This window comes from Salvelinus fontinalis, chromosome 19, assembly GCF_029448725.1.
Source record: "Salvelinus fontinalis isolate EN_2023a chromosome 19, ASM2944872v1, whole genome shotgun sequence".
NCBI lineage: Eukaryota > Metazoa > Chordata > Actinopteri > Salmoniformes > Salmonidae > Salvelinus > Salvelinus fontinalis.
In genome coordinates, this window is record NC_074683.1 from 8,871,468 (window position 1) to 10,002,170 (window position 1,130,703).

At 42.9% G+C, this 1,130,703-nt stretch overlaps 20 protein-coding genes, 1 long non-coding RNA gene, 2 other non-coding genes and 2 pseudogenes across 71 annotated transcripts; 14 read left to right on the forward strand and 11 right to left on the reverse strand.

Annotated features, from left to right (window-relative positions):
* The first annotated feature begins 63,492 nt into the window (after nucleotides 1-63,492).
* LOC129816319 (potassium voltage-gated channel subfamily H member 7-like) lies at nucleotides 63,493-112,839 on the forward strand. Of its 3 annotated transcripts, XM_055870646.1 has the most exons (16): nucleotides 63,496-63,932; nucleotides 64,391-64,621; nucleotides 74,473-74,628; nucleotides 78,079-78,534; nucleotides 78,749-78,769; nucleotides 79,298-79,512; nucleotides 82,968-83,393; nucleotides 96,382-96,781; nucleotides 96,917-97,117; nucleotides 98,154-98,408; nucleotides 104,963-105,168; nucleotides 107,121-107,217; nucleotides 107,368-107,592; nucleotides 109,012-109,168; nucleotides 110,777-110,960; nucleotides 111,163-112,839. In XM_055870646.1, the coding sequence occupies exons 1-16, from the start codon at nucleotides 63,857-63,859 to the stop codon at nucleotides 111,418-111,420; spliced, it is 3,564 nt and encodes a 1,187-aa protein (XP_055726621.1). In that variant the 5' UTR covers nucleotides 63,496-63,856; the 3' UTR covers nucleotides 111,421-112,839. The 3 variants fall into 3 exon arrangements, with proteins under 3 accessions (XP_055726619.1, XP_055726620.1, XP_055726621.1); XM_055870644.1 differs by having other exon boundaries at nucleotides 63,493-63,932; nucleotides 107,121-107,592; XM_055870645.1 differs by lacking the exon at nucleotides 78,749-78,769 and having other exon boundaries at nucleotides 63,493-63,932; nucleotides 107,121-107,592.
* An 8,636-nt stretch (nucleotides 112,840-121,475) lies between these two features.
* On the forward strand, nucleotides 121,476-141,637 carry LOC129816320 (interferon-induced helicase C domain-containing protein 1-like). Of its 3 annotated transcripts, none has more exons than XM_055870647.1 (16): nucleotides 121,476-122,102; nucleotides 127,834-128,008; nucleotides 128,168-128,344; nucleotides 129,754-129,825; nucleotides 132,232-132,452; nucleotides 133,264-133,474; nucleotides 134,565-134,782; nucleotides 136,124-136,225; nucleotides 136,365-136,488; nucleotides 137,831-138,046; nucleotides 138,153-138,409; nucleotides 138,651-138,800; nucleotides 139,052-139,213; nucleotides 139,356-139,549; nucleotides 139,797-139,890; nucleotides 140,456-141,637. In XM_055870647.1, the coding sequence occupies exons 1-16, from the start codon at nucleotides 121,662-121,664 to the stop codon at nucleotides 140,648-140,650; spliced, it is 3,009 nt and encodes a 1,002-aa protein (XP_055726622.1). In that variant the 5' UTR covers nucleotides 121,476-121,661; the 3' UTR covers nucleotides 140,651-141,637. The 3 variants fall into 3 exon arrangements, with proteins under 3 accessions (XP_055726622.1, XP_055726624.1, XP_055726625.1); XM_055870650.1 differs by lacking the exon at nucleotides 121,476-122,102 and adding an exon at nucleotides 124,108-124,155; XM_055870649.1 differs by lacking the exon at nucleotides 129,754-129,825.
* A 15,872-nt stretch (nucleotides 141,638-157,509) lies between these two features.
* Nucleotides 157,510-162,429, forward strand: LOC129817006 (dipeptidyl peptidase 4-like; annotated as a pseudogene).
* A 3,781-nt stretch (nucleotides 162,430-166,210) lies between these two features.
* Nucleotides 166,211-171,902, forward strand: LOC129816321 (glucagon-1-like). The gene is made up of 4 exons (XM_055870651.1): nucleotides 166,211-170,272; nucleotides 170,443-170,548; nucleotides 170,876-171,031; nucleotides 171,428-171,902. Exons 2-4 carry the CDS (start codon nucleotides 170,454-170,456, stop codon nucleotides 171,546-171,548), a joined length of 372 nt encoding a protein of 123 aa, XP_055726626.1. The 5' UTR covers nucleotides 166,211-170,272; nucleotides 170,443-170,453; the 3' UTR covers nucleotides 171,549-171,902.
* Nucleotides 171,903-176,096: 4,194 nt separating this feature from the next.
* Nucleotides 176,097-233,053, reverse strand: LOC129816322 (sodium-driven chloride bicarbonate exchanger-like). Of its 3 annotated transcripts, XR_008753537.1 has the most exons (28): nucleotides 232,264-233,053; nucleotides 214,152-214,178; nucleotides 206,088-206,169; nucleotides 202,237-202,380; nucleotides 201,851-201,989; nucleotides 200,821-200,981; nucleotides 200,162-200,344; nucleotides 197,317-197,405; nucleotides 194,637-194,794; nucleotides 194,247-194,334; nucleotides 194,004-194,150; nucleotides 193,795-193,889; nucleotides 192,607-192,781; nucleotides 191,284-191,417; nucleotides 190,133-190,378; nucleotides 189,244-189,349; nucleotides 184,913-185,074; nucleotides 184,379-184,492; nucleotides 184,097-184,258; nucleotides 183,380-183,631; nucleotides 181,756-181,824; nucleotides 181,373-181,546; nucleotides 180,365-180,487; nucleotides 179,399-179,466; nucleotides 179,182-179,268; nucleotides 178,653-178,670; nucleotides 178,080-178,209; nucleotides 177,638-177,724 (listed from the first exon to the last, which is right to left on the reverse strand). XR_008753537.1 is itself a non-coding variant. In XM_055870654.1 (27 exons), coding segments are annotated over exons 1-26 (3,234 nt in total). In that variant the 5' UTR covers nucleotides 232,312-233,053; the 3' UTR covers nucleotides 177,637-177,724; nucleotides 178,653-178,669. The 3 variants fall into 3 exon arrangements, 2 of the variants coding, with proteins under 2 accessions (XP_055726627.1, XP_055726629.1); XM_055870654.1 differs by lacking the exon at nucleotides 178,080-178,209 and having other exon boundaries at nucleotides 177,637-177,724; XM_055870652.1 differs by lacking the exons at nucleotides 178,080-178,209; nucleotides 178,653-178,670 and having other exon boundaries at nucleotides 176,097-177,724.
* Nucleotides 233,054-246,346: 13,293 nt separating this feature from the next.
* On the reverse strand, nucleotides 246,347-251,606 carry LOC129816323 (T-box brain protein 1-like). The gene is made up of 6 exons (XM_055870655.1): nucleotides 250,101-251,606; nucleotides 249,638-249,792; nucleotides 249,215-249,336; nucleotides 248,732-248,890; nucleotides 248,507-248,568; nucleotides 246,347-247,899 (listed from the first exon to the last, which is right to left on the reverse strand). The coding sequence occupies exons 1-6, from the start codon at nucleotides 250,793-250,795 to the stop codon at nucleotides 247,062-247,064; spliced, it is 2,031 nt and encodes a 676-aa protein (XP_055726630.1). The 5' UTR covers nucleotides 250,796-251,606; the 3' UTR covers nucleotides 246,347-247,061.
* A 21,131-nt stretch (nucleotides 251,607-272,737) lies between these two features.
* LOC129816324 (TRAF family member-associated NF-kappa-B activator-like) lies at nucleotides 272,738-279,237 on the reverse strand. The gene is made up of 8 exons (XM_055870656.1): nucleotides 279,063-279,237; nucleotides 277,695-277,836; nucleotides 277,241-277,352; nucleotides 276,862-276,971; nucleotides 275,692-275,765; nucleotides 275,492-275,610; nucleotides 274,637-274,929; nucleotides 272,738-273,213 (listed from the first exon to the last, which is right to left on the reverse strand). Exons 2-8 carry the CDS (start codon nucleotides 277,791-277,793, stop codon nucleotides 273,022-273,024), a joined length of 999 nt encoding a protein of 332 aa, XP_055726631.1. The 5' UTR covers nucleotides 277,794-277,836; nucleotides 279,063-279,237; the 3' UTR covers nucleotides 272,738-273,021.
* Nucleotides 279,238-297,373: 18,136 nt separating this feature from the next.
* Nucleotides 297,374-371,620, forward strand: LOC129816325 (RNA-binding motif, single-stranded-interacting protein 1-like). 5 transcript variants are annotated; one of them, XM_055870660.1, is made up of 14 exons: nucleotides 297,374-297,640; nucleotides 325,948-326,126; nucleotides 339,608-339,666; nucleotides 342,353-342,450; nucleotides 353,053-353,210; nucleotides 354,258-354,337; nucleotides 354,930-355,045; nucleotides 355,329-355,378; nucleotides 355,460-355,547; nucleotides 356,328-356,378; nucleotides 357,655-357,720; nucleotides 358,019-358,096; nucleotides 358,286-358,364; nucleotides 368,782-371,620. In XM_055870660.1, the coding sequence occupies exons 1-13, from the start codon at nucleotides 297,569-297,571 to the stop codon at nucleotides 358,355-358,357; spliced, it is 1,167 nt and encodes a 388-aa protein (XP_055726635.1). In that variant the 5' UTR covers nucleotides 297,374-297,568; the 3' UTR covers nucleotides 358,358-358,364; nucleotides 368,782-371,620. The 5 variants fall into 5 exon arrangements, with proteins under 5 accessions (XP_055726635.1, XP_055726636.1, XP_055726632.1 ...); XM_055870661.1 differs by having other exon boundaries at nucleotides 297,379-297,640; nucleotides 342,353-342,444; XM_055870657.1 differs by having other exon boundaries at nucleotides 297,380-297,640; nucleotides 357,610-357,720.
* trnaa-ugc (transfer RNA alanine (anticodon UGC)) lies at nucleotides 341,441-341,516 on the reverse strand. Its single transcript has one exon. It is a non-coding gene; the product is annotated as a tRNA-Ala (tRNA).
* A 1,944-nt stretch (nucleotides 371,621-373,564) lies between the features above and the next one.
* On the forward strand, nucleotides 373,565-374,927 carry LOC129816985 (uncharacterized). Its single transcript, XR_008753644.1, has 2 exons — nucleotides 373,565-373,802; nucleotides 374,085-374,927. It is a non-coding gene; the product is annotated as an uncharacterized LOC129816985 (long non-coding RNA).
* Nucleotides 374,928-377,569: 2,642 nt separating this feature from the next.
* Nucleotides 377,570-383,325, forward strand: cd302 (CD302 molecule). The gene is made up of 6 exons (XM_055870663.1): nucleotides 377,570-377,982; nucleotides 380,206-380,331; nucleotides 380,498-380,608; nucleotides 381,176-381,358; nucleotides 381,716-381,736; nucleotides 381,848-383,325. The coding sequence occupies exons 1-6, from the start codon at nucleotides 377,892-377,894 to the stop codon at nucleotides 382,045-382,047; spliced, it is 732 nt and encodes a 243-aa protein (XP_055726638.1). The 5' UTR covers nucleotides 377,570-377,891; the 3' UTR covers nucleotides 382,048-383,325.
* An 8,669-nt stretch (nucleotides 383,326-391,994) lies between these two features.
* Nucleotides 391,995-477,528, forward strand: LOC129816327 (bromodomain adjacent to zinc finger domain protein 2B-like). 19 transcript variants are annotated; one of them, XM_055870664.1, is made up of 38 exons: nucleotides 391,995-392,204; nucleotides 405,363-405,406; nucleotides 439,915-440,100; nucleotides 442,965-443,153; nucleotides 444,352-444,513; nucleotides 444,993-445,174; nucleotides 445,459-445,644; nucleotides 446,986-447,660; nucleotides 448,517-449,117; nucleotides 449,429-449,725; nucleotides 456,510-456,570; nucleotides 458,972-459,080; nucleotides 459,396-459,497; nucleotides 459,994-460,207; nucleotides 460,304-460,396; nucleotides 460,558-460,619; nucleotides 460,915-460,980; nucleotides 461,987-462,052; nucleotides 462,518-462,562; nucleotides 462,841-462,873; nucleotides 463,989-464,054; nucleotides 464,341-464,481; nucleotides 465,435-465,689; nucleotides 466,353-466,588; nucleotides 467,164-467,238; nucleotides 467,510-467,744; nucleotides 467,959-468,021; nucleotides 468,144-468,288; nucleotides 468,504-469,183; nucleotides 469,416-469,704; nucleotides 469,979-470,134; nucleotides 472,012-472,172; nucleotides 472,360-472,679; nucleotides 473,172-473,307; nucleotides 474,446-474,592; nucleotides 474,923-475,236; nucleotides 475,510-475,653; nucleotides 475,856-477,528. In XM_055870664.1, the coding sequence occupies exons 3-38, from the start codon at nucleotides 439,917-439,919 to the stop codon at nucleotides 476,010-476,012; spliced, it is 7,047 nt and encodes a 2,348-aa protein (XP_055726639.1). In that variant the 5' UTR covers nucleotides 391,995-392,204; nucleotides 405,363-405,406; nucleotides 439,915-439,916; the 3' UTR covers nucleotides 476,013-477,528. The 19 variants fall into 19 exon arrangements, with proteins under 19 accessions (XP_055726639.1, XP_055726640.1, XP_055726651.1 ...); XM_055870665.1 differs by having other exon boundaries at nucleotides 469,419-469,704; XM_055870676.1 differs by having other exon boundaries at nucleotides 469,419-469,704; nucleotides 472,360-472,571.
* A 1,314-nt stretch (nucleotides 477,529-478,842) lies between these two features.
* On the forward strand, nucleotides 478,843-498,056 carry LOC129817007 (WD repeat, SAM and U-box domain-containing protein 1-like; annotated as a pseudogene).
* Nucleotides 497,734-497,809, reverse strand: trnaa-ugc (transfer RNA alanine (anticodon UGC)). Its single transcript has one exon. It is a non-coding gene; the product is annotated as a tRNA-Ala (tRNA).
* A 1,876-nt stretch (nucleotides 498,057-499,932) lies between the features above and the next one.
* LOC129816329 (protein TANC1-like) lies at nucleotides 499,933-700,290 on the reverse strand. 11 transcript variants are annotated; one of them, XM_055870685.1, is made up of 27 exons: nucleotides 700,162-700,282; nucleotides 665,888-665,980; nucleotides 628,926-629,135; nucleotides 617,130-617,237; nucleotides 583,925-584,058; nucleotides 581,246-581,468; nucleotides 576,878-577,192; nucleotides 551,109-551,231; nucleotides 548,946-549,230; nucleotides 547,966-548,123; nucleotides 542,494-542,725; nucleotides 539,363-539,529; nucleotides 530,293-530,900; nucleotides 526,987-527,095; nucleotides 526,490-526,612; nucleotides 524,412-524,648; nucleotides 523,557-523,742; nucleotides 522,630-522,708; nucleotides 512,447-512,580; nucleotides 512,192-512,321; nucleotides 511,709-511,884; nucleotides 511,289-511,421; nucleotides 509,180-509,215; nucleotides 508,983-509,074; nucleotides 504,327-504,473; nucleotides 503,569-503,669; nucleotides 499,933-503,381 (listed from the first exon to the last, which is right to left on the reverse strand). In XM_055870685.1, the coding sequence occupies exons 2-27, from the start codon at nucleotides 665,946-665,948 to the stop codon at nucleotides 501,707-501,709; spliced, it is 5,982 nt and encodes a 1,993-aa protein (XP_055726660.1). In that variant the 5' UTR covers nucleotides 665,949-665,980; nucleotides 700,162-700,282; the 3' UTR covers nucleotides 499,933-501,706. The 11 variants fall into 11 exon arrangements, 10 of the variants coding, with proteins under 10 accessions (XP_055726660.1, XP_055726662.1, XP_055726659.1 ...); XM_055870687.1 differs by having other exon boundaries at nucleotides 509,193-509,222; XM_055870684.1 differs by having other exon boundaries at nucleotides 583,925-584,061.
* Nucleotides 700,291-706,512: 6,222 nt separating this feature from the next.
* Nucleotides 706,513-711,164, reverse strand: LOC129816330 (death-associated protein-like 1-A). Its single transcript, XM_055870694.1, has 4 exons — nucleotides 711,005-711,164; nucleotides 707,538-707,637; nucleotides 707,286-707,349; nucleotides 706,513-707,061 (listed from the first exon to the last, which is right to left on the reverse strand). Exons 1-4 carry the CDS (start codon nucleotides 711,069-711,071, stop codon nucleotides 706,936-706,938), a joined length of 357 nt encoding a protein of 118 aa, XP_055726669.1. The 5' UTR covers nucleotides 711,072-711,164; the 3' UTR covers nucleotides 706,513-706,935.
* Nucleotides 711,165-712,014: 850 nt separating this feature from the next.
* LOC129816331 (plakophilin-4-like) lies at nucleotides 712,015-856,923 on the reverse strand. 4 transcript variants are annotated; one of them, XM_055870696.1, is made up of 23 exons: nucleotides 856,739-856,923; nucleotides 827,473-827,612; nucleotides 795,720-795,832; nucleotides 774,354-774,388; nucleotides 771,222-771,347; nucleotides 770,624-770,826; nucleotides 769,677-770,226; nucleotides 765,603-765,629; nucleotides 755,052-755,246; nucleotides 741,405-741,615; nucleotides 739,208-739,340; nucleotides 735,539-735,752; nucleotides 725,492-725,675; nucleotides 724,316-724,433; nucleotides 723,001-723,189; nucleotides 721,657-721,830; nucleotides 720,988-721,138; nucleotides 717,512-717,704; nucleotides 717,046-717,130; nucleotides 716,642-716,759; nucleotides 715,922-716,053; nucleotides 714,856-714,929; nucleotides 712,015-713,111 (listed from the first exon to the last, which is right to left on the reverse strand). In XM_055870696.1, the coding sequence occupies exons 1-23, from the start codon at nucleotides 856,791-856,793 to the stop codon at nucleotides 712,860-712,862; spliced, it is 3,672 nt and encodes a 1,223-aa protein (XP_055726671.1). In that variant the 5' UTR covers nucleotides 856,794-856,923; the 3' UTR covers nucleotides 712,015-712,859. The 4 variants fall into 4 exon arrangements, with proteins under 4 accessions (XP_055726671.1, XP_055726670.1, XP_055726672.1 ...); XM_055870695.1 differs by having other exon boundaries at nucleotides 712,160-713,114; XM_055870697.1 differs by lacking the exon at nucleotides 765,603-765,629 and having other exon boundaries at nucleotides 712,160-713,114.
* On the forward strand, nucleotides 826,346-907,124 carry LOC129816333 (coiled-coil domain-containing protein 148-like). Of its 2 annotated transcripts, none has more exons than XM_055870700.1 (15): nucleotides 826,346-826,696; nucleotides 859,439-859,503; nucleotides 860,031-860,152; nucleotides 863,048-863,151; nucleotides 864,596-864,690; nucleotides 864,835-864,992; nucleotides 866,883-866,978; nucleotides 867,230-867,411; nucleotides 868,646-868,784; nucleotides 876,955-877,161; nucleotides 903,851-903,991; nucleotides 904,789-904,907; nucleotides 905,472-905,589; nucleotides 905,816-905,959; nucleotides 906,774-907,124. In XM_055870700.1, exons 2-15 carry the CDS (start codon nucleotides 859,449-859,451, stop codon nucleotides 906,933-906,935), a joined length of 1,842 nt encoding a protein of 613 aa, XP_055726675.1. In that variant the 5' UTR covers nucleotides 826,346-826,696; nucleotides 859,439-859,448; the 3' UTR covers nucleotides 906,936-907,124. The 2 variants fall into 2 exon arrangements, with proteins under 2 accessions (XP_055726675.1, XP_055726674.1); XM_055870699.1 differs by lacking the exon at nucleotides 826,346-826,696 and adding an exon at nucleotides 857,009-857,110.
* Nucleotides 907,125-913,797: 6,673 nt separating this feature from the next.
* LOC129816334 (uridine phosphorylase 2-like) lies at nucleotides 913,798-923,717 on the reverse strand. Its single transcript, XM_055870702.1, has 7 exons — nucleotides 923,378-923,717; nucleotides 923,116-923,251; nucleotides 922,859-923,017; nucleotides 917,810-917,924; nucleotides 917,484-917,693; nucleotides 917,151-917,297; nucleotides 913,798-917,006 (listed from the first exon to the last, which is right to left on the reverse strand). The coding sequence occupies exons 1-7, from the start codon at nucleotides 923,434-923,436 to the stop codon at nucleotides 916,864-916,866; spliced, it is 969 nt and encodes a 322-aa protein (XP_055726677.1). The 5' UTR covers nucleotides 923,437-923,717; the 3' UTR covers nucleotides 913,798-916,863.
* A 625-nt stretch (nucleotides 923,718-924,342) lies between these two features.
* LOC129816335 (uncharacterized protein C7orf57-like) lies at nucleotides 924,343-936,347 on the reverse strand. Of its 2 annotated transcripts, XM_055870703.1 has the most exons (9): nucleotides 936,208-936,346; nucleotides 935,926-935,978; nucleotides 935,521-935,691; nucleotides 935,186-935,291; nucleotides 934,531-934,627; nucleotides 933,858-933,937; nucleotides 926,838-926,876; nucleotides 925,228-925,319; nucleotides 924,343-924,839 (listed from the first exon to the last, which is right to left on the reverse strand). In XM_055870703.1, exons 2-9 carry the CDS (start codon nucleotides 935,960-935,962, stop codon nucleotides 924,826-924,828), a joined length of 636 nt encoding a protein of 211 aa, XP_055726678.1. In that variant the 5' UTR covers nucleotides 935,963-935,978; nucleotides 936,208-936,346; the 3' UTR covers nucleotides 924,343-924,825. The 2 variants fall into 2 exon arrangements, with proteins under 2 accessions (XP_055726678.1, XP_055726679.1); XM_055870704.1 differs by lacking the exon at nucleotides 926,838-926,876 and having other exon boundaries at nucleotides 936,208-936,347.
* Nucleotides 936,348-938,426: 2,079 nt separating this feature from the next.
* On the forward strand, nucleotides 938,427-974,097 carry LOC129816336 (activin receptor type-1-like). Of its 5 annotated transcripts, none has more exons than XM_055870706.1 (12): nucleotides 938,427-938,451; nucleotides 953,153-953,226; nucleotides 954,449-954,703; nucleotides 955,016-955,279; nucleotides 956,437-956,697; nucleotides 966,217-966,422; nucleotides 968,153-968,252; nucleotides 969,578-969,724; nucleotides 969,965-970,240; nucleotides 970,998-971,195; nucleotides 972,330-972,460; nucleotides 972,950-974,097. In XM_055870706.1, coding segments are annotated over exons 1-12 (2,049 nt in total). In that variant the 5' UTR covers nucleotides 938,427-938,449; the 3' UTR covers nucleotides 973,085-974,097. The 5 variants fall into 5 exon arrangements, with proteins under 5 accessions (XP_055726681.1, XP_055726684.1, XP_055726682.1 ...); XM_055870709.1 differs by lacking the exon at nucleotides 938,427-938,451 and adding an exon at nucleotides 938,647-938,966; XM_055870707.1 differs by lacking the exon at nucleotides 938,427-938,451 and adding an exon at nucleotides 938,648-938,984.
* Nucleotides 974,098-988,941: 14,844 nt separating this feature from the next.
* LOC129816337 (activin receptor type-1C-like) lies at nucleotides 988,942-1,024,917 on the forward strand. Its single transcript, XM_055870711.1, has 9 exons — nucleotides 988,942-989,412; nucleotides 993,083-993,313; nucleotides 1,015,493-1,015,735; nucleotides 1,016,054-1,016,282; nucleotides 1,016,577-1,016,746; nucleotides 1,019,819-1,019,975; nucleotides 1,021,414-1,021,538; nucleotides 1,021,975-1,022,105; nucleotides 1,022,570-1,024,917. The coding sequence occupies exons 1-9, from the start codon at nucleotides 989,343-989,345 to the stop codon at nucleotides 1,022,693-1,022,695; spliced, it is 1,482 nt and encodes a 493-aa protein (XP_055726686.1). The 5' UTR covers nucleotides 988,942-989,342; the 3' UTR covers nucleotides 1,022,696-1,024,917.
* A 5,509-nt stretch (nucleotides 1,024,918-1,030,426) lies between these two features.
* Nucleotides 1,030,427-1,035,314, forward strand: LOC129816338 (cytohesin-interacting protein-like). The gene is made up of 8 exons (XM_055870712.1): nucleotides 1,030,427-1,030,914; nucleotides 1,031,385-1,031,434; nucleotides 1,031,549-1,031,603; nucleotides 1,031,733-1,031,835; nucleotides 1,032,214-1,032,307; nucleotides 1,032,550-1,032,616; nucleotides 1,033,074-1,033,140; nucleotides 1,033,372-1,035,314. Exons 1-8 carry the CDS (start codon nucleotides 1,030,720-1,030,722, stop codon nucleotides 1,033,815-1,033,817), a joined length of 1,077 nt encoding a protein of 358 aa, XP_055726687.1. The 5' UTR covers nucleotides 1,030,427-1,030,719; the 3' UTR covers nucleotides 1,033,818-1,035,314.
* Nucleotides 1,035,315-1,036,146: 832 nt separating this feature from the next.
* Nucleotides 1,036,147-1,038,234, forward strand: LOC129816340 (radixin-like). Of its 2 annotated transcripts, none has more exons than XM_055870715.1 (2): nucleotides 1,036,147-1,036,803; nucleotides 1,037,171-1,038,234. In XM_055870715.1, exons 1-2 carry the CDS (start codon nucleotides 1,036,437-1,036,439, stop codon nucleotides 1,037,533-1,037,535), a joined length of 732 nt encoding a protein of 243 aa, XP_055726690.1. In that variant the 5' UTR covers nucleotides 1,036,147-1,036,436; the 3' UTR covers nucleotides 1,037,536-1,038,234. The 2 variants fall into 2 exon arrangements, with proteins under 2 accessions (XP_055726690.1, XP_055726689.1); XM_055870714.1 differs by having other exon boundaries at nucleotides 1,036,150-1,036,950.
* A 33-nt stretch (nucleotides 1,038,235-1,038,267) lies between these two features.
* Nucleotides 1,038,268-1,051,978, reverse strand: LOC129816339 (polypeptide N-acetylgalactosaminyltransferase 5-like). Its single transcript, XM_055870713.1, has 10 exons — nucleotides 1,050,027-1,051,978; nucleotides 1,049,739-1,049,905; nucleotides 1,047,042-1,047,161; nucleotides 1,046,742-1,046,877; nucleotides 1,045,710-1,045,829; nucleotides 1,045,095-1,045,212; nucleotides 1,044,179-1,044,508; nucleotides 1,043,503-1,043,583; nucleotides 1,043,035-1,043,187; nucleotides 1,038,268-1,042,683 (listed from the first exon to the last, which is right to left on the reverse strand). Exons 1-10 carry the CDS (start codon nucleotides 1,051,217-1,051,219, stop codon nucleotides 1,042,543-1,042,545), a joined length of 2,559 nt encoding a protein of 852 aa, XP_055726688.1. The 5' UTR covers nucleotides 1,051,220-1,051,978; the 3' UTR covers nucleotides 1,038,268-1,042,542.
* Between the last annotated feature and the right edge of the window lie 78,725 nt (nucleotides 1,051,979-1,130,703).

Sequence of the window (1,130,703 nt, forward strand, 5' to 3'; positions counted from 1 at the left end):
AAAAACCTATAAGATCTCCTAAGCCTGTGTCAACCTCAGACCTTATTTTCTGTGTTTATCCCAAAACCCTATTCATTCCCCATTCATTTCCCCAATAGGAATGGTTGAACGAACCAGAGGTAACTAATTTCTGTTTTTTTAGGACTACAAGCTGACGACTTAGTTACTTCATACATTATCATGATGCATTACTCATGTTGTCCCCCAAAACGACTTCCTTCCCAACATACAGCTGTATCCAAAGATGAGGGAGCAGCTGCACACATTCAAGTAGAGCAGATGTTTCTGTGAGAAACCTTAAAAGGACATTCTGCCACTTTTCAACCTCATATTCATCATCTCCATTACCAAACCAGTGTCCACATATATGAAAACAGGGTGTTTCTATGATCTGTTGTTAAAAAGATAAGGTCCTAAGAAAATGCTTCTCTGTGACATCACAGGGTAGGATTAAAAGTAAAAAACAGGGATTTTCAAAACCTGCAACGAGTTTCTAGCCCAAGGGAGGGTATTTTCTTGCACCCCATGTCACCGCGAATCTCATAGTGTTTGAAAATCACTGTTTTTGAAACATTTGAACTTTTGATGAGGTCATCGGGTAGAACTTTAAAAAAATACAAAATTGTAGAAATGTGCCGTTCTCACATATGTTGACAATAGTATTGTGCTGAAAATGATGAAAGCGAGGTTTAAAAGTGGTGGAGTTGCCCTTTAACATAAAAATGGGAACCAAACCGTGCATTTTAAATTCTACCTGATAGGAACTCCTATACAACCTTAACCAGACCAAGGACACATTAACGCATACTCTGTAACAACATAACAAGCACACATACAAACTTTGCTACATATCTTTCTTCTGAGTAATTTAATGTTTGCATTTTGACAAAACAGAACATCAACACTGTTTTGTTTGGAGTGTGGCATAGTTTATACATGTCTAAATGAGTTATTTATTTAGAGCTAATCATACAGCACTTAGAGTGTATTTGAAAAGTATTCAGACCCCTTGACTTTTTCCACATTTGCCCCTCATCAATCTACACAAAATACCCAATAATGACAAAGCAAAAACAGGTTTTTAGAAATCCGCATTATCTACCAAGAGAATTCTCTTTGATTATAATCACAGCCGTGTATACCCCCCCCCTCCCCCACCCCCCCAAACAGACACCTCGGCGGCCCTGAAAGAACTTCATTGGACGCCATATAAACTTGAAACCACATATCCTGATGCTGCATTTATTGTAGCTGGGGATTTTAACAAAGCTAATCTGAATACAAGGCTTCCTACATTTTATCAGCATATCGAATGAATTCTGGCTGGCAGCATTCTGGATCATTGCTAATCTAACTTCCATGACGCATACAAAGCCCTCCCTTGCCCTCCTTTCGGCAAATCTGACCACGACTCCATTTTGTTGCTCCCAGCCTATAGACAGAAACTAAAACAGGAAACGCCCGTGCTCAGGTCTGCTCAATGCTGGTTCGACCAATCTGATTCCACGCTTCAAGATTGCTTCAATCACGTGGACTGAGATATGTTCCGGGTAGTCTCAGACAACAGCATTCACGTAAAACTGAAAGCGCAAACCACTGCTTTAAATCATGGCAAGGCGACCGGAAACATGACCGAATACAAACAGTGTAGCTATTCCCTCCACAAGGCAATCAAACAAGCTAAGCGTCAGTATTGAAACAAAGTAGAGTCGCAATTCAATGGCTCACACATGAGACGTATGTGGCAGGGTCTACAGTCAATCACGGATTTCAAAAAGAAAACCAGCCCCGTCACGGACACCGACGTCTTGCTCCCAGACAAACTTAACAACTTCTTTGCTCGCTTTGGGGACAATACAGTGCCACTGACACAGTCTGCCACCAAAACCTGCGGCCCCCTTCACCGCAGCCAACGTGAGTAAAACATTTAAACGTGTTAACCCTCGCAAGGCTGCCGGCCCAGACGGCAGCCTCAGAGCATGCGCAGAGCATGCGCAGACCAGCTTTCTGGTGTGTTTACGGACATATTCAATCAATCGCTACCCTAGTCTGCTGTTCTCACATGCTTCAAGAGGGCCACCATTGTTCCTGTTCCCAAGAAAGCTAAGGTAACTGAGCTAAACGACTATCGCCCCGTAGCACCCACTTCTGTCATCATGAAGTGCTTTGAGAGACTAGTCAAGGATCATATCACCTCCACTCTACCTGACACCCTAGACCCACTCCAATTTGCTTACTGCCCCAATAGGTCCACAGACGACGCAATCCCAATCACACTGCACACTGCCCTAACTCATTTGGACAAGAGGAATACCTATGTAAGAATGCTGTTCATCGATTACAGCTCAGCATTTAACACCATAGTACCCTCCAAACTCTTCATTAAGCTCGAGACCCTGGGTCTTGAACCCGCCCTGTGCAACTGGGTCCTGGACTTTCTGACGGGCCGCCCTCAGGTGGTGAGTGTAGGAAACAACATCTCCACCCTGCTGATCCTCAACACTGGGGCCCCACAAGGGTGCGTTCTCAGCCCTCTCCTGTACTCCCTGTTCACCCATGACTGTGTGGCCATGCACGCCTCCAACTCAATCATCAAGTTTGCAGACGACACTACAGTGGTAGGCTTGATTACCAACAACGACGAGATGGCCAACAAGGAGGAGGTGAGGGCCCTCGGAGTGTGGTGTCAGGAAAATAACCTCACACTCAACGTCAACAAAACAAAAGAGATGATCGTGGACTTCAGGAAACAGCAGAGGGAGCACCCCCCTATCCACATCGACGGGACAGTGGTGGAGAAGGTGCAAAGTTTTAAGTTCCTCTGCCTACACATCACCGACAAACTGAAATGGTCCACCCACACAGACAGCGTGGTGAAGAAGGCGCAGCAGCGCCTCTTCAACCTCAGGAGGCCGAAGAAATTAGGCTTGTAACCGAAAACACTCCGAAACATTTACAGGATGCACAATCGAGAGCATTATGTCGGGCTTTATCACCCCCTGGTACGGCAACTGCTCCGCCCACAACCGTAAGGCTCTCCAGAGGGTAGTGAGGTCTGCACAACGCATCACCGGGGGCAAACTACCTGCCCTCCAGGACACCTACACCACCCGATGTCACAGGACAGCCAAATAGATCATCAATGACAACAACCACCCGAGCCAATGCCTGTTCACCCCGCTATCATCCAGAAGGCGAGGTCAGTAAAGGTGCATCAAAGCTGGGACCGAGAGACTGAAAAACAGCTTCTATCTCAAGGCCATCAAACTGTTAAACAGCCATCACTAACAGTAAGTGGCTGCTGCCAACATACCAACTAAAATCTCTAGCCCCTTTAATAATTAATAATTGGATGTAATAAATGTATCACTAGTCACTTAAACAATGCCACTTTATATAATGTTTACATACCCTACATTACTCATCTCATATGTATGTATATACTGTACTCTATACCATCTACTGCATATTGCCTATACCGCAAGGCCATCGCTCATCCATATATTTATATGTACATTTTCTTATTCATCCCTTTACACTTGTGTGTATTAGGTAGTTGTTGTGAAATTGTTAGATTACTTGTTAGATATTACTGCACGGTCGGAACTAGAAGCACAAGCATTTTTCTACACTCGCATTAACATCTGCTAACCATGTGTATGTGACCAATAAAATGTTATTTTATTTTATTTTATTCCTACTGCTCTATACATTTCTACACTGAAACATGCCATTATAGAGTTTAGCTCAACATCACTCTATAACACTATTAATATGAATGTTTACGTTAATGAACATTGTTCACTTATTCATATTAGATTAATTAATGTAATGAATGCAAGAAATGATCAGATAATATGTTCTTGTGTTCTTGATATGCAATGAGGGCTATTAAACAGACTGTAGGGGAAGATGGGTATTTTTAAGCTGCATTCATCGCCACCAGTATTTGTGTAAGTTAAAAAACGGACTAAGAAAAGATTGCTGAGAACCTACAATGTTATAGATTAAACAAAACAGAGAGCGAAATGGAGTTCATTTGCATCAACCTCCTCCTTTGACAAGAGCTCAGCTGCTTACCATTATTCAAAGATATCGTTTAAATGAGGCCCAAATACGAGGGTGAAACCAATTTAACAAGTGGCCACCAAAGACGTTTGTTAAATGATCTATATTGAGATTTTGACTGCATAAGCCTCTTATCATGGCTGCTACAAAACACACATCATTCTCTTTCACCACTGAATTTCAGAGATATAGAAATACAATAAATGTTACATTTGAAAGCTTGGCTTACTTGTTAATTATAGAATTATTTCAAATGTAACTTCGGGAAGTTAATAACTGCATATTTGGGTAGAGGAATGTGCTTAGCTTTGAAAAGGGAAAGTACCTTTTTAGCTAGTTTTTTTCACAAAAGATTGTCTAAAAGCTATAGAATTGTAGGTCATTTTATTTAACTTCTTAACTTCTAATCAAGTTGTATTCCAGGTGTGTTCCTTCTTGGGTGATGTACAACCTTCACATTACATCGTTTTGTGTATAGCATGAAAATATGCTATGTTCGTAGAATTTTGTATAACATGCCTCATTTTGCATTAAAGGCTGTTTTGTAAATTGAACAAGCGACAGTCATGAAATTACATTTGCATCAAGCAGGGGGAAATGAGGACAATATCACCCAAGCGAAAGACAATTATTTCAAGAGATTATCTAATTAATGAACGTTCTTTAATTGTCTACTCATAATCAATATCAGTGTAAAAAGAATTGCACAAACAAAAGTAGGGTGCAGCACTGCATATGATTCAGTATATACAGTATACAGTTACAGTATACATATATGTATGTATACTGTATGCTGTACATATATACTGTATACAGTATCATATGTAGTGCTGCACCCTACTTCTGTTTGTGCAATTCTTTGGCCCATATATATATATATATAGTTGAAGTTGGAAGATTACATACACTTAGGTTGGAGTCATTAAAACTCGTTTTTCAACCACTCCACAACTTTCTTGTTAACAAACTATAGTTTTGGCAAGTCAGTTAGGACATCTACTTTGTGCATTTTTCCAACAATTGTTTACAAATAGATTATTTCACTTATAATTCACTGTATCACAATTCCAGTGGGTCAAAAGTTTACATACACTAAGTTGACTGTGCCTTTAAACAGCTTGGATAATTTCAGAAAATTATGTCATGGCTTTAGAAGCTTCTGATAGGCTAATTAACATAATTTGAGTCAATTGAAGGTGTACCTGTGGCTGTATTTCAAGGCCTACCTTCAAACTCTTTGCTTGACATCATGGGAAAATCAAAAGAAATCAGCCAAGACCTCAGAAAAAAAATTGTAAACCTCCACAAGTCTGGCTCATCCTTGGTAGCAATTTCCAAACGCCTGAAGGTACCATGTTCATCTGTACAAACAGTAGCACGCAAGTATAAACACCATGGGACCACGCAGCCGTCATACCGCTCAGGAAGGAGACGCGTTCTGTCTCCTAGAGATGAATGTACTTTGGTGCGAAAAGTGCAAATCTATCCCAGAACAACAGCAAAGGACCTTGAGAAAATGCTGGAGGAAACAGGTACAAAAGTATCTATATCCACAGTAAAAGGAGTCCTGTATCGACATAACCTGAAAGGCCGCTCAGCAAGGAAGAAGCCACTGCTCCAAAACCGCCATAAAAAAAAGCCAGACTATGGTTTGATACTGTACATGGGGACAAAGATCGTACTTTTTGAGAAATGTCCTCTGGTCTGATTAAACAAAAATATAACATTTTGGCCATAATGACCATTATTATGTTTGGAAGAAAAAGGAGGAGGCTTGCAAGCCGAAGAACATCATCCCTACCGTGTAGCACGGGGGTGGCAGCATCATGTTGTGGGGTTGCTTTGTTGCAGGAGATACTGGTGCACTTCACAAAATAGATGGCGTCATGACAAAGGAAAATTATGTGGATATATTGAAGCAACATCTCAAGACATCAGTCAGGAAGTTAAAGCTTGGTCGCAAATGGGTCTTCCAAATGGAAAATGACCCCAAGCATACTTCCAAAGTTGTGGAAAAATGGCTTAAGAATAACACTTTAAGGTATTGGAGTGGCCATCACAAAGCCCTGACCTCAAACTACAGATTTTTTTTTTTGGCAGAACTGAAAAAACGTCTGCGAGCAAGGAGGCCTACAAACCTGACTCAGTTACACCAGCTCTGTCAGGAGATATGGGGCAAAATTCACCTAACTTATTGTGGGAAGCTTATGGAAAGCTACCTGAAACGTTTGATCCGAATTAAACAATTTAAAGGCAATGCTACCAAATACTAATTGAGTGTATGTAAACTTCTGACCCACTGGGAATGTGATGAAAGAAATAAAAGCTGAAATAAATAATTCTCTCTACTATTTTTCTGACATTTCACATTCTTAAAATAAAGTGGTGACCCTAACTGACCTAGGACAGGGAATATTTACTAGGATTAAATGACAGGAATTGTGAAAAACTGTGTTTGGCTAAGGTGTATGTAAACTTCCGACTTGAACTGTATATGTACAGTATATATATATACAGTATATATGTCTGTTAAAGCACTGTAATTTGTAACATGATTCATTAAACTGAAATACACTGCATATACAGTATATGTACAGTAAGTGTATATAATGTAACATACAGTATCTATACAGTCCTATGTTCCATACTTACAGTCCTATGTTCCATATGTAGTTATCCTTTCTCAATTTACAGTTAAGGTTCTAATGCTTTGTTTTCAGCAATAGCCGACAGCTCTGTGAACACTGAGCCATCACTCCCAGTCAGAGGTCTATCACTGTCATTTGCTTTGCCACATACAGTACCAGTCAAACGTTTGGACGCACCTACTCATTCCAGGGTTTTTCTTTATTTTACTATTTTCTACATTGTAGAATAAAAGTGAAGATGTCAAAACTATGAAACAACACATATGGAATTATGTAGTAACCAAAACAGTATTAAACAAATCAAAACATATTTTATATTTGAGATTCTTCAAAGTAGCCACCCTTTGCCTTGATGACAGCTTTGTACACTCTTGGTATATTGGCATATAACCAATTTTTTTTTTTTTTTTTTTTACATCAGTTAAGCATAATGATTATGGCTCTAGATTGCAGAAAAGAGCTGTTTCAAGTGTTTGAAAAATTCAAAATTCTCCAACTTCCGGAGCCTGGCCTAACTTGAACACCCCCACCCAGCCATACTTCACACATACTTTGAGCCCCCTTGTGGGGACAAACTTAACCTTGCTTAAGTCATCTTTCTTGTAAATGTTCTTGAATACCTGTTAGCAGTTTGTACAATACACATCGACTTTGTGTATGCATTAGATGAAGTACAGTAGTACATACTCCCAAAACGAAGAGGATGAATTTACAGTTATTTTCTGTCAGTCATCGTAAACTTCTGTGTTGCATCCAACTGGGTGCTGGACGGCAAGCAATTTACGCCAGAATGCTGCACACGCATCATAATACTGATGGACAAACAAACAAATACTGTAGAGATCAGTGCTACAAAGGAGATACACAGGGATTGGAATAGTAGTGACTCATGGTAAGACTGATAAGTCAGATGTAGTATGAGCTCTTCAGTCATAGCAGCCACATTTATTTAGAAGAACAGGGTAGCCAGGTTGGTAGCCAGTTTGAGAGAGAGAACTGCGGACCACCACTAGTACACCTGACAGTGATGAAGAACATAGGTACGTACTGGCAGATTCATCGTGAGCCACAGTAAAGAGGTGAGTGGAAAGGAACTCAGAGGAGAGAACAGCCAGTGGCTGCACACTGAGATTTACCTATGAAAACACTCCTTAAAGCTCTTTCTTTGAGCCATCACAACGACAGCACACTGCTGTGTACTCTTTGTATAGCAAAGATAGAGTATAACATAAAGTCGGTCTGTAGGAGTAAGAAGGAAACAAAAGAGGTACTGAAATATAATACATGTAGATAATTCAACTGATGTTGTAGTCGTTGAATCTGTCATTATAGCGTTCCTTTCATTCGACCACTTCTTCCAGTCTTTGTGTTCTGTGATGTTGTGATACAGTTGATGTTGATCACACTCTGTGCTCTCTATGGTATGGCCGTCTGTCTGTCTGTCTGTCTGTCTGTCTGTCTGTCTGTCTGTCTGTCTGTCTGTCAGAGCGGAGAGGAGTGGAGTGAGGAACAGCTGAGCCCAGGGATGTAAAGGAGGGCATGCCTTTCAGATGATTGGGAAATGCTACACTGGGTATTTATACATTCAAGCTGCCCTCTGCTGTTCACAGACTCAATGACAAGACAAAGGGAAGGGAACAATGGGGAATTACGGACCTGTTTTCGTGGCACGTTTCATACTAGGCAGTGCCAATGAAATGCCTCTCTTATACCAAGGCTTGTTTCTTTACACATTAAAGATATGTGGAGGAAACTATTTTTTTTCCAATTGTAAAAGCATTGAATGCCAGCGTGTCTCTGTCAAGCACCTCAAGGATGATAGAGACCTCAGGATGAAAGGGTTGTTACTTATGTTGCTGATTGTAAATCTGTGGATAAGGCTCTCAGTTGGTGATGTAGACAGCTTAGCTTCAGGCTAGCTATGTCCGCAGAATACAAATTTCATAGCAGACACACAGACACTTCTGGAGATTTACTTCCCATCAAACCAAAATGGGTTCTGTGAAAGTTTCCTGAACATTTGTTAGGTTGCCGCAACTGTTCTCAATACAGAAACTGTCCTGTCGTGCTGATGATTATAGAATGTTTGCATAAAACATTTTCCTGATGTTGGGGGGGGGGGGGGGGCAGGTAGCCTAGTGGTTAGAGTGTTAGAGTGTTGGACTTGCAACCGAAATGTTGCAAAATCGAATCCCTGAGCTGTCAAGGTAAAAATCTGTTGTTCTGCCCTTGAACAAGGTAGTTATCCCCCTGTTTCTTGGTAGGCTCTCATTGTAAATAAGAATTTGTTATTAACTCACTTGCCTAGTTAAATAAAGGTTAAAAAAATCAATGTTGAAATGCCAGTTCTAGAACACATCTGATCTGTTCTTTAAAAGGTTCCCAGAATGTTTCATTAGTTTGGTGGGGACATCACAAAAGATTTGTTCCCAAAACACAGAAACTGCCCAGTTGTGTGAATGAGTCTACGTTTCTTTTAGGGTGCAAAAAGCATTCACCTGATGTTGCAAGAACGTTCCTAGAACAAATGTAATCTGTTCTTTAAAGGTTCCCAGAATGTTTCATTAAGTTGTGTAACAGTCTGTTAAGAACATTGTGTGGACCTCACAAAATATATGTTCCTAAAACTGTTGTGCTGACATTCAGATAATTTTCGTACCAGGACATACAAAACGTTCCTTTGATGTTTCTACAATGTTTACAGATCAGCCTTTCTGTGTTCTTTAAAGGTTCCCAGACCATTTAATTAGGTTGTGGGAACAGTGTGGGTACATTACAAGAGATAGGTTCCCCCCAAAAAATATGCTCTATTGTGATGACAATCATACAATGTTTAAGTTAGGTTGCAAAGAACATTCCTACAATGTTGTAAGAATGTTGACAGAACACCTGGTCTAAGTTCTTTAAAGTCATGGGAGGTGTCTGAGATTTTGCAGGAATTTTCACGTGATATTCACATAGGTTGCACAGAACATTCCCAAAATGTTGCACAATGTTCCAAATAAGTATGTTTTTATGACGGTAATAGCATATTTCTTTTAATGACGTTAATAGCATATTTGTTTTAGGTTTAACATAACATTGATGTTCATGCAATATACATTTTAGCTTGTCTCAGAGGTCCACAGAATATCTAACCACACTACTCTCAGCATGCATATTTGAATACAGCCACAGTAAGTTTTTTGTATTTGAAGGTGATTACAGGCACATGGCAATTCTTTCATAAGACATCTACACAGCATTCAATCATCCATACACCACCATACTTTTCACACTTCTTAAATTGACAGTCTGCAGATGTGGAGTTTGAACCTGCAATGTTTGTTTCCCAAGCCAGTTCTTCTATCCTCTGCACCACCAGGAAAGCTTCATTGAACCTTCTTTTTTCAGTATATAGCCATGGCAGTATGGTCAGTCAGGAATCCCATGCTTCCTTTTTAGACATCTTAGAAATAACTAACTAAAAATACTGGTAACTGGGTAATTCACTATCACTTCTCCCATCCTCTTTATATGCTGGGTACTTCTGGGCCCATATTTACAAGATGTCCAAGACTATGAGTGTGGGTGTCTATGGGTGTCTTTTGGTAAGTCATTTTTACACAATGTTACATGTTTAACTGTTAGTCTAAATTCTGCATTTTTGACTGTTTATACATCTGGATGAAATAAAGACATCCTTTCTGTTAGCAGATTATATCGGAGCATCAATTTCCTATTTTCTTCAGCTCCACAGTCAGATCATTAACCCGCTGCCCCACCAGGAGATAACTGTTGTGTTCTGGGGGTTTTCAATCTAATATGGTAAATCAGGACACGGAACACAATTTAAGAGTTATTAAAATGTTCCCATCCTCTCAATATGCTGTGTACTTGTAACACTGTATTTTATGATTTTCTTTATCAAGTGTTTAAATTCTTATGAAGTGTGATTTTAGTTGGATTGAGCTTCCTTTAAATAACTTGCATTCTTGTGTATTCATATGCTTCTTAAATACAGTCTCAGAACCTTCAAACTAAATAAGAAAACAATTGTACCTTTTCTCAATATCATTCAAATGCATGCAATACCCATTCTGAAAAATTCTGATACATAATAAATATACAAAACAAATTTAAAGGTCCAAAGCTGCCATTTTTATCTCCATATCAAATCATTTCGGAGTAACAATTAAGTACCTTAAAAACACAATAGCAAAGAGCAAAATGATAAAATAAAGTGTTACAAGTACACAGCATTTAGCATATAAAAAGGATGGGAACGTTTAAATAACTCAGAAATTGTGTTCTGAATGGCCATATTAGACAACAAAAAAGTGCACAAGGATACAGCTAGGATACAGCTAGGATACAGCTAGGATACAGCTAGGATACAGCTAGGATACAGCTAGGATACAGCTAGGATACCGCTAGGATACAGCTAGGATACAGCTAGGATACCGCTAGGATACAGCTAGGATACAGCTAGGATACAGCTAGGATACCGCTAGGATACAGCTAGGATACAGCTAGGATACAGCTAGGATACCGCTAGGATACAGCTAGGATACAGTGGAGCGGAGGGTTGATGATCTGGCTGAAGATCTGAAGATAGCAGGTTGAGCCTACCTTTTTATTGTTGTTTGTTCATTAGGACTGTAAAGTTCATAAATGTACAAGGACTCCTGTGGTATTTAGCTACTTATTTGCAGAAATCCATTCAAGTGTATTTTGTGGCTTTTGCCGAACATCGCGCTGTTGCAACTGCCTGTAAACACACAGTCCAGTTCAAAGTGAATGATGGCAAGCTCTTGTGGTAAATGGATAGGCCTACTGTATCTCTGATTGGTTATGGTGCACCGGTCGGCGTAGACTGCAGTGGCTCTTAATTGTCCAAACGCACGGCCGCTTTCCACTCTATATTGGTATAGAATTTTCACAAATGCCTTAGTATACGTAATTACCAAACATTCACATTCTAAGAATTTATGAAAATTACCATATCTAAGTGCTCACTTGTCAGAAAACAATTTTAAAAAGTGTCATATCCATATTCATGTTATTTTAATAAGATTTCATGTTGCGAAAATACTGTCAGTTCCACTTTAAGGAGCTACAAATGTGCACGCTGAGAATGTTGTGGTAATATTAGTTCAAACTTTAAATATGGAATGTTCTAAATGTTCTTGAAATGTTCCGAGAACCTCCAAGACAAAGTAAAAGAATATTCTTGCAACATTAAGGGAATGTCCTGTGCAACCTAACTTAAACATTGTGTGAATGTCATCATACCTGGGCATATTTTGTTTTGTGGGAACCAATCTCATGTAATATATCTACACTGTTCCCACAACCTAATTAAACGTTCTGGGAACCTTTAAGGAACACAGAAAGGCTGTTCTGTCAACATTCTTGCATCATAAAAGGAATCTTTTTTGCACCCTGAAAATCATTATCTGAATGTCAGCAAAACTGGACAGTTTTAGTGTTTTCAATCAAATCAAATTGCATTTGTCACATGCGCCGAATACAGCAGGTGTAGACTTTACCGTGAAATGCTTACTTAGAAGCCCTTAACCAGCAATGCAGTTTTAAGAAATAGAGTTAAGAAAATATTTACTGAATAAATTAAAGCTAAAAAAAAGGAGGTACCAATACCAAGTCAATGTGCAGGGGTACAAGTTAGTTGAGGTAATTTGTAGTCTTATGGCTTGGGGGTAGAAGCTGTTAAGGAGCCTTTTGGACCTAGACTTGGCACTCCGGTACCGCTTGCCGTGAGATAGCAGAGAGAAGACTATATGACTTGAGTGACTGGAGTCTTTGACAATTTTTTGGGCCTTCCTCTGACACCGCCTAGTTTATAGGTCGTGGATGGCAGGAAGCTTGGCACCAGTGATGTACTGGGCCGTATGCACAACTGTCTACAGCGCCTTACGGTGGGATGCCGAGCGGTTGCCATACCAGGCGGTGATGCAATCGGTCAGGAAGCTCTCGATGGTGCAGCTGTATAACGTTTTGAGGACCTAGCGACCCATGACAAATCTTTTCAGTCTCCTGAAATGGGAAAAGGTGTTGTCGTGCACTCTTTATGACTGTCTTGGTGTGTTTGGACCATGATAGTTTGTTAGTGATGTTGACACAATCAAACTTGAAACTCTCGACCGGCTCCACTACAGCCCCATCGATGTGAATGGGACATGTCCTGCCCTTCTTTTCTGCAGTCCATGTCTTGCTCACGATGAAGGAGAGGTTGCTGTCCTGGTACCAAACTGCCACGTCTCTGATCTCCCTATAGGCTGTCTCATCGTTGCCGGTGATCAGGCCTACCACCGTTGTGTTGTCAGCAAACTTAATTATGGTGTTGGAGTTGTGCTTGGCCACGCAGTCATGGGTGAACAGAGAGTACAGGAGGGGACTAAGCACGCACCCCTGAGGGGCCCCCGTGTTGAGAATCAACATGGCAGATGTGTTGTTGCCTGCCCTTACCACCTCGAGGTGGTCCGTCAGGAAATCCAGGATCCAGTTTCAGAGGGAGGTGTTTAGTCCCAGTGTCCTTAGCTTATTGATGAGCTTTGTGGGCACCATGGTGTTGAATGCTGAGCTGTAGTCAATGAACAGCATTCTCACATATTGTAGGTGTTCCTTTTGTCCAGGTGGGAAAGGGCAGTGTAGAGTGCGATTGTGATTGCGTCATCTGTGGATCTGTTGGGGCAGTACGCGAATTGGAGTGTGTCTAGGGTTTCCAGGATGATGGTATTGATGTGAGCCATGACCAGACTTTTAAAGCACTTCATGGATACCGACGTGAGTGCTAAGGGGCAGTAGTTACTTAGGCAGGTTACCTTTGCTTTCTTAGGCACAGGAACTATGGTGATCTGCTTGATGCATGTAGATATTACAGACTCGGTCAGGGAGAGATTGAAAATGCCAGTGAAGACACTTGCCAGTTGGCTCTGAGTACACATCCTGATAATCCGTCTGGCCCCACAGCCTTGTGAATGTTGACCTCTTTAAAGGTCTTGCTCACATCGGCTATGGAGAGCGTGATCACACTGTCGTCCAGAACAGATGGTGCGCTCATGCATGCTTCATTGTTTCTTGCCTCGAAGCAAGCATAAAAGGCATTTAGCCCGTCTGGTAGGCTCGCGTCACTGGACAGCTCACGGCTGGGTTTCCCCTTGTAGTCCATAATAGTTTGCAAGCCCTGCCACATCCGGCCAACATCAGAGCCAGTGTAGTAAGATTCAATCTTAATCCTGTATTGGATCTTTGCCCGTTTGATGTTTCTTGTGAGGCCATAGTGGGATTTTTGGGAACCCATTTCTTTTATCAGAGTGGGGGAACCCATATCGAACCCATATATATATATATAAAAAAACATTCTGGGAACCTTAAAAGAACAAACCACATGTGTTCTGGGAACATTCTTGTAACGCCAGGTGAATGTGTTTTACACCCTGAAAGAAACATTGTAGAATCATCCACACGACTGGACAGTTTTTGTTATGTTTTAGGAACATATCTTTTGTGATGTCCCCACAATGTTCCCAGCAGACTGTTCCCACAACCTAATGAAACATACTGGGAACCTTTAAAGAAAAGAGTAAATGTGTTCTGGGAACGTTCATGCAACATCAGGCGAATGTTTGATACAAACATTGTATAACCAGCGCAACTGGGCAGTTTTTGTGTTATGAGAACATTTGCTGCAACCTAACAAATGTTCTGGAAACTTTAATTTAACCAATTTTGGTTTGCTGGGAAAACACTACTGATACATTCTGTTATTACCTAGAAACCTAATGAGAACTTTTGGAGAATGTTCTGTGGTGGTTGCTAGAGATGTTGTGCACAACGTTTTATTGAATATTAGAACATTCCAAGGATATTTAATTTAAAACATATATATATATATACTTATTATATATATTACTTGTTATCAAAAACATCCCAATGTTAGATAAAATCTTAACTACGTAGAATTTAATTGGAATCTTAGCTAATGTTCTGGGAATGTTTCTGGTTTGATGGGTTGATACTGTATTGCAAAATAGGTTCCATGGATTTAGCACCAGGATATTCAGGACCCAACTTCCTGTTTATACAGCATTATCATGTCTTTAAAAATCTTAACATTAGTTTATTACAAAGTCTAACCTGTCTGAGTCAAAGAATACTTAACAATTTACATGAGCTTACTTTGAGAATATAAACCCTTTATCTTGGTTGAGATCATTTTGTATTCTTTAACAAACTATCTTTTACCTTGTACAATTATGCAAACATATTTTTCTACCTGACAATTAGATTAATATTGTGCTGTTAGGAAGATGTGCAAGCGGAATGATAATAAGCATCAGGAATGCAATTGGTCCATATGCTAACAAGGGTAACATATTTCCCTTTCACATTAACATATCATCTGAATTCAGTTACTTGACAATTGCAGAGATCAACACCGTTTATGTGTCAGCTACATGTATGTGTTGCCTTAGAAAATCTGCTGCACTCAAAGTCAAGAGGATGTTAATGCCGTACAGACCTGTCAGTCTGATTTACTTCACAAAGAGGGAGCATATTTGTGCAATGGCTCCTCTTTCCTCACTTTAAAAGAGGAAATTGTGGAGTTTAACCTCCAAATATTATCTTTTCCCTTTTCTCTTTGTGCGGGAAACGGCCGTACATCCGCCAGGAATTTGGCACAGTCCATACAGTCAAGACGCTGATAATCCCAACTCTTTAAGTACTGATAAGACAACCAATTTAACATAATTATAAACTGGCTAGTGGGAATGGTTGGGATCTTCAGACATTTAATATACATAGGTAGATAGGTAATTTAAATAATCTTAGCATTTTGCTTGCAATTACCACACGTGATAACAGTTTAACTAAATTCTGCTCCGAATGTGGCATTATAAATATAATTGGCTATCGCAGTCAAAGCTACTGATGCATTTATAAAATCACACACCGTGAATAGGGATGTGCGCTGGGCTTCATTAGAGAGACAAGGCAGACAAATCCTTTTCTAAAACAAATGCTGTTGACCAACACTATTATTACCTCAGCACTTAATTACTTTTTGGGGTTTTTGGTTTAATTGCTTCAATAAAAAATAATCTATAATGCATTTTTAATTACACTTTCCAAGTGACCTATGTAAAGAGAGTTTTATTATGCAGGCATAATAATTAGCCTGTCACAATTCAGTTAGGGGCTATTGTCTAGTTATCCCTTTCATTGCTATTCCTGGCATGGCCAACACTCCAAAGTACTTATTTATTGCTCTCATAACTTTTTGAATAGTAATACAATATATTCAGCACAAGCACATTTAGGCTGTCTAATTTGTCCATTCAGAGTCATGGGGAGGACAAACTCTGGGGAGAATCCTTAACAATAGAACTCATATCTAGAACTTCACTGACAGTTAATCTAAAGTTACTGTTTTCGCTGCTTGCTGAAACATGGTAAAATATAGATAAGTCAATAATCTGTGTGTGTGTGTCCTGTGATTTCAAAGAGTGTGTGCTTGTGTCAGTGCCTGTGTGTGTGTGTGCCTCAACCCTTAAAAGTATTGATTGAAGTGGTTACTGAATATTTTTGAGATATCAAAAAGACTAGTCTAATCTGAAGTTTCCTCCTTGGAATGGATATTTACTCCCATTGGAGAATTCATTTTTGTCCTTCCATCTTAACAGGGATTTTTTCCCCCATACTAGACTTGAAATTGTGACGCAAGAATTGAGGATCTGTCAACTACTAACCATGAGACTGCTCATTATTGGAAAGACAGGGATATTAAAATGTACAAGATCAACGCATGGTAGTTATGTGGCTAGATAAATGACATTCTGCATGACATATATCACTAATATACTGTATGTAGATAGATTAATTGTTAAGAAAATAAAGATTGGTCATTTTAATGTCTAAAATGTCAATGCCAACTAATTTATAATTACTTTTAGTTCTGATTGGTTGATCATGACATTAGAAAGCATCACAATTTACAATAATTAATCCCTGAAAGTGATTTCATGAGCTTGTTTTGTAATTGTGCCCTAAATCCATGACGTCATTGAAACTCATGAATTAAGTCCTTGCTTGGAGTTAACCCAGTTTAAAAACCAACCAACAGAGAAGATACAACACACATAAAAGGTACAGTATGTGCAACTGTAGAATATGTGTATATTTTATGACATAACTTCTGATCCAGAATCAGTGTGAAAACCGATGAATAAACAAGCCTAGTGAACATGCATGAGGTGTTGTATGGCTGCTCTTGGTCTGTGTTAGTGGTTGAAACAGAATGTGTTGTACATCTGTTGTACAATAAAATGGACAAGTTATTGGGAAGACTAAACTACCAACGGGACATTAAAAACTGTAATATCTGTGACTCTGTACCCGCACCCCCTGTATGTATGTTATTTTTTTACTGCTTTAATTACTTGTTACTTTTATCTCTTATTCTTATCCATATTTTTTTATACTGCACTGTCGGTTAGGGGCTCGTAAGTGAGCATTTCACTGTAAGGTCTACACTTGCTGTATTCGGCGCATGTGACTAATAAAATTTGATTTGATTTGATCTGTAACTACTCATTGCAGTTGTCTCTCCTCATCCTTCCAACAATCTGGGATGATTTAGCACAGCCACATCAGTCCTTACATTTACATTACATTTAAGTCATTTAGCAGACGCTCTTATCCAGAGCGACTTACAAATTGGTGCATTCACCTAATGACATCCAGTGGAGCAGCCACTTTACAATAGTGCATCTAAATCTTTTAAGGGGGGGGGGGGGGCAGAAGGATTGCTTTATCCTATCCTAGGTATTCCTTGAAGAGGTGGGGTTTCAGGTGTCTCCGGAAGGTGGTGATTGACTCCGCTGTCCTGGCGTCGTGAGGGAGTTTGTTCCACCATTGGGGTGCCAGAGCAGCGAACAGTTTTGACTGGGCTGAGCGGGAACTGTACTTCCTCAGTGGTAGGGAGGCGAGCAGGCCAGAGGTGGATGATTACCTGTAACAGCAGCCAGATACTGTAGAAACAAAAATGCAATTCCTACATGCTTCGTCAAAGTTCTCTTTGACTCTCACAGGGAGAAATATGGAGTGATTTCGAAGAGCTGAACATATCAAAGGTACTTATTGTCATTGCAGTGGTGTGTTGTGAATGAATATGTGCTCTCCCCTCCCCCACTGGATGGCTTTGTGCTGCCTCTTCCTTCGTTTTTTGGGTGGCCTTGTCAGTCCTCATCAGCTCCCAGTAGCCTCCCCACTGTCTCCCCGAGCTCCTCAGGCTCCGCACAGTCTATTTTCACTACAGCCTCTCACTGGAGCCTTTGAAGAACTGGAGCCCTACAAGTCACAGAAATATCTACAAAAAAGTCAGTCAGAATATAGTGTAGGATTTTATGTGGGTATTGTTTATGTAATCAATTCTACAAATCTAGGGACTCATCTGCCCAACTGGTATAGTAATTACAAAATGCTTGTCATTTAATGTAAATGTTATGACTGAGGCTCAGAATGTAGGATTGTACAATATTGCATATTGATAGTATTTTATTCACTGAGAAGTGTGTGGATGGTATAAACTTGATAACGCCTGTGAAGATGGTATAACCATGTCAGACGGAGATGGCATTGTCAGTCAGCCATATTGACTGCAGAACTGCAGAAATATTCTCAGCATTTCCAGATGGAAATGCAACAGTCAGTATGTTAGAAGCTCAAACCAAACTCTGTCTTCAGACTCCCTGTGTAGGGGCTGAGTGGGGAGCAGCGGGACAGCCCTGGGACTGGAGCAGGCTCTGTTCATGCTGGGCTAAAGGAGAGGCGCCCAAAGCATGAACAATTAGAGGGGTCCCCAGTGCCTCTTTGCTCTCTGTGCTTGGTGGGCTGTGCTGTGAGGCACTGTGAGGCACAGGGGGGGGGGGGGGGGGGGGGCTGGGGGCTGGCTGAGGCACTGAGCTAGAGGAGGCTTGCTCTCAATAATCCACCTGCTCCAAGAGGATGTCATAGCACTCATGCAGCTGGGGGTTACATGGAAATGGACTGAGGGCTTCTGGAGGTTTTGACTGTTAAAGGAGTTCATCTTGAGAGACTCACCATGAAGAATACCTTGTTTCAAATACTGCGCCCGGGATCTATTAAGTCATTATCTACACCAATGTGTGCCAATTCATTTGATCGGAGGTTTAATATGGTACAGTATATCAAGGTCTCTACAACACAATATCTACTTTCCTCTTGTTGCAAAAGTCATGGATTCATTAGATTAACTATGTGACATCTTAAACAAAACAAAAAATAGCACATGCAGCATCATCTATAGCAGGGGTAGGCAACAACCCTGGTCATTTAGTGCAGCAGACACGTCATTGTTTTGATTTAACAGACCTGGAAGGCCATGTGTTGAATGTAGGCAATCACTGAACTGATCAATTAGCTCAGTTGGTCTGGTGTGGTGCCTGGTTGGAACAAAATCCTCAAGGAACTCAAGGAACAGAGTTGCCTACCCCTGATCTAGAGAATATTATGCCCTATGAAATTGTAAGGTAGAAATAAAATGAGCAATAAGCTACAGTTGAAGTCGGAAGTTTACATACACGTAGGTTGGAGTCATTAAAACTCGTTTTTCAACCACTCCACACATTTCTTGTTAACAAACTATACTTTGGAAAGTCGGTTAGGACATCTACTTTGTGCGTGATGCAAGTAATTTTTACAACAATTGTTTACAGACAGATTATTTCACTTATAATTCACTGTATCACAATTCCAGTGGGTCAGAAGTTTACATACACTAAGTTGACTGTGCCTTTAAACAGCTTGGAAAATTCCAGAAAATTATGTCATGGCTTTAGAAGCTTCTGATAGGCTAACTGACATAATTTGAGTCAATTGGAGGTGTACCTGTGGATGTATTTCAAGGCCTACCTTAAAACTCAGTGCCTCTTTGCTTGACATCATGGGAAAATCAAAAGAAATCAGCCAAGACCTCAGAAAAAACATTGTAGACCTCCACAAGTCTGGTTCATCCTTGGAAGCAATTTCTAAACGCCTGAAGGTACCACGTTCATCTGTACAAACAATAGTATGCAAGTATTAACACCATGGGACCACGCAGCCGTCATACCGCTCAGGAAGGAGACGCGTTCTGTCTCCTAGAGATGAACGTACTTTGGTGCGAAAAGTGCAAATCAATCCCAGAACAACAGCAGAGGACCATGTGAAGATGCTGGAGGAAACAGGTACAAAAGTATTTATATCCACAGTAAAAGGACTCCTGTATCAATATAACCTGAAAGGCCGTTCAGCAAGGAAGAAGCCATTGCTCCAAAACCGCCATAAAAAAGCAAGACTACAGGTGGCAACTGCACTTGGGGACAAATATCATACTTTTTGGAGAAATGTCCTCTGGTCTGATGAAACAAAAATAGATCTGTTTGGCCATAATGACCATCGTTATTTTTGGAGGAAAAAGGAGGAAGCTTGCAAGCTGAAGAACACCATGTGGCAAAATGGCTTAAGGACAATAAAGTCAAGGTATTGGAGTGGCCATCGCAAAGCCCTGACCTCAATCCTATAGAAAATGTGTGGGGAGAACTGAAAAAGCGTGTGCGAGCAAGGAGGCCTACAAACCTGACTCAGTTACACCAGCTCTATCAGGAGGAATGGGCCAGAATTCACCCAACTTATTGTGGGAAGCTTGCGGAAGGCTTCCCGAAATGTTTGACCCAATGCTACCAAATACTAATTGAGTGCATGTAAACTTCTGACCCACTGGGAATGTGATGAAAGAAATAAAAGCTGAAATAAATCATTCTCTCTACTAATATTCTGACATTTCACATTCTTAAAATAAAATGGTGATCCTAACTGACCTAAGACAGGGAATTTTTACTAGGATTAAATGTCAGGAATTGTGAAAGACTGAGTTTAAATGTATTTGGCTGAGGTTTATGTAAACTTCGGACTTCAACTGTATTTCCAGACAGTCTTTTTATGCTTTGATTAACCTAGAATTTCTACTTGAAATTCCCCCAGACCCCTGGCATAATCTATTGGCCCAGCACAATATATGTAATGAAGCGTCACCTTGTTGTACAACTTAAAGTGAGTTGTCCCATGTGAATATGACCACAGTCAAAACCATTGCCCCTAATTAGGGCTACATGCCCAAGAATGTAAGGAGAAACTTAGTGGAAATGGAGAAAGGTCTTTCAGTCTACTGCCACTGGCTGTCTCAGTCCCTTAATGTATTACCACCTGCAACCGCAATCACTGCTGGAAAATGTAAATGATGGTGATTCAGAAGAGACCCAGTACCAAACTGCAGAGAAACACAGGCGAGGTGATTTAAAACATTGGCTGTAATGAAGCTGACCGTTGGCAGCTCTGATCTGAATGTGATGGGAGAAATTAGGGGCGGGAACAAGGTCAGGGATGGAGACGGAAAAGGGCAGAGCGGCAAATGAAACGCAGAGAAGAGGAATTCTGCCGCCAACTGTCGACGGGGCTGTTGTTTACTTCTTGTCATACGAACAGCGGCTAGAGGGTTTTGTCGTCTCGGTAAAGATGAGATTATCAATGATCTGTGGATGTTTTTCAGCAGCTAAGAGACTACAGACAGCCCTGTTCCCCTCAGGAGAGAGGTGGAGGTAGGATTGGCTCTGACTGTTCACTTTTCCAAGCTAAGGTTTCTTGTTTCTTCACTCTGGCCTATTTTGACAACCAGTTTTCCCCACAGAATTTCCCTATCTCTATACATACCACAAAGGATCATAAAACACTATTCATGCTATACTGGCATAACATTCTCAACTCAATACAGTATTATGAGATACATAATGGGGAGGGAGGGGGGGCAGAGGGTTAATGGGACTCCTCCTGGTTACCTATATGAATTACTTTTTTTATATATATATACAGTATATAAAGAAATCCCACAAAATGATACAAAGTCGGAACCAGACACATTTACAATAGAATTAGTCTACTATGTTTACAACCCTTTGTGGCATTCCTCCTTCCTCTATACCATCAAAAGACATAAGACATCCAGCACCAGACCAGAGCTTGAGACTGATGTCTGCCAACAGATCCCTGAGATTGTGATGGACAGCCACTGACCACCACTCAACTGGCCCTGGCTTCTCCACACTGCTGAGCAGCACAGCAGGTAGTGTGAAGGCTCGCTGAGATTCCCAATAAAATGGACATTACAGGGCTAAACAACAGGAAGCCTAGCAGAGGTGAATGTTAGACACGTAACACTCTTCCATCACACAGTGTACTGGGTTTCACAGACTTTGTTCTGTTTCACAATTGCAGCATAGACCGACACTGAGGTAGATCTTATTGAAAAACCAACAGCTTAAATGACCACCAGTTCACTCATGGTGTACTCCTGTAGAACAAAGAGCTCATATATGTAGTAGATTTGTAATAGATTATTGATCAATTGTATTTGTCTGGCTTTCCAAGGCATACTATGCTGATTTGAATGGGTATTGACACAGAAAACCACTCTACATCCATCCTCACTGTTGATGAGTCGTGTCTGATAAGGATGCATTAGAAGATTTTGGTGTTTGTCTATTTGTCTATAATAGAGCATACCTAAAATCGTATTCAGACACGTTCCAAAAACAGCTTGTATAATGCAGGTTACATAAGTGTCATCTTTATCTGGTAAACATTCCCACGAGCGTTGAAAAGAAAGGCTCTTGATCATTTACATGGCTAATTTTCACATCCATTAAAGAGATGAATGTGTTGATACTACTGCAATGTTTATCGGCGTTCCCAGGGGATTCATTAAACTGAACACTCCCTTCAAAACATAATCTATTGCTTAATTAAACTTCCCAAATATGAAGTCTGAACCCACATATCAGGAGAGAAGTTAACGCTTTGTTGTTCCCTCATTTGCACAATATTTTAATGAACATGTTGCGAAGATACATTACCATTTGCATGTAAATAAAGCTTTTCCTTAAGCACTTATGCCTTTGATTTGTGCTGCCATGGATCATAAAGTCATCTTTTTTTATGCCAAACGAATCTCCCAATTAAAAAAATTCAGACTCATTGACTGCTTAGTAAATTTCACAGCTTCTAGCTCTGAAGTACATCATTACAATGTGTGAAATTTTAATCAGAGATGTTGTGAAGCAACAACGATCGACTGACGTCCATAATTAATGTCCTCTGTCATAGAGATTATGATGGCAAATTTGAATGTGCAAGTGTTTTAAAGAGCAAGGGGAAATGCATTAGCTGAATTACATAGCATGAAGGGGGGAGAACTAGCCATCATGGTTTTCTGTCACTTTATGTATCCACTGATTTTCTTTGTTGTATGGGATGCCATTACTTTTCCTTTAATTGAACAACATTTTGTTAGGCACACCGAACTTCTCATTTGCCACGCGTACATTTCATGCATGGATTGTTGATACGTGTCACAATCAAAGCGGATTGGTCAAATGTAGCATGCGACAATGTTGAAATAATGTGGCATGTCTTTAATTACTGTCGGTCATATACAGTAGGCTATATAGAATGAATATTGTACAAGCAAAATCAAATGAATCTTTATCAAGTCCTTCATGAATGAATGGAGTCCTTCATGAATGAGTACATAGCACATATTTATGCTATTATTTCACATTATTACTACAAATAGAAGTTAAATGTATCCTTATGAAAATTCTATTATATTACAAAAAGCTCCAGTCTACTGTTTTTTAAGTGAGTGGGTTGTGTTTCTGGGATCATTTGTTTAATAATCCTCACGAGCTCATTAAATGCAATTTGTGCTTTATACTTTTATTTTCCAGCACATTAATTCACACTCTTTACCCAGTCATCAACTTTAGTCAACTCCCAATAAAGAGAGATTGATACTTAGAGGAGTTGCTGCTTAGAACACATACACACTTGATGTGCTCACTGATCACTGATGGCAAACTGACATCTGCTTCAACAGTCTTCATTTGACCTAGTGAGAGAATGTTCCCATTGATCCTATTTGTCAGTTTAAGTCATCTTTCAGCTACAATTTCCCCTCAAAGCTAAGATTTTATACAGTATTGGGAGCTGTACACTTAAATTATTCTTAGTATATCATCATGATGGGTAAACTAAACATTAATAGAAATGAAATCACTTTGAAGGCATGCATTTATAGGGAATTCAAGTAATGGCTACAAACAATATCTATAACTAGTAGACATTTATTACAGTAATTCCATTCAGGTTGAGATGATAATGATCCTAAGCATCCCACCGGTCCTACAGTGGCTGTCATCACATCAGTGAGTGTAACTTGTGCTGCAGACTGCAGAGAGGAGGGGGGCTGATGGGAGTCTGTAGGCCTGGCCTGGCAATGTGCCCAACTGTTACCAGGACCGTTGCTCTCTCCTCTGTCACAAGCGTTTGTTTCACAAGCCTCCTAATCAATTGGAATGTGGCCCTCGGATTGGAACTTGGCACTGAGCTCTGTCCTCCCATTGTGGCTCCTGCTCAATGCTCAGAGAATACCACACGTCAGTCATGTTGCTTTCCAATTTTCCTCCACACTAAGCGGGGAGGAAATTAAACAAATTGTACATTATTGTATTGCACTGTGCCGCCCGCTTGTGAGAGCAGTGTTCCTTTTTTTGGGTAATCTACAGTGCAGTGTGTGTGCATGTGTCCGTTTGCTTGAGTGCTTTGCCAGGTGTGTGCCCTATTGTGTTTGGCTGACAAGCAGTGTTAATGAAATCACAGGCGACAGGCCGGTGAATAAAGGGGACCTGTGAGATCCTGTGAAAACACTCCCCATGTGGATGAGCTCTGGGAACTGCACTTATTCGAATTACTTCAGACAGCGTTGAGTGGGATCACGGCGAAGCCACACTATCATTAGTCCTCTTGATACACTGTCTGGCTGGAGGATGCAAATTGCTGATTCTTCTCACAATGGCAGACAGCGACAAACATGAGATAAAGGACCCGGCTGGAACTAGAAGACTGATGGGCCATCGCCTCGACAACAAGCGAGTGCATCAGCCTCTGTCTGCGTGTTGGCATGTATTCCCAAACAAATTAAGGGCAGCTTGCCTCTCACCGTCTCTGTTTTAGCCTACCAACAGATTCATCACAGCCTGGGTTAAACAGGGATAAAAACTATTAGTGTCATGTTAGGCTGATAAAGAGTGCTGCCTCAATTGCCCGTCCACAATGGTCAAAGTCTGGCCGGGGTATTGATTTGTGTTACATAAATCTTGTTTTCTGTCTTTAGTAGTGAATCAGGGATGACCCCAGGGGTTAACAAACACTGTAGAGCCTTTCAGCTGGCGTGTGAGCCAACAGCGGCCGTGCATTGCAATAGCCATGTCCCATCTTGTCACTTCTTTGCCTCCATAGCTTTACTAATTGCTGGCAATCGACAGACAATGCGAAGGGGCTGAAGGACAGGAGTGGGCTCCTCCAGTTATGGCACTAACAAGGACTTTGAGCTCCTGTAGCCAAAAACAATCAACAATGGATGTGAATAAGTCGGCAGGAGTCTCTCCCAGTTACAACCTGGATTAATTGGCATGAAAGTTTCCAACATAGTCAGCGCCAGATCACATTAAGATGATGTTGATTTGACTCGGTACATTTCTACGACAGAAATCCCTCCTTTACCCACTGAATGATACCATAGCACATAACTGTAAATTAGCCACTTATTTGGCCATTACTCTCCCATACAGAGTACATTTAACTCTTATTTAATTGTGTCAGAATATTAATTGAACAAAAACAATTTTGTGGCGTACTATCACTAGCGGAGAGCCTATGCAGTGCATTAAGAGTTGAGGAGGATGTGGAAATGTAGCAGTGCTAAACTTGATCCAATGTGTTTGGATGGTTAGGGACCTCCCCTATGGTCACGTAATGTTTAACAATCATTGAAAAACAATAAATGTGATTTAAATTGTTTAATCTTTTTGCAGGATATCTAATACATTTGTTTGTGGATTGGGAGATTACAATGGCAACAGTAATGACAATATCTGCAGGTGTCATTCATCATTTATCTTTATGACATTCTGTCTCACTAAATGCCACAGGATTCCTTTGAGAGCAATGCTTGATTATACACTGAACAAAAATATGAACGCAACATGTAAAGTGTTGGTCCCATGTTTCATGAGCAGAAGTAAAAGATCCCCTTAATGTTTCATACACACAAAAAAGCTTTTTTCTCTCATATTTTGTGCACAAATGTGTTTACATCCCTGTTAGTGAGCATTTCTCATTTGCCAAGATAATCAATCCACCTGACAGGTGTGGTATATTAAGAAGGTGATTAAACAGCATGATCATTACACAGGTGCACCTTTTGCTGGGGACAATATAAGGCTCCTCCAAAATACACAATACCACAGATGTCTCAAGTTTTGAGGGAGCATGCAATTGGGACGCTGACTGCAGGAATGTCCACCAGAGCTGTTGCCAGAGAATTCAATGTTAATTTCTCTACCGTAAGCCGCTTCCCATGTTGTTTTAGAGAATTTGGCAGTACACCCAACCGGCCTCACAACCACAGACCATGTGTAACCACGCCAGCCCAGGACCTCCACATATGGCTTCTTCACCTGCGGGATCCTCTGAGACCAGCCACCTGGACAGCTGATGAAACTGTCTGTTTGCACAACGGACAAATTTCTGGACAAACTGTCAGAAACCGTCTCAGGGAAGCTCATCTGCATGCTCGTCGTCCGCGCCAGGGTCTTGATCTGACTGCAGTATGCCGTCATAACCGACTTCAGTGGACAAATGCTCACCTTCAATGGTCACTGGCACGCTGGAGAAGTGTGCTCTCCACGGATGAATCCCGGTTTCAACTGTACCAGGCAGATGACAGACAGCGTGTATGGCGTCCTGTTGGCGAGCGGTTTGCTGACGTCAACACTGTGAACAGAGTGCCCCATGGTGGCGGTGTGGTTAAGAAGGCATAAGCTACGGACAATGAACACATTTGCATTTTATCGATGGGTTTTTGAATGCACAGGGATACAGTGACGAAATCCTGAGGCCGATTGTCGTGCCATTCGTCTGCCGCCATCACCTCATGTTTCAGCATGATAATGCAAGGCCCCATCTCACCCATTGAGCACGTTTGGGATGCTCTAGATCGACATGTACGACAGTGTGTTCCAGTTCCCGCCAATATCCAGAAACTTTGCACAGCCACAATCAACAGCCTGATCAACTCAATCAACAGCCTGATCAAGGAGATTTGTTGCACTGTATGAGGCAAATGGTGGTCACATCAGATACTGAATGGTTTTCTGATCACACCCCTACTTGTTTAAAGGTATCTATGACCAACAAATGCATATCGGTATTCCCAGTCCTGTGAAATCTATAGATTAGGGCCTAATGTTTTATTTCAATGTATTGATTTCCTTATATGAACTGTAACTCAGTAAAATCTTAGAAAATGTTGCATGTTGCCTTTATATTTTTGTTCACTGTATTTAGATGTTAAGATTTTGAAACTGCTGGTATGCCATATTCATATGACTGAACAAAATGATACCAATTCTAAAAGAAGCAGATGCTGTTCAGATTCTGCAGCTGAAAGTTATACACGGCATATAATGATGCTACAGTATGTGCTACCATTGAGAATATTGTTTGGGCATATTGAGATAAACGGCATTGTAAAACTCTCCAAGTGACTTGAGGGAGATATCTAGGCCTACTATTATTTTGACATAGAAATTATGGCCATTTAAATGCACTGCAGAAATAAAAACATATGTTGATCAGTCTTACTGGACCAACCTGTACATAATGCCTCAAAATAAATGAACAAATCAATTCCATAGCTGCGGGTGTTGCTGCAGTATACAAATGGGCACCTATTATTAGTGCTTTGGAAGCCCTAAAAGTTCATGAGTAAAAGTGATTAACAGTTATCAGCTGACCTGCTGAGAGGTGTGTTTATGTGTGTGAACGTGTTTGCATTTTTGCGCTCTCTAGTGGGGACCACAATCGAAAAGCCAAATGTGTAAATAAATTATGGTTATTGTTGTTATTTGCATTACATCCAGTTCTGGGATTATACTTTAGATTTTCCTACAAGCATGTATTCATGTAAGACAGTGATTTGGGCAACATGAAAAGGAAACAAAAAATAGTTATTAATACTGTATGCAATATTTCTATGGCATATGATACATTTCATCACAATTACAGTTGTCTGTAAGAGTTCAAGATACTGAGTATGAGGCAATCCTGATATTTTATCATGAACAGCTGATTCTCTAGAGTGCGTATAGATGGGTTAGCTGGCAACGTCATGAAAACGATGTGGCGCTTCCCATGGGGCAGAAGTCAGCGTGCGGTTGTGATTCTGGACGGACAGTTTTCGAGCAAGAATGGTAAGAAGCTGCCATGGTGGTGAATCGTAAATGGCTCGTTTCGGCTCGTTTCATCTTGTTCTTGATACCATGTCTTATTTTGAGGTGTTTTGACTGATTTCATGTCAATGCTAATAGGGCTCAAATTCACTAGCTGACAACAACAGTAACAATGTATTTGAGAGACAACAAGTACCCATTGTGCAAATTCATGAATAATTTCAATAAACATTGTAGACTAAATAATTATAGATTACATGTTGTCAGCAATCTAAGCCAAACCATCTTTTCTCCCCCATAGTTGCTCACACCTCAGTTTTGTCAGTAAACAACCAACCCTGTTGTATTTTTGTTTCCGTCCGTTCGTGTGCGTGTGTGTCTGTAAGAGATAGATTAAAAGATAGCTAGCGAGAGAGAGAGAGATAGCGAGCGAGAGTTAAAGTGCTAGATATAGAAAAGGGAGGATGGAGGGCCTCTGGAGGCCCCTGGACCAGCGTTCACCCTGCAGCCAGGCACGCTATACACACCAGAGACCTTATTTACCCAGCAGCCCTGGAGAGGACTGGACCTGAGATCTTATTTACTCAGAGCCTGGCCAGCCATCAGGTGCTGAGGGGATCTGACCAGCAGCTAAAGCAAATACCCCAGATCAAAACCAACCGCAGAGGAAGAGAGGAACGCACAGCCACGGTCCTTGTCAAGCGCTAATGTTTACTCTTTGGTTTGGAAGGCTTTTGGATGGACTACATTTGAAGAGCTCCCTTCAAATCGCTTATAGCTCTTCCACTGCTAGCTAGCTACCACTGCTAGCCACTCTTTATTCCTCATCTGCCTGCAGTCATGTGGACCTCGCCTGTCTTTTAAACCTGCCGCTGCCACTGGTCTCCGGGATCAGACATGGTGTCGGGGAGAGAGATGAAGACGGGGAAAAAATGCTCAGCTAATGACTAGCTCTTATGCATCAGTGCACTTACTAATGAGCTTCCAGGGAGAGGCTGAAGGAGCCGGGAACGAAGGCTGAGTCGGGATGTGAGAGGCCTGGGCCATCACTTTCCCGCTGTGATCCCTGCCTTCCCACTCACAGGGAGCCCGAGCTCCCAGCCACTAATGAGTGTTAGAGGGAAAGTCCAAGCCAGGCGTCCACCTGCCAGCCTTGAGAGCCCAGCCCGGTGCAAGACAGTGGGGGTCAGACGCATTCCTGAGCTCTTAATAATTCACATCATATTGATTTCCTTACTGTTAGACAGTCTCACCTGCATGGGCTCACTCTTTCACAAAGAAGCACATTCCTACCAGAGAGAGGAATTATAACGATATTAAAGAAACCGTGTTTCTCTGCCCAGGTTCCAAGCAAGTTAAATGTAACTTTCAATTTAACCATCTTTGCTCTAGTCAGACTACGGTGCTCTTTACATGTCAACTAGGGGGCTGTAGACATGTAGGCACACAGTTGATGTCTTTCTGCTCATCTAAGGCTCTTAAAGCTATTAAATGTACCAATAACAGTGGTTCAATTGGTAAGTTTAATATGATTGAGTGGTAGAGGAGTGAGTACTCCTTTACCTTCTCTGTAATGTAAAACACAGACATCACCTATGTGCTCTCTCATTTGCATGCAGCATCTTGCCATACATACATTTTTCAGGGAAAATTCTTATTTTTTTATAGGAAATAAAAAAACAGAGAAGTTATTCAACCAAAAAAAGCCCAATCAAAAGGTAGGATAATGCAAAAACCAAACTAAATTATGCAGTTGGCATTCTGTTTAACCTCTCATCAGAAACAGAGGGAGGAAATTAGTATTCTCCCATTGTCAATATGCTGATCTGTATACTCAACCCATTAAATATGCATCAACTTAGAACACAGACTTCTCCTCACTCTGATTTATAATTCAAATTATATGAATGTTACATAGGTACAGTACGGTGGCATTTCGGCCCTCAATAGAGCCGCTTCCATTACACTATTATAATAGCCAGGCTTTTGAATAACGCTCTCCATCTTCCTGCTTCATGGGAGGGAAAAGAGAACTTCAAAGTTTATTCCGTCTGTCTCTCGGTTTCGAAAACTTCCCAGTGAGCACACAGCCATTTGTCAACTGTAAACAGCCATACAACCATGGTGTCAACTGTAAACAGCCATACAGCCATTGGGGCCATAATGTGTTGGGGGAGGGATGCTCTCATCTCCTCAACCATCCCTGGCTCAACTACAGGAGCCCATATGGTGGGTTTTTAGCCCAGCTCTGCTCGTCTGACTACATACAGTATGGTATTCTGACACCGTCACGCATGGCCGGAGCACCACTTCTTCATATCACCAGTCACACACACACACGTCTGTCTTCTGTCCCACAGAGGTCACTATGGGAGCATCTGTCTGAAAAAAATCAGTTGTTTTCCTCTGTTTGAGAAAGGATAATTAGCACAGGTTGGGATGAACGTTGCTGCACACGTGTCGTCTGTAACATATCAAGTGGATTTCATTTTGTGTTCAAATTGGGAGGCAACCGCACATTTAACGCAAAGAACGAGGCCCTCCATTCGCTGGATTCTAACCCTAACCCAAATGTTTAGTGATGAATTCAAAGAGCTTGCCCATAGTTCTTGAACATCGTTATTTTTACTTCAAGTACCTGTACGTACAACGACTGCTGCTTTTTACTGGCCATTGATGCTATGAGAAATTACATTCATGTGACCATTACAAACCAACCCTAATAATTACAGTGTACATTTTTCATATTTTGGATCACCAGCAATTATGTACATTTCTCTTTGGAGAGTAATATAATATTGTGTTGGGCTTTATAGCTATAATGGTCAATCCTGCACTCTGCTGGTAAGAAAAGGTATCACTATCATAGTCAGTTCTAAATCAAATTAAATTGTATTGGTCACATACACATGTTTAGCAGATGTTATTATGGGTGTAGTGAAATGGTTGTGTTTCCAGCTCCAACAGTGCAGTAATATCTAACAATTTCACAACAACACACACAATACACGCAAATCTAAGGTAAAGGAATGGAATTGAAGTTATACAAATATTTGGATGAGCAATGTCGGAGCGGCATTGAATAAAATACAGTAGAACAGAATACAATACAATATATACATATGAGAAATAAGTAAACGTTATTAAAGTGACTAGTGTTCCATTATTAAAGTGTCCAGTGGTTTCAAGTCTATGTATTTAGGGCAGCAGCTTCGAAGGTGCAAGTGATGGCTATTTAACAGTCTGATGGCCTTGAGATAGAAGCTGTTTTTCAGTCTCTCGGTCCCAGCTTTGAAGCACCTGTACTGACCTTGCCTTCAAATCAAATCAAATCACATTTTATTTGTCACATGCGCCGAATACAACACATGTAGACCTTACAGTGAAATGCTCACTTACAAACTTAACCAACAATGCAGTTTTAAGAAAATCCCTAAAAAAGTAAGAGATAAGAACAACAAATAATTAAAGAGCAGTAGTAAATAACAATAGCGGGGCTATATAAAGGGGGTACCGGTCCAGAATCAATGTGTCAATGTGTGGGGGGCACCTGTGTCGAAGAAATTGAGGTAATTATGTACGTGTAGGTTGAGTTATTAAAGTGACTATGCATAGATAATAACAGAGAGTAGACATTTGATTAGCTGTTCAGGAGTCATATGGCTTGGGGGTAGAAACTGTTTAGAAGCCTCTTGGACCTAGACTTGGCGCTCCAGTACAGCTTGCCGTGCGGTAGCAGAGAGAACAGTCTATGACTAGGGTGGCTGGAGTCTTTGACAATTTTTAGGGCTTTCCTCTGTCACCGCCTGGTATAGAGGTCCTGGATGGCATGAAGCTTGGCCCGGTGATGTACTGTGCCATACGCACTACCCTCTGTAATGCCTCGCGCTTCGAGGCTGAGATGCAACCGGTCAGGATGCTCTCGATGGTGCAGCTGTAAAACCTTTTGAGGATCTGAGGACCCATGGCAAATCTTTTCAGTCTCCTGAGGGGGAATATGTTTTTTCGTGCCCTCTTCACGACTGTCTTGGTGTGCTTGGACCATGTTAGTTTGTTGGTGATGTGGATGCCAAGGAAATTGAAGCTCTCAATCTGCTCCACTACAGCCCCGACGATGAGAATGGGGGCGTTCTTGGTCCTCCTTTTCCTGTAGTCCACAATAATCTCCTTTATCTTGATCACGTTGAGGGAGACATTGTTGTCCTTGCACCACAGGGTCAGGTCTCTGACCTCCTCCCTATAGGCTGCCTCATTGTTGTCGGTGATCAGGCCAATCGCTGTTGTGTCATCAGCAAATTTAATGATGGTGTTGGATTTGTGCTAGCCATGCAGTCATGAGTGAACAGGGAGTACAGGAGGGGACTGAGCACGCACCCCTGATGGGCCTCATTTGTTGAGGATCAGCGTGGTGGATGGGTTGTTACCTACCCTTACCACCTGGGAGCGGCCCGTCAGGAAGTCCAGGATCCAGTTGCAGAGGGAGGTGTTTAGTCCCAGGGTCCTTAGCTTAGTGATGAGCTTTGAAGGCAATATGATGTTGAACACTGAGCTGTAGTCAATGAATAGCATTCTCATCCTTTTGTCCAGGTGGGGCAGGGTGGAGTGCAATAGAGATTGCATTATCTTTGGATTTGTTGGTGCTTCTGGATGATAGCGGGGTGAACAGGCGGTGGCTCGGGTGGTTGTTGTCTTTAATTATCTTTTTGGCCTTCCTGTGACATCGGGGTCTGTAGGTGTCCAGAAGGGCAGGTAGTTTTCCCCGGTGATGCGTTGGGCAGACTGCACCACCCTCTGGAGAGCCCTGCGTTTGCGTGCAGTGCAATTGCCATACCAGGCGGTGATACAGCCCGACAGGATGCTCTCAATAGTGCATCTGTAAAAGTTTGTGAGGGTTTTAGGTGCCAAGCCAAATTTCTTCAGCCTCCTGAGGTTAGGAGTGTGCTGCCAGGTAAATCTTCACCACACTGTCTGTGTTATGCTATGCTATCTCTCTGGCCTACTGGCACAGGTTAAAGAGCACGGATATAACGCTATTGTGAATATAGGGGTGCAGTTATACAAAATTGTGTACAAGGATATACAAATATAGTATGCTATACTTCTTTATTATCCCAAACAGATGATAAACAGTTCTCCAGCTACTGCAGCATCTTAAAGTCGGAGTGAAATTGAACAAAACACCATTAACTGGTGTGGATGGTTATTAAGAACATTAGACAAATTACCATTAGGAAAAGCAACACTGAGAAACTAACTGTAAGGGCATATAAGGCTTCCACTCTTCCCACTATAAGATTTCAAGTGTCTTTGACCTACCTAAAATAAGTATTTGATGTAGGTCAATGTTGGTCAATTGTTCCATTGCTGTTAAGCAATCTAATCAAATCTAAAAGTCAATCTAACTTCAAAATAATGATCTATGTATTTATCAACATGTTGATCTCAAACATAAGCCTGATAAAGAATGTCTTAAGTGATGTGAAGCATTTATTAGGAGTGTGATGCTTACCATCCACAAATATGAACCCATCTTCAAACCGGAGTGTTTCCAGACTGCTTTTACCCGATAGCCAAAACCTCCCTGTGCTGAAAAAAATACTTTGGATCTGCTTTCTGCATAGTTGGGTCTCAGTATTTATTTTAGATGTCCTTAAAACAACCTGGTAAATTGCCCAGCCATGACCGTAATTGTTTATGAGACTAAATTGCTTTCCAGTGGCTGAAACTTAATAGCCGTTGCACATGGAAATTCATCCTATGGGCAATTTTCCTTACAACTAGAATGTTTTCAATTTTAATGTGAACTAGTTTTATTTCCTATTCCTCCACAGAGGTAATGTAGCCTCTTTCTATGCAGTTCCCATACAGTCTGTCTGCCTATAGGAAACTGGATCCGATAGGCTTTAGAAGTGGGGAAAAGACATTCTAGTAACTGTTTGAAACCCATATGGATTGTGTTCACTTCACAAGTCAGCGAGTAAATCAATAGTGTGAAGGGCTTTGCTTACATTTCTGCAAAGTCACACTTCCCAAAATAACATTGTTTTCGAACAATGAGTACAATGTCCCACTTTTCCTGATACCCCAAGTCATTGCTCAGATAGCAAGTTAGTGAAGCCATGTCGGAAGTATAAATCTAAGACCCATATGAACTCTAAACTTGATATAATTCTGAACTCTGACCTACTCAATCTTGTGTGTCTTTGTTAGAAAAATGGTCAGCTGATCAATTTCCTAAGGACTAACATATCAATCACAAGCATTGATGTACAGTACCAGTCAAAAGTTTGGACTCACCTACTCATTCCAGCGTTTTTCTTTATTTTGATTATCTTCTACACTGTAGAATAAAAGTGAAGACATCAAAACTATGAAATAACACATGGAATCATGTAGTAAGCAAAACATTGTTAAACCGATCAAAATATATTTTAGATTTTAGATTCTTCAAAGTAGCCACCCTTTGCCTTGATAACAGCTTTGCACACTATTGGCATTCTCTCAACCAGCTTCATGAGGAATGCTTTTCCAATGGTCTTGAAGGAGTTCCCACATATGCTGAACACTTGTTAGCTGCTTTTCCTTCACTCTGCGATCCAACTCATCCCAAACCATCTCAATTGGGTTGAGGTCGGGTGATTGTGGAGGCCAGGTCATCTGATGCAGCACTCCATAACTCTCCTTGGTTAAATAGCCCTTACACAGCCTGGAGGTGTGTTCTGGGTCATTGTCCTTTTGAAAAACAAATGATAGTCCCACTAAGCGCAAACCAGGCGGGATGGCCTATTGCTGCAGAATGCTGTGGTAACCATGCTGATTCAAGTGTGCCTTGAATTCTAAATAAATCACAGAGTGTCACCAGCAAAGCACCCCCACACCTCCTCCATGTGTCACGGTGGGAACCACACATGCGGAGATAATCCGTTCACCTACTCTACTCCAACCGACACGGCGGTTGGATCCCAAAATCTAACATTTGGACTTCAGACCAAAGGACAGATTTCCACCGGTCTAATGTCCATTGCTCGTGTTTCTTGGCCCAAGCAAGTCTCTTCTCATTGGTGTCTTTTAGTGGTTTCTTCACAGCAAATCGACCATGAAGGCCTGATTCACGCAGTCTTCTCTGAACAGTTGGTGTTGAGATGTGTTTGTTACTTGAACTCTGTGAAACATTTATTTGGGCTGCAATCTGATCTGCAGTTAACTCTAATGAACTTTCCTCTGCAGCAGAGGTAATTCTGGGTCTTCCTTTCATGTGGTGGTCCTCATGAAAGCCAGTTTCATCATAGCGCTTGATGGTTTTTGCGACAGAACTTGAATAAACTTTCAAAGTTCTTGACATTTTCCAGATTGACTGACCTTCATGTCTTAAAGTAATGATGGACTGTTGTTTCTCTTTGCTTATTTGAGCTGTTTTTGCCATAATGTGGACTTGGTCTTTACAAAATAGGGCTGTCTTCTGTATTCCACCCTTACCTTGTCACAACACAACTGATTGACTCAAACGCATTAAGAACGGAAGAAATTTCACAAATTAACTTTTAACAAGGCACACCTGTTAATTGAAATGCATTCCAGGTGACTACTTCATGAAGCTGGTTGAGAAAATGCCAAGAGTGTGCAAAGCTGTCATCAAGGCAAAGGGTGGCTACTTTGAAGAATCTCAAATATAACATTTATTTTGATTTGTTTAACACTTTTTTGGTTACTACATGATTCCATATGTGTTATTTTGTAGTTTTGATGTCTTCACTATTATTCTGTAATGAAGAAAATAGTAAAAATAAAGAAAAACTCTGGAATGAGTAGGTGTGTCAAAACTTTTGACTGGTACTGTAAGGATCGTCCTGGGAAGAAGGTGACCAAAACGCAGCGTGGTAAGTGTTCATGTTGTAAATTTTATCAAAACTGAACACTAAACAAAATAACAACAAGGAAGAACAAAAACTAAACAGTTCTGTCAGGTAATACACACAAAACAGAAAACAACTACTCACCAACACAGGTGGGAAAAGGCTACCTAAGTATGATAGGCAGCTGCCTCTGATTGAGAACCACACCCGGCCAAACACATAGAACTAGACAAAATAGAACACAACATAGAATGCCCACCCCAACTCACGCCCTGACCAACCAAAATAGAGACATAAAAGGGATCTCTAATGTCAGGGCGTGACAGGTACGGTATATCGATACACCATTTAGTCATAAAATAGAACATATTGTCAAACATATTGTCGTATTGTCAACTTGAAACATACTGTACATATTGTTATCAAGACATGATACAATAAAAAAATTACATAATAATTTTATTTAAATGTCCAATGCAGCAGTTTTTATCCCAATAACAAATAATTTCTGGGTAAGAATTAAGTACCTTACTGTGATTGTTTTAAATTAAAACGGTTCAAAAAGAAACAAAAATGGCTTCTTAGCAAAGAGCAATTTCTCAAGCAAGAATTTTGCCAGGACTGTCTGGGAGTGGTCTGAGGGGGAGGGGAAAACTGAAAACTTGCTGTTAATGGCAAAGAGGTTTGAAACGGTCTTTCTTATTGGTCTATTAAGTAATTTAGAACCTGGTGATGTCACAATTTCACAGTATAATTTCAACCTCATAGTGCGGAAATATATATAAAACACAGGAAATCCCGTTTTTGACTGAACTGGCCCTCCAACCACATCTTTTTGAAACGGTAACTGAACCAAAAAAAAAGCTACTTCTCTTTTTGAAAATGGACTATGTGGCATCGATATGAGTCAGAAACATTTATTCTAGGGTTCAAAATGTACTACAAAGTGTAAATAGGATAATTTTGGTCATAAAGATAGTCTTGTGCAGAATTGAGATCTGCGAGATGATTAGGAAAAAATGATATGTCACGAGTGAAGGGTACGCCGCCAAAGTTTTCCTGGGGGCTTGGAAAATGGATTACTTATGTGCCCACTTTTGCCAACGATGCCCAATTGCTGAGAGAAAACATGGTGTGCTAACATCCCATGGCCATGTGGATCATGTTGTCAAGTCTACGGTAGCAGCATCCAAAAATGCATTCTGATAGGGCACATAGTCATACAAAGTTACAAGGTATCTTCATTACCTTGTTTAGGATGCTCATTGGATCCCAGGACGGGGTCAAATCTACTCGCGCATAAGGCACAGATGTGAGACTTGAGGTCACAGGCTTATTGAAAGCAGTGACAGAGCTGAGCTTTAAGTTTATTGCTAACATGACTCACAAAATCCTGGGGCTCCTTGACCATCCTAACAATTTAGTACAGTCTGAAGCTACTGATCTGCACACCAGTGTCAAAGTTGTCTGCAGTATGTATTGGTTTGTTGAAAAACTGTTATGTGATGCTGAATTCGAAAAGCTTTGGGAGGCATGTCAGGAGCTAGGCCACGAGCACACCAGCCCAAATGCAAGAGTATGTAGCCTAGTTGAAAGCACAGTGGTTCAGCATGATGGTGGACACGAGAGGGAGTGTAAACAAGTTTTTCAGCACTTTGGATGCGAGGCTGGGGAAATGTCATCACAATTTAGCGAAGGAAATAATAAACTGGTGGAAGCTCTGTGTGCCATGGATCCCGAGAGCCCAAACGTTTTGGATGTGAACAAGGTTAAGCCATTGTTGGATCTCCCCAAAACGTAACCAGGGGAAGCAGGAGTTCATTGTGGCTTGCAAACTGAATCGCAACCCCAGCAAGCAACAACAAATGGACCCCACTCATTGTTCTTCGATGGTTACGGTGTGTGCTGTTTTAATGACCTTGGCCTTCTTCATGGAGCTTCTCTTCAACATTGTGTGCTTTCTTGTGCATAAAATTACAGTTGTGTATATGACTGCATTTCAAATTGGCCTATATTTTTGTACATTCTGTATGTCGCAGTAGTATAGGACCAATACAATGTGTAGCCTACTAAAAGAAGTAGGCAAATGTTCACTCTTATCATTCATTTGCAGTCACACACAGTCATAATGTGATGTCAATACTATGAAAATGACACATAGCCTATTTTTTGGGCCCCTCCCTGCTCTCTTGCTAGTGTGTGTGTGTGTGTGTGTGTGTGTGTGTGTGTGTGTGTGTGTGTGTGTGTGTGTGTGTGTGTGTGTGTGTGTGTGTGTGTGTGTGTGTGTGTGTGTGTGTGTGTTGTTTTTTAAAATATTTGCACATTTATATTAAAAAAACACTGAAATGTCACATTTACCTAAGTATTCAGACCCTTGAAGCACCTTTAGCACCTTTTGGGTATGACACTACAAGCTTGGCACACCTGTATTTGGGGAGTTTCTCCCATTCTTCTCTGCAGTTCCTCTCAAGCTCTGTCAGGTTGGATGGGGAGAGTCGCTGCAAAGCTATTTTCAGGTTTCCCCGGAGATGTTCTATCGGGTTCAAGTCCGGGCTCTGGCTGGGAACTCAAGGACATTCAGAGACTTGTCCCAAAGCCACTCCTGCGTTGTCTTGGCTGTGTGCTTAGGGTCGCTGTCCTGTTGGAAGGTGAACCGCTCTGGAGCAGGTTTTCATCAAGGATCTCTCTGTACTTTGCGCTGTTCATCTTTCCCTCTATCTTGACTAGTCTTCCAGTCCCTGCTGCTGAAAAACATCCCCGCAGCATGATGATGCCACCACCATGCTTCAACGTAGGGATGGTGCCAAGTTTCTTCCAGACGTAACGCTTGGCATTCAGGCCAAATAGTTCAATCTAGGTTTCATCATACCAGGTAACCTTGTTTCACATGGTCCGAGAGTCTTTAGGTGCCTTTTGGAAAACTCCAAGTGGGCTGTCATGTGCCTTTTACTGAGGCGTGGCTTCCGTCTGGCCACTCTAACATAGAGGCCTGATTGGTGGAGTGCTGAAGAGATGGTTGTCCTTCTGGAAGGTTCTCACATCTCCACAGAAGAACTCTGGAGCTCTGTCAGAAAAATACTTTAATCAATTTTAGAATAAACCTGTAACATAACAACATTTGGAAAAAGTCAAGGCGTCTGAATACTTTCTGAATGCACTGTAGAGAGACAGAGGGGCACTGTTTTGCTCGCTTGGATGCTTTCTCCTGTGTGTTATTGTACATTCAGCCACTTTTAAATTGAAGGAAAATAATGAAAGACTGAGAGATGATAGATACCTTATTTTATGTATTTTTATTTTTATTGGTCAATGTTTTGGGGAAGCCTGGCGTCCCTTGGTATCCATGAATACACGTCGCTGATAGTTCCCGTTACTTAAGTTCAATCTCTGAAGTATGTAAGAATCTTTGATAGCCTGGAGGTGCTCATTCTGTCGAGCTGATCTGTGAATGTTGGTAGGCGCAAATGATGTGTAGGCCTACGGCAGCTACGGCTACATTTCAGCCACACTTCTATGTCTCGTGGTGCACACATCTATCTTGTGTTATTATACACTACATGATCAAAAGTATGTGGACACCTGCTCATTAATATGGAATTGGTCCCCCCTTTGCTGCTAACAGCCTCCACTCTTCTGGGAAGGCTTTCCACTAGATGTTGGAACATTGCTGCGGGGACTTGCTTCCATTCAGCCACAAGTGCCTTAGTGAGGTCGGCACGGAATTTAGGCAATTAGGCCTGGCTCGCAGTCAGCGTTCCAATTCATCCCAAAGGTGTTTGATGGGGTTGCCTGTCACCTATGAACATTTTGAACATCTTGGCATAGTTCTGTTATAATCTCCACCCGGCACAGCCAGAAGAGGACTGGCCACCCCTCATAGCCTGGTTCCTCTCTAGGTTTCTTCCTAGGTTTTGGCCTTTCTAGGGAGTTTTTCCTAGCCACCGTGCTTCTACACCTGCATTGCTTGCTGTTTGGGGTTTTAGGCTGGGTTTCTGTACAGCACTTCAAGATATTAACTGATGTACGAAGGGCTATATAAAATAAACTTGATTTGATTTGATTTGAACATTATGTTTTCAAATGACATCCCCAAGAGGTAAAATATATAGTGAAAACAATAGTGGTCCTGAAACGGAACCTTGAGGAACACCGAAATGTACAGTTGATTTGTCAGAGGAGAAACCATTTACAGAGACAAACTGATATCTTTCCGACAGATAAGATCTAAACCAGGCCAGAACTGGTCCGTGTAGACCAATTTGGGTTTCCAATCTCTCCAAAAGAATGTGGTGATCGATGGTATCAAAAGCAGTACTAAGGTCTAGGAGCACGAGGACAGATGCAGAGCCTCAGTCTGACGCCATTAAAATGCAATTTACCACCTTCACAAGTGCAGTCTCAGTGCTATGATGGGGTCTAAAACCAGACTGAAGCATTTCGTATACATTGTTTGTCTTCAGGAAGGCAGTGAGTTGCTGTGCAACAGCTTTAAAAAAAAAAATTGAGAGGAATGGGAGATTTGATATTGGCCGATAGTTTTTATATTTTCTGTGTCAAGGTTTGGCTTTTTCAAGAGAGGCTTTATTACTGCCACTTTTAGTGAGTTTGGTACACATCCGGTGGATAGAGAGCCGTTTATTACGTTCAACATAGGAGGGCCAAGCACAGGAAGCAGCTCTTTCAGTAGTTTAGTTGGAATAGGGTCCAGTATGCAGCTTGAAGGTTTAGAGGCCATGATTATTTTCATCATCGTGTCAAGAGATATAGTACTAAAACACTTGAGTGTCTCCCTTGATCCTAGGTCCTGGCAGAGTTGTGCAGACTCAGGACAACTGATCTTTGGAGGAATGCGCATATTTAAAGAGCAGTCCGTAATTAGCTTTCTAATGATCATGATCTTTTCCTCAAAGAAGTTCATGAATTTATCACTGCTGAAGTGAAAGCCATCCTCTCTTGGGGAATGCTGCTTTTTAGTTAGCTTTGCGACAGTATCAAAAAATACATTTTGAATTGTTCTTATTTTCCTCAATTAAGTTGGAAAAATAGGATGATCGAGCAGCAGTGAGGGCTCTTCGATACTGCACGGTACTGTCTTTCCAAGCTAGTCGGAAGACGTCCAGTTTGGTGTGACGCCATTTCCGTTCCAATTTTCTGGAAGCTTGCTTCAGAGCTTGGGTATTTTCTGTATACCAGGGAGCTAGTTTCTTATGACAAATGTTTTTAGTTTTTAGGGGTGCAACTGCATCTAGGGTATTGCGCAAGGTTAAATTGAGTTCCTCAGTTAGGTGGTTAACTGATTTTTGTCCTCTGACGTCCTTGGGTAGGCAGAGGGAATCTGGAAGGGCATCAAGGAATCTTTGGTTTGTCTGAGAATTTATAGCACGACTTTTGATGCTCCTTGGTTGGGGTCTGAGCAGAATATTTGTTGCGATTGCAAACGTAATAAAATGGCGGTCCGATAGTCCAGGATTATGAGGAAAAACATTAAGATCCACAACATTTATTCCATGGGACAAAACTAGGTCCAGAGTATGACTGTGGCAGTGAGTAGGTCTGGAGACTTGTTGGACAAAACCCACTGAGTCGATGATGGCTCCGAAAGCCTTTTGGAGTGGGTCTGTGGACTTTTCCATGTGAATATTAAAGTCACCAAAAATTTGAATATTATCTGCTGTGACTACAAGGTCATAGGAATTCGGGGAACTCAGTGAGGAACACTGTATATGGCCAAGGAGGCCTGTAAACAGTAGTTATAAAAAGTGATTGAGTAGGCTGCATAGATTTCATGACTAGAAGCTCAAAAGACGAAAATGTCTGTTTGTTTTTTTGTAAATTGAAATTTGCTATAGTAAATGTTAGCAACACCTCTGCCTTTGCGGGATATGTGGGGGATATGGTCACTAGTGTAACCAGGAGGTGAGGCCTCATTTAACACAGTAAATTCATCAGGCTTAAGCCATGTTTCAATCAGGCCAATCACAGCAAGATTATGATCAGTGATTAGTTCATTGACTATAACTGCCTTTGAAGTGAGGAATCTAACATTAAGTAGCCCTATTTTGAGATGTGGTATCACGATCTCTTTCAATAATGGCAGGAATGGAGGAGGTCTTCATTCTAGTGAGATTGGTAAGGCGAACACCGCCATGTTAAGTTTTACCCAACCTAGGTCGAGGCACAGACACGGTCTCAATGGGGATAGCTGAGCTGACTACACTGACTATGCTAGTGGCAGACTCCACTAACCTGGCCTGCACCCTATTTTATTGTGGAGCTATTGCAGTTAGAACCCTGTCTATGTTCGTAGATAAGATGAGAGCACCCCTCCAGCTAGGATGGAGTCCGTCACTCCTCAACAGGCCAGGCTTGATCCTGTTTGTGGGTGAGTCCCAGAAAGAGGGACAATTATCTACAAATTCTATCTTTTGGGAGGGGCAGAAAACAGTTTTCAACCAGCGATTGAGTTGTGAGACTGCTGTAGAGCTCATCACTCCCCCTAACTGGGAGGGGGCCAGAGACGATTACTCGATGCCAACACATCTTTCTGGCTGATTTACACGCTGAAGCTATGTTGCGCTTGGTGACCTCTGACTGTTTCATCCTAACATCGTTGGTGCCGACGTGGATAACAATATCCATATACTCTCTACACTCACCAGTTTTAGCTTTAGCCAGCACCATCTTCAGATTAGCCTTAACGTCAGTAGCCCTGCCCCCTTGTAAACAGTGTATGATCGCTGGATGATTCGTTTTAAGTCTAATACTGCGGGTAATGGAGTCGCCAATGACTAGGGTTTTCAATTTGTCAGAGCTAATGGTGGGAGGCTTCGGCGACACAGACCCCGTAACGGGAGGAGTAGAGACCAGAGAAGGCTCGGCCTCTGACTCACTGCTTAATGGGGAGAACTGGCTGAATGAGTGACACCGGTTGAGCATTCCTACTGCATTTCCCTCCAGAAGCCATGAGAAAGTTGTCCGGCTGTGGGGACTGTGCGAGGGGATTTATACTACTACCTGTACTTACTGGTGGTACAGACGCTGTTTCATCCTTTCCTACACTGAAATTACCCTTACCTAACGATTGCGTCTGAAGCTGGGCTTGCAGCACAGCTATCGCAGTAAGGCGATCGTCCTCCTGTATATTATGAGTACAGTGACTGCAATTAGAAGGCATCATGTTAATGTTACTAATTAGCTTCGGCTGGTGGAGGTCCTGACGAACCATGTCCAGATAAAGTTGAATGAAAAAAAGTTAAGTGAGGGAAAAATATAAAAAAATATAAACGTAATTAAAAAGTAAAAACTGTAAAGTTGTCAGGTAGCAAAGTAAGGTTAGCAACAAAACGCACAGCAGCACGTAAACAAGTCTACTGCAGAATGCTGCAGAATGCTTTGGTAGCCATGCTGGTTAAGTGTACCTTGAACTCTAAATAAATCACAGACAGTGTCACCAGCAAAGCACCACCACACCTCCTCCTCCATGATTCACCGTGGGAACCACACATGCAGAAATCATCCGTTCACCTACTCTGTCTCACAAAGATACGGTGGTTGGAACCAAACATCTCAAATTTGGACTCATCAGACCAAAGGACAGATTTCCACTGGTCTAATGTCCCTTGCTCGTGTTTCTTGGCCCAAGCAAGTCTCTTCTTATTATTGGTGTCCTTTAGTAGTGGTTTCTTTGCAGCAATTCGACCATGAAGGCCTGATTCATGCAGTCTCCTCTGAATAGTTGATGTTGAGATGTGTCTGTTACTTGTGAACTCTGTGAAGCATTTATTTGAGCTGCAATTTCTGAGGCTGGTAACTCTACAGCAGAGGTACCTCTGGGTCTTCCTTTCCTGTAGCAATCCTCATGAGAGCCAGTGTCATCATAGAGCTTAATGGTTTTTGCGACTGAAATGTTCCGCATGGACTTGGTCTTTTACCAAATAGGTCTATCTTCTGTATACCACCCCTACCTTTTCACAACACAACTGATTTGCTCAAACGCATTAAGAAGGAAAGATATTCCACAAATTAACTTTTAACAAGGCACACTTGTTAACCGAAATGCACTCCAGGTGACTACCTCATGAACCTGGCTGAGAGAATGCCAAGAGGGTGCAAAGCTGTCATCAAGGGAAAGGGTGGCTACTTTGGCTACTTTCAAATATGTTTTTTTAAACACTTTTTCGGTTTCTACATGATTCCATATTTGTTATTTCATATTTTTGATGTCTTCACTCTTATTCTACAATGTAGAAAAAAGTAAAAAATAAAGAAAAACCCTGGAATGAGTAGGTGTGTCCAAACCTTTGACTGGTACTGTATATTGTATAAAACAACGGTTGTTTATGTGTACGGCTACATTTCAGATAAGCTTTTTGTACATTTGAATGGCAGTACGACCAATCAACATGTTTTTATTAGGGCTTTAAAGCAATAGCCTACTAGTTGCTCCCCTGTTACATGATACATTTTAAACTTTGTCTGGCAAGTGGTTCTGAAAGTTCATGAGATTACCTTTCAAATTATATATCATTTTACCAACTTTGAAAGCAACAGCTAAAACTATTGATTAAAAATAGACATATTGTGCCATTGACATTAGAATGTGGGAAGCTTAGCCATAGAACTCCATGTAATGGTAAGTATAAAGATCCAGTACATTCAAACTGGAGGCCTATTACACCGCAATGGTGTGATGTGAAAATCCATGCGAAATACATAGCACATAGAATTAAAAAGGTTTTACCAGATATTATTCATCCTGATTAGACAGGCTTTTTACAAGGACAACATATTGGAGATAATATACGACAATTACTTGAAACAATAAAACATTATGAAACATCCAAGATACCAGCCCTGGTCTTCATAGCAGACTTTGAAAAGGCTTTTGATAAAGTATGAATAGAATTTATATATAAAATCCTGGACTATTTGAATTTTGGAGTATCTTTTATACAATGGGTTGAAGTTAGAGTATTGCCACTCCAAGTGTAAAATAGTCAAAAATGGTTACTTCTCCGAAAGTGTTGAGCTGTCAAGAGGAGTTAAACAAGGCTGTCATTTGTCTTCATATCTATTTATTGTGGCCATAGAAAGACTAGCTATTAAAATGAGATCCAACAAGAACATCAAGGGGTTAGAAATCCAGTGGTTAAAAACAAAAGTGTCATTGTATGCCAATGACTGAAGTTTCTTCTTAAGTCCGAAATCTGGATCCCTGCATGGTCTCATTGAAGATCACTGCCTCTCTGGACCATATTACATATTGGATAGTTAAAAGACACAAAGTTTACACGACCTTGTAGTTTACCAATAAAATGGGCTGATGGTGAAGGAGACATACTTGGTATTCATATCTCTAAAAATATAAATGAGCTTACCACAACCAATTTCAATCGAAAGTTAGCAAAAATAGACAAGATTCTGCAACAATGGAAAGGTAAATACTTGTCTATTTATGGAAAAATCACATTGATTAACTCTTTGGTCCTATCACAGTTAACTGACTTATTAATGGCGCTGCATACTCCAGATGACTCGTCAGACAAAATTAAACATGCCTATTTATATAATGATATGAGTTCAGGGGCTGAAATAATTTAGTATTAAGGCAGTAAACCTCTCATTAAAAGCTTCACTCATATATAAGTTATATGTAAACCTGAACTGGTTCTCCAGTAGATTATTAAGAGAGGCTCATCCTTTGTTCCAATTTTTTAATTTTGCCTTTATACAGATTACAACTTCTAATTTTCACCTAATTGAAAATTCAACTTTGTTCAAAGTATCACATACAAAGAGGGTTACAATTTCAATTTTATCCTCCAGAAAACACAGAACAAATATTACAACAAATATTATGGTTAAACTCAAAACACTGACTGAAAAAAAAACATTCCTTAGGAACAAATATATATTGTGGTGGAATGGTGGAGTTATGTCACATATGCAGCTGTCGAAAATATATAGGAATGTTTGCTCAATCCAAAGTTACAACCAACTGATTGCAGCATTACCACAGTTATGGAGAAGGCAATTTGAAGAGGGCAAAGGTCGGTAACTTGTTTGTCTGCCATATATTTGTCACGCCCTGGCCTTAGTATTCTTTGTTTTCTTTATTATTTTAGTTAGGTCAGGGTGTGACATGGGGAATGTTTGTGTTTTGTTGGTTTTGGGTGTTTTTATGGTAAAGGGGTTGTTGGGTATAGTATATGGGTTTGTGTGGAGTACATGTGTCTAGTGTTGTCTATGTATGTTTAGTTGTCTAGGAGAGTCTATGGTTACCTGAATGAGTTCCCAATTAGAGACAGCTGATTTCGGTTGTCTCTGATTGGGAGCCTTATTTAGGGTAGCCATAGGCTCTCATTGGTTGTGAGTAGTTGTCTATGTAGAACGTTTGTAGCCTGTATGTATGTGCACAACGTTTGTAGCTTCACTGTTGTTTTGTTCGTTTTGTTAAAGTGTTTCGTGTTTATTTTTGTCATCTTTTAAAATAAAAGAAGATGGCTTATTTTCCAACTGCTGCATTTTGGTCCGTCAATCCGCCAAACGATCGTGACAATATTAAAGATACAAATTGGCTGAAAGGGATTGGCATAAATAGTTTAATTTGAGGACAAAAATGTTGACAGCTGTGCCATACAGGTTGCAAAATAGCTGAGAAGAGATTTTCAATGTACCGATTCCATGGCACATGGTTTATGAAACTAGACAAAAAACAACACTTGATTCAACACTTCCAGATCTTCAATTTAAATGAATATAAAAAATTATTTCCACCAACAGAATGCTGTATAGATAGGGCATACAAACAACTCAGGTCATCAGATTTTGCCACGAGGAGACAGAATAACTAAATAATCTATTCTGGTAAGCCCCTATGCAGCTTGTTTCTGGTCACAGGTTAAGGAATGGTTAAAGAAAAATCACAACATTCTTTTAAAATTAAACCTCCAAATAACAGTTTAGGGTGATTTGGAAAGCCATGATCAATCAATCAACAATATAATAAAACTCGTAGGAAAGGTTTTCATCTTCAGTTCACAGTCTGTGGATACTATGTGACTAGAAAGATTCAAAAAACATCACAGCATAGTTGAAAAATATATGGCACATGGAAACCAATTGAGGGTGGTCTACGGTGATAGGTGGGATGGGCTGAGAGTAGCTGAGGGGTGGGATTCAGGAGCTTATGATCGGTAATGTTTGTCAAGGGAATGCTGTATATTAAAGTACCATGTCTGTAAAATGTAACAACAAAGCTGTAAAAACGTAAAAAGTTATTTTTTTCCTACGCAGAGGGATGGGTTAATAAAAAATAAATAAAAATGGGGCAGCAATGTTTTTGGATTGTCACCAAATGACACACACACAGCTAGAACAGGGTTTAAAAAATATTTGTAGATACAAGGCCATCACAGAATTCATGTATGAAACGCACAGAAGCCTTTTTCCAATATAGCCGCCAAACAGCTCAATGCGGACTTATTGGACAATTACACTTTGCCATAACTGTATGAAATTGTCACGCCTGCGTCCGCCCCCCTCCCTGGAGCTCGAGGGTGACAGGCTGCCCATCATCACGCACACCGGTCACCTTTGTTACGCACAGCAGTGCTTCATTGGACTCACCTGTACTCCTTCAAGTTTTGATTGACTTCCCTAAATCTGTCTGTTCCTCTGTTTCTTCCCCATGTCAGCATTAATCAATCAATCAATCAATCAATTTTATTTTATATAGCCCTTCGTACATCAGATAATTTCTCGAAGTGCTGTACAGAAACCCAGCCTAAAACCCCAAACAGCTAGAATGTAGGTGTAGAAGCACGGTGGCTAGGAAAAACTCCCTAGAAAGGCCAAAACCTAGGAAGAAACCTAGAGAGGAACCAGGCTATGAGGGGTGGCCAGTCCTCTTCTGGCTGTGCCGGGTGGAGATTATAACAGAACTAGGCCAAGATGTTCAAAAATGTTCATAAGTGACAAGCATGGTCAAATAATAATCATGAATAATTTTCAGTTGGCTTTTCATAGCTGATCATTGAGAGTTGAAAAACAACAGGTCTGGGACAGGTGGCGGTTCCATAACCGCGGGCAGAACAGCTGAAACTGGAATAGGAGCAAGGCCAGGCGGACTGGGGACAGCAAGGAGTCACCACGGGCGGCAGTCCCGACGCATGGTCCTAGGGCCCAGGTCCTCCGAGAGAAAGAAAGAGAGAAGGAGAAAATTAGAGAGAGCCAAGATTTTCAAAATGTTCATAAATGACAAGCATGGTCAAATAATAATCAGGAATAAATCTCAGTTGGCTTTCATAGCCGATCATTAAGAGTTGAAAACAGCAGGTCTGGGACAGGTAGGGGTTCCATAACCGCAGGCAGAAGAGTTGAAACTGGAATAGCAGCAAGGCCAGGCGGACTGGGGGCAGCAAGGAGTCACCACGGCCGGTAGTCCCGACGTATGGTCCTAGGGCTCAGGTCCTCCGAGAGAAAGAGAGAAGGAGAAAATTAGAGAGAGCCAAGATTTTCAAAATGTTCATAAATGACAAGCATGGTCAAATAATAATCAGGAATAAATCTCAGTTGGCTTTTCATAGCCGATCATTAAGAGTTGAAAACAGCAGGTCTGGGACAGGTAGGGGTTTCGTAACCGCAGGCAGAAACAGTTGAAACTGGAATAGCAGCAAGGCCGGGCGGACTGGGGACAGCAAGGTGTCAGCATGCCCGGTAGTCCTGACGTATGGTCCTAGGGCTCAGGTTCTCAGAGAGAAAGAGAGAACGAGAGAATTAGAGAGAGCATACTTAAATTCACACAGGACACTGGATAAGACAGGAGAAGTACTCCAGGTATAACCAACTGACCCTAGCCCCCCGACACATAAACTACTGCAGCATAAATACTGGAGGCTGAGACAGGAGCGGTCAGGAGACACTGTGGCCCCATCCGAAGAAACCCCCGGACAGGGCCAAACAGGAAGGATATAACCCCACCCACTCTGCCAAAGCACAGCCCCCACACCACTAGAGGGAATGTCGTTATGTTTTTCATGTCCATACGCTGTCCTGTCCTGTTTCATGTATGTTTATTAATTAAATGTTCACTCCCTGTACTTGCTTCTCGTCTCCAAGAATCTGTCCTTAAAACTTCTTTTGGATCAAATCCCGTTAGCGGGATCGATTTGACAACATCGGGTGAAATGGCAGAGCGCGAAATTCAAAATAATTATTAGAAATATTTAACTTTCATACATTCACAAGTGCAATACACCAAATTAAAGCTTAACTTCTTGTTAATCTAGCCACCGTGTCAGATTTCAAAAAGGCTTTACTGCGAAAGCAAACCATGTGAATATCTGAGGACAGCACCCCATCAAACAAACACATAACAATCATATTTCAACTCGCCAGGCGCGACACAAAACTCAGAAATAACGATATAGTTCATGCCTTACCTTTGAAGAGCTTCTTCTGTTGGCACTCCAATATGTCCCATAAACATCACAAATGTTCCTTTTGTTCGATTAATTCTGCCGTTATATCCCCAAAATGTCCATTTATTTGGCGCGTTTGATTCAGAAAAACACCGGTTCCAACTCGCACAACATGACTACACATTATCTAATAAGTTACCTGTAATCTTGGTCCAAACATTTCAAACAACTTTCCTAAAACAACTTTAGGTATTTTATACCGTAGATAATCGATCAAATTTAAAACGGAATAAACCGTGTTCAATAGCGGATAAAATTAAAGTGGCGCGAGCGCTAGGTCGTGCACCCCAAACACAACAGTACACTAGACTCGACCCTCGTTCTGAACAGCCCTACTTCTTCATTACTCAAAAGAAAAACATCAACCAATTTCTAAAGACTGTTGACATCTGGTGGAAGCCATAGGAACGACAAGCATATTTCTATTAAAACGGGCTTGCCATAGGAAACAAATGGAAAACAGATTGACCTCAAAATAAAAATTCCCTGGATGGATTGTGCTCGGGGTTTCGCCTGCTAAATCAGTTTGTTATACTCACAGACAGTATTCAAACAGTTTTAGAAACTTCAGAGTGTTTTCTATCCAAATCTACTAATAATATGCATATCCTAGCTTCTGGGCCTGAGTAGCAGGCAGTTTACTTTGGGCACGCTTTTCATCCGGCCGTGAAAATACAGCCCCCTATCCCAGAGAGGTTTTAAAGAATGCTGACACCACAATTTGAAGAGTCGAGGAGTTTTAGTTTTTGGTGGTGACGTCGGGTCCGGGTGCCGCTGCCGATGGAACAAGGGGTGCCTCAGCTAGCTCGTTGGGCTTCCACGCCTTAGCTGGCTCAAGAGGTTTTCTTGTCTTTGTTGGCTCGGCAGGATCCCATCCCACGTCATGCCTCAGCCGGCTCGTCAGGCTCCCACACCTCAGCCGGCTCATCAGGCTCTCACACCTCAGCCGGATCGTCAGGCTCCCATGCCTCAGCCAACTCATCAGGCTTCTAAGCCTTAGCCGGCTCGTCAGGCTCCCACACCTCAGCGGGATCATCAGGTGCCAGGCTGCCCATCATTACACACACCTGTCACATTCATTACGCGCATCAGCGCTTAATTGGACTGACTTGTACTGCTTCACGTTTTGATTACCTTCCCTATATCTGTCTGTTCCCCTGTTTCTTCTCCGTGTCAGCATTAATGTTGTTGTGTTTTTTATGTCCAGACACGGTCCTGTCCTATTTCATGTCTGTTTATTAATTAAATGTTCACTCCATGTACTTGCTTCTCGTCTCCAAGCGTCTGTCCTTACAGAAATGTTCATAGTGACGTACAGTCAGTGGCAACCTGTCATTCAGGGTTGGTGGGGCAGTAATGTGTTGGATTTGTCACAAACATAACATTTGTATTCAGGACAGAAAGTTAATTTCTTTGACAGATTTTTTGCAGTATTACTTTAGTGCCATGTTGCCAGCAGGATGCATGTTTGTAATATTTTTATTCTGTACAGGCTTCCTACTTTTCGCTCTGTCAATTAAGTTAGTATTGTGGAGTAACTACACTGTTGTTGATCCATCCTCAGTTTTCTCCTTTCACAGCCATTAAACTCTGAAACTGTTTTAAAGTCACCATTGGCCTCATGGTGAAATCCCTGAGCAGTTCACTTCCTCTCCAGCAACTGAGTTAGGAAGAATGCCTGTATCTTTGTAGTGACTCGATTTGTTGATACACCAACTAAAGTGTAATTAATAACTTCACCAGACTCGAAGGGATATTCAATGGCTTTAAAAAATAAAAAAATACAGATCTACCAATAGGTGACCTTCTTTTCGAGGTGTTGGAAAACCTATCTCGTCTTTGTAGTTGAATACAATTATTTGTAAGGTCCCTTGACTGAGGGACCTTACAGATAATTGTACGTGTGGGGTAGAGAGATGAGGTAGTCATTAAGAAATCATGTTAAACACTACGATTGCACACAGAGTGAGTCCATGCAACTTACAGTATTATGTGACTTGTTAAGCACATGTTTACTCCTGAACTTATTTAGGCTTGCCATAACAAAGGGGTTGAATACTTATTGACTCAAGACATTTCAGCTTTTCATTTTTAATGAATTTGTAAACATTTCAAAAAACATAATTCCACTTTGACATTATTGGGTAGGTCAGTGATAAAAAAAAAATTCAATTGAATCCAAATTTCAATTCAGACTCTACCACAAAATGCAGAAAAAGTAAAGGGGTGTGAATACTTTCTCAAGGCACTAGAATACACAACCAAAGAAGCCAGGTGTGCCAGATACATAAAGAGGAGAATTCTTGTAAGAATGTGCCCAAAACGCTGTCCAAATTGCTAATTTCTGAAGATGTTATGATCAATAATTGTGACATTTCATCTTTAAACATGTCAAATGTACATGCACAGTGTATACTCGTGGATATGAGCTGACTAAAAATCTATACAAAGACGTTCAGCCCACCTTTAATGTAGGATACGACGGATCCCTTTGAGTAAAGTTATATTCTATAAATCAGTTAGTTCTTTCAGTTCAGTCTTGATTTTTAAATCATTGTTGCCGTGATGTGAATATGTCCTTGAACAGAATACCTGATCTTAATAATTCTAAATGTATATGCTCATATTATCCACAAGAGGGCAGCATACAGCTTTTCATAAATCAGGACGTTCAATATTGATAGTCTACTCTACACTCCAAAAGAATATTACATGTTGCATTACAAAAAGTTAACATTTGAAAGAGCGCCTTCATCCAATCTAACGTTACTGTTCAGACATGCCAAACGGTAAGATTGTCATAGATGAATATTGTTGAATCAAAAAACCCAACTAAATATTATAAAACCCAACTAAATAGGTAAAAATTATGCCTTATAAATTAAACAGAATCACACAAAAACAAGTCCCTGTGACAGAGGGTGTACTTGAACATCAAGCTGCCTCAATTAAGTAGGTTGAGAATGTTGGAGTGTGAGGTAACATTCTTTTACAGATAGCAATAATAAATTGTTCTCTGAAGCAATGTTCATTTTTTTATAACGAAATCAGGTTGAATTACAATTTCATCACTGTGCTGGGAGTGATAGAATATGAGGCAGCTCAAATTAAAACAATAACGGAGCTTCCAGTGGGTTGTTCCAACAACTGATGTCTGAATAGGGGCTGTGCACATTTAACAAACTGATCTTTTGTCTGGTCTTGGAATATGAGTTATTAAGTAATTACGCAGCTCATTTCCATTCAATAAAGGTACCTAGTGAATTAGATTGCATCAAATGAGAGTTCCTCATCATTCCTGGAACACCTTAAATTATGCAGCATGAATTTCCAATTAGTATGGATGACCTTTCTGTAACTAATGCCATGCTGAGGTCTGATATACAGTATCTCAGGGGACAATTTACAGTAGAGGAAAACTCCAAGTGAATCCAGGGTGTTGATTAAAGACGCTTACTGTAGGCTAGCCATATTACTGAATAATTACAATATTTTTCCCTTGCAAAGGAATGGCCCTCGCCAGGATATATTTGACTATAAATGTTCAATTACTGTTATTTGAGGTGTAGCAGTTTCCCCTCTGTACATACAGTGTACTGTAGCTGTAAACTGATGTCTTTTCTCCTCAACATATTCTACTCAAGTACAAGATAATGTCAGTTAAAAGATGGGTTTCACATAATCACATTTTTTGGTGAATGTGAATGTGGAAAGATAGCTTAAGGAAAGAGACTGACATAAATGTGGCTGCTTAATTGAAGCATAACATAATTTGAGAGGGTAGAGAAGGGCTTTATGTGTTGGCAGTCCTCCAGAGAACCTCTGCTGTGCAGACAGACAACCCACAAAGAGAGACCCCGGTGTGGGCTGTGTCAAGCAGACAGAGCTGGAGGAGAGGGGCTTGTCTGTGCCTGCCGAATACAGAGTAATGCACTTACATGGTAAAGACACAAAGAGAGCTGTATGATGTAAGGGGATACGCTTTCACATGGTTGATGCTTTCTATTGTATCAAACTGCAATAACAAGCTACATTTCAATGCTGCCAGCAGCTGAGTTTCCCACAGTTCAAATGACTGGAAAATAGTTACAGTTGTTTCATTCTGATCCCAAGCCTCCATATTTGCAGGACAGATGTGAAGTCTGGCCAATGTGTTATGAAGAGATGCCTTAGAACTATGGGAAGTCAATTTACATTGAAAAAAAGGCAGGCAGGGATCCATTGGGGTACAGCAGTTTCCATGGAAACGTCTGATCAAGCAGACCGGATGGATCTAGCAGCAATGAGGTAATCACTCCATTGAGGCCTGCCAACAGTTTGACAACAGTGGTAATGAACTGGTTCCCTTCTAAACTTCCCAAAAGGATGCTAATAGTTTTGAGCTATTCCATATCCTGTGACAGCCGTATCAAGACATCTCCCAAAGAGAAAAAGACAGAAAACTAACAGTTGCTTTCATCCACAATTAATATGTCCAGCTGGTTTTATAATGGCTGGTTTAGTGAGTGGCAGGATGAAATAATACTCCTAACCTGTCTGTGTAATATCATACCTGTTCTATCAGCTGTGTTATAATGCTACTGCAGATAAATAAAATGCATGTGCTTTTATAGGTGGTGCCTTTATAAGTGGTTTCATGTGAATATAGTTTAAATTTTATATTCAGAATATTTTCCATATAAAATACTTCCGGCTCCACTTTCTCTCTGATCATATACCCTTTTGTCTTCTCTTTGTCTCCTACCGTAATGGTTTTGAGGCAAGATTTTCATTGTGAAGTGCAAAACAAATTAATTATTTATGATGGAAAATTGGTACTTTGGAAAACAGCTCAAGGATGGTACCTTTAGCATTCCATTGAAAATGGCAGAGCTATGCCCCTGGGTAAATGATCAACAATCTGGTGTTATTAGAGGCCTGGAAAGCCATTTCCATCCGATAAATAGGGGCACTTATAGCTGGATCAGCTCAGTGCAAAACTATTACAAGACCATTTGGAAATGATAAAATGTTATAAAGTGAATTCTCAAACTAGAAGGATTCATATCTGTTCCCTGACTATTTGATTGAGTCCAATTAAGCCAGTAATGCAGACAGAAACGAGACGTGCCTTTTGTTTCATCATGATACTGTTTTGTTAATATTACATTCTTAATTTGCTGAATGGTCATCCATCTGAATCATGTAAACAATAATCTAAAGACCAAAATATTGTTCAAACTGAATTAAATTGGCTGTCACCAAGCATTTAAGTTCCTGCTTATGTTTTCTAAGTGCTGTGTATTTCTAGGGTGTGAGTCCTGGATGGGTGCCACCAGCCAACTAATACTATTACATAGTGTTACACTGGCGATAATAGAAGGATGTGTAGCTTAGAGAGATGAGCCTGCGGTCCCAGCTTGGACAGTGACAGTAGACAACGCCAGCGGTTCACCGTAGGACATTGCCCTATTTGTTGGTGACATCAGGGTGAATTATCACTCCTGGCCTACAGTGTACCCTGCCTGCCTGCGTGCTGCTCTATTCTCACGGGACTCAGCAGCAGTTTCCTACAGATAGAGGCACTAGGGACACATGGTGCCACATTTATCACCCTGCAAATTAATGGAAAATAGGAAGTGAGGCGAGGTCTCAACGCAAGCTGTGGACTGAGCAGGATAATTGGGAGGTTTTCACCGCAGCATGCGTTCTCATTATGCCTTAGTGATGCATCATCTACTACTGTACCACCTCAATCTAACTCAATTAGGACTTGACAATCAATGAATGAGCTCATCGTTTTCTTTGTGAAAGCAGATATGTCCTTAAAACTCAGTTCACACACTATATAACTTTAAAATGTTGCCGAAGATGTTTCTAACAGGGTAGATATTCCCTGTTACTGGTAGAGCTCTTCAGTGTTTTCTCTTGTGTTGAATGTGCTCTGGGGTTGATTGTGTTTGTCTGCTTGCTTCAGGTAATGAGCTGATTGAGCACACCTGTGCCCCTCCCTATAATTGAGGAGCATAATGGTGCGCTTTGGGCGTAAGTCAAGACATTTCAAGTTGCAATGCCAGTTGCTGTAGAGTTGCTGTAGAGTTGAGTTGATGGCCAAAGCTATAATATATAACTTTTGAGTTACCTGACCAAATTCACATAGAAATGTGTGTTAGATCTGCGGTAGATCTGTTCTATTTGAGTTATGTCTATGCTTCCCGTTCTTAAGTATCCTGTTTGGGTCTTTTACTTTCAGTTTTGTATAACAGCTGAAAATACAATATTTTTCATTATGGAAAATATATTTCACAGCAGTTCAGATGGTACAATGATTCTCTACGCTATACTCGTTTTGTCACAAACTGAAATTAAGCAAACTATTAGAATAGAGTGATTTCTGCATAGTGGATCTTTAAAGTAAAGTGATTGGTTGTATCTTGGTGTGGCAGCTTTGAGCCCAACAAGGTAAAGTCAACCTACTGAATTGTTTGTATTCTGATATGTACACTCTTAAAGGGGAAGGGTAACATTTTGTATTTAATGTAGCTTTGCGTCACTAACTATTGCAGCCTTGTGTGGCTTCTCACTGTGTTCTGTTTGCTTTGTTATTCACCTGTAAGCATTGTGTGGCTTCTGAACCATTGCTGTGCCTTACCGAAGAACTTAGTGTGTAACTCAATATTAGGAAGGTGTTCCTTCCTTGGTATACTCAGTATATTAAGTGTTTGATATCCTTTTAACTATACAAAAATATAAACGCAACATTTAAATGAGCCATGTTTCATGAGCTGATATAAAAGATCCCTGAAAATTTCCCTGAAAACTTATTTCTCTCAAACGTTGTGCACAAATGTGTTTACATCCCTGTTAGTGAGCATTTCTCCTTTGCCAAGATAATCCATCCACCTGACAGGTGTGGCATATTAAACAGCAAGCTCATTATACAGGTGCACCTTGTGCTGCGGGAAATAAAAGGCAGTCTTGTCACAGTACAATGCCACAGATGTCTCAAGTTTTGAGGGAGTGTGCAATTGGCATTCTGACTGCAGGAATTTCCCCCAGAGCTGTTGCCAAAGAACTTAATGTATATGTCTCTACCATAAACCACCTCCATTGTCATTTTAGAGAATTTGGCTGTACGTCCAACCTGCCTCAGAACCGCAGACTGCAGGGTGAGCGGTTTGCTGATGTCAACGTTTTCAACAGGGTGGGGTTATTGTATAGGCAGGCATAAGCTACAAACAACAAACACAATTTGAATGCACAGAGATACCGTGATGAGATCCTGAGGTCTATTGTTGTGTCATTCATCCGCCGCTATCACCTCATGTTTCAGCATGATAATGCACGGCCCCATGTCGCAAAGATCTGTACACAATTCCTGGAAGCTGAAAATGGCCCAGTTCTGCCATGGCCTGCATACACACCAGATATGTCACCCATTGAGCATGTTTGGGATGCTCTGGATTGACGTGTATGAAAGCGTGTTCCAGTTCCCACCAATATCCAACAACTTCGCACAGCGATGTCGCGCTGCATGAGGCAAATGGTGGTCACGTCAGATTCTGACTGGTTTTCTGATCCACGTCCATACCTTTTTTTTAAAGGTATCTGTGACCAACAGATGCATAGCTGTATTCCCAGTCATGTGAAATCCACACATAAGGGACCAATGAATGTATTTCAATTTACTGATTTCCTTATAACTGTAACTCAGTAAAATCGTCAATTGTTGCATGTTGCGTTTTATATTTTTGTTCAGCATAGATTGGTGTGTGAGGACTGGCAACACATCCTCCCCACCGACTATTAACACAGCCCTATGCTGTACTCCCTGTTCTCCCACGACTGTGTGGCTTTGCACGACACCAACTCAAGGTTTGCTGACGACACCACGGTTCTTGGCCTGATAACTAACAACGACGAGTCAGCCTATAGGGAGGAGGTAGATGTACTGTCATTGTGGTGCCAGGACAACATCTCCCTCAATGTCAGCAAACAAATTCTTGATTTCAGGAAGCAGAGGAGGGAACATGCCCGATCCACATCAACGGGACTGCAATTAGAGAGAGTCAGCAGTTTTAAATTCCTCTACGTCCACATCAGAGGACTTGACATGGAACAACACCACCACACTCTTCTCAAGAGGGCTCAACAGGGTCACTACTTCCTAAGGCGTCTGAAGAAATTTGGCATACCACCCCGTGTCCTCTCCAAAAACCTACCGCTGCACCATGGAGAGCATCCTGACCGCTTGCATCATGGCCTGGTACGGGAACTGCTGCATCCACGACTGCAATGCCATTCAGCAGGTAGTGACGACCGAGTACATCACTGTGCTCCCACCCATCCAAGACATCTACTGGAAACGGTGCCTGGTGAAGGCCCGCAGCATCATCAAGGACCCCACACACCCCAGCCACAAGCTATTCTCTCCCTTACTGACGGGCAGACGTATCGGAGCATGAGGTCTGGCACCAACAGCCTCGGAGGCTGTTTCTATCTACAAGCCATCAGACTGTTGAACACCTGAACTGGACTGACCACCTGCTCTGATTCTCTGCACCTTAGAACACATGCACTCACTCACGTACACACCCACGTATACATCACAACTGCTGCTGCCAGACTCTTATCATGATTGCTAAATACTGCACAATTTACGGTAAAATGTTTATTCTATTCTACTATGACATTTACTACGTTCCTATTCTTTTTTTCTTATTGTTGCGTTGTCAAAGAAACCTGCAAGTAAGCATTTCGTTGGACTTTTCAGCCCTATTTACATGTATATCCTACTACTAGTCACGTTTTGTGTATAAGCACACCTCAACCGCTCATGTACCCCTGCACATTGAATGAGGTACTGGCACTGACCTGTATATACAGTTGAAGTCGGAAGTTTACGTACACTTAGGTTGGAGTCATTAAAACATATTTTCATCCACTTCACAAATTTCTTGTAATTTAACAAACTATAGTTTTGGCAAGTCGGTTAGGACATCTACTTTGTGCATGACACAAGTAACTTTTCCAACAATTGTTTACAGACGGATTATTTCATCATAATTCACTGTATCACAATTCCAGTGGGTCAGAAGTTTACATACACTAAGTTGACTGTGCCTTTAAACAGCTTGGAAAATTCCAGAAAATTATGTCATGGCTTTAGAAGCTTCGAGGTGTACCTGTGGATGTATTTCAAGGCCTACCTTCAAGCTCAGTGCCTCTTTGCTTGACATCATTGGAAAATCAAAAGAAATCAGCCAAGACCTCAGAATTGTTTTTGTAGACCTCCACAAGTCTGGTTCATCCTTGGGGGCAAATTCCAAATGCCTGAAAGTGCCGTGTTCATCTGTACAAACAATAGTACGCAAATATAAACACCATGGGACCACGCAGCCGTCATACCGCTCAGGAAGGTGACGCGTTATGTCTCCTAGAGATGAACGTACTTTGGTGCGAGAAATGCAAATCAATCCCAGAACAACAGCAAAGGACCTTGTGAAGTTGCTGGAGGAAACAGGTACAATTTTATTTTAAGAATGTGATGAAATAAATTAAAGCTGAAAGAAATCATTCTCTCTACTATTATTTTGACATTTCACATTCTTAAAATAAAGTGGTGATTCTAACTGACCTAAGACAGGGAATTTTTACTCTGATCAAATGTCAGGAATTGTGAAAAACTAAATTTAAATGTATTTGGCTAAGATGTATGTAAACGTCCGACTTCAAATGTACTTACATTCTCATGTTTCTAACTCGCATCATAGTTCTTCGATTTTTATTTTATTCTATTATCTTTGTTGTAATTATCACTGCATTGCTGGGAAAGAGCTCTCAAGGTAAGAATTTCACTGTACTGTTTTATACCTGTTGTATCCTGTGCAGGTGGCTAAACTTTGAAACTTGTATAATACAACTTGAAACTCTCAGCAAGATTCTTGTGCAACAGGCAACAATTTGCGGTACGGCCTTCAACACCTACCCTGGGATTGAGTCATTGAAACTGTAATTACTTATTTATAACATTGTAATAAACTATATATTTTTAACTCTGTTTAGTGTGATCTGTTTCCATGGCCTTGTATCCAGGGGTAGTCCTGGTTGACTCTGCCCTTTCCGACAAAATCCGTTGTTACAACTGGCATAGTATCAACTACAGGAATAGTATTTTATGTAAACCCTGCACGTTACAAGCTAAACCTCAACCTCTAGGAGATTAGAGGATGTTTTTTGTCACATGAAATGGCCACAGGTGTGAGTCAGCTCTTGTTGTTCATTCTGTTTTTCTTTTTATCTCATTCATTGCAGATGGTTTTGGCTGCTTGCAGGATGTAGGGTATAAGCACAGCACTCTATTTTGTGTTTTGCGCCGGTGGATTATTCTCCAAGATGGGACAGTAATGGTTTATATGGACAATGAGTAAGCCCTCTGCTGTGCTGTGTTACCAGGGTCGCCCTAATCAGTGGAGATTGTGTGTGTGTGTGTGTGTGCGTGTGTGTGCGTGCGTGTGTGTGTGTGCGTGCGTGCGTGCGTGCGTGCGTGTGTGTGTGAGAGAGAGAGAGACAGGAGAGCAGCAGGGGCGGGCACTGCAGGGGACAGAGATGCAGTCCCTGCATGCCTCCCTGCCTGCCGTGAGAGCTGGATTAGGCACTGGCTGCTGTTTTCAAATTGCTCTAAATTCTCTGAGATTAAGGGAAAAATGAATGAACAGTGACAGTCTGTCATGGGGGAAAATGCTTAATATCAAAACAGCCACGCAATATCCAGAACACATCCATAAAAACCAATATACAGTATACATGGGATCCTGTTTGAAGATCTACTGTTGAAGATATATTATCCATTAAGCTCACTGTATACCGGTCTTAAAAGTCATACAAATATAAATACAACAAGCATGAACAGTGCTGGGTACAGTCACAGTCTTTACTTTATTATCAGGAGGTTTACATTGCTTTGCTCACTTTCAAGGTTTAAAGAGCACCCTTTGGGCTGATGATCAATGTCCTTAGCTGTATGATGCTAACCATATTCCTATGCAGCCTTCCACTACAGGCTGTTAGTGGGGCTTTTAATGCCAGTCTTAATGTCAGACTACTCCAGACTGCATAGTGAACCACATGGGAACAATAGATCAGAGTAACCACTCCCTGCAATGTCATAGACGAGAACCTAGGGATGTGTGTGCAGCATCACACAAGGGAGAATAGTCATGTAATTTCGCTTACTGGCAGTATCTGTTTGTCAATGTTAAAAGCCCCAATACCTCTACTCCCGTAGTACTGTTAGTCTCTGACATCTCTCAAGCAGCATAGACAGTACAGATAGGACATTTTCTTCTGCAATGCATCATATGCGTCATATCCTTTTAATGACAGTTACTTAGTTAATGGGGCAATCTGGGATTTAAAAAACATGCATGTACCAATCCCAGATTACACCGTTTATATACGACTAATTAGGACTTCAGTAACCAGCAGCAATTAGAGGCATCAAACTACCACTGGTATGTAGGTACTCTTACCATGTCATGGTTTGCAATCAAAGTGAGCGCAAGCCGTCATAGGCACTGCTGGAGCTATTTCCAGTCTTTCACACTCAGGATGTTGACTGCTGAGAGATGAGGGACCAGATTGGAGGATCTGTAATGTGCATACTCAAGGGCACTAGGGCCTCGGTGGGAGACTGCTTACCTTGTGTGGAACACTCAAACGAGATCAGTAAATATCACCCCTCACCCACCCGTCGGTTCTCCTCTGCCGTGAACACTCAGCATATTTGATCATATAAATCAAACACACCCGTGACTAAGATATGTGCATTAGTCATAGTCTGGCACCATCTCTAGAGTAAATACAAATTATTTTGTAGTGTCTTGCACTGTTCTAAGAATTAATCCGTTTCAACATAACAAATTCAGCTTTAATTGTACAACAGTACGGATGACATCAAAACACATGCCTTGGTTATTTTTTATTATTTTATAACTCATAACTTGATTGTGGGTGAATGATGACCAGGCCTGGTACATATCTGCAGGGTCCCAGAGTAACTGTAGAATGAGTAATGGGTGAGGCCTCGCGATTCCCTTAATGCAACTGTGATTGAATAAAAGCCCACAGATACAGCTTTAAAGCCAGAGGAAGGCTGTGTTTTCCTGTAAGCCACACCAACAGCTCTGCTTAGCCCCAGCGGAACCACCACGCCTTGCAGAGATCACAACACATCAGGTCAAAGCAAAGATACACATACATTCATTCTGGGTCTATAAATATGTTTTGCCAGAAGCCAAAATATGGCTTAATTGAGACTTGTAAAGAACTGTCACGGATTAAATAAATAAAAATGCCTGAGAAACTAAGTTTCACAAAGAAGCTGTGCCTTTTACTGGTCTTGGGAAAAAAAGGAGTGCTCAGCTGTTAACGTGACCAATGGCATTACAATAAGTAATAGTGTACGCAGCTGCATATCGTTTACAGGATAATATATAGGTAACAGATAAAATAAAGGAAACACCAACATAAAGTGGCTTAAATAGGGCGTTGGGCTACCACGAGCCAGAACAGCTTCAATGCACCTTGGCATAGATTCTACAAGTGTCTGGAACTCTATTGGAGGGATGCAATGCCATTCTTCCACGAGAAATTCCATCATTTGGTGTTTTGTTGATGGTGGTGGAAAACTCTGTCTCAAGCACCGCTCCAGAATCTGTTCAATTGGGTTGACTGGTTACTGAGACGGACATGGCATTTGGTTTACATTATGTTAATGCTCATCAAACCATTCAGTGACCACTCGTGCCCTGTGGATGGGGGCATTGTCATCCTATAGGGGGCATAGCCATGCTAGCCAAAAACATTGCCTACCCAGCAGTTTTATACATGACCCTAAGCATGATGGGATGTTAATTGCTTCATTAACGCAGGATCAACACCTGTGTGGAAGCAAGTGTTGACATGATTTTGTCAGCTACTTGTAGGTGTCTTGCATGTGCTATATTGTGCATTTGCATGCAGTTCAAAGACTCTGATATACATGCCAGAATGAGATTAAAATAGCCCTCTAAAAAGAACGCTGGAAGACAAAATATGATGCAAGATTTTACACCCCACAAGTAAACGCTTATAATGAAAGGAGGCATACAAAAAGAAGGGTACAGTGCAGTACACATGCCATCTATTGGATATGTTGTTTTATTGGAGAAGATGGGTGGTGCGCTCCTACTGAAATATATGGACAGATGTTGCCGGACAGTAAGAAGGGCTTTTCATTCTGCACACATTTGCATTTGTTTACACAGAGATTAGCAGAGCTGCCGATTGGTCATTTAGGGATTTCATGAGTTCAAATATAACACTCATTGAGTACATTTGAATTGTTTTGCTACACAATAAGACATAACAATGCAAATAAAATAAAACGCCCAAAACAGTGTGAGATAGTATTTTATATAAGGAAATGTAGCGTCTGAAACTTCAGCACCATGGACAAGTCATAGCGTGCTATAACAGCATAGGCTTCTCACGAGCTGTTACAGAACGCTTGCATGTTGTCATTTCGAAATGGTAAAGCTCAAGCTGCCCAGTAATGGCATAACAAATACTGTGGATAAAGTCCATCTTTCATTTCTCGTTGTGGCTTCATTATTTTTGTACTTATGAACTCACCGAGCAAAGCCATTTTCATGAATATATAGCCTATACTGTCCATGGATGATATAACATATATAGTCTACGTAAATAAAAACAACGTGGCTCAAAGATGCCAAGGTTAGCGCTATCAGGGGTCTTTAGGACGTTCTTACCCTAAACCCTACTCTTACCCTAACCCTAACCCTAATCCTAACCGTAACCATTTTACATTTCAACTTCAAAATTGGCAGGGACGACGTCCCAAGGATCACAGCTAGCAAGGACAAAATATGTAACTCATAGCGCACATATTACCTACGCACTGAACAGACATACTGTATGTACAGGTCGAGATTGTTTGACTGTAGTTTCTCAGCACTGCAAATTAACCTTACCCGGGGTGGCAGCGCTGTGCACTAAACCCTTAGGGGGGTAACGTCACTCCCCCTGGCATATCAGCCCCTGTCCTCTATTCTTGTCCACCACATCGCCACAGAGAACGTCAACATCGCATCCATCTTCAACTAGAAATGGTTTACAAACTATATCTGACCAAAGCAGAAATCCTCCCCGATTCCGTACGTATCGGCAAGGAGTCATTAAAATGCTCTGGTATGCATGCTGGCTGAAGTATATTCTAGTGAATTTGGGAAAGGTCATTTAAAGTGCAAGGTGAGTGCGCCGAGAATGATTTGTGACAAAGGAAATATCGGCAAGAGGCAACAACAGTAACTTCAGGGTCTCATCGCGAAAGCGCCTTTACACAAGAGCACGGAATAATCATGCCTGTACGAAGAGGTCATGTTGCGCCACAAAATACATTTCTTGGGATAATAATACGGAAATTCGAGGGACAGAGTAAGTATAACATCCCTGGTATCCTCGTGCTAATCTAAAGAGTTGTTATTGGCGTCGTGGCGCGTGTGTTTTATTAGTCTGTTTGTAAAAGTGGGTATAGAGTGGGCATAAAGTTAGGTTTTAAAAGCTGTTGGATCGTATGAAATAACGTTCATATTTCTCCAATTAAGAATGGGTTTGTTCATTTAAAGAATACGTTAGAGGAACACATCAAGCAGTGTCAAGAATGTATTCTGTTATGCTCTAGTCAAAGTCAATAGATGTTTTCAGAAATCAAGTGCTATTTGACAACTTCTCGACAGTTATTTCAAATTATACCACATTTGTATTAATGATATCAAATACTGGACTGTCTTCAATTTACAAATACTCTTAAAATGTTCATAAACCTCAAATCTAGACACTACAAACAAATTGGTTTGAAAGCATTGTGGTTTTTTGTTTCCTTTTTCTTGCAGATAGGAAATTTGTCATAGCCAATGCCCGGGTGCAGAACTGTGCAATCATCTACTGTAACGATGGCTTCTGTGAGATGACTGGCTACTCCAGACCGGACGTCATGCAGAAGCCGTGCACCTGTGAATTCCTCCATGGCGAGCACACTGACACACATGCCATCAGCCAGGTGGACCAGGCTCTGATGGGCTCAGAGGAGCGCAAGGTGGAAATCACATATCATCGCAAAGATGGTGAGTCAGTCAACCGGGCCAGCAACAGAGAGGTGGCCTTATATACTAGGTGTGATGTGCTGTCTCTGAGAAACCATAAGCTACAGTCCCACCGCAAGACATCCACCTCAAGTCGAGTCCCAAATGGCACTCTATTATCTTAATAGTGCACTACTCTTGACTAGAGCCCTTTGGGTTCTAGTGCACTATAAAGGGAATATGGTGCCATTTGAGATGCAGACCTTGTTTTGATTATATGTGCTGATATCCTACTTGAGAGAATCGGTGAACACAGTAGAGATGAGGTTATACAGTTTTGACAGTGCACTTGACAATGAGAAGTAATGAGAGCTTTTCCTTCAATTAAGAAAGTGTCTCCATTGACCTGTGCAATAAATGTCGCTATTCATGTGGATGGAGCAAACAACATTTATAGGCAATTAACATGTATAGGAAAGGACTATCAATATCCATATTTCCTGTCTATGTAGAATGTGGATCTTCCTTTGCATTTACTGAACAATGCTACTTATGGAAAATATTCTATTTAACTACCAACAATAACAATTTAGGTCTAAAAAACATTATGGATATCATTGTTTTGATGAGGTATGATGTGGGAGTTTCAGTAAATGTTATTATATTCTAAGCGAGGAAGCAAGATAACCTTTTGACAATGATATCTGGCTTGATTTTTTTTTTAAATTGCCATTGCATAATGGAGGTGTAATCAGTGGCTTGGCAGACAATGCCAGAAGGCTGAACATTCCAATTTATTGAAGACCTTGGCATTGGAGAGGTATTATGTGATATACAGCATCTAGGAGCATGAACCAGCATATTATAAATTTCCAATTGTATGTATAGTAGAGACTGTCAGTGGCAATATGGTAGTTTGTACCTTCTCTTGGTCCTAGTTGTCACTAAGACACATGCTGCAGAGAGAGTGGATCTTGACTCTGACAAGGTCAATGGGGCTTGGTCAGCTGCCATGGCACAGTAGGGAGTAGTGTGTTGTCTGTGACTGACAGAGGAAAGGAAAGTGCTGTCTCAGTTCACTCTGGTCTAGAGCACAATATGCTGCGACTCACCTGCCTTCCTCCAAGGCTGTTCCAGACGATTGTAATGACGATACAAATAGCTAACAGCGAATCAATGTAGTCTTGTTTCACAATGACAATAAATCAATGAATGACTGCAGTATTTGCATGCCATCCTGTCAAATCTCTCAACAGTGGCGAGATGGGCCATGCCCAGTCACAACCCTTATAGAGAAATCTATGAGAGTCTTAACAAAACAATTCATCCAGTAATCAATGTACCATCATCAGACTGGAACCAGGGCTGAATCCCAAATAGTACCCTATTCCCTACATACTGCACTACTTTGGACCAGAGCCTTATGGGAATAGGATGCCATTTGGGATGCCGCACCAGCTTCAAAAGGTGGGCTTTTCTGTTTTCCTCTCAGTTAGATTTAACTGTCGGGTTCTGAGTTTTTCCCCATAGAGATCCTGTTCTAATTCCTAATTCTATGGCTTTTCCTGAGCACATGAACAGCAAGAAAAGGATATGTGAGTTAATGTATTGAGCTTCATCCCTGTGAGGGGTGACACCAGGTTTCATTCTAACTGTACTGTGCATTATGTCTATGAGGCATTGTTATTCCAGCATATGTTCAAGGTCCTTGACTCCTCTAGATGTAATCCAAAAAGAAGATGTGGTTATTATCTCGTCTATCCTTGTTTGACTGTTCTCATGAGGACCTTCAGTCCTCTTTGGGTTCCATTTTCTTGGGCCACTATCTCCACATGGGTTTAGTTCTTTTTTAGCTTGACTCTAGACATGATATGAACCATGTTCAGTGCAGGCAGCAGTTCTGTGAAGTCGCAGTGAATTAAAAGGAAGTTGCTGCTCAATGACATACATCTAAAAATGTAATTCCACCTCCTGCCATTGTCAGGCAGTGCGCTTTTTGGTCAGTATAATTCACCCCTCAAAGTCATTGCAGTGTCGCTCCTCTTTACAAGGGATAGTATATGATGACAGGAAGGCAGGTCGTATTTTTTTGTTCCCCCGGCTCACGGCAATAAAGAACGTTTAACCCAACTTACATAGTGAAAAACTTACATAGTGAAAAATGACAGTAGATTCACCGGAAAATCCAAATAGTTCATTTTTTTTTCTTCCAACAACAGCAGCAGTCATCAGCCTAGACATATTTCTGCTAATCACGTGGGAATCAGAGCCAGATGCTCCTCGAGTAAGTCGAATAGATTGTTTTAGAATCCTGGAGAACGACAATAACACAAAGTACCCTAGGGAGCCATTGGTGAGGAGTACCTCTATGAAGAGCAGGGTTTTAAAGTCACTTTAGTCTCCGTGTAGTTCTGTATAAACTCAATGTGTCAATCATGGTTAATAAGGAATGGGAGCAGAGTAAACGCCATACGACACATTCAAACTTAATCATTACACTCGCTCTCCCGCCCTCCCTCCTGGGCCTCGAGACAGGACTCTTAATACTCCTCAGAGGAGTCTAGAGTGAGGCGCAGAGCTCATGAATAAAGATGTCAAGGATGACACTGCGGTGACTGGGAGTGAGCAGCTTACCGCGTAAATGCATTACAGGGCTATGGAACGGCACAATCCACAGGCTCCCGTAGATGGGAACACAAATGCAAGATTCATGACATCCTTGAGAGCAATGGGCCTATCGACGCGAGTTGTTTGTCGACCCCATTTTGCTAAAGCATTTAGCTAAACCTATCACATTTCACAGAGTGGAAATGACATTAGACACAATAGGGCTGAACCAGTGTTGAGAACATAGAGAAATAGTTGAGCATAAGGACGAATAGGCGATAGTGTCACGGCAGAGGAAATAGAGGAAGTGTGTCTGGCCAATATTAAATCATGACTCACAACTCGATGGTGTTAGACCTCAGGTGCTCCCTCTTGCTTGCTCACTCACGGTCTACAGGAGCGCGATACTATCAAATGAATCATAGTCATGCAGACATGTTAGTATAAAACTGCAGATGGGAATAGTCATGCTTAATATAAGCATCTCTAATTTGGTTTTCATACTGTGTCATGTTCCCACTGTGGGGGGGGGTCTTGAAATGCCCGGTGACGACATCATCAGCAACACATCTCTAGCTCTTCAGCAAAAAGCTGAAAAGTGAAGCTGTTCATGCGTATGCTTCGAAAAGGACAATCAAGACCACAGTGAGATACACATCCAAAACCGTCGCCACAGGCACATTATCGTTCATCTCGGTGTTGAACAGTAAATAGTTGTGAGAGGAGAGAAATCCAAAATCACAACGTCTTCCCTCTCAAAGAAGATTCATAATCAATGAGATAAATATCTTCCTTTGCCTGGTTTTGTAAAACGATCCTATTCCGAGGGGTGTAATAGTACCTTGGAACTGAATGAGTGAGTACAAAGGGAAGCTGACACTGAGCAGAAGGCTGAAGTTAAATACATAAGTCCCAGCATAGCTAGCCATGCTGCTGAAGTATGCGTGGGTGCAGGGTTTCAAAGGTGACTCCCCTTTGAGGAGCTGGAGAGCCGTCTTCCCCCCCGCTGCAGGGTGATGGGGGGGGGTGAGGGCGACAGGGGGGGGACACAGGGCACTCACAGTTGGCTGCTTCGGGAGACCTGGATGGCTGCGCTCAAAAAGAGGTGCATGCATTTTTTATTGATCTTAGCCTCTTTGGTTACTCCCAATATGTTGCAAAACACATTTAGTGTTTGCCAAGGTCAGACGTTTATTAGAAAGAAGCCATCCTATCAGAATAAAGATCGGATTAAATTAAAACATATCAGGTTTGAAATAGATTAGTTGATTTTGCAGAAGTCTTCAATAAAATGGGCCTGATATAAATGCTGTTCTAGACAGGCTCTCTGTAATTATCATCTGACAAAAAGCTAATTAACACTGAGTACAGTAGGAGGCAGATGGAGTATTGAACATCACGAACACACGCCTTGGCCAGTCGCCCTACATATCCACATATGAGTTCATATCTCCATTTCATGGGGGACACTCTTGAATCCAATCCAACGGCCACCAAACCATCTGTTTTACTTCCAATTAGCTTTTGCCAGCAATTAGCTATTTCAGCCCATTGGATGAAAAATATCAGCTAGCTGGCTAGCTAGCAAAACACATACAGTAAGATGCACTTGAAATTGGTGTTCATCTTGATGACTTAGAGGACACTGATTAAAGATGAAAGTAGGCCATGATGACTAGCTTAGGGCAGTCTTAACGGAGGCGAGATATGGCCACATGGCCAACAGACTCCAAACAAAGGGTTAGTATGCCTTCCCTCCCCTTACATATTCCCCTCTTGATTGGCTATGCCCCGGTGCGGTTGTGTATGGCCTCCGCAACACAGCCCTGCAACAACCATGTCACATTGTATTAGCACGATAACCGCGGAGAGTGTCATGACTCATGTACAGCCTGCTCCATCTGGAACTGCTGTTTTTCTCTCTAAATGTTGGGATTCATAGCGAACCGAAAACAATGAAGAAATGTTTTTAACATGGGAATGTTTCTCCCCTCGTTGCACTAGCCTTTAACCTTAAGACGCGTCTGCTGAACAAAATAACAACAACGTGTGCCTATATCATTTTTTTTTTCTCATTAATGTCACGTGCCCATAAAGATCCTAAATAGTGTGGGGGAGTGCTGAAGGTCCTATGTTTAAAAAAAAAGAGGTGGGAAGTACTACTCATAACTAACTGTCCTAGCCCCACCCTTATAGAAGTACTTTTAGACTTCTCTTTCTCGTCAGAATGCTTCTGTACAGAGAAGTATTCCAAGACGAAGAGATCACACAGCTGTAGACCTTCAGCAATCAATATTGGCTCGATGTGCAGCCATCGTTTCAATTATTGATGGTGGAAATAGAATCTAATGAAATTTCCATCATCTTGAAATGGGAACTGATATCAATACAGCACTGGATCTATGTATTCATACAGACCCAATACTTCTACATGACTGGCACCTTGTGCATTCATTGGTAAGGAATGATATCTATTTTTATCCATACTTGAAAAACATTGAAAGGAACATTATAGTTTGCAATGCCACGGTGATGTACGGTCATCATGTGTGTAGTATGCAAAGTAACACGAATTCAGATATATCTGATCTGTAACAATTTAGACTTCACTTACTATTGTCAACACATCGAATATATAGTTAATTAAGAATCAATTTCCCTTATCAGTTATGTCTCTGCAGACTTTTGGAAAAATTAGAAATTCTAAGACTATCAAATCTTTCAGTTACAACATTATTTTCCTAAACCTCATATCTGTGCATCTTAGGAATCACACAATTGCTTTGCGCGCTGAGCTTATGCATTCATAGTCAGCTTGATAAAAGCTTTTTTCCATGACAGGTGTATTATCCTTAAAGGCCACAATATCAGTATGATCTGCATTTCTCTGTGGCCTGGAATCTGACATTCAATGGGACCAGGGTAAAAGCGCTGGAAATCTCATTTGACCTTCTGCCAGTCTGAAAACAGTGATCATGCTTGGGGGCTGAGGCAATTCCGTAGGGGCTGAAGGGGCTGCTAGATTGACACTTGAAGGGAAACTTGAACCCACCGACTGAAATTAATGATAGACATCCAATCACTCGAAGAGACACTAATGTACACTATTAGACCTTTGTATTCTCCTGAACCTGCCACTTTCAATTATCCCAACCTGCCTGCAAATGATCTACAACTCACACAGGGAGGAGGTGGTAACTGGGTCGTATTCATTAGTGCACACTATATTTCGTATTGGACAAGTTCAGTTAGTCCCTCCTTGTTTCAGTCCGTTGTTTGCCATTTGGTGCCTAGTGAATACAACCCGGTACGCAACTAATAACGCAATTGTTTAGGATATGTATAGCACTGAATAACACGTCTTAAACCATAGGTCAAATGCACCACTAAATGCTCTTATTGCACATTTCCCAGTGCTTCTCAGTGTGATTTACCACCAACCTGAGAGGTGCACATAGTGTACGCAACACTGTTTATCCTGGCAGCTTTCCACAATCATGCACGTGGTCTGATGTGATCCGTGTACTGGCAGAGGGAATGAACTGGGGACTTCTCTATTCAATCAACACACCAGAGTCTGTCTGCCATAACAATCCTTCCTAATGACAATGAAAGGTGTGAATAGTCTCCTGGCCACATGAAACCAGGACTAGGAAATGATTGGCCTGTTTTACTCCAAGTTCTATTTGCTTGTAACTTATTTATAGAGTAAGCATGTGTGTGTGCATTTCTGTGTATGTTAACATTATATTATAACGTTAAACCATCTTGTATTGGGATAGAATAATCTTGAGATCACATGACTAGGCCGGTCATCAGAAGTATCTAACATGATGATTCGGATTCTGCCATTCATCACCCCGGTGGAGGTAAAAAAAAGAGGATGTTGGCTATTATACACCTGAGTAGGTGACTTTCAGCAGGAGACAGGATGAGGAGGCACCCAAATAGCTCAGCCTTTTAGCGGGGTATTGTTTTCCCATCTGGTAAGTTGAATCAATTCCCAAACATGCTGCCACAGAATCATTCTGGGTCTCCTCTTTCTTGCAGCATTTTCTTTACTCTCCTCACACAGTAGCTAGTTTCCACAGATCTAAAACGTGACGCAGTGTGAAACATTAATGTATGCCAACTAACAGATACAAGATCCGTGTATACACAGAATCATTTATTGCTGAGATAGATGTCTAAGGAGATGAATAGGGGTAATTTCCGTCATGTAATTGTGGGGAATCCTAAATGCAGTTAACTAAAATCGATGAATGATTAATGAGCAATGACAATGAGCAGTATTGATACCGGAGGAGATGAGTGAGGAGTTTCATACAACGGACATTATAACCCATACCAGATGAAGGCGCTTCCCTTATTACCAGTTCACCACAGTTATAATAATTGTGGTTACGTGGTTGTCTTACCGAGCTACTGTAAGTCGAATGCACAGACTTTAAGTCGCTCTGGATAAGAGTGTCTGCTAAATGTACAAAATACAAATCCAATAGAAATGGAAATGTTTTTCACAGTTTTGGACATAAAATATTGTTGCGAAGAACGGCCATTCCATGGGGGCTCCTATTAAAGTCTGACATGTAAATGCAGTCCAACAGAGGATTGTTATGTTTAATCAGACAGACAGCCTACTGCTGATGAATGTGACTGGCAGTGTGGATGTGAGATCCAGCTCTGAGGAGATTACTGTGAACAATGGTAATGTGTCCTCTGCTGGCCCGGCTGGTAGACGGTGAGAGACACATTTGCATAGGGACGGATGGGCATCTTTTGATCTTCTTTGCGTATTGCTTATTATTGCACATTGGGTGTTCTTCCTGGAAGGGCAGCAGATGTGTGGATTGTTTTATTAGGGCAGTGAGACTCTGGGAGAAATGGAGTCCCACTGATGAAAGGATTTATTTCTCTCTGGCATTGATGCTTCTACTCTGCATGACTCTGTATTAGTCTGAACCTGCTTTTTACAATTCAATGATAATGCTGATGGCATTATAATGCAGTGGGAGATATAGGGTTATGGAGATATAGGGTTATGGAGATGTAGGGTTATGGAGGCTGCGCTAAGAGATTAGGGCTGGAAAATCATCAGTTGATCTAATGACAGATTTAGCCACCAGATAAATCGGCATCATCAGTACCAAGGCTATATTAATTTGTAAACCGTGTATAGGCAACAGGAGACCACCCTCAACCTCCTGGCCCTCCATTTGCTGACGACAATGTGCGCTTATGAAATGATTTTGTTTACGATAAGGACTGCGGTGGTCCATGTTTGCTGTGATCTAGTGTACTATAAAATAGACGGCTCTCCTATTCTTACCACCTTGCCCAGTCATATTCAAGGTGTCTAGGGGTTCTGATGGGTCTAACCTTGATTTGCATTTTGATAACATACAGTATCTACAGTATTTCACTTTTTAATGTGATATAGTATTGCTTACTAGGTGATGTCCAATGAATTCTGCAACCACTCCCTCTTCAAATCAGGGTTGATTTAGAAAAAGCTGTTCAAAAAGAGGACATTGCGTTATCATATCTTTGTACTACCTGACGAAGGCCATGCAGCCGAAACACGTCAGCGGTTTTAAATCTTTGTTTCTATTGAACATGCCATACAAAGAAAGGCATTTTAATTCATTATATGAAGAGTGCCTTGGTCCTCCTTTCATTTTGAAGGAATGCCTCCTATTCAAATGATATAGTTTCTACTTGTTTATATGGAAGGACCCTTAACATTTCAGTATGTATTTCTGTTTACGATGCTTTCTGAGAAGCTTGTTTGGTATCCTTTGAAATAAGCGAGCAACACAATTTTCCTGACATTGATGCCCTACCGAGGCCTCAGGGAAGCTGGCCTAACATATTGCACCGGCTCTAAATAGATTGGAGGACCCTAAGGAACCAAAACCCATTTTTTCCTGTATCATCATTTTTGTTGGTAATTAGGTAGTAGTGCAGATTTAGCATATGTGTTTTAACTAATTGACACAGAATTCAGCCGAGTTGAGGTAACTGGAAGAGAACAGTCAATCTCACTTAAAAAGGTGCTGATGGCGTTGTCAACTTTTTCTTACTATATTATTACAGCATGGCTCAGCTATAGCATGACAAGCATTCAGGCTGGCAGATTGCTGTTGTTTTGATGTAGTGTCTCCAGCAGTGCTGAAATCATTTGCAATCTGTTAAAACTCTCTTGACCCTATTAAGTTCTGGTGTGGATATTCTAATCGTTTTTAGGGGTTTGCGTGATAATTCAAGTACAACATATTTAGTAATACTATTACCTAACATAATACTGATTTGGTGATGAGATTATTAAGCTTAGAAGTGCCTTCCAATTGCATTCAATGTTTTGCATATACTATGTTGTAGCCTAAATGCTTCCGTAGAACACCTATTCACTGGGTGGGGGTCGGTGATTTTTCTTGCTCCATTCTGCCTGGAGAAATTCAACCCAAGGTACTGATCCTTCTATAATCCAGTCAGTGCATTCCAGATATTGCTATTTTATGGGCACAAGAAAGGGACTTTGTCTCAAATGGCGGCCTATTTCCTAGTGCGCTACTTCTGACCGGGGGACGCAGCCAAGAACTTGATATTTTTACTCCTCTTGAGGAGGCAGCTCAGCGGTAGTGGGTCTGGTATGACCCAGTAGAAACCCTGGGAGTTGACTCTGTTCCATTGTAAATTATACCATTTTCGCTGTATACAGTAGTGCACTGCTTTTGACCAGAGCCCAATGAATCCTAGTCAAAAGTAGTGCACTATAAAGGGTCTAGGGTGCCATTTGGGAACGTTGTATGTGCAATGTGAAGCTCTGGCCTGTGTGCTGTATCCAGGATAAAGCATGCTACTTATAAGGTGCCCTCTTGACCAGTCTGTGTGCATGTTGAATCAGCAAACTGCCTTAATATCATAAAGTTAGGGAATTCATGATGAACACTTAACACTAAGAGAGGTGCTAGCAACATGGCATTACGATATCAATATTGCTACAGAAAAAATAACAATTGGAATAATAATCATCTCTCTAAGTATTGCCATCTAGGGGTCTAAATTCTTTTTTGCAGGGCACGATTTCCCTCTCCGCTCAGAGAGCGGACGATTCCATGGGTTCCAACACTATATTATTATTAAATTGGAGCATTCTCAGGTAGAGTAGCAGGCATCCATCTTAGAATGGATTATAAGTTATACTGTAGTGGAGCTCAACTGTGGAGAAGGAGAAGACGAGGAGCATTAGCTTTTAGACATGACAGGTTTATTATTTCTTACAGGGACGGACTTCCAGTGCTACACTCACATAATCCCGGTGAAGAACGAGGAAGGCGTAGTGATGTTGTTCATTCTAAACTTTGATTACGTCCTTGAGGAGGGAAGCAGCGACTCGACAGAGAAGCTGAATCACTCATCCCTGGAAAGAGCTGATTCCAGTGAGTATCCGGATTCTTGCCCTGTGTATGTCTACTGGCAATGTGGATATGCAGTAGTACCTTTTTGTTTGTAATGACATGTCATGTTTCACCCAAAACGGAACCATATTTCCTATAGAATGCACTACTTTTGACCCTGGTCGAAAGTAGTGCACTGTATAGGGAATAGCGTGCCATTTAGAACACGGCCCGTGTAATGATGTAAGACCGCAGCTAGATCAGGGGGAGCTCATCACATAGGAAGTCCGAACTGACTTTGCAGTCCACTAATAGAAGTGTCTTCCTTCCAGTTCCCAAAGATGCACTCCTCTTCTATAGAAGGGCAATTACACATATGGATACTACTAATTGCAATTATTCATGCTCATCCTCATCTACATCTGCAAGAGGCTAATTAGGCAAGTTGTAGAAATTCAACCCAGGTTCCTGGAATACATGTAGCTTAAAGTAAATGTCCAGTGTTTCCAGATTTATTTGACAAGTTTGAGGTGGGGTTTTTAAGTGTTTTTTTCACCAATTTATGCTTTGGCCGCGAGTATGAATATAGGACGAGGCATTTCCATTATTTGGGTATGAGTTAGCAGAATATGAACTTTTAAAAGTGATATTTACTGGACAGTTACTTTATCATCTGGAAGACAGCACACTATATTGTGTTTCTCTTCACAAGTAAACTAAATAGATTTTTATTTCACAATTTATTTGGCCTCTGTCATTGTGGAATTTTGTCATCTCTTTATTTTGCTTCGTCTGTGCTTATTTTTAGATAGGGAACAAAGCAGTGGTATTTGAACTGGGGGCTGTGTCTCTTTACCATCTCCTCCACTGCTGTGTGTCAGAGGGTGTAAATGTCAACAAGACATCTCTGCTTGCTCCTGATTTTGGAGGTGCCGAGCATCTCCTCACTGAGCAAGGCAGAGCCATCCGCACGGTTCAGTAGGAATCCTGAACACTGCACTGCACCCAAGGCGGTGGGGGGTGCACGTGTCCTCTGTGTGTGTCGTGTGCGTGTTGTGTGTGTCATCTGTGTGTGCATTATCTGTGTGTGTGTGTGTGTGTGTGTGTGTGTGTGTGTGTGTGTGTGTGTGTGTGTGTGTGTGTGTGTGTGTGTGTGTGTGTGTGTGTGTGTGTGTGTGTGTGTGTGTGTGTGTGTGTGTGTGTGTGTGTGTGTGTTCGTAACACCACTGACCAGAGCTGATTGCTTGATTTTCATACTAAAGGTCTTTACTGAGGGGAACAAACGCCACCGAAAGAAGGAAAAGATAAGCATGTTGTGTGATCGATCAGCAGCTTCCTCACCACAGGCATCGGCTTGCTGTTATTGGCCTCATACAAATATGCTTTCCTTGCAAAGTGATTTTGGGGGCAATGGGGGACTAATTATGAACCCGTGCATACTGTCTCCAGGTATCATAGCAACTAGCACAATAGTATGAGCAAAGGAGAGAATAATCCCTTCTTCACAGTCTGCACACAGAACCCCCTTCTCAGCAAAAAGAAGTGCAAAATTACAGAGAAAAGAGATGCATTGGACCGTATGAAAATGAATCTTTCCTCTATGCTATTTATAGGGAAATGACGGTGGTATAGATTCACATAAACTACAATACATTATTTGAATTCAGAACTTCATTGTCAGCTAAATTCACTGGGTGCAACCAATAGCTTTTCTGCCTCTCTGAACCATTTCATTCTAATTTCATACTGAGTTATTGCGACGGATTAATAGCTGCTGTATGGAATGGAAAATGAATGTGTTTAGAGTAAATGACGCCTAGAAGGCTTAACGGTATAAAAGAGAAAGACCTCCACATGCTCTCTCTTTCTTCCCAATGGAAATACTCTACAGTAGTGGGGATGAAACGAAAAAGCATATTCTAAATTGAATTCCCTCTCTTCTTGCTTCTGTATTGCTTCTATATTCTGTTCCTTTGACATTTCTACAAAACACACAGGAACTGTGTTCTACATAAGTACATTTTGACATAAGCAGGAGTAAAACACTAAAACAGCCATTATTAATTCAGAAGGCTCAGTGAGGATCAAGTGCTCTCTGCCCTACCATTCATAAATCAACAGCTTCTACCTGCATTCATACCAAGCCATTGCAGGGGAATGAAAACATAGCATGTGTCAGCTGGTGAAGGAGGCCATGTCTGGTGATGCTGGGTTTACAGATTGATGTCATTTATATACAGATTAAATAAGTGAGAGGAGAAAAGCAGTCATAAATCCAGTAGGCTACTACCAAAAAACTGTACGTATGCTTGCCAAATTCTGGTCACTTTCGCACATTTTTTCCCCAATATCCTGGTTGGAGTTTACGGATTTCCTTCTAATTTCCTTCTGATTCCGGGAATCTTCCATCTGGGATTTCCTGAAGACCTGAGAATTTTGGAAAAGCTACCAGAGTTTTGCAACCCTAACTCTATACTACTGGAACTTGGAGTTCACCTGAAATATGCAGCCCTCTACTTTCCTCTGGCATCTCATATGATTGTAAATCAAAGACACCTAAAGTAGAGATGCTGAGGCATGTATTCCTATGTCCATTAAAAAAAACAGGTCTAAATTGCAGACTTCCTGCCATTAGGGGCTATTTCAGAGGCCTGTCCAGGGGCCCTGTTGAGTGTGATGGCTTTATTGTGTATAAGGGTTGTAACAGAAGTACATGTGGTTGGGGAATGGAAACAGATGGCAGTGACATGATGCAAGGAGGGTGCTGAACGATGGCTGCCTCATATTTATGAGTGAGCCTGGAGCTCACTTTCACCACTTCTATTGTTAATGAACCCAAACTACAGTTCCCTCACTGGTTTTTATGTGCCTGTGTGTCACTCTGAAGACGTTACTGCACAGTGGACACACATGAGGCACACATGAGATACTGGACATACCATCTCTGTTAAATTAAGGAAGGAGATGAATTTTCCGCTAAGTGTTTTCACTTATGGTCTTGAACGCGGTATGATACATTATGATATCCTGCGGTGTACGCCAATACATAGTGTCCATTTATCAACAGTTTTAATTCATTAATCATCAAATAAGAAAGAACACTATGACAGGCATTACAGCAGTATACACACTATGCACTATGGGTAAAGGGCCGATCAAGGTTATTCAGTCACGTACCATTGAATGCCATTGGATTAGAGGTTGATTCTCCGGCTTTCTGCTTCCTCTGTTTGATCATGAACACATAAGGTAATCCAATTATAGAATTACACACAATCAGATAAATGAAAGTGCACCTTCCAGCTCAAAGAACAGTAATGAGATTGGCATTCATTGAAAATGTGACTCAATTGACTAAATAATTGTTGCTATTGCTTATGCTTTAGATCTTTTACATGTTATGTTATACAGTCAAAATCATACTTTCTCATCATTTAATAATTTGATTGTTTGGAGCAGGAATAAACAGGTCCAACATTTTCTGTTGTTTAGGAAAGGGACGATTCTTCCGATTCCGCCAGGCTGCCTTTAGTCTGGTCTCCAACAAACAGTCTCTTCCACAAGAGGACCCAGATGCCGTCATGGTGGACTCCCCCTCCCCCAAACAGAACGAGGACTCTGAGGCTCTGACCAACTTCCAGTCGCCCCCGACCGAAGACAACTGCAGCCCCACCGATGCCAATGACACACGGGCCCTCATCAGCTCCAGCCACCACTCCTCCCAGGCCAGTGTGCATGGACCCGGACCCCTGGACCACTCCTCTCCCAAGCAGCACCCGTGGGACAGGCTGTACCAGACGGAGGCGCACCAGTCCACCACCTGCCTCGCACACACCATCTCCAGAGGCAGCATCAGCGGGAGCAGCATGAGGCGAGCCTCCTCCGTCCACGACATAGAAGGCTTCAGCAACTCCAAGAGCATGTTCAGGAACCGACACGCGAGTGAAGGTAAAGTAAGACGATGAAATGTCTAACGAAAGCTTTGTGGTCCCAAGATTTCGAATGGGAACAGAGCTATTGTCATCATTGTGTCTTGTGAGTACTCCTTGCTCAGGAATTGTGTATTACAGTATACTATTACGGATCCATGCCAACAATATCTGCATCCACAGTACTATTTCTATCTTCTCTCTTCCTCTCGCCACTATGATGCTGCTTTTAGACAATGGTCGCTATATCAGAGGTAACGATGTGTTCCCTAACCATGCTTGTCGTGCATTGGACTGTTTGAAGCATGTATCCTAATCAAGCCAATTGACCACGAGTGATGATGATTTCTCCCTGAAATTCTACCCTCAACGAAGCGCTGCACTTGAGAATGTGTTGTGACTTAGACAGTTGAGTGTTTTTGTCCTGTCAGCTATTTTAAATGTATTTGGATGATTGATCAACACCCCCTGAATGAAAGCCTGCTGCCTCCACTGACTGCTAATATTGCCATCCCCACCCAACCTAACACCTGCATGAAAGACAGCTATTTTGCTTTCTGGGGGGGGGGGGGGGGGGGGGATCAGTGGTCACTATGCTCTGTCTGCTTCCTATCAGTTTCCCTGATCACCAACGCCAACCATCATCAAATGTGTGATGTTTGGCTCACTGCTACAGTTTTGACCTCTGTCCAGGTACTACTCAATGTCCTTTACTAGAGCTGTGCTGTACTGTATTACCATCTCTCTACAGTCAATTTCTTTGGGTTGTCTTTACCTTCCAGGTCCGTTCAATCATCTCAAGTCCAGTTTGCTTGGCTCCACCTCTGAATCCAACATCAACAAGTACAGCACCATCAACAAGATCCCGCTGATTGCGCTCAACTTCACGGAGCGGAATAACGAAAATAAGGCACACTCTCCCCCATCGTCAGAAAACACTATCATAGCACCCAAGGTTAAGGACAGAACGCACAACGTCACTGAGAAAGTCACACAGGTGAGACAATTGGCTGTCTGGAAAGCACATTTCACTCTTTTTTTCGTACAGCTTTCATGTTACATTATGCGTACGAGCCACAAAACAAGACATTTACCAAATGAATGCTAGACACATTGCTGCCTATATTATTCATTATGTTTGCACTAATGGCTGCTTTTGAATCATATATTTCCACACTGTTTGACATTGGTACTAATGCAATGAATTGGAGAAACAATCTCATCAATGAATAGTCGGTGTGACATTTGCTCTGTGTAAAAACAAGTCCAGCAGTGTAATACAGTATGCAGTAGAATCTCTCCTGCTTGTTCCTACAACAACTAAGCGATGTATAGTGACTGTCCTCTCATTAACGTCAGTGTCAAACCTCAGCACAGGCTGTAGGGTAGAAGACCAAGCTTTCCAGTACAACCAGACCTTTTTTGACAGGCGAAAACAGAGCACTCCTCCTGACAATGACATTCTATAGAAGAGACAAGCCATTCTCATAAGTACAGCCATCATCTGACTGAACTCTCTGAATTTTCTGGGTTGCACTACCTTGAATTGGCCATTCGGTGGGTGGGTTTTTCACATTAGATACGGTAGATGTCGAGATGCATGGGAGAATCCATAATTCATCTTGTAGATGTACTGAGGCAACATAAAACAAAGCCCTCTGTCCTCATCATTTCTCCAGCAGTATCATCAGATAGAAGGTCTCTCTTTGCAGCCTGTCAGAGCTCATTAAGATCCGAAAGAGAGGAAAGCCACATACTAACTGGCCATTATAAACTGGGTGGTTTGAGCCCTGAATGCTGATTGACTGACAGCCATGGTATATCAGACTGTATCAAATCAAATCAAACTTTATTTGTCACACGCGCCAAATACAACAAGTGTAGACCTTACTGTGAAATGCTGACTTACAAGCCCTTAACCAACAGTGCAATTCAAGAAGAGTTAAGAAAATATTTACCAAATAAACTAAAGTAAAAAATAGTGGGGTACCGGTACCGAGTCAGTGTGCGGGGGTACAGGTTAGAGGTAATTTGTACATGTAGGTAGGGGTGAAGTGACTATGCATAGATAATGAACAGCGAGTAGCAGCAGTGTACAAAACAAATGGGGGGGGGGGGGGGGGGGGGGGGGGGGGTTCAATGTAATAGTCTGGTGGCCATTTGATTAATTGTTCAGCAGTCTTATGGCTTGGGGGTAGAAGCTGTTAAGGAGCCTTTTGGTCCTAGACTTGGCGCTCCGGTACCGCTTGCCGTGCGATAGCAGAGAAAACAGTCTATGACTTGGGTGACTGGAGTCTAAAAATGTTATGGGCTTTCCTAGATGGCAGGAAAATAGGCCCCAGTGATGTACTGGGCCGTATGCACTACCCTCTGTAGCGCCTTACGGTCACATGCCGAGCAGTTGCCATACCAGGCGGGGATGCAATCGGTCAGGATGCTCTCGATAGTGCAGCTGTAGTACTTTTTGAGGATCTGGGCACCCATGCCAAATCGTTTCAGTCTCCCGAGGGGGAAAATGTTTTGTTGTGCGCTCTTCACAACTGTCTTGGTGTGTTTGGACCATGATAGTTATTTGGTGATGTGGAAACTCGCTCCACTACAGCACCGTTGATGTTAATGTTCATCTTTTCCTCTGGTCCTCGATCAGCTCCTTTGTCTTGCTCACATTGAGTGAGAGGTTATGGTCCTGGCACCACACTGCCAGTTCTCTGACCTCCTCCCTATAGGCTGTCTCATCATTGTCGGTGATCAGGCCTATCACTGTTGAGTCGTCAGCAAACTTAATGATGGTGTTGGAGTCGTGTTTGGCCACGCAGTCGTGGGTGAACAGGGAGTACAGGAGGGGACTAAGTACACACCCCTGAGGGGCCCCAGTGTTGAGAATCAACAAGGCAGACATGTTGTTGCCTACCCTTACCACCTGGAGGTGGCCCGTCAGGATGTCCAGGATCCAGTTGCAGAGGGAGGTGTTTAGTCCTGGGGTCCTTAGCTTATTGATGAGCTTCGTGTGCACTATGGTGTTGAATGCTGAGCTGTAGTCAATGAACAGCATTCTCACATAGGTGTTCCTTTTGTCCAGGTGGGAAAGGGCAGTGTGGAGTGCGATTTAAGATTGCGTCATCTGTGGATCTGTTGGGGCGGTATGCGAATTGGAGTGGGTCTAGGGTACCCGGGAGGATGCCGTTGATGTGAGCCATGGCCAGCCTTTCAAAGCACTTCATGTGGCTACCGACGTAGGTTCTACAGGGCGGTAATCATTTAGGCAGTTTACCTTCACGCCCTTGGGCACAGGGACTATGGTGGTCTGCTTGAAACATGTAGGTATTACAGACTCAGTCAGGGAGAAGTTGAAAATGTCGGTGAAGAACCTTGCCAGTTGGTCTGCGTATGCTTTGAGTACACGTCCTGGTATTCCATCTGGCCCCGCGGCTTTGTGAATGTTGACCTGTTTAAAGGTCTTGCTCAAATCGGCTACGGAGAGCGTTATCAAACAGTCATCACAGTATACCACGGAAATGACAAAATATGTATTTTTACTGCTCTAATTATGTTGGTAACCAGTTTATATTATCAATAAGGCACCTCGGGGGGTTGTGGTATATGGCCAATATATCTCAGCTAAGGGCTGTGCCCAAGTACTCCGCGTTGCGTCGTGTTTAAGAACAGCCCTTAGCCGTAGTATATTGGCCGTATACCACACCCCCCCGGGCATTATTGCTTAATTAGATTACAACATTGCTTAGATAGCCATAATAAGCCCCAGAGTCAGAGTCCAACCATGGAGAGAAGCTAACAGAGCACTGCAATTGTACAGAACCTTTGTTCAAGGTACTATTTGCAAAAGATATATTGCTAGGATATGTAACCTGATTATCCTCCTTCAATTCTATCATTAAATCAAATTGCATTTTCAAAATGATCTACCCCCAAAAAATCTAGACGTGAATTTACTACCGGAATGTTAGACGGTAAGGCAGTGATTCTGGAGCCTGGTTGCCGTCTCTGTTCAGCAATTACAATCCACTCCTTGAAATTTGCCAAAGACAGGAGTGGAATGTCAGCTAAAAAGACTGTTACCCAGACTTGTGATCCTGTGGAAGACATTTGATATTGGAAATCATATTATTCACATCCCAAGACGGTGGCAATCGTCCTGTCTGTCAAATGAGAGGAGAGGACTTGTCCTAATAGAGTTGGACTGTGCCTCACTTACTCTCAGGTTAGCTGAATCATAGAGGCTGTCAAGTCCTTGAGCCAGGTACATTACCTCAATTGTTCCGGCAATAGCCAGCTACTGAGATAATGGAGTTAAAAACTACCATGGATAGATTATTATATTGCCACTTAGAGAAATGTTTGACACTCAAATCTACAGAGTAAAACTTTTTGCCCGAATTTGTTTAAATTAGTGCTCTTGGTGATTGCTGTCCCCTCTTCTCTCTGCTACTACAGGTACTGTCACTGGGTGCTGATGTCCTTCCAGAATACAAGCTCCAGACTCCACGCATGGACAGATTCACCATCCTCCACTACAGCCCATTCAAAGCTATGTGGGACTGGCTCATCCTGCTGCTGGTCATCTATACAGCCATCCTGACACCCTACTCTGCTGCTTTCCTACTCAATGACCGCGAGGAGCAAATGAGGCGCGAGTGTGGATACTCCTGCAATCCCCTGAATGTGGTTGATTTCATGGTGGACATCATGTTCATCGTTGACATCGTTATCAACTTCCGGACCACATACGTGAATCTGAACGAGGAAGTGGTCAGCCAACCAGGGAAGATCGCCATTCACTATTTCAAAGGCTGGTTCCTTATAGACATGGTGGCTGCGATCCCCTTTGACCTGCTTATCTTCGGTTCAGGATCAGATGAAGTAAGTCATCCCTAATGCATGTCTTTCCCTGTGTTTTTCTTTCTGGGAGGTTTATTGCATATCACTTCAGCAGTGCTTCCACTCTTTTCCCATTTATTAAGCTCAGACTTATGCCCGTGGGCTACTTCTTAAAGGCAGAATTTTTCTGTCTCGGCTCTGAAAGGATTACTGTATTAAATTGCATGTTGTTGTTGTTGTTTTTTTTGAATGGCCGTCGTTTCAAAATCCATTTACGTGGATTAATGGCTTCAATGATGCATTTAAATGAGGAGCGAGCCAGCAGAACCCAGCAGTGCTGTGTGCACAGCTGACATACAGATGTGAAAGGCCCACAGGATTAAGAAATCATAGGCCCCAGGGCTTTGGATTTTTATGCCCCCCCCCCCCCCCCCCCGACACACCCTAATTTTCTGTAAACAAATCTGCGCACAAAGTTGCGTGGTAAATTTACGGTTGAAGATAAAGCCCCTTTATAATAAAGCCGTAACATTTGCGATGTGGCATATAGGCTACTGTTGAGCATAGGCGTTTTTAGGATTTCTAGACATGGGGGAAAATTTGTAGGAGGGTTGGGATTTTTTTGGTGGCTTTTTATAAATGCATTTCATTTACATGGCAGAAGACATTAGTAGAATACTTTTTTTTATACCACACAAATGAATGAAATGAGTGGCTACTCTGACACTGACAAACTGAGATCAATAAAAACGATCTGGTCTTGAATTAAAACAATAGCCCAGGCCAATGAAGGGACACAGATTTGACAGTATTAGGAGGAAATAAATGAATTAATATATATAAAGGTAGGGATGTGGAAAGCAAAAAAAAGGTAGGGACGTGGATCAGAAAACCACTCAGTATCTGGTGTGACCACCATTTTCCTCATGCAGCACAACATCTCCTTCGCATTGATCAGGTTATTGATTGATCAGGCTATTGATTGATCAGGCTATTGATTGTGGCCTGTGGGATCTTTTCCCAGTCCTTTTCAATGGCTGTGTGAAGTTGCTGGATATTGGCGGGAACTGGAACACGCTGTCGTACACATCGATCCAGAGCATCACAAACATGCTCAATGGGTGACATGTCTGGTGAGTATGCAGGCCATGGAAGAACTGGGACCTTTTCAGCTTCCAGGAATTGTGTACAGATTCTTCCGACATGGGGCCGTGCATTACCATGCTGAAACATGAGATGATGGCGGCAGATGAATGGCACGACAATGGGCATCAGGATCTCGTCACGGTATCTCTGTGCATTCAAATTGCCATCGATAAAATGCAATTGTGTTTATTGTCCGTAGCTTATGCCTGCCCAACCCATAACCCCACCATGGGGCACTCTGTTCACAACGTTGACGTCAACAAGCCGCTCGCCCACACGACGTCATACATGCTGTGTGCCATCTGCGTGGTAGAGTTGAAACTGGGATTCATCCGTGAAGAGCACACTTCTTCAGGATGCCACTGGCCAACGAAGGTGAGCATTTGCCCACTGAAGTCAGTTACGACGGCGAACTGCAGTCAGGCCAAGACCCTGGTAAGGACAACAAGCAAGCAGATGAGCTTCCTTGAGACGGTTGCTGAAAGTTTGTGCAGAAATTCTTCGGTTGTGCAAACCCACAGTTTCATTAGCTGTCCGAGTGGCTGGTCTCAGATGATACTGCAGGTGAAGAAGCCGGATGTGAAGGTCCTGGGTTGGCATGATTACACGTGGTCTGCGGTTGTGAAGCCAGTTGGATGTATTGCCAAATTCTCTAAAACGACATTGCAGGCAGCTTATGGTAGAGAAATGAACTCGCCAATTGCATGCTCTCTCAAAACTTCAGACATCTGTGGCATTGGGTTGTGAGACAAAATGGCACATTTTAGAGTGGCCTTTTATTGTCCCCAGCACAAGATGCACCTGTGTAATGATCATGCTGTTTAATCAGCTTCTTGATATGCTACATCTGTCAGGTGGATGGATTATCTTGGCAAAGGAGAAATGCTCACTAACAGGGATGTAAACATATTTGTGCATAATATTTTAGAGAAACAAGGTATTTGTGCGTATGGAACATTTCTGGAATCTTATTTCAGCTCATGAAACAGAGGACCAGCACTTTACATGTTGCACTTATATTTTTGTTCAGTATATATACAGTGCATCGGAAAGTATTCAGACCCCTTCCCTTTTTCCACATTTTGTTACGTTACAGCCTTATTGTAAAATGGATACAGTCAATGTTTTCCTACACCCAATACCCCATAATGACAAAGTGAAAACAGGTTTTTAGACATTTGGAGGCACAGATTTGGGGAAGGGTACCAAAAGTGTTTTCAGTATTGAAGGTCCCCAAGAACACAGTGGCATCCTTCCTTCTTAAATGGAAGAAGTTTGGAACCACCAAGACTCTTCCTAGAGCTGGCTGCCCAACCAAACTGGGCAATCGGGGAGAAGGGCCTTGGTCAGGAAGGTGACCAAGAACCCGATGGTCATACCATGAGAAACAAGATTCTCTGGTCTGATGAAACCAAGATTTAACTTTATGGCCTGAATGCCAACCGTCACATCTGGAGAAAACCTGGCACCATCCCTACGGTGAAGCATGGTGGTGACAGCATCATGCTGCGGGGAAATTTTTCAGCGGCAGGGACTGGGAGACTAGTCAGGATCAAGGGAAAGATGAATGGATGCAAGTACAGAGAGATCCTTGATGAAAACCTGCTACAGAGTGCTCAGGACCTCAGACTGGAGCGAAAGTTGACCTTCCAACAGGACAACGACCCTAAACACACAACCAAGACAACGCAGGAGTGGCTTTGGGACAAGTCTCTGAAAGTCCTTGAGTGGCCCAGTTAGAGCCCAGACATGAACCCGATCAATATCTCTGGAGAGACCTGAAAATAGCTGTGCAGCGATGCTCCCCATCCGACCTGACAGAGCATGGGAGGATCTGCAGAGAAGAATGGGAGAAACTACCTAAATACAGGTGTGCCAAGCTTGTAGCATCATACCCAAGAAGACTCGAAGCTGTCATTGCTGCCAAAGGTGCGTCAACAAAGTACTGAGTAAAGGGTTTGAATACTAATGTAAATGTGATATTTCAGTCTCTCTTTTTTAATAAATGTGCAAACCTGTTTTTGCTTTGTCATTATGGTGTATTGCGTTTAGGAGGGGGGGGGAAATGTTTAATACATTTTAGAATAAGGCTGTAACGTAACAAAATGTGGAAAAGGTCAAGGGGTCTGAATAGTTTCCGAATGCACTGTATATACATACTACAGTAGGCTACTAAATAAACTTTGCTTTACAAACTGTACTTTTTTCTCGTGATTGTAGCCTAGAGGTTAAGAGTGTTGGGCCAATAACCAAAAGGTCGTTGGATCGAATTGCTGAGTCGAATTTAGTCCATAGATAGCAGTTCCCATTCAAGTCAGGAATGGCATCCATGGCCACTGTAGTGTACCCATGAGTTTAACAGTCAAAATGCTAGGGTAAGAAGTTCCAAAACCCTTCTATGGATTATATGTCTATGGCCACAACGCAACAAGCTGTTCTATATTTGGCTGGCATTCTGCCCAAATTGCTGCCTTACTGATGGTAGGCATACTGGTAACTGCCAAAATAAAATAAATAAGTAAATGAGGGATACAAAGTATATGTTATGGTGTGGGGTGCATTTTCCCGCCATGGTTTAGGTCCACTTGTAGAGTCTATGCTTAGGCACACTGAATCTGTTCTGGCAGCTCGTAGTGGCCCAACACCCTATTAAAACACATTATGTTGGTGTTTCCTTTATCTTAGCAGTTACATGTATGTGATTGTGATAAAACTTCATTCACAGTTGTTTTTTGAAACTATTGATTCTCTGTGGCTAAATTATGCTTTCTGGTGTATTTTGAACATTGAGAGTGGGCTCCTGTGGGCTTTGGTCCAGGGGCTTCCCTGCAAGCCCCTGCATTAATCCAGCCCTGGGCAGGCCGGCATGTTTGCTTGTTTGTTAATGAGGGAATGTCATTTCAGTGCTTTATCATGCTCTGTTGGCACACCCATAGAAATAAGATTGAATAGAACAGGCGTTCCCATTCAAGTCAATGATGGCATAATGGGGGGATTGGTGGCCATGTGAGTCTACCCATTGGAGCAAAGCAGAAAGTAAAAGCAGGAAGTGTACCCATCAATCTGTGTTGTGATTTGTTGAATCCTAGGTTGAAGATTACAATGTTAAGACAACGAGACAACGAGGTTCCAATTTCCCCTAACCCTTTGCAATTCATGAGACCAGCGTTGCTAGTTAGTTATTTTCTAACGCTTGCGCATGGAATTATTATATTGTCTTAACCTTGTTTTTTTAACATAGGTTGAATCAACTCAAATGATATTACAAAAAAATGCATTCCATTGCATGAGCTACATCACTTAACATAATTTGAATGAACATTCTACATTACCATCGAGTGGTGCAGCGATCTAAGGCACTGCATTTCAATGCTAGAGGTGTCACTACAGATCCTGGTTCGATTCCAGGCTGTATCACAACCGGCCGGGATTGGGAGTCCCATAGGGCGGTGCACAATTGGCCCAGCTTCGTCTGGGTTAGGTTTTGGCCGGGGTAGGCTGTCATTGTAAATAAGAATTTGTTCTTAACTGACTTGCCTATTTATATAAAGGTTAAGTATATATATATTTTTAAAGTCAGTCAGTGAATATTGACAACAAATCAAAATAAAAAACGGTGCCGAGTCATTGTTTAATTTCAGCATGTCACAATTTAATTGAATACAAAATCGTTCAATGTTCAATTTAGCCCCATTGTCTTCTATGCTACCAAGGTTTGTCTCACTTTTTCCTTTCAAAATGTACTTTCTTTTTTACAGATGTTTTCATGTACTGTATGTGTTGAATGAAACTGCACCATGCCTATGAAACAGGTTGTTCAGTAGACCTACAGCCTGTGCTTAGGGGTAATTGGTGACCATTTTTATCAGTTTGCTTTATTGAGCTATTTTATCACAACCTGCAAGTGTTAATGGATTCACATCTTTGCCCTTTCTAAGCACAGTTGGTGTCTAATAGAATGATCAGGGAGCTTCATAACCAAGCCAGCAGGCTCCCGCGCTGTTTTTAGGGTCTCTCTCATGCTTTAGCTGCTTAAGCGTAAATCATAGTCCACAGCTGAGATGCAGTAGTCCAGCGTCCCATTGTGACATAGCTATTCTACACATTTTGTCATCGTAGAGTAAATGTAACAATTTTATAACAAATATAATGCAATTCTATTCATTTTGCCATGGGGCAGAGAGAAAAAAGTTGCAGTTTTACAGATAATTCTATCCATTTTGGCATGAGGTGGATTTTTTTTTTGTTGCTTTTTTAAAGCGAATTTCCTGCTTTTATACACATTTTGCCATAACTTATACTATGTCAATATGCAGTGGTGGAAAACATACCCAATTGTCATACTTTAGATACCTTTCATAGAAAGTTATTCAAGTAAAAGTTTAAGTCACCCAGTAAAATACTACTTGAGTGAAAGTATTTGGTTTTAAATATACTTTAAGTAAATGTAATTGCTAAAATATACTTAACTATCAAAAGTAAAAGTATAAATAATTTCAGATTTCTTATATTAAGCAAAGCAGACAGCAACATTTTCTTGTTTCAAAAATGTATGGAAAGCCAAGGGCACACTCCAACACTCAGACATTATTTACAAAAGATGCATTTGTGTTTAGTGAGTCCGTCAGAACATAAGCAGTAGGGATGACCACATGTTCTCTTGATGAAGTGCGTGAATTTGACTATTTTCCTGTTCTGCTAAGCATTCAAAATGTAACGAGTACTTTGGGTTGTCAGGGGAAATGTATGGAGTAAAAAGTACAAGATTTGCTTTTGGTATGTAGTAAAAGTAAAAGTAGTCAAACATAAAATAGTAAAGTAAAGTACAGATACCCCCAAAAACTAGTACCCGCAAAACACCAGTGTCAATGTCAACAGTAAAGAGGCGACTGTGGGATGCTGGCATTCTAGGCAGAGTTGCAAAGAAAAAGCCATATCTCAGACTGGCCAATAAAAAGAAAATATTAAGATGGGCAAAATAACACAGGCACTGGATAGAGGAACTCTCATCCCGGAGTCGCCTCTTCACTGTTGACGTTGAGACTGGTGTTTTGCAGGTACTATTTAATGAAGCTGACAGTTGAGATCTTATGAGGCGTCTGTTTCTCAAACTAGACGCTCTAATGTACTTGTCCTCTTGCTCTGTTGTGCATCGGGGCCTCCCATTTCTCTTTCTATTCTGGTTAGAGCCAGTTTGCGCTGTTCTGTGAAGGGAGTAGGACACAGCGTTGTACCAGATCTTCAGTTTCTTGGCAATTTCTCACATGGAATAGCCTTCATTTCTCAGAACAAGAATAGACTGATGAGTTTCAGAAGAAAGCTCTTTGTTTCTGGCCATTAAAGGCCTGTAATCAAACCCACAAATTCTGATGCTCCAGATACTCAACTAGTCTAAAGAAGGCCAGTTGTATTGCTTCTTTAATCAGGACAACAGTTTTCAGCTGTGCTAACATAATTGCAAAAGGGTTTTCTAATGATCAATTAGCCTTTTAAAATTATAAACTTGGATTAGCTAACACAACGTTCCATTGGAACACAGAGTGATGGTTTCTGATAATGGGCCTCTGGACGCCTATGTAGATATTCCATAAAAAATCTGCCATTTCCAGCTACAATAGTCATTTACAACATTAACAATGTCTACACTTTATTTCTGATCAATTTTAATGGACCAAAAATGTGCTTTTCTTTCAAAAACAAGGACATTTCTAAGTGACCCCAAACTTTTGAAGGGTAGTGTATATATATCCACACACCGTGCATTTGGAAAGTATTCAGAGCCCTTCACTAATTCCACATTTTGTTACGTTCCAGTCTTATTCTAAAATTGATTAAATAAATAAATCTACACGCAATACCCCATAATGACAAAGTTAAAACAGGTTTTTAGAATGTTTTGCAAATGTATTAAAGATAATGTCCCTTTAGAGAATTTGGCAGTACGTCCAAATGGCTTCACAAAGCAGACCACGTTTAACCACACCAGCCCAGGACCTCCACAATCCAGCTTCTTCACCTGCGGGATCGTCTGAGACCAGCCACCTAGACAGCTGATGAAACTGTGGAGTATTTCTCTCTGTAATAAAGCCCTTTTGTGGGGAAAACCTAATTCTGATTGGCTGGGCATGGCTCCCCAGTGGGTGGGCCGATGCCCTCCCAGGCCCACCCATGGCTGCGCCCCTGCCCGGTCGTGAAATCCATATACTAGGACCTAATTTATTTATTGGAATTTACTGATTTCCTCATATGAACTGTAACTCAGTAAAATATTTGATATTGTTGCATGTTGCATTGTGTGTTTTGGCCTGACTTGCACTCCTTGAAAATTGAGCTTTAGAGGGCATGTTAATATGGAGTCTATTTTATGTTGGTAAAGGACTTGTTGTGCTATTATATCAGAGTGGTCTCATAGATTAGACGTAACATAGTACACTTAAATCCAGGATACTCAAATTAATATTATATGTTATGTTTGGTATGGTTACATAAGATAGAAGGTTACTAAAGGCAAAAGGAGGGTGGTTGGTCAGGGTGGATGGATTGGTCTGAAGCAAACCAAACTTTGCACGTTCGAATCTCATCACAGACAATTTTAGCATTTGAACAACTTTGCAACTCGGCTACTTACTACTTAAATAGCTACTTTGCAACTACTTATAATGTTAGCTATCTTTTCCCCTAACCCGAGGCCCTTTCCCTAACCCTTCCCCCTAACCCTAACTTGAACCCTTTAACCTAACTCCTTAAACCTAACCTTACCCTCTAGTGCTAGCTAACGTTAACGTTACCTCAGACCACGTTGTTTATATAAGCCCTATGTGGAGCTAGATCAGGGATGGGCAACTGGCGGCCTGCGGGCCGCACCCCTTTTGAATCCCCCCACCCCAAAAAAAACTTGTTGCAAGTGCATCAGCAGTTTTTCCTCTTTATGTCAGTAATTGATAGCCATGAAATTAGCCCATTTCAGATCTTTTTTTTTTAGATTGGTAAGTTAGTCTAGCGGCCAAAAAGCTTTCAGTGTAAAAACCACATATAAAGTATCTAGAAAAGATAATGGACCAATATCATTTTAAAAAAAATAATCAGCTAGACAGTGAGTGGAACTGAAAATTCCCAAAACATTTTGGTATTAAGTTTCAGCAAAAGAACATGGCAAAATGCATAGAATTGGAGGCAATTATCAATGTTTTCAATTGTACCTGTTTCACATATTGCCCTGCAGCCATGTCTCACTGCAGCTTCAACTCTGAAATCTAAGGCCATTCAGCAAACATACTCCATCAGCCACACCACGGGCTCAGCCACACATAGAGCACTAGTCAAACATTTGGACACACCTACTCATTCAAGGGATTTTCTTTATTTTTACTATTTTCTACATCATAGAATAATAGTGAAGACATCGAAACTATGAAATAACACATATGTAATCATGTAGTAACCAAAAATGTATTAATTATATTTTACATTCTTCAAAGTAGCCACCCTTTACCTTGATGACAGCTTTGCACACTCTTGGTATTCTCTCAACCAGCTTCACCTGGAATGCTTTTCCAACAGTCTTGAAAGAGTTCCCACATATGCTGAGCAATTGTTGGATGCCTTTCCATCACTCTGGGGTCCAACTCATCCCTAACCATCTCAATTGGGTTGAGGTCAGGTGATTGTGGAGGCCATGTCATCTGATGCAGCACTCCATCACTCTCCTTCTTGGTCAAATAGCCCTTACACAGCATGGAGATGGTGGGTCATTGTCCTGTTGAAAAACAAATGATAGTCACATTAAGCGCAAACCAGATGGGATGGCGTATCACTGCAGAATGTTGTGGTAGCCTTGCTGATTAAGTGTGCCTTAAATTTTAAATAAATCACAGACAGAAAAGCACCCAGAAAAGCACCCCACACAATCACACACCTCCTCCTCCATGTGTCACGGTGGGAACCACACATGCGGAGATCATCCGTTCACCTACTCTGCGTCTAGCAAAGACACAGCGGTTGGAACCAAAAATCTTGAATTTGGAATCATGAGACCAAAGAACAGATTTCCTTTGGTCTAATGTCCATTGCTCATATTTCTTGGCCCAAGTAAATCTCTTCTTATTATTGGTATCCTTTAGTAGTGGTTTCTTTGCAGCAAATCGACCACGAAGGCCTGATTCACATAGTCTCCTCTGGACAGTTGATGTTGAGATGTCTGTTACTTGAACTCTGTGAAGCATTTATTTGGGCTGCAATTTCTGAGGCTGGTAACTCTAATGAACTTATCTTCTGCAGCAGAGGTAACTCTTGGTCTTCCGTTCCTGTTGCAGTCCTCATGAAAGGCAGTTTCATCATAGCGCTTGGTGGTTTTTGCGACAGCACTTGAAGAAATGTTAAAAGTTCTTGAAATTTTCCAGATTGACTGACCTTCATGTCTTAAAGTAATGATGGACTGTCGTTTCTCTTTGCTTATTTGAGCTGTTCTGGCCATCTTACGGACTTGGTCTTTTACCAAATAGGGCTATCTTCTGTATACCACTCCTACCTTGTCACAACACAACTGATTGGCTCAAACGCATTAAGAAGGGAATAAATTTCACAAATTAACTTTTAACAAGGCACACCTGTTAATTGAAATGCATTCCAGGTGACTACCTCATGAAGCTGTTTGAGAGAATGCCAAGAGTGTGCAAAGCTGTCATCAAGGCAAAGGGTGGCTACTTTGAAGAATCTCAAATATCTTTTGATTTCTTTAACACTTTTTTTGGTTTCTACATGGTTCTATACAGTTGAAGTCGGAAGTTTACATACACCTTAGCCAAATATATTTAAACTCGGTTTTTCACAATTCCTGACATTTAATCCTAGTAAAAACTCCCTAGAAAGGCCAGAACCTAGGAAGAAACCTAGAGAGGAACAAGGCTATGATGGATGGCCAGTCCTCTGCTGACTTCGCAGGATGGAGATTATAACAGAACATGGCCAAGATGTTCAAATGTTCATAGATGACCAAAAGGGTCAAATAATAATAATCACAGTGGTTGTCGAGGGTGCAACAGGTCAACACCTCAGGAGTAATTGTCAGTTGGCTTTTCATAGCCGATCATTCAGAGCATCTCTACTGCTCCTGCTGTCTCTAGAGAGTTGAAAACAGCAGATCTGGGACAGGTAGCACGTCCGGTGAACAGGTCAGGGTTCCATATCCACAGGTAGAACAGTTGAAACTGGAGCAGCAGCACGGCCAGGTGGACTGGGGACAGCAAGGAGTCATCAGGCCAGGTAGTACTGAGGCATGGTCCTAGGGCTCAGGTCCTCCGAGAAAGAAAGAATTAGAGAGAGCATACTTAAATTCACACAGGACACCGGATAAGACAGGAGAAATACTCCAGATATAACAGACTGACCCTAGCTCCCCGACACAAACTACTGCAGCATAAATACTGGAGGCTGAGACAGGAGAGGTCGGGAGACACTGTGGTCCTGTCCGACGATACCACCGGACAGGGCCAAACAGGCATGATATAACCCCACCCACTTTGCCAAAACACAGCCCCCACACCACTAGAGGGATAACTTCAACCACCAACTTACCATCTTGAGACAAGGCCGAGTATAGCCCACAAAGATCTCCGCCACGGCACAACCCAAGGGGGGGCACCAACCCAAATCACCACTTTATTTTAAGAATGTGAAATGTCAGAATAATAGTAGAGAGAATGATTTATTTCAGCTTTTATTTCTTTCATCACATTCCCAGTGGGTCAGAAGTTTACATACACTCAATTAGTATTTGGTAGCATTGCCTTTAAATTGTTTAACTTGGGTTAAACGTTTTGGATAGCCTTCTACAAACTTCCCACAATAAGTTGGGTGAATTTTGTCCCATTCCTCCTGACAGAACTGGTGTAACTGAGTCAGGTTTGTAGGCCTCCTTGCTCGCACAATCTTTTTCAGTTCTACCCACAAGTTTTCTATAGGATTGAGGTCAGGGCTTTGTGATGGCCACGCCAATACCTTGACTTTGTTGTCCTTAAACCATTTTGCCACAACTTTGGAAGTATGCTTGGGGGCATTGTCCATTTGCGACCAAGCTTTAACTTCCTGACTGATGTCTTGAGATGTTGCTTCAATATATCCACATAATTTTACTTCCTGCCTCATGATGCCATCAATTTTGTGAAGTGCACCAGTCCCTCCTGCAGCAAAGCACCCCCACAACATGATGCTGCCACCCCTGTGCTTCACGGTTGGGATGGTGTTCTTCGACTTGCAGGCCTCCCCCATTTTCTTCCAAACATAACGATGGCCATTATGGCCAAACGGTTCTATTTTTGTTTCATCAGACCAGAGGGCATTTCTCCAAAAAGTACGATCTTTGTTCCCATGTGCAGTTGCAAACCATAGTTTGGCTTTTTATGGCGGTTTTGGAGCAGTGGCTTCTTCCTTGCTGAGCGGCCTTTCAAGTTATGTTGATATAGGACTCATTTTACTGTGGATATAGATACTTTTGTACCTGTTTCCTCTAGCATCTTCACAAGGTCCTTTGCTGTTGTTCTGGGATTGATTTGTACTTTTCGCACCAAAGTTGGTTCATCTCTAGGAGACAGAACACATCTCCTTCTTAAGAGGTATGCCGGCTGCGTGGTCCCACTTGCGTACTATTGTTTGTACAGATGAACGTGGTACCTTAAAGATGTTTGGAAATTGCTCCCAAGGATGAACCAGACTTGTCGAGGTCTACAATTTTTTCTCTGAGGTCTTGGCTGATTTCTTTTGATTTTCCCATGATGTCAAGCAAAGAGGCACTGAGGTTGAAGGTAGGCCTTGAAATACATCAAACAGGTACACCTCGAATTGACTCAAATGATGTCAATTAGCCTATCAGAAGCGTCTAAAGCCATGACATAATTTTCTGGAATTGTTCAAGCTGTTTAAAGGCACAGTCAACTTAGTGTTTGTAAACTTCTGACCCACTGGAATTGTGATACAGTGAATTATAAGTGAAATAATCAGTCTGTAAACAATTGTTGGAAAAATTACTTGTTTCATGCACAAAGTAGATGTCCTAACCGACTTGCCAAAACTATAGTTTGTTAACAAGAAATGTGTTGAAGTGGTTGAAAAACGAGTTTTAATGCCTCTAACCTAAGTATGCAAACTTCCGACTTCAACTGTATGTGTTATTTAATAGTTTATGTTTTCACTATAATTCTACAATGTAGAACATAGCAAAAATTAAGAAAAACCCTTGAATGAGTAGGTGTGTCCACCCTTTTGACTGGTACTGTGCATAAGAATCACTGTCAGTTTTATCTGTTAAAGAGCCTCTGAAAATAACCAAACGCAGCTACTAGCCTCACTTTCCAGGGCCATATTATAATTGTCAGGTAAATAAATGATCTCCTTGGAGGTGACAATTGTATAAATGTTGCTAGAGCCATTGTTGATGAGACAGAGCGAGCAGCAACCTCCCTGGAACTCGTTCATTGTGTTACTTTCCTCCTGCCCAGACATCAATAAAGCAGATTTTATCTGCGTGCTCTTTGTTTCACAGTTCCGTGTTAGTTTGACATTGACCAGAGCCATTACATAGAAAGTCACCAAGATTAAGAATCTTTGAATTGTACTGTTGAGTGGAGTCTAGAGAAAACTCATTACTAATGTTGATGAAGTGACGTTGACTCTTTTTTGGTAAAACATCTGTTGGTAATGGCTGAGCTCTGAAATATATTTCCAATGCATCTTTGTGATGTCAAATACAGTAAATCAGTACCAACTTTGCATAAAATGTATTATTCACATTTGGTAAAAGGTGAATGCAAGGAACATGTTTCACAAGGTCTGATTATGTCTCTTATTACCGGAGACCTTGCTAATTATGTACCATGTCTTGTCTCTTTAGACCACCACTCTGATTGGCCTATTGAAGACAGCCCGACTTCTGCGATTGGTGCGTGTTGCCCGGAAACTGGACCGTTACTCTGAGTACGGAGCGGCTGTACTCATACTACTTATGTGCATCTTTGCACTCATCGCTCACTGGCTAGCTTGCATATGGTACGCCATTGGCAATGTGGAGAAGCCTTACCTGGAGCACAACATTGGTTGGCTCGACAATCTTGGGGTATCCATTGGCAAGAGGTATAACTTCAGTGACCCTAACTCTGGGCCCTCCATCAAAGACAAATACGTCACAGCACTTTACTTCACGTTCAGCAGTCTAACCAGCGTGGGCTTTGGGAATGTCTCCCCAAATACCAACTCAGAAAAGATCTTCTCCATCTGTGTCATGCTGATCGGCTGTGAGTCTGATACTTCCTATTTCCTTTTACTTAGCTGCTCGGAATGTTAGAATGAACTAACATTCACAAGATTCATTGTGCTAATAGATAGCACAAAGGACTGGTGACTGTTACTTTTGTCTGTGTGTTGTGCAGCCCTCATGTATGCCAGCATCTTCGGTAACGTGTCAGCTATCATCCAGCGGCTGTACTCGGGCACGGCCAGATACCACACCCAGATGCTCCGGGTTCGAGAGTTCATCCGCTTCCACCAGATCCCCAACCCGCTAAAGCAGAGACTGGAGGAGTATTTCCAACACTCCTGGACCTACACCAACGGCATCGACATGAACACGGTAAACAACAGAACCTCAAATCAGCATACCAACATAGTTCAATCATCTTTCTTGCCAATGTGATCTTCATGCAAAATGTTTTAAAAAAATGTTTTTTTCATTTCTGCTTTTCAAATGGAATAACATCTACGCGGGTAAGAGCAGGAGGTACATATGTGAAAGTATGAATTGTAACCATTTCCATGTTAAGCTTAATTGCTTTACATTTTTGTTTGGCTTTTAAAATCATAATATTTTGCTCGCAAAATATATCATACTAGCCCATGTGTAGACAGTAGACAACCAGCAACACCATAATCCATCATCATCACTTTTCTATTCAGTTTTTGAGTGAGGTGTTTGAGTTTCCATACCATCTCCTGTGTGCCAACAGCTCAACGCTGAGCTTCCACATGCATGCCAGATTACAATTACCCGAGTGCTTTGAGCTGAGGCCAAGGGCATATGTCACAGATTGGCTTTATTTGTGTCCCCATTAGCTTTTACAGAAGCAACAGCTACTCATCCTGGGGTCCACAAAAAACACAAAACATGACAAGAAACAAAACACTGATCGACAAGGACAGTCACACAAATACAACGATATACAGACAAAATCATTTTTTTTAAATACTAAAAGTGTGCATGTGGATGCATGAGCTTGCTTGAAGGATACAGTAGTGCTTTTTCCTTTTCAAGTACAGTATACTGTAGAAGAACTTCTGACAACTCTTTCATTGTGAAAAAGGTCCTAACGGCCTCTGTTTTATAGTTATGTGCATTTGCATCACTGAAAGACTGTTGTGGGGCAACAGGGGAATTCTTTAGCCCAGAATCATTTGCATGTATTGTAGAGGTAAGTATATTCTGTTATTGTTTTTGTCACAACCGGTAGCCTATTTTAAATTCCAGGAGATAAAAACATATTGAAATACTAATCATTTGAGAAGGGTGATAATAACAATGACAACATACATGTGAAACACTGTTTCCTTACTCCTGAGGTGAATCCCTGGTGGTTGCATTCTATAATTGTTTAATTTTTCTACAAATACTGTAGGTGTTAAAAGGCTTCCCTGAGTGTCTGCAGGCAGATATCTGCCTCCACCTCAACCAGGCTCTGTTGGAGAGCTGCAAGGCCTTCCACGGAGCCACCAAGGGCTGCCTGAGAGCCCTGGCCATGCGCTTCCAGACCACCCACGCCCCCCCAGGGGACACCCTGGTCCACAGCGGAGACGTCCTAACAGCACTTTACTTCCTGTCTCGGGGCTCCATAGAGATCCTGAAAGATGACATTGTGGTAGCCATTCTGGGTAAATGCATGTGAACTATAGAAACTGGTGTTTTTTTCCTGGTCATGTGGTCAGGAAAAATTAAATCATATGCTATTATTAGGCAAAGCTCCAGACTGCGACCATTTAGTCGCATTTTGCAACCCTTTGACTTGGCTGTGAGAGTACAATTCTTAATTGGTTGCATTGGTGCGAGCTGCAAATTCTATCTGCTCACGCCAAATATTCTGTTTTTTGGATTTTTAACCGTTGAAGTGAGGAGGGCCTCAGCTTTCTGTATCACAACCGGCCGTGATTGGGAGTCCCATAGGGAGGTGCACAATTGGTCCACCGTCGTCCGGGTTTGGCTGGTGTAGGCCGTCATTGTAAATAAGAATTTGTTCTTAACCGGTCTGGCTCTGGCGTTCCTCCAGCGGAACTCCTCCCACATTCCACAGAAAAGGCAGAGCGCGAAATTCAAAATATATTTTTTAGAAATATTTAACTTTCACACATTAACAAGTCCAATACAGCAAATGAAAGGTACACGTCTTGTGAATCCAGCCAACATGTCAGATTTTAAAAATGTTTTACAGCGAAAACAGCACGTATATTTATGTTAGCTCACCACCAAATACAAAAAAGGACAGACATTTTTCACAGCACAGGTAGCATGCACAAAGCCAACCTAACTAACCAAGAACCAACCAAACTAACCAACAAACAACTTCATCAGATGACAGTCTTATATCATGTTATTCAATAAATCTATGTTTTGTTCGAAAAATGTGCATATTTCAGGTATAAATCCTAGTTTACATTGCAGCTACAATCAGAAATTGCAACGAAAGCAGACAGAATAATTACAGACACCAACGTCAAATACCTAAATACTCATCATAAAACATTTCTGAAAAATACATAGTGTACAGCAAATGAAAGACAGGCATCTTGTGATTCCAGACAATATTTCCGATTTCTTAAGTGTTTTACAGCGAAAACACAATATAGCGTTATATTAGCTTACCACAATAGCCAGAAACACAAGCCATTTCCCAGTAGCAAAAGTTAGCAATCGTAACAAACCAGCAAAAGATATATCATTTTTGACTAACCTTGATAAGCTTCATCAGATGACAGTCCTATAACATCAGGTTATACATACACTTATGTTTAGTTCGAAAATGTGCTTATTTAGAGCTGAAATCAGTGGTTAGACATTGTGCTAACGTAGCTTCTTTTTCCCACAACGTCCGGATATTTTTCTGACACTTTTTCTGACTCACATATTCTGACCAAATAGCTATTCATAAACATAACAAAAAATACATGTTGTATAGGAAATGATAGATACACTAGTTCTTAATGCAATCGCCGTGTTAGAATTCTAAAAATAACTTCATTACGACATCCAGCTTAGGTATAGCGAGAGAGTACACAAAAGCTGGGCGCAAACGACTAGCACAACATGTTCGACAGATATATGAAATAGCATCATAAAATGGGTCCTACTTTTGCTGATCTTTCATCAGAATGTTGTACAAGGGGTCCTTTGTCCAGAACAATCGTTGTTTGGATTTAGAACGGCCTTTTTCCCTCTCGATTTAGCAAGCACACTTGCCAAGTGGCGCGAATCTCTCCATGTCAACAAACGGAAGAGAACGGAACACGGCAAAACTCCCAAAATTTCAATAATCTGATTAAAATATATTGAAAAAACATACTTTACAATGATATTGTCACATGTATCAAATAAAATCAAAGCCGGAGATATTAGTCGTGCATAACGGCAGCTTATCAGAAGGCAAATCCAGGTCCCTGCTCGCGCTCTCCAGAAAACAGGAAACTGGTGACACGTCATGCCAAGAGCTATAATTAGAGCCCAGATCAAGTTACACACTTAATTTCTTCTCTCACTGCTTGTCGACATCTAGTGGAAGACGTATGAAGTGCATCTAAACTAATAAATATCAAGGACTTTAATAGGCAGCCCCTAGAAGAGTTTATCGATTTCAGATTTTCCACTTCCTGTCAGGAAGTTTGCTGCAAAAGGAGTTCTGTTTTACTCACAGATATAATTCAAACGGTTTTAGAAACTAGAGTGTGTTTTCTATCCAATAGTAATAATAATATGCATATTGTACGAGCAAGAATTGAGTACGAGGCCATTTAAATTGGGCAGGATTTTCCCCCAAAGTGAAAACAGCGCCCTCTGTCCTCAACAGGTTTTAACTGACTTGCCTAGTTAAATAAAGGTTAAATAAAAAATGTACATTTGAAACAAAGCAGCTTCATTTAAGGACCAGCAAATTGAAAGCTGTGCCATTTAGATTGCAAAATAGATTTTTGATGTACTTGATTCTATGGCACGTTGTTTATGAACTGTTATGCAAGACGACGCCGGATTCAAAACTTTGCATTTTTCAATTTAAATTATTATACAAAACTCTTCCAACCAATGTAATGTTTTATATATATATATATATATATATATATATATATATATATATATATATATATATATATATATATATATATATATATATATACACTACCGTTCAAAAGTTTGGGGATTTGGGCAACAAAATACATGGGGGATTGGAAGTGATGCAGACAATTACATTGATGGAAGCTACAATCTATCTGCAATATTAAAGCAGATCTACCGCCTAAAATCTTAATTTAAATAAATAATAAATCATTGGGTAGTAGCCTATTCGACTACCCATTCAAGTTAACTTTTTTTATTTCGTTTTTTTACCCCTTTTTCTCCCCAATTTCGTGGTATCTAATTGGTAGTTACAGTCTTGTCCCATCGTTGCAACTCCTTTACGGACTCGGGAGAGGCGAAGCTTGAGAGCCTTGCGTCCTCCGAAACACAACCCAGCCCAGCCAAGCCGCACTGCTTCTTGACACAATGTCCGCTTAGCCCGGAATCCAGCCACACCAACGTGTTGGAGGAAACACCGTACACCTGGCGACCGTGTCAATGTGCATTGTCAGCGCGCCTGGTCCGCCACAGGAGCCGCTAGTGCGCGAGGGAACAAGAACGTCTCTGCTGGCCAAACCCTCCCCTAACCCGGACGGCGCTGGGCCAATTGTGCGCTGCCCCATGATCGCGGCCGGCTGCGACAGACCACTGCGCCACCCATTCAATTTACTGTTAGATTAATCAATTACACGGCTAACGAGGAGCATATTATATTTAGCGATCTAGTTAATGAGTTGGGTTTCCACTTCCTCAGATGGTGAATTTTCCCCAAATAATTAGCCTACGTGATGTGAGTACACAAAAAAAGATATAAGCAAATGAATCTGCTGAACAAAGGAGTCAATTTCTGGAGACCTATTTTGATATGGCAACAGTGGCCTAATTGTCATCCCCCAAATTCATGAAAATCACTGGTTGCTCATCAAAATAATGTAGTCATAGTGGAGGAAGGACGCGAACACACATCGCTGGCATGACAGGTAAACACCCTACACATCACGCCAATAGGGTCAACTCACTTGGTGGGAATTGTACGGTGGCATATATAGCAAGAATCACTACACTGCCCCCTCCAAACAGGAAGGCAAGTTCTCCTGCTTTGAATACTCAACCCCCTCACACGTCCGGGCTGTGCCTTCCTATGACTCATGCCCACCATTTCACTTCTTACACCAATGCAGCAAAAGGTGGGTTCGGAAAAGCAAACCCAGATCGCTGGCATGAAAGGCAAACACCCTACGCATCGCACCGATAGGGTTAACCCACGAAGTGGGAATCGTAACGTGGCTCATATAGCGAGGGATCAATACAATATCTTGAATGAAGCATTCCTGCTGCTTGGACATGTTAGATCACAGGTGTCAAATGCATTTTATGGAGGGCCGAGTGTCTCCTGGTTTTTGTTATTTGCTTTCAATATGTGTCCAATTAAGACCCAGACAACCAGGTGAGGGGAGTTCCTAACTAATCAGTGAACTTGAATTGATCCATCAAGCACAAGGGGGGAGTGAAAACCCGCAGCACATGGCCCTCCCTGGATTGAGTTTGACACCTGTGTGTTAGATGAAACAACTTATTTCTTGAATCAAACTATTTAAGTGTCACTGTGAATGATTTTATCGTGGTCTGGTGCCACCAGGGAAAAGATTAGTTAGGAGCCCTGTTAGGGCCACGGGGGTTTCTGACCATGTGATCTGAGCAGGAAAAACTCCAGGCTCTATACATGCTGATCGGAAGACAGCTAATGCTGATTGGTAGCTTTTTAAGCATGTTTTGGCATCTTTGCTGGATGGGTTGATTTGAATTATAGATTTGAATATTCCGTCCTAGCCAGTGTAGAGTTTCGTGCTCATATGATATTTGGCAATGTGTAGAGCTAGATGTCAACTCAGGCAGAGATACACAGTGTCACCTCCCAGAGGAAAGATGCCTGGCTATTTAAACACCGATCCACTGCAGCAGACCTGCAGTGGGAGTTCTCTTGTCCAAATCTGACAACTGACTGCAACAATGTGTTCTGTCTAATCTACCCGGACTCGTAAGCGTGAACACCTGAATGTATTTTATACCAGCTGCCTTATCTTATTCTCTTATTATTGTTAAACAATAATAGTGACTAGAGAAGTAAACCTCCATTCCTAAGGTCTTGTTTTTTTATTTGATTTGATTGAACCTTTTATTTTAACAGGGAAGACAGATTGAGACCTTGGTCTCTTTTACACATGTGCTCTGTCTATGTAGGTACAGTGTTATTGCATTAGAATTGTTCATCTGACAGAATGGAGGCTCTGACATTTATATTAAGTGGCTCCGCGTGAGACTGTTTGGCAACTTCAAAGAGCAAAGTGAAACAGCTGTCATTGCATAGCACCACTGCTCTTTTAATAGCTGCAAAAGGGAAGGGGCACAGCAGAGGCATAAGAAACAATAGAAGGAGGAGATGTTATCTTCTGTTATCTGATTGTCGAACAGTTCTTAGCAGTATTGTCTTATAGGTATAGTGTTTCACCTATATACATTTGGCAGCAGCACACCGCCACTGCTAAATCGTGGCCACAACTTAAAAGGAAAAATAAAATATTACAAAATTGTGATGGTAAAACGTTTGTGTTAACCTAACCGACTATAACCAGATATGAAGTATTTACAAAATATAATGGAGCAAAATCATTTTAAATAAGACCATCTTTGAGAACCAACAATCACCAAAATCAAAACTAAACAGTCAGAGAGAATCTAAATTTACAAAAAATTGTCATGGCATGGGGCCCCCATCGATTTTGTTATAATGTTTGAGTCACTCAGATAGCATAAGAACACGGCATAAGCCATGGCACAATTGGAAATTAGCTTCCATTGCTAAAAAAAATCTTAGGGGGAAGCCCTGAGGTAATATTGGTTAGTAGTTATTAAAATGGCCTACACATGAGAGTAGTAAGGAATTGTTTTCCATACAGTAATATCACACTTGAAACCCACTGACTACCAGGTTTTGCAGGCTAAGCCTAGATTAAATTGAGCGTCTTTCATCACATGAAAGACCTGACATAATAAGGTCAGAACCAGGCCAAAGCTGCTGTGTAATACAAAACCAATAATATGAATTACACTGGAAGATGCATATCTCAAAGATCCACATATTTGGAAACAATTCATTGATATATCACAGCAACCTTCCAAAAGCCAATTTAATGAATTCTGCCACTAGAGCCTATCTGCCCAGGGAACACTTTTAAGAAAGTAAAACGGCAATGAGTCATATGGAAATCATTTTGTATGTATAATGTATGCTTTTGAGAACCAAAACCCTCCAAAATGACGATTGTTTGTATGCTAATATTCCATTGAATACTATTGTTCTATTGTAACCCTGGTACAAAGCCCTGGTGTGAGAGCTATGTGTAGGCTTCCATGTTGGAGGTGTCTGGTCCCTGCTGAGTTGGAACACTAAGGCTAGAGACCACTCCTCATAAGTCACTTAAAGCCACACAGCAGTCCAACCTATTGCATCTCATTCACACAATGCTGCACAGGGGTTGACATTTATTAAGAATTGACACCACTGAAAGGTCTCTTAAGATGCCCTTTAAGGCCAGGCACCACACCCTAATAGGCCTAAATATTTTTGGTTTAATTCTGTTAAGACACTCCAGGACCAGACTTACACATGTAACTACATATAGTCCAGTTTTTAACATTCTCTATGAAATGGGCTTTGAAATGATACGTGATTCAATGTAAGGAGCTTTGAAATTATGGATGTGTGTCCATTTAAAAGTGTTTACATTATGACATTTGGTGAAGGTAGATACACTAACACAAATATACAACAGACGGTTGGACAGACAGAATAGGCACTCTACTTTTCGTATCCTCAAAAGGCAAAGACAGGACGTCCTTCTCTTACACCAGTCCAATCCATTAGTCTACACACAGACAGACACTGAGCAATTCTCCTAATCTTCTGAGATTATATGACCATCCTTTAGTCGCTGAGACTCCAACCAGCTCTCCTGATGTCTGGTGTATTCTCCTGATAATTCTTTCTAAGAAGAACCTAACCTCATCTACAATCTCTCTCTCTCTCTCTCTCTCTACTCACCAGGAAAGAATGACATCTTTGGAGAAATGATCCATCTGTACGCCAAACCTGGAAAGTCCAATGCGGACGTCAGAGCCCTGAGTTACTGTGACCTGCATACCATACAGAGAGATGATCTCTTAGAGGTGCTTGACATGTACCCTGAGTTTGCCGATTTCTTCCTGACAAATCTGGAGCTGACGTTTAACCTCCGAGATGAGAATGGCAAGGTATAGCGACGCTGAACAAAAACATAAACGCAACATGCAACAATTTCAAAGATTTTACTGAGTAACCGTTCATATAAGGAAATCAGTCAATTTAAATGAATTATTTAGGCCCTAATCTATGGATTTCAAATGACTGAGAACACAGATATGCATGTGTTGGTCACAGATACCTTTAAAAAAGGTAGGAGCGTGGATCAGAAAACCAGTCAGTACCTGGTGTGCCCACCATGGTGTGCCCACTGCCTCATGCAGCGTGAAATCTCCTTCACATAGAGTTGATCAGGCTGTTGATTGTGGCCTGAAGGAATGTTGTCCCACTCCTCTTCAATGGCTGTGCGAAGTTGCTGGATATTGGAGGGAACTGGAACACGTTGTCGATCCAGAGCATCCCAAACATGCTCAATGGGTGACATGTCTGGTGTGTATGCAGGCCATGGAAGAACTGGTACATTTTCAGCTTCAAGGAACTGTGTACAGGCCGTGCATTATCATGCTGAAACATGAGGTGATGGTGGTGGATGAATGGCACTACAAGGGGCCTCAGGATCTCATCACGGTATCTCTGTGCATTCAAATTGCCATCGATAAAATTCAATTGTGTTAGTTGTCGGTAGTTTATGCCTGCCCATACCATAATCCCACCGCCAACATGGGGCACCCTGTTCCCAACGTTGACATCAGTAAACCGCTCGCCCACACGACACCATACACGTTGTCTGCCACCTGCCCGGTACAGTTGAAACCAGGATTCATTCACGAAGAGCACACTTCTCCAGCGTGCCAGTGGCCATCGAAAGTGAACATTTTCCCATTGACGCCAAACTGCAGTCAGGTCAAGACCCTGGTGAGGACAACGAGCCCTCAGATGAGCTTCCCTGTGACAGTTTCTGACAGTGTGTGCAGAAATTCTTCGGTTGTGCAAAAACCCACAGTTTCATCAGCTGTCCGGGTGGCTCTGCAGGTGAAGAAGCCGGATGTGGAGGTCCTAGGCTTGCATGGTTACACTTGGTCTGCAGTTGTGAGGCATGCTGGACGTACTGCCAAATTCTCTAAAACAATGTTGAGGCAGCTTATGGTAGAGAAATAAACATACAATTATCTGGCACCAGCTGTGGTGGACATTCCTGCAGTCAGCATGCCAATTGCACGCTCCTTCAAAACTTGAGACATCTGTTGCATTGTGTTGTGTGAGAAAACTGCACATTTTAGAGTGGCCTTTTATTGTCCCCAGCACAAGGGACACCTGTGTAATGATCATACTGTTTAATCAGCTTCCTGATATGCCACATCTGTTAGGTGGATTATCTTGGCAAGGGAGAAATGCTCGCTAACAGGGATGTAAACAAATTTGTGCACACATTTTGAGAGAAATAAGCTTTTTGTGCGTATAGAAAATCGTTTATTTCAGCTCATGAAACATGGGACCAACACTTTACATGTTGCGCTTATGTTTTTGTATGTCAGACAGTGCACATGGTCATAACACTAGCCTGTTGGGTCCTCTGTCGAAACTGTATGGTCAATAAACATACAGTATTCTGTAGCATATTCTGACAATGAAATAGGCCTGACTATAACAAAAAAATATAAGATTTACCATATGAGATTGTGTAAAACAAAACGTTATATAATCTGTAAAAATATTTTAAAAGCTCACTCCCTGTATTCTTAAGTATTTCTTAACTATATGTTCGGAAAGGTCATTGCATGACGATGACAATTATGCGTTATGGCGTTATGTTAATGTATATGTTGAGGGTATGTGACTACATTGACATAACTTTGTATTCATTTACTATGCTCACGGCCATCGCTATTAAATAGAGATGTTACATTGTGGCTTTAATTAGATGTTGCTGTAGCAAATTATGTCATATTTTTTGTATGATATTACATTAGCGAGGTGGGCCTAGTTTCAGTGATTGTATGTTCAGATGTTTCCATCGTTGCAGGCCGCGTATTCTCACGCTAGTGACTCAGATCCAGAGGAAGACGTTAAGAGCACAAAGATCACAAGAAGGATCTCCTTCACACCACATCCAACTAAAGGCGAGTTCTGTATCCATACTTTGCACGAGCACTTCCTCTTGTCATTTTTCACTGAGCAGCTCTCTCAGTCCCAGAGGAGTTCAGTGCTTTCTCTCTGTAATACTAGAGCACGGTGTGTTCCACTGCCTCGTCTTGATTACAATTCCACAGGGGGAAGCAACAAGGAAACAGAAAATTACTCCGGGAGGGAGAGGGAGTCCTACTTGTGCCTAAAGAGAACTTCAGTTGACCTGAAACACTCAGGGAAGGAGGAGCAGATGTCCATGGGGTCGGCCATCCAGGGGTGTCCCTCAGTGAAAGACCTTGCACTGGGGCTCGACTCCAATCCCCCTGGAGACATCATGGAGAGAACTCCCTCTTATGACGATAACATTGGTGAGCAGCAATACAATCGTATCTCTTTCTGTGCGCACACATTAACACCCGAGTCTATTGTTGGAGCACGGGAACTAAATGTCCCCACATTAATCGTCAGATTTGTCTACTCATACTACTTTCTAGAATGATCTGCAGTTCATTAGCGGATTTCAAATGAGCTGTACGGTACGGCCTGTACGGTCCCTGGCCCACGTGCTGTTGAGGTCATTGATTGGGCCCCTGAGTTCTAAGAGGGATGACTTCATATCAGTTGGGAGATGGCCACCGCTGTAAAACATCCCTTTTAAGAGGATCATAGAACATAATCCACTTATCCCCCCCCCCCATCAGTGTCTTGTCACAGGCATACTGTTAAGATAGGGCTCTGATTTGGTCATTGCCTCAGGTACATGGTGACGAAAAGTACCACGTACTGTACAGCCAAAAACACCCCACCATGTCAGTGGGCGGGTCCAAGACGAAGTATCCAGAAACAGTGAGACAGTAAATGCACCTGTGTAGGAGGCTAAGAGCGAAGACACAAAGACAATATAGGCCTATCAATCAAATCCCACCCCACTGTAAATCCCTGAGTAGAGCCATGTACATGGAGCTGAAATGTGTACCAAAACGAGTCTCAGTGGAGCAGTTTCTTTCACCAGCTTAAGTCACAGGCATCCTTTTTTAGAGACTTTAGGAAAAGCTCCTGCACTGCTGTCGCACAGATGCTCGCCCTCCAAATGTGCACGGTACGTCCTAGTTAGTTCTCATCCCGGAAGGTTAATACCTTATAAGAAATAGGCCTACAGCATTACCTGAGGTGACTGTAGATGACTGTCTGTAGGAGAACAGCAATTGATTTCCATGCTCGGATGGAGAAAATCAATGTTACCCACACATCTTTACAACACACAAAACAGTGTGTCACTAACTAAGTCATACGTAGAATTCGCGATGATGACTATTCCAATTGGCTCACATTGTTCTATGAATGGCCTAATGTTTACAATAGAGACCACAGAAAGAGGAGTGTGTATTTCAGTCTGGGCATCCCAAAGGCTCCTGCTACAACAGATAAACGTGATTAAAGTTCATTATCAGCCTGTCAGTTGTTTCAAATCATAAAAAAAGGCTGCTCTTACCCACACCAGAATTAATCAGTGTATACAGCACGTATTAGCAGTGTGTTTAACAGAGATAACACCAGAGTTAGCCCGAATGCCCCACCACGACATAGAAAACCATTGTCTCCTGAAACACTAGCTAGGCTAATAAATTACAAGCACAAGGAACAACACACAGAAGCTTTTTCACCCAAAGATGAATAGAATAATGTTGTTCTATTTTCAATGGTTGGATGGTTTAGTGATTACCAGGCACCTGTGCTCTGACCCACATGTGAGCTTATAAAGGATGTGTATTTCCCTCCCTTGCCAGATCTGTGCAATGACAAATGGGTCTGCGAGAAGCCCCGAGACTACCTGGATGAGTCAGCACAATTGCAGGACCTGAGGGGCGAGGACGGCGATGCCAGTGAAATCACATACGGAGAGGTGGAGCAACGCTTAGATCAGCTCGAAGAGCACTTGAACAGGTAGGCCTACTGTACTGCACTCCTTTGGCCATCTCTGACATCTACAATGTAATGTCAAACATTCATGAACATCTAACTTCACTCCAGCTATAAAGACCAATAAAAATATGTGAGAGCCAGAAGGGAGGCAAAAAATGACAACACACACTCTAGCAAATACAAATTCAATTTGATAACATCCAGTGATGGAATTTAAAGGAAAATACTACTCAAAAACTATCTTTTACTATTTGTAAAATGCATCATACTGTGACACTTTCTGTATTTTGAAAGTTCTATATCTTGAAAACTTGATTGTTGACATGCAAAACATATTGAGGCTGTATCAACAGTGGACTAATGAAACAAATACCAAAATATAGTTTGAGTATAATTTTCCTATAAGTATTTTAGGCACTAGTAGACCGCATTTTCTAGTAGCCTGGTCTGAAAAGTAGCCTGGTCTGAAATCTGCTATGTGATAATGGAAAAGACAACATTTCATCTGGATCTCGGGCTAGTTTGGCACATTTTCTACTAGCCTGGTCTGAAAAGTACTAGCCTCGAGCTAGCGAGCTAGCTTAATTTCCATCCAAGTCAACATTACATGTAAATGGACTACTTGTTCCATATGCATTAGTACAGTACATTTGAACCCCCTTTATTTCCTGAGGCAGACAAACAGGTTGAGTGGAGAGATAACACACCTGCAGCCAGCAGGCTGCCAAGAGTAGACAGTCAAACAGCAGGTGGTACAGTATTTTTAGCAGGAATTATCACAGAATAGGAGACAACGCATTGGAGGGCTCCTGCATCCGGGTGGAACATTTTTCTGTCTCCAAAAAGACTCACATTATCCAGTGCACTCATTCTGACCCTGGGTTTTACCCAACCATTAGCAGCTACCGTTTGTGTGGTTTTAGCAACATGTCTCCACCATTCAGGCTCTATTTCAGCGGTAGCCTAATGACCATCGTTCAAAGGGGGGAGCAGCGCTAAAATAATTGCTAATTGCTGGTCTCCTCAACACAGCCCTTATATTACACTAAACGAAACAAGGTTGTCTGTTATTTGAATGGCAGAGAATCCGTCTTCCCGTATGTGTCAAGAGTGACGGCCTGCTGAACAAATTATGAAGGCATTTTACTAAGCATGTGCATAATGGCACTATTTCTGATTGACGGATGGCTGCTAAGGGCAATTAAAGTGATTAATCAGCATTACCACAGATAATGCTCTATATATAGCAGCAGGAGGATATGCATCCATTATGACTACCGGTAATGTGTGAATGTGAGTTAGCCAGACATTGCTACCCCACCCTTACTGAATATTCATTATGACTCCTAGAGAGTGAATCAGTAGGACTATTACACATAGAGAGCCGATAAAACATGTTCCCAAGCCTTTTGATTTAATTGACAACCATGATGATCCTGTAATGTCAACATAGATCACAAGCGCCCCCTAGTGCTAGAATTTGACACATACCAGAACTGTACAATAAAAACAAAACAACGATAGCCTAGAGACAGTATGGTTATTGATTGGTGTTGAACTTGTCTTCCATTATCCTCCAGTCCCTATAACCAAGAGTAGCCGTTCATTTTCTGCATTCTGTGTTTGCAGGCTGGAGTCCCAGATGACATCAGATATTCAGACCATCCTGCAGCTCCTGCAGAGGCAGTCCACACTGGGACCTCCTGCCTACAGCACTGTGACTGCTAGTCCAGACTATCAAAGGCCAGCTGTTAGGGTCCAGCCAATTGCTGCTTTGACCAGCAGCCATTGCTTCAGCCATTCGTCATCACAAGTACGTACTGAACTGTTGATTTCCACAGAACAAACAGACAATGGAAATCAAGGACTAAGACTTTTTAAACACGGAATGGATATCATTTTTGAAAAGTGATGACCAGCTCCAAGGGTTCTGAGGCACTTTCTAATGGTCAAAGCACACACTTACGTTGAAATGTGTGTGTGTGTGTTTGCTGTTATTTCTTTTACATTATCAGAGTCCTGAACTCAACTTGGAGAGGAGTCATCAGGAATCCAAAGACTCGCTGTCAGGCTTGGCTTACATGGATGATTCACCCATAGAGGACAGCCTTACAGTACTGCTTGTACAAAGACACACACAGAACAAACCTGCAGGGCATCAGCATTCCAAATCTCTCTTTCTTCCTATTGAGGACTCCTCTCCACTATCAGACTCATCTCCCAACACAGGACTCCATAGGCCAGTCTCAGACCCAGGACCCCCAAGGCCATAGAGCAAGATCTCTTATTTTCATTTTGCCTGTCTTCTCTGAAGTGTGACTCAGGGTTTAATTCTCTCTTAATTGCATTGCAATATGTGAAGTATCTTGTAGTTTTCCTCCTGAAATGATTTGCATGACAGATTGTTTTCGTTGCATGGTAGCTTTGATTCAGACCTCTGACAGACAAGTGTGATTTTGGTAGGTTTACAAGGCAGAACACTTATTTTCACCGTAGTATGTTTCTTTTTTTTGCACTGCTTATTTGAACCACAAGTAGCTGTATGATAAAGGCATTGTCCATATACTTCAGACTTTGTTTTAGATTGCAGTTTATTTTACTAAATGATTATGCATACATAGTATTACATGTTATGTAGCACATGGAGCGATATAATGTTAGCTTATCAATAGGCACTGGAAATATAGATGATATTGTGCCTATAACTAAATCCAAAAATCAAATCAGTAGCTTTATGTAGCCTCACTCTGCTCATTCTCAACATAAAATCAATCACATTGTTTTCCAATGTATTCTGCTCTCATAGTAAATGCACATGAAAAAAATCTTATAGGAAAGACATGTACAAATATGTAAATGTATTTTTATTTATTAAGGAATACATTAAAGGATGGGGTGCAATTGAAATGTTCGTGGTAGCATATGTTTGTCCTGAAGCTATGGGAGCAATAAAATGAAACTAAAGCATTTACTTTTGAAGAACTTCCAATTGGTTGACCTTTTTTCTAAAGATTTGGTCCACCATATCTTTTCGTGGGGGAAATGTATTTTGCACTAAAAGTTGCTTGAATATTCAGCAATGCAATTATTTTGTCTCATGCATGCATTTAGCATCCATTATCAGTGGTGTACTGTAGTATTAACAGCATGGGATAGCAAATGCCCTTGCTCTCTCTTCAATATAAATGAATGAAGACAAGACAGTATACTTGCATGTCCAAAGCACTAAAACGTTCAAGCGGCGGAAGGATTTAGGTTCCATGATTACTGTATTATAATTATAGAATGAGTGTGTCACATTAGTCCATTTCCAAACAAGAACACATATAACAGAGTAGCAGACAGTAAACATAAAATCACAATATTCCAACTAATGAATGTGTATTTTTACATTTCCTGAAATGAGTAGCCTAGGTATTGCATGGAAAGTAAATACGTGGTAAAGTCCTTAGTAAGCTTTTGCATACATTTTGCCTGATTCTCACAAACTAGGGGGATAGAGAAACAATTAGTTGGTCTATTTTTTTTATTATGTTTTTGATGCATTTTCAACGTGTCATGCTTTTTACACTCCACTACAATTAATTGGAATGTTTCTGTTCTGAAGTGACTACAGACACAATGTATAGAGTACAATTGATTTAGCTAATTACCTTGCCTATTTCAAGAAATAAAAAGTATATTTAATACAATGTCAAGTGTACCAAGTCTTTTATATTATCATTTTTCCATGGATGGTCGTCATCAATGCACATCAACCATCCTGTGTAAAGCATTAACTCTTCATATTGATGGCGCTAATGCACAGGAATTCAGAACATAATGCAATGTTTTTCAAGGAACTCACAGGTAGGCCCTACTTGGCAAAACAACAACCAAAAGGCATGCAATATAAAAGCCATGGAACTGTTTATTGGCCAGGACAGATGTTTTAACACAGTCAATGGACTGGAGACTGAAGTCACTCAGTGCACTTCAGAGGTTTATAATCAAAAGGACCAAGATATCAAAAGTTTAGGATATTTTCAGAACAGACAGGTAAAAACAAACCCGAAAGATAAAGGTTTAAAATGCTAAAAACTTGTCTACCAAAGATGGACAGCATTCATACCTTCCTCTTCAAACACATTATTCCCCAGTCTGAACTTGCAAGCTCCAGGAGTTCAAACAATCAAGAACAGGTGTATGGCCAATCAACTAAAAATACCTGCAAAATTCTTCTTCGTGTGAATTTCCGGCAGACTAGACGTTTTTTGGCGAATTGCTGCCTTTCTCAGTTTGGAATGTACATTCCACATTGTGACAAAACAAAAAAGAAAAATAACGGGAAGAAGAAATAAAATTGCACCACTGCAACTATAAAACCAAAACTGCTAAACACCTCCCTTATCCCATTACTTTGCCCTAACCGTTCCTTCCCCTGGCCACCAGCCTGGGGGGACGGGACTCGTTCCTTCAACATCTCCTGTAACTCTTCTGCCTTAAAATCTTTCACTCCCAATAACTTTTCTGCTGCTGCTGCTACTACTTTTAGCTTCTGCGACTTCCTTTCCACACTTTGCAGTACACTTAATTACCATAGCAATGAATGCCAAGAAACCAACCTTGATAAAACACAAACTGTTCGGGTCATTCAGTCCTGGCCTACTACTTAGTGGTATCCTCTCATGATCCCTCACCCTTTGCCCATCATCCTCTACTTTCCTCACTGCCTCAGCATATGACACTTTCTGCCATGCTCGAACCCTGGCAGCCTCAACCTGTCTCACTCACACAGGACATTTCTGATCCCCAGCAACATGGGCTCCTCCCACAATTGAAATACTACTTTTTCCTCCAAAACTACACACTCCTTTGTCCGATGCACTCCTGCGCACTTTTCACACCTCAGCATCTTCATCCTACACACTGCTGCTCCATGACCATAGCCGTGGCACCTGAAACATCGTAGTGGATTTGGAACAAACGCTCTCAATGGATAACTCCATATATCATAGCATGACTTTATCAGGCACTCAATATCAAAACTCTAAAGGATAGACGTGGTCTCCTCAGTTTTGCGCTTGCCACCAGGTCTGCGTCTCACCAAACCGCATGCATCACAGACTCCATGGATCCTCAACTTCAGTTGATCCATCTTCACACTCAAAGCCACCCCGGAAATCATTCCTTTCAGTGGTACTCTGCTCCTGAGAGCAAAGCAATATACAGCTCTTGTCCTGGGGGGCGCGAGGCAGAGCGCCCGCTCCTTCTGGGTGGAAGACATACAGAATATCCACTTCTGGATACTTTGTGTGTTAACAACAGCCAACTGCTTTTCCAGTCCGCCAGATGCCACAAATGGGTCGGCCAAAAGACATGACTCCACTTTCTCCACAAAATGCACTCCCACTGGGCCAGAGTCATCTCAGGCATTTTCTTGATCATTGGAGTGAGGCTCAGAAGCCTTCTCCACACCTGTCAACGCAGGTTCTTCCTCTTCACTTTTGTCAGATTCGATCTCTGAACTCCCACTATCCGCCTCCATCTCATGGTTTGCAAGGTTCTCAAGCGATAAAGTCGATTCGTAAGCAATCCCAATTTGCTTGTATTCCGGGGAAGTAGGTTTATACTTAACACTATTGTTTCGCCTCCGTGTCATAGCACTTCCTCAGACAGTCCCACTGCACAATGAGCGCAATATCGATTCCATGCCTGCACTTCAACGCGCTTTATCTCGTGCCCCATACTCTATGAGCTTGACTGACTAGAGTGGAAATGGCAAATAAAAGCTGTTTTTACTTAATGGGATCTTTTAATGTTGGCTGTACTGTACTATACTGACTGAATATCTATTAGAGGTCAGAACATAGAGATATCTGGGTGTCCTCTTGGACAATAAGCTTCAGTGGAGTAAATGTACAAACCGGATCTACAAAAAGGGTCAGCAGAGACTGTACTTTCTCAAAAAGCTGGGATCTTTTAATGTTGACTGTACTATACTGACTCTGTTTTAGAAATCTTTCAATGAGAGAATTTTTACTTTTTGTATTGTTTGTTGGTATGGCAATGCCACTGTCAGCCAGAGAAATATGCTAAGAAGGATTATCACCACAGCAAGCAAGCTACTTGGAGTCAAACAGACAGGCCTGGATGAGATCTTTAACGTCAGGGCCCTCATCAGGCTCACAAAATCCTTTTAGACCTAAGCCACCCCCTGTACCTGGACTTTGAACTACTCCCCTTTGGGTGCAGGTATAGGGCACCCCTCAGCAGGAAAAACAGAACTAGACAATAACGTGCCAGGTGTGATATCCCTCCTTAACAGCTCAGGTTAATGTTTCTATCCACCCAGTAAGGCCAGCAGGCTGGTCTTCTTTCATCGGTGTATACTGTATCTATCTACTGTAACTGTTATTCATTTTGTATTGTCAATTTGTTGTCTACTGTATTTAAACACCACTTTAAACGTGTACATGATACTGCAGCAACATTTCCCAACGGGGGCAGTAAAGTCAGTAAAGTAAAGTGGAAATGACAATTGAGAGCTGTTTTTACTGAATGGATGTGATGAATAGATAAGTGTGCTCAGATAAATAGAATACACAAAATTACAGTTATAACAGTTTGTTGATTCAAAATAGTGTCCAATAAGGACGTTATCCTCACAGAAACATAGGTAAAGTAATGGCCAAAGCTTAAAGGAAAAATTCAACCAAAATCTATACACTGTTTGATTCAGTCCCAAAAGTGTCACTTGCCACATCGATTAAGTGTCACTTGTCGATGACGTTGATTAAGGCAGACCCACTCACCACTCTGATTCAGAGGGGTTGGGGTAAATGCAGAAGACACATTTCAATTGAATGCAGCTAATTTTGCTTATTGGGACTATTCTGTTACGCCTGCTCCCGCTCTCCCTCTCTGGTGCTCGAGGGCGCCAGGTTTCCTTTCATTACGCACACTTGTCACCATCATTACGCACATCAGCGCTCATTGGACTCACCTGGACTCCTTCACGTTTTTGATTGCCTTCCCTATATCTGTCTGCTTCCTCTGTTTCATCACTGTGTCAGCATTATTGTTGTTTCCGTTTCCCCTTTCCAGATGCTGTCCGTATTCTGTTCCTGTCCATGGTTATTAAATGTTCAGTCCCTGTACCTGCTTCTCGTCTCCTGCGGCAATCTTTACAGAATGCTGACACCACTATATGAAGCATCAGCAGGTTTTTGTTTTGTTGGTGACGTCGGGTCCGGGTGCCGCCGCCGATGGAACCGGGGGTGACTCAGCGGGCTCGTCAGGCTTTCAAGCCTTAGCTGGCTCAAGAGTTTTCCTTTCCCCGGTTGGGTCGGCAGGCTCCTAAACCACGCCATGCCTCAGCTAGCTCGTACGCCTCCTACGCCTCAGCAGGCTCATCGGGCTCCCATCCCACTTCATGCCTCAGCCGGCCCATCGGGCTCCCACACCTCAGCCGGCTCGTCGGGCTCCCCCGCCTCAGCGTCAGGCTTTCACGCCGCAACCGGATTGTCAGGCTTTCACGCCTCAGCCGGATTGTCAGGCTTTCACACTTCAGCCGGCTCGCCAGGCTCCCACACCTCTGCCAGCTCGTTGGGCTTCTATGCCCCAGCCGGCTTGTCCAGCGCCCATGTCTTGGCCGTCCCTTCAGGCTCGCCCAAGTGGGTTGCCGGGTGGCGCCCCTAGAGGGGGGGTATTTATTTTGTCTCGTCTAGGGAAAGAGAATGGCCAGGACTGGGCCTGCTTGGAGGACTGTAAACGTTTATAGAAATGCTTATTTTTTCGCCTTAGCCGCATCCATCATGGTTTTACAGATGGGAATTGGCAGATTCAATTATGCTGAGCCCCGGGGCACCGGACTATGGCCCGTCACGTGAACTAGGTTTTCCCTTCCCTCAACCATGGACTAATCAGAGATGGGACCAAGTCCTAACTTCAGTGTCTCAAGTCAAGTCCTCAAGTTTTTGAATCATCATTACTCATACAAATGCCATCCAAATTATGATTTACAGCTAGTGTTGATAATCAGCTACTGTTCGACTGACATTGTGAAATATCCCGTTAGAATCAAGTGTTTTCTCCGCGCCCACTACATGCACGTTGCGAGGTCTGTGGTGAACTGAGAATAAACACTCACATAAACTCTTGCTCAGAGCGCATATTTCACGTGACAAGCATTGAGTGAGAGTGCTCTATTTTTCCCCTTGCGTTTCCGCACCTGCCGGCACTGTGGCGCTAAGAACATAATTTAATGATAATTTCCCATTTGCGATTCTCCACTTTGAGCAACGGAATTGTTTACGGTGTAATAATAATAACATCTTTTGGGAGGGGGAAGCCCAAGTCTCTCTAGTCTCTTGAGTGTTACAGCTCAACTAAAATTTCAGTCCTGAGTCATAAGTCGAAGTCGAGGTCGACTTAAGTATTTTTATTTTTGCCATGTTAAGTCTCAAGTTGCAAAATTAGCGACTCAGGACCAAGTCACGTGACTCGAGTCCACATCTCTGGGATTAATTAAAAAAATACCAAAATAATGTTTTTGAGTGGAGCTTGGAGGGTACTATGGTGTTGAATGCTGAGCTATAGTCAATAAACAGAATTCTGACATAGGTATTCCTCTTGTCCAGATGGGAGAGGGCAGTGTGCAAAGTGATGGCGATTGCATCATCTGTGGATTTATTGGAGCAGTAAGCTAATTGAAATGGGTCTAGGGTGGCAGGTAAGGTAGAGTTGATTATGATCCTTGACTAGTTTCTCAAAGCACTTTACGATGACAGAGGTGAGTGCTACGGGGCGATAGTCATTAAGTTCAGTTACCTTTGCCTTCTTGGGTACAGGAATAATGGTGGCCATCTTGAAACATGTGGGGACAGCAGACTGGGATATGGAGAGACTGAATATGCCTGTAACCACACCAGCCACCTGGTCTGCGCATGCTCTGAGGATGTGGCTGGGGATGCCATCTGGACCGGAAGCCTTGTGAGGGTTAACACGTTTAAAAGTTTTACTCATGTTAGCCATGGAGAAGGAGAGCCCACAGTCCTTGGTAGCGGGCCGCGTCGGTGGCCCTGTGTTATCCTCAAAGCTTGCAAAGAATGTATTTAGCCAGTCCAGAAGCAAGACGTCAGTCTCGGCGACGTGACTGGTTTTCCTTTTGTAGTCTGTGATTGTCTGAGGCCCTGCCACATACGTCTTGTGTCTAAGCCGTTGATTTCCGACTCACTTTATCTCTATACTGACGTTTAGCTTGTTTGATTGCCTTGAGGAGTGAATAACTACACTGTTTATTTTCTGCCATATTACCAGTCACCTTGCCATTGTTAAATGCGGTGGTTCATGCTTTCAGTTTCGCGTGAATGCTACCATCTATCCACGGTTTCTGGTTAGGGTAGGTTTTAATAGTCACAGTGGGTACTACATCTCCTATACACTTCCTTATGAACTCAGTCACCGTATCCGTGTATGCATCTAGATTAATTTTGCACGCTACCCGGAACATATCCCAGTCCACGTGATCAAAACAATTCTGAAGCGTGGATTCTGATCGGTCAGACCAGCGTTGAAAAGTACAAAGCACAAGCACTTCCTGTTTGAGTTTCTGCCTATAGGATGGGAGGAGCAAGATGGAGTCGTGGTCAGGTTTGCCGAAAGGAGGGCGGGGGAGGGCCTTGTAAGCATCCCGGAAGTTTGAATAACAATGGTCGAGAGTCTTAGTAGCGCGAGTAGAACAGTCAATATCGTGATAGAATTTTGGCAGCCTAGTCCTCAGATTTGCGTTGTTAAAATACCCAGCTATAATAAATGCAGCCTCAGGGTATGTGGTTACCGGTTTGCATAAAGTCCAGGGAAGTTCTTTGAGGGCCGTCGAGGTTTCGGCTTGAGGTGGGATGTAAACGGCCGTGGCGAGATGACGGAGGAGAATTCTCTTGGGAGATAATATGGTCGGCATTTAATTGTGAGGTATTCTAGGTCGGGTGAACAAAATGACTTGAGTTCCTGTTTGTTCCTAGAATTATACCATCTTGAAACACCTCCCCCCCTGCCCTTCTGCTTCCCAGAGAGGTATTTATTCCTGTCTGTGCGATGTACTGAGAATCCTGCTGGCTTTACTGACTCCGACAGAGTATCCCGAGAGAGACATGCTTCTGTGAAACAAAGTATGTTACAGGCCTCGATGTCTCCCTGGAAAGAAATCCTTGCTCTAAGGTAATCAGCTTTCTTATCCAAAGAATGAACATTAGCGAGTAATATACTCGGAAGCGGTGGGTGGTGTGCGCGCCTCCTAATTCGAACGAGTGCCTCTCCTCCACCGGTGATGTTTGGGGTCGGCCTCCTGAATAATTTCAATTGCTCTGGGGAGAGTGAACAAAGGATCTGCTCCAGGGAAGTCGTATTCCTGGTCATAATGCTGGTAGTCCTGGTGAGTTACCGCCGCTCTAATATCCGCTTCGATCGCAGCATCCTCAGGACTGGCAGGACTTGGCAGTCTGGTTGCAGAAGAAATCCCAGGCTAAGCGCATATTAAGCAGAGCCGCAGCCCTCTGTCAATGTGATATGCCTAAGCCATTCAAGAAAGACCACCATGCCTTCACAAGACAGAAGGCGAAATCTGCTTAAATCCTTTTCAACGCAAGTGGAGATCTAAACCCCAAGGAGCCTGCTCAATCCAAGGAGAAATCCAAACCCAAGCCATACTGTCCCCACTGTGACAATAAAGAACCCTTTCTCAACTCATGTAAAGAGTTCAAGAAGCGTAACACAGGACAGATTGTCAAGTGGATAAAGGACGGAGAAAAAAAAGCTGGACGATCCCACAAAGCTAATGCTTGCACCCTCAGACAACCTTGCAAGACATGTAAAGAGCAGCACCTAACGATCTTTCATGACACCATACAGGAAAACCAGAAAAGCAGGCTCATGGTGAGTGTCCCTAAGACCAAGGTATACTTGGACAGACCCAACCGATCATAGAAAGTAATGCTAAAGGTCATGAAGGTCTTACTTCACAATGGAGACCGAGCCCTGGAGACATACTCTGTGCTCGACGATGTTCATCACCCATTTAGTTAGTTAGTTAGTACGTTAGTTAGCTCGCTAACATTAGCTAGGCTAGGGGTTAGGCTTAAGTTTAGGAGTTAAGTTAAAGAGTTAAGGTTAGGGGAAAGGTTGGCTAAAAGGGTTAAGGTTAGAGTTAGCTAACATGCTAAGTAGGCACAAAGTAGCTAAAAAGTAGTAAGTAATTGAATTAGCTAAAATTCTAAAGATGTCCATGATGAGAATTTAACTCACAACCTTTGGGTTGCTAGATGTTTGCGATATACACCCACCCATCTTTTTAACTTAACCATACCAAACATTATATCATACTAAATCGAGTGTCTCAGAATTTATGAATAGAATAATACGAAATGCTCTGAGACCAGGCTGGTTTGTTTTGTATTTTGATTGGTCCCTGAATCCATAGGTGGCTGTTTTGAAATATATAAAAGCCATCTTCACTTTTCTATCTGTAAAGTCTTGATGAAATTTATGAAACCGAAATGGGTTGTTTTTTTACTATAATAATGAAGCACTTTATCAAGTGTTGCTGAATTTCCTATTCACTTCAGTTTGCTCCTGTATTCATGCGCCTTGGTTGGAGGCGTTCCCTTCCCTTTGCTAAAAATCACACTGGTGTTCCTCAATCGTTCCATTTATTGGAAGTTTAGTAGTCAACAGCTCGTTTTTTTATCAATACATTGCTCTAGTGGTAGGCAATTATACGGCAGTGCTTCCTCGAGACTGCAGTGTCGTCACTAGTTCCCACAGCCACAAAGTAATAAACCTCGCCTATGGAGAGATGTACTGCTTGGAATCTTACCTACGATAGAAATAAGCTGAAACATTTTTATGTAATTAATTTCATTATTCTTTTGGCCAAATTTCCTATTCACAAATGTAAATTTTCTTACCTTACAAAAATAAATTGAACTGTATTTTAAGACAATTAAATGCTATTCTAACAAAAAAGCTGTTAGAATTATCAGTGTATGTATGTCCCTTAAGGGCCTTGTGTAATGTGATATTGTACCCGCTAGCCCCGCCCCTAGCCCAATTGTCAATTGTATATTATTCATATATACTTGTGTTCCCACATGTACTTCCTGTATTGATTTGTTGTTAATAAAAATAAATAAATAAACCTCGCCTATTTCTACAATGTATCTTCTTAAAATGTTATTTTAAACCTAACCACACTGCTTAACTTATGCCTAACTCTAACCTTAAAATAAGACTAAATAGCAAATTTTAGTTGTCGTTAATATTTTGACTTTGTGGCTGTGGTAACTGGTGGAAACCAGACTGCAGAGGGAGAAACGAAACTGAAAGTGTTTGCATTGACGGGAATAGAATCTCGATTGGCGCATGTTGATTTAACTATTTGCACTGCAGTTAGCCTACTCCTCCGTGTGCTTGTCTACGTGACTCGGGACTTCGATGTGACCAGGCATTTCGTGTATATCTCTGATCAACCTGATCGATGGCCGCTGACAAAGATAACACCGCCAACATCAGTCTGATTGAGGACTTCAGACCTAGGCTGCGGAAACTCATTGAAGTCGAGTTTGTACTGGATCACCTGAACTTCTTAGACAATGACAACAAGGACTTGATCCGAACTAAGGCGAGAAAAGAGAGCAATCTAAAGGCAGCGGATCTACTTATTGATACAATCATCAGGATCCGGCCACTTCCGAACGGTTGGTTCAGGGAGTTTGTGGATGCACTGTCAGCTGGGGGTTGTAAACATGCGGCCACCTACGTGGAGGATAGCCCTCCATGTCCTGCTCTGGAGGCAGAGAATGACAACTGCGTCAGACTAATTGAACTTCTGTCGCCAAGTCTTTTGGGGATGAAGACTACTGATGTTTGCTCGGACTGTTTTGCTAAAGGTATTCTCACCATAGAGGACCGTGAAATTGTAAGTAGTTGTATGTGAGTCGTCCGGGGTTTGGCCGTGGTAGGCCGTCATTGTAAATAAGAATGTGTTCATAACTGACTTGCCTGGTTAAATAAATCAATAAAAAATGTTTTAACTCTTATTAAATCAGATTATTAATGATGACCTAAATGTACAATTTCGGCTCGCAATCAGGGCATTCCTGCATGGCAATATTCTGGATTTCCCCTGGTTGTCTGTGCGATTTAAAATGTGGGTCAAACAGGAAATAACAGTATTATCTGAGTTTTTAACTAGCTACCCATTCAGGTCGTTCAAGATTGACGTCGAAATTGGACGTTTATCGATGTCCTGAGGATGTTGGGAAATTACTTCAAAACCTGACCCTAGGGGCAACAGTGAGCACAATTACCATCAAGTAGGCTTAGGTTTTGCTAGAGTTGAAAGAGAGCGATCCGGCTCTATGTATTTTACTGTTTTGTGAGTCACTGACACCCCTTGGTTAGAGGGGAATAAATCAGACTAAAAGTTACCTTACATGAACTTTACTCACACACAGGAGAAGATAAACATGGGTATGTAAATGTGTTTATACATGGGTATGGTTCTGTAATGGACAAAAACTGATATAATAAATATGCTATACAGGAGATAAATACACAGACCCGAATAGATATTTGTAAAGTATGATTTGCAAAGCCAATCCGGGCCTAGAGAGACTGCATGGCTAGAGCGTGTGTAACAGTATAACTTTACACCGTCCCCTCGCCCCGACACGGGCGCGAACCAGGGACCCTCTGCACACATCAACAGTCACCCATGAAGCGTCGTTACCCATCGCTCCACAAAAGCCGCGGCCCTTGCAGAGCAAGACTACTTAAGTCTCAGAGCAAGTGACGTAACTGATTGAAATGCTACTAGCGCGTACCCGCTAACTAGCTAGCCATTTCACATCCGTTACACTCACCCCCCTTTCAACCTCCTCCTTTTCCGCAGCAACCAGTGATCCGGGTCAACAGCATCAATGTAACAGTATAACTTTACGTCGTCCCCTCGCCCCGACACGGGTGCGAACCAGGGACCTTCTGCACACATCAACAACGGTTGCCCACGAAGCATCGCTACCCATCGCTCCACAAAGGCCGCGGCCCTTGCAGAGCAAGGGGCAACCCTACTTAAAGTCTCAGAGCAAGTGACGTAACTGATTGAAATGCTACTAGCGCATACCCGCTAACTAGCTAGCCATTTCACATCCGTTACACGTGCACAGGGGTGCGACATATGGCTATTGTTCGGATTGGCTGAAGCCATGAGCTGGAGGTGATATTGATCTCATGTGAAGGCAAGAAAGGGTGAGGTTTGGTGAGAGTCAGTCAGCGCAGCTCCAGCCACACATGAACAACAACAAAACACGCTGGAAATTAGTCCCACAGTGCCCTCGGCAGGGGGATTTCTGTAACAAGAGTGTTGTGGGTGGTGGATGGACATAATCCCATTGCTCTGGTCCAAAAGGTTGTTCTAACTACACAGCAGGTGGGATAGGTAGCTTTCTAGCTAATGATAGATAGGACACCGGCAGTGTGCCTGTTGGCACTGTTTTCCCGCAGTTCTATTAACGTCGGCGAGGGCAGGTGTTCGGCAGGTGGAAGCGAAGGACACTGTTAGCTAGCTAGCTAGTTATCTCTAGAAGGATTCCGGTACACAGCAGGAGTGTAGCGGGGGTGACACCGGTAGCTCAACAAGGTCTCACTGCAGAATTAGACATTCATTCACGTTCTCCAAAAGTGAAATTTAAAAGTGTTTTTGTTGCTCCTGCTGCTCTGTATCATTTAATTTCTCCAAAGGTCAAATAGAAGAAAAGAAAAAAATCCAAAACCCTAATATAAAAATTAAAACCAGTGTCCACGACTGGGATCGAACACGAAACCTTCTGATCCAGTCATGGGATTGTTGCTCCTGCTGCACTCTATCGTTCCATTTCTCAAAATGTCAAATTTTAAGGGTTAAGTTGAGGCACTAATTCCGAATGGTTAAGAATGGTTAAGGTATTCTCACCATAGAGGACCGTGAAATTGTAAGTAGTTGTATGTGAGTCGTCCGGGGTTTGGCCGTGGTAGGCCGTCATTGTAAATAAGAATGTGTTCATAACTGACTTGCCTGGTTAAATAAATCAATAAAAAATGTTTTAACTCTTATTAAATCAGATTATTAATGATGACCTAAATGTACAATTTCGGCTCGCAATCAGGGCATTCCTGCATGGCAATATTCTGGATTTCCCCTGGTTGTCTGTGCGATTTAAAATGTGGGTCAAACAGGAAATAACAGTATTATCTGAGTTTTTAACTAGCTACCCATTCAGGTCGTTCAAGATTGACGTCGAAATTGGACGTTTATCGATGTCCTGAGGATGTTGGGAAATTACTTCAAAACCTGACCCTAGGGGCAACAGTGAGCACAATTACCATCAAGTAGGCTTAGGTTTTGCTAGAGTTGAAAGAGAGCGATCCGGCTCTATGTATTTTACTGTTTTGTGAGTCACTGACACCCCTTGGTTAGAGGGGAATAAATCAGACTAAAAGTTACCTTACATGAACTTTACTCACACACAGGAGAAGATAAACATGGGTATGTAAATGTGTTTATACATGGATATGGTTCTGTAATGGACAAAAACTGATATAATAAATATGCTATACAGGAGATAAATACACAGACCCGAATAGATATTTGTAAAGTATGATTTGCAAAGCCAATCCGGGCCTAGAGAGACTGCATGGCTAGAGCGTGTGTAACAGTATAACTTTACACCGTCCCCTCGCCCCGACACGGGCGCGAACCAGGGACCCTCTGCACACATCAACAGTCACCCATGAAGCGTCGTTACCCATCGCTCCACAAAAGCCGCAGCCCTTGCAGAGCAAGACTACTTAAGTCTCAGAGCAAGTGACGTAACTGATTGAAATGCTACTAGCGCGTACCCGCTAACTAGCTAGCCATTTCACATCCGTTACACTCACCCCCCTTTCAACCTCCTCCTTTTCCGCAGCAACCAGTGATCCGGGTCAACAGCATCAATGTAACAGTATAACTTTACGTCGTCCCCTCGCCCCGACACGGGCGCGAACCAGGGACCTTCTGCACACATCAACAACGGTTGCCCACGAAGCATCGCTACCCATCGCTCCACAAAGGCCGCGGCCCTTGCAGAGCAAGGGGCAACCCTACTTAAAGTCTCAGAGCAAGTGACGTAACTGATTGAAATGCTACTAGCGCATACCCGCTAACTAGCTAGCCATTTCACATCCGTTACACGTGCACAGGGGTGCGACATATGGCTATTGTTCGGATTGGCTGAAGCCATGAGCTGGAGGTGATATTGATCTCATGTGAAGGCAAGAAAGGGTGAGGTTTGGTGAGAGTCAGTCAGCGCAGCTCCAGCCACACATGAACAACAACAAAACACGCTGGAAATTAGTCCCACAGTGCCCTCGGCAGGGGGATTTCTGTAACAAGAGTGTTGTGGGTGGTGGATGGACATAATCCCATTGCTCTGGTCCAAAAGGTTGTTCTAACTACACAGCAGGTGGGATAGGTAGCTTTCTAGCTAATGATAGATAGGACACCGGCAGTGTGCCTGTTGGCACTGTTTTCCCGCAGTTCTATTAACGTCGGCGAGGGCAGGTGTTCGGCAGGTGGAAGCGAAGGACACTGTTAGCTAGCTAGCTAGTTATCTCTAGAAGGATTCCGGTACACAGCAGGAGTGTAGCGGGGGTGACACCGGTAGCTCAACAAGGTCTCACTGCAGAATTAGACATTCATTCACGTTCTCCAAAAGTGAAATTTAAAAGTGTTTTTGTTGCTCCTGCTGCTCTGTATCATTTAATTTCTCCAAAGGTCAAATAGAAGAAAAGAAAAAAATCCAAAACCCTAATATAAAAATTAAAACCAGTGTCCACGACTGGGATCGAACACAAAACCTTCTGATCCAGTCATGGGATTGTTGCTCCTGCTGCACTCTATCGTTCCATTTCTCAAAATTTCAAATTATAAGGGTTAAGTTGAGGCACTAATTCCGAATGGTTAAGATATGGGTTTGGGATAGGGTTAAAACATTCCGTTTCGGCACTCATTCCAAATGTTTAAGATATGGGTTTGGGATAGGGTTTTTAGCTACCTATCACCCAGTGTCTTTCGCTAATGCCTGCCGAACACATGCCGTCGTTAACAGTACTGCAGGAAAACACTGTCTACCGTTGTACTAGCTAGTAGCTAAAAAATAATCCACATATTATTGTGTGTAGATCAGTGGCACCAAGTCTCAGTTTAATCAATTTTAAATGCAGGCTGTAACAGTTTTTTTTGGGGGGGGGGGGGGAGTCAAGGGGTGTGAATTCTTTCTGAGGGCACTGTATGTATGGATGGATGTTTTCGTTCAACTCAAAAGGGGTGCTGTAAAAAAGTGATTGATTTCAAATGGATTTATCCCACATGCAGCAACGCAATTGCACTCTTCTCGGTACACAGGTGGGAGGCGGGGGCGCTCCAGTACATTAATGCACCAGTATGGTAATGCTCTGTAACGTTGGATGCCAACCGCCGATATATTCCACAGAAGAAAAGCCGGGGCGACAACGCCGGTAGCTAACTCCAGTACACAGCAGGCGGGAGAGGTAGCTAGCTAGCGATAGCTAGGACACCGGTAGACAGTGTCCTTCGTCCCCCGCCTGTCAAGCACTGTTTTCCCACAATTCTGTTAAGAACGCTGAGGGCAGGTGTTCAGCAGACGGGAACAAAGGACACTGTGCCAGCTAGTGAGAACTACGGTGCACAGCAGGCGGGATAGGTAGCTAGCAAGCTAACGATAGCTGGACACGGACATTGTCCTTCGCCCCCACCTGTCAGGCACTGTTCTGCTAACAAGGGAAGTTGGGAGAGAAGGACACTGTGTGTTAGCTAGCTAGGAGGACACCGGTACACAGCTAGCTAGGACACTGGTAGACCGTGTCCTTGGCCTCCCAAAAACTCAGAATTTATTATTTGTTTCCCTTTTCACCCACATTTTAATAGCATAGACAATCAGAAAATCATTTTTGAGTGTGGTATAATCGTCAGCGCCAGAAGGAGAATGGCAAAAATCGTCAAGATGACATGCGGGCCCCAAACAGGCAAATAATGGTGCAGTGTATAGAACGGCATCTCTGAATGCACAACACGTCGGTCCTTGTCATGGATGGGCTATTGCAGCAGACAACCACACCGGAATCCACTCCTATCAAATAAAAACAAGAAGAAGCGGCTCCCGTGGGCAGCTATCACCAACACTGGACAGTTGAGGAGTGGAAAAAGATTGCCTGGTCCAAGGAATCCTGGTTCCTGTTGCGTCATGTGGATGGCAGAGTCAGGATTTGGCGTAAACAGCTTGAGTCCATGGCCCCATCCTGCCTGGTGTCAATGGTACAGGCTGGTGGCGTAATGGTGTGGGGAATGTTTTGCTAGCACACGTTACGTCTCTTGAGAACAATTCAGCAATGTTTTACTGTCCCGAAGAATTCAAGCTGTTCTGGGGCAAAGGGGGATACATCCCGGTACTAGATGGGTGTACCTAATACACTGTCCGCTTAGTGTATTTATGTAATATATCTCTGGACCAGATGAGGGCAGACTAATGCCACTAACTGCACTGCAGCTTTGATGTGAGTACATAACTCTTACATTAGCCTATATTTAACCCATTCTACTTCTGTTTTAGATTTTAGCTGAATGTCAAAACCGAGGAAATATGGGTGGTGCTCGTGAACTACTCAGGAGAATCGTGAGATTCCCGCCCGGATGGTTCTCCATCTTCTTGAAGTCCTTACAGGTCACTGAACACAAGTACCTGTTTAAAGAATTGACAGGGGAGTCAACTGGTGATAACTTGATAGGTAAGAATTTATAGATTGCCCATATATTGTCCTTCATCCTAGCCTAAACCATGCTCCTTTGAACTTGAATAGTAGCTTTGAATAAGTTGTAAATATTGACTAGCCTATCCCTGTCTTTTTCTCATCATGATATAATTTATAACATGATCAATACACCAGATGAGCCAGGTGTCCTGATGGCTGTGAATGAAGCTCCAGGGAATGTGGATCACATGGTGGAGGAGGGTCCTGTAGAAGCAGCGGGGAACTCTTTTCTCCCAGAGCAGGAGACATTGGAAAGCAGTGTGACCAGCATGCATCTGGATGAACCTTCAGAGGCTGACTCAGAAACTGCAGGTGCAATATAACACAGTCATACCCTTTTACTGACCTTAACAGCATTGATCATGATAGTCAAGGTTGTAGTGCTGGGCCTTTTGTCCATAAAGCGTCTCATAGTAGGAGTGCTGATCTGGGGTCAGTTTTGCATTTTAGATTATAATGAATGGACACTGGGGGGGGCTGTTCATAGGTCAGCACTCCTCTGAGACGCTTTATGAATACGGCCCCGGTTGGATATTCAACCTTTAAGGATAAATAAGTAGAGTGCTAGAGGAAGGTGCATTGGAGACACATTTTTTAAACACTGAAGCAGTACTAGTTCAAAGCAGTAAATTCAGTTGAAGTCGGAAGTTTACATACACTTAGGTTGACGTCATTAAAACTCGTTTTTCAACCACTCCGCAAATTTCTTGTTTTACAAACTACTATTATTCTGACATTTCACATTCTTAAACTAAAGTGGTGATCCTAACTGACCTAAAACAGGGAATTTTTACTTGGATTAAGTGTCAGGAATTGTGAAAAACTGAGTTTAAATGTATTTGGCTAAGGTGTATGTAAACTTTCGACTTCAACTGTACAGTATTTATACTGAACAAAAATATAAACGCAACATGCAACAATTTTACTGAGTTATAGTTCATATAAGGAAATCAGTCAATTGAAATAAATAAATAATGCCCTAATCTATGGATTTCACATGACTGGGCTGGGGTGCAGCCATGGGTGGACCTGCAAGGGCATAGGCCCACCCACTTGGGAGCCAGGCCCAGCCAATCAGAATGAGTGTTTCCCCACAAAAGGGCTTTATTACAGACAGAAATACTTCTCAGTTTCATCAGCTGTCCAGGTGGCTGGTCTCAGACGATACCGCAGGTGAAGAAGCCGGATGTGGCGGTCCTGGGCTGGCATGGTTACACGTGGTTGTGAGGCCGGTTGGACATACTGCCAAATTCTCTAAAATGGTGTTTAGGCGGCTTATGGTAGAGAAATTAACATAAGGTTCTCTGGCAACATCTCTGGTGGACATTCCTGCAGTCAGCATGCTCCCTCAACTTAAGACATCTGTGTCATTGTGTTGTGTGACAAAACTGCACATTTTAGAGTGGCCTTTTATTGTTCCCAGCACAAGGTGCACCTGTGTAATGATCATGCTGTTTAATCAGCTTCTTGATATGCCGCATCTGTCAGGTGGATGGATGATCTTTTTTTGCACATGGAAAATATCTGTGATCTTTTATTTCAGCTCATGAAACATGCGACCAACACTTTACATGTTGCATTTATATTTTGTGCAGTATAACATCTGTGTAAGCAAATTTTAACACATTAAGCTGAAATTATCACATTGAGATGGATGACTTTAACTTTTGAAAATTATTAGCACGTCAGTTGTGTAAATAATTATTGTTTGATATTTTTAGACCTATATAGTGGTACAGAAGAACCCATGGAAAATGGGAAACCAGAAAATAGTTTGGATCTCTCAATGCCAGGTAATATTTAATTCAACTTCTCCTGTTCTGTTCTGTTTCATATGCAGCAATTTTTGGAAAATAGCTCAACCCCTAATCATTCTTTGAACAAAAGTTATAAACTGTATCTGACATTACCTTAGAAAATAATGCAGTTGGATTACATGTTAGATTCATAGCAGAGGCTCTTTTTAAAACAGTTTGAAGTGTTGCGAGTCATCAGTCAATCACAAATATAGTCCTACTCAACTCCTCCACCATGTACAAAATGGGGAACCATCAAAGTCACACTTGAAGGGGAGTTCTAATCATCCCTCACTCTAGTCTACAGTCTGCAGTTTTGGATTAAGTTAGCAGCACTTGCACTGTGTCTGTTAGCATTCATCTTGAAACGATAATGGTGGAATCAGTTTAACACTTTTGGGAATGAGTGATTGAATGATCAAACTATGTAGGAGAAGGAGAGGGAGCTTGCAAAGCTTGCTCAAATGAAGGCCAAATGTGCAATGAAATCCAGTCTGCTATTCCTTTCATACGTTTACCTCAAGTTGCTCACTCAGTCAAATTTCCTGAAAAGTTATTGTTGTTTCTTCTCAACCTGCTGTGATGTTAGTCTTATATTGCATCATGTCCTCATTACATTCTTTGAAAGCTCTCTTCATTGTTTTATGCATTTTAAACATTCCATAACATCTGTCAGGACCTCGATCAATCGAATATCAAAACCAGGTGTTGCGCTGATGAATAATTCAGATCCCTGAAAATCATTAGATGAATTTGTAATTATAGTAAAGTTATAATAAGCATTGTTGCTTGTACTTTAGTTAACATTTTGAATATGATAGAATGAAAGGAACGTTCAATTGTTTTTTCCGTTTGGAGGAGAATCCATAGTTTGGGTGAGAGAGAAATGGAATGAGAGACAAGTTTGAATGGAAGAGTTCCTAGAACCTGTCCTATTTGGCTCAGAGAATATGTTCCATGTGTATCATGACAAGCCTCACACAGGTTAAAGAGGACGGAGCATAGCCAAAGCTCCCAATTGCAAACGCATGCTATTTAGAGTCCATATAGGGACTAAAGGAAGAGTTGGATGTTGTTACATGGTTATGATTCAGTAATATGCCAAGAATGTGCAAAGCTTTCATCAAGGCAAAGGGTGGCTTCTATGAAGAATCTAAAATGTTAAATCTATTTTGATTTATTTAACACTTTTTTTGGTTACTACATGATTCCATATTTATTTCATAGTTGTGATGTCTTCACTACTATCCTACAATGTAAGAAATAGTCAAATAAAGAAAAACCCTGGAATGAGTAGGTACTGGTACTGTATGTTAGACAGTGATGCCTTGGGTTCCACATGTTTCACACGCTTGACATCAATTTAAGTATGAAGGAATTTGCCCTTTTAGAGGCAAAACTTTTAGTTGTCTCACCTCACATAAAAAAATGTGACTGATTAGTTCACTTTAATAGGCTTTTTATAAATCAGCCAATTGATATTTATGCCATGAATCCGCCACAAGGGGTCTGTGACATCATGATGATGATGCGGAGTGATGAGTCATTGGACGTCAATGTTACGGGCCAGATGAGCCAGCAGGAGGCCTCGGGCCAGGTGAAGCCTAACACACCGACGCGGACAGCTCCTGTCACTCAAACCAGCCTCTGATGACACCACTGTGTGTCTGTTTGTATCGCCTTTATTTTGAGTTACTCTCAATCTTGCTTACATTACTCTGCTATCAAGACCGTGAGTCACCATATTCAGCCACATGTTGGGGATTTTTTATTTATTTAGCTACTCTGAACGTTGGGCAGAATGCCTGATGTGAGCAGATCCAATACATATGGGGTTATGGTGCGTTTCCATAAACCAGTGGCATGTGTGCTCCGCGGCTTAAAGAAGACATTGGGAGTACTTCATTAAAATACAGTATATTGCATTCTGCTTCCTCCATCAGGCGGAAAAACATTCTGTGGGATTCATATCTTATTGACATGGCATTAACCATAGTGGAATCTCCTCTCTAATAAGTCTGGGATTTGCTGATAAAAGACCAGGAGAGCACAAAGTTCACTTTTTTTTTCCTATTGAGTTTAGGACACCATAACTCTCCGTTGGTTTGTGTTGCAGGAGTCCAATTTAATCATGTTACTTCAGACGAGAGACCTCTAACATACAATGTATGCGTAGGGAGATTAAAATGTTTTCCTTGTAGTTATACATGTAAGCACACCTGCTTTTTCCATGGCATAGACTGACCAGGTAAATCCAGGTGAAAGCTATGATCCCTTATATGTCACTTGTTAAATCCACTTCAGTCAATGTTGGTGAAGGGGAGTAGGTGGGATAAAGAAGGATTTTCAGGGTGCTGATGTGGACAACAGTTTTGATCTGAACCTCTCTCCTCTCCTCTACAGGCTGCATTGCCGCTGCTGCTGAAAGCTCCCCAAAAGCTGTCATTGTTCTTCGAGATTATCAGATGGACGTGGCCAGGCCCGCCTTGGAGGGAAAAAACATCATCATATGCCTCCCAACAGGAAGTGGTAAAACCAGAGTTGCTGTCTATATTACCAAAGAACATCTGGACAGCAGGAGGAAAGAGGGCCGACCAGGGAAAGTGGTTGTCTTGGTTAACAAGGTACTCCAGTTTCCCATACAATGTCCCGTGCACACAACCGTGTCTGTACTGTATGTATGTGTTTATTATCACATACTGTCGCTAGGCCTATAGAGATCACAAAGAAAGCTGCTAGCACAGTACAGTACTGGGCATGACACAGTTAGTCTCTACTCGACACAAATCATTTCTTTAAGAGTAATAAAATACACCACTTAACAACAATCAGTTTGGCAGTCATTCCCATGCTATTTTTCTATATTGGAAAAACCATTGTCATATCACATCTAGCACGGTTCACATGTAGGGTATGCTGGTACTCATTTTGGGTGCCGGTACTGTTTATATTTAAGTGCAGGAGCTTCACAATACTTTTGAGCTAATATTATATGAGGTGCAGGAAGTCCAGCAGTAGAAAAATGTAGGTGGCCGTACTCAGCTCCAGTGAGCTCCTGCCCAAGTCAAGCACTGCATATAAAAGATGCACACCCCTACACGTATGACTGTGTTATGAAGTTACTTAGTGTTCTTTTTCCCGATCCAATTTGAGAAATGTATTCAATAAAACACACAACATGATATGCATCTTCATTGAAGTAGAAATAACTTGAGTACCTCCCCAAACTAAAAAACATGAAATATGTCATCTTGTTACACGTATTATTGTAACACACATCCAATTTGTCAGTCTAAACAAAAAAATGTATTACCTCTGTTCATAAATAGTTGTACTTTCAAACAGAAACTGTACATATGCACCAGCTAAGTGCATACTGACATATTGAATGTGAATAACCTCTAGTCTTTCTAATAATGATATGTTCTCCTTCAGGTGCCCCTGGTAGAGCAACATTACTCCACAGAGTTCTGGAAGTTCCTTAAAAACAAATACAAAGTTGAGAGGGTCAGTGGGGACTCCCAGCTCAAAATCTCCTTCACAGACATTGTCCAGAAAAACGATATCGTCATCTGTACAGCCCAGATTCTGGAGAACTACTTGGAAAGGGCTCACAGTGGAGATGACGATGGGATTAAACTTTCAGGTTTGACATCATTTTCTTGAACTGAGTTTCCTAATGACTAAATCTGGGATGGGAGTAATGTTAATGGGAAACATATCTACAGTAAGCTAGGCATGTTTATGTAAAACTTTGACCATGGGTTTTATCTCCGCCTTAGTCCAAAGTCAGTTTGCTGGCCACAGCTATGGACGTTAGCGGGGTTTGGAATTGGAATGGAAAGTAAACAGGACGTGTTCCCTCTGAGAATTAATTTGACAGGTTCTTGTCAGTCAGTTGCTTCCGGCTCTCCTGCTTGCTCTTGCTGGCACTCGCCAGTCCAAGGTGGAATATCCCTCAGTGTAACATATGCTGTTTGTTGAAACGCCTGAGAGGGTTAGGTTTTTTCTGCTGCTTTCCAGGCCACACGTCTGTTCAAGCCATCAGTGTGTGGCTGATCAAATTCACATGAGAGCCTCTGTCACTGCATCAGACTGAATGTTCCACTCCAGACTCTTATGCCCTCTGGGGAAGGGAATTATAGCACTTCTGTTTAAAGTTGCATTTGTGGATGTTCATACCTCATCACACGTCTCTCAGTGCTGTGAAATTCACATTTAAACCTTTCTGAGAAATGGACTCTAGCGACACAGCAGTCATGCAGTGTGGTGGAAAATTGATCGTAGACTTCCTAGAAATGTAGTGGTTAATGTAGGAGGGCCTCAGACATAGAGCCAGACCAGGGAGGGTGAAATTTGTGGGTGTCAATAAGCCACTTAAGTATATTTACAGCACTAGCATTATGGGAGATAAAACAAAGGGAATGTTGAATACAGGTAGTAAGGCTAGAGCCAACTATTGTTCCTAGGAGCCCTACAGCAATATAACCAGACCCATGGCACAATGTAATGGGAAAATCGGACTTTAGAGGAGACAAAGTGATCAGCAGACCAATCTGGCCTGGGCGGAAGTTTTAGATTGTTGAACGAGTAACCGCAGGAATGTTTCATTTGAAATGTACACCAGCTGTCTCCTATATCCATTATATGACACGTTCTTACGTTAAACCAATATGTTTCATTTTGTCTTCCAACAATCGCATTGAGTGTATTTGCTCCTTGTTTCTGCCATGTAGATTTGTCACTGATTGTGATCGATGAGTGCCACCACACACAGAAGGGAGGAGTCTATAACCACATCATGATCCGCTACCTTAAGCAGAAGCACAAGAACGCCAAGTTAAAGAAAGAGCAGAAGGATACAGTGGCCATCCCACAGATCCTAGGCTTGACCGCCTCACCCGGCGTCGGGGGAGCCAAGAAAATTGATAAAGCAGAGGAGCACATTCTACGAGTAAATAACATACACTACTAGGCTACATCTCTTTTTTTCTCTCTCCTTCTTTTTCATTCTCTCTCTAGACACACACCCTTGTCATTCTCATTCTTGCCCTTCCTCTTTTCATTAAGCACTTTCCTCCCTCCCTGTCAAGCCCCACCCGCCCTTTGTCCCTCCCTCATTCAGTTACTACTCTGCTCAGTGCTCAGCCAAGCTGTTTCCAATGTTCCACATGGCCTCCGCACTCCAGGCAGCCGTAAACCTCACCATGCCTTTTTTAACCATGCCTACGTTGGGCTCCTGAGTGGTGCAGCAGTCTAAGGCACTGCATCTCAGTGCTAGAGGCGTCACTACAGACACCCTGGTTCAAATCCAGGCTGTATCACAACCAGACGTGATTGGGAGTCCCATAGGGCGGTGCACAATTGGCCCAGCGTCGTCCGGGTTTGGTCGGTGTAGGCCATCATTGTAAATAAGAATTTGCTCTTAACTGACTTGCCTACTTAAATAAAACCTTTTTTTCACCACACAGGAAAATATTGGAAACAGCTTTTGGTTTTAACTCTCAACGGGTCACACTGAAGTGGTGATGCAAAATAGATGTTATTGTTATTTTATTTTAATATACTCAGTGGTGTAAAGTACTTAAGTAAAAAATACTTTAAAGTACTACTTAAGTCGATTTTTGGGGGTGTCTGGACTTTACTATTTATATTTTTGACAACTTTTACTCCATTCCTGTACTTTTTACTCCATACATTTTCCCTGGCAGCCAAAAGTACTCTTTACATTTTGAATGCTTAGCAGGACAGGAAAATGGTCCAATTCATGCACTTATTAAGAGACCATCCCCGGTCATCCCTACTGCCTCTTATCTGGTGGACTCACTAAACACAAGTGCTTCGTTTGTAAATGGTGTCTGAGTGTTGGAGTGTGCCCCTGGCTATCTGTAAATACATTATTATTTTTTAATCAAATAGTGACGTCTGGTTTGCTTAATAAAAGGAATGTGAAATTATTTATACATTTACTTTTGATACTTAAGTATATTTAAAACCAAATACTTTTAGATTTCTAATCAAGTAGTATTTTACAGGCTGACTTTCACTTTTACTTGAGTCCTTTTCCACTAAGGTATCTTTACTTTTACTCAAGTATGGTAATTGGGTACTTTTTCCACCAATGAATATACTGTGTGATTGATTAATAGAACACTTCTTTGGAAGTACAGTATTGCATTGCTAAGCATTGTGACTGATCTTTATTACAGAGGCAGGTGGTTTCTAATAAACCTCGTATTTGTATTTGTTTTGATGTTTTTGCTCATTGGTTCAATTCATGTTCTGTCTTTTGTAGATCTGCGCAAACTTGGACGCATACAAAATAATGACGGGGAACCTTGGGGAAAACAAAAAAGAACCGCACAAAAAAATTGCCACTGCCGAAGAGAGAAAAGAGGTACTCTTTTTTTTTACATTTTTATTCCCAGTAGAAAGAGATGTGGATTTTCATGAAATAATATATATACATTATCCTGAGTTTTTGAAGTTTGTAAATGTATTTATGTTCTTACATCTGTTTAATTCTCTCTTGTCAGGATCCCTTTGGCGATGTTATCAAAGGAATCATGAATGCCATTCACATCCATGCTGAACTGAACCCTACCTGCGACCTAGGCACCCAGAACTATGAGCAGTGGGTGGTCCAGAAAGAACAAAATGGTGAGGGAACACATTTATTTTCATGTTCTTTTGTACTGGAGGGCTACTAATAAGAGGCGTAATCTAAATATATTTCATCCATTCTCTATACCAAGTTTCATAACTGAATAATAGACACCCTGTTATACCCCAAAAGTATACTGAACAAAAATATAAATGCAGCATGTAAAGTGTTGGTCCCATGTTTCATGAGCTGAAATAAAAGATCCCAGAAACTTTCCAGATGCACAAAAAGCGTATTTCTCTCAAATTTTGTGCACAAATTTGTTTACATCCCTGTTAGTGAGCATTTCTCCGATGCTAAGATAATCCATCCACCTGACAGGTGTGGCATATCAATAAGCGGATTAAACAGCATGATCATTACACAGGTGCACCTTGTGCTGTGGACAATAAAAGGTCACTTAAAATTAGCATTTTTGTCACACAACACAATGCCACAGATATCTCAAGTTTTGAGGGAGCATACAATTGGCATGCTTACTGCAGGAAGGTCCACCAGAGCTGTTGCCAGAGAATTCAATGTTAATTTCTCTACCATAAAACGTTCAACCGATCTCACAACCGCCGACCACGTGTAACTACGCCAGTCCAGGACCTCCACAGCCGGCTTCTTTACCTGCGTCTGAAACCAGCCACCCGGACAGCTGATGAAACTGTGAGTTTGTACAACCAGAGAATTTCTGCACAAACTGTCAGAAACCATCTCAGGGAAGCTCATCTGCTGGCTCATCGTCCTCACCAGGGTCTTGACCTGACTGCAGTTCTGTGTCGTAACGAGATCCTGAGGCCCATTGTCGTGCCATTCATCCACCGCCATTAACTCATGTTTCAGCATGATAATGGACATCTCATGTTGCAAGGACACAATTCCTGGAAGTGGAAATGTTGTAGTTCTTCCATTCCCAGCATACTCACAAGACATGTCACCCATTGAGCAAGCTTGGGATGCTCTGGATCGACGTGTACGACAGTGTGTTCCAGTTCCCAGAATATCCAGCAACTTCGCACAGCCATTGAAGAGGAGTGGGACAACATTCCACAGGCCACAATCAACAGCCTGATCAACTCTATGCAAAAGGAGATGTGTCACGCTGCATGAGGCAAAGGGTGGTCACACTAGATACTGACTGGTTTTCTGATCCACAACCTTTTTTAAGGTATCTGTGACCAACAGATACATATCTGTATTCCCAATTGTGAAATCTATAGATTAGGGCCTCATTTATTTATTTGAACTGACTGATTTGCTTATATGATCTGTAAGTCAGTAAAGTATTTGAAATTGTTGCATTTATATTTTTGTTCAGTGTACAAGCATTGTATCGATGTTTTCCTACAGCTGCAAAAGAGGAGAATCAAAAAGTGCGAGTTTGTGCTGAGCATCTACGGCAGTACAACGAGGCCCTGTACCTAGGCAAAACCATCCGCATGTGGGATGCCTTCAGCTTCCTGGACAAATACTTTGACGAGGAGCTGAAGAAGAAAGTGGCCCCAGAGGACGAGGAGGCCATCATTAAGACCGACACAGAAAGATTCCTTTACACACTCTTTAAAGGTAGCTTACTGTACATCTAATGTTTTTAGTACATTGTAATGTAGCCCTACATAGATACCTGGGAGTTTATTATTCACGTCTTTCTTCAAAATCTACTTTCTTGCAGATAGCAAAGTGAAACTGCAGGAGTTGGCTAAGCTTCCCCAGTATGAAAATAATAGCCTAGCTAAGCTGAGAACCAAAATCCTGCATGAGTTTACATCTAGAGAAAAGGCTAGAGGGATCATTTTCACAAAGACCCGTCGCAGTGCCATCGCATTAGCTCAATGGGTTCAGGAGAACTCCAAGTTCGAGGAAGTCGGAGTAAAAGCTTGCCATGTGATTGGAGGAGGAGGCCAGAGTGTTGTGAAACCAATGACCGCTGTGAGTGCACTGTTTCACATTTTACAAAGGCTGGCTGTCAGCCAAGTCTGCTTTTTTACTTATAGATTACTTTGAAAACATTCACTGTGAAAATGTACTTAAGTGGATGACAGTAGTATTACATCAAATTGGTTCATCTTTGTTTGATTAATGCACATTGTCATACATCTTCTGCTGTGTAAAGTTGTGCTTAATTACATTGTATTGAATAATATATTTTCCCCACGTTTGTGTTTTTCAGGCAGAACAAAGGGATGTTTTGAACAAGTTTCAGAATGCGGAGATCAACTTACTGATTGCAACGACAGTGGCTGAAGAGGGTCTGGACATAGCAGCATGTAACTTTGTGATACGATATGAGCTTGTGACCAATGAGATCGCTATGATTCAGGTCAGTGATTTCAAGGTTAACTGGCTTTGTCAAAAACATGTCATTATTAGTCAATATCCACATTATTAACTAAGAACTATGAACTTAGATTCTGTATCGTCTGCTAACTCGCCAAATAAATAGTATTCACTGGTTAGCAGACAATGTATTCACTGTATAACTCAATCCGCATTATCATGCTGTTCACATGACTTCAATCGCTCACTGCCATGGTTTAATGAGAACATGTTTACTGTGTTTGTGTCTTGTAGGCCCGAGGCAGAGGCAGAGCTGAGGACAGTAGTTATACCTTAGTGGCGGGGGAGGGTTCTGGGGTCGCTGAACGAGAGAGTGTCAACGAGTACCGTGAGAAGATGATGAGCAAAGCTATCGATAAAGTCAAGAAATTAGATCAAGAGGAATATGAAAAGAGGGTAAGTCTCCTCTCAACTCTTAACTGCCAGCTTGATACTAAATGAAATATATTTTAAGATTTGATTTCTTAAACCTAGTTGAGTAACGTCAACAACACACAAAAAAAGATATACTAATTGCGTTTTAATTGTTTGTTGCAAGATTGAAGAATTCCAGATTCAGGCGATCATGGAGGAAAGAGTGCGAACAACCAAGAAGAAGCAGAAAGGAATGAAAAAGGAGAGCCCGTCCAAAGTGAAGTTCAGTTGTAGAAGCTGCAACAAACCAGTCTGCTCTGGGGAAGATGTTGAAATCATTGAAAATATGCACAGAGTCAACGTCACACCCCAATTTAAGTATGTTCTGCTGCAAACAGCTGTCCTCTTGTCAAAGTAACCCAACCTGTGCAAGTTTGTAGCCTAATATACAGTACACGGTTGTTGGTAAAGATGTGTTGTACACACGTTCTAGCATTAGAAAACTAAAAGATATACCCCAAACCCCTATATTCACATTTTAAAATGCTTGCCTTGAGTCTACATACAGCCCCTCAACCACAGATGTAAGTTATTATTGAAACAATGTCTGTTCTCTCTTTTGCAGGGAACTTTTCATTCAAAGAGAAAACACCTCACTTGTTAAGAGGCTACTGGACTACGAGACCAATGGTTTCATAGCATGCAAAGACTGTGGACAGGTAGGCCTATGCCCTGTCCTAATTCTGTAGAGAGAAAGATGTTGGTGTTGACCTATAATAGACAACAATTTACGTTAAAGTTTGAAAGGCACTTGCCAATCTAGCAAGTAAGGAGTGTTTTCTTTTGGTTGCCTGAAGATTTGCCTAAAAATGTACATTTGCTTTTTACATGCAGGAGAGCCATATATGACCTACTTTACACCTAGACATATGGGAGGAATCAGAAAGATCGGTAGTGGAATGATTGTATTTTGGTTGTTATCAGTAAAAGATTCTCAGAGCAGGCTCAACTTGCCCGACTGCCATAAATGCCAAAAAAGTGTCTGTCTTTCACTTAAACAATTGGGAGAAACCCAAGTGATCAGTTTTAGGCTACTAGAATTCTTTCTGTTTGGTTGTTTTCAGAGCAGGCTCAACTTGCGTGACTGCTTAGTTCATTTGCCCAAGGCAATAGGGCAACCCTTAATGTCAATCCCTGAATAGATATTCAAACATTTCAATCTATATCTACTGTAAGTGCATGTTACAAAGCCAACTGTTCACTCACATCGATTTCTTCCCGCAGAGATGGGGTTCAATGATGCTCTACCGTGGAATCGAGTGTCCTTGTCTTCACGTCAAGAACTTCCTGGTGACGTATGATGAAAAGAGGAAGAACGTCAACAAGTGGAGCGAGCTGGGTATCCAGTTACCTGCCTTTGACTATGCTGAACACGCTCGATCTGTGGCCGAAAGTTCAGAGGATGAAGATTCGATGTAATAATATGGTAACTACAAGAATTGGTTTGCGAAAAGAATCAAAACAAATGCATGCAGCTCCATGTATCTGTGGTAGTTGTATTGAATAAATCAGCCTTACATTTTCATTTGAAGTTACACATGTGCAAGCTTTTACAATGTGACTTTGCTCATATCTTTTTAATTGTGAAAGCTATCATTGATGCAGAATGATATGGGGGCTTCAGGTGTCTTATTTTTAACAAGTTGCTGCTTTTAATTGTCATTAATTAATCATTGTATTATTCAATTTATTGACAATGACTATCAGTAAAATGTTGAATCAAATGAATAATGTGCTTTTATGATTGAAAAAAAGATAATGGAGAAAATATGACATTACTATGTGCCATAGATATCTCCATGCTTAATCACTGATTTGTGACAACTGGTTCAGCAGGAAGAGAGATTACTAGTTGAATATGCTGTGCAAACAAACATTTTATTTTTCTCCATTTCTTTTTTCTTTAAAAACATTTCTAATCTGTGCTCCTAGATGAGCTGTTGTTGTGACAGACACTGCATACATCATGAATGGATCAAACTAAAGATGAAATTGAACTTCTTGACACACCTCCTCTCCCTCGGGATCCTCTGGTGTTTTCCCAGACCCTTTGGTACTTTCTAAACTACAGTGCACCTGTCAGCACACATGTTTATGTTTAGATCTAACACACTAGACAGGTGTTTTTTTGTGTGTGTGCATTGTCAGTAAATTCACTTATCACTTTGCCAATGTCACAGGTGTGACCTGTCCAGGGGTATGGTGATGTGTTGCCCTGGCTACTGTGATTTGATAGTTCAGGGAGTAATAAAAGGAAAGAATATGGGTGCCCTGTCTTTACTTTTTTTTCTTCATTGTTTTGTTTAATCCTAAATTCATAGCTTTCTAAATATTTCCAAAATACAAATGTCTGCCATGTGTAAAGTGTATGAGGAGACAATAAATTGACCAGGAAATTTGCCTCAATCTGTGTTTGCTTTCAAACCTTTCTGTCTCTTGGCACAATCATGCATGGAATAAACTGTATATACTTAGCAGACATACAAATTAATGTTTATTTATTCACAAAATGCCTAGAACTCCACAACTTGCGAATGTATTCTATATAATTCCAATTGTTACCCATGTTCACTGATAATAACTGGACTACTTGTAATATGTGGTGAATAGAAAAGCCACTTCCTAAATCTTAACAAATTCAGCGCCCTCTGAAAGTTATTTGGGCTGCTGACTTCGAGGAGGCATCCCTGTGACTAGTAAGCATTTCCAAACATTTCCTTACGGTTGTATCCTGGAGTTTAATAAGGGAAGCCAAGTGCAACTTTAATTGGAAGGAGTAAAAAAAAAATTGGTGTGCTTAAGTTTCGTTTTTTCTGCGTTATGTTAATTATTTGGCATCCAGAGAGTGTGCGGAGTTGACTTGTCATTCCACTAGCGGATGAATGCCTATACAGAATCGGTGCTACTATGGTCAGTAAAACTAATGCACATTAGAAATACATACAAATTGTGTTTTTAAATTAATTTAACGAGAAGCCTCATCAAAATGATATTTGCATGAAAAATACCTCACAAATGTTTTGTTGCTAATATATATAAAGAAATCCTGTGTTTCGGCATTGTGAAGCATCATGTTGCCTTGTCTCGTTTTATGCAGGTATTCGTTATCTATAGGAGAATAAGACAGAAATGTTACTTTTTGAGACACATGAGCAAAACGGGGTCACTTCAAAAACAAAACTGACAATGACATTTTTTATTTTAAATGTTTTGATTTTAAATGTCACTGCAGTGAATCAACAAACTAATTTGACATTTAAAATCACATTACTGTTGATTATTTATTATGGCTGACTAAAGTGAACGTGGTGAAGTTGAATAATCATCCATTTGAAGGGTCCTTGGTCAGAAAGGAAGCATAATAAGCTACTCGGTGAACACCATAGTTACAGTGAAAGAAAACCAGTTCTCCTATAATTAAATGTTGAAATCATCCATGAATGATAAGATAAAGCAATTTACTATTTAGATATATTGCCATGGGGACAGTTACTAACGTGATGACAACAGTACCGCCCAAAGCACCTTGCTGCAGCAATGTTATTAAAGGTGAGGGTGAAACAATGTTGCAAAAAGCTCTGTGTGAATTATAAAGTAGCCTATAATATAATCTTGGAGAACTCACTGACATGCTATCAATATATCTTGGTAAGTTTGTATCTTGCCTTATTACAGTTTTTTTGGATTGCTTACACACTAAAATTAAAAGTAGTACACTATTAGCAAAACCTTACACTCAAGAAGCAAAACATCAGCCCATATTTGCCCAACTATAAGCACATTGTCAACCTCACACTTGTTGCAAAACTCTACACACAGTGATTTGCAAAACACTAAACACACTTAACATACATTACACACAAAAATCTATCATGAAGTCACGTCCTTGCAATACCAAAGCACTGACTGTCAAATTACCACACCGTCCAACCAATTGGTTCAACACAGTCATCAGGTGTGCAAACACTCGTTTGCTTAATTGTAGACACACCAATCAGGTGTATAAGCACTATAAAAAGCAGCAGGTGAATTCATCGGTCTTCAAGCACAATGGAAAGAGTCAGAGAAAGAGTAAGACGACGGGGAAGGGGAAGAAGAGGAAGAGGAAGAGGAAGAGGAAGAGGAAGACAAGAAGGTGCTCAAAGAGGACCGAATCTGACAAATGAGATCCGCGCAACACTGGTTGACCACGTTGTCAACCACGGCCTGACGCTGAGGGAGGCTGGACTGCGAGTACAGCCAAATCTAAGCCGATATACAGTGGCAAGTGTGATGAGAACATTACGACTGGAAAATAGGTATTGTAAAAATATCATAATATCAAAAACATCTGCACGGTTTCAGTAACTGCTTACAGTACTATATTCTATGCACTATCAGCACTTCTGTTACCTTTTCCTGTGAAATTACTGTACTATTGTATACTGGGTTTTTTTCTACATAGGATTGAGGGTCAGGGACGACAAGGGGGAAGACCTCCTATGTTCACAGAACAGCAAGAGGGAGATAGCATTGTTGGCCAAAACCATGTTTACTATAACACTCAAGCAGCTCCAAGCTAACATTGTCAATAACCACGCCATTTTCAACGATATCCATCAGGTCTCAACATCAACACTGGCACGCATCCTAAAAAAAAAAAAAAACATATTCAAATGAAGCAAATTTATCTAGTGCCTTTCGAGCGCAATTCCCGAAAGGGTGAAACGACTGCGGCATGATTATGCAGAGGTATGTATTCACTTTAGCAGTGTGATCTTGCATACTGTCTCATAATCGTTTACTGTAATGTATACTAGATCTACACTGAACTACACAATTTTGCCTGACACTGTTTTTCAGAGTTTTACGAATGGATGGAGAAGAGATCCATTTACGTAGATGAGGCTGGGTTCAACCTGACGAGAACACGAAGGAGGGGAAGAAACATCATTGGCCACAGGGCTATAGTCAATGTCCCAGGGCAACTTGGGGGTAATATAACACTCTGTGCAGCCATTACACAGAATGGGGTCCTCCACCGCCATGCCCATATGGGCCCTTACAACACAGCACTCATACTTACATTCTTGGACCAATTGCACAACATAACAGCATCAAATCGATCATATGCAATACATTGTTGTCTGGGACAATGTGTCTTTCCACCGCTCTGCTCTGGTTCAGAACTGGTTTCAGCAACATCCACATTTCACCGTCCTATATCTTCCACCATACTCTCCATTCCTCAACCCTATAGAAGAGTTTTTCTCGGCATGGCGGTGGAAGGTATATGATCTCCGTCTCCAGGCTGAGGTACCCCTCATCCAAGCCATGGAGGAGGCCTGTGACCAGATGGAGGTAGCAGCAATGCAAGGATGGATTCGTCATTCGAGACGTTTCTTTCCAAGGTGTCTTGCTAATGACAACATGCGATGTTGATGAAATTCTCTGGCCAGATCCAGCTAGGCGAAAAGACAATGTCTAGTTTTTTTGTTTTTTTTGAACTTACAATACGTAAAGTGACGTTTGGTTACAGTATTATGAATCGCCATGTCAACATTTTGGGCGTGTTGAGAAATAAATGAGTTTCTTCAGTCTGCAACATTGGTCTTGTGTAGTGTTTGGAGAATTTACATTAAATTTGTACTTTGTTGATAGTAGCCTACTCTAATCATAGGGAAGTAGAAGTGCTAAAAGTGTTTTAGGTTTATCACAGCAGAGTTTAACTCGTGCAAACAGAGTATAGTAATGTGAAACATGTGTGTTTCATATGGTAACAAAGTGTGGTTTTTAAAAAGAAGTGTATAGTTTTTACAAAAGTGTTTAATTTTGCTAAGGATCTGTAGTGTTTTGCTAATTGGGTGTGTGGTTGTGCTAATTGTGTGTAGTGTTTTGAAAACACGGGCCCTGTTTTGAAAATCGTGCTTAAGCAATCAAAAAAAAATGTAAATATGACTAGGCCTACATATTAAGGCTAAGTTCATCTTTAGAACTTTCGTAGGAGCATCAAATCTCAGAGCTGTTTTCCAAAACGATCGTTATTAAAGTTGCACTTAAACGCTTGTTATTTACCGACTGCCTCAGACCACTCATAGAACAAGCTAAGTGAGTCGGTAGATGCTTTTTTTGCCCTTCCGCGTCACTTTAGATCTCCGCTTAACATTGAATGAATAAGTTTATCTGTCTCACTGTGGCCGCCGATAAGTTGACTACAAATACAAAGTTGCCAAAGGCTTTGCAATTGTTACAAACAAGTGAAGGAAAAAATGATTCAAATTAAAGCCTAGATGAATGCATTAAAATAAATAGGCTGGAGTGGTGTAAAGCTCACCGCCATTGGACTCTGGAGCAGTGGAAACGCATTCTCTGGAGTGATGAATCACAGTTTACCATCTGGCAATCCGGCGGATGAATCTGGGTTTGGCAGATGCCAGGAGAACGCTACCTGCCCAATGCATAGTGCCAACTGGAAAGTTTGGTGGAGGATAAATAATGGTCTAGGGTTGTTTTTCAGGGTTTGGGCTAGTCCCTTTAGTTCCAGTTAGGGGAAATCTTAACGCAACAGCCTACAATTACATTCTAGACGATTCTGTGCTTCCAACTTTGTGGCATCAGTTTGGGGAAGACCCTTTCCTGTTTCAGCATGACAATGCCCCCCTGCACAAAGTGAGGTGCATACAGAAATGTTTTTTTGAGATGGAAGAACTTGTGTGGTAGAATTTGACTGGCCTGCACAGAGCCCTGCCCAGAGGCCTGCCCTCAATCCCGTCGAACACCTTTGGGATGAATTGGAACGTGGACTGAGAGCCAGGCTGAATCGCCAAACATCAGTGCCCGACCTCAGTAATGCTCTTAGTAGCTGAATAGAAGCAAGTCCCCCGCAGCAATGTTCCAACATCTAGTGAAAAGCCTTCACAGAATATTGGAGGCTGTTATAGCATCAAAGGGGGTACCAACTCCATATTAATGCCCATGATTTTGGAATGAGATGTTTGACTAGCAGGTGTCCACATACTTTTGGTTAGGAACGATGCATCGTTAACACTCGTAAACATAAATTCCATCGCTATCAGGAAACCGGGCCCAGGGCTTTTCCAAAGGCATATTGAGGCTAAATTCATCGTTATAACCTTCGTAGGAGCATTGTTAAATCTCAGAGTTGTTTCACAAAACCATAATTACTCAAATATTACTTGAAAACACTCACTATTTACCGACTGGCTTCAGACCACTCGTAGAACAGCTAAGTACATCTTTAGATTCGTTTTTTTCCCTAACGTGTCACTTTATGCACAGAGGTTCTCCACTAAACATATAATCAATATGTTAACCTGTTTATATGAGAAAGCTGATCCGAGAGCAGCACTGCATTTCTCTCGATCCTATCAGTATCGACGCATGCCTCAACAACGCACTTTGCGAACGTTCTATCTGCTTGGTGTTTTGGGAAACACATGTTACATCTTCGGAAGTTTTATTCTGATTTATCAGGGGTGTGTATTATTCATATGTGTAAACATACTGAATTGTAATTGGATGCATTTTACCACCATATCATACTGTGCTATGATTGGTTAAGACCACCCAAATGGTTAGGTCATGGTCAGTTTGATCCTGGTTGGCGATATGTGAACATGCCAGTTATAGCTAGCTAATAAAGAGCTACGTTAAGAAATATCCTGTAGTACTGCATTTTATTATTTTGTACAAAGCGTGCAAAACAAGACAGGGTGCTGCAGCACTCTCAGCACCCCTACTTCCCACGGCTATGGATCATACCAGTTGCATTTTTATTTATGAGCCAACTTTTTAAGACTGTTTCCCAAACAAGCACGTAGAGAGAATTTTCGCTAAATGCGTCGTTAGACCGTAGGTCGATACTTATAGGATCACATTAAAAGCAATGCCGCTCTCAGATCAGCCTTCTGCGCTCAAATCTTACCTTAAACCGTCTAGAGTCTAAGCCCCGTCTAAACTGGGGGAGGGTTCTAAGCTAACATATGGAATTTTTTAAGATGGTCATAGCAAGGATTATTTAGCTATTTGATTTAGAATTTTTGGATTGCATCATTGAATTTAGCATTACTGCTAATAGCCAATAGAAAAGCATTGAATAACAGATTCACTACATGGAAAAACAGATAGTCCCCCAAAAAAATCGAAAAGAAGTTTGTACTGAAGAGTCTAACATATAGTACCAGTCAAAAGCTTGGACAAACCTACTCATTCAAGGGTTTTTCTTTATTTTTTTTAAACTATTTTCTAAATTGTATAATAATAGTAAATTGTATAATAATAGAAGACATCAAAACTATGAAATGACACATATGGAATCATGTTGAAACCAAAAAAGTGTTAAACAAATCAAAATATATTTTAGATTCTTCAAAGTAGCCTTGATGACAGCTTTGCACATTCTTGGCATTCTCTCAACCAATTTCACCTGGAAAGCTTATCCAACAGTCTTGAAGTAGTTTCCACATATGCTGAGCACTTGTTGGCTTCTTTTCCTTCCCTCTGCGGTCCAACTCATCCCAAAATATCTCAATTGGATTGAGGTTGTGTGATTGTGGAGACCAGGTCATCTGATGCAGCACTTCATCACTCTACTTCTTGGTTAAATAGCCCTTACACAGTTACACAGTCATTGTCCTGTTGAAAAACAAATGATAATCCCACTAAGTTCAAACCAGATGAGGTGGCGTATCGCTGCATGCTGTATCGAATGCTGTGGTAGCCATGCTGGTTAAGTGTGCCTTGAATTCTAAATAAATCACAGACAGTGTCACCAGCAAAGCATCCCCAACCCATCACACCTCCTCCTCCATGCTTCACGGTGGGAACCACACATGCGGAGATCATCTGTTCACCTACTCTGCGTCTCACAAAGACGGTTGGTTTTAACCAAAAATCTCATATTTGAACTCATCAGACCAAAGGACATATTTCCATCGGTCTAATGTCCATTGCTTGTGTTTGTTAGCCCAAACATGTGTCTTCTTATAGTTGTTTTTCTTTAGTAGGGGTTTCTTTTCAGCAATTCTACCATGAAGGCCTGATTCACACAGTTTCCTCTGAACAGCTAATGTTAAGATGTGTCTGTTACTTGAACCCTGTGAAGCATTTATTTGGGTTGCAATCTGAGGCTGGTAACTCTAATGAACTTATCCTCTGCAGCAGAGGTAACTCTGGGTCTTCCTTTCCTGTGGCGGTCCTCAGGAGAGCTGGTTTCATCATAGCACTTGATGGTTTTTGCGGCTGCACTTGAAGAAACTTTAAAAGTTCTTGAAATGTTCCGTATTGACTGACCTTCATGACTGTTATTTCTCTTTGCATATTTGAGCTGTTTTTGGCATAATATGGACATGGTCTTTTACCAAATGTATTTATTTATTTTTATTTAACCTTTATTTAACTAATGTCACGTTCTGACCCTAGTTCTTGTGTTATTTCTTTGTTTTAGTTGGTCAGGACGTGAGTTGGGTGGGTTATCTATGTTTTGTGTTTCTATGTTGGGTTTTTCGTTTGGCCTGATATGGTTCTCAATCAGAGGCAGGTGTTAGTCATTGTCTCTGATTGGGAACCATATTTAGGTAGCCTGTTTTCTGTTGTGTTTTGTGGGTGGTTGTCTTCCGTGTCTGTGTGTTCCACACGGAACTGTTTCGGTTTAGTTCGCTCTCTTTATTGTTTTGTATTTTCAGTGTTCAGTTTTGTTCTATTAAAATTCATCATCAACACTTACCACGCTGCGCATTGGTTCTCCGATCCTTGTTACTCTTCATCCTCAGAGGAGGAAGAGGAAAGCCGTTACAACTAGGCAAGTCAGTTAAGAACAAATTCTTATTTACAATGATGGCCTACCAAAAGGCAAAAGGCCTCCTGCGGGGACGGGGGCAAAAAGAAAAATATATATATATAAGTATAGGACAAGACACACATCCCGACAAGAGAGACAACCACAACACTACATAAAGAGAGACCTATGACAACAACATAGCAAGGCAGCAACACATGACAACACTGCATGTGTAACCGTTTAACTTTAGTTCGTCCCCTCGAGCGAACCAAGGACCCTCTGCACACGTCAATAACAGTCACCAACGAAGCATCGTTACCCATCGCTCCACGAAAGCCGCGGCCCTTGCAGAGCAAGGAGAACCACTACTTCAAGGTCTCAGAGCAAGTGACGTCACCGATTGAAAGTCTACTAGCCACCGCTAACTAGATAGCCATTTCACATCGGTTACACTCACCCCCCTTTCAACCTCCTCCTTTTCCGCAGCAACCAGTGATCCGGGTCAACAGCATCAATGTAACAGTTTAACTTTACGTCCGTCCCCTCGCCCCGACCCGGGCGCGAACCAGGGACCCTCTGCACACATCAACAACAGTCACCCACGAAGCATCATTACCCATCGCTCCACAAAAGCCGCGGCCCTTGCAGAGCAAGGGGAACCACTACTTCAAGGTCTCAGAGCAAGTGACGTCACCGATTGAAAGTCTACTAGCGCGCACCACCGCTAACTAGAAAGCCATTTCACATCGGTTACACATGGTAGCAACACAACATGACAACAACATGGTAGCAACACAACATGGTAGCAGCACAAAACATGGTACAAACATTATTGGGCACAGACAACAGTACAAACTGCAAGAAGGTAGAGAAAAACAATACAAAATTCAAAAGGCACTCGCACATCTGAGCAATCTTATTTGCAGGTGCATTGCAACAATTGAACAAGATGAAGGAAAAAGGAAACCGCACACTGCTCTTGATAGTATCACCGATATTTAATAGGCTTACGTATCGGCCACACGGCCTTCGTCAGAGCTCTGACAGAGCTCTGCCGTGTGGCCGATACGTAAGCTTATTAAATATCGGTGATACTATTAAGAGCAGAGATAAACAATACATCACGCAAAGCAGCCACAACTGTCAGTAAGAGTGTCCATGATTGATTCTTTGAATGAAAAGATTGAGATACAACTGTCCAGTTTGAGTGTTGCAGCTCGTTCCAGTCGCTAGCTGCAGCGAACTCCTAACTTGTCACAACGCAACACAACTGATTGGCTCAAACATGTTAAACGCATCAAACAAATTAACCTCTCTTGGGTAGGGGGCAGTATTTTCACATCCGGATGAAAAGCGTGCCCAGAGTAAACTGCCTGCTACTCAGCCCCAGATCCTAGGATATGCATATCATTAGTATATTTGGATAGAAAACACTCTGAAGTTTCTAAAACTGTTTGAATGATGTCTGTGAGTATAACAGAACTCATATGGAGGCAAAAACCTGAGAAAAAAATCCAGCCAGGAAGTGGGAAATCTGAGGTTTGTAATTTTTCAACTCTTTGCTTATCCAAGATACAGTGGAAATGGGGTCATGTTGCACTTCCTAAGGCTTCCACTAGATGTCAACAGTCTTTAGAACCTTGTTTGAGTCTTCTACCGTGAAGTGGGGGCGAATGAGAGGGGATTGAGTAAGGTCTCTCCCAGAGTGCCACGAGCTGACCATGCGCGTTCACGTGAGAGAGTTAGCTTGCGTTCCATTGCATTTCTGAAGACAAAGGAATTCTCCGGTTGGAACATTATTGAAGATTTACGTTAAAAACATCCGAAAGATTGATTCTATACATCGTGTGACATGTTTCTACGGACTGTAACGGAGCTTTTTGACTTTGTCTGCACCTAGTGATCGCACGTCATGAATTTTGATTACTGGGCTAAACGCGCTAACAAAAAGGAATTATTTGGACATAAATTATGGACTTCATCGAACAAAACAAACATTTATTGTGGAACTGGGATTCCTGGGAGTGCATTCTGATGAAGATCATCAAAGGTAAGTGAATATTTATAATGCTATTCTGACATCTGTTGACTACACAACATGGCGGATATCTCTTTGGGTTTTGTTGGTCTCTGAGCACTGTACTCAGATTATAGCATGGTGTGCTTTTTCCGTAATTGTTTTTTGAAATCTGACACAGCGGTTGCATTCAGGAGAAGTGGATCTAAAATTCCATGCATAACAGTTGTATCTTTTAGCAATGTTTATTATGAGTATATCTATAAATTGATGTGGCTCTCTGTAAAATCACCAGATGTTTTGGAACTACTGAACATAACGCGCCAATGTAAACTCAGATGTTTGGATATAAATATGAACTTTACCGAACAAAACATACATGTATTGTGTAACATTAAGTCCTATGGGTGTCATCTGATGAAGATCATCAAAGGTTAGTGATTAATTCTATCTCTATTTCTGCTTTTTGTGACTTTTTGTGACTCTCTTTGGTTGGAAAAATGGCTGTGTTTTTCTGTGACTTGGCTCTGACCTAACATAATTGTTTGGTGTGCTTTCGTCGTAAAGCCTTTTTGAAATCGGACACTGTGGCTGGATTTACAACAAGTGTGTCTTTAAAATGGTGTAAAATACTTGTATGTTTGAGGAATTTTAATTATGGGATATCTGTTGTTTTGAATTTGTCGCCCTGCAGTTTCACTGGCTGTTGACGAGGTGAGACGCTACCGTCCCACATACCCTATTAAGAAGGAAAGGCACACCTTTTAACAAGGCACACCTGTTAATTGAAATGCATTCCAGGTGACTACCTCATGAAGCTGGTTGAGAGAATGCCAAGAGTGTGCAAAGCTGTCATCAAGGCAAAGGGTGGCTACTTTGAAGAATCTCAAATATAAAATATATTTTGATTTGTCTAACACTTTTTTGGTTACTACATGATTCCATATGTGTAATTTCATAGTGTTGATGTCTTCACTATTATTCTAGAATAGAAAATAATAAAAAATAAAGAAAAACCTTGAATGAGTAGGAGTGTCCAAACTTTTGACTGGTACTGTATATCTGAGAGCTATAAGAAAGATCAGGAAACTATTTAAAAATGTTTTTGCATGTATTTATCCCCTTATTTTAGGCGCTAAACTATCTCCATATATACTGGCACCGAGACCTTAAGCAAAACGGAGAACATCATCCTGTTAGTGAGTGTCTCATCTTTCAATAGAGTGGTCATAATAGTTTGTAGGCCAAACCGTTCGGACACAACAGACGTTTTTGTGAGACGATTTTCAGGATGTCTCATGATCTGACAAACACTGCTCTAGCTCTGCAACCTTTCAGGGCGACGTCAGCAGATGTAGTGGATTGAGACGTAGCCCATGCAACAAAAAAAACAATAACATATCTCTAGTTTCAACAGACGGATTTTGATGGGAATTTTTGTGTGATGTTAGTTATTCTTATTTTTTTAGGGGGTAGATCAGCTTTAATATTGCAGATAGATTGTAGCTTCCATCAATGTAATTGTCTGCATCACTTTCAATCCCCCATATATTTTTGGGCAAATATATATATAGTGAACAACAACGCTTAGGCCTCTACTTTCAGCTTATATATACTATATACATTTTATGGACACAGTCTGTTTTACAATAGTTATATTTTGTTTGTTTTTACTCCTGTCCTTCCTCTACCCTCAACCTCCCCCATCTATTTCTGATGTCCATCCGGTTTGATTTCTATTTGCCATATATTTCAAACTGTGCTCTTTCACAAAAGTTCTTAACCCATATACGCTCTGTTGTTGTTTGTAACAATTGCAAAACGCTTTGGGAACGTTGTATTTGTAGTCAACTTCGTTCTGATTCTGCGGTCACAGTCAAACAGATACTTAGCCTAAACATCTCTATTCTATGTTTAGCAGAGATCTTCTGTGAATAAAGTAGTTAAAAAAGGGCAAAAAAACATCTAACAATGTCCTTTGGCTGCTCTATGAGTAGTCTGGATCACTCTTAGATGTGGGAAGGTGTTTAAGAGCAAAGTTACTCACAAAGGCTCTGGGAAACGAGGCCCTGGTGTTAACATCTTCTGTTCCCCCAGAACATTTATCAATCCTGTGAACATTCCACAAGTTGTGCAATACTTTTCCTGGGCTCCAACAGGAAACAAACTGGTGAGTAATTAAAAAAAAGTCTGATACAGTATCTATTTTGGTGTCCCAAATGGCACCCTATTCACCATTTAGTACACTCATTTTAACCAGGGCCCATAGGGAAGTAGTGCACTGTGTAGGGAATGGGGTGCCGTTTGGGACGTAATTATTCAAGTCATGTGTATACACCTTAAAATACAAAGTCAAGTCTATCCATGGACAATATCAAACAACAACAGAACATATTTCGTTTTTTTTTATTACCATTAGCTACAGCCAAAGCTGCATCTACTTTTCCCGGGAGCGACACAAAACACAAAATACATCATATTAATAGTAAATTACAGCTGAAGGACAGAAGTACATAAAATTACATAATACATAACATTAATAGACAGGTACAGAACTACATACTGTACATTTAAAATAAGAATAACACACTTTCATATTCTTATGCCTTAGCAATCCATACAACATGTACTCATAATAACAGCTACACTGCAGCCATCCATTTACTAACATTTACTTACTGTTAAACTTGTAGGTCCTGATCCTAATCTCTCAGAACCAGTTGTTCTGTAAACACTAGGATGACTTTCACAACATTAAGAGCCACCTGTGTCCTTGGTTCTCCCATTTGACGTCAAGACTATTAATAATAATGTGATTCATAGATGTTATGGAATGCAAGTGCAACGAAAACAATGGAAATGCAACAATTCCTCCAGCTAAGGCTTCAACCACAGTTTTCACCCTAGCAACTGTGCTATTCCGTTCATAAATGAGCTACAGATGGAGTTTTCTCCCCGTTAACGGCTTCAATTTAATCCCTGACCTCAGCAACCGGGTTAAAGTTTCCTCCAGATAAAGTTTGAATCTAATCCTTCGCTTTAGCTACATACATGGACTTTTTAGAGATCCATCACTCCATTCTGTTAAATAAATTGAACAAAATCATAAATTATCATCAGATGGACTTCACTTACGTCTTTTGCTCTATCTAGTGCATAGAAATGTAGAACTTAACCCAACATTTACCGTGTTACAGTCTACCACCCATTAAGGCTTAGCTAAGGTATAGTGTAATGTGTTACAGTCTACCACCCATAAAGGGTTAGCTAAGGTATAGTGTAATGTGTTACAGTCTACCACCCATAAAGGGTTAGCTAAGGTATAGTGTAATGTGTTACAACCTACCACCCATAAAGGGTTAGCTAAGGTATAGTGTAATGTGTTACAGTCTACCACCCGTAAAGGGTTAGCTAAGATATAGTGTAATGTGTTACAACCTACCACCCGTAAAGGGTTAGCTAAGATATAGTGTAATGTGTTACAACCTACCACCCGTAAAGGGTTAGCTAAGATATAGTGTAATGTGTTACAGTCTACCACCCATAAAGGGTTAGCTAAGATATAGTGTAATGTGTTACAGTCTACCACCCGTAAAGGGTTAGCTAAGATATAGTGTAATGTGTTACAGTCTACCACCCGTAAAGGGTTAGCTAAGATATAGTGTAATGTGTTACAGTCTACCACCCGTAAAGGGTTAGCTAAGTTAAAGTGTAATGTGTTACAGTCTACCACCCGTAAAGGGTTAGCTAAGATATAGTGTAATGTGTTACAGTCTACCACCCGTAAAGGGTTAGCTAAGATATAGTGTAATGTGTTACAGTCTACCACCCGTAAAGGGTTAGCTAAGATATAGTGTAATGTGTTACAGTCTACCACCCGTAAAGGGTTAGCTAAGATATAGTGTAATGTGTTACAGTCTACCACCCGTAAAGGGTTAGCTAAGGTATAGTGCGTGTCCTTTGGACTTGTTCATAAAAGGAATAAATTCCCCTTGATATGGAGTTTCCTCCGGTTATCTTATGGAGGTTTGCATTTCCATTTTCATTCCTCGCACCACACTCACACCCAGCAGCATCCACCAATCAAACACAAAATAAGAATACACTTTCATACACTTAAATAAAACTTTGCTCTACTGACTAACATCAGTATGCTGACCAGACTATGACATCATATGGAGCAGCACGTCCTTACTCTACTGAGGCTTTGCTTACAATCGCTTTCTCTCAGCAGGCCCTGATATCCTGATGCCAAAGGTGCATCTTATCTTGAACTTTCACCCAAACACCAGATGTGCTCTCTCTCCCATGTCAAGTATGGGCAATGGCCCTGAGCGATAAACATGCAAAAGCACAGAGGGTTTAGCTGCTGCACCAACCAAAATCATCTGGAGTAGGATTCCAGGGCATTAAAACCACTGTAGATGAAGTTCCAGTAGGCTGTCTCTAGTGTAAACTAAAGAGAATGGAATGCTGACATTAACTTGACTATCGGTCTCTCTGCCAGGCTTTACGTCTGGAATTACAACATTTATTCGAAACCCAAAGCCACTGCTGAAGCATGCAAGTCGCCCATAATGGAACTGATCATCAGATCCTTAACGGTGCCCCTGACTGGGCATATGAGGGTGAGTACTGAGTAGCATTGATACATTTTAGAGGGAAGGGACAAGGTGGGTTTCATCACACACAAGGCTTTAGAGTAACGGGATTTCTTCCACTTTTTCCAGAAGAGGTTTTCTCATCCAATGAGGCAATATGGTGGTCACCAACTGGAAAGTATCTGATGTTGAGTTTAATGACACGATCAATATCTTTTTGTATGGATATGGACAATACCCCAGAACGGTGGTTGTCCCATACCCTAAGGTGGGATGTTGTAATATGTGCCCTTTTTAAAGCATGGTATGAATGTCATAAGAATGATATATATACCACAGATAGCAGGTAATAGGTCAAACATACAGTATACCATGATCACACATTATGTGTGTGTTGTACATTGTACTGAGTAAATACAGTATTTGTGTTGTTTTCCTCCCAGTGATCACTATTTGAGATCAGTCACATGGGGTGACGGATGAGCACGTCGCCGTTCAGTGCACCAGGAGGAAGCAGAACCATGTCCTTTTACAGATCTATGACCTTGTAAACAACTGGAATGAGAACCAAGTAGTTGTCACCTCACCTAACTCTGTGGGTGGGCTCCTTGGTTAGACAACAGCATTCAGAGAACAGAGAATCATGTGTTTTCCAACATTAACACCAGGAATGTTGCTGTTTGAATCATACTGGAACTGTATTGGCTAATAGGACATTTTGTCTTGATAAATGTATTAAAATACATTTCTTTTTTTATTTTAGAAATGTGAACAAGTAAGCAAGACAGGTTGGGTTGGCCAGGTAAGTTCACATACTGTATAATGAAAGAACCTGTCACGCCCTGACCATAGTTTGCTTTGTATGTTTCTATGTTTTGTTTGGTCCGGGTGTGATCTGAGTGGGCATTCTATATTGTATGTCTAGTTTGTCTGTTTCTGTGTTTGGCCTGATATGGTTCTCAATCAGAGGCAGGTGTTAGTCGTTGTCTCTGATTGGGAACCATATTTAGGTAGCCTGTTTTGTCATTGTGGGTTGTGGGTGATTGTCTATGTGTAGTGTTTTGTGTCAGCACTATTTTTCTATAGCTTCACGCTCGTTGTTTGTTATTTTTGTATAGTTCGTTCAGTGTTCTCTTTTTAAATAAATATCAAGATGAACACTTACCATGCTGCATATTGGTCCTCCGATCCTTCCAACTACTCCTCCTCAGATGAGGAGGACGACAAGCGTGACAGAACCATGAGAACTAAATGTAGCTTTTTATGAATGCTTATTCAAAATCAAATCAAAGTTTTTTTGCCATATGCACAGGATAATAAAATGCAGACTTGCAAGCTATTCAAGGGAAAGAGGGATACCTAGTTAGTTGTACAACTGAATGCCTTCCGCATTTATCCAACCCCTCTGAATCAGAGAGGTGTGGGGGGGGCTGCCTTAATCGACATCCAAAAGTGGGTTAAATGCCTTGCTCAGGGACAGAACAACAGATTTTTACCTTGTCAGCTCGGGGATTCGATCCAGCAACCTTTTGGATACTGGCCCAACGCTCTAACCACTAGGCTACCTGCCAGGGGTGGTATTTGTTCAAATATGTAGATTTGATTGATTGATTCCAGTCTACTGTAAATGTTAGCAATATCAGAAATCAACTCCTACAGTATGAACGTGTATATCATTCCAAAGGGCAAGGCAACACCCATTACCTCATTTCAAAACTCACTCAAGGCGCTATGTAAGTACAGATGCAAATCCATTTCACTTAATTAGATAACAAAATAGAGTAAACCTACTATTTATCTATCACTTTGACCACATTGTCTTTAATGTGTTTCTCATAAACCCCCATGGACATTTCATTTCAAGTGGTTTCTCTAAATTCATGATCCTGAATACCAAATAAACCATGAAAGTATGTTCAATTGTTCATCGTTCAGACAGAGATGTTAACTCGTATGAACCTGTGGTTTGTTTGTTTGTGAGGGTTATGATCGGAAGGAGCCACTCTGCTCCCCCAGTGCCTCACCTGTGGCCTGTATAAGGACAGGTGTCAGTACAACTCAGTCTACTTCAGCTACGATGCCTCTTACTACCGCATGGACTGCTATGGTCAGTTACCCTATTCCCCATTCACACCCTGAGCACTAACCCATCCGTGATCAATGCACAAAAATAACTGTGCTGCGCAATATCAATGAGTAACACAATAAGTGTCCCAGATAACACCCTATTCCCTATGCAGTGCACTACTTTTGACCAGGGCCCATAGGCCACAGTCTCAGTTCTGACTTCTGACCTCCAGGTCAGTTAGTAGAGGTTATGTGGTGAACAATTAGCCTACGTGATGTTTTAGTGTATTGTGTGGGCTGATTGTTTCTTAACAGGACCTGGAACACCTTTGTTCACACTCAGGGACGATAGATGCTCAGGTGAAGGTATGCAAAAAGTACCACTATTATGGAAATACTCTTTGTAACTGACCAATACTCAGGTTCATGAATCTTCACCATAAACGGGCCAACTTCTGATTTTACTTTTAATTGATAAATAACTTTTGTTTTAAGAGCTCCTGGTTCTTCGTGACAACAAAGATCTTGAAGACATGATAAAATAATTCCAAATGCCGACCATGCAGTGTGGGACCCTGAGGGTAGCAGAATTTGGTGAGACTGAAGTTTTACAGACTGGCAGATCAAATCATACCATGCTGAATCAAATGTATATCTATTGGCATCATGTTTCACTACCTTTTGCCAACAGATCGCTGGTATCAAATGATCTTATGCCCTAATTTCCCCCCAAAAATAAAAGTACCCTCTTCTAATTGATATGTAAGTACACAGGCCTAAGCATCTTACAGGATTTGCAGAGAATTGATTACCCCATCCATTTCACTTCACTTTACTGCCTCCAGATCCAGTACATTATATTACAATAATTGTAATTGGTCAAGTTGTGTCAAGTTATATACTGATTTCCCTTGCAGATATGGAGGCCCCTGTAGTCAGAAGGCAGATTATCGCTACAGACTGAACTGGGGTTCGTACCTCTCCAGTACGGAGGGGATCATAGTGGCCAGTTTCGATGGACGGGGAAGCAGTTACCAAAGGGACAAAATAATGCACTCCATCTACCAACGTCTTGGAACGTTGAAGGTGGATGATTAAATAACGGCCGTGGGGTAAGATGCCATTGAACTACAGAGACCTCAGTGTGTCAAGTATAACATCTGTTTAACAATATGTAAAAACAATTTACAAGTAAGGCAATGTATTAATTTCTGATAATTAATACAAATTGGAATACCCTAAAGTAGGCTATCTGTTGCTCTTGAAAAAGGTCTCATTAATGTAATCTGCTCTCATCAGTTTTTGATTCTGATAAGATCAACACTTGAATGACATAATACTGTAGCTAGAGCAGATCAAATAAAGACGTTTCGTTTTTTCTGTTACTAGAAAATTAATTGATATGGGCTTTATAGACCATGAACGAATAGCCATATTGGGTTGCGTAAATTGGCTATTCTCTTAGATTTTGTATATATTTCTTACAAATATGTTGTTGTAAATATTTGTTCAGTTAAACTAACTGATGTGGTTTGAAATAATCTGTTTTCAGTCATATGGTGGCTTTGTCACGTGGATGGCTTTGGGTGTGTCACGTCTACTTCTGCTCCACCCCTCCTGCGTTCGACGTCGCCAGTTTACTAACCACCGGTCCTGGGATCCATCATTACTCACACCTGGTATCAATCATTACCTTACTTATTACCCCACCTATATTTGGCACTCCCTTAGGTTCTTTCCCCAGTCAGTATTGTTTATGTGTTTCATGTCTATACGCTACTCGTGTTTGTTATATTGTTCGATGTTCCGTTTATTATTAAACTCACCACCTGAACTTGCTTTCGGACTCCCAGCGTATACACCCAGATCCCACGATCTCCTTTGTGGTGGAGGTGGACGCGGGGGCAGTTCTGTCTCAACGACAGGGTAATGCACAGAATTTGTATCCGTGTGCATATAACTCTAAGAAACTGTCCCCTGCAGAGAGGAATTACGACGTCAGTGAGCGAGAGCTCCTGGCTGTGAAGTTGGCGTTAGAGGAGTGGAGACACTGGCTGGATGGCGCCAAGGAACCATTCGGCATCCTTACCGACCATCGGAACCTGGAGCACATACGGACAGCGAGGAGGCTGAATCCGCGCCAAGCAAGGTGGGCCCTTTTCTTCACAAGGTTTGTCTTCACGCTGACCTATCGCCCAGGTTTTTAAAAAAACACCAAGTCCGATGCCCTGTTCCGTCTCTATGATTCGGGAGAGGGTCCTGTCCAGAATGCACCTATAATCCCATCCTCCCGAGTCGTAGCTCCTGTGGTCTGGGACGTAGATGTAGACATTCGCAAAACTCTGGAGAGGGAGCCCACACCCACTAACTGTCCTCTCGAGCACATCTACGTTCCCACGGGGATAAGGGATCGGCTGCTGACCTCGGCACACACAGCTGTTGTCGCTGGACATCCAGGTATTTCTCGCACTACCCAATCCATCTCTGAGAAGTACTGGTGGCCCACCTTGGCACAGGACGTCACTCGTTACGTCAACTCCTGTTCCATATGTGCCCAAAACAAATACTCCCAGAACACTCCAGCAGAGAAACTCCTTCCCATGCTTCAGCATCCCTGGTCCCATCTATTCATTGTCTTTGTTACTGATCTCCCCACCTCTGATGGTTTCACCACCATTTTGGTGGTTGTGGATAGATTTTCAAAATCCTGTCGTTAAATCCCTCTTTCTGGTCTCCCTACTGCTATTCCAGCAGGTCTCCCGGCATTATGGCCTTCCCGGAAGACATCGTCTCAAACCATGGCCCCCAATTCACATCAGGGGTATGGAGAGCCTTTATGGAGAAGCTCGGGGTCACTGTCAGCCTCACTTCCAGGTATAGGCCTCAGTCCAACGGGCAGGTGGAGAGGATGAACCAGGAGCTGGAAAGGTTCCTGAGGAGTCACTGTCAGGACCAGCAGGGAGAGTGGGCTCAATTCCTTCCATGGGCGGAGTATGCCCAGAACTCGCTACATCCTCCACTGGGTTGACCCCCTTCCAGTGTGTTCTGGATTTTGGAGCGTCTCTCACGTGAGACTCCAGCATGCCATCCACCGTCAAAAGGAGTAGGCAGACCGCCACCGCAGTTAGACCCCCGTGTACCACCCTGGGGACCGTGTCTGGCTTCCTACCAGGAACCTCCCACTTCGCCTGCCCTGCAAGAAGCTGACCGGAGGGTCAACATGGTAATGTATAGGTTTCAGCTTCCCAGTGACTTTTGTATCTCCCCTTCTTGGTTCCATAGCTTGATGCTGTCCCCCATGACACCCCTCCACCCATCCTGGACATCGAGGGTGGTCCGGACTAAGCCGCCAGATCTTTACTAAACTCCCAACGTCGTGGGGGTCGGCTCCAGTATCTGGTGGACTGGGAGGTGTATGGCCCGGATTTCGGTGAAGGACATTCTGGATCTCAACATCATCCGTGATGTCCACCTTCGCCACCCGGACCGGCCCTCTCCTTGTCCTCGGGGCCGCTCCGCTGGTCGGTGTCGTCCTGCGTCTGGAGCCGTGGGGGGGGGGGGGGGGGGGGAACACTGTCACATCTACTCCCACTCCTCCCCGCGTTCAATGTCACCGGTATACTAACCACCGGTCCTGGGATCCATCATTACGAACTCTTGGCATCAATCATTACATGCACCTGCACGTCATCAGGCACACCTGGACTCCATTACCTCACTTATTACCACTCCTATATCTGGCACGCCCTTAGGTTCTTTCCCCAGTCAGTATTATTTATGTGTTTCATGTCTATACCTGCTCGTGTTTGTTACATTGTTAGATGTTCCGTTTATTATTAAACTCACCACCTGAACTTGCTTTCTGACTCCCAGCGTATACGTTACAGGGTGCTGGAGTTTTCAAGTGTCGAATAGCAGTTGCCCCAGTAGCTAAGTGGGTATATTATGGTATGTATCAGGGCGTATAACCGTACAACAGGTCTAATACTATAAAAACATGCATTTAGTAATGCAAAAAGTTCAAAAGGCAATGTTTGTTTCACCTTATATGAGTACAGTCACTAGCTGGATATTCCTTTTCCAGACTTGTGTATACTGAATGCTATATTAGTAAACCGGAGAAAAATGCTGAAGGTAAAGACATCAGAAACATCACAACATCCTTCTTAGTCATCAAATAATCTATTGTATGTCAACTGTAACTGTCTACATAAAAATATACAGTATATTATATTCAACAGAATTCCATAGTAACAACTAGAGCACAGAATTTCAAATCAGTGAACTATCTCCTGGTTCATGGGACAGCTGATGGTATGTGTCTTTGTTTCAGTTAAATATTTTACATGCTACTCAATCACGCACTCACACACAATGCTGTATTTTTAATGTATAATGTATAGAATATAGTACTCAGTATAGCCATTAACAGGTGAATGCTCCTGATCTTATTCAAAACTGGTTTTAATGGTATTTGACAGACGCATATATTTCCTTGTTCAATAAGGTATTACAAACAGTTTGTTTTTCTTGTAGACAATGTTCACTTCCAGCAATCTGAACACATCTCTAAAGCCCTGGTTGAGCAGCACGTTGACTTTGAGGCCATGGTAAATATTGGTTTGGGGAGGACAACCTGAGGAAGGAGGTGGGGATGATGAGTTGCACTTGGAGTCCGCGTGAGGAGTGTAAAATATTCTTCATTGGTTCTGATCTACAGAATGCCAATGTTTGACAGTCCTAGAGCTAACTACAGTACTTGTAATAATATTTTGGGGAGTTACTATATGTTACATGCAAAATATATGTTACAACTTTCATTACACACATTTGACAGTTTATAAGACATTTTGCATACCCTTCACTGAGTGGTTTGAATATGACCTAACTGTATCTATGATATAATGATATGAACTACACTGAGTGTACAAAACATTAAGAACACCTGCTCTTTCATTGACATAGACTGACCAGGTGAATCCAGGAGAAAGTGAATCCAGATGAAAGCTATGATCCCTTATTGATGTCACGTGTTACATTCACTTCAATCAGTGTGTATGAAGGTGTGGAGACAGGTTAAAGAAGGATTTTTAAGCCTTGAGACAATGAGGCATGGATTGCGTATGTGTGCTATTCAGAGGGTGAAAGGACAAGGCAAAAAATGTAAGTGCCTTTGAGTGGTTTATGGTAGTAGGTGCCAGGCGCACCTGTTTGTGTCAAGAACTGCAACGCTGCTGGGTTTTTCACGCTCAACAGATTCCCCTGTATCAAGAATGGTTCACCAGCAGTGGTGACCCGTCATTCAGGTTAGGTGGTGCAGAGCTCCACCTGTTTTGAGCCCCACCTGTTTAGCAAAAAAAAATCATATACAGTGCCTTCGTAAACTATTCAGACCCCTTGACTTTTTCCACATATTGTTAGGTTACAGACTTATTCTAAAATTGATTCAATCGTTTTTTCCCCTCATCAATCTACACATAATACCCCATAATGACAACGCAAAAGCAGGTTTTTTGAAATGTTTGCAAACTTATGAAAATGTAAAACAGAAATACCTTATTTACATAAGTATTCAGACCCTTTGCTATGAGACTCGAAATGTCTGAGATGCATCCTGTTTCCATTGATCATCCTTGAGATGTTTCTACAACTTGATTGGAGTCCACCTGTGGTAAATGCAATTGACTGAACATGATTTGGAAAGGCCCACACCTGTCTATATAAGGTCCCACAGTTGACAGTGCATGTCAGAGCAAAAACCAAGCCATGAGGTCGAAGGAATTTTACGTAGAGCTCTGAGACAGGATTGAGTTGAGGCACAGATCTGGGGAAGGGTACCAAAACGTCTGCAGCACTGAAGGTCCCCAAGAACACAGTTGCCTACATAATTCTTAAATTGAATAAGTTTGGAGCAACCAAGACTCTTCCTAGAGCTGGCTGCCTGGCCAAATTGAGCAATTGGGGGAGAAGGGCGTTGGTCAGGGAGGTTACCAAGAACCCGATGGTCACTCTGACAGAGCTCTAGAGTTCTGCGGCACTCCACCAATCAGGCCTTCATGGTAGATTGGCCATACGGAAGCCACTCCTCAGTAAAAGGCACATGACAGCCTGCTTGGAGTTTTCCTAAAGGCACCTAAAGACTCTCAGACCATGAAAAACAAGATTATCTGGTATGAATAAACCAGGATTGAACTCTTTGGTCTGAATGCCAAGCGTCACGTCTGAAAGAAACCTGGCACCATCCCTACAGTGAAGCATGGTGGTGGCACCATCATGCTGTGGGATATTTTTCAACAGCAGGGATTGGGAGACTAGTTAGGATTGAGGCATAGATGAACAGGGTAAAGTACAGAGAAATCCTTGATGAAAACCTGCTCAGGAACTCAGACTGGGACGAAGTTTGACCTTCCAACAGGACAACGACCCCAAGCACACAGCCAAGACAACGCAGGAGTGGCTTTGGGACAAGTCTCTGAATGTCGTTGAGTGGCCCAACCAGAGCCCGGACATGAACCTGATTGAACATCTCTGGAGAGACCTGAAAATAGCTGTGCACCGACGCTCCCCATCCAACCTGACAGCGCTTGAGAGGATCTGCAGAGAAGAATAGGATAAACTCCCCAAATACAGTTGTGCCAAGCTTGTAGCGTCATACCCAAGAAGACTTGAGGCTGTAATCGCTGCCGAAGGTCCTTCAACAAAGTATGTATTAAAGGGTCTAAATACTTTCAGTTGAAGTCGGAAGTTTACATACACCTTAGCCAAAGACATTTAAACTCAGTTTTTCACAATTCCTGACATTTAATCCTAGTTAAAATCCCCTGTCTTAGGTCAGTTAGGATCACCACTTTATTTTAAGAATGTGAAATGTCAGAATAATAGTAGAGAGAATGATTTATTTCAGCTTATATTTCTTTCATCACATTCCCAGTGGGTCAGAAGTTTACATACACTCAATTAGTATTTGGTAGCATTGCCTTTAAATTGTTTAACTTGTGTCAAACGTTTCGGGTAGCCTTCCACAAGCTTCCCACAATAAGTTGGATGAATTTCAGCCCATTCCTCCTGACAGAGCTTGTGTAACTGAGTCAGGTTTGTAGACCTTCTTTATCGCACACGCTTTTTCAGTTCTGCTCGCAAATTTTCTATAGGATTGAGGTCAGGGCTTTGTGATGGCCACTCCAATACCTTGACTTGGTTGTCCTTAAGCCATTTTGCCACAACTTTGGAAGTATGCTTGGGGTCATTGTCCATTTGGAAGACTAATTTGTGACCAAGCTTTAACTTCCTGACTGATGTCTTGAGATGTTGCTTCAATATATCCACATAATTTTACTCCCTCATGATGCCATCTATTTTGTGAAGTGCACCAGGCCCTCCTGCAGCAAAGCAACCCCACAACATGATGTTGCCAAACAGTTCTATTTTTGTTTCATCAAACCAGAGGACATTTCTCCAAAAAGTACAATCTTTGTCCCCAATGCAGTTGCAAACAGTAGTCTGGCTTTTTTATGACCGTTTTGGAGCAGTGGCTTCTTCCTTGCTGAGCAGCCTTTCAGGTTATGTCGATATAGGACTTGTTTTACTGTGGATATAGATACTTTTGTACCTGTTCCCTCCAGCATCTTCACAAAGTCCTTTGCTGTTGTTCTGGGATTGATTTGCACTTTTTGCACCAAAGTCCATTCATTTCTAAGAGACAGAACGCGTCTCCTTCCTGTGCGGAATGATCCCATGGTGTTAATACTTGCATACTATTGTTTGTACAGATGAATGTGGTGCCTTAAAGATGTTTGGAAATTGTTCCCAAGGATGAAGCAGACTTGTGGAGGTCTACAATTTTTTTCTGAGGTCTTGGGCTGATTTCTTTTGATTTTCCCATGATGTCAAGCAAAGAGGCACTGAGTTAGAAGGTAGGTCTTGAAATACATCCACAGCTCCAATTGACTCAAGGGAATTAGCCTATCAGAAGCTAATGACATAATTTTCTGGAATTATCCAAGCTGTTTAAAGACATAGTCAACTTAGTGTATGTAAACTTCTGACCCACTGGAATTGAGATACAGTTAATTATCAGTGAAATAATCTGTCTGTAAACAATTGTTGGAAAAATTACTTGTGTCATGCACAAAGTAGATGTCCTAATCGACTTGTCAAAACTAGAGTTTGTTAACAAGAAATGTGTGTAGTGGTTGAAAAACGAGTTTTAATGACTCCAACCTTTGTATGTAAACTTCCAACTTCAACTGTATGTAAATGTGATATTTCAGTTTTTGTCACGACTTCCACCGAAGGTGGCTCCTCTCCCTGTTCGGGCAGTGCTCGGCGGTCGTCGTCGCCGGCCTACTATCTGCCACCGATCCATTTTTGTTTTTCATTTGTGTCTGTCTGTTTTTTCTTTACACCTGTGTCCTATTAGTTCATTTCGGTGGGTTTATTAACCTCCGCTGCCTGCTATTCTTTGTGCGGGATTATTTGATGTTGTTGGTATGTTAGGGGTGCATGTTTGCGCCACGGGGTTTTCTTTTCTCACGGTCGTTGTACCATTTTGGACTGTAATTAGGAGAAGAGGGTTCTCCTCCATGTGTTGCGTTTATTTCCCTGTGTGTGGCGACTTCATTTGGGCGTGTCCCTCCACCTGTTGTTGTTGAGTTGGGACTTCTAATAAACGATTGTGCTACTGGGACTTCCTTGCTCTCCTGCTCCTGACTCCTGCACATCCCTCCTCTTAGGAGGCACGTAACAGTTTTTATATTTTTTATACATTTGCAAAAAATCTAGAAACCTGTTTTTGCTTCGTCATTACACTTTTTGTGTTGTGTTGAGGGAAAAAACTATCTAATACATTTTAGAATAAGGCTGTAGCATAACAACATGTCGTACAAGCCAAGGGGTCTGAATACTTTCCAAATGCACTGTAAATAGTATATTGCTACAATAAAATGTTTGACCGCTTTTCTTTAATTATGTTCTTTTTGATATTCTGAAGTGAGGATTCAATGTGGTTAAAGGCTTTTTTTTTTCTTTTTTTTTACAATGTATATGCTGTAATTAACATTGTGTTGCTTGAATTGACTTTTGATCAACAAAATAATTTTATATCAAATACAAAGAAAAATGTGAACATTTGTGGCGAACAGAATTCGCCACAATGTACTGAAAGCCAATGCATGTTTGTATTGTATAGTATTTTCATATAAATGATTTCAGTGGTATTGGTTAGACTTTTTATTGCACTGAATTAGTTGTGTAATGTTAATTTTGTTTTAAATTGTATGAGAAATGTAATTCAACTGTATTGTAATTTAAACATTGGTATGAGAATAATATACCATGTTCACATGGTACAGTGTCTTTAGAAAGTATTCACAACCCTTTACTCTTTCCACAATTTGTTTTGTTATAGTCTGAATTTAAAATGGATTACATTTTGATTTTATGTCACTGGCCTACACACATTACCCCATAATGTCAAAGTGGAATTATGTTTTTAGAAATTACAAATGAAAAGCTGAAATGTTTTGATTCAATAATTATTCAAACTCAAATAAGTTCAGGAGTAAGAATTTGCCTAACAAGTCACATAATAATTTGCACGGGCTCACTCTATGTGCAAAAATAGTGTTTAACCTTACTTTTGAATGACTACCTCATCTCTTTACCCCACATACAATTATCTGTAAGGTCCCTCAGTCAAGCAGTGAATCTCAAACACAGATTCAATCACAAAGACCAGGGAGGTTTTCCAATGCCTCGCAAAAAAAGGGCACCTATTGGTAGATGGGCGAGAAAATTAAAGCAGACATTGGATACCCCTTTGAGCATGGTGAAGTTATTAATTACACTTTGGGTGGTGTATCAATGCACCCAGTCCCTACAAAGATACAGAAGTCCTTCCTAACTCAGTTGCCGGAGGGTAAGGAAACTGCTCAGGGATTTCACAATGAGGCCAATAGTGACTTTAAAACAGTTACACAGTTTAAGGCTGTGATAGGAGAAAACTGAGGCTGGAACAACAACATTGTAGTTACTCCACAATACTAACCTAACTGAAAAGAAGGAAGCTTGTACAGAATAAAAATATTCCAAGACATTCATCCTGTTTGTAACAAGGCACTAAAGTAATACTGCAAAAATAATTTGCAAAGCAATTATCTTTTTGTCCTGAATACAAAGTGTTATGTTTGGAGCAAATCCAAAACAACACATTACTGAGTACCACTCTCCATATTTTCAAGCATAGTGGTGGCTGCATCATGTTATGGGACTGAGGAGTTTTTCAGGATAAAAAAGAAATGGAATGGAGCTAAGCACAGGCAAAATACTAGAGGAAAACCTGGTTCAGTCTGCTTTCCACCACACTGGGAGATGAATTCACCTTTCAGCAGAACAATATCCTTAAACACAAGGCCAAATCTACACTGGAGTTGCTTACCAAGAAGACAGTGACTGTTTCTGAGTGGCCTAGTTACAGTTTGGACTTAAATTGACTTGGAAATCTATGGTAAGACTTGAAAATAGCTGTCTATCAGCAAACAATTAGACAGAGCTTGGAGAATGTTGAAAAGAATAACGGGCAAATGTTGCACAATCCAGGTGTGGAAAGCTCTTAGAGACTTACCCAGAAAGACTGACAGCTGTAATCACTAACAAAGGTGATTCTAACATGCATTGACTCAGGAGGTTGAATATTTGTCTAATCAATATACATTAGTCTTTTATTTTTCATTAATTTTTTTACAAATGTTAGCATTTTTCTTCCACTTGACAAAAAATAACAATTAAATAAATTTGAATTCCTCATTTTGTGGAAAAGGTCAAGGGGTGTGAATACTTTCTGAAGGCACTTTATATGATTGCTCACATGGTATATGATTGTTCACATGGTACGCTACATTGCCAAAAGTATGTGGACGCCTGCTCGTCAAACATCTCATTCCAAAATCATGGGCATTAATATGGGAAGGCTTCTGGGAAGGCTTTACACTAGATGTTAGAACATTGCTGCAGGGACTTGCTTCCATTCAGCCACAAGAGCGTTAGTGAGATCGGGCACTGATGTTGGGTGATTAGGCCTGGCTCGCAGTCGGCGTTCCAATTCATCCCAAATGTGTTCCATCAGGTTGAGGTCAGGGATCTTTGCAGGTCAGACACATTCTTCCACACCGATCTCAACAATTAATTTCTATATGGACCTCGCTTTGTGCACAGGGTTATTGTCATGCTGAAACAGGAAAGGGTCTTCCCCAAACTGCCCCAAATTGGAAGCACAGAATCGTCTAGAATGTCAATGTATGCTGTAGCGTTAAGATTTCCCTTCACTGAAACTAAGGGGCCTAACCCAAACCATGAAAAACAGAATTATTCCTCCACCACCAAATTTACAGTTGGCACTATGTATTGGGGCAGGTAGTGGTCTCCTGGTATCTGCCAAACCCAGATTCGCCAGATGGTGAAGTGTGAATCATCACTCCAGAGAACGCATTTTCCATTGCGCATAGTGATTTTAGGCTTGTGTGTTGCAGCTTGGCCATGGAAACCGATTTCATGAAGCTCCCGACGACGAGTTCATGTGCTGACGTTGCTTCCAGAGGCAGTTTGGAACTCGGGAAGTGAGTGTTGCAACCGAAGACAGACGATTTTTACACGCTACGCGCTTCATTATTCTAGCAGGGCAGAAATTTGACGAACTGACTTATTGGAAAGGTATCATCCTATGATGGTGACACATTAAAAGTCACTGAGCTCTTCAGTACGGGCCATTATACTGCCAACATTTGTCTATGGAAAATTAATGGCTGTGTGCTCGATTTTATAGACCTGTCAGCAACGGGTGGAGCTGAAATAGCTGATCCACTGATTTTAAGGAGTGTCCACATACTTTTGGCCATGTAGTGTATATGCATATATATCAAGTTCACATGGTATATGATTCTTCAGTCTGTACACATTATTGATACAGACTGTGTGTTTTGCATATGATGAAATTAGTATTGAACAAATAAACAAATTAATATAATACTGAATTACATTGTTTTCGTGCCTTGATCACCTAAATATCTGATCATTTTCTAAATTCCACTCAGGGATAAAATGCTGAGGAGGAAGGAGGAGGTTTTCCAATGTTTGCTTAACTCCATATTCTTACGTTCCACAAACACTGAACCTGCAGTGCAAACCAGGCTACCTGAAAACAGATGGTAGACTGTTATATAAGTATTTGGATTTGTTGGACAGGATGAAATCATGTTTGATTTTGACACCTAAGTGACAGCTTTTACCTCTGGACATTTCCACATTTAAACAAAGATGGACTGCAAATGTATCTAGTGTGTTGAGTCGAGTTCTGACTAATGGATTGAGAGTAACGAATGTGCTTGTGCGTCTGTGAGGAGGGTGCCACCTGAGCAGACAGTCACCCAGCTCAACTATATAAAGGCTGGCCAGACCAAGAAGGGGCCAAGAAGCAGCTCCAGGGAGCCAAAGAGAGAAGAAACCAGCAGAGATCTACCTACGCACAGCAGGCAGCAAGGCACAGACTCCCCCTTTCTCACTGACACTCAACAGAGGGAACACAGGTGAGCAGCACCAAACCCCTAAAACTCATTTTCAACTGCTGATACCTCACATCAGGAAGTTTCTCTGAATTATATTAAATTCAGAATGAGATTCTCTTCTATGTGATGCTGTTTGGCTGAAGTTGCAGATTTTTTAAAAACAATCTCCTATTTCCACTGCTAATATCTAGGAGGTCAAAAGATGAAAGGCACCCACTCTTTCGCTGGACTTCTGCTCTTGATCATTGTTCAGAGCAGCTTGCAAATCCCGCAGGAGGACACAGAGGACAACTCCAGGTAAGAGCCTCAAACTCGGAGCAACTTCTGAACTCTGCACCATTCAGGTTGAAGCTCTCTCTCTCTCTGTCTCTCTCTCTCTCCTCTCTCTCTCCCCTCTCTCTCTCTCCCCTCTCTCTCTCTCTCTCTCCTCTCTCTCTCTCTCTCTCTCTCTCTCTCTCTCTCTCTCTCTCTCTCTCTCTCTCTCTCTCTCTCTCTCTCTCCTCTCTCTCTCCCTCTCTCTCTCTCTCTCTCTCTCTCTCTCTCTCTCTCTCTCTCTCCTCTCTCTCTCTCCTCTCTCTCTCTCCTCTCAGCATCCTGTAACTACTGACTTGTCTGTTTCTGCAGCCTATTGACAGAGGACTCTATGTTCAGCGAGCCAAGGGAGCTTTCAAACACGAAGAGACATTCAGAGGGAACATTCTCTAACGACTACAGTAAATATCTCGAGTCGAGACGAGTGCAAGACTTTGTCCAGTGGCTAATGAACTCCAAGAGAAGTGGGTGAGTGTTTCTTTCTTTTTTCTCCTGCTGGTGTGTCTGTTTTCCTCATTCCATTTCAAAAAGCAGTTGATCATCTTCCAATACATTCCAGCTTAACCTGAAACTGTATGAACGCAGAACTTAAGATATATGATGATGGAAATGTCAAATGTTTTTGCTGAGCTATAAACAAAGATAAACATGCCCTACATTTTTATGACATACTGTACATATTTACTACATGTTGGTGATTTTCATGGTTTTATATGGTTTTAAGTTACAGCTCAGTAAAATCTTACTATAGCAGCTTAATAATGCACAGTGAATCAATATGTTTAACAACTGCTTATTTCTCATATATTATTAACTTTAAATAGTTACTATCAACACTATTAAATCTCTCCATATTCTTTTCAGGGGTCCCATCAAACGACATGCAGAGGGTACCTACACCAGCGACGTGAGCTCCTACCTGCAGGACCAGGCAGCCAAGGAGTTTGTGTCCTGGCTGAAGAATGGCCGAGGCAGACGAGAATAGGGCTCCTCTACTCAGCCCCAGAGTCCTAGTGTCTTATTACTCAGTCACAGAGTCCCAGTGTCTTATTACTCAGCCACAGAGTCCCAGTGTCTTATTACTCAGCCACGGAGTCCCAGTGTCTTATTACTCAGTCACAGAGTCCCAGTGTCTTATTACTCAGCCACAGAGTCCCAGTGTCTTATTACTCAGTCACAGAGTCCCAGTGTCTTATTACTCAGTCACAGAGTCCCAGTGTCTTATGTCTTATGAGCCCCCAGTCAAGAGAGAATGCAACTCATCCAGAATGACCCCCCTGTTCCATTTCCTGTTTTATAACCTGTATCCTCCTTCCTCTGGTCATGCTAATAAATCCCATAACAAGAAATTGTGTTGCCTGTCGATTGCTTTTGTTTGTTAACATAAAATGGTGACATACTGTATTAACTAAATGCTTCACTTTGTACTTCAAGGGCAATATTTTCAGTGTTAAAAAAGGAGGGGAACAAGAACGAATGGTTAAACAATAGCCTAATTAAAAGTTTGATTAAAAAACACTCTCCTTCTATAATTAACAGCTTCAAAACTTTGGTAAAACTGGCCCAAAATCTGTAGTCTGTACCTTGCTAATTTTGTGGGAAAAATGTTAATAAACCATTATTCTTGCCATACAAAATGTATTCAAATATCCAAAGAAGCATTCAAAAGTATGTGGACGCCCCTTCAAATTAGTGGATTTGGCTATTTTAGCCACACCCGTTGCTGACAGGTGTATAAAATTGAGCAAGCAGCCATACAATCTCAGTGCTCCATGACTTTCAACGTGGCACCGCCATAGGATGCCACGTTTCCAGTAAGTCACTTTCATCAAACTTCTGCCCTGCTAGTGCTGCCCCGGTCAACTGTAAGTGCTGTTATTGTGAAGTGGAAACGTCTAGGAGCAACGGCTCAGCCGTGAAGTGGTAGGCCACACAAGCTCACAGAGCGGGAACACTGAGAAATGGGTTTATATGGCCAAGCAGCCGCACACAAGCCTAAGATCACCATGCTCAATGCCAAGTGTCGGCTGGAGTGGTGGCCTGCACAGAGCCCTGGCCTGAACCCCATTGAACACCTTTGGGATGAATTAGAACGCCGTCTTCGAGCCAGGGCTAATCGCCCAACATCAGTGCCCGACCTCACTAATGCTCTTGTGGCTGAATGGAAGCAAGTCCCCGCAGCAATGTTACAATATCTAGTGGAAAGCCTTCACAGAAGAGTGGAGGCTGTTATAGCAGCAAAGGGCGGACCAACTCCATATAATGCTAATGATTTTGAAATGAGTGTCCACATAATTTTGACCATGTAGTGTATCTAAACACTAACCAGAGAGATACCTTATCATATGAACCCATAAACACACATTTTGTGGAAATACTGTATTCAGTTCAAATATAATCCTTACTTTTATAATAAATGTAATTGTATTATATATAATTATAGAACCTGTGTCAATCGATGAGTAACATTTCAAGATCATGTTCAAGTAGAGAACCAGTGTTCACGGAGGTGGAACCCAAATCAATCAGCCTTGAGGACAGCCATATCACCAAGGGGAAAACACACCCAGGGATTTCAATCAAGTAATGGAATGACGTGATGTGAATCAACAGCCTGGCAGGGATCAGTGATCAGGGAGCACTTCCTAGGTGTTACTGGCATGGAAATAAACTAGTCACATGAGCCAGATATATGTCATGCTTTGGGATGTGATACCTCTCTAAGCTGTCAGCTAGTGAATTGAAAACCATCTGTTGATTTGTTTTTAAACGCCTGCCCACACAATTCTATTTATATTCCAAATCTCTAAGGGTCAGACTGGGCATTTGTCGTAATAGAATTTGGGTCTCTTTTGTTGTTGAATAAAAAATTATATGTAATTCACTTCTGTGGATGAGGCTGTCATTGTTTTGTACAAATGTTCAAGTGAAGTCACAGTGTATAATCCATCGTATTATTATAATCCTCCAGGCAAATTGAGGTCCTGCAATGAATGCCTTCAGCAATTGTACTTCCTCTTTATCCAACCTTATGCTCACAAAGATGTGGCTGTGAGTGAAGTGGAAGACTCAGTTCAGTTGAGGGGATTTCTGTCAAACACTTTCATCCACAGTGTAATGTGACCTGACCTAGGTCAGTGTAACGTGTGTAATGTGTGTAATGTAATTACAGTGTAATGTGACCTGACCTTTGACCAATCACATCAGATTTTTTCCAGAGCTGATCTGATTGGTCAAAAAAACAATTAGTGAAAAAATTATTCTGAATTGGACTGCCTGTCTAAATGCTGCCCGAGTGTATAAGGTTGACTGGTCAACTTGATCTCAAAGTTGACCCTCCCTGCCTTTATTCACTGGAACTTGCATACTCCTTGGCCTTCTCATAGGTCAAAGCACACAGAGTGAATCTAAAAACTCTCACAAATTTAGAATTAGGGTTCTATTTTGGACATTTGTTTTAGGTGTCAAGACCATTTCAGATCACTAGTTGACTTACTCCAAATCAGACATTCCAAACAGCATGAAGTAATACTGATGGGGGAAAGAAACATGTTCAAATAAATGTATTAAGTTTGAGTCATTAAAACTGTTTTTCAACCACTCTACAAATTTCTTGTTAACAAACTATAGTTTTTCTACTTTGTGCATGACGCAAGTCATTTTTCCAACAATTGTTTACTGACAGATTATTTCACTTATAATTCACTGTATCACAATTCCAGTGGGTCAGAAATGTACATACACTAAGTTGACTGTGCCTTTAAACAGCTTGGAAAATTCCAGAAAATGATGTCATGGCTTTAGAAGCTTCTGATAGGCTAATTGACATCATTTGAGTCAATTGGAGGTGTACCTGTGGATGTATTTCAAGGCCTACCTTCAAACTCAGTGCATCTTTGCTTGACATCATGGGAAAATCAAAAGAAATCAACCAAATCCTCAAATTGGAGACCTCCACATGTCTGGTTCATCCTTGGGAGCAATTTCCAAATGCCTGAAGATACCACGTTCATCTGTACAAACAATAGTACGCAAGTATAAACACCATGGGACCACTTAACCATCATACCGCTCAGGAAGGAGACACGTTTTGTGTCCTAGAGATGAACGTACTTTGGTGCGAAATGTGCAAATCAATCCCAGAAGAACAACAAAGGACCTTGTGAAGATGCTGGAGGAAACAGGTACAAAAGTATATATATCCACAGAAAAAAAGAGTCCTATATCGACATAACCTGAAAGGCCGTCAGCAAGGAAGAAGCCACTGCTCCAAAACCGTCATAAAAAAGCCAGACTACGGTTTGCAACTGCACATGGGGACAAAGATTGTACTTTTTAGAGAAATGTCCTCTGGTCTGATGAAACAAAAATAGAACTGTTTGGCCATAATGACCATTATTATGTTTGGAGGAAAAAGGGGGAGACTTGCAAGCTGAAGAACACCATCCCAATCGTGCAGCACGGGGGTGGCAGCATCATGTTGTGGGGTGCTTTGCTACAGGAGGGACTGGTGCACTTAACAAAATAGATGGCATCATGAGGATGTAAAATTATGTGGATATATTGACACAACATCTCAAGACATCAGTCAGGAAGTTAAAGCTTGGTCGCAAATGGGTCTTCCAAATGGACAATGACCCCAAGCATACTTCCAAAGTTGTGGCAAAATGGCTTAAGGACAACAAAGTCAAGGTATTGGAGTGGCCATCACAAAGCTCTGACCTCAATCCCATAGAAAATGTGTGGGTGTAACAGTATAACTTTAGACCGTCCCCTCGGCCCGACACGGGCACGAACCAGGGACCTTCTGCACACATCAACAACTGACACCGACGAAGCGCCGTTACCCATCGCTCCACAAAAGCCGCGGCCCTTGCAGAGCAAGGGGAACCATTACTTCAAGGTCTCAGAGCAAGTGACGTCACCGATTGAAAGGCTATTAGCGCGCACCACCGCTAACGAGCTAGCCATTTCACATCCGTTACATGGGCAGAACTGAAAAAAGCGTGTGTGAGCAATGAGGCCTACAAACCTGACTCAGTTACACCAGGTCTGTCAGGAGGAATAGGCCGAAATTCACCCAACTTATTGCGGGAAGCTTGTGGAAGGCTACCCGAAACGTTTGACCCAAGTTAAACAATTTAAATGCAATGCTACCAAATACTAATTGAGTGTATGTAAACTTCTGGCCCACTGGGAATGTGATGAAAGAAATAAAAGCTGAAACAAATCATTCTCTACTATTATTCTGACATTTCACATTCTTAAAGTGGTGATCCTAACTGACCTAAGACAGGGAATTTTTACTAGGATTAAATGTCAGGAATTGTGAAAAACTGAGTTTAAATGTATTTGGCTAAGGTGTCTGTAAATTTCAGACTTCAACTGTATATAAGATACATTAAAAAACAGTAATACTTCATCTCTAAAGACCAGTAACAATAGCAGAACATAAAAAAAATAAAAATGTTTTGCAGTGCCATGTTTCCTTACACTGCTTCACGGATTTCTGCCACAAACAAAACTGATTGAGTGACTTTTCAAACACATTTATTCAGAGCTAAGTACAATTAGCAACACGAGTAGTAGTAGTAGTAGTAGAGTAGAAATGTTCAACAAGAGATTTCAAAATATTTTGCAGATACTGATCATTTAAAATGAAGGTATTATAGATAAATAGGCTTAGAAAATTAGACGTGAACAAATTAATTGTTGGTATTGTACAAAGGAAATATAGTTTAATAATCTTTATAACAATAAATATAGCTCCCATAAATGTTCCCCTTCTAGAAAAAGTGCTATTGCAATTGTTTCTATAGCCATGTATGTTGCCCTTTAGCAGACACCTTCAAGTATCAGTTAAGATTCATCTTTAGTTATTGAGTGGACAATCATTCCTGGGCACACACAATGCCCCCATGACAAACAACTCAAATAAAATGACACACAAGCATTAACTTTGCAGCTTGAAAATATTGATATACTGCAACAACTGCAACTATTTCAACTTTGGCAACAAATATGATGATTTAAAATAAAGCCAGGATTATATTTTCTTCTTGAACATTGTTTCAATACTATCTATTGATATGCATAACAGTATTCTACAACGTAAGTCAGGCGTTTTACTAATCAAATGCTCAGTGCAATGTTTGCTCTTTGTACAAGAATAAATTGCCAACAATAAATAATATAAAAATGCTATTTTCAGCTAATCTCTTTACTGGTAGTAACACAATTGGAAAATATTCTAAGCTTAAAGACTATTGCAAATAGCTAAAATCATAATGCAATACATTGAATTAGTAGCCCTTTCCTGCAGTCAAATGACCTAGTGGCCCCATGGGTGAAATGTTTTTTACGCCGGGATGCAAACTTAAAAGGTAATAAAAAATGTTTTAACCCATAACCATCTGTGTGAGGTGTATACTTTTGTTTCAAAGTAGATTTGTTTAAGACTACCAAGAATCACTCTGTGTGACCCTGATTTAGCCCACTGCAGTAAAAGGTTAATCAGATGCTGTATATTTCATAAAAGTGAATTAATTAAAGCTGCATGCATACAGTACATTTTGACTTTGCCTATATTGTAGATATATGAACTCATCAATTGTATATACTGATGCACAGTACATAGTCTTTAACTGCAGTATTGTACAAACGTTTTAATCGATTGTTTATCTGGTTGGATAACTTCTAAATTTCAAAACAACTGTAATATTATGATATTGAAAAAATACAAAAACATACAAAATACATTCAATAAATTCAAAAACAAACATAAGTTGAAAATAGTTTCTTAATCTGACAGATACATCCTCCACAGAAACATTCCGTTGCTTTCACATACAGTCAAACTAACCTCTCATATATCATGCTGGTATTACTTGACATTTAAAAACACAAAAACAAATAAAAAGCTTACATTTCTTTAGATTGCCTCACAAAGAAGCAGCTTCTGACACATAAACTAAAAACACTAACGCTTTTGAACACACAAAGATTTGCAAGACAAATGTAAAGGAATGGTAAACTGTGGCACACAATTTTGATTTGTTTTAAACACAGTGAAGGGGGAAACATAGACTTGTCTCCCTGGCGAAGCAGCCCTTCTGCATCTTTCTCCTCTTCTTTTGTTTCCTTCCACTCTTCTTGGATAAGCTGTGGGTATAAACACTGGCTGTTAGTGCTTTCAAGTATACAATTTCAGAACGTAGCTTATAACTATCAGCTGTCCGGCTCCAACAATGGAGATTCTCCATTATGAATAATTTTTTGTCCAGGATTAGGCTTAATCTGTGTCCCCAAATGTATCATTAACTGATGTTTTAGTTGGGAGGGGCTTTACGTGAACATTAACACCATATTGATGTGCTTTAGCAAATCACATTGTAATCCCCTCCCATACAGAATTGCACTGTATGTCCAGGCAGCTGAGAAGTATAATGGGATCAGAATCTCAGACAATGTTCATGAAAGAGCAGTTTTCACAAGAGAGATGTACTAATATAATTACATTCTCCAGCTGTTGCATAATGGGAGCCTGCAGCTCGTACGCTGTAGTGCTCCTTGCCGAACTGCCCGTCACGGCCATTGGCTGAGGCATAGTAGATTGGGTAGAGGGATGATTGTCATGCTAGCAGAGCCTGATTGGGACAGCAGCATCATGTTGTCAGAGATGGCTCCTACATGCACTTTACATCCTTGCTTTCTCAGTCATGTCACTTTAGACTGAGCACATTCATTCGTCACTGCTTGTAATACGCTGGGTTTATATTCCAAGCAGTGAACAGGTAATGGACTTCGCATCCATAATATTTATCTTTGCCTAACATTAGCAGTCATCAAAGAGTTTCAAAGAGCTGTGCTCTCCCAGTGTTCATGAATTCGAAAATACATAACATGACAATTTGAACGATGCAAAATAAGCAGCATCTAATTTCAACCTAATGGTAAATCGAGGAATTAGACATTGTACAATTCTGCCTCATATCATGCAAAGATAAACAGAATAATTTTTTCCCCAAAAAGTGATGGTCACCAAATGGAGTAAGGATGATCAAACGGGCACGGGGAATCAGACTCTTACCTTTGAGGGGTTCAGCATCTAAGAGGACATAAGGGAGTTTATGACAGAGATGGAATGGGAAAATACAGTCAAGAAACTCATCAGTTCTAAAAATGGAGAGACAACTCCTTTCTAAGTAGCATCTAGTTTCAACCGAATGGTGAATCTGTCATTTCGTTCATATACAATAGCAATGACATATCAATATTCTGAAAATTCTTTATATGAGCATGGAACTTGGTCAATATGAGGCATTTTATGAATTCAATTGTACATTGTCATCAGTTTCCAATTTAATGGTTATAACACAATATCTATTCAGTATAGGAGGAATCCTAACTTGAGATATTCTCAACAAAGTCCATATTTTCACAAGGATTGATGCCATGGGGAAATGTGCAAGAAAGTTTGAGTTACATGCACATATCTTAAATTAAGACACATTTTTATACAAACTGACAGAAGAAAAACAAAGATACATTTTAAATGGAAAAATGTATCAACTCCAATGTGCTGATTTTGGGTATACATGTTTGAGGCAATGCAATACCATTTTGAGTTGTCGGAGTTGACATTCCACGTGTTTCCAAAAGAGCCTTTGGACATTTCATCTGTGATGTTGAGTACGGATTCACTCCTAAAAAACAAGAAATAATCATGCATAATAATACACAACAAACAGTCAACTATTTTAATACCAATGAAGCTTGAAGTCTTTTTACAGTATAAAAAGGGAGATATAATGTTATCATAATGGCCTGACTTACTTTTGATATCCTTCTAATGGTAATTGCACTACTCCCTCTTCCTCTCCCAACATGCTTTGCTCCTCCTCCTGAAGAATATGATAATCAACAGGAAGTTGTTAAACTATAGTGATAGTACTGTATATAATTAATTGGTTAAAACACATAGAGTGATAAATCATTACAATAAAAGTTACATATCTATAATAAAAATAAACATTATTTTGAGTTATTGACATAGCCTTGTTCTGTTCAATGGTCTCGAACTATATATAGGTTCGTGCCGTGAAAAGATCTTCGTGGGCTATACTCGGCCTTGTCTCAGGGTAGTAAGTTGGTGGTTGAAGATATCCCTTTAGTGGTGTGGGGGCTGTGCTTTGGCAAAGTGGGTGGGGTTATATCCTGCCTGGTTGGCCCTGTCCGGGGGTATAGTCGGACAGGGCCACAGTGTCTCCCGACCCCTCTTGTCTCAGCCTCCAGTAATTATACTGCAATATTTTGTGTCGGGGGGCTAGGGTCAGTCTGTTATATCTGGAGTATTTCTCCTGTCTTATCCGGTATCCGGTGTCCTGTGTGAATTTAAGTATGCTCTTTCTCTTTCTCTCTCTCTCTCGCTCTTCTCTCAGAGGACCTGAGCCCTAGGGAGGAGGACCTGAGCCCTCCTGCCTTTCTAGGGAGCTTTTCCTAGCCACCGTGCTTCTACATCTGCATTGCTTGCTGTTTGGGGTTTTAGGCTGGGTTTCTGTATAGCACTTTGTGACATTGGCTGATGTAAAACAGGCTTTATAAATACATTTGCTTTGATTTGATACTCTAAATAACAAAATTCATGTTGTTACGTTCAAAAGAATACAATATAAAAATCGCTGGCACCATTCAAACCAATGAGGGTTTGGAACTTTAAAGCCAATTATCTCAGAATCATCTTTTTGCAGATAGAACCTTATAACAAGCTCTCGCTTTGTTATGTAGATGCTATTTTCATACCTCTTCTTCAGCGTCGTTCAATTTCTTCTTCTTACTCTCTGGCATGAGATCATCCAGCCAGCTCATCTCTCTCTTGGTGAAGAAGCAATCCATCAACTTCCTAATGAACACCAGAGCCAACACCTGCAAGGAACACAAACACACTTACTACTTAACTTACTATTCACGGATTGTATGTTTCGTCAAAATGTAGTTTTGAACGTTCGTTTTGGACGGATGCCTGACTGAGCATTCTACTCAATGCATCAAGGAGCGCTGATGAACATTTAATCAAAAGTGCATTACGGTGGCTTGGAAATACAATGACATTCAAACGGGGGAAATTATTAGTAGGAAAACCTTTTGTCATCATTTTGATGTCACCAAATTTACTTTAGATGCAGTATAACATTAGCTAGCTAGCTAAAATTGGGGGGGGGGGGGGGGGGGGGGCACCGGGTTTTAGCTAGCTAACGTTATCATTGCTAGCTATTTTTGCTAGCTAATGACAACATTGCCATCTGTCTAAAGTTAATTTGACAACATGATAATGCTGGCAAAGTTGTTTCCTACAAAATATTTCACTACTTTATCAATGTCATCACATTTCCATAGTGTAATTTCGACGAAACAGTAGTTATCCTCCATCCAGAATGGCTGAGTTTGTCACCACTTTAGGGCACCACTATGGTGCCGCCGATAGAGGGGGGCTTGAGAACGTTCAAAACAATGGCATGACGTGACCGAGTGATACTCAGACAAAATGATCTACGTAAATAAACCTTGTCCCAGCAAGACCGGCCCATAGGGCAGGAGCCTATCTCCTGTTTCTGGTGTGCATCTATGCAGCTTGTTGTACAAGTAACGTTACACCCACTGGACAGAACGGATTCTAATGTATAACTTAAGTCAATGGCTATACTGTACATCTCATAGTGGTGCTAATTGTGTTAAACTACAATGTGGCCAAATAAATCTACATGTAACCTATGACCCAGGGAGAAAGCTAGGAGAAAGACATTTGCGAACCATCATGGGGAAGACGATGGCATAATTGGAGGTCTTGATGACCCAGAGCATGACCAGGCAGCTGAGCTGGATGATGGTGAAGAGGTGGACCTTCCTCAGGGGAACGTATCTCAGGTAGATGAAGTCTGGCTGGTGCTTGGCTGGCATGCCAAACAGCTTCAGACGGTCAAAGAACTGATGAGCAATAGAACAAAGGCTTATATGACAACCTCAGGAGAATTAAATTCAGGCCAACTGTGTTGTGATAAGTCTGCATTTTCTCAGCTGGTCTTTTTGAACTTAGCTTTAGATGTTAGCCAAGTGTGTTAGAACTTAGCCTTACAAGCCTATTTTGACTGAGAGTGTATATTAACTGTATCTGAGTGTGCTTAGTGACATCTTACCTGTATTCCTCTGAGCGAAGATGCTCCCATGTACAGGAATACTCCATACAAGACAGGCATGGGAATATACTGAAGGGATGAGAGCAATCATATTATGATTCAGCATCAGTAAAGACAGGAAACAGTCAAAAATGTGGGATTGAACCAAAAAAACATAATGGTATAAATTATCTGTTCACTTTCAGGCACTGCAGACTAATACTCTAGGTGCAAAATAAATACAACTTGAGCAAGACAGAGACACTTATATTGCATTCGGAAAGTATTCAGACCCACTGACTTTTTCCACATTTTAATACGTTATAGCCTTATTCAAAAATTAATAAATGTTGTTTTTCTCGTCAATCTACACACAATACCCTATAACGACAAAGTGAAAAGAGGTTTTTAGAAATGTTTGCAAATGATTAAAAATAAAAAACAGAAATACCTTATTTACATAAGTATTCAGACCCTTTGATATGAGACTCGAAATTGAGCTCAGGTGCATCCTGTTTCCATTGATCATCCTTGAGATGTTTCCACAACTTGATTGGAGTCCAGCTGTGGTAAATTCAATTGATTGGACATGATTTGGAAAAGCACACACCTGTCTATATAAGGTCCCACAGTTGACAGTGTATGTCAAAGCAAAAACCAAGCCATGAGGTCAAAGGAATTGTCTGTAGAGCTCTGAGACAGGATGGTGTCGAGACACAAATCTGGGGAAAGGTATCAACAAATTTCTGCAGCATTGAATGTCCCCAAGAAAATAGTGGAACCCCCAAGACTCTTCCTAGGGCTCGCGCCCAGTCAAACTGAGCAATTAGGGGAGAAGGGCCTTGGTCACTCTAACAGAGCTCCAGAGTTCCTCTGTGAAGATGGGAGAACCTTCCAGAAGGACAACCATCTCTGCAGCACTCCACCAATCAGGCCTTTATGGTAGAATGACCAGACGGAAGCCACTCCTCAGTAAAAGGCACATGACAGCCCGCTTGGAGTTTGCCAAAAGGCACTTAAAGGACTCTCAGACCATGAGAAACAAGATTCTCTGGTCTGATGAAACCAAGATTTAAGTCTTTGGCATGAATGCCAAGCGTCACGTCCGGAGGAAACCTGGCACCATCCCTACGGTGAAGCATGGTGGTGTCAGCATCATGCTGTGGGTATGTTTTTCAGAGGCAGGGACTGGGAAACTAGTCAGGATCGAGGGAAAGCTGAACGGAGCAAAGTACAGAGAGATCCTTGATGAAAACCTGCTCAAGAGTGCTCAGGACCTCAGACTGGGGCGAAGGTTCACCTTCCAACAGGACAACGACCCTAAGCCTACAGCCAAGACAACGCAGGAGTGGCTTCAGGACAAGTTTCTGAATGTCCTTTGAGTGACCCAGCCAGAGCCTGGACTTGAACCTAATCTCTGGAGAGACCTGAAAATAGCTGTGCAGCGACGCTCCCCATCCATAGATTGATGAGGGGGGAAAGCGATTTAATCAATATTAGAATAAGTCTGTAACATAAAATGTGGAAACGTGAAGGGGTCTGAATATTTTACGAATGCACTGTATATTACACTGTGATAGGAAAAGCCTTTGGACAGTCCGGAGACTAGGGCCAACACAATATGAGCTCAGAGAAGCTATCTGACCTTGAGCACAGAGGTCATGAAGACGGAGCAGCCCATGAGCAGGAAGATCATGAGGCCGGTGAAGCGCTGCTCCCGGATGCCCAGGAATTTGGGCTGTTCCCCGGGGGCCGAGCACTCCGACTCCAGCTTCAGACTGTTGACGTGGGAGATGGAGAGCACGGTGGCAGCCACGAACCAGGGCAGCCCCATGATGGAGCACACTCCCAGCATGATGCCCACCACGAACAGATCCAGATGGTACCCACAGCCTTTCTGTGGGAATTGATAGACAATACAGCACAACTGAGAATGCACTACTCAATATTTAGGAACGGCACCATTTTAAAATACAATGTTTCAAGAAATGATGTTGACAGAAGTGCTCCACTGTCAAAATGTTGACTACTCTGCAAAGATAAACTTAATCCATATCAACAACCCGTACCAAACACTTTACAACATTTCATAATAAACTACACATGCACCAAACCAAAGCCTTCTAAACAAGTAACAGTCAGGCTATGGTGTACAAAGCCTCCCAGATGATCGGAGCCTCCCCATTCCAGTAGCCTACTGCAGGGTTTCCCAAACTCGGTCCTGGGGTGCACCTTTTGGTTTTTGGCCTAGCGCTACACAGCTGATTCAAATAATCAAAGCTTGATAATGAGTTTGGTTATTTGAATCAGCTGTGTGGTGCTAGGGAAAGGACCGACTTTGGGAAACACTGGTCTAAAGTACCTTTAGTTTGTGCTCCTTCCTGTTGATGATGACTGCGGTGATCTGTTGGTCCATGAAGATGAGGATAGTGCAGAGCAGAGCAGGGATCACTGTTACTAAGGTGGTCCACCAAGGGTTGCCGCCTAACGGGCTGATCAACCAACCACGGTCATCTCTGGTCGGCTGCAAGAATTTAGGTTATTGGTAAATATTGCATCTACATAGCATGGCGATTGTCCATAGTGTAGAGTATCTTGAGTAAAAATGTATAATCACATTGTAATATCTTGTTATCTACCTCACCTTAAACACACTGGGGACTTTTAGTTTTGGAGATGGGACCCCTAAGACATAGTCCACCAGGACCATGGTAAAGATGGTGATGAACACAGCAAAGTCACTGATGACAGCTCTCAACTGTGCAAGAGAGGGGTGCATGTCAACTGTCTGGTCTTATCACAGGAAACATCTACATTATTGTTTAATATCAAACTACTATGTCAATCACAGCTTTCACAGGTAAATCAAACACAGAGCACCTTGGTTGTTGATTCAATTCTCACATGGGCCACACATTTTGCTTGAAGAAAAAAGTGGGGTTCTGTGCTCAGACAACGGGAGAAAAAGTACTGCCATAAACCATAATAGAATCCAAAGAAAGTGGTGGAGGCGGACACTTGTCCATTAGAAACTCTGACAGTACTCACATATGACCACTAGAGTGCTCCACTGCACCATAAAACTCAGGAGCATGACAGAAACCCTGTCTGCAGTCTACAAACACATAACAGATACAAATGAGTGGGATTACAATAGGAACTGGGTCTGCTGCCTTACCTTGGTGGGGAAGTAACGGCTGAACTTGAACTCTTTGAGGAAAGCCGACATCAAGACAGTGGAGAAGAAGAGAACGACAGACCAGAAGAGAACATCTGGAATGTAGGGTCCATGAGGGCCACAGGCGGTGCCCACAAACTCCCCTCGCCTCTTTATGCAGTCCTGCAACAACAGGTGGTCATTCAAAACATCCTGTGTTACAGGGTTGGCGTCAAATCCATTTCAAATCAGTCAATTTACATGGACAACGTGACTGAGTGTATAGGGGATGTTGTTCCAAATGTGACTATTAAAACCTACCCAAAACAGAAACCATGGATAGATGGCAGCATTCCCGCAAAAAACTGAAAGTGTGAACCATCGCATGAAACCATCGCATTTAGGTGACTGGGAATATGGTTGAATACAAACAGTGTAGTTATTCCCTCCGATAGGCAATCAAACAGGCAAAACATCAGTACAGAGACAAACTGGAGTCACAATTCAATGGCTCAGACACGAGACATATGTGGCAGGGTCTACAGACAATCACTGATTACAAAGGGAAAACCAGCCAAGTCGCGGACACCAACGTCTTGCTCCCAGACAAGCTAACCACCTTCTTTGCCCGCTTTGAGGATAACACAGTGTCACCGACGCAGATCGCTCCCAAGGACTGTGGGCTCTCGTTCTCCGTGGCCAAACCAGCTGGCTGGAGTGTTTATGGACATATTCAACATATCACCGGGGGCACAAAAAGATCATCAAGGACACCAACAACCCGAACCGCGGCCTGTTCACCCCGCTATTATCCAGAAGGCGAGGTCAGTACAGGTGCATCAAAGCTGGGACCGAGAGAGTGAAAAACAGCTTCTATCTCAAGGCCATCAGACTGGTAAATAGCCATCACTAGCCGGCTACCACCCGGCTACTCAACCCTGCACCATAGAGGCTGCTGCCCTATATACAGTTGAAATCGGAAGTTTACATACACTTAGGTTAGAGTCATTAAAACTCATTTTTCAACCACTCAACAAATTTCTTATAAACAATCTATAGTTTTGGCAAGTCGGTTAGGACATCTACTTTATGCATGACACAAGTAATTTTTCCAACAATTGTTTACAGACAGATTATTTAACTTATAATTCACTGTATCACAATTCCAGTGGGTCAGAAGTTTACGTACACTAAGTTTACTGTGCCTTTAAACAGCTTGGAAAATTCCAGAAAATTATGTCATAGCTTTAGAAGCTTCTGATAGGCTAATTGACATCATTTGAGTCAATTGGAGGTGTACCTGTGGATGTATTTTAAGGCCTTCCTTCAAACTCAGTGCCTCTTTGCTTGGCATCATGGGAAAATCAAAAGAAATCAGCCAATACCAAAGAAAAATAAATGTAGACCTCCACAAGTCTGGTTCATCCTTGGGAGCAATTTCCAAATGCCTGAAGGTACCACATTCATCTGTACAAACAATAGTATGCAAGTATAAACACTATGGGACCACGCAGCCGTCATACCGCTCAGGAAGAAGATGCGTTCTGTCTCCTAGAGATGAACGTACTTTGCTACAAAATGTGTAAATCAATCCCAGAATAACAGCAAAGGACCTTCTGAAGATGCTGGAGGAAACAGGTACAAAAGTATCTATATCCACAGTAAAACGAGTCCTATATCGACATAACCTGAAAAGCCGCTCAGCAAGGAAGAAGCCACTGCTTCAAAACCGCCATAAAAAAGCCAGACCACGGTTTGCAACTGCACATGGGGACAAAGATTGTACTTTTTGGAGAAATGTCCTCTGGTCTGATGAAACAAAAATAGAACTCTTTGGCCATAATGACCATTGTTATGATTGGAGGAAAAGGGGGGAGACTTGCAAGCCGAAGAACACCATCCCAACCGTGAAGCACGGGGGTGGCAGCATCATGTTGTGGGGGTGCTTTGCTGCAGGAGGGGCTGGTGCACTTCACAAAATAGATGGCATCATGAGGAAGTAAAATTATGTGGATATATTAAAGCCACATCTCAAGACATCAGTCAGGAAGTTAAAGCTTTGTCGCAAATGGGTCTTCCAAATGGACAATGACCCCAAGCATACTTCCAAAGTTGTGGCAAATGGCTTAAGGACAACAAAGTCAAGCTATTGGAGTGGCCATCACAAAGCCCTGACCTCAATCCTATAAACAATTTGTGGGCAAAACTGAAAAAGCATGTGTGAGCAATGAGACCTACAAACCTGACTCAGTTACACCAGCTCTGTCAGGAGGAATGTGCCAAAATTCACCCAATTTATTGTGGGAAGCTTGTGGAAGGCTACCCGAAACGTTTGACCCATGTTAAACCATTTAAAGGCAATGCTACCAAATACTAATTGAGTGTATGTAAACTTCTGACCCACTGGGAATGTGATGAAAGAAATAAAAGCTGAAATAAATCATTCTCTCTACTATTATTCTGACATTTCACATTCTTAAAATAAAGTGGTGATCCCAACTGACCTAAAACAGGGAATATTTACTAATATTAAATGACAGGAATTGTGAAAAACTGAGTTTAAATGTATTTGGCTAAGGAGTATGTAAACTTCCGACTTCAACTGTACATAGACATGGAATAACTTGCCACTTTAATAATGGAACACTAGTCACTTTAATAATGTTTAAATAATGTTTACATACTGCTTTACTCATCTTATATGTATATACTGTATTCTATTCTACTGTATTTTAGTCAATGCCACTCCGACATTACTCATCCTAATATTTACACTACCGTTCAAAAGTTTGCGGTCACTAAGAAATGTCCTTGTTTTTGAAAGAAGGTTTTTAAAAAGTCCATTAAAATAACATGAAATTGATCAGAAATACAGTGTAAACATTGTTAATGTTGTAAATTACTATTGTAGCTGGAAACGGCAGATTCTTTATGGAATATCTACATAGGCGTACAGAGGCCCATTATCAGCAACCATCACTCCTGCGTTCCAATGGCACGTTGTGTTAGCTAATCAAAGTTTATCATTTTAAAAGGCTAATTGATGATTAGACAACCCTTTTGCAATTATGTTAGCACAGCTGAAAACTGTTGTCCTGATTAAAGAAGCAATAAAACTGGCCTTTAGACTTTAGAGTATCTGGAGCATCAGCATTTGTGGGTTAGATTATGGGCTCAAAATGGCTCAAAATAACTTTCTTCTGAAACTCATCAGTTTATTCTTGTTCTGAGAAATGAAGGCTATTCCATGCGAGAAATTGCCAAGAAACTGAAGATCTCGTACAACGCTGTGTACTACCCCTTCACAGAACAGCACAAACTAGCTCTAACCAGAATAGAAAGAGGAGTGGGAGGCCCTGGTGCACAACTGAGCAAGAGGACAAGTACATTAGAGAGTCTAGTTTGAGAAACAGATGGCTCAACTGGCAGCATCATTAAATAGCACCCGCAAATTAACACCAGTCTCAACGTCAACAGTGAAGAGGCGACACCGGGATGCTGGCCTTCTAGGCAGTTACAAAGAAAAAGCCATATTTTGGACTGGTCAATAAAAATAAAAGATTAAGATAGGCAAAAGAACAGACACTGGACAGAGGAACTCTGCCTAGAAGGCCAGCATCCCGGAGTCGCCTCTTCACTGTTGACATTGAGACTGGTGTTTTGCAGGTACTATTTAATGAAGCTGCCGTAGAGGACTTGTGAGGCGTCTGTTTCTCAAACTAGACACCCTAATGTACTTGTCCTCTTGCTCAGTTGTGCACCAGGGAGCACTGTTGGAGCTAGGAACACAAGCATTTCGCTACATCCGCAATAACATCTGCTAAATATGTGTATGTGACCAATACAATTTGATTTGATTTGAATTAACTGAAATTACAATTTGAAAGAATTCTCAGAGCATTTAAGGAAATTGGAATTGGAGCATCCTGCATTTAAATGGAATTGACCCCAGGGTCCTGCTGGGATAAGAGCATCCTTGTCCACAAAAAGTTAAATTAATACTAAAAATGTGTTTTTATGATTTGTCATGGGGTAATCCAGAGTAATCCAGCCCACATGTCCTTAATCTCCTGCACTGGGCCAGCTCCATCTGGGAGAGCCTGCCACTTTGTGTGGAACAACCTAAATGTGCGCTTTTTTGGTCTCTACCATCATGCTGGGGGTGTGCTGCTTAATCAAAAAATACAATTCAACATTTCCTTTTGTGTGTAGGGTAAAACATTTATCCTCAACATGTGACAAAACCTGGAAAAACCACGGGACTAACCATGGGTTCTATTTACAGTATGCATCATCTTCCTAATTTTGCCTGATCCTATCAACAAATTATGCCACACCCTCTCATACACTACCTTGACCTCAAGTGCCTCCCAATAGATCTCCGAAGCAGTGATGTTGTTCTGCTCCCAGTACCGTAGGGTGGCATTACTGGGATCCGGAGGTTCAACACATGAACACCTATGGAAACAACAGAACACTTCACCATCAAATCCCTTACCGATCACGATCATCTCAAATGCCATGCTGGACTTCTTTCAAACACAAGTTAAGATTTTGCTGTCATTCTGAACTCTAAGGGGCGGTTTGCTTGACACAGATTATGCCTAGTTCTGGATTAAGATGCACTTTAAGAGGCCAAGAAGATGATCAAGGACCTCAGCGACCCGAGACGATCTGTTCACTCTACCTTCTAGCAGAAAGAGACGGTACAGGTGCATCAAAGAGAGACTGAAAAACAGCTTCTATCTTCAGGCCATCCCTAGCCACCTGGGAATCTGCCCTGCAGTTTGAGACTAATGTGCCGTGTACTGTATATAGAGAGTCACTGAATGCTGGTCACCTAATATTCTGTTTATATACTGTTGTTTACTCACTGTGTATTTATACTGTATTCTTGACATAGCCCATCCTAATATACCTACTACTGTACATACCAATTTATATCCAAATGATATACTGTCTATACACACCACCTATTTATATTCTGGTTCTGACACATGCTCACTCCAATATACAGTATCTTCTCAGGATTATTAATTGGACCCGTTCTGTCAATTTTTTATTTCATTTTTAGATTTTTTTATTTGTGTTTTTTTAAATTGTACTTGCGAGACATTCTATTGCACTGTTGGAGTTAGCACCACAAGCATTTCGCTGCACCTGCTATAACACCTGCAAATCTGTGTACGTGATCAATAAATGTTGATTTGATTTGATTCAATGGAGTGAGTGCACACTTACGAGTATCGTGTGAGTTTGTCCAGGTTGTTGTTCATGTTGATGGGGTAGTGTTCGCCCAGGTGGATGAGCTTCTCCAAGGCCTCGTAGATGAAGATGATGCAGATGAGCGAGGCGAAGGCCTCCTCTGTGAATCGTGTGATGTAACAGACCAGGGAGCTGGCATCTGTGGCTACCAGGAGCAGACAGAGGAATGCTGTCCACAGCCCTATACAGGTTCTCAGTGAGAGGTAGGATAATCCATACTCCCTGAGGACAGAGTGCAAAACATCACTTTTATTTTATATTTTTAAATGTAATCTATATTTATTCAGGAAAAGGGCAGCTCAATTAAAAAATACATAGATCCTTCACAGTACAGTGCATACACAGCACCGGAAGAAAAATCACTGACACTGCAGCACTAACATTTCGTATATTATATGACAACATCTGTGAGGTGTTTACCTCCTATCTGATCTATCTGCAGGATATGGGATCTGAGGTTGTCATTATCACAATGGTATTTTAATATTACTTAAAGCAGTATAGAACATTAAAACAAATGATCAATGTACTATGGCAGTACTGTATATGACATCCGGTCATCCTACATCAGTATGTGACCTTAACTATTGTTATAGGGATGGATGATCATCATGCAATCAAATCACACGTTATCAGATGTGGTGGCAGAATTTGGGGTGAGCTGTTGTAACTTCTCAAGGGATATGTTCTGTGTTGGACTGTGATGTTATGCCTTTCACAAACTCCTGGTATGTCTGCACCCTAACACAAGGCCATTGTGTTCCAGAACTGTTGCTTGTATTGAAAGAACTGTTGTGTTACAATATGATTGTATTATCACCTCCCACTATATAAGGGACAATTAACCATTTATTATTTGAGTTATTCCCTGTGAAATCAGAGGTGGATCTCCCCTCCAGCTCCTTGTATGAAAGAATGTTCTATTATATCATTATATTTTATTATATCTCTGCCTTAATCTTTGGATCAAATTTTCCACAACACAGAGATGCGAGTACAGAAATGTCCTGAGTGCTATTGACAATACATAGAGATTATTAATCATGTGGGCCCATAGCGTTATACTACTGTATATATAATTATAACTATATATAACAATACAACTATACTGTTGTAAACAAACTTACTTGCAGAATTTGTACAATATCTTCTCAAACACCAGCACAGGCCCTGTGCTGCCCAATATGGTGAGTGGCTGGCCAGCAAAGAGGGAATAAGCTATTCCTGTCATTGAGGCGCCAAACAGTGATTCAATTGCACTCTGCGGGACACAAAGAAACATACACTGTAAACCCCAAGGCATTTTTAACTCAAATACTTCTAGTAAGTTGTACTCAAACTCAATGAAGTCATTATTACTTAAAATGTTAATGTGGTACTGACTCAAATCTACATGAGAAGTCACACCAACCACATTTTTTTTAACGTATGATATCACATTTTTTTTAAATCCCAGCATGCTCTTTTGCAGGTTGATTTTATGCAATTGTTTTTAACATCTGCATTTTTGAATGTACCTACACAAATATTTTTTATAAACTTATCCAGTCATTGAATTTTTGCATCCGTTACTGAAATGGTTGTTCCAGTTTAAATGGCTTAAGGTAGTTTCCTACCACTGTTCTTAACCCTGGCAGTCATTATGAATGTAAACTGTTGGATAGCCTAACGCTGGCTAGGTTCCAATAGGAATTACACATCACTTTGCAAGCGTGATGTGATTTATGTGATTTACCGTTAGAGTTGCAAAATTCTGGGAAATGTCCCAGGGTTTTCCAGAAATCCTGGTTGGAAGATACCTGAAAAAATATTTGGGAAAGCTTGTGGAATTTTGCAACCCTACTTGCAGGACTGATGCGGCCTAACTATGAGTTTCAGGCCACTGTATAAGGCCTCACGATATGTAATGGTTCAATGATAATATTCACCTAGGAACTCACTTGGTTTAGGCCACAGGACTGAAAATAAACAAATTCAACAACCATGTCTCTGTCACTAACAAATACAGTCATCGATGGCAACTCTACAATTCAATCGAAAAGGCAAGGCACACTGGGAAATGATTGGAGGCGTGCCTATGTGGGGGCGTTAAATTTAAGTGTACCTTACAACAACAAAAACATTTTATTTGTGTTACTTATATGGAGGTAGTACTGCTCACTTCAGCTATTTAATCTTCTTAACTAAATTTTTTTTAGGTAATTGGTTTCCTCAAAATGTTTGAGCAGCCAGAATTGGTTTTACAGTGTAGATAATATTTATGAGCAAGAAAAATCTCTCAATAAATGTCTAAGCAGTTTATTATTCTATTACTGTGTATTTGATCAGGATGGGTTGTATCCTAAATGGAATGCTATTCCCTATATAGTGCATTACTTTGACCAGGTCACAAAAGTAGTGCACTATGTAAGGAATAGGGAGCTATTTGGGATGAAACCATGGTGTCTTACTATGCGTCCTTCTGTTGCCTCTCCCAGTAAACCGCCGAACGTGATGACAGGTGACATGCAAGCACAGTACAGGAAGAGGAAGGAGGCCAAGCACTGCAGGCTGAGACCGTCTGTGTAGTCGGACAGGTAGTGGGGCGCCTTGCGTTTGATGTCCAACAAGAGACCACCAAATAATCTGTAAACATGAGAATAATATAAGCCATTTAGCAGACACTTTTATCCAAAATGACTAATATTATTGTGTGCATACAAGTTTAGGTGGCTCCAGCAGGAATCGAACCCACAATCCTGGCTTTGCAAGCTCCATGCTCTATCAACTAAGACACAGAACACCTACTGTATATCTAATACCAGCACAGATAAAAATTATTTTATTTTATATAATGGTCATTCATTTAATCTCTTGTGACGCTCACATTGAAACTAACCTCCTAACAACTGGCTGCATTTCAAATCCATATCCAACCGCATAGGTAATCTGCTGTCTCGTGGTGAAGTGTGGATTTTGCAGTTGGAGCCTTTTTTAAAATATTTTTTTCACACTACTTAATGAGCATGAAATACTGTAGAGAGAGTAATGAGGATGACTTCGCATGAGCTCATGCGGAAGAATATAGACCAGGCATTTGGGAACCCATCAATACTACACTCTGAGAAGAAAAGGTTGCACATTGTACTTAAAATTGGTACAAACGCTTGTCACTATAGTTGTACACTATAAGGTACATCAATTGTACTATTAGTTATAGGTACATAATTGTACCCTTATAGGCCATGCTCAAACTTGAATTAACAGACTATAGAGAAATTTTCCCCTCACGGGTGGCAAAAATAACTAACTGAAAGCCACTCCCCCACTAAGCCACACCTCCAATAATTATACCTTTCTATTCAAAATGTTGTGTACACAAATGTACCATTATACTAGATTGTCTGCACATATACTCTATTGTACCCTAATCGTACCATTATTCTGAGAGCGTATGGCAACCATTGCATGACTTTCGTTCACACCTAAAATGAACTGCATGCAATGGCATCTTGGCCTCTGTCCAAGGTTCCATGGATGTTTTTCAAAAAAATAGGTGAAAAACCTGGTTACTTTTAATCTATTGTCATTTCTTAATACACAACCACGACCACATACACTCACACTCTCTGAGCACCAGGCTGCCCCACCTCACCTACCGTCCTGTACGCTGCAGCTCCGGACCACCATGTCCCTCGTGCTCCTCTTCGTCACCTAGGTCTGTGCCGGTCTGTGCTGCAATCTTCCTCTTCTCCTGTTATTCAAAGAACACTTATCTGTTATTTCTTTCATTTTTTTGAATGAAAGACAATGCTGTGATTTGTATGTCTGCTGATGACAGACTTGTTAAAGAAAAGGCTAAACTCACCTGAGACGGCACATTTTTTGGTGGCTCTATTCGTATAGAAGGATCCCACTCCCCTGGTGGCAGGACAGTAACTTGGTCCAGGAACTCATCGATTCCAGCAATCAGATCATTGCGGTCCTTCGCTTTGTAGGCAACATCATGGAAAACCTTGGAACGAAGAACAAGAATAAATTCAGTCATGAATTGACATGTTAATTCAGTCATGCCCAACAGCTATGTTCATTATTGGAGAGGCTGTCTTACCTCGTCTGTCATTAGTGTTGCGATGGATCGGCCAATCTCATGGTACTGTGGCCCTTTCCCAAGAGGCCCTAGTAGAATGAACAAGAACCTAAAAAGACAGAGCGGTGTAGAGACAGTTGAGGGTCAGCCCAAAAAGGACTAAGGAGGGCATAGTGTTAGTCATAGACAGGAGACCATAGTTACAGACTTATAGAAGGTAGGGTTGTGAAATTCCTGTAATTAAAAAAAAAAATCCCAGGCTTCCAGAAATCCAGGTTGGAAGATTCCCAGATGTCCTGCTTAATTTCTCCTGATTCCAGGAATATTCCATCTGAGATTTCAAGAAATCCTGGGAATTTTGGGAGAGTTGGGAATACTGCAACACTAATTGGGGGTCATAGTGTTACTAACCTGGTAACGATGGGGACCTCAGCCAGCCCGTTGAGCATGACTGCAGGTGAGAGACGTACAAACGCCACCACAGGCTTGTCTAGGAACTCCGCCTCACCCACCAACACATTGGACGCTTCCGCTCCCGGTGGAATCTTCTTCATGAAATGGAGGTCTATCTAGATGGACACAGGATAGAATGTGCCATTTTTAGTGGAGCATTTTTCGACTGAAGTCTTAATATAGCATTCTACTGTATTAATATCTCAACTCCTCAATTCAAACGAAGAGTATTCATGGATTGCACGTTTCGTCACAATATTGTTTTGTATATTTGTTTTAAGACTGATGCCAACTGAGAATTCTACTCAATGCATTGTCAGTGGGCGCTGTCTAAATTGCATTACTGTGGCTTGGAAACACGATGACATTTCAAAAGTAGGCAAATAATTAGTAGGAAAACTTTTGTTATCATTGTGATGTCGCCAGATTGACTTTAGATGCATTATAACTTTAGTGAGCTAGCTAAGATTGAGGGGACAGCACCGAATTCTAGCTAGTTGACATTACCATTGCTAGCTATTTTTGACAAACTTTGATAGCTAATGGCAACATTGCCATCTCTCTAAAGTAAATTTGGCCACATCATAATCATGTCAAAGTTGTTTCCTACTAATTATTTGCTTACTTTAGCAATGTCATCGTATATCGAGGCCACTATAGTGTAATTTTAACTAAACAGTCATTAGTCCCCATTATGTGTGGGCACCAGTCGCCTTAATGGCGCAGGTGTTGTAAGAATGCTCATAACAATGGCATGACGTAACCGAGTGATGAAGGTGCAACCCATAAATAGGAAAAGACAAGCAGAAAATCTGAAATACATTCTCAAAACAAAAATAGCCCTAACTAAAAATGTGTGACTAGGGTTACAAAATTCTGGTAACTTTCCTAAAATTCCCTGGTTTTCTGGATTGCCTGCTAGTCTTCTCCTGACTCCGGGAAACGTCCAACTAGGATTTCTGTCAAATCTAGGAATTTTGGGATACTTACCAGAATTGGCGACAGCGTAGCCTAGTGGTTAGAGCGTTGGACTAGTAACGCTCTAAAGGTCACAAGATCGAATCCCCGAACTGACAAGGTACACATCTGTCATTCTGCCCCTGAACAAGGCAGTTAACCCACTGTTCCTAGGCCATCATTGAAAATAAAAATTTGTTCTTAACTGACTGGCCTAGTTAAATTAAATAATAATAATTATGCAACCCTTGTGATAATAGTGCATTTCCTGTTAATAGCTAGATATAGATTGGCCAACTGGACCATATTTCATAACATAACATGAACATGTGTTATAATAAACTATTACAGAAGATTCCCATAAATCAGTCTAAAGTGGTATCTTCATTTACATAACATTTCCAGAGGTTATCATCTCCTTGTTGTTACACTGTGTCTGCCCCTGCAGTGACACATCCATCCAGACCTGAGCCTGCCTGGCTGCCTGCAAACTGATCCTCCTGTCTCTGTTCTGCTGTGATCCTGTCTGGCTGCTATGGAGCCGCACTGCGTCAAATGGAAGTGAGGTAACTTTAAGAAGAGGCAGTAGGGGCATCGGAGTCCCAGCTATAAACTCCATGCTCACTGCTAACAGAATAAGGAGGCCTCAAACTATATTGTAGCGAAGTGGAACAGAAAAGCTCAGCCTACAGAATGTGTAGCAAATTGAAGTAACTTAGCAATTGCCTTTTTTATAATATTATAGGACAATAAATGTGTAACATGAGCTTCTGCCTCCTGACAGAAGAGGATGGATATGAACGAGCAGCAGTTACTGAGGTTAAATATATTATTATTTGTACTTTTTATTGATAGATACAGTGAAGATGTGATTGAGAAGAGGGGGATAGAGAGGGACATAGAATGGAAAGTGACACAGTCAGGGTTTGAACCCTATACTTCAGCGGCAATGTGTGGTCTGTGAGCAGCAGTACCACCACCAGATCTACCCCTGGCACAATACTGAGGTTAATGGAGGTGCTATTGTTAAAGTTTACCGTTCAAATACAGGCCTAAGTATGTTAAATAGGCATGTTAAATCCAGGACATCCGTAGAACACTCTCTATTAAGCTTCTTTGTCCCAAAAATATTTGGTTGCATTTTATTTATGGTTTTATTCAACCACATTAGACAGTCTTAAATACATTCTCAGAACAAGAACAAACGGCTCTGATACTTTGGTATCAGGTCACAGACAAATGGTTACTACAAAAGGTTAGGATTTAGAGGTAAGTGAGACTGCTGTTGTCCCAGTCTAATCTACAGTGCTAACGGCAGTGTTGCTGAGATGACTGTTTTGATCTAGAGTGGTTATAATGGTTTAAATCCTAATCCACATAAAGAGGACTTTTGTGGATCAAAAAAGCAACAAGTACAAACAAATGAAAATGGAACAGATTATTTTTAACGTTCATACACCCGTCAACTGCAACAGCTGGTATGTTAAGTGCAGTATGTGGCAGTGTTGTATGTTAGTGAGTTCAAGGCCTATATTCATAAAGTGTCTCAGAGTTGGAGTGCTGATCTAGGATCAGTTTGGCCTTTTAAATCATAATGAATGAGGGGGAGGGACCTGATCCTAGATCAGCACTCTTACTCTGAGATTCTTTGAGAATACGGGCCCAGAATGTCTTACTGTACCTTACTGAAGTCCACAGCACTGTTCTCTCTGCTGACTTCAGCTTTGCCATCATTGGGGATGGGTAGAGAGGTCTGGGGAATCACCTGACCTGGAACAAAAAGAGAGGAAGGAGTCCAATAAGTTAACTACTGAACCCTCTATATCAGACCAACATCAAGGTTTCACAGCAGTGCAGGTGCCAATGGTAATAAAGCACAGCGTCTCACAGAGAGAGAGAGAGAAAGAGAGAGCGCACTCTTGGGATACCAAAATGACCAACATTGCTTTAGATATCTATAGATTTGCACTGTAATGGTGATGTAATCTGGGATTTATCAGACATTGGCAAAGTACCCTTATTTAGTGCAGATCCCAAGAGAGGACTGAAGATAAAGCCTAAGAGTGGCTGCATGGGGGAGGATGGGAGTCATGGATGGCCTTGGTGAGGATGAGTGGGCAAAGCTTGTCCATTAGGATTTCAGCATGATCATTTTAGCATTATCATTGTGTCAAGGAGACTGACTGATGCAAACAGGAAATTAGCCCACAGCTGTCAGAGTAGAGCAAAAGGATTTAAATTGGAAGGATTACTTTTTATTTGTGAGAGGGCACAGATTAATACTAATTTCAATGTTTGATCCATTCACAAGCCAGTAGAAACTATCAGTGACTTACGGATGCATAACAAATCGAAATAATCAGAAATAAAAGCATGCCTTGCAATGATTCATTTTGACTCATATATCCACATGAACTCAATGAGAGAAGCGCCAAGCAATTTACCAAGCTAGCTGCCCATGAAGAAACACCACAGCCTCTTTAGCTTTAAATGACATTACTTGCAATGAGTAGGAGGGTGCCCTCACTAACATGGCCCTGGTTTTGTTAATTAGTCCCACACTCGCTGTTTGCCCTCTTTAATTTAGCTTTTGGATAAACACTCTACTTAAATGAACGTGCCTGTGTCACACCACTCTGAATTAAATTACAGCAGAGAGTGACTCGCTAAAAGGGTTTTGGGTGGTCTTCATGTATCAAAATTGCCATGTGGAATGCTGGCAAACTTGCTTCCCGAAACATAATTCCTGTAAAAGGTGATGGACATTCTCAATAAGGTATCATTCTGTATTATCAGTGAACCCTGCTGCTCGGGGTCCTTTCTCTTCTGAATGTTTCCCTGTCCACATCTTCTACACCGATCACACCGTATCTCTATGTTTTCAATTCTGATATTAAAAACATATAACTCCATGTATAGTCGATGTTAATGTTCACGATAAGAGTACAGCGACTTGATAAATATGCCTAATAACTGTCGCTGATGTCTCATTGTGATCAATGGCATGCACTTACAATGTACGGCTCATATGATATGAGTTATTGTCGACACTATACACTAACTGACTCTTGGTTAAATGAGCTGAAGCACAAAGCACAACCTCTAACTGTTATTGACAGAAACAACTTTGAAATGAGCAACCTTCACAAGTTATGTTTTAAGGTGTGCTAGCAGTAGAGAAAGGTTCTATCAAGGTTTAAGAGTGGCCTTGGTTTGGGTCATCCTCCTTGTCCACGGGCTGGATATCAGAATGGGGTCTGGGGCCTTTTTCTGTGGTCTAGGGCCTGGGGCCTGTGTGTGGAGTGGCTGGAAGGTGGCGGGTGGTGGATGAGGTCAGGAGTGGAGAGGAGATGGAGGAGGAGACACACTGGGGACAACACAGTGGCCGTGGGGTGCAGGATGAGACCTGCCTTTCACTGCAAGACCCCGCTGCCATAAATGAGCACCAGAAGGAGGATTTAAGGGTAGAACAGAGTGATGGACCACCTGCCAGACACACATACACACATTCATCCACATATACAGACACACAAAAGCACACACACACACAAGGAAACAAGAGAAGAGAGACACACTGAACACTGAACAGAAGGTAAAATATGGACAATGTAATGTAGAATGAGAAAGTTATCCACATGGGATGATTGAAACCACTACTTACAAGATTATTTCCAATTTTAAAGTTGCTGTGACCAGAGGTAAAAAGTGAGGAGAACTGAAACACTTCTGAATGCACCAGGGCCCAGGTTTCACCAAACATTTTTGAAGAAGAAATCTAGGATTTTTCTTAAAAGAAAAATAAGAAGTTCATAAGATAGTTCTTAGGTGCAATTCCTAAGAACTATTCTTAAATCCCATACTATCTTCTGCAATATTTTAGTGATTCCATACCCTCTTAAACATTATGTGTTTGAGCTAAAGACTTCTGTAGATCATTGTTGCCATCAGATGTGTCTATTTCTCCTGCATCCACTGATGCCAACCATTAGTCTGTGCGATTGACGGGTGCTGAACAAGAGCTTTGCGAGACTCGAAAACGCTTCATATTCAATTATTGCATTGCGATCTTGCCTCATGTTTTCTCAAGCATCTCTCAGATGTATTTCAGACACTCATCTTGTGGACATTAACGTTTATTTCACTAATTTCAAGTTCAAGTACAAATTCTGCCCAGGACATAGATTATATAATATTGTAATAACCTCACATCTCCGAACTCCACACAGTTGTAACTGACTGGTTGGATATTAATTTCCAATTTCTTTCAGGTTTTTGCTTGACAGACCTTTTTTATTGACATTTGTCAATAAAACTCAAGAATGCAACTGTTTATGTCAATTTTGTGTTCTATAAAACACTTCAATGTGAGGCTAAATATGAGGACATAAAAGATAAGATCAAATGAAAATAGTGAATTTTCAGGTTTTAGATCCAGGGACTGGCTGGATTAAATTAGATCAGAACTTTTCAAATATCTTAAAATGATTGTTGCTACTTACTTGAGCAGAGAGCTGCCTGTTACTCACCGTTCTTGTCCATGGACTGGGGCTCGGACTGCTTCTTGTCAGCGAAGGAGCGTACAATGGGGATGCGGTTAGCCAGCTTCTTCTGGTTCTGGTGGTGGTGCTGTTTGAGGAGGGACTCTCTCACCTTCCTCCTCACCTCGTCCCCCAGTGGACCCACGGTCTCCTGCTGGTCCAACACCATGTCTGACAAACAGGACCACACAGTCAACAGTTCGACAGCAATTAGGAAACCATCTATTACATTCGGATTACAATGCTTACAATTAAAGATTGAAATTAAGATCATAGAACAGGGTAATTTTCACTAGGAACAAAACGTTATGTTGCAAAACGTTTCTCTACGGTATGCACTAATGAATACAACACAGGCGTATGGGGTAGTTCCAGATGCCACTCTGCTCCACAGCAGTGATTTTCAACCTGTGGTCCGCGGACATTACTTTTCACAAAGCAAATTGTTTAACAAACATCCATCTGTAATAATCTGCCTTTAATCTGTTACATTCCCTGATCAAATTGACTCTACATTTTACTGCTAAGACATTTTGTGTTAAGACATTCCGTGACTCAGTTAATGGTGGTCATCAAGAAATGTTGACTGTGATTTGATGGTCCCCTGAAAGGAAAAGGTTGGGAGTCACTGCTCTATTGTACAATACCTGCTACTTCCTCCACGGTGCTGGCCCTCATGTCGAGCAGCACGATGCCTGTGAGGATGCAGCTGCGCAACTCGAACAGGCTGTGCAGGGACAGCGTGGCAACGTAGGGCTTACTCCAGCGCTCTCCTCCATCCTCCACGTCCTCTTCGAACTTCAGCCACCTGTATGAGGGACAGAGGCCCAGTTTCATGTCAAACTGTTCCAGGGGACTAGGGGATAGATGACAGACAGCTGTCCAGCCATCTGGAAGCCCTGTACTGATAGCGCTCAGCTTACACAGACGGGGACACCAAGAACGTACTGATGCTGTGCCGGAGTCTGGTCGAGCGGTAATGCACTCGACTCCGGACCATGCCCCTCAGTGATGGGGTTCGAACCTTGGTCCGGCTGCTGCAGTCTGTGCCCTGCCTACCAGTCATTCCTCCTTAATTGTCTGGCCCCTGTCCTGTCTAAAAACCAATATGAAAAGATATTTGGATCTCCGATTTGCTTTAAAAACAAAAAAAGGAATATATCTATGCTATGGTAGAGACTGACTGACTGACAATCCATTTAAAGGTGTATCAGTCAATATCAATGTGACAGAAAGTATTGTAGTGTAGTATGCACAACATGATATTTATCTAGTCCAGACCTTATGCTTGTTTATTATAAGTAGAGGTACAGAAAAGTTTACTACAAGTAGACAAGGGTTAGTTTCCCTTTAAATCTGGGCTCCCAGATCTCATGCACCAGACTTTATGCACCAGACTTTATAATTAGAGCTTTACTTAGCCCATCCGTCCCCAAGTCTTACAATCCCTCTTTATGTAACGTTAACTCTTTCAGGTAACAGTTTTGGGCATTAGGATATTATCACAGAGAATAAAATGATAAATAAATAAATCATATCATATATACAGTATATCGATTTTATAACTTTGCATGATTAAAAATCAACCTATGGATGAACATGGAATCCCTAGGATGTGTCATTGGAATTGATTGAATGCTTTCAGTAATGACAGGGGTGTGTCATGTGACTCCCTACCTGGCGGTTTCCCTCCACTCGGCGTCCTCTCCGTCTTTCAGGCAGATCTCATCCAGCTCAGTGAAGAGGTCATGGGGGATGTGCTCCTCGTCGTCATCCTCTGTGCCCAGCAGGAACTGCACTCTCTGGGATGGTGTGTCTGGAGCGCAGGGTCAGGTAAGGGCATCACTTACAGTACTGTCTGCCATACAGAATCCCTGATTAAGGAGCTCTGCAGCAGGTTATGCCCATACACGGGCACTGTGCAGTGTGTAGACAGCATCCCCTCTTTTGAAATGCACTATGTAACCATATAGACATAACATATCCTATAGCTCATAAAACAGTAGAAATATAATCCAGCTGCTACTTTTTACATGGGCCAGCCAGGCAGTGGCAATACTTACAGTATGTGGGAGACTCTCTTCCATTGTCCACTCCAGAGTCCAGCTCCCTGCTTCTCTTCCTGTGTTTGTGTCCGTGATGTCGATGTCTCCGGTGGCTCTTCTTCCCAATGGGGACATGTACCCCAATGTAGAGTGTCCTGTGACCTAGATGCAGCCACAGGGATATAAATATGATAAGATAAGATGATAACATAAGATAATAGGTTGAGAGGTGTCACGTGGTATAAAGGATTGGAGACAGGCGCAGGAATACATAATAGGGGGTTTTAATACTCCACCCAAAAATACAACCTGCCATGAATAACCGACCCTAAATCTAGATAGCGGGAATGACTTGTCCGACACCGCCGCAACTTCTGCAGCTGCAACTGGCCCGTCCGGCGCCGCAACTTCGGCAGCTGCAACTGGTCCGTCCGGCGCCGCAACTTCGGCAGCTGCAACTGGCCGATTGACCCACACCGCGGGCCTGTGGTTATCCTCGAGGCCGGTGTCATCCCGCTGCTGGTGGAGCGCATCAGGGGAGGGGTACTGTGCAGAGAAGTGGTGCTGGGTTCCTGCGGTGGACATCCTGGATGCTTCACTGACCAGGGATTTTCACCATCGGCACCCTGACCTACCCGCACTACGTCCCTGTGGTCGTCCCTCAGGCCGGTGTCGTTCCGCTGCTGGTGCAGCACATCGGGATGGGGTACTGTCACGGATTCCCCTGTACCGCTGCACTTCCGTGCACCAGCTCCGCAGGTCTACGTCACCGGCCTCTAGGCGTCACTGAACTGTCTCATTACGCACACCTGATTCCAATTCCCTTGATTAGTAATTGTATATATGTGCCCTTTGTTCACCATTGTCTTGTCGGTTATTGTTCCCATGTCCGTTGGTCTATGAGTACCTGTGCTTTGTTATTTCGGCTTTTGTGCTGCATGTATTGTGCACTTGTTATTATGGGTCTCGTCCCATGTATTTATTAGAGGTTTTACCTCGCTCTTTTGTTTAGGTTACATCCCGGTGTTTTTGTATACGTGTTCGTTTTGGGCTTCGTCCCCGTGCCTTTCATGGCAAGTTGTATTTTTGAGTGGAGTATTAAAACCCCTTGTTAAGTATTCCTGCGCCTGTCTCCAAATCATTTATACAACGTGACAAGAGATAGAGAAATAATTTTATTCAAAGAGGTCACTGATTAAGGCTGCCGTTTCTGTTTGTATTTACGGGTCAATATCAACAGAGATATGCCCACAACAAAGACAAACATTCTGGTTTACACTTTACTTTCTAACCAGCTATAAGTAAATACCAGCTTACATACCGGCTATAAAATAAAGCTAGACACAAATTGCATATATATATCTTAGAATAATCTGGATTTCTACTTCTAAGGTCATGCCACTGATTTTTCATTGAGCGATACAATAACCTACCACAAATCTCTCTGACATTAAACAACTGTAGACCACCCTTTTACTGACATCATTATTTTGTATCAGGGGAGGTCTAAAAATAGATCTCTAGGAATGTGTTATCTTGCAATAGAAGTACTATACAGGCCTCTTAAAATGCCTCTAGTGCATCATCTGGTACGATGAATAAAAAAGACGTCACCTTTGATTACATGAATTGCAGTAAAAAGACCATGAGAGTTTGAAGCATATAGCTGTGTCTGTTAGAATAACATGCAATATTGAGTCAAGCGCAATATATTGCAAATTATCTATCATTTACCGTATTGTACAGATGAATATTATGAAATTGATGAGTAATTCACCCTAGTCTCATATAGAAACTAAACAATTTGCAGTTGACCGGGATCTGTGCAACCAGACAACTGCAGAATGGGGAGGATGATGAGACAGCAAGGAGTTTAGATGGGATATGCAGCAGGGGTGGACCGTCACCTTGCTGATATCAGTGAGACTAAATTGATGTGCTGCTGTGACAGTGTAAGGGTAATCCACCCTGACTCCACGCTCGCTCTCGTCTCGGGGAGAAATACAGCTTTGTGACTGCTCCTTTAGGCCTGGGGCTTTAAGAAGGCAGCTAGCAGCCTCTGCTGTTCAAACCAATTCCAGTTATCCCACAAACACTAGCGTTCAGACCTATCAGAACTCTTGCAACCTATCAGAACTCTTGCAGCATGAACTGACATATCCTCCATCAAAGGATCAGAGAATGAGTCTAGGACCAAAAGCATAAACTACAGCTAGCTAGCACTGCAGTGTATACAGTGTTGTGAGTAGTTGACTTAAAAAGAGAGAAAGACAATAGTTGAACAGTTTTAAACAAACTAATTTCTTCAAAGATGAAGGAAAAGCAAGAGAGAGAGAGCGAGAGGGATAGAGAGAGAGATAGCTATATTTTGTTGTAGTTTCTTCACTTACTTATCTAGCGAATCGAGCTAGCTAGTTTAGCCTACACAAACACCCGGCTCAAACAGAGAGGGATGCTATGTTAGCTAGCTGGCTATGGCTATGGCTATCCAACACTGGAACTCTTTCAAGTCAAGGTAAGCTTTTGTTTTTATTAATTTATTGCCACCGGGGCCCGCCGGTGTAACTGCTAAACTGCTTGCTGACTGTAGACTGTACTGCATGATTGCAGTGGGTTGTCTAACGCTTTAGTTCTAGTAGCTATGTTGACTATGACGTTAGGTAATATGGTGACAACAATGTAGGCTGTGTGTAGCGGTTAGCAGTTATGATATGTTTTTTTCGACTAGTCCGAGACAGCTGTTTTGTGTTGTGCACTGAAGTCCACAAGCGAAGGGAAAAGGTGAGAGGAGAGTACGTAGATGCGAGAAGGAATTATTCAACGAGCAAAGTGATCATGCTGTTTGTATGTGGGTGCTATGAAAGTGTTTGCAGGTGATCAGGGGTGTATTCATTCCGCCGATTCTTTTGAAAAATGTTTCTTAAACGGAAGCAAAGGGAATGAAACGGTGATATACATACCGGAATTTGTTCAATAGAAACTCTAGTTTGCAACTGTTGCACTAATGTTTACACCCTAGATCAGCTAGATGCAGGCAGAAGTGTGCAAGGGTGTATTGAATGTCTCACTGTCTGTCACCTTGATTGCACACATTTTTCTCTCAGCCTGTGCACCCACGTTGTAAACTTTCATTAATAGCCCAGGTTATAGCAACCTCATGATAGGTATAGGGAATATGTGAGTATCATGTAGTAGCCTAAACCTATCAATATTACATTGAACTGGGTGAATGGAATATGAATGACAGTCAACCAACATGCTGTACTAGAAATAAGGCCATGCTCAGAAAATGTATATTTGTCCTCCCTCATCTTAAACGGCACTGACCGCTACTGGTGTGTACTCAGACTGTGTTGTTCAGGTACTGTGATTCTGGCCTAGGGGCTTGTGCGTGACTTCACACGGAAGAGACCTGAGCACACACTGTTGGCGTGAGCTGAATCCTAGTCACAACACACAACATAGAGTCACCAGCCACTATGCATTAGAGCAACTTAAGAACCAGGCAAATCAAACTTCACAATGTGTTACTATGTGCTAAAATGAGCAGGTCTTCTCTTTGGTCGTCAGGTTTGTACAATTCAGATGCAAAGATAGATGATTTTCAGCGATCTACACACTATTGATATCATGAGTCACGACTAACCGACCAATCAGAGTATTTCCCTGTCCTCCTGAAGTGCACTGCAGCTCAAGCAGCTCTCGTTACCATCCTCTCTAGTCTCACGGGTACGGTGTCCATATTAGGACAGCCTCAGTCTTGAAAACAACAGCCTTCTCTCAAGTGGCCCTGTGGGTTGCCTTCTAACCTTCTTTTCAGGCTTCCACACAATTAACTTAAGGTATTGTACTATATAATGTCAATGTACCTTCGAGTTCCTCCTTCTCAAAATTGGTTTTCAGCATGGACCGGTATCCACCTCTGTCCACCACAGCCTCTTCATCATTTCTCTGTGAAGGAGAGACAAAAACTGAAATGATTGAAGATAATTGGAACAATTGCAATGTTGAATCCATATAGTCATTATGTACATGTAGTCATTATCTTCGCCAAGAGAATATTATTGCTTTAAAAAAGCCTGGATAACAGCCAGGAGTCTCTTTTGGCATGGTTGCTTTGAGGTGCACTGAATCACACTGATCACACTTAGCTAGCAGATTGTAACGGGCTAATGTGACGCGCCATTAACCAATACAGGTTAGGTACTGTTTGGCGTAGCACAGATAGTTTTTTCGCCAACCTTAACTTGGCGATACTTCCTCAATTCCCGACTTGGAAGACAACCAATGTCCGTTATTAAATAAAATAAATATTTTGCTCCATGAAGTAATCCAACGATGTGTACGACGCCATCTTGTCTCTTTCAAATCGTCTCTCATTGACTGAGACAGGTGGGTGTCCACCCCAAATGGCTGAGAGAAGATTTGAAATAGCCAAGATGGCAGTACATATCTAATAACCCCTATCAACCAGCTGGAACAGAGTAATGGTCGGACTAGGGAATATTTTTAATAGCTATATCACACTTTTGTTCATCAAAATAGCACGTTATGCTTGTTGTCTTAGCTGCATGCTCATGGTAGCCAGGTCACCTAAGCATTTCAATGTTCCAGCTCAAACAATAATCTACTCGAGGGTCAACAAAAAAGTACTCAAAGTACAGTTTATTACTGACAAATAACGTTGACAGACTTACACATTATCAAGAATTATAAACTGGCCCGTTAGCTACAATAAGCATTGGGGGCTATAGAAGTGAGTGAGGTTATAACATCGAAACAGAAAGGGTATATAAGACCTTTGTGAGAAGTAAGTTCACCTCAGAAAACGTCATTAAATGGTGACAGAAAGACAGTGTATAGTGGATAGTGTAGATTTACACACTGTGTTTCCTGTTTGGCAAAGCCCCAGTCTGATTAAAAGAGCCTCTTCTAAAAACCCTTATCAGAACGAACAACCACTCAGTCCTATTGCGAATGAACTGGGATGCAGTTACTAAACACATTTTAACACATTTGGCACCTTACACCACACAATCATTGTGCAACGAATCCTCTGCTCTCCAAAACAATAGACGGAGGAAGAAGTGTCTAAATGAAGTGTGAACGTGTCAGATGTGTGGTGCTGATGAGAGGGAGACGTGGGGGGATTAGTGGTGAGTGCTGCTGATTTGATGACCTCACATGTCCACCTATGTAAGGCGGCAGGGATGATGATGAGAGAGAGAGAAACAGTGTGTGAGAGCGAGAGAGGGAGAGAGAGCGAGAGATAGCGAGTGAGAGAGAGAGAGAAGGGACAGATGTGTGTCACGACACAGCAAGATGCTCACAAATCTAATTGAAAGGGATTTCCCCTTCGAAACCCTAGGAATTACAACCTCCAACTGAGCAGTCTTGGTCCTGAGCAGTCTTTGTCCGGATGTGATGTGTTATCAATGTAGATTACAATCGCACAATTATGCTTTGTCATTGTTATGACTTGGGCTATGGTCTCAGGGTGGCTGTTATATTTCGAAGACCAAATGTTATGTTGCTGCTGCAAAAAAATAAGAATTTACAAATAACAGAGATGGCACGGAAATCCAACAACCCAACAACTTCAAGATGTCTTACCTCTGCTTCAGTTGAACACAAACCCTACATGGTGTGCTGTCTAAATGCAAGTACTTCTGCTAGTACTGCTATTCTGTTAGCAGATATTGGCCAGCTCTATCACGACCTGCTGTTTCCCCAGGCACACAGCTAGCCGGACAAGGGCACTGAATCATAATCACAACTCTCTTCAAGCCTTCGCAGTAGTTCACAGCTCTATATTTTAACATGCCCTATTGAGAGCCTTCGCAGTAGTTCACAGCTCTATATTTTAACATGCCCTATTGAGAGCCTTCGCAGTAGTTCACAGCTCTATATTTTAACATGCCCTATTGAGAGCCTTCGCAGTAGTTCACAGCTCTATATTTTAACATGCCCTATTGAGAGCCTTCGCATTAGTTCACAGCTCTATATTTTAACATGCCCTATTGAGAGCCTTCGCAGTAGTTCACAGCTCTATATTTTAACATGCCCTATTGAGAGCCTTCGCAGTAGTTCACAGCTCTATATTTTAACATGCCCTATTGAGAGCCTTCGCAGTAGTTCACAGCTCTATATTTTAACATGCCCTATTGAGAGCCTTCGCAGTAGTTCACAGCTCTATATTTTAACATGCCCTATTGAGAGCCTTCGCAGTAGTTCACAGCTCTATATTTTAACATGCTATATTGAATGCCTTCCATTCGCTTAATATGCTAATGCATGCTAATGCTAATGTGTGCAGGTGGCAGCTCGGAGGTCAGATGACCAGAACTCCCAGGAGATGGGGGGGGGGGGGGGGCAGAAGCGTGCACGTCACCAGCCCACTCAGTGATTTCTGCAAGAGGTACATACACTGCCTGTGAGGGAGCCTTTGAGGAGACATAAGAGAGAGAGCGGCACACAGCAGAGAGAGAAGCATGGCCAGATGAAGATATACTCCCTCTAACACCTTGGCCTTTCTACACAGGGGCATGGAGTAGCAGGCAGAGCAAGTGAATTGTGGGAAGGCTCTAATAAGCTAAGTGCAGCACTTCAATGATACTGCCCCCAACAAAGTGCCATTGGATGTTTTTGTCAATCCTGCTCAACAGATCTACTCTTTGATTGGTTTATCAGTGTGGACTGTCATTGGATAGGCCTGCATACATTAACCGGAACGTTGCTAACGTCCTTCCGGGTTTGATGAATGCGCGGAAATATATGTGAAAGATCCGGTAGTTTGTTGTACCATGTGCTCTATATAGGAGTTGCTCTCTGTATGAGTCACCACACACAGAGACACACACACAGACACACACGCATACATAGGCTCACAGACATGAGAGCACTTAATTCAAAAAGAAAAGCATTTCATGTCCTAAAAAATGTGTGACATTTAATTTGTATAAGACATGATCCAGATGCCTCTTCTCCTGACATAAATACTGTCATTACAATGTCAGCCTGTCTATGGAAATGTGTGACCCAAATAGCTGTCTTCTCCCTAACCACAGAGGCCCAAGGAGTGTTCCGGAGAACTAGCAGTAATAACCTCATTACTGACAACGAGTTAGGTGTCGAAAGCGTTCCACAGGGATGCTGGCCCATGTTGACTCCAATGCTTCCCACAGTTGTGTCAAGTTGGCTGGATGTCCTTTGAGTGGCGGACCATTCTTGATGCACATGGGAAACTTTGTGAAAAGTGTGTGAAAAACCTATCACTCTTGCAGTTCTTGACTGGCACCTACTACCATACCTCGTTCAAAGGCACTTAAATCTTTTGTCTTGCCCATTCACCCCATGAATGGCAGACATACACAAACAATGTCTCAATTGTCTCAAGGCTTCAAAATCCTTCTTTAACCGGTCTCCTCACCTTCATCTACACTGATTGAAGTGGATTTAACAAGTGACATCACTAAGGGATCATAGTTTTCACCTGGATTCACCTGACTGATCAGTCTATGTCATGGAAAGAGCAGGTGTTCATAATGTTTTGTACACTCAGTGTGTATCAGTATCATAGCACCAACGCTGCAGTAAATCAATAAGAAGGTCTGGCCTGTCAATAGTGCTATGTATACAATTAGCACACCCTGAACACAATCAATAAACAAACGGGATCCCATATCTCACTGCTTCACTGTAGCAACATGGACAGGGCATCATGACATGGATATCACACAACATTTTCCCACGGGTACTAGTTACTAGCCGTTACGAGTGAACTGAAGCCAATTGAACAAGTTCTACTATATTCTTCAAACACAGTTAGTGCACCATGTTCATACCAAGCACAAGAAATGTGAAACATTGGCAAAGTCGGTATGTTGTACATCTGTGTACACTAAGAATGACAGAATCAGCTTTGTTTGGATGGGTTCTCTAAGATGGTCAGAAACGGACAAATGAAATCCACTTAGTAACCAAAAGAAGTCGATTTTTTTTTTTTACCAAAAGCTTCTAAAGTGTAAACCAAACAAAGTGCGTGAAAACCATGCTGGATGTGGCAAAAAAAAGCAAAATTAAACTTTGAAGACAACACTTTGGACATCTCTGATTCTTCAGCCAGGACTATGGCCTCTCACACAAAACGCGCTCTAGTAGGAGGATGTCATGTGTGTGAACAGGTTGTATGGGTGGGGGGGGGGGGGGGGGGGGGGGATTCAGAAAGCATCAAAACAGAGACATTAAAAGACAAAGTTCAGAGGTCAAAGATCAAGTTTTCGAAAGCATCGATGATGTCTCTCAAGTCCATGGCCGCGTCTCGGAAGTCACCCTATTCCCTATACGGCGTACTACTTTTGACCAGTGCAATTGGGACGCAATTGGGATGCAACCAATCTATTGTTGAATAATGTACTAATGGTCTGGTCTCATCAAGTGCAGTAAGTACATCCAAGCTGTAATTACAGTGCAGCAGCATTTCTGTGTAGAGCAAACATCTGGACTTGGGAGCATTACAGTACACATCCCACACTACTGTAGTGCTTCAATGACGCAGCAGCACGCTCTGTTATCAGACCTGTCACTCCCACAACACAGACACAAGCATAGAGGTTTATCTACAAATTACATCTACAGTACAATTGAAGTATGGGTGACGTGTGTTATCACTGATTACATGTGCTGTATAGATCTAGCATGTCAGGTTTGCCTTGGCTCATGCTTCCCTGAAACCTGTCTTGGACATCAAATCAAAATCAAATCAAATAAAACGGTATTGGTCGCATACACTTATTTAGCAGATGTTATTGCGGGTACAGCGAAATACTTGTGTTCCTAGTTCCAACAGAGGCTCTGGCCCTGGACCAGCGCTAGGACATAAGGGCCCATTTGGATTCCGAAGGACACTGCTGTCCTTCCACAGCTGCTGTGGCACATGGGTCAGGCTCCGTGGCCAGGACCCAGGTTGTTAATCTGAATGCTAATACACAGGAGGGATCAAAGTCTGTACAGTGCTTCAGGATTAAAGTACACACCGCACATTTTGTTCAGCGATATATTAACAGAACATTTACTTACTTAGTCCTCTTTGTCCCGGCTGTGTAACACATTATCTTACATTAAAATGTGTTCTTATTGTATTCAGTTTTGTCTGTGTGCATCCGGAAGTGTTTCTGTTTGTTGTGTATAGCGTTCTACGCTGTCTGTACAATAAAGCACGCCAAGGCGTGTATTGTTGTGCGTGTAAAGTGTTAATGTAGTGTGTTTTAGGAAGCAATGGCTTGTGACCTATTTTACCTCAACTACAACACCTCTCTATGTGGAGTTTCGGGCTAACCTGGTGTGACATCCAACACGACATCCAACAGAAACCCAGCCTAAAACCCCCAAAACAGCAAGCAATGCAGGTGTAGAAGCACACATGCTTCTACACCTGCATTGCTTGCTGTTTTGGGGGTTTTAGGCTGGGTTTCTGTACAGCACTTTGAGATATCAGCTGATGTAAGAAGGGCTTTATAAATGCTTTATAAACTTTATAAATTTGATCTACATCCAACACTCCCAATGAGAATGACATCGAGCATACAGTAGCAGGGTGACATACTGTAGGAATGAATGACAAGAGAGAAAAAAGATGACCAGAGATCAGTAGGCTACAATACATGAACAACGGTGTTGAAAATAGAAAGGGTGGTGATGTGGAATAGTGTTGGCCTAACTTGCACTGTATGAGCACTGTGCACTCAAAGGCAAAAGGCATATTTAAGAGCAGAGGACTGTGGGGCATTAGTGGGGGCAGCCCAAGTGATTTAATTGGATGAGGCAGACATAATTTGGGGTCTGATCCGTGCAGATGGCAATGTTCACTCCGGCAGCAATAGCACCAGCAGCCTCATAATGACAAAAACACCGTGCTCAGATGGCTCCGGGGTGAAGTTTTCCATAGGTACAGATCTAGCTTCAGCTTCCCTTCCCCCAATCCTAACCTTAACCATTAGTGGGGGGGAAATGCTAAACTGACCCAAGATCAGCGTCTACTGCTCAGATGAGCTCAGCTTTGCATAGAACACAAAGTACATAATACAAAGAATACAGTCCATCAACCTCCATTCACTTTTCCCGCAACAAAGTTGGCACCTCTCTAAGAATCACGAAGGACATCCAAAAGCATATCATCCCTACAGGCTCTGTAATACCAAATGGCAAGCAGGCTTCGCCTTTGCTGGTGCAGAATTAATATGGGTGCACTCATCTCCTCTCCTGTAACCCAGGGATCAATGGCTGACATCAGCAGGACATCTCTCCCACCTCAGCCCCCTGGCTGCCCTCTATCTCTCCTCTATCTTCTCCTATCTCTGAGAGGTGTACTTACTGTACTCTTCGATACAGTGTTCACTCCGCTATTAACTTTACACCGTTCAAATAGTATACTTCGTTGCGTTAACTTTGCCCTGGTGTCATTAAAGAACAGGATACTGCAAGCATGATAAAGTGAAGCTGTTTGACACCGAGTTGTACAGATATTTCTAAAAGGCTTTTAGCATTAACAGGAAACATCAGCATCACACACACACACACACACCCTTTAACCTTAGATAGCCTTAAGAACATCTGGCGAAGAACATCCTCCCAAACACAGAGCAGAACAGATAGCAGACCATAGTCACACCATTACAGAGTAAACAGAGCATAGTTATACCTTTAAAGAATAAAAACGACTTTTAGGACCCAAGCCTCCAGCAGAATGCATGAACATATCCTTAAGGTGTCCTCTTGTACTTAGGAGTGCTGCTGAGCCGAGGTCAGGAGGCTGAGCTGAGCTCCGTAGTACCTGTGTGCTTCTGCTCCCGGGACAGTCACACACTCTGCAAAGCAGTCTACCTTCTCACGATGACAGGAACAGCCTTACAAATGCACACTCACTCCCTCTGTTGATTTTAACAACTGAGCAACCATTTATCCACCAATCCTACATGAGATTACAACAATGACATCACTGGTGTCCAGACTCTTCTCTAAGAGGGAGATAGCTGGTGCTAAGCCACTGTGTTTCCCTCTTTTGTATGGCTTTCAGAGTAAAGCCCCTGTTGGAGCAGCTTGCCATCGCTGCACCACTCCGCTCTGCACCGCCTTGACCCGTCAGCCTAGCCACTCTGGCCTGACCTTGTTCTCTCTCTCTATCTCTGCAGACTGGAGCTCAGGTAAACCATGAGGCAATACAAAAGATGGGGAGCTATCACCCCAATGTAGCCAACTAAAACCCTTCTATACAGTGTAATAAGTTCATTATTTTAAAGGCCCAGTGCAGTCAAAAATGTGTGTTTTATATTTCTACACTATGAGGTTGGAATAATATGATAATGCCTTTTTAGTGTAAGAGCTGTTTGAAAAGGCCACCTGAAATTTCCGCCTATTTTGGTGGGAAGGAGTTGTGTTCCAAACCTCTGCCAATAACAGCAAATGTTCCGTTTTTCTCCTCCCACTCAAACAACTCCCAGACAGCCGTTTTTCTCCTCCCACTCAAACAACTCCCAGACAGCCCTAGCTAAATTCTTGCTTGAGAAATTGCTCTTTGCTAAGAAGCTATTTTTGTTTCTTTTTGACCATTTAAATTGAAAACAATCATAGTAAGCTACTTAATTGTTACCCAGAAATAATTTGATATTGAGATAAAAATGGCTGCATTGCACATTTACATGATGCATTGCGTACCAGTACGAGCATTTACATATTGAACAATGTTCGTTTGTGTATCAATGCCAGTTTGAACAAACACAACAATGTCACTGACACTGAGATAATTCAATTGTTTAGCATTGATTTTATGAATCTATTTTAGAGACACATAAGGATGTACTTTGACAGAGAGACCAATAAACAGAAATAAAATGTTTTTTCATGCACATAAAATATACATCTGAGAACTAACTTACCACACTTCTGTGTCCAGGAGTTGACACCTGAATAAACAGAATTGTCATTATAAGCATTTTTTAGGCGAGCAAGTCCATGGCAGTTCATGAAATATAACAACTACAAAAGCAGAATTGGTAACCTGTGTTGGGCAGAACTTGTGCTGCTCACAAGTATTATTATTATTTTTTATTTATTTAACCTTTATTTAACCTGGCAAGTGAGTTAAGAACAAATTCTCATTTACAATGACGGCCTACCAAAAGGCAAAAGGCCTCCTGCGGGGACGGGGGCTGGGATTAAAAACACAAATACATTTAAAAAAAATATAGGACAAAACACACATCGCAACAAGAGAGACAACACAACACTACATAAAGAGAGACCTAAGACAACAACATAGCATGGCAGCAACACATGACAACACAGCATGGTAGCAACACAACATGGCACCAGCACAACGTGGTAGCAGCACAAAACAGGGAAAAAACAATATTGGGCAGAGACAACATCACAAAGGGCAAGAAGGTAGAGATAACAATACATCACACAAAGCAGCCACAACTGTCAGTAAGAGTGTCCATGATTGAGTCTTTGAATGAAGAGATGGAGATAAAACTGTCCAGCTTGAGTGTTTGTTGCAGCTCGTTCCAGTCGCTAGCTGCAGCGAACTGAAAAGACAAGCGACCCAGGGATGTGTTTGCTTTGGGAACCTTTAACAGAATGTGACTGGCAGAACGGGTGTTGAAAGAGGGTTTTATAAATAAGCATCAACCAGTGCGTCTTGCGACGGATATACAGAGATGACCAGTTTACAGAGTAGTATAGAGTGCAGTGATGTGTCCTATAAGGAGCATTGGTGGCAAATCTGATGGCCGAATGGTAAAGAACCATTAGTAGTCTTGAAACTGTGTCCAAAATGCACCCTATTCTATAATCTCTACATAATACACTACTTTTGATCAAAGCCCTGGTCAAAGGTAGTATAAAGGGAATTGGGTGCTATTTGGGACACAGGGCTGAGTGAGCCTTTTGGAGAGCAAAGGCCTCCACATGTCTAGTGGGGCACATTACTGGCATGATACTGTTCTATGCCATATGGTTCATGAGCCACCAATACTTCTCAACAGGGTTGAGATGACAGTTATGGATTTTAGGCCAAATACTTCCCAGGGGGAAGCCAATATATACATTGCATTAGGAAAGTATTGAGAGCCTTTAACTTATTCCACATTTTGTTAAGTTACAGCTTTATTCTAAAATTGATTTTTTTTTAAATTTCCCTCATCAATCTACACACAATATTTTTTTATTTTTTTATTTCACCTTTATTTAACCAGGTAGGCCAGTTGAGAACAAGTTCTCATTTACAACTGCGACCTGGCCAAGATAAAGCAAAGCAGTGCGACAAAATCAAGCAACACAGAGTTACACATAAACAAACGTACAGTCAATAACACAACAGAAAAATCGATGTACAGTGTGTGCAAACGTAGAAGAGTAGGGAGGTAGGCAATAAATAGGCCATAGATGCGAAATAATTACAATTTAGCATTAACACTAGAGTGATGGATGTGCAGATGATGATGTGCAAGTAGAGATACTGGGGTGCAAAAGAGCAAGAGGGTAAATAATAATATGGGGGTGAGGTAGTTGGGTGTGCGATTTACAGATTGGCTATGCACAGGTAAGCTGCTCTGACAGCTATTGCTTAAAGTTAGAGAGGGAGATATAAGACTCCGCCTTCAGTGATTTTTGCAGTTTGTTCCAGTCATTGGCAGCAGAGAACTGGAAGGGAAGGAGGCCAAAGGAAGTGTTGGCTTTGGGGATGACCAGTGAAATATACCTGCTGGAGCGTGTGCTACGGGTGGGTGTTGCTATGGTGACCAGTGAGCTGAGATAAGGCGGGGCATTACCTAGCATAAACTTATAGATAACCTGGAGCCAGTGGGTTTGGCGACGAATATGCAGTGAGGGCCAGCCAACGAGAGTGTACATGTCGCAGTGGTGGGTAGTATAAGGTGCTTTAGTAACAAAACAGATGGCACTGTGATAGACTGCATCCAATTTGCTGAGTAGAGTGCTGGAGGCTATTTTGTAAATGACATCGCCGAAGTCAAGGATCGGTAGGAAGGTCAGTTTTACGAGGATAAAAAAAAAGTTGCTTTTCGATGCTAATGCAGAACGCCACAGGCTGTCACGCCCTGGCCTTAGTATTATTTGTTTTATTTATTATTTTAGTTAGGTCAGGGTGTGACATGGGGTATGTGTGTATTTTGGGGTATTATATGGTAGAGGGGGTGTTTGGTGTAGTTTATGGTTTGGTGTTGAGTGTATGTGTCTAGCTGTGTCTATGTTGGGTGTCGTTCTAGGAAAGTCTATGGTGGCCGGAATGGGTTCTCAATTAGAGACAGCTGATTTCGGTTGTCTCTAATTGGGAGCCATATTTAAGGCTGCCATGGGCTTTAGCTGTTTGTGGGTCATTGTTTGTGTATATGTATAGTTCGACGTAAGTAGTTTGTGTGTGCACTTACGTTTGAAGTTTTCACGATCGTTTGTTGTTTTCGTTAGTGTTGTATAAGTGTGTAGTGTTCATCTTCGTCGTTGCTATTAAAAAAGAAGATGTATTCAAATCATGTTGCGCCTTGGTCCGTCAATCCACCACACGATCGTGACAGAATGACCCACCTGTATACGACCAAGCAACATGACCAGCGGCAACAGGAGCAATGCAAGGATTCATGGACATGGGAGGAAATTTTAGACCGGGAGGTACCAGGAGGATATAACCGCCCCAAAGCTGAGCTGGAGGCAGCGAAAGCAGAGAGGCGGCGATATGAGGAACTAGCTAGGAGGCAGGAAAAGGAACCTACAAAGGATCTGGGCTACACTACGTGGGAGGAGATCGACAGGTGGGCGATCAACCCAGGGAGAGTGCCGGAGCCCGCCTGGGATTCTCTGGCGCAGTGCGAGGAGGGATACCGGCGAATGGAGGCAGCACGACGAAGCGGTAGGAAGCCTGTGGGAAAACCCCAAAAATTTCTTGGGAAGGGGCTTAAAGGGAGAGTGGCGAAGTCAGGTAGGAAACCTGCGCCTACTCCCTGTAATTACCGTGGAGAGCGAGAGTACGGGCAGACACCGTGTTACGCAGTAGAGCGCACGGTGTCTCCTGTACGTGTGCATAGCCCGGTGCGGGTTATTCCACCTCCCCGCACTGGCAGGGCTAGATTGAGTATTGAGCCGGATGTCATGAAGCCGGCCCTACATATCTGGCCACCAGTGCGTCTCCTCGGGCCGGTTTACATGGCACCAGCCTTACGCATGGTGTCCCCGGTTCGCCTACATAGCCCGGTGCGGGTTATTCCACCTCCCTGCACTGGTCGGGCAACGGGGAGCATTCAACCAGGTAAGGTTGGTCAGGCTCAATGCTCAAGGGAGCCAATACGCCTGCACGGTCCGGTATTTCCGGCGCCACCTCCCCGCCCCAGTTCAGTTCCACCAGTGCCTACACCACGTAACAGGCTTCCAGTGTGTCTCCAGAGCCCTGTTCCTCCTCCACGCACTCGTCCTATGGTGCGTGTCTCCAGCCCGGTACCACCAATTCCGGCACCACGCACTAAGCCTCTTGTGCGTTTCCAGAGTCCTGTGCATCCTGTTGCTGCTCCCCGCATTAGCCCTGAGATGCGTGTCCCCAGTCCGGTACCACCAGTTCCGGCCCCACGCACTAGGCCTAATGTGCGTCCCCAGGGTCCAGTATGCCCTGTTCCTTCTCCCCGCACTAGCCTGAAAGTGCGGGCCTTTAGCCCGGTGCCACCAGTCCCGGCACCACGCACCAGGCCTACAGTGCGCCTCAGCCGGCAGGAATCTGCCGTCTGCACAGCGATGCCTGAACTGCCCGTCTGCCAAGCGTCATCTGAGCCATCCTTCTCCCCAGCGCCATCTGAGCCATCCGTCTCCCCAGCGCCATCTGAGCCATCCGTCTCCCCAGCGCCATCTGAGCCATCCGTCTGCAATGAGCCTGCAAAGCCGCCCGTCTGCCATGAGCCTACTGAGCCGTCCGCCAGACAGGAGCCGCTAGAGCCGCCAGCCAGACAGGAGCCGCTAGAGCCGTACGTCAGACAGGATCTGCCAGAGCCGCCAACCAGACAGGATCTGCCAGAGCCGCCAACCAGACAGGATCTGCCAGAGCCGCCAACCAGACAGGATCTGCCAGAGCCGCCAACCAGACAGGATCTGCCAGAGCCGCCAACCAGACAGGATCTGCCAGAGCCGCCAACCAGACAGGATCTGCCAGAGCCGCCAACCAGACAGGATCTGCCAGATCAGTCAGCCAGCCATGAGCAGCCAGATCCGTCAGCTAGCCATGAGCAGCCAGATCCGTCAGCTAGCCATGAGCAGCCAGATCCGTCAGCTAGCCATGAGCAGCCAGATCCGTCAGCCAGCCATGAGCAGCCAGATCCGTCAGCCAGCCATGAGCAGCCAGATCCGTCAGCCAGCCATGAGCAGCCAGGCCCGTCAGCCAGCCATGAGCAGCCAGGCCCGTCAGCCAGCCATGAGCAGCCAGATCCGTCAACTAGCCATGAGCAGCCAGATCCGTCAGCTAGCCATGAGCAGCCAGATCCGTCAGCTAGCCATGAGCAGCCAGATCCGTCAGCCAGCCATGAGCAGCCAGATCCGTCAGCCAGCCATGAGCAGCCAGATCCGTCAGCCAGCCATGAGCAGCCAGATCCGTCAGCCAGCCATGAGCAGCCAGGCCCGTCAGCCAGCCATGAGCAGCCAGATCCGTCAGCCAGCCATGAGCAGCCAGATCCGTCAGCCAGCCATGAGCAGCCAGATCTGTCAGCCAGCCATGAGCCGTCCAGCCAGGATCTGCCCATTATCCTGGTGTTGCCCCTTATCCTGGTGCTGCCCCTTATCCTGGTGCTGCCCCTTATCCTGGTGCTGCCCCTTATCCTGGTGCTGCCCCTTATCCCGGTGCTACCCCTTATCCCGGTGCTGGCCCTTATCCCGGTGCTGCCCTTTATCCCGGTGCTGCCCCTTATGACTATGGTGGGGTGGGGACCACGACCAGTGCCGGAGCCGCCGCCGTGGAAGGAAGCCCACCCAGACCCTCCCCTAGACTATGTGTTGGTGCGTCCGGAGTTCGCGCCTTAAGGGGGGGGTTATGTCACGCCCTGGCCTTAGTATTATTTGTTTTATTTATTATTTTAGTTAGGTCAGGGTGTGACATGGGGTATGTGTGTATTTTGGGGTATTATATGGTAGAGGGGGTGTTTGGTGTAGTTTATGGTTTGGTGTTGAGTGTATGTGTCTAGCTGTGTCTATGTTGGGTGTCGTTCTAGGAAAGTCTATGGTGGCCGGAATGGGTTCTCAATTAGAGACAGCTGATTTCGGTTGTCTCTAATTGGGAGCCATATTTAAGGCTGCCATGGGCTTTAGCTGTTTGTGGGTCATTGTTTGTGTATATGTATAGTTCGACGTAAGTAGTTTGTGTGTGCACTTACGTTTGAAGTTTTCACGATCGTTTGTTGTTTTCGTTAGTGTTGTATAAGTGTGTAGTGTTCATCTTCGTCGTTGCTATTAAAAAAGAAGATGTATTCAAATCATGTTGCGCCTTGGTCCGTCAATCCACCACACGATCGTGACACAGGCAGTCAAGTCTGGGGTGAACCAAGGGCTATATCTGTTCTTAGTTCTACATTTTTTGAATGGGGCATGCTTATTTAGATGGAGAATAAATCCCTTTTAAAGAGCAACCAGGCATCCTCTACTGACGGGATGAGGTCAATATCCTTCCAGGATACCTGGGCCAGGTAGATTAGAAATTCCTGCTTGTGTTTTAGGGAGCGTTTGACAGTGATGAGGGGTGGTCGTTTGACCGCGGACCCATTACGCACGCAGGCAATGAGGCAATGATCGCTGAGATCCAGGTTGAAGACAGCAGAGGTGTATTTAGAGGGCAAGTTGGTCGGGATGATATCTAAGAGAGTGCCCACGGTTATGGATTTAGGGTTGTACCTGGTAGGTTCCTTGATAATTTGTGAGAGATTGAGGGTATCTAGTTTAGATTGTAGGATGGCCGGGGTGTTAAGCATGTCCCAGTAGATTGCAACTCCGCCCCCTTTGGCAGTTCTATCTTGTCGGAAAATGTTATAGTTAGGGATGGAGATTTCAGCATTTTTGGTGAACTTCCTAAGCCAGGACTCAGACATGGCTAGGACATCCGGGTTGGCAGAGTGTGCTAAAGCAGTGAATAAAACAAACGTAGGGAGGAGCCTTCTAATGTTAACATGCATAAATCCAAGGCTTTTACGGTTACAGAAGTCAACAAATGAGAGCGCCTGGGGAATGGGAGTGGAGCTACCATCATACCCTTTAATGACAAAGCAAAAGCAGGCTAATAAACATTTTTTCTATTTATTGAAAAGAAAAAACTGATATACTACATTTACATATATAAGTATTCAGATGCTTTGCTCAGTACTTTGTTGAAGCACTTTTGGCAGCAATTACAGCATCGACTTTGCTTCGGTATTACTCTACAAGCTTGGTACACCTGTATTTGGGGAGTTTATCCCATTCTTCTATTTTCAGGTCTCTCCAGAGATGTTGGATCGTGTTTAATTCCGGGCTCTGGCTGGGCCACTCAAGGACATTCAGAGACTTTACCCTTAAAAGCCACTCCTGCGTTGTCTTGGCTGTGTGCTTAGGGTCATTGTCCTGTTGGAAGGTGACCCTTCTCCCCAGTCTGAGGTCCAGAGTGCTCTGGAGCAGGTTTCCATCAAGGATCTCTCTGTACTTTGCTCTGTTCATCTATGCCTCGATCCTGACTAGTCTCCCAGTCCCTGCTGCTGAAAAACATCCCCACAGCATGATGCTGCCACCACCCTGCTTCACCGTAGGGATGGAGCCAGGTTTCCTCCAGATGTGATGCTTGGCATTCAGGCCAAAGAGTTCAATCTTGGTTTCATCAGACAAAAGAATCTTGTTTGTAATGGTCTGAGATGCTTTATGTGCCTTTTGGCAAACGCCAAGCAGGCTGTCATGTGCCTTTTACTGAGGAGTGGCTTCTGTCTGGCCACTCTACCATAGAGGCCTGATTGGTGGAGTGCTGCAGAGATGGTTGTCCTTCTGGAAGTTTCTCCTATCTACACTGAGGAATTCTAGAGTTGTCAGGGTGACCATTGGGTTCTTGGTCACCTCCCTGACCAAGGTCCTTCTCTCCCAATTGCTCAGTTTGGCTGGGTGGCCAGTTCTAGGAAGAGTCTTGGTGGTTCCAAACTTCTTCCATTTAAGAATGATGGAGGCCACTCTGTTCTTGGGGACCTTCAATGCTGCAGAAATGTTTTGGTACCCTTCCCCAGAACTGTGCCTCTACACAATCCTGTCTCTGAGCTCTACGGACAATTCCTTCGACTTCATGGCTTGGTTTTTGCTCTGACATGAACTGTCAACTGTGGGACCTTGTATAGACAGGTTTGTGCCTTTCCAAATCATGTCCAATCAATTGAATTTCCAACAGGTAGACTCCAATCAAGTTGTAGAAACATCTTAAGGATGATTAATGGAAACAGGATGCACCTGAGCTGAATTTCGAGTTCCATAGCAAAGGGTCTGAATACTTATGTAAATAACATATTTCTGTTTTTTATTTTTAATACATTTGCAAAAAAAAAAAAAAAACGATTGAATCCATTTTAGAATGAGGCTGTAACATAACAAAATGTGGAAAAAATCAAGGGGCCTGAATACTTTCCGAAGGCACTGTATACTATATAGCTTTCAGCAACTACTGGACTAGAATATAATGAAAGTATATCCAATATTTATGATGATGATGCTTCGGAATATGAGTCTGATATATGAATGCAGTGCGTACAGTAAAGCCATGTGGGCAATACATGAAGACATATCCCTCTGGGCAGAAACTGGTTGAATCAACGTTGTTTCTACGACATTTCAACAAGAAAATTCAATGTGATGACGTTGAATCAATGTGGAAAACTGATTGGATTTGCAAAAAGTCATCAACGTAAGGGAATTTAGACTTTTTTTCCACCCGACTTTTAACCTAAATCCAATGGCATGTTGAAAGGTTTAGTTGATTTCACGTTGAATTCACCCTAGTTGACAACTCAACCAAATGTAAATCAAAACTAGACATTGAACTGACATCTGTGCCTAGTGGGATGTCACATAAAATAAGTTGTCATCTTCATGAATTCTTTGTATGTATCTTTCAAATCTTTATATCTCATCTTTTTGTTGTGGATTTTTAACACAGGGCATTTTCTGTACGTAAATGACATTTCTGTAAACAACAGACAAGGAAGTAAATCCGATCTAAATCAAATTGCTGATGAAGTGTGAGGTCTGATTGGATAATGAGCACATCAACATTTTCTGCACAGAGAATAGAGTCAGGAATACAGTATAGAGCTGTAAGCAGAGATTACTGTACTCATCATTCCACATGGCTCAAAACAACCTAAAGAGCATTCAAATGTTGGACCCTGACCTAAACCTCCATCTGCATGTTAAGAAGGTTGTCCAGTCCTGCTTTTATCATCTAAAAAATATAGCTAAAGTCAAGTATTTTATTTCAGTCACTGATCTGGAGAAAGTTACACATGATTTTATTTCCCCACACCTAAATGACTGTGAAATTGGTATGTGACAGCATTCAGCACAGGAACAGAACAGAACAGCCTCATCCACCAGTCATCCTCCTGTCAGTCATCACACCAGTCAATGCAGTCTATGAAGAGGATTGTATTTTGGGGGTTATATAAAAAGCTGCTTTACTGTCAACAGGAAACGGATAATGAAAACAAATCTCTTCGGAAGTGATTAGAGCAGCTGAGATGCCGGAAGTGCATAAAAATTATATTTTTAATTTCATCTGGACTAGTTTGATTTTTTTTAAATTGCATCCTTCCTTCCACAAGCACTCAGAGACATGCAAACTGAGGTTGACATCAGCGGCCTGTGCAGTTGCTGGATATGCTCTTAGGAAGGAAGCCCATCATCCAGTGCCGTTTCGAGGTATAAGCGACATAAGCAGCTTAAGGCCCTGCGACCACTAGGAAGTCAGTCGGGGTCTAAACTTACTGTTAGTTTGGATAGTAGAATAGGCTACACAACGTGCAATTTCGAAATTTGGTAGTGCATGAGCAGCTTTCCTTTTGTTATGCCAGTCACTGAACGTCATTTAATTAACCCATGTCAGCTAACATTTAATAGATTACTAGGTAAGTTAGTCTAGCCAGCTATCTAAAACTTGTAGTAATCATGGCCGAATTGGGGCCCTGACCTCTAGAAGGCCCCAATTGATTTTGTTAGTCACTGTCACTCAGATATCATATGTACATGGCATGAGTCATAGCAAAATGTGTTGAACTGCAGGAAATCTGCTTTAAAACGGCAACATTTCAAATCAAATTAAAATCAAATCAAATTGTATTGGTGACATACACATATTTAGCAGATGTTATTGCGGGTGTAGAGAAATGCTTGTGTTCCTAGCCACCAACAGTGCAGTAGTATCTTAAAAAGATTCACAACAATACAAACAAATCTAAAAGTAAAAGAATGGAATTAAGAAACATATAAATATTAGATTGAGCAATGTCGGAGTGGCATTGACTAAAATACAGTAGAATAGAATACACTATATACATATGAGATGAGTAAAGCAGTATGTAAACATTATTTAAACATTATTAAAGTGACTAGTGTTCCATTATTAAGGTGGCCAGTGATTCGATGTCCATGTATATAGGTCAGCAGCCTTTAAGGTGCAGGGTTGCGTAACCGGGTTAGTGATGGCTATTTAACAGTCTGATGGCCTTAAGATAGAAACTGTTTTTCAGTCTCTCTGTACCAGCTTTGATGCACCTGTACTGACCTCCTGGATGTTAACGGTGTGAGCAGGCTGTGGCTCGGGTGGTTTTCTGTACGCCTGAAGGCCAAAATGTGTAGAACTGCAGGATATTATATTTAAAGCTGTAAAAGTTTCTCTCCACTCCTCTAAAATGTTTTGCCCGTGAGGTGGCGGGGATCCCCAACCAAATCTCACTGAGGGCCCCCAAAAAGCTAGAAATGGCCCTTCCATCACCCACCAATGCAGCCAACCAAAATACTTTATCAGTTATGTGCAGTGCAAGATACGTTAACTTTGTCCACAGTCAAATGTCGAATATAGTTTTATTCCTGGTTACAGACACCCTTGGCCTAAAGTGCACTTGAAGGGATGGATGACTGTCTATAACCACTGGAAACAAACTGGTTGAATCAACGTTGTTTCAGTGTACATTTGTCGACGTATTGTGACGTGTAATCTACATGGAAAATATACTGTCATCAAAAAGTCATCAAACATTTTTTGAAAAAACCTGTTTGAAAAACGTCATCAACAAAAACTTTTGTTTTGAGGGTGGAATTTCAACCACAGGATTATGTCATCATTGTAACTTCTTTTCAACATAGACTAACCCGGTATAAAATATGTTGAATTTGTACCTTTTAAACTAAGTCAGATTTTCAACCTTATACCCACTATCAGAAAAAATATATATAGGCTGGGCAGCACCTCCTATGGAGTGTTGCTCTATCTACAGCTATTCATTTGTTCTCCCACCAAAGGTTTCAACCAAGCCCTGCTTAGCTTTTATATGTGTCACTGTGTACGGTTACAGGCACACAATAAGGAGATTATTGTGGATAGTCAGATTAATGTAATATTTAGATTAAAATGCTTACATGCTTTGCAAGAAGAACGATGTCCCTAATAATCCTGTTTAAACGGACACATCTGAAATCAGGCTACCTGATGGCAAGCCGATAAATGCAGAAAATTGCTAATCAGAATAAACTCTCTGCTACACCACTATTTTTGGGAAACATATTTGATTCTGAGTTCAGACATACAAGTTTATATGTAAAAACTGCTTATAAGACACATAGATTCAGTTGCTCCCGAAGTCACTTCACTTGCGCTAAAGAGGGAGGCTTGCTCGGCTGGTGCTAGCACATCCGCAGATCAAATACACCGCTGGAACGCCAATCAGGTGTTTACATGTCCTAATAATTTGAGATTTCGCAGAAAACCAGATGTTTTAAGGTGTTTACATGACTATTGTGTAATCTGCCTACTGCCAAAATCAGTATAATATCTCAATATTACTGTGCATGTAAACGTACTCACTGACTACTACCAATGTGTTATCTTGAGAATGATTATTGCGAGATGTCTTAAGACCTAAATGTATTCACTGTTGCTATCGAAGTCATTCCAAAGGGTAGGTATAACAGAACAAATTAAATGTAACCATGCTTTATAAGTCAAATTTCACCAATGAGACCATTTAGGCCTATATAGTATAGCATTTACAAAGTCATCAACAGCTTTCATTTCAATTCAACCCAGGGTTCAACTAAAAATAGACAATACATAAATGTATAAGCCTAAGGTTAAGCTTTGGTTGAATTAAAATGTTAGTCATTAATATGTTGGATTCAAGTCTCCATCTCAACCAAAAATCTAAGTTAAAGAATAGAACTAAATCAAATCAAAGTGCAATTCATTTGATTTGATTAGATTTAGTCCTATTCTTTACTTAATGTAGATGTTTGGTTGAGATGGAGACATGAATCCAACATGTAAATGAATCATTTGTAAACACGCATGACTTGACCTTCGCCTCTCCGGAGCACAATGAGGAGTTGTAGTGAGATGAGCCAAGAGACCTAATTCAGGGAGAAAACTGAGTAAAATAAGATGCTTGTTGCCATACCTCCCTGAACACGTCTGTTCAGGGTCGGGCCGGGTATTAGCAGGATGGGAGACCACCTAGGAACACCAGGTGCTGTAATATCCAAACTGGATATTGAATTGTGTTTGGTTGTCAACGCAGTTCCATTTGTGCCACTGACTTTAGTCTGGCTTTAATTCCAGTTTGTCTACAAATTAATAAATGATATGTTGGATGTACGTCTCCATCTCAACAAACAATCAAAGTAAAGAATAGGACTAAATAAAATAAAATCAAACATTAAATGCACTTTACATAAAGGTTGATTTGATTTAGTCATATTCTTTACTTTGATAACATGGTTTAGATGGAGGCATGAATCCAACATATAAATTATTAATTTGTAGACAAACTGGAATTAAAGCCAAAGATACATCTCCTTCAAATGTTGATATTTGGTTGCATTGACAACCAAACACAACTCAATATCCCTTTGGCAATACAGTAAATAGCATATTAACTTGTTAACATAATGTGTTAACTTGTCAACAAGTTAATAGGCTATTTACTGTATTGAAAAAGTGGCCATGGATGTGTTACAAAAGTAATATTGAATTGTGTTGGTTTGACAATGCAATCAATTAACAACATTTAAAAGATATTTAATTATATGTTGGATTCCAACTAAACCAAATATAAAAGTGAAAGAATAGGATTAAGCCAGTGGCTCAGATGAAACCTTCCAAGCATTAGATATCCTTTAAATGTTGATATTTTGTTAAGCTGTCAACCAAACACAATTCAATATTATTTTTGAAATACAGTAAATAGCCTATCTTACAAACTAATGTAACCATATTTATTCAACCTTAAAATAAATAACACATCCATGGCCACATTTTGAGGTTAGCCTACAGTAACTATAAATGTTTTCTTCTGTAATCATAGAAAGTGGGCATGTTCAAGATAGCATGTTGACAAAACAAAGGAGCTGATCGTGGACTTCAGGAAACAGCAGAGGGAGCACGCTCCTATCCACATGGACGGGACCGCTGTGGAGAAGGTGGAAAGCTTCAAGTTCCTTGGCGTCCACATCACTGACAATCTAAAATGGTCCACCCACACCGACAGTGTGGAGAAGAAGGCGTAAAAGCGCCTCTTCAACCTCAGGAGGCTGAAGAAAATTGGCTTGGCACCTAAAACCCTCACAAACTTTTACAGATGCTCAATTGAGAGCATCCTGTCAGGCTGTATCACCGCCTGGTACTGCATCTGCACTGCCCGCAACCGCGGAGCTCTCCAGAGGGTGGTGCGGTCTGCCAAATGCATCACCGGGGACAAACTACCTGCCCTCCAAGACAGCTACAGCACCCAATGTCACAGGAAGGCCAAAAGATCATCAAGGACATCAACCACCTGAGCCACTGCCTGTTCACCCCGCTATCATCCAGAAGGCGAGGTCAGTACAGGTGCATCAAAGCTGGGACCGAGAGACTGAAAAACAGCTTCTGTCTCAAGGCCGTCAGACTGTTAAATAGCCATCACTAGACGGCTTACACCAGTTACGTAATCCTGTACCTTGGAGGCTGCTGCCCCATATACATAGACTTGAAATCACTGGCCACTTTAATAATGGAACACTAGTTACTCTAATAATGTTTACATGTTTTTGCTTTACTCATCTCACATGTATATAATGTATTCTATTCTATTGCATTTTAGTCTATGCCACTTATATATATATATATATATATATATATATATATATATATATATATATATATATATATATATATATATATATATACCTTAATTCCATTATTTAACTTTTAGGTTGTGTATATTTTTGTGAATTTTTAGATATTACTGCACTGTTGGAGCTAGAAACACAACCATTTCGCTACACCCGCAATAACATCTGTTTAACATGTGTAAACATGTGTATGTGACAAATACAATTTGGTTTGATTTGATTCTATGCAAAGGCTGCAGGTCTGAGGAGATATTCACAATTGCTATAATAATCTGCACAGAATCTTGTACAGCATTGATCACTTGCACTATGTCCTTATAATGTAATCTCAACTGCAATCCCGGTCATTTGGTTGTGCTATTAGAGAATCACAGTGATAACACATTAAGTTGTATAAATACAAAATATCTGACATTGTATTCCCATTTGAACTGTGTTGCTATATAAATGGTTGAAAGCACAGTGATAACACATTTAGATGACAACTAAACCAAAAATCTGACTTTGTTTTTCCATTGGAATTTGGTTGAGCTTTCATATGGTTGAAAGCATTGTGATAACACACTGGGAAATCAAAAAACTTCTGTCTGTCTTTTTGAGTTGGTGAATTAAGGTTGAAATCTCATTGATCAACGTCTCAACCAAATATTACCCACATTTCCACGTTGAAATGACATGGTTTGCCCAATGGGTTGTCTCTATAGGTGGGACAACATATTTGTTACAAATGGCAGCCTATTCCGTAGTGCACTACTTTTGACGGGAGCCCTATGAGCCCTGGTCAAAAGTAGTGTACTGAAAGGAATAGGCTGCCATTGGAACACATACAACTTGTCTGATCACTTATCTCATTTGTATTAAGAAGGCTCTCTCTGATCTTTAGCAGGGCACTTGGCAGGCACCCTGAGACTATCCCCTAGCATCAGGCTTATGAGTTCATAGGTTGCACTCATGAGTCTGTGATTCAGTGAATGTCAGTGTAAACATACTGCACAATCTATTTCCCTGGGTTCATATACTGTATAATCTCGGCGCATGGGGTCACCACTGGTTTTACCAAATGTAAAATTAAATGGCATCTGCCATAGGAGAAGCAATTAACACTCTGTGTACAGGCCTGCAATGCTAAGCTACACTCTTCACTGAAAATGGTAGCCTGTTGTTGAAAGTCAGCTTTTTCTACAGATTCACAAATGTATTCATTAGCAATATGTTTCTATTAATATTTCAGAACCCGGTGGTATAATTTGTCCTTGTGCAAGGAATTTCCTCTTAGAAGAAAATAAAGAACTCTATTATATTCTAGATGACATGAGTTTGGAAGCTCGTTCCTGCCACCCAATAAAATCTATGAGATAGTAAGTAAATTATGAGATGATAAATCATAACTTTATTTGGTAAACAGCTGATGAATGTGACAGGATTAATGTAACCACTCTCAAATACATAGATGAAAATACTCTCCTATACAGTACATTCGGAAAGTATTCAGACCCCTTTTCTTTTTCCACATTGTATTACATTACAGTCTTATTCTAAGATTGATTAAATACAAATGTTTCCTCATCAATCTACACACAATGCCCCATAATGACAAAGCGAAAACAGAAATACCTTATCTACATAAGTATTCAGACCATTTGCTATGAGACTCGAAATTGAGTTCAGGTGCATCCTGTTTCCATTGATCATAACTGAGGTGTTTCTATACTTAATTGGAGTCCACCTGTGGTAAATTTAATTGATTGGACATGATTTGGCAAGGCATATACAGCTCTTTGGTCTTGGCGATAGTGGAGTTTGGAGTGTGACTGTTTGAGGTTGTCAGGTGGTGTCTTTTATACTGATAACAAGTTCAAACAGGTGCCATTAATACAGGTAACAAGTGGAGGACAGAGGAGCCTCTCAAAGAAGAAGTTACGGGTCTGTGAGAGCCAGAAATCTTGCTTGTTTGTAGGTGACCAAATACTTATTTTCCACCATAATTTGCAAATAAATTCATTAAAAATCCTACAATGTGATTTTCTGGATTTTATTTTCTCATTTTGTCTGTCATAGTTGAAGTGTACCTATGATGAAAATTACAGGCCTCTTTCATATTTTTAAGTGGGAGAACTTGCACAATTGGTGGCTGACTAAATACTTTTTTGCCCCACTGTACGTGTCTATATAAGGTCCCACAGTTGACAGTGCATGTCCAAGCAAAAACCAAGCCATGAGGTCAAAGGAATTGTCTGTAGAGCTCCAAAACAGGATTGTGTAAAGCAACAGATCTGGGGAAGGGTACCAAAAAATTGAAGGTCCCCAAGAACAAAGTGGCCTCCATCATTCTTAAATGGAAGAAGTTTGGAACCACCAAGACACTTCCTAGAGCTGGCCACCAATGGTCACTCTGACAGAGCTCCAAAGATCCTCTGTGAAGATGGGAGAACCTTCCAGAAGGTCAACCATAACTGTAGCACTCCACCAATCAGGACAGAAGCCACTCATCAGTAAAATGCACATAACAGCCCGCTTGGAGTTTGACAAAAAGCACATAAAGGACTCTCAGACCATGAGAAACAAGATTCTCTGGTCCGATCAAACTAAGACTGAAATCTTTGGCCTGAATGCCAAGCGTCACGTCTGGAGGAAACGAGGCACCACTCATCACCTGGCCAATACCATCCCTACGGTGAAGAATGGTGGTGGCAGCATCATGCTATGGGGCTGTTTTTCAGTGGCAGTGACTGGGAGACTAGTCAGGATCGAGGGAAAGATGAACAGAGAAAAGTACAGAGAAATCCTTGATGAAAACCTGCTCCAGACTGGGGTAAAGGTTCATCTTCCAAAAGGACAACGACGCTTAGCACCCAGCCAAGACAATGCATGAGTGGCTTCGGGACAAGTCTCTGAATGTCCTTGAGTGGCGCAGCCAGAGACCGGGCTTGAACCCGATCTAACATCTCTGGAGAGACCTAGCTGTGCAGTGATGCTCCCCATCCAACCTGACAGAGCTTGAGAGGGTCTGCAGAAACGAATGGGAGAAACTCCCCAAATACAGGTGTGCCAAGAAAATTCTAGGTTGTAATCGCTGCCAAAGGTGCATCAACAAAATACTGAGTAAAGAGTCTGAATATCTTTAGAAATGTGATATTTCAGGTTTTATTTTTAATACATTTACAAAAAAATAGAAAAACCTGTTTTTGCTTTGTCACTGTGGGGTATTGTGTGTAGATTGATGAGGAATTTATTTTTCATCCATTCTAGAATAAGGCCATAACGTAACAAAATGTGGAAAAAGTCAAGGGGTCTGAATAGTATGAATACTTTCCGAATGCCCTGTATGGATGCATGGACTGACCATTCATGAGATCAAAATGATAGTTTTAACCATGTTTTGAAGATATTCAGTGTTTGTTTATAATTACATTGTTTACAAACAATGTAGTTAAACAAGCTTATATTTTGGGTTCTGATGGGGTTAGACTGTTGCTCATGAGGCATTTCTAAGTTATATTCTTCAATAATAATTTAAAAGTCCAAAACTGGATGTACCAGTTCCTGATTTTCAAACAGGCACCAACTCACACCAACAAAACTCTCCAACCCCATAATATAGAACAATATCACCACAAACTAACTCTCTCTCTATCTATCTCTCACACACATGCACCCTATCTTACTACTTACTAGTACTTACATACGACTAACTTACTTAGTACACATTTACAATTTACTATAATATTATGACTTACATATCTCAAAATAATGACTTGTTATCTCAAAATAATGGCATACTATCTCATAATTATGACGTACACTCTCATAATAAAAACGTACTATCTCCTAATTATTACTTACTATATCATTATAATGACATATCTCATAATTATGACCAACTCTCTCATAATAACGACTTACTATCTCATAATAATGACTTAAAAATCTCATAACAATGACTTACTATCTCATAATAATGACTTACTATCTCACAATAATGTCTTACTCTCATAATTATGAATTACGATGTCATAATTTGTAGTCAGATTAGTTTTTTGCGTGGCAGGAACGAGCATCCATACATGAGTCTATATAGCCTATTGAGGAGAAGAGAAATATATCGAATTTCACTGATATTATCATTTTAAATGTATGAGAAGCCTATAATAGAATGGCTGCATAATGGAACATCATTCAAAGCTGTCAAAAATAAATGTAATTGCATTTCACATGAAAATACTAAAGTAATTCATGAATAGGTTGAAACTGTCTGATGTGTGAAAAGAATATGACATATGTTATGCTAGGTACTGCCGTCATTGTAAATAAGATTTTGTTCTTAACTGACTTGCCTAGTTAAATAAAGGTTAAATAAAAATAAAACAAAATATTTAAAAAAAACTGCAGGTGGTTGATCATAGCGGATATAACAAGTATACCCGCTTCCCTGTTGATCTAATAAGTTCGATATCGCTGATTTTGATATCGTCTAGAATATGATACTGTAGTACATTTAACACGATACTTGTCAAATATCTAAACTACTTTCACCCTCAAATATTTGGATATTAAAGATGAGTGCCACATAAAGAAGATAACGTCCGCCTAATCAGTGTATTGCAATGGGAAAGAGTAGCTTCTTACCGTTGGCAGTAGCGCCTCCATTTGAGCGCCTTGGTCCTTAATGTCCATGTTCGATAGTCTAATTCCCGGAGTATGGAATGGTGGTGTTATTTTTACTATTCCCAGTGTTAGGTCTGAAAAGTGCCGTACGGAAAACCACGAACTGGCACGCTAAGGTCACATGTTTAGCAGTAGTCGTGAAGCCTTGGCAGATATCATTATTCCTCACATGAGCGCAGTTTATATTTGATCAATGCACACAAACCATAAGCATCCTTCTTGTTTTGTGACGCCGCAGAATAGATAGTTGGGAGCACATTTATTATTGAGGGGGTTTCTCATAAATGTAGAATTTTGGTAGGCTACCGTATCTCGCTGATAATTAATTACGACAAAATTACAATTCTAAAAGACACCTAAGACAAACTTTACAAACTTTACTGACTCAAACTGCATTAGAACTGAGAGCATATACATGAACGTAACTACATATAAGCACACCTATAAACATATATGTATATTATAATAAAAATATATATTTAGTACACAATAAATAAAATAAATGACGGGTCAATAACTATAACTATATTATAACTATATTATAACTATATTATAATAAAAATATATATTTAGTACACAATAAATAAAATAAATGACGGGTCAATAACTAAATATTGCCCCTTGAGTTGATCAAAGCTCAGAACGCTTATTATATTATTGGTCTGACCATACTAATCGCACCTGCCTTTTTGCGAACGAGTGGAATAATCAACAGTGGTTGTTCGTTATGTTCTCCTGCATCCCCAGGATTTTACTTCCGGGTGTGCCCTTTTACCAGCACATTCACCACTCACTCTTAAACGGCCAACCCGCCTTCTCGCGGCACAGACCGAGGGCCTGAGACGTGAAACGAACCAGCCTACCCCAGCTCGAAGTCGGCTCAAGAAGGCAAATAAAGACGCTGCTGGCGGTGTTTGCGAGATGCCGGACAAAATGCCTTTTAAAACCACCCTGCGATTCCTGCCGCGTCTACAGACATCCCTCAAACAACCAAAAACCTACTCTCGCAGAATGAATGCACAAATGGTAAATAGTCGCTTTTTTGTTATAGCTCTATATATATATATATATATATATATATATATATATATATATCATGGAAAGGTGGCTGCTGGCAGACTTATATTGCAGTAACGTTGAAGGTCTGTGGCTAGCCTACTTAGCCAGCTAGAAGAATGAAGTAAGGAGCTAACGTTAAACGGAGCCCACCTTTACATGAGCAAAAAATAGGCTACTAAGTTCTCATAATAACTGCTTTACAGAGAGTAGGCTACTGAGACAGACAGTGATGTGGCGCTCAGTGAGGCTGAGGCAGGCTGCAATGCATGCAATTGAGCAGAGGAGACCGAGAGGTTAGTTAGTACAGTCAGTAGTGGAGGCTGCTGAGGGGAGGACTGCTTATAATAATGGCTGGAACGGAGTCAATGCAATGGCATCAAACATATGGAAACCATGTGTTTGATGTATTTGATACCATTCCACTGATTCCACTCCAGCCATTACCAAGAGCCCGTCCTCCCCAATTAAGGTACCACCAACCTCCTGTGGTACAGTGGTTCCCAAACTTGCTGTCGGAGCCTCATGTGGGGTCCCTGAGAAAATCTGTAGTAATCTTATCAAACAAGTTAGATATTTTTTATTAGATAAAGATATGTTTCACTATGAACATCTCCACATGGCTTATCTTCCATATAGGCCTACATTAAATTGCAAACAATAGTTGTACAAATGTCATACATTCTCGTTTATATCGGTGGTTGTTTGTCTTATCTCGATCGCCCACTGGAGTTTATAGTTTTCCCATTACCCACCTTTTTCTTACCACTTACGTCCCTGATATTAATACAGAATCATAAGTAATAGTCGAATAATTCATGTGAATGTGATAATACGATCCTCTGTGTGCTCTATTGATGTATTTTTGTGCAGCGCTTGATTAGTAATGCCTAGGAATACAAAATGTGAACACTATGTAATTTTAGAAAAGAGACATCTATGTGAAGAGTTGATGATTTTATGCAATTCATCATTACAACGGACTGAAGAGTCGCTGAGGCTACATGTCAGTGTGAATCATTCAGCTTTCAGGGGTATAACATTACATTTGTATGGCTAATAGGCTATGTGTTTTTACATCGACTGAGGTGAATGAAACTACAGCAGCCAAGGCAATAATGGCTGGGTTCATTTTTGGTTGCTTTTGCTGTTCACGAAATAGTATTTTTATTTTTTTTAATTGTATAGAAATGCAGTAAATTAGCTTCAACTTTACCAAAAAATACTATGAGAAACAGGGGGAATGTTTAGTCATTTATTATCATCATTGATTAAGATTACATGGACAGAGGGAATCTGATCCTAGATCAGCACTCCTACTCCGAGACCCCCTTTATGAAGACAGGCCCTGAAGGTTACCAAGCCCGGACATCACACGACTCAGACTGGTCACACCCTCTCACTACTGGGCCATGCTCCCTCAATCCAAATTCAGTGTCCAACTTGGCCATTGTTCAAAAGCCATGGCAGCAGCTCTCCCTTGGCTCTCAGCATCAAAGAGCATCAAATGGGAAGCCCACATTGCCCTCCCTTAGGTTTCACTGTGCTCCCACTCTACGCAACACGTCCCTTATGCTCTGTACCAATCCCATGTCCTCCTCAGAAAGAGCTCACCATCCACCACAAATAACATCACTCCTTGCTTGACATCATATAACATATATCAATACAATCATTCAGTCAACTTGTGAAGTTGATGCTGTTTTGACTGATACACCTCAACTATTGCTAATTCTCATATTTGGGAAAGTACTTGCTGCCCTCTGGTGTATATGAATGGAACAGCATAAATAAGATACACTGATATATTGTTGCAGAATTTAGAGCAGAATATTGGTCAATAGTCATTGTGAAAAGTGACACTGTATTTAAGAATGCCTCGCATAGCTAAATAGTCCTCATATAACTCAATTATGACTTGTGTTTGTATTGGGTTGGCGCCCCCCCTTGGGTTGTGCCGTGGCGGAGATCTTTGTGGGCTATACTCGGTCTTGTCTCAGGATGGTAAGTTGGTGGTTGAAGATATCCCTCTAGTGGTGTGGGAGCTGTGCTTTGGCAAAGTGGGTTGGGTTATATCCTGCCTGTTTGGCCCTGTCCGGGGGTATCATCGGATGGGGCCACAGTGTCTCCTGACCCCTCCTGTCTCAGCCGCCAGTATTTATGCTGCAGTAGTTTATGTGTCTGGGGACTAGGGCCAGTCTGTTATATCTGGAGTACTTCTCCTGTCTTATCCGGAGTCCTGTGTGAATTTAAGTATGCTCTCTCTAATTCTCTCTTTCTCTCTTTCTTTCTCTCTCTCGGAGGACCTGAGCCCTATGACCATTCCTCAGGACTACCTGGCATGATGACTCCTTGCTGTCCCCAGTCCACCTGGCTGTGCTGCTGCTCCAGTTTCAACTGTTCTGCCTGTGGCTATGGAACCCTGACCTGTTCACCGGACGTGCTACCTGTCCCAGACCTGCTGTTTTCAACTCTCTAGAGACAGCAGGAGCGGTAGAGATACTCTTAATGATCGGCTATGAAAAGCCAACTGACATTTACTCCTGAGGTGCTGACTTGTTGCACCCTCGACAACTACTGTGATTATTATTATTTGACCATGCTGGTCATTTATGAACATTTGAACATCTTGGCCATGTTCTGTTATAATCTCCACCCGGCACAGCCAGAAGAGGACTGGCCACCCCTCATAGCCTGGTTCCTCTCTAGGTTACTTCCTAGGTTTTGGCCTTTCTAGGGAGTTTTTCCTAGCCACCGTGCTTCTACACCTGCATTGCTTGCTGTTTGGGGTTTTAGGCTGGGTTTCTGTACAGCACTTTGAGATATCAGCTGATGTAATAAGGGCTATATAAATACATTTTATTTAAATTTGATTTGATATTGTCTACCTAAAAGATACTGAATAAATACACGATTCAACATGCAATGCATTGTGATAGCCACAAGATGACAGTGGTGCAGATGCAGTATGCAGGCCTACATGTCCTGAGTAACAGAGACGGTTTGTATTGTCCCTGTGTAACCGATGTGAAATGGCTAGCTAGTTAGCGGTGCTGCACGCTAATAGCATTTCAATCGGCGACGTCACTCGCTCTGAGACCTGAGACCTTGAAGTAGTTGTTCCCCTTGCTCTGCAAGGGCCACTGCTTTTGTGTAGCGATGGATAACGATGCTTCGTGGGTGGCTGTTGTTGATGTGTGCAGAGGGTCCCTGGTTCGAGCCCAGGTAGGGGCGACGAGAGGGACGGAAACTGTTATACCTGCATTATTTTTGATGTAAGCGTATTAATATAACGGACTATTTTACATCAAAACCTGTATCCAAAGGTTTACCAAAGTTTTCCAGGGTAATACAATTGTGGATGTGCTTTGGATGTGCGCTGTTTACTGTGGAGATAAAGCATGCTTTCTCCAAGTGATGAAAAGGGGTTATTAGCCTTTTCTGTGAACACCTGAATGGGGCTCTTGAATGGTGCCCTTGGCCCAACTCACCATCAGTGACTTAAAATAATGCTTGCCTAGCCCCATAATAACCTTCATGATCTGTGAGTGTAACTTATTCTCTCTCTCTCTCACTCTGTCTGTCTGTCTGTCTGTCTGTCTGTCTGTCTGTCTGTCTGTCTGTCTGTCTGTCTGTCTGTCTGTCTGTCTGTCTGTCTGTCTGTCTGTCTGTCTGTCTGTCTGTCTGTCTGTCTGTCTGTCTGTCTGTCTGTCTGTCTGTCTGTCTGTCTGTCTGTCTGTCTGTCTGTCTGTCTGTCTGTCTGTCTGTCTGTCTGTCTGTCTGTCTGTCTGTCTCTCTCTCTCTCTCTCTCTCTCTCTCTCTCTCTCTCTCTCTCTCTCTCTCTCTCTCTCTCTCTCTCTCTCTCTCTCTCTCTCTCTCTCTCTCTCTCTCTCTCTCTCTCTCTCTCTCTCTCTCTCTCTCTCTCTCTCTCTCTCTCTCTCTCTCTCTCTCTCTCTCTCTCTCTCTCTCTCTCTCTCTCTCTCTCTCTCTTTCTCTCTCTCTCTAATAGACATATACATTTTGTAATAATATAATCTTTGAGAACTAACAGTCACCAAACAAAAAGCTAGACCATCAGGGAGAATTGAAAATTCCAAAAACAATGAATTTAGCAGTATTGATTTTGTTATCATGTTAGAGCAGGGATGGAATTTAAGATTTTTTGGCACTGGCCAGCATGGTTAGTAGACTGCAATGTTTTCTTAGCACTGGTCCAAAATCTGTAACATGCAATATTTGAAATTACAAAGGATTTTGGGCACAGGCCAGCCGGGCTAGTAGACTGCAATTTTTACGCTAGCGGGCTTAATTTCTAACCCTGTGTTTGAGCATAAGAAATCAGCATTAGCCATGGAATGGTGAGACTCCCATGAACATGTACATGTCACTTGTTTTGTTCTAGGATGCCCACAAGCCTCACAAGTCTCGTCTGAAGATAGCCTGGTACCAGTTGAAAGAATGTATGGAAGTATACAGTGCCTTCAGAAAGGTAAGAAGAAGGGTGGGGGTGTTTGCCTTATGACTAACGAGTCAGGGTGTGATCATAACAACATACAGGAACTCAAGTTCTTTTGTTCACCTGACCTAGAATTCCTTACAATCAAATGCCGACCCCATTATCTACCAGGAGAATTCTCTTCGATTATAATCCCAGCCGTGTATGTCCCCACAAGCAGACACCTCGACAGCCCTGAAAAAACTTCATTGGACTCTATGTAAACTGGAAACCACATTTCCTGAGGCTGCATTTATTGTAGCTGGGGATTTTAACAAGGCTAATCTGAACACAAGGCTCCCTAAATTATATCAGCATATCGAATGCGCGACCCGGGCAGGGAAAATTCTGCATCATTGCTACTCTAACTTCCACGACTCATACAAAGACCTCCCTCAACCTCCTTTCGGCAAATCTGACCACGACTCCATTTTGTTGCTCCCAGCCTATAGACAGAAACTAAAACAGGAAACGCCCATGCTCAGGTCTGTTCAACGCTGGTCCGACCAATATGATTCCACGCTTCAAGATTTCTTTGATCACGTGGACTGGGATATGTTCCGGATAGCATAAGACAACAACATTGATGTATAAGCTGATTCGGTGAGCGAGTTTATTAGCAAGTGCATCGATGATGATGTACCAACGGTGACTATTAAAACCTTCCCCAACCAGAAACAGCGCAAACCACTGCTTTTAATCATGGCAAGGCGACCGGAAACATGACCGAATACAAACAGTGTAGCTATTCCCTCCGCAAGGCAATCAAACAAGCTAAGTGTCAGTATAGAGACAAAGTAGAGTCGCAATTCAACGGCTCAGACACGAGACGTATGTGGCAGGGTCTACAGTCAATCACGGATTACAAAAAAAAACCAGCCCCATCGTGGACACCTGCGTCTTGCTCCCAGACAAACTTAACAACTTATTTGCTCGCTTTGAGGACAATACAGTGCCACTGACACGGCCCGCTACCAAAACCTGCAGGCTCTCCTTCACCGCAGCCAGCGTGAGTAAAACATTTAAACGTGTTAACCCTCGCAAGTCTGCCGGCCCAGACAGCATCCCTAGCCACGTCCTCAGACCAGCTGGCAGCATCCCCAGCCAGACCAGCTGGCTGGTGTGTTTACGGACATATTCAATCAATCCCTATCCCAGTCTGCTGTTCCCACATGCTTCAAGACGGCCACCATTGTTCCTGTTCCCAAGAAAGCTAAGGTAACTGAGGTAAACGACTATCGCCCCATAGCACTCACTTCCGTCATCATGAAGTGCTTTGAGAGACTAGTCAAGGATCATATCACCTCCACCCTACCTGACACCCTAGACCCACTCCAATTTGCTTACCGCCCCAATAGGTCCACAGACGACGCAATCGCAATCACACTGAACACTGCCCTAACCCATCTTGACAAGAGGAATACCTATGTAAGAATGCTGTTCATCGATTACAGCTCAGCATTTAACACCACCCCTATCCACATCGATGGGACAGTAGTGGAGAAGGTGGGAAGTTTTAAGTTCCTCGGTGTACACATCACGGACAAACTGAAATGGTCCACCCACACAGCCAGCGTGGTGAAGAAGGCGCAACAGGGCCTCTTCAACCTCAGGAGGCTGAAGAAATTTAGCTTGCCACCGAAAACACTCACAAACTTTTACAGATGCACAATCGAGAGCATCCTGTCAGGCTGTATCACCGCCTGGTACGGAAACTGCTCTGCCCACAACCGTAAGGCTCTCCAGAGGGTAGTGAGGTCTGCCCAACGCATCACCGGGGGCAAACTACCTTCCCTCCAGGACACCTACACCACCTGATGTCACAGGAAGGCCAACAAGTTTATCAAGGACAACAACCACCAGAGCCACTGCCTGTTCACCCTGCTATCATCCAGAAGGCGAGGATAGTACATGTGCATCAAACCTGGGAACGAGAGACTGAAAAACAGCTTCTATCTCAAGGCCATCAGACTGTTAAACAGCCATCACTAACATTGAGTGGCTGCCGCCAACATACTGACTCAAATCTCTAGCCACTTTAATAATAAAAAATTAGATATAATAAATGTATCACTAGTCACTTTAAACAATGCCACTTTATATAATGTCTACATACCCTACATTACTCATCTCATATGTATATACTGTACTCTATACCATCTACTGCATCTTGCGTATGCCGTTCGGCCATCGCTCAGTCATATTTTTATATGTACATATTCTTATTAATTCCTATACACTTGTGTGTGTATAAGGTAGTTGTGAAATTGTTAGATTACTTGTTAGATATTACTGCATGGTCGGAACTAGAAGCACAAGCATTTCGCTACACTCGCATTAACATCTGCTAACCATGTGTATGTGACCAATATGATTTGATTTGATTTGATTTGAGAAGGGCCTTGGTCAAATCAAATGTTATTTGTCACATGCGACGTATACAACAGGTGTATCACCTTACCGTGATATGCTTACTTACAAGCCCTTAATCAACAATGCAGTTCAAGAAATAGAGTTAATAAAATATTTACTAAATAAACTAAAGTTCAATCACTCACAAGTTAACACAAGAAATGTACATAACAATAACAAGGCTATATACAGGGGGTACCAGTACCGAGTCAATGTGAGGGGGCACAGGTTAATCAAGGTCATTTGTAAGGTGACTATGCATAGATCATAAACAGCTAGCAGCAGCAGTGTAAAAACAAAAGTAAATTGTAAATAGTCTCGGTGGCTTGATTAGTTTAGTTGTTCAGCAGTCTTACGGCTTGGGGGTAGAAGCTGTTAAGTAGCATTTTGGTCCTAGACTTGGCGCTCCAGTACCGCTTGCTGTGCGGTAGCAGAGAGAACAGTCTATGACTGGAGTCTTTGAAAATGTTTTGGGTCTTCCTCTGACGCCGTCTAGTATATGGGTCCTGGATGTCAGGAAGCTTGGCCCCAGTGATGTACTGGGCCGTATGCACTACCCTCTGTAGTGCCTAACAGTCAGATGCTGAGCAGTTGCCATACCAGGCGGTTATGCAACCGGTTAGGAAGCTCTCAATGATGCAGCTGTAGAACCTTTTGAGGATCTGGGGACCCATGCCATGAGCTTTTCAGTCTCCTAAGGGGGAAAATGTGTTATTGTGTCCTCTTCACAACTGTCTTGGTGTGTTTGGACCATGATAGTTTGTTAGTGATTTGGACACCAAGGAACTTGAAACCCTCACCCGGCTCCACTTCAGTCCTGTCGATGTTAATGGGGGCCTGTTCGGCCCTCCTTTTTCTATAGTCCACGATCAACTCCTTTGTCTTGCTCACATTGAGGGAGAGGTTGTTGACCTGGAACCACACTGCCAGCTCTCTGACCTCCTCCCTGTAGGCTGTCTCATCATTGTCGGTGGTCAGGTCTACCACTGTTGTGTCGTCAGCAAACTTAAAGATGGTGTTGGAGTCGTGCTTGGCCACGCAGTCATGGGAGAAGAGGGAGTTCAGGAGGGGACTAAGCATGCACCCCTGAGTGGCCCCAGTGTTGAGGATCAGAGTCGCAGATGTGTTGTCGCCTACCCTTACCTCCTGGGTGCGGCCCGTCAGGAAGTCCAGGATCCAGTTGCAGAGGGAGGTGTTTAGTCCCAGGGTCCTTAGCTTAGTGATGAGCTTTGTGGGCAACTATGGTGTTGAATGCTGAGCTGTAGTCAATGAACAGCATTCTCACATAGGTGTTCCTTTTGTCCAGATGGGAAAGGGCAGTGTGGAGTGCGATTGAGATTGCGTCATCTGTGGATCTGTTGGGGTGGTATGTGAATTGGAGTGAGTCTAGGATTTCTGGCATGATGGTGTTGATGTGAGCCATGACCTTTCAAAGCCTTTCAAAGCACTTCATGTGGCTACCGACATGAGTGCTATGGCGGTAATCATTTAGGCAGGTTACCTTCGCTTCCTTGGGCACAGGGACTACGGTATTCTGTTTGTAACATGTAGTTATTACAGACTCTGCCAGGGAGAAGTTGAAAATGTCTGTGAAGACATTTGCCAGTTGGTCCACTCATGCTTTGAGTACATGTCCTGGTAATCCGTCTGGCCTCGCGGCTTTGTGAATGTTGACCTGTTTAAAGGTCTTGCTCACATCGTCTACGGAGAACTTGATCACACAGTCGTACGGAACAGCTGGCGCTCTCATGCATGCTATAGTGTTTTTTGCCTCAAAGCGAGCATAAAAGACATTTATCTCGTCTGGTAAGCTTGCGTCACTGCGCAGCTCGCAGCTGAGTTTCCCTTTGTAGTCCGTAATACTTTTCGAGCCCTGTCACATCCGACGAGCGTCAGAGCCGGTGTAGTAGGATTCAAGGAGGTGACCAATTATCTGATGGTCACTCTGACATAGCTCCAGAGTTCCGCTATAGAGATGGAAGAACCTTCCAGAAGGACAACCATCTCTGCAGCACTCCACCAATCAGGCCTTTATGGTAGAGTGGCCGGACAGAAGCCACTCCTCAGTGAAAGGGACACGACAGCCCGCTTGGCATTTGCCAAAAGGCACCTAAAGGACTCTCAGACCATTACAAACAAGATTATCTGGTCTGATGAAACCAAGATTGCATTCTTTGGCCTGAATACCAAGCACCACATCTGGAGGAAACCTGGCACCAACCCACGGTGAAGCATGGTGGTGGCAGCATCATGCTGTGGGAATGTTTTACAGAGGCAGAGATTGAAAGACTAGTCAGGATCTAGGTAAATATGAACGGAGCAAAGTAAAGAAGATACTTGATGAAACCTACTCCAGAGCATTCAGGACCTCAGACTGTGGCGAAGGTTCACCTTCCAACAGGACAATGACCCTAAACACACAGCCAAGACAACGCAGGAGTGGCTACAGGACAAGTCTCTGAATGTCCTTGAGTGGCCCATCCAGAGCCCGGATCGAACATTTCTGGAGAGACCTGTAAATAGCTGTGCAACAATGCTCCCCGTCCAACCTGACAAAGCTTGAGAGGATCTGCAGAGAAGAATGGGAGAAACTCCTCAAATACAGATGTGTCATGCTTGTAGCATCATACCCAAGAAGACTCGAGGCTGTAATCGCTGCAAAAGGGGCTTCAACAAAGTACTGAGTAAAGGGTCTGAATACTTATGGAAATGTAATATTTCAGTAGTTGTTTTTTTGCCTTGTCATTGTGGGATATTGTGTGTAGATTGATTAAGGGAAAAAAATATTTAATCTATGTTTAAATAAGGCTGTAACATAACAAAATGTGTAAAAAATCATGTGGTCTGAATGCTTTCCGAATACATTGTATATATAAAGTTGAAGTCGGAAGTTTACATACACCTTAGCCAAAATACATTTAAACTCAGTTTTTCACAAATCCTGACATTTTATCCTAGTAAAAATTCCCTGTCTTAGGTCAGTTAGGATCACCACTTTATTTTAAGAATGTGAAATGTCAGAATAATGGTGGAGACAATTATTTATTTCAGCTTTTTATTTCTATCATCACATTCCCAATGGGTCAGAAGTTTACATACACTCAATTAGTATTTGGTAGCATTCGCTTTAAATTGTTTAACTTGGGTCAAACTTTTCAGGTAGCCTTCCACAAGCTTCCCACAATAAATTGGGTGAATTTTGGCCCATTCCTCCAGACAGAGCTGGTGTAACTGAGTCAGGCTTGTAGGCCTTCTTGCTCGCACACGCTTTTTCAGTTCTGCCCACAAATTTTCTAATGGATTGAGGTCAGGGCTTTGTGATGGCCACTCCAATACCTTGACTTTGTTGTCCTTAAGCCATTTTGCCTAATTTGACTAATTTGACTAATTTGCGACCAAGCTTTAACTTTCTGACTGATGTCTTGAGATGTTGCTTCAATATATCCACATAATTTTACTTCCTCATGATGCCATTAATTTTGAGAAGTGCACCAGTCCCTCCTGCAGCAAAGCACCCCCACAACATGATGCTGCCACCCCCGTGCTTCACAGTTGGGATGGTGTTCTTCGGCTTGCAAGGCTCCTCCTTTTTCCTCCGAACATAACAATGGTCATTATGGCCAAACAGTTCTATTTTCGTTTCAGCAGACCACAGGACATTTCTCCAAAAAGTAAAACTTTTGTCCCCATGTGCAGTGGCAAACCGTAGTCTGGCTTTTTTATGATGGTTTTGGAGCAGTTGCTTCTTCCTTGCTGAGCGGCCTTTCAGGTTATGTCGATATAAGACTCGTTTTACTGTGGATATAGATACTTTTGTATCTGTTTCCTCCAGCATCTTCACAAGGTCCTTTGCTGTTGTTCTGGGATTGATGTGTACTTTTCGCACCAAAGTAAGTTTATCTATAGGAGACAGAACGCGTCTCCTTCCTGAGTGGTATGACGGCTGCGTGGTCCCATGGTGTTTATACTTGCGTACTATTGTTTGTACAGATGAACGTGGTACCTTCAGGCGTTTGGAAATTGCTCCCAAGGATGAACCAGACTTGTGGACGTCCACAATTTTTCTTCTGAGGTCTTGGCTGATTTCTTTTGATTTTCCCATGATGTCAAGCAAAGAGGCACTGAGTTTGAAGGTAGGCCTTGAAATACATCCACAGGTACACCTCCAATTGACTCAAATTATGTCAATTAGCCTATCAGAAGCTTCTAAAGCCATGACATCATTTTCTATATTTTTCCAAGCTGTTTAAAGGCACAGTCAACTTAGTGTATGTAAACGCCTGACCCACAGGAATTGTGATAAAGTGAATTATCAGTGAAATAATCTGTCTGTTAACAATTGTTGGAAAAATTACTTACTTGCCAAAACTTTAGTTTGTTAACAAGAAAGTTGTGGAGTGGTTGAAAAGCTTTTTACTTTTGTTTTTCAAGGGTTTTTCTTTATTTGTACCATTTTCTACATTGTAGTATTATAGCGAAGACATCAAAACTATGAAATAACACATGGAAACATGTAGTAACCAAAAGTGTTAAGCAAATCAAAATAGATTTTAGATTCTTCAAAGTAGCCACACTTTGCCTTGATTACAGCATTGCACACTCTTGGTATTCACTAAACCAACTTCACCTGGAATGCTTTTCCAACAGTCTTGACGGAGTTCCCACATATGCTGAGCACTTTTCCTTCACTCTGCGGTCCAACTCATTCCAATTCATCTCAATTGGGTTGAAGTTGGGTGATTGTTGAGGCCAGATCATCTGATGCAGCACTCCATCACTCTTCTTCTTGGTCAAATAGCTCGTACAGAGCCTGAAGGCGTGTTGGGTCATTGTCCTGTTGAAAAACAAATGATAGTCCCACTAAGCGCAAACTCCTCTGAACAGTTGATGATGAGATGTGTCTGTTACTTGAACTCTGTGAAGTATTTATTTGTGCTGCAATTTCTGAGGTGTAGTTAACTCTAATTAACTTTTCCTCTGCAGCAAGGTAACTCTGGGTCTTCCTTTCCTGTGGCGGTCCTCATGGGAGCCAGTTTCATCATTGTGCTTGATGGTTTTTGCAACTGCACTTGAAGAAACTTTCAAAGTTCTTGACATTTTCCGGATTGACTGATCTTCATGTCTTAAAGTAATTATGGACTGTCGTTTCTCTTTGCTTATTTGCGCTGTTCTTGCTATAATATGGACTTGGTCTTTTAGCAAATAGGGCTATCTTCTGTATACCACCCCTACCTTGTCACAACACAAGTGATTGGCTCAAACGCATTAAAAAGGAAAGAAATTACACAAATTAACTTTTGACAAGGCACACCTGTTAATTGAAATGCATTCCAGGTGACTACCTCATGAAGCTGGTTGATAGAATGCCAAGAGTGTGCAAAGCTGTCATCAAGGCAAAAGGTGGCTACTTTGAAGAATCTCAAATTTAAATTATATTTTGATTTGTTTCACACTTTTTTGGTTACTTCATGATTCCATGTGTTATTTCATAGCTTTGATGTCTTCATTATTATTTTACAATTTAGAAAATATTTAAAATAAAGAAAAACCCTGGAATGAGTAGGTATCCCAAATTTTTACTGGTACTATATATATATACACACATCTATCTCTCTCCATCAATAGGCTATACATTTGAGTTAAAAATACAATGAATACATAACATAGATCACATATAGCCTCTATCTATGTATATTACCTTATATTACCTTGCATTTCCGCATAATTTTGCACCTTTTGGGAAAGTGGTCCAGCATCTCCACACCCCTCTGTACGAACCTGGTTAGGCTATGGTCCCTGCTGTTTTATACCGGTGACCTGCAGGCCAATCAATATGAACTTGAGCCACAGAAATTCATTATTTCATCATTGGTACATGCATAGGCTAGTTTGGATTTAGAAGGATGATAGCTTCTTGCTCCAGGTAATTAGCTTTTATATCGTTTATTGCAATGAAGCACATTACAGCAGATACAGAAGCTTCCACATAAAACACAATCTATAAAAAAGTATGGATGGTCAGAGAAAGACTTGAAAATTACATGTTTTTTCTCTTATTAATGTAGTAAAAAGGACACTATATTAACACGTATAACGTTTATTACCACACCTATAATGAATGTCTGTCTTATTTTGAGTTTGATCAAATGGCTGTGTCCTCAAATGTCTAGCATCTGAATGTTTTCTACTGACACTGTGATTGAACATTATGGGCATAGAGTACTACAATGGGAACATAAATAATTAGGCTACGTGTACTCAGATCTCACTCTGTTACACAACGAAATAGCCATCATAGACCTCTCTCAATCGTTTTTTTTTTTATCACATTGTATGAGATCGCTTGACTATATCATAGGCCTACGATGTGCGTTTTTAAAACACAACTAACAACTATTTCTATCCTTCAAATTCTTACAAATCAATTCAATAGTTTACAATCATTTCACAATATGACAAAATGGTTAAATAGCTTATTATGTACATCATTTTCATAATTACAATAGACAATAGCTGTTGATTAAAACTAGTTTAAATGAAATAGGTTACTGTATGTAGGCCTTCAGCTATTAGATAGCAAACTTATAATGTTAACTGTAAATGTCGCCTAAATTTCCCCAGTAGGCCTATGCGCTACAAGCCGACATTTTCTAATCGTTCGTCAATATTGGTCCAATATTGGTCCAATATTGGTCCATTACAACTGATCGGCCTATCAGTTGGATATTATCAGTTGCATATGAAGATAGATTAATCTAAATAGAACACCCCCCCCCCCCCCCTGTTTTGTGGTTGTCTAACTGTGTGGATAGAAACTATAGTAACCAATGTCCTTGACGCAATTTTTCTCACACTCTCTTGGAGGCAAGATCTCAGATTTCAACGGGGACACTGTTTCCGAAACCGGTGTGGCAGACGGTGAAATTCTTCTCCGTTTAGCTTGCTCAAAGATACCAGAATCACTTGAATCAATCGACTTGATTGAAGACGGCGTCTCTATCCAGCTGGATTCGGATAAGTCTTTTGGTTTTGCCTCGTTAGACCCTCCGATGGGTGACCTTTCTGTTGGGATGGTGTCCGCGTTATCAACCAGGTAGTTGGACGTGCCTGTTCTGCTAACAGAATTTGTTGGCCAGCAAGAGAGCACAGAGCTAGACTTACTGCAGTACTGGGGTGGTGTGTGTGTGCCCCAGCCGGAAGGGTCGGCATAGTAACCTAGAGGTCTGTTTGAGCACCCTGTAGTGGGCAGTGGAAGTGTCTTTACTCCAGCTGCTGCGTAGGACAGCAGGGTGGCCGCGTTACCGGCAAAATCAGCAGCCGCGGCAGCATCGTATGGCGAGGCGGCAAAGTCCAGTCGGTTATTGGCAGGGTTGACAAACCATCGCTGCGGGGATGCAACTGTGGGCTCTTCGGTTTGTTGCGGGGATAGCAAGCTGTTACTAAGTGGGACGCTGCGGTCCGTGCCAGGTCCAGTCCCTACGCCAGGGTGAAAGCGAGATTTGGCATAACTGCTGACAAATTGGTCCTGTAGGAAAGAACCAGCCATGGCATATCTCGCACCAGGCATGATCTGAGAGCGAGGCGAGTCACCCGGTGATGGTGTTAACCGGTCAATGTCGCAACCTGTGTAGACACTGAAAAGACGAGGAAGAAACAGACAAACAAATTATGAATCACCATGGGCTAAGGTTGTCACTGCCAATGTGATGTGCAAGAATGGAACAAACTTTGTTCATGACTCATTTGATAAAAATGCTGAATAAACTATGTTTTGGGGGAGGGGACATCAGCAAATAAATGTCGTGATAAAATTGTCACCATTTTATAATGTGGTAATTATATTGGATTGTACAAAGGCCTACTCCAAAATATAATGCTTACCCACTGGGTACAGACGTCAATTAAACTTCTAGTCCACGTTGGTTCAACATAATTTCGTTGAAATACATGGACACAACGTTGATTGAACGAGTGTGTGCCTAGTGGGTATGATCAAATGTGTCCCCATTGATATTCAAGAACATTTACATTTTGATCAACGAGGACACAAAATAAATTTTTCCTGACAGTTACATTTCTTTACATTTCAATTGAACATGAGCAAAATCATTACGAGGTAGCCTATGCTACACTTCATTTACATAAACTCTATAATTTGTATTGCCCGAGAGAATAAGAACCAAACGAAACAAACTGTTTCATAATGAGAAGGGATCAAGAACAAATGGCAAATAGTCTTACGTGTCATAGTTGTCCCGAAATCCTTTAGCAAATGGATTGTGGTCGATTTTTAGCTGGGTAATCTGCACACAAAAACAAGTAAGCAGATGTTAGGAATAGGTGCACGTAGTTGTGTATTCCTAATTACGTTGCAAATCCGAATATGCCAAACGAAATGTGTCTTTCGAAAGGCAACAATACTAGAATACTTAACGAATGGAATTATCATCAATCCGATTTTCTTACATCGGTATTCTGGTAAGCTGTGACTGCGATGAACTGTGTTTCTGGGAAAGTGAACGTCTGTACTCTTCCAGGTTGGCTGGAGTCCTCGGTTCCGTCTTCGTTGACTTCCACCACATGGAGCCTGGGCTGGTACTTGTGAAGCGATTGTAGAACCACCATCTGGAGGTATACAATTAAGGAAGAGATTCCATGACCACTGTCAATTTCGACCTACATTTGGAGCCAATAAGCCATGATGTAGGCTAAATGACCCAAACTGAAGACAGGGTAAGGCTTTCGTTTTTATGACATTTTATGAAAACTGTTATTTGACCTTTTGATGGTGATGTATCATTGGAGAAAGACCTAATAAATATTGTGTAATAACTGCATACGGTGTGCGCAACAAACTCTATCCATGCACACCGCTCAATAGTTAATTCAGGGTCTTTGAATGTCTCTGATCATAATATTTGACGTTTTTAAAACAAGGTCGTAGCTGACCTGTCCGGTGTTGTTTGAGCCTCCTTTATTGTTCGTTAATTTCAGCTTTCCAAATGAGATTTCTTGGCGCATCCAGTGCGCACCGGTGTTTGGAGAGTCCGGGTGCATGTACACCCTGTTTCCTGTATAAAAAAAAGCAAAGAAATTACATAGCCTACATTGAAATGCGTTGTTTTTACAAAATATCATACACATCACAATATTGATTTTCAATTACATTAATTCGATGATATCATTTTTTGATTGTATTAGCCTAATGTTGCGTGTTAGCTTGGTTTGGCAGAATCAATTGAAGATGATTCTTCTTGGAACGGCAGAATCAATTGAAGATGATTCTTCTTTTTATAATATAAACTACTCTTAATTATCAACCATTATCATCACTGTATTGTTCACAGAGATGTAGAGGAACGTAAGGCCTACCTGTCACATTGGTGTCCGCTTTGCCACATGGTACCCACTTGCCACCTTGGAATCGCCAGTGATTTGGATCAGCAAGAATAACATCCACAAATATGTTGTAGTGCGCCGTCGGATCCAGACCAGAAATGTTGAAACTCAAAAAGGGGAACATTCGTCTGCGGGTAATAATTAAAAATATGTAAATAATATTTGGTCAAGATCGGTGTAAATGTCCTGCATAATAGACCCTGTCCAACATTTGGTGATTTACCCAATTTGAAAGTATTTGAAAGTATTACTGAAACAATTGAAGAAAAACATAGTCAGTTCAAATGTTTTAATTGTAATTTATAATAAAGGCAATATATTAAACGAATTACAATTGCAATGCCCTTCCTTATTTAAAACAAATCGGACTCATGCGTATTACTTCACAAGCTATACCAAACTTGTGATTAAAATTAATGTAGCTGAGGAAACCTACCGTCCTTGTTTGGTGATTATCATCTCTGTTTGATGTCTGTGAAACTTCAGCCACAGGGCCCTGTTGCACAGATACACCTGCGCTTTCCCAGGCAGCAGCCCAGCTTGCGCCGAGGAAAACTGGTAGAACGCCCCTCCTTGATAAGTGTGTCCATACTGTTGTGCGTATGGGTAACCCGCGGTTGGGTAGCCTTGCGGAGAGCTGTTGGTCAGAAGACTATTGTACGCTCCATTAGTGATGACTGGATGGTGGGCCAAATAATGACTCGGGCTCCCGATAGAAAAAGCCGGGTGCGTTGGTCCATGTTGACTCGGATAGGGGAACATAGTACTTGGAGTTGCTGAGACTGACTGTGGTTGGCTAGATTGCGAAAGGGTATACCTTTCTCCTGGAGATCCATCGAAATTATGACGAATTTCAGAGACTCCGTGAGGATCAGGAGAGAGTTTGCCTCTCTGGACGTCCCCTGATGCGTCCTTGGAGTCGGGGAAATTGTCTGCCTCTGACTGGTTCGTCATCCCCCTGGAATTTTTTTTCGGAGTTGAACTTCTCTCCAGGTTGTCATTAGCAGATATAATAGGATGGTCCTGCAAGGAGAGCTCAGATCCATCGGAGCTTGGGTAGCCACTGCCCACATTCAGACATTTCTTGGAGAGCCCACTAGTGCAATTCTCGAGCTGCATAGCTCTCAACATTAACGCAACATATATGGAATCGCAAGCTTTTGTCCACTCCAAACTCTATATAACACACGCAAAAAAATCGCCTTCCTATGTTTTCAGTCACCTTGAGTAAGAGCAAATGAGCCAATTGACACTATCCTGCAATCAGGAAGGATTTGCTATTCATCACTCATCATGCATTGCTAATGAAACAACTATTGCTATTGGTTAGCTCAAGACAATAATTTAATTAGACAGCACTTAATTAGGATAATCATGAGGGCTTTGCCCATAAACCCTATTTGCTTGCAGAGACAATCAGCCAGTCCTTATTTGATAACATTTTACTTTATGTGATATATTTGTGTAGATATCACACCAATGTTAATTGTTTATTATCTTAATGATGCATTGCCACATGCTCATACAAATATCAACAAAAATAGGCCGGAATCATAGTTACGTTTTTCCCCTGTAGATTTCGACATTGTTATGGGAAATATACGTTATTTACCTATTCATCTGGTAAGAGTGGCAAAGTATGTCTACCGGAGAAACACAAATATATTATGAACATACCAAAAGTGACAGGCAATGACAGGCAGTGCACTTCATGCTTTAAAATGTTTGTGATAGCGTGAAATCATGCCGTTCCTCTGAAATGTGTTTATGAGTCTCAAGGCAGGTAAATATTTCATTATACTGGTCCAAAGTTATGAATCAGAGCACTCATAACAGTGAGTGCAATGACAAATAAAATAAAAACACCGTCAAAATCAGCAAGAACGGGGAATAAACACCAAGAAAATAACGTTATGAAAGTCATTTTGAAATTTCAGAATTTTAACAAATGTATAAAATCTTTTTGTTCAATGATGTTATAGCATAGCACTGCTATTATTAAACGAGTGGACTCTTGAGTTTCATTGTTTGATCAGCAGTTATAGGCCTAATTAATAATACACAGGGAAAAAGGGAAAATCTGATATTCCTCTAAAAATATTTCTGCATTAAAGGTCGATTTCATCTCATCATTTTGACTGTTTATCCGTATGAGAGCTTCATTGATGTGCATGGGCAGTGTGACAGCGTCATTGGACAAAATCCAACCTGAACGTTGTGGTCCAGACTGAGCCAAGACGATGCTGTGTCTTGCTTTACAAGGCTGGCAAAACTCCAACTATTTACTTATTGACTGAAATACATTATAGGTTATCCAAATGTGAGATGTAGACCAATAATTTGTATTTAAATGCCTCTTTGGAAACTCAGGCGATTAATAATGTATTGAAGGGGATAAATAAATAAAAAACGTTAAAGCTCCATATCAACACTGATATTTGTTTGCTGTTTGGCTGACATCATTTCCTTCTCAACAGCTAGATTTAGAGTGTTCACAGTTGTGTATTAATCTTAAACATTAAGTTATCTATTTAGGAGATTTTGAGCGGTTCTGGACGGGTTCCGACTGACATTTTTGTGTACAGAGCACTCTGTGAGTGACGCAACATCAATTGCCGTGTACTCGGTGAAAGCTCTGGTTGTCCCGCTTCGCATGACGCTCTCTGCTCTCGTCTGAGATACAGTATGTGAAATCTCACACCATGATAAATATTTGCATAGAGAGCGACATGTCACATTTTCTGGCCTATCCAGACAAAGGATCGACTTCCTCTGGCGGTGACCCTTGCAGCTCCGTTTACAATAAGGCATATGAGGCATTTGAAATAGAGAGCCTAGCAATTGCAGCAATAGCAGCATCATCTAGCTTGGATGTACTCAGTTGGATTTAGAGCTCTATATATGAGAAAATACAACATAATTTTGTAGAATTGAAACAATTCCACTTTCTCTTCGTCACAGAGGGATGAAATCACATAGTGCTTAAAGCTGAAGTTATAATGGGTTGGCACGCATTTGAATGCTGGAGCGGCAGGTAGCTTAGTGGTTAGAGCGTTGGGCTAGTAACTGAAAGGTTGCTGGATCATAATTCCCGAGATAACGAGGCAAACAAAACCTGTCGTTCTTCCCTTGAACAAGGCAGTTAACCGACTGTTCCCCGGTAGGCCGTCATTGTAAATAAGAATTTGTTCTTAACTGACTTGCCTAGCTAGTTACATTTTTATTTAAAAAAATGGCGTCTGGGGATGCTGGACAGAACATTTTATGTCATCAATTAAATTAAATGGGGACACTTTTGTACAGTCACTAAGTATGATCATGTTTATTTTACTGTTATAAGAAAGATGAAATAAGTAGTTTATAATTTGATTGTTACTATATTTTGAAACCACTTCATTCATTTCAAGACCACTTTTGTTGAAAAGGGAAAAAATTATATGTGTTTTCATATTTTCATCATATTTTTTATACAGTGTATTTAAGCTTGTGTCCTCAAAAGTGAGCAATTTAACTATTTTTACTAGAAAGGTGCGATTTTAATATTTCTGGCAGTATAAGCATTACATTTAAGTCATTTAGCAGACACTCTTATCCATGGCAACTTACAGGAGCTTTGCTCAAGGGCACATCAACAGATTTACAGTTGAAGTCGGAAGTTTACATACACCTTAGCCAAATACATTTAAACTCAGGTTTTTACAATTCCTGACATTTAATCCTAGTTAATCCCAGGGTCAGAAGTTGACATACACTCAATTAGTATTTGGTAGCATTGCCTTTAAATTGTTTAACTTTTTGGGTAGCCTTCCACAAGCTTCCCACTATAAGTTAGGTAAATTTTGGCCCAATCCTCCTGACAGAGCTGATGTAACTGAGTCAGGTTTCTAGGCCTCCTTGCTCGCACATGCTTTTTCTGTTCTGCCCACAAATTTTCTATGGGATTGAGGTCAGGGCTTTGTGATGGCCACTCCAATACCTTGACTTTGTTGTCCTTAAGCCATTTCGCCACAACTTTGGAAGTATGCTTAGGGTCATTGTCCATTTGGAAGACCCATTTGCGACCAAGCTTTAACTTCCTGACTGATGTCTTGAGATGTTGCTTTAATATATCCACATAATTTTCCTCCCTCATGATGCCATCTATTTTGTGAAGTGCACCAGTCCCTCCTGCAGCAAAGCACCCAAACAACATGATGCTGCCACTCCCGTGCTTCACGGTTGGGATGGTGTTCTTCGGCTTGCAAGCCTCCCCCTTTTTCCTCCTAACATAACGATGGTCATTATGGCCAAACAGTTCTTTTTTATGATGGTTTTGGAGCAGTGGCTTCTTCCTTGCTGAGCGGCCTTTCAGGTTATGTCGATATAGGACTTGTTTTACTGTGGATATAGATACTTTTCTACCCGTTTCCTTCAGCATCTTCACAAGGTTCTTTGCTGTTGTTCTGGGATTGATTTGCATTTCTCATTTCTCCACAGGTACACCTCCAATTGACTCAAAGGATGTCAATTAGCCTATCAGAAGCTTCTAAAGCCATGACAGTATTTTCTGTAATTTTCCAAACTGTTTAAAGGCACAGTCAACTTAGTGTATGTAAACTTCTGAGGTCTTGGCTAATTTCTTTTGATTTTCCCATGATGTCAAGCAAAGAGACACTGAGTTACAATGTAGGCCTTAAAATACATCCACAGGTACACATCCAATTGACTCAAATGATGTCATTAGCCTATCAGAAGCTTCTAAAGCCATGACATAATTTTCTGGAATTTTACAAGCTGTTTAAAGGCACAGTCAACCTAGAGTATGTAAACTTCTGACCCACTGGAATTATGATAGTGAATTATAAGTGAAATAATCCGTCTGTAAACAATTGTTGGAAAATGACTTGTGTCATGCACAAAATAGATGTCCTAACCGACTTGCCAAAACTATAATTTGTTAACAAGAAATTTCTGAAGTGGTTGAAAAACGAGTTTTAATGACTCCAACCTAAGTGTATGTAAACTTCCGACTTCAACTGTATCACCTAGTCGGCTCAGCTACGGGCCCAACGTTCCCAACCTCTTGGCTACCTGCCCATAACTAGGTATTGTTTATGGCTCATGATAAATAATTACTTTTGGGTATGTCTATTTAGGTGGAAATTTACATTTTGACATTACATTTAACTCAAAGGGATCAGCACAACCAACTGATAACATTTTTTTTGTGCTGGGTAATCCCAGCATCTCTATCACAATGGTACAGTGTAGCTTTTGGTAGGTCCTTGGTAGTCTTGCAAGTTCTAGCAAGTTCAGCAAATGCATTTCTCTTCTCTCTTACATGATAGGTGGGGAAACACAATGTGAACAATCAGAAGGAGTGCTGTGGAGCTGCATGGTTCAATACCATTGCTACAAGCCAAGGCAGTTGACTAGTGAAAGTGAGAGGATGTGCTACTAATAACTGAAATGGCGTATTGGCGGCAATCAATAAAGTTTGACTGAAGTAAATTAAACAGAATACTTTTGATGTATACATCTTCCCTGTTTTCTTGAGTCATCGACATTGTATTTCAGGGGGGAAACAGCCAAGCTTCAAATAAATCAGAAAGCATTAGTATACTGAACATACATAAATGTTGCATTCTGTTTCAATGAAGTTGCATAAAGTGTGTGTTAGAACCTTAAACAAGCCAAATTGAATGGTGCAGCACAAGCCCCCATCTCTGATAGTGGGGTTTCCAGTAGAGGCTAAAGGCTTTGTATTCTAATGCAGAGCTGTGCATCTACGAGGCTAACAAGAGAGGTCATTACAGCAATAGGGTCCAGGATCCTATTCCTGTGAAACATACAAGCATGGGCTTGCCTGTGCCTCTAACCAGGAACTGGCGCAGGTATTCTCTTCCTCATTACTTGATTATGGTTAACTTCCATCACTGATCTTTAAAGGACAATTCCACCCCAAAATATTTTGGTATTTGTTTTATTCATCCGTTGTTGACAAAGTCACAAAATGTTTTGCTTGTCAACAATCAAGTTTTCAAGATATGTAACTTTAAAAATATAGAAATCACCCCTGATGCAAAATGCAACATTATATGATCCAAAATGCATCATAAGGGGATGCATAGAGAAAAATGGTGCCGGAGGAGATGGCTGCCGTTTTACGGGCTCCTAACCAATTGTGCTATTTTGTGTTTTTTTGCGTTTGTAACTTATTTTGTACATAATGGTTCTGCCACCGTCTCTTATGACCGAAAAGAGCGTCTGGATATCAGAACAGCGATTATTCACCTCGAACTGGACAAAGATTTTTTTTAACAAGTGTCACGCCCTGGCCTTAGTATTCTTTGTTTTCTTTATTATTTTAGTTAGGTCAGGGTGTGACATGGGGAATGTTTGTGTTTTGTTGGTTTTGGGTGATTCTATGGTAAAGGGGTTGTTGGCTGTAGTATATGGGTTTGTGTTGAGTACATGTGTCTAGCGTTGTCTATGTATGTTTAGTTGTCTAGGAGAGTCTATGGTTACCTGAATGAGTTCCCAATTAGAGACAGCTGATTTCGGTTGTCTCTGATTGGGAGCCTTATTTAGGGTAGCCATAGGCTTTCATTTGTTGTGAGTAGTTGTCTATGTGATACGTTTGTAGCCAGTGTGTGCACATCGTTGTTTAGCTTCACGATCGTTTTCTTGTTTTGTTTAGTTCGTAAGTGTGTTTGTTTCGTGTGCCTTCTTCGTCAATAAAAAGGAGATGGCTTATTTTCCTAAAGCTGCGTATTGGTCCGTCAATCCTCCACACGATCGTGACAACAAGTTGGACACAAAGGATTTACTCCATATACCCGACCTGGCCCAAATCCCCGCCATTCACATGAAGAGAAGACGCCGATACAGGAATTCGTTGGCGTGTGGGTAACCCGTCTCTAACATTCGTCCTATTAGCCAATGTGCAATCATTGGAGAATAAACTGGATGAGCTCCATTAAAGACTATCCTACCAACAGAGCATTAGAAACTGTAATATCTTATGTTTCACCGAGTAGTGGCATGAATGATGATATGGATAATAAACAGTTGGCTATTTTTTCCATGCATCGGCAAGACAGAACAGCTGCATCTGGTAAGACAAAGGGTGGAGGTCTATGTCTATTTGTCAATAACAGCTGGTGTGCAAAATCAAATATTAAGGAAGTCTTGAAGTTGCGCTCGCCTGAGGTAGAGTATCTCATGATAAGCTGTAAACCACACTATTTACCAAGATAGTTTTCATCTATATTTTTCGTAGCTGTCTATTTACCCACCACAAACCGATGCTGGCACTAAGACCGCACTCAACGAGCTGTATAAAGCCATAAGCAAACAAGAAAATGCGCATCCAGAGGTGGCGCTCCTAGTGGCCGGGGACTTTAATGCAGGGAAACTTACATTTGTTTTACCTAATTTTACCATCATGTTACATGTGCAACAAGAGGGAAAACAATTCTAGACCACCTTTACTCCACACACAGAGACACATACAAAGCTCTCCCTCGCCCTCCATTTGGAAAATCTGACATAAATTTTATCCTCCTGATTCCTGTTTACAAGCAAAAACTAAAGCAGGAAGTACCAGTGACTCGCTCAATACAGAAGTTGTCAGATGACGCAGATGCTGAGCTGTCAGTCACCGGCTTCAGCAATAAGTGCATCAATGACGTTGTCCCCACAGTGACCGTACGTACATACCCCAACCAGAAGCCATGGATTACAGGCAGCATCCACACTGATCTAAAGGGTAGAGCTGCCGCTTTCAAGGAGCGAGACTCTAACCGGGATGCTTATAAGAAATCCCGCTGTGCCCTCAGACAAACCATCAAACAGGCAAAGCGTAAATACAGGACTAAGATTAAATCCTACTACACCGGCTCTGACGCTCATCGGATGTGGCAGGGCTTGCAAACTATTACGAACTACAAAGGGAAGCCCAGCTGCGTGTTTCCCAGTGTCACAAGCCTACCAGACGTGCTAAATGACTTCTATGCATGCTTTAAGGCAAGCAACACTGAAGAATGCATGAGATTACCAGCTATTCTGGACGACTGTGTGATCACGCTTGCCGTAGCCAATGTGAATAAGACCTTTAAACAGTTGTCAGAACAGAAATTACAAGATTATGTTATAATACTATTATTGCATCGAATGGTTGTTTTAAGCAACAGAATAGAGGGTTCTTATAACTCTATTGTGTCTGTGTGAACTGTAAGTGGGCCTCTAGGAGATGTAACACTGACTGTGGATTTACGATGGATTGGTGATAAAGACAACATTCCATAGCATGTGTTTGTGCCTGACTGAAAGATACCAGGGAGAGATGGCTCAGGGCCAGACCCTAGTTTCTACACAATGAGAAGTCTTTACAGCAGATGCTTTTTGCTGTGAATTATTAGTATCTTCCATACGAATCTTAACCTTGTGACCCATTCCATACATCTGTTGTTTGTCATGAACATCCAGGAAGATGAACTTTGCTATAAAATGCTGTGGCTCAAATCCGCGTGTTGGGCTTCTCAACGAATCACCTACGGGTGGGTTGTCGACAAGCTTCATTATTTCAATAATTAATCAATGTTATTAATACGTTTTTAATAAAGTAATATCCTGATTGGTGATTGACCTTGTTTCTCCTCATTATTGATTAGAATTTCCATGACACAGGTCAACATTCACAAGGCCGCAGGGCCAGACGGATTACCAGGACGTGTACTCCGAGCATGCACTAACCAACTGGCAAGTGTCTCAACTGACATTTTCAACCTGTCCCTGGCCGAGTCTGTAATACCTACATGTTTTAAGCAGACCACCATAGGCCCTGTGCCGAAGAACACCAAGCCCCCAGGTGGTAAGGGCAGGCAACAACACATCTGCCACGCTGATCCTCAACACGGGAGCCCCTCAGGGGTGCGTGTTTAGTCCCCTACTGTATTCCCTGTTCACCCATGTCTGTGTAGTCAAGCACGACTCCAACATCACCATTAAGTTTGCCGACGACACAATGATGGTAGGCCTGATCACCGACAATGATGTGACAGCCCATAGGGAGGAGATCAGATACCTGGAAGTGTGGTGCCAGGACAACAACCTCTCTCTCAACGTGATCAAGACAAAGGAGATGATCGTGGACTACAGGAAAAGGAGGGCCGAGCACGCCCCCATTCTATTCGACAGGGCTGTAGTGGAGCAGGTTGAGAGCTTCAAGTTCCTTGGTGTCCACATCACCAACAAACTATCATGGTCCAAACACAGCAAGACAGTCGTGAAGAGGGCACGACAATGCCTATTCCCCCTCAGGAGACTGAAAATATTTGACATGGGTCCCCAGCTCCTCAAAAAGAAATACAGCTGCACCTTCGACAGCATCCTGACTGGTTGCATCACCGCTTAGTATGGCAACTACTAGGCCTCCAACCGCAAGGCACTACAGATGGTAGTGCGTACGGCCCAGTACATCACTGGGGCCAAGCTTCCTGCCATCCAGGACCTCTATACCAGGTGGTGTCAGAGGAAGGCCCTAAAAATTGAGAAAGACTCCAGCCACCCTAGTCATAGACTGTTCTCTCTGCTACCACACGGCAAGCGGTATCGGAGCGCTAAGTCTAGGTCCAAAAGGCTTCTTAACAGCTTCTAGCCCCAAGCTATAAGACTCCTGAGCAGCTAATCAAATGACAACCCCCTTTTTTTACGCTGCTGTGACTCTCTGTTTATTATCCATTATTTATGCATAGTCACTTTACCCCTACCTACATGTACCTATTACCTCAATTACCTGGACTAACCTGTACCACTGACTCGGTACCGGTACTCCCTGTATATAGCCTCGTTATTGTTATTTTATTGTTGCTCTTTTATTTTTTACTTTAGTTTATTTAGTAAATATTTTTTTTAACTAAAATTGCATTGTTGGTTAAGGGCTTGTAAGTAAGCATTTCACTGTAAGGTCTACTACACCTGTTGTATTCGGCGCATGATTTGATACGATTTCTGTATTTTGAAAGATAGTATTTGGGTGGAGTTTTCCTTTAATAAGCAAACTGGGCTTGCTTTTTTAGATTCAGACAATTGTTGAGTCATCCATGATGCAGCAGCACCGTACTTTGTTTTCTCCCCATGCTCTATTCCCATTTGTTTGTTATTAGCCTCAGTACTTTGCTCTTATTAGCCCAGCTAGTGGCCATAACCACAGAGAGACCAGGCTGATTATCCATACCACGGCCAGACAGTCCCTCAGGAGGTCATTGTGCAGGTTTGGGAGGGACTATACCTTATGCTTGGCACACACCAGCCACTGACCAGACTATATGAAAACAATATGAAATAATATGACATGATGAAAATGTAATCCATTATAACCATAAGCATTCTTGAAATGGATTATAATGGCAGATATAAAATAACAATAGTGCCTATTTGATAAATTTTTTTAAAAATATTTTGTAAGAAACTTTACCTGTCGGCATATGGACAGCTCATTCAACTATGGTTCATGTCCGAAAAACATCATGTTGACATCAATGTAAGGAGAAAAACAAACAAAATGTTATTTACAGTCAGAGTCCACCGCACCAACAGATCTGCTAATGGCTGGTAGTCAGGTTTCTTTTTAAATGGTCTCATTCAAACAATTATAAAGATTCAAATACATAATGCTAACATCTTTCTAACATTTTACTCTGAATGTTTAGTCAAAGGTATAATTTCTTTAAGAAAGGTATCATCCTCCTTTTCCATGTTGTCCCAAGGAACAATGTTTGCCACCTGGGTCTAATCTAATCAATGTGGATGACAAGGAGAGAAAAAGCCTGAAAGTGAGCACCAGCTCAGGGACTTTACCTAATGCCCGGCACTGTCACATCAATGATGTGATCATAGCACACAAAATGACAAAAAAAATGATAGCCAGCAAGGATATGGGGACAGAGTGTGCTGCCCCAGTCAGATACAATTGCTTTTTGTGACTATGAAATGGCATCTCTCTTGTCGGATGGGTAAACATTTCCCTGTCAGGCCAATAATAAGGAATGAAGCTCACTGAGCTGAACTAAGAAGATAGAGCCAAGGTTATTTGTGATTCATGACAGGTAGTGGCTTATATTACAGTGGCACTAAACATTTTATGGGAATGCATTTAAGATGCCCTTTAAGTTATTTATATGTTGTTTGCCAGACTTCACATTGGAATTTCCATCAATAAATCAAGTTAAAATATGTATATTTTTCTCTTCCATTTTAATAAAAAAGAGGAAGCAAATAAATTCCCCCTTAACTTTAATTAGTCTGACTAATTTGTCTTAAGCCTTTGTTTGTTTGATGCTAACATAACTGTTGGCCCCTGTGGTCTCCTGCAACCACAGATCTCCCACTGTCAGAAAGAATCAGGGTGCACTTTAGGAAAAAGACAGCAGGTGGTCTGCTAAGGGGCCAGGTGGACAGTTGTGGCTTTTAAACCCTTATTAGCCATCCTCCCTCTCCTCCCTCTCCTCCCTCTCCCAGAGACACAGTGAGACACTCGGCCATGTCATCCCCAGAAGTGCACTCCTATAGCCATCATTATAGATGTCCTTTTAGGTTCTCGAGTCAGAGATCCCTCCGATTCTTGACCACAAACCTTAACCTGGCTGTCAGTGAGTTTGATAAAAGGGTAGATGAAATAAGGTGTCTCTTTGAATACTTTGGACTCCAAACTAAAATGAAACCCTGGACACCAAGCTGTTATTACAAGCTTGCAAACCCTTGCATCTGGAATCTTGAAACTAATAAGAGACTTAACGTTTTCAGTGCATTGTCAAAGGCAAAGTTAGTATGAGATCATCCTTTTACACTGTCTTATTTATGTGGCACTGAAAAAGACAGAGGTCAAGTGGAATTAAGTCCAGTTGTTTGTTTCTATAACCCTCTCAAATATGTTGAGACCTTGACTGCATTACAGTTACCACCTTTGAACACTTCTGCATCATATCCTTATGTTGTGATCAGCATGTAAAGCTGTGCATGTGTGCAAAAATGTTAAATTCATATTTTTAACCGTGGAAAATGAATAGAGTATTAATGAATAAAGCTGTGGAATTTTTCCTTTCGGTTGTGGAAAATAAACAGGCGCTGATCTCCAGATGTCCCCGTGTTCGAACTCAAGCTCTAGGACTGGAGCACAAATTAACAGCTGTGGAATTACTGACACATATGAACTCGGGAAAATCAGCAATGTTGTAAAAAAAAAAAAAGAGATGCATTTACCAAAGAGCACTATAGTAAGCTAGTACGATATTCATTTCAACGCTATAGGATTTTCTACATGTGCTTTGCCAAGCTAAATCACTAATGTGTATTATAAAGGATTATCGGGCTAGGAGTGTAGTGTAGAAAAGGGCTAATGTTCCAACTAAAATGTATTTTATCACCTGCTAGTGACATGTTATCAACTGTTCAGTTTGTTGCTAGTCTCTTAAAAAAATGTACTGAACTGTGTTATTTCTGCAGCCATGCACGGTCAGACGTCTACAAGTGAAGAACATTGGCTACTGTCCCTAGTGGCATAAAACATTCAGGCTAACTCTACTTTTTAAGCCATTTCTGATGAAAAGCATAAGGAAATTAAACTGACTCATGCCAAATGAATATCACTGAATCGCTGAGATTGTGGGGCTGATGTTTGTAACGTTGAAATTATTTATAAAACATCAATTTCATTTTAAGAGTACCCATGCCATGAAGTGTGCAAATTTCCCTTCAGCCTCCCCAGAGAGTTTCTATGCACTGGGCCTAAATCAAATGATGAAGAAAAACCTCCAGTATCCTCAGCATTGTCCTTCTAATAGATCAAAACAAGCATGTAAGTAGAAGCGACAATGCTAAAATACCAATATCTGCAAAGAGGCTGTGGATAACACATAGCTCAAATTGTAATAACATTTGCTTTGTGATAGTGAAACCAGTAGTATATAGTGAAACAATCATTTTTCTATTTTTCTACTGAATGTTGGGATTTCTTTTTCTCCTGAGAATGACAATCATATTTATATATTTTGTGACCAAAACAATCATATTCACAGCAAATGAGTGGATATTGCGTAACACCGAGATATATATTACGTGTACAATCAGAAAATACACAATTCTCAGGCAAAGTGCCGAAGAGATGATATTTTTGAAAATGGGAGCAAACAGCCGATTGTCATCTTAATTAAAGTAGCAAGCAACAACAGCTGGCCAACACACGGCTCATTGGGAATGCAGTGTGAAAAGAGAGGCCCACAGATTATCGCTTTAACTCATGTTGAATATATCCTGGAGCAATACAGTCCGGGTCCCTCTCTGTCAAAGAAATAGTGACTGATAAAAGCTGGAATCCAACCCCAAAAAGCATAGCCAGAAATAACACAGCCACACAGTCACTGCACAAAATGGTTGAGTGAACGCTCAAGAGTGAAAGCATTAGAGACATCTTTAATATGTTTAGCACAGCTTCACAGCAGCGCAATATCATCGGTTTATGGCCATTAATACTTCAGGACCCCATCTCTAAGTGAAGTTAACAACGAGGTGTTCACGCAACAACCAAACATGATTTGCTTAACCCTTGGAGTAATTCCAAACTTCAGGAAGAATATCTGCGCCGGCACTTTAGGCCTACACACAATACATTTGATAATAGTAAAAAAAGAAGCAAAGCAATAGAAGCAGACAAACAGTGTCCTTGCCATTCAACTGTGAGAGGTAGCCCTCAGCCAATTTCTGTGTGCTGTATAGTGCATCTCACTCTTTCCTCCTCCCCATGGCAAAGTGAAATGGAATTGCCTCTCACATTCACAGACAGCTCTGTGAAGGTGACAATAGAGCTATACTCCCTGCTGTCTGCAGACAGGAAACAGGAAAGTGGCATATGGGGCCAGGAACCAAGTAGAAAGGAGAGGCAACCAGGCGAGGGAGGAAACCAAAGGAAAGGTTAATGATCATTTCTGAATTGTACAGGGAGAAACTACGCTCTAAGTTGAGAGGAAAGAAATGTGACATGATTGGCAGACTGACGCACGTATCTTCCCTATGACAAACAACCACAGGTGAAAAAAACAGTAATATCTTCATCTTCTTCGGGTGCCGGTTTAAAAACCAAACTATGACAGTAACGTAGGCTGATGAAATGTCAAATTGTTTTGACATTGAATCAACTAGATGTCCTGAAACTGAAGGATCAACATAGCATTGGATTTCTCTCAAGTAAAAATCACTATGTTTAAGTTACATGTTACAAATGAACCATTGCATAGAGTAAATAATACAGAATTAGACCGTGTCACATTGCCTCTCATGTGGACATGAGAGGTCAAAGGGCGAAGGTGAGGAATAGAAGCATACCTGGTAGATATACACTCTGGAAGGGCTCCGCCATCACCATGGCACCACCGGCATGCTCCGACAAGAACCTCTGCTAGCTGTTAGTATGGTCTCCAGACAGTCTGCAGTTACAACCACAATGGCTTTGATAGCCAGTCTCCAGCACCATCTCAGGCCTGCAGCACAAGAAGGACTTACGAGGAGCTGTGCCAATCCGTAAATGACCGGGCACCTGCAGCAATATTTTATAAATTGAGCAGGTGGGTATGATGAAAAATGTAGGGTGGGGGAAAAAAACTAACAAAGGACATTTAGAGATGTTTTTTACAACATGTCTGATGGAAAACATGAGAATGAGCGCTGCGAGTGGATTACAGAAGGTGTGCTTACATTAAGCAGGATGTACATTAGCAGTGGAAGAACTTGCTTTCAATTTTTCACACTGTTACCACACCATGACTGAGACAGTTTGTAGCCTTTCAGCACCCGAGACTGGATATCCACCCTTTAAGGATCAATTAAATCAGCAGTGGGACTAAGGAATCCATCATCAAGCAATTTGCACTGTGTTGCTCTGCTGCTGCCTTTGTTCACATTCATTTTTTATTTTCTTTTTTTCTTTCTACATCAAGGTATTCGAAGAAGTGGATAACAACTGTTGAAGGGAGCAGAATGGACAATTATTGTAACTGAAATAGATTGAGCTAATCCTCATAAGATGTGCTTTCTATCCTTCTCTAAAACATGACAATACAATGCAATAAAATACAATGCAATACAACGCAACGCAATACACAGATACAGACAAAAACACACTTATTATACCTATTCACAATTATACAAAACTAAGCTGATGTATACTATTCTATAATGATGCACTGCAGTAACAGATGACAACAGATGTCTCCGTGACGTCCTGAATCTGACAGGGAGATCATTGGAACCTGACAAGATAACACTTAAACACGGAGGTGACATGACAGTGTCTTCTGAGCCAGATGGATCGATGCTTAGCTTAGCTCAGCGAGCATCTGAGCAGTTATACGGCAACGTTTATCCGCTTCAATATCAAGTCCTACCTGATTCGGCAGCTCTACATTTTTTTTTAAATTTGAGTAACAATGATGAGGTTCCTTAATCTTCAAACTATAGAATGCCTAGTAAAGGTTCCCTCTCAGAAATGCTTATGGTCTTTTCAAATGTTGACCTCTCAATTACTGCAAGTGAGGTGATGTGACTTGCGTGGCAGTGTTCCTCAGTGGGGCATATGTAGGAAGACTTACACAAATGAGTGTGAGATAGCCAGAACTATAGAAAACCAAAAACATCTGTAAAGCTGCACATTCCTGAGAAATGTAACGATGTCACTGAACAGCATTCGATGTCCCAAAGGGTGAATAATAACATCTTACTGTATTGTCTCTGGTAGCCTAGAGTCAAACCCCGTTTTTTATACATCTAAATCTATGTCCTTAAATCAAGAATCCAATATTTCCTTCAAATATTCAACAGTCGCTTTTTCCCTCTGAGAACTAGGGAGTGTGGTTTAATACTGCAGCTACACAGGGATCTACCAGTGCAGGTCTCTACAGACATGGCAGAGTAGCTCTGGTCTGTTGTGGAGCTATAATGTTTCTGGACAAGATCATCACACACACAGGGACATTGAGATCGTCCCATAGATCAGGGAGTAGTATCAAAACTTGAAATTGCTCCAAATCCAAGCAGTTCTATGCTACACATATTTAGATCAATCTATTGGCCATCTGTTGATCTAAAATCATGGTTCGACTGCCAGTTCTATATGGAACATGATCAGCATGCTTGTATTGTGTAAAACAGTAGCTAGCATATTTGTTTGAAGAAGGCTGGCCTATAAGACACCCACATATTGTTCGATCTTATGTAATCCTATGGGTTGTGTAAATGCAAAAACCACAGAGACGAACAACGAGAGAAGAAGAAAACAAAAACACATCTCTTCTCGATGCAATGACAGCGCAGGGTCCCTAACTTACAGATCGGGGCACTGGGAGCACTTTGCAGGTTGTTGTCTCAGGTATGACGGGAGATAATTGCACTTGCTCTCCCCAGATAGAGAAAGGTGTGAAAAAAATATGCAGCCAATTTGTCTTGCGCTGATTTAAAATAGAGGAAAATATAACCTGCATATATTCCTGATCATCTAAAACGGTAAAGACATAGATTGGCTATGACTCAAATTCCAACTACTACTAAACATAAGATCAACCAGGAAAGAGATAAAAAGCAAGAAATATATAAATATCCATGATGTTCAATCTAATCACACAGACAAAGAGAGAGTGTGAACATTGGCACAAGATCCACTGATCCATGGGGAATTGGCAGGGATAACAGCAAGCAGGAGCATTACATATGGGTTGCCATTTTCACAACTTTGACAAAGAGAACGCAAAAAGTGCTATCTCTCACTATCCAACACTGTTAAAACAATAAGCAAGATTACCATCGTAACAAAGACTCCAGGTGAATTAACTAAGCACACTTTGTCAAAAACAAAGAGTGAAGTGAGAGATGGATGTTCCACAGGGATGCAATAATGTTCAGACCAGTCTGAGTGGCAGAGAAAAGAGACTGGGCATTAATGAAGCCATCATCCTCCCACTAATTCAATGAGGTGTCAGTAAGGGAGGTAGCCTGCCAGAATGACTCAGTTCTACCAAAGCCAGATGGTTTCTTAACACCGAATAAATAAATGGATTCGTGTGTAGACCTCTATTGCAGGGTTCGTGTACTTAAAATCAGGACAACAGGATGGTCATCAGAAGGAGAAGAACGTCCTGATCTGATAACCTGGTTAGCATGTGTTCCCAAGGAAAGGTTTCTGCTGCTATTGAAGTTGATTCATGTGTTCACGGCGTTTAAAGCTGTTATGTTGACAAAGTGTTAAGACAGGCCTTTGTCAACGTAACTGTACACAGCTCGCACCTAAAAGTGCTCTCCACCAAGTCCTTCTCCACCTCACTTTGTTAACATCATTACATAGATCCCTCCACCTTTCCTTATGGTGTGAATTGGCATCAGTTATTTAGCTGTCTTTTAATTATTACATATTGTTAAAATACCTGCTAATGAATTGTGAAACCAAGTGTTATGGTGTGATTGTGGCGGCTCAACTAGAAGGATTCACTACATTTACAGCGGTATGCAAGCACCTTTTTCAATTACAGTCCATCTTTAGGGGTTTTCATTCATTAGGCCAGTAGCTGGTGTGAGGATGTCCACCTTACACATAGACAAAGGTGTTTCTGTGTTTTTTATTTGCCGCCATCATTACAGGCTGAAAGCAGAGGGCCCTCTACCTGCAGAGGGACTCAGAGGAAAACAAAGGAGTGCCCACTGTGATTTTCACCAGGGGCTTGGAAATTCACACCTATACGAGTGTTGTTTGTAAGGCTGATAAACGTGTGAAACGTAAGGGGTGGAGTAGAATGGATACTTCATCCAAAAGAAGAGTCTGGATTTTATGACATAGAAATCAAGAGAATGGTGAGACTCAGATGGTTATTTCTTTATCTCTATGTAAAACAAAAAAATAATAAATAATTACAGAGCAGCAGTGTATCTGATACCAAAGTGGTTGTTCTAACTGGAGCTGAACATGGCCATATGGACAAGTGCGAAAATAGAATGTCCAGGAAGTGCATAAGGATTCATATGGCACATGAAAAAAGACAGCATTTCCAATATTACCAGTCTGATAGTCAATTCCTGAAGATCTCATCAACGAATGGCAGGTTCGTCATGACAGTTAATACAAAGATACCTTGGCGGCAAGATTCTACAAAAGATTCTACAAAAGAAGGATAATTGGTGTTGGCAAATGATTATTCGTTATTACATGCCGGATTTCTAGTCCCTAAAAATAACAAGATCAAAAGGATGAAAACAAAGTGCATGTGAGTTGCTCCTCCTCCCAGCATTGGTGATGTTCAGAGGCAGCCTGTTATTGAAGGTGTTAATTGGCAAATTCAGTAAAAGTCAAGAGCATGTTCCCTGTCGTCCTCGCCCAGCGAGGCTAGGTCATTAAACCGAGAATGGATTCTTTCATGCTGCCTTAACCCTTGAAATGCAAGTTTTTTCCACTACCCCCCCCCCCCCCCCCCAAGCTCCAACCCGCCCCCATGTGTTATAGTGAAAAACAATCTACATTGATGCAACCGAGGGCCATCGAAAGATGAGGAAAATACTTGTAGGCTACGGCTTTCAATCTCACAACCATAACGCAAGCCAAGAAATGGCTATCTACCAACAATTCTGCAATTAGGCTCATGATAATCCTTCTAAAACACAGCCATGAGATGTTACTGTACGAGGCCCACAACACCATGTCAGTAAGGGTCATATTTTTTGGAACTGTTAATAGGTTTGAAAAATGTATCAGACAATGATATTATCAAACTCACATTGACCACTATCTCTGCGAACCGTGTACATATCCAGCCTCCAGGTCCCCTGAAACGGGAGGCTCCTTTGGGGTTCTGGGTGCGATCTCACCACTGCCTCTTGTCATCACTTGCTGTGACTGCCAAATCTGTTCTCCAGAAATCAGGGCTCTCAAATCAGCACCCGAAACAAACACATCACGGAGAGAGGGGCCGTTCTGAGACTTTCCAAAGGCAACAATGGCTTCAACACATGTCATCTGACACGGGTAACTTAGAAACAAGGAGCAAGATGCAGCTCAGCCCATGGCATGAAAACTGCGAGGTGATACTTTGAGTTCACTATGCCAGGAGATTTGGCAGTCCAAAGTGACATTGTGACCAGCCCGCAGATAACTGAATATGGTTCTTTCATGAGTTGTTAATTGTTTGCATGACGTTGATGTTGCGACACTGTTCTGGCCAGGTGGTCTTATTACACTGGCTGGGCATGTGTAAACAGGCATCTAGACTGTAGGCTTTTTTGTTGTTGTTGCAAACAGCACACAAGATTTAAAAATGGGGAAAGGTAAACACATCTAGAAGAAAATGGATAAGAGATTATACAAAGAATCAAACAAATTAATCCAAAACTAGCAGGCAAGGCCTTTGAAGATCACATTATGTGTTAACTGTGGAATATCGTAGAATAATCTTCAGTACGAAGAAGGTTTACTTTTTACCTTGCACTAAAAGCAGTAGGAACACATTTGCACCTGTCTGAGTCATAGCATTTCCAACCTGGTGGGTCTGTCTATGTCTGTAAATAAGAAAAGCCAGAGAAAGAAGCCATTGTAAACAATGCAGCAGTCTACTAGTTCAACTTCTCAAATGTTGGTGGTGAGTAAAAGGGTTGATCAAACGTCCTGTTAATTAACACTACATACAAATTCTAGAATCTGTCTTTCTTTTCTAACAAACATTTTCTTTTCTTTTTTCTTCAGATGTTCTGGTAAGCAGTACGGTACAGTAGTACTCTTCAGTGATTGTGATGTGTTAAATCTATTAAGAGATTGACAAGTGTTCTCGCTAGGGCCATGTTGTCTTTGCTTCAAGCTTGGTGTACATTCCACCCCAATATAGCAGGCGTGATAGCCCTTGAGTAATGTCATGACAGTGTATTGCATATAGTATACCTTACTCTAAACACTATGTACTGTAAGTCTGCCACTAGAGCAATTCCTTTAGTAATTATGAAAATGTCAATGATTATAGAATTGTATTTGGAGTCAAGATATATCATACAATCTAAAAGAACACGCGCACTAGCAGTTCCATTTCAATAGCAGCTATTGTCAAAGGAAACGAATAATTTACAACAACAAAAATGAACCGCAGATGCTACAATGATCACTGTGATCATAGAAATCCCTCGTTCAAGTTATATTAGTTTGATAGTTGAATGATAAAAATAAAAACTTCAGATGTACAATCTGCAGATTCCTTTTCTAAGTCGGTTAGAATACAGGGATGTGGTAATACAGGCCACTTGCTGTCTAGGACCTTTTGGCTTATTCATTGGCTGGCAGAACTGGTGCCAGAACAAATATGTCCCCCCCCCCCTCCTTCTCTCCTCCAGTTGGAATTGACTGAAGTCCCCTGAAGCTGGTGACTTCCTATTTATCCCTGAACTCTGTACAGCTCAGAATGGCGGTGCAGCAGCACTCCTGATTAGCATGCAGTAATGATTGTGAGCTGGGCTCCATTGTTCTAACACCTCCCCTCTCCTCCGCACCAATCTGTCACCGTTCAGCGGGCTAGCGCTGCCTCAAATGCTGCTCTCCACAAATGAGATGGATAATTAGTTGCCCCTCACGAATGCTGCACTCTTCTCACCCCTGATTGCTTTCACCTTTTTGCTCCTGGCAATTTTGACACCTCGTAATCAGCCTGCTGCTTCTCCCTCTCGATCCATATCCATCTTCCTCCTCCTCCTCTTCAATTTTTTTTATATTTCCTCCTATGTTCCCTCCAAACATACCTGCCACAGCCGTCACAGCTCACATGGAACAACAAGCTGGCCCAGGTTAGGTACACAAGCTGTTCCCCTCAAGGTGGGCATACAATGGGCTCCCAAGAGCTAAAGTCAGCGTCCTTAGCTCGCTGTCCACATTGCTTTATTAACAAGTGAGTAAACATATCAAATAAAAAAAAATCATAGACCTAGCTGTCAGTGCAGCTTCCCTCTTCCAAATAACAAGCAGTGACAACATAATTATGTGCAAGCATCTGTCGATGATTCCAGAGAGAGAACCATACAGTCTGCACTGTGTTCAACTCTTCACAGATTTACAAGGCAGCATCATTAGGGAGATGGGTTATTTGTATTTGCTACATTTTTTCTGAATAAATTCTCTCTATCCTTCACTGTCCATAATTTGATGTGAAAATTCTGCAATTTATGTTCATCCAAGTTAGACATAGCACATTATGCTTGGCACATTGTACATGACCAAAATGTAATATTCAGCTTTGTAAATACAGCACAAGGACATGTTGTTTCAGCTATTTCACCCTCTAAGATAATGTATTGTTGTTGTATTTGTGTGGTACTAATGTCTTCCTCTTCCCTTGTCCACGTGAACAGCAACAAATTATTATAACAATCTATTAGCATATGTCAAAGAGGATGAATAGGCTCTGCTCTTTCTTTTGATATCAACGCCTGCTCACTTTTGGTTTCTCCTTCATCACGGAAGATTTGAACATAACCATGAAGATTGGTGAAGTTATATATAAATCAGGCAATAATGTCAGTGATAAAGCAAAGGCCATATTCTGTGATTATCAAATCCTTAAGACTCGACTCAATATGATTAAAAATAATGTATGATATTCAAAATAATGTAAAATATATTAAAATAGCTATGAAGTATCCACCGGTGTCAAGTAAAGCATGTAAAATGGGATTAATAACAGACCCTGTTTGCAGTCTTCACACCAGCTCATCTAGACAGCACAAGTGTTACTAGCCCATATCCGAATGGCTGCAAGGTCGTTACTGCACACAAATGTTTTAATACACGTATTTCCCCTACTTCACTAAGACATCATCACACAATATAGTAAAAATGACTACAATTGTTTGCAAAGCTGTGAATAAATATTGCCGAAGTCAAAAGCTATTTGTACACTCTTAGAAAAAATGGTGCTAGCTAGAACCTAAAAGGGTTCTTCAGCTGTCCCCATAGGAGAACCCTTTGAAGAACCCCTTTTGATTCCAGGTAGAACCCTTTTGGGTTCTACGTGGGACCTTTTCCAGAGGGTTCTACGTGGAACCTGAAAGGGTTCTACCTGGAACAAAAAATGGGTTCTCCCTGGAACCAAAAATGATTATCCTATGGGGACAGCTGAAGAAACCCTTTGGGAACCCTTTTTTCTAAGCATGTAGGCAAGAGGCTAGGTCTCATCATGAAAATCGACTGTGTTGCTAACACCTTGTGTATTGGTATACCGTTACTAGCTGGTCAGATATAATTAAAGACTATGAAATTAAAGACTATCAAATGTGAAATGTATTAATGTAAACCAACCCATAAAAGGGGAGCGGGGGAGTGCAAAATCATGTTCAAGCGTCTATTCATCTGTTAATAAAGTACCACCTATCATCTGAAGATGTATAAGACTAATATTGTCAAGGATAAAAACATTGATCTACAAATTGCAAGATAATTTGTCATGTAATTGAAGAACTGAACCGGTACCTGATATTATGTGGAGTAACACATAGTTTAATTAACCTGTTTACCTGCACAAATCTGCTTTCAATGACCATATGGTGTTATAAATTATAACATTGTTTTAATTAAATGGAATTATTTCATATTCTGCACTAAGCATACCATGCAGCTGCTACCAATTACAAAAGCTAATTTAGCCAATTAGTATTTATGTATAGCCTACTTTTAATAAAAACGCCTGTGACCAGTATTTCATAAACCAACATGTGCACAGCATAATCATTTAGACAGAAATCATCACTATAAATTGATAAGCAAAACATTATGCTGGCATATGTATTTTGGATTGAAATATTACTATATGCCATAAAATAACCGCACATTTATCTATACTTGTAATTTGCATGACTCGCACATTTCCGATCCACTTGGAGAATAAAAGTGGATGCATCTTCAAAGAGCTCAGTGAATGTTCCCCTGAAAATACAGTATCAATGTATTACTGCTTTGGGGGACAAATGTAGACACCATGCATGCCATTAAAATCGTTGTGTATAATCAAAAAACATTAGATAATGTGTGAAAAATCATGATTAAATGTTTGCTTTAATACACTCAGACCGATACTGTACAATATCATTTCATAGGTCGACGTACAATTTCCAAGTAATATTTTAAGACAAAACTGTAAAATGTACCATTAACCTCTTACAAATTAAATAAATGATTGAGAGTGGATTCAAGTCCAAAAACGCCAGTGTCATGTGACATCCAGCAGAGTGCGTGTAATTCATGGCGTGGCAAAAAACACATGAATTTACCATGAATCAACCCTAGAGTTGTTGTATTGGGCAGCCACTGTCTGCTAGTGTCAATTGCTGGCTTCACTCTCCCTCTGGCAATGAGTATAAAGGTGGCTGTGCATGTGCTCTTCGGGAACTACCGCGTTGCAGTAGGTACATATATCAGGGCTGTTGTTGTTCATCTGTTGTTGCTGTTCCGCACTCACGGCCTGCGCTGCTGTTGCTGTAGTAGCGTCGCAAAGCTCAGGGCGCCTTGGGGGCTACATGGAAGGACAAACACACCACTTTATACTCTAGAAGTCATACACTTAGCATTGCTTACACTCACCCACTTACAGCATGGTAGGTCATGTGCTTGGGTCTTTCACTGAGGAAAGATCTGTTGCTCTGGGGGAATACAAGCAAAGCATTGTCCAACTTGAACTTGCTTTCTCAACATCCATAGTTCCTGCCCACGACTTGTACTATTGTAATGCTGTATATTTGCTACAGTAGGATTGAATAGTTATTCGTTTCTGGCATTCGTGATAAGTTAGAAACTGAGAAACCAACCAATGACATGATCTAATAGCAAAATAAAATCTACCATCAGTGTGGGTGTTCTACCACTATTTACCATACCACAGACACACGTCTCAACAAAGGTGTATTTCTTCTGTGTATTTTCTTTTTTGTTGTTGTTATTTTTATTAATTAAATTTATTAGATATTTTTTAATCTCTTAATTATTTTTTTCTCCACAATTTTGTGGTATCCAATTGGTGGTTACAGTCTTGTCTCATCATGTTATCCAGGTGTACGGAGGAAACACCGTACACCTGGCGACCGTGTCAGCGTGCACTGCTCCCGGCTCGCCACAGAAGTTGCGAGTGCGCGATGGCAAGGACATCCCTGCCGGCCAAACCCTCCCCTAACTCGCACGACCAATTGTGCGCCGCCCCATGGGTCTACCGGTCGTGGCCGGCTGCGACAGAGCCTGGACTTGAACCCAGACTTCCTAGTGGCACAGACCACTGCGCCCCTCAGGAGGTCCTTCGGTGTATTTTCTAACAAAAAGCATGGTCTTATATAATACTCAAAAAAGGTCAGATGACCTTCCGAAAATTCTAAAGAATACTACGTGACAGGTAAGATCAATTTGACGTATACTGAAAAAATAAATAAAATCAATACTGCCTCTATCATTCTGCATTCACGACCTCACAGGTGTGAACAGTTGTACTGATACTGGTAATCATAAAATATACATTCCTTTGGTTCTGAGATCAACATGGACTTGTATAACCAACTACAAAATCAATGACATGAAAGCATTATCATCTAAAACAATTGGTGTGTTTTATGATCATTTGTAATAACTATGTAACAAGCATTGTTGTACACATAGGCCTATCATAGCTTATTGGGATTAACAACTTTCAGAGACTTGCCACACTTGTGTCGATGTGTGAAGTTGCCTTGTACTATTCATACGCTTTCTATCTCCCATTCCTTTGCCAGAAAAAAAATCAGTAGTTGAGAGTTTCCTAATTTTACCTGTAAATAAAGGAATGAGCATTTCCTGTGAACCTCACCTGCTGGTGTCCACGCACACTCTTGTGTGAGAGCGACATGGAGGGGGAGGGAGGGTGAGAGACAGAGGTAGTATACAGGAATGGGATGGCCAGCTCTATAGACGGTTACCTCTATGACGGCAGGGAAAGTGCTGACTCCTGCCCTTGGCATGGACAGGTCAATGCGTTTTTCCGGAGCGCTGTTCAGGAACTCGTATTCACTGTCTGTGGAGGGGGGGAACTTGATGCTGAGTGTGGTGAGGGAGTCCACTTGGTTCGTGTCCTCTGGGCTTGCACCGCGGGATGCCAGGGATATGGGCGGGTGCTGGAGGTCGACCCCTGGCCTCAAGGCTGAGGGGAAGGGCCTCTCCGCTTGCTCCACGGCCACGTCTGTACACTGAATGGGCATGGAGAACTGCTGCTCTGTCGAATGTCATACACAATGCTTTCATCATACTGTTTCTGTAACATATCGACATTCACTTACAACATTTAGATATTACGTTTTCCCATTGAGTCGCAATTAGTTCAAGTAATAATGAATAATGTAAAGAATATTTTCACTTTTATTTTCAATAAGTATAAATACACACGGTAAGTATAATATGATTGTAGTTTTTTTCATTCCCATCATTATATAACTAACCAGCGCTACATCACAGCATGTGTCTGTGGAATAATTCAACATATTTATCTGCTCATTCTTTTCCACACAGGTGGAGGGCCATGATTAAATAGGCCAACAAGGCATTAATGTACGGTTCTGCTTAAGGTGTTGATATCTCATTGTGTATAGGAACAAAGCTAAAGCTGACATATATAATTACTAATATCGTGTTATGACATATCCAAAGCAATTGTAGCTCAACATATTTTCTCTATTGTAATTAAATTAGAGTACATCAGTTCAGGCCTTGGGTTCCTTTCAACAGTGCTGGAATAATAAGCAAATTCCAAATTACTATTGTGCAGACTTTAATATTACCATTTGCCATGTCATTTCCTCTGTAGATTTTTTTCAGGTGATCTTTTTGTCTCTGGGTTAATGTACGTATCTGCTGGAATTTCCCCCGAAGAGCTTGAAACACTTCAAGAACATCTTTACTGAGAGACAAAGAAATGCAAGTAAAATAACTGCTTTTCATCAAAAAAATGAAGAAAAGACGCACATACTAATGCACATACTTCTCAAAACTGCTGGCTACTGGTGCTGTGTGTGGTGAAGATGACACAATCACAGCAGTTTCCATATTTTCCTTCTGAAAAACAGACACACATGGCATGAAGGACTTACACTGCAGGAAATATCAACCTTACTATTATTATACACTATCCAAATTGAATACTAAAATTACTATTTTTCTGCATAATGTGATCATTTCATAAATCAACATTTTTATGTCATAAAAGTCATATACTGTAACAATAATTATGACAATTATACATTCTAACAAAAAAAATCATGGGTGATGCCTTGTGATCTAAGATATTAGGGAATTACTTCTCAACAATAAAGCTGGCGGTTCTATAAAGCTGATGACTATGGTGCGGCAGGCAGCCTAGTGTTTAGAGCGTTGGACTAGTATCCGTAAAGGTTGCAAGATCGAATCCCCGAGCTGACAAGGTACAAATCTGAACAAGGCAGTTAACTGTCCCTAGGCCGTCATTGAAAATAAGAATTTGTTCTTAACTGACTTTCCTATTTAAATAAAGGTAAAATAAAAAGAAATGGCCTCAGACCCTGAGGGTTGGTGATGCTATCCTCTAGCGCCACCTGTTGATGAAAGATAGTATGTGTGTGTTCATTCTATTAAAATGATCCCCAATGAGGAGTTTTGATTATATTACAATATTACGAATCAATCATTTTTGAAAACATTAATGTTATCCAGCTATAAATGTATTACAGAAAAGCAACAAGATGAATGATGGCCTATGTCACACGAAGTGGATCTATTGTATTGTGCATTGAGCTCTGATACAGCTATCAGGGCTTGAAGATACAGAACAGTATCTACAAGCAAATGTATGATTTATGAACAATAATGTCTGTGTGTGTGTGTGTGTGTGTGTGTGTGTGTGTGTGTGTGTGTGTGTGTGTGTGTGTGTGTGTGTGTGTGTGTGTGTGTGTGTGTGTGTGTGTGTGTGTGTGTGCGTGTGCGTGTGTATGTGTGAGAGAAGATATTGAGCTTTTTTGAGAGATTTGAGAGAAAACAAATGTTACGAGGCAGCCAATGGGGATGTCATGTTTGCACCCCAAAACGTCCTTGCATCTACATCCTATTTGTAAACATAAATAAACAAGATCTAACTCTAATCTCGTGTGGATTGTTTGATTGTGTTAAACATATCTACCAAGTAATGAATCTTCCTCAAGGAGCTTCCTGGGTTGTCAAAGAGAGGGTTGGAAGGAGACAAGGTTTCTTCTTCCTGTTTTCTAGGAGCAGCCTCACCTTTGACCTCTCCTAAGAATCAAATAAGAGAGGAAATATAATGTAACCTAACTACTTAGTCAACACATAAAATCTAATTTGCAATGTCCTGAAACAACAATAATATTTTTTACAGCACAATTTATCTCCCGGGGAATAGACAATGCAACGGTATTCCTGGATGTTCCCAATGTAGGCATCTCGTTTCTTTCACTGGAGATGAACTGTGAGGTATAGAATATGTCAGAAAATGTCATCATGCAAACAATTCTATTAAGAAAACAGCTATGCTTGTCACTTACCTGAGGGTTGCTTAGTTGCTGATATCAACTGAGCTTTGAGTTTCGAAATCAACTGCTGCTGGTCTTCTATCTGTTCCTGAAGTTTCTGAGTGTGCCGTTCATAATTTACATTCTGCAAATGTAAAACTTCCGTTACATATGAAACGTGAACGGCATCACTTACTAGTAGCTAGCCTTTTGTGTCCTTTATAGTTTGTTACTACGTAATGATAATGTATTTCATTATATCGAAGCACTGTATGGAAAGCTATACCACATCTCACTGGACGGAGTTCAAGTCTCATAAGTGAATTAGAAGAGTTGGGGCCGGATTCCCAGACCCAGATTAAGTCTAGTCCTGGAATAAAATGTACATTCAGTGGAGACTATCCATTAAAATACATTTATAGTCCAGGACTAGGCTTTCTGGGAAACTGACCATTTGTTTTTGATCACTGTGCATAAGGTGTAATACCATCTGCTGTAGTTCCTTTTTGGCGCTGTCTCTCTCGATAGAGGCCTGGCGGTAAGCTTCATAGGCCTTGTTGAGTTGATCTCCAATATTCCTCTCCATGCTGTGTGCTCCACGATCATCACTGACACAGCAGTCATGAGGCCTGGCGCAAAATATCACACAACCAAAGTTTAGGGGCACAATACAGCATTAAAGCACATCATCACATCATTTGCTGTAAGAGATATTAATCACCGAACTTGGACAAACACTTGAATAAAACTGAAAACCCCCAAGTCATCCTCTCTCATCATGACACTGGGGCCAGTGCGTACTTCTCTTTTACACCTGTCCTTGCTAATTTGAGAAATTGAAAAGATCAACATTTCTGGTTGATTATACAGGTGTCCTAAGTAAAAACAGCTTCTTAATTAAAACAAACAAACATCCAAAATATGTACAGAAAAAAAAGTTAGGAATAAAAAATATAAACTGATTAAATCAATTGACATTTATGTGAAATTGAATATTAGTAATTTTTTTAAACAAGTACAGTGCTGTGTACCAATACATGAATTTACATTATTGAATGCCATGGTTTGTTACTAGTCAATTCATCTTTGGTCATACGTGAGAAATGCCTGCAATCACTGTAATAAACAAATGTGTGGAAAATATGAGATATTCACAATCATTTTGTGCACTGAGAAGATGTTAATAGATTGAATCAATTATAATGGCATATATTTTGGGTAAACACACCTCAATGTGGTTGCCCATTATTAATGATAGCTAATGAACAATAACAAATAGCCTATCTCTTCTTTCAAAAAAGTTGTATTATGCCATGATCAATACATTAAGCTACTAATATGATAAAGTCAACAGCCAATGACCAAAATGGGAAGCTATGACAGATCTAATACTTTTAAAAGCAATTGGGGGTTTGTTTTTCTGGGTGTCCTGAATATATTTTTTTCAGACTTCTGATAGTGAACTGAGCATGGTACTACTCTGATATGATTGGTTACTTCGTTTGAACACACAGCTAATCCAATTCTCCATCTAGTCATTTATTTGAATAAACACCCGTTTAAGACAGTACAATAGTAGTCACTGTATGTCACTGATTGCATACCAAAGTGCATGATACTATGAAGACACATACTAGCCTGAAGCAACCTAATAGTTATACATTGTAGCACGAACTGGCTACATCATATAACGTCGACCTTCATTGGCGAATGTACAAAATCGTTCCGGTACAGTTCCTTTTTTTGTATCGAGCAGTGTCAATAGTTGAATAGTTGAGTAAATTTGATACCCAACCAGACACTCGTTGAGCTCGCCTCGACTTTCGTATCTGACTGTATAATTGCAGTATCTTACCTTCATTCGAATATGTCCAAATTATTGTTTTGATACTGCGAAAAGTTCTTATTCTTCAGGTGGCCTACATTTACTACGTGCGGGAGTGGTGTATTTCATTCAAATGTTCATTGTACATGCATTATAACGCTTGGGGAACTTCCCTCGGGGAATCCCCGAGCCTAGTAGACTTCCGCCTTGCTGGACTGACCAATCATCTTTGAGGTAGTGAGTTCTTGCTGGGTGCTTAGCAAGTTGAGGGTTCTTCTTGCTGCCTACACGTCTGCAACGTTGTGCACGTAAAAAGTAATCAGATAAAACAAAGTGTCAGAAATGAATAAGTGTCAGAAATGTATGTGTTGATTTTATTGTCAGCTTCTCTGATGAGTGTTTTCTCACACTGTTGAACTTAGCTAAATTCAGCAGAAAACAACATTTCAGCCTCATTAGTGTAAAAGTTTTTTTGCTTAAATTGTGACCACTAGGTCTCTGATATATAACGTGTATAGTAAAATATTAAAATAGACATGTTGCTCTTTGCAAAAAAGAAGTATCACTAGCTGAGATATTCATATGACCATATCACTAAGCACTATTAATTTAGTAAACATTATAGTTATTTTTAATGATTCAGACAGAAAGGTGGGGGCATGTCACTGTGTACTGCTGCCTACAGCAAATAATCTGCTTTCATTGCATAACGTAGTACATAAATATATCAGCATCCAGCTGTAGGCCAAGTTGGAAGATCTACTCTTTTTTTCCCACAATATGCAATTACACATTTATTAAATGTATTAATGCAATCATAACTCATGAGTATTTTGCTGTTTCACACATTCATTGAATAAGTTCATTTGTGCAGAACTGCAAAAGGAAAATGGGACAGTGCCAAGTCCAATAGTGACCAACAGAGGGCAGGTAGTTTTTTTTTATTTATTTTTTTATTTAACCTTTATTTAACCAGGTAGGCAAATTGAGAACACGTTCTCATTTACAATTGCGACCTGGCCAAGATAAAGCAAAGCAGTTCGACACATACAACAACACATAGTTACACATGGAGTAAAAACAAACATATAGTCAATAATACAGTGAAAAAAATAAGTCTACAGTATATACAATGTGAGCAAGTGAGGTGAGATAAGGGGGGTGAAGGCAAACAGATATATGTATAAATAAATAAAAATATAAAAAGGCCATGGAGGCGAAGTGAGTACAACACAGCAAGTAAAATAAAAACTAAAAAAAACACTGGAATGGTTGGTTTGCATTGGAAGAAAGTGCAAAGTAGAGACAGAAATAATGGGGTGCGAAGGAGCAAAATAAATTAATAAATAAATACAGTAGGTAAAGAGGTAGTTGTTTGGGCTAAATTGTAGATGGGTTATGTACAGGTGCAGTAATCTATGAGCTGCTCTGACAGCTGGTGCTTAAAGCTAGTGAGGGAGATAGGTGTTTCCAGTTTCAGAGATTTTTGTAGTTCGTTCCAGTCATTGGCAGCAGAGAACTGGAAGGAGAGGCGTCCAAAGGAAGAATTGGTTTTGGGGGTGACTAGAGAGATATACCTGCTGGAGCGCGTGCTACGGGTAGGTGCTGCTATGGTGACCAGCGAGCTACAATACTGTAAATACTGTAAATACTGTAAATACTGTAAATACATTCTGTATTGAAGAATAATATATCTTACCATGGTCAACATTATTAAGGGGTTTCCTTAAGGCACTGTCAAAACAGTAAAAAAAAAAGTCCCTCTGTGAGACAGTCCAATGGCCAAGAGAGATCGAAGGAAGGCGCTGAACAACAGTCTTTCAGGTGAAGTCGTGTTTTATTTACAGCAATGGGTAGACGTAGGCAGTCAACTTGATATTAATGGATCCAGAAAAATAATACAAGCTCAAATATAAAACTGTCTAACAAACTCTATTCACAGTTATAACTACAGCTATTTACTATAGGCTAATGACTCTCATTACAGCCATCTCGTAGGCTAGTGACGGACAGGCAGGTATCCTAACAATCAGCAGTCTACCCCATTCCTCCAGGCCCGAAATTCTTAGACAGACTGGCGTAAATACCAGTTGGCAACCAACCTTTCTTCCGTGATTGGGTTATTCCAACTCCCTTCCCTGGCTCCCTGGGTATAAATGGACACCCTCGTTCATCTTTTACTGTTATGTTATTACCGTATGTTACCTCAGGATCTCACGGTTTGACTTCAGTGTTGAAGTTTGCCCAGGGAGGGGATAACCGTCAAGTTAAGTTTAGGCATTAAATCTGAATGGTTAAGGTAAGGGTTAAGGTTAAGGTTTGGGATAGAGTAAAAAAAACACACAAAAAAACAAGTGCCTAGCACTGGGATTGAACACGTGACCCTTGGAGCCAGAGCTCGCGGCATACTTGATGGTAATAGCCTACTTGATGGTAATAGCGCTTACCGTTGCCCATAGTGGGTTGTTTTGAAGGCATCTCCCAACATCCTGGGACCTGGATGAATGTCAAATATCGCATTGGATCTCAAGTGACCTGGTTGGTATTTTGATGCATTTGAATTATGCATTTGACATTTGTCCTTACAGCTCAATTCTCATAGGATCTTAAAGATGCACTCACAAACTTTCATACAGTATAATTTCAGCCAGTAGTTTTGAAAGTGGTGCTCACGAGCCAAAACGGGTCGCCAATTTTTGTGTACTACGTCATTCAATTGTGTACTATGTCATGCATTTCATGTGATATATTACGAATTTTGCAATTTTAAGGATATCATACTAATTTTGCAATTCGTGTTATATGTTATAAATCCAATTCATGCAATATGTTACAAATTTGTTGTGCTTAAGATCCCGTAGTGCATATTTAAGGTCACAACTGTAGCAAATGGGGTACTCTAGCAAACACATTACTCAAAACATTTCAGAGTCACTCCTTCTCAAATCAAGAGTAGGCCTACACATATGCCTGTTGGCAGGGGAAGAAGAGAAACCTAATAAATTCAGCTAAGGCACTTTGACAAAGATACCAAAAAATATATTAAAGTGTGAACTTCCTTAGGGTTGAATGGCTTGTGTCCCACTGAGTATAAACAGTGTGTGTGGGGAAATTTTTTGTCTCAGATACTCATATTAAAGGAAGGAATGTGCTATGCCAAAAATTATATATAATAACTTTTCTTGAAAAAAATGAAGTGCAGGAGCATAATGCACATTGTCACTAGAGGTCAGTTACAACAGTGCTTGCTCTACATGCTTCAACCTTAGCCACATGGATGTTTGGAGATATCTCTTTGAATACTTGGCATTCTTGTCAGCCTTGTCTGAGTGAGCCTCACACCTCTGTTTGCTGCCATAGCATTAATGGCCAGAGGGGGAAGATGCTGTGGCTCTGATTGACACATTCATTTCACCCCTGTGAAAAGAGGGGTGGGGCCTACTCATTTTGTTTGCACTCTAACAATTAAAGCACGTGTTTGGCTATACAATAGGGGACTTGTACAATGAGTGGAAACATAACCTACACTCTAAAAATTAGGGTCTCAAATCAAATCAAATTTTTCGAATCAAATCAAATGTTATTTGTCACACACAGAATACAACAGGTATTCTGTAAGGTAGACATTACAGTGAAATGCTTACTTACAAGCCCTTAACCAACAATTGACGTAATATCTAGATGTAGGTAGAGGTAAAGTGACTATGCATGGATAATACACAGAGAGTAGCAGCAGCGTAAAAATGGGTGGTGGGGTGGGGACAGTGCAAATAGTCCGGGTAGCCATTTGATTAACTGTTCAAGGGTCTTATGGCTTGGGGGTAGAATCTGTTAATAGGGATAACCCCCTTTTTTCAATTTTCGCCTAAATGACATACCCAAATCTAACTGCCTGTAGCTCAGGCCCCGAAGCAAGCGTTTGCATATTCTTGGTACCACTTGAAAGGAAACACTTTGAAGTTTGTGGAAATGTGAATTGAATGTAAGAGAATATAACACAATAGATCTGGTAGAAGAAAATACAAAGACAAAACCAACCAGTGTTTTTTTACCACCATCTTTGAAAGGCAAGAGAAAGATCACTGTTATAGCAATCACTCTGGTTGTAATTCGAATAATGTCCACAAGATGACAGCAGTGTATGTGCAAAGTTTAAGATTGATAACTTGAAGTATGACTGAACCTCATGACTTGTAGTGTGAAGTCCCCAGGCACATTTGGCCAAATCGTGAATGAGACATTCACATTCATATTCCATTTTTCTGCAAGAATATCGTCAAATCTGTATACTTGGACTTTGATTTAGCTTTCCAAGTATTAGTAGCCATATTATAAGTTCAACATTTGCAAAACAACCAGTTTTCATAACTCTGAATATCTTTATAATTTTTGTCCAAAATGAAAAGGCATGCTGTCGTACAAGGTTAGAAGCTACATTTTACGACATATACATACCGGATACTCCCGTAAAGCCCAGCTCATTGGCTATCTAGCTAGCTTTGTTTGACCTAGCTAGCTTTGTTTGTGTTTCTTGGGCCTTCCTCTGACACCGCCTGGTATAGAGGTCCTGGATGGCAGGAAGCTTGGCCCGGTGATGTACTGAGCCATACGCACTACCCTCTGTAGTTCCTTGCGGTCGGAGGCCATGCAGTTGCCATACCTGTCTTGATCCTGTTGAGCGAGAGGTTGTTATCCTGGCACCACACTGCCAGATCTCTGATCTCCTCCCTATAGGCTGTGTCATCGTTGTCAGTGATCAGGCCCACCACTGTTGTGTCGTTGGCAAACTTAATGGTGGTGTTGGATTCATTCTTAGCCATGCAGTCATGGGTGAACAGGGAGTACAGGAGGGGACTGAGCACACACCCCAGAGGGGCCCATGTGTTGAGGATCAGCGTGGCAGATGTGTTGTTACCTACCCTTACCACCTGGTGGCGGCCCGTCATGAAGTCCAACTGGATAGTTGCAGAGGGAGGTGTTTAGTCCCAGGGTCCTTAGCTTAGTGATGAGCTTTGAGGGCACTATGGTGTTGAACGCTAAGCTGTAGTCAATGAATAGCATTGTCACGTAGGTGTTCCTTTTGTCCAGGTGGGAAAGGGCAGCATGGAGTGCAACAGAGATTGCATCATCTGTGGATCTGTTGCGGCAGTATGCAAATTGGAGTGGGTCTAGGGTTTCTGGTATAATGGTGTTGATGTGAACCATGACCAGCCTTTCACAGCACTTCATGGCTACAGATGTGAGTGCTACGGGTGGATAGTCATTTAAGCAGGTTACCTTAGTGTTCTTGGGCACAAGGGACTATGGTGGTCTGCTTGAAACATGTTGGTATTACAGACTCGGTCAGGGACAGGCTGAAAATTTCAGTGAAGACACTTGCCAGTTGGTCAGCGCATGCTTGGAGTACACGTCCTGGTAATCCATCAGGCGCTGAGGCCTTACAAATGTTGACCTGTTTAAAAGTCTTACTCACATCGGCTACGGAGAGCGTAATCACACAGTCATCTGGAACAGCTGATGCTCTCATGCATGCTTCAGTGTTGCTTGCCTCGAAGCGAGCATAGACGTGTCACTGGGCAGCTCACGCCTGTGCTTCCCTTTGTAGTCCGTAACAGTTTGCAAGCCCTGCCACATCTGACGAGCGTTGGAGGCGGTGTAGTACAATTCAGTCTTAGACCTGTATTGAAGCTTTGCCTTTTTGATGGGTCGTCGGAGGGCACAGCAGAATTTCGTGTCAGCATCCAGGTTAGAGCCCTGCATTAAAGTCCCCGGCCACTAGGAGCACCGCCTCTGGATGAGCATTTTCCTGTTTGCTTATGACCCTATACAGCTCATTGAGTGCCGTCTTAGTGCCAGCATCGGTTTGTGGTGGTAAATAGACAGCTACGAAAAATATAGATGAAAACTCTCTTGGTAAATAGTGTGGTCTACAGCTTATCATGAGATACTCTACCTCAGGTGAGCAAAACCTTGAGACTTCCTTAATATTAGATTTCATGCACCCGCTATTATTTACAAATAGACACAGACCACCACCCCTTGTCGTACAGGAGGAAGCTTTTCTATCTTGCAGACGGACCGAAAACCCTCCCAGTTTTATGTTATCCATTTCGTCATTCAGCCACGACTCGGTGAAACATAAGATATTACAGTTTTTAATGTCCCGTTGGAAGGATATCCTAGATCGGAGCTCATCCATTTTGTTATCCAATGATTGCACATTGGCTAATAGGACTGATTGTAGAGGGGGTTTACTCACTCGCCTACAAATTCTCAGAAGGCACCCCAACCTCCTCCCCCTTTTTCTCTGTCTTTTCTTCGCGTAAATGACGGAGATTTGGGCTCGTTCGCGAGAAAGCAGTATATCCTTTGCGTTGGACTCGTTAAAGAAAGATTGCATAGTGGAGAAGGTACGGTGGGATTCGAAATGGTCGATGATCTGTTTGTTAACTTGGCTTTCGAAGACTTTAGAAAGACAGGGTAGGATAGATATAGGTCTGTAACAGTTTGGGTCTAGAATGTCTCCCCCTTTGAAGAGGGGGATGACCGTGGCAGCTTTCCAATCTATAGGGATCTCAGACTATACAAATGAGAGGTTGAACAGGCCAGCAATAGGGGTTGCAACAATTTTGGCAGATAATTTTGGAAAGAGAGGGTCCAGATTGTCTAGACCAGCTGATTTGTAGGGGTGCAGAGCTGTTGACCGGGGTAGTGGTAGCCAGGTGGAAAGAATGGCCAGCCGTAGAAAAATGCTTATTGAAATTCTCGATTATCGTAGATTTATCGGTGGTGATACTGTTTCCTTGCCTCAGTGCAGTGGGCAGCTGGGAGGAGGTGCTCTTATTCTCCATGGACTTTACAGTGTCCCAGAACTTTTGGGGTTTGTGCTACAGGATGCAGATTTCTTTTTGAAAAAGCTAGCCTTTGCTTTCCTAACTGCCTGTGTATATTGGTTCCTAACTTCCCTGAAAAGTTGCATATCGCGGGGGCTATTCGATGCTAATGGAGTACGCCACAGGATGTTTTTGTGCTGGTCAAGGAGAGTCAAGTCTGGAGTGAACCAAGGGCGATATCTGTTCTTAGTTCTACATTTTTAAAATGGGGCATGCTTATTTAAGATGGTGAGGAAAGCACTTTTAAAGAATAACCAGGCATCCTCTACAGACGGAATAAGGTCAATATCCTTCCAGGATACTTGGGCCAGATCGATTAGAAAGGCCTGCTCACTGAAGTGTTTTAGGGAACGTTTGACAGCGATGAGGGGTTGTCGTTTGACCGCGGACCCATTATGGACCAGGCAATGAGGCAGTGATCGCTGAGACCCTGGTTGAAGACAGGAGAGGTATATTTAGAGGGCAGGTTGGTCAGGATGATATCTATGAGGGTGCCCGTGTTTACGGATTTAGGGTTGTACCTGGTAGGTTCCTTGATAATTTGTGTGAGATTGAGGGTATCTAGCTTAGATTGTAGGACGGCCGGGGTGTTAAGCATATCCCAGGTTAGGTCACCTAACAGTACAAACTCTGAAGATAAATGGGGTGCAAATAATTCACTTATGGTGTCCAGGGCACAGCTGGGGGCTGAGGGGGGTCTATAACAAGTGGCAACAGTGAGAGACTTATTTCTGGAAAGGTGGATTTTTAAAAGTAGAAGCTCGAACTGTTTGGGCACAGACCTTGATAGTATGACAGAACTCTGCAGGCTATCTCTGCAGTAGATTGCAACTCCACCCCCTTTGGCAGCTATATATTTGCGGAAAATGTTGTAGTTAGGGATGGAAATTTCAGAATTTTTGGTGGCCTTCCTAAGCCAGGATTCAGACACGGCTAGGACATCAGGGTTAAAAAATAAAACAAACTTAGGGAGGAGGCTTCTGGTGTTGACATGCATGAAACCAAGGCTTTTACGGTTACAGAAGTCAACAAAAGATAGCTCCTGGGGAATAGGAGTGGAACTGGGGGCTACAGGGACTGGGTTAACCACTACATCACCAGTGGAACAGAGGAGGAGTAGGATAAGGGTACGGCTAAAGGCTATAAGAACTGGTCGTCTAGTGCGTTGGGGACAGAGAATGAAAGGAGCAAATTTCTGGCCGTGGTAGAATAGATTCAGGGCATAATGTTCAGACAAAGGTATGGTAGGATGTGAGTACAGTGGAGGTAAACCTAGGCGTTGAGAAACGATGAGAGAGGTTTGGTCTCTGGAGGCACCAGTTAAGCTAGGTGAGTCCTCCGCATGTGTGTTGGATGGGACAAAAGAGCTATCTAAGGCATTTTGAGTGGGACTGAGGGCTCTACAGTGAAATAAAACAGTAAGAACTAGCCAAGACAGCAGTAGACAAGGCATTTGACATTAGAGAGAGGCATAAAGCAAACACAGGTGTTGATCAGGAGAGCTAAGACAACAATGGGTAAATGGCGATGAATGGGCAGAGCGGGTTAGTTAGGTACATACAGGACCTGAGTTTGAGGCTGAGGCCGACAGGTAAACAAAATGATGTACCGTGTTATTGAAACAGTCCAGGGGGCATCAGCTGTGTAGCCGAGTGATCATAGGGTCAAAAGAGCAGCAATAGGTGAGTCAGGGTGCCATTCAGTAGTCACTACTACGCTAGGCGAGCAGGGGACACAGCTATCAGAAAAGTTAGCTGGCCGGGGCTAGTAAATGGTTCTTCAGAGACATCGTGACAGAATAGCCTGTTGAAACACCCTCGGACGGTTACGTCGGTAGACCCGTCGGGATGGATCAGCGGGGCTCCGTGTCGGCAGCAAAACGTTCCAGGCCAATTGGCAAAATAGGTATTGTAGCCCAAGAATTGGCCGAAGGACATCTTTGGCTAGCTGGGAGATGTGCCATGCTCGAGGCTAGCTCCAGGCTAACTGGTGCTTGCTTCAAGACAGAGACGTTAGCCAGGAGTAGCCACTCGGATAGCAGCTAGCTAGCTGTGATGATCTGGTGTAAAGGTTCAAAGCTTGCGGTAGGAATCCGGGGATGTGGTAGACAAAAAGCAGTCCGATATGCTCGCGCTGTGCAGACTGGCAGGAATTGACCGGCCTGAGGCTGGCTGATGTCTGAGTTAACGGTGATGACCGCTAGCAGTGGCTAACTGACTACTAGCTAGCAGCTAGTTAGCTGGCTAGCTCTGATGGGGGTTCTGGTTCTAAAGTGTAAAAAATAGCAGATCCGTACCACATTGGGTGAGGCGGGTTGGAGGAGAGTATGTTCAGTCCGTAGATGGAAATTGAGATAAAAAATATAGAAAATGTATATGAAATATATACGAAGAAAACAATGTATACAGTGGGACGGGACAGGACAAGACAAATAGACGTCCGACTGCTATGCCATCTTGGAAAGTTGTTTATGATGATACCATCTATCTTTTCATACTTGTGAAAATCTTTCTAAAGCAGAAAATGGACACAATTCAATGGATATCAATCAACAAAGAGGTAAGAATATGTAGGCTATAAGAATATGTTGAAGGCTAGCTGTATTTGGTGCAGATGACTGAACTGCTCACTTTTGTGTCTATGTCTGCAGGTATACAGACAAGGAGGTATACAAAGGTATGTCAATTGGTATTGGTATGTTGTGCAGAGCACATTTACCATCCTCCTCCCTTGCTGAACCTCTTCAATTAATATCCCATAGTCCTCTACATTATGGACACGATACTATCATATGTGTATGATAACCACAGTTTTTTTCATTCACATTTACAACAAACCAAGTTATGAATACTGTCGTGTGCATGTTTTGTTAATCATCTGTATAGTTGCAATTTTTTGGATTCACAGACTTCACCCTCCCTACACCTCTGATGAATATAACAGAAAATCTGTTCGATCACCATGCACTGCAAAATCATTCAGGCTATGGATACGGAGAACATCAACACATTAACATCAACACGCCAGAGAATATACACATTGGACTGAGATTTACCTCATATTTAGATTGATTTATTCTGCTTTGCCACTAAAATCATAATAAACACTGGCAACTAAAATATTGTGATATTGTTATGCATATTATTATAGTTCAAAAATGTACCCCAAAAGGTTCTTCAAACAGTTCTTCAAGTAACCAGTAAAAGGGGTTCTTAAAAGGGGATCTTTGAAGAACTTATAGCGGTTCCCCCATAGTTTAATTTTAAAGAACCCCTAAAGGATACTCCAGGAGCCTTTTCTTTTTAGAGTGTATAGTTTATTTCTATTACATTTGTAAGACCTACAGAGGAGAATGGAATATGTGGATTAGAAGTTCCTGTATTTAAACATGTCACGTTCCTGACCTTATTTCCTTTGTTAAGCCTTGTTTAGTTGGTCAGGACGTGAGCTGGGTGGGCATTCTATGTTATGTGTTTCTATGTTGGGTTCATTGTTTGGCCTAATATGGTTCTCAATCAGAGGCAGGTGTTTGTCATTGTCTCTGATTGGGAATCATATTAAGGTTGCCTGTTTTCACTGTTTGTTTGTGGGTTATTGTTGCTGTGTCTGTGTTTGTTTCACCACACGGTACTGTTTCGTTTCGTTCGGTCGTTTGTTCCTACCTGTTCGTGCGTTCATGTTTTATGTTCTCAAGTTCAGGTCTGTTCACGTCGTTTTGTTATTTTGTATTTTGTCAGTGTTCTGTTTGTTGGATATCTTTCAAATTCGACATCATGAACATTCACCACGCTGCGCCTTGGTCCTCCTCTCTTCCACCTAAAGACGAGCGTTACAAAACAATTGTATATAAATTACATTTAACCTTGATTTAACTAGGCAAGTCAGTTAAAAACAAATTATCATTTACAATGACGGCCTACCCCGGCTAAACCCGGACGATGCTGGGCCAATTGTCATCTATAAGTCTTTGCTAGGTAAAGCCTCGCCTTATCTCAGCTCACTGGTCACCGTAGCAGCACCCACCCGTAGCACGCGCTCCAGCAGGTATATTTCACTGGCCATCCCCAAAGCCAACACTTCCTTTGGCCGCCTTTCTTTCCAATTCTCTGCTGCCAATGACTGGAACGAATTGAAAAAATCACTGAAGCTGGAGTCTTATATCTCCCTCTCTAACTTTAAGCATCAGCTGTCAGAGCAGCTTACCGATCACTGTACCTGTACACAGCCCATCTGTAAATAGGACAACCAACTACCTCATCCCCATATTGTTATTTTTGTTGTTGTTGCTCTTTTGCACCCCAGTATCGCTACTTGCACATCATCATCTGCACATCTATCACTCCAGTGTTAATGCTAAATTGTAATTATTTCGCCACTATGGCCTATTTATTGCCTTAGCTCCATAATCTTACTACGTCTTACAACATTTGCATACACTGTACATAGATTTTTATATTGTGTTATTGACTGTACATTTGTTTATCCCATGTGTAACTCTGTGTTGTTGTTTTTGTCGCACTGCTTTTCTTTATCTTGGCCAGGTCGCAGTTGTAAATGAGAACTTGTTCTCAACTGGCCTACCTGGTTAAATAAAGGTGAAATAAAATAAATAAATACAAAAAATAAAGAAATTGTACGCCGCCCTATGGGACTCCCAATCACGGCCGTATCTGATACAGCCTGGATTCAAACCAGGGACTCTAGTAACGCCTCTTGCACCCTTGACCACTACGCCACTCGGAAGCCTGAATGTCTATATCCTCAGTCTGTGGTGAAGCTCAGCATGTATCTGCTGCTGGTCTTTGTGGCCCCCAGCCTGGCACAGTGACTCTTTCTCAGCGGACTGTATCCAGGGATCACCCTCTTGGGAGCCCTGCTTTGTAGTTGTCATCCATGACCCTCTGAGACATTCCAACCCCGACCTCTTCACCTGGTGTGGATGATTTACACATCCAGATAGGCCACAACAACCAGAATTAAGATTACACCTCTGATGTTTCCTGTCTTGAGGGGACTATACGGCACTAGGGTTGTGACTCTCCTCCACAACTCACAATATGAGTTTTAGTGGGTGCTTTGACCATAAGGCACTACAGAGGGTAGTGCGTACGGTCCAGTACATCACTGGGGCCAAGCTTCCTGCCATCCAGGACCTCTATACCAGGAGGTGTCAGAGGAAGGCCCTAAAAATTGTCAAAGACTCCAGCCACCCTAGTCATAGACTGTTCTCTCTGCTACCACATGGCAAGCGGTACCGGAGCGCCAAGTCTAGGTCCAAAAGGTTTCTTAACAGCTTCTACCCCCAAACCATAAAACTCCTGAACAGCTAATCAAATAGCTACCCAGACTATTCGCATTGCCCACCCCCGCTTTTACGCTGCTGCTACTCGCTGTTTATTATCTATGCATAGTCACTTTAACTCTACCTACATGTACAGATTACCTCAATTACCTCGACTAACCTGTGCCCCCGCATATTGACTCTGCACCGAGTTCCCTCTGTATATAGCCTCGCTACTGTTATTTTACTGCTGCTCTTTAATTAAATTTTTTACTTATCTATTTTTTACTTAACACTTATTTTTCTCAAAACTGCATTGTTGGTTAAGGGCTTGTAAGTAAGCATTTCACTGTAAGGTTGTACCTGTTGTATTCGGTGCATGTGACAAATAACATTTTATTTGATTTTGAATGCTAGACTTGAAAGAAGTATAGGTAGACCTATCATCAATATTCCTTCTGGTTTCTGTATGCATACAGAATTTCTTTATACTCCCAAGTTAACTAGATGTAAATCAATTCTGACAGATGCCATGTGCTGCCCCTCCCCCCAGCATATTTGTGTCAACTTGACACCTCCAAAAAGCCAATTTTCCATTTAAATGTCTATGCTATCATAAACCAAGCATGTTCTGTAACACAAACCGTGTCACCTTTTTCTAGATAGATCCGACCCACTTGGTTAGGTCTGAACACAGTCAGGGGAAGCAGGAATCTGATTTGCTGCTTTCCTTTTTGCATTTGCACACATTTTTATGAGATCAAAGGAAAACTGACAGTCATTGGCTTCAAGTCGGCGCCGTCCACATTTCCACATAATCTCAATGACTATTCAAACTCAAAGTAATTAAAGGTGTCATACATACTATGCTCAAGACATATTGGAAGTGTTCACTAAATGTTCACTAAAAAGCTCATTGACCCAGCAAAATGCATCATAAAGTGTGCAGAGAAGAAATGCAATGCAGTCAAAAGAATAATTTCTAAAGCTGCTTGTCTTGTACCGCCCTGCCATGAAGCCTTCAGTGATATAGAAAGAAGGACCTCATACATTTTTGTGTAAAAATCTACAGGGAAAAGGAGGTCTCTAAAGGGACCTCTAAAGGGGTTCTCGAAAATAGTCACTAAAGGGGTGGTCTCTAAATAGGGTCTCTAAAGGGGGTCTCTAAAGGAGGTCTCTAAATAGGGTCTCTAAAGGGGTCTCTAAAGAGGGTCTCTAAAGGAGGTCTCTAAATAGGGTCTCTAAAGGGGTCTCTAAACTCAATCATAAGACGTCATCTGGTGAGGTCAAATAAGGTTCGTAATTGCCCTCGTTCTCCTGGCCATTAGGTCATGCGGTATCCTGTGACAGGATTATAGTATATTTGTCAAATGTTCAACGTTGGCAATATCCTTTGACTTGAATTAAAGGGCACTGAGTGTATGCCACAGTAGATTCCCCAACTGTCTTCTTAGCAAAATGAATCCTCTGAAACATTTAAATGGCTGGGCCCCATCTGAATTAAAACACTGATGGCACAATCCGTCAATTGAATTTCTGCTACAGATGTAATGGCACTTATAAACATTTTATTGATTGTTTGTAACAGGTTGTAGTATAGAGGCTATTCATTCAATCTCCATTGCCAGTCCTTAAATGAATGCAAGCAAGGCGTGGATGTCTTCTTCTGGTTTGACAATTCCAGACAAGGAACTCCAGATATTTTTATTGCACGATGTTCTTTACATGAGTGAGTCTTGAATGACATCCCTGAAAGGGACACTCCACTTCTAGTCGAGATGGGGTCTGTCCTGTTGGATGCACAGCCCTCTGGAGCCGGACCTAAGCACGCCAGTAAATCTTGGCCCATTTGATGGTTTACCCCATGTCTTCGAAGCTAGCAAAATAAACAACCTGCGGTAGGTCTGCAGAAACGGGAGATCAGGCGGAGGGCAGAGTAGAGAGAGAAAAAGCTCAAGCATGCCGGGGGGAGGGAAGAGGAATGCTGAGAGAAATCTCACAGATCAAATTTCAGGAAGCTGGCGAACAAGAAACTAAGAAGCAATCCTGAAATGAAACTCTAAAGTCAAATGAAATCCACAAGGGTTTGGAGGTCGCAGAAAATATTATACTACATTTGGGCTTTTTAGTCAATTATTTGTGTAAAAATGGAAAATTATGGAAAACAGACCCCCAACTCAAATATGTTTTGGTTGGTCCAACAGTAGAGTGATTACGTTATAAGTCGGTATCCATCGTGTGGGAGATAATGTGAGTGGAGTATGGGGCTATTTTTCACCTGTACACATTTTGCCCTGGCCCCTGTAGTGAATTATTCAGTTTGATAAATGAGCATGTCATCTATGTACATCTGGAAGTGAGTAGCAGGACACATAGACAGCAGATAATAAATTGACAAGGAAGGGAGCACCAAGACAACCAGTGACCCGTAACAGACCCTTCTGAGCCTTTAAAATGTAACGGATAAACCAAGTCCATGGTCATGCCATTACCTACAGAGCTCTGGTTAGATGGCAATAGTGAAGGACAATGAACATGGATAATTGTTTGGAACAAACGTGCCGTGTGCTAGTTATTTCCCCATCTTGGATTGAAGCACAGTGCAAATCTTCTGATGGTTGATTTTCAGGAGGACTACTTTTTGTACTTGACAGAAAAGAGTCATAACCACTACTACAATATACTGTAGTAGTGTTATGTAGTAGTGGCCCAAAACAGTCACTGCCGCAAACCTGTGGAAGGTTAATTTGGCTCCACGTGGCTCTAGCTTGCACTAATTACTACAGGATCAAAGGAGAGAAGAAGCTCTTCGTCCTCATTAATGGATTCAAACAACATTTGCAACAGACAGCAATAAGACCATGTGCAGACATCATCACACCATCAGCTGGTTGCCTGCACTTTAATGAAGATTAATATTATTACTCCTCCTGTGTTTGGATATTTTTGGGAGGAATTTTTAATAAAGTTTTATTCAAATGAAGCTGATGTGTCCTCTGTCTTTAAATCAGCGGCGTCATGCAGAAATAGACCAAGCCTTTCCTGGCTGGGCGATGGGAGTTTCCTGTTTCTGCTCTCACTGGTCCCTGACCGTTACCACATAGGACTGGGGTTGAACTTCGGAAAAGCTCCCCACAGTTCTAAACAATTGAGAACCAAATGTCAGGGCTTCATATTCCTGAGAAGGAAAAAGTGGTGATTATAATATAGAATGTATCTCCCTTTATATGAGTTGTGGTATTGCAGAGGAATGCGGATCATACTGTACAGTATATCCTGTTGACTGCCAGTAACCTCTCTGAGCATCCTTAGTGATACTGTGGCTTTGTGTCCTGAACTCTGTTCTACAAAAGCACAATACAGTTCCTCATTCTATATTCTCATCAGCAGCCCTTCTTAGTTGGTACTACCCAATAAGAAATGCACAATGTGTGGCTGTGTATGTGTCCTTACTATTTGAACAATTTGTTGATAACAAATTCATGCAATAGCACTTCAATAGGACTTTCATAATTCAAAGAACATCCCTGGAGCCAAATCTGGCGACCATTGTAGGCCTATTTCCTGTTGTGACCTTTCACATAAATGTGTTTCATTGACAAAAACCCGACATAATATGCTCCCTTCCCTTGCAGTTTCCATGACTAATATGTGAGGATATGATGGTGATTTAAAGAAAAGCTATCGAAGTAGAATCATGGTACTTGTTCTTGGCTTGGCAGATATTTATTGGTATACAACTGTGATAGATTGGTTTGATTAAATGTGCATAATGTGATCTGTGCATTGTGATGATATCAGGCTTAGTTTTTAGTTAATGACTTTAAATGTTCTTGTTTTGATGCCATGAAAGGTAGTGTACTGTGTAGTGTAACATCACTCATTGAACCAATATGAGTGCTTCATTACAGTCAATCACTTAGGGAGTGAACGCTATATACGGATTACATGGAGAAAATAGGACTACACTGAAATGAAAATATCGGACCTCTCCTTTCAGAAAATATATTTTAACTAAACCCTCCCTGAATGCTTAAAAAACGAACAATTGACCCTCCCCTACACCCAAAATAATAATTCAAACAAAATGAATTGCAGAGAATATGTCTACCGTTTAGCCTCACTTCTTGGCCAGACCAGAGCCTTAAATATGCAGTTTTAGAAACTGTTCTTCATCCAATCACGGCTTGATGTGATACAGCCTGGAATCGAACCAGGGACTGCAGTGACACCGCTTGCACTGAGATGCAGTGCCTTAGACCGCTGCGCCACTCAGAAGCCCCAACATATTACCTCAATTACCGTGACTAACCGGTGCCCCCGCGCATTGACTCTGTACTGGAACCCCCTGTACATAGCCTCGCTACTGTTATTTTATTGTTGCTCTTTAATTATTTGTTATATTTCAACAACAAAAATTATTATTCAAACTGCATTGTTGGTTAAGGGCTTGTAAGTAAGCACTTCACTGTCTACACCTGTTATACTCGGCGCATGTGACAAATACAATTTGATTTGGAAAAGGTAGGCCTATGGTATAGCCTCTCATTTTGAGTCTTTTTTAATGATTTTTTGGTGCAATTTATAGCCTATAGGCCATGGATTGCGTGACCCAGCGGAGAATCAGAGATGAGGGGTGGCATCGGTCACACATCCATATATAGCCTAATAAGCAACTAATTCTAAAACACTGAGAAATATTGAAATTGCATCAATAACAAATTACATGACCCTCCCCTGGACTGGACTTTAAAAATATAATAAAATGGGTGGATCTAATCCTAGATGCTGATTGGTTAAAACCGCATTCCAGCCGGCTATTATTAAACTGTTTACCAACTTAATTAGAGCAGTAAAAATAACTGTTTTGTCATACCCGTGATATAAGGTCTGAAATTCCACAGCTGTCAGCCAATCAGCATTCAGGGCTTGAACCATACAGTTTAAAATCCTAATATTAGCACCGGCTAAATCTATGACGTTGAAATGCTTATTTACTCTGTTCTATATCACTCTGGCATCATTTTTTATGGATATATACAAAGAAATGTCAACAGAAAACTGGTAAAACAAAATGAAATGCGGACAGTTTGCAGTCTTCGCACCTTCAGTTTGAAGTGATTGTGTTAGCTGTGTTGACTAGCTCCTATGACAAAGTGTCCTGATCAGAGAGCACATTTTCTATGCCAGGTGAAATCGCGCATCATTAGCTCATTGTTAAAATCAAAGCAAATGTTATTGGTCACATACACATGGTTAACATATGTTATTGCGAGTGTAGCAAAATGCTTATGGGTTTATCCAAAGAAAACAGCTCAAACATACGCAAATGCAGCTACTTTGCTGTTATTCTGGCTGCACTGTTTGACGTGACTAAATTTGCAGGAGTTGGCTGGCTAGCTAGCAAGCAGGGGATAAGAACGTTGCCAGCCAGTATGGCCATGGAACATTTAGTAGGAACAACATTTAGGGTCGCATACATAGATAAAGAACAAAAATACTTAATGACTGGGTAGGGTCTCTGGCAACCTGGTAACCGATAGAACAAACGACCAGTTGGGTAGCAAACTTAGATTTCTGTCGGGACTATATCTTGTGGAAGAATGAAATAGTATGAATAAATACATCAAAATATTTTTTATTATTAAAATATGTCAATCATTATTTGAATATGTTGGTAACCCATTGTATAAAAGTGATAATGCCCTCGAAGCCGGTGTTTGGAGGATATATTGGCACGGTTTGCCGGCCCGAGATGAACACCCGTGCCAATATATCTTCAAAACACCGGCTTCTCTGGCATTATCACTTAACTAAACCCTCCCCTTGACTGAAATTGAAAAAGCATTTCAATTTCCTCAAAGTAACCATTCTGTACATTTTGATCCTTCACTTAATGATGTCACATGGAAATGTTTGGATTGCTGGTGAAAAGGTGAGCGAGTACCTGTCCAACATCGGAGACCGATGTTATTACAGGCCTATGGAATTCCAATTCATCATTGACTGAAACTTCGTTATTGTATCTTCAACTACAAATTGTATTATCTAAATGCATAAAACTGTTGTCTTTAAACTATTCTGAATGTTTCATGCATAGCCAACTGGTCAGCATTTGCGGTGACCACTTTAGCTCTAGTCAGAATGTACACACACCAGAGAAAGCCCATTACCCGAATCAGGTCTAACTCCCACGCAGAAACGCAGTTCATTTGCACGCAGGCTGGCTGACATTGGGACATTCCACTGTTTCGCTGTTTGGTTCCAGGGTGAGGTCTCCCGCCCCAACGAGAGAATTGACTTTGGAAAAACGGAATAGACGGAAATACTGAAGTAACCGACTAGTTCATATTTCTATATTCATGGGAAAAGCGTGGCAACAACAGATGTACCCCCAGTACTCATATTACTACCCCCAATACCTGCAAGCGAAGGTAAAGTAAAACCGTGTTCTATGTACTTGAAAAGTAGCTACATTGTAAAATTATCAATGCGCGGTTAGATTCGACATTTGATAAGAAAATGTTCTTCATCATCTGCCCCGATTATTGTACTCTACTTTGTCTGTAAGATTTCTTGTTCGTTAGGGTTATGTTTATTTGAAACGCATATTATCGCCTATTCAGGAAAATATGGTGAGATGACTTTATTTAGTGCATCTCCACACCTGTCAAACTCTTCTGACATACATATTTGTTGTTACTATTGACTTGGATCATTTAGATTCACATTGGCCAGATTGTGGCTCTCCAGGGTTAGCTAATAGAAAGGACATTCAATTTATAGTATTACTGTTATTACCAAATCCCTTAACCACTGCAATGTATAATTAAAGGTCCAGTGCAGTCAACAACGTGATTTTCTTGTGTTTTATATATATTTCCACACTATGAGGAATAATACTGTGAAACTGAAAATTGTGATATGCCCTTTTAGTGTAAGAGCCAGTTTTTATGAGATGGTTTTGGCCTGCCTGGTGACCAATAAGAAAGCGAGTTCCAAACCTCACTGCCAATAACATCTAGTTTTCAGTTTTCCCCTCCCCACTCCAAGACAGTCCTAGCAAAATCCTTGCTTAAGAAATGAGTCTTTGCTAAGAATCTATTTTTTGTTTCTTTTTGACCATTTTAATTTAAAACAATCACAGTAAGGTACTTAATTGTTACCCAGAAATGATTTGATATTGAGATGAAAACGGCTGCATTGGACCTTTAAGTATTAGATCAAGATACACCCAATTTATTAAACTATTATGAATTGTTTATGCAGTATTTGATATTCTATTTTGTATTGATTCATGGTCATAAGAGCGCAAGTCAGGTTTCATAGAATTCTTTAGAGCATCCTTAATACATTTTGTGTTGAAAATCAGAGGGCATATGGGGTCAACTGACAGTCCTTAGTTGAATTACAGGCATCTCCTATGATCATCAAGAGGCTCCTACAGAATACTTTGCATCACTTAGGCTCCATACATGTTTAATCAGCTTGGCTGCCTATATGACAAGGTCCTAGAGCTCCAGCCCTGTAGGCTACTTAGTATGCGACTGTAAAATGAGGATATGTTTTCAAACAGGGATAGACATCTGAGTGTGTCGATCCAATGAAAAGGACATTAAACAGGATTTTAGAATTACATTGTGTTAGCAACACAGCCTATTATAGCTGTGTTATGAATGCATGGGCTGTTTATTTACCATTTGGATATAATTTGAAGAGATTCAATAAAAATAAGTGATACTAGCAAGAGCAGGTTATGGGTTTCTCTTTTCTTTGAAGATATCATTTGAAGAGAAACTATTAGCTTATTTGCCAAAGTTAGTCAACATATCACCTGCATTCACAGCTGCTGGTCATTTAGTCATAAAATGCTGCCTTAACTCATCTTCCTACTGATGAGCAATATTCCTCAGTGTTTTTTCCTTCTAATCCCATTCTTCCATTGACTAAAGACTCATTCTTTGAATTAGATTCAAGAATAGGGCCATTCATTTGATTTCCGCATGGAAAGGGATGTGGCCCCATTCACTTTGTTTTATGACACACCAGATATGTGTGGGGTGGCCTTAATACAGAAATGGCTTGTCCACTTCAAACAGGGCCCTGCTTTGTGGATAACTAACATGGTGGTTTACATTATCCCTGTCCTGCTGTGTCCTGCTTTCCTCTTTGCCGGGATCCAAATTAAATTACTCTGTTATTGTCTTATTGCGGGGGCCTGGCACAGATTTCTCTCCATGGCTGTAAACATGCCGTCTATTTAGGTGTGTATCTGATGTTTGACGCATTTAACATTTAGTGATATTCTATGGTCTTTTTTTGTGATATTAATTTTGTATAGAAGAGCTGTATCACATTCAGTCAGTGCATAAATATTGCATTATTCATTGTTCAGGTTCTTGTTTTTGTCAATTTGTTATGAGATACTGTCACAGGAATGAAAAGCATTGACAAAGCACAGAAAATTGGAGCATGTTTTTGAAGCAACTTTCTGTCTCGGCAGGAGACCAGCTACTGTACTGGGATTGAGGAATTCAAGTGGCACAGAACAGGCAGCTTTTAGGTTAATAACCGAGTACTTGAACACAGGTGTCAGTGCAAGTGATATCTATCTATGTGAGTGATCCAGTATTGGATTGAACAGCTAGACTAGGGGGTCACAGATTTGCAGTTGAACAACTGATGGTCCTTACTGCTGAAAAAGTGTTTACATTGACTTAAATAAGCTTTTACAAGTTCTATCACTGTTAAAATCCTCACAGCTCCCAGTCCTGAAATAAATAAAAATCTATGGTATTTGTTGTCAACACAAGCCTTTAATCAATGAAAAGTGAACACATGAACTGCCATCAGACGTTACATACAGAGACTGTGAACAATGGCATTATGCTGAGCCTGAAAAAGCCCTATACAATGTTTACAATAAAGTTTGGAGAGTTGCCTGGCAGCGGAATGTATACAATTGAACAACACAGAGGTGGTGCTCTTTATGTTGGCGCAGGGCTGAAAGAGCACCCATTGTGCTCCTATGATTCTCATTCTTGGCGACTTTTGACATGAGCAAAATGATGGCCTACCCAGTGCACAGTAAAACCCACCCTGCTGTTGAGTCTCTCTCTGCCAAGAGGCTCTCATAAAAAGAGAGAATACATTGAAAAGCCTCATCAGGGTTAGAAAGCTTTCAAATGGTGACACGTGGGCCATAAAGGTAATCATGTCTTATTCATTGCTTCTTGTGTAAATAATGTAAATGAGTATGCAATTAAATAAAGCAACAACAGTTATAATATCAATCGTAATGTAGCAGGAATATTGCAATCTATGTTGTTGATTTTTACTTTGCAAAGACAATTATTATGGAGGCAGAGCGTAGTCAGGGTTGAACAAACTTACATTCTCACTTCTCATCAAGACCCTTATTATCTTTTTTCATTAGAACATATCTTATTTATGAGGAAAACCAATAAACATCTCGCATCAGGCTATTTCATTGATAAATAATTCACGAAAGGGGAAATTGATTATGAAAAACGGGGAATAGGAAAGATTATTGAAAATGAGTGCATGTCAATCATGTATTTTCTAGCAATACGGATATGAATTATTTCTGCTTATAATCAACTGAATATCAGATCATAGATGTGGGTTAGTCAATGTTCACTATTTGCTTTCAAAGTAAAACAATAAATAAGAAAGGTCTAATTTGTGGCCACGATAGTATGAAATGAAAATATATATTTTTTCCCCATTTGGAATAAATTGCATGCTCTACATTTAGTCATTGCTAAGTTTTGGGCACTAGATGAAACGTCCTTAGAATTCTTACACACATTCTTCAAATATGAATGTGTCTTTCACCATTAAGACATAAAAAAAACGTGACAAGTGAGTTTGCAATGTTCTATTACAACCCCTCTCAACTGACCAACAATTAAGCCAAAGCTCTCTGATTGAGCAATGTGCTGTTGACAGCAAAACATCAGTGTTTGATATTCTATCCCTCTGTGCTGTAAGTCAAACATAGATCACTTGCCACATGATCACATCCCTTTGGTGCTGACATCACATGACCAGTGAGTGCTGGAGACAGATGGGCAGAGTGCTGTCTGTCATGGGGATCTACAGTGCAGCATGTTAACTCTGTCCTGTCCAAGCTCCTCTCTGTTTATTGTTGAAAAACTGTCTGCAGAGCAGACTTCTGGCAAAACTAAGACTGATTTACATTTTTATTATGAGGAATTTGTGTAGTTTTAGTGCTGTCTTTCTAAAGTAAAAGTTTGTGTTACAAGACGAACATTATCACGAGTGTAGCGTCCACTCTAAAAGCTTTTATTGAATTGTCTCTGCAATTTGATACACCTGATGGCCTGCAGAGTCTCCTTTAAGACTATGTAATACATTGATCATGTTTTGTGTGAGATTTTCCTAACTGACTTATCATATTATTATTTTCATTTGATGAATTTGGAAGTATGGAAAGACTTTCCATTCATCTACTCTCAATCTTGGATAATGAGAACTTTAGGTTGAGCTTTCCTACCCCACCCCCATGCCTTTATCGTTTGTCTTCCTGTGTGTGACTTACACACGTTTGTCTTTGTGGTTTACTTGTTTCCACCCTAACGCGCTGGGAGTCGTCGAAAATGATTCTGTCGCTGCCTCAGTGGGGCTTTGGCCCCCTAACTCACCCCTTCCATCCAGGCAGGAAGGTAAATATACAGAGCTGTTTGTAAAGACTTCCTGGTACTGCTGGGACTCTCTTTCCTCCACTTGAATTGCAGGGTTCCGTGGTATTGCTGGATCTCATTCTGAGCGAGCTAACGGAGAGGAAGGAAATGGATGGGAGAGAGATGTCAGCCTTTCAGAGGAAGTATTGTTGTGCTAAACCTTATAGCTGCTCTTAGTCTCGAGAAAAACGGAGGGCAGTCTTATGATTCTATGTGCTGTGAGCGCCTGATTCCTTTTAACTGACGAAGTAGCTGATTTCCTTACCATCAAAGGGTGTTGCAGGTTTATGTATACCGTTCCCATAAATGTGCATGTACACTGTAATGGTGTGTATAGTTGTCATCTATTAGTCAAGCTGCTAGATTCTGTGTAAGAGCCCTTAGGTCTGTAGGGTTTGATCTGGCATAGAGCCAGAACGAAATTGAAAGGTATGCACTGCGTGGGAGGGGCCTGCTTCCTGATCATTTGTTTGTTCTGTCGATTCAGCAGAGACAGCTGTATCATGTCAAAACAGCATGCTTAAAAGAACTGATTTGTGGCCGTGTGAGATCGGATCTCACCGCAGGCTTTTCTGTGATTGTAGGTTCACTCATAGGTGAGATGTTTGTCATACGTCATGAAAACAGAAAGTGTTGCTTTAAGTCCGTAGAGGAGCAGCTCAAATCTTTAGTTTTATTTCATTGTCAGTATCAATTCCTAAAGAAAATAATAAATTAAGTTTCAGGTAAATAAATGTATTCACAAGAAATAACAGTTACAGTTGGCTATATGTTTTATGTAATAACTTTGAAAGCAGTAGACCAGTGGAGGCTCCTCAGAGGAGGAAGGGGAGGACCATCTTCCTCAGTGAATTTCATAAAAATAAAAGTTAAACATTTCAACAGTTATCCTTTTAAGATAAAACTATACAAAAGATATTCAGGTGACCAAATAATGTATTGAAACACACTGTTTTGCAATTAAGGTCTACAGTAGCCTCAACAGCGCTCTGTAGCGTAGCACCATGGTGTAGCCAGAGGACAGCTAGCTTGCGTCCTCTTCTGGGTACATTGACTTCAATACAAAACCTAGGAGGGTCATGGTTCACACCCCCTTCCATAGACTTACACAGTAATTATGACAACTTCTGGAAGACATCATCAAACCTATCAGAGCTCTTGCAGCATGAACTAACATGTTGTCCACCCAATCAAAGGATCAGATAACAAATCTAGTACTGAAATCATAAGCTACAGTTAGCTAGCACTGCAGTGCATGAAATGTGGAGAATAGTAGACTCAAAGAGAGAGAAAGACAATAGTTTTGAACAAATTAATTTCTTCAAAAATAAAGGAGACGCAAGAGATAGAGATAGAGAAAGATCTTTCATTTTTTTTCACTTTCACTTACTTAGCTAGCTAGCAAACGCAGCTAGCTAGTTTAGCCTTCTCAAACACCTGGCTCAAATAGAGGGATGTTAGCTAGCTGGATATCCAACACTGGAACTCTTCCAAGTCAAAGTAAGCTTTTGGTTATACTAATTTATTGCCACCGGTGTACCTGCTAAACTGTGTACTACACTGTACTGCATGATTGTAGCGGGTTTACTAACGCGTTAGTTATATTAGCTATGTTGACTATGACGTTACTTTAGCTAATATGGTGAGCTAGCTGCGGTTATGATACACTATATATACAAAACCGTGTGGACACCACTTCAAATTTGTGAATTCGGCTATTTCAGCCACACCCGTTGCTGATAAAGGTGTATAAAATCAAGCACAAAGATGTACAATCTCCATAGACAAACATTATCAGTAGAATGGTCTTACTGAAGAGCTCAGTGACTTTCTACATGGCACCTTCATAGGAGTCCAACTTTCCAACAAGTCAGTTTGTTGAATTTCTTCCCTGCTAGAGCTGCCCCGGTCAACTGTAAGTGCTGTTATTGTAAAGTGGAAAAGTATAGGAGGAACAACGGCTCAGCCGCAAAGTGGTAGGCCACACAAGCTCACAGAACAGGACCGCCGAGTGCTGAAGCGCGTAGCGTGTAAAAATCATCTGTCATCGGTTGCAACACTCCCTACCGAGTTCCAAACTGCCTGTTGAAGCAACGTCAGCACAAGAACTGTTCGTCGGGAGCTTCATGAAATGGGTTTCCATGGCCGAGCTGCAATGCCAAGCGTCAGGTGGAGTGGTGCCGGGTGGACTCAGGAGCACTGGAAAAGCGTTCTCTGGAATGATGAATCACGCTTCACCATCAGGCAGTCCGATGGACGAATCTGGGTTTGGTGGATGCCAGGGGAACGCTACAGTTGAAGTCGGAAGTTTGCATACACCTTAGCCAAATACATTTAAACTCAGTTTTTCACAATTCCTGACATTTAATCCTAGTAAAAATTCCCTGTCTTTGGCCAGTTAGGATCACCACTTTATTTTAAGAATGTGAAATGTCGGAATAATAGTAGAGAGAATTATTTATTTCAGCTTTTATTTCTACATACACTCACTTAGTATTTGGTGGCATTGCCTTTCAATTGTTTAACTTGGGTCAAACATTTTGGGTAGCCTTCCACAGGCTTCCCACAAAAAGTTGGGTGAATTTTGGCCCATTCCTCCTTACAGAGCTGGTGTAACTGAGTCAGTTTTGTAGTCCTCCTTGCTCGCACACACTTTTTCAGTTCTGCCCACACATTGTCTATAGGATTGAGTTCAGGACTTTGTGATGGCAACTCCAATACCTTGACTTTGTTGTCCTTACGCCATTTTACCACAACTTTGGAAGTATGCTTGGGGCCATTGTCCATTTGGAAGACCCATTTGCAACCAAGCTTTAACTTCCTGACTGATGTCTTGATTAGTTGCTTCAATATATCCACATAATTTTCCTGTCTCATGATGCCATCAATTTTGTGAAGTGCACCAGTCCCTCCTGCAGCAAAGCACCCCATAACATGATGCTGCCACCCCCGTGCTTCACGTTTGGGATGGTGTTCTTCGGCTTGCAAGCCTCCCCCTTTTTCCTCCAAACATAACAATGGTCATTACGGCTAAACAGTTCTATTTTGGTTTCATCAGACCAGAGGACATTTCTCCAAAAGTACGATCTTTGTCCCCATGTGCAGTTATAAACCGTAGTCTGGCTTTTTTATGGTGGGTTTTGAGCAGTGGCTTCTTCCTTGCTGAGCGGTCTTTCAGGTTATGTCGATATAGGACTAGTTTTACTGTGGATATAGATACTTTTGTACCTGTTTCCTCCAGGATCTTCACAAGGTTCTTTGCTGTTGTTCTGGGATTGATTTGCACTTTTCGCACCAAAGTGCGTTCATATCTAGGAGACAGAACGCGTCTCCTTCCTGAGCGGTATGACGGCTGCGTGGTCCCATGGTGTTTATACTTGCGTACTATTGTTTGTACAGATGAACGTGGTACCTTCAGGCGTTTAGAAATTGCTCCCAAGGATGAACCAGACTTGTGGAGGTCTACACATTTTCTTCTGAGGTCTTGGCTGATTTCTTTTGATTTTCCCATGATGTCAAGCAAAGAGGCACTGAGTTTGAAGGTAGGACTTGAAATACACCCACAGGTACACCTCCAATTGACTCACACAATGTCAATTAGCCTATCAGAAGCTTCTAAAGCCATGACATAATTTTCTGGAATTTTCCAAGCTGTTTAAAGGCGCAGTCAACTTAGTGTATGTAAACTTCTGACCCACTGGAATTGTGAAACAGTGAAATATAAGCGAAATAATCTGTCTGTAAACAATTGTTGGACAAATGACTTATGTCATGTACACGTAGATGCCGTAACCGACTTGCCAAAACTATAGTTTTTTAACAAGAAATTTGTGGAGTGGTTGAAAAACAAGTTTTAATGACTCCAACCTAAGTGTATGTAAACTTCCGACTTCAACTGTACCTGCCTCAATGCATAGTGCCAACTGTAAAGTTTGGTGGAGGAGAAAGATTGGTCTGGAGCTGTTTTCCATGGTTCGGGCCCCTTAGTTCCAGTGAAGGAAAATCTTAACTCTAAAGCATACAATGACATTCTAGATGATTCTGTGCTTCCAACTTTGTGGCAACAGTTTGGGGAAGGCCCTTTCCTGTTTCAGCATGACAATGCCCCGGGGCACAAAGTGAGGTCTATACAGAAATGGTTTGTCGAGATCGGTGTGGAAGAACTTGACTGGCCTGCACAGAGCCCTGACCTCAATCCCATCGAATACCTTTGGGATAAATTTCAATTTCAAAATTTCATATATAGAGACCATTTTAGTATCATGTAGTAGCCTAAACCTGTCAATGTTAAACTTGGTGAATGGATTATGAATGACAGTCATCCACTATGCTGTAATAGAAATAAGGCAATGCTCATTAAAAAAATGTGTCCTCACTAATCTTAAACGGCAGCGACCGCTACTGCAGTAGACATACAGTACCAGTCAAAAGATTGGACACCAACTCATGCCAGGGTTTACATTTATTTTTTACTCTTTTCTACATTGTAGTTAGTTGTCACAACTATGAAATAACACATATGCAATCATGTAGTAACCAAAAAAGTGTTAAAAAAATCAAAATATATTTTATATTTGAGATTGTACAATGTAGAAAATAGTAAAAATCAAGAAAAACCCTTGAAGGAGTAGGTGTGTCCAAACTTTTGACAGGTTTACATATGTACCTTTGACTCCTATATAAAGGGATAGTTCCACTGACGATCACGCTCCCCACCCTGGTCCCCTTTCACTCAGTGACCTCCACTGAGTGCTGATTCAGGTCTTTCACTTCCCTTTAACTGTGACCTATTTGCATCTAATGGTGGCTGAAATGGCCTCCCAATATGCTCTATATACACTGCTCAAAAAAATAAAGGGAACACTTAAACAACACAATGTAACTCCAAGTCAATCACACTTTTGTGAAATCAAACTGTCCACTTAGGAAGCAACACTGATTGACAATAAATTGCACATGCTGTTGTGCAAATGGAATAGACAAAAGGTGGAAATTATAGGCAATTAGCAAGACACCCCCAATAAAGGAGTGATTCTGCAGGTGGTGACCACTGACCACTTCTCAGTTCCTATGCTTCCTGGCTGATGTTTTGGTCACTTTTGAATGCTGGCGGAGCTCTCACTCTAGTGGTAGCATGAGACGGAGTCTACAACCCACACAAGTGGCTCAGGTAGTGCAGCTCATCCAGGGTGGCACATCAATGCGAGCTGTGGCAAGAAGGTTTGCTGTGTCTGTCAGCGTAGTGTCCAGAGCATGGAGGCGCTACCAGGAGACAGGCCAGTACATCAGGAGACGTGGAGGAGGCCGTATGAGGGCAACAACCCAGCAGCAGGACCGCTACCTCCGCCTTTGTGCAAGGAGTAGCACTGCCAGAGCCCTGCAAAATGACCTCCAGCAGGCCACAAATGTGCATGTGTCAGCATATGGTCTCACAAGGGCTCTGAGGATCTCATCTCGGTACCTAATGGCAGTCAGGCTACCTCTGGCGAGCACATGGAGGGCTGTGCGGCCCCACAAAGAAATGCCACCCCACACCATGACTGACCCACCGCCAAACCGGTCATGCTGGAGGATGTTGCAGGCAGCAGAATGTTCTCCACGGCGTCTCCAGACTCTGTCACGTCTGTCACATGTGCTCATGTGCTCAGTGTGAACCTGCTTTCATCTGTGAAGAGCACAGGGCGCCAGTGGCGAATTTGCCAATATTGGTGTTCTCTGGCAAATGCCAAACGTCCTGCACGGTGTTGGGCTGTAAGCACAAACCCCACCTGTGGACGTCGGACCCTCATACCTCCCTCATGGAGACTGTTTCTGACCGTTTGACCAGACACATGCACAGTTGTGGCCTGCTGGGGGTCATTTTGCAGGGCTCTGGCAGTGCTACTCCTTGCACAAAGGCGGAGGTAGCGGTCCTGCTGCTGGGTTGTTGCCCTCCTACGGCCTCCTCCACGTCTCCTGATGTACTGGCCTGTCTCCTGGTAGCGCCTCCATGCTCTGGACACTACGCTGACAGACACAGCAAACCTTCTTGCCACAGCTCGCATTGATGTGCCATCCTGGATGAGCTGCACTACCTGAGCCACTTGTGTGGGTTGTAGACTCCGTCTCATGCTACCACTAGAGTGAGAGCTCCGCCAGCATTCAAAAGTGACCAAAACATCAGCCAGGAAGCATAGGAACTGAGAAGTGGTCAGTGGTCACCACCTGCAGAATCACTCCTTTATTGAGGGTGTCTTGCTAATTGCCTATAATTTCCACCTTTTGTCTATTCCATTTGCACAACAGCATGTGCAATTTATTGTCAATAAGTGTTGCTTCCTAAGTGGACAGTTTGATTTCACAGAAGTGTGATTGACTTGGAGTTACATTGTGTTGTTTAAGTGTTCCCTTTATTTTTTTGAGCAGTGTATATGTAACAGTATAACTTTAAACCGTCCCCTCGCCCCGACACGGGCGCGAACCAGGGACCCTCTGCACACATCAACAACAGTTGCCCACGAAGCACGGTCGTTACCCATCGCTCCACAAAAGCCACGGCCCTTGCAAAGCAAGGGGCAACACTACTTAAGTCTCAGAGCAAGTGACGTAACTGATTGAAATGCTACTAGCGCGTACCCGCTAACTAGCTAGCCATTTCACATCCGTTACACTCACCCCCCTTTCAACCTCCTCCTTTTCCGCAGCAACCAGTGATCCGGGTCACGGCACCAATGTAACAGTATAACTTTAAACCGTCCCCTCGCCCCGACACGGGCGCGAACCAGGGACCCTCTGCACACATCAACAACAGTTGCCCACGAAGCACGGTCGTTACCCATCGCTCCACAAAAGCCACGGCCCTTGCAAAGCAAGGGGCAACACTACTTAAGTCTCAGAGCAAGTGACGTAACTGATTGAAATGCTACTAGCGCGTACCCGCTAACTAGCTAGCCATTTCACATCCGTTACATATATATGACTCTATCTGTAGTGTATTTTAGGACAACATTTTAGGAAACCATTTGACAACCTCAAAAAATGCAACTAGGAAAAAACAGGAAGGAAAGATTCATTGGAGCTTTTAGTAAATCACCTCTATTGTTCAGGTTTAAAGTGAGCCCATGCTGAAACCAAAAGGAAACATTTTACTGGGATTGGCTATTTTTTTTTTTTTTGGCTGATTTGGTTTTAGACCAATTTTGACATTGCTCTGTTTGCAGTGGTCAAAAGACCAGATGTTGCATAATCTCATTAGCAGTTGGTTCAACGCCCCTGACAGAAAATGCATGATGAGGGTGAGCTCTGACACTATGCCCAGTGGGTAAATAACTACCACTCTACCCCCCATGGAATTACATTGAGAGTTGCTGATGCTATGATGACCAATAGATTTAGTTAAAGACAGGAAATGCAGCTTGGAGAAGGAGGATGTAATCTGTAAAGGATGACAACACGCTAGGTGAAAGAAAGAGCATGGCGGAACAAGAAATAGGTAAAAAATGTAACCACAAAGGCAACGACCACTGAAGGTCAACATGACTTCACCACCACTGTTGGTTTTCCAATCAGAGACTGAGACTGGCAGGTGATTGGGTTTTGATTTATAGCGTTAGTGCTGCCTCTGAGTGTATGTTTTGCTATAATAAAAACCTGGGTCACCCTTTCACTTACAATTTCGGATCTCTGCTGAAGAGTGGCTCGGTCCTTCCTGTTGCTTGCAGTCTCTTTGCACATTTACTCCACGTCCGTTGCATCCCCAGACTGTGTAACGATTACTGGATTACAACTGTGAAAATTTAAAACATTTTCAATTGGTTATATATATTTTAAATTTCATTTTCCCAGGTGTATTTTTATCTGTGTTTGCTCTTTTTGTCTGCTTTCATCAATCTGATTCATATTTATTTCGAGGAGTTAATATGTATTATTATTGTGTTATAAATGTCCTATGGATTTAACCCTCAATTGCCTTTTTGTTTCAGTGATGTTTATCTACATATCAATTCAATAATTTTAGTTTAATGTACTATGGTGTGGCCTTCAAATTAAAATGGTAATAACATATGTGTCCTGCATCGGTCAAAATATCGTCCTGCTCCTTTAACTATCTAATGGCCGCACTGTGTGGTCCTTGCTATCAGGGATCCTTGGGACGTCCCTACCCCATTGAAGTTGAAGTTGAAAAATGTTAAGGCTAGGGTTAAGGTTAGGGTTAGGTAATGGTTAAGGTTAGGATAAGGATAGGGTTAATTTAAGGTTAGAGTTTAGGGTAGGGACGTCCCAATGAACTCCGATAGCTAACCCTGTGGAATGTTTGGTATGCATTCCAGACTAGACGAAGAGAAGTGAAAGGGGAAAGAAACATTGTAACAATGTCTCTTGTATAGACCTATTATTCAAGTATACCAGCTAATGGTACATACACCTTCCATAGGCTGTATTGTAGTAGATTATATTCTTGAAAATTGCAGAAAAAAATATGATATAGTGTTGTTTTCATGTAATCCAGTGAAGTCATCCTCCCTATACGGGATAGAGGAATGGTTTCTTCCACCAGGCAGGGTCTGTTCTGCGGGGTTTCCACTAGTTACCACAGCCACAAAGTAAGGCTCTATCGTAAAGAAGAGAAAACATGAAATAGAAAAATGCGCTATTTGGCTTTAATTTAATGTTAGGCATAAGATTAGTAGTGTGGTTAAGGTTTGGGTTGAGGTTAGGTTTAAAATCACATTTTAAAAAGAGAAATTGTAGAAATAGGCGGGGTCTATGACTTTGTGGCTGTGGTAACTAACGAAGAGCGTTATGCGGGGGACTCAATGCAAATCAATGAACTCAAGAAACGGGGTTGGGAAATCGAAGTTCGGACTAATTCGCGCATACGTTGACATCGCTATATTTTATGGTAGTATATGATACTATATGGCAAATAAGGTATACTATATAGGCCTGCAGTAGCCTATAGTAAGCCTAGTAGTATTTACTTTAGTATAGCAAAGAGACGATTTTTTACAAACACATCTATGTAGCTAGACAAATTTACAACTTCACCTAAACAGCCATTGGATACAAATAGTTCGAAATAAATTAGTAAAACAATCGATCTTGGGTCTTTGGAAACCGATTATGATTTTTGCGAATTCTTGCAACCCATTGAGGACTCCGTACCGTAAGCAGGTAAATAGCCTATTTGACTATACAAAATGTATGTAATAGGCATTCATCATCCTCATCATCAAGCTGACTCATTGAAGTCGCAAAACATGTATTTTTTGATCAGCCTATGGGGAGAAATAGCCTATTCCCAGAGAGAATTGAGGAACAGAAAGTTAAGTTTTAATTAGTCAACAGAATTTCACTAGGCATTTTAAAACATATTTCTACTCGTATAGTATTAGTGGGTTACTCTGAAAGTGCTGTGTTCTCGTTGTATTCTTTCAGTAAACTAGTAGGCTATTGCTACTGTTTTTAATTCAATGATTTTGTTAGAATATCCATAGTTGTTCCTGATGTCAGTGTATTTAGCCCTTTAATAGTGCATTAAATCTAGCTACTCATCAACCTTTTCTTTGACCTGGTTTTTAATCAACAATTAATTTCGTTTATGGTTTATATGTATAGTTTATGTTATCAAATTCATTTAATTTGATATGTTGTGGTAGAGAAGTGAAGGCATTCTCAAGAGACTTTCTGAAATCCCCTTTACCTTTAAACTTTGGAGATTCAAGAGCTTGTCCTCACTACTGTGTGTTCCAATGTAGAACTAGTTCACTAGAAGAGCCTTACCAATGTTGATAGTCGGCCACTTTATATTGACATTTTAGCCATTTAGGAGCGACTTACAGGAGCAATTAAGGGTAAGTGCCTTGCTCAAGAGCACATCGGCAGATTTTTCACCTAGTCGGCTCGGGATTTGAACCAGCGACCCTTTGGTTACTGTCCCAACACTCTGAACCGCCAGGCTGTAAGGATTCTATATAAACCACCCTATATCCCATATTTTTCAAACGATAACAATGTAATAACCCACCCAGATAACATTGAGGCCATGGAGAAATGTATTGGAATGACCTTGTGATAATTGAATGAGAGCTTTGAAAATATGATGTGCCTTTGTAGATTGCTGTTTCACATGTAAAATGTATGCAAAGCGGCGGAATGTAATTCAATCATGCGTCCAATTTTCCCAATTTAGATATGGATTAACATTTTTGACATGAAACTGTTGATGGTGTTGAAGACTTATTCATATTCAGGATTATTCAAGTCTGCTGTCATAATAAGAGGCTAGTTTTAGCTGAGGGCTTGGATAGTTCTGTGAGGGTGAGGCCTGTGTTACTGGAAGCCTAGTGTATTTCCAGCTCGGATATGATGGGCTCTGCTGGTCTGGAGCATGCTGATAAGACACTGGGCTCTCCCCATCACACTCCCTCAGACTCCTGGTGCTCAATAGGCAGGCAGATGTATGAAAACAAACTGGCTTTCAGTCCTGTGGAAAAGGGAGTTTCTCTCCTTGGGTGTGTGGATTTAGCTGGGACTGAAAACCAAGGGCACTGCTGGCATTCTCCTCAAAGATTGTCTTTGTTCACAAATAGCTTGAGCTGGTGGCACATTTCCTAGTTGGGAGCCTGATGATGATGATGATATCAGATGATTATTTCATGAGCTACAGTATAACAGACACTAAATGTTCTCTCTCTCTTCAATATTACAACAGAATGAAAGTCATGTATAGAAAGTTAAAACAAAAACAAACCCTTGAAGACAAAATGATAATTATGTGTTAGAAATGTTCATAAAGCACAAATATCCAACAACATCATCATTGACTATTATGAGAAATATCAACATGGCTCTCAACCTATACCCAATGCTCTCAATGCTAAGGCTTTTCAGTACCACGTGCCCTCTCTAGCAGATGCATCTGTTATGGGTTCAAAAGGTGACTGTGATTGAAGGACCTTCACAGTTTACAGAAAACACATGAGAGTTGACTGTTTTGTAAAGCGAAGTGACCTGTCTCAACATGACACTCTTTGACAGATAGCCTGGAGATTACATGTGATCCTTCCTCTTGCATGCTACCTGAATACATGGTATTTTTGGGACATGTTTCAAAAATGCATAGAATGATTCTCAATCAGGTTCTAATGTTAGTGTCAACTATGAGAACAGATGTCAGCATTGACCTTTTATCTCCTTTTTCTCATGTCTTTAAGGCTATGGTTGTCTATTGAGTTATCAATTCAATAGGAGATTGGTCAATGTCACCATCGTGTCCAGACTTTCAATGTAATCATTTTTTAATGCTTTAGTATTGCAACATTGTTGTCCACAAAATGAGACGTGTTGCTGAATGATTAATCACATGGATGCAACAATATTCTAAGTGTTAGAATTTGCGATGTTCATGGGTAGTGAAATGCTGTGAACGGAAGAATGTGATGTCAAATGGAAATTGCTGTTCCCTATAGTATTGTAACATTGTTGTCCACAAAATGAGACGTGTTGCTGAATGCTTAATCACATGGATGCAACAATATTCTAAGTGTTAGAATTTGCGATGTTCATGGGTAGTGAAATGCTGTGAACGGAAGAATGTGATGTCAAATGGAAATTGCTGTTCCCTATAGATCCCAACATGAGATTTATGCCTGAAACCCAAACATCCAGAGAGTGCAGGATAAACATGGAATACTGGAGTGTTGGGTTTCACCATGAGAGAGCCATATTTCCAACTTATACAGTACCAGTCAAAAGTTTGGACACACCTAGTCATGCCAGGATTTTTCTTTATTTTTTTACTAATTTCTAGAATAATAGTGAAGACATCACAACTATAAAATAACACCTATGGAATCATGTAGTGACCAAAAAAGTGTTAAACAAATCAAAATATATTTTATATTTGAGATTCTTCAAAGTAGCCACCCTTTGCCTTGATGACAGCTTTGCACACTCTTGGCATTCTCTCAACCAGCTTCACGAGGTAGTCACCTGGAATGCATTGCAATTAACAGGTGTGCCTTGTTAAAAGTTAATTTGTGGTATTTCTTTCCTTCTTAATGTGTTTGAGCCAAATAGGTGTGTTGTGACAATGTAGGGGTGGTATGCAGAAGTTAGCCCTATTTGGTAAAAGCCCAAGTCCATATTATGGCAAGAACAGTTCAATTTAGCAAAGAGAAACAACAGTCCATCATTACTTTAAGGCATGAAGGTCAGTCAATCCGTAAAATTGTGCAGTCGCAGCAACCATCAAGCGCTATGATGAAACTGGCTCTCATGAGGACCGCCACAAGAATGGAAGACCCAGAGTTACCTTTGCTGCGGAGGATAAGTTCATTAGAGTTACCAGCCTCAGAAATTGCAGCCCAAATAACTGTTTCACAGAGTTCAAGTAACAGACACATCTCAACATCAACTGTTCAGAAGAGACTGTGTGAATCAGGCCTTCATGGTCAATTGCTGCAAAGAAACCACTACTAAAGGAAATCAATTAGAAGAAGTGACTTGCTTGGGCCAAGAAACACGAGCAATGGACATTAGACCTGTGGAAATCTGTCCTTTGGTCTGATGAGTCCAAATTTGATATTTTTTGTTCCAACCAAGTGTCTTTGTGAAAATGCAGAGTAGATGAACCGATGATCTCTGCATGTGTGGTTCCCACCGTGAAGCATTGAGGAGGAGGTGTGATGGGTTGGGGTCCATTGCTGGTGACACTGTCAGTGATTTATTTAGAATTCAAGGCACACTTAACCAGCATGGCTACCACAGCATTCTGCAGCAATAAGCCATCCCATCTGGTTTGTGCTTAGTGGGACTATCATTTCTTTTTCAACAGAACAATGACTCAACACACCTCCAGGATGTGTAAGAGCTATTTGACCAAGAAGGAGAGTGATGGAATGCTGCATCAGATGACCTGGCCTCCACAATCACCCAAGCTCAACCTAATTGAGATGGTTTGGGTTGAGTTGGACCGCAGAGTAAAGGAAAAGCAGCCAACAACTGAATATGTTGGAACTCCTTCAAGACTGTTAGAAAAGCATTCCAGGTGAAGCTTGTTGAGAGAATGCCAAGTGTGTGCAAACCTGTCATCAAGGCAAAGGGTGGCTACTTTGAAGAATCTCAAATCTTAAATATATTTTGATTTCTTTAACACTGTTTTGGTTACTACATGATTCCATATGTGTTATTTCATAGTTTAATGTCTTCACTATTATTCTACAATGTAGAAAATAGTAAAAATCAAGAAAAACCCTTGAATGAGTAGGTGTGTCCAAACTTTTGACTGGTATTGTACGTCTTATATATTTCCCTAGTAATTGCAAATATGCATATAAACTCAACAAAAAAAGAAACGTCCTCTCGCTGTCAACTGCGTTTATTTTCAGCAAACTTAACATGTGTAAATATTTGTATGAAACTAACAAGATTCAACAACTGAGACATAAACTGAACAAGTTCCACAGACATGTGACTAACAGAAATTGAATAATGTGTCCCTGAACAAAGGGGGTCAAAATCAAAAGTAAACAGTCAGTATCTGGTGTTGCTACCAGCTGCATTAAGTACTGCAGTGCATCTCCTCCTCATGGACTGCACCAGATTTGCCAGTTCTTGCTTTGAGATGTTACCCCACTCTTCCACCAAGGCACCTGCAACTTCCCAGACATTTCTGGGGGGAATAGCCCTAGCTCTCACCCTCCGATCCAACAGGTCCCAGACATGCTCAGTGGGATTGAGATCCGGGCTCTTCACTTCCCATGGCAGAACACTGACATTCCTGTCTTGCAGGATATCACGCACAGAATGAGCAGTATGGCTGGTGGCATTGTCATGCTGGAGGGTCATGTCAGGATGAGCCTGCAGGAAGAGTACCACATGAGGGAGGAGGATGTCTTCCCTGTAACGCACAGCGTTGAGATTGCCTGCAATGACAACATGACAACAAGCTTAGTCCGATGATGCTGTAACATACCGCCCCAGACCATGATGGACCCTCCACCTCCAAATCGATCCCGCTCCAGAGTACAGGCCTCGGTGTAACGCTCATTCCTTCGACGATAAACGCAAATCCGCCATCACCCCTGGTGAGACAAAACCATGACTCGTCAGTGAAGAGCACCTTTTGCCAGTCCTGTCTGGTCCAGCGACGGTGGGTTTGTGCCAGTAGGTGACGTTGTTGCCGGTGATGTCTGGTGAGGACCTGCCTTACAACGGGCCTACAAGCCCCCAGTCCTGCCTCTTAGCCTATTGCAGACAGTCTGAGCACTGATGGCGGGATTGTGCGTTCCTGGTGTAACTCGGGCAGTTGTTGTTGCCATCCTGTACCTGTCCCGCGGGTGTGATGTTCAAATGTACCAATCCTGTGCAGGTGATGTTACACGTGGTCTGCCACTGCGAGGACGATCAGCTGTCCGTCCTGTCTCCCTGTAGCTATGTCTTAGGCGTCTCACAGTACGGACTTTGCAATTTATTGCCCTGGCCACATCTGCAGTCCTCATTCCTCCTTGCAGCATGCCTAAGGCATGTTCACGCAGATGAGCAGGGACCCTGGGCATCTTTCTTTTGGTGTTTTTCGGAGTCAGTAGAAAGGCCTCTTTAGTGTCCTAGGTTTTCATAACTGTGACCTTATTTGCCTACCTTCTGTAAGCTGTTAGTGTCTGCAACCGTTCCACAGGTGCATGTTCATTGAACAAGCATGGAAAACATTGTTTAAACCCTTTACAATGAAGATCTGTGAAGTTATTGGATTTTTACAAATGATCTTTGAAAGACAGGGTCCTGAAAAAGGGCCGTTTCTTTTTTTGCTGAGTTTATGCATATATACTGAACAAAAATATAAACGCAACATGCAACAATTTCAACAATTTCAAGGATTTTACTGAGTTACAGTTCATAAAAGAAAATCTGTAATTTTAAATATATTAATTAGACCGTAATCTATGGATTTCACCTGACTGGGCAGGGATGCAGCCAGTGGTTGGCCTGGGAGTGCATAGGCCCACCCACTTAGGAACCAGGTACACCCACTGGGGAGCCAGGTCCAGCTTATAAGATTTAGTTTTTCCCCACAAAAGGGCTTTATTACAGACAGAAATACTCCTCAGTTTCATCAGCTGTCCGGATGGCTTGTCTCAGACAATCCCGGAAGGTGAAGAAGACGGATGTGGAGGTCCTGGTTTGGCGTGGTTACACTGGCACTATGTTCACATTGACATCAGAAAAACGCTCACCCACACAACACCATACACAGTTACATGTGTAACTCTGTGTTGTTGTATGTGTCGAACTGCTTTGCTTTATCTTGGCCAGGTCGCAATTGTAAATGAGAACGTGTTCTCAACTTGCCTACCTGGTTAAATAAAGGTGAAATAAATAAATAAAATAAAATACACATGACGTACTGCCAAATTCTCTAAAACGATGTTGGAGGCAGTTTATGGTAGAGAAATTAACATTAAATTATCTGGCAACATCTCTGGTGGACAATCATTCCAATCACAATCCAAGATGGCGTAGCAGTCAGATGTCCTTTGTCCTCGTCTTGTCCCGTGTATATATATTTTATATATTTTTCTTCGCATATCTTTTTATATATATATTATTTTCTTCTTAAAAACTCAACTTCAAAACACTCTCCTGCAACCCACCTCACCAAATGTGGTGCGGATCTGTTTTTTTTTTCTTCCTCAAAAGTATTATTCACCTCGTATCCGAAATCTACAACAGAAGCTAACCAGAAGTTAGCCAGCTCACAAGCTACCGTTAGTAGTTCAGCTAACCACAGCTAGCGCTCATCAGCTATCCTTTAGCTCGGAAAACTATTGCCAGTTTTGTACAACGCGACTCAGACCAGAGCATACCAGACCTATTTTCAATCCATATCCCCGGATTTTTACCTCAAGCTCTGGACATTTACACCTGGATCTTGCAGCTAACTAGCTGCTATCCGAGTGACTATCGGCTAACATCAATTCCGGAGCAAACACCAATTATCCCGGAGCTAGCCAGCTGAAGAGTTCCATCAGCCACTCCTGGGCTACAATCACCTATCCGGACCCGTTTTACTGCCGATGCGGAGCCCCACCGGGCCTTCACGACTGGGATACCGACGTTATCTGCCCGAGGGAGTATTTCAACCGGCCCCTCCATCGCGACGTAACCTGAACGTCCATATACTAACTGCGGCCCGCTAATCGTTAGCTGTCTTGAGCATATCGGCTGCTATCTGAACAGGTCTATCGAACAATCTTCTTAGGCCACTATAACTATTTTGACAATTGGATTGGTCCCCTCTACCACACGGAACCCCACTAATCTACCGACGGAATTGCACGGCGTGGCTAAAAACAGACCTCCATCTTCTGCTAGCTTGCTACCCATGACTAGCTGTCTGAATCACGAAGCTAGCACCAGTTAGCAAACACAATTCTACAACTCACAACCTCTCTTTCGCCACCGCCATCCGGCTTGGATTCTCTGTCGACACGACCACGTCTGGTCTGCAGACAAATACCCCATACGCTGTGCCCTCAACCGGCGTCCGTCTGAGCAGACCACCCCCTCGGGCTACTAACTTTAAACGCCGCGGGCTAGCTTAGTGGAGGCCTCACTACTCCATCTACGGCTGCCCCCTGGACACTATGATCACTTGGCTACATAGCTGATGCCTGCTTGACTGTCCATTAATTCACGGTACTCCATTCTGTTTATTTGTGTTTTATCTGTCGGCTCTGTGCCTTAACTCAGGATCTGTGTGTAGTTAATCCGACCCTCTCTGCCCAGTCGTCGCCATTTTTACCTTCTGTTGCTGTGTTAGCTGACTAGCTGCTGTTATCTCACCTGCTGTTTTAGCTAGCTCTCCCAATCATGACCTGCAATCACTTTATGCCTTATTGTATGTCTCTCTCAAATATCAATATGCCTTGCATACTGTTGTTCAGGCTAGTTATCATTGTTTTGGTTTGCAATGGACCCCGTAGTTCCACTCTCCGTACCTCTGATACCTCCTTTGTCCCACCCCCCACACATGCGGTGACCTCACCCATTGAGACCAGCATGTCCAGAGATACAACCTCTCTCATCATCACCCAGTGCCTGGGCTTGCCTCCGCTGTACCCGTGCCCCACCATACCCTGGTCTGCACATTATGCCCAGAATCTATTCTACCACGCCCATAAATCTGCTCCTTTTATTCCTTGTCCCCAACGCTCTAGGCGACCAGTTTTGATAGCCTTTAGCCGCACCCTCATCCTACTACTCCTCTGTTCCTCGGGTGATGTGGAGGTAAACCCAGGCACTGCATGTCCCCAGTCACCCTCATTTGTTAACTTCTGTGATCGAAAAAGCCTTGGCCTCATGCATGTCAACATCAGAAGCCTCCTCCCTAAGTTTGCCTTACTCACCGCTTTAGCACACTCTGCCAACCCTGATGTCCTTGCCGTGTCTGAATCCTGGCTTAGGAAGGCCACCAAAAACTCTGAGATTTCCATACCCAACTATAACACTTTCCGTCAAGATAGAACTGCCAAAGGGGGAGGAGTTGCAATCTACTGCAGAGATAGCCTGCAAAGTTCTGTCATACTTTCCAAGTCTATGCCCAAACAGTTCGAACTTCTAATTTTAAAAATTAATCTCTCCAGAAATAAGTCTCTCACTGTTGCCGCCTGCTACCGACCCCCCTCAGCTCCCAGCTGTGCCCTGGACACCATCTGTGAATTGATCGCTCCCCACCTAGCTTCAGAGTTTGTTCTGTTAGGTGACCTAAACTGGGATATGCTTAACACCCCGGCAGTCCTACAATCTAAGCTTGATGCCCTCAATCTCACACAAATCATCAAGGAACCCACCAGGTACAACCCTAAATCCGTAAACATGGGCACCCTAATAGACATTATCCTGACCAACTTGCCCTCCAAATACACCTCTGCTGTCTTCAATCAAGATCTCAGCGATCACTGCCTCATTGCCTGTATCCGCCACGGGTCCACGGTCAAACGACCACCCCTCATCACTGTCAAACGCTCCCTGAAACACTTCTGCGTGCAGGCCTTTCTAATCGACCTGGCCCGGGTACCCTGGAAGGATATTGACCTCATCCCGTCAGTTGAGGATGCCTGGTCATTCTTTAAAAGTTACTTCCTCACCATATTAGACAAGCATGCTCCGTTCAAAAAATGCAGAACCAAGAACAGATATAGCCCTTGGTTCACTCCAGACCTGACTGCCCTCGACCAGCACAAAAACATCCTGTGGCGAACTGCAATAGCATCGAAGAGCCCCCGTGATATGCAACTGTTCAGGGAAGTCAGGAACCAATACACGCAGTCAGTCAGGAAAGCAAAGGCCAGCTTTTTCAAGCAGAAATTTGCATCCTGTAGCTCTAACTCCAAAAAGTTCTGGGATACTGTAAAGTCCATGGAAAACAAGAGCACCTCCTCCCAGCTGCCCACTGCACTGAGGCTAGATAACACGGTCACCACTGATAAGTCCGTGATAATCGAAAACTTCAACAAACATTTCTCAATGGCTGGCCATGCCTTCCACCTGGCGACTCCAACCTTGGCCAACAGCCCCGCCCCCCCCGCTGCTACTCGCCCAAGCCTCCCCAGCTTCTCCTTTACCCATATCCAGATAGCAGATGTTCTGAAAGAGCTGGAAAACCTGGACCCATACAAATCAGCTGGGCTTGACAATCTGGACCCCCTATTTCTGAAACTGTCCGCCGCCATTGTCGCACCCCCTATTACCAGCCTGTTCAACCTCTCCTTCGTATCATCTGAGATCCCCAAGGATTGGAAAGCTGCCGCTGTCATCCCCCTCTTCAAAGGGGGAGACACCCTGGACCCAAACTGTTACAGACCTATATCCATCCTGCCCTGCCTAGCTAAGGTCTTCGAAAGCCAAGTCAACAAACAGATCACTGACCATCTCGAATCCCACCGTACCTTCTCCGCTGTGCAATCCGGTTTCCGAGCCGGTCACGGGTGCACCTCAGCCACGCTCAAGGTACTAAACGATATCATAACCGCCATCGATAAAAGACATTACTGTGCAGCCGTCTTCATCGACCTGGCCAAGGCTTTCGACTCTGTCAATCACCATATTCTTATCGGCAGACTCAATAGCCTCGGTTTTTCTAATGACTGCCTTGCCTGGTTCACCAACTACTTTGCAGACAGAGTTCAGTGTGTCAAATCGGAGGGCATGTTGTCCGGTCCTCTGGCAGTCTCTATGGGGGTACCACAGGGTTCAATTCTCGGGCCGACTCTTTTCTCTGTATACATCAATGATGTTGCTCTTGCTGCGGGCGATTCCCTGATCCACCTCTACGCAGACGACACCATTCTGTATACTTCCGGCCCTTCCCTGGACACTGTGCTATCTAACCTCCAAACGAGCTTCAATGCCATACACCACTCCTTCCGTGGCCTCCAACTGCTCTTAAATGCTAGTAAAACCAAATGCATGCTTTTCAACCGTTCGCTGCCTGCACCCGCACGCCCGACTAGCATCACCACCCTGGACGGTTCCGACCTAGAATATGTGGACATCTATAAGTACCTAGGTGTCTGGCTAGACTGCAAACTCTCCTTCCAGACTCATATCAAACATCTCCAATCCAAAATCAAATCTAGAGTCGGCTTTCTATTCCGGAACAAAGCCTCCTTCACTCACGCCGCCAAACTTACCCTAGTAAAACTGACTATCCTACCGATCCTCGACTTCGGCGATGTCATCTACAAAATAGCTTCCAATACTCTACTCAGCAAACTGGATGCAGTTTATCACAGTGCCATCCGTTTTGTTACTAAAGCACCTTATACGACCCACCACTGCGACCTGTATGCCCTAGTCGGCTGGCCCTCGCTACATGTTCGTCGTCAGACCCACTGGCTCCAGGTCATCTACAAGGCTATGGTAGGTAAAGTGCCGCCTTATCTCAGTTCACTGGTCACGATGGCTACACCCACCCGTAGCACGCGCTCCAGCAGGTGTATCTCACTGATCATCCCTAAAGCCAAAACCTCATTTGGACGCCTTTCCTTCCAGTTCTCTGCTGCCTGCGACTGGAACGAATTGCAAAAATCTCTGAAGTTGGAGACTTTTATCTCCCTCAACAACTTTAAAATCTGCTATCCGAGCAGCTAACCGATCGCTGCAGCTGTACATAGTCCATCTGTAAACTACCCACCCAATTTACCTACCTCACCCCATACTGCTTTTATTTATTTACTTTTCTGCTCTTTTGCACACCAGTATCTCTTCTTGCACATGATCATCTGATGATTTATCACTCCAGTGTTAATCTGCTAAATTGTAATTATTCGATTTATTGCCTACCTCATGCCTTTTGCACACATTGTATATAGATTCTCTTTTTCCTACCATGTTATTGACTTGTTTATTGTTTACTCCATAACTCTGTGTTGTTGTCTGTTCACACTGCTATGCTTTATCTTGGCCAGGTCGCAGTTGCAAATGAGAACTTGTTCTCAACTAGCCTAGCTGGTTAAATAAAGGTGAGAAAAAAGAAAAAAGAAAAAAGAAAAAAAAAATCCTGCATTTAGCATGCCAATTGCATGCTCACTCAAAACTTGAGACATCTGTGGCATTGTGTTGTGTGACAAAAACGCACATTTTAGAGTGGCCTTTTATTGTCCCCAGCACAAGGTGCACCTGTGTAATGATCATGCTGTTTAATCAGCTTCTTGATATGTCACACCTGTCAGGTGGATGGATTCTCTTGGCAAAGGAGAAACGCTCACAAACAGGGATGTAAACAAATTTGTGCACAACATTTTAGAGAAATACGCTTTTTGTGCGTATGGAACATTTCTGGGATCATGAAACATGGGACCAACACTTTACATATTGCGTTTATATTATGTTTTTTAAATATTTTTTTACAGTGACAAAGGCCAGGGTTATTTGGGCAGATTGGGATAAGAAAGTTGCATTTATGTTAGTTGCATTCTTTGTCTCGATGTTGGAAACAGTGTCTAGCCCGTCTGTCAGATTTGATGTTAGATAACATGAGAATGGTTTATTAAGATAGATTGTATCTTTCCTCAAAACCCCTAGCCAACATAGTATGACCTCAAGCATGCACTGCATGGTGATTAATGTCTTAATCTGTCCTCCCACCATTTAGAGGGAAAATACAGGGGAAATCTCAAGGGATCCTTCAAACGCCAACAGTCCCGTTAGAGTACATTTCTTGAGGACGGTCCTCAGAGATAACTGTAGAGTCATTGCAGAAGCCTTTGTGAAAAGGTCATTTCATTTGAGGAGTTACGTTCACAGCATACATAAAAATTCCCTGGCAAAGAGCTGTATGTGACAGGAAGGAAAATAATGAATGAATCCAACAGCAGGTCAAGTTGGTTTCCGTAGTAAAGGCATGTGGACCGGAGAAGAAGAAGATCTCTTGCTTGGGACGAGTCCAGGTTGACGATTGCTCAATTCTGTCACCACGTATTGCTTGGGATTCCATCAGCTTCCTCTCTTGTGATTCCTCGGAGGGGGAGGGGTGATAAACCGTGTCAGACTCACAGAACAGTCTTAGAAAGAGGGCGAGCTTTTCAGATCCAAACATCTGTGGCCCTACAAACATGAAGCATGCTATATTGGCTTATTGCTCAATCACACAAGGGCTCTCCTCTGAGATGTGGAGGTACTCTTGACACGGCCCATATGATTCACAGATGTTGATTGAATGAGATCAGGGGCGTCAATTGGGTAGGGCAGTCACCATACCCTAGCTCCACACCACCAATTTAAAATAGACTACTAAAATCATTCCAATCCTGATTAAATGGCAAATGAAGTTTAGCGGTAGTAGACAGCTGACTTTAGGACCTTGCGGACACCTAGGAAAGCTGTTTGTATGGCTGCCTAGCTTTATGAAGAGGAGAGATCTGTATTTTTGTTTAACTAGGCAAGTCCGTTAAGAACAAATTCTTATTTACAATGACCACCAAACCCAGACGACGCTGGGCCAATTGTTCGCCACCCTATGGGACTCCCAATCACTGCCGGATGTGATTCAGTCTGGATTCAAACCAGGGACTGTAGTGACACCTCTTGCACAGAGATGCAGTGCCTTAGACCACTGCACTACTCGGGAGCCTGTATAATAATGACGAGATGATCATGTCTCCGCCCTAACAATGGGAGTCGTTGTCCCAAAGGCGGGAAGACAGGCGACAAGTTTAGGTCCAAAATAAGCCCATAGAAACACATTGGGCTTATTTTCGACAGATTTTGTCTAGTTAAACCTCTCGCTTTGCCTCTTCCTTTCTGTGGAGAGTGCATTGACACAGCTGCAGGGAACAGCAAGACTTTTTCTCAACAGATTGCAGAGGTAAAGATGGCTGTAGTGGATGGGTTTGGCTAGGTAACTGCTGTTTGACTTGACATGGCAGCTAATTATTGTATGGCATGTGTTTGTAGAATGTTAAGTCCCCTGTTGACTGATGTGAATGATGCTACAGCAACATGGTGATAATGGCTGTAGTCAAGGCCGTTCTCCAAACTGCATTTTAGAGTTTTTTTAATTGTGTAGAAATGCAGTAAATGACATTACCCATACCCTCGGTTTAGCTGGAATGAAGCGCCTGAATGAGACCAAATATATCTGAAATTCAATGCTGGAAGAACTGGTCGACACATTTTCCGTGCACATTACAGAACTCATCTCTTTCCAATCGATTTTTTTTCTTCACCTTTATTTAACCAGGTAGGCAAATTGAGAACACGTTCTCATTTACAATTGCGACCTGGCCAAGATAAAGCAAAGCAGTTCGACACATACAACAACACATAGTTACACATGGAGTAGAACAAACATACAGTCAATAATACAGTGAAAAATAAGTCTATATACAATGTGAGCAAGTGAGGTGAGATAAGGGAGGTGAAGGCAAATAAAATATATTAATAAATAAAAATATAAAAAGGCCATGGTGGCGAAGTAAATACAATATAGCAAGTAAAAAATAAAAAAAATAAAAAAAACTGGAATGGTTGGTTTGCAGTGGAAGAAGGTGCAAAGGGTATATTTTTTTGTATTCTGCAAGTTGCAGAAATCAGGCGGCATATCATTGTTCCAAACACGCTGATCCTCAATGTTCAAAAGAACTGGTGTTGAGGTTGAGTTACATTCTCCACCATGCCTCTAACTGGAACCTAATGCAATTAAGCCTGTGTGTAAGTGTAGGGGTGGCAGTGGGATGGTAAAGAAGGCTATGCTGGAAATGTAGTCGTTGACATGTCTAATTGGGAAGTCAGTCAGTCACCAGGGGATTGGTGGGAAGGGCTCTTGAATTCACGCACAACCTTCCACTGTCACGTCAGTATCAGAGCAGATCTGCACGCCCCTCGCTACCCAGTTTGTGCTGACTTCCTGACTTCTGATGGCGATTGCTCAGCAGATATGTATCACTGCTCTGTTCAATATTAATCTTCACACAGGGCACCCATTCGATAGTGCTAAATTATGAAGTAGCAGGACAGTTAATTTGTAGCATGCACCAATATGGAAGATTTAGCTGGGCCACAACGATATGCTTGTAGTGAAGACCGATGGTTTTCTGGTCCAGCGCACTAAAATACTGTTATGGTTACAGCGGGAGTCAGATCAAGAATCTCTCTGTGTAACTCATGGAGGAGACAAGATTCGTAGACAAAGCTGAGTTAAGGGTTGGAATAAAATCCAAGCACGTTTTCTTAACCCACTAATGAAATGCAAACGTGTATTGTTTCATGATTACTCCCTGACATGCACTAGCTCTGCTCGACGTCAATCAACATTGAACACGTATTTATTTGCGCAATTAAATGTCCACGTGACCGCGCATCCACGTGGCAAGGCAATGTAGTCTGTTTCATTCCGAGTAGTCTATTTCTCTGTGTCTGTCTCTCTCTCTTTCTCCCTTTTGTTTAGCAGGGAACACCAGTATGTTTGCACTTCGCACCGACATGTCGTTTTGTCTTGGACTGACACCATTCTGTGTGTTTTCCTTCGGCAGCCAGCTGCAGCCTTTTCCTCACACCCCATGGCTCCGCCAATCCCCAGCACCAACAGCAGCACCAACAACAGCAGTAGCTCCAGCACTGCAGGGTGGGAGCAGCTCAGTAAAACCAACCTGTACATCCGAGGCCTTCCCCCAGCCACGACCGACCATGATCTGGTCAAGCTCTGCCAGCCGTGAGTACACTTCCTTCCTCTTATGATTATAACTATTGATCGGTTTTTGACTTGTCGGCAGTGGTCACCACCACCGTGACTGTGGTAGAGTTCAAAGCAACAGTTACTTATTTGACTTGAGAGAGTAATAATAACAGCCTGTTCAATGTAATTCCGAAGTCTTCATAATATGTTATTGTTTGTCGGATCTCTGCAAGCATCATTTATTTTGATCTAATTTATACTCAGAAACGTATATTGAGAATCTCCTGTAAATGCATCCATTTCGGGATATGTTTGGTGACGTCACATTACTAGATGACGAATATGACCTCAGTTACCAGTGGACCATCTCGCTGTGCATTCAGTAGATACCAAAAAGGTTAGATGACGCACTGGTAATAAAGCTTATTTTCACTGCCACGTTTTAAGTAGAACCATGACTAACTGGGACAGGTCACATCACTTGACCACAGAGAGAGATGGAGAGAGGGAGAGCTGTGAGTTAGGGGGAAGGGACAGAGATATTTGAGAAGATGATGGCCAACACTGCAGGGGGAGAACTGACAGGGGCATTACATCTGAATTTAAAATGAAAAATGATATTGGAAGACTACAAGGGCAAACCCAGAGAGCTTTAGCAGCTGATAGTATCTGAAGCGATACAGTGGGTAGTTCATATAGTTAATGCAGGGGATAAAGGGGCAATCTTGGCCCGCTCTCGTCCACAGCCACATTGTTATTGTGTACCTCACGTCTGTGGAAAAAGACCACCGAGGTGACTTTGAAATCTAATTTTCTTTTCCCAGACCCCCCTCTTTCCCCTCCCCCCTCCTCCACAATACGATGTTGACTTTGCGGCACATTCAACCCCTCGATCTCCTGAACGGCTGGCATAGATCCTCTATCCCGTGTTCAGAAAGAGAGATACAGAGCGACAGCTGCGATTTAGATACCTACAACACCATCTCTTTGTTAACTTTTCATTTAAAAAAAAAAAAACGACTAAATGGGGAAGAAGAGGGAATTCATTGAATGAAGAAAGCAAACGGGTATTGTATGTTAGAGTCCTGCACGGGTCGCTTTTTTGGAGCCGCATCCACCCCGTGCCGGCCATCCACCCCGTGCCGGCCATCCACCCCGTGCCGGCCATCCACCCCGTGCCGGCCATCCACCCCGTGCCGGCCATCCACCCCGTGCCGGCCATCCACCCCGTGCCGGCCATCCACCCCGTGCCGGCCATCCACCCCGTGCCGGCCATCCACCCCGTGCCGGCCATCCACCCCGTGCCGGCCACATCAATTCCAAGCCCCACCCGATACCCAACGTCAAGACAGATTTTTCTCTGCAGCCCGACCCACCACATAGTTGTTCTGGGAGCCAATCCGTGACCCGACAAATAACATCAATTTATTGAACTGTTTTTATGACTCCAGAGTAGGCTATTAGGCTATACTAGGCTATTAGGCTATACTAGGCTATTAGGCTATACTAGGCTATTAGGCTATACCCCTTCTCTGCATGAATTAATTTGTCTGCATATCTATTACATTTGGATGAAGGGAAACTATGACATTAATTAATATCCTCTTATTTTCACAATGCAAAGCGGCACATTGACAATTCACATCGCTTTGAAGAAGAGCCTTCTAATTAGCCTCCTTACCTAATGAAAGCCTATAACCGACTTAACAAAACAAGACCTTTACGTTCAATATTGTTTAGATAATCAAATAGTTTAATTGAAACTCAAACAAACAATTCCCAGAATCAAATAGGCTATATGCTTCAGAAATAGCATACATTTATTTAGTAGGCTATTGCCTGCTCAAACTTTTACCAACTTTATATGGCCTGCGTATAGTCTAAATGAACTAAAGCCTGAATTAACATAATAATCAACTGATAATTAACTGAATTACCTCAAACAAATACACGCTTGCACTTTCTGCAGGCTCTGTATCCATCAACCGGGATGTTGACCTCCTTGTCCACAATGACTCCAAAATACTTCCAAATCTGGGATTTCACTCGCGCAGCACCTGTTTCCACGATGGTGTATTCCACCACTATAACCTTACTTTTTATTTCCACAGTTAAGCTATGTTAGCCATTTTTGCATAAACTAGGCTAACCAGGGAAATTAAACTTGGCAATGTAGTCACGCGTGGGGGAGGGAATATTAGCTCTGCACTTAAACAAATTAGGAATGTTTCAGCAACACACAACAGTTCACTGTTCCACTGCGTGCATGGCTGGCTGGAATCCTAGGCCTATAGTCTAGCCTACTATGTCTGTTTTATGTTTTATCTTGGTTTAAAACGTTTCCGATCCGCAATATAATTGTTCCGAACCGTGAGCCAACCCTCGAAATAATGAAATAATGTTTTCATTCCACCCGCCAGCTGTGTGTTTTTTTCGTGTCATCCACAGGGAATCGTGGGTATTCGACCCGATGCAGGTCTTTATTGTGTGCACAGTGAAAGGCAGTTAGATTCATACTGATAACATCATGTACATAAGATAGCCATATCCTGACCATCTCTTGCACTGTTGATGGTTTGCCAGAGAGCAGCCGCTGGCTGTTGCCATTTAAGATTTGGGATTAGAGCTCAGCGTAGAGATTCAGAGTCAAGGGTTCGTGCTCTTTTACCTTGTGTTGTGTTCAGCTTAATCCTCCCCCTGACTGAAATGTTCTCAGCATATCAACTCACTCTAATCAACACTATATCAACGTTGCTTTTCATTGAATAGCAGCCTAAATACTGGCAACAGTTCCGCCACGCTCTCCCAAAATCAATTCTTAAGAAAGTTACACAAAGAGCGTTGTGTTCAACAGCCAATCAGCATCCCCGCTTGAAATGGGAACGCATGTTAATGTTGAGATTGCAGGGGCCAGTCTGTTTGGCGTTACCATGAATGGACACAAACAGAAGTTGGCTAACGCACAGACTGGACCACCAGGCTACTCAGTCAGTAGGTCAGAGGTAATGCAAGCCAGATAGTTGTTGGACAATCTAAAGAGGTTGGAATAGGTCCCTGTGTTTTTCTAATGATTCCCATCTTTCTCTCATAGTTTTGTGTCTGACCTGAGCTGATCCACCACACAACCCCAAAATATCCCGAAAGACAATCCCAATTAAACTTCTGTTTAAAATGTTGAGGCAACGGTTAAGGACTCAAGAAGGACAGGGTATAATCAGTTCTTGTTGGTAGCAAGACGAGGCTGTTCCTTCAGGCTGTTCTTTCAGGCCATAACTCAATCCTGCCATTTTCAGAGCAGACAGAAGAGTATCCCTTAGCGGTGTCTCCAGAAATCAATAAGCATGCAGCGAATAGTAACCGGAGACCTTTTAACCAATGTAATGGGATAAAGGCAGGAGATGAAAGGCAGGTGGAAGGGGAGTGCATTGTTCTCCTAGCTGCTGCTGCTGCCTCTCTCTCAGAGACGACGTTCTACCTGATTCAAGCAGCTCTCTGTCTGACAGCACCAAGCAGCACTGTGATAGATGGTTAGTGAAAGCTAATGGAACAGGGGGGAGTCTAATGGCTAAGGTTAAAAAACACATTTTCCTGGACGCTGTGTTTTACAGTGCCTTCAGAAAGTATTCATACCTCTTGACTTATTCCACATTTTGTTGTGTTATAGCCTGAATTTAAAATGGATTAAATATATTATTTTTCTCACCCATCTATACACAATAAACTAGAGGTCGACCGATTAATCGGAATGGCCGATTAATTACGGCCGATTTCAAGTTTTCATAACATTCGGTAATCGTCATTTTTGGACACCGATTACGGGCAATTACATTGCACTCCACGAGGAGACTGCGTGGCAGGCTGACTACCTGTTATGCAAGTGCAGCAAGGAGCCAAGGTAAGGTGCTAGCTAGCATTAAACTTATCTTATGAAAAACAGTCAATCTTAACATAATCACTAGTTAACTACACATGGTTGATAATATTACTAGTTTATCTAGCGTGTCCTCTGTTGCATATAATCGATGTGGTGCCTGTTAATTTCTCATTGAATCACAGCCTACTTCGCCAAACGGGTGATTTAACAAGCGCATTCGCAAAAAAAGCACTGTCGTTGCACCAATGTGTACCTAACCATAAACATCAATGCCTTTCTTAAAATCAATACACAAGTATATATTTTTAAACCTGCATATTTAGTTAATATTGCCCGCTAATATGAATTTCATTTTAACTAGGGAAATTGTGTCACTTCTCTTGCGTTCTGGGCAAGCAGAGTCAGGGTATATGCAGCAGTTTGGGCCGCCTGGCTCGTTGCGAACTGTGTGAAGACCATTTCTTCCTAACAAAGACCGTTATTAATTTGCCAGAATTGTACATAATTATGACATAACATTGAAGGTTGTGCAATGTAACAGCATTATTTAGACTTAGGGATGCCACCCGTTAGATAAAATATGGAACGGTTCCGTATTTCACTGAAAGAATAAACTTTTTGTTTTCGAAATGATAGTTTCCGGATTTGACCATATTAATGACCTAAGGCTCGTATTTCTGTGTGTTTTATTATATTATAATTAAGTCTATAATTTGATAGAGCAGTCTGGACTGAGCGGTGGTAGGCAGCAGCAGGCTCTTAAGCATTCATTCAAACAACACGTTCCTGCATTTGCCAGCAGCTCTTTGCTGTGCTTCAAGCATTGCGCTGTTTATGACTTCAAGCCTATCAACTCCTGAGATTAGGCTGGCAATACTAAAGTACCTATTAGAACATCCAATAGTCAAAGGTATATGAAATACAAATGGTATAGAGAGAAATAGTCCTATAATAACTACAACCTAAAACTTGTTACCTGGGAATATTGAAGACTCATGTTAAAAGGAACCACCAGCTTTCATATGTTCTCATGTTCTGAGCAAGGAACTTAAACGTTAGCTTTTTTACATGGCACATATTGCACTTTTACTTTCTTCTCCGACACTTTGTTTTTTCATTATTTAAATCAAATTGAACATGTTTCATTATTTATTTGAGGCTAAATAGATAGTATTGTTGTAATTGTCATTATTACAAATATATATATAAAAATCGTCCGATTAATCGGTATCAGCTTTTTTTGGTCCTCCAATAATCGGTATGGTTATAGGCGTTGAAAAATCATAATTGATCGACCTCTACAATACACCATAATGACAGTGAAAACATGTTTTCAGACATTTTTGCAGTTTTATTGAAAATGAATTACAGAAATATCTAATTTACATAAGTATTCACACCTCTGAGTCAATACTTTGTAGAAGCACCTTTGGAAGCGATTAAAGTGGTGAGTCTTTCAGGGTACGTATCTAAGAGCTTTCCACATCTGGATTGTGGAACATTTGCCCATTTATTCTTTTCAAAATTCTTTAAGCTCTGTCAAATTGGTTATTGATCATTGCTAGACAACCATTTTCAGGTCTTGCTATATACAGTATTTTCAAGTAGATTTAAGTCAAAATTGTAACTAGTCCACTCAGGAATTGCAAAACCTCCCTGGTCTTTGTGGTTGAAATGTACTGCTCGACTGAGGGACCTTACAGATCACCCCTGAACTTACTTAGGCTTGCCATAACATCTTTTCATTTGTAAACATTTTGAAAAAACATCATTCCACTTTGACATTATGGCTTATTGTGTGTAGGCCAGTGACAAAAAAAAATCTAAATTGAATCCATTTTAAATTCAGGCTGTAACACAACAAAATGTGGGGGGAAATCAAGCGGTGTGAATACTTTCTGAGCTCACTGCCCGCACACACACACACACACACACACACACACACACACACACACACACACACACACACACACACACACACACACACACACACACACACACACACACACACACACACACACACACACACACACACACACACACACACACACACACGCGAGCACGCGTACACATACACGCAGCTTCAGCAGTTGTCTTACCCTTAACGACTGTGCTGGTTTCATATGCTTTCGATGCTAATCCATTGGTTTTTTGTGGAGAGTTAAACTGTGTCCTCTCAGTCACCCCACAGTGGGCCAGATCAGGAAGCTTTTTTTTTTAACCTCTTTCTTTCAAGCTTTCGATTTTTGTGTCCCTTCATCGTGAGCTGCTCTAGGGGGGAGGGGGCTTGCCGTTGACGCTGTGGTGATTCCTGTGATTGATTAATTTGGAGTCAATTAGTGGAAACCCTTCATCCTCAGGGCTCTTTACCCAGTAGAACGCAGGGTAAGGTCACGCCGGCCCGCAGAGACTAACAAAGCACTAGTGCTGAGCGATTAAAGCTTCTTGAGGTCAGTTCGGTTTCGGTTAGATTATTAAAAAAATTATCACGTTTTTTTATTTCAATATAAAAAAATGTACATGAAGTGCACTATGCATAATGTGGGTTGAATACTCTAACACGGAATAAAACAATTAATAAAAGTCCCATGATGGTGGTGACTGCCCATTACTGATTATTACTTATTAACCATCATTTATTCATATTACTTTAATAAAATATTTCAGTTGTTGTATATATTACATTGGTTTTATTTGATGACTTTATTATTTCCTTCCAAGTCATCATCTCATCTCTATAGAGCTGACAGACAAAATCACTATTTTAGTAGTTCTTCAAAGTAAATAAGGCATACTTTTATGACTGCTGAATACCAACTATCAATTACCTAGATCCTGTATTTTCAGTGGTGTAAAGTACTTAGGTAAAAATACTTTAAAGTACTACTTAAGTAGTTTTGTTGGGCTATCTCTACTTTACTATACTAATATACTATACTACTTTACTAAGTACATTTGAGCTATTCCATTTACTTTTGATATTTAAGTATATTTTAAACCAAATACTTTTAGACTTTTACTCAAGTAGTATTTTACTAGGTGACATTCACTTTTACTTGAGTCATTTTAATACTTTTTCCATCACTGTGTATTTTCAGGTAGAGATACCTTGCAAAGCAACTGCTCTCTATCCCTCTCGATCTCGTATTCGTCTCTCTTTTCTCTCTCTGTGTCTGTCCCTAACTAACCTCATGTAGCATGTGTAAAAAAGAAACACACAGACTGGAGAGTAGGCACGCAATGGATTATGGTCATTGTAGTTAATTATCACGTTTTCTGTGTTAATCTATGTAGAATATTGGCCTGTTGGAAACTACAACTCCCTACTATATTGCACAGTTCAGGCTTGATCTGATTAATCTATAGAAAAACTGTGCAATGTGCGCATTGAGCTCACAGAAAAAAGAAAAAAAATGCAATTCAAATAATTGAACTAACATTCTGTCAATTAGTTGTTTAAAAACTTAAAAATAACCGCTATTTTGGTTAATTGCTCAGTCAGGCTCTGCAATTGGATAAAAAAATGATGGACTTATTTGCTTATTATTAAGCCACTGCTGATCAGCGATCATTATGGCGAAGGCACTACATCAGTGTTTTCCATTAGCACCGGCGGTTGGCTAATCAGCCAGTTACAAACTGATTTTCAGCAGGTTAAATTTCATTTATAAGTTTCAATTAGTTAGACCATCGAGCCCTATCCCGCGAGAATGAACGATATGCATCTTTTAGCGATCTATTGATAGCACCTCCTCCCAGCTGCCCACTGCACTGAAGCTAGGGAAACACAGCTGCCACGGTCATCCCCCTCTTCAAAGGGGAGACACTCTAGACCCAAACTGCTACAGACCTATATCTATCCTACCCTGCCTTTCTAAGGTCTTCGAAAGCCACGTTAACAAACAGATTACCGACCATTTCGAATCCCACCGTACCTTCTCCGCTATGCAATCTGGTTTCAGAGCTGGTCATGGGTGCACCTCAGCCACGCTCAAGGTCCTAAATGATATCATAACCGCCATCGATAAGAGACATTACTGTGCAGCCGTATTCATCGACCTGGCCAAGGCTTTCGACTCAGTCAATCACCACATTCTTAATCGGCAGACTCAACAGCCTTGGTTTCTCAAATGATTGCCTCACCTGATTCACCAACTACTTCTCTGATAGAGTTCAGTGTGTCAAATCGGAGGGCCTGTTGTCCAGACCTCTGGCAGTCTCTATGGGGGTGCCACAGGGTTCAATTCTCGGGCCGACTCTCTTCTCTGTATACATCAATGATGTCGCTCTTGCTACTTGGTGATTCTCTGGTCCACCTCTACGCAGACGACACCATTCTCTATACCTCTGGCCCTTCTTTGGACACTGTGTTAACTAACCTCCAGACGAGCTTCAATGCCATACAACTCTCCTTCCGTGGCCTCCAACTGCTCTTAAATGCAAGTAATACTAAATGCATGCTCTTCAACCGATCGCTGCCCGCACCTGCACGCCTGTCCAGCATCACTACTCTGGACGGTTCTGACTTAGAATATGTGGACAACTACAAAAACCTAGACTGTAAACTCTCTTTCCAGACTCACATTAAGCATCGCCAATCCAAAATTATATCTAGAATCGGCTTCCTATTTCGCAAACAAAGCCTCCTTCACTCATGCTGCCAAATATACCCTCGGAAAACTGACCATCCTTCCGATCCTCGACTTCGGCGATGTCATTTAGAAAATAGCCTCCAAACATCTACTCAACAAATTGGATGCAGTCTATCACAGTGCCATCCGTTTTATCACCAAAGCCCCATATACTACCCACCACTGCGACCTGTACGCCCTCGTTGGCTGGCCCTCGCTTCATAATCGTCGCCAAACCCACTGGCTCCAGGTCATCTACAAGTCTCTGCTAGGTAACGCCCCGCCTTATCTCAGCTCACTGGTCACAATAGCAGCGCCCACCCGTAGCACGCTTTCCAGCAGGTATATCTCACTGGTCACCCCCAAAGCCAATTCTTCCTTTGGCCGCCTTTCCTTCCAGTTCTCTGCTGCCAATGACTGTAACGAACTGCAAAAATCACTGAAGCTGGAGACTCATATCTCCCTCACTAGCTTTAAGCACCAGCTGTCAGAGCAGCTCACAGATCACTGCACCTGTACGTAGGCCTGTAAATAGCCCATCCAACTACCTCATCCACATACTGTCTTTATTTATTTATTTTGCTCCTTTGCACCCCAGTATCTCTACTTGCACATTCATCTTCTGCACATCTACCATTCCAGTGTTCAATTGTTATATTGTAATTGCTTCGCCACCATGGCCTATTTATTGCCTTACCTCCCTTATCCTACCTCATTTGCACACACTGTATATATACTTTTTCTACTTTATTATTGACTGTATGTTAGTTTATTCCATGTGTAACTCTGTGTTGTTGTATGTGTCGAACTGCTTTGCTTTATCTTGGCCAGGTCGCAGTTGTAAATGAGAACTTGTTCTCAACTAGCCTACTTGGTTAAATAAAGGTGAAAATTAAAAAATTAAAAATAGGACAGGCGCCTGTCAGTCACAAAGCGAGCAAAGACAATAACTGAGAGGAAGAGGCGAAGCGAGAGGTTTCACTCTCACCAAAATCTGTCCAAAATAAGCCCAATGCCTTTGGGACAACGACTCCCGAGCATCTCGTCATTATACACAGATGTTATGGTTGCAGTCAAACTTATTTACACGGAGGAGGAATAGAGCATGATGCTTGTGAATTTGCACGTCCCATGTAATGTACTGTATGTGGTAACGATGAGTCAAAATCCACAACTAAGCCTAATTATTGTTTTCTGACACGTTCATTTATTTTATTTTGTGTGTTTCACATAGCCAGCCACGCGGAGTTGTGGCGCATAGTAGGCTATTTACTGCGCATTGATTGACAACTGAACAGCAAGTTTTGACTAGCTTATAAAGGGTGTCGAACTGACTGAATAAAGTTGATCTCCTATACATCTCTTTGCCATTCATAAATCATGCAACATGGTTAGGCTATACACTGAGCGTACAAAACATTAGGAACACCTGCTCTTTCAATGACAGACTGACCAGGTGAATCCAGGTGAAAGGATTCCCTTATTGATGTCACTTGTTAAATCCATTTCAGTCAGTGTAGATGAAGGGGGGGACACAGGTTAAAGAATGTTTTTTAAGTCTTGAGACAATTGAGACATGGATTAGGTATGCATGTGTGCCATTCAGAGGGTGAATGGGCAAGACAAAATGTTTAAGTGCCTTTGAACGGGGTATGGTAGTAGGTGCCAGGCGCACCAGTTTGCGTGTGTCAAGAAGTGCAACGCTCCTGGATTTTTCACTTTTCTCGCTCAACTATTTCCTGTGTGTATCAAGAATGGTCCACCACCCACAGGACATCTAGCCAACTTGACACAATTGTGGGAACCATTGGTGTCAACAGGGCCAGCGTCCCTGTGGAACGCTTTCGGCACCTTGCAGTAGCGGTGCGTTGGTAAAATCACTGTGGAAGCCAGAAAAGGAAGCTGCATTACAACCTATGTGTTGTGATAATTGTGTTGTTTGCTCTACAACCTGTTAGTTCATATGCCTTGACATAGTGATATACAGGCCTAAGGCCAAGACAATAAGAAGACACAGTGGTAGAATAAATTCAACCACACGTTTGTTTCATCACAAAACCAGAGCGCAACATCTGTCTGGTGAAGTTCACAAAACATATTGCATGTAACAGACAGTTACATGGCCTACAGCACGGTTAAGCAAGTTAAATGTTTCCCACATTTTCAGACCACTGAACAACGATTGATTTAGAACCACGGAGAGTTACCGCAAGTCACAAAGAAAACAGGAGCTGCCTACTATTCCAGCACCATTTCAACTTCAACATCATCAAATAACCTCTGCTTAGTCTAATACAGTGACAACAAAAAGATACCAAAAACTATTTAGTCCAATCAACATAAGCTAAATATGATTTGGCTGTCCATGTTTCTGATTTCTCTGTGTGTGTGTGTGTGTGTGTGTGTGTGTGTGTGTGTGTGTGTGTATGTGTGTATGTGTGTGTGTGTGTGTGTGTGTGTGTGTGTGTGTGTGTGTGTGTGTGTGTGTGTGTGTGTGTGTGTGTGTGTGTGTGTGTGTGTGTGTGTGTGTGTGTGTGTGTACTCGTTCGTGCAAGTAGAAAAACATGTTGATTCACCCATCTTGTAGAGAAATGCCAATGCCATCCTCCTCTCTTTCATGTTGGCCAAACGGTCTATCACATATTGGACTTCCATCCTCTCAGGCCAGGGGCACAACAATGTATGAATGAATGGTTGGATCAGAATCGCCGTTATGATCATTGGTCAGTACAAGTCCAAATTCCTATCTCCATCCATGGCTAATTTAGGAAAGGGCTATCTAGCTAGCTAGCCACCGGAGGACAACGACACAACGAGATACAGCAACTCAAGTTGTTTCTGTCAATGATGTACAGTATGCTCTTGGTGCGATATTGATAGGAGTGACGCAAAATCCAAACAACCTTCCCGTGACACGTTTTTTTGGTGGGCCAGGATCATTCCTAGTGGAGCTCACTCAGTTTAGCTCTGATTGGATATTATTTTATATATTTTTTAATCAAGGGAGGCCAAATGCTCGCTGGCTTCCCTTGCATTCAATGCTACGGGTGGCAACAATGTCATACTCTTTTGGACTAGACAGCAGAGGGGTGTTGTTTCACTCGCTCGCATGCTTTCTCCGGTGAGATACATTCAGCCTTTTGCAAATTGAAGGAACATTCTGAAACACAGAGAGACAAAAGAAATGTTGGTAAATGTTTTGGGGAAGCCTGGGTTCCTTTGGCATCTATGAATACACGCCACTCACACCTTGTATAGTCCATGCCTTGACTAATTTAGGCTGTTCTGAGGGCAAAAGGGGGTGTAACACAATAGTAGGAAGGTGTTCTTAATGTTTTGTACACTCAATGTATGTCCAAAAGATTTCCTACGTTTCCTTTCCTAGGATGTCGGGGCTTGCCAAACAGTGATGCTAAAGTGAGTTACACTCATCTTGTCAGTCAGTGTTATCTACTGAATTGCATCGGTGAGAGAGCTGTCCACTTGGCTCCCTAATTTGCATAAGCTACTGGAAGGCCTAGGCTTTTTGGCGATTATCTGCAAATAAGTTACTAAAAGCTGTCAAAGGGAAAGGGTGGCTACTTTGAAGAATCTCAAATAAAAAATATATTTTGATTTGTCTAACACTTTTTTGGTTCCTACATGATTCCATATGTGTTATTTCATCGTTTTGATGTTTTCACTATTATTCTACAATGTAGAAAATAGTAAAAAATGAAGAAAAACCCTTGAATGACTAGGTGTGTCCAAACTTTTGACTGGTACTCTATATTGCAGTAAACTGTAAATAATCTCAGGAAAAGACAGGTTAAATGTTACAAGGTTGAATGTTATTTTATAGTCCTGAGCATGTGCAGTAGGCTTAGACCTAGACAATATCCAAACAAAACGATAATACATTGAATTAATACATTTTCAGTCATTTAAATAGTAAAGTCATGTCTTGCTACACAATACCACAACAAGTATTAAGTCATTTCGCTGTGTATTTCATATGGAATAAAGGCATTAGACTGTACCAGAGGCCACCAAAATAGAGCTAAATTCTCAGCAGTGGACACCTGGCTGCCTACCTTTTCTATTTGGCTGGCTACTCTATGTACTTGTGGAAAACACTGCTATAGGTGACATTTCCCTTTGTGGCAAACATAAAACCATGCCACACAACCAGATCTGTCACAATCTGTTCTATCTACGACTTGGGGTCGAGATGGAGGACTCATTTTCATAAAGCCACCACCTGCCCACCTCCCAGCTCAGGTCAAAGCTCACACTTCCTCCTCCATCTAGAGAGCCAATCCCCTCATCAATCATTTGTCTGCCGCGCTGATTACTACCAGGGAGGTTAATTTACTACTACGTCCTGATGTCTGTGTGTTCTTATTTGTTGCATTCATCATTATACAGAGAGAAAGTCGTCATATGTAATTGTTGTGTTCTTTGCATTGATTTTCTATTCGTTCTGAATAGAGTGCACGAGCTTAGAGCTGAAAAGAAATGCAGTGAAGCCGGGGTTTAGGGGTCACCGCAAAGTTCATTTGTCAGAGCTGGCAGCAGCAGCAGTAACACAGTGCACCAAATAACTGTTAAAGGACAGGATGTAGCTGTGGAATGCCACTCGGTCCGCTCTGTCCCGACGTTGTCAAGAAGTCATAAATCCACAGTGTGTTATGTTACATTTTATACAAGTCTTTCACTGAAGACTTACACAAAGTGTTTTTAGATGTTCTGTATGTTTACTAAAGAAGCATCTCAGTCATTTTCACTTGTTTTGAATCCCTTTGGATAGAGGATAGTTCATCCGGCATAATATTGCAACCTTTGCTCTAGCGCCGCTGAGATTCTTAAATCCACATGGAAATGACGTCCTGTTTCTCGTGCTTCTTTGGTGATGTCATGAATTCTTGTGCAAGCCAGGCCTCACTCTTTGTGTTTTTTTTTAATGAGAGGCTGTCTGTCTGGTACGTAACACAGCACAACTAACAATAGCACTCTTTCTCTTCCTCTCGCAGGTATGGCAAAATTGTGTCAACAAAGGCCATCCTGGATAAGACGACAAACAAATGTAAAGGTGTGTATGGCTTCAACAAGTCGTGACGTAGTGGAGACATTCTGTAAAAAGATCTAGACTTTTCCCCCCCACAAAAATATACGCACAAATCAAGAAGTCATGCTCATATAACAACCGTCAGACTTAAAGCAATAAAAACTCATCACATGCATCATTGAGAGGATACTGGATGTATGTATCACAATGACTCGTTGTAATCCAGGATAGCAGTGCAAAGGCTTTGGAGCTTCCAGTCTGTGATATGATGACACAGAGGACTTTTACCATAATCCTCCTAATGCTATTAGACTAAAGACAATGCCCATGCTAAGGAATGGATGAAGAGCCTTGCTTAAGGCCCTCTTGACTCGTGCAGTGGGTTTGGCGGCCCAGTACTGTCAGAGGGCACTGGCCCGGCCTTGTTGAAGTCTTTCAGTCATTCAACAGCTATGTGGCTCATAGGGGCTGGGCTAGTCAGGAAACAGGCAGCCAGACAGGCAAAAGGCTGCCACCACTTTGTGTTATTTTAGTCCTGGCCCTTTACTGATGGTCTGTCTGTTACCATGCGTTGCGCTAGCGGCGGATCCCCACACGAAGTGACAGCTCGTGCCCCTCCCTCTGGAGCGTGACACAAAGTCTTGGCTCCGGCTGCAGCCCTTGGCCCAACACCCTGTCCTGACTACTGAGGAGCACACTGACACGCTGCCCAGCCCAGCCAGCACGCACCACAGATGGGCTGAGAAGAAAAGAGCTTGGTCACTGTCCTGCTGGGGATTACGATACGCTAACTAATCACAGGTGGCGACTGAGAAACATCCTGTCGTCTTCCATTACGATTTTTACTTCAACTCGCAGCTTGCTTGAAGATACCTAAAAAAAACTCCCAAAATCCCAACTTGAAAGGAAAATAAACATTTGCCATTTATCTGAATGTCCTTAATAAAAACAAATATCTGAATGTTCAGATTCATTATATACTTTGGGCTGTTTATCTTGAAGATCAAACTAGGATCTGTAATTAGATTCCACAGTGAGCAGCAGAGAGGTTGCTGTTTGCCTGTGAGGTTGTTTGATGGTTAAATATAGCAACACAGAGTAGGGAGCAGGGAGGAACTGGACTGCAGGTCTGACTCTAGACTGGCCTGGCTTGCATGTAGCCCCAGGGGACAATGAGCAGACCTGAGCACTGGGCATCATCATTGCAATCTGCAGCCTCAGCACTGTGCTCTGCTCCCCCGGGCCTACTACACTGTCTAACCACCAGTCACTGACTGACCACCGTTATGGGCCACAGATACAGTAGGTGGGGGTCAACCACACTACAGAACATGGTGGCCTCTGGCCTGGCCTCACTGTGGTGGGTGTCAAACACAGCCTGCCACTTACTGCCGTAGATGTCAAGTTAGACCTGAGATTTAGTCTCCCTCCCAAATGGCACCCTATTCCCTATATTCTCATGGTACAAAGTAGTGCACTATGTAGGGAATACGGTGCCATTTGGGGGGCAGACTAAGTCAAGATTTCACCACGGATACACATTTGTATGCCCGTTATTGTTATACTGTTAAAGACTTCCTCCAGCGATTTCAGAACTTTTACAGTTGAAAAGCGATATCCCAAATATAAATACAGTAAAATACACACACTAAAGTTTTTTTATATTTTTTTACTTCTGAGCAAAACATTTATTAAACTTCAAGGAGTAGGAGTTCTACATTTACATTTAAGTCATTTAGCAGACGCTCTTATCCAGAGCGACTTACAAGTACATACATTCATATTTTTTTTTTTGTACTGGCCCCCCGTGGGAATTGAACCCACAACCCTGGCGTTGCAAGCGCCATGCTCTACCAACTGAGCTACACGGGGCCCAGCCAGTTCTTATGGGAATCCGTGATGTCATCGGCCTCCCCCTTGCTTGAAGAACAATAGAGGAGCAGTAGAGAACAGAAGAGGAAAGACCAACCCCATACATGTGCCATGTCATGACTTACCTAGCCACCTATTGAGATGTTCCTTTTGTTAAGTAAATCAGGTGTTAAATGGTGTAAAAAGGAGACTGGAGTGCCACTTTAGGGATATTCTCTGGTACTTTTGTATACCTTTTAGCCAGTAGTTCTGAAAGTAGGGCTCACAAACCAAAAGTGGTCCCCAAATATGTCGTAGTAAGTCACATATGTGCAGATATGTACACCACGTCATTGCTCTCCCTCTCTCTGCTGCGTCCAGGGAGTCGTTGGGCCCGCCCTGCAACCTCAGCTAGCAAGAGGGCAGGCCTCTTGCTAGCTGTCACTCAAATGGCAAGGGCCTGAACCTCACTGGCTAGAACTCGAATTGCTAGGGGGCTGACCCACGTGGTCCAAGCTTGCAGTACTCTAAATGATTCACATAGCTTACAGAAAACAGTCACTTTCAAACTAGGGATTTCGTGGCTAATTGAGGTAAGACAGTAATTCTGCTCATATATTATGCATGTATGAACTACACATACTGTAGATACATCCAGCCCAAAGAGGTTTAATAAATACTTACTGAGTCGCCAACGCCAAAGTACCGGAGCACGTTTTTAGCGGTGTTAACAATAGAAAATACCTATGACATAGCTGCATGATGAATTAGGATGGTTGTTTATGGTGGTCTTTCCAGGTAGACTGTGTAACACATACAGTAGGAAGTGTCTTGACTGGTGTGGTGTTCTGTCCCTCAGGTTACGGCTTTGTGGACTTTGACAGCCCTGCTGCAGCTCAGAAAGCCGTCACTGCCCTGAAGACCAGCGGGGTCCAAGCCCAGATGGCTAAGGTGAGGGTATGCTTCCAGTCTATTCCTATTCTCACACAAAAACACCTGACAATACACAGCCTTCAATGGATTTAGGTAGTCCATTTATAGGCAGCAACAACCTGACCCCCCCAGCATTACGTAGAGGGATAGGAATCTCCATGCCAGGGGTGCATGTGTACCTCTCGAGTTGGTTTGCAGCCCCCCCGTGACTCTGTGGTCACTGTGCACTAACATTAGCACATAGGCAGTATGTGTGTGTGTGGGTGTGTTTGTTTGTTCATGCGCGTGTGTGTGTGCTCTTACGTTTGTGTACTTGCATATACGCTATACAGTGTATTCAGAAAGTAGTCAGACCCCTTCACCTTTTACACATTTTGTTTTGTTACAACTTTATTTTAAAATGAATTACATGTAATTTTTTTCTCATGCACACACACAAAAAACAACGGAAATATGACATTTACATAAGTATTCAGACCATTCCCCAGTACTTTGTTGAAGCACCTTTGGTGGCGATTACAACCTTGAGTCTTCTTGGGTATGACGCTACAAGCTTGACACACCTGTATTTGGGGAGTTTCTCCCATTCTTCTCTGTAGATCCTCTCAAGCTCTGTCAGGTTGGATGGGGAGCGTTGCTGCACAGCTATTTTCAGGTCTCTCCAGGAATGTTAGATCGGGTTCACGTCCAGGCTCCAGTTGAGCCACTCAAGGACATTCTGAGACTTGTCCCGAAGCCACTCCTGCGTTGTGTTGGCTGTGTGCTTAGGGTCGTTGTCCTGTTGGAAGGTGAAACTTCACCCCAGTCTGAGGTGCTGAGCACTCTGGAACAAGTTTTCATCAAGGATCTCTCTGTACTTTGCTCCGTTCATTTTTCCCTCGATCCTGACTGGGGATGTTTTTCAGTAGCAGGGCAGTCCCTGCCACTGAAAAACAGGTCAGGGCAGTCCCTGCCACTGAAAAACATCCCCACAGCATGATGCTGCCACCACCATGCTTCACCGTAGGGATGGTGCCAGCTTTCCTCCAGACGTTTTCTCAGACCAGAGAATCTTGTTTCTCCTGGTCTGGGAGTCCTTTAGGTGCCTTTTGGCAAACTCCAAGCAGGCTATCATGTGCCTTTTACTGAGGAGTGGCTTCCGTCTGGCCACTCAACCATAAAGGCCTGATTGGTGAAGTGCTGCAGAGATGCTTGACCTTCTGGAAGGTTCTCCCATCTCCACAGAGGAACTCACCTCCCTGACCAAGGCCCTTCTCCCCTGATTTCTCTGTTTGGCCGGGCGGCCAGCTTTAGAAAGAGTCTTGGTGGTTCCAAACTTCTTCCATTTAAGAATGATGGAGGCCACTGTATTCTTGGGGACCTTCAATGCTGCAGAAATGTTTTGATACCCTTCCCCAGATCTGTACCTCGACACAATTCTGTCTCGGGGCTCTACTGACAATTCCACACCGTTGCTGACAAGGGGCTAAAAATCAAGGACACAGCCATGCAACCTCCATAGACAAACATTGGCAGTAGAATTGCCTTACTGTTCAGTGACTTTCAACGTGGCACCGTCATAGGATGCCACCTTTCCAACAAGTCAGTTCGTCAAATTTCTGCCCTGCTACAGCTGCCCCAGTCAACTGTAAGTGCTGTTATTGTGAAATGGAAACGTCTAGAAGCAACAATGGCTTAGCCGCTAAGTGATAGGCCATACAAGCTCACAGAACGGGACTGTTGAGTGCTGAAGCATGTAGTGCATAAAAATCGTCTGTCCTCAGTTGCAACACTCACTACCGAGTTCCAAACTACCAATTGGAGCAATGTCAGAACAATAACTGTTTGTTCAATGGCCGAGGAGCCGCACATAAGCCTAAGATCACCATGCGCAATGCCAAGCGTCGGCTGGAGTGGTGTAAAGCTTGTCACCATTGCACTCTAGAGTGATGAATCACGCTTCACCATCTGCCAGTCCGAAGAACAAATCTGGGTTTACCGGATGCCAGTAGAACGCTACCTTTCCAAATGCATAGTGCCAACTGTAAAGTTTTGTGGAGAAGGAATAACTGTCTTGGGCTGTTTTTAATGGTTGGGGCTAGGCCCCTTAGTTCCAGTGAAAATAAATCTTAACGCTACAGCATACAATGACATTCTAGACGATTCTGCGCTTCCAACTTTGTGGCAACAGTTTGTGGAAGGCTCTTTCCTGTTTCAGCATGACAATGCTCCCGTGCACAAAGCGAGGTCCATACAGAAATGGTTTGTCGAGATCGGTGTGTAAGAACTAGCCTGCACAGATCACAGACCTCAACCCCATCGAACACTTTTTGGGATGAATTGCGAGCCGACTGCGAGTCACGCCTAAATTCCCAACATCAGTGCCCGACCTCACTTAGGCTCTTGTGGCTGAATGGAAGCAAGTCCCCGCAGCAATGTTCCAACATCTAGTGGAAAGCCTTCCCAGGAGAGTGGAGGCTGTTATAGCAGCAAGGGGGGGGGACCAACTCCATATTAATGCCCGTGATTTTGGAATGAGATGTTTGACGAGCAGGTGTCCACATTCTTTTGGTCATGTAATGTGTGTGTGTGTATGCCTAATGTCATCCTGCCAGCTGAGTGCTCACCCGCTTTGGAGGGGCTCCAGGAGTGAGTGGCGCCGAACCGTGAGGTGGAGAGGACAGGCTGATGATACGCTGCGATGACAACAGGGTGACGTGCTGAAGAAGGAATCCTCTCTGGGGACGTGTGTCTAAGCCTCAGTAGGAGCAGAGAGGACTCAGTGTCCCCTTTCTAAAGGAGGCTCATCGGGCAGTCAGTGGCTGCGTCCCAAAATGGATTCCCATTCCCTATTTAGTGTAGCGCACAAGATAGGGAATAGGGTGCCATTTGAGACGCAGCCAGTGTGTATTTTCTAAAGAAGGCTCATCTCGTCTGCTCAAAGGGCTTATTTACGCTAGCCTTTCCAAAGCCGGCTCCGGCCAACCGGACTTTCAGGCACAACCAAACAAGGCACAAATTGTTGGGAAATATACTTTCCCCTGTCCTCTCTCTACATCCAAAGATGATAGATGTAAATGTAAGTCAACGGGGTTCCAGGTTTAGAAAGTCTTAAATGGGTTCAAGTACAGCCTGGCACTGAGACAAGTTTGATCGCCTTGGCTTTAGGCAAGACAGGTGAAGGCTGGGCTGCTTTTTGTCACAGTGCCGAATATTCATGTCTCACAGACTTTTCCGTAATTACTGGAAAATCATGTGCTTGCATAAACATATTTTCCAGTTTATAGTGTGAAGAAGTAAAGTGTATACATTAAATGAGCCATTCGTTTCTCTTTCAAGCTTCTGGAAGCATTGCTGTGGAAATTTGGAAGGAAAAAAGGGTAAAAGTAACGTGAAACTATGAATAAGACAAGGTGGTGAGATGGATCTTAGTTTGAGAAGCATGACTCATGGGCCTTGCATTTTGTGTGTAACCGATCTAGCTTGGTGCAGCAGTACTCCCTGAAGTCACACCAGTTTGTGCCACTTTAAAAAGGCCCGACTAACTAGACTGCCTGTAATGAAAGGGCTATGATCAGGGTACGTGTAGCTAGTTTGCCCTGTTATAGAATGTCCTTTGAAAGTCTTATGTGTCAGTTGGACTGAGCTCAGTAAGGCTGCCACAGTTTTGAGGCCAGTTTCTGGTGGGAGTCAATTGGGCAGAGATTTCACATTGTTGATCTTCAAAGGGGCAGCAGGCCCTGTAATAACTTTGAACAATGTAGTTTATGTTCTTCGACAGAAGAAAGGGAAGTAAATAATTGGAGGTTGTCATGGCAACTCCGACAGTTAAATTTGTGGAAATCAGGCCTGAAAAGTCTGAACAAGAATCCTATAAATGATATTCCCCCGTGAATCTCTGCGGCTTCTTGACATCCCTCCGTGCACCTATTTAACTTTTTATTAAAATAAAGCTGTTTTGTAGGGCATACCTAAGTTTAATATAGGCATTGTTCAAGGTAAAGGCCATTAAAAAGTCCGAGCCTTTTCAGTTAAATGTTTTCTCATTATTACAAGGGCTTGCTTGGACTTAATGGACACTCCAAACAAATGTCCTTTTTCCTGAAAGTGTTTTTTTCTCTGCCTGGGCACCATTCAAAAGGCATTCACTCATTATTATTTCAAAGGCAGGTGGGTGGAAAGTCAGCATAAGGGTTTCCTGTTGAAAATGTTCTCCTAATGTTATTCCCATGTATGAATCACGCTTAGATTGGCTCCTTATCCTAGATGCATACTTATATTCTCACATGGCGTCGGAGAAGAAGAAGGAAGATGTTTTACGTGTCCCCAACCGATTGTGTTTTTTTGTTTGTTTATTTGCGTTGTTTGTAACTTATCTTTTTACTTATTTTGTACATAATGTTGCCGCTACCGTCTCTTATGACCGAAAATAACTTCTGGACATCAGGACTGCGATTACTCACCACTTTTTTTCCTTTAACGAGTCTGACGAGGCGAACGATATACTGCTTTCTCGGGAACTGGCCCAGATCCCTGTGATTTACGTGAAGAGGAGGTTGGAGGAAAAGGGGCCAGAGGGCGGGCTTCCTTCTGAGAATTCATAAACGATCAAATAAACCCCCACTTCCTTCCATTCTGCTAGCAAATGTGCAATCTTTGAGAATAAAATAGATGACCTACGCAACAAATTAAACTACCAACAGGACATTGAAAACTGTGATATCTTATGCTTCACGGAGTCGTGGCTGAACGACGACACTATTAACATACAGCTGGCTGGTATACGCTGCACCGGCAGGACTGAACAGCAGCGTCTGGTAAGACAAGGGGCGGTGGACTATGTATTTTTGTAAATAACAGCTGTTGCACGATATCTAAGGAAGTCTCGAGCTATTGCTCGCCTGAGGTAGAGTATTTCATGATCAGCTGTAGACCAATTATCTACCGAGAGAGTTTTCATCTGTATTTTTCTTAGCTGTTTACATACCACCAGCATTGAATGAGCTGTTTTCCGCCATAAGCAAACAAGAAAACGCTCACCCAGAGGTAGCGCTCAGAGTAGCCGGGGACTTTAATGCAGGGAAACTTAAATACGTTTTACCAAATTTCTATCAGTATGTTAAAATGGGCAACCAGAGGGGGAAAAAAACTTAGGACCACCTTTATTCCACACACAGAGACGCATACAAAGCTCTCCCTCGCCCTCCATTTGGCAAATCTGACCATAATTCTATCCGCCTGATTCCTGCTTACAAGCAAAAATTAAAGCAGGAAGCACCAGTGACGAGATCAATAAAAAAGTGCTCAGATAACGCAGATGCTAAGCTACAGGACTGTTTTGCTAGCACAGACTAGAATATGTTCCGGGATTCCTCCGATGGCATTGAGGAGTACACCACATCAGTCATTGGCTTCATCAATAAGTGCATTGATGATGTCATCCCCACAGTGACCGTATGTACATACCCAAACCAGAAGCCATGGATTAAAGGCAACATCCGCACTGAGCTAAAGGCTAGAGCTGCTGCTTTCAAAGAGCGGGACTCTAACCCGGAAGCTTATAAGAAATCCCGCTATGCCCTCTGACGAACCATCAAACAGGCAAAGTGTCAATACAGGACTAAGATCAAATCGTACTACACCGCCTCTGACACTCGTCGGATGTGGCAGGGCTTGCAAACCATTGCAGACTACAAAGGGAAGCACAGCCGAGAGCTGCCCAGTGACACAAGCCTACAACAACCTTTAAACAGGTGTCTTCACTGACATTTTCAACCTGTCTGAGTCTGTAATACCAACATGTTTTAAGCAGACCACCATAGTGCCTGTGTCCAAGAACACTAAATTAACTTGCCTAAATGACTACCGACCCGTAGCACTCACGTCTGTAGCCATGAAGTGCTTTGAAAGGCTGGTCATGGCTCACATCAACACCATTATCCCAGAAACCCTAGAACCACTCCAATTTGCATACCGCCCCAACAGATCCACAGATGATGCAATCTCTATTGCACTCCACACTGCCCTTTCCCACCTGGACAAAAGAATGAGAATGCTATTAATTGACTACAACTCAGCATTCAACACCATAGTGCCCTCAAAGATCATCAATAAACTAAGGACACTGGGACTAAACACCTCCCTCTGCAACTGGATCCTGGACTTCCTGATGGGCCACCCCCAGGTGGTAAGGGTAGGTGACAACACATCCCCCACACTGATCCTCAACACAGGGGCCTCTCAGTTGTGCCTGCTCAGTCCCCTCCTGTACTCCATGTTCACTCATGACTGCATGGTCAGGCACGACTCCAACACCATCATTAAGTTTGCCGATGGCGAGACAGCCTATAGGGAGGTCAGAGACCTGGCTGTGTGGTGCCAGGACAACAACCACTCCCTCAACGTGATCAAGACAAAGGAGATGATTGTGGACTACAGGAAAAAGAGGACCAAGCACGCCCCCATTCTCATCTACGGGGCTGCAGTGGAGCAGGTTGAGAGCTTCAAGTTCCTTGGTGTCTCATCACCAACAAACTAACATGGTCCAAGCACACCAAGACAATTGTGAACAGGGCATAACAAAACCTATTCCCCCTCAGGAGACTGAAAAGATTTGGCATGGGTCCTCAGATCCTCAAAAGGTTCTACAGCTGCACCATCGAGAGCATCCTGACTGGTTGCATCACTGCCCCTCCTCTTTTACACCACTGCTACTCTCTGTTGTTATCATCTATGTATATTCACTTTAATAACTCTACCTACATGTACATACTACCTCAACTAACCAGTGCCCCCGCACATTGACTCTATATCGGTACCACCCTGTATATAGTCTCGCTATTGTTATTTTACTGCTGCTCTTGAATTACTTGTTACTTTTATTTCTTATTCTTATCCATATTTTTTTTTAAACTACATTGTTGGTTAGGGGCTCGTAAGTAAGCATTTCACTGTAAGATCTACACCTGTTGTATTCGGCGCATGTGACTAATACAATTTGATTTGATTTGACATTCTAACATGTTGCAGAAGGGTATACCATATATCAATAGCATTGGATGATACAAATAACATCCTTAATAATGTGTGCATAAACTTGTTTTGGATTGACTAGTAAACATCCTCTAGTGTTGACGGATGAGGAAGATCTACTTCACTACTTATTTTGGACAGAAACAGATGACCGTAGTAATAACCCTGTGCCCTAAGCACACCATTTGGAGGGACTCCCTCTCAGGCTAGACAAGCAAACACTCCCCTCCACCCCACCCCACCCCCATCCACTCCCATCAGCCCGCCACTGGCCCTCGGTGAGCACGCCTCGGTCACATGACTGCTAATGACTGACTGTTTTGCTGTTGACCCCATTCACTGCTGCACAAACAGATGTCTTATCTCGCTGCCAAATTTTGGTCCCTGCATTTTAAGAGCCGCTCCACACGCACAGGAAGGCTTTCTTCTCTCTAATTTCTCTCAGATGATGACGGAGTTAGGAGTTAGCCGGGGCTTATACTAAGAGAACTCCTATTCGGGATGACTCACGGGTAAACCATGTGGAAATTATCCGACACTCAACCCCTTCCTTTGATCCATTGACTATATTACTAGTCAAATTCCCTGTGGAATACAGGTTGCGTGTTGACTATTCCCTACTTCCTATGTTTTAACACATAATGTAGGCAGCCTGCTATCTGAATGGATCTACGTGGCCTATTCGATATTACATCTCTAAAGCCCATTTAATTGGATGAACGCTTCACCATTACCATTTAGATAAGGCAGTCTTTTTGCGCTTGAATATAACTAGTGTGGGTGTGTGTTGTTTGGTTTTGATTATCCTTGTGGGTACCAGAAGTCCTCACAAAGATAGCAAAACAAGGAAAATTTGGACAAGTGGGGACATTTCGCCGGGTCCCTACAAGGAAAAAGGTTTTTCTTTAGGCTTAGGGGTTAGGTTTAGGGTTAGAATTAGGGTTAGGGGTTATGTTTAGGGTTAGGTTTAGTTTTAGGATTAGGGTTAGGGTTTTAGGCTTAAGGTAGGTTTAGGGTTAAGGGTTAAGGAAATTAGGATTTTGAATGGGACATTTTTGGGGGGTCCCCACAAGGATAGTAAAACAAAGGTGTGTTTGTGTGGTGAACAGGGAGGAGTGTTGCTGACCCATCTTTCCATTCCAGAGAGCTCTTTAGAGTTATTAGAGCAGCACACACACACACACACTCTGAGCCGTGGTGCTACTGAGTGCTGAAACACACTCCTCTCTTCGCCTAGCCATCGATCTCACCCTTACCTCCTCACCAACCCCTCTGATTCAACACATGTCCTGGGTGCGGCTATGCTCTGCTGTTCTTTTCTGTGTGGGGCCAATTCATTGTTCCTAATAGTTGGACGTTGTTTTTTCTGTCAGCGTATTACTTTAGTGTCAGGCTGGCTCTGAATACAGCAGGACGCTGATGAATATTAATGGTGAGCGGCTGCTCCCCGGGTACCCGTAACTGTGTCTTATGTTTCTGCTGATGCTATTGAAATACAGGAAGAAATCAGCTGATGTGGGTCTCATCCAACCGTGGGGTGCATGCAAATCACTACTCATCACTATTCATGGTGACCCTTTATTAGCTAAAAACCCACGCAGACAAAGACAGCAAAGCGGGAGAAAGACATCATGGCCAGGGTTAACCCAATCACGGTAGTCAGATGGATCTCAGAGGGTGTATTCAAAATGGCACCCTATTCCCTAGCTTCTTTTAGATACACCAGTAAATACACCAGCGTTGCAAAAAAAAAAAAACGGAACAGTCCACGGGAAGCCAGAAGTTAAATCAAATTCAATTTCAACTTACTGTGCCAGTGGGTTGGACTGCTGGTCCTTAACACAGGGGGAATTTAAGAAAAACTATCTCAAGGAGTGGTCACCAATGCAATCTCCAAGACATTCCTCATCGAACACCAAACATTTCTGTAAAGAACTCAACGATAAAGCCTTTCGCGCTGTCGGAGGTATGTGCACTTGATTCTGCAGCCATAGATAAGACAAAAGTGTTCCCATTTTGAACCATTTCATATGTCTGAAGGTAGAACTCCACTTACAAGGCAGGCCCAGAGAGCAAATCACGTGCAACTATATAAAGGCCTGCCGCTGGCCAATCAGATAGCTCAGATCACCGTGTCTGCACAGTTTCCTCGAGCCATAGACTGTAAAAAGAAACGTTGAACGCACAACGGAGTTGATGCTGTAAGACTTCCAAACTTGTAAAACCACGACTACAGAGAGACAACTAATACAGAAAAGAGCTGCTGTTTTTATGAGTAAGTGCACGTTTAAATTGTTATTCAGCACTGCCCAAACTTTGTTCAACATTTTTATAAGCCATAAAATGCCTTCTCCCTACTTCCATTTACGCTATAACCAGCACTGCAGCTGCAATGAATAAGTACAGCAGAGTGTTCTGATAAGCTTGCATTGTTATTATTAGCGGATTGTGTCTTTTAATATTGAGGCATATTTTACTTTTTCTGGTCATAAGAGTAACAACATGAATTGGTGCATGATGCAAAGATTATGCTGTTCGACTTGAGTTTCACCATCACCTGGAAGACTGTGTCCCCGTTTCTCAGCGGAGGGAGGGAGAGCGGAGGGACGGTGAGTCGGATGAGAGACAGCCTCGCCGCTGCTCCCTCCCTACCCTCAGACTGACCTTCAGATGCAGGCTATCAGTCCAGTAAAAAAAAATCGAATCACTATGCTCAGTCAGCTATGCCTCACAAGTAATCCAACAAATGATCAATTACCAGTGTGATTATATACCACATTTAAAAAATATATATAATTTCAAAATGGTCTGAGAACAACAACATTGGCAGGGAAATTCAAGCATATGCAGTGATAATGTATTGGGCCTACAGCCTACTGCACAACCCTCATTGCTACAGAACTGTTTTTAATTGGTTAATGTTGCATAGGCTTAATACGTTTTTAAAAAAGTCATGTTTAAAAAAATAAAATCTGAGCGATTGATCTCGGCATGCACTTTGAGTCAGAAAGTGATCTTGACTCAGAAAAGGTTGGTGACCACTGCTCTAAAGGAAAGTATTATTAAACAGACTTTCTAAATGTGGGTCTGTTGTAGACCCACTTCCTCTCTGCTTACCATGTCAAAAATAAGTCACCCACAAGTTATTCCTTGTTTGTGCACATACAGTATGGCACACGTACAGGATTGAGGTAAGCAGAGAGAAATGGAACGTCTATTTATGAATAATAATAATAACTTCTGGCTTCCCACAATAGCGTGCAAGGCTAGTGTAAATACACCAGCGTTGCTAAAAGCAGCTACCTATTTCCTCTACAGCGCACTACTTTTTGAGCCCTGTGGGCCCTGGTCAAAAGTAGTGCGCTAAAAGCAATAGGGTGCAATTTGGGACTCAGACAGGGAGAAGGAATTATTCATGGGATATGACTGTGTAAGCAGTTCTGGTGATCTCTGGATAAACTACGTTGAAACAGAATCCAATACCTGCCGTGCCTGAAACTGAAATGAATGCCAATAAAGAGATTGAGTTGGAATGTTGAGATGTTGGTGTTTTTCCAGGTGTGTCATGGTGGTCATTAACACCTTTAATGTTTCCTGTCTTTTATCACCGCGCAGCAACAAGAACAAGACCCCACCAACCTGTATATCTCCAACCTGCCGCTGTCGATGGACGAGCAGGAGCTGGAAAACATGCTGAAACCATTTGGCCAAGTCATCTCTACCCGGATACTGAGGGACTCCAATGGAGCCAGTAGAGGAGTGGGCTTTGCAAGGTCAGCCTCTGGCATACTGTGCTCAAAACTAACTTTTTCTATTCTATTCTAAATGACAACATACTGTAGTTGTAAAATTAACAGGAGTCACAACCCAACATTCCTGAATAACTTTTTTTATCCACATTACAGAAATTGATAGCGTGAGTTTGTGCTATTATGCCAACTCCTTGTCACTCCTTGTTATGCAAATGTATGTTGGGCTTGGCAAGGCCAGCAAGGGAGTTTACAAGTGCACAAACAGATCTGAGATCAGGCTTAACATTTATATCACAACATCAAAATTCCCAACAATACATGGCTTCCCACTGGGCATAGACGTCAATTCAATTTATATTCTACGTTGGTTTGATGTAATTTCATTGAAATGACGTGGAAACACGTTGATTCAACCAGTGTGTGCCCATTGGGTTGATTATAGCGGCAGCACATTCGTTTGCAATAAAGTGTTATTGTATTTCCACTTATTTTAATTCAGTTTTTCACAAGAGAGATTGAGTGAACACAGTGCGGTTAGCTGTTGATCCTAGGGGACGACAAAGGTTTAATGCAAGGGCTCCGGTGGCGCGCGCGAGAGAGAGAGAACACGAGAGAAAGAGAGAAAGGGAGAGAGCATGCATTCTGTTGAAAAGGGCGTAATTATAGTGTAAATGGGTGCCTCCTTCTTTCAAGCTCGCATAACAGGAGACAAGACTTATCTAAAAGGGTTTGATTCACAAATTAGCAACACTATTTATGGATCATAGGAATGTCTGTCTATGAGAGGCCGTGTTGTCAAGGCCCTGCCTACATGCATGTTCCCCCAGATCCAGACCAAATATATCTTTACTATATCAAATATATGAATATATATTAACCTCAAGTGCACTCTGAGACCTGCCAACCAAGATAAAAGTCCAGTATATTGAGCGTTAAAATAAACCAAATTTTAGTGAAAGCCTGCATTTGTATTCACTCTTAAACATAAAGCACTCTAGGATGCCACCATGTGATTCTGCAGTATTTATCATGGATTTGATTTAACTTCATTTAACCTGCATATTTCAGGATGGAGTCGACAGATAAATGTGATGCAGTTATCGCTCACTTCAACGGGAAGTTTATTAAGACACCACCTGGAGTTCCTGGTAAGAGACCGATTTCTACAAATCGGTTATTTTCGCTCTTTGAGCAGCAGCACTGCACTCAAGGGTTCGCTCTTTCATTAAATAGCTTCAAATTACAGTAAATGATGGATTGCCTGTTGGTTCATTGGGGTGAGAACCAATACATTGAGTGGTCAGGCAGCGAGGGGTCAAGCAACTGATAATACTGGGTATGTGTGTGGTGATGGCCCCCATAGACCCAACATTATAAGGCCCCCATAGACCCAGCACTAAGAGGCAGAGTGCAGAGCTGCCTTGTGTGGCCAGAGAGCTGCCTGCCTTCTTTCCCACTCTAAGCTATTTAATTGGATTATTTGACTCAAATAGTGTCCTCTGGCCCTGCTGCCTTTAGGAGAGGACGGGGATTACAGGGCCACAGCTGCCAAATGTGATGTCTGTGTTTCCCCAGCCAGGCGTCTTAAAGCCCACTCCCAAGCTCAGCAAGAGCTGGCCGCCTGATTGACAGTACAGTAAGCAATGCAGACAGCACCGTGCATACTACGGTAGCGTTTGTGAAGCCCCTCTCTCTCTCCCTTTGTTCCCTTTCTCTCTCTCTTTCTCGCTCGCTCTCCAGCGCCACCGGAGCCCTTGCTGTGCAAGTTTGCTGACGGCGGGCAGAAAAAGAGGCAAAGCCAGAATAAATTTGTGCAAAACAGCCGCGCGTGGGCTAGAGACGGCGATGCTAGACTGGTGAGTGCTGCTGCCCTTTCCTTTCAGCGTGCATTTTGGATGGAGTGTGAATTACTGTACATGGAGGAGCACATCTATCGCGGGCATTCTGGCTCCAGTTTTAATGAACATGCGTGAAGGTTAAATCTTATACCAAAAACGTACAGATTTAAATACAGTAGTTAGTCCACAGGTGTCAAGGGGAGATGTGGTTGTGTGTGTAGGTTGCCTCAGGGTATGGGTTAGCTCCTCTCATTAGGTTAGCTCGTCTCATTTTAGCTCTTGTTATTTTGTATGTCCCCAGGCTGGAATGACCCTCACATACGACCCCACCACAGCTGCTATGCAAAATGGGTAAGAAGAGCCACTGCAACAAATTCATAGTGTTCCTATTATCTTGTAGGACTTTATAAACAGTTGAATTTCCTTCTACAGATTTTATGTGTCGCCGTACAGCATCGGAAACAGGATGATCGCTCAAACGTCCATGTCTCCATATATCTCACCTCTCTCCACGTACCAGGTTGGCATCTACCTCATTCAATTTCAATGGATAGATGGGTTTGCATGACTTTGAATAGCGTTACTATTATATACACCCATAATACACATTTTCTGTAACTGACCAGGTATTTATGAACCTTTTATGCCACTTATCTTGGGAGTGTTCTCCTTGGAGGATTGTGGTTCGGGATGTGAGGTCACTATGGCCTTTCTCAGAGCTATGTTTTTGTGTGTGTGTGTGTGTGTGTGTGTGTGTGTGTGTGTGTGTGTGTGTGTGTGTGTGTGTGTGTGTGTGTGTGTGTGTGTGTGTGTGTGTGTGTGTGTGTGTGTGTGTGTGTGTGTGTGTGTGTGTGTGAGGTCAGTGCAAGGGAGCCCGTGCAAATAGTCCAGGTAGCCATTTGATTAACTGTTGAGCAGTCTTATGGCTTGGGGGTAGAAGCTGTTCAGGAGCCTTTTGGTCCCATACTTGACGCTCCGGCACTGCTTGCCGTGCTGTAGCAGAGAGAAAGGTCTATGGCTTGGGTGGCTAGGGTCTTTAGACAATTTTCCGGGCCTTTCTCTGACACGGCCTAGTATAGAGCACTGCGTCCCAAATGGCACCCTGTGCTCTATATAGTGCACTATTTTGGACTCAGGGCTCTGGTCAAACTTAGTGCGCCACATTGGGAATAGGGTGCCATTTGGGACGCATTCCTGTAGTGCTGAGCCAAACACAGAGGCGTGTGAGCTCCTGAAATAGCTCTCTCCCAGTGCCTGCCCTGTGCTAGTATATTTACAGAGTGTATGTGTGATGTTCCAGGTACAGAATCCCTCCTGGGTTACTCACCAGCCCTACATCATGCAGCACCCAGTAAGACCAAATACACTACCTTTCACTCGCCATCCTTTACTCTACTGCCTCTTTCCTCACATCATCTCCAGTCCTTTTCTTTCCTCCCTCACTTTGGAATGTCATGTTTCTCCTCTCCTTTTTTCCTTTCCATCTTATCTCTTCTGTTCTTTCTTACTCTGGTCAGATGCATAAATCAGCTGTTCCCTTCGCTTTGTGTTGTTTCGATAAGAGGAGAAACAGGGATGTGAAAAGGGACATGGGGGGTGATGATGCCACACATACAGTACAGTGTGTGACTGGGCTCTCTGGGATTTACTGGCACTACAGTGTTGACAAAAATACTAGCACCAGGATGCCTGGCTCCCTTGGTGTTGCTCACCACACGACAAGTTGGAAACACTTCAAACAACTTGTGTTTGATGACTGATTCCATTTGTATTTCCTAACAGATGGTTGGGAGCTGAGTAAGTATTGCTCTGTAATAAAGTATTTCTCGTTTTTACAAGGAAATAGCGGTTCCCAATGGATGTTTTTACAAATACTCCTCCCCATGTGCCTCTAGCCTTTTCAGTGTTAATCAGCCAGGATTGTCAGTGTCTGTGTTCCATTTGGCACCCAATTCCTTATAAAGTGCCCTACTTTTGACCAGAGGAATATGGGCCCTGGTCAAATGTAGTCCACTGTACATGGAATAAGTTGCCATTTGCGATGCATCCAGTGACTTCTAAAGCCAGTATGGCCAGCTACCTTGTAATGTGGATACAGGATATGAAGTCCGACACACTGAGCTCAGTTGATCTCCCTCTTGGTCTGAAACCCAACACAGGGCAAGCCCTGGTGGAACGATAAATTATTCATGAAGGAACGGGATTTCATCTAGGTATTACTGCAACGCTCTCCAGCCTCCACCTGTTTGCCCTGACTAGTGCCAATAGACTGAACAGGATCCCAAATGGCACCCTGTTCCCTTTATAGTGTACTACTTTTGACCAGGTTCCCTTCGGGCTCGTCAAAAGTAGTGCACTACATAGGAAATGGGGTGCCATTTAGGACACAGTCAATCTGTCCTTCTTTCTCTCTTCCCCTTTCTCTTACTCCTGTTTCTATCATTTAGATATTTTGGGTAGTAACCGTGGGTTTGTATTGCATTTACTTGTTATAAGTACAAATAAATATAGGATCTATGGATGTCTGTATGCCTCTGCTACCCTCTGCTGCTCTGCTCTCATCCTCACACTCTCTGTCCCAGGGAGCGGTGATATCGCCCTCTATGGACCATACTATGTCACTACAGCCTACATCCATGATGAGCCCTCTCACTCAGCAGATGAGTCACCTCTCCATGGGCAGCACAGGAACGGTAAGAGGGGAGTGGTCAAGGGGTCAAATAGGTCAACACTGGGTTCATGTGTTACATAATTAGAGCAAGGGCCATACCGTATGTATCTCAGAGTAGGTGTGCTGATTTAGGATTAGTTTGGGATAATAGATCAGGAATAAGAATACATGGACCTGATCCTAGACCAGTGCTCCTATTCTCAGACACTTGATAGATAAGGCCCCAGAAGTACATTTGATGTTGGGATCTGTATTTTTTATCGTCTTGAAGTAGAATTATAGATGTATTTATAGTTACACTGTTCTTTCCTTCTTTGCAGTATATGGCTGCAAACTCTATGCAAGGAGCCTATATTCCCCAGTATGCACACATGCAGACGGCAAATGTTCCAGTGGAGGTTTGTGATTAACTTACTATTTATAAAGTACCTGAGGTATAAGATTATAGCTATAAGATTTTAGCTCTACGTACTACTTGGGTGTTAAAAGACACTAGGTAAGAGAGGTCATTCACATAGATAACTATTGATGTATTTATAGATGATAAACTGCTGCTGAGCTTTATCCAGTCTTAATTTTCCTTCCAGGACAACAGTCAGCAACAACAGATGGAGTCATCCGGTGATCATTCTCCTTATACCTACCAACAAACCAAGTAACACGGAGGTACAGTCGGTGTCTTATATTGTGAATGGGCTGCGATACAAATGGCACCTTATTCGCTATATATAGTGCCCTAATGCACATAGTCCTCTGGTCAGAATTCTACAGAAGTGGTGCAAATTGCAGTTCCACCCCTCAAAAATCAATTTTTTAAAAACAGTTAGGTCTTCAAACTTAAGACATTTATTTATGATGATATGATGATATGTTCATGATATGTTCTAATTCAATCCAAGGCAATAACAAACATATTTTTTCAATGAATGTAGTACCAAGTCATTGTTTATACCACTATTTATATTAAGAGGTGGCTGTCCCAAACCCTGACTATAAAGTAATTTAGGATTTTCTTATATTTTTCACACTATTATTTGAATAGAACCTATTGAGTTGTTCTATTATTACATTGAAAGATGCTGATCTAATTAGTCGTTTTGTTTATTTTTAAACATATATGTCCCACCTTTTAATGTCACTACCAAAACACACACATTCAAATACTGTGGAATGAATGTGCCTTAAGCCACACCCCTACAAATATCAACAAGTGATGGGATTGCACATCATGGCCACATGATGAGTAGTCTGTCTGCAAAGATTATGGAGAAAATGTGTGAGCAAGTTGGTAAATCTGCATGTATTTTTAAGAATTGTCACTACCGAATATCTAATATATCAAGTATGGTTTTGGTTTGCTGGGATGTACATCTGTCCAAATGAAAGATAGCCAGCCATATGTTACCTATGGGGATTCTTTAAAGTCCAAAGTCAGCCAAACCAAAATGGTCACAACCAAAACATTTAAGTCACACAAAACAATTGACACTATAGAGATATATAGAGGTCTCATCTTTGTATCTGTGCCATTTATGTGACAGCACGGGCAGCGCCATTGAGGTTATCTCCATGTATAGTTGCATGTGCCATGCCCTACCAACTGAGCTGAGGACTACCATATGGGTAGTGGACAAGTGCACACTTCAGGAAAAAGTATAGAGTGTTGAGAGGCATAGTCAGCAGTGGGCTCCAACTCTCCAAGAGCCCAAACATTGATATCTATTTGGCCAAGACATAGACTTCTCTAATGTGCTATACTGTACCGTACAGTGTTCCCCCAGGATTTTTTTCAGCAGCGGTGGCAAAGTTAGCGTAGGGACCCTCATAGAGGAGTTTTAAAGTAACTACTCAGTGTTTCCAGATTTCTATCAAGTACTACCTATAATATCAAGTATGACCTATAACTAGTTTTCCTTACAGAAAAGTGTAATTACGTTTGTTAAAAGGCCTAGTGTTGTCACGATACCAGAATTTTGACTTTGATACCGATACCAGGTTAAGTATCACGATACTCGATACCATCATAATACAATACATCTTTTGAGTTCAACGTCATGACATATGGAATTTCTTACATCAACATTTTTCAGAGACATCCATGTATGTATTAATGCATCAATTATACAATGATACAGTCAATTTGACTTTGTTTTTACCAATCTAACTACACAACAACATAATGGTAATCGTTTATTTGAATGGTAAACCTCTATTGATAAACTGGGTAAATCAAGATGTAGCTTAGGCCTGTTTACAATACAGATGCTTGCATGTTCAATAGGAGTGTGTGCATGCGTTGAGTTATTGAGCCTGTTTGCATGGGGCTACAGATTAAAAACAATCTGTTTCCCTTCCATGTGGGATTTGTTGTATTGTACTGATCAATAACATTGGCATAGAAGTAGTAGGTTTTTTAATATTATTATTAATTTTATTAAAGTGTGCACTGTTTCTTTAACCACTAATGACATCATACACAAGGCAAGAGGATGGGAGGTCCGTCGGTTCGATGAGGCAATAGATCATCTTTGGGAGAGGTGAGAGAGAGACTGATTAAAGTTTTGGTGGCAATCAGCTTTAAAATCAACATATTTTGCGTTATGGTTTGCATATTATCACAAACAAAGTAAGTTACTAGGGTAGTGAATTGATGTTAGCTTCAGCTGTAAGCTAGCGATGAAAGTTAGACTAGAGAGCCCACGCCTAACGATCCCCCGCCCACTTCACTTCCCTCCATTGAAAATAAATGGAGCTCGGTTGTTTCATCGCTCCAACGTGTCATGTGGACTGCACTGTAGGTGGACCAGGCAAGGTGCGGTATAAGGGGAACATCGGCTGCGCTGATAGATAGACTTAATCCGTGAGACACTGACAGAAGTACCGAAAGTAACAACAATTCTAGTAACGGACCGTTTTTCATGTTCTAGTATTGAAAAAGTCCCAAGGTTTCGGTATACCATGCAACACTAATAAACATAAATTACGCCAACAACAGAGTGGTGTTGGCATATATATGGGATCAATATCACGCCAAATGTATTTACAAATGTAAATCACCAATCCACAAATGTAAATCCCTATCCACAAACGAACACCTTTTGATTTGTATTTGTAAATCGATATATTGCATTAGAATTGTTTTATAACTGCATATATGCAGGTAATTTCTAAGGGCTTTAAGTAAAATGACTGCCATAAAGATTTGCGCATAGGAAAGATATGAGCAAACATGACAGATATGGCAAACCTGCAACTCCATATTTGGAAGCTCAAAGGTAACCTGATTTTTGCCAGTGATTTGACAACAAGAAAAATATAAAGTTCTCACGCATAGAAAACAAGATTTTGTATACGTAGAAAAAAAGTTATCACGCTAGAAATACATTTCTCACTCGTAGAAAGCGATTTATATTAATAGAAAAAAGGTTTGTACCCATAGAAAGCGATTTCTATAAATCGCTGGCAGCATTTAGTTCGGCCATGCCTGCCTTTCAAGGCTGCAGAAATTATAGTATGGTAACCATAATATGTTAACCATGTGTAACCATAGTATGTCCAACGTAAATAATTGAAACCCTAGCCCTACATTACACAACCCGTGCATCACCCAAATAGTTGAATTAGCTGGCCAGTGTGATAGCACCACTAAATGTGAAGGATATGTCATACATTGTAAGTGATTATAATCCATCTGCTGTCTCATGTTGCACAGACGATGAACATTAGGGAGACATAAGTATTCCTGAGGCCTCTAACCGTTTCCCCAGGAGAAGCAGGTAGAAGGGAGGTGTAGGATATGGGATCAGACTTGGTAACAGAATTGCTTCTGTCCCTCTCCTCGCACCAACATGGGCTTGAAATAGGGACCCTCTGCACTCATCGACAACATCGACACTCCTCGAAGCATCGTTACCAGTCGCTCCACAACTACTTCCAAGTTCTCAGAGCGAGTGACGTCACCGAGGGAAACGCTATTAGCGTGCACGGTCAACTAGCTAGCCATTTCACACCGGTTACACTCACCCTCTTTGACCTCCTTCTTTTCCGCAGCAACCGATGATCCGGGTCAACAGCATCAATCAACTTTTACGATCAACTTTTTTTCTACGACTACAAATCGCTTTCTTCGCGTGATAACTTTTTGTCTTTATGGCAGTCATTTTACTTAAGGCTCTTGGAAATGACCTGCATATCTGCAGTTGTAAAAAAAATATATAATGCAATATATCGATGTACAAATACAAATCAATAGGTGTATGTTTGTGGATAGAGATTTACATTTGTGGAAAGTGATTTACATTTGTAAATTGGTGATTTCAATTGGTGGATTGGTGATTTACATTTGTGGAAAGTGTTTTACATTTGTAGAAAGTGACATTTTGTGAATTGGTGATTTACATTTGTGAATACATTTGGCATGATATTGATCCCATACATATACCAGTCATTAAAAATATTAACGCAAGTACATTGCTGATTGGCCAGCTCATCCTCCTCCAGACCGCTGATTGGCCAGCTCATCCTTCTGAGGAGTATCAGATCATACTCTGAGGAAATAGCAAGCAATTTTTAAAGTTTGAGGTGGGGTTTTTGAAGTGTTTTTTTTCTTTCTACAATTTATGCTTTGGCCTCAAATACAAGTATTGGACAAGTCAACAACATTGTTATGAGTTAACACAATATAAACTTTTAAAAGTGAGATTTTCACTGGGCAGTTACATTAAAGCTAATTTCCTGTAATTCTACACATTTATAGAGTTTTTAAAAACTACTCATACTCAAAACCATGAAAATGAATAACCCATGGAGGCCAAGATGCAAATACTAGTACAATTAATTTAATCCATGCGCAAAAGAATACAAAAAGTGACAGTGCAGGATGCTAATAAAACATTGTAATTCGCAGTTATAAAGCTTCTTTCCTGCAGTTCTACACATTTTGCCATGGCTTATGTCGTGTTCTTATGCTATCAAATATTAGAACAAAATCAGTGTGGGCCCCATGCCATGACATTTCTGGAATTAAATAGATTTTCTTCTCTCACCCATCTACACACAATACCCCATAATGACAAAGTGAAAACGTGTTTTTAGACATTTTTGCAAATTTATTGAAAATGAAATACAGAAATATATAATTTACAGTTGAAGTCAGACGTTTATATACACCTTAGCCAAATACATTTAAACTCAGGTTTTTTTGTACAATTCCTGACATTTAATCCTAGTAAAAATTCCCAGTCTTAGGTCAGTTAGGATCAGCACTTTATTTTAAGAATGTGAAATATCAGAATAATAGTAGAGAGAATGATTTATTTCACCTTTTATTTCTTTCATCACATTCCCAGTGGGTCAGAAGTTTACATACACTGAATTAGTATTTGATAGCGTTGCCTTTAAATTGTTTAACTTGGGTAAAATGTCTCGGGAAGCCTTCCACAAGCTTCCCACAAAAAGTTTGGTGAATTTTGGCCCATTCCTTCTGACAGAGCAGGTTTGTAGGCCTCCTTGCTCGCATACACTTTTTCAGTTCTGCCCACAAATTTTCAATGGGATTGAGGTCAGGGCTTTGTGATGGCCACTCCAATACCTTGACTTTGTTGTCCTTAAGCCATTTTGCCACAACTTTGGAAATATGCTTGGGGTCATTGTCCATTTGGAAACCCATTTGCGACCAAGCTTTAACTTTCTCGCTGATGTCTTGAGATGTTGCTTCAATATATCCACATAATTTTCTTCCCTCATGATGCCTTCTATTTTGTGAAGTGCACCAGTCCCTCCTCCAGCAAAGCACCCCCACAACATGATGCTGCCACCCCCGTGCTTCACGGTTGGGATGGTGTTCTTCGGCTTGCAAGCCTCCCCCTTTTTCCTCCAAAAAAGGTCATTATGGCCAAACAGTTCTATTTTTGTTTCTTCAGACCAGAGGACATTTCTCCAAAAACCACAATCTTTGCCCTCATGTGCAGTTGCAAACCATAGTCTGGCTTTTTTATGGCGGTTTTGGAGCAGTGGCTTCTTCCTTGCTGAGCGGCATTTCAGGTTATGCCGATATAGGACTTGTTTTACTGTGGATATAGATACTTTTGTACCTGTTTCTTCCAACATCTTCGCAAGGTCATTTGCTGTTCTGGGATTGATTTGTACTTTTCTCACCAAAGTGAGTTCATCTCTAGGAGACAGAACGTGTCTCCTTCCTGAGCGGTATGACGGCTGCGTGGTCCCATGGTGTTTATACTTGCGTACTATTGTTTGTACAGATGAACGTGGTACCTTCAGGCTTTGGAAATTGCTCCCAAGGATGAACCACCATTTTTTTCCTGAGGTCTTGGCTAATTTGTTTGGATTTTCCCATGATGTCAAGAGTTTGAAGGTAGGCCTTGAAATACATCCACAGGTACACCTCCAATTGACTCAAATGATGTCAATCAGAAGCTTCTAAAGCCATGACATAATTTTCGAGAATTTTCCAAGCTGTTTAACGGCACAGTCAACTTAGTGTATGTAAACTTCTGACATCATTCTTTTTAAAATTCTTTAAGCTGTGTCAAGTTGGTTGTTGATCTTTGCCAGACAGCCATTTTCAAGTCTTGCAATAGATTTTCAAGCTGATTTAAGTCAACTGTAACTACTGTAGTCCACTTGGGAACATTCATTGTCGTCTTGGTAAGTAAATCCAGTGTATATTTGGCCTTGTGTTTTAGGTTATTGTCCTGCTGAAAGGTGAATTTGTCTCCCAGTGTCTGGTGGAAAGCAGACTAAACCAGGTTTTCCTCTAGTATTTTGCCTGTGCTTAGCTCTATTCCGTTTCCTTTTATCCTAAAAAAAGCCCTAGTCATTGCTGTTGACAAGCATACCGATAACATGATGCAGCAACCACCATGCTTGAAAATATGAAGAGTGGTACTCAGTGATATGTTGTGTTGGATTTGCCCCAAACATTACGCTTTGTATTTAGGACACAATGTCAATTGCTTTGACACATTTTTTGTAGTTTTACTTTATTGCCTTATTGCAAACAAGATGCATGTTTTGGAATATTTTTTTTCTGTACAGGCTTCCTTCTATTCACTCCGTCATTTAGGTTAGTATTGTGGAGTAACTAAAATGTTGTTGATGCATCCTCAGTTTTCTCCTATCACAGCCGTTAAACTCTTTAACTGTTTTAAAGTCACCATTGGCCTCATTGTGAAATCCCTGAGCGGTTTCCTTCTACTCCGGCAACTGAGTAGGAAGGACGCCTGTATCTTTGTAGTGACTGGGGGTATTGTTACACCGTCCAAAGTTGAATTAATAACTTCTCCATGCTCAAAGGGATATTCAATGTCTGCTTTTTTATTTGTACCCATTTACCAATAGGTGCCGTCCTTTGTGAGGCATTGGAAAACCTCCCTGGTCCTGTGGGTGAATTTGTGTTTAAAATTCACTGCTCAACTAAGGGAACTTACAGATAAGTGTATGCGTGGGGTACAGAGACGAGGTAGTCATTCAAAAAGCATGTTAAACACTATTATTGCAAACAGAGTCCATGCAATTTATTATGTGACTTGTTAAGCAAATACATGTTTACTCCTGAACTTATTTAGGCTTGCCATAACAAATGGGTTGAATAATTATTTTCTCAAGACATTTCAGCTTTTCATTTTTAATAATTTAACAATTTAACAATTGTAACAATTTCTAAAAACATAATTCTAATTTGGCATCACGGGGTATTGTGTGTAGGCCAGTGACACAAAATCTCAATTGAATCAATTTTAAATTCAGGCTGTAACACAACATAATGTGGAAAAAGTCAAGGGATGTGAATACTTTCTGAATGCACTTTACTGGCACAATAGACATAATAGTAATAATGGTAGAGAGGGTTACTGTAAATAAACACTTGCACTTACGTTTTTTTTTTTAAACAAAGTCATTCCGTCTATCCTTCCGGGTAAAGACATCAGTGACTGAGCTGTAAAACTCTTCCCTGTTGGCCATCAGTTTTAGAAGTCTAAATGGAGATGATGGCAAGGGTTGAGAGTCGTCCTGGATCGGTCCGGTTTCCACTCTGTCTTTATCCGTTTCAGCGCAGAAAATTACTTTTGTGGCTGGTATAGTGAGGACCAGTTGCAGTAACTTTGTCGCCTTTGTCCAGGTGATTTGTCTACCATTTGTGGACTGTACAATCCAACAAAATCAGCCTTAAATCTAACAAAATTAAGTTCACCAAAGTGGTCAAACCTGGCTCTCATCTGAACATTGATATTGTCCAGTGTGTTGTTGTAGATTCGCCCCCTCTCTACTCTGATTGGCAGTTTACTATGAGTTTCGCTTTTTGCCAGACACAGTTCATTGCATTTCTGTTTGAATTTCTCATAGAAACGATCAAAGTCTTGTCGCTGGCGTTCCGGTGCTTTCATTGTGTCGCTGATGAGGGTACGGCAGAAACCCATATCCATCACTTTGTTCTGCAGAACATGGAAAAGCGCGTCAGTTTCATTGAAAATTCCATCATAGGCCATGAGCAAAAAGGAAAACTGTGGCTCCTGAGTGGTGCAGCGGTCTAAGGCACTGCATCTCAGTGCTAGAGGTGTCACTACAGACCTTGGTTTGATTCCAGGCTGTATCACAACCGGCTGTGATTGGGAGTCCCATAGGGCGGAGCACAATTGGCCCAACGTCGTCTGGTTTAGAATTTGGCCGGAGTAGGCCATCATTGTAAATACACATTTGTTCTTAACTGACTTGCCTAGTTAAATAAAAAAAATAGGGTTGCTAACGGTTCGATTTTTCCCAGCAAAGGGTTAAGGCATGTAATATTTCCACATAGTTGCCCCTGGTCCTGTTTGATGAGCTGGCATTCTCATCATTACCACAAAATGCCAACTCGGCAGCATGTAACATTAATTAGCTAAATCTTTCAAAATCTCCTTCAGCTTTGCATTGTGCATGCTGATGTTCAATCTCTGTTGTTCATTGCCAGATCTATCCGTGAGCTGCCAAATGTCTTAAAAGCTATCTGGCTTTGGATATGAGACACAGATTTCTCGTGCTTCTTGAGTGCTGTAGACAAGTTGTTCTAGTCGCAGTATCCGGCTCTTGTCCACACGCTGTCACTGGTGGAGAACAGCAAGCGGGGGAAGCGGAGTCCACTGCTAGCAGCGCAGCCACAGAGCCAGTCTTTCCGGGCCTTGATACCACTCAGATTGAAATAATCGTGTTATTTTCTGTCCCTTCCTTTGATGTAGGTTTCTAAACCCAGGTGTTGTTCTTCCCTCCCTTATCACACCCTGTTTTGCTAGAAAACTGTTTCAGAGGCAATATGTTAGCCATCCTGATCAGCTTACTTTAGCTAGCAGTAAAACGAACGTAACCGCCAAAAGGCGGCAGATGACATGTGACGTCCATAGGCAGGAGCGAGCTCTTCCTATCCTCCTGCCTATCCTCCAGCCCGTCCTCCTGCCTATCCTCCAGCCCATCCTCCTGCCTATCCTCCAGCCCGTCCTCCTGCCCATCCTCCTGCCTATCCTCCTGCCTATCCTCCTGCCTATCCTCCTGCCCATCCTCCTGCCCATCCTCCAGCCTATCCTCCAGCCTATCCTCCTGCCTATCCTCCAGCCTATCCCATTACATTTTTCACTCCAGTACGTATGCACATTTATTATTTGAGTGCAATGAAAATGAATGGGAGATATTGACACATGGAAGGCAGCAAAGCGCTCTGCCTGCTTTTCGGTGTCCGTTAGCTGGGAGTATAAGGTAGAAACACGCACGGTATGTCAATGCCTTGCATTGAGTTTGGAGTTTGAAGGGCGGGAGAAAGGCACAAGGCAAGGCTGCTTTTCCTCTGGCCACCTTGCACATTTTGTAGTAGATCACCGCAAATTTGGGAGGTACTAGTTCAGAAATCCATTTTATCGTGAAGAAAAAACATGAAGAGAACAAAATTATTACTGATAATATTTATATTAATTCATTTTTCATGACAGTTGTTTTTTAATTCGTTTTCACAAGGTAGGCACTGCCTACCCTCCCAACCCTGACCGCACGTCACTACTCTACTATACTGTACCCTACTCTACTGTACCGCACTGTACTCGAGTTTACTCTACTTGAGTCTCTTATAATTGATGAAAGGGCCCATGGACTCTCAGATCTAGTGGTCTTGAGACCATTAAAGACAACATAAATTCGGTCTTTAACTTGTCATGGACTCAGCTCACTAGGTCTGTGTCTGGACCTTCGGACCAGTGTCCTGGTATAAATCTTGGTCGTGGCTCCTGGATATTACCTTAGTCTTTGGTTTACAAACCATACGATCACCCAGTTGACTACTTTTAAATGGTGGAAACAGTCCATGGCAATGTCTATACTAAAACGAGTCTTCCATTTATTTTTATGATTGAAACTTGACACTGAAATGCCAGTTATCTTGCCAAAATAAAGATAGGTAAAGTGATAATTTAAACATCTAACGATATCATTGATTAGATATACAAGTAATAAAGTCATTCAATTAATCAGCAAGTTTCAGATTCATACAATCAACATTGAACATTTTACAGAGAATAATAGAGATTATATTTCTCTAAATTCAATGTAAAGGTTTAGAAAATCAGGTAAAAAAATCAGGTTTTTACTATTTTTGTTAATTTGTTATGCAAGTTCAATCTCTAAAATGTATCTGTAATTGAAGGTTAATCAAAATTATCACTACTGTGCATGGTTTTCCCTTTATTGAAACTTTGTCACTATGGTTCGGTAGTGACAAATGTAATGGGGTGGTAAGGAACTCAGGTAAAATATTATATATTATTATTTAAATATGTGAGGAGTATATATTTCTACCTGGCATATGTTGTAAGACATCTGTGCTGAAAGTTTGGGAAAAATAGCATACAAACGCGATTTTTTTTCCCAAACCCCAATTTGCACCACTTCTATAGAATGACCCATGTATATGGTTCCATTTTGGACAGAGCCATAGAAGGAGCCAATGCCCCCAGCCTGTATGGTTGTGGGTAGATGTTTCATATGATAGAAAGACACTTGTTACCGGAGTTTAACTCATCTGATTGTCTTGGTTGTGTCCTCTCAGGTGTGGTAGGAGCCCAGAAGAAAGAGTTGTAATGACAGCTGAAACAATCATGGCTTCCTCTGATGATGGATTGTGCGTTAAGGATTTATCCCAATTTTGCACAGGTTCCGCAATGATTTCCTTTTGTTTGTGATAAGAAAAACAAGTGAGACTGTTTTGTTATAAGTTCCATGAGGTGCAAATAAGTGATTAATTTCATCAAAGGATACTATAATTCTCAAAAAAAGAATTTAAAAAAAATAGTTGTATTTTACTAAAGAAAGAATGTTTATTTTCTACCAAGGATTGTCACATGGATGCAAGAACCTGTAGCGGATCATGTGACTTGTTGTTTAAGGTGCATGATAGTAAAGATGTCGTTTGTTAATATTGTTTATGATTTAAATTTTTGTCTTTCTCTTATTTTGTACTGAAATAGATTTTTCTGAAGATTTATTAGCCAGACACCTTGAAAATGATGTTTTGTGCTTGCTGTGTGAGTGTTGCTATGGTGAAGTGTTCAGTGTTTTTTCTTGTAAAGTGATTTATCTTAGTGGTCTAGATTGATCTTTCTGTCTCATACAATTTGCCTTAAAAATTTCCGTACAGTAGCTGTATAGGCAACCTCCGAGGCTAGAAATGAGCAAGAAATGTTAAGAGCTATTGCCTTGTAAATCAGCTAAATAGGGCTTTTCCTTTGAGTATAGCTTATAAAATCTGCTGTGTTTAGAAATGTAGGATCTTAATTTGATCACCCTGTTGCCAGAGAACTTTCCTGCAATGCAGGACATTTTAAACTTGTGGCGTATTTGAGGTTTCAAAAGGCTTCTGAAGTGTGTAATTTCCATTTTGTAATTTCCCTTATGAAAATTATATTAACCACTACAAAAATGGCCATTCATTATAATCCACATAATAATTCACATTTCCTATTGCTGCTGGATTATTTTCCTGCTGTAGCAAACTGGCTCAAATAAAGATCCTACATCTGTATGTGTTTTGCTTTTCCCCTCTAAAAATGAATCTAAAGTAGAAGTATTTGAAAGAAATGTTTAGAGTGAAACAACCCTCTGAATCTGATGATGATTTTGAATAGGATGTCATGTTTGTATTATCTGAGGGCCTTAAAGGTCTTTGGTTGTTGAATGTGGTAGATATCCTGCTGAATGATCACATTTTGAATTTTGCCTTTCAATTACTTGGTGTTGTAGATTAGCCTGAAATGAACTTATTGGGGTGGGGATGGAATAAGGGAGGGCGTGGTTGTGTCTTTTTTGGGAGATGTTGTCAGCTTGGCAGGATGTTTCTTTTTCACTTTCAGTTGAAATGCAAACAGGCAAACTTGGATATATTATTGTGCAAAAAAACGATCAAAGCTTTCACGTACATGGAGTTTGAGTTGGGGAAAAATGGAGATTAAAATGTCGATTTTATTGTACCTAGCTCTTTGATAGGAAACAAACAAGCTTGGCACTTCCAATTATAGTTTACTTCACCAAAGAACTGAGCTAGTAAATTGAGGAAAGTGTCATTTCTCTCTCACAAGGATGTAATTGACTTTTTGCCAGACTAGATTGCAGTTTGGAAAATGTGCCTTTTTTTGTACATTTACTTTCAGTTTTCATACGTTTTATGAAAGTATGGACACAAACAAGCTTGAAGGACGATTTGGATCCAACAAATGCCACACGCTGATTTCATCACTACAGAAAAATGGAAAATGCGGTGTTAGAAATACAAAGAAGGCAGTTTGAAACTATGAAATTACAAAAAAAATCTTACAATAATCTGTTTTGATATTGTGCAACAGATAATGTTATTGCTAAAAGTTTGATTATTTTTTATCACAGTAGATTTGAACAGGCTTTATGATTGAGTTGTCTTCCAGAAGCCCGTGTTCTGGCCTGATGGTCGGACAGACTGACCAGTTATCTACCTCAGAGTTTCGTTTCTCCTCTGTATTGGGCCGGGTTAGCAGGTCCAGCCTGCCCTTCCAGACCAAATGCCATGCTCAGGAGCTGGCCATATACACTTGTTTTCTTTCAGGTTTTTTTTAATACTTTTTGATTTTCTTCACAAAAAAATAAGAAAAATGATGATATATTATTATAATCATTTTGAGGACAATTGTGCGTTGAGCGTATTTTAGTTGTGTTCGGACATTAAGTTTCATAGTTTCAAAAGTAGAACTGCTGCTTTCATCACAAGACATACCAGAGGCTAATAAAAGTGGTTGAAGACAAACAAAAGCTAAAGCTGAAAGTGGTATTTCCTGGATCTGTGACATCTCCTGAGAACATCATTGTTGCTTTGTCAGTCCAGACAGACTTGCAGCAGCATTTCCTCTGCAGTCAGCTTGAGTTGAGTTACTAAAGTAAAGGGCCACTGTGACTATACTTGAGATTTCTGTGTAATGCCTGAGAGTGATAACTAATTCTGTCGAGTGCTTGTGAGGGTTATGCTGCTAGTAATGTCTGAACCAAGTGCCATACTGCGTCTGAGTCAAGGGTTTGGAAAGGTTCATAAAGAAAGAAAAATGCTAATTTAATCAACCATCATGTTAAAAAGTCATTAAGTTATATTGAAAAGTAATAATTTATGAAGAAAGAAGTTTTGTACAGATCGTTTGAAGAAATAAAAGATTTTCATAGAGATATCTATATGAGAGTTAATTTTTTATTTTGTTTTACATGTGCCACACATTTCCCCGTGGTAACATATGTCCAGTTTAAGGAAACCATCCTCTGTGTTTTTGTTTTATATTGTTTGTTAAAGCCAAAAATATTTTCAGTAGATTGTTACTTAAGCTTTATTTCTGTTCATTTCTTTTAATTTTTTTTAAATAAAAACTTAAATTGGACTTGTTCTGTGTTCTGTTGGTGTGGGAGGGAAGAGATCTCATTATATTGATATCTGGCTGTAAACAAACCCTCAGAGCTGAGCCAGTTGCAGATGAAGAGCTTGTTCATTTCCATCCCAGCAACATGACAAAAAATAATCGTAGTTACAAGTTAGCATTATCTAAGTTATAGGATCTCTATGCCTAAAACTATACAGGCCAAATCCCCCAAGGTAAATGGGCGCGTTTGACATTGCAGCCTACTTGAAAGGCGAGTTGAGACTGACTGATCTACAAATCACCTTGCGTCATAAATAACTACTCAATATGATTTGTAGACCAGCCAGTCACAATTTACCCACGATACAAACCGGCTTTGATGATCTCAAACACGGCCAATGGGGGAGTTTGATTAGACTGAACCTGTGTAAACCGGGCTACGGCCCGTTACGTCACCGGGTAAAAGTGGTGAAGGAGGAGTGCCCACCTCAAGTCGAGCATGCCCTGGCCATAATGTCCACAAAACAGCATGATGAATTGTTCAGAAACATAAAACATATATTTTCTATTAAATATATAGTAGTTTTCCTTGGGAAGGCAGGTAAAGCAATATGAGTTTTATATAAAGAGCAAACACTTTTGCATGTGGAAACACTGAATCCTAACTCATTACTCCACGTGCTTGACATGCATTACTTCGACTTTGCCGTCGAATTTGACGGGGGCACCTGGCTCACCCCCGGAAGGCAGCCCGGTTTTAAAACGAGTGCAATCAATGCTAACCCAGTTCGCCCCGTGGCATTAATCAAATCCCCTCAATGTTTTTAGCTATAAAGTTTTGTTACACAGTCTTTGCCTCCTCCCTCCTTATTGCTGATCATTACCCCTTAATCATTAAACATACATTTCTGAGTAAAAATGTTCAGTAACAATCAGAAGTAACAACTGGAAGACAAATTACTTTGAAGATTAAAAAATATATTAGTAGCTTATGATTTTATTTTTCCATACTGTGAAATGTGTCAAGACCAGAAAAATTGGAAACATATCAGAAATTCAGCATATCTTTGAAAGTGTATTATATTTTAACCTTTCTTTGAGTCTCCTTTTGTAAGTAAATGATACTGGTAATCTCTGTTTCCACAGATAAGGTGCTGAATGAAAACAATTTCAGTAGTTACCGATAACATTGCCTTTGCAGTGATTTTCTTATGGATCTTCCTCACAAAACCAAAAGCTTTCAGGAATGATTGGAGCGACAGCACAGCATGGCCTGTAAAGGCCTATCTCCTTACCAGAGACTGGCTCACCAAGGCCCGGAGGTGAGACTAGTCCTACAGTACCAATTTCCTCATAGTACATGAGAATTCCAGTCATTTGCCTCAACACACTGACACTGACCTTACCTCACACAGAGTTGAGATTGACACCGCTGTCGCATATAATGAAGACATGACACATGTCCTCTTGCGACAGAGGGGAAACTTATCTATGTGGTCCGTTACAGCAGCAAATGACATGTACAGAAGCCTCAGGAAAAGGAAATTGGATAAATGGCGTAGAATCATGTCAATCCAGCCGAGTAATATAACTCTGACAATGCATCTTATCATTAACCTTTCGTCTGTTTTATTTCTCATCTTGTGCACAGTTTTGTAAATCAGCTATGGAGGCAATCTAATCAATATACCAGGACTCACTTCGCTAAACAGGCCTTACTGTTGATAAGACATTCTGTTGAGTTGGACTTACAGTGTGTTTGGCATTAGCACATTCACAGCCCTGAGGGTGAGGGCAGTGAAGAGATTATCAACACCATGTCCTGGCCATGGTGTTAACATGCATGTCCCAATCTCAGCCAGTGTGAGTGGTGACAGGAGGGAGGCTACAGGGATGGGGGCTAGGAGAGGGCTGTGACCAGGCCTGGGTGGGTAGTGGATGGGAGGGAGGATAAATGGACGGGGGCTTGGAGAGGGCCATGGTGGCCAAGCCCTGGACTGGCAGATGGGTCTTCCTGGTCTCCTGCAGGGTGTGGTGCCACCCGACGGGAAACCGTGAGCAGCAGACAGACGAGGAGCCAGATCCATGCTGCAGCTGTCTGTGGCCTGCAGCCACCTGCGTCTAGCTGTTACAAGACGGACACGCCTCTGCATCTACAACAGCTACGGCATACTACCCATTCTGCCCCTTTGTCTGTCTGCAGGTAATATGAGCGATCTCAACAAAGGTGTAATGATTGTGTGGTGATGTATCGTCTTTGAAATAACCATGTCTTCGGCTCCATCGAAAAACGTGGCCTTTACACGGGGAGAGTACAAAGGGCTCTTTATCTTTTTGGGTTCTGGCAAGGTCTATCTCAGTGGAGAGTGAAATACGAGTGTTCTCTTTCTATGTGACCATTATTTATGATTTATTACATTCAACAGTCTGATGACTTTGAATGGATGGGTGTCTATGATTGCTCTTTCTGTCTTCCCTCACACAGGGTTCGATCTAAAATGGCTGCTTGGTCTCGGGTCCTGGAGGGCTCCTGAAGATAATAACAGGATATTCATGTTTTTTGTTATTTTTAGATGAGATGTCTATTGGACATATTTGCTAAGTGGGTTCATGTGAGTTACCAATCAGTCTTGTCCATTGCTACAGTAACTTGTGTTCACTTGAATACAAAATATTTGTACAAGTTTAAACCATTCAGGCTGGCTGTTAAACCGCCAAAGAATCTCTGGCATTGCTGAAGAATTTCTGCAGTGGATATGCAGCAGACATCGTGTCTATGTTCCCTGTTGATTTTGTCTTGTTTATTAATGTAGTGTCTCTAGTCTTCTTTTGTCTAGAGCTGTGGCTTTCATATACCCCACTGAGCTCTCTGCCATTCCAGCTCTCACCAACATTCTTCTCACTTCTTAATGTCTTGCGCCTTGTTTATTTTTCACTGGGATCTTTGGATTAATTAATGAGACAATAATGTTATTCAACATTTGAGTCGTGGTAGGCCTACAAGTAATGATTTGGCTATACAACCTAAGAATGAGTGGAATTTACTGTGCTTCTTATTTACATCCAATTGGTTAGTAATTTCAGTTGAATATATATATAAAATATGTTCCTGTGTGACTGTGACATATTTATACTGTAATTTTTAAAATATAAAGAGGCACTCTGCAAACTTTCAGGCAGCATGTTATCCTACTGGGTTGTAACCACCGAAATCTGTACAACTGATGTACTTATGGCACCATCTAGAGGACTTAATGGGTTATTCTGTAAATCAATGTCCTCCTGGGGCCCAACTCCTTTATCAAAATAAAACATAACAATAAAACCACTTCTCCCTTATTAAACATGTTGCTGTTTCCTTCTCCACAATCTATAATACAATTATATCGAATTAAATGCATGTACAATGATATTCTTCAACTTCCCAAGAAGTTTAGCTGGTGCATTAAAAATGTAAAAGGGAGTTGCTGCATAATCATTTGTTTTGACAAGCTTCCAACATACACTGAACTTTGCAAGCCTACTTTTTGAGGGAACATGTAAATTCAGGCACTGGCAGTGGTGGATTTACCATTAGGCATCTAAGGCAATTGCCTGGGGCCTCACATCATCAGTGTTCCTCGTGAACTTGGCATACTTACAATAGTTTAATACATTATTTATATTATCTTCCTCCTATGCTTGAGGCCATCTTCTGCTCGTGAGTAATCTCCAATGTGCACTTTTAAGCAAATGGATCATTTTTTCCCCCTCCGAATCTGGCTCTAGCTTTTGAACGTTTGGGGATATTAGCTATTACGACCCCATAACTGAAAGCTAATAACTGGAGTGGATATGCATAAGACATCATGTCTATGTTCCCTGTTGATTTTGTCTTGTTATTTCCCTCTACGATGCTCACAAGCAGGGCAAGACACGTTAGAAGGGACTGTGACAAAATCGCATCTTTCGGAGATGCATAAAGATGGCAGCCCCCATGCACTTTCCACAATTTCCTTGTTTGCTAAGATCGCCGTATTGTACATTGCTCTCTGTTACTCTATTTTTGTTTTGTCATTAGCACGGTATACATCAGGGCCGGCTCAAGACATAAGCGACATAAGCTGAACTCAGTCAGGGTCTCAACTTACTGTTGAGGGTTAGAATAGTAGAATACACAAGTGCAAGTTCGAAATTTGGCTATGGATCAGCAGTTTTTCTCTTGTTTTGTCAGTCACTGACAGTCACTCAATTAGCCTTTTCAGCAAACAATTTAGCTGACAGATATCATTAACATGGCATAAGGCATGCTAATACCTGATGATCTTCTCTGTGTAATGCAAATAAGAAATGTTACACCTTTCCCATTTTCAAGTCAATTGACTTGAAAATTAGCCTTATGAACATAGAAACTTGGTTGCAGTTTGTATCTGTGCTATAATGGTTCAAAAGTACATAAAATTAACTAATATATATGCATTGGTTGATATTGCAAAGAAAATATCAGATATAGGTATTGGCCCAGAATTTACACATCATGAAGCCCTAAATTGAAAGGGAAAAATATTCTACCAACTTTGCACAACTCTTAGGGCAACAGGTATCCATGATCTTTGTCAAGATTGCTCACGTTCAGTAAATTTGGTTGGGAATCATTGATGGACAGCAATATTCAAACCTTGTCTCTGATTTTTCAAACTAATCTAAGTCAGGACTGACACTGGACCACTTAGGAACACTCAACATCTCTTGGAAAGGCCTTCTGGTGTGTCTTAAAATGTTTGTTAGATTAGAGTTCGGGTTAGATTTTCAGAAGACTGAGGGTTTTCTCTAACTTTTTACCTGGGCTTTGCTTCTTTCACATTTGTTTTTTTATCCTGACAAACTCCCCAGTCCATGCCAGTGACAAGCATACCCATAACACTGCAATAGTAGATTTAATTTTAAGGCAGCAAAATTTGAAGACTGTGCAAGGGGTGTGTAGACTTTCAGAAGCAACTGCTCTTCTTTTGGCCCGCAAATTGCTTTTGACGAACAAATCGGTCTGGGAAAAAATATATGTGGCCCGTAGATTTTTTTTTTATCCCAGTGTGGCCCTCAAACCAAAATTATTGCCCACCCCTATTCTATGTGGTGATGCAAAGACCTTTACTAATGGAGGGCATTTCAAGTCTTTCCAATTAGCATTTTCATTCTGCTTTGTTCACCTTGCAATAGCTGGCTCCAAATAGCTCTTTGTTCAGCAGCCTTAGTCCTCTTCCTGGGGCCTCCAAATCCACCCCTGGGGCGAGTATTTAGCTCTATTTAAAGTTAGTGGGGTGGGATTTAATTTCAATGTGAGATGCTGCAACGTGGTCTCAGGGCAATTTGTATTATTCTGTACGTGAAGCTCCATTTAGTATGATATGTTACACTATTAGGTTACAATATGATTGGCACAGCGGTCGTACATACATCCCCCATGTGACTCGAACACGCAACCTTTGCATTGCTAGAAGGTCATGGATTACGCCTGCCCATCAGTGGTGGTTCTAGACCATTTCAACTGGGGGGGCCAAGCTGGGGCCAGTTGTACTGTTAGAGGGGCCAGTTACATTAGACGTTATTGTTGTCATCGTATTCTTCACTGCATTGCAGGCATTAGCAGGCAAAAGACCATGTTCATAATCATCATCGTTGCCACTGTCTAATAATGGATGTAAAAAAAAAGAATGATAGCAAAAATTAGTTATATCAACAAAAAAAATCATACTCCACATTTAGGGGGGCCACAAGGGGGTCCAAAATTGTTGTCACAGGGACACTGGCCCCCCAGAACCGCTAGTGCTGCCCATATAGTCACATGCTATATCTCAGACAGCACTGACACGATTTTGACAAAACATGGGTGAATGATGTGTCTTGCCACAGAAATTACACTGATTGGCCCAAGGTGGGAGAGCTATAGTAATTAACTGAAATGTGTTAGTCACATGTGACATCTCAATTGGCCCAAGAGGGGGGCGCGCTGCATCATTCGTGGGGGACGACATGTTTTCTGTTGCCTTGCTTTTTGTTTAGTTTTGTATGTTGTTTGCGCAAGTTAGAGGGTGTTAAACGTTTTGGATTTCCCCCTTCTGTTTTCTGAGTACAGTAGTGGGCGGCAACAGAGATACTTTTGAGGAAATAGGAAACTCCAGTGGAATCATCCTAAAGTACGTTTCCCGTTCGTAATATCTCTGGCGGCAACACAACTATTTTCAGGATGTAGTCCGTTCTAATACCACACCGAAGAAGAATAACATTTTGGAGCCATGTTTTGGAGCTTGCGAACATGGAGTCACTGAAGAAATGTCGTCTTTGCCCCATATATTTATGGAATTTCCTTTTTGTTGTTGTTTGTTGGCAATATACTCTAGCTGGTGGTAAGTCGAGATAGTATATTTATTTTAATCAGAATTGTATTGGTTAAAACCGGATGCGAAATGCTCTTTACTCATCGGTATTGTTCGAGAACTGGAAGTTGTTGTGGTTTCATTTTAAACTTGGACGAGAACCTTTCCATACAGTTTCCTGCTGAACAACTGTGTAACATTTTACTGTTGCGTTGCGCACAATAATATTTCCTGCTTTATAGGGCTTCATATTTTTTGTCTGATTACATGCCAAATTTGCTAGTTTCTATTAGAAATGCAGAAGGCTGCCCTTCTGCATTGTGACTTGGCTTGTAACCAAGTTCGGACATCACGAGGTATAAGGTTTAAACAAACAATAATGTGACCCTAATTTCCAAAGGAAGCAGGAAGTGTGTAGTCTAAAAACCATACTCAGTTAAATGTGCTTAGACTATTCTCAAAGTGGGTCCACATACAAAATGTAAACTAACAATTAATTACATGGGGTTAGTGCCAGTACCAAATTTACAATTGCAGGGATATTGGAGTATTTGATGTAGAAATTTACATTTAGGCGGGGATTAGGAGAAAGTGACTAGCAGGATAAATAATAGTAAACAGTATGGAAGCAGCATAAGTGGTGGTGTGGGTGGTGAGTGTGAGCGCAAGAATGTCAGTGTAAGCGTGATAGGTGAATGGATATACATGTAAACAGGGCTGAAAAGTGACTAGTTGCAGGAATATATAAATAATTATGGTAATATACTAATGGTAATATATACATGTAAACAGGAGTAATAGTGATCACATTGCACTTGATTTCTATGACAATTTAATAAGTGTGCCTGTTGATTTTCATGACACTATTAATTTGGGAACAGGTCGAAACATTTATGGAAATTTTGCTAATTTGCTGTTGGTAGGTAATTTATCCTGGGAGATAAACACTGGGTTGTTTTTTTTACCTGAAATGCACATGGTCCTTTTTTTTGCTGGATCTTTGTAGAATTGAGTCACACCAAATTGTATGTTCTCTACTCTGACAGTTAATCTACAGATAAAAAGGGAAACTCAGTTAGTTTTTAGTTTTATTTGATTAATCTCTCGTCGTTCACTCTTCTGTGGATTTTATATGACGGTTGGCAACCAACTTTAAGATGCATTACCGCCACCAACTGGATCAGATTTTAGCGCCTGGCTACACAGACGCCTGCGAGCAGTTTGGATGAAATTATTGAATAACATGTATGTGTACATTTATTTTGCAGCGCACGCAACACAGGCGGTTTAGTCAGTATGTAACCCTGCATCTCAGTGCTAGAGATGTCACTGCAGACACCCTGGTTCGAATCCAGGCTGTATCACAACCGGCCGTGATTGGGAGTCCCATAAGTCGGCGCACAATTGGCCCAGCGTCATCCGGGTTTGGCCGGTGTAGGCCGTCATTGTAAATAAGAATTTGTTCTTAACTGTCTTGATTAGTTAAATAAAATAAAAATCCATTGCATTGCATTGAGCCATTGGATGTCCCATTTAGCCTTGTTAGGCAAATGCCCCGACGCTGTCCAAAAGCTCCGTCTAGACGCAAATACGCCTCGCAGTTTTGGAAACATTTGGAACGTAACTTTTAAATAAGTGAGAAATAAATAAATACAAAATATGCACTTTATGTACGCAGTTTAGGAAAGTTGCACCCAGATGTATTTTGAGAAACGCATGCGATCCAGTTAAATGGAAATGCGAGCACAAGGTGAGAGGATGTGTCATAGCTGAGGCAGTGTGCGACAACAACCAGGGGCAACTTTGCTAAACTGCGAACAGTTGGTGTGTCTTTTGCATTTGAAAGATTCTTTCTTGCTTATATTAAAGTTAAGTTCCAAGGATTTGCTAAACCGTATCACTAGCAAGGATTAATCCAGTTTCTAAACGTTAAAACAGAGCGACGGGATTGTAGTTCACATGGAGCCAGCTGTCCTCTATACCATCAGGTGAGAACCCCAAGATGGGGACCGGCTATAAGCCACCATGGGTTCTCGAGATGAAATGGCTGTGGCACTGAAGTCTCTCTTGCTTAACAAAGTCAAACATACATCCTTGTTTGTCATTCACATCCCTACTGATAAAACGGTCACTTGCTTGACTAGTTTGTGCAGGTTGTTGGAAATGTAAGTTGGACCAGGGACGCCTAACTTCGTTTGAAAGTGGATGTAGAAAGCTATAGTGGTTTTGTCTCATGATTGACTCTCTGCACAGACTGTCCTGCAGATGGGCGCACCTGGGTGCCTTTCAGACAAAGATGCTACCACTTCGTCCATGGAGAAGAAGACGTGGCTAAAAGCTATACGATTGACGCTGCGAAAACCATCTGCTCAGGATATGGTACTCCGACGTCCCCGATATGAAGTTGTCTTTTTATTCCATAATGTTACACCTTTCTTTATTATTATGTATTAGATGAAAGGCTATAATTGAATTGAACTATTTCAAACTACTCTCAATGTTTGTTTTCAATTGCCACAGATTGTCCTATGTTGTCTCTTTTTAGAACTGGTGAGTGTCCAAAGTGCAGAGGAGAATAATTTCATCATCAAGTACAGTCCGCAGGTGTGGAAAGGCAACATACATGTGTGGTTGGGCATGTATTATGACAGTGATGGTAAGCACTTTTAGATGTACTAGAAAATATGACACCTCCGTATTATGAATGCTACTTTGCCATATCACTTGGTTGTACAGTATAATGCCGTTACTTTACCCATTGCCACAATCCATATTAAACTATGCCTTGGGATCAGTGCCGTTTGTAATATTTGTAACACAATGAGTATTATGAGTACATTTCTTTGCTAATAAGGTCCATCAGGTCTTGTAGTGCCAAAACTGCCTGGAAAGAGTTTTGGTTTTGTCAAGCATGGATAATGCAGCTGTCCCATTTTTGAACTGCACAATGTCAGGAAATCCTGTTTTTATGAAGCTCTGTGTTACAGCAGGATAAAAAAAGAAACTCAAAGAAACTGTGATCCACACCCAGATATTAACGGCTTTCATGTGGAAAAAACGCAGACGCCACTGATTTTATTTGAACAGGGTTGTTTTGACTATGTGTATAACTTCTCTATGACAATATCTTTTTGGGTTTATGAAAGAAAGGTGAAATTAAGAGAGAATAAGTGGTCATTGCTATTTTTCTAAATTTGATGTCTTGGTTTATTTGTCTGATAAGATGAGGACTTTAAGTGGCAAGATGAAACCGGTCTGAGCTTTAATAACTGGGGGAATAGCTCCAGTGAGTCTGAATTGATTCCCATGGACACCTGTGTGGCCATGCACAGCAGCACAGGGGAGTGGAAGAAAGTCAGCTGTGTTGAAAACCCAGAGAATGGCGTGGTCTGTGAAACTGCTGAAAGTAAGCCCCTATTTTTAGCAGCATTTGTGAACCATAACCTTTCTACTCTTATTAAGAGACGGGACACACCATACCGAACGTCGCCCGTGCGCAGTGGGCGGCCATCAAATAGCCTTTGACCACCGAATATTGGCCGCCATTTTCTTTTAATTTCCCAACAATTACACATTTTGAATCGCAGGTGATCTTCGTTATCGTGTGTCCTGCTTCTAATAGCCCAGTTGACATAAATCCACTGCAGCAATATGTTGTTTTGTCAGTTTGATTAACAAGTGGTTGCAGATTTATGTTCATTTTCATTTCTGAGTTATTTTTAGTCATGTTTCACTGATATGTTCTTTCTTTCTTCTTCAAAAGCAAAGAAAGACGGCAAACGTGGTAAGTGAAGTGAAGCCATTTTCCTTTACCGGCCCGTTCTATTCATTATATTTTTATAAATACAGTAAGCTCAATGGTGACCTATCCCTGCATTGTTTTTTGTGTGCTCAGCTCCCAGTCCACTGCTTTCAGCTCTGGTAATTCTCAGTGTGATCGGCATCATGGGGATCTCTGCAGTCTTTTGGTTCCTGCACCAGAAGCACCGTCACGGTACCGTCCTCACGTCATTCGAGTACCACCCCCCGTTCAGGTCTCCCACCTCTGACGAGGCCTGCCTAGTGGAGACAGAGGAGACTGATGACATGGCTTAGTGGAAGTCCTCTTAGATTATGCTGTGTGCAGTCACTCTTGGAGGAGAGGACTAGGAGAGAAAAATGTGACCTTAATTGAGACCGGTTCCATTGTCCAGAAGAGATGATTTGACAGATAATATAACATACTACGGAATGACACGTGGCAACTTTTACCACCAACTAGAGCCACCGTCTGCTTAGGTCCTTTACACTATTGCCTGTCTGAATGGGCTCCCTTATGGATATTGGGTCCGTCTGCTTTTTTGAAGATGTATTATTTTAATTATGGATGTTTGTGTTTGCCGAACAGTATCCTAATGAAAGTGTGTTTTCAGAAAACTTTCCTTCAGAAAATCTGGTTTCATAGTTCAGGGTGCCCTAAAGTCCATTGCTGTGAATGTAGACTATCATTTGCTTGCTTTTTACAATTAATTCAATATTGAATTGTGAGAATCGCTGTTTTCAATCTTCAAAGACATTCGGTCTCCTGTTGTTTTGTCTGCATCTGCATACAATTTGTGATCTTTGTAATGCATGGCGAGTTAAATTGAGATAAGTTATCATTATCAAACATCTTCATGTTCTATTGCCCTTGTAAGTGTCCATACTTTTCAATGATTTCATCTCTTCCTCTAGTGTCCAGGCTTCAAATGTCTTAGTTCTCGATTTAAGAGATAAATACAAGTAATTGAAATTACAGAGGGATAATCCATCATTTATATCTCAAACAAACAGATTAAGGCTTGTCAAAGAGCCAGATTCAACCAGTGTGCATTTTCTCAAAAAACGGAATCTCGGCGGATCTGTGTCCAGTTGTTTGCATGCTGCTGTAACTTAGTTCAAAGCATTCTTTGTGGCGATTGTCAATGTACTGACGAGCTTTTACAGATGATTACATTTATAATAGATATGATTTTTTGGGGGCGGCGTTATTCTGTAGTGACATGCATAAATGTCTATTCATGGGAGAAAACATTTTAGTGAGGATTGTTTGTCTTTGACCTGAACCATCTCCTTGTTCCAACTTCCTAAATAATCATTTATTTTTTACAAAGCTATTAATCCAAATTGTAATTGACTAATTTTGATATGGTCAGTGCTTTTACTAATGCATTAGTAATACAGTATGTTACAGTTTGTGGAGTGTGCCAAAAATGTGTATTGACAGAACTACACTCTCATAAGGTCTTTGAATGTCTGTGAATGCTTTCTGCTAATTACTGTGCAATACTCATTTAATTTGGCTTTAGCTAAGCCCTATTTGTACTCAAAATAAAGTTTGGAAATCACCTGTGAGTTATGGGCCTGCCTGTTCTTTTTTTTAATTGACTTGTGTGAGCGTCTCATCTTGTGGACAAACATGGTTATCCTGTGCTTGTTTTGAGATTTCATAATAGATATAATTGCAGTCAAAGTAGTTGTGTTCATGTTGCTTCTTTGACAAGTCTTGACAATTTGCAGTTGTCATACTGACACGGTTCAAGTGTCATCAACAAGTCGACATGGTTAACAATGTTACATAGTTCATTATTGGAATCTTAAAGTAATCCCTCATCTAGCTGTGTTTACACAAGCAGCCCATTTCAGATTTTTTTCTCACTAATTGGTATTTTGATCAATCGGATTGGCTGTGAAAAGATCTGTGATTGGTCAAAAGACCAATTAGTGGAAGAAAATATCAGAATTAGTTATATTGGTTCCCCCCCAGATTTTGCCACCCTAACTAACCCCAAAGTGCAACACTTGCAAAGCCTGAAGCAAACAATTGATGCCAACCATATCCATATCAGCACTATTCTGTCCATTCCTGCGATCGTTATAGAACATTACAGCTAAATATACACCTGTCAATGCATAATTAAAAAGGACCTGATGAATTGGGACACCGGATTGAGGACAGTCTAATTACTCCTTAAAGGCATATAGATTATAAGTCACTGTCATCTGTCAAGCAAACACCCACCCTCCCACTGACTACATGTCCTCGCTCTGCTATAGCACTAGAGGGTTGTATTCATTAGGCAACAAACAGGGAGAGCTCTATCTCAGTTTGTCCAATAAGAAACGTTTGCTCTCCTTTTCTGTTGCAAAGCGTTTTGGCATGTTTTGATACAGTGTGCACTAATCAATTACAGTTTTCCCTGTTCCTTAGGGTTAGGCTATATTTTTCTCTCAGAAAATACAACTTCCATCTGGAAAATATGTAAATGTTGGTCATTCAGCCCTCCAGTAAGGATACATTAGTGATGTACACAGTTATATATTCATAACATCTGAAATCTCACAAGGTAAAGTCATCTTTCTGTTCATTATTTTGGTCATGTAGTGTATGCTCGTCGAACATCTCATTCCTAAATCATGGGCATTAATATGGAGTTGGTACCCCTTTACTGCTATAACAGCCTCCACTCTTCTGGGAAGGCTTTCCACTAGATGTTGGAGCGTTGCTGCGGGGACTTGCTTCCATTCAGCCACGAACATTAGTGAGTTCGGGCACTGACGTTGGGTGATTAGGCCTGCTCGCAGTCGGCGTTCCAATTAATTCCAAAGGTGTTCGATGGGGTTGAGGTCAGGGCTCTGTGCAGGCCAGTCAAGTTATTCCACACCGATCTCAACAAACCATTTCTGTATGGACCTCGCTTTTGTGCACGTGGGCATTGTCATGCTGAAACAGGAAAGGGCCTTCCCCAAATTGTTGCCACAAAGTTGGAAGCACAGAATCATCTTGAATGTCATTGTATTATTTCTCCTCCACCAAACTTTACAGTTGACACTATGCATTTGGGCAGGTAGCGCTCTCCTGGTATCCGCCAAACCCAGATTTGTCCGTCAGACTGACAAATGGCGAAGCGTGACTAATTACTCCAGAGAACGTGTTTCTCCTGCTCCAGAGTCCAAAAGCGGCAAGCTTTACACCACTCCAGCCGACGCTGGCATTGCGCATGGTGATCTTAGGCTTGTGTGCGGCTGCTCGGCCATGGAAACCCATTTCATGAAGCTGCCGACAAACCGTTCTTGTGCTGATGTTGCTTCCAGAGGCAGTTTGGAAATCGGTAATGAGTGTTACAAATGAGGACAGAAGACTTTTTACACGTTGCGTTCTTCAGCACTCGGTGGCCCCATTCTGTAAGCTTGTGTAACCTACTACATCGCGGCTGAGCCATTGTTGCTCCTAGACATTTCCGCTTCACAATAACAGCACGTACAGTTGACCGTGGCAGCTCTAGCAGGGCATACATTTGACAAACTGACTTGTTGGAAAGGTGGCATACTATGACGGTGCCACATTGAAAGTCACTGAGCTCTTCAGTAAAGCCATTTTACTGACAATGTTTGTCTGTGGAGATTGCATGGCTGTGTGCTAGATTGTATATACCTGTCAGCAACGGGTGTGGCTGAAATAGCCTAATCCATTCATTTTGGCCATGTAGTGAATGTAACTCCTAATATGAAAGGAGACATCACCCCGTGATGTAGGGGGTTGGCCACTAGGCGGAACAGTAGAGCACATTTCCAGCCTGTACTTTCCAGGAACAGCAACAGAAACAGATTGCATGAACTCCTTCAGGTAATCATGCATTGTGTATGTTTTTTAGTTTTTTATGTAAACAAAATCTTGATAATTGTCTAATCTAGTGGAAGAATCATTTGATTAATTTAAGTATACATTATGATAACAATCAAGTGTTAATATATCACATGGAATTTGATTAAGATAAATATTCCTGGCTGCTATCTATTCAGTTTGATTGATGACACGTTTGCGCCTGTTGTGAGCAAAACTGTTACAGGATTGGTTTTAAAGTCTGACAAAGCCCAAAAGTCAACCCATTTCAGCATAAGTGGTCTACAGAGTGAACACATTCAAACGCTTCATTTTTGAACTGCACCACGAGGACTGTGTTTGAAAAAGTGGAAACATGACTGAGTAGGGTATGGCCGTAGTGTAGATTAAACATAGATATCTCATTCTGTTTGAAAGTTCAGTTTTGTGGGAAGACATCCATTAAACTATTCTCACAGATGAAATGGCAACAAAGAACAACAAATGATGAGGTCAGGTGAAACACAAGGCCCAGTGAAGGTCAGGACTCCCACTATATACCTCTTAGGAAAAGGTAGATTTCAGTCCTTTAGTTTATTGGCCATTTTCCTCGGCACTCTTGTGCCTATTCGCTTGGAAATGTACACAAATAACTATACTTCTTGGTCTGGAGGCACTGTGGATATGTTTCAATGTTATGAACACATATCCTTCAGACAAAATGCATTGAAACAGAATATAATGTTTACAAAATTCTCTGTATATCTTGCTCTAATCATGACTCATTGTGTCTTGTAGATGAGTCAAATTGAAACGGTCAGTCTGATCTTTTTTTGCCATGGGGGTTACATACAACAATAACACAACCTAGAAATAGTGTTCAGACAGAGCTTAGAAATGAGCTTCTGTCTGGATGGGATTTCAGCAGATGTGTTGTAATCACAGAGGAATGCTTTGTGACATATCTACTTGTTCAGCCCAATTTTCCCAGGGCCCAAGAGTCTGTCTCACCCTCCTCACTATGGACAAGGCAGCCATGAATATGCAACAAAGCATAATTTAGTAGATAGGAATACAATAGCAGCTTGCTGTGAATGCAGTTGTCCATGAAAGGAACCTTGAACGACACTTTTAGAATGGGTTTGAGTGTGTTCGGAAGAAAATGAGCTTAAGCTCAGGTTTGTCTGGAGCTGAGAGAACATTCAAATGTTTATACAAACCCATTGTAGCGAGTGTATAAATATGACAAGACATTTGACTCAATTTGCTTTGTCTTTCTTTGGTGGCAATAATAATACCAGATCAATTCAAACATTCAAACATTTATTATAGAAATGGTCACAAAATTAAACACAGTTCACACAGTTCTGTATGTACAAGTTCAACAATTAAATATGAAATAAATATTTATATCCAGGATGTAGTGCAAGGTCAGGTTTTCTAAAGTAGATGTTCGTTTTCATGCCCAGAAGTGATTATCATAATTAATTGTAGTGTTAATGTGGGCAGGAAAAAGCTTCGCTTGAGGTTTTTTGAAAATGATGGGACTTGCTTACATTATAATTCCCTTGTCAAGCATGGTCCTTTATTTTTTCCAGACAGATCTGTGCTTTTGTGTTTCTTCATGGTTTTCTGCTTCTTCACCAATATAAGTGTTGCTGTTTCACCCCAAGATGGATTGTTTCTGGAGAGCAAACATTACAGAGAGGCTGTTGCCATTATGAATATGGCTGTAATGGCCTATTTTTGATCAAATAACACTGAAGGCATTTCATTCACACGTCTGCCTTACCACAGCCTGGAGGAGGATGGGTTTTGCACTGACCTGAAATTGCTAATTAAAAGGGACAGTGGTATGCATACGTAAATACGATATGACACAGTGACAGTTGGCATGAAAATGGGATGCACAGAGCCACTGCTGTTCACCAGTGGTTATCAAGTAATTATCAAGTAATATGTGTATTACTGCATTCCTTTGTGAACAAAAGATGCTAAACTCACCACAAGTATTCCAACAATTACTCTGAAATGTTCAATAGTTTATGCATCGCTAATAACAATAGATGTATTTACAATTTCTAAAATGCTTTATGTAATTGTATAGGCTCTAACAACTGGTAAAACACTCCTGAAATACTTCTCAGAATCTCATGTGTTCGGACTTTAATCTACTCTGAAATATGTGACAGTTATCTAACCGAAAAGCAATGCTGTCACCCAAACCATTATTTTCCTCAGAGTTTCAGGTTTTACCCCAGGCAAATCCAGCTTTCTTTAAAGACTCATTATTTCATTAGATTTCAACTCTATCTTCTGTATTATTCTGTATTCATCCCCCTCTCTTGCCTTTTCAAACTGAGGTGCCTGTAGACAGAAGTGGGGAGCATCTGTTTCCCATGTTATGGAAGGCTCATGTTTCTCCTCCATTCACTATCTTCCTTGAACATGCTCCAATTAACAGAGGGAAAACAAAGGCCAATATTTACATGGCCGTCCACTGCAGAGGCATTTTATAAGTAAGTCTATTCTGAGCCACAATTAGTCTGTGTAAATAAGTCTTGTGGTCTGATATTTAATAAGTGCTCGTTATCAATGTACAGATTAATTTTGCTTCCTTGATAGCACATTCCATGCCAGATCTTTATTTCCTGCTAATTTTTCTCTTCCTTCTAGGTCAATAATTTGCTGGGAATGCTTGTTATTATGTGAATGACATGGGAAATGAGTACGTTTTCATGGTGGAATTTTACAATGTCAAGATGACAGGTTAGTCAATGATCTTGTATGTTGTATGAATCTGTCAATATTCCATCAATGCACTCCTGTATTAATCCTTATGATGTTTGTGTCATACTGGGTGATGTTTCTCTTGATTAATCATGTCCATTTTAATGCCGGGTGAAGGGCTATTTGAAATCACCACACAAATGTTAAAGCCTTGCCTATGTGTGCTACATGCATTTCAGAAATATTTTCGAGGAGTGCAGGACTTAGGACATTTTGAATGCAATTTTTTATCATCCCAGTCCTGCCGCTATAACGACATAACACTTCATGCTGAAAGCAGAGACAGTGGCGTGGTGTTTAAAATCTGATGAAGTCATTTCACCGAATAAATATTATATTTATACATATGTAGTTAACAGGAAGAGCACATCTATCTTAAATTAGAGATTGGTCTACTTCCCTTGGTACAAATGTCTGATATCCACTAAATTAACTTCCAACACCGTGTGGGTTGATAAGCACACCTGAGGTACCACTGGCATTGCACCAGACCAGTTGTTATATTAATATTTTCACAAATCTTTTGGGATCTGACACAGGCAGTACCTCACACACAGTACCAATAACATAGAGTTTTTGCAGCATATATCTGGTGTTTTTGCAGATTGACTGACAGGTTAACACTTTTTTGGTTTGGCTAGCTAGCTACATAGCTGGCTAATGTTTTTGTTTGAAAAATGTATCTGGACACAGTACCAGCTTTTTTTGCTTCACCTGGCTGCCAATTCCTAATCTTCTGCTGACATCATTTTAGGAGTCGCCTGAAGCATAAGAGGAATGGGAGACAGAGGAATACAGCAGTGCTGAGGCAGAGGGCTGGTAGTGGACGACTGGCTACTATTCTGAACTTTGTGTGGTGAGCTTTCTGGCACCCAGAGTTACTGAGGCATCACCCAAGTGGGCGTTACACAGAGTGGAAGAGGAGAGGTCCAGCGGCTATAAGAGACAGGCTGGTTCCCTGACTTGCCCTCTACAAGATCATCAGCAGGCTCCATCACCATCATCTACCATCCTCTGACCAGATCCCTACGCTTGAGCCATGAACTGACCCTCTCAATCTTCGGAGGATGCAGCTTTCAAAGACTTGGCCTCTATTGAGTGACCTGTCATGACATATTGCTCTTGAAGTGCTTTGAGATTCTCAGAAAAGCGCTATAGAAATGTAATAAATTATTTTTATTTTTTATTATTATCATTAGTGTTGGTCCAAGACAGACAAGCATGTCATCACTAACCCACATGACCTATCTGGAGAGGATTGTTTTGTGCTGAGAACAAAGGGCAATATATACCTTCTTGTCGTGTAATTCTCCTGAGGTTCCTATCATCAAATAGCTAATAAGTAGCACAAAACCAGGGATATTTAAAATATCTATGGATAAAAGAAGTTAACACCATTGCTGCATGAAAAACAGACCATGCTTTTGAAAATGTGAAAACACTGTTTTGCAGGGCAATATTTCCATAATATTGTAAAGCACTAAATGTTTTAATTCACTTTAGATTAGTTGGTCTACAGTAGAAAACTGTTCTGTATTTATTGTACTATTAAGCTAAAGAGGCCTAGCGGATTAACCCTGAGCGTAATTATGTACAGAAACCTTGGACTGCATTTACCCTGTTTTTAGCTCAGAGATGAATTTGGTTCATTTAAATGAAATGTATGTGTGGTGCTGGAAGGGTCTTGTTTTTTTATTGGAATTATAAGGTGTTGTGTACTGAAATGATTAAAATCTGTATTCTTTGAATGTGTCAGGCAAAAATCAATAACGGCAAGCACAGCCCCAGCCACACTGGCTGGTGGGTTTCCTGGGCTTGCCATGGACTGATAATAATTAAAACCAAATCACCACATTCATTTTGTTTTCCATCAGTCTCCGGAGACATCATCTTTACTATGTCTTTTGGTATCTCATTATACTTTCTAATCAAGACTCTTTAAAAATGTTGTCCCAAATAAGGGGACAGACTGTTAGTACCCCCCCCCCCCCCATGTGCTTGCATTGCAGTCATTGGACTTGCACTTATTATGTTACAAATGACCTAGGTAATGCTAGACATTTTCATTGCATGCAAAAAGGCCTGGCCAGTGAAGCCTCTCATAATGATGCAGCTCTGAGCTCTTTCATCACTCGCTATCCCTAATGACGATTCTCCAATACAATTAAAATCCCAGCATCCCGCTGTTCCAGTGACAAAATCATCAAATTATTTTTTTCTCTCCCACCATCTCTGTCGATTCAGGCAAGCTTGATTCATCCGTTTCAGGCCGTCTGAATGCAGTGTCGAAATTGACTCAGAGGAAGGGGAAGAAAATCAATGAGCACAAGGGATGGTGAACAAGCAAATAAACCTGTTTTAAATTCACAATGCTGAATAAGGATTCCCCCCCCCCCCCCCACACATCTTTAATTCAAGAGTACTTTGTTTCTTAATTACTGTCTCCAATTACCTCCAGTGGATGTACAATTTGCTTAAGAAAAAGCCACAGTTCCCTTATTTCAAAAGCATTTTGCTCCCTTGAACATTCAAACACAAAGCATTCGCTGATAATTTCTGCTTTCTCTGAGTAATGTGTTGCCATCTGTGTAAAAGCAACATATTAACAATTGAATTAAAGGTTTGGGTGATTATATGTAGCCTATATGTCTCATAATAACGTTAAAATACATTATTTTTTTATTTTTCAAATCTAAAATCTAAAATATTTCCTGATAAGCACTAAATTGAATCACAAACATAATATTATGTTTTAGTTCTACCTTTCCACCTGTCAATTGATTGATTTATTGCACAGTAGGCCTATCTACATAAACTATCTACATTTTCCCAGTTTCTGAGAGAGAATTTGCAGCATATTGCTCTTCAGTTGTTTGTTGAATGTAATAATATGCACCCCCTGTCTAACCCAGACTAGGTCACAAGGTCTCTGCTCAGCCTGTTGCTGATTGTCTGTCCAAAGAAAGAAAAAACACAATTAGGCACAGATGGCAGTCTTTGCTCAACTGTAGGAGATGTGTTAATACATAAAGACTTCTTTGAATTGTTGTATTACTGCAAGTGACTTACTCAAAGGACCAAAGGTACAGTATATTCAAAGAATTCACTGGGATCTGTGAGTATGTAATGTTTCAAGATGTACCTTTTCATTTATCTTTTATTTTATGATCCTAAGACAAAAAGAGATATTGTAAGAGTCACTTGTTCCCCACAGATGAAAATAAAGTGTATATGTGTAATCTCCTCACTTATTATTTGATGAATTATGCCTTTTGTTACATAATTGCAGTGACCTATTGTACAAATACATAATCACAGTGTATACACTGCCAGATCTTCTCCCAGTTCTTTCCCCCACACCTGCATTCATCCTCATTCCTCCTATTAGTTTACCACAATAAACGTTATTTTCTTTTACAGAGTCCATTTCACTTTTTATCTTGTTAAAATGCTATATCAATCATAGATTGCTTCCAGGATTTAAAAAAAACAAGTAATACCTACCAGATGCCTGGTATCTGCTTACAGTAATTTATAGCACTGAATTGTTAATTAATCAGACAAAAGTTAGCATTGTTGGAGCTTTTAACTGACGTCACTTTCGTTCCTTGAAGTGAAGCTGAACAAACCTTGAGAAGTCTGGAGTCTCCCTCAATCTGCTGTTGGTAACTAACACACTCACACATAGCTACCCACTCTCACCACGACTCAATTAATGCCCAATTCTCTTCTTTATCATCTCCTGCCACTGACTTCAACCAACGCAAATCGCGAAGGAGAGGAACATAAGGCTCTTTTTGAATAGTAACTGAAGGAGTATACATAAAGTAACGAACATAAGGTGAGTTTCCTTATGTTTTGTAGTGTGGAAGTTAGCTTACGTTATCATTCATAACGACGTTCAGTTTGTCATTTTGATAAGGGATGCATGCTAGCTAGCTAGCACCTCGTTCTATCAGTGCTGTCCAGCGGCTTGCTCTTTTTTTCTTCATGTAACCTAACCTGAGTGGTGCAGCTTGATACAAACTTGTCAAGAATGATAACACTTGTAAATGTATCAATAAAAGCAGCACTCTGGTTTTGTTACTTTGCAACTATTTGTAAATCTAGTTGGTTGCTAACTTAATGAGGAGACAGTCGATTTCCATCACTTTTTACGGTGTAGACTGAGTCGGTTGCTGCCAGCTTGCTGTTTAGCTAGCGAATCTTGTCTTTTGTGTTGTAGCTGGTGCGGCTTAACCTACCTTTTTTTTTTTTTTAAACGCCGAGTCTTACGCTATCTATTTGGCAGAGAAATACATTTGGTGTTAACTAGGTTTACAATCACTCGAAGTGTTAAGTTTGAAATGTTTTAAAACATTGTTGTAGGTCATGTGGATAGTGTCAACCCGAGGTCGGTGTCTCTTTTTACGTTACCGATAATGCTATAGTCTGCTCTTCATCGATGCAACCTAATTAAACCACAAATAAAACATTAGTTCGTTATTGCTTATTTGTGGTGTAGCATCATTTAATTTTTTATATGTTTGGAGGTGTCAGTGGAAATCAGCAATTTCAGCCAGTCCACTGCTTGGGTCCGTCCGAAGCTCCTTTCCTCACTTGTCTTTTGTGTTGCTTCCTATAAAGAAAAGCAGCTGCAGCCGGCTGAGTTGATGACATGTATCCCTTTGTGTAATATTACAATATCCACCATTTTTCTGCGATCTAAACAACAAGCTACTCGCCATTTGGGCAATTTTAACCCACCCACTCTTTTCATTTCAAAGATCCAGAATGCTTATGACCGAAAAGTTATCAAACGTTTCAAGATATGACGTCATCTGAAGTTTTGGTAACATCTGATTCTTTGAAACATTTGAAGTGAATGAGGCTATATTTATAAGACACCTTTTTCATGGAGTGAAGGTTTTAACAATGCAAAGGCACACATTTGCCTAATAGGGCTAGTCATTTTGAGTGGTGGCGGGATGATTGAGTCAAGTGTTCTCAACATTTGACTTATTGGACTGATTTTCACTTTCAATAGCCTTAAGTATTTGGTTAATTAGTTAGGGCAAGGAATCAGTTTTATATGACATTACATTTGATTGAATAGACCCAGTTTTGGCTAAGCAGGCTAATGCTCTACAAAGTTACAGTCCAGACTGACATCTTATGTATTGTCATGTCAGCTTAGGCTATGTCTATTTCCTATGTACTTAACATGTCCTGTTTTTCACTCTAACCTTGTGTCCTATTCACTTCAGTGTCCAAAATGTAACCTGATATTTTACCAACAATAGGCAATATGCTTACCTACTTGTCTTTGGCTTTGCCAATCTGTGGTTCATTCAGGGGATTCTTTTAAAACTGCCCACCCCCCCCCAAAAAAAATAATATTCTGAGAGCAGAATACCTCTGCTCTAAATGCTAATTGCTCCACCTCCCATTTCTTTGTTTGAATATTCACAGCATAACTCAAATGTAAAGGAGCAGATGTTTAACCAAACAGCTTTCTCTTATGGGAATGCCTTCCACTTCCCTCCAATGAATCGACTTGACATCTGCTTCATTACAAGTTTCAAGTTTTATTTGTCACATGCACAAGTACAGTGAAATGCTTAACTTGCGATCCTTCGTTGAGATGTTAGGAAACTATCGGTGGCACTGGCAATGAATTAAACCCCCAGCACACACACTCAAATGCACATGCATGCACTTACGCATGCACACGTGCAGTGACGTGCAGGACAGTCATGTGCCCACAGTTTAAACTAATTACAAATGCCTATTGTTGCCTTATTGATGGAACTGAAGGCATAATAGCCTAAGTTATTAATAGGCCTTTAGGCTCTTTGTTATTTGACCTCTGCACAAGTGATAGAACATCTGTCGAGGCTTGTTCAGATCCAATACTACAGGGCTGTTAGGCTATAAGGTAAATCTAGCTAGCCTATAATGTCTACAGGTTGTGTCCGGCCTTTCTCCATTAGGATGTCAAATATAAAATGGACTTGGCCAGTAACTTAGTAACAGGCCTAGATCCAATTTTGACAAAAGTGTATTTTAAGAAAAATAAAGACTGTATTGCAAAACATGTATATAGTGAGGTTTTAACCTGGGAATCAAGCTATAAAAACAACAAGCTTCTGAGTTAAAAAAAAAAAAGTTTTAGTATCACTTACACCACACTCACTGCATGGAGAACATGATTGCTTGTTTGGGGCCATTGATTTCACATGTCACATCTGTGAACTTCCTTTGGCACTGCTTTGCTTTTGCCACTAGTGCTACAGAGGGATTGATTGGTCTTTTGTAAATAGTTAATTGATGAACTATTGCACACAGTCTAAGTGAAATGGCAATAGAGATTATTCCCCATAAAGTCGATCATTTTAAATGGCTCAAGCAGCCATTCCAGCCAAGGATGCAAGATAAATCAGATTACAGCCTTGATGTGTTATGCATGCATCCAGTAACTGCCAATGAATCAACCAATAACCAGATACAATGCTGGAAGGTCACTGAATTTGCCTCATATTTATTCAGAGCTCGTGTCCTTGAAAACAGTCTCAGAATGAGGAAACAATAATGCATCACAACAAGTCACCAGCTCCGGATGTGAGCTTTAGCATTAATAAAAATAGCAGTGGCGCATTTGAATGTTTGGAATATCGCAGGGTATTGTTCTTCAAGGATGGAAAATCTTAGCATTATCTCTCAAGGTTGCTGAATTGCTTGAAATGGCACGTTTAAATGCTACCAGCCCCAGTGGTGTGATTTAATAAAATGTATTTTTAGCTCCATCATTATTTTCACCCATTCAACCACTTGGTTAATTACAGCCTATTCCTTGCATGTGGTGTAATAATTTTCTTCTTATTGTTAAGGTAGGCTATTAGGCACACAACAAAAGTAAATTCATTATAATTTACCAACAACCTGTTAGTTTAACTGGTAGGCTAATTAGCAGATATGAGGTGTGTGTTTTTTTCCCTTAATCTGCTTGATAACATGTAGCCCTGCCTAAGTAGCAGAATATAGCGTGTACCAGAATGTAAAACATTGATATTTGTTTAGGGTAGATGTCCTGCTTCTGATGACAACATTAAGTTAGCCTAATTGACAATCCAAAATATGTCACTGTACTAGGCCTAGTCTAAGTGAAACAGCGATACACATTATTGCTGTTTATCACTCAAGGTGAATTTCCAAGATAAAACGGAAGGTTTTTTTTTCTTTTTTTTTTCTGGTTGGTGTTCCAAACAGGCGAGATGGAAAAGGTTTGTCACCAACATGGGTTATCTGGATTAAACAAGATTGTTGTGTTTTTATTTTCTTCATTTAGTGTCTCTGAATAGTCACCATTGCCATCTCGAAGTCGAGTGTGAGGATTTTAACAAGACTGGGGGGGTCAGCCTCTTTTCAATCTTTTGGTGGGGGTTGTGAAAGGGGTCCAAGTGTGTTTGGCTCTTCTAAAAGGAGGAACTAGACCCATCAGTAATTATGGCATCCGTCCTATTAAAGGACTGGCAATTGTGCATTTTCACACCATTTCTTTCTCCTGTCCCTCCCGTTCGTACTCTCTTCCACAAGCTTGCACTCATTAATCAAAGACGCTGAACTCCTGCTGAGGGCTGAGAGGTCCATCAAATTGGCAGCCGGTTCACTGTAAAGAACAGCGCGGCGAGGCCCTTAACACACAGGCATCAATAAATCTAAGGTCTTTGTATGCAAACCCTAGAGGTTAATACTGTATAATTCAACGTCCTCTCTTGTTTTCATGATGGATGTTTTTAAACATTTTTAAGGTTTGACGTGATCCTTTTGTAGGTCAGGGTTGACACTTTCTGATTGGCCGAGCTGGAGAACTATTAAGGAGGGTTGTTTATTAGGAACATGTCAGGGAGTGGGAGATTTTCTTCCCCCTCTTGTGTTTCCTCCTGGTTTATTTTTCTGCTCCTGGAGATGCTTTTCATAATGTCTTAGCTGAAGAACGGATGCTCCAATGATTGAAGTCTCCTGCTGTGATAAGTACTCCATGTTTGAAACGCTAATAGTTTGGACTATTTGTTTGGCTGCTTACTGCTATTTGTATCCTTAGGTGAAATTGCATGTAGTACATGTTTAAACTGCTGGAATTGTGGAGGCAGAGAGGATACTGGGATTTGATGAATAGACTCCATGTAGACTATTCATAATTCAGATGGTTGCAGGATGAGCGCAGACTCTCACTGGCTATTATGGGCCTAACCCATTCCACTCACACACACCAAGATTGTGCTTCAGCACAGCAGGGCTCCTTTTAATTTATTGATCTTCCTGCATTTAAAATCTGGTCACTGCTGCCACAAAGGCTTGCCATTTAAGCTGTGCTAGCAAGCTTGCTGCAGCCACGATTTTAAATATTTAATTTTCACCGAACACTGCATGAAATTACAAGGAAAGGGGGGTGGGGGGTAGTGAATGTTTTGAAGCCGTCCTTACCGAGTGTGTTTGGGTCAGTAGAGACCAACCTCGGATACATTCTGCTTTGTTGATTCAAGCTCCGCTTAATGTGTCTCCCAAGATAGAGGGGGAAGGAGGCAAAGGGACCCTGCCACTCCACATGATTGTAGGGAAGACGGATGACATTTGTGCATTTAGAACGATGCGACTCCCTTTTAGCTAACACTTTTCCATGTTAAGACAACACTTGTTCAAGTTATTTAGTTAATAGCCTACACAGCTTATTTGAGGTAAGATTGAAAGGAGACGTCGCTCACTGTAAATAAACCTATTTTCATTGAATTATGGCACCAAGTGTAGGACCCTGTTTTAGCTGAGTGGTTTTAAAAGGATCCCCAGTTTGGAAGGAGTGGATTATCAGGAATAAACTGTATGAGCACAGAGGTGTCTCACGTGGACCTACACTACAGTAGGCGTGATTATTAGGATCTTCCTCATTTTTCCTATTGCTGCTTAATTTCCACCACGATGCTGAAAACAAATTAATATCACCTTCAAAGCATTTCAAAAACCACAAACAAATGTAGGAACCTATCATGAATGAAAGTGTTTGAAATAGGCCATAGTGGGTGCTGAAAAAGGGTTTAGATGTTTTGAGGTTGGTAAATGACCCGAACACGTTAAGACACTGTTAGTTTGACAGACCAAACGGTCTTCCCCACTGAACTCCGTATTAAACGGTGAAACTCGGTAATCCATCACAGCTGTGCGGAGCTAGGATGGAAAAGCAAACCTCTTGGAAAATAACTGTTATTTATTACTCAACATTGCTGTTGTTGAGCTTTCTCTCAAGGCAGTCTCATGCTCTTGTCTCTATTCTTTAAATTATGGCATGGAAAGACAGCTAGCCGTAACATGAGAAGGTTCAGCCCAAGCAGCAGTTCAAAGGAGCTACTGGGAAAGACCTTTATTTGAGGCCAGGGAGTGACATTTTGCGCTTCCAGTGCTGGATAAAACATCAGAGAAGAGAAAAGAGAAATAATATCTGCTTATCTCCCCTCACCCTCTACTGATGTTCCAACCACAAAATGGTACAGATGTAGTTGCAGGAAGAGCCTGTCTGTTTTAGGTGAGGTATAAACGGTGTATTCATTGCACTTTGCTGAGGTTGTTATTGATGTGCGAGTTGTGTGGAGGTGGATGGAAACTGCTTCTCCAGGCTATGGCAAATCCTGTGTGAGAGCTCCCTGGTGTAGTCCAAGTATTTAGAGCTAATTTAAGCATACAGACAGGAACACCGGCATCTTTTAGGAAACACATTTCTCTCTGAATACCGTTTTTTGTCACTCGGGGATGCAACCGAACTCCATCACTCTCTTGTCAGAACATCACTGCATTCCTCAAGTGGAATTGAATACTTTTGGACTACTGTTGCTGATTGAGATGTGAGATTGTGTTCTGGGAACTCCACACAACCAGGGATCTAAACTGTTTATCGTTTAAGGCCTATTTCCTCCAATGATGTCTCAAAGGACCGTAAAATAGGATGTTTTCAAGAACCTCTCATGTTCTCTCTCTGGTCATGTTGTATGCCAGCGTGGCAGGGAATGGTTTGTCCTGGTGGAAATGTGAGAAATGACTTTTATGCATGTGCAAAACATTACAGCTGTACAGGACTGTTGGTTTTATCATCCTACATGGTAGGATTTTACGGGCTCCTAACCAACTGTGCTATTTTTTTTTTTCGCGTTTAACTCATTTTGTACATAATGTTGCTGCTACTGTCTCTTAATTCTTATGGCTGCAATCCCGGTAATGGGATGATATGACAACAGCCAGTGAAAGTGCAGAGCGCCAATTTCAAAACAACAGAAATCTCATAATTAAAATTCCTCAGACATACATGTTTCTTATACCATTTTAAAGGTAATCTTGTTAATCCCACCAAAGTGTCCGATTTCAAATATGCTTTTCAGCGAAAGCACTACAAACGATTTAGGTCACACCAAACCACAATAAGCACAGCCATTTTTCCAGCGAAAGATAGCAGTCACATAAAGCAGAAATATAGCTAAAATGATTCACTAACCTTTGATGATCTTCATCAGATGACACTCATAGGACTTCATGCTACACAATACATGCATGTTTTGTTTGATAAAGTTCATATTTATATAAAAAAAATCTGAGTTTACATTGGCGCGTTCCAAAAACATCCAGTGATAGTGCATAGCCACATCGTTTCAACAGAAATACTCATCATAAATGTAGATGATAATACAAGTTATACACATTGAATTATAGATATACCTCTCCTTAATGCAACCGCTGTGTCAGATTTCAAAAAAACTTTACGGAAAAAGCAAACCATGCAATAATCTGAGACGGAGCTCAGAACGAGTCAAATTAGCCGCCCTGTTGGAGTCAACAGAAACCAGAAATTACATGATAAATATTCCCTTACCTTTGATGATCTTCATCAGAATGCACTCCCAGGAATCCCAGGTCCACAATATATGCTTGATTTGTTCGATAATGTCCGTTATATATGTCCAATTAGCTACTTTGGTTAGCGCGTTTGGTAAACAATTCCAAAGTCACAAAGCGCGTTCACTAAAACGTGCCGAAATGTCCAAAGGTTCCGTAACAGTCAGTAGAAACATGACAAACGATGTATTGAATCAATCTTTAGAATGTTGTTCAAATAAATCTTGAATAACGTTCCAACCGTAGAATTACATTGACTTCAGATGAGTGATGGAACGGAGCTCCCTCTTATGTGAATGCGCATGGTGAAAAAATGGTCACCTCATGGCAGTGGTGACTCATTCCTGTCTTCTTTGGCCCCCCTTCACAGTAGAGTCATCAGACAAAGTTCTATTGACTGTTGACATCTAGTGGAAGTTGTAGGAATTGAAAACTCATCCATATCTCGCTGTAATTTCAATGGGAGCTTGGTTGAAAATCTACCAGCCTCAGAAAAAAAATCCAAACAGGAAGTGGAACTTCTCAGGTTTTTGCCTGCCATATGAGTTCTGTTATACTCAGACAAAATTCAAACAGTTTTAGAAACTTCAGAGTGTTTTCTATCCAATACTAATAATAATATGCATATATTAGCAACTATGAATGAGGAGCAGGCCGTTTACTCTGGGCACCTCTGTGCACCTTTCATCCAAGCTACTCAATACTGCTCCTGCTGCCATAAGAAGTTAAGAGCTTCTGGACATCAGAACATAGATTACTCACCTTGAACTTGACAAAGATTTTTTTTTAATTGAATGAGTTCGACGCAAAGGATATACTGCTTTGTCGAGAATAAGGCCCAACTCCCTGTCATCCGCGTGAAGAAAAGGGGGAGGAGGGCAGGGTGCCTCATACGAATTCTCAAACGAGTAGGTAAACCACCTCCACCCTCTGTATTAGTGGCCAAAGTGCAATAACCTGAAAACAAACTGGACAATCTACGATTAAGACTATCTTACCAACAGGACATTACAAACTGTAATATCTTATCTTTCACCGAGACGTGGCTAAACGAAGACACGGATAATATAGAGCTGGCTGGATTCTCTGTTTTTTTGGCAGGACAGAGCAGCTATGTCTGGTAACGCGAGAGTGTGTCTATTTGTCAACTGCTGGTGCGCCATGTGTAAAATTAAAGACGTCTCGAGTTATTGCTCGCATCAGGTAGAATACCGCATGATAAGCTGGAGACCACACTATCTACCAAGAGAGTTCTCATCTATATTCTTCATAGCTGTCTATTTACCACCACAAACTGATGCTGGCACTAAGACCACACTCAACGAGTTGTATAAGGCCATAAGCAAACAAGAAAATGCTCATCCAGAAGCGACGCTAGTGGCCGGGGACTTTAATGCAGGCAAACTTAAATCTGTTTTACCTCATTTCTACCATCATGACACGTGCATCCAGAGGGAAAAAACTAACTCTAGACCACTTTACTCCACACAGAGACACGTACAAATCTCTCCCTAGCATTTGGCAAATCTGACCATAATTCTATCCTCCTGCTTACAAGTAAAACTAAAAGCAGGAAGTACCAATGCAGAAGTGGTCAGATGATGCGAATGCTACGCTACAGGACTGTTTTGGTAGCACAGACTGGAATATGTTCTGGGATTCATCCAATGGCAATGAGGGGTATACCACCTCAGTCACCGGTTTCATCAATAAGTGCATCGACGATGTCGTCCCCACAGTGATTGTATGTACATATCCCAACCATAAGCCATAGATTACAGTTAACGTTCACACCGAGCTAAAGGCTAGAGCTGATGCTTTCAAGGAGCGGGACACTACTCCGGACACTTATAAGAAATGCCGCTATGCCCTCAGACGAACCATCAAACGGGCAAAGCGTCAATACAGGACTAAGATTGAATGTTACTACACTAACTCTGACACTCGTCGGATGTGGCACGGCTGAAGCTATTACGGACTACTAAGGGAAACCCAACCGTGAGCTGCCCAGTGACGCAAGCCTACTAGTCGAGCTAAATGCGTTTTATGTTCGCTTCGAGGCAAGCAACACTGAAGTAAGCATGAGCGCACCAGCTGTTCCATATGACTGTGTGATCACGCACTCATTAGCCTATGTGAGCAAGACCTTTTTAAACAGGTCAACATTCAAAAAGCTGTGGCGCCAGACAGATTACCAGGACGCGTACTCAAAGCATGCGCGGACCAACTGGCAAGTGTCTTTACTGACATTTTCAACCTCTCTCTGACTGAGTCTGTAATACCTACATGTTTCAAACAGACCACCATAGTCCCTGTGCCAAAGAAAGCGAAAGTAACCTGCTTTGAAAGGCTGGTCATGGCTGACATCAACACCATCATGCCGTAAACCCTAGACCCACTCCAATTCGCATACCGCCCCAACAGATCCACAGATGACACAATCTCAATCACACTCCACACTGCCCTTCCCTACCTAGACAAAAGGAATACCTACGTGAGAATGCTGTTCATTGACTACAGCTCAGCGTTCAACACCATAGTACCCACAAAGCTCATTAATAAGCTAAAGACCCTGAGACTAAACACCTCCCTCTGTAACTGGATCCTGGACTTCCTGACAGGCTGCCCCCAGGTGGTAAGGGTAGGCAACAACACATCTGCCACGCAGTTCCCCAACACTGGGGACCCTCAAGGGTACGTGCTTAGTCCCCTCCTGTACTCCCTGTTCACCCACAACTGCGTGGCCAAGCGTGACTCCAACTCCATCATCATGTTTGCTGACGACACAACAGTGGTAGGCCTGATCACCGACAGCGATGAGACCGCCTATAGGGAGGAGGTCAGAGACCTGGCAGTGTGGTGCCAGGACAAAAACCTCTCCCTCAATGTGAGGAAATCAAAGGAGCTGATCGTGGACTATATGGAAAGGAGGGCCGAACAGGCCTCCATTAACATCAATGGGGCTGAAGTAGAGCGGGTCGAGAGTTTCAAGTTCCTTGGTGTCCACATAACCAACGAACTATCATCGTCCAAACACCCCAAGGCAGTCGTTAAGAGGGCACAACAACACCTTTACCCCCTCAGCAGACTGAAAAGATTTGGCATGGGTCCACAGATCCTCAAAGTTCTACAGCTGCATCATCGAGAGCATCCTGATTGGTTGCATCACTGCCTGCTATGGCAACTGCTCGGCATCTGACCGTAAGGCGCTACAGAGGTTAGTGCGTACAGTCCAGTACATCACTGGGGCCAAGCTTCCTGGCATCCAGATCTCCTTGCGGTGTCAGTGTAAGGCCCCAAAAATTGTCAGACTCCTGTCACCCAATTCATAGACTGTTGTCTCTGTTACTGCACGGCAAGCGGTACCAGAGCGCCAAGTCTAGGACCAAAAGGCTCCTTAACAGCTTCTACCCCCCAAGCCATTAGACTGCTGAACAATTAATCAAATGGCTATCTGGATTTTTTCTTTTTCTTTTTTTACACTGCTGCTTTTCGCTGTGTATTATCTATGCATAATTACTTTACAAATTACCTTGACTAACCTGTACCCCTGCCCATTTACTCGGTACCGGTACCCCCTATATATAGCCTCGTTATTGTTATGTAATTTTCTCGTTACTTTTTGATTTCGATTTTTTTACTTTAGTTTATTTTAGTAAATATTTTCTTAATAACAATGCAATTTCTTAAATACAATTAAGGGCTTGTAAGTAAGCATTTCTCAGTAATACCTGTTGTAGTCTGCGAATGTGACAAATAAAATCTGACACCAGTATTGAGATACTACGATACATGATTTTCCATGGAAAAAAGGAAAACCCAAAGCAGACTAAACTCGTTGGTCTTTAAAAAATAAAAACTACTGTATGTAAAATATTGTGTGCTATAGCATAGAAAATAAACATGTGATTCTGGATGACATTAGGCTGCTTTATTTTCTACCACTAGGACTGTTTTCCTCAAGAAATTCAGTTGGCTTCATGTTTTTTTCCCCTTGCCATGATACCTTCTGTATATCTCGATACTAATATCGTGACAACCCTGCTACACAGTGTAATGACAAAAGATTTGTGGCTGGCTGGCCCATAGAATCGGTGTCAACTTGGATTCATTACAACTAAAAAAGCACAAGAAAGAGGGTTTAGACACCCACCGTCTCACATTGTTCTGAATTAGTTTCTATAGTGTAGAAAGATGACCATTCCTGAAACATTATTTTGGCTAAAATATCATTTGATCTCTGAGAAATTAAGCTAATTGATTGTACCCAAATTTGCCATTTTAATTTATATGATTCATATATGATTCATGGCTTGCTGAAATGACATGGAATGACCCACTTACTCTGTGAATAAGCATTCTTTAGTCCGCTCATACTTTGTTTAAACCTTTTGCAAGGGCCTCAGTTTTGGCCTGTAGTCCATTTATTCAAGATTTCTTAACCGGTACTGTAGCCCATCCAATGCCTATGCATTCCTTAGTCCGATCGGTCAATTTCCACAAAGTATGATTCAAGACCACTTAAGCCTAGGACTTGATACAAGTCATTAGCCTATGTTTTTCTCATAGGCTACGGGTCAACATTACTTTTTTCTTCTACGTCCCCCCCCCCCCCCCCTTCTGCTTTTAATCTCCATAAACCTCACTGCAGATGGAAGACTAATGGGATGACTTGGTTTGGCGCAATGACTATTCTCTTTGCTGAGTTTACAGGCAGTCAAACCTTACTACTAGCCTAGGCTCTATGGTGTGTGACCTGAGATGCTGTTGGGTACTGGTAGGTTATGCTAAACAGGAAGCGAAAAGAGGACATCGTTATCCTCCGAATGTGTCCTCCTCCATCAACAAAGGGTGAATCCGGATGGATTTATTACCAAGCCGTAGCAGGAGGAGGCATGTTTCTCTAATTAGTGTGTGAATGATACCCATCCTTTGAGTGAATGAAGGTAGAGGCACACTCCTAAGATACCCATAATTAGCTTGAAGCCATTTTGAGTGAAGCATCTGCTAGGATAGGGAAATAAGGAAATGGCATAGCATCCACAGCAGCAGCAGTCAGAGCAAATTGCCTCCTGAGCTGAAAAGGCACAAGTGCAGTTTTAACAGCATCCTGTTTACCTCGCTCAGTACTCACCAAGGGCTCACTGAGAGGATTGTCCAGAAAGCAACAGTTGGCCCTGATCAAGTGCACCGAGAGGAGAATGACATAGTTGTTTGAGGTAATATTGCACAGGCCTAGGTTAAGATGAATCCTAGCTAGGCCAGGCCTAGGGATCTGTGTCCATACTTGCCAACTTAATCAAAGTAGTTTGTCGTGATTTTTAGGCTATTCCTGGAGCACTGAAAGATTAGTATAGAAAGCCTTTGTTGTTCATCACCTCTTCATTTTTATGTTGAAAATAAATTAGTCTAATATAAAGAAACAGACTGAGTCTTTTTAAATGATAACAATCATTGTCATAACATTGATGTGATCGCTAACATTGATGTTGGGCCTTTTGCTGTCATTCATTGTTTGTGCTGCTATAATCGTCTGTTGTAGTATGAACACAAGTCTTGTCTGTTTCCCTTGGCGCCGTGTGATCCTGCAGTTGTCCTGTAGACAGGTTGCATTGTGGACTAGGGGAATTTGAGTGATGCGTCAAGGCTGTAAATCATGTGCGCTTAAGTCTGCTGCTGACACCGGGTGTTAAACTGACGCAGTCTTCATTTACTTCAGGTTCCAATTGAAACAAACACCGATGGAAACGTGTGATGAAAATAATAGACATTTGCTGGCTCGCCAGAAGTGTTTGGAAGCGCTTACGCAAGTGCTGTTGTTTTCCAATTTTAGTTGAATTTTGTTGTCGTGTTTGAAATACACCCGTCTTTGTTTTGTTTGCTCCGTCATATGACCACGCTGCAGCGGCAGGGCTTTGATTCCCAGCCGACGTTTGAATGCATAAGGTATACCCCCCCAGGCCCTAAGCCTGTCCAAATTAGCATTTTTATTTTATTTTAATGGAGTTTCAGGCAGGAATTCTGGTGAATGAATAAATCAATAAAATAAAGCAATTAAGCTGACTGTTGTCTTCTTCTTTTTCAGTTTGCAGAGCCGTGATGTCACAGAGCTGAGGATCCTCTCGAACAGTAAGTGTTTGGTCACGTTGGCTGCGCTCTAATCGCCCATCGCCGCTGTAAACAATGTGGTCCTACTGTTTGTGTCTTGAAGTCCCCGTTGTAATTATTGCGTCCGGAAATCAGTTTGTGAAGGGACAGACTAACTGGATAAGCACAACTCTTCAATTTAAAGCATTATTTAGGTATAGGATTAGAGATTTTTCCAATTAGGCCTAGATTTAACGAGGTCCTCTTTAATGGAATTAGTTTGTGCTACATTACACTTTGCTTTCAGTGTGTGAATTTCTAATTAGTTGGCCGTCTTGCATAGAATTAGCATGTCAACGTTTCATAACATGTATGAAAAGAAGCATTCTTTTACTTTTGGCTATTTCTAAAATAAATTACTGTCAACCAAATTGGGGTAATTGGTAGAGTTTTAGCTGTCCTTTGACTTTGTTTTGAATTTGAAAGTGAGTCACTTTGCATACAGAAGCTTTGAACAGTGGTTGCATGGCTGCCTCTGTAAATTGTGTAGTGTTGCACCCCAGACGATGTCCGGAGGGATCTGAAAGCTTCAGCTTCACTCCTATCAGACAGTCTGACTTTTCTCTCCCGAGTAACGCCTCGAAGCGCTTCGATGCTGGAATCACGCAAACCTCTGTGGTGTTATTGTAAATACATCAGCATTTTGGAAGTCATTGGTTTCTGAACTGGTTTTTCAACCGTCAGAGAAAGATCAGGTGGTATCAGGTATCTAGTGTGTCACTCATAGCAGGACGGTGTTATCGCTGGACTTCTCCTTTCCACTTGGCTGCCCGTCGTACCTCGGGGCTACTAGCCAAAGCCTGTTGTTCTATCTGGAACATTCGCTGTTCCACTCTTCAATGAGAAACTTCCATCCAAAACACTTTGTCACAGACCTGTTTTTCTTTCTCTGCAGTATTTCAAATGTGGAGGGTTGAAAGTAAAAGGGCAATGCAAAGTAACTATAGGCAACATGTTATTTTCTACTGGAGTCGATATGCTGAAAACTAAGTGTGGTGACATGCATCGGGCAACTTTTGTGATCCTGAGGAAAAAGCCTGTTAGAATCTTTGTGTGCGACCCTGCCAGGAGACAGGTCACCCACAGCGTTCCAGACAAACAGAGTTGGAATGGCAACGGGAAATGAGGAGAGGAATCCCATCAACCCCAGATTCTGATCCTGCCCAGGTTGTGTGTAATGGAAACCTTCCAGGATTTATTTTAAGTCATCAGTAACCTGTAGTTTAACTAGAAGCCAGACTCTCCTCCTGCTCTTACTGCTGAGGAGGCTGAGGAGACGGGAGGGGGAATTGGGTAGCTCAGGAGAGGTGGAGAGGCGAAGGGGGGGTGGGGGGCTATCGACTGGTGTTTTACAGCCCCCTGTGGGTGTGTTAGATGAGGGAGGGAGGGTTTTTCTATCCCTCCTTTTTTAAAATATTGATGTCCTCCTACAGTTAACAGTGTGGCTTGAAAGAGGTGTATTCTGTGACGGGCCTGAGTGGCTAACAGATTGCTGGGGCTGTGTAATATGATGTGGTAGTAAATACTGGCACCTCAGCCCCGTTCCTCCTCCTCCCTTCACTTGGCCACGGGATGGGGAGGATGAGGCGAGAGAGATGGTGATGAAAGAATTCCTGTCAAAGTTGAATCATAACGCTGCACGGGATACTGTTAGGTAGTATCAATCTACTACAACACCAGTTATTAACCTACGTAGATCTCAAGACATCCTGGACAGAACAGAGCTGTTGTGAGGTAGGACTCATGGCGATCAGGAAGTGTAGTCAAGGCGCGGTGTATTCCAAGGAGTCCGCTTAAGCAGGGAGCCCCACCTCCATTCCATTGGGACCGCGTGGTGTTTGAATGACTCGAGGCTATGTCCCAAATGGCACCCTATTCCTTGTGTAAGGACCTATTGGCCCTTGTCAAAACAGTAGTGCACTGTAAAGGGAAGAGGATACCATTCGGGACACAGCCAGATAGTCAATAGCAGGCGAGTCCATGGAGACGAGACCAAACCCTAAAGGTCACGAGCAGTGGGCGGCCGGGCTGCGAGATGCAAGGACTTCAAAATGGATTGCATCAGCCCAGCCAGCCACCCCAGACGCCCTGCCTGTGTCTCCTGTCCTACAGCCAGAATGTTAATGGGTTACAGATCTGTTATTATACTGCTGGGATCCTCTAACCAAACTTTGTCCCCCCTCCTTTTTGATTTTAGTGCTGTTTGCTCACATGCCAGTTAGGTTACGCACTGTGGCTTATGCCAACATTTTAACCTAGGCCATTCATTCAGTTAAACCTCACTTCATATTAAGAATAAACCCTTAGATTCGTTGTGATCTTTGAGCGAGTGAGCTGTAAGGGGAGAACGAACGTCTGTTAGGTTTGTGAGCACTCTCTCTATCTCTATCTCGGCATATCAAGAGGTTTGAAAAGGATGTTAACGTGAGTGTTTCGCTACACCCCGCAATAACATCTGAGCAAAACATGTACGTGACCAATAAAATTAGATTTTTAAAATTAGATTTGAAATGATTTTGCTGTTAGTAGACGAGGCTCTTGGCAATCCCTGACGCAGTACGCCAGATGCCGTGCTACAAATGTGAGCTGATGCCGACCGTTCTCTCTAAGGCGACGTCTATGGGACACATCAGTGGCGCTTTAGACTCTTGTGAATTATGCATGCAACACGCCAGGTAACCTCATACGGCACTGAACGCCTTTGTTTTACGCTACCTTGTAACTTGCTAATTGTCAACAAATGTGCCATGGTGTGGTCGACCAATATCCCCAGCAGCTTTAATGCACTTTGGAGATTGGGAGAAGCCCAACTTAGTGACTTCTCATCCGGCCTCGCTGCATTGTTACTTTTTCAATGCGTTCCCGGAATGAATTCATCCTGCGATCTTCCGCAGAGACATTTAGATATCGTGTGTCATTAAAAGGGTGTCAACCGCTCAATTCATCTCCCCTGTGTGAATGTGGAGCATGCAAAGCCTCGCTGCTAATGTTTGCGCAAACAGAGCTGAATATTTGTGTTTCCTGAAGGGCAAATACATCAGAAAATAATGTACCTTTTTAATGAAGCACACTGCCATTCAATTTGCCAAGTGATTGTAGATAATCCGCAGTGAGCCGTCCATCTGCAGATGGACAGGAGCCATTTGGAGACCATCGGGCCTAGGTGGATGAGTGGAGGGCCAGGGTGGAGATGGAGGGAGGCAGGGGATTTGTGTCTCTCTGCTTGCTGGGGTCAGGGGGCTGTGCTCCACAGGGATCAGGGTGGAGGAAGGGGGTCACTTACAGCCTGCTTTAAGTGCTGTCAGATGGGATAGATCCCACTGACACCCCCCCCCCCTGTTCAGTGTTCATGCCCTCTGCCGCGTACACCACTGCACCATTCCGGGGCGTTTCGCGTCCCCCTCCCCTCTTCATCCTCACCCCTCCATCCTCCCTGTTGTTCAGCACAGACACGAGGCCTGATTTCAGGAGCCCCCCAGGCGACGGTATCGCCGACTTGAAACATTTAGTTTGACTAACGTGCGCTTGGTACAAGGCCCAGTGTGGTTTTTCTCTGAGTCATGTTGAGACGTGCTTGGAGACCGTGAGGAGTAGACATGAGAAACAGCCCCATTGAGGCAATTGGGCATCAGGGAATTTCCATGCCTCATTCTGGCCATGATTGGATTTGTGTGTTGTTCCCCTCTGTTAAAAGCAGTGGTATAAGGTATAACTGAGAACGTGAGGGAAGTAATTACAGAATCGGTATTTGAAGCCGAGGGATGAGCTCCGGTCCAGCTGCGCCCACCACAGAGGCTAATTTGTTGTCAATAAACTATAACTAATCACAATGTTTCCCCTCAGGGGTGAGAGGTCAGGGAAGACAGGGTCTTGGAACAGCTCTGGCATGGTCTACACTGGGATGTATAGAAGCAGAGGAGGGTCATAAGTGCCTCTCTGTGGTTTGGTGTGCAGATGGTGAAGGGGAAAATTGAATTTTCTTTAGTATCATTGGGTTGTTAGGGCCAGCTGCCTGCCTTCCTCTTAATGCTGGCACTGGTACTTCAGCAGAGACCAGGGGATTCCCCCCCCCTTCTCTCTCCTTCTTTACTGCCTCAGAGGGCTGGTAAAATGCACACCACACACTTTGCGCTGCAAAATGAAAATCCTTTCACACAGACGGTGTTCCCTGAAATCACGGTAAATTGCAGGTAAAGCATCCCACTCTCTCGTTACGTTGGCATGATTTAAATCCTCCCGACCCCAATCCCCTCTTATTACTATTTGAGTGTGAATTCAGATGCGTTGGAAATCTCGTGAACACCAATCTAGAAAGTCTCCAATAATATCGATGCTAATAAAATGCTCTCCTTCCAGGAGCTGCATATATGCCACTTAGCTGGATGAAGCCTGTGCTCTGCTCTGCGCTGGGCTGGCTGCCTGCAGTGCGCTGCTGCCTACAGAGAGGAGATCTGTAACGTCAGCGCCTCAGACGCGCGTAGAGGTGATACCAAGGTGAACGCTAGACTTGCAGAATGGTTGGGAATCATTGATATTCTGACTCTGAGGCTGCAAATGGCTCAGTGGCAGATGGAGTCTTTGTCAGGGAGGAGGAATGGCAGCTCTGGAGTACGGTGGCTGTTTTCCCTATCAGCTCTATCAGCTGGCTGGTGGGGGCTGACCTTCCACCACTGCCTCGCACTTTGATCAGTTAACCCCTCCCTTTGTTTACTAGGAATGTGCAATTTTTAAGGGAAATATAAGTATATGGAGTCAGAACTGGCATTGTTGTGGGTGCTGTGTAAGGATGAGGCCCTGAGAGGGACCTGTAGTTAATGACTTACTAATAGGCTACCTGTTTTGTCTAAAATGTAGCCTGCTGTTCAGTTATTTCCGGGCTATTTTCGTCAGGCCTTCTCAACCAACATAGCTAGTAAAATGCTAGATGCAGTAGGAAAAATCTGTTGAGCGCTTTGGTTCTCTCACTCCCATTGGTCCCGTCCTCGACTAAATACACGTGTGAATGCAAGTGTTTACACGGACATCAAATGTCAACACAGGCATCTTTTTCTTGCCAAAGCATAGGAGAAACACTGTTCGTAATTAGGTTCCTGTATTTGTTTTGTTGAACAATTATGATAAACTCTCCTGATTTTATTATTTTTTTGCAATGGATTAGCCTACTTTAATTGACCTAAACACTCTGTTTATAAATGAAGTAAATTGCATAAGTAAACCTACACTCTTTTGGCACAAACGGACGTTTAGTAGAATGGCAACCACAGTCAATTTATGAGTTTCTTGTCTAACCTTTTTTTTCAATTTTCTATGCATTGTTTGTGAAAACAACCTTAATACGGTCAGAAAATGGCAGCCTTCCGAGACGCAGTCAGAGATTATGTGTACATGCCCAGAATAAAACCGTCATTAAAATGCAATAATCACTCTTGGCTGAGAGCAAATTCAAGGAAAGACCAAAAATATTGAAAGGTCAGGGAAAGAAATGAGGAAAAAGAACAAACCATGGGGGGGAAAAAAGCGAGTGACACTGAGACCCCGGTTTAATATGTATGTATTTCAGCTTGATGGTTGATTTCATTAGCCGGTCTCATTGTTATGCATCAACTGTTCTCCTGCAGCAAAATGAATATTGTATTCACTTGGCTTGAATATTCAGGAGGAAATGTTTGGATTTAGATGGCATCAGACAAATAAGAAAAAGCGTTGTTTCCCCTTTCCTGCCTGCCCTCATGCTCACAATGAATCCGATTCGAGGGATTTTTGTCATTCACTCCAGATGTCGGCTAATTGAGTGTTGTTAAGTTGCTCTCGCTAATTTGGCCTTGTTTTCCCAGGCAAGGATATTATGGTTTCCGTGTAGTCCACCAAGTATGTATTCGTTGTACAAATGAATGGTTGACAGATGCTGTCATTGTACAGAGCCTTCAGAAAATATTCACCCCCTTGACTTTTTCCACATTTTGTTGTTACAGCTTGAATTTAAAATAGATTAAATTGAGATTGTGTCACTGACCTACACACAATACCCGTAGTGTAATTATGTTTTTTGAAATGTTTTTTGAAATGTCTTTATGTTATGGCAAATCTAAATAAGTTCAGGAGTAATCATTTGCTTAACAAGTCTCATAATAAGTTGCATGAACTTACTCTGTGTGCAATAATAGTGTTTCACATGATTTTTGAATGACTACCTCGTCTCAGTTCCCCACACATACAATTATCTGTAAGGTCCCTCAGTCGAGCAGGGAATTTCAACCACAAAGATATGGGAGGTTTTCCAATGCCTCGAAAAGAAGGGAACCTATTGGTAGATGGGTAAAAAAAAAAGCAGACATTGAATATCCCTTTGAACATTGAAGTTATTAATTACACTTTGGATGGTGTATCAATACACCCAGTCACGACAAAGATACAGGCGTCCTTCCTAACCCAGGAAGGAAACGCTAAAACAGTTAGTGTAATGGCTGCGATAGGAGAAAACAACTGAGGATATATTAACAACATTGTAGTTACTAACCTAAATGAAAGAGTGAAACAAAAATATTCAAAAACATCAGTGGGGAACCCTGAGGGCCTTTGTAGACCTTCAGAGAAGGCCTAGACATGTTGCTACTGACTCCTTGAGCAATAGCCTACTTTCCCCATGCTTTTGTAGATTAAGTAGTGTACAGGCACACACACACACACACACACACACACACACACACACACACACACACACACACACACACACACACACAATGGCAGTGGCTGTAGCAGGTGTTATCGAGGAGGATGTGGTGGCTAATTTGTTTGCGTCACCCTTTTCAAGACTAACTTTCAACAAGAAGTTAAATGTTGTGCAGTGGCCAACACCAGCACTGCCAGGATTGGTGCAATGAAGAAGGAGCTAACAATTATGAGCGCTATCCATGGATAACTAGGTGTGAGTAAACCAAGAAGCTGTACTGCTGAGATTGCCTCATCTTCAGCACCGACAAGACATCACCTGGGCCAGTACTGGTTTCAAAGAGACATATTCAGTGTTACGAAGTCAGCTCTGCGCCACCAAGACTCTTTACAGCTGCGAGCTACGGTGAGTTCAAAAATGTTTTTATTTTTATTTAACCTTTATTTAACTAGGCAATTCTTATTTACAATGACTGCCTACCCCGGCCAAACCCTAATCCGGACAACGCTGGGCCAATTGTGCGCTGACCTATTGGACTCCAAATCATGGCCGGTTGTGATACGACATGGAATCGAACCAGGGTCTGTAGTGGCGCCTCTAGCGCTGAGATGCAGTGCCTTAAACCGCTGTGCCACTCGGGAGCCCTAACATGTGAGGACACGAGTAGACCTTCAGCTTAACGAGCAGCAGTGCAGAGAGACAATATCGCACAACGATAAAATTCAGCATTTTCAAGTTTAAAGGAAAGCTATGGGTCCATCTTTGAAACTGAACTCAGTGTTGTACTCCATGTCTGACTGAGGGTTGTAGCCCGGCCGACGACCTCCACTTTCTCCGGCAGAGGAGGCAGAATGAGAGGTATGTACCAACTGTATCTGCTTACCTGTCTGTTCTTGACTATTCCCGTGTCCGCTACCTCAGTTGAAAGGATCAAGACTTACTCTAGGAAAACTACCAGGCCCAAGTGTCAGCCTTGGCTTTGATCTCAATCGAGAAAGTACTTCTCTCGGATATAAAATCAAATGACCCTGCCATTGCCATTTCATAAAGAAGGACTGAAGGATGGACTTCGTTTTCAAATGATCTGGTGAATGGCACAGTTTTCAATGGGCTGCTTGTTCTTTAACATTACTTGGTGCTGTGTTCGACTGTTTCTATTGGCGCTTTGTTTCAGCATGGTACTGAAATAGCGGGGGCACCGTGGCTGTTTCCTCTGCTCTGACTCGCAGTAACTGCCTATGGTCCTTAATCAATAGTTAGGCCTGTGTTTTTATTCCGCCACTGTATGAGTGTGACTGTTGTCTTTTTGGAACTGTTTCTGTGTATTGCTTTTCGGCCATATATATCACAGTGGTGTATGAATGCATTTCTAACGGGTTATAGAGTAGCCTGAACAACGCAATTATCACAACATTGTTCATGGCTGTTGATGTGCCAGTGTTGTCTCCGTGTGAGCTGTGAGATGTCTCAGGCCTGTTTTTGATTTTGTCATCAAAAAACATTGCTACTACTACTGTAGTATGGCCTAAAAATTATACTTATTATTATTAATTTATTTAATTATTATATAAAAATAATACTTCTGGCCAATTCACAAAATATATATCTCGATATAAAAACAATGTTTTCTCTAAATATGCGTAGTTGTACAATTCAAAGGTCAAATCCATTGCATTTCAAACAGTCCGCAATAATGGAATGAATTCGGGGCTTCTGAAGTTATACCTAGGCTATGTATAAGCCTTCCATAACCATAAGACCCACTAATAATTGTATTATTAGTGGGTCTTATGATCATAGACTTGAAAGCCTAATCAGTGAAAATGTCATTTTTTTGTTACAAATTCAACTACATTCATAATGCACATTTACTAATAATGACTTCTTGTAGCAGGCATTAGGCGATAGAAAATTAAGAGGTCTCATCAACAATCTCTCAATCCCACATGCTAGTGGTTAGCCAGCTAATATTTTCTATTTTAAGTTTAGCCAACTTGGATCTATTTGCTAGCTAACAAGGTAGAACAGTTACATTGTTATGAACACACACTTCTGCCTGAACTGCTTGAAAAGCATGTTAGCCTTTTCACTTTGTTCAGATGTTAAACTCATAATACGCTTTGGCTTAAATGCTTCCAGAATCAATGTTAATTGATACTCTCGTTTTAGTAGTGTCTGCTCTATGCACAATTTGAGTAGTTGAGACATAAAAAGGGTATCGTTAGAAAAGGTAACTTCTCCTCTGTTACAGTAAAATGTCTCAATGTGTTTTGGTCTCCGTATGACCGATTTTCTGTTGGACCAAATCTCAAATGCAAATAGCAAGTTGAAACCGCCTGTCAGAGAGGAAGACACAATCTATCAACGTTGTTGGCGTGAGAGGCAGGGGGAGGGGCTTGTGTGTGTGTGTGTCTGTGTAAACCATAGAGGAAGAAGCGAAGCAAGAGTTGTCACTCTCACAAAAATCGGTCCAAAATAAGGCTAGTGTGTTTCTATGGGCGTATTTTGGACATAAGTTTTTCGCCTGCCTTCCCGCCTTTGGGATGATGACTCCCATTGTTAAGGCGGAGACGTGCATCTCTTCATTAGATACAGATCTGGTGTAAATGTGCACACAGCACAGAGGAGCAAAAAGAGACAAGACCAAAAATGCAAGATGAGCACAAGCAGACAAACGCTAATACAAACGAAAAATAACAAAACCTTGATTCTTGCGAAACAACAGGGATTTGGGATATTGTGCAAAAACATGAATTTGATATATCGCCCTATCCTGCACTAAAGTCTGCGCTAGAATGATCCTACTAAACAATATAATGTTGGGCACATTAAGTGATGCTCTGTTTGTTATTTTCTTGATTTTTTGTTTGTTTTTGATATGACTTATTGCTTCTTTTTTTTCTCAACTGAAGGCCTAGGTCAAATAGCAATGGTTTGCCGCTGCAAAACATGCATCCTGTTTGCAATAAGGCACATATTTTCAAGCAATGTGGTGGCTGCATCATGTTATGGGTTTGTTTGTCATCGGCAAGGACAATATTTCATTTTAGGATAAAAATGAACAAAATAGAGCTAAGCACAGGCAAAATCCTAGAGGAAACCTGGTTCAGTCTGCTTTCGAACAGACACTGTTGAAACACAAGGACATATCTGCACTGGAGTTGCTTACCAAGACGACATTGAATGTTCCTGAGTGGCCTAGTTACAGTTTTGACCTAAATCTGCTTGGAAAGCTATGGCAAGACTTGAAAATGGCTTGAAGAATTTTTTAAAGAATAATGTGCAGATAAAGTACATCACAGGTGTACAAAGCTCTTAGACTTACCCAGAAAGACTCACAGCTATAATCACTGCCAAAGGTAATTCTGACATGTATTGACTCAGTGGTTTGAATACTTATGTAAATTAGTTATTTCTGTGTTTAATTTAAAGAAAAATGCACAATTTAGTTTTTTTCCCCCACTTTGTAATTATGGGTTATTGTGTGTAGATGGGTGAGGAAAATAATATATTTAATCCATTTTGAATTCAGATTGTAACACAACAAAATGTGGAATAAGTCAAGAGATATGAACACTTTCTGAAGGCACTGTAGTTGGTTTCTAGTCTTCTAGACATGGGGCTCCTGGAATAAGACTGGAGAGGATCCTATTGTAGAATTACAGCCAAATATATATATATTAAAGCGTATAGTACAAATTTGGTCTATAAATCTTTGATCGGTTGTAATGGCCAGGTATATTATCATATTAATATGGTATTGAGAGTCCTGAAACAAGAACAAGCCAGTTGATCAGATTCAGAATTTATGGACCCAAAATTGCTGTCTGTCTAGACAGAAAAATACTTAAATCAGATTTGACAATAATCCTTTTTTTTTTTTTTTTTTTTACATAGATACTGCACTATGCTTTTGTAGGGCAGAATACACGTTAGCCTATATTGACGATTTGTCAATAGGGGTGAAACCTAGCATTTAAAATTGATGTGAGTTTAATGCTGATGCAGTACAGTGTCCTGTCCCACTGCTGTGGTGTTTTTCAGCTCCCAGCTTTCACAGACAGATTAACCTGCCAGTTAGCTGGACCCGCTCCACTTTATGTTCACATTTTACAAATGCATGACTGGACTCAGCCAGCCAGCCAAGCAGCAGGGCTGACTCCTGTCTCCTCCTGTCTCACTCCACAAGAGCAATCTAATGAAATGGATATCATCGAGATCCATTTACCCACATTGGAAAGGAATCAACCAAAGCTCTAGTGCAGAAGTGACTCGCCCTTGTTAAATTCAATCGCTGCCAAATTCCCCTCCTACAGTAAGCCTTGTACAATTGCTCAAGGTTAACTGAGCTGAGTTGTATCTCAATAGGAGAAGCAAAACGGGGCTGAATAGTATTGACTGGGCTAATGTGGTGTTTAGGGAAGGCCGTGGTGTGTCCTTGGTGAGAGAATGATAACAGCACTGACTGGGCACATTGGCCATGGAGCTGATGAGGGGCACACCAGTAGGCCTCACGACTGCTTGTCATAGATGAGAGGACGTAGACCGCATCCCAAATGACACCCTATTTAGTGCGCTACTTTTGACAAGAGCTCTATGAATTGATTGTTTCACGTTCCCATTCAAAATCTGTCGGAAATTCAATTCTTCATATTTGGAAAATGTTATAGCTTAACGGCAAAGAAACATCTTGAAAAATAGCATTTCTAAGTACAGGTGGTCAAAGTAATTGAGTCTATCTAGGCCTATTTCATATTGCTATACAAAGCCCCCATTTTAAGTGTAGCCTAGCCAATGAGTGCAGAGGTCCTATGTGTCGCTTGCTCTCGAGATATTGTTGTCGATGTGAAACCCTGGAACTGAAGAGGGAGTAGTTATTTTCTTTATTTTTGTATTAAGGGTGAGATTGTCCTGTGATGTCAGGCATCTGTCCTCCCCTGTTTCAGGCCCTGCTGCACACAGCACACAGAGGGCACTGCCTAGTGAGGTGCTACTTGCCTGCTGTAACAGGAACTGGGTGTGTGGATGAGCAGTTTCCATTAGCACGACTCCTGTGTGTGTGCAAGGTGCTCAGTTTCACACCATCCACCATAAACCTGGCCCTGCTAGCAAAACACACATAGTGAAGTCGCTCGTCTGCTTAGTAAAGGTGGCACAAATTTCTGTAGGACTTAAAATATGTGTTTTAAGATAGGCCTAGTCGACTCAACTCCACGATTTAGCCCATTTTGATTATGGTTTCATTTGCTGTTATGGTTAGGCCTGTCCAGAGACGGAAAATCTTTATGACAACCTAAAAGTATCTCACCTGTACCAATGTAGATGGAAGCTTTTGGGAAATGAATATTCCTTACTTTGTGATGACTGACTGCACTGAGATTCTGTGGCAAGGAAAGGGTTAACATGGGGTGTTGCCCTGATAGTGAAGGGGAGTGTTAGGGAAGGCAGAGGGCAGTGAGACTTCAGAGGAATTGTGAGGCTTTATGTGGTCACAGGTTACAGACGAGTGCCAGTTGATGTTTTTGCATGCAAATGAGTCTTGAGCAGCCAGAGCCACTCCCGCTGAGAATTCACTTCATTCATTTCAGCCTGCCCTTCAGTCTCTGTCAGCACACCGCAGTTCGACATCTTACCCCAGGATGGTGTCCTGTGAATGTTGAGTGTTGGGTGCACTCTAAGTAAGAGGGTGTGTGCGCGGGTGCTCTTGCGTGCTTTTGTGTGTACCGTCTGTGTGTGTTCCCGTGTACATGTAGCGTGCCCATCTCTACCCTGAGATCACCTAGACCTAGCATGCATATCAGAAATCACAGACCAATTTAGAGGTCTAACCTGGAAAACCGTGTGACTATCTGTTTACAGAGCTGTGGCTGGGCTGGGCTGGGCTAGTCAGAGATGTTGGGTGAAAATGAATGGGCTAGATTAGCCTACTCACCGTAGCGTCCGTCTCAGAAATCTGGTAATGTGGGAAAAGATGTGGTCTCAGTCCAAGTCCACAGCCAAACCAGTCATTATGCCATCAGGCAGCACCGCTTTAAACAAGTTTAGTAACATGCCTCTGTCAAGGTAAAAACAAGCTTTTTGGATTTGCATCGCCCACAAGCAACTACATAAAGGTTTATTGGCGTATAGTATAGCTGTGAGTGTTTTATGATTTACAGACATCGTTTGTCATGTTCTATTGATCTGAAGTAGGCTATTTTATTTTGTCCCTCTACTTGCAAAGGACCAAGTCCTTATGATTGATTTATTTTTGCCAATTTGTATGAATCCTTGACATTTGTAGTTCTAGTTGGATAAAGAATTATAGACTAGAAGAAGGCTGAATTCAGATCTACCGTATGAAATATTAAGATGGACATTTTATAGCCTTCTAAGCCCGTAGAGCGTTCAGCAGTGTCCAACACTAGAGACAGTCATATTAGGCTACACATTTTAGCTAGGATATGAATTGGAGCACTGAGACCCAGAGAGATGCATACTGGGATGATGGCAATGTTAGTTTAGCAGAGAGAAGCTCTTTTTTTTAAAATTAATTAATGAATTTTTTGAAGATGGCTCAGAGGCAGACAGGAAATTAGTTATTTTCTCTGCACATTCATCAAAATAAAAATAGTCTTGAGTATCCCAAGTGACTCTTTTAGCCCTGAATACACTCTGTGTAAAAAGCCACAGCTGCACACACACACGCGCCTCACTGTTAACTCTCCAATGATTTTCAGGTGTTTTGGAGCAATATTAAAATCAACTCTCTGTTCTCTGCTGCTTCCCCTTTCAGTCCTCCAATCTTTTGTACTTCGTTTTCTGTTCTGTAAGGAAGACAGGATTTTGAAATACGACATTGGTCTATTTTTATTTGAGAACCTGAACAGCATGACCGAAAAATATAATCAGACCACCAGGCCTATGTTATTGTAAAACACAGCGAAGTATGGGACCATTCTTGAGAAATTCACTACAGATGATAATGGTTCATAGTATTACCCGTAAGGTTCTGACACCACTGTCTGATTAACCTTTCATTTTAATGGCTACCAGAAACACAGTGCAGACAGAGGTCGCATGCGCCAAATGACTCGCTGCGTCTCGACCGGCGACAAATGGAATCCGGGATATTGGAGAGCTCACATAATAGCGTGTTTTTATTTTCGGTGTCTTCTTTATGCTGTGGCCTGATGCCTGAAAGGTGTACATCAGCCTCTGCTTTTCAGATCAGGAAGTGCAGCGCAGTGACGGCAGCAGCCTTGTTTCTGCTTTCTGTTTTGCACGTCAAAAATAAACTGGAAAAAGCACCCTATTCCAAATCCGCTCTCGAATTTAATTTGTCTTTGATAGCAGCTAGTCCTACAGTGATACGCTCAGCTGTTGCTTGAACACGTTCTCTGTGTTTCTCAGTGGTACTTAATGATAGTCTGGCTTATCTCCCCTGATCAGTCTTTGTACCAACATTTTCTTGGCTCAGCTATTTGAATGGATAGGCCCTGCATAGCATTAATAACACTGCCCTAACTGTTTATTATTTATTGACGTATCCTAACAAGTCTATTTCCTGTTCAAGTTTGTATCTGTGATTGAACAGGGGCGGGCAATTGTTTAGGCTCGAGGGCCACACCGGGATATCAAAATTCAGCAGAGGGCCACGCAGATTTTTTTCTTCCCCGGACCGATTTGTTTGTCAAACGCAATTTGCGAGGCAGAAAAAGGGCAGTTGAAAACATATAGGTCCATCATAATTTCGATGTAATTTTTATCTAATTTTAGAGTAGCCTGGAGTAAATTATTATTACCCATTTCCACTTTTGGTGTTGAGGAATCCCCTATTTTTTTGAAAAAAGAGCAACGCTTTTCTTTCTCTTTTTCTTTCCCATCTCTGGTTGCCAAATAAAGTTCAGCTGTTTCTGTGATGCTTTACAGCGGGGGGAAAAATGTATGTTGTTTTGGAGGTTCAAGTTGATTTACGCGTAACATCTGTCTTTGACAGGTGTGAGGTACCACCAAGGCCATGCCCTGAGTCTTTCCTTCTCTAAATTATATAAATTAATCAAATTGGGGCATCTGTAGCTATGCAGGCCAGGGCCCATATCTACAAGCGGCTCAGAGTAGGAGTGTTGGATCAGATTTGTCTTTAAGATCATAATAAGATTATATAGGGGCAATTCCACGAGAACAGAATTGTGTGAGATGTATGCAAAACACAAACCATTGAAATCAAAGTTTAACAAACCATACAACTCTATGCTCAAGGACTACTTTTAAGAATTTACACTTTTACAAAAACACCATTTACTGGAACAACTTTGCAGATTTTTGTGTCCACGTTTTCCAAAAGCTCTTAAATATCTGCTCCGAATTTAGATTCGACGATTTCTGCAGAAAGAATGGGGTGTCAGCTATGACATGACACATTGACTTTGAAAAAAGTATATTTTGGTTATTGAACTACAGTAAGTGAAGTGGATTTGATCTGTACTACACATAAATACAGAATTATGAATGCCATTCTCTTCATGGTGATGTATCCTGAACAGGTACACAAAGGTAGAAATATGCAATATCCCCCTGTTGCATATTTGGGTATTATTCTACACACTGGCTATTATTTTAATGAGCTCTGCCCCCAAACAAGACCAAATTTGGTTGGTCCAGACCAGACCAAATCTGAGCCAATCATAGATGTCTATGTTTCACAAGTTTGGACATCAAATTACAGCACAGTGGTGCTCAGTAGAGTACAGCACAGAACCTTAGAGTTCAGTAGAGTACTGTATAGTTCAGTAGAGTTAAACACAATACATTATAGTGTATTCAACTCAAGTGTACTCTGTGTACTGTACTGAACTAGGACATATACTCTTCTTTACACTAGTATACGGTGCTGTACTCTGCTGAACAATACTCTACATTTCTTTAATGTACTGTACTGTGAACCTAACTGGTTTGTGACTACTATGATTTCCCATCGTAGCCAATTGAATTGCAGACATTCCGTTACCGATTTGGTAACGGAATGTCGAGTTTTAATCACTTAATAATTCATAGACAGATATATCAGTAAAACACTAATTGATAGGTCTACCTTTTACTTGTTACTTCTGTTAACTTTCATTATCCTCACGAGGGAGAGAAATTAGAAAGTATCTTAAAGCTATGTGTGGTTTTGATAACTGAGGCAATGTTTCTTAAACTTACAGAAGGCAGGAACATTCCTCCAGAACTAAATATAAGTGTTGATATTAGTTGGCAGGGGTATTTACTTCAACATTATTGTGTTTTGATGTATTTCTAATACCTTTTTGACTTTTCTGGTAAATGTTTCTAAAACCCCTTTTCCATCTGTTTGACCAGAAATCAAAGCCTTTGCTTATTCCTAATTGTTGGGATGGAAAATGGTTGAAAAATGTAAACTCAGCAAAAAAAGAAATGTCCCATTTTCATGGCCCTGTCTTTCAAAGACAATAAGTAAAAATCCAAATAACTTCACAGATCTTCATTGTAAAGGGTTTAAACACTGTTTCCCATGCTTGTTCAATGAATCATTAACAATTAATGAACATGCACCTATGGAACGGTCGTTAAGATACTAACAGCTTACAGACGGTAGGCAATTAAGGTCACGGTTATGAAAACTTAGGACACTAAAGAGGCCTTTCTACTGACTCTGAAAAACACCAAAAGAAAGATGCTCAGGGTCCCTGCTCATCTGTGTGAATGTGCCCTAGGCATGCTGCAAGGAGGCATGAGGACTGCAGATGTGGCCAGGGCAATAAATTGCAATGTCCATACTGTGAGACGCCTAAGGCAGCGCTACAGGGAGACAGGACGGACAGCTGATCGCAGTGGTAGACCACGTGTAACAACACCTGCACAGGATCGGTACATCTGAACATCACACCTGCGGAACAGGTACAGGATGGCAACAACTGCCCGAGTTACACCAGGAACGCACTATCCCTCCATCAGTGCTCAGACTGTCTGCAATAGGCTGAGAGAGGCTGGACTGATGGATTTTAGGCCTGTTGTAAGGCAGGTCCTCACCAGACATCACCGGCAACAACGTCGCCTATGGGCACAAACCCACCGTCGCTGGATCAGACAGGACTGGCAAAACAGGATCAGACAGGACTGCGGTTTTGTCTCACTAGGGGTGATGGTCGGATTCGCGTTTATCGTCGAAGGAATGAGCGTTACACCGAGGCCTATACTCTGGAGCGGGATCAATTTGGAGGTGGAGGGTCCGTCATGATCTGGGGTGGTGTGTCACAGCATCATCAGACTGAGCTTGTCATTGCAGGCAATCTCAACGCTGTGCGTTACAGGGAAGACATCCTCCTCCCTCATGTGGTACCTCCTGCAGGCTCATCCTGACATGACCCTCCAGCATGACAATGCCACCAGCCATACTGCTCGTTATGTGAGTGATTTCCTGCAAGACAGGAATGTCAGTGTTCTGCCATGGCCAGTGAAGTGCCCGGATCTCAATCCCATTGAGCACGTCTGGGACATGCTGAATCAGAGGGTGAGGGCTAGGGCCACACCCTCCAGAAATGTCTGTGAACTTGCAGGTGCCTTGGTAGAAGAGTGGGGTAACATCTCAAAGAACTGGCAAATCTGGTGCAGTCCATGAGGAGGAGATGCACTGCAGTACTTAATGCAGCTGGTGGCCACACCAGATACTGACTGTTACTTTTGATTTTGACCCCCCCCTTCCACCTTTGTTCAGGGACACATTATTCCATGTCTGTTAGTCACATGTCTGTGGAACTTGTTCAGTTTATGTCTGTTGTTGAATCTTATGTTCACAGGAATATTTTCACATGTTAAGTTTGCTGAAAATAAATGCAGTTGAGAGTGAGAGAACGTTTCTTTTTGCTGAGTTTATTATATATGCCATAATTTCTCAAAGATATAGACTCTTGGTTTAATTTGACACCCAATTTGATACACTCCTATACATTTCACATGTTGGTGCTCATGTGTCCTTTTACTTGGAAATGACCATGGACACAAGCAATTCGCTATACCCGCAATAACATCTGCTAAATATGTGTATGTGACCAACAACATTTTATTTTATTTGACAGGTCGGGACCTGATCCTAGATCAGCCCTCCTACTTTGAGATGATTTGTGGATACGGTCCCAGGTCTATGATTTGAGTTCATATACTGGTAAGAGGTCTTCAAACAGATCACATAATGTACATAGCCTACAATTAATTTTTGGGAGTATCTCTCTGGCTTGACTGACAGAGAAGCAAACAATTTTCCCATATATTTTTTGGGGAGATCTTTGGTATCAGCTGCCAGCAACTTTTGCTTGTCTAAAAAACGCTTTATGGCCTGGACTGGCTCAGTTGTTTGAGCCAGGAGAGGATACTGTAATCAACTGTCTATGGCCTCAAACTAGGCTGCTGATTTGCTCTTGAACAGGAAGACGTGGCAGGACAACAGATTAGCGCAACCACTACTGTTGTCATAGGTTTACTGTAAAATACAAGCAAACAATAGGCCTAGGCCATAATTCACTGGTATTCATTTTGCAATGTTTTCCTCTCAACCAGAGGAAGAGATAAGCACCCTGACTGTCTAGCCACTGTCATTTTACATATGGTGCCTTCAGAAAGTATTCATACCCCTTGACTTTTTCCACATTTTGTTGTGTTAGTCTGAATTTAAAATGGATTAAACAGATTTTTTGGGGGGGGTCACTGGCCTACACACAATACCACATGTCAAAGTGGAATTATGTTTTTCAATATTTTTTTACAAATTTTATTTAAATACAAAGCTGAAATGTCTTGAGTCAATAAGTGTTCAACCCCTTTGTTATGGCAAGCCTAAATATGTTCAGGAGTAAAAATGTGTTTAAGAAGTCGTGTAATAAGTTGCATGGACTCCAATGGTTTTCCAATGTCTCGCAAAGAAAGGCACCTATTGGTAGCAGACAAAAAGCAGAAATTGAATATTAGTTTCACTTTAGATTGTGTGTCACAGGTGTCCTTCACAACTCAGTTGCCGGAGAGGAAGGAAACCGCTCACGGATTTCACCATCAGGCCAATGGCGACTTTACAGAGTTTAATGGCTGTGATAGGAGAACTTTGGATGGATCAACATCATTGTAGTTAATCCAGAATACTAACCTAAATGACAGAGTGAAAAGAAGGAAGCCTGTTTGTGACAAATCCAACACAACAAAGTGTACCACTCTTCATATTTTCAAGCATGATGCATCATGTTATGGGTATGCTTGTCATCGGCAAAGACTAGGGAGTTAAAAAAAATTACAAATAAACAGAATAGAGTTAGGATCAGGCAAAATCCTAGAGGAAAACCTGGTTGTCTGCTTTCCACCAGACACAGTGAAATTAATTCACCTTTCAGCAGGACGATAACCTAAAACACAAGGCCAAATCTACACTGGAATTGCTTACCAAGAAGACAGTGACTTTCTGAGTGGACTTAAATCGACTTGAAAACATGCATCCTGCTTGCAACAAGGCGCTAATGAAATATTGCAACAAAATCCAATGCAACACATTACTGAGTACCACTCTCCATATTTTCAAGCGTAGTGGTGGCTGCATCATGTTATGGGCTCGCTTGTAATTGTTAAAGATTGGGGAATTTTTCAGGATAAAAAATAAATAGAATTGAGCTAAACACAGGCAAAATCCTAGATTGAATACTTATCTATTCAAGATATATTAGTGTTTAATTTTTCATAGATTTTTTTTTAGAAATGTTACATTTTCTTCCACTTTGATATTAGAGTATTTTGTGTATATCATTGACAAAAACATGTCAATTAAATCCATTTTAGTCCCACTTTGTAACACAACAAAATGTGGAATAAGTCAAGGGGTGTGAATAGTTTATTTTGGGGCTATTTAATATTGAATGCCAATTCACAGCCTAATTGGTGTGGTGATGGAGGTAATATCTGTGGTAAAGGTTTGATTTGATCATCCTGAAGTTCATGGGATTGTTGTACTAGTGTGGTGGTTAATTTCGAATTGAAAAACTTCACTTCAAAAAACCTCTTTACATCCAGATATTTAAACTGTCACCAAGAACACAATGCATGATTTCCCATTTGCTTAATGTTCTGTTATTTGCACATCGTTAAAGCCTTGACTCTTGCCTTGACTCCTTCCAGCTGTATAGGGATACTTGGGCTACTTTTTTTGTGTTTACTTAAACGGTAATGTCTGCTCTGAGACGCTTTAGATGTTCACATTGCGATGTTCACGGCTTCTAAATTGTCATTTACACTTAGCCCTGGGCAAGCCCCCGGCTAACCTGGGGTTGGGATTTAAGTGTCTCCCATACAAAATAGAAATCAGGCCAAATGTGAAACACACCATTTTTATTCATCACAGCTGAATACAAATTGCTTCGTTGTGTGACTTTTGTCCACAAACATCATAAGGACACATACCACTTTTTTTCTAATTGAATTCCTCCGGAATGAAAAACAGTGGTAATAGTCGCTACACTAGCATATTTATTGAGCATCCAAGTTGTATTGTCTATTAGTCTTCTCCCTTTTGATTTCTTTGACCCGATGCAAGATAACAGGCTGAGGCGTGACCAATCAGAAAGATCAGTTGGGCAACACCATTCAGATGTTTGGCGAGAATTGTATCTGCTTGTTTATCCATCTGTTGCTGTCTACACTTATTAGTACAACGCAACAAAGTTGCATGTGTGATTTTATTTCCGTTTTATACTCTGCTGTAATGGATTGTACTGCAAGTAGGAATGGAGGACTACTGACTGCGCTTTCACAGACCCGCATGTATTTTATTCAAGGTTCTGAAAGGATCGCCTACAGAAGGTGTAATGATCAGTTTTCCGTGCGATTTGCGTTTTATTCTAATCAAGCTCTATCAAATCAGACTGTGTATTCTTTAAGGCTGTTCTATTCATGCAGGGATTAAATATTCCTGTGCAAGGTATTTTTCTGGTCCGTTTCTGTTGATACAGACAGCTCTCTGGAGTGTTACCCGCTTGATTATAAATGCACATTTCTCACATTAAGGAAATGTGTTTAGTTTAAGGTTACGCAGGGTTATATGCTTCAAGATAATTACTCGCTATTTCTGCAACACTCAAAAAGAGAAATGATACATAAATGATTTCTCATGACTAAAAGACCAAAGAGGCATATTGGTTGAAATGAGAGTTCTCTTTCATAATTACATACAATATTGTTGAGTGGTGTGTGTGTGTGTGTGTGTGTGTGTTGTGGAGATGATTCATAGAAGCAACTTTAAAGATATTGCTAGCCTAATGCTAAGCACGTTTTCTTTTCTAGGTAGGCCTATCTATATTGCTGGAGTTTAATTTATGATATAGGCCTAGGCAGCATGTTGAGATGAAGGCTAAACCAATTTCCAAAATGCAGAAAGCAGCTTGAAAGACGTTTTTATAATGAGCAACATGCAGTCTTTGCATTCCCATCAGTGAAAGGGCTAAGTGATTATATTAGACTCTTAACTGACACAGTAGGGAAAGCACAACACAGTAGGCTAGATTTTAATGGGCATACAGAATAGCTATTCCATTTCATTGAAATACATTTTTTTTCTCTATCCGTTGTTTGTAGTGTTAGCTTTAAAAAAAATGCGCTGTCAGTTTTGTATTAGTAAAAAGAACAACGGGCTGTGTGCTTCGCAAGGGTTAATTTTGGGAAGATGTGCTCCTGGTAATTAGAAGTCAATTCACAAAAGTGATTAGATTATGCTAATCAAGGGCGATAATATCTTTAAAATGGAGAGCAGAAATGACAATGCAGTCACCTTCGGAGACTGTTTCCTCGGCTGTGTGTCTTGAGATGTGTGCCTTATTTCCCGCATGACTGGCTTAAAGATGGCCGTGTGAGAAACTGTCTGTCAGCTGACCAACAACACCCAGTTTTTAGAAGAAAAACCGCATGTGGCTTCTCAAATTGTATTATTTTTTCTTTCTCTCATTTTCAGATATCTTTTGATGTCATATTTTTTGGTTATTCTTGACGTTTTTATTTCTCCCTTAGGATTCGGTAAGGCAATAAGCCTATGCTTTTGGCTTGGTTAGCTTCTTCAGAGTTTTTATTTGCTTTGTGTGTAGCTATAGTGTGAAAAGCTACTTCCACGTGGAGATAGTGCTGTGAGGTTGATTGACAGATTAAGGTGAATGGCCGGTGTGCTGGAGATGAGTGGGGGGTTGTCGTTGTGTGCTGTGACGAGCCAGGGTTCCTTTCTTCCCATTGTGCCGAAGCAAGGACCATGGCTCTGCTCTGTTCTGCTGCAGGTTCACTGAGTGCCTCCATGCCTCTCAAATTACCAGCCTGCACCACTGAAACAAGCCACCCAGCCACAGCATTCTACACACCAGCCCTCCATGTCTGCCATCCTTGAAACAGCTCTCTGTCTGATTCACCCTGCTAAACCCTCCTTCTCATTCCTGATCGTTTCTACCATCCTTGATACTGTAGCCTTAGGTTTTTGGCATCGTAGGACACAAAGTTCACAAAACCAAGGCCTCAGTTCTCCACCAGTTAGCACCTCGTATAGTTGGATGTTGTGTTAGGCGGCCTTGGGCGAGCCAGTGTCTCCCTGAGTGTGGAACTCCCTGTTGCGCTAGAAGAATGTGATGGGGCTGCTGGCCTCTCCTTGTCCCGACTTCGCTGCTGCCGCCCATGTTATCTTAATCATGCTCCGTCTTATCTGGAATTTCTAGGGCCTCTCCGGTCTCACTGTGGGACAAGAATTTGGTTTCAGGATTTGGAATCTTAATCCTGTGTTTTCCCCATACTGATTGGTGACAGAAGAGGAGAGGAGAAAACTTCCCTATTCCAAAAGAAAGCTGAGGAATAGACTAAACCTTATACGGTCTTAGGAAATGGGCGTGTCCTACATATCACCTGTTTTCTCTGAGCAATGAGTGCATGACGTGACATGTACCTCTATTGAAGGTTCCGTTTATGCCACAGATCAACTTGATCAACTCTACTTTTTCGGTTTAGTCATAGTTGTAACACGCTGTGTAAGGCTCCGACAGCCCAGTCAGATTGACACACATTAGCATCGAGGTGAACTGAACGTATCGCTTCAGTGGTTGATTGTGTATTATTGCCTCCCAGTATTTCTGGTCCCCACCCTTCTCCTTTTGACCGTACCACTGGATATATGGAGGGCGTGAGTGACGAATGCTCTGTCCGGGATGCTTTGCTGCGGATCAGTTTTTTTTTTTATTGCTTCATCGGGCAGCCCACTCCCTGGGCTCGTCCCAAATGGCACCCTATTTCCTTTTTAGTGCACTACTTTTGACCAGGGCCCATAGGGAATAGAGTAGGGTGCCATTAGGGCTTAGGGTGCCATTTGGGACGCATACCCATGTATAGTGCAGCTGATAGGAGATTTACAGTGTATGCTCCTGGCTTCCTCTGGTGTTTACCTTGATCCTGGCCCGCCTTGTCTCTCAGCCCCAGCACCTGACAAGTTCAGAGAACTGGCATAAACGGTGTTTGTTGCCCCTCTCATTCCCTCCGTACGTACATACAGTTGAAGTCGGAAGTTTACATACACCTTAGCCAAATACATTTAAACTCAGTTTTTCACAATTCCTGACATTTAATCCCAGTAAAAAATCCCTGTTTTAGGTCAGTTAGGATCACCACTTTATTTTAAGAATGTGAAATGTCAGAATAATATTTGAGAAAATGATTTCTTTCATCACATTCCCAGTGGGTCAGAAGTTTACATACACTCAATTAGTATTTGGTAGCATTGCCTTTAAATTGTTTAACTTGGGTCAAACGTTTCGGGAAGCCTTCTACAAGCTTCCCACAATTTGGTATGCAAGGGCACACGGTGAATTTTGGCCCATTCCTCCTGACAGAGCTGGTGTAACTGAGTCAGGTTTTGTAGGCCTCCTTGCGTGCACAGGCTTTTTCAGTTCTGCACACACATTTTCTATAGGATTGAGGTCAGAGCTTTGTGATGGCCACTCCAATACCTTGACTTTGTTGTCCTTAAGCCATTTTGCCACAACTTTGGAAGTATGCTTGGGGTCATTGACCATTTGGAATACCCATTTGCGACCAAGCTTTAACTTCCTGACTGTTGATGTCTTGAGATGTTGCGTCAATATATCCACATAATTTTCCATCCTCATGATGCTATCTATTTTGTGAAGTGCACCAGTCCCTCCTGCAGCAAAGCACCCCCACAACATGATGCTGCCATGGATTGCAAGCCTCTCCCCTTTTCCTTCAAACATAACGATGGTCATTATGGCCAAACAGTTCTATTTTTGTTTCATCAGACCAGAGGACATTTCTCCAAAAAGTACACTCTTTGTCCCCATGTGCAGTTGCAAACCGTAGTCTGGCTTTTTTATTGCAGTTTTGGAGCAGTGGCTTCTTCCTTGCTGAGCGGCCTTTCAGATTATGTCGATATAGGACTCGTTTTACTGTGGATATAGATACTTTTGTACCTATTTCCTCCAACATTTTCACAAGGTCCTTTTCTGTGGTTTTGGGATTGATTTGCACTTTTCGCACAAAAGTACGTTCATCTCTAGGAGACAGAACGCGTCTCCTCCTGGATGAACCAGACCTGTGGAGGTTTGCGATTCTTGGCTGATTTCTTTTGATTTCCTCATGATGTCAAGCAAAGAGGCACTGAGTTTGAAGGTGGGCCTTGAAATACATCCACAGGTACATCGCCAATTGACTCAAATTATGTCAATTAGCCTATCAGAAGCTTCTAAAGCCATGATATCATTTTCAAGCTGTTCCAAGCTGTTTAAAGGCACAGTCAACTTAATGTATGTAAACATCTGCCCCACTGGAATTGTGATTAAGTGAAATATACTGTCTGTAAACAATTGTTGGAAAAATGACTTGTCATGTACAAAGTAGATGTACGACTTGCTAAAACTATAGTTTGTTAACAATGAGTTTTAATGACTCCAACCTAAGTGTATGTAAACTTCCAACTTCAACTGTAAATAGCGATGAGATGTTGTTTTATTTTGTCATACCGGAGCATGAAGGTCAGTGACATTGCGCCGTCTTTCCCAAAAGCCCGGTAGGATCTTTGGACTTTGTCTCCCATTTTGTTTCTGGCAGTTGTAGGCTATTGTTAGCTTGTGAAAGTAGCAACGTGTCAGACGTGACCTCACAACCTAAGGAGCTACACCATTGCCAAAGCTGATATGGGCATAAACTACTGCCTAGCCTATTGGCAGAACTAGGGCCTAATCTGGAAACCACTTGATTACAAATAACGTGGAATTAGTAATATCGATGTACTTTCAAAATAAAGTAATTTTCTAACTTGCCTTTAATGTATTAAACCGTTGTTCTACCTAATGGGATATTGCCAGTGAAGATGTCGTTCCTGTATTACAGTAGAATTAGCAGAGGGAAAATTCCCTTGGGTCTGACGTGTTTTATTCAGCGGTGTAGAAGGAAGGATAACCTTTGCACCAGCAGCCTAGTCTCATGTTTAATTTGTATCTCTGTCTCCTCCCCTGTAATGTGATTGCGTTCTATTTATATTCAAGCCTCTTCTCTCCTGTTAAAATATACACTCTCCTCCCCCATAATATTACACGGACGGTTTTTAAATGCTGAATGTATTTCTGAATATGAGTCGTGGTGCAAATGTGTTAACACCTTTTTGCTTTGTGTGGATAATTGAAGTCGCACGTTAAAGCTGTATGCAAATGTTGTTTTCCTGAGACGCACTTCATTTTTATCCCTGACATAAACACTTGGTTGGAGCTGGGAAATATTATTTTCGTAAAGGAAAGTGAATTTTTTGTTGTTCTTTTTTTTGCCAGTAGTTTTTTCCACCATTTTTATGACTAGAATGCCAATACTTTGGTTGTTGTAACACATTTTTGGTTTTGAAAATCTAATAGACAAGTCCACACTACAATATTTTTTTTCGCTAAGAAAAAAAGTGTTTTTTTGCTCAATAAAATTGCAGTTGGGAGAGCTACACAGTTTTGAGTAGCCTATCAATAGGTCTAATATGGTCACTTAACATTTGATGTAATGCAGCACAGGAAATGTGTTTACCGGTATGTTTATCTAACAAAATGTGAGGCCTCGGTGTAGCTTAATTTGTAAAGCATTTTCCTCAGGCTCTGTAAAGATGGAGCAGCATCTTGGGTGACAATGGCGCATTAATTAGGCTGTTGCTTTTAGAGGCCCTCATTTTTCCAGGCTGAAAGCAGTAGCCATTTGCTTTTTGTCTTGCCTCACATGCGTGTCATCTGCATTATGCACATCATGACTGGAAAAGGCTCCAATCAGAGACCACTGATGAAGGTCTTTCTCTCCTCCTGTCATTTTTCTTCCCTTTGCCTTCTCTCTCTCTCTATCTCCCTTGCTCTCGCTCCCTCACACACATTCCCTCCCTCCCTCCCTCTCTCTCTCTCTCCCTGGGGTTTTATTGCCTTTGCCTTCTCTTTCTCTCTCTCCATCTCTTTCTCTGTGACTATGAATACTATGTAGATTGAAAGAAATCCGTTTAGATTAATAGTTTATAGGCCTAGTTGGCCTAGTCTGCCGATGTGCCCTTGAGCAAGGCCCTTAAACCGAATTGCTCCAGTAAGTCGCTCTGGATAAATGACTAAAATGTAACTATATTTAGAGAGGCCCATTACACTTATTGTATCTTAAACACATTCTGTACTTCAAGCTACAATGTCAGGCTCATCGCTTCACAGGGTGTATCGGCACCATAGTACCATTTCCTACTTTTGATTAAACAGAACTTGAACATTAACACTGTTGCACCATGGCCGTCATTTAGACTCTTATTTTCTCATTTCTCCCTTATCAGCAACAAATAATCATTGTGACTTAGCCTGGGGAGAGGAACAGTTGAGCAAATGGTTTAGAAGTAAAGAAGAGATGGGGAATTGATGTAATGTACAGTAATAACACTGTGATTATCTCTAACAAGCATTGGCTTGCCAGTTGCCATCATGCTCTCTCCTCCCTGCATTTGGGATATGCACCATCCCCATGAACAGCTTCTGTTGTAATGGGCCTCTCTAAACATAGTTACATTTTAGTCATTTATCCAGAGCGACTTACTGGAGCAATTCGGTTTAAGGGCCTTGCTCAAGGGCACATCGGCAGATTTTGTTCACCTAGTTGGCCCAGCAACCTTTCGGAGCTTTCGGTTACTGGCTCAATGCTCTTAACTGCTAGGCTACCTGCCACCACATATACATCCATTTTAAGAAGTCACACGAAAGCAGTTGTAATGTGGGAGGAATCACCTGGAAGGTACCATGGAAAAGAAGGTAGCCTATATTCCAGGGTTCGCACAAAGTGCTTAAAGTACTTGATTTTGGCACTCTGAAGTTCAAGTACTGGAATACCTTTTAAAATCAGACATTTCTCACTAGTTGGTACTTGAAAAGTACATTAAAATGAGAGAACAGAAAATTATCAAATAGGTATGTTAATAGGAAAAATCTTAGAACAATTTATTGGTCTTCCGAATTCATTTCCAGGCAGACTACAGAGTTGTATTTCCTCACGTTTGATGCTCTGGTTGCCAGGCGAGCCTGCTCATTTCACCCACACTGTCACTCAGCCAGGCAGGTACAGAACTGACTGATTAGTCACCGCCAAACGTCACATTTGATAGTTAAAATGCTGATGTTGATGTTTATGAATGGGTTTTGCTTTTCACAGACCCAACCAGGGATGTTGTGGAGGGTAAACGCACATAAACGCGGTATACACACCTTTTTTTACATTTGTGAAATAGCGTTTACTCACCTTTTTTAATTTGGTTAGTTATCGTATACCCACTTATTGTGTTCCCAGGGCTGATCAATGCTCAGAAGGCTTTTCATCTGAGTTTTAATCGCGCCTACCTCTGAACGAATGGAATCATGAATGATTCATGTATGCTCGTTATGTTCGTTTGCTCCCCCGGATTTGCCTTGTTAGCAGCACATTCATTCACCACTCTGTCCAATGGGAAACTCCGCCCACGACATAGGTTGAGAGGTGAAACAAACTACCTCAGCCAGACCTACAGTGGCAAGTGGCAGAAAGATGCCGCTTAACAGTAGGATTTTGTTTTAAATCCCTCAACTCCTGCCGTATCAACAGACAGTCCCCAAACAAAACCCCACCTGCTTCTCGGAGAATGAGTGTACAACTAGTAAATAGTCGCTGATATTTCAGTCGGATGTCTAGCTAGCACGGTAGCTCAAGGGCTCTGGCTATTAGCCAGGTAGCCAGTTATAACTAGCTGGCTAGAAGGATAAAGTTAGAAGCTAACATTGAACGGAGCCTGACCTCAGCAGGAGCAGTTGACTGAAATTAAGCTAGCTATAATCAAAAGATGAGCTACTATACTTTCTCATAACAAAATACCTTTTCTTTACAGAGAGTAGTGAGACAGACAGTGGTGAGTCAGGCTGCAGTAAAGGAAGCAAAGGCGATACACAGAGCGAGAGGAAGCATTTAGGGGCGGCAGGTAGCCTAGTGGTTAGAGCGTTGGGCCAGTAACCGAAGGTTGCTAGACTGAATCCCCGAGCTGACAAGGTAAAAATCTGTCGTTCTGCCCCTGAACGTTCCCCGGGTAGGACGTCATTGTAAATAGGAATTTGTTCATAACTGACTTGCATAGTTTTTTTCAATAAAAAATTTAAGCAAGCAGTGCGAGAGGTTAGTAGTACAGTGGTTCCCAAACTTGGGGTCCGGGACCCATGTGGGGTCCACAAAAATTTAAATGGGGTCCCCTGAAAGAATCTTTAATCTTATCAAACACATTAACTTGTTCATCTTCAAATGTGTATAGAATACAACATTTTAGTCAACTAAGGGCCTTTTAGACTGTCCGAGTTCACTTTCATGTCATTCTATTGAAACCCTAAAGAAGCAGTAGTGCAATTGTCAAATTTCTTTGTAACGCACATATCATTTTTCATCACAGAATTCAACGTTGGGAAAAGTATGGTCTTGTTTGACTCTAACACCGGTGCGTATTAGTGCTCTTCAAATGGGGCCCCTTCGTAAGTGTGTTTGTAGGCACCAACCTGAGACTTAGCCTACTGGCCTACTTAGTCTGGTGTCAACCTGCCTCAATGGTTAGCAACAGCAGATCAACTGATGAACGCCTGCCTTTCTCCTTCCTCGCTCCCTCCTCTGTCGGTGTCTAATTAAAATGTGCAGGACCAGGGATCCATATTTGATGGCTTGGTGGTGACGGGCCAGAAAAGGCAGCAGGCTCAGGAATGTGTTGTGTGATGGATGTCAGTCTGCATGGAACACGTGGCATTCCTGTTTGTGGACCTCTGCGTGCTGTACGTTCCGCCCCTGGACCACTCCAAATGGATCTACCTCCTCTAGCTCCACTGCACTCGGAACCCCGCTAGCTCGCTAACGCCGCCGCCATGGACAAATGTGTTTTCTTTCAACAGTTGTCACACTAAACTTCCACATCATTTATCAGAGTTCATTTGCCTCCCAAACCACCCCTTCATCATTTGTTCACGGTGGCGTTCGATATGTGTTTTCCGGCAGTCGATGCGTACAGAATGACTCTTTGGCGTGAAGGTCTCCTCTCCTAAAATATGTAAGCGCCCGGAGGAATGATGATGACCGAACACCCTGCCTTTTTGTGTTTTGTGGGTCATTCTTATGAACACAAATGGATTATTATCCCAGCGTTATGAACACAGATGGATCTGCCGTGTGGAGTGGGATGATACGTCTGCCCTTGCATACTAGGTCAAAAATGTGATTACAGCTTGGGCTGTAAAGGACTAAACATCATGTAGCCTAGCTGTGGCAGACAGACGGACAGACCGACAGAGGTTGTTGTACTGGACGAGGTGTTTCGTTGGATCAGGGCAGCAGGGGACGGACACCCCCGGTTACAAAGCCAAAGTGGTCTGAAAGGCTGAAGGACGCTGTCCATTTGAACGAACACTACACTGCCATCTGCCACCCAGAACTCAATTAGTACTAACTTGTTGTACTTCCTTTCCCTTCGGAGTAATGCAGGGCTTGACATTCAATAGTAAAAATTTAAAAAAGTTACAACTGGTTTGTCAATATGTCCTCTATAAACGAGCTTACTGTATTGGCTTACAATTTCATAAATTGGATGATATTAACATTTTGGACTTATTTTCATATAAATAGTACCAAGTGTAATGCTAAGTCCCTGTCATTACGAACAGCATAGCCTGCATCTTGGACCAAAACCCAAAGGAACGCATGGGTGTTCTTTGTCTCGCAGCATTGTGGTGTAAACAAGGCGCCCACTACAAGCACACTGCCTGATATGAATGGTTAAACCAGACTGCCCTGTGCTGAAGCATTGGAACGTTCCCAGTGCAACATGTCGTGTGTTTTCTTCCCCCCCGGTTACATCCTCGCAGCTCTGTCAGCCTATCACCACCCTCGCCAAAATATGAAGAGGCCCGTTTTTGATAATGATTGGACAAGTTAGTTATCAGAGTTTGGGGGTAGGCGAGACAGAGAGAGAGGTGCTCTTTTTAAAGTTGCCTCATTACTTTCATCATAGCGCATCGTGCCTCTCGCTCCAACGTCAGATGTGTCCCAATCGAAAGTTTCCCCCATTAGATGACCGGGGCCGAGGCAAACAGAGCACTTCATCACTGTTCAGGTAGGCAGTGGGCGTCAGTGCCAAAAGGACAGCCGCAGACAGCCACAGACAGGCAGGCAGAATTGAGGTCTGTCTGTCTCTCTGCCATGATGTTTGATGCTCTGGGGAGCTTTCCTGATATTTTCAGCTGAACTGTGGATGTTACCAGCCACACTGATCTCAGACACTTTCCATTTTTGACCCTCTTCCTCTGTATTAACCAGCCCCCACGGGGAGCACCTCTCCTCACGGGCAGGCAGACATGCAACAAAAAACTGCCAGAAATAATGCACTTCGTTTGGGCCCTCCATTTCCGCTGGGTGAACTCAGAGGGGATTGGGAGTGAGGTGGGTGGTGAAAGTGTTTGTCCAATTTTTTTATTTATTTTCTCTGTCACGGTCGCCCGCTGAGCAGGTTGGTTCATCCTCTTCTGCCTGTTTACATCCCCTTCCATCCCTCTGTGCCGCAAATCACACTGGCTAAACCGAGTGGCCCGGCTATTTGTCCAGTGTAGCAAAAACCTCCTTAATTGTTTTTAGCGGGCGCGGTGGACACCACTGGTGATTTGTGTAGGTAAAAAGAAGCTGCCTGTGTCACCTGGCAACCAACACTGCTCACGCTTCAGGAGTCGCACAAAACAATGTCTGCGGCTGCAGCTAATCATCACGCCATTAGGGTCAGAGAGAATTAATGCGATGTATCCACCGGCCACGGTTATCATTTGCCATATTAATGGACAGGCGTGTTAGGCCTATTTCTCCATTACATATGGTTTATTTCACCTATTATTTGTGTGTGTGTGTAGTGTTTGAGGTGTGACAGACAGCAGGGCTGTAATTAGAGTGGAACAGGCATACAGCAAACAGACGGTGTTTGTGCAAAATGGCACCCTATTCTCTATATATTGCACTACTCTTGACCAGGGCCCTGGTCAAAAGTAGTTCACTGCATAGGGAATAAGGTGCCACTTGAGCCGTAATCCAAGTTCATGATGAGAGCAGTCAGTGAGAGGCTAGTAGTGTAGTGAGGTAGCATGCTGCAGCTGTCTAGCTGACTTTGAATGGGGTCAGGGCATTCTGTATTCTACGCTTCCTCTCTCCGCCTCGCGATCTCTAGCAGCCCCGCACTTTCCATTAGCCGGAGAAGACGTTGTGTCTGTCGCTCGATCCGTCGGCAGTCTGAATACTGCTGATCCATGCTGATGACTCTAGCGGGTTTATCACTGTTGGCATCGGCCATCTGTTACGCTGGGGTGGAGGATGGTAAAACGGACAACGCACTGACACACCGACCAATCTGGCTACACTGGGAGGAAAGGAAGACAACCCACACGTACACACACCCACGGTCACAGGGAGCATAGACATGTCATTTCCCACTGTAAACACCAGGCCTACTGATGTCATGGCATTTCCCACTGTAAACACCAGGCCTACTGATCTCATGTCATTTCCCACTGTAAACACCAGGCCTACTGATGTCATGGCATTTCCCACTGTAAACACCAGGCCTACTGATCTCATGGCATTTCCCACTGTAAACACCAGGCCTACTGATGTCATGGCATTTCCCACTGTAAACACCAGGCCTACTGATCTCATGGCATTTCCCACTGTAAACACCAGGCCTACTGATGTCATGGCATTTCCCACTGTAAACACCAGGCCTACTGATCTCATGGCATTTCCCACTGTAAACACCAGGCCTACTGATGTCATGTCATTTCCCACTGTAAACACCAGGCCTACTGATGTCATGGCATTTCCCACTGTAAACACCAGGCCTACTGATGTCATGTCATTTCCCACTGTAAACACCAGGCCTACTGATGTCATGTCATTTCCCACTGTAAACACCAGGCCTACTGATGTCATGTCATTTCCCACTGTAAACACCAGGCCTACTGATGTCATGTCATTTCCCACTGTAAACACCAGGCCTACTGATGTCATGGCATTTCCCACTGTAAACACCAGGCCTACTGATGTCATGTCATTTCAGTGATCAGTGGCATTTGGAGGTGTGCAGGACATGCACTTTTGTTTTCCTAAAGAAAAACAAAGGGTCTGTTTTACAAGCACATCAATTTGTCTGACGGAAGGGGCATTACTTTTTACTGGCGGCATGGCAGGCACCCCAGGCAGGCAGCTGCATTGTGCGAGTGGTGATATCTGCAGAACGTGTCTTTGATTCAGACAGAGCCATTTCTCCTGGAAATCATTTCCTCACATTAGCATAGATGGCTACTTCTATGGGATCTGCTGCCTGATGTTAGGAATCTGTGTGTCGTGTGTACTGCCATGTCTGGCATGCTGTCAGGGGCTCAAGATGGGTTGCACATACACACTCCCAAGTCAAATGAATGTAGCTGCTCACGTGGAGGTGGTTCTATAGCAGCCGCAATACCAGCAGCCCTGTGACACGCACGTTAATCACCTAATAAAATCAATTAATTCTACCCGCTAATCCCATTCTAATATCATTTAAGGAAAGATTGGCCTCTTAAACGCAGAAAATGTCGTCGTGCATTAGACTGTTTCTCATATTTTGATTTCAATTCCCTCAAATGTTATGTTTAGTAAGTAATGAGGTTTGTGGGATTGTTTTTAAGGAAACACCCGTTTCTGTGATTATTTCTGGAGACTGTTTTTCTGTTGACAGAGTGAAGCCCCTGAGACACACGTCCGTTGTCTTGTGCTGCACAAATGAATATTGCCCAAGAGGAAATCATTTCTGCAACGTTTCACAATATAATGGAGAAGTGGGCAGACATTTATGAAAGATTAAGTGTGTGTGTGCGTGTGTGTGTTAAATGTGTAAGTCATACTTCTATTTAAATACAATCTAGTATTTTCTCATTCAGAGCATTTAATATTTAATTTGATCATTTAGCCTACCTTCTGCCCCGTTTTATATTAAAATGCATTTGTTGGTTTGTTCAGTCTTCATGCAGTTCAGGAATAAAAAAGTACTATCTTAAATAATAGGTATGCAAGATTTGTTTCTTTATGATTTAAGGCTTTTGATTTAGAATATGGACACACACGAACACACACTGCAGCGTGGTTTTCCCAGTGGCGCCCGGCTGTAGCTTTCATGTCATTTGTGTCGTCTCATCAGTGTTGTGGAGGCGGTGAGGGACGTTACTTGATATTCAGCGGATAGCTTTGTCTCCCAGATGTAATCACCAGCAGGCCTAGCTGCCCCCGCTGCAGAGGACAGTCACCGGGGGAGATATAGAAAATTGTTTATGTGTAATGATACAATAACAAAGAAGCTAAGACTGTAAAGTACAATCTGGAAGCGCGTGTTAAAAGGGGGATTTTTTTCCAGTGGCATAAATACTCTACAAGCTGGGATATTTAGGGTGGTGATGAAATCAGGAAAGACTACTTCTAAAGAATCGGCCTGTCTACGTCTTCATTTGGATGCTGGGCAGCGCTACTGAGGTCTGTGTCAACATGGGGATTGGTAGAGATGGCTTCATGAGAGCTCTCTTCAAATCTAACCGTAGGAGAAGATTTGGAATGGAGCCACCAGTGTTTTAACTGTAGAACTTAGAGGAAAGTCTGCTGCATCGTGAGCTGTGAATGACTTCAACGATTCCTGTGAATACCGTCCATGTTAAAGGTTTAACATTCGAGTTAACAATCAAGTCTTGAGTGGCACCAATTTTTACGTCTCGTATAAATGAGCTGTGAACACTCCTGTAAACTCAGGAGGGCTCTCTCTCTCGCTCTCGCTCTCGCTCTCGCTCTCTCTCTCTCGCTCTCTCGCTCTCTCTCGCTCTCGCTCTCTCTCGCTCTCGCTCTCTCTCGCTCTCTCTCGCTCTCTTTCGCTCTCGCTCGCTCTCGCTCGCTCTCTCTCGCTCGCTCTCTCTCGCTCGCTCTCTCTCGCTCTCTCTCCCCTGCGTGCGCACGTACACGTGGTGTGTGTCTGTAATATGTGATAAAATACTTCTCCATATTTTCCTTGTTGCCTCAGTGAAAGCCTCAGCGGGTACGTTTAGGATATTCTCATGCCAGTGGCCTTTGCTAAGCAGAGATATTGTTCAGGGGGTAATTCACATGTTGCGAGGGCGGGAGTCTCAGTGTGGTGGGAGTGCCTGTTTTTAGTTCCCCCCCTACTCTTTTCTTCCCTTGCCTTTTGTAAGTGTGTTGATTGGATTGTGTTTGACAGATATGGAGTCTGGAGAGCGGCTGGCCTCCCCATCGTCAGCCCCGTCCTCCCTGCACATCACCTCCTCCACTGTCTCCTCCGCCGTCTACTCCCCAGCCCCTGCCCCTGTCTTGGCCAAGACGCCCTCCCTCAAGTGCAGTCTCACCCCCAGCCCTGCCACCCTGGGCTCCCCTCTCACCACCTGTGGTACGTACAGACTCTCTCTGTCGCAGACACACACACTGATGCACAGATGAATCACATCACATGCAAACACACTGTTTGCAAAAATAAACACAATACAAATATTTTTGATGCTGGTTATATTTGATTATTTTCCGACTGCAAATGAAACAAGGACAGAGCATTCCTGAGTGTTAGTTATGAGGGATCATTAAGAAAAGCATCGTCTTCTAGCCAGTCTCTCACTTTTTATTTCCTGACTGTTTGGGTAGAAATAAAAAAACATGTTGAATTAATGAATGCCGACAATTAAAAACCCTCTCTGTTTAAGAATGTTGCGCACCCTCTTGGATTTCTCTTTACAATCTCCAGTTCAGTCGTGATTTGACGGGTCTGTCAGTCACCCCAGAGAGTGCTGCTGCCACTGCCTTTAATATATTTTCTCTGAATACTAATTGTGGTCAAAGCCATTATGCGGCGAGCAACGGTGATGCATAAACAGTCAGATTACTCTGACCAGAAAATGAAATGTAAATTTCTCACAAACTGATTTTTTAAACTTTTTTTTCTTCTCTTTCATGAGAAGAATTGCCAAAAATGTGTGTTTCTCTCATGCTGTTACAATGAAGAAGCCATTAGAGATTCCTCCAAATAAGCAATTTTGGACGTAAAGCTGGAATTAAATGTCGAAGGCACAGTGGCACCTCTGAAGTCACGTTGCGGTTCTGAGAATAAAGCGAATTGAGTTCTTTTGAGAGATCCCCCCCCCCCCCCCCCCACACACACACACACACTTTGGAAAGCAAAGTAAAGATATTACGTCTCCTGTGTTGGTCACACTTTCTAAGTGATTGAATTACACTTGCATGCTATACTTATGGTATTCATTCATTCAATTACAGTTATCTCACGTAGTACTTTTCAGATTGTTGCGATGCAATTTTTAGCTACAAATTCTCAATCGGCTTCGGAGATTACTAACCTGTTTAGGTTGAAATGGGGAAAAGGGTGTTTCATTTCATAGTGCTTTGAATCGATAATGGATTGGAAAATTTGTCTTTAAGCTCATACGTTGTTCCACTGACGGGCTTGATTGAAAATCTGAACTCGAGGTTTATCTGGCAGTGAAATGGATGATGATAAGGGAATTAATCGGTACAGTTCTTTTAAGGTCACAGATGCAATCAAAAAGTATATGTTGGTTGATTTGAGTTGACAGGCAAGTAACTGAACTCACTTTAATATTTAGCATTTTCATGGCAAACTTGTGTGTATTCCTAACTAACATATCTCCACATAATTTAGGCATACATCAGTTACTATCTTAACAATACTAAAATGTTAGGGAAATAAAATGACAGGAATTACCTGCAGCTAATGTGGAGATGACAATTCTCAATTTATAGTTACCATTATCTGTATTAGGCACTTTCATTTGTATGGTTGTGTGTGTGAAATGTATTTTATTTTAATTTTTTTAATGGGAAAGCTGAAATCACATGCTGTAAATTGTAAGCGAGCTGCTTGGAAGGTGGGTTTATAGACCAGCCACAAACCCAGTGGCAGACCATAAATGCTTCAATGTAGAATGCATAACGTGAGAAGAGGGATCCGTAATGGAGCGTTACAAGACCCCCACGTTATAGTTTTTGGAGATATGTTAGGTCAATTTTGGCCAAATATTGCAAAGTAGCCATGCAATTTCGGCCAACTATAACCAGTAATATGTGCATATAAAGAGTTGAGCTTTTTTGTTTAGTCTTTGTCATTATAAACGGGCTAATAATATTTTGATTTTGAATTATTAAAATAAATTGTCCATTTTATTTTAAGACTTAGGTTGAGTTTTTTTTATTTCTTTGAGGGATTTAGTAATGTTATGAGGAAATGTGTTCAGTCATGTTTTTGATTCATGCCCATCACCTCGCACATGGTACTGCCTGTTCGAACAGCATGCACAGGCTTCTTTGCATGGCTGTGGCACTAATTGAGTTTCCATGAAATATGCTACTTCGGGACTCTCTATATCTGACTGTGAGAGAGGACAACGTGGCTCGTCTCGCCAACACGGACATAGACTGTGTGAATATTAAAGTCATTTCATTTTCTTTGTAGTTTTTTGTTGTTGCTAGAATAGTCCGCTCAGTAACAGTTGCCACTGTTTTCCCAAGAGTCCTGGGAAGAAGTGATCAGAAAGAAGCACTCTAATGTTCCAAAATGTCCCATTCACACTGATGCACTCAGTGTGAATAGTCTCTCCGATAGTCTCTCTATTTTGTCAGCCTTCAGAGAGTAGTGGAGAAGCAGCAGTGATCTGTCAGGTGCATGGAGGAGGAAATGTAGGATTGCATTATCAGCTGACCAAATGTCCTGCGCCAATTTCAAAATACAGGAAAAACACAAACATGAAATTAACATCCTTGCAAATAGGCCTATTTGTCATTTCTTTCGCCCACCAAAACCATATGCAGTTTTACTTTTATTTTGACAAGATTCTGCAAAATGTTAATGAAGCAATTTTTTTTTATTGCGATAGTCATATTCAAACCCGAGCAATAGCCCCAGGCACTTTAAACATGCATGACGATCTCACTCTGAATAGAATCCCAACAGCCTCTTACAACCATGTCTCATATTTACTAAAGCGTGTTTGAACAGATCAAGCAGAATCCGTGGGAGTCTTTCTCCTTTACACTCACTAACCAGTGTCTGTATTGATAACACATAAAACATTCTCTCTTTCAACCAGAGGATGTTGCAACCGATCCTTAAGGAGACTTCATACGGATACATTTATTTTGCTGTGGTGTTTCACCTACATGGCTTATGTATATTTTATTTAAATCGTACGCATCCTTCAATTTGTCATCTTCCTACTTCTCGTCTAGGAGACTTGTTTCGGGCGGCGGGCGATCATCATTTCAACATGTCTACGGTCTCAAGTGCCTTTCCCATCTTCAACCACCCAGCGTTTGGTCTGTACACTACCAGCTCAGGGCACTCAGAGTTTGGAGGCCTAGGGTCCTTGGGGATGTCTGCTGCCTTGGCTGCTCACTCCCAGCTTGGAGCCTTTCCAGGTAGGGTAGCCTTTCCAGGTAGGGTAGCCTTTCCAGGTAGGGTAGCCTTTCCAGGTAGGGTAGCCTTTCCAGGTAGGGTAGCCTTTCCAGGTAGGGTAGCCTTTCCAGGTAGGGTAGCCTTTCCAGGTAGGGTAGCCTTTCCAGGTAGGGTAGCCTTTTCAGGTAGGGTAGCCTTTCCAGGTAGGGTAGCATTCTTAATAAAGTGGATACACTATCCTAAGTTTTTAAATCTAGTAATCAGTGGTTTAGTTAGGGATTTTACAAGCTGTAAATGCATCAGTAATACACACAGTGAATCCCAAATGGCAACCTATTCCTTATATAGTGCACTGCTTTTGACCAAGGCCCATTCGTCAAAAATAGTACACTACATAGGGAATAGGGTCCCATTTGGGACACAAACACAGTCATTTGATCAGTTCATTCTGCCTTCGGGGAGCTCCCAGAATGTGTGGTTAGCCTCAGCCAACTCCCACAGAGAGTCCAGCTAGCATGCATCACCTTTATGGTATCGTCCATCAGTTCAATAGGCAGCATTCAGACTTTGACGTTTATAGATTGGGAAGGTTCACAGGACCACCTTGACCTCAGAGAAAAAAGGATTGGACACCATCACACTTTTGAAGTGAAATGTTTTGTGGCATTACATGATTTTTTGTTTTGCTGTCATTCTCAGAGGAAAATAGTTTTGGTTAGTCTTCAGGAACAGTAGACAGTATATGGAGAATGTGAATATGTAACTATACTTTTTAAACATTGTAATGTTCTTAACAAAAAAACATTACATTTTGTTGTAATAGTCTAGAATCACAAATGAATCAGGAGTGTGTAGTTTTCAACTTCATAAAGCGTGAATGTCTCCATTTTGAATTGCTTTTAGCCATTTTAACAGGAAAGCGTTTCTGCAAGGCTGTGTTTTTGCAGCTGTGAAATATCCAGCCATCCTCTGGGATGAGCTCATATAGTATGTTTTTAATTTAGAAATTCTTAACATGTTTACAGTAAAAGGGGATGAAATCAGTCAGTGGAAAGCACTGGTCATCTGCTGAGATCTCTGTTCAAATAGAAACTAGAAAGGTTGAACAGCAAAAACCGTGACTGTCTGAAACAGTGTGTCATCACAGAGATGGATTAAACGACTGTATAACTGTGAAATCAGTCTCGCATGGATTCTCTCCCCTCTCCCTCTACACCCCAGAATGGTGGAGGGCAGCTGAGGCTCAGGGGCGTGGAGCTGCAGCCTTCTTCCCCCATCTCCTGGGGCTCCCACCCATGTTCCTACCCCAACTCCAGCAGAGCCACGACCCCAGTCCCTTCCAGGCCCGCACCCCCAGCAAGAACGGACGAGCCACTGCCAAAGGTAGACAGACAGAAAGACGGACGCGCACTCTCACACTCTCTCACACACACACACACACACACACACACACACACACACACACACACACACACACACACACACACACACACACTCCTGCCATATGTTTTCCCTACTCTGCAAGCAATTTAATGAAGCAAGGAACTTTTCCCCATAAAAGAGAATGATGTCCTTATGGGCACAGGTACAATATCAAATATGTTTAATTGACCTTGGAGGCAATAGGAAGACATGTACATCCATAATTCAGTTTGTAAGCAGGTGCCGGGTGTCTCACCACTGAATATGTTAACCGGGGGATCCTCTCACTAATATAATGAGATTTTTCCTATTCGTAAGTGCTTTGGCAATTTCTGATAACTCATCATTTTCCAGAACTCCCGTCCTCTCCATTACTCACTACTAAAATGGTTGTTCCTAATGCATAGTTGTCTAACAGTGTGTTTTTGTCCTGCCCGTAGGAGTGAATGGAGCAGTGAATGGCAGCAGTGTCTCCACTGTGTCTGGGGGAATCTCCACCACCGCCACTACGTTCTCAACACAGGGGAACACTGAGAAACTGAAAGGCACCAACAACGGCAGTGGCAAGATCCGCATGAGCCACCAGGACATGAACCAAGTGAAGGAGAAAACGAAAGAGAAAGTTAGTAGTGAACACCAAACGCATATCTGGCAACTAATAATTATTAGGGCTTACTCCAGGTAAAACGAGTCCAAAAAGGGACTAGTTTGTGGTGAACATATCTGGCAACGTTAGTAATCCCACAAGGGTGAATGCGCTACAGTGGGCTACAGTTTATGGCTGAACTGAGTTGGACTCCCCTCAGCTGGTATGAGTTTGTTGGGTTGAGACAACTGAGATGTTTGCTATGGTATTATGCTACCTTATTGACTGAAATGAATCCGTCACTGTTCCCCGTTTTAAAGAAACTTGGCAAGAAACTGATGGAGGCGTCCAGCAACAGTGACAGCGAATCAGGGTCCTCCTCTGATATCTCCAGCGAAGGCTTGAACAGCAGTGAGTCAGATGACCTAGACGACGATGACGACGATCAGAGCAACGACAGCGACGATTCTAACTCGGCGAAGGAGAGCGTAAAGAGGAAGATGAAGGTGCGTTTCATTGTCACGTTAATTTTGTGACTTAAGGCACTTGTACGGTCGAACTGTCTGTGTTGGCTTGTTAGTAGCCATGTAGGTGGACTCATGCGTACACTATTTTAACCTTTCTGGCGCAGGCGTTCCGCTAGCGACCCACCTCGACAACATCCTGTGAAATTGCAGAGCGCCAAATTCAAAATACAGAAATAGTCATAATAAACATTCATAAAAAATACAAGTGTTATACATCGGTTTAAAGATTAATTTATTGTTAATCCAGCCGCTTTGTTAGATTTCAAAAAGTCTTTACGGCGAAAGCATACCATGCGACTATCTGAGGACAGCGCCCCGCATACAAAAGCATATAAAACATTTTCCAACCAAACAGATGCATCACGAAAGTCAGAAAAAGCGATAAAATAAATCGCTTACCTTTGATCTTCATCTTTTTGCAATCCCAAAGGTCTGTTACACAATGAATGGTCGTTTTGTTTGATAAAGTCCTTCTTTATATCCCAAAAATGTCAGTTTATTTGGCGCGTTTGATTCAGAAACTCACCGGTTCCAACCCGCCCCACATTCCTACAAAGGATCTATTAAGTTACCTGTAAACTTGGTCCAAACATTTCAAACAACGTTTCTAATCCAACCTCAGGTACCCTAAAATGTAAATAATCGATAAAAATTTAAGACTGAATAAACTGTTTCCAATACCGGAGAAAAATGAGGAGCGTGCTCTCATTCACGCGCACCAAAAGACTAGAGTCCACCTGAGTGACACTTAGAAAAAATATGACTACTTCTTCATTTAAAAAAAAAACATTGAACAATTTCTAAAGACTGTTGACATCTAGTGGATGCCATAGGAACTGCAATCTGTGTCCTAATAATTCAGCTTCCCCATAGAAAGGCATTGGAAAATCCAATGACCTCAACAACAAAACATTTCCTGGATGGAATGTCCTCGGGGTTTCGCCTGCCAAATCAGTTCTGTTATACTCAGACATTATTTTAACAGTTTTATAAACTTTAGAGTGTTTTCTATCCAATACTAGCTTCCGGGCCTGAGTCACCAAAGTCATCCAAACTTCTGAATACTGCCCCCTAGCCTTAAGAAGATTTATTAACATGTCATGTCTGTGTGGTTTGTCTTTTGAAATTGTTTCACTTTCCTCTTTGTTCTAAGCACACCGTGATCCTCTCTATGAATGTAAATCTCAGTTAAATGTCAAAAGCAGCTCCGCTAGTGGGTGGCGTGCTGGGTTTCCGACTTTGCTGCCCATCAGGGCTGCCATTGTTGGCTGGGTGAGAGCTGACGTGACACTGTCCTCCTCCCCCTCTTCTCTCTCTCAGGGCCTGACACAGAGCCCTGCCGACAGCAAGAAGAAGAAACCCTGCGCCGCTGAAGGCGAGGAAGCTCGGGACAGCCGGACTGCTCTGCTTCAGAAACATCCAGACGAGGCCTTTCTCCATTCCCTCCACTACCCGCTCCATCCCTCACCACAGCCCCCAGCGCTGCCCCAGTCCATGGCCCTAGTCTTCCAGAGCTCCAGGACCAGGGAGGAAGAACTGAAGCAACACACCAGTGTGATCCAGGCGACAGGGCGGGCCAGTATTAAACCTTTGGCTCTGGTCACACAACCACGCAGGGAGGCCTCATCCTCTCCTCAACCCACCAGACCCTTCTCCCTCTCCTCCTCACCTAAATCCTACCCCCTTTCTTCCTCACCCAAACTGAACGCTGTCTCTTCTTCTCCCAAGCACCTCTCCCTCTGCTCCTCACCCAAGCCCCTCAGTTCCTCACCCAAGCCCCTCAGTTCCTCACCTAAACCCTTGTCTCTGTCCACCTCATCCAAGCCTCCCTCTCTGTCTTCCTCCCCCAAACCACCCACCCTCTCGCCCTCGCACAAACCCAAATCTCGAACGGCCTCCCCCAAACTCCCCACCCTGTCTGACAGTATGAAGGCGGGCGGCAGAACCTTCTTGGATGAAACCTTGTTACACATCAACAACTTTAAATTGAAACAGGTGAGTCTAGTGTTCTGCTGTATGCAAATTATTTGCCTTTTCATGGTTTTGTACATGTGTGTAATGGTCTGTTTTCCACTCATTAAAAGCAGACTATTCGATTGAAGTCTTTCCCAAAGTAATGCTGATGACATACTTTTCTTTTGTTGCCAAACGCGCCTTAGAATTTCGGATATGGATATTTAATAGCTCCCCTTTTTCTTTTTGACTATCATTGTTTCTGACGTGCAGATTTGAAAAGGTCAGCTGGGTTCCTCTCCACAGGAAATGAAACGTCTAAGCACTGTTATCAGCGGTTTGATTGTGCTTCATGTCGGCTCGCCCTGTACACGACTGAAAGTGACAATGCAGTTAGCTTTATTGGAAATACTTCACTAAAGCTGACACGCAATTAACTCCGTAATGCTTTAGGAAGCCCGTTGCTATCCCGTTGTTATCAAAATGGAACATTTTTCCTTTTTCAAAGGATTCAATTATTATTGTTAATCTGAACAGTGGTGATAGCATGTCAATCTATAACAAGACCTTTGCAATGGGATTTTAGTACAGCCAGAGTTTAGTAGAGGTATCTCAAAGAAAGGAAGTTGACAGCTAAGCCCGGACAACTGAACAGAACAAATTAGCAAGGATTGTGCCGAACAGCTTTGTGTTCATTGTATACCTTTTTCGACACGGACTTGTTTTTAATATACTTCATGTGGGGAGACCCTCTTCCTCATTGTCATTCTCACTGAGCAATAATACAAGTGCATTCCTTATTACTACCACCTCCATTCACAATCTGCATTAATGGAAATGACTGACGGCTCGTATAATTACTCTCTCCCCTACTCTCCTTTAACCATTCCTCTTCCAGGAGCACTTCAAACAGGCCTTCCCTCTTCCACTGACCCATCAGGATCTGTTCAAGAGCCCAAAGAAAATGGCCGCCTCATCATCCTTGTCACTACCACCACCCAAACTGTCTCCAGAGACCCTGAGCAGTCACACGCTCCCTTCTCCGCATACCAATAACTCCAACCTGTTCCTGGCCACCTCCTTCCTGGGCCCCCACCACAATGGGGTGATCCATAGCACGGTGCAGGATGCCCCCCTAGCCCTCATCACCAAGCCTCGCAGTATCAGTCAGAGCAGGAGCACCAACAACAAGACTCTCCTGGCTGCCACCAGCCCGTCCTTCTCCATGCCTGTCAACCTGAGCACTGGGACCAAGGAGCACAGTTCCGGAGGCCTGGCCTCTACCTCACCGGGCCTGGCCCACAGAGCTGGGAAGAGCAAGGCCCAGCACAAGGCTCTCCACAAGGGTAAGGATCACCAGACCCATCTGGTGCACTCCCTGGTGGAGCTGTTCCGGGGCACAGAGTCAGACATCCTCGACAGCAAGGACTCGGACGACTCCGTAGAGGACGATGACGATGATGACGACGATGAGGAGGATTCCGGCGACAGCCTATCAGGTTAGTCAGTTGAACACGTTAATGTAACGCAATGGGGGAACAGCACTTCATTCTGGTGTTTCTTTAAATGCTTCATCGCCTCGTCAGATACAGATTCAGTAGATACTCTGAAGAGTTTCCTTCAAGCGGCCTGTGGTTTTCAGAGTCTATGGTTTGTGTCACAAATGGCACCCTATTCCCTACATAGTGCAGTACAATAAAAAGGAATAGGGTGCCATTTGGGATGCTACCTATGTGTGGTTTGATGTGAGATTAATGTTAATTGAGATATGACTTATCAAGTCCTCCACTCCCACTGGTGTCCCCTGCAGAGTCTGAGAGTAATGTGGAGAGCGACTCGGACGGCTCTGAGGACAACGTGAAGGACCGCAACGAGACCACCACAGACGCGGAGGCAGAGAGGACCGCTCTGAAGCTCACCAAAGGCTCCTCTTCTCTACTCAACAACACCTCCTCCGGCCTCTCAGCCAGCTGCTCCCCTCTCAACCTCCAGGTCATCAAGGCAGCCGGTGGCCTGCCCACCCCAGCCATAGTGACCAGCTCTGGGGCCTTGGCCTACCACAGCACCCCCTCCTCCTCCTCCTCCACTCTCTGCTCCACTCCACCAGGTACCAATGGAAATTTAATCTCTGCTCTGCTCTCTAACCAGTGTAGTACTCTCATGGTTTATGTCCCAAATGGCACCCTATTCTGGTCAAGGGTAGTGCACTATATATAGAGGATAGGGTGCCATTTGGGAGGACTTGGTCTTGGGCCTTGAAGCTGTTTGTTGGCAGTGCAGACTGTTATCTCCTTCCATTTGCTTAGTCAGATCACCCAGTCCAGTCCCGTTCAGGGGAAACAAGGCAGGTTTTTTCCCCAGCAGGAAAACATTGTTCAGCTAATCTCTCAGAGCAAAATAAGATCTCTGGTTAAAAGTGTTTGCGTCATTGTTTTGATGACACAGAGCAAGCATTTGAGGCTTTAGTTTACCCTGGCTGGCATATGTTTAACCTGTTATTGTAGCAGCTCAAAACACTGGGCTGGCTCAGACCACGTGACTACTGCAGTCTGAGGGCCCGTTCCAAATGGCACCCTATTCCCTATGTAGTGCAGTACTTTTAACCAGAGTCCTATGGGCCCGGTCAACAGTAGTACACTACTTGGGAAATAGAGTTCCATTTGGGATGTAGCCTGAGTCTCTTTTTCCTAAATGCTGCAATCTTTTGAGTTTTCATTCCATTCCCAAAAATCATTCCTAGCTCTATTACTTGATATCTGTTTTGATATGGTCAGTTTGACAAGCAATTTTGTTTTAAAATTATATATAGTACCAGTCAAAAGTTTGGACACACCTACAGTACTCATTCCAGGGTTTTCTTACATTTTTACTATTTTCTACATTTTAGAATAATAGTAAAGACATCAAAACTATGAAATAACAAATATGGAATCATGTAGTAACCAAAACAGTGTTAAACAACTCCAAATATATTTGAGATTTGAGATTCTTCAAAGTAGCCACCTTTTTCCTTGATGACAGCTGTGCACACTCTTGGCATTCTGTCAATCAGCTTCATGAGGTACAGTAGTCACCTGGAATGCAGTTCAATTAGCAGGTGTGCCTTGTTAATTTGTGGAATTTATTTCCTTAATGCATTTGAGCCTATCAGTTGTGACAAGGTAGGGGTGGTATACAGATGATAGCCCTATTTGGTAAAAGACCAAGTCCATATTATGGCATGAACAGCATAAATAAGCAAAGAGGAAAAAACAGTTCGTAATTACTTTAAGACATGAAGGTCAGTCAATCTCGTCATTCCAGGGTTTTTCTTTCATTTTCACTATTTTCTAAATTGTTGAATAATAGTGAAGACATCAAAACTACGAAATAACACACATGGAACCATGTAGTAACCCAAAAAGTGTTAAACAAATCAAAATGTATTTTTATGTTATTGACTGACTATGACTTTTCAAATCACCCAGTAGTACTATCTGCAGAGTTAGCTCCAGGTAAATGTTGCAATTACTGGACCTGTGACCAAAAAGCTACAGTTGAAGTCAGAAATGTACATACACTTAGGTTGGAGTCATTAAAACTTGTTTTTCAACCACTCCACAAATTTCTTGTTAACAAATTATAGTTTTGGCAAGTCGGTTAGGACAGCTACTTTGTGTGTGACAAGTAATTTTTCTATCAATTGTTTACTGGCAGATTATTTCACTTATAATTCACTGTATCACAATTCCAGTGGGTCAGAATTAGAGGTCAACCGATTAATCGGAATGGCCGATTTCAAGTTTTCATAACAATTGGAAATCGGTATTTTTGGACACCGATTTGGCAGTTTTTTTTGTTCGTTTTTTACACCTTTATTTAATCTTTATTTAACTAGGCAAGTCAGTTAAGAACACATTCTTATTTTCAATGACGGCCTAGGAACGGTGGGTTAACTGCCACATTCAGGGGCAGAACGACAGATTTTTACCTTGTCAACTCGGGGGATTCAATCTTGCAACCTTACAGTTAACTAGTCCAACGCTCTAACCACCTGATTACATTGCACTCCACGAGGAGCCTGCCTGTTACGCGAATGCATAGAAGCCAAGGTAAGTTGCTAGCTAGCATTAAACTTATCTTATAAAAAACAATCAATCAATCATAATCACTAGTTAACTACACATGGTTGATGATATTACTAGTTTATTTAGCGTGTCCTGCGTTGCATATAATCGATGCGGTGCGTATCGTTGCTCCAATGTGTACCTAATCATAAACATCAATGCCTTTCTTAAAATCAATACATAGAAGTATATATTTTTAAACCTGCATATTTAGCTAAAAGAAATCCAGGTTAGCAGGCAAAATTAACCAGGTGAAATTGTGTCACTTCTCTTGCGTTCATTGCACGCAGAGTCAGTGTATATGCAACAGTTTGGGCTGCCTAATTTGCCAGAATTTTATGTAATTATGACATAACATTGAAGGTTGTGCAATGTAACGGGAATATTTAGACTAATGGATGCCACCCGTTAGATAAAATACGGAACGGTTCCGTATCTCACTGAAAGAATAAACGTCTTGTTTTCGAGATGATAGTTTCCGGATTCGACCATATTAATGACCTAAGGCTCGTATTTCTGTGTGTTATGTTATAATTAAGTCTATGATTTGATAGAGAAGTCTGACTGAGCGATGGTAGGCACCAGCAGGCTCGTAAGCATTCATTCAAACAGCACTTTCGTGCGTTTTGCCAGCAGCTCTGCTGTTTATGACTTCAAGCCTATCAACTCCTGAGATGAGGCTGGTGTAACCGATGTGAAATGGCTAGTTAGTTAGCGGGGTGCGCGCTAATAGCGTTTCAAACGTCACTCGCTCTGAGACTTGGAGTAGTTGTTCCCCTTGCTCTGCAAGGGCCGCGGCTTTTGTGGAGCGATGGGTAACGCTGCTTCGAGGGTGGCTGCTGTTGTTGTGTTTCTGGTTCGAGCCCAGGTAGGAGCGAGGAGAGGAACGGACGCTATACTGTTACACTGGCAATACTAGAGTGCCTATAAGAACATCCAATAGTCAAAGATTAATGAAATACAAATGGTATAGAGAGAAATAGTCCTATAATTCCTATAATAACTACAACCTAAAACTTCTTACCTGGGAATATTGAAGACTCATGTTAAAAGGAACCACCAGTTTTCATATGTTCTCATGTTCTGAGCCAGGAACTTAAACGTTAGCTTTCTTACATGGCACATATTGCACTTTTACTTTCTTCTCCAACACTTTGTTTTTGCATTATTTAAACCAAATTGAACATGTTTCATTATTTATTTGAGGCTAAATAGATTTTTATTGATGTATTAAGTTAAAATAAGTGTTCATTCAGTATTGTTGTAATTGTCATTAAAAATCGGCCGATTTAATCGGTATCGGCCTGCGTGGTCCTCCAATAATCGGTATCGGCGTTGAAAAATCATAATCGGTCGACCTCTAGTCAGAAGATTACATACACTAAGTTGACTGTGCCTTTAAACAGCATGGAAAATTCCAGATAATTATGGCGTGGCTTTAGAAGATTCTGTTGGGCTTATTGACATCATTTGAGTCAATTGGAGGTGTACCTGTGGATGTATTTCGAGGCCTACTTTCAAACTCAGTGCCTCTTTGCTTGACATCATGGGAAAATTAAAAGAAATCAGCCAAGACCTCAGAAAAAGAATTGTAGACCTCCATAAGTCTGGTTCATCCTTGGGAGCAATTTCCAAACGCCTGAAGGTACCACGTTCATCTGTACAAACAACAGTACGTAAGTATGAACACCATGGGACCACTCAGTCGTCATACCGCTCAGGAAGGAGACGCGTTCTGTCTCCTAGAGATGAACGTATTTTGGTGCGAAAAGTGCAAATCAATCCCAGAACAACAGCAAAGGATCTTGTGAAGATGCTGGAGAAAACCTTTACAAAAGTATCTATATCCACAGTAAAACGAGTCCTATATCGACATAACCTGAAAGGCCGCTCAGCAAGGAAGAAGCCACTGCTCCAAAACCACCATAAAAAAGCCAGACCACAGTTTGCAACTGCACATGGGGAAAAATATCATAGTTTTTGGAGAAAAGTCCTCTGGTTTGGTGAAACAAAAATAGAACAGTTTGGCCATAATGACCATCGTTATGTTTGGATGGAATAGGCAGAGGCTTACAAGCTGAAGAACACCATCCCAACCGTGAAGCACGGGGGTGGCAGCATCATGTTGTGGGGGTGCTTTGCTGCAGGAGGGACTGGTGCACTTCACAAAATTGATGGTATCATGAGGATGGAAAATGATGTGGATATATTGAAGCAACATCTCAAGACATCAGTCAGGAAGTTAAAGCTTGGTCACAAATGGGTCTTCCAAATGGACAATGACCCCAAGCATACTTCTAAAGTTATGTCAAAATGGCTTAAGGACAACAAAGTCAAGGTATTGGAGTGGCCATCACAAAACCCTGACCTCAATCCTGTACAAAATTTGTGGGCAGAACCTAAAAAAGCGTGTATGAGCAAGGAGGCCTACAAACATGACTCAGTTACACCAGCTCTGTCAGGAGGAATGGGCCAAAATTCACCAAACTTATTGTGGGAAGCTTGTGGAAGGCTACCCAAAACGTTTGACCTAAATTAAACAATTTAAAGGCAATGCTACCAAATACTAATTGAGTTTATGTAAACTTCTGACCCACTGGGAATGTGATGAAAGAAATAAAAGCTGAAGTAAATCATTCTCTCAACTATTATTGACCTAAGACAGGGAATTTGTAATAGGATTAAATGTCAGGAATTGTGAAAAACTGAGTTTAAATGTATTTGGCTATGGTGTATGTAAACTTCTGACTTCAACTGTACATATGGCTAGTAACAAAATAAATTATCTAATGACTGTTTCTTTGCAGCAAAATCTGCAGAGCTGGGAAGGTTTATATCCCCCATATACTGTATATAACATTCTATTGATTGCAAGAATTTTGCTTAATTTAAATAGAAACATCATACGTTTTGAATCCGACATTGTTTTGCGTATCAGTTCATAAACCATGTGCCGTTGGAATTGATACCTCAAACTCTTCCCAACTATTTTGTAATCTATATGGCTCAGCTGTCAATTGTTTGGTCCTCAAATTAAACTGTTATACTTTTTTTTATTTATCACAATTTTCTTTAACCAATTTTGGTCTTTAACGCAGGGCTGACAGACAAGTTCCTTCCTTTCCCCCCTTCCTCTTGCCTCTTCCATTTTTGCGGTAATGCTGCAGTTAGTTGGTTGTAAATTTGGGTAGAGTAGACATTTTAATCGTTTTTTAAATTTGTATTTTAATCTATGAATATATTGAGTTTAACCACAATATTTGTTGAATTATTTCTTCTGTCTTTTCTGGTGGATTAAACTGAAATTGCAACTAACTTTCTGTGGCTTGTTTTAAAAATAGAGATATTTTGGAGACTATTTCATTTTCAAATAACAAAGTGAGAGGTTGTAATCTGAATAAAGTGAAAAATGACATTCTTGAACATGGGGTGAGACTTTATTACTAATCTTCTAGAGAACCAGTTCGGATTTAAATATGACTTTTTGAATGCCCTGACGCCTTTGGGAGGTCTAATGCTTCAATATTTAATCATTTCTGCCCTCCAAATTTATATTCATTATATAAATAGGCCATTTTAGGAATTTTTTATTGGAGTGAGATCATTTCTTTCTTTTGGGATATATATATACCGAGTATGTCCACATCACTGTCAGACCATTTTATTGGTAATGTAAAAGTTGTCTTTTTTAGTGATCCAATACATAATATAGTACACTTATCATCATTTGGTTGTAATCCAGAGAGGTTAGAAAAAGTATCTAGATCCTCTCAAGCTGTTGAGGGATCCAAATGATGGATTTAAAAGAAAACATGAATCATCAGCATACAATGAAACCTTTGTTTTTCAGCCCTGGATCCCCTTGATATTATTGTTGGATCTGATTTTAACAGCTAACATTTCAATGGCCATAATAAATAGATATTCCGATAGTGGACAACCTTGTTTTACTCCTCTTGACAGTTTAAAACTTGAAGTAGACATTATTTACTATTTTACACCTAGGGTTACTATACATAACTTTAACCAGTTTAATAAGAGATTCCAAAATTGAAATATTCCAGGCATTTATATATAAACTCCAGTCGTACTTTATCAAAAGCCTTTTCAAAGTCAGCTATGAATACCAGGCCTGGTTTCCCAGATATTTCATAGTGTTCTATTGTTTCCAGTACTTGTCTTATATTATCTCCAATGTATCGTCCATGTAAAAAACCTGTCTGATTAGGATGAATAATATCAAAATAAAAATATTCCATCCAGTTAGCTTTATTTTATATAATATATTACACTTGGGCTTTCTGATCCTCTATGGTACAGTTTATTTCTATCTAGCTGTACTGTTAGTCTTTCTATTTCCTTTGTTAATATGGACTCTTTTGACCTAAATTGCTTTTGTTTCAAAGATGAGTACTGCATCGCATGGCCTCTAAAAGCACATTTAAAGTGTCCCATACAATAAGGGGATCAATTTGACAAGCTATTAGTAATCCTGCATTGATGTGCCATTTTTAAAAGCAACAGTGGTTAAAAGAACCCTATGGTTTTTCCGTGGGGAATGTTTCTTTGTTTTATTCAATCGAACTTAACAGTCTGAAATGTTCTTGAAGGCCCCCTTGTATGGTGGGTAGAGTTTTCGAGACACTGTTTCCCCCTGGGCAACTGAATTGACGCAGGGTTTTCTTATTTTAGAGTAAGGGCACCTCTGGCAACACGACAGGGTTTCTGCATTTGCTCAGGTCACAGTGGATCTGTCCGTTCTAATAAATCCCTTCTCTCTCCCAGGATCAGGGAAGAGAAGAAGAGTGACAGATGAGAGGGAGCTGCGGACACCTCTACAGTTTGGGTAAGCTATAACACAATCCACACTACTCTGACGGTCACTGGTACCATGTACTGTACAGTAGGTGGCACAGTTAGTTTTGACACCATCCTTGTACGATATGATAGTGTACTGATTTCCTCTGTCCCTCGAACAACATGGATGGTGATAACTAAACGCGTCTCAAAGGAGCCAAATCATAGTGGATCCCCAATCCAGTGAGGTTCCTTTTTCCAGAGCAGTGATGAGACATTGTCAACAAGACAGTGGTTAGAGGGAGCATAGAAAACCACACCACATCCTCCCTCCCTCCAAAGCCAAGGCCTGATAGTAGGCAGTTGCCAGGAAATGAGGAGCTGGTTCAGGGATAGTTGTGGGTTAACTACATCCAGTCTCAATACAGACACAAACATTAGCAGCTCCAGCACTGCCCCACCATCCCTTCCTAAACCCAGCACTGCCCCAGCATCCCCTCCTAAACCCAGCCCTGCCCCACCATCCCCTCCTAAACCCAACACTGCCCCAGCATCCCCTTCTAAACCCAGCACTGCCCCAGCATCCCCTCCTAAACCCAGCACTGCCCCACCATCCCTTCCTAAACCCAGCACTGCCCCAGCATCCCCTCCTAAACCCAGCACTGCCCCAGCATCCCCTCCTAAACCCAGCACTGCCCCAGCATCCCCTCCTAAACCCAGCCCTGCCCCACCATCCCCTCCTAAACCCAACACTGCCCCAGCATCCCCTTCTAAACCCAGCACTGCCCCAGCATCCCCTCCTAAACCCAGCACTGCCCCACCATCCCTTCCTAAACCCAGCACTGCCCCAGCATCCCCTCCTAAACCCAGCACTGCCCCAGCATCCCCTCCTAAACCCAGCACTGCCCCAGCATCCCCTCCTAAACCCAGCACTGCCCCACCATCCCCTCCTAAACCCAGCACTGCCCCAGCATCCCCTCCTAAAACCAGCACTGCCCCAGCATCCCCTCCTAAACCCAGCACTGCCCCACCATCCCTTCCTAAACCCAGCACTGCCCCACCATCCCTTCCTAAACCCAGCACTGCCCCAGCATCCCCCCTAAACCCAGCACTGCCCCAGCATCCCCTCCTAAACCCAGCCCTGCCCCAGCATCCCCTCCTAAACCCAGCACTGCCCCACCATCCCTTCCTAAACCCAGCACTGCCCCACCATCCCTTCCTAAACCCAGCACTGCCCCACCATCCCCTCCTAAACCCAGCACTGCCCCACCATCCCCTCCTAAACCCAGCACTGCCCCAGCATCCCCTCCTAAACCCAGCACTGCCCCAGCATCCCCTCCTAAACCCAGCACTGCCCCAGCATCCCTTCCTAAACCCAGCACTGCCCCACCATCCCTTCCTAAACCCAGCACTGCCCCAGCATCCCCCCCTAAACCCAGCACTGCCCCAGCATCCCTTCCTAAACCCAGCACTGCCCCACCATCCCTTCCTAAACCCAGCACTGCCCCAGCATCCCCTCCTAAACCCAGCACTGCCCCAGCATCTCCTCCTAAACCCAGCACTGCCCCAGCATCCCCTCCTAAACCCAGCACTGCCCCAGCATCCCCTCCTAAACCCAGCACTGCCCCAGCATCCCTTCCTAAACCCAGCACTGCCCCAGCATCCCCTCCTAAACCCAACACTGCCACAGCATCCCCACCTAAACCCAGCACTGCCCCAGCATCCCCTCCTAAACCCAGCACTGCCCTAGCATCCCTTCCTAAACCCAGCACTGCCCTAGCATCCCTTCCTAAACCCTATCAAATCCATCAAACACATGGTTTGATGCCATTCCATTTGTTCTGTTCCAGCCATTATTATGGCATCCCCTCAGCAGCCTCCACTGTGCACTATGTAGGGAGTAGGGTGCCATTTGGGACGTGTTCCCCAGGCCTTTTCTGTTCGGAGATGGCATCTGACCAGACACACTGAGAGAAGTGTGGTGTTCTGCCTGGCAGATGTCCTTCCAGTAGAGTCTGATTACCTTTTGGAGTCATACAGGGCCAGGCTGGCCATGCTGTACAGAGGCACAGCTGTAAGCGGGCTCGTTTAGATAGTTGACCTCAACAACATCTAGGTATCTGCTGAAGGATTGGCAGCAAGGAAAAGAGAGTCTAACAACTCTGGCTGACAGAGGATTATGTAAAATGAAAATATACTGTAAAAGGTGGTAGCGCAAAACAAATAACTGTTGAAGTTTCCATACATGGACCTTTCAAAGATACAATACATAGCTACAATACAGTCCAATTTATACAGCACTTGTCTCTCGTCTTTTACTGCCTAACAAAACTTGGCGGTGTTGTACGTGATTGCAATGATTTATGGGTCCTGCACTGTATTGCCATCTCCGACCAATGAATGTGAGTGTGTTCCGGTGCATGGATTACTGAAACCTCCCTCCATGTTAGGTGGCAGAGAGAGACACGTATCCATAATGTGACAGGCCGTCTGCAGGGAGATGTGGCGTACTACGCTCCGTGTGGGAAGAAGATCCGGCAGTACCCTGATGTCATGAAGGTAAGACCTTCCCTCACAGGGCACGAACTTCCTCTCTACTATACCGGTCTTTTCTCTCTTCTATTCATCCTTATAGGTGTATCATTTAATACATATCAAATACAATTTAAAGTATTTAAAATATGCATTTTATTAAATACAATTTGTTATTTAATAATATATTCATTATTGAGTAGTTTTTTTTTTTTCGTTTTTTTTTTTACACTTTTCATTTTGTTCAGGAAACATAATTTACATCCAAAACCATTTGAAGTTGCTGTAACTTAACACTGATCGTCTGTCTCACCAAGGCCTCATTTATGTCCTTCTTTGTAGTATCTGTCCAGAAATGGAATAAGTGACATCACACGCGATAATTTTAGCTTCAGTGCAAAAATAAGGGTTGGCGACTTCTATGAAGCCAGAGAAGGACCCCAGGTGACTGTTTAATCTATCTATTGACCGTTTTCTCTCCACCCACAGAGCAGGGTCACCCGTAGCCTAAAGTACTGTATGTCATGTGTCAACGTTACATTCACAGGAAGTTCTATTGCTCTCTTGTCATATCAAGTGCACAAAGTAATAGCTAGTTAAAGGAATAGTCCACTCAGACACTATCTTTTAGTATTCTGTTCATTTAGTCCACTGTTAATACAATCCCCAAATGTTTTGCTTGTCAGCAGTCAAGTTTGCAAGATAGAGCACATGTAACAACAACGGAGTAAGAAGAACTCCACGATGTATGAATTGAAGCTTGAAAATGGTTTCTTTAGTCAAGGGGAAGATGTGTGTGTGTGTGTGTGCATTATATATATCAAGTATTGTCATATTGAAGGTTCTAACTGGCTGTCCCCCTCTCCTCTGTCTCCTCTTTCCTCTGTCTCGTCTCTCCTCTGTCTCGTCTCTCCTCTGTCTCTCCTCTCTCCTGCCGAAGGGTTTGCAGTGGAGCTTGTTGACCGAGGAGGAGGTGATTCCTCGGATCCTGGCCATGGAGGGGAGGCGCGGGCGTCCCCCCAACCCTGAGCACCAGAGGACGGGTGACGAGAGCCCCCGGTCCAGGCGCAGAAAGGGCCGACGCCCCAACGTCGGCGAGGCCGACTTCCCAGGCGCTACTGACGCCAAACTTCTACGCAAACTGGAAGCTCAAGGTGGGTTCAGTTCTTGCAAAAATCACAGCGGTTTCTGTAAAGCTTCTGTAACCTATAGAACTATGAATGCAAAAAAAATCTCTCCTTTTGTTGCAGAGATGGCTCGGCAGGCAGCCCAGATCAAGATGATGAGGAAACTTGAACAGCAGGCCATGGCACGAGCAGCCAAGGAAGCCAGGAAACAACAAGGTACAGTACGCTAGTGTTGTTGTTCTGTGAAAGCTGCTCTTGTGACAAAGCCATCCTGTTCTCTACCATAACACAGCAAGTACACTATAACCCACACAGTACAACCCTAATCTCAATGTTTTCTGTCTCTCTCGCTCTCTCTCTCTCTCTCGCTCTCTCAGCAATCATGGCTGCTGAGGAGAAGCGGAAACAGAAGGAGCGAGTGAAGATTTTAAAGCAGCAGGTAGGGAGTTGCCATTGTCATGTAATTTACAAAAGCTCAATTTTCGGATGCATCTGTTCACAAGGTGTTTTCGATTGGAAGGCTTCAAACACACATGACATTCAGGAGTGTTTTCTTCCAGGGTGAAAAGATCTCAAGCAGAGTTAAATGCTTTGAAATCTTCTTTAAAGGGAAGATGCTAACCTTCAAGATGCTATACTGTCTCAATCTCCATAAAACTACTTATACAGCCCCCCTGTTCTAACATGCATGACTATAGATTTAATTCATTTGATCTCCCCCATCTTTTTACCAGGAGAAGATCAAGCGCATTCAGCAAATTCAAATGGAGAAGGAGCTCCGAGCGCAGCAGATTCTAGAGGTTGGTCCAAAACGTTTTTACAGAAAAATTCATTTTTGCTGTTGGTAGGACTTTTCTAAATCAACCAATGGCTTTTTCTAAATTATGTGGTTGCACTTTTTCCAGTTATGTCTCCTATTACATGCTTAATTGGATTTTCACAAAGTTCCATTGAATAATAAAATCTCCTCAGACCGTGATGGGATTCAACACAAAATACCATCTATAAGACAATAGTCTCTAACAGTTTAGCACGAGGAGGAGAAACAGCTATTTTCCATGCACCGCGCTAATAGAAGCACCAAAGTATTTTAGCTTTACTAAATCAAATTTCAGTTGACACGGTTGGCAAGTCTCTCTTAACAGGATTCCTCTCTGCTTGTAATTACATAGTGAAATTTGGCTTAATTTATTCCGACTGGCTGCTGGTATTTTATAAGCACTAAAACAAGTTTGTCTTTTTAGTGTTAATGGAAGGAATTAATTATCTCATTGCACAAGATTACAATATTTTATGCTTGACATTGCCAGCAAGTGTATGCTGTGAGTGGGACTAGTTTTATTCAATATCTGAAAATCATGTAAAATATCATTTCTGGAGGAATTTTAGGATACATGGGAAATATACCATCCCCTTCCTGCTCTGAATTGAGCACTTCTGTCTATGTTGGACACATAGTTACCTCACTGCCTTGATAGTGTTAGTTAGTGTAGTTAGTAGAACCAAAACAATCTAGATTTTATGTGTCTACCCCTGCATGTTTGTTATTTGTGAAAATTGTCTTGATTTTAGTTCATGAAACATTATAGCCCTTCTACCTGACAGGAAATCACAATTAGCTTCTAGTAGGAAGAAGCGCTAAGCCTAATCATACACGAGCTCAAAAGGATTTGTCTGTGTATTTCTGTCTGCCTACTGTATTTATATACTGCCAATCGACGTATAGTACATGTGCTGTTGCACGAAGTGTTGAAGCTGTCAAAGTTGTTTTGTTGCATGACCTGTAGACCTGTTTTGCACGCACAGACTAAAAGGAAAAAGACGGAAGAAGCGGCAAATGCCAAAATAATGGAGGCTGAGAAACGAAACAAGGTTAGTTTAGATGTCCTGTTAAAAGAATCAACCATTAATTTGTGGCCCACTCCTCCTCCCACTGTTTGCCTCGAGTCATACAACCTCTCTCCTCCCGATTCCCAATCTCCTCCTCGCACCTCATTGCCTCCAAGGGACTGCTTCCCCGGGTTTAGGGAAATCTCCTTGACACCCAGAGCAGACCTTTTCCATGTTAATCAGTGTCATAAAGGACAGTGCATTCTGTCTCTGCTTCCTGCGCGTGTCTAGAAACGGCTATGGCATTTCCATTTCACATTAGATCCAACCTGCCTGGGCTCTTTATGCCCGTCTGTCAATCAGATTAGTGAGGGATTTGAACTTCCTGTCGAATAAATCAGAGAAACCTCATCCGTTTGTCAGCTGCTTTTTTTAGTGTTTTTTTTTATGATGGAAATGAGGGGTATGTTTGGATTTTCAATGTTGTTTATCTTTTCCCCTTTAAAGGAGAAGGAGATGAGAAGGCAGCAGGCAGTCATTTTGAAGCACCAGGTAGGCATCGCTCTCCTGCACCACATGATGCCCAAAGCCCATTTCCACTTTCAATTCTACTGGAATCTTTTTAGAAAAAGGTCATTTTTTTCTATATAACTATTTGACAGTTCACTGTTCAATTCTCCATATCGCTTTGTTAATTTCAGTTTTGATGACCCTAGCTTGTCAATCTTCCTGGGTTGGGGGGGTGGGCTTCTTATATGAACTTGGTTTAACTTGGTTTATATGAGCCTGTGATTTCTGTTTCGTAATACTTTACCAACTCTTTCTCCCAGGAGTTGGAGAGGCATAGACTAGATATGGTATGGGTATGTTTATTTTTGTACATCTAACACCGCATCGTGATATTGGTTGTGATATGGTTGTCATAGCAATGCATACAGTGTAGCGCCGGCTGCCGTCATACTGCATTCTTCTGCATGGCTTTTGAGCAAAGTGCGTTGCGTATGTCTTGCTCTGTTGGCTCAAAAATATGGATATCTGTGCAAATAGTCAAGACTTTCTTGATTCTTTCAGATTTACATTAAGGGGAGCCATGCACACTCACTCTCATTGTCCTAAAGACTTGACATCCAGTGTTTTTGTTTTCCATTGAATGGACATGCTTGAAATACAGTCGTAAAAGTCAATGTAGTGTATGTTGCAATTTTCCATTTTGCCACCTGACCAAACAGACCCGTCCATCGCTGGCTTTTCTCCTGCTTGTTGACATCAGTTTAAATCACCAACCTCACGAAACCATTCTCATTCATCGTTTTGTTGTTCCATATTTGAGATTTCAGTTCTGCCTTTGCACACAAACCTACTTATCATAGGTTACAGTAGGCTAAAGAGAGGGAATATAGCATTGCTTTAAACCCATGTCATACTGAACAGGAGTGCCCTCAGTACGTGCCTAAGACAAATTCCTTACTACAAGGCCTCAATCTCCAATTGAATCCATGACTGTATTTGTGAGAGGTAACTTGCTTTCGGTATTATCTTATTTGCATTCTGATATAAGAAGGTATTTTGTTTAGCTTCTCACCAGTCAATAAAGAATGACAAACCATAGCAACTTTATAACACAGTATAATACAATGCTGCCTGTTTCGTTCTTAGACGCGATGGTAGAATTACCGGCACTTTCTATTGCCAGCATACTCAAACGCATTCAAGCCGACTCTAACTTCAAGCTTACGCTTTCTGTTGATACCGCCCTCATACCCGTTGCTCTACCCTTTTTTAGCTTTTTGGTTGTCATTATATTGCCCTCTAAACCGCCGCTGTAATGTTTACAATGATGGCTGTACTTATATCTGTTGTCTGTGTCCTACTATACATATCATCATGGTAAGCTGTTGTGTTTGATGTCTATATGAAGTGTCCCTCTGTGTTGAGGCTGTGTGTGTGTGCGTGTGCGCGCCTGTGTGTGTTCTGTCAGGAGAGAGAGAGGCGGAGGCAGCACATGATGCTGATGAAGACCATGGACGCCCGTAAGAAAGCAGAGGTGCGTGATTCCCAACTCGACCACTTCTCCGTCAAGTTGTTACAGCAGGTTTATGGTTACTGCCTCCTCTCCACATTTCCTCCTTCAACTCATCTTTTGAACTATATGGTGTGTGAATAAATGCGAGAATCGGGCCCCAAGAAATTTGCTGTGAAAGTGCGGCAATTTATAAAGCAAGGGAAGGCCTAGTGTTGGGCTGAATTGTAATGGCATAATCCCTAACACGATTGTCTGCAACGGTGCCAATAGCATGCACTGTTAACTTGGTCTGTAATTTGGACCTTAGGAGCGGGAGCGCTTAAAGCAGGAGAAGAAGGATGAGAAGCGGTTAAACAAGGAGCGGAAATTGGAGCTTAGAAGACTGGAACTGGAAATTGCCAAGGAGCTGAAGAAGCCAAATGAAGACATGTGCTTAGCAGATCACAAGGTATTCACTACTCATAGGCGATCACAATTTAGTTCCCCAGCTGAAAGGGAGATCTGGGGAAGAATTTGTATTAAGACTTTGATATCATACCCAGAAATTGCTCATGTTGCCCACATTTAATCACACATTTGTCTGTTATTTGAATATGTATGTTGATCGTCTTATGGATTACACCAGTGCTTTTAAAGCATAAAATACATGTATGCATGGCTTTGCCTCTGGCTACATCTCTGCTACAAGCATAATTTTACTTATGACGTTACAGGATAATCCATATTGGATTACACAAAGGTGATTTGAGCACAGCCAGGTTAGAATACTGCCATCAAGTGGCTGCTAATGTCATGACACTGACTAGAGGATTTCGGAGTGGCGCTGCCTTCCGGATTTCCACCAGACAGACAGAGCACTGAACCCCCTGGATAACCAGCTCCAGGAGGATCCATTTTCTACTCTACTGTATATCACACATCACGTCAACACCCTCTCTCCATAGGGCTCTCACTAAACCTTACGCCATCGAGCGCAATTTGCAGCATTGAAAGCTTTTCTTTCTTTTTTTCTTAAGTCAGTAGCCTTGAACAAGCCTTAGCTTGTGTGAGACAGAATGTGTCCTGGAGCAGGAGACAATCTCCTGTTTCTGTAGCGTGAGGCAGCTTGATGTACAAATACACCCCCTTGACAGGATACTAGTCCATCACAGGGCCTTAACCCCAATCTCCTTAATGCTGAGACGCATCAGGTCCCATTTTAACAGGCTTTGGTATGACTCGGCCAGGGATTGAACTCCCAACCTTCCAATATCCCTCTAACCACAAGGTCACAGAGTTGGTTTTGTCTCAAGAATTTTCTGTAAAATGGCACTCTTCATTACTTTTGACATTTTGAAATAACAACCGGTGCACTTCACACTACCGTAGATGTAAGTATGTGTCATTTTAATATTTTCCCAGCTTCTCCCGGAATTATCCCGTATTCCCGGCCTGTTTCTACCGGGAAGCAGCTTCTCTGACTGCCTGATGGTGATGCAGTTCCTGCGGAGCTTTGGGAAGGTGCTGGGCTTTGACGTGAACGCCCATGTTCCCAACCTGAGTGTGCTGCAGGAGGGCCTGCTCAACCTGGGAGACAGCATGGGACAGGTCCAAGACCTGCTGGTACGCATGCTCTCTGCTGTGGTGTGTGACCCAGGACTGCCCGCAGGACACCGGGTGAGAGCAATCACAGCATAGACATATACACACACATTCTTATCGCACATTCAGACACACTGAAAGGCACATCCACGCAGCAGCTGTACAGTATCTGTCTTCATACGCGGTGCTGTGTTCAGTAACCACAGCTCAGTGGGCTCACAACACTGCAGAACTAAAGACGAGAAGCCCTACTCTAATCAGAACACACAAGTGGAGCATTATCAATATCTCTGGCTCTGTGAGGCTAAATGAAGGGGCTTATCTGTTTCAGAGGGTATCAGTGTTTGTAGCTCTTAATACAGCTTCCATAGTTAGAACCCTCAAATGTAGAATTCATTCCCAAAGCAATTTCTCTCTCTGCTAATCTACAGGGCTTAGTCACGCTTTTATGTGGCTTGCCATGATTTCTTCAAGGAAACCAGCTGACTGTCGCCTATTATGGAGCCTCGGTCGACATTTAGGGAAAATGTATCCCTGAAAAGAGAAGCCCTCTAACTGTGCCAGGGGCTGGTCTAGTAGTAGTACAGCGGCTCGATCCCCCGTTCCGCCGCTCACCATCTCTGCAGTATCCCTCTCTCTGATATCTACATATCTATCCTAAACCTGTCAATCAAACTTGAAAATACCTTAGAAAATATATTTCACTGCCTTGCCCCCCCCCCCCTCCCCCACACACAGACCAAGACAGCCCTGGGGGACCACCTGGCTAACGTGGGCATTAACCAGGACAACGTGTCGGAGGCGCTTCAGCTCTACATGGAGGCTCACCGTGACGAGACCGAGCTGCAGACCGAGCTGGGGGAGGTTACCGTCAGTCTGAAGACCAAGGCCTTCCAAGCCCACACACCCACACAGAAGGCCTCCGTCCTGGCCTTCCTTGTCAACGAGCTGTCCTGCAGTAAGAGTGTGGTCAGGTGAGAGTACACCGAACGCTAGTCACAGCAGTCTGGCCTGCTATCTTGATCACGACACTGATCAGTTCTGTTATTTCGACAAATGATGAAATGACAAGTTAAATCAAGTGCTTTAGGCTTGAATGTGGGGAACTCATTTGTTGATTATGTTGTTCAGGGTCCATACGAAAATAATTAGGTTATTCTGACCACAGATTTATTAAATGGATTGATGCATGTTTTGCTCGATCTTTTGAATTTTTATTTTTTATTTTTGCTGGTTTTGCTGCATGTAGTCCTGTTTTATTCATTGGGACTTGAATTTTTAATGTTCTACTACCAATATCAAAAGAAAGAGCTGTGTTGTCATGGAGCGTTTCATTGTGTTGCGTCAAACCTGAAACCCTTTTCAAGTGACTGCCTGTATCGGAGTTAAACGCATGTGACAGAAGTTGCAATGCTTTGAAATACAGCCCTGTTGCTCAAGTAAAACTGCAACCAAAGCCTTACCTCACCTCTGCTCACTTTGGAAAGTTATTAATATTAGCATGATTTTAATCATGGCTGACTTGACTGAAATCGGTGCTTCTTCACAGCGAGATCGACAAGAACATCGATCACATGACCAACCTGAGAAGGGACAAGTGGGTGATCGAGGGCACGCTTCGCAAGTGAGTACCCGCGTCATCTCAAGGAGCACTCAACAGAGGGCTGTGTTTACATGCAATAATGGACCTGTATTAACTAATGGGATACAATGGTGTACAGTGAAGAGTAAAAACAATTGAAATATAATAGTTTTTTTGTAAAGTGTATTATGACAAACTTTTCAATAGATGTTGATTTGAATGTGTTCCGTCCTTTAAGCTTTTCAAATGTTTTATACAGTAGCTTAGGAAAACATTTGGCGCACACACCCTCCTGCTTGTTGTCTTGTTCCAGGCTGAGGACCATCCATGCCAAGAAGACGGGGAAGAGGGACAGCAGTATGGGAGGAGAGGAGACACAGTCTCTGGGTACACCCAACCCCGGGCGCAAGCGCAAGACGAAAGGAGGGGACAGCGAGGAGGACGAGGATGATGACGAGGATAGCGAGGACCAGGGGGATGAAGATGACGACGAGGAGGAGGAGGAGAGAGGGAAGAAAGGGAAGAAAGTGGAAACCTGCGAGGAGGAGGTTGGTTCCGTCACCTTTCCACAGGACCTATCCGCTGACCCAAATGACAATGGCTGTGTCTGAAATTGCACCCTATTCCCCATGGGCCCCGGCTAATAGTCGTGCACTACGTAGGCAATAGGGTGCCATTTGGGACACTGCGTAAGTCACTGTTTGTGTGTTGTAAATGTCAGCCTCCCCTCTGGAGTCGATTGAATGTGATCTTTCCATCCAGGATGACGGGGACCAGACAGCCAGTGTAGAGGAGCTGGAGAAACAGATCGACAAATTAACCAAGGTAAAGGGATTTTGATAACCAATGGGATCAGAGGTTTTTTTTTTATTTTTTATTTTTACGAGGGTCAGTTTCCGGGCAGAACAGGCCTCCGCGTTTTGATACACTTTGTGCTTTCTCTCTAGCAACAGAGTCAGATCAGACGGAAGCTATTTGAGTCGTCCCACTCGTTGCGCTCCATGATGTTCGGCCAGGACCGCTACAAGCGCCGTTACTGGGTGCTGCCACAGTGCGGGGGCATCTTTGTGGAGGGCATGGAGACTGGAAAAGGTAACACTCAAAACACTGGCATAAGATACGGGCACCGCACTTGTTTTCTCACTGTTGCGACATTATAGTTCAGGCTAACAGTTAAGCTTCTTTTTCCTGTGACCTGCCTTCAGATTTCTTAAGTCTAGTCAGGAAGCACATGGCCATGTAAATGCACTATGTAGGGATCTGGTTTACTGTGATGCTGTGGATATTGATAGGAGTGTCTTTACCAGGAGCAGAGGAGCTTGAGAGGGAGAGACTGAGGAGCACAGAGCTGGTCCACATGAAGGAGGAGGTGGAAAGGAGGCCAGAGGTGGAGGGGAAGCCAGGGAGCACTGACGGGGACATGGCCACGCCAGACAAACACTCCCTCAACCTCTTCCTCCAGAAGCCCGGCTCCTTCTCCAAACTCAGCAAACTCCTGGAGGTGGCCAAGATGTCCCCGGATTCGGACAACCACAGTCAGAGCAGTAGTCCCATCAAAGTCCCCACCACAGTTCCCTCCCCTATCCACCCCACCACTCAGACTACACTACCCAGCAGCCCCTGTGCAGCTCCCTCTCCGCTGTGTCCGGAGGTGAAAGCGGAGCCTTCTACAGCTCTCTTCAGCCCGCCCTACCTCAGCGGCAACAGCAGCCCAGGGAAGATGTCATCCAGCTCCCTACAGCAGCAGCAGCTCCAGCCCAACGACCAGCTGTTAAGGGTGCTGATGGAGAAGAGTGGCCACTGGTTCAGTCTGCTGCCCCGCTCCCCCTGTGACGAGTCCTCCACCACCACCCCTCCGGCCTTTTCCCCCCAGTCCTCCACCACCAGGCCCAAATCCCCCTCTTCCCTGTCCCCTAATAACCCAGCCACCACCTCAGCCAGCAACCCCACCACCGGGATCAATAACTTCTCTTTATCAGCTCTCCAGGTAGGTGCATGTTATCTCCATCGCTGATCATCTAGGATTAATGTTAACATGGTGTGGAATACAACCAAGACATATTGCTACTGTCAGGTTGTCTTTTGACGTTTTATGATGCTTTATTATAGGTTTATAGACCGCATTTGTGCTAGTTGTCAGGGAACTAAGGTCTGCTGCATAACATTCTCGCTCACCACTGTGTGAGTATTCTTCTTCATGACCTCCTCCGTCCTCCCAGCAGGTGAAGTCGGGGGTCCATATGATGGGTCTGCCATTCTGTGGCTGGCCCGGTGGCATGATGATCCCCACCCTGCCCTTCTCTGCCAGTCCTCTTCCACCCTCCATGTTGAGCACGGCCTACCACCATGTGGAAGGTAATGGCAACCCCTTCCTGGCAGCATCCAGCCTCTCCAGCAGCAAGAGTAAGTCGCCAGTCCCTGCCGGAGAGAAGCTCCCCTCTGCCCCGCCCACTGTGGTGGAGGTGGCCAAGACCCAAGACTACCCCAACCCACTGCCCATCCCAGAGGGTAAGCATGGCACACTTCCCACTGCTACCAGGAAAGATGGGGAGACTAGAATGACAACACATTCAAGCACTGAGGAGGATTTGAAGTGGCTGCAATGAATTTCCACATTTTATTACGTGTGTGTATATATAGCTATCTGTTTTTATTGAAAGAAATTGCCTGGAAATGAACAGAAAACGATGGCCGATAGGACGGCCACCCGCTGCTTTTATCTAGTCAGTACGTTCTGGTTTGTCCTTTACTGACATGGTGGTGTGTGTGTGTGTTCATGTAGAGATGCTGTCAGGCTGGTGGAGAGTGGCAGACATGGAGGAGTTAAGGAGCCTGGTTAAGGCCTTGCACAGCAGAGGTATCAGAGAGAAAGCCCTGCAGAAACAGATCCAGAAACACATGGAGTACATTGCCCAGGCCTGCGCCAAGAACAGAGATGGTGAGTGGATCCCCTTGTCCTCTAGATCTCCTCGGCAGGCTCGATAAATTATAATAAAAGACATCCTTTGCTTATGAAATAATATAATTTTATTCCCTATAGTGGCCAATTTATCTGGTACTGGGTCGAACCCCTCTTTGCCTCCAGAACAGCCTGAATTCTTTTGGGCATGGAAACATTGCTCAATTGGTATCAAGGGACGTAACGTGTGCCAGGAAAACATTCCCCACACCATTACGCCACCAGCCTGTACCATTGACACCAGGTATGATTGGGCCATGGACTCATGCTGCTAACGCCAAATCCTGACTCTGCCGTTAGCATGACGCAACAGAAACCGGGATTCGTCGGACCAGGCAATGTTTCTCCACTCCTCAATTGTCCAGTGTGGGTGATCGCGTGCCCGTTTTTAGCTGATAGGAGTGGAACCCGGTGTGGTCGTCTGCTGCAATAGCCCATCCATGACAAGGACCTACGAGTAGTACGTTCTGACAAGCCGTTCTGCACACCACTGTTGTACTGCACCATTATTTGCCTGTTTGTGGCCCACCTGTTAGCTTGCTCGATTCTTGCCACTCCTTCAACCTCTCCTATCTAGGTGTTTTCGACCGACAGGACTGCCGCTGACTGGATGTTTTCTGTTTGTCGCACCATTCTCAGTAAACCCTAGACACTGTTGTGCGTGAAGAGCCCAGGAGGCCGGCTGGCACCGACTATCATACCACGCTCAGTCTCTTGTGTCACTCAGTTTGCCCATTCTAACGTTCAATCGAACAGTAACTGAATGCCTCGATGCCTGTCTGCTTCATATAGAAAGCCACGGCGACATTGTCTGTAGGAGAAAACAATTATCGTGAACAGTGTAGTGTCCCTAATTAACTGGGCCCATATGGCTCTGGTCAAAAGTAGTGCACTATATAGGAAATAGGGTGCCACTACAGATGCATCCATAGACATCCAATATATCCTGTGACTCTTTAAATCTGACCTTTACTGATGTGGTAGGCAACATGACCTCTGCTTAAAATGTCCCCTTGTTACACGGAAATGTCAACCCACTGCAGGGAGAGAGTGGATTGTTTAGATGCATCATGTCAGTCAGAGTTAACATGGTCTTTACCACCAGTCCTTTGGGTTACCATCATTTACATCATGTTGGCGTGGTTGGATGATGCTGTCTGACAGCTTTGAATATTCATTGTGTAGCTTTGATGCCAATTATGTTCTGACCAGGGATGGGCAACTGGCGGGCCGCGACCCCCTTTTTTTTGGGGGGGGGGGGGGGGGGGACTCAGTCAGGGTCTCAACTTACTGTTGAGAGTTAGAGTAGTAGAATACACGAGGTGCAATTTCGGTTGTAAATAAGTTATAAAATTGCAAAATCTTCTCTCCGCGCATGGTAAAAAGTGTCAACAGCAGCAAAAGTGCTTTAAAACTGCAACATTTTCTCTACACCCCATGGCAAAATGTGTAGATTTGCAGGAAATTAATTGTAAAACATCATTTATTTCTCTCTGCTGTTAAGAGGGGGGGCGCAGAATGTCACTTAGGGCCCCCTAAACGCTGTGCCAGGCTCTGACTGCATGTGTGGGTATGGATGGGAGTACACACTGCGGCCCCTCACGATGAGATCAGATTCTTTGTGGCCCTCATCCCCATAAAAGTTGCCCATCCCTGTTCTAAACTGAAGATCGTCTGCATTAAGTTCTAGCTATTAGTTCTTCTACAGAGCTAGGCAAATACAATGTCAAGAGAAACACTGCCTCCCTATATTAGAAAATATCCTTCCCAAACTTCCCAGTACATACTAAGATACAATAATTGTAGTAAACTTTGTTTTAGGGGGGGGAAATGAGTTGATTTCTCCTTCTCTCCAGTGGTGGTGATTGATGAGTCTGAGCTGGAGGAGAACGGGGTGAGCGAGGAGACGGTGGAGAGCTGGTGTGTGGAGGAGCAGGCCATGGAGATGGACATCGCTGTGCTGCAGCAGGTGGAGGAGCTGGAGAGGAAGGTCACCTCGGCCAGCCTCCAGGTCAAGGTAGAGTAATGCTCTTCTACTCAGTATCCATCTATAGCACTGTATCCATACTGGAGCCTGGCGGTACGTAGTGGAGAAGGAGCCAGTCGGCAATGAAGAAAGACAATGATGAATATACTGTATTCCACATACAATGCCAACGAAAGCTTTTGATTTCACCACTGTCGTTTTTCTCATCTCCTCCCAGAGTTGGATGTATGCGGAGCCCCAGTCAGAGCGAGGGGACCTGGTCTACCATGAACACAAGCCCATCGCTAAGCTGCTTCCAGCCGGGGAGGAGCAGCCTGCAGGGGACAAGGAGAGGACCAGTGGCAACAACAGCCTAGTGCGGCACGTCAACAACCCGCTAGATATAGCCGTAACACGGCTGGCCGAGCTGGAGAGGAACATCGAGCGAAGGTACCTGAAGAGCCCCTTAAGTACCACCGTTCAGGTCAAACTGGATAATGTGCTGGGTACGGTCACTGTCCCTGCTCCCGCACCATCCCATAATGTTGATGGTGAAGGGTAGGTCCATCCAGATTCCCATTTTGAACACTACTTTGTGCTTCCCTCTGCTTCACTGGAGCCTATTTCGTTATTTTCGGTGTCTTCGGTGCCTGTTTCTTCCTCTTCTCTCGTTGCTACTGTGTGCGTCGTGGTTTTGGTTCCTTTGTGATGTCTCTCACTGTAAGTGGTTGTATCTGTCTCTTTGGAAGCCGGTCTGTACTGTGGCTCTGCATGGTGCATAACACTGGTAATCATGGTTCTATGTTAGCTCATTGTCTCACTACGGCAGTTTGCACACAGACTCCTGAATGGAACTATGAGGCATGTCAGTCACCAGGTGGAGTCTTGTACAGTATCTCTTAAAACTGGCTGCTCTAACCAAACACTCTTGCACTCGTCTGGCTTTCTGTGCACTGCTGTTGGTTGGTGAGCTTGATTCCTGTCATTGACTGTTCTATGTGATGATGTGAGTGGCTGGTTCTCTGACTGTGATGCCTTTTCCTGTCTCAGGGGGGAAGAGGGGCTGGCTCCGGGCATGAAGGTGTGGCGCAAGGCTGTGGGCGAGGTCCGCAGCGCTGCCCAGCTGGCTCTCTGCGTCCAGCAGCTCCAGAAGTCCATCGCATGGGAGAGATCCATCATGAAAGTGGTACGACTGTCCGTCTGTTAATGTCTCCGAGAGCTCCTCTAAAAGGCTTTGAGCTACATTTTCCTCTCGCAAAGGCCACCTGCACTGTAAACTAACGCACTGTAAATGAAATTATAATCAGATTTCTCTTGAAAACCTTTTGTCAGGAGGAACTTAAGTTTAACCAGAGATTTATACTGAACAAAAATAAACGCAACATGCAGCAATTTCAAATATTTTGCTGAGTTACAGCTTATATAAAGGAAATCAGTCAATTTAAATTAATTAATTGAGCTCTAATCTATGGATTTCAACTGATTGCAGGGGCACAGCCATGGGTGTGCCTGGGAGGGCATAGGCTCACCCACTGGGGAGCCAGGCCCAGCCAATAAGAATTTGTTTTTCCCCGCAAAAGGGCTTTATTACAGACAGATATACACCTCAGACCCCCCTCCAAATTCAAATTCTCTAAAATGATGTTGGAGGCGGCTTATGGTAGAGAAATTAACATTGAATCTCTGGCAGCAGCTCTGGTGGACAATCCTGCAGTCAGCATGCCAATTGCATGCTCCCTCAAAACTTGAAACATCTGTGGCATTGTGTTGTGTGACAAAAATGCACATTTTAGTCGCCTTTTATTGTCCCGAGCCCAAGGTGCATCTGTGTAATGTTCATGCTGATTTATCAGCTTCTTGATATGCCACACCGGTCAGGTGGAGGGATTATCTTGACAGGCTCTTGACAGGCTCACTAACACAGATGTTAACAAATTTGTGCACAAAAGTTTAGAGAAATATACTTTTTGAGGGTATGGGAACATTTCTGGGATCTTTTATTTCAGCTCATGAAACGTGGGACCGACACTTTACATGTTGCATTTATATTTATGTTCAGTATAGTTACAGTGCGATACATAAGAGGTATGCCACACAATGCAATAGCTCTATTTATAGTAACGGCGCTCTGTACTACCAGCAGCCTGTCCTTTATTTCTGTCAAACTGGACATGTCTTTTATTTTAAGGAAATCCTGGGGTTATTTAGAATGTGTTAGTTCATAGGACAGTTTTTTTAGCGAGGGGAAAATGTTGCCCTAAATGTGAAGTATTTCCTCAGAGAGCACCCAGTTTGACAGTGAATGCTGGTGTGTTACTCTGCAGTACTGCCAGTTGTGTCGAAAGGGGGATAATGAGGAACTACTCTTACTCTGTGATGGCTGTGACAAAGGCTGCCACACGTACTGCCATAAACCCAAGATCACCACAATACCTGACGGTGACTGGTTTTGTCCTGCTTGCATATCGAAGGTACAGTAACTTTAGCCTTCAGTTGCAGGTAGCCCTACTTACAATTCACAGAACAGAGAAAATAGAGGGACTCCTTAATGTAGCAATTTATCCAACCTCAGGCGTCCAGTGTAACAAAACTTACCGTAGGCGTTCAAGTACTTCAAAACGAGGTGCCCCCTTCAAAATGCGACGTCTTATCACAAGGGTTTATACTACTCCCAAAAACTCCTAAACGAAATGTGAATAAATACACCAAAATCAAAAGTCCAATTCATTCAATTCCCAGCGAGAAGTGTGATCCTCGGCGAATGCAAGACGCCTCCACTCAGCACATTTTGTGTCATTCAGGCGAGCGGTCAATCCCCCGAGAATAAGAAGCAGCAGAGCCGAGCGGGAGCAGCCGGAGGAGGGAAGAGAGGCACCGAGGTAAAACGCAGCAGGAAGCTATCGTCCGTAGCCAGCGCAGAGGTCTCCGAGGACGATGCTGCCAGCAGCAGCACTCCAAAAAAATGGAGCAAAGAGCCCAAAAAGAGGAAGAGCCTAGGAGAGGAGAGCCCAGCAACAAACCAGTCCAAGCAGGACAGTACTAGTCCTGTCTGTGGGAAGAAGGCTAAGACGGCCACGTCGGCCAGAGACGACGATAAGGATCTGAACTTGTGCAGGTACATTATGACTGGGGGTTCAGCCTTATTATAATACTATTGACCCCGGAAGTGACACGGGCGACACTTACGCTGGTCCCACATCTGTTTGTGCTCTTGCCCACTCAATTGCCGTCATTGTCAAGTGAAACGTGAAAATGGGTGACAGGGAGTTGGCATGATAGCACAAACAGACTGGCACTCACGCTAACATACGCTAGCTGCTGCAGTGTCTGATGCATCCCCATGCATACTGTAGTTTATGTGAGGGTCATCTCTTGGTTGACTCCACAGGGTGCTACTGGCTGAGCTGGAGGTTCACCAGGATGCCTGGCCCTTCCTGAACCCTGTCAACCCCAAATCTGTCCCCGGCTACAAGAAAGTCATCAGGAAACCCATGGACTTCTCCACTATCCGAGAGAAACTCGTTAACAGCCAGTATGTACCGTACCATTAGCATGAAAAACTATTTGCATACAATGTGTCTCATTTAATTCTGATACCTGTATGATACGTAAACATTAGGCCATTTGCAAAGATTATGCCTTTCCTTTTCATGCTTTTGTTCACATTGTTTTCCCCCTGCGGGATTGTATCTCAGAAATGTCGTAATTGAAATGCCATGCGTCTCAATTTACAGGTACTTGAACCTCGAGACGTTTATCATCGACGTCAACTTGGTTTTTGACAACTGTGAAAAGTTCAACGAAGATAATTCGGACATTGGCCGAGCAGGACACAACATGAGGAGTTTTTTTCAGAGGAGATGGACTGAGCTGTTAAAACAAACCAACTAGGCTAGTTTGTACTACTTTATCCTCACTATACTGTATGGGACCAGCAGTAACCACTCTACACTCACAAGCAGGAGTGACAGTATTGGTCTGAAGACTGTCTTCAATACCTAAGGTTCAGTCTCTCTGTCAGCAACCAGGGAATCTTCATTCATTTACAATTGTAATGCTACGTATTGACTTCACTGATGTACAGTACAATACTAGTTGTGTAAGAGCAAGGAAATGCACCCAAAGAGATTCAGACAAAAGGGGTGGGTGTTTTTAAAGTGCAATACCATTTCCTAGAAGAAACCACACTGAATCCACCACCAACACAGCTGTAACTGGGAACAAAAGCTTTCCAACTAACTGTACATATAATATTACAGCGAATGTATTTAATTTTGCCAATTATTTATCAGTGGAAATGGTTTTCATTTTCTAAGAAAAGGAAGAAAACTGCTTTAAAACAACAACAAAAATCGTACGGAATGTTTTGCGAACATTAAAACAAAAGCCAAGGGGGAAAAATGAATTGTTTACACTGCTCTGTGCCTCCAGGGCGCCACAAGATTCATGACGGTAATACTGTAATGCTGCGTTTCAATGTATGTTTGCATCGCTAACATAACCTAGACAGTGAGGCAACAATGGCACATCTGTATATACTGTTTATTAATGTTAATATTAAGTCTTGATGGTAAAATGTATGATGTGTACATACAGCACTGTTACAAAACACCTGATATTGTTTATGCCTTAGAATGATTGTAGTGTTTAATTTCAGTCTTAAAGTGATAAATACATGTATATTGCCTGTACCGTATATCCTCTGCAAACACTGTGGTCTCCTCAATCTTGGTAGTGCCTGCCCTCTCAAAAGTTTGTGGAGGATATTATTTCAATCCTTTGGTTTTGTATTCCTTCAAGTGTGTGTGTGTGTGTGTGTGTGTGTGTGTGTGTGTGTGTGTGTGTGTGTGTGTGTGTGTGTGTGTGTGTGTGTGTGTGTGTGTGTGTGTGTGTGTGTGTGTGTGTGTGTGTGTGCGCGCGCGCCAGTATACGAAATGTCAACCCTCGTGGGCCTCGAATTCTGACATCTTCCTGTCATAAGTATAGAATGCATTGCGATGCACAGTACCTTTCATAAAAGCATTTATCTCTATTTGCCTTGCCACAGACCCAAGGACACTGGAACATTTTGTAATAACCAGGGTATTCCTGGTTAAATTCCATTTAAATTCCATTCAATATCAGGAAGTACATTGAAATTCCAATTATCTTCAATGAGGAAAATGTGGAATTAGAATTTGGTTTCCTTTCTAAATTGACTGGATTTAAATGGAGTTGATCACAACCCTGGTAATAACCACTGTGTTTGGCCTACTGGTGGCATCTTGAGCAGTGTTTTGTACCTGAGTCAGAGTACTTGAAGTTATTTTATTTATGAATATTGTGAGGAAAAGTAGAATTTTTTTGTAGGAGCATTATTTTTCACTAGTGTGTGTGGCACGGATCTAATAAAAATGATCTTTTTGAACTCTGTATTTTGCTTTACTTCATATTTATTTTCTAAACTGCAAACATTTATTTTGGCAGGACATCTGGGCTTTGTCCTGTATTTGTTTTCACATTACAAAGCCCAGGTGTCCTGCCATTTGCTATATTATAGGCCTACAATTTGGCAAGGTCATTTTAATGTCATTGGACTATTACGTTTGTCTGGAGGGTGGAGGGAGGTTAGTTTATATCATATTTGAGAAACATATCAGTGAATAATGGGACATCACCTACCTAGGTGACCTACTACTGCACATTAACCTAACACCTCCCAGTGTCACCATGACTGTTATGCAATCAGCTAGGACTTTTCTGCTTGTACAAAAGGTAAGCTCCACCTGGTTCTAGCAGCATTTGGATGTGGATTAAGGTAAGGTAAGCAACGCTTTCATTTTCAATCATTTGTTTTTGGATTTGGTCATTATAACTATCACTTACACTGAGTGTATAACACATGCTTTTTCCATGACACAGTAGACTGACCAGGGGAATCCAGGTGAAAGCTATGATCCCTTATGTCACTTGCTAAATCCACTTCAATCAGTGTAGATGAAGGGGAGGAGACTGGTTAAAGAAGGATTTTTTTAAGCCTTGAGACATGGATTGTGTGTGTGCTGTTCAGAGGGTGTATGGGCAACGCAAAAATATAAGTGCCTTTTGAATGGGGTATGTAAATAGATGCCAGGCGAACCGGTTTGAGTGTGTCAAAAACTGCAACGCTTTTTTTTCACGCTCAACATCAAGAATGGTCCACCACCCAAAGGACATCCAGCCAACTTGACACAACTGTGAGAAGCATTGGAGTCCATATGGGCCAGCATCCCTGTGGAACGCTTTCGACACCTTGTAGAGTCCAAGCCCTGAAGAATTGAGGCTGTTCTGAGGGCAAAATGATGTGCAACTCAATATTGGGAAGGTGTTCCTAATGTTTTGTGCACGCGGTGTATATATTTTATTAAAGCCCATGAAAGTAATACACTTGACAATTCATAATAAAATATTTGTTTTTGATGAGGTATCTCGCACACTATTTATGGCATATTGCTGGTGAATCATTTCATATCCAGTGAATATGTATAGGCTACCTACAGCTTTGAGACCGTTAATGCCTGGATGTTTTGCGCCACCTTGTGTAGGCTGAGGTTATTATATTTTATTTACGGGACGAATATTTATCAACAGTGACAAAATGGTGTCATTACTGTAAACACTCCACGATCATCGACATGAGGTGTATAGGTGCGCGTTCTCCCCTACACTACTAGCGACTTGCTCCGGGGATAAAACCATACGAATGTATAACAGGAATGACTTCTCGGAGCTTCCGTTCTCGCCTCTCAGGGCACATCTATGGAGTTCACTGCTACAGTTTGTGTGTGGCACCTACCTGTCCAGCTGCTCCACAGACGCGGTGACTATTTTGGAGTTGGCGACAGGTGAGCTAATGGCAAAATGACATCCTGGCCGCAGCCCCGTCAGGGTGTGCTCGCTGTCTCCCGACTCCTCCCCTTGCTGTCCAGGAAATCAGATGGAACCGTGGCGGTTTTGGGTTTTCACTTAGGGCATAAACTGCTCCCGATGTTGCGTTGCCCTGATGCCCTTGGAGATTGGTTCTCTAATCTTCATAATAGACCTATATATGTTTTATGTATTACTAAGGGATATTCTTACACAGACACATCCTATGATAATAAACGTCTGTTACGTTTACAAATAATCCCAGTGGTCTCTAATATTCAAATGAAGCATCCTATTGCTTGTCCTCATTGATGCAAGCTTATCAGCATACAGTTGAAGTCAGAAGTTTACATACACTTAGGTTGGAGTCATTAAAACTCGTTTTAAAACCAATCCACACATTTCTTGTTAACAAACTATAGTTTTGGCAAGTCGGTTAGGACATCTACTTTGTGCATGACACGAGTAATTTTTCCAACAATTGTTTACAGACAGATTATTTCACTTATAATTCACTGTATCACAATTCCAGTGGGTCAGAAGTTTACATACACTAAATTGACTGTGCCTTTAAACAGCTTGGAATATTCCAGAAAATTGTCATGGCTTTAGAAGCTTCTGATAGGCTAATTGACATAATTTGAGTAAATTGGAGGTGTACCTGTGGATGTATTTCAAGGCCTACCTTCAAACTCAGTGCCTCTTTGCTTGACATCATTGTGGGAAAATCAAAAGATATCAGCCAAGACCTCAGAATTTTTTTTTTTTGAGACCTCCATAAGTCTGGTTCATCTTTGGGAGCAATTTCCAAACGCCTGAATGTGCCACGTTCATCTGTACAAACAATAGTACGCAAGTATAAACACCATGGTACCACGCAGCTGTCATACAGCTCAGGAAGGATGCGTTCTGTCTCCTAGAGATGAATGTACTTTTGTGCGAAAAGTGCAAATCAATCCCAGAACAACAGTAAAGGACCTTGTAAAGATGCTGGAGGAAACAGGTACAAAAGTATCTATATCCAAAGTAAAACGAGTCCTATATCGACAACCTGAAAGGCCGCTCAGCAAGGTTGACGCTACTGCTCCAAAACCGCCATAGAAAAGCCAGATTACGGTTTGCAACTGCACATGGGGACAGAGATTGTACTTTTTGGAGAAATGTCCTCTGGTCTGATGAAACAAAAATAGAACTGTTTGGCCGTAATGACCATCGTAATGTTTGGAGGAAAAGGGGGAGGCTTGCAAGCCGAAGAACACCAGCCCAACCGTGAAGCATGAGGGTGGCAGCATAATGTTGTGGGGGTGGTTTGCTGCATACTTCCAAAGTTGTGGCAAAATGGCTTAAGGACAACAAAGTCAAGGTATTGGAGTGGCCATCACAAAGCCCTGACCTCAATCCTATAGAACATTTGTGGGCAGAACTGAAAAAGCGTGTGTGAGCAAGGAGGACTACAAATCTGACTGTTACACCAGCTCTGTCAGGAGGAATGGGCCAAAATTCACCCAACTTATTTTGGGAAGCTTGTGGAAGGCTACCTGAAGCGTTTGACCCAAGTTAAAAAATTTAAAGGCAATGCTACCAAATACTAATTGAGTGTATGTAAACTTATGACCCACTGGGAATGTGATGAAAGAAATAAAAGCTGAAAGAAATCATTCTCTCAACTATTATTCTGACATTTCACATTCTTAAAATAAAGTGGTGATCCAAACTGACCTAAAACGGATTTTTTACTAAGATTAAATGTCAGGAATTGTGAAAAACTGAGTTTAAATGTATTTGGCTACGGTGTCTGTAAACTTCCGACTTCAACTGTATGTAATCTTCATAACCGGTGTAAAAGAAACACTTGAATGGAGTCCCCTCATCTGGGCTTCAGGGGGAACGGAAGCTAGATTGAAGATACTGTATCCCTGAAAACCGGATGTTTCCGTTTTACCGACTCCGCATAGGCTATCAAAATGGGACATCATATTCCACTGTTCATCTTCCCAGGTCTGGTGCCATGACTGAGACCACAGTGATGGCGTGCTGCTTTACTCCTTGTGGGAAGATGTTTATAACAGGGTGTACACATCTGGAGATATCAAAGTGTGAGATCTGTACATGAAGCAGCTCCATGCAGAGAAGGATGCCAATGACCTGGGGGTGACCTGCTGCCACTGCACCCCAGTTTGACATGGGTAAGATTTTAAACATACCTCAGTTAACCTCTAACGCCTCCCTAACCCGGATCCGGGATCCCCCCCAACACAAAAGCTGACTAGCATAGCCTAGCCTAAAGTTACAGGGATATCATAAAATAAAATGTTCATGAAATCACAAGTCCAAGACACCAAATGAAAGATACAGATCTTGTGATTCAAGCCATCATCTCTGATTTGTAAAATGTTTTACAGGGAAGACACAATATGTAAATCTATTAGCTAACCACTGTTAGCAAAAGACAACAATTTTCTTACTCCACCATTTTCTTACTGCATCAGTAGCTATCACCAATTCGGCCAAATAAAGATATTGATAGCCACTAACCAAGAAAAAACCTCATCAGATGACAGTCTGATAACATATTTATTGTATAGGATAGGTTTTGTTTTGTTAGAAAAATTTGCATATTTCAGGTATAAATCATAGTTTACAATTGCACCCACCATCACAACTCGACTAGAAAAAATACAGAGAGCAACGTGTATTACCTAATTACTAATCATAAAACATTTCTTAAAAATACACAGCGTACACTAATTGAAAGACACAGATCCTGTGAATCCAGACAATATTTCAGATTTTCTAAGTGTCTTACAGCGAAAACACAATAAATCGTTCTATTACCATAGCACATGTGCAAACATTACCCCAGCATTGATTCACGGCAAAAAGAGCGATAGCATTATCACCACCAAAATGTATTAATTTTTTCACTAACCTTCTCAGAATTCTTCAGATGACACTCCTGTAACATCATATTACAACATACATATAGAGTTTGTTCGAAAATGTGCATATTTAGCCACCAAAATCATGTTTAGACAATGAGAAAAGTAGCCAAGCTGGTCAGAAAATGTCGGGCGCCATATTAGACAGTGATCTAGTCTTATACATAAATACTCATAAACTTGACTAAAAAATACAGGGTGGACAGCGATTGATAGACAATTTAATTCTTAATGCAATCGCTGAATTACATTTTTTTAAATTATCCTTACTTTTCAATACAGGTTGCGCCAAGCGTAGCTACACCAAACAAAATGGCGGCATAAGCGTTTAACATTTTTCGACAGAAACACGATTTATCATCATAAATAGTTCTTACTATGAGCTGTTCTTCCATCAGAATCTTGGGCAATGAATCCTTTCTCCGGTCTAATCGTCTTTTGGTCGAAAGATCTCCTCTTGTCCCGTCGAAACGGCCACTAACGTTCACCATGCACTCAAAGTGCCCAGCTCTTCAAAGTGCATCACACAGAAATGCCATAAAATCGCCCTAAACGGATATAAATTGCTATAAAACGGTTCAAATTAACTACCTTATGATGTTTTTAACACCTATAACGAGTAAAAACATGACCGGAGAAATATTACTGGCTAAACAACAGCTTGGAAGGAGGCAAGTCCGATGTCCACCATGCGTCAGGCGCAGGCAGGAAAAGAAAGCTACTTCCAGTCTTTGGTGTTTTATAGAGGCCCTGATTGCGCAATCGACTCCATTCAAAGCGTCACCACGTACTGACATCCAGAGGAAGACGTAGGCAGTGTTTGTTTCTCCATAGCATTTACAGGGACTTTACAACCGACCTGGGAACAGGGGCCAAGATTTCTGAAATCTCACTCCCTGTCATGAAAAGTGCTGTAGAAGGAGTTCTGTTTCACTCAGAGACAAAATTCCAACGGCTATAGAAACTAGAGATTGTTTTCTATCCAATAATAATAATAATATGCATATTGTACGAGCAAGAATTGAGTAGGAAGCCGTTTAATCTGGAGCCCGATTTATGCTAAGTCGAAACAGCACCCCCTATATTCGCAAGAAGTTTTAAGTGATCCTCTCGTCAGTGCACCCTTCTCTTCAACACATAGGGATAGTGCCCTGTTGAGGTGTAAAACTGAGAAAAACAATACATAGGGTGAATCCCAAATGACACCCTATTCCCTAATATAGTGCATCATTTTTTACCTGGGTCCAATAGGGTGCCATTTGGCACTCAGCCCGAGTATGGAGAGTTAGAATTCAGACTATAAATTACTTTATTTAGAAAAAAATCTTTCTATGGTGCATCTAGAGCTTCGTGGCAGTCTCAGTGGGGACTTAAATAAAGAAATAACCATTGAAAGGTTTTATTATAACCAAATGTTCTAACCACACAGTAATTCATGTCTCACAACTGTTGAAACATTGTTTTACCTTTCATCAATCATAAACATTATCCTTTCCTATTTTCAATGCAATCCTTCTAATCCTAGAATTGTCAGAGTTGAATTCTAGATATTGCCTAAAATGTATTCTCATAGTTCCCAACAGTTCAAAAAGATAAGCACCAACCTATTATGTTATTTTTCTTCCAAAGTAAACATTATTATTCTGATGGAGAGTCAATGTGCCGGGTTTGTTCCGCCGCGCCTTCACAGATGGCAGTTCAGTGCAGTTTCGATTGGCCTCCTGTTGACAGGACAGTCAACTGAAGATATGGATCGTATCACAGCATGGTATAGCACGTAGGCTGGTCTGCCTTCTGCTACGCACACACAGGAATAGATAGCGAGATTGAGCACAGCATCGTCTGCACGGAATAAAATAATTGCATTAGTGTTTTAGAACAAACCGCATCAGTGCTAAAATAAACCTCATCAATAATAGATTGCTTTCAGTCATATCAGATTGAAGACCAGCAAGTATCTTCCCAGTGGGTTTAAGATATATATGTTCCAATTTGAAAATCAATACATGTATCCAAACTTTGTTTACAGTTACTCTTCTGTATTTCAAACACATACTAGTTCTTATAGAATTCAATATCTGCTCTTTGTTTTGGACTGTGATCAGCATCTGATATACAGTATTTTAATGTATCTGCCCATTCCATAACCGTAGCCAACAGTCAACAATCCAATGCACAGCATACAAGTGGAAGCAATCATGCCCTTTAACAAACCACAAACACTGCCGTCAATCAATCAAATGTATTTATAAAGCCCTTTTCACCTCAGCAGTTTGTCACACAGTGCTTATACAAAAACCCAGCCTAAAGCCCCAGAGAGCAATGCAGATGTAGAAGCACGGTTGCTATGAAAAACTCCCTAGAAAGCCTGGAATTTAGGAAGAAACCTTGAGAGGAACCAGGTTGTGAAGGGTGGGTAGTCCTCTTCTGGCTGTGCCGGATGGATATTATAATAGTACATGGCCATTAAGGCCAGATCGTTCTTCAAGATGTTCAAACATCCATAGATGACCAGCAGGGCCACCGTGGTTATAGAGAGTGCAACAGGTCAGCACCATAAATTGAACAAATATTAGAATGGGCCTGAATGGCCAGATAGTAGGCTTTGCATTACTCTTTGGAAACTGGTGGATGGTCTTGTGCTACTTATGTAGTGGCTATCCTATCTCTGTTGCTGTGGTAACAGCTGTTCCTGTGTGAGATGTGATATGTGCATACTGAGTGGTGTTCCACAGGGATGTGTTGTGGTGCCTTTGTCTTCGAGCAGCAGCACACTAAAGGAAGCCCACAACAGCACAGGGAATGAAACCAGAGAACATTGGCCACTCATAGGCTGCAGAAGGGGCAGTGCATACCAAGGCGCTGTGCCTCACATGATTATTGTACCACTTTCAGAGGAAATTGTCTTTTGGATGGGCGGAATATTTATAGTCAATTTTCCGGATCTCTTTTGTGTCAGTAACCTTTCAATTGAACTGTCATTCTGCTTCCTGGTGTTGATGTTATTCATGTTTCCTTCCCTTTATTTTCCTGTAGTTTTTTATGTTTTAGAAATATAATTACCTTCTCTTTATTCACTGTGAATTTTAATAGCCACATGGCCATCACTACTTACTCAGCCTGTAAAGGCCAAATTAAAAGCAATTAAAAATAATAAATGACTGATTTTGAATCTTACCAGGAGGAAAGAAATCTTATGTAGATCAGATGAATTTGAAAAAGGACAATTGTTTTACCACGGTGCTTGGTTGTCAACCTGCAAATAAATAATTTGGCATAACTGAATTAAAATGCAGTATGTATAGTGTGTAGCCTTCTCCTTAAGGGACAGTCCAGCCAGGATTAAATTCAAGGAGCGTTATAGAGCAGTGCACTGGACAACTGACAAATGCATTTTATAAAGGCGACAGGCAAAAGTCTCCATACAAAACCATAACATTTATGTATACAGCACCTTGGATTGAACCCCGGCATCAGTGTCCAGAGTGTTGTGGTTTTATTTATTGAACCTTTATTTAACTAGGCAAGTCAGTTATGAAAAAAATCTTATTTACAATGATGGCCTACCAGAAGGCTAAAGGCCTCCTGTGGGGACGGGGGAGTGGTTTAAAAAAAAAAATAACAACACGCATAACGACAAGTGAGACAACACTACATAAAGAGAGAACTAAGACAATAAAATAGAAAGGCAGCAACACAACATGACAACATGATAGCAACACAACATGACAACAACATGGTAGCACCACAACATGACAACAACACGGTAGCAACACAACATGACAACAACATGGTAGCAACACAACATGACAACAACATGGTAGCAACACAACATGACAACAACATGGTAGCAACACAACATGACAACAACATGGTAGCAACACAACATGACAACAACATGGTAGCAACACAACATGACAACAACATGGTAGAAACACATGACAACAACATGGTAGCAACACAACATGACAACAACATGGTAGCAACACAACATGACAACAACATGGTAGCAACACAACATGACAACAACATGGTAGCAACACAACATGACAACAACATGGTAGCAACACAACATGACAACAACATGGTAGCAACACAACATGACAACAACATGGTAGAAACACAACATGACAACAACATGGTAGCAACACAACATGACAACAACATGGTAGCAACACAACATGACAACAACATGGTAGCAACACAACATGACAACAACACAACATGACAACACAGCATGGTAGCAACACAACATGGTAGCAACACAACATGGTAGCAACACAACATGGTAGCAACACATGACAACAACATGGTAGCACAACAACATGACAACAACATGGTAGCAACACATGCCAACAACATGGTAGCAACACATGACAACAACATGGTAGCACAACAACATGACAACAACATGGTAGCAACACAACATGACAACAACATGGTAGCAACACATGACAACAACATGGTAGCACCACAACATGACAACAACATGGTAGCAACACAACATGACAACAACATGGTAGCAACACAACATGACAACAACATGGTAGCAACACAACATGGTAGCAGCACAAAACAGGGTACAAACATTATTGGGCAGAGACAACAGCACAAAGGGCAATAAGGTAGAGACAACAATACATCAGACGAAGCAGCCACAACTGTCAGTAAGAGTGTCCATGATTGAGTCTTTGAATGAAGAGATTGAGATAAAACTGTCCAGCTTGAGTGTTTGTTGCAGCTCATTCCAGTCACTAGCTGCAGCGACCTGAAAAGAGGAGCGACCCAGGGATGTGTGTGTTTTGGGGGCCTTTAACAGAACGTGACTGGCAGAACGGGTGTTGTATGTGGAGAATGAGGGCTGCAGTAGGTATCTCAGATAGGGGGGAGTGAGGCCTATGAGGATTTTATAAATAAGCATCAACCAGTGGGTCTTGCGACGGGTATACAGAGATTACCAGTTTACAGAAGAGTATAGAGTGCAGTGATGTGTCCTTTAAGAAGTATTGGTAGCAAAGCTGATGGCACTCGAGCACCCTTACATGCCGAGTGGTTACTGACAGCCTTCTTTAACTTGTTAATCCTTCTGTGGTTGGGGCAGGGATAGTCAGAGGGGTGGTCAGTGGGACAGACAGTCAGACAGACAGTGGGGTGTGGGTGGTGAGGTCTTCTCTACAGGAGGTCTTTGTGAGTTATTGATTCCCAGGCTGTGAGATGCAGCTGCACCGCTCTGACTGGCCAGTCCGCCCCTGTGCTCTCCTGTATCTTTTCATATGACGGAGAGCTGCTTGTCTCATCCGTCCTCTCATTACCCAAGTCTTAACCATAGCTCTGGTTCAGTGTGTTTGTCAGGCTTTCTAATGCTTAGCCTTCACAAACGCCCTTGACCAGAGATACCCTAACCCTAGGGTTCTTGTAGGAATATATACACAGCAATAACAGCACTATAATGTAAGGTGTGACCAAATATTTCTTCAATCCCTATTCAGTTGGAATAAACTTGGTATACCGTAATCATATACGTATTTTCTTTTAAATAGTGCTTTTCTCATATTTGACCACTAGGGGGTCTCTACTCTGAAGCCTTACATAGCAGAATTTAAAGTTCTCCATTTTATTAGATTTTTTTTCACCTTTATTTAACCAGGTAGGCTAGTTTAGAACAAGTTCTCATTTGCAACTATGACCTGGCAGAGATAAAGCATAGCAATTTGACACACAACAACACAGATTTACACATGGAATAAACAAAACATACAGTCAATAATACAGTAGAAAAATAAGTCTATATATGAGGTGAGATAAGGGAGGTAAAGGCAAAAAAAGGCCTTGGTGGTGAGGTAAATACAATATAGCAAGTTAAACACTGGAATGGTAGATTTGCAGTGGAAGAATGTGCAAAGTAGAAATATAAATAATGGGGCGCAAAGGAGCAAAATAAATAAATACAGTAGGGGAAGAGGTAGTTGTTTGGGCTAAATTATAGATGGGCTATGTACAGGTGCAGAAATCTGTGAGCTGCTCTAGAGTATAGAGTGCAGTGATGTGTCCTTTAAGAAGCATTGGTGGCAAATCTGATGGCACTCGAGAGCACCCTTACCTGCCGACTGCTCAATAATCTGCTGCTTGTGTTAGTTGGTGAAGTAGAAGTTTTGCTTCATTTCTGTTCCTTCTGCGTGATTAGTTGTGTCTTGTACTGATGAGCTGTTGGGATGAATAAAATACATCACCGTTGTGTTTTTCAACAGCTCCGTGGATAAGACGGTGACGGTGTACTATCTGGTATGTGAAACAGTCTTTGATGTGGTCTTAGTAAGTTGTGTTTTGCTTTTGAAACGGATGTATCCATCCACACGCCACTGTTGCTCTGGTACAAATCACAGTCTCTTAACAGTTAGAAATCCCAGACATTATTCTTTGTCAGTGTTTGTTTATTTCTTCCTTTGTAGAGCAATGGAGTTCTTCTTCACACGTTGAGCCAGCATAATAGGTACCAGCCTCAGATAGCTGATGTTTAAAGTTAGTGAGGGAAATATAAGTCCACAGTCACGCACTCAGTCGTGAAGAAGGCGCGACAGCACCTCTTCCCCCTCAGGAGGTTGAAAAAGTTTGGCATGGGCCCTCAGATCCTCAAAGTTCTACAGCTGCTCCATTGAGAGAATCTTGACTGGCTGCATCACTGCTTGGTATGGCAACAGCAGCTTACTTACTTTCTCGTGTTCTTCTAATTTATTATTTGTATTTATTGTGTGTTTGTTCTACCTTATGCTATTTTTAGTATTACATTGATATTGATTACTGTTGGGTTTAGAGGTTGCAAGAATGTTGCAACATGTACATTAAAACTTTAAAAAGCACTGCACCAGAATGCAGCTGTGTCTTTTGACATCAGGGCCTGGCTAGACTAGTGTTTACAGAGGGTTTCCTTCTGAGAGTGGACATGTTGACAGAGCACATTCCAAGCTCTATCGCTCTTTGAACGCAGTCTCCTTTGAAAGTGATTTAGTGTTTTCTGGTGATTTCAAGCTGAATCCAGGAACCCCTCATGTCAAGGTAAGAACACAAAGGAAAATGTTCTTATCATTATATCCAATGATTGGTGCAAGGGCAAAATTGTGGTATAGATATTGGAGGGGATGAACAATAGACGGGGTTCGGGGTGTTCATCCCCCGGAATTTTCAACATTTTAAAACGCATTTCCTGCAATTGTACAGTTTGACATGACTTATTATGCCTCTCTTGATGGGTATTCGGAGGGGTATTTTGAAAACACAGTGTAAGTAGATGGATAAATGGAAGTCTCCCCCTCCCATTTTTTTTTTTAAACAGCTCTGGAAACAATTAAGAGACCACTGCAAAATGATCCGTTTCTGTTCATAGGAATGTGTTTGGGTAAGATGAACATTTTTGATTTATTCTATAAACTACTGACAGCATTTCTCCCAAATTCCAAATAAAACTATTTATTTGCAGAAAATGATAACTGGTCAAAATAACAAAAAAAGATGCAGTCAGACCTTGAATGATGCAAAGAAAATAAGTTCATATTCATTTTTAAAACAACCCAATACTAATGTTTTAACGTAGGAAAAGTTCAGAAATCAATATTTGGTGGAATAACCCTGATTTTCAATCACAGCTCTCCACCAGTCTTTCACATTGATGTTGGGTGACTTTATGCCACTCCTGGCTCAAAAATTCAAGCAGCTCGGCTTTGTTTGATGGCTTGTGACCATCCATCTTCCTCTTGATCACATTCCAGAGGTTTTCAATGGGGTTCAGGTCTGGAGATTGGGCTGGCAATGACAAGGTCTTGATCTGGTGGTCCTCCATCCACACCTTGATTGACCTGGCTGTGTGGAATGGAGCATTGTCCTGCTGGAAAAACCAATTACACACATCTTGCCATAAGGCATAGAGAAAACGGTGCTGTTTTATAGCTCATCTCATGCTATTCTTCACATTTTGCCATGAGGATAAGAGAACATTTTGCAGTAATATTCTGTTAACTCATACCCAAATAATGTTGTTGACTCATCCTATTCTTATATTTGTGTCCAAAGTATCAATTGGATAAAAAACACTTCAAAAACCCCACCTCAAACTTGTAACGCAAGCAGACTGTTAAAAAAGTATTGCTATTTCCTTATAGAGAATGCCTGGTGTACGCCCACACTATTCTGTTGTTGGGGTACACACCCACACCATTACAAAACACAAAAGCTGTTTTTTAACCTGCTTAATAAAACATTTTGGGAAGAAAACTATTTCACTCATATTGTAATTAATTATAGGTCATATTTCATAGAAATCTGGAAACACTGGACAGTTCTTTTAAAGGTCAACATTGGGCAAAAATGCAAAAATAACTCATTTAAACTGTATAACTGATCAATGAACTATCATACCAGGTCATTTAATGCTTGAAAACAAAATTATGATTATGATAACAGAAGTGCCATTTCTTACTGATCTTACCGAAAACAAGTCCTGCGAAATGACATCACCACATACTGGAGGAGTTACTGAATAGCTACAAGTGGCTAGCTCAGCTAACAAACTAGCTATGTCGGTCGAGGCACGCATGACCACAATGACACCAAAGGCACACTCCATTTCTGTTTGAAAATTAAGAGGAGCTGGACCGTTTTTCGTGCCCAAATTTGACCGTTAAAGCTAATTTCCTGAAATTCTACACATTTTGACATTACTTATGACCCACAAAACTATGTATTTTTTATTTTAAAGAAATTATTGGGGGGGGGGAGACGAATCAACATGTCCTGAATATTGGGGGGAACATGTCCCCCCAATCCCCTGTGGCTATTTAGCCTATGGAATGTAGGGACGGTCAGGAGTAGCAGCCTCCAGATACTGGGAGTCGGGTGAAGTTGCCCATAGACGCTGATCTTGGGTCAGTTTTGCATTTTCCCTCACTAATGGAGTATGTTGGGAGAAGAGAAGCTGATCCTAGATCTGTACATAGGGGAAAATTCACCCCTGAGACAGATACTGGGTCAATGAATGGATGAGATGTCCGGAGGCCTGAATGAGTGGAGGAGGCAGTAAAAATAAATGATGATGACTTGTAAAGTGAGAGATAATGATGAAGAGGCCTGTACATTGGAGCCAGTCCAAGAGTGGAACCCCTCCAGATAAACAAAGAACCCTCTCCAGTCTTGGCACAGCTTCCCTAACCCCCCCAGTCAGCTACAGTAGGCTCCAACGATTTTTACACTTACCGGACACCCCGTTCACAAAAATGGATCGCACCTACGAACAGTAGTCACGTGGCTTGCTATATATAGCATGCAGAGAGGCATTGAGGCATTCCATTACTGTTCGATTGAACGTTAGAATGGGCAAAATGAGTGACCTAAGTGACTTTGAGGGTGGTATTATTGTCATGCCAGACACATCAGATCCAGTATCTCAAAAACGGCTGCCCTCCTGGGCTTTTCACGCACAACAGTGTCTAGGCTTTACCGAGAATGGCGCGACAAACAAAAAACATTCAGTCTGCGGCAGTCCTGTCGGCAAAAACAGCTAGTTGATAGGAAAGGTCGAAGGAGTGGCAAGAATCATTCAAGCAAACAGGCGGGCCACAAACAGACAAATAACGGCGCAGTACAACAGTGGTGTGAAGAACGGCATCTTGGAAAGTACAACTCGTCGATCATTGGCATGGATGGGCTATTGCAGCAGACAACCACATCGGGTTCCACTCCTATCAGCTAAAAACAAGAAGAAGTGGCTCCAGTGTGCACGCGATCACCAACACTGGACAATTGAGGAGTGGAAAACATTGCCTGGTCTGACGAATCCTGGTTCCTGTTGCGTCATGCTGATAGCAGAGTCAGAATTTGGCGTAAGCGGCATGAGTCCATGGCCCCATCCTGCCTGGTGTCAACGGTACAGGCTGGTGGCGTTGGTGTACCGCCGTCCAATCTTCAGCAACTGTGTGATGCCATCGCGTCAGCATGGAACAACATCCATGTGGAACGTTTCCGACTTGTACAATCCACACCCCGAAGAATTCTGGATGTTTTGGAGGCAAAGGGGGTCCGACCAGGTACTGGACGGGTGTACCTAATAAACTGGTCGGCGAGTCTACATAACCTTCCTAAGAGCCAGTCAGCCACAGAGACGCTGGGTGTGTGTCTCAAATGGCAACCTATTGCCTGTATAGTGTAATATAGGGTGCCATTTGGGATGCTGTGGAGAGAGGAGTTGTTACTGTATAGTACAAGCAGACTTGATAAGAGGGCACTTACTGTTCTGGTATGTTTTGACTCAAAGTGCTGCTGCTGTTTCACCATAACTTCATTAAGCCTCCCTCCACATGTTTGCTTCTGGGAGTGGAATTCAATGGGGAAGTCAGTGGTGGTGTTATTTTGGCCAGATGGACAAGCAAGCGATAGTGAATGACTAAAATAACGGATCGAGAAGAAAAGAGAACGCGATGGAGAGTGAAGGGGAAGGAAAGAGAGAGGTGAGGAAAACGCAAACAGCGCTGTGTTAATGACAATTAACTCCTGTAGTCCCCGCTGTTATCATTCAGAACCTAATAATGGGAAACGGAAAGCATGGTGCTGTGTGGCGTCATTAGCAAGCACTGCGACACAACAGTGTGCATTTTATCTTAGCAATACATGAAAAATGATAGCCGCTCGCACAATGTCGTGTGAAGGTTGCCTCTGAACAGTGTGCCTGCGAAGGCCAGAAAAACACAGCATTGTCAAGGGGAGGGAGGCTCTGAGGAAGACTGATAAATATTCCCAGGGCATGCAAATGTCATTACTGTGCTGTTTATGAAAAGAGGACGTATATTTGGGTGAACAGGTTAGAAAGTACTAGTCTTGTCTTTTATCGCTGCATGCTAGAATGAATGGTAATTTGTTATCAGCACAGGAGGGCTTCCTTTTTTGGGAAGTATTTAAGTATTTTTTTTAGATATATATTTTTTCATCAAACAAACACATTGTACAGCATAAAAATATTGAACATGACATCCAGCCATACCCTCCAGCATAACACACATACACAATCTAATACTACTTCAGCATCATATAAGCTACAATACAAAATGGGTTCACAAACGCAGTATTACCATACAACATGGGCATCACCTCCCATTCCCAGAAACAACATGACACAGATTCTCTTACAATGTTCATTTCTACCAGTGAATCTAGCAAGCGGTTGTTCATAAAATGCCACTTCCGGCATTGATTCTATCCACTGTTTCAGAATAGTAGTGGCATGGCCTTTCCAACGTCTAAGGATCAATCTAGTCGCTGTAATGATACCGACAGTCCAGTGCAAATTCTTCATTTGATACATTAGGTCATTTTGTTCTGCCACCTAAGAGACATATTCTTAGTGAAATTGGGATTGTTGTTCCCGACATTCTCCCAAATATTTCAAAACATCCTTCCAGAAAGGTAGCACTAATGTACATTCCCATATTGCGTGTAAGAATGTCCCAGTGTCTTGTTGACATTTCTAGCACATCTTATCGTCGATCAACCCCGTTGTATGAAGCCTTGTTGTAGTCCAATAGAACCTATGTAGTATCTTGTATTGACTGAGCGTCCCCCTGGCTTCCCTTATGTTCCACCCTGAGTCAGCCAAAATATTAATAAAAAATACAGTTTTATTTAACTGGGCAAGTCAGTTCACAAATTCTTATTTATAATGACGGCCTACACCGGCCAAACCCTAACCAGGATGACGCTGGGCCAATTTTGCGCCGCACTATGGGACTCCCGATCACGGCCGGTTGGGATACAGCCCGGGATCAAACCAGGGTATGTAGTGACGTGTCTAGCACTGCGATGAAGTGCCTTAGACCGCTGCGCCACTTGGGAGCAAACAAGGGATCATCCTCAATTTCACATTTAAGATCACTTTTCCATATTATCCTAAGGTTTATACAGTCTTTACTGTGCAAATGACAAAATATTGAGATAAATGGCTGCTTTATGTTTGGTTTATTCCAAATATTCCACTATTGGATTCTTTCCTGGATTTAATTGACAGCTGGTTAACAGACATTCTCTCAATTGTAAATATTTCCAGAAATGTCCGTTGTCTCCCATATCTTTTTGGATCAAATCTGAGTATGACCTTCATTGTATAGATCACCTAGTGTGAATTCCTTTCATTAGCCATCGTTTCCAGTAAACAGATTTCTTCCCTATCCGTACACCTGGATTATGAAACGATGAATATATTTGTTTTAGATGCAAAATTCCACACATCTTATGTACTGTACTGTTTTCCATGTCTATTTTGAGTGTAACAAAATTGAATTGGGAGTTTCAACAAGCCTTTCCCCAGAAATATTATGTGACATATCAACAAGGTTGAAAGGATACCTTTGTTCCCGTTCTATTATGATCCAGTCCAAGCCAGCATTCTCTTTACGTCAATGCTTTTCCAATTAGCCATTTCAAATGATAAATTATACAATTTATCAACTGGTGAAGCCAGGCCTTGTGTATCCCTTGGTGAAAACGTCTTCATATTGAGGAAGGGCCTTCTTTCTGTGGAATGTGTGGGAAGTGTTTGTAGGAATCTGATAAGTAGTATTGCAGGAAACAGCGGGAGTGAGCAGGAAGGACTTGGAGGCACGTGGGAAGGCCCATCCTCCCTTCCTGTGTTTGTGCGTGTTCCCCAGGAACAGGAAGGAAGCTGTCAGGACCAGGTCACTCAAGGCTGCTGGTGAGCGATTGGCCCGAGGACGTCTCAGCCCGGCTGAGTGAGGAGAGCATGGAGGAGCTGGTCAGGACCTTCACATCCAACAACATCAACGGCCCCATGTCTTTGATGTGTTTCGCAACATTCCATTCATTCCGTTCCAGCCGTTACTATGAGTCCGTCTTCCCATTTAAAGTGCCACCAGCCACCACTGCATGACACTCAGAACACACAGATCTCAGGCTTGCCTGACCTGAGGCCTCCACTCTTCATTTGTAATGAAGGGACCCAGGAGTGGACCCATAGGATTTACTGAATTATGCTTTTACAGTGCTTTTCTATTGGAATGGAATGCATGCCACAGAGGCTTTTATCTGAGTTCTAATCTTCTCACAATGCTTCCAAAATATATCTGTAAATCTGCTTTAAGGCTGCCAAGCTGTGACTTTCCTACCTCCAACATGTCCCATCGGCTATTACTTGCTTATATAATTTGCTTGTGACAATTTAATCAAATGACTAGATAATCGCTCTGAAAATTTGATTTGTGGATTTGGACAGAATTAGCTTTTTCATGCTATTACCTCAATCATGCTTGCTAGAAAGAAAAGTATAGGTTTGTTCTGTGTCTTCACTGTGATATAATTGCAATAGATTGTGATAATGTCATACAGACTATAGTTTTGGGAAACAGTCTGCATCATTACAAATGAAATCAGGGCTAAGGAGACAATACGTTTCTAAAAACCCACTGTCCTTTCTGCTGTGCATAACGTATGATTGCCTGAAGATGCTGTTTGTGGATACACACTGAAATAAATTTGATTCTCACCGCGCTCCTTCATGAAATATTCATGAAAAAAAGTTATTCACAGACATCGTTCACCAGATCTCTGTTGCGGCTTAGGGGAGGCTTCTCTGGTACAACAGCCCACCATCTACAGCTAACATCAGTCTGCCGCATTACAGTTGATGGTGCTTTGCCAATGTAGTCTTGGTACAGTGATTGGCAACTGTGAGGGTTAGTAAATAGCCAATATTGTTTCTTTTCACAAGCAATTGTGAATGTTATCTCATTTGCGGCAATGCAGGCACAAAGAAAGATACATATTGCACATAGACGTGTATTCTCTTATCCACATTAGTAAATTGAATGACTAATGGGTTCAGCAAGTCATTGAAAGAATACATTTTGATTGGCTACTGTCCCCACGGGGGGGGGGGGGGGGGGCCTTCTGCATGATTGCAGGTGAGGGCTAGTTAATTAAATCTATCAGAATGCTGAAGTCATCATAGCCTAGTGCCATAAGCTCAGTGACGTGTGGCAGGTGGGGGGCTTTCTTTCTTTCCCTCCACCAACACAGCTGCCTGTCTGTTCCTTACCTCAGCTCTGATGTGTTGTTTGTGTAAAGGACACGTTTCCCTTGAGCGCCGAGGCACTAGGCAACTTAACCTTGATAAACAAACCGAGCATTCCATATGTAGGAGCAGGTCTTCCACAGGAAGAGGCCTGATTGTGGAGCTGATTCGTTCCTTGGTTTACATCCTGGTCCCTACAGAATGGCCTGACAATGAGACGGTCTACTGTCTAAACATAGGCCTTCCCCGAATCATCCACACTGCAGCCATGGACACTATCTGTAGGAGGCAGGCGTCACTGTGGCTGGGACTCTCATAAAGGTGGCCTATTGGCACCTGCTGTTGACAAATTGGTACCCACCTCAAATCTTTGGCCCCGGAGACGCACTATTCAAACCTATTCCATTGTGGGACTGTAGGCTTTAGGAGTGAAACGGCGAGTGAGCAGCGGGTTGCTTCGCTGTGTGCCAAGTGATAACGCACATCTTCCTGGTAACTGGCTCTCTAACCATGGAACGTTCCAACACTTATGACAGATCCAAGAAATCCTCAGGAGATATATTCAGTCACCTGCTGCTTTTGAAAAGCAGAGCTTTAAAACCATCAACAGGCTGTGAGTCATCAGTCTCCTTCCCGCTGTTTCTGTGAAGACAAAGGACGGGGAGTCCCAGTCAGATGTATGCATCTGTATCTTATCTGGGAAACCCAGCAGTAAGGAGACACGTTTTATTGAGCAGTAGATGCAGTCACCTCCGTGACATTGGGCTTCCTAGCACAAATAACGAGGGCCTGTCTATGGAAGCACTGGCATTAGAGTGCCTCAGAATGGCTTTTCCCTTCATAAATGTCCACACACATGACGCATCTCTGTCACCTAGGAAACTATGCAGTATTTGATTTGATTCTGTTCTCGTAAAATGTACTGTTACGGTAGGAGTACATTTCTCTGAAGCTGCCTCTAACTCCAAATGAGTCGGAGTGGTTTTACCACAAATAGGGGCTCCATTCACTCCGTATCGCAGAAGTTAAGCGTCAGAGTGTGATTAAAATTAGAAGGCAAGACTGCATTCATTGTAAACGCTGCACATGTTGGCTCAATCGGAAATGACTATTTCTATCGCACGATCTGTAATGCTTCAGCGATACAGATTGAACAGTGTCTTATAATGTTGTTTTGCTGTAGTCTGTGGGTCTCCGTGGTAAAGTCTTGAGGAAGGCGGAGGCTCTGAAAGCAGCGTTGACGGGACCAGGTGCGCCAGATGAGTTCCTTTGTCCCATCACCATAGAGGTGTTGAAGGACCCTGTCATCGCTGCAGGTGAGGGAAAGGGCAGAAACACATATGTGACGCATATACATGTCCTTGTTCATCAATGCTAATATAGCCTATTTATTTTAGCACTTGTAACCTGCTCCAATTATTATACTGTACATAGCCTATAAAAGTAATTATGTCAATGTCTGATATATAACATGTGTGTCTAAAATCAACAGATGGATATTCCTATGAGAAAGAGACCGTTGAGAGTTGGATCAGCGTTAAGACCGCCCCAGTCCCATGACCAACCTACCTTTACCAACCATTTTGGTCACGCCCAACAGGAGCCTGAAGAGCGCTATTGGCCGTTGGACTGCCACTCAGTAATTTACATTTACATTTAAGTCATTTAGCAGACGCTCTTATCCAGAGCGACTTACAAGTACATACATTTATACTTTTTTTTGTACTGGCCCCCCGTGGGAATCGAACCCACAACCCTGGCGTTGCAAGCGCCATGCTCTACCAACTGAGCTACACGGGGCCATAATGGTCTGAAGACCGCTATTGGTCGTTGGAAATTATAGATTAGTGCACATGACTAATGCCTTTATCTGAAGAGGCCACATTTCAGAATCAAGCCAAATTTGTACAATGTGATTACTGACAATCGGTTCATTGCACAGTTCTATACTATTGATTAAATTACGGTGATTATCCATGAATAAGTCGTGTGATGTCGTGTGCATAACTTTACATAATGTGCAATAGGATTTTGTTGGAATAAACTAAACTGGAGTCTGAATGGTCTGCTTAATGTATATCAGAGGAGCAAGTGAATTTCATTTAAAAAGCTATCATTTTTAGATAAAACTGTACTAAATGTACTGAGATAATCTATACAAAGATCCGGCTGACAGGTGTGGCATATCAAAAAGCTGATTAAACAGTACTATCATTACACAGGTGCACCTTGTGCCGTGGACAATAAAAGTACTCTAAAATGTGCAGTTTTGTCACACAACCCAATGCTACAGATGTCTCAAGTTTTGAGGGAGCGTGCAAATGGCACGCCGACTGCACAAATGTCCACCAGAGCTATTGGCAGATCATTTATTGTTAATTTCTCTACCATAAGCCGCCTCCAACGTCGTTTTAGAGAATTTGGCAGTACATCCAACCGGCATCACAACCGCAGACCACGTGCAACCACGCCAGCCCAGGACCTCCACATCCGGCTTCTTCACCTGCGGGATTGTCTGAGACCAGCCACCCGGACTGCTGATGAAACTGTGGAGTATTTCTCTCTGTAACCCTTTTGTGGGGAAAACCTCATTCTTATTGGCCCACCCATGACTGCGCCCCTGCCCTGCCCAGTCATCTGAAATCCATATACTAGGGCCTAATTTATTTATTCGAATTGACTGATTTCCTTATATGAACTATAACTCAGTAAAATGTTTGAAATTGTTGCATGTTGCGTTTATATTTTTGAACAGTATATATTCATATCACCAAATAACTGATTAGAACACACTGTTTTGCAATGAATGTCTACAGTAGCCTCAACAACACTTTTTAGGGTAGCACCATGGTGTAGCTGGAGGTCAGCTAGCTTCCGTCCTCCTCTGGGTACAATGACTTTAATACAAAACCGAGGAGGCTCATGGTTCTCACCCCCATCCATAGACTTACACAGTAATTATGACGACCTCCAACCTCTAACCTATCAGAGCTCTTGCAGCATGAACTAACATTTTGTCCACCCAATCAAAGGATCAGAGAATTAATCTAGTACTGAAAGCATAAGCTACAGCCAGCTAGCACTGCACTGCATCAAATGTGGTGAGTAGTTGACTCAAAGAGAGAGAAAGACAATAGTTGGACAGTTTTTAACAAATACATTTCTTCAAAAATGAAGGAGAAGCAAGAGCAAGAGGGAGAGAGCTAGCTATGTTTCTTAGTATTTTTTTCACGTTCACTTACTTAGCTAGTTTAGCCTACTCAAACACCCATCTTAAACAGAGAGGGATGCTATGTTGGCTATCCAACACTGGAACTCTTCCAAGTCAAGGTAAGCTTTTGGTTTTATACATTTATTGCTACCGGGGGCAGCCGGTGTAACTGCTAAAGTGCTTGCTGACTGTACTGCATGATTGTAGCGGGTTTATTATCTAATATGTTAGTTATATTAACTATGTTGCCTTTGACGTTAGATAATATGGTGACAACGATGCAGGCTGTGTGTAGCGGTTAGCAGTTATGATATGAAGGTTTGGCTTGGAAAGTTTTTTTCGCCTGGTCACAGACAGCTGATGTGTTGTGCACTGAAGTCAACAACCAAAGTGAAAAAGTATTTGAGTTTCATGTAGTAGCCTAAATCTATCAACTGGGTGAATGGAATATGAATGACAGTCATCCAATATGCTGTAATAGACATAAGGCCATGCTCATATTTTTTTAAATCGTCCTTTCTCATCTTAAACGGCACCGGCCGCCACTGATGTACTGTCTATGCAGTATAAACAGGTTGTTCTAAAATGTATTGTCAAAATTAGCTTTGGTCCAAGTTGTTAATGTGCATTCAAACGCGCACTAACGTCCTGGACCAGATCTATGTCGAACTGTGCCTCTTTTTTCCCCTGCCACAATGAGAGCCAGAAGGCCTGTGTTTGCTCAGTGGGACTTTATTTCCCCATTGTGGGTATGGCAGTAATGTTCTATTACAGTATGTGATTTATGGGTAACACAGCTCACAATACTGGAAACATAGCAACCATTGCAAGTAACATGCATATTAAAATATTATCGATGGCCCCACACTCCCCCAAACCTTTTTTGTTTAAATATTTTTTCTCTTTATTATAAACTGCAATTGTGGCATGCAATTAAACCAATATTATTTTCACAGAGCTTATTATTGAAATCTTAAAATGTCTTAGTAGCTGTGCAAAAATAACTATATAAAATATATTGCTTTTACAATTAACCAAGCCATAGGCGCTGTAAATAAATTAACCTAGACAGCAACAATAAGCAGATACAGAGAGGATTTAGTTAACGTTATCGGGTGATTCATAGAATGTACAAACATATAAACAAATACATTTTTTAGAACCTTGAACACCGTCTGAACCAAAAGAAAACTCAAAATACACATCAGTTGAACAAGTCAATACACTGACAATGACCTTCACTCAAAAGAAGGACAAATACATATTTATATACACAACGTGAAGAACTAGAACATCCTTAGAACACAGGAATGCCCACCTCAAACATATCCTTACATCTCTTCTATCTACGGTGCATTCAGAAAGTATTCAGACCCCTGGACTTTTTCCACATTTTGTTACATTACAGCCATATTCTAAAATGGATTACATTTATTTTGTCCCTCATCAATCTACACTCAATACCCCTTACATAGACAGGTGTGTGCCTTTCCAAATCATGTCTAATCAATTGAATTTACCACAGGTGGACTCCAATCAAGTTGTAGAATCATCTCAAGAATGATCAATAGATGCAGGATGCACCTGAACTCAATTTCGAGTCTCATAGCAAAGGGTCTGAATACTTATGTAAATAAGATCATGTTTTTTTATTTTTTAAATACATTTGCAAAACATTCTAAAAAGCTGTTTTCGCTTTGTCATTATGGGGTATTGTGTGTAGATTGATGAGGGACATGTTATAATGAGACTAACGTAACAAAATGTGGACAAAGTCAAGGGGTATGAATACTTTCCGAACGCACTGTATATAGCTCCAAAATTCTTCCTTCAGCACCATTAACACAATGAACACAGTTCAAATCCCATTGCATGCGTCCCGAATGGCACATAGATTCCCTATGTAGTGCACTACTTTTGACCAGAGTTGGTCAAATGTAGAGCACTATATACGGTGCCATTTGGGATGCACATATTGTTTTATACTCAACCTTCAACAACTCAGTAATAACATTATATTGTATAAGCACTTTACTTAAAGGCCTATGTAAATGCGTAAAGTGCCGGGACTGTTTTGTCTATTAGTACATGCCCAATGACTGTCTCAGTGCAATGTCTCCAGCTTTGCTGAATGACAGGGAGCATGTCGTCCTGTAACAGAAGCAAACAGCCGTATGCATTAGTAGGAAAGAAAGAAATCCGTTCTGTTTCTGCTTCACTCAAAACGCTGCCTGTGACGGATATTCACCAGGGGGAACAAAATTCTTTCAAAGTTTAGACCTAAAACACAATTTTTTGATGGGCTGGTAAAAACTTAAGCAATCCCTCCACTTGGAATTTTTGCTAAGAGATGTGTGTGTGTGTGTGTCTTGAGTGTGTGTACAATGTGCATGTGTGTGTTGTGTATATGGGCGTGCGTATCTGTGTGTGGGTATGCGCGCACGTGTCTGCGTGTGTGTGTGTGTTGATAGAAGGGGGATACATATCCCTACACATTTGACTCTATGAATGATCGCTTTGGTTTCATTGAGGCTACGTGAATGGCGGGATTATCTCGGGCTAAACTCGGCTGCTTGGGCTTACTGTCCACAAAAGCGTGCGACGGCATTGCCAGCGCTGGCTTGGATTCCTTGTAACAGGTGGCTGCTTGGCAGAACTTCTCTGTGAATTCCTTCGAGTGCATTCCGTTCTGCAGGCTCCCCATAGCACCCTGAGATGGAGCTTTGAGCTGCTCGTAGTAAGTGCTCCCTGTTTTGGCGTAAGGTAGCTCACAGTTCGCCCCCGTCACCTGTAGGCCTATGGCAGACATGGATTGGCACACTAATCCCTCCGAGGAGTGACTCTGCCAGCTGCGCATGGCTCCGGTAGGGGGCTGAAGGCCCGGGTGGCTCTGGAGTCCTTGGTGCTGCTGTTGCTGCTGCAGTTGTTGTTGCTGCTGAAGAAAGCGGGCCGTCTTGTCCATGATGCCCATGAAGGGCCTGGGTTTCCACTCGCTCGTGCCTCCCTGGTTCTGGCCCTGCTTTGCCTTGTCTGTGGTGGTTTTGGTGCGTACATCAGGGCCCTGCAGCTTGCCGCTGTCAGACAGGCTACTGCTGGACGCCAGGGAGCTGGTGGAGCTGGACACCCTGATGTTGCTGCCTCCCCCTTGGGAGCATGCCTGGGAGACCCCGTTACCCCCGCACTCCTTCCTCCGCTCCTGGCCTGGCCCTGCAGCGTCGAGAAGGCCCTGGGGAGACACTGAAGTCAGTGCGTCCAGGGAGGACACCGAGTGGGCAGATAGACGGTCCTGGGCCTTGCAGGAAGAGTAGGTGGTCTGGGACAAGTGCAGGGACTCGCTGTCACAGTGATGGCCCATAGCCATGTTCTGGGGCTGCGAGGCAGCAGCCATGGACAGGCGTTGCTCCCCGTAGACGGGCTCGTCAGGAGGGGGCGGTAGAGGGCTGATGTCAATGCCTAGCCCTGGACCTGGCTTTAGCATGCTGGACATGTGTCGGCTTGGCAGGGGGCTGGAGGGAGCGTACTGGGACTGGGACTTGGCCCCCGAGGAGCGGCCTCCTGCCTGCAGGGAGCTCATGTGCTGGTTGGTTTTCACTATCTGGGCCTGCTTGGTGGGCTGGAGGACCAGGCCCTGCTGGGCCATGGGCTCTCTGGGCTCCCTGGGGGGGTAGCGGTGGTGACTCAGCCTTCCAGGGCCTGTGAGGCCGGAGGGGGGTGAGCCAGGCCTGGTGTTCTGCTGCTGCGGCGGCTGGGTGGCCAGACTGAGTGAGTCAGGCAGAGTTCTATTGAGGGAGTAGATCTTCTGAGGCCAGGGCTCACCCTTCTCTCCTCTCCTATCTGAGTGGTGAGACTGCTGAGAAGTCCCCTCCTCCTCTTCCACATCGTTCAACCTCAGAGTGTTCTGTCCATCCAGACCTCTACTGACAGCCACTCTATGCTCCGACACCTCCTCCTCCTCCTCCTCTTCCTCGTGTTCGTGGTCAGAGTCGTGGTTCGCCGGAGCCTGGTTGGACGAGGACGTTGCACCCTGCGGGTTGCCCTGGGTGGTGCTGCGCTGCATCTGCTTACACTCCTCCTCCACACGGGCCAGCAGCCGCCGGATCTCCCGGTTGTTGGGGCACAGCTTTCCAGCTTCGTGCAGGTCAGCCATGGCTGCAGTGAACTGCCTGTGGAGGGATGGAGTGAGAGAGGGAGGGAGAGCGAGAAGGGCGGTCGTGAGAGAATGTGAGTGACTACGTGTGTCAGTCGAGAAGCGCAGTACTTCTAAACATGCCGAACCCCATTCTCCCAATTCATACGAACAATGCCCCCCTAAAAGAGACACTTGAGGCTTCTCCTGATGAATAGCTTTACCTGCTGCTCCTCTTAGCTCGGGCGCGGGCGTAATAGGCCTCGTACGATTTGGGTTTCAGCTCCAGGGCCTTTGTTGCAAACTCCTCAGCCATGCCAAAGTCCTGTTGCGAGGGAGGGGAAGATCAATACTACTAACCAATGCAGGGAAATGCAAACGCACATTGTCCAGGGGCCCAGCTCTCTCTGTCTCACTTTGATTGTTTATGGGAACAAGCTGACATTAGCCCCAGTAATGACTACAAGCATACTATCGCTTATGGACTTCTAAACAGTTTATCATTTAGCCTCAAATGGCTCAATCAGACTCACTCAACTGGACTGCTTAATAGCTATACTTCTGTCCCAGTAGTAGACAGTATTATTTAATGCATTCAATCTGTTTCTGAGAGCATTGTTTTACGTTTATGGTACGTTTCATCAATCCTAGGCCTGGAACACGGATTGGCTCGAAATTGCGCAGTCTACTACTCTCTAACAGCAGCCACAACAGCCATACTTCTGTCTGTGAAATCATTAGCTTGGACTGTATCTTCTGCTGAGCATTTCTTTCAAACATGTTCAAAAACACACAGCACAACAACAGTTTCATCACCTTAACTATCTTCCATTGTCCCGTGCTACAATGGAAGATTGTAGCACGGGATACATGACCTGATCACATATTGTGCCTTTTTAACGGAGACCACTGGAAACAAATGTTCAAGTAAATACAGCATTAGAGGAGAAAAGGGGAGGAGGATAGACGTGGGGAATCTTACGTTGGTTTTCCTGCGACAGCGGGAGAGGTTGAGGTACAGAGACACCCTCAGCTCTTTAAAGGCCTTTAGGTCATCACCGAACCCTTCCCTGGGAAACTTCCTCAGAGCATACTGGTACCTCTGGGCTGCCTCTTTCATCTTCCCTTTCTGAAGGGGGGGAGAGAAGGTAGGTTGTCAGATCCTCCCCCAACCCAACTGGCACGTCGCAGCAGCTCACACACAGTCCCTCCCCCTGTCATCAATCACACACAGGTCCCACCTGAGCGGATTGTCCTTTCTGCCACAAAACTCAATCTGTTAAATGTCACGGATCAATCCCAGCTCAAAGGGGGAGTTTGGCGTTGCACACACCCATTCATCTCTGCTGCGTCGCATTGAGCTGCTCAAAATGTAACAGTCATTGTTGTTACCTCTCATCCAAATTACAGTGGCTGAGGTGTCCTTTTTATCCAAACACTCCCTCTGATGGCCAATCAATCCAATGACGTCATGTTATACAGTGCGGAAAGTATTCAGACCCCTTCACTTTTTTTAACGTTACAGCCTTTTTCTAAATTGGCTTAAATGCAATTTTTTCCTCATCAATCTACACACAATACCTTATTTTAAAACAGGTTTTAGACATTTTTGCAAATGTATTAAAAATCAAAAACTGAAAAACATTATTTACATAAGTATTCAGACCCTTTGCTATGAGACTCAAAAATAAGCTCAGGTGCATCCAGTTTCCATTGATCATCCTTGAGATGTTTCTACAACTTGATTGGAGTCCACCTGTGGTAAATTGAATTGATTGGACATGATTTGGAAAGACACACACCTGTCTATATAAGGTCCCACAGTTGACAGTGTATGTGAAAAAGCAAAAACCAAGCCATGAGGTCGAAGGAATTGTACGTAAAGCTCAGAGACAGGATTGTGCCGAGGCACAGATCTGGGGAAGGGTACCAAACAATGTCTGAAGCATTGAAGGTCCTCAAGAAAACAATGACCTCCATCATTCTTAAATGGAAGAAGTTTGGAAGCACCAAGACTCTTCCCGCCCAGACAAACTGAGCAATCAGGGGAGAAGGGCCTTGGTAAAGGAGGTGACCAAGAACCTGATGGTCACTCTGACAGAGCTCCAGAGTTCCTCTGTGGAGGTGGGAGACACTTCCAGAAGAACAACCATCTCTGCAGCACTCCACCAATCAGGCAGAAGCCACTCCTCAGTAAAAGGCACATGACAGCCCACTTGGAATTTGACAAAAGGCACCTAAAGGACTCTCAGTCCAGAAGAAACAAGATTCTCTGGTCTGATGTTTTTCAGTGGCAGGGACTGGGAGACTAGTCAAGATCAAGGAAAAGATGAACGGGGAAAAGTACAGCAAGATCCTTGAAAGCGGCAACTCTACCCCTCGTACTGAGCTAAAGGGTACAGCTGCCGCTTTCAAGGTGCGGGACTCTAACCCGGAAGCTTACAAGAAATCCCGCTATGCCCTGCGACGAACCATCAAACAGGCAAAGCGTCAATACAGGGCTAAGATTGAATCACACTACACGGGCTCCGACGCTCGTCGGATGTGGCAGGGCTTGCAAACTATTACAGACTACAAAGGGAAGCACAACCGCGAGCTGCCCAGTGACACGAGCCTACCAGACGAGCTAGCAACACTGAGCAACACTGAGGCATGCACGAGAGCATTAGCTGTTCCGGACGACTGTGTGATCACGCTCTCCGTAGCCGACGTGAGTAAGACGTTTAAACAGGTCAACATACACAGGGCTGCAGGGCCAGACGGATTACCAGGACGTGTGCTCCGGGCATGTGCTGACCAACTGGCAGGTGTTTTCACTGACATTTTCAACATGTCCCTGATTGAGTCTGTAATACAAACATGCTTCAAGCAGACCACCATAGTCCCTGTGCCCAAGAACCCAAAGGCAACCTGCCTAAATTACTACAGACCCGTAGCACTCACGTCTGTAGCCATGAAGTGCTTTGAAAGGCTGGTCATGGCTCACATCAACACCATTATCCCAGACACCCTAGAACCACTCCAATTTGCATACCGCCCAAACAGATCCACAGCAATCTCTATTGCACTCCACACTGCCCTTTCCTACCTGGACAAAAGGAACACCTATGTGAGAATGCTATTCATTGACTACAGCTCAGCGTTCAACACCATAATACCGTCAAAGCTCATCACTAAGCTAAGGAACCTGGGACTAAACACCTCCCTCTGCAACTGGATCCTGTACTTCCTGACGGGTCGCCCCCAGGTGGTGAGGGTAGGTAGCCACACATCTGCCACACTGATCCTCAACACTGGAGCTCCCCAGGGGTGCGTGCTCAGTCCCCTCCTGTACTCCCTGTTCACCCACGAACGCATGGCCAGGCACAAGTCCACAATCATTAAGTTTGCAGATGACACAACAGTGGTAGGCCTGATCAACGACGAGACAGCCTATAGGGAGGAGGTCAGAGACCTGGCCGGGTGGTGCCAGAATAACAACCTATCCCTCAACGTAACCAAGACTAAGGAGATGATTGTGGACTACAGGAAAAGGAGGACCGAGCACGTCCCCATTCTCATCGACGGGGCTGTAGTGGAGCAGGTTGAGAGCTTCAAATTCCTTGGTGTCCACATCAACAACAAACTACAATGGTCCAAACACACCAAGACAGTCGTGAAGAGGGCACGACAAAGCCTATTCCCCCTCAGGAAACTAATAAGATTTGGCATGGGTCCTGAGATCCTCAAAAGATTCCACAGCTGCAACATCGAGAGCATCCTGACCGGTTGCATCACTGCCTGGTACGGCAATTGCTCGGCCTCTGACCACAAGGCACTTCAGAGGGTAGTGCGCACGGCCCGATACATCACTGGGGCAAAGCTGCCTGCCATCCAGGACCTCTACACCAGGCAGTGTCAGAGGAAGGCCCTAAAAATTGTCAAAGACCCTAGCCACCCCAGTCATAGACTGTTCTCTCTACTACCGCATGGCAAGCGGTACCGGAGTGCCAAGTCTAGGACAAAAAGGCTTCTCAACAGTTTTTACCCCCAAGCCATAAGACTTCTGAACAGGTAACCAATGGTTACCTGGACTATTTACATTGTGTGCGCCCCTCTTTTACGCTGCTGCTACTCTCTGTTTATCTTATATGCATAGTCACTTTAACCTTACATCCATGTACATACTACCTCAATTGGCCCGACCAACCGGTGCTCCCGCACATTGGCTAACTGGGCTATCTGCATTGTGTCCCACCTCCCGCCAACCCCTCCTTTTACGCTACTGCTACTCTCTGTTCATCATATATGCATAGTCACTTTAACCATACCTACATGTACATACTACCTCAATAAGCCTGACTAACCGGTGTCTGTATATAGCCTTGCTACTCTTATTTTCAAATGTATTTTTACTGTTTTATTTCTTTACTTACCTACACACACACACACATACCTTTTTTTCGCACTATTGGTTAGAGCCTGTAAGTAAGCATTTCACTGTAAGGTCTACACCTGTTGTATTCGGCGCACGTGACAAATAAACTTCGATTTGATTTGATTTGAAAATGTGTTCCATTTGTCCGTAGCGCTTCGAGACAGCATTGTGTCAAGGCATAGATCTGGGCAAGGGTACCAAAACATTTCTGCAGCAATGAAGGTACCCAAGAACAAAATTCTTAAATGGAAGAAGTTTGGAACCACCAAGACTCTTCCTAGAGCTGGCCGCCCGGCCAAACTGAGCAATCGGGCGAGAAGAACCAAGAACCTGATTGTCACTCTGACAGAGCTCTAGAGTTCCTCTGTGGAGTTTGGAGAACCTTCCAGAAGGACAACCCTCTCTGCAGCTGAACGGAGCAAAGTACAGAGAGATCCTTAATGAAAACCTGCTCCAGAGCGCTCAGGACCTCAGATTGGGGCGAAGGTTCACCTTCCAATAGGACAACAACCCTAAGCACACAGCCAAGACAACGCAGGAGTGGCTTCAGGACAAGTATCTGAATGTCCATGAGTGACCCAGTCAGAGCCCGGACGTGAACCTGATCGAACATCTCTGGAGAGACCTGAAAATAGCTGTGCAGCGACGCTCCCCATCCAACCTGACAGAGCTTGAGAGGATCTCCAGAGAAGAATGAGAGAAACTCCCCAAATAAAGGTGTGCCAAGCTTGTAGCATCATACCCAAGAAGACTCCAGGCTGTAATCGCTGCCAAAGGTGCTTCAACAAAGTACTGATTAAAGGATCTGAATACTTATGTAAATGTGATATTTCAGTTTAAAATGTTTAATACATTTGGAAACATTTCTAAAAACCTGTTTTGGCTTTGTCATTATGGGGTATTGTGTGTAGATTGATGAGGAAAAAAACGATTGAATACATTTTAGAATAAGGCTGTAACATAACAAAAGGTGGAAAACGAAGGGGTGTGAATACTTTCCGAATGCACTGTAATTACATTGTATGCATCAGTCTTTTTTTATTGTAGCCCATCGTAAAAGACCATTTACTCAGAACACACTTGACTATATCAATACACAGTATACATCATTGCAAGCCTACATAGGTTGCATCCCAGATGGTACCCTATTCCCTATTTAGTACTTTTGACCAGGGAACATATGGTGCCATTTGGGACGCAGGCCTAATCTCTTTTCCGTACCTTGTAAAGCACGTTGCCCTCCTCCATAAGCTTCTGCAGGAGAATGATGAGGATGTCAGGCTTGGACGTGGCCATAGCCCAGGCTGCATTCCCTGTTGGTCCACACAGACATACACACACAGAGTAGAGTTACACCACTGCCGCTCCCCGACCCACGGACTATATTCACTAGGAAATTGGTAACAAGGTAAAGTTACCTAAAGATTGTACCTGATCGATCATAAGGCGACGTTCTGTAGCCTTACGGTTACATTGAAAGCAGTTTAGAAGAAGAGAAAAAGGATGAGAGATTGAAGGAAGGAAGGAAAGAGAAAAGGAATCATGCAAAGAGATAAAAGCATTCAGAAAGGCAGAAGATAATTTGAAACTGCTATGGCTATAAAATGTGATTTATTCATTTTGCACCTTTCCAAGCTTAAATTACCTCACGTTTTCTGCTTTTGTGTCGACCATTTTATTTCCTGCACTGATAATACTGAGAGAGTATGCCAGTGGATATACTGTACCTATAATTGCATTGATATGAAACAAAATGGTGATTTGCTGGTCGTAAAGGCAATTGAGATTATAGAGACTGATAGCATTGTGTGCTAAGAGCAGACTACATTGCTACCAGGGCAAGGGAGAGGGTTGGAGGTATTGGCCATTAGCTAACTCTGGGTGAGGTGCCTGGCTGTCCCACACTGCAGATGTAAAATGAGGCAGATAAGCTCTAGGCCTAGATAGCTCAGTGAATGTCATTTAGGTGATAAGTCACTTTCTCAAATTAGCCCACCAGCACACCTTTGGGAGAGAGGAAACTCACAGACACACAAAGAGAGCGCGAGAGAGAGAAAGAGCGGGAGGGAGAGAGAGAGAGAAATGCTACACATTAGGGTTGGGCGGTCTTCCAGATTTTCATACCGTCATACCATTTCTGTACCACACCGGGGTAAACGGTATTACCGAAAGTGCACACAAAGGGTGCCATTTACCCCCAAAAATAAATTATTGATTGAACGTCTCTGCTGTAACCAAAGAGATTGATATTGACATCTAGACACGTAGCTAGCAAGTTAGCAAACCAAATGCATAGCTGCTACCATGAGTTGGATATGATTTATTTGACACATCTTAACATTTCTTATAGTTCTACTTAACTTATAGTTCTAAGCAGTGGCGTAGCATGCACCCACGTCCAACCTCCAATAATAATAATAATTTAAGCGGTATATGGCCCAAGTCTACTACACACTAGGTGAATCCTGGTTGAAATCTGTTCAGTGTCATTGCCCTTGAATTTAGCACTAGGTTTGGGTAATATTACCATAGTATTGTCTATTGAGGATGACCGACAGCCGTTGTCGATGGTGACGACATCGCGATGTGACAGACGATACCCATTTCAACTTGACTGGCCCCGCGCAGTAAAGAGCAGGGCAGTGCATGGGTGACATTCCGAGTAGACCGCCTATATTCCTATTTGCTATAGCCTATTTCCAAAAAAGATGTTATACTTACAGAATGCAAGAGAACAATGTAGAATAACTTAAACATGGTAGACCTAAGGTAATAATGAGAGATCAACAACAATAGAAAGATAAAAAACGAATCTATTCTTACAGCTTTATTTTGAATGACCAACACTACAGGCTACAAGTGAAATTGAGCAAACATTATCAAGATGGAAAAATTGAACGAGAAGTCAAAAGAAAAAAGCCTAGAACTGAGAAAAGGTTATGAATGAAACGATGCGCAGCCTAGAGTTGGGCTAGGCCTGTTTCCATATTATTTTAACAATATGCAAACTACTGACATATAGCCTAGGCCAAGAGAGGAGGATGAGGCAAAAATGCTAATCATTTGATAATTATCCAGTTCTGAAGACAGAAGAGTTGCTTGCTCTGCAGCCCATGGTGATTTACCTAGTAGCCTATTCCAGAGTTGCTCTAGTCAATCACTTTTGATTCTTCTCGTCCCTCCCGCAGCATGTGCGCTTGCACTAGCTGTCTATTTAAACTTTTATTTTTTGTTATGTTTGGGGGGGGGGGGGGGGCGATAACATTGTCTATTGGCCGATTTCATAAGTACAGAATCACGATAGGACATTATTTCAAATTCGCGATTTTATCACTGAGCATCCAGATTCCATGGCGATAACCTCATTATATTTAGTGAGACTGGAAGCTCAAGTCAGCTTTCTCTCATTACTATCGTAAAGCCAAAGTAGTTCAATCACTAGACTATAAGGTTGTTGGAAAGAACACTGAAAGAACAGTGTATCTAGAAACAAACACAAATCATAGTTACAGTTCTTAGTTTCTTACCCAGTTTAGCCCCCTTCTTCAGCAGGGTCACCACTACCGATGTGTTCCGACACCCTATCGCCCGATCCAACGGCCTCATACCACTGTAGTCTACATGCTCTATCACGGCTCCTTTCTCCACCAGGTAATGGACCTTCACAACCGGAGAAACACAGTCAAACACACACTCTTAAGTCCCCTACAGTCAGAACAAACACTCTTAACTCTCCAATAGATATGTGGTAATTCCCAGCATTGTGTGTCTCATAAGGAGACCCAGAGCACTTGTGTTGGGCCTAACTAAGGGGCAGGCCTAGTGAGACCGATTTAGACTGAGCTTAATAACTGTCTGTCTGTCTCTATCTTGTCTGTCTTCCTGTCCCGTCCGTCCGTCTGCCTGTCTGTCAGTCTCACTGTCTGTCAATGTATCTCGCTCCTCACAATCTCCGCGTCGCCGTAGAAGGCGGCCAGGTCCAGCGGAGTCCGTCCATTCTTGTCCGTGTGGTCTATGACCGCACCCTTCTCCACCAGAAACTGCACAACGTTCTTATGTCCTTTCAAACACGCCCAGCTCATGGGCGTTAACCCTTCCTTGTCCATCGACGTCAACGACGCACCTAGTGAAGAATAAATCAAGCATTCAACAGCAGATTTATCAAAACCACAGCATATGACCTTCACTCAACAAACCATTCGATATTTGGGTACTTTTGAATTTGGATTGAATCTGACTTTAGAGAAAGAGCAAACTGGTTTACATTGTGACGGCTGACATAGCCTGCATCCCAAATGGCACCCTATTTCCTATACAGTGTGCTACTTTTGAGACTCCTATGAGCCCTGGTAAAAAAATAGTGCACTATGAAGGGAATAGGGTGCAATTTGGGACGCATAATGATCTAGCGTAGTATTGTGGTAGCTCACCCTTTGACAGCAGAAAGTCGGCAGTGCTCAGGTGGCCCTCGCACGCTGCCACCATAAGTAGTGTCCGTCCCTGTTTGTCACTGATGTTCACGTCAGCACCATGCTGCTGCTGCAGCAGCAGCTCTGCAATCTAACCCGCACACACGCGCACAAACAGACTTGAACTCCACTTCCTCGGGGTAAATCATCAAGGTTCCTTTGTAAGGTTCCAAGGTAACTGTAGTTTGAGGCAATATGATCGTGTGTGTGTCTCACCTGCCAGTGTCCTTGTCTGACAGCACAGAAGAGAGGGGAGACCCCCCTGCGGTTGACCTGCTGCACCACGGCCCCGTGCTCCAGCAGGAAGCCACACACGTCCATCTTGCCCCGGCCCGCCGCCGCCGTCAGAGCTGAGGAGACCAGAGGAAAGGTGTCAGGACTGGACCCGGGTCAGCTAGGGCACTACTGCCATAGCTGAATTGAGTCACTTTCTCAAATTAGTCCGCCAGCACACCTTTGGGAGAAAGGAAACTCACAGACACACAAAGAGAGCGCGAGAGAGAGAAAGAGCGGGAGGGAGAGAGAGAGAGAGACAGAGAGAGACGGAGAGAGAGAGAGAGAAACGCTACACATTAGGGTTCCATATTTCCATACCGTCATACCATTTCTGTACCACACCGGGGTAAACGGTATTACCGAAAGTGCACACAAAGGGTGCCATTTACCCCCAAAAATAAATTATTGATTGAACGTCTCTGCTGTAACCAAAAAGATTGATATTGACATCTAGCCACGTAGCTAGAAAGTGACTAATTTGAGGTGAGACCTCCCTCTAGTCCACATTTAAGTTGAAAACATACAGCATTTAGTTGTCTATCCACTGAGTGCCGATAATTGGACTAAAACACAATTCAGTATTATTTCCTTCTTGACAATATAACATAATTTAGATGGAAAACACAAGTGTCTGAATGTTTAAATCGAGGCTGATAAAGCTAACCTATAAGAAACAATACTGTCTTGATTGTATTGTTGTTTGCAAATCCATGTGAAATCTTATCTCTTGGAAACTTGTACTGTGCCTGTCATTATTAGACAGAAATAAACATAATACAGGTGATCACGAAGTTTGGCTGTTCACCCAGAAACCGTCCCAATGTTACACGAACGCACACACATTATGTATTTAGGTCTGCCATTAATACAAATACCGGAATTGTTAACTTGTGCCAAAAGAGAAAGCTTTGAGACTTGAGTAGTGATCTTATCTAATGTCTAGCAGAATAGCAGGTCCAAAATGATGACAACAGGGAAAAAACTCAATAAGATACCATTAATTTGCTGGTACATCTTTGCCATTTCTGTTACAGAATAGGTTAAGGTACTTTAAAGACAGATTCAAGTATCTTTAACCTAACATACTAAGATGCAGTGAAAAGAATACTACAGTCCATGTGTTTCTCATCTCCTGATTAGCACACTGAGCCATAGCAGTAGGCCCACATTCAGTGGATACTATACTTTACTAGGGGATGTGGTATATTTAAGCAATAAGGGAGGGACTCCCGAGGGAGTGTGGTATAAGGCCAATATACCACGGCTTAGGGCTGTTCTTTTGCACGACGCAACGCTGAATGCCTAGACACAGCCCTTAGCCGTGGGATATCGGCCATATATCACAACCCCCTGAGGTGCCTTATTGCTATTATAAACTGGTTACCAACATAATTAGAGCAGTAAAAATAAATGTTTTGTCATACCCGTGATATACGGTCTGATATACCACAGCTGTCAGCCAATCAGCATTCAGGGCTCGAACCACCCAGTTTATAATCAGATTCAAGTCTTGGATGAAAGTTGGTATCCGAACAATAAACCGACACAGAGAGAGACTGGTGGTACATTCGGATTCACCTCAGGAAAACGAAAGACCCAGATTAAAGACCCAGAGCCCCTGTCTCAGGCTGAGGGTTGTCATCCATCAGGATGGGAGTGTGAGCGGAGGGCCGTTACGTCTCAGCCAACCACAACCTCCATCTGCTCCCCTAGCATATCTCCTCAGAGCATCCAAATAGTAGTACCCTACTCTCTATGTAGCACACAACTTTTGACCAGGGCCCATAGGGAATAGGGTGCCATTTGGGACACAGCCTCTGGAACAACAGCAGTCTAAGACGGACATTATTGTTACTGTGCTCTCTTTCGGGGATGCATCCGTTTTGAGATGTTGATAGAATCCTATGTACCTCTATTAGTTGAACATTAGGGAACATCCAATGAAAAGCTTGGTCTGTATACTACTTTCAAACCCTACAGGAGACCCCAGTGGCATCCGTCTATGATCTTCCAAGGCCAATTCAATGCTTTTGATCTTCTCTCTGATCTCACAAACGTGTCTCTTTACTGTGCCCATTCCCTCTATATCTCTGTCTCTCCCTCCATCCTTCCTTCCCTCCTTCATAGAGCCAAGCAGATTGATATCTTAGTCATGTTCTGTAATAAGCTACTCAACTTTATCTTTCCTCCTAATCTGCCTCTCTCTCCGGTCTGGCCCACTAAGACTGCTGTCCTGAGGGGTGGACTGTAAATCACTGACTGATAAACAGACCAAACACGGACAGACCGGACCTCTTCCTGACCAAACTATCCCAAAGGCTGAAAGACTGTGCGCCAAATGGCAGCCTATTCCCAATAATTGTACACTACTTTTGACCAGAAGAACCCTATAGGCCCTGGTCAAAAGTAGTGCACAGTGTCCCGCGTCAGTTTGTAAACAAGCACTAGTCGCTCAAATGTAGTTGATTTAGCCGTTTTAGAAGGAGACCATTGCTGGGCTAACAAACTGGAGAAGCAGGGTCCCAGCTGCATCCGTCAGTCAAGGACACCTCAGCAACCTACAGTATCCATCACATGAAGACCTACTTCCTGACTGTGGCATCGTGGGAGTTGTGGTCTGTTTCTATAGGTCTAGGTCATTACAAGTTCACTCCACTAGCAGAGAAACTACTCTCTGACATATCATCCTGGTGTGCGTCCTCCCACCTGGGACTGGCATCCTTGACCGTGGTGTCACGACTGTTGTGTTTCCACACCGCTCTGCACGCTTGTCTACATACTCCGTAAGAGAAACCGCTCTCTCTCACCCCCCTCGTGTCGGGATGAATGACTGATGGGCGAGCGGCGCATGCAACAACCCACCGCCGTGTAAATAATTAAACACAACCAAACACTTAGAACACAGCCAACTAAACACCACATGTATTAAACACCTCCTATAAACGGGGGTGATTTCATCATTTAAAAAGATTCTTACAGGCATAATTACAGTGGATGAAAAGACAATATACGAGGCTACACCCAGTGGCGCAACTGAATATTTCATGATAATGAGAAGTTGATCTCATCGTTTTATTAAGTAATGTAGAAAATGTCAGGGCCACTGTTTGACTTGGCCACTGCATTACTCATTTGTGGCGTGTACAATTTATAACATGCACAAACCTCTTCTACAGATGGAAAACAACCTCCATTTGTCCATTTCTACAGAAACCACATAACCTCACAATAGCTCCTCTCTTGTAACTTGAGATATATGCTACGTGATCACAAAGGTTATACCGCACTGTGTCTATTTGTCTTTCCCCTAATCTTTTCCACTGCTGCGACTTATTCATATCTATTCTACAAAGAAGACACCACTATTACCCTTTCTCCTTCCCAGAGGTAAAACTCTGTCGTTCTGAGGGATTTTACATGATAGTGCCAACACAGAGACGTAATCCAATCTCTCGCTATCCAAACAAAGTACAGTGGGCCTATTTGCATAAAGATGTTATTTCTTTCACACTTTGCCTTTCAAATATGAAATTATATTTCTCTGACAGGTTGTTAACTGAAGGAATTTGTTCAGCGCTGCAGCGATGAATGTCAATTTTTGGGAGGGTATTTCACCTGGGCTATCTTACTGAGTTTTCTCCCGCTGTATAACTCCATACAGGCCTCTGGATTAGGTTTATAAACCCTCAAACAAAATTAATATTAAAGATTTCAGGCTGTGATATTCACTTGCAGTATTTCTAAGGCCGAACCAGTTCTGCTGCCTATGCCGTATCCACAACATTTAAGTGTAGATGTTCTTTTCTATATAGCCCTGTGATGGCTCTCCATTGAATTACAACCCAATCATACCCGTAAAGAGGCATTGAATACAGCCATTTAAGTGGAGCTCCCAAGTGGTCAGGAAGAGTGCAGAGAAGCGTAGCCTCTTTGTTTGCTAAAATACATATTTTAAACCAACCACAGCGCCCAAAATAATGCACATTTGCCTATCTTCTCGAATACAAAGTGTTGCTTTGAATGAGCCTAGTGCCAGGTGGGTGCAATTAGCTTTCAAAACGCGTTCATTTGCGGAGATGGGTGTTGGAGCACGTCTCCTTGTTTTAGCTCGCTGGTGTTGTGCCTGGCGTCATGGGGCCACCTGTGACCTGTATTAGCCTGGAACGGATGGGAGTTAGAAGGTTTAACATCCAGGTAAATACATAGAGCTCAGAGTTACAGTAAATGTTGGATCACTGTCAGCTACAGCTTGTCTGTCGAAACGTTGGACATAAATATTTTTGCATCTGAGCTCCTAGAGTGTGCGGCGCTCCTTTATTTTTTTAAGTGTTCCACTCCGCTAGCCAGCACCTCGCCTAAATAGGTGTGCGTTTCTGTCGCCTCTAGCTACAGCAGGTGGCACATACTGGATGACTTTGAGAATGAAGGCAAGCATGACTACTGATTATTCACAGCAATGGTCATGTCTACAGGGCCACCAGCCAAGGCCTGGGTGTAAATCCGCTCAGTTTAAAACACACCATACACACCTGCCTACCCGTTATAATAAATTAGCATTTTGTACTATACCTCTTGCACTACCGTCTAAACAAGTAAAAAGAAAGTAGACCTCTATCCTTCTCTAAGTAAGAAACAAAGTAGGTGGTGGGGGTGTGAACAGAAACGTTGTTTTGCAGCAGTGTGATGATGTAACAAGGTGCAAAACATGAAGCAGCACTTTATGATAAAAAACCCAAAAGGTTTCTGGCCCAATCTAAAATAACACTGGCCCATTCCTCAGCCCTACGAACATGTGGCCCCTAAGATGGAAAGTAGCCGTTTCCAGAGAAGAAGGGCCATTTCGAAAGGGGATATCTTTGTCCCTAGGATGTAATAAGCTCCAAAGCCCTTCAGCACTTTTTTGCCAGGAAATGTATTTTGCAGAAGCAGCACCAGTTAGCAGCAGTAGCACTGAGGAGAACGCATCATCGGTGTCCAAAATGGCACCCTATTCACTATGTAGTGCACTACTTTTGACAAGGGCCTATTGGGCTCTGGTCTAAAGTAGTGCACTATAGGGAATAGGGTACTATTTGTGATGCAGGGTCTATCTCTCCTAGACCTAATGGGCTGACCTACATCTCAGAGCCATTTGTTACTGCTAGGCTGGCTGTCTACACCAGCCTGGCATACTACTGAGGCCACAGAGAGACTATTGTTCACATTCTCTCTCATCATTAGATTGTTTGCTCTAATTTTTTTTTCTTTCTCACCATTAGACTGTGTGCTCTAAAAAAACACAGACATCATTAAATGAGCTGCCCGAATGATGAAGAGTTGGGAACTTCTGGACCATTTGAGGATTTCTGAGCAACAGTTGGTCACCATGATCATATAAAATGGATTTCTTTATTTGTGGGCCTTACAAGTGAAGTTCTGCTACTTGGAACACTTAACAGACACTCACAGATCCCGCTCTGTGCTGTTGTACTCTCATCTTTAACACACTACCTAAGAGAAGAGAATCTGTGGTGTCAGTCTCTGTCTGTCTTTATCTCCAGTGTGCAGCTTTCCACAAGAGGCCATGATGATAACAAAAACCACAAGAAGAATTTCTAAAAAGCTGTACTGCTGTAGCCAGCATTCCAAATGGCACCCTATTGCCTATGGACCCTGGCGAAAAGAAGTGCACTATTAAGGGAATAGGGTGCCATTTGGGAAACACTATCCTAACGATGTGTGTTTACTCATTCAGTACACAGAAATGCTGCACCAACATGAATGGGGATGGTACTGGTAAGTTGTAATGTTTATAAGCATAGGACAGTGGCAAATGTTTCAAACCCATCCCAGATCTCAGACCATTTTAATACTTCCATACCCAGAGGCCTCGTCTTTATTTTATTTGAATTAAAACAGACATTTGATTTATTCAGCACTTCTATGACAACCCTGCTGACTCATAGATATGACAACAGACTCCTGCTTATAGTCTGAGTCCCAAATGGCACTCTGTTCCCTATATAGTGCACTACTTTTGACCAGGGCCCATAGGGAATAGGGTGCTATGGACCCTGGCCAAAAATAGTGCACTATATATGGAATTAGGGTGCCATTTGGGATGCAACCTTAGACTTTTGTTCCCTGTTCCACTTGGCTTCCTGCACCATTACCAGGATCAATCTTAAATTGCTTTGACCTGCAGCCACCCCCTGCAAGTGCCAGCTCCATTTCTCCTGCTCCTGCTTTTTGTCTCTCAGCTGTTTGTTTTTTTATAGATTGGTTCTACATTTGCTGCCTCCTCCAAATGAGTTCCAGCATATACATTCAGCTGGCCATTAATTAGGCAATTTGGGACGTGTACATACATTTGTGGACTTTTAAATTATTCAGAAAGTATTCACACCCCTTAACTTTTTTCACATTTTGTTCTGTTACAAAGATTAAAATGGATTGAATTGTCATTTTTGGATAAAAAAATCTACTTTTTTATTTTTATTAATGGAAAATAAATTAGTTAAGTATTCAACCCCCTGAGTCAATACATGTTAGAATCACCGTTGGCAGCGATTACAGATGTGAGTCTTTCGGGGTAAGTCTCTAAGAGCTTTGTAAACCTGGATTGTACAATATTTGCCCACTATTACAAAAAAAAACATTTCAAGCTCTGTTAAGTTGATTGTTGATCAGCCATTTTCAAGTCTTGCCATATATATTCAAGCAGATTTAAGTCAAAACTGTAACAAGGCCACTCAGGAACATTCAATGTCGTCTAGGTAAGAAACTCCAGTGTATATTTGGCCTTGCGTTTTACAATGCCTGTAGAAAGTGTTACAACATGTGTTACAGCCTGAATTTTAAAATGATTAAATTGAGAATGTTTATCACTGGCCTACACACAATACCCCATAATGTCAAAGTGGAATGATGTTTGTAATTCCTTTTCCAAATTAATGAAAAATGAAAAGCTGAATTGTCTTGCTTCAATTCAACCCCTTTGGTAAGCCTAAAGTTCAGGAGTAAACATTTGCTTAACAAGTATAAGTTGCATGGACTCACTTCTAAAAACATGTTTTTACTTTGTCATTATGGGGTATTGTGTGTAGATGAGTGAGGAAAATGTAATCTATTTTTAATTCAGGCTAACGCAACAAAATGTGAAATAAGTCAATGGGTTTGAATACTTTCTGAAGGCACTGTAGGTTATTGTCCTACTGAAAGGGGGATTTGTCTCCTAGTGTCTGTTGGAAAGCAGACTGAACCAGGTTTTCCTCCAGGACTTTGTCTGTGCTTAGCTCGATACCGTTTATTTTTTATCCTAAAACACTCCCTAGTCTATACCCATAACATGATACTTATTATCTGAATTGTTAAGCCAATTTTTGATCCTGAAGTTATTTAGGCTTGCCATAACAAAGGGTTTTACTACTTATTCACTCAAGACATTTCAGATTCCATTTTGCTTTAATTTGTAAAAAAATTGCTAAAAACATTATTCCATTTTGACATTATGGGGTATTGTGTGTAGGCCAGTGTCACAAAATCTAAATGTAATCCATTTTAAATTCAGTCTGCATTAACAAAACGTGGAAAAAGTAAAGGGGTGTCAATACTTTCTAAAGGCACTGTACTGTAACTATTGATTCTTGAAGAATATAACTTATACATTTCTTGTTTGAATCTCAGTTTGCCCCTCTAAGTCCTAAGACTTCGACCTTTCCCAACATCTGCAGTATTACCACTGGGACTAAATGATTCATTTCAGATCTTTAACAGAAACTAAAGCTCTGGCTTGACTCCTACTAAGAGGAATAATGGCAGAGGAGAAAAACAGGACAAATGGCTTGGCATGACCTAAATGGACAATGTACTGCACCGATGACTCAGTGCTTAGAATGGACTGCTGGGAGCGATGCCTGTAATTCTGCTCTAAAGAAGAAAATCACTCAGTTAGCACTACCGATACAGGATAGCCTGATGACTCTCCATCCAGATAAAAGCCCAAATGAACAAAGCAGGGACGCTTTTAAGGGAAGGAGACAAGGAATATTGGGCAGGCTTTAAAAGTAAAAATGACCGCATATTTGTGGAAATGTGAATTACTACATCAGGGATTATATACTGGATTCAGCCGCGGGACAATTTTTTGGTGAGCAGATGGTCAGGGGGCCGGAACATAATTACAAATAATTAGCAAATTGACAGCAAGAAGCCCAAACAAAAATAATATTTGACTAAAACAATCATTACAAACCTTGCTTACATTTGTGTACGATCACATACACAGTTGAAGTCGGAAGTTTACATACACTTAGGTTGGAGTCATTAAAACTCATTTTTCAACCACTCCACAAATTTCTTGATAACAAACTATAGCTTTGGCAAGTCGGTTAGGACAGCTACTTTGTGCATGACACAGGTCACTTTTCCAACAATTGTTTACAAACAGATTATTTCACTTATAATTCACTGTATCACAATTCCAGTGGGTCAGAAGTTTACATACACTAAGTTGACTGTGCCTTTAAACAGCTTGGAAAATTCAAAGAAATTACATCATGGCTTTAAATGCTTCTGATAGGCTAATTGACATCATTTGAGTCAATTGGAGGTGAACCTGTGGATGTATTTCAAGGCCTACATTGTAACTCAGTGTCTCTTTGCTTGACATCATGGGAAAATCAAAAGAAATCAGCTAAGACTTCAGAAAAATAATTGAGACCCCCACAAGTCTGGTTCATCCTTGGGAGCAATTTCCAAAGCCTGAAGGTACCACGTTCATCTGTACAAACAATAGTACCCAAGTATAAACACCATGGGTCCACGCAGCCGTCATACTGCTCAGGAAGGAGACATGTTCTGTCTCCTAGAGATGAATGTACTTTGTGCGAAAAGTGCAAATCACTCCCAGAACAACAGCAAAGGACCTTGTGAAGATGCTAGAGGAAACAGGTACAAATATATCTGTATCCACAGTAAAACGAGTCCTATATAGACATAACCTGAAAGGCCGCTCAGCAAGGAAGAAGCCACTGCTCCAAAACCGCCCCAAAAAAAAGCAAGACTACGGTTTGCAACTGCACATGGGGACAAAGATCGTACTTTTTGGAGAAATGTCCTCTGGTCTGATGAAACAAAAATAGAACTGTTTGGCCATAATGACCATCGTTATGTTTGGAGGAAAAAGGGGGAAACTTGAAAGCCGAAGAACACCATCCCAACCATGAAGCACGGGGGTGGCAGCATCATGTTGTGGGGGTGCTTTGCTGCAAGAGGGACTGGTGCACTTCACAAAATAGATGGCATCATGAAGATGGAAAATTATGTGGATATATTGAAGCAGCATCTCAAGACATCGATCAGGAAGTTAAAGCTTGGTCGCAAATGGGTCTTCCAAATGGACAATGACCCCAAGCATACTTCCAAAGTTGTGGCAAAATGGCTTAAGGACAACAAAGTCAAGGTATTGGAGTGGCCATCACAAAGCCCTGACCTCAATCCTATAGAACATTTGTGGGCAGAACTGAAAAAGCGTGTGCGAGGCCTACAAACCTGACTCGGTTACATCAGCTCTGTCAGGAGGAATGGGCCTTGTGGGAAGCTTGTGAAAGGCTACCCGAAACGTTTGACCCAACGTTTGACCCAAGTTAAACACTGGGAATGTGATGAAAGAAATAAAAGCTGAAATAAATCATTCTCTCTACTATTATTCTGGCATTTCACATTCTTAAAGTGGTGATCCTAACTGACCTAAGACAGGGATTGTTACAAAGGTTAAATGTCAGGAATTGTGAAAAACTGAGTTTAAATGTATTTGGCTAAGGCTTATGTAAACTTCCGACTTCAACTGTATATCTCTAATATGCGTGAGAATACTTTGGAACAGATTTCCAAAGTTAGTGTTTTTACAGTCTTCAATTTTTTAAAGACTAAATAATTAAATAAAATCTCCCACGGCCAAATTCGGCCCGTGGGTCGCCAGTTGGAGAGCCCTGCAATACATAATGCAGATAGAATGTGTTATGCTGATGGAAAGGGACAACAACATAATTTCAGCAGTAATGTTCCACACTGATACTCCACCAGGTGATAACACAAAGGAAAGGGAGCAGTATAATGGAAGAAAAATAGAGAGAACACATACCTGTTTCTCCCCATAGAGTGTCATGGCCATCAATTTGCACGCCATGCTCGTTATTCAACACCAACAAGCCTCTGACAACCTGTCGAATGAGAAATGTTGATTAATGACACAGAATCCAGGCATCAAATAAAGCCTTGAGTTAGTTCTACGGCGCGCTGATTACATTGCAGAAAAACCGGAGCGATGAAACAACTTCAGCGAATCGATAAAATGCTGCCCGAGCAAATGATGCTTCTCTGGCGCATGATAAATTAATCATGGTGGACTAGAGCGCTGATGCCTGGACTATAGTGGCTGTATAGTGTCTATAGTAGATATTCGTCAGTGCTGTGTAGTACAGGTGCAGTGGTATTAATACCTTAATAGTGTTAACTAGCCCATTGTCTGTGCTCTCCTTTACTCTCCTCTTTTACTGGGCCCTCGGTGGAGGTGGAGGTCGATAGCTCACTCCGACCCACTTCTATAATACTGTCGAGCCCCAGGCTTAGTGTATAGGCCTAACGGTATCGCAGCCCTCTTAATGAGGAGCAGGCCAGAATCTACCAAAGCCCACTATGCTTCTCTTCTGGGTATCTGGCTGCAAGCATACTGCTGGATCAATACTCCTACAGCATGTCTCATCAGTGGAAACAAAAAAACATCAGTGATGGCAGCATCAGTGATTCTCTGTGGAGTGTCTTCTGTTTCCAACCTAAAGAGGTGAGGTTGTGTTGTGGCACTGTGTGGGAAAACTTTCCTGATTATAGTAAGGTACTAAGGACTTGTGGTTATTGTGGGTGTACAGTAAAGTAAAAAGTACAGTACAGTAGGTGGGTGCGTCCCAAATGGCACCCTGTTCCCTACATAGTGCACTCCTTTTGACGACAGTAGTTCACTATTTAGGTAATACAATGCCATTTGGGATTTCACAGGTGTCCCCTGACTGACCTGCGTGTGTCCCATGCTGGAGGCAGCGATGAGAGCCTGCTGGAGGGCCTTGTTCTTCAGGCTGCAGTTCTGCTGCTGGCCCTCGGGGGTCCACTCCAGCTCCAGTAGGTGGTGGATGATGTCAGGGTGGCACCTCAGAGCAGCATGGACCAGAGCACACTGACCGCTCTTGTCCACATGGTCAACCTAGAACACACAACAGCAGTGCTTATCTGAACATGTTTTATATGCTGTGACGTTGCTCTTGCTTCACTCTCCCAGAGTGGCTTTACAATCAAAGTGAGATCTTATCCAATATCAAAGCGGTGAAAGGTGACAGAGCTAGAGCGGTGTTTGTCAGACCTTGAGAAGTCCTGAAAATCGCTCTTCTCACAAAATCGTCTGTAGCGTCCGAACAAACTTTTATGACCCCTCTTTGGACAGATGAGTCTCATGAACACGATGGTGTTCTCCGTTTTGCCCTGTGACCGACAAAAGGATCTTGGGACTCTTCTGTCGGTAGAGCCGATCTGATGACTTCTGTCTGTAGCGTCCGAACAGTTTGGCCTACACACTAGTATAACCCCTCTGTGGAAAGGTGAGACTCTAACGAACACGTGCATGTTTTGCTCTAGGGCGCCCACAGGCCTCAAGACTCGTCTGAAGGTCCCCATGTACCAGTTGAAAAAGTGAATGGAAGTATATATGTAGACTGTTTAGTGCCAAAAATCAGGGGATAAATACATGGTATGACCTTAAAACAATTTCATACAGCTTAGTAGAACCCCCCCCCATTACAGGAAAAGCTAGAATCATGGTTAGCCCTGATCCTGTAGTTGTCTGAGGAGTCTAAACTCTAGGGGTAGTACTACCAACCTTGGCTCCTCTTTTGCAGAGCAGACTGACCAGGCCAAGGTGTCCGGCGGCTGAGGCAAAGGAGAGAGGGCTCATGCCGTTCTCGGACACCACGTCGACGGTGGCCCCGAACTCCAGCAGCAGGCCAGCCATCTCCTGGTGGCCTAAGTGGGACTGGACACACAGCACCGGGCTGTTGTTCAGCACCTCTGTCCGGTAGTTCACGTTGGCCCCGCCCAGCATCAGTAGACGACTCACCTGCAAAAGCAGCACACATTAAATATAAAAGGAATCTTATCTAACCGTGTAAGAAAAACGTAAGCATGGAATTCAACTTTTTGGCTTCTTAATGTGTAAAAGAGAATAGAACACTGAATTCTGCCAGAGACAATTCAGTAAAAAATAAATAATAATAATTCCTTTCTTGCTTGAAACATCACCTCGTCACATTTCTGAGATTAGTTTTAAACAAAGTTGGAGCATGCATGTACTAATTTAGAAACACATTCAACACAAGAGTAAACATTCTTCGTATTCTTCTTCTCCTTGATAAGGAAATGAATTATACATGTTTGATCAGACAGTGCTGTGAGTGGAGCCCAGAGAGTGTTAAAACCAGAGGAAATTGAATTTGTTTATTTACAGGCGGAACCGCACTTGAATAAATTAGCACCAATGATTCCAAGGGGGCCTTGGAGGAAAAGGAACAAGCTCACTCTGTCTGTGGCTGTTTACATGAGCAATGTTACACTCAAACAGAATATTTCACTCCGGGAAAACAGGGAAGACAATGTGTAATAAAACGCCACTATAAGAATACTGCTAATGGCAAAGAAAAATATATGATTGTTTTTTACTTAAAGCTAGAATATAATGAATATGCCCTAAGATAGCTATTTCCTTCCTCTCGCCATAATAGAGTAGGCACAGACACATAATTTAGGCATAATTTAATATCAAAAATCATTTTACCCGCTCCGCCATTAACGTGGCCCTTTTTGTTTATTAAATCAGTACTAATCTAAAAGGGCCCTGTAATTACTTAGAACGGCACAGCCTCCTTTTCCTCCACAGAGAGCAGCATCACAGATAGCAATGGATCAAATTAACGGCAGAGAGTGCAACAACCTGCATCAATCTATCTGAGCCCAGTGAGAATCTTGGTGAGATTTCCAATGGGCCGTTGCTCATTAGTGGGGAGGCCACACTCATCACCGTAAGTGAGTGTTTCCAGGAACAGAATGCCTTATCAAAACACACGCCGGGAGCAGTCAGTGGAATTAAAAAGCACTCAGGGAGGACATTTGAGGTGAGGAGAGTAGATTACAATAATACCACTGTGCTAATACAAATCACTGGTGGGAAAATGTGATAGGAAAAAAATTCAGGGAGACCAATGACCATCAACTTGAATGTATTCTGGTACCACACACACAAGAAAATATGTCAGTGCTGGCGGTCTCCCATTGCTGAAGGCGAAATCCTGTACCCAGAAAACATATTTACCTATTTTTGATCAACTTTTCCCATCACCGAAGGCAAATCTATAATCAGGAATAAATGTTTACATCTACATTTTCCGAAGCTCACTCCCGAGTCCCTATACTCTGTAGTAGTTGCCACGCGAGATTACCGGGTGATCCCAGATGGCAGTGCACCTTCAGGGAGAATTCAGTAAACTCTGGAAAAGTTGGATATAAACGCTTCTTTTCACACATTGTATAGCCCATACCGATGGGTAGATTTGCCTTCGGTGATGGGAAACGTTTCCCAGAAATAGGTAAAGAAAAGGGCTGGTAAACATATTTTAGGGCGACGGGAGTGAAGAGGTTAGGGGTTGTTTAGTGGTAGCGCTGCTGCTCGCGGACCACATATTGCCACTGGATGAATGGGTTTAAACCCTGACTGCACCACTGTTCATTCTATGTCCCTCTATCTCTCCATCTCAATAACGTCTTCGCTGTATCTAGCAATAACAAGTACAATATACCGTGAAAATAAACAATAAATAACTAGCAGTATGTCAGTCAGTATGTCAAGGCAGTGCTCCACGTGAGAGTCTAGGGTTCTGGAGGGGGGAGCTGGGTGGGTAGTCTTACCTTGACGTTGGGGGTGTAGAGGTTCCTCAGAGAGGCCAGGGCTGCAGAGAGGCCGTCAGCGCTGCAGCTGATCCACAGGGCCTGCAGCACGCTGGACGACACGCCTGTCTTCTTACTCAGACCCTGAGGACAGAGACGGAGAATCCATGCACACACACCAGGTCAATAAACCAGTGATGAATGCACTCAGAGCCTTCGCTCCTCTGATGATACCATCCACATCTATCTTGATTAATAAATAAACATACATACATGTATGTACTCTAAAATTCACAAAAGGAATTGAACACAAGGTGGGATATACACTGTAAGCTTCTGGGTCAGTATGCATCAAGAGTCTCAGAGTAGGATTGCTGATCTAGGATCAGGTCCCCCCGGCCATGTAATTTGATTCATTGTGATCGAAAAGGCTAAACTGATCCTAGATCAGCACTCCGACTCTGAGACGCTTTGAGAATACTGTCCCAGAACTACTGTAAGTAGCTAGTCTCTTGTACCTTGAAGATGTGTGCTTTAAGGATATGGTGGCCCAGCTCCATGGTCTGCTGCCGGTTCAGTTTCCCCTCTTGTCGTGACAGCATGAAGGCCATGAGCGCGTGTCCACTCCTGTAGAGGAAACACAAAGATAATTCCCATCACCTATTTGCTTTACTATCAACTAAAAATTTGCAAGGTTATGGAAAAACATTAGTTGTCTACATGTGATTATGTCATGGTAGGATGTTCTTAGTTTGTATCAATGTGAGAAATACATCGATACATCCACATTCGAGCTTGGCCGATTGGGGAGTGGCGGCTGCGTTTCTAATTCAAACAAAAGCGTTTTTTTTAAATTCGCCCAGGCAATCGGAGATAGATCATTGCGATTTAAAATGTATTGTCTTGCGAGATTGGAGAGTTTGTTGTCATCATGATACATTATTCTATCAATTACTCCACGCCGCTCTCTCTCTGTCGGTCTGAATAAACGCTGTTAAACGCTGTCTAGTCCCTGCCTGGCTAGGGCCACGAGGAGGACAAGCGATGTGGACTACAGAATGCAGCCCTTGTGTTGTATCCACTCCCTTTCCTCTCCTCACTGTAGATCTGCTTGCAAGTGTTAATTACCAGAGAACTTCATTAAAAGGCCACGCTTGACCACCGTTTCACTTTGATCCTTTTCCATTAATGTGAGCTTTCTCTTTTAAATGGGAAAATAACAAGCTGGCAGCTAGCTAGTGTGGCTAAACGCTTTCTTCTAGCTCTCTGTGTCTGTCCTTGTGCCAGGTCTTCGCTTGCTTTTGTTTTCACAGATTGTGTTGGAAGGGGAGAAAGGGTGTAAAGAGGTAGGTCAGTAACTGCAGCTTAGAGGAGGTAGGCATAGGTGAGTCAGGACAGAGAGAAAGTGAGTTCACCCAGGTTGCATCCCAAATGGCACCCTATTCCCTATGTAGTGCACTGCTTCTGACTAGGGCCCATATGGCCTTTATAGGAAATAGGTTGCCATTTGGGACACATAGCCCAGTCTGATTAGTGTGCATTACACTCTTATATAAAAAAAGGTGCTATCTAGAACCTAAAAGGGTTCTTCAGCTGTCCCCATAGGAGAACCCTTTTTGGTTCCAGGTAGAACCTTTTTGAGTTCAATGTAGAACATTTTACACAGAGGGTTCTACCCAGAACCAAAAAGGGTTCTACCTGAAAAAACATTTGTTTACATCCCTGTTAGTCAGCACTTATTATTTGCCAAGATAATCCATCCACCTCACAGGTGTGGCATATCAAGAAGCCGATTTTGAAAAAGCATGATCATTACACAGGTGCACCTTGTGCTGGGGGACAATAAAAGGCCACTCTAAAATGTGCAGTTTTGTGACACAACACAATGCCACAGATGTCTCAAGTTTTGAGGGAAGGTGCAATTGGCATGCTGACTGCAGGTATGTCCACCATAGCTGTTGCCAGAGAAGTGATTGTTCATTTCTCTACCATAAGCTGCCTCCAATGTTGTTTTAGAGAATTTGGCAGTACATCCAGCCGGCCTCACAACCGCAGACCACGCCAGCCTAGGACCTCACCTCACCAATTTCACCTGTGGGATCGTCCGGAGGGGGGGGGGGGGGGGGGGGGACTCATTCTGATTGGCTGGGTGCCATCCCAGGCCTACCCATGGCTGCACCCCTGCCCAGTCATGTGAAATCCATTGATTACGGCCTAATTTATTTATTTGAATTGACTGATTTCCTTAAATGAACTGTAACGCAGTAAAATCTTTGAATTTGTTGCGTTTATATTTTTGATCAGTGTGAAATCAAGTGGAACATGCAGCAGATTTCTTGTTAATATTTCAGATGGGATGCATACATATTTAAATTCCAGAACCTCTTTCTTCTCCCTTCCCTTACACCAATGTTTTTACTTTCTTCCCTCTTGATTTGCATAAACCAGATTTATTATCCCACAATCTTTAATACCAAATCATGTTTGTTTGCAAAGAGTTCTCTTTAAATCAACAATAACACTGTGTTGATGCTTTAGGGACAGCATAACAAGTTATCGGTGTTATTGTTATAGTAGTAATGTTAGCTACTGTATAGTATTCATTTGTTACTAAGCCTACAGTTTGCCAACTTCAGAGTATCTCTGTAAAAAGAAAAGCATGTTTCAGAACAAACTCAGTTTCACCACTTGCCAGAGGTGTCTAAAGTCCACAGATAGCTATTTCCACTGAATAGTGTTTATGAAAACATCCTTGTCAGTAAACATCCAGCCTCAGTGAACTTGAGCAAAATTTCCCTGCACGCACAGCACTGAAGGAGCCTTACATTTCCTGGCTTTCAACCCATCAGTTAGATCCCCAGTAAGATAATGTGACCTACGATGTATGGTGACAACCCCTGTGTTTCAGCCACACAACATCGACCGCGTCCCAAATGGAACCCTATTCCCCCTTTAGTGCCCTATTTTTGACCAGACCACTACCCTCCCCTGGCTAGTTTCCTCACCCAGCAGAGCACAGCTTAACAGCAACAGAAATAAATATGACTTGTCAGCTTCTGTTTCAGAGTTGAGCTGTAAATTCCGTCATTTGTTCTGCAGCAAAACGCCGTCCTCTACCCCCCCTTGGGGATTCCACAAGTAGCCTACCCCAGTGTTTCAATCAATGGCGGTATACAAACCGGGGAGCGATAACATATCTGACGGAGTGAAAAGGAGTGGATTGATATAACTCAAAAGGGAACGCGTTGACACTGTCTTGAATGTTCGATTTCCTCTTCAAGTGAAGAAACAGACATCATCAGACATCAGACGTCTCCCAGGCAGAGATGAGTCACGCACAACTTTTCTCCCTCTTTAGTGCACAAACCACCCTTCAAAACTGGCTCGAGCTTGTTTGCTCCTCGAACAAAATGGTAGGTTGTCTCCCTCGCTATTTACATTTTAAAAAGCGTCTGAAGAGCAGAATATTCAGAACCAAACAAGGTACAGTAATTATGTCTTGTCCTTCTGAGTGCTAGCAGAAATGCCAGTGAGCCATCCCTAGGCAACCGCACATTTCACTCATGGTAGAGAGGGTGCATTTTCCATTTAACAAAACGGATTTACTGAAAAGAGAAATCTCCTAGGGCCCTATAAAATCTGCGCTGCGGAAAAAGAGGACAGAATCACGGAATCCAGAAACATTTTACGGAATTCAACAATATATAAAAATGTATTGAATAGGAAATCAACATTATGTATTGAACTTATTAGAAAAGGCATACATTTGCTAAAGTACATCATAAGACAACTAACCTGGGTAAATTTGAGTTAGCTTAACTCACCTGGGGTCACAGAAGAAATCGGTGCTCTCTCCGTCCGTCCTCCACACCAGCCACTCTCTGAAGGACGGGTGGCAAAACATGCGTGTCTTGTCCCGTCGTTTGATGAGGAAAGAGGACAGCGTCTCCATGCACTGCTGGAAGTCGCCCCAGGGAAGCTCGCCGCTCACGGCACCCGCGTTGATGGCATGGAACAGCTGCTCGTCTGTCATGGGGTGTAACGATGCCAACGCCACGTTGAGGATGGGCAGCGAGCGCTCGAAAGCCGACTGGGTCATAAACTTCATATTGCATTGGAGTAAGTAGAGCTCGGCCAATGACACGGGCACCACCTTGTAGCTGGCGCTCTTGATGACCAGGTGCCCCCTCTCGAACAGGTCCAGGGTCAGTTTGAGGTACAGGTAGGAACCCTGGCTGCGGGCAATCAGGTGGCTGCTCACCTTGCCCACGATGATAGGGTCAGCCTTGCCATTGAGGGAGATGTTGTTCATGATGTCCTTGCTGCCATTGATGCGGTACTGGATGTAGGCGTTGAGGTCCGTGTTGATCTCTTTGTTCTCGGGGAATTCGTCCAGAGAGATCTTGGAAAAGGGGAGGAGGCTGGTGATTTCCTACGGAAGACACAATGACATGGTTATTAGATTTACTACAGCACTTTAATAGCATGTTGTTATATTATATACTGGGTGGTTCGAGTCCTCCATGCTGATTGGCTGAAAGCTGTGGTATATCAGATCGTATACCATGAGTATGACAAAACATTTATTTTTACTGCTCTAATTACGTTGGTAACCAGTTTATAATAGCAATAAGGCACCTCAGGGGGTTGTGATATATGGCCGATATCCCACGGCTAAGGGCTGTATCCAGACACTCTGCGTTGAGTCGTGCATAAGAACAGCCCTTAGCAGTGGTATATTGGCCATATACCACACCCCATCACACCTTATTGGTTAATTATATTATAAGTATTTGTTCTGCAGTACCATCACCCATACAGAAAATTCTATGTATATGTAAATGAGAAAGTGGGTAAAACAACTAGATGGTAATAGTACATGAAGAACAATTGGTGGGACTTGCTTTAACTCCTTAAACATTTTTGTGGTTGTGGTAGCAGTTTAAAAAGTAATATTTTACTATTTAAAGCAGTTACATATAATCAGAGTTAAATGTAGTAAAATAATTGGTCTGATCACCTTGATAGACCACTATATCAACCATATTACTTTGGATTGTGTGTCACGCCCTGGCCTTAGTATTCTTTGTTTTCTTTATTATTTTAGTTAGGTCAGGGTGTGACATGGGTATTTATGTGGGTTTTGTAGTGTCCAGGGTGATTGTAAGGTTTAGGGGGTTTATTTAGAGTAGTTGGGTTTATGTTTAGTATAGTTGTCTAGCTGTGTCTATGTTGTGTGTAGTTGTCTAGGAAAGTCTATGGTTGCCTGAATGGGTTCCCAATTAGAGACAGCTGGTTTCTGTTGTCTCTGATTGGGAGCCATATTTAAGGTAGCCATAGGCTTTAGTTTGTTGTGGGGAATTGTCTATGTCTGAACGTTTGTAGCCTGTGTGTGTGCACTACGTTTATTAGCTTCACGGTCGTTTATTGTTTTGTTAGTTTGTAAGTGTTTTGTTTCTTTTTGCCTTCTTCTATAATAAAAGGAAGATGGCTTATTTTCCACATGCTGCGTTTCGGTCCGTCTCACTCCCACATGATCGTGACAGAATTCCCCACCATCATCGGATCAAGCAGCGTGTGCAACAACAACAGGACCCACCTACACTGGACTATTGGAATTGGGAGAAAATTCTGGACCGAGAAATACCAGGAGAATATAACCGCCCCAAAGCTGAGCTGGAGGCAGCGAAGGCAGAGAGGCGGAGATATGAGGAGTCAGCAAGGAGACGTGGCTGGAAGCCTGAAAAGCCCGTGAGTACTACCCAAAAATTTCTTGGGGGGGGGTCTAAGAGGTAGTGGGCCAAGGGCAGGTAGGAGACCTGCGCCCACTTCCCAGGCTAACCGTGGAGAGCGGGAGTACGGGCAGACGCCGTGTTACGCAGTAGAGCGCACGGTGTCTCCTGTACGGGTGCATAGCCCAGTGCGGGTTATTCCACCTCAACACACTGGTAGGGCTAGATTGGGCATTGAGCCAAATGTCATGAAGCCGGCCCTACATATCTGGCCACCAGTATGTCTCCTTGGGCCGGCTTACATGGCACCAGCCTTACGCATGGTGTCCCCGGTTCGCCTACATAGACCGGTGCGGGTTATTCCACCTCCCCGCACTGGTCGGGCGACGGGGAGCATTCAACCAGGTAAGGTTGGGCAGGCTCGGTGCTCAAGGGAGCCAGTACGCCTGCACGGTCCGGTATTTCCGGCGCCACCTCCCCGCCCCAGCCTAGTACCACCAGTGCCTACACCACGCACCAGGCTTCCAGTGCGTTTTCAGAGCCCTGTTTCTCCTCCACGCACTCTCCCTATGGTGCGTGTCTCCAGCCCAGTGCCTCCAGTTCCGGCACCATGCACTAAGCCACCTGTGCGTCTCCTGAGTCCTGTACACACTGTTATTTCTCCCCGCACTCGTCCTGAGGTGCGTGCCCTCAGTCCGGTACCACGCACCAGGCATATAGTGCGCTTTGAGAACTCAGTGTGCCCTGTTGTTGTTCCCCGCACTAGCCTGAAGGTGCGTGTCCTTAGCCCGGTACCTCCAGTTCCGGCACCACGCACCAGGCCTACAGTGCGTCTCAGCCGGCCAGAGTCTGCCGTCTGCCCAACGGTGACTGAACTGCCCGTCTGTATTGAGCCTTCAAAGCCGCCCGTCTGCCATGAGCTTGCAAAGCCGCCCGTCTGCCATGAGCCTACAGAGCCTTCCGCCAGACAGGAGCCGCTAGAGCATTCCGCCAGACAGGAGCCGCTAGAGCATTCCGCCAGACAGGATCAGTCTGAGCCATCCGTCTCCCCAGCGCCGTCTGAGCCATCCGTCTCCCCAGCGCCGTCTGAGCAATCCGTCTCCCCAGCGCCGTCTGAGCCATCCGTCTCCCCAGCGCCGTCTGAGCCATCCGTCTCCCCAGCGCCGTCTGAGCCATCCGTCTCCCCAGCGCCGTCTGAGCCATCCGTCTCCCCAGCGCCGTCTGAGCCATCCGTCTGTCCCGAGCCAGTAGAGCCGCCCGTCTGTCCAGAGCCGTCAGAGCCGTTAGTCAGTCGGGAGCCGCTAGAGCCATTCGTCAGACAGGATCTGCCAGAGCCGCCAACCAGACAGGATCTGCCAGAGCCGCCAACCAGACAGGATCTGCCAGAGCCGCCAACCAGACAGGATCTGCCAGAGCCGCCAACCAGACAGGATCTGCCAGAGCCGCCAACCAGACAGGATCTGCCAGAGCCGTCAGTGAGCCATGAGCGTCCAGAGCCGTCAGCCAGCCATGAGCGTCCAGAGCCGTCAGCCAGTCATGAGCTGTTCCTCAGCCCAGAGCGGCTATTTATCCAGAACTGCCCCTCAGTCCAGAGCTGTCTCTCTGTCCGGAGCTGCCTTTCAGTCCGGAGTTGCCCCTCTATCCTGAGCTACCTCTCTATCCTGAGCTACCTCTCTATCCTGAGCTATCCCTCTGTCCTGAGCTATCCCTCTGTCCTGAGCTATTCCTCTGTCCTGAGCTATTCCTCTATCCCGGTGCTGCCCCTTGTGTCGATGTTACCCAAAAGATTAAGTGGGGGTAATATGAGGGTGGTCATTTGTAGGGGGAGATATAAGCTGGGATTGACTATGGTGGGGTGGGGACCTCGCCCTGAGCCTGAGCCACCACCGTGGTCAGATGCCCACCCAGACCCTCCCCTAGACTTTGTGCTGGTACGCCCGGAGTTCGCACCTTAAGGGGGGGGCAATGTCCCGCCCTGGCCTTAGTATTCTTTGTTTTCTTTATTATTTTAGTTAGGTCAGGGTGTGACATGGGTATTTATGTGGGTTTTGTAGTGTCCAGGGTGATTGTAAGGTTTAGGGGGTTTATTTAGAGTAGTTGGGTTTATGTTTAGTATAGTTGTCTAGCTGTGTCTATGTTGTGTGTAGTTGTCTAGGAAAGTCTATGGTTGCCTGAATGGGTTCCCAATTAGAGACAGCTGGTTTCTGTTGTCTCTGATTGGGAGCCATATTTAAGGTAGCCATAGGCTTTAGTTTGTTGTGGGGAATTGTCTATGTCTGAACGTTTGTAGCCTGTGTGTGTGCACTACGTTTATTAGCTTCACGGTCGTTTATTGTTTTGTTAGTTTGTAAGTGTTTTGTTTCGTTTTGCCTTCTTCTATAATAAAAGGAAGATGGCTTATTTTCCACATGCTGCGTTTTGGTCCGTCTCACTCCCACACGATCGTGACATTGTGAGTCAGTTGGATCACAAATTTCTAAACTGCAGTTATTGAGTGTGAAAACAAAAAGAAGACAAAGTGATCTTCTGTCATAAAACGGGAATAAAAGGGAGGATCATGTGGACAACACTCTTAGGAAAGCAAAGCAACTCTCATTCAAGCTGTGGGTTTCAGATAAACAGATGCACGATTGACTTTTGCAAAATGTTCAGTGTAAAAGAAGTTTGATTTGAGTTGAATGATGTAATGATTAGAAAATTTTAGGCTACAATTTGGGAAGAGAAATAGGATTGTGGATCTAGTGATGACAGCTCTTTAAAAGTATTTTTATGGTTGTTGAAGAACTATGCAGAATAGGTTTGTATGCAGACCTACTGATAGCTAGCTGTTGTTCTAATAGATTAACTCTTTAGGCTAACAGTGAATACTTAAAGTACATTTCCTGAAGAAAATGTGGTGTGTTTGCTAGAAGGTTTTAAACTACAGTTGAAGTCGGACGTTTATATACACCTTAGCCAAATACATTTAAACTCAGTTTTTCACAATTCCTGACATTTAATCCTAGTAAAAATTCCTGTCTTAGGTCAGTTAGGATCACCACTTTATTTTAAGAATGTGAAATGTCAGAATAATAGGAGAGAGAATGATTTATTTCGGCTTTTATTTCTTTCATCACATTCCCAGTGGGTCACTCAATTAGTATTTGGTAGCATTGCCTTTAAATTGTTTAACTTGGGTCAAACATTTCAGGTAGCCTTCCACAAGCTTCCCACAATAAGTTGGGTGAATTTTGGCCCATTCCTTTTGACAGAGCTGGTGTAACTGAGTCAGCTTTGTAGTCCTCCTTGCTTGCACACGCTTTTTCAGTTCTGCCCACAAATGTTCTATAGGATTGAGGTCAGGGCTTTGTGATGGCCACTCCAATACCTTGACTTTGTTGTCTTTAAGCCATTTTGCCACAACTTTGGAAGTATGCTTGGGGTCATTGTCCATTTGGAATACCCATTTGCGACCAAGCTTTAAATTCCTGACTGATGTCTTGAGATGTTGCTTCAATATATCCACATCATTTTCCATCCTCATGATGCTATCTATTTTGTGAAGTGCACCAGTCCCTCTTGCAGCAAAGCACCCCCACAACATGATGCTGCCACCCCCGTGCTTCACGGTTGGGTTGGGGTTCTTCGGCTTGCAAGCCTCCTCCAAACATAATGATGGTCATTATGGCCAAACAGTTCTATTTTTGTTTCATCAGACCAGAGGACATTTCTCCAAAAAGTACGATCTTTGTCCCCATGTGCAGTTGCAAACCGTAGTCTGGCTTTTTTATGGCGGTTTTGGAGCAGTGGCTTCTTCCTTGCTGAGCGGCCTTTCAGGTTATGTTGATATATGACTCGTTTTACTGTGGATCTAGATATTTTTGTACCCGTTTCCTCCAGCGTCTTCACAAGGTCCTTTGCTGTTGTTCTGGGATTGATTTGCACTTTTCGCACAAAAGTACATTCATCTCTAGGAGACAGAACATGTCTCCTTCCTGAGCGGTATGATGGCTGCGTGGTCCGATGGTGCTCATACTTGCGTACTATTGTTTGTATAGATGCACGTGGTACCTTTAGGCGTTTGGAAATTGCTCCCAAGGATGAACCAGACTTGTGGAGGTCTACAAATCTTTTTCTGAAGTCTTAGCTGATTTCTTTTGATTTCCCCATGATATTAAGCAAAGAGGCACTGAATTTGAAGGTAGGCCTTGAAATACATCCACAGGTACACCTCCAATTGACTCAAAATATGTCAATTAGCCTATCAGAAGCTTCTGAAGCCATGACATCATTTTCTGGAATTTTCAAAGCTGTTTAAAGGCACAGTCAACTTAGTGTTTGTAAACTTCTGACCCACTGGAATTGTGATACAGTGAAATAATTTGTCTGTAAACAATTGTTGGAAAAATTACTTGTGTCATGCACAAAGTAGATGTTCTAACTGACTTGCCAAAACTATAGTTTGTTAACAAGAAATTTGTGGAGTTTTTGAAAAATGAGTTGTAATGACTCCAACCTAAGTATATGTAAACTTCCGACTTCAACTGTATGTATGCTTTTGAAATATGTTATAGAAGTGGTAGTGTCGTCGGTAGTAATGGTGATGACTGTTTAATAGTTGGAAAAAGTAGGTAGATAACAAGTTAGGATAGCTTGAACACATGAAAGATGGTTCGGTGTATATAGCTTGAACGGTTCAATAGTTACCGTTGGTAAGTTCTATTATGCAAATGTGTGCTAATATATATAGTTATAGTCAATATATTTTAACAGAAAAATGCTAAATCAACTATATCATTTACACCTAAGCGTATGCCCAGAATTCTAAATTCATATTCCACAATCATATCTCTCCTGACCACAGAAACGAGCGCAAAATTAAGAGCTAAACGGACAATCTTCTGTATCATGAGTGGATCCTCCAGCTCTTCTTATCAGCCCAAGGTCAGTAAGCACAGAGGCATAGCTGGAGCACTAAGCTATCGGCAGACACTCGCCACTGTGTTTGCTAACAAAGGCTTTGTGAAATGGGAGACTGAGCGCTGGAGACAGTAAGAGATGGGGCCATTGGGGACACTTTTAGCGGGCACGCTGTGGACACAGCCCACACTTCAATCACACTCCTCAGGGTCAGAGAAATCAATCCACCTTAATCCTGCTGCAATCTCCCTGCCTTTCTGGGTAATGCAGCCCAGAGATAACACCTTCTTCTCCGAGAGAGAGAGAGAGAGAGAGGGAGAGACCCGAAATGGAGGGAGAGGGAGAAGAGAGAGATAAAGAAAGGAGGAAAAAAAGAGACCAAAAACACACTGAATAATACACAGGCTGGACAAGGTGACTGTGAGCTAACACCTCACCTAAGAACACCTCACTGTTATAAGCCTGTCGGGTTAGCCATTGTGAACGACCTTCCCCTGAGATCTTGTTTACACTTTGGATGTGTGAGGATGAGGTAACACTCACCTGGCTCTAGTCTCCACTGATCCTACCTACTGCATACAGAAAGAATGGATTTATCCAAGAGCCTCCCTGGGGTTGCGAAATTACAGTAACTACCCAGGTTTAGAAAATATACAGGTTTTCCAGAAAGGATTCTGGATTTTCCTGCTCATTCCCTTCCACTTCCTTAATCTTACCATCCGGGATTTCTGGAAAACCTGGAAAAGTTACCAGAATTTTGCATGTTTGAACTGCTTCCTCTGGTTGACTAATCCATCACTCTTTATACTTTATTTTTTGGGATGATGGATTAATATATTTTGACATGACATAGCCTAATCCCAACTCAACCCAGAAAGCCCAATGAACATAAACATGAGGAATCCTCTCTCTGGTCTAGCGGTTCCTAACACTAGCGGTTCCTAACACGGTACCTAATTTAAAACCTTAACCTAACTCCTAACCCTAATTGTAACCGTAACCCAAACCCAAACCTTAAACCTAACCCCTAAGCCTAAAATAGCCTTTTTCCTTGTGGGGGCCAGCAAAATATCCCCACTTTTCCTGAGGACTTCTGGTCCCCACAAGGATAGTAAAAACAAACACACGCACACACACACACAACGGAACAGCATAGATGAATGAGTGTTGCCTGCCATGCTCCTCTGACTGCAGTGCAGTGTAACTAACTATGCATACTGACAGGTGGCGGGACCCGTGGCCAGAAAGAGCCATAGTGGCTGAGAAAGCATTCATGACTGGAGTTGGTACAGATATGGTTGTCAGTCAGCTGCCACATTATCCCAAAGCTCAGACTACAGGCTACATGGCCAGCCAAGGCAATCAGCCCAGCTTTAGTCCATCAGACCTGTCAAAACCAGGCCTCCTCCAATGCAAAGAAGTGAACGCCAGGGCTACGTCTCAAATGGCACCCTATTCCCTATGTAGTGCACTACTTTCGATGGTTCACACCAGCGCTGCATCTCAAAAGTAAGTCCCCGGTAGTATATAGGGAATAGGGTGCCATTTGGGATGCATCCCCAGCTCAGCTCCTCTCCTCCATTGGTAGACTTCAGTCTGTGGCTCTCATCTGCGCGTCCCCTTGTTATGCAGCCGTTTCCCGGGTCACTGTTACAGCGCTACTTCTCCTACTCTCGTACCAGTACCGTTGTCAATGCACTCGACAGAAATGACACTTTGTAGAGGACAATGTATGACAAGGAAAAAACCCTTGTCAGGATCTGCCGGTGTTTGTGTCACTCAGTGAGAGAGGTATCAAATATTGATACCTACACATACCAACGGTGGTTGTAGAAGCATCTTATTCACTTGAATTCGGAAGTTCTGTCTAAGCTGTAAGCTGTGCTGAGATGGCATTTGAATTCAGTGAAGCTCCAATGGAGTGCTGTCGATTCAAGGAATTCATGAATTATACCATAGGAGATCAACACGAACACCTCTATGGAAATATTTAGAAGCTAACAATTAGGCAGAATACATAATATCCTTCTCATTAAGTAATTTGTACATGACTTGTACAATATTACGCCATCTACAGTGGGAGTAGGGTTGCAAAAATCTGGCAACGTTCCCAAAATTCCCAGCTTTACCAGGAGTCCTGGTTGGAGGATTCCGGATTTCCTGCTTATTACCTCTTGATTCCTGGGAAATTGGGGAAAGTCACTGGAATTTTGCAACCCTTCTTGTACAGTATTACATCATGTACAGTTGGAGTGTTCCTCACCAGTAGGTTGACTCGGACAGTGACCAGCAGTTTGAGCCAGGAGGGGAATTTAGAGATGATCTTAGTGATGAAGGAGGCGATGGTGTCTCCGTAGTCTGGCTTGTGGAACTCTGCCTCGTTCAGCCCGTCTATCAGGATGATGTGGTCTTCCTCGGGAATCTTCCTCTCTGAAAACACCAGAGAGGGGTCAACAGGGGTCACGGTGGAAAGAAACAAATTGAAAATTCACAAACCTTAACGGTCAAGTTGATAAATGCAAACCCTCCAGGTCAAGCCAACATGACATATTGCAGAGGAGTTTAATATAACCCTTTTTTTCTTATTTTTTTTGGCTCATGAAATACAGACAGACATACAAGCTACTGCCAGAATATACAGTAGTATGAGAGTAAAACATTAGTTGGACACCATACTCTACAGACAACCTTGTACTGAGATACATGAGACTACTGACATCTCTCTGTACTGCTGTGCCTTGCTGTGCCATGCGTCTTCTTTTAAGAATGTTTCCTCTACTATTCTAACACATCTCCAAAGCAGCTAGCGCAGTGATGAATGAACGTGAGTGCGTCGGCAGCCGTATCCACAGTGCAGTGCGCTAAACTGCTGTGTGGTGAGACCGCAGCGAGGAAGTGCTCTACTTCACTGCAGTATCTCAGCCAGACTTTCACAGTGCTGGAAGGGCAGGGTCCTTGAGCACTTACCCCATGGCACCCTACTCCTTATATACAGTAGTGCATTACTTTTGTACAGGGTTCATAGGGGTACTGATCAGAAGTAGTGCACTACGTACACTCTTAGAAATAAAGGTGCTATCTAGAAACGAAAAGGGTTCTTTGGCTGTCCCCATAAGAGAACCCTTTGAAGAACCCTTTTTGGTTCCAGCTAGATCTTTTTTTGGTTCCAGGTAGAACCATTTTGGGTTCCATGTAGAACCCTTTCCACAGAAGGTTCTACATGTAATCAAAAAGAGTTATCCTATGGGGACAGCCAAAGAACCATTTTGGAACCCTTTTTCTAAGCTTGTAGGGAATAAGATGCCATTTGGAACGCAGACCCAAAAGAGTTCTCCTCCTGGGACAGGCGAAGAACTATTTTGGAACCCTTTTTTCTAAGAGTGTAGGAAATAGGGTGCCATTTGGAACACAGACCTTTTTCTGGGGTTCCTCCTTACATTCAGCATCAACATTGATGATCAGAAACACAGAAAAATGTGGAGATCTCAACTCCTCTCCCAGTAGGAATGTCAAATCAGATTTGCACCAACCAAACCCCCTCTAAAACTTTATTCTGTAAAATAAAGTAAACCAGAAGTTTTTCTTTATTTTTGCAAAGCCTCAAGCCTAGGGCTGGCTAAGTCCTTTCTAATATGGCTGTGCAAAGCGCCGATGCAAGTTTCTCGTTTTGACGGAGTGTACAAATCAACACATTTTTTCTTCCTTATCAAGCCCAAGCGACCAGGCCAATCGAACAGGCCATTCATTTCAATAAGGAACGGTGGGAGTCATGAGGGGAGGCGGCATGGGGGTGGAGGGCCCATCACGGTCCACCCTAACATCACAGGAGAGCTGCTGCATGCCTTGTCTGCCCACTCCTCTGCTCTGTACTCTGCACATTGATTCCCATTCTTTTCCATCTCCATCATACAAACACTAGGTTTATCTATATTGGCTGTTTAGGCTCCTGCAATAACATATTGATTCAGCGTAGAGCACGAGCACGGGGAAACTGGTGGGTCGTGTGTGTGCGGAACGGACCATGTTGACCTTGAGATAGTTGTGTGTGTGTGTGTCTGTCTGTCTGCCTTGGAGAGATACACTATATATACAAAAGTATGTGGACACACTTTCAAATTACTGGATTCAGGCTATTTCAGCCACACCCGTTGTTGACAGGTGTATAAAAGTGAGCACACAGCCATGCAATCTCCATAGACAAATACTGGCAGTAGAACGGCCTTACTGAAGAACGGCCCCGTCTCTCCCCGGTCAATAACCGGGGCAGCAACTGAACAACTGTTATTGTGAAGTGGAAACGTCTAAGAGCAACAACGGCTCAGCCATGAAGTGGTAGGCCACACAAGCTCACAGAACGGGACCGCCGAGTGCTGAAGCCACTGGAAGCAAGGTCAGCACAAGAACTGTTCAATGGAAGCTTCATGAAATGGGTTTCCGTTGGCTGAGCAGCCACACACATGCCTAAGATCACCATGCACAATACCAAGCGTCGGCTGTAGTGGTGTAAAGCTTTCCGCCATTGGACTCTGGCGCAGTGGAAACGTGTTCTCTGGAGTGATGAATCATACTTCACCATCTGGCAGTCTGACGGACAATTCAGGGTTTGACGGAAGCCAGGAGAGCGCTACCTGCCTGGATGCATAGTGCCAACTGTGAAGTTTGGAGGAGGAGGAATAATAGTCTGGTTCTGTGAGCGCTGAGCCAGGCCCAAACGCCCAACATCATTGCCCATCCTCACTAATGCTTTTATGGCTGAATGGAAGCAAGTCCCCGCAGCAACGTTGCATCATCTAGTGGTAAGCCTTCCCAGAAGAGTGGAGGCTGTTATAGCAGCAAGGGGAGGACCAACTCCATATTAATGCCCATGATGTTGGAATGAGTTGTTCGACGAACAGGTGTCCACATAGTTTTGGTCATGTTGTGTACAATATTCATAAGACGCAGGCTTCCTTAGAGACGCTGTATTCTTCTGTCATGACGACAATAACAATGTACCGCTAACCATTTAGCGTAACATCAATTAAAATCAATGCCATGTCAGAGCAAACACAGAGTGGCTACGCTAAGCAATTAACAATGTCCCTGCAGACTTTTCTCCCTCAGTACGGCCAGAGCTTAACCCATTTCAGTTCCTTTGTGGAAGAAATGGAACCCTCATTTATTTCAGCTAGTGGGACGAAGTGAAAAACAGTCAGTATCTGTCTCTCTCTACACAGTCTAGAATGTAAATCTGAGCAAACCTGTGGTTCAGTTATTTAGAATACACTTGCTAGAAACCCTGAGCCACTGAACGCCTAGATTATAACGTCGGGAGTCCTTTTGGACCATGAACCCCAGTGACAGTGAGACAGTCAGATATGAATGAACCTAGGTGTAACTAGCTTAGCATCGTACCCTTGCGGAGGTTGGCCAGAGGTTCCAGCACGCCCCTACGGAAGGCTGCCATAGGGTCCTGGACACAGGAGCGCAGACTGAGCATGCTCTGTAGATGGGGTTCCTTCAGCAGCAGTTCTCTGTAGGCGGTGAGCTGGGGTGCTCTGCATAGCAGGGCGGCGATACTGTGCACAAACTCTGGCACCAGGCAGGTGTAGGTGTTGTCAGCCTGGCAGTAGTGATACGCAACCACCTGGACAGGAGAAAAGAGAGGGAACAATTGTTTAGCAACTTTAGTGGCTTAAAATGTAAGAGACCTTTGCTGTTTTACAAAACCGTACTTTAGTGTCAACTATGAGTAGCTTATATTGTTCTTGGTTTAAGTCTGTAAAAATCTGTCTGTGTGACCCCAAAGTCCTCGTGAAGCCAATAGGCTTGTTGACTACAAGGCATTTGATGCAATACAGCAGCTCGGTATAGCGACTAAGCTGTTCCTGACCTCATTCCACTGCTGCCATTATACAATCGAATTTGGAGGTTAATATACAGAAGCCAAAATGCTATTTGTTAGTCTGAAACCAAAGCTGGGACTTGAAGGCATGTCCTTCAGACACAACCCTTACGAAAAAAGATTACAGTCAGACTGCAGTTTAACTGTACTACAATGCAGTATAACTGCAGTTAAAGTGCAGTCTAACTGTAGTATGCCGCAAATACTTCTTCCAAAATAACACAGTTTGTTTATTACAGTCATTTTTCAGTGTAACTGCAGTTACAGTGTAGTATAACTGCAGTTCAACTGCAGTACACTGCAGTTATTCTGGAATTACTTCGTCCAAAATACCACAGTCGACTTCAGTTACTACACTTCTACTGCCGTTTCAAAACGGCAATCTTTTTTTGTAAGGGATTTAATTGGCCGACTCTAAACCAGACACACATAACCCACTCTAACCCACCTAAGCAGGGCATATTCAATAGGGACAAAACAGAAGACAACGGGCCGAAACAGGGCAAGCCTACTTGAATTGTCCAACAATAAACGTTTGTTTTCTTTTTCGGAAGCAAAATGTTTTGCTACGCTGTGAGCTAATGAATAGGACCCAGGTGTCATCCCCTACTCAGATAGAGGGTCTGATGATCAACAGGCTGAAGCAAAGCTCAACAACCTCCGCTAACCTCCCCAAAACAGCCTTGTGCTGAACAGGTTCTGCTGTGCTCACGGACACGGACATCTGATTTGGACAGGGGGCGGTGGGACCCTGGGGATCTGTGGCTCTTTCTCTGTGTCCTAATTACAGTCAAACCTGGAGGAGCTGACACACTTTACAGGTACAGCAGGACAGGAGGAGCAGGTGACTGGCTAGTTACTACCGCACCTTAGCTCACCACATAGCAATCCTACCTCTGCATGGGTCTACTGCAGAAAGGAACTGCAGCCCTGCAGTCTGTCCCCAGGCAGGCACAATGACGTAGACGTCCCCGAGAGGTCAGAGAAACAGTTCGCCCAGAACACCAGTCTCAGAACCGCAGATTCACATTCATCATCAGATGAGAAATAGATTCTAAATATGTCCACGCAAATGTCTTAGACCTGACCGTCGAGTAAATCATGCCATTGTGTCAATGGGAGAAATATAACACTAGCCAAACTATAAATGAAGGATAAGCACTTTAGCTGTAGCAAAGTAGTGCGCTAAAACCCAGGATGATCTCTGTCACTTAGTTCCAAATGGCAGAGGAAGTTGGCACACGATTGTAGCCCAGGACGAGGGAAAGAGGACCTTGAGGCGCTGGCCTGGTCGCTGCCATTACGGCTGTTGCCTTCATCATTTCCAATGATGTATTATTGAATCGTCTGCTTGATAGCGTTTTTTCCTGTTTGGACAGACTAGGTTACTAGGGATGGCTTTGTCCAACACCAACTCAGGGGGGAGGGGCATTTTTTCACTGGGCATAATAATAAAGAGGCCGAAGCGCCGACCATTGCCAAAGTACTGCTACCATCTCTACTGACAAGACAGCCCCCAAAACGAACCTCGAGAGGTGGTCTGAGTTTGGTTCACTTGAATTCCACGGTTCGGTTCCCTTTTTTATGGCAATGTGAACACAAAGCTCCCCAGGTTCGCCTGTCATTATTTCCGCACCACACACTAGACTACTGCAACACCGTTTCCCCTGCCATAAACCCTCTCATTCTTGCCACAAAACAGAGAAGATGATTGGATATTGATTAGCGATTGTCAAGAATGCACATCAATTACAAAATTTGTGTTTTAGTTTTTAGCTCAGATTATTTGTTTGCAATATGTGATTCATAGGCGAAGAGAGCTTCATCAGCTGTTTTTTCAATTGTGGGGTTTGAGTAGAGTGTGAAGACAACAACATATTTGGTGAGAATCACAGCATATGGTACAAAATCCCTTCAACCTCTTAAAGGTGGAGATAATTATAGCAGTAATTACAGAATGATTTCATCTGCAGTTATTCTTCTGCTTTTTATTCTGTTACCAATCTTATTTACATGTTAATAAAGTTCAGAGTTCATTTTAAAGAGGACTGAGATCGGTTCTTTTAAAGAGTTGAATACGTGAAAACACTGAGACAATGAAGTGAAACGAGAGGCTACGACAAATCCTTTTGGAACAATAGAGAGCTGTATCGGAGAGAGAACCTAGCCTCGCTATCCATATAGCGTGTGGCTGTGAGAAAGACAATGCTGTTAAGACACTGGGCGAGCGGTGTTGTGTTCTGAAAAGACACAGATGTAAGCAGATGTCCATTGTCGGGGATGGATCAGAAGGAAAGAGAGGACAGCAGCTTGCTAATCAGAAACGGTTTCACTGTACAGCTACTCTAACAGGGAGGATTCAGGAACAGTGAGGTACAATGTCTCCCAGGTGTGGACCATATTCCACCTTATGCTGGCCACTCTACCTCATCAAAGAGACATGAACATCTGGTGTTTGTCACATCTTTCCAGGTGATTCTCCGCAGTACAACTGAACGTTTCCAGAGTCGTAACTGAATGTCATTCATTTCAAATTCAGGGACAAAACCTTCAAGTGTGATTGTGCTCATATAAGTGAATCAAGCGATACCGGTGCCTTATTGCAACTGCAAAAGCCTACCAAATACTGTACTTTGCCGACGCATAAGTGAGTGTCCTGGATAACAGGGTGACTTTGAAGAGAGGCATCTCCTTTTTATTTAGCCGTGATGACTGAAGACGCAGCGTGGCGCGGCAGTAACTACACCACAGGTAGAGAACCCCTTTGAGAGTTAACATTGAAAGCAGTTTAGTGCATAACTGGCATGAGAGATTCACAGAGTTGAAATACATTCAGATGTGCTTCAGTGGCGCGTGGCTCGTAGAGGTTGCCAGGCACATGTATTCTCGATGGCGATGACTTGCTGTTGTCATCTCACGGCGATACTATCCCATGTTAGTGCAGCACTGATCCGATCCATCCAGGGCAGAAGTGGAAGGTCATTATGATGTCGAGGGATGTTTAAAACACGTGTTGTTGAAATAACTTCACAGTCATAACATGGAGAAAGAAAGCAGGCCCCTCTGACACTATTTTCTATAAGACTTCAGAACCCTTTATATGATTTAACAGCGTTAGGGACAAGGGTGAATGAAATGCCTTGGAATGTTTCAGTCATGCTTGCGTTCAATAATGTTTCAACTCGAACTGGCTAGCTACTGTCCTTGTTTGTTGCGATTGAACGGCAAAGACACACCCAAGAAACACCCACATCAAACCACACCCCAAGACAAATCTCGTTTCCCTTCTAGCATTTCTTAATGAGCATTGATGAAAAACAAGGCCAAATCAGGAAGTGCAGTCACCCATTAAGTATTTCTAAAAGTCCCACAGTAATGTTTGCAAATGGCATGCTAAACTGCAAGCTGGATAGTGGCGCAGCTTTCTTCTCACAGACGGAAGGGAATAAATATGAGGCTATAAAATAATATGCGAAATAACAGATGGATATTTAAAAAGCTGTGGGAAGGGGGAACTGTGAATTGGAACAATTAGGTGGTGAATATATAAGCTGTAATCACGCTTTAAACTCAGCAGGGTACCTCGGAGGCAATTTATACCTGAGCAGATCCACTTTGTTAGGCTACTATGTGTAAATGGATGGTGATACTGAAAACACTGTTCATATTTTAACCGTAAAGGATAGGCTCCTTATTGAACTACACACAAATAACAACAAGTTGCACAGCCAAGCCATAATATACATACATTATGGTGGAATAAATAAACCCATAAATAAGCCATTCTGCATTGACAGTCAGCTCAGATTGTAGGAAGCTGCTATCTCCATGTTGTGAACTGTGAGCCACAGCCTTCCGATTTGGGCAATTTACCATACCTGACGTCTTTTTGACCACACTGCTAACATGTTGCCCTGGCAACACAGAGGTTGTATGTGTCCCAAATGGCACCCTATTCCCTTTATAGTGCACTACTTTTGACCTATATTGGGAATAGGACGCATTTTGGGACATAGCCAGAGTCGAGTCCTAGGGGAGTCTGGCCCGACACATCATGTGCCTCTCTCTGTGAACGACAGAAGAGTGTCCCAGGCAACCACAACATGTTAAGGACACACAGTGAGCTTCTCACTCTCTCTCTCTCCATTGTCTTGGAACCGCCAAGCTGACAGCTGGGCCTGAGCGACTACACGTTGGATATGATGTCCATTCGATGAGGGAGAGTTAAGAGGAATGGTTATTTAACTAAGCCCAGGGCTCGCTGCAAATCAAACTGGCCCGTGATGTAAGAATTTATTTAACGGGGACTCTGTGATTGTCTTTCATAAACATCCAGGAGCCCAGGGACATTTTTATTATTCACTCGCTTCATATAAAAATAAATGAATGTAAAACAAACATAAATCAACTGAGTGCCGCATGCAGCATTATGTTTTTGGTTAAAACCCTAATAAAGACTAACGGAAACACAGCCTGGACATGAAAGGACGAGAGTCAGAGAGGCCCCAACAGCCTCCCTCCCTAAACCTCAGGTGGTGGATTGAGGGATGAAATGAAGGACAGGGGAAGTAGACTGAGAGAGAAGGGAATACTTGCCTCTGCAGTACTTCATTAGTGAAAGTGAATGGGAGCTCTTGGGACATTGGACACTCATCAAATTCTTGCTATTCTGAGCACAAAGATACACTTCACAGTAGCAAAACGTCTTCCTTGAACCTGACAGGTCAAATGAGACAATGCTCAAAAGCCGTCATGTGTAATAAACACATTTCCATGCCAACAAAAGACCAACTTAGAAAAAACTAGAAGTTCCCTTCTAATCTCAAAGGGAGTGTCACAAATAGCACCTTATTCTCTATATAGTGTTACTTTTGACCAGAGCTCTCTCTGTGATTTGGGACACTGACAAAGTCACAACAACAACATTCCCAAAGGTTGGGTTGGGATATGAGCTGTGATCTGGCCAGGTGAACTTCCAGTACCTTGGTGGCCAGTCGTTTGACGGCCTCCTCCTTGCGTCTCTGGATCTCTGGGGTGCCGGGACAGCTGTTGTTCCTCAGGGTGTTGGTGGCGCTGGGGGGCGGGGTGGGCTGGGGCGGCTGGCTGAGGGGGAGGTCTGTGCTCTGGGTGTCACCACCACCTGGAAGGAAGAGAGAGAGAATCAGGGGCCATCAACAGGAAGACTCACGGTGAAGACTCTACTGCTGGTGCAGGTGCAACCATGGCCGCATCCCAAATGACAACCTATTCCATTTGTAGTGCACTACTTTTGACCAGCGCCATAGGGCTCCCGTAAAAAGTAGTGCACTACGTATATATTGAATTGAGTGCTATTTGGGACGCAACCCAATACTTGTCATTGTTTGACAAATCAATACATTTCTGATTCTCACAATGATTATATATTCTCATTCGTACAGAAAAACCTTGCGGGAATGTGTGGAAGATTTACACGTAGCATACAGTGTTAGAACGTCAAAACTAGCATTTCAACGACATCAGTGCAACCAAGGATGTCTACACCAACGATAGGTACTTCCTGTCAGAAGAGCTCCTGAACATTTGATAGAGGAAGATCCTCTGTCACTACTATACATGTTGATGGATTTAACCGCACATTAACCGCACATAATCTCCTTATAGACCACCCAAAAAATAACGGTTCTAACCGTCAAGGCAGCGTGTGACTGTGGATGCATCCCAAATGGCACCCTATTCCCTATATAGTGCACTACTTTTGACCAGAGCCCTATAGGGTGCCATGAGGGATGTATACTGTGACTGGATGACGTGCCTGAAATCCTGTTGTCCTTGCCAACACTACCACTTTATTCTCATGTTAGGGTCACACCCTATTCCCTATATAGTGCACTATCTTAGACCAGGGCATATAGGGTTCTATTAAAAAGTTGTGCACTATATAGGGGTGCCATTCGGGATGTAACTAGGGGTTACTTCGTACTTTTGGGTGATGCGCTGGGGCTGTTGGAGGCGATCTGCCGCATGCGGCCGCCATGACAGCTGAGCGCCACCAGCCGGGAGATGACAGCCGTCTTGCCGAAGCCCACATTGCCTATGACCACGGCGCCGCGGCTCTCTCCGGCCTCACCGCCGCCCTTCAGCATGTCCTCTAGCTGCTGGAAGAGCCAATCGCGTCCCACGAACACTGAGTCTGTGGTGATGCTGGGCACCTCGAACAGCAGCGGCTTGAGCATGATGTCCACCGGCTTGTAGGGAGCAAAGCGGGCTGGAGGAAACCAAATAAAACAGACAAACATTTATTCAGTGAGGGTTCATAAGAAAATAGTTCATATATAATGCATGGTACATTTACACAGGTGATGAAAAGCAGCTAGGCTAAAAAGTAAAGAGACAGGTTTCTGGTGTAAAGACAAGCCTTGAAACTGTTTTTGGCACTGATTAGGGAACGTCTCTACATGAAACACTGTTTACACCTGCGCTGTTGACCATACCTTTTCATCTGTTTCCTCTGAAAGCCAGCGCTCAGCCAAAATGATGTAATATGAAGCAATGTTCAACATTTCTGTAGATTGCGAAACTGACACTCACGCTCAGAATGTGGAGCCCGAGCCCTAGCACCATCGACGATAATCAATATATTTTTCTCCTGGAATTTCCTCTGAACCGTCTCTGTTGTGTCTCACTCTCACACCATTTGAGGAATATAAATATCCCTGGCTCTGACATGTCAGTTAATCAGAACCACAAAACACTGTCTGTCTGTCTGTATGGAGCGGTCGTAGTCTGATAAGTGCTGCATGTCAGCCAGGCGATAAACACCTGCTGCAGGCCAAACATTCTTCTCGGGGCTGTTGAGGGGGAGGAGGGGAGATGCCTGGGCTGCAGTCAGTGTCCACCACACAGCTAGAGAAAAAGAGTGGGCTATTTTTTCTCTGCAGCCCCCCCCCCCCCGGCTCTCTCTTCATCATTGCCATCTCTATCTCTCTCTACCATCTCTCTCTCTCTCTATTCCTCTCTCAGTCTGAGCTATGTACAGCTAGCTCCATTGGCTTGGCCAATTTGTGAGTGATCTTCAACAGGGCAGCTAACTTCAGCGCCGATTATTTCTCTGCCCCGCACACACACCTCGGCTGCATGAGAGAGAAACATCAGTACTAGCCGCAGTACCTGACCACAGCCAGTCCCCTCTGTCTACTGAGCGATGTACTCTGAGAATAGAGGTTTAGTTGGAGAAGTTACTCAACTTCATTCAAACAGCCATTGGCAATCATGTAGGCGGATGGCAAAGGTTTGCAATTTATTTTCTTTTTTTCCATTAGACTGCTTAAAGTGTCTGGAAAGCCAAACACATAATGTTCATAAATGTGGACTGTTGCACAACTTTCTGTCCATGGGGACATTTTACATAATACTAACAACTCTATACTGACAGCGGCAGTGAAAACAGAAGGGTTTTTAAAAGAGGGTTAAATAGTTTTGTGAGCATTTAATGATGTAATATTACATTATTCATGGCATGATCAAATATTAACTCTGTGGTATTTCAGCCAAGACTGGGATTTATACTAGGATAATATAAAAGAGTAATGTGCACGGTGCCAACGGAATAGCTGCTGTTTGAATGGCTGCTCTAAGGACAGGCCTAGTCGTTGAAAGGATATTGTGGGTGTACCATTATGTTGTAGCCATTAGGAAACACAGGATATGCTTTTCTGTGTTCTATGGAATAGGTTTACATTTTCCCCTATGTTTCATTTATACGTTTGGTGTGCACTACAGTGGCCCTTGTTCTATGTTCTTAGTAGCTAGTTACTGTACCCTATTCCCTATGTCGTGCACTACAAAGGGCCCTGGTCAAAAGTTATGAACTATTTATTTTACTAGGCAAGTCAGTTAAGAACAAATTCTTATTTTCAATCACAGCCTAGGAACAGTGGGTTAACTGCCTTGTTCAGGGGCAGAATAACAGAGTTTTACCCTGTCAGCTTGGGGATTTGATCTTGCAACCTTTTCGGTTACTAGTCTGACGGTCTAACCACTAAGCTATCTGCCGCCCCAAACTATATAGGAAATAAGGTGCGATTTGGGATGCAGCATTGGTGTACAATGCCCATGCTGTTAGAGTGGTAGTTATGAAGCATACCTTTAGAGTCCTGTGGTGCCCTCCCACCTGTGTTATGCCAGGGCAGCCGAATGGACGTCCGCAGAGGAGTATTACGTTGTTCATCAAGATAGCTCAGGTCTTCCAGCTTGGTCGAACTGGTGGCTGCAGAGAAAGAGAGAGAAAACGATGAGATAATGTGTGGGATATGAAAAAGACAACGAGCCTTCATGATTGGACAAAATCAGACAAATGGCCATGAACAGTTCCTGGATCACAAGCTAAAACCAATCATGGAAAACATGTCACTGGGGAAATCTAGGGCTTGTCCTTAATACGCTGAGAGAGAAAAGAGGAGTAGGACATGTATCAGATGGGAGACACAGATCCAGGCCGACATCTCGATGGCAGGATTTCAGGCAGAGGAAAGGGAACGGTGGACCCTGGCATTGACAGTTCCCTGGAGGTGGTGTGGATTGGGCATTGGGCAGCCAGGTAAAGTACAGCTGACAGGAGAGAAGAGGAGAGGAGCAACCATCCCCTATCCCCCCTAAAATCCCCCATCGCCCCTGCCTGATCCAACCTGACAGCTGACGATTCAGAGAGAGAGGAGAGGTCTGTCCCCATTGACACTCCTGTGTGCTGGAGTACAAACAGAGCTAGTAACAACCTAAACACAACCAGTATCCTTCCCAAATGGCACCATATTCCATGTGAAGTGCACTATTTTTTACCAGGGCCCTGGTCAAAAGGAGTTCACTTACATAGGGAATGGAGAAACAGCCCTGATACGAACGTCAGGGAGGACTGCACACAGCGCCAACAGACACATTTACTAACTAAAGTCAGCCTTACTACAGGGATTACTGCCTGACAACATACAGTAGGCTACAGCAACAACATTACAGAGAGAACTCACAGACAGCACCTAGACCCAGAGAACATGCGTCATGAAGGAAGAATGACTACAAACAATACCTGTCATGATCAGAACTAGAAGTGATAACAAACACTAGCAGTTTGCTGTACAGAACTCGTCCTCCATCTCTACCTACCATCCTTGGTCTATGAAACCCACACACGGGGACAGACAACGTGAAACAAGGTCTCGGGTGTTCCAGGCAACAATGAAATCACCATGGAGACCCGGCTATCCTCAAGCCGGCGTCCTGTTTAACCCCTAAAAGTCTAAGCCTAACATATAGAATTGTTTAAGATGGCCATACCATGGATCATTTAGCTATTCGATTGAGAATTTTAGGACCCCTGTAGGTATCAAAAAGATAAAATATTGTATTTGGCCTTTACTACTATAGCTCAAAGAAACGCATTGAGTAACACATTCTTAAACGGCAAAACAGACAAACAAAAAAATGTATCATAAGGAATAAGGTTTTGAAGTGTCTGTCCTATATCTAAGATATAAGAAAGCGCAGGAAATATATGTATTTTTTTGCACAAAACTACCATAATTCCATGTTACCGGGTTACCATCAGACGGGTCCAATGACACTTGTGGGGGTCGTAGAGCAAAACAGAGAACAACATTGTGTCTGTGAGTCTCATCTTTCCATAGAGTGGTCATATTAGTTAATAGGCCAAACCGTTCGGACGCTACAGACAAAGTAGCTCTGCCACTTCCACCACAGGTGCGGAGGGCCGACATTGGCAGATGCGGTGGATTGAGATGCAGCCCATGCATAAAAATCCAGGTATCTCTAGCTTAAACAGACGGATTTGGTCTTTAATCATGTTAATTAGATTGACGCACAGGTGTTGTCTGGGATTTGAACAAAACCTCCAACCCCCTGCCACTTTTTTGGTAAACAGCTAAATGGATGTACCAATTCAAGATTGTGCCTTCAACAGGAAAAATCAAGGCCCTTCTCTCTCACTCTCTACTCCATAAGCGTCAGCTGAGCCGGGAGGACAGACAGGACAGTGAGGGACTCTCCTCCCCAACTTCCTCTGAGGAATGTTCTCCTAATTAGAGAGCCAGCTGGTGACAACAGAGCAGGCAAGGCAGCATGCATCAATAGAAACATTTATGTAAAAAAGACCTCATTGTCAGTCTACCCAACTATCAACCTGTTGATGTGAATTTCATTTCGGCCACGAAATTAGAATAAATAAATGCTATACTCTAATTCAACATGAGAGATCACTTCACACAATGTAGCCAAAATGTTAAACCGCTCGTTGCTCTCGAGTTCAATTCTCACAACTGCCAACCTGCTGGTGCTGGGCAGTGGGTCCCCCTGGTATCACCACACTAGAAGCTGAAGTAGCTACTTACAGTCAGTCAGCGGCAGCAGAGCCAGAGAGTTGGGCAGGACAGAAGCAGGTATTTAAAAACACTCCTCCTCATTCCCGGCAGGTAGTAGGCAGGCAGGCTGAGAGGCAGGCAGGGCGGAGGCCCTTTGTGGAAAAGCTCCACAGAATTATTCTCCCCAGTGGGCTGGACGCTCATCAGCGTACCCAAGTGAATCTTCTGCCCCAGCGCTCCCATCCATGTCCAGGCACACTGGCTGCATTCAACTGGTGACTGCGCTTGGCAGTCCACAAGCACCGCTTTCTCTCCCTCTCCCTCTCTCACAGCATCCACAGCATTAGCAGCGCTCCGCGCAAAATGAATGCGGGTGCTTTACGAGATTGTCCCCCCCCACCCACATGGATTTTTGGCAAGCGGAGGAGGAAAAGAGGGTGAATAAAGCAGGGGATAAATGAAAGGTGGGAATACGGTGAGAGCTGCTCCCCTCCAACGTGGCGGATTACAGTTTGCATCGGGCAGCCGGACTCGCAGAGGAATTAATCAATGATCCTCCCTGTTCTGCTTTCACAGAGAGAGAGAAAGGAAGAGGGGGGTGAGGTGTGTGGAGAGAGAGCAAGCGATAGAGACAGAGAGAGAGAGAAAGGAAAGATAGAGAGCGGAGAGCAGGGCACAGGAGGAGAGCAGGAAGGGGGTAGTGACAAGCCGAGAGGGAGAATGATGTAAGGGAGTGAGAGACGGCAGGAGGGAGGGGGACAGGAGAAGAGATGGAGGGGGGGAGAGAGGGGAGTGAAGTCCGTGCGGTGTTCCAGCTCTAGCGCATCAGTCATGCCCCCTGCTGACATTAGTGGACTGCAGTGAGATCCTTCTCTCTCTCTCCCTTCTCTACCTCTCTCTCTTCCCCCACTCTCTACCATACTAGGCCCATTTAATATCGGTATCCCTATATAATCTGCCAAAGCCAAAATAAAGATATTTTGAAGCAGACATATACCGTTTTGTTAGTATTAAACCAAAGAAGGTCATTCACGAGCCAGTGTAACTTGTTTCAGAGTGGTGATAGGGATGTCTCGCAGATGCACTGAGCCATTACATGCTCTTTGATTTTCACCTGTAACAGAGCTCCTCGCAGCCGGCACCATTTCCCTCAACACAAAACTGGAAATCCTCTCTAGTTTAAAAGAAGAATACTTCTGCTCTGAAGTCCTCTTCCTTGTTTTCCACATATGTTTCAAGCCCCAACTCTCGCTCCCTGCTTCTCGTTCTCCCTCTCATTCTCTCTCTCGCCCTCAATCTGCGTTAACCTCTCTGTTTCTCTCCTCTTTCTTTTCCGACAGCAGATCCTTCCTGGTTGATGTCATAGCGTGTATGAGTATGATACCTTGAGGTCTGTGTGTCGGGAGGAGCTTTGAAGCTCCACAGATGTGTCAGGATGTGTCCATTCTGATGAAAACAGTCTGCCCTTTACATCCCTCAGTTCTCTGTCTCCTGGGTTGGAGCAGGAGGGGGGCTGAACTGAACTGTTCTGCTGCTGGGAGTGTCACTTTGCCTGAACCCGTGCAACAGCCCCCAGTACTTGCTATTTCCCAAATGGCAACCCTGTTCTCAAAAGTAGTGCACTATTTAGGGAACAGGGTGCCACAGGGGTCTTTTCAAAAGTAGTGCACAATATAGGGGGGAATAGGGTGCCAATTGGGACACGACCCATTGTTATTTAGTGGGCTCTTGTATAGGCTTAATGCCTCCAGAAGACTTCTGGCATCTCCCAGACTGCCACCTCAAATCCCTCTCTGACCCGCCACGCAAATAGGCCCAGAGCTGGAATTGAGTAAGTGGAAAATGGAATAGAAGTGTCTTACACAAAGGTTTTGACGCGTAACCAAGTAAACAGATTACGTTTGATTCCTTGCTGGTTGTCGATGGCTGGCGAGCAATTTGCTTGTTGGTTCATAATACAGACGAAAAAAAAAGAATATGAAAAAAAAAGATGAGAACGCAACATCTTGCATAACACATGATTTTCTGTTATTTTGTTAGCAAACATGAACCCTTTTATTTATCACACTAAGACCTGAAGGAATATACGAGGAGTACGTTGCTCCACTAGTGGGCACCGACTGTGCTTTGATCTAACCTGTTAGTGTGGCACAGGGAGCACACACTGCAGACCACATAGCAGAATATAGAAGAGCTGTAAAGCAGACCAGAGCACAACACCTTCACTGGAGCCCTGCAGTACAGTACCTGCATTCCCCACAATGCTGGCCAAGCAATACAGGCAAACTACATATATGTACGGACTCAACTCAATATCAATGCTATAAGAAATCATTAACAATCACAGAAATAAAATGGAGGAAAATGAGGATCAGGATTTGTATTTTATTTGAACATTTATTTAACTAGGCAAAATCAGTTAAGAACAAATTCTTATTTAGAATGACGGCCTATGGGACTTTCAATCACAGTCGGTTGTGATACAGCGTGGATTCAAACCAGGGTATCTGTAGTAACACCTCTAGCACTGAGATGCAGTACCTTAGACCGCTGCACCACTCAGGAGCCCAGGATATATCAGACATATTCCTGACATGTAGTACAGTCAGTTCTAGCTAATTCAATTCAGAGTGGAACCGAGCCAAACTGAGCCAGTCAATGTCTAGATATGGTCGGAGGTGACAACATGGACTCCATGTGAACCCTCAACATTAGAGAAGAAGTGAGCGGAGGAGTATTCAGGGAACAGTGAGACTCCACATACACACTCTCAATCAGCGAACGGGAAACTTGACAATATAAGCATACCAATGAATCATCTCATAAAATCCATACGCGAGCAGACAAAACATAAAAGCAGATAAAACCAGTTAAGCCTGCTCTAATTTATCACCACATACACCAGTGGTTAAAACACAAAACTTTATGATTTGATGTAATGACTCTATAACATAAGCAAACCTGCTGTCACGATCGTCTATAGGAGAGAGTGAGGACCAAGGCGCAGCGCGTGAAAAGAACATCTTCTTTTATTAAGAAGAGAGCAAACACCAAAACGAAACCACTTTAACAAACTAACAAAATAACAAAACTGACGAACGTGAAGCTAAGAATGTACTAGTGCATACATGCAACATAGAACATCGACATAGACAATTACCCACACCCAGCTAAAGCCTATGGCTACCTTAAATATGGCTCCCAATCAGAGACAACAGAAACCAGCTGTCTCTAATTGGGAACCCATTCAGGCAACCATAGACTTTCCTAGACAACTACACACAACATTAAACCATCTATACACCTAAACCCTCTAAACCATACAACACCCTAGACAATACAAAAAAAACACAAACTTCCCCATGTCACACCCTGACCTAACTAAAATAATAATGAAAACAAAGATATTAAGGCCAGGGCATGACATAACCCCCCCCTTAAGGTGCGAACTCCGGGCGCACCAGCACACAGTCTAGGGGAGGGTCTGGGTGGGCTTCTGTCCACTGTGGCGGCTCCGGCACTGGTCGTGGTCCCCACCCCACCACAGTCACTACCCGCCTCCGTAGCCTCCTCCAAATGGCCACCCTCCACATTAACCCCACTGGACTAAGGGGCAGCTCCGGACTAAGGGGCAGCTCCGGACTAAGGGGCGGCTCCGGACTAAGGGGCGGCTCCGGACTAAGGGGCGGCTCCGGACTAAGGGGCGGCTCCGGACTGAGGGACGGCTCCGGACTGAGGGACGGCTCCGGACTGAGGGACGGCTCCGGACTGAGGGACGGCTCCGGACTGAGGGACGGCTCTGGCGGATCCTGGCTGGACGGCTCATGGCTGGCTGACGGATCTGGCTGCTCATGGCTGGCTGACGGATCTGGCTGCTCATGGCTGGCTGACGGATCTGGCTGCTCATGGCTGGCTGACGGATCTGGCTGCTCATGGCTGGCTGACGGATCTGGCTGCTCATGGCTGGCTGACGGATCTGGCTGCTCATGGCTGGCTGACGGATCTGGCTGCTCATGGCTGGCTGACGGATCTGGCTGCTCATGGCTGGCTGGCGGATCTGGCTGCTCATGGCTGGCTGGCGGCTCTGGCAGATCCTGGCTGGTTGGCGGCTCTGGCAGATCCTGTCTGGTTGGCGGCTCTGGCAGATCCTGTCTGGTTGGCGGCTCTGGCAGATCCTGTCTGACGAATGGCTCTAGCGGCTCCTGACTGACGAACGGCTCTGACGGCTCGGGACAGACGGGCGGCTCTAATGGCTCGGGGCAGACGGATGGCTCAGATGGCGCTGGGTAGACGGATGGCTCAGATGGAGCTGGGTAGACGGATGGCTCAGATGGAGCTGGGTAGACGGATGGCTCAGATGGCGCTGGGTAGATGGATGGCTCAGATGGCGCTGGGTAGACGGATGGCTCAGATGGCGCTGGGTAGACGGATGGCTCAGATGGCGCTGGGTAGACGGATGGCTCAGATGGCGCTGGGTAGACGGATGGCTCAGATGGCGCTGGGTAGACGGATGGCTCAGATGGCGCTGGGTAGACGGATGGCTCAGATGGCGCTTGGCAGACGGATGGCTCAGATGGCGCTTGGCAGACGGGCAGTTCAGGCATCGCTGTGCAGACGGCAGACTCTGGCCAGCTAAGGCGCACTGTAGGCCTGGTGCGTGGTGCCGGAACTGGTGTTACCGGGCTGGGGACACGCATCTCAGGGCTAGTGCGGGGAGAAGGAACAGGGCATACTGGACCCTGGGGACGCACATTAGGCCTAGTGTGTGGTGCCGGAACTGGTGGTACCGGGCTGGGGACACGCATCTCAGGGCTAGTGCGGGGAGCAGCAACAGGACGCACAGGACTCTGGGAACACACAGGAGGCTTGGTGCGTGGTTTAGGCACTGGTGGTAAAGGGCTGGAGACACGCACCATAGGGCTAGTGCATGGAGGAGGCACTGGTGGTACTGGGTTGGGGCGGGGAGGTGGCGCCGGAAATACCGGACCGTGCAGGCGTACTGGCTCCCTTGAGCACTGAGCCTGCCCAACCTTACCTGGTTGTATGCTCCCCGTCGCACGACCAGTGCGGGGAGGTGGAATAACCCGCACCGGGCTATGTAGGCGAACCGGGGACACCATGGGTAAGGCTGGTGCCATGTAAGCCGGCCCGAGGAGACGCACTGGTGACCAGATGCGTTGGGCCGGCTTCATGACATCCGGCTCAACGCTCAATCTAGCCCGGCCGATACGTGGAGCTGGAATGTACCGAACCGGGCTATGCACGCGTACAGGAGACACCATGCGCTCTACTGCGTAACACGGTGTCTGCCCGTACTCTCGCTCTCCACGGTAAGTACAGGGAGTAGGCGCAGGTCTCCTACCTGACTTCGCCACACTCCCTTTAAGGCCCCCCCCCAAGAAATTTTTGGGTTGTACTCACGGGCTTCCAGCCTTGCTTCCGTGCTGCCTCCTCATATCGCCTCCTCTCGGCTTTAGCTGCCTCCAGCTCTTCACGAGGGAGGCGATATTCTCCCGGTTGTGCCCAAGGCCCCTTACCTTCCAGTATTTCCTCCCATGTCCATGAATCCTGTGTAGGTGGATCCTGTTGCCGCTTGACACGCCGCTTGATCCCGCATTGGTGGGTAATTCTGTCACGATCGTGTGGGGGAGAGACGGACCAAGGCGCAGCGCGTGAAAAGAACATCTTCTTTTATTAAGAAGAGAACAAACACCAAAACGAAACCACTTTAACAAACTAACAAAATAACAAAACTGACGAACGTGAAGCTAAGAATGTACTAGTGCATACATGCAACATAGAACATCGACATAGACAATTACCCACACCCAGCTAAAGCCTATGGCTACCTTAAATATGGCTCCCAATCAGAGACAACAGAAACCAGCTGTCTCTAATTGGGAACCCATTCAGGCAACCATAGACTTTCCTAGACAACTACACACAACATTAAACCATCTATACACCTAAACCCTCTAAACCATACAACACCCTAGACAATACAAAAAACACACAAAGTTCCCCATGTCACACCCTGACCTAACTAAAATAATAATGAAAACAAAGATATTAAGGCCAGGGCGTGACACCTGCGGAACATCTGGGGACCACTGAGAGATGACATCAGTCGAAGAGATGGGACACAGCTGTGTGACCTCTAATCATCAGTTCTGTGGGCCCCAGGAACCTTAAAGGAAAACTCCACCCAAAATCTACATTATCGTTTGGTGTTTGTTTCATTAGACCCTTGTTGACATAGTCCCAAAATGTTTTGCATGTCAGCAATCAAGTTTTCAAGATACGTTACTTTCAAAATACAGAAATACAGCCGGTATGATGCATTTTGTAATTTTCCTTTAAGTTATTCTCCAATGCATAAGGATCCATGGTAACAAGATGCTGGAACAATGGCCGTTAATGATGCCCACTTCTGCTCAGGGGGGCAGGGCAGGGCAGCTAGGCAGCGGACATCTGCCAGGCACAATGGACCAATCACCTAGACTCAGCAAGACACCCTAACACAAAGGAATTCTGAGTAGGGCAGCAGACTGGCACCTGGCACACGACTGTGAACCACAATGGTACAAATGCCTGCCTGGGCAATGCCAAAGCAATACACCACTCAACCTGTGCCAAGGTGGAGTGGAGTGCCTCCTGGGTATATGCTATGGCCAATACATTCCACAGCCAGCCACCTTAATGCCATTTCATTGTCTGGAGAAATCTCCACCAGCGGTTCATCAGGAGGTCTCGGGACCATGGATTTCCTGTGGCCAGTCTTAATGTAGCCTTTGACTCCCTAAGCCACACTGAATGTCTTATTAATTGATGACTGGAAATAGTATTCTTTAATATTTGAGAGTAACAAAGAATGTAGAAGGCTTTGAGCTGAATTCTTGTCCCGAAATGCCCCGAATCTGCACTGGATGAATGAGACATCTGCCTTAACATACCATGGCTTTGTGAAATTGGACTTCAGCCAAATCTTAAGAGTTGACAATATAGAGCCAAGACTTCTACTCTGTATACTCACTAGGGCTGGGTATTGCTGGATACGACAGTATCACGATGCTTACGTGCGGATTCCATATGTATTGTGATTCTCACGATTCTATATGTATTGCGATTTGATCCTGCGATTATATTGCAGTTATTTTGATGTTCTAAACATACTGCTCACTATACAGTATGTCTGCTGCAGAGAGACAAGAGAGCCATAACAAAAACCTGTTTTGATCAGTCATGGAAATAAACGTACTGAAAACATGTTGGATCACTATTTAAAAAGAAGATGGAGAACAAACTATAGGGTGAAAAATACCAGAGTTTTGGCAAAGATACAGCCGACTAGCGCTAGCTAACGCTACCTAGCCATATATAATATTGTCTAAAATAGTAATTTTTTCCCACATCACTAATCCCCACACATCAGAAAGGGGTATCAGAGGGTAGAAGATCTCTTACAGCTTCAGAGACCCTACCGTCCTCCCTCCCTCCATTCCTTTCATTCCTCACACTCACACTTCCTCACACACTGGGGTGTGGGTTGGGCTAGGAGAGAGCCATCTCTGAGGAAGCTCCTCTAGGAACCACTGCCTGTCTGTCTGGATGGAATGACTAATGTGACCATCCCCTCAAAAAAATTTCACTGCGTACTGGTTCGCCCAAACTGTTCGGACGCTACAGATGATTTTGTGAGAAGACCGATTTCGGGATGTCTCATGTTGTGACAAACACCACTCTAGCTCTGTCACCTTTCACCACAGATGCGGAAGTGCGCATCGGTGGATGCAGTGGATTGAGACTAGAGGTCGACCGAATGGCCGATTAATTAGGGGCGATTTCAAGTTTTCATAACAATCGGAAATCGGTATTTTTGAACCCCCTTTCTTTCTTTTTTTTTTACACCTTTATTTAATCTTTATTTAACTAGGCAAGTCAGTTAAGAACACCTTCTTATTTTCAATGACGGCCTAGGAACGGTGGGTTAACTGCCTCGTTCAGGGGCAGAACAACTGTCACGTTCCTGACCTATTTCTGTTAGTTTGTTGTATGTGTTAGTTGGTCAGGGCGTGAGTTTGGGTGGGCATTCTATGTTTTCTGTTTCTATGTTGGTTTAAGGGTTGCCTGGTATGGCTCTTAATTAGAGGCAGGTGTTTGGCGTTCCTCTAATTGAGAGTCATATTTAGGTAGGTTGTTTCACTGTGTTCGTGGTGGGTGGTTGTCTCCTGTGTCAGTGTTTGTCGCACCATACGGGACTGTTCGGTTTGTTTTTGTACATCGTCATTTTGTGTAGTCTATTTTTCCCTGTTCGTGCGTTCTTCGTGTTTAATGTAAGTTCGTCGTCCAGGTCTGTCTACTCCGTTTGTTGTTTTGTTAGTTATAGTGAAGTTCGTGTTTTTTCGTCTTTTCTTTAAATAAATTATGTGTTCACAACCCGCTGCGCCTTGGTTCCATCACTACTCCTCCTTTTCGGTTGAAGAGGAGGAGGACTACCGTTACAGAACCACCCACCAATCCAGAATCAAGCAGCGGTGTAATCGGAGGAAGGGACAGCGCAAGAAGGAAGAATGGACTTGGGACGATGTTTTGGACGGTAAAGGTTGCTACACATGGGAGGAGATCCTGGCTGGAAGGGATCGCCTCCCATGGGAACAGCTGGAGGCACTGAGGAGAGCAGAGGCAACCGGAGAGGGGAACCGGCGTTATGAGGGGACGCGTCTAGCACGGAAGCCCGAAAAGCCCGTGAGTACCACCCAAAAATGTATTGTGGGGGGGGGGGGTGGCTAAGAGGTAGTGGGCCAAGGGCAGGTAGGAGACCTGCGCCCACTTCCCAGGCTAACCGTGGAGAGCGGGAGTACGGGCAGACACCGTGTTACGCAGTAGAGCGCATGGTGTCTCCTGTACGTGTGCATAGCCCGGTGCAGGTTATTCCACCTCCCCGCACTGGTAGGGCTAGATTGAGCATTGAGCCAAGTGCCATGAAGCCGGCTCTACATATCTGGCCACCAGTACGTCTCCTTGGGCCGGCTTACATGGCACCAGCCTTACGCATGGTGTCCCCGGTTCGCCTACATAGCCCGGTGCGGGTTATTCCACCTCCCCGCACTGGTCGGGCGACGGGGAGCATTCAACCAGGTAAGGTTGGGCAGGCTCGGTGCTCAAGGGAGCCAGTACGCCTACACGGTCCGGTATTTCCGGCGCTACCTCCCCGCCCCAGCCCAGTACCACCAGTGCCTACACCACGCACCAGGCTTCCAGTGCGTTTCCAGAGCCCTGTTCCTCCTCCACGCACTCTCTCTATGGTGCGTGTCTCCAGCCCGGTGCCTCCAGTTCCGGCACCACGCACTAAGCCACCTGTGCGTCTCCAGAGCCCTGTACACACTGTTCCTTCTCCCCGTACTCGTCCTGATGTGCGTGCACTCAGCCCGGTGCCACCAGTGCCGGTATCACGCACCAGGCATATAGTACACTTTGAGAGTCCAGTGTGCCCTGTCCCTGCTCCCCGCACTAAGCTTGAAGTGCGTGTCTCCAGTCCGGTGCCTCCAGTTCCGGCACCACGCACCAGGCCTACAGTGCGTCTCAGCCGGCCAGAGTCTGCCGTCTGCCCAACGGCGCCTGAACTGTCCGTCTGCAAAGCGCCGCATGAACTGCCCGTCTGCCATGAGCCTACAGAGCCTTCCGCCAGACAGGAGCAGCCAAAGCCTTCCGCCAGACAGGATCAGTCTGAGCCATCCGTCTCCGCAGCGCCATCTGAGCCATCCGTCTGTCCCGAGCCATTAGAGCCGCCCGTCTGTCCCGAGCCGTCAGAGCCGTTAGTCAGTCAGGAGCCGCTAGAGCCATTCGTCAGTCAGGATCTGCCAGAGCCGCCAACCAGTCAGGATCTGCCAGAGCCGCCAACCAGACAGGATCTGCCAGAGCCGCCAACCAGACAGGATCTGCCAGAGCCGTCAGCGAGCCATGAGCGTCCAGAGCCGTCAGCCAGCCATGAGCGTCCAGAGCCGTCAGCCAGCCATGAGCGTCCAGAGCCGTCAGCCAGCCATGAGCGTCCAGAGTCGTCAGCCAGTCATGAGCTGTCCCTCAGCACAGAGCGGCTATTTATCCAGAACTGCCCCTCAGTCCAGAGCTGTCTCTCTGTCCGGAGCTGCCTTTCAGTCCGGAGTTGCCCCTCTATCCTGAGCTACCTCTCTATCCTGAGCTACCTCTCTATCCTGAGCTATCCCTCTGTCCTGAGCTATCCCTCTGTCCTGAGCTATCCCTCTGTCCTGAGCTATCCCTCTATCCCGGTGCTGCCCCTTGTGTCGATGTTACCCAAAAGTTTTAGTGGGTGTAATATGAGGGTGGTCATTTGTAGGGGGAGATGTAAGCTGGGATTGACTATGGTGGGGTGGGGACCTCGCCCTGAGCCTGAGCCACCACCGTGGTCAGATGCCCACCCAGACCCTCCCCTAGACTTTGTGCTGGTGCGCCCGGAGTTCGCACCTTATGGGGGGGGTTATGTCACGTTACTGACCTATTTCTGTTAGTTTGTTGTATGTGTTAGTTGGTCAGGACGTGAGTTTGGGTGGGCATTCTATGTTTTCTGTTTCTATGTTGGTTTAAGGGTTGCCTGGTATGGCTCTTAATTAGAGGCAGGTGTTTGGCGTTCCTCTAATTGAGAGTCATATTTAGGTAGGTTGTTTCACTGTGTTCGTGGTGGGTGGTTGTCTCCTGTGTCAGTGTTTGTCGCACCATACGGGACTGTTCGGTTTGTTTTTGTACATCGTCATTTTGTGTAGTCTATTTTTCCCTGTTCGTGCGTTCTTCGTGTTTAATGTAAGTTCGTCGTCCAGGTCTGTCTACTCCGTTTGTTGTTTTGTTAGTTATAGTGAAGTTCGTGTTTTTTCGTCTTTTCTTTAAATAAATTATTTGTTCACAACCCGCTGCGCCTTGGTTCCATCACTACTCCTCCTTTTCGGTTGAAGAGGAGGAGGACTACCGTTACAACAACAGATTTTTACCTTGTCAGCTCGGGGGATTCAATCTTGCAACCTTAGAGTTAACTAGTCCAACGCTCTAACCACCTGATTACATTGAACTCCACGAGGAGCCTGCAGCCAAGGTAAGTTGCTAGCTAGCATTAAACTTATCTTATAAAAAACAAACAATCAATCAATCATAATCACTAGTTAACTACACATGGTTGATGATATTACTAGTTTATCTAGCATGTCCTGCGTTGCATATAATCAATGCGGTGCGTATCGTTGCTCCAATGTGTACCTAACCATAAACATCAATGCCTTTCTTAAAATCAATACACAGAAGTATATATTTTTAAACCTGCATATTTAGCAAAAAAGAAATCCAAGTTAGCAGGCAATATTAACCAGGTGAAATTGTGTCAATTCTCTTGCGTTCATTGCACGCAGAGTCAGTGTATATGCAACAGTTTGGGATGCCTAATTTGCCAGAATTTTACGTAATTATGACATAACATTGAAGGTTGTGCAATGTAACAGGAATATTAGACTTATGGATGCCACCCCTTAGATAAAATATGGAACGGTTCCGTATTTCACTGAAAGAATAACCGTCTTGTTTTCGAGATGATAGTTTCCGGAATCGACCATATTAATGACCTAAGGCTCGTATTTCTGTGTGTTATTATGTTATAACTAAGTCTATGATTTGATAGAGCAGTCTGACTAAGCGATGGTAGGCAGCAGCAGGCTCGTAAGCATTCATTTTCCTGCGTTTTGCCAGAAGCTCTTCGCTGTGCTTCAAGCCTATCAACTCCCGAGATTAGGCTGGTGTAACCGATGTGAAATGGCTAGCTAGTTAGCGGGGTGCGCGCTAATAGCGTTTCAAACGTCACTCGCTCTGAGACTTGGAGTAGTTGTTCCCCTTGCTCTGCATGGGTAACGCTGCTTCGAGGGTGGCTGTTGTCGTTGTGTTCCTGGTTCGAGCCCAGGTAGGAGCGAGGAGAGGGATGGAAGCTATACTGTTACACTGGCAATACTAAAGTGCCTATAAGAACATCCAATAGTCAAAGGTTAATGAAATACAAATGGTATAGAGAGAAATAGTCCTATAATTCCTATAATAACTACAACCTAAAACTTCTTGCCTAGGAATATTGAAGACTTATGTTAAAAGGAACCACCAGCTTTCATATGTTCTCATGTTCTAAGCAAGGAACTTAAACTTTAGCTTTCTTACATGGCACATATTGCACTTTTACTTTCTTCTCCAACACATTATTTTTGCATTATTTAAACCAAATTGAACATGTTTCATTATTTATTTTAGGCTAAATTGATTTTATTGATGTATTATATTAAGTAAAAATAAGTGTTCATTCAGTATTGTTGTAATTGTCATTATTACAAATAAAGAAAAACATTGTCCGATTAATCGGCATCGGCTTTTTTGGTCCTCCAATAATCGGTATCGGGGTTGAAAAATCATAATCGGTCGACCTCTAATTGAGAAGCATCCAATGCAAAAAAAAAAACAGATATCTTTAGCGTAAACTGATTTATGGGGATTTTTGTATTATGCTAATTCGATTTCTGCGGGGCGCGTGTTAAGTTCATGTTTTAAGTATCCCTATATTTCTTTTATTACGGGGCTATCACTCTGTCAAGAGTGCGCCTGCGCAGGGAGTCTTGTTGTAGTAGTGTGTTCATATAGTATAGTAAACTCTAATAAACTGGAACCCTGTCGTTGTGTCATTTCGAGTTAACAGCACGGACCTCGACTCTAGGGGGTTAATAACTCAAAGTGCACATCCCAAATGGCACCATATTCCCTATGAGCCCTGGTCAAAGTAGTGCACTATACAGGGAATAAGATGCCATTTGGGACGAAATCAGTTGCTACATTCCAGTGGAGGCACTGGGACTATATAAATATTCACAGAGTGTACAAACCATTAGGAAAACCAGCTCATTCAATGACATAGACTGACCAGGTGAATCCAGGTGAAAGCGATGATCCCTTATTGATGTCACCTGTTAAATCCACTTCAATCAGTGTAGATAAAGGGGAGGAGGCTTTTTAAGCCTTGAGACATTTGAGACATGCACTGGGTATGTATGTATGTGTGCCCTTCAGAGGGTGAATGAGTAAGACAAAAGATTGGAATGCCTTTTAACAGGGTATGGTAGTAGGTGCCAGGCGCACCGGTTTGAGTGTGTCAAGAACGGCAACGCTGCTGGGTTTTTCACGCTCAACAGTTTCCTCTGTGTATCAAAAATAGGGCCGACACAAATTGTGCAAAGCAACAGACGGACTACAGTGTGCCAAATGACAGTCCAGTACAACATTGGTGCACAAAGACCCATCAAAAAATGCACAACTTGTTGTACCTTGACACGAATGGGGTATGGCAGCTGATGACCTTACAAAAAAGAAGAAACAGCAGTTGCACTGGGCTAAGGAACGAAAACACTGGAGAATTGGAAAAACATTTCCTGGTCTGATGAATCCTGGTTCCTGCTGTTTCACACTGATGGAAGGACTAGGGTATGGAGAAAACCACATGAGCACATGCATCCATCATGCCACATGTCAACATTGCCGGCTGGCTGTGGTGGTGTGATGTTGTGGGCTGTGTTTTCATTGCACACGTTGGGCCCCTTGATAAAAGTGGAGCATCGTTTGAATGCCACAGGATATCTGAACATCATTGCCAATCAGGTGCATCCCTTCACGGCAGCAGTGTATCTATCTGCGAATGGATCTTTTTAGCAGGATAATGCCCCATGCCACAAGATTAGGATTGTCCAGGAATGGTTCCACGAACATGACAGTGAATTCAGCTTACTGCAGTGGCCTGCCCAATCACCAGATCTCAATCAAATTGAACATCTGTGGGATGAGATGGTACGAGCTATTCAGAGTAGAGATCCACTACCAGCCAATTTGACACGGCTTTGGGAAGCATTGGAGTCAACATGGGACAGCATCCATGTCGAACACTTTTGACACCTTGTAGAGTCCATGCCTGACTAACTGAGGCTGTTCCGAGGGCAAAAGGGGGTGCAACTCCCTTAATGTTTTGTACACTCAGTGTATATATATATATATATATATATATATATATATATATATATATATATGCAATTGTTTTGCTATGCAGAATGAATGGAGGAGAAAGCAGCTTTACAGACATGTCCTGCTGGGAGATAATACAATTAAGCATTTATTCCATGGCTGTGTTGCCTGGATTTCCCACAGCAGCAGCTCTATGGCAGCAGGCCAGTCACGGTGTCCGCTGTAATCACACACACAGTGCAAATGACACTTCTGAGCAACACAGATACATTCCCTGTGCATATCTCACATTTTAACAGCGCTGTGGGACACTGGTTGATTGGCATTGGACAGATGCACCAATCCCACTAATTCACCCCCAGAGAAAAAGACCCTTTGTTCCCGGGCTAAATAACCTCCAACAACCTGAGAAGGGGACAAAAGTTCAGAAAGAGAGAAGTCTAAAGGACAAAACAGGCTGTGGCGACGGACGGTTAAACGCATTGGTCCTATCCCCTCTGACCACATAACATCAGATGTGACTTTCTTTTAATTTCCGAACATATTGAATCGCCACCATTCATAGACACCTAGCAACTACTGTGCACGGCTGACATTCTATGTGTGTCTAGTCCTTAACGGTTCAACGATGAGCCAGCAGAGCAGCAGAGAGACAGCACTAGCCTAACTCCTGGCAGGAACTCTGCCTCAGAGCGTGTTAAGGCGCTCCAATCAATGACAGCGTGACTTTCAGCACTCTGGCATCAATTTCATTACGACTCCTCTCCTCTCCGCCATCGGCCTGGATTTCCACCTCTGTCCCTCTCGCTCACTCTCTATCATTCTGCTCACCACTCCTCTCTCTCCATCACTCTGCCCCTCCCTCACTTCCCCCATCACTCATTCTCAGTGTGTCCTACAGAGGATCATCAGTCCTGTAGGCTCTGGCTGGTTGGCTACCACTGGATGACTGGGGGCTGTTGTCATGCTCTCCATAGGGACTGTGTGGTATAAAGCTATAGATAAGGCTACCCGATTCCCTACGTAGTGCGCAACTTTTGACCAGAGCCCTATGAACCCTGGTCAAAAGCAGGGTAAGCAATCAATTATAATGGCTTCATCCAACTTCCTCGTGACTTAAAAAAAGCACAACGCAATGTTCATCATGGGGAAAGAAGTGAATGGGTGATTTTTCTTTTCACTCCTTCCGTCTCTCTCTATCACACGCATACAGTCACGCACGTGTACACACCATCTATCAACCCAATTAAGACATTCCATATATCCCACGGAGCCAGCCGCGCATAACAGATCCCTAGCCCTCTCATAAAAGAGCCAGGAGAAAAACATCAACTGAGTCCCAAATGGCACCCTATTCCCTATGTAGTGCACCATATTTATTTAACCGGGAAAGTCAATTAAGAACAAATTATTATTTACAATGACGGCCTGGAATAGAAAAACAAAACAATGTAGGACAAAACGCATAACACAGAGAGGAGACACTAAGCAACAACACAAATACAACAGCAAACAAACAGGGTGTGTGTGTGTGTGTGAAGTAAAACCACATGCTTCCTTTCATAAGCTAACGCAAACTAGTGACATTGGGTGACAACTAGAAACAGCTACATGTCTCAACAACCTGTTAATCTATTTGTCCTTTCAACTCCTCCAGGAAAAACAGGTCCTGGGGTTGTAGGTTGGCTTGGAGGGAATTCCAACACCTCGTTTTCGGGACTGTTAGTATAAAACAAGATTGTGATTTGAGCGTGTACGTATGGGACGTAACCCAAGCCCCACTCTGATGAATTAGGACGTTAACGTCCGTGTCCCTGGCCCCTGGTGACAGAGTAGGTTCATTTGGACCATAAATGAGCTTGTCTTTCCATGTCCTTGCTGTCAGCTCCCAGGGCATTGTAACCAACCATAAAATCAGAGGCGTGAATCCAGCTCAGTCCTCGGGGGCAATACTGCATAACAGTGACATCATCCTACAAACTAGAGCAAAGAAGGGGCCGTTGGGTCCTGGGCTGTTAGCTTTACAAGGTAGTGAGTGTCCGTGAGTCTGGGTGTTTAGGAGTGTGTCCATCCATGCTGTTGGAGCTACGTCGGACCAAAACAACAGGAGATGTAAAACAGGTTATGGGTTATTGGAATAATTAGGTGGTTAACTGAGAGAGGTGTTTGTGAATTTTCTACACAATGCCGTGTATGCACTTCTATATTCTTTATATGGCAAGGTTATATATTTGTCAGCACGCAGTAAAGACTAATGGTCACTTAGAGCAAACAGCGTGTGAAATCCACTATGTATGCAGCTAGCTGTAGGACACACACACACACTCAAACTCTCTCCCTCTCTCCCTCTCTCCCTCTCTCCCTCTCTCCCTCTCTCCCTCTCTCCCTCTCTCCCTCTCTCTCTCTCTCTCTCTCTCTCTCTCTCTCTCTCTCTCTCTCTCTCTCTCTCTCTCTCTCTCTCTCTCTCTCTCTCTCTCTCTCTCTCTCTCTCTCTCTCTCTCTCTCTCTCTCTCTCTATGCACTACACCTCTCTCTCTCCCTCTCTATCTATCTCCCTCCCTCCCTCTATCTCCTTCTTTCTCTCTCACCCTCTCTCTCTCTCCCTCCCTCTCTCCCTCTCACATACACACACACAACCCCCCACCCACACACACGACTGATCAAAGGCAAATGGATTGAAGATGATTCCATTGCTTTCCAAAGCTTTTGATAACTAATGGAATGAGTTTCTATTTATGAGAGGAGCTCTCCTGACAGAACAGATGGGGCTCAGTAGCTTTGCGGAAAGCATGTCGTCTGACAGTAACACTGTCACGAATCCCGCTTCCTGAGTCTGTTTTTGCCTGTGTTCTGTCCTGGAGTGTTTTTCCGGTGTCCTGGAACGCACCCTGTCTGGTTGCCGGGCGACGTAGCTAGTTGGGAGATCTCTGATTTACCGCACCTGTATCCCATCCGCTATCTGCACACCTGGTCCTGATCATCATTCCTCCACTTCATAAGCTCTGACCTGACATCCAGTCCCTGCCGGATCGTTAGCCATGAACAGTATGTTGTGCCAGCGTATCAGCCTCCAGTTTGATAGTTTGTTTTGTTGTTTTGTACGTCTTGCTTGCCTTGAACTTACCTCCGTTTTCTCTGTCTACAGTCAATTACCCGGAACACTCATCCCATCCCTACCTGGTCGTCGGTGGTTTCTGTTACTCCCTTGGATCTGCCTATTCAATCCCCTCAACTCAACTCCGCTGCCCGCTCCGCCACCTGGATCTTTCTATCTCTACATTTAAACTTGTAAATAAATACTCACCTTCGTCTTACTCTCCTTGTCCTGGTCTGCTTCTGGGTTCTACTTTAGAAAAGCGTGACAGAACGATCCGGCCAAGGATGAACCCAGCGGACCTGGACTCCGTTTGCCATGCCATTACCAATCAGGAGAAGATATTGGGACAACACAGTACGGCGCTAGAGGAGATAGCGTTTTCAGTACGGAACTTCTCTGCTAGCTTGACGAGTATCCAGGATCAACTCAGTTTGCCGGCGGATCATCCACCACCTGTTTCACCCCTCTCACCTGCCGCGTCTGGAGCGGTTTCCTTCCATGAGCCCAAGGTGCCGACGCCTGATAAATACGAAGGGGATTTGGGAGGATGCCGTTCATTTCTTATGCAGTGTGGTTGAGTGTTTGATCTGCAGCCCCACTCTTACGCCACAGACAAGGCTAGGATAGCTTTTGTTATTGAACTGCTGTGTGGTAGAGCTTTGGAATGGGCTTCAGCTGTTTGGGAACAACAGGACACCTGCATGGCGTCATACCAGGAGTTCACGGCAGAGATGAGAAAGCTTTTTGACCATCCAGTCCGAGGTAAGGACGCAGCTAAGCGTTTGTTCTCTCTTCGACAAGGAGCTCGTTACGTGGCATACTTTGTGATTGAGTTCCGGACATTGGCTGTGGAGAGTGGTTGGAATGAGGAGTCACTACAAGCGGCTTTTTACCAGGGGTTGTCGGGGCAACTCAAGGATGAGCTGATCTCCTATCCGGAGCCTAGTGACCTGGACAGTTTGGTCGCGTTATCTATTCGGGTGGATAACAGAGTCCGAGAGAGAAGGAGGGAGAAGCAGTGGGTCCCGTCCAATCAATCAGCTACTCGGTTCCCATTCGGGTCAGGAGGTGGACCAGAACGTGCTAATCATAATTCCCCACACGGGATTAGTGGAGGAGTCCTGCCGCCAGATCCTGAACCTATGCAAGTGGGGCAGCACGGGTTAACTAAGGACGAGCGCCAACGTAGACGTGAGACCAACAGCTGCCTCTACTGTGGTAGCTCGGGACATTACACCTCCGCTTGTCCTCAGCGCCCGTTAAACTGCTCGGCTCGTTAAGTTTGGGAGGTTTGTTAGCGAGCCAGTTTCAACCTCTCAAGAGCCCTGTCAGACCTCGTTTTCCTGCTACCCTCATGAATAAGAATCAGAGTTTAGCGATTAACGCTTTCATCTATTCAGGTGCCGATGGCAGCTTCATTGATGCCGACTTAGTGGAACAGCTGGGGCTTTCCTAAGGAGCAATTACCGGAAGCCATTGAAGCAACCACTCTGAACGGCAGTAGTCTGGCACGGATCACTATGAGGACTGAACCGGTTAAGATGTTGTTGTCGGGGAATCATTCAGAGGTTATTTCTTTTTTCATTTTGCCTTCCCCCCATGTTCCTCTGGTTCTTGGATACCCCTGGCTAAGAGAACACAATCCCTCGTTCGATTGGGAGACTGGAAAGGTAACTAGTTGGAGCATTGAGTGCCATGCTAACTGCCTCAGGACTGCCTGTTCTCATGCTGTCCCCAGTCGGGTCAGTGAGTCTGCTCCTCCTGATTTGTCCCTGGTTCCTGAAACATATCACGAGTTGGGTGAGGTGTTCAGTAAGCAGAAGGCTCAGTCACTTCCTCCCCACCGACCTTATGATTGTGTGATTAATCTGTTCCCTGGAGCTGCCTTTCCCAAGGGACGGTTATACAGTATCTCTCGTCCTGAGCGAGAAGCCCTGGAGACCTACATAAAGGAGTCTCTTGCTGCAGGTCTCATTCGTCCCTCGTCATCACCCCTGGGAGCTGGATTTTTTTTTGTGAGTAAGAAGGATGGCTCTCTTCGACCGTGTATTGATTATCGGGGGTTGAATGATATTACGGTCAAGAACAAGTACCCCCTGCCCTTGATGAGCTCCGCTTTCGACACTTTACAGGGTGCTACTGTGTTTACGAAGCTTGATCTACGCAATGCATATCATCTGGTTCGGATCAAAGAGGGGGACGAGTGGTTGACTGGGTTCAATACACCTATGGAAAATTTTGAGTACCAGGTGATGCCGTTTGGACTTTCCAACGCTCCAGCAGTGTTCCAAAGTTTGGTGAATGACGTGCTGAGGGATATGATCGGTCTGTTTGTGTTCGTTTACCTGGATGACATCCCTATTTTCTCAAAGGAGCTTTCCAGCCACGTCAAGCAGGTCCTGCAGCGGTTATTGGAGAATCGTCTGTTTGTGAAGGCTGAGAAGTGTGATTTTCACGCCCACAATACATCCTTCCTCGGGTACATCATCTCCAGGTGTGAGATCAAGATGGACCAAGAGAAGGTTTGGGCGGTTCGGATTGGGCCCGGCCCGGTACGAGACTGCAGCTCCAGAGATTCCTGGGGTTTGCGAACTTCTATCGGAGGTTTATCCGTGATTACAGCCGGGTGGCCGCCCCTTTAACTGCTCTGACGTCTTGCACGAGAACTTTCTGTTGGACTCCTGAGGCAGACCGAGCATTTCTGAACTTGAAGAGCCGATTCACCAACGCCCCGATTCTCTCTCAACCTGACACTTCCCGTCAGTTTGTTGTTGAGGTGGACGCGTCTGATGTGGGGGTGGGCGCCATCCTGTCCCAGCGTAGCTCCACTGACGGTAAACTCCATCCCTGCGCCTTCTACTCTTGTCGTCTTTCACCAGCTGAGAGAAACTACGATGTGGGTAACCGGGAGCTTCTCGCTGTGAAGCTTGCCTTGGAGGAGTGGCGTCACTGGTTGGAGGGAGCGGAGCAACCGTTTGTGGTCTGGACTGACCACAAGAATCTGGCTTACGTGCAATTGGCTAAACGTCTCAACTCCCGTCAGGCCAGATGGGCTTTGTTTTTTGGACGCTTCAATTTTCCCCTGACGTTCCGACCTGGGTCGAAGAACGGCAAGGCGGACGCCTTGTCCCGTATGTTCTCCAAGACGGAGGAGAGTGGGGCCAAGACTGAGACGATTCTTCCCCAGAACCTTGTCGTGGGAGCCGTTACATGGAGTATTGAGGAGGATGTGATGGCAGCCCTTCGGACGCAGCCCGGCCCCGGTAACGGTCCACCCGGTCGGTTGTTCGTGCCTGAGTCGGTCCGTTCTGATGTCCTTCGGTGGTCCCACGCCAGCAAGATAGCTTGTCACCCTGGCATTGCCCGGACTATGGCGCTACTGCGCAGACGATTTTGGTGGCCTGCCATGGGAGAAGATACCCGGAGGTTTGTTGCCGCTTGTCCTGTTTGTGCGCAGAATAAGAGTACCAATCGGCCCAGCTCTGGGCTTCTTCACCCCCTACCTATTCCCCGGCGACCTTGGTCGCAACTGGCCCTGGACTTTGTCACGGGGTTGCCCTCTTCTGTTGGGAACACGGTCATTCTGACCATTGTGGACAGATTCAGCAAGTTCGCTCACTTTGTCCCCATCTCCAAGCTTCCATCTGCCACTGAGACATCTGAGATCCTTGTTAGGGAGGTTTTCAGGGTCCACGGATTGCCCAGTGACATTGTTTCTGACCGTGGTCCTCAGTTTACCTCTGCTGTCTGGAGATCCTTCTGTTTGGCCATTGGAGCTACAGTCAGTCTCACATCTGGTTTTCACCCCCAATCTAATGGTCAGGCGGAGAGAGCCAACCAGAAGATGGAGTCCACGCTGCGCTGTCTTGTCTCCTCTGATCCCACCTCTTGGTCCTCTCAGTTACCCTGGGTCGAGTATGCCCATAATACTCTCCCTTCATCTGCAACTGGGATGTCTCCCTTCCAGTGCCTGTATGGTTACCAACCTCCCTTGTTTCCTTCTCAGGAGAGGGATCTCTCGGTTCCCTCTGTCCAGGCCCACATTCGTCGTTGCCACCGGACCTGGCATCGGGCCAGGAAGGCCCTCCTTAGAGTTTCTGACCGGTATCAGATCCAGGCGAATCGTCGCCGTATTCCTGCCCCCGCTTATACCGTCGGAGATAAGGTTTGGTTGGCTACACGGGATCTTCCTCTACGGACTGAGTCGAAGAAACTGTCTCAGAAGTTCATTGGTCCGTTTGTGGTGGAGAGAATCATTAATCCTGTTATGGTTCGACTCAAGTTGCTTGCAACGCTTAGAGTACACCCCACCTTTCATGTCTCCTGCCTCAAGCCGGTTCTCCTCAGTCCTCTGTTGCCCCCTCCTCCTCCTCCCCCTCGGATGATCGGGGGTGGTCCTGCCTACACGGTGCGCCGCATCATGGACTCCAGACGGCGGGGTCGAGGGTTCCAGTATCTCGTGGATTGGGAAGGATATGGTCCAGAGGAGAGGAGTTGGATTCCTCAGCGTCAGATCCTTGATGCTAACCTGCTTCGTGACTTCTACTGCCTTCACCCTGGCGCTCCGGGTAGTATGCCCGGTGGCGTTCGTCGGAGGGGGGGTACTGTCACGAATCCCGCTTCCTGAGTCTGTTTTTGCCTGTGTTCTGTCCTGGAGTGTTTTTCCAGTGTCCTGGAACGCACCGTGTCTGGTTGCCGGGCGACGTAGCTAGTTGGGAGATCTCTGATTTACCGCACCTGTATCCCATCCGCTATCTGCACACCTGGTCCTGATCATCATTCCTCCACTTCATAAGCTCTGACCTGACATCCATTCCCTGCCGGATCGTTAGCCATGAACAGTATGTTGTGCCAGCGTATCAGCCTCCAGTTTGATAGTTTGTTTTGTTTTGTACGTCTTGCTTGCCTTGAACTTACCTCCGTTTTCTCTGTCTACAGTCATTTACCCGGAACACTCATCCCATCCCTACCTGGTCGTCGGTGGTTTCTGTTACTCCCTTGGATCTGCCTATTCAATCCCATCAACTCAACTCCGCTGCCCGCTCCGCCACCTGGATCTTTCTATCTCTACATTTAAACTTGTAAATAAATACTCAACTTCGTCTTACTTTCCTTGTCCTGGTCTGCTTCTGGGTTCTACTTTAGAAAAGCGTGAAACACATCTATAAATCGATAAGGGCAGTAGCAATATTGGAGGAGTGCTCTCTGGGTCCCCATGTAGAGTAAGATCTCATCTCACCAAACCCAGATCAAAGCCAAAGGACTGTTGTTGGCTAAACCAAAGCCCTTCTGCAGCCTGGCAACAGCAAGAAACACTCATGTAGAAACACTCCGGCTGCGCGTCCCAAATGGCAACCCTATTCCCTAAGTAGTGCACAACTTTTAACCAAAGCCACCCATAGGGCTCTGGTCAAAAGTAGCACACTACATAGGAAATAGGGTGCCATTTGGGACGGAAGCTCAGGAAACACTCCCTACATGCTAACACAATGCATCCTGCCAGGCTTTCAATCTCCCGTCACCATGGCATATAAGTGGAGCACAGCAGCTCCCTGCTAAAAGCACATATCCAGGGGGTTGCATTTTAAAGAAGGATGGTGCGTGGGGAGTTGAGGAAACAGGGCCAAGGTCAAGAGCAGAGAGAGGAGAGGGAGGGAGAGAGATGGTAGGAGGAAGAGAGAGTGGGGGAGGAGAAGGGGAAGGGAGTGAGAGAGAGCGTGGGGGAGGGGGAGAAAGAGGGAGAGAGATAGGAGGAAAGGAAAGAGAGAGGCAGAGGAGAGAGAGGAGGAAAAGGGGGTATGACAGCTGTGTGGACATGGAGAGCAGAGCCACAACAGCCTGTTTCGTGAGGAATGCAGAACGGATCAGCCAGACACCCCTCTGTCCTCTGCTCTCTGCTCCAACATGGTGAACCCAAGTCACAGCACTAAACAGCTGCCCCCGGTATCTACTTCCCTTCCTCCTGAAGAAACGTCACTAACAACCTTACCTCCCAATAACAAGGCTCTTCTAGCTCTGCTGAATTGACACGTCAAAGACTCGTCGTTGCCCCCCCCCCCCCCCCCGCGCTTTCTCTTCTCCATCTCCCTCTCACACTTGTTCAGCTGGGAAATGAAAGGACACAGTTGTGTGTCAGTCAGCTCCACAGTCACACAGGGCACTGTGACTAAGCTGGCTTTTTGGGGGACCTGGGTCAGGATGTTCTGTGAAGCACCAAAACTGTTGTGTTATAAAAGGGTCACCTTTGAAGGAGGATTCTCTGAGCAAGGATCTAGGAGTCCTTCCTCTGATGACCCGATACCAAACTCAAACCAGTATACAAGTGCAGATAACTCAAACCAGTGTACAAGTCCAGATAACTCAAACCCTTCTCCACATCATGAAGCACCTGGAGAAAAGTTTTCTTACCTGCGACAGAGTTGGGCCGTGGCATCATGAGGGACGAGGAGGTGTGTGCTGTGGGGTATGGAACGGGGCCCTCCGGTGGGTGGCTTGGTCCTGCTGCTGCTGCTCCTCCTGCGGCACCTGCTGGGTACTCTGTCCTGGACAGAGCGGTGGTCTCTGTGGGCCCGCTGGGGTCTTCCTCGGCCACGGGAGAGCACGTATCGACCCGCACGCTGGGAGCCAGGCCATGGTGCGCGCTGCTCCTCAGGCTGCCATCTTTACTCCATTCCAGGCTGGAGCCGCTGCGGTCATCATTCTCTGAAGAGCTGGTGATGGTGGCTGAGGGAGGGAGGGAGAGGGGTTATGAGTCTTTAGCGCTCAATCTCTTTTTCATTGACCTTTATCAACACCCTCCACCTGATCTGATATTTACCGCTACATTTAGCTCCAACTAATGAGAGCTATCCAGCGATGGCAAGGGTGGGTAGATTTATGGCATTCGTTTCCTCAATCCAGCTTCCCCCTAGAAAGTTTTTTTTCAGCTTGGTTTTAACCACCATTATTTCCCTCCTTATCAAAGGCCTGCTGAATGGAGTATTCCTCGAAAGCTGCTTTAATAATAGTGTACATAAAGTATGTTTGCCTCCAAACAGTATCATCCGTCCAACATAACATGGTCAAGCTGAGGTTGATTACTTTTGACCAAGGCCCATACTGTAGGTAGTGCACTATGTAGGGAGTAGGGTGACATTTGGGACGATCCCTACATATACAGGTCAGGTCCTCTTATATGAAGAGACCACGAGAACACAAGATTTAGGAGGGAGAAAAAGGGGGGCTGGTGTGAAGAAAAGCCGACTTCTATTTTAGATTTAAGACAGGTGTTTGCTTACATGAAAGCAAATCCCCTTTAATCCTCTCCTCAGGCCTGGCTGGTCATGCTAAATACAATCACTAAAAGCTGAGGGGAAAAGCAAAAGCCACCGACTGGCAGCTGGGCTCCCAAACAGGGGGATGCATCCCAAATGGCACTGTATCCCCTATAAAGGGAAGAGGGTGTCATTTGGGATGCACATTGGGTACAGTCAGAGAAATGGGACTGTCTGTTTTCGGGAGCATTAGAGTAGACCTTCTGTACAACACAGCTAATCTGGATTTCTGAACGGTGCTGTGTGTTGCATCATCCCTAACATTAACATAACAAATACATCTGGGATAACTAACCTGATGCTTGCTTGTGCAAATATTCAGCGATTCAGAAATCACCCAATTTTGTAACATTTGATACTCGCTCATAAGCATAATTTAATGAATCACAAAGATGGAACAAAGTGGTGTGAATGAACAGGTAAAATAGCCTTCTATCTTTACACTAGGTGCTTTATTGTCTCCTTGCTCCTCTGCTTTATAACATGAATAGATGGTTATGACCATGATTTACAGCATCACGCTTGAGCCTTTTACTTTCGGTTTTGGTCGACCAGCTTCAAACAGCTGTAAAAAATTATATTTGTTGTTATTGAAAAGATATTTCACAGCGATTCAGATGGTACAATGATTCCCTACACTATCCAGGGCTTGTTTTCTCACATAAACTGAAATTGAGCAAACAGTGTAGAATTTTTGCAACCAGGAAATGACTGAGCGATTTCTATATTGGCCACTTACCCCGGGTTTCCACTAGATAACACAGCCACAAAGTCAAAACAGTTTTCCCATTTTGACAACAGAAGCCAGCCCACCAAGGCGAATATCACAGCCAATCACAACACTGGTGAGTAAGTAATACTGTGAAACACTATTATTCCACTATTGGCGGCAGAAATATTATGGACATTTTGTGAAATGACAATAAAAAATGATAAAAATTAACATAATGTGCATAGTATCACGCCCTGACCTTAGAGATCCTTTTTATGTCTCTATTTTGGTTTGGTCAGGGCGTGAGTTGGGGTGGGTATTCTATGTTCTATGTTTTCTATTTCTTTGTGTTTGGCCGGGTGTGGTTCTCAATCAGAGGCAGCTGTCTATCGTTGTCTCTGATTGAGAACCATACTTAGGTAGCCCTTTTTTCCACCTGTCTTTGTGGGAAGTTGACTTTGTTTAGGGCACATAGCCTTTAGCTTCACGGTTTGTTTTTGTTGTGTTTATTGTTTTGTTCGGCGTCATTTTTATTAATAAAAGGAAAATGTACGCGCACCACGCTGCACCTTGGTCCTCTTCTTTTAACGGCCGTGACACATAGCACCTTTATTTACAACATGAATAACTGCTTATGACCATGATTTACTACATGAATAACTGCTTATGACCATGATTTACTACATGAATAACGGCTTATGACCATTATTTACAACATGAATAACTGCTTATGACCATTATTTACTACATGAATAACTGCTTATGACCATTATTTACTACATGAATAACTGATTAGGACTATTATTTACAACATGAATAACTGACTATGACCATTCCTATGACACTCTTAAGCCTCCTCTTTCGTATACCCTCCCTTCGCTGGGTCCCACACCACAACAGCAGCTGAGGGTTTTCATATGTCACTCTGCATCAGTGCTCCACACCATCCCACCCAACGTGCTGTTTAAAAAATCAGTCAAATGAATATGGGCTTTCGAAGTAATTGATTCCCTGACTTATCTTATCCTGTTTCTTCCACAGTCCATTTCAAAGGCCCCGAATAGTAGTCATCAGAGCTGGGAATCAGTCTCACGGACACCGCGTCCCAAATGGCACCCTATTCCCTGCATAGTGCACTACTTTTGACCAGAGCCCTATGGAATATTGTGCCATATGGAAGGCAGGCTACTTGGCTTCTCTCTCTGCCTTTTAAATAATCCAGAAGCCCTATTCACTGGGGGCAATGTTCCGGACCAATGTTATAGCTTGTCCTTCGCTCCCAAACAGAATTATATGTGTTTGAAGAAGAAACCTTTAGGCTGCTTGACTCAGCTAGAGGCATAGAGTTCTACAGTATTCATTCCACCGAAGAAGAAGTAGGTCCCAGTGATCTTAAGTAGTCTGGGACATAGGCCTATGTGTCAAGCATCTCAGACTAGGAGGGCTGATTTAGGATCAGTTTTGCCTTTTCAATCACAATTAATAAAATGACATGGACAGAGAGGAGCTGATCCTAGACCAGCACTCCTACTCTGAGATGCTTGATGCAGCTCTCTGTCTCAACCTGGACGGTACTGTAGTTAGGTAGGCAGTAGGTAGGCACGGCAACGTGCTATTCACGCTGCTTCACTATGGCAGATACAATATCACAGCCAGCATGAATTATTTAGCAGCTGTGATATTGCACTGGGGGCTAGGGGGAAAATAAGTCACAGTAATCAATTATGTCAACAGGATTTGCACAGGATTTGCATTCGGGAGATGTATCACTGCCAACAAACCAAGTCTGGCTTGGCCACATAAAGGGCCACAATCTCGACAACAGCTTACCATTTGTCATTTATCTCAGCTATTGTAACAGGTTGTCTTTTATCTTCATTTTATCTTCATATAGGCCTAATCTGTCTACCTGGGTGACCGTACAATAGGGGATAGAATCTCGATGTCCTAGTTAGACACATCGGAAAGAAAGAGAAGGTTAACTGCTTTTGTCCTAGTTTGGTCCAAATTAACTGGAGCCTTGAGAAATGAACGTCACCAACCAGAGAAAAAAAGACTTTCGTGACAAACGGCTATGTAGGCCCAGGTTCAAGATTTCTGAATGGATTTCTAGTAGGTTTCACTGTCCCTGAGACCTTTAAGCAGAAACCCCAGAGGAAATGAATACAGTGATAACTCATCTTCCTGTCAGCCTGTGTAAATCCCCAAATCTCCTAAAGTCAGTGCTACCAGACGAACAGAGAAGTCAACATGCTGTTGAAACTGTCACCACCACTACTCTCTAAAACACCACTAACAGCTCAATACAGAACTGATAAAACAGACACTGACAAAGTAGAGGAACAACATTGACACGTACACTTTTCATTCAGAGCATCCATACAAGGGTAAAACAAAGATGTTGGATTAAATGAAGGTTATAAGTATATATGTGTTATTAATGCTAGATTGGAGTGGTCAGGGTAATGCAGAGTTATCCTGTTGATGATGCTAGTGTCATGGGACATTCTAGGTCCACTCCTGTGGGCATTGTGCATAATGTGAATAGTACTGAGGGAAGGATGAGTGCTGGGGACTGAATTACGGAGTGAGTGAGATTGTGTCCCAAATGGCACCCTATTCCCTATAGTGTACTACTTTTGACCACAGAGGCCCTGGTGAAAAGTAGTGCACTACATAGAGTGTGGGGGGGACGGGACGGGACGGGGGGGGGGGGCTGAGTGACTGACAAGCAGTCCAAGTGTCTCTCACCTATGATCCCGCTGTCCTTGCTCTCGAGTGTGGAGCTGGGGCTGGTGATGGTCCCACAGGGGCTGGAGTGACTCAGGGGAGGTCTGCCGTGACCACTGCTGCTGTGTCTGAGGCTGTGGCTGGCGTTGCTGTTCAGGGTGGAGCACGGGCTCTCTGTGCTGGGGGACGTCGTGCTACTGGTCAGACTGGAGCAGGGACTGATACCCTGACCAGTCACTGAGCACTGCAGGAGGATGAGAAACATATTTTATTTGGCTTCACTGATCCCACATGGCAGTCAAATCTACACTGAGTGTACAAAACATGTCTCTTTCCATGACATAGACTGACCAGGTGAATCCAGGTGAAAGCTATGATCCCTTATTGATGTCACTTGCTGAATGCACTTCAATCCGTGTAGATAAAGGGGAGGAGACAGGTTAAAGAAGGATTTTTAAGTCTTGAGACAACTGAGACATGGATTGTGTATGTGTGCCATTCTGAGGGTGAATGGGCAAGACAAAATATTTAAGTGCCTTTGAACGGGGTATGGTAGTTGGTGCCAGGCGACACCTGGCAACTCAATATCATAAAGGTGTTCCTAATGTATGGTATACTCAGTGTATTCCTGAAATACATTGTTAATAAAAACCCATAGGTCTATGAATTCGTTGTAGTCGTCATCATTATCATCATCATATAGTAAAACATGATAGAAGAGAGAGAGCAGAGAGAGGAGGGTTGAGCAAAGTAAAGAATAATACAGCAATTAGTATGAATGGAATTTCATAGCTACAAAGTTTAACAATAAAAACATGTTCATATTTTTCACATGGGAATAAAGAGCTTTTCTCCTTATATGGACCAGACCGGAAAATATGATCCAAGTCAATTAGCTTTTTTTAACTAAAGCAAATAACCAGAATCATGTGCAAGCAACGCAAATTCCTGGACAAACATAAGCAGTTCACATGTGAGCATGACACACAAGCTGAAGGCATGAGCTCGCTCGGTAAACAAAGCGAGGCTTTCAAAACAGCAAAATCAAGTCCAAAATGAGACCATAACTCATATCTCAGAGTAGGAGTGCTGATCAAGGATCAGATCCCTCCTTTCCAAACTAATCTGATTCATTATGATCTAAAAGGCTAAACTGATCCTAGATCAGCACTTTCAGACAAGACTTGAACAACTGAATGACAACTTGCAATATGGGCCATACAATGAGAATAAAACCAGAAGAGCTCAGCCCATGATTGATCACCATGCTCTTCCTGGTACTCAAGTGCTAATGACATAACTTCAAACTCTAGGTTTGTCCCCTATATTGTCCTCTCAGCTGCCTGCCTCCCTCTCCTCCATCCAGTATGTATATAAGTCAGGATGGGGGCTTGATGTCTGGGGTTAGCGTTAGCGCCTAGCGGTGTGCTACATGCCTCCTCCCTGGCGAGATCCACGGGCTACGTCCCAAATGGCAACTCATTCCCTTTTTACTGCACTAACTTTGGGCTATGGGCTCTGGTCAAAAGTAGTGAACTATATAGGGAATAGGGTGCCATTTGGGATGAAGCCCTGCAGCCTGCAAACAGTTCCTCACCAAATGGCTAACTCTTCCTCATCGTTTCCCATCTACATCACAACTTAGCACTCTGGAGAACAACGCCAGCTAAATTCAGGTCATGGCCATATTGATAAGGGCACACAAAAGATAAAAACTTGCAACGGGAAAACAAAAATGAGCGTCTCATCTTGGACAAGTCTGGGTATTCCTTCCTGTTTCAGTCTGTTTTCTTCCGTTTGTTGCCTAATGATTACAGCCCATGCAATGTGGAGAAACGGCTAAGGCAACTAACACCAGACAACATACCACGCTGATGACATAATAGTTTAATGGCATTTACTCTAGGGCAGAATAAACAGACGACGCGTTTAAACTTCGATAGTAAAACAGCTGTGTAGAAGTAAATGGGAGAGCGAATAGTTAACAGACGATCAACGCCTCCAGGTGTTTCTCTCTGAAGCACAGAGAAGAACATCCTTCAAGGCTGCTGCTTGACAAAAAACAGCCCAAACCCATTGTTGCACTGATTTCTTGGGTTTTTCACCTTGACATCTCGATGAATGAAGATGATTCATGGAATATAAGCTTAAAGTGACTTAAATGAATGATTCTGGCCCAAAATGTGCCAAAGAAGCGTGATGCGTGTAGAGGGAAATCAAAGGAGTGCTCTGCTCTTACGCTGAGCCCCGGACTAATTAGCAGAGCAAAACAAACTGAGCCGAAGACTTGACATAACTCTATTTCTGGACGTAAGCACGTACACTCGTATTACATACTCAAGTGCCCCTGCAAGAGCCACTCAAGTTACCCTAAGACCATCACACTGGATACCTCAGGCTCATACACCAACACACTACAGTAGATTACTTAACCAAACATTCACTTTGTGCACACACAAAACACATCTGATAACATGTTGAGGTTAGAGTTACCCTTATCTGCTGCAATTAGTATCATTCCCGTGGTAGTAGTGAGACTTTAATCCAAGTCCAAAGAACCAAGGCAAAGACAAACTGCACCAAAAAAAGCATCCTTTCTTCTTTCCTTTCTTTTCACACACTCTCCCCTCCCCTCCCTCCTTCTATCTCTCTATCTCTGGTTGTGCGGCCGCTGCAGCAGCTGCCGGGGAAATGAAATACCTTTTTTTCATTCTTGTCTTCCATAGGTATGCGAGCCGTGCCTGGGATCCCTTCTCCCAGTAAGAAGCCCAGCCTTGTCATCAGCTCCTGAGTGGCAGGGGAGGAGGAGTTTGGCTCTTTCTCAGCTTGCAGCTCTGCTGTGTGAGAGATGAGAAATAAATCATGTTAATATTCCCATGCAGGCCAACCCAGGGCCAGTGACCGGCTGAGCCCCTGCTGCACGCCCACATACCCACAGACACACACACACAGCTGCTGGGGTTGCGCAGGCAGGCAGAGAGGCACACACACTGACACAGAGGTGGATACAGCCAGCGTGCAGCACAGCAGAGTACAGCTCAGTGCAGTACAGAGGCGGTACTCTGCAGGCTATGCAGGTTCAGCCTGCCTCATTAGGAATGCTGTGACTGTGCCTGTCTCTCTGCAACACGTCCAGGGTGCCATTCTGCTCGGTGCTGCTGCTCATTGTTTACAGCCCTCACTCACATAGCATCCGAATATCAATGAAGAACCGAATACAAAAAGGCTTCCGCTTCTAACTTCGGTTGTTGCCCCTCGCTACTGCTTGTGTTGGGTGGATAATATTTTATATTTCTGGGGCCAAATTTCATATTGACAAGCGTTGGATGCTACTGTCCTAAATCCTCTTACATATACAGATATAGGATCTTAATTTGACCAGTTTCTCACAGCAGGAAAATAATCTTGCATCAACAGAAAATGTGAGTTATTGTGTGGATTATAATTAATGGACATTTTTGCAGGGGTTGATACATTTTCCATTTTTAGAGCAAATCAAGTCTGACATTTTTAAGTGGAAATTACAAAATGTATAAGCATTTATAAACATTGAATATACTAAATGTTTGCATTTCATGCTGTGCTGGGTGATCAAAAAAAGATCCTACACCTGTTGCCTACTGTCTGTATTAGTGATGTTTCAAAGAATGCACATATTGCTTCTCATTATCAATAAAGCATGAGCTAACAAAGCATTGACTTACAAGCTCACTGCAAACCGATACATCTTTAGCAATCTATAAAATCTGTTACATGTTTAGCCTCATTCCGTTAAGTTTTACCCCAAATTACATTTTCTCCATTTTGTTTTTCCAGGTTTAAGTTTTCATATTTTTGCTCTCAAAATCATACTTTTTTAAAAAGAAAAACAACAAAACCGGACGTTCTTGTTATGCTGGTGAATGAGGACCCAAAAGCGACTTAACAAAAACAGAGTCTTTATTCCAGTCTTAAACAAAACGGTACTCCAGGATATATCTTAGATGACACCTGCTCACACGCAGCATCTGATGAAGGCAAAACCACGACAGGGCGGAACCAGGACACAGAACAGCAAACATCAAACAAAGATCCGACAAGGACAGAAGCGGAAAACAGAAGGAGAAATAGGAACTCTAATCAGAGGGCAAAATAGGGGACAGGTGTGAAAGATTAAATGAGGTAGTTAGGAGAATGAGGAACAGCTGGGAGCAGGAACGGAACGATAGAGAGAGAGCGAGAGAGGAAGAGAGGGAGGGGAAGAGAGAGGGATAGAACCTACTAAGACCAGCAGAGGGAGACAAATGGAAGGGAAGCACAGGGACAAGACATGATAATCAAATGACAAAACATGACAGTACCCCCCCACTCACCGAGCGCCTCCTGGCGCACTCGAGGAGGAACCCTGGCGGCAACGGAGGAAATCATCAATCAACGAACGGTCCAGAACGTCCCGAGATGGAACCCAACTCCTCTCCTCAGGACCGTAACCCTCCCAATCCACTAAGTACTGGTGACCACGTCCCCGAGAACGCATGTCCATGATCTTCCGTACCTTGTAAATAGGTGCGCCCTCGACAAGGACGGGAGGGGGGGAGGGAAGACGAACGGGAGCGCGAAGAAAAGGCTTGACACAAGAGACATGGAAGACAGGGTGGACGCGACGAAGATGTCGCGGAAGAAGCAGTCGCACAGCGACAGGATTGACGACCTGAGAGACACGGAACGGACCAATGAACCGCGGAGTCAACTTGCGAGAAGCTGTCGTAAGGGGAAGGTTACGAGTGGAAAGCCACACTCTCTGACCGCGACAATACCTAGGACTCTTAATCCTACGTTTATTGGCGGCTCTCACAGTCTGCGCCCTGTAACGGCAAAGTGCAGACCTGACCCTCCTCCAAGTGCGCTCACAACGTTGGACAAAAGCCTGAGCGGAGGGAACGCTGGACTCGGCGAGCTGGGACGAGAACAGAGGAGGCTGGTAACCAAGACTACTCTGAAACGGAGATAGCCCGGTAGCAGACGAAGGAAGCGAGTTGTGAGCGTACTCAGCCCAGGGGAGCTGTTCTGCCCAAGACGCAGGGTTTCGAAACGAAAGGCTGCGTAAAATGCGACCAATCGACTGATTGGCCCTTTCTGCTTGACCGTTAGACTGGGGATGAAACCCGGAAGAGAGACTGACGGAAGCACCGATCAAACGACAGAACTCCCTCCAAAACTGTGACGTGAATTGCGGACCTCTGTCTGAAACGGCGTCTAACGGGAGGCCATGAATTCTGAACACATTCTCAATGATGATTTGTGCCGTCTCCTTAGCGGAAGGAAGCTTAGCGAGGGGAATGAAATGTGCCGCCTTAGAGAACCTATCGATAACCGTAAGAATCACAGTCTTCCCCGCAGACGAAGGCAGACCGGTAATAAAGTCTAAGGCGATGTGAGACCATGGTCGAGAAGGAATGGGAAGCGGTCTGAGACGACCGGCAGGAGGAGAGTTACCTGACTTAGTCTGCGCGCAGTCCGAACAAGCAGCCACGAAACGACGCGTGTCCCGCTCCTGAGTAGGCCACCAAAACCGCTGGCGAATAGAAGCAAGCGTACCCCGAACACCGGGGTGGCCAGCTAACTTGGCAGAATGAGCCCACTGAAGAACAGCCAGACGAGTAGAGACAGGAACAAACAGAAGGTTACTAGGACAAGCGCGCGGCGACGCAGTGTGAGTGAGCGCTTGCTTTACCTGTCTCTCAATTCCCCAGACAGTCAACCCGACAACACGCCCTTCAGGGAGAATCCCCTCGGGGTCGGTAGAAACCACAGAAGAACTAAAGAGACGGGATAAGGCATCAGGCTTGGTGTTCTTATTTCCCGGGCGATAGGAAATCACGAACTCGAAACGAGCAAAAAACAACGCCCAACGAGCTTGACGTGCATTAAGTCGTTTGGCAGAACGGATGTACTCAAGGTTCTTATGGTCAGTCCAAACGACAAAAGGAACGGTCGCCCCCTCCAACCACTGTCGCCATTCGCCTATGGCTAAGCGGATAGCGAGCAGTTCGCGGTTACCCACATCATAGTTGCGTTCTGATGGCGACAGGCGATGAGAAAAGTAAGCGCAAGGATGAACCTTATCGTCAGACTGGAAGCGCTGGGACAGAATGGCTCCCACGCCCACCTCTGAAGCGTCAACCTCGACAATAAATTGTTTAGTGACGTCAGGAGTAACAAGGATAGGAGCGGATGTAAAACGCTTCTTGAGGAGATCAAAAGCTCCCTGGGCGGAACCGGACCACTTAAAGCAAGTCTTGACAGAAGTCAGAGCTGTGAGAGGAGCAGCCACTTGACCGAAATTACGAATGAAACGCCGATAGAAATTAGCGAAACCGAGAAAACGCTGCAACTCGACACGTGACTTAGGAACGGGCCAATCGCTGACAGCCTGGACCTTAGCGGGATCCATCTGAATGCCTTCAGCGGAAATAACAGAACCAAGAAAAGTGACAGAGGAGACATGAAAGGCACACTTCTCAGCCTTCACGTAGAGACAATTCTCTAAAAGGCGCTGGAGTACACGTCGAACGTGCTGAACATGAATCTCGAGTGACGGTGAAAAAATCAGGATATCGTCAAGGTAAACGAAAACAAAGATGTTCAGCATGTCTCTCAGTACATCATTAACTAATGCCTGAAAGACAGCTGGAGCATTAGAGAGACCGAACGGCAGAACCCGGTATTCAAAATGCCCTAACGGAGTGTTAAACGCCGTTTTCCACTCGTCCCCCTCTCTGATGCGTACGAGATGGTAAGCGTTACGAAGGTCCAACTTAGTAAAGAACCTGGCTCCCTGCAGCATCTCGAAGGCTGACGACATAAGGGGAAGCGGATAACGATTCTTAACCGTTATGTCATTCAGCCCTCGATAATCCACGCAGGGGCGCAGAGTACCGTCCTTCTTCTTAACAAAGAAAAACCCCGCTCCGGCGGGAGAGGAAGAAGGCACCACGGTACCGGCGTCGAGAGAAACAGACAGATAATCCTCGAGAGCCTTACGTTCGGGAGCCGACAGAGAGTATAGTCTACCCCGAGGGGGAGTGGTCCCCGGAAGGAGATCAATACAACAATCATACGACCGGTGAGGAGGAAGAGAGTTGGCTCTGGACCGACTGAAGACCGTGCGTAGATCATGATATTCCTCCGGCACTCCTGTCAAATCCCCAGGTTCCTCCTGAGTAGAGGGGACACAAGAAACAGGAGGGATAGCAGACATTAAACACTTCACATGACAAGAAACGTTCCAGGATAGGATAGAATTACTAGACCAATTAATAGAAGGATTATGACATACTAGCCAGGGATGACCCAAAACAACAGGTGTAAAAGGTGAACGAAAAATCAAAAAGGAAATGGTCTCACTGTGGTTACCAGATACTGTGAGGGTTAAAGGTAGTGTCTCACATCTGATACTGGGGAGAGAACTACCATCTAAGGCGAACATGGGCGTGGGCCTCCCTAACTGTCTGAGAGGAATGTCATGTTTCCGAGCCCATGCTTCGTCCATAAAACAACCCTCAGCCCCAGAGTCTATCAAGGCACTGCAGGAAGCAGCCGAACCGGTCCAGCGTAGATGGACCGACAAGGTAGTACAGGATCTTGATGGAGAGACCTGAGTAGTAGCGCTCACCAGTAGCCCTCCGCTTACTGATGAGCTCTGGCTTTTACTGGACATGACATGACAAAATGTCCAGCAGAACCGCAATAGAAACAAAGGCGGTTGGTGATTCTCCGTTCCCTCTCCTTAGTCGAGATGCGAATACCTCCCAGCTGCATGGGCTCAGTCTCTGAGCTGATGGGAGAAGATGGTTGAGATGCGGAGAGGGGAAACACCGTTAACGCGAGCTCTCTTCCACGAGCTCGGTGACGAAGATCTACCCGTCGTTCTATGCGGATGGCGAGTGCAATCAAAGAGTCCACGCTGGAAGGAACCTCCCGGGAGAGAATCTCATCCTTAACCTCAGCGTGAAGTCCCTCCAGAAAACGAGCGAGCAACGCCGGCTCGTTCCAGTCACTGGATGCAGCAAGAGTGCGAAACTCTATAGAGTAATCCGTTATGGATCGATCACCTTGACATAGGGAAGCCAGGACCCTGGAAGCCTCCTTCCCAAAAACTGAACGATCAAAAACCCGTATCATCTCCTCTTTAAAGCTCAGATAATCGTTAGTACACTCAGCCCTTGCCTCCCAGATAGCTGTGCCCCACTCCCGAGCCCGACCAGTAAGGAGTGATATGACGTAGGCGATCCGAGCTCTCTCTCGTGAGTATGTGTTGGGCTGGAGAGAAAACACAATCTCACACTGGGTGAGAAAGGAGCGGCACTCAGTGGGTTGCCCAGAGTAACATGGTGGGTTATTAACCCTAGGTTCCGAAGACTCGGAAGACCAGGAAGTAACAGGTGGCACGAGACGAAGACTCTGAAACTGTCCTGAGAGGTTGGAAACCTGAGCGGCCAGGGTCTCAACGGCATGACGAGCAGCAGACAATTCCTGCTCGTGTCTGCCGAGCATTGCTCCCTGGGTCTTGATGGCAGTGTTGCGAGAATCCGTAGTCGCTGGGTCCATTGTGGTCGGATCTTTCTGTTATGCTGGTGAATGAGGACCCAAAAGCGACTTAACAAAAACAGAGTCTTTATTCCAGTCTTAAACAAAACGGTACTCCAGGATATATCTTAGATGACACCTGCTCACACGCAGCATCTGATGAAGGCAAAACCACGACAGGGCGGAACCAGGACACAGAACAGCAAACATCAAACAAAGATCCGACAAGGACAGAAGCGGAAAACAGAAGGAGAAATAGGAACTCTAATCAGAGGGCAAAATAGGGGACAGGTGTGAAAGATTAAATGAGGTAGTTAGGAGAATGAGGAACAGCTGGGAGCAGGAACGGAACGATAGAGAGAGAGCGAGAGAGGAAGAGAGGGAGGGGAAGAGAGAGGGATAGAACCTACTAAGACCAGCAGAGGGAGACAAATGGAAGGGAAGCACAGGGACAAGACATGATAATCAAATGACAAAACATGACAGTTCTAAGTCAACAACAATGCTTAAACCACATCAGGAGACCACTTTGAGGTCTGGGAAAAATCAAAGTGCGCACCAGCAAGAGACCGTTGTTTGGTTAGCAATGTTTCTGTAGCGCTCATGTGATTGCAGAGTATGCTAAACAAATGGCTACTGGATTGATGCAAATAATTAAGACATCATTCTGCCAGGTAGGCATATGCTACTTTGCAGTTAACATTTAATTGAGGAGGTTTTTGGGAAGGCCTTTCCATTTCTACCAGAACATGGTTATCATCATCGCTAACAGCTACACATGTACACTGCCGGCCAAAAGTTTTAGAACACCTAGTCATTCAAAGGTTTTTCTTTAATTTGACTATTTTTTACATTTCGCAATTTTTGGTTCCAACCGCCGTGTCTTTGTGAGACGCGGTGTGAGTGAACGGACTATCTCCGCATGTGTATTTCCCACCGTAGAGCATGGAGGAGGTGTTATGGTGTGGGGGTGCTTTGCTGTTGACACTGTAAGTGGTTTATTTAGAATTCAAGGGACACTTAACCAGCATGGCTACCACAGCATTCTGCAGCGATACGCCATCCCATCTGGTTTGGGCTTAGTGGGACTATCATTTGTTTTTCAACAGCACAATGACCCAACACACCTCCAGGCTGTGTAAGGGCTATTTTACCAAGAAGGAGTATGATGGGGTGCTGCATTAGATGACCTGGCCTCCACAATCCCCAAAACCGCAGAGTGAAGGAAATGCAGCCAACAAGTACTCAGCATATGTAGGAACTCCTTCAAGACTTTTGGAAAAGCATTCCAGGTGAAGCTGGTTGAGATAATTTTTTACTTTATTTTACCTTTATTTAACTAGGCAAGTCAGTTAAGAACAAATTCTTATTTCAATGACGGCCTAGGAACAGTGCCAAGAATGCCAAGAGTGTGCAAAGTTGTCATCAAGGCAAAGGGTGGCTATATAAAATATATTTGGATTTGTTTAACACTTTTTTGGTTACTACATAATTCCATATGTGTTATTTTTCTACAATGTAGAACATTTTTAAAAATAAAGAAAAACCCTTGAATGAGTAGGTGTTCTAAAACTTTTGACTGGTAGTGTAGACATATGCGCACACGCACGCGCGCGCACACACACACACACACACACACACACACACACACACACACACACACACACACACACACACACACACACACACACACACACACACACACACACACACACACACACACACACACACACACACACACACACACACACACACATTACGCCCTGATCTGTTTCACCTGTCCTTGTCTCCACCCCCTCCAGATGTCGCTTATTTTCCCCAGTGTATTTATCCTTTTGTTTCCTGTCTCTCTGTGCCAGTTCGTCTTGTATGTTTCCAAGTCATCCAGCGGTTTTTCCCGTTCTCCTGCTTTTTGCAGTCTCCTTTTTCTAGTCCTCCCGGTTTTGACCCTTGCGTGTTTCTGGACTTTGTACCCGCCTGCCTGACCATTCGGCCTGCCTTTACCACGAGCATGTCTGCCACTCTGTACCTCCTGGATTCTGATCTGGTTTTGACCTTTTTGCCTGTTCACGACCATTCTCTTGCCTACCCCTTTGGATTATTAAACATTGTAAGACTCCAACCATCTGCCTCCTGTGTCTGCATTTGGGTCTCGCCTTGTGCCTTGATAACACACAGACACAAACAGATGGGCATTCCTGTGCTGTTTCAGAAAGTTGCAGGAAAATACAAATCACTGATGCATTTTGTTCATGTCTTATGATTAACTTTAGCAAATGTATGCCTTTTCTAATGAGTTCAATACATTAGTTGATTTCCAATTAATTGTTTCAATAAATCTGAATTCTGTTTTAATGTCTAGACTACGTGAATCTGTCTGCGTTCGCCACAACGCAGATTATATAGGGCCCTTCTTCCTCAACTGGGGGATGCTGCTGGTATTCTGTATGTACATTACCTCAGCATGTACATGAGGAGCCAGGGGAATATGGCTCCACATTCGGGGGGGCTATCCCCCCTAAGGGCAGTGCAAGGCCTGGACTACAGTAAGTTATTACCCTGCATTCTGATCAGCACCCCCCCCCCCCCCCTCTCTCTTCCAGTTATTAATGATGATGGCAGTCCCTCTGATTAAATACAAACCCGTCCAGCCACATAATGTACTGCCAAGACGTAATGAAGTCAAAACTAATGCCACCATACATGAACGAACACACAAAGGCACACACAATATTATTTACTTCTGTGGTGGCATCGGAAGCAAGAACAATCTAACCATTTCATTCATATGAAATCTGGTAATGGTCGCAATCTATGCTGATTTGATTTAACGCTAAACTCAAAACCAGAGGCAACTTCTGACCCCCTGCAGAAACCACTCTGCTACCGTGAACATGCTTACTTCTCTAATTCCCTTGCAAAGGTTGTATTACCATCATATTGTGGGCAGAAATGCTACAGCATATTGGTTGAAAGGGAGGATGTTCTAATCCTGGAATGATGCCTTTAGTTCTGTGGTTCCAACCTAGTTGAGCAATACATGTGGTGAAATGGAACGAGGGAGAGTCAAGAGAGGGGGAGGGAAGGAGAGAAATGATGGAATATCTCATTACTCATTATTAACCAAGGAGACCCCTCCACCAACGCTCCTTCTCCCTACTTTCTCCTCCTCCACTCCACCCCCTCTCCCCTCTTTTGCACTATAACTCATTTCAATTCATTTTAATTTCACTCCTTTCACACAAACACTGCTTGGCTCACTTCTCTCTTCTCCAAAGTCTGCAATATATTTGCATACTAAGGAGTGCACCTGTTGCACATGGGGATGTGTGAAACTTACTCCTCAGCCTGAAGTGTCTGAATAGCTATCTTTTCTCATGGCGCTGACTGGTAAGAAGCTTCAGGAGGGTGGTTACGTGTGCTAGCAAGGCAGAGGTCCCGAGTTTGCACCAGGTATGTGCCGAATCGGGAGGAAGTGGTACTCGCTAAGCAAGCGGCGTGATGTCTTTCACACACCATCCCCACACCCCTTTAGTAGGCTAGCCTACACTTTGGTCATGTTTCTGCCAGGCAAGGAGAGATGTAAGTGTAAGGATATTACCCAAATGGCACCTTATTCCCTATATAGTGCACTACTTTTGACCAGGACCCATATGACTGGTTGCTGGTTCATACTATACTGTAATGTAGCTCTGTTCTGTTCAGTGTGCAGCAGTACCAGCAAGACAGATATAGAGCACTAGCCAGCCAGGAGACATCTGTTACATCTGCAATGTCTGCACAGGCTGTTAACAGGTGCCCTTTCAATGCCCCAGCAGCCTACGTTAAACATTTAATTCAGTGCACAATGTTCTGTTATAAATAATGGGCCTGTGAATCACTGACTCTCATTTGTTTTCCTATGAATACTGCTGTCTATAAGCCACTGCATTGACATTGATATCATTCCCCCCATTTCAACAGCTGAAATGTTTATATACTGGGATTTGAATGGGGTTTTTTCTGCATAGAAAAGTCTTGAGCGTCCACCTAAGTAAAAAAATATATATATATCTAAAAAAGTTGTCTCCGCCACATGGTCAAATGTGTACAATTGCAGGACATTGTTTTTAAACAGCTACATTTTATCACTGCTGCCAACAGGTGGGCCTCTAAAATGTTCAGGTCGGCAACCGCACCATTAGCTACACCCATTGGCTACGCCCATTGCCACTCAACCGCCACACCCACCACCTTAGCCCCATTTTGATCCAGGAAAAAAAAATGATTTTCAAGCTGCAGTTAGGAATGGGTAAGAGCAAAGCATAAAATTTACTTTTTGGTTCACCAGCCACTGTGGAAGGTAGATTTAAAGATCTACCAGCCACCCAGACTTTTTACCAGCCAAAATAAAAACATTTGCCGCTAAAATTACACCAACGACCTGAGTCTTTTTGTGATCCGAGTCTTTTTAAAATATCACAGATGAGACAAAAGTGTTTACCTTTAAGGGTGGGAGGTTACCGTGGTAGCCAGACTCAGGTCATGTTTGTGCCTGTGAGATTGAGTCTGACTAGTAGAAGCGTTTTCTCTTCCCTAGCAGTTGTAACTCAAACATAGAAAAACAACCTAGTTTGTGAACAAAACAATGTAAATAGCCAAGAAACACAAGGACAAAATCTCACTTTAGTAGACATTCGTTTCAAGTAAATTAGACCAACTTTTATGCCTGTGCGCAGAGCTTCTAAAAAGGAATCTTTCACTCAACACAGCCCGCAGCCAGGCAGCATTGCAGCGCGAGATGAAATAGGCAACATAGGATTTGTAGTTCTTTGACTTTCCGCGATTCATTTACCAGCTATGAAACAAAACAGTGGAAATACTTTGAAAAACAGCTACTGCAGAATTTATTTTTCAATAAATGTGATCATACTTGACTATTTGTATTCAATGCCCACCAATGCCAAAATCTACCCACATTTAGCAGGTGGCGGGTGTTAATTTTAGGCCCTGATAAAGAGTGACCTTGATTTCAGAGTTGAAAACTAACTGGTGAAACCTAATTGGAATACAATAAACACATTATTAAAGGACAAAAATGATCTAACGACTCAAATCGGAGTGAAATGTAACACCAGCCGCATGCTCAATGTGAGTAAATGCATGCAGCTGGTGCTACTGCAAACCCCACCATGTTCTCAGTATAACAGCAGTACAAAGCATGTCCACGTCACATCAACGCCACTGTTTACGACACCGCATTCTTTACCAGTTACTGTCATTTACTGCACCACTGTTTCCAGGTAGCCCTCCCAGACCTGACCAGGGACCATATTCAAAGTGTCTCAAAGTAACATACACTGAGTGTACAAAACATTAGGAATACCTGCTTTCTCCATGACATAGACTGACCAGGTGATGTCACCTGTTAAATCAACTTCAAACCAGTGTAGATGAAGGGGAGGAGACAGGTTAAAGAAGGATTTTTAAGCCTTGAGACAATTGAGACATGGATTGTGAATGTCTGCCATTCAGAAGGTGAATGGGAAAGACAGAAAATGTCAATGCCATTGAGCGGGGAATGTTAGTAGGTGCCAGGCGCACCAGCTTGTTTCAAGAACTGCAATGCTGTTTGGCTTTTCACTCTCATCAGTTTGTGTATCAAGAATGGTCCACCAACTCATTATTAGGAAGGTGTTGTTAATGTTTTATACACTCAGTGTATATAATATTTGCCAATTTAGCAGACACTTTTATACAAAGCAACTTCATCAACTACAGTCATGCATCCAGTTGTCATATAGGTAGCCTGAGTGGGGAATTGAACCCATAATCCCTGGTGTTGCGTGTACCATGCTCTACCAACTGAGCCACAGAAAAAAAATATCCGAGATCAGCACTCCTACTCTGAGATGCATAGTGAATACGGGCCCTGGCGGGCTCCCACATCAGAACCAGGCTCAGCAGCAATCAGGCCAAATGGAGGGTTTGGGCCGGGGCGATGCTGCGACCTGCATCCATCAGGGAGCCCTTTATTACCGGGCCGTGACAGGCCGCTCCATCAGTGGCTCCTCTAAAGCTCTAAAGATCCACCTGCCTCTGAGGAGCAATCACTACCTTTGTCCTGTCTGTGGCTGAGTCCCAAAGCAAACTCTCGTCCCTATATAGTGTACTGGGCTCTGGTCAAAAGTATTGAACTATAAGGGAATAGGCTGCTATTTAGGACGCAACCTGTGATTGTGCTGGAGCTGGGGTCTGGACCAGACGAGAGTCAACAGCAGCAGGGCTAGAGGCTGTTGGGGATTGAAGCACAGACGCAAAGTAAATCATCATTACACACTGTCTGTCTGGGGAGTCTTTGGGCAGAGCATTTTATCTCCAGGCAGATCCTCTCTCAAATGGTCCATCCTTCCTGTATACTCTGGTGTACTACGTACCGGTCCCTTTTCATTGGCTGTGATCTCCTAGCTATCTCCACACCTGAGCATTCACTGCATTCATGGCAATTGCAAATTTGATAGCCTCTGAAGTCTTATCTGGGCTTAATTGCCTTCAATGTGACATTGGCTATTATCTGTGTGATCGCTAATGCGTGTTGTTGACGGTGGGGCCGTCCATCCAGGGGGAGGGGAGATAAACATGCTACCTGTAAAACAGGACAGTTTGTAGAATATAGACTAACATTTGACACTGACGGGAGTGTCCTTCTAGCCAGTCTATATCCAAGCTATACTAGAGGACATATTAATCAAATCAAATCAAAGTTTATTTGTCACGTGCGCCGAATACAACAGGTGCACCTTACAGTGAAATGCTTACTTACAGGCTCTAACCAATAGTTCAAAAAAATATATTAGGTGAACAATAGGTAAGTAAAGAAATAAAAACAACAGTAAAAAGAGTGAAAAACAGTAGTGAGGCTATAAAAGTAGCGAGGCTACATACAGACACCGGTCAGTTAATCTGATTGAGGTAGTATGTACATGTAGATATGGTTAATGCGTCTCTTAATGCATCTCTTTCGATGTGACAGGAGCTTTAATTAGATGACCCCTGCTCCTGGGAGGAGTGACCTGTGCCCCTTACGAAAATGGACATGAATCATGGTTATGGCGCCTTAGGAAGGATCATTCAGTAAGAAGCATGTCAAACAAACATGTAGGCTGTGTTATTCACCGAGTATGGAGCGAGAGGGGGAGAGAGAGGGGGGGGGGAGATTAGGAGAGAGAAAGAGAGAAAGCTGGGAGCTAGTTAGCGAGAGAGGGAGGGAGAAATAGAGAAAGCTGGGAGCTAGCTAGTGATGCTCTCAGGCAGAACCTGCCTTGACTGTGTATAATGCTGCCAGGCTCTTTTACCTGAGGCTTTGCAGTTTAGTCATCACAGAGCTGGCACAACAAGGGGTATGCGTCCCAAATGGCACCCTATTGCCTATATAGTATACTAGTGTACTGTACTAGCTCTGGCCAAATGTAGTACACTATAGGGAATAGGGAGCCATTTGGCACACACTCGTGCTCTGAGGTGACAGGTCCACTCACCAGTCACCTCCACAGCTCCTGGCTCTTATTAGGATCCTATAAAGAAGGCATCTCTGTGCTCTCCTGTCTCCATGTCTCTGTAGGTTTGTGGAAGCTCGGCCGTGGGCAGGCCTCTGGGCATGGAATGATGGCTCAGGCACTTTAGCGACACACTGACAGACACGAAGACACCGCGACACACACCTCAGTTCTGGCATAGAAGAGCCGCACTCATAGATAGGCTCCATATACTGTAACCCTGAAGTTGTAATTTAACCAGTTTAACACTTCCCATTAAAAATAACACTAGACTGATAAGAAACGGCCGACAGTGTGACCCATCAGAAGTGAAATGGCAAAGTCGCTGATTGAAATGGCAACCTGTTATCATTTCCAAGCCAGTCGGAGACTAACTGGGACAACTGACGTGCTGTGTACCACCGTGTGTGCTTTGTGAAATTGGGGTCACCGCGCTGAGCCGCAACACTTTAGGCAGTAATGATACAGCTGCATGGCTATCCTGACAGCTGTGGCATTTATACCCATAATACCTGTAATGAAAACAAATCTGCACATTACGTATGCATGAGATACAGCAGCCTTACATCATCCCTATGACAACAAATCAAAGCTAATCAGTGGGACTGTGGGGCAGCAGAGACACTGGAACACTCCTCCTCATTACGAAGCCAGAGATGGAACAGTGCTTTGTTTTAACAGCAGAGGAGTCGAGAACAAAGGTGAACGTTGTTGATTTATTTGTTCATTATTCCATTATGTCCAAAAATGTGCAATTGTTATTATAAAGCATGTGCCTGTTGAAACTTTTCAGGGTGTCGTGTAAAAATAAAAACAATTCTGGACTGATGAAATTCTAGATAAATCCAAAGAACCAAAATATAAACGCAACATGCAACAATGTCAAAGATTTTACTGAGCTACAGTTCATTGAAGGAAATCAGTCATTTGAAATAAATTAATCAGGCCCTAATCTATGGATTTCACATGACTGGGCAGGGGAGCAGCCATGGGTGGGCCTGGGAGGGTATAGGCCCACCCACTTAGGAGCCAGGCACACCCACCGGGGAGCCAAGTCCCAGACAATCAAAATGAGTTTATCCCCACAAAAGGGCTTTATTACAGACAGAAATACTCCTCCGCACTCCTCTCCCCCTCAGACGATCCCGCAGGTGAAGAAGCCAGATATGGAGGTACTGGGCTGGCGTGGTTACACGTTTACAGGGATGTAAGCAGATTTGTGCACAGGATTTGCAATATGCTTTTCTAAGCACTTGTCTAAATCAAAACTTTCAAAGTTCATAACTGGAGATGTCTTATCAAATCCTCCCCTCAGTGTCTCGGAATGCCAGGCTGTATTCTAAATTGCACCCTACATTACCTAATACCTATATAGGCCCTGTTCAAAAGTAGTGCAATATATAGGGAATAGGGTGTCATTTGGGACGCAACCTGCCTTTTGGGTACAATTTTTAGTTCATTATACCCTGACCAACGCATTTGAAATAAAAAAATAGTGTTTCCCCTAAAAAAGAACATTGCTGAGGTGGCAACGGTCTTGGAAGGGGGAGAGGCGGGTTTGGGCAGCGCAGCTTAAATCGGTAGAGAGAAGAATTAGCAAATTTCCTACTATTCTATACATTTTTCCATGGAGCTGAGAGAAAATTTTGCAGAGTGAAATCTAATTTCCTGCAATTCTATGCATTTTGCCATGGCTAATTATGTGTTTTTATGCACAAACATTATAACAAAACTAACGGGGACCCACATCGAGGCCCTTGGGCATGTACCTGGCGTTCCCCGTCCGTAATCCAGCCATGCCAAAAATACTATTAAAGTCATAATTTTCAATTCTCCCTGACTGCCTAGCTTTTATTTGGGTGATTTCTAGTTCTCAAAGAGTATATGAATAAAACATATACACATCAATTATCTTTTCTACATACTTTGACTGGTTTTAGTCATTTAAGTTTACACTGAATGCGTTTTTCCATCCCGAAAATGTAGTTGAAAAAATGCATAATTATTAGCAGCTGCGGTGCTAAATGAATGCAGGGGAAACACTGACTACAGAGGTATGGGTCCATGACCGTCAAACAGTAGCACACAAATGCCATTAGTGGCTCTTTGCACTCATCGCTGAAACCAATTCTCTCCAGTGGTTTAGACCTAGGCTACACAGGGGTGGGGGGGCTAGGCTGTTGTCTACAGACAACAGAAAACTGATATTGGCTTTAGTGTCATCTACTTCTATATGGGAGGAATGCTCATACCTTCATCCTATAGGGTTGAGAGGCCTTCAGTTGGACAAATGAAGCTCTAATGGAGCACGCACGCACACACACACACACACACACACACACACACACACACACACACACACACACACACACACACACACACACACACACACACACACACACACACACACACACACACACACACACACACACACACACACACACACACACACACACACACATCGTATGTCGTCATGTAGAAGGGCTTTGGCAAAAAGTGCCCCATCACACAAACTCCATGAATAGCCACAGGACGGAAATAAAGAATCATAAAACAGGTGGTAAATAGACTGTAATATTGAATTACGCATAGTCCTGCTACCAGTTAAGATCGTATCAAGCCTAATGCATGACTGCCATGCACTGTAGGACCTAGGCCTATCTACAGTAAACCAATATGTCTGTCTAACCATGTCTTGTGAAGTATGTCCTGTGATATAGCCTAAGTCAGTGGTCACCAACCGGTCGATCGTCAAACATTTCTATAAAAAACCCAACGATAAAACCTTGCGTTCCTACTTTTTTTAAGTAGTCTTGCGCTCTTGGCGGTAGGTGCGCTTGATTCAGCAGCCCTGCATGCCTGGTAGGCAAAGTGTTCAATTTTTTGTATAATTGTATGTGTCTGAAGGTACAAACCGGAGAGCAAATCAAGTATGCAGCTATAGGCCTACCGCTGGCCAATCGGATAGCTCAGATTACTGTGTCTGCAGCCTCCTCGAGGGCACAGCAAAGTTGATAGTTGATTTCAAAACATAATTTAAAACCACGACTAAAGAGAGACCGTTAACGACTAAAGCAAAGAGCTGCTGTTTTTATAAGCGAGTTCATGTAAAAAATATGTATCCAGCACCGTCAAATAGGGCTGGGCGATACGGCCAAAATATCACATCACAATATTTTTCTCAGTTTTGATGGTATTTTACGTATTTTATGATTTTTTATAATAAAAGTTCTAAATATGCTTCATAAGTAGTGCATGACCCATCATTTTTTACCGTTACCAGGTTTAGTATCATGATTCTCGATACCATCATGATATTCAATACCAAAGCGATACCGAGGCCAAAAAATAAATGAACCAAAGTCACAGAATGGCACTTGATGCAGACAGATAAACTCAGCTACTGCTCTGTTCAATCGTTGGACATCTTTTCATGTCAGCAGTTTTCATGGACAGCCATGTTTTGTATTAATGAATCAATTATACAATCATACAATCAATTTGAATTTGTTTTAACCAATCTAACTTCTAAACAACATAATGGTAATAATTTATTTGAACGGTAAATCTCTATTAATAAACTCAAGATGTAGCCTAGGCACAACACAGTTGAATGCATACATGTAACCTTTACTTAACTAGGCAAGTCAGTTAAGAATAATTTTTTTCTTTCTTTACAATGACAGCATAACAGGGAACAGTGGGTAAACTGCCTTGTTCAGGGGCAGAACAGCAGATTTTTACCTTGTCAGGTTGGGGATTCGAGCCAGCAACCTTTCGGTTACTAGTCCAACGCTCTAACCACTAGGCTACCTGCCACCCCCATTCAATACATGCATTGAGTAATTGAGCGTGTTTTGGATGATTTTATGGGGCTACAGATAAAAACATCAGAATCGGTTTCCCTTCAATTTGGGACTTATTTTATAGTACTGATCAACAACATTTGCATAGAAGTAGCTTATTTGATAAAACTGCGTGCTGTCTCTTGAACCAGTAATGACGTCGTTCAGAAGTAAAGAGGCCGAGTGGAGGCTGCTGAAGGGTATCAGGCTCATGAAGCGAGACGGTGGATGGTGATTGGAAGAGAGCGCTTGTTTGAAATTGAAAAGCGTTGCGGTAGCGTTTCATAAAGAAGAACGTCAAGAAGAAGCAGCTGCTTTATAAGTGGGATGCACTGTTGAGCACTACATTCGTTCTGATTGTACGGAGATTTTGACAGCTGGTTAAATTGCGTCCCTTGACAAGGCAAGAACAAGATGTATGTCAGGAGAAGTGCAGTATTATCATAAGGAGATGTATACTTGGAATACAGAGGAGGAATGGAGGGAAAAAGAGAGGCAGAGGAGGTCTAAGAGAGAGGGAGGAAGAGGGTGAGCTTGAGTCAGTTAAAAATGGCGGGGAAAAGGGAGATGAATAAGGTCGAAGTATCGGAGGTGGTAGGTGTGGTGAAGTTCTTGGGGGCAGAGGCTTGCACCGAGGGTCAGGATAAAGATGAGTCTGTGACAGTAGGAGTGAAGTTTTTGGACAAAGTGGACCCTCTTGCCTTTTAGCTGATCGATTTGTGGTTTCAGGGTGGGTGAAAACAGAGTTGGGTGCTGTGGAATCAGTGAGGGTAACCAGAAGTGGTCTTGCGATAATTGCTTGTGTTTCTGCTGGTCAGAGGAAGAAGGCGCTCCTTGTTAAATGAATGATGCCAAGAAATGTGCATTGTTTTGCTCTCAAGAAAAGGGCGCCATTGAAAGGAGTGATTACTGCGGTAGCAGTAAATGTAAAAGTTGACCAACTGAAGGGGAAGATTCCCGGTGTTCGTGATGCTTGTTGTTTGGTGCGACACAGACAGGGCGGCGTGTGGTGAAACAGAAGAGTCATTGTCTGTTCTTTTGAGTTTTGATGTTGAGTCTTTGCCCGACAAAGTGATGTTAGGATATATAAGTTATCCTGTACGAGCTTTTGTGCCGAATACATTACGTTGTTACAGGTGTCAAGCTTATGGGCATGTGGCAGCAGTGTGTAGGAATGAGGTTCCTAGATGTGAGAAGTGTGCAGAAGAGCATGAGACAAAGAAGTGTGCAGCATTGGGGAAAGTATTGATATGTGTTAATTGTAGGGTTGCTCATGGGGCTGGGGATCAGAAATGTCCCATGCGAGAGAGGCAAGTTGAGGTTTCCAGGGTTAGAGTAGTGCAGAAGTTGTCATATGTGAAGGAAGTAGAGGAAGATGGGTCAAGGGGGAGGGATCCTGAGAGGAGTGGTGTGAGTAGTAGAGATATAGAGGGATAGGCCAACAAGTGATATATGTTTCACTAAGATTGGATTTTTAACATTTATAGTAATGGTTATCAACTGTACTGCAGGGATGGAACGTAAGTCGCAGAAAATTGAGGTTGTGGTGGCAGCTGCAAAAAGGTATTTGGGTGTGCGAGACTTGACATCAGAAGAGTTACAGGGTGTGTTAAGTGGTGGAGTCCCATCCTTTCAGGTTGTTGGCCTGAGGTAGGTCTAAATAGATTGAAATAGTGGAGTTGGTGGCAATCAGCTTTGAAATCAACATATTTTGCGTTATGGTTTCCATATTATCACAAACAAAGAACTAGGGTAGTGAATTGATGTTAGCTTCAGCTGTCAGCTAGCAAGGAAAGTTAACCTACAATGCTGGAAGATACTGGTATCTTCTTGCATTGTAAAGTATTCTAGCCTGTTTGGACTTTGTTTTGCGAACAGTAATTAACAGTTTCAACAATTCTACATGCCGTGTCGCATTATTCAAGTGTGTTAAAACTTTTTCGGTATCGGTGTCCTTTCCACGGGACGGTTGAGCTAACTTAGGCTAATGCGATTAGCATGAGGTTGTAAGTAACAATAACATTTCCCAGGACATAGACATATCTGACATTGTCAGAAAGCTTAAATTCTTGTTAATCCAGCTGCACTATCTAATTTATAGTAGCTATTACAGTGAAATAATACCATGCTATTTTTTGAGGAGAGTGCACAATTTTGAACATGAAAAGTTATTAATAAACAAATGAGGCACAAAATTTGAACATAAATGCAATGGTTTATTGGATCAGTCTAAAACTTTGCACATACACAGTTGACATCTAGTGGCCACAATCTAAATTGCTCCTGGGCTGGAATAATACATTACGGCCTTTCTCTTACATTTCAAAGATGATGGTACAAAATAAATACAAAAGAACGCTTGGTTTTGTCTTTGTATTATTACCTTTTACCAGATCTATTGTGTTATATTCTCCTACATTCCTTTCACATTTCCACAAACGTCAAAGTGTTTCCTTTCAAATTGTCACGTTCCTGACCTTATTTCCTTTGTTCAGTATTGTTTAGTTGGTCAGGACGTGAGCTGGGTGGGCATTCTATGTTATGTGTTTCTATGTTTGGTTTAGGGTTGTCAACTAGCCTGATATGGTTCTCAATCAGGGGCAGGTGTTTTACGTTTCCTCTGATTGAGAACCATATTAAGGTAGACTGTTCTCACTGTTTGTTTGTGGGTGATTGTTGCTATGTCTGTGTTTGTTCGCCACACGGTACTGTTTCGTTCGTTTGTTCCTGTTCGTGCATTCATGTTTTATATGTTCTCAAGTTCAGGTCTGTTCACGTCGTTTTGTTATTTTGTATTTTGTCAGTGTTCTGTTTAGTTGGATAATTCATTAAAATTCAACATCATGAACATTCACCATGCTGCACCTTGGTCCTCCTTTCTTCCACATAAAGACGAGCGTTACACAAATGGTACCAAGAAAATGCATATCCTTTCTTCAGGGCCTGAGCTACAGGCAGTTAGATTTTGGTATGTCATTTTAGGCAACACATTTTTTTTTAAAGGGCGGATCCTTACTTCTGTGCATCATGAGTTGGGAGCTAACATGACAGCCTAGACTACCAGTGCAGGCTGAGTGGAGCAGGCACGGTGCTTTTTGCGCTATAAGGGGACATTGGTTGTGCTGATAGATAGACTTGATCCGTGAGACACATTTGACAGAAGTACTGAAAGTAACAAAAATTATAATACCAAATCGTTTATCATGTTTTAGTATCAAAAAAGTAGCGAAGTTTCAGTATATCGTGCAACATTACCCTAGGGTGGCAGAAGATACATTCTAATGGGGCTTTCTCTCTTCTGATTGCTTTATACTATTCAATCAAACTTCAACTAAAAATAAGTTTAATCATTTTCTACAGTATCTGCATGTCTCATTTCTAATAATTTCTGTAAAATATCTGTAAAACATTTTTTCTGTCTTTGTATGCCTTTATTGTGTGAACTAATTATCTTCCTCTATAACCAGGTTTCCATTCCAACCATTTCATGCAGATGAATTATCTGATGCATGAAAGAAGTCACGACCTAGCTAATAGAAACAGGATATCCCGGGTACAATTTTATAAATGCCGTCAGACAATTTGTTTCGTTCGACATGGTGGGATCTTTTTGTGTCTGTAAAATTAATTATGCGAGAAATGGCGGAGCAAACACCTTTATGCGTAAATATTCCTATAATAACCATCATATGGAAGTAAACTTGGAGTCACGCGATGATATGTTGTTCAGTCCTCCCACTACAACTCGGGAAACTATGTAGTTTATTAGGCTACAGATAAAAGATGTTATGTTGAAATTCACAGGGTGGGGAAAGTGATTGTGATGAGTTCGATACTCCTATCCAATAAATATGTTATTCTGGTGACATGATGATCGATGCTTGGCTGATTTTAGAATATTTGCATGAAAATTGGTTGCAAATTGGATGGAAACCTAGTTTATGACCATGTATTATCAATGGATTCAATGGCAGTTCTTACTTTGTGCTGATTTCCAAGGTGCTTTGGCATCTGCACTGCCTCACAGGCAAGATTCACGGCACAAAAGTGCATGTGCGCACCCGAAGCAGAGACGAAAGAGGAAATGAGACACCCACTCGCTGTATTTGTGTTTATTATAATTTTTAGGGTTCAATGAAAGTCAATGAACTAAGTAGACCAGACCCAACTGCTACTGCATTGGTGTCTATGGGAGACACGCCTAGTTAAGTAGACCGGAACTGACCTTTTTTTCTCCAATGGTAAATGGACTGAGCGAACTATCTTCATTCATCCACCATCTTTGCCTGAAGCTCTTGCGAGCAAATTTGCAGTTCTCAACTGTTAGCAGTCTCTTACTGGCAGTAAGAATGGACAAGTGCCATACATTTTCGGGTTTCATCAGTCAGTAATTAAATGTATATTACATTTAACAAACAAAACACTGAAAAAACTTTATGCAAGGTAAAGTAAAAATCCAAACCGGTCTGTGCATCAATGCCGGTATATAGTAAAATGCAATTTTTGGTCAGTCTCAGCAGACGGATGGAGGGAGGGATAGCAGAGAGACGTGAGAGACTAACCCTCCGCTGAGATTAACCATCAGACGCATCAGTCGAGTAAAATTTTAAAAAGCTAATTATGTCAATTTATGCTCACTCAGCTGTGCCTCATAAGTAATACAACAACGGATCTATTACCAGTGTAATCATATACCACATGATTTAAAACATACTTTTAAAATGGTCTGAGGAGAACAACATTGGCTGGAGAATTCAAGCATAGCCAATATGTGGTGATAATGTATTGGGCAGATAGTCTACTGCCCAAACCTCATTGCTACAGAACTGTTTTTAATAGGTTCATGTTGCATAGGCTTACGTTTTTAAGTCATGTTTATGAGTGGTAGATCTCGACTTGCATTTTGACTCAGAAAGTGATCTTGACTATTAAAAGGTTGGTGACCACTGGCCTAACTGAAGTGTTTTTGGGAAGCGTTGTATGTATGCCAGGAAGGCCTGTATTGTTGCCAATAAATGTCCCTATGGGACAATACATTCATACAGCATTTGAACTAAACATAGGCTAAATGTCTTAATAGATATGAAAGATGCTGTGATGTCTCTCTTCTCTAATCTGCTACTCAGTTTAGGCCTCTGATGATGAGTCATTTCAGACTAAGAATGGGAGATCAGAGTCCGTATGTGCCAAGCGTCTCAGAGTAGGAGTGCTGATCTAGGATCAGGCCCCCCTTGTCTATGTGATCATATTCATTGTGATTTGAAAGGCAAAACTGATCCTAAACCAGCAGTACTCTGAGTAGCTTGACACATAGGAACTCTGGTCAAGTGTCAGACTTAACCATATAAACCACCACATTTTTCTATGCTACCAGTACTGCAAGGCTAAATCCTCCTCCCTCAATTTGTGACGGTACAGTAGGCTACATCATGTCACACACCCCAATGCCTTTCGATAATGGTAGAAATGTGTGGGTGTTTTGAAAACCTCAACGATGACTATTCCAATGGTAATTGACTGAACAGCCGAGCGGCATTATTCAATTCAATCATACAGCAATATGTGAAGGGTTTGACCTCGGGAAGGCCTGCAATAAACTGTCTGTACAACAAATGAGCCACTTTGCAGAGGAAACTAGGAACAAGGCAGAGAGGATGTGGAACCAAAATGGCTACCAGTCCTCCTAACTGACAAGCGTCCTCATCAAGAGGTATCCAAGGATGAAAATGAGTTCCTTGTGCTTACTCCATCCGAATAGATGTTTGTATCTCCTCCTAGCCTGGAGACATGGAACAATAATAATTGGAAACCACTCTGCTATTCAAATAATTGTAGGAAGAGGCAAAGCAAAAACAACATAATTATCTTCTATCTCGGCAGGCAGGCAGGCAGTTTACAAGACGATAAACTTAGCAGCAGCCCTGGCAGTGAAGTGGTACAGGGGAAGGATGAGGGAAGGAGGGGGGAAGTCTATCTGAGCCCCCACTCCCTGCCGAGAAGTAAATGATCCAGCCGGCACTCATTAGCAGCTTGGGTTACGTTACCAAACAGTGGAGGAAGTTTAATGAACACTTGATGAATGCTGCTCGCATCTCCAGTTTCCACACAGAGTTCAGAGGTGGAGGAGAGATGACATCTCTCATTAGAATGCACTGGCCGCTTCACAGGCGGCAGGTAGTGTAGACGTTAAGAGCCTTGGGCCAATAACCGAAAGGTTGCTGGTTCGAATACCGGAGCCGACAAGGTGACAGAAAAAAAATCTGTTGCTGTGCCCTTGAGCAAGGCCCTTAACTCTAACTGCTCTAGGGGCGCTGTACAATGGTGATCCTGTCCGTGACCCCACTCCCTGCCGGTGTCTCAGGGGGAGGTAGGATACACAACAACAAAAAACACACATTTCCATTACACACTTGTGTGTAACAGGCAAATACAAGCACCTCACAAATATTATTATAGTGCACATTCCATAACTGTACTACAGCTAGCTAGCCCGGTGTTGGAGCAGAGGCTGCTTTCTGCATGGAAGTTCTGTCATGTGGATGGATAGGCGGGCAGGATGGAGTGTGGGAGTGTGGAGTAGAGAGTGGGAGTGTGGAGTAGGGGAGTGTGCAGAAGAGAGTGGAACAGGTAGAGTCAGTGGTATGTTAGAGAGGAGTTAGCACAGAGCTTTCCCAGGCAAACTAGGAGGTGGACATGACAGGGCAATTGTAGCCACCCTGCTGCCGCTAGCTCGTGTGATTACTGCTATTAGCGACAGACAGTTGACACTTGTCAAGTCAAAACAAAGAGCCCTTTCACTCACGACACTGCACACAACCTGTACTTAACATTGAGGGACAGACAGACACTCAGAGACATTATGTCAATGGCAGACCTGACAGATGTGTGGAGACAATCACATTCACAGAGTCTAGACAACAACATAGGCTTATCTATGCTCCTGAAGGTCATGGAGGGGGAAGTGGAAATGTCCTTTTCCTAACAGAACGGACAAGCTGCAAGTCAGGTAGTGTGTGAATGCCATCCAGACCTACAAGAGGACATTGTGGCTGCATCCTAAATGGCACCATACTCCCTATTTAGTGTACTACTTTTGACCAGGGCCCATAGGGTTCCCATAGGGTTCTGGTCAAAAGTAGTGCACTAAATATGGAATAGGGTTCCATTTGGGATGTACACAGTGGCTAAGCTGTAGAGGCAGAGCAGAGATTAATGAAGGCACTAACACGCACACAAAGACTTGGCCTTTTCCTTCTAATTGTAGGAGGACCACACAAAGGGTTTAAGATGCCACGGGAAAGGCATACACATATCAATGGTTACAGTAAACCATAATTAGGACCCATCCATCTAATATGTCATAGACATTTTCCTCTTGAAAAGGGACCAATGAATCACAACTGATGTCTGCATCCCAATCTGTGTTCAAAGACATCGCCATGAAGCACAATCTCCTGAAGCAGAGCTCTTATCTTAGACTATCAGGGAGGTTATTCATTCCACTATTGTGGAGGTTCCTTGGCAATCAACAGCAGGGTGAAAAACAGGGAGGATTTAGACAGACAGAGTAGTTTTGAGATTCAAGGCTGTGAGATTGAGCGATTCAGTCTGAACAAAAGCAAGTAACATACATTGCAGGCTGTCTATGTGGTGCCAATTAACAGGTGGTTCATCATCCAGAACCGATTCATCTAACTCTTCCCAGGCAACTTACTTGTCTGATATTAACCCGCTGTTTGAGAGGCTGGTCCTTCCTGATAAATCTGTGGTTAATAAAGACCGTCTTTAACATGCCTGGTGGTGCCTGTTGATGATGTCATCACACATTTACTGTAACGGTAGCTCCCGGAGAGAAATTTGTGCTCTGGGCTCAGCTGGTTTCTGCCAAGGCCCCAGCAGCGTGGCTGTGAAATCCTGATTCGGATCGCCTACTTCTGCCTGATGAGAAGTTTAGGGCTGAGGAAATGAGAACATGCTGGAGGAGGTGGACGTGGAGTAGCATTAAGACACAGCAGCACCACACTAGTGCATTGTTGATGGCCACACACACACATATTCATTAGTGCACACCACAACAAAACGTTTTGCAGCGGAAAATTAAAACGGGTGTGTCTTATTGGACAAGTTCAGGTAGTCCCTCCAAATTTCAATCTGTTTTCTTCCGTTTGATGCCTAATGAACACGACCAAAGAGCATCATCTGTCTAATAGAGAAGACAAATTATCTTAGGGAAAAATGCCCCACACTGGTTAAAGATGCATTTAGGAATCTCACCATATGAACTAAATATATGGGATACAGTAAATGTTAACGGTAGACAATCAACTAGTTCCATCTAAACCCACAACCACCATGCCTATGGAGGTTGCAGATAGATCCAATAGAACATGAATGTCACTAGAAACATGGGTGTGAAATGTTACTAAGTCCCTGAGGGGGTAGTAAGAGTGAGGGAAAAGGCAGAGGGGATGGAGTTTGAGAGAGCGAGAGAACAGAGAGAGAGAACAGAGACAGAGAGAGAGAGAGCGAGAGAGAGAGCGAGAGCGAGAGAGAACAGACAGAGAGAGAGAGCGAGAGAGAGAGAGAGAGAGAGAGAGAGAGAGAGAGAGAGAGAGAGAGAGAGAGAGAGAGAGAGAGAGAGAGAGAGAGAGAGAGAGAGAGAGAGAGAGAGAGAGAGAGAGAGAGAGAGAGAGAGAGAGAAAGAACAGTCCTGATTGGCAGAGACAGACCTCAGGGGGGAACATGAGGAACGACCACAGCTGAGACAACGCTGACCACTGCTGTCTTTCGGCCACACACACACACACGCGCATACGCACAGATACACGCGCGCTTATGCACAGATACACACGCGCTTATGCACAGATACACACGCGCTTATGCACAGATACATAACATGCAATACAGAACACACACACACATGGCATGGCAGACACTTGTATGCACACACACACACAACATACATGACACACACACACACACACACAAACAGTCACAACATTCATGACACCCACGCACACACACGCACGCCTTTTAGAGTGCTGGAAGCAGTATCCTTCTTCAAAGACGGAGCAAAGTGAGATCCCTTCACTCCAGACTCCAGACACACATGTATTTTCTTAGTCTCTCTCAACCCCATCATCCATGTTCAGCAATAAGGAAAGACCCTTTTAAACCCGAAAACCCAACCCAAAACCAAAATATGTCTCCTGGGTGTTCATGAGCCTGAGTCGTGGTATCCATTAAATGAAACATAAAACATTTACATTTACATTTAAGTCATTTAGCAGACGCTCTTATCCAGAGCGACTTACAAGTACATACATCCATACTTTTTTTTTGTACTGGCCCCCCATGGGAATCGAACCCACAACCCTGGCGTTGCAAGCGCCATGCTCTACCAACTGAGCCACACGGGGCTACATAAAAGACTGGAATAGTCCAAAACACATCCACAGAGAAAATAATATTCAGCGTTTCCTGTGACACATAGGGCCTAGCGCATAAACAAACCCTCCAAACACCCCACAAAGCCCCCTCTCTGTTCCCTTCAGTCACCCAGCAGTCCCCCTCTCTCTCTCTTTCATTCTCCATCCATTGGAGATGCTGTGAAACGTAGCTTTCATAAAGTTGGAGATGAAGAATCATTTAGAACAAAAAGACTCTTCACAACTCATCTGAGCCGCTGCTGTCTTGATCCGGTTCTAAATGTCACACAGTTCTCATGCTACAGACTTCCGATGGATATTCCACTCATTCCTAACCCGGCATTCCGATCCTCCTGACAGAATTCCAAAGTGACACTGACCTTGTTACAAGCCCTCTTACTTGACCCCTGGAGGTCAGATGATTTGCGTAACCTCTCAGGGCCGTCCTAGGCCAAATATGTGGCCAGTCATATGTCTGTCAGTGTCTGTTAGTGAGATGCTATACACATTAGTGCTGGGTGGTATCCCGTATTTTGCTATATACCGGTATTGATGCACAGACCAATTCGGGTTTTTACTTGACCTTCTATAATGTTATTTTAGTTTTTGGTTTGTTAAATTTGATATGCTGTGTGTAACGTTCATTTTTATGCTACTTGAGTCATCCCTCTCCGCTCTCTTGCTCCATACCGCTTTCCAGACACAGTGCAAGGCCAAGCCATTCAAAAGGAGGCTGCCTGCTATTCAATTCTTCCTATGACAGCAGCACTATCAAAGGACATCTCTGAACCACCATACTTTCACACACACACACAGCCTGCCTCTCACAGCCATGAAAAGACAGCATGAGAGATGTTTCTACAAAACCTAAATGTCTATTGCACTGGCAACAAAGAATAATGAGTAAACAGCACATATTGTTTGCCTGAGGGCATCAGTACAGTCAACCCTGAGCAGAAAGTCTTTCAAATATAAATATAATAAACAAGTGTCATTAAGACATAAAGACAAGGAGGATAAATACATTTTTATGCTACTTGAGTCATCCCTCTCCACTCTCTTGCTCCATACCGCTTTCCACACAGACCTAGCCCCGCCCCCTATCACTCAAGGAGCGTGTTTGTTGTTGCTTCACCACGAGACGCTTGGTGAAACAATGTTGTTTCCACTTTCTTCCTTAATATAAATCCACAAGCGTTCTAGCTAACAAATATACTGAGTCAAAGCAAAGGTAACTAGCTAATAACAGCCTGATACCAGTGATGGTATAGGCCTAAATCCGCATGTTGTTTGTGCAGCAGTACCTTCTAAATCAAAGAGCAATAGGCGAAGCATGAATATGTTGGCTACTTGAAGAAACATTTCATGTAGCCAAAGAATATAGGGTCCCCTAGGACACACTGACCATCACTTTGGTCACAATAACTCCTCCCTGCCCACTATTATTTCTATTCTAACTATAGAATTAGAATAATCATTCTATTTCCATGATACCAACAGTTCACCCAAGTGCTTTGATCTAAATCACAAGAAAAATCACAATTGCAACATTTAAAATAAGGCCTAGTTGTTGCGCCTACATGGTAGCGTGGAAATGATCTCAAATGACCGCTGGAAATGCAGGAACTTATTTTGGGTTGAATTTGAATTGAACCGTATAAAACATTCAGACGCCAGGGTCACACTACTCATAAAGCAAAGTTCAAATTTTTATTATTCTAAAACATAAAATACTGTCAAATACCGTCAAACATTTTCTAAATACTGTGATATGATATCTTGCCCATATTGCTCAGCCCTAATACACATTACTCCCATAGAACTAACACACACTTATTGCGGACACAGGAATGAATGAATGACTGAAACAGGAACACATTCTTGTAACATGGGCTACTACAACCTCATGGAACACATTTCAAGACACACAAGTGTGATGGACATGAAAAGAAGACTGATCTCACTGGAGTCTGTGTAGAGCTCAGAATCAGAGGTGAAACTCTATAGCGGTGTGTGTGTGTGCGGCATCCAGAGTTCAGTGCACCTGGGCCTCACCGTGCTGACAGCTAAGCCATACCAATTAGGCCTTATTACAGAGTTCTTAGAAAGTGCCTAACAGTACATGCTTTTATGCCATTACTGAAATATGTTGACTAATTCTGAGTGCTGAGCATTTAGTGCTTTTTGAGGTCGGTTTGGTTTCAGATAAAACATATATTTTATATTACGTTTAAAAAAAAAATGTTTATAATTAAAAAAAAATATTAAATGCACTTTGATTATGTGGATTGTAATGCCGTAACAATACAGAATAAAACAATTAATAAAAGTCCCATGATGGTGGTGACTGCCCATGTCACGCCCTGGCCTTAGTATTCTTTGTTTTCTTTATTATTTTAGTTAGGTCAGGGTGTGACATGGGGAATGTTTGTGTTTTGTTGGTTTTGGGTGTTTTTTATGGTAAAGGGGTTGTTGGGTATAGTATATGGGTTTGTGTTGAATACATGTGTCTAGCGTTGTCTATGTATGTTTAGTTGTCTAGGAGAGTCTATGGTTACCTGAATGAGTTCCCAATTAGAGACAGCTGATTTCGGTTATCTCTGATTGGGAGCCTTATTTAGGGTAGCCATAGGCTCTCATTGGTGGTGGGTAATTGTCTATGTAGAACGTTTGTAGCCTGTGTGTGTATGTGCACAACGTTATTTAGCTTCACGGTCGTTTGTTGTTTTGTATAGTTTGTATTAAGTGTTTCGTGTTTATTTTTCGTCATCTTTTAAAATAAAAGAAGATGGCTTATTTTCCAACTGCTGCGTTTTGGTCCGTCAATCCGCCACACGATCGTGACAGCCCATTACTGATTATTACTTATTAACCATCATTTATTCATATTACTTTACTTTAATAAAATATTTCAGTTGTTGTGTTTATTACATTTGTTTTATTTGATGACTTTATTATTTCATTCCAAGTCATCATCTCATCTCTATAGAGCTGACTGACAAAATACTATTTTAGTAGTAAAATGTATGACTGCTGAATACCAACTATCAATCACTTAGATCATGCATTTTTGAAGGTAACGATATCTTGTGAAGCCACTGCTCTCGATTGTGCAGTCTGTAGGCGTGCCATGGATTAAGATCATAGTAGTTAATTACCACGGTTTCTGAGCTAAACTATGTAGAATATTGTCCTGTTGGAAACTACAACTCCCTACTACATTGCACAGTTCAGGCTTGATCTGATTTATCTCTAGAGAAACTGCATTGAGGTCACAGAAAAAAAACAGAAGGAAATGGAATTCAAATAATTGAATGGATGTTGGTAAATTAGTTGTAACATTGTTTTTTAAATAACCAACATTTTGGTAATTTGCTCAGCACTACTAATTCCTCATGTCGGTGTTATTCCTCAGCAGTCAAATTCCTCCTAACCCTAACCCTAACCCTAACCCTAATCAGGTGTGTTAAATTAGGGTTGGACTGAAAACCCACAGGACCGTAGATCTCCAGGAAGAGGGTTGGGCATCCCTGCTCAAGCACATGCAGGGTTAAGACAACGCTGGGCCCGCCCCTCTCCTGGAAACACATGCTGGTGGCAGAGTGCAGGGGGGCTGGAGGGGTGCTGGGGTCACCAGGCCTGCTGTGAAAGGAATTTCAGGAGGAATGTTGCTAGCGGGGTTAAATATGAAGGAAATGTACCAGGAGGAGGTGGGGGAGGCCAGGCTATTTTGGGCTTTGTTTGATGACACAGAGAGCCTGGGACTGACCCTACTGGAACCCTCCAACATTCAACAAATGTACCGTGTTAGGAGCATGCGCAGCGTAACAGAGAGTAACACGCTGTGGCTGTGTTTGAGAAAGGGAAACAGTGAAGCTGCTCAGCAGCAGCAACCCAACGTTGCGCTGTGTCCAGCGGAGCAGAGCAGCCCAGTCTGAGAGTTACTGTGCATCCCAAATGAGAATAGGGTGTCATTTGTGACGTACACCTAGACAACTATTGGACAAGCTTAGCATCGGAGCCACGAGACGGCTTTGAACCGGCGCCCTCCCTGTCCCACGGTAGCTCTAAGACTCTGAGCCAACTTCCCCGGCCCCGACACAGACACACCCTCCGGCCCTGGTATGTTCCAATCCACACTGGCTGTGTGTCTGCGTGGCAAATGGCACCCTAATACCCTTTATTAGTGCTCTACATATGACCCCTATGGGCTCTGGTCAAAAGTAGTGCACTATATAGGGAATAGGTTGCCATTTTGGACGCCGCCACGACTCTGACCTACGCTGGGTTTCTTCCAATTGTTACATGAGCCAAATACAATGAGAGGGCATCTCAGAGTTCCCTGACTAAATATAACAGCCCACATTCCATTTACAGCCGATGGGAGGAATTAAACTCCACCCTGTTCTGGAAATCAAAACAGAGCAGTAAGTGGAACACTACCCTTACCCACACAAACACGCATGCACACACATGGACAGGAACAGACGTGCGCTTGCAAACACACACACAAGCAGATGAATCTATTCAACTCCACATCACACTCCAATCAAACCAAAAGCTTGCACAAGCCTACTGTACACATTGAACCACATGTTAGCAAAAATAATCATTCATTATGTTCCAAACACGGAGCGTAGCAAAACAGCCAGACTACACAGGAGGAAGGGGAGGACCATCCTCCTCAGTGAATTTCAGAACATTTTAAATAGTGAAACATGAAAAAAGTTTGATTTTTTTAGATAAAGCTATACTAAATATATTTATGTTAAATAATTGATTAAAACACACTGTTTTGCAATTAAGGTCTACAGTAGCCTCAACAGCGCTCTGTAGCGTAGCACCATGGTGTAGCCAGAGGACAGCTAGCTTGCGTCCTCTTCTGGGTACATTGACTTCCATACAAAACCTAGAAGGGTCATGGTTCTCACCCCCTTCTGTAGACTTACACAGTAATTATGACAACTTCTGGAAGACATCATCCAACCTATCAGAGCTCTTGCAGCGTGAACAAACATGTTGTCCCCCCAATCAAAGGATCAGATAATGAATGTAGTAAAATGAAGGGGAAGCGAGAGAGAGAGAAACAAAGAGAGAGCTATATTTTGTTGTATATTTTTCACTTTCACCTACTACTTGCTGTACACTGTACTGCATGATTGTACTAACGCGTTACTTCTATTAGCTATGTTGCCTTTGACGTTAGATAATATGGTGACAATGATTTAGGCTGTGTGTAGCGGTTAGCGGTTATGGCGGTTATGGTATGAAGGTTTGGCTTGGAAAGGTTATTTCGCCTGGTCACAGACAGCTGTTGTGTTGTGCACAAGCGAAGGGAAAAGGTAAAAGGAGGAGAGTACGTAGATGCGAGAAGGAATTATTCAACGAGCAAAGTGATCATGCTGTTTGTATGTGGCTGCTTTGAAAGTGAACTGTGTTTGTGGGTAATCAGGGGTGTAATCATTCCGCTGATTCTGTTGAAAACGTTTCATAAACGGAAACAAACGGAACGAAATGGGGATAAACATACCAGAACTTATTAATTAGAAACACTCATACACCCTAGATCAGCTAGATGCAAGCAAGAGTGTGCAAGGCGGTATTGAATGTGTCACTGTCTGTCAACTTGATTACACACATTTTTCTCTCGAACTGTGAACCTACGCTGTATACTTTCATTAATAGCCTAGGTTATAGCAACCTCATAATAGGTATAGGGAAAATGTGAGTATCATATAGTAGCCTAAACCTATAAATGTTACATTGAACTGGGTGAATGGAATATGAATGACAGTCATCCAATATGCTGTTAGAAATAAGGCTATGCTCATAAAAAAATTATTGTCCTCCCTCATCTGAAACGGCACCGACTTCCACTTGTTAGAACAGCACTCATTGCTAGATACACAATTACACAGACCACTCATACAGTGGTTGACACTCCCATAAAACAAATACAAACCTACGCATAACCCCATTATACACACACTTTGTGTATAACACACACACTCAGTAGAAAACACACTCTTTAGAATACACACTCTGTAGAACACACACTGTGCAGAATAAACACTCTGACGAACACACACTCTGTAGAACACACACTCTGTAGAAAACACTCTTTAGAACACACACTGCAGAATACACACTCTAACGAACACACACTCTGTCGAACACACACACACACTGTCGAACAGACACTGTTGAACACAAACTGCAGAATACACACTCTGCAGAACACACACTTTGTCGAACACACACTTTCTCAAACACACACTCTGTCGAACACACACTCTGTCGAACACACACTCTGTCGAACACACACTCTATCGAACACACACTCCAAACAGCGCTGGAGTCAAAACCCTGGTGAATTCCAGAGGATAAGACAGACGGAACCAGTGACAGATTCAGGACTTTAAAACCCCTAGTCAGTCTTTCTCATTCCATTTCCTCCAGTGCCTATCACAGCCAAACCCCATAGAAACACACACAGACACACCCACAAAAACACCCAGAATACACTCACCATTGTGGGAGGACTCTGTCTTGCTGTCAGCCACTTTCCTTAGCGCTGAGATGATGGAGTCCCCGGGAACGCGAGGGCTCTCCACATACTTGGGCTTCCTGATTGGACCTTCAGGCAGAGCGCAGCAAGAGAGAGAGAGGAGGGAGAAAGAGAGAGAGAAAAGGAGGGAGAAAGAGAGAGAGAAGGAGGGAGAAAGAGAGAGAGGAGGGAGAAAGAGAGAGAGAAGGAGGGAGAAAGAGAGAGAGGAGTGGAGAAAGATAGAGAGGAGTGGAGAAAGAGAGAGAGAAGGAGGGAGAAAGATAGAGAGAGAAGGAGGGAGAAAGATAGAGAGAGCGTTGAGAGTTCTCGCAGGATTCACTTTTTCCAGATGGGAATTCGTTGCTGGACGGGCTCGGTGGATCTCCGTGTGGCTCATACACACGTATAGTACACAGAGAGAGAGAGAGAGACACACAGCTAGCTCTGCTCTGTCTGACAGCCCGGAGAGAAAGAGAGCTGCAGACACTCAGCTGTAACAAACACACCGGCCAGCTCCGGGGAATGCAAACTACTGCAGCAGGAAACCACAGCAATTAGCCTCGTAGAAACTTTGTGACGTGTGTGTGTGTGTGTGTGTGTGTGTGTGTGTGTGTGTGTGTGTGTGTGTGTGTGTGTGTGTGTGTGTGTGTGTGTGTGTGTGTGTGTGTGTGTGTGTGTGTGTGTGTGTGTGTGCACATGCATGAGAGGGTGTGTGCCTCTGCGGTAAGGTAAAGTGTGCGTTTGTTAGCATGTATGGGATCAGGAGAGAGCGGTTTGCAGAATGAGGTCCAGGCTGCCTCCCATCAGGTGTTGTTTCTGGGACAGGAGCTAAGGATCCTCAGGAGGGTCTCGGTTCTGACCCCCTTGGTGAGGACTACGGAGATTAGTGAACTGCTCTCTCTCCTCCGACTGACAGGATTTAGAAGAACCTTATCCCACGGCACACTATTCCCTACATAGTGCACAATTTTTTACCAGGTCTCTGGTCAAAAGCAGTGCACTATATAAGGAATAGGGTGTAACTTGGGACACAGAACGGTTCCCTGCCTGTGTCTTTATGATCCAACCGCTGACGCACTGGCCACGCCGGAGGCATCGCTCCGTAGCAACTGTAGTGTGTGTGTGTGTGTGTGTGTGTGTGTGTGTGTGTGTGTGTGTGTGTGTGTGTGTGTGTGTGTGTGTGTGTGTGTGTGTGTGTGTGTGTGTGTGTGTGTGTGTGTGTGTGTGTGTGTGTGTGCGTGTGTGTGTGCGTGTGTGTGTGCGTGTGTGTGTGCACTCATACCCCTGATCCCAAGGCACAGTGCAGGGCCAAGCCATTCTAAAGGAGGCTGCCTGCTATTCAATTATTCCTGTGACAGCAGCACTATCAAAGGACATCTCTGAACCACCATGCTTTCACACACACACACACACAGCCTGCCTCTCACAGCCATGAAAAGACAGCATGAGAGATGTTTCTACAAAACCTAAATGTCTATTGCACTGGCAACAAAGAATAATGACTAAACAGCACATATTGTTTGCCTGAGGGCATCAGTACAGTCAACCCTGAGCAGAAAGTCTTTCAAATATAAATATAATGAACAAGTGTCATTAAGACATAAAGACAAGGAGGATAAATACTGATCCAGGTGAGCAAGAAACCTGACCAAAAAGTAGTGGCCGAAAAACAACGAATACCAGGAAGTAAACTTCAAATCTATCTAATCTATAATAGGTATGCATTCCTTCCTTCCAGATTGACCTACTAGAACCCAATCTAGTTCTCCTCTGGTGTTCTAGTGACTGCATGTGTAACACCAGCCATAACAGAAAGATTAGATGGGGAGAAAGAGATTGCCGTTTCCCATTTCCACATCATATCCAACCCCACCTCTGTGTGTGTGTGTGTGTGTGTGTGTGTGTGTGTGTGTGTGTGTGTGTGTGTGTGTGTGTGTGTGTGTGTGTGTGTGTGTGTGTGTGTGTGTGTGTGTGTGTGTGTGTGTGTGTGTGTGTGTGTGTGTGTGTGTGTGTGTGTGTGTTAGCTCTCCCTCCCTCGGACTCAGATGGAACATTGGTCCGGCCTGTGCTGTGCTGCTGTGAAACCATCTCGCTTCCCCCATCTGTGATCTTGTCCTCAGATACGGTTCCAGCCAGCAGCCAGCAATGTTAAAGCACTGGAACCAACCACCGCTTCAGCTTGATTCATACTGCCATCTATGGATATAGGACTTGAAATGCATAGAGCGTAGCCAGGGCTACACCGCCAATGCTATGGCATGTGGTAATCATCACAAATGTTTATTTGTCCTACGTCAATAGCACTGATAAAACTATATGAGATATGCGGGTGTATGTGAGTAAATTAGAGGTATTATACATATCACAGAAGAAAATTGTCATCTTTAGAGTGGAAAACAGAGCAGAGCCAAACAGGAACCAATCCAGTGACCGAGCACGGGAGCTGCCTGGAACTAACGTTCTACAATGCCAGGGAGACAGATGTTTCTGGAGCACCACCAACTAGGCTGGATCTCTTTCAACTAAACCACATGTGAGCTGAAGTCTGAATCCGTCTGATTTGTCTGTGGCTGGCCTCCATCAGGAAGGACCTGGCCAAGTCAGCTTCCTCCAACCAGGATTTCTGGAAAACCTGGGAATTTTCTGAACGTTTTTGCAAACCTATCCTCCGCCAAGAAGCCGAAGTTACTTGCATTTTTTTGCAACCCTACCAAGTCAGCTTCTTGGCTGAGTTGGAGGCAAACAGTCTGCATAAGACTCCATTTATCTGTGGACGGTCAGGCTCTACCTATTAGGAGGAGTCACACAAAGCCAATTAGCTAGGGGGAAGAGAGGAGACCGACCACGCTGTTTTAGATAGTAGATTTACTAAGTCGAGGTCAACATCTCAGGATAATCACCAACCCACTAATGCATTCACTTCCTTCAAGCATTTCATTTCTATGCATACAGTATGCCATGATGATGTGAATAATACAAACCACATGCTTGAAAGTTGAGATATTGTCAAAGGAGTGAATCCACTCAAGCAGAAACCAAAATGCAACTGTATTAAGATCGAATCAAGTTGAAAGGGCTCGATAATGTAGATGGTGAGGTATAGCAAGCTTAGAGTCAGAGGACAAAATACAGAGTTTTTTCCCACCAAAATCTCATCTCCAAGATGTAAGTCTTTCATGTTTCCCTGGACGCCATTATCAATGGCTGCCTGTCCCCCGAGAAAGCCTTTAGAGCGCTAATATTCTGCACTGAAGACCTGCCCAATGAGAAATTGCATTGTTAAATAAGCATGAAAAAGGCTGGAGAGTGAGTGAGTGGGGGCGTTGAGATGTTGTAAAGGACAGACCAAGGAGAAGACATTACGCCAGCGCCCTCTGTCTCTCTTAAGACTGTGTGCATCCCAAAAGGCATCCTTTACCCTATATAGTGCACTACTTTGACGGACCTTGGCTAAAAGTATAATGGAATAGGGTGCCAAACCACCATGTTCCTCTTCACACAGCCTCATCCAACATACACTTCCCACTCCCCACACAGACAGACCACCCCAGGACCCAAAATCACATCGACTCTCTAAGCCAATCATAACAAATTAAAAAGCATGAGCCGAACTCGTTGCTCTCAGCAGACCCCTCGCAGAGAGGAAAAATAAGTATTATCTCAGTGTGATGTCCTCCAACGGCGACCATGAGCTCATCACAGTAGGGGAAGAAAGCGGAAAGAAACAGAATTGAACACAGAGAGGGTGGGAGGGAGAGGAAAACGCCATAACAACAGTCCTATGGAAAACAAACCAGGGTCGTATTCATTACCACAAACCGTAGCAAAACTTTAACATAAACGGGTGTTTGTTATTGGACAAGTTCAGGTAGTCCTTCTATGTTTCACTCTGTTTTCTTCTGTTTTGTGCCTAATTAACACAACCCAGGAACAAGGCAGTTTATTTACAAAGGACATCTATGGTGCTTTAATTCAGCAGAACTGTGATGGTTCAGTGGGTTTTAAAGGCTTGTTACAGGGACAAAAACGGGTGGCAGGACACGCAGATTTCTTGCCATATACAACACAATGCTATCCATGATTCGATCCTGTGTAAACAACACACTATCAAACAACAGCCTACTATCTAGTGTGTGTCTTCCTGGTTGATTAACAAAATAGTCTGGAATCCAATGTGGACAAGAAATAGTAGACACACTATTGGTCCAGAAACTTGGGCACCTGAGAGACCAGGGCCCTGTTTGAATACTTCCATCCTGCATCCTTCCTTCCTTGAAGTAATCACAAATCTGAATGGGTTGGATTGGTGAAAATAATACAGTGGTCACCTTGTTTTCACCTATACAATCACGTAGAAATCTATGCTTACCTCAAGGAAACAAGGAAGGAAGGATGCATTTCTGAAGTATTCAAACAGGGTCCAGCTTCCTGGCTGGGAGTTTACCCCAAAAAGGGTGGAGAGGACAGGGCAGAGGGGGGGTTAGACAGCCATATAGGGGTGAGGGGGCATACAGAGGAGCCAAGCAGAGTGGTCTGGTCTCAGGAGAGAGAGAGAGGCAGCCAAGCGTGATCTCACTTTGCACACTGGCTTTCTGTGGTGAAGCTTAGAGGGCCATGCCCACTGAGCTGTGCCACACACACACACACACACACACACACACACACACACACACACACACACACACACACACACACACACACACACACACACACACACACACACACACACACACACACACACACATAAACACACATGCACGCGCGCACACACGACCGCCTGTCACTCGACCTTAGACAAGTGAAAGCCCTCCATGGCATGCACATGAGCTATTACGCTACATAAACGTAGTTCAGAAAAGCACTCAAATGTTAAAATATTGTCTGGTCGGTTGATGTCAATCCCTAATGAGGAATGGGGTGATTATCTACGCTTTCAAAAACATCTTCAATGGGCAATTTCACATTCTTTAAGATGGACTCTGACTTGTTAACGTTTCAACTCTTCATGAAACACAACACGGCTCTTTGTGGCAACAAGAAAAGGAGGCCGGACAATACCCTTCTTTCTGCTGTCGGGACGTCATTCTACAGCTCAGTAGTGAAACAGAATGTATTCAGACTGAGATAAAAGACGGTTGGAAATAAAGATTTGCAACATAATGGATCCAGTTACAAGTGCAAGACCTTGAGCATTGGTCAATTATTTTATTACACAAAACAAATGGGGAGAGCAAGACACAGATCCCATAGTGATAAGCTATGAAGGCCTCCTCTTTGCCCTTCTATTGTAATACACCCATTAGGCATCCTAGAAGAGAATTACTTCATTATAATCATGTTTGACATGCCTGTGTCATGATAATGTCATGAGCATACATAGGCTACTTACTATTTTACTCATAACCGTTATCCTTCTGGACAACGCAACGCATTTCTGAAACTAACCAGCATGGGGGAATTGCAAATAGGTATAATGCTTTCTACATGTTTAATAGTCATGTCTATTCTCACCCTCTCTGTTGAGCTAAATTAATTATGCATGGGTAACTGCTGGGAATGTATGGTCTTGAATTTCTGAGAGAGAAAAAGGCCAAAGTCAAACATCTTGACATTAGGTGCTTCATAAAAACCTCCCTCTTCTACAGTATAATGTAGGCTTTATTGAAATACTAGATAATTCTGACAGCAGTGGCCATTTTGTTATCCATGAACTATCTGAAACAATGGGTTCTGAAGAAAGAAACCCTTCAGCAGGCACCATAGTATTATTTTTCAGTATATTCATAGACATTTGATCTCTATTGGTCCTCGTCAAAAGGGAATAGTGTGTCATTCGGGACGCATCATATAGCCTTTCTACCACAGCCCCCAGAAACACATCGATATCCCCCCGAGGCAGGCAAGTAACTCCTAAGCTAAAACTGTAGAGGTGACTTCAGGAGATGTCTCCTCTGAACATACTATATGTCATTGGCTTTGAAGTGAAATTGCATCCCCTTCACAGAGACCAAAAAAGATTTGTAAGACCCGATGGAAAGCTAAAGTAATGACAAATGTTACCAGAAGGAACATTTATGCTTTTAAGTATAAGTCATAATTTAAAATGTTCCATTTTTTAAATAGGAAACCGAACAGTGATTTGGATGAGAGACAAAAAAAAACTATTTGGCAGGCAGGGAGGGGGATAGCAGAGGGAAAATTAATATTGAGAAAACATTTCGCAGACTTGAGCATGGAAAAAAAAAGTTGGCCTCTGATGAAAAGGCAATTATCAATATCAGTCATAATTATGAAAGTCTTGTGACAGATCCAGGGGGGTATATCCGTTCAAGAGTTAACCGAACTGAAACCTAAGCATTAAATTAGCTGTATATATTAGCCTATATTCTATTCATGTATTTGGTATTGTTATCAAATGTAGTGGAAAACACATAGTCATGCTAGGCCATTACTGTAGCAGAGTTTTCTCTGCATAGAAACAGTAAAAACAGTTTTTTTTATATGGATGTTAAAACGCTTTCAGTGTAAACTTAAATCCAGGAAAGTGTATTGACCACTTTCCTACAGGAAAGCAATTGGAAAGGGATATCTGAATAGGAAATAAATAGATTGGTAGGCCTGTACATTAGTACTGCTTGAGGGACTATTGATTTGAAGAGAACAAAGGGATTTTATGAATAGTAAATATTGGCAGTGTCACATGAAGGAGGTGGAGTCACTCGACAGGATATTGGTACAATAGGTAATGCAGAGAAGATTGGATTCATGTCAACAAAGAATTGATAGAGCACTGTGTCATAAGGGCTGACAGTGTCACGCCCTGACCTTAGAGATCCTCTTAATCCTCTATTTGGTTAAGTCAGGGTGTGACTAGGGTGGGCAATCTATGATTTCTATTTCTTTGTTGGCCTGGTATGGTTCCCAATCAGAGACAGCGGCCTATCGTTGTCTCTGATTGGGGATCATATTTAGGCAGCCTTTTCCCACCTGTTGTTTGTGGGATCTTGTTTTCATGTAGCTGCCTGTGAGCAGCCCAGAACGTCACGTTTAGTTTTCTTCTGTATTGTTTTTGGTGAGTTTCATATTTATTAAACATGTGGAACTCTACGTACGCTTCGCCTTGGTCCATTCATTCAGACGATGGTGAACATTATAACAAAATCAATGGGGGCCCCATTCCCTGACAAAAAAAAGAATCCTGAATGCATAATCAGGAATTTTTGATTCTCCATGACTGTCTAGCTTTGATTTTGATAATTGTCAGTTCTCAAGATGATCCTATCTAAATATATATATAGATCCATGATCTTTTCTACATACTTTATATCTACATTTAGGTACTAAATCCCGATTGTGAACGTACCTTTTGAAAGGATACACAACATTAAGGACATTGTGTTGTGCCAGGGGAATGGCAACCGTGTCCCTGTGCTTGTTCTCTTTTTGTCGTTCAAACTCTATTTCTCTCTACTCAATTAGTCGGATGTGGTATTTGTGGGGAGGCTAGCCTGACTCTGACTATTAAGTGGCAGCCCTTCCCTCACGGATACCGTTGGGTGAACTTTGAGTGAACTATGGTCGGCTTCTCTTTGTATCTCTCACTACCCGCTCCGAAGCGTAGATCTGTATCACTCCACTATGTGTCTCCATACAGACACTGTGTGATCTCCTAGCACTGGGCTTAAGGAGACTGTAGAGTGTATCATGGCAGCAGGGTCTTCTCACATCCATCAATAGCAGTGGCCAGTCAGGGTTACTTACACGCCTGGACGGGCATAGAAAGAAGACTTAGATGAACCTCTCTGTCCTGATGATGATATAGATATCAAACTGAGAGACCCCAGTGTCAAGAGTCCTGCACCGTGCTCTCCTTCCCATCTGCCTGACTCATCGAGATAAATAAAATAAGTATTTGAACCATAGAGAAGTGGGGCCAAAGCGCCCCATCAAAGCGTACAAGTTTAAATGATTTCCACGTGTAATGGCCTACGAGGGACCTTCTTTGCCCAAGCCTCATTCCATATAAATACAGATTAAAATGATAAGCGGACTGAGACGGCGATAAATATGATATGAAGTTATGAACTGCCGTTTTATGTTTCCCTAAAGCGCATCATGATGGCTAAGTATAGGCCTAATTGTTGCTCACGTGACTCAGCATGTCTTCACCTAGCCTCTCTGGTGGGGGGAGTGGAGCGTAAACTCCACTCTATCTCCTTAGTTGAAATTCAATGACACTAGTAAAGCCTATCATTGGGATGGTAGCAGTGCTGTTATTGGTAATTGGGATGGAAGCAGTGCTGTTATTGGTCATTGGGATGGAAGCAGAGCTGTTATTGGTCATTGGGATGGAAGCAGAGCTGTTATTGGTCATTGGGATGGAAGCAGAGCTGTTATTGGTCATTGGGATGGAAGCAGAGCTGTTATTGGTCATTGGGATGAAAGCAGTGCTGTTATTGGTCATTGGGATGGAAGCAGAGCTGTTATTGGTCATTGGGATGGAAGCAGAGCTGTTATTGGTCATTGGGATGGAAGCAGTGCTGTTATTGGTCATTGGGATGGAAGCAGAGCTGTTATTGGTCATTGGGATGGAAGCAGAGCTGTTATTGGTCATTGGGATGGAAGCAGAGCTGTTATTGGTCATTGGGACGGTAGCAGAGCTGTTATTGGTCATTGCGATGGAAGCAGAGCTGTTATTGGTCATTGGGATGGAAGCAGACCTGTTATTGGCATATCTGGGGGGGACTGGGCGGCTGATGAGCATTTAGATGTGTGTACGGCTGAGAGGAGATGGGATGTTTGAATGTTGCTTGTGCACTTCCAGTCCCCAGAGGGTCATCAAGGAGATGGAGACTGCCGGTTCAGAGCTCAGAGTGTTACTGGCTGGTCTGTGGTGGGTGACCTTGAAGACGAGAGGCAGCAGAGAAAACGCTGAAGGAACCCTGATGGCACACAGTGACCCGTCATGACCAGAGGAGGTCACTGTGGACCTGCCCAGGATTTCATCATGTTCCACTGGCAGTTAGAGCAGAACCAGCCTCCTCCGGACCTGTAAACTTCAGACTGTAAACTGGAGGTCCTGTGCAACACATGTCTGCGCTGCTTTCGTTGTAAGCTCTCTGCTTAGCTGATCAAAGCAGCAGCAGCAGCAGCAGCAGGACCATGTGGCTCAGGCATTCGTCACACTCTTAATTGGCATGCAGTGCTTTCTGTGTTGTTTATGTGAAGTCTTCATGAAAGGACGGCCATTAAAATCAAGACATCCGCCACAACGCTATAGATTATCCAATCGGTCAGGAAGTGAAGCAAGCCACAACGTCGTCGGGAACAGAGCAACCACTTCCCATAAATGTCATAGTGGATGGATGAGGAGGAGTATGGGGGTAGGATGAGCAGCAGGGTGGGTAGAGAGAGACGGGTTGACTAGCGTGGGGGATGACAGGACTGGAGGTGGCTGGCAGAGAGCCAGTCACCCCCCCCCAGCATTCCTCCCTGCGCTGAGTCGCCGGGTGCTCAGTCATGGTAACTCTAGGCATGTTTCTGAGCAGCCCGGATGAATCAGCACAACCCGCTTTCACTTACGTACGTCTCTCTCTCTCTCATTCCCACTCTCTGACATGACGTCTATATAAGAGGATAAGTCCCTGGGTCATGACATTTCCCTTTGGAAAAACATCGCTAAACTACAGCAGAGGAAACACACACACTCTCCCACGGTAGGCTTTCGCTATGGGTTTGCGCTGAAGGTATTTGACCAAAAGAACACATTCAAGATGGCAACCATGTTTTTAGTGAGAGCTGGGATGTTTCCTACGGTGGGGGTGTGTTTATTAACTGTAGGTGCAAACTCTCCCCCTGCAGTTTGACACTTACCTGTGAACAAGAGAGTGGAGCACCGACCCTCAACCATCCCCCTTTGCCTTCTTCTCTGACCCCATCTTAACTAGTTCTCTCCTCTGCTATAGCCCTTTAGTACTTCTTTACCTTCAGAGTGCCTCCATAGCAGTGTGTGACTGTAATGAACACGGGCCTCGCTCTTCACTCTCTGTTCACCTTCACAAACCCTGTCCTCCCTCTCCCTCTCTTTCCCTCTCTCTCTTTCCGTGACAATGTGCTTTTCATCAGAGCTGCCTTTAATGGGTTTAATACAATCATGGCAAATACCAATACTGCCTGGAGGATAGAGAATAAAAGGTGTTTTAAGTTGAGTAGGAGGTGAGTCAGTGGGGGCTGTGCACTGCTCAGGCAAACTTACAACACATTCAGATGTGGCTTTCACATTCCTTGACCTGACTACGGTTTTGATTGGCTTTAACAAATACAGCTACCGTTTCTTGTTTTAGCACAATAAACTTCAGAGTAAGCATATTTGCAGACGAAGGCCCCTTTTGAAAACAAAGTTAATTTGCATAACATATGCTGCTTGCTTTTTAATACTCACTAATCCAACGTTCGAATCGGAGAGTACTGTGTGGAGAGATTTGGGGAAAAAGAGCATAGCAAATGAGGTTGAGAGGGAAAAGGCTGAGGCAACCACAATCTCTCAAATGAAAACAGTCTGGATCAGAGAGTACTATTCCCAAGCTAATCTGTAGCTGAAATTAGAACAGGAGACAACTCCCCCATTAGAAACCTAATTCGAAACATGCAAAAATATACAAAAATATAGTTCCAATTTCCAATACAGTTGGAGCGAGTGAAATGTACCTCATCCGTAGAGATTTCCACATTTTCAATCTCCAAAATAAAGGTATGTTACTGATGATAAATCTAAGCATTTGCTTGAGGTGTAGAAAATATTTCAGCAAAGACCTTAAGCAGACATAGCCTTGATCTGAAACCACACCAGTGGCCTAGTTGTATCTAGAAGCCAACAGCATACTCGCCAGCACATCTTATACTAAAGGCTACATCAAAGCACAGAACACTCAAAACAAAGAGTAGACACCACACAGATGAGTCCCAGATATGAGGCCAGAGTGACCACTTAAAGGATTTCTATCCCCTTTGCTAAATCTTCACAAAACAAAGACTCCAGATACAACGGCCCGGGCTGCTTTGAAGACGGCTGCACACGCCCGCAGCTGTTGACACCCATGTTCTCAACACGGAGAAAGAAGGGGGCAGAGGAAGAGGACCGAACAATTCGACACTGTGTATACACACGCCCCCGTTAAGAACCAATTGGGTGCTGACAAGCTCCGTCGTTGTGAAGACCACCATCCTGACAGAAGCTGATCAAATAAAGAGGGAGAGATGGAGGGCTGAAGAGGAGGGATACAGGGAAACAAACAAACCCTTTACCCTCCTCCACCCTGTGTCACTCAAACACACTGGACCCACGTGGAGATGGAATACAGTGCAAACGCTGAGTGGTCTTGTTTTTTCCTCTCTTTTAGACAAGCTGTTTGTCAAGGATAACAACCGCAAGGCAGCGTGACATGCTTAGTGGGAAAAGTTGTAAGCTACCGAAATTGTGGTTGAAAGCAAAAAGGATTGTGGATCCTCAGGCGCTGTGTCAGATGTTCAGCAGTGACACAAGAACAGCTAAAGCAAGACAGGAAACCTCACTTTCAGAGGACGTCCACCGAGACTGAACCAGTCCCAGCCTGGGATGAACACGGCAGAGAAACGGAGGGGAAACAGTACATGCAAATAGCACTTCACGCCTGGACTGGTAAATGTAAGTGTAGGCGTGTATCTATTGCAGTAATAGTAGTGCTGTAAGCCTAAAAGTGAGAGAGGTGAGGTGTGGTTGGAGGCAGTGGTAGTGCTTACCAGGGGATCTCTTGCTGGAGCGCAAGGGCATCATGTAGGACTGACGAGGCAGCAGGGGAGATGAGGGCAGGGACATGGACACGCCCTTGGCCAGGCTCAGTCTGAACACATCCTCTGGGACATAGGGCTGGTGGAGGCTGCCAGGCTCATGGATTTGGGGTGCACCTCCGCCTGGCGGGCACCTTCGCTGGGCACTGTGGAGATCACCCGCTGAGGAGAGAGGATGGAGGACACTGTTTAGGACATCCTTCGGAAAACTGGATTATAGAGGCGAAGCTTTTACACATCAAATACATCAAACCTTTCAAAATCTCCATGGGACCAAAAACTGATTTGAGATCAGATATTGCCAGACATGTGGACTCCTGAATGTCTAATGGACTTGAAGGCATTCAGACAGCAGAACGAACCTATCCTCCCAGTGAGGCTTTCCGCTAATGCTGTGTTCCGCACAGTCAGATGCGGTTTGTGGAGAGCTGCTCCTAGCCACACTATGAAATCTAATAGACAGTTTCAGATGTCTTTAGGATACCAAGATAGGTTCAGATCCAGAGAGTGATCATGATCATTGGTACTCCTGGACAGAATCAGATACACACATCCTGAGTGAATGGAGCCACATGCCGTGTGGTTTAACCTGTCATGGGCCCACGCTGTTTCATCTAACACCACGGGGCTCAGGATGTGGCACGACACCCAGTTTGCAGCATAAATAAGAGTAGTGTCATTGACCACGGAGCCAAGATGACCTGTGTGACTCATTGACCAATCCCCCACTGCTGAAGAGGGTGATCCAAAAACCTTGGACAAACTCACTTGAGCAAATATTAGTAATTACTCTTTTGGCTCAGTAAATTCATTGTACAGCTCATGTGTATGGAATGAATAATGATCAAGAACTAATGTCTTCAATTCAGTGGTTCAGGGTGGAGCAGCTTGACAAGCAAAATGCAAAAACATGCCGTTATTGATGCAATAGGTTACTCCAAAACAGAGTACAGTATCTACACTGTGCACAGAGCTGAACTCTGTGGGATCCAGCTAACAGCGGATAACCTAACTTGTGGGAAAGTGCCCTTTCAGGTCTCCTCTGAGTGCATTAAGACTGATAAGCCATTCTAGAAACCCACTACCCTGTAGGCTAATCCCCAAAAACATGGGAGGCAGGGATAGCTTCAGAGAGTACTGTATGGAGAAAATAAGGGTCACTTCCCATTTATCACGTACTCCTCAGCTCAAGAAGCATTCCTTCTTGAAAAAGAAAACACAAGAACCTGTTCTGCAAGTTTATGGCCTCAGCTATAGCTTGGAGTCTTTCCCATCATGTATAGTCTACAGGCTTCCTGTGTTAGACACAGTGAGCACTTAGGCCAAAGCTGTTTCTTCCAAACAGCTCCCTGGAGCGCTTGCTGGGGATGACCTGGCTCAAGAACTGCTAATAATTCCGATTTAGTAGCCCAGAGTGCTAGATGGAAAACGCAGACCCTTCACCAAGAGCCAACATTGAATGGAAAGACCATTCTCAAGAAGTCATCTCTTCTGTTGAATCGAAATGTTGCCCTCTCAGGCTCTCGTCTAACCAACCACACATTAAAATGTCTGAATGATGAACCTCTAATAGTACTGCTGCTCATGCGTCAAGAGACAGGGCAGGCTGGATCATAATCACAGATGTGGGGAGCCATAGTCTTGCCCATTAGGCTTGGCTCTGTATGGCTCTGTTCTAAGGACCATGCCAGCCTCTTGTTTGGACCCTTTTCCCAGATGATCCATGGGTTGTGTCCCAAATGGCACCCTATTCCCTACACAGTACACTACTTTGACCAGAGCCCTATAGGCCCTGGTCAAAAGTAGTGCAATATATAGGGAATAGGTTGCCATTTGGGACGAAGCCCATGACGCCAGTCTGGACCGTGAGGCTGAACCAATGGGAGAGAAGCAAGACGCTAGTGGTCTGCTGCTTTTAGCCAGACGCTAGTGGTCTGCTGCTTTTAGCCAGCCAGCCAGCGCTCGGTTCCTAAGGGGAAATGAGTGTTGGCTGCTGGGAATAATATGCAACAGAGCGCTGTGTTCTCTCTGGGGCCTTGCCACAGAGGACACAAAGCTGTCTTGTGTTTAAAGGGCTCTTAAACAAGTAAGAATGCCAGTAACAGGAACTGGCCCCGGTGCAATGACACCTCCGCAATCTTCCAGACGCTTGTGAAGTGTTTGACCACGCAGCTGAGCTGAGCCCTGTGGTCACCATGACCTGGTCGTGACCTTCTGACCAGAGATCACAATGCATATTCAATAGATTCAACCCACAAAAACAGATCTGTTAGTGGGCTATTATTGAATGGCTAACAAACATGACACATTTGTGTGACTCACTGACCATACTGGCTGGAAGAACCTCACGCACTTGTACAGAATAAATGATCAGCTAGGTTAATTTCTAAACTTGTATTTTATTAGGCTCTGAAGCTGATCAAATGCCAAAGCCGGCAGATCTTATATCAGTAGAGCTACTGGGCTTGTTTAAACATCCACAACAGAACACAGCCATGGATATAGCAGGCTGCTCCACCCACACATGAAACCGCACATCCTAGACTAAAGACACTAAAGACATTCAGGGACTCATCTCGACCAATTACACCACCCAGAGACAACGGAAACTCCACACTATGCTTTGGTACGGAAGATCCTGATTCTTTCTGCATCCATTTTCAGGATTTGCCCTCACCACCTAATCTAGCCTATGTTCACCACTACTAGGCTAGACTATTATTGAAACAATGTCTGTTACTTTACCAAGAAAAAACAAATATTGTTCAATGAAGACAATGTGAGTTGGGAATAGACAAAAAAGGTTTTAGTTAAGGTCATTGAATTATGAAGATGAGCGCAAGCACAGACCTCAGAGGTCAAGCAGTTTGAGCGGGACCTCCTCCGTCGCTAAGCTAGTTGTTTGCAGTAACAAATGACCACACAGCTTCACCAAGGTGTCAGGGTGTTATACGACAGGGTTGGGGGGGAGGACAGACAGAGAGAGAACCCCTCAATTCATGATGATACCAAACGGCTCAGAGTTACAAGGGCAATTAACACAGACACTACTACCGTATTACAATACCACTTTTGAGAAGTAGCCATCAAAGAGGAGGGTTGTATTTCACTAGGGGGCTCTGAGAGGGAGGGGACTTTTATCACAGTGCTCAAGTTATGCAGGGTGCCAATGGTGACTTCAGTTTGTCCTGTTTGCCAGTAAATGATGTAGGCCTAAATTCCTACACAATTCTCAGTCTCACATTTCAAGAGCTAGACCTGTTTACAATGACAATATCCTCATTGTCACCGTATCTTTTTCGCTTGTAAAACTAAATACCAGTCCTTGACTGAATGTCAGATCATAAAACCCCCTTTTCGGGTGAGCTCATTTGTGCAGCGCTGCTAGACAGTGGGCTCTACTTTTCAGCCATATTGCATGCTAAAGACATTATGACAAAGTTGTAATTAGGACTGATGCTTTTGAAAACAAGAGGCGCCACAAAAAAAAAGCTGGCATTAAAACAGTTGCTGGCTGGACAGGCTGCTGGCTGTGTGTTCTGGTCACTGCACTGCCATCTGAACCAGAGCTAAAACCCAGAGGGAAACAGTAACGTAAACTCACCATGGGCTATTTCAGTTGCTTTTCCTCAAGTCCTGGCCCAGGCAAGGCCTGCAATTTCAGCCCCTGCTGTGGTCCAAGGAAATCAACCCATTCTAATTATAAAGCCCTGCACCAAGACGATGTAAAAATGATTACAGTCCTGTTCATTCTCGTTTCTCCCTAATCAAAGAGGACCAAGGCCAATGAGGACCTGCCCTACCCATAAAAATATAATAATGGTAATAATTAAAGTAATTGATTAAAGATTTAAGTGGAAATCAATTACTCGACTGGAAGGGTTTTAGGCAAACTCATAACCGCCTGTAGCCATAGACTAGAACGGGGTGATGGGTGAGGGGAAAATGTGGCAATTTGCATTATGCATTTAAAAGGGTGATAAAAGAGGAGTACAAATATTGTGCCTTCAGAAAGTAGTCACACCCCTTGACTTTTTCCACACTTTGTTGCGTTTTACAGACAGAATTCAAAATGGATTACATGTATATATTTTGTCACTGGACGACACACAATACCTCATAATGTCAAAGTGGAATTACGTTTTCTAAAATGTTTACAAATGAATTACAAATAAAAAGCTGAAATGTCTTGAGTCAATAAGTATTCAACCCCTTTGTTATGGCAAGCCTAAATAAGTTCAGGAGTAAACATGTGCTTAACAAGTCACATAATACTGTAAGTTGCATGGACTCACTCTGTGTGCAATAATAGTGTTTAACATGATTTTTGAATGACTGCCTCATCTCTGTACCCCACACATACAATTATCTGTAAGGTCGCTCAATCGAGCAGTACATTTCAAACTCAGGTTCAACAACAAAGTCCAGGGAGGTTTTCCAATGCCTCGCAAAGAAGGGGACCTATTGGTAAATGGGTTAAAAAAAATAGGCAGACAATGAATATCCCTTTGAGCATGGTGAAGTTATTAATTACTCTTTGGATGGTGTATCAATAAACCCAGTCACTACGAAGATACAGGCGTTCTTCTTAACTCAGTTACCGGAGAGGAATGAAACCACTCAGGGATTTCACCATGAGGACAATGGTGACTTTAAAACAGTTACAGAGTTTAATGGCTGTGATAGAAACTGAGGATGGATCAACAACATAGTAGTTACTCCACAATACTAACCTAACTGACAGAGTGAAAAGAAGAAGCTTGTATAGAATAAAAAATGCAAAAACATTCATCCTGTTTGCAACAAGGAACTAAAGTAATATTGCAGAAAATGTGGCAAAGCAATTAACTTTGTCCTAAATACAAAGTGTTATGTTTGAGGCAAATCCAATACAACACCTTACTGAGTACCACTCTCCATTTTTTCAAGCATAGTGGTGACAGCATCATGTTATGGGTATGCTTGTAATCGTTAAGGACTGGGGAGTTTTTCAGGATAAAAAATAAACAGAATGGAGCTAAGTACAGGCAAAATTCAAGGGGAAAACCTGGTTCAGTCTGCTTCCCACTAGACACTGGGAGATGAATTCACCTTTCAGCAGGACAATAACCTAAAACACAAGGCCAAATCTACACTGGAGTTGCTTACCAAGAAGACAGTGAATATAGCTGAGTGTCTGAGTAACAGTTTTGACTTAAATCTGCTAGAAAATCTATGGCAAGACCTGAAAATCGTTGTCTAGCAATGATCAACAACCAATTTGACAGAACTTGAAGAATTTTTTAAAGAATAATTGGCAAATTTGCACAATCCAGGTGTGGAAAGCTCTTAGAGACTTACCCAGAAAGACTCACAGCTGTAATTGCTGCCAAAGGTCCTTCAACAAAGTATTGACTCAGGGGTGTGAATACCTATGTAAATTAGATATTTCTCTGTTTAATTTACAAATAAATGTGATATAAATTCTAAAAACATGTTTTCACTTTGTCATTATGGGGTACTGCGTGTAGATGTGAGATTGAAAAAATATATTTAATCCATTTTGAATTCAGGCTCTAACACAACACAATGTGAAATACAGTGCATTCGGGAAGTATTCAGGCCCTGTCACGTTCCTGACCTGTTTTCCATTGTTTTTGTATGTGTTTAGTTGGTCAGGGCGTGAGTTGGGGTGGGAATTTCTATGTGTTGTGTTTCTATGTTGGGTTTAATGTGTTGCCTGATATGGTTCTCAATTAGAGGCAGGTGTTTGACGTTTCCTCTGATTGAGAACCATATTAAGGTAGGCTGTTCTCACTGTTTGTTTGTGGGTGATTGTTGCTGTGTCTGTGTTTGTTACACCACACGGTACTGTCTCGTTCGTGCTTTCCTGTTCGTGCGTTCATTGTTTTTTATGTTCACAAGTTCAGGTCTGTTTTACGTCGTTTGTTGTTTTGTAGTTTATTCAAGTGTTCTTCGTGTTTCGTCTTCATTTAATAAATCATTATGTATTCAGCACCCGCTGTGCCTTGGTCCGCTCATTCACCACAAGACGACCGTTACAGGCCCCTTGACATTTTCCACATTGTGTTACATTACAGCCTTATTCTAAAATTGATTCAATCATTTTTTTCCCAAATCAATCTACATACAATACCACATAATGACAAAGCGGAAACAGTTTTTCTAAATATCTGCGAATGTATATATATATATATATATATATATATATATAAAAAAAAAAAATGATTTACCTTATTTACATGAGTGTTCAGACCCTTCGCTATGAGACTCGAAATTGATCATTCTTGAGATGTTTCTACAACTTAATTGGAGTCCACGTGGTAAATTCAATTGATTGGATATGATTTGAAAAGGCACACACATGTCTATATAAGGTCCCACAGTTGACAGTATATGTCAGACCAAAAACCAAGCCATAAGGTCGAAGGAATTGTCCATAGAGCTCCGAGACAGGATTGTGTTGAGGCACAGATCTGGGGAAGGGTACCAAAACATTTCTGCAGCATTGAAGGTCCCCAAGAACACAGTGGCCTCCATCATTCATAAATGGAATAGGGTTGGAACCACCAAGACTCTTCATAGAGCTGGCCGGCCGGCCAAACTGAGCAATCGGGAGAGAAGGGCCTTGGTCAGGTAGGTGACCAAGAACCCGATGGTCACTCTGATAGAGCTCCAGAGTTCCTTTGTGGAGATGGGAGATCCTTCCAGAAGGACAACCATCTCACCAGCATTCCACCAATCAGGCCTTTATGGTAGAAAGACCAGGTGGAAGCCACTCCTCAGTAAAAGGCACATGACAGCCCGCTTGGAATTTGCCAAAAGACACCTAAAGACTCTGAGACCATGAGAAACAATATTGAACTCTTTGGCCTGAATGCCAAGCGTCACGTCTGGAGGAAACCTGGCACCATCCCTACTGTGAAGCATGGTGATGGCAGCATCATGCTGTAGGGATCTTTTTCAGCGGCTGGGACTGGGAGACTAGTCAGGATCAAAGGAAAGGTGAACGGAGCAAAGTACAGAGACATCCTTGATGAAAACCTGCTCCAGAGCACTCAGGACCTCAGACTGGGGCAAAGGTTCACCTTCCAACAGGACAACGACCCTGAGCACACAGCCAAGACAACGCAGGAGTGGCTTCGGGACAAGTCTCTAAATGTCCTTGAGTGACCCAGCCAGAGCCCGGACTTGAACCCGATCGAACATCTCTGGAGAGACCTGAAAATAGCGGTGAAGCGACGCTCCCCATCCAACCTGACAGAACTTGAGAGGATCTGCAGAGAAGAATGGGAGAAACTCACCAAATATGGGGTATTGTATGTAGGTTTTTGAGTGTGGGGACAATTTAATCAATTTTAGAATAAGGCTAAAATCTGGGGAAAGTCAAAGGGGTCTGAATACTTTCCGAATGCACTGTAAGTCAAGGGGTTTGAATACTTTCTGAAGGCACTGTATATACGTCTAACTATAAAGTGACTATAGGGGCCTTTTATTAAATCTGAGTTATAGAGTTATTAAAACAGAGTCAAATTAGCAAATCGTTATGCCGCAGTACACAAAGTATTGATTTCATATTGATATCCAAAGCAAATGTTTGTTTCATGCAGGGTAGTCTATATTCAGTCCGTCTGGCAATGTGATCAACCACACAAAATAAAAGTCAACCACAGTGAATTTAAACCGATTCCTTTTTCATGCATGGTTTATGAGGCCCATTTTCCTCCTGCTGCCATTTCAGGTGATGTTTGGTAGCACAGCTGAATGCTTCAAAATGTCTTTCAGGGTGTAATTTTGGATTGTGTCACCCCCCTTTCAGAGCAAATCTGTGCACTGGAATGTTATCTGTCACTCTCAGTGAAGAAATCCAAAGCCCCCCCACCAGCAGTGTACTTGCTCGACCGACCCTCAGTTGCAATACCCTCTGAACAAAGGAGATGTAACCTTGAGCAGGGATGAGCTTACGCCAGACAAAAATACGCTTAAAATTCAAATCGTGACACATGGACTGCCGCAGTAGCTCAGACTTACAGTACATTCCTTATGGGCTTTTGCTTGTTTACATGAAGAAAATCATATTCATGATTTGCCTCGCAATACAGTTGGCCTGATATTTTCATTTTGTGTGTGTGTGTACACTAACCTCTATTAGTTTCTCACCAGTTAATTTGATGAACCACTGAGAGAAAATGAAGAAAGGCTATAATGAATGCAGATTCTTTTTGTCAACACACAAAGCCACATGACCGTAGGACATTACACCAATGGGGAATTCTCACGCTAGACTGCGTGCCAATGAGGCTTCACAGTGTACTTCCGAGACCAGGGTGACAGTCTCACAAAAGCTGTCAAGGTTAACACACAGGCAGCACACAGGGACAGAGAGAGAAAACCTGAGAGGGAAAGATATAAATGAAGTGGGTGATAGGGGTAGTTAGTAAACATCAGTGTGTACATGATAAAATAGCAATGAGTTTTAACCAAGTATACTAAATGAGTCTTCTTTATCTTTAAGTAAGTCCAGTATGGCTGCCTGTCTGAGTGACTGCCATATCAGCAACCTCTCCTGTCTAGACTCATCTCTAGGGGAAATCATGCAGCCTATCTGGGATTCCTGGAGGGAAATATATTTTCTCCCCTACAAGACCCCTTTGGTCAGCCAGCTGTAGTCACGGCAACAGTCAAAATATCACCCAAGCTGGCAAAAGACTTAATTCTGAGAGGACCGATTGAGTTAGTATCCAGGATAATAATATCATTCCACAAGCTTCAGAGTATGTCGGCTACTTGGATACACATTCCTCAAAAATGCATTTCACCTGTGTGATAACATCAGTCACATAGAGGAATCTATCTCCACACGGCAGCCCAATTTCTGTCTGTGACACTAAAGAGGATCAAGAGAATATGCAATCACAGTTCATCATCTCTTCCTTCTCAAAAGGCTTCACCTTTCAAATTTATTACGCTCTCTTGTTTATGAAGAATGTCAAAATGCTCTTTCCACACAAAGCATCCTTCAGACTAAAATCCACTGACAGTATTTCCTCAATGTTCAGTTTCCTGAATATCAATAGCCTGTCAGAGACGAGACCCACTGGCAGTGTTAAAAAACATCTGTGTTGAAGAGAATTCATTGAGTCATCTCTGCTGGTGGTCCCTGGGGAAAGAAACTCATGCTGACTGTCTCTTTTAGCTGCAGCATGTCACTGAAACTCCCCAAAAAGTTTCTGAGGTGAACGAATGAGCTGGTTAAACCAGAGGCTGAAGCCGTGCTGCAGGCAATCATGCAGGCAGACTGCAGAATCATCCTGCAGTAAAACATCTGATGCTCTGTAGTGGCCTGTGCACTGGAATGTCTTCACCAGCCTCCCCTGAGTTACAGGGACAGAGGGAGGGGGATGATGGGAGAGGGAGGAGGCGATGGGCAGCCAGCAACCATGACATTTCCCATTCCTCTTCATAAATGGCCAATTGATGCAGGTATGGGAAACATATCTGGGCCAGACAATGTCTTTATCACATGGTTTATTTCAAGCTGGTTTCAAGCAGAGAGGCAAGAAAGGGCATTGGAAGCGTGGGGAAAAGACACGATGTGCCAGCTGATACTGCATGAAGCTGACAGAAGCCCAGGGAAGGTTTTAATTAAATCATCATAATCTCTGTAGGAGAAGATATGAATACCAATGAGGTGCCAAGCAACACAATGAGATAGAGAGAGATCTCCCACAGAGCAGCACAGGTGTGCTGTTCAAACCAGTCGGTTGATCTCAAAAACACACATGAGAATCACACATGTATCATAAGGACTTAACAAGTCTGTCAGGGCTAAGAAAAGGGAGCTGGCGGTGGGGCGATGTGAGGATACCTGTCTCTAACTTCATTTATCGCTCTCGAGGTCAACATCCAGAACACTGTTACAGTTTTAAGAAACTACAGGAGAGCATGACCTTACTCCCATCACTCAGAAGTGAAGAAAAATAATTATCCACAAAGCATGTCCCTGTTTTACCTGAGGACATCATCTCATCACAGCATATATTTTCAGACCTAGTTTACTAGGTGTTAAAGGGGTCAAAGACAAGCAGATGTGGGCCTAATGATAATTTGTGGGGTCACAAATACATATGTTACAAAGGCAATGGCAGCAGTGTGATTAGAGACAAGAATAGAAAGAGAAGAACATCCTGACAGCTCTTTCTCAACAACATACTGAGTAGTGATGGGGTGATATACACTATATATCTGTTTGGGGTCACTTAGAAATGTCCTTGTCTTTGAAAGAAAAATAAATAAATGGCCATTAAAATAACATCAAATTGATCAGAAATACAGTGTAGACATTGTTAATGTTGTAAATGACTATTGTAGCTGGAAACGGCAGATTTTTTATGGAATATCTACATAGGGGTACAGAGGCTCATTATCAGCAACCATCACTCCTGTGTTCCAATGGCACGTTGTGTTAGCTAAACGAAGTTTATTATTTTAAAAGGCTAATTGATCTTTGGAAAACCCTTTTGCAATTATGTTAGCACAGCTGGAAACTGTCGTGCTGATTAAAGAAGCAATGAAACTGGCCTTCTTTAGACTAGTTGAGTATCTGGAGCATCAGCATTTGTGGGTTCGATTACAGGCTCAAAATGGCCAGAAACAAATAACTTTATTCTGAAACTCGTCAGGACCCATGCCAAATTGCCAAGTAACTGAGGATCTCGTACAACGCTGCGTACTACTCCCTTCACAGAACAGAGCAAACTGTCTCTAACCAGAATAGAAAGAGGAGTGGGAGGCCCGGGTGCACAACCGACCAAAAGGACAAGTACATTAGAGTGTCTAGATTGAGAAACAGATGCCTCACAAGTCCTCAACTGGTAGCTTCATTAAATAGTACCGCAAAACACCAGTATCAACGTCAACATTGAAGAGGCAACTCCGGGATTCTGATCTTCAAAAAAATATGGATAAGTAACAAGTAATAAAAGAGCAGCAGTAAGATCCCAGTAGCGAGACTATATACATGCATCCTCTTCAACCGATCTCTGCCCGCACCCGTCCGCCGCCTAGCATCACTACTCTGGACAGTTCTGACTTAGAATATGTGGACAACTACAAATACCTAGGTCTCTGGTTAGACTGTAAACTCTCCTTCCAGACTCACATTAAGCATCTCCAATCCCAAATTAAACCTAGAATCGGCTTCCTATTTCGCAAAAGAAAGCATCCTTCACTCATGCTGCCAAACATACCCTTGTAAAACTGACTATCCTACCGATCCCTGACTTCGGCGATGTCATTTACAAAATAGCCTCCAACACTCTACTCAGCAAATTGGATGTAGTCTATCACAGTGCCATCCGTTTTGTCACCAAAGCCTCATATACTATCCACCACTGCGACCTGTATGCTCTCGTTGGCTGGCCCTCGCTTCATATTCATCGCCAAACCCACTGGCTCCAGGTCATCTATAAGTATTTGCTAGTTAAAGCCCAGCTCACTGGTCACCATAGCAGCACCCACCCATAGCATGCGCTCCAGCAGGTATATTTCACTGGTCATCCCCAAAACCAACACTTCCTTTGGCCGCCGTTCCTTCCAGTTCTCTGCTGCCAGTGACTGGAATGAATTACAAAAATCACTGAAGCTGGAGTCTTATATCTCCCTCACTAACTTTAAGCATCAGCTGTCAGAGCAGCTTACCGATCATTGCACCTGTACACAGCCCACCTGTATATAGCCCACCCAATTACCTCATCCCCATATTGCTATTTCTTTTTTTACTCCTTTGCACCCCAGTATCTCTACTTGCACATTCAACTTCTGCTCATCTATCACTCCAGTGTTAATGCTAAATTGTAATTATTTAACCACTATGGCCTATTTATTGCCTTACCTCCCTAATCTTACTACATTTGCACACATTGTATGTAGATTTCTTCTATTGTGTTATTGACTGTACGTTTGTTTATCCCATGTGTAACTCTGTGAGTCTGTTTGTGTCGCACTGCTTTGCATTATCTTGGCAGGGTTGCAGTTGTAAACATATTCTCCTGGTTAAATAAAGGTGAAAAAAAAATATATATACAGTATATCACAAAAGTGAGTACACCCCTCACATTTTTGTAAATATTTGAGTATATCTTTTCATGTGACAACACTGAAGAAATGACACTTTGCTACAATGTAAAGTAGTGAGTGTACAGCTTGTATAACAGTGTAAATTTGCTGTCCCCTCAAAATAACTCAACACACAGCCATTAATGTCTAAACTGCTGGCAACAAAAGTGAGTACACCCCTAAGTGAAAATGTCCAAATTGGGCCCAAAGTGTAAATATTTTGTGTGGCCACCATCATTTTCCAGCACTGCCTTAACCCTCTTGGGCATGGAGTTCACCAGAGCTTCACAGGTTGCCACTGGAGTCCTCTTCCACTCCTCCATGACAACATCACGGAGCTGGTGGATGTTAGAGACCTTGCACTCCTCCACCTTCCATTTGAGGATGCCTCACAGATGCTCAATAGGGTTTAGGTCTGGAGACATGCTTGGCCAGTCCTTCACCTTTACCCTCAGCTTCTTTAGCAAGGCAGTGGTCGTCTTGGAGGTGTGTTTGGGGTCGTTATCATGTTGGAATACTGCCCTGCGGCCCAGTCTCCGAAGGGAGGGGATCATGCTCTGCTTCAGTATGTCACAGTACATGTTGGCATTCATGGTTCCCTCAATGAACTGTAGCTCCCCAGTGCCGGCAGCACTCATGCAGCCCCAGACCATGACACTCCCACCACCATGCTTGACTGTAGGCAAGACACACTTGTCTTTGTACTCCTCACCTGGTTGCCGCCACACACGCTTGACACCATCTGAACCAAATAAGTTTATCTTGGTCTCATCAGACCACAGGACATGGTTCCAGTAATCTATGTCCTTAGTCTGTTTGTCTTCAGCAAACTGTTTGCGGGATTTCTTTGCATCATCTTTAGAAGAGGCTTCCTTCTGGGACGACAGCCATGCAGACCAATTTGATGCAGTGTACGGCGTATGGTCTGAGCACTGACAGGCTGACCCCCCACCCCTTCAACCTCTGCAGCAATGCTGGCAGCACTCATACGTCTATTCCCCAAAGACAACCTCTGGATATGACGCTGAGCACGTGCACTCAACTTCTTTGGTCGACCATGGCGAGGCCTGTTCTGAGTGGAACCTGTCCAGTTAAACCGCTGTATGGTCTTGGCCACCGTGCTGCAGCTCAGTTTCAGGGTCTTGGCAATCTTCTTATAGCCCAGGCCATCTTTATGTAGAGCAACAATTATTTTTTTCAGATCCTCAGAGAGTTCTTTGCCATGAGGTGCCATGTTGAACTTCCAGTGACCAGTCAGTATGAGGGAGTGTGAGAGCGATGAAACCAAATTTAACATACCTGCTCCCCATTCACACCTGAGACCTTGTAACACTAACGAGTCACATGACACCGGGGAGGGAAAATGGCTAATTGGGCCCAATTTGGACATTTTCACTTAGGGGTGTACTCACTTTTGTTGCCAGCAGTTTAGACATTAATGGCTGTGTGTTGAGTTATTTTGAGGGGACAGCAAATTTACACTGTTATACAAGCTGTACACTCACTACTTTACATTGTAGCAAAGTGTCATTTCTTCAGTGTTGTCACATGAAAAGATATACTCAAATATTTACAAAAATGTGAGGGGTGTACTCACTTTTGTGATATACTGTATATACAGGGGCACCGGTACAGAGGCAATGTATGTACATGTAGGTAGAGTTATTAAAGTGAGTGTGTGTAGGTGGCAGGGGGGGCGGGGGGGGGGTTGTTCAGGAGTCTTATGGCTTGGGGGTAGAAGCTGTTTAGAAGCCTCTTGGACCTACACTTGGTGCTCTGTTACCGCTTGCCGTGTGGTAGCAGAGAGAACAGTCTATGACTAGGGTGGCTGGAGTCTGGCAATTTTTAGGGCTTTCCTCTGACACTGACTGGTATAGTGGTCCTGGATGGCAGAAAGCTTGGCCCCAGTGATGTACTGGGCCATTCGCACTACCCTCTGTAGTGCCTTGCGGTCAGAGGCCGAGAATTTGCCATACCAGGCAGTGATGCAACCAGTTCAGGATACTCTCGATGGTGCAGCTGTAGAACCTTTAAAGGTTCTGAGGACCCATGCCAAAAAAAAATTTGTCTCCTGAGGGGTAATAGGTTTTGTCGTGCCCTCTTCACAACTGTCTTGGTGTGTTTGAACCATGTCAGTTTGTTGGTGATGTGGACACCAAGGAATTTGAAGATCCCAACCTGCTCCACTACAGCCCGTCGATGTGAATGGGGGCGTGCTTGGTCCTCCTTTTCCTGTAGTCCACAAACATCTCCTTTGTCTTGATCACACTGAGGGAGAGGTTGTTGTCCTGGCACCACACGGCCAGGTTTCCTCCCTATAGGTTGTCTTGGTGTTGTCGGTGATCAGGACCACCACTGTTATGTCATCGGCAAACTTAATGATGGTGCTGGAGTTGTGCCTGGCCATGCAGTCATGAGTGAACAGGGAGTACATGAGGGGACTGAGCACACACCCCTAAGGGGCCCCAGTGTTGAGAATCAGCGTGGCGGATGTGTTGTTACCTACCCTTACCACCTGGGGGCGGCCCGTCAGGAAGTCCAGGATCCAGTTGCAGAGGGAGGTGTTTAGTCCCATAGTCCTAAGCTTATTGATGAGCTTTGAGGGCACTATGGTGTTGAACGCCGAGCTGTTGTCAATTAATAGCATTCTCACATAGGTGTTCCTTCTGTCCAGGTGGGAAAGGGCAGTGTGGAGTGCAATAGAGATTGCATCATCTGTGGATCTGTTGGGGCGGTATGCAAATTGGTGGGTCTAGGGTTTCTTGGATAATGATGTGAGCCATGACCAGCCTTTCAAAGCACTTCATGGCTACAGACATGAGTGCTACGGGTTGGTAGTCATTTAGGCAGGTTACCTTAGTGTTCTTGGGCACAGGCACTACGGTGGTCTGCTTGAAACATGTTGGTATTACGGACTCGGACAGGGAGAGGTTGAAAATGAAGACACTTGCCAGTTGGTCAGTGCATGCTTGCAGCACACGTCCTGGTAATCCATCTGGCCCTGCGGCCTTGTAAATGTTGACCTGTTTAAAGGTCTTACACACATAGGCTGCGGAGAGCATGATCACACAGTCGTCCGAAACAGCTGGTGCTCTCATGCATGTTTCAGTGTTATTTGCCTCGAAGCGAGCATAGAAGTAGTTTAGCTCGACTGGTATGCTCATGTCACTGGGCAGCTCTCGGCTGTGCTTCCCTTTGTAGACTGTAATGGTTTGCAAGCCCGGCCACATCCGACGAGCGTCAGAGCCGATGTAGTACGATTCGATCATAGTCCTGTATTGACGCTTTACCTGTTTGATGGTTCGTCGGAGGGCATAGCGGGATTTCTTATAAGCTTCCGGGTTAGAGTCCGGCTCCTTGGAAGCAGCGTCTCTAGCCTTTAACTCGCGGATGTTGCCTGTAATCCATTATTTCTGGTTGGGGTATGTACGTACGGTCACTTTGGGGACGACATCATTGACAGAGTTATTGATGAAGCCAATGACTGATGTGGTGTACTCTTCAATGCCATCGTAGGAATCCCGAAACATATTCCAGTCTGTGCTAGCAAAATAGTCCTGTAGATTAGCATCTGCTTCATCTGACCACTTTTTTATTGATCTAGTCACTGGTGCTTCCTGCTTTAGGAATCAATCAGGATAGAATTATGGTCAGATTTGCCAAATGGAGGGCGAGGGAGAGCTTTGTATGCATCTCTGATTGTGGAGTAAAGGTGGTCCAGAGTTATTTTTCTTCTGGTTGCACATTTAATATGCTGATAGAAAGTTTCAATGCATTAAAGTCCCGGCTACTAGGAGCGCCACCTCTGGGTGAGCGTTTTCTTGTTTGCTTATGGCAGAATACAGCTCATTTAATGCTGTCTTAGTGGTGGTATGTAAACAGTTATGAAAAATACAGATGAAAACTATCTAGGTAGATAGTGTTGTCTACAGCTTATCATGAGATACTCTACCTCAGGCGAGCAATAGCTCAAGACTTCCTTAGATATCGTGCACCAGCTGTTATTTACAAAAATACATAGTCCACCGCCCCTTGTCTTACCAGACGCCGCTGTTCAGTCCTGCCGGTGCAGCATATAACCAGCCAGCTGTATGTTAATAGTGTCGTCGTTCAGCCACGACTCCGTGAAGCAAAAGATATTACAGTTTTGAATGTCTCATTGGTAATTTCATCTTCCGCGTAGGTCATGTATTTTATGGTCCAAAGATTGCACATTTTCTAGCAGAATGGAAGTAAGTGGCGGTTTATTGTAATTCTCAGAAGGCAGCCTGCCCTCTGGCCCCTTTTTCTCTGCCTCCTCTTCACGCAAATCACGTGGATCTGGGCCTGTTCCCGAGAAAGCAGTATATCGTTCGCGTCGGCCTCGTCAGACTCTTTGAAGGAAAAAAAGGATTCTGCCAGTCCGTGGGGAGTAATCGCAGTCCTAATGTCCAGAAGTTATTTTCGGTCATAAGAGACAGTAGCGGCAAACATTATGTACAAAATAAGTTTAAAAAAAAGTTACAAACAACGCAAATAAACAAACAAAAAAACACAATTGGTTGGGGGCACGTAAAACGTCTGCCTTCTTCTCCGGCGCCATCTTAGTAGATATCGTATCGGCACCAAAGTATTGTGATAATATCGTATCATGAGGTCCCTGGCAATTCCCAGCCCTAATACTGAGATAGCCTACAAACACCGTTGGCAGTTGTCTGCATTCTGCTGGTGGGTGGTGAGATTTATGAAGTTCAATCAAGAGAAGGCACAACCTTCACATTAAAAGCCTGGCATTAACTAGTTTCATTGATCTACAAAGGCCCAATGTTCTTGTCTGATCCAAGCTTTTTTTTAATACATGTTTGCAGATTCACTGAAAACAGCCCCAGTTTGAGTTAAGGGAGGGAGTTATTGATATTCATACTGGCAGCATTGTGAGTGCAATTACCAGTCACATAGCAAATCCTCATCTGTCCACAGATGGTCAGCTGCTTGCTGCTGCAGCATGTTTCCTTCTAAAACTCCTCAGTGAGGCATGGAGACAGTCACCTCACCAAAGCAGTCACACTCCAACTACTCTAGTGTCTAGTAACGTTACACAGTGGAGAGGAACATCCAAGAAGACCCTTTATAACAAAGCCTTACCTAGGCCTACATTGTCCTCGATTGCTTTCTTCACATGGTTCACATGATGTGGCTACTGCATGGCTGTCCTCTCCTTACCCCAGTATGTAGCATTCGGTACTGAAACACTGTGCGTGGCTGGCCCAACCAGAAGAGAGAGGTATGATGGATGACCCTGGAGGGTTTTTCTTACTGTAATCAATCATGTGGTGACTCTGAACAGACCTTTGTGGGTTGTGATGCCTAGGGAGCTGGGTAACCCGGGTTTACCATACAACACAACCCCTTTAGGAGTGGACAAGAGAAAGGGGGCCTGACTGTAGGGGTCTCGCCGCCTACACTCACTGTTCTGTTGTCCAGATCAACCTTGGATTTCTGAAGCTCCTCTGAAGGTTCCACATTTTTCATAGCGGCGGTTTCTTGCTTCTTCTACCGTATTCATAAACCAGCTCTGGGGTCTGAATGAACGTGTTTTCCATGCAGGGAGCTTCGCAGTGTGTGTGCGGCCGTGGAGAGCAGAGGTTAACGACAGACTGTGATTGCCATTAACACAGGTCATTAGGCAGTCCTTCTTGTGGGGCAGGTGAGGTCATGAGAATATCACTGACCACTAGACAATTGGAAGTCTCAGCTCAGGTCCCTTTCAATAGAGTTAAATGGATGTGGCCGTGGTACAAAGCCTGTCCATCCCTCCCCCTTCTGCACAGCCTAATCCCATAAGCAAACAACAGGAGCCAGGGGAATCTTAACGCTTTATGTCGGGCCGGAAAACCTGTCGGGATGTTGAACCTTTGTGAGTTCATAATACATGCCGATGGTCGCTTTTGTTGCCGTTTTATATATAAATAATCTATTAATGGATTGATGATGAACAATTGATTAATGATGACAATCTATTAATGATTAATCCGTTTTCTTTGAGAGCTTTGACAGATGGACCACTGAATGACAGGACAGCACCCAGTGACATTCCACTGCTTTCAACCAGATTCACTACCTTCCTACATGTTGATGTTGTCTGCTCATCTACTGTTGACCCTGCTCCAGTGGCCATCGGTGCTGAAGCTGGAGGAGGTGGAATGCGCCAGAGTAGCTGCTGTTTCCTTATAAAGAAAATCAGCCTGGGAGGGGAGGCCATTTTAAGGATGAGGAAAAGGGAGGTGAATGTGAAGTGGGAGCCGGGCGGCGCTCCTTGCAGAAAGTATTATCCTCCTCTTCCCTTTGAGGCCAGGCACAAAGGGGAACGAGGTCATTAGTTCAGCCGGGTCTCAAACGCTCCTAAGCTGGGCGACGGACCAGTGTATTCATCTGCTCACGCAATCACAAAGAGCATTTCTCTGTCCCATTGAGTCCTGCCACAGAGCAGTGCAGAGCAAAGAGAGAGGGGCCCGGGGCAACAGTCTACGCAGAGGCCTCCATGGACTCCCACACACACACACACTTTACAGAGTCACCAGCTCTCTCTGTGACTTGAAGGGATAAGTCTCTCAGGATAGAGGCCTCAGCTGCAGCCGTAAAACACTGCAAACTATACTGGATCAGATAAACCAATACAGACTTGGAACGGAGTGATTATAAAACATATTTACTCACATTTAGTCAGAGGCTTATGTACTGAACACTAAATCATTCCTCATGTGCTGAGTCTAAACATGTCAGACGAGCAAGAGAAACACCAAGTTAGGTGCACAAACACACAACGTCTGAGGGAGTGTGGAAGATGTCATGAGAGATAAAAGCCGAAGGAAATCAGACTAAAGGAAAGTGTCTGTCTACCCAGTCAGGTCACAGTATAACGAGAAAAAGCCTGTGGCCCGCTGACCTCTCCAGCCAATGAATTGCCATAACAGCCACTATCGGCCTTCAAAAGCCTTCCAGAACCCCCGGCGTAGCTAACTGATACGACCTTTCCCCCCCTTTGAAGCACCAAGAGAATTCATCAGCACTCAGAGCCAGGGAAAAACCAAGATAACACTTTGCAGCCTGTGTGCTGTTGTATTTCAGTATGACATCACTCTGTTCCCAGCCAATTCTGATGCATTAGTTTTTTCTATCCCTCACTACACCAGCCCTTCCAAGGTCATGGACACTGGTGCAAAGCGCTGGGGAGCAGGGAGGGGAAATGAAGTGTTTCACCAGACGGTGCCTCTGGCAGCTAGAGGGCTGCTGGGAGCCTGGAGGGCCCACTCCGGATTCGTCACGGCACAGCAGCCACTGTTCAGGAAGCAGGGTGTAATACCTGACCTTGTGCCAATTATCACACCGCAAGGAGCGGATATGGCAACAACAGGCCTAAAGTCTAGGAAATAGAAGTTAAATAAATCAGTTTCACAGCTTCCCTGCCTTGATATAGACTGGTGACATTACAGCATTGGGATAGAGACACAGTGAGATATCCTCTAGATCTGCATAATGTGTACATAATGGAATGAATGGAATTCCATGACCTTTACAATTCAAGTCCCACACAATGTAAGTGGTGCAGGAACCAAAGTGAATGATGCACTTCATGATGTGATTTAAATGCCAATTGCCTCCTAAATCAATATTTTTGCATTACCTGACATTAATGCTTTTATGATTGCATGACCACATTAAAAGTTCAATACGCAGAAATCGCTCAGCCATTTCCTGGTTGCTAAAATTCTAGTAGTTGGCCGATTTTCCATTTATGTGTAGAGAATCATTGTACCATCTAAACCGGTGTGAAATATATTTTCAATAACCAAAAATATTGTATTATCAGCTGGTGTACAAAACCGAAAGCAAAAAAATCTAAAACTAAACCTGAGAATGGGAAATAGCGTACATAGAACAGATCTAACATATCTTAGACCTGCTTTCAATTAGAATGACAGATCTATAACTCTGATTTACATTACATTTAAGTCATTTAGCAGACGCTCTTATCCAGAGCGACTTACAAGTACATACATTCATACTTTTTTGTACCTGCCCCCCGTGGGAATCGAACCCACAACCCTGGCGTTGCAAGCTCCATGCTCTACCAACTGAGCTACACGGGATTTCTATGCGAATTTTGTTCGGTTGCCCAAAAAGTTGCATATTACAGCTTTAAGGGAGCATATTGGAGTGGAAATCTAGCCTAACTGCTCTGAAAGAGATTAGTCAAATTATATTTGTTTCAAATCCTCAGAGCTCCGCATCATATGATGTGAGGGGGAAATGTAACGCTTGTTGTTTGAAGGCTTCTACAAACACAAACCTGCGTGACTGGCCGAGCGGGTTTAATGATTTCCCATTGCGCCCATATTTCGCTTTTCAGGAGACATGAAGAGACAGGGTGGGCCTCATGTGGACACACCTGAGGTCTGGTTTGAGGACTTTCTAAACTAAGGATATGTGTGCATGTGTGTCTGTGTGTCTGTGTGTTTTTGTGTGTGTTTGTCATGTGGTTTGAGCTACGCCCTGCTAATCGTTGCCTGCTGGCTGTGGAGTACTTTGATACTGGTATAGGTCTGGAGCTAGCTTCAATGGTTACCTTAGTAACTCCTTTACTTTCCTACCGTCCAGCATGTAAAATCGCACCTCTGCTGTCTGGGCCTGACCATTTAGACAAACACAATAACAAAGAAAGGCACCAACCAGTGTTCCAGCAAGGTCCTTTATTCATTGAATTAGCCGCAGTAATAGGAGTGGGCAAAGCACAATAGCAAAACATCCTCAGAGTTGTGAGTGGAACTGAGGTCTTTGTTGATCATTGTAATGGCATAAACTGTACTACAAAACACATTGTGCCCTGACAATGGTAAACCAAAAGGTAATTTAGTCTAGATGCCTTTTAATCTAAGCAAACTGGAACACATTGTTCACACGGGAAACTAAAAGAGGATGACAAAGGGGTTTGTTATTATGGTTAAAGTGCTAGGATATTATGGTTTTAAAATATAAAAAGTCAGTTGATTGTGGCGGCGGAAAATGTTCATTGCGGTCGTTCAATCCATGAAGGGGTGTGTGTTAGTGTGTGTCTTCGTGTGAGTGTGTGTTAGGGTTGGGCGAAATGACCATAGTATCGTCTATCCACGATGTTTGACAGCTATTGTCGATGGTGAGGACATTGTTATGTGACAGACGATGGTTTTGCCTATTTGAACTTGACTGGTGTTGCACAGTAGCCTAAATAATGTAGTCAGGCAGCCCACGGTGACATTCAGAGTAATCTGCCTGTTCCTATTTGCTATAGTCTATTTCAATAAATAGCCTATGTCAGGGGTAGGCAACCCTGGTCCTGGAGTAACGCAGGCACTTCATGTTTTTGATTTAAACGACCTGGAAGACCAGGGGCCTCATGTATAAATCAAAACCTGTGCGCAAACCATGCGTGGGATCATTTCCACGTAAAGTGTGAGGTATATCATAATGAACGTTTGCTAAAGAGTGTGCGTGAATTGTAAAATGAATGGTAGAAAAACATTTGCAACCATTTCCCTGTTTGACCGCTAGGTTTTAGGGGTATTATGAAGCCTCCATTGTGAGGCTCTATTGGATTTTCCCCAAACATAACACTTTGCCTTCAACACCATAGTACCCTCCAAGCTCATCATTAAGCTCGGGGCCCTGGGTCTCAACCCCACCTTGTGCAACTGGGTCCTGGACTTCCTGACGGGCAGCCCCCAGTTGGTGAAGGTAGGAAACAACACCTCCACTTCGCTGATCCTCAACACAGGGACCCCACAAGGGCGCATGCTCAGCGCCCTCCTGTACTCCCTGTTCACCCATGACTGCGTTGCCACGCATGCCTCCAACTCAATCATCAAGTTTGCAGACGACACAACAGTAGTAGGCCTGATTACCAACAATGACGAGACAGCCTACAGGGAGGAGGTGAGGGCCCTGGCGGAGTGGGGCCAGGGAAAAAAACTTTCTTTCAACGTCAACAAAACGAACGAGCTGATCGTGAACTTCAGGAAACAGCAGAGGGAGCACGCCCCTATCCACATCGATAGGACAGCAGTGGAGAAGGTGGAAAGCTTCAAGTTCCTTGGTGTACACATCACGGACAATCTGAAACGGTCCACCCACACAGTGTGGTGACGAATGCGCAACAGCGCCTCTTCAACCTCAGGAGGATGAAGAAATTCAGCTTGACCCCAAAAATCTCCAAAACATTTACAGATGCACAATCGAGAGCATCCCGTTGGGCTGTATCACCGCCTGGTATGGCAACTGCACCGCCCGCAACCACAGGGCTCTCCAAAGGGTGGTAAGGTCTGCCCAACGCATCACCGAGGGCACACTGTCTGCCCTCCGGGACATCTACAGCACCCGATGTCACAGGAAGGCCAAAAAAATAATCAAGGACATCAACCACCCGAGCCACGGCATGTCCCCCCCTGCTATCATCCAGAAGGCAAGGTCAGTACAGGTGCATCAAAGCTGGGACCGAGAGAGTGAAAAACAGCTTCTATCTCAAGGCCATCAGACTGTTAAATAGCCATCACTAACCGGCTACAACCCGGCTACTCAACCCTGCACCTTTCTCTCGCTCTGTCGGATGCATTGGCCTTATAGCCTAAACATATATTGTGTCTAGCTGTTATAGAAAAACGTAGGCTATATTCCCTTATCTCTCCATTCAATATAAATATGACTTTGGGCTAGGCTACACACTTTTATCGTTTTATGCATGTATGCTTTCTCTCCCGATGAAACAATAACAGAGTTCCATCTCAAAAAGTTGTTTGAACAGCCTAAAACCTATAGCGCTACCGCCTGCGCTAAGATTTACCATTGCATTAGGTTTGTTAAAATAGAGCCCTAAAAGTGTGAAACATTTGATCAGTGCTATTTCCTGATAGTTGCTGGTTGAAAATACAATCTACCGTTAGAATGTACCAGAGGCCGCCAAAATAGAGCGATACATCAATGTTTTATGAGTACATGATCACGATAGATCAAAGGTTGACATCACCCAACCCTGTATGTGGGTGGGTGTCATCCTTCCTGTTTCACATGTATCACCTGTGGTCTAGACTTCCTGCTGTGGCTGCCTGAATATGTTGGCCAGAAGAATAACTCAGACTGAGTTATAGCTCAGGATATTACGGAAGCAAAGTTTACCTACCTGCTCTCTGGCTAGTTTACAACAACCCCAGGCAGGGCTTAAGCTCTGGTATAAATACCTCAGAGTCACTGCCTCCTATCGCACCTAGAAGATAGAGCTCTTCTTTAACCCTAGGGATAGGTAGGATGGTGAAGTAGAGTCTGTTGATAGTCCCTGCATCCTCCCCTCCCCTATCTCCAAGGATGCTGAGAGGCCGTTTTCCTGCCTGGAGCTGCCTGTTGTGGGGGTCGTGGACATTGAGGAGAGGAGAGCTGGGCTGACCAGTGCAGCTGTTCACAGACAGCCAGCCAGCCTGACAAATAGTCTTACAGTGAGTGGGTTTTCATCAACAACGAATTCGGCAAAAGAAGTTCGGCCCCCATTCATTTTCAACGAGGGCACGTGGAGACATTTGCAGGGGATTGTGGGAAGTGAGCGGCGAGAACCGTACTAGTGGAGCGGTAGAGAAAGTTCAGCTCTGCTCTACTTTATGCACATTTAAAGCAAAACGAAGCATTGGAGCGAAGCGTTGGAGCGAAGCGTTGGAGCGAAGCGTTGTCAAGAGGAGGCGCCGCCTCTGTTTAAAACCCCTGAGGTATAATAACAACTGGGTGTTCGACCGTTGTTTTCAAGCTACTCACGTTTGCATATGCCGATTCATGGACCATCTATACCTCGGTTGCATCCGGTTTTCACTAGCACTCAGTGCGCACAGGGAGCAGTGTGAGCAGCGACAACGTCATCAGGTCATCCAAAAACATGTCAGATATAGGATGAAATTAAAATGTTAATGTCTTCTGCAGTGAGTGATAGAAAAAAATCGCCCCCAGCGACAATTATTGTAATAATTCAATGGGTGTTTTGTGTACAAAGGTGATGACTAAAGTGTCTTATTAGGAATTTTCTAATCTGACTTCTCTAAGTGGCTGTCCATGGGCATCAGCTAAACTGCAGTACCGAAGCAAAACTGTAGGAGCAGTCAAAACTGTGCTTCTAGACCTGGCCCCATGGTCAAAACCCACTGTTAGAATGGCACCTGTGGCCAGACATGCCATGAAAGGGCACAGTGTGGGACAGACAGGTTAGTATGTGGAGGCTCTAGACTACGTGTGTGTGAGCTGCCCCCATCTTCAACAAATAGCCTAGCCTATGTCCACACTCTGGGCTAACCCTTCTTCCACAGTGACGATGAAGTAGCACTAGACCAGCACCTAACAGGCAAACATTCACCCTGGAAACAGGAGGCTTGAGAGGCATGTCTATAGCATCAGGCACCTCATTAAAGCAAATCAGATTTGGAGAAATGGCTTCCTGCTGACCCAGGAAGCTGAGGCCGTTGACAAACAGAGAGAGAGAACAGACTAATGGTCCAGGCAAAACAACAAGCCTTCTGGGTGGTTTAGCAGCATTCCCCCTGCCTGTCTGTTTAATATTTCACCAAATGCTCCCTCTTCTTCACACAGAATAAGTCAGTGGCCCAAATGGCACACTGTTCGCTACATAGTGCACTACTTTAGAACCAGCACTATATAGAGAATAGGATGCCATTTGGGATGCAGACCCAAAAGGAGTACAACAGAGGGAGGCTTCAGTTCCAATGTCTGTATTCCCTGACCAAATACATTTAGGACTAAGCTCACTAGGGTTAAACTAACTGGGTAACAACAACAGTATAAAACATTATGATTAAATGTCAACGGTATGGTGACAATTCTGGACACAGTGTAGGCCTACTAGCATTTCAACCGCTAAAAGAATGGCCCTGGTATGCTAAAAACACAAACAAACGTCCACCTTTCATCAAATAATTTGCTATTGTTAAGCGTTTGTTTTGACAAATCTCTGTAATCTGTAAAACGTGTCTGCCTGTAAACAACTCCCAAAACATCTGTTGTTGCTGATTATTGGGAAGGTCCTCCATAGCAAGTGAAAATCCCTCATGTTAAATCCCCGCAGACAGTCCAAAGGGGGGAGAGAAATATGGAAATCACTGCAGCAGGAATCTCTGCATTGTCTGTTCAAGTGAAATCCTCACGCAAACATAATCTCTCTCTCTTTTACTTTAATCATTTATTTTTAATCACTGACATTTTGAATGTTCAGAACTATGGGCGAGACAGAATTGGACAGAAGCACTCGGCAATGACAACAGCCCAGGGTGACAGACATGTGTTTTCCTCTGTCATCTAAGTCTCCACCAACAAATCACCCTCCCATTTCCCAGACACACAGAAGCCCTGTCGAGACAGCCTGTACCAGCCGCCCTCACAACTGAGACAACAGTGTGGAGGCCTACATCTTACCACCACCACCACCCCCTCTAATGGTCACACACACACGCACCCACGCACGTCACACGCACACACACACAAAAGTGCAGTCATTAGTGTTCGGCAGAATCACAATATTCTTTTAATCTTTAGTTTCCTATGAGCTAAATGACCAGAGCCAAACTGCCTTTTGGAGCTCAACGTCCTAGTTAAACATTGCTCTTATTAAAGAAGACAGCGCGATTAACAACATTTACATTCTGAGAAGCGGTGTTAATAAAGCGGACTCCGTTTTCTTTTTGCTTTAGTTTTCCTAAGCCTCTCAATTAAAAGTGGTTCGTATCCATTGGATTTTGGTCTGGAGAGCAAAACCACCCCCTGCTGTGGGAGCTCTTTGAAGGAAAGGTTGGTTGCCAAGTTGCTCTGTCTCTGGTTGGATGCAACGCCGGATCTGATGAGATCACAGGGACATCAATGAAGTGCATCCCAATTACTTGGGGATTTGTATATGTGCAGGGTGTTATCATCAACTTAGCCATAGTGTAGATAGTCCATGCAATTTACAATATCAGCAGGAGAAAGACGACTCTCTTTCAGTACTCCAAAGGTGAGTTGGCCTACTGTAACAACTGACCTCCTTCCACTACTGTACATGGCCAAGCCATGAACGAAAAATACAAGACTGAAAAAAAAGTTCCCTGTTTGCTGTGGATACGGCCTCTGCTTTTCAGACTAGTGGTTAACGCAGGGCAACGGGCTTAGCTTGGGCCCACTCTGTACTGACTCCAACTTTCCTCTGACCAGGTGGCCTGTCTCCATGTGGCCAAGCTCAGAGGGCTCCTGCCAGTGCCAACTGGTAGCGGGCGGGGGAGTCAGTGGAGAGGAGCAGCTGAGGCAGTTTAGCCTAGCTGCCCCAGAGAGTACAAGGCAAAGACATGCTAGTGTGATTAACACTGGACCACAACAGTCAGCTCTGTCTGGCAGCTGGCTGTCAGCATATAAGTCAAATCAAATCAAATTTTATTCGTCACATACACATGGTTAGCATATAGAACTATAGCTAGAGCTGGGAGCCGCAGGAGGTATGAATCCAGCCCCCACAGCCTGAGCCTTCACAGCCAGCCTGCCTCTCTGGGCTCTGATCACTGCATTGAAAGAGATGAAACTGGTGGGATGTGGGAGTACAGTGCAGAAGGAAGGTAGGTAACGGTAAAACTTTACTCTAGAACAGACCTGGGCAAAGGCTGGCCCGGAGGCCATATGCGGCATGCGACCTGATTCAATACGGCCCGCGGAATCATGCTCAGATCACATAAAGAATTTGCTAGAATTTGTTATTCAAATGAAAAGCCCAATGAATACTCGCCTTTGTGTAATGATTTAACTCCCACCGCTTGTGGGACATTTATTTTGAAGGCAGACAGTGACTGACAGGCTGACAAACACATCACAGTTACAAATAGTAGCTCGCTAGATATTGGGCAACATTTTTTCAAAGATTTCAAAGAAAAGGAAAGTAGACAATGAATATAGGGTGTTCCAGCAAGAGTGAACATCGAAATATGTCTTTATTGAGGTATCAGGGAAAGCTGTGTGCTTAGTGTGCAAAGAGAGCATTGCTGTCTTGAAAGACTACAACTTGTCCCGACACTTCCAGACGAAGCATGCAGAGAAATATAGGAATATGTCTCCTGAACAGAGGGCAAGTGCATCGAAGGAGTTGCTTTCTCAGTTGCAAAAGCAGCAAGGAGTCAGTGGTCTGGCAGAATGCTAGTTCCTGGTCACGCGCGCTAGTCATGGAATGGCCATGTGTGCCATTACTTATACAGACATGAAGAAATGCTCCGGTTGGAACGTTATTGGATATATATGATAACAACATCCTGAAGATTGATTCTCTACTTAATTTGACCAGTTTATTCGACCTGGAATATAACTTTTTGAGGTTTTCGTCCGAGTTCGCCTGGACCGGCGCCAGCGTTTGGACATGAGAACTACACATGCCAGCTAAAGTTGCTAATTGGACATAAGTAATGGACAATATCGAACTAAACAACGATTTATTGTGGAACTAGGATTCCTGGAATTGCATTCTGATGAAGATAATCAAAGATAAGGGAATATTTATGATGTAATTTCGTATTTCTGTTGACTCCAACATGGCGGAGAAATTTTGTTAAATCTGAGCGCCGTCTCAGATTATTGCATGGTGTGCTTTTTACTAAAAAAACATTAAAATCTGACATAGCGGTTGCATTAAGAACAAGTGTATCTTTAATTATATGTAAAACATGTATCTTTCATCAAAGTTTATGATGAGTATTTCTGTTATTTGACGTGGCTCTCTGTAATTAATATTTTGGAGGCATTTCTGAACATGGCGCCAATGTAAACCGAGATTTGTGGATATAAATATGCACATTATCGAACAAAACATAAATGTATTGTGTAACATGATGTCCTATGAGTGTCATCTGATGAAGATTATCAAAGGTTAGTGATTCATTTTATCTCTATTTCTGCTTTTGTGTGACTATCTTTGGCTGGGAAAAATGGCTGTTTGTTTTTTGGATTTGGTGGTGATCTAGCATTATATGTTGTGTTTTCGCTGTAAAACATTTTACAAATCGGACACGATGGGTAGATTAACAAGATGTTTACCTTTCAATCGCTGTATTGGACTTGTTAATGTGTGAAAGTTACATATTTAAAAAAAGTATTTTTGAATTTCGCGCGCTGCCTTTTCAGTGGAATGTTGTGGGTGTTCCCCTGGGCTAGAAAGGTTAAGTGGTCTCTACGTTGGGAAATGAGACGTCAGAGAAAGTTGAGCTAGAGGGAGTGAAATGCTGTGAGGAGTGAAATGCAGAGGGGACGTAGGTACAATGCATTCGGAAAGAATTCAGACCCCTTGACTTTTTCCACATTTTGTTACGTTACAGCCTTATTCTAAAATTGATTAAATTGTTTTTTCTTCTCATCAATCTACACACAATACCCCATAATGACAAAGCAATAACTGGTTTTTAGAAGTTTTTGCAAACGTATGAAAAATGAAAAAAACTTGAATATCACATTTACATAAGTATTTAGACCCTTTACTTAGTACTTTGTTGAAGCACCTTTGGAAGCAATTACAGCCGTGAGTGTTCTTGGGTACGACGCTACAAGCTTGGCACACCTGTTTTTCGGGGGTTTCTTCCATTCTTCTCTGCAGATCCTCTCAAACTATGTCAGGTTGAATGGGGGGCGTCGCTGCACAGCTATTTTCAGGTTTCTCCAGAGACATTTGATCGGGTTCAAGTCCGGATTCTGGCTGGGCCACTCAAGGACATTCAGAGACTTGTCCTGAAGCCACTCCTGCGTTGTCTTGGCTGTGTGCTTAGACTTGTTGTCCTCTTTGAAGGTGAACCTTCACCCCAGTCTGAAGTCCTAAGCGCTCTGAATCAGGTTTTCATCCAGGATCTCAAAAACCTTTGCACCTTTCCCTCAATCCTGACTATTCTCCCAGTCCCTGTTGCTGTAAACATCCCCAAAGCATGATGCTGCCACCACCATGCTTTACTTTAGGGATGGTGCCAGTTTTCCTCCAGACGTGATGCTTGGAATTCAGGCCAAAGAGTTCAATCTTGGTTTCATCTGACCAGAGAATCTTGTTTCTCATGGTCTGAGAGTCCTTGAGGTGCCTTTGGCAAATTCCAAGCGGGATGTCATGTACCTTTACTGAGGAGTGTCTTCCGTCTGGCCACTACCATAAAGGCCTGATTGGTGGAGTGCTGCAGAGATGGTTGTCCTCTGTGGAGATGGGAGAACCTTCCAGAAGGAACTCTGGAGCTCTGTCAGAGTGACCATCGGATCTTGGTCACCTCCCTGACCAAGGCCCTTCTCACACTGCGCAGTTTGGCCGGGCGGCCTGGTTCCAAACGTCTTCCATTAAGAATGATGGAGGCGGGCCTCCCGGGTGGCGCAGTGGTCTAGGGCACTGCATCGCAGTGCTAACTGCGCCACCAGAGTCTCTGGGTTCGCGCCCAGGCTCTGTCGCAGCCGGCCGCGACCGGGAGGTCCGTGGGGCGACGCACAATTGGCATAGCGTCGTCCGGGGTAGGGAGGGTTTGGCCGGTAGGGATATCCTTGTCTCATCGCGCTCCAGCGACTCCTGTGGCGGGCCGGGCGCAGTGCGCGCCAACCAAGGGGGCCAGGTACACGGTGTTTCCTCCGACACATTGGTGCGGCTGGCTTCCGGGTTGGAGGCGCGCTGTGTTAAGAAGCAGTACGGCTGGTTGGGTTGTGCTTCGGAGGACGCATGGCTTTCGACCTTCGTCTCTCCCGAGCCCGTACGGGAGTTGTAGCGATGAGACAAGGTAGTAATTACTAGCGATTGGATACCACGAAAATTGGGGAGAAAATGGGATAAAAAAATACATAAAAAAAAGAATGATGGAGGCCACTGTGTTCTTGGGGACCTTCAATGCTGCAGACATTTATTGGTACCCTTCCCCAGATCTGTGCCTCGACACAATCCTTTCTCGGAGCTCTACGGACAATTACTTCGACCTCATGGCTTGGTTTTTTCTCTTGCACGCACTGTCAACCTTATCTAGACAGGTGTGTGCCTTTCCAAATCATGTCAAAGGATGATCAATAGAAACAGGATGCACCTGAGCTCAATTTCGAGTCTCATAGCAAAGGGTCTAAATACTTATGTAAATAAGGTACTTCTGTATTTCAATACATTTGCAAAGATTTCAGAAAACCTGTTTTCGCTTTGTAATTATGGGATATAATGTGTAGATTGATGAGGATTTTTTATATTAATTTTAGAATAAGGCTGTAACCTAACAAAATGTGGAAAAAGTCAAGGGGTCTGAATACTTTCCGAATGCACTGTAGGTAGCTGTAGATCTCCCCAAAGACTGAAACACTGAAACATTAGACTCTCTTCATGTGGTTCCAGTCTGTCACAGGGACGAGATAGGGCCCCCATTTCAGCTTCACTCCATCTCCAACTCATAAAATGTATAACATCTACAACGCATCAGAGTTAGGACTTGGAAATATTGTATCTCCCATGCTGGCCATACCAATTTCCTAAGTGCTTCTTCAAGCTGTTCTCCTCTAAAAACCCATCTTGTCTCCTTATGGTTGCTGCTGTGCACCCTGCGACTGCACCTCCTAGCTTTTAAGAGGTTTTAACAGGAGAAAACCAGCGTATATCCTCAAAGAGAATACCAATTAATCCAGACGAGTTTAATTTAACAACTATATAATCCACTGAGCTCCTGGTGCTTTGAGCCTCAAATCCATTAACGTCAGTGAGGCTTGCTGGCAATGTGACCTTTTAAAGAAAGTGTTCACATCAAAGCCCAGAGGCCAAAGCTAAGCGGTATCCCACTTCCGGAATGCCGGACCATAAAAAAGTGTATTTAGAAGGGATTAAAAAGGCCAATTCCACACAGCAGATTTGGAGGAGGTAGAGTAGGAGAAAAGAGGAGGAAGAAGGGCTGAATTAGCGAATGGTATGTTTGTGGGCCCTGGCAATATGGGGCTCCTAGAGTCAGCCTAATGACTGCTGTCCGGTGTCTGGCACAGGGGCCAAGTTTTTCCCTGACTCCTTTTAAGTTGCCTCCAAGCCACCGCGTTATGAGGAACATATGCCCAGCTATCATGCAATACTACAATTATCAAGGCTTTTCATCACACTCATTTCCATGACACATCTCCGTGGACTTTTGATGTGCTTTTGTAAAGCATTTATCACTGTCATGCTCTATACAGGGAAGGGGGGTGCTTTGATTGTTTGCTGGTCTCTCAGTGTTTATTTATTTGTATTTATTTTATTTAACCTTTATTTAACTAGGCAAGTCAGTTAAGAACAAATTCTTATTTACAATGACGGCCTACCCCGGCGAAACCCTCCCCTATCCCGGACGACGCTGGGCCAATTGGGCCAATCCCTATGGGACTCCAGATCACCGCCGGTAGTGATACGACCCGGGATCGAACCAGGGTCTGTAGTGATGCCTCTAGCACTGCGATGCAGTGCCTTAGACCGCTGCACCACTCGGGAGCCCATGTACCCTGTACATAAGAGCAAACTGGTTAATGCTGTCCCAGTGGTGGTTGTCTTGATCCATCCACAACAGATACAAATAGATTTGATGAGTCAAAGGAGAAAGGAATTAAATAAACCGTGTCAAAAAATGTTGCCCTTGTTTAGGCAACGACCCCTTAAGCAAATCAGTTGTTGCTCGATTTCTGAGGTCATAGCCAAGGGGAGGATGCGCAAAACAATTCGAAACACGGCAGCAAGCAATACTTTCAGTCATATCCAATTCCGTTATAAAACCTAATCTTCGTGCATAAATCCGACCTGAATATGCCATGAGGATATGGTCAAATTTTGGCAAATTAAGAGACATTTGACTGCACTGTATCAGACCAGACGGCAGATTTAAGCATTATTTCTTTGTCCAATACCATTTGGGATTGTAATGAACTCTTTATTCACACCTAACAGAAGGTCCATTGAATATTTAATGTGCAATATGTTACAATCGAGGCCCAGAGAGCATTAGATATTCGGCAGTCTACCCATCTGATTAGCACGGCCGTCTCCAAGAGGACTACTTACTAACCTAATTTCAGGCTGATTCAAGATGAGCGCTGACTTTACAAACAAATGGATCTCTTCCAGGGAAATGAACAAGTATCACATTCATATTAGTAATTTCGCAGACACTCTAATCCAGAGCGATTTAGAAGATAAATTTGGGGTAAGTGCCTTGCTCAAGTGCACAGATATACAGTTGAAGTCGGAAGTTTACATACACCTTAGCCAAATACATTTAAACTCAGTTTTTCACAATTCCTGACATTTAATCCGAGTAAAAATTCCCTGTCTTAGGTCAGTTAGGATCACCACTTTATTTTATGAATGTGAAATGTCAGAATAATAGTTGAGAGAATGATTTATTTCAGCTTTTATTTCTTTCATCACATTCCCAGTGGGTCAGAAGTTTACATACACTCAATATTATTTGGTAGCATTGCCTTTAAATTGTTTAACTTGGGTCAAACGTTTCTGGTAGCCTTCCCACAATAAGTTGGGTGAATTTTGGCCCATTCCTGCTGACAGAGCTGGTGTAACTGAGGCAGGCTTCCTTGCTTGCACATGCTTTTTCTGCTCTGCCCACAAATGTTCTATTGGATTGAGATCAGGGCTTTGTGATGGCCACTCCAATACCTTGACTTTGTTGTCCTTAAGCCATTTTGCCACAACTTTGGAAGTATGCTTGGGGTCATTGTCCATTTGAAAGACCCATTTGCGACCAAGCTTTAACTTCCTGACTGATGTCTTGAGATGTTGCTTCAATTTATCCACATCATTTTCCATCCTCATGATGCCCTCTATTTTGTGAAGTGCACCAGTCCCTCCTGCAGCAAAGCACCCCCACAACATGATGCTGCCACCACCGTGCTTCACAGTTGGGATGGTGTTCTTTGGCTTGCAAGCCTCCCCCTTTTTCCTCCAAACATAACGATGGTCATTATGGCTAAACAGTTCTATTTTTGTTTCATCAGACCAGAGGACATTTCTCTAAAAAGTACGATCGTTGTCCCCATGTGCAGTTGCAAACCGTAGTCGGGAGTTTTTATGGCGGTTTTGGAGCAGTGGCTTCTTCCTTGCTGAGCGGCCTTTCAGGTTATGTCGATATAGGAAACGTTTTACTGTGGATATAGATACTCTTGTACCTGTTTCCTCCAGCATCTTCACAAGGTCATTTGCTGTTTTTCTGGGATTGATTTGCACTTTTTGCACCAAAGTACGTTAATCTCTAGGAGACAGAACGCGTCTCCTTCATGAGCGGTATGATGGCTGCGTGGTCCGATGGTGCTCATACTTGCGTACTATTGTTTGTACAGATGAATGTGGTACCTTCAGGCGTTTGGAAATTGCTCCCAAGGATGAATCAGACTTGTGGAGGTCTACAATTTTGTTTATGAGGTCTTGGCTGATTTCTTTTGATTTCCCCATGATGTCAAGCAAAGAGGCACTGAGTTTGAAAGTAGGCATTGAAATACATCCACAGGTACACCTCCAATTGACTCAAATGTCAATTATGTCAATATGTCAATTAGCCTATCAGAAGCTTCTAAAGCCATGACATAATTTTCGGGCATTTTCCAAGCTGTTTAAAGGCACAGTCAACTTAGTATATATAAACTTCTGACCCACTGGAATTGTGATACAGTGAATTATAAGTGAAGAAATCTGTCTGTAAACAATTGTTGGAAAAATGACTTGTGTCATGCACAAAGTAGATGTCCTAACCAACTTGCCAAAACTATAGTTTGTTAACAAGAGATGTGTGGAGTGGTTGAAAAATGAGTTTTAATGACTCCAACTTAAGTGTATGTAAACTTCTGACTTCAACTGTATTTTTCACCTAGTCAGCTTGGGGATACAAACCAGTGACTTTTCCGTCACTGACCCAACGCCCTTAACCCCTAGGCTCCTTGCCAGTGACACAGTTTGTTATGCCACTTGAACATTTATTTACAAAGTCATAAAAGAAGGTAAAACCAAAGCCTTTTTGTTGCCACTCCTCTTTCATTCCAATGAATGGCATAGCCTAACTGACTATAAAACATTTGGCTAGGTTAGGCTAAATCATAAAAGGGCCAACTGAGCCAATTCTTGGTTTACAGATTGATTCATTTGGATTTGGAATTCCTATGATAGGCAAATGAGGATGTAAATAGGCCTAAATGACCATCTAGCTACTCCATCTCTAAAGACAGCAGAGTGACCGAATGACCACTAATGACTGCCTAAAGCAAGGCTGAGGCAGCTCATCTGTCCTTCCCTGAATAATGGAGAAGAGTGGCTGACTTTTATTGTCCCAGCATGGGAAATGGAGAAAGACCTGCTTCTCTTTAATGGAAAGCATCCAACTTTGTAAAGAGCTGGGAAAGGGTGAAGTACTAGCCTTTTCCCGCCATTCACACCCTACTGCTCATCTACCGCAAGCAGTCCTGTGTGTGTTCGACTCTGGTGGTGCCTGACTGGGCTGACGCACAGTGAAGGGCTCCATTGAAAACATCGCCTAGGCTTACTACATCGCTGTTCAAGATAGTAAACTTAACACGGATAGCATCATAGTAACACGAGGGGGAAACTTCCGTACTGCTCTGTGATTCATTGCCGTGCAGTTTAAGATCCCAAGTCAACGAAAGTGTGTTCAGAGCAAGGGCCTGCAGTTACATTCCTCATACAGACCTGAACTGTGGTTTAGACTGTCATCTGGGGTGCTCACAGTAGAGGACAGAGACTGCATCCCAAATGGCACCCTATTCCCTATACACTGCACTTTGGGCCCTGGTCAAAAGTAGTCCACTATATAGGTAATAGTGTTCCATTTGAGACGCAGCCTAAAGAGAAGGGGTGGGAGAGGGGTAACCTGGTACTGAAGGTAGGTAGCCAGTGTCTAGGCAAGCCAGACTCTGATCACTTTTGTTAACAGTGTGTTGACTGTTATATTAACAGAGGCAAGTCGCAGCCTGATCTAAAGATGAGCAAATTGACTCAAGATACTTAACTGCTGTACTGCTATACAGTACTTATTATGTTACTTACAACTGTCTCTTCCTATAGTAGGCGAGTCTAGACCAGACAACATAGCCTTGTGTTAGTCCTACATCATCTCTGTCTGTTTATGAACAGATAGATCGTGGTCTATGTTCGCTAGAGGTGAGTCAGAAATGTATTAGCACTGCTGAGTGACTCACAGTCAAACTCATTCCCAGTTGTAATGGAAAATCTAACAGGTTACATGGGAGAGCCAGAACAACACCAGCATCCTCATGGGGATGTCACACTGACAATAATAGTAGTGTCAAAGAGTATAGCAGTTCAGAGTTCTCCAGGGTCATTCTGACTGCAATAATAAGGCCTTCCTGTGGGATAGGAGGTAGGCCTATCTATTCTAAAAAAGGTTAATTACCCTACCCTGTTCTCTAGTTCCACATCAGTTTAACAACATTTTCCATGTTGAAACAGAGACTGTGGTATGGGTTATTTATAGCCAATAAAGACTTTTTATAAATACTGAAAACTTGGAGCCATGGTGCTTATACGTGTCTGTGTGTGTGTGTGTGTGTGTGTGTGTGTGTGTGTGTGTGTGTGTGTGTGTGTGTGTGTGTGTGTGTGTGTGTGTGTGTGTGTGTGTGTGTGTGTGTGTGTGTGCGCGCGTGGGTGCGTGCGTGCGTGTGTGTGTACCCTGAGAGCACCAAGAAAATGACTCGCTAAAGAAAAATGGTCAACGACAGTGACACCAGTTTATGACCATATATGTTCAAACTGCTTGCTCGCTACAAATGTTGGCTCAGATGATGAAGTGTTTGTGAACAGCGATGAAAGGCATGAGCCATATTTGTGTGCTTTCTTCTCAACTCTGTGTGCATATTTCTATCTCAGAACTTCAGGTTACAAATTTAACTCATTACTACGTATCTGTATTTGTATGTATTATGAATCCCCAATTGCAGCTACTGTTCCTGCACAGTAAAATAGGGGATGTATAAATTACAGTGGTGACTTATTTTAACCCAGTATGAGTATTTTCAACACTATAAGGAGTCAATGAGCTCTAGTGTCGGGATTAAATCGGAGTGTAAAATTATGCAGTCATTGCAGTGTAAATTCAACTAAATTCAGAGGAATTTTAACACCATTTTGAGTCAAATTAACTTAAAAATGTGACACTACCTGTAGAGAAACTTTAACACAATGTAGACTGAAACCAAATGTTATCTGAAACAGTGTTGAATTCAACTCTATAGGAGTTAATTTAACACTTTTATTTTTACTGTGTGGGATCCAGCAGAATTAAGGTAAGGCAGGTATACAATTTTAAAAACATACATTCAATACATTCACAACAGATTTCACAACACATTAAGTGAGTGCCCTCAGGCCCCTACTCTAGAACCGCATATCTACAACACAAATGTACGTGCGTATGTTATTGTGTGTATGTACGCAAGTGTATGTGCCTATGCTTGCGTTGCTTCATAGTCCCCGCTGTTCCATAAGGAGTATTTTTATCTGTTTTTTAAAATCTAATTGTACAGTAAGCCTATTATGATAAACCCTTTGCATATCGCCAGCGAACTTCCAATCACATCCATTGTCATTCTGTATAAAAAAGTAGGACTAAACAATTAATAGATGCCCATAAAAACATATAAATAATGGAGACAGGTTGCGGCAGGTCTGTGTGTGAAGTAAGGCAGCCTGAGGGTAACATGTTGTTGCACAATGGTCAAAGTGACCTTGCAGCAGTCAGCCATACTCCACATACCTGGCTCCTTCTTGCTCCCCTTCCCTCCGTCTCTGTTCTTCTTCAGCACTGCCTTGAACATGATCCGATTCTTGGAATCCTCTCACTCTCCCCCTGCAAAAACACAACCATTTCAAGAGCAGGACAGGCAGAGAATGAGTGCGCGAGTCAACAGAAACTTTACAAGCTGACGATAACGCAACCCGCATTTCATACCCTCCTCTCCTGACACTCCGCTGGGAGTTTTCCCACAGCGTTCCCAAGCCGGCAGGTCATCTCTAGAGGGCCGGCCGGGGAAAGAATGCTCTAATATTTAAACAGAACGGACAAGGTCTGCTCTCTTGCTATGCAGGAAAACAATCTGTCAGATTCTCCACATTCCACATCTAATTGATGCTACGTGGCTGAACTTGGGCCTTCACACTCACTTTTCACAATATTTCTAAAGCTTGGATATTCGCTGACTCTTTAGAATATTGAGTCAAGAGGCGTATGCTGGTAACTTGAAGTAGACCTAATTTAGCTAGGTAAAAAGGCCTTGGTGAGTTGCATTTTTGTTATGCTATACAAACATCTATTACTGTGTAACTAACAGGAATGTTAGCCTACTGTTCTGGTTGGCCATTTTCTCACCTGATACACAGTGCAATGCAGTCCAAATTAGAGCCCAAACTATTAGCAACCATGATTATTGTCAACACCTCATAAATTGCTTTCCTTCACTCTTCACTTCCTAATAGCTGAATACATGGTGCTGAATTTGGCACTCTACTTATAGAACCAGCACATTATTCACCATGGAGACAGGGAACGGAGGCCCTGCCAATTAAGGGTGTCTTTTCGCACACAGGACACAGGCTACAAGGACCCAGAATGTGGGCCCTTAGTGGAGCTTACAAACCCCAAACTAGTTAACTAAGACCTCCATTGGCTCCTGGAGCTGTGGAGGAAAAAACTATTGTTTTTCATTAGCATGGAGAGGTCTACCAAGACGCTTTGATCCAAGCCCTCAGATGAGGTGGTGTGCACTGGCCCTCTTTTGACTGACTGATGGGGGTGAATGAGTATCTAGTTTTTTATTAGGATCCCCATTAGCTGTTACTGAAGCTACAGCTAGACCTACTCTTCCTCGGGTCCTTCATAAACACACATAATAAATCATCCTTTTCATTCAATATTTTTTCCCAGGGCACAATGGGACTGCATTGTCTATCTGAAATCATATTGGATAGGCATAAACTGGGATTTGCTTAAATCTGTCTAGACGAACAAAATGGACAAGGCCAGAACACCAATACAAGAGACAAAGGATTGGTGAGACCAAGGGGAGTGCACACTCACCTTCAAACACACATTCATGACTCGTGGTTACTAATAAAGGTCCATCACTTACAGGCTAGACTCCAGCCAGAGTAATGCACAGGGAGGTCAGTGCTAACCACATCCTGTTTGGAGACAATCGTACCACCCCCATCCAACTCACACCCAGCACCATAAACAACTTGAGAAGCACATGGGCTCTTGAAATGAAAGTGACAGCTGTAATCTACTCTGTCCCAAATGGCACCCTATACCATGTGGGCCCTGGTCAATAGAAGTCCACAAAATAGGGAATAGGGTGACAATTGGGATGAAACCCTAGTCTCCACCTCCCAGTCTGGCAAAACAGCTTATGACATGTTACAAGACAGGCCATTAGAAAATATCTCCTGCTGTGATTACATTAGGGCCATTTCATTCACCTGCCCAGAGCTAAACCTGTTCACAGTGGATCTGAAAAGAATGTAATTGGCCTAAATAGATCTGTACAGTATTAAAAAACACTTTCTCTAAAGCTCTATTCCAGTTAGGACTCTAGAGTTCTAGTTCTAGAACTCTATTCCAGTTCAGTAATGTGTTTAGGCCTATACACTGAGTATACAAAACATTAAGAACACCTGCTCTTTCCATGACATAGACTGAAGCTACACTCTTAGAAACAAGAGTTCCAAAGGGTTTCTTCAGCTTTCCCCAGACAAGAACCCTTTTGGTTCCAGGTAGAACCCTTTTGGGTTCGAGGTATAATCCTTTTGGGTTCTATGTAGAACCCTCTGTAGAAAGGGTTCTACATGGAACCCAAAAGGGTTCTACCTGAAACCAAAAAGGGTTCTTCAAGGGTTCTCCAATGGGTACATCCGAAGAACCCTGCAAGGTTTTTTTTCTAAGAGTGTATGATCCCTTATTGATGTCACTTGTTAAATCCACTTCAATCAGTATACATTTTTTTAAATGTAACCTTCATTTAACTAGACCAGTCAGTTAAGAAGAAATTCTTATTTACAATGACGGCCTACAACGGCCAAACCCAGATGACGCTGGGCCTCCCAATCACGGCCGGTTGTGATACAGCCTGGATTTGAACCAGGGTGTCTGTTAGAGGTCGACCGATTATGATTTTTCAACGCCGATACCGATACCGATTATTGGCGAACCAAAAAAGCCGATACCGATCAATCGGACGATTTTTATATATATATTTGTAATAATGACAATTACAACAATACTGAATGAACACTTTTATTTTAACTTAATATAATACATCAATAAAAATCTATTTAGCCTCAAATAAATAATGAAACATGTTCAATTTGGTTTAAATAATGCAAAAACAAAGTGTTGGAGAAGAAAGTAAAAGTGCAATATGTGCCATGTAAAAAAGCTAACGTTTAAGTTCCTTGCTCAGAACATGAGAACATATGAAAGCTGGTGGTTCCATTTAACATGAGTCTTCAATATTCCCAGTTAAGAAGTTTTAGGTTGTAGTTATTATAGGTATTATAGGACTATTTCTTTCTATACCATTTGTATTTCATATACCTTTGACTATTGGATGTTCTTATTGGCACTATAGTATTGCCAGCCTAATCTCAGGAGTTGATAGGCTTGAAGTCATAAACAGAGCAGTGCTTCAAGCATTATGAAGAGCTGCTGGCAAGCGCAGGAAAGTGCTGTTTGAATGAATGCTTACGAGCCTGCTGCTGCCTACCACCGCTCAGTCAGACTGCTCTATCAAATACCAAATCATAGACATAATTATAATATAATAAAACACACGGAAATACGAGCCTTAGGTCATGAATATGGTCAAATCCGGAAACTATAATTTCGAAAACAAAGCGTTTATTCTTTCAGTGAAATACGGAATCGTTCCGTATTTTATCGAATGGGTGGCATCCCTAAGTCTAAATATTGATGTTACATTGCACAACTTTCAATGTTATGTCATAATTATGTAAAATTCTGGCAAATTAATTACGGTCTTCGTTAGGAAGAAATGGTCTTCACACAGTTGGGAACGAGCCAGGCGGCCCAAACTGCTGCATGTACCATGACTCTGCTTGCACAGAACGCAAGAGAAGTGACACGATTTCCCTAGTTAATATCGCCTGCTAACATGAATTTCTTTTAACGAATTATGCAGGTGTAAAAAAATATACTTGAGAATTGATTTTAAGAAAGGCATTGATGTTTATGGTTAGGTACACTGGTGCAACTGCAGTGATTTTTTCGCGAATGCGTTTTGTTAAAACATCACCCGTTTGGCGAAGTAGACTGTGATTCAATGATAAATTAACAGCCACCGCATTGATTATTTGCAATGTAGGACAAGCTAGATAAACTAGTAATATCATCAACCATGTGTAGTTAACTAGTGATTATGTTAAGATTGATTGTTTTTATAAGATAAGTTTAATGCTAGCTAGCAACTTACATTGGCTCCTTGCTGCACTGGTCAGCCTGCCATGCAGTCTCCTCGTGGAGTGCAATGTAATCGGCAGTAATTGGCATCCAAAAATGCCGATTACCGATTGTTATGAAAACTTGAAATTGGCCCTAATTAATCAGCCATGCCGATTAATCAGTCAACCTCTACTGTCTGTAGTGACACCTCAAGCACCTAGACCACTGCGCCACTCGGGATCCCCCGAGATGAAGGGGAGGAGACAGGTAAAAGAAGGATTTTTAAACTTTGAGACAATTGAGACATGGACTGTGTATGTGTATTATTAAGAGGGTGAATGGGCAAGACAAATATTTAAGTGCCTTTGAATGGAGTATGGTAGTAGGTACCAGGTGCACCGGTTTGTGTCAAGAACTGTAACGCTGCTGGGTTTTTCACGCTCAAAAGTTTCCGTGTGTATCAAGAACGGTCCACCACCCAAAGGACATCCAGCCAACTTGACACAACTGTGGGAAGCTTTGCAGTCAACATGAGCCAGCATCCCTGTGGAACACTTTCGACACCTTGTAGAGTCCATGCCCCGACGAATTGAAGCTGTTCTGAGGGCAACAGGGGGGGTGCAACTCAATATTAGGAAGGTGTTCTTAATGTGTGGTATACTCAGTGTATGTGAACAAAGACAAAGCCTGCATCTACTAAAGATGTTCCGTCATCAAACATCAGAAATCTAATCTTGAAACCTAGATAGTGGCACATAGGAGAGCCTCAGTGAACTGTCAACTGTCAACACATTGAGGACGTTGACATGTACACTAATAATTCAATATTGAACTGATTATGGCAGAAGGCCAAGTAACAAAAAGTAACATGGTCACTGTGGTAGAACGTCCCATCGTAGCCTGATTTCAGATGTGTCCATGAAAATAGGCTTATTAGGGAAATCGTTCTTCTTCCAAAGAATGTAAACGTTTTAACTGAACTATCATATTAACCTGACTATCCACAATAATCACATTTGTGCATGTAACCGTGTAAGTGCCGACAACTGTGCTTTGACGACTTAATCCATAATTCACAAAGACAGATAGATAGTCAGAGAGAGAGAGAGAGAGAGAGAGAGAGAGAGAGAGAGAGAGAGAGAGAGAGAGAGAGAGAGAGAGAGAGAGAGAGAGAGAGAGAGAGAGAGAGAGAGAGAGAGAGAGAGAGAGAGAGAGAGAGAGAGAGAGAGAGAGAGAGAGAGAGAGAGAGAGAGAGAGAGAGAGAGAGAGAAAATGGGAAACATTCCACTCAGTCCTATGGTACGTCCTCTGCAATTTTCAGCAATTGTTAACTTGTGGCATTTCTATCCCCCTTTTGCAAGACAGGAAGACCACTAATAATGGTGCTACAAAAGAGTGGATTAGTGCTTCAGTCAGGAGATTCGTCACAAAGGACTACAGTCATCCTGATGCATTGGGGCACTTTGCAGAGTCACACTTTTTCAGACAGATCTCTTTCCATGTCTGTCTGTGTGCTGACTGTCCACAGACAACGCTTTCTCTAGCTAGGTCATTATTCCTGGTGCGTTACCCATGTTTAGGGCAGCAGGTAGCCTTGTGGTTCGAGCATTGGGCCAGTCCCCGAAAGGTTGCTTATTCAAATCCCTGATCATGGTGAAAAATCTGTCGATGTGCCCTTGAGCAAGGCACTTAACCCAAATTGTTTCAGGGTTGATAATAGCACACCCTGTCCGTGACACCACTATCAAGGAAAGGGAAAGGGGGATACATAGTCAGTTGTCTAACTGAATGTATTCAACTGAAATGTGTCTTCCGCATTTAACCCAACCCCTTCTAATCAGAGAGGTGCGGGGAGCTGCCTTGAGTGTCCACACTAAATATATCAAATAAAACCATCCACCAAATTAGATTACTAAATCAAAGTGATCAGATTTCAACTATCTGTTCTGATCAAATCAAATGTTTTTGTCACATGCACCCCGAATACAATAGGCGTAGACCTTACTGTGAAATGCTTACTTACAAGCCCTTAACCAACAATGCATTTCAAGAAATAGAGTTTTACTAAATACTAAATAAACTAAAGTAAATTTTTTAAATAAAAAGTAATACAATAAAATAACAATAGCGAGGCTATATACAAGGGGTTATGGTACCGAGTCAATGTGCGGGGGTACAGGTTAGTAGAGGTAATTTGTACATGTAGGTAGGGGTAAAGTGACTACGCATAGATAACAAACAGCAGTAGCAGCAGTGTAAAAACAAAGTTGGGGGGGGGGGGGGGGGGGGGGGGGGGGTGTCAATGTAAATATTCTGAGTGGACATTTGATTAATTGTTCAGAAGTCTTATGGTTTGGGGGTAGAAACTTTTAAGGAGACTTATGGACCTAGACCTGGTGCTCCGGTACCGCTTGCCATGCGGTAGCAGAGAGAACAGTCTATGAATTGGGTGACCGAAGTCTTTGACCATTTTTTGGGCCTTCTTCTGACACCGCCTAGTATATACAGTTGAAGTAGGAAGTTTACATACATTTACATACATTTGCCAAATACATTTAAACTCAGTTTTTCACAATTCTTGACATTTTTTATTTGAGCAAATGTATTAAAAATAAATAACAGAAATACCTTATTTACATAAGTATTCAGACCCTTTACTCAGTACCTTTGGCAGCGATTACAGCCTTGAGTTTTCTTAGGTATGACGCTACAAGCTTAGCACACCTGTATTTGGGGAGCTTCTCCCATTCTTCTCTGCAGATCCTCTCAAGCTGTCAGGCAAGCTCTCGAGGCTGTAATTGCTGCCAAAGGTGCTTCAACAAAGTACTGAGTAAAGGGTCTGAATACTTATGTATATGTGATATTTACATTTCTTTTTTTTTCTTCAAAAAACTGTTTTTGCTTTTTCATTATGGGGTATAGTGTGTAGATTGATGAGGAAAAACATGTAATCAATTTAGATTAAGGCTGTAACGTAACAAAATGTGGAAAAAGGGAAGGGGTCTGAATACTTTCTGAATGCACTGTAGCTCTACTGGTGTGATTCACAGCACTGCAGTAGAGTGCAGTACTATGGTAAACTACTCTTGGTCCCATATTGTGCAGTGTGATTCGGAGCAGCAGCTTTCACTAGAGTGGGAGAGCATTATGGAGGATGCCTGCCTGCCATCTCTATGGGCCTGGACTCCCTCTCTTCCTCCCTTCTCCAACCTCTAGGCTTGCTGCTGTGTGGGAGCTTACTGCTCATCTCTGCAGGAACAATAAACAAGCCCTAGTTTAACTAAAAGGAAATGAGGAATGCCTTCCTGATATTGTAAGGGCCAAACCAACAGACTTCTGGCTGTTAACCCCACACAGTGTACACTCAATACTGGTTTGGTCATCACTCTCTAATGACATTTACTTTGGCCTATGTATGTAACCTGTTGACTTACAGTGCATTCTGGAAAGTATTCAGACCCCTTGACTTTTTCCACATTTTGTTGCGTTACAACCTTATTCTAAAATGGATTAAATCGTTTTTTCCCATCATCAATCTACACACAATACCCCATAAAGACAAGCAAAACCAGATTTTTCGAAGATTTTGCATATGTATTAAAAACCAAAACTGACATATCACATTTACATAACTATTCAGATGCTTTAGTCAGTACTTTGTTAAAGCATCATTGGCAGCCATGACAGCCTCGAGTCTTCTTGGTTATGACTCTACAAGCTTGGCACAACTGTATTTGGAGAGTTTCTCCCATTTCTCTCTGCAGATCCTCTCAAGCTCTGTCAGGTTGGATGGGGAGTGTTGCTGCACAGCTATTTTCATGACTCTCCAGAGATGTTCGATCGGGTTCAAGTCCGGGCTCTGGCTGGGCCACTCAAGGACATTCAGAGACTTGTCCCGAAGCCACTCCTGCATTGTCTTGGCTGTGTGCTTAGGGTCCTTGTCCTGTTGGAAGGTAAATTTTCGCCCCAGTCTGAGGTCCTTAGCGCTCTGGAGCAGGTTTTCATTAAGGATCTCTCTGTACTTTGCTCCGTTCAGCTGCAGAGAGGGTTGTCCTTCTGGAAGGTTCTCCAAACTCCAGAGGAACTCTAGAGCTCTGTCAGAGTGACAATCAGGTTCTTGGTCCTTCTCGCCCGATTGCTCAGTTTGGCCGGGCGGCCAGCTCTAGGAAGAGTCTTGGTGGTTCCAAACTTCTTCCATGTAAGAATTTTGTTCTTTGGTACCTTTATTGCTGCAGAAATGTTTTGGTACCCTTGTCCAGATCTATGCCTTGACACAATGCTGTCTCGAAGCGCTACGGACAATTCCTTCAAACTCATGGCTTGGTTTTTGCTCTGACATGCACTGTCAACCGTGAGACCTTATATAGACGTGTGTGCCTTTCCAAATAATGCCTAATCAATGAAATTTACCACAGGTAGACTCCAATCAAGTTGTAAAAACATCTCAAGGATGATCAATGGATCAATGATCAATTTTGAGTCTTATAGAAAAGGGTCTGAATACTTATGTATTTCTGTTTTAACTTTTAATACATTTGCAAATATTTCTAAAAACCTGTTTTCACTTTGTCATTATGGGGTATTCTGTTTAGATTTCTGAGGATTTGTATTTATTTAATCCATTTTAGAATAAGCCTGTTACGCAATGGAATTTGGAATAGCACTTGGCGGTACTTGGCCTAGTGGTTAGAGCATTGGGCCAGTAACCGAAAGGTTGCTAGATTGAATCCCCGAGCTGACAAGGTAAAAATCTGTCGTTCTGTCCCTGAACAAGGCAGTTAACCCACTGTTCCTAGGCCGTCATTCTAAATAAGAATGTGTTGTTAACTGACTTGCCAAGTTAAATAAAGGTTAAATAAATAACATTTAAAAAACGCTACACAATGTGGAAAAAGACAAGGGGTCAAAATACTTTCCGAAGACACTGTATTAGAGGTCGACCGATTATGATTTTTCAACGCCGATACCGATTTTTTTATTTATTTGTAATAATGACAATTACAACAATACTGAATGAACACTTATTTTAACTCAATATAATACATCTGTCACGATCGTGTGGCGGATTGACGGACCAAAATGCAGCTTTTGGAAAATAAGCCATCTTCTTTATTAAACACAACGAAGATGAACACGACAAAAAAACTCTTTAACAAAACAACAAAATAACAAAACGACCGTGAAGCTACAAACGTTGTGCACAAACATACAGGCTACAAACGTTCTTACATAGACAATTACCCACAACCAATGAGAGCCTATGGCTACCCTAAATAAGGCTCCCAATCAGAGACAACCGAAATCAGCTGTCTCTAATTGGGAACTCATTCAGGTAACCATAGACTCTCCTAGACAACTAAACATACATAGACAATACTAGAAACCTGTACTCCACACAAACCCATATACTATACACAACCCCTTTACCATAAACAACACCCAAAACCAACAAAACAAAAACATTCCCCATGTCACACCCTGACCTAACTAAAATAATAAAGAAAACCAATAATACTAAGGCCAGGGCGTGACATAACCCCCCCCTTGAGGCGCGAACTCCGGGCGCACCATACACAGTCTAGGGGAGGGTCTGGGTGGGCTTCCATCCACGGTGGCGGCTCCGGCTCTGGTCGCGGTCCCCACGTCACCACAGTACCTAAACACCTCCTAGGCTTCCTCCAAACGACCCCCCTCCACCTTAACCCCATTGCATTCAGGGGCAGTTCCGGACTAAGGGGCAGTACCAGGGTAAGAGGCAGTACCAGGGTCAGGGGCAGTACTAGGGTCAGGGACAGTACCAGGGTCAGGGGCAGTACCAGGGTAAGGGGCAGCACCAGGGTAAGGGGCAGCACCAGGGTAAGGGGCAGCACCAGGATAAGGGGCAGCTCCGGACTGAAGCATGGCAGCTCCGGACTGAGGGACTGCAGCTCCGGACTGAGGGACTGCAGCTCCGGACTGAGGGATGGCCCATGGCTGGCTGACGGATCTGGCTGCTCATGGCTAGCTGACGGATCTGGCTGCTCATGGCTAGCTGACGGATCTGGCTGCTCATGGCTAGCTGACGGATCTGGCTGCTCATGGCTAGCTGACGGATCTGGCTGCTCATGGCTAGCTGACGGATCTGGCTGCTCATGGCTAGCTGACGGATCTGGCTGCTCATGGCTGGCTGACGGATCTGGCTGCTCATGGCTAGCTGACGGATCTGGCTGCTCATGGCTAGCTGACGGATCTGGCTGCTCATGGCTGGCTGACTGATCTGGCTGCTCCTGTCTGGTTGGCGGCTCTGGCAGATCCTGTCTGGTTGGCGGCTCTGGCAGATCCTGTCTGGTTGGCGGCTCTGGCAGATCCTGTCTGACGGACGGCTCTAGCGGCTCCTGTCTGGCTGGCGGCTCTAGCGGCTCCTGTCTGGCGGACGGCTCAGTGGGCTCATGGCAGACGGGCGGCTTTGCAGGCTCATGGCAGACGGGCGGCTTTGCAGGCTCATTGCAGACGGATGGCTCAGATGGCGCTGGGGAGACGGATGGCTCAGATGGCGCTGGGGAGACGGATGGCTCAGATGGCGCTGGGGAGACGAGCAGTTCAGTCATCGCTGTGCAGACGGCAGACTCCTGCCGGCTGAGGCGCACTGTAGGCCTGGTGCGTGGTGCCGGGACTGGTGGCACCGGGCTGGGGACACGCATCTCAGGGCTAGTGCGGGGAGCAGGAACAGGGCATACTGGACCCTGGGGATGCACATTAGGCCTAGTGCGTGGGGCCGGAACTGGTGGTACCGGACTGGGGACACGCATCTCAGGGCTAATGCGGGGAGCAGCAACAGGATGCACAGGACTCTGGAGACGCACAAAAGGCTTAGTGCGTGGTGCCGGAATTGGTGATACCGGGCTGGAGACACGCACCATAGGACGAGTGCGTGGAGGAGGAACAGGGCTCTGGAGACACACTGGAAGCCTGTTACGTGGTGTAGGCACTGGTGGCACTGAACTGGGGCGGGGAGGTGGCGCCGGAAATACCGGACCGTGCAGGCGTATTGGCTCCCTTGAGCATTGAGCCTGACCAACCTTACCTGGTTGAATGCTCCCCGTTGCCCGACCAGTGCGGAGAGGTGGAATAACCCGCACCGGGCTATGTAGGCGACACGGGAGGAAGCCCAAGAGACAGCACAAAAAAATTTTTGGAGGGGAGCCCACCCAGACCCTCCCCTAGACTGTGTATGGTGCGCCCGGAGTTCGCGCCTCAAGGGGGGGGTTATGTCACGCCCTGGCCTTATTATTCTTTGTTTTCTTTATTATTTTAGTTAGGTCAGGGTGTGACATGGGGAATGTTTTTGTTTTGTTGGTTTTGGGTGTTGTTTATGGGGTGGGTAATTCTGTCACGATCGTGTGGCGGATTGACGGACCAAAATGCAGCTTTGGGAAAATAAGCCATCTTCTTTATTAAACACAACGAAGATGAACACGACAAAAAAACTCTTTAACAAAACAACAAAATAACAAAACGACCGTGAAGCTACAAACGTTGTGCACAAACATACAGGCTACAAACGTTCTTACATAGACAATTACCCACAACCAATGAGAGCCTATGGCTACCCTAAATAAGGCTCCCAATCAGAGACAACCGAAATCAGCTGTCTCTAATTGGGAACTCATTCAGGTAACCATAGACTCTCCTAGACAACTAAACATACATAGACAATACTAGAAACCTGTACTCCACACAAACCCATATACTATACACAACCCCTTTACCATAAACAACACCCAAAACCAACAAAACAAAAACATTCCCCATGTCACACCCTGACCTAACTAAAATAATAAAGAAAACCAATAATACTAAGGCCAGGGCGTGACAACATCAATAAAATCAATTTAGCCTCAAATAAATAATGAAACATGTTCAATTTGGTTTAAATAATGCAAAAACAAAGTGTTGGAGAAGAAAGCAAAAGTGCAATATGTGCCATGTAAGAAAGCTAACGTTTAAGGTCCTTGCTCAGAACATGAGAACATATGAAAGCTGGTGGTTCCTTTTAACATGAGTCTTCAATATTCCCAGGTAAGACATTTTAGGTTGTAGTTATAGGACTATTTCTCTCTATACGATTTGTATGTCATATACCTTTGACTATTGGATGTTCTTATAGGCACTTTAGTATTGCCAGTGTAACAGTATAGCTTCCATCCCTCTCCTCGCCGCTACCTGGGCTCGAACCAGGAACACATCGACAACAGCCACCCTCGAAGCAGCGTTACCCATGCAGAGCAAGGGGAACAACTACTCCAAGTCTCAGAGCGAGTGACGTTTGAAACGATATTAGCGCACACCCCGCTAACTAGCTAGCCATTTCACATCGATTACACCAGCCTAATCTCGGGAGTTGATAGGCTTGAATTCATAAACAGCAGAGCTGGTGGCAAAACGCACGAAAGTGCTGTTTGAATGAATGCTTACGAGCCTGCTGGTGCCCACCATCGCTCAGTCAGACTGCTCTATCAAATCATATACTTAATTATAACATAATAATACACAGAAATACGAGCATTAGGTCATTAATATGGTCGAATACGGAAACTATTATCTCGAAAACAAAACATTTATTCTTTCAGCGAAATACGGAACCCATCCGTATTTCATCTAACGGGTGGCATCCATCAGTGTAAATATTCCTGTTACATTGCACAACCTTCAATGTTATGTCATAATTACGTAAAATTCTGGCAAATTAGTTTGCAATGAGCCAGGCGGCCCAAACTGTTGCATATATGACACAATTTCACCTGCTTAATATTGCCTGCTAACCTGGATTTCTTTTAGCTAAATATGCAAGTTTAAAAATATATACTTCTGTGTATTGATTTTAAGAAAGACATTGATGTCTATGATTAGGTACACGTTGGAGCTACGACAGTCCTTTTTCGCGAATGCGCACTGCATTGATTATATGCAACGCAGGACACGCTAGATAAAATAGTAATATCATCAACCATGTGTAGTTATAACTAGTGATTATGATTGATTGATTGATTGATTGTTTTTTATAAGTTTAATGCTAGCTAGCAACTTACCTTGGCTTCTTCCTGCATTCGCGTAACAGGCGGGCTCCTCGTGAGGCAGATGGTTAGAGTGTTGGACTAGTTAACCGTAAGGATGCAAGATTGAATCCCTGAGCTGACAAGGTAAAAATCTGTCGTTCTGCCCCTGATCAAGACAGTTAACCCACCGTTCCTAGGCTGTCATTGAAAATAAGAATGTGTTCTTAACTGACTTGCCTAGTTAAATAAAGGTGCAAAAAAATATATAATACATTAAAAAAAATCTGCAAAATCCGCATCCAAAATGACCGATTTCCAATTGTTATGAAAACTTGAAATCGGCCCTATTTAATCGGCCATTCCGATTAACCTGTTGATGATAGGGGGCGCTATTTACACTTTGGGGGAAAATCGTTCACAATTTAAACGGCCTCATACTCAATTCTTGCTCGTACAATATGCATATTATTATTACTATTGGATAGAAAACACTCTCTAGTTTCTAAAACCGTTTGAATTATTTCTCTGAGTGAAACAGAACTCCTTCTGCAGCACTTTTCCTGTCAGGGAGTAAGATTTCATAAATCCAGGTCCCTGTTCTGAGATCAGTTTATAAGTCCCCATGCAAGCTATGAGGGTACATACACTGCATACGCCTTCCTCTAGATGTCAGTAAGCGGTGAGACTTTGAATGGAGTCGATTGCGCTATCTGGGACCTTATATTAGACCGTGGAACAGGAAGTACCGTTCTTTTCAACAGTGCGCTTGGCGCATGAAGACATCAGAATGGCGTCCTGCAAACGCTTTCGTTTTAGTATTTCTATATCTCCAGTCATGTTTTTATTCGTTATAGGTGTTAAAGACATCATAAGGTAGTTAATTTAAACCGACTTATAGCAGTTTATAGCAGTTTATTGCGATTTTCTGGGATTTCTTTGCCATGCGCTTTCACGAGTTGGACACCACTCCAGTTGGCGGCTAACGTTTAGCGGCTAATTCGACCGGACAAGAGGACATCTTTCAACCCAAAGACGATTGTTTTGAAGAAATGACACCTTGCCCAAGATTCTGATGGAAGCTCAGCTAATAGTAAGCAGTCTTTATGCTGATAATTCATTGTTCTGTTGAAAAATGTCAAATGCATGAAACGCCATTTCCTGCAGTGTAGCCTTGCGTTATCGCAGACTGTATTGCGCAGTAAGGTTAATTTTAAAAATGTAATTCGGCGATTGCATTAAGAACTAATTTGTCTTTCAATTGCTGTCCAACCTGTATTTTTTAGTCAAGTTTTGGAATAGTTTTCGATAAGAATAGGTGTCTTTCCAAGATGGCGCCGGACAGATTGCTTGACGTTATGGACACTATTTTCATTGTATAAGCACGATTTGTGCCACTAAATATGCACATTTTCGAACAAACTCTATATGCGTTGTGTAATATGATGTTATAGGACTGTCATCTGAAGAATTCTGAGAAGGTTAGTGAAAAAATGTATATCTTTTGGTGGTTTATACGTAATGGCTATGTTTGGCTTGAATCAATGCTATTGTGAGCTATAGTGATGTTTGCTATTGTGCTAAGCTAATATAACGTTATATTGTGTTTTCGCTGTAAAACACTTAGAACATCTGAAATATTGTCTGGATTCACAAGATCTGTGTCTTTTAATTGCTGTACGCTGTGTATTTTTAAGAAATGTTTTATGATGAGTAATTAGGTAATACACGTTGGTCTCTATAATTGCTCTGGCTGCTTCGGTGCTATTTTTGACGGTAGCGCTGATGGTAGCTGCAATGTAAAACTGATTTATACCTCAAATATGCACCTTTTTCGAAGAAAACATAGATTTATTGTGTAACATGTTATAAGACTGTCATCTGATGAAGTTGTTTCTTGGTTAGTTTGGTTGGTTCTTGGTTAGTTAGGTTGGCTTTGTGCATGCTACCTGTGCTGTGAAAAAATGTCTGTCCTTCTTTGTATTTGGTGGTGAGCTAACATAAATATACGTGCTGTTTTCGCTGTAAAACATTTTAAAAATCGGACATGTTGACTGGATTCACAAGATGTGTATCTTTCATTTGCCGTATTTGACTTGTTAATGTGTGAAAGTTAAATATTTCTAAAAAATATTTTTTGAATTTCGTGCTCTGCCTTTTCAGTGTAATGTGGGAGGAGTTCCGCTAGTGGAACGCAGGGGCTAGACAGGTTAATCGGTCGACCTCTACACTCTATAGACTGTAATCCATGGTACTATGCCCCCTTTTGACAATTTAATGGAGAACTTGGTATAGAGGTACATGAAATTAGGAAAAATTGCACTGGCAGTAGGCTATTCATAAACTTTGCTGTGTTGTCCATACTAGTGCAGCCAGGTGCTATTCAGATGTTTCAAAAGATTGCCTATTGACAAGGTAATGAATTCAGTTAGCCTCATTCCAATGTTATGATTATGTTATGGCACAATAACAGGATATTGTCTCAGAAGCACATTACGAATGTATAGGAACGCACATGATTCTTATTACACTGATCCAATCAACTCATTGGACACGGCCGGCGATTACAACAAGACCGGCACTCAGAAGAAAATGGGCTGCACATTTTTACAATCACTGTATTCCACACATTCCTTTGTACTGTGGCCTAGCTCAGAGCCAGGTGGATCCACACTAACATTAACTGATGGAGGGGATGCTACTCCTAGATACTTAACTTTGCTCTAAGCTTGATTGCCATTCGGCCTAACTTTTGAAGGGGATGGATTTCTGAGGCATGCAGAGTTCTATTATTATCTAAAGGTCAGACTGCCTGGGCTTAAAGGTAGAGAGTAAGAGTTAGGATACAGGCTATTCTGTGTCCTTAGATCTCCCTCTGACATATGATCCTAAGTAGTTAATGAAATCAACGTGTGCCTCTTACGAGAACAAAGGGACAAAATCAACATCAAAAGCCGATACGTTTTAAGTAGGAAAATAATGGTGACCTTTAAGAAAAACTTCAGAACAGAGCATACATGGATGCATCATAGAACATGGCTAGGCACCAAGATTTATCTAACCCACAGTTTGATAAGTGAGTTGACCACCAACCAACCCATAGCGTTTTAGTTGGGGGTATTATCTCCTTTAGGCAGAGCCCCCGAAAAGGGCCTCCATCAGAGCAGCGTTGCCAAAGACCTACTGTGGCTGTCAGGTCTTTGTGGACACACACTGAATAGAGTGGCAGACACTCAATATTAAAAAAAATTTCTGAGGCACCACAAAGCAAGCACCATCCCCAGAGCCATAGCCACAGCTATGTATCGCAGTGATTCCCAGGGACTACCAGTCAAATAAAAATAGGGAGTTGGAATTCACATTCACTTATGCTCCAAGCCCAGATAGATCCAAATATTGTAAAAATGGAAGAGGTTTCTCTTTCGTTGTCCAGAAGCCAAAGGCACAATCCTACTCATATTAGCAACCCATGCTAGTTGTTACATCTTTAGATTCCTCCTCTTTCTAAATTTCAAACAGAGATCTTCATCTCCGTCACATATGGAACTGCTCACATCAGGTGTGCTGTTTAGAAGGGTATTTTCCAGCGAATTGCATTTTGGCAAATATTTTAAAATTACATTTTATTTTCTGCATCATTGCATGTTCTGGAACAAATAATAAGATCATAGATGTAATGTTAGCTACGTTAGCTAGCCAGCTAACAGTACACTTTAACTTGAAATGAAGACTTTCTGTCAGGTAACATCTTAAAATGTAGCTAGCTAGTTTTTCTAAGCCATATATACATCATGGATGGACGCCTGTCCCTGTCACGGATGCCATGGTTGCCCTTAGTTTGAAGATGTAATCCGGAGACAGGTGTTTTCTCCATCTCCTTAGCTATCATAATCTAATTGCACTGATTTCAAAACTCGGTCCTCCAGAAAGTGAAAAGGAACACTTATGCAGTTCTAAAGTTTTTGTAGACAGGATTACCAACACATACTGACCAGCTCAAATAGACAGAAGCGTGCTACATGGCAGACCAATCCGAACCCAGCCCACTCATTATCCAGCCCACTCATTATCTCAGCCAATCATGGCTAGTGGGAAAGTTGCTGACTTCTTCTGTGGCTAAACGAACTAGGCTCATTATTTAACCATTTTATTTGTATTTACAGATGGCACACAAGTTTGTTATTAAGGCACATGAAAGTTCACATGTTCCAGTTTTTCTGCCAAAAAACACATTTTTATTTAAAAAAAAAAAAGTTTACGTTTAAATGGCTCTCCTGTGAAGTATTGACCCGCGGCATACGCCTAGTTTCCTGAATCGAGTAACAAATGGGCTGTAAATTTAAATCTTCCCGGTCACGTTGTCCGGCACCGCATTTTCCTAACGGAAACCCAGGGCCATCTATAAGATGGTCATCAGAGAAGCTGGACTATATATAAAACGGAAGTGGGATTGTTTCCCTAATTGCCTTCGGGGCTGGTGCCATTGACACACAGGCCTGGTTGAGTGTGGAGCTGCTTTGTGCTCTGTGAAATGCCAGACAATGAAGAAAGCAACCTTCAGCATGACTTCCCCTGCAGCCTGAGGTCAGTTTTTATATACTACTTTCCTGGTAACAGCCATCGACCCGGCCTTTTCATCCACTGACTCTACATGAATGGTTCCTCTAAATTCGCCCAGCAGCTGTTGTCATAGTGACAGTCAAAATTCACACCAGGCAGGCTCTGACCTTTCTGTCATCTGAGAAAATGGACACTTTGCCAATAACAGTAAAGAATGCCTCTATGAAATAAATTTTAATTTGGGTGAGATTGGGCAAATTAACATTTCCCGCCTACATTTGACAGGTTAAAGATAATGGCCGTTATATTACTGTCCATTCTTAGGCTTTGCTGAATTCTATTTTTTTTATTTATTATTTTATTTTTTTTTACCCATTTTCTCCCCAATATTCGTGGTATCCAATCGCTAGTAATTACTACCTTGTCTCATCGCTACAACTCCCGTACGGGCTCGGGAGAGACGAAGGTCGAAAGCCATGCGTCCTCCGAAGCACAACCCAACCAGCCGTACTGCTTCTTAACACAGCGCGCCTCCAACCCGGAAGCCAGCCGCACCAATGTGTCGGAGGAAACACCGTGTACCTGGCCCCCTTGGCTGGAGCGCACTGCGCCCGGCCCGCCACAGGAGTCGCTGGAGCGCGATGAGACAAGGATATCCCTACCGGCCAAACCCTCCCTACCCCGGACGACGCTATGCCAATTGTGCGTCGCCCCACGGACCTCCCGGTCGCGGCCGGCTGCGACAGAGCCTGGGCGCGAACCCAGAGACTCTGGTGGCGCAGTTAGCACTGCGATGCAGTGCCCTAGACCACTGCGCCACCCGGGAGGCCCCCTGGCTTTGCTGAATTCAATACTCACTGAAACATTGAGAAGGGAACAACACAATCCTAAGCCCTGGAAGAGGAAGTGAAGATGCAGGTATGGAAGAATGGGCTGCAGTCTGTCTCAGGCATTGTGCACAATGTCTGCTCTTCACATTCTATGCCTATGTTATGAAATGAGGAAATGGCAATGAGCAACCCTTTTTTACACAACCAGTCAAACTCCACTATGCTTCATTCACATCCTGGCTCCAAACCTTTAACCACAGCCAGTGCTGTGCTCTCTATCCATATGAGAGGGAGGAGGGTGTATTTGGCTGGCTGAGATTTACAACACAACTATTTTATTCCTGTACAATTGAAAGTGGACAAACCCTCAAACTTGTTAAGCTAGTTGGCCGTCAAAATTGCACTGAAATGATGTGGAATATTAGCCTGCTTGTCCTTCTGCAGCTTGCCTACCAATGCATGCTTGTCCCAACCCACGTTTTGACAACTGAATGGGAACTTACTTGCCTGCCTTCTCGCCCGCCCATTTGATCGATCCCAAATACATTTGACTGACAACTAAGAGACATGCTAAGTGTGAAAAATTAAAGTTCAGCTAGCGATTTACACTTCTTGCTAGCTAAACAAATGACACCTGCATCTCTAGCTGTAGCCACCGAAAAACGATATGAGGTGAAAACGTCGGTCACCCACCCACTCCTCCAATGACATGACATCCTCCCAGCAGCTAGCTAACTAACGTTAGGCTGTGTTTTTAGCTTGCTAAATAAATAACTAGCTACATAAATAGATACGCTGGCACAGAGGTGTCAAAATCAAAAAGAGTATGGGCCATACTGAAAAAACACAACGAATTCACAGGCCAGACATAACCTATTTGTTTTTACAAAAAAACTTGCAACTGCGACACAAACCGGCCATTGTTTTATTAGAAATAATATAGCCCTTTACAATGTCCACTTATGTACATAGGATGCTGTATATAGCATTTTAACATATTAAAACAAAAGAAGAGATAAATAATATACTTTTCTGCTATGCTTGCAGGTGTGCATAATATACTACGACCCTAATCAAAAAGTATTCAATAAGTCCAAATAACAAACTTAAAACATGTTTTTCATTTGTTTGCACTGCATGGATCACAAGTGCAGTCGAATGTAGCATTGCTGTATGGTGCAATCAAAATGTATTGTAAATGAGTAGCCAGCTTACGCTTCTGCTCAAATGTTGCTGTAATAGGCCTACATGTTTCTCCTTTGTATGGTGTTTTGTTGCAGGTTTAGTTTTTTGGTTATTCATTGTCAAGCTTTAAAAACCAAAGCCAGACTGCATTTTAGGTGCCTAGATAGGACTGTGGCGTCTGTCCTTCCCTCCGCTGCGTGCTGTAAACAGGACACACTAAAGCAGCACAATTGAAGTTGAATTCACAGCTGCGAGTGCATCAGGCTGTAACTTCATAAAGTAGATGACTCAACTGTTGACTCATTTATACTTGCTTGTGTGTCCTATTCGGCCCATGGGCCTTGTGTTTGGCACATGTACGCTAGACTATTAGCCACGTTATGACTGACTTGTGATCTTTGCCCTTGCTAATTTAATTGTATTGACATTCACAGCCTTAGATACAGTCATCCATTTCTGTTCAAAATATTGAGTCATTGAAACTGAAATGGTGCATTCCGAATGGGTGGAGGCAGCAAACAATGTACCAGGCCAGCTCTGATTTAAAACCTGATAGCAATATTTTTTGGACTACCAAGAAATGTATTGGTGAATTATATTAATCATGCATTGAACTGCATCCATCTATTATGACAACAATGCCTTACTGTACGTCATGGAATTTTGAGTCAAATAGAACATATTATTTTTAAAACATCTTATGACACTGGTTTTGAAGCATAAACTGTGGATTTGATATTTTTGACTGATATTATGATTGTCTGTTTGTTTCATATGTGCTAAGAAATTAAAACGCTGCCAGTTCTACTTTAAGGCAGCAAGAATGAAGTTGTTAATTAACTCTTTACTGGCCATATCTGTTTCCAATGTTCTACTAATACTATACTAGCATTTGGGTGAACAAAGTTAATGTAGTTTGACTTTTGAAGTAGCCTACACAATCCTGTCACACGGAGAGATTTAACATCCATGTTCATGCCTGCATAGGCTAATTCAAGTTGTGTGCAAATGTTTTCTGCTCCCCAGGTTGCACACAGGGTATAACATGACCATATAGGATGCATCCATGACAACTGGTGGTGTAATAGGAGGATTTAAGCTAGGACTGTTATGCTAGGCTATAACACAAATAGTTTAACTGGCGGAATTCCTGTCTGGAGCCACTTATGTGCATGCCTGTACGGTAGTTTACCTGAGAAATAAACATGCTTGGAGCAGTGTGTTCTTAGAAACTTCGTAAGATCCTGGGAAAATAGCCTGACATTCTCAAATCGTATGATTATTCACCTTACCTTCAGGGCAAAAATGAGGTCATGCTGTCACAAGCAGATTCAAACAATTTACAGCAGTGACTAGAGGCAAGTAACCCACTTTTTCATCTATAATTAATGTAGACATGATTTTTGTTGAAATTAAAAAGGATGACAGGTCTAATCTGCTCATTAGCCAGTTATTTTACCCAGGAGGATAACTTTTATTAAACAGACAGTTTCACCTTTTCAGGTCATTTTGAGAGCAAGCTGATTCTGGTACTAGTAATGTGATTTTGGGGGCATAAACTTCCACCCTGAAAATGCCACTGCCTAGTCAGAAGTCAAGAGTGTGAGAAATGGTTTCTAATGCCCTATCCAAGCTTCCCAGCAGCGCGAAGAGTTGAGACATGTTTTTGAAGGCGATCATTACTTAGAATGTACAGTTGTACTTGAAGCTGTGGAAACTGAGTCAACCTGACATGTCTATGTCTATACCTGACACTATAAAAGTTGAATAAATGTATTATTATTATTTTATTATTATTATTGCCTACCCTTTAGACACTTGCAGACAAGACATTGCTCATCCCTCCCTTTCCAAATACCTCACCTCATACCCAAGTTAAAACATTACCCTACACCAGTGATTCCCAACCTTTTTTGAACCGTGGCACACCATGATGGGATAAAAATATTCTGTGGCACACCAAAAATGTCCCAATTTATTTAGTGGTAATGACCTCCATCTCATCGAATCCATACTGCAAATCATACATTTCTGCGTCAAACGTTTATTTGAACTATTTTCATAGTTCCTTACTCACGATGATTCACGATGTGTACCCCTTTAAGAGTGTCCCGGGAATTTGTGGTAGATTTTTTGAACGGTTTGGTCTACAGACGAGCAGTTTCTGCAATGTAAAGGTAAAACCACGGACACAAAGCCATGCTACATTTGTTTCTATGGCAGAAGCTGTGTTACAGCTAATGCCGCGTACACATTGTGACGTATTTGATTATGGTGTACATCATCTTCACACTGGACAGAGCTAGCTGTACTAGCTAGCTAGTGTGTGCTTGCTAGCGAGTGTTGTACTAGTTAGCTAGCTAGTGTGTACTAGCTAGTGTTGTACTAGCTAGCTAGTGTGTACTAGATAAGTGATTACTAGCTAGCTAGTGTTGTACTAGTACTGCTCAGATGTAATGTTAATGAGGCTTAAGCCTAATCAGACTTGCCTGTGGTCATTTCCATATGAAAGGAACCATGAGCACCAACATGTGAGGTTTATAGGAGCATATCAAATTTGGTGCCAAATGAAAGCTAAGAGTATACTTTAGGGAAATTAAGGCATAGATTTGTTTTTCAACAATTTTCAATCCTAAAAATGTGAATAAGCATAGGCTTTGATTTCTGGTCACACAGATCGGTTCTTTAAAATCATCTACTAGAAAAAGTATTAAAAGGTATTAGAAATACATCAAAAGACAATCATTTTGAAGTAAAGGCCCCTGCCAACATATATCAACATTTATGTTTTGCAGAAATAATTTGCTTCTGTAAGTTTAAGAAATATTCCCTAGTGTCTTGTCATTCTGTTACCAAAAGGTAGACCGATTATGATTATTGGAGGACTAAAACAACCCGATATCCATCAATCGGACGATTTATATATATATATTTGTAATAATGACAATTACAACAATACTGAATGAACAATGAACACTTTTATTTTAACTTAATATAAAACATAAATAAAATCTATTTAGTGTCAAATAAATAACGCTCAATTTGGTTTAAATAATGCAAAAACACAGTGTTGGAGAAGAAAGTAAAATTGCAATATATGCCATGTAAAAAAGCTCACGCATCGACTATTTCTCTCTATATCATTTGTATTTCATATACCTTTGACTATTGGATGTTCTAATAGGCACTATAGTATTGCCAGTCTAATCTCAGGAGTTGATAGGCCTATCAATGGTGCTAATGGTTCTCAAAGGCAAAGTAAAATGATACAAATGATTTTGATTCTGATGCCTGCCCCTCAAATGATACAAATGTAACAACAGCATCTGGACAAGGATACAGATGCAACCATGTGCTATTCAATATATTATCTGGTGCCCCAAGTCAAAATTGCACGTGCATTCCACTGGTCACGTTTATAAGTGAGTGTTCAAATAAATAATCAAGATTAGAAAATATTGCTGCAGTACACCCATTGAAAACCACTGCCCTATACAAATAACATGATGGCCTCCATAGGAAAACACATTTAACATCAGATATTATCATCTCTCTTCATGAGAAGTCAAAGTGTTTCAAAAAAATATCTCCCTCAAATATCAGCAGTGAGCTCACAAAGGCCTAGTTCCCATATCTTGATCTTGTAAACTGACCTGATTGAGAGGATGATAGGTAGCTATGAGTTAGGCTACCATTCGCCAGCCTCAGCCTGCCCACATATATTTACAATCTTTCTCTGGTTTCATTTAATGAACATCAGGGAGACTCCTTAAATCCTCCTCCTCGCCTGACTAGGAACACTCCCAAACAGGAAAAAACACTCTTGTTTGTCTGTGACAGTGGTCACCAACCTTTTCTGAGTCAAGATCACTTTCTGAGTCAAAATGCATGCCGAGATCTACAGCTCAGATTTTCTATTAACATGACTTAAAAAATGTAAGCCTATGCAACATTAACCAATTACTGTACTGTAGCAATGAGGTTTGTGCAGTAGGCTATAGGCCCAATACATTATCACCGCATACTGGCTTTGCTTGAATTTACCTGCCAATGCATTGTTGTTCGGGACATTTTTTTAAATTATTTTTCAAAATTTGAGGTAAGGTATATGATCACACCGGTAACAGACCCATTGTTGTATTAGGCACAGCTGAGTGAGCATACATTTAAATAATTTGCTATTTATTTTACTGGGCTGATGGTGCCTGCATCTGATGGTCAGTCTCAGCGGAGGGAGAGAGCAGCAGACTGAAGGTCCGTCACGCAACATCCCTCCGCTCTCCTTATCCTCCACTGACACTGACCAAAAAGGGACACCGTCTTCCAGCTGATGGCGAAACTCGAGTCGCACCGCATTATTTCTGCCTCATGTACAAATTCATGTTGTTACTCATATGAACAGAGAAAGTGAAATATTCCATGAAATTAAAAAAGACCCAAGCCCCTAATGATAACAAAAACGCAAGCCTATAGATACACATTCCAACTCATTCATTACAGCTGCACTGCTTGTTGTAGCGCTGAGTGTAAATAGGAAGAATGTGCATTTTATGGCTTATAAAAGTGTTGAATACAAAGTGTTGACAGTGCTGAGTAAGAACTTAAACATGAACTCAGTCATATAAACAGCAGCTCTTTGATGTATTCGTTGACAGTCTCTCTCTAGTCATGGTTTTAAACGTTTTGAAATCTCACATTATCAATTGTGTCGTAGCTTTCTTTTATGCCTGCTATGTTACTGCAGACTCGGTCATCTGCGCAATCTGATTGGCCAGTGGTAGCATAGTGCACTTGATTTCCTCTCCAGGCCCACCGGGAAGGCAGAGTTTGTACCTTCGGACACATGAAACGGCAACAGTTTGCCTGCCTGGCGTGCAGGGCAGCAACAAAATTGGAAAACAAGGCTTTATCGTTGGGTTTTTTATAGAAATGTTTGGCGATCGACTAGAAATGCCTTGGAGATCGGCAAGTCGATCGCGATCGCTGGTCTATGAGATTATAAAAAGCTGGACAGCACCAACTATTCCACAGAATCTCGTTCCTTCCCTGCTTACGGACAACTCTGAGTCAGACTTAGCATATCCAGACCGTAGCCAGATATTTGGCAGGGAGTTTGGGGTTTCCTGCTAGCCTATTTGATTAGAGTCAAACATTAACTTGCCAGGTTTAAAGTCTACAGGCTTTCTCTTAACACATGGCATCTTCGTCCGTTTTACTTCATGAGTTTCTCTCGTAGGGATTCCTAGGCCAGTAAGACATTTAACAGAATTGGCATCGTAGGGACTCAGAGACGTTTCCTTTGTTTAAAGCAGATGTGTACTTCTAATAAATCACTCCTGGGTTTTGGCTGATAAACATTCCACAGGTGTTCAGCCTGAGCCCAGACAGTTTGCAGATAAGACTTCATGGTCACTCATCACCACAGCAGCAGAGGTTTATTATTAGACTACCTCACACTGAACAAACAGTAATATAGACTACATACCGCTAAGAAAAAGACCACAACACAGCCCTCTCTCATGGCAGATGGTGGAGGTAGCCTAACTGTTGTGAGAGGCTATAGGGAAACATGTTTGAATATCACAAGAGTGCACTGCATTAAACACCACAGTCATGATCACCTTGAAACTGTTTTAACTGTGAGTGACCCTCTCTCAAGAACCAGTTGGCCTGAGAGTCACAGCCAATTATTGATATATACACTAGATGACTGAAAGGGGGATGCTGTTCTGTAGCCACCGCACCTCCATCTTGGCACTTCCCCATCATTGTAAAAACTATTTTGGAAGCTATAGAAATGCATTTATTAATGTCTACATTTCTTTTTTCCATATTTATGCTATTACGGACACCTTAATGAATACTATTAAATTATATTATGTGAGCTAAACAACAAATATATATATATATAGATATATATATATATAACATTAAAGTATATATTTTTAAGTTCTAATGTTAGTGTCCCCACAACAATAAAACATACTTAAATAGCTGTAATTTTGTTCTTGAAACACTTAATTGAAATACTGTAGAATTCCAATAGTTCCTATAGAGGACTGCTTCTTCTGGGGAGTGCCAATATGGCAGACCGGTGGCTTCAAAGCCTCTCATTGGAAAAGTGGGTGGGGTTATATCCTGCCTATTTGGCCCTGTCCGGAGGTATCGTCAGACAGGGCCCTCCTGTCTCAGCCTCCAGTATTTATGCTGCAATAGTTTATGTGTCGGGGGGCTAGGTTCAGTCTGTTATATCCGGTGTCCTGTATGAATTTAAGTATGCTCCCTCTAATTCTCTCTCTCTCTTTTTCTCTCTTTCTCTCTCTCTCAGGACCTGAGCCCGAGGACCATGCCTCAGGACTACCTGGCCTGATGACTCCTTGCTGTCCCCAGTCCACCTGGTCATGCTGCTACTCCAGTTTCAATTGTTCTACCTGCAGCTATGGAACCCTGACCTGTTCACTGGACGTGCTACCTTGTCCCGGACCTGCTGTTTTGGACTGTCTCTCTACCGCACCTGCTGTCTCTAACTCTGAATGATCGGCTATGAAAAGTCAACTGACATTTACTCCTGAGGTGCTGACCTGTTGCACCCTCTACAACCACTGTGATTATTATTATCTGACCCTGCTGGTCATTTATGAACGTTTGAACATATTGGCCATGTTCTGTTATGATCTCCACCCGGCACAGCCAGAAGAGGAGTGGCCACCCCTCAGCGCCGGGTTCCTCTCTAGGTTTCTTCATAGGTTCTGGCCTTTCTAGGGAGTTTTTCCTAGCCACCATGCTTCTACATCTGCATTGCTTGCTGTTTGGGGTTTTATGCTGGGTTTCTGTCTAGCACTTTGTGACATCGGCTGATGTAGAAAGGGCTTTATAAATACATTTGATTTGATTTGATTGGCCTATACATAGCATTAGCAATTCAGGGTTTACATATAGTACATTCAGAAAGTATTCAGACCCCTTGACTTTTTCCACATTTTATTCTAAAATGGATGAAATATATTTTTTCCACTCATCAATCTACACACAATACCTCATAATGACAAAGCAAAAACAGGTTTTTGGTTGTTTTACAGGTTTAATGTTGGCAAGTGTATTAAAAAAATACCCTTTACTCAGTACTTTGTTGAAGGACCTTTGTCAACGATTACAGCTTTGAGTCTTCTTGGGTATGACGCTAAAAGCTTGGCACACCTGTATTTGGGGAGTTTAACCCATTCTTCTCTGCAGATCCTCTCAAGCTCTGTCAGGTTGGCTGCAAAACTATTTTCAGGTCTCTCCATAGATGTTTGATCGGGTTCAAGTCCAGGCTTTGGCCACTCAAGGACATTCAGAGACTTGTCCCGAAGCCACTCATGCATTGTCTTGGCTGTGTGCTTAGGGTCGTTGTCCTGTTGGAAGGTGAACCTTTGCCCCAGTCTGAGGTCTTAAGCGCTCTGGAGCAGGTTTTCATCAAGGATCACTCTGTACTTTACTCCGTTCATCTTTCCCTTGATCCTGACTAGTCTCCCAGTCCCTGCCGCTGAAAAACATCCCCCCAGCATGATGCTGCCACCACCATGCTTCACTGTAGGGATGGTGCCAGGTTTCATCCAGACATGGCACTTGGCATTCAGGCCAAAGAGCTCACTCTTGGTTTCATCAGACCAGATAATCTTGATTCTCATGGTCTGAGAGTCCTTAGATGCTTTTTGGCAAACTCCAAGTGGGCTGTCATGTGCCTTTTACTTAGCAGTGGTTTCCGTCTGGCGACTCAACCATAAAGGCCTGATTGGTGGAGTGCTGCAGAGATGGTTTATCTCCACAGAGGAACTCTGGAGCTCTGTCAGTGACCATCAGGTTCTTGGTCCCCTCCCTGACCAAGGCCCTTCTCCCGCGATTGCTCAGTTTGGCCGGGCTGCCAGCTCTAGGAAGTTGGTGGTTCTAAACATCTTCCACTTAAGAATGATGGAGGACACTGTGTTCTTGGGGACCTTCAATGCTGCAGAAATGTTTTGGTACCCTTCACCAGATCTGTGCCTACGGACAATTCCTTCAAACTCATGGCTTGGCTTTTGCTCTGCCATGCACTGTCAAATGTAGGATCTTATATAGACAGGTGTGTGCCTTTCCAAATCATGTCCAATCAATTGAATTTACCACATCTGGACTCCAATCAAGTTGTAGAAACATCACAAGGATGATCAATGGAAACAGGATGCACCTGAGCTCAATTTCGAGTCTCTGAATACTAATGTAAATAAGGTATTTATGTTTTTGCAAAAAAAATCTAAAAACCTGTTTTCGCTTTGTCATGATGGGGTATTGTGTGTAGATTGATGAGGGGGGTAAATAATTTAATACATTTTAAAATAAGGCTTTAATGTAACCAAATGTGGAAAAGGGGAAGGGGTCTGTGTAATGGCTTTCTTCCTGGGGTGAAGGAGAGGACCAAAATGCAGCGCGGCTAGTGTTCAACATGATTTAATAAAGAAGAGACGATAACGTGAACACTATACAAAATACAAAATAACAAATGTGAAAACCGAGACAGTCCTATCTGGTGCAGAACACAAAGACAGAAGACAACCACCCACAATCCCCAACACAAAACAAGCCACCTATATATGATTCTCAATCAGGGACAACGATTGACACCTGCCTCTGATTGAGAACCATATTAGGCTGAACACGGAAACAGACAAACTAGACACACAACATAGAATGCCCACCCAGCTCACGTCCTGACCAACACTAAACAAGCAAAACACACAAGAACTATGGTCAGGAAGTGACAGTCTGAATACAATTGGTCACAGCCTGAGTGGAGACCCAGCCCCTCTTATACTCCAGTCACAACAACACAGCTATCTACCCCTCCATTTCTCTCTGGGGCTTTCTAAATACTTAACAAAAATCTTAATAACAGCTGTTTCATCAGGAGGTACTGTTAAAACCATTTGGTTGTGCTCACACAAAGGCTTGGGATCTTATACAGTACTGTAGCCCACTGAGGGTTTTTATGGGAGTCCTTTCATAAATGTATTATTCCCATGTCAGTTTAATGAAATGCCTCATTGAGTCGAATGTGTTGATTAAAGCGTGCAATCATAAAACATTTGGCAGACCAAAATAATTGTGGTTTCTAAACTGTATGTTCTCAGTAAGCTAATGAGGTCACTGAAATTTCACAGTGTCATACAGTAGCTTTGTTTGCTCACCACATTCTCTCTGTTCTCTCTACCGGAGCAGCTCTCATGTTCAGAAACCAAATCCTCCACCAATATACATAGGCAACTCAATATGCATCTGTCATTGTGCTACATTTTAATTGATGCCTAGAGGGAAGCAGTGCAATTAAATGGTGGGGTTAAAAGAGTTAAGGCGAGCGTTTAGATACAAACTGCTTTGAACCCTTGAGAAAGTGTCCCTAATGCAATTACACAATGCCTCGTACCCTATAGGCTAGAAACTGGTGAATGTAATAGCCTGTGTACAATTTTTAAATTAGGCTAGCCATTGGCAGCTGTACTGAGCAGATCATAGAACTAAGAACCAATGATAAAATTATGGCATATCAGTATCATCCTATTATTTTTTTTATTTTTTTTATTTTACCGTTATTTTACCAGGTAAGTTGACTGAGAACACGTTCTCATTTGCAGCAACGACCTGGGGAATAGTTACAGGGGAGAGGAGGGGGATGAATGAGCCAATTGTAAACTGGGGATTATTAGGTGACCATGATGGTTTGAGGGCCAGATTGGGAATTTAGCCAGGACACCGGGGTTAACACCCCTACTCTTACGATAAGTGCCATGGGATCTTTAATGACCTCAGAGAGTCAGGACACCCGTTTAACGTCCCATCCGAAAGACAGCACCCTATACAGGACAGTGTCCCCAATCACTGCCCTGGGGCATTGGGATATTTTTTAGACCAGAGGAAAGAGTGCCTCCTACTGGCCCTCCAACACCACTTCCAGCAGCATCTGGTCTCCCATCCAGGGACTGACCAGGACCAACCCTGCTTAGCTTCAGAAGCAAACCAGCAGTGGTATGCAGGGTGGTATGCTGCTGGCATATTAACTGTGAGGGATCCTATGACCGCAGACAAATAATAGCGTCTAGTTATATCACATTAATAATAAAACAACCTCTTATTATGACAATCTACACAGATACCTTCTTCTGAATTTATTTGGCCATTGGTACTCTTCAAATACTACAATGATGTTTACAGTAATTACATCAGAGGGCTTGCAAGGAGCGGCCTCAGTGCATGGGGTTGGCATGACACAGGGGGGCAACAGTCACTGTTAATAAAGGATAATTTCATAACAGGCCCCTCAAACCACTGAAACAACCATGACACAATAAAAACGTTCCCATAATGATCTATGAATCAAACTGGGAGTGTGAATACAAATCATCAATTTGCTGTTTCAAACAAACACTCCATCCCACCAAACTTCTTGCCTCTGGAGGATGGACTGACCTCCTTCAGCCACATTTGTTATTGGTGTCAACCCAATAGACATTAGCCCACAACCAGATTAGAGCAGAATCCTTCCAATAACATTTCATTTTACCAAAAAAAACTGATACAGAGAGCTCTGCAAACTCCACACACTTTACAGTCTTTGCCACACAAAACAATTCTGGTGTACACATTTTTATGCATGACTGTAAGTCACTTTGGAGAAAAGCATCTGCTAAATGCCATACATTCTTATATTAATTAAACTCTTCAAGTCAGTAGACATTCAATATCATTCCTTATTACTTGAATAATGTGCCACAATGTGGATGCTGTTTGGACACTGATTCAAAGCCCCCTGAACACTCTCTGGTCAGTGGCTCTATTGACTCCTCAGCCCCAACATTGTCTCCTTGGTGCAAGCACCTGTTATTGGCCAACTGGCTATGAACCATGGGAACCAGGTTCTCTGCTGTGACTACAGACCTTGTTGGCACTTCAAAGGCTAGCCTACATAACTTCACAAATGCATGATAAAATATTTTTTCTTCAGATAAACTATTATGGCAGTTCACACTTCAGTCCAGTCATCACAAGCAAGCACCTGTCAGCTGCACAGTTAGCTCTACCTTGCATCTTGTGGAGCTGAAAATCTATTTAAGCATATATTTCATGATTGTGAAATGGATAATAGACTAATTCTGTAAAGGTTATGAATGTAGAAATGTTTGATAGAGAAGAGACAAGTTTGAAATTGTCCTACAAACTGTAGAGGAAATGGTCCTATAAAGTTAAAACTGGGCTAATTTCTATCATCGGTTATTCACCTTATCTTGTATCATATGTAGAGTCAACTGACAGCTGACTGTGACTGAGTAGGTAACAACAAAAATTGTTGGTTTCAATTATTCTGAACTTTTTGTGTCAGACTCGAGGTCCTTTCCAGGTAGCACCACACAGTTCAGTGAGGACATGCTAGGTTCATCAACTTCATCTGCCCCTGATGATCTAAATGGAAACTGACATTTCAGCATGAAGAACTTTTTAGAAAGAACTACAGTAACTTGTTTTAATCCTTTAGAGTCTAAGCCAGGGGAGGGGGGTTCTACTAAGCTAACATATGGAATTGTTTTAAGATGGTCATACCAAGGATCACTTTGCTATTTGATTTGGAATTTTAGGACCCCTTAAGGTATCCCAAAAATGTATTTGATGAAACATTGAATTTGGCCTTACTGTCTTAGCCCATAGAAACACTGGGTGACACCGGTGGATGTGGTGGATTGAGACGCAGCCCATACAAAAATCTGATATCTCTAGCTTAAACTGACAGATTTTGATGGGGATTTTTTTATTATGCTAATCATAGAGGCGCGGACATCGACACTAGGGGGTGTTAAAGCATCTGAGGTCAATATGTGTTCCAACAAGCAAGTAAGTGTCTTATGTAAGCACAAAACAAACTTAGGCAGTGTCTAAAGCAAATCAAATGTATGTATTGTAGCGACCCGCACAGACAGCTGTGTGTTATGTGTTAGGCTAGTAGGTGGTTGTGTTCGCGAGGTCCCACATGTCAGTCAACCTGCTATCTGCCAATCACGGGAATGCCTGGAATGTTCTGATGCCGGGCATCCTGGCGGTTGGCGGAGTGGCGTGGAGGGGGGTTGGGCAGGGGGATGGAGCATTGGAAGTTAAGACCAGGTTTTGCCTTTGTTCTCTCTCTTACGTCTGGGCTTCACAAGAGAAGGTCACGATTGGCTTGTGGGTTATCTTTCATTTATTTGGCGTGGGCTACGGCCAAACAGTAGCCTGTGTAAAGTTGGTTTAATAAACCGTCCATTCGTAAACTCAATCCTCTGTCTGGACAGTTGTTCTTTTATGATCTAGTCAGGTCATTACAGTATAAAGCCCCATAGCCCCTTTAACATCAGCACATGTCACTAAGTGCTTATACAGAAACCCAGCCTAAAACCTCAAACAGCAACCAATGCAGATGTAGAAGCACGGTGGCTAGGAAAAACTTCCTAGAAAGGCAGGAACCTAGGAAGAAAGCTAGAGCTCTGAGGGTTGACCAGTCCTCTTCTGGCTGTGCTGGGTGGAGACTATAAGAGTCCATGACTTGACAAATCATGCCGTTTTAGTATTCTGATCGTAGAGTTCTGATCATGGAATCTACACCTACATGTGTTTACCGTGTCCACAGTGTGTCCGGATTCCCTTTTCCCGCACTATATTCAAATGCCAGTATGCATTCTACAAATGGTGGAATAGGCAAAATATGAAAATGACACAACAACAACTGACGGCAGCAGCTAACTACTGTAGCTAACCTTTGTAGCTTACTACTGTAGCTAACTTGCCAGCTAACCTCTGTAGCTAGCCAGCAAACTAGCAAGCAACGCTAAAGGGATCGCAAACAGGTTAGCATAACTCTAGCCAAACAGAAAATATGTTTTCTAAATATTAGCTAGCTGCTAGCATTTATGAGACCAGCAAACACATTCCTCACACTCGAGGAATGTATTTCTTCCAACGTTATAATGAAAAGGTGCCTCTCGGTCCCAAAACACAAGTTTTCTAGAGACTTGTGGGAGGAGTGCTGATGACGTCGCCCACTGTACGCGCTTTCGGTAGCTTGATTGCGCCCAGACTGAGGATAAATCCACACACAATGCATCCCTGACCACCTGAAGTGGTCAGCCAGATCTGAACACAATCAGACCAATTCAAATCAAATGTATTTATAAAGCCCTTTTTACATCAACAGATGTCACAAAGTGCTTTACCAGAAACCCTGCCTAAAACCACAAACATCAAGCAATCCAGATGGTGACTAGGAAAACTCCCTAGAAAAGAAGGAGCCTAGGAATAAACCTAGAGAGGAACCAGGCTCTGAGGGGTGGCCAGTCCTCCTCTGGCTGTGTCGGGTGGATATTATAAGAGTGCATGGCCATTAATTAAGGCCAGACGTTCTTCAAGATGTTCAAACTTTCATAAATGACCAGCAGGGTAAAATAATAATCACAGTTGTTGTAGAGTGTGCAACAGGTCCGCACCTCAGGAGTAAATGTAAGTTGGCTTTTAATAGCCGAGCATTCAGAGGTTGAGACAGCAGGTGCGGTAGAGAGAGAGAGAGAGAGAGAGAGAGAGAGAGAGAGAGAGAGAGAGAGAGAGAGAGAGAGAGAGAGAGAGAGAGAGAGAGAGAGAGACCACAAAGTTACTTTTGTGTGTCTAGACCCGTCTTTTCAATGCAATTTTCGTATTCTGATAGCAGAAGTCGCATGTAAGTGTCAAGTGTAGACTCGACCTTACTTCAACATGACTCAAACCCATGTGGGTGAGCAAGATTACTGCATATGGCTTAGGTCTTGATTTCAAAACCACCACATCTCATCTAAGAATACAGTTCAAGCATCAACAAGACCACATTACTATGTAATAATAAAACAAATCGGATCCACTAAGGACATGATATCATTTTTAGCACTTTACATTACAGTACAGAATAAAGTGCAATAACATTGGTAATAGTATAAAAACAAGTTAGTTTCTCAGTGACATTGATACAATTTGAGTATCTTGTTTCAGGGTAATACACCACATAGGACTACTTTGTTTTGTTATAGAGAGGTAACAACACAAGAACAGTATGGTAAAATGGAAGAAAGGCTTTGAGGATAAGGCTGAAAATGGGGTTAACCGTTATTCTACACGGTGTTTGGTGTTCTAGCTACCCTGAAAAAATATAACTTGCCTATACTGTACTTAAATTAATTGGTGTCTGGCCAAATGTTTTCGTGGTGTGTAACTAAGGTGTTACTATGCCATTACCATGTTATAGTAGCAAAGTCAACAAGTGCTTTTTTAGTTTCTCGTAGGGATGCATTGCTGACATTTTACACATTTCCTAAGCACACCAATGTGCGGCAGTTTCAATGTGCGGCAGTTTAAGTGTGCGACTAAGATCAAATAAGGCCAAAATGATTTAGGTAGTCAAAGTTCTGAGTGGACTAATTGATAACAGCGACGAAACCTGACACGTTGCACATCTAGTTTTAGAACTTTTCAGAAGTTTCAATTATGGTTGGACTTAATAGAAATGTCTAAAGAAGATTTTTTCTAAGACTTGACAGCTTGCGGAGAAGCTCAAGCTGTCAAAGGCACTTCACAAGAGCCCTTTGCTCAACAATCACGTATTTAAAGTGAGGCCATATCGCTCACTATAATAAACACACTTCTTCCCGTATAATAGTAGACCTTTATTTAACGTTCTGTTTCTCTCTTCAATGTGAACTCACAGCGCTTCCAGTCTGAGACATGTCCCAACATATTCTCCTTGCTAGCTCTTCCTTCACTAACGTCAGCTAGTAACGTTAGACAGCCGAAGAAAAGCTCTCCATATAGCTAGTTATGCTACTTTCTCCTCAAAACTAACAAAACACAGTCCAAGCTGTACTTGATATTTGAATAAAGACGAAAACACTGAACTTAAAAGTCCAATATTTACCTGGTAAATGTCATGGATATCCAAGTAGAAAAAGTTTTCCGACAGCTTATCTCCACATGAATCCCTTGATGGACCAAAGGTAGGGCGCGAGCTCCTCCCTCTCTAGACTAGTAGGCTACTCCATGAGGTCATTTAGAGCTGGTCGGGTACGCAACTGCGCATCAACAGCACCGGCCTTGTAACCAAGCAATTTTAACCCTGTGTGCAGTGTATGCCTCATGTGCATGCTCTTATTAAATCAAACTACAGTATTGACGATGCACATTGATGATGGGAAGAAAACGACTTATATTTTTGTATTGTGTTTACGATGAAATTGATCTATATGACATTATATTACATGTATCTGATGTGGTGACGTAGTGTAGAATTATTTGTTAAACGAGGATTACTGGATGAGTCCTTCATTGAGTGATAATTTAATTTCAAGTAAATCAAATGTGGTTATGGCTTTGCTCATTGTACCCGTTATAGTCAGGTGTATAGCGACACCGTGAGGCACAAACTAATAGCATTCAAAGAAAAGTCCACTATATTTCTTAGTATTTTCAAGATGGGAGTGACCGGTCTGAAAGCAAATCAAAACACCTATTATAAACGATTTTTTATGTGCAACTTTAAAACAATCTTTTCGTGACACTTGGCATCCGCTAATGCAAACCTAGTCAAAAGTTCCTGACAACCAACAGGTGGGATACCAAATGTTCATGAACCAGTGGAAAACAAACGTAGATCTTTGGTTGCTTCTTTTGTCCATTTATTAAAGGCAAACAGTACCAACCTGTCATTCAGGGCAGGTGGGGCTCAAAAGAGCTGGGGCTCTGCCCCACCTGCCCTGAATGACAGGTCGGTACTGTTTGCCTTTAATACATGGACAAAAGAAGCAACCAAAGATCTACGTTTGTTTTCCACTGGTTCATGAACATTTGGTATCCCACCTGTTTAGCTACAAAATAAAACATATATCATTGTTGTGCATGTTCTTTTGGCATAATACATGTCATATATCAGTTTGCAAATAATGTACAAAAAATAATAATTCTTGACTCAATAAAGTTGCATTTAAACATGGTCTCTTTTTTACTTTCTTCAGTAAGGCAGTTCCAAAATGCAAGTGTTTCAGCCTAGCTCAGTGCTTTCTGTGGTGGTGGTGGGGCAGCCAGTGGAAAATACGGAGCGCAGCGGTTGGTAATGCTCTCTAGTTGCGCAGAGATTGACTCAGTGTAAAGTCACTCATGGGGACATTACGTCACTGTAAAATCTACTGGGAGAGCTCGAAAATTCAAGCCCCTTGGGTGCTGCCATAGAGTTACATTAGAAGTGCCCCTCCAAGAAGGCCCAAGGTCATTAGCCACAATATAAACTCAGCAAAAAAAGAAACGTCCTCTCACTTTCAACTGCGTTTTATTTTCAGCAAACTTAACATGTGTAAATATTTGTACGAACATAACAAGATTAAACAACTGAGACATAAACTGAACAAGTTTCACAGATATGTGACTAACAGAAATGGAATGTGTCCCTGAACAAAGATGGGGTCAAAATCAAAAGTAACAGTCAGTATCTGCTTTGGCCACCAGCTGCATTAAGTACTGCAGTGAATCTCCTCCTCATGGACTGCACCAGATTTGCCAGTTCTTGCTGTGAGATGTTACCCCACTCTTCCACCAAGGCACCTGCATGTTCCCGGACATTTCTGGGGGGAATGGCCCTAGCCCTCACCCTCCGATCCAACAGGTCCCAGGCGTGCTCAATGGGATTGCCATGGCAGAACTTCCCTTGCCATGGCAGAACACTGACAATCCTGTCTTGCAGGAGATCACACACAGAACAAACAGTATGTCTGGTGGCATTGTCATGCTAAAGGGTCATGTCAGGATGAGCCTGCAGAAAGGGTACCACATGAGGGAGGAGGATGTCTTCCCTGTAACGCACAGCGTTGAGATTGCCTGCAATGACAACAAGCTCTGTCCGATGATGCTGTGACACACCGCCCCCAGACCATGACGGACCCTCCACCACCAAATCGATCCCGCTTCAGAGTACAGGCCTTGGTGTAACGCTCATTCCTTTGACAATAAACGTGAATCCGACCATCACCCTTGGTGAGACAAAACCGCGACTCATCAGCGAAGAGCACTTTTTGCCAGTCCTGTCACATTCAATTTTTTCACATCAGAGTTTTTTCAGATCTAATTGGTAAAAAAAAAACTATTAGTAATACAAATTACGTTTTTTACAATGCCTATAATTATTTTCTTGAGCAGAATAAATGTTGTGTTTTATTAAAATATAACAGAATATGATTTTTAAGAAAGCAACAGAGTCCCTCTTACTCCTCCTCCCCTCTGTGAGGCAAGGTTATTGTTGGACTCAAGTGTTTTTTCAGCAGTACAGCAGACGTCAGAGGGGCAATCGACCCTGTCAGATGGCTGGGAATGGGCAGTCATTGGCAGGGAAATGTGCCCTGTACATCTGCAACTCAGCATACCATCAACCACTCCATCCCTCCACAAGAGACTATGAGGCCTCAGAATTACATACACAGAAGGTACCAAAGGTTTGGGTGAAAAGTGTGTGAGGAGAATCACATATATAAACTTTTGTACCTCTTGAAAAAAAAATATATAGCTTCCCTGTTAACAAGGTTGACCTCCGCGCCCCACGGAAATCAAATTAGCATAATAATACATATTCCCATAAAAATCTGTCAGTTAGAGACGTTTTTTTGCATTGGATACGTTTCAATCCACCGCATCCGTATGCACATGCACGCATGCAAGCTAGAGTGGTGTTTGTCAGACCATGAGACATCCCGAAAATCGGTCTTCTCACAAAATCGTCTGTAGCGTCAGAACGGTTTGGGCTACATACTAATATGGAAAGGTGGGCCTCTCACATACACGTACATGTCGGTTGTTTTTCTCTCGGATGCCCACAGGCCTAGCAAGTTTCGTCTGATGGTCCCCAGGTACCAGTTGAAAAAAATGTATGGAAGTATACAGTGCATTCAGAAAATATTCAGACCCCTTCCCTTTTTCCACATTTTGTTACGTTACAGCCTTATTCTAAAATTTATTAAATCGTTTTTCCCCCTCATCAATCTACACACAATACCCCATGATAAAAAAGCAAAAACAGGTGTTTAGAAATGTTTGCAAATGTATTAAACTGAAATATCACATTTACATTAGTATTCAGACCCTTTACTCAGTACTTTGTTGAAGCACCTTTGGCAGCGATTACAGCCTCGAGTCTTCTTGGTTATGACTCTACAAGCTTGGCACACCTGTATTTGGGGAGTTTCTCCCATTCTTCTCTGCAGATCCTCTCAAACTCTGTCAGGTTGGAAGGGGAGCGTCTCTGCACAGCTATTTTCAGATCTCTCCAGAGATGTTCGATTGAGTTCAAGTCCAGGCTCTGGCTGGGCCATTCATGGACATTGAGACTTGTCCCGAAGTAGCCCCTGCGTTATGTTGGCTGTGTGCTTAGGGTCGTTGTCCTCTTGGAAGGTGAATGTTTGCCCCAGTCTGAGGTCCTGAGCGATCTGGAGCAGGTTTTCATCAAGGATCTCTCTGTACTTTGCTCTGTTCATCTTTTCCTCGATCCTGACTAGTCTCCCAGTCCCTGCCGCTGAAAAACATCCCCACAGCATGATGGCTGCCACCACCATGCTTCACCGTAGGGATGGTGCCAGGTTTCATCCAGACATGACATTCAAGCCAAAGATTTAAATCTTGATTTCATCAGTTATGGGGTATTGTGTATAGATTGATGAGGGGAAAATAATTGTATCCATTTTAGAATAAGGATGTAGCGTAACAAAATTTGTAAAACTTCAAGGGGTCTGAATACTTTCCAAATGCACTGTATAGTGCCAAAAACAAAGGGTTAAATACACGCAAAATAATTATCTCAGGTATAGGACAGACACTTCAGAACAAACACATTTTTTGGGGGGGACCATCTGCTGGTCCATGTAGTGAATCTGTTATTCAATGTGTTTGTATGGGTAACAGCAGTAAGGCCCAAAAAAATGTCATCAAATATTTTTTACAGATATTTTTGGGATACTCCAAGGGATCTTAAAATTCTAAATCAAATAGCAAAATTAACCTTGGTATGACCTTCTTAAAACGATTCCATATAGGTTAATAGACCCCCCCCCCCTTTAGACAGGGCTTTTTAGACTCTTATGGGTTAAATACAAATATTTTTTCAATTGAAACCAGTTGCAGTAATGAATTTGTATTGGGAACTCAAACAATGACCTCAGGGTTGACATTTCCTTGACAAAGGTTATTCGCCACAATTAGATAGTGTTGTATCAAGATTTGTGTCATAAAAGTGCTGTGCTATGTGTAGCCGATATGAAATGGCTAGCTAGTTAGCGGTGGTGTGCGCTAATAACGTTTCAATCGGTAACGTCACTCGCTCTGAGACCTTGAAGTAGTTGTTCCCCTTGCTCTGCAATTGCCGTGGCTTTTGTGGCGCGATGGGTAACGATGCTTCGTGGGTGTCAATTGTTGTTGTGTGCAGAGGGTCCCTGGTTCGAGCCCAGGTAGGGGTGAGGAGAAGGACGAAAGCTAAACAGTTACATATGCATAAACAAAATGAAAAGGAAGTCTAAATGGATTGTAGATAACTGAATGTGGCATATTTATTTATTTTACAGCAAAGCAAATGCGCAGTCTAATTGCTATAATTAATAATGCAACGATTTACATTTACTGTATATTGAGTATCAAAACATTTACTTTAGTCTACACAAACATGCCATTTTGTTATATTAATGAATCACTTCATGCTTTGGTTCATTCCTGTAACACACCCAGATGCCCTGGACTTTGGGACAGGGTGTGTGTGTGTGTGCATTGCATATTTCTGTCCTCCAGTCTCCTCATTATGCATGCACAGGTAACCAGCCAAATCCCAGCGGATCAAAGAGCCTCAATACAGCTGAAGGAGGGAACAAAGCCAGTACCTTCTCATATTCCAAATCTGTTCAACCTCACCATCTGCTAGAATGGAAGCTGGCAAAGGCTGCCAGCTGTTGTAAAAGCATTTGATTCCAAGGTTATTCTACTGCCTACCGCCATCTTACAAAATGCCTAAGGCTAACATGGGATATCATCTTCCTGTGTGCCATAAAAGGCCTTCACTGTCACTGACAGCTGACTTCCTCGCCACAAAGACAGACAAAAGATGAAATATAAGCCACGAGGAGCGTGGAACCCAAATGAAATGGTTTGAGATCCGGTTCTGACTCCTACAGTAGTCCCCCCCCCCCCACACACAACTCTCCCACACATTCCAGATCATAATCTTACACATGGTCAGTAAGACCTCTCACACCAAGCCATAACTTCTCTGCATTCCTCAAATATTACCACTAAATACAGCTGTATGCATCAACTTCATGTGCCTATACTCTGCAATGCCTAGTTAAATAAAAATACATGTATAGTACAACTGTCAGGAATAAAATTATTAAACTGTGTCGACGTCATACAAACTCTTAGGATATAATTCAAGCAATTTCATAGAGACTTGCTGCCTGTTCCTATCTTAAAACAGCCAACTACCCAATAACTGAGAGCGGAGCACAACTCCGGTTAATATCAGACAATAAGAGCCCCTAGATACTCTATGGTGGATCTGGAAGAAGTCCTCTTCAGTGCTTTGCTGGGTTCAGCATCAGAACTTTTGTGAGTGCACCTTAAGAGGTCTACACATGCCGAGAACTTCTTCCAAAGAAGCACTTCCATTCAAAGACAGTCTGCTGTGGGTCAGTTTTTGTGGAGACACAGTGATGCAAAGCTTCCCTGAGACATGCCAGATTAAGATTCACTCTCAGAAACCGTGGTATTGTATGCTATAGTAACATGATTAAAGTATGTAGATTATGGAAATGGTATAGAGACGTAGGCTAGTGTTCAAGCTCATGTGGAAGAGCAGCTCCTGTCAATATGATAGGCCAGCGAGCCAGAAAATACCTCACGACAGGGAAAATGCACCCAAAGACCTTTGGCAATAGTGCTTTCGTGACATCTGATCTTCAGGTAGGATGAGCAGAGTTTCTAACTTGGAACCCCCCCCTCCAGAGTTGCCAGTTGACTTGAACTTACTGAAGTCAAAGATTTCAGAGTTGTCCCAGTTGTCTTGAACACAACATACAAGTGTGATGCATAAAGAAAAAAAATATATTTCCTTCAAGCTGACAATGTACTTGTCACCACCCTGTGGTCACGACAACATTTGCAGCATGATACATAAACACTTTCAACCAAACTATTCAATGAACCGATTAGAAATGTGAATCTTGTTAACCATAAAACAAAAAAGGACATGTTTCTAACGCCATGCAACTTTTTTTTATTCAAGACGTAAACAAATGCTAAGCTTTTCACTATGGAAATAGACACTGATGAAACAGTCAGTCATCCACCTTACACCCTCTTATGCAACATACCAATTCCAAAATCCCCACCATGTGCGTTTTAGTTCACGTGCATACACTCATTAATAAAAGGCACAGTAAATGCTGGTTTGTAGTAAGCAGAACACCACCCATATCCCCACAAAGCTCCACTTTCTCACCTAAAAGCAGTTACAAATTGCAACCAATTCAAAGTAGATTAATGGATTCTAGAGTACTAAACATTAAACATTCAAGTCTTTTCTGACATCTCATGTTGGTCCTCTCATGCATGTAACTAACCCTTCCTGCTAGTCTTTCACAGTTGACTTCAGGCAACTTTAACACATGTTGCTTCAGAACTTTTTCGGTTGCTGGATGCAGAAGGTAGACTTGAAAGCTGGCGAGTGTGCCTTCTCCAAAGCAGGTCTGAGTCTGCTGTGTTTCACACTTACTGGGGTCTCTGGGAAGTCATGTCCCAACTGAAACAATTAAGAAATAATTTTGTACAATCATGGTTTACCAAGCAGCCTGGAAGAAACTATTTTACTATGCCAATCTGTAGTAGGTAGGCTATGAGTAAATGGTTGACTTGCATGATCATTACAAATGAAGCCAAATTATTGTAGTTTACAGCAAAACGTGTTTCTTGGCCAACTCTTGTGGGACACGGACGCAGCCATTATTTTAAGTCAGATATCCTTACCTTGTCAAGTGTTCCTGACATCAAGACACTGACTAGCTGCATTCGGCTGGAAGTGGCTGCAGATCTAGAACAGTATTACTTGTTTAAAGACAAAACTCAACATTGCAGTTAAGTGTTCCTGGATGTTGTCTCAATGTAAAAACAAATATCATCCAAACTCTGTCAATCAGCGAGACCCTGTAGATAGGTACTTAATGAATACGACCCAATACTCTAATGGAACAAAACAGGTAGGGACTACCTGTACTGTACCTGGGTTTGGGAACCTTGTGTTCCCTCTCTGGGTTCACATGGTGGGTGGCATGACTCTCCTCATAGCTCTTCTTGGCCACTCGTTTCCCCCCAGCCTTCACTGTGGAGCCAGAGTGGAACCGTTTAAAATATAGTTAACATTTTCTCATTCTTTTACTTGTTCAGAACGGAGTTAAAACTATTCAGAGTTACTGTAAGACTAAACTATTGTGCATGTTTTAATACCAGTTGGTTTACTTCAATATAGAAGTAGATTGTAAGACTATCAGTGTTGGTAGACCGATCAAGAGGTGGCACTTGCAGTGAGAATACAGTTAAGCATTGTGTCTGCTTTTTATTTTCCTCAGTTGCTAGCAATAGGCAGGGTTCATCAAAAATAAATATACTTTACCCACATCCTGTCAAAGCAACAAGCGCATATAGCCAAACAATGTGCAGCTCTGATCAGAGAAACAGTTTAATTTGTACCGCGAGTGTCCCTTTCAGGGTCCGTATGTATTAAGCACATCTCAGAGTAGGGCAAAGTGGATGCTAAAGCACTCCTACTCTTGATATGGCCCCAGAACTTATTTTCGAGGACATCATGTCACACCATAAGTCTAGTCAACAGGCAGTGAACTACAGTGCCTTCAGAAAGTATTCATACCACTTGACTTATTCCACATTGTGTTACAGAAGGAATTCAAAATTGATTCCCACCCCCACCAAGAGACAAAGAGAAAACATGTTTTCTAAATGTACATAAGTAATCACACCAGAGTCAATACATTTTTGAATCACCTTTGCACACCTGGATTGTACAATATTTGCATTCTTTAAAAAAAAGCTTGATCAAGTTGGTTGTTGATCATTGCTAGACAGCCATTTAAGTCTTGCCATTAATTTAAGTCAAAACTGTAACTAGGCCACTCAGGATCATTCAAGTCATCTTGGTAAGCAACTTCAGTGTATATTTGGCCTTGTGTTCTAAGTGACTGTCCTGCTGAAAGGTGGATTTGTCTCCCAGTGTCTGTTGAAAAGCAGACTGTAACAGGTTTCCCACCCACTCCAGGATTTTGCCTGTGCTTAGCTCTATTTAGTTCATTTTTTTATCCATAATAAAAATAAAAAAATCCTTACTGATGACAAGCATACCCATAACATGAGGCAGACACCACCATGCTTGAAAATACAAAGACTGGTACTCGGTGATGCGTCGTTGGATTTGCACCAAACATAATGCTTTGTATTTATGCCGAAATTTATTTCTTTGCCACATTTTTTGCAGTTTTACTTCATTGGAAACAGGATGCATGTTTTTGAATACTTTTATTCTGTACAGGCTTACTTTTCACGCTGTCAATTAGGTTAGAGTAACTACAATGTTGTTCCGCCTACCACAGCCATTACACTCCGTAATTGTGTCAAGTCAACCTTGCCTTAATGGTGTAATCCCGGAGCAGGTTTCCTTCATCTTCAGCAACAGAGTTAGGAAGGAAGCCTGTATCTTTGTAGTGACTGGGTGTATTGATACACCATCCAAAGTTGAATTAATAACTTCACCATGATCAAAGGGATCAGTCTTTCTTAACCCATCTACCAATAATTGCCCTTCGCGAGGCATTGGAAAACATCCCTGGTCTTATTCACTGCTCGACTGAGGTACCTTAGAGATAATTCTGTGTGGGCTACAGAGATGAGATCATTCAAAAATCATGTTAAACACCATTATTGCACACAGAGGGAGTCCATGCAACTTAAGCACATTCTTAGCCCTGAAAATATTCAGGCTTGCCATAACAAAGGGGTTGAATACTTGATGCAAACATTTCAGCTTTTCATTAAAAAAAAAAAATGTCTGAAAACATAATTCCACTTTGAAATTAGGCCAGTGACAAAATCTAACTTAATCCATTTTATACTCAGGCTGTAACAAAAAGTGGGAAAAGTCCAGGGGTGTGAATACTTTGACGGCAATGTACATATATTCAACTAATAATGTTATTACATTTTGCAGTAGCTTGGTGGTAGTTGAACTATTGCAAATCTATACTGAACAAAAATATAAAGGCAACATGTAAAGTGCTGGTCCCTTGTTTCATGAGCTGAAATAAAATGTTGCACGCCAACCCAGGACCGCCACATCCATAGATTAGGGCTTAATGCATTTCTTTCATTTGACTGATTTCCTTATGAACATTAACTAAGTAAAACTAAGTAAAATCGTTGAAATTGTTGCATGTTGTGTTTATATTTTAGTTCAGCATTGGAAAAGTTTAGTAGTTAATTACTTTTGTCATGTAGCCAACTACTGGAACTACACTTTTTATTAGGCAATAATTCCCTTTCAGCATCAGACCTGCCCAATTCTTACTTGAAACACTGAGCCTCATTCTCACATTGTTTTAAGACACTAAATTACACATTCTCTTAACATCTGACTCCAGAGTGATCTGTTCTTGCAATTTGTAGTCTGACATTTCAGATTTTCCATTTTTTTTAATAGTTTGGATGTAACTTTTGTGGCGACCTAACACAATTAATAGAACTAAGTTATAGATATAATTCTCAATGACACCTAGCCTATAAACGGGAGATATGTTGTGTGTGCTCTATTTCTATGCTTTCCGTTTAAGTTTCTGCATCTTTTACTTTTGTACGACAGCTTCAAACCTGAAAATACAATATTTGGGGTTATGGATCATATATTTTCACAGCTGTTTAGATAGTACAATGATTCTCTACACTACACTTGCTTTGTCACAAACTTAAATTGAGTGAACTATTAGAATTTTAGCAACCAGGAAATGGCGGAGTGATTTCTGCAAAGTGCATCTTTAAGGGTAGCTTTAGTGTAAATTCATTTCTTCCAGTGTGAAGGAACTGGTCGCCTGGGAAACTATTTTCAGGGCACTGTTAGCTTCCCCAACACTGCCAAGAGACATTCCGCCTTTGTGAAGTAAGGCGGCATTATAATGAGCATTTTAATAAACTGTTTGACTGACTGGGACTCAAAAACATATGTATAAGTAAGAACCTGCATGGGAAATATTCACTTAACTACATGAACCTCAGTGCTGGCCATCCTGTTCCTCGAGCACAGAATGTACCACAGTTGAACAATAGGCTATGCTATACACTGATTCAAGTTTCATACCGCATTGTGACGGTAAATACGATTAAAGTAGCAAGGATGAGAGCATTTAGGCCTACTACTGCATGCAATCGTTAAGAGATTCCATATTGTATTAGTTTACCCCCTACGCACTTGAGGTTTGAGCGTGCGTAACAACACTGTAGCAGAACGTTTGCACAAGACGAAAACAAAAATCTATTCAACAGGAAGAGTAGACCTATATGGTAAATACACTGAATGTAGACCACACTTACTTCCTCAAAATAACCCATTACATCGAACACATTGTTTTACAAAGAAAATACGCAGTTTAGTGACAATTACGAATTAGTATGATTAATCAACAATATACCTGCTGGAGGATGGCCAGCCTTCAATTCAAGACTCTCTCTCATTTCAGATTTAGATAGCTGAACCATTCCCGACTTCTGAACAACAATAACAGAACACAAACTAGCGCAATACCAACTCCGTTGCTTTTATACTGCTGAAAGGAAAATGACGTAGCTGATGCAGGAAGCAAGCATCAGCATATGGGGCTGCAGCAGACTCATTTATTCCACATGAGTGGACCAGACATATGGCGTGAGCAGCCTCAAAAAGTTACATTGTTTTATTTAGTGTATCGATCGGCGCATTTGTGTTTGTGGTGCGCATTGAGGATGTTTATGATCGAATCATATTTCCTACCTACCAATCCTGTCGTTTATACAACACCATTGCCTAGTTCAAAAACAACCTTCAGCCACTCCCCTCTGTGTTTGCAGATCTGAATAAAGCAGGATAGAAGTAAGCAATATGGTAATTCACCATCTGGTTGTGTGGAGCATATACATTGCTATTTGACTTTTTAAAAGAAGGACCTAGAGTACAGGGAGGGGCAAGAGATTATTTTTGAACAGAACTCATCTCACATTTATCTTAGTGGAACATGCTTGCTATTTATGTAATAAATAGTTTAAAACAACTTGACATCCTGACAAAAAGCAATGCCTGCATTGTCAGTATTTTTTGTCACTTCTAACACCTTTTAAAGTGTTTATCTGAAAAGGTCTATTGTCTAGTCCTGAAATAAGACAAAGAAAATGCTGAGTGTCTGATCAGTCTTTATCATGTTGGTTGTTTCCCAAATGGCACCCTACTCCCTATATAGTGCACTACTTTTGACCAGGGCCCATAGGTATCTGGTCAAAAGTATTGCACTATATAGGGAGTAGGGTGCCATTTGGGGACCGTGGTCAAAAGAAGTGCACTATGTAGGGAATAGAGTGGCACTTGGGATGCAAACCCTTGCCTTCATTTTCTACGTTATGCATGCAAAGACGAGAGGATGAGCAACAGAAGGGAGGAGTTGTAGAGCTCTTCATGGACCAAACGTTCACATTTATTTATGTTGGTTGGTGTGCAAAGAAAATGGCAGTGAACCACCCCATGAAAGGTCCAGCACAGAAAATGGAAAAATAAAGAGAATATCTGCAAAGTCACAAAAATGTCTGCAATTCCACAATTCATTGAAAAAACAAAAGTCAACTTTTATTAACTTTGCAAGTTTGTGTTATGATGTAATCTTTTCCCACCTCTCTTTCGTTCTTCATATACTGTATTTATAGATCTATAATATAGATTTGACATGGCACAAGTCTTTACCAGTGCTGATGAGCGTAAACCAGGTGGCATTTTTTCTGTATTTACAATTAAATGACGGAAATGTACAACACTCCATGGCATACACAATCTCAACATTAAGAACAAATACAATGTGATCCCTCTGTACAAACTAACATCTTTAGATTACCTTTTTTTCTTTTTTTTTACAGATATGAGTTTATGATCCATTGTAGCCTACAGACATACACATACACATTCCCCATCTGACTCAAACCTTCCGTCACATATCCCACACCTTCACCATGCTACCACAGCAACGGGTTTCCAAAATAAAAACTAACATCTAGACCGAGCAGAACGCCGCTCACAATGATGTCCAAACGCCGACCATTCCCCAAACACACCACTGCATGATTCCCTCTCTTCGTTTAAAACAACAACCACATTCCTTGATTTCCTTCTTTCTTTGGCTTAACGTTCTGTTTCTCCATCTGCCATCACTTCCTCCCCCACATTCAGATTCACTTTTTTTTTTTAAACAAACACACAAATAAAAGTTCATGGTCGAGTTCATCAGATGGGCTCCAAATAAGAAGTCCCTATACCCAGGAATCTGGCGAACCTGGGTACTGCTCCGCCCTGTAGGAAGGCCTCCGGGTGGTGGAGTAAAAGTCCACGTAGTTCGTGGTGGATTTGAGTCCGTGGCCATGCGACTGAGAGCTGTAGTCTGCCGTGGGGGGGAAGGTGACTACTTCCTCCGCGTAGGGTTCCTCGTAGCCGTGTGGAGACTGCAGGTACATTCTGTAGGTGTCGTAGTTCCGCCTGCTCGGCTCCTCGGTGTAGTACACCTGCTGCTGTGGAGACGAGAGGAGCAACACTAAATCAGGTCTGTTTATGTGAAAGGCAGGAACATATCTCCTTCGAAGTCCAGTGTTTGTTTGATTTATGGGTCATTTGTGGTTGAAATTCTAGTAACAGCTAATTTACACTCTTTCGGCACTTTCCCAGACACAGATTAAACTTAGTCCTAAAAAACAAGATCAATAGAGAATCTCAATTAAAAAAGCTTTTTAGTCGAGGACTAGGTTTAATAAGTGCCCGGCAAACGGCCCCTATGTGTATCGAAACTCAAGCTGCATGGCTATATAGGGTTGGGTGTAGAGGTCGACCGATTAATCGGAATGGACGATTAATTAGGGCCGATTTCAAGTTTTCATAACAATTTGGCCGATTTTTTTTATTTAAAAATATATATATATATTTTTACACCTTTATTTAATCTTTATTTAACTAGGCAAGTCAGTTAAGAACACATTCTTATTTTCAATGACGGCCTAGGAACGGTGGGTTTAACTGCCTCGTTCAGGGGCAGAACGACAGATTTTCACCTTGGCAGCTCGGGGGATTCAATCTTGCAACCTTACAGTTAACTAGTCCAACGCTCTAACCACCTGCCTCTCATTGCACTCCACGAGGAGACTGCCTGTTACGCGAATGCAGTAAGCCAAGGTAAGTTGCTAGCTAGCATTAAACTTATCTTAGAAAAAACAATCATAATCACTAGTTAACTACACACGGTTGATGATATTCCCAGTTTATCTAGCGTGTCCTGAGTTGCATATAATCGATGCGGTGCGTATCGTTGCTCGCCTATCAACTCCCAAGATTAGGCTGGTGTAACCGATGTGAAATGGCTAGCTAGTTAGCGGGGTGCGCGCTAATAGCGTTTCAAACGTCACTCGCTCTGAGACTTGGAGTAGTTATTCCCCTTGCTCTGCATGGGTAATGATGCTTCGAGGGTGGCTGTTGTCGTTGTGTTCCTGGTTCGAGCCCAGGGAGGAGCGAGGAGAGGAATGGAAGCTATACTGTTACACTGGCAATACTAAAGTGCCTATAAGAACATCCAATAGTCAAAGGTTAATGAAATACAAATGGTATAGAAAGAAATAGTCCTATAACAACTACAACCTAAAACTTATTACCTGGGAATATTGAAGACTCATGTTAAAAGGAACCACCAGCTTTCATATGTTCTCATGTTCTGAGCAAGGAACTTAAACGTTAGCTTTCTTACATGGCACATATTGCACTTTTACTTTCTTCTCCAAAACTTTGTTTTTGCATTATTTAAACCAAATTGAACATGTTTCATTATTTATTTGAGGCTAAATTGATTTTATTGATGTATTATATTAAGTTAAAATAAGTGTTAATTCAGTATTGTTGTAATTGTCATTATTACAAAAAAATAAATAAATAATCGGTATCGGCTTTTTTGGTCCTCCAATAATCGGTATCGGCGTTGAAAAATCATAATCGGTTGATCTCTAGTTGGGTGTAATATCCTGATTGTCCAGTCTGAGAGGGAGTGGAGGGAGGGAACTGAGCTCCCTCTCCCTGGGTGCTATCTAGGTAACTGAGATGCCCAGCCCTTCCCTCTCACAGCAGTCACATCCACTCTAACTCACACAATGGCTGATATGATGGATGTCTCCTAGATGGAGATGGATGTCTCCTAGATGGAGATGGATGTCTCCTAGATGGAGATGGATGTCCGACCAGAAGGGATTGATTTAGAGTCTCTATTGTATTTACCTGTGTTCTTCTAGGGTCCTCTCTTGTAGGCGAGGAGTAAGATCCGATATAATATGGCGGCGGCTTTCCAGTCCCTGGCAGAGAAATGCACAACATAATGGTATAACTTCAGCTTCGCCATGAACTTGACTTGTTAGCGTACAGTATGTCAAATATCCCATTCCACACATTCCCATAGGCATGATCTCTGTATAACGGTCAAATACAGCTACGCTGGAAAGAACAGACTAATAACATACAGTCAAATGGTTGGGCACCAATGTCTTATTGTTTGCAAAGCCTGTGGGATGGTATTTTCCTTGGCCCATTTTCAAGCCAGAGGAATCCTGAAAGTCATTTTCCACTTGTTCCCAGCATTCTGGGTTTTCATGGCTGGCCCAGGGAGTGTGGCTGGGTAGACCGTAGGGGTAGGCGAGGTTAATGTGGATGAGGCTGCAGCTCTGTTTACTCAGCGCCCCATTGAGGGTTGTTCATCTGGCAGCGGCGAGTCTGGGTGCCCTGCATACCTAGCCTACGCCCCAAATGGCACCCTATTCCCTATGCAGTGCACTACTTCTGACCAGGGCTCTGATCAAAAAGTAGTGCACTACATAGGGAACAGGGTGCCATTTGGGAAGTAGCCCTACTGTTCCTCAGGGCAACTGACAACGGCCGCTTTGTAGTGGCTGCACAGCCAAGTGGCTCACAATGCGGGTGGACCAGCAACTCTATTGATCAGCAGACCCACTTAAACGCAACAAAAAGGCTCAAGTGCTCTTTTGAACTTAGCCGATCGTCCAAGAGCCTCCAGCTCCCAATAAGAGCGATAAGAAAGAGGGAGATAGGGTGGTCGTGGTGAAGCTGGGGGAGAGGGGGCATGGAATGTGATTCCTGGGAGTGGTGAGGGGAGATAAATGGATTACGGCCTACATAGAGGTGAAAATAACCCTAGGGGATACTTTAATCACGGTCTGGTGTACATGGCTGACACATTCGCAATCACATTCCAAAGTCTCACATGATATACTGTGTTTTATGTACAGTAATAATTCTGAGATCATGAGAATTCTGTCCGCACATCGCTTACCTGTATATTGATATTTATGTACATTGTTGTCCCCTTGGTTATTATAAAATTGCATAGTTGACGGTGCCCTCTGATAATCAGAACGGTGCTCTTTGATTCCCAGTATTGCAGGAGAAGAGGTGGCACTACCAGCTGTGGACAACAGAACACGGAGGTAAGAAGGATGAAACTACCAGCTGTGGACAACAGAACACGGAGGTAAGAAGGATGAAACTACCAGCTGTGGACAACAGAACACGGAGGTAAGAAGGATGAAACTACCAGCTGTGGACAACAGAACACGGAGGTAAGAAGGATGAAACTACCAGCTGTGGACAACAGAACACGGAGGTAAGAAGGATGAAACTACCAGCTGTGGACAACAGAACACGGAGGTAAGAAGGATGAAACTACCAGCTGTGGACAACAGAACACGGAGGTAAGAAGGATGACATTTTTGAATTGAACCGTCTTTGTGTCCTTATCTAGGGCAACGTCCCAAATGGCTCCACATTTCCTATCTAGTGCAGTCATGTTGACCAGAACCCTGTGGGCCCTGGTGAAAAATAGTGCACTAAGACAGTGTTTCTTAATCCTGCACCCCCAAAGGGGTCCACATTTGAGTTTTTAACCTAGGGCAAAAACAAAAATGTGGACCAGGATATTTTTTTTTAAACTGGGGAATAGGGTGCCATTTGGGACGTAATCTAGGTGAATTATTGTTTATGTGGCTAGGCTGACCTGACTGGTTGACCGGTGACATCTGTATGTTGCTGGTGGGGAGGGTGGGCTGAGACTTGAACCTGTCGCGCTCTAGCGTGGATACCGGTGTGATGAAGTGGTTTTGGCTCCATCCGTCCTAAAGGCCAGCAGAGAAAGGAGACAGTGGTTAGTTTGAGCCACAAAATCCTGGGATGCGTCCCAATAATATCTCCTTTCCCCTGAAGTGTACACTTGTTCACTACTTCCCACAAATCAAAAAGCATTGGATTGGCGGCGGCACGGGCTTGTGGGAGTTTCCGCCATATCTCATACACCAGCCATTTCCTTTCAAACAAGTGCACACTTTGGCAGGAAGGAGAGATAATTGGGACGTAGCCCTACTGTATTTAGCCGCCTCATCCCAACACTGGTCATTCCCTTACCTTCTTATAGATAGTTCTCAGGTCTTTGTACTGCCACAGTGTGTTGAGGACCTGAGCGGCAGCTTTCACCACCTTCATAGAGTACCTTTGCGGACAGAGAGATGCATGTCACCACACATTACCCCTGAGAAGTTACAACTGAGGCCTCTTTAGGACTATACGGCAAATACATGGCATGGCATGTTTCTGTGGTTAAAAAATGAGTATACTCTCAACTGTTTGAAATTGCTCTCACTCCATTCCGGGGTGTAACCTCAGCACATGAGCCTAGAGCAAGTTTCTGTGTGGAAGCACAAGTTGTCCTTCCTCGTGCTCTCTGTGTGCATCCCGAATGGCACCCCTATCCCCTACATAGTAAACAACTAAAGTAGTAGCAGTAGATTCAAGAGTAGTGCACTATAACGGGAATAGGGTGCCATTTGCGACGCATCCTCTGTCTGAGCAGCAGCTGAAGCCTCTCTCTCACCTCTCTCCCCTGCCCTTGGTGATGTTGACCAGCTTCTCGATGCCGCCCGTGTCGGCCAGTGCCTTGGCGTTCTCCATGTTCTTGCTGGTGACCTCGTGCAGGGTGCAGCAGATGGCCGCCACCGTCTCGTCAGAGAGCAGGGTGGTGTTCCCCCCAGGGAGACGGTTCACCAGGTCCCTCATCGCATACTTCCCTGGGAGGGAGGGAGGGAGCAAGTATTAATTATGTACTTATAATTTCTGTTACGAATTTACGATCGAGATTATGGCAAGGCTTCTTTATAAACCCACTCTGGCTTCCTCATCCTTACCTCCACAGACATTTTGTTCTATTTGACTTTTTAACAGCAAATAAATGAACTAGCTACACCTTTCAATAAAACTGGAACGCAACAGGGAGAGAGAGAGAGAGACAAAACGGAAATAAAGAGACATTCATTGCATTTTTGATATACCGTGTCTTACATAATGTATTTGTACTGCAGATGCCTTCCTCTAGGGCAGGAGACCTAGAGTACACCGTGTACTTTTGTACTTTGCTGATGCTACATTTGTTCAGCTTGAGTTGTCCTGCCACAGCCTACCATGTGCCTTTCCTATAGGACATAGCATTAGTGCCCCCCTGACCCTGGGTTAAAACCACTTGTTTTTCCCCCCTGAGTCTCCCTCAGAAGATCAGCCCCTCCAGAGTACCTCTCCACACAGCCCCCCCCCCCCCCCCCATTATCTCCCCCATCTCTCAGGCTGCAAGCTCTGCTGCTGCCTCTGCCTTGCTGGAACACTAACTCATTATTATTTCCACATAGCTAGCCCATAAAAACCTGGTTTCCCTGAAAAGGGGTGATTTCACAAAAAACAAGAAGAATTGGGATGAAGGGTAGCAATCTGGCCATATAATCAGCAGTTAGATTACTAAACGTGAACATAGATCTTCTGGTTCTACTTCATCTGAAACCTCTTATTTTCCATTTCATCTTTCCCCCTTTTTTAATACACTGAGTGTACAAAATATTAGGAATGCTCTTTCCATGACATAGACCAGGGATGGGCAACTGGCGGTCCACCGTCCACATGCGGACCCCCAATTTCACCCAACTCATTCGGGGTCTCAACTTACTGTTGAGAGTTAGAATAATAGAATACACAAGGTGCAATTTCAAAATTTGGTTGTTCATCAGCAGTCCATCAATTAGCCCATGTCAGCTAATTTATTTTAGATGGGTAAGTTACTCTAGCGACCAGCTATCTAAACATGTACTGTAGTAAGCATAGTCTAATTACTGACCTGGGTGGGGCAGTTATCATGTTAAAAACGTCAAACATTTAACTCCAAACTACACATTTTTCTCTCCACCCCATGGCAGAATTAGTAAAATTGGATGAAATGAGTTATAAAATGACTAAATCTTCTCTCTGCCCAATGGAAAAAGGTGTAGAATTGCAGCAAACGTGCTTTAAAATGGCAAGATTTTCTCTACGCCCCATGGCAAAATGAGCAGAATTGCAAGAAATTAACTTTAAAACGTATATTTGTATATTCCGTCACAAGGGGGGCCGCTAAAAGGTTTTGCTTGCAAAGTGGGGGGTGGATGTGGGTACGCAGACCCATGAACCAGTGGGGCCCTTCATGATGAGTTTTTTTTTTTTGTGGCCCCCACCCCCATCAAAGTTGCCCATCCCGGACCAGGTGAATCCAGGTGAAAGCTATGATCCCTTATTGATGTCACTTGTTAAATCCACTTCAATCAGTGTAGATGAAGGGGAGGAGACAGGTTAGAGAAGGATTTTAAAGCCTTGAGATAATTGAGACATGGATTATGTATGTGTGCCATTTAGAGGGTGAATGGGCAAGACAAAAGGTTTAAGTGCCTTTGAACAAGGTATGGTGGTAGGTGCCAGGTGCACCGGTTTGAGTGTGTCAAAAAACTGCAACGCTGCTGGGTTTTTCATGCTCAAAAGTGTCCGTGTGTATCAAGAATGGTCCACCACCCAAAGGACATCCAGCCAACTTGACACAACTGTGGGAAGCATTGGAGTCAATATGGGCCAGCATCCTTGTGGAACGCTTTCGACACCTTGTAGAGTCCATGCTCCGACTAATTGTGGAAAAAGGGGTGCAACTCAATATAATAAAATGCTCCTAATGTTTTGTACACTCAGTGTGTAGTGTTGGTTGACCATTTATTTGATCTGTGCTTGTATAGCACATGTACATAGCCTACTGTACTGGTTGGTTGCGTTCCATACCAACTACATTGCAGATGCATTGTATCAACCAATGGTTGGGCGCCACCCCATCAACTGCGAGGTCGGCATCAAACTGTTATATCATATGATGTGGTGATCTGATATGTTAAACACCTATCCATCTGATACGTTAAACACCTATCCATCTGATACGTTAAACACCTATCCATCTGATACGTTAAACACCTATCCATCTGATACGTTAAACACCTATCCATCTGATACGTTAAACACCTATCCATCTGATACGTTAAACACCTATCCATCTGATACGTTAAACACATATCCATCTGATACGTTAAACACCTATCCATCTGATACGTTAAACACCTAGCCATCTGATACGTTAAACACCTATCCATCTGATACGTTAAACACCTATCCATCTGATACGTTAAACACCTATCCATCTGATACGTTAAACACCTATCCATCTGATACGTTAAACACCTATCCATCTGATACGTTAAACACCTATCCATCTGATACGTTAAACACCTATCCATCTGATACGTTAAACACCTATCCATCTGATACGTTAAACACCTATTTATCTGATACGTTAAACACCTATCCATCTGATACGTTAAACACCTATCCATCTGATACGTTAAACACCTATCCATCGGATACGTTAAACACCTATCCATCTGATACGTTAAACACCTATCCATCTGATACGTTAAACACCTATCCATCTGATACGTTAAACACCTATCCATCTGATACGTTAAACACCTATCCATCTGATACGTTAAACACCTATCCATCTGATACGTTAAACACCTATTTATCTGATACGTTAAACACCTATCCATCTGATACGTTAAACACCTATCCATCTGATACGTTAAACACCTATCCATCTGATACGTTAAACACCTATCCATCTGATACGTTAAACACCTATCCATCTGATACGTTAAACACCTATTTATCTGATACGTTAAACACCTATCCATCTGATACGTTAAACACCTATCCATCTGATACGTTAAACACCTAGCCATCTGATACGTTAAACACCTATCCATCTGATACGTTAAACACCTATCCATCTGATACGTTAAAAACCTATTTATCTGATACGTTAAACACCTATCCATCTGATACGTTAAACACCTATCCATCTGATACGTTAAACACCTATCCATCTGATACGTTAAACACCTAGCCAGGTGTTGTGAGATCTGTCCGGCATCTGTAATGGAGCCAGTGTTTGGTCCTCACCTATGAGCTCCTTGTTCCTGACGTCCAGGGCCATGTTCCTCAGGGCGGTGGCCACAGAGCAGACCACCCTGTCGTTGTCCATCCTCAGCAGCTCCACCAGGATGGGCAGACCCTTCTCCTTACGCACCGCCGCACGGACGTACGCCGTAAACTAGTACAAACGCAGAGACGACACAGAGAGGACATTTCAACTCTATCAACTTAAGAGTGTACACTTGATATATATAAATGTATATATATCTCGTTTAATTGTCACATACACCGGATAGGTGCAGTGAAATTTGTAGTACAGCCATAGTACTAATGACATGTTTTTTCTTCTTCAGAAAACCAGACAACAATGATGTCATAGCCCCTGTGATCAATGTCCTAGAGCTGAAATAACCAAGAGCCACTGACACACGACTTTCAGCTGGATATCTAGCTTGATCTAGCACCCTTCCTTGTCCCAGAAGCTAAACATTAACAACTAGGGGGTTTAGGAGAAAGCACTAAAAGTGACTTTTGACATTTGTTTCACTGAGGAGAGTTCCCCTTTAAAATGTATTCACTTTACATAGCTAATAGACTATTCATTGTACAGGGGAAAACAACACACAGTAGACTAGTGTTCTTGTCATCTCCTGTCCTGGGTGCTGTGTAGTGTGTACTCCGTAGGTTTCGCCATACCTTCCAGTTCCCAGCAGACAGGTTCTGTAGGGACCCCGCCGAGCCCTCCAGAGTGGCAGGGTTGGAGCTCTCAGCCAGCAGGGTCAGGTAGGGCTTCACCACGGCTGGGTGCCACAACATCTCCGCCCCCTTGGGGGACTTGGAGAAGCCGGGGATGGGGCCCACTCCGTCCCACTGAGAACACATTACAAACACATGGTCATGATTAGAGGTTCTAATTAAGGAATAAGGCCCGAAGAGTATTGGCCATATTCCTCATGGTTTATGGCCAATATACCATGGCTAAGGGCTGTTCGTATGCACAATACACCGTGGAGTGCCTGGATACAGCCATTAGCTGTGGTATATTGGCCATATACCACAAACCCCTGAGGTGCCTTATTGCTATTATAAACTGGGTACCAACGTAATTAGAGCAGTAAAAATAAATGTTTTGTCATACCCGTGGTACACTGTATATACCACGGCTTTCAGCCAATCAGCATTCAGGGCTCAAACCACCCAGTTCATAATACAATTTTGACTATATATGTATCAAGTGTCTCAGAGTAGGAGTGCTGATCTAGGATCAGTTTAGCATTTTAGATCATAACGAAGATGATTATATGCACAGGCGGGACCTGATCCTAGATGAGCACTCCTACTCTGAGACGCTTTGTGAATACGGGCCATGGTCTTCTCTAGGGCGCTCCTAGAAGAGTTAAAGGCAATATGTCAGTGTGTTATATGTGAAAATGTGATTGTATTATACATTGTATTTTAATGTTTAAGGACTAAAAGAGATGCAAATAAAATAAAAGTAATAGTTCACTCCAAAATCAAAGTTGGCAAATGTTTTCCATTTCTCAGAAGGGAGAAATGAGTCCACGTCCCATCATGCCATCTGTTGCGTAGATCCAGCTATACGGCGCCTCGGTCCCAAATGATTTGAAAAGACAGGCAGGCACCGTCATCTAACTTCGTCATGTCAGACAAAACAGATGTGGTGGGACTTGGACTCTTGCTACTAGACCACTGTTGAGATCTTAAAAAAACGTTTGACAAACATTTGGAATGAACAATCACTTAAGGCCTAGGGAAGTGTCATGTGTTATAATTCCACCACTCAGTGATGAGTTGTTATCCCGGAGCTCAGCTGGAGTGAACATTCCCTTTAAACACTTAGGAAGTGATATTTCCACCCTCAGACTGAAGTTTCGTCCCCAAATGGCACCCATTATAGTGCACTACTTTTGATCAGGACCCATAGGGTGGACGACATAGGGTGAACTACAAGAAGGTGCACTACATAGGGAATAGGGGTGCCATTTGAGATGCAACCCAAGTTGTTATTCTTGAGCTCACCGGCTCTTCCTGGGAACCCTTCTTCTTCTTCCTCTTCCGGCCCCAGCAGCTGGAGTCCACATCCTTACTGGGAGACTCACTTCCCAGTAGGCCGTCCAGCTCCTGGGCTCCCTGCAGCCTCGACGGCGGCATCTCCAGCTCCAGGCGATACGACAGGTTCCTCAGAGTGCAAATACAGTTCTCCACAATCTAGAGAGAGAGCGATGAAGGGAGGAGGGTCATTTACTTGATTTATTGACATCTTCATTGGTTTAATATGTTTCTATAGGTTTGATATGTTTCTATAGGTTTAATATGTTTCTATGGGTTTAATATGTTTCTACAGGTTTGATATGTTTCTACGGGTTTAATATGTTTCTACAGGTTTGATATGTTTCTATGGGTTTAATATGTTTCTACAGGTTTGATATGTTTCTATAGGTTTAATATGTTTCTACAGGTTTGATATGTTTCTATGGGTTTAATATGTTTCTATAGGTTTAATATGTTTCTATAGGTTTGATATGTTTCTATGGGTTTAATATGTTTCTATAGGTTTGATATGTTTCTATAGGTTTAATATGTTTCTATAGGTTTAATATGTTTCTATAGGTCTGAGAGAGAGAAAGAGAGATAGCTAGAGGGTTGGTGAGAGAGACAGAGAGAGTGTGTGAGAGATCTCAATAGGGACACTATACATTCTAAGAGGTTTGCTCCAGTGAAATAGTGCTCAATAAGCTGGACAGCCTCTGTGTGTTGGTGTGGAGACATCCCAGGCCTGCTGTAGCTGTAGTAATGAATTAGGTATGAGACCCATGGTGTTAGAACAGAATAAAATGTCTCCACTTAGAAACAGAGATCTGGGTTTAACAAATGAGTTTAATTCCTTACTGTTTGATGCCCACTACTGGGATATGAGCATAGCAATAAATACACTGGATGTATCCCAAATAGCACCCTATTCCCTTTATAGTGCACTTTTCTTGACCCGGGCCCATAAACGCACTGGTCAAAAGTAGTGCGCTATATAGGACAGGCCAAATTTATAGGGGAGATACTCAACCGTAACAGCTGGCTAAGGGACCAGTGATGAAGTCCATAAACGTTTAAGTGGACGCTATTAACATTACAGACCTATGGGCTGATAGAAGGCCTTCCCAGTCAAGTAACTGAGCTGTGCAAGTCAATGTGAGCGAGAAATGATCTATTCAATTCAAAACTGGTAGGGTAGGATTTCTCCTTCTCCCCTACAGCTGCCTGCCATCGTGTGACAACATGTTATCTAGTCGACACTGTGTGTGCGTGCATGTAGGTGTGCGTGTGTTTGTGCACAGACCTTGCTGTCGAAGTCCGAGGTGTTGACACAGGCCTTGATGACGTAGAGTAAAGAGTCCACCAGTCCTTCACAGGAGCGCATCTGTTTTCTAGCCTCCTCCCCCGCCGAGCTCAGGTTCCTTTAAAAACAACACACACCAGTCAGGATATAGGCCCCTACAGCACACACACACAATCACACACAAAGACGGCTCAGCAACATAAACAAACAGACACTTTCTTTTTTTTAAAGGCCTTGTCCCAAATTCTACCCTATTCCCTACCCAGTGCACTACTTTCAACCAGGACCCATAAGGCTCGGTTTAAGGTAGTGCACTATAAAGGGAATAGGGACATAGACAAACTGTGTGTGTTTGTTCCCCTAGCGCGACTCTGGTGTGTGTTGTGGGGGTTTTACTTGCGCCGTCTCATCCATAATGGATGAGGCTCTCTGGTCGGCCTGGGTGATTCCGTTATGAGTGCTTTGGAGAGGGAAATGAGAGCCTAACTGAGCGCGCTCAGAGGCACAGCTCCTTTTGCTGTCACCAATTAGAGAACAAACTCCAGCATTCACTGACTGGCATCCGTCCCTAACGGCAACCTCTTCCCTATTTCGTGCAGGACTTTCGACTAGGGCCCATAGGGTACTGGCCAAAAGTAGTTTACGAAATAGCGAATAGGTTGCCATTTGGGACGCATTCACTGCCTTCAAAGGAAGGGCCCTGGGAGGGTGGCTGGAGAGCCAGAATACCCTTCCCTATGGCTGGGGAGTTTTTTACCCTCTACACTGTCTGACTGTGTAACCACAACGGACTGACTCATTTAACCTAAATCCAATGACAGGTTGACAGTTTTGGTTGACTTCACGTTAAGTGACAACTCAACCAAATGTAAATCAAAACTAGACGTTGAACTGACGTCAGTGCCCAGTGGGACTTCATTGTATCTGTAAACACACGGTACACAGACTTTCTGTCACTGTGTATTTTTTTTAACTTAATAATGCCATAGATGACCTGTTTACAATGCATTATTTGTAAGTTCCCATGGGCAGGTTCGTCTCATTCCCTAGTCATGACTCGTGTTTGTAATATTATTTACAGAACAGCTGGAAGGCTATGTTCAAATATGAACCTGGCTGCAGGAGCTTGAAACATCCAGAAGGGGGTGGTATCATCATACACAAAATGTCCGTTACCTCATACAGCCACTGGTGTTCCTCAGGACCAGAGACGAGTGGAACTTGAGTTTGTGGTCCTCGTCGAATGTCGAGCTGCTCCACCCGGAATGGGGTATGATCACAGTGTTGGTCAGAGTAGTTAAGGCATCCCGAATGATTGTCATCTTGACGGAGTCACAGGAGGAGAGGTTCCACAGCACCCCTGCAGAGAAGACGAAGGAACGGGAGGGGGGGACATGTTAGAGAGAGAGACAGGGCCACAAACTCCTGGTTGTGTCAGCTGTCATGAGCAGTTAGGCTAGCCCCACAGAGCTGCCGAGGACCGGGGCTTTTTTTATAGCTCAGCACACACACACACACACACACACACACACACACAGAGAAGAGACGAGAGGACCAAAGGAAAAAATAATAGCCCTCGTCACAAATGAAACCCATCCTCCAGCTGTGAGACGTCGGGCATCTGGATCAAATAGAACCTTAGAAGCATTACATATCCTGCAGGCAACTGAGGAAGACTTTTCACTCGAAATGAATACAAACAGCATATGGCACCGGCTCAGCGGTTTAAAACGTATCGTATGAATAATGTCTTCCCGATATCATGTCATCATTTTATTCATTTGAAATGCATGTATGCTAACCAGTGATAATTCTAGTATACAGTATTTGATGCTTCATCTGCTCCAGATGACCCAGTGTGGAGCCTGTTCTTTATATATCAGATGGCTGTGACTGGCAGCAGAAAGCACAGGCTGATTTCTGCAGGGCGTCACTAACCTTGGACAGGGCTGGAGCTCAGCTCCTATCTAACCACAGGCAGCGAGCGAGACGTAGAATGGGACCCTGTTCCCTATGTAGTGCGATACTTTTGAACGGAGCCCTATGGCACCTTATTGTAGTGCACTACTGCTGACCAGATCCCTATGGGAACCCTATGGGCCCTGGACAAAAGTAGTGCACCATATAGGGAATAGGGTGCCATTTGGGATGCTTGTATAGCTGCTATCCCCTGCTGCGGGCAGAGCAATAGAGAATTATCTACACCCCGCTGACTGGCGGATCTCTTTGGTTGTGTGTGAGGATAGGCAAACATGAAATTCTACACATTTTGCCATGGCTTATCCCGTGTCCTTATGGTATCTGAGTGACTCAAACATTATAGCGAAATCAATAGGGGCCCCATTCCATAACATTTTGGGGAATTGTAGATTCTAGCTAACCTTTTAGTTTTTATTTTGCCGATTGTTACTTTTCAAAGATGCTCTTATTTAACAATATATAGCTTCATTATATTTTAGACATGCTTTATCTCTGGTTTTAGTCGTTTAAGTTTACACTGAAAACTTTTTACCATCCTGAAATCATTTCTTTTGGAGTGGCGGCAAAGGTTTAGCAGCGGCGGCCCTCCTCTGCTAAATTAATATAGGGGAAACACTGGTGTGCATGTGTGTATGGTGTATGGGGTTGCTGTGTGGGTGTGTGTATGGGGTTGCTGTGTGGTTGTGTGTGTGTACAAGTAATCCTTGTGGTTTCCTTGAGCTCTCGCATTTCCACCACAGTGTGTGTACCCTGTGTTTCCTAGACACTGGTCCCTCTTATCTTCTCTCCAATGAAACCAGTGGAGATCATCGCGCCCATTACTATAGCCCAAGGGCACAATATAAAGAGGATGCCAGCAAGGCATTATAGAGACAGATCTGTCTGTGGCCCAAATAGTGTCTGTTCCTTCCCTATCTTTGAGTTACCCTGTTTACCCATGAAAGCATCTCTCTCCACGGCTAACACTCAGCCGATGAAGCCTCTTATCTGCTTCTGCCAGGACCATGTCGGGCTGCATACCGACGCTATAACATCACCTCTGCTATAACGTGTATGCTCAGGCCCTGGGATTCATTTCAATAAAACCTCCCCGCGGTGATTGAGCGCCTTTCTCTACTAGCTTAGCCTATAGCCTAGTTTGTCTTTCTCCGATGGCTGTTTAGTGAATTCCCTCAGACAGAGGGCCTTGTAATGTAGAGATAACACAAACACACACGCAGCGCTGGTCTAGCACTTCAGGCAAACTGAAATGTCCCAGGTCTGTCCCAGTAGCCATCCTAGTTCCTCCTCATCGGCCCCAAAGCTCTATTTGAACAAGCCGCTAACCGGCCAGCTTTTAAACTGGCCCTGTGGAAGCCGCCTGGCCGCCGCAGTCTTGGGATAAATCGGGCAGCTGAGCCCAGTGAGGTGTGACTGACAGGGGTAAACGCCCATGTGTCACATTCTGACAGTCAGAGGGAACAGCCTGTGTGAATGAGGCTTGATCTCTCAGATCTTGGCTTAGTCCTATACACGCTACTGTCTGTGTGTGTGTGTGTGTGTGTGGCTAGGTGCGGGAACAATAGCCCCAATGTAAACGAATGCCCAAGCTGGATAGGAAATACGCTGTGATACGCTGTGACACGGGAGCCATTCATCCTTCTTCGAATCAATCCTCGAAAGACAAAATCATTTGACTGTGGCCTAGATTTATAAAGTATGGGAGTGTGTGTGTGTAAGAGAGAGAGTGAGAGCGATGGGGAGGGTAGTGTGTGGCTCTCTCTCATTGCTTGGAAAGCAGTGACCCGGCTAAAGGGCTCCATTCCGCCCCATAATGAAATCTCCACTGAGCTTGTTATTCAGTTACAGTCTGCGTGATTTGAGTGTTGAAGCCAGGACAGCCCTTACAGTACCGAGCTAGTGTGGGTCAGGTGTTTAGCCGCTTCTGATTGGCCAGAGTAAGGGTGTGGTCGGGTATGAACAGGCTCTAATTGGGTAGATGAATGGGCATAGGCCAGGCATCAGTTGGCTCTGAGAGTTTACATGCTCTTTGCTATAGAGCTGTGATAAGCATGTAGATCCATTGCGATACTAGACCCAAATAACACCCTATTCCCTATGTAGTGCACTACTTTTGACCAGAGGCCATATGAAATAGGGTGCCACTGCCATTCCGGGACGCAGCCCTGGTCAGTCGTGTGTCCGCTCAAAGCCGAAGGCTTGCTCCGACATGCATTATTAAAAAATAAAGACTAGCTTTGTCACTGTTATTCGACCCTGGGCCAGTGGGGGGCAGAGCGGAGAGCTGTGTGTAGACTAGCGTTTAGTAGAAAATCGTTTTTGTTTTCCCACCAGTCTGTAGGGTGTGGCTGACTACAGTATAACTATGTGCCTGAAGTCTCAATGCAGAGCGGCTGCAGGGTGAGCAAGATGACAATCTGTACTCTGCCCTACATCTGAGGAAATGGAGGCTTTGCAGCAGCTCCAGTGTGTCTCGCTTGATGAGCTCTGTTCAATTTCAAAAGAACGCTGATTAGAGATGAGCGCCGTCGGGCTGATTTCCCTACAGCTGTCTGGAAAAACACTCAACACAAGGCCCAAGGTTAGCCCTGTACCTGCTTTGCCATCTAAACATAGACACTTCTATTTAAGGGAAGCTACATAGGGACACAGGAGCAATGATCCCACACACACACAAAAACTAATGTGATTTTGTTCCTTCCCTGGTTGTGTCGGTTGGTCGTTGGTCCTTCCCTGGTTGGTCGGTGGTTGTAGTTGTGACAGTGGGTCACATGCGGACAGACAGTGCTTTGTAGGACAGGGCCCCTGTGTGCTGCTCGGCGCAACAAGGTCGGGCAAGGGCCAGGCTGTGTGTGTGTGTGCCAGCGTGTGTGTGTGTACAGATGCTGCTCCCACCGTAGGCGCCAGGTGACACCTGTACTGCCACTGGGGTGACAACAGCCAGGGGAGGGCTGGCACTTTGATCTCAGAAGCCTTGTGAGGACAGGCCATAACCAAAACAGCTGCTGTGGGAGCCAGGGACCAGGCCTAGACGGCTTGACATGTCCCCACAACATGAACCCCTGACCTGATTAGAAAAGAGAAGAGAGGTGGCGGCTCCATTAGTAGCTCACATGGAGCATGGCTGATGATCCACTGGAATAATAACAGAATAAGGGGCCATTGACACACAGGGGAACAAACATTTCCTGCTCAGAGATGGGCACACTGAGTACCCTATATCCATCTACATCCCAAATGGCACTGGGCAATGGCGCCGGAGGAGCCGGCTGCCGTCTCCTAACCAATTGTGCTAGTGTGTGTGTTTTTTCGCGTTATTTGTAACTTATTTTGTACATAATGTTTCTGCCACCGTCTCTTATGACCGAAAATAGCTTCTAGATATCAGGACAGCGATTACTCACCTCGTACTGGATGAAGATTTTTTCTTTAACGAGTCGGACGCAAAGGATTTATTTCAAACACTCGACAAGGCCCTCATCCCAATCATTCGCAGGAGAAAGAGACGGAGATATCGGGGACATAGGTCGGGGTGCCTTGTAAGGCTCTGACGGCGATTGGGAAATCTGCCTTTACCATCAGTCCTATTAGCCAACGTACAATCATTGGATAACAAAATAGACGAACTACGATCACGTATATCCTACCAACGGACATTAAAAACTGTAATATCTTATGTTTCACCGAGTCGTGGCTGAACAACGACATGAAAAACATACAGCTGGTAGGTTTAACGCTGCATCGGCAAGATAGAACAGCCGCCTTCAGTAAGACAAGGGGTGGCGGTCTGTGTATATTTGTAAACACCAGCTGTTGCACAAAATCTAATCGTAAGGAAGTCTTGAGTCTTGCTCGCCTGAGGTGATGATAAGCTTATCTCATGATAAGCTGTAGACCACACTATTTACAAAGAGAGTTTTCATCTGTATTCTTCGTAGCTGTCTATTTACCACCACAAACCGATGCTGGCACTAAGACCGTACACAATGAGCTGTATACGGCCATAAGTAAACAGGAAAACGCTCATCTAGGAGGCGGCACTCCTAGTGGCCGGGGACTTTAATGCAGGGAAACTTGAAACCAAATTTCTACCAGCATGTTAAATGTGCAACCAGAGGGAAAACAACTCCAGATCACCTTTACTCCTCACACAGAGACGTGTACAAAGATCTCCCTCGCCCTCTACTTGGCAAATCTGACCATAATTATATCCTTCTGATTCCTGTTTACAAGCAAAAACCAAAGCAGGAAGCACCAGTGACTTGGTCAATAAAGAAGTGGTCAGATGATGCAGATGCTAAGCTACAGGACTGTTTTAATAGCACAGACTGTAATATGTTCTGGGATTCTTCCGATGGCATTGAGGAGTACACCACATCAGTCACTGGCTTCATCAGTAAGTGCATCGATGACATCATCCCTACAGTGACTGTACGTAAATACCTCAACCAGAAGCCATGGAATACAGGCAACATTTGCACTGAGCTAAAGGGTAGAGCTGCCGCTTTCAAGGAGAGGGACTCTAACCCGGAAGCTTATAAGAAGTCCCGCTACGCCCTCCGACAACCCATCAAACAGGGAAAGCGTCAACACAGGACTACTATTGAAATGTACTACACCGGCTCCGACGCTCGTCTGATGTGGCAGAGCTTGCAAACTATTACACACTACAAAGGGAAGCACAGCCACGAGCTACCCAGTGACTTGAGCCTACCAGACAAGCTAAATTACTTCAATGCTCGCTTTGAGGCAAGCAACGCTGAAGCATGCATGAGAGCATTAGCGGTTCCGGACGACTTTGTGATCACGCATGAGCATGAGCTGACCAACTAGCAAGTGTCTTCATTGACATTATCAACCTGTCCCTGACTGAGTCTGTAACCAACATGTTTTAAGCAGACCACCATAATCCCTGTGCCGAAGAACACTAAGGTAACCTGCCTAAATGACTACCAACCCATACCACTCACTTCTGTAGCCATGAAGTGCTTTGAAAGGCTGGTCATGGCCCACATCAACACAATTATCCCAGAAACCCTACACCCACTCCAATTTGCATACCGCTCCAACAGATCCACAGATGATGCAATCTCTATTGCACTTAACACTGGCCTTTCCCACCTGGACAAAAGGAACAGCTATGTGAGAATGCTATTCATTGACTAGAGCTCTACGTTCAACACCATAGTGCATCAAAGCTCATCACTAAGCTAAGGTCCCTGGGACTAAACACCTCCCTCTGCAACTGGATCCTGGACTTCCTGACTGGCCGCCCCCAGGTGGTAAGGGTAGGTAACAACACATCTGCCACACTGATCCTCAACAGGGGGATCCCTCAGGGGTGCGTGCTCAGTACCCTCATGTACTCCCTGTTAATTCATGACTACATGGCCAGGCACGACTCCAGCACCATTTTTTAAGTTTGCTGATGACACAACGGGGGTAGGCCTGATCACGACAAATATAAGACAGCCTATAGGGAGGAGGTCAGAGACCTGGCCGTGTGGTGCCAGGATAACAACCTCTCCCTCAACGTGACCAAGACAAATGAGATGATCGTGGACTACAGGAAAAGGAGGACCGAGCACGCCCCCATTCACATTGACGAGCTGTAGTGGAGCAGGTTGAGAGCTTCAAGTACCTTGGTGCCCACATCCCCAACAAACTATCATGGTCCAAACACACCAAGACAGTCATGAAGAGGGCACGACAAAGCCTATTCCCCCTCAGGAGACTGAAAAGATTTGGCATGGGTCCTCAGATCTTCAAAACGTTCTACAGCTGCACCATCGAGAGCATCCTGAATGGTTGTATCACTGCCTGATATGGCAACTGCCCGGCCTCCGACCGCAAGGCACTACAGAGGGTAGTGCGTACGGCCCAGTACATCACTGGGGCCAAGCTTCCTGCCATCCAGGACCTCTATACCGGTGTCAGAGGAAGGCTCTACAAATTGCCAAAGACTCAAGTCACCCTAGTCATAGACTGTTCTCTCTGCTACCGCACGGCAAGCGGTATCGGAGCTCCAAGTCTAGGTCCAAAAGACTTAACAGCTTCTACCCCCAAGCCATAAGACTCCTGAACAGCTAATCAAATGGCTACCCAGACTATTTGCACCCCCCCTCTCTTTTACGCTGCTGCTACTGTCTGTTTATTATCCATGCATAGTCACTTTAATTCTCCCTACATGTACATATTACCTAAATTACCTCGACTAACCTGTGCCCCCGCACATTGACTCTGTACCGGTACCCCCTGTATATAGCCTCGCTACTGTTATTTTACTTCTGCTCTTTAAGTATTACATTTGAATTTTTTGACTTATCTATTTTTGACTTAACACTTTTCTTAAAACGACCTTGTTGGTTAAGGGCTTGTAAGTAAGCATTTCACTGTAAGGTCTACTACACCTGTTGTATTCGGCGCATGTGACAAATTAATTTGATTTGATTCCCTACACAATGTAGTACTTCTTACCAGAGCTCTGGGTGCCATTTGAGACACAGACATACAGGACATGTCACTTAAAAAACAAGGTTAAATTACACCGACAACCGTGCTTCCAAGGGAAGAAATATGTCGGAGGGTAATTGGAGAGTAAGTCGTGTCGGTTCCAATTAGCCCATTGGCTTTGGCCAGTAGGAAGAGAACTGAAAACTCCTCCTGTGGATTATACTGATTGGTTGTGATTATCCAGAGGTGACGCTGTGATCGATGACCTTCTCTAATGCTAAGCATTCTGGGTCTTCAACTGCCAATTAACCATGCTGCCGAGGTTTTACAACACACGCAGTCGTAAAGAGTGCTCACGACAGGTCAAAGCAATTCAGTCCAAGATTTGTGTGACACACATCTGCCTCGAACTGGCCTCTCTTTTGAATGACAACGGAAAAGACTGGCTAGAAGTGACTGTAATGCCAGTGGTTCCATCCCCCATAATCCATTCTGTTATGGGCTGCATGTGGTTCTGATGGGTTAGTTCTGTAATTCGCCCTATCAGTGCTTAGGAGACTCTAAGAAGAACCGGCTCTTCCTTTTCCTTGGAGAAGAACGAAACAAACCCCAACTTGATTGACACATGAGACCAATGCTCCCTCCTTGGGACAGCCACACAGAAGATATATCAGCCCGCACAGAGAAGCACGAGATTGAACTTCCCGCAACTTTCTAGAGTTTTCCTCCTTAGTTAACACTATCAATGTTTCCCTTCACTGTGGGGAATTGGGATCGAATCAACGCAATATTAGCCACTTTCAACGCAACATACCGAAACAAAACGAACTATGCAAGAGAGTTTGTTGTAGGCAGAATACATCGGAGTAGGATTCTATTGCTTTGCCACCTACATACGACTCAGCCTTACTCTACACAGCATGAGTAGATGTGAGTAGATTGTTTTCAGATCAAAGTGAGAGCTGCATGTAGCCACGTGTGCACATTTTGTTCATATCCTTTGCTAGTTAGTGAGTTATTAGCTCAGTTATAGATAATTTGTAGTCAGCAATAGGGGAGGGATTGCTTCCTACAAGAGCACAAATCGTGTACATTTCTAGACATCTTCGAAAAGTCAGTCAGGAAAATAGCTTTTTATATGTCTTAAAGGGGCAGTGTTGTATTTTGAGACAGGCTTGAATAAGCTAAGTAGCCAATAGGCAGAGGGCAGCATCATTTGTCTGATTCTCTGTAATAATGGTATGGGAATAATAATGCATTGTATTTTGTAAAGTAGCTTCTTCCATCAAACAACACAACAACATTTTCAGTCATAGAACAGCTATTTCCATGTTAAAATGTTACGGGATGCATTTTCTCCATTGTTTTTGATGGTAGCCCACTCTGGTAGGCCTACATTATGGTCAAATAGCCACAGTAGCCTACTTGACCACTGTTAAAATGAACTTAAAGCGGGTACAGCCTCAGTGTTCACAGTCAACGCGCGCCGGATGTTGCACAGAATCTTCACAATGTTCAACTTTGCGCTCAGCAAACAGGAAATTTGCTCAGCGCGGGATTTTGTTGTGGAGGGAACATCGCATGAGACTCAAGCCATATCTCCACTTCACTTCCACAATGTATTGCTACAGAAAGGAGCAAATGGACGTTGCATTTTGCTGGCGCTCCCTGTGTATTGGTAGCCTGAAGGACCCATTACACTGTAACCTGAGCTATGGCGAGAGACCGAGTAGAGCAGGAGCTGAGCTGTATACAAACAGCTGATTCAGCCACCTGGGAGCCAAACATCTTGGCTTGCTTATTTCTGTAATACTCCTCCTTGATCCTAAACAACTTGGATTTATACCCTGTTTGCAGAGCTCCTGCCACGCAGGGAAAACTGCACCGTGTGCACTGGGAAACGAGTGTCCGCTCAAACGGCAAGGTCGGTTTGTGATCACACAACTAGCAGCAACTGAATCTCTGATCTCCCCATCCCAAGGCCCCTGTTCAAGGCATTAAAAAAAAAACATCTGACGTTTTAAAACGGCGAACAAATGAGTGTTCTCATTGGAAAGTTCAGGCAGTACCCTCCTCCGTTTTTAGAGCGCCATCGCCCATTTCGTGTCTACCGAACACGACCCAGGGGAGGCTAGCGAGGGACTACGCTCCCCTGCTATGAACGACAGCGACTAGCGACCAGACTAGCATGCACAGAGGCTTTTCCCTTCATAGTGCACTACTTGTCACCAGGGCCGGTCAGCAGTAGTGCTCTATATAGGGAACAGGGTGTCAGACGGGACACAGCCAGTAACTCATGCCAATTGACTGGTGAAGGGGAGGACGGGCAGGCAGGCAGGCGAGAAGGTGAATAATTGAACAGCTCTACTTTAGGTTGTGTAGTAATGTTCCTGTCTCACAAAAACCCTGGAGTGGATCTACAGTGGATCTGATTCATGCAAGCGTCACTGAATAATGAATGAGTGGAACAACATGGAACTGTGGAAATGTGACCTTTGTGAATACGCCAGATGGCAGAGAGCGAGAGAATAGCACACAGAGCTGTGGTGTGGAAAGGCCCGGTCCGCGGGGGTTCAGAGTTAAAAAGAGGCCATTTGAAAGGAACACAGCTTTCTCACCCAGAGAGGCAGAGAGACACACACACATACGCAAGCGCACGTGAGCACATACCCAATTTACTATGCATGCACACAAGCTCATACACACGTGCACGCACACAGACATACTCGGTGTGAATTCACCGCGCACATACAAGCGCACGCACGCACGCACACACACACTCTCCCTTACCCGTGACCAGCTCCCTCACTTCAGCGTCCAAAGTCTTCCTCAGCAGTCTGAGCAGAGCGGGGACGCCACCTGCGTTTCTCACGGCCACCTTGTTGTCGTCCGTGGCTTTCCCGTAGACCAGGTTCCTCAGAGCACCACAGGCGTTCCTCTGGACCTCTAGGGTTTTGTGATCTAGTAGATCCACCAAGTGCTTGATGCCCCCTAGACGGCACACCTGCAGAGGTGGGGTTATGCAGTGTCATTAAGAATGCCCTGAACACAAACGGATTGGCTTCCACAGCAAACAGGGGGAATATTCTAAGGTGGATGGATATTATAAGGTAAGATGAGGGTCTCCATTACACAATCTAGGCTTTGCATTTATTGCTGTAGCTAAGCCGGGATGCGGAGAGAATAGCTTTCTTCATACCAGATGAAGGAAATATGGAAAATGTCATGCAAATCTTTAGTGTTCACATAGAATGCCTAAACTATAGGGTGGATACGAGGTCTGAAACTCATAGTGCAAGTACTGCAGTAACTTAAAGAGATGAAGTAAACAATGGCATTCTCATGCATCTTTCGACGTATGAATAGATTTCAACGTGTTGACTTTCTGCACCTGGGGGAAAGAAGAAAATAAAACACATCTGCAGAGCTGACAGTCGCCTCTTATCAAAACCTAGAAAAGACTCAATGTTCTTTCCTTGAAATACTTGAAATGGGTGTCTTCGTAATGTATGAGTGTGTGACCGAGAGAGTGAGAGTGAGAGAGACAGACACACACAGAAAGAGATACTGTGTGTGTGTGTGTGTGCTTTTGGTTTTACTATCCTTCTTGGGACCAATAGTCGAGCCCCGGCCTGTTCCCCCCGCTACCATCTCGAAGGCGGAGACAGGTGCATCAAAGCTGGGACCGAGAGACTGATAAACAGCTTCTACCTCCCGGCCATCTGACTGATGAAGAGGCACCACTAGGCACCCTCCACCCGGCACCCTCCACCCTGCCCTAAACCTCAGACACTGTCATTAGCCAGCTACCACACGATACTCAACCCTGCACCTTAGAGACTGCTGCCTTATGTACATAGTCATGGAACACTGGTCACTTTAATCATGTTTACACACTGTTTTACCCACTTCCTATGTATATACTCTATTCTAGTCATGGCTCTTCCTATATGACTACTGCTGTACACACCTTTTCTATTTACATACATATACTGTATATTTCCTGCAATTATATCCATTTTGCTATGGGGTTTTGTAGTGTATTCATATACTGGATTCTCGGCAAAGCTCATGCTAATATATCTACTACTGTACATTGAACTTTAGTTACACTGTTTATACACTCCGCCACATATGTATTCATATACTGGATTCTCGGCAAAGCTCATGCTAATATATCTACTTATCATTCCTAGTATGTCTAGTGTAAATTCCTCCGGTGTAGATACATATAGACTGCATTTGGATCACTGTTGCAGTACTATTTGGGTTGTTAAAATTGGATTCGTTTAGACATTTCTTGATTTCCTGTTGTTCTTTCTGCTTTTTTATTTGTATTGATTATTTGTGTACCTGTTTGACATTTTCCTGCATTGTTAGGAGCTAGTAACATACTGTAAGCGTTAGTAACATCCTATAAGCGTTTCGCTGCACCCGCTATAACATCTGCTGAACTGTGTGACCAATAAACTTAGATTAATAGATTTATTTTTTACGTCCTCACAAGGATAGTAAAACAAGGAACATTTTGGACAAGTGGGGACATTTTGCCAGTCCCCATAAGGAAAAAGGCTATTTTAGGCCTAAGGGTTAGATTTAGGATTACAATTAGGGTTAGTGGTCAATGTTAGGGTTGGGTTAAAGGTTTAGGGCTATGGGTTAGGGTTAGGATAAAGGTTTAGGGCTATGGGTTAGAGTTAGGTTAACGGTTTAGGGCTACGGGTTAGGTTAAAGGTTTAGGGCTATGGGTTAGAGTTAGAGTTAGGTTAAAGGCTTAGAGCTATGGGTTAGAGTTAGGTTAAAGGCTTAGGGCTATGCGTTAGGTTAAAGGTTTAGGGCTATGGGTTAGAGTTAGGTTAAAGGCTTAGGGCTATGCGTTAGGTTAAAGGTTTAGGGCTATGGGTTAGGTTAAAGGTTTAGGGCTGTGGGTTAGGTTAAAGGTTTAGGGCTATGGGTTAGGTTAAAGGTTTAGGGCTATGGGTTAGGGTTAGGTTAAAGGCTTAGGGCTATGGGTTAGGTTAAAGGTTTAGGGCTATGGGTTAGGTTAAAGGTTTAGGGCTATGGGTTAGAGTTAGAGTTAGGTTAAAGGTTTAGGGCTATGTGTTAGGTTAAAGGTTTAGGGCTATGGGTTAGGGTTAGGATAAAGGTTTAGAGCTATGGGTTAGGATAAAGGTTTAGGGCTATGGGTTAGAGTCAGGTTAAAGGTTTAGAGCTATGGGTTAGGGTTAGGTTAAAGGTTTAGGGCTATGGGTTAGAGTTAGGTTAAAGGCTTAGAGCTATGGGTTAGAGTTAGGTTAAAGGCTTAGGGCTATGCGTTAGGTTAAAGGTTTAGGGCTATGGGTTAGAGTTAGGTTAAAGGCTTAGGGCTATGCGTTAGGTTAAAGGTTTAGGGCTATGGGTTAGGTTAAAGGTTTAGGGCTATGGGTTAGAGTCAGGTTAAAGGTTTAGAGCTATGGGTTAGGGTTAGGTTAAAGGTTTAGGGCTATGGGTTAGAGTTAGGTTAAAGGCTTAGGGCTATGGGTTAGAGTTAGGTTAAAGGCTTAGGGCTATGGGTTAGGTTAAAGGTTTAGGGCTATGGGTTAGAGTTAGGTTAAAGGTTTAGGGCTATGGGTTAGAGTTAGGTTAAAGGCTTAGGGCTATGGGTTAGGTTAAAGGTTTAGGGCTATGGGTTAGAGTTAGGTTAAAGGTTTAGGGCTATGGGTTAGAGTTAGGTTAAAGGCTTAGGGCTATGGGTTAGGGTTAGGTTAAAGGTTTAGGGCTATGAGTTAGGTTAAAGGTCTACGGCTATGGGTTAGGTTTAGGGCTATGGGTTAGGTTAAAGGTTTAGGGCTATGGGTTAGGTTAAAGGTTTAGGGCTATGGGTTAGGTTAAAGGTTTAGGGCTATGGGTTAGGGAAAATAGGATTTTGAATGGGAATCAATAGTTTGGTCCCCACAAGGATAGTAAAACAAACGTGTTAGTGTGTGCGTGTGCGTGCGGTAAAGTGTGTGTTTGTCACTATAGGTTAAGTGCTATGAAGCCCCTGCTGATTCTGAGATCAGCTTTTTCAGCCGATGACTCCGGCAGCAGTACCAGCACCCTGTTGAGCCGTGAAAATCCAGAGGGAGCTGGAGGGGAATGGAGTGGTAAGCCCAACCCACCCCAGTCGGGGAGAGAGAAAGAGACAGAAGGAGAGAGCCTCTGCAAAAACAGTCCTCTCACTCCCTGGGGGAATCTCAATTGTATTTCCTTGATTCCTCGCATTTGCTCTGCTTACCTCCTCCTTATAACGCATCAGAGAAGATCCGATAGAAGCCTCCTTTGTACTTTGAGATGAAGACGAGGAGAGAGGACGTGAGGAATCGAGGAAATTCAGGTGAGATTCACCCCCTTCGGGATGGGCAGCACGTCACAGCGAACTGCAATCTGGGCACTGATGAAGGATATGTGGAGCAGGGGAGAGCGGTGGTGCGTACGTACCTCCGCCTTGACTCGATTATCTCCGAAGCACAGGTGCTGCAGGTATGCGGCGGCGTTGGCCTGCACCGAGGGGAACTGGTGCTGCAGCATATGAATCACCTCAGGCAGCTCAGGGTCACGCCACGCAAACTCCCTGGAACACAGACACAGAAAGAGAGATATCAGACACACAGACAGACAGGGAGACGTAGAGACAGGGAGACCGAGGGAAAGAGAGACAGGTGGACAGAAAGGCAGGGAGAAAGAGAGACAGAGAGAGAGGGATAGGGGACAGAGAGACAGATAGACAGGGGGACAGAGAGACAGAGGGATAGGGGACAGAGAGACAGATAGACAGGGGGACAGAGAGACAGAGGGATAGGGGACAGAGAGACAGATAGACAGAGAGAGAGGGATAGGGGACAGAGAGACAGATAGACAGGGGGACAGAGAGACAGAGGGATAGGGGACAGAGAGACAGATAGACAGAGAGAGAGAGAGGGATAGGGGACAGAGAGACAGATAGACAGGGGGACAGAGAGACAGAGGGATAGGGGACAGAGAGACAGAGGGATAGGGGGACAGAGAGACAGAGGGATAGGGGACAGAGAGACAGATAGACAGAGAGAGAGGGATAGGGGACAGAGAGACAGATAGACAGGGGGACAGAGAGACAGAGGGATAGGGGACAGAGAGACAGATAGACAGGGGGACAGAGGGATAGGGGACAGAGAGACAGATAGACAGGGGGACAGAGAGACAGAGGGATAGGGGACAGAGAGACAGATAGACAGAGGGACAGAGAGACAGAGAGACAGAGGGACAGAGAGACCGATAGACAGGGGGACAGAGAGACAGAGAGACAGAGAGACAGAGGGACAGAGAGACCGATAGACAGGGGGACAGAGGGATAGGGGACAGAGATACACGGGGACAGAGAGACAGGGGGACAGACACACACACAAACACATCACTATGATGACATCACGCAACAACTATTCCCACTTACCACAGGGCTGGGACACTGCAATAAGGAAATGACATCGACGGCTATTCACACTCCAGGATTATTGCTTTTCTCCCAATATAAAGGAAGATACTTCACTGGGGGAGTTTCATTTGGAAGACTCTAAAAGGTATGTCTTGCCTTGTGGACAATCACTGCCATTAGCTTCTCCCGGTTAATAGAGCTTCATTCATTTCATCTGCAAGGCCCATATCAATGACGTCTACTAGAATGTTCTACTGGAATCCATGAGCCTTACGACAAGAGAAAAGCATAGATTACAAAGTCTGCGTCTATTTCAGCGCGTGTGTTTCACGTTGGCCTTCTGACAAACGGAGGAAACGAAAGAAATGGAAGTGAGACAGTAGCAACGTGAGGTACACCACGTCCTCATCGTGACAGACTTGTATTGATGTCTGAGGCGCAGGCTGTAATGCTCCTTGCATCGGTGTGTGCCACATGAAGCAAGACACCAATCAAATCAAATACTATTATAATCTAAACGACCCTGGAGGGGAGGGGCACAAACAGACAATACCAACCCCCTGGCTACATTTCCCCTGGTACAGAGTTGAGACCCAGTTGATGCAGGAACATGTTTCTCTCAGACTATTTTAGCCCCGCCTCGGAATATGTCCCAGATGGCACCCTATTCCCTTTATAGTGCACTAGTAGTGACAAAAGTAGTGCAATATATAGGGAATAGGGTGTCATTTGGGACGCACACCGATCTGACCTCAGTCCGCAGTGCAAGACAGACTTTGCTACCGCTCTCAGCTAGAGCAACACACAGGGGTGTGAACAGCGCTCCCTACGTGCCGGGTGAGGGGTTTGGTGCTCCGGGTCAAAAAACATAGTACACATGAGCAGACGCAGCAGTCCACTGAATCTGAGGGTCCATTGTAGAGTGGTCCGTGTAGCCGTGTAGCTTAATGGCTAAGGCTCTGGATGTCTGCCCAGGGGGGCTTTCTGTTTGACTAGTAAGATGACACTAATGTTGACCCAGCACTATATAGGAGCTCAGTAAGCACTGTTAGTGCCAGTGGGTCATATTCAGTAGGTACCAAACGGAAGCAAACGGGCCGAAACGGGGAGGGATCTACCGGGATTCATCCAATAAGAAACCAAAGTTTACGTTCTGTTTTTGCTGTAGAACATTTTGCTACGGTGTGCAGTCATGAATACGACCCTAGTGCCTATTGACCTGCTTACCTTGGGTCCTTCTGGATGCTGTCTATGGAGGGTGAGCGGGTGGTCCCGTCGTCCATGACGACTGGCTGCCGGGTGTAGTTGCCCTCAGAGGGCCGGTACTGGGCAGAGCGGTAAGGCTCGGCGTACGAGGCTGTCGAGTTCAGAGCATAGTTGCTTCTTTGGTACGTCATGGCATTGCGCTGGCTGGAGGTCCTCTGGAGGGTCCCCACACCTGGAAAGACAAAGGAAAACAATTCAGATTGATTTGAACAGGGGGACAGAGGGACACACACCAGCTTCCAGATCTATACTTCACTAGACCTGCCTGAGTTAGCGAAGAGTAGCAGTGTTGTTCAAACTTCTTCACCTAGACTCAGAGGATGTGTCCCAAATCGTACCCTAATTCCTTTATAGTGCACTACCGTTGACAACGGCCCATAGGGCTCTGGTTAAAAGTAGTGCAATATATAGGGAATAGGGTGCCATTTGAGACACACACAGAGACATGTTGACCACAGGAGGTTGGTGGCACCTTAATTGTGGAGGACGGCTCATAATAATGGCTGGAGCAGAATGGGTGGAATGCTATCAAATCCATCAAACACATGGTTTCCATGGTTTCCATGTGTTTGATGCCATTCCATTTGCTCCGTACCAGCCATTGTTATGAGCCGTCCTCCCCTCAGCACCCTCCACTGGTGTTGACTGGAGTATTTAGTGTTATATTAGGATCCCTATTAGCTACAGCCAAAGCTACTCTTCCTGGGGTCCACACAAAACATAAAATATCACATAATACACAACATTAATAGTCAATTACAGCTGAAGGACAGAAGTACATAAAATTACATAATACATAACATTAATAGACAGGTACAGAACTACATACTGTACATTTAAAATAAGAATAACACACTTTCATATTCTTATGCCTTAGCAATCCATACAACATGTACTCATAATAACAGCTACACTGCAGCCATCCATTTACTTACTGTTAAACTTGTAGGTCCTGATCCTAATCTCTCAGAACCAGTTGTTCTGTAAACACTAGGATGACTTTCACAACATTAAGAGCCACCTGTGTCCTTGGTTCTCCCATTTGACGTCAAGACTATTAATAATAATGTGATTCATAGATGTTATGGAATGCAAGTGCAACGAAAACAATGGAAATGCAACAATTCCTCCAGCTAAGGCTTCAACCACAGTTTTCACCCTAGCAACTGTGCTATTCCGTTCATAAATGAGCTACAGATGGACTTTTCTCCCCGTTAACGGCTTCAATTTAATCCCTTACCTCAGCAACCGTGTTGAAGTTTCCTCCAGATAAAGTTTGAATTTAATCCTTCACTTTAGCTACATACGTGGACTTTTTAAAGATCCATCACTCCAACAGAATCATAATTGTCATCAGATGTGCTTCACTTATGTCCGTCTTCACGTCTAGGTATTTTTATTTAACCTTTATTTTGACAGGAAGTCGATGCTGAGATCAAGGTCTCTTTTCCAGGAGAAGCCCTGTATAGCACCACACCACACATCAAATACAGTAAACTACACATTCATATACACATCAAAATACACGGTATTATATGCAACAATACATGAAAAGTTCAACACAATCATAAGAAACAGACACATTCTTCAGTGAAAGGTTTTCTGAAAACTGTCTGAAATGCCCTAGAGGCACCAATTCCTCCAATTTGAAAGTGTATTGTAAGATAATTCCACACGTAAGGTGCAAGGAAATTAAAGTCTGATTTACCTAACTCTCTAGACACCAAAGGAGTTAACCAACCCTGTGAACGGGCTTGATGACTTTTTCAATCCTAACAATCCTAACAGTGATGTTAGGTAAGATGGGAGTGTTCGGTGTGATCTACGTGACTTCAAAGAGGTCCAGCCAACATGTTGGTAAAGAATACAGTGAAGAGTAATAAAACAGTGTCCTGGAATAAAATGAAGGGCACTATGAAAATCCAAGAGTGTAAGAGAAGAGGCAGCTGCAATAATATCATAATCAAGAACAGGTAGAAAAGTTGACTGGAAAATCTAATTCCTAGAGACAAGATTTGTCTCTGTAAAAAAAGCCCACTTTAAATCTTACGTTTCTTAACAAAATCTGATTCCTAGAGAGACAAGATTTGTTTCTTAACAAGCTCAGTCGTATCTCTTTATAAACGGTAAATCATTGTCAATGTATACGGAGACTCGTTTGATTATAGAACCATCCCATAAGTGATCCATCTGAGACAATCTTACGAGAACTTGAAGTATGTGTTTTAAATCAGTAAAAACCTTGTCACAGCCAGGTCAGCAGTCGGGCAATTGCTTGCATGATAGTAGTATCCACATATAGAAGAAATTCAAATGTTTTACCAGATTAACCAATATAGTGTAATGTGTTACAGTCTACCACCCATAAAGGGTTAGCTAAGGTATAGTGTAATGTGTTACAACCTACCACCCGTAAAGGCTTAGCTAAGATATAGTGTAATGTGTTACAGTCTACCACCCATAAAGGGTTAGCTAAGGTATAGTGTAATGTGTTACAGTCTACCACCCGTAAAGGGTTAGCTAAGGTACAGTGTAATGTGTTACAGTCTACCACCCGTAAAGGCTTAGCTAAGATATAGTGTAATGTGTTACAGTCTACCACCCATAAAGGGTTAGCTAAGGTATAGTGTAATGTGTTACAGTCTACCACCCGTAAAGGGTTAGCTAAGGTACAGTGTAATGTGTTACAGTCTACCACCCGTAAAGGGTTAGCTAAGATATAGTGTAATGTGTCACAGTCTACCACCCATAAAGGCTTAGCTAAGGTATAGTGTAATGTGTTACAGCCTACCACCCGTAAAGGGTTAGCTAAGATATAGTGTAATGTGTTACAGCCTACCACCTGTAAAGGGTTAGCTAAGATATAGTGTAATGTGTTACAGCCTACCACCTGTAAAGGGTTAGCTAAGATAAAGTGTAATGTGTTACAGCCTACCACCCGTAAAGGGTTAGCTAAGATATAGTGTAATGTGTTACAGCCTACCACCTGTAAAGGGTTAGCTAAGATAAAGTGTAATGTGTTACAGTCTACCACCCGTAAAGGGTTAGCTAAGATATAGTGTAATGTGTTACAGTCTACCACCCATAAAGGGTTAGCTAAGATATAGTGTAATGTGTTACAACCTACCACCTGTAAAGGGTTAGCTAAGGTATAGTGTAATGTGTTACAACCTACCACTCATAAAGGGTTAGCTAAGATATAGTGTAATGTGTTACAGTCTACCACCCGTAAAGGGTTAGCTAAGGTATAGTGTAATGTGTTACAACCTACCACCTGTAAAGGGTTAGCTAAGATATAGTGTAATGTGTTACAGTCTACCACCCGTAAAGGGTTAGCTAAGGTATAGTGTAATGTGTTACAGTCTACCACCCGTAAAGGGTTAGCTAAGGTATAGTGTAATGTGTTACAGTCTACCACCCGTAAAGGCTTAGCTAAGATATAGTGTAATGTGTTACAGTCTACCACCCATAAAGGGTTAGCTAAGGTATAGTGTAATGTGTTACAGTCTACCACCCGTAAAGGGTTAGCTAAGGTACAGTGTAATGTGTTACAGCCTACCACCCGTAAAGGGTTAGCTAAGATATAGTGTAATGTGTTACAGCCTACCACCTGTAAAGGGTTAGCTAAGATAAAGTGTAATGTGTTACAGTCTACCACCCATAAAGGGTTAGCTAAGATATAGTGTAATGTGTTACAGTCTACCACCCATAAAGGGTTAGCTAAGATATAGTGTAATGTGTTACAACCTACCACCTGTAAAGGGTTAGCTAAGGTATAGTGTAATGTGTTACAACCTACCACTCATAAAGGGTTAGCTAAGATATAGTGTAATGTGTTACAGTCTACCACCCGTAAAGGGTTAGCTAAGGTATAGTGTAATGTGTTACAGTCTACCACCCATAAAGGGTTAGCTAAGGTACAGTGTAATGTGTTACAGTCTACCACCCATAAAGGGTTAGCTAAGGTATAGTGTAATGTGTTACAACCTACCACCTGTAAAGGGTTAGCTAAGGTATAGTGTAATGTGTTACAACCTACCACTCATAAAGGGTTAGCTAAGATATAGTGTAATGTGTTACAGTCTACCACCCGTAAAGGGTTAGCTAAGGTATAGTGTAATGTGTTACAGTCTACCACCCGTAAAGGGTTAGCTAAGGTATAGTGTAATGTGTTACAGTCTACCACCCATAAAGGGTTAGCTAAGGTACAGTGTAATGTGTTACAGTCTACCACCCATAAAGGGTTAGCTAAGGTATAGTGTAATGTGTTAAAGTCAACCACCCGTAAAGGGTTAGCTAAGATATAGTGTAATGTGTTCCAGTCTACCACCCGTAAAGGGTTAGCTAAGGTATAGTGTAATGTGTTACAGCCTACCACCCATAAAGGGTTAGCTAAGGTATAGTGTAATGTGTTACAGTCTACCACCCGTAAAGGGTTAGCTAAGGTATAGTGTAATGTGTTACAGTCTACCACCCATAAAGGGTTAGCTAAGGTATAGTGTAATGTGTTACAGTCTACCACCCATAAAGGGTTAGCTAAGATATAGTGTAACGTGTTACAGTCTACCACCCATAAAGGGTTAGCTAAGGTATAGTGTAATGTGTTACAGTCTACCCACATAAAGGGTTAGCTAAGATATAGTGAAATGTGTTACAGTCTACCACCCGTAAAGGGTTAGCTAAGGTATAGTGTAATGTGTTACAACCTACCACCTGTAAAGGGTTAGCTAAGGTATAGTGTAATGTGTTACAACCTACCACCCATAAAGGGTTAGCTAAGATATAGTGTAATGTGTTACAGTCTACCACCCGTAAAGGGTTAGCTAAGGTATAGTGTAATGTGTTACAGTCCACCACCCATAAAGGGTTAGCTAAGGTACAGTGTAATGTGTTACAGTCTACCACCCGTAAAGGGTTAGCTAAGGTATAGTGTAATGTGTTACAGTCTACCACCCATAAAGGGTTAGCTAAGATATAGGGTAATGTGTTACAGCCTACCACCTGTAAAGGGTTAGCTAAGATATAGTGTAATGTGTTACAGTCTACCACCCATAAAGGCTTAGCTAAGGTATAGTGTAATGTGTTAGAGTCTACCACCTGTAAAGGGTTAGCTAAGGTGTAGTGTAATGTGTTACAGTCTACCACCCGTAAAGGCTTAGCTAAGGTATGGTGTAATGTGTTACAGTCTACCACCCATAAAGGGTTAGCTGATGTACAGTGTAATGTGTTACAGTCTACCACCCATAAAGGGTTAGCTAAGGTATAGTGTAATGTGTTACAACCTACCACCCGTAAAGGGTTAGCTAAGATATAGTGTAATGTGTTACAGTCTACCACCCGTAAAGGGTTAACTAAGGTATAGTGTAATGTGTTACAGTCTACCACCCATAAAGGGTTAGCTGATGTACAGTGTAATGTGTTACAGTCTACCACCCATAAAGGGTTAGCTAAGGTATAGTGTAATGTGTTACAGCCTACCACCTGTAAAGGGTTAGCTAAGATATAGTGTAATGTCTTACAACCTACCACCCGTAAAGGGTTAGCTAAGGTATAGTGTAATGTGTTACAACCTACCACCCGTAAAGGGTTAGCTAAGATATAGTGTAATGTGTTACAGTCTACCACCCGTAAAGGGTTAGCTAAGGTATAGTGTAATGTGTTACAGTCTACCACCCGTAAAGGCTTAGCTAAGATATAGTGTAATGTGTTACAGCCTACCACCTGTAAAGGGTTAGCTAAGATATAGTGTAATGTGTTACAGTCTACCACCCGTAAAGGGTTAGCTAAGATATAGTGTGATGTGTTACAGTCTACCACCCGTAAAGGGTTAGCTGAGATATAGTGCGTTGCCTCTGGACTTGTTCATAAAATGAATAAATTCCCCTTGATATGGAGTTGCCTCCGATTCTTACAGATTTTTCTCTGGTTCTTTTGCGGATTTTTCTCCGGTTCTCTTACGAAGTTTCCTCCGGTACTTTTACGGAGTTTCCACCGGTTCTCTTATGGAGTTTCCTCCGGTTCTCTTACGGAGTTTCCTCCGGTTCTCAAAAACTTGTTTTGCATTTCTATTGTCATTCCCCGCACCACACACACCCAGCAGCATCCACCAGTCAAACACAAAATAAGAATACACTTCCATACACTTCTATTAAACGTTGCTCTCTTGAATAACAGTAAGCTTACCAGAGTACCTTGCATTATTTCCTCGTACCCCTGCACAACGACTCGCTACTGGTACCCCGTGTATTTAGCCAAGTTATGATTTTGATTATTACGTGTTTTACCTTGCTATTATTTCTCCATTTTCTTTCTCTCTGCATTGTTAGGAAGTAAGCATCTCACGGATAGTCCACACGTGTTGTCTACAAAGCACGTGACAAATCAAATGTGATTTCATTTGAGACTATCACATCGCATTACGGAGGAGTACCTCCTTACTCTACCGAGGTCGTTGCTTACAATCGCTTCCTCTCAGCAGGCCCTGATATCCTGATGCCAAAGGCACATCTTATCTTGAACTTTAACCCAAACACCAGATGTGCTACAGAGGGACATGCTACTGCTATTTAGGTCAGAGATGTTGTGCGTTTTTTCTTTAAAGCTACTTTTGCTGCTTGCTTGAGTGATTTGAAATGTCAGGGAGTTCTATGCTATCATGGCTCTATATATATGTTCTATAGCCACATTTTCCATAACCAAATCCAGCTTAGGTCTACAGCTTAAGGAATGATTTGTACGAAATACTATGCTCTTAGTCTTCGATATATTCAGGACTAGTTTATGGCTTCCCACCCATTGTGAAACTAACTGCAACTCTTTGGTATAGGGTGTGGCAGAGGGCGTAAAGCCGTAACACGTCCATTTTTCCGCTAATGGATTATGGTCAATAGTATCAAAGGCTACACCGAAATCTAACAGTACAGCTCCCACCATCTTCTTATTAAACCATTTATTTCAGCAGGTATTCGTGCCAGTGCAGTACATGTAGAACGCCCTTTTCTATAGGACTGCTAAAAGTCTGTTTGTTCATAGATTCATAATATCTGATCAAACACAATTATTTCCAAAATGTTGCTAAGAGCTGGCAGTAGTCTTATTGGTCTGCTGATAGAACCAGAAAAGGGCACTTTACCATTCTTGGGTAGCAGAATGACATTAGCTTCCCTCCAGGTCTGAGGGAAAACCTTTTTCTCCGAGCTCATCTTGAAGATGTGAGAAATTGGAACGGCAACATATTCCGCCAACATCCTCAGCAGCTTCCCATCTAAGTCGTCAATACCAGGTTTCTAATTATTGAGGGCCAGCCACAATGTTTTAACCTCTTCCACGCTAACTTTATGAAATGTTAATTTCCATTGCTTTTCTTGGCATTTTATGCATGCATATGATGGCCAACAGTTTGTTGTTGGCATTTCATGCCTGAGTTTGCCAATTAAGTAGTTTTCATAATAATCGGTCACATCAATGACATCATTTTGTGATGAACGAGTCATCTGATTCAATAAAAAACAATGTTGAATTTGTCTTTCTGCCCATCATTTCATTTCAAGTTCTCCAAAGCTTTTTTTCCCCCCATCATAATTTATATAATTTATCTTAGTTTCTTCTTCTTTATGTTGAGTTTAGTCACATCATTTCTCAATTTGCAGTAAGTCAGCAAGTCAGATGTGCAGACAGACTCATTACCCACTCCTTTTGCTTCCTTCTCATTCAACCATACAGTTCTTCAGCTCCTCATCGATCCACGGTGCCTTAGCAGTTCTAGCAGTCACTTTCTTAATAGGTGCATGTTTATCAATAGCTGGAAGGAGCAATTTCATAAATGCTTGAAGTGCAGCATCTGGATTCTCCTCATTACACACATCAGACCCATCCATCTCCTTTATATCTTCAGCATAGGAATCACTACCAAACTTTTAGTATGATCTCTTATACACTATTTTAGGCCCTGCCTTTGGAACTTTGGCTTTTCTGGATAAAGCTATTATATTGCGGTTACTACATCCAACGAGTGTGGATACATCTTCAGGACAAAGTTCTGCAGAATTAGTACAAATATAATCAATACACATGGACGATATAGTTCTTGGACTGTTTGTAAACACCCCGGTAGATTGATTAATAACCTGAACTCGATGACATGCGTTGGTTACAGTGAGCTTCTTCTTTACGAGCGGACAACTCAATGAGAAGCAGTCTATATTCAGGTCACTCAGAAAAGAGACCTGTCTGTTAACATGACATACACTATCAAGCGTTTCACACTTATTATCCAAATACTGACTGTTTGCATTTGGCAGGCCGATAGCAGCACCCCAAAAGAATAAGCTTTCGATGTGCCACCAACCACAACACTTCGACAACCTTTGGCGTAAGATCTCCTCTGAGGTTCACGGGAATTTGGCTCTGAAACCATACAGCGACACCATATGCATTCCTGTCTCTTCTATAGATGTTATATCCCTCTATTGCTACTGCTGTCTTGTCAAAGGAATTATCAAAGTGAGTCTCAGCGATGGCTAATATATGAATGTTATCTGCGGTTAGCAAGTTATTGATTTCATGAACCTTATTTCTTAGGCTGCCTATTTTAATATGGGCTCTTTTTAGCCATTTCCTGGGTAGCTTATCAGAGATAAGCATCAAGTGGGAAACCACAAACAAAGCAAGCCTCAATCCGGGTGCAAGGCTTAGGCTATGAACCCCTCTGCTTGGTTCTCTCACCCCTTTCAGGCTTTTGGGTGGGAGGGTGGACAACGAGCCTGTCGTAGCAGATGTAAGCAATGTCCCCACGCTCTCTGTCAGCTTTAATGGCTGGGATCAATTCTCTTCGCCTCTGGCGCACAGTTTCAGAGTAGTCGTCGTTGAGGAAGATGTCGGTTCCTCTCAAGATCTTGGCACTGTCCATAACAGCCACCTTGTCTTTATACCTCAGGAACTTTATCACTATCGACCTGGGTCTGTCACCTGGATAGGTTTTTCAATCCTGTGGGCGCACTCCACCTCAATCTTCTTATGATCTATTGGCAGCTCTTCAATCATTTCCCTCACTTTCACCTCAGACTCCGTCCAGGTCTCGTTTGGAGACTCTGGGATTCCATCCACAACAATGTTATTTTGCCTTGATTGTCCATCTAGTTAAGCCTGTATCCCTGTCATTACTAACATCGATTCACCGACAGTGTTGATGTCTTTCCTCGTGGACTGACAGTTAATTGTCATGCTGCTGCAGTCCTTGTTCAACTCATCAAGCTGAAAACACACAAGGCTTTTTCACTCAAACAGCAATTCCTCCAATCTGGTTCCACTTAACGACGAGGGTAAAACAGCACTCCCATGATTCCACACTATATAAGTCTCCTTCTTCAAAGGGACTGTTTATTTTTTTTTTAAAGAGGTAGGATTAAGCCAGCCAGAACCTGCAGGTTTTCACAGGGCTGCAGTCTTGTAGTAGGTGATCCAGCAACACTCCTCTTCTTATCCCTCTCTCCTGTCTGCTTCAGCGTGGTCTGAGGCCAGCTCCACACAGTGCAGTGAGCCCGGCCAAGTGTCCGGCACAGGAATAGACACACGCAGCCCTTCCTATCTAGGTGAAACCGCACCGGCTCTAACGCCAGCTAAGCTAACACATAAACACACCAACAGGACATTCTTCCTTCGAATCTTCCAGGCAATGGCAAATATTTAGTCGTTGAGCGTCTTGACTGTGTCACTGTCCATAAAACAATGTATTTTCTGCCCCCTCTCTCCTCCTCGCGTTGTGATATTGTGACCTAGTTTCTCTCACAATATCACACACATACACTGTCACACACACACACACACACACACACACACACACACACACACACACACACACACACACACACACACACACACACACACACACACACACACACACACACACACACACACACACACACACACACACACACACACACACACACACTCACACAGCCTGGCCCTTGACCGCCTTCCTGCTCCGAGCAGCACGCATAGCCCACGTGACTGCGTGACAGCTTGACTGCTGCTCTCCTCTCCTCCAGTCACATTTCTATCCTAACATCCTGCAGGGACTGGGTCTGCATACGCTGCAAACACACACACACAAGGCACACATACGACACTCACGGTACACACACACACACACAGTCCCTCCCACCAGAAACAGGACGTCACATTGAAGCGGCCCTCCAAAAATCACATTTTTCACATCAATGCCCCGCTCTGCTTGGCAGTTCATAGGCCAGTCCAGACTCGCTGCCTTCAGGCTGTGCATACAGTGCATTCGGAAAGTATTCAGACCCCTTCACTTTTTCCACATTTTGTTACGTTACAGCCTTATTCTAAAATGGATTAAATCTTTTTTTTCCCTCATCAATCTACACACAATACCCCATAATGACAAAACAAAAACAGGTTTTTAGAAATATTTGCAATTTTTTTTTAAACAAAAAACTGGAATATGACATTTACATAAGTATTGGCAGTGATAACAGCCTCCAGTCTTCTTGGTTATGACACTATAAGCTTGGCACACCTGTATTTGGGGAGTTTCTCTCATTCTTCTCTGCAGAATCTCTCAAGCTCTGTCAGGTTGGATGGGGAGTGTTGCTGCACAGCTATTTTCAGGTCTCTCCAGAGATGTTTGGTCGGATTCAAGTCTGAGAGACTGGTCCCGAAGCCACTCCTGCCTTGTCTTGGCTGTGTGCTTAGGGTTTTTGTTCCGTTAGAAGGGGAACATTTGCCCCAGTCTGAGGTCCTGAGCGTTCTGGATCAGGTTTTCATCAAAGATCTCTCTGTCTTTCCCTCGATTCTGACTAGTCTCCCAGTCCCTGCCACTGAAAACATCCCCACAGCATGATGCTGCCACCACCATGCTTCACCGTAGGGATGGTGCCAGGTTTCCTCCAGATGTGACAGCTGGCATTCAGGCCAAAGAGTTCAATCTTGGTTTCATCAGAACAGAGAATCTTGTTTCTCATGGTCTGAGAGTCTTTAGGTGCCCTTTGGAAAACTCCAAGCGGCTGTCATGTGCCTTTTACTGAGGAGTGGCTTCTGTCTGGTCACTACCATAAAGGCCTGATTGGTGGAGTGCTGCAGAGATGGTTGTCCTTCTGGAAGGTTCTCCCATCTCCACAGAGGAACTCTAGAGCTCTGTCAAAGTGACCATAGGGTTGTTGGTCACCTCCCTGACCAAGGCCCTTCTCCCCCGCAGCCAGGTCTAGGAAGATCTTGGTGGTTCCAAACTTCTTCCATTTAAAAATGATGGAGGCCACTGTGTTCTTGGAGACCTTCAATGATGCATAAATGTTTTGGTACCCTTCCCCAGATCTGTGTCTTGACACAATCCTGTAGACAATTGCTTCGACCCCATGGCTTGGTTTTTGCTCTGACATGCACTGTCAACTTTGGGACCTTATATAGACAGGTGTGTGCCGTTTCAAATCATGTCCAATCAATTGAATTCACCACAGGTGGACTCCAATCAAGTTGTAGAAACAGCTCAAGGATGATCAATGGAAACAGGATGCACCTGAGCTCAATTTCGAATCCCATAGCAAAGGGTCTGAATACTTAAGTAAATAAGATATTTCTAGTTTTTGCAATGCTTTCTAAAAACCTGTTTTCACTTTGTCATGATGGGGTATTGTGTATAGATTGCTGAGAATTATATATTTAAAAAAAAATCTATTTTAGAATAAGGCTGTAACGTAACAAAATGTGGAAAAAGTCAAGGTGTCTGAATACTTTCAGAATGCACTGTGGGTAATGGGGGAAACTCAACTGGCACACCGCAGAAAAAACTCCCACTGCAAATATCCGGAAATATCACTAAAACTCACATTTGTCTTTTCCTACCAGCACGGACTTTGCTGACGGATGTTTTACTGAGGATTTGTTGACTTACTATGACTGTGATATGTGGTTGTCTCACCTTGCTATCTGAAAGGGATACTGCGAGATTTTGACAATTGACTACTTACTCAGAGTCAGATGAACCCGTGCATACCATTTCTATGTCTCTGCATGCAGTACCTGTAGACATGGTATCTACAGGTTTATTTGACTCTGGGTATGTAGAATAATCTTGCAGTATCCCTTCAGGATGAAAGGATGAGTTGCTCTGGATAAGGGCATCTGCTAAATGACTAAAATGTAAATATAGAAAAGTGTCCCTTAATCAACAAAGTTATACATTTTGTAACTACAGATCAATTCTCATAGTCTCTTAAGTAAACAAAACCTGGCTACAAGCCACCACTTTTAAAGTCTACTAAAATAATCTTATAGAGGGGAAAAAAAATACTCCATCTCTAAAATGCTACAAAATCAGCATTGATCAGTATTTGCATTCTCGTCGTACCCGAGTTCGGCAATGTTCTTTTTCTGCGCCAGGAATCAATATTGCCATTTAGCATAAATAACCCTCGTTCTCACTAGAAATACACCAGAAACACTGTAGATAAAGAATGTAGCCGGGGAAAAGGGCCATTCAAATGTCATTTTACACCGTAACAAAGAGTGCTTGGGGATGAAATTAGTTTTTTCTTCTTCTAATGAGGCCCAAACGTCCTTTTTTCTATTCCTCTCAATATAGCTGGGCGCAAACACATTATGGGCCCTTATCGTTATCTGAGAGGCTTCTTCTGAGCATCAATACCATTTATTACTGGACTCATGGGTCAGGGAGGATCTCAGGTCTGCTGAATAGAGGATGCTGAATTGGGTGAGTGCTGGAGGACAATGGAGGACAATGGAGGGACGATGAGGAGAGAATGCTAACATCCAAACACAAACCGCTGGCAGTGGTTACGTCCCAAATGGCACACTATTCTCTATGGACCCTGGTCAAACGTAGCGCACTAAATAGGGTGCCATTTGGGGCACGCACTGGGCATGCTGGGATAGCATGTCCTACTTTTAGGCCTGTGTCCCCTGGCCCCTCATCCCTCTTCTCATTATGAGTGTGACACACAGGTAATTGACTCTTTTGTGGCTTGAGTATCAGCCCATGCCTGTCTCCTCTCCTGTCTCAGCCCCATCTTTGACGGAGGAGGGAGGAAGGGAAGGATGGAGAGACAGGCTAGCATGCAGACTGTCTGGGCTGGATGGCTGTCTGGCTTGGGCACAAAGTGTTCCCGTGTGAGATTGAGTGAGTGAGTGTGAAAGAGTGTGAAAGAGAGAGAGAGAGAGAGAGAGAGAGAGAGAGAGAGAGAGAGAGAAAGAGAGAGAGAGCATCTCGGCTAGAGGGGGGCTCTAACATATATAAACTATGACAGAATTATTTTAAATGAAGGATACTGCTCTCTCCTCAACCTCTGTTTCTCACTAATGCTGCCTGTCTGTCCTCACTGCTGATCAAATCTGCTTATTAATGCCTTGACACCATAATGTTTGCATTAGTGTACTCATCAGTGCACACAGAGATGACGATAGGGTTGCAAAATTCCAGGAACTCTCCCAAAATTCCCAGGTTTTCCAAAAATCCCAGTTGAAAGATTCTCGGAATTAGGAAGGAATAAACAGGAAATCCGTGAATCCTCCAACCAGGATTTCTGTGAAAGTTCCAGGAATTTTGCAGCCCTGGTCATGTGGTTACTGTACCTGAGGGCCCCCTGTAGATGGCGCTCTGCGAGGCATGGTTGAGGTCCACGGGGCCCTGGTGGCTGGGGCTGCGGTACAGGGGCCCATGGAAGGTTCTGTCCTCGTAAATGGGCGTGATGTGTCGGTCAGGGGACATGGCTGACCTCAGGTCCTGGCCCAGCTGGCTGTGCTGACTGGCGTACGAGCTCCGCATACCTAGAGGGATAGGGGAGGGAGGCGAGGGAGTGTAAGTCTGCATCCCAAATGGCAACTTATTCCTGATATAGTGCACTAGTTTTTGGGCCCTGGTCAAAAGTAGGGCACTATATAGGGGACATTGCCCAAGACAGTAGTACAAGTTCAGGGTTAGAGACTGCCACCGGCCTCGTGCATCTCCCAGTGTGTCACCCCTAATCACCATTAGCATCACACAGTGACAGCACTGGAGCTGCTACACAGCAGCACACACCACAGATAGGGATCCACTGCGATGATTCAGGCACTCTGGAATTGCTAGCGAGAGCTCAGAGAAAAACTCTGTGTTTTCCGCGTTGGAGTTTGACATTTAAGCTGCTAAAGACTTAATTGAAATTAATTCATGGTTCATTTCCAATTCTGTGTAATGCTAAGGCAGTAGATTTTTCAGTTTTTCATGCCACACCACCCCAGCTCTCATCTCCAACCTCTCTCTTAATGATTCAGCTTATTAGTAAACACTCTCTTCTCTCTAGCAACTTAGCTGGGAAAATGTACTTTGAGCCATACTTCTCATTATACCTATCTGGCCTAGGAGAAAAAAATATAGTGAAATAGAGCCCAAAGCCTCAATCACTAGTTGAAACCGCCCAGCAGTGAACTCAGCATCCTTTTTCAGTATGAGCGGCCACACCTGGGAAGAGTACCAAATGGCACCCTATGTCATATGTAGTGCACTACTTTTGACCAGGAGCCATAAGGCTCTGGTCAAAAGTAGTGCACTACAAAGGGATTAGGGTTCCATTTGGAATGCAGAATTGGCCTTGACAGGATAGAAGTTGCCTTCCCCATTCCCAGGCTTTGTAGTGAGAGAGAAGATATATAGGCTAGTAGAACAAGGCTGAGCCAGAAAAATGTCAGGATGTGGCCAAGCGTGTTTCTGGAAATGGAGAGGGGGGTTCTCTTCACCATAAGCTCATCTACCAGGGGGAAACCCCACTGATGTCAGTCAAATAACAAATTCACACCAGATGAATTACTATGACGATAGTATTTGGGGGAGTCGCAACGCACCATGGCTGAATAGCTGACTGACACGAGGGCCGGTCGGTCCAAAAGTGGAACAATTTCAGCGTCCCAAATGGCACCCTATTCTCTACTTTTGTCTGGAAATCGATAAAAGTAATGGACTATACAGAGAATAGGGTACCATTTGGGACGCATCCCATGCCTACAGCAATTATGAAGCATATGCTGCTCTGCATCCACACATATAAATCCAAAGCTCCAGGGCCATGATGCTAACGCCACGATACTCTCCCATCCCCTCAGCTTCAGGCAAATGGATCCCACGCACATGGCTCCTGTGGATGTGCGTGTGACGTAACCTCGCACCAAGGGGTCTTAACTCCCCTCAACTCGACTCCCCCAGCCCCAGTGCGAGAGAGACCGCAGTGGCCGACTCACTGAACACTCACTGCACACGTCCCTCGCTTCAATAGAGCGGGCGCCGGGCCAACACTTCCCGGCGAGCTGAGGCTCCAAAGCTGCTCAACACTGACGCTGTCATGCGTTAACGAAATGAATTAGGGATTCTTATCGGAGTTCAAGACAGCGGAAAGGAATAAATAAATATGAAATATATATGTCTTTCTCCAGGAGAGTTGAAGCCCAGTGAGGCAGCTAGATATATACTCAGTAGCAGCACACTGTTCTCCTCCGCCTCAGAAGCAGGACCAAATAAACATGACCTCTGGAGCATCCACAGTGTGCCTTCAGCTGTGGAGAGAGAGACCCGGGGGGTGCTGATGCAACAGCGAGACCCCTGATAACCTCCAGCACACTAACTAATGAACAGCTAAACGACAAGCCAGTGGAGAATAAACCCTATTCAAACAGTTTACTGGGCGACATGGAAAGCATAGCTAATGCCATCCACTAAAACGGTATTTCCCCGTGGGTAAGAGGTAGTGACATCTATTGCATTGCTTCAGAGAGGACGGGAAGGGAAAGGACTAAGGCTACACAACTCCACAAACTTTCTCAAAATTCCCAGGTTTTCCCTCCTGGTTCCCGGGAAAGTTCTAACTGGGATTTCTGGAAAACCTGTGAATTTGGGGGAAATTACAGGACATTTCCAGCCCAAGGTGGGACTTGTCATTGGCGAGGTTAATGTGTGCTGATGTGGCGACACACCCAGCAGTGGCTCAGTCAGTCAATCTGCAGCGCTTCAGACAAAGGTGTTCCTTCCGTCTGGCAGTAAATCGCTTCGGCTTCTCTTGTTTAAATGTTGCCGACTAGAGAGGGGGAATATCAATGAGCCGGTGTAGGACACCACATCACAGACTGCCACAGCCCAATAATTAGCTAAACCCATCAAACATAAGGAAGGCTTTCAGTAGAACTGTAGCTGGAGAGGAGGAGAGAAGGAGGAGAGGAAGAAGTCTCCCAGAGACAGGAGCATCCATGCATATCCATCCCGCTCTGCTCTGCAGGCTCTCTCTCTCCCTCCCTTCATCTCTCTCTCTCTCTCTTTCTCGCTCTCTTAACAGCACCATTATAAACCTTAGCACGCTAATCCCTGTGCATTTATTCTGCTTCCCTGGTGAAATGTAGCGTTCAGGTTCGGAAGCAGCTTCAAATTGTCTCTGAAAATAATATATGACTGTCTGTGATGAACATTCATGGCGTGTTATAGTTGTTTAATGCTGCCTTAAACTCCTCCTGTGGCCCTAACAGATTGCACTTGGCAGAGGCCAGACGTACTGTAGGGAGGTGGTGGTTTGGCACACTGACTCCACAGAAACAAACATTTAAATGGATGCAGCTGACTTACATTCCTGGTCCAAAATAATTCTTGAAACCTTTTCCCAACAAGGGAGTAAGAAAAGCAAAATCCATGAAAACAATCTGTTCCGCTCCCAAGAAGAAGATTACACAAGTATGAAAAGCTGGAAGCTTTAACTCTACACCAGCGTTTCCGTAAACCAAAGTGTTTACGTTAGGCGTGGGCTGAACACCCCACCTGCATAGAGGCTGTTGATCGTCATTTCCCTTTGCTCTCTTCCAGTGCTCTGAAATGGACATCAGGCATAAATGGCCAAGGGATGATTTGTCTTCATCTTCCAATTTTCATCAGGAGAGAGGAGAAATGACTTCCTGCCAACGCTGCAGCAGGTGGGGGAAGAGGAGGGGAGACCAGAGAGGGGGCGGATCGTGGTCTGGCTCTGGCCAGAGACAGAGAGGGAGAGAGGGCTGCAGCCTGCAGATTTCAGGTCGGGCTCAGGTTTCAACTTTCAGGTGGCATTTGTCAACTGAATGCGAATGAGCGAGGGCATGTGAACATCCACATCCCTTTTACTGCTACTGCAGAAATAATCCACAGGTCACACAGGCAGTTCTGGCCCAGATGACCACAGGAGAGCAACTGTGCCATGCACATATTTCATTTTGGATTGGAGATGCTTAATGTGAGCCTGGAAGGAGAGTTACAGTCTTACCAGACATCTAGGTATTTGTAGTTGTCCACATATTCTAAGTCAGAACCGTCCAGAGTAGGGCAGGTGAGGGCAGCAATCGGTTGAAGAGCATGCATTTAGTTTTACATGCATTTAAAAGCAGTTTGAGGCCGTGGAAGGAGAGTTGTATGGCACGTCTGGAGGTTTGTTAACACAGTGTCCAAAGAAGGGCCAGATGTATACAGAATGGTGTCGTCTGTGTAGAGGTGGATCAGAGAGTCACAAGCAGCAAGAGCGATATCATTGATATATACAGAGAAGAGAGTCGGGCCCACGAATTGAACCCTGTGGTACCCCCATAGAGACTGCCAGAGGTCCGGAAAACAGGCCCTCGGATTTGACACACTGAACTCTATCAGAGATGTAGTTGTTGAACCAGGCGAGGCAGTCATTTGAGAAACCAAGGCTATTGAGTCTGCTGATAAGAATGCGGTGATTGACAGAGTCGAAAGCCTTGGCCAGGTCGATGAAGACGGCTGCACAGTACTGTCTTTTATCAATGGTGGTTATGATATTGTTTAGGACCTTGAGCGTGGCTGAGGTGCACCCATGACCAGCTCGGAAACCAGATTGCATAGTGGAGAAGGTACGGTGGGATTCGAAATGGTCAGTGATCTGTTTGTTAATTTGGATTTCGAAGATTTTAGAAAGGCAGGATGGATGTAGGTGTATAACAGTTTGGGTCTAGAGTGTCTCCCCCTTTGAAGAGGGGATGACCGCAGCAGCTTTCCAACCTTTGGGGATCTCAGATGATAAGAACGAGAGGTTGAACAAGCTAGTAATAGTTGCAACAATTTCGGCGGATAATTTTCGAAAGAGAGAGTCCAGATTGTCTAGCCCACCTGATTTGTAGGGTCCATATTTTGCAGCTCTTTCAGAACATAAGCTGTCTGGATTTGGGTGAAGGAGAAGCGAGGGGGACTTGGGCAAGTTTCTGCGGGGGGTGCAGAGCTGATGGCCGGGGTTGGGGTAGCCAGGTGGAAAGCATGGCCAGCCATAGAAAAATGCTTATTGAAATTGTCAATAATCGTAGATTTATCGGTGGTTACAGTGTTTCCTAGCCTCACTGCAGTGGGCAGCTGGGAGGAGGTGCTCTTATTCTCCATGGACTTTACAGTGTCACAAAACCTTTTGGAATTAGTGCTACAGGATGCAAATTTCTGTTTGAAAAAGCTAGCCTTAGCTTTCCTAACTGACTGTGTATATTGGCTCTTAACTTCCATGAAAAGTTGCATATCGCTGGGGCTATTTGATGCTAATGCAGTACACCACAGGATGTTTATGTGCTGGTCAAGGGCAGTTAAGTCTGGGGTGAACCAAGGGCTATATCTGTTCTTAGAACTACATTTTTTGAAAGGGGCATGCTTATTTAAGATGGTGAGGAAAGCACTTTTAAAGAGCAACCAGGGATCCTCTACTGATGGGATGAGGTCAATATCCTTCCAGGATACCCTGGCCAGGTCGATTAGAAAGGCCTGCTTGCTGAAGTGTTTTAGGGAGCGTTTGACAGTGATGAGGGGTGGTCGTTTGACCGCAGACCCATTACGGATGCAGGCAATGAGGCAGTGATTCCTGAGATCCTGGTTGAAGACAGCAGAGGTGTATTTAGAGGGCAAGTTGGTCAGGATGATATCTATGAGAGTGCTCATGATTACGGATTTAGGGTTGAACCTGGTAGGTTCCTTGATCATTTGTGTGAGATTGAGGGTATCTAGCTTAGATTGTAGGACAGCCGGGTTGTTAAGCATATCCCAGTTTAGGTCACCTAACAGTACGAACTGTGAAGATAGATGGGGGGGCAATCAATGCACATATGGTGTCCAGGGCATAGCTGCGGGAACTGGTCGTCTAGTGCGTTGGGAACAGAGAATAAAAGGAGCAGATTTCTGGCCGTCGTAGAATAGATTCAGGGCATAATGTACAGACAAGGGCATGGTAGGATGTGAATACAGTGGAGGTAAACCTAGGCATTGAGTGACGATGAGAGCGGTGGTTGTGTCTCTGGAGGCACCAGTTAAGCCAGGTGAGGTCTCCGTATGTGTGGGGGGTGGGACAAAAGAGCTATCTAAGGCATGTTGGGTGGGGCTGGGAGCGCTACAGTGAAATAAAACAATAACAACTAGCCTAAACTAACCTAAACTAAACAGCAGTAGACAAGGCATATTGACATGAGGGAGAGGCATGTGTAGCCGAGTGATCATAGAGTCCAATGAGCAGCAATAAGTGAGTCTGGGAGCCGTTCGGTAGTCGCTACTATGCTAGGCGAGCTGGAGACATGGCGATTCAGAAAGCGAGCGGGCCGGGGATAGCAGATGGGCCTTTGGCAATGTCAAAGCCTGTTGAAACCTCCTCAGACGATTACGTCGGCAGACCAATCATGATGGATCGGCGGGACTCCATGTCGGCAATAAAGGGTCCAGGCCAATTGGCAAAAGAGGTATTGTAGCCCAAGAATTAGCTGGTAGACCTCTTTGGCGAGCTAGGAGATGGGCCTTTCTCGAGACTAGCTCAAGGCTAACTGGTGCATGCTTCGGGACAGAGGCGTTGGCCAGCAGTAGTTACTCAGGTTGCAGCTAACTAGCTGCGATAATCCGGTGTAATGATCCAGAGCTTGCGGTAGGAATCCGATGCTTTGATAGAGAAAAAGCAGTCCGATATTCTCTGGGTTGATATCGCGCTGTGCAGACTGGCAGGTATTGACCAAGCTGAAGCTGGCCAGTGTCTGAGTTAACGGTGAAGACCGCTAGCAGTGGCTAACTGACTACTAGCTAGTAGCTAGTTAGATGGCTAGCTTCTGATGGGGGTTCCGGTACTAAAGTATAAAAATAGCAGATCCGTACCACATTGGGTGAGGCGGGTTGCAGGAAAGTATATTCAGTCCGTAGATGGAAAGTGAGATTAAAATATATACGAAATATATACAAAAAAACTGAGGGAAACAACTATTTACATGGGACAAGACGGGACAAGACAAACACACGTCCGACTGCTATGCCATCTTGGTTTCGGTATAAGTTGACAATCCAAGACAGGATTGTGTCGAGGCACAGATCTGGGGATGGGTACCATAATTGAAGGTCCCCAAGAACACAGTGGCCTCCATCATTCTTAAATGGAAGTTTGGAACCACCAAGACTCTTCCTGGAGTTGGCCGACCGGCCAAACTCAAAAATCGGGGAAGCAGGGCCTTGGTCAGGGAGGTGACCAAGAACCCGATGGTCACTCTGACAGAGCTCCAGAGTTCCTTTGTGGAGATGGGATAATCTTCCAGAAGAACAATCAAGCCTTTATGATAGAGTGGCCAGACAGAAGCCACTCCTTTGTAAAAGGCACATGACAGCCCGCGGGGTTTGCCAAAAGGCACCTAAAGGCCTCTCAGTCCATGAGAAAGGCCTCTCATTCCATGAGAAACACTCTTTGGCCTGAATGCCAAGCGTCATGTCTGGAGGAAACCTGGCACCATCCCTACGGTGAAGCATGGTGGTCGCAGCATCATCCTGTGGAGATGTTTTTCAGCGGCAGGGACTGGGAGACTAGCAAGGACCAAGGGAAAGTACAGAGAGATCCTTGATGAAAACCTGCTCCAGAGCACTCAGGACCTCAGACTAGGGTGAAGGTTCACCTTCCAAGAGGACAACAACCCTAAACACACAGCCAATACAACGCAGGAGGGGCTTTGGGACAAGTCTCTGAATGTCCTTGAGTGGCCCAGCCAGAGCCCGGACTTGGTCCCGATCGAACATCTTTGGAGAGACATAAAAATAGCTGTGCAGCGACGCTCCCCATCCAACCAGACAGAACTTGAGAGGATCTGCAGAAAAGAATTGGAGAAACTACAGGTGTGCCAAACTTGTAGCGTCATACCCAAGAATACAGGTGTGCCAAGCTTGTACCCAAGAAGACACGAGGCTGTGATCGCTGCCAAATGTGCTTCAACAAAGTACTGAGTAAAGGGTCTGAATACTTATATACAGTGGGGCAAAAAAGTATTTAGTCAGCCACCAATTGTGCAAGTTATCCCACTTAAAAAGATGAGAGGCCTGTAATTTTCATCATAGGTACACTTCAACTCTGACAGACAAAATGAGGGGTAAAAAATCCAGAAAATCACATTGTAGGATTTTTTATGAATTTATTTGCAAATTATGGTGGAAAATAAGTTTTTGGTCAATAACAAAAGTTAATCTCAATACTTTGTTATATACCCTTTGTTGGCAATGACAGAGGTCAAACGTTTTCTGTAAGTCTTCACAAGGTTTTCACACACTGTTGCTGGTATTTTGGCCCATTCCTCCATGCAGATCTCCTCTAGAGCAGTGATGTTTTGGGGCTGTTGCTGGGCAACACGGACTTTCAACTCCCTCCAAAGATTTTCTATGGGGTTGAGATCTGGAGACTGGCTAGGCCACTCCAGGACCTTGAAATGCTTCTTACAAAGCCACTCCTTTGTTGCCCGGGCGGTGTGTTTGGGATCATTGTCATGCTAAAAGACCCAGCCACGTTTCATCTTCAATGCCCTTGCTGATGGAAGGAGGTTTTCACTCAAAATCTCACGATACATGGCCCCATTCATTCTTTCCTTTACACGGATCAGTCGTCCTGGTCCCTTTGCAGAAAAACAGTCCCAAAGCATGATGTTTCCACCCCCATGCTTCACAGTAGGTATGGTGTTCTTTGGATGCAACTCAGCATTCTTTGTCCTCCAAACACGACGAGTTGAGTTTTTACCAAAAAGTTATATTTTGGTTTCATCTGACCATATGACATTCTCCCAATCTTCTTCTGGATCATCCAAATGCTCTCTAGCAAACTTCAGACGGGCCTGGACATGTACTGGCTTAAGCAGGGGGACTCGTCTGGCACTGCAGGATTTGAGTCCCTGGCGGCGTAGTGTGTTACTGATGGTAGGCTTTGTTACTTTGGTCCCAGCTCTCTGCAGGTCATTCACTAGGTCCCCCCGTGTGGTTCTGGGATTTTTGCTCACCGTTCTGGTGATCATTTTGACCCCACGGGGTGAGATCTTGCGTGGAGCCCCAGATCGAGGGAGATTATCAGTGGTCTTGTATGTCTTCCATTTCCTAATAATTGCTCCCACAGTTGATTTCTTCAAACCAAGCTGCTTACCTTTTGCAGATTCAGTCTTCCCAGCCTGGTGCAGGTCTACAATTTTGTTTCTGGTGTCCTTTGACAGCTCTTTGGTCTAGGCCATAGTGGAGTTTGGAGTGTGACTGCTTGAGGTTGTGGACAGGTGTCTTTTATACTGATAACAAGTTCAAACAGCTGCCATTAATAAGGGTAACGAGTGGAGAACAGAGGAGCATCGTAAAGAAGAAGTTACAGGTCTGTGAGAGCCAGAAATCTTGCTTGTTTGTAGGTCACCAAATACTTATTTTCCACCATAATTTGCAAATAAATTCATTAAAAATCCTACAGTGTGATTTTCTGGATTTTTTTTTCTCATTTTGCCTGTCATAGTTGAAGTGTACCTTTGATGAAAATGACAGGCCTCTCTCATCTTTTTAAGTGGGAGAACTTGCACAATTGGTGGCTGACTAAATACTGTTTTGCCCCACTGTATTCCCAAGTGGCGAAGCGGTCTAAGGCACTGCATCTCAATTGTAGAGGCGTCACTACAGACCCTGGTTCGATTCTAGGCTGTATCACAACAGGCTGTGACTGGGAGTCCCATAGGGTGGTGCACAATTGACCCAGTGTCGTCCGGGTTAGGGTTTGGCCGTAGTAGGCCGTCATTGTAAATTAGAATTTGTTCTTAACTAACTTGCTTAGTTAAATAAAGGTTCAAATAAATAAATAAATAAAAAATGTGATATTTCAGTTATTTTTTACATTTGCAAAAATGTCTAAAAACCTGTTTTTGCTTTGTCATTATGGGGTATTGTGTCTAGATTGATGAGGGGAAAAAACTATTTAATCAATTTTAGAATAAGGCGGTAACATAATAAAACGTGGAAAAAGTCCAGGGGTCTGAATATTTTTCGAATGCACTGTATGTCACTTTGTGCCAGCTAGTTCCTTTGGGGGCAGCTGGGTGCGAGGCGGCATGGAGGTTTGGGACAGAGCAGATAGACGATTTAGACAAGAGCTACTGGGCTTGAATGGCCAAAGAGACCAATCAGTTTGCAGACTTACACCTTTGAGAAAGAGGTTTAAAAAGCCATTTGTGTCTGGGAGAGAGAGATCATCAGTCACCGTATGTGGATTATGGCAGAGAGAGAGAGAGAGAGAGAAGAGAGAGAAGAGAGAGAAGAGAGAGAAGAGAGAGAAGAGAGAGAGAGAGAGAGAGAGAGAGAGAGAGAGAGAGAGAGAGAGAGAGAGAGAGAGAGAGAGAGAGAGAGAGAGAGAGAGACACACTAGGCAATACAGTAATATAATGGCCTCGTGGAGATTATTATTCTTGGGCCCTGATTTACAAAAGTTCAAGAAAGCAATGGGAAAGAAATGGGAAAAGCACAGACTTACTTGGTCCGGAAATGATAACTCTACATTTGAAGTCATTTCTCCACAGCCGTTTTAACTTCTGCCCTATGTGAATGGGGTTTTAATGCTTGTAAAAGGAAATAGGTTGAAAATGACGATCATTCTATGAGCAGAAAGGTGACACAGAAAACAACATACATGCCATGCTCAGACACTAATCTAGGGAGAAGTTGCCCCTAGACGCTGATCTTGGGTCAGTTTCGCATTTTCCCCACTAATAACCCACTAATAACCAGTATAACCAAAATGCCAAACTGACCCAAGGTCATGATAGGAAGCTGGTCCTAGATCCGAGGGGAAACTTCACCCCGGACCCAAGCACATTATGAGGGGAGGGCAACATGATGAAGTTAGAATTCACCTTGAAGGTCATCATCGACCAGGATGTCTGTAGATATCCAACGGCAGCAGGAAAAGTTGGTAAAAAACACACATAGCAACCTTTTCATGATAGAAAACATGGATTAATATTGCTACTATCTGGGACTAAAGGCTGTGTATTGCCAGGGACCTCACGAGATGTATTACGATTCTCACGATTCTATATGTTTTGCAGTTCGATTGCTGTGATTTTATTTGCGAGGGACAAGAGGGACGAGAGCAGGAGAGCACTAGCTCATGATTTAAAAAGAAGATGAACAAGCTATAGGATGAAAAAGGTACCAAAGAAGGTACCAAAGAAAAACACGTTTATACTCGGAGTCAAGTATAAATGTCCAAATATATACTGTATATCGTCCAAAATAAAATCGGGATACGTAACTGTTTAGATTTGTTTCTCCCATCACTAGTGGGACAGCTGAAATAAGACAAAGTAACACAAAGTCATATGAATATTCGTTTAAAAGACGGGCACCATAAACCTCATATAAATGACGGCAGGCACTCAGTAAAATGAGATAGGCCTTGTACCAGAAATTGGCTGCATGCATTCTATATTAATCTGCAAAGCCGTCCATTATGAAAACAGGAATCATTTGTAACCCCTTCTTTTATAATCCCTGTGCCTCGGAATAGCAGCCATTTTCATAATCCATCTACATGCTTATCTCCAGTAGATACCTAAAGCAGCAAAACGAGGAGTACTCAGGCTAAAAGGAAGAGGACAAACGGACATACGACCCGTTACTCTTACTGTAGTGATAAACGTCTGGCCCACAATAGCAGAGAATCAGGTTCCACTCTCTTCGAACAGCCCAGAGAACGAATGCATGCTTGGTTTCTAGCTTTGAGTTGAACAGGGTCTCCAACCCTGTTCCTGGAGCGCTGTCCTCCTGTGGGTTTTCACTCCAACCCCAGTTGTAACTAATCTGGTTCAGTTTATGTGCTAGATTAGGGTTGAAGTGAAATTTTACAGAATGGTAGCTTTCAAGAAACAGGGTCGGAGAACCCTGCATTAAACCGCTATGTTTCATACAAGAACGCCTCAAAATATCAGAAATTATTCTGGAGTGGTGTATCCTTAATGGCACCCTATTCCCTATATAGTGCACAACTTTCAATCAGGGCCCGTAGGGCTCTGGTCAGAAGTAATGGACTATGTAGGGAATAGGGTGCCATTTGGGCCGTAGGCCGCCTCTTATTACACTTTCTGAAGTTGCTGGGCCTTGTTTCCCATACTGCTTTGTACCAGGAAGAGAATCCCCTAGTGTGAGAAAATTATAGAACATAATTTCATTTCAACTGTTTTGCACCACAGGGATATTTTCTTCCAAAGAGGAGCAAAAACTCTAAAGAAAATGTCTGATAACACGCACCACACAACCCTCGCGTCTCCAGCTCATTTCTGATGCAGTGGAAGAAGTAAAAGCCTCGGCAGCAACAGAGGACAATCATTCTAGAATTCTTGCAGCATTCTTTCTAAAGACTCCCTGTCAAGCAGCTAGTATTTACGGGGGTTTGAAATGTCAAGTCAGACTCCTATGGCTGACAACCGCGACGAGAAATTACAACAGATCTATCAATCAACACACAACATATGAATTACTTAGTGGAGCTGTCAACCAGAACACACTGATTCATCTCAGGGGGAGGGCAGGCAGGCATGCTGGCACCCTTCTTCATTTTAAATGAACTTGACAGGAGAAACAAAATTGAACTTGACTTTAACACACCTATCTTATTTATGCAATTGGGATAAAATCGGATAACGTACACAAAACAACAAAGTCGAAACAACAGCTTTGTCTTTGGTATGTCAAGACGTTATTTCTAGAAACCCCAGTCTATTTTCTAGTACCTCTAGCTCTAGGAGTTTTTCCGCAATGGATGGAAGACTATTTGCATTCCTTCTAGTGCAATGGCAGTATATCCAACTGTGCGAGTGGATGGATGGATCGTGCCAAACCCTCTGGCGTTTCCCTTCAAACAGTGGCCTGTGGTTTATGACGCAGTCTACATGAGAGAGAGAGGGGCCTTGGCCCATTCCACAGACTGACATGGCCCGCGTCCCGAATGGTACCTTATCCCCCATATAGTGCGCCACTTTGGACCAGAGGTTGACCAGGGTCCATAGTGAGCTGGTCAAAAGTAGTGCACTATGTAAGGAATAGGGTGCTATTTGGGACGGAGACAATGGCTCCCCGGGCTGTGTGCGGTGTCTCACTGTGTGCTGCAGCATGCCAATGGAAAAGCATTGACAGCAGCGCCACAGACTGGAGTGGAGAGGACGTTAACATACTTATTGTCAGAACGGCCTCAATTCACCAGGGCACGGACTCTGCAAGGTGTCAAAAGCGTGTTGACTCCAATGGTTCCCACAGTTGTGTCAAGTTGGTTGGAAGTCCTTTGGGTGGTGGACCATTCTTGATACCAGTGGAGGCTCCTGAAAGGAGGACGGCTCATAATAATGGCTGGAACGGAGCGAACGGAAACCATGTGTTTGATGTTGTTACCATTCCACCCATTCCCTCCCCAGCCATTACCACGAGCCTGTCCTCCCCAGCCATTACCACGAGCCTGTCCTCCCCAGCCATTACCACGAGCCTGTCCTCCCCAGCCATTACCACGAGCCTGTCCTCCCCAGCCATTACCACGAGCCCGTCCTCCCCAGCCATTACCACGAGCCCGTCCTCCCCAGCCATTACCACGAGCCTGTCCTCCCCAGCCATTACCACGAGCCCGTCCTCCCCAGCCATTACCACGAGCCCATCCTCCCCAGCCATTACCACGAGCCCATCCTCCCCAGCCATTACCACGAGCCCGTCCTCCCCAGCCATTACCACGAGCCTGTCCTCCCCAGCCATTACCACGAGCCTGTCCTCCCCAGCCATTACCACGAGCCCGTCCTCCCCAGCCATTACCACGAGCCCATCCTCCCCAGCCATTACCACGAGCCCATCCTCCCCAGCCATTACCACGAGCCCATCCTCCCCAGCCATTACCACGAGCCCATCCTCCCCAGCCATTACCACGAGCCCATCCTCCCCAGCCATTACCACGAGCCCATCCTCCCCAGCCATTACCACGAGCCCGTCCTCCCCAGCCATTACCACGAGCCCATCCTCCCCAGCCATTACCACGAGCCCATCCTCCCCAGCCATTACCACGAGCCTGTCCTCCCCAGCCATTACCACGAGCCTGTCCTCCCCAGCCATTACCACGAGCCCATCCTCCCCAGCCATTACCACGAGCCCATCCTCCCCAGCCATTACCACGAGCCCGTCCTCCCCAGCCATTACCACGAGCCTGTCCTCCCCAGCCATTACCACGAGCCTGTCCTCCCCAGCCATTACCACGAGCCCATCCTCCCCAGCCATTACCACGAGCCCATCCTCCCCAGCCATTACCACGAGCCCATCCTCCCCAGCCATTACCACGAGCCCATCCTCCCCAGCCATTACCACGAGCCTGTCCTCCCCAATTAAGGTGCCACCAACCTCCTGTGCTTGATGCACACGAGAAGCCGCTGAGTGTGAAAAACCCAGCAGCGTTGCAGATCTTGACACAAACTGGTGCGCCTGGCACCTACTACCATACCCCTTTCAAAGGCACTCAAATATTTTGTCTTGCCCATTCACCCTCTGAATGGCAGACATACACAATCCATGTCTCAATTGTCTCAAGGCTTAAAAATCTTTCTTTAACCTGTCTCCTCCCCTTCAACTACACTGATTGAAGTGGATTTAACAAGTGACATCAATAAGGGATCATAGCTTTCACCTGGATTCATCTGGTCAGTCTATGTCATGGAAAGAGAAGGTGTTCCTAATGTTTTGTTCACTCAGTGCATATAGTGCACTATTTTTGACCAGCGCCCTGTTTCAAAAGTAGTGCACAATATAGGCAATAGGGTACAATTTGGGACGCATCCATTGTATCCTGCCCTGTGCATGTATTATCTGTAGGGAGAGTAGACACTTGGAGAGAGTGAGCACACCCAATCTATATAGCCTTCTGGGTATTTGTGTACAAAGGGGAAGGCATAAGAACGGACCTGTGAGGTTGTCAGGCCGTGGGATCATCCTCTCGTAGACGTCATAGCTCTGGGCTCCGTAGGGGTCTGAGTCGTGGTGGATCAACGAGCGAGGCAGGGTGGAGCCATAGTGCTGGGGCTGGGCCGTCATGCTGGAGCGCACCGGAGACGCCGACGACCCCACCGGCTGCTGGGTGAGGGGGCCGTCCACCATCGTTAAGGGGGACCCCATGCGCCCTGATGCCGACCCCAGGTAGGGCGAGGTGGCGCGGCTGGCGCTGCCCGAGCGGGAGTTGGCGCTGCCCATGCGGCGCAGGGCGGCGGGGGAGCTCTTCTGGGTGTTGAAAGGGGAGCCGGCGCGCTGGGCTGAGGGCAGGGTGGTGGAGAAGATACTGGACAGGGGCTTGGGCTCCGTCACGATGGGGGAACCGTAGTTGCTACCCATGGTGGCCCTCAGGGAGCCGCGAGAGGGGGACACACTGCTGCCGTAGGCCGGGGACTGGGTCCTGGAGGGCACCGAGCTCACCCTCCTCATGGCTCGACCCGGCGCTGCAGCGGTTAACAACGGAGCCTGCCAGGACAGACAAGGAGAAAGTACTGAGCAACCAACACACGTTTTAACTTCACATTTAATAGAGCCTTAAAATCTTTTTATGGTGATCTCCATTAGACATTCAACAAATATCTATGTCTATATATATCTATATCTATGTCTTTTGGGAGTATTCTAGGTTCTATTTATCTCTGTTTTCTCTAACTTCCCCCTCATCTCCCTGTGACTGTGTGAAGCCGGCAGTAGCATCTGTGTGCTCAACAGCAGTCAGTGTCTGAGTCACGACCATAGAGATGTACTAGAGAGCTCATCTCCTATCGCCGCCATTTCCGCTTCTGTGATAGCATGCGACCCTCTATCCAACTCTATGGTCGTGGCTGCCACAGACGGTGTGCCCTCTGCTCCGTGTCCGTACCTGGACCTGGGCTTGGCCCTCAGCCCTGGCATTCCTCAGGAGGGTGGAGGTGCCACCTGTGCCCGGGTACGAGTGCTGCATTCTCAGCTCGGCCTTGGCCAGATTATTCTGGTTCTGGCCGCTGTAGTAGCTGCTGGCATCCTGGTAGCCACTGTCTGAGTACGAGTTCATCTGGGTGGAGCTGCGGGAGTTCCCTGTAGACCCTGAGAGAGAGAAGGAGAGAGGAAAGGAGGGAGAGAGGGACAGAATGAGAGAGAGAAACATAGAGCGGGAGGGGAGAGAGAGGGAGAGCGGAGAGAGACAGTGTGAGTGTCCTTAAAGCACTACATGACCTTTAGCTAGTCCACACAGTGCTAATGACCTCACACAATGGCTCACCTCCCTACCCTCCACACTGTAGAATACACTGACTCCTTCAAACTATACAGAGAGGGAACGAGGGAGACAGAGAACGAGAGAGAGAGCAAAAGAAAAAGAGAGAAAGACAGGAGAAGAAAAAGAAGAGAGGAGGGGAAGAGAAAAAGTGCAAGAAAAAGAGAGAGAGAGAGAGAGCAGCACCACAGTGGAACACGAGGCTGCATTAGTAACAGACCCTCACTTTCATGGAGCGAGGTCTGCTCTGGGGAGTAGAGGACCACCTGCTCCTGCTCTGTTCTGAGGCGGTAGGTGGGCGACTGAGAGCTGTCCGTCACCCGAGACTTGGACTCCCCCGAGGTCGAGGCATCTGGGAAAGGGAGATCGAAGTCAGTGTTGCCTGTGTGGTCCAGTAGGTAGAGCATGGCAACGTAAGAATTGTGGCTTCAATCCCCACTGGGGCCCACCCATAGGTATATGTACCAATAGGAAAATGTAGTGTACACACTATGTTAAGTCACTTTGGATTTTTAAAAAGTCTGCTAAATGGCATATATATAGCGGTATACATATGGAGGAGCAGAAGGCAGTCCAGTTGCAAGAGAGGTTAAATAAAAGTTAAAGCATTTCGCTTCAGGGCAATAACATCAATTCCACCACATTCCTTTCACACTCGTGTAAATTCCAAAATTGTTCCATTTTGTTATCATACTAAGACATTTGTTGTGCTCCTATTTTGCGGTGCCAGGACGGACACTGATGAAAATCCTCCCTCGAAAACGGTTTCCAAACTATAAAGTTTCCCCGGGTTCCGTCCCAAACGGTACCCTATTCCCTATGCAGTGCACTACTTTTCACCAGGGCCCCATAGGGATATATAGGGAATAGGGTGCGATTTGGTACACACACATGAAAACAGCCAGTGAGGCGAGGAGGAGGAAGAATTACACCAGTAATGTCTCTCATAGGCTGCTGCCCAATGTTGCTCCGCAATCAAAATCGAGTTAAGCGCGACAGGTGTGAATGAGCTCCGCTGCAACAGCTGGAACATTGGGATGCACGCATTGGCAGTGAGCTAGAGAGTCAGATCTGGAGGGAGGGGCCTTGTTGGCTGGCATACATGTATGGATGAGGAGGGAGGCTGAATTTCACGGAGAACCAGACCTCTGTTGTTCCTCTCTGGAGCAGCTGTTTGCACAGATCTGTTAACACCGACGCCTAGCTTGTTTGGCGGCCTGACGGCTTGTGCTCCCACTTGTGTCTCAGCCACCCGTTTCTTTGCTAGGGGTCCACCGTCTCTGCTCGCCGCCGCCGCCTCTAGGGGTACGGATTGGCTGCAACTACGGTACCTCAATAAATTCTGCTGCTGCAATTATTGTGGCGGATGTGAAATTACCTCTATTTCACTGTACGCTGCGAGGCGGACACTTAAATCTTTCAAAAGGCCACGTTCGCCGTGTGACTGAATTCCATGGCGGAACACATCATAAAAGAGGAGGATAAAACGAAATTGTTAAAAGCAGAATTCACAGAACAACAACGGGAACTGATCGGATAGGGGTGTCGCTTCTGCCCAAACAGCAGCTGTATTCCCCACAAAAACAACCCAGTGGGCAAGGTCTATTCCACCTTCGGTTCAATGTGGGTTACACCGCCGTGGAAACAGCATTGATTCAACCAGTCTGTGTCCTGTGCTTCACACTCCCCTTCCTGCTTCACACAGCATATTAGGAGGAACTTTTTAGACAGTAAACCTTTCTGCCGTTTTATTTGTAATTTCTGCCCTCAGGGCATCTTCACTGAGCACAGAACCTGTTTGAGAAATGAGACTGTACTCAATGAAAGAGTGTTACATCCCTCCGTCCATCCTCCTGAATCATGGGATTAAAGTGTGCATCCGTCACAAAGGGCTCTGGTTAAAAGCAGTACAGTATATAGGGAAGTAGGGTGACATTCGGGACACAACCCGTGACTGTGCCGCCCCAGTGCTCGAGGTGAACGAAAGCCTATCTCCACAGCAACACTTCCTACTTTAATTGACAGCCTGGCGACTGGCGAATGGGACGTGAGCCCGGGAGGGTAATAAGCAGCCCAGCCAGACATAGTCATTATCCTCTACAGCAGCACACTGCAGCTCATTCCACTGCAATCACACTCTCTCACCCATAACACTTTGCGTCTGCGTCCCAAACGGCACCAAATTCCCTATACAGTGCACCACTTTTGACCAGGGCCCAGAGAGGCCCCGTAGGGCTCTAGCCAAAAGTGGTGCACTATAATGGGAGTAGGGCGCCATTTGGGACGCAGGCCTCCAACTTAACATAATGCAGGGTGGAGGAGTTCCAATCTAAGGAAGACAAAATAATACCCTGTGTATTAACTCACACCATTATGGCTAGACAGTTGATTAAAACGCTGAGCAAACAACAGTTCTCTCTCCTCAGCCACACAGCCTGTCTCTCACTTAATATCAATAAACGTCAGCTATCATTTCTGCTTCACATTTGGATTAAAAAAACACATTACCGTGGCTAACGACGATTTATCAACTACAATAATGAAATCAATACTCATCCAAATAGTATGCGTCCCCAAATGGCACCCTATTCCCTATATAGGGCACTACTTTTGACCAGAACCTTATGCATTCTATTCTAGAGAATAGGGTGCCATTTGAAACCCATGTGCTTGTTGTTACTGTATCCCTCTGCTAGTAATTCTTTTCAGCAACAAACCAACTGGAGCGAGTGAAAAATGTGAAACCATACCGCGACAAGCTATATAAACATTCCCAGTGCATATGTACAATCATAACCCCATAGGGTCCCTCTGACAAGATCCGCAATAAAAGATGAATGACGACCGCGCCGATTCACTTAGTTCCATTATACAGCTAATAAGCCATGAAAGACATGAGTAAAATGCACTTCATCAAATCCAGCAGCGGCGGCAAAGTGTCTGGGGATCCGTTAAGTATGTGACAATAAAAACATCTATTTCTTTATTTTTTTTTTTGAGTCATCTCAGGGAGTTGGAGAGGAGGAAAAGTGGGAAGGTATTCCGGTTTGAGAGGGTGGGATTAACGCGAGATAAGTATCCAATTTGAAATGTGCCAGAGGAGACTGTTATCAATTCAGTCAGCAGCCGTACATTATCCATGGCATGGGATAATGGTATGCTTTTTAATGTTTAAAAAGAATAAGTGTGTCTACATATGGTGATTGGTGACATGGGATGCACCCAAAGGGCACCTGATTCACAAGTGCACTACTTTTGTCCCATAGAGCTTTGGTTAAAAGTAGAGCACTATAAAGGGAATAGTGCGCCATTTGGAACAGTGGCATGGTGTAGGTAAGGAAAGATGAGCAGTCCTTACCTGCAGATCTCCAGGGGAGAGACTTCTCAGACGAGCTGAAAGACAAAAACAGAGAGGAGGAGGAATTAGAGAGGACTGACCCCGTTCTGGTTCCGGATCTGGTCGGCGATCCGCCAGTTGAGTATGTAGGGCCTATTCAATTGTACTTTAGATTAGTGTGTGTCTAAAATGGCACCCTATTCCCTATAGGGCCCATAGGACTCTGGTCAAAAGTAGTGCACTATGTAAGAGGATAGGGTGCCATTTGGGACCTGTCAGAAATGGAATGGCCCCTCTTAAGTGCGGATGCAATAATGGACCGGACGAAACACAGAAAGAAACAGAGAGAATTGTTATGGCAGTGCAGAATATGCCTCCATACACATAAGTAAATAAATGAAATTATTTCCACTCTAGCCTCTCTAGTTATGAAGGTGATCTTTCCTGCCACGACAGACAGAGTATGAGTAGGATCATCCTTTTCCCTGAGGTTTGCGACGGTTATTTTTCATCCTCGTCGGTGCTTGAGAAACACACTAAACACTAAATAAACGGAAAAGGTCAGGTTTGGCAATTCATCCTGGCTGAGGCTCTGAGGCTGTAGCGCTGGTACAGTAAATAGAAAACATATTGATCTCGCGGCAAAAATGCCAATGCGCCGCCGGGGATAAAACATACCGACGGAAGCAGGCAAGCATGACCTGCGTACACACACACACCTGGACGCACAGGCATGGACGGACGCACACACAGATGGATGCAGATACACAGTACACACACACACATCTGACCGCTCTGACTTACTGCATGTTGAGCGTACACATATTTCTCAGCGATAGAGCAGCAGTTGTCTCCCAGGAATAATGAGGTCGGCCGGAGAGAAAGTCCATTTTAAAAACACATCATGGTCCTCAGACAAACACTGAGGCTGAGTCCCAAATGGAAGCCTATTCCCTGTGTAATGCACGACTTTTGACCAGAGCCTGCTGGGAAAGCAGAGCCAAATGGATCTATAGGCGGGGAGTGTGATGGATGGCGGGGTCAGTCGTGCCTGGTCCTGGATCCGTGGAAGCAGGCGGGCAGCTCAAACTCTGCTGTAAATCTCAAATGGCACCCTATCCCCTATACAGACAACTACCTTGGACCCGGACCTCACTAGACTGGTCAAAAGTAGTGCACTATGTAGGGAAAAGGGTGCCATTTGGGACGAACTCTCTGTCTGGGAGAGGAATTGTGATTCATTCTTCTCGTCAATGAGAGCGGTCATAACACTGGGCCCTGAGTAGCTCTCCTATTGCAAACCTCAGCCACTTCAACATGATTTTAAGGGAAGACCTCTCAAAGCACAGAAGAACTAAACTAAAACACACTGAAAAAGGTTGATCTAACAGCTACCTGGACCCAGCCAGCTTCAACTACATAAGAAAATGATCTTTAGCGAAAAGGACATAGTGGTAATTTCTAATGAGTCAAAGAGAAGAATTGCGTGAGCGCTGGACCTTAAAGCAGGGTTCCCACCCCTGTGCTTTCAAATTAAATATCTTAGCGGGTCATTATTGCCATGACCCTGCAGCTGCCGTTCGCTCGCTGGATCTTTCCATTCGAGGGGATGTTAAATGAGCTTATAGAATAAGGGGAGGGCGATCGGCATGCCAACGAGACGCAGGCAATTAAAAGAGGAAGCGAGGAGAGGTATGCTCCATTGAGCCATGGCAGATGAAGTGGCATAGTCCCATATGCCACTCTATTTCCTTTAAAAGAGCGCTACTTTTGAACAGGGTCAAAAGTAGCGCACAATATAGGGAATAGGGTCCCATTTGGGATGTGGACCCAAACTCCTGCTACCATCATCCCCAGAACCATCTGACAGTCACAGCCGCCTGGGTGGGTGGAGGGAGACTCAGGCAGTCAACTACTGATACTCACAAACATTACAAGCAAACCCGTCCCTGACAGGAAAACGTGCAGCGCCACAGTCCGCCCCACCGCCGTCGTTATCGTTTTTGATGACGAAACGGAGGTGAGGAGCACCACGCATCGCGGATGTATGTAACGGTCCTGACCTGTTTTATGTTGTTTTTGTATGTTTTATGGTCAGGGCATGTGTTTTGGGTGGGCAGTCTATGTTATCTGTTTCTATGTTGGTTTTGGTTGCCTGGTATGGCTCTTAATTAGAGGCAGGTGTTTTGCGTTCTCCTCTAATTAAGAGTCATATTTAGGTAGGGTGTTCTCACTGTTTGTTTGTGGGTGATTGTCTCCTGTGTCGTCGAAAGTATGTACCATACGGGACTGTTTGGCTGTTCGTTTATTTTGATGTCGTCTGTTTCCTGTCCGTGAGTTTACGTTTAGTTATGTAAGTTTATGTTCAGGTTTCGTCAACGTCGTTTTCTTGTTTTGTATATTTGAAAGTGTTTTGTTTCGTGTTGCCGTCGGTTTAAATAAAAGATGGCTTATTTCCCAAATGCTGCATTTTGGTCTGATGATCCTTCTCTCCTCTCCTCGTCCGAGGATGAGGAGAGAGACAGCCCTTACAATGTATTTGTTTCTTGCAGTAGGCCTACATATTCTGCTTTTCTATGGCAAGTGCAATGACGTCCGAGGGGGGGGGGGGGGGAAGAGTGTTTGTTGTTTGCAGTAGCTTCGTCGCTGTTGCAATATGTCAAACGGAATTGGTAGTTCCACCATGAATGATTCCAGCTTCAAGCTCACAATCACGTCGCTCTGGAGGTAGGCTACAAAGGGGATGGGTTTACGTCTTCCATTCCAGTGTAGGATGAAATTGCCCCTAGACAATGATCTTGGGTCAGTTTAGAATTTCCCCACTAATGGTTAAGGTTAGAGTTGGAGGAAGGGAAGCGGATCCTAGATCTGTATCTGGAGCTTCCATTCCCCGGGTGGGAGGTCGTCAGTCTCAACCCACTCAGAAAGTCTCGCCGCTGGTCAAGTAGTACCAGCCCAGATGACTGATATGAAGGACTGCTGCTGTCCTGGAGGTGTCATGATGGCAGGAGGTTGCATGATGTCACCTCTATTGATGAGCCGGATGGCCTATTGAGCAAAACGCTGTGACTTTAGGACGAGGGAAATCTCTTCCATTCAGACACAAATCGCCCCAGGATCGCTATCTTGTTCGTTCTTCACAGACTGTAAAAAAGGTGTGAAAATCACAGAGCATGTTTTTTTTTACGAGGATGTGGAGGAGATGCTGGGTCTGTGTTGATCCCAGAGTGGGACGCCAATGACTCTCTCCCCCCCAGAATGATGATGGTGATGGCTTAGCCCTGTAGGCTGCTTCACTACAGACCAGGGAGCAGGAAGCGCAACCCAGCCCTCCACAGTACAGTACAGGAAGCGTTACCCATCCCTCCACAGTACAGTACAGGAAGCGTTACCCAGCCCTCCACAGTACAGTACAGGAAGCGCAACCCAGCCCTCCACAGTACAGTACAGGAAGCGTTACCCATCCCTCCACAGTACAGTACAGGAAGCGTTACCCAGCCCTCCACAGTACAGTACAGGAAGCGTTACCCATCCCTCCACAGTACAGTACAGGAAGCGTTACCCAGCCCTCCACAGTACAGTACAGGGAGCGTTACCCAGCCCTCCTCAGTCAGTAGTACAGGGAGCGTTACCCAGCCCTCCTCATTATAGTACAGGGAGCGTTACCCAGCCCTCCTCAGTACAATACAGGGAGCGTTACCCAGCCCTCCTCAGTCAGTAGTACAGGGAGCGTTACCCGGCCCTCCACAGTACAGTACAGGGAGCGTTACACAGCCCTCCTCAGTACAGTACAGGGAGCGTTACCCAGCCCTCCACAGTACAGTACAGGGAGCGTTACCCAGCCCTCCTCAGTAGAGTACAGGGAGCGTTACCCAGCCCTCCTCAGTCAGTAGTACAGGGAGCGTTACCCAGCCCTCCTCAGTAGAGTACAGGGAGCGTTACCCATCCCTCCTCAGTACAGTACAGGGAGTGTTACCCAGCCCTCCTCAGTACAGTACAGGGAGTGTTACCCAGCCCTCCTCAGTACAGTACAGGGAGCGTTACCCAGCCCTCCTCAGTAGAGTACAGGGAGCGTTACCCAGCCCTCCTCAGTCAGTAGTACAGGGAGCGTTACCCAGCCCTCCTCAGTAGAGTACAGGGAGCGTTACCCAGCCCTCCTCAGTCAGTAGTACAGGGAGCGTTACCCAGCCCTCCTCAGTACAGTACAGGGAGTGTTACCCAGCCCTCCTCAGTACAGTACAGGGAGCGTTACCCAGCCCTCCTCAGTAGAGTACAGGGAGCGTTACCCAGCCCTCCTCAGTCAGTAGTACAGGGAGCGTTACCCAGCCCTCCTCAGTCAGTAGTACAGGGAGCGTTACCCAGCCCTCCTCAGTCAGTAGTACAGGGAGCGTTACCCATCCCTCCTCAGTCAGTAGTACAGGGAGCGTTACCCAGCACCTCCTCAGTACAGTACAGGGAGTGTTACCCATCCCTCCTCAGTCAGTAGTACAGGGAGCGTTACCCAGCCCTCCTCAGTACAGTACAGGGAGTGTTACCCATCCCTCCTCAGTCAGTAGTACATGGAGCGTTACCCAGCCCTCCTCAGTCAGTAATACATGGAGAGTTACCCAGCCCTCCACAGTACAGTACAGGGAGCGTTACCCAGCCCTCCTCAGTCAGTAGTACATTAAGTGTTACCCAACCCTCCTCATTCAGTAGTACAGGGAGCGTTACCCAGCCATCCACAGTACAGTACAGGGAGCGTTACCCAGCCCTCCTCAGTCAGTAGTACAGGGAGCGTTACCCAGCCCTCCACAGTCAGTAGTACAGGGAGCGTTACCCAGCCCCCCACAGTACAGTACAGGGAGCGTTACCCAGCCCTCCACAGTACAGTACAGGGAGCGTTACCCAGCCCTCCTCAGTAGAGTACAGGGAGCGTTACCCAGCCCTCCTCAGTCAGTAGTACAGGGAGCGTTACCCAGCCCTCCTCAGTAGAGTACAGGGAGCGTTACCCATCCCTCCTCAGTACAGTACAGGGAGTGTTACCCAGCCCTCCTCAGTACAGTACAGGGAGTGTTACCCAGCCCTCCTCAGTACAGTACAGGGAGCGTTACCCAGCCCTCCTCAGTAGAGTACAGGGAGCGTTACCCAGCCCTCCTCAGTCAGTAGTACAGGGAGCGTTACCCAGCCCTCCTCAGTAGAGTACAGGGAGCGTTACCCAGCCCTCCTCAGTCAGTAGTACAGGGAGCGTTACCCAGCCCTCCTCAGTACAGTACAGGGAGTGTTACCCAGCCCTCCTCAGTACAGTACAGGGAGCGTTACCCAGCCCTCCTCAGTAGAGTACAGGGAGCGTTACCCAGCCCTCCTCAGTCAGTAGTACAGGGAGCGTTACCCAGCCCTCCTCAGTCAGTAGTACAGGGAGCGTTACCCAGCCCTCCTCAGTCAGTAGTACAGGGAGCGTTACCCATCCCTCCTCAGTCAGTAGTACAGGGAGCGTTACCCAGCACCTCCTCAGTACAGTACAGGGAGTGTTACCCATCCCTCCTCAGTCAGTAGTACAGGGAGCGTTACCCAGCCCTCCTCAGTACAGTACAGGGAGTGTTACCCATCCCTCCTCAGTCAGTAGTACATGGAGCGTTACCCAGCCCTCCTCAGTCAGTAGTACAGGGAGCGTTACCCAGCCCTCCTCAGTACAGTACAGGGAGTGTTACCCATCCCTCCTCAGTCAGTAGTACATGGAGCGTTACCCAGCCCTCCTCAGTCAGTAGTACAGGGAGTGTTACCCATCCCTCCTCAGTCAGTAGTACAGGGAGCGTTACCCAGCCCTCCTCAGTACAGTACAGGGAGTGTTACCCATCCCTCCTCAGTCAGTAGTACAGGGAGCGTTACCCAGCCCTCCTCAGTACAGTACAGGGAGTGTTACCCATCCCTCCTCAGTCAGTAGTACAGGGAGCGTTACCCAGCCCTCCTCAGTACAGTACAGGGAGTGTTACCCAGCCCTCCTCAGTACAGTACAGGGAGCGTTACCCAGCCCTCCTCAGTAGAGTACAGGGAGCGTTACCCAGCCCTCCTCAGTCAGTAGTACATGGAGCGTTACCCAGCACCTCCTCAGTACAGTACAGGGGAGCGATTCCCAGCCCTCCTCAGTACAGTACAGGGAGCGTTACCCAGCCCTCCTCAGTACAGTACAGGGAGTGTTACCCAGCCCTCCTCAGTCAGTATTACATTAAGTGTTACCCAGCCCTCCACAGTACAGTACAGGGAGCGTTACCCAGCCCTCCTCAGTCAGTAGTACAGGGAGCGTTACCCAGCCCTGCACAGTACAGTACAGGGAGCGTTACCCAGCCCTCCTCAGTCAGTAGTACAGGGAGCGTTACCCAGCCCTCCTCAGTAGAGTACAGGGAGCGTTACCCAGCCCTCCTCAGTACAGTACAGGGAGCGTTACCCAGCCCTCCACAGTACAGTACAGGGAGCGTTACCCAGCCCTCCTCAGTCAGTAGTACAGGGAGCGTTACCCAGCCCTGCACAGTACAGTACAGGGAGCGTTACCCAGCCCTCCTCAGTCAGTAGTACAGGGAGCGTTACCCAGCCCTCCTCAGTAGAGTACAGGGAGCGTTACCCCGCCCTCCTCAGTAGAGTACAGGGAGCGTTACCCAGCCCTCCACAGTACAGTACAGGAAGCATTACCCAACCCTCCTCAGTCAGTAGTACAGGGAGCGTTACCCAGCCCTCCTCAGTACAATACAGGGAGCGTTACCCAGCCCTCCTCAGTAGAGTACAGGGAGCGTTACCCAGCCCTCCTCAGTCAGTAGTACAGGGAGCGTTACCCAGCCCTCCTCAGTCAGTAGTACAGGGAGCGTTACCCAACCCTCCTCAGTCAGTAGTACAGGGAGCGTTACCCAACCCTCCTCAGTAGAGTACAGGGAGCGTTACCCAGCCCTCCTCAGTAGAGTACAGGGAGCGTTACCCAACCCTCCTCAGTCAGTAGTACAGGGAGCGTTACCCAACCCTCCTCAGTCAGTAGTACAGGGAGCGTTACCCAGCCCTCCTCAGTCAGTAGTACAGGGAGCGTTACCCAGCCCTCCTCAGTCAGTAGTACAGGGAGCGTTACCCAGCCCTCCTCAGTCAGTAGTACAGGGAGCGTTACCCAGCCCTCCTCAGTCAGTAGTACAGGGAGCGTTACCCATCCCTCCTCAGTCAGTAGTACAGGGAGCGTTACCCAGCCCTCCTCAGTCAGTAGTACAGGGAGCGTTACCCAGCCCTCCTCAGTCAGTAGTACAGGGAGCGTTACCCAGCCCTCCTCAGTCAGTAGTACAGGGAGCGTTACCCAGCCCTCCTCAGTCAGTAGTACAGGGAGCGTTACCCAGCCCTCCACAGCACAGTACAGTACAGGGAGCGTTACCCAGCCCTCCTCAGTCAGCAGTACAGGGAGCGTTACCCAGCCCTCCTCAGTCAGTAGTACAGGGAGCGTTACCCAGCCCTCCTCAGTCAGCAGTACAGGGAGCGTTACCCAGCCCTCCTCAGTACAGTACAGGGAGCGTTACCCAGCCCTCCTCAGTAGAGTACAGGGAGCGTTACCCAGCCCTCCTCAGTAGAGTACAGGGAGCGTTACCCAGCCCTCCTCAGTCAGTAGTACAGGGAGGGCCTCCCGGGTGGCGCAGTGGTCTAGGGCACTGCATCGCAGTGCTAACTGCGCCACCAGAGTCTCTGGGTTCGCGCCCAGGCTCTGTCGCAGCCGGCCGCGACCGGGAGGTCCGTGGGGCGATGCACAATTGGCATAGCGTCGTCCGGGGTAGGGAGGGTTTGGCCGGTAGGGATATCCTTGTCTCATCGCGCTCCAGCGATTCCTGTGGCGGGCCGGGCGCAGTGCGCGCCAACCAAGGGGGCCAGGTACACGGTGTTTCCTCCGACGCATTGGTGCGGCTGGCTTCCGGGTTGGAGGCGCGCTGTGTTAAGAAGCAGTACGGCTGGTTGGGTTGTGCTTCGGAGGACGTATGGCTTTCGACCTTCGTCTCTCCCGAGCCCGTACGGGAGTTGTAGCGATGAGACAAGGTAGTAATTACTAGCGATTGGATACCACGAAAATTGGGAAGAAAATGGGCTAAAAAAATGTTTTTTAAATAATGTAAAAAAAGTAGTACAGGGAGCGTTACCCAGCCCTCCTCAGTAGAGTACAGGGAGCGTTACCCAGCCCACCTCAGTCAGTAGTACAGGGAGCGTTACCCAGCCCTCCTCAGTAGAGTACAGGGAGCGTTACCCAGCCCTCCTCAGTAGAGTACAGGGAGCGTTACCCATCCCTCCTCAGTCAGTAATACAGGGAGCGTTACCCAGCACCTCCTCAGTACAGTACAGGGGAGCGATTCCCAGCCCTCCTCAGTACAGTACAGGGAGCGTTACCCAGCCCTCCTCAGTCAGTAATACATGGAGCGTTACCCAGCACCTCCTCAGTACAGTACAGGGGAGCGATTCCCAGCCCTCCTCAGTACAGTACAGGGAGCGTTACCCAGCCCTCCTCAGTCAGTAATACATGGAGCGTTACCCAGCACCTCCTCAGTACAGTACAGGGGAGCGATTCCCAGCCCTCCTCAGTACAGTACAGGGAGCGTTACCCAGCCCTCCTCAGTCAGTAATACATGGAGCGTTACCCATCCCTCCTCAGTCAGTAGAGTACAGGGAGCGTTACCCATCCCTCCTCAGTCAGTAATACATGGAGCGTTACCCAGCACCTCCTCAGTACAGTACAGGGGAGCGATTCCCAGCCCTCCTCAGTACAGTACAGGGAGCGTTACCCAGCCCTCCTCAGTACAGTACAGGGAGTGTTACCCAGCCCTCCTCAGTCAGTAGTACATTAAGTGTTACCCAGCCCTCCACAGTACAGTACAGGGAGCGTTACCCAGCCCTCCTCAGTCAGTAGTACAGGGAGCGTTACCCAGCCCTCCTCAGTAGAGTACAGGGAGCGTTCCCCAGCCCTCCTCAGTAGAGTACAGGGAGCGTTACCCAGCCCTCCTCAGTCAGTAGTACAGGGAGCGTTACCCAGCCCTGCACAGTACAGTACAGGGAGCGTTACCCAGCCCTCCTCAGTCAGTAGTACAGGGAGCGTTACCCAGCCCTCCTCAGTAGAGTACAGGGAGCGTTACCCAGCCCTCCTCAGTAGAGTACAGGGAGCGTTACCCAGCCCTCCACAGTACAGTACAGGAAGTATTACCCAACCCTCCTCAGTCAGTAGTACAGGGAGCGTTACCCAGCCCTCCTCAGTCAGTAGTACATCAAGTGTTAACCCAGCCCTCCTCAGTCAGTAGTACAAGGAGCGTTACCCAGCCCTCCGCAGTCAGTAGTACAGGGAGCGTTACCAAGCCCTCCTCAGTACAGTACAGGGAGCGTTACCCAGCTCTCCACAGTACAGTACAGGGAGCGTTACCCAGCCCTCCTCAGTCAGTAGTACAGGGAGCGTTACCCAGCCCTGCACAGTACAGTACAGGGAGCGTTACCCAGCCCTCAGTCAGTAGTACAGGGAGCGTTACCCAGCCCTCCTCAGTAGAGTACAGGGAGCGTTACCCAGCCCTCCTCAGTAGAGTACAGGGAGCGTTACCCAGCCCTCCACAGTACAGTACAGGAAGCATTACCCAACCCTCCTCAGTCAGTAGTACAGGGAGCGTTACCCAGCCCTCCTCAGTCAGTAGTACAGGGAGCGTTACCCAGCCCTCCTCAGTAGAGTACAGGGAGCGTTACCCAGCCCTCCTCAGTCAGTAGTACAGGGAGCGTTACCCAACCCTCCTCAGTAGAGTACAGGGAGCGTTACCCAGCCCTCCTCAGTAGAGTACAGGGAGCGTTACCCAACCCTCCTCAGTCAGTAGTACAGGGAGCGTTACCCAGCCCTCCTCAGTCAGTAGTACAGGGAGCGTTACCCAGCCCTCCTCAGTCAGTAGTACAGGGAGCGTTACCCAGCCCTCCTCAGTCAGTAGTACAGGGAGCGTTACCCAGCCCTCCACAGCACAGTACAGTACAGGGAGCGTTACCCAGCCCTCCTCAGTCAGCAGTACAGGGAGCGTTACCCAGCCCTCCTCAGTCAGTAGTACAGGGAGCGTTACCCAGCCCTCCTCAGTCAGCAGTACAGGGAGCGTTACCCAGCCCTCCTCAGTCAGCAGTACAGGGAGCGTTACCCAGCCCTCCTCAGTACAGTACAGGGAGCGTTACCCAGCCCTCCTCAGTAGAGTACAGGGAGCGTTACCCAGCCCTCCTCAGTAGAGTACAGGGAGCGTTACCCAGCCCTCCTCAGTCAGTAGTACAGGGAGGGCCTCCCGGGTGGCGCAGTGGTCTAGGGCACTGCATCGCAGTGCTAACTGCGCCACCAGAGTCTCTGGGTTCGCGCCCAGGCTCTGTCGCAGCCGGCCGCGACCGGGAGGTCCGTGGGGCGATGCACAATTGGCATAGCGTCGTCCGGGGTAGGGAGGGTTTGGCCGGGAGGGATATCCTTGTCTCATCGCGCTCCAGCGATTCCTGTGGCGGGCCGGGCGCAGTGCGCGCCAACCAAGGGGGCCAGGTACACGGTGTTTCCTCCGACGCATTGGTGCGGCTGGCTTCCGGGTTGGAGGCGCGCTGTGTTAAGAAGCAGTACGGCTGGTTGGGTTGTGCTTCGGAGGACGCATGGCTTTCGACCTTCGTCTCTCCCGAGCCCGTACGGGAGTTGTAGCGATGAGACAAGGTAGTAATTACTAGCGATTGGATACCACGAAAATTGGGGAGAAAATGGGCAAAAAAAATATTTTTTAAATAATGTAAAAAAAGTAGTACAGGGAGCGTTACCCAGCCCTCCTCAGTAGAGTACAGGGAGCGTTACCCAGCCCCCCTCAGTCAGTAGTAGAGGGAGCGTTACCCAGCCCTCCTCAGTACAGTACAGGGAGTGTTACCCAGCCCTCCTCAGTCAGTAGTACAGGGAGCGTTACCCATCCCTCCTCAGTAGAGTACAGGGAGTGTTACCCAGCCCTCCTCAGTACAGTACAGGGAGCGTTACCCAGCCCTCCTCAGTACAGTACAGGGAGTGTTACCCAGCCCTCCTCAGTCAGTAGTACATTAAGTGTTACCCAGCCCTCCACAGTACAGTACAGGGAGCGTTACCCAGCCCTCCTCAGTCAGTAGTACAGGGAGCGTTACCCAGCCCTCCTCAGTAGAGTACAGGGAGCGTTCCCCAGCCCTCCTCAGTAGAGTACAGGGAGCGTTACCCAGCCCTCCTCAGTAAAGTACAGAGAGCGTTACCCAGCCCTCCTCAGTACAGTACAGGGAGCATTACCCAGCCCTCCTCAGTAGAGTACAGGGAGCGTTACCCAGCCCTCCTCAGTCAGTAGTACAGGGAGCGTTACCCAGCCCTCCTCAGTAGAGTACAGGGAGCGTTACCCAGCCCTCCTCAGTCAGTAGTACAGGGAGCGTTACCCAACCCTCCTCAGTCAGTAGTACAGGGAGCGTTACCCAACCCTCCTCAGTCAGTAGTACAGGGAGCGTTACCCAGCCCTCCTCAGTAGAGTACAGGGAGCGTTACCCAGCCCTCCTCAGTAGAGTACAGGGAGCGTTCCCCAGCCCTCCTCAGTAGAGTACAGGGAGCGTTACCCAGCCCTCCTCAGTAGAGTACAGGGAGCGTTCCCCAGCCCTCCTCAGTAGAGTACAGGGAGCGTTACCCAGCCCTCCTCAGTACAGTACAGGGAGCATTACCCAGCCCTCCTCAGTACAGTACAGGGAGCGTTACCCAGCCCTCCTCAGTACAGTACAGGGAGCGTTACCCAGCCCTCCTCAGTACAGTACAGGGAGCGTTACCCAGCCCTCCTCAGTACAGTACAGGGAGCGTTACCCAGCCCTCCTCAGTACAGTACAGGGAGCGTTACCCAGCCCTCCTCAGTCAGTAGTACAGTGAGCGTTACCCAGCCATCCTCAGTCAGTAGTACAGGGAGCGTTACTCAGCCCTCCACAGTACAGTACAGGGAGCGTTACCCAGCCCTCCTCAGTACAGTACAGGGAGCGTTACCCAGCCCTCCTCAGTCAGTAGTACAGGGAGCGTTACTCAGCCCTCCACAGTACAGTACAGGGAGCGTTACCCAGCCCTCCACAGTACAGTACAGGGAGCGTTACCCAGCCCTCCTCAGTCAGTAGTACAGGGAGCGTTACTCAGCCCTCCACAGTACAGTACAGGGAGCGTTACCCAGCCCTCCTCAGTCAGTAGTACAGGGAGCGTTACCCAGCCCTCCACAGTACAGTACAGGGAGCGTTACCCAGCCCTCCACAGTACAGTACAGGGAGCGTTACCCAGCCCTCCTCAGTCAGTAGTACAGGGAGCGTTACCCAGCCCTCCTCAGTCAGTAGTACACGGATCGTTACCCAGCCCTCCTCAGTACAGTACACTGAGCGTTACCCAGCCCTCCACAGTACAGTACAGGGAGCGTTACCCAGCCCTCCTCAGTACAGTACAGGGAGCGTTACCCAGCCCTCCTCAGTACAGTACAGGGAGCGTTACCCAGCCCTCCTCAGTCAGTCGGGTCATTCCTACAATACGGGGCCTTTTCTGTTCCCAGGAAATATCACTTCTTATTTAGTGTAAAATGTAGATCCCAAAAGGATTTAAATTTAAGGTACCTTAAATAAAATATATAGGGATCTTGAAAGGGAGTTTATGCTTTTTAAAACTCTTTTTTCAGTGGATGTGTTTTTGCCATGTCCCCGGGTGTTATTCATCAACTTCCACAAGATATAAGGCACAAAATAATAAAATATTTATTCTAGGACTACTATATTCCTAGTTGTTGTCATCAATACCGTTTCTCCTAGTCATCAATCATCAATACCGTTTCTCCTAGTCATCAATCATCAATACCGTTTCTCCTAGTCATCAATCATCAATAACGTTTCTCCTAGTCATCAATCATCAATAACGTTTCTCCTAGTCATCAATAACGTTTTTCCTAGTCATCAATCATCAATAACGTTTCTCCTAGTCATCCATCATTAATAACGTTTCTCCTAGTCATCAATCATTAATAACGTTTCTCCTAGTCATCAATCATCAATCACGTTTCTCCTAGTCATCAATCATCAATCACGTTTCTCCTAGTCATCAATCATCAATCACGTTTCTCCTAGTCATCAATCATCAATAACGTTTTTCCTAGTCATCAATCATCAATAACGTTTTCCTTGTCATCAATCATCAATAACGTTTCTCCTAGTCATCAATCATCAATAACGTTTCTCCTAGTCATCAATCAATAACGTTTCTCCTAGTCATCAATCATCAATAACGTTTCTCCTAGTCATCAATCATCAATAACGTTTCTCCTAGTCATCAATCATCAATAACGTTTCTCCTAGTCATCAATCAATAATGTTTCTCCTAGTCATCAATCATCAATAACGTTTCTCCTAGTCATCAATCAATAACGTTTTTCCTAGTCATCAATCAATAACATTTCTCCTAGTCATCAATCATCAATAACATTTTTCCTAGTCATCAATCAATAACGTTTCTCCTAGTCATCAATCAATAATAACGTTTTTCCTAGTCATCAATCATCAATAACGTTTCTCCTAGTCATCAATCATCAATAACGTTTCTCCTAGTCATCAATCATCAATAACGTTTCTCCTAGTCATCAATCATCAATAACGTTTTTCCTTGTCATCAATCATCAATCACGTTTTTCCTAGTCATCAATCATCAATAACGTTTCTCCTAGTCATCAATCATCAATAATGTTTATCCTAGTCATCAATCATCAATAACGTTTCTCCTAGTCATTAATCATCAATAACGTTTCTCCTAGTCATCAATCAATAACGTTTTTCCTAGTCATCAATCAATAACATTTCTCCTAGTCATCAATCAATAATAACGTTTTTCCTAGTCATCACTCATCAATAACGTTTCTCCTAGTCATCAATCATCAATAACGTTTCTCCTAGTCATCAATCATCAATAACGTTTCTCCTAGTCATCAATCAATAACGTTTCTCCTAGTCATCAATCAATAACGTTTCTCCTAGTCATCAATCATCAATAACGTTTCTCCTAGTCATCAATCAATAACGTTTCTCCTAGTCATCAATCAATAATGTTTCTCCTAGTCATCAATCAATAACGTTTCTCCTAGTCATCAATCATCAATAACGTTTCTCCTAGTCATCAATCATCAATCACGTTTCTCCTAGTCATCAATCAATAACGCTTCTCCTAGTCATCAATCAATAACGTTTCTCCTAGTCATCAATCAATAACGTTTCTCCTAGTCATCAATCAATAACGTTTCTCCTAGTCATCAATCATCAATCACGTTTCTCCTAGTCATCAATCAATAACGTTTCTCCTAGTCATCAATCAATAACGTTTCTCCTAGTCATCAATCATCAATAACGTTTCTCCTAGTCATCAATCATCAATAACGTTTCTCCTAGTCATCAATCAATAACGTTTCTCCTAGTCATCAATCAATAATGTTTCTCCTAGTCATCAATCAATAACGTTTCTCCTAGTCATCAATCAATAACGTTTCTCCTAGTCATCAATCATCAATAACATTTCTCCTAGTCATCAATAACGTTTCTCCTAGTCATCAATCATCAATCACGTTTCTCCTAGTCATCAACCAATAACGTTTCTCTTAGTCATCAATCAATAACATTTCTCCTAGTCATCAATCAATAACGTTTCTCCTAGTCATCAATCATCAATAACGTTTTTCCTAGTCATCAATCAATAACGTTTCTCCTAGTCATCAATCATCAATAACGTTTTTCCTAGTCATCAATCATCAATAACGTTTCTCCTAGTCATCAATCAATAACGTTTCTCCTAGTCATCAATCAATAACGTTTCTCCTAGTCATCAATCATCAATAACGTTTCTCCTAGTCATCAATCATCAATAACGTTTCTCCTAGTCATCAATAACGTGTCTCCTAGTCATCAATCATCAATAATGTTTCTCCTAGTCATCAATCACCAATAACGTTTCTCCTAGTCATCAATCATCAATAATGTTTATCCTAGTCATCAATCAATAACGTTTCTGCTAGTCATCAATCATAAATAACGTTTTTCCTAGTCATCAATCAATAACGTTTCTCCTAGTCATCAATCATCAATAATGTTTCTCCTAGTCATCACTCAATAACGTTTCTCCTAGTCATCAAACATTAATAACGTTTCTCCTAGTCATCAATCAATAACGTTTCTCCTAGTCATCAATCATCAATAACGTTTCTCCTAGTCATCAATCAATAACGTTTCTCCTAGTCATCAATCATCAATAATGTTTCTCCTAGTCATCAATCATCAATAATGTTTCTCCTAGTCATCAATCATCAATAACGTTTCTCCTAGTCATCAATCAATAACGTTTCTCCTAGTCATCAATCATCAATAACGTTTCTCCTAGTCATCAATCATCAATAATGTTTCTCCTAGTCATCAATCAATAATGTTTCTCCTAGTCATCAATCAATAACGTTTCTCCTAGTCATCAATCAATAACGTTTCTCCTAGTCATCAATCATCAATAATGTTTCTCCTAGTCATCAATCATCAATAATGTTTCTCCTAGTCATCAATCAAAAACGTTTCTCCTAGTCATCAATCAATAACGTTTCTCCTAGTCATCAATCATCAATAACGTTTCTCCTAGTCATCAATCAATAACGTTTCTCCTAGTCATCAATCATCAATAATGTTTCTCCTAGTCATCAAGCATCAATAATGTTTCTCCTAGTCATCACTCAATAACGTTTCTCCTAGTCATCAATCATCAATAACGTTTCTCCTAGTCATCAATCAATAACGTTTCTCCTAGTCATCAATCAATAACGTTTCTCCTAGTCATCAATCAATAACGTTTCTCCTAGTCATCAATCAATAACGTTTCTCCTAGTCATCAATCAATAACGTTTCTCCTAGTCATCAATCATCAATAACGTTTCTCCTAGTCATCAATCATTAATAATGTTTCTCCTAGTCATCAATCATCAATAACGTTTCTCCTAGTCATCAATCAATAACGTTTCTCCTAGTCATCAATCAATAACGTTTCTCCTAGTCATCAATCATCAATAACGTTTCTCCTAGTCATCAATCATCAATAACGTTTCTCCTAGTCATCACTCATCAATAACGTTTCTCCTAGTCATCAATCAATAACGTTTCTCCTAGTCATCAATCAATAACGTTTCTCCTAGTCATCAATCAATAACGTTTCTCCTAGTCATCAATCAATAACGTTTCTCCTAGTCATCAATCATCAATAACGTTTCTCCTAGTCATCAATCATTAATAATGTTTCTCCTAGTCATCAATCATCAATAACGTTTCTCCTAGTCATCAATCAATAACGTTTCTCCTAGTCATCAATCAATAACGTTTCTCCTAGTCATCAATCATTAATAATGTTTCTCCTAGTCATCAATCATCAATAACGTTTCTCCTAGTCATCAATCAATAACGTTTTTTTCATGATTATTGTTTTCGTTATTATTATTATTTCATTTAAGATGTGCTATGTGTCTCTGATATCGCTCTCCACCCTGTTAGTTTGTTGTAATTCTCCATTTAAGAAAACAACCCCTTCCTACAATGACACCATATTCAGGAAGTGTCAACATTTCTTTGGTGGGAAAACAATAGTGCAAAGGTAAATAAATATAAATACTCAGTTCGATCTATTTTTCCACGTTTCATGTTGTCGGTCTGTATGTCATACTCATACATTTCCATCCTGTTACGCTAAATGATAGAGTAAATTAGCCACGTTTCAAAATGTAAACATGTGTTTGATAGAGAAGTTAAACTCATGTTCAAGTGTTCACCATTATGCTAGCTCAATCTTGCTCACTCACTATGGCTAATTCAGGCTCCACACTTCCACCCTATTAGGATTAGGCACCTAATAGGTTGTAAAATGAACATAAAAGTGTCTGAGATTGACCAATATGTTTTTCTGAAAGTGACACGTCCTTTTTCTGACAGAATACAACAACAAAAAATCTATATATATATATACTAATATATACTTTTCCCTCCATAAGGTAGTAGGTCCAAAGGGCACCGCAGGGTAGGAATGACCCAGTCAGTACAGTGCAGGCAGCACCATACAGCTCTCTGGCCACCGGGCCATAATATGATCTCTCAAAACCGATTACTCTTGTTAGGGTCGCCAAAAGGCCACAACCTCTGAACTGCCCATGGCCATCACATGATTGGAATTCATTGTGTAGAAGTGACCAGGTTGAAAACAACCCTGTAAAACCACACCCTGTTATAATGTAGGCCTGTATCGATTGTGAGTGCTGAGAATATGGCCAGAGGAAATTTCCCCTATCCTGTAGGGAGAAAATGGTACTTGTACCTTGCTAACGTCAACAAATAGTATCAATATCATGACTAGATTCACTCTCATTGAGTCTGTAGAAGCCTCTTGTGGAGGAAATAGCAGCAAATAGCCCGGTTGCCAATTTTGACAACAATTTTCTCTGTAGGACAGCCTTTGTTTGGAGACTCTCTGGCCAGGCCTCTCTCTATCTGCAGCTCGCTGAGCCCTGAGAGCTGTAATGGACACTCACACTGAGTGCTGCTATTGGACGAGGAGATGCTTCATATGAGGACCTCGGGGTTATTACTAGTCAAGAAAGGAGCTTTCATGAATCAGGGTACACTCTACTTTCAAGAGCGGAAGCACTATACCCACATAGAACTATACTGGCTATGGCAAATGACTTCCAACGGGCGAGCCACAAAGAGACATAGCTACTTGAGACCGCATTTCATCAACATAACACATTGTGTCCACTGGGTGTGTCTGAAATGGCACCCTACTCCCTACGGTCTGTGGTAAAAAGTAGTGCACTACATGGGGTATCATTTCAGACGCGGACAGTGTCCCACACAACCCGACATGCCTTTTCCATTAGTCAAGACACCAGACCGATAATAATCTTCTCACAGCAGCACAGTGCATCCCTGACTGACTGACTTAATAAAAGTGGCGATATGCATAAACCAACAGAGAACCCGGTATTAATAGCAGCCACTAAAATGTGTCCATTAAGCAATTTCCCTTCAAAAGTCACAGGCCATTAACCTCCTCTCTTATTTTCCCCAGCCGCATTTCACAATTAACATTCCTACTCAACAGCACACCATCACGTTCTTCAAACAGCAACACCAAGAGGTATGACCCCCCCCCCCAAAAAAAATTATTAACTGTTATCCAATGCTGCATAGGTGGATTACTGGTGTGCGTCACCAATGGAGCCCTATTCCCTATATAGTGCACTACTTTTGACCAGCGCTTGTCAAAAGTAACGCACTATTTAGCGGAACAGGGTCCCATTTAGGACGCAGAAAAACTCATCAGTTCCGTAAATAAATCCAGCAACGGCAATACACAAGATGATGTCCATATAGCATCTCAACGTGAGCAGTGAGGAGAGTTAGCCAGACATAGGAAAAGCTCAGCGATTTGAACGTAAACGGTAGCCTAGCCGATGTGTAAGCCTATATTACTGTATGTTTGATTTTCCGACGGTATAATTCATTTTTGCTGATACTTTGGTCAAGTAAAGCAGAAATGTACCCGGTTTGTTGAAACGTCATATTTGATTAGTCTATCTTGCGATTGTTTGTTCTCTCTCTCATTATTACTGTACAAGCTATGTTTTTATTTAGGTTAATTGCAAACAACTTTCTGAGATGGAACTTCGTTAGGCCTATAGATTCATTTAACGGTTGATCATTAAAGAGTAGGCAATGTGTAACGCTCGTCGTATGAAGTAGAAGGAGACCAAGGTGCAGCGTGGTAAGCGTTCATGATGTTTAATCAAACTGAACACTGAAACAAAATAATAAAGTAGAACAAAACAAAACAGTTCTGTCAGGTGCAGACACAGAACAGAAAACAACTACCCACAAAACACAGCTGGAAAAAAAGGCTGCCTAAGTATGATTCCCAATCAGAGACAACGATAGACAGCTGCCTCTGATTGGGAACCACACTCGGCCAAACACAAAGAAATAGAAACATAGAATTCCCACCCTAATCACACTGGCCTAACCAAAATAGAGAATAAAAACCTCTCTATGGCCAGGGCGTGACACTATGCCTAGGCCGACAAGTAACATTCACATCGAATGGGTAACGGGGAGAAAAAGGAAATGACAATTTTCAAGCAATAAGCCAGGAGAGGGAAAAACGACGTTAGGCCCTATCTGACATTTTGTGCATCTTTGGTGCTTTCCGCTCTTTCTACAATCTACAGTGCCTTGCATAAGTATTCACCCCCCCTTTCGACATTTCCACATTTTATTGTGTTACAACCTGTAATTAAAATTGATTTAATTAGGATTTTTTTGTCTCTGATCTACAGAAAAAAGTCTAATGTTCAAGTGGGATTTTTTTTTTTAAGCATATTTTTTCAAATTATTTATAAATAAAAAAACGATAAAGTCTTGATTGTGTAAGTACTCACACCCTTTGCTGTGACACCACTAAATAAGCTCTGGTGCAACCGATCACCTTCAGAAGTCACACCATTAGTTGAATGGAGTCCCCCTGTGTGCAACTAAAGTGTCATGTGATCTCAGATTAAATACACCTTTTTGTGGAAAGTCCCAGAGTTTACTAGAGAGCATATCTAAACTAACAGCATCATTAAGCGCAAGGAGCTAACAGAACAACACGAGGATAAAGTTCTGGAGTGGCACCAATAAGGGCGGGGTTCTAAAAAAACATCCCAAACATTGAACATCCCCCCGGGCAGCGTTAAATCCATCATAAAAAAAATGGAAAGAATATGACACAAGAGCGTCCACCAAAACTCAGTGACATCGTTTGTGACATCGCGATGTCCTCACCATCAACGATGGCTGTCAAACATCGTCGATAGACGACGCGATCGCAAAATCGCCCCAACCCTATTGGCTAACGTGATTAATGACGCCTCTCATGGACATATTTGTGTGTGGTGGTCCGTGAGGCGTGAGGAGGACGCCGTCTTAACTGATGTCTTGGGAATACTTCCTCTAGCCCACCTCAGCCCAGGCAGCAACCCAAGGGCTGCTAGCTATAACCTATACAGTACAGTAGCACTTCACCAAAGGCTCATTTATACCCTACGTAAGTACGCAACGCAAAATGTCTAGCAAAAATACGTGTGCATCGGTGCAATTTGTAAATCGACGCAAGATTGACATTTTGTTCAGCTTTTTGCAAATGAGGCCCGAGCAGTGAACATCCCGCCATTTCTCCCTGGCTGCATTCCAAACACTTAAAAGACACACCCTCTCCCCTCAGCCCTCAAATGAAGTGGACACTTCGGATGGCGTATCATGACGTCTGAGGAGTTGACACTTGCAGGGCGAGGGGCGAGGGAAGAATGAATTTGATATGGAGCGCTCTTGCCCGGGAATGTGTCACACGTTCAACTCACGGTTGTGTTTTCAGTCACCATGGAACTGTTGTGTGCCTTATACGCGCCACAGTCAATTATGATTGCATTTCATATCTTGGCTAGAAGAATACGCATCCGCAGACATCGAATGTTATCCATCCTACTATATCAGGTCAAATCGAAATTTACGATGTATAAGTGTGATGTCAGGGAAAGTGGTGCGCAAGCTAACGTTTCCAAAAGCTAACCAAACAAAAACATCATTACTTTTACGAGACGTGTTTGAGCCATCATGTGTATTAGTAGCACAATTTCAAACTTATTTACATTCGTTTTTTTTACTTACACTTGTATGTTGACTTCTCCGAATTAATGTTGGTTTTAAGTATTGGCTGACTTTTCTTAGCGGATGTACAGTCATTGGCAATTGAATTATTGGGGCGTTTCAGAAATTTTTTATTTCGTTTTATTGAAACTTTATTTAACTAGGCCAGTCAGTTAAGAACATAATTGTACACTCGCAAACTCGATCAAAAACGAGGGCTGCCAACTTCCCTTGCTTGGCTAATCAACGACAAAGATGGCCGCGGGGATTCCACCAAGGGCACAAGGCGAAGGTGTGTCTTTTATGACTTTCAAACGCAGCCCCTGTTACTGTCCACAAACATTTTTCAACATCTGCTACCATAGACAACATACTGTGTGTGTTTGTTTTCCACAGAAATGTCATGGCTCGTCAATCTGAAAGGTGAATTGATGAGAATGTCTAGGATGACGTCGCCATCTCTGTTCCATATACACAGTCCATTTAGATGTCAATTCGCCGCCACTGTATTCCTGTGCCAAGAGGCTAAACTACGGCCCACTGCTGCAACTGAGGAAGTAGCTATGTGCCAAGCTATGACCAGCATGTAGGCTCTCTGTGTGTGTGTGAGTGTGTGTGCTTTCATGCACGCATGTGTATGTGTGTATACATGCATGTGTGTGTGCTCATTACCTGCCGCTAGCAGTGTCTGGCGATTCGGCCCCAAGTCTGCATCTTTCCAGCTGATTGGCCACAATCTGTCTCTCCACTTCCAGCTCCCTGGTCAGCCTCTCAAACTGGAGCTCCTGCAGAAGGACAGCAAAGGCAGGAACACAAGGTCAGAGATGCCTTACAGAATGGCTCCCCTGTAAAATAGGTATTCTGGTCTGAGCGGGATTTCCTGCTTCAATAAAGGTTCAATGAAACTACATGGATGAAGATGATGCCGAGGAGGAGGAAGGATAACAGTTTGACAGCTCTGAGGAACAGAAGTGTGTACAGACGCCGCGCCATAGAGGACGTACAAAAACACCACACACACAATAGCTCCGTAATAGCTCGGGGGAAACGCTATGCCTTGGAAAACGAAGTAACCATTTGAAACGCGCACACACACACACGCACACACACACACACACACACACACACACACACACACACACACACACACACACACACACACACACACACACACACACACACACACACACACACACACACACACACACACACACACACACACACACACACACACACACACACACACACACACACACACACACACACACACACACACACACACACAGAGATTGAAGTACCACTTTAGCCTGGGTAAAAACAGTGTTATTCAACCTTGATTCTACTAGCTTGTTGGCAGGGAGCAATGCAGGAAGCAGCATCTGACTTTTCTAACTATCGAACCCCAGTGAGGCTGCCTGCCTAGGGTTCTACCTGGGCTCTCTTTCTCTGTGTCTCAGCCTGGCTTCAAGCACTGCAGCATGTCACAGGAAGAGAGCCTCACATATACAAACGCGAGGACACACAGTACACTACTAGACCTACATGTATACATAACACACACACACACACACACACACACACACACACACACACAGCCCTTTCCTTGCACCCATGCCACCACCGCTCTGTCACACACAGACATGCCGGGACTCAGTCGGTTTCTCTCTCTTTCTCTCACGTACACAGACCCATTCCCACTCACCTTAATAGGCGATAATCTAGCTAGACTAGCTCTCTCTCTCTCTCCCCAGCCCAGCTGTAGCCCCTTCCATATAACTGTAGCCAGTCACAGCCCTCTACTCCACCAGAGGAAGTAAGCCCTGTGGCTTCAGGCTGCCCACGCTTCACGCCTCATCTCCACCACCCCTCTTTAACTTCTGGAGGTGCCACGAGAATGTCTCTCTTGACTGGAGACTCATTTGGCTCAGAAGAGAGCGTTAGCTAGTGCTCCCCCTCTGGCCCGCCCGCCCTCTCTCCCTCCCTCCTTCCCCTCCTCCTCCGCCTGCCTTGCATTGCCTTGTGCCCTCCCCTAGCTCAGTAGTGGCCATGTGCAGCCTGGCTGCTGCAGAGAGAGAGGGGAGAGGGGAGCTCTGCTAAGCCCTGCCGCTCCACACAGAGAGAGAGAGACAGAGACACAGGCCACGCTGCAGTTTCCTCAGGAAGTAGGAACATCGAAACGGTGGCTCTGCTCCCGCCGCTAGCACACACAGAACAGAGGATACTACTCCAGAACGGGGACTGAAACAGACCCCTCTGTAGAGTATATTACAGCTCTCTGTCCCGACAGGAAGACTGACACTGATATACTTAGAAGGAAATGATCAATAAATCCTTTGCGGCAGCGGCTTTAGAGACGCCTAGAATAAACGAGGGGGACTTATTTTCTGTTTCAAGAACCAAGAATCTGTGTGCACATTTGTAAAACAAAACTATTGTATAGACGTAGTCAACAAAGATAATGGCATAGAGAACACGTTAAGACGAAATCTCGGTTTAGTCTGAGTCTTGCTATTCCAGGTTCTCTGTTATTTAATCAAGTATAATAAAAGTTTGCGGTCTTCGAGACGATGGTATCTTTTTAGTGACGCCTAGCAAAATATGGCCACGGGTGATCTTGTAACTGCTCAACCATCTGAATGAAGCTCAACACCGCAATCTAACAGCGCTAGTGTACTGTGTGTGTGTGTGTGTGTGTGCAAACCCAACAGCTTGTACCTATCCCCATGCACTCTCAGCAGCACTGAAGCACTCACACCACATTACACCTACTATTAAACTTCTCTGATAGCACATGAAGATCACTGATACGTGCATGTCTCTGCCCATTACACTTTCATATGCATCTCTTCAAAGCGGGTGTGCAGTTTAACTGGCTACGCTGTCAAATCACTAGCGCGGGAGTATCTGTTTAGACTACAGCAGAGTAGCAGGGTCTAAAAACAGATAAAGAGTGCCCCTTTTAAACGCCCATAAAATCTCTGAACTAATAGACTTTACAGTTCACGGTGCAGGCTAAGAGAGTTGTGGTCATCATTTGGCATCACAGAGAAAAGTAGGCCGCCGGAATCCAAGAGTTAATATTGTGGTACAGAGAGTGTTGTTGTGTATAAGAAAGTACATTTGAGAGCCTGATAGAAACACAGATAACGGGCTGCGTCCCAACGGGCACCCTATTCCCTATGTGCAGATGTAAGACCTTAATTTGAGACAGTTTGCTACAGCAGGAAAATAATGTGGATTATAATGAATGGACATTTTTTTGGAGGCTTTGTTACATTTTAGTTAGGGCAAATCGAGTCAGACAATTTAAGGTGGAAATTACAAACGTTAGAAGTCCTTTTAAACCTCGAAGACGCGACAAGTTTGCATATCCTGCCGTGCAGGAAAATTCTCAGCAACAAAAGACTGATCAAATGAAGATCCTACATCTGTACTGCACTACTTTTGACCAGAGCCTATATAGGGAATAGGGTACCATTTGGGATGGAAAGGGTGAAAGACCCTTCCAGGAAGAAAATAACACAGATAGGCTTCAGTTCCACAGCCTCCTCCCTTTCTCATTGGCTCACTGCAGAAAACACTTGTCACATGATACAACACAATCCTTTCATGGACCATTTATGACCAGAAAACCACTTTAAATCACACATTCTGGAAGATGTACATATGTTTGTGAGTAAACACAAAGAAATGGGTGTCTTATGTCATGAACATGGTTGGTTCACCATTTATTTGCCATCTCCTGTTTGACTGTGCAGCCTTGAATGTCCGAGGGGCGTAAACGTGGTCTCAGAGCTACTAGATAATGCACAGCCAAGGGCAAACAGTGTTGCTTCTTCTACTGAATAACTCCAATGCAGCAGGTTTCTATAGAATCCAGATTGTGTTTCTGATGAAACAGTGCAGAGAGGCATCTGCTGCTGCCATATGGCTCTAAATGCTTGATCCCAGTTCCAAGCCTGTCCTACCCATGCTCTGTACCCCAAGCCTGTCCTACCCACGCTCTGTACCCCAAGCCTGTCCTACCATGCTCTGTACCCCAAGCCTGTCCTACCCACGCTCTGTACCCCAAGCCTGTCCTACCCACGCTCTGTACCCCAAGCCTGTCCTACCATGCTCTGTACTCCAAGCCTGTCCTACCCACGCTCTGTACCCCAAGCCTGTCCTACCATGCTCTGTACCCCAAGCCTGTCCTACCCACGCTCTGTACCCCAAGCCTGTCCTACCCACGCTCTGTATCCCAAGCCTGTCCTACCCATGCTCTGTACCCCAAGCCTGTCCTACCCATGCTCTGTACCCCAAGCCTGTCCTACCATGCTCTGTACTCCAAGCCTGTCCTACCCACGCTCTGTACCCCAAGCCTGTCCTACCCATGCTCTGTACCCCAAGCCTGTCCTACCCACGCTCTGCACCCCAAGCCTGTCCTACCCACGCTCTGTACCCCAAGCCTGTCCTACCCATGCTCTGTACCCCAAGCCTGTCCTACCCATGCTCTGTACACCAAGCCTGTCCTACCCACGCTCTGTACCCCAAGCCTGTCCTACCCACGCTCTGTACCCCAAGCCTGTCCTACCCATGCTCTGTACCCCAAGCCTGTCCTACCCACGCTCTGCACCCCAAGCCTGTCCTACCCACGCTCTGTACCCCAAGCCTGTCCTACCCATGCTCTGTACCCCAAGCCTGTCCTACCCATGCTCTGTACACCAAGCCTGTCCTACCCACGCTCTGTACCCCAAGCCTGTCCTACCCATGCTCTGTACCCCAAGCCTGTCCTACCCACGCTCTGTACCCCAAGCCTGTCCTACCCATGCTCTGTACCCCAAGCCTGTCCTACCCATGCTCTGTACCCCAAGCCTGTCCTACCCACGCTCTGTACCCCAAGCCTGTCCTACCCATGCTCTGTACCCCAAGCTTGTCCTACCCATGCTCTGTACCCCAAGCCTGTCCTACCCACGCTCTGTACCCCAAGCCTGTCCTACCCATGCTCTGTACCCCAAGCCCGCCTCCACTGTGGAACGCCTGCCTGCATGGAGGAGATTCAGAGTTTCCTGTACGAAGCAGAGCTAGCTAGACTCTCCGTCTCTACCCTGTAGCAAACAATCCTCCCCTCGTGCATCTGCTCGGTCTTTTCCTCTCTCAGGTGGCCATCAATATTATTAAGACGTCGTCCTCAACGTCCCTCTCCTTGTCCTTTAATAGCCTATGACGCAAAAAAGAAAACATATTTTATGACTTTTACCTCTCTCTCATACATTTCAACAGGAATTTCCAGAGGATAGGTCATCACGAGCCTTATGAAGCCCGCGACAAATGTGGATCCAATACATTCATTATTAGCTTCTCACACCAGGCTGTTACAGATGTAGGATCGTAATTTGATCACCCTTTTGCAGGATAACTTTACATGTAAATGTATAGTGTACTTGAGGTTTAAAAAGGCTTCTAAGGTTTGTAATTTCCACTTCGAAATGTAATAATTTATTTTCTCTTACGAAACAAATGTATCAACCCCTACAAAAATGTCCATTAATTCACATTTCCTGGTGATGCAGGATTATTTTCCGGTGTATCAAACTGGTTCAAATTAAGATCCTACATCTGTACTTGTCACTACAGGCGGCAACCTAATGAAACAAGAACAAAGACAACACAGCCTAAGTGGCGCGTCCATTACAGCCTCAAATAGACCGGCTCTGCTCTGGTCCCCATGTATAATTCATTGAGTTTGCAGAGTCATTGAAACACAAAATGGGACACATCTATTCAGCTTAATGATGCGACGCGTCAGGACGAAGGCCGCGGTAACGACCATTAAACAAGGCCCGTGTTTATCTAGCCCATCTCGCCGGCGGGGGGGGGAAGGGGGGGCGAGAGCCCTGTCTCCCCCCTCGGTCCGTGCCAGGCTTAGTGGAAGGAGGGTTGGAGACAATGAAGGCTGGTCGTCCTGTACCAACATGCGCTTTGCTCTGCTAAGCTCTGCTCATTGTTTGGCATGACAATGAGTGTCAGTCCTCGGGCCTGACTGCCCTGTCACCCAGCGCTGAATCAGATCCTGTCCCCCTCTGTCTCGGCCTGTCCTACTTCATAGGGCCTAGTACAAACCGATGACATACCACCACGCCACGGGTTGATTGACCCCTTGCAGAGGCATAATGGACAGTGACTCTGGTAGCTTCAAGCATCGGCCTCTACTCTACTCTGTCCTGTCGTGCAGCCTAAGCACAGCCTCTCACTCCACCTACAGGTCTACACTTGACATGAAGGGCTGCGTCCTAAAATAGCCCCCTATTTTTTTATTTAACCTTTATTTATCCAGCAAATCCCATTGAGAGGTCCCTTTATAACTCTGAAGTGCACTACATTTAACACCGGTCATTTGGGATGCACTCGTGATAAGACAACGTAGGGCCACTCGCAACATTTTTCCAAAACCTTGTAAATTACATTTTCTCTGCTGAAAATAAAATTCTATGAAATAGAACAAGTAGGAATTGAAGAGTTCGGTAGTTTTAGGTCACGTTCAACACCGCATAAAGAATTAGAAAGACTGCAACACTGGCATTGTAACTTCATACCAGAGAGGAAGAGAAGCAGACCAGTCTTTGGCCCTATAGGCCAGGCACAGTGAGGTCACGCCAACGTTATACAGGCTCAACTGTGTCAGTGTATTTTCAGTAGCAGAGTCATACAGTATATAGAGGTATCGGGCTCTGATTAGAAGCTGTTGATCATTTCCACTCCAGCAGGCTCTCCTCTCTTCATGTCCTGATTGGGCGTGATTGAGCCATCATGTTCAGAGGGCTAGTTTGGGTGACCCTGGCTTGACCGGCTTGGGCCAGAAGAAGCATAGGATTTTATGGAACGCCCTTTGTCGGCTCTCAAATATCAGCTCCGACATAGTAATCACGCCGTTAAGCCGAGATAAAAAATAACTCAGCCAGAGCACGCAAATATAATAGTAGATGTCATTTAACTAGATGCTTTTATCCAAAGGGACTTATAGTCACGTGTGCATACATTTTACTTATGGGTGGTCCTGGGAATCAAACCCACTACCTTGGCATTACAAGAGCCATGCTCTACCAATTTAGCTGCCAAGGACCATATGAAAACATGAGGGGATAGTCTAGGTCCAGTGTACAACAGTAGGCTCCTCATGTCCTGTCCCAGATGCACACCAAGCATGCTCCTCCTCACACCACGTCACTGTTTGGTGGATCTTTTTAACACTTATATTCAACTCTCCTTACATATTTATTTCACTTACAGTTGAAGTCGGACGTTTACATACACTTAGGTTGGAGTCAATAAAACTCGTTTTCAACCACTCCACAGATTTCTTGTTAACAAACTATAGTTTTGGCAAGTCTGTTAAGACATCTACTTTGTGCATGAAACAAGTAATTTTTCCAACAATTGTTTACAGACAGATTATTTCCCTGCATCACAATTCCAGTGAGTCAGAAGTTGACATACACTAAGTTGACTGTGCCTTTAAACAGCTTGGAAAATTTCAGAAAATGATGTCATGGCTTTAGAAGCTTCTGATAGGCTAATTGACATCATTTGAGTCAATTGGAGGTGTACCTGTGGATATATTTCGAGGCCTACTTTCAAACTCAGTACCTCTTTGCTTGACATCATGGGAAAATCAAAAGAAATCAGCCAAAGACCTCAGGAAAAAAATTGAGACCTCCACAAGTCTGGTTCCTCCTTGGGAGCAATTTCCAAACGCCTGAAGGTTCCACGTCCATCTGTACAAACAATAGTACGCAAGTATAAACATCATGGGAACATGCAGCAATCATACCGCTCAGGAAGGAGACACGTTCTGTGTCCTAGAGATTAACGTACTTTGGTGCGAAATGTGCAAATCAATCCCAGAACAACAGCAAAGGACCTTGTGAAGATGCTCAAGGAAACAGGTTCAAATGTATTAAAATCCACAGTAAAACGAGTCCTATATCGACATAACCTGAAAGGCCGCTCAGCAAGGAAGAAACCACTGCTCCAAAACCGCCATAAAAAAGCCAGACTACGGTTTGAAACTGCACATGGGGACAAAGATTGTACTTTTTGGAGAAATGTTCTTTTTGGAGAACTTTTTGGTCTGATGAAACAAAAATAGAACTGTTTGGCCATAATGACCATCGTTATGTTTGGAGGAAAAAGGGGGATGCTTGCAAGCCGAAGAACACCATCCTGACCGTGAAGCACGGGGGTGGCAGCATCATTTTGTGGGGGTGCTTTGCTGCAGGAGGGACTGGTGCACTTCACAAAATAGATGGCATCATGAGGATGGAAATGGTGTGGATATATTGAAGCAACATCTCAAGAAATCAGTCAGGAAGTTAAAGCTTGGACGCAAATGGGTCTTCCAAATGGACAATGACCCCAAGCATACTTCCAAAGTTGTGGCAAAAGGGCTTAAGGACAACAAAGTCAAGGTATTGGAGTGGCCATCACAAAGCCCTGACCTCAATCCTATAGAACATTTGTGTCAGAACTGAAAAAGCGTGTGCAAGGAAGGAGGCCTACAAACCTGACTCAGTTACACCAGCTCTGTCAGGAGTAATGGGACAAAATTCAGCCAATTTATTGTGGGAAGCTTGTGGAATGCTACTCAAAACATTTGACCCAAGTTAAACAATTTAAAGGCAATGCTACCAAATACTAATTGAGTATGTAAACTTCTGACCCACTGGGAATGTGATGAAAGAAATAAAAGCTGAAATAAATCATTCTCTCTACTATTATTCTGACAGTTCACATTCTTAAAATAAAGTGGTGATCCTAACTGACCTAAGACAGGGAATTTTTACTAAGATTAAATTTCATGAATTGTGAAAAACAGAGTTTAAATGTATTTGGCTAAGTGTATGTAAACTTCTGACTTCAACTGTACATGTTGTATCTTCCATATTCCTGGCTGCACAATGAATTACCCAACCGGAACAATAAAGTTGGAATTGGATTGAATTGAATTGAGGAGGCCCAATGACAGGTAGAGCCAGAGGTGGCATGTCCCTCTCCTAGATACGTCCTCACACTCTGCTCAACCATAGGAGATAGAGACAATAAATGACAACACACGACATCTGCAATTTTACCATCCCCGAGCAGCGAAGGATTTCAATATATTTTCATGCGGCACTTTAATGCATATCTAATGCTTTTGTAGCATGATAGGTATTGTGACGGAAAACAGCGAGTGCTTTTCTTGGGGTTCTTTTACGAGGTCTGAGACGCAAATGGGTCTTCCAAATATGAATCATCAACGTGCTGACAGAAGAAAACAATACCAATCTGCAACAGCACAGCAGTCGTTCATAGGCCTCTTCTACAACAATCAAAGTGTTGGAATTCAAAGGAAGTCCATTGGTATAAGTTTCACCTGGAAGTGAAGCTATAGCATACTATAGAAGACTAGTAGTAGACTACTAGTGAATTAATGATAGACTAATACTAGACCTTTCAGTGTGGGGACAAAGGCAGTCCCTTTCTTCAACATGTCTCCTACCTGACTTTAGTGGAGAAAGCAGTGTGGTACAGTACTGACGACATCCTGACTAGCCTGTCAGCGAATACAGCGAAATGAACGATTGAGTAGCCATGATGCGGAGGTGAGTGAAATAAATGTACATTTCCTGCTGTCGACTCAGCACTTCCTCTGCCACACACATATATAGCAGATAGACAAGAATGGTGAGGTACAGGGCATTCGGAAAGAATTCAGAGCCCTTGACTTTTTGTAACGTTACAGCCTTACTCTAAAATTGATTACAATTGTTTTCCCCCTCGTCAATCTACACACAATACCACCTAATGACAAAGCCAAAACAGTTTTTTGTTGTAGGATTTTTTTTTAAATGTATAAAAATGTTAAAAAATTTAAATATCACATTTACATAAGTATTCAGACCCTTTACTCAGTACTTTGTGGAAGCACAAGCTCTGTCAGGTTGGATGGGGAGTGTCGCTGCACAGCTATTTTCAGGTCTCTCCAGAGATGTTTCGATCGGGCTCTGGCTGGGCCACTCAAGGACATTCAGAGACTTGTCCCGAAGCCACCCCTGCGTTATCTTGGATGTGTGCTTAGGGTCGTTATCTTGTTGGAAGGTGAACCATAGCCCCAGTCTGAGGTCCTGAGCGCTCTGGAGAAGATTTTCATCAAGGATCTCTCTGTACTTTGCACCATTCATCTTTCCCTCGATCCTGACTAGTCTCCCAGTCCCTGCTGCTGAAAAACATCTCCACAGCATGATGCTGACACCAACATGCTTCACCGTAGGGATGGTGCCAGGTTTCCTCCAGACATGACGCTTAGCATTCAGGCCAAAGAGTTCAATCTTGGTTTCATCAAACCAGAGAATCTTGTTTGTCATGGTCTGAGAGTCTTTAGGCAAACTCCAAGCGGCTGTCATGTGCCTTTTACTGAGGAGTGGCTTTTGTCTGGCCACTCTACCATAAAGGCCTGTTGTTCAGAGCGATGCAGAGGTGGTTGTCCTTCTGGAAGGTTCTCCCATCTCCACAGAGGAACTCTGGAGCTCTGTCAGAGTGACCATCGGGTTCTTGGTCACCTCCCTGACCAAGACCCTTCTCCCCAGATTGCTCAGTTTGGCCGGGCAGTCTTGGTGGTTCCGAACTTCTTCCATTTCAGAATGATGGAGGCAACTGCGTAATTTTAATAAATTACTGTTAGCCATAAATAGCCATAGATATCCTATAATTAACCATAACATAGTGTTATGTTATGCAAGGGATACAACTACTCCAAGTCTCAGAGCGAGTGACGTTTGAAATGCTATTAGCGCGCACCCCGCTAACTAGCTAGCCATTTCACATCGGTTACACCAGCCTAATCTCGGGAGTAGATAGGCCAGAAGTCATAAACAGCGCAATGCTTGAAGCACAGCAAAGAGCTGCTGGCAAACGCACTAAAGTGTTGTTTGAATGACTGCTTACGAGCCTGCTGCTGCCTACCACCGCTCAGTCAGACTGCTCTATCAAATCATAGACTTAATTATAATATAACAAAACACAGAAATACGAGCCTTTGGTCATTAATATGGTAGATTCCGGAAACTATAATTTCGAAAACAAAACGTTTATTCTTTCAGTGAAATACAGAACCGTTCCGTATTTTATCTAACGGTTGGCATCCCTAAGTCTAAATATTGCTGTTACATTGTACAACCTTCAATGTTATGTCATAATTATGTACAATTCTGGCAAATTAATTATGTTGGGAATTAATACGACTTCACACAGTTCGCAACAAGCCAAGCGGCCCAAACTGCTGCATATACCCTGACTGTTTGCACGGAACGCAAGAGAAGTGACACAATTTCCCTAGTTATAAGAAATTCATGTTAGCAGGCAATATTAATTAAATATGCAGGTTTAAAAATATATAGTTGTGTATTGATTTTAAAGAAAGGCATTGATGTTTATGGTTAGGTACATTGGTGCAAAGACAGTGCTTTTTTCACGAATGCGCTTGTTAAATCATCACCATTTGGCGAAGTAGGCTGTGTTTCAATGAGAAATTAACAGGCACCACATCGATTATATGCAACACAGGACACGCTAGATAAACTAGTAATATTATCAACCATGTGTAGTTAACTAGTGATTATGTTAAGATTGATTGTTTTTTATAAAATAAGTTTAATGCTAGCTAGAAACTTACCTTGGCTGCCCTCGCGTAACAGGTAGTCAGCCTGCCACGCAGGCTCCTCATGGAGTGCAATGTAAGGCAGGTGGTTAGAGTGTTGGACTAGTAACCGGAAGGTTGCAAAAAACGAATCCCCGATCTGACAAGGTTAAAATCTGTCGTTCTGCCCCTGAACAAGGCAGTTAACCCACCGTTCCTAGGCCATCATTGAAAATAAGAATGTGTTCTTAACTGACTTGCCTAGATAAATAAATGTGTAAACATTTTTTTAAATAAATCGGTCACAATCTGTGTCCAAAAATACCGATTGCCGATTGTTATGAAAACTTGAAATCGGCCCTAATTAATCGGCCATTACGATTAATCGGTCGACCTCTAGTCTGAATACTTTCCGAATTCACTGTATATCACAACCCCCTCACCCCCACCCCCACACACATTCCCAGTTTCTTTGAAGCATGTGTACATATTGTGTCTTCTTGTAGTAGACCTTTCCTGCAGTCAAATAACCAAAGCGCCCTCTAGTGGCCCCATGGTTGGAATGTTATAAATATTTCTCATAATTTCATAATTAATCAACATTATTTAAAAAACCTGCTGAAACTCCGGTGTTTCTATGTCAAACGGTTTTGTTATATTTCAGTCTTCTGTGCTGTATTTAAAGTGCAATATTGGGATGCAAATTCAAAATGGAAAACATGTCAAGTCTATATCTGACATGGTATAGGTATCTTCTTTCATTATGCCCATAACCATGTGTGTGAGATGTTTAGTTTTGCTTCAAAGTAGACGTGTTTAACTTAAGACTACCTAGAAGCACTCAGTGTGACCCTCAAAGGTTTTTAATTATACTTATGCTAAAATGTTTATGCTATTCTCCTGAGTCATTTAATACATGTTCGTATTTTATTATTTCCTATTACTGCAATGTCGAAAATGAACTTGCAAGTAAGCATTGATATTGATAAGCATTGATAGTAAGCGTTGATATTGATAAGCATTGATAGTAAGCGTTGATATTGATAAGCATTGATAGTAAGCGTTGATATCCTGTACATATGACTACTAAAACGTTCAACTCACATACAGCAGACAGACAGGAACAGTGAGTTATATCACAGCAATCTGTGCTCCAGCCCCGGCACCAGAAAATGTCTAAATCTCTCTATTAATTAAGACTAGAGATCTTATCTGACATTTATTTCTCACTTTTTCACTGTCTCTATTTGATGCTGCACTGGCCCAGCAGCACTCAGTGTCCCATAGGGCTCAAAAGTAGTGAACTATACAGGGAATAGGGTGCCATTTGGGGCTCAAACTGGGTTCTGATCTGATCCAGGCACTGCAGGAAGAGGGCACGGACGCTTGTCATCCAAAAGGGCTGCAGTTCCATTATGGCGGCAGAGGGACATTTTACGTAACTAAGGCAGATGGCTTTTTTCTTGACTGGGGGTTGAGAGAAATCCTCTGGAAACATATTTGTTCATTAAGTGGCAATGGAGCTTGACAGTTCTGCTCTCTAGCAGCAGCAGTGTGTGGCTGCTAAAGTATTCTAATGAGGCCCACGACATTGCTGAATGTGGGAAGGATATATATATATATATATATATATATATATATATATATATATATATATATATATATGAGACAGAGAGAGAGAGAGAGACTGAGAGACAGAGAGAGAGAGAGAGAGAGAGAGAGAGAGACTGAGAGAGAGAGAGAGAGAAAGAGAGAGACTGAGAAAGGGGGAGAGAGTGTGAGACAGAGAGAGGGAGAGAGTGTGGAAGAGAGTGTGAGACAGAGTGAGACTGAGAAAGAGGGAGAGAGAGAGAGTGAGACTGAGAAAGAGGGAGAGAGAGTGAGTGTGAGACTGAGAAAGAGAGAGAGACTGAGAAAGAGGGAGAGAGAGAGACACTGAGAAAGAGAGACTGAGAAAGAGGGAGAGAGAGAGGGACTGAGAAAGAGACACTGAGAAAGAGGGAGAGAGAGAGACACTGAGAAAGAGAGAGACTGAGAAAGAGGGAGAGAGAGAGAGACACAGAGAAAGAGGTAGAGAGAGAGACACTGAGAAAGAGGGAGAGTGAGAGACTGAGAAAGAGACACTGAGAAAGAGGGAGAGTGAGAGACTGAGAAAGAGAGAAACTGAGAAAGAGGGAGAGTGAGAGACTGAGAAAGAGAGACACTGAGAAAGAGGAAGAGTGAGAGTGAGAGAGAGAGAAACACTGAGAAAGAGCGAGTGAGAGGAAGAGAGAGATGAGAGAGAGGGAGAGCGAGAGGGAGAAAGAGAAGAGAGGGAGAGAGCCTCAGGACCAGAACATCCAATCAATCAGGATAAACCAAATTACAACACAGTCAAAACAAAACTATATTTCTTATTGGGAAACACAAGCACAAACACAAAGCAAAATGCAGTGCTATCTGGCCCTAAATCGACAGTACACTGTGGCTAAATATTTGACCATGGTTACTGATCAAAACCTTAGAAAAACCTTGACAAAGTACAGGCTCAGTGAGCACAGCCTTGCCATTGAGAAGGGTAGACACAGGAAAACATGGCTCCCTGTAGAGGAAAGGCTGTGCAACCACTGCACAACAGCAGAACCTGAGACGGAGCTGCATTTCTTGACAAAATGTCAAAAATATAAAAATATTAGTGAGTGTCATTTCCCCAAATTTGAAACCCTTATTCAAGGTATCAAAGACCTCTCTGATGAGAGTAGGCTACCAGTCCTGTTGGGGGAGGACGCAGAGAGCTGTGGGTTGGCAGCGCACTACATTTCTGCCTGCCATAAGTTGAGGGACAGTGTCTGACAGACCAATCAACCTGCACATGTCCTCTACTGTATGCTTATTGTTATTGTTCAATGTATGGTTATTTTGACCCTTGGTTATTGTTGTTACTGTTGTCCCGTTGACAATTTTGATTCTCATTTTTATATTGTAAATATCCAAAATAAGCTTTGGCAATATGTACATTGTTACGTCATGCCAATAAAGCGAATTGAATTGAATTGAGAGAGAGAGAAAGAAAGAAACAGACAGACAGCATTATTACTCACTGGAAATCACTGCTACACAAAGTCACCTTGGGACAAAACTCTGATTTTGAGAGGAAGAATGTACAGCCAGACCTTTGTAAGCAATATGCATAACACAATGCTAGCAAAGTGAACAAGAAAATCTAAGCACTGAACAAGAGAACTGATTTCAAGGCCTCCTACAACACTACTTAAAAGGTCTTAGTAACTACATCTAAAAACCTCAAGAAATATGAAGAATTTCCTAACATTTCATGGAATGCTATTCATCACTTGCCTGACCACTCGCCCTGAATTTAATTCCGCTGCTCTATCAATCGCTACATACATTTAGTCTGAAACTAAAATAAAAGTGTTCATTGTTCATTGAGTATTGTTGCAATTGTCATTATTACAAAAATGTGTGTGTATGTATGATATATATATATATATATATATATATACAGTTTTTTTTAAATAAAATCGGCCGATTAATCGGTATCGGCTTTTTTGTCCTCCACTAATCGGTATCGGTATCGGCATTGAGAAATCATAATTAGTCGACCTCTAATCTGTACTAACTCTATCTTCCACTGACCCTACGCACACTCACTGGACTATATATACACAGCATATACACACTCACTCCCACAGACTACACTGTCACTCCCACACAAAATCCTCACACACACATGCAAACCGACACAAAACAAACACACGTGCACACTCACACACACCTTTACACTCATCATATGATGCTGCTACTCCGTTCTTTATTTAACTCTCATTATTATCTTCTATGATGCCTTCATGTACATATCTACCTCAAGTACCTGGTACCTCTGCACATTGATCTGGTGCTGGTACTCCCTGTATATACAGTTGAAGTCGGAAGTTTACAGACACCTTAGCCAAATACATTTAAACTCAGTTTTTCACAATTCATGGCATTTAATCCTAGTAAATATTCCCTGTCTTAGGTCAGTTAGGATCATCACTTTATTTTAAGAATGTGAAATGTCAGAATAATAGTAGAGAGAATGATTTATTTCAGATTTGATTTCTTTCATCACATTCCCAGTGGGTCAGAAGTTTACATACACTCAATTAGTATTTGGTAGCATTGCTTGGGTCAAACGTTTCAAGTAGCCTTCCACAAGATTCCCACAATGAGTTGGGTGAATTTTGGCCCATTCCTCCTGACAGAGCTGGTGTAACTGAGTCAGGTTTGTAGGCCACCTTGCTCGCACACGCTTTTTCAGTTCTGCCCACAAATGTTCTATTGGATTGAGGTCAGGGCTTTGTGATGGCCACTCCAATACCTTGACTTTGTTGTCCAACTTTGGAAGTATGCTTGGGGTCATTGTCCATTTGGAAGAACCATTTGCGACCAAGCTTTAACTTCCTGACTGATGTCTTGAGATGTTGCTTCAATATATCCACATCATTTTACTTCCTCATGATGCCATCTATTTTGTGAAGTGCACCAGTCCCTCCTGCAGCAAAGCACCCCCACAACATGATGCTGCAACCCCCGTGCTTCACGGTTGGGATGGTGTTCTTCGGCTTGCAAGCATCCCCCTTTTTCCTCCAAACATAACGATGGTCATTATGACCAAACAGTTCTATTTTTGTTTCATCAGACCAGAGGACATTTCTCCAAAGGGTACGATCTTTGTCCCCATGTGCAGTTGCAAACCGTAATCTGGCTTTTTTTATGGCAGTTTTGGAGCAGTGGCTTCTTCCTTGCTGAGCGGCCTTTCAGGTTATGTCGATATAGAACTCGTTTTACTTTGAATATAGATACTTTTGTACCTGTTTCCTCTAGCATCTTCACAAGGTCCTTTGCTGTTGTTCTGTGATTTGCACTTTTTGCACCAAAGTACGTTCATCTCTGGGACACAGAACGCGTCTCCTTCCTGAGCGGTATGACGGCTGCGTGGTCCGATGGTGTTTATACTTGCGTACTATTGTTTGTACAGATGAACGTGGTACCTTCAGGCGTTTGGAAATTGCTCCCAAGGATGAACCAGACACCAGAGTGGTGCCACTGGTCCTTGTTTGGGAACACACACACACACACGAATCATGCCTTCATGAATCGTGACCGCTGGCGTGGCGGTAATACGGTCACCGCAACAGCCCTATCTGTGACATAGATAAGAGGATGGACGAAAAGGAAGGAACTTTTCCTTTCGGCATCGGAAACATGAAAGTGGAGTTGCATCTTGGGCTAGATCATTAAAATGCCATTAAAGAGGCTGTCATCTGTGTGTCTGCTGAAGTGACAGCCAGCGCCTGGCACGGAGGCTGGATGAGAGAAGAAACAGAGGCTGCGTCCCAAATGGTACCCTATTCCCTACTAGTGCACTATGTTTGACCAGGGCCCTATGGGCTCTGGTCAAAAGTAGTATCTACACTATGTAGGGAATAGGGTACCATTTGGGGCGCGTAAGGAGAGAGGGCGAGAACCCATTTTGCTCTATCTAAAAGAGGATTCCTCTAATCTTATTTTGCATCTTATCAATGGTCGTTTTATCACAAAGAAAATAACAGACAGAGATTGGACCACAGACAAATTTGGATCATTGGTCTCTCTCCAAAACCCACAAGATTCTCTATAGACTGTACTGCAGATGAGGTGGTTTTGTAAGTTACACATCAGAAGACGGTGTCTGCATCCCAAATGGCACCCTATTCCTTAAGGAGTGCACTACGTTTGAGCACCCATAGGGCTCTGGTCAAAAGTAGTGCACTACATAGGGAATAGGGTGCCATTTGGGACGCATTCAACATCCTCCAAGCTCACATAAAACGGCCTGATGGTAGAGGGCTGATGTGCAGTTGTGTTGTTCTGCCTGGCTGGCTGTGCCACAAAAGCTGCTGCTCTTATGATCTGTTGATGATGCCTTCTGCAGCTGAATGAAAGCAACACAAAAGCCAATCTGTGTGTCTTTAAGGACATAACAAAGATCCAAACACTGCCAAAGAAGGGCAATAATTTCTTCCTTTCGGACAGCCATTCATCTGGGCCTCACAAACATACATTTCCTCTGGTAGCTCGATAGCTAAGTACTTTCCAAAATGTGGCTCCAGGCACAGTTCCTTTCTATGAGGAGAGCACTGTAGAAACGTTCGATCCTGCCGTTATACTGCTATTGCAGTGAACAAAGGGATGTAAGTAAGCCGACCTGCAGTGTTAGTTCAGCCTACACCAGTGCTCGTTGGTGGGAGAGTCTGGGCTCTGTGCTGCCGAGAGATGGACATCTCTGAGAGAGCTGCTAGAGCTCATGGGCAATCCACCCTGGCACCGCTTACTCCGCTTTCTGGTCTTCCTTAGGGATTACGAGTGAGGACGGCCGAGTATATGTAGGATGGCCGGGTATATCCTTCCTGTATGACACCATCACCCCATGGTGCTAGAAGCTTCTTATTGGTCCCAGTTAGGGCTGTGTTGGTCACGAAATTTCGTCAGCCGGTGATTGTCAAGCAAATAACTGTCGGTCTCACGGTAATTGACCGTTAATTAACATAAACACATTGAGCATCTCCTGGCTTCAACATGGCCTACCAGCCACGGATGCGGACCTTTGGAACATCTACATTTTGAAATAAATCCATGTAATATAGCCTACACTTTCACAATAAATCCATGTAATATAGCCTACACTTTCACAATAAATCCATGTAATATAGCCTACACTTTCACAATAAATCCATGTAATATAGCCTACACTTTCACAATAAATCCATGTAATATAGCCTACACTTTCACAATAAATCCATGTAATATAGCCTACACTTTCACAATAAATCCATGTAATATAGCCTACACTTTCACAATAAATCCATGTAATATAGCCTACACTTTCACAATAAATCCATGTAATATAGCCTACACTTTCACAATAAATCCATGTAATATAGCCTACACTTTCACAATAAATCCATGATTTATTTTAGACAGGTCTAAAGAAACATGATATGAAGAAAATGTAGTCTATTTCAGAAGAACAGAATAGCATTGTCTGAGTTGTCCTTATGTTAGACCCTGATCTGGCTATGCCACATGGCTGTGGGCTACACTAGTTCATTGAGCAGACAAGATTTGCTTAGACTTCCGTGGCATTATTTTATATTATTTATAGTATGAAGAATACAATTGAACAAAGCTGAATAAAATAGAAGGGATATTTTCTCCAAATGATTTGAGGGAGTGTGCGCATGCGGCTATTCTGTGTTTAGCGGTTAACAAAGAAATTAGGTATTCCTATATGCTTAATTTACAGGTATCAAATCAAATTAAATTGTATTTCTCACATACACATGGTTAGCAGATGTTATTGCGAGTGTAGCGAAATGCTTAAGCTTCTAGATCCGACAGTGCAGCAGTATCTAACAGGTATTATCAAACCATTTCCAGTCGCTTTGCCGAGATTAAATGTACGTGCTCTCAGTTTTGCGCGAATGCTGCCATCAATCCACGGTTTCTGGTTAGGGAAGGTTTTAATAGTCACAGTGGGTACAACATCTCCTATACACTTCCTTATAAACTCGCTCACCGAAGTCAGCGTATACGTCAATGTTATTGTCTGAGGTGTTAGTTGTTCTACAAACATTGGGCTATATGTTTTGATTTGTAAGGCTGCATGATGAGACTCTAATGATGATTTGAAAAAAGTAACTTGAAAGGCATGAGCTCTGCTTATTTTTTTTGCGCAGGCTGTACACACTCCAATAGTCTCTCATTTACAATTTGTCAAGCATTTGATAATGCCTCGAATTTCCCCTTTGTGTGGCCGTATTGCACCCCCCCAAAATCCATGCCTACTGCTGCCAGTGGTTGTGCTCCGAAGCACCTCTCACTCACATGGCTCTCCATCACGTGACCGGGTCTTTCTCACAGACAGACACTTCAGGGACAGACACTTCCTTATCCAATTCCGAGGTGCATATTGAAGATATTTGAAGAACTGTCCACATTTACTTTTCGTCAGCCAACCAGATGAGCAGGCCTAACGAACAGTAAGAGCACTAGCCTATGTCAATCTACTATCCCCTATAGTAAAAAAGTTGGTTTTATTATATTCTGTAACGAAAAATAAATATTCCAAACAAAGTCTGGGACAGTTGTGTGATGCGTTAGATCCCAAATAAATACAACCACTAGCATAAAATAATAAAAAAATGTACACAATGAGGCTGACGCAACAGATCAGAACGTTTAGCTTAAAATGTTGATAAACTATTTGGTTATTTCTTCACATTATAAGCGCAGCAATATGCACATGACATAAGCGTGAATGTTCCGATAGCGGGAAAACACCATTATCAAAAATGACTGCAAATGCGATTATGCATGTAATGCTTTTCTTATAAAGGTGCATTTTTATGGTGAAAATGATCTTCCTCAAACTTGAAACTCACACGCTGTGTATGTATGCCAGTTAGGCTCTACTCCCCTTGTAAAGTGGATTAATGTGCTTTTTTAAAAGTTATTTGGCCACTTTAGTTGTGATACAACCCGTGCCAAAACATACAGGCCTATGGGCTAAGCTGCATGAGGTGTCGAAAAAGTCGGGGGGCAAAAGGCATTGTTTCTTGCCTTACGCTGGGCATCATTCACAAGTGATAATATATCATTAACAAGTGATAAGCTAATACTGTCACCTATCAGACTAGTCTTGATTTAATCTTGTCTTTACATACACTAAATAATATATGTGTGACATTTGTTTTGATTTAGAATGGACTATTATTATGCGCCTGCCTCGAAACAGGGGCAGGGGGGAAAATACACGTTGTCTATGCTCTTAATGCTCTTAAATAGCGAATGGAGGACGCTTTTCCCGTGGTTCATTTTCATACCAGCCAGGCAGGCTATACTCCTGTTGTAAAGATAGGCAATGTGCTTTATATTAGGAAAGTTGAGAAATAAATATAGTAGGAGTAGCCTATAGAAAGCTGATGGGATCCTCCTCTTTTTAATAGAGGCCATCACTCTGTTTTCCCCCACAATTGCATAGCCTATAGAAATGTTGCGCAACATGAGCACATGGGCTCTCATGGAGTGTTTGATTCGATTTTTGATCACATTTGCATTGATGTCTAAGTGATTAGAGGGACAACGGAATGCTGAGAACCAGGCAGTTAGCAAGTTTGATAGGCTACTAATGACCATCAGCAACATCAGAGCTTGGAGAAGCCCAATTACCGTGACTAAACGGTCACGTGGAATTTGACTGCCTTCATGACTCGCGACTGCCGATGTGGCGGTAATACGGTCCCCGCAACAGCTCTAGTCTCAGTCGCACTGGTACCTGGTCTTTGTCACGCTGCTGTTGATGCCTTCCTGCCTACTACTGATGACACTGATAATGATGACTGCGATGGAGATACGGAGGAAAGGAGAGGGTTGTCCCTGGGCTGGGTTTAAACAGACAGACCTGTGTGTGCCAGGGTCAGCCCAGTACACACTGCTCCCCTCTGTCTCTCTGCCATCACGTCACGTTGGCAGCAGATTATCTGCCCTCCGTTCTGCCAGTCAGTCAGCCACTGCAGTGACATCAGGCTCCTGCTAAACAGCACAGTGAAACAGCCCACAGGCTGAAGCAACTGCTCTGTTCTCTCTATCTGTCTATCTCTCACTCTCTCACTCTCCAGTCCCATAGGATAATTGCTCCAAGAAGGGCTTCCATTTTTTATGGCTATTATCGAGGTGGGAATGCTTTCAGATTTCTCCTAGCCTGTCACAGCAGTAGGTGAGAAAAGAAGAACGAGGAGGTAAGGCCAGAGGTAGCTAGCTTCCAGTCGATTGTAGTTAGAGGCCTTAGTTCACCCGCAGTTGTGGAACTGGTTCTGCCATCATGGCAATTTGAACATAACTCCTGCTTTTTTTCGAGCAGCAGATGTAGAAATTCCACAAAATTCAAACCCTGCCTTTTAGTCAACGGCCAAATGATTGTATTTCTTTGACTTCTCCAGCTCCAAGAAACACAGGTCCACACAGAGGTCACTTGGATCAGTCTGCCAGAATGGAGGATGGAGGAAGCATTGCATTGGGATCTCAAGAGGGCTATTTTTCGGTTTGCTTTTCGTTGCTTAAAGAGGTTGTCACATTTTGAGCACTCAAAGCAAGGACACCCCCCCCCCCCCCCCCCCCCCCCCCTTGAGCAGTGCTTTACTACACCACACACCAGCTGCAGAGGAACGGCTGTGTGTGTATGTGTGTGTGTGTGTGTGTGGTTTGGATTTACTATCCTTGTGGGGACCAGAAGTCCTCACAACGATAGTAAAACATGGACAATTGTGGGGACATTACACCAGTCCCCACAAGGAAAAAGTTTTTTTTAGTTTTAGGGTTAGAAGTAGGGTTAGGGTTTTGGGGTTAAGGTTAGAGTTAGGTTAAGGGTTGGGTTTAGGGGTCAGTGAAAATTGATTTTGTATGGGAATAAACTGTTTGGTCCAAGAATAGTAAAACAAATGTGTGTGTGTGTGTGTGTGTGTGTGTGTGTGTGTGTGTGTGTGTGTGTGTGTGTGTGTGTGTGTGTGTGTGTGTGTGTGTGTGTGTGTAAGGATAGTAAAACAAACGTGTTAAAACAAACGTGTGTGTGTGTGTGTGTGTGTGTGTGTGTGTGTGTGTGTGTGTGTGTGTGTGTGTGTGTGTGTGTGTGTGTGTGTGTGTGTGTGTGTGTGTGTGTGTAAGGATAGTAAAACAAACGTGTTAAAACAAACGTGTGTGTGTGTGTGTGTGTGTGTGTGTGTGTGTGTGTGTGTGTGTGTGTGTGTGTGTGTGTGTGTGTGTGTGTGTGTGTGTGTGTGTGTGTGTAAGGATAGTAAAACAAACGTGTTAAAACAAACGTGTGTGTGTGTGTGTGTGTGTGTGTGTGTGTGTGTGTGTGTGTGTGTGTGTGTGTGTGTGTGTGTGGCTAAGCCAGACATAGGCAGGGTCATAACAAGTGTGCCCTGGTCGGCCAGAGAAGGCAATTCAGCAGACAGATTCTTTGTGTTTAAAGTAGTGCACTACATAGGGAATAGGGTGCCATTTGGGACGCATTCAACATCCTCCAAGCTCACATAAAACGGCCTGATGGTAGAGGGCTGCTGTGCAGTTGTGTTGTTCTGCCTGGCTGGCTGTGCCACAAAAGCTGCTGCTCTTATGATCTGCTGATGATGCCTTCTGCAGCTGAATGAAAGCAACACAAAAGCCAATCTGTGTGTCTTTAAGGACATAACAAAGATCCAAACACTGCCAAAGAAGGGCAATAATTTCTTCCTTTCGGACTGCCATTCATCTGGGCCTCACAAACATACATTTCCTCTGGTAGCTCGATAGCTAAGTACTTTCCAAAATGTGGCTCCAGGCACAGTCTCTTTCTATGAGGAGAGCACTGTAGAAACGTTCGATCCTGCCGTTATACTGCTATTGCAGTGAACAAAGGGATGTAAGTAAGCCGACCTGCAGTGTTGGTTCAGCCTACACCAGTGCTCGTTGGTGGGAGAGTCTGGGCTCTGTGCTGCCGAGAGATGGACATCTCTGAGAGAGGTGCTAGAGCTCATGGGTAATCCACCCTGGCACTGTGTCCGCTTACTCCGCTTTCTGGTCTTCCTGGTCTTCCATGCTTTGGTTTTATTTCCCTGGCACTGTATCCAAATGCTAACATTTTAACATTTGTGGCACAAATCCCATTCATGTCAAGGGATCGATATTAGCATTTTCGTGCATCATGTCCAAATCATCCAAAAGTACCTCAAATGTATTTTGAAGCTCATCAAAGTCACTTATAGATGATTTGAACATGATGCGCAAAAAAATGCTAATATCGATCCCTTGACTTCAATGGGATTTGTGCCACAAATTGATTTGGAAACAGAGACAGGGGAAATAGACCCAAGCACAGATTGCTGTCACACCTTGTCCATAGAGTGCTTACAGAGTAAAGAAACCAACATGTCATTTTGTAATTTGGGTGAAATATCCCTTTAAGCCCAGCTCCTGATTGTCTAACCCCCAGAGTCACAGGCTACATCCCAAATGGCACCCAGCTTTGGTCAAAAGTAGTGCACTATAAAGGGAATAGGGTGCCATTTTGGACACCCCTGCTAGCTGTTACATAACCACTGTACCCCACAGTTGGCAGGCTAGCAGCCACACACACAGTTCAGAGTTACACTCCTATCAGAAGGTAGAGAGAGAAAGAGAGAGAGAGAGAGAAACTTCTGAGAAACTTCTGAGAAACTTCTGTGAGTGTGATGTTTACAGTTCATTTTTATTGTTTATTTCACTTTTGTATATTATCTACTTCACTTGCTTTGGCAATGTTAACATATGTTTCCCATGCCAATAAAGCCCCTTGAATTGGGAGGGAGGGAGGGAGCATTAAAATGCACGCTGAGCTCAACTGCCTCCTTGTCTGCTGTGAATGGCATCACAACCATTAGAGGAGCTTCTCATCTAAATCACTATTGCACATAGTACTGAACACTTGATTAATGCAATGATTGACAAATGTGTGGATATTTTAAAAGCCTCTCATTTTCAAATTGGCTAACAGAGCAAAAATACTGTCTACTGGTATTAAGATAATTATTGCAGGGACATGTGGTGTGGGAGAGCTGTTGTCTTTACACTGTACCACTCAGAGGGGGGTATGTTGTGTAGAAAGCGATATTTGAATCTCGATCCGTCTCTTTATATACAAACACACATACATACATGTATATATATATATATATATATATATATATATATATATATATATATACAGTGGGGAGAACAAGTATTTGATACACTGACGATTTTGCAGGCTTTCCTACTTACAAAGCATGTAGAGGTCTGTCATTTTTATCATGGGTACACTTCAACTGTGAGAGACGGAATCTAAAACAAAAATCCAGAAAATCACATTTTATGATTTTTAAGCAATTCATTTGCATTTTATTGCATGACATAAGTATTTGATACATCAGAAAAGCATAACTTAATATTTGGTACAGAAACCTTTGTTTGCAATTACAGAGATCATACGTTTCCTGTAGTTCTTGACCAGATTTGCACACACTGCAGCAGGGATTTTGGCCCACTCCTCCATACAGACCTTCTCCAGATCCTTCAGGTTTCGGGGCTGTCGCTGGGCAATACGGACTTTCAGCTCCCTCCAAAGATGTTCTATTGTGTTCAGGTCTGGAGACTGGCTAGGCCACTCCAGGACCTTGAGATGCTTCTTACGGAGCCACTCCTTAGTTGCCCTGGCTGTGTGTTACGGGTCGTTGTCATGCTGGAAGACCCAGCCACGACCCATCTTCAATGCTCTTACTGAGGGAAGGAGGTTGTTGGCCAAGATCTCGCGATACATGGCCCCATCCATCCTCCCCTCAATACGGTGCAGTCGTCCTGTCCCCTTTGCAGAAAAGCATCCCCAAAGAATGATGTTTCCACCTCCATGCTTCACAATTGGGATGGTGTTCTTGGGGTTGTACTCATCCTTCTTCTTCCTCCAAACAAGGCGAGTGGAGTTTAGACCAAAAAGCTCTATTTTTGTCTCATCAGACCACATGACCTTCTCCCATTCCTCCTCTGGATCATCCAGATGGTCATTGGCAAACTTCAGACGGGCCTGGACATGCGCTGGCTTGAGCAGGGGGACCTTGCGTGCGCTGCAGGATTTTAATCCATGACGGCGTAGTGTGTTACTAATGGTTTTCTTTGAGACTGTGGTCCCAGCTCTCTTCAGGTCATTGACCAGGTCCTGCCGTGTAGTTCTGGACTGATCCCTCACCTTCCTCATGATCATTGATGCCCCACGAGGTGAGATCTTGCATGGAGCCCCAGACCGAGGGTGATTGACCGTCATCTTGAACTTCTTCCATTTTCTAATAATTGCGCCAACAGTTGTTGCCTTCTCACCAAGCTGCTTGCCTATTGTCCTGTAGCCCATCCCAGCCTTGTGCAGGTCTACAATTTTATCCCTGATGTCCTTACACAGCTCTCTGGTCTTGGCCATTGTGGAGAGGTTGGAGTCTGTTTGATTGAGTGTGTGGACAGGTGTCTTTAATACAGGTAACGAGTTCAAACAGGTGCAGTTAATATAGGTAATGAGTGGAGAACAGGAGGGCTTCTTAAAGAAAAACTAACAGGTCTGTGAGAGCCGGAATTCTTACTGGTTGGTAGGTGATCAAATACTTATGTCATGCAATAAAATGCAAATTAATTACTTAAAAATCATACAATGTGATTTTCTGGATTTTTGTTTTAGATTCCGTCTCGCACAGTTGAAGTGTACCTATGATAAAAATTACAGACCTCTACATGCTTTGTAAGTAGGAAAACCTGCAAAATCGTCAGTGTATCAAATACTTGTTCTCCCCACTGTATATATATATATATATATATACTATACTATATACTTTGGTCATGAAGTATATATATATATACTTCATGACCAAAAGTATGTGTACAAATTCTCGTCAAACATCCATTTCAAAATTATGGGCATTAATATTGCCGCTTTTTACACATTTTTAACGTGAAGGTCTGTTAAGGGAGTATGCGAGCACACTCGTTTAGTTCGGCTAGGCACCAGCCGAACCGAAGGACGCTTTTAGACAGCAGCTTCAAAGAGTCCCGTTGGAAACGGCTAGGCTACATTACAGCTAAAAGAATTCCTCTTGGGTTGTTGACTTAGTTACACCCAGTGTCACCCAGGCCAGGCCAGGCTGAGGTGATTAAGTCATAAATTAGGCCGCTCCGGAGAGGAGGAGTCTGGATGAAAGCATACAGCGACTTCCTCCTCTTTTCCTGCCTTTCGTTATTACAGGGCATATTGGACCCTTCAGCCGTGTACAACAACGTCCCTAGTAGAGGGTTACTCTGAATAAGCCAACTTTCCCCGCACATCAGATTGAGAGTAGGAGTACACTTTTCTTCTGTTCTCACACATTCTCCCACCTTTTCCATGTTGCTTTTACGAACGTAAGTGTAGCCTAAGCTTTCGCATTGAGAAAAAAAGGCTCACATTTCACTGTGATGATTCAATGTGTTATTGTCTTAAGCCCACAATGCAGCGCTCCAGTGCTCAGTTCACAGGGATAACCTTGCTATTGTGGCAGAAAAAGCATTAAAGAAACATAGGGTTTTTGCTGAATTCACAGAAAATGAGAAGATGACTGGCTGAGTGCCATTCTGTGGCTCCCTTCCAGTCTCCAGCTTCATTCCACTTCAGAAGAAATTGATAAGAAAGTAGGTCTTAGATTATATACAAAAACACCTACTCAGCTAAATGAAATTATAGTAAGATAATAAATATTAGAGAGAGAGGCCATGTCTGAATACCATACCAGGGTACTAAGAGGAGGACCATCATCCTAAGTGAATTTCATAAAAATAGTAAAACTATTTCATAAATAAATTTCATAAAAATAGTAAAACTATGAAACTATACTAAATCTATTCACATGTTACCAAACAATTGATTAAAACACAATGTTTTGCAATGAAGGTCTACAGTTGCCTCAACAGCACTCTGTAGGGTAGCACCATGGTTTAGGCGGAGGACAACTAGCTTCTGTCTTCCTCTGTGTACATTGACTTCCATACAAAACCTAGGAGGTTCGTGGTTCTCACCCCCTTCTATAAACGTACACAACTTCCGGAGGATGTCGTCCAACCTATCAGAGCTCTTGCTGCATGAACTGACATGTTGTCCACCCAATCAAAGGATCAGCAAATTAATCTAGTGCTGAAAGCATAAGCTACAGCAAGTTAGCACTGAAGTGCATAAAATGTGATGAGTATATGACTCAAAGAGAGAGAGAGAGAATGATGGAGAGAGCTTTTTTTCACTTTCACTTAGTTAGCAAATGCAGCTAGCTAGTTTAGTCTACTCAAACAACAGGCTCAAATGTTAGCTAGCTGGCTATGACTATCCAACACAACACTGGAACTCTTCCAAGTCAAGGTAAACTATTGTCACCTGGGCCCACCTGTGTAACTGATTAATTTCTCTAAACTCTGAATAGAATAGGAATGGAGTTATTGGCCTACTCAGGCTGGTTATAGGCAGACTATCACATTTGATTTATACTGTATACTGTAGCCAACATGTTTCAAGCAGACCACCATAGTCCCTGTGCCCAAGAACACTAAGGTAACCTGACTAAATGATTACCGACCCGTAGCACTCACGTCTGTAGCCATGAAGTGCTTTGAAAGGCTGGTCATGGCTCACATCAAAACCATTATCCCAGAAACCCTAGACCCACTCCAATTTGCATACCGCCCCAACAGATCCACAAATGGTGCAATCTCTATTGCACTACACACTGCTCTTTCCACCTGGACAAAAGGAACACCTATGTGAGAATGTTATTCATTGACTACAGCTCAGAGTTCAACACCATAGTGCCGTCAAAGCTCATCACTAAGCTAAGGACCCTGGGACTAAACACCTCCCTCTGCAACCGGATCCTGGACTTCCTGATGGGCCACCCCCAGGTGGTAAGGGTGGGTAACAACACATCTGCCACGCTGATCCGTAACATGGGGGCCCCTCAGGGGTGCGTGCTCAGTACCCTACTGTACTCCCTGTTCACACATGACTGCATGGCCACGCACGACTCCAACACCATCATTAAGTTTGCTGACGACACAACTCTGGTAGGCCTGATCCCCGACAATGATGAGACAGCCTATAGGGAGGAGGTCAGAGACTTGGCAGTGTTGTGCCAGGATAACAACCTCTCCCTTAACGTGATCAAGACAAAGAAGATGATTGTGGACTACAGGAAAAGGAGGACCGAGCACGCCCCCATTCTCATCGACGGGGCTGTAGTAGAGCAGGTTGAGAGCTTCAAGTTCCTTGGTGTTCACATCACCAACGAACTAACATGGTCCAAACACACCAAGACAGTCGTTAAGAGGGCACAACAATGCCTATTCCCCCTCAGATCCTCAAAAAGTTCTACAGCTGCACCATCGAGAGTGTACTGACTGGTTGCATCACCGCCTGTTATGGCAACAGCTCGGCCTCCAACCGCAAAGCACTACAGAGGGTAGTGCGTACGGCCCCAGCACATCACTGGGGCCAAGCTTCCTGCCATCCAGGACCTCTGTACAAGGCGGTGTCAGAGGAAGGCCCCAAAAATGTCCAAAGACTCCAGCCACCCTAGTCATAGACTGTTCTCTCTGCTACCACACGGCAAGCGGTACCGGAGCGCCAAGTCTAGGTCCAAAAGGCTTCTTAACAGCTTCTACCACCAACCCATAAGACTCCTGAACAGCTAATCAAATGGCTACCCAGACTATTTGCATTGTCCCCCCCCTCACCCACATTATTACGCTGTTGCTACTCTCTGTTTATTATCCATGCATAGTCACTTTACCTCTATCTACATGCACATATTACCTCAATTACGTCGACTAACCGGTGCCCCCGCACATTGACTCTGTACCGGTACCCCTGTATAAAGCCTTGCTACTGTTGTTTTATTTTATTTGTTGCTCCTTAATTATTTGGGATTTTTCTATTTTTATTATTTTTATTTAATACATTTTTTATTTTAGTAAATACTTTAACACTTTCTTTCTTAAAACTGCATTTTTGGTTAAGGGCTTGTAAGTAACCATTTCACTGTAAGGTCTACCACACCTGTAGTATTCGGTGCATGTGACAAATACATGTTTTTGTTTTTTGTTATAGCCCATCTATCCTATTGAAACAGGACTGAACACAGAAACAGATCATTTGGTTCCATTTCAACATATTTATTCATGAAACCAAAGTGCTGTTACATACATAAATAAAATAATGAAATAGGTAGCCTATAAAACTAAAGCAATCGACATGTTCAAATCAAAACGCCTGATTAACATGACATCAAAATCACATCCACATTCCGAATCTCCGGTGCCGACACATTCAGAAATCGAAAGATTTAGTTTAAAAGCGCTGACGAGGGCGAAGAGAACAAGAAACACTTTTCAATGAGAAAACAGAAACCCACTTTAAAAAAAGACTTCTGTTTTCAAAGATGCAATTCTCGTGATTAAGGAGAACAAAAAATACTGAGCTTGCAATTGAACATCACCACAGAAGCTTCACTATTGTTTGGCTACTTGAAGAGAACTAGGGCCTGTCACTCGCAGCCCAACTCTTCCAATGCATTGTGGGAAAGTGTGCATCGAATTCTACTAGATGAAGAGCCTAAATGAGTATTACATCCTGGCATTTAAACTATTGTTAATCCATATTCTATTTTAGAAAATTCACATATACTAAATTTTCGCAGCTGAGAATGCGTCATTTGCAATTGCTTTATTTCCCGTTATTCGTTGATTTCGGAAGCGCATCCCCATTCATTATTAATCAGCTGTTGTCAAAGCAGAAAAGAGTATGACATCCGGGCATTTAAAGTATACTTGATTTTTTTAAATGTTACATGCTATTAAACTAAATTTTTTCGCATCCTCAAATGGCCTAATATTTAGGACGCAAGTATGGCTATTCGGTAACGACCAGAGAGTAAAGTTAATTTCAAAAACCTTTCGAGGTCTTAAGGAGAGAAGAAATAAAACTCCCAAAGTCTCTGAGTGAGATGAGTGTGAAAGAGCAAAAAAATGGTGGTTGTAATACGATGAAATGGTGGCTGTAATAAGCTGAAATGGTGGCTGTAATAAGCCATTATGGAGGTGTCACACAGATAGTGGGTCAGAGAACAGTAAAGACTAAAGAGGGAGCAGCAAAGCCAGACAGCGTCCCAAATAGCACCGTTTCCAATGTAGTGCGCGATTGGCTCTGGTCAAAAGGAGTGCACTACATAGCGAATAGGGTGCCATTTGGGACGAGGGCCGGGAATAACTAGCAGTTCCAGTCTGAAAACCCTGACATTAACATCAAACACTCTCTGGCTCATTAGCAGTCAGGAGCGGAGGAGGCACAACTCCACAATGAACAGAGAACGCAATCAAAGAAATCCTGGCCAGCCTGTCCTTGTTTGGGCATTGGGCAGAGCAAGGTGAAGACGTACATGGAGAAGTTTTAACAGAAATATAGAAGGGGGGGTTAGCATACTGACTCACCATGCAAGCACTCGTCATAAGCCTGTCCACAGGCACAGGTTAGCATGTTTAAACCCGGCAGGATCCCTCAAAGGTCTGCTTCCTCACAATCACAGGAAAGACTCGTGTAGAACCAGGAAAATAACTACAACCCCAGCAACAACGGTGACCTCCACAAGGCACCCGGTTTCCTCCTCCTTTCCCTTCCTCTGTCTCTCTCTCCAACTCCCTTTAAACACTGAGGACGGATTAATTTACACTCTCCCAAATCCCAAACAAGAATTGCCTCCGAGGCATGTCTCCATCCAGCCTTTTAAAGTACAGAACTCTCTATGGCTACTCTCTCTTCCTCTCCTCTCTCTCCCTCTGTCACTTTCTTCCTCTCTCTTTCTCTCTCTCTCTCTTTCTTTCTCTCTCCCTCTTTCTCTCTCCCTGCCTCACTTACTGCCTTCTTGTCCTGACTAAGCCTAAGGAGGAGCGGCAGAGCAGATGAGCACTCTGGGGAAAGGAAGTGACATCGACAGGTGCTCTCCAATGGAACTCTCCTTCCTGTTGACTTGGGTAAACAATGGGAGTGTGGAGCGCTGCCAGGGAGGAAGGGAGAGAGCGAGGGAGCAGCAGAGGGAGGACTGTGAGTCAGAGCGTGTCCTTACACAGATGGCTAATCTCGTTGTTTGCACTAGATGGATCTCTTGATTGTGGGCACGCAGCACCGCCGGACACAACTTAGTCCCCGGTTCCTACCTACCGCCAGCTAGGACTGAGTGCTAATGGTCAAAGGACAAAGCATTCTGAGCTTGTTAGCTGTGTGTTGTGAAGAGTCTCGTGATAAATGTCATGGTAGAAACAACAACCTCTTGACAAGGCCCTTTCTACAGTAACCTGGGCCAGCTCGCACGAGGTAAACGAGATAGTACCATTGTTGATATAGGGTGGGTGTGTCTAAGAGTGCAGGGATAAAGTACAGCCTGACTGTACTCACACTATGTTACAGTGTGAGAGGTTTTACAGAGGTTTGTGTACCTTCTATCGGGCTATGTTACAGTGTGAGAGGTGTTACAGAGGTTTGTGTACCTTCTATTGGGCTATGTTACAGTGTGAGAGGTGTTACAGAGGTTTGTGTACCTTCTATTGGGCTATGTTACAGTGTGAGAGGTTTTACAGAGGTTTGTGTACCTTCTATTGGGCTATGATACAGTGTGAGAGGTGTTACAGAGGTTTGTGTACCTGCTCTGTGGCAGGGAATGATACAGGTGTTTTTGGGTACTATGGGCAGGGATACAGTTTGAGAAATGTTATGGAAGTTGAGTAATCTCGGGTAACCCAGAACTAAAGTCTTGCGTAATCGGTCAGATGTTCGATTAAGGTCTTGGTCCGTACATGTTAAGAGAAGAGAGACTAGAATGATGATCGGAACCAGAACAAAGAGCTCCACCCTCTCTCTTGGCAAGTTACGGGCAAGTGTACGGGCCAAATGTCCCCTCCCCTTCGTAAGATGCTAACCCCTGCGAAATCGGGATTTGTCCAAATAACCGGCGAGAAAAAACCTCAGCAGCTGTTGCTGCTCGTTATCAATCGGTACTCATAGTATAAAGCCAGATCCTCGGTACCATTTATGTTCACATAGTCTGTCCTCGAGTGATTGTAGCATGATAGATGTTTTGGAAGTTCCTGTACCTGCTCTTTGACGGAGGCCAGGATGTTGTTGGCGGTGGTGTCAGCCTCCATGTTCCTGTTGGTGTGTTGGGTTCCCTCTCTGATGGTCAGCAGAAGCCCCTCCTCCGTCACTGGGCTCTGCTCAGGAGCTGGCATTCCTCCTGTAGGGACACAAACAAGCTGGTCACCCAACATGGTCCTCGTGACACATACAGTACATGTGGACATATGTGTGTAGGTGCTTACACACTACACACGACCATACCATCCAAAGACCATTGGCACAGTAGATAGATACAATAAGACACACAAGCACGCAAGTGTGCACAGAACCCACCAAGCAGACTTAACCTTTTCTCAATAGGGGGTGCTGTTTGCACTTTGTAATAATTTCATTCCCAAATTAAACTGCCTCGTACTCAATTCTTGCTCGTACAATATGCATATTATTATTACTATTGGATAGAAAACACTCTCTAGTTTCTAAAACCGTTTGAATTATATCTGTGAGTAAAACAGAACTCGAGTTGGAGCAATTTTCCTATGAGGAAGTGAGAAATCTGAAATCTGCAGGCTGTTCTGAGGTTTATTCATTTGCATTTATTAATTTGCATGTCTTCTATTGGTTGAGATGCACTGCATACGCCTTCCCCTGGATGTCAGCAAATAGTGAGAATTGAAATGGAGTTGCTAGGCAGATCTGAGGCCTTATAAATGGGCTGGCAAAGTGGGGTCCTCTCTTTCTTTCCTTCGCCATGATGCAAGACAGACCTCAGGATGGCGTTCTAGAAAGCTCCCGTTATAGCCCTTAGATATATCCGGCTCTGATTTTATTCCATATAGGTGTTAAAGACATCATAATGTTGTTATTTTAAACCGAGTTATATCAGTTTATATCAGTATATTGCGATTTTCAGGTATTCATTTGTGCTGCGTTCTAGTGAGTTGGGCACGTCTGGCCCACATGGCTAATGTTTACTGCTAATTCCAAAGTTGAAGACGACAATCTACAACCGAGCAACGATTATTTTGGAAAAAGGACAACTTGCCCAAGATTCTGATGGGAGCTCATCAAAAAGTAAGAAATATTTATGAGGTTAATTCGTTGTTCTGTTGAAAAATGTAAAACTCATATTCCGCCATTAATTTCGGTGCGGTCTCGCTTTAACGCACGCTGTATGTCGTAGTAACGTTAATTTAAAAAATCTAATACAGCGATTGCATTAAGAACTAATGTATCTTTCATTTGCTGTCCAACCTGTATTTTTTAGTCAAGTTTAAATTTAGTTACCGATTAGATTAGGTGCCTCTACCAAGATTTCTCCCGACATATTGTTGGCAGCTTGGCTACTATTCTCATTGTATAACCACGATTTGTGCCGCTAAATATGCACATTTTTGAACAAACTCTATATGTATTGTGTAATATGATGTTATAGGACTGTCATCTGAAGAAGTTTGAGAAGGTTAGTGAAAAAATTAATATCTTTTGCTGGTTTATTCGTTATCGCTATTGTTGGCTTGAATCAATGCTGTTATGTGGTTGGCTATTGTAGTAAGCTAATATAATGCTATATTGTGTTTTCGCTGTAAAACACTTAAAAAATCCGAAATATTGGCTGGATTCACAAGATCTTTGTCTTTCATTTGCTGTACGCTGTGTATTTTTCATAAATGTTTTATGATGAGTATTTAGGTAATTCACGTTGGTCTCTGTAGTTATTCTAGTTGCTTTGGTGAGAGTTGTGATGGTGGCTGCAATGGTAAACTATGATTTATACCTGAAATATGCACATTTTTCTAACAAAACATATGCTATACAATAAATATGTTATCAGACTGTCATCTGATGAAGTTGTTTCTTGGTTAGTGGCTATTTATATCATTATTTGGTCGAAATTGTGATAGCTACCTATGCAGGAAAAAAATGGTGGGGAAAAAAGTTGTGTCTTTTGCTATCGTGGTTAGCTAATAGATTTACATATTGTGTCTTCCCTGTAAAACATTTTAAAAATCAGAAATGATGGCTGGATTCACAAGATGTGTATCTTTCATCTGGTGTCTTGGACTTGTGATTTAATGATATTTAGATACTAGTATTTACTTGTAGTATTTACTTGTGACGCTATGCTAGGCTATGCTACTCAGCTTTTTTACTGATGGGGGTGCTCCCGGATCCGGGATTGTGATGAAGTAGAAGTTGATAAACAGTCTGGCTATATATTCACTGAAGATACTAAAACAGTAGGCTAACACACACATAAACACACCCACGCATGCCAGATGGATCATTCCAAAGATAGACAGCCAGCGAGTCAATTCCATATGGCCTTAATGCAACAAACAACTTAAGTGATGATATGTGTCAAACACACAACATCTTCAAGTGTCCAAAAAGGAAATTTGACTTCCCACAATTCCAAGAAAGCCCACAATTCCCAGAGCGTGCGACGACACCACAGAGGAAAACACACATCAGCAGGCGTAAGGAAGCGATAACGCATTCTTCTTCTTCCCTCGCTCCTGGGTGACAGGAGTGAAATGAAAAAGTCAGAGCACAAGTAGTTGTGGGCTTCATTATAATTCTTGACAGGCCAACCACCAGGGGAATGTGTGGGAAGGCCGTTCTTGATTAATATTTACCTGAAGGAGCCTGGTTAGCCAGACAGGGTGGTAAAGCGCCAGAGCCGAAGCCGGTGAATTTCTGCCCAGATATTGGCTTCTGGAAAGCATCATTAAACAATATCTTTACACCAACCAGAGCACCACCCCTCCCAGCATAACTCAATAAGACCTCCATGAAACTGTCTCTTTTAATATACCTCATTCATTATGGTGGTCAGCTGGTGATTGGGAGTCGTTCTGGCGTATTATGCCAAAAGTGCCATACACTATTAAAGTTATGAAGTACAGTACTACTGGAGGTGCATACACACCACACCATACTGAGTACATGAATCAGTTAACACAGGCTGCCAGCAGAGAGGCCCACTGGGCTGTTTACAGTAGAGACAGACAGGCCCTGGATGGGAAGATCCTGTCCTGCGAACACTTGCCAGGCTAGCCCTGGTACGTGTGGGAGGTCCCCCAGACATTCAGCCGATATGTGACCCCGTGGTATTCTAGGATGTTGTCACCACACAGAGGCGTGAGTATTTCATGGTGACAGCTGATCGGATCACGTGTCTGGTTATTGGGAGGCAGACATGGGATATTACTACAAGCAGGCATGTTGGTAGCAGGGTTACAGATACTTTGCAATGTGGAATGTACTAGTTGTTACACACTCTTTTGTCTCAAGGAGAATCTCTTGTCATTAGTTTCTATGAAATAGAGCAGTGACAAGAAACTAGAGAGTTGCAGTTTCAATGTGAGTGTGCTCCTTCTCCCTGCTCCCCGAATCAAGACGGTTACAAAAACAAGAGCAGAAAAAAGACAGCATTGTCCGGGATTTTTTTTTTAACTGGCAGAAGAGGCCAACCCAGCAAGAGTAGTCAGGGCTCACAGTCGGTTTCTGTTGAAACCCTATACTATGGAAGGATTAGAGAGAATGCCATTCAGCTAGCATGTCCCTGTCAGTGAGAAAAACAAGTCTGCTTTTGTCACCACAGACAAAGTATCTGGAATGGCCTTTGTGCATGTACAGTGCATTCGAAAACTATTCAGACGCCATCACTTTTTCCAAATTATGTTACAGCCATATTCTAAAATTGATTAAATTATATATTTATCTCGTCAATCTACACACAATACCCCATAATGACAAAGCAAAAACAGGTTTTTAGAATTTTTTGCAAATGTATTACAAATAAAAAACAGAAATACCTTATTTACAGAAGTATTCAGACTCTTTGCTATGAGACTCGAAATTGAGCTCAGGTGCATCCTGTTTCCATTGAGATGTTGATTGGTCAATTGACTGGACATGATTTGAAAAGGCACACATATGTCTATATAAGGTCCCACAGTTGACAGTGCGTGTCAGAGAAAAAAACAAGCTATGAGGTCAAAGCAATTGTCACGATCGTCTTGGGGATAATGAGTGGACCAAGGCGCAGCGTGTGAAAAATACATTCTCTTTTATTAGAGATGAGTGAAACACGAAACGAACACTTAAAACAAAACAAAAAAAAACAAAAAAACGACCGTGAAGCTACAAACGTAAGTGCAATACAAAAGCTACAAACGTTCTACAGAGACAATTACCCACAAAACGCATAATGCCTATGGCTGCCTTAAATATGGCTCCCAATCAGAGACAAATGAAAGACAGCTGTCTCTGATTGAGAACCACTCAGGCAACCATAGACATACCTAGACACATTCACTAAACACAACCCCATACACTAAACCCAACACCCCCTTTACCATATAACCACCCAAGATGAGACAAAACACAAACATTCCCCATGTCACACCTTGACCTAACTAAAATAATGAAGAAAACAAAGAATACTAAGGCCAGGGCGTGACAGAAATTGTCTGAAGAGCTCCGAGACAGGATTGTGTCGATGCACAGATCTGGGGAAGGGTAACAAAACATTTATGCAGCAGTGAAAGTCTCCAAGAACACAGTGGCCTCCATCATTCTTAAATGGAAGAAATCTGGAAGCACCAAGACTCTTCCTAGAGCTGGCCGCCCGGCCAAATTGAGCAATCGGGGGGGGAGAAGGGCCTTGGTCAGGGAGGTGACCAAGAACCCGATGGTCACTCTGACAGAGCTCCAAAGTTCCTCTGTGGAGATGGGAGAACCTTCCAGAAGGACAACCATCTCTGCAGAACTCTGACAATCAGGCCTTTATGGTAGAGAGGTCAGACGGAAGCCACTCCTTAGTAAAAGGCACATGACAGCCGCTTGGAGTTTGCCAAATAGCACCTAAAGGACTCTCAGACCATGAAAAACAAGATTCTCTGGTCTGATGAAACCAAGATTGAACTTTTTGGCCTGAATGCCAAGTGTCACATTTGGAGGAACCAGGCACCGCTCATCACCTGGCCAATACCATCCTTACGGGGAAGAATGGTGGTGGCTGCATCATGCTGTGGGGATGTTTTTCAGCGGCAGGGACTGAGAGACTAGTCAGGATCGAGGGAAAGATGAAAGGATACAAAGTAGAGAGATCCTTGATGAAACCTGCTCCAGAGCGCTCAGGACCTTAGACTGGGGCGAAGGTTCACCTTCCAACAGTACAACAACCCTAAGCACACAGCGAAGACAATGCAGGAGTGGCTTTGGGACAAGTATCTGAATGTCCTTGAGTGGCCCAACCAGAGCCCGGAATTGAACCCGTTCAAACATCTCTGGAGAGACCTGAAAATAGCTGTGCAGAGACACTCACCAATCAACACAACAGAGCATGAGAGGATCTGCAAAGAAGAATTAGAGAAACTCCCCAAATACAGGTGTGCCAAGCTTGTAGTGTCATACCCAATCAGACTTGAGGCTGTAATCGCTGCCAAAGGTGCTTCAACAAAGTACTGAGTAAAGGGTCTAAGTACTTATGTAAATGTGATATCAGTTTTTAATTTTTTTATACAAAATGTATTAAAACCTGTTTTTGCTTTATCATTGTGTGGTATTGTGTGTAGATTAAAGAGGGGGGGGAAACGATTTAATCCATTTTAGAATAAGGCTGTAACGTAATAAAATGTAGAAAAAGTGAAGGGTTCTGAATACTTTCAGAATGCACTTTACATGCAGGAGCGCTCTTGAAATGAATAGTATTACTTTTTACGGAGAACATGTAACATAACTCTCCAATAAACAGATGAGTACAACCAAAGCCAACGCCATAAATTCAGAGTGATACGCAGGAAGACTGAGGCAATGCAATATGACTCATGACACATTTCCTTGAAAAGAAATTAAAGGTTGGGAAACTGCTCACCGAGCAGAGTGAAAAAACCCGAATCTGCGATCCCCTAAAGCAAAAGGAAAATGATGATTTGTATCTTAGCTTACCTCTGAAATTCCCCATCCTATCTGGGACAGGACTACTTAACTCCTCTCAGCTCGGGGTTCTCGGCTGCGCCCAGATCAGGCTCCAGAGAGTGTAGTACATACAACAGCTCTGCTGCACACTACTCCTGCTACTACCTGGTATTTAGAGCGGCGCTGCTGACCTGGCAGGTTCTTCAGGATTACCTCTGTTGTTTTCCTTCAAACCGAGACGAGAAGAAGAAAAAAAAAACACCTGAATGAACTAGTGGCTTGTAAAAAGCTCCTGTGCATCAGGTCTCTGTAGGTGTTATTTGGCGTCTGGTAATTTCAAAGCCCAGCTAGAGGCTGCCTGCCAAGTACCCATAATGCACATGGAGTCAAATGCAATCAGCGCGGCTTTAAATACCGTAATTAGGATAATGCCTCCAAGACAATACCAGAGGAGTTCACAGGATCCAGGTTAAGTCACTCAGAACAAATAGACGGGCCCATGTCATTATGAACCTGGTCATTTCCTCTGGTTAAGCCCAAGACATAAACATGGTCAATAAAACACACAGACTATTAGGACTTCCAGTGGGACTCAGTGACAATATCCAGTGAGGATTATTGTGCCTTCTGTGTGAGTCAAAACACACCATGGCAACAATAAATCTGTCTGGAGTAAAGAGTTTTCTCTAGATGACACCCCCCTATTTACACAGGCAGAGCGACAGGGACGGACACACTCGCGCCCACGCACACTTATGCACACAACTGACCCCTGGTCAGCTTATCCATTTCTTCTGGCCAAAACACTGGGCTAATTCGACCTCTTCCCACCATCTACTGGACACATGATATAAACTGGAGCTGGAAGTCCCCCAAGGGTCAAGGAATCAACAAAACAATGAGCATTTGTAAACACTATTAGCCTGCTACCAACTGGCTACTCGGCCAAGGAGCCTTGACAAGTCAAATCCAAATCCTCTTTCCTAAACTATTAAAATCCTCAGCATCTCTGGCAAGAAACCGTTTCGCCTGACGCCGCCGTAATTCCCACCGACGCCAATCAGGTCACATGGTCTAGTAGTCCAGTCAGTGACCTGATAGTGCAGCCACTCTTCTAAGCTTCTATTACGCAATCGAAATAGAAGCTGTGCCTCCTGCCTCGCATCCTCCCCAGGGAGCACAGAAAAGCAACTCAAACACAGTGGCAGACAGACGTATCCCTTCATCGTTCATTACCCGTCTACAAACAGTAGACAACCCCCTTCTAGTCACCTGGGTCAAAATACCGGGTCGAAATACACATTGGAACGTTAGTCAACGAAGGGAAGAACTGCGGAGAAAAAGGCTTCATAAGGCTGACTGACACCCAAATGAACCAGGTCACATTTGTTGAACAAAGAAACGTGGAGGGGAAAACCAGAGCTCAGATATAATTATACATCAGCCTGAATTTCAGAGGCAGAACGTCTCAGCAGAGCAGCAGTCTTCAAGCTAAAAGCCTGGGAAATACACAGTGTAAATAGAGTTGGGAGCTGCCTCAAGCTAGCTACTCACAGTAATTGGAATGAAAGCCGACCACAATATGGTGCTCCCCTTACTTTCAATACTAAATTAGGTAAGGTGTTTTAACGTCTATGGAAACCCCCATCTGTCTAAGTTAAATATCTGTCTCTATCTGTCCCTTACAGAAAAACCACATGATTTCACATGTGGAAAGCCACATGATTTCAAGGGGAATTTCACATGTTTTTGGAACACTTCACATGCGGTGACATGTTTTCACATGTGTAGTTTCACGCTACCACTTGTTGCTTTACACGTTATCACATTCATTTGATCACCTGACATTCATGTGGTTTTTCCCATAAGGGTGCTAGTTGGACCAGCAACAAGGCAAAGAAAAACTCAAGCATATAGTACACTATGCAGGAGGCCTAAGAAGTGTTGTATTGGTCTAAGTTTAACGTTCCATTAAAACTCTTGGCCCCCCCTATCATTCGTTCCTCTGGACTCCTTAAGCCGGCATGAGGACAAGGGAGAAAAAAAGGCATAATTAACTCCTCTATAAGCCACTGATTGGTGCTTTAGCCATGTGCAATGACCCGCCAGCCAGGCCAGCACGGAACATGAAGAGACCTCCATTACACAGCACAAAGCAGCCGCAGTAATGTCCCCAAAGACCCACAATGCTTAATTGCCTCTTTCAAATAGCATATTGACTTAGCTAAATAAAAGTGATATTAATGGTCTCGGATTGCCTTTTCAGACTTCAAGAAGTGAGGCTGATGCCATGTTTCAGCACTGATAAAGAAACCCCCCAGAAAGAACAAAGACGTTCATTATAATTGTATGTCGGGCCAAAATAAAGCATTTATCCAGGCTATAGCAAGACTGCAACATATTTCTTACCAAGTAGTTGTCAAAGACGTATTCTGAAAGCCCCAGCACAAACTATTACGCAGACAAAACACACATGCTTAGATAGCCAGATCTACAGTCATCTGTTTTTTTAAAGCATGTGTTGTACACAAACAAGTTCAAGTGCTCCACAAATGCTTCACAACATAGGCCCTAGAGCACAAAAATATGCTGCTGAGCCAATTCTGTGTCATTTAATTTCCTTTGAAAATCTCCCAGTAAAATGACTTACGAATTCTGACGTTTACCTCACATCAAAGATTCAAGAGGATGGCAAAGAGAGTCATGTGTGTGTACATACCTGATGCTTTCTTTGACAGCGGAACACACAAGGCTACTATTGGATCCCTAAACATGTGACTTTCTGTTGAGCTGAACAGGCTCGACAGCTAAAAACACTTTACTCTGTTTGACACACCCCAAAAGCTAAGGAATGTAATCTCAGCACGCGCTGGAGCTCGTCTCGAACACACACACACACACACACACGCCGCATGCATAACGCACACACGTATGCATGCGCACACACGTACATGCCGCGGCATGCATCTGCTGTATGTAGACACACACACACATACACACACAAACACACACACTCTCACGCATGCACACGCAGATCAATAATATAATAATAGTGTATACACATTCACACAATGTAACGCACACCCTTCGAAAAAAAGGTGCTGTCTAGAACCTAAAAGGGTTCTTCATCTGTCCCGGTAGGTAACCCTTTGAAGAACCCTTATTGGTTACAGGTAGAATCCTTTTTGGTTCAAGATAGAACTCTTTTTGCGTTCTTTGCACAGAGGGTTCTGCATGGAACCCTAAAGAGTTCTACCTGGAACCAAAAAGGGTTCTACCTGGAACCAAAAATGATTCTCCTATGGGGACAACCTAAGAGAGCAGAGGTAGAAGTAAAACCTACCTCTTGACGTGGTGATGTGGGACTTAATAAAAGTCAGAGGTTATCCGTGTGGAGAAGCTGAGACCTTGAGTCACAAGTCATCCCACTCAATAGGATGACTTGAAAGGGATTTCAAATGAGGGAGGACATCTTCAGAGGATGTTGTAGATGTTCTGTCTGCCTCACACCTCCTTGAATCATATCCTACAAATGTTGCAACAACTAACTCACTCCCGGCCAATCTGAGCGTGTGCATACAGGGATGGGCTTGGCTCAAGATAAGCCAGGAGTCAGGCAGGAAACACAGTCATACCAGATCAGCCTAAAGCAGTTCATACAACACTCAACTTATAACACAGATAGCCCTCTTCCAATGAAATTCATTCAGCCAAAGCGACTCACCATTCGAAGTGGATGACTTCATGCGCAAGCATTTTATACATGTCTACAGCGTGCAACATTGCAAACAGAGGACTATGAGTGGTCATTCTATGAGGAACTTCCTTCTGTTCTGTTCATTCCAAATGGCAACCCATTCTGTTTATAGTAGAGGTCAACCGATTATGATTTTTCAACGCCGATACCGATTATTGGAGGACCCCCCCAAAAAAAGCCGATACCGATTAATCGGCCGATTTATTTAAAAAAAAATATTTGTAATAATGACAATTGCAACAATACTGAATGAACACTTATTTTAACTTAATATAATACATCAATAAAATCAATTTAGCCTCAAATAAATAATGAAACATGTTCAATTTGGTTTAAATAATGCAAAAACAAAGTGTTGGAGAAGAAAGTAGAAGTGCAATATGTGCCATGTAAGAAAGCTAACGTTTAAGTTCCTTGCTCAGAACATGAGAACATATGAAAGCTGGTGGTTCCTTTTAACATGAGTCTTCAATATTCCCAGGTAATAAGTTTTAGGTTGTAGTTATTATAGGAATTATAGGACTATTTCTCTCTATACCATTTGTATTTCATATACCTTTGACTATTGGATGTTCTTATAGGCACTTTAGTATTGCCAGTGTAACAGTATAGCTTCCGTCCTTCTCCTCGCTCCTACCTGGGCTCGAACCAGGAACACATCGACAACAGCCACCCTCGAAGCAGCGTTAACCATGCAGAGCAAGGGGAACAACTACTCCAAGTCTCAGAGCGAGTGACGTTTGAAACGATATTAGCACGCACCCCGCTAACTAGCTAGCCATTTCACATCGGTTACACCAGCCTAATCTCGGGAGTTGATAGGCTTGAAGTCATAAACAGCAAGAGAAGTGACACAATTTCACCTGGTTAATATTGCCTGCTAACCTGGATGTCTTTTAGCAAAATATGCAGGTTTAAAAATATATACTTCTGTGTATTGATTTTAAGAAAGACATGGATGTTTATGGTTAGGTACACGTTGGAGCAACGACAGTCCTGTTTCGCGAATGCGCACCGCATCGATTATATGCAACGCAGGACACGCTAGATAAACTAGTAATATCATCAACCATGTGTAGTTAACTTGTGATTATGATTGATTGATTGTTTTTTATAAGATAAGTTTAATGCTAGCTAGCAACTTACCGTGGCTTCTTACTGCATTCGCGTAACAGGCAGGCTCCTCGTGGAGTGCAATGTAAAGCAGGTGGTTAGAGCTTTGGACTAGTTAACCGTAAGGTTGCAAGGTTGAATCCCCGACCTGACAAGGTAAAAATCTGTTGTTCTGCCCCTGAACAAGGCAATTAACCCACCGTTCCTATGCCGTCATTGAAAATAAGAATGTGTTCTTAACTGACTTGCCTAGTTAAATAAAGGTGTACATTTTTTTTAACCGATTTCCGATTGTTATGAAAACTTGAAATCGGCCAAAATTAATCAGCCGTTCCGATTAATCGGTCGACCTCTAGTTTATAGTGCACTACTTTTGACCATAGCCTATTGTGCTCTGGTGCGCTATATACTGTAGTAGGGCTGTGTGCCAGTATCCCATGGCAACAATGAAAACACAAACCTGCTGTAGGTAAAATACTGTGTGCGCTATAAATAAATATAGAAATAAATGCTGGATGACAACATGTTTGTTTCCAACATTAGGGCTGTTTTCCTAAAGAGGTGGAATCCACTTTGTGTTTTGTTTCCTTGTCACAATACCAGTATCGCAATACTGGTATTGTTCCGGCCCTACTATATAAGGAATAGGGTGCCATTGAGAACGCATCCTCAAGCCTCACTGAGAGACTGATCCAAATGGCTCATCAGCGTTTTGAAACATGTCATCAGTAACATGTTGTGACAGAGTGGGGGCATAAATTACGCTCTGATTGATGACGCCCACCGAAAGACGACTTTAAAGGGGAACGGAGCATAAACATGCCCCTTCACGTCAAATGGAGTCAGCTGCAAACCCTCAAGAATCACAACCTTTCCGTCGGCTATGTAGGCTGGTTAGCTCTCTGAAAAAGTGAAACGGTGGCCACACACTGAGACAGAACACAAAAGTCAACTGAGGATTCTCCCTGGCAGAGCTGAATACAAGATGAATGATCTGGATTTCTCCACAAGAGTGAACACGACAGGCTCATTTGCTGAAGCAAAAACACCAGCAAAACAAAAGTAACACTCCACGTAATTCTGAGTGCTTCGTGTATTCACGGGTATTCACGGCGGTTCATAAAGAAGGGGAATTAAATGGTGATAAGGGCCTCACTGAAAGTTATTTATTCTTTCAGACAGAAAAGCGGAAATAACTCAGTTGAATCACTTTCCATTCTATTCTGCCTCACACCCATAGCTGTTGCTTTTCAATTTCTACCATATCAGGTGGTTCCCACATTTCAATGTGAACGGTAGAAATGTGATAGATTTTATGGAGAGGACCAGTGAAAAATACATGATCGAAATGACAGGAAACAAATAGGATGTAAAAAATGCATTAGCATAACAATTGGCCACTATTGGCAGTGTTCTGGCTCCCACAATGCAACCTGTCTGGAGTGAATTACCGAGCGTGCTCAGCACCTCGGCTGCTTCTTCCGCTTAAGACTGATTAAAGCAGCCGATGAACTGCCTTCACTGTCCTCAACTGAATGATCAATCACACCACTAGTAAGGACAGCATTAGCTTTAGCTTAGCTGCCTGCCTATTCATCAACAGGGCATCCTTGTAGGTTCACACAGCAGATGGGGAAATAAGGGGGATGACAGCGGCAATAATTACAGTCACTCACACTTCCATCTGTGTGTGTGTGTGTGTGTGTGTGTGTGTGTGTGTGTGTGTGTGTGTGTGTGTGTGTGTGTGTGTGTGTGTGTGTGTGTGTGTGTGTGTGTGTGTGTGTGTGTGTGTGTGTGTGTGTGTGTGTGTGTTCTCTCATGAGCACATTTCATTGTGGAATGTACTACTATATAGTGGGGGCGATTAATATGATCGCGGTGAAGTATCAACGTCACATCAATCTTGTTCATCTCCTGCTATGCTCCATCCCTGGTATTGACAGGGCCAGCATCCAGCATCCAGATGCCACCCAGCCCTGGGCAGAGTGCCCAGTAGGGCTGTGTCAGGTCCCCTCTACAACACCATGAGAAAATGACATGTGGTGTTTATCACACAGCCGTGCCGCTGCCAGCCAGCCCTCACAACCGCCCTCCTCCTCCGGTTCCTGTTCTGTTTCTACGAGCTAGCGGTCCTGCCAACCATGTTCCCTCCCAGTCAACATCCACATACATCCACATCTGCGATGATCACGATGAGTCCCGAATGCTATCATATTGGCCCTGGTGTTTAATAGCAAGAAACGCTCAACTCCATCACTATGCCATAACAAAGCAATACCTTAAATAATATGAAAAAAACGATTGTGTTACTGTAGTGATTACAGTGTTGCACATGCATAAAGATTAAAGCAACAATGGAGTAAAGTGTAAAACAACTGATCGAAAAGGTTGACCCTTTTATCTTAACGTAAAGTGATGCCATCTTCAATGCCCTCACACAGCACGGATCAACCCCCTACAGTGGGGGGAGAAGATGACACTAGGGACGAAAGACATATAAAACCCCATCCCAACAACCCTTGGGAGAGGATTATGGGGTAAGGAACCTCCTTGGGTAAGGAACAGGCCATCAATGTATCCATTAGTAGAAACTACCAGCAGCATATCCCCTATAAAGAGAGGGCTGAGGCAGAAGACGAATAAGACTGGATCTGGCAACATCTCCCCTGACGGCTGATTTGCATTAACATTGCCTATTAAATACGCACTGATTTAGAGTGGATGAACAGAGGTCACCGAGAAACCGTGCTGCCGTCCATTCAAATGAAGTGGTTGATACTGATAACTGCATGAAAGAGCCTTTAGAAAACAGCCTTGGGGCCTCCCGAGTGGCGCAGCGGTCACAGGCACTGAATTGCGGGTGCTAGAGGCGTCACTACAGACCCGTGTTCAAATCCAGGCTGTGTCCGGGAGACCCATGAGGCGGCGCAAAATTGGCGCAGCGTCATCTGAGTTAGGGGAGGGTTTGGCCGGCCTTGTCCTATCGTGCTCTAGCGACTCCTTGTGGTGGGCTTGAGCGCATGCACGCTGACTTGCCAGTTGTATGGTGTTTCCTCTGACACATTGGTGAGGCTGGCTTCTGGGCTAAGTGAGCAGTGTGTCAAGAAGCAGTGTGGCTCAGCAGGGTTGTTTCGGAGGACGCACGGCTCTTGACCTTCGCCTCTCCTGAGTCTGTACGGGAGTGCAATGATGGGACAAGACTGTAACTACCAATTGGGGAGAAAAATGGGTGAAAAGTACAAAAAATATATATTTAAAAATCCATTAAAAAAATAAAGAAAATGGGGATGAAGTAATTCATTTCTCATTAAAAATAGAGTTGGTCCGTCCAAGGCGAGCCAATCCTTAAGGGCTGGTTAGCGTGCCGCAGCTAGCGTAGCACCCATAGCTTTACAGCTCATTAACATTTCTAACAGGCCCTCCCTGACCTGCAGTGCCGGAGCACACCTGTCTTCTTCTGTTCTGTTCTGTTCTGTCCTGGCCTTCAACTCACAGCTGGGAAAACAGGCCTGGCTACAAAACCACAATTCCCCTATTTGAGAATGCTTAACCTTAACAATTGTTGTATCTCCCAGTTCCTTCAATCACTTCTACAATACCAACAGTGATGTTGAGAAATAGATTAAGTCATAGCAAACTATGAAAAGTGAAGTAGATTTCACAAATCACCAGTGAAATAAAATCAAATAAATTACTATAGAATTTTACTTCAAGGTCGCATTTCTGTCACATGTTCCTTCCCTTCTTTGGCTTCGGCGCAAACAAACGTCCTGTCACATTGAATCTGTGAAGTAATTGCCTGGCGGTGCCCGTACCGCGAGGAAAGTCATTGTTGATCATAACCGCAAGCTACAAAGCTGAGCTCCAACATCTCAACGGAGAATCCTGCACAGCACAATGATACATTGGCTTTTATTACGGATATACAAGTAAACTTCTTTTTCAAATATTGTATGTCTCGTTCCCTTCAACAGAACCCTTCTCAAGGACAGGTAAATATGTGTAGAGAGGAAAAAACACTTTACGGCAGAAGAGGCCAAGTACATATTTACTTTCCAACCGAGGGATGAGGCATGTAATGTAGAGATTGTCACAGTATTTGCAAGCATTTATGTGCACAAGATGTGTATGAGGCTAGCTAAACCGATGCGTTCAAACCAATGATTTATATATACAGTAGATGACTGATAGGGGGCGCTGTGTTGAAGGCACAGTGTTGAAGGCACAGTGCCTCCATCGTGGCACTTCGCCACCATTGTAAAAAAAAAAAGATTTGGAAGCTTTATAAATGCATTTATTAATGTCTATATTCATTCATGTATTATATTACCTTTAAGCACACTTTTAAATTATACTATGTGAGCTAAACATACACATTTAAATGACTTAAATACATGTCATTGGAATACTGTAGAATTCCATTCGTTCCTATGGAGGACTTCTCCTACTGGGGAATACCAATACAGTGTCGGACTAGCGACTTCATAGCTTTTCATTGGCCAAGACGTAGTAACAGCAATCCAGGGTTTATATACATAATTGGCTCCAACTCAGAGCAGCATATACGTCTTGTGTTGGGAGTCTTCCTTGGTGGCTTTAGCAACAACAACAAAAGATAAAGGTATAACAAAATGTAGTTCCGTACACAACTTGGGGGCTAACATGCATTGAACCATGTAGAGAAAGGGAAATTAGATTTTGAGGAAAATGACAAACAGTCCAATCACCTTCAGTTGCCCTTTTAAAACAACGTTTTAGCCAGTTAGCTAAATGCCATGCTCTTCTTATGGTCAAAGGTTAATATACACATTTTTTGAACAAATGGCACTTGGAAACAGGAACTCTAAAACACAAGGTGGCTTATAAAGCAAAGCCACGGGAAAGGGGATATAGAGCACTGGGAGGAGTGGGAGGGAGCTGGGCTGAGGAGTGGGAGGTAGTTGAGCTGAGGTAATAAAGAATCTATGAGAAGGGCTTTAATTGTTCTCTCAGATATTGTTCGTGTAGGCCAAGCATGGCTTTACTGCTCTGAGGTGAAATGTGTACTTTTATCAAAAGCATTGGACTGAAATGTACACTACCGTTCAAAAGTTTGGGGTCACTTAGAAATGTCCTTGTTTTTGAAAGGAAAGCACATTTTTTGTCCATTAAAATATAATCAAATAGATCAGAAATAATGTGTAGACATTGTTAATGTTGTAAATGACTATTGTTGCTGGAAACGGATGATTTTTAATGGAATATCTACATAGGCGTACAGAGGCCCATTATCAGCAACCATCACTCCTGTGTTCCAATGGCACGTTGTGTAGCTAATCCAAGTTTATCATTTTAAAAGGCTAATTGATCATTAGAAAACCATTTTGCAATTATGTTAGCACAGCTGAAAACTGTTGTCCTAATTAAAGAAGCAATAAAACTGGCCTTCTGTAGACTAGTTGAGTATCTGGAACATCAGCATTTGTTTGTTCAATTACAGGCTCAAAATGGCCACAAACAAAGGCCTTTCTTCTGAAACTCGTCAGTCTATTCTTGTTCTGAGAAACGAAGGCTATTCCATACGAGAAATTGCCAAGAAACTGAAGATCTCACACAACGCTGTGTATTACTCCCTTCACAGAACAGCGCGTATGTCTGGAGGGAGTGATGGCCCAAAGTGTAGTTTCACCGCGTTCATCCTACCACAGCTTTTGATGCTCCTCTTTCTTACCTGTTTTTTTCATATCAAAGATGTCTGGGACACAGCCTCACATGTGCATCTTGTTAATTTTGTCCATTGGCTTTTTGGCAGAAAAATACAAATTGGAGCGAAGATGAATCCAAATCCAGACATCCAATTTAAACAGTTTAGTAACGTCTCATCTAAATAGAAAGAACTCTTCAGGTATTATCAATTTACGGCGTTTCATGAATATCCAACAATTCAAGTAATTTCTGAAGTTTTTCTGAAGTTCAAACTAGCTCTTCATATCAACAACTCTGAAGAAGGTATGAGCAGCTGGGAGTTTAACTACATGATCCAAATAGAGGTTTGGCAAAGCAGTTGGAGTGAAAAGGGCTGATATGATTTCTTGCCAGTGACATACTCACTAGTAAAACAGAGGAAAATGACAGACGTGTGAAGTACTTAAGCAAAAATACTTGGAAGTACTACTTAAGTAGTTTTTGGGGGTATCTGTACTTTAGATATTTTTTACAACTTTTACTTTTACTTCACTGCATTTCTAAAGAAAATGATGTACTTTTTACTCCATACATTTTCCCTGACACCCAAAAGTACTTGTTACCTTTTGAATGCTTAGCAGGACAGGACATCTGTCTAAATCACACAAGTATCAAGAGAACATTCCTGGTCATCCCTACTGCCTCTGATCTGGCGGACTCAAGAAACACATGCTTCGTTTGTAAATGATGTCGGAGCGTTGGAGCGTGCCCTTTGCTATCCACAAATAAAAAAGAACAAGAAAATGTTATAGTCTGGTTTGCCTGCTACTAGGAATTTGAAATGATTTATACTTTTACTTTTACTTTCGATACTTAAGTATATTTTAGCAATTACATTTACTTTTGATACTGAAGTATATTTAAAACCAAATACTTTTAGACTTTTACTCAAGTAGGATTATACTGGGTGACTTTCACTTTTACTTGAATCATTTTCTATTAACATATCTTTACTTTTACTCAAGTATGACAATTGGATACTTTTTCCACCACCGGAAAATTTGCCCTTTAAAGCGGGTCGACTGCCTGACATTATATATAGCTGTTAGCATAGCGGCTATTGTGGAGTTCCACTCTGCCAAGTGTCAACTTTTTCAGACATTGCACAGCGGGAGTAAATTGCAGGTTATTCCGGGACTGTTCTCTGCTTCCAGAATCATGTCAAAACTTTGTGCTGGAAAATTGAAAAATCTGAAGAGAGGAAAGAGCCGTGGAAATGTTGATTCGTCAAAGCTTCTTTATGCCCACCATTTCCTCAAGGCTCAAAATGTGTCCGTTTTCATCTTGTCACTTTATCAAGACATACAGATGTAGGATCTTCATTTGATCAATCTTCTGTTGACGAGGAGCTTCTGTTAAGAGTCATCTAGCTCCTCAACATCAACACTAGATCTTAAAACCAACCACGTTAAAAGTGCATAATAGCATCTGTTGAAATGTCAACGTAAATGTCATGTACTTGAACTAAATCTGTTAAGTTTCAATGTCTCAACCCCTTTCCCTCAAGTTAATTACTAAACATACAGCACTTTGAAATTGCTTGACATTTAACAAGTGAATCTTCTGCGGTTGAAAAGAACGGCCATGATGGAAGCAGCTGAACCTGCAGGTTGAATCTGGTTTCAGTTTTAGACTTGGAGCCTCGGCAGCCTGTATGAACCTCTGACATCAGCCCACATGACTTGAGGAGAACATAGGTTCCTGACATAGGGGAGACGCCATCACCTCAATCCAAATCCAGCACCCAAGCGTGTCTGCACACCACTCTGGGACGACATCCGATACCACATTTGTAGTATTTCACTCAACCTACATCAACAGTCAACACATCACTGAATAGTTATGCTAGGTCATACATTGAAATATAAAGTTCACTATGAGGCCCACCAACTATACTGACGAAATACATCCGTCATGCAAATGAAGCCATCTGCGAGCACATCTTAGCCAGAAGAACAAAACACTTGGCCATTTTGGCCCCAGATGAACGTGTATTACTTACGGCCATATGACATCAGGCTTAACAATTGTCCATTCATCACGCAGTGTCATGCCAGGTTATATCATGTTGTCCAGTGCTCAGTGACTGCTGCTGAATTCTCTGGAGGCCGTTTGTTAGGCAACGCGCTCAGCAGGGAGACGGCCTGTCCGCTTCAGTCTTCAGCCTCTAGTAACCAGAGAGCAGGAACCCCTGAGGGATACGGTAACATGCACTTTGTCTTTGAAATATTCAACAAGTTGCCATCCTCCTCCTCCCGTTCGAGAAGGTAGGGTTGAGAGCTGGCAGAAAAGACTCTGGTCTGGTGAGTCAGCAACATCTGGAGCAATTCACACTGAAATGGCTCTTTCCCATTCACTGCTGTCCACTCCACATAGCACAAGTCTGGAGCGCGGCGAGCCGCTGGTCTTTCAGACTCAGCATGTCAGGACTATGAAAAGCTATTTCACTAGGGGGGGGGGGGAATCTATTGTGCACCTAATCTCTCAAAGCGCTGACATGCTTTGTGTTCTTTATTATCGTTAGCCGCCCAGGATCCAATCAAAGCCTGAAATCTGGAGCTCTTTCAGGAATTTATCTACATATATCTAGTGTGATCGGCAGCGCTGAGCGGCTGTACCTCAACCCAACAACCCATAGTAGCAGAACTGAATGCAGACTGCATGTGGAACATTATCCTTAAATTACCTTGATTTTATATACAATACATGAAAGCTAGCATTACATCTAATAGAGGACTAGCATAGGTTCTGCAATATGGTGGGTTTTATTCAAATACTGTACACGGTCCAGTGACGTCAACGGTTTAAACTTTCACGTGTGGGTGTTGGTTCATCTCTTCTCATCCTGTCGAAAAGGTCACCGATTAAAATACGTTGTGCTCACAGTTCTTCTATTCCCAGAAAAGTCTGTTGCCCAAGTGATAAAACAGGGATAGATATTACAGACTGACAGTGGAATTTCTCTAGTCTACAACTTGTGGTTGGCCTCAAGGATTGGGCTAACTCTCTTAAGACCACACCATGCACATGTGGGATGGAAAGAAAGAGGGAAAAAGGTTTGACGGAAAAAGAGGCATCCTAAAAAAGAAGGGTAATGGCAGCTCTTGATGGATACCCATTCTTAATGGATATTATGATTCAGTGATGGCCAGCCACTGAACCACAGAGGCAGTAGAGTGACTGAAGATATGTCCAAAATGGCACCCTATTCCCTATACAGTACACTACTTTTGTCCAGGGACCATGGGGCTCTGGTCAAAACTAGTGAACTATGTAGGGAATAGGGTACCGAAGGTTGGTAGCACCTTAATTGGGGAGAATGGGCTTGTGGTATTGACTGGAGTGGAATCAGTGGAATGGCATAAAATACATGGTTTCCAGGTGTTTGCTGCCATTGAAATTGCTCCGTTCCGGCCATTATTATGAGCCGTTCTCTCCTCAGCAGCCTCCACTGGAATAGGGACCATTTGGGACGCATCTTGAGTGTCCTTCCATGGGTACACAGCGGGGTACAGAGCCTCATCACCTGTCACAGGTTGTTCAGGGCACACATGGAAACCCAGACAATCATGGATGAAAGCCGTGGTATATCAGACATTATAAACTGGGTGGTTTGAGCCCTGAATGCTGATTGGCTGACAGCCGTGGTATATCAAACCGTATACCACGGGTGTGACAGAACATTCATTTTTTTCCTGGTCTAATTACGTTGGTAACCATTTTGCGTCGTTGAGTCGTGCCTAAGAACAGCCCATAGCCGTGGTATATTGGCCATATACCGCACCCCCTCGTGCATTATTGCTTAATTATACCACATAATTATGAGAGAAAACGACTTGTTTACTGTTCTATTTATGTTGGTAACCAGTTTATAATAGCAACAAGACACCTTGGGGATTTGTGGCATATGGCCAGTAGTCATACACACTCACAGCCATTCGTTAAAGATTACTCAATATCTCATCATCTTTGGAGTGTATGCATAATGTGGGATTTATCATTATCTGATGAGAGAGAAAACCCTTTATTATCTGAAACATATCAAGGATTCAGATGAACTTGGGGAGAAAACAAACAAATGCACTTTATGTAACTGGAGTTGTTATTTCAACCCTCTCAGCTCTTGTGGACCGGTGATGAACTGTGCAGGTATTTTCTGGACAGGGGACAGGCTTTCAACGTGATTGCTTGAGGCAGGTAATAATGGGTAACGCTGAACATTAAGTTGCTCTTAAACTATAATTACTACATTGTTGTTACACAGTACTGTATTGCTTTGTAATTGCAGAAAGTGGAGTGTTTTTTGTAATTACATTACCAACGTGAACAACAGGTTAATACAATATTGTTAGTAGTTTAATTAACTAGCATCCATTCACACACATCCCCTCTCAGCAAAAATACACTGATGATTATAACCTGTAAACCCATATAGCTGAATACATGTCACTAAACCAATAGCAGACCGCAAAACAAAGATAATGAATGCTTTATATAATGGGTATTATTCAGACATGAAATGTAGGCCAATGGGCTAAAATTGTTGAATAATAACAATTCCAATATGTAGGGTGACCCGAGCCAACTGTCTGAAAGAGCAGAATTAGAAAGAATGATTCAACAATGAGGGGCATCTAAGATCAGCTGAACTATTCAACTGATTGATGTCAGTTCCTGTTAAACAGCATCTGACATGAGCACGGGATCAAAACAATCACAACAAACCAGAGAAAAAAGGTCCTTTTGCAAGCAGCAACACACAGTCTAGGCCAGCTTCCCAAATGACAACCCTATTCCCTACATAGTGCACTACTTTTGACCAGAGCTCTATGGGCCCTAGTCAAAAGTAGTGCACTATATTGGCAATAGGGTGCCATTTGGGATGCGGCCTGGCTGCGTTTCTGCTAAGACTCAGACTATAAAAGCAGCAGTTGTTCCCATGATCACACAAACAATGCAGCTTTCTTCATCTAGGGTCAACAGTCACAGTCTCACAATAACAGAGGAGCACAGAGCATTAATTGACTACATCTATACCTAACATACAGGCAAGAGTGAGGGATGGCAACTCTCGAAGGGTCGGACACAATTCAAAACAAACGTTATTGTTGCTGCTATGCTCCATTTCCTACAGACTCCAATGAGACGTTTTCGATTGTCTCCCATTGTGGTCTGCACAAAAACATCCTCCTCACCACTCGTGCTAGAGCAACACCACTGTCTCCAACCAAGAACACTCGCACAAAGAAGGGTTTTATATTCAGCCTTTGCTGCAATACCTCATGATAAATGTTTATTTTAATTTGTCATGAAGTGAATTCCTTCAATAGATGTCAGCTGTTGGGAGGGTGGCTTGGGTAATGTGCATCACGAGGAGCATCGCATAGTGCATCTGACCTTGGAGAGGCAGAGAGAGAGAGAGAGAGAGCAAGCGAGAGAGGCAGAGAGAGAGCGAGCGAGGCAGAGAGAGAGAGGGGGGAGAGAGGCAGAGAGAGAGAGAGAGAGGCAGAGAGAGACAGGGATAGATAGAGATAGGGGGAGAAAGAGGGAGAAGCAGAGAGAGAGAGAGCGAGAGAGGCAGAGAGAGAGAGGGGAGAGAGGCAGAGAGAGAGAGGCAGAGAGAGAGAGGGATAGATAGAGATAGGGGGAGAGAGAGGGAGAGAGAAAGAGGGAGAGGCAGAGAGAGGCAGAGAGGCAGAGAGAGAGAGAGAGGAATCACACAGACTCTGAGTATAGGCTGGTAGTATAACATATCGTTCCAAGATGGCGTAGCAGTCGGACGTGTGTTTGTATTGTCCTGTATTGTCCTGTAGCGTGTAAATAGTAAATAGTCTTCGTATTTTTCGTATACATTTCGTATATATTTTAATTTCACTTTCCATCTAGGAACTGAATATACATTCCTACATTCCGCCTCACCCAATGTGGTACGGACCTGCTATTTTTTTTATACTTTAGAACCGTAACCCCAAGCAGAAGCTAGCCAGATAACTAGCTACTAGCTAGTAGTCAGTTAGCCACTGCTGCGGTCTTCACCCTCAACTCGGACACAGCCAGCTTCAATACCGGGCCAACACCTGCCAGTCTGCAAGCGCGATATCAACCGAGAGCATATAGGACTGCTTTTTCTCTACCACATCACCGGATTCCTGACGCAAGCTCTGGACAATTACACCGTATCATCACAGCTAGCTAGCTGCAACCGAGTGGCTACTACTGGCTAACACCTCTGTCCCGAAGCAAGCACCAGTTAGCCTTGAGCTAGCCTCGAGCTAGGCCCATCTGCCGGCTAGCTGCAAGCGCGATATCAACCCAGAGCATATAGGACTGCTTTCTCTCTACCACATCACCGGATTCCTGACGCAAGCTCTGGACAATTACACCGTATCATCACAGCTAGCTAGCTGCAACCGAGTGGCTACTACTGGCTAACACCACTGTCCCGAAGCAAGCACCAGTTAGCCTTGAGCTAGCCTCGAGCTAGGCCCATCTGCCGGCTAGCTGAAGAGCTAGCGCTAGCGCCACTGCGCCAGACCCCCTCCGTCTGAGCAGACCACCCCCCGGGCTACTAACTTTATACGCCGCGTGCTAGCTTAGTGGAGGCCTCCTCTGCTCCATCTACGGCTGCCCCCTGGACACTATGATCACTTGGCTACATAGCTGATGCATGCTTGACTGTCCATTAACTCACGGTACTCCATTCTGTTTATTTGTGTTTTACCTGTCGGCTCTGTGCTTTAACTCAGGATCTGTGTGTAGTTAATCCGACCCTCTCTGCCTAGTCGTCGCCATTTTTACCTGTTGTTGCTGTGTTAGACTAACACCCTGTTATTGCTGCTGTTATCTTACCTGTTGTTTTAGCTAGCTCTCCCAATCAAGACCTGCAATCACTTTATGCCTTATTGTATGTCTCTCTCAAATATCAATATGCCTTGCATACTGTTGTTCAGGCTAGTTTTCATTATCATTGTTTTGGTTTGCAATGGACCCTGTAGTTCCACTCTCCGTACCTCTGATACCCCCTTTGTCCCACCCCCCACACATGCGGTGACCTCACCCATTGAGACCAGCATGTCCAGAGATACAACCTCTCTTATCATCACCCAGTGCCTGGGCTTGCCTCCGCTGTACCCGCGCCCCTCCATACCCCTGTCTGCACATTATGCCCAGAATCTATTCTACCACGCCCATAAATCTGCTCCTTTTATTCTTTGTCCCCAACGCTCTAGGCGACCAGTTTTGATAGCCTTTAGCCGCACCCTCATCCTACTACTCCTCTGTTCCTCGGGTGATGTGGAGGTAAACCCAGGCCCTGCATGTCCCCAGTCACCCTCATTTGTTGACTTCTGCGATCGAAAAAGCCTTGGCCTCATGCATGTCAACATCAGAAGCCTCCTCCCTAAGTTTGCCTTACTCACCGCTTTAGCACACTCTGCCAATCCTGATGTCCTTGCCGTGTCCGAATCCTGGCTTAGGAAGGCCACCAAAAATTCTGAGATTTCCATACCCAACTATAACACTTTCCGTCAAGATAGAACTGCCAAAGGGGGAGGAGTTGCAATCTACTGCAGAGATAGCCTGCAAAGTTCTGTCATACTTTCCAGGTCTATGCCCAAACAGTTCGAACTTCTAATTTTAAAAATTAATCTCTCCAGAAATAAGTCTCTCACCGTTGCCGCCTGCTACCGACCCCCCTCAGCTCCCAGCTGTGCCCTGGACACCATCTGTGAATTGATCGCTCCCCATCTAGCTTCAGAGTTTGTTCTGTTAGGTGACCTAAACTGGGATATGCTTAACACCCCGGCAGTCCTACAATCCAAGCTTGATGCCCTCAATCTCACACAAATCATCAAGGAACCCACCAGGTACAACCCTAAATCCGTAAACATGGGCACCCTAATAGACATTATCCTGACCAACCTGCCCTCCAAATACACCTCTGCTGTCTTCAATCAAGATCTCAGCGATCACTGCCTCATTGCCTGTATCCGCCACGGGTCCGCGGTCAAACGACCACCCCTCATCACTGTCAAACGCTCCCTAAAACACTTCTGCGAGCAGGCCTTTCTAATCGACCTGGCCCGGGTACCCTGGAAGGATATTGACCTCATCCCGTCAGTTGAGGATGCCTGGTCATTCTTTAAATGTTACTTCCTCACCATATTAGACAAGCATGCTCCGTTCAAAAAATGCAGAACCAAAAACAGATATAGCCCTTGGTTCACTCCTGACCTGACTGCCCTCGACCAGCACAAAAACATCCTGTGGCGAACTGCAATAGCATCGAAGAGCCCCCGCGATATGCAACTGTTCAGGGAAGTCAGGAACCAATACACGCAGTCAGTCAGGAAAGCAAAGGCCAGCTTTTTCAAGCAGAAATTCGCATCCTGTAGCTCTAACTCCAAAAAGTTCTGGGATACTGTAAAGTCCATGGAGAACAAGAGCACCTCCTCCCAGCTGCCCACTGCACTGAGGCTAGGTAACACGGTCACCACCGATAAATCCGTGATAATCGAAGACTTCAACAAGCATTTCTCAATGGCTGGCCATGCCTTCCTCCTGGCGACTCCAACCTTGGCCAACAGCCCCGCCCCCCCCGCTGCTACTCGCCCAAGCCTCCCCAGCTTCTCCTTTACCCAAATCCAGATAGCAGATGTTCTGAAAGAGCTGGAAAACCTGGACCCATACAAATCAGCTGGGCTTGACAATCTGGACCCCCTATTCCTGAAACTGTCCGCCGCCATTGTCGCACCCCCTATTACCAGCCTGTTCAACCTCTCCTTCGTATCATCTGAGATCCCCAAGGATTGGAAAGCTGCCGCGGTCATCCCCCTCTTCAAAGGGGGAGACACCCTGGACCCAAACTGTTACAGACCTATATCCATCCTGCCCTGCCTATCTAAGGTCTTCGAAAGCCAAGTCAACAAACAGATCACTGACCATCTCGAATCCCACCGTACCTTCTCCGCTGTGCAATCCGGTTTCCGAGCCGGTCACGGGTGCACCTCAGCCACGCTCAAGGTACTAAACGACATCATAACCGCCATCGATAAAAGACATTACTGTGCAGCCGTCTTCATCGACCTGGCCAAGGCTTTCGACTCTGTCAATCACCATATTCTTATCGGCAGACTCGGTAGCCTCGGTTTTTCTAATGACTGCCTTGCCTGGTTCACCAACTACTTTGCAGACAGAGTTCAGTGTGTCAAATCGGAGGGCATGTTGTCCGGTCCTCTGGCAGTCTCTATGGGGGTACCACAGGGTTCAATTCTCGGGCCGACTCTTTTCTCTGTATACATCAATGATGTTGCTCTTGCTGCGGGCGATTCCCTGATCCACCTCTACGCAGACGACACCATTCTATATACTTCCGGCCCTTCCTTGGACACTGTGCTATCTAACCTCCAAACGAGCTTCAATGCCATACAACACTCCTTCCGTGGCCTCCAACTGCTCTTAAACGCTAGTAAAACCAAATGCATGCTTTTCAACCGTTCGCTGCCTGCACCCGCACGCCCGTCTAGCATCACCACCCTGGACGGTTCCGACCTAGAATATGTGGACATCTATAAGTACCTAGGTGTCTGGCTAGACTGCAAACTCTCCTTCCAGACTCATATCAAACATCTCCAATCCAAAATCAAATCAAGAATCGGCTTTCTATTCCGCAACAAAGCCTCCTTCACTCACGCCGCCAAACTTACCCTAGTAAAACTGACTATCCTACCGATCCTCGACTTCGGCGATGTCATCTACAAAATAGCTTCCAACACTCTACTCAGCAAACTGGACGCAGTTTATCACAGTGCCATTCGTTTTGTTACTAAAGCACCTTATACGACCCACCACTGCGACCTGTATGCCCTAGTCGGCTGGCCCTCGCTACATGTTCGTCGTCAGACCCACTGGCTCCAGGTCATCTACAAGGCTATGCTAGGTAAAGTGCCGCCTTATCTCAGTTCACTGGTCACGATGGCTACACCCACCCGCAGCACGCGCTCCAGCAGGTGTATCTCACTGATCATCCCTAAAGCTAAAACCTCATTTGGACGCCTTTCCTTCCAGTTCTCTGCTGCCTGCGACTGGAACGAATTGCAAAAATCTCTGAAGTTGGAGACTTTTATCTCCCTCAACAACTTTAAAAATCTGCTATCCGAGCAGCTAACCGATCGCTGCAGCTGTACATAGTCCATCTGTAAACTACCCACCCAATTTACCTACCTCACCCCCCATACTGCTTTTATTTATTTACTTTTCTGCTCTTTTGCACACCAGTATCTCTTCTTGCACATGTTCATCCGATGATTTATCACTCCAGTGTTAATCTGCTAAATTGTAATTATTCGATTTATTGCCTACCTCATGCCTTTTGCACACATTGTATATAGATTCTCTTTTTTCTACCATGTTATTGACTTGTTTATTGTTTACTCCATGTGTAACTCTGTGTTGTCTGTTCACACTGCTATGCTTTATCTTGGCCAGGTCGCAGTTGCAAATGAGAACCTGTTCTCAACTAGCCTACCTGGTTAAATAAAGGTGAAATAAAAATAAAAATAAAATAAAATAAAATGACCTCAAACATCACCACCGCCACCTAGTGAGCTAGACTCTTAGAAAAAAGGGTTCCAAACGGGTTCTGCAGACGTCCCTAAGGAGAACGCCTTTTTGGCTCCAGGTAGAACCCTTTTCGGGTTCCATGATAAACCCTCTGTGGAAAGGGGGCTATATCTGGAACCAAAAGGGGTTTACCTGGCTTCAAAGGGTTATTCTATAGGGACAGCCAAATAACCGTTTTGGGTTCTAGATAGCACCTTTTATTGAAAGAATATACAGTACAGTGTATGGCAACTAGGTATGGACTGATGCCTGTAGAATATAAAGAGCTACATCTAAGTGGTTAGATGGGAGATATTCTAGGTATCTGATGTTGTTGATGATTCGTTGTCAATCTATTGACACCATTGGTGACCAGGCACAATACTTTTCAACGGAAGAGAAAGTATTGAGAAGCATTGGAAGAGAACAACAGACAGAAACAATTCCTTACAATAATCAAAATGTTATTTTGAACACGGTGATGCACACCAAAGAGAGCAAGTCACCAACTGGACCAAAAGTGATTGGGTAAATAGGGAGAACTGAACAAATAAGTAGTTCACGCAGCTGTCAATCAAATCTCCGCAGCAAATGCACAAACACAAAAGCAACCCGTTGGTTCAGCTGCCCTGACAATCAAGGACATTCTTTGTCTCTGCCTTCATGTACATGGTGAGAGATTTGTGAGATCAGTCAATTCTTATCGTATGCAAGTGTCCAGAGGCAGTTGGTTACACTGGTCTTCAGCAACACTACTTCTGCATATGGTCTTGTAAATGTCTTCCCATGCAAGGCAACAGAGGAGCGCTATCCCTCTTGCGAAGTGTTACGATGGCACAGCAGACTATTCCTGTGTGGTTTGAGTTATTTGGATGAGCAACGTCAGTTCTAGAAATACAGTCACTTGTCACTCAGGTGATATCGATGATGAAATCATTTAAACTCTAAAATGTTGTGGCTACCTTCTGTCATTCCTATGCGGCGTTTAGTTCAGATATTTGTGCACATTCCCAGAGGTGCATTTTGAATGAATGCTTGAAATGAAAACGTGGAGACGTCAAAAAAGTTCCGAGTAGGCTACGCATCTCTGAAATAGCAGGGCATCGTTTTGCTGCTATCCTGAGTGGGACAGTGAGTGATTGGAGTGGGGAATGTAGGCAATAGTGCGCGCTTGTGGTAAGACACTAAACTCCCACTGTTCCTTACACTGTAATACTGAAAATAAATGACCGTTCGCCGAGCTTCAAACTGACACGCCTTGCACTTTCTCTTCGAGTAACCTAGTATCAATCTGCCCTAAAATGCTTCGCCTTGATTTGCGTGAATCCAGAAAACGGCTACGTATGGGACACGTGAACTAGTCTAGCTGAAATTAAAAAAACATGAACACGTTAACAGTACGAAGAAACCACAAAAATTGCCAATCCCAAACACATGTATTTTATGTTAGATACACCGATTATAATTTAAAGGGACGAGTGAGTCACTCTCTGGAGCGTGACTAAAAAGATGGTTTTGGTTCGGAATTGGTGCAGAACTGTAAAACTATCTAGGCCCAGGCTACGTGATTTGAGAATTGAAAAAAGTTTAATCAATGCCAATGACAAATGTAGACAGTTAGACTAGGTAAGGACATTTAATACAGTCGTGAGTTTAAACCTAAATAAACTTGGTAAAACAAAGATGTAGTAGGGAAGAATCTCCCGCCCCTCAGCGACCTCGCATTCCTTAGATTCCCACACACTACCTATTAATTCTCTACTGGTGCATTTCAATCACCGGGTCTCAAGGGCGATTGTATACAAAGTAACTCATAGTCCTACAAAAAGTAGCACTTCGTGTAACGTCCACCTGATACAATAATGGACAAATCAAAAGTTTCGGCCACAATGTATCAAAGTGCACATAAACGCGACACCCACGACCCAGTGAAGGTCCCTCAGAGGTGTACCGTGGTAGTGAATCAGTCACCAGATAAATATTAGTGTGCATTAGCTAAGATCCTTGCTTGATATGTGAAGGCTGTCACTGTAACAACACATGCGGTAATTCCTACGGTTTAAAAAACGAATTTAGGACTGTAATCAGAGCTCGTCTAGTGCAGATGCTTTACTTGTACAGATATTGTAATGGTTTTCGAATTAATGAAAGCAAGTCTGTACCTTGAGGAGTATTATTGTGATCGCTGTGTTTTGGCGCGGATCCACATTGGAACATGTAACTTCATCGAAGTAGCACCTCAACAAGTCCGCTCCTAGTCCCATGCATGCGGGGCAGTGAAACTCGCCTCCATAGTGAAGAACAAGACCCCTTCCTCGCTAACCGCTTCCACTCCAAAGGAATACGAGTACGCATGACGTCACCTCACTGTAGGTTTGCAGCCAGTGTTACCCCATTGGGTCTAGTTTGGAAAAGAGGGCGTTTCATTGGTGACTCTCTTGTTGAATAGACCAATGGTAAGGGGGAAATAGTTGCCTTGGTTACACATTTTGTCAACCAAATACATGTTATGCTGTGGAGGTGACCATTATAAGGTAGGATACGGTATAGGCACGTCTTTGGTAGTAGAACATATTTGGTATAGGCTAATCATGTAGTAAACTAAATTGTTTACCAATGTATGTCCCTTTATGTAGGCTACTTATAGTATAGTAGACTAAAAGCGACGTGAAACATGAATTTATCTTGTTCGTGAGTTGGCCTAATAAATATAATTAATACGGGCCAGGTGTAAGCTTGTGAGCAGTGCACAGTATAGACTAGGCTACTTTTTCTACTGTATATGTAGGCTCTGCGAGTGTCAAATCACTTTGAAACGCCACTGGCAAAGGTTGAGAGCAGTTCATGACGCGTCCACATAGAATTGGCTTTACTGGGTGATGTTCCCATTTATTGCAGAATTGGCCTATAATACCGAGCTCCAATGCAAAAAAAATACATATTACCGATACGTAGCGTAGGCTACAGACGTGATACATCAACGTTGTAGTGAGACGTAGATCTTTAGATCTTTCCTGAGACTAGAGGCTATGCCACCTCTAGCCATTTGGGGGGCCATAAATTAGTTTTGGTTCTCCCTGCCACCTCGCGTGAAAAACGGTTTAGTCCCCCCCCCCCCCCCCATTTTGCCAGGAGGTGGTGAGAAACGTTTGGAGATTTAAAGCAAATTTCTGTTCATATGATATCTATGTGAGAGTGACTAATTTAAAGCAAATGTAAAGAACCATATGCCCTCTCCTCTCACCTGTGCTAACACTTTGATCCAGTCACTGTACCTATAGACCACGGGATCAGTGGTATATCCACGCCAAAATGCCTCACAATCTGCATCGGTCATTGATATGGACATTGATATTTTTTTCTGAAAAATGTCTTCCACACTTTAGGTAGCCTTGGAATTAATCCAATACAATTCGTAGAGAAACCTCAAGACACACTTCAGCATGAAGAAAATGATAATCAAATGAATTAAGAATGAATTATTATTCTCTTTTGCTCTTTCGTTAACACCCTCCCACAGTCCTACCATGTAAAATTGATTTCTTCGTTTATTAAAGAACATTTGATGTCAGGCTTCAGCGGAGACATTTTGTTTGTACATTTGTCCGTTTGTCTTACGTTCTGATATGATTAATTCACTTTTAATCAGTGTCACTTACGATAATGAACCTCACAATAATGATTATATTATAAGTCATTAGCATAATACATTCCAAATGTATTTAGGAGGTTATGATGAATTCACTTTTATTTAGTGTCATTTACCATAATAAAGCACACCATCGTTATTATATTATAAGCAATGTACATGAGAAATTCAACATTAAATAAACCCAGTAAATATTCTAGCATGTCTCTTTACAGTAACACAGTGTACCATCTGTCATTAACTTTAAAACACTTTGAAGAGCTAATGAGAATTCATAGGCTATTTCTATAACCTCTTAGACCCTGAATGTTGAATAGGCTGTTTTGGAAGACATTTTGTGATAGTGGTTTTGTCCATTAAGTTCTTCAATGTAAGTTTTAAACCCTTCGAATAAGCTGATCAAAGCAACAGCGGGAACGGCGATGAGGTAGTGTGCTGACCTTTCTATCCAACTTTAAAGAACCTTCTGTTTACATATTCATGTTTTCCCCTTAGCTGATATAACTTGCTAAAATGCTGTGATTGCAATGGTGTAATGTTACATAACATATTACTACAATGATGTTAAGAGATAATTATGTAACTGTGTTACTATTACACAGGTATACAGGTGTAACGGATGTGAAATGGCTAGCTATTTAGCGGGTACGCGCTACTAGCATTTCAATCAGTTACGTCACTTGCTCTGAAACCTAGAAGTCGTGTTGCCCCTTGCTCTGCAAGGGCCGCGGCTTTTGTGGAGCGATGGGTAGCGACGCTTCGTGGGTGTCAGTTGTTGATGTGTGCAGAGGGTCCCTGGTTCGCGCCCGAGGTCGGGGCGAGGGGACGTACTAAAGTTCTACTGTTACATTGATGCTGTTGACCCGGATCACTGCTGCGGAAAAGGAGGAGGTTGAAAGGGGGGTGAGTGTAACGGATGTGAAATGTCTAGCTAGTTAGCGGGTACGCGCTGCTAGCATTTCAATCAGTTACGTCACTTGCTCTGAAACCTAGAAGTTGTGTTGCCCCTTGCTCTGCAAGGGCCGTGGCTTTTGTGGAGCGATGGGTGACGACGCTTCGTGGGTGACTGTTGTTGATGTGTGCAGAGGGTCCCTGGTTCGCGCCCGTGTCGGGGCAAGGGGACGGTCTAAAGTTATACTGTTACACAGGCAAATGCATGTAAAGTGTTACCCCTAATGATTTGTTGAAAATCCTGTGCACTATTGATCAACAGATGTGAAGTGATGAGCGGAAGAGACCTACGTGGCTTTATAACCAATTGCCGAACAGAAGATTTAGGTAAGTCAGCTCCAATCCAAACCATTGCTGACGGCTTTACTGCTCTTTCCCCTAGACTCACTGACTTCATATTCTGCTGCTCTCTTAAGCAAATTTGACCTCAAGTCCCTGTGTTAGGAGATTCAGCCATCTCAACCAAGACCTTAATGCCTGCCTTGTCAGTGGCAGCATGGCTTGTGTTTATTCACCCGTCTCCTGGAGTCACAGCTGAACTATTCAGGACCTGTCTGTCTGACACGTTTATTCCCTTCCTTCTCTCTACTCCTTATATAGGACGTAGGTAATCATGAAATCTGCATCCTAAATGGCACCCTTTCCCCTATGTAGTGCACTACTTCATTAGTGCACTACTTTGGGAATTGGATGCCATTTGGGATGCACACAAAGACCCACATCAGAGTGTTATATGACAGTGGATGTGCCATTTCCATCTCACTTCCTCTGCTCTGTCATAAATGGAAAGAATGCTCAATGCTTACTAGTACACAGTTATATTGTATATCTGATGCTTTCTTTCATTGATATAGAAAAACTGACTCTACGGATGAAGGATGGACTTGGAAGCTCAAAGTATAAACCGGCTGAATATGAGAAACTACAAGCCATAGTTGATGCCAAACAACTGCAGTCTACACACATCGCTCAAAAAGTAGATATTCTTGATTTTTTAAATCTGAGACGGTTTTGGAATATAGGCCCTGGCCCCACATAGCATCTCAAAGTAGGTTTGCTGATCTAGGATCTGCCCATATAATAGTATTCATTACTATCTAACCAGCTAGACTGATTCTAGATCAGCACTCCTGCACAGAAGCTTTATGGATACAGGTCCTGGTTAGTAGTCTATACGATACCAGAGGCAAAGTGTTGATGAATGTATGAAGTCTAAGATGTAATGTTGTATGATATACTGTATATTTAGTAATTCCAAAGTACAGTATGTTCTTGAACATCCTTAGGTGCAAGCTACCACGTTCATTAAGTAATTCAGCTGTTCTTTTAGGCAACATAACACAACCAACTCGCATACTAATTATGTATGTGCAACTTTCAGTATGGAGACAGTTGATGGGTGACAGACCTGTTCAAATAATGGGACGGTAAAAGACTGAGACAGTGCATGCATGCCTCTGCATGATATCTGCACATCATTTCCTTCTGAGGACATATTTATATAGAGTTGTTGTTCTTTCTCAGATGAGCAGCCATGAGGTCTTTCTGAATCACAATCCAGACCTGCATTCAAAATTTGAAGATCATGGGCGTACCCACACGCACGAGCGTGCGCTCACACACACACACACACACACACACACACACACACACACACACACACACACACACACACACACACACACACACACACACACACACACACACACACACACCCTCTCCAATGATCCGGAGGAGGGGATTGACTATGAAATAGCAGACCATTGCGTAACCTATATGGGCTCTCCAAAACGTATCAAATTAAAGAAGAATATCAACATTATAAAGAATTGGATTAGCAGTTTGAATATTCATGAGTCTGCAGGAGGATAAACCATAAAGCTGTTTGAAGTTCTCATCTCTCTGCATCCTAGCATTGTGAGAAGTTAACCCTAGGGGCCATGGGGATTATGCTTGTAGACCTGCAGTGTTTTAATTGGTAAACTGTGGCAGCAGCTTTTTAGTGTCTTGTTATGGTTGCCCATGGCTCGCTCCAATTCAGCTCTCTGCAAGGACCAGATAAGGCATCCAGTGTTTGCATACGCCCGCCCTGCTGAAAGGCAGGCTTTCTATTGTGGATTTCCCAACAGTGATAGAGGGGAAATAAATGACTGTGAGTTGCCGCAGGATGTGATCAAATGATTGGTTCTCCAGCAAGAGAGTGGGAGTGTCCTGGATACTGAGGCCTTACATCTTTGCAGGAGGGCTCCTGATAAAATCCCTAGATCAACACATAATAAAGGGAGAATTCACAGCGTACTTTAATGTCTGGGGTTTCTAGCAGGGCAATCGAGAGCAGTGGTTTGCCTCTGTTTGTTTTCTTCTTTTTTATAAGAGAAAGTCAAATAAATGAAAGTATATTAAGAAACTCACCCCTCTTTCTTTTCCCACCAGAAACACACTTTATATATACTGAACAACAATATAAACGCAACATGTAAAGTGTTGGTCCCATGTTTCATGAGCTGAAATAAAAGATCCCAGAAATGTTCCATACGCACAAAGAGCTTATTTCTCTTATATTTTGTGCACAAAATTAGCATTTCTCATTTGCCAAGATAATCCATCCACCTGACAGGTGTGGCATTTCAAGAAGCTGATTAAACATCATGATCATTACAAAGGTGAGCCTTGTGCTGGGGACAATAAAAGGTCACTCTAAAATGCAGTTTTGTCACATGACACAATGCCACAGACGTCTCAAGTTTTAAGGTAGGGTGCAATTGGCATGCTGACTGCAGGAATGTCCATCAGAGTTGTTGCCAGATAATTTATTGTTAATTTCTCTACCATAAGCCGCCTCCAACGTTGTTTTAGAGAATTTGGCAGTATGTTGAACCGGCCTCAGAACTGCAGACCACGTACAACCACGCCAGCCCAGGATTTCCACATCCGGCTGTTTCACCTGCGGGATTGTCTGAGACCAGCCAGCTGGACAGCTGATGAAACTGAGGCGTATTTCTGTCTGTAATAAAGCCCTTTTGGGAACGATTTCTGATTGGCTGGGCCTGGCTCCCCAGTGGGTGGGCCTGGCTCCCAAGTACGTGGGCCTATGGCTGTGCCACTGCTCAGTCATGTGAAATCTATAGATTAGGGCCTAATGAATTTATTTCAGTTGGCTGATTTCCTTATATGAACTGTAACTCATTAAAATCGTTGAAATTGTTGCATGTTGTGTTTATATTTTTGTTCTGTATATGTTATGCATGTTCCACCAGAATATTTAAATTTGCCAATGTATTTTCCTTTCAAGTATTCAACAGTGACAACGTTTCACATGAATTGCAGCAGATTATGAGCCTTTCAAAGTAAATATTTCAAGGACAAAACCACACACACACTGACTGAACTAAACTGCTGATTAAAGACCATTTTGCCATGATGCATGAAAAGGAAAAATGTATCAATCTCTCATTCTGTGTTGTTCAGCTAGGAACATAGAGCACTAAGGAGGACACTCCTTTTTGGTCATGTTTTATACCACATGTATTACATATAGTCTAGGCCCCAAATGACACCTTATTCCCCACATAGTGCAGTACTTTTGACTAGACGCCTACAAATTTTACCCATAGGTCCTGCTAAAAAAAGAATATGAAGTGAATACAGAATAAAGTGCACTTTATCGGCAATAGGGTGCCTTTTGGGACGCTATCATGATCTACCACGATTGCGGTCTTTGCTTTGGTCATGACTGGTCACAATGATATCAGTGATTATATGATAATGCTAACATAATGATGTCATGTTATCATAAACTTGTGAGGGATTATTGATAAATATCACAGTGTTCCACAGTTAACCATAGGCTGATATAAGATCTGTTTTTCAGGTGAAGAGGACTCTCGGCACAGCCAAGAAGACCAAAGAGAGCTCCCTACTGAGGCAGCACAGAGAGGTGTGGAGCAGAGAAAACATCAAACTAGCCGACGCAGGGTAAGAAACCTCTCCCAGCATACCCATCACCAGAGTGTGAGTTATACCATGGCATTCGGGGATCTCTCTTTCTTCACAGGACCTCCTCCTTTTTAGTAAAGACGTCATTTAACAGTAAAAATATATATTACCTATCAATTTGGCATGAACACAACCAGTAATGATGTTTTCATCTTATTGTCAAACAAATCACTTCAAAAAGTAGGCTTCCTGCGCATGTTCGTCCCTCCAAAATAATTCCAGCATCCCAAACGCGCCATTTGATGAAGACAAAACACCTAAAAGTGTAATGACATTCAGCGATTGTCATTGGGTCTACACTCTTGTAGCCTGAATTAATTGGTGTGTCTTGCTGACAAAGTTACCTTTTTTGTAGAAAGAAAAGTTGAGACACCTGAAAATGGGCTGAGATACGGGACTGTACCAGGATGACAAGTGCAGCAACATGGGAAAAATGGTTTAAACCATGAAACAGAGGTGGGGGTGTTTGTTTAATTTGGAATAAGCTTTTATTTTTAATATTTACCATTGCAGCAATACAAATTGCATTTTAAACAAAGTGGTGAATGGTTAAATTAGCATTATTTAGAGACCCCCCCAAGTTTGACTTTGTTTCATTTCGGGGGAGGGGGGCTCATGTCTCATTCAGGGGGTTTAAGACCCCCTGGGCCCATCGCACTCTGCCCATCACATCCATTACCATGAACCACTGCACCAAATACTGTACTGTAGTCTTTACCCACCCTACTCAGCCAACAGGTCTGGCCAGCACCTCTCCAAGATAAAATTAAGAAAAATAAGCCCCTGTAAAATGGGAGATTCAAGATGGTTTTCCATAAACAAAGCAAGAAAGAAGGGAAGAAAGCGAGCAAGAACGAGAGAGGGAGGGGGTCTCAGTGGAAGGTGCTAGCTGCTGTGGCATTGCAACAGATACTTTCCCTAGCGTGATGATGAGGTAGAGGAAGCAGAAGAATTGGGCCGCCGCGGCCCGCTGGTGTCATGCGTTGTGAAGTGAGAAGGGCAGCGCTGGCTCCTGGGCGCATGCTGCCACTTCTCGGGGTAATGACTGTGTCGGAGAGATCCAAGGTTAATGGTGTACACAAGCGTGGGTTCCTGTAATGAAGACAGATACACCGATAGACAGGCTGCACCACAGCGCCAGCACATATCCACTGAATTCATTAGTGTGCTGATGATGTAAGAGAGGAGAGAAAAGGTTTGTTTCTATAGTTACAATCCCATTAGATTTTAGCTGGGACTAATGTATGAGCATGCGCCACACACTGTGTTGATGCATCTCAAGTGGCACCCTACTCTCTATGGGCCCTGGTCAAAAGTAATCTACTTTATAGGGAATAGGGTGCCATTTGGGATGTGTTCAGTAGTGCTGGTACAGTATCACTATGATTAATGGAATTCCCTTTGCTCTCTTTTCATAATGCAGGGAAAAGGCTGAAGCTGAGCTGCAAGGATTTCTGGAACTGAATGGTCCGGGCAGTATAATAGACAAGGAAGTACTCTCTGAGCTGCTGGACCACGGTACAGAACCCCTCTCAGTCCTGAGTGCGTAGATACTGTTCCAGTCCCTATAGAGTGAGACAGTACCATGCTTATGCATGTGTGTGTGTCTGTGCGCATGAATGTTTGTGTGCGTGTGTGTGGGCACATGGTGTGTGTCATTAGAACTGTTTCTGGAGAGTGAGCTGGATGCGTTCAGGTGTGCCACGGTGGAGCCCATCTGGCAGCTGAGGGAGGACTTGCAGTACAGACTGACTGAAGTCCAACACCAGCAGCAGCACCAGCCTCCTCAGCCGGCAGACTGGGAGAAAGTACTGCACCAGGTACGTAACAACATGGTCGCTGCCTAAAATGGCACCCTATTTCCTATGTAGTGCACTACTTTTGATCAGGGCTCTGGTCAAATAAGGGATAGGATACCAATAAGGGATAGGATAGATTTGGGACATGACCTGAGAGAGGAGCTGAGGCAATCTGTGCCCACTGCTTCAGAAAGCTGCAGAGGAACTTACTTTTCTCCATCTCTGTTTTTTTATCCACACAATGTAACGCAAGGTATCTTAAGGCATTCACACTCTCTGCAGGTACCAAAATAATAGTGAGTACTTTGCAGATCCTACAGAGACTTGAAATAAATCAAAGTCCTGTTCCTTTCGTACAAAAGTCCTCAGGTTACCCACAGTGCAGCATTCATTCCTCATGAATCTGGTGTTTGTTCGAAATCCATGCTACATAAGTCACCACTATTGAGTGAATTCTCCTTTTGACTCCTGGGGGCTTTTTTATGCTCTGGGAGAGAATGGTGGGATTAAGAGCAGGCAGGAGGGGTGTCTTTAAAACCGGGCCATATAGGGGGATGAGGAAGACACTGCCAGCCATTTTGTCTGCCTGCCTCCCTGCCCCTGTGTGAGTGAGTCAGTCTCTGGTGGATCTTCATCCCCCATTCCTCTTTTCTTTCATCCAGACCCTGCTGTCTTCCCCACTCAGTCCTGCCCACCTGAGAGCCTCACCACAATTCTCTCTCTCTCTCTCTCTCTCTCTCTCTCTCTCTCTCTCTCTCTCTCTCTCTCTCTCTCTCTCTCTCTCTCTCCTCTCTCTCTCTCTCTCCCTCTCTCTCTCTCTCTCTCTCTCTCTCTCTCTCTCTCTCTCTCTCTCTCTCTCTCTCTCTCCCTCTCTCTCTCTCTCTCTCTCTCTCTCTCTCTCTCTCTCTCTCTCTCTCTCTCTCTCTCTCTCTCTCTCTCTCTCTCTCTCTCATTGATCAGCCACGCTTAAAACCATTCGCTTGTTAGAAGGTAAACGATAATAACTAACTCAGCACTACTCTACTGATTGGCACTGAGCTGAAGCTCTCAACTACAGCTCCAAATGATTCTACACTTGTTGAAGTCTTGTTCTTTCCACTGAGAACAACGACGTGTGACGTGTGATGTTTTGGAACAGTGCATACCATGTTAGATGAATAATGTCATCATTCAAGCGACAGCCATTCATTTTGGTTTAACGAACACAATCAAGAGTTTCTTGTGGAGATGAAATCCGGAGTTTCTTGTGAGTCACCTTTGTAATAGTTTCTCTCCATTGGGTGTAAGCATGCATTTGTCCACCTTTAATACATTACCATGTACCCAAATGATGCTGGTGGATGATATATTTGAACATGATTACCTAGGTAGTTACATTTAGATTGAATGGCTTTCATTTCCTCACACTTCCTGTGCGTTTTGAATGAGAACATGTGCAGGAGGAAGGACAATCTAGTGCTTTTCTTTGCGATCTAGTATGTACTGTTGCACAATAGACTGCTTTCCTCTCTCTGAGTGGCATCAAAAATCAAACCTGTTAGAAACGGAAAGAGGGTTTAATTTCAGATAAATTGGCTTCAGTGAATTGCTTTGATTATATGATTCACTGTATTTGTTCACCTAGTTGAAGATAAAGCAAAACAACACTGGAAAATTGAAATTTTAAATTTCTGTGCATCGTGTACTTTAACAGAGACATCCGTTTCCGCTTCCTCTCACAACATTTTATCAGATACAGAGCCCCTATACCATGATGGATATCAGAGGAGGGCAGACTGATATTTCTCAGATGTAGAGGAAACAAGATAAATGAAGTAACAATTCCTTGAAACAGAGTTTGTTTGTGTTCAAAAATGTGTCAGTGAGGTCACCGTCTGTGTGAATCTAAGGATCTAATCAACACACGCACAGGTCAACTATGTGAAGGACCAGCAGGATGCCATCAACGGAAAACTTCACACAGAGTATCTGGCCATAGAGGAAGACATCCTGTCCCTGGGAGTGGAGGTACCTAGGTCTCACACCATTAGGGTTGCATAATACTTTCCACAAATTCACAGGTTTTTCCAGAGGTCACGGTAGGAAGATTCCTTATTTCCTCCTGATTCCTGGCATCTTCCAACCGGGATTTCCGGGGGGGAAATTTCGAACATGTTTCAGCCCTATCTTGCCATGCCGTTTGATTGTGCTGCCAACAAATCCAGCCTTAATGTTTCACAATGTCATTTCAAAAGACATAACCATATTGTCCTTTGCAGGAGAGTTCTACCAAAACTGCAGACTGTCTGGTTCCGGTAGACCAGGTTCCAGAAGAGGTTTTGTATATAGACTGCCCCTACCCTGGACTGACAGCTTCCTTGATCAAGGAGTTCCAATCCCTGTCTGAGAAGTACCAGTCCAGGTTGCAGAGTGTACAGGACCGCCTACAAGGACTGGATAGGTAAAGAACTGCGCTGATCACAACTATAGTAGTCTCACCCTGAAGGTTAAATCCACTGGGCACAAACTGGTTGAATCAACATTGTTTCCACGTCATAAAAAATAGTGAATGTAAATTACTTTTAATCAACGTGGGAAACTGATTGGATTTGCAAAAAAAGACATCAACATCAAGGAATGTCAAGAATCTTTTTTCACATTATAACCTAAATCCAAAGACAGGGTTCAAAGAATGTTTGATTTCACGTTGAGTTCACGTTAGTTGACAACTCAATCTAGACATTGAGCGGACTTCTGTGTCCAGCGGGTAGATCCTCCTGAGCTGAAACAGGGGTTGCCTGATAGCCCGCCATTTTGAATTGATATCTTGCTCAAAACGAATCAAAGCAAAGCGCCGGTGTTGATGCAGAGAGATCCTGCCGTGTGACATAACGATAGAGCATAATGTGGATGTTGAAGAAAGAGATGAAAGAGTCAGCTTGGTACATAGACCATAAACACATAAAACGAGTTTACACTCCCCAGGGAGGCTGGCTGTTAAAAACAGGTAGAGTCTAAAGGTTCTGTCAGGGTACCAAACTTGTACGCACAGCAGTGTTCTAGAATATTGGACCGTTTGCGTTCATACTTTTCGAATTCTCGGGGCAGCTCAAGCAATTTCTCCAGCTGTCAACATATTCAAACGAATAGAGGACACATCCCGGGAGACGAGACGGTTGGGAATTGTGGGGAGGTGCGCGTTCGGGATGTGCGTCCCTCGTGGATGGTGGTCTCAGAGTACCTGTATCACAATGGGAAACCAGACTGTCGCATCTCAGCGTCTGGGGACTATGATTTATGCTTAACACACCAGGGGGTTGATTACATCAATGCATTCTACTAATCTACTAATACTAATATAAATCCCATTGATGCTAAACACAGCTACACACAGACAAAGGTACAGACACAGATACAGACACAGATACAGACAAAGACAGACAAAGACAGACAGACAGACAGACAGACAGACAGACAGACAGACAGACAGGCACGCATGCACGCACGCACACACACACACAAAAGAAAGCCCCAGATCTTTATCATGCAGATGTTCTTAGGTGAAAATTGAATGTTGACAGGAATGAGACGTTATGTTTGTGTCACTGTACAACAATTCTCAGCATGTGCTTTGTTGTGTTTGCAGCAGGTGATCCAGACATGTTTCTCTTTGCTCTATCTCCAAACTGTTCCAGGTTCTGTGGCTGGTCGGCAGGTGACCATCTCCGCTTCCAGATGACTGTGAGCCAGTACCCTCCCGACCTGCACAACCACAGAGCCCTGTACATGGACATGCTGCAAAGACTGTTTCCCCACAGATCCAGACAGGAGCTGGTCAGTAAACAACAGTAACAGCTCTGGATTTACTATGGATGCGTCCCAAATGGCACCCTTTGGGCCCCGGTCAAAAGTATACTCTATATGTACATTATAGTGCACTATAAAGGGAATCGGGAACACTCTTAGAAAAAAGGGTTCCCCATGGGAGAACCCTTTTTGGTTCCAAGTAAAACACATTTGGGTTCTAAGTACTGTAGAACCGTCTGTGGAAAGGGTTCTACGTGGAACCCAAACGGGTTCTACCTGGAACCAAAATAGTTTTTTCAAAGAGTTCTCCTCTGGGGACAGCCGAATAACCGTTTTTGGTTCTAGATAGCACCTTTTTTCTAAGCGTGTACCACTTCTGTGTCCTAAGTGGTACACGCTTAGAAAAAAGGTGCTCATCACACCCCTTTACATACACACATACCAAGGGCACGTCCAATGCACACAGCACAGATTGAGAAAAAAACTCACCCACCCATAAGGTGACTCTTACTGGTATACAATCAAATGCAATCAAAATCCACTATCTGCAATCGACTGAATACCTGCCTCTCTCTGCCTCTACACACATCCTCTCTGACAACCCATCACTATGACAACCGCTAGGGACCTCATCCCCTCCTCTCCCCCCTCTCCCAGACCTGTCCTCAGATCTGTTCCATCTGGGTGCTACACCTAGGGTCACATTCAGCCTCAAGTGGCTGTGATGAGATAGATCTAGCCATTTCCTCCTGCGCTCTCCCTTTCTCATCTTCCGGCCGACACAAACAGAGCCAGAGTCAATGGAGTGCAGACTGCACCTAATACAGCTATTAGTCATAATTAAGTTGGCTCAATTCTTATTGGTAATCAGTCCCTTGAGCAAAATGGCCTAACTCATTATTGTGAAGTTTGGTAGGGAAAAAAGCAGACTTCTTGCCTCAAGTAATGTTTGGCATTGCCGAACTCTCATTGACCTCAAATTGATGAGGATGTCCAGGGGTGAAACATTTTCCTCAACGATGAACAGGAAAAACAAGATCTTCAGACAGTATAGCTCAGTTATTTCAACATAGTTTTATTCTCGTAATACACACACAATGTGAATAGTACAAACGTAGTTTTGTTCTCATAGTATCAAAATACAGTGAATGATGGAACAGTATTTTCCTCATACTCTGTTTGCTCTATTAGACACAAAATGAAGCATGGAAATGTTTTACTGCTTCGCAGTTGCATGTATTTGGCACATTTGTCCTTTATGTGTATGCTGTTGGGAAAAAAATATTTTTAAATATGTCCTTTATGTGCTGCTGAACAAAAATATATACGCATAACATACAACAATTTCAAAGATTTGACTGAGTTCCAATCCATATAAGTAAATCAGTCAATTGAAATAAATGAATTAGGCCCTAATCTATGGATTTCACGTTACTGGGAATACAGATATACCTTAAAACAAAGTAGGTGCGTGGATTAGAAAACCAGTCAGTATCTGGTGTGACCACCATTTGCCTCATGCAGCGCAACACATCTCCTTCGCATAGAGTTGATCAGGCTGTTGATTGTGGCCTATGGAATGTTTTCCCACTAGTCTTTAATGGCTGTGCAAAGTTGTTGGATATTGGCGGGAACTGGAACACACTGTCGTACACGTCAATCCAGAGCATCCAGACATGTCTGGTGAGTATGCAGGCCATGGAAGAACTGGGACAGGAATTGTGTACAGATCCTTGCGACATGGGGACGTGCATTATCATGCTGAAACATGAGGTGATGGCCACGGATGAATGGCATGACAATGGGCCTCAGGATCTCGTCAAGGTCTCTCTGTGCATTGAAATTGCTATTGATAAAATGCAATTGGGTTCGTTGTCCGTAGCTTATTCCTGCCCATACCTTAACCCCACCGCCACCATAGGGCACTCTGATCACAACATTGACATCAGCAAACCGCTCTGGAGGTGGCTTATGGTAGAGAAATTAACATTCAATTCTCTGGCAACAGCTCTGGTGAACATTCCTGCGGTCAGCATGCCAATTGCACGCTCCCTCAAAACTTGAGACATCTGTGGCATTGTGTCGTGTGACAAAAGTGCACAAGGTCCACCTGTGTAATGATCATGCTGTTTAATCAGCTTCTTGATATGCCACACATGTTAGGTGGATGGATTATCATGGCAATGGAGAAATTCTCACTAACAGGGATGTAAACAAATTTGTGCACAACATTTTTAAGAAATAGTTTTTTTTTGTGTACGGAACATTTCTGGGATCTTTTATTTCAGCTCAATCCATGTCTCAATTGTTGTCACGAATCCCGCTGAAGATGGTGCCTCTTCCTGTTCGGGCTGCGCTCGGCGGTCGTCGTCACCGGCCTACTAGCTGCCATCGATTCTCTTCTTTTTGTTTCTGTTAGTTTGGGCTGATTGGGTGCACCTGTTTTGAGTTTAGTTTTGTGGGTAGGCTATTTAAGAGCAGTAGGCCCGCTGGCTTTTGTGCGGGCTTGTTATTCTGTTTGTGGTGTTTGTATTCGTGTGGATTTTGTCCTTGTTTATTGTGGACTGGATGGTGACGCGCCTTTTTGTTGTGTGGCGTAGCCGTCTCGTTTATATTCTATTTTGGAATATTAAAATATATCCACTTGCTCGAAACTACCCTGCTCTCTGCGCCTGACTCCTTCATTCACCATTGGAAACGTAACAATTGTCTCAAGGCTTAAAAATCCTTATTTAACCTGTCTCCTCCCCTTCATCTACACTGATTGAAGGGGATTTAAAAAGTGACATCAATAATGGATCATAGCTATCACCTGGATTCACCTTATCAGTCTATGTCATGGGAACAGTATTTTGTACACTCAGTGTATGTGGCCATTGTAAATTGGCCTATTGTGAACATGAGGATTAGAGAAGTCATGATCGCTGCTACTCACTATTGAGCCAGTTGAAAATCTAGTGAGCTAGTTAAACAACAAAAATATCAGAGCGGAAGACAGTCATTGTACCAGGGTTAATAGAGCTTTGTTCAACTGCTCTCCCATTCCATCTGCATGTAATCATTTTGTGGAGATTTATTTTGGATGATTGTAAGCTATTGTCCATCATCTTGCAATTCATGCAAATGTGATGAGAGGTAAGGGAGTATTAAGCGATTATTAAGGGAGTATTGAGGGAGTATTAAGGGAGTATTGTTTGATCATAGCAGGGCAGAGCAGTTGGAGACAAATGTGATGAGAGGTAAGGGAGTATTGTTTGATCATAGCAGGGCAGAGCAGTTGGAGACAAATGTGATGAGAGGCAAGGGAGTATTAAGGGAGTATTGGGGGAGTATTGTTTGATCATAGCAGGGCAGAGCAGTTGGAGACAAATGTGATGAGAGGTAAGGGGGTATTAAGGGAGTATTGGGGGAGTATTGTTTGATCATAGCAGGGCAGAGCAGTTGGAGACAAATGTGATGAGAGGTAAGGGAGTATTAAGGGAGTATTGTTTGATCATAGCAGGGCAGAGCAGTTGGAGACAAATGTGATGAGAGGTAAGGGGTTATTAAGGGAGTATTAAGGGAGGATTGGGGGAGTATTAAGGGAGTATTGTTTGATCGTAGCAGAGCAGTTGGAGACAAATGGAACGGTCAAAGTGAATGTTCTGTCCAACGGTCCAGTCAAAGCTTTGATATTAAAATCTGTTTTGTATCCTCTGTAGCACACTTTACCTGCGCTGTATGTGGCGAACAGTTTGCCACCTCTTTCAGGTCTACTTCAGAAAGAAAACAGGAAGAAAGGAGTGCAAAGCTGTAAAAAAAGGGCCACCCTGCTGCTTTGATTACGTAGCCTTTTGATTCATCTTAGTCGTTTTAAAAGCACGGCTACATGAAATGAACCATTGTGACAAAGGGCTCTGTTCTTTCTATAATTGTCTCTTTTGTGAAATAATTGCAGTTTTACAGTTTTTGTCTCTTATGAAATATTTCACTTGAAAGGGAGCATGGTGTTGTGAATGTGATTGGCTAATGGTTGGTCTTTGTTTGACCTTTGACCTTGTTCTGCATTTTCCTCTGAAAGATCGACTGACTCTGGACACTTGGACAGTGCACTTTTGATCAATTATAACAATCACTTCTACCTTGAAAAAAAAGTGTTCAGAAAGTATTCATACCCCTTGACTTATTCCACATTTTGTTGTGTTACAGCCTGAATTAGCCTGAAAATAGATTAAATATATATTTTTTCCCACCCATCTAGACACAATAAACCATAATCACAAAGTGAAAGCCAGTTTTTGGAAATTGTAGGAAATGTAAAAAAATATATAAAAAATAAATACAGAAATATCTCATTTACATACAGTAAGTATTCACACCCCTGAGTCAATACATGTTAGAATCACCTTTGGCAGTGATTACACCTGTTAGTCTTTCTGGGTAAACCTCTAAGAGCTTTGCACACCTGGATTATACAATATTTGCACATTCATTTACTTTTATTCTTCAAGCACTCTCAAGGTGAATGCACCAATTTGTAAGTCGCTCTGGATAAGAGCATCTGCTAAATGACTTAAATGTAAATGTAAATGTAAGTTGGTTGTTGATCATTGCTAGACAGCCATTTTCAAGTCTTTCCATAGATTTTCAAGCCGGTTTAAGTTAAAACGGTAACTAGGCCCCTCAGGAACATTCAATGTTGTCTTGGTAAGCAACTCCAGTGTATATTTGGCCTTGTGTTTTAGGTTATTGTCCTCCTGAATGGTGAATTTAACTCCCAGTGTCTGGTGGAAAGGTGACTGAACCAGGTTTTCCTGTAGGATTTTGCCTGTGCTTAGCTCTATTCCATTAATTTTTTTCCTAAAAGAACTCCCTAGTCAATATTGACGACAAGCATACCTATAACAGTAGGCAGTCAACACTGTTCTTGAAAATATGAAGAGTGGTACTCAGTGAGGTGTTGTGTTGGATTTGCCCCAAACATGATGCTCTATTCAGGACATAAAGTTTTCACACAGGATGCATGTTTTGTAATATTTTGATTCTGTACAGGCTTCCTTCTTTTCACTCTGTCATTTAGGTTAGTATTGTGGAGTAACTACAATGTTGTCAATCCATCCTCAGTTTTCTCCCATCACAGCCATTAAACTCTGTAACTGTTTTAAAGTCCCCATTAGCCTCATGGTGAAAACCCTGAGCGATTTCCTTCCTCTTCGGCATCTGAGTTAGGAAAGACACCTGTACCTTTATAGTGACTGGGCGTATTGATACACCATCCAAAGTGTAATTAATAACTTCACCATGCTCGAAGGGATATTCAATGTATTTTTAAAGATTTTTTAAAAATCTACCAATAGGTGCCCTTCTTTGTGAGGCATTGGAAAACCTCCCTGGTCTTTGGGGTTGAGTCTGTGTTTGAAATTCACTGCTCAACTGCGGGACCTTACAGATAATTGTATGTGTGGGGTACAGAGATGAGGTAATGAAAAGCATGAGTTGACGCACAACCAGAGAAAATGATTTAGTGTAGAGGTGCTGACTAACTGTAAATAAACTGTAAGCTATAACAAACAAACAAAAATGTCTACGTAACCTGGTTGAAGCATTCATGACATTACACTGAGGAAGGCACAGTGATGCCGAAACGTTGGTGGTTTACCCAATAAATTACTGGGAGTTTATACATAGAGTGTGCGACTCTGTTTTTATCGCTTACAGAGACGAGGTGGTCATCTTTTTTTAATGTTAAACACTATTATTGTAAAAATTCCACTTTGACGTTATGGGGCATTGTGTGTAGGGCACTAAAGACAATGACACAAAATCCCAATTGAATACATTTTAATTCATGCTGTTATACAACAAAATGTAGAAAATGGTCAAGGGGTGTGAATACTTTCTCAAGACACTGTAGCTTTATTCTCATAATATATAAAGACAGAGAATGCTAGAACAGTGTGTTCCTCATACTCGTTTTGCTCCATTAGACATACAATGAATCACATACATTTTTTACTGCATTCCAGCTGTGTGTTGTTGGCACATTTGCCCTTTGTGTGTATGTTGTTGGAAAACATCATTCCCTGAGCTCATCCACAGACATACTGTATGTGGCCATTGTAAATTGGCCTATTGTGAACATGAGGATTAGAGAAGTCATGATCGCTACTACTCACTATTGAGCCAGTTGAAAATCTAGTTGAGCTAGTTAAACAACAAAAATATCAGAGCGGAAGACAGTCATTGTACCAGGGTTAATAGAGCTTTGTTCAACTGCTCTCCCATTCCATCTGCATGTAATCATTTTGTGGAGATTTATTTTGGATGATTGTAAGCTATTGTCCATCATCTTGCAATTCATGCAAATGTGATGAGAGGTAAGGGAGTATTAAGGGATTATTACGGGAGTATAGTTTAATCAAAGCAGGGCAGAGCAGTTGGAGACAAATGGAACGGTCAAAGTGAATGTTCTGTCCAACGGTCCAGTCAAAGGTTTGGTATTAAAATCTGTTTTGTGTCCTCTGTAGCACACTTTACCTGCGCTGTATGTGGCGAACAGTTTGCCACCTCTTTCAGGCCTACTTTAGAAAGAAAACAGGAAGGAGTGCAAAGCTGTAAAAAAAGGGCCACCCTGCTGCTTTGATTACGTAGCCTTTTGATTCATCTTAGTCATTTTAAAAGCACAGCTACATGAATTGAACCATTGAGACAAAGGGCTCCTTCAGCGATTTGACTCTGTTCTTTCTATAGTCGTCTTTGTGAAATAATTGCAGTTTTACAGTATTTTTTCATCCCTAAGAAATATTTCACTTAAAATGGAGCATGGCGTGTTGTGAATGTGATTGGCTAATGTTTGGTCTATCAAAGACCTTTGACCCTCGACCTTGTTCCGCACCTTTTCTGAGTGAGCGACTATCTGGACACTTGGACAGTGCACTTATGATCAATTCTAACAATCACTTTTACCCTGACCTCTATTCAAGTTGCACGTTCAGGTCACTGTCCCTGTCCTCTCCAATGGACATGCCGAGACACTTGATATGCAAATACGGTAGGTGTTTTCAAACCTAGAATCATGAGGATTATCAGTGCCGTGGATGCTGAGGTTTGACAGACTATGACCCCTAGTGGACATAGCTGGTGAATGTTTCCGTTTCCAGTGGTCACGGTCAGAGGTCAATTGTCTGCTTTTGCCATTCAATGGAGCTACCCCATGATGTTCCTTGGTATTTAATGAAAAAATGTAGGTTTTCTAGTGGCTTGGGGGATCTGTCTCAATTTTTTCATCGTTGTATGGCTGCTCTGCCCTCACACTTATAACTGTGCAGGGGTTTGTCAGTCAGCAGCTGATCTAATACTGCTGTACAGCTTTAAGAATCCTTACAGAATGTGAGCGCATGCACACACACACACACACACACGAACGCATAGGCGTGCATATACACACACATACAAATTCCCCAAAGGGGGACGGAGAAATAAACAGAGAGAGGGAGACAGAGAAGGGAAAAGGATGTTGGATCTTCTTCAAGTTGTAAAGTTATGCATTAATAAACAAGCTGTGCTCGGGCTGCCTCTGGCACAGCGGCGTATGTTACATTGGCAGATCTGTCAGCTCGCTCACGTTCAATAAAAACAGTCAGCCGCCTAATGCCTTCACACCGTCAGTTAGCCACTATTAGTCCATAGATTAATAGAATTCCTTCTGTTCCAATAAGGTAGCCAAGTGAAGCTGCCTCTGTGTGATTGCTGCCACAATGATGAATAGCTATAGACGCCCCTTATGCAAAACGCTAGAAAGGAAAAGGTCCACTGAACACCACTTATCTAAACCAATATCAAGACCTGGTTGTTATTCTGTAATATCTGTGTAGCTACTTTAGCACGATAGTCTGATCTAATGTATGAATACAGGTTTGCATGTTGCTGTGTCAGCCTACAGTATATGCTATGGTATATATGTTGTTGCATATTATATGTTACATATTACTATATGTCACTACGACCAACTTGTGCATCACGTATAACAGCACTATTGTCACAGAAAATATTGCTACATAAGCCTAGCAAAAAGGTCCCCGTTGCAAAAGAGGTTTCTAACCTCAAGGGTATTTGACTGGTAAAATGAAGGTTTCGAAAACTAGAATAGAAAACACTGCAGTTCTGTGTTCTGTTATGGTTGTATTTGTATCTCCATGGCGATGGTGTCTTGTTGCAGACGGACCACGAGCGGAGCTGGGACTGGCAGCGCTTCACCCAGACCCAGATGCGTGTGGTGGCCCAGAGTTGGCAGCGGGATCGGGCTGACCTGATGTTTAAAGCCCTGGTGACCCTTGAGGAGGCCAGGCAGGCCTATCAGGAGGAGCTGGCCCTCCACACAGACCGCAAGCACCAGCAGGACATCTGCTCCCGCCTCAGCGACAAGGTAGAGATACATGCAGTACACTGAAATGGCATCCTATGTCTGAAATGGCATCCTATGTCTGAAATTACAATATGTGTCTGAAATGGCATCCTATTGTCTATATAGTGCACTATTTTGACCAGAGTCCGCAGCAAAAGTAGTGCACTACTTAGGGAATAGGGTGCCATTTGGGACACAAACGCTGTCTGACTGTGTAGAAGACCTCCACTAAGGAGGCAGCTAATGCCTTCTGTACACTACACTCCTTTCAAAATCTTTATATCACCGAGACCGTTTTTCATTACGTTTTTTTGTCTTGCCAAAGTAGTGGTGCGCACACTTAACGATCTGGCACTGAAAGGTCACAAAAGATTCTTCACTTGGTCGTCAGGATTCTTGATACCATGCGGTCTTGCGAAAACAATGATGTGATGAGATTGTTTGGGCTCCCGAGTGGCATAGCGGTCTAAGGCACTGCATCTCAGTGCTAGAGGCGTCACTAAAGATCCTGGTTCGATTACAGGCTGTAGGGTGGCGCACAATTGGCCCAGCGTCGTTAGGGTTTGGTCGGGGTAGGCCGTCATTGTAAATAAGAATTTGTTCTTAACTGACTTGCCTAGTTAAATAAAGGTTAAATTAATAAATAAAAATAAAGTAGCTAGAATGCAGGCTACAAAAAGTTTTTAGTCAGATATTCATGCTTGCCATACAGAGTTGAAATTCCTAGCCAATATTTTGAATTGAATAACATTGCTTGTGAACTTCAGAGCTGTAACGATTTGACACTTTGGCTTTACAAACGCGTACTGGTAGTCATCGCTCCTGCTCGAGAGTAGACATTCTGGATAATGTGATACAGCATCATCATCTCACCCGCTTCTTCTCTGGAGAACTCTCATTGGCTATTGCTGATTGACAAAATCAAACATGTTTTAAAATATCGGGACATCTGGGAATGCTCAAATAAGAAATCAGTAGCCCCCAGATTGAGTCTCTGTCCCGCTCACATTAAAAGAGCTTCGGTGACGGCCACGCGCCCCGAGTAGGCAACGACATAGGGGTTTTGTCTCCGATCTCAAAAACTTGTCTGGGACAGCCAAATCGGGGCTAACATTGTGTAGTGTACACCAGACTTTACTCAACCCTCACTCACTGACATTTCCTCTTGCCAGCTAGCTTCTCATGCTAGGTTCGGGCTGCCACTAGTGATGGGCTGTGAACGCTAATAAGCTAATAAGGACAGCCTTGTCTTGCTGACATGATGTAACTGTTTTGGAGGATTTGTTCGATTCGCTCAAAAAGCAAGTTGCGTACATGGAAAAAGTCCCCCACCACTTTTTCTTGTCAATTAACTGATGAACAAGTCCTGTTTGTTTATCTAGCCGTCTATAGCATAGCTGATGTTTGTTATAAGGGGTTTGGAGATTTGTTTAACTACAGCCATTTATATAACAGTAAGGACTGACCTCATGTTGGTGGCTTCCCACTCTTTGTGGTCATGTACATGTGTTTACACAGATAACATGACCTGATCTGTCATGTCTATGGCCCATACCATACAGCAGAAACAAAAACATACATACAGTGCCTTCGGAAAGCATTCAGACCCCTTGACTTTTTCCACATTTTGTTACGTTTACAGCCTTATTCTATAATTGATTAAATTGTTTTTTTCCCCTCATCAATCTGCACACAATACCCCACCCATAACGACAAAGCAAAAACATGTATTTTTTTTGCAAATGTATTACAAGTAAAAATCACATTTACATTCAGAGCCTTGGCACACCTGTATTTAGGGAGTTTCTCCCATTGTTCTCTGCAGATCCTCTCAATCTCTGTCTGGTTGGATGGGAAGCGTTGCTGCACAGCTATTTTCAGGTCTCTCCAGAGATGTTCGATCAGGTTAATATCCGGGCTCTGGCTGGGCCACTGAAGGACATTCAGAGACCTGTCCCGAAGCCACTCCTGCGTTGTCTTGGCTGTGTGCTTTGGGTCATTGTCCTGTTGGAAGGTGAACCTTCGCCCCAGTCTGAAGTCCTGAGGTCTTTGGAGCAATTTTTTTGTACTTTACTCCGTTCATCTTTACCTCAGTCCTGACTAGTCTCCCAGTCCCTGTCGCTGAAAACATCCCCACAGCATGATGTATGCCACCACCATGCTTCACCGTAGGGATGCTGCCAGGTTTCCTCCAGATGTGATGCTTGCATTTAGGCCAAAGAGTTCAATCTTGGTTTCATCATATCAGAGAATCTTGTTTCTCATGGTCTGAGTCTTTAGGTACCTTTTGACAAACTCCAAGCGGGCTGTAATGTGCCTTTTACCGAGGAGTGGCTTCCGTCTGGCAACTCTACCATAAAGGCCTGATTGGTAGTACTGCAGAGATGGTTGTCCTTTTGGAGAAAATAAAATTCTCCCATCTCCACAGATGAACTCTAGAGCTCTGTCAGAGTGACCATCGGGTTCTTGGTCACCTCCCTGGCCAAGGCTCTTCTCCCCCGGTTGCTCAGTTTGGCCGGGTGGCAGGCTCCAGGAAGAACATTGGTGGTAACAAACTTCTTATATTTAATAATGATGGAGGCCACTGTGTTCTTGGGGACCTTCAATGCTGCAGAAATGTTTTGGTACCCTTCCCCAGTTTTGGTACTCTTTGCAACAACACAATCCTGTCTCAGAGCTCTACGGACCATTCCTTCGATCTCATTGCTTGGTTTTTGGTCTGACATACACTGTGAACTGTGGGACCTTAAATAGACGTGTGTGCCTTTCCAAATCATGTCCAATCAATTGAATTTACCACAGGTGGACTCCAATCACGTTGTAGAAACATCTCAAGGATGGTCAATGGCAACAGGATGCACATGAGCTTAATTTCGAGTCTCATAGCAAAGGGTCTGAATAAATAAGGTATTTCTGTTTTGCATTTTTTTATACATTCGCTAAAAAAACATTTTTTGTTTTGTTATTATGGGGTACTGTGTGTAGATCGCTGAGGACCTTGTTTTATTTAATCCATTATAGAATAAGGCTGTAACGTAACAAAATGTGGAAAAAGTATAGGGGTCTGAATACTTTCCGAAGGCACTGTAGATGACCATGTCATAGCGATTAAATCAAAACAAGTTTAAACATCCCTAAACACAATACATTAAAAACTTCTTGCGACTACAGGGGGTGCTGTTTTCTCATTAGCATAATTGCATTACAGATTAAACGGCTTCCTACTAAATTCTTTATCGTACAATATGCATTTTATTACTATTATTGGATAGAAAACAGTCTCTAGTTTCTATAGGCGTTGGAATTTTGTCTCTGAGTGGAACAGAACTCATTCTACAGCAATTTCCCTGACATGGAGTCAGATTTCACACATTTTGGCCCCTGATCTGGAGTCAGTTTAAAGGCCACTGTGAACGCTATCAGGATACGGACACTGCTTACGTCTTCCCCTGGATGCCTTTACGTGATGACGATTTGAATGGTATCGATTGCGCAATCACAGCCCCTATAAAACAAAAACACGTGTAGGTAGGAACTCTTTTCCAGATGCGTCGGGCGCGCGGTGGACACCGACCTGCTCTTTTTCCAAGCATTAGTGTAGCCAGTTATATTTCTCCGGTCATGTTTCTACTCGTTATAGGAGTTAAAAACATCATAAGGTAGTTAATTTAAACCGTTTTATAGCAATTTATATCCGTTTAGTGCAATTTTGGGACATTTATTTCTGAGACTGTGAATCTCTGGGCACGGTTCCAGTTCATGCCGAACGCAATGGGCATTTCTACATGGCAAGAGGACAGCTTTCGACCAAAAGACGATTAGACCCAAGAAAGGATTCTTTGCCCAAGATTCTGATGGAAGAACAGCTCAAAGTAGGAACAATTTATTATGATAAATCGTGTTTCTGTCGAGAAATGTTAATCGCTTATGACGCCATCTTGCTAGACGTAGCTTCGCTTGGCGCAAACTGTATTGAAAAGTAAGGATAATTAAAAAAATGTAAATCAGCGATTGTATTAAGTATCAATCGCTGTCCACCCTATATTTTTTAGTCACGTTTATGAGTATTTATGTATACGACTAGATCACTGTCTAATATGGCGCACGACATTGTCTGACCAGCTGGGCAACTTTTGTCATTGTCTAACCATGATTTTGGTGGCTAAATATGCACATTTTCAAACAAACTGTATATGTATGTTGTAATGTGATGTTACAGGAGTGTCATCTGAAGAATTCTGAGAAGGTTAGTGAAAAAATTAATATATTTTGGCGATGTTTACGTTATCGCTCTCTTTGGCTAGAATCAATGCTCTGGTAACGTTTGCATATGTGGTATGCTAATATAACAATTTATTGTGTTTTCGCTGTAAGACACTTAGAAAATCTGAAATATTGTCTGTATTCACAGGATCTGTGTCTTTCGATTAGTGTATGCTGTATATTTTTACGAAATGTTTGATTAGTAATTAGGTAAACACGTTGCTCTATGTATTTATTCTAGTCCATTTGTGACGGTGGGTGCAATTGTAAACTATGATATCTACCTGAAATATGCACATTTTTCTAACAAAACCTATCCTATACCATAAATATGTTATCAGACTGTCATCTGATGAGGTTTTTTCTTGGTTAGTGGCTATCAATATCTTAATTTAGCCGAATTGGTGATAGCACCTGATGGAGTAAGAAACTGATGGAGTTAGAAAAGTGGTGTCTTTTGCTAACGTGGTTAGTTAATAGATTTACATATTTTGTCTTCCCTGTAAAACATTTTAAAAATCTGAAATGGTGGCTTTATTCACAAGATCTGTATCTTTCATTAGGTGTCTTGGACTTGTGATTTAATGATATTTAGATGCTACTATTTAATTGTGACGCTATGCTAGGCTATGCTACTCAGTGTGGGGGGGGGGGGGGGGGGGGGTGATCCCGGGGTAGATACTAGTGAAAGGTTAAATTAGAGAAATGGCCCAAATAGAGAAATGGCCCACATACAGTGAAAATAACAGACCTATGCCCTACACAGTGCCTTAGAAAGTATTCACACCCCTTGGCTTTTTCCACATTTTGTTGTGTTACAGCCTGAATTTAAAATGGATTAAATTGAGATTGTGTTACTGGCCTACACACAGTACACCATAATGTAAAAGTGGATTTATTTTATTTAATTTTTACAGAGACAGTGGACATTAATCAACGTTTCAGTAAAAGTGCCCGTTTTAGCCAGCCGGCTAATTTTCAACTTCTTATAATGTATAATTCTGTATATATACGCTACTGTTCAAAAGTTTGGAGTCACTTCCAAAAATACTTGTTTTTTAAAGAAAAATAAATTATTTGTCTGTTAAAATAACATCAAATTGAAATACAGTGTAGAAATACAGTGTAGACATTGTTAATGTTGTAAGTGACTATTGTAGCTGGAAACGGCAGATTTGTAATGGAATATGTACATAGGCGTACAGAGGCCCATTATCAGCAACCATCACTCCTGTGTTCCAATGGCATGTTGTGTTAGCTAATCCAAGTTTATCATTTTAAAAGGCTAATTGATCATTAAAAAACCCTTTTGCAATTATGTTAGCACAGCTGAAAACTGTTGTCCTGATTAAAGAAGCAATAAAACTGGTCTTCTTTAGACTAGTTGAATATCTGGAGCATCAGCATTTGTGGGTTCGATTACAGGCTCAAAATGTCCAGAAACAAAGAACTTTCTTCTGAAACTCGTCAGTCTATTCTTGTTCAGAGAAATGAAGGCTGTTCCATGCGAGAAATTGCCAAGAAACTGAAGATATTGTACAACGCTGTGTACTACTCCCTTCACAGAACAGCGCAAACTGGCTCTAACCAGAATAGAAAGCGGAATCGGAGGCCCCGGTGCACATCTGAGAATGAGGACAAGTACATTAGACTGTCTACATTGAGAAACAGACGCCTCAAGTCCTCAACTGGCAGCTTGAGTCTTCTCTTAACTGTTGACGTTGAGACTGGTGTTTGTGGGTACTATTTAATAACGCTGCGTAATGTTTGCACAATCCAGGTTTGGACATTTCTTAGAGACTTTTTTATGTATTTATTTTTATTTCACCTTTTTTTTAACCAGGTAGGCCAGTTGAGAACAAGTTCTTATTTACAACTGTGACCTGGTCAAGATAAAGCAAAGCAGTGTGACACAAACAACACAGAGTTACACATGGAATAAACAAAGTACAGTCAATAACACAATAGAAAAGTCTATAGACAGTGTGTGCAAATTAAGTAAGATTAGGGAGATAAGACAATAAATAGGCCATAGTGGCAAAATAATTACAATTAAACACTGGAGTGATAGATGAGCAGAAGATGAATGTGCAAGTAGAGATACTGGGGTGCAAAAGAGCAACAACAAAAAAATAACAATATGGGGATGAGGTAGCTGGGTGGGCTATTTACAGATGGGCTATGTACAGGTGCAATGATCTGTAAGCTGCTCTGACAGCTGATGCTTAAAGTTAGTGAGGGAGATGTGAGTCTCCAGATTTTTGCAATTTGTTCCAGTCATTGGCAGCAGAGAACTGGTGACCAGTGAAATATACATTCTGGAGCGCGTGCTACGGGTGGGTGCTGCTACGGTGACCAGTGAGCTGAGATAAGACAGGTCTTTACCTAGCAAAGACTTATAGATGACCTGGAGCCAGTGGGTTTGGCAATGAATATGAAGCGAGGGCCAGCCAACGAGAGCATACAGGTCGCAGTGGTGGGTATGTATGGGGTTTTGGTGACAAAACAGATGACACTGTGATAGACTGCATCCAATTTGCTGAGTAGAGTGTTGGAGTCTATTTTGTAAATGACGTCGCTGAAGTCAAGGATCAGTAGGATAGTCAGTTTTACGAGGGTATGTTTGGCAGCATGAGTGAAGGATCCTTTGTTGTAAAATAGGAAGCCGATTCTAGATTTAATTTTGGATTGGAGATGCTTAATGTGAGTGTCAAGTTTTGACCTCCTTCTTGTGCAATTCCCCACTTGAAAAGGACAGTCCCTCCACATGAAGATTTTACCTGGATTTCACTCAATAAACAGCCATGGAATCAGTTGTTTGTCTTTTATTTACCATTCTTTGGTTGTCAGTAAACAGTTGACCTGGTTCTGCATCTCTCTGAGTCTCTTGTAAGGGTAGTTCGCAAAGTCAAATGTTCTGATCTCACCGCTTGGAGAGGCCCGGCCCAGGAGAAGTGTGTTGGGTGACACATACTGCACGCTTTCTTCATGGCTCTGCACCCTGGCATCTATTGGGCATTCGTTGGCAAGGTTTGCAGCAAGTTGTAGTGTTGTCTGAAGCTCGCTGTAGCTAAGGCCAGTGTTGCAGTGCCTTCTTGAGAATGTGAACAGCGGCTTCAGCAGCCCCATTGCGGTGAGGTGAGTCAGCAGGGTGAATTGTCCACTCCCATTTGGTACCTTTTTGAGCCAACATCTCTTCTATTATTTTCAGCAGGGTTGCAGCCACACCTTCATGACCCTCATCGTGCGCCTCCCGTGCCAATAAAGTAGAGACCCATGCATTGAAAGGCAGAAGGGGAACTGCAGCGCCATCCTCCCTGAAGCCATGGATTCTCCTACCGCAGACTAGTAACCCAGATTCTGGCACTCTGTACACAACCAAGCGGTCCGTAGTGGTAGTTGGGAACGTCACCCCCTCTTGAGCAGCAAGATAGATGTCTCTTATTGCCTCTTGACGTTCTGTGGCGGTGATAACTCCTTTTGTGGGAATCGCCTCCCACTTTGGGGTCTCGATGGACTTTGTTGCAGATTTAAACTTTTTGGCGGCTCTCCAGATAAAAGCAACAGTCTTGATTAGACACTTTAGCCTACTGAAGCGCCTCTCATCCACCAAGTTTAGGACAGCTGCACCAGCAGGAAATCGTCCCACAAGACTTGGAAGACTTCTTTTCGCTTGGGCTCTGGTGAGTGCTGCCACAAATGATTTCTTTTGCATATTGTTAATGCTCTCTCGAGCTGTCACAGACACATCTTTTGACGACATAATTGGCCACTCGCTCTCTGGAAGATATAGAAACTCTGGCCCTTGCTGCCACTCTGAATGGGCATCAAGTTCCTTTGGCCCAGCTCCTCGAGTGATAATGTCAGCTATGTTGAGTGGTCCAGGGATCCACCACCAGTCCTGTAGCCGTGTGCTCTCTTGGATCTCTCCAATTCTATTAGCGAAGAAAGTCTGAAATCCATAGCTTTCTCGCTGGATAGCTCCAAGAACAGTCTGACTGTCTAACAAATGGTACCACCTTTTTATCTGGATCTGGGTATGCTGTTCAAAGTACTTTTTCAGGCGGCTTGCAAAGACTGCACCGCAAAGTTCTGCTTTGACTGCATCCCCCTTCTGGTCTAGTGGTGTCAGCTTTGCTTTTGACTCCACTAGTCGAATTGTTAATTGTTTGTTGCAGTTCCACCGCAGGTAGAGGACAGCACCATAGGAGCTTTCACTGCCATCTGAAAAAGTGACAGCGACTGGTTCAGTTGTTGCCTTTGGTGGAGTAAGAGCTCTTGGGAACATTACTTTGCTTAGCTGGACGTACTCCTCAAAAATTACAATTGCATCTTTGCGGAGCTCATCCGACAGGGGAATATCCCATGTGTCCTTGACCATGCTGTACTTTGATTTTGCCTCTTGGAATGCCCTTCGGACCAAGATAGCCCCTCTTTGCTTTGATGGCGTTGTCAGGCCAACTGGGTCGTACAAACCAGCAACTTGACTCAGCAGTTCACGTCTTGTTAGCGGGTCTGGTGTCTGTGCTCGTACTTCTTCTAGTAGTAAGTCTTGCCCAAGTGTCATCTTTTTCTTCCGCCTGGAGAAGTTGACCCTCACCATGACATGCAACATGTCTTCATCCACAATGTAGCCGAGACCGAGCGCCTTGTTGTTTTCCTCCTTAAGCTGATTTGGCAGGATAACAATATTTGGTGATGCCTTTTCGCTTTCTCCTTTATTTTGGCCTGAGAAGACCCAAGGCTTCAGTGCAAACCCTCCTGCTTTTAGAATCAGCTCCACATTCTTTGTGATGACTTCGAGTTTTTCACGGCAGTTGTGGGATGTCAAGATGTCATCGATGTAGCTGTGCTCATGTAATACTTGGCATTCATCTGTGAGGTGGCTGAATTGAGGCAGGTTAGCCGTACTTTTAACCATTTCAAACAAGTTCTTTGTCAACAATGAATTTAGCTCTTCTTACTTTTCCTTTATACCCCACAAACAACATTTGAAGTTCTAAATACCACTGCAAAAGTCCTATCAAAGTTAAGAGTTAAGAGTCTGTGTTTTCCAGAGTATCATTAGCAGTGCACTGCTTAAGTCAGTCTAGCAAAGCATGGCCAATATGGCGCTTACCGGCTGTCTTTCACAGTTTTGTGGAGGGCTTGGACTTGCACAGTCACCTTGATCACAAAGATGAAGTTTCCTTGGTCTTGTGGTTTTATAAATGCTCCTTTCACTGCGGTCTAAAGACAACAGCAGAGCCAGGTGCTGGCACGCCCAGATTGCCTGGAAGATTTGTTCCACCTGGTTCACCACTGATTGAAGGAGGAGGAGTTTCACCACTGAGGAGCTCCCAGGCAGTTTGTCAGCACAAACTCTCTGGAAGGAGAGTTTACAGTCTAACCAAACACCTAGGTATTTGTAGTTGTCCACAGAACCGTCCAGAGTAGTGATGCTAGACGGGCGGGCAGGTGCGGGCAGCGATTGGTTGAAGAGCATGCATTTAGTTTTACTTGCATTTAAGAGCAGTTGGAGGCCACAGAAGGAGAGTTGTATGGCATTGAAGCCCGTCTGGAGGTTTGTTAATAACACAGTGTCAGAAGGGCCAGAAGTATACAGAATGGTGTCGTCTGCGTAGAGGTGGAACAGAGAATCACCAGCAGCAAGAGCGACATGATTGATGTATACAGAGAAAAGAGTCGGCCCGAGAATTGAACCTTGTGGCACCCCCATAGAGACTGCCAGAGGTCCGGACAACAGGTCCTCCGATTTGACACTGATTTGAAGTAGCTGGTGAACCAGGCGAGGCAGTCATTTGAGAAACCAAGGCTGGTTAGTCTGCCGATAAGAATGCGGTGATTGACAGAGTCGAAAGCCTTTGGCCAGGTCAATGAATACGGCTGCACAGTATTGTCTTTTATCGATGGCGGTTATGATATCGTTTATGGCCTTGTGCGTGGCTGAGGTGCACCCATGACCAGTTCGGAAACCAGGTTGCATAGTGGAGAAGGTATGGTGGGATTCGAAATGGTCGGTGATCTGTTTGTTAACTTGGCTTTCGAAGACTTTAGAAAGGCAGGGTAGGATAGATATAGGTCTGTAACAGTTTGGGTCTAGGGATCTCAGACGATACGAAAGAGAGGTTGAACAGGCTAGTAATAGGGGTTGCAACAATTTCGGCAGATAATTTTAGAAAGAGAGGGTCCAGATTGTCTAGCACAGCTGATTTGTAAGGGTCCAGATTTTGCAGCACTTACCCAGTGTAACGCTCGTCTTCCTCCTCTTCTGAGGAGGAGTAGTAGGAAGGATCGGAGGACCAATGCGCAGCGTGGTAAGTTTCCATATTTTAATAAAGCAAACTGAACAAAACAACAAAGTGAAACGAACGAAAAAGTCCCGTATGGTCAGACACAGGAACAATGGAACAGGAACAATCACCCACAACCCACAATGACAAAACAGGCTACCTAAATATGGCTCCCAATCAGAGACAACGACTAACACCTGCCTCTGATTGAGAACCATATCAGGCCAAACACATAGAAACAGACAAACTAGACATACAACATAGACTGCCCACTCACATCACACCCTGACCAAACAAAACATAGAAAGATACAACGCAAACTATGGTCAGGGCGTGACACCCAGAAAGACTCACAGCTGTAATCGCTGCCAAAGGTGCTTCTACAAAGTATTGAGTCAGGGGTGTGAATAGTTATGTGAATGAGATATTTCTGTATTTCATTTTCAAGACATTTGCAAACATTTCCAGAAACATGTTTTCAGGTTGTCATTATAGGGTATTGTGTGTAGATGTGCGAGAGAAAAAAAACAATGAATCCATTTTGAATTCAGGCTGTAACACAACAAAGTGTGGAATAAGTCAAGGGATATGAATACTTTCTGAAGGCACTGTAACTGAGCGACACATGAAATCGGTTTTTGGTTTGGGTACAGTGAAGAAATCCATAATGGCGTGCCTGGTTTGATATGTAATGCATGTCTGTTTGAAGCGTATGCAAATAGATTAGGCATTTTCAACATACAAATGTTTCTTATAAAGACTAGAAGAGAAGTAGTCACTTTCTCCTCAACCCGCAACCATGAAAGACTATTATACATGTTGTTGATATTAGTTGTGTGTGTGTAGTTAAGGGCCAGGTGTGCTGCATTGTTATGAGCCAGCTGCAGCTTTGCTAGGTCTTTCTTTGCTGCACCTGACCGTATTACCAGACAGTAATCAAGATGGGACAAGATCAGAGCCTGAACAACTAATACAGTTGATCTTTGTGTCAAAAACGCAGAACATATTTTTATAACAAACATACCTCTCCCCATCTTCACAACAACTTTGTCAATATGACTTGACCATGATAACTGACCACACCAATGTTACACCTAGGAGTTCAGCTTCTTCCACTTGTTCAATGGTCACACCCTTCATGTACAACTCCAGTTGAGGTTCAGTTCTTGGAGGATGTTTTGAATCAAATACAAAGCTTATGGTTTTAGATTAGTATTAGTATTTAAAGCCAGTTTATTGTTAATGACCCATTCGGACACTGACTGCAAGTCCTTGCTGAGGGACGGACAAGGAACCCTAGTTGCTTCTTTTCCCCAATATGTTTCTCTCCCTTTACATTCTAAATGTATTGTTCCTCTTTGGCTCTGTGATGCGAGCTAACTATTCAGTTATATGAATTTGTGTATTGTGCATGTAGCCCTTTACAACAAGCAAAATGAAAATGGTTACAAAGAAAACTATTGGCAAGAATAATTTTACAAATACTCCAAGTGCTGTGTCTGGATTACCCTCCTTATTCACATCAGACTAACATTTTTTTTTTTTTTACATCTTCAACAAAAGAGTCCTGATCTCTTATAACTATGTCTTATGTCACAGATTAACCACTATTGGTCGACACTCTAGTTGGTTGATTGATAGGCTGGGTCATGTTACAGGCATTAGTCAAAGTAAGAAGCTTCCTCTTGAGAGGACAACTAATGATAACCAGTCGATGTTCAGGTCACCAAGAAAATACATTTCACATTTAGCATCAGAGATCTTGTATGGCATCAAACACATATTCTCCAGACAGTTTGCACTTGGTGACCTATATCAGCAGCCTAAAAGAAGAGGTGAACCTGCCACCACAACACTTCTACTTCATTTGTCATAAGACCCTCTCTGAGCTTTACAGGAATATGGCTCTGAATACATACAGCAACACCTTCCCTGTAGACATTCCTGTCTTTTCTATAGATTTTATATCCTTGTATTCCTACTGCTGTATCATCAAATGTGCTCTCTAAGTGAGTCTCAGAAATGGCTAATACGCATATAAATATCTCCTAAGATTAGCAAATTACTCATTCACTTTTTTTCGGAGGCTACATATATTTATATGAGCTTTTATATGAGTTAACTTTCACCCTTTCCTAAAACTGAACTCAATGTGATAATAGGTTGTATTTCTGATAATAACAATAGAAGGAATTACGCAGTGCAGAGGTAGAAAGAATGCAGGCATCTTTGTGCATTCAATCAAAAATATTGCCAAGTTAATCAGAGACTTTCCCAGCCGTTTATGAGTTCCGTTATAGTCACATATTGTATTTCTGTGCTGGAGTGGAGTCAGAGCACAAATGGAAGTCTCCTTCCAACCAAATCTCTCCTGAGTGCTCATGGTCTTTATCATCCTGACACGACCAGACCACAAGATGGATTCCCCTTGCCATTCTGTCAGCCTTATACAAATGCTTTGTTTCTGCAGCTGGTGTCTCTGTTTCCAGTAGGTCTTCTAAATAAAATAAAATAAAATAATTATATTCATCATGATGAAATCCACTTCTGCAATTTTATTATCTTATTTCATTACATACTATTTTTAATCTTTGGTGATATGCTGTGTTGTTACAGACACAGTATAAGTATATTGGTTTATTTAAAATATGATTCACATGTAAATTCCAATAATGTATTCTATATCATCATTTGAGTGGATGTGTTGGTAAAAGTTTCATTATGATTCCCTACACCTCAGGGTTGGGGTTAATTCCACTAATGAAATTCTCTGTCCCTGTAAATGAAATGTTATTCAATTGAAATTCCAGATCAGTCTTTGAATGCAAAGATAATTCAATTCCTCTAAATTCTAATGTAAGGAAAATCCTATTCATAACATTTCCAATTCAATATTATTCCCAACAATTCCACAAATTCCAGTTGATCAGGTCACTGTTCAGACAGGCAAGCTATACTGGAAATATAGAAACACATGTTGAAATTATTTAAAACAAATCCTGCTGTAAATGTTTGATACTATGTGCATTAATTCCATTAACTGGGAAATGTAAAATATGAAATTCGAATTAAATTAAATTCCAAAGATGAAATGTCTTTGCTATTACATTCCTATTCAAAAAGTCAAAACAGTCTAATTCCAATTAAATTCCAACTCCATAACTTGAAGATTGTTGAATTTCTAATTGAATTCCATATCAATTCTCCACTTCATGACTGAAAGCAAGAATTGGAATTGACCCCAACCCTCCTACCCCTATCACCTTGATGCTTGAGGAGGTGAGGCATGGTGGTGCTGGACAAGTCCTGGTGGTGCTGGAGAAGGCCTGGTGGTGCTGGAGGAGGCCTGGTGGTGGTGCTGGAGCCCAGGTGATGCTGGTGGCCTACTGGTGCTTGAAGTGGCAGACACAGACCAGTCCAGCTACCCTGTTGGAGGAGGCCTGGTGGTGCTGGAGGAGACTTAGTGCTGCTGGAGGAGACCTGGTGGTGCTAGAGGCCTGGTGGTGCTGGAGGAGGCCTGGTGGTGCTGGAGGGACCTAGTGGTGCTGGAGGAGGCCTGGTGGTAGTGGAGGAGATCTGGTGGTGATGGGGAAGGCATCGTGGTGGAGCTGGCCTCATAAGGTGAATGCACCAATTTGTAAGTCGCTCTGGATAAGAGCGTCTGCTAAATGACTTAAATGTAATGTAAAATATTAGGAGCTGGGCTGTGTGCTTATTATTGTGGGCTGTATAGTGATACTGATAACCCACTGAGCAACTTGTCTGTGGGTTGTCATGGTGTGCAGTGGGAGGAGCCCCAGAGTAAATGTTTTCTTGGCCAAATTGACCCCTGCTGTCTTCCCCCTGGCCAGGCTAGTGTATTGTGCAACGCCAGGCCCTGGTGTGTTAGCCTAGCTGCCCTGTGGTTCAGGCAGCACAGATGGCTGCATGGAGGAGGAAACTGGGCTGAGCTTACTTCCCCTGGGAGTGGGGAAAACCAAATACAGTGCCTTGCAAAAGTATTCATCCCCCTTAGCGTTTTTCCTATTTTGTTGGATTACAACCTGTAATTTTTATTTTTTTTATTTTTTTTGATTTCATGTAATGGACATACACAAAATAGTCCAAATTGGTCAAGTGAAAGGAAAAAATATAATGTTTCAAAAAATAAAAAAAAAAAAAAACTGAAAAGTGGTGAGTGCATATGTCACGTTCGTCATAAGGAGTGGACTAAGATGCAGCATGGTATGTTTCCATCCCTTTTATTAGGAAGAGAAAACTAAAAGAACAAAAACAATAAAGCGAACAAACGAAACGTGAAGCTCAAAATAGTGCTCGCAGGCAACTATACGTAGACAAGATCCCACAAAGCACAATGGGGAAATGGCTACCTAAATATGATCCCCAATCAGAGACAACGACAAACAGCTGCCTCTGATTGGGAACCACACCAGGCCAACATAGAAATATAATTCACCTAGATAACCCAACCTTAATCACACCCCGACCTAACCAACATAGAGAATAAAAAGTTCTCTATGGTAAGGGCGTGACAGCATATGTATTCAACCCCTTTGCTATGAAGCCCCTAAATAAGATCTGGTGCAACCAATTACCTTCAGAAGTGACAGAATTAGTTAGACTGCACATCGGTGGACTTTATTTAAGTGTCACATGATCTGTCACATGATCTCAGTATATATACACTTGCTCTGAAAGGCCCCAGAGCCTGCAACACCACTAAGCAAGGGGCACCACCAAGCATCGGCACCATGACGACCAAGGAGCTCTACAAACAGGTCAGGGATGGGTTAAAAAAAAATATCCAAAACATTGAACATCCCACGGAGCACCATTAAATCCATTATTAAAAAATGGAAAGAAAATGGCACCACAACAAACCTGCCAAGAGAGGGCCGCCCACCAAAACTCACAGACCAGGCAAGGAGGGCATTAAGAGAGGCAACAAAGACACCAAAGAGAACCCTGAAGGAGCTGCAAAGCTCTATAGCGGAGATTGGAGTATCTGTCCATAGGACCACTTTAAGCCGTACACTCCACAGAGCTGGGCTTTACGGAAGAGTGGCCAGAAAAAAAAGCCATTGTTTAAAGAAAAAAATAAAGGCATTAAGTACAACATCACTCCCCAAACAAATGGAAGAAGGTACTCTGGTCAGATTAGACTAAAATTTAGCTTTTTGGCCAACAAGGAAAACGCTATGTCTGTCGCAAATCCAACACCTCACATCACCCCGATAACACCATCCCCATGGTGGTGGCAGCATCATGCTGTGGGTATGTTTTTCCATCGGCAGGGACTGGGAAACTGGTCAGAATTGAAGGAATGATGGATGGCGCTAAATACAGGGAAATTCTTGAGAGAAACCTGTTTCAGTCTTCCAGAGATCTGAGACTGGGACGGAGGTTCACCTTCCAGCAGGACAATGGCCCTAAGCATACTGCTAAAGCAACACTCGAGTGGTTTAAGGGGAAACATTTACATGTCTTGGAATGGCCTAGTCAAAGCCCAGACCTCAATCCAATTGAGATTCTGTGGTATGACTTAAAGATTGCTGTACACCAGCGGAACCCATCCAACTTGAAGGAGCTGGAGCAGTTTTGCCTTGAAGAATGGGCAAAAATCCCAGTGGCTAGATGTGCCAAGCTTATAGAGTCATACCTCAAGAGACTTGCAGCTGTAATTACTGCAAAAGGTGGCTCTACAAAGTATTGACATTGGGGGGGTGAATAGTTATGCTCGCTCAAGTTCTGTTTTTTTTGGTCTTATTTCTTGTTTGTTTCACACCAAAAAAAAAAGTGCATCTTCAAAGTGATAGGCATGTTGTAAATCAAATGATACAACCCCCCCCCCCACCCCCCACCCCCCACAAATCTATTTTAATTCCAGGTTGTAAGGCAACACAATAGGAAAAATGCCAAGGGGGGTGAATACTTTCGCAAGCCACTGCATGTTGTACTTAATGTCGGGACAGAGATGACATCAATTATTATCAACAGATGTTTTCTATTGCATTACAGATTCTACAGCTGTAGGTATGTTGATGCTACTCTATCTTGATTTGAAAGACATGTTGGTGCATAGAGAATTAGTTGGCAGATTTCTATGAGATGAATATGGAACGGGTGACTATGTTGTGTTCTGCTGCACTACAGGTATTTTAATTGACCTATTCTGATACAGAACGGATGTACAATGCGAACTGGATTCCAGTTAGGGGGAAGAAGAGTTTGCATGTGCTGATGATGTCTGCTGTGATGGAATGCTAAGCTTGCAGAGTAAACTTACCCTTAATTATACCCATCGTGTCCTGATGTTACTGAGCCTACTACACGACAAGATTGGCGACAAGGATGGTGGCAGCGTTAGCATCATCAACTACTCCGTTCCTGCCCTTCCCTGGTCAACCTACGATGCTGTTGGCAATGTGGTTGAAAATCTTCAACAATTACTTGGTGGCTGTCAATGCTACAGGAGATGACTGGCCAGATTATATGAAGCATGCAGTGCTACTACATTGCCTTGGTACTGAAGATCAAATGATCTTTTACAAATTAACAGGTACAGGTGCTACATTTGCAACACCTGTCCCAGCTCTCCAGGGACATGTCATTCCGGCTATCAATGTCGTGGTTGAGCGCCATAAATTCAGACAAAGAGCACAGAGACCTGATGAGTCCATAGCAGATTACGTTGCTGCCCTGAGAAAGTTCCTTGTGAACTGTGACTTTGGTGATAGAGGAGATGAGGAGATGAGTTGAGAGATCAACTTGTTGAAAAGGCCTCAGGCTCCCCGTGTCAAAAAAAGGCTTTTACTGCAGGCTAATCTCACACTGCACACTCCTATTGCGCTCGCTACTCAAGTGGAAAGTTGCCAAGCCCACATCCAATTCATTAATAATCCACTGCCAGTACAGGCGGTGAGAGAAAATCCCCAAAAGAAGAATAAACGGAGATACAGGCCCGTACCAACTCCAATCCACCTGATGATGCAAGAAAGTCAGGTCGCTGCTGTTACAGGTGTGGCTCTAATACTCACTTAGCTAACGCAACACACTACCCCGCCGCCAAGTCTAAATGCAAGGACTGTGAAACAAATGGTCATTACGCACAGATGTGCCGTGCCGATAGAAAAGCGAATGTACAAGGGGTCAAGGTACCGGAGTTTAGCGTATTATGCATACTAGTCCAAGATATGAAAAGAAAGAAAATACGAATCGTCAAACATATGTGGACACCTGCTTATCGAACCTCTCATTCCAAAATCATGGGTATTAATATGGAGTTGGTCCTCCCTTTGTTGCTATAACAGCCTCCTTGGAACATTGCAGCAGGGACTTGCTTCCATTCACCCACAAGAGCAATAGTGAGATTGGGCACTGATGTTGGGCGATTCAGCCTGGCTTGCAGTCGGCGTTCCAATTCATCCCAATGGTGTTCGATGGGGTTGAGGTCAGGGTTCTGTGCAGGCCAGTCAATTTCTACCACACCGACATCGACAAACCATTTCTGTGTGGACATCGCTTTGTGCACAGGGGCATTGTCATGCTGAAACAGGAAAGGGCCTTCCCCAAACTATTGCCACAAAGTTGGAAGCACAGTATCGTCTAGAATGTCATTGTATGCTGTAGCATTAAGATTTCCTTCACTGGAACTAAGGGGCCTAGCCCGAACCATGAAAAACAGCCCCAGACCATTATTCCTCCTCCACCAAACTTTACAGTTGACATTATGCATTGGGGCAGGTAGCGTTCTCCTGTCATCTGCCAAACCCAGATTTGTCTGTCTGACTGCCAGAGAGTGGCGGCAAGCTTTACACCCCTCCAGCCGATGCTTGGCATTGTTGCACGGTGATCCTAGCCTTCTGTGCGGCTGCTCGGCCATGGAAACCCATTTCATGAAGCTCCCGACGAATAGTTCTTGTGCTGACGTTGCTTCCAGAGGCAGTTTGGAACTCGGTACTGAATGTTGCAACCGAGGACAGACGATTTTTACACGCTACATGCTTCAGCACTCGCCAGTCTCGTTCTGTGAGCTTGTGTGGCCTACCACTTCATGGCTGAGCCGTTGTTGCGCCTAGATGCTTCCATTTCACAATAACAGCACTTACAGTTGACCGGAGCAGCTCTAGCAGGACAGAAATGTAACGAACTGACTTGTTGGAAAGGTGGCATCCTATGACAGTGCCATCCTATGACAGTGTCACGTTGAAAGTCACTGAGCTCTTCAATATGGGCCATTCTACTACCAATGTTTGTCTATGGAGTTTGCATGGCTGTGTGCTCGATTGTATACACCTGTTAGGTACGGGTGTGGTTGAAATAGCCTAATCCACTAATTTGAATGTTGTATGTTGTGTTCTGCTGCACTACCCATGTTTACCACTAGAGACATACAGGTATTTTATTTTACCTATTCTGGTACAGAACGGAAGTACAATGAGAACAGGGTTCCAGATAGGGAGAAGAAGAGTATGCATGTGCTGATGATGTATACTGTGATGGAGTGCTAAGCTTGCTGAGTAAACTTTCCCTTAAATATACCCATCGTGCCCTCATGTTACTGAGCCTACTACACGACAGACTAGAGTTTAGTTCATTGTTAAATCTTTCAGATTTCCAAGAAAGGCGGGATCTCGCTAAGAAACACATTTATTAGCTGAAGTTGAGATAATTTTATCAATAGAATATTGTACTAAATTCCCTGTACTAGCAGACTTGGAATTCACTGACATCATTTGATTACTTAAGGGATAGGGGGCAGTATTTTCACGTCCGGATGAAAAGCGTGCCCAAAGTAAACTGTCTGCTACTCAGGCCCAGAAGCTAGGATATGCAAATCATTGGTAGATTTGGATGGGAAACACTCTGAAGTTTCTAAAACTGTTAAAATAATGTCTGTGAGTATAACAGAACTTATTTGGCAGGCGAAACCCCGAGGACAAACCATCCAGGACATTTCTTTTTTGAGTTCACTGTGTTTTCAATTGGTTTTCTATGGGAACCTAGATTTCTGTGGCACTTGGTTGCAGTTATAATAGCATGGTTTCGCCGTAAAGCCTTTTTGAAATCTGAAACGGTGGCTAGATTAATAAGAAGTTTAGCTGTATTTTGGTATATTGCACTTGTGATTGTATGAAAGTTAAATATTTCTAATAATTTATTTTGAATTTCGTGCTCTGCAATTTCACCGGATGTTGTGGAAACGTTCCGCTAGCGGAACCCCTAGCCGTGAAAGGTTAAGTCATTAAAGTACATTTCTCTGGCCCCCATTTTAAGACTACCACTTGTAAGGACATTGCCATGGATACTTGAACCCAAATACCCTTGTTCTTGTCATTCATTTACACCTCCACAGCTGTGTCTCCTTCGCCGACATTTGATGAACTATTATGTTGAGCATATCAGTATCAATACGCCCAGTTACTAAAAAGATACAGGCATTCTTCCTAACTCAGTTACTGGAGAGGAAGGAAACCGCTCTGGGATTTCACTATGAGACCAATGGTGACTTTAAAACAGTTACAGAGTTTAATGGCTGTGGTAGGAGAAAACTGGGGATGGATCAACCACAATGTACAGTAGCTACTTCACAATGCTAACCTATTTGACAGTGTGAAAAGAACGAAGCCTGTACAATATAAAAACATTTGCAATAAGGCAGAAGTAATACTGCAAAAATTGTGATAAAGCAATTCTCTTTTTGTTCTAAATACAAAGTGCTATATTTAGGACAAATCCAATAAAACACATTACTGAGTAGTACGCTCCATATTTCCAAGCATAGTGGTGGCTGCATCCTGTTATGGGGATGCTCGTAATCGTTAAGGACTGGGGGGGGTTCTCAGGATAAAAAATAAATGGAATTTGACAGGCAAAATCCTACAGGAAAACCTGGTTCAGTATGCTTTCCACCAGACACTGGGAGATTAATTCACCTTTCAGGAGGACAATAACCTAAAACACATGGCCAAATCTACACTGGAGTGTCTTACCAAGAAGACAGTGAATGTTCCTGAGTGGGCGAGTTACAGTTTGGACTTAAATCTACTTGAAAATCTATGGCAAGACCTGAAAATGGCAGATCTCTCATTGGTTAGTCTGTCAGTGAGTGCTCAGAGGCAAAAATCTGAGCTATGTTAAAATTATATTAACAAACACTTTGGGTAAGGCAGGGTTTGCAGATGTAAAAGGCAGCTGTGCTTTTATCATTCTGACATTTCTAGATTTAGTCTTCATTTTTTAAGGCTGTCATGTACAAAAAGTATGTTTGTACTTGGCAGCGAGGCACAGAAAATTAGATTGTAGTGATGAATTGCTGTAGACTGTATGTAATGAGTGTATTATTCCTCTTGCGCTCTCAAAGATGCATTCTCTAACCAGCAATAAACAAGCAAGACATACCCAATCACTTCAGCCACTGTTGTGGCATGGTTTTTCATTTTTTCTCGGGAGCTTGGGGAATATGAAGTAAGATTGGTTTAAGGTAGCTATGATGGCCACTTCGCTGTGCTGTTTGGTTTTTAATATTTACATACTCGTATTCAGGAAAGGACATAATCAACACAAAGAGGCACATGCACTTGCACACATGCACAAACACGAGTGCGCACACACACACACACACACACACACACACAGGTTGTTTGCACTGCTCACATCTCTCCAGATCCCAACATTAAGCACCCGACTATCTTATCTAGCTTGATTGATGGTGCAATTGTGTGTGTGTGTTTTAAAAACCTAGATTTTCTCTGGTGTGATTTTTCACATCCACTGGTTACATAATACATTCGGAGAGTGCGTCCCAAATGGCACTCTATTACCTATATGTAACAGTTTAGCTTTCGTCCCTCTCTTCGCCCCTACCCGGGCTTGAACCAGGGACCCTCTGCACACATCGACAACAGCCACCCTCGAAGCATCGTTACCCATCGCTCCACAAAAGCCGCGGTCCTTGCAGAGCAAGGCGAACAACTACTTCAAGATCTCAGAGCGAGTGACGTCACCGATTGAAATGCTATTAGCGCGCACCCCGCTAACTAGCTAGCCATTTCACATCGGTTACATATATAGTGCACTACTTTGACCAGGGACCATACCCAGTGGGCACAGATGTCAAAACAACATCTATTCCATGTTGGTTCAACGTAATTTCATTCAAATGACATGGAAACAATGTTGATTTAAACAGTGTGTGCCCAATGGGTAGGCTCTGGTGAAAGGTTGTGCATTGTGGAGGGAATAGGGTGCCATTTGTGATAGACGCAGACAGAGAATGTATCTGTGAGAGTAGCCTACTAGATTGAGAAATAGGCAACACAAAATAGATCAAAAGGGAAATTTTAACCACACTGAGTTGATTGTCTTTGAGTGTGTGTATTTCTAAGTATTATTTTGGAATGTATGGAAGCTACTACATTGTGTTTTTGTACAGTAGGTTCGAATCACCAGTAGACTTTACATAGCTGTTTCGACACAGATATCAAATTCAAAACACGTAATATATGTTGACAGAGAGAACCTACATCTATGCACTCTGGCTCTTACAGGAACTTACAGTAATGTGCAGGAATCCTTGAATATCTAAGTCTGTCTAACTCAGTCAATAATAACAGCATAATATTCATAATATTCTGTGACAGAGTAGCGTCCTTTCCAGGGGGTGGTCCTGTTAAAAAACAGATTCCACCTAGCCTGGCGAACGTTCAACCTCCTGGCTTCTTGAATGGAGACAAAGTTCTTATGGTCCATCCGGATCACAAAAGAACGAGGTGCCCCCTCTTACCAGTGTTTCCATCCCTCAAGGGCCCACTTGACTGCCAAGAGCTCCCGGTTGCGTTCCGCTGGCGAGAATCGCTTGGAAAGAAAGGCGCGTGTGCATTCTCTTGTCCCCCTCGTTCTGCTGTAAAAGGACCGCCCCTGCGCCGGTGTCCGAGGTGTCCACCTCTACCACGAAGGGACAAGTAGGATTAGGATGAATGAGGATGGATTCAGAGGTGAAACTTCCCTTGATCTCCATGAATGCCCTGTCAGCCTCGGGGGTCCAGACAAAATGGGTCTGGGACTTGCGGGTTAGGGTCGTGAGAAGCGCTGCTACCTCACCAACGTTCCATATAAAACAGCTGTAAAAATTTGCAAACCCAAGGAACCGCTGGACTTGTTTGAGTGAGGCGAGACGTGGCCAGTCAGTGACCGCCCTAACCTTTACAGGGTCCATTTGGATGCTGGCGGAAGAGATAATGTGGCCCAGGAAAGAGACTTGGGATACATGGAACGCACACTTCTCAATCTTGACGTATAGTTGACTCTGCACGAGGCGTCTCAGGACTTGGCGCGGGTGCAGGATGTGTTTCGGAAGGGTCTTGGAGAAGATCAGGATGTCATCTAGGTAAACAAAGACAAACTGATTCAACATATCCCTAAGGGTGTCATTGACCAATGCTTGGAAGACTTCCGGTGAATTTGATAATCCGAATGGCATGCCTAAATACTCAGTGGCCACTAGGGGTGTTAAAGGCAGTTTTCCATTCATCTCCCTCCCTGATTTTCACCAGATTGTTGCGGAGGTCCAGTTTGGTGAAGAATTGGGCCCCCTGGGCCAGCTCCAAGGTGGCGGACATCAGGGGTAGGTGGTAACGGTTCTTAATCGTGATCCTGTTCAGCCCTCGGTTGTCGATGCAGGGACGCAGAACTCCATCCTTCTTTCCCACGAAGAAGAAACCTGGGGATGTTGAGGAGCGAATGAATCCTGCCTCCAGCGACTCCCGGATGTAATTCTCCGTACCTGCAGCTTCAGGGATCGAGAGGGAATAAAGACGGCCTCGGGGAGGGTGGAGCCGGGTAGGAGTTCTATGACGCAGTCGTTTGGAAGATGAGGGAGGGAGGGTGACAGCTTGCCTCTTACTGAAGGCCTCCCGGAGGTCGAAGTATTCGGGAGGGAGAGAGGAGAAGAATTGGTCATCAATGGATGCAGGGGGATGCGGCAAGGCTCTAGGTGGGGGTCTTAGACATTTAGTCTGGCAGTTCTTACTTAAAGCTGTGACCAGTGCCTCCGTATTCCACCCACTCTCTGCGGCGAGGGTGCGGAACTCAATGGCGAAGTCAGCCACTGGTCTGGCTCCTTGGCAGATGTTGAACAGTCAGCTGGTCGCTTCTTGTCAGCCGACTGGGTTGTCGAAGACTCGTCGCAGCTCGGCAGTGAAGGCTAATATGGAGCTGCAGGATGGTGGCTGCTGTTCCCACACCGCCATTGCCCACACCAGGGCCTTGCCCGAGAGTAGAGAGATTATGTAGGCGATTGTGGCCCAATCGGTGTGGAACGAGGAGGACTGTAGCATGAACACCACAGAGCACTGGGTGAGGAACCCTTTGCATCCTCACGGGTGGCCATCATAATGCTCGGGGGCTGGGATCTTGGGTTCCCGGTACAGGTTCCCTGGAGGAACTATGGCAACGCCTATAGCACTGAGTGATGAGACTTGGGCATTGGCTCCTCCTGAGTTGGGGTTGGACTGTGGTTGGAGGCAGTCGGTAAGTGCCCGGAGGGTTTCTGATATCTGTAAGAGTTGTTTTTGCTGCCGCCCCAGCAGTGCTCCTTGGTGGGTTACAACATTCTTGATCTGGGTGATCTCTGCTGGGTCCATGTTGTGGGCTGAAGCTTGCTATGACGTGGTAAGGTTGGACCCAGGTGCAGAGAAGAGACCAGACAAGGAATCGGCGATTAAGGATAAACATAATACATTACTGAGAAACAGATACAGGAAAGATACAGGAAGGACAGTAACACTGGGAAATCAACAACCAATAAGTCTCGTAAACTCACTCTGGACACAAACGCACACGGCACACAATTCAAGCTTCAGCAAAGGACAACAGAAAACACACCTCTTTTAACAGGGAAACCATAATGAGTAAATAGGACACACCTGAGTGCCCTCTGGTGACAGGTGGAACCATGATAGGGCTCATTGTAATGGCTGGAATTGAATAAATGGAACGGAGTCAAACATGTGATTTCCATATGTGTGATGTGTTTGATTCCATTCCATTCCAGCCATTACAATGACCCCGTGCTCCTATAGCTTCTCCCACCAGCCTCCTCTGTATGGGAAGCATTTGTTTCTCTGGTGTTGTCTGCTCCAAGCAAACTTTTGCAATAACTGTGAAGTCATGAGAAGTCATGAGATGTGAAGGTATCATGTAGCAATGCTTCTAAACATATTCAAGCCCAGTCTGGACGAGGAAGCCCACAGAACCTGCTGCTGCAATATCCACAGGCTGCTCAATAACATCAAATTTAAGGTCTCTCTCTGGTCTCTGGTCTCTTTCTCCCTCTCTGGTTTCTCTCTCTTTTCCCCTTTTCACTCTTTTAATATCTCTCTCTCTGTATCTCTATCTCTCACTCACTTTCTCTCCCTCTCACTCACTTTTTCACTCTTTTAATATCTCTCTCTCTCTGTATCTCTCTCACTCACTTTCTCACCCTCTCGTTTTCTCTCTCTCTCTCTCTCTCTCTCTCTCTCTCTCTCTCTCTCTCTCTCTCTCTCTCTCTCCATATCTCTCTCTCACTCACTCACTTCCTCTCCCTTTCTCTCTCTCTTTCTCTCTCTCTCTCTCCCCTCGCTCTCTCTCTCTGTGTCTCTCCCTCTCACCACAACAAGGATGACTAGACACTATACTGGCAAATTGGAGACTGAGAGACAAATTACCACATTTCTGATCTACAGGCAATCTGAGGATTAGATTGGATCTTGGATCTTATTCTAACATTTCATTGTTATATTTGATTTTAATAGTTTCAACCTTGAAGTTCCAGTGGTAGTGAGGCTCCTGGATGTTTGAAACCACAAGTAGGAGCCGTGGGCTGGCCTACAGTTGACGTTGTAGTTGACAGAGTGTGCTGATGTGTTTACTGTACAGATGAGTCATTCATTGCTCATGCACTTTTTCTACCTGTATTCATTGTCTGTGTATGTCCTTGTCATGTTCTATTACGTGTTTCTATGTATGCACAGAGCCGCAACCAACCTTTCCCCACAGCCATTATCTTATATTTCATCTCAAAGTTGAGTGACAATGAAGTTGAGTCAAAAAGTTATGTAAAGTGAGTGATTAATGCTTCCTCTCAGGGCAGACCTTCTAAGAGGTTGAGCCTCTGTCTTGCGTCATAACTAATAACTCTTCTATTAAACCCACAAGAGGTCTTCATGTAAACATAAACCTCCATATCTTTCCATCCCCAAGTCTATGTACCACATGTCACCCTATTCCAAGTTTCACGTTTTATTGTCACGTGCACTAGTACAGTGAAATGTGTTTTCTTGCTTTCTCATTCTCTATAGTGCACTATCCTATATAGTGCACTAAATGGAATAGGGTGCCATTTGAGACACACCCCAATGTCATTTGATTAAGGCAGGGCAGGGTCTTTCCTCTAAGCTTCCCCCAAACAAACAGACAGCAGCCAGTTGTTGGTTCCTCTTGGGCAGGCTGGCAGGCAGGCTGATTGGATTGATGATGATGCTGGTGCTAATGTGTGATAGACTCTGTTAATAATGCTTGGCTCTCTTTAGGGGGTTCCTAAGCTCTGTGTTGATGGATCTGTAAATCTGTCTGCCTGTTTGGATTGTAACACTTCAGTGCACACCGTGCCACAGGGACCCTGATGCATAACCAACCTGTCACTCACTCCTCAACTATAGTTGTGTGTGCGTGCGTGTGCTTGTGTGTGTGTGTGTGTGTGTGAGTGCGTGCGTGCGTGCATGGACATGCGTGTGTGTGCTCGCACTTTCACTGAGTCTGATTGCATATGTGGAGCGTGTGTGTTTACACAGGTCTGACTGGGTGGGTGGTATGTGTTGGAGTGTGTGTGGCTGTGAGACAATGGCTTACAGCAACATGTTGTTGGTTAGGTAAGTGTTGTACAGGCTAGTGCATAAATAGCTAGATTACAGTGTGGGAACAGGGTTTTCTGGGTCTCGGTACTGTCCTGAGGTATTCTAACGTGCTGTGAGGGGCTGTTTCAACACCTCTTTTTCCTTTTCATTCTCACCAGACTCTGGGGCTGGTACCCAGCTGGGCATCTGGCAACGTGATTCGGTCCAGAGAGGTAGCCTTTGATTGGTACTAACCTACATGCCTGTGTTTGTGTCCAGCTGCAGAAATGGCGTGCCCATCAAGAAGAGGTTGCCAGATTGGAGTCAGCCATTGCTGGCAGGCAGCAGGAGGAAAAGGAGGACAGACTGAGGAGGGAGCAGGAGAGAGACTCGGCCATGAGGTCACTGCAGAAGGAAAAAGTAAAGACCTCCTAATCCTTACACCTGCCACGCTCCAGCATATTGCACTGCCCCCAGTCACATTATGTTTGAAATGAGTCTTTGCTCCTCAGATTCTATGGCAGTATATAATAACATCTTAGTATCCAATATACTGTAGGCATGGCCCAAGTTCATTTGAGTGATTTAACTCCACGGATACGTAATATAATATTACAGTATATGTTATTATAAGGTTGTCAGAAAAGTGGAAAAGTGTCATGATGATTTTCATTAGCTTGATTAATTGTATATTCAGCTTAATGAGGTATGATGGTGTGTGTGTGTGTGTGCACCTGCGTGTGTGTGTGCGTGATTGTGTGTGTGTGTGTGTGTGTGTGTGTGTGTGTGTGTGTGTGTGTGTGTGTGTGTGTGTGTGTGTGTGTGTGTGTGTGTGTCCATGCGTGTATGTAGAAGTGGTTGGTCCCTGACCCGCATTGCCCCTTGGTATCGCCCCAGGGTGTGTATTGGTGCCAGCCTTGTTTGATTGCGCCCCTCCTTTGGGGCCTGCTACAGTACAACAGGAAAGCTGGGAGAATCGCTGATTAATGATGCCATTTAGGCTGAAATGGATTACATATACTTATACACAGTCATCTCTCAGACTATGAACTATCGTCTCATTCATTTGATTTACTCTTATCTGATTTCACACCGTCACGATCAATAGGACGCGATGACATCGCACTAAAGTTTCCCTCGTGTTCACTCACTTGCTCCAGGTATTATTGTAAACTTTTTGGTTTGTTTTGTGAACATTTGTGCCCTGTATATCTTAGGTGAAGCAGTACTATGCAGAGAAACAGAGGAGGAGAGAAGAGCTGGGGAGGAGAGATCAGCAGAGACTGACAGAGCTGAGGAGACTCATGGCAGAGCAAGCTAAGAGAGATAAGGAAAGGTAAGCATGCACCATGGGCAGCAGCTTAGCCTCAAGGCCGCTAAAGGAGAGAGCTCAACACCTGGCTGACAGACAGTTCTTTGTTCGCCCCTATGGCTTATTTGGACAATGCTCATAAAACACCTTTATTTCGAATGGTGCGTCATTTATGGAGTCATTAATATGTTTTTCAATAACAAATTGAGGAAATAGTTTGAAATATCTCATTTTAGGAACCACTGGTATGATTCGATAAGTTGACGTTTTCTTTTCTTTTTAGTGCAGTCTCCTATGTTTCCATGGTACTCTCTAGCATTCAGGCCTCCTTTCAAGTCCCTGGCATTTAAACAGTGCTAGGAGAACGAGAGAGAGACAGGGTTGAGTTAGTCAGGGCAGGGTGAGGAGCACTGAGGACATGAGATACTGTAGCTGCTGCTGAGACTGAGGAGCAGCTCTCTGGCAGCCCATAACGCTCTCTCAGCCTGCATGGCTGCTGTGCCACCACAGATAGGTGGTGCCTGGGCTGAGGGCTGATGTCCTTGCCCACTTCTCTCCCTCCCCTCTCTCTGTCCCTCCTGCCCTCAGGGTGCAGTTTCGTGAGGAGGCGCTGCTGCAGCGAAGGCAGGAGAGGGAGGCGCAGGCGCTCCAGCGCCTAAAAGAGGAAGAGGAGAGAGACGGTCGTCTGGAGGCCCTGAGAAATCAGGTACGTCTCTTATCAGTACTTATTCCCATTCACTTCCCTTATTGGATCTGACATTTAAAATGCCACGGAGGAGAACATTTGTGGCCGCTTTTGAACCCGCTGTTCCATGTTGGTTTTGAGGCTTCACTGCCACTTACTGGTGGGATAGGGAAATACAAGGAAATGACTAGGCTATCATCAAATTGGTCTTTTTCCAAGTGATTTCTCCATCCCCCACACGGTTAAGGTGGCAGTGGTGGCAGAGCCAGACCCAGAGAGGATGATGGGAGATACGGAGGCCTGGAGAGGCCGTATAATGCAGCAGAGCGGAGAGGAGGAGTTTCGGTTGCACCGTCCCCTATATCACCTCAACACGTACACAGACTCTCAGGTGAGTCTGGCCTGTCACTGTCCTTTACTTTCTGCTCTCAAGTCAACACACGTCAATCTGCCTTTTCCCCCACTGCGCCCTCTCCAGTAGCTCCCAATGTTGTTAACGTGTGTCAATCAGAGGGGGCTGATGGGAGGCGCAATAGGAGGATGTGCTCATTGTGGCTGGAATGAAATGAATGGAACAGGGTCAAACATGTGGTTTATGTTTGATGCCGTTCCAGTGATTCCATTCCAGCCATTACAATGAGCTCGTCCTCCTATAGCTCCTCCCACCAACCTCCTTTTGTGTCAATGTAATATTTTGTGTTTACTGCCTCACTCAATGGCATACAAAACCCCAGAAAAACCCTTCACAATAATGTTTGACCTGGGTAAACAAGCCTTACCCTCATGCAGACAGACCTTTAAACAGAATCCCCTCAAGGCCTGTGGGTGAAGTTACGTACAGTACGTCTGTCTGGTACATTGTGTCACGACTCCACTGTGCAGGAAAGCACACTGGTTTTTACCTGCAGTCTATTGCATAATCAGGCCAGTGACGGTTAGATCATCTCCTCCGATTGAAAACGTGATCGATGACTAAGTGACCTTGGTTTAACTGAGGAATGTTCAGAAACATATGAAAACATGTTTGGCTAGAATTGCAAAATATCATAAACATTTATGAACAAGGGTGTGACAGTATCGTCCTTATCTATTTTTTTTATACCTTTTGGACCTTACAACCGCGCGTCCCAATTGGCACCATATTCCCAATATAGTGCACTCCTTTTGACCAGATCCCTATTATCATTTCCTCTGTTGGTTTCCAGATTGTGTCTGATCCAAGAGTGAGGCTTGAACAGGCCCTCCGGGCAGCAGGACTCCACGACACACTGTATGCTAAGGAGGTTCTCTCTGTAGTCCAGCCACCCAGACCACCTCGACGGGACACTGACTCCACAGGATTCAAATCTTCCACAAAGAGTGTTTAGCCCTGTTCAATCAAAATTGCTAACCAGGTGTCCCGAATAAGTCATAATGTAAATAGCATTTTCCCTGTGACAGTGACAGAGCCAGTGACAGAGCATGTTTTTATTGATGTGAAGTTGAATTGTTTTTTTAAACATCTTGGAAACTGGCTGCAGGTACAGGTAATATAAATAAAAAGTGATATTTGTCCACAGGTTTGTCAGAGTGTCTTCTTTGGGCTACTTCTGTGATTGTCAATACACACCATGTTGGCTCAACTTTTACCATATTCCTCGCAGTATTCCTCATACGCCTCCCTTTGCTATCTGTCGGTATCTGATACTTCATTTAACACAGAATGTCTGCGTTTCGTGCCACTGTGACGTTAGATAACAACTGCCTGTCATTATGAGAAACCTGTCATGTATGGTATTTCGCTGTATATAGTTGCTCATTTGACTCTGTAACATGCACTGAGTGTACAAACATTAGGAATACGTGCTCTTTCCATGACTGACCAGGTGAATCCAGGTGAAAGATATGATCCCTTATTGATGTCACTTGTTAAATCTACTTCAATCAGTGTAGTTGAAGGGGAGGAGACATGTTAAAGAGGGATTTCTAAGCCTTGAGACAATTGAGACATGGATTGTGTATGTCTGCCATTTAGAGGCTGAATGGGCAGGACAAAAGGTTTAAGTACCTTTGAACGGGGTATGGTAGTAGGTCCCAGGCGCACCGGTTTGTGTCAAGAACTGCAATGCTGCTGGGCTGTTCACGCTCAACAGTTTCCTGTGTGTATCAAGAATGGTCCACCACCCAAAGCTCTCCCTCGTCCTCCATTTGACAAATCTGACCTTAATTCTATTCTCCTGATTTCTGGATACAAGCCAAAACTAAAGCAGGAAGCACCAGTGACTCGGTCAATATGGAAGTGGTCAGATGATGCAGATGCTCAGCTACAGGACTATTTTGCTAACACAGACTGGAATATGTTCTGGGATTCTTCTGATGGCTTTGAAGAGTACACCACATCAGTCACTGGCTTCATCAATAAGTGCATCGATGATGTCGTGCCCACAGTGACCGAACGTACATACCCCAACCAGAAGCCATGGATTACAGGTAACATCCACACTGAGCTAAAGGGTAGAGGTACCGCTTTCAAAGAGTGGGACTCTAACCCAGACGCTTATAAGAAATCCCACTATGCCCTCAGACGAACCATCAAACAGTCAAAGCATCAATACAGGATTAAGAATGAATTGTACTACACCGGCTCAGACGCTCGTCGGATGTGGCAGGGCTTGTAAACTATTACAGACTACAAAGGGAAGCACAGCCGCGAGCTGCCCATTGACACGAGCCTACCAGATGAGCTAAATTACTTCTCGCTTCGAGGCAAGCAACACAGCATGCATGAGAGCATCAGCTTTTCCGGACGGCTGTGTGATCACGCTCTCCGTAGCCGATGTGAGTAAGACCTTTAAACAGGTCAACATTCAGAAGGCCACAGGACCAGACGTATTACCAGGACGTGTACTCCAAGCATGCGCTGACCAACTGGCAAGTGTCTTCACTGACATTTTCAACCAGTCCCTGCCTGAGTCTGTACTACCGAATCGTAGCACTCATGTCTGTAGCCATGAAGTGCTTTGAAAGGCTGGTCATGGCTCACATCAACACCATTATCCCAGAAACACTAGACCCACTCCAATTTGCATACCACCCTAACAGATCCACAGATGATGCAATGTCTATTGCACTCCACACTGCCCTTTCAAACTTGGACAAAAGGAACACCTACGTGAGAATGCTATTCATTGACTACAGCTCAGAGTTCAACACCATAGTGCCCACAAAGCTCATCACTAAGCTAAGGACCCTGGGACTAAACACCTCCCTCTGCAACTGGATCCTGGACTTCCTGACGGGCCACCCCCAGGTGGTAAGGGTAGGTAACAACACATCTGCCACGCTGACCCTCAACACGGGGGCACCTCAGGAGTGCGTGCTCAGTCCCCTCCTGTACTCCTTGTTCATCCATGACTGAATGGCCAGGCACGACTCCCTCATTAAGTTTGCCGATGAGTGGTAGGCCTTATCACCGACAATGATGAGACAGCCTATAAGGAGAGACCTGGCCGTGTGGTGCCAGGATAACAACCTCTCCCTCAACGTGATCAAGACAAAGGAGATGATTGTGGACTACATGAACGGGAGGACCGAGCACGCCCCCATTCTCATCGACGGGGCTGTAATGGAGCAGGTTGAGAGCTTCAAGTTGCTTGGTGTCCACATCACCAACAAAATATCATGGCCCAAGCACACCAAGACAGTCATGAAGAGGGCACGACAAAACCTGTTCCCCCTCAGGAGATTGAAAAGATTTGGCATGGGTCCTCAGATCCTCTACAGCTGCACCATCGAGAGCATCCTGACTGGTTGAATCACTGCCTGGTATGGCAACTGCTCGGCCTCTGTCACTACAGAGGTTAGTGTGTACGGCCCAGTACATCACTGTGGCCAAGCTTCCTGCCATCCAGGACCTCTGTACCAGGCGGTGTCAGACGAAGGTCCTAAAAATGGTCGAAGACTCCAGCCACCCTATTCATAGACTGTTCTCTCTGCTACCACACGGCAAGCCCCATTGTTGTTGGTTAAGGGCTTGTAGTAAGCATTTCACTTTAAGTAGGGATGCACCGATATGACAGTTTTGGCTGACACCAATATCCAATATTTTCCTTGCCAAAAAAAGATACATACACCAATAACCAATATTTAAAAAATTGCGGCCTTTTAAGCATCTAGTACAGTTAAATAGTTAACACACACACACACACATGGACGCAGAGGTCTGAGGCACTGCATCTCAGTGCAAGAGGCGTCACTACAGTACCTGGTTTGAATCCAGGCTGTATCACATCCGGCTGTGATTGGGAGTCCCATAGGGCGGCGCACAATTGGGCCAGCGTCGTCCGGGTTTGGCCGAGGTAGGCCGTCATTGTAAATAAGAATTTGTTCTTAACTGACTTGCCTAGTTAAATAAAGGTTACACACACACACACCACACTGACCAAAAATATATTTTTTTGGCATTTACGTCTGCAAATCCGACCACAACGCCATCTTTCTCCTTCCGTCTTATAGGCAGAAACTCAAACAGGATGTACCAGTGACGAGAACCATTCAACGCTGGTCCGATCAATCAGAAGCCAGGCTTCAAGATTGTTTTGAATACGCGGACTGGATTATGTTCTGGTCAGCCTCAGAGAACAACATCGACCTATACGCTGACTCTGTGAGTGTGTTTATAAAGAAGTGCATTGGAGATGTTGTACCCACTGTGACTATTAAAACCTACCCTATCCAGAAACCGTGGATGGATGGCGGCATTCACGTAAAATTAAAAGCGCGATCCACCGCATTTAACCATAGAAAGAGGTCTGGGAATATGTCTGAATATAAAGTGTAGCTATTCCCTCCGCAAGGCAATCAAACAAGCAAAATGCCAGTACAGGGTCAAGGTGGAGTCGCAATTCAATGGCTCAGACACGAGACGTATGTGGCAGGGTCTACAGGAAATCACGGACTACAAAAATAAATCCAGTCACGTCACGGACACCAATGTCACGTTTCCAGACAAACGAAAAACACCTTCTTTGCCCGATTTGAGGATAATACAGTGCCACAGTCAAGGCCCGCTAACAAGGACTGTGCCCCCACCCTCTCCTTCTCCGTGGCTGACGTAAAACATTTAAACGTGTCAACCCTCGCAAGGTAGCTGGCCAGACGGCATCCCTAGCCGTGTTCTCGACATATTCAATCGCTCTCTATCCCAGTCTGTTGTCCCCACATGCTTCAAGATGGCTACCATTGTTCCTGTACTCGAGAAGGCAAAGACGACGCAATCGCCATCACACTGCACACTACCCTAACCCATCTGGACAAAAGGAATACCTATGTAAGAATGCTGTTCATTGATTACAGCTCAGCATTCAACACCATAGTACCCTCCAAGCTCATCATCAAGCTGGAGGCCCTGGGTCTCAACCCCGCCCTGTGCAATTGGGTCCTGGACTTTCTGACGGGCCACCCCCAGGTGGTGAAGGTAGGAAACAACATCTCCACATCGCTGACCCTCAAAACTACACCACAATGGTGCGTGCTCAGCCCCCTCCTGTTATCATTGTTCACCCATGACTGTGTAGCCATGCACGCCTCCAACTCAATCATCAAGTTTGCAGACGACACAACAGTAGTGGGCTTGATTACCAACAACGATGAGACAGCCTACACAAAGGGGGTGAGGGCATTCGGAGTGTGGTGTCAGGAAAAAAACCTCTCACTCAACGTCAACAAAACAAAGGAGATGATTGTGTACATCAGGAAACAGCAGAGGGAGCACCCCTCTATCCACATCGACGGGTCAGTAGTGGAGAAGGTGGAAAGTTTTAAGTTCCTCGGCGTACACATCACCGATAAACTGAAATGGTCCACTCACACAGACAGTGTGGTGAAGAAGGCGCAACAGCGCCTCTTAAACCTCAGGAGGAGGAAGAAATTGTGCTTGTCACCCAAAAACCTGACAAACTTTTACAGATGCACAATCAAGAACATCCTATCGGGCTGTATCACAGGCTGCTATGGCAACTGCACCGCCCTCAACCGCAAGGCTCTCCAGAGGGTGGTGTGGTCTGCACAACGCATCACCGGGGGCAAACTACCTGCTCTCGATGACACCTACAGCACCCGATGTCACAGGAAGGACAAAAAGATCATCAAGGACATCAAACCACCCGAGCCACTGCCTGTCCACACCGCTACCATCCAGAAGGCGAGGTCAGTACAGGTGCATCAAGCTGGGACTGAGAGACTGAAAAACAGCTTCAATCTCAAGGCCTTCAGACTGCTAAACAGCAATCACTAACTCAGAGAGACTGCTGCCTACATTGAGACCCAATCACTGGCCACTTTAATAAATGGATCACTAGTCACTTTATACAATCTAAATAATGCCCCTTTAATAATGTTTACATATCTTACATTACTCATATCACATGTATATACTGTATTTTATACCATCTATTGCACCTTCGCCATCGCTCATCCATATACTTACATGTACATATTCTCATTCACCTCTTTAGATTTGTGTGTATTAGGTGGTTGTTGGGGAATTGTTAGATTACTTGATAGATATTACTGTTAGATATTACGGCACTGTCGGAACTAGCAGCACAAGCATTTCGCTACACTCGCATTAACATCTACTAACCATGTGTATGTGACAAATACAATTTGATTTGATGTCCCCATTACCAGTAAAACATAATCAAAACCTATTTCTTTCACTTACTTACTGGGCTTTCACTTACTTGCTGTGCTGTTTCGTTGTTCATTTGTTCAGTCGTTTCATTCTCAGCCAGCAGGATTTCATCATACATGTCAAGCAGTGAAGTTTCAGCTCTGTCTGTCCGTGGCCTCTCTTTCTCGGTGCGCACTGTCTCTGTGTTCGTTTCCACCTTTCCATCCAGCAGTTGTTCGAATGGCGCTAGAAGTGTGTTCATGTTTCCAAGTTTCAAACATGTTCTCACGTGTCATTGAAATAGCAGCAGCGGTATGAGAACCAGAACATTCTTGAGCATGCAATACGGCTTTCCTCAGTACGAAATCCTCATCGACCCACTGTGCTGTCAGACTCAGCATGGTCATGGGACTGACATCGCTGGTCCAAATGTCAGTCATGAAGCTAATAGCAGTGACGCCTATAGCAAGTAGATCAAAGATGTACGTTTCAACAATACTGTGTAACTCCGGTAGGGCAACATCTGAAAAAGAGTGTATACCGGCGCTCGACCAGTCGGCGAAAGCCAACATCATCAACGACGGAGGACGGTTGATTGTCAAGGGCAAAGAATTCCATTATCTTGCCGTTATTGGATTTTGCCTTATTCTTTCAAATGACTGTTCGACTTGGAAGTATGCGCTTAGTATTTTTCTGCTTTTGTTCTGTGTATCGCTGTATTGTTTGTGCCGTCATTACATCATCTACTTACGTTATATAGGTATGCACGTCAGCTTTGACATCGGTTTTGCACATCGGCGTTAAACTAGACATTGGGACGATGCCGATGTTGGCATTTTTAGCTAATATCGTCCGATTCCGATATGCTCACCGATGTCTCCTACATCCCCAACTGTAAGGTAGCATTAGAACATTAAAACACAGTTAAAAATGACACGTAAAAAGGTAATACCTGTTGTATTCGGCGCATGTGACAAATAGAATTTGATGTGAAATGATATCCAGGTAACTTGACACAACTGTGGGACGCATTGGAGTCAACATGGGCCAGCATCCCTGTGGAACGCTTTTGACACCTTCTAGAGTCCATGCCTCGATGAATTGAGGCTGTTCTGAGGGCATAAGGGGGAGCAACTCAATATTAAGAAGGTGTTCTTAATGTTTTATACACTCAGTGTACATGGATGTTATAACGATAAGCTGCTTGGGCTACGTGTCAGTGCAAAGTTCAGATAAATATGACTATTGCTGGGCTATTTTTGCAATCCTTTAGTGTCTCATCTCCATTTTGAAGCTAGTCATTTCTTAATAATCCATGTTGAATAAGAGGATGTGGACCCATATCAGCCAGGCCCGAACTGAATTTATTCCGAATCTTAAAATGTCAGGTACAATGAAGTCAGAGATGCATTTCAATTTCTAAATATAGTTCCGCTACGCCAGTGTGCCTAACTCCTGAGCCATTTGATTAAATTACAGTCAGAAGAGAGCATCTTTCTCGAAATCCTTTAAACATTTTTAAAAGTCATAGGACTTATGTCATCAGGTACACTGAACAAAAATAGAGAAGCCACATGCAACAATTTCAAATATTTTACTGAGTTACAATTCCTCTAACTAAATCAGTCAATTGAAATGAATTCATTAGGCCCAAATCTATGGATTTCCCGTGACTGGGAATACAGATATGTATCTGTTGGTCACAGATACCTTTAAAAAAAAAGGTAGGGGTGTTGATCAGAAAACCAGTCAGTATCTGGTGTGACCACCATTTCTCTCATGCAGCGCGACACATTTTCTTCGCATAGTTGCTCAGGTTGTTGATTGTGGCCTGTGGAATGTTCTCCCACTCCTCTTCAATGGCTGTGCAAAGTTGCTGGATATTGGCGGGAACTGGAACACGCTGTCGTACACGTCAATCCAGAGCATTCCAAACATGCTCAATGGGTGACATGTCTGGTGAGGACGCAGGCCATGGAAGAACTGGGACATTTTCAGATCTAGGAATTGTGTACAGAACCTTGCAACATGGGGCTGTGCATTTTCATGCTGAAACATGAGGTGATGGCGGCAGATGAATGGCACGACAATAGGCCTCAGGATCTCATCATGGTATCTCTGTGCATTCAAATTGCCATCGATAAAATGCAATTGTGTTCATTGTCCGTAGTTTATGCCTGCCGATAACATAACCCCACCATGGGGCACTCTGTTCACAACGCTGACATCAGAAAACCATTTGTCCACACAATGCCATACATGTGGCCTGCGGTTGAGGCCATTTGGACGTACTGCCAAATTCTCTAAAATGACATTGGAGGCGGTATATGGTAGATAAATGAACAGTTAATTGTGGCAACAGCTCTGGCTGACATTCCTGCAGTCAGCATGCCAATTGCACACTCCCTCAAAACTTGAGATATCTGTGGCATTGTGTTGTGTGACAAAACTGCAAATATTAGTGGCCTTTTATTGTCCCCAGCACAAGGTGCACCTATGCTGTTCATTCAGCTTCTTGAAATGCCACATCAGTTGGCTGCATGGATTATCGTGGCAAAGTAGAAATGCTCACTAACAGGGATGTAATCAAATTTGTGCCCCAAAAAATAGAGAAATAAGCTTTTTATGCATATGGAACATTTCTGGGATCTTTACAGGTTGCGTTTATAATTTTGTTCAGTGTAGTTATAGAGAAACCAACAATTTCATCTACACAGTCAAGGTAGTCAAAAGCAACACAATATATACAGTTGAAGTCGGAAGTTTACATACACTTAGGTTGGAGTCATTAAAACTCGTTTTTCAACCACTCCACAAATGTATATAGTTTTGGCAAGTCGAATAGGACATCTACTTTGTGCATGACCAAGGTAATTTTTCCAACAATTGTTTACATACAGGTTATTTCACTTATAATTCACTATCACAATTCCAGTGGGTCAGAAGTTTACATACACTAAGTTGACTGTGCCTTTAAACAGCTTGGAAAACTCCAGAAAATTGTCATGCTTTAGAAGCTTCTGATAGGCTAATTGACATCATTTGAGTCAATTGGAGGTGTACCTGTGGATGTATTTCAAGGCTCAAACTCAGTGCCTCTTTGCTTGACATCATGGGAAAATCAAAAGAAATCAGCCAAGACCGAAGAAAATAAATTATAGACCTCCACAAATCTGGTTCATCCTTGGGAGCAATTTCCAAATGCCTGAAGGTACTACGTTCATCTGTACAAACAATAGTACGCAAGTATAAACTCCGCAAGGAAGAAACAAGGAAGAAGCCACTGCTCCAAAACCGCCATAAAAAAGCCAGACTACAGTTTGCAACTGCACATGGAGACAAAGATCGTACTTTTTGTAGAAATGTCCTCTGGTCTGATGAAACAAAAATAGAACTGTTTGGCCATAATGACCATCGTTATGTTTGGAGGAAAAAGGGGGAGGCTTGCAAGCCGAAGAAGACCATCCCAACCGTGATGCACGGGGGTGGCAGCATCATGTTGTGGGGGTGCTTTCCTGCAGGAGGGACTCGTACACTTCACAAAATAGATGGCATCATGAGGCAGGAACATTTTCTGGATATGTTGAAGCAACATCAGTCATGAGGTTAAAGCTTGGTCGCAAATGGGTCTTCCAAATGGGCAATGACCCCAAGCATACTTCCAAAGTTGTGGCAAAATGGCTTAAGGACAACAAAGTCAAGGTATTGGAGTGGCCATCACAAAGCCCTGACCTCAATCCTATAGAACATTTGTGGGCAGAACTGAAAAATTGTGTTCGAGCAAGGAGGCCTACAAAACTCAGTTACACCAGGAATTGTGAAAAACTGAGTTTAACTGTAAACTTCCGACTTCAACTGTATGTTAGATTCACGTCTCCTACAAACCTGACTCAGTTACACCAGCTCTGTCAGGAGGAATGGGCCAAAATTCACCAAACTTATTGTGGGAAGCTTGTGGAAGGCTACCTGAAACGTTTGACCCAAGTTAAACAATTTAAAGGCAATGCTACCAATACTAATTGAGTGTATGTAAACTTCTGACCCACTGGGATGTGATGAAAGAAATAAAAGCTGAAATAAATAATTCTCTATTCTTATTCTGACATTTCACATTGTTAATATAAAGTGGTGATCCTAACTGACCTAAGACAAGGAATTTCTACTAGGATTAAATGTCAGGAATTGTAAAAAACTGAGTTTAAATGTATTTGGCTAAGGTGTATGTAAACTTCCGACTTCAACTGTAACACCATTACAAATATACCACACAATTGCGTAGGAGCCCACTCTGAGCTTCATTTAACAAATCATACACGATACAACACATCTGTAAAATCTTCATGTACTTTTAGAACACTTTAAATAGTATCTTAACATATCATCATGACTGTATACATATACTGACTGTACAAAACATTAAGAACACCTGCTCTTTCCATGACAGTCTGACCAGGTGAAAGCTATGATCCCTTATTGATGTCACCTGTTAAATCCACTTCAGTCAGGGGCAAAAAGGGTGCAACTCAATAGGAAGGAGTTCCTAATGTTTTGTACACTGAGTGTATGTCCACATAACAGTTGACATAACAGTTGAGGCTGTAGCTATGTGCAAACCATGGGCAGCAGAGGTGATCGGAGGGAGCTTAGGCGATGAGGCCCAGGCGTTTCTTGATGAAGTGAGCCACCAGAACCTGAGGTCTCTGTTGATACTCCACCAGCACATCATGAGGGGTGGAGATCTGATCCCCATCGAAACGGTTCAACAAAGTCACACAGACGACAGCCGCTGGGGGAGAAAAGTGTTACATCCGTTACAAATGTAAAACCTTTTTCTTTTAATAAGGAGGAAATTAAAATTGATTACTGAATTTTCCCTGTCAAAATTAGTGACATTGGAGACATAGCGAGACTGATTTATTTTGAATAACACCTTTGATGGCACAGGCACGACACATGGCTGCGAAGACGGTGGACTCCATCTCAATATTCCGGACTCCTGTGTTATAGGCTTTCCTTAGGTACTCCAGCTTGTCTTCAGTGGAGAAGGAGCAGAGAGCTCCATCCAGCCGACCCTGACCTGGTGGACCACAACAGACCACAGGCTGAGTTAGATCAAAGCCAGAAGGCAATTAGGATGTACAGTACATTCCCAATGCTGCCTAAGTTAAAGGGTCAGTCTAACCATTCGAAAAACAACCGAACTCTCAGACTCTAGCTTTGACTTAGAGCATTTGTACAGCGGTGGGTAACGTGATGTGGTTACCTTCGTAGAAGTCACTGGTGCACATGGTGTTTCCAATGACGGTTGGAACGCCGTCTAACTCGGACGAGCACTGCAGCAGCTCCTTGGAGACGCCCATATCCAGCTCTGTGCTCCTGGTGATCACCTTACCTAGAACCACCTGCTCAAACTGGGCACGGAAGAAGCAGTCCACCGCCTTGTCTGTGACCACCACTGTTCCTGGTTCCAGACCTGTAATGGGACACCAGTGACATGATTTAGAGAGCTGTGTTACCCGACTATATCAACATGTATAAACGTATGTTAACATTCGACAGAAGAATGGAAAGGGGGGAGTACGCTCTGACCAACTCCACCGGAGGTGCCAATGCGGAAGAGGGTGAAGTCGATGCAGCGGGCATGATGCAGCAGCTTGATGAGCTCATGGAGCATGATGGAGATGGAGGGGACGCCCATACCATGCTGCAGAGACAGAGGGGTGAGGTTAACAATCTTTACTAACGTTAACGGAACTGCGGGAAAGTAGTACTTGGTGTTGTGAAACACTGACTCGCCGTGCATGCTCCCCCCAATGTGTAGATGGTATCACGGTGACATCCAGATGGTTATCAAATTCTGTACAAAATAATTCATGAAAGCTGCTACCATCCATGGAATAAAATATTGGAGGAAAACATTTGGCCACGTTAGCTACTGCCGGTGACACCATGATACAGCTGCCCAGTGGGAAGCAACTCGGGTTGGCAGGCACTCTTCCCTCTGATCTCAACTTGGTCTCAGAGCATTTTGTGTTATTCTGTACGTAAATCCCAGACACTCCATTTAGTATGATATATTACTTTTCATATGGCATGTGTTCATTCGTGGATGTCCATCACCCATTTCGTATGATATGTTACGAATTACAATTCGTACTATGAGTCGAATTTGTTAAAATGTACAATATGTTACACATTTGCAAAACCTATGGAATGTTATGAATTCTAGCTAGGTGGCTAGCTGGCTAGGGATTAGCTACAAGGGTTAAGGTTAGGGGAAGGGTTAGCTAAAAGTTGCTTGAAAAGTTGCTAGTTGTCCGTGATGAGATTCGAAATTGCAACCTTTGGGTTGCTAGACGTTCGTGTTATATGCTCACCCATCCACCCTGACCAACCACCTTCATTAGTTTTTGCCTTATGTAACCATCTGTCTTATGTAACCATACCAAATGTAACATATCGTACACAATAGTCTAGTCTATGAGACCAGGCTGCTGGTCTAGGGAGATCCCATGGCCCCCAGGGCAGTGAAGGGCCCATGGGCCTATGTACAGTCGTTGCCAAAAGTTTTGAGAATGACACAAATATGAATTTTCACAAAGTCTGCTGCCTCAGTTTGTATGATGGCAATTTGCATATACTCCAGAATGTTATGAAGAGTGATCAGATGAATTGCAATTAATTGCAAAGTCCCTCTTTGCCATGCGAATGAACTGAATCCCCAAAAAGCATTTCCACTGCATTTCAGCCCTGCCACAAAATGACCAGCTGACATCATGTCAGTGATTCTCTCGTTAACACAGGTGTGAGTGTTGACGAGGACAAGGCTAGAGATCACTCTGTCATGCTGATTGAGTTCGAATAACAGACTGGAAGCTTCAAAAGGAGGGTGGTGCTTGGAATCATTGTTCTTCCTTTGTCAACCATGGTTACCTGCAAGGAAACACGTGCCGTCATCATTGCTTTGCACAAAGAGGGCTTCACAGGCAAGGATATTGCTGCCAGTAAGATTGCACCTAAATCAACCATTTATCGGATCATCAAGAACTTCAAGGAGAGCAGTTCAATTGTTGTGAAGAAGGCTTCAGGGCGCCCAAGAAAGTCCAGCAAGCACCAGGACCGTCTCCTAAAGTTGATTCAGCTGCGGGATCGGGCACCACCAGTACAGAGCTTGCTCAGGAATGGCAGCAGGCAGGTGTGAGTGCATCTGCATGCACAGTGAGGCAAAGACTTTTGGAGGATGGCCTGGTGTCAAGAAGGGCAGCAAAGAAGCCACTTCTCTCCAGGAAAAACATCAGGGACAGACTGATATTCTGCAAAAGGTACAGCGATTGGACTGCTGAGGACTGGGGTAAAGTCATTTTCTCTGATGAATCCCCTTTCCGATTGTTTGGGGAATCCGGAAAAAAGCTTGTAAGGAGAAGACAAGGTGAGCACTACCATCAGTCCTGTGTCATACCAACAGTAAAGCATCCTGAGACCATTCATGTGTGGGGTTGCTTCTCAGCTAAGGGAGTGGGCTCACTCACAATTTGCCTAAGAACACAGCCATGAATAAAGAATGGTACCAACACATCCTCCGAGAGCAACTTCTCACAACCATCCAGGAACAGTTTGGTGATGAACAATGCCTTGTCCAGCATGATGGAGTACCTTGCCATAAGGCAAAAGTGATAACTAAGTGGCTCGGGGAACAAAACATCGATATTTTGGGTCTATGGCCAGGAAACTCCCCAGACCTTAATCCCATTGAGAACTTGTGGTCAATCCTCAAGAGGCGGGTGGACAAACAAAACCCCACAAATTCTGACAAACTCCAAGCATTGGTTACGCAAGAATGGGCTGCCATCAGTCAGGATGTGGCCCAGAAGTTAATTGACAGCATACCAGGGCGGATTGCAAAGGTCTTGAAAAAAAAGGGTCAACACTGCAAATATTGACTCTTTGCATCAACTTCATGTAACTGTCAATAAAAGCCTTTGACACTTATGAAATGCTTGTAATTATACTTCAGTATTCCATAGTAACATCTGACCAAAATATCTAAAGAAACTGAAGCAGCAAACGTTGTAAAAATTAATATTTTTGTAACTCTCAAAACTTTTGGCCACGACTGTAGGGTGGCGTCGTTCGGATGGGATGTTAAATAGATGTCTTGACTCTCTGGGGTCACAAAAAAATCCCATGGGACTTATCATAAGAGTAGGGGTGTTAACCTGGTGATCTGGCCAAATACCCAAACTGGTCCAATTTCCATCATGGCCACCTAATCATCCTCCTCATTCCTAATTGGCATACACACGCACACACACACACACACACACGTTCCAAAGTTTGGGGTCACTTAGAAATGTCCTTGTTTTTTAAAGAAAAAAATTATAATTGTCCATTAAAATAACATCAAATTGATCAGAAATACAGTGTAGACATTGTTAATGTTGTAAATGACTATTGTAGAGAAACAGATGTTGCAAAGAAAAAGCCATATCTCAGACTAGCCAATAAAAATAAAACATTAAGATGGGCAAAAAAACACACTGGACAGAGGAACTCTGCCTAGAAGGCCAGCATCCCAGAGTTGCCTCTTCACTGTTGACGTTGAGACTGGTGAATTGAGGATACTATTTAATAAAGCTGCCAGTTGAGGACTTGTGAGGCGTCTGTTTCTCAAACTAGACACTCTAATGTATTTGTCCTCTTGCTCGGTTGTGCACCGGGGCCTCCCACTCCTCTTTCTATTCTAGTTAGAGCCAGTTTGCGCTGTTCTGTGACGGGAGTAATACACTGCGTTGTACGAGATCTTCCTTTTCTGGGCAATTTCTCACATGGAATAGCCTTCATTTCTCAGAACAAGAATAGACAGACGAGTTTCAGAAGAAAGTTCTTTGTTTCTGGCCATTTTGAGCCTGTAATCGAACCCACAAATGCTGATGTTCCAGATACTCAACTAGTCTAAAGAAGGTCAGTTTTATTGCTTCTTTAAATCAGGACAACAGTTTTCAGCTGTGCTAACATAATTGCAAAAAGGTTTTCTACTGATCAATTAGCCTTTTAAAATTATAAACTTGGATTAGCTAACACAACGTGTCATTGGAACACAGGAGTGATGGTTGCTGATAATTGGCCTTTCCAAGCCTATGTAGATATTCCATTAAAAAATCTGCCCTTTCCTTTTAAAACATTAACAATGTCTACACTGTATTTCTGATCAATTTGATGTTATTTTAATAGACTTTTCTTTCAAAAAGAAGGACATTTCTAAGTGACCCCAAACTTTTGAACGGTAGTGTATGTACAGTGGGGAGAACAAGTATTTGATACACTGCCGATTTTGCAGGTTTTCCTACTTACAAAGCATGTAGAGGTCTGTCATTTTTAGCATAGGTACACTTCAACTGTGAGACGGAATCTACAACAAAAATCCAGAAAATCACATTGTATGATTCCTCCTCTGGATCATCCAGATCATCCAGATGGTCATTGGCAAACTTCAGATGGGCCTGGACATGCGCTGGCTTGAGCAGGGGGACCTTGTGTGCGCTGCAGGACTTTAATCCATGACGGCGTAGTGTGTTACTAATGGTTTTCTTTGAGACTGTGGTCCCAGCTCTCTTCAGGTCATTGACCAGGTCCTGCTGTGTAGTTCTGGGCTGATCCCTCACCTTCCTCATGATCATTGATGCCCCACGAGGTGAGATCTTGCATGGAGCCCCAGACTGAGGGTGATTGAACGTCATCTTGAACTTCTTCCATTTTCTAAAAATTGCGCCATCAGTTGGTGCCTTCTCACCAAGCTGCTTGCCTATTGTCCTGTAGCCCATCCCAGCCTTGTGCAGGTCTACAATTTTATCCCTGATGTCCTTACACAGCTCTCTGGTCTTGGCCATTGTGGAGAGGTTGGAGTCTGTTTGATTGAGTGTGTGGACAGGTGTCTTTTCTATAGGTAACGAGTTCAAACAGGTGCAGTTAATACAGGTAATGAGTGGAGAACAGGAGGGCTTCTTAAAGAAAAACTAACAGGTCTGTGAGAGCCGGAATTCTTACTGGTTGGTAGGTGATCAAATACTTATGTCAAGCAATAAAATGCAAATTAATTACTTAAAAATCATACAATGTGATTTTCTGGATTTTTGTTTTAGATTCCGTCTCGCACAGTTGAAGTGTACCTATGATCAAAATTACAGACCTCTACATGCTTTGTAAGTAGGAAAACCTGCAAAATCGGCAGTGTATCAAATACTTATTCTCCCCACTGTAGGTATGTATATATAAATAAATAACTCTTCACCTCTCCACTATGCTAGCTGCGTTCTGGCACAAAAATGTCTGCCGTGCATCATTAAAGTAGGTGCCACACATTGGTGGTGGTAGAGGTGAATTCCTCCCTTACTATTTTAAAGCACTTTGAGCACCTAGGTGGAAAAGCACTATATAAATCCAATCAATTATTGTTATTATTATTACAAGACATGGTAATACACCAAACATCTGATAATAATATTACACAATTTCAGGTGTCAGTCACTGGCTTACATAAATAATTTTCACTTATCAAGTTGTAAAGTCTTAAACAGTCTATCGAAAGTCAAGTCAGACCATTATCTTGTGAGGGAGATGTATCCATTGTGCAATACTTACACTGATAGAAAGTACGGGTCCCACTTTGTACATGGAGTAGCGGTCGGTACCTTCACAGATATCTGTGATATTATCCATGTTTCCGGGCAAGGCCAGCTCCTGGTGAATGAACTGAGCAAAGGACTTCATCCGATTGGCACTCCCGCCGACGCACACAAACTGCAATGGGGGAGATATAAAAGACAACTAACTGTCTTTGAGAGTAGCTTTTCGAAATCAGGTATTTCAAGTATTTTGTCTGGGCAACTTCCACAAACCTTGATGTCTCCAAACATCTCAGGTAGGTTGTGGGTCTTGGTACCCAGGTTGAAGTGATAGAGAATATCCTCTTCCATTGTATCCAAGTGGGGGTTCTTGACATGGATCTGGGGGTTCTTGAAAGGGACCTCCGGTCTGTAAAAACATTGACATAAGAGAGAGCACATGAAAACGTCATGAAAACGTCAAATAAAAGTCTCTCTAATGCAGAACAAGAGCTAGTAGTGTAATGAAACGTCAAAGTAAACAAAAAATACTCACTCGCTATATTCAGAATGGTCAGTGACAGTCCCCATACAGTTCAGTAAAATAGATGACATGGCTGTTGTTCACTGTAGATATACTAAAAAAATGAATAATTACTATCAACTATATAACACAATATTACAAACAATACTTAGAGCCACAATATTACCTACAGCCACAAGTGCAATACATACCTTTCAGGCTAGACAGAAAAAGAATACAGGTAATATTCGCTGTTGTGCTGTGTAGCAGTTTCCAAATACTCTTGACACTTGTTCAGCTCGAAGGAAATAAAAGTGCCGTCTCTGATTCTGGGGCTGATATAGCTTTGCCCTGTGACCTCAGGAATGATTGGTTGGTGAGGGAGGAGCAGTGACTGTCTGGTCTCTAACTGATCTAAAACAAATGCTTTGACAGACGCTACAAATACTTGGCTCAGATCCAAAGAGCTTGACTAGACACAGTTTACATATAGTTTTTATTTGATTTTTTACAATGAATTACTTCAGTTGTGTAAAATACAAAATGGCCATGCAAATAAATTGCCAGTTGGACTCAAGTTACATAAAACACACATCTCTATGTCCTGACAAGTTTTCAAACGGGAGCTAGACGATAATGTAATTTTCAGAATCCTGGGCATCTCATGACATTCAGGTTCGAAAGCAATTGAGTGTGTACAAATATTTGACTACGTGTGTGTATCAATTAAATACATTGACATTATTTGAACAACTTTTTTTCTGATATGCCTCATATCCTAGTCATTCATTTAAGCGTTACGGGGTGGATTATATTTCATATTCACTTTGTATCCTGTGTCAATTACATCCGTAGAACAACTTCTACTATAATGACGGTGGTAAAGAGGATAAATTCGTAGAGACCACAGGTCTCAACAAATACATGTCTAGATGCCATTTCAAAATGGCGACGAGTGCTTCATTGAGCACATAAAGAGAATGACAACACGTCCACAGTTTCTATGCACAACACATTTATTTTTAAACAGAAATCTTTATAGCAACCACACTGAGGCACAAAAAAGACACTTCAAAACAGCAGGCATTTTTAGACGAGCCCTTCTAAGCCACAGACACCTTTTAAAAGCAAACCATCATTCCAAAACAAAAAAAACTACTACAACAGACGAACAAGAGCATAGCTCAGGCTAGTACATTAAGTTAGTGTTACAGTGCAAATGCAGTTCATTAGCAACAACGTCAGGCACAGAACAGGTCTGTGAGCGCAAACTAACGTACAATCTAATTTTTCAATTGTGCATACTTCTTGGAACAAGCACACACGTAGGTGGAATAACAAGAGTGCTATAACTCTAACCAAAATTAACTGCTTTAATTGACCTATAGTATATGCGGTTTTGAACAGGCAAACCCTGGTGAAGGAACGTTGTGGAGGTGAACATTGAGGAGTCAGTCGTCCTCAACTGCCTTTGCTCCTTTCTACTCATTGGAATCTGCAGAGATACACACAGGTTAATTTGTGTGTGTGTGTGTGTGTTTCCCCACACATTTTGAATTGCCGTCCCATCACATGATCACTGACAACAATGCATTAATAATACAAGTCAGGATTAAAATGTTCCCGACTGATGTCGACAGGCATATCATCATGTCTGAATGGTTCCTGCATTGTAATTTTGCAACTCTACTTTGGTGTCCCATGTATCAATTCTGTAGATCTGTACATTATTTATTGGCTCCTAAAAATCAATACACGACTTCATGACTTCAATATTTCATTAGTTAGTCAATGTGCTTCTGAGCAATGAGACAAAATTGACAATTGAATTCAAATGATCTTGAAGTTGGAACATCAAACCACAGTCACTAACAGCTACTTACTTGATGAATGCGTATTGGGTGCCCCTTTCTTGTCCTCTAAATAGCCGAAGCTCAAGAGCGTACCCATGTTGACAGGGGTCAAATTCTGAGATCTGCAAGACCAAAAGGCAAGCATTTTAATCACAGCGGGGGGGGGGGGGGGTGTGGTCTAAACAAAATGCGGAAACAAAACATGAAAATCATTGAGCATTTAGATCTAGCCGAGGGCTCACAACCATAAAACAATCATAAAACGGTGTGAGAATCAGTCAGCTGATGGTAATATTGATACGGTGAAGGGGAGTAAATCAACAGCAACCATTGAATTTGGACTGAAAACACTTACCTCTGAGACACAGTCGAGCTAATAATTAAATAAATGTTTTTATACCCTGACAATTGGTCAACAATATTTTCCAATTTTAACATGTTCTGTTATTCATTATGGTTGTAAGAATGGACTGACTGTGTAGCTGTGACTATTTGCTATCTCTGATGTTATGCTTAGAAGAGAGATCTCTGGTTCATGTAGGCCGTCATTGTAAATAAGAATGTTCTTAACGGACTTGCCTAGTTAAATAAATAATGTGTGACAAGTCGTCACAGGTCACTGACAGGTGCCAAATGTAAAAAATAAACATTTGCACAATGACTTGAATTGTGGAGTAATACTATTTGAAGTTAGCGATCAGTTTGTTGATGTATTGGTTCATAAAGCTAACTGAGCGGAACGACTAGTGAGGACATTTGTACTCTCTGAGCAGCATTGCAGCCAGGCACGTAGGCATTGGCCCATTGAGTTAGAGGACTCATCATGGATATAAACTTGTTTTTGCATGGACATTGCCATTGAGGCCTTCCACCATTTTTAAGCAGTCAACTGGATGGGGATTCGTATGGGTGGGTGCGATCAACCAATAAATCAGAGCATTGTCTACTTCTTCAAAATGGGTTAACTATGGTTAGTAAATTTCTTTAAGCTATATCATCAACATCTTAGTGGCCACAATAAATCAATGACACAAGATTTGGTTCGGGACACCAGCACTCTTGGTGGTAAATCACCAATATTATCATTGTATTTTTTCAAACACAAAAGAAGAAGAAAATTGACTACTTCAAAATAGCCTTAATGGCACTACCCGTGCCGTCACAGATGCCATAATGGGGCAGATACAAAGAGGAGTCATTTAACTCTATGCATTAGCCACATCACATGGGCATTATCCATTCTTTAAAAAGTGTGGGGGAGAAGTTTTGGGTAGTGCAATATTGTATGAGAACTACGGAAGCCAGGTCCAAGACTACCACAGTGAATATTGTCAGCACATTGTCACTCCAGAAGCTTACAGATTTAAAATGGTGCAGTCTGGGATATTTGTATCCGATTTAGGTCACCAAAATTAATGATATGAGGCTTATACCTACTGATTCTTGAATAACATAACTTGCCTCATGAGCTTGTGAGAAAAACAGTCTTAACCATTCATAACGCAACATCTAATGTTTACTCCATTGTTTTTAAACAAGTGACTTCGTTAACAATGTATAGCTTCAGAAATGGTAAAAACTATATTGATGATATCATTGAATTGCATCCAAAAGTGGTCTGTAAATGTTAAAATAGTTACTTTTCTTCAGCCCCATCAATTGGTAGCGGGGCTGCTGGGCTGAAACACAAATACACCAGGAGTGTAGCTTTAATTAACACTCATAAAAACGGTTGTGCTTGGTAAAAATGAACCAACTTTTCACATTACAGTCTACTTTCACATTTACCACATAACATACACATTTCTCTTCACCCATTTGCTTCCATGAATGAATACAATACAAAACATCTAATTTTACAGAAGGGGGGGGGCTTAGACTAGCCAATGAAGAGACATGCATCTCCTCTGTGTGGCTCCCTTTCCCACACACACCTAGCTGTTACTGAAATTCTCCACAATTTGTTCTCATAAAACAATAATCTGTACGCACACTGTACAGCGGGGTCCTAAAGTATTGACACCCTTGAAAAAGATCAGCAAAGATGACTGTATAAAATAATTCAAGTAAATTCAAAATTACATTATTTGATACTAATAAGGCCCAATAATTCAGCGAAATAGATTTGGTTTAACAAGTAATATAAATAGCCACATAAGGCCAAAGATCCACCACCATAATTTAGAGTAGGTATGGGGTTATTTTCTGCTCATTCATTCTCATTTCGATACCAACCCCACCATTGGTGTGCGTGGCCAAAGAGCTCTATTTTCATGTCATCCAGCAAATGTAAATGCCTAGAGTTTGTTAAACGGCATTAATAATGGATTGGAACTGATGCTATGGTCAGATGACATGAAAATAGAGCTCTGGCCATGCACACCAGTAGTGGGTTTGGCGTCGAAATTGGTATTGTATTAGTATCCCCATTAGCCGTTGAAAAAGCAGCAGATACTCTTCCTTGACATACATGACATAATACAGAACATTAATAGACAAGAACAGAACTACATAAAATATATTTTAAAGGAGAGGCGTATCAATACCTACACACAAACTATCTAGGTCAAATAGGGGAGAGGCATTGTGGCATGAGGTGTTGCTTTATCTGTTTAAAAAACAACAACAGGTTAGCTGTTTATTTGAGCAATTTGAGATTGCATGAAACTCCATGCAATAATTGTTTTGGATTTGAGGACTGTCTAGTGGGGTAAGTGTATGTGTAAGTTGACTATGCAAACAATTTGGGATTTCCAACACATTAGTTGTTTCTTATAAAAAGAAGAAGTGATGCAGTCAGTCTCTCCTCAACTCTTAGCCAAGAGAGACTGACATGCATAGTATTTATATCAGCCCTCTGTTTACAATGAAGAGAAAAACGTGCCGCTCTGTTCTGGGCCAGCTTAACTAGGTCCTTCCTTACAGCACTCGACTGGACAATAATCAAGATAGGACAAAACTAGAGCCTGCAGAACTTGCTTTTTGGAGTGTGGTGTCAAAAAAACAGAGCATCTACTACCGACAGACCTCTCCCCATCTTTACACCCATTGAATCTATATATGTTTTGACCATGACAGTTTACAATCTAAGGTTATGCCAAAGTAATTTAGTCTCCTCAACTTATTCAACAGCCACACCATTCATTACCAGATCCAGCTGAGGTCTAGAACTTAGGGAATGATTTGTACCAAATACAATGCTCTTAGTTTTAAAGATGTTCAGGACCAGTTTATTACTGGCCACCCATTCCAAAACAGACTGCAACTCTTTGTTAAGGGTTTCAGTGACTTCATAAGCTATGGTTGCTGATGCGTATGGTTGAATCATCAGCATACATGGACACAAATGCTTTGTTTAATGCCAGGTCATTTGTGAAAAGAGTAGAGGGCCTAGAGAGCTGCCCTGCGGTACACCACATTTTCCATTAGAGAAGCTTCCATTAAAGAAAACCCTTTGAGTTCTATTAGATGGATAGCTCTGAATCCACGATATGGCAGAGATTGAAAAGCCATAACAGGTTATTGTCAATAATATCAAAGGCTGTACTGAAATCTAACAGTACAGCTCCCACAATCTTCTTATCAATTTTTCAACCAATCATCAGTCATTTGTGTCAGTGCAGTACATGTTGATGCCCTTCTTTATAGGCATGTTGAAAGTCTGTTGTGAATTTGTTTACAGAGAAATACCATTGTATTTGGTCAACAACAAAAAATCCAATAGTTTGCCAAGAGCTGGCAGCAAGCTTATAGGTCTGCTGTTAGAACCAGTAAAGGCCGCTTTACCACTCTTGGGTAGCGGAATTACTTTGGCTTCCCTCCAGGCAAAGACTTTCCTCTAGGCTCAGATTAAAGATGACGAATAGGAGTGGCTGTAGAGTCAGCTACCATCCCCATTAGCTTTCCTTCTAAGTTGTGAATGCCAAGAGGTGTCATTATTGATCGATAACAATTTTTCCACCTCTCCCACACTAACTTTACAAAATTCAAACCTGCAATGCTTTTCTTTCATTATGTTATTTTATGCATGAATACAATGGCTCAAATGGTTGTGATGAATAAGCCATCTAATTCGATGAAAGATTGAGGTGAATGTCTTTCTGCCCATAATTTCATTTCATGTACTCCAAAGTTTTTTTTACATCATTCATCTTGGCTTCATAATACAGTTTCTTCTTTATGTTGAGTTCAGTCACATAATTTCTCAATTTGCAGTAAGTCAGATGTGCAGTCAACTTATTAGCCACCCCTCCCATCTCTTCAACCATACAGTTTTTCAATTCCTCATCAATCCATGGAGCCTTAACAGTTCTAACAGTCAGTTTCTTAACAGGTGCATGTGTATCAATAATTGGAAGAAGCAATTTCATAAATTCATCAAGTGCAGCGTCTGGATGCTCCTTATTAATCACATTTTACCTTTATTTAACTAGGCAAGTGAGTTAAGAACAAATTCTTATTTACAATGACGGCCTAGGAACAGTGGGTTAACTGTCTTGTTCACATCAGACCAAAAAAATATTTTGAACATCCACATAAGAGTCACAGCAAAATCTTTTGTATGATCTCTTATACACTATTTTAGGCCCAGCTTTTGGAACTTTGGCTTTCCTGGATGTATCCACTATGTTGTGATCACTGCATCCAAAGTTCTACAGTATTAGTAGAAATGTGGATGATCTTGTTCCTGTTGTGTTTGTAAACACCCTGTTAGGTTAATAACCTGAACCAGATTACAGGCACTGGTTATAGTGAAAAGCTTCCTCTTGAGCTGACAGCTTGATGAAAACCAGGCAATATTCAGGTCCCCAAGAAAGTAGACCTCTCTGTTTAAAAATCACATACACTATCAAGCATTTCACACATATTATTTAGATACTGACTGTTAGCACTTGGTGGCCTATAGCAACACCCCACAAGAAAAGGCTTTAGATGTGCACCTGCAACCACAACACTTCAATAACACTTGACATAAGATCTTCTCTAAGCATTACAGGGATATGGTCTGAATATATACAGCGACACCTCTCCCATAAGCATTTCTATCTCTTCTATATATCCTTGTATTGCTAATGCTGTATCATCAAATTACTTACCTAAGTGAGTCTCAGAAATGGCTAATATATGAATGTTATCGGATGTTAGCAAGTTGATTTCATGAACCTTATTTCTAAGGCTACATCTATAAATATGGGCTATTTTCAGCTCCTGGGTAGCTTATCAGAGATAAAACATAATACTGAAAAGAGCAAACAAAGCAAGATAAAAACATATATACATTAGGCAGTCCATTAATCAATTGGTGTGTGTGTGTTGCGGGGTTGAAGCTACAAACCCATAGGCTTGGCTCAAGCATCCCTTCCAGGCTTCTGGGAGGGAGGGTGGACAATGAGCCTGTCATAGCGGATGTAATAAATGTCCCCACACGCTCTGGCAGCTTTCATGGCTGGGATAAGTTCTTTCCTTTTCTGGCACACAGCTTCAGGATAGTCCTCGTTGAGGAAGATGTTTGGTCCTCCCAAGTTATTGGCTCTATCCAGAACAGAACCTCAGGAACTTGACCACTATCAGCCTGGGCCTGTCATCTGGGCCGGTGGTTGGTTTTCCAGTCATATGGGCGCGCCCCACCTCAATCTTCCTGGGGTCCATCTTGAATTTCTCAGAGATCATTTCCCTCACTTGGTCCTCAGACTCTTCCAACCACAACCATGTTGTTCCGCCTTGATTGTCCCTCGAGATTTATCCGTCATTGTTATCATGGATTCACACACAGAACTGATGTCCTCTCTCAATGACTTACTGATTGCTGTCATCTTGCCGTTCTCCTGTTTCAACTCATCGAGCTGACCCTGGGAGAACTGCAAACTGTTCTTCAGGTCCTGGACCTCTCTGGTCAGGTCGCCCATTCTTTTATTAGTTGAACCCACCAACATTTGGACAAAACACAAGCTATATTCTTGTTGTTGTAACAACTGCTTGTAGAACGCTTTCATTCACGTGTGATAGAGAGACACCACTGTCCTTAACGGTACTCCCACTGGCTTTGGTCTTTGTCATGGTAGCTAGAAATGTAGGATACGCTGTTACTCCTCACAGTTCCAGACAGGGCAGGTCACATGGAAGATTGAAAACAAACAGCAGGGATCTAGACAGCCACAAACACGGGACAATCCATGGCCCCAGCCACAATGGCTAACCGCATTGCGAGCTGCATTCAAGCCCTCAAGAAAATCAAGCTAGCAGCTAGGCTAACTGCTACACCAAATAGCTTGTTAGACCAGTCCTTGGTCGGCAGGATCACTGGACAGAGACTAGCAGTCCCAGAAACTGATGCCAACTGCATCGCAGGATCCAAGAACTAAGACTTTCAATACACTTTCAAAACCGAGGTCTCCCTCGTTCCGCGTTCAGAGAGTTATCGGAGCACCTGTATGAGAACGCATGAGCAGAAAAGACTCCCTTACCTTCTGCAAAATACGGTGGTGGATCTTATGGGGCTATTTTGCTTCCACTAGTCCTGCGGCAATTGTTAAGGTCAACGTCATTATGAACTTTACCCAGTACCAGGACATTTTGCCCCAAAATCTGGTTGCCTCTGCCAGGAGACAAACTTGACAATAACCCCAAACACACATGATATTGAAAAGAAAATGTTTTATATCAAGTTTTCCAAGAATTTGTTCTTAGGAAACTGATCAAATGCATTTGTTGCCAAACAGAAACCCTGTGCAATAGTGGCACTGCAATTCAAGTGGGAGGGGTCCTGAAGTCATATCCAAAAGACAGTAAAAAAAAAAGTTGTCATTTTGGCAAAATGACTGTAATAGTAATTCTGTTTAATATTTATAATATTATACAGTGCATTCAGAAAATATTCAGACCCCTTGACTGTAACATTTTGTTACGTTACAGCCTTATTCTAAAATGGATTAAATAAATACAAAAATCCTCAATCTACACAAAATACCCTATATTGACAAAGCGAGAACAGGTTGACATTTTTTCACATTTACTACAAATAAAAAACATAAATACCTTATTTACATAAGTATTCAGACCCTTTGCTATGAGACTCAAAATTAAGCTCAGGTGCATCCTGTTTCCATTGATCATCCTTGATGTTTCTACAACTTGTAGTCCACCTATGGTAAATTCAATTGATTGGACATTATTTGGAAAGGCACACAACTGTCTATATAAGGTTCCACAGTTGACAGAGCACGTCAGAGCAAAAACCAATCCATGAGGGCAAAGGAATTGTCTGCAGACCTCAGAGACAGGATTGTGTCGAGGCACAGATCTGGGGAAGGGTACCAAAGAATTTCTGCAGCATTGAAGGTCCCCAAGAACACAGTGGCCTCCATCATTCTTAAAATGGAAGAAATTTGGAACCGCCAAAACTCTTCCTAGAGCAGGCCGACTGGCCAAACTGAGCAATCGGGGGAGAAGGATCTTGGGTCAGGGAGGTGACCAAGAACACGATGGTCACTCTGACAGATCTCCAGAATTTATCTGTGGAGATGGGAGAACCTTCCAGAAGGACAATCTCTGCAGCACTCTACCAATCAGGCCTTTATGGTAGAGTGAGCAGGCGGAAGCCACTCCTCAGTAAAAAAGGCACATGACAGCCTGCTTGAAGTTTGCCAAAAGGCACCTAAAGACACTCAGACCATGAGAGACAAGATTATCTGGATTGATGAAACCAAGATTGAACTCTTTGGCCTGAAAGCCAAGCCTCACGTCTGGAGGAAACCTGGCACCATCCCTACGATGACTGGGAGACTAGTCAGGATCGAGGCAAAGATGAACAGAGGAAAGTACAGAGATCCTTGATGAAAACCTGCTCCAGAGCACTCAGGACCACCAACTGGGGGCGAAGGTTCACATTCCAACAAGACCTTGAACCTAGGCACACAGCCAAGACAACGCAGGAGTGGCTTCGGGACAAGTCTCAATGCCCTTGAGTGGCCCAGTCAGAGCCCGGACCTGAACCCGCTCAAACATCTCTGGAGAGACCTGAAAATAGCTGTGCAGCAACACTCCCCATCCAACCTGACAGAGCTTGAGAGGATCTGCAGAGAATAAACTCCCCAAATACAGGTGTGCCAAGTTTGTAGCGTCATACCCGAGAAGACTCAAGGCAGGTATCGCTGCCAAAGGTACTTAAAACAAAGTTCCGAGTAAAGGGTCTGAATACCTATGTAAATGTGATTTTTCAGTTAGTATTTTTAATACATTTGCAAAAATTTCTAAAAACCTGTTTTTGCCTTGTCATTATGGGGTATTGTGTGTAGATTGAGGAAAATAACTATTTAATAAAATGTTAGAATAAGGCTGTAACGTAACAAAATGTGGAAAAAGTCAAGGGGTCTGAATACTTTCCGAAGGCACTGTATGTCATTCATTGTATTCTCACAGTATAAATAATCCCCTATCATTAACAATCAATAGGAATTACATACTGAAGTAATGTGTTTGAAATCTCTTTCTATTTGACATTGATTATTTGAATGTATATGACCGAGTTTGAGCCTATAATAAAGTTACATATTGTCAAGTTGCCCAAGCTGTCTGGAGAGGCACAACTCTGCTGTGCATGAAAAATAGAACATTGCCATCTTGTGGATATCTGGTGCAAATATTTCAAAGGGCGTACTCACGTTTTCTTGAAATTGCCTGCTGCCTCTTCGTTCTTTCCTGATGCTATGGACAAGTTCTCCATTTGGCTGTTGGGAGATATCTGAAAATAAAAACAAAGTGTCTTGAATAGTAATTTATCATCTGGAATCACGTCAGGAATGAACAGAGATGAAAGATGTATTGAACAAGAGATGAAACACTATTTCAGTTTGCAACTTCAGCCTCTATTGGACATACTAGGTCACTTTCTACTCGATCCATGCAACTGCAAGAGAGGAATCTTATAAATCTAGAATCATTTAAATATGTTAAACGTCAGTGACAATTTGATGCTAACCAAATACATTTCACCAACAATGGTGGACATAGCCAAAGATGGTGGTTAAGTGGTTGGTTATAAGTTCTCAGGATACGGTAGGTGTTTAGTCTGAGAACTCTATTCCTTGTTAGCTAATACTATTTTACTGCACCAAAAACATTAGGCTTTTCACGATACTAGGCAGGTGATATAATGCTGACAAAAAAAGTCAATGTCCGAAATAGATCAGTAAATCTAGATCTAAACAGGTCTGTCTGCATACTGTACTTCAAACACCTAAGAATAAACTATAAACTCAATTTATAGTGGCACAATAGGGAGGGTGTAATATTGTTACAGTTGTTTTAGGAAATTGCAAGGATTTCTCCCTTCACCTTCTCTTTGTCATCAAAGTCCCTTTCCCAAGTTGACTTATTATCACTCCCAAAAGGAGCATTAGTTGACATGTAGTTTTGGAAACTCTCAGTTGGGCTGGAAGAAAGAAAAATGGACAAATAACCCATTTTACTAGTAGACTTATCTGGTATAACAGGGCTGTGTTCAGCAGGACTCAACGGTGTGCAATGTTTGATACAACGGAGACGGACGGAGACGGTGCTGTTCTGAACGACCAGTTGAAGAATGTTGTGATGATAATGGTGGCCCAGAGGGTGATCGTGTATACACTACAGTGTGCTGCATGAGTTTTCAAATGGTGACCGCACCCATATTGATCTGACCACACTTCGCCACAACCACCAAAAGGGAGCAAACATACAAAGGCTGTTGAAGGAAAGTGCACTGTTTGAGGGAAACGTGTTATTAGGTACAAACCATCACGCAACGTAGCAAAGCGTTTAATACACTGAACACACCCCTGTTTTACAATAGGGTACATGCCATACAACCACAAACAAATATGCAATTTGCATGATTAATGCAAACAATTCAACTTGGCCTAGCCAAGTAGCCATAAAATTACTAGCTAACACAAAGACATTTTTTTATTTATTCCACACTGTCATTACTCTCATTTTAATTTGCCTTTACCTTGCTTCCTCTTTAGCTTTTGGAGAACCAGAAAACCAGTTAGGAGCCTTGTAAGATGCAGAGTTAGGTTTGGTGTCCAAGTTGGTCTCCTCATGCCACAATAAACCTGTAAATGATGAGAAGAACTTGGCTATCCATTTTGTATTCTAGCTATTTGCGAGTTAGCTCGCTAGCTACCGTCAGTAGTCTCGTGTGGCAATCCTTCCAATTATCTGGATGGGTGTGTCATTTTCTATTTCCACAGATAGATATAACGTTATCTGACTTTATTTCCACAGATGAAAGGATAGATAATGTGTGATATTTCCCTTTTTAAAACAGAATATCGTTTTTACCCCTCTGTCCTCCTTGTTTAGCCAGTTTAGTATAAGCAGAATCGGACTCATTAACTCCCGTACGGCGCCCTTTACTCCTCTCCTCAGGACCATTGTTAGCATCTTCAGACAGCCCAGGAATCTGGGAGGTCGGGGCAGCTTTTGTTGAACAATCATCACCATTGTTAACGTCTAAAAACACAAACACAATCTTATGCCTCGCTTCAAGCTCGCTAGGTACTTCAACTAACACATTCACCTGGTACATTTTTAGAGATGCTCGTTTAGCATTTGAGATGTAGATAGCTAACTAGCCAAATCGTACTGGGCCTTCACAGCTAACGTTAGTATAACGGTAACAGTTAATTTGTAAAAATAAATGTGGGTCAACTTTGCACATTTGAAGACCCTCTGTAAGTTACTTGCCATCGTTGTTTTGTCGGTGATCTGTGTCAGTGTCCATGTCGAATGTGGTCTTTCTGATGGAAAAAGAACGCAACACATTTGTCATCCTTGCCAACACTGCTGGCCAAGTGGCTAGTCAGTTAGCTACCATTAGCTTAGCAATAAGGCGTTGCCAGCTAGCATTAGCTAGTTCAAAGCAAGCTAACAGTAACAGTATAGGTGTTCGTTTAAGCACATGGATGTAAGTGTGGGTAACTAGCAAGGCGGTGTGATGTTCAGGAATCGTTGCAAAACATTACTTACATCTCCTGCTATACAGCGGTTGCAAATCTGGACACTGGCAAAGAGCGCGAAGAAAACCGAGAGTATGGGTTTAGAGCTAGCTTGCAACGAGTGACAAGACAAACGTCCGACTGTGCCCAACAGACTGTGCCCAAAGTTTTGTTACCATGGAAACAGGGCTGGGACGTTGACATTTTATGGACGTGTTCAAGAACCGCTTGTCGTGAATGGGTTTAAAAACAGAAATGATGTGAAATTCCTTTCAATCAGAGCTGAGATTTAAAAAACAAAAAAATGTTTTACTGTTTATTAAATGAAAATAAAGATATTGAAATTATGAATAATCCACCCAGCACTTCATTTGCAAGTTACATTGTAAAATAATAGTGAAGACATCAAAACTATGAAATAACACCTATGGAATCATGTAGTAACCAAAAAAAGTCAAAATACATTTTAGATTTTAGTATCTTCAAAGTAGCCACCCTTGATGACAGCTTTACACACTCTTGGCATTCTCTCAACCAGCTTCACCTGGAATGTTTTTCCAACAGTCTTGAAGGAGTTCCCACATATGCTGAACACTTGTTGGTTGCTTTTCCTTCACTCTGTGGTCCAACTCATCCCAAACCATCTAAATTGGGTTGAGGTCAGGTGATTGTGGAGGTCAGGTCATCTGATGCAGCACTCCATCACTCTCCTTCTTGGTCAAATAGCCCTTACATAGCCTGGAGATGTGTTGGGTCATTGTCCTGATGAAAAACAAATGATAGTCTCACTAAGCGCAAACCAGATGGGATGGTGTATCGCTGCAGAATGCTTTGGTAGCCGTGCTGGTCATGTGTGCATTGAATTCTAAATAAATCACTGACAGTGTCACCAGCAAAGCATCATCACACCTCCTCCATGTTTCATGGTGGGAACCACACATGCGGAGATCATCCGTTCACCTACTCTGTGTTTCACAAAGACATGGCGGTTGGAACCAAAAATCTCAAATTTGGACTCATCAGACCAAAGGACAGATTTCCTCCAGTCTAATGTCCATTGCTCGCGTTTCTTGGCCCAAGCAAGTCTCTTCTTATTATTGGTGTTCTTTAGTGGGGGTTTCTTTGCAGCAATTCGACCATAAAGGCCTGATTCACGCAGTCTCCTCTGAACAGTTGAAATTGAGATGTGTCTGTTACTTGAACTCTGTGAAGCATTTATTTGGGCTGCAATCTGAAGTGCAGTTAACTCTAATGAACTTATCCTCTGCAGCAGAGGGGTCTTCCTTTCCTGTGGCGGTCCTCATGAGAGCCAGTTTCATCATAGCGCTTGAATTGTCCAGATTGACTGACCTTCATGTTTTAAAATAATGTTGGACTGTCATTTCTCGTTGCTTATTTGAGCTGTTCTTGCCATAATATGGACTTGGTCTTTGTCACAACACAACTGATCGGCTCAAATACATTAAGAAGGAAAGAAATTAAACAAATTAACTTTTATCAAGGCACACTTGTTAACTGAAATGCATTTCGAGTGACTACCTCGTGAAGCTGGCTGAGAAAATGCCAAAAGTGTAAAGCTGTCATTAAGGCAAAGGGTGGCTATTTTTAATAATTTTAAATATAGAATATATTTTGATTTGCTTAACACTTTTTTGGTTGCTACATGTTTCGATATGTGTTATTTCATAGTAGAACATAAAGAAAAACCCCAGAATGAGTAGGTGTCCAACCTTTTGACCGGTATGTAGATATATATATTATTTATTTAACTAGGCAAGTCAGTTAAGAACAATTTCTTATTTTCAATGACGGCCTAGGAACAGTGAGTTAACTGAGCAGAACGACAGATGTTCACCTTGTTAGCTCGGGGATTCGATCTTTGAACCTTTCAGTTGCAAGTCCAATGCTAGTCCAATATAAATTATATATATTTATCATTTCAATAACAAAAACTATATATCTATTTGATTGTCTTTATTATTTGAAGACTTTCTAATTAGACATATATTACTGCTAGTCTTCAAAGGCAAATTTTCCATGAATGGGCTTGACATTTTAGCTTCGTACGAGCCATCCTGATCTTGCCAGCTCACATTCTGTTTCGCCAAACTCGCGAGATCAGGATGGTTCTTATGAGGCGATTGCAATGCAGCAGATGAAAATACATATTTATCTCCTCCCTTCTCTGATCTTAAACGATTTAGGTTTAAGGTTTTATATATAATGGCTCCTTGTATTGTCTAAAGTATCCTATTTAGGGATTTTTTTCTTGAATGTAAGTCTCATGAATGAGAATTTGTTGAACATAGGCTATAATGTTTTCCTTACATGCATGTTTTGCAATACAGATATGAGATTACTGAAAATGAATACATTTCAAATTCAAATATCATAGGTGACCGCCTAACTAGGTGGCTGGTGTGGGAATATGCGCAGAGGAAATGATGTTGTAATGGTCCTCTAATTACAGTGAGTTGCAAGGCTACTTCCTCCTAGGAATTGTCGTAGCGTAGCTCCACACCATAAGAATATCGAGTGGGGAACACCAAAGCTTTATGGAACGCTGGCCAAGTTACTGACCGCAACTTTCTATTACTTTGGATTATGAACGTTCGTTAAATTGTAATATTGTATCAAAGTCGAAGGGCAATGTCGGCTGAAACTGGAATGTTGCTTTTGAAGGAATCAAAACAAATAGGCTATTTTCGGTGAATTTTCGGGATATGGCAGACTAGCCTGACTTGTGCTTTTAGCACATTAGGTTACGTCTGTGCGTCCTCAACGCACTTAGTAAGTTTTACATGTAAGGTAAGTTATTTGTTTTTATATTTGTATATTTTATTTGGAATATGTAGCTACCTGTAGAGAGTCGTAGGCGTAGCCTATTCTTTGGATTTGCGCGGATCCTAAATAGTACAAACGTAACCTGTAGCATAGCTACAGCCTTAGTTTTCCCGATGGGAAAGTCAGTGGATGGCACTTTCAAGTCTCTCTCACAAACTTTAGGTTAACCAGAAAATGTTAATTTCTCTCTTTGAAATACTAGGCCCATAAACGATCTTTTAGGCCACCTTGTTTTTTTTTAACCTGGAGAGAAACAAATAATGTTCTGGAGGATAGCATTTTTGTATTTTTTTTCCAATAGATGGGATTGCCACAATAACCTAATAACCCAAACTCCCCTTACTAACTATGCAGAAATCGCTTCGCCAATTCCTGGTTACAAAAATATATATAATGGTAAGCATAATTTCACTTTGTCACTAAACAATTAACTATAACAAACAAGTATAGTGTAGAAATATATTTTCCATAACTAAAAATATTGTATTTTCAACTGTTTGTAGCTGGTGTACAAAACCGAAAGTAAAAGAGCATATACGAAACTTAAGAACGGGAAGTATAAACATATCCACCCAATTAAATAATGTAATTGCAAGATCTAGATAGTAGGCTACATTTGGATTTGTTTATAATGCAGTCAATCAGCAGCAGAAACAGTATCAACGTGTATTCCCCACCCCTGTTTCAGTAAAAGTCTGAGGGATGGGGTTGGAGTAATGTAACAAATCTCAAATTTATAGACAGCTATGGATGCAAGGACTGACCATGATGATACCAACGTTATAGTTTTAACCATGTTCTGTGGCTATATAGTGTTTGTTTACATTTAGTTTTCTACAAACATGGGAGTAAAACAAGTTTCTATTTTGGTTTCTTAAGGTGTAGGACAATTGAACTAAGCTCACGAGACAAGTTTTATTCTTCAAGAATCAATGGGTGCATATCATTAATTTATTAGACCAAAAATGGATGTAGCAATTGCTGATTGCCCCTTTTAACTTCTTACGGCTGCAACTTTTTATGCTCAGGGGTTAGTCATTTGTAGGTGAAAAATTACACCCGGTTTTCATGTTGTTAGTGTGCCTTTGTCATGTAGACTTTGTTGGGAGCACCACTTCTTGATTGTGTCGCTCCATCAATCCCATGCTGGGCAATAAGCATCACAATGTTCCTGTAGCCAGAGAGGGGGGAGACACTATACATACTTCCCGACATTGGGGAAAATTTGTATTTATCACAGATTTTACCAGGTACATTGACTGAGAACACCCACCTTCTCATTTACATCAATGACCTGGGGAATAGTTACGGGGGGGATGAATGAGCCAATTGGAAGCTGGGGATGATTAGGTGGTCATGATGGTATGATTGGGAATTTAGCCAGGACACCGGGATTAACAACCCTACTTTTTAAGATAAGTACCTTGGGATCTTTAGGTACCACCGGGAGTCAGGTCACCTGTTTAACGTCCCATCCGAAAGACAATCCCATTCGAAAAACATTGCTTGCTACCTGATAGTTCACGGTACCCTTCTTTGTGTGCTTTAATTTAAAAGAGGACCAAAGAAGAGCATGCACAGACAACACACTAAGGACTTTTGGCCTCACTTGGGCTACATTACATAATATTAACACTTCTGTTGCATCATATTGATATGTATGTCCCTTCTACATAACACGTACAAGTCATTGGTATCACCATTTAGAGGTTCTGCTCTTTTCAATAAACTTCTCAAAGCGGTTATACGCTCACATTCTCAGTTATTGGCTGTGAATATCCCTCAGTTCTCCCTTAGTTGCTTTAATGGATTCTAGTTGATGAAACAAATCATGTCCTTACATCCCATTGGCGTCAGTGTCTCTCCAGTGTGTCATAAAGAATCCAAGGTTAGCCTCCATTCTCAAATGAGTCAAGAGTTCATGATGATGATGTTGTGTAAAATGCTCAGCTGTCTAAGGTGACTAAGTTACGGTGGCGACTGTGTGAGATCATCGGGATGTGTCGAGGCAGGCATGCCTCGCAGCTCGCCTTGATCCTTGAAAGTAGTGTCTTTTTGAAGCAGATAATTGACGGCCCTACTGTTGACATTGTCACATGTGAACAATGTGTGAATTTGCTTATGAAATCGACTACTAGACAGTTTGTAATACACAAAGGAATGTTGATCACTTGTCATTTATTTTATTGGTATCAATATTGAAGGGAATCTGTAGCTCTGACCAGTCTATAAAACAGTGGTAGAAATTGTGCATGTGTACTGAAGAAAAATATAAACGCAACATGTAAAGCGTTAGTCCTATGTTTCATGAGCTGAAATAAAAGATCCCAGAAATGTTCCATACGCACAAAAAGCTTATTTCTCTCAAATTCTGTGCACAAATTTGTTTCACTGTTAGTCAGCGTTTAAGCCTTTGTCAAGATAATCCATCCACCTGACAGATGTGGCATATCAAGAAGCTGATTAAACAGCATGATCATTACACAGGTGCACTTTGTGCTGGGGACGATAAAATATCCGCTCTAAGCACCATGTCTCAAGTTTGGAGGGAGCGTGCAATTGTCATGACTGCAGGAATGTCCACCAGAGCTGTTGCCAGAGAATTCAATGTTCCATAGAGAATTTGGCAGTATGTCCAACCACCCTCAGAACCGCAGACCACGTGTAACCACGCTAGCCCAGGACTAGCGTGAGGGGAGGGGGAGCGGGGTGCTGAGGAGTATTTCCGCACGTAATAAGCCCTTTTGTGAGGAAAAACTCATTCTGATTGGCTGGGCCTGGCTCCCAGTTGGGCCTGCGACCCTGCCCAGTCATGTGAAATCCATAGATTAGGGCCTAGTGAACTTATTTCAATTGACTGATTTCTTTATATGAAATGTAACTCAGTAAAATCTTTGACATTTTTGCATGTTGCGTTTTATGTTTTTGTTCAGTATAATTGATGGAATTTGCTTTGATGAAAGTTGTTCAGAATAGTAGAGCTGTGCTGGATGTTTACCTACTATTGGTGCTGTATGAGTGAGTGATTAGTGATCTGGAGAGTGTCTTGCTAGTTTAGCTGATTCCTTGCCTCTTCACTGAGGTCATGCTGCCTTTGTGGGCGCCTGGTGAGCTCAGTGACTCGTGTCCTGGAGTCTGCTGATAAGCGGTCAGATAGCGGGACGTCAGTCTGGACAGAGACACTGGTCAGACCCAAGGGTCGCTCAGGGCTCCTGCTCTATTCAACTGAGGTGAAGGGTCTGACTTGATCTTGCCTGCTCACCCATAACGCCCTGATTAGCGCTCTTTCTCCAGTGTCCTTCCTGACAATGTAATCATTGTGCTTTGGCCCAATGACACTGTGGTGAATGTTGGGAAAATCTCTGGTAGGCTGCTCAGAAATGTAGCACTCCTATTGTTTTTCATGAAGATGTTCATTTAAAGTTGTCACAGTTAACGAATCCGCTTAAAGCAGTGGAACAGGTTTACTAAAGCTCTTTTGATGGTGGAACAAAACGTATTGCTGTAATGGTATTGTGCCAATGTGATTCTGGATATTACCATGTTTCTCTTATTACAGCTCCATAATGATTTTTCAAACTTTTACAATTTTAATTGTGGACGTTTATCTACTAGATAAGGGTTTCCCAAACTTGGTCCCGGGGCCCCCCTTGCGTGCACGTTTTGGTTTCATCAAGCTTTGATGATTTGAATTGACTAGGGCAAAAACCAAAACGTGCACCCAGGGGGGGCCCCAGGACCGAGGTTGGGGAAACCCTGTACTCGAAGATAGCAGATTACACTGTGAATCTCTCGATGCTGTTTGAGTCATGCACGGTTTACCTACTGGGCTGAGCGCAACCAGCAGTGTTCTATTTTCTGATCAAGGCCATTTAAACACCAAGTGTTCATGTCGGGTTAGTGGGTTCAACATAACTCGTTTCTGACACAACATGCTGTTTTAAACCAATTTCTAATTCTCTCCCATAATCATTACTTCCACATTACATGGTATCCACTTTCAATCGGAGCAGATGTGCTGGCCTTTCCTCCCCAGATCCATTCTGCAGTTGCTCTTTCAGAGCACCGTAAAGTGCATCATTTGCCCACAGAGGCCTGAACAGTTCAGAAAACAGAGGCGAAAGAGAGAGTAGGGGAAACAGTCCTCCGACAGCAATCATTTCTCTGTACACAGTCATTTGGCTGTCAGAAACAGCAGGCAGTATAGACTGGAACATTATGAGAGCAAAGCAGAGAGAGAAGAGCTTGCCTTGCTCTGTGAGAGAGAGAGAGCCATGACTAGCCTGCGGGAGGATAAGGTTACACACACTGTCATTAACAACAGACTGCGCCGTCCACAGAGACACAGAGCTTCAAGTCTGAGCAGGAGTCTGGGGCTGGCTCAGGCGCAGTGGTGTAGGTAGATCTGTCTCAAATCAGCCTGGGAGGGTAAGAGAAGAGGTGTGTGTGTAACTGTGTGTGTTTGGTTGGTTGCATCCCTGTGTGTATGAATGTGTGTGTGGGAGGGAGGGACAGAGAAAGGGAGAGAGAGAGAGTGGGAGGGAGGAGGAGGAGTGGGGGGGGGGGGCAGGACTTGGCAGAGACTCCAGCAACGGAGTAGCAATCTCTTTAAGGACCCATCAGCTGCGAGGCTGGCGCTGCTGACCATGTGTGCCCGGCGCTGACATGCGAGTAAGTTGTGCTTTTAATTTTATATTTGGATTAGCAGTAGACCTGACAGTTGTAGAGGCGGTGGGGCTGCGGAGGAACACGGCATATTGGTCGCTTGGCCTGTTTCACCCTTGTGTTCACTGCTTTTTAGGACATGGCCTCTTGTCTGCATGTTATTTTTAGTCGAAATCCTTGAGCCTTTAATAATCATAAGCCTTGTGCAGCCGAAACATATTAGGATGAGTGTAACCTAGTCGTCTGGGGCCTGGCGGGCTCTGCAGCCTCGGCTCAGTGCGAGACAGGAAGTCAGACAGAGAATGACTGTGCCCCAGCCAGACTTTAGTCCTACTTCTGTGTGTGTCTGCTCCTGCTGCCGGGTGCCTCTCCTCTGGTGGCTCTCCAGTGGGTTATTGATTTCTGTTTCTATTCTCTGTGCAAATGTGGGTGAAAAGCAAATGGAGACGGGAGTCTGCCGTCTGCGCAGACTAGAGCAGACACATCCGCAGTGTTCCTGGCTCCTTGCTCTCCCATTACCCCGAGACTGCACTGGAGACAGTCTGCAATACACATTTTATGAGCGCTTCACTCGCTTCAGTGCTCTTATTGCTCAGCTGTTAGGGGGGAAGTTATGGCTCTGTTTGGTTTCTCTGCCCCTCCTTGCTCCCCATTCCTGGGCTTTGGAGTGGATGTAGAATACTAATAGAATTAAAGCTGCAATATGTTTTTTTTGGGTGATCCAACCAAATTTACATTGATCTGTCATTCTCATTGAAAGAAAGTCTAAGAAGCGGTATATCTGTTCTATGTGCACTATTTCTATGTTTCCCGTACTTCCGTTTTATTTTTGTGTTTTGTACACCAGCTGAAAATACAATAACCTTGGTTATGGAAACTGTATTTCAGTGGTTTAGATGTTTGTTTTGTCATAAACTGAAATTAGGAGAACTATTAGAATTTTACAACCAGAAAATAGCTGAGGATTAAAATTGCAGGTTCAATTACCTAACATGCTGTCTACACCGTCCACGTCATCGAGCACATGTTGATTTTTATCCATCCGCGCCAGACGCGATCACGACACGCAGGTTAATATATCAAATCCAACTGTGAACATACTACATTATATTACAGTATATTAATTTGTCGAATCGCATGAAACATTCTTGGACTTTTAAAGATCGCTAGCTGTTGCAAGCTAGTTTGTCCTGGGAGATGAACATTGGGTTGTTATTTTACTTGACATGCATATTGTCCTCTTTTTAGCTGGTTCTTTGTAGAAGTTTGACCCGGGGTCTAGGGTGTCCACCCACTCTACCCCGGGGGGTGAGGATGCGCATTGGTTGATGAAATGTCAGTTCCTTATGTTAAACATTTTACTAAGAGAAATATTGATTATTCATGTTCTAAATAGTTCAGTGGGGTATTTCTCTAACATTTCATTAACAGTTTATCCAGAAAGTCAAATTTGGGTTACCTAATACATCCGATAATGATCACCGAGCTCTGTTGACAGAACGGTGCAACCTTTGGAGACTTTTGTGGTGGTCATCTTCAAAGTGGTTTCTGCGGGTAGCCATTTTCAGTCACCTCCTTGTCTGAAGGACATGTGGATAAAGAGCATAATGTCAAGCCCTGCATGGTTTTTTTCAAAATTCTAATGGGATGTAGGCCTACATTGAACACCACACATTGGCTGACCCTATAGGCTGAATGATAGAACAGCTATTTCCATGTTAAAATGTTATGGGATGTTTTGTCCAGTTGTTTTTGATGGTAGGCCACTCTGATAGGTCTATATTATGATAAAATAGCCACTGTTATAACAGAGGGAACGGCCTCGGTGTTCACAGTAAACGTGCGCTGGACAGAATTTTCACAACGTTCAAGTTTTGTGCTCAGCAGACCTGAAATTTTCTCAGTGCACACGAACGAACCTGTGCAATTTTTTGGACCACTTTTTTCCCCCCTCTAGCTTCCATTGATTTAGTCAGCCTAATTTTGGCCATCCTACAAGGGTTAAAAACTCCAATAACTTTTGAACGGATTATGATAGAGACATGAAGTTTGGACCTTTGTTTTTCTTAGATAATCTACATAATTCACATATTTTAAATATGCATTGTTGATTGGACACCCCCCGAGTCATACAAAATTGTGTTTCTCCACTCTGATGATTCATCCACCATTTAAAAAGGGAAACCTAGTTAGTTTTTAGTTGTCTTTAAGTTCAAGTTGCCTTGTTTGTTTTTCAAGCATCCACGTGGGTTTGTAACCACCTGATATCCAATAAGGAGGGGATTTGCAGCGCGTGGAGCATCTCAAATAGAACTAAGTTCTATTTTAGTTCTTGGCTACGCAGACACTCGTTCACGCGTGCAAGCGGTGGGGGTTAAATGATTGACGTGTATGCGTACATTTGTTATGCGGCGCTCACTCGCATCATGGCCGGCGTGTAATTGAGCAGTGACCTCTGTTTCATCGATCCCTTGATATGTTTGTACCTTTTTTTTCATTTACTTTCATTAAGGATTCCTTCATTTAGATGACTTAAGGATTCCCTTATTTAAGTAAAGTCTGTGTTTGGAAAGTTTTAAATGAGCAGTGTTAGAGGGAGGCCTATACGTACGATTTTGTGATCTATCCTAATACCTATGGTATGTAACGAGCCGGTGGTAGAAGATAAAACCAAGGCAGACATTTTTGGCATGGTGTGTAAATACTCAAAGTATCATATTACACGAGTTTGAGAAAACCCTAGCCTCTCCTCTGTAAACAAATATGTTTCCCGGATTTACGTCTCAAGACTAACATTAGTTACTCACTAATATCAAACGTGTGTTTGATGTGCTGTGCTGCAGTTCAACTTGGACATCCTTGTCTGTTCCGTGATGCTGTTATGTGTCTCTCCATGGCTTTGTGAGGAAGCTAGGTTAAACCTCCGATGGAGGCCGAGCACAAAATATTTTAGAAAGTAAATAGACCCCAAATCTGCCACTCTCACATGTCATGACATTATGTTCCCAAATGATTAAAACCCCATAACCAAGACAGGATAACAGGGATCTACAGTGCCACCATTTGACTTGCAAATGTGCCTAAATATTTTGCTGTGTGACCTGGAATTTCAATTTAGGAGCACATGGTCGCCTAGAAAAATGAAGGATTCTTGTTTTATTAGCAAAAATATTTTTCTTTGTGCTCCTACATGTTTGTGTGCACCTTTTTTCAGCTTAGGCGCACGCGCACATGACCCTTGTAGGAAGAAAAAAAGGGTCAGCGTAGAGCCCTGGGTAATGCTATTGAACAGTGCCACTTTTGTGTGCTTCAAGATCACTGAGAGAGGAGAACCATCAGATCAACTATAATGTCCTGTCACCTATCCTCTGTAATTGAAGGAGCAATTGACTATCAGAAATAGCAGGTCATTAAGCTTCCATTGACAGGAGGGTGTGACTGTGATGGTCCAGCTGCAGTAATGCTGTGTGGTACTCAGCCAGCGTGGGAAGACTCAGGCTGACAGGTAGACATGGGGTGATGTGTGTGTGTGTGGCTGGGGGGACTGGTCTTGTTAAGCCCACTCAACGGCGAAGCTCACTTTCTGCCACAGGACATAAAATCAATAGAAACATATTGAAATTCCCTCTGCTTGGTGATGTCGCCTACGATTCTTCTTGTTGCTTCCATACTGTAATTTTAGAGTCTTTTAATAAGAGGTTTCTCCTCTCGTAGCCCACACTTGATCTTTGTCCTCGGCGAGCCCAATGTGACCAATCAGGTCTGACAGTGGAGAAGAGGTGGTACAAATCAAGGTGCTATTGGAGGGCCCTGACGCTCCAGCACACTGATCTTTGTCAGAGGGCAATCGGAGGGAGAATGTTTGTGCATTCCACTTTCTGCAAACATTGCTAAAGGTCATAAAGACGGTGTTTGAATTGGCCGTAGCGAGTGTTGTGATGATGGTCCTACAATGAACTCCGCAGTGCCATGGTGACTGCTGCCGGGTGCAACATGCTGACTTCTTGTCTTGAATGTCTTCTGGCAGCCATAAACTTTGTTCTTGACGTCTCTGTAGCACAGAGCACTTTATTTAATTGTTGCTTGTTGCTTGGTTTTAGAGCATTTTCGAGCTTCTGTGGTGGTGCAGTCGTTAATTGTTTTCTTTCTTGCTCTCGCGTCTCACCTGTGCAATGTGTTAGAGGTTGAGGCTGAAGATGGTTGGAATTGAAACACTTGCTGTAGCAATCTGTTTCCCATCTCCTCACTCCCAATGTAATTTCAAAGTGAACAAGGTTGTCTGACCACATCAGTAGTCCCTGCCAACACCATCCCAGGGTATCATGACTTGTCTGATAGGAAATCAAACTTCATTTTTTTAACCTTTATTTAACTAGGCAGGTCAGTTAAGAACAAATTCTTATTGTCAATGACGGCCTAGGAACAGTGGGTTAACTTCCTTGTTCAGGGGCAGAACGACAAATTTGTACCTTGTCAGCTCGGGGATTCGATCTTGCAATCTTTCGGTTACTAGCCCAACGTTCTAACCACTAATTCTACTTAGTGACGAGTAGGTCATCTGAGGCAAAATGGTCGTTCAAGTCTGACAGTTTTCAGGATGGTCTCTCTGGGCGTTGTCCAAGCCAAAATGATGGGAAAAATCGTACTGCTGAAAGAAAATACATCTTTTGTCTCTGATTTCAAATGATCTAGTACATGGGCCCCTGTGTGTATGTGTATCAGAAATTACCCTTTCTTGCACCATATCCTGGAACCACACCTGCTGCGCTCGCTCGCCTCTTACCAAGAGAGGAGTGTCAGTATTGTGATTTTACAAGAAAAGGGCCATTTTGCATTCGATTACATTCCTTACATTGTGAGAGAGTCGGCCGCTGAGTTGAAGTCCTCGAGAGAGAGAAAGGAACGATAGCTCCGGCAGGGCCAGATTGAACTGAATGGGGCACTGTAGGGTCCTGGGGGCCACGGAGGGCTGCCTGTGGGCTTTTCACTTTATCTCTTTTAAGCTCCCATTTGATGAGGCCCCTGGCAAGGGTGGAGCAGGACTTCCATAGGCTAATGAGTTTTTCAGATTTAGTGTGATTATGGCAACCCCCAGTTGTTAGCCGTCTAGCACGCTGTAATTAACTATCATGGCCGAGTTGTTTTCAGTCCCGGAATTATTTGTGACCGTTTGCTCTGTAAAAGCTAATCTGCACATTTTTTTAAAATTTTGTTTTTGTTCTAGGATGACACGTTCTTGAAGTGCGATGTCCCTAAATGTAAAAAATGTGGCATAAATTCGTGATTAAAATAATTTTTTTAATTGCAAGCTGAATGCTGAAAGAATGTTGATTAGCCGTTGGAAGAGTTGAACAGCAGTGCCTGGGTGCGACAGAAGTCGTTCTTGATTTTAAGCACTACACTTCCAGTTAACAGGAGCATTTCTCTGCTGCTCAAATGGAAGCAAGGATATTTTTCCCCCTGCTCATAGTACACTAATAATAAACAAATCTAAAAACATCCTGTGTGTGTTGAAGTTGTAACATTTTCAATTTGAATGGGCAATGGGTGTTTGTATGGCATTCTGCATGTCACAACCAGTCGTGGGCTGCCGTCTGTTGTGCAGTTATGAGAGATGCCGTTTCCCCAAATAATCTATAGTATTTATATTTGTTGTAGCTGCACCTGTCTAACCAAGGCTATTTTTGGTTCTCTCTCTTTCAGAGTTTCCAGACAGGTCTTGTAAACAACCAAATAAACACTGCAATCCTATGTCAGCTTGACTTTATTCATTCTGATTCACTTGGCTGTTTGGCTGCAAGCAGAGGCTGCCCCTTTGAATGAGGTGGCGAGTGTTTTTGATCCGATATGCTGTGCTAGTCTGCTGTGTGAATGCCAGGTGAGCTTGCGGAGGGCTAATTCGCCCTCAGCGCTGTCTGTGTCACACCCACGCTCACCTCGGAGCGGGCCATCTCCATCTCTCTGGTGTCGTACTCCTTGCTGAGTGGGACGGGGACATGTGATGAGAGGCATGGGCTCTGGAGCGGGCCAGACTTGGTCGGCTCTGCCCAGCTCTCCCTCCCTGCGGCTCCCCTGGCGCTGGGGCTATTTGTGCCATGGTAACTATGCCAGCTCAGACACAGATTCTACCTCCTGTCTCCCAGCTCGGCAGCACAATGACTCAGCAGCTCCTGCTAGGGCTCCCAGGCCCATGCAGCGTCACACACACACACTGGGTCTGGGAGGACCACACATCTCACATCAGACAAAATATAAGGTTCTACACTGCATCGCACCAATCGTTACCTGAGCACGATCTAAGCATATCGCAACCAAACATGACTGAATCATGACAGTTGGGTGAAAGAGGACGAATCCATCCGAATATCTGGTGTGTGCAAGTGACTCAACAGTCAACACTGAAATGTTCATTTTGAAGCAAATGTGAGCTTTTGAAGGAGCAGGGACTTTGAATCGTTTCAGGATCGTTTTAGAGAGAGGAGGACTGCATGAAACCTGATTCTTTTTCATACTGCCTCAACCACAACGTGTCCAAATTTTTGTTTGTTCCCACTTGGTCCTCGGACAACATCTCAGCAAAGTCTTTCCACTGCCAACACCACGCCTTCCAATCCTCTGCTCATGAACTTTAGTGGCCGATCGGTATTTGATCTCCCTCTTATGTATTTATCCTTCCCTTGGCTGACTGTATTACAGTGATACTAGATACTAGCCCAAGATACACAGAAAATGGCAACCAACGAGAACTGCCTGACCTCCCTCCCTGAGACTGGGGGAGGAGGGGAGTTCTTGAAGGGGTGAAGAGGCACAGCCCCTGTCAGGATGTCAGCTCTGTGAACTCACTGTGGCCAGGGAACTGCCAGAGAATTCAATATGCAGGGACAGAGGGAGCATAATCACAGCCCAGCACAGGCACACAACTCTGGGGGGAAAAAACCTACCGCTCTCTATGCTCCGCGCAACGTGTGCTGCAGATGCTGCTGGCCTTGTTTCTCTCTCTCTCTCTCTCTCTCTCTCTCTCGCTCTCTCTCTCGCTCTCTCTCTCGCTCTCTCTCTCGCTCTCTCTCTCGCTCTCTCTCTCGCTCTCTCTCTCGCTCTCTCTCTCGCTCTCTCTCTCGCTCTCTCTCTCGCTCTCTCTCTCGCTCTCTCTCTCGCTCTCTCTCTCGCTCTCTCTCTCGCTCTCTCTCTCTCTCGCTCTCTCTCTCGCTCTCTCTCTCTCTCTCGCTCTCTCTCTCGCTCTCTCTCTCGCTCTCTCGCTCTCTCTCTCGCTCTCTCTCTCGCTCTCTCGCTCTCTCTCTCGCTCTCTCGCTCTCTCTCTCGCTCTCTCGCTCTCTCGCTCTCTCTCTCGCTCTCTCGCTCTCTCGCTCTCTCGCTCTCTCGCTCTCTCGCTCTCTCGCTCTCTCGCTCTCTCGCTCTCTCGCTCGCTCTCTCGCTCTCTCGCTCGCTCTCTCGCTCTCTCGCTCTCTCGCTCTCTCGCTCTCTCGCTCTCTCGCTCTCTCGCTCTCTCGCTCTCTCGCTCTCTCTGAGGTCTCCAATATCAGGAGGAGCACATGTTAATCCCTCAACACAAATACTGCATCAGATCTGCCTCTGCCTTGCATGACCCGGTTTGTTATTCAACACAGGCATTGCTGCTCGCTGTCCTCGCAAGATGACGATAGGGTTTTGCCTTTTTGATATGCTGCAAAAGTTAGGCTATCCTCAAACCAAAAAGAATGTGGTCTCATTCTCGTCTTTGTGTGAAGGCAGACTGGCAGTGATTTAAAAAAAAAATATATATATATATATATATTTTTTTTTTGAAGGCTAGTGATTGAGCAGATGAAGTGGCTGAGTTTCACTGGGCAGATAATTGAGGTGATATATTGATGGATATTAGGTGTCTGGAAGACAGCATCCTGTATCAGTTGTGTTGAGATCTGTGTCATGCTATGCATCCCTATATGCAGCTGCACTGTGAGATCTGTGTCATGCTATGCATCCCTATACGCAGCTCCACTGTGTTTGTTCTCACCTCAACTAGGGTTGCAGAATTCTATTAACTTTCTCCAAAATTCCCGCAATCAGGAGGAAATATGCACGACATCAGAATCCTCCAACAAGGATTTTTTGGAAAACCTGGGAATTTTGGAAAAATTACCGTAATTTAGTTACCTTAACCAAACTATGCTGTCCACCTTAACTGACCTACCCCCTCATTGTCCTCCCTTACCAGTCTGTGCCCTGTCCTCGTTAATTGTGCTGCCCCCTATCCATCTGCCACCCTCCATTCCTCCTCAGTGCCCTCCCCCTCCCTCTGTCCCCCTGCCCTCTCGTTGCCCCCTGGCCATACATGTGTGCCCCCCTCGGTCCTCCTGACCCTCCCTGTCCACACTCTGCTCTGCACAGAGCCCCTGATTATCTCTCAGTGGCAGCCTCTGTTTTGTGCTCTGATTAAAGGAGCAGCATGTGGTCTGTGTGAGCAGGGCCATACAGGCGGTGTTGGGGTAATGCTAACATTTATGTCTGGGAGCGGGCACAAAGGCTTTGGGAATACACCACTGGGATATTTATCAGTGGGCAGACACACACTGCCAAGATAACGATCAGCCCGGGCTTAGTATGTCGTAAACACGCTGCGTGGGGAAAAGGTGGTGTAATTGGAGAGATATATCCTCCCGCATCAAATCTTATCGATGTGGAATTATTACAGGAATAGATTTGGAAAACATGCATCTTATTTTAATGGAGTGTGGATGTGTTGCTGTAGAGCGCGGTGGGCTCTGCTTGAATCAGACGGATCACAGCCGAAATCAAGCAGACGTCAATGGACATGCATGTCGATGTGCCTAAAGACACATATATAGAAGGTTTTAAAGACCCAGCATCCTCATTTGAAATGTTTCTATTTGGGCTCCCACGTTGGTGCTCCCTGCTGTGCCCCTCTCCGGTCCTCCTCGTTCTCCTGCCGCGTCTGTCTGCTCCCCTTGCTGTCAAGAAGCCTGTCTCTCTCTCTCTCTCTCGCTCTCTCTTGCTCTCGCTCTCGCTCGCTCTCTGCAGCTCAGCCAATAGTAGTGCATCAGTCTCCCCATTGCTTGCCACTCAACACCTTGTTGCCAGGACAACAGGAAGGCATGAGACCCACTTTACTTGAGCATTTTAAAGTTGGTGTTGACTCTTTTTATTGAAAACAAGGAAAGGGTTTTCTCTTTGAGTAAAAATGCCATTATGATGGTGCTCTTAGATCACCCCCCCCCCTCCCCTCCCCCCTCTCTTTCCATCCTTTTATCCTGTCACAGCAAGTGGCTTGAAATCATTTTAGTGGACATAACAAAGGCATTTACATAGACGTTGATTTGTCAAATGATGTGACACAAATGTATGTATCTTGTCTTTCTAAATTGTACGCTATTTTGAAGGTCCATGTTTAGTGAACCTGTTATTCCAATGTCATATGGTCGTTTAATCACAACTTCTGTCTCTTCCAGGTCTACGATGTTAGATGCCGACATGTTTATTCTGGTCTTCATACTTCTGCTTTTACCCTCTTCCAGTGTGGAAGGTAAGATTTTGACACCTTTCCATAATAAAATAAAAACGTCTATTCTCACGAACAAAGAGATTTCGGTACATTAGGTAGCCGCTTCAGAGATTACACGCATTCGGTACCATTCCCCATACATTCGGCCAAGTACACGGCTTCGAATCTGCGTAGTGAGTTTACATTTTTCTGTCAAGGGCGTGCTTTGTCTCTCTCCCTCTCCCCCGCTGTCTCGCAGCATTTTTTTAACAACTGCAGTGACAGGCTCGCAGACTGGGCTCTGGGAGAACTGAGGATTTCTCACTGTCGCGGGTTGGCTGGCTGGCTGGCTGGGGATACTTATTATTCTGCATCGCCTACTGTAGTGTAGCAGCTAAATGATGACACACTCATTATAAGAATGAGGGAGGTTGAACATAGCAAATATCCTGCACTAACATGACCACAATATGACCACAATATTCACATATTAATAAATCCTCTTAAGGATCCGTCCCTTTTTTTTCAATTCTCGCCTAAAATGACATACCCAAATCTAACTGCCTGTAGCAAGGATATGCATATTCTTGGTACCATTTGAAAGGAAACACTTTGAAGTTTGTGGATATGTGAAAGCAATGTAGGAGAATATAACACAATAGATCTGGTAAAAGATAATACAAAGAAAAAAAACCCTGTTATTTTGTATTTTTTTATACCATCTTTGAAATGCAAGAGAAAGACCATAATGTATTATACCAGCCCGGGTGCAATTTAGATTGCACCCAGTGTATGTGCAAAGTTTTAGACTAATCCAATGAACCATTGCATTTCTGTTCAAAATGTTGTATCAAGACTACCCAAATGTGCCAAATTTGTTTATTATAACTTTTCATGTTCAAACTTGTGCACTCTCCTCAAACAATAGCATGGTATTATTTCACTAACAGCTACTGTAAATTGGACAGCGTAGTTAGATTAACAAGAATTAAACATTTCTGCCAATATCAGATATGTCTATGTCCTGGGAAATGTTCTTGTTACTTACAACCTCATGCTAATCACATTAGCCTACGTTAGCTCAAGCGTCCCGTTGAAGGGACCGATCCAGAAGAAGTTTTAACAATGCCGAATGTCTGCGTATTTTATGCCTTTGGTGTTTAAATATGTTTCTTTTCAGCTCTGTCTGTCAGTATGTGTTGAGATTTTGTTTGAAATGAATGGAGAATACTAAAAATGTCTGTCTGGTCTAATGACTGTGCAGATAAGGGCAACTCGAGCGACTATGAGTGTGTTTGCGACGGGCCGTCATGCGACAGCGGACACCGTTGTATTGGCCAGCAGTGCTTCTCGGCCGTCTCCATCCAGAACGCCACGTTCTTCCGACGGAAGGGGTGCATTGTGGGGCGTGGCGAAGGGTCCATAAGCTGCGGAAGTCCCCCGTCCCATAACTTGACTCTGGAGTGCTGCCATGGCGACCTTTGTAACATGAATGTCACAGTGGCAGACCCAGAGAGAGGTGACGCATTGTTGTCTTTGAAATCATTACACTCATGCTTTTATCCCTCCCTCAATGTAGGCTAAGCAATACCAGCATGCTGAGTCACTCACATTACCACATCATATATCTACCTACCTAGGCAGCACATCACCACTTTGCACAATGATTTAGGTAATAACACATTTACATTTAGTTTTTCATTTGCGTGTAGGCCATTTGGGTACATTAGTGAAATGCTTCCATAAACAAAACTACCTAGTCGTTATATTTGTTTAAATGAATGAGAATGAAAAGGTTTCATGGATTTGTCTGGTCTCTCTTATTGAACAGATGGGGAAGTGGCGCCTGCCTTGCAAGACGATGAGTGTGTGTGTGAAGGACGGTCATGTGAGGGCAGGGAGCGCTGTACAGGCCAGCGGTGTTTCTCCTCTGTGAAGATCAGTGACGGGTATATGGGTCACCAGAAGGGCTGCCTTCAGGATGACGACCAGGGGAGAGCCACCTGTGCCATCCCTCCTTCTCCCAGCCGCATAGTCAAGTGTTGCCAGGGGCACCTGTGTAACATGAACGTCACCGTGGAAGCACCAGCAAAAGGTATAACACTACCCTGTTTTCACTGAAATAATTTCAATCATTTTTCCTAATCTTGGCCTCACTGAAGCTTCATCTCTCACTTATTGTAGTTTTTATACGTAAATATATATCACTTGCAACTTATATATTTTTTAAGAAGATAGGTATGCATATCATAGAGGTGATTCAAATTTATGAAGATGCACTACATGACCAAAAGTATGTGGACACCTGCTCGTCGAACATCTCATTCCAAAATCATGGGCATTAATATGGAGTTGTTTTCCCCCTTTGCTGCTATAACAGCCTCCACTCTTCTGGGAAGGCTTTCCACTAGATGATGGAACATTGCTGTGGGGACTTGCTTCCATTCAGCCACGAGAGTATTAGTGAGGTCGGGCACTGATATTGGGCGATTCAGCCTGGCTCGCAGTCAGCGTTCTAATTCACCCCAAAGGTGTTCGATGGGATTGAGGTCAGGGCTCTTTTCAGGCCAGTCAGGTTCTACCACACCGATCTCGACAAACTATTTCTGTATGGACCTCGCTTTGTGCACGGAGCATTGTCATGCTGAAACAGGAAAGGGCCGTCCCCAAACTGTTGCCACAAAGTCTAGAATGTTATTGTATGTTCTATGATTTCCCTTCACTGGAACTAAGGGGCCTGAACAATGAAAAACGGCCCCAGACCATTATTCCTCCTCCACCAAACTTTAGAGTTGGCGCTATGCATTGGAGCAGGTAGCGTTCTCCTGGCACCAAATCCAGATTTGTCATCGTACTGCTAGATGGTGAAGCGTGATTCATCACTCCATAGAACGCGTTTCCACTGCTCCAGAGTCCAATGGCGGTGAGCTTTACGCCACTCCAGTTGACGCTTGGCATTGTGCCTGGTGATCTTAGGCTTGTGTGCGGCTGCTCGGCCTTGGAAACACTTTTCAAGAAGCTCCCGACGAACAGTTCTTGTGCTGACGTTGCTTCCAGAGGCACTTTGGAACTCGGTTGTGAGCTTCAGCACTTGGCGGTCCTGTTCTGTGAGATTGTGTGGCCTACCACTCCGCGAATGAGCTGTTGTTGCTCCTAGACGTTTCCACAATAACAGCACTTCCAGTTGACCGGGGCAGCTCTAGCATCACCCCACTCCATGAGCAATAATGATATTTTCTGTTTCCTGTCCAGAGGAGAAAGTGAAGTCCGCCGGCGAGCACGAGTGCGTGTGCAAGGGGCAGTCGTGTGCCACCGGGCAGCGCTGCATGGGCCAGCACTGTTTCTCCAGTCTGACAGTCAGCGACGGAGCCCTGGTCTACCAGAAGGGCTGCTTCAAGGTGTACGAGCAGAGCAGGATGACCTGCAAGACGCCGCCCTCCCGCGACCAGATCGTGGAGTGCTGCCAGGGCCACCTGTGTAACATGAACATCACTGTGGAGCTGCCAGTTATAGGTAAGTCAATGCACTTGCTACTTGGCACCGTATTTGGGACACACACAATGGTGCACATTCATTTATATGCATCTGTATTATAATGGGAGGTCTGTGTGGTGCACATTTGCATTTAAACCAAGGTTATTAATGAACCACTTACACCCCTTGCATTGGCCTATATGGATAGGGCTACATTTCAATGTTTCTTACAGAAGAAATATGGAAAGCATATGTATAACCATGGTAGCAATCTAAAGGGAACAGTTTGGAGATCATGGGGAAATTATTAGACTAAAGATGAGAACAAAACAGTTCATCTGACAAAAGACTGAATCCAAACATTAGTGTGGATTTTATGTGCATTTTACAGTTGCTGTACTTTTTGCCATGTTTGTTGATATCGAAATCTGAAAATACTCTGGATACGTTCAGTATCATGAAAAAGTTAACAATTTGGTGTAGGTACATAAAACAAAAAAATTACAAGGATTTGAGTGAGAGGTCTAACTGGTGTCTCCAAGTGGCGCCACACATCTCCAAAATGTGCATGTCCTACGTGATTTCATTGTACTTTTATTACTCAAAGAAGAGTCTTCAACGATAAGGTGCTATTTTGAGCTCGCCTAGCTGTGCCGTTGAGGAACTATATCAAGCGGACTTGTAGTTATTTTCTTTGGAACACAGCCCTGCATCCCCGCCTTTACACAATTACTGTTGTTAACACATTCCAAAAAACAGTCCATTTATAAATCGCAATCTGGTCGGGTGGGCATGATTTGAAAACTTGTTCTATTGCCAACATGGCTAGCTAAATTTCAAAAAATAATCTTAGTTTTCAAAAGGCAATGCAGAGAAGCAGATCGTCATTTTGGTGCGCATCACAGGAGTTTGGTGGCACCTTAATTGGGGAGGACGGGCTCGGGGGTACTGACTGGAGCGGAATCAGTGGAAGGGTATCAAATACATCAAACACATGGTTTCCAGGTGCTTGATGCCATTCCATTTGCGCCGTTCCGGACATTATTATGAGCCGTCCTCCCCTCAACACCTTCCTGTGGTGCGAAATAGAATAGACTGCATTCAGATGCGTGTTCCCTGCCAGATTTCTTCACAATACGTCAAACAGGCTACATTCTATTCAGAACCACCCAGGGTATGACGCCATGTCATCTTGTAACTGTACATCAAACATAGTGATTGTAAACGTTCACACGGTATATTACATGAGTTGTGCGATATGGAAATGTGAAGTGCACTTTTGGACTAACGGCTGTTTGGCTTGCTTGTATGACATCAAAGCGGTAATTATTATAATCCTTAGCGTCTCATCTTTCAAAATACATCTAGTCCTCTTTATTTGCAGCATTTCCCTTACTCAGAAAACAAAACATTTGCAGAAGTTGCCCATTTAGCAGCAGGGATGGGGGCACTTCATGTCGCGAGTGGTGTTCAAGTTCAGAACTGCTGTCAATCGAAACCCATATGGCGCTGTGAAGCGAGACCTTAAGCTCTGACGTCATGTATAACATGTTACTTTACAGCCACTGTGTTCCAGTTTAGGTGCATGTCCGTGTCCATATCTGCTATTTTGAACCTGTATAAGGCCAACGCGAGTAAGACATTTTAGGCTCGTTAACCCTCGCAAGACTGCTGGCCCAGACGACATCCTTAGCCGCGTCCTCAGAGCATGCGCAGACCAGCTGGCTGGAGTGTTTACGGACATATTCCATCTCTCCCTATCCCCGTCTGTTGTCCCCACTTGCTCCACGATGTACACCATTGTTCCTGTACACAAGAAAGCAAAGGTACAGTGGCTTGCGGAAGTATTCACCCCCTTGGCATTTTTTCCTATTTTGTTGCCTTGCTACCTGGAATTAAAATAGATTTTTGGGGGGGTTGTATCATTCGATTTACAACATGCCTACAACTTTGAAGGTGCAACATATTTTTTCTTGTGAAACAAACAAGAAATAAGACAAAAAAACTGAAAACTGGAGTGTGCATAACTATTCACCCCCCCCAATGTCAATACTTTGTAGAGCCACCTTTTGCAGCAATTACAGCTGCAAGTCTCTTGGGGTATGTCTCTTTTAGCTTGGCACATCTAGCCACTGGGATTTTTGCCCATTCCTCAAGGCAGAACTGTTCCAGCTCCTTCAAGTTGGATGGGTTCTGCTGGAGTACAGCAATCTTTAAGTCATACCACAGATTCTCAATTGGATTGAGGTCTGGGATTTGACTAGGCCATTCCAAGACATTTAAATGTTTCCCCTTAAACCACTCGAGTGTTGCTTTAGCAGTATGCTTGGGGTCATTGTCCTGCTGGAAGGTGAACCTCCGTCCCAGTCTCAACTCTCTGGAAGGCTGAAACAGGTTTCCCTCAAGAATGTCCCTGTATTTAGCGCCATCCATCGTTCCTTCAATTCTGACCAGTTTCCCAGTCCCTGCTGATGGAAAAACACCCCCATCAGCAGGGGATGGGGATGGTGCAGGGGATGGGGATGCTGTTCTCGGGGTGATGAGAGGTGTTGGGTTTGCGCAAGACAATGCGTTTTCCTTTATGGCCAAAAAGCTAAATTTTAGCCTCATCTGACCAGAGTACCTTCTTCCATATGTTTGGGGAGTCTCCCACATGCCTTTTTGGCAAACACCAAACGTGTTTGCGTATTTTATTCTTTAGGCAATTACGTCTTTATGGCCACTTCCGTAAAGCCCAGCTCTGTGGCATGTACGGCTTAAGTCCTATGGACAGATTCTCCAATCTCCTCTGTGGAGCTTTGCAGCTCCTTCAGGGTTATCTTTGGTCTCTTTGTTGCCTCTCTGATTAATGCCCTCCTTGCCTGGTCTGTCAGTTTTGGTGGGCGGCACTCTCTTGGCAGGTTTGTTGTGGTGCCATATTCTTTCCATTTTTTTAATAATAGATTTAATGGTGCTCCGTAGGATGTTCAAAGTTTCGGATATTATTTCATAACCCAACCCTGATCTGTACTTCTCCACAACTTTGTCCCTGACCTGTTTGGAAAGCTCCTTGGTCTTCATATTGCCTCTTGCTTAGTGGTGTTGCAGACTCTGGGGCCTTTCAGAACAGGTGCATATACAGTTGAAGTCGGACATTTCTATACACTTAGGTTGAAGTCATTAAAACTCCCTTTTTCAACCACTCCACAAATGTCTTGTTAACAAACTATAGTTTTGTCAAGTTGGTTAGGACATCTACTTTGTGCAGGGCACAAGTCATTTTTCCAACAATTGTTTACAGACAGATTATTTCACTTTATAATTCAGTGTATCACAATTCCAGTGGGTCAGAAGTTTACATACACTTAGTTGACTTTGCCTTTAAACAGCTTGGAAAACTCCAGAAAATTATGTCATGGCTTTAGAAGCTAATTGGAGGGTGTACCTGTGGATGTATTTCAAGGCCTACCTTCACACTCAGTGCCTCTTTGCTTGACATCATGGGAAAATCAAAAGAAATCAGCCAAGACCTCAGGACAAAATATTGTAGACCTCCACAAGTTTGGTTCATCCTTGGGAGCAATTTCCAAACACCTGAAGGTACCACGTTCATCTGTAAAAACAATAGTACGCAAGTATAAACACCATGGGACCACGCAGCCATCATACCGCTCAGGAAGGAGACACGTTCTGTGTCCTAGAGATAAACGTACTTTGGTGCGAAAAGTGCAAATCAATCCCAGAACAACAGCAAAGCACTTTGTGAAGATGCAAGAGGAAACGGGTACAAAAGTATCTATATCCGTAGTAAAACGGGTCCTATATCAACATAACCTGAATGGCCGCTCAGCAAGGAAGAAGCCACTGCTCCAAAAGCCACCAGAAAAAAGCCAGACTACGTTTTGCAACTGCACATGGTGACAAAGATCGTACTTTTTGGAGAAATGTGCTCTGGTCTGATGAGACAAAAATAGAACTGTTTGGCCATAATGACCATCGTTATGTTTGGAGGAAAAAGGGGGATGCTTGCAAGCCGAAGAACACCATCCCAACAGTGAAACACGGGGGTGGCAACACCGTGGGGGTGCTTTGCTGCAGGAGGGACTGGTGCACTTCACAAAATAGATGGCATCATGAGGATGGAAAATTATCTGAATATATTGAAGCAACATCTCAAGTCAGGAAGTTAAAGCTTGGTTGCAAATGGGTCTTCCAAATGGACAATGACCCCAAGCATACTTCCAAAGTTGTGGCAAAATGGCTTAAGGACAACAAAGTCAAGGTATTGGAGTGGCCATCACAAAGCCCTGACCTCAATGCTATAGAAAATGTGTGGGCAGAACTGAAAAAGCGTGTGCGAGCAAGGAGGCCTACAAACCTGACTCAGTTACACCAGCTCTGTCAATTCACCAAACTTATTGTGGGAAGCTTGTGGAAGGCTACCTGAAACGTTTGACCCAAGTTAAACAATTTAAAGGCAATGCTACCAAATACTAACAGTGTATGTAAACTTCTGACCAACTGGGAATGTGATGAAAGAAATAAAAGCTGAAATACAATAATTCTCTCTACTATTATTCTGACATTTCGCATTCTTAAAGTGGTGATCCTAACTGACCTAAAACAGGGAATTTTCACTAGGATTAAATGTCAGGATTTGTGAAACTGAGTTTACATACACCTTAGCCAAATACATTTAAACTTCCGACTTCAACTGTATGCTGAGATCATGGGACACTTAGATTGCACAAAGGTGGACTTTATTTAACTAATTATGTGACTCCTGAAGGTAATTGGTTTCACTAGATCTTATTTAGGGGCTTTTCTGTTTTTTATTTCTTCAAATTTTTACCTTACCTTATCTGACACCCTAGACCCACATCAATTTGCTTACTGCCCCAATAGATCCACAGACGTTGCAATCGCCATTGCACTGCGTACTGCCCTATCCCATCTGGACGAGGAATACCAACTTCAGAATGCTGATCATTGACTATAGCTCATCCTTCAACACCATAGTACCCTCCCAGCTCATCATTAAGCTCGGGGCCCTGGGTCTGAACCCCGCCCTGTGCAACTAGGTCCTGGACTTCCTGACGGGCCGCTCCCTGGGTAGTGAAGCTGGGAAACAACATCTTTACTGATCTTCAACACTGGGGCCTCACAAATGTGCGTGCTCAGCCCCCTCCTGTACGCTATGTTCACCACCGACTGTGTGTCCAAGCACACATCCAACTCACTCATCAAGTTAGCAGATGAAACAACAGTAGTAGGCCTGATTACCAACAATGACAGCCTACAGGGAGGAGGTGAGGGCCCTGGCGGAGTGGGGACAGGAAAATAACCTATCCCTCAACGTCAACAAATCAAAGGAGCTGATTGTGGGCTTCAGGAAACAACAGAGGGAGCTAGGGCGTACAACAGGGCGCACAGGGGGGGGCTACTAAGCACGCACCCTTGTGAGGCCCCTATCCACATCCACGGGACCGCAGTAGAGAAGGTGGAAAGCTTCAAGTTCCTCTGTCAGTGATGTGTACGCAATCTCAAACGGTCAACCCACACAGACAGTGTGGTGAAGAAGGCTCAACAGCACAGCACCTCTTCAACCTCAGGAGGCTGAAGAAATGCGGCTTGGCCCTTAAGACCCCCGGAAAAGTTTACAGATGCACAATTGAGAGCATCCTGTCAGGCTGTATCACTGTCTGGTACGGCAACTTCACCACCCGCAACCGCATGGCTCTCCAGAGGGTGGTGCGGTCTGCCCAACGCATCACCGGGGGCACACAGCCTGCCCTCCAGGACACCTACAGCACCCGATGTCACAGGCCAAAATATTTTCAAGGACATCAACCACCCGAGCCACGGGCTGATCACCCCCTATCATCCAGAAGGTGAGGTCAGTACAGGTACATCAAAGCCTGGACCGAGAGACTGTAAAACAGCTTACATCTCAAGGCCATCAGACTGTTAAATGGCCATCACTAGCCGGCTACCACCCAGCTAGTCATCCCTGCACCTTAGAGGCTGCTGCCCTATGTAAATAGACATGGAATCACTGGCCACTTTAATAATGTTTACATACTGCTTTACTCATCTCATATGTGTATATAGTGTATTCTATTCTACTGTATTTTAGTCAATGCCACTCTGACATTGCACGTCTTAACCTCTACCGAGCACCTAACCCGGATTCGGGAGCACCCCCCACCCCCCCCCCTACACTGATTAGCATCGCTAGCATAGCGTCACAATTATATAGTAGCATCTAAATATCATTAAATCATAAGTCCAAGACACCCAATGAAAGACACAGATCTTGTGAATAAAGCCACCATTTCAGATTTTTAAAATGTTTTACAGGGAAGACACTATGTAAATCTATTAGCTAAACACGTTAGCAAAAGACACAATTTTTTTACTCCAACAGTTTTTTCCTGCGTCAGCAGCTATCACTAATTCGACTAAATGAAAATATATATAGCCACTAACCAAGAAACAAATTCATAAGATGACAGTCTGATAACATATTTATGGTATAGCATAGTTTTTTTTTTTTTAATGTGCATTTTTCAGGTATAAATCACAGTTCTACATTGCAGCTGCAATCTGATATAGTGCTGATGCAGCCAGAACAATTACAGAGACCAACGTCATATAACTAATTACTTGTCTTAAAACATTTCAGAAAAAATACACAGCGTACAGATATTGAAAGCCCAACATCTGGTGAATCCAAACAATATTTCAGATTTATTAAATGTTTTATAGCGAAAACAAAATGTAGCGCTAAATTAGCATAGCCACGCCAGCCAGAACCAGCTGGGCGCGCCCGACCAGTTCACATGCACGACAGATATATGAAATAACATCGTAAATTGGGTCTTACTATTGCTGATCTTTCATCAGAATGTTGATAAAGGTGTCCTTAGTCCTGATGAGTCGTTCAATCCATTCACAATGGCAACTTTCCCTCTTCATTTAGCATAGGTACTGGTCGACTGGCACGGTTCTGTCCAAAGTTAAAAAACTCACAGAACGGAACACGGCAAAACTCCCGAAAAAATTCAAATAATCTGATTAAACTATATTGAAAAAACATACATTAAGATGATATGGTCACATGTATCAAACAAACTTCGAGACGGAGATAGTTTTCATCCGTAACGGCAGCATAACAAAAGACAATTGCACCTCTAAAACGCGCGTTCCAGAGAACCGGAAGTTGTCGGTCACGCTAAAGAAATAGGTCTTATTTCACGTCAGTACAAGATAAACAAAAAAATTCTCCTCTGACGTCTTCTTGACACCCAGAGGAAGACGAATGAAGTGTGTTTCGGGTCATAGGTGGCGTGACCATATATAGGCAGAGCGTTGAAGCGAGCATACACATCTTGCAATCTTCTTCTTGCTCAGGGAAAGTGCTGTCAAATGACTTATGTTTCACTCAGAGACAAAATTGAAACGGTTTTAGAAACTATAGATTGTTTTCTATCCAATGGTATTAATTATATGCATATAGTAAGAGCAATAATTGAATAAGAGGCAGTTTAATCTGTAGAGGAAATTATGCTAATGCAAAAACAGCACCCCCTGTATTCTCAAGAAGTTAATATTTACGTATTTGTTAATTCCATTTTTATACTTTTAGATTTGTGTGTATTGTTGTGAATTGTTAGATTCTACTACACTGTTGGAGCTAGGAACACAAGCATTTCGCTACACCCACAATAACATCTGCTAAATATGTGTATGTGACCAATAACATTTGATTATAATTACTGCCAAGAAAACAACACTTTTGGGCCATATACTCTTAGTGATCTGCTGTCTGTGATTGGTTGACTGACGTGAAGAGGCAGGTGCTCTATTGATTGTGTCCACTTGGCCATTCTCCAGCGAGGACGCGATGCTGCGGCGCATGAAATTGTCTGCCATAGTCGTTTGCTGCATGGTCCTCTATTGGTCTGCTTTTCAGGCCTGTGTGACAGTTCCACCCCGAGCACCTCCACAGCAGAGGAGGGGACAGTCTGAAAAAAGAGACAAACGTTAGAATTGTGTTTAGTCACGGTCTACTTCCTCCGATGTCCTCTCTGAGATTGTTTGCTCGGCCTGACACAGACCTGTAAGGCAGTGTAGAGCGGAGCCCCCTGGGAAAGGAGATGACACTGTGTCTGCGTCCCTATTGGCACCCTATACCCTACATTGTGCACTACTTTTGACCAGGGAATAGGGGGTCATATGGGACATGGCCTGAATGAAATGTATAGCTCTGTTCTCTAAAACTCACTCTCCTCTCCTATCCACAGTAAAACCAGTAGGCTAGGTATGTATAAAAATGAATTATTTCCTAAATATCAATATTTCTTTGAGGTTAGCCCCTGCTTTTGTTAAACACACAATAAGATCTTAGCATCTACCAAAAACTACATTTCTGCGTTAACGAGAACAGTAGAAAACATTGACAGTGTGCTATCATTTCTGTCTAAAATCTGTTTTCTATACTATCTATTCTGAGCTAGTTGAGCTTCATTGAATTCCACTCCCCAAGAGTGCTATGCAAAGGAGAAAGAGTTCAGTATGCATGGGGGAAAAGAGGGAGCATTGTCTGTGCTGAGGGCTAGGCAGTCTTTTCCCCCTGGAGTGTGTGTGGTAGTCAGATCTCCAGGCATGGTGGTGGTGCAACCTTTTGATGTGTGGCCTATCCCACCCGTGGATATATGCTGCAGTGTGCTCTTACCTTGGCCTCCCCCTCAACCCTGGAGCCAGGTTCCTCAGTCTGTTTGGTCCAGGCAGAGCAGGCAGGCGGACGGGGGAGGAGGGAGAGAACGTGTTCTTTAACATGCCTAATTATCATCGCCTCTCCTTGAATGATGCCTCCCAAAGCTTAGGGCTTTAGTAAACGCTGTGTTTTGATCCCCCGGGGCAGCTGGGCACCTGTCTAAGCTGAACGGAGGAGGAACTTGGTTTTACTGCAGATTTCAAATTCGTTGTCCAAACACGGTACTGGATTGAATGTAGTTCGTGTTTAAAGGCGATTATGTTGCTGGAGATTTTTTTTGTCTTCATCTGGTTCTGGCATGATGTGATATATACTTTATAATAAACTGGGTGGTTTGAGCCCTGAATGCTGATTGGCTGACAGCTGTGGTATATCACACCGTATACCACGGGTATGACAAAATGTATTTTTACTGCCTTAATTATATTGGTAACCAGTTTATAATAGCATTAAGGCACCCAGGGGGTTTGTGGTATATGGCAAATATACCACGGCTAAGGGCTGGTATTCAGGCACTCCGCGTTGTTGTCATGCTCAAGAACAGCCCTTAGCCGTTGTATATTGGCCATATACCAAACCCCCTCGTGCCTTATTGCATAATTGTCCCTGACTTGGACAATATTGCAGGGACAACAAAAAAAAACACCCTCTTCCTTGTCTGTTACCCATATATTTAGGCAGATCATATCTTTTTGAATGCGTTTTTATATATTGTATGACATCACATTTTATTTATGTTTCTACATACAATATGTACCAGGATGTTCAAATAAACCTAAACCTCTTTCTCATCCTCGTAGCAAGCAACCTGCCCAACTACAGCTTGACTACACTGGCCATCGTCATCGTGGCTCCGGTCATCGTGCTCGTCGTCCTCTCTGGCATTGCCATCCTGGTGTTCAGACGCATCCACCAGAACCAGATGGAGAGGCTGACGGCCCGGGAAGCTGAGTACGGCACCATAGACGGCCTCATCGCCTCCAACGTGGGGGAGAGTACACTGGCGGTGAGTAAGACATGGTCATACTTAGGGTTGCAAAAATCCCAGGTTTTCCGGAAATCCTGGTTGGATGATTACCTGCTTATTCCCTCCTGTTTCCGGGCTTCTTCTAACCAGGATTTCTGGAAAACCAAGGAATTTTGGGACATTGCAGCCCTACACTAAGAGCATGCCAGGCCTGGGCTCGTCGGGGAGCTGTGGATAGTATGGTTCCAATCCACGCAGTCCAGCACTGAACACCATTTATACACTCTCAAACTATGTCATAATGTTGAGCCCGAAGACCATTTGTATGTGAATGTGTGCTAGGTAGTCATGCACTCTGTTCCACTGTGTTCATGTAGTCGGCCTTTATCAACCCTGTCAGGATTACATTCCTGTCCTGGGAATTGGGAATGAAAGAATTTGTTCCACCACTGTGATGGAAAAATATGCGCATTGTTTTACCAGAGCATATTGAGCACATGTGTTTCACAGATACACATGATTTCAACAAAATGGCCTGTTTTGTTTGCAAGTTTGTTGGCTACTCTAGTGAAATAATGCTTTGAGCTTGCAACTCTAATCAGCATTTGTTTGATTAAACTTCAGCAATCTACCTACCTCAAGACCCAGACCAATCCCATCTATTTTTTAAATTAAAAACTTTAAGGAAAACCATAAACAGGCCGAATGTTTCCATTGGTGTGACCAGTCTCACTGATAACACTGATGGGCTGAGGTGTGCTAGAGGAAGTGCCGATGTTGGATCTATTTCTAGATATTTTCCAAAGCCCATCAGAGCACTTGGCAGTGTAAACTCCAAATATGCTGCCGCATAATGTTTTGTTTCAGTATAAGTAAAAAGTGCTTGGCAGCAACCCGGATAAGAGTTATTATAAACTGTGGTGACAGTAAAAAAGAAAAACACATTTCCCTAAAACACATGCGGGTCTCCCCCAGTAGCCCTGGATGCCTAGAAATGTGGTTATTGTGGTAATGCTGTGGCTGAATTCCCCCCTTCAACAGAACAGCCCAGATCTGCACTACCACTAAACAGGGACTTTAACTAACGACAAAAGGAGTTGTCATTGGTTTTACGGCTTCTATTTAGTATTTTTCTCCTTTCCCAAATTGTACACAGCATGTGTTTTATGCATGTGGCATCTATCTTTTTAGTTTTTCCGTTTTAGTCCTTTGCTTGTTAGTTTGTTTTTCTCAGACGTGTTTGATGGAGTTGCGGGACACTACCCCCTTGTGTCAGCCATGATGCCCTGCAGATGCCTGGAGAGGAGTTAAAAATAAAAGGCTTAGTAGCATTGCGTCTGTTTGGAGTCTGGGGCTGGGATTAGATCAAATCTCTCAGCCCCCTCAGTTCACTAATCACCAGGGACTGCTGTTGTTTACCCAGGGGGCCCTCTGCTGCTCCAGGGTGGCCAGACTGACTGACTGACTGACTGACTGACTGACTGACTGACTGACTCTTTAGAATGGCCAGACTGACTCATAGATAGACATGCGCACAGACAGACAGCTAGATAGCCAGCATTTGGAGTCTGAGCACTAATCATCACCCATTTCACTCAGCCTCCACAACGTGGCCCACATCATCAGGAGGGAGGCCAGCTGTATTAACTGAATCCCAGATGCTCTGCTGTGTTGAGGGCTGGGCCACCTTCATCTAGAGAGAGTACAGGCTGATCATATTCCTCTGGTTGCAGTTCATTTATTTTGTCTGTCCTTCTTCTCTCTCGTAGGATTTGCTGGACCACTCGTGTACGTCGGGAAGCGGCTCCGGACTCCCCTTCCTCGTTCAGAGAACTGTCGCCCGACAAATCACGCTCAACGAGTGTGTGGGTCAGTATCCAATCAGAGCCTGTTCTCTTTGTTCAGTGGCTAGGGTGTACGTTTAGCCTCAGTGCAGGTTTTGGAGTAAATGTATTTAAAAAAAAAAGTGTAGCACTGTTGGAACAGAGATTTGTGTTGCAAAACAGAGCCACTGCTGTTCTCTGACCCTGAGAGATTTCTTAGAAGAGGTTTCTTTTCCCAGTAGTATCTCTTAATATTTCTCTTAGTTTTCCTAGAGTTCGGTCTGAAACATGGCCAGATGGCCAATGTAACACTCAACTCCCTAAACCAACATTGCACACATTTGATTTGTGGGTCTAGTCGAGTATAAACTGCCAACAAAAATATTTTTAACAAACATGTTTCATTTAATGTCAAATGGGGCTATACTCGTAACTACCAAAATTAAGGAAACACCTACATATTGTCTTAATATTTTATTTTATGTGTGACTTAGACACACATACTTTAAACCTAAATCCAGACTGTATCACATCCAGCCGTGATTGGGAGTCCTATAGGGCGGTGCACAATTGTCCCAGCATCGTACTGGTTTGGTCGGGGTAGGCCGTCCCATTGTAAATAAGAATTTGTTCTTAACTGACCATGCCTAGTTAAATAAAGGTTTAGATAAAAAAATATATTTTAAAAATGCTCTGGAGACCCCTCTTTCAACGTCACTGAGATCTCTTCTAGTTGGGGTAGCCAAAATAATGGGCAACTGGGTGTTTTTATTATACATGACCTTAAGCATGATGGGATTAATGATGGGTTAATTGCTTAATTTACTCAGGAACCACCACTTTGTATCACTAATTTACTGAAGTGTTTCCTTTTTTGGGCAGTTACAGTACCTGTTGTGTGATTTATGTAGTTTATGTAGAAGGTCAAGGTTGAGTAGCATGACAAATTAAATTGTACTATGTGTTCCATTAACTATTGGTCTAGAATTTTGTGTAACACTGCCTTAAAAAATACATTTAAATCAGTGAAACTCTCTAAATACATTTTATTTTTTTACAAAGAATTCATCATTTTTACATGATAGACTGAGATAATCTGACATTTGCGTTGGAGATGAACATTGGGTTTATTCCTGTCAGAGAGGCTTTATATTTTCCCACTATTTGATGAATCGCATTTTCAGTAATTCATTAAAAATGGCTGTATGACATGGCACCCTATTCCCTATATAGTACACAACTTTTAACCAGGGCCCATACGACTCTGGTCAAAAGTAGTGCACAATATTAAGAATATGGTGAAATTTCAGACGTACACAATGTCTGCTTTGCTCTAATCTTTTTTTTCCTATTTTCTTCGCATTATTATAGGTAAGGGGCGCTATGGTGAGGTGTGGCGGGGCCAGTGGCAAGGGGAGAGTGTGGCTGTGAAAATATTCTCCTCTAGAGATGAGAAGTCCTGGTTCAGAGAGACTGAGATCTACAACACAGTGCTGCTGAGGCACCAAAACATCCTGGGTACGTACCTCCAGCCATGTTCTGGACAGGAGCTGTTCTCCATGGGACAAATCGAAAACTTCCACTTTTCACCTGGTCATGCATTGATGTCATTGGGAGACTAAGGGAAAATATGACTTAGGAGCGAATTCTTTCTGTCCGGCAGTGTTTTAGTGACAAAATGTCTGTGTCATATTGATTTTTAAGACCTTCCCTTGAGTTCTAACAGCTCTGTCTCTGTGTCTGTCTCTTTGACGGCAGGCTTCATCGCTTCGGACATGACTTCCCGAAATTCGAGCACCCAGCTGTGGCTGATCACCCACTTCCACGAGATGGGCTCCCTGTATGACTACCTGCAGCTGAGCACCCTGGACACAGCCAGCTGTCTGCGCATGGCCTTGTCCATCGCCAGCGGCCTGGCACACCTCCACGTGGAGATCTTCGGCACCCAGGGAAAGCCGGCCATCGCCCACCGAGACCTTAAGAGCAAAAACATACTTGTCAACAAGAACGGCCAGTGCTGCATCGCCGACCTGGGTAAGAGCACAGTGTTCCAGATAGGAAGCATAAGTATTATGAGGTTTCATTCAACCTGTGTTGTTTACATGACCGTTTTCTGTTATCGTGTCCATATTATGTATTGTGATGATTTTTTTTTTAAATAGCAGGGCATGTTGTCCACATCGTCTGTGGGTGGTGAGGATGTCCGGTTCTGTTTGTTGTTGGAAAGATTTGCTAGTACAGTAGGCTGTGCCACCGAACACTCCAACCCTGTTCCCTCCATGTCTGTTGATCGTTAGATGAAGAGCAGCAGAGCCGGTGGCTCGTTAAATCGTAACCAAAAATGCATTAAGGGATACTCTTGTGCACCGTGTCGCATACTCCCAATGTTCTCTGTGCTAATGATAAGTGTGAGCTATTTCAGGTGGCACACGCAATCTACTGCTACTAATTGAGACTACTACTGCGGTCACGGCCGTCACTGCTGTTAGGTTGTTTATGGAATGTTATGTTGTTTTTGCTCACGATTTAAGATGATTTTTTGTTATTTGATGTTGGACGAATAGGGTTGTTTTTGACAACAGTCCTAAACTATCAGCTTGTTTTACCATTGCTATTTTCAAATCCACCAGAGGGCAGTGTTCTCATCTTTGGATATATTCATTTGGGTTATTTACTTAAAAATAACCCAAATTAAAAATGATTTTTCTATGTGTTTTTTTGTATTTGAATTATTTTGGACATTTTTGATATAGATAGAATATCCTAACAGAGGCCTGTTTTTCTGTCCCAGGTCTCGCTGTGATGCATTTCCAAGACACAAACGAGTTAGACGTGGGAAACAACCCTAAAGTAGGCACGAAGCGCTACATGGCCCCAGAGGTCCTGGACGACTCCATCCAGATGGACTGCTTTGAGTCCTTCAAGAGAGTGGACATCTGGGCCTTTGGCCTGGTCCTGTGGGAGATCGCCAGGAGGACGGTCAGCAATGGTCTGTACAATACATGGTCCATGGTTTATTCTGTTCTCTCTCTCACTCCTCACTCCATCCAAACAACGTTGATTTGTCATATGCACAGAATACAGCCTTGTGTACACAGTGCAATTAAATAATTAATTGCAAGCTTTCCTCTCGGAACAGTGCAGCAACTATACAAAGTATCCATAAAAAAATGTAGGATTAAAAAAAGAAACCTCTAAAATGTCATGCATTTAGGACAATATGACAAAGCATGGTAAACATCTTTCCTATAGTAGTTGCATCATACAGAGTTGCTTTAGGTATATGTCTGTTACCTGCCTGTCTGTCTGTCTGTCTGCAAATGCATGCTTTTCTTGGAATATTATCTGATGTCCCTGTCAGGGTGTAGTAAAATCCTATAAAAATATGTCCAACATAATTTAGTGTCCAGCTGGCTTTTTAACGATTGATTTCACCACTTCAGAGGAAGTGTTATTTTCGCAGAAAGTCTTCAGCAATCGGATAGCATAACTGCCATATATCACTTTGCTAAGCACAAAGTTACATCGACCGTTGGCAGAACAAGCCAATAATTCAAATCCATACTTGGGCTGAGACTTAGTCAGTCACTCATTTCATCAATGAGGCAATGTGACTTTAGAGGAGTGACAGACACAACTCTCTCCATGAGTTTGTGGTCCAGTCTGGTGCTAGAGAGAGCTGGCGTCTTATCTGAAATGGATCCTGCTTTCTCCACTCCCATTTAAATGGCTTCGTGGTTATTTATAGTTGAACCTGGCTGACAGCCACACACAGGGTATTGGTTAATGCAGGACACCGCAATCTTACTTTCCCCATGACTTTCCACCTGGTACACAGTAGCAATTGAGAGCAACTATCAAAACAAATCCCCTTTGTTAGGAAATTAGCAATTTCCTGTGCTATCTCACGTATTGTGTTTGACACTTTTTATGTTACTTTAATTACTTTAAATTGCCATGCTGATGATTGTGTGATCTTACGGACATCTCCCCTGTAACTATTCCCCAGGTCGTTGCTGCAAATGAGAACGTGTTCTCAGTCAACTTACCTGGTAAAATAACGGTAAAATAAAAAAGAAATAAAAAAATCTGTGTTGTGTATTTACCCCCATACTGTGTGTAGGCATTGTAGAGGACTACAAGCCTCCCTTCCATGACGTGGTGCCCAGCGACCCCAGCTTTGAAGACATGAAGAAGGTGGTGTGTGTGGACCAGCAGAGACCCAACATCCCCAACAGATGGTTCTCAGACCCAGTGAGTACACCGAGACCAGACGAGGCGATCTGAGTTAAATGTTTACTGGTAGAGAGGGAACTAGCTAATATGTTGTCATGGAGAATAGGAGCTGCTCCAAATGTGTCAATTTAGAAGCCGTGCAGAATTCAGCACTGCCTGCTAGGTTGTCCTGCTTCATCAGACGTTCAGTTCACTTGTGAGTCTTCGAAAACAGCCTGTCAGCCGCCCACCTCATTTCCCAGGACCATTGAATACATAATACGGTCTGATGGGCAGTTAAAATCTTTTGTGCTTAGAATTCTAGCGTTTAAGAATAATTGCGTTACCCTTTGCAGAACTATAGACTTTCGCAGTTGAGGCTTAAAAATAGTATTTTGTCCAACGTCCTTTTTGTTGTTCAAATTACTGTACTTACATATTCAGGACATTTTTAAATGGGGAAAAGACTCAAAACAAGTGGAGTGGGACTCTTAACAGATTTGCTCAGTTTTTCTTCTTCTTTTCCAGACTTTAACGTCCATCTCGAAACTTATGAAGGAGTGCTGGTATCAGAATCCCTCTGCCAGATTAACGGCGCTACGCATCAAAAAGACTCTGACAAAAATCGACAACTCTCTGGACAAAATGAAAGCGGACTGTTGAGCTTCTTCCTCGTTGATGCAGAGGGAGAGAAGACCTAATGGCCTTTAAAAGATGTCAGGCAGTTTGGTTTCCTGGACAACACACAGGAGAAAAGAGACTGGTTGGGCTCAGTGCTCTTGAAGTGGCACATTGTATTTATTTGCAACACTCTTGGTGGGACACATTTTGGCATCCAAAGATGGCTTACAGGGCATTTAAAACACTGCCAATAGTCTTGGAAATTAGGTGACTATCACTTGAAAGACATAGGAATATTGAACTAACGTTCTTCAAAGAAGAGACTGTTACCTGGGCATTTGAGTATCGTTTAATCGCTTTCGAGCTACCCATTTTTCTTTTTGACACGACTTAAGTTTGAGAAACATATGAACGTATTTCATTCAGCAATATTGGCTGTGCTTTATCGCTGTTATTGCACTAGCAATGTTTGCATTCCTGACATGCAATGTTGCGGATGTATTTGGGGGAAAAAACGCAACTTGCCAAAAACATTTTTTTTAAATATTTTTTTAAAATAGTCAACACAAACTCCATATCTTAACAGTAATCAGAATTAGGAAAACGTTTTTAATTCTTACTTGGACTGCATCTCTTGCACCTCTGTTTTACGAAATTGTTAGACCAATTCTCTTGGTATTTCGTCCAAGCTGTAACTTATTTAGCTAACGCACTGTGTTGTAGAATTGTGCTGCGGACAGCTGTAGGCACTCTCTTTTATTCGTCCTTCGGAGGTGTCTTAACGTATCCTGTCGTAGAAACTTTGTATATCACCATACATTTTACATTATGTACCTGTTCTTTGTTTGGTTGTTTCATCAGCTTTATTGAGACAAATGCTAAAAGAGCAAATAAAATATTTACTAGATGACACTGAACTCAATTCATACAGGAGCACTAATATTGTCTTACGGCGTGCATTGTCTTAAGTAATTGAACTCGAACTTCAGGATTTTTCATTTCTTTAATATTTTATATCAAGGAGTGATTTCTATTAATTAAATAGAAAAAACATATAGCTGCTATCTGTCTCATATGTCATAGTCACAACATCAAATGAACCATTTTACTCTCATAATTAAAACATATCATTGGAATGATTGCCACAATATTTGTCCACCATCTACTAAAACCTGAGCATTTGTACATGTCATGATAGGGTTGCAAAAATCTGGTAACCTTTCCGAATCCCAAAATGTAGGTGGGAATAAACAGTACGTCTGGAAATACTCCCAACCAGGATTACTGGAAAACCTGGGAAGTTTGAGAACGTTAACACAGCTTTGCAACTCTGTCAGGATACGCAATATGCTGGTGGTGAGTACTAGTAGTGGTTGTTATGCAAACCACTAAGAGCATATTTTCATTTCAACAGCTCTGAATATTTTCCTTTGTCCCCCCCCCGGACTAGACAGTTCCCTTGCCTTTGCATAGTGCAGTTTCACTGACATGCCTCAGACGCAAGCTGTTCAGTGCACAAAGGACATTTTCTTGTGTCCAGCCTTTGAACTACTAAACAAATAATGAAATGCAGCAAAGTATGTAGGGCATGTTAATCCATTTCCATATTGAACACCTCTCAATCTCGACTGTAAAATACCAATTCATTTTCATTTGGGAATTGTCACAGGGTTTGCTAGGTCCTAATGACTATAAATTGAACTGCTTGAATTGTGGAGCCAGAAGAGAAACAAACGGCTGGTCTAGAATGGTAAATGGTACCAACTGCGGTGGTTCATACTCCGGAATCACCATGGGACCGGTAAAGGGCAAAGCAATGGCTATGTCAGTTGTCTGCCAGGACTTACTGTGCCCCCCCCCCCCCCCCCCCCCCCCCCCCCAAAAATTATGTTGTTGCATATTTTACATACATCCTGAGAATGGCACCTTTTCAGTACGTTTGACCAAGGCCAATAGGAATCTGGTCAGAGGTAGTGCACTATATAGGAAGCAGTGCTGTTTTGGGAGTCATTCATAGTCCATATTAACTGGTAATTTTAGCCATCTCCTGACCAGATTTAGTTTTTAGCAAGGTCTCATTTTTCTGCTTTGTGTGAATCAGGCCGGTTGATTACTCACTGTGCTTCCCATTAACGTTGCATCTCAGTAGGCCTACAAATTATAGCAAATGGCAGAATGATTTTAAACTGTAATACCCACTACAGTACTGCAAGACGACAGTAATGCATATTATTTGTGTACTTGTTTCCCCTCAGCTTTTAGGTGATGGTAGCTTTTAAATTAAAACATTGAAGCAAAGTGTTGCCTGTGGTGATAATGATCCTTCAACAGATGGCCTTGAATTCATTCTGCACATTCATTCCAAGAATGCATTCATCCAACTCCGTCACTAAGCTGGCAAACCGTTTCCTTTGAGAAACAGTTTCTTTTTCAGCTTCAAACTGACACCACGGAAAACACAAACACCTACCTGCCTCTTTCTTTCTCCCACTCTATTGCTGTCTCTCTCACACTCTCGCTTCCCCTTGAGCGGTGCCATTTATCCAGGGGCAGGACGTAGGTAGCCTTGACCTTGAGGAATAGAGAGGAACTGAGCATTAAAGCGAAAATAACCTCTACATTCGGAGTGGGTTTGTTAATGGGTTTGAAATATAGGTAACTGCCCAAAATAATAGGGAAACTTGAGTAAATGAGGGAAAGTATAATGAAAGCAGATGCTTCAACTCTGGTTCCTGAGTTAATTAAGCAATTAACTCATGTTTAGGGTCACGGATATACATTCTGGGCTAGACAATATTTTGGCTACCATGGCTATGCCTAGGATGACATTTCCCCCATCCACAGGGCACGAGTGGTCACTGAATGGTTTGATTAGCATGGCAACGATGTAAAGCGTATGCCATGGCCGTCTCGGTCACCAAAGACAGCGTTTTCCACCACCATCAACAAACCCAAATGATTTATTTCTCGTGGAAGAATGGTGTTGTATCCCTCCAATAGAGTTCCAGACTCTTGTAGAATCTATGCCAGGGTGCATTGAAGCTGTTCTGGCTCGTGGTAGCCCAACGCCTGATTAAGACACTTTATGTTGGTGTTTATTTTGTCAGTTTCCTGTAGGTTACTGTGGAAATGCACTAACAATGTGGTCACCTATGATTTGAAGGTGTGTAGTGATTTTCATGCAGGTAGCTGTATGGGAGACCATCAGTCAGATTCACTTTGCATTTACAGTCAATAGAAACGGAAGGGAACACTGCCGCAACCTCGCTTTTCAACCAAGGTGCATGAATTGACGAGCAAACTGAAGTGAAAAGAAATGAATCTATTCTTTGAGGACAGTGGAAGTTGATGTTTATTTATTTATTAAAACCGATGAAGGCTGTAAGGATGCATTGGTCAATAAAGAAGCACTTTTTTTTATCAAGTTCCACTGTCCTGAAAGAATTCAGTCAACAACAGTGCTCTTGAGTGGTTGTTGCACTGGGTCTGTGTATGGAATACCCTTAACCTTGTTCTGTTGCCCAGTTGGCTGACCTCTGCATTCTGGAAGTTACAACCCGTAGATCTACATTAGGGACCTAATATGGACAGTCCCAGACTGCGTCAGAAGCAGGGGGCTCATTTTTCTAAACCGTTTTCCTAAATTCGATACATTGGTGTCATAACGGGCATTGTGCTGCCGAGCAGCTTGGAGTTTTTCCTAACCATGTGACCTGACCAGGAGGTATGCCGGTGCCTGAGGTACTGTAGAACAGAGAACGGGGGTGCTAGTGTAGTGCATCTAGGGTGCTAGTGGTGTCTGGCTAACATGCCAAACTCTTTAGCCATTAGGCCTGGCTTTTGTACCATGTGGTTTGGCACGACGAGTGTAAAGGCAGAGGCTGAAGTAAATCACTTGTGATTTCATTCAGGGGCTCAGTCAGACACCTTGGTGTAATGGCTTTGTACACTGAAAGCTGCAAGGTTATGTTCAGCTCAGGTGAATCCCTATACATTTGTAACAGTAGAGACAGTATTTTATAGGTATAGCCCTTATTTGCAGATAGCATTCTCCATGGGTTTTTATAAATTTATTAAAACAATTGTGTTGTGTTGTTGGTATACCTGGTGAATTACAAATGTATCAGGTTTGTCTGTCCATTTAGTTGTAGATAGACAATTAGTTGGTATATACAGCACTTTGCATCAAGCTACCCTTTATAAACATGATATAGGGTTTATAAGCAGTTTATAAACGGTATTCCAGGGCGCGTTCTCGGAGTGTTCACAGACCAGCTGGAAGGTACCTTCATTGTCATTTCAACCTCTCCTTTCCCCAGTCTGTAATCCCCACATGACTCAAGCTGACCACCATCATTCCTTTTACCAAGAACTCTTGCTACCTGCCACAATGACTACCGCCCTGTAGCACTAAGATCTTTAATCATGAAGTGCTTTGACTGGCTGGCCATGGCACACGTCACCTCCATCCCAGGCACCCGGACATTTGGTTTATCACCATAGTGCCCCCGAAGCTTGTCACGAAGCTCTGGACCCTAGGGCTGTACACCTCCCTCTGCAACTGGATCCTGGACTTCCTGATGAGCTGACCCAAGGTGGTGAGAGTAGGCAACAACACCTCTGCCAGGCTGACCCTCAACACGAGGGTCCTCCAGGGCTATGTGCTTACACCCCTCCTGTACTCCCTGCTTACCCACGACCTGTGTGGCTACGCACAACTCCATCTCCATCAAGTTTGCTGACAACACGACAGTGTTAGACCTGGCAATGAGATGGTCAGACAGCAACCTCTCGCTCAACGTCAGCAAGACCAAGGAGCTGATCGTGGACTCCTGGAAACAGGGGTGCACACCTCCATCCACATCAATGGGGATGTAGTGGAGATGGTCAAGAGCTTCAAGTTCCTCAGTGTCCACATCACTGAGTACTTAACATGGGCCTCTCACACCAGAACAGTCTTGAAGAAAGCACGGCAACACATCTTCTCCCTCAGGAGGCTGAAACAATTTGGCATTGATCCTCAGGAGCTTTCACAACTGCACCATTGAGAGCATCCTGACCAGATGTCCAAGCGCACCACTGGGGGCAAGCTCCCAGCCATCCAGGATGTACATGCCAGGCGGTGTATGAAAAAGGCCCGGAAAATTCCAAAAGACTCCAGCCACCTGAGATATGGACTGTTCTCCATGTTCCCGTCCAGCAGGCGGTACCAGTGGATCAAGGCTCAGACTAACAGACTCCTAAACAGCTTCTATCCCCTAGCTATAAGCCTGTTAAATGGCTACCCACTGGGCACAAACTGGTTGAATCAAAGAAGATTTCAACCACAGGATTAGGTCCTCATTGTAACCAATTTTCAACATAGACAAATATGTTGAATTTGTAAATTTTTTGAAACGATGCCAGATCTTCAACGTTATATCCACTATCAGAAAAAAACAATAGTCTGGGCTGCACCTCCTACTGGACAGTTGATCTATCTATATAGTTATTCATTTGGTCTCCCATCCAGCCCTGCTTATCTTCGATATTTGTCACACACTACTACCAATGTGTTATCATGAGAATGATTCTCGATCTTTTAATAACTAAATATATTTACTGTTGCTATTGAAATGTAACCATTTTTTTACAAGTCATATATCATCAGTGAGTCTATTTAGGCCTCTAAAGTATAGCATTTGCAAAGTCATCACCAGCTATTGTTTCAATTCAACCCAGGGTTCAACTAAAAATAGGCAATACACATAGGCCTAGGGTTTCAAGCTTTGGTTGTCTTCAAGTTAATCATTAATGTTGGATTCACGTCTCCATCTCAACCAATAATTGAATTTAAAGAATAGGACTTTATTTAAAGTGCTTTTAAGTTGATTGTTTTTTAAATTTGATTTTAGGTTGAGATGGAGACGTGAATCTAACATACAGTTGAAGTCTGAAGTTTACAGTTAAACTCAGTTTTTCACAATTCCTCGTGTAACTGAGTTTTGTAGGCCTCCTTGCTCGAACATGCTTTTTCAGTTCTGCCCACACATTTTCTATAGCATTGAGGTCAGGGCTTTGTGATGGCCACTCCAATACCTTGACTTTGTTGTCCTTAAGCCATTTTGCCACAACTTTGGAAGTATGCTTGGGGTCATTGTCCATTTGGAAGACCCATTTGCGACCAAGCTTTAACCTCATGACTGATGTTGCTTCAATATATCCAGATAATTTTCCATCCTCATGATGCCATCTATTTTGTGAAGTGCACCAGTCCCTCCTGCAGCAAAGCACCCCCATAACATGATGCTGCCACCCCCGTGCTTCACGGTTGGGATGGTGTTCTTCGGCTTGCAAGCATCCCCCTTTTTCATCCAAACATAACGATGGTCATTATGGCCAAACAGTTCTATTTTTGTTTCATCAGACCAGAGCACATTTCTCCAAAAAGTACGATCTTTGTCCCCATGTGCAGTTGCAAACCGTAGTCTGGCTTTTTTCTGGCGGGTTTGGAGCAGTAGCTTCTTCCTTGTTGAGCGGCCATTCAGGTTATTTTGATATAAGACATGTTTTACTGTGGATATAGATACTTTTGTAACTGTTTCCTCGAGCAACTTCACAAGGTCCTTTGCTGCTGTTCTGGGATTGATTTGTACTTTTCACACTAAAGTGTATTCATCTCTAGGAGACAGAACACGTCTCCTTCCTGAGCGGTATGACGGCTGTGTGGTCCCATGGTGTTTATACTTGGGTACTATTGTTTGTACAGATGAACGTGGTACCTTCAGGCATTTGGAAATTGCTCCCAAGGATGAACCAGACTTGTGTAGGTCCACAATTTTTTTTCTTCTGATGTCTTGGCTGATTTCTTTTGATTTTCCCATGATGTCAAGCAAAGAGGCACTGAGTTTGAAGGTAGACCTTGAAATACATCCACAGGTACACCTCCAATTGACTCAAATGATGTCAATTAGCCTATCAGAAGCTTCTGAAGCCATGACATAATTTTCTGGAATTTTCCAAGTTGTTTAAAGGCACAGTCAACTTAGTGTATGTAAACTTCTGACCCACTGGAATTGTGATACAGTGAAATAATCTGTGAACAATTGTTGGAAAAATTACTTGTGTCCTGCACAAAGTGGATGTCCTAACCGACTTTCCAAAACTATAGTTTGTTAACAAGAAATTTGTGGAGTGGTTGAAAAACACTTATTTTGGATTCATTAAAACTCGTTTGTAAACTTCCGACTTCAACTGTATCAATTATTCATTTTGTAGACAAACTGGATTTTGAATTGTTTGGTTGTCAATGCAGCTACTGTAAATATCAACATTTGAAGGAGATGTAATCTTCTGCTTGGACAGTTCCATCTGTGCCACTGACTTAGTCTGGCTTTAATTCCAGCTTGTCTACAAATTAATAAATGTTATGTTGGATTCATGTCTCCATCTCAACCAAAAATCTATCTAAGTTAAAGACTAGAACTATGTAAATCTAATCAATCCTTAAATGCTCTTTCAACAAAGTTTGATTTAGTCCTACTCTTTAACTTTGATTCTTGTTTGAGATGGAGACGTGAATCCAACATATCAATGATTAATTTGTTGACCAAACACAATTCAATATCACTTTTGTAAAACAGTAAATAACCTATTAACTTGTCGACAAGTTAACAAATATGTTGTATTCATGTCTCCATTCTAAACCAAAAATACAAGTTAAAGAATAAGGGTTCAAATGAAACTATCCAAGCGTGAGAGATCCTTTTAAATGTTGATATTTGGTTTCTTGGTCAACCAAACACAATTCAAAATTACGTTTTTTAAATACAGTAAATAGCTTATGTTACAAACTAATGTAACCGTATTTATTCAACTTTAAAATTAGTTACATATCCATTGCTGCATGTTAAGGTTACTGTAACTATAAATGTCTTATGTAATCATACAAAGCGTGCATGTTCAAGAGCATGCAAAGGTCGCAGGTCTGAGGAGATCTTCAGATCTTCAATAATCTGCACAGAATCTTGTACAGCATTGATCACTTGCACCGTGTACTTTTAATGTAATCTCAACTGCAATCCAAGTCATTTGGTTGTGCTTTAACACGTGAAATTGTTGTATAAATAGAAAGTATCTGACATTGTATTACCAATTTAATTGAGGTATGTAAATGGTTGAAAGCAAAGTGATTACACATTTAGATGTTTTTCCATTGGAATTTGCTGTGCTTTTAGATGGTTGAAAGCATAGTGATGACACAAACTTCTGGCTGTCTTTATGAGTGGGTGAATAAAGGTTGAAATCTCATTGATCGTCTCAACCAAATATTACACACATTTCCACATTTGAAATGAGGGGGTGTGCCCAGTGGGTAATAGCTACTGCTCTCCCTCCCACAGACTATCCTCACTGACTCTATGCACATCCACAGGTTTGTACCCACTTAGGCACAAAACCTACGCTGTTGGTAAAGTGATTATTTATTTGATGTATTATTCAATGTGTTATTATCAATACACACAGTCACTACAAAGATACAGGTGTCTGTCCTAACTCAGTTGCCGGAGAGGCCAATACTGGCTTGAAAACAGTTAGTCTAATGGCTGTGATAGGAGAAAAATCCGGATGGATCAACAACGTTGTAGTTAATCCTCAATGCTAACTTAAATGACAGAGTAAAAAGAAGGAAGCCTGTACAGAATACAAATATTCCAAAATATGCATCCTGTTTGCAATAAGGCACTAAAGTAAAACTGCAAAAAAATGTGGCAAAGATGAACTTTATGTTCTAAATACAAAGTGTTATGTTTGGGGCAAATACAACACAACACTGAGTACCACTTTATATTTTCAAGCACGGTGGTAGCTGCATCATGTTATGGGTATGCTTGTCATCGGCAAGGACTGGGGAGTTTTTCAGCATAAAAAAGAAACGGAACGGAGCTAAGCACAGGCAAAATCCTAGAGGAAAACCTGGTTCAGTCTGCTTTCCACCAGACACTGGGAGACAAATCCACCTTTCAGTAGGACAATAACCTAACCTATCTATGGCAAAACTTGAAAATAGATGTCTAGCCATGATCAACAACTAACTTGACAGAGCTTAAAATGTTTTTAAAAAACAATATGCAAATATCGTAGAATCCACATGTGCAATGCTCTTAGAGACTTACCCAGAAAGACTCGCAGCTGTAATTGCTGCCAAAGGTCATTCTAACATGTATTGACTAAGTGGTGTGAATAGTTATGTACATTTATTTTCTGTATTACATTTTCAATAACAATTTTTGGGGGTCTAAAAATATGTTTTCACTTTGTCATTATGGAGTATTGTGTGTAGATGGGTGAGAAAATTATTAAATAAATACATTTTGAATTCAGATTGCAACACAACAAAACATGGAATAAGTCAAGAGGTATAAATACTTTCTGAAAGTACTGTATATCCTACTACCAGTTACGTTTTTATGTCTATACCCACCTCAGGCACTCCAGTACCCCTGCACATTGAATGAGGTACTGGCACTGACCTGTATATACTTGAATTCTCATGTTTCTAACTCGCATCATAGTTCTTGTGTGATTTGTATTATAATTATAATTATCACTGTACTGTTTTACACCTGTTGTATACCCACGTACACCTGTTGTATACTGTGCACGTGGGGAGGCACAGGGCACAAAAAAATTCGGAATGGTGACATTCGCGCGATCGGTTTTCAATTGCTCATTTGCACGTCACGCCAATGATATCATGTCACTGTGTGAGACTGTGGGTCAATTAACCTTGTCGGAGTGGGCACCCTGATTCTAGTTTGTGAGCTAGGCAGGCTATTGCCTGGGATGGTTTCCCACTTAAAAGTAAGAGATGGGGAGGGGGCGGGGATAGGTTGACCTCCGGTCTCCCCACTGGAAGCACGAGGAAGGGGGAGCGGGGGAATCTATCAAATAGCGCACATCTAACTTTGTACAGTACTAATGTGATTAGTAAAATCAGTCACACTATGAAATGCACCAAATAAACCACAATTAATTCATAGAACTGTGAATATGTAGTTTCTCATACATATTGTTGCATTTTTTCCCTTTTTTTTGCAAAATCGTTAAGAATAATATAAAACCAGTCTGCACACCACCAAGGTGAATTGGTTTAGTCTGGACTCTTGGTTGACAGTGTTGGGGGATGGGAAATGTATTGATGCTCGAGTGCCAAATCAACACACATGGATAAGAAAAGGTCTAAGCCATCAGGTGCCCAGTTTAGGAAAAAGAGGAAAGAAGAAGAGGAGAAACGTGTAAAAGATAAAAGGTATGCAGCTATGTCATCTCTTTATGAGTAATGAAATAGGCTAGTATAACACTTATGTTTGTTAGACTATGTTGCTTGCTATGCTATTATACATAGGGCTAAAGTATTCCGTTTTCTGTCCAACTAGCTTACATAACATTGGATATAATTTCACACAGTTTCATCATGACAATGTGTGTAGCCTGCAGCAAAACGATTACAACCTAACTAGCACATTGATTTGGTTAACTTTCATTGAGGTGACATAAAGGTTTTCTGTGATTGTATTGACTAGGTCCTGAGCTCAGTAAGGGGAATGTCCAATGCTGTAGGCTAACTTAAAAACTTCTTGTGAATAGGGGGGGTGCTGTTTTCACTTTGGAAAAAATTGTGCCCAAATGAAACAGCCTCGTACTCTGTTCTAGATCATACAATATGCATATTATTATTACTATTGGATAGAAAACACTCTGACGTTTCTAAAACTGTTTGAATTATATCTGTGAGTAAAACAGAACTCATTTGGCAGCAAACTTCCATACAGGAAGTGAAAAATCTGAAAACGAGGTTCTGTGTCAGGGCCTGCCTATTCAACTGGGTTTTATTCATGGATCTGTATGCACTTCATACGCCTTCCACTAGATGTCAACAGGCAGTAGAAGGTTGAATGGGGTGTCTAGCTTGATGTGAGGCCGAATAAGAGCTTTTGGAGTGGCAGGTCCGGTCTTTTGTCAGTTTTCGACGGCGCGCAGGGGAACCTCACATTGTCTTCTGAAAAGCGTTCGGTATACACTACGAATTGCTCCGGCTCTCATTTTATTGGATACATATGAGAAGAACATCATAAAGTAGGATTTTCAACCGAGTTTGACTAGTTTATTCGACGTTTATTGGGAATTTTGGAATTTTTCGTTCCAAGCGCCAAGAGTGGATGGGCATGTTCGCGCCACAATGCTAGCCAAAGTTGCTAATTCGACAGAAGAAATGGACATTCTAAAACCAAACAACGATTTATTCTGGACCTAGGACTCCTTGCACAACATTCTGATGGAAGATCAGCAAAAGTAAGAGAATATTTATGATGTTATTTCGTATTTTTGTGGTAAATGTTGGCTCCAACAAGGCGGATAATATGTGAGCGCTGTCTCACAATACTGCATGCTGTATGTTGTACTAAAGTTATTTAAAAAAAATCTAACACAGCGGTTGCATTCAGTATCTTTCATTTGCTGTACAACATGTATTTTTTAGTAAAGTTTATGATGAGTTCTTTGGTTAGATTAGATGACTGTCCAAAATATCTCCGGACAATTTGGTGAATTGTTGCTACGTATTCACAATGTATAACCACGATTTGTAGCTATAAATATGCACATTTTCGAACAAACCATAAATGTATTGTATAACATGATGTTATGAGACTGTCATCTGATGAAGTTGTTCAAGGTTAGTGATTCATTTTATCTCTATTTCTGGGTTTTGTGAAAGCTATTTTGGCGGTGAATAAATGGCGTTGTGTGTTTGGCTATTGTGGTGAGCTAATAGAAATATATATTCTGTTTTTGCTGTAAAACACTTAAAAAATTGGAAATATTGGCTGGATTCACAAGATGTTTATCTTTCATTTGCTGTACACCATGTATTTTTCATAAATGTTTTAGGTTGAGTATTTATTTATTTCACGTTGCTCTCTGTAATTATTCTGGCTGCTTTGGTGCTATTTGTGATGGTGGCTGCAATGTAAAACTACGATTTATACCTCAAATATGCACATTTTCGAACAAAACATAAATGTATTGTATAACATGATGTTATAAGACTGTCATCTGATGAAGTTGTTCAAGGTTAGTGATTAATTTTATCTCTATTTCTGGGTTTTGTGAAAGCTACCTATGCGGTGGAAACATGGTGAAAACATGGCGTTGTGCGTTTGGCTATTGTGGTGAGCTAATATAAATACATAGTGTTTTCGCTGTAAACATTTTAAAAATCGGAAATGATGGCTGGATTCACAAGATGTTTATCTTTCATTTGCTGTATTGGACTTGTGATTTCATGAAATTATATTATATGATATCCCTGCTATGCTAGTCAGCTTTTTTGATGAGGATGCTCCCGGATCCGGGATGGGTATCACTGAAAGGTTAAAAGTTGTCTATATTATGCTGATATTTTGTATATTTTGTGATATATTGAGTATTTTGGGGTGTCCTTTGCTTAGAATTAGCCAACAAGGTTGTATGGTTCATTTGGTTCCTATTCTGAAAGTTTGATAAATTGTGCATAATGACATGCATATTTAATTCTGCAACAGATGTATTTAGGGTGTCAGACTCACATACTGTATTTCAATGCAAATTAAGGAGCACTACTGAAATATTTTGGAGCACCCTCTGGCACTGGCCAGGATGAGGAGCCATCCACCTCCTCAGCCACACAGGCCTCTTCAGAAATGATCTCGTAGCCTCAGGATGAGGAGCCGTCCACCTCCTCAGCCACACAGGCCTCTTCAGAAATGATCTCGGAACCTCAGGATGAGGAGCCATCCACCTCCTCAGTCACACCGGTGTCTTCACAAATGTTGTCCGAGGATGAGAATGAAGACCCATTCGCTTCCACTTCTCCCCAGCAGAATTCTTCAGGTGTGTTTGTGCGTGTGTGTGTGTGGGTACACGCACGTGTTTGTGTGCTTCCCTGCATAACATAAACAAAATAAATCATTTCCCTTTTGCAAAGTTTTAAGTTTCCATATTGTAGGTAACAATGATGATTTTATTATTACTGGGTATGTATGTGGGATGTTCCACCACTATAAATGTTGTGAATAACCTGTGTAAATTAAAGCCCATGTGCTCTCCATTAGAAATGCCTGTACTGTAGCAGCATCCCCACCAAACCCTGCTGCTGAGGATGAACCGCTGTCTACAGACCCTACTGACTGGCCTTCAGTTCTGACTGACAGAATTCAGACACTAGTTTGCAGAGGACCAAGTGAGGTACCACCTAACTTTTTTTCCCCAAGGAATGAGAGTGATGGAAGAAGTTGCCACCACTAGTATTTCAGGAAGACCTTGGTGAGTGGTGAAAAAATCCCTAGAAGTTGGTTGGTGTTTTCTGAAAGAAACAGCCTCTTGTGCTTCTGCTGCAAACTCGTTTCTAAGAAGAAAATTAATTTAGCAAACTCAGGACTGACGGACTGGAAACATGCAAGTTCTTTGCTGACTTCACACGACAACAGTCCAGAACACCAAAACTGCATGAATACATGGAAAGAACTGGCAATGAGGATCAAAAAAGGGGAAAAATTGATAAGCATGAGATGGCACTTATGGAGGCTGAGAGGATAAGATGGAGAGAGGTGTTGACACATCTGATTTACTATTGTGCAGTCTCTGGCAATTAGACATCTGGCACTAAGGGGACACACAGACACTGTACTCTCCATCAAATGGAAATTTCCCCAGAGGTTCACCTGATGGCACAATTTGATCCAGTCATGAAAGAGCACCATAACCGTGTCCAAAAAGGGACCTTGAGTCACACCACCAGCTACCTTGGCCACCAAATACAGAATGAACTCATTGATTTGTTAAGCAGCAAGGTCATTTCAATAATGGTGAGTGATATCAAGCGGACAATTTTTCTCTATCATTCTAGATTGCACCCCAGATGTCAGCCACACTAAACAGTTGTCAGTTGTGATTAGAATTGTCTCACTGAAGGAGGAGCCCCACATAAAAGAACATTTTTATGGGGTTATTGGAGGCAGAGGAGTCCACGGGCCAACATTTGGCATCCCTGATTCTCAAAAGATTAGAGGAGCTAAAAATTCCTTTTGAGGACTGCAGAGGACAGTCTTATGATAATGGGGCCAACATGAGAGGCAAAAACAAAGGTGTCCAAGCCAGACTCTGGAAATGAATCCAAGAGCTATATTTGTGCGATGTGTGGCTCACACATTGAACCTGGTTGTGGCTGATGCTGCTAAAAGTTCTGTCGATGCCACTTTGCCATCTTACACAAACTGTACACCTTGTTCTCAGCCTCCACACAGCGATGGGCCATCCTGAAAAAACAAAAAGACTGAGACAAGATGGGAGAGTAACGTTAAGGGTGTCGAGCCACTGAGGTATCAGGCAGCACCGGTGAGAGAGGCACTGATTGAGTTGAAGGATCAAACCAAAGACCCTGTGATAAAGATTGAGGCCCAGTCCTTGTCAGCTTCAGCATCTGTACAGTGGTGTGGTATGACATCTTGAGCCAGATCCAACATGTGAGCAAGCTGATGCAGTCTCCCAGTATGCATGTGGATGTTGCAGTCAGTCTTCTCAGAAAGACAGAGAGAGGTCTCAGCAACTACAGGGCAACAGGCTTTATGACTGCACAAGCGTCAGCCAAGGATATTTGCGAGGGTATGAATGTAGAGGCCGTTCTACAACAAAAAAGGCTGAGGTCCACAAAGCGGCACTTTTCATACGAATCATTTGATGAGCCTTTGAGTGATGCCCTGAAGAAGCTGGTGGTGACATTTTTCAATTACGTTTTCTATATTGGAAAATGGGGGAGAGAAGTTTTGGAGTGCTGTCAACCTGCCAAAGTCTCTTAAATGAGGAGCTGAAAGAACAATGTGAGTCCCTTAGTATGACACTGCACTATAAAGACCGCTCAGACTTGGATGGCAGAGATCTTGCACAGGAATTGAAGACCTTGCCTGACTTGCCATCGAAGACTATGACCCTGCTTGAGCTGCTGATATTTATACACGAAAGGGAGCTCTCAGAAATGTATCCACATGTGTGGACTGCTCTCAGAATTTGTTTTACTCTTCCATTGACCGTAGCTGAAGCAGAGAGGAGCTTTTCAAAGTTGAAGCTCATCAAATCCTACCTGAGGTCCACCATGTCACAGGAACGCCTTAGTGGCCTTGCTGTCATCAGTATTAACCATGCAATTGCTGGGCAGATTTCTTATGATGATGTAATTGATGACTTTGCATCAGGGAAGGCAATAAAGGTCAGGGTTTAATGGCAGTTGTGCAATTTAGTTTCTGTGTTTCTTGTTTGAAGTGCAATAGTGTAATAATCAGGTTTTCTTCTTTATAAGTGTGTTATTCTATTTGTTTGATAGGAATTGTGTTTTTTGTTAGCAATAGTGTAATAATCAGGTTTTCTTTTTTATTTGTATTTATATATTATTTTATTTCTTTATTTCTTTTTGATATTTATGAGTCTTATTTTTGTATATATTTTTATATTTATATAGTTTCAAATGGTATGATACATTTTGGTGGGGGGTTCGCTCAGGGAGCCATACACGCTAGAACCGCCACTGACTTGACGAATAAACGTTGAAACTTGAAACGATTTATAAACGAGTTTATAGATAGTAAAATGGGAAAACAAAATACTGCTTATCTTAGACTTGGATCTATTTTTTATACAGGCTTTTATCTTAGATGTTTTGACTGGTGACAATATTGCTTTACTGCGGCAAGGCAATATTGTCTTCTGAAATGCCTAAATAGGGAAATGAGAAAAGGAGAATGCAGCTGATTGTGGTGCCAGATGCAGATGTGGGTCATCAGTCCTCACAAACATGTTTTAATTGTACCTCTATGATTTTTTTGGGGAAAACCTTAACCCTAGCACAGGACAATTTATAAATGGTAAACTTATTGAATGTAGGCTCAAATTTTTGTTTATGACAGACAAGTGTGCTCCACGATTAACTGGTTGCTATTGACATAGTCTATAGAGGACAACTTCTCAGACATTCGGCAGTTAAGGGACGTTCGTTCAGAACTATCTCATTCGCATGTCTTTATCGGTGGGCTTGAGCGTTAATCCCTTTAAATTCCAGTCAACAGAGGCGGAGCAAATCACCCTACTGCGTATTCAGTTCTCTCACTTGTTATTTAGTGGAGCAATGCGAAGTGTGCACATGACGGATTTACCACGAAAGTAATGATTTACTCTAGAAAAACGGCATAGACAGGCGTCCGCGAACCAAGCAGATGGTGCTCCTCCGGCCATGACTCGTACCAGGCTCCCCACGGTTGAAGCGGCGTTGATATTTCTATCTGTCGCACAGCTGAGCACAGGTAGGCTATATGACAAACGTTCTCTGGGTTTCTTATTTAAACAGTGCGACCACTGCATGTATTTTAGGCGGTAATTGTAGGCTCTTTTGCTGTGTCTTATGCTCATTTCTTGACGGTCATGAGCTCACCGGAGTACTGGCATCTCAAACGTTCTACTGCTTGAGCTTCGGTTCCTTTTATAGAATATTAGCTCAAAAGCATTGTGCGACTCCTGCACCTAAATATAAACCGTACCGGCACCCAAAATGATTACCGGGACCTATTTCAGTCCAAGTCGAGTACTGTTTATGCTGTAACGTTCGTTAGTTGGACTTCAAATTTACAGTCTGATAGTTTGAGTAGACTCAGTCATATGATGACTGCCGTTCATGTATGATACAGTTTGCTACATATCTTTTTGTGAACACATTTTGGACCCTGAACAGTATGCAATATCCACACTGTGTAATCATCTGAAAAATAGCTCATGTCAAAAGATCAGTCTTAAACGTGGTTTATTTTGAATCAACGTGATCGACGTTCACAGGTTCATGTGCAATATGACTTGTGTAGGCTGTAGGCTACTCTGTCATAAACCTAATTTACTCTATAGTGTTAAAATGAATTGTATTTTCCGGAGGCTCAATTTGTTCCACCTTTGTAAAATGAACCGAACACAAATGTTAATACCTTTTACATGTTTATTTATTATTATGTTGCTTTTAAAACGTTTTATTTACAGTACTATGATGGACGTTTATTTTCTATGAATGGGTAGATGTAATGTTAACTCATGAATAGAGGCTCTTTACATTCAACAGTAAAGCCCCCGATAAAGTAGGAGTTTTTTTTCTTACTTAGGTCCATTTACATAAAACAGTTAGATATTACTCATTCATCTTCTCTCATTTTCTCACCAAGCATTTTCAAAGGTTTTGGTTGGACTATATCCTACCACAATGTTGTATGGTCTGTGCCTTGATGGTGCAGACTGTTTAAGAGACTTTACAGAAGCTATGTCATATGATCTAAAATCCTGGCATTGGCACTTATTCTGCTGATTACGGCTATTTCGAAGAAGGGTCTACTTGAGTAAAGGACATCACGGTGCTTGCTTAGTGAGTACCGCTCCTTCTTTTGATTGGGCTCGCATGAGGCTCGAACCCAGGACTTCTGCATTGCTAGCACACGTGAAGATGTTTCTGAACATGTTTACATTTATGTGGATGCTACCATCATGAATGATGAGAGGGTTAGAGGGACAAAGGTTAGCATGTTTGGTTGTAGCCTCTGTAACTTTCCCACTCATCATTATTAATGAATTATTCATCATTTTTCTTAATCATGGCATCTTCCATATAGCCTAACTCTCGCACACTCACACATTTAATATATATTTTTTCTTTTTGACTACTGATACTTTTTTTTACATATATAATTAGGAGGTTTTATCTGTTTTAACAACCTTATTTTTTTATTTTTAACGTACATATTGTATATTGCAGTGGAGGCTGCTGTGGGGAGGATGGCTCAATAATGACTGGAACGGAGCAAACGGAATGGCATCAAACCTGGAAACCATGTGTTTGATGTATTTGATACCATTCCACTGATTCCGCTCCAGCCATTACCAAGAGCCCGTCCTCCCCCAATTAAGGTGCCACCAACCTCCTGTGGTACAGTGGTTCCAACCACACCTGCACACTGTTTAAAAAAAGTATATATATATTTTTTAGTCTATATTGGTGTTTATAACCTGTTTTCTTTTGAGCAAATACATTAAACTTAAAGTAAATTCTAACCTTTTGACTACTTTAATACACTATAAGTGAATTTTGTCCAAATATACTTGTGACTTCTTCAAATAGGGGGACTAGATATAAGTGCTTTAATTTCTAAACAGTAAAACAGATATGAATGAATATACCCTCAAATAAGATGACGTTCTGTACTGTCGCCTCATATGAAACATTTGATCTAAAATGCTGGAGTATAGAGCCAAATGTAAACATTTTTAGCTTCCCTGTCCAAATACATAAGGAAGGGAGTGTATGTCTAACACATTTCAAGATGCATTACAAGGTTACATTTTTCAACAAAAATGAACAATTATTATGATAACTGTGGTCATTTGCATGACAATTAATAATTATCCAAACTTCTACAAGCCCATGGGGATAAGCAAGAACAGCAAGTGAGACCCAATCATCACTATAAGATAATTATGAGGTGACCATTTACAGTATATCAGCTGCTTGTAGTAACAATTGCAGTGTGGTTTTAATGATTTGTCATGATTGTGAACCACAGATGGCAATCAAGACATAGTATCCAGAGCCACAGGTTGCCTGCATGTCAGAGCTGGTTTCCCCATTAGTTAGATCTTTATTGTACATAGGCACTGTGTAATTTGCTGACTTTATGAGTAGGTATAATTTACCAGACATCCAACTGTTCACAATAGAGTGCCTCTTATGCTAGAAACCCTCTTGTATCTTAGTGTGCCTGTCCATGCTTGCCATACAACCCTCTTCTTTCGCGATAGCTAATGGGAAGGGCAGTGTATAATGTAAACACTCAATGGTAGATGGAGCGGCAGGTAGCATAGTTTCGATCCCACCTTAGACAGGCGAAATCTGGAGTGCGCTGGCAACCGGAGAGTTGCTGGCATCATCCTAGATGCCATTGCTCTAGGGGCTTTACACTGCAGCTGACCCATTGCTTCCAGACCCTCAGGGGTATGTGTGTGTGTGTGTGTGTGTGTGTCTCGGTTGAGTTGTGAGCATAAAGACACGTTTCCGTTCTCTGTAAGTTAAGGAACAATAGAGTACATAATATCAGGGACTGACCCTGCATTTAAGGTGTGTTTTGATCATCATTTAGTCGGTGTCAGGTAGCCAGACCCATTTGATGCCTACTTCTATAGCAAAAAGGTTGCTCGCTTTGTCAGGAATAGGCGCAATCTGGGAAACGGGCCCAAATACTTTTGTGACAGTGTATATATACAAAAAATGAATTCATACTCTTATTAAAAAGTGAAATTCCAACTTCGTGATGGAGGAAGTCACCCAGGAATCTTGTAAAGGCATATGTAAAATATGGACAAGTGAAGTCATTACCACATTTCACTGTTTTGAACACAACATACATTTGGAATGGATTAGTCTATTCATCTTCCCATCAGTAGTGTTGGTGAACATCTGAGGGCGTTCTGATATTCAGAGAAATCGAGCTTCGCTCAGACATGTAGCGGGGACCTGAGAGAATGATCTGAGAGATTCCCTGCAGGTCCAATCAGGAAAACCTCTCTGCCCTTATTAAAGATGGACACAGACCGATAGTATAGACCTACCTCACAAGTAGGAGAGCCATGCTGTCCTCATCGAATCAGGACAGGAGTGGGTAGAATCTCCAAGAAGAGCACAAAATTATCTGGGTGTTAATATCTGGGTTCTAAATGAACAGGCATTATACTTGTTTCCCCTGCCACTGAATTGATTAAAAAAATACTGTTTTCCATGCTGTCGCTGAGATGGCTTCTTCTGAAACATGAGTTATACAGCTGTTAATGTTCTTCAGACGTCTAAGTGATATGCAAAGCCTGGCAAGAAAGGCTCTAGAAAATCACAAACGTAAGCGTGTACTAAGAAATGTCTTAAGCCAGACGTCTGATGTCCCCCTGTTGTTTCAGCTCTGAAGTGTGTGTGCCAGCTATGTACCAACAACACCTGTGAGACAGGCGCGGACGGGGCCTGCTGGAACTCTGTGATGCTGATCAACGGGAAGGAGGAGGCCGTCAAGTCCTGTCTGTCCCCGGCCGAGATGAGGGGACAAGTCTTCTGCTACAGCTCCCGGAACGTCTCAAAGAGGCACTGCTGCTTCACAGACTTCTGCAACAACGAGACCCTGCATCTGCATCCAGGTAGTTATGAAGCTTTGGTAGTTAGTTTTATTTATTAGCACTTTTGGTGCAATCTTTGCAAGTATGTGGTAACTTTTCACAACTTTTAGCCAAATTCAAAACAGATCATCAGAATGGCAATTTTCAATTGACTAAGTACAACACACAAAATGATACACTCACTTTTCACCACTGCTTTACTAAAATTGCATTGGCCAATACAGTACAGTACTACTGTAATATATGCCATTTACAGTCCACACATGTTGGTATGTGACCCCAGTGGGAAAACTGGTTTTGCTAGTGCCATGCTCTTAGGACCACTACAATACATAAGTACAATAAAATACTGTAAAATACAAGACACAATTACAGTACAGGTGGAAGATGTATGATTGCCATCCCCATGAGCGTACCACCCTCCTTCAGGCCGTGGATGAGGCATGCAATGATTTCAATCCAGACCTACAGTGCCTTCAGAAAGTATTCACATATCTTGGCATTTACCACATTTTGTTATGTTACAGCCTGAATTTAAAATGGTTTACATTGAGATTTAATTTGTCACTAAGCCTACACACAATACCCCATAATGTCAAAGTGGAATTATGTTGTTAGATTTTTTTAAACATAAAAAAAGAAATGAAAAGCTGAAGTGTCTTGAGGCAATTAGTATTCAACCCCTTTGTTACCTCATCTCTGTACCCCACACATACAATTATCTGTAAGGTCCCTCAGTCGAGCCCGGAATTTCAAACACAGATTCAACTACAAAGACCAGGGAGGTTTTCCAATGTCTCTCAAAGAAGTGTCTCTCTATTGGTAGATGGGTAAAAATAAAAAGCTGACATTGAATATCCCCTTTTTTATTTATTTTTTACAATTTTGAGCATGGTGAAGTTATTAATTACACTTTGGATGGTCACTATAAAGATACAGGTGTCCTTCCTAAATCAGTTGCCAGAGAGGCCAATGGTGACTTTAAAACAGTTACAGAGGTTAATGGCTGTGATAGGATGGATCAACCACATTGTACACAATGCTAACCTAATGGACAGAGTGAAAACAAGGAAGCCTGTACAGAATAAAAAATATTCCATAACATGCATCCTGTTTGCAACAAGGCACTAAAGTACTGCAAAAAAATGTGGCAAAGCAATTTCCATTTTGTCCTGAATACAAAGTGTTATGTTTGGGGCAAATCCAATACAACACATTACTGAGTACCACTCTCCATATTTTTAAGCATACTGGTGGCTGCATCATGTTATGGTTATGCTTGTATTTGTTAAGGACTGTGGAGTTTTTCAGGATAAAAACAAAACTAAATGGAGCTAAGCATAGGCAAGCTCAGAGAGGAAAGCCTAGTTCAGTCTGCTTTCAACCAGACACTGGGAGATGAACGTGCCTTTCAGCAGGACAATAACCTAAAACACAAGGCCAAATCTACACTGGAGTTGCTTACCAAGAAGACAGTGAATGTTCCTGAGTGGCCTAGTTAGAGTTTTGACTTGAATCTGTTGGAAAATCTATGGCAAGACCTGAAAAAGGTTGCCGAGCAATGATAAACAACCACACATTTTACAGAGCTTGAAGAATTGGACAAATGTTGCACAATCTAGGTTTGAAAAGCTCTTAGAGACTTACCCAGAAAGACTCACAGCTGTAATCACTGCCAAAGGTGATTATAACCTGTATTGACTCAGCGGGTTGTATAATTGTCTAACGAAAATATAATAGTTTTATTTTCCATATACAGTACCAGTCAGAAGTTTGGACACACCTACCTACTCATTCAAGGGTTTTTCTTTATTTTTTCAATTTTATACATTGTAGAATAATAGTGACGACATAAACACTATGAAATAACACACATGGAATCATGTAGTAGCCAAAAAATATATATTTTATATTTGAAATTCTTCAAAGTAGCCACCCTTTGCCTGGTGATAGCTTTGCACACTCTTGGCATTCTCTCAACCAGCTTCATGAGGTAGTCACCTGGAATGCATTTCAATTAACAGGTGTGCCTTGTTAAAAGTTAATTTGCGGAATTTTTTCCCTTCTTAATGCATTTGAGCCAATCAGTTGTGTTGTGACAAGGTAGGGGTCGTATACAGAAGATAGCCCTGTTTGGTAAAATTCCAAGTCCATATTATGGCAAGAACAGCTCAAATAAGCAAAGAGAAACAACACTCCACTCACTCACTATCAGTCAAAGGTTTTAGAACATCTACTCATTCAAGGGTTTTTCTTTATTATTACTCTTTTCTACATTGTATAATAATAGTTATGACATCTAAACTCTGAAATAGCACATGTGGAATAATGTAGTAACAAAAACCAAACAGTTATTGGGAGTGCTATTTTCATGTCCGGATGAAGTGTGCCCAAAGTAAACTGCCTGCTACTCAGGCCCAGAAGCTTGGATATGCATATAATTGGTAGATTTGGATAGAAACACTCTAAAGTTTCTAAAACTGTTTGAATAAAGTCTGTGAGTATAACAGAACTGATTTGGCAGGCGAAACCCCGAGTACAATCTATCCAGGGAATTTTTTGTTGTTGATGTCAATCTGTTTTCCATTGGTTTTCTATGGCAAGGCTGTTTTTAATAGAAATATTCTTGCAGTTCCTATAGCTTAAACTAGATGTCAACAGTCTTTAGAAATTGGTTGAGGTTTTTCTTTAGAGAAATTAAGAAGTAGCCCTGTTATTTTCTTGTGTCACTCCAGGTGTACTCTAATGATTTGGTGCGCACAACCTGGAACATGGTTTCTTTGTTTTCGTCCGGTATTGAACACAGTTTCTCCCGTCTTAAATTTTATCAATTATTTACGAAAAAAAATACCTAAAGTTGAATTCCGAAAGTTGTTTGAAATGTTTGGACAAAGATTACAGGTAACTTATGAGAGATTTTGTAGTCATGTAGCGTGAGTTGGAACCAGTGTTTTTCTGGATGAAATGTGCCAAATAAATTGACATTTTGGATGTATAACGACGGAATTAATCGAACAAAAGGACCATTTGTGATGTTTATGGGACATATTGGAGTGCCAACAGAAGAAGGTCGTCAAAGGTAAGGCATGAATTATATCTGAGTTTTGTGATTCAAACCTGGCGGGTTGAATTATGATCGTCTGTCTTTGTTTGATGGGGTGCTGTCCTCAGATAATAGCACGTTTTGCTTTCGCCGTAAAGCCTTTTTGAAATCTGACACTGGATTAACAACAAGTGTAGCTTTAATTTGGTGTATTGCATGTGTGATTTCATGAAAGTTGAATATTTATATATATATTTGAATATTGAATATTTATATATAAAATTTCTTCGAAGTAGTCACCCTTTGCCTTGATGACATCTTTGCACTCTCTTGGAATTATCTCAACCAGCTTCATGATGAATGCTTTTCCAACAGTCTTGCAGGAATTCCCACATATGCTGAGCACTTTTCCTTCACTCTGCAGTCCAACTCATCCCAAACCATCTCAATTGGGTTGAGGTCGGGTGATTGTGGAGGCCAGGTCATCTGATGTCGCACTCCATCACTCTCCTTCTTGGTCAAATAGCCCTTACTCAGCCTGGAGGTGTGTTTTGGGTCATTGTTCTGTTGAAAAACAAATGATAGTCCCACTAAGCGCAAACCAGATGGGATATCGCTGCAGAAAGCTGTGGTAGCCATGCTGGTTAAGTGTGCCTTGAATTCTAAATAAATCACAGACCGAGTCACCAGCAAAGCACCCCCACACAATAAAACCTCCTCCGTGCTTTACGGTGGGAAATACACATGCAGAGATCATCCGTTCACCCACACCGCGCCTCACAAAGACACAGCGGTTGGAACCAAAAATCTCAAATTTGGACTCCAGACCAAAGGACAGATTTCCACCTGTGTAATGTCCATTTCTCGGGGTTCTTGGCCCAAGCAAGTCTTCTTATTATCGGGGTCCTTTAGTAGTGGTTTCTTTGCAGCAATTCAACCATGAAGGCCTGATTCACGCAGTGTACTCTGAACAGTTGATGTTGAGATGTGTCTGTTATTTGAACTCTGAAGCATTTATTTGGTCTGCAATTTCTGAGGCTGGTAACTCTAATGAACTTATCCTCTGCAGCAGAGGTAACTCTGGGTCTTCTATTCCTGTGGCGATCCTCATGAGAGCCAGTTTCATTATAACACTTGATGTTTTTTTTGACTGCACTTGTAGAAACTTTCAAAGTCAAGGGGCATATACTTTCTGAAGGCATTGTATGTCAGGCTTAGATCCGTCGTGACAAAAGGTTTTCCCCCTGGGTTCATGAACAATGAGGATATTTACTGAGCTTTCGATGAGCACCTATGGCCAAATAGTGCGTCGCCCCACGGACCTCCCGGTCGCGGCCGGCTGCGACAGAGCCTGGGCGCGAACCCAGAGACTCTGGTGGCGCAGTTAGCACTGCGATGCAGTGCCCTAGACCACTGCGTCACCCGGGAGGCCATACTCAAAACAGTCTTGATGCAAACTAGTGCCTGCTAAACATAGTTTCTTTAATTTCTTTAATTTGATTACATTGTGAATGATGTCTTCTTTGATCACACATGGGATGGAAATGTGATGTTCAGTCCAATTTTAATTGGTAGTGCAAGTGTATTGCCTAATGTGAAACAGTGTAATTTAGCATACTACATTCAAAGGGCTATTTTTAAATATGTATCTAAAAAATGTTTGCTTTTGAATTAACTGGTTGTTAAAGGAACTAAATTGAGAAGATATCATTACGTTGTGTTTTGGTGATTTAACCAATGTCCTCATCATATTTCCCAGTAAACTTATATTTTGGATCAATAGGTTGTGTGGTGAAAGATGTCTACAAACAAAATGTATGCACAATGAAGGTTTTGAATGTAAGACTGGCAGCGTTACAAGTGTTACTTGTGAAAATAGTACCAAAGCTATAAAAAAAAAAACGTTATGATATTGACAAATACTGTTAGAATATATTGCCATATCATTATGGTTTCAATTCCTGCTCAAGGTTTTGAGAGATTAGGCAAGATACCCTGTGAGAAAAGGCTATGGCCATGTCTGAATACAGGTACTTGCGTTCTAAATAGTAGGCATTTTGGGAATGCACTTTTTTATTTTTTATGGTATGACATTTCATTTTTTTTTATTGTGCTTTAAATGCCAGGATGTCATACTCCTTTCCGCTTTTCACCTAGTAGAACTCGCTGCACACTATTGAGGAAGAGAATCATATTTTGAGGCCCACGTCTGTCTGACAATAGCTGATAATCAGCTGAGGGGACGCTCTGTACCAAAAATGAACGAATGGCGGGAATCAACGCAATTGCGTGTTAGATGACATATTCTCAAACGGAGGAGCCTATTATGCTGTTTTTTATTGCTTAATGCATTACATTTATTTTAAACAGAACGTTATAAATAGTATGTAGTACAATTAGTACACAGTATGCATTTTAAGTAGTAGGCAAGACAGATTTCAGAATATTTTTTTTCTCACTTTTTGGAATCCCTAAATAGCCCAATATCCTAGAATAGAAGATCTTGTACTCTTCATATCCTCTGATTTGACATATCTGACTGGTTCTATACAAGTATTATATACAGTGAGTGTCATGAGGAGCTTAGAGTAGTTGAATCAGGTGTTTTAGTGCTGGGCTTGAACATCGTTTACTTCTTCAGGTCCAGGGTTAGTAATAACTGCATTACCAGAATCCAATATACATGTAAGTACATCGCATACCAATCATCATTATCATTTTAGACTCTGGTGTTTTATGTGAAAAATAATCAAACACATAGAGAAAGCAACATTCTTGAAAGTAACATTCATTGTTGATCCCCTTTGGTTATGATTGGATTAGGATGTTGAATTGCCTGCTGATGTTTTGGAAAAGAAACCGTACACTTGCTGAGGCCGCTCTATTTAAGAGATGTACTGACTACACTCTATCCTCCATTCATCAGAGCCTGTTCTCAGCCCTTAATAACAGTTCCCCTGGTTACCAGATTGATTATATGTACTGAAGCAGAGCGGTCCAACTGCTTCCAAATTGCCCGAGCTCAGTGGCGACCCGTCATTTATTTTTGTCTGTCCCTCATTTTAAGGTCAACCCTGTTATGTGAACTAAACTCTCATTTTAATATATTCCTTTTTAAATGTTTTTTTTCTTTAAAAAGAGACATTGAACATCTAATAGTCAAATCATAGTGTAAAATCAGGTGAACTGGTTCTACTCTTTTTGACCATTTTCTGGTGTTTTGTGGTGGAAAACTGAGTGGGTCGAGCATAACATATCCAACCCTGTTAGGTTAGAAATATTTTAACATTTATTTTGTTAAGCTTGCTTTCAATTGTCACTCCCTGTTGTACACAACAAGCTTCCATTCCCCCTGTCACGTAAGTGTTTATGGCTGATTTTAAGATGAAATGGTCAACCCTGTTACCTTTTATTTGGCACTTAATAGGCACTTACTATAGTACATTTTGAGATGGGAAAACTTGTTTTTTTTAATGAAGTTGAACATGTTGATAAGCAACTGCTTGCTAAGGTTACGATTAGGGTGAGGTCTAGAATAAGGGTTAAAGTTAGGGTCAGTTTATGGCTAGGTTTAGTAAATGGTTAGTTAAAATGTTACTTTCCAAATAAAGTGTTACTGCTATGCAGTGTTGGAAAAAGTACCCAATTGTCATACTTGAGTAAAAGTAAAGATGCCTTAATAGAAAATGACTCAAGTAAAAGTGAGCCACCCAGTAAAATACTACTTGAATAAAAGTCCTAAAGTATTTGGTTTTAAATATACTTAAGTATCAAAAGTAAATGTAATTGCTAAAATATACTTAATTAGTCAAATAAAAGTATAAATAATTTCAAATTCCTTATAAACTCAGCAAAAAAAGAAACATCCTCTCACTGTCACCTGCATTTATTTACATGTATGTGTAAATATTTGTATGAACATAACAAGAGTCAACAACTGAGACATGTGACTAACGGAAATAGACATGTGACTAACGGAAATGGAATAATGTGTCCCTGAACAAAGGGGGGTCAAAATCAAAAGTAACAGTCCTCTGTATCTGGTGTGGCCACCAGCTGCATTAAGTACTGTAGTGCATCTCCTCATCACACCAGATTTGCCAGTTCTTGCTGTAAGATGTTACCCCACTCTTCCACCAAGGCACCTGCAAGTTCCCGGACATTTCTGGGGGAATGGCCCTAGCCTTCACCCTCCGATCCAACAGGTCCCAGATGTGCTCATTGGGATCCGGGCTCTTCGCTGGCCATGGCCAGAACACTGATGTTCCTGTCTTGCAGGAAATCATGCACAGAACGAGCAGTATGGCTGGTGGCATTGTCATGCTGTGACACACCGCCCCAGATCATGACGGACCCTCCACCTCCGAATCGCTCCCGCTCCAGAGTACAGGCCTCGGTGTAACGCTCATTCCTTCGACGATAAACGCGAATCTGACCATCACCCCTGGTGAGACAAAACCGCGACTCGTCAGTGAATAGCACTTTTTGCCAGTCCTGTCTGGTCCAGCAACGGTGGGTTTTTGCCCATAGGCGACGTTGTTGCCGGTGATGTCTGGTGAGGACCTGCCTTACAATAGGCCTACAAGCCCTCAGTCCAGCCTCTCTCAGCCTATTGCGGAACGTCTGAGCACTGATGGAGGGATTGTGCGCTCCTGGTGTAACTCGGGCAGTTGTTTTTGCCATCCTGTACCTGTCCCTTCAGATGTGATGTTCGAATGTACCGATCCTGTGCAGGTGTTGTTACACGTGGTCTGCCACTGTGAGGACGATCAGCTGTCCGTCCTGTCTCCCTATAGCGCTGTCTTAAGCGTCTCACAGTACGGACATTGCAATTTATTGCCCTGGCCACATCTGCAGTCCTTGTGCCTCCTTGCAGCATGCCTAAGGCACGTTCACGCAGATGAGCAGGGACCCTGGGCATCTTTCTTTTGATGTTTTTCAGAGTCAATAGAAAGGCCTCTTTAGTGTCCTAAGTTTTCATAACTGTGACCATAATTGCCTACCGTCTGTAAGCTGTTAGTGTCTTAACGACCGTTCCACAGGTGCATGTTCATTAATTGTTTATGGTTCATTGAACAAGCATGGGAAACAGTGTTTTTAACCCTTTACAATGAAGATCTAGGAAGTTATTTGGATTTTTACGAATTATCTATAAAAGATGGAGTCCTGAAAAAGGGACATTTCTTTTTTTGCTGAGTTTATTAAGCAAACTAAAAGGCTCCATTTTCTTTTTTTTAAAGCTACGGACAGTCAGGGGAACGCTGCAACACTCTGAAATAATTTACAAACTAAGCATTTGTGTTTAGTGAGTCCGCCAGATCAGAGGCAGTAGGGATGACCAGGGATGTTCTCTTGATAAGTGTGTGAATTAGACAATTTTTCTGTCCTGCTAAGCATTCAAAATGTAACGAGTACTTTTGGGTGTCAGGGAAAATCTATGGAGTAGAAAGTACATTATTTTCTTTAGGAATGTAGTGAAGTAAAAGTTGTCAAAAAATATAAATAGTAAAGTACAGATACCCCAAAAAGTACTAAAGTAGTACTTTCAAGTATTTTTACTTAAGTACTTTACACCACTGCTGCTATGTTTATGGTTCTTATTGAAAAGAGTAGACCACATGATTGAAAGTGCAAAGGGCAGATGAGATGACGTTAGCCCATTACAGTTGGAATGTTAGACGTTTTATTTTATTAGGATCTCTTTTAGCCCACCAAGGGCTAGTCTTCAAAGAGTCCTTTAGAAATGTAAAAACAACATACAGAAAACGTATACTAACATGTCTCTGTGCGTGCAAAATACTGTATCTGTCTTGTCAGAATGACAAGAATGAGGCAAACCATTGGAGTTGTCTGTGTTTTGGGGAGAAATGAAACAAGGTAGTCTTTATTTCAAACAGCTGACGTTGATTTCTAGAAATGTGCCTACTTTAATACCATCTCATACATTTTGAGATGGAGGTATTGTGATTTGGATAAGAACATTTGAATTTGTCAAAAATTATGAATGACTTGAGAAAGCTTCCCTAACACATGCAGCCCCCAAAGTAGCCTCCCAACATTAGACAAAAAAAGATTAGTGGCCTACTCAAAGCACATGGGGAAGTAGATATGTCCCAAGTGCATCCAACTGATATGCATGTTGAAAAACATTCCAGTATCTTTTAACCAGTAGGGCAATGGAGGTTAGAGGCTGATTTCCTGTTGTTTTGCACTTTTCGTTGAGTGATTTCTTTGCTCTACTGGGACATGTGGTAGAATAGGCTTTTAGGTAAAAGGGAAAGACATGTTATGAAATACTTGACTTGGGTTGTCGACTTGTGTTCACATATGACTCTGTGTACAGTTCTCACTCTGTCGATGTTGCAAGACATCTTACTAGATGAGGACACTCAAAGACTATTGCTGTATTGGGGATAGCTAAGACCACCAGGTCAAACAAACATGACACCACTTAAGCTTTCGCCTGGGGTTACACAAAGCAACTTCATACAATTTTAGTTGCATTTATTACCACAAGCCCTTCCTCCCAAGTTAAGGTGCCACGAACCTCCTATGGTTGCAAGTGACAACATCTCAAGTAACTTTGCTGTTACATGAAGCAACTCATTTAAAAAAATGTAACCTTTATTTAACTAGGCAAGTCAGTTAAGAACAAATTCCTATTTACAATGACAGCATAACAGGGAACAGTGGGTTAACTGCCTTGTTCAGGGGCAGAACAACAGATTTTTACTTTGTCCGCTCGGGGATTTGATCCAGCAACCTTTTGGTTACTGGCCCAACGCTCTAACCACTAGGCTACTTGCCGCAACTCAAACGCGATTAAAATTGCATGCAAGAGCCAATCAAATTGAAGCCGCTTGTTTGAGAATTCCAAACTCACCCCATGTCATCTGCTGCATTACGTTGTGGTTTCACAAATTATTTGTTTATCCAACCATTTAGTTATTGTAACAGCAAGGATATATAAGACATGCAGCCTGTAAAATATTGCTAGCTAGCCAAAAGGACATTGCAAACACCAAGGCAGCTAGCTAGCTAGCAACAAGCTAACCAAACTAGCAACGAACTAAGATAGCTAACACAGTTCAATTAGCAGAATGTCAGCCAAAATCCATCTCAATACAGTAAAATCCATCTTCTCTCATTGCCGGCTAGTGGGTTTCCTCTCACTACCACATTTGGTAGTGAGTGGAAACGCCAAGCGGATGCTTCACATCTATACATCAGGTGAAAAATCTGTCTCATTGTTCTATCTGTGGTGCTAGTCTCTGTTCTGTCAACGCAGATCGTGGGTTGTGCTGCACAGCACTGACAGCTGTGTTGACATGACAAATTGGTCGAAATTCTGAACCTTCGAATGGATTGTGTGACAAAAGGGTTGGTTTTGTTGCAAGCAACAGCCAATCAAAGTTGAAGTTTCATCTGGATGCATCCAAGTTGCAGATGAGCAGCTTATTAGTGTCAGGGGGGTGTCTTGTTTTGCACGCTTTGTATAAAATGCAGTTACGACAGGATCTTTATAAAACAACATAGCTCTTTATTAGCTAGCTATAACTTCCATGTTCATGTGTCTTTGGTCATGATCAACGGAAAATAACCTCATGACCTGGGTGGTCTTAACCAATCATAGCGCAGTATGATATGACGGTGGAATATAACCAGTTACAATTCAGTATGTTGACACATTAATATTACAGGGGTTGTTTCACAAAGCAATAGAAAAGCAACTTTGTTGCAAGCAGCTAAAATGACGTGCAAGTTGTGTAGCAGCAGCTCTACACTGAGTGCAGTTTCTGTACTGGTGATATTAAGGCTATTTTTAACTTTGAAAAATAACTGTTCAACATAGAAAGAATACTGCTTTAGTACATTATTTTCTATTACTTTATTATGACATTTTGTATTACTTTATTACACTAGTATCTCCATGGTAATTCTAGCATTCTAATCTTATCAAATGTGAGTTTTTGAGAAGGAGATGTTGTTGTCCCTGAAATGGTTGTTTCTAACCAAATTGTTCCCATCCACCCACTGAACAAATCAAGGACCGTAAAATGTCAACTGCTCATTATTTAAACATAATGACAAGGTTAGACTTGCACTGCATTAGGATTATGTCTGGCAGCACAGCCATATGCCTGGCAGTACATGGATGATTTCAGAGTCAAGATCCAGTCAGGTCCATAATTATTGGAACCCTTGATAAAGATGAGCAAAAAAGACTGTATAAAATAAATACTATAAATACTGAGCTATATTGCATGCTCCAGAAAATGTGGAAATGTTATACTAATACAATTGCTCAGAGAAATAGATGTGGTTGAACAAGTAGCCTTATTTCAAAAAATCTAAAAAAAGATAGGGGTCAAAATGATTGGCATCCCTGTTTTCAATACTCTATCACCCTCCCCTTATGTTTCTGAGATTGGAGAACACATTGGGAGGGATCTTAGACCATTCCTCCATACAGGATATTTCCAGATCCTTCTTGTTATCCTTTGTCTCCGCTTATGGACTGCCATCTTCAATTCAAACCAGAGGTTTTCAATGGGGTTCAAGTCCGGAGACTGAGATGGCCATTGAAAAATGTTGATTTTGTGGTCAATTAAACATTTCTTTGTGGATTTTGATGTGTGCTTGGGGTTATTGTCTTGCTGGAATATCTACTTGCGGCCAAGTGTCTGCCTCCTGACAGAGGCAACTAGGTTTTTATCTAAATTGTTCTGATACTTGGTAAAGTTCATGATGCCGTTGACCATAACAAAGGCCACAGGACCAGTGGAAGCAAAATAGCCCCATAACGTCAAAGATACCCCACCATATTTGACCTTAGGTATGAGGTGCTTTTCTGCATATGCTTCCGTTTTTTGACGCCAGACTCACCACTGGTGTGCGTGGCCAAAGAGCTCTATTTTCATGTCATCTGACCATAGCACCGCCTGGAGATTGATAAAAAACATTAGCCCTTGGATTAGAAACGGTGCTATGGTTATCTTCACAAGGGGAGTGTGCTAGGGTATTGAATACGGGGCCCCCTTTTTTTTGTCTTTATCAAGGATGCCAATAATTATGGCCCTGACTGGACATATCACCAAGATACATTTTGAGTTGTCCTTTGCAATGCATGACTCCATGGTATGTATTGTTGGCAAAACAAGCTTCTCCATCGGGGTGCTCTGCTGTCCCCCCACTCGATTTGGCTTGTGCAATCTCGTTTGGGTTTTCGTCCTTGTTTTTATTACTTGTGACAGTGTACCAACCTGGGCGATACTCGGTTTGGACTACCAGTATTGCGGCGCTGAGGGTTTATCTTAGTTGTCTGTGTAACTTGTCTGTCCACCGGAATCCTCCCGGTTATAGCCTTCGGGTTTGAGGACCGCGCCTACCCCGCAAGATTTGGAGACTGTATGTTTCGCTCCAGCGTGCTTGCAGTTCTCCACTGAGAGTGAACTAGGTGTCGCAAGGCGCACCGCGTTTCATGTCTCACAGGGCGCAGCCATCTTGCCTAGACTCCTGTGTGTACCACGGTGAACGAGCTATGCAAAGTAGCTAGATTAACGAGAGGTGACCATTGCAGGACTAAGCACGGTTATAAACACACGTCCCCTTAAGTCCTGCCAACCACGTACAGTTGAAGTCGGAAGTTTACATACACTTAGGTCGGTGTCATTAAAACTCGTTTTTCAACCACTCCACAAATGTCTTGTTACCAAACTATAGTTTTGGCAAGTCGGTTAGGACATCTACTTTGTGCATGACAGAAGTAATTTTTCCAACAATTGTTCACTTATAATTCACTGTTTCACACTTCCAGTGGGTCAGAAGTTTGCATACACTAAGTTGACTGTGCCTTTAAACAGCTTGGAAAATTCTGATATGCTAATTGACATAATTTGAGTCAATTGGAGGTGTACCTGTGGATGTATTTCAAGGCCTACCTTCAAACTCGGTGCCTCTTTGCTTGATATCATGGGAAAATCAAAAGAAATCAGCCAAGACCTCAGAATTATTTTGTAGACCTCCACAAGTCTGGTTCATCCTTGGGAGCAATTTCCAAACGCCTGAAGGTACCACGTTCATCTGTACAAACAATAGTACGCAAGTATAAACCCCAATGGGTTCACGCAGCTGTCATACCGCTCAGGAAGGAGACGCATTCTGTCTCCTAGAGATGAACGTACTTTGGTGGGAAAAGTGCAAATCAATCCCAGAACAACAGCAAAGGACCTTGTGAAGATGCTGGAGGAAACGGGTACAAAGTATCTATATCCACAGTAAAACGAGTCCTATATCGACATAACCTGAAAAGGCCGCTCAGCAAGGAAGAAGCCACTGCTCAAACTGCCATTAAAAAAGCCAGACTACGTTTTGCAACTGCACATGGGGACAAAGATCGTACTTTTTGGAGAAATGTGCTCCGGTCTGATGAAACAAAAATAGAACTGGCCATAATGACCATCGTTATGTTTGGAGGAAAAAAGGGGAGGCTTGCAAGCCGAAGAACACCATCCCAACCGTGAAGCACGGGGGTGGCAGCATCATGTTGTGGGGGTGCTTTGCTGCAGGAGGGACTTGTGCACTTCACAAAATAGATGACATCATGAGGATGGAAAATGATGTGGATATATTTAAGCAACATCTCAAGACATCAGTCAGGAAGTTAAAGCTTGGTCGCAAATGGGTCTTCCAAATGGACAATGACCCCAAGCATACTTCCAAAGTTGTGGCAAAATGGCTTAAGGACAACATAGTCAAGGTATTGGAGTGGCCATCACAAAGCCCTGACCTCAATGCTATAGAAAATGTGGGCAGAACTGAAAAAGCATGTTCGAGCAAGGAGGCCTACAAACCTGACTCAGTTACACCAGCTCTGTCAATTCACCAAACTTATTGTGGGAAGCTTGTGGAAGGCTACCTGAAACGTTTGACCCAAGTTAAACAATTTAAAGGCAAAGCTACCAAATACTAATTGAGTATGTAAACTTCTGACCCACTGGGAATGTGATGAAAGAAATAAAAGCTAAGATATATCTCTCCTCTTATTCTGACATTTCATTTTCTTAAAATGAAGTGGTGATCCTAACTGACCTAAGACAGAGAATTTTTACTAGGTTTTAAATGTCAGGAATTGTGAAAAACTGAGTTTAAATGTATTTGGCTAAGATGTAGGTAAACTTCCGACTTCAACTGTATATAGAGAGAGATTAGCTATAAACGTAGCGTGAGTTACAGCCGACCCACACGTATAAAGCAAGAAACAAACTATAAATGTGTGTGAGGTAGAATGCCCTGCCTCTCCATGGTCAAGCAGTTTACACTGTTGGCAATTATTTAAAAAAGCTACAGCCATTCATGTCTCCTCTCCTTCATTCAGATAGTGTGTGAGACAAACTGATACTGGGTCCGTGGTAATCTTTACTATTATACAGTGCTTACTACAAACAGTATATTCATGTTTTTTTCCACAAGGAAAGGTACAGCCAGAGCGGCTTGTTTATAATCCAATCGTTGCAGCAGGCTCAACCGATACCCCGCCCATTTCTTTACAGACAGAAGAACTAGCAAATAGTTGTTTATAGCACACAGCACTTCACACTGAGTGAAAGAAACATGCGTGCTGGCAGCTGAAAATCACGATCACGGATAATTACAAAACATACTTGTGTAAAAATCCTATTTGGAAAATTCTCCATATCCGTTAATACTGTATACTCATTTTGTCCGAATACTCGGCACTCCCCTACTGTACATGTAAACTGGGCTGAAAAGTGACTGGTCGCAGGAATATATACTGTAAATACAGTGCCTTCAAAGTATTCACACCCCTTGACTTTTTCCACATTTTGTAGTGTTACGAAGTCAGTTTCGAATGGATTTAATTGTATTTCTTTGTCAACAAACTACACAAAATACTCTGTCAAAGTGGATGACAAAAGAAAACACTAAGTAATCAACCCCCTGAGTCAATACATGTTAGAATCACATTTGGCAGCGATTCCAGCTGTGCGTCTTTCTTACTAAGTCTGTAAGAGCTTTCCACACCTGGATTGTTCAACATTTGCCCATTTATTTTTAATTTTTATTATTAAAAACATTCTTCAAGCTCTGTCAATTTGGTTATTGATCAATGCTAGACAACCATTTCAGGCTTTGCCATACATTTTCAAGCAGATTTAAGTAAAAGCTTTAACTCGGCCACTCAGGAACATTCACTGTCTTGGTTAGAATCTCCAGTGTATATTTAGCCTTGTGTTTTAGGTCATTGTCCTGCTGAAAGGTGAATTAATATTCCAGTGTCTGGTGGAAGCAGACTGAAACAGGTTTACCTCTAGGATTTTGCCTGTGCTTAGCTCCATATAATGTATTTGTTATCCTGGAAAACTCCCCAGTCCTTAACGATTACAAGCATACCCATAACATGATGTAGCCACCACTATGCTTGAAAATATGGAGAGTAGTACTCAGTAATGTTTTGTATTGGATTTATCCCAAACATAACACTTTATATTCAGGACAAAATGTTAATTGCTTTGCCACATTTTTGCAGTAGTACTCTAGTGCCATGTTGCAAACAGGATGCATGTTTTGGAATATTTGTATTCTGTACAGGCCTCCTTTTCACTCTGGCAATTAGGTTATTATTGTGTAGTAACTACGTTATTGATTCATCCAAAGTTTTCTCCTACCACAGCGATTAAACTCTAACTGTTTTAAAGTCACCATTGGACTCATGGTGAAATCCTTGAGGGGTTTATTTCCTCACTAGCAACTGAGTTAGGAAGGACACCTGTATCTTTTGTAGTGACTCTGTGTATTGACACACCATACAATGTGTAATTAATATCTTCACCATGCTCAAAAGTGAATTGATCTCCCAATAAGTAGATGCCCTTCTTTGCGAATCATTGGAAACCTCCCTGGTCTTTGTGGTTGAATTTGTGTTTGAAATTCACTGCTCGACAGATAATTGTATGTGTGGGGTACAGAGATGAAGTAGTCATTAAAAAAATCATGTTCAACACTATTATTGCACACAGAGTGAGTCCCTGCAACATATTTTGTGACTTGTTAAGCAAACCTTTACTCCTTAACCTATTTAGGCTTGCCATATGAAAGGGTTGAATACTTGTTGACTCAAGACATTTCAGCTTTTCATTTATTTATTTATTTTTCATTTCAAATAACATAATTACACTTTGACGTTATGGGATATTGTGTTTAGTGATGACAAAATCTAAATGTAATCCATTTTTAAAATCAGGCTGTAACACAACAAAATGTGGAGAATGCCAAGGGGTGTGAATACTTTCTGAAGGCACTGTACTTACGATTATATACTAATGGCAATATATACATGTAAACAGGTGTAATAGTGATGAGTAGCAGGATAAATAGATACATACTAAGGTAATGGCAATCAATAATCAATGAATAGCAGCGTAATGGAGTAAAACATCTTCATTCAAATATGATTTGTCACATGTGCCATGTACCGTGAAACGCCCACTTACAAGCCCTTGACCAAAAATGCATAAAAAAAATAAATAAATAAAAGAGTTGAGAAAATATTGACTAAATTAAAAAAATAAAAGGCCTACCACCGTTGTCATCGGCAAACTTAATGATGGTGTTGGAGTCGTGCTTGGCCACGCAGTCATGGGTGAACAGGGAGTACAGGAGGAGACTAAGCACGCACCCCTGAGGGCCACCCGTGTTGAGGATCAGCGTGGCAGATGTGTTGTTGCTTACCCTTACCACCTGAAGGCGACCCGTCAGGAAGTCCAGGATCCAGTTGCAGAGGGAGGTGTCCCAGGGTCCTTAGCTTAGTGATGAGCTTTATGGGCACTATGGTGTTGAACGCTGAGCTGGAGTCAAAGGGGGGTCCGACCCAGTACTAGATGAGTGTACCTAGTAAACTGGCCGCTGAGTGTATGTTGTAGACCCTATTTTAATTGTTGTGCTCACCATCGGTTGAGACACTGCATCCTCTTGAATACAGGGTGGGCGTCATGTTTTGTTTGATTTAATGTACTAAAATGTGAATAACATTTTAATTTCAACTTTCAAATAGTACAACGAAGATGGTTGGAGGTCAACACATCAGCCACTGTTGATTTGAGTGAGAAAATATATTGTTTTAAATTAAATTGTCAATCTTCCATAGGAAACCTTTTGAAATCATATAAATATAGATAATAGAATCGACATTCCCATTCAAGTTTAAATTAAATAGAAGATGGACCGGTGGCTATCTTTCTGGTAGTAATTAGGGGTTCTCAGTGAAGTTATGAACCCATTGGTATTCTTAAATTCTAATTTGGCACACAGAAACTAGATGCAATGAGTTACTTGGTAAAAAAGAGTGGCACCGATTGGCCAATAGGTGGCGCTGGTATAAGCAGTCTCTCTTAAACCTTCATATCTGCACATGTAACCTAGAGACTTGAAACTATGTATGTAAGTGTCTTTCCTCATGCTGAATAAATTTGCATCAAGGACCCATAACGTCTATCAGGATAGATTTTCCTCCATCTTGGACATTTTGGAAAACCTTCGAAAAACGTCTTCTCATAAACCATAGGACCAAATGGCACCGATTTCGGAATGTAGACCCATGATACGTTTTAACTTAGTTTGGGTAAAAAAATGGCTTATCTACAAATGAAAAATCCATTTAAATCCACTCCACAGCGGCGTATAAACTTTTAACGTATCATCGCTATCATGGACATCCCTAAGATGAACCACGCTGAATTTGGTATTTATGTAGAAAAAAAAGAAGAAAAAAAGGGAAACTATTGACACATTCTTTGCATATGTAACGCTAAGGCTGAAAATCACTGCAATCATCTCCTCCTGAACCCAACGTCAGATCCACCACATATTTTGTATTTAGACCCACTACATCAGTGTTTAATGGTTTTGAGATTTGTTTTTGTTGCATTCAAATATGGCCGCACTAACTATAGATGCAAATATGCTAATGAAAGAAATGTATACTTAACAAATCTTTCTCATGAACCATAAATCAGATTGACTCAATTATACTGAAAAATATAAACGCAACATGCAACAATTTCAAAAATGTTACTGAGTTACAGTTGGGTGCAGCCATGGGGGGGCCTTGGAGGGCATAGGCCCACCTACTTGGCAACCAGCCCCCCCCAGACGATCCCGCAGGTGAAGAAGCCGGATGTGGAGGTCCTGTGCTGGTGTGGTCTATGGTTGTGAGGCTGGTTGGACATACTGCCAAATTCTCTAAAACAACATTGGAGGCAGATTATGGTAGTGAAATTAACATTACATTCTCTGGGAACAGCTCTGGTGGACATTCCTGCAGTCAGCATGCCAATTGCACGCTCCCTCAATGCTGAAGAATGTGTGGCATTGTGTTGTGTAACAAAACTGCACATTATAGAGTCTCCTTTTATTGTCCCCAGCACAAGGTGCACCTGTATAATGACATGCCGTTTAATCAGCTTCTTGATGTGCCACACCTGTCAGGTGGATGGATTATCTTCGCAAAGGAGAAATGCTCAGTAACAGGAATGTAAACAAATGTGTGCACAACATTTGAGAGAAATAATATTTTGTGCGTATGGACATTTCAGGGATTTTTCATTTCAGCTCATGAAACATGGGACACTTTACATGTTCCATTCATATTTTGGTTCAGTGTAATTAGCCTCTAATGAATTTGAGAATGATTAGTTGCTGCATTCAAAGTGGGCCACGCTACACCACTAGATGGCACCATATCACACCAGGGATATAAGAACTGAACCGATGGACATGGGGCCATGACATTTGGTATGTAAACCTTATGTATATGTCCTTGGAAGCTGTGTGAATACAAATTCACTGCAACCTTAGGTGGCTACACCAGACCAGTTGGTGGCACTAAAGATGTCATTGGCAACAGTGGCACCATAGGATACTATAGCAATAACTATAAATCAAGTAGACTTTGTCTCGTGAAAATGAATGTTAGATAAAAATTATGCAGATGAACAATGTGAAACATTTTGAAAATAACACTGAAAATATTTCCTAAATCTTAACTTAAACACTTAGCCAAATTGACCACAGAATTGGTATACAAACTCAATACACTATAAGTAATGATTTGAACAATGATTACCTGCTAGACTAAACTTCACTAGCGTCATCCTTGTGGTATTGAGAGATACCTCAAGGTATGCTTCCACTGATTGTACATAAAGGAAGGTAGCGCATACATGCTAGAGTGCTTGCTTTGTCCTTTCTGTCACCCTGTGAATCCCGTTCATTGCTGCGCACAGCTATATTTAGAAGTTAACATTTACATTTAATTTATATTTCAGTAGTGTACTGGCTAAATTGCAGTGGTCTGAACTTGGGTTAGGTTCATTCTACCGATGACGGGCACAACACGGACACCTCAGATGATGTAAAATAGGTTCTTCGCTACAACATACGTGTTTACACATTTTTTCATAAAAAAACTGTTTGATAACCCTGTTTGTGAGCTTTCAAATGATATCAAACTCAACTGTTTTTCAGTGATGAAGACATGGATGTAGGGTGTGGTATGCAAAATGGGTCAACTTTGAGCACCTCTATTTTGGCATTCAGGTCATTTGCATTGACCCATTTTTGCACTGACTCGATGCACACTCACCGGACTCTACCCACACACTCAGACATACACTGCTCAAAGAAATAAAGGGAACACTTAAACAACACAATATAACTCCAAGTCAATCACACTTCTGTGAAATCAAACTGTCGACTTAGGAAGCAACACTGATTGACAATACATTTCACATGCTGTTGTGCAAATGGAATAGACAAAAGGTGGAAATTATAGGCAATTAGCAAGACACCCCCAATAAAGGAGTGGTTCTGCAGGTGGTGACCACAGACCACTTCTCAGTTCCTATGTTTCCTGTCTGATGTTTTGGTCACTTTTGAATGCTGGCGGTGCTTTCACTCTAGTGGTAGCATGAGACGGAGTCTACAACCCACTGCTGGAGGTCATTTTGCAGGGCTCTGGCAGTGCTCCTCCTTGCACAAAGGCGGAGGTAGCGGTCCTGCTGCTGGGTTGTTGCCCTCCTACGGCCTCCTCCACGTCTCCTGATGTACTGGCCTGTCTCCTGGTAGCGCCTCCATGCTCTGGACACTACGCTGACAGACACAGCAAACCTTCTTGCCACAGCTCGCATTGATGTGCCATCCTGGATGAGCTGCACTACCTGAGCCACTTGTGTGGGTTGTAGACTCTGTCTCATGCTTCCACTAGAGTGAAAGCACCGCCAGCATTCAAAAGTAACCAAAACATCAGCCAGGAAGCATAGGAACTGAGAAGTGGTCTGTGGTCACCACCTGCAGAACCACTCCTTTATTGGGGGTGTCTTGCTAATTGCCTATAGTTTCCACCTTTTGTCTATTCCATTTGCACAACAGCATGTGAAATTTATTGTCAATCAGTGTTGCTTCCTAAGTGGACAGTTTGATTTCACAGAAGTGTGATTGACTTGGAGTTACACTGTGTTGTTTAAGTGTTCCCTTTATTTTTTTGAGCAGTGTACTTACACTGACACTCCAACAGACACGCACACACACAAAACACACACATGCATATCGACGACACACACACACACACAAAACACACACATGCATATCGACGACACACACACACAAAACACACACATGCATATCGACGACACACACACACACAAAACACACACATGCATATCGACGACACACACACACACAAAACACACACATGCATATCGACGACACACACACACACACAAAACACACACATGCATATCGATGACACACACACACACACACAAAACACACACATGCATATCGATGACACACACACACACACACACAAAACACACACATGCATATCGATGACACACACACACACACAAAACACACACATGCATATCGACGACACACACACACACACAAAACACACACATGCATATCGACGACACACACACACACACACAAAACACACACATGCATATCGACGACACAAACACACACACACACACACACACAAAACAGACATGCATATCGACGACACACACACAAAACACACACATGCATATCAGCGACACACACACACACACACACAAAACACACACATGCATATCGACGACACACACACACAAAACACACACATGCATATCGACGACACACACACACACACACAAAACACAAACATGCATATCGACGACACACACACACACACACACACAAAACACATACATATATATTCGCGACACACACACACACAAAACACACACATGCATATCAGCGACACACACACACACACACACACAAAACACACACATGCATATCGACGACACACACACACACACAAAACACACACATGCATATCGACGACACACATACACACAAAACACACACATGCATATCGACGACACACACACACACACAAAACACACACATGCATATCGACGACACACACACACACAAAACACACACATGCATATCGACGACACACACACACACACACACACACTGCTGCTACTCTGTTTATTATCTATCCTGATTGCCTAATACATTTTAACCCTTACCTACATGTACGTATTACCTCAACTACCTTGTATCCCTGCAGATTGACTCGGTACTGGTACTCCTTGTATATAGCTTCCTTATCTATTGTGTTACTATTTTCTATTTGCTAATTTTCTTACATTTGGAAAAGAGCTCATAAGTAAGCTTTTCAGGGTAAAGCCTACACCTGTTGGATTCGGCGCATTTGACAAATACAATTGAATTTGTTTTGGTAGAGATTTCAGCTTCACATTTTGATCACAAGCTGCAACAGCATGTAATGACTACATTATTGGTAGTAATGGGTTAATTACTAAAGTGGTTGGAAATCACCACTAGAGGGCATGGAAATAATGAGAAGTATTAGCCTATGTATGATTTGGGTTCAGGAAGTCTTTTTCTTTTTGATCCCTAATGTAAAAATCCCCATCCACCTTTTTAAATCTTATATCACAAATGTGTGGGCCATTGCACATTCATCTACTGATCAAGTCTTGTTATTGAATAAGACCTTCTCTGTTTCTTACGTAGTGTACTTACAGTATGTTGCTGTGTCTGTTGTGTTGGCTATGCAGAGAGGCCTTCGGAGGAGCCTGGCTGGGGCAGGCTGGAGCTGGCAGCAGTCATCCTGGTTCCCTCTACCCTGCTCTGTGTGAGCATCCTGCTGGGTGTGTGTGTGGTGCAGGGCCAGCCCTGTGCCTACAACCGGGCCCACAAGAATGACGTGGAGGAGCCCCTGGATGACCAAAGTCTTATGTCCCCTGATAAGTGTCTTAAAGACCTCATCTACGATATGAGCACCTCTGGCTCAGGCTCCGGTAAGAGAGAGTCTATACATGTATGGTTCAATGTACAGTCATAGAAACATAATCACTAGAATGGGCATCCCCCATCAAGTCAATGGGTCTCTAATGGTGATTCTATTTAGGCATGCACCAGAGGAGAGCAGGTAATGGTGCTCTGATAGATGGACCTCCTTAAGAATTTAGCATTTTAAATCAATCTGATGTTTTAATATTGAAAATTGGGCAGCAAGTGAGAGTAACAACACACTGTGAACTCAGAGTTTATAATTGGATTTTGTTCGTGACAGAGCATGTGTAACTGATTCATCTGATTTTTGTTTTGCTTTACAGGGCTACCACTGCTGGTACAACGGACAATAGCTCGGACTATCGTGCTGCAGGAGACCATTGGGAAGGGCCGCTTCGGGGAGGTGTGGCGAGGGAAGTGGCGAGGGGAGGATGTTGCGGTGAAGATCTTCTCATCCCGTGACGAGAGGTCCTGGTTCAGAGAGGCAGAGATCTATCAGACCATCATGCTCCGACACGAGAATATCCTGGGATTCATTGCAGCTGATAACAAAGGAACTTATTGACATATTTGGTCCAAATGGCACCCTATTCCCTATATAGTGCACTACTTTTCACCAGAGCCCTATATGCTATATAGGGAATAGGGTGCCATCTGGGACGCATCCTTGATATAACTGCCCTTGATATGCTATTTTGACTATGTAGTGACTTAAGCAGGAAAAGCTCCTGGCCCTAACTACATTTCATGTCATGTACATTGTTTTAATGTGTGACGAGAAGCGTTCTCAAGTATGACTGTACACTAACCCCAGGTGTATGACCATGCCCTTTTGCTGTCTTCTACAGATAACGGCTCTTGGACCCAGCTGTGGCTGGTGACAGAGTACCACGAGCACGGCTCCCTGTTCGACTACCTGAACAGGTACACAGTGTCTGTGGACGGCATGATCGTTCTGGCATTGTCCATCGCCAGCGGCCTGGCACACCTCCACATGGAGATCATTGGCACTCAGGGTGAGGTGTTGGCACCGCAAATCCTTTCAGCCTAGATCTTTACATTCCTGTAATGGGAATTTAAGATGACTATCGTTTTTAGATTTAGAGTGATTGATATAATGTAACATATTTAGAGTCTCTGTATCCTACAGGTCCACAGATATACCACACACTACAAGGCTTATTTGTAGTGTGGTATAGGCTTCAATAACAATATAAAACCTGTGTATCTGTCAGTCTAGTTTTGGACTGATGCCATTCCCACTTTACATATTCTATTGAACATCCCACAGGATTGACATGTATTCTTGTAGTGGAAATAATGATTCACCAAAGGTCAGAACTATAATTACAGGGACTTGGCGAGGGCCTCCTTTTATAACAGAACAACCATAGAAAATCCTCTTTCAAATCTTAGAAAAGCTACTTTTCTAAGCACACTTCTTTGTGTTGCTAGTTACTTGCTGATGTGAGCTTGTTGCATTCACACCGATAGCCTTATTTCTATGCAAATTGTTTCTTCTGAATAATTTTTCTTTCTTTTTCTTTCACATGTTTGCACAGTACTACTGTTAATCTATTGTAAGCATATATTTTGCAAGGGCTATATAACAGTGACAACAAACATCTACCCATGTTAGCAAGTTATTGAATAGACATGAATATAACCATCACCAGGGTTGGGGAGTAACGGATTACATGTACATGTAGTCCGTTACATGTAAGGGATTACAAAAAAACTGGTAACAGTAAATATTGTAATCAGATTACAGATACTTTTGAAAAACTAGATGATTACTTAGAGATTTACTTCATGGATTACTTTTAAATTTGCGTAAAAAAATCTTTGACACTTCTCTGTTTTCTCAATGACATTCAAATCCGCATTGAAAGAAGGTCCAAGTTTTTAAATTTGTTCCACCTTGAGCGAATCTGACCAGAAGTCAGAGACCACTAAGATGACACACCAAATGTGTTTGATGACTCGCGGGAAAAGAGCAGGAATAGGCTTTTGTTGGCTACAGTCCAAGCTGTGTCTTCCAATGGTGCTGACTGCATCCAAAGATTATCCAACTTGAATAAACGCTTGGAGGTAAGGACAACAGCAGTGGTGTAGTCTACGGCGATACAGCTATCACTTATTATTGATATCTACATAGCGCATTGATGTGAATCACACAGCCGCTCTCTCATTTAGCTATTTGCAACTTATGGATTGTGGTTGTTGTGGATGGCTGTTCACAATCTAAATGTGTATTTGAACCCAATAATGGTTGAATTCAAGAAGTTTAAGCTGCCTATCAATCATTGTTTTTGAAACCAGTGGACAGCCAGTGAAATATGCGCTCTTGCAACAGCTGCATAGTGCGGATCCCAGCTTATGGAATAAAAGTCTTTTTTTATTGCTCAATCTAATGCATGCTGATAAAAAAAAAAAAAATCCATATACCTAATGGAGACATGCTCAAACTCGCACACTTTTGATAGACTTAAAGGGGCAATCTGTAGTTGCTACATCCATTTTTGGACTTATAAATGATATATACATTACCAGTCAAAAGTTTGGACACACTCATTCCAGGTTTTTTCTTTGTGAAGACATCAAAATTCTGAAATAGTACATATAGAGTCATGTAGTAACCAAAAAGTGTTAAACAAATCAAAATATATTTTATATTCAAAGTAACCACCCTTTGCCTTGATGACAGCTTTGCATACTCTTGGCATTCTCTCAATCAGCTTCATGAGGAATGCTTTTCCAACAGTTCCCACATATGCTGAGCACTTGTTGGCTGCTTTTCCGTCACTCGGTGGTCCAACTCAACCCAAACATCCCAATTGGGTTGAGGTCTGGCGTTTGTGGAGGCCAGGTCATCTGATGCAGCACTCCATCACTCTCCTTCTTGGTGAAATAGCCCTTACACAGCCTGGAGGTGTGTTGCGTCATTGTCCTGTTGAAAAACAAATGATACTCCCACTAAGTGCAAACCAGATTGGATGGTGTATCGCTGCAGAAGGCTGTGGTAGCCATGGTGTTGAAGTGTGCCTTGAATTCTAAATAAATCACAGACAGGGTCACCATCATCACATTATGGATGGTCAGTCCTTGCATCCATAGCTCCGTCTATTACTTTGAGAGTGGTTACATTTCTCCAGGCCCATCCCTCAGCTTTTTACCAAAACAGGGGCGACCATTTTGTTATTGTTTCAACTGTGGATTTGCCCTTTTAAACAGCTGTACATTATCAAGATATCAAATAGTCACCAACAAATAGGTAAACAATAGGCCTATAGCAAATGCAGCATATGGCATTCATTTTTCACATGTAAATAGCACCTTTCAGTAGTGCTCAAAGCATGCCATTCCACGAGGGCAGCATTATTTTTCAACCTGAATCAATGAGCCCAATCAGTCCTCCATGACAACAAAATCATGAACAACACAGTATGGCTGGCTATTAAGTCCTTAGTTTTGGGGTTATACTCAGGTAAACAATTAGGCTAATCTATTCTTCCAAATTTCCAAGTCCTATTCTTGAAGATCAAGGGGTATAACATTTACTGGAATGACTGGAATTCTGATAGACTTTGGTTTTTAATGTATAGATATAATTTAATCGTATTATTATTATATGTAGTGGAAAGCGATGGGGTAGAAGAAGCTTACATAACCAACCCATAAAGTAAAATTTAACATTCATGTATGGCGAGCTATTTAAACGTTAACATTGCTTTATCCTGCAATTGTTCAATTGGTAACATAAATGTTTCTCTTCTTCTAATGCCTCTTAAGGGGAAAGTCATCTAAAAGTAACTGAATGTAATCAGATTACTTTACTGAGTTTGGGTATTCCAAAAGTTACGTTACTGATTACAATTTTGGACAGATAACTAGTAAATGTAACAGATTACATTTAGAAAGTAACCTACCCAACCCTGAATAACTATGTTGTAATGTGTGCATCCATTCATAGCACTAGACATGTATTTTGCAAGGGCCATACACCAGTGACAATAAACCCATGTATCACTTTAGCAAGTTATTGAAATTACATGTAATAAAACTATGAGTTGTGATGTGTTTTACAGGGAAACCTGCCATTGCCCACAGAGACATCAAGTCTAAAAACATTCTGGTGAAGAAGAACGGGACGGCTGTCATAGCAGACCTCGGATTGGCTGTGAAACACGACTCCAGTACCAACATCATTGATATACCGTCCAATCACAGAGTAGGAACAAAGAGGTAACTAGGCAGCTTTTAACTGAGAGAAAAGAGCATGGGCATGTCTATTGGCCACTTTGATCGACTTTTTCAATTATTAGTATTTTATCTTTTTATATCCTTTTTAGAGAGATGGAGGGAGCAATATTGGCCGACGATCAGGAAGGTCTCACATTGACTTTGAGTGTGTCCAAAATGCCACAGCTCTAGTCAGAAATAGTGCACTAGGGAATAGGGTGCCATTTGGGACGCATCCAAGTCTTTACATCTCCCTTGCCCTCGTTTGTTTATGAAATTGATGGCTAGCCGACAGGTATCCTCGTCCACGTGCTATCTTCATCATTCAGAGCTCCTATTTTTAGGACACCATGTGCCGTTTGTTAACTGTTAATATAGTGATGGGACCGCTGCTCACATGGAGCCCTGTCTTCTGTCTATATAATAATAACATGTCTTTGTCTGTGTGTGCATGCTGCCTGTCTGCTGCCTGTCTGCAGGGTGGGAAATTAACTTTTTGTTCCAACAGCCACTGGTGGAAGATTCTTTTACTTTACAAAATATATTTTTCTCCGTAATTACACCACAAATCACCCCCCAAAAATGTATTACTAGTAATTATATTTCTTAATTTAATTTAATTTTTGTGACCTGCTTCTTTTAAGCAATGTATGTTAAAATGAATCATTTCGATCCAATGATAAAAACAGATAAACAGTTCTACAACTGAACATCAAGAATCACCAAAGTGCCTGCCACAAAATGCTGAGTGATACAGCTTATTTATTATTATAGTTCAGGGCTCAATGCTGACATTTTTTACAAGAAGTACATGATGTTGTCATAAGTAGAAATGTAAAAGCACAAAAATAAATCAAGGAGAGCAATGACTAAAGGTTAATGAATAAACGTTTTTGGGAGTGATCCATCCTCAATCAAGCACATTAGGTGAGACCAAAATATTCAGCTGCCCTTTAAGGGACGGGCTGTTACCGTGGCAACTAAGGCACTTGCTTGTCTGTGATGGAAAAATAATCTCCGACTGCGATGTCTTCCTAGCAGCAGGCAGTTGCAGCAAACTCAAACTAACTTTGATAAACAACCTAGCACGTGAACAAAATGATCTAACTGTCCAGGAAACACAACGACAAAGTCACACTTTAGTAGCCTTTCTTGTCAGTTTGACAAACCACTACATGTGGGCTTTGGATACAAAAAAAACAGTTCCCAAATGCTCTGTGTGACCACCTGCCAACATGGCCTGTGAAATATAGCTATAGTACATTCTTACCCGCCGATGACAAACTATACTCTCATTTGGCGGGTGGATGGTGATAATTTCCAACCCTGCCTGTCTGTATCTCTGCCAGGACATTGAGTGTCTTCAGATGTGTCAGTGTTGACTCACTCACCCTAATACCACTGTTGGTTAGTAGTTAACGAGTTCACCCTCCCTCGGCAGGTACATGGCCCCAGAACTGCTGGATGACACCATAAATATTGGCAGCTTTGAGTCGTTCAAGCGGGCAGACATCTACTCCCTGGGTCTTGTATTCTGGGAACTGGCAAGGAGGTGTTCCATCAGGGGTACGTCTTTTTAAACTCTTAGTACAAAAGCGACCGGAAGGAAATACAATGGAAGGCTACTAGAAACGACAGTATTTAAAGCTGAAGCTAATATTGTATTCCCTATATGCGCTATAGGGTGCCATTTGGGACACCTTCAAGTTATTCAACTTTTAGTACAAAAGCAACATTAAGCAAATGAAATGGAAGTCTAGTCTGTGCAGCTAATGCACTCAGAGAAATGACACTGGAGTAGTGATTGATGCAGTTATTGGTTTATTGGGTAGGCGATGCATATACTTTATTCAGTGATTCATCATTTAATGAATATTAATGAATTATAATTTTACCACTGATATTAAGTAAACACAATTTCTCATATTGCCATGGAACTGATGAAGGATGGTACATTTGTGCCAGGGAAATTAAGAAATGTTCTTGTTTTTTGCCCCCACAGGACTTCAAGAAGATTTTCAGTTGCCTTACTATGATATGGTGCCTTCAGATCCTTCTGTGGAGGACATGAGAAAGATAGTCTGTGACCAGAAACTGAGACCCAACATTCCCAACCAGTGGCAGAGCTGTGAGGTGAGATACATTTTCTGGACTGTGATAGGGTTGCAACTTTCCCAGGTTTTCCAGAAGTCCCGGTTGGAAGATTCCTGGAATCGGTAGGGAATAAGCAGGAACTCCGTGAAATCCTCAGAACGGGAAGCCTAGGGATTTTTGGACTAATTTTACAACCCTAGACTTAAAAAAAATAATAATAATAATTTAGCTTCCACTACAGAGCCATAGGGCCGATTGGGAATACAATATACCTATTGTATATTGGCTTGGTTAGCATTTAGAATTGTACCTCTGTAAATTGAACTGCTGTTTTTGAGGAAGGTTTTACTTGCATTGACTGATATGGGGTTGTCTAACCTACCTTATTTGAATGCACTTACTGTAATTCTAAGTTGCTCTGCTCTGAACAAGAGTGTCTGCTAAATAGCCAAAATGTACAATTTTGACCTGTTGATTGAACATGATCCTTCTTGATTCACCAGGCACTGCGGGTGATAGGCAAGCTGATGCGCGAGTGCTGGTATGCCAACGCTGCAGCTCGCCTTACCGCGCTGAGGGTCAAGAAAACCGTCTCTCAGGTGACTGTACTCAAGGACATCAAAGATTAGCTAGCCCACTGGCTGGCGCACCAGAATGTACTGTTATTGGTCTGGAGCAAAGCATCCTCAAGACCACACTGAAACAAGAAACACTCAGCTGGGTCGTATTAATTAGGAACCAAACAAAAGAAAATTGGGAGGGACTACCTAAACCTATCCAATAAGACATTCTCATTAAAACATGTTTTGTTGTGGTTAGTAAATGTAGGTTTTAGCACGGTGTTACAAATGCCTGTATTGCAAGAATCAAGATTTGTTTTGTTTTATGAGCGTTCATGTGCGCTTGTTCTCATGAAGTCTTTTTTGATCTCATCTCCTTCGCTCCTTCTGTGCTGTTTGCACCTTCCCACTTGCACACACACACACACACCAAGCCTTTCCGCATGCCACTCACATCAAACATTAAAGATCACTTCTATTTGCATTTGAGGGTTGGTCCAACAGAATCAGTCACATGGACACCCAAACACAATGAGACATTGTTTTACTGTAACAGAGGAGAAGTTACCTTTTCTAACTATACCCTTTTTATGTCTCGACTCCCAGACCCTCCTAAGACCCTCCTAAAACTGGAGTATCAATGAACATGATTGTGGAACATTTATGCACAGTTTCTGTCACACTGTGACAGAAATACAGTACTTGGTAGCAAGTACCGCTAGGAGCATTTTAGCCACATACTGTTAATGTGCTAGCTGTCTAGTCTGTGTTTTTATAAATGTGCAATGAGCATAAGAAGAACAATTTTATATAAGGTAGACCACTTGATTCCAACATGTGAACAAAGTGGACATGCTAGCATGCTGTTCAAACAGGTGGAGACGGACAGGAGGGTGTGTCCAGAACAGTTCAACTGTTCTAGCTACCTTGCTAGCAAGCAAATAGATCCAAATTGGCTAGACTTTAAATGTAGAGATTAGCTGGCTACTCACTAGCACGTGGGCTTGTGCTTGAGAGATTGTTTATGAGACCTGTGTTAACTTTCTATAATGCCTGTTAAGAGAAGTTGGTCATTATTGGTTCATGGTTCGGGTAAAGAAAAGAAAAGAAAAGAAAAAGGGCATTTTCATAGACAGACTTGAAAGCCAGATCAGTGATTATTGCAAACGAGCAGGTTAAATACAATTTGATAAAACAATGTAATTATTAATGGGTCTTATGGTTGTGGAAGGCTTCTATTTAGCCTAGGTATAACTTCAAAAGCCTTGAATTCATTCGATTCTTCCTGACCATTTGAAATGCGGTGTATTGACCTTTAATTGTGCAACAAAGCTTATTTAAAGAAAACATTTAAAAAATCAAGATATATATATATCGTGAATCGGCCATAGGATTGGAAACATTTAGATGAGCTTTTTAGGCCATATCGCCCAGTCCTATATGGTGTGCACTAATGAATACGACCCAGCAGTGAGCATGCTCAGCTTGTGATGCCAAAAGAGCCTGCTGCTGTTCAGCAGGGAACACTCCTGCCCTGCAGTGTGTGACTGGAACTGGATCAACCAATCCAGAGGAACAGGAAATGAAACTGTGACCTATCAGAAGAAGATGGATGATTTACAATGTACCGATTTCCTCTGCTACCTCAGATGTTTTTAAGTGCCCAAAGCTTGAAGTTGCACATTGAACGCTTCGTGCCATATTATACTGTATGTAGTGCTAGGCAACATGCAAAATGACTGTAAATGTTACTGAGTAACGCACTCACTGCTCTGCCTGATTTGTACAGGACACACAAGGTCTATACCCATAAAGATAATTGTTACTTGGGAGCTTCCCCTCCCTCCCCCAACCTATTATATTTGTCATCTATATATCTTTTTTATATAAGACTTGAAAATAATGCCTATTTCAACTATACTATGTATTTAAGTCAAACATAGTCCAATATGTTGTATAATATCTGCAGGTCTAGCAATCTGCAGGTCTAACAATAACAAAGCCGGCACCCCACCGCAGTTTTTATCAACAGCTGAGGGATGGAGATGGAGAAATGTAACTACTCTCCAATTCATAGACGGGTGTGGATGCAACGACTGATCCTCCATGATATCAAAATGATAGTTGTCACCATGTTTTGAGGTTTAGAAACAATGGAGTAAAACAAGCTTGCCTTTTCGGTTCTGATGTGGTACGACAGTCTTACTAAGCTCATGACAAAATGTATAAATAATATTCTTCAAGAGTTACTGGGTATATATCATCAATTGAATAAAAGTACAAAACAACAACTATGTAGCAAACCCAGTTTGTCTCTTTTAAACACAACGCACACTAATGATGTATGATTTAGATGTATTTTCCCTAACAACCACATCTTCTCTGAGAAGCACAACTTTTGTTATATTACAGAAGAGAGAACTACACCGAACAAAAATGTACATGCAACAATTTCACACATTTTACTGAGTTATAGTTCATATAAGGAAATCAGTCAATTGAAATGAATAGATTCGGCCCTAGTCTATGGATTTCCCATGAATGGGATAATATATATATGCATCTGTTGGTCACAGATACCTTGAAAACAAGTAAGGGCGTGGATCAGAAAACTAGTCACTATCTGGTGTGACCACCATTTGCCTCATGCAGCACGACATTTATTTTGCATAGAGTTGAACAGGCTATTGATTGTGGCCTGTGGAATGTTGTCCCAGTCCTCTTCAATGGCTGTGCGATGTTGCTGGATATTGCCGGGAACTGGAACACTGTCGTACAGATTGATCCAGAGCATCCCAAACATGCTCAATGGGTGACATGTCTGGTGAGTATGCAGGCGATGGAAGATCTGAGACATTTTCAGCTCAAGGAATTGTGTACAGACCCTTGCAACATTATCATGCTGAAACATGAGGTGATGGATGAATAGCAAGACAATGGGCCTCGATCTCGTCACGGTATTTCTACATTCAAATTACCATTGATGAAATGTAATTGTGTTTATTGTCCTTAGCTTATGCCTGCCCATACCATAAACCCACGAAACCATGGGGCACTCTGTTCACAATGTTGACATCAGGAAACCGCTCGCCCACACAATGCCATACACGCTGTCTGCCATCTGCCCGGTACAGTTGTAACTGTGACTCATCTGTGAAGGGTACACATCTCCAGTGTGCCAGTGGCTATCGAAGGTGAACATTTTCCCACTGAAGTCTGTTACGCCCCCGAAGTGCAGTCAGGTCAAGACCCTGGTGAGGATAAGGAGCACGCAGATGAGCTTCCCTGAGACGGTTCTGACAGTTTGTACAGAACATTCTTTCGTTGTGCAAACCCACAGTTTCATCAGCTGTCCGGGTGGCTGGTCTCAGACCATCCCGCAGGTGAAGAAGCCGGATGTGGAGGTCCGGGGCTGGCATGGTCTGTGGTTGTGAGGCCGGTTCAACGTACTACCAAATTCTCTAAAATGACATTGGAGGTGGCTTATAGTAGAGACATTAATATTAAATTATCTGGCCACAGCTCTGGTGGACATTCCTGCAGTTAGCATGTCAATTGCACCCTCCTTCAAAACTTGAGACATCTGTGGCATTGTGTGACAAAACTGCACATTTTAGAGTGGCCTTTGTAATGATCATGCTGTTTAATCCGCTTTTTGATATGCCACATCTGTCAGGTGGATGTGTTATCTTGGCAAAGGAGAAATGCTCACTAACAGGGATGTGAACTAATTTGTGCACATAATTTGAGAGAAACAAGCTTTTTGTGCGCATGGAACATTTCTGGGATCTTTTATTTCAGCTCATGAAACATGGGACAAACACTTTACATGTTGCATTTATATTGTTGTTCAGTATATTTAGATGTTTTTTTTGTTTAATACATAATTATGGAAACACTTATTTCATAGGGATATATTTATACTGTATATCCAGAGACACTATGAAAGCCCAATGTGAAAATATATACATTTTGTGCTTTATTTGAATATTTTTTAATTTAGATAATTTTTTCATGCAGTACATTGTTGGTATAAGTTAATCAAGCAGTACATCCTTTACCCAAGATAATATACACGACTGAACATTTTTCAAATTGTTCACATTAAATTGTTTGCCCCTTGTATGTTTTTCAGTTGAAAATGTGTTTTTAATTCATTGTTGGTTATGTACTAAAGAGGAATTTTACAGTCAGCACAGCCGTACGTTTCAACAAGGACTGTGTTCAGGCTGCTCATGTGAACACTAATACCATTGTGAGACCTGGCTCGTAAACCCTTGCCATAAACAGGCTTAGGAATGGAAATATTGTGTGGGTGTCTACTGCACACCACATGGCAGGCCTGGTGCTCTGTTTGTTTAGGCCTGAAGCATGTTCAATCAGAATTATAGCACAGACATGTTGCCAATGTACATATGTATTGTCTGTGGTGTCATGTGACTTAAAAACTAAGTCTCCAATTCATTACAGAGATTGTTTTAAGATGAGTGCTGTTGAGAATAATCCACTTGACTGATCCATATCCACCCTTGAATTACTTGTTTGTTCGGTCTGTGTAGTGTTGTGGATGGGATGGTGGCAGTACAGTGTCAATGGAGCCTCTGTAGTTGCTTCATGGGTGTAAATGACCGCTTCGCTGCTCTGCTGCACATATAACTGTATTATAGTCAATATTACAATGACATTTTGTATGTAAAAACAATGATTTGTTTCACTCAATATCTGTGTAATTATTTTACAAATGATGTAACAACAAAAAAACGAATATATATTGACATTGCAGTATTTAGTGCTCTGCCTGTATCCTGTGGACAAACAAATGTTATTTGTCTAAGTTGGAATACAGCCATGCTTTTGTCATGTGTCGAGGCCTACAGTCGAGTCAGTTTCTATGGCTGAGTTTACACAGGCATCCCAATACTGATATTTTCTCCCACTAATTAGTCTTTTGACCAATCATATCAGATCTTTTCACATCGGCTGTTTTTCAGAGCTGATCTGATTGGTCAAAAGACCAGTTAGTGAAAGAAATATCAATTGATTTGCTTCTGTTAAGACCATCAGTCATTCCAAAGAAAATAGTATTTGTGTAATTTCTGGTCAAATATATTTTTTGAAGATTGTGTATGACACGATTGGACGTTTTGCCTGCTCTGGGAATGTGATGTTACTTTCATAAAGAAGGATTAAGGCTGGGAAATGTCCTCTTCCAATCAATTAGCATCGTTCTTTCTGTTGACAAGAGTAACTAGTAACTGGGGGCGGCAGGTAGCCTAGTGGTTAGAGCTTTGGACTGGTAACCGAAAGGTTGCTAGGTTGAATCCCCGACCTGACAGGGTAAAAATCTGTCGTTCTGCCCCTGAACAAGGCAGAACAACAATTTCACTGTTCGTAGGCTGTCATTGTAAATACGAATTTGTTCTTAACTGACATGCCTTGTTAAATAAATACAACTATTTAGTGTTGTGAACTCAGATATGGTATCTATGTCAATATGATGTGTCATTGCATTGTCTTTGGTCCCGTGTGGCTCAGTTGGTAGAGCATGGCGCTTGCAACGCCAGGGTTGTGGGTTCAATTCCCACGGGGGGACCAGGGTTCAATTCCCACGGGGGGACCAGGATGAATATGTATGAACTTTCCAATTTGTAAGTCGCTCTGGATAAGAGCGTCTGCTAAATGACTTAAATGTAAAATGTAATGTAAATGTCTTTCCTTCTTACACTATTTATTATAAATACGTGACAACAGTGAATCAATAAACCACTTTTCATTGAACATGAGATTTTTCTGAGTAGTTTAATATTTAATAATTTTTACCAAATGTAATTCCCATGACAGATCATGATAGAATCAGAGCATGATTTGATCTTCCCGAATGAGAGCATTTTCGTTAGTTTACCTGAAATGACAATTTATTGTGTACGCCATCTATTTTCCCCTGCAATGATTCATAATTGTACTGTGGTTCAGAAAGCATTACAGCGTACTTAACAATTAACAAGATTTTTGTCCGTTAACTGGAGGAAGTAAGCCGTGCCACCGTGGCTGTTTGCAGCACTACTCAGATGAGTCAGCCGCTCCTGAATGTGCTGTAGGGTTCAACTGACTCTCCATTTGATTCTACGGCACAGTGACCGAGAACATGGACAGTCATAACGTGTTCGTTTAGATGTGGCTTCTTTTTTTTTTACATTTCAGAACTCAGGCTTGCTTTTCTCAATGGTGGAAGTGACTTACTGAGAAAAGTGTTGATGTGCTCAAAATAATTGATTTGAATGTTCTGCAGAGTTGAGATAAAACGGTGTCATAAAACCCCGTCCAGTAGTACACACACTTTATAAAACTCCACTGCTCCAGTCTCTCACTGAAGGGCAGGACAGGAGCGAATCTCCAACTAGGCAAGCCTATTTCAACAACCGACTGTAAACTTCCTACATTCAGATAATTGGTCAATTAATATCCCAGCAACTTAAAAGCCAATCAGCATCATCTAAAATTTGAAACATTAGTGCGGATATGTTGGGACTTTTTTTTAGTTTGTTCAACACATTTGTCTTGATGGTGAGGTGTTGCAATATGTTAAGGGTGACAACCATTATAATTACATTTCTAGTTGCGTCGCAAATGGCACCCCATTTCTTACTTAGGCTGCGTTTAGACAGGCAGACCAATTCTGATTGTTTTCCCCCCACTAATTGGTCTTTTGACCAATCAGATCAGCTGTGACAAAGATCTGTAGTGAAAAGATCTGATGTAGATCTGTAGTGAAAAGATCTGATGTGATTGGTCAAAAGACCAGTAAGTGGAAAAAAATATCAGAATTGGGCTGCCAGTGTAAACATAGCCATAGTGCACTACTTTTGACCAGAGCCCTTTGGGCCCTGGTCAAAAGAAGTGCACTATATAGGGAATAGGGTGGCATTTGGGAAGATCTCCTTGTCTGTACACAGTGTTACAGTGGAGGGAGATTCTACTGGCCAGACAGTCCCGTGGGAGCTTGGTCGCTGGCACTGCTAAGGGTCACACATGTTCAATGGGCCAGAGGGGAATGCAGTGAGGCAACACTGCTGTTCATTGGTCTGTTTCGTGAGGAGGGTATTACCAGGGGGTTCATATTGGGCCTGTCCCAAATGGAAACCTATTCCTTACATAATCCATTACTTTTGACCAGAGCCCATCCATAGGGTGAACATTATAGGGAATAGGGTTCTGTTTGGGATGGAGTTCTTTTTTTTAGGTGAGGGACATTCTGATGTTCCCATTTGACTAATTCCTAATTAATTTGTTTTGTGTCCCAAAGACAAAGTTCTGGGGTGCTTGAATGGATAAGGTACTGTCTTGTACGATTATAAAATACATATTGTTTATCTTGTAAAAATGTATGAGGAAAAAATACTTCACTATCAAAGAACAATAGAAAAATTGTCAACACCACATATCTGACATTGATTTTAGTCTTGACTGTTGGCCTGTGTGTGATTTCCTCTTGGATCAAACCACGTCTGATGCCTTCTAGCCATTGACCCATGCTGTGTGTTTGTAAAGCAAGTCTCTAGCCCCGAGCGAAAGCCTGCTTTTGTCTGTCCTCACAAGACAAATCTCTTTGCTTGGCGAACCAGAGAGGCTCAGGTTGACTCCAACCCATTCAGAAAACAGAAACTGGAGTGAGTGGAAGCAGGTGCTGATGCTAGTTTAGACCACAGAGGTGGCAGTTTTTCATGCATTGCTGATTTCTGACAGACCATAAATCAAATTGCACAGACTGCACAAAAAAAGGGGGCTGTTTGAAAAGAGAAAAAAAGTATGCCGATTTCCTTTTCCTGGCCACAGCAGAGCAGCCAAACGGTACACAAGAAAAATACAAAGAAACATAAAAGGGTGGAAAGAAAGAGAGCAAAGGGCTGTGATCGGCTAACACAGGAGCATCATAATCGCATGGTGTGGATTTCCGCTTTGGCACATTTACTTTAAGCTACACAGCAGTGGCAGGGACACACCACACATACAACACATGCAGAGTTACTCTACTGTACTAGCTGTACCAGAGCTACACTATGGCGCTGTGAAGAGGGAGCAAGCTCCACTCCACCATGCACTCCACCATGCAATCCACCACGAACTTCAATGGGCTCCAGCGACAGGGCAGCCAGGACAGTTACATTATGGAGGTCTCTCCGCGGAAGAAGGGTCCTCTATGGTATCGGCGCTCTCTGAGGGGACATCATGACAAACCCAGTCAGAATGGGGGGACTACTCCCGGGACTCTGCCAAGAGGCTGGAAACAGGTAAGCGAGAAACCTTTGAGAGAAACAGGATAGAGTTAACAGTTTCACTGTATATCAATTGTCATATACGCTATAAGTATTCTTAGAGGTCATTGATGTTAGCAGAGACGACATAAAACGGGTTCAGAGTGGCATCAGAGAGGTTTGCATTAACATGTACTGTACAACCACAACAAAACCCAGAACTTGCAATGACAAAGCCTTTTGACAAATGTACATTTTGGGGTTTTCATAGGAGACAAACTAGTTCACTAGCAGGAAAAATACCTGGAAACATAGTGTGATGTATATGTTTACGATGAAAATATGTCCAATTTCTTACAGAGAATATAAAGACTGGTGTCCATCTAGTCTATTTTGCATGGAATGAAATACATGTGCTGTGACCAGGTTGAGAATAGCTATTTTCACAGTTGTATTTATAAAATATATACTGTACAAATATATGAAATATACATTTGACTCTTCAGTCCAACAGAACCCGCTCAAACTCCTTGGTGGATTATTCTGACCCTCAGAGGTAAATACAAGCCCTCTGTCATTTTTACACTTAACACTATGATACATTCACAATTTGTGCTTTAATAACCCAAGTTAGGACAAGTCTGTAACCCCATTTCCCCTGAACATTTAGGACTACTGTTATAATGCAAAAGCAAGACAATGAGACGTTTGGATTTGAAATTCAGGTAAGACATTTCATCCGTTTTCAAATACAATTATTTTTTAGAATTTATTAAGAAATACACCCCCCCCCCAAAACGTTTTAACCGCATTGTCAGTCCTGCCTAGTGACAGTGTGACTCCTCTTGTTGTAGACATATGGTGTGCAGCTGAAGAACAGCACTGCGGTGGAGATGTGCACATTTGTGTGCAAGGTGCAGGACGATAGCTCAGCTGAGAGTGCAGGCCTGACCACCGGTGAGACACCCACCCACTTCCTCTCCCTATGGCCCAGACTCAGCTTCAACGCTGTGCAGTATGGTTTTCACACAGAGAGATGTCCTCGTTACACTCATTACAATACATCTAACTTTCACATATAGAAAGGCCAACAAGTCGACGCCTAACTACTCGCATTCTGTCTCTCTTTAGCTCTCTCACACACATTTATTGCGGTTCGACGTTTTCGTACAATACCTTTATCGAGAAATAATAATTCTACAATGCTGATTTTGTGTCAGTCAAACTCCCAGCACCACAGCCGAGATTAAGATTGGTTGTTTGCGTGTTAACCCTTTGAACATATCTCCCACGCTCTCGCTTTCTCTCTTTCTCTCGCTGTCGTTGTGCATGTAGGTGATGTTATCGTCACCATCAATGGGGTCAGCATTGAGGGGTCGAGCCATCAGCACATCGTTGACCTGATTCGAGAATCCAACAACTTTTTACAGTGAGTAAAACCAGCGATGACACCCAAAACCGAAGGGTTACTGTGTAACTCCGAAGATTGTGAGAAAAACATTGAACATATAAAAATGCTTCTAAAACCTTGATATTGGCATTAACCTTGGTGTAGTATACTGAATAGGTCCCTCTAGGAAACATAAAGCTACTCTATTCTCTAGAAGGGTCAGTATTATCTTTAGGATGTGTATGTCTGCTTGTGCTCATCTTGCCTCTGTGTAATCTCAGGATGGAGACGGTGTGTGGGACGGTGGTGAAGAGGATTGAACTGGAGAAGAAGATGAGCTTGCTCAAGGTGTGTCTCTCTTACAGGGCGGATGTTTGGCTTCAATAACACATCATAGTGGGAATTATGGGTGGTGTGCACTGTGCAGTACCACATAACACCCCCCTAACTATAGACCGGTTCCATATAGCTATTTATATACTGGGTGGTGCAAGCCCTGAAGGCTGATTGGCTGAAAGCCATGGTCTATCAGACCATATACCACAGGTATGATAAAAACATTACTTTTTATTGTTCTAATTACGTTGGTAACCAGTTTATAATAGCAATAAGGCACCTCAGGGGTTAGTGGTATATGGCCAATATACTGTACCACACGTCTAAGGGCTGGATCCAGGGTCACAGGGAAACACACTATTATAAAGGCTATGTTAAGTACTGTATAGCTGACCTCAGTCATGTCTAATGTATAGCGGAGTCAATCATGTTTAATTGTCATGTCATTCTATGTTTTTTGTCCACACAGCATACCCTGGGAGAGAAATGGGTGGAGTTGCAAGCACTCACATTACAGGAAAAACGCCTTACGCGAGGTGAGAGGTTTTGCCCAGCTGTGAAACCACAGAATTTCCTGTCTCTTTAGCTGATGTGAAAATGACAAGTAAACGCTGAGGTGCATTAACGAGCTTTGTTTACTGTCATTGTGACGCATTAACTGAGAAGTAATTGATATAAAAATGTCCTGTCAATCAACCACATCCGTTACAGTGCACATGAATACTGCAGTTGGAGAAGTCAACTAACTGCCCTTCCCTTGTCTCCAGGTAACCTGAATGACAGTTCTCTACACCCCTCTATGGACTCCCTGATGTCTCTACTGTCTCCGTCTGGACACAGTGACCACTGTGGCCACCGTTTCTCCAGTGACAGTAGCTGCCGGAGTGGGATGACAGAGGACAGTGACCTGGCCAGTGTGTTTGGGGACCTGAGCTCTCCCAGCCCCTGCAATGTGGCCAGTCCAGATGATAGCTGCTTCTTCTCCACAGACTTCCCCCAGGAAATGCCCAGGGCCCCGGCCAGCCTCAGCCGTCCACGCAGCGATAGCCTGGCTGGCAGCAGTGGCTCCCTCTCCTCCACTTCTTGGGACCCCTCCAGAGCCTCCTCCCTGTTCGGGACACTCCCCAGGAAGGCTAGGAGAGCCAGCGTCCGCAAACACATCCTGAAGTTCATCCCTGGATTCAACCACTCAGTGGAGGAGGAGGACACCTGACCTGAGCTATGAACGAACACTACAGTAGGTCGGTTGTGATGTTCAATACAAACATTTCCTGCTGAGACTGAAGCATTGCCAATATGGAAACCGTGCCCCTGGCTCAGGAGTAGCCACTCAATGAACATTATTGGGATGAGAAGCATTAGGAGGTAAAGAGAAATCTCCCTTTGACAAAGGCCTTCAGTTATCTATTACTGTATACGTGATGCACAATTTTCATAATGAGAAGACAGCATTAATCCTTATAACGGTAACAATTATTTGTAATATAGAACACGGGAACTCAGTTCATGTGTGTGCAGACAGTGCAACAAAGATTGTGCTTACCATTTCTAAAAATGTTACCATTGTATGTAGGGTGATAACTATGCATGAAAAGCCATGATTTTACTCAATTCAATATTTTGCTTGTATATAACTTGAGAAGTGTTATGCTTTGCATATTTGAAAGAATTTACCAGCAACAGTCTGTCAGGTTTGTCACCTAAAAAGTGTGAGTTCTTAACCAGGTAGCTAACTTCATAGTTCAAAACAGGATGTGGGCAGAGAAGGAGCTACTTTCTTGACTATTTTTGTACCCAAACCCAAGTTTCAGGTTATCTACAACTTACTTTCAGTCTTGATAGTTATACTACAAATAACAACCGTCTTTCCTCTAATTCATGGCATTTTAACAGAGTGCCATGGAATGTTACTCGACTGTTTTGAATGTATGCTTGATGTGCCATTTGCTGCTTTCATTGAGATTCAAAAGACATGTTTGAAATTCCCTGAAGACAAGTGACTGTACACTTTTACACAAAGTGTATAGTGACAATTTAGGAACCAACTATTTACATATTCTCTCTCTCATACTGCCTTCTATTATTTAAAGTACATCTATGTGAGAGTGAAAAAAAATAACTGATTAACATCCACTAGATGGCATTGCAAGCATTAAATGCTTAGGACTTTGAATTATTTCAGAACATACGGTACAATGCCACACTGTAAAAGGAGAATGAGGTTCACAATATCTTGCCAAATGTGATGCCAGTGGGGTTCTGAAGTGGGGCGGCGGGTATCCTGGTGGTTAAGAGCGTTGGACTAGTAACCAAAAGGTTTCTGGTTCGAATTCCCAAGCTGACTAGGTGAAACATTTCATTGTGCCCTTGAGCAAGGCACTGAACCCTATTTGCTCCTGTAAGTTGCTGTTGATAAGTGAGTCTGTGAAATAAAAGTAGAACAGTTAAAGGAAATGTACATATACTGGATGACCTACACCAGAAGATTGGAATCCCAAAGCACAACATTGGGGCACTCTATGCTTATTCTTCCAGACCAGGGGAGACCAGATTAACCCCTTAACAAAAACACGATGGTGTTTTTCTCTACGACCTCCACAAGTGTCAGGGGACTTGTCTGAATGTAACCCGTAGTAACAAATGGAAGTAGTTTTGCGGCAACAAAAAAGGTTAAATATGGAGAAATATATATATACACACACACATACATTTCCTGAGCTTTCTTATATCTCCTAGATATAGGAGACACTTCAAAACCTTATTCCTCATTTGTTTTTGTTGCTATTTATGAATGTTTTCTTCAATGCAATTCTATGGGCTATAGTAGTAAAGGCCAAATTATTTTTAATCAAATAACTTGAATTATTTTGGGGGTGGACCTAACAGGGCCTTAATTTAAAATCAAATAGCAAAATGATCCATTGTATGACCATCTTCAAATAATTTCATATGTTAACGTAGAAAGGGGGGGGGGGGGCACTAACGGCTTAGACTGAGGCTAACAGGGTGGTCAGCGCTACAGCTCTATACTGAAAAGACTATCCTTCCTTTCTCTTACGTACTCTGTTAGCTTGGAGTCAAATGAGAAGACAGTAAACGAAGAAAAGAGCTGCTAAAAAGAGAATTAGAGAGGGACAGAGATCATACAGAATGTAAACCGTATATTCTCTTTTTACACAGCTATATGATATCGCATTTAGCCGAAGCTTTTATACAAAGCGACTTACTGTCATACGTGATATAATGCAACTTAGCCAGCAATGGTAGGTGTTCTTGTTGCCATCTCTTAAGGGACCCTTAAGCATGCACCATGTGCACTCTTAACTCCGTAGCTTACCCTGCTTTCCATATGAGTAAACCTACAGGAGAACGGTCATCTGGTCTCAGAATGGCATGGAGGTGGTCACTCTGGATGGATTATACTAAACAATCATTACAATCAGTTCACTTGTCCAAGTCACACAGACAAAGAGCCATTTGTTGGTCCAACACAAAACCTCTGTTCTTCATTGGCTCAAACATGCTTAAAGAATTACATCGCACACTAGCACAAAAAAGACAGCTCGGCCTCACATCATTGATTAAAATGCAGGATGGTACTCCCTTACTAGCCAACGGGATAACTCGGCCCGAGAATTAGTATTTTGATTGGATGACCACAATGGATGACCGCATTGGCCGGCTGAAGACGCTCATACTCTGGCAACTGCTACGACAAAATGCTCGTCGGGAAAAATCAAAAGAGGTGGACAATTGACGAAGTCAGAGAAGTCTGATTATTTCAACACCACAAAAGGGGGTAAAAAAAAACTATTTTGAACAAACAAAAACCATGGACAGAGAAAAGAGCATTCCTCCTCCACTGGACCTTGACGGGATGGAGGGGAATACGAACAGGGTGGCATCCCAGGTGGTGGAGATCATCAGTGGGATGAGTCTGGAAGCCATCCATTCTCTGGAGAGAGCTATGGAGGAGGAGGAGGGAGATGACTCTGTGTTCTATGATGAGGGTGATGCTCCATTAGATGGGGAAGGAAGGTCTTGTCCCTTGGTCTGTGGGTCCACAGAGAAATCAGCTCAACCACAGAATGGGAAGGTGAGCCTACTCAAGGCTGAGACAGCCGGTGTAGTCATGGAGAATGGAACAGGGAAAGATCCCATCACGGACGGAGGAGAACGTCGGAGCTCTGCCCTTTCGGGTAAGGGTGATACTGGGTCACATCAGCACACCGCCAATGGCCTAACTAAGCCCCAGACAGTCCAGACAGAAACATTGGCACAAATCCCAACTCAAACACTTGCAGAGCCACAAAAACATACAGGACAGGAGACATTGATGAACAAAGGTAAGGAAATCAGCATTATACAGAGAATATTCTATACAAAGTAAAATGGTCAGTATCGATAATCCAGCACATTCATTCCACAATGAATATTTTGGGTAAAATTACCATATAACCACATTTATAAGCAGATTTTATACTATTTAGTACACTACAATGAGAGAACTCAGAATATTAAAATTGTTCTGAGAACAAGTGACAAATGTGTACTTCTGCATTTAAGCTTCTGCTTCACACAAGATGGAGGTGAAAGATACACAGGAGCAGACACCTGTTACTACTCCCCCACCTGTACCTGAGGAGGCTCAGCTATACAGGGAGGCAGAGGCCCCATGCTCCTCTGGTGATGAGCCCAACAGTGCGAGTCAGGATGAGGAGGACACAGACAAAGGTTCCCAGGATTCCCTGGCCTGTCAGGGTACAAGTTCCCAGTCCTCAGAAGGACAGAAGTCTGGCCGGCCCCGTCATAAGAAATCCTCCGACCACAACACCAGCTCCAAATATAGCACTGTCTCCTACAGGAAGATACGCAAAGGTAACACTCGCCAGAAGATCGACGAGTTTGAGTCCAGGATGATGAATCTATAACGTTACATCAAGTGAATATCTTGAAGATGGTGCAGTTTTACTTCAACTGCATGGAGCTGGATGGGGGCATGCTAAACCAGTCGCTATGCAAATTGGAATAACGATCACCTGTCGTCATTGGTTGCGTCTCTGTCTAATACACAATCATAACAGATTGTCAGCGTATCATATCTCATATTGACATTTTTTCTGTAACGTTAAGTCCCTACTGAAGCCAAAAGAATGATTGACATGTAAAGAGTTCTCACAGACTTGGAATGACTACTGAGAGAAGCTCAATATGCATAGTAGTATTATTTAATTAGAAAATTAGTGGGGAACATTTGATTGTGTAGGGCAGGTATTTGATAAGCAGATAAAAAAGAGAGAGGCTTGGGGACCTAATAATCCTACTAGCAAACATTACAACTTGGCCCCTTCGCTAAGCACTGCAAGTATGTATTTCAGGTGATCAACCCTATATGTAAAGTTGTGCTATTTAAAATGTATACACACGTTCACCTTATGCTATAAGAACTGAACCAACTAATAATGTTAACCCCTATAACACACACACACACACACACCTTTCCATACTGTAATATTTCTATGAGTACAGTGTACATGTTCTCATGAAATATCTGTTGCGTAAATGTGGAAAAAGAAAACCGAAAAAAAAAAGATCTTTAATATCTATTCATTAAAGGAAATTAACATTGATGTGTGTGAGTTTGGAGAAAGAAAATCCCATCGTTCATCTTTGGTATCAACAGTACCCTCTATTGTTAAATAAATGTACATACAGTATGCACTAAACTTATAACCATAGTAAAAAAACAAGCAGCTCTTATTATACCAGGCGAGCCATAAAGTGTAGGGTGAAGTTGCCCCTGGACACTGATCTTGGGTCAGTTTGAAATGTGCCCCACTAAATCATTGAGGTTAGAATTGGGGAGGGGAAGCTGATCATAGATCTGTACCTAGGGAAAACTTCAACCCGGAGCTGACTCATAACGCAATTCTATTTTATCTCAATAAAGAAATGTCAGATGTCTTTAGCAAAGCGATCTGTGATATGTAATGCCTACATAGACTCATGCACACTGCATGCATTTAAATTTGTACATCAAATGATATTTCAAACAGTAAAAATGGTACAAGGACAGAACAGATCTATTTACATTAAATCAAAGTGGCATAAAATATCCAGCCATCTGGCACTGAAACAGTAAGAGTTATGGGCAATTGTGCGGTCAAATAGAGTGCTAAAATACAGTTGAAGTCGGAAGTTTACATACACTTAGGTTGGAATCATTAAAAGTCATTTTTCAACCACTCCACAAATTTCTTGTTAACAAACAATAGTTTTGGCAAGTCGGTTAGCACATCTACTTCGTGCATGACACAAGTCATTTTTCCAACCATTGTTTAGACAGATTAATTCACTGTATCACAATTCCAGTGGGTCAGAAGTTTACATACACTAAGTTGACTTTGCCTTTAAACAACTTGGAAAATTCCTGAAAATGATGTCATGGCTTTAGAAGCTTCTGATAGGCTAATTGACATCATTTGAGTCAAGGCCTACCTTCAAACTCAGTGCCTCTTTTGCTTGACACCATGGGGAAAACAAGATAAAATCAGCCAAGACCTCCACAAGTCTGGTTCACACTTGGGAGCAATTTCCAAACGCCTGAAGGTACCACGTTCATCTGTACAAACAATAGTACGCAAGTATAAACATCATGGGACCATGCAGCCGTCATACCGCTCAGGTAGGAGACGCGTTCTGTCTCCTAGAGATGAACGTACTTTGGTACGTGCAAATCAATCTCAGAACACCAGCAAAGGACCTTGTGAAGATGCTGGAGGAAACAGGCACAAAAGTATCTATATCCACAGTAAAACGAGTCCTATATCGACATAAACTGAAACGCCGCTCAGCAAGGAAGAAGCCACTGCTCCAAAACCGCCATAAAAAAAAGCCAGACTATGGTTTACAACTGGTCATGGGGACAAAGATCGTACTTGTTGGAGAAATGTCCTCTGGTCTGATGAAACAAAAATAGAACTGTTTGGCCATAATGACCATTGTTATGTTTGGAGGAAAAAGGGGGAAGCTTGCAAGCCGAAGAACATCCTCCCAACCGGGAAGCACGGGGGTGACAGCATCATGTTGTGGGGTGCTTTGCTGCAGGAGGGACTGGTGCACTTCACAAAATAGAGGGCATCACCGGGAAGGAAAATTCATATGGAAATATTGAAGCAACATCTCAAGACATCAGTCAGGAAGTTAAATGCTTGGTCGCAAATGGGTCTTCCAAATGGACAATGACCCCAAGCATACTTCCAAAGTTGTGGCAAAATGGTTTAAGGACAACAAAGTCAAGGTATTGGAGTGGCCATCAAAGCCCTGACCTCAATCCTATTGAAAATGTGTGGGCAGAACTGAAAAAGCGTGTGTGAGCAAAGAGGCCTACAAACCTGACTCAGTTACACCAGCTCTGTCAGGAGGAATGGGCCAAAATTCACCCAACTTATTGTGGGAAGGTTGTGGAAGGCTACCTGAAACATTTGACCCAAGTTAAACAATTTAAAGGCAATGCTAGCAAATACTAATTGAGTGTATGTAAACTTCTGACCCACTGGGAATGTGATGAAGGAAATAAAAGCTGAAATAAATAATTCTCTATTATTCTGACATTTCACATTCTTAAAATTAAGTGGTGATTCTAACTGACCTAAGACAGGGAATTTTCACTAGGATTAAATGTCAGGAATTGTGAAATACAATTCCTGAAATTTCCAACTTCAACTGTATATAGGACATCTGCAGGAAACAAATACTTGGTACAAGTCCTCATGTAAATAATCAAGGCACATTCGTGATTAATTTGCCAAGGCATGAGAATTCATTTTTTGCAAAGCTGGTGAACATGCATGTAAAACCAAAGACCTCAAAGTGAAAACAACAGTACACTAGTGAAAAGCATGAGCTGGCACACACACAAAAGTTAGTAGAGGTGTTGACTAACGGCAAGTAAACTGTAGGCTATAAAGCTAAAGAGTCACACCCTCTATACACAAGCTCACAGTAATTTGTGTAAACCACAGAGCTTATATACACATACATACGTACACACAGTGCCTTGTAAAAGTATTCACCCCTCCTTGGCATTTTTCCAATTTTGTTGCATTACAACCTGTAATTTAAATGTATTTTTAAATGTATTTCATGTAACTGACACACAAAACATTCCAAATTGGTGAAGTGAAATGAAAAAGTGGTGCGTGCATATGTATTCACCCCCTTTGCTATGAAGCCCCTAAATAAGATCTGGTGCAACCAATTACCTTCAGAAGTCACATATTTTTTTAATATATTTTTTTAAGTTCACCTGTGTGCAATCTAAGTGTCACATGATCTCAGTGTATATACACACACACACCTGTTCTGAAAGGCCCCAGAGTCTGCAACACCACTAAGCAAGGGGCACCATGAAGACCAAGGAGGTCTCCAAACAGGTCAGGGGCAAAGTTGTGGAGAAGTCAGGGTTGGGTTATAAAAAAATATCTGAAACTTCGAACATCCCACTGAGCACCGTCAAATCCATTATTAAAGAACGGAAAGAATACGGCACCACAACAAACCTGCCAAGAGAGGGCCGCCCACCAAAACTCATGGACCAGGCAAGGAGGGCATTTATCAGAGAGGCAACAAAGAGACCAAAGATAACCCTGGAGGAGCTGCAAAGCGGAGATTGGAGTATCTGTCCATAGGACCACTAAGCCGTACACTCCACAGAGCTGGGCTTTACGGAAGAGTGGCCTGAAAAAAGCCATTGCTTAAAGAAAAAAATAAGCAAACACGTTTGGTGTTCACCAAAAGGCATGTGGGAGACTCCCCAAACATATGGAAGAAGGTACTCTGGTCAGATGAGACTAAAATAGAGCTTTTTGGCCATCAAGGAAAACGCTATGTCTGGGGCAAACCCAACACCGCATCACCCCGAGAACACCATCCCTATGGTGGTGGCAGCATCATGCTATGGTTATGTTTTTCCATCGGCAGGGACTGGGAAACTGGTCAGAATAGAAGGAATGATGGATGGCGCTAAATAAAGGGAAATTGAGGTAAACCTGTTTCAGTCTTCCAGAGAGTTGAAACTGGGAGGGAGGTTCAACTTCCAGCAGGACAATGACCCTAAGCATACTGCTAAAGCAACACTTGAGTGGTTTAAAGGGAGATATTTAAATGTCTTGGAATGGCCTAGTCAAAGCCCAGACCTCAATCCAATTGAGAATCTGTGGTATGACTTAAAGATTGCTGTACACCAGCGGAACCCATCCAACTTGAAGGAGCTGGAGCCGTTTTGCCTTGAAGAATGGGCAAAATTCCCAGTTGCTAGATGTGCCAAGTTTATAGAGACATACCCCCAGAGACTTGCACCTGTAATTGCTGCAAAAGGTGGCTCTACAAAGTATTGACTTTGGGGGGGTGAATAGTTATGCACACTCAAGTTCTGTTTTTTTGTCTTATTTCTGTTTCCCAAGAAAAAATATTTTTCATCTTCAAAGTTGTAGGCATGTTGTGTAAATCAAATGATACATTTGAATTCCAGGTTGTAAGGCAACAAAATAGGAAAAATGCCAAGGGGGGTGAATACTTCCTCAAGCCACTGTATACGAGTATGCAACTATTATTTATTTGTATAGCCTACACCAGTAAACTATGCCATCAAATACAAAACTGTAATTACACTGTAACAGCTGTCCTTTCAAATCATTCCGGGGCATCAGCCATGCAAAAATTCAAAATTCCAAGTGAAGCTTCATCATGATAAAAAGGAGAAGTAAAAAAAAAAAGAGCATTGCACATCCCAACACCACCCTCACACCAACATACCAGCAGCACCATGCATATCCCATTGCAGAAATACACTGAACACATCCAAATGCATACAGTACAGTCAAGTACTTTAGTGTCAATCTCTAATGCAGGAACAGTGCTGTAGTCCTGTACTCCCATCACACAGTGTGGTAGTGTGTGAACTGCCACTTCTGGTAGGGACTGGTAGACTCGCACTCCTTCAGCTGTATGCTGTCATCCAGCGCCCCAGCCTCCAGGCACGTACGCCGGGGACTATGCTCCGCTATGAGGTGCTCCACCTGAGCAAAGAGAACAGGGGAATACCACCGAAATCACCATCTGCATAATGGTAACTTTCATCCAGCAACTGAAAGGAACACTGCTGGCTACCTCCCGCTCCAACCAAGGAGTTGCCAATTCATGTGCAAAACCCTGATGAAAGCTACGGGCCAAAAAAAAATAGTTGGTTTCAACAGTAAAGAAGCCGTTCTCAACATCTGACATACTCCAAGAGTCGCCGAATTTCCTCCTCGCACACTGTACATATGCTGCATGCAACGCTGACACTTATAAGCGGCTCGGCTCAGGAATGACTTAATACTCTTCTCAAAACCAAGATTCAGAAAACAACCATTGTAAAGTGAACCTACCAGAGCCGAGTTGGTGGCCTTGTGGAGCCAGCGTAGCTGTGGCTTGGTGTTGTCACACGGCTGCAGAGCCAGACTGGTCCCTTTGCCATGAGCAGTGACACAGACATCCTTCTGGCGAACGTGCCTCATCCAAGTGTAATTGAAGTGTTGACTCTGAGGTTTAGGGACAGAGGGGAAGAGTTTGCAATTTGGGATGTAGGCTCTCTTATTACCTTTATACTGCACTGCTTTTGACCAGGGCCCGTAGGGTAGGGCACCATCTAGGGAAATGGGTGTAATTTGGGACGCATCCTTAGTGTCGGTCATATAAATTAGACTTCATGACAACTATGGGGGTTTTCAAACCCGGTTGGGTGTGTGTTGAATTAAAACAGGAATTCCATAGTGAGCACACATCTGGAGCTATGCAATGTGTTATAGCCATAAAAAAAGCATTTCACATCAAATGGGGAAGCTGGGAGTATTTACCAGCTTGCTGAGATCACATATCTCAAATGCAAGGGAGCCATCCTGCAGAGCGAGGCATTTTCTGACTCCACGATTGAAAACCTAGCAAAGGAGGATCACAGGTATAACATCACAATGCCTAGAGCAGTCATAACATTTGTTTACATAGGTAGTGTCACTGCGCCATATTGACAGTAGAGAGGCTTCTCCTTTCGTTCATTCTGTGCCTTCAACAAAATGCTGACAGAACTGTCACAAGCCTGAAGAGACAGTCACTCTTTGTTCAGATAAGAGAACAATTGACATCTGTGAGTTGCAGAGGCATTGAGAGGAGACAAGAAAACAACCACCCCCCCGAAAAAAAAGTACAATTGTCTCTCAAAATCAAGATGAGGGATAATTTAACTGGAGAAATAAACAAAGTAAGAGTAACAATTGTTTGTCAGAAAAAGAGCAACAATGTGATATATTCTAAACAGCCTAAAAGCAAAAACTGGATTCCTATTGATGAATCAATCAATCGCTTAATAAAGACAATGATTAGAAGTGTGTCAAATGTAGTTATAAACTGCAGCAATAAGGTGCATACTATGTAAACGTTTTGAGTATATGGAAAAGCACCATATACTGTGAATCCAATAAATTAATATTATTTATTATTGTAAAAAAAACAAACAAAAAAAACAAGTACACCTACCAGCCCCTCAGCTTTGACCAGCGGAGCGACCATGTCTGGGTACACGTTGTCCAGGTACCACTTGAAACTCTTGCACTCAAGCTTCTTCCTGAGTTCGATCTGGTCTGTGAGGTTGCCAATGTCGATGATACTCCTATCCAGCAGATGGAGGTATCCATGGCCGTAGAACAGGTCCCTGTACTCATCCAGCCACACCTCTGCCACCCTGGCCAGGTTACGCTCAACCGTCTTCTGCCTGTCCTTGGGAAACTTGTACGGGTTCTCGCCTCGGAAAATATGGCCCACTCGGGAACACGGGATGATCTCGATCTCACCTCCACACATCCAAATCTGCAAAAATCAACACAGGGTGTGATCAGATCATTTGAGAAACATCCCAAATGGCACCCTATTCTTTCTCATAGGGCTCTGGGCAAAAGTAGTGCACTATGTAGGGAATAGGATGCCATTTGCAAAGCAGCCTTGATCATGAGTCAGAGTTAACGGTGTAATCCTGGGACAGGTTGTCGAATAACAAACATCATTCAAATTGATCTGCAAACAGACTAATCTCTAATTAAACACTGGAAAATGTGTCCAAATGACTCGAGCTGGGACGATAAACCGGCAATTAGACACATTTAACCCAGGCATTTTGCTGATATCGCTCATTACAATAAGTAGCAGTATAGCAAACTCTGGTTTAAATTACCATTAAAAAACAACTGGGGTGCACATTAATGTTAAAAGTATCCTTCCATGTATCGTTATCGATTCAATTCAGGCAATTTCAAATCAAAGTTTGTCACGTGCGCCGAATACAACAGGTGTAGAGACCTTACAGTGAAATGCTTACTTACAGGCTCTAACCAATGGTGCTCTAACCAATTTATCGCGATATGGATTTTTGTCCATATCCCCCAGCTCTACAACTTACCTTAAAAGAGATCTCCATGTTCTCTCCACCCCATACATCCAGGCCAGGATCATAAGAGCCCAGTTCATAGAAGTACTTCTTATCGATGGAGAAAAGGCCTCCTGCCATGACAGGACATCTGAAGAACAAAACACAGTCCAGGGTTGTATTCATTAGGCACCAAACAGAAGAAAATGGACTGAAACTGGGAAGGACTACCTGAACTTGTCCAATTAGAAATACTTGTTTTCATTTTCTGTTGCAAAACATTTTGCTACAGTGCACACTAATGAATACAACCCAGTTAGCACAAAGATTGAGAAAGTGAAGAATACAAAAACAACATTCCTCCTAGGTCTTATCAACTCTCACAAAGGAATCAGGATATGAGTCAGACCGTGGCCCCTTCCTTCAAGTGATCTCTGATCTCAATTGGTTGGATTGGTGAAAGTAATACGTAAGTGTAACCTAGCTTTGACCTATCCAATCATGTATAGATCGATGATTACCTCAAGGAAATGAAGGAGGAATGCATTCCTGAAGTTTTGGAAAAGGGCCCTTATGTTGTTGAACTCATCTGCAACTATCACTATGTGAATGAACAGTCACGAGGGGTGTAATGAAATACAGCACTACCTGATGGGATCTGAATCCTTCATGTGATTCTTCTTGATGGTGTCCTTTGATAACGTGCTCCACCCAAACACCAAGGGCCATTTGAACACTCCTCTTTGGAAGTTGTCAACCAACACATAGCTGTAAAAACACAAAACATAATTAACCAACTATTACATTACTGGAGGAATAATGCATGAGGGAAATAAATGCACAAAACTCAGATGAATGTGATTAATCACACAGGAGCCTGAAATCAACATTACAAGGACTGACTTCCAGTAAACAGGATGTTGCATCAAACCTGGATGTATAAAAAGAAGCTGAGAACTCTAGGGTTATCAGTTTTTCTTTTTAACACCAATGTATACAGGTAATTCCAATATGAACCCTTACGGTTAAAGGTCTGTTGAAAACGTGTCAGACAGATAGCTGTGAATCAAAGCATTCTAATGATATGTTACGTGTAGGTAACACACAGAAAGCTACCATTGCTGTCGCACATTTTGCAACACTAGGGACATAGTCAGCTAAGTGAGCTTTGTCCGAGCGAGAATGGCCCACTAGGTGCATAGACCTTTAGAAATATCTCTATGAGACATTGTGCCCCCACAGGGTACCGACAGACCAACATTTGGACAATGAGGTTGAATAATAACTCAAACGAAAACTGGGACCATAAACCGAAAATGATCAATGCCGACCGAACCGACTACACAGAGGACATTTTACTCATAATTACGATAAGCAGCCTACACTAGAGAATGGAATAAGGCTGCTAATATGGGCTATTACTAAAATGGGACAATTCATAGCTACAACATTCAGAGGCACCTAGAAAAGTAACTGATGCACATCAATGTTATACATTTATCACTGAACTTATCATTAGTTATGATAATTCAGTCAATTTATCCTGATATGCATTTTTGTCCATATGGCCCAGGAGGCATCCCAAATGATTCCCTAGTCCCTATATAGTGCACTACTTTTGACCAGGGCCCATGGGGCTCTGGGACGCAGGCATAATGTATAATGGTAATAACACATTACCTCATATCCTTGTCACTGATGACTTCGATGACTGGGCAGGCCACTTTCCTCCGGTCCATGTACACTCTCTCCAGCAGAGGTTCCAGCCAGCCCACGTTGCATTCAATATGCGAGTCAAGAAAGGTCAAAACGTCACCTGTGAGAAATGCAAACAAACCCGCTGAAGACAAACACAAAACCACAGGGACGCTTGGCTGCCACATATGGGAGGACAGGATTGAGATTATATGTATAGGATATTTTGTTTACACAGCAAACAAATGTATGAGAAAGCGGTGACAGCAGGATGTGGTTGGTTACCTTTGGCAATGGCAGCTCCTGCCAGCCTAGCTCGGATCAAGCCCTGCCTCTCCTTCAGACGGACGATCCGTACTTTGGGATACTGGGACATATACACATCCAGATGGTCCTTGAGATATTCTGAGAGAGTGGATGAGGGCAAGTAAGCTCACGGCCTTGAGTTTATCCTCCCGACCATGAAACCTGGCCAGGAAAAACTCCAGGCCCTAATTGTAAGCTATAAGTCATTTGGGCAGAGAGTGACATCACCTGTTCAGGAAAAACTCTAAAGATGTCTCCAAGATGAATAAAGTTCAGTTAGTTTATAGCAATTAAAGAGAATGAACAGGATCTTGAAAACCTTGTCTGTATTTTTTTTAAACCTTATGTTTTGAACTTCACGTGTAAATGTACAGTTCATACGCGCATAACAAAACATCTGTAATCGTCGCCTGGTGGAGAAAGCCAAGCAATCAATACTTGAAATATTTTGTTCAATTGAGTTGCACGCTCCTCCCTTTCATAGTGAAAGCACTTACACATTCGTAAAAAATATTGTATAAATTGGAATTGGTAACGGGTCATACGAATTGCTGGACGTAACATATACGAAATGGATGACATTGTACACGATTTTCAGGGACCCGTTTTGGCTTTTGAGCACTACTTTCAAAACTACTGGCTGAAAATATACAAACCTCTATATAAAACAACACTAACACAATGTTAAGCATATTTATACAGTTCCCCTTCCTGTAATACACATCATTTCCAGTGTTCTGTTTGTGAAACTCAAGGTGCGGGTTGATGATCACTAGACTTGCTGAATGTTAAGGATTATTCTCTGTAGTATCTGTTGATAATGATTGACGCAGACTGGAGGTACAAGGACTGAGAACACACTGATTTTAAATGCACTTTATTTTAGTCACCGACTTTGTTATTGACTTCCTACACGCTTGTCATGCTGGTGTTTACAGAACATTTGGTGCTGTCTGATTAGTATATAGAAAAGGGCCTGTCTCCAAGAGGCCAGTTAGACATTTGTTCTCCTGTGCCGGAGAGTTATTTAATTTTTTACATTGTAGAATAATAGTTAAGACATTAAAACTCTGAAATAACACATCATGTAGTAACCAACTAAAAATATATTTTTTTAAACAAACCAAAATATATTTTAGATTCTTCAAAGTAGGCACCCGTTGCATTGATGACAGCTTTGCACACTCTTGGCATTCTCTCAACCAGCTTCAGGAGGTAGTCACATAGAATGCATTTCAATTAACAGGTGTGCCTTGTTAAAAGTTAATTGGTGGAATTTCTTTCCTTAATGCTTTTGAGCCAATCAGTTGTGTTGTGACAAGTTAGGGTTGGTACACAGAAAATAGCTCTATTTGGTAAAAGACCAAGTCCATATTATGGCAAGCACAGCTCAAATAAGCAACGAAACGACAGTCCATCATTACTTTAAGACATGAAGGTCAGTCAATGCGGAACATTTCAAGAACTTTGAACGTTTCTTCAAGTGCAGTAGCAAAAACCGTCAAGCGCTTTGATGAAACTGGCTCTCATGAGGACTGCCACAGGAAAGGAAGACCCAGAGTTACCTCTGCTGCAGCAGTAGTTACCATTAGAGTTACCAGCCTCAGAATGGAAAGGAAGACCCAGAGTTACCTCTGCTGCAGCGGTAGTTACCATTAGAGTTACCAGCCTCAGAATGGAAAGGATGACCCAGAGTTACTTCTGCTGCAGCGGTAGTTACCATTAGAGTTACCAGCCTCAAATTGCAGCCCAAATAACTGCTTCACTGAGTTCAAGTAATAGACATGAACATCAACTGTTCTGAGGACAGTGTGAATCAGGCCTTCATAGTCAAAATTGCTGCAAAGAAACCACTACTAAAAGGACACAAATAATAAGAAGAGACTTGCTTGTGCCAAGAAACACAAGCAATGGACATTAGACCGGTGGAAATGTGTCCTTTGATTTGAGAATTTTCGATTTTTGGTTCCAACTGCCGTGCCTTTGAGAGACGCAGAGTAGGTGAATAGATGATCTCTGGATGTGTGGTTCCCACTGTGAAGCACGGAGGTGGTGGTGTGATGATGCTTTGCTGGTGACACCATCTGATTTACTTAGAATTCAAGGCACATTTAACCAGCATGGCTACTACGGAATTCTGCAGCGATACGCCATCCCATCTGGTTTGCGCTTAGTGGGACTATCATTTGTTTTTCAACAGGACAATGTAAAGGCTGTACAAAGGCTATTTGACCAAGGAGGTGTGTGCTGGAGTGCTGCATCAGATGACCTGGCCTCCACAATCACCCGACCTCAACCCAATTGAGATGGTTTGGGATGAGTTGGACCACAGAGTGAAGGAAAGTGCTCAGCATATGTGGTAACTCCTTCAAGACTGTTGGAAAAGCATTCCAGGTGAAGCTGGTTGAGAGAATGCCAAAAGTGTGTAAAGCTGTCATCAAGGCAAAGGGTGGCTACTTTGAAGAATCTACAATATAAAATATATTTTCATTTGTTTAACATTTTTTTGGTTACTACATGATTCCATGTGTTATTTCATAGCTTTAGTCTTCACTATTATTCTACAACGTAGAAGACAGTAAAAATACATTTTTAAATCCTTGAATGAGTAGGTGTGTCCAAACTTTGACTGGTACTGTATATCTAAACCATTCTATAGCCTTTGCCCATTCTTACCTTTTGAACTAAAGTCATCCACCAGGATGATCTCTTTGAGAAGGTGTGGTGGAGACCGGTTGAGGACACTGTGGACAGACCGGAGCAAAGTGGACCACACCTCGTCCACAAAGCAGAAGATCACACTGGTGGTGGGCAAGTAATCATGGACCACACTCTCAGAACAACTGGAGAACAACAATGGAAAGAGAGGTTACTTAATACTAATCATTAGTATACTGTATGAGTGACAGGAGTGTGGGAGTGAGTAAGTAATCATGGTGTGGTCCAGGCAACAGTGTGACTCACGTATGAGGTCTGGTGTCTGGGATGGCTCTGTCCACAGGGATCTGGTCACTCAGGTAGACGTTGAAATGGCCCTCATTCCAACGGTTCCTCACCTCCTGCTCTTTGTCACTGGGCACCATGGCTGCTTGCCCAAATTGCCCAATTGCGTTGGCATCTCTAGGCACTTGGGTCATGTCTAATGCCAGCACTTTGTGGACGCCTGTGTTTCGAACAACTGTGGAATTTGTGGGAACTCCTTGTTGGCGTTTCGGCTTTGCTGTAGGTGGTAAGGACTCCTTTAGGGCGTCAGGGTTACCTTTATCAAGCTCATTGATCTGTTTGTCCTCTTTGTTGACAATCACCTCTTCTCCTTTTAGTACATCATTTTTGACAGGTTTAACTGTGTAGTCCACTGCAACTTTGTCTTTAATAAAGCTTTCTTGTTTGCCAGGCTCAAGTGAGTTGACTTTCTTCTGTGTCTTGGGAACAATATTTTCTTTGCCTTTTTGCACTAGGCCTATATTTCCCTCTTGGTTCTCTCCTGTATTTTTTGAGGCAGGCTTTTCAACATGTTTTCCTTCCTGAACACCAGGTGGCACTTTGGTAAAGTTCGACTGCAGGAATGCCACAATCTTATCCCTCTCCGTAGGTCCTACTTTCCCATCCTCCAGCACCAAGTCCACTGCCTTTTTTGACACATCTTTGACGGGCAAAGGATCTTTGACAGGTGCTTTCGTATTCAAAGGCACACTCAATTGTACTGTGACATGAGCAGGCTCGATTTGGTTATGCTTAAAGATGACAGCATGTTCTAACTTTGGTTGGGCATTCCCCCCTTGTTGCTCATGCGAGTTTACTTTGTCCATAAACTGTGGGTCATTTTTGACAGCGGGTCCTCGCTTCCTGTACACTTCAAGGACTTTATTTTCATTCTGGAGTGGATCTTTATTACCTGTCTCGTCCAGGTCCAAGTCTACTCTCTGTACTGGATTTTTAAACCCCCTATGCACTAACTTAGTACGTTTCGTGGCCTGCTGTCTGACAGCCTGCCTTTCCTTTACTACGCTTTCTTTTAAAAGTTGGCTGTTAACATCATTTAATGACAGGCGAAGCGCTGCCATATCGAACAGCAACCAAATAATAGATGCAATGAAAACAAATGCAAGTACTCTCCCACTACCCCTAAAGTATTTCCTTATCTTTATCGCCCTCATTTTAGTTGGCCTAAATCTAGATATAATGTCACAGTATCTTATTAATGAATTCGCGGGTCATAGCCTACTTATCAACCCCCCATTCAACTTCGTTTCTTAAGTTTGGGTAGTAGTAGGCTATTGCCTGCGTGGCATTCCACGCCGAGAAGATTGCTTTGGCCAAACCACTTTCGGAATCTTCTGTCAAATATCCTTACTTGAACTAGTGTGCATTTTGTAGCAAAAAAAATTATTAAAACAATAAGGCAAAAATGTATCTGTAAAACTTACTTGTGAAATTCCATGCTGTCCATTTACTTCCCTGAACGTTACAATGTAGCTTATCCATGCGCTGTCCACTTTTCTGGGAATACAATGCAATTATCTTGCATTTTGTTACTTGCCCTCTACTAATGTCTTTGAATGAGAAATGAAATCATTTCCTTGAAGAGAATGCGAAAACCACAAACATCCATTCAATTCTTAGCCACATTTGCCCCTATTCTGTCGTGGAAGTACCTCCCGTCTACGACATATTTCAACTTTGCACTTTGAGAGCACACACAGTGATTGGACAGATAGCTTAATTGTATGCAAACCGTTTCAGTGCACAGGAAAGGTGGCGTGGAAGAGGGTGTGGCCCAAGTCCAGCGTTATGGGCGGGTCAGGTCCTCCTTGCCCGTTCAAATAAAATATTGAAATATTGATAATTTGTTTGACCAAGACGCGCCCGGACAGAAAGAAAGCATACATCGCAGTTGAAGCATCCGAGCGAGCGAAACAGCGCCTCTCTGTCTCAGTATGTGTAGACAATGTATCTGATGCTATCTGGACCAAACGATTATGAGATGTTATACTAATTCTGTCTAGACAGCATCAGATACATGGGCTAGCGGTCTAAGGCACTACATCTTAGTGCTAGAGGTGTCACTATAGACCTGGTTCAATTCCAGACCGTGATTGGGAGTCCAATAGAGCGGTGCACAATTACCCCAGCGTCTGGATTAGGGCTTGTCCGCGGGCGGCAGTCATTGTAAATTAGAATTTGTTGTTAACTGACTTGCCTAGATAAATAAAGGTAATATATAATCTCATCATTATATACAATTATCTGGTTTCAACCTCTTGTGAATTGGAAAGTAAATTTAGCGGGTGCACAGTGCACTGTTAGGATGCTGGATTCTAAAGTAAATTGCTTCAGCATGATTTAGCCACAGAGGGTCATTAGCTCCTTTAAACATCTGTATAATTCTAATTGTTTTAATTCATGGACTTCACCCTCCCTATAACTCTGATGAATATAACAGGAAACCTGTTTGATCACCATGCACTGCAAAATCATTCTGGCTATGGATACGGAGAACATCAACACATTAACATCAACAAGCCAGAGGATATATCCATTGGACTTGGGGCTCTGCTGGGAGTTTACCTCATATTTGGATTTTTAAATTCTGTTTTGCCTCTGAAATCATAATAAACACTGAGAACTAAAATGTGTTATTGTTGTTATTGTTATGCATGTTACCATTAATAATAATAATATGGGGAGTTAGTTAAAAAATTGACCTCAAAAGGTTTTTCAAATGTTCTTCGAGGATCCATTTAAAGGGGTCCTTTTAATGGTTTCTTTGAAAAATGTATAGGGGTTTCAATTTGAAGAACCCCTAAAGCAGGTATTACCAAACTGGGGTACGCGCAATGCCGTCGGGGGTACAAAATAAAAATGTGACTCATTTATTAATTTTTTCAAAAAATATTTTTGAAATTATTTAAAAAAAACGTTTTCTTCACATTTTCAAACAGTCCATTTATATATTGTTTTATATTTTCCACTAACGGTCCGTATGTAGCCAAATGCTGCTCATGTTGGTATCTGTACTGATGGCGCAAAAGCCATGACAGGGACAGTGGAGTGGTAACGCGCGTGCAAGCAGTTGCTCCCGACGCCACTTGGGTACACTGCAGCATCCACCGAGAGGCTCTTGCAGCCAAGGTAATGCCTGACAGCTTGAAAGACGTTTTGGACACTACAGTGAAAATGGTTAACTTTGTTAAAGCAAGGCCCCTGAACTCTCGTGTATTTTCTGCACTATGCAATGATATGGGCAGTGACCATGTAACGCTTTTACAACATACCGAAGTGTGCTAAATATCAAGGGGCAAAGTATTGACACGTTTAAAAAAATTGAGAGACGAACTTAAAGTTTTATTTACTGACCATCATTTTCACTTGTCTGACCACTTGCATGATGACGAGTTTCTCCCACGACTGGTCTGTCTGGGTGATGTTTTTTCTCGCCTGAATGATCTGAATCTAGGATTACAGGGACTCTCCACAACTATATTCAATGTGCGGGACAAAATTGAGGCTATGATTAAGAAGTTGGAGCTCTTCTCTGTCTGCATTAACAAGGACAACACACAGGTCTTTCCATCATTATATGATTTTTTGTGTGCAAATGAACTCAAGCTTAGGGACAATGTCAAAAGTGATATAGCGAAGCACCTGGATGAGTTAGGTTCGCAATTACGCAAGTTACTTTCCCGAAACGGATGACACAAACAGCTGGATTCGTTATCCCTTTCATGCCCTGCCTCCAGTCCACTTACCAATATCTGAACAAGAGAGCCTCATCGAAATTGCAACAAACGGTTCTGTGAAAATTGAAATTGATCAGAAGCCACTGACAGATTTCTGGATTGGGCTGTGCTCAGAGTGTCCTGCCTTGGCAAATCGAGCTGTTAAGGCACTGATACCCTTTGCAACCACATACCTACAGTATGTGAGAGTGGATTCTCAGCCCTCACTAGCATTAAAACTAAATACAGGCACAGAATGTGTGTGGATTTTTTTTTTTAAACTGTGTCTCTCTCCAATACAACCCAACATTGCAGAGTTATGTGTATCCTTTCAAGCACATCCTTCTCATTAATCTGTGGTCAGTAATTCACAATTTTCGATTAACAAATAAGGGTTTATATGTAAGATGGTTAAATAAAAAGCAAAATGATTGATTATTATTATATTATTATTTGTGCCCTGGTCCTATAAGAGCTATTTGTCACTTCCCAAGAGCAGTGTTCACAACAACTCACACTCATTCTTATGTTTAATAAATGTTAATAAATGCATTGTATAGTGTGTGTGTGGCAGGCTGACAATGAAGTTAAAAAACAACATTTGAGAGTGGGCTGACCCTGGTGCCATTGGGGGTAAGCAGCTGGAGGTTGAATGTTTGAAGGGGTACGGGACTATAAAAAGTTTGGGAACCATTTCCCCAAAGGATCCTCCAGGAACCTCTCTTAGAGTTCAAGCGCCCTAAGGTTCTTCGAAGAACATTGAGGATCTTAGAAGAACGCTTGTTGTGTCAGGTTTCACACCCATTATTTGCATATGGAGTGACGTGTAAATTTTCTAGCCTATCCAGACAAAGAATCGATTTGTCCTCCCTCTGAGCGACGGAGCCGGTCGGTTTCAACTCGCTGTGATATTTTTAGCCGGATTATGAGCTCCCAACATGAAAAAACTCTAAATAATTTATTAGCATTAAACACAACCACTTTCTCTTGGTCACAACAGGACGAAATCATTTCTATCGTAAAGTTGAAGTTGTAACGAGTCGACAGGCATTCAAATAGTGTCAGTGCGTCACTCAGAGGAGGCTTGGCAGAAAATGCTCTGTCATCAGTTATATGAAATGGGGCCAAATTTGCTAAATTTCACTAAATATGATCATATTATTTTTTAACAGTTATAAGAAAGATACAATCTTATAGTAAGGCGTTTATAATTTGATTGCTACAATGTTTAGAAAGCATTTCAGTAATTTCAAGCCCTATTTCTTCACTTTTGTTTAATGGAAAAAAATCATGTTTGATTTTTTATATTTTCATAATTTTTGCACTTGAGCTTGTGTCCTCAAAAGTGATTACACCTAATACATTTATATACATTTTCATCAGAAAGGTGAGTTCCAGACCTTTCTAGAACTATGCAGCATTACTAGTTATTGTTTATGACCATCTCATGAAAAATAATAACTTTTGGGTATTATACATTTTGCCATATTGTTCAAACAAGAGTTAACACTTCTTCAGCAGGCATCTCTTCGGAGCCCTATTGGGTCCATCCAGACCATTAAGTGTCACCAACATTTGGAGAGAGAGAGAGAGGGGATACAACACCCAAGGCAGGTGGGATGGGTGTTGTGTTGTCTCCCCTGGTTGCTGCTCTTAGCAGGGGCGGACTGGGACAAGAATTCGGCCCTGGCATTTTTATCCACACCAGTCCACTTCACTGTCTGTCTGCCTTTCTGCTTAAGCTTTATACGTTATAAAAGGCAAGGTAAAGACTTTGGCTATATTGCAAATTAATGCCTGTCATACATTTTCCCCTGAATCAACACCTCCTGTACACTGTTAATTAGTACAGGGCTCCAGACTAACATTTTCCCTTGGTGTCACTGGTGCCACTCACTTTTACAGTTGGTGGCACCAGTCATATCATCTTATATAGTAATTTATAGTGCTTTATTAAGAAGTGTAATAAATAAACTGCTGAGGTATTCAAGACATAAGTTGTTTAATCTTACACATCCAAGCAGGAATGCATGACTCAACACATTTTGACGTGCAACTTAATCCAGTGATTGGCATGAATCTTAGGTTGATAATTAGACTATAGTGGCTATATTTTACTCTCGAAATAGGACTCCAGAATTTCCAGATTTTTGTTTTGTTCAATAAAAATGAATGACAGCTTTATGTGCACTAATATCATAGGCTAATTAATTTGGGGTTCCACCCCTGAGGAAGTGGAAAATCAAAACTCATGAACTAGATTGCTAAATTGAAATATAATGGACTACCCACTGCTAGTAGCCATGTATTCATCCAACAGTAAATGTAATGTCCTAAAGAAACTTTGCAGTTGTAGGCTACTACCCATGAGATCTATAGGCCCATGCCCGCGCCGCTCCATATCTCAAAGCCATGTCATATCTTTGTTGTAATATAGTTGCAACTGAGCTGAATATTGAAAGTTGAGAAATAAAAATTATACCTACAGAAAGCTGCGACCCCCTCTTCTTGACAGAGACAAGGAAGCTTACAAAGCTGTGTTTTCCCAAAATTGCATGTAGAAATGTTATACGATTAGAATAACCCATTTTTCTATTAAGCGCATGGGGAGAAAGGAGAGTGGCTCGATCATCACAGCGAAACAGGCACAGGGGCAGACACTTTCAGTTCAAGAATCATGAGGATAATGCACTCTGATGCTGCGATTGACTTTGAATGTAAGTTCGCGTGACCTCAGCTCAGTCTATCAGAAAACCAGGCCGGCTCATCCTCCCATTTCCCACTGATCGAGAAGGGTCAATTGCACTGATCAGCCAAAGTCTCACTATTGATTAGAATTACAGAGAAATTGAGCATGTTTTTTTTTTAACAGGCCCATAGTCTGCCAGCCATGTCACCTTTTTCATCTTTTATTTTTATATAAAAAAATATTTGTATGTCTGTGTCAATTTCGACCAGACCACCCAATTAAAAAATGGTCCAGCCCATCTGGTATTTGCCAGAATTGCCAGATAGCCAATCTGCCCCTGGGCCTTAGCCACAGTACATGGGCTTTCATTAGTGGCTTGGCTAAATGATTGGTCCCAGGAAAGCCCTGAAGCCTCACAATGCATGTGTCAGTTTATATGTCCTATTCATTGGACAAGTTATTCATGTATTCATTATTATTTTTTATTGCGGCACCCACAAACATGCAGTGATTATTGGGGGATAGATTGCCCTTTTGGTTTAAGGTGAATATACAGTCTATGTTGTGTTATAGGGAAAGGTACAGTACTAAATTCTGGATATGCTCTAGGTTGTCCTTGTTTACTGGTAGGCATTTTCTTTAAAACTGAGAGGGATTATGCACAAAACATTACTGAAGCTCTTAATTTGACACTGGCATGTGTAAAATGTAAAAAAATATATAGTATGATATCTTTAGGACATGCTAATCAGACCTTGGAATTAAAATGACAACAGTTGGTCTCTGTAATTTACATAGAGGTCATGTTTTGCTAATATATCTCTTGTTGAAACAGACAGCCAGTAAGAATATGGTTAAGTCTGACCCACTGACATTTTCAGTGCCAAATTATGCACAATGTGTGAATTAAATTAATTAGAGAATTCATTAAGAAATATGGCTTGCGGAAATGAGTGTAATATTTAGTTATGTGATGAAATTTTCTTTCATTGTTAAACCTAATTTGTTTCATAACAGTTCTTGCAGTAGTTTCTCCCTGTGTTAACTATGATGTATCTAATTTGTTAGCCGGTTAATTAATTATGATTAGATTTACTGAACGTACAGCTTGTTTTGACAGATGGTACCCATCAGGGAGACCTTTGCACAATTAATTTGAAATCAATTACTTCCCCTTTTTTCTCTTTGTATCATCTTTTCCATTTGTGTGAAAAATGTACATGGCACATGCATCAACTGGGTTTTTACTCCAGCTTCATTTAATGGTCTATTATCTAAAATTCCCCTAACAATGTACAAGTCAGATAAATGATCCAGACTAAATTTAAGTTAGCAGTTTATCTCTTAACTAAGCACTGAGATAGTTTACTTAATGACTGTCAACTCAAGAGATTGTAAATCTCCTGCATATCTACCTCTACAGTGGGTGTCTGGCTTTAATCAGCCATTAAGCATTTCATATACACTGAACAAAAATATATACGCAACATTTAAGTGCTGGTCCCATGTTTCATCAGATGAAATCCATAGATTAGGGCCTAATTTATTCATTTCAATTGACTGATTTCCTTATGTGCAATATAGGCCTTCATAATGATGAAACTAGGCCTTCAACCAGGTAGAACATTGTCTGCCATATCATTCACAATTCACATGAGTCCATTACATATGATAACTTTTTTGCTCCCGGGGGGATATTAGATTCCCAGTTAATTAGCCTAATTCATTTGCATTAATTGTTTTTGTTCTATAAACATTTGAAAGGGGGAGGTGCCTTACAACACTTTCAGTTTTTTAAACCTCTCCTGCACACATGCTCTTTTCGTTCGTTTGGTAATTTCTTGTGTGCAAGAATATTATCATTGGTATCAGGTCCCACAATATTTTCCTGTACTCAATCTCACAGCTTGACATGAACCAATATCTTGCCTGCATGTAGTATTTTTCCACTTGCTGAATACTAATAGTTCTAATAATTATATTATCAGAGGCTTAATACAGTATCCAGACTACTCACAGTAGTATCCCCTCACAATAGAGTATCTGGGAATGTAGCCTACTGGTTTGTTCTGACGTTCCATTCTCATTTCACACCACAAGATGGCGCCTTTGTGCTTTTCATGTTCTTTCTTTTGGTTGAGTGGTCCAAAATCCAACCCCTACCTTTTATGAGAAATTCCAGCACTTTGTTAGACAAATCAGAGTCCCATTGTAACCCATTAAAATATAAAAATGAAGGTGTTTTCAAAGAAATCTGTCTCGTTCTCTCAACTTAGTCCTCTGTCTTCATATGAATAGTTGGACTAGTTTCAAAATGTAGAACGGTCAAACATATTCATTATCATTATACTTAGATGAAGATGATGTAGTTTAAGATAAAATAGGTTATGCTGTCAGAGGAGAAACAATTAAATGTATTTTTGGTCATTCATTTTCTTATGTTTCTCTTTTATTTCTTATTTTGGGGGAACATCATCACATTTTACTCAGGTAAAGTTGAACAACTTGTCAGTTATATTTTCAAATATTAACATTGAATATTTGGTTGCCTTCTTACAAAGATTAGTTTTAATGATACATGATCGCTTAATGTGCATCACTAGTTTATTGCTTGATTCTATAGGGTTTGTCACATAACAGTAGGAATTTACCATTCTTAGGGGCTGCTTCCCAGACACAGGGAATGTGGCTGATAGGACACAGTATTTAGTCTGCTTATGTGAATTAAACTTCACATACATCATCCAGAAAAGGAGGCAAGAAGCATAACACCATGGTCAAATCCATTTCCTTTAACCAGGTGATATGAAGGTGATGCAAATGTGGCTCCCACTGGACATGAGTTAATGTGTGACATAAAAAATAACTACATAATTTGTCTCAATCCAGTGGGCTGACTTGGCATGGGCAGCAAGTCCTAAATGTCAGGCTGTAATGAGTTCTGGCCAAAGGTACACAGTTAGGACATGGAGCCTGCTGGCACCTGGGATGCCCACTGGCCAGCCAGCCACATACCCCTTAGCCGTTTGGACTCCACGTGCATCCAAACAAAGTTTTAGCCAATTCGGGGTGTGAGTTTGGTTTAGGTTTATTTGAACATACTGTTACATAAGCAGAAACATCATAGGATGTGATGTCATACAATATAAAACACAAACACAAGTAAATATATGGACAGTGTATCATCAATAAGCCAATGCTTATCATAAATACTGCTAAGTATTTCCAATTGTTATTACTGATTTGTATGTATAAGGATATATAGACAGATTTCTTAAAGGCCTGGTGCAGTCAAAAACTTGATATTCCTGTGTTTTATATATGTCCACACTATGAGGTTGGATTAATACTGTGAAATTGAGAAAATTTTGATAATGCCCTTTTAGTGTAAGAGCTGTTTGAAATGACCTCCTGAAATGTCAGCCTGTTTTGGTGGGATGGAGTTTTGGCCTGGAGGGTGACATCACCAGTTGATAAATTAGTTACTAGACGAATAAGAAATAGAGTTCCAAACCTCTCTGCCAATAACAGCTAGTTTCAGTTTTCCCCTCCCCAATAAGAACACTCCCAGACAGTCCTAGCTACATTTTTGCTTGAGAAATTGCTGTTTGTTAAAAAGCTATTTAGTTTCCTTTGGACGATTTTAATTGAAAACAATCACAATAAGATATTCACAATATTTTTCAATCACTTTGGCACAATTTTCTTATGTAAGTGGTATATTTTCAAAACTCTAAGGGGTCTATTCTCATTGACGAGAATTAAAGAGAATTTCTCGAGAGATTCTCGATAGGTATCGATTCTCGAGAGACATTACTGTAATGTAAACTTGCGTATTTCTCAGGTCTCGAAGGCTACCTTCAGTGGTCGCGCATGCACTACCCTGACAGTTGTTCCCCTCTAAGCAGAGCAGTGTAAACAGAATTGCCTCATTGAGCCCAACATTCATACAGTAAAAATACAAATAGGAGACAAAGTTTTTGAAACCGCTGAAATGTATAGACATTTTAATTATATTTGAGACTTGAGTTTTCACCTGAAATTGCAGTAAGAACCTGAAATTGTCACCATAGTTCAACAATGTTTCCCCCCCTTGGTTGCTCTAAGCCACCGCCCAGGCAAATGCAGCAAAAAGCTGATCAATTTAGGGAATGATCAACGTTTTCAGTCACAATTTTGCGTTCACCTCATATAATGACTTCCATGATATTGATAAAATTAAGTCTGGTTTGTTCAAAGGTAACTTTAATGTGCTGAAACTATAGTTTTATATTCTTATGAGAGGGGTAAACGTTAATGCTTCATATACTAACGTATTTAGCTAGCATGCTACCTGCGTTATTACCTTGCAAGCTACATTTAGCTAATGCGTGTATGAACAAGAAAATAAACCCTTTAATTGTCTGCACCTGCATGTGAAATGTTGCATTATTCAAGAGTGTGATATGGTTTGGTTGTATTAGCTAATATATTTTAGAGGAAGAGTTGCTCACATTGTTGAATAGTTTGCGAGCTTAAAATATGTTAAATAAAGGTTCAATAAAAAATTAAATGTTACTGGCCAGTCAATGGCTATGTCACGTCCTGACCTTAGAGATCCTTTTAATTCTCTATTTGGTTAGGTCAGGGTGTGACTAAGGTGGGCAATCTATGTTTTCTATTTCTTTGTTGGCCGGGTATGGTTCCCAATCAGAGGCAGCTGTCTATCGTTGTCTCTGATTGGGGATCAAACTTAGGCAGCTTTTTCCCAGCTGTAGCTTGTGGGATCTTGTTTTGGTACTGTGCTGTTTAGCCCTACTAAACTTTACGTTTCATTTGTATTTGTTGTTTTTTCGATGTTCATTAAATAAAGCAAGATGTACGCCTACCACGCTGCACCTTGGTCCACTCATTCCAACAACGAGCGTAACAGAAGATCCCACCACAAACAGACCAAGCAGCGTGGCCAGGAGGAGCAGACATCCTGGACATGGGAGGATATTTTGGACAGTAAGGGATCCTGGACGTGGGAGGAGAACCTGGACGGTAAGGGATCCTGGACGTGGGAGGAGATCCGGGCCGGAAAGGATCGCCTTCCATGGGAGCAGATGGAGGCAGCGAGGTAGGAACAACGATGACACCGGGGTTCGCGACCATGACGGAAGCCCGAGAGGCAGCCCCCCAATTTTTGGGGGGTGGTGGCACACGGGGTGGTTGGCGGAGCCAGGGTTTGAACCAGAGCCAACTCCCCGTACTCACCGTGGGGAGCATGTGACCGGTCAGGCACCATGTTTTGCGGTGATGCGCACTGTGACTCCAGTGCGTTCTGTGCCAGCTTCCCGCACTTGCCGTGCGAAAGTGGGCATCTGTCCAGGACGGGTGGTGCCGGCTCAGCGCGCCTGGTCTCCAGTGCGCCTCCTCGGTGCATGGTATCCTGCGCCGGCTCTATGTGCTGTATCTCCGGTGCGCCTTCACAGCCCAGTGTGTCCTGTGCCAGCTCCCCAAACTTGCCGTGCGAAGGTGGTCCTTTGTCCAGGACGCGTTGTGCCAGCTCTTCGCTCCAGACCTCCAGTGCGCCTCCACGGTCCAGTATATCCTGTGCCAGCTCCATGCACCCGGCCTCCAGTGCGTGTCTCCAGCCTGGTACGTCCTGTGCCTGCTCCACGCACGAAGCCTCCAGTGATGATCCATGGCACGAAGCCTCCAGTGATGATCCATGGCCCGAAGCCTCCAGTGATGATCCATGGCCCAAAGCCTCCAGTGATGATCCATGGCCCGAAGCCTCCAGTGACGATCCATGGCCCGGAGCCTCCAGTGACGATCCATGGCCCGGAGCCTCCAGTGACGATCCATGGCCCGGAGCCTCCAGTGACGATCCATGGCCCGGAGCCTCCAGTGATGATCCATGGCCCGGAGCCTCCTGTGATGATCCATGGCCCGGAGCCTCCAGTGATGATCCATGGCCCGGAGCCTCCAGTGATTATCCAAGGCCCGGAGCCTCCAGAGACGATCCAAGGACTGGAGTCTCCAGCGATGGTCGGCGGTCCAGAACCTCCAACGACGGTCGGCGGTCCAGAACCTCCAGCAACGGTCGGCGGTCCAGAGCCTTCAGCGACGGTCGGCGGTCCAGAGCCTCCAGCGACGATCGGCGGACCAGAGCCTCTAGCGACAGTCTGCAGTCCAGAGCCTCCAGCAACGGTCGGCAGTCCAGAGCGATCAGCAACGGTCGGCAGTCCAGAGCCTCCAGCGACGGTCTGCGGTCCAGAGCCTCCAGCGACACTCTGCGGTCCAGAGCCTCCAGCAACGGTTCCCAGTCTGGAGCCTCCAGCAACGGTTCCCAGTCTGGAGCCTCCAGCAACGGTTCTCAGTCCGGAGCCTCCAGCGATAGTCTGCGGTCCTGAGCCTCCAGCGACAGTCTGGGGTCCAGAGCCTCCAGCGACGGTTCCCGGTCCGGAGCCTCCAGCGACGGTTCCCAGTCCGGAGCCCCCGGCGACAATCTACAGTACGGAGCCCCTGGCGACGATCTACAGTCCGGAGCCCTCGGCGATGATCTACGGTCCGGAGTCCCCGGCGATTATCCACGGTTCGATTCCTCTGGCGATGATTCACAGTCCGGAGCTTCCGGCGACGATCCCCGCAATAGGGGCGCCACCGAAGTTTACGGAGCCACGAGCGGAGCGGGGTCTGCATCCCGCACCGGAGCCGCCACCAAGGGTAGATGCCCACCCGGACCCTCCCATATAGGTTCAGGTTTGCGACCGGAGTCCGCACCGTTGGGGGGGGGGGGGGTACTGGGGGGGGGGGGGGGGGGTACTGAGATCCTTTTAATTCTCTATTTGGTTCCCAATCAGAGGCAGCTGTCTATCATTGTCTCTGATTGGGGATCATGCTTAGGCAGCTTTTACCCACCTGTAGTTTGTGGGATCTTGTTTTGGTACTGTGCTGTTTAGCCCTACTAAACTTTACGTTTCCTTTGTATTTGTTGTTTTTTCGGTGTTCATTAAATAAAGAAAGATGTACGCCTACCACGCTGCGCCTTGGTCCACTCATTCCAACAACGAGCGTAACAGGCTACTGATATTTACGGTAAATTTGGAAATGCAAAGCAAGAACGTCACGTTGCCAGCCACAATGAAAGGTAAGGCAAGGATGTAATGTAAATTGAAAAGTTTATGTACATATTATATAAATTGAAATCTCGTTGCGCTGCCTCTCCTTAAATGTTCATCAATGAGAAGTTCAAAACACTAAAGTGATAACACTTATAATATCCCCTATCTTATGTTCAGAACCTTTGCTTGTGCATAGATTGGCGTTACACACATCTTTCACCGCTGAGTCAATAATGCCAAATCAAAGTTGTCTGTGAAATACTATGACAACATTTTGTTTAGTAACTAATACATCAGATAATGATAGGCTCACCATTTAGTAATTTCCACTAACATTACCATTTAATCAAATAGCAAAAATACACAATACACATTTCAAAAGTGTTCTTTTTGAAGTGCTAGTTGAACAATATATCAGTATTACAGTTTCATTATCCTTATACAGTACATACGTACGTAGGACAAATCACCAGAAATAGGGTATTGTAAAGCAGTTGGCTACAGTAAAAATGTAGCACAGTTTTTATGCCATTTCTGCCCAATGAAACATTGTACAAGATCGCCTTTTCTACTTGACATGTCAACTGATCTGTCTCCTTGAAATTCATCAGCTTACAGTGTATCAATGAAATTCAGATAATGAGTGGAATATTGTTATATACAACCCAGGTATTTCAGCGGTGCATTGTACATTACATTATAATTCCAAATGGTAGTTCATAGTGACTCTTTCCACTTTGTCCTATTGAAGCACACTGGCTGATGGAGAATGATCTAGTATTTATAGCCACATCCTTTATTGATTTGGTTTTACCTTCCAACATAAATTGATGTCAAATTGATACATTTATTTATCAATTTACAGTGTTCAGCAGTTATCAAACTATATATGTTAACTAGACAATACATCATTTTGGTTCAGAAGTTACTGAATCAGTTTTGAGCAGTTTGACTAAGTGATAGTTAATTGTATTGTTAACAAATGACAAGAAAATCATATCAAAAGTAAAGTGAATATTGCATTTTGAAAAGCAGATACTTAGACTGAATATGCATCCAAATTGGATGAGTAATTTGGGGCAGTGAACAAGTGACTTTGTGAATTTGATTTGTTGTACTTAGTCAATTGAAAATGTGCTAAGTTTGGAAACGAGCCAGTTTAGATATTTGTGCTTAGAGTTGTAAAAATGTACCACATACATGTGAAAATTGCTCCAAAGTGATAAAAAAAACTGAATTGTTAGCCAGAAGATTTGATATTGAGGTAAAAACAGCTGCATTGGACTTTTATTTAAGGCTGTCCATCAGTGAGAGAGTTAAATTAAGTTTTGCACTGTAACTAACTTTTACCTAAATCGTGCACTGATGCTAATGAGAGATTTGCACCAGACTTGTTCTTGCCAGTGATCACACAACGTTTTGAAACGTTCGCACAGTCACAATACTTTAGAAATGAATGTGTGGAGACAGCGGGTTTTGAGGAACTTGACTCCTTTTGTTAGATTTGTATGAGACCTATTGGCAAACACGCTTCTTTATTATCTCACAATGGCAAAGAAGATGAGGGAACATTGTATCTAAATTAACTTTTTCTATTTCCCGGTAAATGAGATCAATTCCATTCCTTATGTTACTTTTCATCTGCCTTTTGTCTTGCTGCGGAATCTTCTCTCTTTCTCCCTCATTCATCTGTTTTGCCCTTTCCTTGATCTGATAGCATTAAACATATAATTAAGTCATAAAGGAGGGAACTGATGAGTGTAGCAGATGGTAATTGCGTCCTACATTTGAATGAGATGATATGCATTGCAACAATTTACAGCCTTCACCTCATATTTTATTCAGCAACCTTTTATCTCTTTTCCTGCAGAATTATTCTGCAATAAATTTAGACATCTTATCAATAGCTGGAGTGATAGTGGCAGAAACATGGAAAAAACTGAGCCTCCAACATTTTACGCTGTTTAAAATAATTTTCCATAATAAAGGACTTACCAGCCTTGCTCTATCACAGTGGAGGGGCGGATAGTCATATTTCTAGAAGTCTCCCTTTGGTTTGTGGACAAGCTGTCACAAACACAGAGGGAAGAAGATAGTTTCGGGTTAAGTTCAGGCAAGGCTTCTTAACATGGTCAAAGGGTTTTATTTCAGTTGACCTAGACAGATAGTATCGAGAACATTGGACAGCTTTTTACTAAGGATTGAACAATTACACCACAGTTCTTCTCAGGCACCAGGCAAAGGCACCTTTTAAGGCGTCATGTCAACCAAACGTGTCATTTCCTGTGGTATCTCTTTGTTTACAGTATCTGGATCTGTCTTTAAGCTCATTTGGGTATTTAAGAGGTCATGATCACAAAGAGTCCTATGGAATTTCATAAGAATGTCAACTGAATCATGTTTTTATTGGATAAAACTCACCCCCAACCTTTGAGTTTTACTAGTACTGTATGAATGACTTTGATACTACTGACATTTGGGTTGAACGGCTTCTGTTTGTTTAGAAGAAGGGAATGAGTGCATTTCTGGGCCATGAGCCATGGTTGTACTGAATGAGGGGGGGCAGGGGGGCACCCAATAGTTGAGAAGGCTGCTTTAGTGGGGTTGCAGAACAACATCATGCTTTTCCCTGTCTGGTCAGTGCAGTAGAGGTGGCAGAGGGTTTACTGTAGCTGTTCAGAATGTTGCTAATGAAAGGATGAAATGCTAAGCCTGTTAGTGACAGGAATTATGGAGAGTCACTATTCCCCCTCTTCCTACAGTATTTTGGAGAAACCATTACCTGTCCTGCCTGTATCTTTCCAGCAACTCTACCAGCACGTTTGTCCATGAATTAGAGCACAAATATTAGTTATGGTCTGATGGTTCCATCCATGTAATCCATCTTTGAAAAACGCTTGTGAAGGCTGTGCAGTGCACACTTTCGTATGAAAACTTTATGAACAGCTCAGTGAAGCTCTGCCAGGATGAACTGTTTGTTTTTTACCGTTGACATGCTTTCCTCCCACTAGTCCCTTGTGAAGTGCTGGACTCCGCAGATATTTGAGAACTGGTAGCTGGTGCGATATAGGTTTAATTCTCATGTTCCCCCAACCTGCCAAGCACAGCAGCATGCCAGCTGGAAGGCTTACACAGGGGTGGGAGAGAGATATTAGCAGGGGCAAAAAGAGCGACAAACAAACACAAGTGTCTGCAGACAGACCTTGGAGGTGCTATAGAGCTGCATCCTGTATCCTACCTCGAGTACTTAACGTTTAGTCACGATACAGGTCCATTACCTTTAAGTACAAGCGCTTATGTTAGGCCCCCTGTTTTTACAGCCCTCTGGCTGCAGAGGGAATCTATCCTGGGTGACCCGGCTGTATTTATTGATGCCTCTTGAGTTTCCACTTGCTGGTAATAGACTGGAAAAAACAGATAATGTGTTCGATCGATCAGCGTGAACTAATTTAATTTGTTGGGATCAATAACAGTTGACAGTTGACAGAGCCAAAGAACTATGTTTATTTGAGATTTTTGATTGAAGGTGTCTCACTTTTACAGAGAGTCGGCTATATGAAGCAATCCTGGCTGTGGTTTGTGTACCAGACAGAGACCCCTCTGCTGTGTTATTGCCAGCAATCTGTATTTAAAACTAATATCAGTGTGTGCTGCATCGCTGCGGGCGAAAGGTGCCAAACCAATCTGATAGATGTGTTTCTTTTGGGTTCCTTGTGATGTGAATTAGAATGTGAAAAATAACAATTCCCCCACATTCCGCTCACTGGCTATCCATTTTTCGTTTGAGGGTAATGATTAGATTTTGTGAGCAAAACAATGATTTGTATGATGTTGCCAATGTGGCTGACTCATAATAGAAAAGTGATGTGGAACAAAAGGGAAAAGGGAAAGGAAATGAACTGACGTGCAGGAGAAATACGGTCCCATGCTCAACCTTTTACCGTCTGCCCCATGTTTCTCCTTTTCATGATCATGCTCTGTGAAATGCCCTGAAGACATGAGAGCCCTTGCTCTGTGTCATATGGTTATCAGCCACCCCTTTACCTTCAGCACAGAGAACAAACAGCATGAGATGGGAAGTCTACATGGATAAACATTTACGGTGGAAGGTAATGCTCCGGGCAAACGCAATTCAGAGGGAATTTACTGTGTATAAACCTGTATTATGGCACTAGCACTATAATGTGTACAAACCTGTATTATGGCACTTTACTGTGTATAAACCTGTATTATGGCACTAGCACTTTACTGTATATAAACCTTTATTATGGCACTAGCACTTTACTGTGTATAAACCTGTATTATGGAACTTTACTGTGTAGAAACCTGTATTATGGCACTCTACTGTGTATAAACCTGTATTATGGCACTTTACTGTGTATAAACCTCTTATCCAGAGCGACTTACAAATTGGAAAGTTCATACATATTCATCCTGGTCCCCCCGTGGGAATTGAACCCTGGTCCCCCCGTGGGAATTGAACCCACAACCCTGACGTTGCAAGCGCCATGCTCTACCAACTGAGCCACACGGGACCACATATAAACCTGTATTATGGCACTTTACCTTGTATAAACCTGTATTATGACACTTCACTGTGTATAAAGCTGTATTATGGAACTTTACTGTGTATTAACCTGTAGTAGGGGACTTCAACTAACATGTGCCCCCGCACATTGACTCTGTACCGGCACCCCCCTGTATATATTGATATTTTTTACTGCTGCCCTTTAATTACTTGTTACTTTTATGTCTTATTCTTATCCGTATTTTTTAAAACTGCACTGTTGGTTAGCGGCTCGTAAGTAAGCATTTCACTGTATTCGGCGCATGTGACTAATACAATTTGATTTGATTTACTGTGTATTAACCTGTATTATGACACTTTACTGTGTATCAACCTGTATTATGACCCTATATTGTGTATAAACCTGTATTATGACACTATACTGTGTATAAACCTGTATTATGGCACTTTACTGTGTAGAAACCTGTATTATGGCACTCTATTGTGTATAAACCTGTATTATGGCACTAGCACTTTACTGTGTATAAACCTGTATTATGGCACTCTACTGTGTATAAACCTGTATTATGACCCTATACTGTGTATAAACCTGTATTATGGCACTTTACTGTGTATAAACCTGTATTATGGCACTATACTGTGTATAAACCTGTATTATGGCACTAGCACTTTACTGCGTAGAAACCTGTATTATGGCACTCTACTGTGTATAAACCTGTATTATGACACTTTACTGTGTAGAAACCTGTATTATGGCACTCTACTGTGTATAAACCTGTATTATGGCACTAGCACTTTACTGTGTATAAACCTGTATTATGGCACTTTACTGTGTATAAACCTGTATTATGGCACTAGCACTTTACTGTGTATATATCTGTATTATGGCACTAGTACCTTTTAATTAAAAAAAAAAACTTTATTTAACTAGGCAAGTCAGTTAAGAACAAATTCTTATTTTCAATGACGGCCTACGAACAGTGGGTTAACTGCCTTATTCAGGGGCAGAACGACAGATTTGTACCTTGTCAGCTCGGGAATTCGATCTGGCAACCATTCAGTTACAAGTCCAACGCTCTAACCACTAGGCTACAGTTAACACTTTACTGTTTACACTTTACTGTGTATAAACCTGTGTTATGGAACTATATTGTATATACATTTAACATTTACATTTAAGTCATTTAGCAGACGCTCTTATCCAGAGCGACTTACAAATTGGAAAGTTCATACATATTCATCCTGGTCCCCCCGTGGGAATTGAACCCTGGTCCCCCCGTGGGAATTGAACCCACAACCCTGACGTTGCAAGCGCCATGCTCTACCAACTGAGCCACACGGGACCACATATAAACCTGTATTATGGCACTTTACCTTGTATAAACCTGTATTATGACACTTCACTGTGTATAAAGCTGTATTATGGAATTTTACTGTGTATTAACCTGTAGTAGGGGACTTCAACTAACATGTGCCCCCGCACATTGACTCTGTACCGGCACCCCCCTGTATATATTGATATTTTTTACTGCTGCCCTTTAATTACTTGTTACTTTTATGTCTTATTCTTATCCGTATTTTTTAAAACTGCACTGTTGGTTAGCGGCTCGTAAGTAAGCATTTCACTGTATTCGGCGCATGTGACTAATACAATTTGATTTGATTTACTGTGTATTAACCTGTATTATGACACTTTACTGTGTATCAACCTGTATTATGACCCTATACTGTGTATAAACCTGTATTATGACACTATACTGTGTATAAACCTGTATTATGGCACTCTACTGCGTAGAAACCTGTATTATGACCCTATACTGTGTATAAACCTGTATTATGGCACTATACTGTGTATAAACCTGTATTATGGCACTTTACTGTGTAGAAACCTGTATTATGGCACTCTATTGTGTATAAACCTGTATTATGGCACTATACTGTGTATAAACCTGTATTATGGCACTCTACTGCGTAGAAACCTGTATTATGACCCTATACTGTGTATAAACCTGTATTATGACACTATACTGTGTATAAACCTGTATTATGGCACTTTACTGTGTAGAAACCTGTATTATGGCACTCTATTGTGTATAAACCTGTATTATGGCACTAGCACTTTACTGTGTATAAACCTGTATTATGGCACTCTACTGTGTATAAACCTGTATTATGACCCTATACTGTGTATAAACCTGTATTATGACACTATACTGTGTATAAACCTGTATTATGGCACTCTACTGTGTATAAACCTGTATTATGGCACTATACTGTGTAGAAACATGTATTATGGCACTAGCACTCTACTGTGTATAAACCTGTATTATGGCACTCTACTGTGTATAAACCTGTATTATGGCACTAGCACTTTACTGTGTATAAACCTGTATTATGACCCTTTACTGTGTATAAACCTGTATTATGGCACTTTACTGTGTATAAACCTTTATTATGGCACTCTACTGTGTATAAACCTGTATTATGGCACTATACTGTGTATAAACCTGTATTATGGCACTAGCACTTTACTGTGTATAAACCTGTATTATGACCCTATACTGTGTATAAACCTGTATTATGGCACTCTACTGCGTAGAAACCTGTATTATGGCACTATACTGTGTATAAACCTGTATTATGGCACTATACTGTGTATAAACCTGTATTATGGCACTCTACTGTGTATAAACCTGTATTATGGCACTTTACTGTGTAGAAACATGTATTATGGCACTCCATTGTGTATAAACCTGTATTATGACACAATACTGTGTATAAACCTGTATTATGACACAATACTGTGTATAAACCTGTATTATGACACTATACTGTGTATAAACCTGTATTATGGCACTTTACTATGTATAAGCCTGTATTATAGCACTCTACTGTGTATAAACCTGTATTATGGCACTAGCACTCTGTGGTATATTTGCTCCATTTTTACCAGCTCTGTGGTAAATGTGGACAACATTTATCCCACTACAGTGTGAGTGCTATGCTATAAGTGTGCATTCCGTTAATAGTATACTATACGCTACCAAATTTATGCGAAAATAACTTTGCATTCAATGCTTATTAAATCCGCCCATAGCATTGTCTGATGTAAGCAAATCCAACCAGAACCTAATTTCCAAAGTGTAAAAACTGACACCATGTATCTTCTGTATCAGTGTTATTGCTGGTTGGTTTTATTCGGAGGGAAAGACAAACATGTTTGGAGGACATTTGGAAATAGATTGCTGGTCCCCATGTCTTGTGTTTGGCACAGGTTGGGGAAAGGCCTGAGATGCATATTGTTTGTGTTCATTTGAATAAGGACAAATGTCAGATTTCCATGGCTGCAGGCAGCGTGCATGTTAGATGATCAACTCTTTGGGGCCCCTGGATGTGGGGTCATCAGTACTGCTTCCAGGTCATTGTCACTGCATGGCGGTTTGGGGCCATAATTGACCTTTTGACAGAGCGCAGGGAGACAGCCGTTCTTTCAAGGCTGGAATAATCATGTTAGATTTTCTGGGAGCGCTCATCCAAAGTCATTAAAATGTTTGGTCACAGATTGGGTTGAAAATAAGTAAGAGATATATATATATACAATGGATTACTTTATTTATTATACAACAAGCTCTGTTTGTATGTTTATAACTGTATCATTTAACTGATATTCGTCTGTAATGAACAGATTGTTTAACATTTTATGTGAAGAGTGGGAAGGCGTACTGTGTTCGAAGTCAAATACCTGTGTTCAAGTTACAGAATGTCATCTACTTTCATATGTTGTCTTAGCATGTTGGCTGTATTGTTTTCATTTGGTATGTTACTGCTTACTTTCCCATCACACACATGCATTTATGAGAGTATATGAAATGAGTCATTACTTAAGCAGTAAAAAAAAGTCACATCTGTTTTGGGTGCACTCCGTGAGACTGGAGAAAGAGAAAGGTTGAACACAGCCCATCTCCCAATACCCCAGGGCTCCCCCAGGGCTCCTTCCGGTTCAACCTCTCCACACATGCGTGCTTTTTACCCTTCACTGTTTTTGTTATTCCTCACAATTTGGCACCCACGGCCATGTCTCTGTGTTAATAGCCCCAGACATTAAGTTACTATCACACCATGTACTGTACTTCTGGTTTTCTCCCCTCCTCCTTTTTCTTTCTTTCATTCTCTTCCTTTTTTAAAATCCTTCCTTGAGTTTTTCTTCTTCTTCTTCTTCTTCTTCTTCTTCTTCTTCTTCTTCTTCTTCTTCTTCTTCTTCTTCTTCTTCTTCTTCTTCTTCTTCTTCTTCTTCTTCTTCTTCACCCTCCTCTTCCTCCCACTGAATATGTCCCTGGGCTTGCTCAATGCCCACATCTTGTAAAGAAGAAGACAAATATACCTTTTCTACATTTTCATCAATTGCCACTGTTGATTTATGGGGCTAACACAGTTTGTTGTTAAAAACGACTTCCCATTTGCTGATATGTCTTGTAGTCACAAAAGAGTCAGAGCTCATGGTGTTATAGATCACAAGCAGTTTGTATGAGGGAGAAACTGCTATGATTTTTTCTTTCTAGCATCTTTGTTGGTTTACAAGAAAAAAAGAAAAATCCGCTCAGAACGCCACAGGCCTAGCCGTTGAGAATAGGGTATCACATTATTAATTAAAATACAAGTCGCCCTGTAGCCCATGGGTATACATTGTAGCACACTTGATTGAATCAGGTAGTGGCAGCCTAGGCTTTTTATATTTTGCGCTTGAAGGGATGAGAGAAATTTGAGCTTGGCCGTATTACTTCACATGAGAATAAAATGTTTTCAGGAAAGCGTTGTAAGCTGTAATGGGAAGTAGCAGAGTTAAAACTCTGTTGAATTCTCTGACAGAAATCAGATTTGTTCCATGGATGAACATCCTATTTCCCTTTATTTACAGTTCTAGGATTGTTAAATAGAATTGTATGTAATGCGATGATTGATACAAAACCATTGCTGAGGTTTTGCCCCACGGTAGAACATTTAACTCCCCTGTCCTCGCTAGACTCAACAGCTAACCCTATAGTGTGCTTGGTATTATCCCTTTCAGGTTTCAAGTTTTAATGTCACAAGTACAAGTACAGTGAAATGCCTTTCTTGCAAACTCCAAACCCAACAATGCAATACTCAGCAACATTGTTCTGGACTCTGATTTCGTGAGTCCATAGTTCATTAGCAACCTATAACTTATCATTTTCCTAATATTAACTGGAAAATATTGTGTCTCTATTTCATATTTGATATCAGAAAGGGGAGATACTGCAGAGGGGAGCCGTTGTATCTGGATTACAGTCAGATACAACAGCCGGATGGTCACTACAATGCATACGGGCTCTGACCGCACACTTACACTCAAAGTTTTGCTTCCATTTGTCTTTTGAAATCGTTGAGCTTGAACGTTAAGCTGATGTTGAAGATTATCTCTTGAGCACTTTGAGTGAGCGTGTACCCTGTGTATATCCTGTGTATCATTTGTATGGTGCAGGTACAACATTTGTATCATTTATTTATTGGCATTCACATGCTTTCATTCCCCCAGTTTTCTTGCTGTGGCATATCTGTAGTCTTCTGATAGACGCTGCCTCACACCCAGAGTAGAGGGGATCTGTTTCCTTATCTCCACTCCCCCAGCTCATTATTGCTCATAGTTAATGTCATAAAAAAGGGATGGAAAAAAACTATATTAGTCTCCCTGGATCCTCATTAAAAGGCTGTCCTACAGAGGTGTGAACATGTAATGTTCTAATACGGACTCTGACACAATGAAGGTGCTTCTAATGGTTTTAATGCTGGGGAGGGAGAGGTAATAGAACACAATACTGGACAAAGGTGTCCGTAATGAGGCCGCTATGTGTCCTGTGTCTCCCACATCTCTCCCATACTGCCACCACAGGGGCACGAGCGACGGAGGAGGGAAATCTTCAAGAGACTCTTTGTTTCGTCCGTTCGTTCGTTCTTTCCACGCTGCGCACACACTGGTTGAATTACCGTTGTTTCCACAATATGGAATAGACGTTGAATTGGCATCTGTGCCCAGTGGGTCGACTGTTCGTTTATTCTTGAAAGAAAATGTGTTCTTTCTTTAATTCTTTCTTTCTTTTTTATTTTCCTTCCTTCCTTTCACCCCTCCTCCTCTGATTCCCATCGACCTCCAGTCTAGGTCTGTTAGATATAGTCCAGGTCATAGCAGACGAACGGCTGAAATATCAAAGCCTGCCCAAGGCCTTTGCTTTTCTGTTCCAGGTAGTCAGAGTGGGGAGATCAACCGAGATAGGACAGTCTTCTTCTCCATGTCTTGTCTTCACCACGGCCCCCCATCCTCTGTAGAGCTGAATTCAGATGCTTCATTTCTTCTGTCACAAGCAAATCTCAGGGTTAATTAGCTCATAATCTGGAGTAGCTACCAATATATACAACGGTGCATTCTCTAATGGGATTTAATTAATTGAAATAGTGTTCAGTCAGATAATATACGAGCCAAAAGAAGCCCAGTGCTTAGGCACGGGCCTGGCCGATCCATTTGAAACAGATTAAAAAAAGAATCCATCTGGAAAGAAAGGATCTGTCAGTGAAGATGCCCAATTGTGTGAGATCATGGCTGGCTGTTCAGCATGCAAGGTTCTGAAGTGTATCGAGAGGCACAGCTGAGTGAATGGAATAGTCTGTGTTGTATTGATAACTAGCAGCCTGTTTTAAAACCCTGGCAGAACAATGAAACCAAGGCCTGCTGTGCTCCGCTGAGTAACAATGCCTGTTTTCACTGGAGGGTTCAAACGTGACAAACAACAACAACAAAAGAGCTCTTTTCATTTTATTCTGGCACATTTGGATATTAATATTTTGTTTGAAAAAAATATTCATTCCCAAATGTTGTACCTGCTTAAAACAGTTAGGCCTATATAGGCTATATAAGAATTGAAAACCTAGACCCGAACAAACACCGCATAATAAATCCCAGGACAATAGCAAAAGCTTTGAATAACAATAAGAAAATCACATTGAACTTGACCACACACTCAGGTCTCCCGTTCCCTCCTTCCCTCCCTACCTCCTTCACCCTCTGCCTCTCTCTAGCTGTGTATGTTGTGCTGAGAGAGGAGAGCAGCCGTGGCATGGAGCAGAAGGAGACAGTAGCTGAGAGCTATGGTGGAGTGTAAGTTGTGTTGATGTGGATGGCCTCTGGTCAGGAGCCAGAGCCTGGCTGTAAAAAGGCTTGGTCTTTTGTGCATCAGAGGCATGCTTGCCAGTCCCAGTCCTCCATGTCGCTGGGGGTAGGGAGGCATTTACCCACCACATGCATTCATTGCAATGGCATGGCTTGATGTGGGGCTAAATGGCATTGTTACAACGCGCCTCCGAGAAGTGTTGACAGGTCCATATGCTAATTTTAATGAATACAACAGGGCTGTGAATTTATTTACCTCAACTCGGCCGCAGAATGTCTATCTGTACCCAGACTACAGATATAATTGCAGCAAACTCAAATTAGCTCATTAGGAAATGTATTGAATTTACACGTTATTTCCAGTAGTTAAGCTGAATTATTTTCCCTAAGGTCTCAATTACACACAAATTTGTGACTCAGGTAAATGCTGTTCCATTGACTTCCACCACGGCAAAATTGAAGTCACTGAATAATTTGTAAGAAATATGTAGCACAGGCAAATCTATTGACATTAATTTGTGTGAAAAATTCTAAATAAAAGAACAGAAGATGAGAAACCAATTGCTTTTGTTCTCGTATTCAGTTAGTTTGCTTCACTCATTTAAGATGTTGGAATATCTGAACATACTCTACATGACCAAAAGTATGTGGACACCTGCTCGTTGAAAATCTCATTCCAAAATCAAAGGCATTAATATGGAGTTGGTCCCCCCTCTGCTACTATAATAGCCTCCACTCTTCTGGGAAGGCTTTCCACTATATGTTGGAACATGCGCTGCAGGGACTTGCTTCCATTCAGTCACAAGAGCATTAGTGAGGTCGGCCACTGATGTTGGCCGATTAGGCCTGGCTCGCAGTCAGTGTTCCAATTCATCCGAATGGTGTTCGATGGGGTTGAGGTCAGGGATCTGTGCAGGCCAATCAAGTTCTTCCCCACAGATCTTGACAAACCATTTATGTGTGCACCTTGCTTTGTGCACATGGGTATTGTCATGCTGAAACAGGAAAGGGTCTTCCCCAAACTGTTGCCACAAAGTTGGAAGCACAGAATCATCTAGAATGTCATTGTATGCTGTAGCGTTAAGATTTCCCCTAACTGGAACTAAGGGGCTTAGGCCAAACCATGAAAAACAGCAGCAGACCATTATTCCTCCTCGACCAAACTTTACATTTGGCACTATGCATTGGGGCAGGTAGCGTTCTCCTGGCATCCGCCAAACCCAGATTAGTCTGTCAGACTACCAGATGCTGAAGCGTGAGTCATCATTCCAGAGAACGCGCCTCCACTGCTCCAGAGTCCAATGGCGGTGAGCTTTACACCACTCCAGCCGACGCTTGGCATTGCGCATGGTGATCTCAGGCTTGTGTGCTGCTGCTTGACCATGGAAATACATTTCATGAAGTTCCTGACGAACAGTTCTTCTGCTGACGTTGCTTCCATTGGACAGACAATTTTTACGCACTTCAGTACTCGGCAGTCCCGTTCTATGAGCCTGTGTGGCCCACCACTTCGTGGCTGAGCCGTTGTTGCTCCTTGACGTTTCCACTTCCACAATAATAGCAATTACAGTTGACCGGTGGGCAGCTCTAGCAGGGCAGAAATTTGACGAACTGACTTGTTGGAAAGGTGGCATCCTATGACGGTGCCACGTTGAAAGTCACTGAGCTCTTCAGTAAAGCCATTCTACTGCCAATGTTTGTCTATGGAGATCACATGGCGGTGTGCTTGGTTTTATATACCTGTCAGCAACGGGTGTGGCTGAAATAGCCGAATCCACTAATTTGAAGGCTGTCCACATACTTTTATATATATAGTGTACAGCGCATTCAGAAAGTATTCAGACCTGTAACGTATACTCTTGGAATCAGGAAGCAGAAGGTCAAATTAATGATAAGATGGGTAGATTAACAAAAACAGGAGAAGAAATACTGAACGTGACAAAAACCAATACTGCCTCAACACTGAAGGTACTGAGGGCTAAATAAAGGGAGAGTAATCAAGGTGATAATGAGGTCCAGGTGTGCGTAACAATGGGGAGCAGGTGTGCATAAGGATGATTGCCAGGGCCGGTGGTTAGTAGACCGGCGACGTCGAGCGCCAGAGCGGGGGAGCGGAAGAAGGCGTGACAAGACTCCTTTCCTTTTTCCACATTTTGTTACGTTACAGCCTTATTCAAAAATGTATTCAATATTTTTTTTCTCATCAATCTACACACAATACACCATAAAGACAAAGCGAAAAACTGTTTTTGCAAATGTATTACAAATAAAAAAACGATATACCTTATTTACAGAAGTATTCAGCCCCTTTCCTATGAGACTCGCAATTGAGCTCAGGTACATCCTGTTTCCATTGATTATCCTTGAGATGTTTCTACAACGTGATTGGAGTCCACCTGTGGTAAATTCAATTGATTGGACATGATTTAGAAAGGCACACACCTGTCTATATAAGGTTCCACAGTTTACAGTGCCTGTCAGAGCAAAAACCAAGCCATGAGGTCGAAGGAATTGTCTGTAGAGCTACGAGACAGGATTGTGTCGAGGGACAGATCTGGGAAAGGGTACAAAAAAATGTCTGCAGCATTGAAGGTCCCCAAGAACACAGTGGCCTCCATCATTCTTAAATGAAAGACATTTGGAACCACCAAGACTCTTCCAAGAGCTGGATGCCCGGTCAAACTGAGGAGGGCCTTGGTCAGGCAGGTGACCAAGAACCAGATGGTCACTCTACAAGAGCTCCAGAGTTCCCCTGTGGAGATGGAAGAACCTTCCAGAAGGACAACCATCTCTGTAGCACTCCACCAATCAGGCCTTTATGGTAGAGTGGCCAGATGGAAACCACTCATCAGTAAAAGGCACATGACAGCCCACTTGGAGTTTGCCAAAAGACACCTAAAGACTCTCAGACCATGAGAAACAAGATTCTCTGGTCTGATGAAACCAAGATTGAACTCTTTGGCCTGAATGCCAAGCTTCACGTCTTGAGGAAACCTGGCACCATCCCAACGGTGAAGCATGGTGGTGGCAGCATCATGCTATGGGGATGTTTTTCAGTGGCAGGGACTGGGAGACTAGTCAGGATCGAGGGAAAGATGAACGGAGCAAAGTACAGAGAGATCCGTGATGAAAACCTGCTCCAGAGCACTCAGGACCTCAGACTGGGTCGAAGGTTCACCTTCCAACAGGACAACGACCCTAAGCACACAGCCAAGACAATGCATGAGTGGCTTCAAGACAAGTCTCTGAATGTCCTTGAGTGGCCCAGCCAGTGCCCGGACTTGAACCCAATCGAACCTCTTTGGAGAGACCTGAAAATAGCATTGCAGCCAACCTGATAGAGCTTGAGAGGATCTGCAGAGAAGAATATCCCCAAATACTGATGTGCTAAGCTTGTAGCATAATACCTAAGAAGACTCGAGGCTGTAACCGCTGCCAAAGATGCTTCAACAAAGTACTGAGTAAAGGGTCTGAATACTTATGTAAATATGATATTTCAGTTTTTAATTTTTAATACATTTGCAGAAGAAAAAACATGTTTTTGCTTTGTAATTATGGGGTATTGTGTGTAGATTGAGGGGGGGAAAATATTTAAACACTTTTAGAACAAGGCTGTAAGGTTAGAAAATGTGGAAAAAGTGAAGGGGTCTGAATACTTTGCAAATGCACTGTAGCTGTGCAGCAACACTCACCATCCAACCTGACAGAGCTTGAGAGGATCTGCAGATAATAATGGGAGAAACTCCCCAAGTACAGGTGTGCCAAGCTTGTAGCATAATACCCAAGAAAACGTGAGTCTGTAATCGCTGCCAAAGGTGCTTCAACAAAGTACTGAGTAAAGGGTCTGAAAACGTATGTAAATGTGATGTTTCATTTTCTCATTCTTTATAAATTTGCAAACATTTCTAAAAACCTGTTTTTGTATTGTCATTATGAGGGTGTTGTAGGTAGATTGATGAGGAATGCACTGTATATCTGTGGAATGCTTCATTATTAAATGTCTTTGTTCATAACCACAACCCTTTGTGTTTTTATAAAGCCGTAATCATGTGGTTGTTGACTATCTGTGGTGATGTAGCTAGTATCACGTTGAAAGCTTGATGCGAGCCATTTTCATGCAATGAAAAGCATGGGGAAAAAGCGAAGAGAACCGAAAACACCACAACACAACACTCGCAGGAAACGCGAGTCATGGCTCAACATCAGTGATTATTCATGCCTACTGGAGTCTGAAATGAAAGTGAATATTCATGGCCTGATTCACTTGTTGAACCATGTCCTCCTGTGTGAAAATGAGAAGATTGTTGAGAGGAACGAGATGGCGTGGAAACTGTGTGAGAGAAAGGAGTGTCAAAAAAATAATAATCTGTGTATGTCCTTGTCTGATATTTGCTGGAAAACAGCTTGGAATTTTGGATGGTTAAGAATTCTCATTCTGTACTTTCCACAACGCTCTGCATATTCTTATGGTAGGTGACCTAAAATGACACTGGTCATTGGCTTTGTTCCAGTACGCAAATTGCACCACTGTTTCACTGACTTGTGATACAGTTCAGCATTTAGTGTCAACTCGTGCGCTATAGTGGTGCCTAATGTGACTGTGATTGGTTTAGGCCATTTATCATTCTGGAATGAGCTTACAATATCTTGCTTAATGCATATTTATTCTATTAGTTAGGTTAAATTATGCTTTTCCACTCTCAAGCCACTTCAAGCCGCTTTAGGCACTTCACACGAGTCAATTTAAGAAAACTGATATGTTCTGCATCCATTTAATGGTATGTGTATTTGCGTGTCTGTGCGTGACCCTAACAAGGCCATTTTAATGTTGTAACATGTTTTACAATATCTTTCTTTCTTAGCCCTGATAAAGACCCTTGTATTCATAGATGTTGTGTGAGTGGAGGATGGAGGAGGGGAAGGTTGAGGATGGAGGGTGTCTTGGCCCATGGAGTGCCCTGTAAATGCCGATGACAGCTAGTGGCACACAAGTTACTCGTGCTTAACAAATGACTGGCCTACATCAGGGGTGGGCAACTTTGATGGGGGTGGGGGCCACAAAACGTCGGAACTCATCATGAAGGGCCGCAGTAGCTCGCAATTCTACACGTTTTGCCATAGGTTGGAGAGAAATGTTTGCAGTTTTTAATATGATACCTGAGTTAGCGTGACTAACCAAATCAATTTGACCATGATTACTTACTTACTAAGTTTAGATAGCTGGTCGCTAGACTAACATACCAAGCTAAACAAATTTGCTGACATGGGCTAATTGATTGACTGTCACTAAGCATGTTTCCATTCACAGTCTTTATGTGATTAAAGTAAAAAAAATCACAACAGCTGTGATGGAGGCTGTACCCACACTTTATATGCAAGCTGTTGGCTACAGCACAACCCATTTAACTTGTATTTTTTTCCCGGTACATAGGAATTTAACCACATAAAGGTATTTTTATGTGAACTACGTCCTCACGCACAGCCTTCAGTCACAGTTCTACACAGCAAATTGGCCAGTGTTACCTAGTGTTGATTTTTCAGTGTAACATTTCTAGTGTTGACTATGAAAGTGATAAATTAACACTCATTGGTGTAAAATTAACCCCAGGGTTGGTGTTAATAATAAGCATTAAAACAAAACCATGCCCATCATTATAATATTTCCCAGCATGCTCTATTGCAGGTTGATTTTTAGAAGTGTTTGTTTCAATATCAATGTTTTTGCATGTATATTGATTGATTGATTAATCTTATGCTACTCAAATATAAATAACATACATTTTTCTAAACTAATCTAATCTGTTACTTGGACTTAGGGAAATGGTTTCTCCAGTTTAGATACTTCAGATAGTCTCATCTCTTAGTCTTCCCAACCCGGCAGTCATTCTGAATGTAGGTTGCGGGTGAATAAAAGTTCTAAATGTTGGGTATCCCCATTCTGTCTGGCTTACAGGCCGGATGTTGCCTGTAAACCATGAGTTTCAGGCCACTGTATTAGGGTAAAACTAGGCCCTCAAAATAAGGCCTCATGATAATATGTGTTGTATTGTGTTAAAGATTTTTATTTTAATGATAACCTATTGTCTTAGGATCTCACTTGGTGAAGGCCACAGAACTGAACATGGATGAATGCAACAACAATGTCTCTGTCACAAACAATTACAGTCATGGGTGGTAACTTTACAATTCACTTGAAAGGCAAGTCACTCTGGAAAATATGCAAATAAGGCTTTACAGTAAGCAGGTCGTTAATTTAACACAAAAAACTGTGGACCCGTACAGGTACTGGACCAGTTTTAAATAAAACATTCTCAGTGTAGATGTGACATTGGAGAATATGCTGTGAAGGAGTCTAGGAGTGTTGAGTTGGAGGCATGTTTTGATACTGCATTTGACTACATTTCTAAATTTGAAATTGTATTGTTTTTTCCCTGCATACTCTAATGTACTTATGTGTTTGGCATGACCTAATTTCTGCTCATGATCTGTCCTATGGAGACAACACAGTGGCAGGTACTCTAGTGGTTAGAGCGTTGGGCCAGTACCCAAAAGGTTGCTAGATTGAATCCCTGAGCTGACAAACATCTGTTGTTCTTCCCCTGAACAACCCACTGTTCCTAGGCTGTCGTTGTAAATAAGAATTTGTTCTTAACTGACTTGCCTAGTTAAATGAAGGTTAAATAAAAAAATTGATCTGAGGTTTGAGTGGTAAAACACACAAGAAGTTTGAGGGATAAACTTGTTTGATCCAACTCATAGTCAACATCTCCCACACAGGACTCTGTTTGGAGAGATATGAATTATCAATGTTACCTTTGAGCTCCAAAGCCTGCCTGGTGTTCATAGTATCAAGCATAATGACATTCAGTGGAGCCCAGATCACATTTATGATCGCATATTTGATACAGTTGTAAACCAGCAAAGAATAAGCCTGCCTAAGAGAATAAACCTTTTTTTTTGTTTAAACACAATCTATTTTCCAGTGTAAATCACTTGTCACTCTATTGCAAATGTAACTGTTACAATCTGAAAGAGAAGGGGGGAAGAAAAGATAGAGAGAGAGCAAAGATTATCTTCTTGACCATTTCCCAGGCACCAGTGCATGACAGAGACTGACAGGTCTTTGAGATGACTGACAGGTGTCCTTTGAAATGCCGCTGAACCAGCTTCTGTTCAGACTGTTGAAATGCATATTTGGAGCTCTTATCATAAAGCCATGGATGGCCCAGATAGGTGCCGTTAACATTGCAAATGGCTCCGGAATTATTCATTGTCGGCGTGGCTGGGAAGAATAGGAGGGGTAAGTTTGATTATTCCGCTCACACAATGGCAGGGTGCTTAATGATTCCTCTCCACCTTGGCAGCGCTGTGTGCCGACTTCAGGCAGCTAGCAGGGGGTGACACAGGTCTGGCCAAGTGTTAGAGCAAGATCATACGTCCAGGCCCCATTTTAATTTCTAATACATTAATCTTTCCCGTGCAGATCCTCCATGAATATTCCGGGGCTCCTTGTTTGTCGAGGAAGCCTGTCTCGCTTTCATCTATTCAGGTGGTTTCATTCACTGTGAAAGGCGGCTAAATGGGCCCGATCAGTCAATGACAACTGTGGCACAATAGAGCCCAGTAACACGTCCCTTTTCTCCTTTCAGCCTTCTGATAGACAACTCTGACACCTGGTCCTCGGGGATGCCCGCAGCCAAGTCACCGCGCCGCTGCTCCTTGAGAGACTTCCCGTACTTTATCGGCCCATAAAGGATTGTCACAGGTGAATGTATCAGCGGCGCTGTGGAGCTGCACCCCCTGACCTGCCCGGCGCCAGTCCGGGTCGGGCTCGGTGGCAGCCATTGCACCGTCTCCGCATCACAAATGGATTAAGGTGACTTAAACGCTGTCATACAAGCGGGCTCAATTTTTGAATCCATTGTCTCTTAATTCTCGTCCATTAATTAGCATTGTCTTAAGTTCATTAAAGCAGGGCTCGTGTTGTTTCTAATGAGGCGGTCTTCATACAATGTTCTGGGCTTTGTAGCGTCTGACCTAACACTGACTCTGTACTTGCATTCCTGTTCGCAGTGAAATGACACACTGAGGGATGCTGTAACCATAGCCACAGGAAGTAGGGGTGCTGAGGGTGCTGCAGCACCTCCTGAATAATCTGAATTAAAAAATAAACATCAATTTAAAAAATATATATATACTGTATTTGAAAAAATATTTAGTAGCGCACTGGGCTTTTTCTAGTCCTGTATTAGCGGACCAATGTAGCCTTCTGTAGCAAATCTTTACACTCATGGATTCGGAAATCACCGCAATTTTTCAAGTTCTGTTATTAGGCCTACATTGATTGTAGGTACATTATGTTGTTTGTTGCATTGCACCTACTGAAGTATGTTTTCTTATACAATCCCTCTAGTGTCTGACTGTAACTTAAAAAGGCTGTCTGCTACCCATGGCTTCCAAGTTGAGTAGGAAAGTTTCTTCTCCTCTTTTCTTGGGATATTTCAGACCAATGTGGCTGTGCTTAATCCAATTGAGGCGATCACTCATAGCACTTTGTTCTATGGCTAAATGAGGCTCACAGGAGTCTGCTGCATTCCGGGATGGCTCCACAGAATACTATAACTCAGCAGCGAGAACACCTTTACGGGTGGAACTTAAATGTGCAATGGCATATATGCATATTACAAGTGTCAAACGTAGTGATGTAGATATGGTGACATTCATAATTATGATATCTGATTTGGACTCAAAAGGAAGCTCTACAGAGAGAGGCGAAGGGAGGGCACCAATATTTTAATGCAGAGGAGACAGCCCACTCCCTCAAGGAACATCTCAAGTGACACTGGCTGCTGGAATATTGGGATTTATACTTCCTGTTTTCTATTAATATGGAGATGAATACAGGTGTTCTGTGTCGTAAAATTTGTTTAGCTCTCACAAATTGCAATTACAAGTGTTGAGGAGGAGAAATGATCTCTGTGCAGATTCCCAGGCAGAGAGAGGAGGGATATAATATCCGGATTTAAAATGGAACATAATAATGGTGTAATTTTGTCCTCTACCCCTTCAGCCTTGTTTGGCAGCTGTACCTGTTTTTTAGGGTGGAAGGGAAAGCAGACTTGCACGCTTCGCCACGCTAGTCAGCCACAGAAAATGCACAACAATTAAGCTGTGAAACATCGTCCTCTTCAAGGGTGAAGACTTGGGAAGGGTTTAAAGCCCCAGGAAGTCATCCAAAAATCCTCCAGTCTGTCTGTCCTCCTGAGGGGCTTGCGGGAGGCATTGTGGCGAGGAAGCGGCGAGGAGCTCCGTTGTGAATTTAGCAGTAAGGTGAGGCGGGGCTGGGGCACCAGGGCTGGGTGACAGCCTGGATGGGCTTATGCTGCCTGGTTGAGACTGGCTGAACCCTCCGCTTGGACAGTTAGCTCCCAGTCACTTCCTTTCTACTAAGGATCAAAAGATGGAGAGTGGAGCTGACCTTGAGTTAACGTGGCCCTGTTTGGGAGAGTCAGTTTCAGCACTAAGACACACCAGGCAGGCAGGAGTAAAGAACTGCTGAATCTGTCCACCCACAGTATCTCTGTAACCCCTCTAAGCAATCAGGATCTCTGTGTTGATAGATGCATTACTCATTACCTTATTGTCTAAAGAGTGTGCTTGTTACAAATAAGTCACCTGAAAATAAATGACACAAACCCATTGTGATGTAGTAGGCAATGTGTTCAACGTGATATTGAATCACTGCATCTCTTCATAGTGTTCCGCAGGGATACAGTGCCCTGCAAAAGTATTAATTCCCCTTGGTGTTTTTCCAATTTGTTGCATTACAACCTGTAATTTTAATGGATTTCTATTTGGATTTCATGTAATGGACATACACAAAATAGTCCTAATTGGTGAAGTGAAATGAAAACAATAACTTGTTTCAAAAAAATTATAAAATATAAAAAACAAAAGTAGTGCATGCATATGTATTACCCTGCATATGTACATGCATATGTACTACCCTGCCTTTCTAAGGTCTTCGAAAGCCAAGTCAACAAACAGATTACCGACCATTTCGAATCACACCACACCTTCTCCGCTATGCAATCTGGTTTCAGAGCTGGTCATGGGTGCACCTCAGCCACGCTCAAGGTCATAAACGATATAGTAACCGCCATCGATAGGAAACAATACTGTGCAGCCGTATTCATTGACCTGGCCAAGGCTTTTGACTCTGTCAATCACCACATCCTCATTGGCAGACTCGACAGCCTTGGTTTCTCTAATGATTGCCTCGCCTGGTTCACCAACTACTTCTCTGATAGAGTTCAGTGTGTCAAATCGGAGGGTCTGTTGTCCGGGCCTCTGGCAGTCTCTATGGGGGTGCCACAGGGTTCAATTCTTGGACCGACCCTCTTCTCTGTTTACATCAATGATGTCGCTCTTGCTGCTGGTGATTCTCTGATCCACCTCTACGCAGACGACACTATTCTGTATACTTCTGGCCCTTCTTTTGACACTGTGTTAACAACCCTCCAGGCGAGCTTCAATGCCATACAACTCTCCTTCCGTGGCCTCCAACTGCTCTTAAATACAAGTAAAACCAAATGCATGCTCTTCAACCGATCGCTGCCTGCTCCTGCCCGCCTGTCCAACATTACTACTTTGGACGGCTCTGACTTAGAATATGTGGACAACTACAAATACCTAGGTGTCTGGTTAGACTGTAAACTCTCCTTCCAGACCCACATCAAACATCTCCAATCCAAAGTCAAATCTAGAATTGGCTTCCTATTCCGCAACAAAGCATCCTTTACTCATGCTGCCAAACATACCCTTGTAAAACTGACCATCCTACCAATCCTCGACTTCGGTGATGTCATTTACAAAATAGCCTCCAAAACCCTACTCAATAAATTGGATGCAGTCTATCACAGTGCCATCCGTTTTGTCACCAAAGCCCCATATACTACCCACCACTGCGACCTGTACACTCTCGTTGGCTGGCCCTCGCTTCATACTCGTCGCCAAACCCACTGGTTCCAGGTCATCTACAAGACCCTGCTAGGTAAAGTCCCCCCTTATCTCAGCTCGCTGGTCACCATAGCAGCACCTACCTGTAGCACGCGCTCCAGCAGGTATATCTCTCTAGTCACCCCCAAAACCAATTCTTCCTTTGGACGCCTCTCCTTCCAGTTCTCTGCTGCCAATGACTGGAACGAACTACAAAAATCTCTGAAACTGGAAACACCTATCTCCCTCACTAGCTTTAAGCACCAGCTGTCAGAGCAGCTCATAGATTACTGCACCTGTACATAACCCATCTACAATTTAGCCCAAACAACTACCTCTTTACCTACTGTATTTATTTATTAATTTATTTTGCTCCTTTGCACCCCATTATTTCTGTCTCTACTTTGCACTTTCTTCCAATGCAAACCAACCATTCCAGTGTTTTTTAGTTTTTATTTTACTTGCTGTGTTGTACTCACTTCGCCTCCATGGCCTTTTTATATTTTATTTATTTATACATATATCTGTTTGCCTTCACCTCCCTTATCTCACCTCACTTGCTCACATTGTATATAGACTTATTTTTTTTTTCACTGTATTATTGACTATATGTTTGTTTTTACTCCATGTGTAACTATGTGTTGTTGTATGTGTCGAACTGCTTTGCTTTATCTTGGCCAGGTCGCAATTGTAAATGAGAACGTGTTCTCAATTTGCCTACCTGGTTAAATAAAGGTTAAATAAAATAAAATAAAAAGTATTCCCCCCCTTGCTATGAAGCCCCTAAATAAGATCTGGCGCAACCAATTACCTTCAGAAGTCACAGTCTAAGTCACAATCTAAGTGTCACGTGATCTGTCATATGATCTCAGAATATATACACCTGTTCTGAAAGGCCCCAGAGTCTGCAACACCACCAAACAAGCGGCACCATGAAGACCAAGGATCCCTCCAAACAGGTCAGGGACAAAGTTGTGGAGAAGTAAGATCAGGGTTGGGTTATAAAAGAATATCAGAAACTTTGAACATCCCACAGAGCACCATTAAATCCATGATTAAATAATGGAAAGAAAATGGCACCACAACAAAACGGCCAAGAGGGCCACCTACCAAAACTCATGGACCAGTCAAGGATGGCATTAATCGGAGAGGCAACAAAGAGACCAAAGATAACCTTGAAGGAGCTGCAAAGCTCCACAGTGAAGATTGGAGTATTTGTCCATAGGACAACTTTTTCCATCGGCAGGGACTGGGAAACTGGTTAGAATTGAAGGAATGATGGATGGCGCTAAATACAGGGAAATTCTTGAGGGAAACCTGTTTCAGTCTTCCAGAGATTTGAGACTGGGACAGAGGTTCACCTTCCAGCAGGACAATGACCCTAAGCATACTGCTAAAGCAACACTCGAGTGGTTTAAGGGGAAACATTTACATGTCTTGGAATGGCCTAGTCAAAGCCCAGACCTCAATCCAATTGAGAATCTGTGGTATGACTTAAAGATTGCTGTACACCAGCGGAACCCATCCAACTTGAAGGAGCTGGAGCAGTTTTGCCTTGAAGAATGGGCAAAAATCCCAGTGGCTAGATGTGCCAAGCTTATAGAGACATACCCCAAGAGACTTGCAGCTGTAATTGCTGCGAAAGGTGGCTCTACAAAGTATTGACTTTGGGGGGTGAATAGTTATGCACACTCCAGTTTTCTGTTTTTTTTGTCTTATTTCTTGTTTGTTTCACAAGAAAAAATATTTTGCACCTTCAAAGTGGTTGGCATGTTGTGTAAATCAAATGATACAAACCCCCCCAAAAATCCATTTTAATTCCAGGTTGTAAGGCAACAAAATAGGAAAAATGCCAAGGGGAGTGAATACTTTCGCAAGCCACTGTATCTTTAGAGGGGGAAAATAGTCCATTGAAATTGCAATTGCAAATGTTCAAAGCTCTAGTACACTCTACATTTACCTTTTGGTCATTTAGCAGACGCTCTTATCCAGAGCGACTTACAGTAAGTAGTGAGTCCATACATTTTTGTACTCTACCTATCAAGTTTTGTGATTTCTCCTTGTGGATTTATGCATCTTCCTCTAAGAGCCCCAATGAGCAAAACTGGTTGAAAAAACGTAATTTCAACCAGGTTTGCCATTGAAACAACAGATTTTCATTCAAAAGAAACACTGTCAGTACCATTTACATTGCAGAGGGCATGCAGCCTCCTTATTCTCAACACAGCCAATAATTGAGAGGCTCTTCTATTAAGGCAATACATTAATTCACTGTGTCAACCTGTCCCCCTGGAATATTATGATGCTAAATACATTTAATTAGGAGCTGAGGCTCTGATGGGAGAAAGTGCATTGTCAGTAACAAAAAAGAAAGAAGAAGATTTGGTTACCTTTGAAGCTTGCAGGCTGGTGCACTCGCTTACTCACTCAGAATGATATGTCAACTAAACACAACACACAGATCATTTGAATGACCTACTTTGTGGTGTGAATATTATTAAAGCATCATAGCTTGAGACAGTGACAGCATAGGCGCAACCATCAGAGGCTTATTATCAACTGTCATGTATTTGGTCACCTTTGTGAATGAGCAATCATCTTTCGATACAGAGAAAGGTTAGAATACCGTTGCCTCTTACGGCTAAGAAGTAACCAGGTCCTAGAGATCTGGGGGAAAATGTACAAATATGTGAGCATGTGAATTGTTTCTTAGAGTTTTTTGAGTCTGACTGAAATGATTGAATTTGGCATTTGTCAAAAAACACAGAGATTGTATCAGTAACAAATGAGCAAACCTTGTTAAGTTCACACTAAAATAGGCAAATAACAAAATGGCCTTGTAGATTTCAAATGGGAATGCAACGTTGAGCATAGAGGGAGAGATTCGAGGCACCCTGAGGCTGGCTAGAATATAGTGAGACATCATGTCTGGCTCTGATAAAAAAAATAAAAAAAATGGCTAAATAATAGCCCGTCTCCATCTTGACATCTGTCACGCTGGTGGAAATGGATGGGGAAATGACCAGCTCTCTATCGCCCTAGCACGCAGACGCCCGGACCCTGTATCAGCAACTGAATGATGCAAATAGAAGATAATATCTTGCTTTGCTGAATGACATTACACCAAATCTAATGTCATTAAAAGAGTGGGTATGAGCAGTGCTTTGGAGGTGGCGTGGGCAGCCTGGGCTTGACTGACACACAGATTAAGTGCGCTGACAGGGCGCACAATAAAGTCATCAGAAAATGTGACATGCCAGTTAGAGGGACGGAGGGATGAATTGTCACTCTGTCAGAGCCGATACACTTTCTTATCCCTGATGGCCCATACACCACCGTGGGAAAATAAGACAGCATATGCTTTTTATCCAAATATTCAGATAGAGGACACGTATTCTCACTCACTCACTCATGTTTTGTCGGCTGTACATTTGCTGTGTTCTTACCTGAAGAGGAGCAAAGGATGCTTCTGATGAGAGCTTAGCAGACTATTTTGGTTTTAAACCCTCCAATGAAAACTACTGTTTTCAAGAGGTTATAGAAGTTTGAGGCGTAGAATATGAACATTTGTTATGGTACAGTATGCTCAATACATACACTTTGGGAGTTGAACGTTTTATTCAGTTCTACAACAGCCTGCGTTTTACAGTGTTGCCTCTGATGAGTGACATTAGACTGGAATAGGAGTACGTTTAGATATGACATATTATATAGCATTTAGTCAAATGTAAAGAACATTCAAACATGTTTCTTATTCCCAGTTCATAAACAAAAAAGCATAGAAACGTAGATTAGCATGGGAAAAAATGATTAAACAAACGTATCCCAACAGTAAAGTTTATTTCAATTTTCCTCTAATACAGATTTTTATCTCTTTGGCAGACAAACACGCCCCCTTTAAATGCCTTAGTGTAAAAAGTATAACAAATCCTTGGTTCTCTATAGTTCTTTCAGATCTCATTATGATGAGAAATCAGGCCTGGGCCAAGGCTAGAAAAACTGATTTGGGAATTGATTAGCAGCTTTTCATGTAATAGATTAACTTCCTCAATTAAGAAATCTAAATCAAGCTACTTTCTCATTTCTATCTCAGACTCTGCTGGTGATCCGTAACATTTTGGGAAACAGTTAATACACTCTCCTTCCCTGCCTAAGCAAGTTGTGTCAGACTCTGGCACCATTACTGATAAAAAAATTGGCATTTTAATCAGTATTGTTTCTCGGCAGACTTTTTATTTAAAACACATGGTGGTTCAATTGACCCTTGTCAGTCAGTTGCCTGCTCTTCCCTCTCTCAGCCTCCAATTGGCTCAATGGAAGATCCGTCAACTTCTACTGAATCCTTGTTTTCATTTCAACAACTTTCTACTGTGATGTGCTATAAGCCTTGTTTAAGATTCATGTAACAAAAATCCACTGGTGCTGATTTGCTCGAGCTTTTCTTGCTGCAGCTTTCTGCTCTCCTGCCTGCGTAATCATGGACATTTTTTACCTGACGATTATATCGGGTGCTCTCCCCAGGGTGTCCCATGTATATTCCCTCTCGACGAAGGTGGTGACCCCTACGACCTGGATTAGGCATCATGTAATTGGTTAAAAAAATTACCTGACAGACAGGACACAATGTGTATTTTCTGATGGTGTTAAGTCAGGTTTCCTTGATATTACGAAAGGGGGTTGATTTTTTGTTGTTGATTATTTTATTTTCTTTCCTGTAGTTTTAATTGTCTGTAGAGGGCTCTACAGTGCAACCATTTTACTTGCATACGCGCCTAAGTATTTTGCAACCTGGAATGTTTTATTTAGGAGCATCAGTGCGCCTAAAAAAATGAAAGGATTCTAGCTTTATAACCTCAAGTAATCAAGTAACTTCCATTGTGCTCCTACATTTTTTTGTGTGCGCCAATTCTTTTTTACTTAGGCGCACACATGCTCCTTCTAAAAATGGTCAGCATAGAGCCCTGCTATATAAACAATATTGGTCTGCAAAAAAACTAAAACATACACCGGTATGCAGAAGTATGCTATTGCCCCCACGGTTGTCCAGGCTCTTACTAAGCTACAATCTACCTTTATTGCTTTACACAAAGCCTTTGTTGAACTGAAATTGGTACTTAATGCAGGTAAAACCCAACTATACAGTATGTTATTTTCCAAAACACCAACAAAAATGTATCTGATGATTTATGCATATGTACATTAGATGGGGACCATGGAGCATCTGGATTGACAAAAAGCCAAGTTTCAAAAAGCATTTTGATGAGTTAATTAAAAATAATTCAAATGGGCTTCCTTTATAAAATAGGTCATACCTTTCCTTAAATAGCAGAAAAGAAATCATTCAGTCGACTTTCATACCGGTTATAGATTATGGCGATATCGTCTGTATGAATGCAGCTGCTACTGTATTGAAGTCATTGGACGCAGCCTATCATAGCGGACTACGCTTCATTATGGGCGAAAGGTTCAGTACACATCACTGCATTCTGTATCAGAAAGTAGGTTGGCCCTCTTTGAAGTCTCGTAGATCGATGCATTGCGCTTTATGTTTATAAAGTCATCTTGTACAAATTCCGCCGTACCTTACGTCATTGTTAACCCACAGATGTAGAAGCTACCAGACCCGGTCTCAGGGATGGCTAACTCAGGACATCCTTTCCATTTCCACTGAGTTAGGTAAATCTGCTTTTAGTTTTTTTTTGCACCTTACTTGTGGAATAATCTCCCAAAACTCTAAAAACATTCATGATTTGATGATTGTGTTTTGTATCTCTTGCTTTTCGTACACTCGATAGGAGAACCCTTTTTGGTTCCAGGTAGAACCCTTTTTGGTTCCAGGTAGAACTATTTTGGGTTCCACGAAGAACACTATGTGTAAAAGGTTCTACATGGAACTCAAAAGGGTTCTACCTAGAACCAAAAGGGTTTACCTGGAACCAAAAGGGTTCTTTAAGGGGTTCTCCTATAGGGACCACAGAAGAACCCTTTTAGGTTCTAGATAGCACCTTTTTTTTCTAAGAGTGTGATTGATGTGTATACTTTTTTTTGTATATTTTTGTAGTTACAGGGTTCATATGTAAAATAAAGCTTGGTCTCAGCATGACTCCCTGTCAAAATGAGGTTAAATAAAAATAACAAAAATAACAGAAGCTGTCCCTGGACCTTAGCACTGCAACATCCCCGGATTTTAGCCTCCACCGGTATACCTGGGAGCCTTGAGTACACCAGCTGGCCAAAAGATGGCAATGTTGCAGTGCTGAATTCCAAATGAGCCTTCTACTGCTTGACCCTCCCCTGTAAACTGATCGACTGGCCACAGCCTACCCCTGCAGCACACACTTCTCCAAACTGGCTCAAAGATCTGCCATACCGGCAGGGTTACAACAACTGCACTGGAGAAATAGCATGACAGTCAACTACCAAAGATCCTTACATTTTGGAATAGCCATCATTTCACATCAACTCCTTAAAGAGAATTGTGGCAGAATGTGTTCAAAATCATTTCTGAACACATTATAAATATATCTGATTGGATGATTGTATTACTATTTGAAGTGGTTCTTAATGTGTTCGTCACAAAAGCATGGTTTGACAAAGGACATTATGGGGTAACGCTTCCAATAACTGTAAGAAAATACTGAAATTATATAACAAGTAAATTTTTTAGCATCCAATATTTTCCACAGTTGCACAGACCTTATATTCTGTGTTCACTACACTGTTTTTTCTGTAAATATTCATGTAGGCCTAAAGTTAACAAATTACACTTCATGCTTTTCACATAATTTGAAACAATTCACCGCTATTTCAATGATTCTTTTACCAGAAACAGGTTTCATCTATACTAAAGTTTAGGCTCAGAACTTCCTTTCTCTCCTGAGTGTTCCTGGGTAATTACAGCTGGGAGGAAGGCATTGCGATGATACGTTTTAGAGCAGCCAAAAGGACACTCAGCAGGCTAGCAATTCGGCAGCTATTATAGGACAAAAATACCTGGAAATGTGCTCATCTTAATGGATTACGGAGCCATATCCTACAGTGAAAGGGTTAACAGAACAGGGTCTGCCGAAGATAAATTGCCACTCTCAACTAAATTACATCCTTCTGAGATGCTTGCAGAGGTGATCGAGAAAAACCGAAAACCAGAAAAGACTTCACGTTTTCATTAATAAGGGAACGGGTGGGAGCTTTGAGTTCACAGAAAGCCCGGAATGACATCACTTTAACTTTTGGAGCCGCTTACGATGGAACTAGAGTTCCCTTTGTTGTTTTGAAAGCAACAGGAATAGAACACACTCCTGTCCCCACGGCCATTTTACTTTACTCTATTACAGGCCACATCAAGCTTATTGCCTCTAAACTGTCACCACTCAGATAGACTGGGGCGGTTCTCTCGTGGCATCCTCCTCAGGGACGTAGAGAGCTCCGTTGGCACTGGTGGTGGCTCTCTCCACTCTGTTGCATGTGTGGTCTGCACTGGCAGGTTCATTACACAGCACTCTGACACTGCTCATTCACACTCACTTACACACTCACTCGATGTCTACCAAGTCTCCACCATACAATGATCTACGTTCAGCATTGTACAAAATAAGAGGTTTAATCTGCATAATGCTGTACATCTTGAACCATACAATAATCTAACTGGACGGGTTCCTTCAGAGTTGAACTGGTGTGACTGGCCCCTGCTTTGAACAGTTCCTCAGGGGTATAAATTGCAATGTACAATAGGCTGTGGATGTTTTACCGCATAAGGTCAACACATATGAAGAACACAAGAGCTGAACGCAGGCAGGCCGTGCCACGGTCAGGTAGTCAGCCTCTCTGCCTCAGGCAACTACAGCTATTTATTGGTTATTGTATTTGAGGGAGACTAGTGCCAGCCAGAGATTCAAATTAAACCCTACGCAGGGAGATACAATAGCATAAATATTTATTTGAAAACTTATTTTTACACCTTTTGGTTAATTGCATGAGAAACATCATCATCATCTTCACAACTTGAGTCGAGTATTGTTTTTCAAATACTAAGACGTACAAATGTATATTAATTGGGGGTAATTGCAGCCTTTATGTAGTGGTACCTTCTTTCTTGGAAAATTAGGACTTAAGTCACTTGGAGGAATGGTCATGCATTGATTAGAAATGTAAAGAAATCCAGAGATTTAGTAGGAAGCTCTGACTTTCTGCTCCTGAACCTAATCCCACTGTTCTCCCACCTCGTCTCCCTTATGCCAGTCACATTTTCTAATTAGCTTTCCCCGTGGAGGAAGAAGATGGATTATATTTTAATATCTGGGGCCTAAAATTAGTTTATATTTTAGCGAGTTAGCACTTCTTAGCAGTTGATTTACTCTTGAAGCTGTAAAACCTGTGAGCTTGCAATTAATCATGTTCTCTGCTCTTATTCTCAGGGAAAGAAGAAGAGGGTGATTCAGTGTCACTGGCTGGATCACAATAGGTAAACATGTAGTAATTTACACTATTTAGAAATCACCACTCCAGTATTGCACATCATGTTCCCTCGATTGTTCTCTACTCTCTCAGTTATTAATTACGCTACACCTTGAACAAAGCGACATTGTCTATGACTAATCATCGACACGGCATGATTAAAGACGGACTCGCCCCCCTTTTTTGGGGGGGGGGAATTACTCGGTTCTACACTGAGCTGTGTTCATTCATGAGCCAAATGGCTACACAGTGTTTTTTCACATGGTCAAGAAGTCAGTTTGCTGTTATCCGATTACGGGCGTCCTAAGAGGCTTTCACACTCCCATCCATCATGCCTAAGGGCCTGTGGGAGAGCATGGACATGGCTGGCACAATGATGTAAAGCACTGGGGGTCTCCACACTGTACATGCAGAGCAGCCCAACACCATTTATTTAGAAACGACATGTAGTACACCATTATCTTTTACTCTCCACGTTGTATGTGCGTATGAAGGGCTGGCTGCCTTCGCTTCTCTCACCATGATGACTTTTGACCCTTATAGAAACACGCCCCCTGTATTCCTGTCAACAGCATTAGTTGAACAGGTTCATACCGCATGACAAATGTACGGCTGTAGACTTCATGAATACAGTACACAGTGTATGTTTTTCTCACAGACAAAATATGATGGTGCCGTGCCCCGCTCATTTTTCATAGCCCCCCGTTATGACCAAATACACCAGATATACATAAACCATACATAAAGATTTTCCAGCGATCTGGAAAAGAATGATGATTGATGATGATAGACTGCAGGAGTGTGACTGAGGAGCAGGTGTATTGTGATGTGAGGCAGGTACTGTATGGTTATGTTGATCTTTACTATGTCGTGTTTAGCCCTCCCTTGCAGCAGCAGCCACACAGTGAGTGGAGTAGATCTGTAGAGCCAGTAAGCTTGTTTGGTGGCCTGGGCTGTGCTTGGGCTGTGCTGGGGGATCCTCAGTCTCTCTCTCTCTGAGGAAGACAACTGTGCAAGGTCAATTTGATATGCGGGCCTTGGCTCCTGGGCCTGGGTGGAGGTGGGACTGGTTCCACCCAGTATTCCAGCTTCATTAATCATCCCACCAAGGCTTACCGGCAACCCCCCTCTCTGCCCTCTCTCCCCCTCTCCTAGACAACCCCTCGGATTACACAGAGCCGGTGAAATGTCAGCCCAAATCTGAGTCTTGATGCAGATAATCATTTAAATAATATTTCTCAATTTTTGCCCTGGATGCCAGGGGAGTAGAGCTTTTCCACTGTCAGGTAGCATAAGACTACAGTTGGTGGGAATACTTGACTCTGAGCCAGATGACTTAGCCGTGCTTTCAGCATATGTTCAACAAGCAGGCCTGTGCCGAGCAAACGTCAGAGTTTTATTAATTTGAAGTAGCGAGGGATGCATATATATTTACCTGTCCCCCGCACTCTGTTCCCTATAGGCATATCTAGGTGGGTAACGATAGAAAGGAAACCTGTGACAAGGGAAAGAAACCCATTCTTCTCAGTGGATCACTGACGACAGTCATACATGACAGATTAAAGTGAATTCATTGTGAACTAATCACTAACTTGTGTTATCCAATATGTCTCCAACATTTCCGGAACCCCCTCCCATAGTTACTAGGCCTGATTTGCTTAATAGAGACACATGAATGAACAGTGTGACCTGTGATGGATTCCCTTCTCTAAAATTATAGATTTTGGATATGCATAATTTAGCCATGCATAATTTAGCTGGCATAATTGAACTAATTGTGGCATTAGTTTTTATGTAACAAATTACCCCACCACGGATGCATGAAGTGCAGTGATGGTGAACAGGGGGCTCCAACACAGAAGAAGCACTCCTGCAATCTGAGGGCAAATGTCGTCATTATCTCTGAGTTGAACTTCCTTATAACAGCTTTCTGTACCCCGGCAATCCTGGGAGTCCTTCTTCTCATCCCCGTGACTTATGAGGTTGTTGGGGGAAGGGTCGGCAGCGTTCGGGAGAGCAGCCGGAAATGTCAATAGAGATGGTAAGTCGGAGAGGGGAGGCTTGCCTAATTAGTGCCCATTTAGATTTTATGATGGCTCAGAGATCTGCCTCTCCTGACAGAGAGCACTATATTTACATATTGTATTAGCCTGAGGGAACCATAGGAGAATCACGATTTATTGAACCTATCATACCAGCATATTTCATTTGCCATTATGAGATGCCATCTCCCAATGATGCCGGATTATTTATTACAGATTAAATCATAGGACCTAGGTGGATGAGAAAGACTCCCAGTGTATCATTTCTCTTACTTCTTCGTTATCTGGCTGTGTTCAGAACAAGAAGCCCCTCTCTGCATGTGTGGAATAAGCAAAGATGGTCTAATTCCATGCCTTGCCTTAAATGTCTCTTTTTCACTCAATGTATGAAGTCTCTTAACCTGATTTGATATTGTCAGTACAGCTTTATAAAGAGAGTAGGGTACTTTTATGCCAGTAAACTGCTTTTGTGCACAGCATTGTGTTTTCCTTGACGTTTTATTGCAAGGTATAAGCCACCCTATGTTAATGTACTACTGTAAAACATTTGATTTGTGATTTTATGGAGATTTGGACAGCTTGGTGCCCGGAATGTAACATGCAGCGGTGTATTTGTATGTATTTGTATGTATTTGTATGTATTTGTATGTATTTGTATGCATATTTAATATCTCAAAGTCAGACAGCACAGTACTTTATGTTACTTTATGCAAGTTTTATACAACTCATAGGGGGACACTATGCATGGTCCGATAGATGTTCTGGATTCACAAAGAGACCCCGTGCTTTGGTCCCCTCACTTCTGTGAGGTTTAGCTATCCCTAATCCAGTCTGATGAAAAATGCCAGAGAGGAGAGGTGAATTGCCTTTTTTTCCTTCTGCAGATTCAATGTTATGAAAACCAATAAAGTTCATAAAACATATTGCAATGCCCATGTATGTTAGGATATGCTGTGGGATCATGATATATACATTCTAAAATCAAGGCAAAGAATATGCGCAAGTTGGTATATGTGCAATGTGAAATATCCAAATTATTATTACCTGATATCGTTGCGATGAACAGTCAACTTAACATTTCAATTCATTATAATACAGAGCATTATATTTAATTCCCAAGTGCATATGGCTCCTTAAGATAAGCATTTAGCTCTTTGGGCGTTATAATCTCTATATAAGCCTTGGGATGCCATTGAAATGTGAGGCAGTCCTACCTCTGGCCCTGCTCGAGACACTGCAGACGCTTCAGTGTTTTCATTTCTGTTGTATATTAGGTAATGTTTATTTACGATATCCTTTAAACCCTTAGATGTTGGTATTTATCCCATTTACACATCAATATTACCTCTCTATGAAGGCCATGAGAGTGACATTTAAGTAGTTGTGTAGGGGTGGTATTAAAATGCACTTCATACTGTGAGGGGAGCACGTGTGGGAATAGCCCGGCCCTGGACTCCTATTACCCAGTATAAAAGTGTCAGACACTTTAATTACATTCATGCCTTCCCTCCTCAGTCCTCCCCTTTTACTGCATCCATTCGCAATTGCATTTCATGCACATCTCAACTTCCCATCTCAGCCGTTTAGGCAAATGAGGGATGTGGTAGCATTGTGCCACTATGTTCTCCAGCTTTCTCTTCTTCTTCTATAACTAGGATTTTCTCCTTCTAATATTCTTAATAGATTATGATTTTGTACATTTCTTTGGAAAACCCCTAGAAATGCCATGCCAATTGGACGTGAGTGCCTCTCTTACTTCCTTTCTCACTGAGCTACTTGAGCAAATGTTTAGCTGTAATGTCAACAATACCATACAGTAGATATCCACATGAAGCCAATCAGAGGTGCTATAAATATATAGCTAGATATAAAGATTCCTTTGCTGGGGAGTGACAGAAAGGATGGTAATGGATCTTCAATAGCACGCTGGATACATCCCACAGACTTTGTATGTGTCTGGCTCCTTAAATATGAATTTGAGTGTCTGTCTGTTGTGTTGATGATGTTGGCATTCTCTGCGACCAAATATCAGTGCACGCTACTGAGGGGAGAAGGGAGTGGACAGAGGCCACCATAGGCCACCACAGGGAAGGTCACCACGGCTTGCCGGGTCAACTCCAGCCGGTCACTTGCTGTTTCATGGACAAGCTGCGTGACCTTCTGGGAGTGAAAGCGCGATCCTCTCCTGTTTATACTCAGCCATGGATCAGTGGTTGGAATATGTGTACATCCTCTCAGCCAATTTCACACAGAGGAGGAGTAGGGCGTGGGCGTGCGGCGAGCGGCGGACACAAGCGGCTGCTTCCGTCCTCTTCCTGGCACTGAGGCCCATCCCTCACAGCCATCCCCTCTGACTGGAGCTGGAGTTAGTACAGTGCATCTTCACTGGCGGTCACTACACTGATCCAGTCCTGCTCCACTGGGCCACACAACTAGCTCTTCCCCTGGGAGGGACCCATTCTGGATTATACTGACATGACTGTGGCTGCATCCCGAATGGAAGGCTATTCTCTATGCAGTGCACTACTTTTGACCAGGGCCCATAAAGCTCTGGTCAAAAGTAGAGCAGTATATAGGGCGGGAATCGTCAACTAGATTCAGCTGCGGGATGATTTTGTCTTGAGCGGATGGTCAGGAGGCCGGAACATAATTACAAGTCATTTGTAGACTGCAAATTGACAGCAAGAAGCCCAAACAGATATGTCTAAAACATAATAATTTCAAGCCGTGCTGACATTTGTATACAATCACATACAGTATATCTCTCTATTATGCTTGGGAATAATTTGGAACAGACTTCCCAAATGAAAATGACTTGGAGATGATTTGCTGATGTTTTTACAGTCTTTTATGTCCAACAATAAAAACAAAAAATTAAATTGGCTCAGAAAACTTGGGGGACCGCCAATTTGCCCGCGGGCCACCAGTTGGGGAACCCTGATGTAGGGAATAGTGAGCCATATGGGCCCTGGTCAAAAGTAGTGCTCTATGTAGGTAATAGGGTTCCTCTTGGGATGCAGCCATCGTCTCTGGGTCATTTTTTGCAGAGAATGGGTTCACTTTACACTCAACATCCTATCATATATTTGGGGCTGAGTTAAAATAATGTTGTACTTGGATGTTGTTTTGTTGTATAATGTTTTCCCTCAACACTCAAAATGGATGCAAAGTGGCCACAGTGGAATTATATTCCGTAACATAAAATGCTGGAAATATATCCTATTAGAGTCCTGGCTGAAAGATATCACTGTTGAAATAATCCTAGAGCAGAACCCTGCTTAATGTAATTGAATCGCACAGTGTGGAGACATAAAGTACTCAGGTGAATTATCAGAGAAGTAATGAATTACCTTGAATGGTTTGATCAGGACAACCACGTTTGCCATAAAAGCTATTTATGATGCACATTAAGGTCAAGCTTTTCTTAATGCTGATATCCACAGAGACATCCGTCATTCAAAAAATAAACACAAACAGTTCCGGGGACCTCTAATTAGAAAATAAGGGATTTCTACCGAGTGGTCCATCCAATTCTGCATTAAAGAATACAATTGTAATCAAACTGTACTCACTGAGCCTACTTCAGACACTCCACTCCTCCTGGATGAAGCCACTTCACTTCACGCCCAATTGATCTAATTACACTGGGAGAATTCTCTCTCTCTCTGTGTGTCACGTTGCAGTCAGAATTCTGCTGTGCATTTCATTAAGTCTCCATTTTAATCACAGTTATAGACCATTCAGCGTCTTTCTTGTATTTCAAGACCACACTCCTCAAATGCTTTGTCTCTCTTCATTTCCTAAATCGCCACAGCTTTGTGGAACTTCCTTCCGTCTGGATCATGGAGCAGTGCTCTCGCCTCGCAATCAGCGACCCCTGTTCCCCAATTATGGGCCTGTGAATTTGGGCTCTTGGGATGACCTTCTCCGAGTGCTCCTATCACTGACCCTTCAAGGACATCTCAGCCTCTTCTCCTCTGCTTTGTGTGTTGCATCGCATTTTTCATTTTGTGGGATCTTTATGAAGGATAAAATGAAAGGGACTGGGTCGCCCTGCGTGATGTTTCGGCATCTCTCCACTTCAGAGGCAGTGCTCAATAGCGGCCCTGTGTTTGCTTTGATTCTGTGTAGGGCTCCAGCAAGTTAAGGGTCAGAGGGGAGAAAGCGTCACTCTCATGTAGTAGGCAATCACATCCAGCTTCATGCTCCCTGTACCCTAACACACTCAGGGTGGCAGCTGAAAGGCTGGGGGGCTTGTTTCAGGACATATACACCGCACCAAGGCAGCATATCCCTGCTTCTAATACAGACAATTCAGATCATCTGGTCTAGTCTGTCAGCGATCCATCTCTGTTGCATTTGGAAGTGGGGTATTTTCAACAGCAAAATGGTTTCAACCCTTCCACTCCTTCTCAAACTTCCTCTTGAACTCAATGTTGGAAGATGACATAATTTCTAATGCAGGGGTGGAAAAAGGGGATCCAACAATTACGCCTATTTACGGAATTATCTATCTTCCAGACCACTTTCACATCTTGGCATATATTACCTTTGAGCCGGAATTTAAAGAGCGATTGCTCAGAACAAGGAAGTTAAAGAGGCAATTACATAATGAAATGGGCCATCAATTCTCTTCTCAGCCTTTTTCTGTTGGAGCAGAAATGACACCAGATGTACCTGGTTTGGATGACCCTGTGAAAGTAAAACAGTTTGCATTGCAACTCCCCTTTATCAAGTAACCCTCAAAGGCTGCATGGGTCTGGCTTGCTATTTCCATCCCATAATTCAGTTTCATAATTACCTTTGGTCTCCGTACTGCTGCAGCAGTGGCCATTGTATTTACAGGGTTTCCATAGTGATTTCAGCCCATTTATATGGTTTGTGTCAGTATTTAGGACGTGTATTCAAATAGGGTCGCTCTAAATCTAGCCGTGTCTCATAAATTGTGGGCTTATTATTGGAAATAGCTCCTCAACCAGACAACGTTAGATGGAAGAAAATGTATATTTCGCATCTGTATCTGTGTATCTCTCCTTGCTTAACTGTCTGTGAGGCAAAGTAATTATCAAAATCAGATTTCTGCCACACTGAACATGTTAAAGAACTGTCATTTGCAATTTGATTTGTCACTACACTTTACAAAGGACTTCACATCCTATAAAATAGAAAGTGATTATATCCGTATCTATCAACAGTTTCAACCCTTGTTATTTTCCATCTTGTGTTTCAGGTATCAAACAGAAGTGTGGATACTACGCAGCAAGTTCCTCCTCATAAACGCAGTTCCCCCTGTATCTCAGCACTAGCCTACTTTGTCCTTCTCCTGATGAGAGTCAGAGACAGTGGCTCCTTGGCGAAACAGAGCCCACACCTTCTGTCACAGCCTCTAGCCCTGGGCCCACGGCAACCTGCTGCCAGGGCAACGCTCTGCCAGTTGTAAGTTTTAATTGGCCATCTGGGGAAAGCTGGATCTAGTGGCTGGATATTAATCAGTAAATTAACCCAGCCATAATACAATTTTCCCAGTGGAGGCCCGGCAGCTGTGTGCAGACAGAGCACAGAGCCGCCTGGGCCGCAGTCACCTGGGCCGCCATGTTGCTGGAGGACCTGCACTGGGACTGAGAGACTGGGAGCCCCCGAATGGGGCCGGCCCCTGATTGAACATCTCCTCTGCGTCTCCTGACGCTCCCCTGTGTCGGGGCACCAGTGACCCCCAATTTGTCTGACAATCACATTATCTCAAACATGTCAGCACAGATGTCACAGGTATTCTGGTTGTTTAAGGACAAAGCTAGTAATTCTGGGGGAAACTCCTTCACTTTGGCCAAGACTAAAAGCTGTACCGAAAGCTGGGACGATGGCATATTGGACAATGGCATATACAGTACTCTACAGTACTCTACAGAGGTTCAGTAGTGAATTAAGTTAATATTCCTTGACTGGTTAAAATGTTCCCCTGTGTGTATTCTTCTCAGTATACCGTTGGTGTGTTTGACTGACTGGAATCACTAAGCACTAAGCCAACCAATTAAATGGCTAATGAATATACAACAGCTTATTGGGATCAATTAACAGGCCAAACAACAGCCAGCAGTGGCTTTACGTTCACTAGCTTAAAATAGAAGGATATGTACCCACATATTTACATGGAACATAGAGTACCACACTGTCACGGTTCATGTTCTTCAAATAAAGTTGAGAGATCAAATGAATGCAGGTGTGTATGTGAGACAAAACAAGATGGTTGGATGGTGCTTGTTTTGATTGATTTGATTTCACCTTTATTTAACCAGGCAGGCCAGTTGAGAACAACTTCTCATTTACAACTGCGGCCTGGCAGTTGTGCCGTATTGTCAAAGTTAGCTCTATGAGTGGGACCCATTGACCCGAGCAGGGTTTTCATAATAGTACTTCTTCATATGAGTGATGCTTTTAAAAAGCTTTGAAGACCACAGTGATACTTCTCCCGTAGCCTAGCAGCTTTTTCTCTGGAACGATCTATGAATAGAGTACTTAGTCTACGAAAGCAACTCTCCTCGTTGATGAGTGCATTTACTTTAATTATACGACATACAGTACGATAACATAGGAACATTTTGTGCCAATGCACCAGTTTAATTTGTAGGGCTACAAAGCTGACTTGCAATGACAACAGTTGCCCTCGACACTTTTCCTTTCAAATCTTTTTTTGACATCATAGAAAAACAATGGCAGCGATTAGGACCCTACCTAGCCTACACCGCTCTCCGCTCATGAATAATAAACACAAAGGCTTGGATGCACGCTGCTTATGCCAGCTGACCCTGTTGCCGCATTTTATGAAGTGATGTCATCACGCTCCACCATCATAAATGAACAGCCTCACATTTCTATCTGGGGGGTCAATACATTTTGAGGGGGCCTAGTCTCCATACACCACACGTCTCTATTTTCCATATGGGCTTACTACGACGGACAATAAATAATTGCCATGCAAGGAAACGTTTTCCTTTCTAATTTTAAGGGTCAACAGCATTTTAATAACATTTTAAACACATACCCAATGTATTTTTATGGTGCATGTACAAGCGGCTTTTGATAGCTAAACCAGCCAAGCATGGTTAAGGAGAGCCCCGGTTGCAGCTGCTTCCAAGCCCCACTTAATTTAGCCTTGTGACCCCGTCTCACCTGAGACTGCATGGAAATCATAATGCAATTCAAGTGTGAAGAAAAATGATATAGTGTGTATTTACACAAAATATTTATGCAGGACCTACTAACAGTGATGCTTGCTCCTAATAAAAGGGACAACGCTGCCTTGTAACTTCCGTAACGCTAGGTTGCAGCCACACTGCCCCAGGCCATTGCTTTCAACATTATAATTTTCATTGGATGCAAAACAGTGCAGCATCTCTGGAGTTTACATGTACAATGTTTTATAGTGTGTTGTACTATATATACTGAACAAAAATATAAACGCAACATGTAAAGTGTTGGTCCCATGTTTCATGAGCTGAAATACAAGATCCCAGAAATGTTCCATACACACAAAAAGCTTATTTCTCTCAAATTTTGTGCAGAAATGTGTTTACATCCCTGTTAGTGAGCATTTCTCAAATGCTAAGATAACCCATCCACCTGACAGGTGTGGCATATCAAGAAGCTGATTTAACAGCCTGATCATTACACAGGTGCACCTTGTGCTGGGGGCAATAAAAGGCCACTTAAAATGTGCCGTTTTGTCACACAACACAATGCCAGAGATGCTGACTGCAGGAATGTCCAACAGAGCTGTTGCCAGATGTTCCTTTCTCTACCGTAAGCCGCCTCCAAAGTTGTTTTAGAGAATTTAGCAGTACGTACAACTGGCCTCACAACCGCAGATCACGTGTAAATACACCAGCCCAGGACCTCCACATCCGGCTTCTTCAGCTGCGGGATGGTCTGGAGACCAGCCACTCAGTCAGAGTGGAGTATTTCTGTCTGTAATAAAGCCCTTTTGTGAGGAAAAACTCATTCTGATTGGCTGGGCCTGGCTCGCCATTGGGTGGGCCTGGTTCCCAAGTAGGTGGGCCTACCCATGGCTGTGCCCCTGCCCAGTCATGTGAAATTCATAGATCAAGGCCTCATTTATTTCAAGTGACTGATTTCTTTATATGAACTGAAATTGTTGCATGTGGCGTTTACATTTTTTGTTCAGTATAGACTCTTGAGAGAGACCTTTTTTAAGGAAAAGCCTACTATATATTCAAAGCTTAGTTTGGAATTCATTAATGAATGTGTCAATAAACATCTCAGCCCACACAGATATATATAATGTAGTGAAACATAGTGCAGGGTATGGTGCTTTCTACTATAGGACTGTATTATGACTCCCTGAATGGCCAGGAAACATTTATACAAAAAGTTAAACTGTCATTTCTACAAAGACGGTCAGCTATGGTCGACACACAATGACCAGATTATGACATGGGGCTTTACTGTATGTGTGAAAAACTGTGTCTAAATACTTTTATATATATATATAAAAAATTGTCCTGGTTGACTCATAGTGACAGCTGCCTTGTGTCTATTGCTCTACACCTGAAGAAGACACATGGAACCTAAGGGTTGAAAAGCCAAACAGAAATAACCCACAACAGGGTGAAAACAATCTCACTATACAGTGTTGACAGAAATCGTACACTGTAGTTCAGATGATAAAAGCTGGTGTCAATGCTGTTTAATACGGATTTGTTTCTTGACAAGGTGATCATGTGAACCCTTTATCAGCAAAGAGGCACAATCACCTACCCAGAGGCTCATCAGCCTATATCTTTACACTGCAGAAACCATATATGCTACTGTATGTTGGTTGGAGTGTCTCTCCCAGTTGCCTATTAACCGACTGTATGGAGAGTCAAGCAGAGAGGGTGTCTCATCAGCACCGATAACAGGGTATCTGGTCAGGTCATTAGTTCTCCTCTTATTGAATTCCTCCATCCAAATAGACCAAATGAAGCTAAATAAAGCTGTAGATGGCCAGGATGGCTAATACAGCCCATTAATATGCTGCCATGCCAACCCATTCTCTGTTCTATTCCTCCCTGCCTGCCTCCACAGTCACAGCAGACACAGACTGGACTGTCTCTCTCGCTCCTCTTTCTCTCTCTCTCTGTCGTTTTCGGTCGTTCTCTCTCTCTCTCTCTCTCTCTTTCCCTTTCTCTTTCTTTCAATTTCTCTCTGTTACTCCCTCTCTCTCGCTCTCTCTCCTCTTTCACTCGCTCTCTCTCTCTCTCCCCCTCTCTCCCCCTCCCTCCCTCCTTCTCTCCTTGTCAGTGGGCCCTAATGGCGAGCGTGTACAGCAGCTCTGACACCGTCACATCTGCTGGCAGAGAGAGTCTCTCTCTCACCACACAGCCTGCTAATGAGATCTTCCCCATTTAATTAATACCATAAGAATTTTAATTCTGACTGAATCAATTTAATGTGATGTGATTTTGTCAGCTCTATTCCCCAAGTAAGAAAAAAATACAGAGCGGTCCTGATGCTTATTACATACATCATTTCACGGGCCCTGCATTCCCTGCTGACTTAAACAAATTCTAATTAAGACTAATTAAAGCATCATTTATGAAAACGCTTGTGATAGTTATGCAAACATTCTGGGTGGGTATGCTTTGCATGATAATTAGCCACTGGTTTAAATTAAGACCTGTTCCTTGGCAATTATGCCAGACACACACCAGTGCCTCATGGAAAACAGTCTTTATTCAATTCCTGCAATTAAATCTGAGACCTACTTATGAACTGTCCGTTGAAAATGCATTTTGAAAAAAAGGAAAAGGAGGATTATGTCTCGATGAGTCGATTTCTCCCTGTTTTATTTCTTCTGTCAGGTATTGTAAAATGAGCAGGCTCTGAGCTCTTTATTTGAGTTGCAGTGGGGTTAAAGTGAGGATCATAAGCCCTCTGCAGCGACTGATATACAAGCTGACACCTGCTGTCTTTGGTTGAGGTGATTAGTCCATGTTTTCTAGGTGGCTTTTCATCACGTTAAACACATGTGAAGCAGATGTGACCAGACTGAACTCTGAACTCACATCTCAGATCTCCACCACTTCCTTATCTCACTGAATCAGCATCTTTGGGTAATAGAAAAGCGCCATATAAGGCCTATGTTATTATCATTATTTATTATGTTCTCATGCAATATTTGTCATGAAGGCATTTGTATTCAAAACCAACCACTCTTTTAATATCAAAAGCTTCTTCTTCTTCTTCTTCTTCTTCTTCTTCTTCTTCTTCTTTTTCTTCTTCTTCTTCTTCTTCTTCTTCTTCTTCTTCTTCTTCTTCTTCTTCTTCTTCTTCTTCTATTTAGATATTTTCTGTTTAACAGGAATATTTTGAACTTGAATGTGCCTGACTGCCTGTATGTTTTGTTTTGGCTTGAGCTATTCTGTTCATGACTAGGAACATGCTGAGAAATGGTGTTGATGCAGAGTGTTTATGTATTACAGGGACTCCTGTACATTTCCCCCTGCTAGTATTCATGTGCTGATCCATTGCTTATGTCAGCCGCCTCTTAATAGACATCCTGCAGAAAGCAGTTCTTTATCAGGCGTTTAGCAGACGTTTATGACGCCATTACACCTCGCTTACTCTGTTGATACAGCACACTCCCTCACAAGGCATTGTTCCACCTTGGTGCAGCCACGGCTATTCAGCGCTATTCATATGGAGCTGGGCCTGGGTTTCGTATTGTGAGGGTTTTGTAGATAGAGAATAAATGGCACTTCACTTTCTACCATAGAGATGCTTGTCAGAACAATTCACTTTTAAGATATTGCCAGACCATTCTATGGTCATTCGTCTAATTTTGTCTTTCAAGTGGAGTTCCCTTCCTTGGTTATAGAATTTTAGACGTCATGTAATTCTAAATTTAAACAAACTCTAGAGTAGATGCCTCCCATGTGCACAATGTTAAAGGTAACGTTTCCACGTTCTGATACCAAATGACTGACGCCGCACAGTCTAAATTGGGAGGTTGGAAACAAATACCAATGGAAACAACTGTAGCGTGGTCAGTCTAATGACGTCAACAACTGTAGCTTCCTCAGTCTAATGAAGTCAACAGCTGCGGAACTTCTTATACCTGTACTTCATAAAGCGCCGATGAAGATATTACTTTTCTTTGTGCTCAGTTGGCGAGACAAGCTGATGTTGTTTACGTGTTTACTCAACACTCGTGTTTGTTTAGTTGTCCCCGTCTCTTCGATTTTGACATTACCTCGGCTATATTGCTTTTCACTTCTTGCGAGGCAGCTGGTTCAATAAGAAAACAACACTATCCCCAAATCTGTTGCTTGCAGAGGTTGAGGGAGGCAGCAGAGACTGTGGGGAACACGCTAGAAAACAAACTGAAAACCACCCACGCCCTGGTTAACGTGCACTGCCTAGCTCTCCCCTGTACATGCAGATGGCATGGTGCTCCCAGATTTCATTTGAGCTAATCTAATCCCCCCACTGCTCCCACTAGAAAAGAAGAGTATTAGCGGCCATATGTCAACCAGATTTGTCAGATTATTCATTACAATTAATTGCTGTTCTCACTTAAGGCCTTTAAGGCTGTGAATTGCTCTGAAATCTATTGCAAACACAAAAATTATGAGTAAAAGACTTTAGCCCTGTCATTCAAATTTCATGCTGACCTTTAGAAAAGGCTGGCGCTTCCACAGGAGTAGGAGGGAGAGGCTTTCTAATTGGGGTTGCTTCAGTCCTTTTTATTATCAAACTACTGCACAGGTAGACAGTCCGTCTATGTTGACAGTGGACACAGGGTTGGAAAGCCGGACAAGTCCATAATGATTCTATTCAACTGTCCATTGAAGTACATTTTACTTGACATTTTATTCCAGGATTTGTCAATATGATCAAAATGTATGATTGTTATTTATTTCATCATTATCAATAACTTGATGCCATTGTGAAACTCTATTGCTGTGTACTGTCAATGGAACTCCAACGTGGACCTTTTAGAGAGCTAGCTGAAAGGCAGCCTAATAGCCACCTGAATGAATGTCCTGTCCGAGGATATCAGCCATACTACTTTAGTGATTCATGTTTCACTGGTGCACTGCTCCTATAGTTAGGACTAGACCCTTATCGTGGAGATAAACTATTCAAAACCTATTCCAACCAACTCAAGTCACATTCACCAGAACAATAAGAAAACAAGCCGTTTAGTTTTTGTATTTGTTGTGGATTCCCATTAGCTGCTGCAAAATGAAGGCAGTTAAAGCGCAATCGGAAAGGTATTCAGACCCCTTCCCCTTTTCCACATTTTGTTATGTTACAGCCTTATTCTAAAAATGATTAAATAAAACATTTTCCTCATCAATCTACATACAATAACCTACAATGACAATGTGAAAACAGGTTTTTAGGATTTTTTCCATATGTATTAAAAATAGAAACAGAAATACCCTATTTACTTAAGTATTCAGACCCTTTGCTATGAGACTCGAAATTGAGCTCAGGTGCATCCTGTTTCCATTGATCATCCTTGAGATGTTTCTACTACTTGATTGGAGTCCACCTGTGGTAAATTCAATTGATTGGACATGATTTGAAAAGACACACACCTATATAAGGTCCCACAGTTGACAGTGCACGTCAGAGCAAAAGCCAAGCCATGAGGTCGAACGAATTGTCCGTAGAGCTCCGAGACAGGATTGTGTTGAGGCACAGATCTGGGGAAGGGAACCAAAAAATGTCTGCAGCATTGAAGGTCCCCAAGAACACAATGGCCTCCATCATTCATAAATGAAAGAAGTCTGGAACTACCAAGACTCTTCCTAGTGCTGTCCCCCCGGGCAAACTGAGCGCGGGAGAAGGACCTTGGTCAGGGAGGTGACCAAGAAGCCGATGGTCACACTGACAGAGCTCCAGAGTTTCTCGTTGGAGATGGGACAACCATCTCTGCAGCACTCCACCAATCAGGCCTTTATGGTAGGGTGGCCAGACGGAAGCCACTCCTCAGTAAAAGCTACTACAGCCTGCTAAGAGTTTGCCAAAAGGCACCTAAAGGACTCTCAGAACATGATAAACAAGTTTCTCTGGTTTGATGAAACCAAGATTGAACTCTTTGGCCTGAATGGCAAGCGTCACATCTGGAGGAAACCTGGCACCATCCCTACATTGAAGCATGGTGGTGGCAGCATCATGCTGTGGGGATGTTTTTTGGCGTCAGAGACTGAGAGACTAGTCAGGATCGAGGGAAAGATGAACGGATCCTTGATGAAAAACTTGTCCTCACAAGTGTAGCCTAGGTTGTGCGTTACGCAAGCAACGTCTCCACTCCGACAATGAGAACAGTAAAAGACTGTAATAAGAGGATATTGAATGCATGAACAGAAATTACCATAAGCGAATAAACAATATACATTATAAATGATGGGAATGAACAGTAAATGTACTGGTGTGCCATCCCCACGGCCTCAGCAATCTCCACTGAGATAGGCGTGAATCAGAGGTGTCTCGTGTGCCATAAAAAAGATATACTGTACCAGTCAAAAGTTTGGAAACAAAATAGTAAAAATGAGAAAAACCCTTGAATGAGTAGGTGTTCTAATATATATATATACTGTATATATATTTTCACACAAACAAAAAATACATACAGTTGAATTCGGAAGTTTACATACACCTTAGCCAACTACATTTAAACTCAGTTTTTCACAATTCCTGACATTTAATCTTAGTAAAAATTCCCTGTCTTAGGTCAGTTAGGATCACCACCTTATTTTAAGAATGTGAAATGTCACATTAATAGTAGAGAGTGATTTATTTCAGCTTTTCTTTCTTTTCATCACATTCCCAGTGGGTCAGAAGTTTACATACACTCAGTTAGTATTCGGTAGCATTGCCTTTAAATTGTTTAACTTAGGTCAAACGTTTCGGGTAGCCTTCCACAAGCTTCCCACAATAAGTTGGGTGAATTTTGTCCCATTCCTGCTGACAGAGCTGGTGTAACTGAGTCAGGTTTGTTCGCACACACTTTTTCAGTTCTGCCCACAAATGTTCTATGGGATTGAGGTCAGGGCTTTATGATGGCCACTCCAATACCTTGACTTTGTTGTCGTTAAGCCATTTTGCCGCAACTTTGGAAGTATGCTTGGGGTCATTCTCCATTTGGAAGACACATTTGCGACCAAGCTTTAACTTCCTGACTGATGTCTTGAGATGGTTCTTCAATATATCCACATGATTTTCTTTCCTTATGACGCCATCTATTTTGTGAAGTGCACCAGTCCCTCCTGCAGCAAAGCACCACCGCAAAATTTTTATGATTTTAATTTATTTAACTTGGCAAGTCAGTTAAGAACAAATTCTTATTTTCAATGACGGCCTAGGAACAGTGGGTTAACTGCCTTGTTCAGGGGCAGAACAATAGATTTGTACCTTGTCAGCTCGGGGATTCGATCTCGCAACCTTTCGATTACTAGTCCAACGCTCTAACCACTAGGCTATGCTGCCACCCCCGTGTTTCACGCTTGGGATGGTGTTCTTTGACTTGCAAGCGTCCCTCTTTTTCCTCCAAACATAATGATGGTCATTATGGCCAAACAATTCTATTTATGTTTCATCAGACTAAAGGACATTTCTCCAAAAAGTACAATCTTTGTCCCCATGTGCAGTTGCAAACCTTGTCTGGCTTTTTTTCTGGCGGTTTTGGAGCAGTGACATCTTCCTTGCTGAGCGGCCTTTTAGGTTCTGTCGATATTGGACTCGTTTAACTTTGAATATAGATACCTTTGTACCTGTTTCCTCCAGCATCTTCACAAGGTCCTTTGCTGTTGTTCTGGGATTGATTTGCACTTTTCGCACCAAAGTATGTTTATCTCTAGGAGACAGAACGCGTCTCCTTCCTGAGCGGTATGACAGCTGCGTGGTCCCATGGTATTTATACTTGCGTGCTATTGTTTGTACAGATGAACGTGGTACCTTCAGGCATTTGGAAATTGCTCCAAAGGATGAACCAGACTTGTGGAGGTCTACAATTTTTTTTCTGCGGTCTAATTTCTTTTGATTTTCCCATGATGTCAAGCAAAGAGGCACTGAGTTTGAAGGTAGGCCTTGAAATACATCCACAGGTACACCTCCAATTGACTCAAATGATGTCAATTAGCCTATCAGAAGCTTCTAAAGCCATGACATATTTTCTGGAATTTTCAAAGCTGTTTGAAGGCACAGTCAACTTACTGTATGTAAACTTCTGACCCACTGGAATTGTGATACAGTGAATTATAAGTGAAATAATCTGTCAGTTAACAATTGTTGGAAAAATTACTTGTGTCATGCACAAAGTAGATGTCCTAACCGACTCGCTAAAACTACAGTTTGTGAACAAGAAATTTGTGGAGTGGTTGAAAAACAAATTTTAAATAGTCCAACATAAGTGTATGTAAACTTCCGACTTCAACTGTATATGCAATATGAAAGCTGATCTACCCCGTAAAAATAAAAGAGTAAATAATAAAAAATATGATAAATTGGCACACAAATAGAAGAGGTTGCCAACCCCTGGTGCAGCCTATTTCTGACCGGAATCTTCAGGAGCTTCATGGTAGAATCTGTGAAGGCCAGCAGCAGCTGGAATAAGGTCAGGAGCAGGTTTCTTTCTTCTAGTTAGACAATGTTGATCTCTGGCTCCCTCCTGAGTCATTTGTGTATCTTCATTGTTTAATCGCTGTGTGCTTAAAGCCACAGACAAGCTCAGTAGACTACAAATAGTTGATTTTATTAAAACACATAGGGTGTATCTCTATGTAGGGAAAAATACACATTTTAACATTTCAACCAATTGATTGGACTCTAGGTTGACCAAGATATTGTTTAGTCGGGGACAGCTCTGGACCCACTCTATTAGTCCCAGCCTTTGGAACTTTGGCTTTTCTACATATGGCTACAATATTAGGATCACTACATCCGATCGCTTTGGATACCGCTTTAAAGCAGATTTCTGCCACTTTAGTAAAGATGTGATCAATACATGTGGATGATTTCATTCCTGTGCTGTTTGTAAATACCCTGGTAGGTTGACTGATAACCTGAACCAGGTTGCAGGCACTGGTTACAGTTTGAAGCTTTTTCTTGAGTGGGCAGATTGATGGAAGCCAGACAAGATTTAGGTCACCCAGAAAACATACCTCTCTGTTGACTAATACATCTAGAACATTAAATTACATTTTCTCCTTTGGAAATGGTGGTTGTGGATTTTCTCCCTTTTTCTCCATTAGAAACCGACCTGAAAAAAAACTTTGCGATTAGATTGCTTCAATCAAATTAACTAGTCCTCAAAAAGGAAAAGTCATGTCTCCCAAGCAAATGACAACAATGTGATTGACATGAAATCCATGTGGCTGATTCATTGCTGATGAAATATTTTGGTTAATTATGGAGTTGAGGCAGTAGAGAAGTGATTTTAAGCTGTTCTGATTGGCTCACTTAATTGTGTTTTATGAGACTGGAGCTTATCTGGGGATGGAGAGACCCTGAGTTAGACTTTAAGTAGGTGATGGAGATCATTCTCTGGCCATATTAGCAAGCCCACCGTTAATGAGAAGGTGGAGGTAAGAGAATCGGGTAGCACTTAGTTTACTCCTGAAATAACAGGGTACATCAGGAGAGTACTGGGAAACAATAAGGAAATAAGATGGCAACTAGCCGATAAGAACGCGGTAAGAACCCGTTATTTACCACCACAAACCGATGCCGGCACGAAGATCGCACTTAACAAGCTGTATAGGGCCATAAGCAAACAATAAAATGCACATTCAGAAGCAGCGTTTCTCATGGCCGGTGATTTTAATGCAGGGAAACTGAATTCTGTTTTACCTCACTTTTATCAGCATGTCACCTGTGCAACTAGAGGCGAAAAAACTCCAGATCACCTTTACTACACACACAGAGATGTATACAAGGCCCTCCCTCGCCCGCTCTTTGGCAAATCAGACCATGACTCTATCCTCCTGCTTCCTGCTTACAAACAAAACTCAAACAGAAAAAAACAGTGATGCACTCAATATGGAAGTGGTCCAATGAAGTGGATGCTAAATTACAGGACTGTTTCACTAGCCAGCCTGGTCTTATAGACTAGACTTGACATAGTAAAAGTAAATCCGGGACACTCAAATTAGTATGATATGTTACGTTTGGTATGGTTACAGAAGACAGATAGGATGGTTGGTCGGGGTGGATGGGTGGGTGTATAATGTAATTGTCTAGCAACCCAAAGGTTGCAATTTCAAATCACATCACGGACAACTTTAGCTAATTAACAACTTTCAACTACTTGTTTAGACATTTTTTGCTACTTTGCAACTACTTAGCATGTTAGCTAATCCTTCCCCTAACCCTGAAACTAACTTTAACCCTTTTAGATAACCCTTCCCCTAACCCTAACCCTTTTAACTCCTTAAACTTAACCCTTACCTTAACCCCTAGCCTAGCTAACGTTAGCCACCTAGCCACCTAGTTAGAATTCGCAACATATCATACGTTTGCTAATAATTTTATAACATATTGTACGTTTAGCAAATTTGTAACTGACTGTACATGTTGCAAATTTATAACATATAATACAAATTGTAACTCGTAAAATTTCATACAAAATAGGTAATGGATATCCACAAATAAATACATAGCATACGAAATGTAACATACTATACAATACTAAATGGAGTGTCTCAGACTTACATACAGAATAATACAAAATGCTCTTAGACCAGGTTGCACTAGCACATTCATCCGATAACATTGAGGAGTTTACCACATCAGTCACCGGCTTCAGTAATAAGTTCATCGACAATGTCCCCCACAGTGACAGGCTGGAGTTGCCGCTTTCAAGGAGTGGGATACTAATCAGGAAGCTTATAAGACATCCTGCTACGACCTCTACTGAGCTATCAAACAGGCAAAGTGTCAATACAGGATTAAGATCGAATCCTACTACGCCGGCTCTGACGCTCAACGAATGTGGCAGGGCTCGCAAACTATCACGGATTAGAAAAGGAAATCCATCCCGAGCTGCACAGAAACGCAAGCCTACCAGATCAGCTAAATGCCTTCTATGCTCGCTTTGAGGCAAGCAACACTGATCCACGCATGAGAGCACCAGCTGTTCCGGAGGACTGTGTGATCTACCTCTCCTTAGCTGATGTGAGTAAGACCTTTAAACAGGTTAATATTCGCAAGGCTGCAGGGCCAGATGGAATACCAGGACACGTACTCTGAGCATACGTTGACCCGCTGGTCTGGAATGCCAACTTGTTTCAGCAGACTACCATAGTCCCTGTGCTCAAGAACGACAAGGTAACCTGCATAAATGACTATCGCCCGTAGGACTCACATCTATAGACATGAAATGCTTTGAAAAGCTGGTGACTCACATCAACACCATCATCCCAGACACACTGGACCCACACTGGGGTGGAGACAAGCACAGAGACAGGTGACACAGATCACGGTGTGACAGACACTCCAAATTGAGTTCAGGTGAGTACAATTTCCTTTGATCATCCTTGAGATTTCACTACAACTTGATTGGAGTCCATCTCTGGCCAATTCCATTGTTTGGACATGATTTAGAAAGAAACACACTTGTCTACAGTATAGTGCATTCAGAAGGTATTCATATACCTTGACTTTTGTCAAGGTTTTGTTACGTTACAGGCTTATTCTAAAATGGGTCAATCTACACATTATGACAAAGCAAAAACTGAAATATACATTTACATAAGTATTCAGACCCTTTACTCAATACTTTGTTGAAGCACCTTTCGCAGCGATTACAGCCTTGCGTCATTTTTGGGTATGACGCTACAAGTTTGGCACACCTGTATTTTAGGAGTTTCTCCCATTCTTCTCTGCATATCCTCTCATGCTCTGTCAGGTTGGATGGGGTGTGTCGTATTTTTCTCTGTTCATCTTTCCCTCAATCCTTACTAGTCTCCCAGTTCCTGCCGCTGAAAGAAATCCCCACAGCTTGACGCTGCCACCACCATGGTTCACCGTAGAGATGGTGCCAGGTTTCCTACAGACGTGACGTTTGGCATTTGGGCCAAAGAGATTATTTTTTCCCATGGTCTGAGAGTCCTTCAGGTGCCTTTTGGCAAACTCCAAGTGGGCTGTCATGTGCCTTTTACTGAGGAGTGGCTCCCCATCTGGCCACTCTAACATAAAGGCCTACTTGGCGGAGTGCTTCAGAGATGGTTGTCCTGCCTCCTGCCTCCTGAGTCCTTATTGGGCGTTGTAAGCTCTCTGCTAAGCTTCAGAGGAGGAAGCGGAGGACCTACTCAGTGAATCCTACTCAGTGAATTTCAGAAAATAATAAAATAATGAAACATTAAAAAAGTTATTCTTATTCGATAAAACTATACAAAATATATTCACATTTCACCAAATACCTGAATAAAACACACTGTTAAAGGTCTACAATAGTCTCAACAACACACTCTAGGCTAGCACGATGGTGTAGCCGGAGGACAGCTATTCCCTTTCCTCCTCTGGCTACATTGACTTCAATCCAAAACCTAGGAGGCTCGTAGGCCTTAGCCCCTTCCATAGACCTACAAGGTAATTATGACCACTTCCGGAGGACGTCCTCCAACCAATCAAAGCTTTTGCAATGTGAACTGACATGTTGTCCATCCAATCATAATGAACCTAGTGTGGTGTATTGAAGATGTGCCACAGAACATTTTAGGGGTTCTATGTGTTGAGATGCTTGGTGAGTTGGGGACATATTGGATAGAGATTGAGAGTAAAGAGTGATAGTTGAGCAAATTTTGTAAATTATTCAATTAAAATTAGTTTCTTCAAACTATGGGAGACAGAGGTGATAGATTATATGTTGTTTTCTTGGTTTTAGAACTTTATTTTTGTGTGGAGTTAGTGCAATTTATTTCAATTTGCCTTGATAACTTTAGTAGCAAGTGCTAAAGTTAGCTAGCTACCAGAGTGCAGTTTTCTCCGCCAGAATGGCTAGCTAATGCTAACAACAATGTAGTGGAGTTTTTGTTGAAGAGCCCCTTTCATTGCCCATATCCGATTCAAGCTTCTTGGAAAAAGCCAAATCGATCATGTAATGGACAAACGTCTGCGTATTCAAACTGCGCAACCAAACGAGAAGTTAAGAAGAAACAGAGTCACAAGCAGCGTATCACCAAGAGTTGGCTTTTACTTAGGGGCCCAATGAGAGGGAAAGTTCAGCTAATAAGGGCATCTACGAGGAGCTTTCAGAAGTAACTGCACGTTACGATGCTTTACTCGCTGAGCATTTGGAAGTTACAACTGTCTTTTCTGGGATGTCAAAATCAATTCAGATGGATTTGAGCACTTCCATCGCATCATCCATTAAAAGTGAGATTAAAAGAAACCTAGAGAGGAACCAGGCTATGAGGGGTGGCCAGTCCTCTTCTGGCTGTGCCGGGTGGAGATTTATAACAGAACATGGCCAAGATGTTCAAATGTTCATAAATGACCAGCATGGTCACATAATAATAATCACAGTAGTTGTCGAGGGTGCAACAAGTCAGAACCTCAGGAGTAAATGTCAGTTGGCTTTTCATGGCCGATCATTGAGAGTATCTCTACCGCTCCTGCTGTCTCTAGAGAGTTTAAAACAGCAGGTCTGGGACAGGTAGCACGTCCGGTGAACAGGTCAGGGTTCCATAGCCGCAGGCAAAACAGTTGAAACTGGAGCAGCAGCACAGCCAGGTGGACTGGGGACAGCAAGGAGTCATCATGCCAGGTAGTCCTGAGGCATGGTCCTTGGGTTCAGGTCCTCCGAGAGAGAGAAAAAAAGAAAGAGAGAAAGAGAGAATTCGAGAGAGCATACTTAAATTCACACAGGACACCGGATAAGACAGGAGAAGTACTCCAGATATAACAGACTGACTCTAGCCCCCCGACACATAAACTACTGCAGCATAAATACTGGAGGCTGAGACAGGAGGGGTCAGGAGACACTGTGGCCCCATCCGATGATACCCCCGGACAGGGCCAAACAGGCAGGATATAACCCCACCCACTTTGCCAAAGCACAGCCCCCACACCACTAGAGGGATACCTTCAACCACCAACTTACCATCCTGAGACAAGGCCGAGTATAGCCCACAAAGATCTCCGCCACGGCACAACCCAAGGGGGGGGCGACAACACAAACAACCCAAACCCATAATCACTCCAGACAGACACAAGCAAAAATGAATTACATAAATGTTGCAGCACCCTAGGCTACACCTAAACATTATAGATCTGACATGCTGATTGGAATGAAAACGAGACGATTTCTCAGTCTGATCAACTGTAGGCTTATTTAACTAATAATAACAGCTGCATACAGCTATGCACCCAGTCCATCTAGTCAGGGTTAACAAATTGGTAATGTTATGTATTTATAGTCCATTTGTTTGTCCGGTTAAAATGTGAATACGATCAAATTTGGTTTATATTCAGACTTGGGCTGGCTAGGCTGCCCGTACCTTTTCAATCCAAAATGATTAACTGGAATTAATCAATCAACATAATAGTGACGACATAGACTGTGAGTAAATGTTTAATTAGGACTACAGTTGCATAGGCCTTGTCACGCCCTGACCGTAGAGATCCTTTTTATGTCTCTATTTTGGATGGTCAGGGCGTGAGTTTGGGCGGGCATTTTATGTCTGGTGTTCTATGTTGTCTATTTCTTTGTGTTTGGCCGTGTGTGGTTCTCAATCAGAGGCAGCTGTCTATCGTTGTCTCTGATTGAGAACCATATTTAGGTAGCCTGTTTTCCCACTTTGAGTTGTTGGTGATTCTTTTCTGAGTGTTCATATTTATTAAAATAACGTATTATGAATACTTACCACGCTGCACCTTGGTCCTATTCTCCTTCTCCCGACGACGTTCGTTACAGGCCTGCATGACGCAAACATGCATAAAGCAAGCTCAGCCCTGTGAGTTCTATTGTCTATCAATTGTTGCCTCTGTATCCGTGTAGAGGAAATCCCCCTCCTATTCTAGTCTAAATATAATTCATATGAACAAGTATAAGGTTACTGCAGTTTGACAGGGTTTTCATCCCCCCCCCCCAGGGCCAAGAGTTTTTTCCAGGAGTTTTTTAAAAACCATGTGACCTGATTAGGAAAACGGGTCCCATCATAATCCCTATAAAACCATTTTACAACTGATGTCATACCCTATTGGGTCCAGAGTTTTCCTGTTTAGGTTATTAGATAAGGTTACTAGATAGGTTACCTATGGTGCCACCAGTCTGCTCGCAGTTGTCAGTTATCGTCAGGTACTGTACGTGGATGTTCAGGGCTTTATTCAGAAACATTTCTTTGGCGAGTGAACGAGATGCAAAGTCTGTGTTTGACTCTAAAACAACGTTGGAGGTGGCTTATGGTAAAGAAATTAACATAAAATATCTTGTCAAAGGAGAAACATTCACTAACAGGGATGTAAACAAATGTGTGTACAAATGTATTTCAGCTCATGAAACATGGGATTAATACTTTACATGTTGCGTTTATATTTTTGTTCAATATTAGCTGGTGGTCTTTTGGAATGTACTGTAGAATGTGTGACACATAAAACATGTATGAATGTATTTTTTGTTTTCCAAACTTTTTATAGTCCCGTACCCCTTCAAACATACATCCTCAAGCTGCGTACCCCATCTAGCACCAGGGTCAGTCAACGCACTCTCAAATGTTTTTTTTTTGTGTTGCCATCATTGTAAGCCTGCCACACACACACACTATACGATACATTTATTAATAAATTCATAAACATAAGAATAAGTGTGAGTTTGTCACAACCCAGACTCGTGGGAAGTGACAAAGAACACTTATAGCACATATTTATGGCACAAATAATAATATAATAATAATCAAAAATGTTGCTCTTTACTTAGCCATCTTACATATAAAACCTTATTTGTTCATCAAAAATTGTGAATAACACACCAAATCTAACTGCAGTTAAATTCACCTAAAATGACATACCAAAATCTAACTGCCTGTAGCTCAGGCCCTGAAGCAAGGATATGCATTTTCTTGGTACCATTTGAAAGGCAACACTTTGAGGTTTGTGGAAATGTGAAAGGAATGTTTGAGAATATAACACATTAGAGCTGGTAAAAGATAATACAAAGAAAAAAACAACTGTTTTGTTTGTATTTTTTTGTACCATCATTTTGAAATGCAAGAGAAAGGTCATAATGTATTATTTCAGCCCAGCTGCAATTTAGATTTTGGCAACTAAATGGCAGCAGTGAATGAGCAACGTTTTAGACTGATCCAATGAAGCTTGTATTCCTGTTCAAAATGTTGTATCGAGACTGCCCAAATGTGCCTAATATGTTTATTAAGAACTTTTCATGTTCAAAACTGTGCACTCTCCTCAAACAATAGCTGTAATAGCTACTGTAAATTAGACAGTGCAGTTAGATTAACAAGAATGTAAGCTTTCTGCCAATATCAGTTATGTCTATGTCCTGTGAAATTTTCTTGTTACTTACAACCTCATGCTAATTGCATTAGCCTACATTAGCTCAAGCGTCTGCGGGGGACCCACCGATACTGAAGAAGTTTAACAGCGCAATTTGCCAAGGCAGGGTACTCTGAACGCAGCCCAATCCAGAAATCTGCCAGTAGCTTCTGATTAAATTAAATTTTTGCAATTTCGATGAGGCTCTCTTGTTCAGATATCGGTACGTGGACTAGAGTCAGGGCATGAAAGGGATAACAAATCCAGTTGTTTGTGTCATCCGTTTCGGGAATGTACCTGCGTAATTGTGCACTCAACTCACTCAGGTGCTTCGCTATATCACATTGGACATTGTCCGTAAGCTTGAGTTCATTTGCACACAAACAATCATACAATGATGGAAAGACCTGTGTGTTGTCCTCGTTAATGCAGACAGAGAAGAGCTCCAACTTCTTAATCATAGCCACAATTTTGTCCCACACATTGAATATAGTTGCGGAGAGTCCCTGTAATCCTAGATTCCGTTTATTCAGGCGAGAAAAAATATCACCCAGATAGGCCAGTCGTGTGAGAAACTCATCATCATGCAAGCGGTCAGACAAGTGAAAATTATGGTCAGTAAAGAAAACTTTAAGCTCGTCTCTCAATTTGAAAAAATGTGTCAATACGTTGCCCTTTGATATTCAGCACACTTCTGTATGTTGTAAAAGCGTTACATGGTCGTTGCCCATATCATTGGGTTCAGGGGCCTTGCTTTAACAAAGTTAACCATTTTCACTGTAGTGTCCAAAACGTCTTTCCAGCTGTCAGGCATTCCCTTTGCAGCAAGCGCCTCTCGGTGGATGCTGCAGTGTACCCAAGTGGCGTCGGGAGCAACTGCTTGCACGCGCGTTAGAACTACACTCTGTATCCCTGTCATGGCTTTTGCAACATCAGTACAAATACCAACACATCTTGACCACCAATGTCCATTTGATGTCACAAAGCTGCCCAGTACTTTCAAAATATCCTCTCCTGTTGTCCTGGTTTCCAGTGGTTTGCAGAAGAGGATGTCTTCCTTAATTGACCCCCATAAACGTAACAGACATATACCAGGAGCTGTGCCAGGCCCTGTTGACTCATCCAGCTGTAACGCATAGAATTCACTGGCTTGTATGCAAAGCAGTAATTGTTTCAAAACATCTCCTGCCATGTCACTGATGCGTTGTGAAACAGTGTTGTTTGATAAAGGTATTCTGTATAGTTTTTGGGCCTTTTCCCCCAGTATTTTCCCAGCCATATCTGCGGCAGCAGGAAGAATTAAGTCCTCCACAATAGTATGGGGCTTGCCTGTCCTAGACGCTCTGTAGCTCACCACATAAGACACTTCTAGCCCCTTCTTAGTAATGGTATCTGTTGCTTTTATACATGTCTTACTACTCGAAAGTCATCTTAATTGTCGCTCAAAAAACTCCTGCATGTTTTGTTTCTAAATGTCTGTGCAAGAGTGAAGGTTTCATCGAGTTGTGAGATAATACTTTTGCACATATATCACACCGTAGCTGAGGAAAGGCACTACTTCCAATATAAGTGAACCCCAAATTAATGTAGTTCACATCATATTTTCACCTCTTCGATGGTCCAACGTCCCTGTCTGTTGTTCGGTGCTTTCTCGGGTAAGGGGGCAGTATCTCTTCTGCTGCATCAGATTCACAACTGTCAGTGTCCATGCTAGCTGGGCTAACAACAAATGTAGAATGACTGATGCTAGCATTGGATGTGCTCGTGGAAGCAGAACCACTTGTGTCGTCAACAGGTGCAGGTGTAGTACTGCTGGTAGTAGCAGTACCACCAGTAGAGCTGGTATGTGTCTCTAGGGACGCTTTTTACTTTTTAAAATCATTTATTAATTTCGCACAAAAAGAATGAGCAGCAGCTACGTTTGGCTACATATGGACGGTTAGCGGAATTCCTGCGAGAGAGTAATGGTTCATGTGATTGGATGTTAATTATTTGACTCGGCTACCTGTATTTGACATCGTGTTGTTATTTCGCTGAACACTAGATGGTTTAATTTTATTTTTGGCAGTGAAACGAGGCTACTCATGCGAGAAAAAATACTTACCCAAGTGTATAGCCCCATTGGAAAATATAAATGGACTGTAAGAAAATGTGAATTATTTTTTATTTTTATTATAATAAAAAATAAATAAAATGTGAATCACATTTGTATTTGGCGTACCCCCGAAAGCATTGCGTGTACCCCTGGGGGAAAGCGTACCCCAGTTGGGGAATACCTGCTTTCGACTACTCAAGAGGAAATGATTATTGCTTTTTTGTGCAGCGTAGAGAGGCCCACCATTTCATGTCAATACTTTGCACTGCATCTCATCCAGAAAAAAAGAGCATATAGTTTGTCCAGTCAAACTAAAAAGAAAGTAACAGTAAAGTACACATAACCTATGGTGAAACAATTAACATGTAAGAATAACAGTAATAGTAATTGACATGATAACAGGGGAACAGCTCTTTGCTTTAGAATACAGTGTCAAGGCTCAGTAAATACACAGAAACGATAATGAAACTATAAAGAAATTACCGGTAAGTTACATAATAATTTCTTACAGTGCTGTATTTAACAACCGGAAAGTCATAGGAAACAACAGGGAAACAAGACGGACACAAGACGACAACGACAAGGTAACTACCCAGCTACAAGCAAAGACCCAAAAGGTACGTTTTAAGGTTAGCCCACATAAGTATGATGTAGTTTATCAAATGTTTTTGTTAAAAAGTTCCAATTACATTCTGAATAAGTTTACGGTGCTACTGAGAAGAGGTGAAATGGCCTTAAATTTTAAAAATCAGAAATTATGGCTGGATTCACAAGATGTGTATCTTTCATCTGGTGTCTTGGACTTGTGATTTAATGATATTTAGATGCTAGTATTTACTTGTGACGCTATGCTAGGCTATGCTAGTCAGCTTTTTTACTGATGGGGGTGCTCCCGGATCCGGGTTTGTGAGGAAGTAGAGGTTAAATACTAAGTAATTCGGATGTAACAAAAATGCATTTGATGTGATAAGATGGTAAGATAAGAAGTACTTGGCCTATAGGTAACCACTATTTCTATATTGTACACCAGACGTGGTTCAATGTAGCTTTGAGCTGTTCAATGAGAGCTCCTATCCACCTGTGTATTGGGGGAGGAAGGGTCAGTGTGTTGAAATATTTCACATTCTCCCCCATACACATGGCACCTAGTGGATCGATTGTTGAAATGTGGCTGATGCCTCGCCTGGGCTCGTCACTGTACTCCTGTAGACGGACACTTCCTCATTATACCGCAATACACTTGGCCCTAAAGGTCACTCCCTCAGAACATAATCACACAGAATCAAAACCACAAACTTCATACATCAAGAAGACAGTGAATAGCTGGAGGCTTTATTTTCTACTGCCACAGAAATGCTCCCAGTTTATTTATAATCTGATAGTGGAAGTGGTGGCATGAGTTAAGAACCCACTGATATTACAGTTTATTAGCTTTGACTGTGAACAGTGATGCAAATCAATGTGTATATGAAGACCTTACATAGACCATTGGAGATTTACTCCAATCACTTTTAGAACAGTGTTTGATCATGATTTTGATTTGTGTATCGTTATTGTCTGCACTCCAACGTCAGACATTTGAATTGTATGGATACAATCGAAGAGATGGAGCATGGTGTCCAATCTCTTTTTTTAAATCTGAACCCGGGAGCAGGTTGTCATGAAAAGAAGTGTGTGTGTGACAGAGACAGACAGAGAGAGAGGGAGATATATACAGACAGAGAGAGAGAGAGACAGAGAGAGAGAGAGAGAGAGAGAGAGAGAGAGAGAGAGAGAGAGAGAGAGAGAGAGAGAGAGAGAGAGAGAGAGAGAGAGAGAGAGAGAGAGAGAGAGAGAGAGAGAGGACCCTCTCCAACATATTAACATAACGAGGAAAACACACTTAGTGGGCCATGACCTGATGTCATGTGATTATACCATGATTAATGATATCCTTTTACCAAAACACCCAGCCCAACACGCTCTGCTTAAAAAGCACCACATACTGTATCAGATTGCTTTTATCAACTCATGTTCCTTTTCCCTGTTGGCCTTGTTTTGTATATGCTTGGTTTGATCACTGACAGTTCCGTTTTATTAAAATAATACCTATTTTGTTGTATTTATTTGGCCGAGCAAAGTCTCACTTTAAGATGACTTGTTTAAAGGGCCAGTCCGGAATTGGTACATCTATTTTTGGACTGTTGTATTTGAGGAAGACACTTTCCCATTGGGTCTGAGGTGCAGAAATAATTGATTCTGTGTTCCTATTAGGAGGACATATGGGACCAGTTGGAGGCACACCTTGAACCTGTTCAACACATGCAGTCAAAGAACCAGTCAAAGAACCTGTTCAACACATTCCACAATGACTGTTAGGCGTTCTTGAAATGGTTCGATTTCGTCTGCCTTGTCCAGGACAGAATGGCCCATAGTTGTCTGTCAAAAACAATGAGGAATAATCAGAGACTTGAAACCAATTTTGTCTGGTTACCACTCAGTCTCCTCTTCAGATAACAATGTGCACTGCAGTGGATGACTCAGTGTAAAATATTTCCCTCTCTTTTGCCTCTGTCCAGACGCCATGCAGACACAAAGCCTTCAGTGTTTCCTGGATAAAGGCTACAATGTCAGTCTGTCTGCTTATTTGCAAGTGGGATGAATGTTCATTTACGCAGTAAAAAACCTTCTTTGTAACACTTTTATAGCCCAGAGGTGTAGATTTACATCTTAGGGACACAATGAATTTTTGCCTGTTCAAAAGGGGGAGACAGGCGCCCGGCATTCTTTGGCCTCCTACACCACATTGTTCTATTGTTTTTAAACCTCACTGCCACCGAGGATCACCAGTAGGTGCAGGGCCTCATGACCTTTGCATGAACTTTGGCTCAGGTTGACGTTCTGGCACCCTATTGGTTCAATTTGTGTTGTTAAGACTTGAGAGCGCACATGCCTAGCTGACCTTTCTTATAGAGACTCTATAGTGCACTGCACAGATATAAGTTATGTTCTGTGTTTAGGGTAGGGAATTAGAGCATTGCATTACATATAGCATTATATTCATTCATAGACATGTTGTTTTTGTAAATGTGTCCCAGAGATATATAAATAGAATCAGCATCATATTTGCTGTAAGCAGACTAGTGGTTGTTATCTGAAGAGATGTAGTTGTCGTTCTGTGCATTGAGTAGTGTTGTGTAATTATATGAGAGGTGTTTCAAGCCTCAGGGGGATTGCTGCTATATTTTAGTGGAAAGGTTCCACTGTGCTACATGTATATTTTCAACAAATCCGACCTGCATCTGCGGATAGGGCTGTCAAAAAAATGTAATGAAAAGTCATTCTAATAGGTGACCTCTGACCTACTTCATATTTTCTGTCAATGATGAAAGTATGAAGTCATGCATAATTATGAGGCCTATTAAAATTCACCAATAATTTGTGTTTATGCGAAGTTACCCCTAGACCACTTTATTCCACAACTGGTAGCCATGCATAACTAATGTGTCAGTGCCAAAGAAAACATAACTGCAGCCATTTCAACAACAGTGCATTCGACTATTAAATGAAATACATATACAAATAATGACACATTTATTTTTTTCACACACTGGCCATGGATTCAGTGTGTGAAAAATATATAGAAATGTGTATTTACTGTACCCTTTAATCAGCTGTTTGCGCTGCTAGTGGCTGCATACATTCTCAGTCTCCAATGTGACACCTCTATGGGCTAATTGTTTTTTGTTAATGATACCTTATTCACGGGTAAACGCTACGCAGGCCTCTTGGCCTCTTGTGTAACTCAGGTGTGTGTAATCAGAGTTCTTAAGGTCAACCTCTCACCAGGATGAATGAGTGAAATTGCATAGTTGACCACTTCAGGGCTAAGATCCAAATGCAATTAACTATAGTTAATAGATCTGTATTACGATGTAAGACAATGACATGGATGGAGCCCTATTGACATGTGGGCTCATGACTCGACAAGATTAAACAATATATTCTTGCATTTTTTGTCATTGAAATTTCTTGACAGTTTTTGTACATCTTTTATTTATTTGGAAATTTAGGACAAAATTTAGGACAACAATTTAGGACAAGTGTATGTGTGGTTAATCCTAAATGCAAATGTACATAAATACTGTGTAATACACAATCACTTGATTTGTTTTCTCCCACAATAAGAGACAGGCTATGAGATATTGATCAGAGGATATCCTGGTCAATCAGACTAAATGATTGCCTATAAATCCCTGCCTCTCCAGCTGGCTTGCAGGCACGAGGGTATCCAGAGGAAACCAAATTATGGAGGCCCAGATATGAGCCGGCTAGCTACTGATAGTCCCCTGCAGTCTTGTGGAACTGAGCAATGCAAATGTACAATAAACAGGGTCTAAGCTTGGTGGAGGTCTTTCAATCACAGAGGGGCAATAGTTCAACCCCCGCCATGCATAATCCCAGCCTTGAAACCCCAGGGACTCAGCGCTACTCCGCGCTCCAACCTGCTCAATGGCACAAAGATATTAGATAGCCATATGTAGATTCACAAGGTAAACAGACCTCTCATGATAACACAATACGCTTCCTTTTCACCCAGGAATATATTTAAGCTCAATTCTGTTTTCTTCCACGGGAAGGCTAAAATTGAAGGCTTAGCTTTTTTTGCCACAGCCACCAGAATTCCTTGCAGCTGTTTGCTTTGTTTAACACCCCTGATATATCTCTTGCTGAGAAGAAATTGGTATCTCTTCTCTATGAATTATGTTCACAGTGTGTTTGTATTATATCCCAGCTTGGACTCCAGAGCTGCTGATAGAGAAAGGGGCCTGCATGGTGGAGGAGCTGGTGTGTGTTTAGAGGGAGGGATGGTGAAACGATGAAAAACAGTGAAAACCTCACAAACCCATATGACAGAGAATTGGCACAATAAATTGGCACAAGTTACTTTCAGAATTGCTGTTTAAAAAATGATCCAAATCAGTCTAAATGGTAGTACATTGAATATGACGTTAGTTTGTTAGGATATGATATGATCTAATTATGATAGCTGGTTTGACAGCAAAAATGTGGAATCACGTTCCCCTACCTTCTACCTCTGAATATGACACAACACTTGATTTATACCCAGGTATTTTAAGGGTTAGGGAAGCTCCTCTGTCTCTGTCTAAGATGCTCTTTCACATACACACATGGACGCTTGACACATTCATTCATCCATGCACACACACACGCACGCACACACACACACACACACACACACACACACACACACACACACACACACACACACACACACACACACACACACACACACACACACACACACACACACACACACACACACACACACACACACACACAAAGCGCAAGTTGAATAGAGCGTCTGGGTTGGGGTGGGGGTTGACAGCGTGCTCCAGGTCCCCGTTCCCCCACTCATCCCCCAGCAGCCCAGCAGGAGCCACTCCAGCCTGGAGAGAGGATCCTTCCAGCCAGCGGGACATCCAGGGGGGGAAGAGCCATGGAGAGACACAGCACAGGCCACTTTAGACCCCCTCACATTAGACAGTGAAAAGAGCTCAGTGATGAGGAACTGACACCGATCATCCACCCCTGTCTGTCTGTCTGTCTGTCTATCTGTCTGTCCATTATTTCAGACAGTGTGAAGTGACTGGAGAAAACGTCTTTAAAATCAAATAGATGATCTGCTTTTTGTTTGTGACAAATGTAGCAGAAATAGCCACAGGAGATCATAGATACTGCCAAGGCGCTCTCAAATAGCTCTGCTCAAGTGAGATTATGGTTCAGGTTATTTTCCTTCACATGAGGAGAAATACCATTATTTTAATTTCTAAATAAAAAAACAGAAAATGTATTTTATAAATATGTTTAGATATAATTAGACACTTTCTGATGCTTATGCTTAAACCATCAAGTCAATATATTTTTGGTGTCAAAAATCTTTATGCGTGACTGTGTTTTATTTTCAGAGCAGAACTTCAGTGGGAGTTATCTCAAAGCAGACTAAGCAGAAGGAGTATCTTCTTCAGTGGCCTGTAAACCACATGTACTTGTTCAGAAATGTAAGTACTCGTGAGTGTGGGATGATAATGACGGATAATAGGATTCTATTAGCCGTTCAGTTTTTGCACGCCTAATAATTAGATGAATTGAATGACGCTAATTTAGAGAAAACGAGAGACCCATTGGTGTTAATGCAACCTGTGTTTCCAGATGCTCGTCTCTAAACAGCTAAGTGAACTACCTAATCATAGCCCACCATCTGGGAATTCCTCTTCGAGGCAGGAAAAGGAGATGGTGCCATCACAGATTTTAAAGCAGGCAGCTGATGGTACAACTTACCAAGTTAAAGGGACCATTTAGGGTGTCTCGCTAATGAATACAGTCATAAGCTTGCTTCGCACCCTGATTATTGACTTCCAGTTCATTTAGGCACTGCCGTAATGTTAATTTCAACTTTTTAGATGAAGGTAAATAAAGTCATTACCGTTTGTTCGACATTAGCATATCTCACAGGTGTAAATCTCCCAGAGTATTGAACTGAGACTGCTTCCCTGCTTCCTTCAGTCAAATCATTCAGTGCCACGCCAAGAAAGATGGGAGACGGACTAATTTATCGCAAAATTTGCACCGGAGCATAAAAAATCATGCAAATGAGCAGGGTTCTCAATTGGAAGACACAGCATTTGGGTGACATTAATCAAAGAAAAATATGCAGACAAAGGTGACAATAATCCCAATACCCCACATAAATGGCACAGCTGTGATTCTGCTCATCCTACACTTGTACAGTATGCATGGACTGCAACAAAAAAAGGCAATATATTAAATACCTCTCTACTTCTTTCTATCACACATGTGGGATAAGTAATCTAACACCTTTCATTTTAGCTCTGTAGTCCAACGACTATGCCTCGTTAAGGAAAATTTGACTAGTTTTCACACTTTATGCATGTGGTGCCTGCTAACCCCCGAACCTTGAATTATGATATTTGAATCCTTTGATCCTCTGACGTTGTCATACAGTTCTTCAACCCAAAAGTTCAGAGTCAGTTTTGAATAAGAGCAATATGATTGATATTGATATGTGCTTATGGTCACTGTATGTTGAAATCCTTATCTTTAATAGTTCCACATACAGTAGACACTAGGGGGGGCCGGGGTTGGTTGTCTCACGGGTTGGTTGTCATAGTGCTTATTACTCCAAATCTACAGGGTGCTGTGTAATAATTTGAAGATGAATGTTCCACCTGGTCAATTCATTGGGGGGGGGGCGGGGGGTCACTATCAACTCCATAAAGACCTCCCTTCCCAGTAAACACAAACACCTTTGGCCGACATATCAAAATGTGTTGGGAATATGTAGTGTGGATAGCGTTTGCACATTGGGAAGATGTCGCCGAGACATCAGAATAGAATGTTGATGCCTGGCCGACGTATAAACAATGTAGAACTGTAGAATTTAGAATGTAGGTATTCTAAATGCATCTGTGGGTCTCGCCAATTAGCAAACGATATCTTTGTTGGCTCTCTCTCTCATGCTATTTTTTTTGTTACACCCCCCCCACACGTGCAAACACAAGCATGCAAACACAAATTTACTTACAGTCAATGTCATATGTTGTTAATTCATAGAATTCAGATTTTTGTTAAGAATATCGTTCAATCAAAGAAAGGCTTGTCTATTTCTAAGACTCTGTATATGCTATATTGCTTAATTTCTAGTTATAAAAGGAATAAGCTAATAGAAAACATTGTGACAACCAAACCCATACTGCGTGACAACCAACCTTGCATACAGAGTGTGTTTTGTGGCTTATAACGCCCTGTTGGAATACGATATTAGGATTAAAAGCATCACTATTTCAACCCAAGACCTTGGTCTTTCTATTTAAGTTTAAAGAGTCTTGTAAGATATACTGGTGCTGAAAAATACACACAAGAGTAAAAAGTGTGACAGCCAACCCCGGTCCCCCCTAGATAGTCCAGCAGGAAAGTGAGATAGTCCAACCCGAATGTGAGAAGTTCCAAACATAAAAAATAGACCCATTACAGACCCATTGACTTGAATGAGGATTCCCATTCTAGCGATTGTATTTCTATGGTCTTAATAGAACATGATAATGTACAGAGGCCAGTGTCCTCTATTAGAGAGCCGTGCAGCGGCACCACCACGCTAGACTGTCTGCCCTGCTCTTCCCGGAGTTGTAGTTGGAACCCGCCTAATCCCCCCAACAGAGCCGTCAAGCCAGCCTGCAAACAGAGCTCACCATGGGCTGTCGGCGCGTAGTGGGAGCAAACCAACATCATAACAAAGGGTGTTTATGGAGAGGGAAAAAAGATGGT

What these genes read in the sequence shown, in the direction of transcription:
- LOC129816319 (XM_055870644.1), top strand. Translation starts at nt 63,857, where the DNA reads ATGCCTGTACGAAGAGGTCATGTTGCGCCACAAAATACATTTCTTGGG. An exon ending in CACATATCATCGCAAAGATG is followed by an intron (nt 64,622 to 74,472) that starts GTGAGTCAGTCA and finishes TATTTCTTACAG; the next exon opens with GGACGGACTTCCAGTGCTAC. An exon ending in CGGCATCGACATGAACACGG is followed by an intron (nt 97,118 to 98,153) that starts TAAACAACAGAA and finishes TACAAATACTGT; the next exon opens with AGGTGTTAAAAGGCTTCCCT.
- LOC129816320 (XM_055870647.1), top strand. Translation starts at nt 121,662, where the DNA reads ATGGCCGCTGACAAAGATAACACCGCCAACATCAGTCTGATTGAGGAC. An exon ending in AACTGGTGATAACTTGATAG is followed by an intron (nt 128,009 to 128,167) that starts GTAAGAATTTAT and finishes TCAATACACCAG; the next exon opens with ATGAGCCAGGTGTCCTGATG. An exon ending in CTGCCGAAGAGAGAAAAGAG is followed by an intron (nt 136,226 to 136,364) that starts GTACTCTTTTTT and finishes CTCTCTTGTCAG; the next exon opens with GATCCCTTTGGCGATGTTAT.
- LOC129816321 (XM_055870651.1), top strand. Translation starts at nt 170,454, where the DNA reads ATGAAAGGCACCCACTCTTTCGCTGGACTTCTGCTCTTGATCATTGTT. An exon ending in GACACAGAGGACAACTCCAG is followed by an intron (nt 170,549 to 170,875) that starts GTAAGAGCCTCA and finishes CTGTTTCTGCAG; the next exon opens with CCTATTGACAGAGGACTCTA. An exon ending in ATGAACTCCAAGAGAAGTGG is followed by an intron (nt 171,032 to 171,427) that starts GTGAGTGTTTCT and finishes TATTCTTTTCAG; the next exon opens with GGGTCCCATCAAACGACATG.
- LOC129816322 (XM_055870652.1), bottom strand. Translation starts at nt 232,311, where the DNA reads ATGGACATTAAGGACCAAGGCGCTCAAATGGAGGCGCTACTGCCAACG. An exon ending in CCAGTCCATGGACAAGAACG is followed by an intron (nt 197,406 to 200,161) that starts GTGAGTAACAGG and finishes TTTTTGTTCCAG; the next exon opens with GTCAGGTGATTCCCCAGACC. An exon ending in AAGTCCCCAGTGTGTTTAAG is followed by an intron (nt 184,259 to 184,378) that starts GTGAGGTAGATA and finishes AAATTCTTGCAG; the next exon opens with CCGACCAGAGATGACCGTGG.
- LOC129816323 (XM_055870655.1), bottom strand. Translation starts at nt 250,795, where the DNA reads ATGTTGAGAGCTATGCAGCTCGAGAATTGCACTAGTGGGCTCTCCAAG. An exon ending in AGCGGACACCAATGTGACAG is followed by an intron (nt 249,337 to 249,637) that starts GTAGGCCTTACG and finishes TTTTTTATACAG; the next exon opens with GAAACAGGGTGTACATGCAC. An exon ending in GCTCAAACAACACCGGACAG is followed by an intron (nt 248,891 to 249,214) that starts GTCAGCTACGAC and finishes GTATACCTCCAG; the next exon opens with ATGGTGGTTCTACAATCGCT.
- LOC129816324 (XM_055870656.1), bottom strand. Translation starts at nt 277,793, where the DNA reads ATGGAGAGGAATATTGGAGATCAACTCAACAAGGCCTATGAAGCTTAC. An exon ending in AGCAACTAAGCAACCCTCAG is followed by an intron (nt 276,972 to 277,240) that starts GTAAGTGACAAG and finishes TTTGATTCTTAG; the next exon opens with GAGAGGTCAAAGGTGAGGCT. An exon ending in GTAGCCAGCAGTTTTGAGAA is followed by an intron (nt 275,611 to 275,691) that starts GTATGTGCATTA and finishes TTTGTCTCTCAG; the next exon opens with TAAAGATGTTCTTGAAGTGT.
- LOC129816325 (XM_055870657.1), top strand. Translation starts at nt 297,569, where the DNA reads ATGGGAAAAGCGTGGCAACAACAGATGTACCCCCAGTACTCATATTAC. An exon ending in CCCAATACCTGCAAGCGAAG is followed by an intron (nt 297,641 to 325,947) that starts GTAAAGTAAAAC and finishes TTCCTTCGGCAG; the next exon opens with CCAGCTGCAGCCTTTTCCTC. An exon ending in CCCAGATGGCTAAGGTGAGG is followed by an intron (nt 342,451 to 353,052) that starts GTATGCTTCCAG and finishes ATCACCGCGCAG; the next exon opens with CAACAAGAACAAGACCCCAC.
- cd302 (XM_055870663.1), top strand. Translation starts at nt 377,892, where the DNA reads ATGGAGTCACTGAAGAAATGTCGTCTTTGCCCCATATATTTATGGAAT. An exon ending in GCAATATACTCTAGCTGGTG is followed by an intron (nt 377,983 to 380,205) that starts GTAAGTCGAGAT and finishes CTCTCTGCACAG; the next exon opens with ACTGTCCTGCAGATGGGCGC. An exon ending in GGTCTGTGAAACTGCTGAAA is followed by an intron (nt 381,359 to 381,715) that starts GTAAGCCCCTAT and finishes CTTCTTCAAAAG; the next exon opens with CAAAGAAAGACGGCAAACGT.
- LOC129816327 (XM_055870664.1), top strand. Translation starts at nt 439,917, where the DNA reads ATGGAGTCTGGAGAGCGGCTGGCCTCCCCATCGTCAGCCCCGTCCTCC. An exon ending in AGGAGAAAACGAAAGAGAAA is followed by an intron (nt 445,175 to 445,458) that starts GTTAGTAGTGAA and finishes CCCGTTTTAAAG; the next exon opens with AAACTTGGCAAGAAACTGAT. An exon ending in TGGAAACCTGCGAGGAGGAG is followed by an intron (nt 467,745 to 467,958) that starts GTTGGTTCCGTC and finishes CTTTCCATCCAG; the next exon opens with GATGACGGGGACCAGACAGC.
- LOC129816329 (XM_055870684.1), bottom strand. Translation starts at nt 665,948, where the DNA reads ATGTTCAAGGCAGTGCTGAAGAAGAACAGAGACGGAGGGAAGGGGAGC. An exon ending in GATTTCTTCTGTGACCCCAG is followed by an intron (nt 527,096 to 530,292) that starts GTGAGTTAAGCT and finishes TTTCCTCTACAG; the next exon opens with GAGTGGACACGCGCTCATGG. An exon ending in TTAAAGCACACATCTTCAAG is followed by an intron (nt 526,613 to 526,986) that starts GTACAAGAGACT and finishes CTCTGTCCTCAG; the next exon opens with GGTCTGAGTAAGAAGACAGG.
- LOC129816330 (XM_055870694.1), bottom strand. Translation starts at nt 711,071, where the DNA reads ATGGTTCAGCTATCTAAATCTGAAATGAGAGAGAGTCTTGAATTGAAG. An exon ending in GGCTGGCCATCCTCCAGCAG is followed by an intron (nt 707,638 to 711,004) that starts GTATATTGTTGA and finishes CTGGCTCCACAG; the next exon opens with TGAAGGCTGGGGGGAAACGA. An exon ending in TGTCAGGAACACTTGACAAG is followed by an intron (nt 707,062 to 707,285) that starts GTAAGGATATCT and finishes TAATTGTTTCAG; the next exon opens with TTGGGACATGACTTCCCAGA.
- LOC129816331 (XM_055870695.1), bottom strand. Translation starts at nt 856,793, where the DNA reads ATGTTCCAATGTGGATCCGCGCCAAAACACAGCGATCACAATAATACT. An exon ending in TGGCCTCCGTCAAAGAGCAG is followed by an intron (nt 795,833 to 827,472) that starts GTACAGGAACTT and finishes GTCCTTCTGCAG; the next exon opens with GAGCTCCAGTTTGAGAGGCT. An exon ending in ATAATCGAGTCAAGGCGGAG is followed by an intron (nt 735,753 to 739,207) that starts GTACGTACGCAC and finishes CCACCTCTGCAG; the next exon opens with GTGTGCCGTCTAGGGGGCAT.
- LOC129816333 (XM_055870700.1), top strand. Translation starts at nt 859,449, where the DNA reads ATGAGCGGAAGAGACCTACGTGGCTTTATAACCAATTGCCGAACAGAA. An exon ending in ATCAAACTAGCCGACGCAGG is followed by an intron (nt 863,152 to 864,595) that starts GTAAGAAACCTC and finishes TTCATAATGCAG; the next exon opens with GGAAAAGGCTGAAGCTGAGC. An exon ending in TGGAGGCCCTGAGAAATCAG is followed by an intron (nt 905,590 to 905,815) that starts GTACGTCTCTTA and finishes CACACGGTTAAG; the next exon opens with GTGGCAGTGGTGGCAGAGCC.
- LOC129816334 (XM_055870702.1), bottom strand. Translation starts at nt 923,436, where the DNA reads ATGTCATCTATTTTACTGAACTGTATGGGGACTGTCACTGACCATTCT. An exon ending in GACCCGTACTTTCTATCAGT is followed by an intron (nt 917,925 to 922,858) that starts GTAAGTATTGCA and finishes CTGTCTCTGCAG; the next exon opens with CATGGTATGGGCGTCCCCTC. An exon ending in CACCAGTGACTTCTACGAAG is followed by an intron (nt 917,298 to 917,483) that starts GTAACCACATCA and finishes GTGGTCCACCAG; the next exon opens with GTCAGGGTCGGCTGGATGGA.
- LOC129816335 (XM_055870703.1), bottom strand. Translation starts at nt 935,962, where the DNA reads ATGGACACTGACACAGATCACCGACAAAACAACGATG. An exon ending in TAAACAAGGAGGACAGAGGG is followed by an intron (nt 935,292 to 935,520) that starts GTAAAAACGATA and finishes CATCATTTACAG; the next exon opens with GTTTATTGTGGCATGAGGAG. An exon ending in GCAGGCAATTTCAAGAAAAC is followed by an intron (nt 926,877 to 933,857) that starts GTGAGTACGCCC and finishes TTTGTGTTTCAG; the next exon opens with CCCAGCAGCCCCGCTACCAA.
- LOC129816336 (XM_055870706.1), top strand. An exon ending in AGTGGCAGACCCAGAGAGAG is followed by an intron (nt 954,704 to 955,015) that starts GTGACGCATTGT and finishes CTTATTGAACAG; the next exon opens with ATGGGGAAGTGGCGCCTGCC. An exon ending in ACAGATGGTTCTCAGACCCA is followed by an intron (nt 972,461 to 972,949) that starts GTGAGTACACCG and finishes CTTCTTTTCCAG; the next exon opens with ACTTTAACGTCCATCTCGAA.
- LOC129816337 (XM_055870711.1), top strand. Translation starts at nt 989,343, where the DNA reads ATGACTCGTACCAGGCTCCCCACGGTTGAAGCGGCGTTGATATTTCTA. An exon ending in TGTCGCACAGCTGAGCACAG is followed by an intron (nt 989,413 to 993,082) that starts GTAGGCTATATG and finishes CTGTTGTTTCAG; the next exon opens with CTCTGAAGTGTGTGTGCCAG. An exon ending in AAGGAGGTGTTCCATCAGGG is followed by an intron (nt 1,021,539 to 1,021,974) that starts GTACGTCTTTTT and finishes TTGCCCCCACAG; the next exon opens with GACTTCAAGAAGATTTTCAG.
- LOC129816338 (XM_055870712.1), top strand. Translation starts at nt 1,030,720, where the DNA reads ATGCACTCCACCATGCAATCCACCACGAACTTCAATGGGCTCCAGCGA. An exon ending in GATTATTCTGACCCTCAGAG is followed by an intron (nt 1,031,435 to 1,031,548) that starts GTAAATACAAGC and finishes CTGAACATTTAG; the next exon opens with GACTACTGTTATAATGCAAA. An exon ending in AGAAGATGAGCTTGCTCAAG is followed by an intron (nt 1,032,617 to 1,033,073) that starts GTGTGTCTCTCT and finishes TTGTCCACACAG; the next exon opens with CATACCCTGGGAGAGAAATG.
- LOC129816340 (XM_055870714.1), top strand. Translation starts at nt 1,036,437, where the DNA reads ATGGACAGAGAAAAGAGCATTCCTCCTCCACTGGACCTTGACGGGATG. An exon ending in GGAGACATTGATGAACAAAG is followed by an intron (nt 1,036,951 to 1,037,170) that starts GTAAGGAAATCA and finishes TCTGCATTTAAG; the next exon opens with CTTCTGCTTCACACAAGATG.
- LOC129816339 (XM_055870713.1), bottom strand. Translation starts at nt 1,051,219, where the DNA reads ATGAGGGCGATAAAGATAAGGAAATACTTTAGGGGTAGTGGGAGAGTA. An exon ending in ATCAGTGACAAGGATATGAG is followed by an intron (nt 1,045,830 to 1,046,741) that starts GTAATGTGTTAT and finishes GTGTTTTTACAG; the next exon opens with CTATGTGTTGGTTGACAACT. An exon ending in AAGGATTCAGATCCCATCAG is followed by an intron (nt 1,045,213 to 1,045,709) that starts GTAGTGCTGTAT and finishes TTTGTTCTTCAG; the next exon opens with ATGTCCTGTCATGGCAGGAG.